This window comes from Macaca fascicularis, chromosome 7, assembly GCF_037993035.2.
Source record: "Macaca fascicularis isolate 582-1 chromosome 7, T2T-MFA8v1.1".
Classification (NCBI taxonomy): domain Eukaryota; kingdom Metazoa; phylum Chordata; class Mammalia; order Primates; family Cercopithecidae; genus Macaca; species Macaca fascicularis.
The window spans coordinates 47,661,609-48,631,692 of NC_088381.1; the positions used below are offsets into that span (position 1 = coordinate 47,661,609).

General features: G+C 41.6%; 3 protein-coding genes across 19 annotated transcripts; 2 read left to right on the forward strand and 1 right to left on the reverse strand.

Annotated features, from left to right (window-relative positions):
* Positions 1–15,027: 15,027 nt before the first annotated feature.
* THAP10 (THAP domain containing 10) lies at positions 15,028–26,450 on the reverse strand. Of its 3 annotated transcripts, XM_005559951.5 has the most exons (3): positions 25,763–26,450; positions 16,476–16,623; positions 15,028–16,365 (listed from the first exon to the last, which is right to left on the reverse strand). In XM_005559951.5, the coding sequence occupies exons 1-3, from the start codon at positions 26,189–26,191 to the stop codon at positions 16,169–16,171; spliced, it is 774 nt and encodes a 257-aa protein (XP_005560008.1). In that variant the 5' UTR covers positions 26,192–26,450; the 3' UTR covers positions 15,028–16,168. The 3 variants fall into 3 exon arrangements, with proteins under 3 accessions (XP_005560008.1, XP_065404202.1, XP_073852260.1); XM_065548130.2 differs by lacking the exons at positions 15,028–16,365; positions 16,476–16,623 and adding an exon at positions 20,698–20,951; XM_073996159.1 differs by lacking the exons at positions 15,028–16,365; positions 16,476–16,623 and adding an exon at positions 24,394–25,366.
* Positions 26,451–26,750: 300 nt separating this feature from the next.
* LRRC49 (leucine rich repeat containing 49) lies at positions 26,751–196,791 on the forward strand. 13 transcript variants are annotated; one of them, XM_005559947.5, is made up of 16 exons: positions 26,751–26,861; positions 27,499–27,555; positions 29,749–29,836; positions 34,789–34,891; positions 38,457–38,660; positions 46,028–46,094; positions 53,407–53,550; positions 71,470–71,531; positions 106,409–106,556; positions 122,707–122,790; positions 126,693–126,856; positions 143,361–143,598; positions 144,774–144,959; positions 147,764–147,873; positions 184,667–184,820; positions 196,120–196,791. In XM_005559947.5, exons 1-16 carry the CDS (start codon positions 26,814–26,816, stop codon positions 196,321–196,323), a joined length of 2,061 nt encoding a protein of 686 aa, XP_005560004.1. In that variant the 5' UTR covers positions 26,751–26,813; the 3' UTR covers positions 196,324–196,791. The 13 variants fall into 13 exon arrangements, with proteins under 13 accessions (XP_005560004.1, XP_005560007.1, XP_045251611.1 ...); XM_005559950.5 differs by lacking the exon at positions 144,774–144,959; XM_045395676.3 differs by lacking the exon at positions 53,407–53,550.
* A 62,360-nt stretch (positions 196,792–259,151) lies between these two features.
* Positions 259,152–946,821, forward strand: THSD4 (thrombospondin type 1 domain containing 4). 3 transcript variants are annotated; one of them, XM_045395681.2, is made up of 18 exons: positions 259,152–259,432; positions 284,871–284,978; positions 298,754–298,823; positions 355,106–355,467; positions 381,506–381,953; positions 395,119–395,221; positions 567,096–567,232; positions 820,185–820,389; positions 892,835–893,010; positions 895,428–895,524; positions 901,939–902,214; positions 909,481–909,610; positions 911,208–911,412; positions 912,789–912,962; positions 922,277–922,450; positions 930,006–930,185; positions 934,337–934,481; positions 940,778–946,821. In XM_045395681.2, exons 2-18 carry the CDS (start codon positions 284,950–284,952, stop codon positions 940,918–940,920), a joined length of 3,054 nt encoding a protein of 1,017 aa, XP_045251616.2. In that variant the 5' UTR covers positions 259,152–259,432; positions 284,871–284,949; the 3' UTR covers positions 940,921–946,821. The 3 variants fall into 3 exon arrangements, with proteins under 3 accessions (XP_045251616.2, XP_073852261.1, XP_015308503.1); XM_073996160.1 differs by lacking the exons at positions 259,152–259,432; positions 284,871–284,978; positions 298,754–298,823; positions 355,106–355,467; positions 381,506–381,953 and adding an exon at positions 382,321–382,444; XM_015453017.3 differs by lacking the exons at positions 259,152–259,432; positions 284,871–284,978; positions 298,754–298,823; ... (2 more) ...; positions 395,119–395,221; positions 567,096–567,232 and adding an exon at positions 704,492–704,737.
* The last annotated feature ends 23,263 nt before the right edge of the window (positions 946,822–970,084 follow it).

A 970,084-nucleotide genomic window follows, 5' to 3' on the forward strand; every position in this document is an offset into this window, starting at 1 on the left:
GTCTTTTCCAATTCAGGGACAAGTTTCTTTCATCTCAAACTTGGATCCTCCAGCAATCCTCCTGCCTCGATCTCCCACAGTGCTGGGATTACAGGCGTGGGCCCCATGCCTGGCCATTTCTCTTAACCCAAATCCCTATTCTCCTCAGTGGTTACTGACTTCTTGTCCAAAACTTTGTATTAGTTTCATAAATACAGAAAGGTTGAAATAATAATAAAATGAACATTCTTATACACTCTACTGAATTCGAAAATCGTTAAAAATTTATCACCATCTTTTTTTCACCTCTTAGTACTAAAGCCTGTCTTCTAAAGAGAAAGACATTCACCTACAAAACCACAATCAATACTGTGGTTGCATCTAACAGAACTGTTGATAGCTCTGTAAAATTGTCTAATATCTAGTTCATAGTCATTTCCCCAAAATGTTTCATTCCAAGAATGTTTGTTATGCTTCAGAACAAAAACCAGGATCCAATTTAGAGTCACACATTGCATTTGCTGTTTATGTCCTTCTAGTTTATTTACATCTAGAATAGTCCCTCCACCATTTTATATTGTTATTGTTGCTTCATGACATTGAATTTTTGAAGGATTCATGTCCATTATCCTAAAGAATTTAGGCTTTTGAAAACAAAAGCCAGAGAACTCTGCCCCCAGACTTTCTCTGAGGCAAGAAGTATAACCTACCTGTCTGGTTTTTCGAGGACTGAGAGTTTTCCCTGGCCATGGGACTTCCAATGTCAAAATCAAGAAAGTCCTGGGCAAGCCAAGATGAATTGGTCACCCTAGAGGCAAGGAGCTATGGAATTGGATATTTGCTTGAATGGTTGCAAGGCATAGAGTGAAACATTATTTAAAATGAATAATCCAATATTATGCAGCCACACTTGGTTAATAAGTAGGTTTATAACATCCTGTGATTATACTCTTGCAATATGCATCATATTTTTGACTCTGTTTGACGTCTGAATTTCCCAATAGGTAGTAAACTCCATGAAGGCAGAGACATGTATATCTTTCTCATTAGTCTAATCTCATTGTATCCCCATAGTTCTGGTACATGTCAAGTATTTATTTATTTATTTATTTATTTATTTATTTATTTATTTTTGAGATGGAGTCTCACTCTGTTGCCCAGGCTGGAGTGCAGTGGTGTGATCTTGGCTTACTGCAACCTCTGCCTCCGGGTTCAAGTGATTCTCCTGCCTCAGCCTCCCGAGTTGCTGGGACTACAGGCGTGCGCCACCATGCCCGGCTAATTTTTGTATTTTTAGTAGAGACGGGTTTTCACCATGTTGGCCAGGATGATCTCCATCTCTTGATCTCATGATCCACCTGCTTCAGACTCCCCAAGTGCTGGGATTACAGGTGTGAGTGACCACATCCGGCCACTAAGACATGTTGAAATAGTAAGGCTGCAACCTACTGGTAATTTCCACACCCCTGTTCACTGAGTATTATTAGGTTAGGTTCCTGCATAGAAATCTTAACAAGCATTCTGTGCAACTGTCCTGGCCTTACAGATGAGACTCCAGAAGTTTAAATCATCTTCAAGATCAAATTAAGACCTTAACTTCTAAGTCCTCAGGGTCTTCATGCAGTGAGGGGATACAGATAAGGGTAGAAAAATATCTGGGAATCTGGAGATACTTAATCCATTGGCTAAGCAGCACTGGACCATATACCAAGGTCCTAAGGAAATCAATCACACCTTAAGAAAATTTAATTAAACTGGACAGAAATTAACATAATAATTTCATTCAGTCCTTGCCTTATTCTCCAGATTTGAATCCCCCAGGGTCATTAAATGATTGGCCAAGGAGAGGTTAGGGTTGGGAAGTTGAAATAAGGTATAATTCTGAACCCGGTCTGAACTCCAGATCGACTCAAGGCCAAGTCTGGCCTTTGGAAAGATTTAACCCCAAAGTCTGGCCTTTGGGGTTAAAGATTTGGTAATGGACTTATTGTATCATTGGGTACCTGATTATAGAGAACTCAGGTGGAGGCTGATCGGAACGGAATCCTGAAGGCCGAGTGCCCAAGGCTATCAAGGTCCAAGCGGAAGACAGCACATCTCAAAGCCTGCTCTCTCATTCCATTCACCCTCTTTGGAAGAAGGTCCAGTTGAAACCCGTGCTGAGTCATATAGGCCCGCCTTTGTGACAGGAATCCTCATATCAAACACACTCCAGAGAAAGAGGTGATACTTCACCACGAAGTATCAAAAGAATGATAAACAAGAGCATAGAGAAGAAAAGAACTTCCTATGAAGAAGTTTTGAAATGCATCATGAGATTTGTTTTTTTCTTCTGAGCGTCCACAGAGTATTTTTCCTGTCCTTCACATCAGGGTGAAGAAGACACCAAAGTACTGTCCAGGACATGACGGGAATGGCCATTTTTGGAGCAATTACTGTGTACTTGGCCTATGACCTCATTTAACCCTTGCAGCAGTCCCAAGTCACAATGATCCCAGTGAGGTATTGTTAGAAAACTGAGGCTCAGCAAAATTAAGTAACTAGCTAAAGGTTATATGGCTGGGATATGGAAGTGCATAAAGATTTATCCTCACGCTGTCAGACTCCAAATCTATGCTGTTCCCACCATCCCACCCTGCACTCTTCTGAAGATGCCATGGGCCTAACAGTCCTAAACAGTCTCAGAAGTGGGGGCATTATTAAATCCAGGTGAAAAAGACAATCATTGCTGGAGTGCTGTATGAAAGGCACTGGAAAGACTTTTGCTCCCCAATTTTCTCGACCACATCTACCACAATGCCTGCAATCTTGGCACGCATTTCTTTGAGATGAATATTGGGGTCCTGCCTCTGAGAGCCATTCAAAGTGGACTAGTCTGATCTAGAGGTTGTGGGGTGAGGTGCTCTGTACTCCTCTCTGTCGTCTCTATTTTGACACATCCCAGATACTCCAGCAGCTCCATTTCTGGGTATTAGCTGTGAAGTTGAAAACAGAGTATTTTTCCTTCTCTTTGGCTTGATTGTCTTTCACCCTTGGGGGAAAGGGAGGGGGTGCTAATGGCTTGGAGGGTGGCCAGACTATTCCATTTTGCAATCTCCAGCCACAGCTGCTAAAGAAAACTTACATTGTGTTTTCATTCTGTTGGGAAAACATGTTTTGTTTTGTATTCTTGTGTAACCATGAAACATCTGGGGTAACCTTAGCTAAAACTTCCTTCCAGTGTCATATTTGGGCTCAATGATACAGAGAAATTTTCACCTTGAAATGTAAGCTATGACAGTGTAATAAGTTATTATGACTTGTGCTTGGATGCACACCCAGTAGGGAGCCATCCAGTTCTTACAACTCAGGCCCTCTAAACTAAAACCCCTTACCCTTATGTTACATCACACTGTCCCTTATAAATGGTCAGGGCCGAGAAAATGATATTTGGGCGCTCAGAATTAGGGAAACACTGTGAGGGCTTAGGAAGAACTCTTCAATGCTTTCAACTGGTGGCTCTCCAACTGCAGCATGCATCAGAATCACCCAAAGGGCTTGTCGAAACTCAGATTTCTGGCTCCCATCCCCAGAGTTTCTGACTCAGTAGGTCTAGGGTAGGGCCTGAGAATTTGCATTTCTAACAAGTTCCCGGGTGATGCTGATGCAGCTGGTCTGGGGACAGTAAGAATCTCAGCTTTAAACTTTTTTTAAACTTGGGTCAACCCAAATGCCGAATCGAATAAAATACAAGGAGAGGCAAAAACTATATACAGTGACAAGCTTCAGTTTCATGCTTTGTTTTGTTTTTCTAAATAGGTAAGGGCTGATGCTAAGATGAGATGACCTCATCTAATCATTGTCACTGGGAGTACAGGTTGGTATAAACATTTTAGAAAACAAATTGGCAGTAAATAAATATTTCTAGGCATTGATTCCACTTCCAGGTACCTCTAAGAAAATAATCAGAAATATGCACGAAGATTAAGGTACAGGGATGTCTATGGCAGCTTTACGTAAAATGATAGATACTTGGAAATCACATGAATATCCAATAGTTTATCAGTTATAATAATATCTCTACAGTGGAGTGTTATTAAAGTAATTGGAGAAAAAAATTTAATGACAAGAAGAAATGTTTATGATAAATTATTGTAATACGTGAAAAGCTAAGGTCATAGAGCTACATGTATCATTTATCAACTATATAATACATATGTACTTCTACAAACAGCATACCAACTAAGGAAACACACTGACATGTTAACAGTGATGATTTCTGGGTAGTATTATATTTGTTCTAAGATATCATTCACTTCTTCCCTGCCTAATCTTCTAAAATAATCTATCCCACTCGAAGCCTCCCCTCTTCATAATATCCTCTTCTGGAAGGAGCTCTTAGGCTGACATATTTAAACCAAATGATCCCACCCTTTCAGTGGTAGGCAGTTGGCTGTATGGACATGTGACCCAAGGTGAACCTACTAGTGAGTGTCTATCAAACACTTTACTGCTAACCCCAGAAACTAGGGCTAGAGAGCTGTGGGATGTACATATATTGAAGTAGGGCTGGTGGGCATTTTAGGCTGTGTGCAAGCAGAGGAGGCTACTACAGGTCTGCTGCTTTATCAGCGATTACTGTCAACACAATACAGGCCCAGGAGCTAAGCAGCACACACATGCAGGAGCCCACCCACACGGGCACAAATCCTCCTTAAAAAGCAGGCAATGGGGAGAGGTTGTAAATATTAAACTGTAATACCCTTGTCTGTGTTATGCTTTCAATATTCTCCCTTTTTGCCTTGAGCTAATGAGAATGGGTTTCTCTTCTTTGCAATTGAGTCCTAAATTAACAGGTGATTTTTATTTGCTTATTTGCATGTGTTTGTTTTTTTAAAATCAATTTCCCACACTGAGTTTATTACTGATTTTATTAACAGAAAAATATTAAAATTAAAATCATGAGCTACAGCTAAAAAAAAAAAACTTATTTAGTGAAAGTTTCCTATTTGCTCACTAGCCCCTACATCCAGACCCTTTTATTTCTGACACTCCGAGCTTCAGGAAACTGAGAGGTATTCTTTGGTTTCTTTCAGTTTGGGACAAAATCCAGAGGACAATTTAAGTTTGGAGTGTGTCCAAGCAAAATTCTTTCTCTGTACTGAGCTAAGAGGATTCCAACAGCAAAGACCGATGCAGAATAAAAGATATAGAGCATGGTTTTCTCCATCGATTTATAAACATGAAGATTGGAATGGATGAGTCATCAGCAAATTGAATTGGGAGGGATTGCTGCAGAGCAGCCCACACTTTGTCATAAAAATTCTGCTGCAGTATCACACTAGCTCAACTGTGGTTTACCATTTTTAGAAACATGAGCAAATGCACTATAGTTGGTTACCACTTTTTTGTGACACTTGAGGTTCATGTGAAGTTGTATCAATCCCAAAGAGTGATACAGTTCAAGACAGGACCATTTGGTATAAGCAGTAGGTAATTTTTTTTTTTTTTTTTTTTTTTTTGAGATGGAGTTTTGCTCCTGTTGCCCAGGCGAGAGCACAATGGCGTGTAATCTCGGCTCACTGAAACCTCCACCTCCTGGGTTCAAGCAATTCTCCTGCCTCAGCCTCCCGAGTAGCTGGAATTACAGGCATGTGCCACCATGCCTGGCTAATTTTGTATTTTTAGTGGAGACGGTTTCTCCATGTTGGTCAGGCTGGTCTCAAACTCCTGACCTCAGGTGATTTTCCCACCTTGGCCTCCCAGAGTGTTGGGATTACAGGTGTGAGCCACTGCGCCCGGCCAGCAGTAGGTAATTCTTAACCCTTTCAAGGTCATCATCTCAATTTCTTCCCCACCGGGAATCAAATTGTAACTAAAAAATGATTGCAACTTGTTTTAAGAAAGATATGCTATAAGATATTTGAGGGCAGAGATGGATTCTGCCATGCTTAGTTTTATCTCTGGTTTGTTGAATGACTGAAAAAACATTCATATTGATGCTAAGAGATGAGCCTAGGGAATAAGTGCTTGGGAAGTAACTTTCCAAAGGGTCCATTTCCGGGACTGGGTTTAGAAGCTTGAGATGATGTCGAAGATAAAGTTGTGATACGCTTTAGGGTTTCCAAAAGTATGTGTTCTAAAAGGATGAGGTAATTGTCAAGAAGGAAAAATTGCTGACATTTTTAAAAAAGAGGAAGTTGAGACCAGAGAAGTTCCATAGGCAGCATCTCAGAAAGCTCTCATATCCACCGAGGAGAGTGATTTGCATCTTCAGCCATGGAGACCCTAGAGAGAAAGGGGACCTTTTCTCCAAGAGATTCTAAGACATGTGAGAGAACCGACTCTGGCTCAAAATGTCTTATAAACTTGACATAACTTTTTTTCTGAGACGGAGTCTCACTCTGTCACCTAGGCTGGAGTGCTGTGGCACGATCTCGGCTCACTGCAACCTCCGCCTCCTGGGTTCTCCTGAGGCAATTATCTGCCTCAGCCTCAAAAGTACCTGGGATTACAGGTGCCCTCCACCAAGCCCAGCTCATTTTTGTATTTTTAGTAGAGACAGGGTTTCACCATCTTGGTCAGGCTGGTCTTGAATTCCTGACCTCAAGTGATCCACCCACCTTGGCCTCCCAAGGTGTTAGGATTACAGGTGTTAGCCACTGTGCCCGGCCAACTTGACATAACTTTTAAAAATGGATTGCCAAGATGAGGTAAGTCTACACATTCAGTTGACATAATTTTGTGTAACAATTATGCTCTGCTATCTCCTCACTGAACTAAAACATCATATGTGGTCAAAATACTAACTAAAGCTGTTATACAAGAATAAAAAACAGAGGGTTATGATGAGGAGGGAACAGGAAGATAGTGATTGCCTTTTCCTTAGGGAGTCTTTACCACTAGTGTATCAGGTAGTGCTTGCTGCATGACAAACAGCCCTACAATTTAATGGCCTAAAACACAACCATTAATTCATCTCACAGTTGCATGGGTTGACTGGGCAGCTCTTCTGTCTGGGCATGCTTGGCAGATTTGCTGGACTTTCTCATCCTTCTCTGGTCAGCTGGCATGTTGGAGGCAGCCAGGTGATCTAGAATGACTTCCCTCATGTGTCTGACAGTCGGAGGGCTCTTTGCAAGGGACCAGCTGCTTCTCCACATGGAGTCTCAACCACAGTGGGCTAGCTTGAACTCAGTCACATGGTAGTCCTAGAGTTCCAAACACAGCAAGAGGACAAGCCACTTTTTTTTTTTTTTTTTTTTTTTTTTGAGACGGAGTCTCACGCTGTTGCCCAGGCTGGAGTGCAGTGGCGCGATCTCGGCTCACTGCAAGCTCCGCCTCCTGGGTTCACGCCATTCTCCTGCCTCAGCCTCCTGAGTAGCTAGGACTACAGGCGCCCGCCACCGCGCCCGGCTAATTTTTTGTATTTTTAGTAGAGACGGGGTTTCACTGTGGTCTCGATCTCCTGACCTTGTGATCCGCCCGCCTCGGCCTCCCAAAGTGCTGGGATTACAGGCTTGAGCCACCGCGCCCGGCCGACAAGCCACTTTTAAAGCCTCAGTTTATATTACCTTTGCTAATGTCCTATTGGCAAAAGTAAGTCACATGACTAAACCAAAGTCAAGAAGTGGAGAAATCGATTTTACCTCTTGATGGGAGTGGAAGAATTTTTGGCTGTTTTTACAATCTACTGCAACTAGATGGTAAGGTTAGTAAAGAAATAAACCAATAGGTACATGGAACTGTAGAAAAGGATTGAGATATCAAGGATACAGTCCTTGACTGTAGAAACTTTACATTTCCTGGGTGTTGTTAGCAAAACAGTCTGTGAATATCATTTAGTCCAGCTAGGGAACCTTCTTTTGGGGGATTTCCCTGGGTTATGTTATCTCAGAGCCCAACATAACTTTTGGGACTCTGATCAGAACTGCAAACACCATCTTGGAACAATCCTGGAAGTGTTCTAGACGTCTGGGATCCTTCTGTTCTGACACTAATCAGGGAGGAATATCTGCAAACCCATCCCTGCTGGTTCAGGTGAGAAAGAGGATCTACCTTTTCTTCTCAAAGACAGGGACTAAGAGCCAGGAGGTACAAAGGGCAGGTGGGTGGGCAGCAATGATAGAGTAGGCTAGTTATTTGAACTGGGGTCAGGAAAAGGAAGGATGGAAATAGTAAGCCTGCTCCAAGAGGGAAGTAATCAAATTGATAATTTGATAATAAGCTGGAGACTATGACCTGGAGACAAGGTTAGGGAACATTTAAAGGGCAGGTGGAAGAAGTTTGACAGTTTCTTGAAGCAGTTTGCATTTTTTGGTTTTTTAGATGACAAGCTAGAGAAAATTCTAATCTCAGTTCTGCCACTAATCAGTTATGTGAGTATGGACAAATTGCCTCAGTTAATTTTCTCATTGACAAAACGAGTCATTTTAACTGGAAGATTTTTCTAGCTATAACACCTTCTGGGAATCTAGAAAAAGAAGAAAAGGACTGACATATATATGAAAGGAATAAGTCTACATTAGAAGGAATCCCCTTCAGAAAGCATTGGAACAAGTACCGAGGAAGATTTTCAATCTCTAAAGCTTTAAAAACATGATAGATCCCTATAATTCTTCAACAAATATTAACCGAATGACATGCTAGGCATTGTAGACAGAGTAGTCAGCGAACAACAACAGCAGCATGCCCCTGTGGCGCTTACAGGATCGTTTGAGTTTGATCAAATGGTTCTAGACAATTTCGCTAAGTAAGAGTTGCAAGCACATCCAGCTTCGTTTTGCAGGCAGGGATTATACCAGATAACTTCTCTGATCTTCAGTTTCTTCATCTACAAAATAAAAAGTGTGAACTAGATCATCCCTAAAGTTCCATTCAGCTCCAAAATTCCAATTCGGCTGCCCAGCAGTTCTTAGGTGCTTTAGCTCAGCAACTCCATCTAGTGTCTCTGTGAAATGAACTTAGAAAACATCCAGTGTACTAACTATTCACTAAAATGAGAGACCACTAAAGAGACTGGACATAATTGAAGGCTGGTCTCAGAATCAAGATATATGGGCAAGGGGTTGATGGGTTATATGTCATATTTAACATAATGTTTACAATGTGTCAGGCGCTGTTCTAAGTGGTTAGCATATATTTAATTCTCACAACAAACCTATGATCGAGGAACTAAAAACATCCCTACTTTACAGATGAGGGAACGGCCCAGAAAGGCACAGTAACCTGCCTAGCAATCGGCAGAACTAGAATGGAAACCTAGGTAGTGGGTTACAAAGTCCATCTTCTTAGTCAATATCCTTTCCTGCCTCTAGCTAAGAGTTGTGGAACACTTACCATGTGCCCAGCAGTGTTCTAAAGTTTTTCATATTGTAACTCGTTTAATCCTCTCAACAGAAATATGATGTAGGTACTAAAATCACAATTTTGCATGGGAGTAGACTCAGGCCCAGAGAGATAATGTAATTTATCTAAGTACACTATAGCTGATAAGTGTCTTGGAGCCTAGATTGGAACTTCAGTATTCAGCCAGGGTGAAGGAAGCATCCAGGCTGTTGCCATGTCCCAAGAATTTTTTTCTCCCACTTTCCTAAATGTCACCGATCATGATTCTTGGTACACAAAGGGAAGATGCAAGCAGCAAGTGCTAGACAGTTTTTTTTCTTTTTTTCTTTTTTTCTTTTTTTTTTAGCATATTATCTGCAGAGCCAACTCTTGAATATTCAGAAGTTAATTCAATTAATGGATAAGACAGGCTTGGGTGCATTTTCTTAGTCTCTCCTGCTTCTCATTTTCAGATCAGTTTTGCCAGGTAAATAATGAAGACTTTAAGTGCCACAGGAGGTTTAAAAATTCTCCTTTAGGGGATCCTACATGATGGTTTCAAGGATCACTTTCATGTAAATGCCTTTGAAGGCTGCATCTCTATGGCTAACTACTCTAATTGCCTGAGAAACACATCTGCTTGTCTGTTTCATTATCTTCTGAAACTCAACATTCAGTATTCATTTAGCAAATACTCGTAAACACTTACTATGTAGGAAGAACATTTGGAAACCCCTTAGACCCTTAGAACAGTGCTTGGCACAGTTAACTACTGTCTTTACCTTCGGGTTGTGCAGAGTCCAGTGGGGGAGATTAGTAAACAGTCTCTTACAACACAAGGTGATAAATGCCGTGATGGGCTATGCATGACATGCTTTGGTAGTCTGCAGTGACATTTCATCCAGTCTTCAGAGAAGGTAAGCGTAGGGTCAGGGTAGGTTTCTCAGGCAACTCATTTCTAACATTGAAGTCAGCACCTTTCTCCCCAGACTGGCTGCTTCTTATGTCTACTAATAGTACTGCCAGTTCTTGTTACTCACGCTTGAAAACTCATTGTTTACTCTTTCCTTGTTCACAAATCCATAAAGTAACCACCATGTCCAGTCAATTCTTCCTTTTCTATCTTCTCCTTTTTTTTTTTTTTTTTTTTTTTTTTGCCTTTCCTCACTCTAGGTCAATCTTTCACCGGCTCAAGCCAGGACTATTGCAAAGGCATGTCACCTCCAACAAATTTAATCCATTCCAATTCTTCCTGCACTATCCTCCAGATTCATTTGCCTGACATACTTTCCTGCCTCCAAATCTGAAAAGTTCATTCGGTGCCCAAAGGTTAAAGGCCGTTCCTCTTGTTCTGGCAACATTCTGCTTGTCGGTCTGAATCTTTCAGAACTCCCTTGTAAATCTTCAGTCTAATGATGCCACCCCCCTTCTCACTCATCCTTTGCTTTTTAAGCATCCATGTCTCTATTGACTTTTTCTGTGCCTTCAGTTCTTTGTGTTGGTTTTTAAAGCATATTTATATCCTCCCTCTCCTTAAAGGACCATTACAATTTCACCTATTTTGTGAAGCCTACCTTAAGAAACTACAGATTTTATTGCTTGAACTAGTCATTTGGCAAAATAATAGTGTATTGCTTTTTCTTTAACATGCTTTATGAAGGTATAATTTACATACAACTATTAATACAATTCATGTGTTAATGTAACCCTTATCACATTAGGGTATAAAACATTCCATCTGCCCTAAACATTTCCTTGCATACTCTTGCAGGGAATGTCCCCCTGCCCTAGTCCCAAGCAACCACTGATGGGTTCCTTTCTGTCACTATAGATTTGATTTTTTCTTTTCTAGAATTTTATACAAATAGAAATATAGAATGTGTACTTTTATTTGTACCTGGATTTTTTTCACTCAGCATAATGCTTTCAAAATTCATCCAGATTGTTTTGCATATGTTTGTTTTATTTCTAAGAGATCATTATTTGGTTATACTTCAATTTCCTTATCCACTCACCTGTTGATGGACATTTGAGTTTTCAGACTTCGGTTCTTATGAGCATTTGTGTAAAAGTCTTTGTGTGGACATGTATTTTCTCTTGGGAAAGTACCCAGGAGTGAAATTGTTTGGTGGAATGATATGGGTATGTTACCTTCATGAAAGTTTGCCACATTGTTTTTCAAAGTGCTTGTAGTATTTTTATATTATTACCAGCAATGTAGGAGAGTTCCAGTTGCTATTGCCCTCCAACACTTTGTTATTTTAAACTCTGCATTTTCCATATTGTAAATGAAACTGGTTTTTTATCTCACTTTCCAACTGTTCATTGCTAGCATATAGAAATAAAGTTGATTTTTGCACATTTGATTTGCTAAACTCACTTACTGGTTCTAGTAGCTTTTAAATAGATTTCTTAGGAGGTTCTATGTACATAATCATATCATTTCTAAAAAAAGGACAACTTTATTTCCTCCTTTTAAACATCTATGCATTTTGTTTTTCCATCTTTCTTCCTTTCTGCCTTCTTTCCTTTTTTTCCCTTTGCCTTTATTGCACCGACTAGGATCTTCAGTATGATGTTGAATAAAAGTGTTGAAGAATGGACATCCTTACCTTTTTCTTGATGTAGGGATAAAGCTTGTAAGGGAACATTACCTATGGATATTAGTGGCATATATTCATGGCTGCTATTAGGTGAAGAAAGTAAATTCCTTTCTATTCTTAGTTTGTTGGTAGGTTTTATCATGAATAGATGTTGACTTTTGTCAAATGTTTTTTAAATCTAGTAAGATGAAGGTGACACGATTTTTCTCTTTCGTTCTCTTAATATGGTGAATTACGTTGATTGGTTGCTGAATGTGAAACCAACCTTGTGTGGCTGAGCTAAACTCTACTTAGATGTGATATATTATTTCTAAAATATATTGCAGGATATGTTTGCTAATAGTTCGTTAAGATACACATATAACTTCACAAGGGATGTTGGTTTATAATTTCTTTTCTTGCAATGCCTTTGCCTAGTTTTGGTAATAGGTTAATGCTGAACTCATGAGATGGAAAGTGTTCTCTAGTCCTTTTCTCTTAGAAGAGCTTGTATAAGGTTGGTATTCTTTCTTATGTTATTTGATAGAATTTAAAAGTGAAGTCTTCTGGGCCTAGAGTTTTCTTTGTGGAAAGGATTATAATTGCAAATTCAATTCCTTTAACAGATACAGGCACTTCAGACTTTCTGTTTCTCCCTGTGCCAGTTTCAATAGCTTGTCTGCTTTAGTTCTAGAATTTCCATTTGGTTCTTTTTTTAGTTTCCATTTCTCTGTTGAGATTCCTCCTATCTCTTCATTGTGATTACATTTTCCTCTTGGAATATATTTATAATAACTGCTTTAAAGTTCTTGTCTACCAATTCCAACTTCTGGTCATCTTTGGGTTGGTTTCTATGATTCCTTTCTGTCTTGATATTAGGTCACACTTCCTAATTTCTTCACATGACTAGTAATTTTATATCTTATACAGGACATTTTGGATGACAAATTGTTATCTTCTTCCTAAACACTTGAATTTTGTTGTAACAGCTGGTTAACTTGGCTGGACTCAAACTCCAAACTCTATTTCCACTGTGATGCTAAGACTTGCACCTGTTGTTTTATGCTGGGCCCCCAGAGGTCACAACACAGGCATAGCTCATGATTAGTCAGAGGTTTGGGTGGAGTTTATAAGAGATTTGGGGCCTCCTCCCCTCTGGGTTTCCTCTTTGCCATGACTTGCCCCATCACTTTTCACTCTGGCAGCACTGAATTCCTACCTCTGATTCCTCAGGCCAATAAGACTGCAGCTTTCCAGAAGTCCCACAGAGGAATATTTTTGACTGAATAAGATTTACGTTCACATACTCTTGACATGTCCCTCATCTCTCACCTGAAGCCCAATGATTTTTCTTTTTTTTTCTTTTTTTTTTTTTTTGAGACGGAGTCTCGCTCTGTCTTCCAGGCTGGAGTGCAGTGGCCAGATCTCAGCTCACTGCAAGCTCCGCCTCCTGGGTTTACGCCATTCTCCTGCCTCAGCCTCCCGAGTAGCTGGGACTACAGGCGTCCGCCACCTCGCCCGGCTAGTTTTTCGTATTTTTTAGTAGAGACGGGGTTTCACCATGTTAACCAGGATGGTCTGGATCTCCTGACCTCGTGATCTGCCCGTCTCAGCCTCCCAAAGTGCTGGGATTACAGGCTTGAGCCACCTCGCCCGGCCGAAGTCCAATGATTTTTCATGTGTTTTCAAGTAAGTTTAAGAAATAAATACTGGCAGATAATTAAACCAGTCATAAGAACACATTTAAAATAGAATTTAAGCCCAGAATAAAAATTCCTGATTGCAGCCTCTGATACCGTAACATGGTCTGGTCCTATATACCACTCCAACTTCATCTCTTACCATTCTTTGCCTCGTTCATTATCTCTAGCCACCCTAGTCTTCTTACTGTTCCTCAAACACACCAGAGCAACCGCTATTCCTATCACCTGGAATTCTCTTCCCTCAGATCATTGCATGGTCACTCCTTCTGATATCCAGGTCTCTGATCATACATGCTCTCCTTAGAGAGGTCTTTTCTGATTACCCTATCAAAAACAGCTCAACAAACCTCTCCCCCCACCTCAATTAACATCTTCTACTTTATCTTCTTCAAAGCACTAATCACTATCTGAAATTATTCATTCGTTTTCTTGTTAATTGTCTGGCTCCCCCACTAAAAGGTAAGCACCAAGAGGCCAGAATCTTTGTCTTAATCACCAATGTATCCTTAGTGAACAGTTGTCCGGCATAGAGTATATGTTTGATAAATACTTATGAATAAATAAATGAAGAATGAGATGGGAAGTACTAAGGTAAATCTAAATTTTCCTCCCAACTAAACTGATCTAGCAACAAAATAAATTAAAATTATTTGTGCAAAAATCAAACAGTATAATATAAAGTATGAGTTCCTTATATGTCATTTAAAATAAAGCCAGTATTTCCTTTTACTGTGTAGGGCAGTGAAACATTACACAATAAATTATGAAATCATGTAAATCAACAAATCAAGTACAAATACTCAATTGGTAGAAGAAGGAAACTAAGTGAAGAGTGAAAAAACAGTGTTGACATGGCTGTCAAAACTGTTTAACATGTAGAAATGAAGTAGATTCGTGGCAGTGAAATTTGGGGACAAATGGGCATGTAACTTCATTATGGTTTGAATTAAGGAGATAGGCTATTTCAAAGCTCAAAGGGTACTTATTGATGGTATTTAGCTTCAGAAGATTTATATGATTCATTTTAAAACATAATGCTCTCTTAAAACAGGCCAGGTCCAGTGACTCATGCCTGTAATCCCAGCACTCTGGGAGACCGAGTGGCAGGATTGCTTGAGGCCAGGAGTTTGAGACCAGCCTGGGCAACGTAGTGAGACCCCATCTTTACAAAAAATTTAAAACACAAATTAGCTGGGTATGGTGGCGCACACCTATAGTCCAAGGTGCTTGGGAGACTGAGGTGGGAGGATCATCTGAGCCCAGGAGTTTGAGGTTACAATGAGCTATGATTGCACCACTGCATTCCAGCCTAGGCAACAGAACAAGACCCTGTCTCTCAAACAAACAAGCAAACAAACAAAAAACAGTCATCTCAAATTCAAGTCAAAATAGCAATAACAATAATGAAAGTAATAATAATGCTATGTTTTTACACAATCATTGTTCAGGCTCACAACTCCTATTAATATTTTATTTTATTTTCCTTAAAATTAAAATTACACTATTCAAATTAAAGCAGACATAAAATTAGATTTGGAAGAAAATAACTTTGATGTATTATTTAAACCTTCTAGGATAAAAATACATGCAAATTCTTCTAATCATCCAGAACTAAGAAGACATATGAGGTGTAAAATGGATATTTATTTTTGTTATTCTCAATGGAAGATCAAAGTTATAGTATGGTTCTCAGAAACTATTGTAACAGTTTACTTCATGGTCCAAAATTGCCATAGAAATTTTTCCTGGTGAATGGCAGATGGGGCAGCTAATATTTCCATGTTTATTTCTCAAATGTAGAATTCAAAAGAGAAGTGTCGACGAAAAAAAACCTAACACCTGCAATGGGAATACATTAGAAATGTAGTATTTTTTTTTTCATGATGTTAATGATTCTAATCTAAATTAATCAAGCTAATTAATGTGTTGCAGTAAGCACTGATGCAAACAGATTTCATTAATAAGTTAATGTAAGTATATGAAAACTCTATCTCTAAATTGATTCCCTTTGAAAAATTTCTGTAAGAACCATAGATTCATCAGAAATGCTCATAGGACAGATCCATATATGTTACAAATGGACAAACTAATAAGTAAATAACATAAAAAATAGTCAAGGGTAGATGTCCTGGCTTCACTACCAAATCATTTAGTAGTGTCAGGCTTGGCTGTGCTCACTGTTACTGTGTTATTGCTCTATACCTTCAAATTATTTAGAAGAGTAGTGACATTCTAACTAGCAAATGTCAAGTCCCGTAGGAGCACTGCTTCTGAACTAAGCTTAAATAAATATTCAATGCTTAATTTTGATTAGGAAATGTTGTTGATATTGTGGTTTTGCTTTGTAATCTGATTTCTACCAAAAGGATTAAAAGAAAGAAAAAAAAAAGGTGAAAGTAGAGAATAGGCATGTTTGTGGATAGGGATTATCTTCATTGTGTTGGCAAGCAAGCAAATTTTGCCTTAGAGCTAAACAAATTTTGCTGATACTCAACTGTCAAATTATCTTGAGGTGAAAGATTTATAATAGCAAAGAGATAATTATGTGAGTAAAGATTTGAAAATCTATAGCACATCAGAGCATTTGATGTTGAGTTTTTAACATGTTTCTTCTTTCACCTGTACAGCTATATAAGACAAATCACTCTGTTCACTCTTGATATCCCAGTCTGTATCTGTTTCTGAATCACTGGAGTAAATGTCAAAGAGAGAGGAAGCTCTAGACCACAATTCATCTGTCTGAGTAGTTGCATTACACAGTCTTTTTCCAAACGCTTTCACTTTGGCTTGAATACCTGAAAGAGAATAAGCATAAGTACCTATGAGTTAGACTTTGCTTTTCATATATCTTTAATATACAAAAGATCGATTCAATTGCTTAATCCATTGAAGAGTCAAAACATACCCACACTACGGTGACGGGGCCTTTTCAAAGAAATTTGTGTACTTTTATGCACTGGGCCTTCTTCACAGTGAGTAGGTACTGAAGTGACAGTATTAGATGGATTATCAGCATGGGGTTGGGTTTGCACAACTTCATTTTCACACGTAATCTAAAAATATAAATCGGAGGAGAAATATATTAAAGTTTACCTTATAGGGTTTTATCTTTCAAAAGTTACAAGTAGTAAAAGAGTATAGCTGAAAATTTTCAGTCACATATTAGTAAGGCTGATACTTGAACCTAGGCAAGGTGAATCTATAGTCCAAGCTTTCATGAATTCTGCCATACTGTCTTTTTTCCACTTATAAATCATGAACTCTGGTCAGCCAGAATGTATAAGCTATTTGCTTACAACTAATTATTTTTTTCTTAAATCAACAGCTAGAAGAGATAATACTTTTTTTATTTTTTGAGACAGAGTTTTGCTCTTGTTGTCCAAGCTGGAGTACAATGGTGCGATCTCAGCTCACTGCAATCTCCGCCTCCCAGGTTCAATTGATTCTCCTGTCTCAGCTTCCCAAGTAGCTGGGATTACAGGCAGGTGCCACCATGGCTAGCTAATTTTTTTGTATTTTTAGTAGAATCACGGTTTCACCATGTTAGTCAGGCTGGTCTCGAACTCCTGACCTCAGGTGATCCACCCGCCTCGGCCTCCCAAAGTGTTAGGATTATGGGCGTGAGGCACCGCGCCCAGCCGAGATAATATTATTAGTATTAACTAATTTGATATCTTAGCAGTCATATTATTCTAGAAAACCTAATCATTTGTTCTTTATACTTTATAGAGGACTCCTTTAATAAGATAAATGACTTTTAATACTTTGCTGAGAAAAATTACATTGTGAAATGGATTTTTTTCTTTTCTTTTCCTTTTTTTTTTTTTTTGGAGACAGGGGTCTCCGTCTGTCACCCAGGCTGGAGTGCAGAGGCATGATCTTGGTTCACTGCAACATCCACCCCCTGGGTTCAAGCAATTCTCGTGCCTCAGCCTCCCAAGTAGCTGGGATTACAGGTGCCTGCCACCATGCCTGGCTAATTTTTTGTATTTTTAGTAGAGATAATGTTTCACCATGGTGACCAGGCTGGTCTCAAACTTCTGACCGCAGGTGATCCGCCTGCCTCAGCCTCCCAAAGTGCTGGGATTACAGGCGTGTGCCATTGTGCCAGGCGGTGAAATTTGATTTGTGGGGGAAGTAATATGGGTCAGAGGTAGAAAGAGGGAGGGTTTTGATATGTAAAAGGTAATATAAGACAGGGTACCTACAGATTATGTGGAAGAGGGTAAGAAATATCTGGAAAAGTCAAGAGGGCCTGGGAGGAGAGAAAATAAGTGATAGAGAAATGAAAACAAAATTAAAGTGTTTAGCAGTAGTGGCAGCTGCCTTCAAACCACTGAAAAAATATTTTAGTAGGTGTCTTTGGTGGCTGTACCATAGGCCCAGGCTATTGATACCCAAGTTAAAGAAACTTTGTGGCCAGGCACAGTAGCTCATGCCTCCCAGCACTTCGAGAGGCGGAGGCATGTGGATTACTTGAGGTCAGGATTTCGAGATCAGCCTGGCCAACATGGTGAAACCCCATCTCTACTAAAATACAAAAATTAGCTGGTGTGGTGGCACATCAGCTACTTGGGAGGCTGAGGCACAATAACTGCTTCAAACCGGGAGGCAGAGGTTGTTGCAGTGAGCAGAGATCACACCACTGCACTCCAGCCTGGGTAACAGAGTGAGACTCTGTTTCAAACACACACATACCCACACACAGGAAAAAAAAAAAAAAAAAAAAAAAAGATACTTTGTAAAGAAATTTTTGTGAAGAGTCCCTTTGTAACATGATTCTTATTTAAAGGGTTTATCTCCATGTTTAAAAAATCATGACCAATTTTCACTAGTTATATCTACGTCTAAGTCAAGCATTGTCAAAGTCCAGAATAAGCACATATTTCTTTACAAAGAGGTGTATTCTGGATAAAATCGAGTTTTAGAAATTTAATCAGGGTTTGAAAAATAACTTTTGTTCCCTTTATAACAATAATACATTTTTTACTGCAAAAATTTGCATCATACAGAGAAGCAAAAATAAACTAAAAATTTGTCATAATCTCATAATCCATAGCTAAAACTTTATATTTTGATGTTTTTTGTCTTTTTCTGTGTATTTTTAAAAATTGAGATAATATAATGCTTTATAACCTAGTTTTGCCACTTATTTTATATATCATCTTTCTATGTTATTAAATATTCTACATCATAATTTTTATTGCCACATAGGAATGTATTATACAGATATACTACAATTTATTAAAACAATCCGTATTACTAGAAATATTTGAACATAAATCTCCTACGTAGATATCTGATTGCTTCTTCAGATTAAAAGCTTAGAGGCAGAATTTCCAAGCATGTATTAATCCACTAGGACATGAGTCAAAAGAAAATATCTAGAATGAGGCAGAAAGAGACAAAAGGAAAACAGAAAATACAGAAAATGTCATAATAGACATAGGGGATAAGATTTCAGAGTATAACATAAAATGGGGCAGACACAGTATTTGAACAAATAACAGCTGAGAATTTATCAAAATGGATAAAAGGCATTAAGTCATGGTTTTGCAAAAGTACTATAAACCTTTTCTATTTATCAAAATAAAAACAACAGAAACCAAACCTATGCACACTACAGTAAAACTGGAAAATGAAGAGAAAAACTTAACAGCAGTCAGAGGAAAAAAGATACATTCTCTTCAATGGAGTAACCATAAGACAGAATAATGCCTAAACTTTTTTTTTTTTTCTTTTGAGACGGAGTCTCGCTCAGTCGCCCAGGCTGGAGTGCAGTGGCGCGATCTCGGCTCACTGCAAGCTCCGCCTCCTGGGTTCACGCCATTCTCCTGCCTCAGCCTCCCAAGTAGCTGGGACTACAGGCGCCCGCCGCCACGCCCGGCTAATTCTTTGCATTTTTAGTAGAGACGGGGTTTCACCATGTTAGCCAGGATGGTCTCGATCTCCTGACCTCGTGATCCTCCCGCCTTGGCCTGCCAAAGTGCTGGGATTACAGGCGTGAGCCACCGTGCCCGGCCATGCCTAAACTTTTAAGGACAACACAGAAAAGACTGAAAGTAGAAGGATGGAAACAGATGTACTATGCAAACACTAAGTTAAAGAAACCTGGTGTTGCTATATTAGCACTATATACCTAGTAACATAGCCATGCAAGTTTGATTCAAAATATATACATACCTAATAACATTGCTAATAACCTAATAACTTCAAGATATAGACCACAAAATGGGTAGAATTTGAAGATTAATATGTAAATTCAAAATCGCAGTGGAAGATTGCAACATCACTTTCTTAGTAATTAATTGAATAAGATAAAAATTCCAAAAGGATATAGGAAATTTAAATATGATTAATAGACATAGCGGAACACTATCCAAGTGCAGTACGCACATTCATCTCAAGTACATATGGAACATTTAAAAAACTATTTTGGGCATGTTACAAGTTTCAACAAATTTCAAAAGAGTAAGTCCATATATTGTAGTTTCTCTGGCAGTAGTGTAATTGACCTAGAAATCTATTGCAAAAATTTAACTAAAAAATGCCCAGAGATATGGCAATTAAAAAATATACTTCTAATTAACCCTCAAATAAAATATACAATCACGATGGAAATTAGATAATTTGTACTAAATAATAATAAAAATACTCCATACCTAAAACTTGTAAGATTCAGTAAAGCCATGTTAGGTGGGGACTTACAATCTTCAATGCACATATTAGGATAAAAAAATTAATTGGGCTTAATTTAGGTTGGATTTATTAATATCATGCAAAAAGTATTCCACAAAATATCTCGAACATATCCCCCTCTCAGGACCCAGGTTTTCCTCTATCAACACCATTCTACTGAATTCTACATTTGGGAAATCAGCTTGTGAAACTTAGCTGCGCCATTTACCATTCACCATAAAAATTCTGAAAATCAATGATATAATTTAACTTCGTAAGAAGTTAAAAACAGAGCAGTGGACAAAATTTTAAAATGTAGAGGAAGGGAATAATAAATAAGTGAAATAAATGAAAAAAAATTCTAGAAAGAAGATCAACAAGGCAAAGTTTCTTCTCTGAAAAAACTAATAAAAATCGATAAACTGGTGGGGCGCGGTGGCTCACGCCTGTAATCCCAGCACTTTGGGAGGCTGAGGCAGGTGGATCACTGGAGGTCAGTAGTTTGAGACCAGCCTGGCCAAGATGGTGAAACTCCATCTCTACTAAAAATACAAAAATTAGCCAGAAATGGTGGCAGGCACCTGTAATCCCAGCTACTCGGGAGGCTGAGACAGGAGAATTGCTTGAACCCTGGTGGCAAAGGTTGTAGCGAGCCGAGATTGAGCCACTGCACCCTAGCCTGTGTGACAGAGTGAGCCTCTGTCTAAAAAAGAAAAAAAAAAAAATCAATAACCCATCTGGTGAAGCTGATCAAGAAAAAATGAAAAAGCAAAAATTACTTCGCTCAAACAGAATTTTTTCAAATACAAGATTATCATGAAGGTTTTGTGTCAATACATTTAAAAATTTAGATGGAACAGACAAATTAAAAAACACTATTTATCAAAATGGATAAACAAAATACTATTTATCAATATGGATAAACAAAAGAACTCTGAATAATATTATAACAAAGCAATTGAATCCATCATAAAAAACCTTTCCAAAAGGAAAACTCCTGTCTTATCAATGAGTTCTACCAAATATTAATACCAAATTTATTAATGCATATATAATGGCATTTTATATAAACACTCCAGAGAATGAAAAAAGAGAGAACAATTCCAAATCTGTTGGCATAATCTTCATACCAAACCTGAGAAAGGCATTCCAAGAAAGAAAATAACTGTAGACCAGTTTCACTCATGCACACCGATACAAAAATCCTAAATATTTTATTTTAGTTAATATTTTATTAAGCAATATGGGAAAGGAATAAAGCACTTTGACCAAGTTGAGTTTATTTTAGCCATGGAAGTTTGATTCTATATTTTAAAATCAAGCGATATAATTTACTATAATTTACTATATTAACATAATAAAAATGTTATCCTTAATAGATTCAGAACAACCATTTGATAAAATTCACCATTATTTATAATTTAAACTAGGAATAAAGGGGAACATTTCTTTTTATTACAAAGAGAGCTATAAAAAAGTATAGTAAAAATCGTATCAAATGGGGAAATATTAAAGGTTTTTCCTCTGAAATTAGGAATGAGAAAAGGATTCCCCTCACCTCTTCTGTTCCCCACACTGTACTGGAAGTTCAAGCCAGTGCAACAGGAAGAATATGAAATAAAAACACGAACATCAAACACTTTTTTCAGATGATATTTTTGTACATGTATAAAATTCAAGAGAATTTATAAACTATTGAAATTAATAAGTGAGTTTAACAAGATTTTTGGATACAAGTTCAATAAAAATTAATTTATCAATATATACTTATAGATTATAAAATTTAAAATACCACTTATAGTAGCAAAATCAAATAGCTGTGAATAAATCTAATGAAAGATATATAAGACCTCTATATCAAATACCATGAGTAACTTTTAAGAGAAATTAAAAAACCCAAATAAATGGAGATATGCGTTCATGGATTAGAAGAATCAATATTGTCAATATGCCATTTATTCCCACATTCATTTATGAATTCCATGGAGTCATAATCAAAATCCTAGTACATAATTTGTGAAAATTGACAAACCAATTCTGAAATGTATGTAGAAATCTAAAGAGCCCAACATAGTCAAAATATCCACAAATATGAACAAGAGGTATTAATAAATTGGATATTAATTCTTAATAAAGCTATATAAGACACTGTGATATTTTTGCTAAGACAGGCAAACAGATAAGTGAAACAGAATAAAGTATGTGGAAACAGACCTATGCATATAAAGGGCACTTGATTTATGACAAAGTTGACATTGCAAGGCCAAGAAGAAATGCTAGTAGTTTCAGTAAAAGATGCTGAGTCAAATGGGTATCAATGTTGGGAAAAATGAAACTTAAATCCTACCTCACACCAAACACAAAAATCAATTCTGAATTAGATCTAAATATAAAAAGTAAAAACAACAAAGTTTATTACAAACAGCATAGTAGAATGTTTTAAGTATTAAGCATAAAGAAAATTATTGGTAATTTGAACTACATCAGAATTAAGAACTTCAGTACATCAAAAGACATTATTAAGAACCAAGAGGCAACCCACAGTGGGAAATGATAACATTTAACTGAAAAAGGACTTCGAGGTAGAATCTATTAAAAATTCTAAATCAACAAGAAAAGCCAGACGATCCAACAGAAAAATGGGCTAGATTTAAAAGGGCATGTCACTGAAAGCTACCCAAATATCCAATTAATATTTGAAAAGGTATTTCCTTACTAATTTCATCAGTAATCAGGGGATGAAAAACAAAAACACTACTACCCACTCTGCAAATGGACTCAGATGTGAAAGACTAGAAATCCCACATATGGGCAAGAATGTGGAACAATGGAAACTATCATACTTCTGGTAGAAGTGTAAATTTGTACAAGTATTTTAGAAAACTATTTGGTATTATCTACTGAAGTTTAATACTATGATCCAGCAATTCTAGGTAGATTTCCTCAGAAATGTGTGCACATGTGGACCAAAAGACATGTACAAGAGAGTTTATAGTAGTATTACTTATGATATTCCCAATGGGTAACAACCCAAATGTTCAACAATAGACAGATAAATTTTGGTATAGTCATACAATGGAATACTACATAACAATGAAAATGAACTACTGTTATATGCAATAATATGGATATAGTGACTCCTGGGGTGCTAGCAATGTTCTGTTTCTCTGACCTGGGTTGTGGTTATACATGTTCAGTTTATGATAATTTAATACTTGTCCACTTAAGATTTGTTCACTTTTCTGTGTATTTGCTATAGTTCAAGTAAACAACTTAAAAAATTCAGTTGGGTTTTTAAAAAAAGAATGCACAATTAACAGTTAAGGGAAAACAATAATCAAGTCCCTTTCTTTCCTTGGAAGTGGTGTCTTATCTTTTCTGAAGCCCCCAAGGATATTTAACATTCACATTTGTATTTATCTATATATAGCACCAAGCACCCAGAACAGTGACTACAATAGCTCCTCAATAAATGTTGTAGAATGACTGGAAATATGATTTGTAGACAGCTAGTCCTGGGATTAGGAAGAAAAACACTGGGTGGGGGAAGAAGTCAGATAGACAAGCCAATTTTTTAGCGATGTGATTAGGGTTCTCTATCCAGACCAGGCTGAACATTTATTGCTATTAACTCAAAATCTTTTTTTTTTTTTTTAACCTTATATACTTTTAAAGTGACTATTTTAGAACTCACGCATTTTTCTCGTAATTCAGCAAGTATATTAATGTACTATGGATTGTTATAAATGTTGGCTGGTTACACTTACTAAATGGAAAACAGATTTATTATGTATGCTGGATCTGTTTCCCAATGGTTAGTTTTGATGGGTTATAAAGACTTTGGTTGTTGGACTAGCTTGGCTTTTCTTCTCCAAGTTTTTGGTTAGGTTGTATAATTATGAAGAAGAAAAATGGTGTAGGGGGATGTGTGGGGCACATGTTTAGTATTTATCTCTCTTGCTATACACATATATATGTACATGGATGTACATGTTTGGGCAAAGTTTGTATAGGTGGTGATGGTAGACAGATGGTTCAAGGAAAGGACAGCTATCTTGACAGATATACAGCTTGGTGAGGAGGGAAACTGGCAGATAATTGAAAATTCAATTATAATGCAAAAAAATTGTTCTTATAATCATGTAATCATTCCATAAATTTTTATTCAACTACTTAAATTTGAAAATATTGTTTTAGGCACTGCAATACAATGGCAAAGAAATCAGACATGATCCTAGCTCTCATGGAGCTTACATTCTAATGCGAGAAACAAATATTAAGCAAACTACACAATTATTTCATGGCAATTACGGTAAGTGCTACTGAAGTATCTGTACTATTGAATCACATGAAGTACACGAAGAATGAGAGTACATAGAACTAAGTGATCAAGGGGAAAGATGTTTAGCTGACTTTTAAGGGAAAAAGGCTTAATCGGTAGTGATGGGAGTGGGGGGGGGGGCATAGTTCCAGGATATTATAATACATAGAACAACTGAGCAAGTCTTGTTGGTAGGAAGTAATATAGTATGTCCAAGAACTGAAAGGTCAGCATGATGGTACACGGTGAGCAACAGGGACAGTGGCCTTGGATAGGGCTAGTGTGGTATGCAGGGGGAAAAAGCATGCGGGACCATGTAAATTGGGTTAATAATTTTGTTCTTTATCTTAATAATTGCAGGATGCCATTAAAGGGTCTTAAACACCCACCCCAATGTAGGAAGCAGGTTAGTACTGCAGAAAGAGTGTTGGTCTGGCAACTGGACCTAAGTAAGGATTACAAACTCCTGAGGAAATTACTAACCTCTTGCTATAATTTAATCTGTGTCATGGTGGTAAGGCTGAAATTTATCACAAGGAAGGCTGGAAAGTTTTCTTTAAAATGGTAAGTGGGGAAGAAGGTAGTAGTAACCAGATGCAAAATAAGTGCAAACAATGTTTAGAAGGAACAGAAAAGTAGGCAGAAGAGAGCAAGATGGGGAAATTCAGCTCACCAGGGATACTGAACTTAAAGGCAGCTAGAGCTAGTAACAGTCAAAAGGAAGTTTAGGGGTGGGAAGGGATTTATTAGCAAGCTCCATCTTCATCTGTAGCTCCACATCTCCTTCGCCCCATCATCTGTGACACAAATAAGGGACTTTCCTCAAGTTTATGTAATGTTATGCAAACACAGTTTCAAGCACCCCAATCCTGGAGATTTGCTCAAATTAAACGCTTTCTATTTAAAAACCCTGGAGCGGGAGTGAAAGCAACTCAGTAATCTGCAGGACAAGGCTGTGTGTGTGTGTGTGTTTTTTGGGGAGGAGCAGTTAGAAGGAATTAACTGGGTTACTTAATTCCAAAGTGTTAGTGCTAAATGGGACCTTGGAGATCACCTCTAAAGTACACTCCTAAATTTGCAGATTAGAAAACAGGAACTTTGGAGATGAGGTGCTTTTCCCAAGGTGACACTAAGTGGAGGAGCCCAGTCAGAGTCCAGGGGTCCTTCCAAAACCCTCGGTGGTCTCTCTTTACCTGTGAAGCCGCAGCCTGCTTCCCAGCTCGTGGACGTGTACAGGAGACTGCATCTGGGACAGTCTCAGAATGCCTGGCTGCCTGGAGCTCTCCTCCCGTGTCCGGGCGGCCTGCTTGGTCTCTCTCCTCTTCCCCCTTAGATGCCGGGGCGGGCACTCGGTGCAGGGTGGGCACGGCGCCTGCCACTAGCCTCAGGCGCTGGGAGAAGCGCAGGTTCTTCTGGATAACCGAAGAGACGTCAAAACAGGCTGGGGCAAAGTGGTCAGAGCAGATGACCGAGCGGTCATTGCCTCCGTACCAGTCGGCGCGGCAGCCCCGCACGAAGCGGTCCCAGAGCAGCCGCACGGCCCGGTCTTTGGGGAAGCGGAACAGCGACTTCCCAGACTTGGTGGTGTTGCCGCAGTGGGCGGCCACACAACGGGCCGGCATGGCGGCCGTCTTCGGTGCGCGGGAGCCGGGCTCCCTGGACCTTCGCCCTTGGGCACGCTCCTCGCAGCTGCCTCAGCGAGGCACGTCCTCTCCTCCTCACCTGTCCCCTCTGGGTCGGGATCGTTTCCTTGCCTACCTCTGGCCACCGGAAGTGGCGATCTGGGGCCCCCAATGGGAGGGCTCTTCGATGTCTTCCTCCTCCTCCTCCCTGCACTGCTCCCCAGGAGCAGGTGGACACAAGCAGAGGGATACAAATTTCGCGCGGGCAGCGCTGAGGTAGGCCGTAAAGAGGAACGGACCGGAAGTGGTGGTTGTCATAGCCACCAATGTGGCCAGGCTCTTCCCAAGCTTATCCTCCTCCCAATACTCCCGCTCTGTTTTTATGAGGCCGGAAAAATAGAACGAGGAAGTGGTGACGCACTGGGCTCTCACGAATACAACCAGAAGCTACAACAACTGCGTGGCCCTATGGATTCGGGAGAGGTCCAGACCGGAAATGGCCGTTTCCATGGTAACCCTGAGCCGGTTGCCTGGGAGATGACCTCTTTCGGGTCTCTTTGAATCTCTGCTGTAGCGTCACTTCGAAGGCAGATCTAACAGAGAACCTGGACTGTCTCCTATCATGATTCCTGGGAAATATCGCTCTGTTTCTGGCCGGGCTGCGAACAACGTAAGCTGGGCCTTCTACTTTCTCTTTCTTCCCATTGGTACTCTTTCTGACTGGCGTCTTTGTCCTAGGAGATGGGCTGTATTATTGGGACCGGGGCCGCTGGGTCTGCTCAAGCTATTGTCTGGCCGGCGTTTGAGGTTCGTGGGCTGGACCAAGGCACAATTTAATATTGTATGATAGGTACTCAAAGTCTTGTCCAGGATCTGGGCTCCCCAGAAGGTGGAGCTGGTCTGCTGTGAAAGGCTCGGGTTTATTTAAATTCCTTTGGCCAGTCAATTCCTTTTTCTTTTCTTTTCCTTTTGACTGTGAAGATAATTTATCATTAGGGAGTCCCACCTCTTTCACCTGTCCCATTGAGATATTTATTTAGACCTGAATGGCAAATGTTGAAAGCCTGAGTACTAACTAGAGGGTTAAATTGCTGCCGACATTTTGGAAAATAAATCAGTGAAACCTTTTAATTCTTAGATGTGATTTTATTGTTTTCAGCAAATCCTCAGAACAAGATCATTTACCAGAAACAGAAATCGAGCATTCTGTTCTAATTTTTTGTTATATTTTTATGTGTACCTTTTTTTTTGGAAATATGTGTTTGTGTATGAAGAGCAAATTTTATGGTTTAATTTTTACATTTCAGGTGAACTGTGGGCTTCATCTGGTTATTCAAACATCATCGCTTCCTGAAAAAAACAAAGTAAGATTTAAGAAGGTTGGCCTTTAAATAGAAGATTGTTTTATTTTCTACACAAATAGCAGCATGATTTAAGAGTAGATTCTAAACTGAAAAATTTAAGTAGATTTACTTTGATTTCCAGTTTAAAGCTAGTTCTTACTTTCTGCCTACATAAAGCCAAAATAGCCCTCTTTAAAAAACTTAGTGTTATTTTATTGATTACAAAAGGTAAGGTTTGTGTGTGTGTGTGTGTGTGTGTGTTTTGACATTTACACTTTTTTTTTTTTTTTCCTTGAGACAGGGTCTAGCTCTGTCACCCAGGCTGGGGCGCTGGGGCACAATTTTGGCTCACTGCAACCTCTGCCTCCCAGGCTCAAGTGATCCTCCTACCTCAGCCTCCTGAGTAGCTGGGACCACAGGTACCTGCCACCAAGCCTGGCTAATATTTTTGTATTTTTTGCAGAGACAGGTTTCGCCATGTTGCCCAGGCTGTTCTCGAGCTCCTGAGCTGAAGCGATCCACCTGCCTTGGCCTGGCAAAGTGCTGGGATTACAGGCGACAGCCACCGCACCCAGTGATACTTACATATTTCTGAAATCAGGAGCCTTCTTAAAATTGATGGCATGTCATAGTTTAATTCTTTCTTAGTAGAGGGTAAAATAATGGTATGTCTTACTACTGATGACACCTTAGATAAAATGGTAATTGGGAGGGCATATCCACACATCCCATTTAAAATCAGGGAAGAAAAAAATAGGTTAGCAGTGGACACATGTTAGACTTAATGTTATTTAGAAGTTACAATATGAATATGAGATTTTTTTCCCCCAGACTATTTGCCCATAATGTCTCTAGCATTTATAGAATTTCTGGCTTTTGATTTAATTTTTGAGATTTTGAGATAAACATGTTTCTCTTTTCCTTCTGTCTCACCTCAGCATTTATACTCACCTACTTTCTACACACTATGTCTCAAGACACAACATGATTTTTCCTCCTTTGACCATGTTGGAAACCTCTAACCATCACAATTCAGGTGTTTCCTAAAAAGTTATTAAATAGGCATCACTGGAAGAACTCTAAAGTGAAGGGCAGAGTTCACACATAACAGCATGAAGAAGGGTAAAAAAAGGCATGAGGAAGGTAAATGGAAGGACATTGTTAGTCAAGGAGGCAGCTGTTGATGACATTATGTATGAATATGAAAATAGTGAACACTCGGAAAATAGATCATTTGATCATCTCAAGCATCAGTTAGATTAATTTAAAAATATTCTTTATTGTAATCGAGCATAATGGATACCCTCCAGAGCTTTCCTAATTGATTTCTCTGGACAAATCCTTTCCCACCATTATAATGTTTCTAGGGACTGTGTGCCTCATCTAAACATTTTTTCTAAACCATTCACTTTCTCTTGTGTGGACATCTATTCAGAGAAAATACCTTCAGGTCATATAATTCCTAAGGATATAATGCAAATGGCAACATAATGTTTATAGTGTGGATACATTAGAAGCATCTTAATTTATTCAGGGTACATATTTGGGTTTTTTTGTGGCTAATCATAAGAAGTTGTTTTGGGTTTTTTTTTCTCATTCCTCCTACCAGATAATTATTTTAGATCAGTTTTAGATCAAGTGAAAACCCTTCTTAGAAGACTTAAATATACAATTGTATTATGTTATAATAGGACATTTAAAGGGATTATAATGATCAAAACAGTGATGTTTTTCAACAGCATTTTATTTATATTGTGTGCTTTTTTTTGTAGCAAATGGTTCTTTTAATCATTGTATTTGTGGTGAGAGCATGGAGGGATTGGAAGTGTCTCAGCTTGGAGTATCTTTTATCTGACCTCATAAAATTGACCCTGATTTTGTGCGTGGTAAAATACAATGATAGAGGTGCAGTCATCACCTCTATCTAGTTCCAGAATTTTTTCATCATTCCAAGTGGAATCCCTATAGCCATTAAGCAGTTACTTTTCATTCCCTGCTTCCCTTAAATGCCTAGAAGCCACAAATATGCTTTGCATCTCTATGGATTTGCCTATGTGGTATTTTGTGTCAGTTTTCTTTGACTTAGCATGATGTTTTCAAGGTTCATCCACACTGTACCATGTGTATCAGTTATTATATGTTATTTTTTATTATCTTCATTGCTTAGTGTTAAATTTGCCTCCAAATATTTTTTTCTTTAATAATGTTTTTCAGGTTGAATTCAAGCTAAATAAAGACACATCGTCATTCCCCGGTAGACTTTTACAACATGACCTTGAAAGAAACTACTCAAGTAGGCAAGGTATTGTCAGTGAGTAGAGATCAGATGTGGTTCATCATCTTTAAATAATATTAACTGTTTAATAATGTTGAATTACTAGGTCCAAATAAACTTGAATTTAAAATGAAATGGTTCACTGGGACCAAATTGGTTTGGTATTTTTTAAAAAATCATTGGTTGTATATATATAGCATAGTAGATTATTTCCAATATAGGAAAAAGCTGTTATTATTTTCCTTTAAGGGTGGGCTATACACTAGAGAATGGAAAAAGAATGTTTCAGATACTGTATTAGAACAGTATTTGGAAGTCGCTAATTAGAGAGAGTAAGCGTATGGGAACACAAATATTAAGGAAATAAGGAAAGAATGGAAAGTCAGCAGTAGAGAAGAAACAATCTTTCCCTGTTACTATCACATATAATTATAGATTTTATATTAAAGGCCTTAAACTTTAGTGTCTATCACTTGGGATCTTGTTACAAATGCACATTCTTAGTGCTCCCCCTCCATCTTCCCCATTCTGATTTTGTAGGTCTTGAGTGGGATTTGGAAATGTGCATTTTAATAATGTCACAAGTGATTCTGAGGTATATGGTTTGTGGGTCATCCTTTGACAAATAGTGCCTCATATGATCTGGTTATATTTTTCAAATCAAGGAAAAATTTCCTTCACATTTGAATCTTGGTTTGTTGCTGACAGCCATTAGCTTTGTGTAATGTGCTCATGTTAAACACTTCTGAATCCACATATACAAAACTGCCTTTACCTCTTAGGAGTTTATATGAGAGGGCTGATCAATATAGACCTTTCCAGGTTGTTCATGTTATTACTGTGGGAACATATGGTGATTTTAAATATTGGGTAATTTTCTCTCTCTTTTTATTTCTGGGCCAACTTCTTGGACCCATCTAATCTGACATATCTTTTCTCTTTCCTACATTCTACACTCTTGTCTTGACCAATTGCTGGACATGACATCAGCCTAACTGCAATTCCACAGTTCAGGAAGCATCTATCTTTGCCTTCTTTGATTCAGTTCAGTAGATATTTATAAAGCAAGTATTATATGCCAGTCACTCTTTTAGGTACAGAATTATAGATGTGAAGCCTCAACAAGAGTTTTTATGCTTGCATTGTGAATTTCCTTAACATTTTTAGTAACAATATCTTAAAAGTTTTCCCGAAATCACGAATCAAAATTAAGTACTTTCACTAAGCTTTTCTTGAGTTAAAGTAGGGAGTTAGTAAACAGATTTGAGGACGGTTGGCCAGGCAAATTTATTTAAGTGGTAAAGTGTTACTAGATATTTGCTAATGAGGAAATAGTATGGATGTATTGAATTTTGTGAACTTGAGAGATGAATAAAGTTTTGTACATAAGTAATGACCCATTTAGTATGAATTAACTCTTTAGGGAAAAAAAACCTAATTGGTTTTTCATTTAAAAAATTTATTCAAAATTAGGTTTTGTGACAGGATACTCATTTAAAATGTCTTAAATGTGTACCTGGTTGCTTTCAATGTGCTCCCTCAATAGTTCCAGGCAGTTTCGTGCAAAGAAGGCCAGACAACTTAATTATTTTCTTGACTTTTGTACTCAAATTTTACTTCCAAGGGCAGAAAATTTTGGAAAAATTATAAGTAGCACTTCATCAGGAAAAGCTTAGGGATGTCTGTCTAATAAACTATCTTGATGCCCAAACATGATAATTAATTTCAGCCATTTCTTATTTTTCAAAATTAATCAAACATATGATAGCCTGTCCACACAAATTAACCAGTGGTACTCTCAGTCAAAAGTAAAGACACTTGATATTTTATTTAAGTTAGTGAGTTTAAAACTTGATATGTGATTTCTTTTAGGCTTCTTGTAATACTAAGAGTTAACCCCTGTGTCTTTGAGATTCTATACGTGCCATATATTGCAGGAACTACTATATAATAAAATTTCAGTTAACCTGACCTTATTGATTAAATCCCTTAATTAGGAATTTTAAAATATGTGTGTAGAAGGGAAGAGGCAATACTTTGTTCTTAAGATAATGATAAATCACTGGAAAATCTAGAGTTAAGATTTTCGTTACCAAAACAATCTCAAAGACAGGGCTGAATGGACGCACATATATGGCAATATGTATTATGCCATCCGTCCATCCACCTGTCTGTCCATCCACCCATCTGTTCATTTATCCATCCATGCATCCATCTCCTCATCTATATATTCATATATCCAACCAGCCATCCAGCCATCTGTGTATCTAGCATGCAGTGCAATGAACATTCTTACCAAATTTAGACCATTATACTTCTTAACACTTTGAGATGCTATTTATATTGAGATTTTTTTAAACAGAAATAACACACACAAAATAGATTTTCAATTAAGTCTTAGTAAACTGGAAAAACAATTAATTTGTCTATTGATTGCCTACTGAATTTAGATTTTACCAAGAATATAAAGAATATAAAATGAGGTTCATCACCCAAGGAGCTTGTAAATTTAATTGGGAAGACAAGGGCTACATATCTGGTAAGTTAAATAGTAATATAAGAAATAAATAATAACAGGCCGGTTGCTATGGCTCACACCTGTAATCCCAGCACTTTGGGAGGCCAAGATGGGTGGATTGCTTGAGCCCAGGAGTTCAAGACCCCATCTTGAACATGGGCAATAAGATGAAACCCCATCTGTAAAAAAATACGTAAATTAGCTGGGTGTGGTGGCACATGCCTGTAGTCCCAGCTATTCGAGAGGCTGAGGTAGGAGGATCACTTGAGCCCGGGAGTTTGAGGCTGCAGGGAGCAGTAATCATGCCACGCTGCATTCCAGCCTGGGTGACAGAGCAAGACTGTGTCTCAAAAAGGAAGAAAAATGAAATAAACAGTAACAAACTGTTACAATGAAAATTTTGCCACATAGTAATGTAGTTTTCATGTGGGTGTTTATATACCCACATATATATGTGGATATTTTAACTGTGGATCTCTCTGGTTCTCAGTTATTTAGAAGATCTTGTTGTGTGGTAGATTTAAGGCCTTTTACCCTAATCATTCTTATGGCTTTCTGTTTATTGTAAGCAGTATATCACATTGATAGTAAGTTCATTATGCTGATATTGATTATGACTTCTGTGTATAAAAAGAGCTAGAAAGTTTAAGGATAAAATTCCTTTATTCACTGAGTGTAAATTAAATTTAATCTTTGATTATTGCATCTGTATCTCAAGTTTTGTAAAGTTTAAATTTGCCTCTTAAAAATTGAGGATTGCCTTGAAGCCTTAGCAAAATAATTCACAAAACCTGACTAATGCTAACAAGAGATATTGAGGTTGTCTGCTGCTTGGAGTTTTTCAATCTTTTATCTTTAGTTGACCAGTTAATCTTTAATTAGTTAATTCTTAGACTGCAGTCAGTCTTTAGACTGTTTTTTGTTTGTTTTGTTTTTGTTTTTTTAACCATCTTGACTTGATATCCAAATCAGTTTACTGACTTGTGGTTGCTTTTAGGTATCCTGCTAGCATATGGTCATGCCAGAAAATCAGTTTGTTGGTGAATATGATGTCAATTCTGAATGCTTATGCTCTAGAACATCATTATTATCTTGATATTTCATAATATTCAGAAAAGTGGGATGTGAGCACTGATATTTTGTTGAAGAAACTAGGGTTGAGATACTTCAGTTTATGCCTTGCAGACCTGAGGAAGCTAGCAAATGCCATTGCCTTATAGCTTTTTAATATGATTTATATAGAACTTGATTTTAAGTTGTCATTATATTGTCTGGTGACCTCCCAAAAAGTAGGTTAGCTTTCTAGATTTGGTTTTGATCTTTTTGTTAGTTTCATCAGCAGAATTCTGTGGTAACCTCAGGTTCTATTTTACTATTATATTTACTGCTGCCTTTAAGCATTTCAACATCAGTTGCTGCTCAGAAGATTTTCTTTTCATAGAGGAAAATATGGTAGATTTCCTCTGGCATTCAAACTGTCACATTTGACCCATTACTCAAATCTTACCTCATTTCTGGAACTTCTCATCGTTCCTTCTTGACCGTTTACATTCTTCTAGTTCTTTAGAAAATATCTTAATATTCACCTTCCCCCAAACCCATCTGTAACCACCTTCATTAAGTAAAAAATAACCAGACACACTTATGTGCAAATTTACAAATAGGTATTCTTTTTATTCTGCATTTATGTATGTTGTTCTATTTATGAATTTCATATGTGTATTTATTAATTTCAGTCTGTTAGATTGAAGGCTACATAATGGCAAGCACACCATCTAACAAACAGCCTATAAACCTTAGAGGGGTGTCATATACTCCGTGGACCCTAACTATGAGAATACTAGATTTACTGACATCCACTTTGGTATCTTGGCAATATTCTCTACTAATAGTGGCTGAACATACAAAGAAAGAGATGATGCGAGGTTTACATCTGCTATCCAAAACTACTTTTTGTGTATTTCCTATGCATCTCATCTACAACAAATGTGACAGAACTATATGGGCTGGAAATGAAAACTACCGTGAGCTCCTTGTCAGCATTTGGAGATTCTTCCATTAAAATACCTTCAAAATCCAGAATCTGGCAGGGCTGTCATAGCACTGGCCCAAATATATCTGGTAATGAGGGACAATCATTTTAGTTATAGAGAGTTAGAATTTAAGACAAGGAGTTAGGATTCCAAAGGGATAAAGATAGCACTGGAGTAGTTCTGTACTTTTAACCAATCTGTAAGGCAAGGGAAAAATTATTTGGCATACATGGAACACATAGTTTAGGTTTCAGAAGGAAAGAAACAGATTCAACTTAGTAATTAATTTCAAATGTGGAGAGCTATGGAAACTATACTTGCTAGATAAGATATTTATGGTGCCAAAATTCTCCAAATATAAGGTGACTTTAGTTTCAAGACTTTGAAGGCTTTTCTTAATTAAGTAATTTGTATATCATTTTTAATAGGTGATCATATTAATTTGGTGAGCTCATCATTGTCATCATTTCCTATTCTTCAACGTTCTTCTGAAGAGAAAATTCTTTACTCAGACAGGTTGAGCCTAGAAAGGTGAGGACAATTTATTTTATTTTATTTTTTTTGACTAGGTAATACATAGACATGGTACAAGATTTGAAAGATGCAAGTCTCCCTCCTTCCTCCTGTTCCCCAGTTATTCAATTCTCCTATTTAGATATAATCATTTTTTAAACCAACTTTTTGCTTCTCCTTCCTGAGGTATGGTGAGGAATTTTATATCTATATAAATAAAAGAGCTTGACTATACTCCGCAAAAGTACTACAGCAATTCTAAAATATGACATTGATGAAAAATGGATTTTAGTATAGAAAAAAACTATAATATATATAATCCTCACATGAGCTTCCTGGGCCCTATCCAGTCTAGTTTCCTGTTACTTCACTGGCTTAATCTCTTCCTACACTCTCCTTCACTCACTGCTCCAATCATACCTGCCTCCTAGCTGTTCCTTGAATACACCAAGAGTGATTATACCTCAGGAATTTGGTACTTGCTATTCCCTCTGCCTGGAATGCTGTTCTTCCTCATATCTTTAGGTTCATTCCCTTACCGCCTTCAGATCTTTGCTCAAATGTCATCATTTCAGGGATGATTTTCTCTGGCCATCCTCTCCAAAATTGCAACCCCTTACACACTGAAGTCTCCAGCCCCCTTCTCTGCTTTCATTATTTTTCTTCTTAGCATTTATTACCCTATAACATAATAACTATTTACTTACTATGTTTATTGTCTGTCTCCTGCTAGAATACAGGTTCCATAAGCACAGAAATTTTTGTCCAGTTCTGTATTCTTGATATTTAGAACAGAACCTGGTACAAAACATGCTCTTGATAAAATTTTTTTAATGAATGAATATATTTAGAACTTGATCCCCATCTTTACATCTAGGAAACTATCCACAGTAACATGGTGGATGAAGGATCCCAACCTCTACCCCAGTGGTGTAACCAGCAGAGAAAACATCTCTGCTCTGCATACCTTTAGCTTAGCAGTGCACATCTGACAACAAATTATAATGAACTGTCTGTGTTTATAGTTGGGAAAAACTGCTGGAGGTTCCAACATGTTCTTTTGTATGGAAAGTAACACTGAAGGGCAATATCGCTCATGACATCTTTGCGGTATAGATGGTTTTTGAGAATGCTGTCTAATATTTATAACTTTCATTATATTTTATATATTTTTTTATATTTTAAAATGTTTTGAGGGATTTTTTTTGATAACTTTTCTTTTGATCTCTGAAAGACTGGCCAAGAATAGTACCTCAGCTTCCTTCCGTTTCATGTTACTTGGTATTAACAGGAGCCAGTATTTTTAAGACTATGACATAACAAGTTAGGCACTTCCTTTGTAGCTTGGTGTGACTCAGGCAATTGTGAAGATGGGTCCTTAACAGCATGGGCCTCTGGGGTGGAGAAGCAAACTTTGATCAGGCAGAGACTTGCTTATCAAGAAAGTCAGGATTAAGAGAACTGACTCCACTTCATTGGTTGTGAAATGACAGAATCACAAAGATATAAAGTTAGGCACCGTTTGACAAGAACCAGGATGTGCAGTCAAGAAAGTTTGGCTAGCAGCAAGAAACTAACTCAGGGATCACTTTTGAGAGCCAGTGGGTAGTGCTAGTGATTTCCAAAGGCAGATATGCCATGCTTTGCAGCTTCTTAGCTAGGGACTGAGGGGTCAAGAGCAGAATCCAACCCTGAGAAGAACTACTTAGAAGAGCTAGGCTCTGGCTCTTTTGGGAGTTAGGTTAGCCCTGGAGTACCAGAAAGACAGCTTATCGGCACCCAGAAGGAAACACAGAAGCAAAGGCATAGTCCATTAGATGTATCAGTAATGGGGTAGGAGGTGTAGCAACTCAAGAGTTTTGTAGGCCTAGAAACTCCCCTTGAGGGCACTGGTTCTCTGGTTATTATGTATGTTTGCTTGCTTGTTTTGTTGGAGTGACAGAGGTTTATGGGGTTAAGTGGTATACAAGTGAGCCTTGGCACTGGGACTTAACCACTGTGTTTAGTATCAGAGAAAGTGACTTTATTTCAATCTATGGTAGCTTATGTAAGAGGGAGGTTGTAGGTTATTTATTTTCCTATCTTAGTGATGACCGATTCAAGAATTGGATGAAATAGAAGTTGGGGAATATCAGTAAGTTTAAGAGAAAAAGAAAAAGACTGAAGCAGAAGTGAGACGATTTCAATTTTTTGCTAAGCTGATGCACAAAGATACAAATCTTAAGGTAGAATACTTATAATTTATTAATTTATAATTTATATACTAAATTTATTGATTTATCACAGTTGTGATAAAATAGTTGGATAAAATATTGTGATAAAATAATTGGATAAAGTATTGTGATAAAATAATTGAATATATAAGTGAATTTTAAATATTCTGTGATAAAATAATTGAATACATGAAATGAATTATAAAATTAACCATACATTAAAAGAATTAAACTATTGCCCAAAATTTCCTTTTCTTTTCCTTTATCTTTAACAGGTTTCTTCAGAATCTATATTTTTAAACATCATATCTTTGTTAGCCATTAACATTCAGTTACTTTTTTTTTCTGCGAATCATTATTTTTTCTCTTTATCAGGAAGATTCTGATCACTTTCATAGTTTCAGTTATGCTAGTAACACTCTGATTTATTTTCTTTAAAGCTTACATTAACTTGATTTCTACAGAAAGAGAGTATTTCTAATAAACTTCCGTATTAGAGTTGTTCACACTCCGATAGAGCCGTATTTTCCTTGAAGACTCCTTTTGACCTCTCAGACTAGAATCACGCAGGACCTCCTGTCTGCCCCTATTATTTTACTACTAGAATTCTTAAAGGGCCCTCAACTTACTTACTTCACATGTAATACGTTACAACATTTTGCATAATAGAGGCTTACTGTTTTAAATACAGCTGAAAGCATATATTTTTAAGGTTTCGTCCTACCCTGTAGGACTCTAAATGTTCTGCAAAGTTCACAGTGTTGAGCATGTAAACGTATACATAAAATCTTAGTTTCTGAGGAAATGTTAAGGACCACTTTGCCATTAATAAATCTCAGTATGAATTTTTTTTTAATCAAATCGAACGGTAGATGGCCGAATTTCTTGCTCTTTTGAAGATGTCATCTAGCTCAACAGTCTATGATTCCCTGAGAGACCCTTTTATATGTTTTTAACTCTGATGACTTAGTTGCCTGGGCAGTCGTTACATCAGTGGATTGATGCCAAGGGCACTTGTCTGGTTATGTGACAAGATTCAGTCATTTAAACCTCTATCACAAAAGACAATTATGTTGAATGTTTTCTCATGTTAAGTCAATTTCATGTGAAAAAAAATTATATTTGAGTTTTTTAATATAATGAGAGCTTAGACATAATTTTAATAATAAACCCTGTCAAAGTCTATTGGTTTTTTTTTGTGAATGATTTGCAATTAAATATAGGTCGCTTAGTTCATGGGGGTTGGAAGTGGTCCAACTTATTTTTTTCTCCTCACAGAATGAGAGCACAAAGATACTACTACTAATATTTGTAAGAGGAGGTAGGTGGCTGAATCATAACCTAATTAACTTTTTAACATTTTTTTCTAGACAAAAGCTGACCGTATGTCCTATCATCAATGGGGAAGACCACCTTCGTTTGTTGAACTTTCAACACAATTTTATAACTCGGATACAAAATATTTCTAATCTACAGAAGTTAATATCCTTGGATTTATATGATAACCAGATTGAAGAAATCAGTGGGCTTTCTACTCTGAGATGCCTTCGTGTCCTTCTGTTGGGGAAAAACAGGTATTCTTTGTAGAGCAGTGTTTGTTTGTAACCTAATGTTATGTGTAGGATTAATGTGGAGATGACAACTTAGAATTGAATAATACTTAAGAAATGAATAGGCTAAAAATTTTTAAAAATTATTTGAATTATTTGAGTGGACTAAGATCCAGTCATAATTCGTTTCATGAGATTCAGTTTGACAATTTGTCACACCAAGTAACATTTATTATGTATTTTACTTCCATTGCTTTTCAGTGCCATATCTTATAGGGAAGTAAATAGCAGACTTTGGCCTTGATTTTGTTTCCTTAGAACTTACTTTAAACATGTGTATTCACTTTAGGCTTATGTATTTCACTTGTGACTCTTCCCAGTGTTTGACTAAGGGTAGACACTCGATACTTTGTGATTATCAAATCACGAATTGATTCTTTTTCAGACGGTAGTTTCAGTTTGTATCTAACATTACATCCTATATGAACTTCCCCAGTTCCTTTTATACAACTCTGTTATGTAGTGCAACTATACAGTTCTTGACTTATTTCTTTGAGATTCATTCATTACTTTTCATTCTATTTTACTGAATAGCTTTTGCAATGCCTACAAAGAAGGGCTTTATAGTAAAATCCAAAAATGATTTTTATATTATCAAATGAAGAAGTTTAGATATAGTATCATAACCAGGCTAGGTTCTCCTCCCCCATCTTTCCCCGCCTCCCACCCTAGCATGGATCTTGGATTACTCCTTGCAGGGAAAAAAAGTAATATCTTTTCCTCACCCATCTCAAGGTTCATGGCTGACACTCTATAACAAAGATTAACAAGAGAAAAGCATTAACAATTTATTTAATACAACTTTTACATGACACAAGAGCCCTCATAAATGAATATCCTCCAAAACAGGGAAAACTGTGTATTTTTATGCTTAGGTTTGATAGCAAGTGGACAGTATGATTGGACAAAAGGAGGTATGAGCTAATGGTAATAAACTGGGGGAACTTAGCAAAGTCTATTTGTTCAGATTCTTCTTGGTGTCTCTGTGTCTTCATTCCCTTTTTTGGGGTATATTATGTATTTTACTTCCATTGCTTCCTTCCATGAGGGTCATAAGACCCTCATTCCAGAGGACTCCTGCCCTATACCCACAAAGGGAAGGGATAGATCAGATACTTCTATCTATCTGGAAGATAGATCAGAGAATTCTTTTTATGGCCTCAGGGGAGAAAGGGGAGAGAAGCTCACAGAGTGAGCTTAGGAAAGGTATCTTAAATTTAAGGTAGGGTAGGTAGATCAGAGAATTCCTTTTATGGCCTTAGGGAAGAAAGGTGGGAGAAGGTCAGAGAGTGAGCTTCCTCCTTTTTTTTTTTTGAGATGGAGTCTCGCACTGTCACCAGGCTGGAGGACAGTGGCGCCATCTTGGCTCACTGCAACCTCTGCCTCCCGGGTTCAAGTGATTCTCCTGCCTTAGCCTCCTGAGTAGCGAGTACCTGGGACTATAGGCGTGTGCCACCATGCCCAGCTAATTTTTGTATATTTAGTAGAGACAAGGTTTCATTGTGTTGGCCAGAATGGTCTCGATTTTTTGACCTTGTGATCTGCCAGCCTTGGCCTCCCAAAGTGCTGGTATTACAGGCATGAGCCACCACGCCCAGCCTGAGCTTCCTCCTTATATGATTTTCTCAATTTCCTTCAGCTTAAATTTCTCAGTATGCCAATGTGCCATAGTTTGGGGTGTTGTGTATTGAGCCTTGGCTGTCTTTATTCTCACTACCCAATGATAATATAAGATAGTTTTCCCAATATCATGTCCCAGAGTTCTAGTCTCTTGTTTGTCCTCCATAGTTTCTATGAAGGCTCCTATCAGTGTAGTTTATTACCCATAATTAGTTCAAGTGTTAAGCTAAGCGTTATGTAGTCTGAGCAAATTTGGAGCATATCTTAGTCTGTTTATGTTGCTATTAGGCAACCCATTGGGGGTCAAATTTTAACATGATGTTCGGTGGGGTCAGATATTCAAATCATAGCAGGGAGATTATAGAATCATAGCGTATTAGAGCTTGAAGTGACTTCAGAGAGTAGCTTCCTCTTTTTACAGATGGAGAAATGGAAAGGCAAAGTGACTTTTGCAAAGTTAGATATATACAAAGTCTATACAATAAGGGTATGCCACCAGAGCAGTTCACTGAGTAAGGTGAGAAGGGAAGTTCACTTTTCATACATTTAAGGCATTCCCTAGTCTCCCTATTCTCTTGCCCAGGTGCTTCCTATTCTCTTGCCCAGATTTCTTTACTAGTTTCTGATCCTCAGAGTTACTGATTTCTTTGCCTCGCTTATAATTATTCTTTAATACCATTGTCATTATTCCCTTCTTCTAGTCCTTGAATTAATATTTTTAGTGATATTTAAAATCACTTTCTCCAGTATTTAAGCGCTGTTCCTGGTTCCTACCATTTTAAGTCATCTTTCCATCTGATCTATCTTTCTATTTGTACTTTTCCGCTTCTCTGGCTTCTTAGAATTAACCCTTTAAGTTGTTGTTTTTGATAACTTGTGCCTTGAAGCCACCAGTCTATCTGAGCTTCTGACTTTATTTAAGGTCTTTTTGTTCTTTCAACTCTAAGAGACTTAATGCCTTTCTACTATATCATTATGTTAGTGAAGTAAAAACAATCTAATGCTGTCTCTTCTTCCTCTTTCTACTCTTCCATCTTTTTTATTTGTTATTTGTTTGGTTTTAATTTTATTTTATTTTTCACATAAAGGAGTAGCTATTGAACAGTTCTAGAACTATTAGTGTTCTTGAATCAAAAAGAAAATGAGTCAGAAGAAAACTTTCCATATTTTCCCCTATTGGATGTTTTTGAAGTGTCAGTAAAATGCAAGTCTGATACCTAAAACAAATGCCAAGTGCTCTCCAGCCAGCTGACTTTGTCACAGCAAGAGGCCTTTGATCTGTGAAGATGGAAATCTATCATGTGAATGTTAGGCAAACCTGGCTGAGGATGCTGGTAAAGAGGGAAGTACATCTGCTACCCTGTCTCTTCATGCGTTTGTGTTAGATGATTTGTTGCTTCTTGCTGGTCAACTTCAGAAAGCTTTCTCCTTTCCACATTACTCTGCATTGTCTTTTGGTCCAAGGCAGTGGAACCATATATGGAAATCCAGGGCAATCACGTGCCTCTGGGTTCAGGCAACTCCAACAAAGATTTCTACTCTAAAGCTAAGAAACAACCTTGCTCAGGTTCTGTATGTGAGGTTTCCATTGATACTAAAGAACTCCCAACCCCACATTGCTGTCAAAGTTCTTGTTCTCTAATTGTTCTGCCTTCAGTATCTCCTGCTTATCCTCTCCAGGTCCTCTGCCACCCTTGTCATTACAGGCGAATGCAGAGAACTTCTCTGCATTTTCTTCTGATCACCCAGTATTAGAGATCAAAACTCTCTGTTAGAACCTGGGATTCTCTGTTTCTTTCCTTTTGACTCCTTGAAGTTTCCCACTTAAGGATTTGTTTCTGACACCTGAAAAGCTGAGCCTTCTTATAGGTCCTGTAGTGAGGTCTTTATCCTGGCATCAGTAACATAATGTGGCCTGCAGAGACAGGCTGTGATATATCCCTAGAGGTCTCAGGTGATGGGTGGGCCTCATCTTTTTCTAGTTTCAGTTTCTATTTAATGGAAGAGCTTCTTTTTTAAATAAATCTTTCAGGTCACATTGGTGTTAATGTAAAAATGGTCAAATGTGGGGGCACTGGCTAGGATTCTGCAAATTCCTCACATCAATACATAATCTGACCAGTGGGGGCCTTCTAGGTCAACTGATGCCTTCGTTTACCTCTGAATTCTTTAGAATTGGGTATGTTTTTAGGTCATTTCAGGTGTTTGGGGGTGGGAAGAGAATTTATGGCAAAGGCAACTCATGAGAACAAGAAAGCAAGATGTTTGGTTGGTCTTGGGTTTAACTGATTGAACGACTTGTCTGTTTTTCTTCCTGTTCACCTGGGTGATCCAAATCTGATGTGAGTCATAAAGCAGCTATGTGTCAAAGCTAAACTAATACCAGAAGTCATGTTATAGCCCAGTGGGTTCTTCTTGCCTGCTGCACAGAAAAGCCAATATACTGAGACAGAAGGTGTTGCAACTGAGTAAGAATTTAATAATCACAAGGCAGTCAAGTGAGCAGGATGGAGGAGGAGATATTTCTCAAATCTGCCTCCCTAAGAATTTGGAGACTAGGATTGTCAAGGCTTGTCTGGCAGGCAGGAGGCTAGGGAATATGGGTTCTGCTTATTGGTTGGATTGGGGATGGAGTCACAGGGGTGTTGAATCTGTCTTCTTGTACTGAGTCAGTTCCTGAGTGGAAATCACCAGTCTGGGTGGTATCAGTTGGTCTACCAGAATCTGAAAATATATCTGAAAAATACGTCAAATACCAGTCTTAGGTTTCATTAACAATGTTATCTATAGGGGAAATTGGGGAAGTCACAAATCTTATTACCATTGGCTCTGTGATTCCTGAGCAGTAAGCAATTACAAAAAGGCAGGTTAGAAAACAATGACTGGTTATCATTTAATTATGCCTCAGTCTTAGCAGAATTCAGGCCCCTAACATAATTCTAACCTTGTGGTCTTTCATTAGTTTTATGAAGATGTTTTTGGTTCCTGAACGAAGATGAGGTTAGTTTCAGGAAGGGACTATTATGATCCTTGGTTTAAAGTTAAACTGTAAACTAAATTTTTTCCCATAGTTAGCTTGGCCTATGTGCAGGAATGAGCAAAGACAGCTTGTATGACTAGAAGCAAAATGGAGTCAGTTATGTTAGATTTCTCAATTTTGCAAAGGAAGTTGCAGTCACAACAGCTAGGGAGTGAATATGTGAGGCCCTGGTGGAATTCTGAGGGAATACATACTGCACATGATGGTTTCTCTGATTGAAGGGCATTAAAGGTGTTCAGGATTTCTGATAAAGACAGAAACAGACTACACTGGTTCTTCAAATCAGAGAACTTTGGGCTGATATAATCTCTATTATCCCTGATGTATAATTTTCAAAGTGTTAAAAATATAATTCTCAGACAAATAGTAATCACAGGCCAGCATTTTAATTAATTAAATAATGTGGGAACCAGCAGGATGACAAAGCTGGTTCAAAGGAGAGTAAGAGAAACTAATAAACAGTGTTTTTACAGGCACTCCAGGTGATTCTGATAAATCCAGAAATTTGAGAATCACTGTTTTAGGGAATGTGAACTTCGAAGTATAAAGGAATGGAATAAAAGGCTTCTCTAATAGCTATGAGGTCAGGTTACTATTAGAACGCCTGACTCTGTCCTAAGCCATATGATTAGGGTACTATAATTTTCTGCAACTGTTTTAGGTATTTCAGGAGCAAAGCAGGGAGAGGAAAAGTTGTGTTGAAAGTTGTACCTGGGCCGGGCGTGGTGGCTTATGCCTGGAATCCCAGCACTTTGGGAGGGCGAGGTGGGTGGACCACCAGGTCAAGAAATCAAGACCACCCTGGCCAACATGGTGAAACCCTGTCTCTACTAAAAATAGAACAATTAGCTGGGCATAGTGGCGCGCACGTGTGGTCGTAGCTATTCGGGAGGCTGAGGCAGGAGAATCCCTTTAACCTGGGAGGTGGAGGTTGCAGTGAGCTGAGATTGTGCCACTGCACTCCAGCCTGGTGACAGAGCGAGACTCCATCTCAAAAAAAGAAAAAAAAAGAAAAAGAAAAAAAAAGAAAGTTGTACCTGTTTTCCTATCTGGTTGGGCTATTAATTTAGCTATTTGAGAGATTTAAATTCTAGACAGGATAGTATTAATTGCCTGGCACTAGGTGAAGGCTAGTGAAAGAGTCCAGTGAGTCTGGAAGAATGCTGATGGTTTGGACGAAGTGAGGTAGGAGTGTTCAGGGGGTAGGGTACAGATTCTGTCAGGGTGATGATGTGAGAGGAGACTGATGAGGAGGTGGTGGTCATAAGGCAGTGTGGTGTGTGTGTGTGATAAGGGAGTGAGGAAGATCTACAGCTACACAACGATGATACATGGTGAGCATATGAGAAATATTTTTATAAATTGAATTGGATTGAATTGGCTTGTAATATAATTCTTGATTTGGCAATGATATAAGATAACTGAGATCAAGTGCAGACAGAAATTAATTAAGTTTAAGTCAGCATGATGTTTACATGGTAATGATCGGTATGTATGTATATACATACACACTATATATATCTCACACATATACACACTATGTATAGATAACATATATATTATTCAGTGGATGATCCAAGTTCTGAAAACACTTAGAGAGGTGGAAATGGTTCTTTGAGGCAGTAAACAAGGACAACAAAAATCGATGGTGATAAATATATGGTGATAAAGATGGGTTGTATGAACTTCATTTTTTGTTCTTTTTTTTACCATTGTTCTCATCTGGCATATCAAAAATTTCAAATAAATATAAGCATTTTACAAACTGAGCAGGTCCCAGTAGAAAGCATTTAGGTGGTATGCAATTTGTCTCTGTCATAAAGAATCCTGTTATGAATACCCTTGTGCATACAACTTATTCATTTAGTTAGTATGTTCGTTCATTCACTAAACAAATATTTTTTGGGTACCTACTTGGCACTAGGCACTGTTATAAGTGCTGGGGATAGAGTAGAGAACATGTCAGAATGTCCTCTTAAAGCTCACATTTTGATTTGGTAAGAGATTTTTTAAAAATGTAAACACAAAATAATATATTTTTAGGCTATGATCAATTCTGTGAAGTCAAAGCAGAGAAAGGAAACAGTGTAATGGGGACAGGAAGTGAAAACTATTTTAAATAGGGTCATCTGGAAGCATCTTTGAAGAGTTGTTTGATCTGAGACCTGAATAAAGTGAAGTTTTGAGGGAAGAACATTAGGGGAGTAGGAACAGCAAGAATAAATACCCTAAGGTAGAAATGTACTTGTCAGGTTAGAGGTACAGCAAGAATGCCTCTGTCGCTGGAGCAGAGTGAGTGAGTGAGCCTGTGGTAGGAGATAAGGCTGGCGGAAGAGTCAGCAGCCAGGTTAGTGCCTTGTAGGCAGAAGTAAGGAGTTTAGATTATATTCTAATGTGAAGAACTGCCTTGAATAAGTGCATTGACTTAAGGTTCTTAGACATAGGATTGTTCTTTTCTAATGATGACATTTAAACTCTCTTTCTCTTGAGTGGTATTGCATTTTTTAAAATTATAATAAATCAGAGGGAAATATATTATTGTTAAACATATATAACTATATATGTAGATAGAGTAAATTAAAATGAGTTACACCTTTACGCCTTAGCATACTTTGATTTACAGATAGATGTGATACATCCATATTTCTATTCTACTTATTCTGGTTTTCAGAATCAAGAAAATCTCAAATCTGGAGAATCTAAAAAGCTTAGATGTCTTGGATCTTCATGGAAATCAGGTATTGTAAAGCCCTTTCATTCCTCTTTTTTGAAAAAAAGTTCAGGAAAATGGTATAAAAGTTTTAAGAATCATACTTGCATTGAATTTTTCAAGAGTTTCTTTATTGATTCACTGAAATTTCTAAGGCATCAAGGTTATTTATAGAAGATTTGGTAACTCCTCAGCAGTAAATGACAGATACAGCTTATAAAACATTTGGAATTCTTATAGTTATGACAATTTTGTTTTTTATTAACTTATTTTTAAAGTACACATTTTGCAACCTCAATCCAAGACCTAGAATATTACTGACTTTCGTCTACTTAGGTATTTCTTTTTTTATTCCATCTCCTTACTTCTGCATCACAGGTAACCACTATTCTAGATTTCATGTTTTTCATTCCTTTGTGGGTTTTTCAGTTGGTTTTGTCACACATAGGTGTGTCTAAATAATATATTCTTTAGTAGTATTGTCTCTTAACTTAAAAAAGGTATACTATATGTTTTCATCTAGTGTTTGCTTTTTGAATACAGCATTATATTACTGAGATTTAACTATTTCAAGTAGCTATAGTTTTATTTATAGTTGTATGTTCCATGGTAAGACTATACAAAACCTTTTGGCTTCAGTGTCTTATTGATAGACATTTGGGTTCTTTCCTGTTTTTGTTGTTGTCGTTTGTTTTATCTTGTTTTTTTGCCATTATGAACAGTACTTCTACGAACTTTCTTGTACATGTCTCCTCTTCTACATGTTCCATATGTACTCTAGAGTATATAGGAGTGAAACTGATGAGTCATAGGCTATTTAAATGTTTAATTTTAGAAGATAATGCCAAATTGCTTTCTAGAGGGATTGTACCAGTTGGTACTCATACCACTAATACATAATCCTGTTGCTTCCTATTCTTTTCAACATTTGGACTTGTCAGACTTCTTAATTTTTTTCTGATTGAATTGGTATAAAGTGGTATCACGTTGTGGTTTTGATTTATATTTTCCTGATTACTATATAAATCTAGGCTCCCAATTTGTTCAGTTTGTCTACTCCTGTATCTGTCTGAATTTCTATATCTATTTTTTATGTTCCCTCTCTTTATTCTTCTCTGTCAGATCATATTGGCTGTTTTTCAGTCCTTTGCTCATCCATTTAAATTTTTGTCTTTGAAATGTATTATTTATGGCCGAGGTGGGAGGATCACGAAGTCAGGAGATCGAGACCATCCTGGCTAACACGGTGAAACCCCGTCTCTACTAAAAAATACAAAAAATTAGCCAAAAAATTAGCCGGGCGTGGTGGCGGGCGCCTGTAGTCCCATCTGCTCTGGAGGCTGAGGCAGGAGAATGGCGTGAACCCGGGAGGCGGAGCTTGCAGTGAGCCGAGATCGCGCCAATGCACTCCAACCTGGGCGACAGAGCGAGACTCCATCTTGAAAAAAAAAAAAAAAGAAAAAAAGAAATGTAATATTTATAAATAGTTACATGAGCTACATACTCATGCGGAATGTAAAGTGTCTTCTGCAGTGATAAGCCTACATCCTGGGATGATCTGGGAATCCCTGCCCGTTGATGAACAAGGTCTTTCACAGCTGCTTACAGTTGGTCAGGTGCAAACCTCAGTGTGATCCGTCTAGGCTTTCTAACAGCTGTTAGTTTCGGTAGTTTTGGTGAAAAGCTAACGTAATTAATAAAAACCTTGATAGATTTAATAGGCCACATCTATTAGGTTTGAATCTAGTTCCAGCCTCATGTGTTTGTCTGTGTGTGCGTGTAGGGAGTGGGAGGAATGATGGTGGCCTGGGAATTGTCTGGCTCTGCAGGTTAGTTACTGTCTGTCCAATAGAGGAGAAGTTATTCGGTTAGATGGTGGTGGAAGGGGAAGGGGAATTAAAGAGTATTGACAGTAAAAGAATATCATATGCAAAGGCACTGAGATGGAAAACAACACAATAAGTATTTACCACCAGAGAACAGAGCATGTGTGGAAGGATGTTGAGAGAAGAGACTAGAAAGGTAGGCAATGGCTAGATTGTGGAGGGCTTTGTATGCCAGGCAAATGAATTGGTGTTTTATCCTCTATTTTAAAAACTGTTTATAAATGAAACATTTTATGATAGCAGTATTTTTCTTATTTTAAAGTGTATATATGAGCAATAATAAACATATGATTTTCAAATTCTAATATATCTTTAAGAATTTGTGAGTACTACCCAAGATCTTCAAGAGCACTTGACAAAGAATACCATATCATTTCATCTGTACCTTATGTATAGGCATTAGTTACCAATCATTGTGTTGACGCAAAATGTCTGTTCCTTGTTAGCTGACCTGTGTTATGTATTTTATAATTTCAGTGTATGTTTGTGATATTGTGTGTGTTAAACATTTGTACTGCACAAATTACTTCTCAAGTTCTATAACTGGAAGAACCTTGAGAAGTAATTTGTGCAGTACAAATGTTCTATAACTGGAAGAAGGAAGTTTTAAATGAAATCTGAGTCTTGTTTCATAATATATGAATCCAATAAGCAAAAATTCACAGTATTTCAAAGCAGAGATACAGTCTTAGTGACCTTAGGTTTCTAAAAAGCCAGGAAGGAACTATTCTAGATGAAATAATTAATGTCCAATTCTAAAAATTCAGCATCTTATAGTAAAAAAGCTAAAAGACATTAAGTGAGTGTTTATTGTCTTCTGAATTTACTTCTATTGGAAATAAAAATATGCTTGGTGCACACTGTGAAATAAAACATAATTGGTTTATGGATGTGAAATCATTCTGAGTAATGATGGTGGTGTTCAGGAAATGGAGTGGGAAGTAGAGACGGAAGGAGGGGAAATGGAGACAGAATAGTTGAGAGAAACTAATTATAATAATCTTGGTGAGACTGATGGTGGTATGAACTAAAGTAGTAGCAATAAGGATATGATAAGGGGGCAGACTGGATAAATATTTAAAAAGTAGAAACATTAAGACTTAGCAATTAATTGTATGTGAGTAGTGAATACAGAGGGATCTAGGAGGTTGACTAGGAGTTTCTAACCTAGATCTTGTGTTGGTTAACTGTAATTTTTTCTCTCAGTGAATTTTTGCTTTAACATAGACACAGATGTACTTCAAGAAGAATCTGTTCTTTCAGTGGTATCTTTTCCTCCAGGGAGAGCCTGCTATTTCTGTGGCTGCTTACCTGAAAGCAAACACTTGCCCTTTCTATATTGCTAGGGGGGAAGGTTATCTTTATCCAGGCAGAGCAATCTAGGTTACTCTCATACACAAAGGTTAATACTGGAGTATACAGCTTTCCTAGATGTGTTAAGCAGCCCTGCAGTCTATATTGGGACTCTATCTGATCCGTATGACCCATAAATGGGCTTTCCAACATTCCCATCATCTTTTTCTTGCTGCGAAGTATATCAATCAATCAAGACCTATGCTGTCACTTTATACAACCCTTTGCCTGAAGCTTCTATTATCTGCTTTATGCTTGTGACTTTGTCCATGGTTGTAACAAGTAATTGACCTTATTCCATAGCAGATGTTGTACATAATTCTGGCCTGTTGGGTTTTAAACCAAGAAGCCAAATAATATTCTTAGTGATTTTTAAAATATGGGTCTATATACAGGAATTAACCATGTTTCTTTTCAGACTTTTCTAACTAGAAGGTAACTAAATGCAGGCATTCTAATTGTAAACCCCACCAGGACCATGTGGAAGGGTAGTTTTCTAAAAGAAATGTCCAGAACTATTAGCAGAAGGGAGAAAACACACCATGCAGATCATACAACAATTGTCCCCCATAACTCTATATATTTCTTGAGCTCAGGAAAGCTTTCTATATTTAAACACTCCTTCTTTTCCATTTATGTTTGTTATATCTATATTGTTTGTCTTCCATCTCTCCATCTTATCTTTTATTCTTCCTCTCTGTTTTTCCTTAGCATTTTGGGAAGATTTCTAAGCTTGTACTGACATTACTGATTTCTTTTTCTATGGTATCTATTTTGCTTTTTACTGGCTTCTTGCATTTTGAATTCTATCACCTGTTTAGTTTTAAAATGTGTTACTCCATGTCTTATTATACAGTTTTATAATCTGTAAATGCTGATAATCTTGTTTCTTCTTTTTCAAATTTTATATAATTTTATCTTATTTTACATTAGTTAAATCAAAAATCTTAGAACACATTTTAAATGTGGTCACAGGTTACTTTTATATATTATTGAATTTATAATAAACGTTTCTTTTCTGGAAACTGGATGGAACCTAGATGGTGTTTCTTGAATATAAGAGTGTCCAAATAACAATGTGAAATATAGATTAGACATCTGAGAAAAGTTATTTTAGCTAACATCTGCTTTGAAGTGTTAGTGAAAATATTTCAAATATACTGTGATGGTAATACAAATGAGCAAATTAATCTCCAGTGACGGTGAAATTCATTTTAATGTTCATCAGGTTGATGAAGTCCTCCATGAGGACTTCTATCTTGTGTCACGCAGTAACTCATCCCATTGTGCTATACTTGCTCTTTTATAATAGTGGAGCTTAACATCACTTTGAGCTCTCATCACTTCACAGTGTTAGTTTTTACTTACCCTCTCCTTAGTGTGCAGTTCAAACTTCTCTGCTGCAGTTCAGAGCTGATTATTATTTTTTATTATTATTATTTTTGAGATGGAGTTTCGCTCTGTCGCCCAGGCTGGAGTGCAGTGGCGTGATCTTGGCTCACTGCAACCTCTGCCTCCTGGGTTCAAGTGATTCTCTTACCTCAGCCTCCTGAGTAGCTGGGATTACAGGCACACGCCACCGTGCCCGGCTAATTTTTGTATTTTTAGTAGAGACGGGGTTTCACCATGTTAGTCAGGCTGGTCTCAAACTCCTGACCTCAAGTGATCCACCCACCTCAGCCTCCCAAAGTGCTGGGATTACAGGTGTCAGCCACCCTGCCTGGCCTCAGTGCTGATTATTAATGGCAGCAGCAGGCCATCTGGAGTGGCTGCTGCCATCAGGCCAGCTGCAGCAGGGAGGCGTGGCCGGGGCTGCAGGCTCCATGGAGCCAGCGGGAGCTGGGGACAAGTGGGAGCCCCACCCCTTCCGAGTTGGGTCAGGAGCTCCCCGGGTGCTGCTACAGCCACCCAAGCCACGGCTGCAGACCTGGGCATCCGTGTGCTGTTGGGGCCAAGAAGCAGGCAGGAGCCTTGCCCTCCTGGGTACAGCTGCAGCCTCCCAAACTGCAGCCGTGGACCCAGGCATCTCTGCACTCTTGGGGACCCAGGAGGCTCCACCGCTGCTCTCCCAACAGGTTCTGAAGTGTCTGCTTCTGCTGTCTGGATTCTCCCTGTCAGTGCCTGCTCCAATCTCAGAGCAAAGTTGTGGTTAATCCTGGATGCTGTGGCAGCCTGGCCAAGTATGCAGATGCTTGGGGCAGTGTTTACACACCAGCCCTTTGTCACCTTAGCTCCCTTTGAATTTTTGGCACCAACAAGCATAGAAGGGAATCCGAGGGGGGCTGAGGACAGCTAGGTGCTGGCCTGCAGGTGCCCCTTCATACCTATAGCCTGGGCACCATGAACAGCAGCAGGAGGCAGACAGTTTCCTGAGCAGAAGCGGGCAGGTCCCTGGTGACTCCCCACCTTCAGGCCAGGCCGCCAGTCCCACTGACTGGAGTGGGAACTTGTGGTACCTTTTCTGGGCCTGCCCATGACTGCCCATGGACCAATCAGCACACACTTCCTCTACCCTGAAGCCCATAAAAGCCCCAGACTCAGCCGGTGCTGAGTAGACATTGGCATAACCAGCTGTAGAGAGGAGCAAAGTACTCTAGGGCCTCCTCTCTGCTGACAGCTGCAGGGATGGTGGGATAACCAGTTGCAAAGAGGGGCTGCCCTTTCTGCTGATAGCTGAACATTTGTCAAGATGACTTCCTTGGTAGAGAGGAGCCACCCTCTCTGCTAGGAGCTGAACACTCATCAGAACACCCTGGCTGTGGAAAGGAGCTGCTCCCTGTGGGTTTCCTCTGAGCTCTTCTATCACTTAAGAAAGCTCCTGTTTGTCTTGCTAACCCTCCACTTGTTGTATACCTCATTATTCCTGGTCGCAGGACAAGAACCTGGGACCCACAGAATTTGGGACCCACAGAATGGTGGGGCTAAAAGAGCTATAACACAACAGGGCTGAGACATGCCCCTCGCTCGCCATGTTGCAGGCAAAGAGAAGGAAACTGTGGCCCTTTGGGTCACCTGGACTTGGGAGCTCCCCAAACCAGGGCTGTGACTCCCTCTTTGGGACCCTGAGGTTCCTCGCATATCCAAGCTTCTGGGTATCACCGTGTTCCTCAGTGCCAGCTGTGGAAGCTGTTTGCAGTGTTCCTGGTCCAGCCGCAGCCTCGCAGAGAGCTGGTGCCCATGTTAGCACCTGGAGCTGCCTACCCCGCCGTAGCAGCCAGCATGTCTGACTGTGCACAGTGGCCAGACCCCACGCTCACTCACTCCGTTCGCAGTTCCACACCTAACTTGCCCTTAGCAGACATGGGACCCAGGCCAGTAGCATGAGCTGAGCGCAGCCTGCCAGGGTGGTTAGGTGAAATGAGCTCAGTGGGCCAGAACAAAACTCGGGCAAAGGCGCCATTGGCCACAGAGGTTTCTGGTCAGAAAAATGACACCCCAAAGATCCCGTAACATTATATGCACATGCATATTCCATGATTCAAGTCCTCTTGTTTTAAACAGTGTTTACCATTTTGTACCCTCACTAAATATTTTCCATCTTTATTAATGTAGCAGCTTTCAGTTAATTAAAAATAATTACCCTCATCTTCTACTGGGAATCCTAGTTCCTTGACCCTTTCCATTCAGACTTGACTGCTCTCAAGATCTTGCAGTTTAAATAGAATTAACAAGGGTAACTTGATGTCATTCCTTTCCCTTGCCTTTTCTGTCAGAGGCCAGACTTGCTTTATTAAAACATGATGAGCTTATGCCTTGGGATTACAGTATGTTTCTATTTGGCAGGTAGTATGTAGCCTGCACAGAACCTGGGACAGATTGGGCACTTAAAGTTGCCCAATGGACTAATTGATTATTTGATGACATTTACTTCAAGTGTTTACTATGGTCAAATTGTAAAATATGATCTTTTAGCTAATGTTCACAAGTTACGTGACTTCATGTTATCTACAGCATAGGAAATTGAAAATAGATGTTTAAATGTCTACATATAAACTTACCACTGAATCCAGTGACTTTGAATATTTTATTTTTACGGTTTTTAGAAGATGTGTATTTTAGGCTTTTGCCTGCTAATCATCCTTCTCCTATTTTTTTTAACAGATTACCAAAATTGAAAATATTAATCATTTGTGTGAGTTGAGAGTTTTAAATCTTGCTAGGAACTTTTTAAGTCACGTTGATAATCTTAATGGGCTGGATTCATTAACTGAACTGAACTTGCGACACAATCAAATCACTTTTGTGGTGAGTATTAAAATGGAATTGATATGTACTTTGTGGCTTTTTTTCAAAGAATTGAAACAAATGCTGTAATACGACTTTCTGCAAAGTAAGAATCTGCGGTTATTTAGTTTTTTTCTGAATTTAAATTGTGGATGTAATTATTAAGCTCTGTAATATGTTGATTTGGGAGGTATTGAGGTATTTTCCATTTTAAAGAATAAATATAATGTTAGAAACACAATAGAAGTATTATCAGAAAATGAATCATTTGGTGTAAATGAGTAGTAAATCCTTTCCTGTTTTGTCTTGGGTATAGAATTAATAAGAAAGAGGGTTACTAGTGACTGAAAGTTGAGAAATTATTGTACCAAGAGGGAAAAGGCACAGAGACGTGAGGTTGAGAGTTGTGAAGATACACATAAGTATTGTATGCTTTGCAGTTTTTAAAGAGGCAGCTTGGTATGGTGGGAAAAGCATTGCATAGGGCATCAGAGGCCTAATTCTGGTCTTAGCTTCTTCCCTCATTAGCTGTGTGACCTTGGGTAAATCACAACTCTCATGGCCTCAGTTTAGCTTTTTCTAAAATGAGGACATTGGACCAGTTTGACTCTAGGGTGTTTTTGGTTTATTGACTCTGAAAAAAGACATGAATATGGTAGAGAACTGGCATGTGAGCAGGAGGAAAAAGAGTTCGATTGTGGGGGCAAAACTATGGAAAGGGAATTCTGGAACTCTGAGATGAACTTGGTCAAATTTATGATTTTGCTGAAGGTCAGCAACTAAATAGAAGCTTGATGCTGAGATATTTTGTATTTGTACATATGTGAAGAGCATTAGAAATATAACTGTTCTGCTTTGTGATATGATACAGGTAATGAGGAACATTATTTGCTCTTTTAAGAAGTTTCGTTTGTTTAAATGCTATAGAAAAACTGCATTAGGTTCTCTCTGGTATCATTTATGCACTTTGAAAGACACAATATAACTCTTAACTCTTTCAACATTGAGTCCCCTTGTAAAGAGTTAAGTGTACTGTAAATGGTACACTTGAAAAGGCTGGGGGACAGATGATACCTTATTTATAGGTCTCATAGTACAGATTGGTTTTATTTTGAAGGTTTCCCAGAAAATATGAGTCAGGTAATGCTCATCTCTTCTAGAAGGTTAGGACAATTTTAGTATGCTATCCAAGATACAGATTTATTCCAGAACTTCTACTTTCTGTCGAGCTCTTCCCAGATTAGATATAATACTGGAACTGGACTGTTTATTTAAAAGACATTCAGATTGGGATAACCTGTTACGTTGCTAAATCTCCAAGAACTGCTCAGTCAGGACTTAATTTGTCCTTAGGACTTTGGGTCTGGTAAGATTCCAAAACGCTTTGTTAGAGTAGGGAACAGGAATCTACTGGCCCTAGCATATTCCTGCCTATATTTTGGCTTTCGTTTGGAAAGTGCATAATGCATATTCAGGAAATTGCTTACTGAATTTTCCATTGAGTATTAGGTTTGATCACTACTGTTATAGTTTAGGCAGCAGTAAACAACTTATGGAAGAGGAAATTGTATTAATTTCTAAAAGTTAAAAAGACAATAAGTATCATGCATATTAATTACAGTCATTTGCTATATATCAAATTTACTATATCCATATATTGTGAAATATGTGGATAAATAAACTTCATCCAACTCTTATTTCTTTTTCAAAGCATCTCTTTCTTAAAATATTCAAGGGACTTTAAAATCTGAGGATACTTTTTTTTCCATCATTTTTTTTTCCAGGATCAGTCACCACACTTACTCTTTTTGCTTTTTTTTCTTTCATGGTTTTGATTTTCCTCAGTAGCTGGTAATCTTTAAATGAAGGACCATGTTAAGGAGTATCTGGGTATCCTGTGCAGTTGAGTAGATCTTTTTAACCATAAGATCTCACTCTAGAATGATCGCTAGATTTGTGTAAGTTCTTGAATCCCACACATTTGTGAATTTCCTTTTAGTGTAAGTCAAAGGGAAAAGGCAGACTCACTCAGTGACTGCCAAAATAAGACTTTACTTTCGGAGGTAGAAAGTCTTTGTTTTCATTTGTGCCAGGTGAAACTGCCATTTCTTTTTTCCCTCTGATTCTTATGTAGAGGTGGTTAATCATCTCTATAGATAAAACACCCACACCTTCCATCCTTTTTTTTTTTTGTGAAAAAGTTTTATTATACAAATATTATAAACACAAAAATGATAAGAAATACCTACAATATCACCATCCAATTAAATCAACTTGCTTCATCTTTCAGTTTCCCTAGCAGTCTTGACTCATGTGTATATATCACTTTTACATATTTAACATCAAATTTTGCCATTTTGAAATTAAATCCTCACAAACCTTTATAAAGGCAGCTTAATATTCCATAAATTTAAAATAACTGTAATCTAGTTGGCCTTCTCCTTTGTCTGGTTAGGAAGCATTGCTAATTTTTCCCATCTTTAAATTCTGCTACAGTGCACATGGCTGCTACTAACAACATTTTCCTAATTAAATACTGTTGCCTGGATGAATTTTGAAAATAGGTTTACTAGGTGAGGTAGTATAAACATTTTTATGACTATTTAAAAATACTGACCAGTTACTTTCTGAAAGAATATACCAGTGCCCATTGCATCAGTGTGCGAATGTTTGTCTTACTGCATTTTTTTTTTTTTTTTAATTTATTTATTATTATTATACTTTAAGTTATAGGGTACATGTGCATAACGTGCAGGCTTGTTACATATGTATACTTGTGCCTTGTTGCTGTGCTGCACCCATCAACTCGTCATTTGCATCAGGTATAACTCCCAATGCAATCCCTCCCCCCTCCCCCCTCCCCCTTCCCCCCTCCCCCCTCCCCATGATAGGCCCCGGTGTGTGATGTTCCCCTTCCTGAGTCCGAGTGATCTCATTGTTCAGTTCCCACCTATGAGTGAGAACATGCGGTGTTTGGTTTTCTGTTCTTGTGATAGTTTGCTAAGAATGATGGTTTCCAGCTGCATCCATGTCCCTACAAAGGACACAAACTCATCCTTTTTGATGGCTGCATAGTATTCCATGGTGTATATGTGCCACATTTTCTTAATCCAATCTGTCACTGACCTTCCATCCTTTTTTGACAAATACTCTATTTTGTTTGGCTTAGGCTCTAGCTGAGGATTTCTTCAGCCAGCTGCTCTGTACATGTTTATATTCATGACAGGAGTGGGAGTGGGTGGGTTTGTTGGTATTCTAAAAATAGCTGTTGAGTAGACAGATCTTTAATTATACACCTACTTGATTCAGCACAGTTCACCATAGTCCATGCTTGTTCATTGTATGCACTGACCCAGCATGGAGTAAGATGGCATTCAGTCAGAAAGAATTGCTGCCTTTGAGTACAACATCTCTCTTGCAGTTCTGAGCTGCAGTTCTTCCTGCCCAGGGTTATCTCCAGTAAGGTTCCATCAGCTTTTCAACTGCCTGAAATTCATCAGAAGTGTTGGTCAGTTAATGATAACTCTTTTGTTAGGATTTTCATGAATGTACTCATTTGTGCATATTTTTATTGCTTCACCCATTGAATCTTGGAAAGAAGGCGAAACAAATGCAACCTACTTGCCTTCTTGAAGAGAAACGTTCTGTGATGTTTTTGATGTAGAAAAATTATTGCTTGTTTGTTTATTTACCAATCTTTGTTTTTGAAATTTTATAAATTTCAAACCAAATATTTTTAGTTTGTATGGCATCTTTGTCTTTAAAAATTATGAAGTGTCTTATATTCAAAAGACAGGCAATAACAAATGCTGGCAGGAATGTGGAGAAAAGGGAACCCTTGTATATTGTTGGTGGGAATGTAAATTAGTACAACCACTGTGGAAAACAGTTTAGAGGTTCCTAAGAAAACTAAAAATTGTGCTACCATACGATCCAGCAGTCCTACTATTGCGTATATTCCCAAAAGAAAGGAAGTCAGTATATGGAAGAGATAATCTGCACTCCTGTGTTTGTTGCAGCACTGTTTGCAATAGCTAAGATTTGGGAACAACCTAAGTGTCCATCAACAGATGAATGGATAAAGAAAATGTGGTACATATACACAGTGGAGTAGTAATCAGCCATAAAAAAGGATGGGATCCAGTCATTTGCCACAACATGAATGAACTGGAGATCACGTTAAGCGAGATAAGCCAGGAATGGAAAGACACACATCACATGTCATCACTTATTTGTGGGATCTAAAAATCAAATCAATTGAACTCATAGATATAGAGGTAGGAGGATGGTTATCAGAGGCTGAGAAGGGTAGTGGGGTGTTGAGGGGAGGTGGAGATGGTTAATGGGTACAAAAAAATAGAAAGAATGAATAAAACCTACCATTTGATAGCACAATAGGGTGACTATAGTCAATAATAAATTAATTGTATATTTTAAAATAATGTAAGTGGATTGTTTGTAATTCAAAAGATAAATGCTTGAGGGGATGGATACCCCATTGTCCATGGTGTGCTTATTACACGTTGCATGCCTCTATCAAAACATCTCATGTACCCTATAAATACCTATACCTACTATGTACCCACAAAATTTTTTTATTATTAAAATTAATAATAAAAAATTTTAAAGCAAAAAATTAATAAAACTAAAAATCCTGAAACATTTCAGATATCCCCAAAATAATAGGAACTAATATTACCAACAATTGTATATGTCCTTTGTTTTATCTTGTTCTTTCTCAAGTTTTGTGTTGGATATTTTGTATATTAGTTTTCAGTCTTTTAAATTTTCTCATAAAAGCATTTAAGCCTATAAATTTCCCTCTAAAAATCACTTCAGCTTCTTCCCATAAGTCTTGAAATTTAGTATTTTTCTTATTGTTTAGTTCTAAGCATTTTCTAAGTTCTATGTTTCATTGTGATTTCTTTTTTGATCCATGTGTTATTTGGAAGTACACCTTAACATTTTGAAATGTATGGATTTTTTATTCTATGGTCATTCTTTTCTAATCTAATTGCATTGTGACTAGAAGATGTAGATTATGTGTAATTGGTACTTTAAAGTTTGCTGAGGTTTTTATTTACTTATTTATTGCCTGGTATGTGGTTAGTATCTATAGTTGATGCTTACTGTCAATGTATTTGTCAACTATTTGTCAGTATTTTGAAGTTATGTTTCTAGAAGCATACAAGTTTAAAATTAATATATCTTCTTGGTAATTGTTGCTTTTATTGTTATGTATTAACTCTCTTTATTGCTAACTCCTTAATTAAGCAAGTATTTTACGAGTATGGGCTATATGCCAGGCATTGTTCTAGGTAGTTGGGATATAACAGGACACTAATAATACTTATTACCTTAATGTTTATTTAATGTTAATACCAGGCTTTTCTGGTTATTTTTCCTTGGTATATCTTTTTAATTTCCTAACCTTTTAAGAAAAATTTTTAATTTGATATAATTTCAGAAAATGTTGTAATAATAGTATAAAGAATTCCCAGTACAAAATGCATCCAGATTCTCTAAATGATAACATTTTGCTACATCTGCTTTATCTTCTCTCTTGCTTACTTTCTCCCTTCTTCCTTATCTGTATATCAGTTAATATATACTTTTTTTCAACCATTTAAGAGTAAGTTGCTGGCATAATGCCTCTTTATTGCCACATACTTCTGTTATGTATTTCCTAAAAACAAGAAATTGTCTTATAACAATAGTACCACTATCAAACTCAGGAAATTAACATTGATATGATGCCATTTATCTAATCTATAGATCTCATTTGGATTTTGCCATTTGTCCCAATAATGTCCTTTATAGCAAAAGATAATATAAGACATGCATTGCATTCAGTTGTTATATCTCCTTAGTCTTCTTTAATCTGGAAGAGTCTTTTTATGTATTTCATGACATTGACATTTGTGAAGCGTATGGCAGGAATATCAGAGAAAAGATGCTGAGTCTTTTTTTCAGTGTATATCAAGTATGTATTCTTTAACTTCCAACCTTTTTCTTATAAAGAATGCATAGCCTCCTTTTTAAACATATAATCTGAGAATCTGTCATAACCAGAGACTTTAATCTATTATACTAATTATGATTACTGATATATTTAGATTTTTTACTTTGATGTTATTTCATGCTTCTTACTTGTTATGTTTTCCCTATGTTTTTATTTTCTTCTGTCTTATTTTGGGTTGATGGTGTTTTCTCTGTTCTTTCTTATTCACTTTAATGGTTACTCTTAGCATTTTAAAATATACACTTCACTTAAATCACAGAGTTAATACACATCTCTACCCTCTTATCAGATAAGGACCTTAGAATCATTTAATACAGTAACCTTTCCATTTTACATGTTTTTGTTGCCTAGTATTTTCTTTTTATTCTTTTGCCCCCCAAATTAGACATTTTAATTGTTATTGTTTCCAGTCAGTGCTTATTTGGATTCACTCACATGCTTGTTTGGGTTCATCACTCCTTTCTGCATCTCTGTCTATCCTTCTTCCCAAAATATATCATTTAGAAAAAGTTTCTTTAAGATAACTCTGAAGTCTCTCGGTTTTTGTTTATTAAAAAATGAGTTTATTTTGCTTTTATTCGTGATTGATGATTTGACTTGATTGACAGTTATTTTTTCCCAGATGTTTGAATATCATATTCCATTGTCTTTGAGCTTCTGTTATTGTCATTAAAATGTCTACTATCATTTGTGTGTGTGTGTAGGGTATCTTCTTTTCCTTCCTCTGGTTGCCTTTAAGTTTGTAAGATTTCTTTTTGAAGTCCTTCAGATTTACTATGATATGTTTAGGTGTGAAACTATCTTATTTTATTAATTTGAAACACACATTTCCCATATTCCAACAACTCTGAAATCTAGATATGTCTTACAATCTATAGCATGCTTAAATCAGTGTTATACAGGCTACAGCAATTTCATTGCTTAACTATATGTGGACTTGGTTATAGCTGTTTATACTATTGTCATTTCAGTTGTTGGTACTATATGTTTTGAGTTTTGTCACTGTTCAAAATGCATTTTAAAATATTACACCATGATTTGGCATTGAAATGAAACATTCTATTCAAAAAGCTATGGAAATAGAGCAGCAAAGACATTAAGTTTAATATTAATGAGAAAAATTATTTTTCATTGGAAGAATGGCCCCAATTCTACCTTCTCTTGCTAATTAACAATCAAATACTTTAAAAGGAAGATAGCCATGTATTGTTGAAGCTGTATTACATTTGTTACTGAGATAGATTCAGAGAGATTGCCTATCATGTGTCAAGCAGTGCAACTGAAGGCAGAATAAATTGAGGAAACCCCTTGGAATAGATGAAAGAAATTTCAAAATAACAAGAAGCTGTGTGAACAATTCATGTTGGTGCTTTCCTTATCTTACAAAATCAAAACATATAGAATGGGTATCAGTATTTGGAAGAAAATCCCATAGACAATAATGGAAGACACTTTTAGGATATACTGCATCATCAATGTTTTTAATGGCATAGAAGACAATATTGTGTGAAAAGCATGCACATTATTAGTTGAAAAGTGATTGAGAAGTTTAAATCCAAATATGAAGACTTTTCCTCTGTACTTTGTTGAGGGATAATTTAGGTACAATAAAATACACAATCAGCTGTACAGTTCAATAACTTCTATTTCATCTGAGTAATTGCATATGACTGTCACTCAGATCAAAATATAAAATATTTCTATCACCTCAAAAAGTTCCCTTGTGCCTCTTTCTAGTCAGTACCCTCCCCTGCCCCACAGATATTCTGACTTCTATCCCTGTGGATTAATTTTGCCTGTTTTTGAAAAGCACATATATAAAGATTATGTACTCTCTTGTATATTCAACATAATGTCTTGATATTCATCCATTTTGTTGTGCATAACACTAGTTTAAAAAATTACTGAGCTGTATTCCATTGTAGAAATATCATACAATTTGCTTATTCATTTTTCTGTTCACAGGCACATTGGTTATTTCCAATTTTTGACTCTTACAAATAAAGCTGCTGTGGATATTCTTGCAGTTTTAAAAAGTTATTTATTTATTTAGAGGTAGGTTCTCATTATGTTGCCCAGGCTCGTTTTGAACTCCTGGGCTCAACTGATCCTCCTGCCTCAGTCTCCCAAAGTGCTGGAATTACAGGCATGAGTCACCAAACATGGCCCCTAGTTTTAAATTTACATATATATTTTGGTGGACAAATACTCTCATTTCTCTTAGGTAAATATGTAAGAGTGTTATTACTGAGCCATAGGGTAGGTGGGTGTCTAAATTTATTTGAAATTACCAGTTTTATGAAGTGATTATACCATTTTATACTCCCAGTAGCCAACAGAGAGTTCTCATTGCTCAATATCCTTGCCAAAGTGTGTCAGTCTTTATAATTTTAACAATTCTGTGATTCTCATTGTTCTTTTAATTTGCATTTTCTTTATTACTAATGATGCTGTACGTCTTTTCAAGCATCTTTTCATCTTTTGTGAAGTATCAGTTCAAATCTGTTACCTGTTTGAAAAAATTAGGTTATCTTTTTATCATTCTAGATTCAGGTCCTTTGTTTGAGATATATACATATGTAGAGAGAGAGTGTATTTTCTCCATGGCTTGCCTTTTTACTCTCTTAACAGTGTTTTTGATGTGTAGAAACTTCTAATTTTAGTGAAGCTCAGTTTATCAATTTGTTGTTTTTAGTTGTTTTTATCTTTTGTGTCCAGTCTGAGAAATCTTTGCCTATCCCAATATTATGACTATGTTCACCTACATTTTCCTCCAGAAGGTTTATAGTTTTACCTTTCTATTTAGGTATGTGATTCATTTTTATTTTCATTTGTTTGTTTATTTATTTGAGACAGAATTTCACTCTGTTGCCCAAGTTGGAGTGCAGTGGCTTGAACATAGCACACTGCAGCCTTGACCTCCTGGGCTGAAGCAGTCCTCCCACCTCAGCCTTCCGTGTAGCTGGGACTACAGGCACAGGCCACCACACCTGGCTAATTTTTAAATTTTTTGTAGAGACGGGGTCTTGTCATGTTGCCTAGGCTGGTCTCGAACACCTGGGCTCAAGTGATCCTCCCATCTTGGCCTCTTACAGTGTCAGAGTTTACAGGCATGAGCCACCATGCCCAGCTGCAATCCATTTTTAATTAAGTTTGTGTATGCTGTGAGGTAGGGGATTATAGTTCATTTTTCCCACATAGGAATATCTATTTTCTTCATTACCTTTTATTTGAAAAAACTTGCTTTCCCCACTGAATTAAATTGTTGTTGTCTTTGTTGAAATCTAGTACTAATCAAATGGATCTTTTTTCTGGACCCTCTATTCTGTTCCATCTGTTTGTCTACTTACTATATATCAGATCCAGTCACATCTTTAGGCTCCACTTTTAGTTCTAGTTCCTTTGCCCTTTCTACCACATCTGTATAGTAAGTGGAGATATTTTAGAAGTTCAGCTTTATTTTGTGGTAACTTACTTTTTATGTATGCATAAAAATGATATTCAGTAAAAGAAAAATCTGGTTAAGTAAATCTAGAAGAGCTTTTTCAGTAATAAATACAAATTTTAAGTGATATATTATTCTACTGTAAGTTAATTATAAGTTTATTTTCCCCAAATGCTGAATAAAATAGTTGTAAGATAATGTTAGATTTAATAAAATGTGGTAATTTTATTAGCATACCTAATATTTGTGTTTCCTGAATCTGCAGATTTGTAACATTTATATATGTATGTATGTATTTATTTATTTTCTTTTATTTATTTATTCTTTTTGAAACAGAGTTTCACTCTTGTTGCCTGTGCTGGAGTACAAGGGTGTGATCTTGGCTCACTGCAAGCTCCACCTCCCGGGTTCAAGCCATTCTCCTGCCTCAGCCTCCCGAGTAGCTGGGATTACAGATGTGCACCACCATGCCCGGCTAATTTTGTATTTTTAGTAGAAACAGGGTTTCACCATGTTGGTCAGGCTGGTCTCAAACTCCTGATCTCAAATGATCCACCTGCCTCAGCCTCCCAAAGTGTTGGGATTACAGGCATGAGCCCCCCGCACCTGGCACGTATCTTTCATTTATTATGGGAACATTCTGAGTCTTTATATTTTCAAATATTGCACTTCCACTTTCTCTCGTTCTACTTCTTAAACACCTACTAGATATAGTATGGACTTTTTCATTCTATTCTTTGTTTCCTAATCTCTCTTATAATTTTCATCATTCTTATTTCTCTCTGTTTCGTTTCTTCATTCTTATCACTTATCTGGTTCTACCTTTGAATTCACTGACTTTATCCTCAAGTTGTCTAATTTGATTTTTAGTCCATCCATTGAGTTTTTAAAAATGATCATAGTTTTTTCTTTGTAGAAGTTCTACATGAATTTTTTTCATAAACGCCCAGATTTCTTTATTTCTAATGTAGGCATACCTTAGAGATACTGTGGGTTCGGTTCCAGACCACCACAATAAAGCAAATGTAGGAATAAAGTGAGTTGTATGAAGTTTTCAGTTTCCCAGTGCATATAAAAGTTATGTTTACTCTATACTGTAGTCTATTAAATGTGCTATAGCATTATGTCTTTAAAAACAATGTACATACCTTAATTCAAAAATACTTTAGTACTAAAAAGTACTAATGATTGTCTGATCTTTCAGCAAATTTTAATCTTTTTGCTGGTGGAGGGAGGGTCTTGCCGTGATGTTAATGGCTGCTGACAGATCAAGGTGGTGGTTGCTGAAGGTTGGGATGGCTGTGGCGTAAAAATCAGACAACAATGAAGTTTGCCTCATTGACCCTTCTTTTCATGAAAGATTTCTCTGTAGCATGAGATACTGTCTGATAGCATTTTACTCACAGTAAGACTTCTTTTGGAATTGAAATCCATCCTCTCAAACTCTGCTGGTGCTTTATCAACTAAGTTAATGTGATATTCTAAATTGTTTGTTGTCATTTCAGCAATGTTCATAGCATCTTTTCACTAGGAGCAGTTTCCATCGTAAGAAACTATTTTCTTTCCTCATCCATAAGAAGTGACTCTTCATCTATTCAAGTTTGGTCATGAGATTGCAGCGATTCAGTCACATCTTTAGGCTCCACTTTTAGTTCTAGTTCTTTTGCCCATTCTACCACATCTGCAGTTCCTTCCTCCACTTAAGTCTTGAATACCTCAAAGTCATCCATGAGGGTTGGGATCAACTTCTTCCAAACTCCTGTTAATGTTGATATTTTAACCTCCTCCCATGAATCATGAATGTTCTTAATGGCATCTAGAATGGTCAATTCTTTCTAGAAAGTTTTCAATCTACTTTGCCCAGATCCAGTAGAGGAATCACTATTTAATGCAGCTAAAGCGTTATGAAATGTATATCTTAAATAATAATCCTTGAAAGTTGATATTACTCCTTGCTCCATGGACTGCAGAATGGATGTTGTGTTAGCAGGCATGAAAACAACATTAATCTCCTTGTACATCTCCATCAGGGCTCTTGGGTGACCAGGTGCTTTGTTAATGAGCAGTAATATTTTGAAAGGAAAATTTTTTCCTAAGCAGATCTCAGTGGTGGGCTTAAAATATTCAGTAAACCATGCTGCAGACAGAAATACTGTCATCAACATACAACTTTGTTGTTCTGTTTATAGAGCACAGGCACAGTAGATTTAGCACATTTCTTAAGGGCCATAGGATTTTTGCAATGGCAGAGGATCATTGGCTTCATCTTAATGTCAACAACTTTGTTAGCTCCTAACGAGAGAGTCAGCATGTCTTTTGAAGCTTTGAAGTTAGTTACTGACTTCACCTCTCCATCTATGAAAGTCCTAGATGGCATCTTCTTCCAATAGAAGGCTGTTTCATCTATATTGAAAATCTGTTGTTTAGGGTAGCCACCTTCATCAGTTATCTTAGCTGGATCTTCTAGGTAACTTGCTGCAGCTTTGACATCAGCACTTGTTGTTACTTCACCTTGCCCTTTTATGTTATTGAGATGACTTCTGTCCTTAAACCTCATGAACCAACCTCTGCTAGCTTCCAGCTTTTCTTCTGCAGCTTCCTCATCTCTCTCAGCCTTTTTAGAATTGCTGAGAGTTAAGGCCTTGTTCTGGATTAGGCTTTGCCTGAAGAGAATATTGTTGCTGGTTTGATCCTTCCAGACCATTCAAACTTTCTTCCTGTTGTTTTTATTTATTAGTTGTGTGTTCCACTAGAGTAGCACTTTTGATTTTCTCCAAGAACTTTTCCTTTGCATTCACAACTTGGCTAACTGGTGAAAGAGGTCTGGTTTTCAGCCTATCTCAGCTTTCGACATGCCTTTCTCACTAAGCTTAACCATTTCTAGCTTTTGATTTAAAGTAAGAGACTTGTGACTCGTTTTTTCACTTGAACACTTAGAGACCATTGTAGGGGTTATTAATTGGCCTAGTTTTAATATTGTTGTGCCTCAAGGCAAAGGTAGGCCCAAGGAGAGGGGGAGACATGGGGGAAGTGCCAGTGAGTGGAGCAGTCAGAGGACACATTTGTTGATTAAGTTTGCCACCTTCTATGGGCACGGTTTGTGGTGCCCCAAAACAATTACAATAGTAATATCATAGATCACTGATCATGGATAATCATAACAAATATAATAATAATAAAACTTGAAATATTGTGAGAACTACCAAAATGTGACATGTGAAGTGAGCACATGCTGTTGGAAAAATGGCACTGATAGACTTGGTTGATACAGGATTGCCACAAACCTTCAGTGTGTAAAATTTTAAAAAAGCACAATATCTGCAAAGCATGATTAAATAAGGCATATATGTACCTCCTTTTTTCTTGTTTTTCATTTCTTTCATTGCTCTTATAAATTTAAAAATAAATATTCCATAGTCTTTATCAAGTTACTATATTTTCTTAATTTTTTGGCATTTCCACATCTGTTGCCTGAAAGTTCTACTGACTGTTACTCACGGCAATTTTTTCTTTATAGTTTAGTAGTTTGGAATAGTCAGGATGTTGCAAAGCCTGAATTGAATTCGTGTCTTTCCAGACAGTTTTGCCAGGAGTGTTAGGGTCATGAATGCCAGGTACCGTTTTTTATGAGGGGTCTTTTTAGATGATGTTTGTGATGTAAATTTGAACTGTAAATTCCAGTGAGGGAAAGCCTGTGGCTATAAAATTGAGGCTTTTTGTTGATTTCCTCAAAGCTGTTAAATCTAACTCTCCTAGATTATAAAGACTGGACATTTCCCTAATTAGTCAGCATATCAGTACCTTCTTACTGGTCTGGTTTTAAGTTCCCTTTCAGTTTTTGCTCTGGGGTAATAAAACAGTGTGTAGAAGAAAATCAGACTGGAAGAGTAAGATGTGGCTGAATTGACTGATATCTATTGCTGTGTAATGGGTAGTAAACAAGCACAAAAACTGGATAAGCACATTAATGCCTTTGGATAACAGAGCCAAGTAATGGACTTTTTTCATTGGCATTTATATATATGATTAGAGTTTTCATATGATGGCTTGCAGCTATTAGTCCTCATATAATATGTGTCTGTGTCACAAAGTGATGGGTGAAGCAAGTAGTTATTCTGGAATTAATTTAATAAGTCTTCTTATAAAAAGGAATACTTTGTTGTTTTTTGTTTCCAAGCTTGTTTGATGCTTTGTGAATGGATCTGTTTACAGCTCTCAAAGTTAGAACAATCTCCTGTATATTTTTACTTTAACTTGTTTCATATGAAAGCCTACATAGTAAAAATGAGGGTAGCTGTGATTTTATTATAGTCATCTTTGCCCTACATGGTGCATGTCAAAATCCTTATCTGTTCACCTTTCTTCTTCCTTATTCCTCTAGAGGAAGCTGCTCTAAAAATAGCTCCAGTGATAGATGTTCCCCCACGTGGTCAGATTGCTGAATCATTTAATTCTTTTTTTTTTTTTTTTTTGAGATGGAGTCTTGCTCTGTCGCCCAGGCTGGAGTACAGAGGTGCGATCTCAGCTAACTGCAACCTCCGCCTCCCGGGTTCAAACAATTCTCCTGTCTCAGCCTCCTGAGTAGCTGGGACTACAGGCACACGCCACCGTGCCTGGCTAATTTTTGTATTTTTAGTAGAGATGGGGTTTCACCATATTGGTCAGGTTGGTCTCGAAATCCTTACCTCAGGTGATCCACCTGCCCCAGCCTCCCAAAGTGCTGGGATTACAGATGCGAGCCACCGCACCTGGCCATTTAGTTCTTTTATGCAGTTTAGGGATATGGACAACAGTGCCTGAGCAGAGTAGGACAAGCATTTTTCTCAGAAAACAAGTCGGTATTCTTTTGAAAAATAAAGAATTATAATCCTCTCAGATAATCTTGTGGTAAATAATTTTGTCTATTTTTCAAAGGATTATATTTTCCAAATACATGAAATAGTTTTTAATTTTACTTCAAACAGGTTTTGAATATTATTTTCAGTATTATGTTCTATTAAAAGTAATACATTTAAGATAATGAAGAAATTAATAACAGATGAGCTATAAATATTTCCCTACATGTAAACATTTTATTTCATTTTTTTCCCTCTCATCTTAGGTATGTTAACATTCTGGCTGCTTTGTTATAGTTTCTCTGATGCTGAAATAGTTACCTCCAGAAAAGAAATGTTAGGGGTATTTAATGCTTGACAGTAAAATAAATACTTTTTCTTAAAGAGTTGAGAATTTAGCTTTCTTACATTATCCCTAACCCCCATTTCCACTTTCCCTGTCATTCCAAAATAATTTTTAGGTAAGCAGATTGAGTGCTGGCTCCTGCAGAGTACCACCAGAATGATTAGTTGATAAAGCAAAGGAGAATTTATTACTGGCAAGTAAAAGCACACTGCCTTGACATAGCCTTGGCTGTATCTTCAAAGGCAAAGACAGGAGATTTAGTTTGAAATTTCTCTGGGTTTTGGTTTAGGGTAGGTCTTTCAGTGCAGGAGCTTAATGAAAATGGATAGATTTATGATAGAATAGATTAGGATGGTTGACAAAGCAAGGTGAGGTTTTCAAAGTGAGTCTTGGACCATGATGTTAAACTTTTGTTTTCCCTGAGATTAATAACTGTCTCAATTTAGGGCTTAACTATCATTAATTAATGTCCAAAATCTTCAACAGAACCCTAAAATTCCTCTCTGTGTGGGCAGAGACTTCAGGTGATCTATGTTTCATTTTTACCCCTTGGAGATACCCTTCTAGAGCCTCCTGTCCTCTGTCTAATGTAGCCTGCTTGCATTTAGCCCTGCTATACAGATTTCATCATTGGATTTCTCTTTGCCCTTCCCGGATGATGAATTGTACTCCCTCGATCTTATATATATCCCATCTTTTGTTTACTCTCTCATATTGGAGGAGCCATCCCCTAGTAGTTTTTAACGGGTCTTTCTTCTGTAAATAATGCATACATAGATAATTGATATGGTAAATATGGTGTTTTCTTTTTGTCTATTATAATGCTAGAGTTTCATTACAAAAGTGTATCACAGAATTGCTAAAAATTTGGAGAAAATGAACGTTTTCTTACAGAAATGAAATGTGAAACAACAAAAAATGATTGTGGGTAATTATTTGCTTTTTAAAGTTCTGGAAAACTATCTATGTAAGTGATTATGAGGATATACAGAATTGAATTCTGTATTTTAATGTTTCAACTTGTGAATATTTTTATATTTTTGATAACTCTACTAGGCAATGACATTTAATGATTTTGAAAATTTGATAAAGACTTGTGGTAAAATTTTCTCTCATAAACAAAGATTAAATAATTATATTGTAATTTTATCAAACTTAAAAAACTTTTTTCACAAATTATATCCTGATGGAATTTGAGTTTTATATTTTAATTGACAAAAGTTATGTCTTAGAAGGTGTTTATAATCTCTGAAGATGGCATGCTGGAGCTCAAAGGGACAAATGTATTTTTTAAATGAGATGCCTTGATTCAAAGGATTTAAAATGTATTTTTAAAAGCTGCTGCCTCTCCGTTTCTCCAGGTTGAGTGCCAGTAACAATGATTTGAGCCTAGAAATATATCAGGTAGATTCCAGGAAGAATTTGGGAGAAGAGATTTACCTAGGATTACAGAGGGTTTTCAGTCTGGCTGTGACTTCATGTTTCTAGAGACCAGATAGACAGTAGGCTGCCATTTCCTTTGGAAACTAGGGCCCTGGAGTGAAATGAGCCCTATACCACTAGTCTATCACTCCTCCTCCATTTGTGGGAATATCAGAGAGAATTAGCTGAAAGAGATGATTTTAAAAGTTTGCCAGCATTTGAACTATATCACCTACTGAGGGAAATTTGGCTGCCCTTCTGTTTCCATAGACTTACTCCTTGGCCATGAAAAGCTCTAAAAATCATTATCTCACATCTGCAGAATAGGCTTTGTGGGAGTGGGCCTGAGAATGATAATGTCAAACGAATGGTGTACATAGCCAGTGTTTTGATCATGGACTATTGTATTGATTTTACAGTTTAGGGTCTAAAGGGTTGAGAGAAGTTTGGAGAATAGTACATAGGGAAGGTAGAAAAACAAGGCAGCTTCATTTTTCCTTTGCTCTCTGAAAAACCATTAAAAAGTGGTTCTGTCATAATTCTATCACTTTTATATTTTCTTTTAATAACAAAAAAATACAGCATTTTGGGAAAAGCTAGGTTTGTCAATTATTTTAATGCACTTGCCTAAACTCTTACTCAGGTCTTAGAAATGGTAGTTTTCAAATGGAGGGAAGAAAAGGAGGGGGAGAAAGAAAGACGATGATTTATGGAAACAGTGAAACAAGTTTTGATTTAGGTTTAAATATTGATCACAATAACATGTCAAATATACTTATTTTTGTATTATTCAAATTAATATAACTGAGAATTACTGCAAATGATGCTGCCTTTGAAAAACATTTTATATGAGACATGGCAGTATGTAATACTTTGAGGAGCACAGCACTGGAAGTCAGGGTAACTGGAATCTTTCCCTGTCTCAGCCTCTAGGGACTGACTGTATGTACTCCTGGGCCACCTTCCCACCACACCCTTATTCTCCCCCTGCAATAACCTCAATTGGTCACTTTTCTAGGCGAATAATAAGGTTGTAGACTTGGTAATTATGAAGCTTCTGTAAGATTCTGTTACTCCATTATATATAAATCTTTTCAGAAGGTTTATGTCTTTTCATGATTAGGTAGCTTTTACTTATTTTTTATTTGTGTGTTTTTTTTTAAATAATTTGGTCCTAAACAATTCAATATTTGTTAAGGTTAACTGTATTTAAACAGCAGTGGTGTGTTTTTGGAGTGGTGTACATAAATATAACAGGGTAGATTTCCTATTGTAAGAACCTCTGATATGAGCTTGGATGAGAAATTGCCCTTACAGTGCCCTTCAGTGACACTTACCATTATTTGCTTTTAGTTTTATGGGAGAATCATTAATGTATTGGTTCATTTGTAACTGATGGTTTATTTCCAAGGTTTTCAGAATAGTGAGTTAAATAGCTTTAAAATTCTCACTATTGTTTAGAAGGCTAACTGTATAAATTTAAATGTTAAGGCTTTTGAATGGCTTCTTTTTAACAGTGATTTTTTAACAAATGTTTGATCATACTGTATTTGTGCTACAGTTGAAATGCTGAAGTAGCATTTTGGCATCTTTCCCAAAAACATGCTTAAAGAGGCTAGCAGCAGCATCTCTCCCTGTCTCCTCAGTGCTTTTTACCTTGCGAGTGGTGCAGCTTGTTCTGCGGATGTACTGAAACCCTCCCATTTAATCTGCAGTGGAGGAGAATGGAGCTCACTGACCAGTAGAAATCAGTGAGGTAGCAATGTTGCAGTAAATAGAAATGATTATATATTTCAATAGCTTAGCAAGAAGATATTTATAGTATTTTTTTCTTTCGTCTGATTAATTTTTGCTTTCTGTTTTCTTCCAGAGAGATGTGGATAATTTGCCCTGCCTCCAACATCTCTTTCTCAGCTTCAACAATATATCTAGGTAAGTGGAAACTCTCAAGTTGTCATTTATTATAACTTGATTGTATGGATTCTAGCACTTTAGATTAAGATTGGAAATACCTTGGAGAATTTTACTAGCATGGAAGATTTTAAATTAGAAAATGATAAGACAAAGTTCTTTGTGGAAAAGCAAAGCTCTTGTGTGTATTCTTGCCTGTAATGCTAAGATGATGAAATTAATATAGCATGTGCTTTTGATTTAATTATGCTTTAGAGTTGTCCTTTTGTAAAACATGAGTACATGGAAATTTCAACATATATTTTGCTGTCCTTTGTTTGACATTCACAGCACTGGTCAGTTGAATTAGAATTTCTTTCATAAATTATCAGCTACAATTTGTATAGCTACTAAGCAATTTTAATACAGCAGGCTATATTTGTCACTGAGCCACTTGCTAATTAGGCCAAACTGCCTTCTAGCTTAGTATCTCTACTTAAAATTAATGCTGCTAAGAGACAGTGGATTAGAATATAGAAATGTATACATTTAGTTTTCTAACGATTTGAAGCATATTATCCTTTATATTGAGATGATGTCTCATTTAGAATTGGAGCTGAGACATAGAGTAAGACTTTTCAATGCAAAAGGGCCCCTACTTTTTCTCTAATTCTTTCCTTCTCCTCCTTCCCAGGAGCCACTTAGTTTGAACTGGGCTTTTTAATGGCCCCCCCCCCCCCGTTCTTTAGTTTCACTTTAAGGCTGTTCTTTGAATCTGCTTTTATAAGAGGGTAAAAAATATATATAAAAAGATTTAGAGCGTATCTTTTTCTGAACTCCAGGTCTATGCTTGTGTATTAAAAACCAGTTTAATTTTTGTGTGTTGTCTGCTGGCATGTTTTTTGCATATCTGCCATCAGACTTGTTTTAACCCAATCATCCTGTACTACGTCTCTAAAAGATAGAAATTATCTAAAGACAGTGAGCTTTGCAAATAAACATTATTTTAAAGAAAATACTGTTACTCTTTCTCTTTTTTCTCTTCTGTGGGAAAAAAATATTAAAGTTTTTTGATAGACTTTTCATATTCTTCTTAGTGTATTTTGAATGCGACATTCCAGGTGCCATTCTATCTTGTTGGGGAGGTAGAATTTCTTTTCAATGGCGATGGAAGGGTCACTCATTTTTTTTTAAGGGAATTTCTTCCTAAAAATCATGAACAACTCTTTGGAGAAGAGATAGTCTCTCATTTTTACAATATGTGAAATATTCTCTGTTTAAGATACTACAAACTTATAGATTCCCCCCACCTGTGGCGGAACTCATTACTTCTTTTGCTTCTTGTTTATGGGGAGTAATTTAAAAAGAGATGTAAATTTGGTTATATAGGGGTTATGATGTTCCCAGGTCCCCAGGATATCTGAATTTCTGAACTCCTAAACACCTAGCTCTGTAGGAAGTTGGTGTTGGTTGCCTGTATCTGGAAAACTTTCTTCCCAACCTGGAAAGGAGTTCCGCTCACCCAGCAAAATAAAGTTAAGATTAATGAGATTAATATTTATAACTTTTTAAAAAAGTGTGATTTCTCAAGAAAATAAAGATAGAAGTCAGCCAACAATTTTGAGGCTTTTATTCTCTCTGTGATTGCTTTCTCTGTGTTTTTATATAGCTTTCACAGTATACCATCCTCTAGTGTTTCCAGCAGATCTGCTTTTGAGGCACAGTGCATTTCCGGCTCTGTTTTTGTTGACGCTTGTGGTCCAGGAGGTGGTATAACGAATATATTAGATCTGAGGAGGGAAAAATCAGAGAGAGCAACTTTGAAAACATTTCTGTGAACTTTACTCAAGATACAGATATCTCAGATAGCTGGGCTGTCAGATAACCTGTAGTGATAGCTACAGTATATATTCAAGGCACAATTGTTCTTCTATATCCTGGCACAATAGAGTTGCCAGGTTTTACAGTCCCAGCTTTCTGGGACCTATCTATCATGGACCCTAATTCAGTAGTAAACTTAAAAGTAGGGCTCAGGAATTTGTACCTTTATTTTAAAAATGCAGCTGACTTAAAAATACCAATGGTCTGTGTTTTTTAACTTCAGGTCAAAACCCATATAGGGATCCTAAGGTCAATTTAGTGATTTAAAACCAGGTAAATTAAAATGGAATGAAAATATCAGAATTTGTCACACATTTTAAGAGCATACACTGTTTCATAAAAATTTTCCAGTTTTAATTATATATGGGTATGTCTATGTATGCATATGTATGTATGTTATTTTACTATAGACAATGTGGAAACTGGGTTACAATGTAAATAATGTTTCTTACTGTGGGTTAGATGAAAAAATTTGAAAAATTCTGTGAGATCTTGCTACATGCATTTATAGCTTCCTATATTTCCACTATTATTGCAGTGTTAGAGTTTATTGTACTTTCATTTTATATTGTCCCTTCTGTTAGACTGTAAACTTGACAAAGACAGAAGAATATGTCTATACTGCTCACTACACCCTCTTCAGCATCTAGCATGTATGTGTTCTTAGTACAGGTGTTACTAGCTATATTTAAAAGATTTATAAGGAGAGGCCGGGCACGGTGGCTCACACCTGTAATCCCAGCACTTTGGGAGGCCGAGGTGGGTGGATCACGAGGTCAGGAGATCGAGACCATCCTGGCTAACAGGGTGAAACTCCGTCTCTACTAAAAATACAAAAAGAAAATTATCTGGGTGTGGTGGCGGGCGCCTGTAGTCCCAGCTACTTGGGAGGTTGAGGCAGGAGAATGATGTGAACCCAGGAGGCGGAGGTTGCAGGGAGCTGAGATCGCGCCACTGCACTCCAGCCTGGGCAACAAAGCGAGACTCCATCTCAAAAAAAAAAAAAAAAAAAAAAAGATTTATAAGAAGAATTTAATTCCTCAAACGGAAATAGTTTTCTGTGTGATCTAAGAACTCTGGTATGTCCTTTTTTATGTTATTACTAGGTCATTTAGTCTGTGTTTAATGCGTGGACCTGTGAGGTTTAAAGCCATAAGCAAATCAAAGTTCTCTTGGCAGTTGTTTTGGGATTCCAGGTTAGTTTACTGATTTGTCAGTAAGGATCTTGCCCATAATTTCTAGAGAAACTAAACCTTTTATTTATGCAGTGGGGTGTATCAGGGGTAGGGTGGTGGGTGTGGTGTGCCCCAGGATATAGACATTAAGGAGGTTCATTTTCTGTAAGGCATTTAAAAACAATAAAACTGACAAAAATAGTGTTGCTTTTTATTGTCACCTTGTACTGGAATTTCCAACCTATGTCACTGATAAAATTCTCTGCCAGGGTGACCTCTCATACCTCTTTTCTTACTTTAGTAAGACAATGTTGTTTGGACTCAGCTTTTTCTTTATGATGTCACTGAAAATTTTAAACTAGGTTTCTTTCTCTTTTTTTTTTTTTGTTTTGAGGAAGGAATGCTGTTTTAAGTTCTCTAATGACCTTTGTTAGTACATATAGTATGGTTAAAGGTCACTGAAGCACACGCTTTGGGGTGTGACTTTTCCTTCTTCACTATTCTCCAAGTCAAGATAATCCTCTAGGCTATTTTCAAAATTTTGCTGAAAATGGTGTATAATTTTACCTTTATCAGGAAATCATTCTCTTTGCATTTTTCTTAAGCTATATTTCAACTTGATAAATCACCCTATATCAATTATATTTCTAGAAAAGAATCTATTTCTATTTAGGAAAACTTAAACTGCCCTGCAGGTGTCTGATTTAGTACTAGTTGATATTTTAAGGAGGAAATTATTTCACTGACCTTCAGAATATATGGATATTTTTTATGAGCTCAAGTTGTTAGATAGTATTCCTGTAGATGAGATATAAGGTTTTACTCCTGTACCTTCCAGGATTGCACGTGTCACTTCTGTTATTTTGGCTTGACGGAAATTCATTTCCCTTCGTTCTAGTATGCAGCATACTGTTAGAATGCCTTTACTTTTCCTTTGTTAACAGATAATCAATGATATGCAAATCTTCTTACTGAGTTAAACAGAGGAAATCAACTATTGACAGATATTTTCTGACCATCTGCTAAGTTTTAAATTTGAGAAATGACTACATGCTTGTCAAGGAAATTTCATTATCAGTACCCATTTATCTACTGAACTCCTCTTGAGGGGTTTACCAAGTGGTTGATGTGTGATTCACCTTCAGACAAACATTTAATTGCATTTTTCTAAATGTGGTGGGCATAATGTAATGGGCACAAAAACAAGATTTAAAAATAGGGGCATTTGTTTTCATCCATGCTGCTTTATTCCTTCTTTGTGAGTAAACCCCTCCGAGTATGGTAAGGTGGCATGTAGTGCCTTAGTAGGTCTGACTGTAGGGCCTAGCTACAGCTTTTGAATTCTTTCAGTTAGAAAATAGGTGAAAAGAGATATTCACAACTAATGACAGATATGTTCTACCACTTCAGAAAAATAGACGTTGAGGTAAGATCAATTTGTTTGACCATCCTCAGGGCTGATGTAATTATTGGGTCGAAATTTATTTTATTTGAAACATAGCACTTATACTAAAATAATTTTTCTATAGTTTTTCATTGATCTTATTTCAATGCTACTTTATTAAAGTGCTGTTTTTCCTTTTAGAGATCAAAAGCAAAAATTATTCTAAAATGTTATAAAATAGAAGTATGTTTAAAATGAACTAACTTTATTTTCCTCATTGTTCTTAGGACATTCAGTTTGTTATAGATGATTGTGTTCTGGTTGTAATGCTTTATACTCTAATATAAAGTCTTATTTTAATTTTTTTACACAAGTTAAGGATTACTCAGTTTAGTTAATTTTTATTTTGTTTTATTGTTTTATTTTTGTATTATAGTCAAAATGACTTCTTATTTCTATTAGTTCAAATGTATTTGCTGATGTCATGCTAGACAGATTATTGACTATATAGGCAGGATATTAACACCACGTACTCTTGTCAAGTGGCAGTATGATTGAAGACATTGGAGATTTTCTTCTGATTTAAGGGAACCAGCATTACTGCCGTTTACACTTGTAAGATTATTCTATTAATGTTTCTGTAGAGGTAAATGAGCATTAGAAATCAATTTCTTTATATGCCATACACATCTTTACAGCATTTTGCACAGTTGTAAATTTTATAAGTTTATTTGCTTTAAACTAGCATTTAAAATGAACAGAATACATTTGCTTTATATCTTCTAATTTACTAAATTGCGTGTAGAGTTTACTGCCATCTTGAAATTATATAAATGACAGGAACAGAGGTTAAAGGCTTCATTCGGATGTATTATTAGGGGGCCCCTGAAAACCAGGTGACTCTGTGACTGAAACAGAGTCAGAGTTTGTATAGGCTGTTGAAAAGTTGAGTATGTGACCTTGTGATTTTATCTTAAGCGGCAGTTTTTGGATTTAACCACCCCTCACTGTTGAGGGTTTTCCTGTTTTCATGCCTCTTGCGTGAGGTCCCAATAAACATCCGAATGATAGTTTCTGAGGACGATTTTTCCGCAAGCCTTACAATTTACTGAAGAGTCAGAGTTCGTGGGGCAGGGGTAGTAGACAGTAAAAAAAAAAAAAAAAAAGAAAAGAAAAGAAAAGGGGACCAATGTACAAGGTAATGGGGAAACTGGGGACCCTATATTATATTTGTTGTATTCCTTTTGCATTACCTTTGAAGCAGAGAAAAAGCAAAAAAACCTAATGTATAGCAGTCACTTTTTAAATTATTATTACATACCTTCTTTAATTATCTTCCTTATATCAGCACCTATAACCATTTAAAGCATTAATTCTGTAAGTACAAAAATACATACAGATACTCTCATGGATTTTATTTATAACATTGTAAAGTGGGGAGTGATACCATGTATGCTCTCCAACTCCATTTTATAAAATGTTGTTGAAATTAATCTTTCCAAAATTGTAATTGTTTTCTACTAAAAGATTGCCTTTCTTTAATGGACATTATGAGTCAATTGGAGGGTTTTTTACCTGTACCTTCTCAACCAACTTATAAATATATATATGATTGCAAACTCACAGGAAATTTTCCAGATACTCTTCTATAATTGTAAGGCACCATTTTCATTACTGTAAAGGGTGTGTGTGTGTGTGTGTGTGTGTGTGTGTGAGAGAGAGTTTTTCTAAAAAACAAAAAGGCTTCTTGAACTAAAATTAATCTAAGGCCTGGGAGCAGGCTGCTTGCATACCTTGTGTCAGTCTGAGTTCACACACACATAGTTAAGAGGCTGATAGCTATTCATGGCAGTGAGGTAGCAGTTTTGAAAACACTGATGTACCAAAGGTCCCTTTGGATTTTATTCATGTGAAGGTTCTAAAAGTTGCAGGAAAAATGTTGGTGTATATTATTAAAGACAAGGGCCTTAAAATTACTCATGATTACATATTGGGTGGTGTTTCTAGGTTCAGAAATAAACAAGTATGATAAATTGAGACCAACATACGTTTTATGATTTTCTTTGTATTTTGTTTTACAAAGGCACGGAAATTCAAAGAATATTCAGAAACAAAGTATACGTAGATTAAATTCAAAATCCACTTAGAAACAAACTTAAGATATGTAACTAGTTTCCCCTAGTGCATTTCTTGTACTTATATTATAGAAATACTTCCAAAGGTATTTGAGGTAGTGTCAATGAAAATAGTCAAACTCTGTAAAATATTTGAAGAGATTTATTCTAAGCCAAATATGAGTGGCCATGGCCCATGACACAGCCCTCAGGAGGTCCCAAGAACATGTGCACAAGGTAGTCGGGGTGCCACTTGGTTTATACATTTTAGGAAGGCACGAGACATCAATCAAATACATTTAAGAAATACATTGGTTTGGTCCAGAAAGGCGGGACAACTCGAAGTTGGGAGAGAAAAACAGAGACCTTGCTTCAGCTGTTTCCTAACTCATTTGATGCAAAGGTAAGATAGCCCTCTATCATAAGCAAAAATATCTACCTGATTGTATAGATTTTAAAAATCTATAAAAATAGCTGTTTTAAAGTTCTTATCTACTAATTCCAACCTTTGTGTCATCTCTGGTACTGTTATAGTGACTTTTTTTCCTCGTTAATGTATGTTTCAATTTTTATTGCTTCTTCCTCATCTGGCAATTATTTTTATTGTATTCTGGGCATTGTGGATGTTCTGTTGAGAGATTTAAGGATTATTGAGTTTTGTTTTGATAACTGCTAGAGAATCAGGTTGATCCTGTTGAGGTTTATTTTTAGTTTAGTTTAGTTTTTTTTTTTTTAAAGGAAGATCTAAAGTGATCCTTCTTATAGAACTAGAGTAATATGTTTTTATATCTGTTACCAGTGGCAAATCTGTATGGGTCTGCAGCAACCTCAGTTCTTGCCTCCTCAGAAGAAAGAATTTGACTGAGGGGTATAAGGCAAAAAGAGAGACCAAGGCAAGTTTTAGAGCAGGAGTGAAAGTTTATTAAAAAGCTTTAGGGCAGTAATGAAAGGGAGTAAATTACACTTGGAAGAGGGCCAAGTGGGCAACTTGAGAGATCAAGTGCCCAGTTTGGCCTTTGATTTAGAGTTTTGTACGTTGGCATACTTCCCAGGTCTTGCATCCCTTCTCCCCTGATTCTTCCCTTGCGGTGGGCTGTCCACATGCACAGTGGCCTGCCTGCATTTGGGAGAGGCTGCATGCACAGTGTGTTTACTGGAGTTGTACACATGCTCACTTGAGGCATTCTTCCCTTACCAGTCAACTGTTCCTAGAAGGTCATATACCAGTTAAACTCTGACATTTTGCCTCTTAATGCACATGCTTGAACCCACTGGCCCAACTCCAGTGCGAAGCTACTAATTATCAGTAGATCTTATTGGGAAGCTACTAATGATCAGTTTCAGGGTTTTTTCTATCTATTAGGAGATTGCCTTTCCCTGGTGCCTGCTGCAACCAATTCTTATTTTAGAGAAACAGTGTAACAACTGCCTGACCATCACCTGAAGGTCGCCTGACATTTCTGGTTGCTGGGGAGCCCTCTCCAGCCCCGCTCAAGCCTGGCTAGCTACTTACTGTAACATATGTATATATATATTTTTTGTAATGACAGTAAACACAAGATTTGTGTATCCAAGGTAGACTGATTATTTACCTGCAGAATATCTTGTGTTAGTTTCCCATGCTCCATTATTTTTTTCCCATGGTGCTATGTGATAAATGCATATGTCACCTGCATGTATGAGGAGGGGCCTCTAGTACATGAGAGAAACCCCAAATTATTAATCTTGAAGCTTATGTAGAAGCTGCTTACACAACTACACCTTCTCCCCTCCAGGAAAGAAAGAGAGAACACAGAGAGAAACTGAGACCTTATCTTCCTAATGTAAACAAATCCTCTATGAAGAGATAAGTCAAAGGTGTTTTAGCCAATAATCTTTTGGAATGTAAGCAAATGGCTCCACATTTTGATACCCTTTGAAATGTAAACACATAGTACTTAGAGAAAAATTTCCATATTACTCTTTTTTTTTTTCTTTGAGACCCAGTCTCACTGCTCTGTCGCCCAGGCTGGAGTGCACTGACGCGATCTTGGTTCACTGCAACCGGCGCCTCCAGGGTTCAAGCAAGTCTCCTGCCTCAGCCTCCCAAGTAGCTGAGACTACAGGTGTGCGCCACCATGCCCGACTTACTTTTTTTACTTTTAGTAGAGACAGGGTTTTGCCATGTTGGCCGTGCTGGTCTCAAACTCGACCTGAGATGATCTGCCTGCCTCGGCCTCCCAACGTGCTGGGATTACAGGTGTGAACCACTGTGCCCGGCCTGAATGTCCACGTTGCTCTTATCATTTCTATCTATTCAGTCACCCTTTAATCAAAGTGCCAATTTTCTTTGCTCAGAAAGCCCTTACCATGCAGAAACATGAAAATATTCACATTGTTTCTTGACACGGAGTCGCCTTACACCTAAGGCATGGCCGTTCTTGGACTTCAGATATATAATCTGGGTAGTCATTGATGTCTGTTCACTCTGTTTGGTTGGAATTGCAGTGTCTCCCAGTTCCATGTGACCCATAGATACCCTTCATCTCACAGACCCTCAATAGTTATATTTTGCTAGGCTTTGTGGAATTACACCCTGTGTACCCACATCCTAATATTTAGCCAAATACTCAAGAGACCCCTATGCAGACTTCTGGAGTTCCTTCTCTACAAGATTCCCTCCTCTCCATTCCCCTTCACCCAAATTCCAGTAGCCTCAGCAGACCCAGATTCTGACTTCTATTTCATCTACCCAGTGACACCTCTGTTCTCTCTCTAGCTCCCCTTCCCTGTGCTATGATCTGGAAAGTATCTTCAGGCAGAAAGCCAAGATGAATGTGGCTTTTATATGTCTGTCTTCTCCCAAGTATCACAGCCCTGAGCTGTCTGTTGTTCAGCATCTGCTTCATGTATTTTGTCCAGTTTCATAGTTGTTTACATTGGGAAGGTGAGTCTGATGCTGTTATGGCAAAAATTGCAAGCTCTATCTACCAGATTTTCGAATTGTCATCATTGTATATCATCTCTGCCATTTACCTGTCTGGTACTTAAAGAATATTAATTCCCTTTAAATCAACAATACATTATTTCTGTATTTAACAACCTGTGTGTGGGTGTGTGTATATGTCTGTCTAGGTTATTAGATGGGGTGAATTTATTTCCTTTATATTTGTTTTTAGTATTATAGATGACTTTTTTTTTGTAGGGATGAAACTCAGCTTGCTCAGGAAGGAAAATAATTGCCTGATCACTAAGGGCACTGGGCTTGGTTAAAAGAGGAGGCTATTTTCTTCTTTAAAAATTTGCTTGCATGCCAATAAGGAAGCTGGGATTCTCCATAAGGAGGATGCTTCTGGAAGTGAAACAGTTAGGCTTGTTTATCCTGGATGCACAGAAAGGTATCACAGTGACTTAATTATACACCCCGAAATATCTTAAAGAGTAGTTTAGAACTGTCAGCTAGTCTCTGGGCATTGTTTGGTTTTGTGTTTTTAAACATTTTTAAAATGAACAAATAAAAGTTGTATATATTTGTGGTATACAAGATAATGTTTTGAGATATGTATATATACACATTATAGAATGACTAAAACTGATTAACATATATGTTACTTCACATACTTATCTTTTTTTGTAATAAGAACATTTAAAGTCTTATTTAAGGATTTTATTAAAGAACATTTGAAGTCTTAGCAATTTTCAAGTATACAATACATTGTTATTAAATATAATCGCCATGTTGAACTAATTTCTCCCGTCCAAACGAAATTTTGTATCCTTTGACCAACATCTCCCCAATCACCCTACATGACCATAGCCCCTGATAACTACCATTCTACTCTCGGCTTCTCTGAGTTCAACTTTTTTAGATTCCTCATATGAGTGAGATCATGTTGTATTTGTTTTTCTGTGCCTGGCTTATTTCACTTAGCATAATATCCTCCAGGTTTGTCCATGTTGTCAAAAATTACAGGATTTACTTCTGTTTGAGGCTAAACCGTATTCCACTGTGCGTATATACCACATTTTCTTTATCCATTCATCTATTTAAGGATGCTTAGGTTGATTTCGTATCTTAGTTATTGTGAATAATGCTGCAATGAACATGGGAGTACAGATATCTTTTCAACATATTAACTTTATTTCCTTTGGAATATACCCAGAAATGGAATTGCTGGTTCATATGGTAGCTCTAATTTTAATATTTTTAGGAACCTCTATACTCTTTTTTATAACAATTGTACTAATTTATATTGCCAGCAACAATGTACAAGGGTTTTCTTCTCTCCACATCCTCACCCACACTTATCTCTTATCTTTTTGATAAAATACCCATCCTGACAGGTGTGAGATGATATCTCATTGTGTTTTTAATTTAATGAATTTCCTTGATTGATTTTTTTCCGTCTATATTTTGGCCATTTATAATCCTCTTTTGGGAAATTTCTATTATAGTCTCCTTTATTTCCATAAAACTTCCTTTTTATGGCTTAAAAAGAAATAGACAATGTCAGTTGTAGACCCCCAGGTTACAGACCATAGTTTTTGGTTTAGGAATATCCTGGGAAGCACTCAGTAAATGTGAAATAAGATTAATAATATTTTTCTGCTAGTTTCTTTGAACTTGTTTTTGGGGCTTGCTTTTTGGCATTTCATGGGTATTGGCTTGTTATTCTCCAAAATGACCTACTTCAGGGATTATGAGTGATGCCAGTTTTTCATAGCTGGATGGGTTTAGGATCTAAGGTTATCTTAGGGATATCCTGAGGATGTGTTATTTTTACCTCAATAGTGATAGCTAGTAGCTGATCCTCCTCCTTCCTGTCCTTTACAATTTCATTAAAATACCTTCTCCATCTCTTTCATCTAAAGAATTCAAGTTTTTTTCCAAGTTGGTTGTTGAAGAACATTGATTATGCATCTTTATGTATAAAACACCAAAAAAAAAAAGGCATTGTGGAGAGTAACAGAAGTTAAACATATGACTTTCGTTTTCTATGAGTATATAACCTAATGACAGAGAACACACAAAGATGTGAGTGACAGAAATATGAAAAAATACCTTGCAGCTTTTGGAAAAGCCAACAGCCTGAGAATCACAGTCTGTCACTTAGCAGCTCTAGTATAAAGAGTGCTTCGTCCCTGATTGCTCTGGCAGAAGGTTCTGAAGAGCCTTAATGTTCAAAATTGTGTCCCTGAACCAGCAGTACTAGCATCACTGGGAAGCTTATTGGAAGCCCAGGATCTCAAGCCCTACCCTAGACCTTCTGGGTGAGAACTGTCATTTTAAAAAAGTCGCCTGCTGATTTAAATGCACATTACAGTCTGGGAAGCACTGCTGCAGAGGATTCTGATTGTATTTGTTTACATCAGGTGCTCACTTGGAAAGAATCACCGCAGCCAGGGACATACATAACATACTGAATCCTGGGACATATGGTCCTTATCCCCTAGGACAACGGGTGTGGGATCAGTTTGTGGACTGGGTTTACTACAGGAAAAGGGTGTTTTGTTACCAAGGGAAGGGAAGTTGGGAGAGAAGATAATAACAATAGATGTCCAATAAACTTATTTCCTCTTTCATGCCTTTGCTCACATTAGTGTTAGAACTAGCTAACTCCATTACTTTGGGTCATTTCGTCCCATTTCCTGTGTGTGTGTACGTGTGTGCACGTGTGTGTTCATGTGTGTTCTACTTTCAATTCTCTGCCACCCCTCTTTGCCATCTGTCTGCCTGACCTAGATATTAGAGGTTCTTCCTTACTCCACAACATGGTTCTGTCCCTCTCAGAGAGTTCATATCTCTCAAATATATATTAACACGTTATGGATAAGCACACACATATCTCTGCCTAAGTCTAACTTTACCTCATTGCACTCCTGATAGAGCATGTTTGCTTTACCCACTGCTTTTCATTCTCCCACTAAGGCATTAATCCTTCAAGTCACGCTTTTTAAAGCTGCGAATATTTGTTAAAATGTACTTGTATTAATATTACAGGGGGTCAGGTCATACTTTTAGCTCTCAGGAATTATGATTCCATTAGCAAAGTTTTTTTTTATACGGGGAACAAAAGAGGGATGTAATCCTTTACTATTATTATTTATTTTGATGTTCAAATTTTCTCTGATTTCTCAAGCAGACTCCTGTTCTCTTTTGATGTATCCTCATTCTTTAAGTTATTTCTTCCCTTCTGGCCCAACAAATTGTTCCAGGCTCATCTTATACTTTTGCAATCCTAGCTCTGGAATCAGCCATTTCTCCAAAGAGTTCTAATGACTTTTAGTGGAGAATGCTGTTTAGAAACTGAGATTTGAGTGCAAGGTGTGCTTATCCTTTTTGAGGTATCACCGTTTCTGGGCCATCTCAGTGGATAGAATTAGGAAATATGCATGTGTATATGTATGTGTGTATGTGTGTATTTAGATAACTTAGATTGGTATCATGTACATGATTCTTTGCAGGCCAGGTGGTCTCTGTTTCAACTACTTAACTTTTCCTATGTAACACAAAAGCAGCCATAAATAATATGTAAATGAATGGACAGAGCTGTATTTAAATAAAATTTATTTATGGACACTGACATTTGTGTTTCGTATCATTTTCACTTATGACAGTCTTTTTTGACATTTTTTCTAACCATTTAAAGACATGGAGGCCATTATTAACTTGTGAGCCATATAAAAACAGGTGATAGAGCATATTTGGCCTGTGGGCTGTAGTTTGCCAAGCCCTGGTCTTTCTGAAACACTTTAGGTTTACATACAACACACATACCTATATAGTCATACACTGCATAACAACATTTTGGTCAACGATGGACCACATTTACAATGGTGGTTACCTAGACTATATAGGAGCTGAAAAACTCCTATTGTCTAGTGATATCATAGCCATCATAACATCATAGCGCAACTCATTACATATGTGTTTTTGGTGATGCTGATGTAAGCATACCTACCGAGCTGCCAGTCATATCAAAGCATAGCATATGCAGTTATGTATGGCACACAATACTTGTTAATTATAATAAGTGACCATGTTTTTGGTTTATGATGTACTATATAGTTTTCCCTCCATATCTTTGTGGGATTGTTTCTAGGAATCCACTCGCCCCCTCCCATGGATACCAAAATCCACCAATGCTCCTCAACATAAAATGGCATAATATTTGTGTATAACCTATGCACATCCTTCTGTATACTTTAAATCATCTCTAGATTACTTACAATGCCTATTACAATACCTACACATCACTTCATTTGTGTGAATACAACGTAGTACTTGGCACACAGTAAATTCAAGTTTTACTTTTTGGAACTTTGTGGAATTTTTTATTTTACATTTTATTTTTATTTATTTTTAAAATTTTAAGTTCGGGGGTACATGTGCACGTTTGTTACATGGGTAAATTGCGGGTCACTGAGGCTTGGTATGTGAATGATCCCATTACCAAGGTAGTGAACACAGTACCAGATAGGTGGACTTCCAAGATATGCCTTCTCTCCACCCTCCCCCATCAAGTGGTCCCCAGTGTCTTTGTTCTCTTCTTTGTGTTCATGTGTATTCATTGTTTGGCTCCCACTTATAAGTGAGAACATGCAATATTTGGTTTTCTGTTCTTATGTTAGTTTGCTTAGGATAATGGAGTCTAGCTGCATCCATGTTGCTGCAAAAGACATTTCATTATTTTTTTATGGCTGTGTAGTATTCTATGGTATATATGTACCACATTTTCTTTATCCAGTCCACTGATGATGGGCATCTTGGTTGATTCCATGTCTGCTTTTGTGAATAGTGCTGTGATGAACATATGTCTTTTTGGTAGAATGATTTATTTTCCTTTGGATATATACCCAATAGTGGTATTGTTGGGTCAAATGGTAATTCTGTTTTAAGTTCTTTGAGGAATCTCCACACTGCTTTCCACAATGGATTGACTATTTTACATTCCCACCAGCAGTGTATGTGTTCCCTTTTCTCCAATGTATAAGTGTTCTCCCTTTTCACCAGCATCTCATTGTGGTTTTGATTTGCATTTCTCTAATGATTAGTGATGATATGAGCATTTTTTTATATATTTGTTGGCCACATGTATGTCTTCTTTTAAGAAATGTCTGTTCATGTTCTTTGACCATTTTATAATGGGGTTGTTTGTTTTTTGCTTGCCGATTCAAGTTTTTTATAGATTCTGGATATTAGACCTTTGTCAGATGCATAGTCTGCAAATATTTTCTCCCATTCTGTAGGTTGTCTGTTTACTCTGTTGGTAGTTTCTTTTGCTGTGCAGAAGCTCTTTAGTTTAATTAGGTCCTACTTGTCAATTTTTTGTTTTGTTGCATTGTTTTTAAAGACTTAGTCATAAATTCTTTGCCAAGGCCAGTGTCCAGAATGGTATTTCCTAGGTTTTCTCCTAGGGTTTTTATTGGTTTAGGTCTTAGATTTAAGTCTTTAGTCCATGTTGAGTTAATTTTTGAATATGGTGAGAGGAAGGGGTCTAGTTTCAGTCTTCTACATGTGGCTAGCAAGTTGATCTCAACACCATTTATTGAATAGGGAGTACTTTCCCCATGGTAGTTGTTGTTGACTTTGTCAATGATCAGGTAGTTGTAGGTGTATGGCTTTATTTCTGGGTTCTGTATCCTGTTCCATTGGTCCATGTGTCTGTTTTTGTACCAGTATCATGCTGTTTCAGTTACTGTAGCTTTGTAGTATAGTTTGAGGTCAGGTAATGTGACGCCTCTGGATTCATTCTTTTTATTAGGATTGCTTTGGCTATTCCAGCTCTCTTTTGGTTCCTCCATGTGATTTTTAGAATAGTTTTTCTAATTCTATGAAAAATGACATTGGTAGTATTATAGGAATGGCATTGAATCTGTAAATTGCTTTGGGTAGTATGGTTATTTTAACAATGTTAATTCTTCTTATCCATGAGCATGGAATGTGTTTCCATTTGTTTATGTTGCCTCTGATTTCTCAGCAATGCATTGTATTGCTCATTGCAGATATCTTTCCCCTCCTTGGTAAGTTGTATCCCTAGGTATTTTACTCTTTTTCTGGCTACAATAAATGGGATTGTGTTCTTGATTTTGCTGAGCCTAGACATTATTTGGTGTATAGAAATGCTACTGATTTTTGTACATTGATTTTGTATCCTGAAACTTTACTAAAGTTGTTTATCAGTTCTAGAAGCCTTGTGATGGAGTCAACGGGTTTTCCTAGGTATTGAATTATATTATCTGTGCAGATAGACAGTTTAGCTTTCTGTCTCCCTAATTTAGATTCCTTTTATTTCTTTTTCTTGCCTGATAGCTCTGGTTAGGACTTCTAGTACTAGGTTGAATAGGAGTAGTGAAAATGGGCATCCTTGTCTTTTTCCAGTTCTCAAGGGGAATGCTTCCAGCTTTTGCCCATTCAGTATGATGATGTTGGCTATAGGTTTATGTTATATGGGTCTTATTATTTTGAAGTGTGTTCCTTCGTTGCCTAATTTGTTGATGGTTTTTAACATGAAGGGATTTTGAATTTTTGTGAAGGCCTTTTCTGTGTCTATTGAGATGGTCATATGGTTTTTGTAATTAATTCAGTTTATGTGGTGAATCACATTAATTGATTTGTATATGTTGAACCAACTTTGCATTCCAGGAATAAAGCCTACTTGACCATGGTGAATTAGACTTTTGATGTGCTTCTGGATTTGCTTGTATTTTGTTGAGGATTTTTGCATCTGTGTTCATCAGAGATGTTGACGTGAAGCTTTTTTTTTTTTTTTTCTGTGTCTCTGCTAGGCTTTGGTATCAGAATGATACTGGCTTTGTAGTCTGAATTAGGGAGTAGTCCCTCCTTCTCAATGTTTTGAAATACATTTAGTAGGATTGGTACTAGCTCTTCTTTGTATATCTGGAAGAATTCAACTGTGAATCCATCTGGTCTAGGGCTTTTTTTGGTTGGTAGACTTTTCATTATTGATTTAATTTCTGAGCTCATTATTGGGCTGTTCAGGGCTTTAATTTCTTCTTGGTTCAATCTTGGGAGGCTGTGTGTTTCCAGGAATTTATTCATTTCTTCTAGGTTTTCTAGTTTGTGTGCATAGTGGTATTAGCAATAATGTGATTTTTTTTGTATTTCTGTGAAGTTGGTTGTAATGTCACCTTTGTCATTTCTAGTTGTGTTTATTTGGGTCTTCTTTTTTTTCTTTATTAATCTATCTAGTGGTCTATGAATCTTTTCAATCTTTTTAAAATCTTTAATCTTTTGAAGAACCACCGTTTGGTTTCATTGATCTTTTGTATGGATTTTTGTCATTCAGTCAATGTCATTCAGTTCAACTCTGATTTTGGTTATTTCTTTTCTTTTCTTCTGCTAGCTTTGGGGTTGATTTGCTCTTGTTTTTCTAGTTCCTCTAGGTACATTAGGTTGTTAGTTTGAGATATTTCTAACTTCTTGGTGTGGACATTTAGTGCTATAAATTTTCCTCTTAACACTGCTTTAGCTGTGTCCCAAAGATTCTGATATGTTATGTCTCCATTTTCATTAGTTTCAAATAATTTTTTGATTTCTTCCTTAGTTTTTTTCTTTACACAAAAGTCATTTAGGAGCAAGTTGTTTAACTTCCATGTAATTGTATGGTTTTGTTAGATCTCCTCAACATTGATTGCTATTTTTATTGTGCTGTTGTCCACCTGTGTGGTTGATTTGATTTTGATTTTTGAATTTGCTGAGACTTGCCTTGTGGCTGAGCATGTAGTCAGTCTTAGAGTATGTGCCGTATGCAGACAAGAAGAATGTATATTTTTCTTGTTGGTGGTTGGAGTGTTCTGTAGATGTCTTATTAGGTCCAATTAGTCAAGTGTCAAGATTAAGTCCGGAGTATCTTTGCTGGTTTACTGCCTTGATGATCTGTCTAATGTTATTAGTGGGGGTTGAAGTCCTGAGTATTATTGTTTGGTTGTCTGAATCTCTTCACAGATTGCTAAGAACTTTTTTTTTTTTAATCTGGGTGCTCCACTGTTGGGTTGGGTGAGTATATATTTAGAATAATTAAGTATTCTTATTGGATTGAGCCCTTTATCATTATGTAATGCCCTTTCTTTGTCCTTTTTGATCATTGTTGGTTTAAAGCCTGTTTTATCTGATATATGAATAGCTACCCCTGTTTTTTATTTCCTATTAGCCTGATAGATCTTTCTCCATTTCTTTACTTTGAGCCTATATATGTCGTTACTTGTGAGATGTGTCTCTTGAAGACCGTAGTCAGTTGGTTTGTGCTTCTTTATCTAACTTGGCACTCCATCCCTTTTAAGTGGGGGCATTTAGCCCATTTCCATTCAGGGTCAGTACTGGACTGTGAGGATTTGATTTTGTCATCATGCTATTAGCTGGCTACTATGTAGACTTGATCATATAGTTGCTTTATAATATCAATTAAGTATGTGCTTAAGTATGTCTTTATGGTGGCAGATATCATTCATTAATTTCCATGTTTAGCGCTTCCTTTAGAAGCTCTTGTAAGGCAGGTCTAGGGGTAATGAATACCCTTAGCTTTTGCTCGTCTGGAAAGGATTTCATTTCTCCTTTGCTTATGAGGTTTAGTTTGGAATGATATGAAATTCTTGGTTGGAATTTCTTTTCTTTAAGGATATTGAAAGCAGACCCCAAATCTCTTCTGGCTTATAAAGTTTCTACTAAAAGGTACATTGTTAACCTGATGGGGTTCCCTTTGTAAGTTTTTCTCTAGCTGCATTTAAGAATTTTTCTTTTGCATTGACCTTGGAGAATCTGATGACTGTGTCTTGGGGATGGTCATCTTGCATAGTATCTCACAGAGGTTCTCTGAATTTCTTGAATTTGTATGTCACCCTCTCAAGCAAGATTGGGAAAATTTTCATGGACTATATCCTCAAATACATTTTCCAAGTTGCTTGTTGTTTCTCCTCTTTCTGAAATGCAAACGAGTTATAGGTTTGGTCTCTACATAATCCCCTATTTCTCAGAGATTCCGTTATTTTTTAAATTATTTTTTTCTTCATTTTTGTCTGCCTGTGTTGCTTCAAAGGAGTGGCCTTCAAGCTGTGAGGTTTTGTTTTGTTTTGTTTTGTTTTGTTTTGTTTGTTTTAGACAGAGTCTTGCTCTGTCACCCAGACTGTAGTACAGTGGCGTGATCTTGGCTCACTGCAACCTCCATCTCCTGGGTTCAAGTGATTCTTCAGCCTCAGTCGCCCGAGTACTTGGGACTACAAGCATGTGCCACCACACCCAGCTAATTTTTGTATTTTTCATAGAGATGTGGTTTGCCATGTTGGACAGGCTGGTCTCAAACTCTTGACTTCAGATGATCCACCTGCCTTGGCCTCCCAAAGTGCTGGGATTATAGGTGTGAGCCACCGTGCCTGGCCAAGCTGCAAGATTCTTTTCTCATCTTGGTCTGTTCTGCTTTTAATGCATCCAATTGTATTTTGAAATTCCTGGAATTTTTCATTTCCAGAAGTTCAGTTTGGTCTTTTTTTAAATGGTTATGTCATCTTTCAACTATTGGGTTGTTTTACTGTTTTCCCTGGGTTGGGTTTCAACCTTTTCTTGTATCTCAGTGTGCTTCCTTATCATCCAGGTTCTGAATTCTCTGCCTGGCATTTCAGCCATTTCATTCTGGTTAGGATCCATTACTGGGGAGCTAGTGTGATCATCTGGAGGTAAGAAGACACACTGGCTTTTACAGTTGCCAGAGTTCTTGTGCTGGGTCTTTCTTCTGTGACAGTTGATGATTCTTTATTATTTGAAGTTGTTGTCCTTTGGGTGAGGCTTTTTGTTTTTATGATCTTTATTGCCCTTAGGGTTTTTTGACTGTGGTGTAAGTTGGGTATAGTTGAATCGCTTCATTTCTGGATGCTTTTAGGGGGCAAGGCTCAGCTCCACACTGCTGGGATGCATGCTCTAGCCCTGTGGGACTGGGACTGGGTCAGCAGCTTTGTCCTCTGGTCTCTCACGGTTGAGCTTTGGCTGGGATAGAGAGGCTGAGGTGTTCCCAGACCATTGACAACAGCACTCCATAGGGGACAGCAAATGGGGCATGGGTGTAGGTGCTCCAACAGGAGCAGCAGGGGCACTGTGGGCAGGATGTGCTCCAGTGGGCAGTGCTGTGAGCAAAAGGCACTCTGGCAGGGGCACTGAGGGTGGGAGGTGCTCTGGTAGAGGGCACCGTGGGCTTGGGAGGTGTGTGCCAGCAGAGGTGGTGGAGGCGTTCTGGCCGGGAGGCACTCCAGCTGGGGGTGCTATGGGCAGGGTCGCTTCTGCAGGGGGAAACCATGGATGGGTGGGTTGCTGTGGCTGGAGGTGCCACAGGCAGGAGGCCTGGAATTTTCTTTTTTTTTTTTTTAATCTGAAGTTGATTGAATTCAAAGATGTAGAACCCATGGATATGGAGGGCCAACTGTACCATACATTTTACTGTTATTTTAGAATGTATTCCTACTTATTAAAAAAAAGTTAACTGTAAAACAGCCTCAGGCAGGTCCTTCAAGAAGTATTCCAGAAGAAGGCATTGTTATCTTAGGACATGACAGCTCCATTTTATCTTAGCAGATAAAGCCCCTGAAGACTTTTTCCTGGGACAGTTGTGGTCTGTGGTTACAAGTAATCAGGGAAAAGTTTTCTACCCTTTCTGGTCTTAGCCCCAAGCTTTGAGTTAGGCAATATTTCAGGGGCTGTCAGTAAGAAAGTTTATAACTAATCAAATTTTGAGGATCTTGCTCTTGGGTTCCCAGATTTATCAACAGGTGTCTACTAGTTAGACTCTCCAACTTGAGTGGCTCCTAGGATTGTCTTCTATCCCTCAGCCTTGAAGATCATGTAAACCAAATCTCAATTTCATTAGGTTTAGCAAAATGCCGTCACAGCATAAAGGTCAGTTTCTACATTCTGTTTCCCTCTCTGGGTTCCTACATTTATTTATTGATTTATTTTTCTATGTAGTCCTCATTTGTTTTTTCAGCAGATTGTGAATGCATTTGAGACCAGTAGTTTTAGTTCATCATTCTCTCAGAATACAAATACCTGCATTATGTGTGCTTTTCTTTAACTGTGCATTACTCTTTAATATTTGATCATATATTATACATCTTTCTAGTTATTTTATGTTTGTCAGTTATGTATATTTCAGTCCTCATGAGCACAGTTGATGATTTATTCTATTGTTCCATTTCACTTCAGCTCTCTAGGCAAATAGCAAAATTCTCACTGATCAATATAAAATAAGTGAGCTTTTCATTAAGATTATTTCAAGATCATGGTACCTTGCTGGTATAAAAGAGTAAAACCCCCTTTTCTAAAGTACTTAGCTTACTTAGAGGAGGAAGATTTCTAGTTGGAGATATTTGACTGTTATTTAGGAATTGTTAGTTAAATATCTATGTTGTGTGATACATGCATATATGGGAATTTTATTTATTTCTCTGTATTTTATGAAGTGAGCATAAAATGGACTAAAATATTTTCTTTTCCTTTTGGGATATGAATTTTGGTCAGTTGGGACAGATTGTTTCTCTATAGGTTCTTTAGCAGATAGGAAGCAGATGTGGCAACGTGAGGAGACTACTAGGGGAAGAACAAATGTATGAGTAGTCTGGAAAAAGATTAAAGTCAATTATAAGTTAAATGTCAGCCTTTAGACCAAAGCTTTTTCATTCTTGGTACTCTAAAGAGATGAGAGCAATTGAGTGTTCTTAAACCCTCCACAAAAAAAAAAAAAAAAAAAGGAAGGGGAGTGGAGAGAGAGAGAGAGAGACTGTTTTTAAAAGCTAGTATTTCACTATACTTACTGTTTTATTTCCAGATTTGTTTCTTTTTTTAAACAGTCTGCTTTTGATTTTCTTTGGTTAGGTAAAACATAACCCATCATTAGCCTGTATTTGTACTTAAGAGTATTGTTTTATTTGGTTAGCGAATGTCTTTAAAATCATATGGTCTTTGTCAGTGAGCTTCTAGGAATGTCTGGCATGTTTATTGGTCAAATGCCTGGCAGATGGAAGTAAAATTTTGTGAGGAATCTTCTGGATCAAATACAGGTTTATTTTTACTTTAATAAAACTATTCAAAGCATAAAGACTCCAGTCTGAGTGTCAACAGTAGTAGCTGATCTGGGAGCAGTTGCCCGGATAGTACCTACTGAGGATCACAGTGATGTCCCCATTCCTGATGCCACTTTTTTGTTGTGCTTGAATTATAGACATAGACCATATGGGCATCTACAGGTCTTTTAGATCTCTGAAGTTCTTTATAATGTGTACTGGGCATACTGTTTTCTTCTATACATAAAAAAGTGCTTTGTATTTAATTAAATGAAGATACTGTTTAGTTTTGTGTGTGACACCACCCATTATTAGACCAATTCCATTGGCAATCATTAGATCAATTTAATTCCCCAAAGGAATACTTGAGAGACAGGGCTGGGAACAGTTACAATCACTTTAGTTTAAAATTATACTTAGCAATAAGAAACGGATCATAGACTCTACAATCTAGCTTGTAAATAAATAGTAAATAGCAATAAAATTAGAATCTGTCTATAATAAAATTAAGTTTTCCAGCTTGTCTGTGCTTTTGTATATATTATTTTCACTTTTAAGTGCATCTGCCTAATTAGTAATGTATATTGTAATGATGCTTAAATATCATGTGTTATCTTTTAAATAATAATTCCAAGAAAAGTGTAAGAGAATTCACTCCTTCACTTTTTTAAAATAAAGGATAAGCCCTTTGGAATTATTTCAATTCATCACATTTTTTCATTCATTCACCAAAACTTTATTGCACACTTACTAAAGATAGGTCTTAAGTTAGGTGTTGGGGCAGTGGTCACAGTGTCTTTCCAGTCTTCAAGAAACTTACAGTTTAATTCTATTGAGTTAGGTTGAGTATTGGAAAAAAAAATACTCTTCAACATCTACTGGTTCTCTTACCTCTGCTCTTCACATTAGTTAATACCTTAAGGTTGAAATTAGTGAGCCCATCATGTGGTAGCTGCAGGAAAACTTAGTGAAAACCCTTTTGAATTGTGTCTTTATAGCCATTGGCCACCAAAATAACAGTGTTCCAGGAAAAGGAGACTTGATAGATGAAAAGATAATCTGTCAAATATATATATATATTTTTTTTTTAATTTTTTTTTATTTTTAATTTTTTTGAGATGGAGTCTCGCTCTGTTGCCCAGGCTGGAGTGCAGTGGCCAGATCTCAGCTCACTGCAAGCTCCGCCTCCCGGGTTCACGCCATTCTCCTGCCTCAGCCTCCCAAGTAGCTGGGACTACAGGCGCCCGCCACCTCGCCCGGCTAGTTTTTTGTACTTTTTAGTAGAGACGGGGTTTCACCGTATTAACCAGGATGGTCTCGATCTCCTGACCTCGTGATCCGCCCGTCTCGGCCTCCCAAAGTGCTGGGATTACAGGCTTGAGCCACCGCGCCCGGCCCATATATATTTTTTATAATTTAAAATTTCTCTGTAAATCAATTTTTAAAGATATAATTTACCTATAATAAAATGAACACATTTTAAGTGTGGAGTTCAATGAATTTTGACAGAGTACGAACCCTTGTAACCATAACTCTAGTTGTTCACTTGAGAGACAAACTTGGAGTTATTCTAGATTCCTTTCTTTATCACATCCAAATGATTACTAATTTCTGTCCATGCTATACTCTAAACTTCCATAGAACCTATCCCCTCTTTACTCTCCTGACTACTACCTTGGTTTTTAACATGTTAAGCCCTGTTTTTCACCTCTATTACCGCAATCTACTTTATAACTAGCTTTTGAGTCTTATCTCTTTTCTTTTTCATATACCCTCCATGACGTTATTAAGTTGTGATTTTTCTAAAATACTATTCTGATCATATTACCCACCTTGCTTAAAATCGCTTCATGACTCTTTAGAGTTCCCATTCTCAATTATTGGTTTGATGGTGACATCATTTATCAAATAGAAAATACACATAGAGAAGCAGATTTGTGGAGGGAAGGTGATGAGTTAGTTCACTTTAACAAGGTGGAAGAAATAAAACATTGCCTTCTGAAGCATTTTTATTTGATTCAAGCTTTATGTACACAACCATGGGGGAAGGAGAGAAAAAGCCATCACAAATACCAGGAACTGTTCTGAGATTTTTATATTGATGAAGAAAATGAATTTTGGCAATGCTAGGTGGGAAAAATCATGTTTGTTCAAGCTTGTTTATACTTGAAGTGATGATTAAGTTTAAATTTATAAACTCATATTTTCACCTTCATATACTAGTTTGTTAAAAAAATGCCTTCCCATATTTATCTAAACATGTCTCGAACACCATGAGTTGCATATAAATCGTGAGGTTTACCTTTCAGATTGGTAAAGATAAGCTCTGAAGTAAAATAATTAATAGCAGGGTGTCTTTTTACATTCAGTGTGAGGAAAACATAGAATAAATACTTAAATATGACAATAAAAACAGCGAACTTTATTCTTGATGTAGAACTTGCCTCAACCTTGTTAGTACCTATTTATTATTTTCTATACCATGAATATTCTTTATAATCTAGCTTTTCTTGACACAGCGAGAAGAGATATTTAATTTAGTGCCTGAATAAATAAAGTATTTATAGTACTATAAAGTACTGGTAATTTAGTGCCTGAATAAATAAAGTATTTGTAAAGTATTTGTGTACTGAATGAGAATGACTGTAATATAAATGAGTTTTACCAAGGTGCCCTGTGGTATTATTTAGAAAAGTGATTATTTCTTTAAAAAATGAAAATCCTGGCCAGGAGTGGTGGCTCACGCCTGTAATCCCAGCACTCTGGGAGGCCAAGGCGGGTGGATCACCTGAGGTCAGGTGTTCAAGACCAGCCTGGCCAGGGTGAAACCCTGTCTCTACTAAAAATACAAATAATTAGCTGGGCGTGGTGGTGCACTCCTGTAATCCCAGCTACTTGGGAGGCTGAGGCAGGAAAATCACTTGAACCCAGGAGGCGGAGGTTGCAGTGAGCCGAGATTGTGCCATTGCACTCCAGCCTGGGCAACTAGAGCGAAACTCCATGAAAGAAAGGAAGGAAGGAAGGGAGGGAGGGAGGGAGAGAAGGAAATCCCAGTCAAAATCTCATAGGTTATAGATATCAACAGTTGGATTCTAAAGTTTATATGAAAAGGCCAGACCTAGAATAGTGACACAATACTGAAGAATAAAGTTGGAGGATTCACACTAACCTTTTGCAAGAATGTTTTCTATTGTTAAAATAAACAGATGATCAAAATATGTTTTCACAAATCACACAGTTTATTGCCATACAAAGAGCTTATTATGTTTATTCATAATGCTCAAAGAATGGAAGAATAACAGGAACAAATATCACAGGGAATATACTCAATAGATAAAGTACATTATCCACATATTGAACGAGTTCCATTTTAGTTTAGAGTCCAGTTATTAAAGTCTGTTGCTAAATTAGGATGGAAGCATGCCTCTGCGGATGTAAAGTCTAATCAAAGTTTGGAGAGTACTTTTCTATATGTGGTTTCAGGAGGGATGATTTGATCACCACAGTGTACATCCATAACAATGTGCAAGGTCCCTCAACACTAGCAAGCAGTGCCAGTGTTGCTGGGCTTTGGAGGATAGTTCAAAGGCTGCCAGACAGCAACCCTGCTAGTCTGATATTTTGGTCTTTGGAGAAGTGTCTGACATAGAGTAGCCCCGACAAAGCCTAAGTATCAATCTATCAAAATCTTGGGTTTATATGTGTTTTTAGAGTCCAGTAGTTGAGCCCAATAACTCATGTATGTGGTCTGATGAGGAGTGATAGAACATTCTTACAGGGAGAGGAATTAAACTTCATGTTCTTATCACAGCAAAACACGTGTCTTTCATGTAGTAAATAAACTAAGTGTTTAAATCATTTCAAAGCTACATAATAAAGATCCCGTATAAAACTACAGTCATGATGACAGTGTGGTAGTGGTGAAAGAGTAGACACATATATCAATGGAACCAAATAAAAGGCCCAGAAATAGACCCATATAAATATAGTCAGGTGATCTTTGATAAAGGAGCAAAAGCAAGTCAATAGAGAAAGGATAGTCTTTTCAACAAATGGTACTGGAACAATTGGATGTCCATATGAAAAAAAGAAAGGAATATAGACGTGGACCTTACACCTTTCACTAAATTAACTCAAAGTGGATCATAGACTTAACTGTAAAACAAAACTATTAAACTTCTAAAGAAAACTTAGGAGAAAATCCAGACAACCTTGGATTTGGCAATTAGTTTTTAGATACAAGACCAAAAAGTAGGATCCATGAAAGAGAAAATTGTTAAGTTGGGCATCATTAAAATTAAAAACATCTGTCCTGTGAAAGACACTGTTAAGAGAATGAAAAGACAAGCCACAGACTGGGATAAATATTTGCAAAACATATATCTGATAAAAGACTTGTATCCAAATTTTCAAAAAAATCTTAAAATTCCCCAGTAAGAAAAGAAAGAATCCAATTTAAAATGGGCAAAAGAGCTGAAAACACAAAGAAGATACATGGATGGCAAGTATGCATATGAAAAAATGCTCAGCATCTTTTGTCATTAGGGAATTGCATATTAAAACAATGAGATACCACTATGTACCTCTTGGAGTGGCTGAAATCCCAGAACACAGATACCAAATGCCGGTGAGGATGGGAGCTGTCAAGATTGCAAGATGATACAGCCACTTTGGAAGGCAGTTTGGCGGTTTCTTACAAAGCTAAAATAAACATAGTCTTACTGTAATATCCAGCAGTTATACTCTTGGGTATTTATCCATTTGGGTTGAAAACTTATGCCCACACAAAAAGTTGCAGGTGAATATTTACAACAGCTTTATTCATAATCAACAAAAACTGGAAGCAGCCAAGATGTCCTCAGTAGGTGAGTGGATAAAGAAACTATGGTACATCCATACAATGGAATATTGCTCAGTGAGGAAAAGAAATGAGCTATGAAGGCACAGAAAGACATGGATGAAACTTAAATGCATATTGCTAAGTGAAAGAAGACAATCTAAAAAGGCTACATATTACATGATTCCAAGTATACAACATTCTAGAAATGGCAGAACTGTAGTGACAGTAGAAAGATCAGTGGTTGCCAGTGATATGGGAGGAGGAGAGGAGATCAAATGGCTAAAGTACAGCAGATTTTTCTAGTGTCATGAAACAGTTCTCTAAGATACTTTTTTTTTTTTAAATTATACTTTAAGTTCTAGGGTACATGTGCATAACGTGCAGGTTTGTTACCTATGTATGCTTGTGCCATGTTGGTGTGCTGCACCCATCAACTCGTCAGCACCCATCAACTCGTCATTTACATCAGGTATAACTCCCAATGCAATCCCTCCCCCCTCCCCCATCCCCGTGATAGGCCCCGGTGTGTGATGTTCCCCTTCCCGAGTCCAAGTGATCTCATTGTTCAGTTCCCACATATGAGTGAGAACATGTGGTGTTTGGTTTTCTGTTCCTGTGATAGTTTGCTGAGAATGATGGTTTCCAGCTGCATCCATGTCCCTACAAAGGACACAAACTCATCCTTTTTTATGGCTGCATAGTATTCCATGGTATATATGTGCCACATTTTCTTAATCCAGTCTGTCACCAATGGACATTTGGGTTGATTCCAAGTCTTTGCTATTGTGAATAGTGCCGCAATAAACATATGTGTGCATGTGTCTTTATAGCAGCATGATTTATAATCCTTTGAGTATATACCTAATAATGGGATGGCTGGGTCATATGGTACTTCTAGTTCTAGATCCCTAGTTCTAGATCCTTGAGGAATCGCCATACTGTTTTCCATAATGGTTGAACTAGTTTACAATCCCACCAACAGTGTAAAAGTGTTCCTATTTCTCCACATCCTCTCCAGCACCTGTTGTTTCCTGACTTTTTAATGATTGCCATTCTAACTGGTGTGAGATGGTATCTCATTGTGGTTTTGATTCGCATTTCTCTGATGGCCGGTGATGATGAGCATTTTTTCATGTGTCTGTTGGCTGTATGAATGTCCTCTTTTGAGAAATGTCTGTTCATATCCTTTGCCCACTTTTTGATGGGGTTGTTTATTTTTTTCTTGTAAATTTGTTTGAGTTCTTTGTAGGTTCTGGATATTAGCCCTTTGTCAGATGAGTAGATTGCACAAATTTTCTCCCATTCTGTAGGTTGCCTGTTCACTCTGATGGTAGTTTCTTTTGCTGTGCAGAAGCTCTTTAGTTTCATTAGATCCCATTTGTCAATTTTGGCTTTTGTTGCCGTTGCTTTTGGTGTTTTAGACATGAAGTCCTTGCCCATGCCTATGTCCTGAATGGTATTACCTAGGTTTTCTTCTAGGGTTTTTATGGTATTAGATCTAACATTTAAGTCTGTAATCCATCTTGAATTAATTTTCGTATAAGGAGTAAGGAAAGGATCCAGTTTCAGCTTTCTACTTACAGCTAGCCAGTTTTCCCAGCACCATTTATTAAATAGGGAATCCTTTCCCCATTTCTTGTTTTTCTCAGGTTTATCAAAGATGAGATGGCTGTAGATGTGTGGTATTATTTCTGAGTGCTCTGTTCTGTTCCATTGGTCTATATCTCTGTTTTGGTACCAGTACCATGCTGTTTTGGTTGCTGTAGCCTTGTAGTATAGTTTGAAGTCAGGTAGCGTGATGCCTCCAGCTTTGTTCTTTTGACTTGGGATTGTCTTGGAGATGTGGGCTCTTTTTTGATTCCATATGAACTTTAAAGCAGTTTTTTCCAATTCTGTGAAGAAACTCATTGGTAGCTTGATGGGGATGGCATTGAATCTATAAATTACCTTGGGCAGTATGGCCATTTTCACGATATTGATTCTTCCTATCCATGAGCATGGTATGTTCTTCCATTTGTTTATGTCCTCTTTTATTTCACTGAGCAGTGGTTTGTAGTTCTCCTTGAAGAGGTCCTTTACATCCCTTGTAAGTTGGATTCCTAGATATTTTATTCTCTTTGAAGCAATTGTGAATGGAAGTTCATTCCTGATTTGGCTCTCTGTTTGTCTGTTACTGGTGTATAAGAATGCTTGTGATTTTTGCACATTAATTTTGTATCCTGAGACTTTGCTGAAGTTGCTTATCAGCTTAAGGAGATTTTGGGCTGAGACAATGGGGTTTTCTAAATATACAATCATGTCATCTGCAAACAGGGACAATTTGACTTCTTCTTTTCCTAACTGAATACCCTTGATTTCTTTCTCTTGCCTGATTGCCCTAGCCAGAACTTCCAACACTATGTTGAATAGGAGTGGTGAGAGAGGGCATCCCTGTCTTGTGCCAGTTTTCAAAGGGAATTTTTCCAGTTTTTGCCCATTCAGTATGATGTTGGCTGTGGATTTGTCATAAATAGCTCTTATGATTTTGAGATACGTTCCATCAATACCGAATTTATTGAGAGTTTTTAGCATGAAGGGCTGATGAATTTTGTCAAAGGCCTTTTCTGCATCTATTGAGATAATCATGTGGTTTTTGTCTTTGATTCTGTTTATATGCTGGATTACGTTTATTGATTTGCGTATGTTGAACCAGCCTTGCATCCCAGGGATGAAGCCCACTTGATCATGGTGGATAAGCTTTTTGATGTGCTGCTGGATCCAGTTTGCCAGTATTTTATTGAGGGTTTTTGCATCGATGTTCATCAGGGATATTGGTCTAAAATTCTCTTTTTTTGTTGTGTCTCTGCCAGGCTTTGGTATCAAGATGATGTTGGCCTCATAAAATGAGTTAGGGAGGATTCCCTCTTTCTCTATTGATAGGAATAGTTTCAGAAGGAATGGTACCAGCTCCTCCTTGTACCTCTGGTAAAATTCAGCTGTGAATCCATCTGGTCCTGGACTTTTTTTGGTTGGTAGGCTATTAATTATTGTCTCAATTTCAGAGCCTGCTATTGGTCTATTCAGGGATTCAGCTTCTTCCTGGTTTAGTCTTGGGAGACTGTAAGTGTCCAGGAAATTATCCATTTCTTCTAGATTTTCTAGTTTATTTTTGTAGAGGTGTTTATAGTATTCTCTGGTGGTAGTTTGTATTTCTGTGGGGTCGGTGGTGCTTTCCCCTTTATCATTTTTTATTGCGTCGATTTGATTCTTCTCTCTTTTCTTCTTTATTAGTCTTGCTAGTGGTCTATCAATTTTGTTGATCTTTTCAAAAAACCAACTCCTGGATTCATTGATTTTTTTGGAGGGTTTTTTGTGTCTCTATCTCCTTCAGTTCTGCTCTGATCTTAGTTATTTCTTGCCTTCTGCTAGCTTTTGAATATGTTTGCTCTTGCTTCTCTAGTTCTTTTAATTGTGATGCTAGGGTGTCAATTTTAGATCTTTCCAGCTTTCTCTTGTGGGCATTTAGTGCTATAAATTTCCCTCTACACACTGCTTTAAATGTGTCCCAGAGATTCTGGTATGTTGTATCTTTGTTCTCATTGGTTTCAAAGAACATCTTTATTTCTGCCTTCATTTCGTTGTGTACCCAGTAGTCAGTCAGGAGCAGGTTATTCAGTTTCCATGTAGTTGAGCGGTTTTGATTGAGTTTCTTAGTCCTGAGTTCTAGTTTGATTGCACTGTGGTCTGAGAGACAGTTTGTTATAATTTCTGTTCTTGTACATTTGCTGAGGAGTGCTTTACTTCCAATTATGTGGTCAATTTTGGAATAAGTGTGATGTGGTGCTGAGAAGAATGTATATTCTGTTGATTTGGGGTGGAGAGTTCTGTAGATGTCTATTAGGTCTGCTTGCTGCAGAGATGAGTTCAATTCCTGGATATCCTTGTTAACTTTCTGTCTCGTTGATCTGTCTAATGTTGACAGTGGAGTGTTGAAGTCTCCCATTATTATTGTAGGGGAGTCTAAGTCTCTTTGTAAGTCTCTAAGGACTTGCTTTATGAATCTGGGTGCTCCTGTATTGGGTGCATATATATTTAGGATAGTTAGCTCTTCCTGATGAATTGATGGCTTTACCATTATGTAATGGCCTTCTTTGTCTCTTTTGATCTTTGATGGTTTAAAGTCTGTTTTATCAGAGACTAGTATTACAACCCCTGCTTTTTTTTGTTCTCCATTTGCTTGGTAGATCTTCCTCCATCCCTTTATTTTGAGCCTATGTATGTCTCTGCATGTGAGATGGGTCTCCTGAATACAGCAGACTGATGGGTCTTGACTCTTTATCCAGTTTGCCAGTCTGTGTCTTTTAATTGGAGCATTTAGTCCATTTACATTTAAGGTTAATATTGTTATGTGTGAACTTGATCCTGCCATTATGATATTAACTGGTTATTTTGCTTGTTAGTTGATGCAGTTTCTTCCTAGCCTCGATGGTCTTTACATTTTGGCATGTTTTTGCAATGGCTGGTACCGGTTGTTCCTTTCCATGTTTAGTGCTTCCTTCAGGGTCTCTTGTAAGGCAGGCCTGGTGGTGACAAAATCTCTAAGCATTTGCTTATCTGTAAAGGATTTTATTTCTCCTTCACTTATGAAACTTAGTTTGGCTGGATATGAAATTCTCAGTTTAAAATTCTTTTCTTTAAGAATGTTGAATATTGGCCCCCACTCTCTTCTGGCTTGTAGAGTTTCTGCCGAGAGATCTGCCGTTCGTCTGATGGGCTTCCCTTTGTGGGTAACCCGACCTTTCTCTCTGGCTGCCCTTAAGACTTTTTCCTTCATTTCAACTTTGGTGAATCTGGCAATTATGTGTCTTGGAGTTGCTCTTCTCGAGGAGTATCTTTGTGGCGTTCTCTGTATTTCCTGAATTTGAATGTTGGCCTGCCCTACTAGGTTGGGGAAGTTCTCCTGGATGATATCCTGAAGAGTGTTTTCCAACTTGGTTCCATTTTCCCCCTCACTTTCAGGCACCCCAATCAGACGTAGATTTGGTCTTTTTACATAATCCCATACTTCTTGCAGGCTTTGTTCATTTCTTTTTCTTCTTTTTTCTTTTGGTTTCTCTTCTTGCTTCATTTCATTCATTTGATCCTCAATCGCTGATACTCTTTCTTCCAGTTGATCGAGTCGGTTACTGAAGCTTGTGCATTTGTCACGTATTTCTCATGTCATGGTTTTCATCTCTGTCCGTTTGTTTATGGCCTTCTCTGCATTAATTATTCTGGTTATCAATTCTTCCACTTTTTAAAAGATTTTTAGTTTCTTTGCACTGGGTACGTAATTCCTCCTTTAGCTCTGAGAAGTTTGATGGACTGAAGCCTTCTTCTCTCATCTCTTCAAAGTCATTCTCCGTCCAGCTTTGATCCGTTGCTGGCGATGAGCTGCATTCCTTTGGAGGGGGAGATGCGCTCTTATTTTTTGAATTTCCAGCTTTTCTGCCCTGCTTTTTCCCCATCTTTGTGGTTTTATCTGCTTCTGGTCTTTGATGATGGTGACGTACTGATGGGGTTTTTGTGTGGGTGTCCTTTCTGTTTGTTAGTTTTCCTTCTAATAGTCAGGACCCTCAGCTGTAAGTCTGTTGGAGATTGCTTGAGGTCCACTCCAGACCCTGTTTGCCTGGGTGTCAGCAGCAGAGGCTGCAGAAGATAGAATACTGCTGAACAGCGAGTGTACCTGTCTGATTCTTGCTTTGGAAGCTTCCTCTCAGGGGTGTACTCCACCGTGTGAGGTGTGGGGTGTCGGTCTGCCCCTAGTGGAGGATGTCTCCCAGTTAGGCTACTCAGGGGTCAGGGATCCACTTGAGCAGGCAGTCTGTCCGTTCTCAGATCTCAACCTCTGTGTTAGGAGATCCACCGCTCTCTTCAAAGCTGTCAGACAGAGTCGTTTGCGTCTGCAGAGGTTTCTACTGCTTTTTGTTGTTGTTGTTCTTGTTGTTGTTTAGCTGTGTCCTGTTCCCAGAGGTGGAGTCTACAGAGACTGGCAGGCCTCCTTGAACTGCTGTGAGCTCTACCCAGTTCCACCTCCCAGGGCTTTGTTTAGCTACTTAAGCCTCAGCAATGGCGGGTGCCCCTCCCCCAGCCTCGCTGCTGCCTTGGGGTTAGATCGCAGACTGCTGTTCTAGCAATGAGGAAGGCTTCGTGGGCGTGGGACCCTCCCGGCCAGGTGTAGGATATAATCTCCTGGTATGCCTGTTTGCTTAAAGCGCAGTATTGGGGTGGGAGTTACCTGATTTTCCAGGTGTTGTGTGTCTCAGTTCCCCTGGCTAGGAAAAGGGATTCCCTTCCCCCTTTTGCTTCCCAGGTAAGGTGATGCCTCGCCCTGCTTCAGCTCTCACTGGTCGGGCTGCAACAGCTGACCAGCACCGATTGTCCGGCACTCCCCAGTGAGATGAACCCAGTACCTCAGTTGATAATGCAGAAATCACCTGTCTTCTGTGTCTGTCACGCTGGGAGCTGGAGACTGGAGCTGTTCCTATTCAGCCATCTTGCTCTGCCCCCTCTAAGATACTTTAATGGTGGATACATGACATTATGCATTTGTCAAAGCCTGTAGAAATTTACATAATAAAAAGTAAGCCTTAATATATGCAAATTTTTAAAAATCACTTAGGAGTTTAGAGGATCTCAGAAAGGAATGCAGACTGACAAGAGAATCTAACTGCATTACAAATATATGAAACAACCTCCCTAAAGGGGTGGGGGAAAAGGCACTGACCTAAGAAACTTTGGAAATGAGCCTGTAAGACTAAATGCAAAAGCAATTACACCTAATCATTGTTCTTCAGTTGATAAAGTTGTTTCTCGTTGGGGGTACACATTAAAAATTCTGATACCTCTATACATACATACTGGAATTGAATAATTAAGTAAATGGAGAGTTGATGGTTTGAAGCCAAACTTCTTGTTGAAGTAGAAACTTTCAGATAAGCAAGGGAAAGAGGCTGGAATGGTTCATTTGGTGATGGATTAGAGCTGGAAACATCAGTATGAACTCATCTTTAGCTTAATATAGACACAGATGGCACAGATAGTTACTTAGATAAATATTTATAGATATATGCATATACACAGGTTTCTGTACACACATATATTTTTTTGCTGTGTCAGCTGAGAGGAACTAAAGGAAATGACCCCACAGTAGCAAGAAGTACACTTAGCCCCCAGATCTTTGTTTCTAATACTAGCCTCCAATAAAATGAACTATGGCTCCTCAGAAATGGCTGATACTAGAACCATGGCAGGAATTAGTCTAGAAAATACTTGAGTCAAAATCTTGTAGTGCCAGAAAGTAAGAAAGTGCTCAGAAAAAGAAAAAAAAATCCACATCGATGGGAGCCAAAGGGGCATAGGAGCCAATTGCAAGAGCTTCCAATGGCCAAAGCTGGAACAATTTGAACAACAAAATAGTAAAATTGTATTGGATAATAACCCAAAGCATAAAATAAATATACATGAGTTCAGACTCTCTGTCCTCAAGGAGGAGGAGCTTAACTTCCCACTCCCTAAGTGTGGGCTGCACATGGTGACTTCCTTACAAATAGTTGAGTATGAAAAGGAGAGGATGCAATGGTAACTTTACATTGGAGAAACCTGAAGAACATAATCTCAGCCTCAGCCTTGAACATGTTGATCAGGGTCAACATCAACAGTAATAAGTCATATTAATAATATATACCAACTGGGCATAGTGATCATGCCTGTTAATTCCAGCACTTTGTGGGGCCAAGGAGTTCAAGACCAGCCTGGGCAACATAGTGAGACCCTTTTCATTTTGTAGACAAAATAAAAAGTAAAACATTAGCCACACATGATGGTACACACCTGTAGTTCCAACTACTTGGGTTGCTCAGGTGGGAGGATTGCTTGAGCCCAAGAGTTTGAGGTTAGGATGAGTTATGATTGCACCACTGAAACCCAGCCTGGATGACGGAGTGAGACCTGGTCTCAAAGAAAAAAAAAAAAAAAAGGAGTTATCTTAACCCCCATCTAATCATGAGAAAAATATCAGACAAATCCTAATAGAGGGTCATCCTACAAAATAACTGATGAGTATTCCTCGAAACTGTCAAGTCATCAAAAACAAGGCAAGTCTGAGAAATTGACACAGCCAAGAGAACCTCAGGAGGTATGACAACTAAATGTAATATGATATCCTCCATGGGATCCTGGAACAGAAAAAGGACATTAGATAAAAACTAAGGGAAACCTGGATAAAATAGGGGCTTTAGCTACTAAGAATATGTTTATATTGGTTGATTAATTGTAACAAATGTACTATACTAACACAAGATGTTAACAATAGGGGAAACTGGGTATGGGGTATATGAGAACTCTCTGTACTATCTTCTTAATTTTTCTGTAAATCTAAAACTGTCCTAAAAATAAAGTCTATTAAAAATGAAAGCATCATTTTAAGACCTCAGAATAATCAGTGGTTTCTGTCTCTCCTGCAGTTTTGACAGTGTTTCTTGCCTTGCTGACTCTTCTTCCCTCTCTGACATCACCTTTGATGGCAATCCCATAGCTCAAGAGTCATGGTACAAACACACTGTCCTTCAGAATATGATGCAGCTGCGCCAGCTAGATATGAAGAGAATCACGGTGAGAACCCTTCCAAAGTGTTCACCATGTTGTTGTCCTTAGTGTGGATTAGGAAATTGGGGGGCATATTCTTTGCTTGAAATGCTTCTTAATTTTACTGAACTATGGGTTATCATGATTGTATACTTCATAATTGCAGTTATGTAGTTTTTACTGCCTGACCCCATCCCCAGTTTAATTGAACAGGACTTTAAAAATTCCTAGCCTTCTGTTTAAATTAATCATCATGTTTATTTTTCATTCTTGCTTAATATCCAACTAATAATTTATTTTGAAATGAATGAGTGAGAATTTTGTTAAGTTACAACGCGTAGTGGTTAAGAGCATGGACACTGGAGCCAGATTGCCTGCATCTGAATTCTGGCTTGACTGCTTTCTAGCCATAGGCCTTTGGCAACGTATTTAACCTTTGTATACCTCATTTTACTCAAAGTAAAATGGGGATCAGAATTATGTCATAGGGTTGTCGTGAAGATAAAATAAAGTACTACTACACCTTAAAAAATAAGGTACTACACCTTAGACTGTGAGGCTTTTAGGAGGCATTTGTATGTAGTTGTTATTGTTGATGTTATACCTCCCAAAGTAGCTACCTCTTTTTATTCATTGTATCTCCATGTTAAGATATTTTCTACACTTAGGTGTTTTAATATGGTTTCTGATCTAAGTGGAATGCTGTGCATAATATCCCCCTCTTTTTAGGTGTACAATGTGTATTAGCATATTATAGGCTCCAAGAAGTTCTGTAATTAAATAAACTTATTTAACTTTGTTTCTTTGACCAGGTTTATTTGTTATTAGAAAATGCATTTTAATAATCTCAGTTCGATAGTCTCTGACCTAGAAAAATATCCTAAGCCTCTACCTATTTTCTCTCTTCTGAACTGCTGTTTTTCATGTGAATTCTGATGATCACCTAGGTTTATGCAGTTGCCAACTGACCTATTTCTTTGTATATTAGGATCACAATGTGTGCAGTTTTCATTTATGCCTCAGCAATACTGTGGACCTCTAAGTTGGCTAGCTAATAGCTAAAAGTGTGGATGAATTGATGGATACCAGAGGTCTTCTAGGGTTCTGCCTCTCTCTCTATTCCATGGTGGAGCTATGGTTCTTTGTCCTCTTAGTTAATTCGGCTCTGTAGTGTCAACACTGTTTCATACTTTTGTGGTAACTCTTTACCCTTATCGCCATGTCTTTCTTAGTTAAGCATCTTTGCTACTTCTTAAATTGCTCTTTCTAATGAGGTTGAGATGAGTGGGATAAGAGTTAGAGCTAGCTCATTTATATAAATTAGTACTTAATTATGTGGTATGTTCCTCATAGTGAATTTATTTGTCATTCTTGTCTACCCAAACAATATATAGTCTTTAAGGGCAGAAACCATTCTTCTTTCTTGCCTGGCACCTACAGATTACTAACATCTAATTCTCACACCACATTCAACTTTTACTAGTTATGTCAATATTGTTCTTTATAGCATAAAGATGCAATTTAGAATTATACATTGCATTATAGATGAATTTTGTTGTCATGTCTCTAAAGTCATCATTTTTCTGGAACTATTTCTCATTCTTTCTTTGATTTTCATGACTGATATTTATGAAGATTACAGGTCAGTTTTTTTGTAGAATGACCCTCAATTCAGATTTTTTGATGTTTCCTCATGATTAATTTTTACTTATAGGTTTTTGGCATTAATATCATATTAGTGATTTTGTATTCTTCTCATTGCATCTTAGACCAGCATGTTTTACAACATGTTATTCATATTTATCTCTTTATTGAGGATGCTTACTTTAGGAAGATTTCTATCAAACTTTTCTTTGTGAAGTTTCTCTTTTTCCCTTTGTAATCCCATTCCTCATAAAAATTTAAATTTATTCATTCATTCATATCTATATGGACTTATGGTATTTAGTCTCACCTTTTGTTTATAACTTTTTAGTAATTTTAATGTGGAAGCTGTACCTTTTTAAAGGACTTTTTATAACAAATGTCAGCAAACAGCCTATGAGTTGGCTACCTGTTTTTGTAAATAAAGTTGTATTGGAACACAGTGATGCCCATTCATTTATGTATTATCTATGTCTGCTTTGATGCTGCAACGGCAGAGTCAAGTAGTTGCTATGGATACTATATGGCCTACAAGCCCAAAATATTTATTATCTGGCTGAAAAAGTTTGCTGATGCCAGTAACTATTTTTGCTTTTTAAGAAACAATATCTTAATTGAATTTTTGTGTAAATTACCATATAAACATTCTTACTGTGGTGGATTACACAAATATTTAATGAACTTCTGTGCATTGGGGCAGTGGTTCCTAAACTGCATGCAGAGGATGCTGCAGTGAACTCATAGGGAGTGAATATTTTTAACTTCCAAGGGAAACATAGTGAGATTTGACATTTGTGAGACTGTGAGCAAATTAGTAGCTCAAACAGTTTACCATTTCAACATTAGTTCACACTATATTTCTTTCAATCACATCCTATCTTTGAAAAGCTGAATTTTCAGTAGTTGTTGTAATAAAAATAAATACCTTGCCAAAATCAGTGTGGAACAGGAAATGAGGGTGGCAGTGTCCAATGTGATTCTCTGTTTGAGAAGTTGTATAACATCCTCCTGGTTCTACACATTCCATTGATAAGTAGCTGTGGTTATTTAAAAATGATATAAAATTTTTTCTTTCTATTTACATATATTATTTTTTAATTGCTACTAAATTGCTAGACCATGAATACATACTAAATTGTTTGGACCTAACTATTTAGTAAACAGAGTTGTCACATATTTCTTTTGGCCTAGAGGCACTGGGAAAAAGTCCCTGAGACGCTTAGGTATCTTGAACTCAGGAGTTTCTGTACTAGGATATATATTAGACAATATAGATGAAAAGAGCAAAATCACAGTTCATGCTCTAAAATTAGTCATCTGCAGAGGCAACCATGCGGCCGGATTACAGTGCAAAATGGCAATCTAGAGAGATGAGATTGCTAGATGAATCAATAGAGATATATGTTTGTGTCAACACACTTATACTCAGGGCAAAGTGATGTCAAAGAGCAAAGCAATCCCAAGTCTACCTGAAAAACAAAAAAGTTCCAAAGGAGAAAATGACTGACTCAAGACTTTAAGAGTGGTAAAGAAGAAGGAGAATGTATTTATGGAGAATAAAGGCATGCAAAATACAGAAGGAAGCTGAGAGAATATAGCAGCTGATAGCAGTTTAAAATGGCTAAGCATTGAATGTACATGGCTGAGGGGCATAGAGGGAGACAAGTATGTCTGACAGGCAAGGACAGGCAAGGGCTAGGGCATTTTATATCATAATAAGGAGTTTAGATTTTTGTCTTGGACATAGTAGGAGAAACCCTTGAAGAGTTTAAGGTAGTTAAATTGGATTTGCCTATTAAGAAGACTGTCTTTCTGGGTTCAGCCTTGAAGATGGATTGGAGAGGATGTGATGGGTGATGAGATGAGAAGCAAGATTAATCAGAGTAAGACTCTGGGCATCTGATCCAGAGGAATGGCAAGAGATAATATGATGCCATCTATCACTGGCCTCAACTCCTATTTTGCTTTATCTTTCTTAAGAAGAATGGGTTTTAGTTTGTAAAGATTACATAAAGATTAATAAGATAAAAGTGAAACTTAGGATAGGTGAATAAATAAGTTGGAACTCAGGCCCATATCTAGAGCAAGGGTTGGCAAATTTTATCTATAAAAGACCTGATAGTAAATATTTTAGTCTTTGGGGCCTGCATATTCTCTGTTGAAACTACTCAGTTCTCCCATTGTAGTATGAAAAAAGGCATGGGCAATACATATATGAATAAGCATGACTCTGTTCCAAGAGAATGTTATTTAGAAAAACAGGTGGCTGACTTTGGCCTGTGTCCTAGAGTTTGGCAGTCCTTAATCTAGAGCACTGAATAAATCACTGAGCCATTGAGAGTTGTGTCTAGGTAGGGGTATAGAATAATGGAGCAGCTGAAAGGTAAGATGAACTAACTTTTTCTTTTTTTTTTGCAGTATTACTTTATTTATTTATTTTTTATTATACTTTAAGTTCTGGGATACATGTGCAGAACGTGCAGGTTTGTTACATAGGTATACATGTGCCATGGTGGTTTGCTGCACCCATCAACGCGTAATCTGCATTAGATATTTCTCCTAATTCTATCCCTCTCCTTGCCTCCATACCCCAACAGGCCCTGCTGTGTGATGTTCCCCTCCCTGTGCCCATGTGTTCTCATTGTTAAACTCCCACTTATGAGTGAGAACATGCAGTGTTTGGTTTTCTGTTCCTGTGTTAGTTTGCTGAGAATGATGGTTTCCAGCTTTATCCATGTCCCTGCAAAGGACATGAACTCATTCTTTTTTATGGTTGCATAGTATTCCATGGTGTATATGTGCCACATTTTCTTTATCCAGCCTAAGATTGATGGGCATTTTGGTTCCAAGTCTTTGCTATTGTGAATAGTGCTGCAATAAACATATATATGCATGTGTCTTTATAGTAGAATGACTTATAATACTTTGGGTATATACCCAGTAATGGGATTGCTGAGTCAAATGGTATTTCTAGTTCTAGATCCTTGAGGAATTGCCACACTGTCTTCCACAATGGTTGAACTAATTTACACTCCCACCAACAATGTAAAAGCATTCCTATTTCTCCACATTCTCTCCAGCATCTGCTGTTTCCTGACTTTTTAATGATCACCATTCTAACTGGCGTGAGATGGTATCTCATTGTGGTTTGATTTGCATTTCTCTAATGACCAGTGATGATGAGCTTTTCTTCATGTTTGTTGGCTGCATAAATGTCTTCTTTTGAGAAGTGTCTGTTCATATGCTTCCCTCACTTTCTGGTGGGGTTGTTTTTTTCTTGTAAATTTTTTTATGTTCCTTGTAGATTCTGGATATTAGCCCTTTGTCAGATGGATCGATTGCAAAAATTTTCTTCTGTTCTGTAGGTTGCCTGCTCACTCTGATGATAGTTTCTTTTGCTGTGCAGAAGCTCTTTAGTTTAATTAGATCCCATTTGTCAATTTTGGCTTTTATTGCCATTGCTTTTGGTGTTTTAGTCATGAAGTCTTTGCCCATGCCTATGGCCTGAATGGTATTGCCTAGGTTTTCTTCTAGGGTTTTCATGGTTTTAGGTCTTACGTTTAAGTCTTTAATCTATTTTGAGTTAATTTTTATTTAAGGTGTAAGGAAGGGGTCCAGTTTCAGTTTTCTGCATATGGCTAGCCACTTTTCCCAACACCATTTATTAAATTGGGAATCCTTTACCCATTGCTTGTTTTTGTCAAATTTGTCAAAGATCAGATGGTTGTAGATGTGTGGCATTATTTCTGAGGCCTCTGTTCTGTTCCATTGGTCTGTATATCTGTTTTGGTACCAGTATCATGTTGTTTTGGTTACTGTAGCCTTGTAGCATAGTTTGAAGTCAGGCAGCATGATGCCTCAAACTTTATTCATTTTCTTAGGATTGTCTTGGCTATGTGGGCTCTTTTTTGGTTGCATATGAAATTTAAAGTAGTTTTTTCTAATTCTATGAAGAAAGTCAGTGGTAGCTTGATGGGAATAGCATTAAATATATAAATTACTTTGGGCAGTTTGGCCATTTTCCCGATATTGATTCTTCCTATCCACAAGCATGGAACGTTTTTCCATTTGTTTGTGTCCTCTCTTATTTCCTTGAGCAGTGGTTTTTAGTTCTCCTTGAAGAGCTCCTTCACATCCCTTGTAAGTTGTATTCCTAGGTATTTTATCCTGTTTGTAGCAATTGTGAATGGGAGTTTGCTCATGATTTGGCTCTCTGTTTGTCTATTATTGGTGTATAGGAATGCTTTTGATTTTTGGACATTGATTTTGTATCCTGAGACTTTGCTGATGTTGCTTATCAGCTTAAGGAGTTTTTGGGCTGAGACGATGGGATTTTCTAAACATACAATCATGTCATCTGCAAACAGAGATAATATGGCTTCCTCTCTTCCTATCTGAATATGCTTCATTTCTTTCTCTTGCATGATTGCCCTGGCCAGAACTTCCAATACTATGTTGAATAGGAGTGGTGAGAGGGGGCATCCTTGTCTTGTGCCGGTTTTCAAAGGGAATGCGTCCAGCTTTTGCCCATTCAGTATGATATTGGCTATGGGTTTGTCATAAGTAACTCTTATTATTTTGCGATATGTTCTATCAGTGCCTAGTTTGTTGAGTGTTTTTAGCATGAAGCGGTGTTGAATTTTATCAAAGGCCTTTTCTGCATCTATTGAGATAATCATGTGGTTTTTGTCATTGGTTCTGTTTATGTGATGGATTATATTTATTGATTTGCATATGTTGAACCAGCCTTGCATCCCAGGGATGAAGCCAAGTTAATCGTGGTGGATAAGCTTTTTAATGTGCTGCTGGATCCGATTTGCCAGTATTTTATTGAGGATTTTTGCATTGATGTTCATCAGGGATATTGGCCTGAAATTTTCTATTTTTTTGTTTTGTCTTTGCCAGGTTTTAGTATCAGGATGATGCTAGCCTCATAAAATGAGTTAGGGAGGACTCCCTCTTTTCTATTGTTTAGAGTAGTTTCAGAAGGGATGGTACCAGCTCCTCTTTGTACCTCTGGTAGAATTCAGCTATGAATCCGTCTGGTCCTGGGCTTTTTCTTCATTGGTAGGCTATTAATTATTGCCTCAATTACAGAACTTGTTATTGGTCTATTCGGGGATTCAACTTCTTCGTGGTTTAGTCTTGGGAGGGTGTGTGTGTCCAGGAATTTATCTATTTCTTCTAGATTTTCTAGTTTATTTGCATAGAGGTGTTTATAGTATTCTCTGATGGTAGTTTGTATTTCTTTGGGATCGGTGGTGATCTCCCCTTTATCATTTTTTATTGTGTATATTTGATTCTTCTCTCTTCTTTTTCTTTATTAGTCTGGCTAGCAGTCTATCTATTTTGTTGATCTTTTCAAAAAACCAGCTCCTGGATTCATTGATTTTCTTTCAAGGGTTTTTCATGTCTCTATCTCCTTCAGTTCTGCTCTGATCTTAGTTATTTCTTGTCTTCTACTACCTTTTGAATTTGTTTGCTCTTGCTTCTCTAATTCTTTCAATTGTGATGTTAGGGTGTCAATTTTAGATCTTTCCCACTTTCTCTTATGGCCATTTAGTGCTGTAAATTTCCCTCTAAACACTGTGTTAGCACTCAGAGATTCTGGTACATCGTATCTTTGTTCTCATTGGTTTCAAAGAACTTCTTTATTTCTCCCTTAAATTCGTTATTTACCCAGTAGTCATTCAGGTGCAGGTTGTTCAGTTTCCATGTAGTTTTGCGATTTTGAGTGCGTTTCTTAATCCTGAGTTCTAATTGATTGCACTGTGGTCTGAGAGACTGTTTGTTATGATTTCCATTCTTTTGCATTTGCTGAGGAATGTTTTACTTCCAATTATGTGGTCGATTTTAGAATAAGTGTGATGTGGTGCTGAGAAGAATGTATATTCTGTTGATTTGGTGTGGAGAGTTTTGTAGATGTTTATTAGGTCCACATGGTCCAGAGCTGAGTTCAAGTCCTGAATATCCTTATTAAATTTCTGTCTCATTGATCTGTCTAATATTGACAATGGGCTGTTAAAGTCTCCCACTATTATTCCGTGGGAGTCTAAGTCTCCTTGTGGGTCTCTAAGAACTTGTTTTATGAATCTGGGTGCTTCTATATTGGGTGCATATATATTTAGGATGGTTAGCTCTTCTTGTTGAATTGATCCCTTTATTATTACGCAATGCCCTTCTTTGTCTTTTTTGATCTTTGTTGGCTTAAAGTCTATTTTGTCAGAGACTAGGATTGCAACCCCTGCTTTTTTTTTTTTTTTTTTTTTTTGCTTTCATTTTCCTTGGTAAATCTTCCTCTATCCCTTTATTTTGAGCCTATGTGTGTCTTTGCACATGAGATGGGTCTCCTGAATATAGCACACCGATGAGTCTAGACTCTTTATCCAATTTGCCAGTCTGTTTCTTTTAATTGGGGCATTTAACCTGTTTACATTTAAGGTTAATATTGTTATGTGTGAACTTGATCCTGTAATTATGATGCTAGCGGGGTTTTTTTGTCCATTAGTTGATACAGTTTCTTCATAGTGTCGATGGTCTTTACATTTTGGTTTGTTTTTGCAGTGGCTGGTACTGTTTTTTCCTTTCCATATTTAGTGCTTCCTTTAGGAGCTCTTGTAAGGCAGGCCTGGTGGTGACAAAATCCCTCAGCATTTGCTTGTCTGTAAAGGATTTTATGTCTCCTTCACTTATGAAGCTTAGCTTGGCTGGATATGAAATTCTGGGTTGAAAATTCTTTTCTTTAAGAATGTTGAATATTGGCCCACACTCTCTTATGGCTTGTAGGGTTTCTGCAGAGAGATCCAATGTTAGTCTGATGGGCTCCCTTTTGTACATAACCCGACCTTTCTCTCTGGCTGTGCTTAACATGTTTTCCTTCATTTCAACCTTGGTGTATCTGACAATTATATGTCGTGAGGTTGGTTTTCTCAAGGAGTATCTTTGTGGTAGTCTGTGTATTTCCTGAATTTGAATGTTGGCCTGTCTTGCTAGGTTGGGGAAGTTCCCCTGGGTAATATCCTGAAGTGTGTTTTCCAAGTTGCTTCCATTCTCCCCGTCACTTTTAGGTACAGCAATCAAATGTAGGTTTAGTCTTTTCACATAGTGCCATATTTCTTGGCTGCTTTGTTTATTCCTTTTCACTCTTTTTTTCTCTAATCTTGTCTTCACGCTTCATTTCATCAAGTTGATCTTCAGTCTCTGATATCCTTTATTCTGCATGATCAATTCAGCTATTGATACTTGTGTATGCTTCATGAAATTCTTGTGCTGTGTTTTTCAGCTCCATCAGGTCATTTATGTTCTTCTCTAAACTGGTTATTCTTGTTAGCAGTTCCTATAACATTTTTTCAAGGTTCTTAGCTTCATTCCATTGGGTTAGAACATGCTGCTTTAGCCTGGAGGAGTTTGTTACTACCCACCTTCTGAAGCCTACTTCTGTCAGTTTGTCAAACTCATTCTCCGTCCAGTTTTGTTCCCTTGCTGGTGAGGAGTTGTGATCCTTTGGAGAAGAGGCATTCTGGCTTTTGGAATTTTCAGCCATTTTGTGCTGTTTTTTCCTCATCTTCATGGATTTATCTACCTTTAGTCTTTGCTGTTGGTGACCTTCGGATGGAGTTTTTGCGTGGTTGTCCTTTTTGTTGATGTTGATGCTATTGCTTTCTGTTTGTTAGTTTTCCTTGTAACAGTCAGGCCCCTCTTCTGCAGGTCTGCTCCACTCCAGACCTTGTTTGCCTGGGTGTCACCAGCAGAGGCTGCAGAACAGCAAACATTGCTGCCTGCTCTTTCCTCTGGAAGCTTCGTCCCAGAGGGGCACCCACCAGATGCCAGACGGAGCTCTCCTGTATGAAGTGTCTGTCAATCCATGCTGGGAGGTGTCTCCCCATCAGGAAGCAAGGGGGTCATGGACCCACTTGAGGAGGCAGTCTGTCCTTTAGCAGAGCTCGAGCACTCTTCTGGGAGATCCACTGCTCTCTTCAGAGCTGGCAGGCAGGAACATTTAAGTCTGCTGAAACTGCACCCACAACCGCCACTTCCCGCAGGTGTTCTGTCCCAGGGAGATGGGAGTTCTATCTATAAGCCCCTGAGTGTGGCTGCTGCCTTTCTTTCAGAGATGCTGTGCTCATAGAGGAGGAATCTAAAGAGGCAGTCTGGCTACAGTGACTTTGTGGCATGGTGGGTTTTCTTATCTCAAAAGTAGAGAATATAAATTCCACAAATTGTGGCAGTTAACTTGATGTTGATTATGAAATAAATTTAAATTGCATTATTAAAAGATGGTTTGTGGCCCAGCATGGTGACTCACTCCTGTAATCCCAGTACTTTGGGAGGTTGAGGTGGGCAGATCATGAGGTCAGGAGATTGAGACCATCCTGGCCAACATGGTAAAATTCCATCTCTACTAAAAATACAAAAAATAACTGGGCATGGTGGTGTGTGCCTGTAATCCCAGCTACTCAGGAGGCTGAGGCAGGAGAATGGCATGAACCAGGGAGTTGGAGGTTGTAGTGAGCCAAGATCGCATCACTGCACTCCAGCCTGGTGACAGAAGGAGACTCTGTCTCAAAAGAAAATAATAAAATAAAAAGATGGTTTGTGAGTACTTGGGAATTGGTCACTAGGAGGCAGCATTAGCTCACTAAAAAACAATTCATTCCAGAAAAAAAATTAGTTTCCTGCCCTAGAAATTACACATAAACCTTGTCAGAGGAGTGCTATAGACAGTGTTTTGGTATTTAAGCAAAACATTTGACAAAGTCTTTCATGGCATCATTTTGAGTAAATTATATGACATGGTTATATAGATTTTTGATTCAAGTGTACTTACAGAACATGAAGTAATGGATTAATGCCAGCCTTTAAAGAAATCTGTACTGGCATGCCATGAGGCTTTTTTCCTCCAGCCCATTCTATTCACGTTTTTATTAATGTCTAAGAGAAAATATTTGTTATTCTGGTAAAGTATGTGAATGACAGAAACTAGAGAAATTAGAGTTCTTGATATATTGGTTGATCAAATGAGAATCCAAAAGTACCTTCACAGTCTAGAACAGGGTTTGGCAAACTACAGCCTATGAGCTAGATCCATCTGGCAGCCCACTTTTTGTACAAGTTTCAAGCTAATAATGGTTTTTATATTTTCAAAGCATTGTAAAAAAAAAAAGAAAGAAAGACCAACAAAGAAGGATATGAGATAGAGATCACATATAGCTCACAAAGCCTAAAATATTTATTATACTATCTGATCCTTTACAGAAAAAAGTTTGTTTATGCCTAGTCTAGAAAAGTAAGCAGAATTTAACAACATAAAAAAAATAGATGAATTGAAAATCCTGGACTTTACTCCATAGCAACAATCAAGCAAAACAATTCTTAGTACAAATATAGTATATTATAGAAGATTAGACTTAGCAGCATGTATTAAAGTGACTTGGAATTGCCAAATTCAAGTTGAATTAATTATGAGATGTGACTATTAAAAGTTAATATGGCTTAAAACTATTCATTTATGGAAAAAGAGAATTCAGAAAATGGAGACAGTCCCATCCCATTTTTTTCTACAATGGTCAGATTACACTGAACTATTACTAGTTTTAGAGGGCAGACAACAAACTAGAGCATTTCCAAAGAATCTGACATGATTAGTTGACAAAGGAGAAGACATAAGGAAGATATCCCAGTAATCTTCACCTGTTTTCACAACTATTCAAAAAAAAGAGAGAATAGACACATGTTGAGGGGCTAGAACAAGGACCCTTGTATAGAAAATTCTGGGAGGCAGAATTTTCTCTTTTTTATTTCTAAGGCAGCATTTTGTGAATGCAGGCAGTATTCTCACAATTCTGAAACAGGGCCGGGTATGGTGGCTCATGCCTGTAATCCTGGCACTTTGGGAAGCTGAGGCAGGTGGATTGCTTGAGGTCAGGAGTTCAAGCCCAGCCTGGCCAACATGGCAAAACCCTGTCTCTACAAAAAATACAAAAAATTTAGCCGAGTGTGGAGGCATGCACCTGTAGTCCCAGCGACTTGGGGGACTGAGGCAGGAGGATCACTTGAATCCAGGAGGTCAAAGCTGCAGTGAGCCAAGATCTCGCCACTGTACTCAAGCCTGGGGGACAGAATGAGACCCTGTCTCAAAACAAAACAACAACACAATTCAGAAACAAACAATGTCTGAAGTTTTCACCTCAAGCTCACATTTAATTGGCTTAGTGTGAACTTGTTTACAATTTGCTCTTCACACACACACACACACACAAAAAGGAGCTCGTCTCAGGTGTAAGTTTTCTGTTTTGGTAGACATTACTTAATGTTCACCGATATGCTCTGGTTCCCCTCCTTTTTGACATGCGGGAAGATGTTTGGCCAATGAAATGTGAGCAGAAATAATGTATATAATTTCCAGGCAGAAGCATTTAAAAGCGTGATTCTCATGCTTCCTTCCCATGTGGTAGTCACTGTGGAAGCCTATATAAAGTTGAGGATGCCATCAGATCGAAGCACTCAGGAATACTTAGCCACTACATTGAAGACAGTTGCAGTGTTCTTTGCGTGATCAAGAACTAAACTGTTTTAAAATCATAAGCCAGTGAAAGTTTTGAAGTTGTTACAGCAACATAACCTACCCTGTTCTGGCTATTTCCCTCTCCAGCATTTTACAGATAATATTCCTGGACCAGAAGTCAGGGGACATGACTTCTAATCTCTAACACTAGGTGTGACCCTGCAAAAAAGTCAGTTTTGTTTGCTAAAAGTGATTGTTTGAGTAAAAATTATTGACCATCTCTTTGAGGGAAAAAAACCCTATGATTTTAAAGTCTGTTTTAATATTTTGTATGTTCAAAGAAAATAATGTTTATAACTAAAGTATATGGTTAAAACACACCTTGCCATTTGATTTTTTAAATTTCATAAAATAAATTGCTGCCTATATTAGGACTACTATTATTTATTTTGGATCAAATCTTCTTGTGTAATATATGCATTGTTTTAGGCCTTAACATCTGCTAACAAAGTATAATCTAGGTTATCAAACACCTATTAAATCACTGCATGGCTTCATTGACTTGAAATCATTTCTATATTGGGTCTGCATGGCCAAAACGAAGTGAGGAAAAAGTAGTTTTTTGTCCCAGATTCCCCCCCAACTTATTTAATTTTTTTATTTTTATTTTTTGCTATATAAAGAATATGGCTTTTGTCCCAGAAATTGGACTATTATCAAGAAGATGCCAGAATTTTAGTTTTTCTTTCTTACCAACAGATTTATAACTTATCTTCACAATTAGAGGTTTATTTTTATTGCTAAGTTTAGTTACTCAGTAATTATTTGGGCTGAAATATAGCTCTCAGATACATAAATTCCTTAAAACATTCAGTATTTGAATTGATATGGTGTAAATCCAGTTTTCCAAGGTTTAGCTTTCCTTTAAAGCCCTACTACCTTTAATAGAAGCTCAAATTCTTTTCAAAAATCTGATGAAATCATCTCATAAGTATGTGTAGTACGTGATCCATACAGTTTCCAGTACTGTTTGAAATTGGCTCTTTGAAAAACCAATCTGTTTCTAGTTCACATTTTATAGATGAGTCAACAATTGAACATCAATATATTTTGCTCTTTTAAACACTTTATTCTGAAATAGATTGTACTCTGTAGGTACCAAATCAGTATTTACTGAATAAAAGAATTTAACAGAATTATTGAAGCTAGGATTCAAAGTTCTGCATTTTTAGTTTAGTTTATTTCTCCTCATTACCTCTATTTAGTTTTTAAAAGTTAAGAATAATTATTTTCCAACAGGGCATTGGTGGCTCATGCCTGTAATTGCAGCACTTTGGGAGGCTGAAGTGGGCAGATTACTTGAGGATAGGAGTTTGAGACCACCCTGGCCAACATGGTAAAACCCTGTCTCTACTAAAAATACAAAAATTAGCCTAGCATGCTGGCACATGCCTGTAATCCCAGCTTCTCGGGAGGCTAAGACATGAGAATTGCTTGAACCCAGGAGATGGAGATTGCAGTGAGCCGACATTGCACCACGGCACTCCAGCCTGGGCAACAAGCAAGACGCAAGACTCTGTCTTAAAAAAAAATAATAATTATTATTATTTTCCATATTGTAAAAGACACTTAAAATTCACTAAAATTACGTTACGTTTCCATTTCCTTTAAAACAACTAAAACATATGGCAGATCACTTCTGAGTTCTAAACTCTTCTTTATCTATCTAAAATCAGTAAAATTAATTTAAATATATCTTTATTATTAAAAAAATATGAATTTTGTTTCTAGCAGGCCATGGCTTCTGGTCCTGATCCTGGCCTTGTCACTAGCTATGTGACCTCATATAAGTTACTACTGTCTTAGAGCATTCGTTTCCTTATTTCTAAAATTAGAATTGTCTAGTGTATGCTTTCTCAGTTTTCTTTTTTAACTCTGTGTTGGTTTCTGTTTGTGCATTTTTAAATATAATTATTTAATCTAGGGTTTTTCTTTGTTTTCAGGAGCATGTATAGTGGTCCATCTTCTAGAACACATTTTCATAGTCTCTTTGACTTTCTTTAATTCTAATATAACATATATATATATACTGGTCTGCATAGGCTAGATTGTGCTGCAATAACAGCTTCTCTAACTTCAGTGAATTAAAACAACAAAGTTTATTTCAGGCTTCTAATACCTGTCTGCTTATGATGTGTGATTTTGGATCTTTGCTCTGTGTTGTCCTCATTCTAGTACTCAGGCTTTCAAAGTACCCACCTGTGGAGTTTTGCAGGTGCTACAGCAAGGTGAGAGAGAGAATAGTTGTATCATACATTGTCTTTGAAAGTTTTCAACCAGAAGTAAATACATGTCACTTTTGTCGATATGACATTGGCCAAAGCAAGTCACATGGCCACATCTAACTTCTAGTGGGCTAGAAGTGCTATCTCACAATGTGTCTTGGACATGCGAAGACACAAGAATATTTGGTGAACAGCTTTCATGACTAACCATCAGGTTTTAAATCAAATGTTGAAATCTGGTAGGAGTGTAAATTAGAACTGCATTTATGGTTTGCAGACATATCAAAAGGATAGAAATATGTCTACCATTTGATGTAGCAGTTTCGGTTTTAATAAATTACTGAACAGACATGGTTCATGCATTCATAGAGCTTATTTTATGGCGTGGGAGGCATGAGGGATAGCACCAGAAATAATTAAAATGAAACAGGTTAAGTGCTATGATAGAGAAGTATGTGGGGTGATACTAAAACATATAGAAAACATTCTCATCCTCTATTTTCCAGTTGACTGATCCTGTCTTCAGCTGTGTATAATCTGCTATTAAATCTCCCTTTGTTGAATTTTAAATTTCAATTCTTAGAATTTTTTGTTTCTAAAAGAGTAATTCTTCAAATCTGCTAAGTTACTTGTTATGGTTTCCTATCTCTGAAGATGTTTTCAAGCTTGTCTTTTATGAATAAATTGTCTTCTCAAATTATCTTATCATTTTGAGAATCTGCAAATCTTTTGGTAATGAAAATTAAAAGTTACATGGTTATAATTTATTAAAATCAGATAGTCTTCAGGGGGAAAAATGGTCCAGATTGTGTATATAGATTATAACCTTTAAAAATTGCTCATAGTGAATATTATCAACTGATACACAGAAATTGTAAGATTTGAGTTAGGTGTATGGGATTATGATTGATTTTTAAACATTTTTGTAAACTGTCTATGTTATTTTGTCGATTCTACTTTTTTGAGCTTTGTTGAGGTATGATTGACAAAAACTATATAAAATTAAGGTGTACAGTGTGGTGATTTGATATATTTTATAAAATGATTACCACAATCAAGTTAGTTAACATTTCTATCACTTCACCTAATTATATATATGTATTTTTTGTAGTGAGAACATTTAAGATCTATTCTCTTAGCAAATGCCAAGATTATAATACAGGATTATTAACTACGGTCATCATGCTATATTTCATAGCTTTTAGAATTTAAAAAATGAGACTGGGCAACACAACTTAAAAACAAACCAAAAGTCATTATATTAATGGAGAATAATTTATTAATATAATTGGAGTTTTAAAAGATATTTATCCTTGTTTTTTTCATCAAAAAAGTTCTGATTTTCTATCACAGATCCAGTCAATATTGTTAGATGTATTACTTTTATCCTTCTTACCTTGATGATAGAAACTTTAAACCTATGTGGAACCATGATGCACAGAGTACAAAAGGAAAATTATGCAAACATACATCTCCTTTTCTTCTCATTCTTTTTCCTTTCTTGTATGAGCTAGGTTCACGTCACCTCCAGAGCTGGGAACAGAGTTAGGAATGCACAGATTTTTAGCATTAGGAGGGAAGAAGAAAATAAAGAGAAACATACTAACTTTTTCTTTGAGAGTATATTTTCTGCTAGCAAATACTATGCCTCTCAAGAAGAAAACTGTACTTAATAGGACCAATGATATTTAGCCTTAAAAAATGGTTAAACTCTTCATAATACTTTTTGGAAAATGTCTTTTAGGAAGAAGAAAGGCGTATGGCATCTGTTTTAGCCAAAAAAGAGGAAGAGAAGAAGCGGGAAAGTCATAAACAATCTTTGCTTAAGGTATTTTCTCTGATGTCTACGTGGATGTGTGTGCACACGTAGACACACATACCCCAAAGCTGGCTAGCTAGTCTACTGGAAAAGTGGTTTCTAAACTTTGTAAGTTTTTTATTCCTATCAACAGAATGTATGCACCCCTAAAACTTTTACAAGTTATTATCTATAAATAAACCTGTACTTAAGAAATACAGTATGATATACATTATAAAATAAATGCAAAAGCTAGTTTTAAAAGGAAGAGATGAAAAATAAATATAATTGAAGTTATAACGCTTTTAGTTCATACCAGTGCTTCATCTTGTGTATCCCATGGCATATTCACTTCATTTTGGAATGTACTGTAATTGACTGTCATCTTTACTGATGTATTTTAATGAGCTCTGCTATTTTTTTTTAATGTTAGCTTTTTAAATTTAAAAAGTTTATGATATAGAAGTGATAAAGATTTTGTGGAACTTAAGAATGCAAATTTGTTTTAAACTGGTTTTAAATGATTTAGCAGATATTAATTTCCTTAAATAAAATATTCTCTTTTAAATATTTTATACACAAAGTATAAGTAAAGACAGCTTAAAGTTTATAGTTCATAATATGTATCATGCTATGTTCTAAAATTAAGGACATCACCCTGATTATCATTACTCATTCATGTTCTATATAGATGCTTTTCTTTTTAAAATTAAAATGGCACTCAGAATTTTAAAAAAATGACTAGCCAGGCAAGGTGGTATGTACCTGAAGTTTTAACTACTTGGGAGGCTAAGACAGAGGATTGCTTGAGTCCAGGAATTAAGTGCAGCCTGAGGAAAATAAGTGAGACAAAACAAAATGTCACTAAATAGGACTCTTTAGTTATGAGGTTTACTCCTTATGTTTATTTTTAGTAAGGGGAAAAGCATGGGGAATCAGGAGACCCAGGTTCTAGCCCTAACTCAGATTTGGAATCATGATACAACAGACCCTCAGCATTTGCTGAGGATTGCTCATGCAACTCTAGATATTGATCATTAAGAAAATGGGATGGACATTCTCAGCAAACTAACACAGGAACAGAAAACCAAACACTGCATGTTCTCACTCATAAGTGGGAGATGAACAATGAGAACACATGGACACAGGGAGGGGAACATCACACACTGGGGCCTGTCAGAGGGTCGGGGGGCTAGGGGACGGATAGCATTAGGAGAAATACCTAATGTAGATGATGGGTTGATGGGTGCAGCAAATCACTATGGCATGTGTATACCTATGTAACAAACCTGCACGTTCTGCACATGTATCCCAGAACTTAAAGTACAATTTAAAAAAAAAGAAGAATGCAAAAAAAAAAAAAAAAAGAAAGAAAGAAAATGGGATGGATTGGGTACAGGAAGAGTGTATAGATACTGTCTTCTGCCTTGTTGCTTTTCATTTTCCTTGTAACCTTAGAAGTGAAGGAAAGTGAAACTGATGGCATATACTGGTGTGGTCTTGCCTGGACCATGAAAAATAGACTCAAATGGCAGAAATTGGAATTTGGCACCTTCTAAAATATTTGTCACTTTAGCACAGACTTGGCCATTTATTGGCACCTAGCTATTAGAAACATAATTGTCACTGATATCCCAAATGACTCTGTGATCTTTACACTTTACTTTGGGTACCCCCTTATGCCTTGCAGAATCTCTAGCATTCTCTAACCTTTCTTTTGCTTCTTCTTTTTTCCCCTCCACAGATGCCCAGAGCCCTTATGTGTCCTCCTGGCCAGCCGTTAATCCCCACCTGACATTAGGACAGGCTATACTTCTGTCTTAAAATATGTCTTCCCTTTTCCTGGCCCCAGTAAAATTAATCATTCTCTTAGTCAACCTGGTAATTATCTGATTTTAATAACCCAAATTAAAGAAGCTTAATTTTGGCACTAATATAGGAAAACGTTTGCATTTTCAAAGACTATCTTGTTATAAATTTGTTAACATACTCAGTGGTCTAAAGATATTTTATGCCCTTTCTCTAAGCACTGCTATATCTACCTCATTCCAAATATTTCTTTCGCCTACCCCTGCCAGCCAGAAATCCAAATGCATGAAGCCAACATGAGAACCATCATCCATTAACTCACTGCCCTGGCCTCTTTCAAAGTGGCCTTGATACCGAGTTAAAAAAAAAAAACAGTTGCTTAGATTAAAAATTGGGTTGGCATAGTCATCAGTAAGTAACTTAAATAGAATTCCTTAAGGTAAGAAGCCTTTTTATTATAGAATAGGGGAAAATGTTTTTATTTAAAAATCGCAGATTTCTACTTGCTTTATATAAGGAGCACATGCATAGAATGTCAAAAAGTCCCCAAAGTATATACATATTAAATATAACCCACTGAATTGTGCACATAAATTTGAAACACCAAAAAACCGAAAAAAAGAAAGCCAGGCCCAAAACATTTTTTTTTTTTTGAGATGGGGTCTTGCTGTGTTGCCTAGGCTGGAATGCAGTTCACAGGTGTGACCATAGCACACTACAGCCTTCAACTCCTGCAAGCAGTCCTCCTGCATTAGCCTCCCAAGTAGTTGAGATTTCAAGTATGCACCACTGCACTCCCCCAAAAAACATTTTTAAAACAGAAATAGAACTTTTAAAACTTTAGTTTTAATATTAAACAAGCCATATCACTTTTTATTCCTATCTAATGTCATGCATACATGCTAAAATCTTAGATAACCAAAAATTACTCAAATATATGCAAACAGGTACAACTACAAAGAGTTATTCTACGTGTACTGAAGGAGTGGCCAGAGAATCTTCCTACTAGCCTGCTCTGGCTCCAGGACCAGCAGGTGAAGAGGGGTCAGTGTCACACTCAGCTGATTTTTCAATGCAGGATTGTAGTCTTAGTAAAGAGGAAAAGGAAAGTGTCTATTTTCAGCATTCTGATCTAATTGATAGACTGTAATTAAGTAGTATCTTTTGATAATGGAAACTTTACCAGAATAGGGATTTTTTTCTATTAATGTATATAAGTTGAATAGAAACGTTTCAATTTAGCACAATTTCTTTCAGTAGTCTAGATCTGCTTTTTCACAACAGGGTTTCTATGAGAGGATTGAGCTCCAATGCTGTAAGTCAGTGGTTCTCAAAGTGAGGTCCATGAACTAGCAATATTAGAATACTTAGGAGCCTGGTAGAAATTAAAATTCTCAAACACTATTCCAAAAACTCTAAATCGGCGATCATTTTAACCTCCAGGTGATTTGAGGTACCCTGAAATTTGAGAACCACTACCTTAAGGCATCTATTGCTTATAATGAATTAATTTCTTTCCTATTCATCTGGAATGGTACTAGTTATCTAGAGACACTTCAACCCAGTACAATTTCTTTTAATAGTCTAGAGAATAATTTTTAAATTTCAGACATTATAATTTATTCTGAGAAACTTGGAACATTGATCAACTCCTTCCTTTCCACCCTCCAAGATTATTTCACCTTACCAGTCTTAATTATTGAGTAGAAAAACTAAAATATCATTAGGTTTTTCTTACTATGTTAGAGGCATATAAATTTCTGTTTAAAACTTCAGGTAACATTAAGTATGTAAAAATTTCTGTGAAATTAAAATTTCAGATTTTGAATTTTTAATCTCTAGTTGATTGTATATTTATTTTTAATAAAATTAAGTTCCTAAAGAGCAATAATTGTTTGCATATTTTTTTCCTTTAGAGTGTTAGATGATTATTGAGATTTTGGATGCAGAGAGTAAATACAGGCCTCTTGAATCTTGTTTTAGAATGTATTGGGTATCTACTTATAAGGGACATGTTCCTCTTAAAAGTATTACAAGAAGGTACAAACAATATGCCCCTTAGATGTCACTTCTGCTACAAAAATTGCATTATATAACTTTTGTCACAATTAACTTTTTAATAGGAGAAGAAAAGGTTAACAATTAACAACGTAGCTCGACAGTGGGACTTGCAACAACAACGAGTAGCCAATATTGCTACAAATGAAGATAGAAAAGATTCTGACTCTGCTCAGGATCCCTGTCAGATTGATGGAAGCACCCTCTCTGCATTCCCAGAGGAAACAGGGTATGCAATGGTATTCTTTCAAGATACGAGCATCTTTAGATAATTGAATTTGGAGTGGGAATTAGAAATCATTTTACATATAATTATTTTAAAAGTTTTCTTAAGAAAACTTGCTGAAATTAGAAATTAAGATGGAAAAATTGAAAATATAAATCTTACTACAACACTCTCCTAATACAACACCCTTCATAGGGCATTTCATATTTTTTATAGGGAAAAGTCTAGATTGCTTAATATAGTCTATGATGTCTTTTGCCCACTTCATCTGTTTTATCTCATGCCATCAACCATGTTCTTCTGCTATTGCAGCATCACTGTCTTTCAGTTCAGTTACTTCCTACTTCAGAACTTTTCTTATAGGAATAGTGTTTTTCTGCCCTGACACCAACCACTTCCCTGCACTATTTCTCTGATCCCACCCTAGCTAACTTCAGCTCACCCACAGAGGTCTGAAGTTTAAACTTCACATCTTCCAAAAAAGCCTTCCCTAACTCCGAGTTGGTAGATAGTTGTTTCATGTGTGTCTTCCCCATTAGAATGTAAGCTTCATAAGGAAAGGAATCCTGCCTGATTGACTTGACTCCTGCTGTGTCCTCAGCAGCCAGCACAAAACCTTACTCTTTAACTACTCGTAGTAAACAACAGGGCATGTAATCTGAAAGTTACTCCAGCTGTGATCTATACTTCTATTCCAGTGGCTCACAACCTCTTTTCTTCTATGATACATTTATCACATGATAACATATCCCTAGGTTTATGAGCAATGCTGAGTGCATTATCTAGACTCCACATGTTTCTCTTCCTCTCAGAAAAGCATATTGGAATCAAGTAAATTCAGAGGGACATAAAGCATCTATATCTTTATAGTGCATGTATACTTTAAATATATATTTGTACAGCTTCCCCTCAGTATCCACATGGGATTGATTCCAGGACCCCTGCAAATACCCAAATCTGCAGATACTCAATTCCCTTATATAAAATGGGATAGTATTTGCATATAACCTACACTCTTCCTGCCATATACTTGAAATCATCTCTAGATTACTTAAATAGTATCTAATACAGTGCCTACACATCACTTGATTTGCATGGATTTGTTATAGTACTCAGCATGTGGCAAGTTCAACTTTTGCTTTTGGAACTTTGTGGAATTTTTTTCAGATATTTTTGATCCATTTGGTTTAATCTATGGATGCAGAACCCACTGATACTGAGGGCTGACTATATTTACATAATTTTAAAATAAAGCCTAAAAATCAAAGATAGAATACGTTTTAATTTTGTTTAATTTGATGAAGCATGTATGTCTTATTACCTTAACTAAACTCTGATTGAAACACCTTTTAAAATTAAATATAATATAGCTTTTACTTCAGGTTTTTAGCTGGAAGTCTTTAAGCCTTTCATATGCAAAAAATATATAGTGAAGGAATTAATTTGAGTGACATGAGAATAATGTTTTGGAAATTGTCTGCAGTTAGAGTCTAATATATATTTAGGCAAATATGCTTTTTAACTTTTAGCTATAGAATTAACTTATATCAGTGTATTTCCTTCAGCTCACTTGGGATCCACATGTAGACCTCCTCAGCTCTTTCAGCTACAAAAATAAAGCAAGAATAAAAATTCTAATGAAGTGACAATTTATATAACTAATATACCACTCTTATATAGCCCTGGAGCTATATTTAATATTATTTAAATGGCAAAATATAATTTTACTTCGTTAGAACTATAACACTTTATAATGTTAAAACTTTATAGCATTGGGCTTTAGATTTATGAAATAATGTCAGTTCTATTTCTAATTTCTTTTTTAAAAATTATTTTTTTCAGTTTCAAGTTTATCCAAGTAATCTGGAATTTTTTATTCTAAAATTATAGTAAGGTTCTAAAAGTCCTTCAATCCATCAAATTTTTTTTTTTTTTGGAGACGGAGTCTCACTCTGTCACCCAGGCTGGAGGGCAGTGGCGCGACGTTGGCTCACGTCAACCTTCACCTCCCAGGTTCAAGCAATTCTCCTGCCTCAGCCTCCTGAGTAGCTGAGACTTTACAGGTGCCCACCACCACACCTGGCTAATTTTTGTATTTTTAATAGAGATGGGGTGTCACCATGTTGACTAGGCTGGTATTGAACTACCGACCTCAAGTGATCCTCCTGCCTCGGTTTCCCAAAGTGCTAGGATTACAAGCGTGAGCCACCGTACATGGCCTCAAACTTATTTTTATACACAGTGTTAGATAAGGGTCTAACTTGATTTTATTTCAATTGACTACTCAATTTGCTAATAGCATTTTAAAAATTAAACTATTCTTCTGGCCAGGCATGGTGGCTCATGCCTGTAATCCCAGCACTTTGGGAGGCTGAGGCGGGCGGATCACGAGGTCAGGAGATCGAGACCATCCTGACTAACACAGTGAAACTCCGTCTCTACAAAAAATACAAAAAAATTAGCCAGGCTTGGTGGCGGGCACCTGTAGTCCCAGCTACTCTGGAGGCTGAGGCTGGAGAATGGTGTGAACCTGGGAGGCGGAGCTTGCAGTGAGCCGAGATCATGCCACTACACTCCAGCCTGGGTGACAGAGCAAGACATCGTCTCAGAAAAAAATAAACAAAATAAATAAAAATTAAACTATTCTTTTTTCACGAGAATTCCATCTTTATCTCATGTTAAGGTTTTATAAATATGTGCATATATTTCTGGACTACCCATTTCACTTACCTATTTTAATGCCAATACCAGACTCTTGATTATAGTAATTTTGTAGTAAGTTTTCACAACTTGTAGGGGAAATAGGTTTCCACTGTTCTTTTCAAGTTCAATTGTCACACACCTATTCTTCCATATGAACTTTATTTATTTATTTATTGAGACAGGGCCTCATTCTGTTTCCCAGGCTGAAGTGCAGTGGCGTGATCTTGGCTCACTGCAACCTTCGCCTCCTGGGCTGAAGCAATCCTCCCACCTCAGCCTCCCTAATAGCTGGGACTATAGGCGCACACCACTATGTCCAGCTAATTTTTGTAATTTTTGTAGAGGTGGATTTTTGCCATGTTGCTCAGGCTGGTCTTGAACTCTTAGGCTCAAATGATGTGCCCGCCTTGACCTCCCAAAGTACTGGGATTACAGGCATGAGCCACTGTGCCCAGCCTCATATGAACTTCAAAATCAGTTAACGTAAATAGAAAAGAAATGGTGAGAATCTTGTTCAAATCACATTTAAGTTTACTTATTAATTTCAGAAGAATTAGCATTGTTTTAACAGTAGTGACACTTTTTTAAGAAGCAGGTCTTGTTTGATATCCAGAGGGAGCTAATTGGGAAAATGTTGAAAGTCTGAAGGAAAATTCTGAGGAACTAAATGAGGTTAGAGACCATGAAATTATAGCAACTTTAGCCTGAATGGTTGAGTGAGTTTATTCCAAGAGCGCAGAGTAGCTAAGTATAACAGAAGAGAAGCTAAATGTCTGATAAACAACAAAGAGACAAGGGATCAAAGGCAAGGAATAAAAAAATTCAAGTGTGATGATAAAGGAAAAGGTAGAAATGATGGGTCAGATAGTCTAGGCGAGATTTTAAGGAATTAAAAAACAGAAGGTTGGCAACAGATTGGAAGAAAATTTTGTTTCTGGGACGGGAAGTCTGATTAAAGTTGCAGATGAGGAACATATAAAGTAAGAGCATTAAAAACGAGATGGAATAGTGGGAATTTATGGTCAAAGTAAGTTTTTGAGGTTAAATATTTTAGAGGTAGAACACATTTAAGTAATGAAATCTAAGCAATATGGAAGCCATTATTGTGGTTATCAGAGCGGATTGTTGGAAAAGAGTAGAAGTGAAGGTCACCAGAATAAAGAAGATCCATTGAAGCCATTATTGTAGATATTGAAGTTACTGATGGTAGAACAAGGTATGGTACGGTACCAGAGGCCATGCATCGTGTTCTCTTGTGACACGGCTATTCAGTGTTTAAGTTTTACTAGTTTTGGCAGCTTCAGTGAATGCAGGAGTATCTTTTTTATTAAATGACTCTTTTATCTGGCAAAACTATCTCTGATCAGTGGATTGCAGACTATTAACATGACTTTCATGACATTTTGAACTTTTAAAGTGGCATATGACCAAACATTTTATGACCCTCTAAAATAATTTAAAATCATAGGGTCTTTATGGTCTCAAAAACAAGCAAGCTGTTCCAAGAGAAAGAGGAAGTATCTGTTAGTGAAAATTGTTGTGCCTTATGCTTACTGCCAAGAGTTTCAGAATTTTTATTAGGAGTTCCACAAAGTCATTAGCTTTTAAGAAGGAAGCATAGAGAAAGAGTTTGGGAGAGATGGGAGAAGAGATGTAGGGGTTCAATGGAGAGGATGTAAAGTGTAATGATGAATCATTAGGAAGGGGATCCACAATTTCTGGCAAAAGATTTACTTTCTACAAATGTATGTTTAAAGTGTCATGGAAACACTGTTACATTCTCTTAGTTTTATTCTTTTTTTTAATGACCTAAAAACTAGCAAGTTGAGTAGCCACAGAAGATATTTATACATGAAGGTAGAAAAATAAAATTTTAGGACAGATAGTATATAACTCATAGGGATTATAATGCAAAATCAGTTACTTACAACTTCTACTGGTTGTAGATTTTTCTTCAGTTTAGTTTGTAGTTATCTGATTCCTGTAAAATCTCCTAGAACTGAAATTTAGAGATATTTCTAAAAGAACTTATTATACCTTGCATTTTGTCTAAACAAGGAATTCTTAACCAGAGCATTCAGTTTGACTTTTTGAACTGTAAGTCCTTATTTTACTTGACCTCCTTACAGCATTTGACATAGTTGAAACTCCTCATTCACCTGATTTTCCTTTTATGTATGTGGCTACTCTTTTATTTTTTTTAAGTGGTATTTTACTGGCTCCTTTTCTACCACATCTTTAAATGTATATTATGCAGTTTTTTAAATTTGTAAGATTTAGATATACTACTTGTGCTAATAGATGAAGATTCAGCTTCCTCACCTCTTTTCCTCCCCAAACTATATATCTATAGTTGCTTTATTGGTAGCTTTTGTAATATGTATCTAAATCTCTATTTTTTTGTTTCATCCACTATAGGCAATAGCCCTCAAGTCTGCATTTGCAAGATGAGTCTATCCTTTTTATTTTTCCCACTTTGTACATTGCAACTTCTATCAACTGTACTTTTGTAATTTTCCTTGTGATTTCTTCTTTCATCCAATGGTTGTTTAAGACTGCAGTGTTTAATTTCTGAATTTTCCAGATTTGTTCATTGTGGTCAGAGAAGATATTTTGTAGAATTTAATCTTTTTAAATTGATTGAGACTTGCTTTATAGATGAACATATGGTCTATCCCAGAGAATTTTCCATGCATACTTGAGAAGAATATGTATTCTGCTGTTGTTGGGTGGGGTTTTCTATACATATCTGTTAGTTGGTTTTATAGTGTACTTCAAGTCCTCAGTTTACTTGTTGATCTTCTGTCTGGTTGTTCTATCCATTATTGAAGGTAGAGTATTGAAGTCTCCAACTGTTATTATGGAACTGTTTCTTCTTTCAACTTTGTCCATTTTGCTTCATATATTTTAGGTTTTAAGTGCATATACCTTTGTAATTGTTATACCTTCCTTAGGGATTGACCGATTTTTCAATATAAAATGTTCTTCCATGACTCTCATAAAAATATTTGATATAAAATCTTTTTTACATAATATTAGTAGATACTCTGGCTCTCTTGGTTACTGTTTGCATGGAATATCTGTTTCTATTCTTTCCATTTCATCCTATTTGTGTCTTTTAATCTTGTAGAAAGCATATACTTGGATCTTTAAAAAAAAAAAAATCCTGGCTGGGAGTGGTAGTTCGCACCTGTAATCCTAGCACTTTGGGAGCCTGAGGCAGGTGGATCACCTGAGGTCAGGAGTTCGAGACCAGCCTGGCCAACATGGTGAAACCCCATCTCTACTAAAAATATGAAAATTAGCGAGACGTGGTGGCACGTACTGTAATCCCAGCTACTCAAGAAGCTGAGGCAGGAGAATCGCTTGAACCCAGGAGGCCGAGGTTGCAGTAAGCCAAGATTGCATCATTGTACTCTAGCCTGGGCAGCAGAGTAAGACTCCATCTCGAAAACAAGAAAATCCTTCCTGCTAATTTCTGCCTTTTAATTTGAGTAGTTTAATCTTTGAAGTCCTGATAAGGAAAGACACATGTCTCCCATTTTGTTGTTTGCTTTCTATCTGATGTATATTGTTTTTTGCTCCCTCAGTTCCTTCATTGCTTTCTTCTTTTGTATTTAGCTGATTTTCTTAGCGTACCATTTTTGATCCCCTTCTTGTTCCTTTTACTATACATTTCCTAGCTATTTTCTTAGTTGTTACCCTGGGGATTACAATTAACATTTTAATTTAGCTAGTTAGAATTAATACCAATCTAGTTGTAGTAGTATATAAAAACTTCGCTTCTGTTTAGCTCTACTCCCTTTTCTGTTACTGTTTTCAGAAATTACATCTTTAAACATTGTGTGTACATTATAGATTTATAATTATTTTTAATGCATTTTTCTTTTGAATCATATTTTAAAAAAAGGATTAACCTAAAAATTCAGTAATACTGGCTTTTATTATGCACCTGTGTAATTACCTTTCTTGATGTTATTTATTTCTTCATATGACTTCAAGTTACCAACTAGTGTTCTTTAATTTCCAGAGAACTTCCTTTAGCATTTCCTGTAGGTCAAGTATACTAACAATAAACTCCCTCAGCTTTTGTTTATCAAGGAATGTCTTAATTTCTCTCTTATTTGTGAAGTCCAGTTTTGCCATATATAATTCTGGGTTGACAGGTTTTTTTTTTTCTTTCAGCACTTTAAATATGTCATCCACTACCTTCTGGTCTCCATGATTTCTGATGAGAAATCAGCTGTTATTCTTATCGAGGATCCCTTGTCCATTATGAGTCACTTCTCTCTCACTACTTTCAAGATTGTCTCTTTATTTTTGTCTTTCAGTAGTTTGGTTATAATGTGTCTTGGTGTGGATCTATGAGTTTATCCTAGTCAGAGTTCATTGAGCCTCTTGGATATGTTGTTTTATGTCTTTTATCAAATTTGGGAAGTTTCTGGCCATTGTTTTTTCAAATATTCTTTCTGCTTTTTTTTTCTCTCATGTCTGTCCTTCTGAAACCCCCATTATGTTTATGTTGGTATGCTGGATAGTGTCCCACAGTTTTCCTGGTTCTGTTCATTTATCTTTACTCTTTATTTCCCCTCACTTCTATGTAATTTAATTGACCTATCTAAGTTTACTGATTCTTTCTCCTGCCTACTAAAATCTGCTGTTGAAGCCCTCTAGAGAGCTTTTTAGTTATTGTACTTTCCAACTCCAGAATTTCTATTTGATTCCTTTTTAATTTCCATCTCTTTATTGATATTCTTTATTTGGTGAGACATTATTCTCTTGGTTTTCCTTAGTTATTTCAGCATATTTAAAATAGTTGACTTAAAAGTTTTTGTCTAGTAAGTCCAATGCCTGGGCTTCCTCAGAAACAGTTTCTGTTCATTTCTTTTTTCCTGTGAGTGGGTTAGACTTTCTTGTTTCTTTGTATGCATCATATTTTTTGTTGAAACTGGACATATATGTGACAACTCTGGAGATCAGATCATTCCTCCACTCTAGGGTTTGTTGTTGCTGCTTATTTTGATTGTTGTCTTCTATTTGTTTAATGACTTTCCTAATTATTTCTGTGAAGACTATATTATTTATCATGTATACCCACTGAAATCTCTGTTCCATTAGCTTAGTGGTCAGTTAGTGATTTTCAGAGATTTTCTTAAATGCCTGGAGAAAAAAGGAAAAAATAAACCTCTCCCAGCCTCTATAGATTGGTTCTGTTTTGAGGCAGTCTTTCACGGCTTATCTAGACAGTTTGCCACTCTGCCTTAACCTTCATTCCTGCTTGTGTAAAACCTGAAGATCAGCCAGGGGTTAAGTTTAGGGTTAAGATTAGTATCTTCTCAGGTCTTTTCCAAACATGTGTCTGACCCTGGACATGCATGTGGCCTTTTAGATTCCCTGGACTCACAGGAGCTTCTCAAAACTCTATTCTCCCAGACATCTCCTTCCCCAGCCTCTTCCTTCTCAGCCTTTTTGATCTTTCTGTTGCTTGCTGCAGCTACTATCCCTTGTCCAGTGTGGTGGCAGCTAATACATTTTTGCCTTTCAATACTTTCAACAAATGCCACTTAGAAGCCACCTCAGCCCTAGGGAAGCTCCAAGGCAAGTGATCCAAAGGCAAGCCCTTGAGCTAATCCTTCAGAGAGTCACCAAACATGTCAAAACACACAACTGCAGTTTTTTGAAAATATGGTCTATATTGCTTCCTCTGTTGCCAGCAGCCTGCACCAGGAATGTGGGCTGTTCAACTTCAAGGCCACCACCAAGCTGGGGAGTGGGGAGTGGTAACAGGGTAAGTTAAAATGCTTCAGAACTCTCTTATTGAAATTCAACAGTTTTTCTTTTCTTCATTGTTTCCCTGGTTTTGTAATTTATTAGATTCCAGATTTCTGAAAAAGTTGATTTTGTTTTTGGGGGTTTTTTGTTGCTAGCATATTTGTTGCTTTTGTGGAGGGATGGAGTGTTTTGGCGTTCCCTACTCTAGCATTTTTGCTTTCTCTTTGGGATTCCAATTTGGCTATATTCTATGAGCTATACTTTTACATTTCAAGATTAATGTCATTTATATCCGTTCTATAATCATAAAATTTTGTCAGTTGGTAGCATTTAAAACTTGAAAACTGGTAAAGAGTATTTAAGTTTCTATAATATAACAATCTTTTACTTTACGGTAAAGGATTAAGCTATGATTATGTCTCCTTTTCTGCTTCCTAAGCCACTCTAAGAATAGTCATAACATCAAATTCAAATGGACCCCTCTTCATTATACCTTAAAAGTTGTCCAAACCCATGTCACATTTTAGTTTGTTTCATATTTTAGCCATGCTTTTCATATATAGTTTGTTTTTTTCTGGAGTTTCTGATTGCCTTTTAAAAAAATTGAACAAAGAAATTTACTGCTGTTTCTACATTCTGACTTCTAGAATCTACTCTTTTTGAAGCCTGTCTCTGTAATCTAATTTAGAGTCATCATTTGCTTTTGGCCATTCTTTATAGTTTATCATTTTATATCATTATTAGTAGCCTTTGATTTTCTCTTGTATTATGTGTCTTTCTCGTATCTTCAAGTATTTCTGTCCTCTCAACCTCTTGATGGTAGAGTTCTTCGGATTTTGGTCCTGGGCTGTCTTTACACTCTCTGCTTTCCCCCTAGGCAATCTCCTACATGGCTTTGACTTTAAATACCATTTATATACTGAAGACACAAAAATATATACCTGTTCCTTTATGGCTTACCCACTTAGATTGTGTTTAGGAAAATAATTCCTTTACCACATTGAAATTTTAAAAACATTCTCCCATTTTGTCTTCCTAAAGGTTTAATATTTGGCCTTTTTATATTTAACTTTTTATTATACTGGTAATTGATATTTATATTTGAGGTTAAGGTCTGATTTGGGTGGGGAGGGGTTTTCTTTGCATAGGAATAATCAGTTACCCTAGTGCTATTTATTGAGTGTTCTTCCTTTCTCACTGAACTGGAGTGCCACTCTGTGAGACTTGTTGGCAGTGAGAGAAGTAGGTGGGAGAGACCTTTTACAGATCTTCAATTAATGCCCCTGTGTTCAGTCTCACTTCTCACTCCCATCCTCCATCATACTTACTGTTTGTTGCTTTCCAGAGTTCCACTGAGCAATTTGGCTGCCATCTTTTTCTTATTTCCAGGGCTTATTTGAGAATACAGCCCTTTTTTATCCTTCTTCATCATTTAACACTTTTTCTTTCTAGCTTCCAGAAATTTTCTGAAATCTCCTGCTGCCAATAGTCTTCCCCTGCTGCGCTTGTTGTTGTTGTGGGTTTATGTCTTTTTGATTACTTTACTATTCTTCAATGGGGTCTTGGAGGGAGAGGTTTTAAACACATGTGCTTAGTCTGTATGCTATTTTTATCTGAAAGTACAAAGTGAAGAATTTTAAACATTAGAGGTTATATTTCTACATTTTCTGTAAGTCTTCAAAAAGATAATTAAATTTTATCATTTGGGACCCTGAATGATACAATTTAACTATTTCTGAACATACAAAGCTAGTCAGAGGGCCGCAAAGTTTCTTACCTAGTGTTTCAATTTGTGTTTTAATACTACATAAGGTTTTCCATTTTTAATAATAATTTATATTTATAGTCTTTAGTATTTCATAATGCCAAAAAAGTGGATAATTCTTGGGTTACAATGTTCCGTAACCTTTGGCTTATGGGTGTGTAACTAAATGCCTGGAAACAAGTGTCCATGAAAAAATTATAGACACAAAAAGGGAAGAAATTCTCTAAAACTTTGCTATATCCCACTAATGATTTCACTGTTCACTGTACTTGGGACAGCTCTCCAGTAAAATGACATATTGCAGGTTTCTTTTCTCTGGCAGAAATTGGAAAGTACTTGGTGTAATTTTTTTTTTTTTTTTTTTTTTTTGCTTACATTGGATGCATGCAGTGAAGCTGGTTTATTTTTGGTCATTTCCTGTCTACGAACACTGTGGTATTTTAGCCAACACTACTATAATAAAATATAATGCATACAATGAATTTTCACACCTACAAATGTTGTAATAGAAATTCATAAAATAAATTATTATAGGAATCAGCACCACTTATTCATTGGGAAAAGAATCTTCCACAATACTTTAAGTCTTTCTGTTCAGGCCTGTTATGAAAAGCCTAAAGGTTAAAAAAATAATCATAATCCTCCTAAATAATGTCTCTTTTCATCTAGACATTTAAGAGTATGTTCTACATTTAGCCTGGCTTTCAGAGTCATTATTTTATTGCATTGAGCTAGTCACCCTGTCTTTTCTTAGGGTCCTTTATTGAAAAGGCATAGGGTATTTTCCTGACTTTTTTTTTTTTTTTTTTGAGATGGAGTTTCACTCTTGTTACCAAGGCTGGAGTGCAATGGTGCAATCTCAGCTCACCACAACCTCTGCCTTCTGGGTTCAAGCGATTCTCCTGCCTCAGCCTCCCAAGTAGCTGGGATTACAGGCATGCGCCATCATGCCCAGCTAATTTTGTATTTTTAGTGGCGATGGGGTTTCATCATATTGATCAGGCTGATCTCTAACTCCTGACTCTGTGATCCACCCACCTCGGCCTCCCAGAGAGCTGGGATTACAGGCATAAACCACTGTGCCCAGCCTCCTGACTTATTCTTATGTAAAGATCAAGTTGAATAGATGAAACTTTGGACTTAAAATTAACCATAAAAATCTTGAAGAGAATTCATATTTGATGTCATTCTGCCTGCTATTATATAATTAATATTTCAGTTGGAGAATGTAATTGGAAATGTATTGGACTTTATGGGAAAACAAATTTTAAACAGATCCTCCAGAGAAGAATACCAGCTTTCTTAGAGTACAAATTTAGAGTAGACAGAGGTAGGAAACTGGGTCAGATGACCAGTTACCCACTCTAGAAATTTGAGTCACACTTAATTCCACCCTTTCCTTCATTCTCTAGTCAATCACTAACTCTTACTTTTATTTATTCTTAAATGTCTGATAAATCTATGTTATCTTTTATTAATAATCATGAAAATGTACTGAGCTAAGTATGAGGCATAGTTTAGAATATTTTTTTCTAATTTTCACAACTCTGAAAATATGTGTATTATGATAATCATTTTCATACAAGGAAACTGAAACTCAAATAATTAAGTAACTTGCCCCAGAAGTCATCAGTTACCAATGGCAGATCTGGAATTTGAACTAAAGTCCATCTCATTTTCTTGACATTGCCATTTCGACTACACCATACCATTTTTTGTTATGCCTGCATATGGTCTAGTTGACACTTTTGCAATGGTCTTGCTCATCCCCTACATTCAGCCTCTCCCTACTATGTCCTCCACAAAGTTGATTGACTTATCTGTCTGAATTGGGTCTTTGAGAGCAGAGTGCATATCTTATTCATCTTTGTATCCCTAACACCAGTACCTAGATTCATGCATGATACTTTGGAGGTTCTTAAAAACTTGTGTTGAATATAATCTCATCACTTTTTAAATTTAAAAACCTTTTTCTGCTTCTGAACCATGCAGGATAAAATCTGACTTTTCAGGCTCATCTCCAGCTCCTACTCGCCTCCATGTTTCAATGTTCCTGCCCCATATTTTAGTGTTCCAGCCATAGAAATATTGTTCAACCCAGCAATCCCATTATTGAGTGTATACCTAAAGGAATATAAATCATTCTAGTATAAAGACACATGCACATGTATGTTCACTGCAGCACTATTCACAATAGCAAAGATATGGAATCAATCTGAATGCCCATCAGTGATATACTGGATAAACAAAATGTGGGAGGCCGAGGCAGGCAGATCACTTGAGGTCAGGCATTCGAGACCAGCCTGGCCAATATGGTGAAACCCCGTCTCTACTAAAAATACAAAAATTAGCTGATCATGGTGGCACATGTCTGTAATCCCAGCTACTTGGGAGGCTGAGACATGAGAATCTCTTGAACCCGAGAGGCGGAGGTTGCGGTGGCCTGAGATTGTGCCACAGCACTCCAGTCTGGGCGACAGAGTGAAACTGTGTTAAAAAAAAAAAAGGAAAGAAAAGAAAAAGAAAGAAAGAGAGAATATGTGGTACATATACACCGAGGAATACGATACAGCCATAAAAAAGAATGAGATCATGTTATTTGCAGGGACATGGATGGAGCTGGAGGCCATTATCATTAGCAAACTAACACAGAACAGAAACTCAAATACCACATGTTCTCACTTATAAGTGGGAGCTAAATGATGAGAACACATGTACACACTGAGTGGAAAGACACACCAGGGCCTATTGGACGGTGGAAGGTGGAAGGAGGAGGAAAAATAACTAACGAGTACTAGGCTTAATACCTGGGTGATGAAATAATCTATATAATAAACCCCCATGACACAGTTTGCCTATGTTACAAACCTGTACATATACCCCTGAACTTAAAAGTTTAAAAAAGAAATTATTCTTACATAAATATATTATACATAATCAGGTTTTATTTTCCATACAAAATAAAATCTGTGTCAGGTTTGCACATGTGCCCCTGAACTTAAAGTAATCATTCCAGCGCCCTTCTTCATTCTGTTTTCCCAACTTCTGCTCCTGCTAAAAATCTGCTATTTATCTCTCAAGGATCAGTTCAAACGCAACCTTCCTTTTTAAACTTGACTTTTCCCCTCTGGAAGAATTAGTCATTCCTTTCTCTGTGTTCCCTTAGCATATGGTTTAAATATTCATTATATTACAATAAGCACATTATATTATATTTAATATATATATTCATCTTCCTCTCCACTCCACCCATCCAGATTGAGAGCTCTTTGAGGGCAAATATATCTTGATTTATTTTTATATCCCCAATGCCTAACACAATATCTGACACATAATAAGCTCTCCACAAAAACCTATTTGTTTAATGTGATATTGAGGTCATTTTAGTTTAAAAATTATATCCCATATGTTTATTAGTTTGATTGCTGAGTAGGATTACAGCAGTTATATTTCTGAAACTATCACCCAGTAAAAGTGAGCAATAATTTTGCTATATCCAGAAACCTTTGTATGATCTCATCGTTGATTGTTCTTATCAATACACATGATTTAGTGGCATTTGCCAAAATTCTTAGCACAGTGTTTTGTAGAGAGTGGGCTTTCAGGACATGTTTGGTGAATGAAAGAAAGAAAGAATTAATTAGTTAATTAATTAATATGTGTGTATGTATAACTAAAAAGATGTGCCCATATCTGCTAAGGATACAAGGAAAACTAGAAGAACAATCCCCAATATATAAACATTGTTTGGCAAGCTAAGTCATTTTTTCATGGAGCTCCGAACACACCTTCCCAGAGGAGCAAATTTGTAAACATTGGCCAGAGTTTAAGGCTAAACTCAAAAGCTTCCTTCAGAAAATAACTGAAATGGGTTAGGTGCTATATGGCCTATTTCCTAGGTGCTACGTTTCCTAGTGAAAAAGATGAGCCTGTCTGCAGCCCAGGAGACTTGCCATTTGTTTTTACCAAATGGGCATGTAATAGCTATATAAATTGGAAATTCTGCTTTGTTTTCTAACCATGTCACTGTTTTGCTGAATGTAGCCTTGTTTATTATGTCACTTATTTCCTGAACAGTTTACTTGACAAGCCCTTTACACAAAATAAATAATCCCTTTCTGATGACAGACTTTTTATTGTGGAACTTATATTCTTAAACTTTTAATTATGTGGAAAAAGAAAGGCAAGACACTTTTAAACATATGATGTGGAGCAACATCATTTCCCAAAGGATTTGTTGATGTTTTTGATACGTAACTCTGATTCCCCATCATTTTTACATTAAACTTTTTTGCTGGTTGCTGTGGCCATCAGGCGTCCCTCTGTGGGTAAACCTTCTTGCTAACCCTTATTCTGTGCCTATATCACTGATTCTGCCCCTTTACTGAAACCATAGCTTATGGTTCAAACATCCTTCTTAAGATATGATACATACTCATTAAAAACTTCGTCATTGTCCCACTTCATTAATTCATCCAAGAAATATGTATTGAGCAGAGCGCGTGCTAGGCGCTGTACTAGATTTTGGATCTACTATAGTAATTGTGACAAATTTCAAGCCCTCAAGGATCACTGTGTTTAGTAAGAGAGAGACATAAGGCAACAAGTAATTGCAGTACAATGTGGCAAGTATTGTAATAGCAGTATGCACTCTTTTCATCAAGCCTTCTTTGTTTTAGTGGCACTGAAACTGTCCTTTGTTCTGTTCCAGTATTGATTATATAATCAACCTCAATGAGATATAATCTAACTCAATGTATCACACAAAGCAAAATGTATGGAACTAATTTTTAAGTTAGTTTTTCCTATTATCAGCCTTCACCTTTCTAAGATTATCATCTAAGACAATTCATATACTACTACTCATTGGATATTTGATTTTTGTCACATAATAATCATTGTCTTAAGTGCTAGTCTGGTAGAAATCGAGCCTTTTTGTATTTTCTTGATTGCATATTCACTTAAAGTAGACTGATGTTATTACTCATCTTGTTATTGAATAAACAAATGTGTAGAAGGTTAGCTGGTACCTCTGAAATAAGTATGATAAACAACAGAGTGGTGCTTTCTTAGTTTTATCCCTTAACATCAACACTGTAAAATGTTTGAAGATCTTTAATAATTCATTCAGTATACATTGTTAAAAGCTAATTACTAGGTTTTGCGTCCCCAAAGATGAAAAAATATACAATCTCTAGCCTCACTCATTATCTGGAATAATAGGCAAAATTGTAAGCATAAAATTGTAATATAGTTATGAGAAGTGTGTTCCAGGAGTGTACCAAAGACCATGGGAGCACAAATAAGAGTGAGACACTAATTTTAGTAGGGTCAAATAAATACTGGATGAAAGCAGAAATCCCAGAAGGAAAATGCAGAAACAAAAACCATGCTTTGTTTAAGTTTTGAGGTTGGGTAAAACAAATAGTTACATGTCTATTCACAAGGCAGAACATATGAGTTGGATTAAGATATTTCATTTATTCTCTAGCTATCATTTAGATAGCCTTATATAAAAAATGTGGCTTCTACCTTGGAAATAATAATTACCAAATTCAGTGCAGTATGAGAAGCAGGTGTGTGTGTGTGTGTGTGTGTGTGTGTGTGTGTGTGTGTATATATATATAGTGTATATATAGCATATAAATAATGATTCCTTCTCACTATTTCTTATTTCAAAGTGAGGAGGAAATCTACACTGATTTTACTGATTATAACTATAGTATACACTTTAAAAATTTCGAAAACCATTGAAGTATCCAAAAGTAGAAAGTTAGGGTTACCCCCTAATACAACCTCTGAGAAATAAACTATTTTTAGCAGTTATTACTTGGTTTGTAAACATATTTTTATATGTATGGTTCTTACTGCAGAAATACTAATTTGTAAACTGCACTTTTTTTCTAGTCAGAAAAATTTATAGATTGGGAAAACCTATCTGTATTGAAATGAAAAGATAACCATAATGTAGTAAACAGGTTGTTTTAAAACTAAAGGGAATATTAGTTATCTTTCATGGATAGAAATAATTTGGGTTTAGAGGTGATCTTTTTGTTCATAATGTGCCTCTTTTTAAATTAAAATATATGATTAGAATAGTACAAAACTTCCAGATAGTTTATTGAAAATTAGTCTTTAATGCTCTAGGTTTAATTATTGAAATGAAAAAAGAATATAAAATTGTGAAGAGCTTTTCTGACAGTTCATTATACTGTTAGGTATTCTGCATGATGTCTTTCATTTAAAATCATACTTTGGATTTTCCAGGCCTCTAGACTCAGGACTCAACAATGCTTTACAAGGTTTATCTGTCATAGACACATACCTTGTTGAAGTGGACGGGGATACACTTTCCCTATATGGCTCAGGAGCACTGGAATCTCTGGATAGGAATTGGAGTGTTCAAACGGCAGGAATGATCACAACTGTCTCCTTCACTTTCATAGAATTTGATGAAATCGTCCATGTGCTTCCTAAACTGAAGATTAAGTTTCCTAATTCTCTGGTAAATATTTCCTTTTAGTAGTATATTTGAATTGTTCTTAGTCAATGACTTGTGTGTTCAGGCCAAAGACCTGTTTTAACTTTTATTTATGTAGTTTCTATCTGCCAGGAAGATTAAAGTTTTGTGTTAATTTTCTTGAGCTAGGATTTAAATTAGTATTCATAAATGGCCTTGAAGTTTTATGTTAACATTTGAAATTAAATCTCAAAAAAAAAAGATCCTTTGTGGAGTAGAAAAAGACTGATATAATTTTATTCAAGTTATTTATTTATACTTTATAAAGGATTCACCTTAACACATAGCCTTATGTATTCACCTATTATACCTGGTAATGGTGAAATGTATATTTATTATATAATTTTTACGGTTGTCCCCTAACAATGTTGAAAATAATTTTAATAGCTCATTAAAATTACTTTGAGAAATTAGCCTTCCTCAATTATGGTGTCATTGTATTATTTAGTATGCTTTTGTAGAAACCGTGATTTCTATAATGAGTTATCTCTTATTATTGTTTTGTTTTTCTCTGTCAGCCAAGAGACTTCCCTCACCTGCCTTTTTGGTGGGTTTTTGTTTTTATTTTCACTTCATTCTCCCTAAAAAAGATAGGGGTGGAGACAGTGTGTTTAGAAAAGAGCATCTAGATTCACAGACAGAATGCTTGCATTAACATTGCAGTTTTAGTGATTTGATTTTTCTGTAGCCAGTGTAACTATCCTACATAGTGTTTGGCAAGATACAAGTAATCACAACTAACTAGTTCTTCTCAGGAAAATTGTGGGGCCTGTATTTATAAAGCTCTGACATTTTCATTTCTAGTCTTTTTTAAAACATTTATTTAATGTCAATGTAAAGCACATAAAATCAATAATTCCTGAATCTGCATTATTTGATATTTATGTAACTTTAAAGAATGTTTGTTTATAAGTGAGACTGTCATTTATAGAAAGAGTCACCCAGAATTCAATATTGGATGGATTCCATCAATGGTGCATTGGATGAATTAAAGTTACGTAAGTTTAGTACATTCAGTTGATTTAATGTAATTGAAAACATACTTGCTAAGCCTAAAGTTTACATATTTACTTGGGGAATGATTAGTGAAGCTTTAATGTTAATATTTCAATATGGTTAAAATTAATGTTCCAATCTGTATTTGTGTTTTATCATTGCAGCACCTTAAATTCAAAGAAACAAATCTTGTAATGCTGCAGCAATTTAATGCACTAGCACAACTCCGTCGTGTTGACCAGTTGACAATTGATCCTCAAGGAAATCCAGTTGTCAATTTTACACTCTGGAAATACTATGTACTGTTTAGGCTAAGCCATTTTAGTATGCAGAAAATAAATGGAACAGAGGTAAGCTAAAAACTAGATGAACTATAGAATAAAAATATTCCTTCTTAGGGGAAATAGTTACGTTAAATGGTTAGAAATTTAAGTAACCATGATAGAACATTTGAGACATTATTTTTTTTTAAATATAGACATTTAAAATGTCAAAAAACCTAAGAATCTATTTTAAAACTTCCAAAGAACTAAACAAATTATAAAAATAAAATAGTAACCAGGTTGTAGTGAATGGCAAATGCTTATACTGTTGTTTGTAAGCATTCAGTGAAATAAAATGGTGGGGCAATAGTTAAAAATAAAAATAAAAAATAACTGTTTTATAAGTAATGTGATCTTTGTATTTTTCAAAGTACTTTGCAGACTGCGTGGTATGCAAGAGGGGATAAGGAAGTAAAACCTAAATGTCAACTAATAAGGGTCTTGTGGTAGAGAAAGGGAAGAATAAAATGGAAAAAAAAGAGGAGGAAGAACATGATTTACAAAAAGAAGAGATGAAAAGGAGAAATAAGCCAGGAAGAAAGATAAAAGAAAGTGAAAATAAGAGAAAAAGAAAATAAAATAAGTATAAGTAAATGTCTGGACTGCTTTGTTAATAGCTGGTAGCAACCACTGTGCCATGACTACATTGGGTAACTCAGGTCTGGAGCTGAATAGCTGGAAAATTATTAGTGAAAAGTTATTTTTAGATTGATTCTGCTAAGCTTGTCACAAGGTAATCCCCCAGCTACTCAAAAGCCATGTTCTTTTAAAATACTAATTTGGAAGAAAAGAGAGAAGCTATGCTTCTACCTCTACTGAATTTAAATACTCTTCCAAAGGAAAAAAAATCTTTAATATGTTGTTAGTCTTATTACAATATCTCTTGAAATTCGGAAGACCTCTTTATTGTAAGATTAACTGTAATCAAATTTCTGGCACAGTAACTGTATTTCCCTGCAGCTGATACACTACAGGCAGATACTTAACTCCAAAAATTCAGCATACTATGAGGAGACTGTACATCTCTGGATCAATGTACAAGCAGCTATATGAAATTTGCATCAACCATGGTATTTCTATAACCTCAGAATCAGCCATCTGCTGAACATGTTGGGTAAATCTGAATCTTCAGATGACTTTTAATTTCTCCAGCTAGTTCTCAAGAGGGTTGGCTCAGTCTTGTGTATTCATGTATACTATTTGGTACTTCCCCAGAGGTGAGGTTGTGAGTCCCTGGAAGGACCTAATAATTAGTCCTAATGGTTTCTAAAGTTAGCTCAGACTGGAAATAGAATGGTTATTTTTACTATGGGTGAGTGATTCTCCCTTAATTGAGGTAACAAACCATTACCTCAGTTAACCCTAAATAGTGTATTTACCCAGATATGGATCATTACTAGAAGAATACCCATTATTACCAAACTTTGAATTAGGAAGGAATAGTATAGTTATGTAAAGTGGAGAAGAATTAGAAAGAATTAGAAAGAACCAATATAATTTATTCTGATTTAAATTTCTGAAAATCCCAATGCCAGGGATATTTGACACTTTATTAAAATACCTAATATATATTCCTGTGTGTAAAGTCCTTGACCTTACATAGTAATGTTACACTGCATTTTTACTTCTCCGTGTATAAAAAAGAATGATATTGCTTGAGGTAGAATTAAATTGAATTATGAGCATCAACAAGAAAACATGGAGTAGTGGCCTGCATTGGCCACTAGGTGACTATATTGGACCAAACACAACTTAGTTATTAGCTAAGGAAGGATTTGAAGTGACAGAAGTCTCCTTAACTGTTAAGATCCAGGGAAGGGAAGAGAGCTAGTCTGCACTGATTCATTATGTATAAAATGTTTGTGAATTATTGGTTTGTTTTTAAGAAAATGCCTGTGAAGAGTATTACAGCTAGTGTCAGGAACAAATTTTCAAAAGATCTAAAATTTAATTATACCAGGGTTTCTAAACCTTGGCTCTGTTGACATTTTGAGCCAGATAATTCTTTGTTGTGGGGGCTGTCCTCTGTATTGTGACATGCTTAACAGCAACCCTGGTCTCTACCCACTAGATGCCCGTAATGTCCAGAAATAACTAAATATGTCTCCAGACATTGCCGATTGTTCTGCAGGGCGCAAAATGGCTCTTGGCTGGGATCACTGAATTATGACCAAAAAACAGTATTTAAAATGTTAGCAACCCTATTTTGTATTAAAGAAAATATCCCCAGATAGTAATACAGGTACTGCTTTCAGCTTTTAGTACTTTCTTGGTTAATGTAAGAATGGGTCCTCGTAGGGTATACTTGTGACAAGTTATTCTTTTTGGGGATAAAGACTGATAGAATGAACGGGAGCATCCTTGCTAATTCAGTGAAGTTCCATCTCTCAGGAAGGGACAAAATTATCTCTAAAGGAGCAGGTATGTCCAACACCTTGGCTTATCTTTGATATATTATTAAAATGCACCTATCCCATTGACACTTGGGAATTTTTTTCCTCTAAATCATTCTAATCCAAGAAGCTGTAGGATTTCTGAAAAAAAAATTACTAAAAATTGAAGTGTAATTCTCAGGAAAGACAGCTTCTAAATCAGAGCTAACTCATCACCTCCAATCAACTTCCATCATCATGAACCACAATTGTACATCTTCTTTTAACTCAAGAAAGAAAAATATCAATGAAAACTCTTCTTTCTACAGCACAGGAGAATGTGCTTTTGTGGGCTTACAAGATAATATTTAATCTGGATCTCTCTCTGGGATTATATTAGTTTTATCCAGCTAAGAGATGGTGTCATTTTTTTTACCCCTTTCTATCGTATCTCTTCAGGTGACACAGAATGATATGATAATGGCTGAAAGGCTCTTTGGAATCCTAGCACATGTAGCATCTTCTGAGTTACCCCAGTATCGTCTGATTTCCATTCTGGGTGATGCCAGGTAACCTTTAATTTTTATAGTTTTTTATAGAATCACTGTTACACTAGAAAAAGAAATAAATTCCACGTACCTCTTAACTATGCTAATTATGTGTTCCATAAACATGTATCCTAGACTGGCCCTATTGAAAGTGTTGGGGATATTAAATAAGATGATCCTTATTCTCATATGGCTTATAGTCTAATAAGTTAAAGATATACACAAGCAATGAAAACATAACGTTTCAGGTGCTATAAGGGAGGGCCGTAGGAGAGACTAACCACATTTTGGAAGAACACTGGGGAAGGCTTCACAAAGGAGATAACATTTTATCTAGTTCTTTGGGAATGAGTAGGAGTTTTCAGGTAGAGGATATGGGGAAAAGATATCTGCAAAAGCACAAGTAATTGTAAATAGCTGAGTATAATTGGAACATGGGATGATTATGAATAAGTGATAGGAAATTAAGCTAGAAAGATTGATTGTGGTCTGACTGAAGAGCTTTCCAATCCATGCCAAGCAAAAATGAAAACTTGTGTTTTGTAATGAAGCACAAGCAATTGTATAATTGGATTTACATTCTAGAAGACTGCCATTTGAGCAGGCAGAGGTTGAAGTAATGAAGATCAATCAAGTGGTTACTCTGTAGGCCAGGAGAGATTATGAGGGCCTGAGCCAAGGCAGCAAGATGGAGAAGAGGAAACCTGACAGAACACACTAACTGACGTGGTGGAGCAGGGATGAAGAAATAGTCAAGGATGGCTGACCAGCCATGATTCAGTTATAGATCATACAAGTCACTCTGGTTAAAGTAAGCAAGGAATTAGACATCTACAAAATACTTGAAAGCGTTGAGGAAGCAGTTTCTAGACTGAGCCTCCAGAGATGTCTCCCAGAATACCATAGAACGAGCCCACAAAGGAAACTGCCTCCTTGCTGTGGTCATGGAACACTTTGCTACAGTCAAGGACAACAGGAGACTGTTGTCCCAGCTGTGAGCACCAGGATCATACCACTTTAACTGCGCTGGGGATCAGGAAGTTCCCTACTCTGCTCCCCAGAATCTGGCTCCAGAACCATGTTACCCTACTATAATTTACACTAACAAAGTGAGTCTTTTGCATGCTACTCCTACTTCCCCACTTAGCCCAGTTCTGAATTTAAATCTTACCCAGGTGTATCTGATTGATGGAATATAAATCCCATCTAAAACCCACAAAACCATTCTGAGAAAAAAAAGGAGGCATTGAATTCAAGAAACAATGCCTACATAATGAAAGAAATCAGTAAAATTTATAGTTGTCTGAATAAGTATTAATGTATAATGTTAAAAAGATTAAATAACCTAAAAATAAAAATCCAAGAAAATCCTAAGAGAATGGAAGTTAAAGTTTACTTTCTTTCCCTGTTTAGGAGAGATAATAGGTACTAATTAAAAACAAAAATTGATGGAAAAATACACATTTGTGTGTATTAAAATATTAAGGGTTTTCATTAGGAAAAGATTAGATGGATAATTCCTAAACTACTAAAAGGAAAACGGTGATCAACAAAAAGCAGGAAGAAAAAAATAGCATTTGGGTTATCACCATAAATACTAATAAAGTCTTCTATTAATAGATACTAACTCTCAGATTGAATTAAAAACATGTTTTATCAGAGATACTCTAAAAACCCCTAAAGGCTTAAAGCAAAGGGATGGAAAATGTATAATGAGCTAAATGCCAACAACAAACAAATACAGGAATATTAGTGGTTAATAATGATAGAATTGATGACACTAAAAACTACAATCCACCGGAAAATAGTTATGAAACAGTGTAACTAAGACTACAGCTTTTAAACATATCAACAAATAGAAGCATATATTGACAAATTTTTCAGTTATTGTAATAGACATTAATACGCTTCTCTCATAAATCAGATCAAATCAACTAAAATAAGAAAGACTATAGAGGATTTGAATAACATAGTTAACACGTTTTATCAAATAAATATACTTAAAATCTTGTGCTCACAACCTTATTCCCAGTTCAGAAAAAAAAACACATATTTTATTCAAACATCTATGGAATGTTTGTAAAAGGTGATCATATATTAAACTCAAAGTAAATCTTCAAGTATCTCAAAAAGCATACTCATACAAATCACATTTTCTAATCATAATATTATAAAATTAGAAAATAATGGGTCAGGATAGCCAAAAACTTATCTAGTTGGAATTGGAATGGGAAGTGGGGTAGACAGCAGATGCAAGCTTCCAGAAAACAAAATACAAATGCCTTTAAACTTAAAAAAGAGGATGTTTGATCAAAGTCATAGACTTTGAGATAACTTTGTGGGAAAAGACTAGAAATGTGATGATATGCAGCAGCAGTCCTCAACCTTTTTGGCACCAGGGACTGGTTTCATGAAAGACAATTTTGCCACGGACAGTTGATTTTTTCAAAATGCTTACCTCTAACTGTTGAATTGGAGGGAGACACTAGGATTCCAAAGTACATAGATACTTTTTACTCTATGTTTCTATGAATCTCTTGAATTATCTTCTTGCTTTTTGTTCTATCTCTTTTTTTTTGTTTTTTATCCTTTTTTAAAAAGCATTTAAAAATACTTTAATGCTTTTGAATTAAAGAGGAAATTAAAGCTAAAATAATAAATCATATATAAATGAGTTTGACAATAAGAATACTATATGTCAAAACCTCTGGGATGTGACCAGAGCTGTGCTGATGGGAAATTGTATATCTTTAATGTAGTTGTTAAAAAACAAGAAAGATTAGAAAGTAATGAATGAAGCTTTTACTTCAGGAACCTAGAGAAATACCAAAGTAAGGCAAAATTCTAAAAATTGGAAAAAAGAAGTTCATAAAGATAATAGCAGCTTTTAAAGAAATAAGAATTTGAAAGAGAATAGTTAACCAATAAAAGCAAACACTGACTCTCCAGAAAATCCAAGAATTCAACTATTAAGCTTTTTGAATCAATCGGAATGTATAACAATGAGGCCAGATACTAGATTAACATATCAAAATAATTAATATTTCTTCATACCAATAATAAGCTGTTGAAAATAGTATTAGAAAAAGTACCCCATTTATAAAGGCAAAGAAACTATGAAATACCAGAAAATACACCTTATAAAAAGTAACTCTGACATACACAATAAAATTGGGAACAGGCCTGGCATGGTGGCTCATGCCTGTAGTCCTAGCACTTTGGGAGGCTGAGGCAGATGGATCGCTTGAGCCCAGGAGTTTGAGCCAGCCTGGGCAACATGGCAAGACTCCATCTCTAGAAAAAACACAAAGACTAACCAGGCATGTGGCTCGTGCCTGTGGTCCCAGCTACTTGTTGGGGCTGAGGCAGGAGGGAGGATCGCTTGAGCGTGGGAGGCTGAGGCTGCAGTGAGCCGTGATCTGCGCCACTGTACTCTGATCTGGGTGACAGAGCAAGACCCTGTCTCTTAAATAAATAAATAAATAAATGAAAATACAATTAGGAACAAAAAGGAAGTTTAAAAATGAATATTTACAATGTTAACAAATTCCAAGACTTAATATTGTAAAGATGCCAATTTATCCAAATTAAATTACAAATTTACTTAATTCTCAATCAAAAATCCCAGTATGATTTCTCAGGACCCTAAAACAAGATACATTTTATATCTTAGAAAGGCATTTATCATCTCATGTTAATGAAAATGTTCTACTATACTTTCTCATACTTCCTGAAGGTTTATAACATGTAGCTCACATTTTTACAGTTTTATATGATCATCATATAGTGAAAATACATAAGCAGACAGGAGAATATATTTTCAGCATGTTTAACAAAATTTTTAAGAAATCCTACAAATTTAGTAAGAAAAAAGACAGTCGAGATAATAGAAAAAAAGGGCAAAACATATAAAGAGAAAACTCACAAGAAGAAATATGAATAGCCAGATAATGTAAGCCCAAACTCACTTGTCATCAGAGAAATACAACTTAAATTAAAATAATGAGATGTCATTTTTGCCAATGATATTAACTTAAAAATTTAAAAAGCAATAATATCAGTGACTTTTTAGTATTTAGGATGATGTACACTGTACATGTTGGTAGAAGTGTAACATGACTTTTGGTGGAAGGTAGTTTTGCAATGTCTATCAAAATTTAAAGCATACATATATTTGAACCCCTTAGTTTTAGTACTAGGAATATAGTCTATTGAAATACACATATGCACAAGTTATTTATGTAGTAGGCTACCATGCTTTATTGTTTGTAGTTACCTAACTTTGGAAAGTAAACAAATGCCAAATAATTGGTAAAACTAAGTATATCATAGTACTTCTACATTTACAGATGTAGAATCTATATGATACTATTTATATTATAGTAGATAATATGACTGTAAAAGAAGGAGGAGGAGGGGGAGAAAGATTGAGGTAAATCTCCTGTTCTGACATGAAATGATCCAGAGACAGTTCATTGAATGAAATATGGCATAAAACTATTTACATTATGACCCAATGTTATTTAAAACAACATAACAAATATGTAGACATAAAAATATGGAAACACAGAAAGGGAGTTGACAGGATGAACACCTGGGAGGATATAGATATGAGGAGTGGTGGTAGAGTAGTTGAAGAATGATTTTCAGGTTTTATTCTATGTCTGTACGGTTTGAAAAGAGTAGTTTTTGAGTTTTACTCTGTATATATCTGTATAAGATTAGGAATATATTGAACTTCTGTTTCTGAAAATGATGAGTTTGGTTGTTTTTACCATTCCTTGAGTTAAAAACAATATAAAATGCTAGACAAAATAAAAACCTTCATAAAAGTTTTGGGGAGCCAGGAAGGTATAACATAATTACCAGGCCAGAATCTATGGGAAAATGAGAACATTGAAAATTAAGGTAGACACAAAGCTCTTAGAAACAAACTTACTTTTCCTGCTTTTACACACCATTCAACACTTCCGATGCCAGATATGTGAGGGGGTTTTCCCCACACACCAGCCTGGCAATTCAGCAACCGACATCAGCTGGGTGCCCTCTAATTCAATTTAATTCGGACACTGCCTACCTGGAGATAGTGTCAGATCCCACAGGTTGAAAGATCAGTCCCACAAGACAGCTCCTCCCCACCAAACCCAGCCTCCCTACATCACATGCCAGTTGCAAGCACAAGTTGTGACCTGTGCTTCTGCCTGATCAGCTATAAAGTGAGATTCTGACAACCCCCTTCTTGGGGAGGTTCTATTAGTTTGCTTAGAGTGGCTCACAGAACACAAGGAAACACTTTAGTTACATTTACCCAGTTATTATAAAGGATATGACAAAGGATACAGATGAACAGCCAGATGGAAAAAATGCATAGAGCAAGCCATGTGGGAAGGGGCATAGAGCTTCCATGCCCTCTCCAGGCATACCACACTTCAGGAACCTCCATGTGTTCATCTATCCAGAAGTTCTCTGAATCTTGTCCTTTTGGGTTTTTATGGAGACTTCATTATGTAGGCATGATAAATGAAATCATTGGCTATTGGTAATCAAGTCAATTTTCAGCTCCTCTCCCCTCCCCTGAGGTTGGCGATGGGGCTGGGGGTCCCACCCCTCTAATTATGCCTTGGCCTTTCCAGTGCCCAGCGCCCATCCTAAAGCTATCTTGCTCACACACCCCAGGTACCAGCCATCTCATTAGCATAAAAACATTCTCATTACTCCTGCAATTCCGAGGGTTTTAGGAACTTTTTGCCAGGAAATGGGAATGGAGAGAGTACAGGGATGGACAAAGACCAAATGTATATTTTATCATATCATAGAGACTGTTTGATCCAGAGGCATTTCAAGGAAACATACATTTTTGTTCTGCTAGCCTAGAACAGTAGAAATGATGGAAATCAAAGCCCAGGGCTCCATCTAAAGTGGTAAATATAAATTGACGTCGTCCTAAGATTAAAATGAAACCCCAGTGGCTATACCATCAGGTCAGAAATAAGCCTACCTCTTCTCCCCACTCAGGAATTTCCAAGGAAAGTTGCCTTGATATGAGCAGAAAAGAGGAAAGTTGTCCCTAAGCAAATGTAAACAAAAAGCAGTCCTCATATAGATGTACAGCCTGAATTCATAACACATAGCTAGTTTAAAATAATATAAAAGTTTAAGTATCACTGTCTGTAAATATCTGGAAAAAGCAAATGTACCTCCTCTCTGGAAGAAGCTACTTTCACCTTGTCTCAAAGAATCCTCATGGCTAATTTTTAAGGGCAATTACCAGCATACAATGAAAATATAAATAACCAGTCACACAAGAAAATAAGACATTATGTAAAAGAACTGGAAGGAAAAAACAGACTACAGAAGCAGATCCATGAATACTTTAAATATTGGTATTATCATGCATAGACTATAAAACGACTGTGCCTAGTATATGTCATGATATACAAGATAAGCTTGAAAATATCTGAAGAGAATAAGAAATTATAAAAAATGATCTGGCAGACATGAAAGGAAACCAAAAGAAATTATATAAATGAAAAATGTAATACACAAAGTTAAAATTTAATGAGGAGGTTTAACAGCTGACTAGATGCAGTTGAAAAGAGATCCATAAACTGAGAGACAGACTAGAAGAGATTTTCTGGAATGTAGTACAAAAAGGAAAGAAGATAGAGTATATGAGAAAGTGGCTACGAAATTTGGAGAATAAAGTGAGTTGGAAGGTTTAACATCTGACTGAAGTTTCAAAAAGACACAATGGAGAGCATAGAGTAGAGGCAATATTAAAACAGATAATGGCAAATATTGTTCAGAACTGATGAAATACACAAACCACACATTAAATAAGCCCAGCTAATCACAAAAAGGATAAATGAAAAGAAATCTATACCTAGTCACATCACAGTGAAACTACAGAATTCTAAATATAAGGTGAAAAGTTTTAAAACAACCAGGAAAAGAGAGGTTACCTTGAAAAGAGTGGAGATCAACAAATTGACTTCGTAACAGCAGCAGTGGAAGCCAGAAGATAGGATAATGAATGATGTGTTCAATGTACTGAAGGAAATTACCAACCTAGAATTCTATGCACAGCAAATATGTCTTTTAAGAATGAAGGTGAAATAAAGATATTTGAAACAAAATAATAAAAACAAAATCTAAGAGAATTCCCATTAGTATTCTTACACTAAAAGAAATTATAAAGCTTATAATTAAGGCAGGACAGTGACCCCAGTTAGCAGGTCTGAGATGCAAGAAAAGCTAAGGAGCAAGGAAAGTACTAAATATGTTGGATAAGGCTAAATGAACATTGGCCATATAAATTAGGGGTATCCAATCTTTTGGTTTCCTTGGGCCACATTGGAAGAAGAATTTTCTTGGGCTACACGTAAAATACACTAACACTAATGACAGCAGATGAGCTAGAAAAAAAATCACAAAAAAAATCTCATAAGAAAGTTTACAAATTTATGTTGGACCACATTCAAAGCCATCCTGGACCACATGTGGTGGCCCGTCAGCCACAGGTTGGACAAGGTTGATAGAGATCAACAGTAACAACATTTTGTGGGGTTTAAAAATATAAAATTAAAATACACTGCAACAGTAGTATATGTAGCAGGAAGGAGTAAATGGAGATATTGTATTTTAGGACCTTGTATTATCTGGGATGGAGATAAATATAGCGATTAACTTTATATATTAGTGGGTTAATGTTGTTCGTGTTGTAATTTCTGTGGTAACCAAATAATAAGCAAATATATAGCTTCTAAATTAGTAAGGTAGGCAAAGAGAAAACGAAAAATAGAACATGTGGATTAAGCAGAAAAAAAGAAAATGGTAGATTTAAACATAAATAGTGGTATATCAGCATGTATGTTCCTATCACTACCAGTACTGCTTAAAACAAGAAGCATTTATTTTTTTCTTTAAGTCTATAGGTCAGCTAGGTGGATCTTCAGCCTTCAGCTGGGGTCCTCATGTATCAGTAGTCACCTGTGGATTGGTAGGCAACTCTGCTGATCTAACCTTGGCTCTCTCACTTGTTTGAGGGTTGGCTGGCTGTAACCTGGTCTAGGAAGGCCTTAGCTGGGACAACCTGTCTCTGCTACACATGGTCTCTCATACTCCAGAAATCTGCCTGGGCTTGTTCTCATGGCAGAGGCAGGGTTCAAAGAAAAAGAAACATGCAAGGCCTCTTGAGTCCTATGCTAAGAACTGACATACCATCATTTAACCCACATTCTTTTGGTCAAATCAGATAACAGAGCAACACTTAAAGGGCCTGAGAGTAGGCCTTATGTAGCTGTAAAATCACATTGTAAAGGACATGGATGCAAGGAAGCCATAATACAACCATCAATGTAATGAATCTATCTTAATGATAAAATGCAAATATACTAATTGTTCTGATTGAAATGCAAAGATTGGCCGGGACTGGTGGCTCGTGCCTGTAATCCCAGCACTTTGGGAGACCAAGACAGGCAGATCACCTGAGGTCAGGAGTTCAAGACCAACCTGGCCAACATTGTGAAACCCCGTCTCTACTAAAAATACAAAAATTAGCCGGGTGTGGTGGAATGTGCCTGTAATCCCAGCTACTCAGGAGGCTGAGGCATGAGAATCACTTGAACCCAGGAGGCAGAGGTTGCAGTGAGCTGAGACCGTGCAGCTGCACCTCAGCCTGGGTGACAGAGTGAGACCCTATCTCCAAAAAAAAACCAAAAAAATAAAATGCTAAGATTGTCAGACTGAATAAAAAAATGAAGTTCAACTACATGTTGTTTACAAGAGATACATCTGAAATATGTTTACATAAATGTTGAAAGCAAAAAAGTGAGAAAAGATAAACAACATAAATACTACCAAAATAAAAATGGAGTAGCTATTGAGGGATCAATAGCCTTGAAAGTTGAAAGTAATACTAGAAATAAAAAGGATCATTTAAAAATGATAATAGGTTCGGTTCACTAGAAAACTATAGGACATTTAAATTTGTATGCACTTATTAGCATAACCTTAAAAATGTATAATCCCAAAATTGATAGAACTACAAATCCACAATTACAATTAGTGGGAAGTTTTAATACATCTCTGAGTAATTAATAGAAAAAGGATATAAAATGCTTGAATAATGTGATAAATTTGACCTAATTACCACTTAGAGAACATTGCCCCCAGCAGCTACACATTCTTGTCAAGCATACATGGAACATTTTAAAAAATTGACCAAATACTATTCATAAAGCAAATGTCCAGAGATTGCAAAGAATTGAAATCACATGGAGCATGTTTTCTATTCAAAATGCAGTCAATCTTTAACCTGACTACAAAATGATAACCAGGAAATTTCCATATATTTGAAAATTAAGAAACACATTTCTAAATAACCCACAGGTTAAAGATAATTTCATAATAGAAATCTGAAACTACCTTGAACTGAAATATAATAAAAATACCCATTTCAAAACTTGTGGGATCAAGTTAAAGTGGTGCTAAATGGAGACAACCTTGACATGGGTGTAGTAGGAAAGAATAAAAGCTGAAAATGAATGTGCTAGAACACTTATCTCACCAAGGTAGCAAAAGAGCAGCAAAATAATCCAGAAGAAAGTTAAAGAAAAAGAAATGATGTTAAAACAGTATTAATGTAAAGTTGATTATGTGAAAAGACTAATAAAAATGATATAAGATGTGTATAGGCATTACTTTTGTAATTTAAAGAAAATCAGTAAAGAAAGTAAATGGAAATAGGGGCCAAGATGGCAAATTAGCAGTAGCTGCGGTTGGAGACTCCCACTGAGAAGAACAAAATGGTGAGTGAATCCTGCACCGGCAACTGAGGTATCCAGGCCCTGTTATTGGGACTGACTGGGCATTTGGCATGACCCATGGAGAGAGAGGAAAAGCAGGGTGGTGCGATGGCCCACCTGAGAGCCACACAGGGCAAGGGGAGCTCCCACCCCCAGCAAAGGGAGGCAGTGAGTGATTGTGCTACCCTGCCTGGGAAACCACACTTTTTCCATGGATCTGTGCAACCCACAGATCAGGAGATCCCCCTCATGAGCCCATGCCACCAGGGCCTTGGATCTCAAGAATAGAGCTGTGCATATTCTCAGTGACCACTTGGCTGGATACTGCCTAAGGCTACCGAGTTCCTCAGGGGAGAGGCAGTCACCATCACTGAGGCTGCCTGCTACCTCCTTGGGACAGATGCCATTACTGCAGCTGCCTGCTGCCTAAGATGACTGAGCTCCCCAGGGGAGGGGCAGATGCCATCACTGCATCTGACTGCTGCCTAAGACCACTGAGCTCCCAGAGAGAGGGGTGGCAGCCATCACTGCAGTAACCCATCCTGCTTACTAGGTGGGGCCTCCCTGCAGGAATTTCAGCAACTCCAGCCAGGGGTTTAGGGACAGAACTCTGATCTCTCTGGGACTGAGCCCCTGAGGGGCAGCCATAGTCTCCACAGATCAGCAGACTTAGTCTTTCTCCTGCTGGCTCTGAGGTATCTGGGTAGTCCAGACAAGTGGGATTCCTCCCAGTGCAGTGCACCCCTTCCACTAAGGGACAGCCAGAGTGCTTTATTAAGCAGGTGCTGGATCTCATGCCTCCTGAGTGGGTGGGACTCCCCCAGCAAGGGTTGCCAGACACCTTATACAGGAGCATTCCCACTGGCATCATATTGGTGCCCCTCTAGGACCGAGGTCCCAGAGGAAGGAGCAGGCAGTCATCTTTACTGTTTTGCAACCTCCACTGATGACATCTCCAAGTGCAGGAGGGACCCAGGCAAATAGGGTCTGGAGTGGACCCCCACAAACCACAGTAGCCCTACAGAAGAGAGGCTGACTGTTGAAAGAAAGCAAACAAAAAACAACAACAACAACAGCACAACAAAAAAGTCCCCATAAAAACCCCACCCAAAGGTTAGCAGCCTCAAAGATCAAAGCTGAATAAACTCACAAAGATGAAAAAGACTCAATGAAAAAAACACTGAAAACTCAAAAAGCTAGAATGCCTCTCCTTCTCCAAATTATCCCAACACCTCTCCAGCAAGGACACAGAACTGGGTGGAAGGTGATATGGATGAATTGACAAAATAATGCAAAGAAGCCAAGAACCATGCTAAAAGATTGCAGGAGCTGTTAACCAGAACAACCAGTTTAGAGAGGAACATAAGAGGCCTGATGGAACTGAAAAAACACAAGAACTTCACAATGCAACCACAAGTATCAATAACTGAATATACCAAGCAGAGGAAAGAATTTCAGAGCTTGAAGACTGTCTTGCTGAAATAAGACAGGCAGACAAGATTAGAGAAAAAAGAATGAAAAGGAATGAACAAAACCTCTGAGAACTAGGGGATTATGTAAAAAGATAAAACCTACAACTGACTGGGGAACCTGAAAGAGACAGGGAGAATGGAACCAAGTTGGAAAACATACTTCAGGATATCATCCAGGAGAACTTCCCCTACCTAACAAGACAGGCTAACATTCATATTCAGGAAATCCAGAGAACTCCAGTAAGATACTCCATGAGAAGATCAACCCCAAGAAACATAATTAACAGATTCTCCAAGGTGGAAATGAAGAAAAAAATGTTAAGGGCAGCCAGAGAGAAGGGCCAGTCACCTACAAAGGGAAGCCTATCAGACTAACAGTGGACCTCTCAGCAGAAAGCCTATAAGCCAGAAGAGATTGGAGGAAAAGCCATTATCAGCCACTGCAAAAACACACTGAAGTACAAAGACCAATGACACTGTGAAGCAACTACATCAACAAGTCTGCAAAATAACCTGCTAGCATCATGATGACAGGACCAAATTCACACATAACAATATTAACCTTAAATGGGCTAAATGCCCCAATTAAAAGACACAGAATGGCAAGCTGGATAAAGAGTCAAGACCCATCAGTGTGCTGTATTCGAGAGACCCATCTCACGTGCAAAGACACACAAAATAAAATAAAATGAAATAATAAAGGGATGGAGGAAAATTTACCAAGCAAATTGAAAGAAAAAAAAAAAAAGCAGGGGTTGCAATCCTAGTTTCTGACAAAATGGACTTTAAACCAACACAGATCAAAAAAGACAGAGAAGGGCATTACATAATAGTAAATGGATCAATTCAACAAGAAGAGCTAACTATCCTAAATGTATATGCACCCAATACAGGAGCACCCAGATTCATGAAACAACTTCTTAGAGACCTACAAAGAGTCTTAGACTCCCACACAATAATAGTGGGAGACTTTAACACCCCACTGTCAACATCAGATCATTGAGACAGAAAATTAACAAGGATTTTCAGAACTTGAACTCAGCTCTGAATCAAGTGGACCTTATAGATCTACAGAACTCTCCACCCAAAAACAACAGAATATACATTCTTCTCAGCACCACATGGTACTTACTCTAAAACTGATCACATAATTGGAAGTAAAACACTCCTCAGCAAATACAAAAGAACTGAAATCATAATAACCTGTCTCTTGGACCACAGCTCAATCAAATTAGAACTCAGGATTAAGAAACTCACTCAAAACCACACAACTACATGGAAATGGAACAACCTGCTCCTGAATGACTTCTGGATAAATAATTAATTAAGGCAGAAACCAAGAAGTTATTTGAAACCGTTGAGAACAAAGAGTCAATATACCAGAATCTCTAGGACACAGCTAAAGTAGTGTTAAGAGGGAAATTTATAGCACTAAATGCCCACATCAAAAAGCTAAAAAGATCTCAAATCGACACCCTAACATCACGATTAAAAGAACTAGAGAAGCAAGAGCAAATAAACCCCAAAGCCAGCAGAAGACAAGAAATAACAAAGATCAGAGCAGAACTGAAGGAGATAGAGACATGAAAAACCCTTTAAAAAACCAATGAATCCAGGAGCTGTTTTTTTGGAAAAAAAATTAATAAAATAGACCTTTATCTAGACTAATAAAGAACAAAAGAGAGAAGAATGCAATAGACACAATAAAAAATGATAAAGTTGATATCACCATTGGCCCCACAGAAATACAAACAACCATCAGAGAATACTATAAATACCTCTATGCAAATAAACTAGAAAATCTAGAGGAAATGGATAATTCCTGGACACATACAGCCTGCCAAGACTGAATCGGGAAGAAGTTAAATTCCTGAATAGACCAATAACAAGTTCTGAAATTGAGGCAATAATAAATAGCCTACCAATCAAAGAAAAGCCCAGGACCAGATGGATTTACAGCTGAATTCTACCAGAGATACAAAGAGGAGCTTTTATTCTGTACTTCTTTTTTTTTTTTTTTTTACTTTAAGTTCTGGGATACATGTGCAGAACATGCAGGTTGTTACATAGGTATACATGTGCCATGATGGTTGGCTGCACCCACCAAACTGTCATCCAGGTTTTAAGCCCTGCATGCATTAGGCATTTGTCCTAATGCTCTCCCTCCCCTTGCCCCCACCCCCGACAGGCCCCAGTGTGTGATGTTCCCCCCCTGTGTCCTTGTGTTCTCATTTTTCAACTCCCACCTATGAGTGAGAACATGAAGTGTTTGGTTTTCTGCTTCTCTGTTGGTTTGCTGAGAATGATGGCTTCCAGCTTCATCCGTGTCCCTGCAAAGGACATGAATTCATTCTTTTTTATGGCTGCATAGTATTCCATGGTGTATATGTGCCACATTTTTTTATTCAGTCTATCGCTGATGGGCATTTGGGTTGGTTCCAAGTCTTTGCTATTATAAACAGTGCTGCAATAAACATACATGTGCATGTGTCTTTATAGTAGAATGATTTATAATCCTTTGGGTATATACCCAGTAATGGGATTGCTGGATCAAATGGTATTTCTGGTTCTAGATCCTTGAGGAATCACCACACTGTCTCCCACATGGTTGAACTAATTTACACTCCCACCAACAGTGTGAAAGAACTCCTATTTCTCCCCAGCTTCACCAGCATCGGCTGTTTCTTGACTTTTTTTTTTTTTTGTAGAAATAAAAATATTTATTAAGCTTTCTAAAATACAGATATTTAAGATTTGATTGTATTTTAACTTTCCATTTTCATTTTTTTCATTTGAAAGAGAATTAATAAATTTAAGGCACCTTTTACTAAAATTACTATTACTTTTTTTTTTTCACTTTTCTAAGAATTCTTTTTTTTTTTCTTTTTTTTTTATTATTATACTTTAAGTTCTAGGGTACATGTGCACAAGGTGCAGGTTTGTTACATATGTATACATGTGCCGTGTTGGTATGCTGCACCCATTAACTCGTCATTTACATTAGGTATATCTCCTAATGCTATCCCTCCCCCTACCCCCTCCCCACAATAGGACCCGATGTGTGATGTTCTCCTTCTTGTGTCCAAGTGATCTCATTGTTCAATTCCCACCTATGAGTGAGAACATATGGTATTTGGTTTTCTGTTCTTGCGATAGTTTGCTGAGAATGATGGTTTCCAGCTACATCCATGTTCCTACAAAGGACACGAACTCATCCTTTTTTATGGCTGCATAGTATTCCATGATGTATATGTGCCACATTTTCTTAATCCAGTCTGTCACCGATGGACATTTGGGTTGATTCCAAGTCTTTGCTATTGTGAATAGTGCCGCAATAAACATACATGTGCATATGTCTTTATAGCAGCATGACTTATAATCCTTTGGGTATATCCCCAGTAATGGGATGGCTGGGTCAAATGGTATTTCTAGTTCTAGATCCTTGAGGAATTGCCACACTGTTTTCCACAATGGTTTAACTAGTTTACAGTCCCACCAACAGTGTAAAAGTGTTCCTATTTCTCCACATCCTCTCCAGCACCTGTTGTTTCCTGATTTTTTAACAATTGCCATTCTAACTGGTGTGAGATGGTATCTCATTGTGGTTTTGATTTGTATTTCTCTGATGGCGAGTGATGATGAGCATTTTTTCATGTGTCTGTTGGCTGTATGAATGTCTTCTTTTGAGAAGTGTCTGTTCATATCCTTTGCCCACTTTTTGATGGGGTTGTTTGTTTTTTTTCTTGTAAATTTGATTCAATTCTTTATAGGTTCTGGATATTAGCCCTTTGTCAGATGAGTAGATTGCAAAAATTTTCTCCCATTCTGTAGGTTGCCTGCTCACTCTGATGGTAGTTGCTTTTGCTGTGCAAAAGCTCTTTAGTTTCATTAGATCCCATTTGTCAATTTTGGCTTTTGTTGCTGTTGCTGTTGCTTTTGGTGTTTTAGACATGAAGTCCTTGCCCATGCCTATGTCCTGAATGGTATTACCTAGGTATTCTTCTAGGATTTTTATGGTTTTAGTTCAAACATTTAAGTCTGTAATCCATCTTGAATTAATTTTCGTATAAGGAGTAAGGAAAGGATCCAGTTTCAGCTTTCTACTTATGGCTAGCCAATTTTCCCAGCACCATTTATTAAATAGGGAATCATTTCCCCGTTTGTTGTTTTGGTCAGGTTTATCAAAGATCAGATGGCTGTAGATATGTGTTATTATTTCTGAGGGCTCTGTTCTGTTCCATTGGTCTGTATCTCTGTTTTGGTACCAGCACCGTGCTGTTTTGGTTACTGTAGCCTTGTAGTATAGTTTGAAGTCAGGTAGCGTGATGCCTCCAACTTTGTTCTTTTGACTTAGGATTGTCTTGGCAATGTGGGGTCTTTTTGGTTCCATATGAACTTTAAAGCAGTTTTTTCCAATTCTGGGAAGAAAGTCATTGGTAGCTTAATGGGGATGGCATTGAATCTATAAATTATGTTGGGCAGTATGGCCATTTTCACAATGTTGATTCTTCCTATCCATGAGCATGGTATGTTTCTTCCATTTATTTGTGTCCTATTTTATTTCACTGAGCAGTGGTTTGTAGTGCTCCTTGAAATAGGCCTTTGCATCCCTTGTGTGTTGGATTCCTAGGTATTTTATTCTCTTTGAAGCTATTGTAAATGGGAGTTCATTCATGATTTGACTCTCTGTTTGTCTGTTGCTGGTGTATAAGAATGCTTGTGATTTTTGCACATTAATTTTGTATCCTGAGACTTTGCTGAAGTTGCTTATCAGCTTAAGGAGATTTCGGGCTGAGACAATGGGGTTTTCTAAATATACAATCATGTCATTCTGCAAACAGGGACAATTTGACTTCTCCTTTTCCTAACTGAATACCCTTGATTTCTTTCTCTTGCCTGATTGCCCTAGCCAGAACTTCCAACACTATGTTGAATAGGAGTGGTGAGAGAGGGCATCCCTGACTTGTGCCAGTTTTCAAAGGGAATGCTTCCAGTTTTTGCCCATTCAGTATGATATTGGCTGTGGGTTTATCATAAATAGCTCTTATTATTTTGGGATATGTTTCATCAATACCAAATTTATTGAGCGTTTTTAGCATGAAGGGCTGTTGAATTATTTCAAAGGCCTTTTCTGCATCTATTGAGATAATCATGTGGTTTTTGTCTTTGGTTCTGTTTATATGCTGGATTACATTTATTGATTTGCGTATGTTGAACCAACCTTGCATCCCAGGGATGAAGCTCACTTGATCATGGTGGATAAGCTTTTTGATGTGCTGCTGGATTCGGTTTGCCAATATTTTATTGAGGATTTTTCCATCAATGTTCTTCAGGGATATTGGTCTAAAATTCTCTTTTTTTGTTGTATCTGTCAGGCTTTGGTATCAGGATGATGTTGATCTCATAAAATGAGTTAGGGAGGATTCCCTCTTTTTCTATTGATAGGAATAGTTTCAGAAAGAATGGTACCAGCTCCTCCTTGTACCTCTGGTAGAATTCAGCTGTGAATCCATCTGGTCCTGGACTTTTTTTTGGTTGGTAGGCTATTAATTATTGCCTCAATTTCAGAGCCTGCTATTGGTCTATTCAGGGATTCAACTTCTTCCTGGTTTAGTCTTGGGAGAGTGTAAGTGTCCAGGAAATTATCCATTTCTTCTAGGTTTTCTAGTTTATTTGTGTAGAGGTGTTTATAGTATTCTCGGATGGTAGTTTGTATTTCTGTGGGGTCGGTGGTGATATCCCCTTTATCATTTTTTATTGTGTCTATTTGATTCTTCTCTCTTTCCTCCTTTATTAGTCTTGCTAGTGGTCTATCAATTTTGTTGATATTTTCAAAAAACCAGATCCTGGATTCATTGATTTTTTTGGAGGGCTTTTTGTGTCTCTATCTCCTTCAGTTCTGCTCTGATCTTAGTTATTTCTTGCCTTCTGCTAGCTTTTGAATATGTTTGCTCTTGCTTCTCTAGTTCTTTTAATTGTGATGCTAGGGTGTCAATTTTAGATCTTTCCTGCTTTCTCTTGTGGGCATTTAGTGCTATAAATTTCCCTCTACACACTGCTTTAAATGTGTCCCAGAGATTCTGGTATGTTGTATCTTTGTTCTCATTGGTTTCAAAGAACATCTTTATTTCTGCCTTCATTTCGTTATGTACCCAGTAGTCATTCAGGAGCAGGTTGTTCAGTTTCCATGTAGTTGAGCGGTTTGATTGAGTTTCTTAGTCCTGAGTTCTAGTTTGATTGTACTGTGGTCTGAGAGACAGTTTGTTATGATTTCTGTTCTTTTACATTTGCTGAGGAGTGCTTCCAACTATGTGGTCAATTTTCGAATAAGTGCGATGTGGTGCTGAGAAGAATGTATATTCTGTTGATTTGGGGTGGAGAGTTCTGTAGATGTCTATTAGGTCCGCTTGGTGCAGAGTTGACTTCAATTCCTGGATATCCTTGTTGACTTTCTGTCTCATTGATCTGTCTAATGTTGACAGTGGGGGTGTTAAAGTCTCCCATTATTATTGTATGGGAGTCTAAGTCTCTTTGTAAGTCTCTAAGGACTTGCTTTATGAATCTGGGTGCTCCTGTATTTGGTGCATATATATTTAGGATAGTTAGCTCTTCCTGATGAATTGATGGCTTTACCATTATGTTATGGCCTTCTTTGTCCCTTTTGATCTTTGATGGTTTAAAGTCTGTTTTATCAGAGAGTGGGATTGCAACCCCTGCTTTTTTGTTTGTTTGTTCGTTTACCATTTGCTTGGGAGATCTTCCTCCATCCCTTTATTTTGAGCCTCTGTGTGTCTCTGCATGTGAGATGGGTCTCCTGAATACAGCAAACTGATGGGTCTTGACTCTTTATCCAATTTGCTAGTCTGTGTCTTTTAATTGGAGCATTTAGTCCATTTACATTTAAGGTTAATATTGTTATGTGTGAACTTGATCCTGTCATTATGACATTAGCTGGTTATTTTGCTCGCTATTTGATGCGATTTCTTCCAAGCATTGATGGACTTTACATTTTGACATGTTTTTGCAATGGCTGGTACCTGTTGTTCCTTTCCATGTTTAGTGCTTCCTTCAGGGTCTCTTGTAAGGCAGGCCTGGTGGTGACAAAATCTCTAAGCATTTGCTTATCTGTAAAGGATTTTATTTCTCCTTCACTTATGAAACTTAGTTTGGCTGGATATGGAATTCTGGGTTGAAAATTCTTTCCTTTAAGAATGTTGAATATTGGTCCCCACTCTCTTCTGGCTTGGAGAGTTTTTGTCAAGAGATCTGCTGTTAGTCTGATGGGCTTCCCTTTGTGTGTAACCCGACCTTTCTCTCTGGCTGCCCTTAAGATTTTTTCCTTCATTTCAACTTTGGTGAATCTGACAATTATGTGTCTTGGAGTTGCTCTTCTCAAGGAGTATCTTTGTGGCATTCTCTGTATTTCCTGAATTTGAATGTTGGCCTGCCTTACTAGGTTGGGGAAGTTCTCTTGGATGATATCCTGCAGAGTGTTTTCCAACTTAGTTCCATTTTCCCCGTCACTTTCAGGCACACCAATCAGACGTAGATTTGGTCTTTTCATATAATCCCATATTTCTTGGAGGCTTTGTTCATTTCTTTTTACCCTTTTTTCTCTACACTTCTCTTCTCGCTTCATTTTGTTCATTTGATCTTCAATCGCTGATACTCTTTCTTCCAGATGATTGAGTCGGTTACTAAAGCTTGTGCATTTGTCATGTAGTTCTCATGTTATGATTTTCGTCTCTCTCAGTTCTTTTAAGGACTTCTCTACATTGATTATTCTAGTTAGCCATTTGTCAAATCTTTTTTCAAGGTTTTTAGTTTCTTTCTGCTGGTTACGTAGTTCCTTCTTTAGCTCTGAGAAGTTTGATCAACTGAAGTCTTCTTCTCTCGACTTGTCAAAGTCATTCTCCGTCCAGCTTTGTTCCATTGCGGCGATGAGCTGCGTTCCTTTGGAGGGGGAGATGCGCTCTGATTTTTTGGATTTCCAGCTTTTCTGCCCTGCTTTTTCCCCATCTTTGTGGTTTTATCTGCCTTTGGTCTTTGATGATGGTGACATACTGATGGAGTTTTGGTGTGGGTGTCCTTTCTGTTTGTTAGTTTTTCTTCTAACAGTCAGGACCCTCAGCTGTAGGTCTGTTGGAGTTTGCTTGAGGTCCACTCCAGACCCTGTTTGCCTGGGTATCAGCAGCGGAGGCTGCAGAAGATAGAATATTGCTGAACGGCGAGTGTTGCTGTCTGATTCTTGCTCTGGAAGCGTTGTCTCAGGGGTGTACCCCACTGTGTGAGGTGTGAGGTGTCGATCTGCACCTAGTGGGGGATGTTTCCCAGTTAGGTTCTTCAGGGGTCAGGAACCCACTTGAGCAGGCAGTCTGTCCATTCTCAGATCTCAACCTCTGTGCTGGGAGATCCACTGCTCTCTTCAAAGCTGTCAGACGGGGGCATTTACCTCTGCCGAGGTTTCTCCTGCTTTTTGTTTAGCTATGACCTGTCCCCAGAGGAGGAGTCTACAGAGGCAGGCCGGCCTCCTTGAGCTGTGGTGGGCTTCACCCAATTTGAGCTTCCTGGTGGCTTTGTTTACCTACTTAAGCCTCAGCAAAGGTGGGTGCCCTCCTCCAGCCTCGCTGCCGCCTTGCAGTTAGATCTCAGACTGCTGTGCTAGCAATGAGGGAGGCTCCGTGGGCGTGGGACCCTCCAGGCCAGGTGTGGGATATAATCTCCTTGTATGCCGTTTGCTAAGACCCTTGGTAAAGTGCAATGTTAGGGTCGGAGTTACCCGATTTTCCAGGTGTTGTGTGTCTCAATTTCCTTTGGCTAGGAAAAGGAATTCCCTTTCCCCTTGTGCTTCCCAGGTGAGGTGATGCCTCACCCTGCTTCAGCTCTTGCTGGTCGGGCTGCACCCATGGACCAGTGCCAACCGTCTGACATGACCCAGTGAGATGAACCGGTACCTCAGTTGAAAATGCAGAAATCACCCATCTTCTGTGTCACTCACGCTGGGAGCTGGAGGCTGGAGCTGTTCCTATTCGGCCATCTTGGGCGTGCCCCTCTTGACTTTTTAATAATCACCATTCTAACTGACGTGAGATATTATCTCATTGTGGTTTTGATTTGCATTTCTCTAATAACCAGTGATGATGAGGTTTTTTTCATATATTTTTTGGCCGCATTAATGTCTTCTTTTGAGAAGTGTCTTTTCATATCCTTGGCCCACTTTTTGGTGGGGTTGTCTGTTTTTTTCTTGTAAATTTGTTTAAGTTCCGTGTACGTTCTGAATATTAGACCTTTGTCAGATGGGTTGCTTGCAAAAATTTTCTCCCATTCTGTAGGTTGCCTGTTCACTCTGAAGATAGTTTCTTTTGCTGTGCAGAAGCTCTATAGTTTGATTAGATCCCATGTCAATTTTGGCTTTTGTTGCCATTGCTTTTGGTGTTTTAGTCATGAAGTCTTTGCCCATGCCTTTGTCCTGAATGGTATTGCCTGGGTTTTCTTCTAGGGGTTTTATGATTTAGGGTTTTACATTTAAGTCTTTAATCCATCTTGAGTTTATTTTTGTATAAGGTGTAAGGAAAAGGTCCAGTTTCAGTTTTCTGCATATGGCTAGCCAGTTTTCCCAGCACTATTTATTAAATAGGGAATCCTGTCCCCATTGCTTGTTTTTGTCAAATTTGTTGAAGATCAGATGGTTGTACACGTGTGGTGTTATTTCTGAGGTCTCTGTTCTGTTCCATTCATGTATATGTCTGTTTTGGTACCAGTACCATGCTGTTTTGGTTACTGTAGCCGTATAGCATAGTTTGAAGTCAGGTAGCTTGATGCCTCCAGCTTTGTTCTTTTTGCTTAGGATCACCTTGCCTATACGGGATCTTTTTGGTCCCATACGGAATTTAAAGTACTTTTATCTAATTCTACAAAGAAACTCACTGGTAGCTTGATGGGAATAGCTTTGAATCTATAAATTACTTTGGGCAGTATGGCCATTTTCATGATATTGATTCCTTCTATACATGAGCATGGAATGTTTTTCCATTTGCTTGTGTCCTTTTTTATTGCCTATTTAATTCTTTGTAGTTCTCCTTGAAGAGGTCCTTCACGTCCCTTGTAAGTTGTACTCCTAGGTGTTTTATTCTCTTTGTAGCAATTGTGAATGGTAGTTCACTCATGATTTGGCTCTCTGCTTATCTGTTGTTGGTGTATAGGAATGCTTGTGATTTTTGCACAGTGATTTTGTATCCTGAGACTTTGCTGAAAAGTTGCTTATTAGCTTAAGGAGTTTTTGGGCTGAGACAATGGGGTTTTCTAAATATACAATCATGTCATCTGCAAACAGAAACAATTTGACTTCCTCTCTTCCTGTTTGAATATACTTTATTTCTTTCTCTTACCTGATTGCCCTGGCCAGAACTTCCAATACTTTGTTGAATAGGAGTGGTGAGAGAGGGCGTCCTTGTCTCGTGCCAGTTATCAAAGGGAATGCTTCCAGCTTTTGCCAATTCAGTATCATACTGGCTATGGGTTTGTCATAAATAGCTCTTATTATTTTGAGATATATTCCATCAATAACCAATTTATTGAGCGTTTTTAGCATGAAGGGATGTTTAATTTTATCAAAGGCCTTTTCTGCATCTGTTGAGATAATCATGTGGTTTTGTCATTGGTTTTGTTTATGTGATGGATTACATTTATTGATTTGTATATGTTGAACCAGCCTTGCATCCCAGGGATAAAGCCAACTTGATCTTCCTGGATAAGCTTTTTGATGTCCTGCTGGATTCAGTTGGCCAGTATTATATTGAGGATTTTTGTATCGATATTCATCATTGATATTGGCCTGAAATTTTCTTTTTTTGTTGTGTGTCTGCCAGGTTTCAGTATCAGGAGAATGCTGCCCTCATAAAATGAGTTAGGGAGGAGTCCCTCTTTTTCTATTTTTTGGAGTGGTTTCAGAAGGAATGGTACTGGCTCCTCTTTGTACCTCTGGTAGAATTCAGCTGTGAATCCATCTGGACCTGGACTTTTTTGGTTGGTAGGCTATTAATTACTGCCTTAATTTCAGAAGTTGTTACTGGTCTTTTCAGAGATTCAACTTCTTCCTGGTTTTGTCTTGGGAGGCTGTATGTGTCCAGGAATTTATCCATTTCTTCTAGGTTTTCTAGTTTATTTGCACAGAGGTGTTGATAGTATTCTCTGATGGTAGTTTGTATTTCTGTGGGATCAGAGGTGACCTCCCCTTTATTATTTTTTATTGTGTCTATTTGATTCCTCTCTCTTTTCTTCTTTATTAGTCTGGCTAGCAGTCCATCTACTTTGTTAATCGTTTCAAAAAACCAGCTCCTGGATTCATTGATTTTTTGAAGGGCTTTTCATTTCTCTATCTCCTTCAGTTCTGCTCTGATCTTTGTTATTTCTTGTCTTCTGCTAGTTTTAGAATTTCTTTGCTCTTGCTTCTCTAGTTCTTTTAATTGTAATGTTAGGGTGTCAATTTTATATCTTTCCAGCTTTCCATTGTGGGCATTTAGTGCTATAAATTTTCCTCTTAACACTGCTTTAGCTGTGTCTCAGAGATTCTGGTACGTTGTCTATTTGTTCTCATTGAGTTTAAAGAACTTCTTTATTTCTGCCTTAATTTCATTATTTACCCAGGAGTCATTCAGGAGCAGTCATTCAGGATTCATTCTGGACCAAGGTTCACTTGGTCCAGAGCTGAGTTCAAATCCTGAGTATCCTTGTTAATTTTCTGTCTCATCGATCTATCTAATATGGACAGTGGGCTGTTAAAATCTCCCACTATTGGGGGGGCGGAGCAAGATGGCCGAATAGGAACAGCTCCAGTCTCCAGCTCGCAGCACGAGCAACATAGAAGACAGGTGATTTCTGCATTTTCAACTGAGGTACTGGGTTTATCTCACTAGGGAGTGCTGGACAATCGGTGCTGGTCAGCTGTTGCAGCCTGACCAGCGAGAGCTGAAGCAGGGCCAGGCATCGCCTCACCTGGGGAGTGCAAGGGGGAAGGGAATCCCTTTTCCTAGCCAGGGGAACTGAGACACACAACACCTAGAAAATCGGGTAACTCCCACCCCAATACTGCACTTTAAGCAAACCGGCACGCCAGGAGATTATATCCCACACCTGGCCAGGAAGGTCCCACGCCCACAGAGCCTTCCTCATTGCTAGCACAGCAGGCTGCGATCTAACTGCAAGGCAGCAGCAAGGCTGGGGGAGGCGCACCCGCCATGGATGAGGCGTAAGTAGGTAAACAAAGCCCTGGGAAGATCGAACTAGGTGGAGCTCACAGCAGCCCAAGGAGGCCTGCCAGTCTCTGTAGACTCCACCTCTGGGGACAGGGCACAGCTAAACAACAACAACAACAAAAAAGCAGCAGAAACCTCTGCATACGCAAACGACTCTGTCTGACAGCTTTGAAGAGAGCAGTGGATCTCCCAACATGGAGGTTGAGATCTGAGAACGGACAGACTGCCTGCTCAGGTGGGTCCCTAACCCCTGAGTAGCCTAACTGGGAGACATCCTCCACTAGGGGCAGACCGACACCCCACACCTCACACGGTGGAGTACAGCCCTGAGAGGAAGCTTCCAAAACAAGGATCAGACAGGTACACTCGCTGTTCAGCAGTATTCTATCTTCTGCAGCCTCTGCTGCTGACACCCAGGCAAACAGGGTCTAGAGTGGACCTCAAGCAATCTCCAACAGACCTACAGCTGAGGGTCCTGACTATTAGAAGGAAAACTAACAAACAGGAAGGACACTCACACCAAAACCCCATCAGTACGTCACCATTATCAACGACCAAAGGCAGATAAAACCACAAAGATGGGGAAAAAGCAGGGCAGAAAAGCTGGAAATTCAAAAAATCAGAGTGCATCTCCCCCTCCAAAGGAACGCAGCTCATCACCAGCAACGGATCAAAGCTGGACGGAGAATGACTTTGATGAGATGAGAGAAGAAGTCTTCAGACCATCAAACTTCTCAGAGCTAAAGGAGGAATTACGTACCCAGCGCAAAGAAACTAAAAATCTTGAAAAAAGAGTGGAAGAATTGATAACCAGAATAATTAATGCAGAGAAGGCCATAAATGAACGGACAGAGATGAAAACCATGACACGAGAAATACGTGACAAATGCACAAGCTTCAGTAACCGACTCGATCAACTGGAAGAAAGAGTATCAGCGATTGAGATCAAATGAATGAAATGAAGCGAGAAGAGAAGTCTAAAGAGAAAAGAAGAAAAAGAAATGAACAAAGCCTGCAAGAAGTATGGGATTATGTAAAAAGATCAAATCTACGTCTGATTGGGGTGCTTGAAAGTGAGGGAGAAAATGGAACCAAGTTGGAAAACACTCTTTAGGATATCATCCAGGAGAACTTCCCCAACCTAGTAGGGCAGGCCAACATTCAAATTCAGGAATTACAGATAACGCCACAATGATACTCCTCGGGAAGAGCAACTACAAGACACATAATTGCCAGATTCACCAAAGTTGAAATGAAGGAAAAAATCTTAAGGGCAGCAGAGAGAAAGGTCAGGTTACACACAAAGGGAAGCCCATCAGACTAACAGCAGATCTCTCGGCAGAAACTCTAAGCCAGAAGAGAGTGGGGCCAATATTCAACAATCTTAAAGAAAATAATTTTCAACCCAGAATTCCATATCCAGCCAAACTAAGTTTCATAAGTGAAGGAGAAATAAAATCCTTTACAGATAAGCAAATGCTTAGAGATTTTGTCACCACCAGGCCTGCCTTACAAGAGACCCTGAAGGAAGCACTAAACATGGAAAGGAACATGAGGTACCAGCCATTGCAAAAACATGTCAAAATGTAAAGGCCATCAATGCTAGGAAGAAACTGCATCAAATAGCGAGCAAAATAACCAGTTAATATCATAATGACAGGATCAAGTTCACACATAACAATATTAACCTTAAATATAAATGGACTAAATGCTCCAATTAAAAGACACAGACTGGCAAACTGGATAAAGAATCAAGACCCATCAGTCTGCTGTATTCAGGAGACCCATCTCACATGCAGAGACATACATAGGCTCAAAATAAAGGGATGGAGGAAGATCTACCAAGCAAATGGAGAACAAAAAAAAGCAGGGGTTGCAATCCTAGTTTCTGATAAAACAGACTTTAAACCATCAAAGATCAAAAGAGACAAAGAAGGCCATAACATAATGGTAAAGGGATCAATTCATCAGGAAGAGCTAACTATCCTAAATATATATGCACCCAATACAGGAGCACCCAGATTCATAAAGCAAGTCCTTAGAGACTTACAAAGAGACTTAGACTCCCATACAATAATAATGGGAGACTTCAACACCCCACTGTCAACATTAGACAGATCAATGAGACAGAAAGTTAACAAGGATATCCAGGAATTAAACTCATCTCTGCAGCAAGCAGACCTAATAGACATCTACAGAACTCTGCACCCCAAATCAACAGAATATACATTCTTCTCAGCACCACATCACACTTATTTCAAAATTGACCACATAATTGGAAGTAAAGCACTCCTCAGCAAATGTACAAGAACAGAAATTACAACAAACTGTCTCTCAGACCACAGTGCAATCACACAAGAACTCAGGACTAAGAAACTCAATCAAAACTGCTCAACTACATGGAAACTGAATAACCTGCTCCTGAATGACTACTGGGTACATAACGAAATAAAGGCAGAAATAAAGATGTTCTTTGAAACCAATGAGAACAAAGATACAACATACCAGAATCTCTGGGACACATTTAAAGCAGTGTGTAGAGGGAAATTTATAGCACTAAATGCCCACAAGAGAAAGCTGGAAAGATCTAAAATTGACACTCTAACATCACAATTAAAAGAACTAGAGAAGCAAGAGCAAACACATTCAAAAGCTAGCAGAAGACAAGAAATAACGAAGATCAGAGCAGAACTGAAGGAGATAGAGACACAAAAACCCTCCAAAAAATCAATGAATCCAGGAGTTGGTTTTTGAAAAGATCAACAAAATTGATAGACCGCTGGCAAGACTAATAAAGAAGAAAAGAGAGAAGAATCAAATAGATGCAATAAAAAATGATAAAGGGGATATCACCACCGACCCCACAGAAATACAAACTACCATCCGAGAATACTATAAACACCTCTATGCAAATAAACTAGAAAACCTAGAAGAAATGGATAATTTCCTGGACACTTACACTCTCCCAAGACTAAACCAGGAAGAAGCTGAATCCCTGAATAGACCAATAGCAGGCTCTGAAATTGAGGCAATAATTAATAGCCTACCAACCAAAAAAAGTCCAGGACCAGACGGATTCACAGCTGAATTCTACCAGAGGTACAAGGAGGAGCTGGTACCATTCCTTCTGAAACTATTCCTATCAATAGAAAAAGAGGGAATCCTCCCTAACTCATTTTATGAGGCCAACATCATCCTGATACCAAAGCCTGGCAGAGACACAACAAAAAAAGAGAATTTTAGACCAATATCCCTGATGAGCATCAATGCAAAAATCCTCAATAAAATACTGGCAAACCGGATCCGGCAGCACACCAAAAAGCTTATCCACCATGATTAACTGGGCTTCATCCCTGGGATGCAAGGCTGGTTCAACATATGCAAATCAATAAATGTAATCCAGCATATAAACAGAACCAAAGACAAAAACCACATGATTATCTCAATAGATGCAGAAAAGACCTTTGAAAACATTCAACAGCCCTTCATGCTAAAAACGCTCAATAAATTCGGTATTGATGGAACGTATCTCAAAATAATAAGAGCTATTTATGACAAACCCACAGCCAATATCATACTGAATGCGCAAAAACCAGAAAAATTCCCTTTGAAAACTGGCACAAGACAGGGATGCCCTCTCTCACCACTCCTATTTAAAAAGTGTTGGAAGTTCTGGCTAGGGCAATCAGGCAAGAGAAAGAAATCAAGGGTATTCAGTTAGGAAAAGGAGAAGTCAAATTGTCCCTGTTTGCAGATGACATGATTGTATATTTAGAAAACCCCATTGTCTCTGCCCAAAATCTCCTTAAACTAATAAGACACTTCAGCAAAGTCTCAGGATACAAAATTAATGTGCAAAAATCACAAGCATTCTTATACACCAGTAACAGACAAACAGAGAGCCAAATCATGAATGAACTTCCATTCACAATTGCTTCAAAGAGAATAAAATACCTAGGAATCCAACTTACAAGGGATGTAAAGGACCTCTTCAAGGAGAACTACAAACCACTGCTCAGTGAAATAAAAGAGGACATAAACAAATGGAAGAACATACCATGCTCATGGATAGGAAGAATCAATATCGTGAAAATGGCCATACTACCCAAGGTAATTTATAGATTCAATGCCATCCCCATCAAACTACCAATGAGTTTCTTCCCAGTATTGGAAAAAACTGCTTTAAAGTTCATATGGAACCAAAAAGGAGCCCACATTTCCGAGACAATCCCAAGTCAAAAGAACAAAGCTGGAGGCATCACGATACCTGACTTCAAACTATACTACAAGGCTACAGTAACCAAAACACCATGGTACTGGTACCAAAACAGAGATATAGTCCAATGGAACAGAACAGAGTCCTCAGAAATAATAACACACATCTACAGCCATCTGATCTTTGATAAACCTGAGAAAAACAAGAAATGGGGAAAGGATTCCCTATTTAATAAATGGTGCTGGGAAAATTGGCTAGCCATAAGTAGAAAGCTGAAACTGGATCCTTCCCTTACTCCTTATACTAAAATTAATTCAAGATGGATTAGAGACTTAAATGTTAGACCTAATACCATAAAAAGCCTAGAAGAAAACCTAGGTAATACCATTCAGGACACAGGCATGGGCAAGGACTTCAGGTCTAAAACACCAAAAGCAATGGCAACAAAAGCCAAAATTGACAAATGGAATCTAATTAAACTAAAGAGCTTCTGCACAGCAAAAGAAACTACCATCAGAATGAACAGGCAACCTACAGAATGGGAGAAAATTTGTGCAGTCTACTCATCAGACAAAGGGCTAATATCCAGAACCTACAAAGAACTCAAACAAATTTACAAGAAAAAAATAAATAACCCCTTCAAAAAGTGGGCAAAGGATATGAACAGACATTTCTCAAAAGAAGACATTCATACAGCCAACAGACACATGAAAAAATACTCATCATCACCGGTCATCAGAGAAATGCAAATCAAAACCACCATGAGATACCATCTCACACCAGTTAGAATGGCAATCATTAAAAAGTCAGGAAACAGCAGGTGCTGGAGAGGATGTGGAGAAATAGGAACACTTTTACACCGTTGGTGGGACTGTAAACTAGTTCAACCATTATGGAAAACAGTATGGCGATTCCTCAAGGATCTAGATCTAGAAGTACCATATGACCCAGTCATCCCATTATTGGGTATGTACCCAAAGGAGTATAAATCATGCTGCTATAAAGACAGATGCACACGTATGTTTATTGTGGCACTATTCACAATAGCAAAGACTTGGAATCAACCCAAATGTCCATCAGTGACAGACTGGATTAAGAAAATGTGGCACATATACACCGTGGAATACTATGCAGCCATAAAAAAGGATGAGTTTGTGTCCTTTGTAGGGACATGGATGCAGCTGGAAACCATCATTCTCAGCAAACTGTCACAAGAACAGAAAACCAAACACCGCATGTTCTCACTCATAGGTGGGAACTGAACAATGAGATCACTTGGACTCAGGAAGGGGAACATCACACACAGGGGCCTGTCACGGGGAGGGGGGAGGGGTGAGGGATTGCATTGGGAGTTATACCTGATGTAAATGACGAGTTGATGGGTGCTGACGAGTTGATGGGTGCAGCACATCAACATGGCACAAGTATACATATGTAACAAACCTGCATATTATGCACATGTACCCTAGAACTTAAAGTATAATAAAAATAAATAAATTAATTAATTAAATAAAATAAAATCTCCCACTATTACTGCGTGGGAGTCTATGTCCCTTTGTAGGTCTCTAAGAAGTTGTTTTATGAATCTGGGTGTTCCCATATTGGACGCATACATATTTAGGATAGTTAGCTCTTCTTGTTTTGTTGATGCCTTTACCATTACGTAATGCCCTTCTTTGTCTTTTTTGATCTGTGTTGATTTAAAGTCTGTTTTATCAGAGACTAAGATTGCAACCCCTGCTTTTTTTGCTTTCCATTTTCTTGGTAAATATTCCTCCATCCCTTTATTTTGATCGTATGTGTGTCTTTGCAAGTGAGATAGGTCTCCTGAATACGGCACACCAATGGGTCTTAACCCTTTATCCAATTTGCTAGTCTGATTATTTTAATTGGGGCATTTAGCCCATTTACATTTAATGTTAATATTGTTATGTGTGAATTTGATCCTCTCATCGTGATGCTAGCTGGTTATTTTGTACATTAGTTGATGCAGTTTCTACATAGTGTCTTTGGTCTTTATATTTTGGTATGTTTTTGCAGTGGTTGGTACCAATTTTTCCTTTCCATATTTAGTGCTTTCTTTAGGAGCTCTTGTAAGGCAGGCCTGGTAATGACAAAATCCCTTAGCATTTGCTTGTCTGTAAAGGATTTTATTTCTCCTTCACTTATGAAACTTAGTTTGGCTGGATATGAAATTCTGTGTTGAAAATTCTTTTCTTTAAAAATGTTGAATATAGGCCCCTACTCTCTTATGGCTTGTAGGGTTCTGCAGAGAGATCTACTGGTAGTCTGATGGGCTTCCCTTTGTGTAACTTGACCTTTCTCTCTGGCTGCCCTTAACATTTTTTCCTTTGTTTCATCCTTGGAGAATCTGACAGTTATGTGTCTTGGGGTTGCTCTTCTCAAGTAATATCTTAGTGGTGTTCTCTGTATTTCCTCAATTTGAATGTTGGCCTGTCTTGCTAGGTTGGGGAAGTTCTCCTGGATAATATTCTGAAGTGTGTTTTCCAACTTGGTTCCATTCTGTCCTTCACTTTCAGGTATACCAATCAATCGTAGGTTTGGTCTTTTCACATAGTCACATATTTCTTGGAGGCTTTGTTCATTCCTTTTCATTCTTTTTTCTCTAATCTTGTCTTCATGCCTTATTTCAGTAAGTTAATCTTCAGTCTCTGATATGCTTCCTTCTGCTTGATTGATTCAGCTATTGATACTTATATATGCTTCATGAAGTTCTCGTGCTATGTTTTTCAGCTCCATCAGGTCATTTATGTTCCTCTCTAAACTGTTTATTCTACTTAGCAATTCCTGTAACCTTTTATCAAGATTCTTAGCTTCCTTACATTGGGTTAGACTATGCTCCTTTAGCTCAGAGGAGTTTATTACCCATCTTCTGAAGCCTACTTCTGTCAATTTGTCAGTCTCATTCTCTGTCCAGATTTGTGCCATTGTTGGGGAGGAGTTGCAATCATTTGGAGAAGGGGCATTCTGGTTTTAGGATTTTCCTCATCTTTGTGGATTTATCTACCTTTGATCTTTGAGGCTAATGACCTTTGGACGGGGTTTTTTTGTGGGGATCCTTTATGTTGATGTTGTTGCTTTCTGTTTGTAGTTTTTCTTCTAACAGCCAGTCCCCTTTTCTGCATATCTGCTGCAGTTTGCTGGAGGTCCACTCCAGACCCTGTTCACCTGAGTATCACCAGCAGAGGCTGCAGAACAGCAAAGATTGCTGCCTGCTCCTTCCTCTGGAAGCTTCATCCCAGAGGGGCATTGGCCTAATGCCAGCCAGCACTCCTCTGTATTAGGTGTCTGTTGGCCCCTGTTGAGAGGTTTCTCTCATTCAGGAGGCACGGGGGTCAGGGACCCCACTTGAGGAGGCAGTCTTTCCCTTAGCAGAGCTTGTGCACTGTGCTGGGAGAATCTCTCTTGTCAGGATCAGCCGCCCTCTTCAGAGCTGGCAGGCAGGAACGATTAAATCTGCTGAAGCTGTGCCCACAGCCACCCCTTCCCCAGGTGCTCTGTCCCAGGAAGATGGGGATTTTGTCTGTAAGCCTCTGAATGGGGCTGCTACCTTTCCTTCAGAGATGCCCTGCCCAGTGAGGTGGAATCTGGAGAAGCAGTCTGGCCAGAGTCACTTTGCCATGCCCAGCCTAGACCTCCCAGCCTCCTTAGCACTGTCAGGGGAAAACTACCAACTAAAACCTCAGTAATGGTGGACACCCCTCCCCCCACCAAGCTTGATCCTCCCAGGTCAACTTCAGCCTACTGTGCTTGCAGTGAGAATTTCAAGCCAGTGGTTCTTAGCCTGCTGGACTCCGTGGGAGTGGGACCCACTGAGTGAGACCACTTGGCTTCCTGGCTTCAGACCCCTTTCCAGGGGAGTGAACGGTTCTGTCTCACTGGGGTTCCAAGCGCCATTGGTGTATGAAAAAATACTCCTGCAGCTAGCTCAATGTCTTCCTAAGCAGCTCTCCAGTTTTGTGCTTGAAACTCAGGACCCTGGTGGTGTAGGCACATAAGGGAATCTCCTGATCAGCAGATTGCAAATTCATGGGAAAAGTGTAGTAACCCAGCTGGGTAGCACAGTCCCTTACAGCTTCCCTTGGCTCTGGGAGGGAGGTCCCTGGCTCCCTGGACTTCCCAGATGAAGTGATGCCCCACCCTGCTTCTGCTCACCCTCTGTGGGTTGGACCCACTGCCTAACCAGTCCCACTAAGCAGTCCCAATGAGATGAACTGGGTACCTTAGTTGGAAATACAGAAATCACCTGCCTTCTGTGTTGGTCTAGCTGGGAGCTGCAGACTGGAGCTGTTCCTATTCGGCCCTCTTGGCTCCTTCTATTCTGTACTATTTCTTCCAAAACTATTCCAAACAATTGAAAAGGAGGGACTTCTCCCTGTCTCATTTTATGAGGCTATTATCATCCTGATACCAAAACCTGGCAGAGGTACAACAAAATAGAAAACTTCAGGCCAATATTCCTGATGAACATTAATACAAAAATCTTCAGTCAAATACTGGCAAACCAAATCAAGCATCACATCAAAAAGCTTATTCAACACCATCACTTTGGCTTCATCCCCGGGATGCAAGGTTGGTTCAGATAGGCAAATCAATAAACGTAATTCATCACATAAACAGAACTAAAGACCAAAACCACATGATTATCTCAATAGATGCAGAAAAGGCCTTTAATAAAATTCGACATCCCTTCATGTTAAAAACGCTCAATAAACCAAGCATTGATGGAACGTACCTCAAAATAATAGGAGTCATTTATGATAAACCCATAGCCAATATCATACTGAATGGTCAAAAGCTGGAAGTATTCTCCTTGAAAACCAGCACAAGATAAGGATGCCCTCTCTCGCCACTCCTATTCAACATAGTATTGGAAGTTCTGGCCAGGGCAATCAGACAAGAGAAAGAAATAAAGCATATTCAAATAGGAAGAGAGGAAGTCAAACTGTCTCTGTTTGCAGATGACATGATCCTATATCTAGAAAACCCCATTGTCTCAGCTCAAAAGCTTCTTAAGCTGATAAGCAACTTTTCAGCAAAGTCTCAGCATACAAAATCAATATACAAAAATTACAAGCATTCCTACACACCAATATTAGATAAGCAGAGACCCAAATCATGAATGGACTCCCATTCACAATTGCTACAAAGAGAATAAAATACCTGGGAATACAGCTAACAAGGGAAGTGAAGGACTTCTTCAAGGAGAACTGCTTGTTCTCTCTTCAAGGAGAACTATAAACCACTGCTAAAGGAAATCAGAGAGGACACAAACAAATGGAAAAACATTCCATGCTCATGGATAAGAAGAATCAATATCATGAAAATGGCCATACTGGACAAAGTAATTTATAGATTCAATGCTACTTCCATTAAACTACCATTGACATTCTTCACAGAATTAGAAAAAACTACTTTAAAACTTATAGGGCACCAAAAAAAAGTCCATATAGCCAAGACAATCCTAAGCAAAAGAACAAAGCTGGAGGCATCAAGCTACCTGACTTCGAACTATACTACAAGGCTACAGTAACCAAAACAGCATGGTACTGGTACCAAAATAGACATATACACCAATGGAACAGAATAGAAATCTCAGAAATAAGAACACACATCTACAACCATCTGATCTTCAACAAACTTTACAAAAACAAGCAATGGGGAAGGGATTCCCTATTTAATAAATGGTGCTGGGAAAAGTGGCTAGCCGTGTGCAGAACATTGAAACTGGACCCCTTCCTTACACCTTACACAAAAATTAACTCAAGATAGATTAAAGACTTAAATGTAAAACCCAAAACTATAAAAACCTTACAAGAAAATCTAGGCAGTACCATTCAGGGCATAGGCATGAGCAAAGATTTCATGATGAAAATGTCAAAAGTAATTGCAACAAAAGCAAAAATTGACAAATGGGATCTAAACAAATTAAAGAGCTTCTGCACAGCAAAAGAAACTATCATCAGAGCAAACAAGGCAACCTACAGAATGGGAGAAAATTTTTGCAAGCCACCCATCTGACAAAGGCCTAATATCCAGAATCTACAAGGAACTTAAACAAATTCACAAGAAAAAAAAAAAAAAACCATCAAAAAGTGGGCAAAGAACATGAACAGACACTTCTCAAAAGAGGACGTTTATGTGGCCAACAAACATATGAAAAAAAAGGTCAACATCACTGATTATTAAAGAAATGCAAATCGAAACCACAATGAAATGCTATTGCATGCCATTCAGAATGGTGATTATTAAAAAATCAAGACACAACAGATGCCGGTTAGGCTGTGGAGAAATAGGAACACTTTTTGACACTGTTAGTGGGAATGTAAGTTAGTTCAACCATTGTGGAGGACAGTGTGGTGATTCTTCGAAGACCTGGAACCAGAAATACAATTTGACCCAGAAATTCCATTAGTGGATATATACCCAAAGGAATATAAACCATTCTATTATAACATGTACATGTATGTTTGTTGCAAGACTATTCACAATAACAAAGACATGGAATCAACCCAAATGCCTATCAGCGATACACTGGATAAAGAAATTATGGTACATATATACCATGGAATACTATGCAATCATAAAAAGAAATGAGGTCATGTCCCTTGCAAGGACATGGATGGAGATGGAAGCCTTTAGCCTCAGCAAACTAACACAGGAAGAGACAACCAAACACCACATGTTCTCATTTTTAAGTAGGAGCTGAACAATGAGAACATATGGTCACAGGGAGGGGAACACCACACATTGGGGCCTACCAGGGGGCAGGAGGAGGGAGAGCATCAGGATAAATAGCTAATGCATGTGGGACTTAATACCTAGTGATGGGTTGATAGGTGCAGCAAACCACCATGATACATGTTTCCCTGTGTAACAAAGCTGCACATCCTGCACAGGTATCCTGGAACTTAAAATAAAATAAATAGAAATAAAGATTTATATGTTATTCACATTTTTCTTTACAAAGGTGAGAAAATTATACTATGTAACTATCCTATAAGAGGAACCAATTAAGTAAATTGTGATATATATCACAGTTGATTTTTATTCAGGTATTAAAATTGTAATTTTTAATGATATAGAAAATACTTATATAGCATTAAGTGAAAACAGTATACAAAGTTGTATGTTTAGTACAATCTTAATTTTTCACAAAAATGTATAGAAAAAGTTTGCAAGGAAATATGTCAAATGTGAACATTATTATTACTTTTTTAAAGATCTTTTTTTTTTCTACTTTAAGTTCTGGGGTACGTGTGCAGAATGTACAGTTTTGTTACATAGGTATACATGTGCCATGGTGGTTTGCTCCACCCATCAACACATCACCTACATTAGGTATTTCTCCTAATGGTATCCCTCCCCTAGCCCTCCACCCCCTGACAGGCGCCGGTGTGTAATGTTCCCCTCCCTATGTCCATGTGTTCTCATTGTTCAACTCCCACTTATGAGTGAGAACATGCAGTGTTTGGTTTTCTGTTCCTGTGTTAGTTGCTGAGAATGATGGTTTCCAGGTTCATCCATGTCCCTGCAAAGGACATGAACTCATTCTTTTTTATGGCTGCATAGTATTCCATGATGTATGTGTGCCACATTTTCTTTATCCAGCCTAAGATTGATGGGCATTTTGGTTCCAAGTCTTTGCCATTGTGAATACTGCTGCAATAAACATATGTATGCATGTGCCTTTATAGTAGAATGACTTATAATACTTTGGGTATATACCCAGTAATGATTGCTGGGTCAAATGGTATTTCTAGTTCTAGATCCTTGAGGAATTGCCACACTGTCTTCCACAATGGTTGAACTAATTTACACTCCTACCAACAGTGTAAAAGAACTTCTATTCTTCCACATCGTCTCCAGCATCTGTTGTTTCCTGACTTGTTAATGATCGCCACTCTAACTGGCGTGAGATGGTATCTCATGGTTTTGATTTGCATTTCTCTAATGACCAGTGATGATGAGCATTTTTTCATATGTCTTTTGGCTGCATAAATGTCTTCTTTTGAGAAGTGTTTGTTGTATCCTTTGCCCACTTTTTGATGGGGTTGTTTTTTTTTTCTTGTGAATTTGTTTAAGTTCTTTCTAGATTCTAGATAAGCCCTTTGTCAGATGGATAGGTTGCAAAAATGGTCTCCCATTCTGTAGGTTACCTGTTCAAATGTGAACATCATTAATTTATGAAAACTTATGGGTGGTTTTTATCCATTTCTTTATACTTTTCAAATTTGTACTTCCTAAAATCTCTAAAATGATTGTGTTATACTTTTAGATCAGAGAAAAATAAATTTTTTAAAAAGTTATATTCCTCTTCAGCCCTCAATCTTCAGTATACAGTTCACAGTAAAGTAGTAGTATCATTTTGAGACACCCTAAGTGGTGGAAGCCAAAAATCCACCTTCATGAGGATGAATCATGGCTGATGGCTCTGTAAGTTATACTGTGATCACTGTATATGTTCCTCTTCATAATCAAATGAGGCTTCTTGTTTCAATATTTAACCTCCTACTAGAATCTTCCCATGATATGCTCACAATTGGAGGTTTTTGGTTTTTGGGTTATTTTGGTTTTGCCTAAACTTGAGCCAAGATCCCATTCCATTTTCTAGCTATGAGTAATATTACCAAACTGCATAATGGAATTATTAACCATTTGTGTGATTTATAAGTGGTAATTAGCATGTTTTATGGGACATAAAGACTTTGAAAGTTTGACCTACTATATCTTTTTGGGTTGTGTTGTGCTCTGTGATTAATTTTTGTATTGATTTTTATTAAAGGAGAGTGTTTTCCATTTTAGAAATGCTTGAGACATATTTTCATTGATGACTGGTAGTTATGGATAAAACAATTGGGATTGAATAGATTAATTAGTAGAAAGATTGGGGTACCAAACTGAACTCAAATAAATCATAAACTCAAACTCATTAAAATATATGTTCAAAAAAGTATATGTTCCCCTCTAAAGTCAACAAAAAATAGACATGTTTTAGTAAGTCTGATAAGTAACTCTCTAAATCTCTTTACTGTCTTTCTACAGGAAAAAGCAATTTCGGTATCTGCTAGAATCCAAAGGAAAAAAACCTGGTATTATCAACGAAGAAAATAATGACAGCAAAAGACTTGTAGGAGAAAACACAAATCGTGCTACATTAAATTATACTACGAGAGACTTTTACAATGAAAAGCTAGAGGTAAAACTACTGTTAATCTTTGCGATTTAATGCCAGGATATATCCCACATGCTTGGAATTTGGGGGTTGTACATTTTACCCTTAGTTAAGATAACTTTTTTGTTTTGGAATATTTGTCAACCTTACGTTACAAAGCCGAGGACAGAAGGTACCCAGGCAATTAGGGAGAAATAGAGCCCTGAAATGAAGAAGAACCAAAGGTTTCAATATTGTTATTTCAGCAGAAGAAAAAAATGTTCAAAAGAAATCTGTACTGTAAATCTGTAGCAAAAATCTAGACCAAAGCAGAACCAAGGGTCCCAATCTGTGTAAGAAGTAGGTTATAGGCTTGCTGTAGGTACTTAGCCACGTCATGCCAGACCATCAGAGAACACAGCAGGACCTCCGTTTTTGTTCTCCTTACTGGGGCCATTGATGTTTTAATTCATATCTTTCATTCTACACCATTTTCTTATAGTTACTTAATCATACAATTTCAACCTGTTCTATTCCTAATATAGCACTTAGCCAGGAAAATGGGAACTAAACCGTTATGTTTTATGTGGTCAGAGGTTCAGAGTGTTTTGTTTATGAGTCTTAAAAGATAAAATATAGCTGTATTGCGAAGAGGAAAGAGGCAGTTCTGGCAAATAGCACAGTGCAAATAAGGCATAGAAGTATAAAACATGTAAGGAGAGGGCCAGGAACTATAAGCAGGTCATCGTTGTGGAAGTTCAGAGATTGAGATAGACAGTGTTAAAAGATGAGACCAGAAAGATAGTAAGAGAACAATGCGAAAGAGATTGAACGTAATCCTTTGGCCAATAGGGGTTTCCCAGTGTTGCCAAAAGAAGAAAATGAAAGCCAAGGTGGCAGGATTATGTCTCCTTCTCTTCCTGAATACAGCTGGTTCTATGAGTGAAAAAATTAATATGTATATAGTTGTGTTTGGTATCTATGGGGGATTGGTTTCAGGACCTCCTGCAGATACCAAAATGCACAGATGCTCAAGTCCCTGATAAAAAATGACATAGTACATAGTATTTGCATGTAGCCAAGGCACATCCTCCCATATACTTTAAATCATTTCTAGATTACTTATAATACTACAATGCAAATGCCATGTAAATAGTTGTTATACCGTATTGTTTAGGGAATAATGACAAGAAAAGTCTGTACAGATGTGATTTAAAAAAAAATTTTCAATCTGCAGTTGTTTGAATCCACAGATGCAGAACCCATGGATATGGAGGGCCAACTATATTTAGTAAATCTAAACATGCCAATTTACATTAAAGAAATTTAGTAAAACATCAAAGAGCTGCATTTAAACCAAGAACAGTTTCACAGTAAAATCTACCAACTCTTTAAGAAACAGAGAATTCTAATGATTTTAAAATTGTTTGAGAGTATTGAAAAAGAAGGAAAACTCTTCCATGTTTTCAATACAGACAGCATAACATTGATTCCAAAAATGCTAGCATTGCATAGGAAAAGAAAAGCCAAACCATACATTTTAAAATATTGGTGCAAAACTCTTTAAAATATTGTCAGCCAGAATACAGCAGAACATTAAATGAATAACAAACATTATACCCAAGAGTAGTTTATCCTAGAAAGGCAGGAAAAATTCAGTATTAGTGAATTAATAGATCTAATGTGAAAAATCATGATTATTTCTATAGACATTGAAAAGAAATTTCACACAATTCAATACCTATTCTTAATTTTGTAACTCAATCAATAGGATAAATGGAAATTGGATAGTAAGTGTTATGCTTGATGGGGAAACTCTGGAAACACTAGCATAAGTAGTAGGCAGAATTCTAACTAAGGTGGCCTCTGTGATCCCCACACCCCGGTATCCATACCTTGTATAGTCCCCTCCTATGGGTGTAGGTAAAACCCGTGTCTTGCCTTTAACCAGTGGAATATGGCAAGGGTAAAGGGGTTTTGCAGACATGATTAATATCGCTAATCAGTTGACTTTGAGTTAATGAAGAGGGAGATCATCCTGAGTGAGTCTGACTTAATCTGGCAAGTCCTTTAAAAGAGGATTCAAGCGACCGGGCGCGGTGGCTCACGCCTGTAATCCCAGCACTTTGGGAGGCCGAGGCGGGCGGATCACGAGGTCAGGAGATGGAGACCATCCTGGCTAACACGGTGAAACCCCGTCTCTACTAAAAATACAAAAAAATTAGCCAGACGTGGTGGCAGGCACCTGTAGTCCCAGCTACTTGGGAGGCTGAGGCAGGAGAACGGCGTGAATCTGGGAGGCGAAGCTTGCAGCCAGCCGAGATCGCACCACTGCGCTCCAGCCTGGGCAACAGAGTGAGACTCCTTCTCAAAAAAAAAAAAAAAAAAAAGAGGATTCAGGCTTTCCCTGAAAGATTTTTCTGTTGGCCTTGAAGAAATAAGCCCCCATGTTTTGAGAGGCCCACATGGCAGGGAACTGCAAGAAGCTTTTAGGACCTGAGAACAGCCCCAGACCAGCCCCCAACAAGAAAACAGGGATTTCATTCCCACAGCTGCAAGGAACTGAATTCTGCCAACAACCACTTAGGCTTAGAAGAAGACTCTGAGCTTCAGAAATAAACACAACCTAGCCAACACCTTCATTTCAGCTTTATGAAGCCCTGAGCAGAATACCCAGCTAAGCCGTGCCTGGGTTCCTGAAAGGAAACTGAGCTGATAGATGCACGTTCTTTTAAGCTGCCAAGTTTGAGGTAATTTGTTAGACAGGACTAGAATACCAATGCATCACTGAAGTAAGTAGCAAGCAAGGATGCCTAATATCACTATTATATTTTTCTAAATACAGATAATACAATGAAACAAGAGAAGGAAATCAATGGTTACTTGAAAAGAAGGCAGTAAACTTATATTTGCAGATAATATTATTGAATACCTGGAAATCCCAAGAATATTAATTTAGAAATCATAAAAAGCTATAAGAAAATTCAGTAATGTAGCAGAAGTCAACAGCTTCCATATTACAAGTAATAAGCAGAAAGAAGATATAAGGAAAAACCGAACTCACAGTAGCAACACAGAAAGATAATGTATCTTACAATAACCTAATAATAAATATACAGGATCTATAAAAAGAAAACTTTTCAAACATTAGTGAAGCATACAAAAGATTTATACAAATGGAAAAACATACCGTGTTTTGGATAAGAATCTCAAGCAAAATATGTCAATTTTCCTTAAGTTAACTTAAAAATTTCATTTACTCTCAATGAAAATGCCAAAAACTTTTTTGTTGAGGCTTTTTGACAAGTTGATACTACAGTACATGTGGAAAAATAAACATAATTAGCTACAAAAACTCCGAAAAAGAAGAACAATGAGAAGAAGGCTAGCACTATTAGATATTAAGGCATATTATAAATACCTACCAATTAAAACAGGGTGGTTGTAAAGAAATAGTCTAATGGGATAAATGATACTGACGAAATGGGATATTCAATCAGAAAAGCATATTGAACCCCTTCTTTGCACCATGCAACAAAAAATTAACTCCAGACCAAATAAAAACCCAAGTATTAAAAGCAAAAGTTTCAAGTTTTTATTTTAATAAGAAGAGAAAATCTTCATGATCTTGATTGGGTTGGCTATGATTTTTTAACACCATAGATGCACAAACCATAAAGGAAAATGTTTTGGTAAATTGGACAGTCATCCAAGGTGATTGTGGTTTTTTTCTCTACATTGCCCAGTCTGTCCCTGAACTCCTGGGCACAATAAATCCTCCTACCTCATCCTTCCAAGTAGCTGAAACTACAGGCATGCAGATTTTTAAAAACAGATAGCTTCAGTGCAGTCATGTAAGCCTTGTTTCCCATTTATAAAATGGAGATATGGATTAAATCCTAATACAAGTACCATTATAGTTAAAATTGCTCTGTAACAAACCCCACTGTTGACCTTTTTCCCAAACCATCTTGATAACAACAAAATTCTAGTTTAATGAAATAATATAAACCATATTGTATAGAGTTTATCTCATCAGGATTGAACCTGTAAAATACTTGCTTTATGAATCCCACAGGGATATTGTGAGACAAAAAGAGATGAGTATATGAAAGCATTTGGGAATGGAAAAAGCATTACCCAAGGAGCAACAACTCCTTGACGGGTCAAGGCAAGAGAGGAAGTAAAGACAGGGAATGTTGACTCCTGCTTTGAGAAATTTTAAACAGGAAAGAAGGAATCTGAAGCCCCAAAATATTTGGAAAGAAACACTAATCTAACAATCAGGAGATGTGGATTTGAGCCCCTGATTCTACTTCTGAGTACTTGAAAGACCTTGCTCAAGTCCCTTAATCACTCTCTCGACTCACAGCCTAGCATTCCTTCACTTATACCACGCTCCTTACATCTTGAAAAATATTTAAATCACTGCAGCACAAAGTGCTCAGTTTCTCTTCCATACATCCTGAGTTGTTGAGAAAATTAATTGAGGTAAGTTCTTCCAAATCAGGTTAAGCAGACCTTTTCATTATGCATGTCATAAATCTGTTGCTTGGTAGTTGTCCATCTATTCTCCTGACTCATCTAAAAAAGATTTAAGATGGACATAGAATCATAGTGCCAAAAGGGACTTTAAAGAATGTAATCCTATTCTTAGATGAGGAAAACTGGAAACTCAGATGAGTTACTGAGGGTCATGTTGAATTATTGACTGAGCCACCTCTGGAATGGAGTCCTGATTCTGACCTTGGACACGTTCACAATATATCATGGTGCTTTCTCAAGTTTTCTTGACCATCCCATTGCAAAGGGCTCTCTCTTTTCTGAGCACTGTTCGTAATTTGCTGTCTGAACATTTTACTCAGCATGTATCTACTCTTTTATGTTTTTAGTTAACTTTTTATATGTGCAGGCCATCTCCCAACTAGACTGTAAGTTCTTCAAGGGCTAGATTAGAGAGTTTTCTCTACGGAAGTATTAATAGAAGATGCTTAATCCTGAGCAGATCTCTCAATCTCTATAGACCTTGTTTCCCATTTATAAAATGGAGATATGGATTAAATCCCAATACAAGTACCATTGTAGTTAAAATTGCTCTATAACAAACCCCACTGTTGACCTTCTTTTTCCCAAACCATCTTCATAACAACAAAATTGTAGTTTAATGAAATAATATAAACAATATTGTATAGAGTTTATCTCATCAGGATTGAACTTGTAAAATACTTGCTTTATGAATCCCACAGGGATATTGTGAGACAAAAAGAGATGAGTATATGAAAGCATTTGGGAATGGAAAAAGCATTACCCAAGGAGCAACAACTCCTTGACAGGTCAGGGCAAGAGAGGTGTCTCTAACATGCTTTCAATGGGATCATCCTGGACAGGCTGAGTGAGTTGTCCTGGCAGACACCTGATGAGTTACAGGGTATATTGTAAGGAGATGCAGAATAATTGGCTTGGAGGAGAAGAGAAATGATTAAGTAAAAATGCTTTCAAACACAGTTACTAAATTAAGGACTATTATAGAAGATACAATTCTGTATCAACATGTTCCTAGAGAAACAATGGAAGTAACTATAGCAGAAAATTTTAAAGCACTGTAAATTATACTGTGCCAGTTATGAAGAATTATTTTCATTTGTATAATATGTAAATGATTTAACAAAATATATCATTTACTTGTTTTAATTTTTGTTATCCTAAATTATTATAAAAAATCTTCCAATCTTAACTAGAATTTTGTCTTTTTAAATTCAAAATTCTATTTTAAGCAATTTAGAAATCTGTAAAAGAAGCATTCACTAAATGTGCTCTATGCCTTCTACTTGTAAATGCATTGCTTGTAAAATATTGCTCTAAAATGAGCAAACTAAAATGTTGCTGATCTCTAGTGATTCACACTTGTCCTTCTTTGTAAGAGTTCCTCTGTAGTCCAGATTTACTGAGTGCTAAAAGGGAGCAGCTACATTCTGTTCTCATCAACAAGCTAACTTAGTATATATAGGTAGCTAAGGTTCAGATTGTAGTATTTCAGAGTGAGAGAAGTTCATCAGAGAAGAGGCCAGCTGGAACCATTTGTTGCTTATCACACATCAAAATCTGTACATACTTCTGTGATTGGTCAATCTATGACTTATTGTTTTAGTACATGACTATATCAAATCAGCATGTTGACCCATGAATGATGATTACTTAGAGGTGCCTTATATGTCATAAGAAAATTCTTAAAATATGCCTCTGTTAAGGAAAGTTAGTGCAATTTGGACTTATTATTAACTTACATTAATCAGGAATTTAAAACATATTTTGTTTTAAAAATCATAAGCATTTGGGCCAGGTGCGGTGGCTCATGCCTATAATCCCAGCTCTTTAGGAGGCTGAGGTGGGTGGATTTCTTGAGTTCAAGAGTTTGAGACCAGCCTAGGCAACATGGCAAAGCCACGTCTCTACAAAAAAATACAAAAATTAGCTGGGTGTGGTGGTGCACGCCTGTGGTCACAACTGCTCAAGAAGGTGAGGTGGTAGGGTCGCTTGAGCCTGGGAGGCAGAGGTTGCAGTGAGCAGAGATCATGCCACTACACTTTAGCCTGGGCATCAGAGTGAGACCCTGTCTCCAAAAAATAAATTAAGTTACATTAAATTAAATTAAATTTAAAAATCATAAGCATTGGGAAAAAGAAGAAACATATTAAAAAGGAGGAAAACATACTAATGTTCTCAGAACTCAGAAACAATCTTTCTTTCTTCCTTCCCTCCTTCCTTCCTTCCTTTCCTTCCTTCCTTCCTTTCTCTCTCTCTCTCTCTCTCTCTCTCTCTCTCTCTCTCTCTCTCTTTCTTTTTGAGACGGAGTCTCACTCGCCCAGGCTGGAGTGCAGTGGCGCGATCTTGGCTCACTGCAAGCTCTGCCTCTTGGGTTCACTCTATTTCCTGCCTCAGCCTCCTGAGTAGCTAGGACTACAGTCACCTACCACCACACCTGGCTAATTTTTTCTGTTTTTTTTTAGTAGAGATGGGGTTTCACCGTGTTAACCAGGATGGTCTCAATCTCCAGACCTCGTGATCCACCCGCCTCAGCCTCCCAAAGTGCTGGGATTACAGGCGTGAGCCAAGAACTCAGAAACAATCTTAATGAGACTTCAATATATTTCCTTCAATAGTTTTTATGCATTCTTTTCTAACTTTTTAATAAAAACTTCAAACATACAGCAAAGTTGAAAGAATTTTACAATAAACATCCATACATCCAAAACCTACACTCAACTATTAGCATCGTACTATACAGTGTACTTACTTTATCACATATCTATGTATCTATCCCTCCATCACTCTACCTTGGGATTTTTTAAATTCATTTCACAGTGATTGCAGACATTAGTGTGCTTCTGCCTAAATAATTGAGCGTGCATTTCATTAATTGGAATTCAGTATTCTATAGAGTATTTTTCTTTGTAAATTTTACCATTTAGAGGTAAAACTTACATAGTGAAATGTAAATCTTAGGTGTACAATTGCTGAGTTTTGACAAATCATACATTCCTATAACCCAAACCCTATCAGAACATTTTTATTTTTTTCACATATCATTATGATGTAAGCATTTTTTCTTATTATGAATCTTTCTTATTTTTATTTTATTTTACTTTTAAATATTTTATCTTTTAGATACGGGGTACATTGCAGATTTGTTACATGAGAGTATTGTGTGACACTGGGTTTTGGAGTATGAATCCTGTCACCCTAGTAATGAGCAGAGTACCAGATACGTAGTTATTTAACCCACACCCCTACTAGCGTCTATATTGTTCCCATATTTATGTTGTTCCTGTCTTCCATGTGTGCTCAGTGCTTAGCTCCCACTTATAAGTGAGAACATGCAACTTAGTTTTCTGTTTCTGCATTAATTTGCTTAAGGTTATGGCCTCCAGTTCCATCTATATTGCTGCAAAGGACAGGATTTCACTCTTTGTTATGGCTATGTAGTTAGTATTCCATTGTGTATATATACTATATTCTGTTTATCCAGTCTACCATTGATGGGCACCTGGGTTGATTCCATGTCTTTGCTATTGTGAATAGTGCAGCAGAGAACATACGAGTGCATGTGTCTTTTTGGTAGAATGATTTATTTTCTTTATAGTATATACCCAGTAATGGGATTGTTGGGCCAAATGGTAGCTCTGTTTTAAGTTATTTAAGAATCGCCAGACTGCTTTCCACAGTGGCTAGACTAATTTAATTATATTCCCACCAGCAGTGTATGAGAGTTCCTTTTTCTCCACAGCCTTGCTAGCATCTGTTGTCTTTTCACTTTTTAGTAATAGCCATTCTGACTGGTGTGAGGTGGTATCTCACTGTGGTTTTGATTTGCATTTCTCTGATGATTAGTGATGCTGAGCACTTTTTCGTATCCTTGTTGGCCACTTGTATGTCTTCCTTTGAGAAGTATCTGTTCATGTCCTTTGCCCATTTTTTAAATGGGGTTATTTGGTTTTTGCTTGGTTATTTAAATTCCCTATAGATTCTGGATATTAAGCCTTTGTCAGATACATAGTTTGCAAATATCTTCTCCCATTCTGTAGGTTGTCCGTTTGCTCTCTTGATAGTTTCTTTTGCTGTGCAAAAGCTCTTTAGTTTAATTAAGTCCCATTTGTCCATTTTTGTTTTTGTTGCAATTACTTTTGGGGACTTAGCCAAAAATTCTTTGCCAAGGCCAATATCGAGAAGAGTTTTCCAGAATTTTTATAGTTTGAAGTCTTACATTTAAATTTTTAATCCCTTTTAATTTTTGTATATGGTGAAAGATAGGAAAGGTCCAGCTTCAGTCTTCTGCATATAGCTAGCCAGTTATCTCAGCACCATTTATGGAATAGGGAGTCCTTTCCCCATTGCTCGTTTTTGTCAGCCTTGTTGAAGATCGGATGGTTTTTGGTGTGCAGCTTTATTTCTGAGTTTTCTATGCTGTTCCATTGGTCTATGTGTCTGTTTTTTACCAGTACCAAGCTGTTTTGGTTACTGTGGCTTAATAGTATAGTTTGAAGTCAGGTAGCATAATGCCTCTGGCTTTGATTTTTTTTTTTTTTTTTGCTTAGGATTGCTTTGGCTATTTGGGCTCTTTTTTGGTTCCATATGAATTTTAGAATTTTTCTCTAATTCTGTGAAGAATGACATTGGGAATTTGATATGAATAGCATTGAACTGTAAATTGCTTTGGGCAATATGGCCATTTTTATGATATTGATTCTTCTAATCCATCAGCAGGGAATGTTTTTCCATTTATTTGTATCATCTCTGATTTCTTTCAGCAGTGTTTTGTAGTTCTCCTTGTAGAGATCTTTCACCTTCTTAGTTAGCTGTATTCCTAGGTATTTCATTGTCTTTGTGGCTATTGTAAGTGGGATTGTGTTCTTGATTTCACTCTCAGCCTGGATGTTGTTGGTGTATAGAAACGCTACTGAATTTTGTTCATTGATTTTATATCCTGAAGCTTTACTAAAATTGTTTCAATTCAAGAGCCTTTTGGCAGAGTCTTTAGGATTTTCTAGGTATAGAAATTATATTGTCAGCAAAGAGAGATAGTTTGACTTCTTTTCCTATTTAGATGCTTTTTAATTTCTTTCTCTTGCCTGACCATTCTGGCTAGGACTTCCTAGAAATCTTCGTAGGTATAATTTTAATGACAATATCTGCAATTTTTAGAATTTTGTTGGTTTGTTTTGTTTTGTTTTTTGAGACAGAGTCTTGCTCTGTCACCCAGGTGGAGTGTGCAGTGGCATGACCTCAGCTCACTGCAACCTCCGTCTCCTAGGTTCAAGCAGTTCTCCTGCCTCAGCCTCCCGTGTAGCTGGGACTACAGGCGTGTGCCGCAACCCTAGCTAATTTTTATGTTTTTAGTAGAGATGGGGTTTCACCATGCTGGCCAGGCTAGTCTCGAACTCCTGACCTCAAGTGATCCACCCGCCTTGGCCTCCCAAAGTGCTAGGATTACAGGTGTGAGCCACTGCCCCGGGCCAAATTTTTTTTCTTTTTTTTTTTAGAAACAGGGTCTCACTCTGTTACTCAAGCTGGAGTGCAATGGCATGATCATAGCTGAAACTATAGCCTTGAACTCCTGGGCTCAAATGATTCTCCCACCTCAGCCTCCCAAGTACCTGGAACTGTAGGCATGTGCTATTACACCTGGCTAAATTTTTTATTCTTGTTTTTCTGTAAAGATGGAGTCTCACTATGTTGCCCAGGCTGGTCTTGAGTTCTTGGCCTTAAGCGATCCTCCTGCCTTGGCTTCCCAAAGTGCTGGGATTACAGATGTGAGCTACCATGCCTGGCCTATGATATTTTAAATTTAACTCATTTAATTTATCTTGAAATTATTTTGGTGTTTTGACTTGACTTGGAGATTTAAATGGATCCTTTTCCAAGTAGTTAAATCTATTGTCTCGTTGATATTTATTACTTTCCTTCTTCATTGATGTGCATTACTTCCCTTATAATTCTGATTATCTGATGTGTTACATTGATTCTTCCAATATATATTATACTTTCCATGATCATGCCTTGATGCTGTCCAGAAGTATCAATAGCCAAAATAAATGTTAAACTCTTGCATTAAACAAAATCACTTTGTTTTAGCCTCTGTGATGAAATTGGGGCACAATGCTCAAATATCCTCTGGCCCCAAAATTCCTCTGTTGTGTTTAGAACCAGGTTTTTCATTTGCACACTGCCAGACCCAGAAGTTGAGTGGGAGACCTGTTTCTTTAGAAGGCAATGTACTGGATCCCAGGTTTATATATGTTTACTCTTCCTCCTTGTACACTTTCCCCCAACTTTCTCCAAATGGTCAAGGCTGCATAAGTCAGTGTAGTGTACCATTTTATGCTTTTCCGTAATAGAGGGTAAATTCAGAGTATAGGTACTTAAAGTATTACATAGATATTAACTAATATCATACCAATTGAAATTATCACTATCTGTATCCTGATACATTTACCACAGGAATCTGTGAGTCTGCATTCAGCTGACTTGTATGAGCTAAATGACCTGAACTGAGATAGGAGAAATAGTAGTTATGGTTCAACAATTCCAGTAAAGAAACACATTTTCTAGCAGAGCTGTCCAACAGAGGTAGGAGTAGACTGAGAAGGACTGAGGCCCTTGTTGTTATCTTTACTCAAGCAGAACTCTCTGTCAGCAGTGACTAGGAAAGAATTCCTGCTCTGAGGAGTAGGTGGGGGAGGGATGGGGGTCAGAATAAATTATTTCCATTTTTTGTGGTTCAGCTAATTGTTGCTTTGACTTTTGGATTAGTTATGATTTAATGCAAAACTTTCTTTTTTTTAAACAGGAAATAAAGGAAAAGAAGAAATTCTGTAAAACGTATATAGAAGACCTTGTGAAGGAAGCCACAGAAATCAACATGAAAAATGAGGCTTTGCAGAAGCTTTGGCCACAGATGTTCATTGAGCTTGTTAGGGATGCAGTTATAGAAATTCGCAATAAAAATTCCTATATGAAGCTCTGCCTACAGCAGATAACAGACCAAAAATAAAGATGGCCTTTAGGTACAGTTGATTTTGGCAGTTTTATTTTTTGAAAGTTGAAAATTTGCAGGTTATACATGTTAAAACAACACCACTATCCTATAAACTAGAAAGACTAGTATTAAAGCATTATTGCCCACTGTTCTCATAGCTAAAAGTTAAGAAGGAAAGGAGAAAGGAAGGATTAATTTCCTGTATGTGATGACCAAACAACCTCTGGGAGTTAAGCAGTTTTCAGAGCTGGCGTGGCACTGCATCCTTGGTTCTTGCTTTGATTGGTGCCCTGCTACAGCCCAAAGCACGTAGTATTTGCTGATGATTCAGCATGAGCTGCATCTACCTACTTTTAGCTGATAATTTTCAGTTATTTCCCTTTTTATTTTATGTCATGATTTCAAAACCAAAAATATGTTCTTTTTATGAGTGAAGAATAAACTTACTAATAAATTAGTAAAAATAAAGTATGTTTGCCTCAATTCAGTCAGAATTGTCATATTTATTGTATGTTCCTCTTTAGTTAGGTACGGTCCCTGCTGTTCACCTATATGGAGGATGCCCCATTCTTCTAGGGATGCATTCTCAGGGAACCACAGGAGGTCCTGGGAATCACTATGGACAGAAAATATGAAAATGAGTCAAAACTGGGATAGGAAGAAAATGTTTTGTCTTAGGAGATCCTGAGTGATTGTAAAATGCTGTTACAAATCAGTAAGTCTGCTTCTCTGCAAGGTGTTTCCTTCCATTATTAGCTCTCAGGGGCTCTTAATAGACATGCATGTGTACCTGTGCCTCAGAAGTATTAGGGATGCATGAGTGAAGGGTTCTAATTTTTAAAATTTCATTTGAAGATCAAATTCATGCTGGTGAGAAGGGTAGTAGGAGCCTATTACCATAGCTAGAGATTATGCCACTTCAGAAAAACAATCTTAATAAATAAACTGAATTCTTCAGTTTGCTTAGATTTTACCTAGCAGCTATTATGTCAGCAGGACCACCAGGATATGGGAAAACAGGACTAGAAGATGTACGACAGCAAAGACATGCAGAGACTTGCAGAGACACCTGAAAGGAAGCTAGGTAAGCTGCTATTGCGGTTCTGAGAAAGACCCACATCCTTAAGATCTCTTAATTACTCTTCTCCCAGAAGGAGTGCTTAACTTTAACAGGTTACCATTTTTCTGATCATAGCCTTAAAAGGCTGTCCTGGTTTTTTCATCTTGGCACTTAGGCCATCAGCTTACTAGTGTGTAACCTCAGTTTCCTCCTAATAGCACACACTTCATAAGATAGTCATGAGGATCAAAAGAAACAATACATGTAAAGCATTTCTCGTCATGCCTGGCACACAGCAAACACCCAATACATTGAGCTTTAATTATTACTCTTTTGGATGTAGGTTGAAAGGGTTGGTGCCCTAGGACAGAGGAGCTGTTAGCCTTGCTTTCTGATCCTTTAGCCTCTCCAAACTGAAACATATGGACCATTTCTCATCTGGCTAGTAAACAGTTATCTCTCCTGGGGCTTATGTCTTGTTTGGTATAGAAATGAGATCCCAGCTTGAAAGTGATATTGAGAGGAGAACCAAAAGTGTATTGTCTGTGGACTTCTGCCAGACTGGAAAGACGTAAGAACTTGTGACTCTTCGGGAGTCTTCCCACTCTAGGCTTTGCAGATGAATGGTCTGGCTGTTTAATACTCTGTCCAGCTTCCTGCATGTCTCTCCTCCCCTAACCCTCCCATCCCTGATGCTAAAGAGACTTGACACTCACATGCTTTCTTGGCCCAGCCATCCTGGGAATTTTAGGAACACTAAGTCAGCATTCAATGAAATGGCAGCAAGCCGTCCCAGCCACTGCTGGCTCTACCCAGACCTGCTTCAGGCCTGGTAATAGGGTCTTTCTCTTGTCCCTGAAACCAAGCCTCTTTATTCCTCAGCTTTCGTCTCTCCTTCCTTCCTACCTGAGTTCCCTTTCGCTCCTACATGCTCCCACTATCCCATACTGATTTCTACTTCTTGAATCCTTATTTTGTCTGGTCTCAAACTTCCAATGGCGGTCCTCCCATCTAGTTTTACCCTCCAAGCTCATTTTGCTTTCTGAAGTTCCTGGGTGACGATAATCCCCAGATAAAAAGACAAGGAGACCTGGGTCTGCTGGGTTAGGGATCAAGTGAGGGTCCTATGTTGTGAGTGAGTGGTGATCTAGGGAACAAATTGCCATTTCTACTTGGAATTTTCCAGGGTTTTCAGGGAAGGGGAAGAGATGCAAATCCACAGTCTGAGACTCTCTAGGCTAATGTGTGCTGAAGAATTGCTTTTTTCCAAAAGGGATCTTATGCAGAAACAAAATTGCATTTGCCTCAAAAGCAGAAGCATTCAGTACTCCCATTTAGGGAGATACTCTACCCCATGTTCTGGTACAGTGGCTGGATGGTGAAGTGTGCTGCTAGACCTGGGGATGGTTACCACGTGTGCAGGTGGACCTGAGGCTGGTTAACTGTGCTGCTGAGTCGGAGGATGGTGCTGGTATCAGCTCCTCACTTCCTGAGCGTCATTCCACTGAAGGCCTGGCACATAAGACAGTGCAGCCCTACCATGCTCCTGATCTATTCCTGATCGGGCAGGGAATGCACAGGGATTCATATTCTCTTCAGTGAGTAACCATCTTAACAACAAAGATTCGTTGAGCAATGTCTTGCACTATTATCAGCTCTTTATATACATTCTCATTTAATTTCCTAACGCTGCGATATATATATGATAGCAATCCCATTTGAACACTAGAAAACTGAGGCATAGAGAGGATAAAAAAAACACACCTAAGGGTATTTCAGCCAATAAATAGTAAACAGCACCCACATTCACTGTTAGTCTTAAGGATCTGGCATCTGGGAAGAATTTTGATGCCCATGGTCATTCCTGATCTACTTTCATGTTTTGTCATTGTGCTGAGGAATAGGAAATAAAAGATGAGAATTTCTCAACTGTGTCTACATGTGAAGCATATTGTAGACATTGTGTGCAGTATAAATACTAGCATAAATGTATAAGTACACATGTACAATACTGTGCATTATTTAAGCATATACATATTAAAGTATAAAATATTGGCAGCTGGATTCATTGCAATAATGTGTAGAGAATCAACTTCAGGAGGGGGCAATAAATAAATTAGGGGGACCAGTTGGGAAGGTGCTGCCCTGTTCTAGGCAAGAGATAATTGTGACTTGGATCAAGGTGGTAGCGGCAGAGGTGTCAAAAAGTAGTTGGATCATGGGTGTATTTTAAAGATAAAGCCAACAAGCTTTACTGACCGAATTGCATATGGAGTATGAGAAACATTAGTCAGTGATGGCCCCAAGGTTTTTGGCTCAGACTACCGAAAAGATTGAGTTGCCATCAACTGAGATGAGAGCAATCTGTGAATGGAGCATCTGTTGGGAGGAAGAATCAGGAATTCCATCTTATGGAATACACAATGTATCTCAACATGTACAATATATAGAAGATATACCACACATCTCAGCATATGTTGAGAAGGTTGTTAAATATCCAAGTGCAGGTGTTAAGTAGGTGTGAATATGAGTTGGGAGTTGAGAAGTGTAGATGGGCTAGAATTGTAGAATTTGGAGTCATTGGCATATAGCAGTACTTGTTTATGCTATCTTTATATTTAAGAGAATAAACCTTTCACTTGCTAAATAAGATTATCATAGTGTACTTGCCTTTTCTTTTCCTTCTTTTTTTTTTTTTTTTTTGAGACAGAGTCTAACTCTGTCGCCCAGGCTAGAGTGCAGTGGCACAATCTTGGCTCACTGCAACCTCTGCTTCCCGGGTTCAAGCAATTCTCCTGCCTCAGCCTCCTGAGTAGCTGGGGCTACAGGCGCTTGCCACCATGCCCAGCTAATTATTTTGTATTTTTAGTAGAGACGGAGTTTCACCGTGTTAGCCAGGATTGTCTCGATTTCCTGACCTTGTGATCCACCTGTCTCGGCCTCCCAAAGTGCTGGTGTTACAGGCATGAGCCACCGCACCCGGTCTGTACTTGCCTTTTTATTTTCATTTTTATCTGAGTTTTTCCTTCTGTTTTTCTTTGTGATTTTCCTTCTGTTTTTCTCCTATTGTTTTTCTTTGTGATTTCATTCATCATAATTCAGAATTTACTGCTTATTCAGAAAGCAGCTAATGATTCACCTATATTTTCTCTTGGTTTGATTCCATGATTTTCTATCATTAACAGTTTGTTGACAGACCAAAAACCATCCTATTCATCTCTTTGGGCAAACCTGGGCTTTATTCTCCCATCTCACAGTTTATTTAATAAATTTAAAAAGGAAAGAAAAGAGAAAGAAGGGGGACAGAGAATCTGGCTAGTTAGCTGCAGGCAAAATGCAAAATAGAATAAAGAAAGACTACTCAGGAAAATATTTTATTTAAATCTTGAAGAACAAAGATTAGTTTTTATAATCTGCTTTTATGGGTCAGATGGAGATGGAGTGGTTACTGTTGCCAAGAACTTCAGAGCCAAGTTTGAAATTTAATCACAGCAACTGTGTTAACCAGTATTGATGGAATGTTTAGTATATTTGATCCTGATTTTCTACTTATGTTTATGTTTTCATGATTCATTGTACGTGTCTTTTGTTGCAAAATACCTCAAATCCTTTATGGAAAGAGTTAAGGTATATTCAAAGCTCCAAAGAATAAATTACTCCTAAAGAATAAATATACTCCTTGGGGAGTGGAATAGTTTGCCATTTCTCTTCAGGAGACAATGAAACTATTTATTAATCCCATATACAAGTGCCTCTAAGCCTGAGCCCTCAGAGAGTCGACTTCTTCTCTTTGTTTATCTTGAAATATTTCAGTGTGCAGAAATGCCTGAAGAATCGTATCTCAAATAAATGCCCTGTATCTACCACCAAGCATAACATCTTAATATTTTTCCACATTTGCTTCAGATTTTAAAAATCAAACATTACAAGTAGACGTGGAGCCCCTGTGCACCTTCTTTCCCTCCCTCCAGGTAACCACTATTCTGAGTTTTGTGCTTATTCAAGCATATTCTTCTTCTTCTTCTTTTTTTTTTTTTTTTTTTTTTTTTTTGATACGAAGTCTTGCTCTATTGCCAGGCTGGAGTACAGTGGCATGATCTTGGCTCACTGAAACCTCTGCCTCTCAGGTTCAAGCGATTCTCCTGCCTCAGCCTCCTAAGTAGCTGGGATTACAGGAGCACACAACCATGCCCAGCTAAGTTTTGTATTTTTAGTAGAGACGGGGTTTCACCATGTTATCCAGGATGGTCTCAATCTCCTAACCTTGTGATCCGCCCGCTTCTGCCTCCTAAAGTGCTGGGATTACAGGCATGAGCCACCACACCTGGCCTCATTCATATTTTCTGGCTGTTCCTATTTATGCATAAATGCATAGGGAGCTTATTGAATTAAGTTTTTATATTTTCTAATTTTATATAAATGGGGCCATGCAATATGTATTCTTCTGCATTTTTTCACTCAATATTATGTTCCTGAGGATTATACTCATTGATGGGAGTAGTTCCACTTCTTTCATTTTTGCTGCTATTTTGATATTGGGTTGTACAGCTCATGAGTGATTTATGTATCTGTTTTCCTGTTGGTGGGCATCAGGAGATTTCTAGTTTAAAACTAGTACAGACAATGCTGCATTGAATATGCCTGTTCACATGTGTGCCTTAGGAGTACGCAATTAACTGTAGAATTGCTGAGCCATATGGACACATTCAACTGCATTAAATATTGTCAAATTGCTTTCTAAAGTGATTCGTATCAGTTTACACTCCCACAAGTAGAGAATACAACTTCCAGTTGTTCCATATATTCACTAACAATTAGGACTTTCGTTTTTTACAATCTAATGTGTTAGTGAGCCTCTGTGTGTGTGTGTGTGTGTGTGTGTATGTGTGTGTACTTGAAAGTGGCTTTTTGTGTACAGAAGAGATCTTTCAAGGATTTTTTTTAAAAGATAAAGTTTACATATGGAGAAATGCACATAAGTGTATAATTTGATGAATTTTGAAAATATCAACATCCCAATTAAGAAGTCCAACATTTGAATCACTTCAGAAAAGTTTTCTTAGTCAATCCTTGGCCATCCCCTATAAGCAAGTATTGTTCTAATTTCTTTCACCATTGATTAGTTTTGTCTGTTCTGGAACTTTCTGTAAATGGGAGCATATAATAGGTACTCTTTTGTGTCTGACTTGTTTTACCCAACATAATGTTTTTGAGAATCATTCATATTGTTTCATGTATCAATAATTTTTTATTTCTTAGTATAAATGTATCATGGTTTTCTTATCCATTCTATTGAGTTGTTTCCAATTTGGGGCTCTTGTGATTGAAGACATGTTTGTACAAATCCTTTTGTGCAGTGGAGCTGCTGAGTCAGAATAGTTGAAGTTTAACTTCATAAGAAACTGCCATTAATTTTTTATAATAGTGATTGTACAATTTTACACTCCTTCCATCAATGTATAGAGAGTTCTGGTAGCTCCACATATGTGCCAACATCTGTTGTTTCGAACTTTTTAATTTTCAGCTATTCTAGTGTGGCCTCTTCAGGTTGTTGCTTTAATTTTATTTTCCTTGATGTGTAATGATATTGATCACATTTTTATGTGTCTTTTGGTCATTTTTATATCTTATTTTATGAAGTAAATGTTCAGATCTGTTGCCCACTTTTCTAACTTGAATTGTCTTTTTATTATTGATACATGTAAGTTCTTTATACATACTAGATACAATGCTTTTGTTTTGAATTATGAGAAAGTCCAATTCATCAATTTTCTATGTCAAGTGCCTTTTATAATCTCTCTAAAACAGTTTTCCTGCCCCAAGTTTGCAAAGACATTCTCCGCTACTTTCTTCTAGAAGCTTTATAGTTATTACATTCACGACCATAATTCTTCTTGAATTAATTTTTGTGAATGGTTTGAGGTAGAGATACAACTTCATTTGCTTTTCTCTATAGAAACCCAGCATTCCAGCAAAATTTGGTGCAAAAAGTGGCTTTTTTCCCCATTGAATTGCTTTGGCAATTTTATTTTTGGAAAATTAATTGACCAATATATGTGCAGGTCTCTTTCTAGACTTACTGTTCTATTTCATTTATTTATTTTTTCTATTTTTACACAAATTTTACTGCACAGTTTTGATTGCTGTAGCTCTATGTAAGCCTTGGAGACAGGTAATATAACCCCTCAAATTTTGTTGTTTTACAAAATTGTTTTAATTGTTTTAGTGAGTCTAGGTCTTTGCATTTCCATATACATTTTAGAATCAGCTTGGCAATTTATTTTTAAAATGACTTTTAGGATTTTTAGTGGGATTATATTAAATTTATAGATGAATTGGAGAAGATCTTCCAATCCATGAACATGGGATAGCTCTTCATTCATTTAGATCACTTTTAAAGCAAAATTTAGTAGGTTTCAGTTTAAATTTTATTCTGAAGCAGATTTATTCCTAAGCATTTTATATTTTTTGCTATTTTAAAGTTATTTTAAATTTTCATTCCCAAGTTTTTTTTGCAAATACATAGTAATACAGTTGACTTTTATATATAGTTGATCCTCATTATTTGCAGATTTTGTATAATTTGCCTACTCACTAAAATTCATTTGTAGTCCCCACATTCATTTGTGGATATATACAAAGTGATGACAAATTTGAGCCCCCAGTGCACATGTTCCCAGCTGAGGTTAATCAAGGCAATACTCTCCCTTCTTGTTTCAGTTATCAGAAAGTAAACAAGTATCCTTTTCACAGTATATTTAATGCCATGTTTATTGCATTTTGTGCTTTTTGTTGCTTTTTGTGCTTTTTGTGCATTTTGTGCTTTTTGACTTTGCTCTTTACAGTGCCCCCCAGGGGTAGGCCTGAAGTGCTCTCTAATGCTCCCAAGCATAAGAAGGTGGTGATGTGCCTGACATCACAGAGGAATGACATGTGTTAGATAAGCTTTGTTGAGGCATGAGTTACAGTGCTGTTGGCCATGAGTTTGATGTTGATAAATCAATTATATATATATTTTTTTTCATGATGTCGTTAAACAGAAACACACATATAACAAGGTTAAGTATTAGTTGACTAAAAATATTGTTCCAGAGTCTCACAGGAACTTAAACCTATATTTCCCATCAGAGCAAATGTTCAGTAGTATTCACTAATTTTATGTTCAGGACAACTTTAGAGACCATATTCACCATAAATAATGAGAATTTATCATAATGACTTTATGCATTTGTATTCTGTAAACATGCAATATTAATTGCTTAGGATTTTCCACACAGATAAAATCATTTTTTCTACAAATAAAGATGGTGTTACATCTTCCTTTCCAGTCTGTATACATTTTGTTTCTTTTTCTTGCCTCATTGCACAGGCTAGGACTGCCAGTTCGATGTCTTTTAAAAAAGTGGTAGGAGTGGTCATTATTGTCCTTTGTCTCTTTCCCTAATCTTAGAGTGAAAATGTTCAATTATAAGTTTACCTGTAGGTTTTAATTTTTCTTTTCTTTCTCTCTTTATTTCTTTTTCTTTATTTATTTATTTATTTTTTTTTGATAGGGTCTCACTCTGTTGCTCTGGCTGGAGTACAGTAGTGCAATCATGGCTCACTCTAGCCTCTGTCTACTGGGATCAAGGGATCCTCCCACCTCAGCCTCCCAAGTAGTTGGGACAACAGGCACACACCACCATGCCCAGCTAATTTTTGTATTTTTAATAGAGATGGGGTTTCACCATGTTTCCCAGGCTGGTCTTGAACTCCTGGGCTCAAGCAGTCCACTCACCTCAGCCTTTGAAAGTGCTGGGATTACAGGCATGAGCCACCATACTCAGCCAGCTGTAGGGTTTTCACAGATAGCCTTTATCAGGCTGAGAAAGTTTCCTATTATTCCTACTTCGCTGATAATTTTTTTTTTTTTTTTTTTTTTTTTTTTTTTTTTTTTGAGACAGAGTCTTGCTCTGTCTCCCAGGCTGGAGTACAGTGGCACGATCTCCACTCACTGCAAGCTCCGCCTCCCGGGTTCACACCATTCTCCTGCCTCAGCCTCCCGTGTGGCTGGGACTACAGGCGCCCGCCACCACGCCCGGCTAATTTTTGTATTTTTAGTACAGAGGGGGTTTCACCGTGTTAGTCAGGATGGTCTTGATCTCCTGACCTCATGATCCGCCCATCTCGGCCTTCGCTGATAATTTTTTATCATGAATGAAAGAATATTGGCTTTTATCAGATATTTTTCTACGTCTATTGAAATAATCATATAGTCCTTCTCCCTTATTCTTATGTTATTGATTACATTGATTGATTTTCAAATGTTAAACCAACCTTGCATTACTAGGATAATGTAATTATATATTAACCTTTAACATATTTCTGAGTATTATTTGCTAATATTTGTTTAAAAGTGTTTGTGTCTGTGTTTATTAGTGATATTGGTCTGTAAAAATTTTCTGTTGTGCCTTGTGTTCTCTCCTACTCTGTTTTCTAAAAGAAAAGTGGAAAAGCCATATTCTTTGAAATATATCCTAAATTTTCTTGTGATTTCTTCCCTAACTCAGAGGTTACTTATAGGTATATTGTTCCGTTTCCAAGTATTTGGCCCCATTATGTGAGTAATAAACCATTTCATGGCTTATTTGGTGTATGTGTTTGTGTGGTGTCATCAGTATTAACATCTGAACCAAAGTTTGACTGAGGGGTCTGTCTCATTCCCAAAAGGTGACCATAACATTTGTGTATATTAATTAGGTGAAAATTCTTAAGTATAGTGTTCAAATCATCTGTCTTCTTTTCTGGCTGTTCTTATCAATTATTGAAAGACTCAAATCTCCACTAAGACTGTGGATTTGTCTGTTTCTGCTAGTACTCTATTATTTTTTGCTTTATGCATTTATTAAGGGCATGTTATTAGGTATATACAAATTGAAAACTGACATATCTTCCTGTTGAATTGATGTTTTTGACATGAAATGAGTCTTCTATCTCTAAAAATTCTTTTTGCCTTAAATTCTAATTTGTTCAATATTAACATAGGTATACCAACTTTTTAAAATTAATATTTGAATGAGATCTTTTTGCATGATTTAATTTCCACCTTTCTATATTCTTATGTTGTAGATATGTTTCTTTTAAATAATATATAATTTAAATTTATATTTGTATCCAATTCAACAATCTTGCCTTTTAAAAGTTGAAATTAGTTTTTTAGAACAAAATCCACTGATTTTAAATTAAACATTTTGATATGTATTTTTACTTGTGCCACCTATTCCATGTTTTGTTTTACTTCTTTTTTCCCTTCAATTACTTTTTTAAAATTACTGGGTATTTTTTAACCATGTTTCCCCTCTATGAATTTAGAAGTTATACACTCAGTTTCTTATTTTATAAATGATTTCCCTAGAACTTATATCACAGATCTTTACCTTCTCATTGATTAACATTGGTTTCTAATGTTAATCAATATCTTTATCATCCTTCTGGAAAATACAAGGACCTTGGAACACTTTAACTCAAACTACTTCCCCTCTCTTAATACGGCATTTTTTATTTTTATTTTCAGTTGATACATAATAATCATATATATTTATGGGATATTGAGTGAATTTCTATGCGTGTATATAATGTGTAATGATCAACTCAGGATAAATAGCATTCCATCACCTCAGCGTTTATCATTTCTTTGTGTTGTGAGCGTTCAAAATTCTCTTTTAGTCTTTTGAAAATACACAATAAATTATCATTAACCATATTTACCCTACAGTGCTGTAGAACACCAGAACTTACTCCTTCCATCTAGCTGTAATTTTGTATTTGTTAACCAACCTCTCCCCACGTTCCCCTCCCCGCTACCCTTCCTAGCCTCCAATACCCACAATTCTACTCGTGACTTCCATGAGCTAAAAAAATGTTTAGCTCCCACATCTGATTGAGAACATGCAGCATTTATCTTTCTGTGGCTAACTTATTTTGCTTAACATAATGTGCTCCAGGCACACCATTGTTGCTGTGAATGACAGGATTTCATTCTTTTTTATGGCTGAATAATATTTCAATGTGTATATATATCACATTTTCTTTATTCATTTGTCTGTTGGTGGACATTTAGGTTGATTCCATATCTTAGCTATTGTGAGTAGTGCTGCAATAAACAAGGGTACAGCTGTTGGTATTCCTTTGATACACTGATTTTCTCTTTTTTGGATAAAAATCCAGCAGTGGGGTCATTGGATCATGTGGTAGTTCTATCTTTAGTTTTTTGAGACATCCCCACACTGTTTTCCATAATGGCTGTACTGATTTAAATTCCCACCAACAATGTATAATAGTTCCTTTTCTCTGCATCCTCACCAGCGTGTGTGTGTGTGTGTGTGTGTGTGTGTGTGTGTGTGTGTGTGTAATAATAGCCATTCTAATTGAGGTGAGATGATACTCCTTGTGGTTTTGATTTGCATTTCCCTGATGACTAGTGGAGGTTGAACATTTTAAAATACATTTTTGGACATTTGTATGTCTTCTTTTGAGAAATATCTATTTATTTCCTTTGCCCACTTTTTGATTGGATTTTTTTTCCTGTTGTCTGAGTTCCTTTCATATTCTGAATATTAGTTCCTTGTTGGATGAATAGTTTGCAAATATTTTCTTCCTTTCTACAGTTGTCTCTTCCCTCTGTTGTTTCCTTTGTTGTATGGAAGATTTTTAGTTCATGTAATACCATTTGTCAATTTTTGCTTTTGTTGTTTATGTTTTTAAGGTCTTATACATAACATTGTTTCCAAGATCAATGTCGTGAGGCACTTCTCTTATTTTCATAGTTTTTTGTTTCATGTTTAAGTCTTTACTCCATTTTATGTTGATTTTTATATTTGGTGATAGGTAGGGAGTCTAATTTTATTCTGCATATGGCTATTTAGTTCTCCCAGCACTATTATTGAAAAGGGTGTCCTTTCCTCAATGTATGTTTTTGGTGCCTTTGTCAAAAATCAGTTGGCTGTGAATATGTGAATTTATTTCTGGATTCTGTATTCTGTTCCATTGGTTTATATGTTTGTTTTTATACCAATACTATACTGATTTGGTATCTCTTAAAGTAGGCCTTATTCTTAACAACTTTAACAAACCCCATCCTGCAGAATAAAAGACCCGCATCGGCAGCTCGACAGAGACCTGCAGGCCCAGCAATGCTAGGGGCGGAAAGGCTATATAGCATTATTAATGTATATTTTAATCCAATATATTTCAATCCCATTGGATATTATTTTTTTTTTAAGTCAGTAATCATTTAGAGCTCCTCATATATTCGCCACATATTTTGCTCTTCATTCCTTCTTATAACTCGGAACTTCCTTCTGGAATCACTCTTTTATAATCTAAATATTACATAGCCTTTAGAAATGTTTAGTGCTGTCCTTGTGATGGAGAACTCTCTAAGGTTTTTTGGTTTTTTTGTTTTTTTTTTGAGACGAAGTCTCACTCTGTTGCCCAAGCTGGAGTGCAGCAGCACAATCTGGACTCACTGCAACCTCCACCTCCCATGTTCATGTGATTCTCCTGCCTCAGCCTCCTGAGTAGCTGCGACTACAGGCATGCACCACCATGCCTGGCTAAATTTTTTTGTATTTTTAGTGGAGATGTGTTTCACCATATTAGCCAGGCTGGTCTCGAACTCCTGACCTCATGATTCGCCCACCTTGGCCTCCCAAAGTGCTGAGATTACACGCTTGAGCCACCGTGCCCAGCCAGGTTTTTTAAATCTGAAAATGTCTTTATTTCATCTTTATTTTTCAAAAAAGTTTCATTAGAATATAACAATCATATAGTAAAGTCTACTATGGGGTCACTACTAGTATGGGACCATCTTAAACCCAAGTTCAGGGCTTGAAATTTAATTTTATGGTTGTTGGATTCTTAGTTCTGTTTCCATCTCTCTGTGATGTTATCAAAACAAAAGTCCTAGTTTTCCAGGACTGGCAAGCATCAGAGGGTCAATGTGTCTTCCGTGCTCTTTTACCTTTCTGGATTCACATTTTTACTTTACTTTGACTTTATAATTCCTTACAGTCATGTTTTGTCTTCGATGATTTTACAGTTTTAATATATTTTATCTAAGTGTTTAAAATTTTTATCCAGTGACATAGTTAATTCAAATAACATAGTCCTCCATTACTAAAAGCAGAAAGTTCCCATGTTGAATTTTTAATTTTTTGCTATTATAATTTTAATTTTTAAGAGCTGGTTTTTGTTTTTTGTTTTCCGAATGCATTTCTTAATTAATATCCTGAGCATCTTTCACAGAGTTTATTTGTAATTTCCCTCCTACCTACCTGTCTCATCCTCCAGTCTGTAAGTTCCCTACCCATGTCTGTCTCCTTCCTTCATGGCTATATCTCCAGCACTTAGAAAAATATCTGGATGAGGCCAGGCATGGTGGTTCACACCCAAAATCCCAGCACTTTGAGAGGCCGAGGTGGGCAGATCACTTGAGGCCAGAAGTTCGAGACCAGCCTGGCCAAAATGGTGAAACCCTGTCTCTACTAAAAATACAAAAATTAGCTGGAAATGGTGGTGCGTGCCTGTAATCCCAACTACTTGGGAGGCTGAGGCACAAGAATTGCTTGAATCTGAAAGGTGGAGGCTGCAGTGAGCTGAGATCGTGCCACCACACTCCAGCATGGGTGACAGAGTAAGATTCTGTCTCCCCTCCCAACCTCCCCAAAAGAAAAATATCTGAATGAGTAATAAAGCTTTATCTTGGGTTTTGCCTAGACAAATTAGTTTCATTTAAGCTGGATTCCTATTTCAGAGACGATTCTCAACTTCTGAATTTTAACATCCTTACATCCTGCAGTTTTGAGTCCTATGCACCTCCCAGATGTGAAGTTCAGGCTTTTATAAGCCAGCCATCAAAGAACATTCTGAGCTACTCCATTGTGGCTCTGCCTGGCAGCCAACTGTTCAGTCTTGTAAGCATCACCATGTGTGCACAGCACAGAGAGTAGAAAAAAAAAAAGTAAATCTGATACTGGTGATAAGAAGTGAAACCTCACAGGTACTACAATAGAGTCAAAGATGGATATCATTAAACATGATGAAAGTGCCATTAAGAGCAAGAAAAGACCAAAATGTAAAGAACATGTACAAAATGCTGGAAATATATCATCAAAGATGGAATCCAAAAGGCAGGACATGTTACTATGGATTTTATCTTTTTTTTGTTGTTTTGGCTCTCTGGGAATGAAAGTCTTCCATAACACATAAATTTTCCTCTTCAACTTTTGGATTCTTAGCAGATATACAGGGACTCATTGTGCGGTAAAAGATAGGACCACCTATATTAAATAACGTGTGAGGCTCATGAAGAGTCTACATTAGCGATGCAGGTGAAGTTTAATAGTGATCAGGTGTCTGTCTTGAGAACTGATGTTGACCATGGTGACAGTAAGAAATGTGGTCTGAGAGGAAAACTTAGATGCATCTGTGCCTGTCACAAGCGGGGGATCATACAGGTGGTTTTAGGACTGGCAAGACACCTTGTAAGCAAAGACCTACTGTCATTATCCTGGGAAACATTTCTCAAAGAATGGCCTGAGTAATATGCTAGTTACGCTGTATACATGTTTCAATGCATGTATTCAAATGTAACACTAGACCCCATAAATATGTGTAATTATTATATGTCAATAAAAAATAATAATAAAACTCATGTTTTAAAAAAAGAATGACCTTGGGACACCTATCTCAGCACCACTTGTGGGAATCTTACAGTCTGGTTGCCTGCCTCCATTCCATTTCCTCAGACCCAATCTCTGTGGGTGGGTCCCAGCATTTTTAACAGGCTCCCAGATGAGTCTTCTGCGTACTGAGTTGTGGGTCCAATGCTTAGGAAGATGCTGACCCTGGACCCATTACCCCTTTTTCCTCTCCCTGAAATCTGGAACGGAGTCCACATTAGACTCACCACCATGAGAAAGTGATACAAGTCTCACTTTGGGTGGGGCCCCAGTGATACAAGTCTCAATTAACAAAATTAACAATTTGCAACAAGAGAACCAGAAGAAAAATCCAAAGAAATTTTGCAATCAGCTTTGAAAATGCTACCTTTACACATTTTTAAATGTACAAGGCCTATGCCGTTCTTCCCAAGCCAACATTGGAGTAGCAGATTTGGGAAGTCATTCTTCCAACACTTCTATGTTAATCACTACTCATGTGTCCAGCTGAACATGAATTGCTGTATGGGAAGAGAAGGTGGCCAGTAGCCAAGCATTTCATAAGACTGTGATGCAGACTGAAGGCTTTAAGTATTAGTAAGATTCCTGTTTCTGACTTCCACCCTGTGGAATAGACTGCTGACAGTGATGGAGATGGTAACATGATAGAACTCATCAACCATGTGTGTGGCAAGCAAGACCTTTGACTTTCAGCTAATCCCAGCATGGAATGTAAGAATGCAGAGGTCATCGGCACCATGGTTGGTGGGAAGTGAGGTGTAGTAGCTGAACTTACATAGCCTGTTACTCTACAATGACCAATGAGATGGACTTGAAGATGCTGCAGCCAAACATGAGCCTGATGATTGATACCCAGCAGAGCCAAGCAAAAGAGAAAATGGAAATATGTCCCTAATCCCACAGAGCTCGGACCTTAATTAGTCTATATCCTACATAATGGATTTGAGTTCAGCTAAAACCATTCAAATCTAGCTGGTTGTTTCAGTCAGTGAATTTACAGCTTGTATTTATTGTCCCAAACAGAAACTATGTAAGCATCTCACTCTCTTTTTTTTTCTTCTTTCTGTCCACTTTTCTTCCTTTAGTCTCCCAACATTGTTTTTTCATATCTTCTCATATCTTGCTGCAAATCCTCTCTCAACATCAATCATTTTCTCCAAATCTGTCATCTCGCCCTTTGTTTTTTGTCCCAAATCTCTCTGTAGCCCTCTTGCTATCTTCTCTTCCATCCCCTCAGTGCTTACTCTCCCACACATTTCTCATCATGAAAACACAACTCCCTCCCTCTCATTCCATTATTCTCTGGATGTCATCGTTTTGTCCCTTTGTGTCTGAATGTCTGCAGATTTCAGTCTTTCTTTGTGTCCTCATCTTCCAAGACCTTCATGGCCGTTAAAAAAAAAATGCCTCTATTAATCTCAATCTCTACAAAGTTATTTCCAGTGGTATTATGTGGCAAGGCATGTAAGCTATTCTGACAAGGAACAGCTAAGGCCCTATGACAAGGAGAAAAGAGGAGCATGCTATATCCAGCTTATCTCATGCTATCCTGCAGCCCTCAAAGCAGAGATAGTACTTGGACTGTGTTAGGGGCATATATGTTTATTAACCTGGCTGCTATTACTGGGGAGAAAGTCTTAGTATCAGATAATACCATTTACTGTAAGGAAAGTAGAGTTCAGCAATATAACATTGATATGGCTTTGTGTCCCCACCCAAATCTTGAATTGCAATCCCCATAATACCCACATGTCGAGCGAGAGACTGGGTGAGAGGTGATTGGATCATGGGCGGTGTTGACACCCCATGCTGTTCTTGTGATACTGAGTGAGTTCTCACGAGATCAGACGGTTTTATAAGTGTCCAGCAGTTCCTCCTTCACTCTCTCTCTCACTTGCTGCCATGTAAGAAGTGCCTCTTCCCCTTCCACCATGATTATAAGTTTCCTGGGGCTTCCCCAGCCACATGGAACTATGAGTCAATTAAACCTCTTCTCTTTATAAATTACCCAGTCTTGGGCAGTTCTTTATAGCGGTGTGAGAATGGACTAATACATACATCTTTAAATTTGAAAAATCTTTGGAAACCATGATTTATTTTTTAAAGTCCCATTTTCAAGTGCAAGTAGGTCAACAGCTTTGGCAGGACTTTTGCCTGTCTCCTTTTTTATGCATCCACCCATAACCACCATTCTAATACTATTGTCAAGTAACAGAAACCAGAACTCTACAGAGGACAGATGACTCTTTGTTCAGAGAAATTAAAAAAAATCAGAATGAGCCTAGAATATCCTGTTATTACCAGAAAGTAAAAATCTTATTTTTAAAATGTTAGGGACAATATCAAAAAGCCAAAGATCCAATTCAAGGTTTCCATGGACTAAGCTGTGATAATTTTAGTGTGAAATATTGTTATTATGGTTACTTGGAACATGTTAAGTCTATAAAAGTCCACAGATTCATAATTATACTCAACAATTGACATAATTAGTACAAAAATATGGTTGTAATAAAAAATAGGTAACCAATTATGAATGTTTTTTTGTTAATGGATTTTAACAAGTGAACATTGTTTATATGTGGCGATTTTATTTCTCCTATTGAATTACTTTCTTATAAAAGATATATATGCACATATTTATTTCTGAGGAAAAAATAAAATTATGGAACCAAGTAACCTCCTTCAAGAAGAGGGAGGACTGAATTCGTTGGTACTGGGATTAACATATGATAATTTAAGCAACAAAAAATTCCATATTTAATCAAGATAAATGATCACACAAAATTACCAAGTAGAAGAAAGATCCAACAGGATTGTCTTAGTGCATTTGGGCTGCTATAACAAAATGCCATAGATTGGGTGGCTTATAAACAACAAATACCGATTTCTCAAAGTTCCAGAGGCTGGGAAGACAAAGATCAAGGTGCAAGCAGATTTAGTGTCTGATGAGGGCCTGTTTCTCATAGATGGCACCTTCTTGCTGTGTCCTCACATGGTTCTGGGGATGAATAAACCTCTGGGTTTGCTTTTACCTGGGCACTAATCCCATTCATGAGAACAGTTATAATTTAATCACCCCCAAAGGCCCCTACCTCCTAATCTCATCATATTGGGGTTAGAATCTCAGCATATACATTTGGGGGGAACACAAACATTTTGTCCATAGCAAGGGTCTTCCAAACAGAGGAATTAGTCACATGTCCCAAAGAGAAAGAGTATATTACGCACACACAATGTCTCATCTCACAGGAAATGAAACCACTAGATGGCCCTGCTCATTTTAATAAAACATCAGTAAGGAATATGTAATTCTTTAAAAAGGTAGCAGACCAAGTCAATATATCATACTGATAGGGCCTTGCAAGATTTTGTAACTTGGGCCAAGTGAGATTTTAAAAGTACATCATTTCCTGAAAGACACCAGGTTGTAAAAAAATAAAACCTAAGCGAAGGTGTGACTTTAAAAATTGTATTGTAGTAACACCAGGAGTTAACTCAGCCTGATGATGAGTCCTGAGGCCAGACCAAAAATGGATCAGCCAGTAATCCAGATCCTGCAGCCTTGGCTGGGCCAAGCACGTATACTTTTTCTTTTGGGTCTAGTAATATTACTCCACCCCTGGGAAGAAATAAAAATATATTACTGAAACCCTAGGAAGATATTAAAATAAGTATACTAATATCCCCCAGGAAGGTATAAAACAAGCACATAAATTATCAAAGAAATGAATAAGTCCATTGTTCTGAGACTTTAGAATAGGTTCAAGTGTAAGTGTAATATTAATAATAAGCTGTGTAGTCATTGCATTTGTGAATGTTTTATAATATTTGAAGTGTTGGGGAAAAATCATAGTGAATTTATAATTGCGTTTTAAATGATTTAAGATAATGTAATCAAATTATAGTCATCTTAAATCATCAAGATAACTTCTTTTTAAAATTTGTATTTATTAGGTATATGAGTTCAATAATTTCAGCATTAAACAAAATACAGGTTTTTAGTTCCTGAACAAGAAAATTAAGAAACCTGGGCTGTGAGGTCCCTTTCCCAAAACTGACCCAGTAGAAATTACAGACAACGATTGAAACCTTTGTTGCCCATTAGAATCACCCAAGAAGGTTTGAAATCTATTGCTAATCTGGATCCCTCCTTGGACCAATTGTATGATAATCTCCAGAAGCAGAATCTGGACAATGGCATTTTAAAAATACCTTTCAAGTCCTTCTAATATGCAGCCAGGGTTGAGAAACTGAAAGTGGGAAAGAAGCCATGGTCTGAGGAATTAACATAAAAACTCTGAGAAGGCCAGAGGAGACCAAAGACAGTTGTGAGTTGGTTTAGAAGCTCATAGCAGTCTGGGATTGGGACACAGTGGGGCAGTAGGTGCAGCTATGGAGGATAAATTTTGCTCTTACCTGTCCCCTACATTGCTTTGCAGGATCACTTTTCTGGCCTCATCACTTCCGTAGAACAGAAATTAGCAAGAGCAGCCCAGATGCCAGGGGTGTGCGTGCATGCGTGTGTGTGTGTGTGTGTGTGTGTGTGTGTGTGTGTGTGTTGGAAGGTGGGACAGAAAGGTTGGGGAGGTGGGGAGAATATCATTGCAACCTCAAGATCCTGCCAGGTTGAGAATCTGGTGAGAATACATGTTATGATGACTAGTTGCCCTAAGGCATTTATTTCCTCATTCCCCTTCTCTCCAGGCCCTCAACAAAATGGATTGCAACCTAATATTTAAGGAAGATTCCCTGAAAGAGGAGATGCCTGGTGTGGATACTGGGAATGAAGTTGGTCTGCAGGTTGTGTGGTGTGTGGTGCTCAAACTCATGGAAACTTTCCCCACCCTTCTGCATAAATAGTTCTAAAGATCTATATTGCACAGACTGTGTTCCCTGACCACAGTGCAATTTTGTTAGAAATAAATTACAAAAGAATAATAGTTGGGAGAGAATGCTGCATGGATTTCTCATGTTTCTGCGTATCTTTTGAGCAGAGGCATTGTTAACTTTTGTTCTGGACTGTATTTTCAAAGATGTTTATATAGCAAACAGCCTTGGAAAATAAAGATAGTATCTCCCTTCATGGCAGAGGGCAGGTTTGTTTGCTGTCCAGTAAAATGAAGATAATATCTCCCACTGGGGCAGCAGTCGGGTGGGTTGGCTCATAGCCTCCTTATTGGAGTTTCCTAAACTCAGGGTTCCTCAGCTGTTACTTAATCCCACCTCCAGCATCCTCCTGGACCCATGTATGTATCACTCTTGTGGGGCTTGTGAAGCAAGGGGAACTAATGAGAAAATGAAGTAATTAAATTATTTGTCTCTGATCCAGGAGTCTTATGTCTTCTGCCAGCATTTTTGAAACTGTGACTGGCTGGTTTGTTAACTTGCGAGTAAGATAAAATTTAATACTCTTCACAGTTCTTGGTAATAACTTTTTAAAACTCCCATAACTCTGGATATTAAATAGCATAAAACTAAATAATCAATAGATTAAAAAGAAGCTCACAAAATATTAAACAGAATAAACTGAAGGCATTTAATCCAAAATATATGAACATAGCTAAAGTAATAGAGGGAAATTTATAAATCTAAAAAAATTTATCACGAATGAATAAAGATTGAAAACTAAAGAGCCAAATGTTTAATTCAAGAAGAAGAAGAAAAATCAGAACAAACTAAAGATATTAGAAATAAGGAAATATTAAGGGCAGGAACCAAAGTAAAGAACATGAAAAACAGTAATACTGAAGTGGCGTCGTTTGGGGAAATACCCAAGGTTCGTTGTCTTGCACTAAGGAAATCGAAGATGCGGACACACAAGGTGTGAGTTTAAAAGCAGAAGTTTAATAGGTGAAAGAAAGGAGAGAGAGTTTCCTTTTGCAGAGGAAGGCCCGAGCGGGTTTCTGGGTTTAGGGTGAGATGCGGTTGGTTTTACAGACGAACTTGAGGAGGCAGTGTCTGATTTACATAGGGCGTAGTGGATTGGTTGGACCAGGTGGGTCATTTACATAGGCTGTGACGAGCTGGCCAACCCACCCTAACTTTTTATTATGCAAATGGAGTCTTTACCTGGCCAGCGCCGTGTTATCTGAACACGCGGAGACAAAGGGAAGAGGAAACCTCCATGTTGAATACACTTGGCTTCCAGGTATTCTTTTTCTATTGGCACAGCTGCTGGCACTTACCTATACAAGCTTGCAGCTTGTTTATCTATGCTTGCAGCTTGATTTTTCTGGCTGCTTTTTGTTAGAAAAGAAATTATTTTGGGGCTGGTTTTTATTAAAAGGAAAACGTTACCGAGGACAAAATAACAAAATTAAAAGTTGCTTCTTTAAAAAGATAAACAAGGCCGGGTGCGGTGGCTCATGCCTGTAATCCCAGCACTTCGGGAGGCCAAGGCGGGATCACAAGGTCAGGAGTTCGAGACCATCCTGGGTAACACGGTGAAACCCTGTCTCTACTGAAAATACAAAAAATTAGCCGGGCGTGGTGGCGGGCGCCTGTAGTCCCAGCTACTTGGGAGGCTGAGGCAGGAGAATGGCGTGAACCCGGGAGGCAGACCTTGCAGTGAGCGAGATGTGCCACTGCACTCCAGCCTGGGTGACAGAGCAAGACTCCGTCTCAAAATAAATAAATAAATAAATAAATAAACAAACAAGATGGTCTTCTGGAAAGACTCTTCAAGATGAAGGAAAGATGATATAAATAAACAAAACAGAATTATAAATGGGGAAATAATAGCAGATGCATAAGAAATTTTTTTAAAATAAAATATTGTGAATAACTATATTTTCATATCTTTTAAATCTTAGATTAGGTAGATTTTGTTCTACAAGTATTTAAATTACTCGACAACATGTAAATCTTAGGCACTGACTCATCAAGATGGACACTTGATCCACCAGAAAGGATGCCATACTAGTATGTACCAGCTCTGTATTTCTGGGATCAAAATTAAATTCCCAATTGGCCCAAGAAGAAATACAAACATCAACTAGAACAGCAAGCATTCAAAAAGTGAAATGGTAATCAAAGCTCTCCTGTTCCCAAAACCTGTAATCCAGAAGGTTTTCCATTTGCAAGTTTTCTAGGTGAAAGCTTTACAAACTCATTGGGATTAAAATCAATTAGTTTTAGAGGAGGAGGTAAAAAAAAAAAAAAAAAATCTTACATATTAAAATAGTCTCTGCCCTGTAAAGGGTCATGGTACACAGATACAGTATGTGGTATTAAATTTTATGGTGGAGCCGGGCACGGTGGCTCAAGCCTGTAATCCCAGCACTTTGGGAGGCCGAGACGGGTGGATCACGAGGTCAGGAGATCGAGACCATCCTGGCGAACACGGTGAAACCCCGTCTCTACTAAAAAAATACAAAAAACCAGCCGGGCGAGGTGGCGGGTGCCTGTAGTTCCAGCTACTCGGGAGGCTGAGGCAGGAGAATGGTGTAAACCCGGGAGGCAGAGGTTGCAGTGAGCTGAGATCCGGTCCCTGCACTCCAGCCTGGGCGACAGAGCGAGACTCCATCTCAAAAAAAAAAAAAAAAAAAAAAAAAAAAAATTTATGGTGGAAGATTAGGAAAAAAATACGCCTAAAAAGGCCCTGGGGGAGGGAGTGAGTATAATGGAAAAAAAAAAAAAAAGGTTGAGAAACATTTCCTAATCTTATTCAAGAAAATGGAAAAAGAGAAAAAACTTCCCAGCTCATTATAGCATTTTAAGAATTTTCTAATCTAAAACTGGATAAGAACACACACACACATACACGTATCATATACTTATATACACATATGTATGTATTTATATTCAAAAGTAAAATGTGCTCCTCTACATATATAAGTCATGTTCAGTTATAAAAATGAATTGAAAAATCCCCCTTATTAATTCAAGGAATTCAATAGAGTATTAAAAATATGTCATGGAACCAGATTTACTCTCTTGCCTTAATGAGAATAACTGGAAAAACATGTGGAATAACTGTATTAAAATATTGGACAATAGGGAGATTAGGACTGTAATGCAAGAAAGAAAGGAAGCAAATGAGGTAAGTCCAATATTCTCTGTGGCTTTCTACCCCAAGGTACATTCTGTAAAGCAGAGTGACTAGGATAATCCCAAGCAAAACACAGTGGTCTCTCTGCATTGAGGAGCAGAGATTTGAGTTCAAAGAGTCTAAGGTAGCTAGAAGCTGTAAAGCAGAATTTCAGAGAAGAGAGAATTACATAGAAAAACAGCTCCAGTCTTTGTTTAATACTAAGATATATAAGCATAGAGTGAAACTCTTCGAGAAATACATGCACACACACACACACACACACACATTTTAGTGTATATATGTGTATATACATATATTAAATTATTTAAATGTAGATTATGGTAATTAGAGCTTTTTGAAATTAACCCTAAGACAACTATTAAATATGAAACAGTGTCATAACTAGTAGTCCCCCAAAGGAGGAAAAAAAGATTTATAAAATATTTAATTAATTCAAAAGAAGTCAATAAAATAGAAAAAGCTTTACATATAATAGATTGAATAAGTAGAAATCAAACAGTAAAGTATAAACATATAGCCAATTGCATTAAAGGTAAATGGTATAAATGCCAAATTAAAAGGCAGAGATGTTAAGACTGGATAATAAAACAACATCTACCTATATCCTGCGTACAAACAATCTGCTTTAAATGTAAAGATATAATAAATCAAGAGTGAAAGAATGAAAACAACACATCAAAATAATTCTGATCGAAACAAAGTTGGAGTATCTATACTAATACCAGACAAAGTAGATTTCAGGACAAATAATATTAGCAGAGATAAAGAGGGTCATTTAAAATGATAAAGGGGTCATTTATGTCTCAAAGGACATAACAATTCTCAATTTTTTTGCACCAAGTAACAGAAGATCAAAATATATGAAGTAAAAACTGGTTGAACATGAAAGAAGAAATAGACAAATTTACAATTAAAGTCAGAGATTTCAGAATCTTCTTTCAGTAATTGATAGCACAAGTAGAAAATCAGTAAGGACACAGAAGATGAAAAATAAAATAGATATCATAAACCAAACTATATTTATGTTTATATTCATAGAGTATTCCACTCAACAACAACATAATACACATTCTTTTCAGGTGCATAGGAAATATGTATTAAGGTAGACAATATTCTGTGATATAAAACAAGCCTTCATAAATTGAAAACAATTCAACTCAAAGTATGTTTTCTGACTTTAATGAAATTAAATTTAAAAACCACACACACACACACACACAATAAGATAACTGAGCATGGTAGCTCACGCCTGTAATCCTAGCACTTTGGGATGCCAAGGCAGTTGGATCACTTAAGCCCAGGAGTTTGAGACCAGCCTGGACAACGTGACAAAACTCCATGTCTACAAAGCATACACAAATTAGCTGGGCATGGTGTTGCCCACCCTGTGGTCCTAGCTACTCAGGAGGTTGAGGTGGCAGGATCTCTTGAGCTCAGGAGGTCGAGGTTGCAGTGAGCTGAAATTGCGCCACTGCACTCCAGCTTGGGCAAGAGAGTGAGACCTGTCTCAAACAAAGCAACAACAACAAAAAACAATGGGATAAAGATATCTGGAAAATCCCCAAATATCTGGAAAGTAACATACATAAAATTAGAATGCATTTTGAAATTACACATATTATACCAAATATTAAAAGATGCTGATAAAATAGTGCTGAGAAGGGATATGTAGAACAGTCTCAAATTAATAACCTCTGCTTCCACCTTAAGAAAGCAGAAAAAGAAGAGCAAGTTAAATCTCAAAACCAGAGAGAAAACCAATGAAACCAAACACTAATTGTTTTAAAAATTAGTAAAATTGATAAATCGCTAGTCAGATTGATTAAAACAAAAGGAGATAAAACATAATTTACCAATATCAAGAAATAGGAGGTGACATAGTTTCTACAGACATTAAAAGGATAAGGGAATAGTATAAATAATTATACACATATAAATTTAGCAACCTAGATAAAATATACCAATTGCTTGAAAGATACTACTAAAGCCCATTCAGGAAGAAATATATAATCCAGGTAGCCCTATAGCTATTAAAGAAACTGAATTTTTACTTAGAACCCTTCCCACAAAGAGATTGAGTATGGTGGCTCATGCCTGTAATCCCAGCACTTTGGGAGGCCAATGTGAGAGGATTGCTTGAGTCCAGGAGTTCCAGACCAACCTAAACAACATAGCAAGACCCTGTCTCTACAAAAAGAAAAGTAAAAAATTAGCCAGGCATGGTGGAGTGTGCCTGTAATCCCAGCTACTGGGAGGGCTGAGGTGAGAGGATCACTTGAGCCCAGGAGGTCAAGGCTTCAGTAAGCCATGATTGCACCACTATACTCCAGCCTGGGTGACAGAGCAAGACTGTATATTAAAAATAAATAAATAAATAAAAATAATTCCTTCCCAGAAAGAAAACTCCAGGCTCAGATGGCATCACTAGTAAATCCTATCAAATATTTCAGAAAGAAATAATATTAATTCTACACAAACTCTTCCAGAAAATTAAAGAGGAGGAAATACTTCCTAACTCATGCTTTAAGTTCAATGCTAGTCTAATACCAATACCAAATACATTATAAGAAAGAAAATTTCAGTCCAGAATCTCTCATGAACATTGTGTCAGTCTGAATGTATCCCCCAAAAGTTCATGTGTTAGAAGCTTAATCCCCAATGCAACAGTGTTGGGAGGTGGGGTTTATTAAGTGGGGATTGGATCATGAGGGTGAAGCCCTCATGAATGGATTGATGTAGTTATTATGGGTCAGTTGTCACAAGAGTGGGCAGATATAAAAGTGGGTCCAGCACCTGGTGCGTCTCTGTCTCACATGCTCTCTTGCCCTTCTGCCAAGTTATGATGCAGCAAGAAGGCCCTCACCAGATGTAGGTAGTATGCTATAGAACTTCCTAGCCTCCAGAACTGTGAGCAAAATAAGTCTCTTTTCTTTATAAATATCCAGTCTATGATATTCTGTTATAGCAACACAAAACAGACCAAGACAAATGTTCCACAGTGAGCAGGTATATGTAAACCTGCCCCCAAAGGCTGAGGGAGCTGAGAGGCTAAATAAAAAGGCTGAAAAATCCAGTTTCTTAAAAAGAAACATTTAATAGGAACTTACGAACAGGAGTGATGTCTTGGGTGGCCGTTAGGCTGTGGATCCCTGCACTCACCTTTTAGAAAATATCTGTTATATAACAAATTCTTTTGGTAAAATATGTGGTAGCTAGTCATATCTGTGTTTCTTGTGAAACTCAAGACCACTGGGGAGGTTAGATAAGCATCTTTATGAGGGGTTATCTAAGCTATGGGCATTGTTTAAAGACCTTGCTGCAGACCACCTTGGCATGCAAGAGTCAAACAGCAGTCATCATGGCAGTTTCAATTCAAGATGGCACCACTCTTGCCATGCAATGGGCTATTTTCTTACAACAAGCATAGACACAAAACTTCTTAGCAGTATTTTAGTGAATCAAATCCAATGATACATAAGAAGATAATAGGTCATGACCAAGTAGATTTCATCCCAGGAATGTAAAGTTGGCCTAACATTTGAAAGATCAATCAGTGTAACTCACCATGGTAAGAACTAGAAAAGAAACATTAAATGATTGGAATAGATACAGAAAAAGTACTTGTGCCACCCTTCCCAGCCTCCCCTGTGTCCCACACACATGGGAAGAATATCAGGGAACGGGATCTATAACAGTCTTGGGAGTGACAAGAATCATTCCTCTATGTAGACACCCAGGTTGCTTCTGGGCTTGTGCTTCTGGACTGGCTCTACCATCAGTGAGTGGACAGGGAGGGCCTCCTTTCGCCTTGATAGGAACATCCCAGTCCTGCTCTGTGTGATGGCCCCACCTGCTGCCTGGTCCATCCGTTTTATGCCCCATTTAAGGCTACTGGTTTCCTCAACTGAGCTGAGACAATAGAATTTCCGGTGGCGAGATACTTCAGCCAACCCTCACTGCCCTGGTTAAAGAGACTGACACCACCGCCGCCCTCCCGACCACCAGCATCAAAGAGCTGCCTCTCACCCTTGATGGTGGTTAAATGTTCATTTTAGGGCTCTGCACTGGCAGGTGAAGAGTGTTGACCATTCAACCATGCACCCTTGTCAATCCATGCCATCCTGGATTGAGTACAAAAGTGAGTTTATGTTTTATTTTCTGTATATTCTGCCTCGTGCCAATAGCTTCTTGCTTTTACTCTCAAATCACCCATAATTTTTCACAGAATAATCTCCATATTTTACCATTTCCACAGCACCCTCTAGCCGAAGTTTATTGTTAACATGGCTCTTCCATGAGAAAAGGGAGCCTGTTGGTAAGATTACCTGAAAAGGACTGCTGTGTTGCATCATTGGAAGCACTTTTTGACTTTATACAGGTAATTCTTGGCTAAAATAAAATGATATTTAAAAAAAAAAAAAGAAAAGTACATAGTACACTTGCTGCTCTCCCCCGCTTAGCCCTAATGCAGGCATTCCTAATCCATAGCTCTGTGCCTTTCCTCTGACTCACGGCTTCACAACCCTTCTCAGTACCATACCCCAGACAGGTACCACCAATCAGAGTTGATGTGAAACCTCTTTGCCGTTCCTGATCTTATCCATTGGATCTGCAAACGGGTTTCGATTTTGCTTTTCTAGCTCTGAACTTTGTGCCTTTTCCAGAGTGATTCTAGGGATCAGCCTTCCAGCTTCATACACAACAGCCTAAGGCATCTACAGCTGCTAGACCAGTCTATGCCTCATTGTCATGGAGCCTGCTTCGGCCACACGCAGTGCCTGCTCAACAGAGGCAGAGATATGCATAGTTGTTGTGTGCAGGAGCTGATTTATTAAGAAGTCCAACTGGCCGGAGTCCCCAAGAGAAACTCTCTTTGGGAACAGTGGGTACTGTTGACTGCTTGGATATGTCATTGTTTGGGAGGTCTTTAGTCTTTTCTGTCAGTCTGAACACCCTCAAGTGGGGAAGTGACCTCTGATCATTGGATACTTTCCTAAGGGGAGTAGCAACAGTCTACAGGCATTCCTCCTGTGGTTATTCTGACAGTGGTAGACTTAAACCAGGTAGAGAGGTCTTGCATTCTATCTGGTGGAGTGTGTGACACAGAAACAGTTATGGAAACAAAAGCTTTTACCCTACTTTCCCACCCATCAGGAAGAGCACTGACTTTTTAAAAATATTTCCCCTTGCAAATCCTCAGTCTCAGAAGCAGAGCAATCAATTATGTTGTCAACACAAATAGACCTCGTAAAATTCAAAGTTAAAGTCACTTCTGACAGCTTCTTAGCCTGTAAAATGAGGGGGTTAGATCAGATAATCTCTAAAGGTCTTTCCATCTTTCACAGCTTATGACTTTATGGCTTTGGTCAACAATATAAAACAAGGGCAAAAGGCAAAAAGAAAAGAAAAGAAAAGAAAAGGCCCTAAAACTTAGCACAGGCTCTGGAGAATCTACAGGCATTTCAAAAAGACAGTTAACTTGAAACGTAGGGAGCCCAAATGAATTCTGAAATAGAGTAGAACAATGAGAACGTGCTTGTAAAATGTGTCACCAGCCACTGCCTTCCAACTGGCTGTGGGGCCTTTCCAGCACAGGCTGGTATCTGCCTGATAAGTATCATTCTTTGTTAATGTAGCCATGGTTTGTCATGTTTGCCAAAGGCTGGAAGAAAATTGAGCCAAGAGCTGGAAGGCAGAAGTTCCCCATGCCTGCCCTACACATCCAGGCTCTGAGTTTTTACTTTTTCTACTATATTGCGATGCGAGTTAACTTTGCTTCTCTGTTCTCTGTCACTGAGAAATACCACGTCTCCATGGCAATAGGAATGCATTTACCTTCACCAAACCTGCTCAAATCCTTTCTGAAGAGGACGTAGCAGGAGTTGCCTTTCCGATGGTGGAGGTTCAGAGTACAACCTGCAGCCACAGAGAAACGTTGCTTGTTCTTGAAATGCAGACACACCTCCAATCCAGAAGACAAGTCATCTCGTGGAGGAAGTGGTAGCTGTAAAAATTCAAATGGAAAAGGCACAGGCAAGAAACAAATTTTTTGAAAAGTTTGCCTTAAGTTTGGCACAGAATTTGGGACCATTGCTTTGGCAATTAGTGACTCTCAGAGGGGAACAGAAGCCTCTGGGATGGGTGAGGTGGCTCATGGAAAACAAGTGTGTGCAGGGCGGAGAGGAGAGGACCAGGACAGAAGGCAAGGAGTTAGGGGCGGGGCGGGGGGGTTGCTGTTCTGGGTCTGTTCCTAACAGGCATGCTTTTTCCAGTCTTTTCATGACCTCATAAACCTTCACTTGGGCTGGTGGAGTGTTGCATTTCTTCATTTAGTCATTGAATCATCCATTCCTCACTTACTCACCTGCTCATTCATTCAGAAAGTCTTTATTCCACACCTACCATGTACCAAATATTGTATTTGGCACCAGTTCACTCAGATGAATAGGGCATGGGCCCTGCCCACCAGGGCTCAGAGCCTGGGTTGAAGAGGTAGGTGACTAAACAGGCAAATGCAATTCAATATAGTACGTGCCTCTTTGGAGTAAGCACGGATGTGGTGGGAGCACAGCAGAGAGGCAGCGAAGCTCACCTCGGGGAGGAGGCACAGTGGGCTTTTGAAAGGAGGGTCTGCCTGAAGGCTGCTGAAAGGTGTGGTGTTATTTTTTATGTTTTGCTTTTTTGTAAGAGACAGGATCTCATTGTATTGCCCAGGCTGGAGTGCAGTGACTATTCACAGGCGTGATCATGGCTCACTGTAGCCTCAAACTCCTGGCCTCAAGTGATCCTCTTGCTTCAGTCCCACGAGTGGCTGGGACTCTGGTGAGTGCAGTGCTATTTAGTGGGTAAAGAGGGGGAAAGGAAAGAGTCAAAGGGTATTCTAGGTTCGGGGGCAGCTTTTACAATGACTCAGAGACAAGGAAGAACATGTAGGGCTTGGAAGTCTGTAAGCGGTTCAAACAGCTCAGCTGATGAACTGACCCCACACACATCATGGTGGGCTTCACTGAAGCATTTACTGGGCAGCTCCTGGAAGAAATCAGCTTGCTTGAGCAAAACACATGAAATGTGTTTGGCTTGATCATATTTAACCCCAGGTGGCTGGGTTAAATGTAATTGTTCATCCTTTGGAAGGAATGCAAAGATTTTGGGGTTTTGCTTGTTTTTGAGATGGGTTTTGCTCTGTCATCAGGCCAGAGTGCATTGGAGTAATCATAGCCTCCAACTTTTGGCTCAAGCCATACTCCTGCCTCAGCCTCTTGAGTAGCTGGGACTACAGATAGGTGCCACCATGCCCACCTAATTTTTTAAAATTATTTTTTGTAGAGGTGAAGTCTTGCTTTGTTGCCCACGCTGGTCTCAAACTCCTGGGCTCAAGTGATCCTTCTACTTAGGTATCCCAAAGAGCTGGGATCACAGGCATGAGCCACTGCACCTGACCACACAAAGATTTTTGAACCAAGAAGAAACCTGGAGAAATTATGCAGCAGTGGACAAGGTGGGTAGCCCAGTGAAAAGACTGAAGAGACCCTCAAGAGAATCTGGTAGCCATCAGAGTCAGAGGCATTTAGAATGGCACAAACACAGTGGGAAGGGAAGTGGTGATTCTATCAGGCACCAGGAGAAACATGATAGACAGGTTACCCCATGTCATTCTCACAATAACCTAATGGATGTCGGTGTTATTAAACCCACTTTACAGATGAGGCACCAGAGGTCTGGAGTTTACCGAAGCCACTTGCTCTGAAGCATTTTGAAAAGTTTGTCCTGGTTTTCGTGACTTGAGCAGAGACCCAGCTGCCTCATCACACCACCGGGTTTCTCAGAAGGAGGATCCATGGCGGACGAGACGGTGTCTGGTCAGAGGCTAGTGGCACAGGAGGGGCATGGGCCAGAACTGCTCCCATGAGCTGGAAGATGTGACAAGTACTAGTGTCAATATCAAGAGCAGGGAGGTTGGGAGTGGTTGTGGATTTTAGCAGATACATCCACTCCTTCATTCATTCTATTTATTCAATAAAAGGTTCTGCTGAAGACTCAGCAGCAAAAACAAACAAGCAAACAAAAGACACAAGGATTTGTGCCTTCATGGAACTTACATTCTAGTGGAGGGCGGGCAGAAGATGAGCAAGACGGTCAGTCTCCTCTATAGTAGTTTAGACGGGGATAAGTGGTAAGGTGAGAAATGAAGGAAGGGATTTTTTTTTTTTTTTAATTTCAAGATGGTTGCAGTTTTAGATGGAGTGACCAAGAAAGTGGCATTCAAGTAAAGACCTGAAGCAAGTGAGGGAGTGAGTTGTGAAGACATCTGGTGGGGAAAGCATTTTTGGGTGAGAGAATCACATGTCCAAGGGCCTGGAGATGAGAGAACGAGCATGGAGCCCAGGTGGCTGTAGCAGAGCTTAACAGGGCTCGCTAGGAAGACAAGAGGCCAGAGTTAACACAGGGCTAACACAGAGTTAACACAGGGCTAGACCACTTGAGGCCTTGAAGGCCGTTGTAAGGACTTGAGGTTCCCCTCTAGGTAGGATTGGAAGTCTTTCGAAGGCTTTGAGCAGAGATTGCCCTCTGACTTTCATGTTAACAATATGGGTCTGATGTCTGTGTTGAGAATCCAAGGTCCAAGTGGGACAAGGGCAGAGCAGGAAGGTGAAGCGGGAAGCCCGTGCAATAAGCCAGGTGAGAGACGATGAGGGCTTGGACCAGGTGGGAATGGGGGAGGGGTGAGAAGTGGTCAGGTCCTGATGTATTTGGAGAGAGGAGCAGCAGGATCAGCTGACAGATTGGATGTGGGGTGTGAGAGAGAGAAGTCAAGGATGACTTCAAGGTTTTGGCCTGAGGAACTGGAAATGCCTTTCACTGAGGGGGAAATAAAGAAATAAGCAGGTTTGGGAAGAAAATGAGGACCTCAGGTTTTATTCTGTTAAGCTTGAGGCAGAAATGTAGGAGGAGCATGAAGAAAGGACAGTTCCACAGAGGCCAACAGCGGGAGGAATGGATCAGATGCCACGGAAAGGTCAGGGAGACGTGCGTGGAGGGAAGGTCATTGGACTTGGCAGGCAAAATGGTCATGAGCTCACAGAAGAGGCACATGGTGTGCTTTGTGAATTTCTCCCTAGTCCCACACTCTCCTTCATTAAGCACAGGATTCTTTTGGCCAGTTTCTTCTTTCTATTCCCCTCCCCAGCTCTTTTCAGACCAGGGCTGGCCTGTACCCATCCACTCCTCCAATGCTGGCTTCAAAGCCTGTTTAATTTAATGGTCACTCCAGGGATCTCTTGGAAACCTATGGGAGGGTGCCCTGTCCCTCGTATGGTATTTTTATGTTCATTTTTATGGGGCATTTATTTTTCCTGCTAAAAATATCTCATGCCTTTCTGGGGGCAGGGGAGGAGGGAAGTGGAGCGGAAAAATTATTTCAGCATCTCGCTTACAAATCTGCTCAGTGGAGCTGGAGTCTGTGGGTTGAGCATTGGTTTTCCATGCCCATTTCTGGATGTGCTCGCTAAGATATTCCAGCCCAGGCCCTTCCTGTTTCAGTGAAAGGAAAGCAGTGAGGTCCCACCCACTCGTCTTAGAAGCTCCCTCCGGATGGCCTGGCCAGTTTCCATTCCAGTAGATGGCACGAAACTGAGTTCATGAAGTACAGAAAGTCTGAACATCTGTTTCTACGGGTCTACATGATGTCATTTGTCCTGAAACACCCCCAGCCCCTCACACAGAGACAGTCCAGATTCTACACTTGGAGAACACACACACACACACACACACACGCACACACACACGCAGCAGAAGGGGAATTCCTACTGAGGTAATGATCTGAGTGTGGAGGGGCTCCCAATTTGGCCTTTATGAATGGACTGATTGAGCTAGGTAGACAGAAAGGGGTAATCTCCCCCTCACGGCTTCCCTAACGCCGTCCTTTGAAAAAAGAAAATAAACTGCGCAAAGAAAATTTCATCACTGTGTGAAATGGGGCTGAGGATTAGGATTTCCACGGGTCCAGGAGCAATCAAGTCATTACCATTGAGTAGATTCAAGGTTGACTTCAGGGTGGCTCAATTCATGTATCACAGAATATTTGAACAACTGTCTAAAGAAAAAGTCGGCCGGGTGTGGTGGCTCATGCCTGTAATCCCAGCACTTTGGGAGGCCGAGGCAGGTGGATAACGTGGTCAGGAGATCGAGACTATCTTGGCTAACACAGTGAAACCCCGTCTCTACTAAAAATACAAAAAATTAGCCGGACATGGTGGCGGGCGCCTGTATACCCAGCTAGCTACTCGGGAGGCTGAGGCAGGAGAATGGCATGAACCTGGGAGGCGGAGCTTGCAGTGAGCGGAGATCGCACCACTGCACTCCAGCCTGGGCAACAGAGCCAGACTCCGTCTCAAAAAAAAAAAGAAAAGAAAAGAAAGAAAAAAGAAAAGGTCACTGTGCCCCAGCCTGAGCTGGGTTGACAGTTTGCTTCAGAAGGGCAAAAGTAAGACAATAATGTCCCAGCTGTAGAAGGAGGTGGGGGAGCAAGGAGAGAAGACGAGCAGAGTAGAAACACCTTTAAATAACTGAGAGGGAAGGGCTCTCTTCTAGGCTTCACTGTGCGCAGCCTCCAGGGGGTCCTCTGAAGCACTTCTTCAGCACCGTGACCTCCTCTGGGTCTGGGAACCAGGGCTAAGGCCATGCTGATCAATTCTGGCTTGCGGAAGGGTGAGAAAGAGACAGTTTGTGAATAACATTTAGCACCCCAAATCAGGTGGGCGGCTTGAAAGCTCGAACTCAGGGAAGGGCCAGGATACAAGGAAGTGGTAGAAAGGAGGGGTGGGATTGAGGTGGGTTTTGCCAACTTGGAACACTAGAATATTTATTTATTTATTTATAGACACAGGGTCTCGCTCTGTCACCCAGGCTGGAGTTTAGTGGTGCAATCATAGCTCACTACATCCTCGAACTCCAAGCCTCAGCCTCCTGAGTGATCCTCTAGCCTCAGCCTCCTGAGTAACTAGGAATACAGGCATGCACCACCACACTTGGCTAATTGGAGCACTAGAATCTTGTTGGCATAGCACATGGGCTCCTCTTGGTGGAAAAAAAAAATGTCCACATCAATATCTGGAGGAAGGTTTAAGAAGATAGCAAAGGATTTGTTCAGGCTTGAACCTATGCTTATGAGTGAGAACTTTATAGTGTTACTGTATGGATAACATGAGTTAATTGTATACACCTGTGCAAGAAACAGTCACCATGGCTGCCTGAGACTTCTGTCCTTAGAAAGGTCTGTTTGCAAAGTTGGCCCCTGGCAGGCATCCAGGAGTTTGGCCAGTGAATAATTCCCTACATTGATGGAAAACTTCCATCAGTGATAAGGGTGGCTCAGTGGACTTACACCGTTTGTACAAACAAAATGGTTTGTGCTGAACGCCTGCCTTCCTTCTGAGAGCCTGGAGTTTTGTTACATGCTAGGCAGCAGGTGCCTGCATGACAAAACCCCAATATAAAATCTTAAGCACTGAGTCTCTAATGAGCTGCCCTGACAGACAATACTTCACACGTGTAGCTAGAATTTGTTGCTAGAGGACTTAAGTGCGTCCTGTGTGAATTCACTGGGAGCAGACTCTTGGGAGCTTGCACCTGGCTTTCTCTAGATTTCTCCCCCTGTGCCTGTTCCCTTTGCTCATGAACAATTGCTTTGTATCCTTTTGCTGTAATCAATCTTAGCTGTGAGCATGGCTATATGTGGAATCCTGTGAGTTCTCTTAGCAAATCACTGAGCCTGGTGGCGGCCTTGGGGATCCTTGATGCAACTAAATCACCCATACTCTAGGGCAGAGTTCTAAAGTTAATGACCTGATTCCTGTTTACTAAAGAATTTGTAAAAAGGCTTTAACCAGGTGGGGTGAAAAGGGGTGTTGATTTCAGTCTGGATAATTCTGTTGACCTTGTACTTGGTGCTCTTGTCCCATGCCCCATCTCATGAAGCAATCGCAGGACCCTCGCTCCTGGGTGCACACTATTCTCAGTCTCAACCTACCTATCATGGAAGCAGAGGCAGAGCAGAGACAAGACAAGAGTGTATGGATCTATCAGTGGTAGAGGCTGGGGACTGCATGGGTGTTTGCATATCCCCTCCTAAGCCAGTGGGCGGGTAATTGAACAGCTGGCCTCTGCTACAGTTCAGGACTGACTCCCTTAGCAAGGCTTTCTTAAGTGTGCCTTTCTGCTTGAGCTCTTTCTAGATTCCAAGCAGACATAGTTCTACTTGGTTTCGATGGAGTCTTTCTTTAGCTATGCTAATATAATCAATTAACTAACACAGAGCTTTGCTCTGGCCTGTGAGCCTCCACTTCTGTAAGGTCTGTAACCTGCTGTGTTAATTGTGCTCTCAAGGCAACTTGATCCACATCCTGGGGGCACTCCTCACTTGTGGTCCCTTCCCCAAGCTGCAATTACCACCTTGTATGCAGAATTGCTTTGAAGCATGGTATTCTTTCTGGACCATCCCATAGAGAAAAGCAAGATTTTAGCTTGCATGTGCTGTCCAGGGTCTTAGAAATCAACCTGCTATGTACCCAGTTCTAGGTTCCCAGACAGCCACTGTAATGTGAAGGCTTCCTGGCAGGGTGGGTCTGTTTCTTCACCCTCACCCCCTTCTGTGGACATAGCAGACGTCAGTGGGGAGATGAGAAGAAGGCAGAGGAGTTGCGCTAAGAGGAGGACATTCTTGAAAATATGAAAGATTTGATTATCTTATAGAACTTTAACTTTTAGAGCTGATTTTCTAAATTTCCTCCTCTACCTTCCTGTGTCTGCAGCCCCCATTTACTCATCTTTAGATGAAAGCAGAACATGGTTCTGACAGCCCCCATAGAAGGCCAAAGAAATGTGAGACTCCTGAGTGGGGAGCTAAGGGGAGTGAGGGAGCAGGAATATCCAGGTGAGCACAGGAAGTGGTGAGGGTAGGAAAGAAAGAGTGTCCATGGGTGACGCAGCTCCTGGGGGACAAGGAAAGGGTATGTGAAATTCCAAGGACTTTTCAGAACAAAGTATTATCACCCCACTGTGCAGTGGAGATAGATCAAGGGACTCCTTAATGCTTGTTGGCCCAATGTGGGCCTTTGTGGGTTGTTATAAGTAGCTTCAAGTCCAAAGTGAGAAACTAGTCAACATACTCTCCTGCCTCTGTGTGATTGATAGGCAGAGAGTAAGACTCTTGAGTAATGTACTGACCATTCTTCCAACATTACAAGCATCGCAGGAAAATCCCACAATTCCCACTGCAGGAAGTGCTAGATCACCAGAGGAATATACTAAAACTCCAGACTTCCAAGATGGAAGTCTCCACTCATTGTTAATTTCAAAAGTCTTTTTATCAAATTCTTTGAAACAAATGAAAACAATATTCCAAAATCTCTGGCATGAGGCAAAAGCAGTGTTAAGAGGAAAATTTATAGCACTGAATGCCTACATCAAGAAAATAGAAAGATCTCAAGTTAGCGATCTAACATTACATTACACATAAAGGAATTAGAAAAACAAAGAACAAGCTAATCTCAAAACTAGCAGAAGAAAAGAAATAACTAAAATAGAACAGAACTAAACAAAATTAAGACCCCTCCCAAAACATACAAAGGATCCACAAAATGAAGAGTTGTTTTTTTGAAAGGATAAACAAGATTGACAGACCACTAGCTAGACTGACAAAAAAGAAAGAAGAGAGAAAGAGAGAAAGAGAGGAAGGAAGGAAGGAAGGAAGGAAGGAAGGAAGGAAGGAAGGAAGGAAGGAAGGAAGGAAGGATCCAAATGAGCACAATCAGAAATGACAAAGGTGACGTTACAACTGATCCCACAGAAATACTAAAGATCCTGAGAGACTATTATGAATGCCTCTATGCACACAAACTAGAAAACCTAGAGAAAATGGATAAATTCCTGGAAGCACACAACCTGCCAAGATTGAATCAGGAAGAAAATGAAACTCTGAACAGACCATTAATATGTTCTGAAATTGAATCGGTAATAAAAAACCTATCAACCCATAAAAGTACTGGGCTAGATTGATTCATAGCCATATTCTACCAGACATACAAAGAAGAACTGGTACCATCCTACTGAAAGTATCCCGAAAGACTGAGGAGGAAGGATTCTTCCCTAACTCATTTTAGGAAACCAGTATTATCCTGATACCAAAATCCGACAGACACAGTGAAAAAAAAAAAAAAACTACAGGCCAATATCCCTGATGAACATAGACATGAAAATCCTCAACAAAATCCTAGAAAACCAAGGCCAGCAGCACATCAAAAATTAATTCACCACAATCTGTGAGCTTTATTCCTGGGATACAAAGTTGGTTCAGCATACAGAAATCAATAAATGGATTCACTACCTAAGCAGAATTAACAAAAACCATGTGACTATTTCAATAGATGTAGAAAAAGCTTTAAACAAAACCCAACATCCTTTCGTGATAAAAACTCTCCACAAACTAGGAATCGAAGGAACATATCTAAAAATAATAAGAGCCATTTATGATAAACCCACAGCCAACATCATACCAAATGTACAAAAGCTGGAAACATTCCCCTTGAGAAATGAAAAAAAAGAAAAGGATGCCCATTCTCACTTCTATACAACATAGAATTGGAAGTCCTGGCCAGAGCAATCAGGCAAGAAAAAGAAATAAAAGGCATTCAAATAGGAATAGAAGAAGTCAAACTATCTTCATTCACAGGCAATATAATTTTATACCTAGAAAACCCCATAGACTCCACCAGAAGGTCTAGAACTGATAAACAACTTCAGTAAACTTTCCGGATACAAAATCAATATGCAAATATGAGCAGCATTTCTATACACCAGTAATATTAAAATTGAGAGCCAAATCAAGAATATAATCCCATTTACAACAGCCACCCACCAAAATAAAATAACTAGAAATACATTTAACCAAGGAGGTGAATGATGTCTATGATGGGAATCACAAAACACTGCTGAAAGAAATCATAGACAACACAAACAAATGGAAAAATATCCCATGCTCATAGATTAGAATAATCAATATTGTTAAAATGGCCATACTGCCCAAAGCAATCTACAAATTCAATGCTATTTATATCAAATTACCAATGTCATTTTTTCACAGAATTTCAAAAAGCTATTTTAAAATCCATATGGAAACAAGAAAGAGCCTGAAAAGTCAAAGCAATCCTAAACAAAAAGAACAAAGCCAGAGGCATCACATTACCTGACTTCAAACTATACTACAAGGCTACAGTAGCCAAAGCAGCATGGTACAGGTACAAAAACAGGCACATAGATCATTGAAACAAAATACCAAACCTGGAAACAAAGCCATACACCTACAACAGACTGATCTTTGACAGCTGACAAAAATAAGCAATGGGGAAAAGAGAATAGGGAAATAGGGGAAAGGGGATAAGCAATAGGGAAAACTACCTATTCAATAAATGGTGCTGGGATAGCTGGCTAGCCATACGCAGAAGAATGAAACTGGACCCCTACCTATCACCATATACACAAATTAACTCAAGATGGATTAAAGCTTTAAATGTAAGACCTCAAGCTTTGAAATCCTAGAAGAAAACCTAGGAAATACCCTTCCATAGACAGTGGGGACTCCAAGAGGGAGAGAGGGAGGAGAGCAAGGGCTGAAAATCTTCCTATTAGGTACTATGTTCACTATCTGGGTGATGGGATCAATACAAATCCAAACCCCAGCATCACGCAACAGACCCTTGTAACAAACCTACACATGTACCCCCGATTCTAAAATTTTAATTTTAATTTTAAAAAATCTTTTTATTAGCAGTGTTTGGGGGTTTAGGCCTCAGACTTCAGGAAGAAGCCAATGAGAGAACATGATGTGAAGAGGGTCTCCTTTTCTCTCTGGGAGATCTGCTCTCCATCATTAACAACTGTGAGCTGCAGGCCCTGTTGTTTGTGCTGCCACTCCTTGGCTGAGCTTCTGGGGTGGTTGGAGAAGCCACTGAGTATTGACTAAGACACAACCACTTCCTTCAGGGAGCTTGCTGCCTAAGAAGAGGCCATGTCATTAAACAGATACCGAGTCAATGGACCCGGCCCAGTTCTCAATAGTGTAACATCCCATCAGGACAGGGTTCCCACCTTCAGACCGATCTTCTCAGGACAGTTCCAATACTGTCTGTGGAGGCTGTCATTCCTTCCTCGGGATAATGGTTTTCTGCACCATCTGTAAATATCTTTTAAGCAGATCTTCAATAAATGATTTCAGTTTCTCATAATTCCAGTCAATCCAACGTTTATTGAAGGCGTGCACAGATGGAAGAGAATGTGCTCTCTGACCTCCTGTCCCCACTTTTACTCTCTTGGGATTGGCTGCGAACCCCAAGTCATTGCTTGGCAGGCAGCACAAAACCTTCAGCTCCAGATGAGCCATTTAATAGGTGCTTAAGATGAATTTTTGGAAATTTTTAAGAGAAAAGCAATTTCCCTAAGCATCCAGGAATGTTTTCTGTGGCTGTATTTTTATCCTCTGCATTTCTCCCTGCTGCAAGGGATGGCCTGCCACAGCCTTGGTCCAGGGCATCTGCCACCTGTACACAGGGCCCTAACCCTCTCTCCTATTCAAGGACTTGACATCTTTCTCTTGTATCATTGATTTTCCTATTTCTTGTGGTTCATCCCATTGGCATACCAACATGTGATAACATCCTATATTATATTAAATAATTAATTAAGAAATCAATAAATCTCTTTTCAATTTCCAATTCCTCTTTCATCTATTACTGTATTTTGTACTCTTTATAGCAAGTATTCATAAACCACTTTATTTATGAGAATAAAGTATTCTCATTGCACAGCTTTCATATTTCCTGCACCCACTTCCCAGAATGCTGTCCCAGGATCCTTGCGTCCTCACTTCTTTAGATCTCTGCTCAAGCACTTCTTATTACCTGTGTTAGTCTTCTTTTGCATTGCAATAAAGAAATACCTGAGGCTGGGTAATTTATTAAGAAAAGAGGTTTAATTGGCTCTCAGTTCTGCAGGCTGGACAGGAAGCATGGTGCTGGGATCTGCTCCTGGTAAGGGCCTCGGGAAGCGTCCAATCATGGCGGAAGGCACAGGAAGAGCAGGTGCATCACATGGTGAGATGTGGGGGCAAGAGGAGAGAAGAGGGAAGTCCCAGACTCTTTTAAACAAGCAGATCTCACGTGAAGCTGCTGAGGGAGAACTCACATGTCACTAAGGGGATTCTAAGACAGTCATGAGAAATCTGCCTCCATGATCCAGTCACCTCCCAACAGGCCCCACCTCCAACATGGGGGATTATATTTCAACATGAGATTCGTAGGGGACACACATTGAAACCATATTATTACGTGAAATGATAATGGTTAGTTATCAACTTATTTTCTTGTTTATTGTCTGTCTTTAAGACAATAGAATCTAAATTTTATAACAAATTAGATTGAATCTATCTCAATTCATTGGTGTATCACTGGTACCTGAAATAGGGCCTGGCACACACAGAAAATACTCAATAAATATTTGTGGAATGAGTGAGAATATTAGCCAGAGTTTATTGAGTGTTCATTATGTGTCAGATACTGTGATAAGAGCATTATCTCATTTAACTCTCACAGCAGTTCTATAACAAGTTTAGTACTTTTTACCCCATTTTACAGATGAGGAAACTTCAGCATAAAAAGATAAAGTAATGACCAGGTGTAGGGGCTCTCTCCTGTAATTCCTGCACTTTGGGAGGCCAAGGCAGGAGGATGGTTAGAGGCCAGGACTTTGAGGCCAGCCTGGGCAACATAAGGAAACCCTGCCTCTACAAAAAAAAAAAAAATTTAATTCGCTAGGCACAGCAGTCTGTGCCTGTAGTCCCAGCTACTTGGGAGGCTGAGCTGGGAGGATTACTTGAGCCCAGGAGTTCAAGACTGCAGTGAGCTATGGTTGCACCACCGCACTCCAGCCTGGGTGACAGAGTGAGATCCTGTCTCTAAAAATAAATAGATAAATACATAGATGATGAAGTAATTTGCCTAAGTTTATACAGTTAACAAGGTACGGAACTAGACCTTGACCCCAGTTTGGTCTCACTCCAAAACTCCTGCTCATAACCACAGGATTATACTGCCCCCAATGACAGCCGCCTACCAGTCAAAGTCCCAGTGACATCGGTTTAAGATTCTCTGCTAATGAATGCTGCACGAGGCACCATAAGTGCTCCTTTCATTGTCCAACAGCACTGAGCTGGCTCCAGTTCTCCCACCCTCTACTCCGTAAATGGGTGCCTATTGCAAGTGGAGTGGTTGGACAGGAGGGTGCTGGAGTATGAGTGGAGCAGGGAGAAGCACTCTATCCTGGAAGCCCGAATTTCTAATCTTCCAGGTTTCAGCTTTGATGTAGGGCAGACGCCACATGTTTTCCAGATGTCTTAACTCTCCACCTTCACTTTCCTCTGTCTCCTCTCTCTCCTTTTCTGGACCTGGGGGGAACTCTGTTTCGCAGGCATTTTGGTCCCCCAACTGCATGCCCTAGAGGTTGCCTGCAAACCGTTCCTCAGGCCAGGGGTGCAGGTAAGTTAAGGCTGTCGGAGTGAGCCTCTACCGCAAGGAACAGGAGTTGGTGAATAAACCCCCCGTTCCACCCCTCTCAGCAGTGCCACTCTGAGGGGGGTTGCACAGTTTCCTAGAGGGTCTCTAGGGCCCATGGAAGTAGCCCTCCCAAGAACACACCATGTATGGAGTCTCCTTCCTTCCCGGCCTCATCCCCTGCTGTCTCCCTTGCTTCCTGAGCTTACCTCCCAAGTAAGTGATATGTCCTGGAATCATCATCTCAGATCTGCCTTTGGGGAAACCTGACCCGAGAAAGACTTCTCCTAAATCTGCACCACCTGTGGAAACAAACAGTATCCAGGAGTCACATCCCAAGAACCAGACCATCTTCCCCCAAACAAAGGTTAAATGACATCTCAGTGAGCTGGAAGGGCACAGCTTCAGCCATCATTTCATTCAGTGTCCTTATCATTCTGCAATAGACACTGGTTAGGTAGGGTCAGCCCACTTCACACACACAAAAACTGAGGCTCAGGGAGGTGAATTAAGTACCTGGCTATCAAGACTCCAGGTCAGCGGACTTTCATCCTCAGGGGTTTGCGTAAGAATTCAATAAGCTCTTTTCTATAATGCACCTAGCAGAGAGCTAAGCATGCAAGTCCATGTAAGTTCTCTTTTCTCTTTTGACTTTTATTATTCCACTAAATGGTCTAAAAATTATGTTGTCACTGGAGTTGGGCCCATATTTCATAAACAGAAAGAGAGATGCAGCTCCAGCCGTTCCTTCTCCTAGGTGAATAGGTGCACATGGTTCAGGAATGTCCCACTGGAGTCATCCCTCTTCTCTTCACAGGTGCGCTTTATAAACCAGCCCAGCTTTGGCTCAGGACAAACCACCCATCTCCAGGGGCTGGTGTGTGTGCCTCTGCTGATCGCAGCTGCTGACCTGTCTCCTGTACACTCCAGATGCTGTGATGCTCAGACAGCAAAACTTCTTTTCAGGCTCCCCAAGAAGGCAGGGACCCCGGTTCTCTCAAGAGCTAATGTTGGAGCCAATCAGTCTCAAGTGGGAGTCCCAGAATCAAGAGGAAATATGGCCTTGCTCCTTGATCCTGGGGTAGAGCATGTCTTCCCTGCCCCCATGGCCAGGCTGTGAACCTGCAGCTCAGAAAGTTGGCCTCCCTAGTGCCACACTCTGGAACCATGTCAGCCTCATGATTGTGGCTTCCTGGGGCCACGGTGTGTGCACTCTGCCTGTTCATGTTGTGTTTTCCCAGTGACTCCTTCCTTTGCTATTCAGTAATAAGGCTGATCTGCCATAGCAATGCCCACAGCCAATGGCACCTGCACAGTGCGTTCCTTCTCTGCTCCACAATATTTCCTTAAAGAAACATACACCTGGAAATGAAATTTCTGGAATGATTCCCGGATGCTTTCCAGAGGAAGCCTGGCAACATGGGCAAATAGCCCTTTATTTTCCACCATGGGAACAAATATTTCCGATCTTTCTTTAGTGTTGGGGCTGCATACAATAAATACTCAGGTGACACTTTTCTGGGTGGCAGGGGTGCAGGGGTGAGTGATGGGAATGAGGCTAAATCAATACTTGTCAGTTTGTGTCATTTCCACCAGCACTGAGAGGGCAACTGTTTCAGTATCCAAGTGGAAATTGTGAACTCAGGGAAAAAAGACAGAGATGAAAATTCAGTAGTTATCTTCAGAGGGAAAGAATTTTAGGCTGTGGGGATGGATACAATCTCTATGGAAGGGAAAAAAAGACAGACAGATGAAAGGAGATGGGGCCTTTGATCATATAATTCGTTACCCAAACTGGAACAGCTTTGAGAGTGAAAGGGGGTCACTACTAATAGTGACACTGGGGCCTCAGATGTGAACTAGGATTGTCTTGGGCACACAGGGACATATGGTTGCCCTAATGCCAGGGTCAGTCTATTGAAGGGGCCAATGATGATAGCCTGACCTTTGCCACAGCCCTGACACTTGCCACATAACAGTAGGGAGTGGTAACGAGGCAGTCACTCAACACAGCTCAGGACATAAGACCTGCTGGTAGGGTCTTCACTGGGGGTGGGGGATGGTGTTTCATGAACTCCTGAAACTTGTCTTCCCTTGGCTGCCAAAGACCTCCCTCCCTTCTCTCATCTTCCTCTTTCTGTGGGGATGAGGGAGGTACCGCGAGGCCAGGACACAGATGTCCATGTGCTCTCCAAATGTCTTGAGGGAGGGGAGAAAACTATTACTCTTGGAAATTTGATAGAATCGTCAAAAGAATATAATCAGCTACATACATTGTTTAACCAAAGTTATAGTTCTATGATAAAAGATAAAAATTTTCTTTTATATTAGCACTGCCCATTACCATTTCAATATAACCCCCTAAGGTAATTACAATATACATTTGATCTTGCTTGGTTTCCAACTTATTCCCTCTAGTCTGTGCCCTCCTACCTCTCTGGGGACCTTCCTCCATATTTAAAAACAAACCAACAAAAAATCATCTCTTGACCCTGAGTTTCTCTTTCAACCTGTATCTAGAAGAGTATAAATGCAATACCTTCCATTTTCTCCCACCTCCTTTATACTCTAACCCTGTTGTAATCTGGCCTTCTAGCATTTCCACATTTTTGTGTTTCAGAACAGATGGAAGAGTTCTAGCTGATGTAACCTCACTCAGTGTGGTTCACAATAGGCTCAGATAAGCTAAGCCATTCCAAACATCAGATTTCTAAGGAAAGCCAACTAGTTTTTTAAGAAACAAACTGATTCCAGGTTGGTTAAAACCTGCTTAAATTGGTTTAATCAGGTCAAGCCAACCTTCCTGGATCATACTGGGTAAAGCCAGCTGGAACAGGATAAAACAGTCCCAAACTGACACACATCAGATTCCAAGCAGTTCCTGCTGATCGAGACCAGATAAGCCTGCATCTAACTTGTCCTTACTGGATCAGACCAACGTGAATTGAATCACAGCAGTTCAGAAGGAGGAAACTGGATTCAGGCAAGTGATAGTGCTTTATATTAGGGGAAAACAGTGTAAAGTGATTCTTAGTAGAGCAAACAGATCCTAACGAAATTAAAACTGTTTAAAGTCACTTTTGTCAAAAAAGGCTGGTTCAAACTGGATCAAATCAGCTCTGATTTCAATAGCTTTTCCCTTGGTTGGGAAAAACCGTTGAAACTATTCAACCAGCTTTGAATAGTTTAAACCAGATCAACCTGGTAGCATTGCTAAATAGCTTCAGAATATATTATTAACTATTTATTGAGGGGAAAGGCTGGGCATGGTGGTTCACGCCTGTAATACCAGCACTTTGGGAGGCTGAGGTGGGCAGATTGCTTGAGTATAGGAGTTCGCTACCAGCCTGGGCAACATGGTGAAACCCCGTCTCTACAAAAAATACAAAAATTAGCCAGATAGTGGTGGCATATGCCTGTGGTCCCAGCTACTCCGGAGGCTAAGGTTGGTGGATTGCTTGAGCTTAGAAGGTTAAGGTTGCAGTCAGCCAAGACAGCACTACAGCACTCCAGCCTGAGGGACAAAGCGAGACTCTGTCTCAAAAAAAAAAAGAAAAGAAAAAAAAACCCCAACCAAATGAAACAACAAAGAAGCCTATTTATTGAGGGGGAAAAAAGAAACAGGTTATAGATGTTGTTATACATTATATCTTATAATTTACATTTTGCTTTCATAGGTCACAGAAAGATGTGTGTGTGTATATATATATATTTGTTTTTTAAGTCCAAAGCAAACTCTTTCCTGATTCAGCACACAATCTGTAATGTTCGTTTCTCTATAGATTACTCTTGACACTAAAATTATTTCTTACACTGATGACTGTCGTGAGTTTTAATGAAACTGAAGCAAGTTGTTTGCCAAAAAAATTGTCCCCCAATTATCTAGACATGAGCTTCCCTCTGGGAATAAACTTCATGTCCAATGCTGACCTTCTTGCAGTGATATTTTTGGGGAAACATCTTTTTTCATAGGGACAATACACTTGCATTACATCATAGGAGCCAGACCCACAATAGGACACATTTTCAAAGAGAACTTGTTTCTCCAGATCTGTGCACACACTGTGTCCCAAGGCAGTGCTGCTTTTATGGTAACTATGTTGATTATGTGAGCTGTGGAACAGTTCTTCTATAACCTGAATATAACTTTCCCATAAAAATTCTTTCACTTTCTTTTTTTTTTTTTTTTTTTTTGGGAGAGAGGGTCCTGCTCTGTCACCCAGGCTGGAGTGCCGTGATCATGGCTCACTGCAACCTCATCTTCCTGGACTCAGGTGATCCTCCCACCTCAGCCTCTCGAGTAGCTGGGACTACAGGCCCGTGAGACCACACCCAGCTAATTTTTTGTATTTTTGTAGAGACATGATTTCATAATTTGTATTTTTGTAGAGACAGGCTTTCGCCATATTGCCCAGGCTGGTCTTAAACTGCTGGACTCAAGCGATTGGCCCGCCTTGGCCTCCCAGAGTGCTAGGATTACAGGTGTGAGCCACTGCACCTGGCCCCACATTTTTTATTTAAAAAATTTATAAACTAAATCATCATTGGATATTGGGACATTCATCATTTTTACTTAGTCGCGACCTCCTGGCTGATGGGCAGTATGAAAATGAATGCAGAATTATGTTGACTGCCTGGGAGCCACCTGGACTGATATATAATATACTTATCCAAATGGTAAACTGGTACAGAAGTGGAAGAAAACATGCAGAGACTCAATAAGAATACAAATTAAGTTACAATGCAATTAATAGTCAAACTGAAGAGGAAAGGTAATTTATATTAACTACATTAAAATATATATATATTTCCCAGGCAGAAAATGTTGGATTTTGTGTTTCAAAACCAGACACCTGCAAGTCTAAAATCCAGGTCTGATCCAATCAAATGTGCTTGAATAATTGTATGCAAATAAAATTTGTTCTGAATTGTTTAAGCTGGTTGCGATTGGATTACAATGAGAACTACCTTTTCATTTCAGTTTGCACTTACCATGGTCTGACAGCAACCTTTAAGAGAGTCAGGGATGGATGGTTAGAGGATGAAGTAAGAAAATGCCTCGTACTCCACCCCGTGACCACCACTTCTGTGTTTCTCTGGCCACAGACCTTGCCTCCTGGTGGTCTGGGGAAGAGTTGTATTGTACATCAGATGCCCAAAATGTTCCATGGACACTTGAAAGAAATGTGTATTCTGCCATGGAGTAGACCTGTAAGTGTCCATTAGAATCAGTTAGTTGGCGGTGTTGCTCAGTTCCTCAATGTCTTTGCTGATTTTCTGTCTATTTATACTATCAGTTACTGAGGGGAGAGCTTTGATGTCTTCAACTCTATGGGCTTGTCATTTCTCCATTCAGTTCTATCAGTTTTTGGATTTGGTATTCTGAAATTCTATTGTTAGGTATACATACATTTAGGATTGCTATGTCTTCTCATGAATTGGCTCTTTTTATTATTATGCAATGTGTCCTCTTTATCCTTGGTAATTTTCCTTGTGCTAAAGTCTATTTTAATGATAAAATCATATTCCAGGTTTCTTTTGATTAGTGTTTATATGGTTTAGCTTTCTTTCCATATTTTAATTTTTATTCTGATCATAGATATATTATTATATTTAAAGTGGGTTTTGCTGGGCATGGTGGCTCACACCTGTAACCCTAGCACTTTGGGAGGCCAAGGGGGGCAGATCACTTGAACCCAGGGATTTGAGACCAGCCTGGACAACATGGTAAAACCCCTTCCCTACAAAAAATACAAAAATTAGCCAGTCGTGGTGGCACACACCTGTGGTTCCATTGGGAGGCAGAGGTGGAAGAATCACCTGAACCCAGAAAGTCGAGGTTGCAGTGAGCCGTGATTGTGGCATGTACAGTCATTTAGCCTGGGTGACAGTTTTCTTTGTTTTGAATTGAGATACTGTCTCAAAAAATTAAAAAATAATAAAGTGAGTTTCTCTTAGGCAGTATGTAGTTGTGTCTTAGTTTTCTTTGTTTGTTTGTTTTGAATTCATGCAGTCTTTGTCTTTTAACTGGTAGGTCTGGTGGACAGACTCCAACATGGCCTCTATTGAGTCCTACCTCTTGGATTTATATTGTTGCTTAATCTCCACTCCTTAAGTAGGAACAGGTATGGAGAGGTCCTGCGAGTTGTTTCCAACCACTAGAATATGGCAAGGGTGATGGAATGTCACTTTTGTGATTATGCTATCTAAGATTGTAACTTCTGTCTTGCTAGCAGTCTTTCTCCATAGACTCATTCTCTTTCTGGCTTTGATGAAGTAAGTTGCCATGTTGGGGAGGCTCACATGGCAAGAAACTGAGGCCTTCAATCCAACAGCCCAAAAGAAATGAAATTGTCTCAACAGTTGTGCATGGAAGCTTAGAATCAGATTGTTCCCCAGTAAAGCCTTCAAATGTGACCTCAGCCCTGGACAACACCTTGGTTGTAGCTTCATGAAAGCCCCTGGAGCAGAGGACCTAACTCAGCCATACCTGGATTCCTGACCCACAGAAACTGAGATAATAAACATTTGTTATTTTAAGCTAAGTTTGTGATAATTTGTTACAGATATCTAATATTTATATCATTAGGTATTTATACCATTTAATGTAAGAATTGAGAGCTGGGTGCAGTGGCTCATGACTGTAATTCCAGCACTTTGGGAGACTAAGGCAAATGGATCACTTGAGCCCAGGACTTTGAGACCAGCCTGGGCAACATGGCAAAACCCTGTCTCTACAAAAAAATACAAAAATAGCCAGGCATGGTGGCATGCACACCTGTGGTCTCAGCTACTCTGGAGGCTGAGGTTGGGGAATCACCTGAGCCTGGGAGGTTAAGGTTGCAGTGAGCCATGATCACACCACTGCCCTTCATCCTGGGTGACACAGTGAGACGCTGTCACACACAAAAAATAAAGAAATAAATAAAAATAAAATAAAATAAAATTGATATGTTTGTACTTATATCACCATTTTATCATATATTTTATGTTTGTTTCTTCTGATTTTCATTTTCCCTTTCCTACTTTCTTCTGAAATATTTGAATATTTTCGTCTTCTATTTTAATTTTCTATTGATATTTTTACTATATCTCTGTAAAAAAATTTTAGTAGATGTTCTAGAGATTACAGCATATGGTCTACTTATATTTTACAATTTCAAGTGGAGTACGGAAACCTTCTCACCCTATAGGTACCTTTGGCATCCCCTCTTTATGTAGTCATCATAGTATTATGTACTATAATGACTACATACGTTGAAGATTTCATCAGTCAGTGTTACAATTTGTGCTTTCACATATTTCAAAGAACTTAAATTCTATTATATTTTTCCAGGTATCTACCATTTCAGTTGCTCTTATTTCATTACAATTGTTAAAGTTTCCCTCTGATTTAATTTCCTTGTAGTCTGAAGAATTCTCCTTAGCATTTCTTATAGAAGAAGTCTGGTATCAAGGAATTTTCTTACTTTCTGTTTATCTGAGAATGTCCTTATTTCATTGTCATTCATGAAAGATGTGTCCACTGGATATGAGATTCTGGATTGATAGTTTTCTTTTCTATTTTATTTATTTATTTATTTATTTTGAGACAGAGTCTCACTCTGTAGCTCAGGCTGGAGTGCAGTGGCATGATCTCAGCTCACTGCAACCTCCACCTCCCGGGCTCAAGTGATTCTTGTGCCTCAGACTCCCAAGTAGCTGGGACTACAGGTGCATGCCACCATGCCTGGCTAATTTTTTGTGTTTTAGTAGAGACGGGTTTCACCATGTTGCCCAGGGTGGTCTCGAACTCCTGAGCTCGGGCGATCTCCCTGCCTTGGCCTCCCAAAGTGCTGGGATTACAGGCATAAGCCACTGTGCAGGGCCGATAGTTCTTTTCTTTCTGTATGTTAAAAACGTTATTCTACTTCCCTCCAGGTTCCGTGGTTTCTGATGAGAAATGCACAGTCATTTAAATCATTATTTTTCTACCTGAAATGAGTCATTTATCTTTGGTTGCTTTCAGGATATCTTCTTTATTTTAACAGTTTTCATAAGTTTGATTATAATGTGTGGATGTCTTTGATTTTATCCTGTTTGGGATTCACTGAGTTTCTTAAATCTCCACGTTCATGTCTTTTGTGAAATGCAGTAAGTTTTTCCACCATTATTTCTTAAATTTTTTTTTTCCCATTCAACACCCTTTTTATTTTCCTTCTAGGAGTGTAATGACACAAATATTAAACATTTTGGTATTTTTTTTCGCACAGGCCCCTAAGGTTCTGCTGGGTTTCTTTTTCAATTTTCTTTCCTTTGTTGTTCAGATTAGATAATTTCTATTGATCTATCTTTAAGTTAATTTTCATCCAGTGAATCTGAAATTTAAGTTAGTGTCCTTCTCTTTCTCTGTTCTAATATTTCCATTTGGTTTGCTTTTATATCTTCCTTTTTAAAAAAAATTTTGAGACAGTTTTGCTTTTGTTGCCCAGGTTGGAGTACAATGGTGTGATCTTGGCTCACTGCAACCTCCACTTCCCAGGTTCAAGAGGTTCTTCTGCCTCAGTCTCCTGAGTAGCTGGGATTACAGGTGCCTGCCACCATGCCCAGCTAATTTTTTGTATTTTTAGTGGAGACAGGGTTTCACTATGTTGCCCAGGCTGATCTCGAACTCCTGACCTCAGGTGATCCACTCGCCTTGGCCTCCCAAAGTGCTGGGATTACAGATGTGAGCCATTCCACCAGGCCTGTTTTTATATCTTCTTTTTTTCCCCCTGAGAATTTCTGTATTTTCATTTGTTTCAGGAGCACTTTCCCTTACTTTATGGAACATGGTTATAATTGCTGCTTTAAAAAATGTTTGATAATTCTAACATCTGTATCTTCTCAGGGTTAGTGTCTGTTGATTGTCTCGTTCCTTGTCAGTTGAGACTTTCATGGTTCTTCATATGCTGAGTAATTTGGGATTATATTCTGGACATTTTGAATATTACAGGACCCCAGGTCTGATTTAAATCCTAAAAAGAGGGCTTTTTTTTTTTTTCTTCTGAAGCAGGAAATGAAACAGATTATATTATTTTTGCAAGTTCAAACCTGCCTCTTGGGCTGTGGTCCCAATATCATTTCTGATTTCAGAGTGCAGTGCTATTCAGATCAGTCCTGTGTGTGTGCCACCCAGTGGCCAGTCATGGGCCTGGATTGGGGTCTACCTTGCAGTTTCAGTTCTGCAAACATGTGGTAGGGTGTTTAGGATCAGAGCCATACATTTGCAGCCTGGAGGTGAGCCCAGGAGCTAAAACATAAGTTTGTGGGATTTCTGTCTTAAGCTCCCTACTCTCCATGATCTCCCCAACACTCTCTGGCTCCTTGGGGCCTCACTTTTTAGCCCTCCAGTGAGCAAGCTTGGGCTTCAGTTTCTCTGCTCTGCCACTCTTACCAAGACTGTTTCTGTGTTTGGGGTCAAGTGGCAGGAGGAGAGAAGGTGAAAAAAAAAGGAAGAAAGATTTGCCACACACTGTTGTGAACACTGCTCCTCCAGTCAAACAGAATAATTCCCCTCTCTTGGAGTCTTAGATGACTGCCAAGCTCCACTCCCACTCCCTCAGCCCCTGCCACCAACACTGCTGCTACAATATTGCCTGTGGGCTGAGGCTGGAAAGAAGGAAAAAACTAATAAAAGCCAGGGGTTCCCATGCACCCCACTCTCTCTCTGACTCTTCAGAATCTCCTTTCTTGTTTTTTAGAGAGGTCTTCTCTTACAGCTCTTTCTGTCTTCCTCTGGTGCAAACGTCCAGCTTTCTGGCTGCCTTTTAGTCTAGGCTGGCTGATACTGGAAGGGAAAAAAAGGCAAACTCACTACTGATTTAGTTGGACTTTGAATTCTTGTCTCCTTCCCAAAGCCACCTGCTATGATTTATGTTTCAGAACTCTCAGATAGCACCTCCATCCATTCTGTACAGGATTTACAGTTACATTTAGTGTGTCCTTCCTTATTCCATCTTTTCTGGAATAAGGCTCTCCTTTTGCTTTTTAAATCATCAATCATTTGCTATGTGGAAAATGATATCTTCGTTTATATGTATGCACTTACTGTCCCCCCACCCCCGCAAAGTTTCATAAAAAACAAAACTTATTGACTAGCAATAACTCTTTATTATATGGCCGGAAAGAATTAGGCAGTCCATCTGGAGAAAACAGACTGTTTCTCTTCGCTCACACAATACTTCTGACAGCAAACGTGTGGGGCTTTTTTTTTTTTCCACACCAAGCAGTTCTCCAATTCTGCTGCCATCAGCTGCATGCCCTACAATTTAATTCGATTTTGACACTGTCTACCTGGAATTAAGCATCAGATCCCATGGGGTTAGGTCTCAGTCTCACAAGATTGCCCTGTTGATGGAAAAACCACACTCTGAAAATGTTTTCAAGAGGTTTATTCTGAGCCAGTATGAGTGACCACGGCCTAGAGAACAGAGTCTCAATAGGTCCTGAGAAAGCGTGTCTGTGGCAGTCAGATTACAGTTTGGTTGTATACATTTTAGGGATGCAGGAGTTATAGGCAAAGACATAAATTCATACATGGAAGGTATACGTTGGTTTGGCCTGAAAAGGTAGGATATCTTGAAGAGGGAGCTTACAGGTTACAGGCGGATTCAGAGATTCTTTAATTTGCAATTGATTAAAGGAGTAGAGCTTTGTGTAAAAATTTGGAGTCAACAGAAAAGAATGTTTAAAGTTAAGATAAGGAAGTATGTGAACCAATATTTGAGGTCAGAGTGACCCATAGGGGTGAGTGACTTAGCCCTTGTCCGGCATGGCCTTATGTCCTCTTTATAATTTGATATCTTATTGTCACAAGGAATCTGTTTTGTTAATCTTATGATCTGTATTTCAACATTAATGATGGTCAGTTGTGCCTAATTCGTGTCATGCTGGGAATTCCATTTTTAAGGATTTTCTAGGGTCCCCATAGCCGAGAGGGGGCCTGTTCAGCCAGTGAGGGGCTTAGGATTTTATTTTTAGTTTTCAGCCTCTACTTCAGATGTCAATCACAAGCCCAGGTCTCTAGTACTTTTGACCAACCAGCTATAAATTGGGGTTCCCCCTACCCACCTCCTCAGGTTCAATACTTTGCTGGGATAGCTCACAGAACTCAGGCCATTTACTTGTTTATTATAAAGGATACAGATGAAGACTTAGGTGAGGTCTAGAAGGGTCCCAAGCATAGGAGCTTTTGTCCCTGTGGAATTGGGGTACCCCACTTTCCCAGAGTTTTTATAGAATTTAAATTCCCCCCATCCCATTCCTGGAGGTCAGTGGGTAGGGCTGAAAGTTTCAACCTTCTAATCCCTTAGTTTTTCTGGTGTCCAGTCCCATCCTGAGGCTATCTTTGGTCCTACCCTAAATTACCTCTTTAGTATAAACTCAGGTGTGCTTCAAAGGGGCTCCTTAAAAATAAGAAAGGACACCCCATGACTGAGGAAATTCCAAGGGTTTTAGATGCTTTGTGCCAGGACCTGGGACAAAGACCAGATATACTTCTTATTACACCACACTATCCTATTTTCTTTTCCTCTAAATTTCATCCTATTTTCTGAATCCACAATTGGAGGCATTCCACCCAAAGACGAATTCTCAAAAGAACAAATTCACACCAAGATTGAACCACAACCTCACCTGGCCCGCACAATGCCTTCAACTGTTTTTCTGGCTTGCATTTTCCCCTTTCATATTAATAGAGAAAAAAAGAGTATTCCAAGGCCATGAGCACTCTTGAGATGTTGAGCTGGAACGATTGGGAAGATGATAGCTCTTCATCCAGATACGGAGTATGGAATAAGAAAGAGGGTTTGGAGGTGGGACAGGAAGTGATATGTTCTATCCATAACACATTGCGCTTGAAGCACCTGCCAAAATATCCAGGAAGTGGAAGCCTGGAGGTGAGGGTCAGAGGTCAGACTTGGGTGGCATAAAGAATGACTTGGAATAAATTGTTGTGGAAGGGCTACAGGAGAAAATTATCATGAGAGGACAGGGTATGTATCATGGTGAGAGAAGAGGGCCAGGGACCTCGTGCACGGTGTGCTTAACCTTCACATTGCAAGGACTTCCCACCGTGATACAGGCCTCAGTTCTCCACGGCTGCTCTTCAAGACCACTCCCACTACTGTGCCTCCCCACCATTCCTCAGTATTCTCCACTCCCAGAGCCTGATGAATTTCCCTAAGCTCCCACTTTCAGTACTCAGATTGGCCTTTATCTCAAGGCAGAACTGATATTTGGGTCCCATGGCAGATCTGTTGGGGAGTTTTTCAGATTTTCCTGATTCTGGCCCCTGGTGGAGAAAAATGATCTGGGGTAAAGTTGCAGCCTGCCTGACCCATGCAGGAATATTTATCCCTTACGTTGGGCCTACTAATCAGCACAATTACCTCTGAACACGAAAACAACAAGGCTTTCCGATCACTTTACCATTGCCAAGTTGTATTTACAAATGTCATCATATTTTATTGTATCAACCATTATATCAGTCATGATATGCTAGGTTTTGCTGCAGTAGCAAACTCAAATATCAGTGGGAGATTTGATGCTGTACATTCAATGAATGGTGCGGGTGCTTGTGGATCACAGTCCTTTGAGACCCAGGCTATCCAAGCATTCCACAACCCTAGCACCAGTGGGAAGGGACACGATGATTTGTACATTGAGTCTTAAGGCTACTACCAACTTAAAAAAAAAAATTAAAACGAGAAGTCACATTCCATTTGCCACAGCAAGTCACATGGCCACATTTAACTTCAAAGGGAGGGGAAGTGAAATCTCGTCTCTGAAGGCGAATTGGTAAACTTCCGTCATGACTACCACAACCATGCCCTCTAAAATCATTATAGCCACAGGAGAGTTGAAAACTCAGACTAGTAAGTCACTTTTCCAAGTCACATAGTCAGGAAGTTAGCAGAGCAAGGCTCCAAGTGCACATTTGTTTAACTCTAAAACCAATGTGCCTTTCACAAACTGATGTGTTGTCTTCATGAAAATGTTATCCAGAAGAAAGTTCTTATTAGCTTCAAGGGAACTTCAGATGCTCACAAGTAAAAGTTTGACATGTCCAATTGACTTAATCAATCAAAAAGAAACAACGTGTTCCTGTTTTCTTTCCTTTTGCAACAACCTGTTTTTAAAAGAAGGAAAGAAAGAAAGAAGGAAAGGAAAGAAAGAAGGAAAAGAAAGAAAGAAGGAAAGGAAGAAGGAAGGAAGGAAGGAAGGAGAAAAGAAAGAAAGCAAAAGAAAAGAAAGAAAGAAGAGAAGAGAAGAAAAGGAAAAAGAAAAGAAAGGAAAGAAAAAGAAAGCAAGCCTTTTGACCCACCCTTTGACCTACACCACAATATCTGAGCGCATGTCAGGGTGATTTGGTTTCTTTCCCATTGTGTGGTATTTTCCACTCACAGGACTGGGTCAGAAGAAGTTTGTATCTTAATCTACACACTTGTTCTTGCTCATGTTTGCCTCTGCTTGATCCCATACCCTTCATTCATCCTTTGGAATGTTCCCGTGACAACAGAAGAATGGCAATATAGCTAGCCAGACAAAAGGCACAGACCAAGAACAGACCAACTTCTCTCTGACTGAGGATGTTAACGGGGAAGACACAGGACACGAGAGTGTTCTCTCCCCATCTTCCCCCTTGAGAGAAGTCAGCAGTTAGTGAGTGTCAAGCCTGCTCTGCAGATGAGGAAACAGGCTCAGCAGGTTAAGCCACTGCTCAAGGTCACAAGGCTAGTACCCAGATGAAAACCAGCTGCTATTATTTTTTCCCAAATCACTGCTTCATTTTCTGTCCATTCCACCCTGCAACCTTCCATCTCTCCTCCTAGGAAACCTGTGCCGAAGCATGCAGACAATGCAGGGCTCCTCTGCCTCCTCTGATGCCTTCCACCTCCACGTGACCTGCTTGCTGGCAGATACAAGGATAGGTGCAGCTCTTTACAATGGAGGCATAGAGATGAGGTGGCCACCGTAGGGCTCAGGCTGCTGGGAAACTGGAGGTGGGAGCCGTCCCAGTACTATAGAAGAAATGCTTCTCAGCCCTCGAAACTCTCCCTGAACAAACCCGAGGTTCATAGAAGAGGAGTTCTGGCAAGAGGCTGAGTTCTGGAAAGTGGCACCGATAGTAGCAGAGACTGGGGTCCACATTGCTGGGCTAAGCTTTGGGACAAGCCCATGAGGGAGAACCCACAAGGCTTGTATTTTAACTCCAAAGAAGAAAAATAATAACCTGGTTAGATTAAATATGCTTTGAGCGGGGAAGATCCTTAGCTTTAATGTGTATGATATTTGGAATTCAAGATGTCCTAAGTAGTTTCCATGGCTATTTCTGACAGCCTGAAGCCCTTGGTTTTCTCCACCCATGGACTTCCGAGGGACAGGACAATGGGGAGGGGGCTCACTGGAATAGCTCAAGGCCCATCAGATGGGTTCTTATTTCTGATCGACAATATACTCATGGTGTGAATGTCTGCAACTTATTTTTTCCCCTAGGCCTGTTTTTTTTATCTGAGTAAGAGAAAATAGGACCGGACGCCGTGGCTCAGGCCTGTAATCCCAGCACTTTGGGAGGCTGAGGCAGGCGGATCATGAGGTCAAACAATGGAGACCATCCTGGCCAGCATGGTGAAACTCCATCTCTACTAAATAAATACAACAATTAGCTGGGTGTGTGGCGTGTGCCTGTAGTCCCAGCTACTCAGGAGGCTGAGGCAAGAGGATTTCTTGAATGCGAGAGGCGGAGGTTCCAGTGAGCCAAGATCGTGCCACTGCTTTCCAGCCTGGGCGACAGAGTGAGACTGTCTCAAAAACAAACAAACAAACAAACAAAAAACCGAAAGAGAAAATACTCTCTTATACCTCTAGAATTCTGAGATTTTAAATAGGGAAAGATGAACATAGGAAGAAGCTGGCTCTGAACACTGATCCTGTAGCTTCTGGATAAACAATACCAGAGGAATAGAGGAGCCATTTCAGGGTCACCCACTCAGGTGTTCTCTCATCCTACCCAAGTCAACAAACACAGCAGCTCTGTCAATGTCTTCATGACTGAAGACACGGATCGTGGAGAGTTTTGTCTGTAAGCCATGATGTGGCACTAGAGCTGCATGGTAATTCTCTGCATTACAGGGAATAAAAGAAGCTATTCCAAACGCAGCTTGAAATTTTTAAAAAAGAAATCACATACTTCTCTGAGTATGTCATCTTTTCCCAGATGGATCCAAAACGAGTCACATAATTTTCCTGTTGCAGAGTTTCTGAGAGATTCGTGGATTTGAGAACTGGAAGGGGCTATATGAGGTGGTGTGAGCCTGTTCAATACTCTCCCAACAGGTATAATTAGGTTCTTGCCATTCCACAGGGGAGGTGACTGCAGTTCAAAGGTTGGTGACTTCTACGATGGGATGGCCAGAGAGTAATGGCAGTGTAGTGGTTGGGGGACTGACTGCTTTCTTTTATGACACCAAACTGCTGCTCAGAAGCAACAGTTTCCGCCATCACACACAGAGTGGTGAAAGGAAACATTAAAAAACAAAAACAAACAAACAAACAAAACGGAATGTGGGGCCCAGGAACACTCTGGCAGCACTGTCTGGTGAGCCGTTACAACTGGCACATAGTAGGTGCTCTGTGTGCTGAAGAGAGGCAGGATGAAGACGAGTGAGGCAAGGCAAAGCCATGAACTTGGAGACCGTGTGACTTTGTCATTTGTAGTGCCCTGGTTTTATGCATAAGCCATATCTGGCCAGTGTTCACTGGATATGCCCTATCTCTGAGATTTTATAAAAATTAATTCATTCAACAAGAAAACCAGTTTGCTGAAGAGGGAAAATTGCCAACAAGGCCAAGGTGACAGCAATTTCAAGCACAATGTAAGCTGATTAGCCTCAAACAGAGAAACTGCTTCCTGGCTGAGCTCTCCCACCCGCTCCAGTTGTCTTGGAGATTTGCAGTCCTGGTCACAAGAGGTACCAGGCGGCAGTGTGAGCAATGGGTGAAGGACAGGACCTCATTATGAGAGTCTCCCAGGAAGGAAAAGGCGGACACAGGGCATTCTTTCAGAATGATGGATTTGCTTAAGTTTGCATTTATTTTTTTCATTACAAGAGAATTGTGGAATGATGCTTTTGCATTACCTTTTTTAAAAAATAACAAATGGGTTTTTTTTTTCCCTCTCTGCCTCTGGAAAAACACAGATCTGATTACATCTGCCCCAGCTTAAACCCCCTTAGAGGCTTCCTCTTGCTCATTTGAAAATGACACAACTCATAAAAACGGCCGAAAGCATCATGGGCATTGAATAGAATTGCACAGCACTGCTTTCTTAATTGTTAATAAAACGATGTACTTCCATATCAGCTGATCAACAGCCACTACGTCAAGCTGCCCCCTCCTTCTTCCACTCTGGGAACCCTGGGTCTCCCCAAGGCTTCCAGGACAGCAGCGGGCTCCATGGCCTGCTCCAGCCAGTGTCCTGTATCTGCTCTGATGGGACAGGCCCATGCCTTTGTGGCCGTCAGGGGATGATTAACCAGGCCCAGTAGACTCTGTGCAGTCAGACCCCAGGCCGCCCCGCCTTGCTTTGCTTCCCCACCTTCTCTCTCTTTTGTGGATTCTGAGGCCACACAGCTCTTCTGCTCCTTGAGAGTGCCCTGCCTTCCTCAGGGCCTTTGCAAAGGTGCTTCCTTCTGTCTAGAGCATTCTCCCACACTGTCCCCTTTGACCTTGGGTGACTTTTCTCATCCTTCCTTTAGTCATTCATAGTTGGCTTCAATAAATAAAGGATAGACAGGCGAGTGACTGATCAGCCACGCTTGAGAGGAGGAGGCCCTGGCACATGGGCATATGCCATAGATCTCCATTGTCTAGGCCTAGTTAATCATCGCCAGGAGGAGAAAGGAAGGCTGTGGACTGGAGGCTGCCAGGCCCACCGTCTCCTTCTCTCTCTGCAAGTCCTAAGGAGAAGCAGCCTTAGATCCGGGTGATGCCTCTTGGCTGTGAGTATTATCATTTGCAAAGAGGAAAAGGGGAAATAATCTGAATATCTGGGATTCCAAAAGTTGTCTTGTACCAGGTAACAAGAACCTTCCTATCTCCTCTGACCGGATGTGGGGCGAGAAAGGATGAGAGCAAGAGTGAAGCAGAAAAGGGAAAGAGAAGGAGATAACCTGAAGTGTGGCCTGAAGACTCCCTGCCACTTCATGTGAATCCTTGACATTCCATCTGGAAACCATTTTGCTCATGTCCTCAGAGCTGTGGCTGCAGAATTTTCTCTTGCCCAGTTGTGGGTTACAGGTCAAGTAGAGAGTCAGCCCCAGGCAAGGGCACGGGAACTCAGACTGTAGGTCAGTATTCCAGAGTCCCTGGAGGAGGAAGAAAAAGGACTGGGTTAAGGAGGCACGCAGGGGAGGGAATCTACCCTGAGATTCTTAGAAACAGCTCAAAACAACAGCAAGTTGACCAGCTCTCGAAGTGTTTTGTTTTGTTTACCATGCATCCCTTATTTTCTTATTATTTGCTGGGCACAGGCTTGCCTGGACTTCACAGTCCACATAAGTTTACAACCAGGAAAATGAAAGGAACAATTTTACAAGCATCGTAATGGATCCTGGTACCTCCTTCAGAGCCTGAAATTAGGGGTTTGAATGTAGGTTCATTTTCATCCCACCTCCAAATACTAGCAACGGAGGGAATTATACAGGGGTTTCCCTCCCTGCTGGGACACAATTCTCTGAAGCACAGTTAGGATGAAAACACGAGTGTTTGTAAGAGCTGAGAGCAGTGTTTTTCAAAGTGCAATTTTCAGAACTCTAGGCCCAATAGATATTTCGCTGGTAAAAGGATTCCAGGTCAAATAAATTTGGGACACTGTGCATCATCTCTCCCCTCTCAGGCAATCTCAGTGCTTGTAAGTGAGAAGACTGTGTTCCCCATAAATTTCCCCACAAAGGGTCCGGCTGTCCCGCATTGCCTTCCTGTAATCTGTTCACACGTTGCTCTTATTCCAGTTCCACATGCCCTGAAGTCCCAGGAAGTTGCTCTCAGCAGTGAGCCATTCGTTCCTCAGAGATCTGGGAGGCCTCACCATGTGCAGACGCTGTGCGCAGGCTGGGAACCACAGGAGAAATGGCTGAACGTTCTGTGGGTGTGGCTGTAGGCAGAGAGCTGATCAGTGAGGTGGGGCGGTGACAGTCTTCTATAGGATGTCATATGCATAATTTATCACCTTAACTAGGACAAGAGAATGAAGGGGAACACTATTAATAATTAATTAATAATTATAATAGGACAACAGGTGTAAGCTAGAGCTGTCTTATATAGACAGAACTGACACGTGACAAGTTTCTTGTCTGTCCATTTAGGAGCTGCCTCTAGGGCCAATGGATAATAATCACCGGGCAAAAGGTTTCAGGTCAAAATTACAAGGGACTTTCTAACAAAGAGCCTCTAAAAACAATGTGGGCTAGTTTATGAGGTAGTGAGCAGTTCATCACATCAGATATGCAAAGGGGTGACCCACCCTCCAAGATGCTGTGTACAGATGACACTGACATGCCAGGCAGGCCCCCAGCCTGGGTAAGCACAGGTCAGCCTCTGACTGTGATCTGAAGCACCTATTCTTGGCTCTCTCTTTCGGTGAGGGTCAGTAAGATATTTTATACGCAAGGATCAAATTCTGTTCCTCCGATTCATACATAAGAGACACATTTGGATAAAAGTAGAAATATAACAGGACTGAAAGATTAAAACTTGCTGTTTTAGCATACTTAATATTCACTGATGCCTACACATAATGTAAATATCTCTTTGTTTAAAATGAATATAGGCTGGTCTCTGTGGCTCACGCCTATAATCCCAGCACTTTGGGAGGCTGAGAACGGACGATCACTTGAGCTCAGGAGTTTGAGACCAGCCTGGGTAACACAGCGAGCCCTGCTTTCTACTGAAAATAAAAAATGAAAAAATAAAAAATAAATAACCAAGTGTAGTGGCGCATGCCTGTAGTCTCAGCTACTTGGGAGGCTGCAGTGAGAGAACTGCTTGAGCCCAGGAGATGGAGGCTGCAGTGAGCTGCAATCGTGCCACTGCACCCCAGCCTGGGTGACAGAGTGAGACCCTCTCTCAAAATAAATAAACAAATAAAACAAGTATTATCTTGACTTTAAAGAAAGAGACTTTCCTGTGACATATAAGCAAAATATGGTCAAAACAATTTGACCAAAGTTGAAATGGACTGGAATCACTTCTGAGGAGCCAGCCTAGGTCTGTCAAATCAAGTTTGCTCACTAATAATCGTACTTGGGTTATGTAGGATGTTAACATTAGAGGAAGAGGGTGGGGGATATAAGGGGGTTCTTTGTACTATTTGTGAAATTTGTCTAAAATTATTTCAAAATTAAAAAATAAAAAAGCGAAAAAACAAAACCACACCCTTTGCTCCTAAGCCCTGTTTGCCCTAGACTTTATTCGATGAACTCACTCAATTGTTTAAGATTCAGCTCAGCACAACATCCCAGATTCCCTGTCCTGAGGCAGGCACTCCTGTATGAGCTCCTAAATACTTCTGCATACACCTACCACCTACTGGTATGGTTTTCTGCCTGTATTTCATCTTCTTCACCTTACATGGAGTTTCTTTTGGAATGGAAAGTTTTCTTCCTTTCATCTTTGAATCCTAGCACCAAGGCCACACCAAGGCACTAAATACGTGTCTCAAACGAATTAGTAAATCTTTGAACAAATCTTATTAGTTTTGCTTTCTTTTTTAAAATTATGGTAAAATGTACATAACATAAAATTTCCATTTTAACCATTTTTAAGTGTACAATTCAGTGACATTAAGTACATTCTAAAGTTGTGTAGGTTTTTTTTTTTTTTAATCAATTCTAAATGGTTTAAACTGGCCAGTAGTTACTAGAGCTGTTAGATCGACTTAATTTGGACCCATGAGACTCGTGACACTCAGAATTAATCTAATCCCATTTACACCAGGTGCCTCCCATCAAAATCTGTTTGATAAAGTGTGGAATTGTTTCATCCCATTGGAACCAGCTCTTGAATAAGTCAGAACTGGCTCTGCCAGCCTCTGGGCCAGTAGTCGGCACTCAAAGTGGTGTTTCTTTCTTTGGCCTGATCTCTTGGGTTGCCACTTTCCCTTTTGTTAATTTTTTTTTTTCTGGAGGACAGTCATCCCTGGGAGCTCCCTTCTGCTCCCACGAAGCACACTGCACCCAGCCCTGGTGCAGCCTGGCTCTGGGGCAGGGAGCTTGCATTCTGCCACCTCCTTCATTGTCCTCTCGGTACACCTGCACTTTCAAAACAGCCCCTGCAGGCAAGCTTTAGAGGCAGCGATAAACAAACAGGCTGACTCAAATTTAGGGAAACGCCTGTACCTGGAGAGCCTCTTCAAATATTTGTCACCCCCTCCCTGCTCTGGGGGAAAGAAGAGACGGTTCCACACAGTCACTCTATTTCCTGCCTTCCCAGCTCTGAACACCTTGGTTCGAATGTAAAGAATTTGGCTCTGAATTAGGACTCAAGAAACGGGGCCCTAGTAATTTTCCCGCCATTAACTAACCGCATCTCTTTGGTCATGCCTTTTTGGGGGCAATAATTTCCCCATTCGTAAAACGACGGTATCAAAGTTTGATTTTTATCATTATTAATGACAATAATAATAATTATATATATATATATTTTTTTGCAGCAGGCATTTTTTTCTCCAACAAAATATTACCCTGAATAAGACCAGAAAGAATCCCGAACGGCTCTGGCTGTCAGGGTGTGTGTGTCTCCTCCCCATGCTGTCTAACCCCAGTTGGAATTTGGAGGGCTCTTGGCCTTTTCCCTTGGCCTCAGAAGGAGCCCAGCGCGTCCTACCTTGCGTGGGAGTGTGTGTGTGACCAGGACTCCTTCCTGCCCTTAGAGTCACCGCCCCCTTCTCGCACAGGTTTACAGCACCACTTGTCTCACCCGCTCCCCGCTTTGCCTCCGCCCCATCCTGATGCTGCCGGAATGGCTGTTCCAAATGGAAGGATGCCCACGTCCGTCCCGTGCCCCAGTCCTTCAACAGGTCCCCACAGACCTCAGGATAAGACGAACGCGGAATTCAGGGCCTGGTCTCAACCGCCCTCTCCCTTTTCCTCTCACTTAGACAGCCCTGGCCAGCTGGGCCACTCTCCTGTCCACTGTCGCCCCCTCCCGCCTTCGTGGCCTCTGTCTAGACCGTGCTCCCTCCTACTGGGTGATGTCTCTTCCCCTGGGACCCATGGACCATCCTGTTGTTGACCTCGGGGGTCTGCGGGTGGGGGGCGGATGGGGGCCGGCCCTTCCCGCGGCGGCCGCCAGGGGGCGGCAGGAGCGGCTCCAGATGACAGCGGGAGGCCGCAAAGGGGGAGGGAGGAGGGACCGACGGAGCGCGGATCCCGCTCTCGGATCGCAAACTTCGAACCAGAGCTCTCCGCGCGCTCCTGAACCGCTGGCCGCCCGCACAGCCCGAAGCGGAATCGGGGCACAGCGGGAGCCCTTACAGGGCGGGCGCCGGCGGGGCGGCGGGGCGGCGGCGGCCGTCCATGCGGCGGCGCTCTGGGCTGCCCGGCGCCGGGAACCACGCGGGGGCGAGGCGAGGCGAGGCGGCCGCCGGTCGCTCCCGGACGCGGACCGCCAGGTGAGCAGAGCCACGCGCCCCGCGCCCCCTGCGCGCGGTCCGCGCCTCCCCGACACGGCTTCCGCTGCCCCGGCTCCGGCCCCAGCACTCTGGCCGGCGGGGCGGGCTGGCGCCCGCAACCCAGTGGGTGTGTCCAGGGCGCCGCGGGCTGCGCCGCTCCGGGCTCGGGGAGCCGGCGCGCGCCTGGTCCGTGCGGACGGCTGCGCCTCCTTCTCTGATTCTCTTCCTTGCTGGGAGTCTTGCTCTGTGCCGGCGCCAGCACTCACCCCTCCACCCTTGACTCTAGGGACAGTCTTAAACTCTAGGGACAATCCACCTCAGTCGTCCCCGGGTCGGGGCCCCGTGCTCCCCGGGTCGGGTTGGAGGGGGACCGGCGAGTGCACATCCAGCCCGTGCGCCCCCCGCCTCAGCCTCGCCTCCCTCCCACCTGGGGCCCGAGAGCCGGGCAAGTCTCGGTCAGCGCTCCTTGAGCCCTGGCCTGGGCCCCCGCATCTGTGTGTCTGTCTCAGCTTGGTTGCTGCAAACCAGCGAGCGCCCGGAGCCCGAGTGGATGAGTTGTTTCCGCCAACTCTGGACACTTCCTCAAGTGCAGTCCAAGTACCTGCGGCCCCTTGGCGCACTTACAGAAGTAGTTTTTGCACAGCGAGCTCACCTTGGAGCTCTACAGATCTGGAAGTTAAGTTTTCTTTTTCTTTGAAATAACATCAGCCCTGACTTGGGAAGGGGATTTCAGGGCGTTCTCGGGCCCACCTAAGTGTCTGGAATTTGTGGTCTAATGAGTTTTTTAAGCAGTCCACACCCAGCACCGTGCCTCCCAGCCTCCTTTGCCGTCTCATTAAAAGTGCATGCTTGCTTCTCTTCCTGTCTCCTTTGCGACCTCTACCACGCTGCGCTTCGCCCTTTTCGGGCTATGAGTCTAAAACTTGGACGTGGATAGCGATCATTGGATGCCTGTTGGAATTTGGAATTAGAGAAATAGAGACCCGAGAGAGATCTAAGCAATCACCTTGTCCAACCCTCCATTCACAGCTGGATGCACCCAGGACCCAGAACAGTCTAAAGATTTTTCAAGGATCACACGGCTTTTAAAATCTGCATGTCTTCTACTTCATTGATATTGTTGGAGGTGATAGGGTAACTGGGCTTACTAGGGTCTTACTGGGTCTCAATATACAAAGAAGCAAACATTTTAAAAATGTGACTTAAATACGGAACTCCTCAATTCCTATAGATTTTCGTTGGCATCATAGTTGAATTCCTTTAGAAAACAAAATCCTAGCCCTGAAATTAATGTGAGGAAGCAGATGGGCGTCCTGGGACTTTCCTAGAAATCTCTGCAGTGCTGGAGCAGGGATTTCCCAGAGGTCTGGGCCTGGGAAATGAGTTTGGGTGAGCAGGATACTGGAGTCCCTTCTGAATACGCAACTGGGTTGGTCCCTTGTGGGGAGGCTGGCCAGTTGAACTCATGTGATCTCCTCTGTGCCCAGCACTGGGCAGGGCACCAGATTGGCATTACCTTCTTTTCAGTCTCTATGCCATGAGGAAATGTTTCTTACTGGCTGTTAGGGAAAGAAAAATACAGCTCAGAGTTTGGGAGGAAGATCGGGGGTGGGGAGATTTTTGACTTGGAGTTTGTTTTTGTTTTTGCCGGGAAAAACTTGTGGAGATTGCAATCAGTTATCCTACACATAGGCTGTGTATTGCCTTCTTCTCCATCCCCCCACCACTTTTATCCTAATTGCTGGGAATCTCAATGTTTAAATGTCCCCAACACTCCCATTCTGTCCCCGACATTTATAACTCATTCATCGCAAAATCTCTTCCACATTCTTTTGTGATATCTGACGAATTATTTCCCTGTCTCCATTCCCACTGCCCCCACCTTCAACCATGTCCAAATTACAGTAATAATCTCCCCTCTTGACTCCCAGCCACGGGTTGCTTTCTTCATTTTAATCCATCTTCTTTCATGCTGACAGATTAATATTTCTAAAATTCTGATTTCACCACATCATTTCTCTCAAGGAATCACAATGGCTCCCCAGTATTCGCTTCTATTTAATTTTTCTCCAACAGATATTTCTGAGCATCTGCTACGTGCCAGGGACTGTTACTATGTGCTGGGACTTACGCTCTGAATAAGACAATATCATTGCCTTCAGGGAGTCCACAGGCTAGCAGATGATAAATAACCGCCCAGAGGAGAAAGGGGAGTAAAGAAATAACCGCAATACAAGGGGGATGTGCAAAACATCAAGGAGATGCGGATGAGGGAGAAATTGATTCTGCATGAGAGGAGCTAGGGCAGTTACCACTAGGCTTTGAAGCCTAAGGAGGAGTTCAGGGAGATGGGAAAGGCTGGTGGGGAGAGAGGACAGGCCAAGCAGAGGAAAGAGCTTAAGGAAAGGCTGAGAGATAGAAAAGTACTATATGGACATGGTTGAATCAAAGTTAATTTTCATCAGGGCATTTAAAATGTTTCCTAATCCCGGTCTACTTTATTGATCCAAGAGCCATCCCAACGCCTTCCTGCTTGAAGGCCATCCCTCCACTCACCCAGTTTCTTTATCATGGTCTTATCTGCCCTCCCCACACCTCCCATCCCCAGCTCAGAAATTCAGATTTCCTCTCTTCTGATCTAAATTTTGCCAGACAGTATATCCCACCCAGCCTTTCTTGCACAGACTCCTGTGTCTCTTCCCTGCTTTCTTTGCACCTGCTCTATGTTCAGCCTGGATGAGCCTCGCCTCCCCAGCCACTCAGAGGTTTCCCCAGAGCAGCCTCCTTGGGCCTCTCCAGGTCATGGAACACACTGTCCGCATGTTAATGGCCCCAACACACTTGAAAGCACGTGACTACTTTCCTGGGTTTGACCCCCCATCTCACTTTTCCCTTCTGTCTCCTTTCTGATTTTCCCACTTTTTCTCTTTCTTTGCGTGTGTATGCAGAATCGTGATGTTTACTTCTGCGCAGATGTAAAGGTTTCATGTGTATTTGCTGAATATCTTCGCTGTGAAAATGGATTAAAAATGTCATGCTGGGAGCTAACACACGATGCAGGCTGACACAAGTGGAGGAGGAGATTCAGGGGAAGCTCTGACTTTAGGCTGCTTTGCTGCCTCTGGCCCCCTCTTGGGATCCTCCAATTTTACTCCTCCTCCGCAGGACTGCCGTGCTGATTCTGGGACACCCCTTCATCATCTGGGCCTATTGTGTTCTCTTTTCCTCCTACCATCAAAACTTACTTCTGTGCCCACAGCCTCGCTGGCTTGTTAGCCTCATTGGGGCCATGCTTAGTGAGCACTGGTGTGTGCGATGCTTGGGGCTTTCAGTGGTTTCTCTTTTAATCCTCCCAGCCACCTATAAGGGAGGCGTCAGCATCTGCATTGTACAGGAAGAAAATTGAGGCTTACTTGCCTGAGGTCAGCAGCTCAGGTTTGGAGCTGAAATCTTAAACCCAGCTCTCTAAGTCTGGTGTTCTTTCCACTATATCATTATTTCCTGAAACAGTTGTCCTAGGAACATCTGAATCAAAATTCAGATCTGGCGAAAGAAAAACACAGGCTCCAGGGTGGAAGCTGGGCTTGAGAACTGGCATTTTTCGGGTTGCCTCAGGCGATTCTTCTGCACACCCAGGTTTGGAGACTACTGCCCTGGGCTTCCTTTACAATGTGGCTCTAGCGACAGGTGGTGGGTTAATATGCCACTTTATCCCAGGCAGCATGTTCCTGTTTGACAGAGGCCCTGACCTTGACTCTAAGGAGTGAGCAATGGAGAACTGTGGCCAAGGCCAGGAGGAGGGTCCTCTCCTTTGGCCTGAGGGGTATTTAGTTCAGTCCTGAAGGCCCAGCCCCCTCGGCCTACTTGAAGGCATGTAAGCCCGCTCACCATCAGACTCACTGTGTATTTCTTTTGGGGTCTGAGCGAGTGCCGAGGGAGAAAGGCCAGGGTGGGTTTGTTCAAGAGCCCCAACTTGCTTGGGTTGGGACTCCCCAAATAGGGCTGGACAGGCAAAGCCAGCCCCTTCCTCCCTGCAGGCACGGTGAGTTGAACCTCCTTTCCCAGAATGGGATCTGGCTGCTGACAGATCTCTTTCATTCAACAGGCCTTGCTCCACTCCCCACCCACCCAGCCTCAGTTTCCCCTTGTGTAACAGGAGGATGGCCAAAGCCTGGAGGGCTGGTGGGGGACCAGTGCATGGGTATGCAGAGCTTAAGGCAAAGCCCTGTCACATAGCAGGCGCTCAGTGTCAGTTCTCGCCCCATTTCTTTACTCCGTGCCTGATCGGTGCTTGAGACAATTGGAGCTCAATATATCGCTGTAGGAAAAATGTATATAATCTCAGGCCCCCTCAGATCCAGGAGTTTGCGTCTGAACGGCATAGGGCTGAGTGTTACAACTGTGTATTCAAACCCAGCAAATGAGCACTCCCAGCTGTGCAGTGATAATAATAACGAACTATCCATCCAACATTCCTGCTCACCCCACTCCCCTTCCCCAGCTTCCCTTTAGATTCCCCAAAGAAGAACCCAAGGAACAAGAGGCAGCAGTTCTGTGTATGATGAGTTGTCTTGGGAAAGTGGTCACTTTCTGTTTACCTCTTTTCCTGTCTACCCAATCTTTCAGCTGAGTGTACTGCCCGTGTTGTCTTCTCCTACCAGCCTTTCCAAAGCTGATCACTGAGGTGGCACCCCAGGCAGAGGTGCCGCTTATCCCTGCTTTTCTAGGGCGTGGTCCGAGGGCAGTGAGCCAGGCTCACAGTGCCACTGTGTTTTGTCCCAGGAGGGTAGCACTGGGCAGCCCACAACCAGGTGGGCAGCATGTGGCCTGCTTCACCCTCCCGGCCCTTGGCCGGCTGCCTAAGACCTGGCCAGCAGTGAGGACCAAAGCATTGAGTGATTAATGGGCGCCCCATCTAATCTCCTGCCAGGGGAAATGAAGGGCCAGCCATGGGCTGGGAGCTCGTCATGACCTGCTCCAGGTGGGCTTGGAATGCACCCAGCTCAGGATGGGGATTAAGGCTTGAAAGACAAGAGGAAATGAGATGTTAACCCTTTAGGCCTTGGCCCTCTGAGCCCCAGCAGGGAAATCGCAGGGGAATTGTCTGCAGGCATCTGATGAAAGGGGGCATCAGCTTTGATTTATGGCGGGGATGCAGCCACGTGACTACAGGAGTGGGAGGGTGACAGCCATGTCTTTGACTTAACCATTTTTCTTAGAGGCAGAGTCAGGAGAGAGAAGAAGATTAATTTCCTATGAAAAAGGATAAACGGACTGCTGGGAGGCTGCCCTACCTGCTTCCTTCTTGGAAACCCTCCAATCATATCAGCAAGTTACAAATTTGTAGTTGCCAGACATACTTTTCCCCCTGAAATGTAGGGTCTCTGATCACTTGTGATGTGTAGGAAGAGGAGCCCACCTCCTTTTCCCAGGTCAGGCAGCAGCACGGTGGTGCTGAGGAGGAGAGCACTCTGGAGCCAGGTCCTGAGTTTGAGTCTTGGCTCTACCAAGTGTTGGGCCTTGAACAGGTTCCTTGGCCTCTGGGGCTGTAGTTTTTCCACCTGGAAAATGCTCAAAAGTATCTCAGGCGTGTAGGAAAATGCCACTTGAATGTTAGCAATCACTTTTTTTTCCCCCACTTTGGCTGAGTCCTGAGCCTGCATATCCTTTGGGAAGGACAGAAGCAACTTCTCTTCCAGGGCTCCAAGACTTGCTTTGGGTGAATTGACGACTGACTCTTTGATTGATCTCCTTTGTTTGACCCCTGACCCTCACATGCCTTGGATTCTGTCTGGCTTGCTCCTCCCTTTGCTCCAGTTCCATGGTTTCCAGCTGCCCCTTTGATGACATTACCCTGCCCCTTGTCTCCTGCCCTCATGCTAGGTTGTCAGACTACTTGCGGGCTGGGCACTGACATCTGTTGTGTCCTCCATGGTGCTGGCCAATTCTGCACTGGCTCTGCTCCTTGCTAGCTTTGCTGTGACTTGACAGTCCCTAGCCAAGTGGCTGAGGGTAGAGAATGCAGCTGTTTTGAGAGCAAAATCAGGAGCCGTGGAGGCCGTCTGGCCTGGATGCAAATCCCCACTCTGCTCTCTTTTCTGGTTTCTCTGCCCTCTCATTGCCTTGTTCTTGGTGGGGGATAATAATAGTTATACTTACCTAATGATTGACAGGAGGATCCAATCCAACCGTGCACATGAGGCCCCTTGGGAACTATGTAGGAGAGTTTATTGCTGGTTGTAAGGTGAGCCCTGAGGGTAGAGCTGTGTCTTCAAGTTTTGAAGTCTCATTACAGGGCGTGTAGTGACAGTATAGCCTTTAGTTTCATTTAGAGTCTTTTCCAGAGCAGACAAGTACCCAGGACCTGCTTGACTTTAGTGATGTTTTAGTTGAGGCCCGGGATTTCATTCTGCTTGAAGTTCAGAGGATCTTCTGGTCAGCTAAGCAGGGAGGAGCTGCCATTTACAGAACTCCGTGCCAGGTACTGGGATTTACCTGGCTTCTTTTATTTAATCCTCTCAACAACCTGTGCAAACTAGACACTCTTATTTCTACTCTACAGCTAGAAAACTGAGGCTCAGAGAGGCTAAGGAATGTTCACAGGCTCACACAGCAAGTAGACATCAGAGTGATGTTTGAATTTCAAGTCATCTGACTCCAAAACAAATGCTGGCGGTGGGGCCCGGGGGAGGAGCTATCAGGCCAGTTAGTGAGTACCTGGGAGGAAAGGTCTCTCCCTGCTCTCAGCCTCTCGCAGGATGCTCTGGCTTCTTGGCCTCTTTCACAGGAGCACATGTATGCATAATGCCGCGCCAATATTGCTCTGCTTTCTCCTTGATATAGGCGTGTATTTTAATTTAGCACATGCAGATTTGTCTTTTCCACTAATATGATTTTGTGTCAACATTTCCCGCTTTCCACCTAAGCAGGGTTCCCATTTTGTAAAGCACAATGACGCTTTCCATCAGTTTGCTCCATCGCGGTTTCCTTAGCCGTTCCCCACCCTCTGTCAGGGATCTAGGTTGTTTCTAGTTTCTCCCAATCTAAAAATTGGCACTACCAACATGAATGTTCAATTTGCTGATGTTTATTTATTTCTGATCTCACGTTCTGCTTTGGAAATACACTTCCCGGCCATGTGATGACCAGGTCAAAAGCAGGAACTGTAATAAGAGTGGTCCATGCTGCCCATGGGGTCTTCAGAGAAACTGCACCTGGGAGGCCCAGATGAGGGGGACCCAGAAACAGACCAGGTGCTTGTTTTCTGCCTACCCTTCCTTTCCTCACTAGTTACTGTTCTTTCCTGAGGCTCAGATTGGAGGAACTTGATACCTCACTCTTAGCAAGGGGTGTGAGAGGTACTGTTCAAGTGGTGACTTTCTGGGTTCCAGAGAGGGAAGTTATTTCAGTGTTCACAGAGGTCCCATGGAGTGAAAGGTCTTGGCAGCTTCTGAGATTGCGCTGCTGTGTGTCAGTGGTCCTGTGTGGGCATGGCTATGTAGTCATTCGCTCAGGCATCCAGTGATTTCTGAGCCCCTACTGTGCATCAGGTGGCAGCGTCAGGCACTGCAAAGGGTGTGAATTCCACACCTGACTCTGCGTGTGTGGCCTTGGGCAGCTTAATCTCTTTAAGCTTCAGTTTCCTCGTGTGTGAAATGGGCTAACAGTCTCTGTACATGCTGTAGGAGTTAGAGGAGAGAACATAGGTACGGTGTTTGCTCAAGCCTCCAATGCAATGAAGGGCCAACTCTTGTGCAGGTGAACACTAGAGCTTCTCACCGATGAAGAAGGTGTGTTCTTGCTTGGAGGTGTGAGAGGTGGGGAGTAATATGATACTTACAGTCTTAGCAGGGGGCAGGTGAAAGGGAAGGCACTGTGATAAACATGGCATAGAGAGGCTGGGGGACCCACACAGGCATCAGATTCAGATTGGTGGGAATTCAGAAAGATTTGGGGTGGGATCTGCCTCCCAAGAGGAGGAAACAAGGCAGGGGAAGAGGGAAGAAGGAGAAAGGAAGTAGAAGCCTGTTGTGTTTTATGGGAGGGTTACATTCTTGAAGACCTCTCAGAGTTCAGATCTCTCGTCATTCAGACTTTCTCCCCTACAGAATAAATGTAGAGTGTGCATTTACTTGATATGGTCTCAAAACACATAGCTTTGTGCTGTCGCTTCTCATATGGTCACACTCTCTCTCACATTGCACAGTGGGCTCACTCATAAGTTACCCACTCGGTATCTCGTGATGCTTTTTTGGCTTTCTTATTTGCCAAGCTGGTGGTCGTGGCTGTTGCTGTTATCATCATCATCGTCGTCTCGATATGTTTTCAGTCTGACACCAGCACTACCATTCGACAGACTGTCTAGATTGGGGGTCCGCACATTTTCTTGGAAAGGGCCAAACAATATTTTGACTTTGCAGATTGTGTGGTCTTTGTGGCAACTAATCAGCTTTGCCTTTTGAGCACGAAAGAAGCCATAGACAATAGATAAATGAATGGGCAGGACTGTGTTCCAGTAAAACTGATTTATGGGCACCGCAATTTTAATTTTATGTAATTTTTGTATGCCATAAAATATTCTTATCTTGATTTTTATTCAATCAATCATTTGAAAATGTGGCAAAAACAGGCAGAGGGTCAGGTTTAACCTGTGGGCCAGAGTTTGTGGACCCCTTGTCTAGACGATTATAATATTTGAAAATTGTTTTAAATTGGAGGAAGAGTGAATGTTGAAATATCCTGATAGTCAACAAAATCATTCCTAGACATTCCAGTGCTCATAAGAATAAAGCTCAATTCACAAGTTCTAACAAAAGATTGGGGTATTTATCAGCCTGAATGGTACCAACATAGGCAGTTACTTTAATACAATTTTAAATTATTTAGGTAGTTATTCTAGTGAATTAAAAATTTTAAATCATATTATTTCAAAATTTTGGTACCCAATGACCTTATTAATATTGTTATTGTCATTCTATTTCATGATTTAAATTGTATACCCTGGCTAGGCATGGTGGCTCATGCCTGTAATTCTGGCCCTTTGGGAGGCCGGGATGGGAAGATCGCTTGAGCCCAGGAGTTCGAGACCAGCCTGGGCAACAAAGTGAGACCCCATCTCTACAAAACATCGAACTATTAGCCAGGCATGGTGGTGTGCACCTGTGGTCTCAGCTGGTGGTGTGCACCTGTGGTCCCAACTACATATATGGGAGGCTAAAGTAGGAGGATTACTTGAGCTCAAGAATTTTGAGGCTGCAGTGAGCCATGTTCATGCCACTGCAATCCAACCTGGGGGACAGAGTGAGTCCCAGCCAGGAAGAGAAGAGAAGAGAAGAGGAAGGGGAAAGGGAAGGAGAAAGGAAGGCAAGGGAAAGGAAAGGAAAAGAAAAGAGAAAAGGGAAGAAAAGAAAAAATTTTATACCCTACACTGGTTTATTATTGTGTACTCTCCTGGCGTCCAGCAGCTCTGCCTGACTCCCAGCAGCCTGCTGACTGGAGTTTGGAACTTGATTCTAGCTGGAATTTTTTGATTGTGAAAGGCAGGCGAGAGCATGGACGGAGCACCAAGGCTTGTGTCTGGCACACAGTGAATGTGGAATAAACTTTTGCTCCCTCTTTTCCTTTTTCTTTCCTCCTCACTCAAAAGTTCTGTATATTTGGTCAGATCCAAAACATGCTGAGCCTCTTTGAAATTGTTACTTTGGTTCTTTCCACATGCAATAAAGTCACTAACCTTTTTAAATGGAAACAAAAACAAAGACTGTTAGAAAGCAGAGTTTCCCCTCCTGGGTCACCAGCTTTCCCTTACTGGAGAATAAGCAGTGCTGTGCTGAGACCGCGGCTGGACGGCCAGGGCCAGAGGGAGGCCCCAGGTCCGAAGAAGGCGCCTCCAGCTGGGTGCAGACCCAGCTCTCCAGTCAGGAGGGGGTTGCCGGGCCTGCTGGCTGCTCCTGGGTGTACCTTGGTTTCAGAGATTCCAGCAGTAGGAAAGCCAGAACCTCTCCAGATGGAAGACCACCAGCCCCGAAGGTGACTGTGATGCTGTGGTTCTTGGCTCGGGAACATGTTTTTGCTGTGTATGTTGGATGGGAGACCCGTCCTAAGTAGACGTGTGTTTGTGTTGTTTAGGGGGTGGTGGCGCACAGCCACATGTGCTTTCTGGTCTGGGGTCTGGCAGGATGTGAGGGGAGGCAGCCGCTGTCCTTTGGCTTGTGAGATCTCTCATTATTCTGTTGGGCAGGGGGCTGGCATTCTTCCTGTGTGTTTCGTTTAGAAGCAAATGGTCTTGCAGCCAAAGGCACGGGCGTTGAGCCCCAGCTTTGTCATTAACTTCTTGTTTGATGTCCAGCAATCCGTTTCCATCTCTAGGACACTAATTCTTAATTCCTACTGGGGTGGTCAGAGGAGGCCTAATGGACACTTAGGACTCTTGCCACCACCCAGCAGTAACGAAGTCATGCATCGCTCTGAGCCTTCCTGCTGTGGTACCAGCACAAGCCACAGGAGGCTCTCCTGCCCCTCCAAGCCAGGGACATGTCAGTGGGGACCTGGTGGGGAGCTGGAACTCCCACTTCTACCCAGAAGCAATGATGAGTCCCCTTTCCCTCTCTGGTGTTACTGGAGGCCAAGTGGGGAACCTGGCTTTCTATTCCCACGTAGCCATAATGACAGAGGCCCCCCTTCCTTGCCGGAGCAGTGTCAGAAGAAGCCAGGGAAAAGGGATGGTTTAAATAAAATCTAGCACCTCATACCATAATACCTAAAATGTCCAGGTGTCAATGGAAAATCACTCATCACACTGAGAACCAGGAAGATCTCACACTGAATGAAAAAGACAATCAGTTGATGCCAGCACTGAGTTGACAGAGATGTGGGAGTATCTGACAAAGACTTTGAAGTGGCCATCATAAAAATGCTTCAGGGGGCAATTATGATCATGCCTGAGACAAATAAATAAAATATAAATGAGAAGTCTCAGCAAAGAAGTAGAAGAAGCAAATGGAAACTTTATTTTATTTTCAAAAAAATTGTAAAACATTTTATTGTAGATTGACATTTATAACTGCATTATCTTATGGGGTACAAAGTGATGCTATGATTTATGAATACAATGCGGAATAATGAAATCAACCTAACATATTCCTTACCTCAAATACTTACTATTTTTTGTAGCAAGAATATCTGAAATTTACTCTTAGCAAGTTTGAAATGGACAAAATACTGTTATTAACTATTTTCACTACACTCTGCAATAGATCTCAAAAAGGGCTTATTCTTCCTGAGTTTCTCTACCCTTTGACCATAACCTCACCATTCCCCCCACCCTCCAGCATCTGTAACCACCATTCTACTCTCTGCTTCTGTGAGTTTGATGTTTTAGATTCCACATATAAGTAAAAACGTGATATTTGTCTTTCTGTACCTGGCTTATTTCATTTAGCGTAACGTCCTGCAGATTCATCCATGTTGTAGCACGTTGAATTTTCTTCCTTTTTAAGGTTGAATAATGTCCCATCATATGCATAGGTATACCATGTTCATCTGTTGATGGACACATAGATTGATTCCATAACTTGGCTATTGTGAATAGTGCTGCATTGAACATGGGAGTGCAGATCTCTCTAGATCTCTCTTGACAAACTGATTTCAAATCTTTTGGGTAAATACCCGGAAGTGGGATTGCTGGATCATATGGTAACTCTACTTTTAGTTTTTTTGAGGAAGCTCTATACAATTTTCTGTAATGGCTGTACTAATTTACATTCCCACCAATAGTATATGAGATTTTCTTTTTCTCCACATACTCACCAACACTTGATTTATTTTGTCTTTTTGATAATAACCATTCTGACAGGTGTGTGTGAGATGATAGCTCACTGTGATTTAATTTGCATTTCCCTAAAGCTTAGTGATGTTGAGGATCTTTTGATATACCTGTGGGCTGTTTGCATATCTTTGTTTGAGAAATGTCTATTCAGGTCCTCTGCCCATTTTTTAATTGGGTTTTTTATTTTCTTACTGTTGAGTTGTTTGAGTTCCTTATATATTTTGGATATTAACCCCTTATCGGATGTTTGGCTTTCAAATATTTTCTCTCATTCTGTGGGTTGTCTCTTTACACTATTAGTTGTTTTCTTTGCTATGCAGAAGCTTTTTAGTTTCATGTAATCCCATTTGTCTATTTTCGCCTGCACTTTTGGGGTTAAATACAAATAATTATTCCAGGCCAGTGTCTTATAGTATTTCTCCTATGTTTTCTTCTAGTAATTTTACAGTTTCTAACATTACATTTAAGTCTTTAATCCCAAATGGAAATTTTAGAATAGAAAAATATAATAACAAAAATAAAACTTAACTGATGGATTAAACAGCAGAATGGAGATGACAGGAAAGAACCAGTGGATTGGAAGATGTAACGATAAAATTTACCCAACCTGAGCAACAGAGATAAAAATAGACTGGGAAAAAAGGGGGAAAAAAAAAAGAATAGAGTCTCAGGGACCTGTAAGACTATAACATGTAACCCCAGCACTTTGGGAGGCGGAGGTGGGTGGATCACCTGAGGTCAGGAGTTTGAGACCAGCTTGACCAACATGGTGAAACCTCATCTCTACTGAAAATACAAAAATCAGCCAGGCATGGTGGCACATGTCTGTAATCCCAGCTACTTCGGAGGCTAAGGCAGGAGAATCACTTGAACTCGGGAGGCAGAGGTTGCCGTGAGCCAAGATCGTGCCACTGCACTCTGGCCTGGGTGACAGAGTGAAACTCTGCCTAAAAAAAAAAAAAAAAAAAAAGGCTATAACAAAAGATCTAACATTTTTGTCTTTGAAGACAAAGGAGGAGGAAAAAGAGTGGGATGAAAAACTACTCAATGAAATACTGGTTGAAAACTTCCCAAATTGAGCATAAGACCCAAACTTAGAGATTCAAGAAACTGAGCAAACCCTAAATAGAAAGAAAGTTATACCAAGACATATCATAGTCAAACTTTTGAAAACAAATTTGAAAAAGAAGAATAAAGGAGGGGGAATGAGTGTTCCTGGTTTTAAGACATACATAGCTATAACAATGAAGACAGTGTTGTATTGGTGAGGGAAAGGCACATAGATTAGTGGAATACTATAGACGACCTGGAAATACACCCATCTGACTTTTGACAAAGGTGCATAGGGAAATCAGGGAACATTAACTGCAGTTATCTGGATGATGGTTTAGATGAGGCTGGTGGAGGATGGCATGGAGAAGAAAGAGGCTATCTGAGAGATAGTACAAAGGAAGAATTGAGAGTTGGCAAGAAAGTGGGTCCCAGAGGCCCAGGAAAGCTTGGAGAGTCATTTCCTGGAAGGACGGTGATGCCACCACTGAAGAAGGAGGGCTTGGCGTGAGCTGGTGACGGCTCCTTTTATTCACCTTGGGCCATCAGCAGCAGGAAGAAACTCGAAGTACAGGGAAGCAGCCTGAATGAGCGTGCAGGTCTTGAGGTGTTGTGTTTTTGAGACCTTAGCATGCCATAATAAAGAGGTTGAAGTGTAAGAGTATTTCTCCAGAGTACATAGTTTGATAGTGAGGGTTGGTTCTTGTTGACGTTTTTCTAGTTCTGGTTTGAGTCACAGGGAGAGCCAACAAGGAAGACAGAAGAGACAGGAAGAGAGCAGGTGTGCAGGGCATCATAGCCATTGATGGCAACATTCAAGAAAAAGGGGATAGTGACAGCCTATTCTATCTAATCCTAAATGCCCTTTACAGTCCTTCTTGACCTCTGGGTGACCCTTGACCTCCAAGGATGTATCTCTCTTGGTTTCCTTGAAAACATTTTCTAATTTATGTGATGACTGACTTTTTCACATTGTCATAATCTTTTAATCATAGCACCTGATTTCAGCCTTACCTCATACTGGCGCATCACAGAATTGTGTCAAGAAAATCAGACTAATTTGCTAGGTTTCTCCCTCCTTCTGTAAGGATAGACAGAATTTTTCAGCACACATTGCACAGTGGTGATTGCTACAAATCATTGACTAGATTTCTATCGCTTAAAAAAATAATGACATAACTCAAACGTTGATGCGCAAGCCTCAAGAGCAGAGCAGGATGAGGCAAATCCTTTCCCTCGATATTCAGAAGCATCAAGGGCAGCATGTGTGGTTGGCTGATTTATGGTGGCTGAGGCACACTGAGTTGGGATGCGTTCTGGATGGGCAAATGCATGGGGGCACTAAGAAAATATCCTGGACTCAAGGGCAGAGCTGTCCCAGAGTGAATGGGGCAGAGCACAACCTCACAACCTCACACCCTACATCTTGCCTGGCCGAGGCCCAGGCTGCAGCCTGCGTGCTGTGTACCAGGTAAATGTGAACCCAAGCAACTCTCCTGAAAAGGTGCATTTGATGCAGTGTGTCAGGAGACTCAAGAGCCAGTTTATTTTTATTTTGTTGAGACAGAGTCTTTCTCTGTTGACCGGACTTGAGTGCAGTGGCACAGTCTCGGTTCATTGCAGCCTTGAGCTCTCGGGCTCAGTCGATCCTCCCACCTCAGCCTCCTGAGTAGCTAAGACCACAGGCATGTGCCACCACACCCAGCTATTTTTTGTATTCTTTGTAGAGATGGAGTTTCGCCATGTTGTCCAGGCTGGTCTCGAACTCCTGAGCTCAAGTGATTCTCAACCTTGGCCTCCCAAAGTGCTGGGATTACAGCCATGAGCCACTGCGCCTGGCCCTGAGAGACAGTTTAATTTAGTGCTAAGACAAGCCATGACTCCAACAATCAGATGAGCTTGCATTCAAATCATGCTGCTGCCACTTACTACCTGTGTGACTCTGAGTAGGCTTGTTGTTTCAGTGCTTGCAGCCTCAGTTTCCTTCTCTGTAAAATGGGGATAGAAATATACTTGCTTCATAGGGTTGTCTTTAATTAATGTTTAAAAAGCATTCAGCACAGCCTGTCACATATTATACACTTAATAAATGTTAATTTTTTTTTTTTGAGACAGAGTCTTGCTCTGTTGCCCAGGCTGGAGTGCAGTGGTGCAATCACGGCTCACTGCAAGCTCCACCTCCCAGGTTCACGCCATTTTCCTGCCTCAGCCTCCCGAGTAGCTGGGACTACAGGTGCGGCCACCACGCCCGTCTAATTTTTTGTCTTTTTAGTAGAGACGGGGTTTCACCGTGTTAGCCAGGATGGTCTTTATCTCCTGACTTGGTGATCCACCCGCCTCGGCCTCCCAAAGTGCTGGGATTACAGGCCTGAGCCACTGTGCCTGGCCAATAAATGTTAACTTTTAAAATCTTTAGTCCTAGCTTTGCCTCTAAGTAGCTATGATACCTTGTACCAGTCATGTGGTTTCTTTACCTATCAGTTTATTCATCTTTGAATCATGATGACAAAATAATGACATTGGGGAGTTGGATTAGAATTGCCTAGTTTTTTGTATGTGTAGGTTTGCCTTGTGAAGAGGTGTCCAACAGAAAATCACAATGGAAATGATTGATTTGAATACATTAAATAAAAAAGTATTTATTTAATAATTATAGATAAAATTAGAAGATGAAAAGCAAATGAAAACAAGGTCCTAACTTGACAAAATAAGGGCTAACAACCTTAATGAAGAAAGAGCTCTTAAAAATCATTTCAAAACATGGCTGGGCATGATGGCTCATGCCTGTAATCCCAGCACATTGGGAGGCCGAGGCGGGTGGATCACAAGGTCAGGAGATCGAGACCATCCTGGCTAACATGTGAAACCCTGTCTCTACTAAAAAAAAAAATACAAAAAATTAACCAGGCGTGGTGGCACACGCCTGTAGTCCCAGCTAATCAGGAGACTGACACAGGAGAATGGCACGAACTCAGGAGGTGGAGGTTGCGGTGAGCCGCGATTGCGCCACTGCACTCCAGCCTGGGCGACAGAGCAAGACTCCATCTCAAAAAAAAAAAAAAAAGAAAAAAAAAATCATTTCAAACATTATGAGCCCTACAGAAAAATGGGCAAAGGAGGTTGTAAAAAATTCACAGAAGAGACAGTGTACATGGCTAATAAAAATGAAAATCAATTCCAACTTTAGCAATAATCGAAGGAGTACATGTTAAAATGACTTTTACCAATTTTTTCCCTATTGTGACAAACGTTGGCTAGTTGTTCACCAGAAGATTTCCTCCTGGGAATAGAGATAGACTGTTTCCCACAATCCTTTCCAGGTAGGTATACTGCCATATGACTAAACTGGGTAATGGAATACCAGGGACAGTGATTTAAGCTACCTTAGTGAAGCTGCTAGCTCAGTCCTCTACGCCTTCTCTTTCCCCTTGTTTGGTCACTGGCTGGAAAGAACCCAGGTGAAGACGATGAGGCCCTAGACGATGGTGGAATCACTCGATGGAAAAAGGGTCCCTGGATGCCTGCATGACTGTGTGAAGAAGAATGTTCTTGACAACCTGCATCAGATAGTGACTTGAGCAAAAATCCTTTTATTGTGTTAAGCCATTGACATTTTGAGGGGGTTTGTGGCAGAGTTACCCTGCCCTAACTAACTACTTATCAAATTAGGAGAGATTACAATCATATAGCATTATTGGCAAATGTGTTTATTTCATACACTACATGAGAGATTCTAGGTTGATACAATTCTTTTTGAAAAGGATTCATCGTGAAGGACCTTAGTCATACCTTTTGGCTTAATGATTTCATTTTTTAGGAATTTATCCTAAGGAACAAGGAAGAGTAGCAAATAAGGGATTTTATACAAAGATGTTCATCATATATTCCAACAATAAGGGAACATTATTAGGTGTGTTATCGGGCATTCATAGGGTGGATTATTTTGCAGTGATTAGAAATGATTTTGAATATTACTAATGAGATGCTTATGATGTAAGGTAAAAATAGAATCCAAAACTACATGTGTGATTTTGTTTTGTAGAAATAGTATATGTAAAATATGCAGATGATACATATAAGCATTACGCATAGAAAAAATAAACAAGAACATCAAAAGGTTTAATGGTGAGTACCTTGGATTATTAGGTGATACAATTACAATGAGTAATTTTGGCTTTCCTCTTTATATTTTTCTGTAGTTTCAAACTTTCCTTAATAAATAGATTTCCTTAATAAATTTTATAGACAGATTTTTTTCCAAAAGAGTACCTCATTGGCTGTGTTTCACTCAGCCCTGAATCCTCACCTTGTGAATGAATTTGGTATTTACTGTGTTTATTCTTTTAGTGTTAGTGCCCTTGTTACACCTTTCTTCCCCAACACAGTGTGTGTGTGTGTATGCTCATGCACAGATGTGCACAGGTGCTCACCAGAGTGGTAAGAGGCCATTTGTAGATAGTAGACCTGACGCCTTGTATTGGAAAGCAGGGAGGAAGGCCTGAGCCCCCAGCTGCCTTTTTCTCCCCTGGCCACCTGCTTTTGGCCAAGGCACCTGGAGAATATTGGTTTTTGGAATGAGATGGATCATCATCTTGGAGAAAGAGCAGCACATCAGAAAAGCTGCAGCTCCCATGCAGAGCTCAGCCATGGTAGTCTGATGTTTTTTTCTTTGGTAACTACGACCCAGGGAGTATAAACTGCTCTTGGCAGCAGATGCTGGGGAGAGGTTGAGTCTGAGAGGGGGGAAGGCTGGAGTGTGTCTAGGTGTCTTTGATTTCTAGGGAGGGTGGCCTGCATCTCATCACTGCTGTTTATTTGGGTGTTGTGGTCTTTAGGAGTGGGGTGGAGAATGTCATGTTAATTTCAGAAACAGTTAGCAGAAGAATGGAGTTGCTGTTTGGATCCTGCGCTGGGCAGTGGTGCCTCAGACAGGCAGCACAATCCTGCATGGAAGAGAAAGCCCCCACCTGAGTTTGAATGGAAGGCCTTTCTGTCACTGGGAACACCTACTGCACCCCAGGTACTATTCTAGACACCAGAAATATAACAAGTATTTGAGGAAGAGGTCCTTTGTTGTGAGGGAGGAAAGACAAGCCCAAATCATAATGATACGCTGTGATGATCCCTAGTTCTGCATCTGAGACTTGCACAGAAGCAAAGACATTTAACCAGGTTAATCAAGTGCTGTAAATCAAGCAACGAAGTCAGTCCTATCTGGGGAAGAAAAGCGCTCTTACTCCAAAGGTTTTTCCCCACTTTGATCTGCAGTATCACGTCATCTGAAATTGAAAAAGCAACTTTATACAGAAGCAGGAACAAATGGCTCATTTATTTTTAATATCCTGCCCGCCTGATATTTCTGCCCTTGAATATTTTCTTTAGTTACCTGGGAAACCTTTTTTTAGGATTGAAAACAGATATAAACCACACCAATGTTAATGACCATGAAAATGATGCAATTTGCATTGAAATCCTTAACTAATCTGTGCTGATTACCTAATTTCTCCAGGTGAGGATGGAGCAGCAAGGTGTTTTCCTTAATGAGTAACAAAACCCGCTGTAATGTGTTTGCTTGAAAGCTGCCAGGGAGTTTTAATAGACCTTCTCAAGGTTTAGTCCTAATCCAGATTCTGTGGGTTTTCACGCTGCTCTGGGCAGGCCAGCCAGTCTGCAGTGTGGGGGTTCCATGGGAAGAAATGAGTTCTGCAGCTGAGTTTGGATATGGCAGGAACAAAAAGGACAGCCTCTGTGAGGTGGTAGGAGAAAGGACTGTGAGCCAAGGACATGTTAGGGGAACATTCCTCTGGCTGTCCTCACAGGCAGGGAGCAGCTGGAAATGTGACCGGGCCTGGGGATCCAAGGTCAGCGTCCCTGAATACCTCTGGCCTGGGGCAGGATTTCCTGAAAGGGCTGTGACAGTTGATGACCGCCACCAGAGAGCTTGGGAGGGTGGGACCTCCACAGAGGCAGTGTGCATCTGCAGTGGGTTAGCGCCTTCAGCGCCTTCATTCTCTCCCTAGGGCAGTCTAGACATTGGCTGAACACTGGCAAAAGCAGTGAGAAAGAAATCACACGGGGGCCCTGCTTTCTAAGAGGGAAAAGTCTATCAGAAACTCATGCCGTTCATTCTTCACCCATTCACCCATTCATTCATTCATCCAACTGTGATTGCATGCCAGCCCTGTGTTGGCAGCATGTCTAATGGAAGGGCATTTGTAAAGAGGACTAAAAGAGTCCTTTACCTTTTTTTTTTTTTTTTTTTTTGAGACGGAGTCTCGCTCTGTCACCCAGGCTGGAGTGTAGTGGCCGGATCTCAGCTCACTGCAAGCTCCTCCTCTCGGGTTCACGCCATTCTCCTGCCTCAGCCTCCCGAGTAGCTGGGACTACAGGCACCCGCCACTTCGCCCGGCTAGTTTTTTGTATTTTTTAGTAGAGACGGGGTCTCACCGTATTAGCCAGGATGGTCTCGATCTCCTGACCTCATGATCCGCCCATCTCGGCCTCCCAGAGTGCTGGGATTACAGGCTTGAGCCACCGCGCCTGGCGGAGTCCTTTACCTTTAAGAAGCTTCCCATCCAGTGAGGGGCAAGTGTAAACAGGTATGTCTGGTATCTGTTAAGGAAGATGATCTCCTCTCTTTGAACTTCTAGGCTCTGTCCTGTGCCTGTCATTGTCAGCTAGCAAGTCTGCCCACCATATTGTTTATGAGGATGATTTAATGCCTATGCCTCCCTCCACTTTTCCCACTTGCTGTGGATAATCTCCATTTAATCAGGGGGTAACTTGAAGAAATAAGAGCATCCCTTTTTCTGCCTCTTGCTTTTGGGCCATTCTTCTTGGCAGCCTTGTCCAGCCAAAGCTCTTTCTCCAATGTACTGAGTTTTCTCAGGTTGGGGTGGAGGGGACACTGTGCACGTGTTGTCCTGGGCCTGCCCCCACCTCCATGCAGTGTGGGGCAGCCTCCTTCCAATGCCTTCCTTGGCTTCCACCTCCATGCTTTGCCCCTTCTCCTCCTCCCCTGTTGGCTCCGAGGGCCTTGTTGGATCCCTGGTCCTGTCCTCTGTCATACACACTGGACTCTTTCTCCAGTATGGGGTTTGTTCATTCCCCAAACACACAAGTCCCTTGGTTTTTTGTTTTAGTTTAGCTTTTTTTGTTTTTTTTGTTTTTTTTTTTTAAGACTCCAGAAGCTTTCCTGTCCACTCAACCAATCATCTTTCCTCAAACCCTGTTACTTATCCAGGTGCTGGTTCCCTGTGCCTGAGCTACCCTGGACCCGCTCTGTGGCCTCAGTTTGCTGTGAGGATTGTATAGCATGACTTACGTCCCATCTCAGGTGGGATGATCCAGTAAAAGCCAATTCCTGACTCTTTTCTCATCATGCAAGAAAAAGTGCTTTTATCCACCATCACCTAGAATGTCAGACTGGGGACGGTAAGGGCACCGCAAACGGAAGGTCAAGGTTGCGTGAGGAGCGTTTGTGTAAATGTTGGCAGGAGAGGAGTGTGTGTTGATGATGTTGGTACAGACAGGACAAGGCTCCAGTGGTGGAGGCGCCTGTCTTGTCCTGTCGGGACCCTCAGAGGCAGCTTTCCTGGGAAACAGGCAGGTTCTGAGAACTTGTCCTCACCGCATGTGACTGGGTGTTGGATTTGGGGTCTGGAGCTACTTCCTTCTAACATCTCTGGTCCTCATTCCTTGCCAGTGAGTCACTTCCCCTCCCCAGGGATGAGTGCTTTTGTTTGAGTGGTTGCTTTACTCTGTGGGAGTTCCAGAGGACAGTGTGTGTAGGAGGGAGGGAAGGAGGAAGGTGGAACTGGCGCCTGCAGTGGGGCCTTCCTGAACCCCGACTTGAGAGACTGAGCAGATCCTTGTCTTCTGAGGCATGAGTTCCTCCAGGAGGGGGTCCTCCAGGAGTTCTGGTCAGGCCCTGAGGTGAAGGGGCAGGAAAGATACTCAGAGGTGAGCCTGTGTGTAAGGCGTGGCAGAATGGTGTCACAGTTCAGGCAGCATGGCCTCCTTTCGGGTCAGGGAACCCTTTTCCACCCTTAGTTTGATGATCCTGGCCCTCTGTCTGACCCCGCTGTCCTGAGCCTTGGGCCTGTTGTGCCTCCCCCTGGTGTGTGGGGACGGCCACTTTGGCCTGAACCAAATTGGGTGACTCATTCAACCTTCCTGTAGGATCATTGTGGAAGGGAGAGAAGGTGGGGCCTCCATGCCCCAAGGAGCATATGTTCTAACAGAAACTAGATTGTTAGATTTTTTGTTCACTGTCAAGAAAGGTTATAAATCAACAGGAGCAAACCTCAAAAGGCGGACAGAGCTCTGCAGACAGCATGTGTGCTCAGCCCTCTTGGTGCACCCTTGCCAGACGGATATTTGGGAACCCTCACTCTTTCCAGGTCCCTCCCTGCTCCACAACCTATAATGGCTCTTTCTTGCCCATCTTGTCAACATTGGCCAGGCGCCACCTTTCAGGGCCTGAGATAACGTTTGGCTTTGCCTCGGCTTCTAGGTTTAATTCCCCACAATCACAGTTCTAGTCCTCCGCTGCCCTCTGGTCTTCCAGAATGAGGACTTTTAAACTTTTCTGGCTGGGAGCCACACTAAGAAATACTTACCCTTATTATGCGTGATGAATGCAGGTATTTTTTTCCTCTTATCTTTCATTCTTTTTTACTTATTAAGAAATGCTGTTTGTGACCCGAGAAATTAATTTCATGGCAGACTCATGAGTGGTGACCCCCAGTTTGAAAAGCAGGGCTGATTTAACACAATACTAATCACAGAAGCTCAAGCGAGAGTCAAGCAGAATGGCAGAGCTGGAAACTGCCAGTGCAAACTCATCAGCCGTATCCTGAAGGAGAAGTGACCAATCAAATCCGATAAGAAGTTGGTCCAAAAACATACTAGAGCAGTGGCCTCCAATAATTTTTTCTGATTGCACTGATTATGAAAATTTTTGCCTCAGTAAAAAAATGTTTGAGCATACACCTTCAATGTTTATCTGGTTATTTATTTTGTTACTATCAGCAGTAAGGTTGCAAATCTGTTTTCAAAGGTTTTAATAATTTCAGATGTTTTTCCGGGTGACATCTCATCAGATCTGTTCAGGCAGTCTCCCCACTCTGGAGACAACTGCTCTCCCCTAAACCTTCTTCCTTCTGTATTGCCCTTCCTTTCCTGACATAACCACTGTATCAGTCTGTTCTCATACTGCTGTAAAGATCTACCCAAGACTGGGTCATTTATAAGTAAAGGAGATTTAATTGACTCATAGTTCTGCATGGCTGGGGAGGCCTCAGGAAACTTACAATCATGGTGGAAGGGGAAGCAGGCACATATTACATGGCGGCAGGTGAGAGAGAACAATCAAGAGCAGGGAAAACTACCTTATAAAACCATCAGATCTTGTGGGCCCTCACTCCTTATCACAAGAACAGCATGGGGGAAATTGCCCCCATGATCCAGTCACTTCCCACCTGGTCCCTCCCTTGGCATGTGGGGGTTATGGGGATTACAATTCGAGATAAGATTTGGGTGGAGACACAGAACCAAACCATGTCAACCACAAAATCTTCATTTGCTCCTTCTGTCCCCCAGAAATCTGGAGGGAGTTGTCTTTGACACTTCTCTTTCTCTTGTCTCCTCGACCATTCACTTACTGTGTTCTGGGGACTTGACTGCCCAGTAGACAGTCAGCTCTTCCCACCTTCTTCTGCCACATTGCTTTCTTTTTCCTCCCACTCCTCACAAGAGCCTCCCTCTCCTGGGATGCTTCTCTCCCCTCTCCACAAGGCCAACTCCTACTCACCCCTCAAGCCCCCACGTAGAGGCCACTGCCTCAGAGAGATCTTCTCTGATCACTGCCCAGGGCACTTTCTGAGGCACCTTGGACTTTGATGGCTCCTACTGCAATTTTATTTTTATACTTATTTATGGTTTAGTTTGTTTAAAGAGTGTAGTTCTCCAGCATCGAGGCTGTAATTTCTTGATGTGTATGTGTGTGTGTTCAGCTCCCAGGCCATACAGTCTAGATAAATATTTCATATAACAACCCTATGAAGTAGTTACAAACAGTATCCCCCCCCACCATTTTACAGATGAAGACAGGTTAATTGCCAAAGGTCAGCGGGTTAATAAATGTGAATGCTGGCCTCATACCCATTTCTTTCCAATTACAGTGTGCGCACTTACCAACAATTCTAGATAGTTCATGTATTAACTCATTAGGCTAAGGCTTGAATTTAAGTCCCATCTACCTTGCTTATGCCAGACCATCCCTCTACAGCCATTCTCCTTCTTGTGCTAGTCTGAGTTGTACTTAGGATCTGAATGAACAGTTTACCCTGTGTTGTTCTGGATAATAACACCATCATTTTCCCCGCAGTCCATCTCCCGAACCATTCCCACAGCACTGGAGAGGACCTGAGCCTACCACCTATTGAGTAAATAATTACTGATTAGTTGATGGTTATCAGGGACTTGGCAAAGACTTCATTTTACTTCCAAGTTAAATCCCCTGACTTGGTGTAGACCTGTTCTGCAGCCAAGAGCAAGAAGACCGTACCTTCGATTCAAAAGCGTTTTAACTGTTCCAATTTGCACTTGTTGGCCTTCTTCCTGGTGAATCTCAGTGTAATTTCTGGCTGAGAGCCAAGAATTTAAGGGTCTTCAATACCAGGAGTAATTTCATGAGTTGCTGATGGCTAATTAGGGATGATTACAGTTAAGAGGCTTTCCTTTCTTAATAATCCCCAGAAAGGGCCTGTGGTAACTTAAAATCTTGATTCTTTTCCCCTGAGAATGGAATTGTCTGGTTCTCATGACTATCTTTTCATAAATCCTTGTCATTTATCTTCCCACCCACCTTTTCTGGTGAAAAGAAAGTCTGAAGTCCCTGGAAGAAACAAGAACATAATGATCTTAGAGAACTCCACCTTTATTAGAAAGGATCCCTGGCCCACCTTGGAACCTTGCTTCATTTGTCTTTCCCTTCAAGGAGATGCAGCAGGAGAGGAGACTGGACCATGCTCTGTTTTATTCTCAAGTTTTATTACATTGCAACCAATCTGCCCATCCTGGGCTTTCTGATGCTATTTATAACTTGCCTTTGAAACTATTGGCTCTCTTGACAATTTTTAGAAATTTTGTTTAGTGAGGGCTTCTGAATGAAGTAGTATTTGTGGGCAAGAGGTTTTACCTCCCTGTTTTCACTGTGCCAACATATTTTAAGTGTTGCTTGACCTCTTCTTGCATCACTGTGTTGGTTCATTTTGCGTTGCTATAAAGGAATGCTTAAGACTGGGTAATTTATATAAAGGTTTATTTGGCTCCCAATTCTGCAGGCTGTACAAGAAGCATGGTGCTGGCTGGCATCGGCTTCTGATGAGGACCTCCGGAAGCTTTCAATCATGATGGAGGAGGAAGGGCAGTCAGTGTGTCGCATGGCAAGAGAGGGAGCAAGAGAGAAGGGAGGAGGTGCCACACTCTTTTTAGGCTCTTTTAAACAGTCAGATCTCACCCTAATAGAGCGAGAACTCACTCATTACCACAAGGAGGGCATCAGGGCATTCATGAGGGACCCACCTGCATGACCAAACACCTCCAATGGGCCCCACCTCTAATACTGGAAATCAGTTTTCAGCATGAGATTGGAAGAGGACGAGTATCCAAACTCTCAGTATCGTCAGAGCTACTATTTACTGACAGTGACCCTGCCCCAGCCACTGTCTAAGCATGTCACATGCGTCCCTTCATTTAATCTTTACAACAATCTGCAGGAATTCTTTAGACAGTATCTTTTAAATAAGTTTTATTGAGATATAATTCATTTCCCATACGTTTCACAATTTTGTGTACAATTCAGTGGTTTTTAATATGTTTGCAGGGTTTTACAACCATCACCACAATCTAATTTTGGAATATATTTGTTACTCCAGGAAGAAACACTGTACCCTCCCACGAACTCTTCCAACCCCCAATCCCTGGCAACCACGAATCTACTTTCTGTCCCTATAGATTTGCCTATTCTCGGTATTACCTATAAATGGAATTATATAATGCATGCTATTTTTGTATCTGGTTCTTTTCACTTAACATAATGTTTTCAAGGTTCATCCCCATTGTAGCATGTATGAGTATTTTATTTCTTTTTGTTGTTAGGCAATAGTTTTACTCAACTTGCAAAGACAGGGAAACCAAGACACATGAATGTGACATGACATCTGTGGTCAAATAGCTTGTAATAGATGGAGCTGGATTTCCAGCACTAGTGTGCCTAGCACCAGCTCCCCTATTAGCTCAGAGTCTGAGGTGATCGCTCTGATAGTAATTTACTGAACATCTTCTGTGGGTCAGGCACTGTGCTGGTTGTCTTGTAAACTTGTTACTTCATGTTTATATATAATCGGATTTCAGTTGGGAAATCCTGGTAACCATAACTGGGCACTTTTGTTTTAGTATCTTCCACTTGCTCATTTCTGGTTTTGCTGACCCAGTTATGCTTCTAGAATCTTCCTAAGTAAATGTTGCTAAAAATAACATTGTTCATTTCTGTAGGACTTGAACGCCACTCCCAATTGCAGAAAATTGGCAGTGTCTCTGAAGAGCCCTTGCTTTTGCCTGGACCCTCAGCATCATGGTTTCCCATTTCATGGGGTCTCTCAGGTAAGTGAAGAACCTTTTCTTAAAAAAACAGGAGAATATGAAATTTGATATTTGCATTGTACTATGTTGTTTCTTAAAGTAAGTGACCTTAATGGTCTGAAGCTGACCGATATTTCTGATATAATACGTCGACATGTGTAAAAGTTTGCTATTCAGAAGGGCCTTGGGAGTTGTGTGCTGTGCTGAGTGGCTTGGGGTCGAAGTCAATCTACTGCCTTCTGGGAGACTTTCTCTAGGCTTCAAGAAATTTTTTTTAGGCCGGGCATGGTGGCTCACACCTGTAATCCCAGCATTTTGGGAGACTGAGGCGGGTGGATCACATGAGGTCAGGAGTTCAAGACCAGTCTAGCCAATGTGGTGAAACCCCATCTCTATTAAAAATACAAAATTAGCTGGGCATGGCGGTGGGCACCTGCAATTCCAGCTACTTGGGAGGCTGAGGCAGGAGAATCACTTGAACCCTGGAGGCGGGGTCAGATCAATGTATATTTATCATGGTTGCATAATAGAATTGTCTAAAGAACTTTTAAAAAATTGTTCTCTGGTTGCAACACCATAGATTTTGATTGAATCTGGTATTTTAAAATGATGCTCCCTCTTGTCCCTTATGTGTAAAACATTTTTGACTTTCACCTGCATTTTAAAATTCAATCTTCATATCAACCATGCGTGGCAAGTTGAGTAAGTACTATTATCCCTTTTGTGTAGATCAGAAAACTAATGCTCAGAGAGCTTTCATCATGGCTGTTGCCTTCCTTTATGTGCAGAGTTAGAATAAGGGCTCTGAGCATTGGAACTGTAGTCCATGTTATTGAGGTTGTTTTCAAACTTTTTAAAAAGGCTGACAGAGCCTTTTAAAAATTCCTCCATCAAAATCCTATGCAAAATCTCAATATATAAAATAGACAATGACAGTATTTTATTAATATAAATGTACTTTATAAGTTTAAATTTATAATATTTATACATTATGAGATCAATGCATTAATTTTGATAAATACCAACATTTGAAGTCAGGATTTATGGTTGGCAGCTTAAATATCTGCCCTAGCATCTAGTTTATTTTGCAGCTGTTTTAGCTGCATAGCATTAAGAAAATCCAACCCATACAGGTAAGTACTTGCAGTTGGTAACAATTCTGTGATGAAGCTCATCTTACTATTTTAGGATACTATTTAAATGAATTGATTGAGAATCTGGAATGAGGGGAAGGAAGAACGTTTTGTTTCCAAGTTGAATCATTACAGTATCTTATAGTCTTTTTTTCTGTAACTGTACATTAATCCCAAATGCCTAGAACTTACAACAGAAAGTAAAATGCCCTGTAATATATAACATATTATATTTGATGGTGCCACAGGTGGTTGGCCAACCAGGGCTAGAGCATTTGCCAAGCAGATGCCCTTGGGCTAATGCCTGGCATTTAACTGAGTACGGTGCATGTGTGTGAGCTTCAGTATGTAGTTGCTTATATAATTTTACATGAGCAGACGTGTGTAGGCCTGCAGTCCAAATACCCGCAGAGAACTACAAACCTCTTTATCAATGACATATTCATATGCATGTCACATATGGTCAGAAAAGAAAGAAAAAGCTTCATTCTGAAGGCTGTATGATATTGAGCCATGAGGAGGACAGCCCATATTAATGTTTAGTGGTCTTTTCAGGATAGAAGTTGGCATCTAGTACAAATTAGCATGTGTCCTTTTTTAAAACTATAGTTTTGTTTTTTTTTTTTTTTTTGAGACGGAGTCTCGCTCTGTCGCCCAGGCTGTAGCGCAGTGGCGCCATCTCGGCTCACTGCAAGCTCCGCCTCCCGGGTTCACGCCATTCTCCTGCCTCAGCCTCCCGAGTAGCTGGGACTACAGGCGACTGCCACCACGCCTGGCTACTTTTTTGTATTTAAAACTATAGTTTAAAAAAGGGTTTAAAAGATATTTCAAGACATGAAATATGCACCTAGTTTGTGGAAGTTCCAAAATACTGTTGTAAAACCACAGGGTGGTGAGAAACGCAGTTGGCCCACAGGGTCACTGTAGGACCACGGCATTTTAAGCACCAGGACCCCTTGTGGGACAAAGAAGTTGAGGTCACAGTCGGTTATTGAACTGGTTTGAAAAGGGCAAGCAGATTATGAAAGGTAGGTTCACCACGTGCTAAGCTCGTGTGAGTCTGGCTGTCATCAAAAAGGCCCCTAAAAGTGCTTGAGGACCCTCAAAAATGTGGCCACCCAGGCTGCACAGGCAGGGAGTTTCTTGGGAGGAAGTCCCTTTTGCAAAGTTTTTTCTTAATGTCTTGGATTGTTTTCTTTTTTTCTTTCTTTCTTTTTTTTTTTTTTTTTTTAAAGAGGCAGGATTTTGCTTGTCACCCAGGCTGGAGTACAGTGGTGCAATCATAGCTCACTGTAACCTTGAACTTCTGGGCTCAGGCAATCCTCCACCTCTGCCTCCCAAGTATGAATAGCTATGTCCTGGAATTTTAATGAATGCCCCTGCAAACAGTTAGCCTCCTGTAATGATCTGAGCAGGGTGTGTGGTATGGAGGTCATCTCCCTTTGCGGGAGGCCTGGGGAACTCACCTCTAAACTGTGCATTATTTCAAGGAAATTGCCCACAAAAGAGAAATTAGCAGGATGGGAGTAGTTGAAAGCTAGATGCTACCCTTGTGGTGGAACTCTGGAAGCCTTGACAGGCCTCCAGCACGAGAGTCCTGCTGCAGGAATTGTTTGAACAGGGCTGCTCAGCAGGACATTTTGCCAAGAATTCTGCTGTCAGTACTAGAGAAAGAAAATGTGAATTACGAGGATGGCTGATTCTTTAGGAGATCTCAGCTTGAGATTTCCGTCAAATTCCCTTCTTCATAAACCAGGTGCACATCAACCATTTTGCATCCCTGTTTTTAGGGCCATGTAAGTATATATATATATTTTTTGAGACGGAGTCTCGCTCTGTCGCCCAAGCTGGAGTGCAGTGGCCGGATCTCAGCTCACTGCAAGCTCCGCCGCCCGAGTTTACGCCATTCTCCTGCCTCAGCCTCCCGAGTAGCTGGGACTACAGGCGCCCGCCACCTCGCCCGGCTAGTTTTTTGTATTTTTTAGTAGAGACGGGGTTTTTAGTAGAGACGGGGTTTCACCGTGTTAGCCAGGATGGTCTTGATCTCCTGACCTCGTGATCCGCCCGTCTCGGCCTCCCAAAGTGCTGGGATTACAGGCTTGAGCCACCGCGCCCGGCCGTAAGTATATTTTTAAGAGAAAAAGAAGCAAAACTAGAGTGTCTTTTGTTTAAATGCTTTTCAGAATGTTATGGGGGAAAAGGGCTACTTTAAGAGTGAGAGGTCTTTGACAAAAGTGGTAGATGGGAAGCACACACACACGTACACACATGTTAAGGGATTTTTAATATTTATCAAGGCAACTAAATGCATAAAGATCAATTGGAAAAGCTGGAGAATTTCTCTACCTAAAGAGAAAACAGGTTAAAATTAGGAATTAGCTGCCAAGAAAATTCCTGAAAGAACATTTAAGGAGAGTCACAACTCTGATAGACAGAGATTTCATTTAAAAATCCCTCCCCAATTTTTGCCAAGCCACAGAGAAACAGAAAACCAGCTTCCTTCTCATTGAAGAAGACAGAGAATCCTTGGGCATTAACATCGCAAGAGTATCTCTGCCTTGCTCAGAGTGTATAGTAATAAAAAGAATCACAGTTAAACCTAGTAGCAGAAGAGGCACTAAGATTTTAACTCTCGATGGTTCTGGTTGGGGATTATCACTGAATCTTGGACAAGTGCTGGAGGCCATGTAAAATTCAGGGCAATTAAAGTCCATGTGGACCAAAGGGTAGGCTAACCCTAGTTTAGGAATGTTTGTCATCTGTTAAAAATTAGAAAGGAAATGGTACTAAATGATACAGAATTATTTATGTTTCTTAAAGACTTATTCCAAATTATGCACCTTTTTTTTTTTTTTTTTTGGATGCACAATTACGTCTTTATTTGTTTGTTCAGTGAGTGATAGGAGGGAAACACAATTTTATCCCTAGAACAGTACAATAAATGCTGATGGCTACCTGACTTGGCCAACAAAATTTCTGGAGCCAGTCTGCTTGACCAGATGCTCTTCCTTTACTTCAAGGAGTGCTTTCGTAGGGTTGACATATTTTCTGTTTCGAGTGAAAGTGAAGAAAAAAACAGAACTATCAAATGCCAAACAAGTAGTGAAATTGGCAGGAAATAAAATTGATTTTGGTGATTTTTATTTTTAACAGTAGTTTTTGAAGAATTACAGATGTAATGAGAGTGATTACAGAGTTAGAAGGTGATTTTTATAGATCTTATGAGGGAGACTTCTGGATTATTTTAAGGGTTTTACAGGTTGATGGCCCTAGGTCAAGTGTCTGGTTTTAGTCTTCTGAAACTTAAAGTTTTTCTTTTCCTCGATACATCCTTCAGTAAAGTATTATTACTTTAATGCCTGTCAGCTACTGCACTTAGAAATACAACCAGAAGAGTTGAGGAAATGAGAAAGAGAAAGGTGGCTGTTCTTAGGGGTAACTGAAAAAGATCCTGAATACAGAAAGGAAGAAAGGGGTTTAAAAAACGTGTTTGTATGTGTGAGAAAGAGAATGTCCCAAGTAGTGATATTTCAGGTACAATTGATCATTGAAAACTGAAATTTCCCTCAGGGGTAAAGAAATATGTGATAATTGTGTGGGGTCATGGAGTCAATCAGTGTCCCTGTGCCAGTGATCAGGAAATGGGGAGAAAGAGGATGGGGAGGAGGGAGTGGAGGAAGGAGAGGGAAGGAGAAGGAGGAGGAGGAGGAGGAAGAGGGGAAGAGGAGCAAAAGGAAGGGAGGCCAGGCCTGGATCACAAGTATTAAACTTCATGGTATTAATAAGGCAGGCCAGAATTTGTGTAACTTACATCTAAACTACTACTTGGTTGATGCTTAATAAATATTTGTTGAAGAGTAAATGAATACATTAATTACTACCTTTTATGTACAGTAGATAAGGTTGAAATTTTCTCTTTCCTGACCAGGACGGTTAGCTAGTTAATTACAAAAGTAGGGTGAAGCATGGAAATCAAACAAATGACACACACACACCTTCGACAGTTTGCTTTTACCTTAAAACACATGTACATCCATTCACCAGTTTTTTGATTTGGGGCCATGGACCTTTCTTTGCTCATGAAACCCTGATTGTCTTTCTTGCACAAACCACACCCATAAGCGTTATCTGAGGTTTCCATTTGGGTTTCTTTAAAGTGCAGTGAGAATTTAAAGACATTTGCAAAGCAGTCTGAGTACCAGAATGATTCTGGATTTTTATTATTTTTGCCCCTAATCATTTGCAGTTGTCTCATCCACACCTAATTTGCCAGTAGTTTTTTTTTTTTTTTTTTTTTTATCTTGGCTGCTTGCCTTTATTGAATCTTTCCAAAGCAATTAACTTCATTTTTGTAGAAACAACTAACAAATGCTCTTTCTTCTTGTGCTTGCTTTCACGGGTTTGTGTACTATTTGAATACTTATGTCATTACAAAGCAATAGCAACTGGCATAAACAGGTGTGGGAACATGGTTGACACTATGTGAACACAGCACATCTCGGGGGTGCAGGAGGGTGCAAGTGTCCCAGGGAAGAATCTGCCAGAGTCTTGTCTGTGGGAAGCTTGGGAGGAGCCATCTGAGTGGTAGGCATAGAGGCTAGGAGGAAATAAAATAGATTTTTGGAGGGCTGCCCTGGCAAACCCCCATCTGTAAAATGACGGCAAGCATTCAGACAGTATTGATTTTTCTTTATGCCTGGCACAGGCCTGTACCTGGATCCTGTCCTCATCACTCACTCCTTGACTGTGGGATTTGCTAGAACATTCTGTACCCAAAAAGGTTCAGTGGAGTCAAGGTGTGATCACTGGGCTGCCAATTACCCATTCCTTACATCTCTAAGTGGATTTTTATGCCTTGGGTTAACATTGACCCCTTCTCTTCCTGCCAGGGATTAGAACCAGTCATTCCAATTTGTAGAAATCTGCTTTTTACCAGTGTCTTCCTTTTCCTAGCTCTTTGGTTTTTCCAACAGGGAATTCTGGGATGAACTTAGAAAATATTTTCTTGATGAAAACTGTCACAGAGCAGCACTTTTTAAAAAATTTTTATTTTTTAGAGACAGGGTCTCTCTTTGTTGCCCAGGCTGGAGCGCAGGCACAGTCATAGCTCACTGCCACCTCAAATACCTGGGCTCAAACGACCCTCCCACCTCAACCTCCTGAGTAGCTTAGACTACAGGTGCGTGCCACCAGGCCCGGCTAACTTTAAAAAAATTTTTTTTGTAGAGATGTGATCTCACCATCTTGTCCAGGCTGATCTTAAACTCCTGGACAGCAGCGCTTTCTTTAGTGACTGGTATTTCCTCCCTCCTCTCTTTCTCCTTTTCTGCCTTCACTTTATTCTATCCTTCCATTCTATTATTCACTTGATATTTATTAGTCTTCAGGATGAGTCAAGATTATGCAGATTGTTTTGCTTGCTGCAAAGGTGTATCAGAAACCATTTCTTCAAGAAACCTGCCATTGAGGACGGAAATTTACCAAAGGGTGTTGTGTCTTTAAAAGCTGTGCTGTGTAGGCCAGCACAGTGGCTCACTTAGTCCCAGAACTTTGGGAGGCTGAGGCAGGCAGTTCACTTGAGCCCGGGAGTTCAAGGCCGGGCGGGGCAACATGATGAAACCGTGTCTCTACAGAAACAAACAAACAATTAACTGGGTGTGCTTGCATACACCTGTGGTCCCAGCTTTTCAGAAGGCTGATGTGGGAGGATCACTTGAGCCTGGGAGATGGAGGCTGTGGTGAGCTGTGATCTTGCCACTGCACTCAGCCTTGGTGACAGAGCAAGACTGTCTCAAAAAAAAAAAAAAAAAAAAAAAGGACAAAAGACTGTGCTGTGTTAGAACACCTCACATTGCCAGAGGTACTGCTTGAGAAAATACAAATGGCTGCAAGACCTAAGAACCTGGAAACAAGTGATAAAAACCAATTTGCAGTTAGAATATGTGTCCTTAAGTCCACGCTCTATAATGGAAATATTTCACTCTGCACGAGCCAGGCAGGCCTTTTCCCGGGGCCTGTTGGTCTTGGTTTGGCTGCAGCTTGGTTATCTGAATGTTTCCAAGACCAAGGCAGATTCAGAGGGAGCCCAGTTAAGAGGACACAGGGTCACTGACAGTACAGTAAACAACACCTGATAGCAGGAAGGAGACAGCTAAATGCCAGCCAGATTCCAAAAGCCCTAAGGGTCTGAGGATCTCAAGCCCCAGGCTGCTGTACGCCTAAGACCAAAGACTGCCACCTTGGGCTGCACAAATTGATTGATATTCACCTTGGTGCCTCTGAGCCATCTAAGAAAGGTTACTTAAGCTCAGATTAATTTGTGTAAGAAAACAGAGGAAATAAATAGAACGTATTTTTTTAAGTTTGGGATTTATGTGGTTAGCTTCATTTATTTTGAAATTTAGAATGTCCTCTGGTGGGACTGGATGAATGCAGCTTTATTGCATCCACCTAGTTTCTGATGATTCTTGCAAGCAGTGGCAGAAAATAAAGGAGCCCATGAAGCCACCAGGCTTCCCCACCTCATGCAGAGTGGGGAAGAAAGTGGATGTAATCAAATGGCAAATGCTTGTTTTGTAAAAATATGTTGTGTCCTAATGAGGCCCCGTGGCACAGTGGTTAAGAGTCCAGGCCAAGGATCTGACCGCCGGTGTTAGAAATCAGGCTTTACCACTTAGTAGGTATGTGTGGCTCCTTGGCAAATGACTTAGTCTCTCTTTGCCTCAAATTCCTTACCTGCAAAATGGGTATAATAAAAGTGTCTGATAGGATAGTTGTGAAGTATTACTTGTGAGCCCTGAGATCAATGGTAGCCATCAGCTCTTTGTTGGCTAATGTCATTGGTAACCCATCCTCCTTCCTTGCTGCCTTTACTCTTTTTTTTTTTTTTTTTTTTTTTTTTTTGAGACAGAGTCTCGCTCTGTCACCCAGGCTGGAGTGCAGTGGTGCGATCTCAGCTCACTGCAAGCTCTGCCTCCTGGGTTCACGCCATTCTCCTACCTCAGCCTCCCGAGTAGCTGGGACTACAGGCACTTAGCTGTTGTCAGAAGAAGGCAGAGGGCAGAGCTGAGCACAGTGAAAATGCATGCTTAGCAAATATTTTTGTTTTTCTGAGACGGAGTCTTGCTGTGTTGCCCAGGCTGGAGGGCAGTGGTGCAAGCACGGCTCATTGCAACCTCCACCTCTCGGGTTCAAGCGATTCTCCTGCCTCAGCCTCATGAGTAGCTGGGATTACAGGCACACACCACCACGCCCAGCTAAATTTTGTGTTTTTAGTAGAGATGGGGTTTCACTGTGTTGATCAGGCTGGTCTCAAACTTGTGACCTCAAATGATCTGCCTGCCTCGGCCTCCCAAAGCGCTAGGATTACAGAGGTGGGCCGCCGTGCCCGGCCAGCACACATTTGTTATCTCTAGAGTGCACTAGGCAGGATTTCACTTCAATGCTAAGATTTTGGCTCTCTTTTGCTAAGGTCGATATAATTTTATTAGTGATCTGGTTGCTCCCAAAATATCTCTTGGGTTGTATTCACTGAGGAAGAAAGGAAGTAGTTTTTTTTTTTTTTCTTGTTTTCCTTGTTTTGTTACTTGATATGCCCAAGTGGTGGTGTTCACTGAGGTAGTTCGAGGTACACAGGGGCTGTGACAGTATCCACCCTCAGCGCAGCTGAGATGGTAGGGGGCATGGAGAGTGGGACTGGCCAAGGCAAATACAGAAGCCCAGAGCCCCAGTTCCATGATGTAAATCTTGTACCAAATTTCAGTGAGCATTATTTTCTACACGGGGAAATGAAATGATGGAGTGTTTAAAACCTAGAACAGCACTGGGTAGATGGCAGAGCTTTTTTTTTTTTTTTGGTTGGTGTGAAATGTTAGGTTATTTCGACTGCAAGGTGAATCGGAAAGTCTTGGTAGGAATGTAGCTTCCCCCCGCCACTTGGAAAGGAGTGTGTGATTTGTTTGCCAAAGGCCCTGGTAGCCTTCAATCTGTCAAAACGTTGCAAGCTGGGAGCGGTTTGCCAAAGCAAACTATCAAAGTGAAATAACACACGAGTTGCACACACAGAGACACACGCATGCTCTCTCATTCTCCAAACATTAACTTTGAATTGGGTCAGGAGGAACAAGGATTTGGACTAGATTGTTGGTGTTTTGAAAAGAGGTGGGCACAGCTACAGATACCAATTAGCTAAGTATGCGCAAGCGGGGTGAGGTATCCTAAAACAGAGTGTGCTGAGCAGGGGTGGGAAACTTTCAGCCCTTGGCAGAGTTTCCTCTGGCCCCTGGGGTTATATATTGCTGTGCCTGCTGTTATTGTAGCCCAAAGAATAATTGCCCCTCTGGGGGAATTTATTCTATTCCATTCAGAGCAGAGACCATTTAATATCTCAGATTTTACTGCAGAATGAATTTTGTTGGGTACCCCTATGCATTTGAGCTTCAATAGGGCCCAGTAAATGAAGAAAAGAAGCATTTGAACATCTAAATGTAATTTGTGTTGCACTTTTGTAACAATCTTGCTGCCATATCTTGTCATCTTCTAAGGATGGTTTTTCGGAGAGGGGTAACATAGAAATTCAAAAGCAGAACTGATTTTTATAAATCCCTCATAAAAGAAAATTGTAAAAGCTCCCAAAGTGGCTTGGGACATTTTTGAATATGTTAATTCACCGTATTTTCACTTAATCTTGAGATTTCAGGGGTCACCAAGATGGTGAAGCATCATTCTTTAATTCAGTGAATTAAGCTCCTGCTATACAGCAGCCACCCTGCTAGGTGCTGGGGAATAAAGTAGTGACAAAACAAACTCCCTGGTCTCATGGTGCTTACATTCCCTTGGCTAGAGAGAGAGAAATGTAAATAAAGACATAGTATGTGAGACAGTAAGTGCTATGGAGAAAAGGACTGGGCTGGGAGAGGGACCACTGTTTTTTTAGGCTCAAGGAAGCCCTGTGCAGACAAGATCCTTTGGGCAGAGACCTTAAGAAGCGAGGGAATGAGTAGAATTGACCAGGCAACCTGGAATGCAGTTCCTCGGAGTCAGAGGAAAACCTAGATGTGATCTCGCTCCCTCTCCTGCCCCAGGTCCCCCTGAATGCTATGGAAGTGCAACCTCAGATCAGTGATTATCCAAAACTGCTCCGTACAAATATGTGGCTACTGTGTGTGCCAAGAGCTTTGAGGCACTGAGGTGTAACACGTTTATGGAGCTGCTGTTTTTTTTTTTTTTTTTTTCTTTTAACAAAACCACACCAATCTGGTTTTCTTTTTAAATGAGTAAGCAGTGCCAGAATGTGTTACAAATGATTCACATTTGTAGGCCTGGGTTCATAATGTGCTTTCTTGCACATTAACTCATTTGAGGTAGGAAGACAGGTTATATAATTCCCATTTTACAGATGAGGAAACTGAGGCACAGCGAGAGAAGGTGATTTGCCCTAAGTCATGCAACCATGGAGCATGGACTTGTGAGTTGTGATGCACATGTTCTTGGTTTAGAGGTCAAATTGGATCCAGTAGGGATACAGCTAGAAGATTACTGTCCTTTTGCCACCACCGTCTGGGAACCCGCTCTCTTTAATTCTCCTGCCCTATTGCTGGAAGACGTCTTGGGCAATATTTCCAGTGCATTATGTGTGTAATGAACAGGCTCATTTTCAAGTATTTAAAAGTCCAAAGAAAGTTGTGTGTGGTGGGAGTAAGAAGGGGAATCATTTTAGAAGTTATCCAGGACATCGGTAACATCACCATCTAGACCTGAACCATTAGCTTCCTGTGTCCTGAATAGCACAGATCTGTGTATCTGCACTGGACAGTACAGACAATGTTTCCATCATCGTAGAAAACTCTATTGGACAGTGCTGCTCTAGATCCTCAGCAGGTTATAATTCAACTCTTTTATTCTTCTCCCCACTAATTTCATATTATTGTCCCGAATACATCCCTTGTTTGAAAGAATGTTGTTATAAATACAGTATATTAAAAGGAAAGTCTAGGCTGTGCACGGTGCTGATGCCTGTAATCCTAGCACTTTGAGAGGCCGAAGCGGACGGATCACCTGAGGTCAGGAGTTCAAGACCAGCCTGGCCAACATGGTGAAACCCCATCTCCACTAAAAATATAAAAATTAGCCAGGCGTGGTGGTGCCGCCTGTAATTCCAGCTACTGGGGAGGCTGAGGCAGGAGAATCACTTGAGCCCGGGAGGCAGAGATTGCAGTGAGCCGAGATCAAGCCACTGCACTCCAGCCTGGGAGACAGAACGAGACTCAGTTTCAAAGAAAAAATAAAAATAAAAGGAAAGTGTAGTCAGATACAAACATTTTGATCTCTCATCCAGGTAAAAACTTCTTTTCTCCCCTAAGCTGGTCCTGTTGTAGCCTCAGACCCCTGTAGTAGGGAAGAGGGGGTTTGGTTGGTTCCTTCACACTCCTAGTTTCCTGCCCTGCCCACTCACTGTCATTGTGAATTCCTTCAGGGTGAGGCACAGGAGAGGAGAGGAGAGGTAACCGGCAAAGAGGTTCCCAGTGGGACTGCTGTTCCTTGTAATCTGGTGCTGCTGTCCTTGGTTGGCAGATGTCCAAGTTCCAGATTCTCCTCTCTCGGGGCACTTTGGAGAATTTCCCCCTCACTAGGCTCTCCTGCTGCACCATGCCCTCGTGCAGGCTATGCAGATCTGCACCTCCACCCCCCAGCGCCTGTACTCCATGGGTATAAGCGGCAGGCTTACTTTCTAGGAAACGTAGAAAGTAAAATCTTTCTGGTGAAAATCTTTGGTGGAGTCCTTTCCAGATAACCTAAGTTCCGTGTCTTTCCATGGTGCTAAAACATAGCATCTCCTGCCCCACCAGGCTCTAAAAATACAGACTGTTCCCACCTAGCCCTCTCTCCATTCTTCCCTCCTGGATACTCCAGCTAGGGTTTGGCCTTTAGATGTTTTTCAGAGGAGAATCAGGCACTAATCCTTGTACCCCCGGATACCAGGGCATCTGGATCAAGCTCTGAATGTTGTCCCTCTTGCTTGGCTTGGGGAAGAGCTCCTACTTTTCCTTCCCCATAGGGGAGTGGAGGGGCTGTATGCAGCTCTCCTACATCGTTTTCAGGGAAATCCACACCCAGCAAACTCCATCCTCCAGCCTCCTTGTGCATACAGGTGGGAGGTGAGTGAGGGGATGACGGGCACCCACTTTGTCATTCCTGAATAGGCAGTGCAGCTGCTCTCTTTGGAATGTGTGCATACTTAGTACCCATGTTCTCAGCTCTGGATCCTCAGCTGCAACTCCATGACTACAGCCATCTTCCCTGCTTCTCACCACATTGCACAGTCTCTAGCCAGTCTGTCCATGTTCGTTCTGTGTGGTCTGCTGGGTCACTTACTTACAAAACAGGAGCTGGGGTGGAATTTTGGATTCTTAGAAATGGTGGATGCTTCATCGAACTCCACAAGACCTAACCCCCAGCTTCAGGCAGGTTTTGCTCATCTCCACACTGACGTGGTGGTTTTTCTTGGTCTGGGGCAGTGTTTCACATCTCTCAGTTGTGTTGCAAGTCTCAAAAAGGTTGGGAACCACTATATTATTTAACTTAGGTTAAATACCATTTGACAAATGGTCAAAAGATACAGCGGCCTCATTGCAGGGATGCTTAAAATAATGACACTGATGATTTGAAATCATGAGACCTTGGGCATTTAAATTAATTGACAATACTTGTCTCGCCTGTGGTCCGAGGTTACATTTCCAATCACATTCAGGTGGGACTTGGGGCAGGAGAGGGAGTGAAAGATCTAGGTTTTCCTCTGATTCAGAGGAGCTACATTCCAGGTTGCCTGGTCAACTCTACTCCTTCTCTCACCTTCTTAACTTACTAACCATGCCAATTGTTTTACCTCTGTCATATTCAATGATCCTCACAGAAGGTGAGAATGTTTGAGGCATGGAAATGCTAACTGACCCGAGATCACCCAGATGGGAATGATGGAGCTGGGATTCTAGCCTGGCTCCATGCCTTCTCCAGCACACCCTGCTGTCTCAGCCGGCTCCTTTTTCCCCACCTCCTCTTTATTTGATGACATTCCCTAATCAGGGCTGGTGACAGTGAGGCTTAGCACAGCTAATCCCACCCATGGAGAACATATGTGACATCAAAAGGCTGGAAAGAGGCAGAGGAATGGTTCCCAGGAAAGCATGAGCTGTAAGGAGAGGAACTTCTCTGGCAGGCTCAAAGGCCACACGTTTCCCTGAGCCTACCACCCGTGAAGGACCGCATGTGGGCTGCACTAGCACTCCCTCTGCCAGGCATGGTGCATCCTCTTACTCAGTTCTCCCCTGAACCTCTGAGCCAGTTCCAGTTCCTGTTGTTATCCCCATTTTTCGGGGGAGGAGACTGAGACTTAGAGAGGTTAAAGCTCTGACCTAGAACACCCCTGTGGGTAAGCAGGAAGGCTGGGATGTGATCCCACACCTGCCCCATACCATGCCTTGCCACAGCACCATGCTGCCTCCCTCCTATGGGGCCGACACTTTGTGTCTTCACTGGGTCATGTCCCAGGGCCTGGGTTGGGCTGTTCCCCCCCATCCACTGATGAGATGGTGATGCTGCCTTCCACTGGGTGCTATTGCCTGGAACATACTCACCATCTTGCCTGTTGCTATTTTCCCTTTTCAGTGTCCTGGGTTCCCTCCTGCTGCTTGGATTCCAGTTCGTGTGCCCACAGTCCTCCACTCAACACAGGAAGGTAAGCCATGGCCATCCAGAGGTTTTTTTCTCTGCCCAAGAGGCTAGGGTCACTCTGGTCACTGCCCTGAACTTTGTTCTATTTGAAGGTGAGTCACCACTGATCCTGAAAGGAAGCACAATTTACAGAATGTGGAGTGTACTATTCTGTTCTCACATTGCTATAAAGAAATACCTGAGAGTGGGAAATTTACAAAGAGGTTTTATTGGCCCACAGTTCCGCAGGCTGTACAGGAAGCATGATGCTGGCCATCTGCGTGGCTTCTGTGGAGGCCTCAGGAAGCTTACAATTATGATGGAAGACAAAGTGGGAACAGCACTTCACATGGCTGGAGAAGAAGCAAGAGAGAGAACGGGGAGGTGCCATACACTTTTAAACAACCAGATCTCACGAGAACTCATTTTTGCCATGACTGCACCAAGGGGGATAGTGTTAAACCATGAGGAACCATCCCTATGATCCAATCACCTTCCACCAGGCCCCGCCTCCAACATTGGAGATTACAATTGGACATGAGATTTGGGTGGGGACACAGATCCGAACCCTATCATGGAGCTTAAAATGTGAAGCTGGCGCCTGGAGTCGGTCTCTGATTTGAGAGCAATGGCAGCTTTGCAACATGTGTTCGCTACAGTGGACAGCTGAGAGGTCAGTGAGAGCACTCTACAAAGGCATGGGCAGGGCTTAAGGAACCCACTTGGAAATGGAGGAGACCAGTATGGAGCTTTTACCCTCTCTTGGGGCACCTTCAAGGTCAAGGGCAGGGATAGAGCTGCAGCTGTAGCTGTGGCTGTTGCTGTGCAAGAGAACCCCCTGACAGGGAGTCATGATCTTCAGTAGAGGGACACAGTCACTGCCAACTGATGGCCAGGCAGGGATGGAACTGCGAAATAAGAACCTCACCTTCTCTTTCCTCTCACCCATCATTTCCTGTTGGTGACTCCCTTTGGCCAAACCGAGCAGAAGACAGAAGATGGCTTTGATGCAGTCCCCAAAGGCCAGCCTCCTGGGCCACAGGACTGGGTGGAGAAGGGTAGACAGCATCTAAAGGAGCAAATGGACAGTATTGCATACACTTCCCTTCAGGCTTTGTGTGTTTTATAGTAAATGAACCATCCACCATTGCCTGAATAAGCCTAGTGCTGCCCTACAACTGAGCAGGTCCTTGATCAATGTTTCCTTAGAAACAATGCATGACAGGACTCTTAGAAAGTCCCTAGAAGCCCTTCCTGCTACCTAGGAGCTCCTCCTGTCTACCTGGAATCAAATTCAGACTCCTGAGAAGAGATCAGTTATTTGTATCCAAGTGTGACCAAGTTGGTTGACTCCTTTCCTGAGAGAGGCTTTTCTTTTCTTTTTCTTTGTTTTTGAGATGGAGTTTCGCTCTTGTCACCCAGGCTGGAGTGCAATGGCACGATCTCGGCTCACTGCAACCTCTGCCTTCCAGGTTCAAGTGATTCTTCTGCCTCATCCTCCCGAGTAGCTGAGATTACAGGCCTGCGCCACCACACCCAACTGCTTTTTTTTTGTTTTAACAGTAGAGACGGGGTTTCACCATGTTGGCAGGCTAGTCTCGAACTCCTGACCTCAATCAGGTGATTGATCCACCCACCTCGGCCTCCCAAAGTGCTGGGATTATAGGCGTGAGCCACTGCACCGGCCTGAGAGAAGGTTTTCATAGGGGAAATTCAGGACAGAAGGGGGCCAAGAAAAAAGAGTGTGCGCACATATTTGGCTAAACATGACCCTTCTTGGGAGCAGTTCTTCGTGCTTTTATCTGATTATAGTCTAATTTATTTTCTGTTTCAATCTGTTTTTCTGGACCAGGTATAAACCTCTACTGTACTGTATCTCCTACTAGGATGTCAGCTCCATGAAAGTAGGAACTTACTGGTCTTGTTCATGGCCCTATTCCCAGCTCCTAGAATAGAGCCTGGCATGTTGTAGGTGCTCAATAAAATCCTTGTTGAATGACTGACTGAATGGAAAACCTGGCCAAGGTCTAAGCATCATTTCACTGGATTCACCTGGAAATTTGCACCACCCCCCCCCACCCTACTTACTCTGCTACATCATCTCTATTCATAATATCAGGACTCAGAAAGGACAACTGCCTACTTTTATTATGAAGTTATATTATTTATTAATGTTTAGAATTATCAGGTTTGTTAATACTAACAGTTGAATCAATTTACTGTGTTCCTTTTGTTGTTGTTGCTCAAATAGGCTATCATAACTGAAAATACCTTATACATGATCAATGTACTTTGCTGTCTCCTGTAATTTTTCAAGTTAACCTGAATGATATGTGAGTAACCTGAACAAAACGTCCCCAAATAGGTATCACTCTCATCTTTCTTCAAGTGTTTGCTCTGAGAAATGGGGAAAAAAAGATTTATAAGTTATTTTATCATTAAAATTTTTTAATCGATGTAGTCATTGTACAGATTTATGCATACAATTTGGTGTTTCAATACATGTGTATTATATAATGATCAAATCAGGGTATTTAGCATTCTAGTCACCTCATGCACTTATCTTTTTTTTGTGTGTGTGTGGTGAGAACATTGAAAAGCCTCTCTTCTAGCTATTTTGTCATATATAATACCTTACCGTTAACCATCATCAAGCTACTGTGTAATAGAACACCAGAACTTACTCCCCCTGTCTTTGGTAACTTTGTACCCATTGACCAGCCTCTCCCCACTCTCCCCTCTTTTCTTTCCCCTCTTCTCCTCAGTCTCTGGTAACCTCTGTTCTCCTTTCTGCTTCTATATCAACTCTTTTTTTTTTTTCAGATTCCACATATGAGTGAGATCTGTGATATTTGTCTTTCTGTGTCCAGCTTATTTCACTTTAAACATAATAACCTCCAGGTCCATCCATGTTGTCCCAAATGAAAAGATTTCATTCTTTTTAATGGCCAAATAATATTTCCATTGTGTATATATACACCACATTTTCTTTGCTGTTCATTTGTTGTTGGACACTTGGACTGAATCCATACTTTGGTTAATGTGAATAGTGCTGCAGTAAACATAGGGGCACAGATGTTTCTTGAACATTCTGATTTCATTTCCTTTGGATATATATGCAATAGTGGGATTGCTGGATCCTATGGTGGTTCTATTTTTAGTTTATTAAGGAGCCTCCTAATGTTGTCCATGGTGGCTGTACTAATTTACAGTCCCACCAACAGTATGTAAGTGCTCGTTTTCTTCCATATCCTTACCAAACACTTGTTTTATCTTTTATCTTTATTTATTTATTTATTTTTTTGATGGAGTCTTGCATTGCCTTTCCGGGCTGGAGTGCAGTGGCGCGATCTCAACTCACTGCAACCTCCGCCTCCTGGGCTCAAGTGATTCTCCTGCCTCAGCCTCCTGAGTGGCTGGGATTACAGGCATGTACCACCACATCTGGCTAATTTTGTATTTTTAGTAGAGACAGGGTTTCTCCATGTTGATCAGGCTGGTCTTGAAATCCTGACCTCAGGTGATCCACCCACCTCAGCCTTCCAAAGTGTTGGGATTACAGGCAGGAGCCACCGCACCTGGCCAACACTTGTTTTCTTTTGTCGTTTTGATAATAACTGTTCTAACTGGAGGGAGGTGGTATCTCACTGTGGTTTTGATTTGCATTTCCCTGATGATTAGTGATGTTGAGCCTTTGAAAATATATTTTGTGGTCATTTGTATGTCTTCTTTTGATAAATGTCTATTCAGATCATTTGCCTATTTAATCAGATTGTTGAGTTGTTTTTTTTTTTTTTTTTGTTTTGTTTTGTTTTATTTTCGATGTTGAGTTATTTAAGTTCCTTATATATTCCGGATATTAGCTCCTTGTCAGATGTATAGTTGCAAGTATTTTCTCCCATTCTGTACGTTGTCTTTTCAGTTTATTGTGGAAATTTACACCCCCTCACTTCACTGTTTCCATTGCCGTGCAGAAGCAAAGTTTGATGTCATTCCATTTGTTTATCTTTGCTTTTGTTTCCTGTGTTTTTGAGATCTTATTTCTAAAATCCTTGCTCAGCCCAGTGTCATAAACCATTTCCCTTATGTTTTATTCTAGTAGTTTCATAATTTTGGGTTTTGTATTGAATCTTTAATCCATTTTTAGTTGGTCTTAGTAGGTAGGGGTCTAGTCTCTTCTTCTCAGGTGGATATCTAGTTTTCCCAGCATTATTTATTGAAGAGATTGTCTTTTCCTCAATATGTGTTCCTGGCAGCTTTGTTGCCAGGTGGTGTGTGAATTCATTTCTGGCCTCTCTATTCTGTTCCATTGGCCTGTGTGTCTGTTTCATGCCAGTAGCATGCTGCTTTGGTTACTGCAGATGTGTAGTATATTTTGAAGTCAGGTAGTGTGATGCTTCCTTTTGCTCAGGATTACTGTGGCTATTTTGGGTCTTTTGTGGTTCCATATGAATTTTAGGATTATTTTTTCAGTTTCTGTGAATAATGTCATTATTATTTTGATAAGAACTGCATTAAATCTGTAAATTGCTTTGGCTTGCATGGCCATTTTAACAATATTAATTCTTCCAAGCTATGAACATGGGATATTATTCCATTGTTTTTAAAGTTTTCAATGTAGAGATCTTTTACCTCCTTACTTAAGTTTATTCCTAGGTATCTTATTTTAGTTTGTGTATACTATTGTAATTGGAATAATTTTCTCGATTTCTTTTTCAGATAGTTTGTAGTTAGCGTACGGAAATGCTACTGATTTTTGAATTTTGATTTTTTGTGTCCTCTGACTTTACTGAATTAATTAGTTCTAAGAGTTTTTTGGTAGAGTCTTTAGAGTTTTCTGTATGTAAGATTGTGTCATTGCAAACAGGGACAATATGATTTCCTTCTTTCCAATTTGGATGCCCTTTATTTTTTTCTCTTGCCTAATTACTCTGGCTAGGATTCCCTGTGTTGATTAGGGTGGTGAAGGTGGGCATCCTTACCTTGTTCCTGTTCTTAGAGGAAAAGGGGAAAGCTTTGCTCAGTATAATGTTAATATAATTTATACTATTCAGTATACATTATCCAGTATAATGTTAGCTGTGGCTTTGTCATATATGACCTTTATTGTGTTATGGTACATACCTTCTATACTTAATTTGTTGACAGTTATTATCATGAAGGAATGTTGAATTTTGTCAGTTGCTTTTTCTGCATCTTTTGAAATGATCATATGATTTTTGTCTTTCTTTTTGTTCATGTGGTGTGTCACATGTATTGATTTACATATGTTGAATCATCCTTCCATCCCTGGGATGAATCTCATTTGGTATTAGTGAATAATCTTTATACTATGCTATTGAATTCAGTTTGCTAGTGTGTTTTTGAGAATTTTTGCATCTATGTTCATCAGAAATATTGGCTTATAGTTTTCTTTTTTTGTTGTATCCTTGTCTGGTTTTGGAATCAGGATAATGCTGGTCTTGTAATATGAATTTAAAAGTGTTTCCCCTTCTTCAATTTTCTGGAATAGTTTGAAGAGAATTGGTATTGGTTCTTCTTTAAATTGTTTGTAGAATAGAGCAGTGAAGCCATCTGGTCCTGGGTTTTATTTTGATTAAAGACATTTTATTACTGATTCAACTTCCTTACATGCTATCGATCTCTTCAGATTTCCTGTCTTTTCATAATTTAATCTTGGTAGGTTGTATATGTCCAGGAATTTATCCATTTCTTCTGTGTCCTTAAATTTATTGTATAGTTGCTCATAATAGTCTTTTTGTGTTTATCAGTTGTCATGTCTCCTTTTTCATACCTGATTTTATTTATTTGAGTCTTTTCTCTTTTTTTTTCTTAGTTAGTGTATCTAAAGTTTGTCAATTTTGTTTGCTGTTTCAAAACACGAACTCTTTATTTTTTGATCTTTAATTTGTGTGTGTGTGTGTCTTTCGTTCATTTCTACTCTGAGCTTTATTATTTCCTTCCTTCTACCAATTTTGGGTTTAGTTTGTTCTTGAGGTTCATGGTTAAATTATTTATTAGAAATCTTTCTTGTTTTTTGAAGTAGGAGTTACAGGAGGTAATGGAGAAAAGCACCAAAAAACCTATTAACCATTCTTGCTTGTCTGAAGGAATTTTTAAATTTCCCCTTTAATTTCTTCTACTGGTTATGTAGAAGCATGTTGTTTAATGTTTATGTATTTGTAAGGTTTTCAAAGATTTTCTGGTTGATTTCTAGTTTTACTCCATGGTGGTGTGAAAAGATACATGTTACATTATCTTTTTAAATTTGTTAAGACTTGTTTTGTGACCTGACATGTGATCTAACTGGGGAATGTTCCATGTGCAATTGAGAAGAATGAGTATTCTGCATCTCTTGGATGGAATGTTCCGTAATTATCTGTTAGGTCCATTTGGTCTGTGGTGCAGTCTAAGTCCAGCTTTTCTTTGTTGATTGTCTGTCTGGGTGATCTGTCTGTTGTTGAAAGTGCGGTGTTGAAGACCCCTTCTACCATTGTATTGCAGTCTATCTCTAATATTGATATAATAATATTTGCTTTATATATTTAGATGCTCCAGTGTTGGGTGCATACATATTTATAATTGTTATATCCTCTTATTGAAGTGACCCCTTTATCATTGTATAATGACCTTCTTTTTACAGTTTTGGATTTCAAGTCTATTTCATCTGATGTAAGAATGGCTGCTCCTGCTTGCCTTTGGTTTCCGTTTGCATGGAATATGTTTTTCTACCTCTTCACTTTCAGTCTGTGTTTGTCTTTAATGGCGAGGTGAGTTTCTTTTAGGCACCATATAGTTGGATCTTGTTTTGTTTTAATCCATTCAGCCACTCTATTTTTTTAAATTAGAGCATTTAATCCATTTACATTCAAGGTTGTTATTGATAGGTAAGGTTTTCTGCCATTTCGTTAATTGTTTCCTGGTTATTTTGAAGATCCTTTGTTTCTTTCTTCCTTGCTTGTTTACTTGTGTGGTTTAGTGGGTTACTGTGGTGCTAAGCTTTGTTTCTTTTCTCATGTTTATTTGTGTATCTGTTGTAATTTCTTTCTTTGTGGTTACCATGGGGGTAGCATAAACAGTTATAATAGACTATTTCAAGCTTAAAACAACTTAACTTTAGTTGCATTAAAGTACTTTACATTTTTCCTTCACCCCCAATTTGTGTATTGGTTGCCTTAATTTACATCTATATCTTTTGTATGTTCCTCAGCCACTAATTGCAGTTGTTGATGTTTTTGACTTTTTTTGGCTTTAAACCTTCATATTAGAGAACTGAAAGATTTTCATAACACCATTACAGGACTAGGGTATTCAGAGTATGACTATGGATTTACCCAGACTGGTTTTGTATTTTCACATGTTTTCATCATGGTAATTATTGTCTTTCTGTTTCCAGCTATAGCAATTCCATAAGGATTTCTCGATGAATTCTCTCAGTTTTTGCTTGTCTGGGAAGACCTTTATTTCTTCTTCATTTCTGAAAACCAGCTTTGCTGGAAATAGTATTCTTAGCTGGTTGACAGCTTGTTCTTCTTTCAACACTTTGAATAGATCATTTCATTCTCTCCTGGCCTGCAAGGTTTCTGCTAAAAAAAAATCTGCTGGTAGTCTAATGGAGATACTCTTACATGTAACTTATATGTAACTTGATGTTTTTCTCTTGAAGCTTTTAGAATTCTGTCTTTGACTTTTGGCAGTTTGTTTGTAATGTGCCTCAGAGAGGATTTTTGGGAGTTGAATCTCACTAAAGACATTTGACCTTCCTGAATATGGATGTCTACATCTCTCCCAAGACTTAGAGAGTATTGTTGCTGTGGTTAAATCAATTTCCTGTGCCTTTCTCCGTTTCTTCTCTTTCTGAAGTCCTATAATGCAAATATTTGTTCCCTTAATGGTGTCTCATAAGTCCCATGTGCTTTCTTTGTTCTTGTTAATTCTTATTTCTTTTTTCCCTTCCGACTGGGTTATTTCAAAAGGCTTGCCTTCAAGTTCAGAAATTCTTTCTTCTGCTTGATCTGGTCTGTTGTTGAAGCTCTTAATTGTATTTTTTAATTCATTCATTGAATTCATTAGCTCTAAGATTTATTTGGTTCTTTTTTATATATCTGTTTCTTTATTGAATTTCTAATTCAGCTTATGAATTGTTTTCCTGATTTCATTGACTTGTTTGTCTGTATTCTTTTGTATCTTACTGAGTTTCCTTAAAATCATTATTTTGAATTGCTTTTTGGGCATTTCATAAATATCCTTTTCTTTGGGGTCAGTTAATGAAGACTCATTATGCTCCTTTAGGGGTACAATATTTCCTTGCTTTTTCATGTTTCTTGTATCCCTATGTTGATGTCTGTGCATCTAGTAAAACAGTCATTTTTGTAATTTTATGGATTAACTTTCGTAGGAAGAGCCTTTGCCCTGCAGATGGATCCTGAGGTGTTGGTCAGGAATGGTATGTTGACTTTGGTTCTGGGTGGATTCAGTAACATGGTCTCTGTACAGATTTTTCAACTGTGATCCTCATCTGTGGTGTCTGTAATTTTCTCAATGGCCTAGGCTGTAGGAATTTGTGATGCAGTGGTGCAGGTTTGCTGGCAGTGGGGGTGCCAGGTTGCTTGTCAGGCTGAGCACATGTGGGTGTGGTGGGCCAGCAGGCTGTTTGGTGGGCTTTCCAGGAAGGTAGAGCCACTGCTGCATTGGCTGTTGAGTTGTGGTGTGGTGTGCTGCATGGCTGCATGGGGCTCTTTCTGGGCTACCTCCAGTCAAGCTGTCAGGCCAAGGGTATGTGGAGGGGGGCCTGAGTGGTTACGTGGTGCTTTCTCTGCAGGGAGAGGGAGGTGAGACATCTCTAGGCCAGCTATTGGACCAGAGGTGGCTGGGCAGCTGTGCCAGGATCTCACCAGTGGGTAGAGCCACTTTCAAGCTGGCTGTTATGATGGGTGTGAGAGCACATGAGCTGGGTGACTTCACAGGGTTTCCCCACTGTGAAGGTTTGCTTGTTTCCCTGGGGAATAGGGTACCTGATGAATTCAGATATTGTGGTCTTGGTTGTTCCTTTGGGCCTAGGCTCTGGGCAGCTGGCGTATTGGTGCTGCAGGCACCCTTATGAATGTAGTGGAATGACGGTGGAACCTCAGAGATGGAGGGGATTGGTGGCTACTGACCCCCAACACAAGATGCACTCCAGCAATGGGTCAAGTTTCAAGATGGCACCATGCTGTAGCAGGTTAGGTCATGGGGGTAGGAATGCCAAAGTGGTTCCTGTTCTGGGGCAATGCAGCCACATGAACTCCCAGTAACTCTCCACGCAGGTTTCTGGTCCTGTAAGTACCGGGAGACCCTTTTATAGCAAGACTGTTCCTGTCTGTGGAGGTGACGGGGCGAAGGATTCCAGCTTACTTTTTCCCCGTGAGAAGAAGTTTCCCTGGCTCTGAGCTGATCCTGGTGGGGGATAGCATATGGCAGAGGGAGGATATCTCATTTCCCTCTCTGCGGTGCTATCCTGCGCTTCCGTGCTCTATAGAAATTTTGTTGCTCCCCCGGCACTTTCCAGTGTAATTCATTAGTAATTCCAGTCAAAGCATAGTTTATTTATTGTTTTGGTACCTTTTTGTGTCATGCAACTCTGGTTGGCCATCATGCTGACATCACTCTATAAGTTACTCTAGAATGTTTAATTTAAAAACTGAGCAAGAAGTATCACATCTTGGGATATAGTACCTCCTTGTCAAAGTAGTATTAAGAACTTTGTAGTAGAAAGATAGATTAAACCTTTTCCTCAGAATCATGTGGAGATTACTTTATATAGAGAACATACATTTTAGAATAGTTTTTGAATATAATAAATATGTGTACTTGTTATCTTGGCCACCAAGATCATTGCCATTCACTCAAGGCAAGAAAGGATTCACTGCTTTCCTTGGTGGTGAGTTTCTTTTTGATGTTTTATCAGAGCTTTGTGGAACTGTGGCTGTCATCCTGGTTATGTGCTCAAAAACTTGGCAGCAGAAGCAGTACTAGCAGTAGTAACATCCATTTTTTCCTGCAGGATGTGAAATGAGGAAATGCTTATTAAAACAGGAGTCAACATGTTTTTAAATAAAGGGTTGTTGTGAACATTTTAGGCTTTCTGTGCTATAAAGTCTGTCACAATTCTTCAATTGTGCTTTTGCAGCACAAAGGCAGCCATAGACCATGTGTAAATGAATAAGCATGGCTGTGTTCCAATAAAACTTTATTTACAAAAACAGGTGGTGAGCCAGATTTGGCCCATGGGACACAGTTTGCCAACTCTTGCTCTAAAGTCAGGATAGAAAGGCGTTAACTGCAAGTATACATGTTTTGGAATTTGAAGTTGGAAATTTTCTGCTCCTGGGACTTTAAGAAACACAGAAGATTTGGGGAAAAAGTATTTTTTTCATCAAAGCATGAGACTTATGATTGTGATCAAATTGTTTTCATTACTTAGATAATCATAATTGAATTTTTGCTGACCCATTGTTTTGTGGCAAAATCTACTTGCAGTCTTTAGCAGACAGCTGGGGCATAAAGAATTAGAAAACCATTTATGGTAAATTCTTAAGAGACAACATTATTAATTTGTATACACTGTAGTTTAGTATGTATATGAAAACTGCCACTAAAAGACATCACTTTTTTTTCTCAGCACAATGGTGTGTCCAACTTTAGCATATGGAAGCATTTCTACAGTGTAAGTTATTCTGAGGAAAAGACATAATTTGTAAATGCTGTCAAGTAAACTATGCATTTCCACATGCTGCTTGGGTGACTTGATACATCTTTGCAAAAACTGTCCCATAACAGTGCAGGAAAAGAGGACCCTGATGCAGAGTTTAAGTAGTTCTTTCCAGATGTTTCTGCCTAGAAGTCATCCTCATGTTCCTGCAATATGAACAGTATCACAAAGAGCTGTTCCACTTCCATTCTTGGTAATTAATTAAAGATACTTGGCAAATGACTATATTTTTAAAACTTTCTGTGGCTTCATTTGTGGATAAAGTGAAACCAAGAGTAGGAAAAAACTTGAGCAAGACTTTAATAAAACAATAAGTTATTGGTAAGGGAAAATATGTCGATCGTAGAATGCTTTAAAATTAATGAACTGTTCTACTGTCTGCCCAGCAGGAACTCCACGAACAAGTTGTTTTACAAGTCATAATGTGTATGGTCAACATACTGTATGCAGAAAAGATTGTGAGACATTGTATTTTTTAGTTCCACATATGAAAAATCATACATACACTTTAATCACACTGCTCAAACTTTTTTTGTTAACTTTTTAAATTAAAAATACTTATGTTTATTATAGAGAATTTAGAAACAATGAAAACTAGAGGAACCAAAATCTCATTGTCACGGCCACCAGCCAAGGGGAACTGCTTTTTTAAACTGTTATTTATAGAAACTCTAAGAGAACAGAGATACTGCAGAATGAAATAAGGGTGAGGTAAAATATTTGTCTTGCTAACCGATAAGCAAGTCACAATGCGAACAGCGGAGGACCTCGTGATGGGTTACAGGCACTATTAATGCAGTAGGATGTGCAACTAGTGACTTTAGATTGCCCCTTGACAATGTCTTGCAGTTGGATGTTGAGCAGAAAGCCTATAGAAGGGAAAAGGTTTCAGGTTACATAAAACTCAAATTATTGCTTCTATATTCAATAGGAAGAAAGGAAAAAACAGTAATGCACCTAGAGGAAAACAGATGAGAATAGCTTCATAATTTCAGGTAGGCAAAGGTTCTTAAACAAGATACAAAAGTCAGTAACCAAAAAAAAAAAAAAAAAAAAAAATCAGTAACCATAAAAGAATTGTACTACATTTGAGTTGAGGATGTTTAAAAATGGAAACACATCATAAAAAGAGTGAAAAGATAAACCATGGACAGGGTAAAGACATTACAACAATATATTTGGTAAGAGATTTTTATTCAGAATATATAAAGAACCCCTATAGATCATTAAGAAAAAGTTAAGCCATTCAGTTTAAATGGCTTAAACAGACAGTTCATATGAGGGGATATCCAAATAGCTGCTAAGCATATGAAAAGGTAGTCAATCAAAATCATTAGTCCTTAGGTAACTACAAATTAAAATCTCAGTGTGACACTATCAGAATGGCTGAAATGAAAAACACTACCAAGTGTTGGTGAGGATAGGGAGCAATTGGAACTTTCATACACTGCTGGTGGGAGTTTAAATGGTAAACCACTTTGAAAAACTGTCATTGTATCTTAAAGCTAAACATTGCCCATGCTATGATCTGGCTACGGTATTCCTAGGTATTTAGCCAAGATAAATATGGACATATATCCACCAAAACACATGGATAACAATGTTCATAGGAGTTTCATTTACAATAACTGCAAACTGGAAATAACCCAAAAGTCTGTCAATAAGAGAATGGAGAAATACATTATAGTATGTTTATACAAGAGAAAACCAAACAACAGTAAAGAGAAAATAACTTGTTTCTAGCCAAGATAAAGCAGCAGGGATTGGATTTACCTTCTCACTTGAAACAACCAAAAATACCCAGATAACATATATGAAATAATGTTTTTCAAAACCTGGAACTTTAGACAACAAAAGATAGTTGTCACTCAGAGATAGAAAATAAATGAATTAAGTCATAAAATGTCCCCAGCTTACTGCCTTGGGAGTTTCCTAGTCTTGCTGCAGGGAGGGGTATGCTAGGCAGAACCTATTAGACATATTGAGTTAAGGGGATAGACTTAAGAGTCCAGCAAGATGGCTGGGCATGGTGGCTCAAGCCTGTAATCCCAGCACTTTGGGAGGCCAAGGCAGGTGGATCACCTGAGGTCAGGAGTTCAAGACCAGACTGGCCAACATGGTGAAACCCCATCTCTACCAAAAGTACAAATGTTAGCCAGGCATAATGGTGAGTGCCTGTAATCCCAGCTACTCGGGAGGCTGAAGCGGGAGAATCTCTTGAACCCAGGAGGCAGAGGTTGCAGTCAACCGAGATCTCACTGGGCAACAGAGTGAGACTTTGTCTAGGAAAAAAAAAAAAAAGAGTCCAGCAAGACCAAGTGATGATGGTCTGCAGGACAGCAGGACAGAGTACCAGAGAGGAGAGAACTACACAGACAGAAGACTATGGAGCTCTGCAGGAGATCCTCCATAAGGATGCAGCATACGAGTGATCAGCACACACATTTGAGGAAGCAATCTGAGGTTGAGGAAAGAATCTTCCAAGAGAATGAAAAAGAACAGTGCCCAGCATTCATTCAGGACCAAGAACAGTGACTGTTCCCACTAGGCATACTTTAAAAACTCATAATCCAGGAGGCATTAAATAGAATACTCAGGAAACTTTCCCCTCAGTATTGGGGGAATAGTTAACCCTAGACTGTGTCCTGCTCTGGATCTAATAAATTATAACATCTATACTGAAATGATTAATCTGTTTCTAAATAACTTAACTGTATCCTAGCACAAAGTATGGGAATATAAAAATATCCAGCACCCAACAAGGTACAATTCAAGATGTCTAGCATTTAGTCAAAGATTACCAGGCTTGCACAGAAGCAAAAAATATTAACATTATTCCCCATAATGAGGAGAATAATCACTCAATTGAAAGCAATTCAGAACTGGCACATATTTTAGAATATGGAAACAAAGATATTAAAAATTACTAAAACCGTATTCCATATATTCATAAAGTTAAGTAGAAGCATGGAAGATGTTAAAAAGACACCCAAATCTAACTTCTTGAGATGAAAATGACAAGATCTGAGATGAAAAATATACTGGATGGGATTAATGGCAGATTAGACATTGCAGAAGAAAAAAACAAGTGAACTTGAAGATATTACAGCAGAAACTCTCCAAAGTGAAATGTAAAAAGGAAAAATAGAATTCAAAAAAGATGAACAGAGCATCAGTGAACTCTGGGACTACTTCAGGTTGGCTAATATATGGGCAATTAGAGTACCAAAAGGAGAAGAGATAGGGGTGACAGAAAAAATATTTGAAGAAATAATAGAAAAGTTTCCAAACTTGATGAAAACTATAAATCCAAGAATGTCAACAAACTCCAAGTACTAGAAACATGAAAAAAAAATGGCATCAAGTCACATCATAATCAAATTGCTCAAGACCACCGATACAGAAAAAAATTTTAAAAGCCCTTAGGAAAAATAGACATATTACATACATGGGAACAAAGTTAAGAATGACAGTAAATTCTCTGCCTCCTGTCATTCATGCAAGTGAAGCAACATATTTAAAGTACTAAAAGAATAAAATTGTTAACCTAAAATCTCATACCCAGCAAAAATATCTTTTAAAAATGAAGGTAAAATACATTTTCAGACATACAAATGCTACACTACACCTGCCCCATAAGAATTGTTGAAGGAAGTTCTTTAGGCAGAAGGAAAATATCAGATGGAAATATGGATCTTCTCAAAGGAATAACTGCACCAAAAATGATAACTACATAGGTAACTATATTTTAAAAATTTCTCCTAAATTAAGCATCTTTTAAAGATTGACTCTTTAAATACAAATAATACTCATCTGTTGTAGAGTTTATAATATATGTATAAGTAAATTATGTATGACAGTAATAGTATAAATGCCAGAAAAGGATAAATTAAGGAGGTGAAAAACTTGTACAATGAAAACTACAAAGCATTGCTAAAAGAAATTAAAGAAGTCATAAATAAGTATAAAGACACGCCATGTTCATGAATTGGAAGACTATCATAAAAGGAAGTATGATATTATAAGGTTCTTATTATGATGCATGTAAAATGGTATCACGTTACTTGAAGGTATACTGTGATAAGTTAAAGATGTAAGTTTATAAACCCTAAAACAGCCATCAAAGTGACAAAATAAAGCATTTTAACTTATATGCCAGAAATGAAATAAAATGGAATCCTAAAAATATTCAAATATCGCCTGTAATCCCAGCACTTTGGGAGGCTGAAGTGGGTGGATCACCTGAGGTCAGGAGTTCGAGACCAGCCTGGCCAACATAGCAAAACCCCATCTCTACTAAAAGTACAAAAATTAGCAGGGTGTGGTGGCACACGCCTGTAATCCCAGCTACTCAGTAGGCTGAGGCAAGGGAATTACTTGAACCTGGGAGGCAGAGGTTGCAGTAAGCCAATATCGTGCCACTGCACTCCAGCCTGGGTGACAGAGTGAAACTCAGTCTCAAAAAAAAAAAAAAAAAAAAAATCAAATAAATGGATAAATGTACGATGTTTATGGGTCAAGAAAATATTGTTATGATAACCATTCTCTTTAAATTGACCTATAGATTTAACACAATTCCAATAAAATTCTTAGCAGACTTTTAATATAAATTGACAAACTGATTAAAAATTCTTATGAAAATGTAGAAGCCCTAGAATAGCCAAAACAAATTTTAAAAAGAAGAAGAAAATTGCAAGACTTGTACTCTGTAATCTATATATTATTAGCTCCAGTAATCAAGATAGCATGTTACTGGTGTAAAGATAAGCAAATAGATAATGGAATAGAATAGAGCATGAAAATAGTCCTATACATATATATATATGTAGACAATTGATTTTTTATAAAGGAGAAAAGTAGCCTTTTTAACAAAAATGTGAACTTCAATCCATATCTTGTACAATATACAAAAACTAACTCAGACTTAACAACCTAAGAATAGAAGGAAATTACTCCAACATAATAAAGACCGTATAAGAAAAACCTACGGTGAACATCATACTCAATGGTGAAAGCAAGAACAAAATAAGGATGTCCACTTTTGCCACTTCTATTTAATACAGAACTGGAAGTTCTAGGAAAAGCAATTAGGCAAGAAAAAGAAATAAAAGGCTTCCAAATTGGAAATGAAGAAGGAATACTTTTTCTCTTCACAGATGATATGATCTTATATGTAGAACCCTAAAATATCCACAAAAAGATTGTTAGAACTAATAAATGAATTCACCAAAGTAGCAGGATACAAGGTCAACATACAAAAATCAATTGCATTTCTGTACACTAAAAAGATCAATCTGAAAAGCAAATCAAGTAAACAATTCTACTTACAATAGCATCAAAAGAATAAAGAACTTGGCAATTAACTTAATCAAGGAGGTGAAAAACTTGTACAATGAAAACTACAAAGCATTGCTGAAAGAAATTAAAGAAGACATAAATAAGTATAAAGACATCCCATGTTCATGAATTGGAAAACTTAATATTGTTAAGATATCAGTACTATGCAAAACAATCTATGGATTTAATGCAATTCCTTTCAAAATCCCAGTTGTTACTGGTGTAAAGATAGGCAAATAGATAATGGAATAGAATAGAGCATAAAAATAGACCCATACACACACACACATATATATATGGACAATTGATTTTTATACATATATATGGACAATTTTCTATTTGAAAGAAATAGAAAAAAGCCATTCTGAAATTTATATGGAGTCTCAAAGGACCCCAAATAGTCAAAGTAATCTTGAAAAAATAACAAAGTTGGAGGACTCATACTTTCTGATTTCAAAACTTACTGCAGAGCTATAGTAATCAAAACAGTGTGACACTGGCATAAAGACAGACATGGAGATCAATGGAATAGAATAGAGAGCCCAGAATTAAACCCTAGAATATATGATCAAATGATTTTTGACAATGGTGCCAAGACCATTCAATGGGAAAAGACATCATGTATAAAAATTAATTCAAAGTGGATCAAATATCTCAATGTAAAACCTGAAACTATAAAACTCTTAGAAGAAAATGTAGAGCAAAATCTTCATGATATTGGTTTTGGCAATGATTTCTTGGATATGACAACAAAGGCACCAGGAACAAAAGAAAAATGGCCAACTGGACTTCATGAATATTAAAATTTTGTGCCTCAAAAAGACACTATCAACAGAGTATAAAGGCAACCCACAGAATGGAAGAAAGTATTTGCAAATCATATAGCTGATAAGGGATTGATATCCAGAGTGTATAGAGAACTTCTAAAATTCAACAACAGCAAAGCAAACAGCATGATTCATAAATGAGCAAAGTACTTGAATAGACATTTCTCCAAAGAAGATATACAAATGGTCAATAAGCACATAAAAAGATGTTCAGTGTTTAGGAGGGATGAGGGTAAGGGAAGAAATGAGGATTACCAACGGATACAAAAACTTTTGGGTGATGGATATGTGCGTTATCTGATTGTGGTGGTGGTTTCATGGGTGACTACATATGAGAAAACTTATCAAATTGTACACTTCCAATATGTATAATTGATTATGTGTCAATTATACCTCAATGAAACTGTTTAAAATGAACTACTGATATGAGCAACAACCAAAATAATTTCAGAGCCATTATATTGGCAATAAGAAGCCAGATGCAAAAGTATGTACAGTATCATTCCATGTGTATTTAGTTCAAGAATAGACAAAGATAGTTTTTGATGAAAATAAAATCAGAATATTGGATACCAACAGGGGGTGAGGGTGGCTATTGAATAGTGAGGGGCATGAGGGAACCTTCCAGGGTGTTGGAAATATTCTAAATCTTGACCAGGGTGGGGATTACATGGGTCTTAAAAGTATAAGAATTCATACATTTACAGTGAGCATACTTTATGAACTTTATGTATGTTATACCTCAATTAAAAAAAAAAGAAGAGGAGGAAAAGGAGGAAGAAGACAATGCAGTGAATCAAATGCCAGTACTGAAATGGCAATAAAAGTCTCTGGAACAGCATGAGATTGCCCCTTGGGGGTGACCAGAAAACAAAGATGCTTTTTAAAGAATAGCATAAGGCGTACTCTCATTTGAGAGTGTCCAGCCCAGAACCCCTACAGAATTGGAAGCTGATTCTAAAGCAGACACTGTGTCTGTTCCAGCTGGTGTTTGTCAAGCCTTCTGTTTCTAATGGCATAAATATAACTGACTGCTGCTGAAAAATTAAGAGCATTTCTACTCATGAAAAAATAAAGAAATTGGAGTAAAAAGACCTTATTAAGAAAAGAATTTCAGTGTTCACTAATTCATGCTGCTCTAAATTTCTTGGATTCAAAGTCAACAGCAGAAAAAATCTAACTTACTTCTATTAAAAATGGAGCAATAAGCTTAAAACTTTGTGTCTGTGTTTGGAAAGCCCTTTACCATGTTGCAGAAGGAGAACATCTTCAGGCTTTTAGTTTGGGAATAATGGTATAGTCCTGGCATCTTAGCCTCTTCTTTGTTTAGGGCCAGGATTCCCCTTCAAATTTCTGACTTGTTTCTGAGTATGCTTGTACCCATGAGTTGGAGGCATAAAGTGGAACATAGAAGGAACATCTCTACCAATGCTTATGGCCTTCTCCACTGTGGACAGAGTCCCTCTTTGCCATCCCCAACTTTGGCTGACTTGACTTTAATTGGTATTTCATTCTCCCATCCTAGTGGTATCTACCAACTGTCTCCTGTGGAGGAGTCTTGGTCCTGGCCATCCTAGTGTTAACCTGGTGACAGGAAGATCAGAAAGAAGCCATAATGATTCCTCTTCCACCAAGGCAGATCTGCCTGACTCCTATTGTTAACTCTTGCCTCCTTCACATCCCTCCATCTCTAGATTGTGAAAGGAGTTGTTCCCTGGTGGGTGAGCTCCAAATCAAGAAATGAAAGATGAGACCTAAAAAAATCTTGGGTCACAGATTCTGTTTGCAGAAGATGTTGAGAGACCATCAGAGGAAGCGGACACTGGGGATGATGTAAGCTGGAGACACGAGGAAAACTGGGGCTACCGGCACCCATTTTTTATGGCAAAAACGATACACATTGACTTTTGAGTGTTCCTTCTCTATAACACGCCCTCTGCCCTGATTTCTTAAATAACTCTTTTTAGTATTTAATCACTACTAAGTTCAAAGGCAAAAAAAACCTTAGTTTTTCTATATATGAATGTTTCTCTTGTTCTAGAATTTGCCTGCTTCACAGAAACCTACACAATCTGAGAGTAAAAATTCCTTCCTTTGGAAGCTTGTCATTCAATTTATAGCAATATTGAAAAATAAATACATTATAAATTTGTTAATAGTGTCTGAACAAACTCTACTCTGATACCCATATCTTAAATGTGGTCTTCTTATAAATAAACCCAAGTTATACAGAGTAGATATTTTTGTGCATTTCAACCGTAACACAGTGACTTTAGGACTATAAATAGTTCTAAGAAAAAATGAGTATTTTATGTACTTTAATTTTTTTCTCAAAATTTCCATTCCCTCCCACACTTATACACACAAAACCCAAACCATAAAAAGGTGTTTTTAAAATAACTTCTAAATTCCCCACTATGTTATGTTTCCAGGCCAGATTACAGTTAAAACAAAGTTTTGACAGACAGAATAACTTATCACTTAGGCCACAAATCTTAGTCTTTGGGGAACAAAATGAATCATAGCACAGTCTTCTGGGCACTGTCTTTGTATGTTAGTGGTCTATCTTTTCCTCCCAGTGATGATGTGATCTGATTTTTGATGACGTAGGAATTTGGCAAGTGGAGCCTTCCCATGTCAGCTGTCTTCCTTCCCTACCAGGGATGCACACTCCTTGGTTAGTTTGGAGAAACAGAGCAGAAGTCAATGTCCTTTTGTTCCTAATTGTATTCTCTTTGTTTTTTTTTAATACATTTGATGCATGCTTTTGCTTATAGCCATGTCCATTTACTTTTCCCCATTAACTCATCACACGTGTATCAAGTGCCTACCACGTGAACCTGGACTCTGTATTAGTCTGTTCTCATGCTAATAATGAAGACATACCTGAGACTGGCTAATTTATAAAGGAAAGAGGTTTGATTGACTCACAGTTCCACATGGTTGGGGAGGTCTCCCAATCATGGCGGAAGGCAAAGCAGGAGCAAAGGAATGCCTTACATGGCAGCAGGCAAGAGAGAGCTTGTGCAGGGGAAATCCCATTTGTAAAACCATCAGATCTTGTGAGACTTAATTCACTACCACGAGAACAGTATGGGGAAACTGCCCCATGATTCAGTTACCTCCCACTCAGACCCTCCCACGACATGTGGAAATTATGAGAGCTACAGTTTAGGATGAGATTTGGATGGGGACACAGCGAAACCAGAGCAGACTCTGAAGCCAGATTCCCTGGTTAATACTTCAGTTCTGCTGCTTAGTAATTCTAAACCTTGGGCAAGATCCAGTGCCTCAGTTTCCTCATCTATAAAATGAGGGTGATAATAGTACCCATCACATAGGTTGTCTTGAGAATTGCATGAGTTACAGATAAGGGGTTTAGAATATTGTTTCACTCATAGTAAATACTATGTAGGTGGTGTTTTTACTGTTGTTGCTGCAACAAATGCCAGGCCATGGAATTTACCTTGTTGGCACATCAGTTTCCCTAAGACCAACCTCTTTAAAGCTGGGTACCCAAACATGTTTCTTCTCAAGGCACTTTCCTTCTAATGTCATGGGTACTGTCTACCCAGGCCTGATTTATCCACATCAGAGTTCCCCAGCCTTGAAACTGTTGGTTTTGTGGACCAGATAATTTATTTCTTGTGGGATTGTCCTGTTAGAAGTTTAGCAGCATCCATGGTCTCTACCCAACAGATGCCAGTAAGAAACTCTTTCAGTTGTGACAAGCAAAAAATGTCCCAGACTTTGCGAAATGTCCCTCTGTGGACAAAATTGCCTGCGGTTTTGAGAACCACCTATTTAAACTGGTAAATCCTCCTGCAGAGGCGGCACTGTGGCTGCCCCCTGCATTCTAAGGCGGCTGCTGGTTACTTGTTGTCATCTTCTCTTCTCCCTGGGCTTGTTTTTGAAGCCTGGAATATTTCTCTTATTCTTGAGTTTACCTGCTTCACAGAAACCCACACAATCTGAGAGTATGAAGAGTTTGAAGAGTCGTGTTAGATCTGCCTCTTGAACCACATGTCTGGAGGCACAGGGTCATTTCTGCTGTTATACTGAGGTCTCTGTAGTAGGAGGGGCTCCTCTTTAAAGTATTCTCCCCCTTCTCAATCTCGCGCTTTTCTGGAAAGAGGAAGAAACCACATAGCCTTCTTCGGACTTCTGATTGCGGCTGCCCTTGAAGACAAGCCTCCCAGCCCTTGTAGCTTAAGGAATTTACTACTTATCACTATGGAGGAGAAGCAGGTGTCCCAAAATCTCACACTTGGGAAATCTTGCTGTGTGAGATGGGGCAGTATGGTCCTTGGTCCAGGTTCTCTATGTCCCTTGCCCTTGTTAAGAGTGACACAGATGGTTAATGTTGATCGAATGCTCACCATATCCCAGACCCTGGGCTAAGCACTTTATAAGGATTGGCCTGTTAATTTTTCACATTTGCCATCTAAGGCAGATATTTTTGTCGCAATTTCGTAGATGAGGAGACCTCAGCATAGAGACATTAAATCCACTGCTACCAAGCAGCAGAAGCATGGATTTAAACCCAGGCATCTGGCTGCAAAGTTCTGAACCCCAGTGAGGCGTATCCTCCCATCTGCTCACATGGCACCATCTCCCTTGGTCTCTAGAAAGTGGCGGCTTGCTCCTTGGACTGTCCTGTTTCTGCTCTAGTTAGATTTAGGCTCCTACATTCCATCCTGGTCATATACAACTGTCCGTCATTAGATTACCCTCACGCTGACCTGAAATGTGATGGAAGTAGTTTCGTTTTGTTGTTTTGTTTTGTTTTCATGGTAGTAATGTCACTGAGACTCATCCACTCTCCAAACCCTATTTTTTGGTTCTCCCTATGCTGAACACTAAACCCATTACTTCCCTGCCTTTAGGCTGACCTTGAGCTTCTGCTAACTGATAAGTCTCCCGTGAGGCGTAAACTGACCTTTTAAATTGCATTAAAACCTTTGCGCTAAACCCATTGGCCACAGAGTTTACGTTGCTGGCAGCAGGTTTCCTAACGCCTATATTTCCTTAAGACTAACCTCTTTAAAACTGTTAATTCTCGGCCGGGCGCGGTGGCTCAAGCCTGTAATCCCAGCACTTTGGGAGGCCGAGACGGGCGGATCACGAGGTCAGGAGATCGAGACCATCCTGGCTAACACGGTGAAACCCCGTCTCTACTAAAAATACAAAAAACTAGCCGGGCGAGGTGGCGGGCGCCTGTAGTCCCAGCTACTCAGGAGGCTGAGGCAGGAGAATGGCGCAAACCCGGGAGGCGGAGCTTGCAGTGAGCCGAGATCCGGCCACTGCACTCCAGCCCGGGCTACAGAGCAAGACTCCGTCTCAAAAAAAAAAAAAAAAAAAAAAAAAAACTGTTAATTCTCTAAGCAAATAGTGGTCACTTTTAATACACGCTCAGCTCCTTCCCAGATACAGGATTCCATATAAGCCAAATATAAAGATCTTAGGGTGGAAAAAGATTATACCTAATTTAAAGGGCCTTTACTGGAATTATATTGTATTGAATATTGTTCAAAATATGTTGGCACTGGAAAATGTGGTGTCTTTTTCCTCCTGTGACGTTGGTGGTTTATGCGAACAGGTTATGATTTGGACCATAAATCCATGCATTACCTGACTTCTCTTTGGCCTACCTTGCTTTCGTTGTGCTGAGGCCACATGGATCTGCTTTAATTTTTTTTTTTTTTTTTTTTTGAGACGGAGTCTTGCTCTGTCGCCCAGGCTGGAGTGCAGTGGCCAGATCTCGGCTCACTGCAAGCTCTGCCTCCCGGGTTTATGCCATTCTCCTGCCTCAGCCTCCCGAGTAGTTGGGACTACAGGCGCCCGCCACCTCGCCCGGCTAGTTTTTTTGTATTTTTTTTAGTAGAGACGGGGTTTCACTGTGTTAGCCAGGATGGTCTCGATCTCCTGACCTCGTGATCCACCCGTCTCGGCCTCCCAAAGTGCTGGGATTACAGGCTTGAGCCACCGCGCCCGGCCTGCTTTAATTTTCCACTTTCTATTACAACCGTGGCTTTGAGAGCATTGTCCTTAGAGTGAAAAAAATAACAACAGCATCTATAGAAAGCACTCAGAGAAAATGAAGGCCATAAAATGTCAAAGTACAAATGAATTTTGTAGAATCTTTGTCTGAGAATATTTCTGACTAGCATCGAGAACATTCTGTTCTCCTCCTTTATTTTCTTCCTGTGCCTTTCACAGGGAGGACAGGTCACAGAGACACACAGACCCGCAGGAGGAGGGCTTATTGTTTAGTACGGATTTATTCGTTGATTCAAATAATGCAGGAGGTTTATTGAACACCTACTGTGTGCCAGGCACTGGAGATATGCTTCCCTCCATGTAAGAGCCTGGAGCCTAATGGGGAAGACAAGAATAAACGAGTGCAGTGCAGTCAGGAGGTGCATTGCAATGGTTAAAGTCTGGCCAGAGTTTGGGATCACAGAGCAGAGTGACGATGATGACAGTGACAACCAATGTTTATGAAACACTTTCTACATCCTGGGCACTGTGCTTTCTACACATTATCTATTTTTTAATCCTCAGAACAACTTTGTGTAGTAGAAGCTACTATTGTCCCCTTTATACAAAGGAAGAAATTGAGACTCAAAGAGAAGATTTCTAAGTTGAATCTTAAAAGCCAAGTAAGAATTATCCAGGGACAATTTAAAAAATAAATAAGATGCAATGCAGGGAAAAGAGGCATTATCCAGAGGGAAGAAGGAAGAGGCCATGATTCTGGGATGAGGAATAGCAAATACGAAGACACGGAGCAAATGGATGAGATGACCTTTGTGTGCCAGGGTGGCAGTGGGAGCCGGGGCAGCTGAACCTCATTTACACAACCTGGTCCTGCCCATGGTTCCGGGATTTCAACCGTGTGACCTGTTGTCGTGGAAGAGTAACCTGTGTTTCCCAACATCCGACTTCAGTTCTCCTTGCCCCTCCAGTGGCAGAGCCACTTAATTAGGTAATGTTCCCATGTGATTGGGGTGACTAATTCAACCTTGAAGTGGTTGTTCCGGTGACTCTGAGATTAAGCTCAACAGCTGGGCCTCTCTGGGAAAGTTGGCAGGGCTGGCAGGATCTTAGTCTCCCAAGCTGGACTTCAAGGGGCCTTGAACAAGTCACTTAACTTCTGTGACATTTGCTTTGTCCTACAGATGCCCTGAAAGCAAAGACTATGGCGGGTTCAAGTCTGTATCCCCAGAACCTACCGCAGAGCCTAGTACATGATAAACTGTAAAATGGGGATACCAGTATTATTGCAAGGCATTTCAGGTGATTAATGACATTTCCAATGAAAGCCTCTAAACTGCTCAGTGAAAGGTAAGGAATAAATAAATAGTCCCCTTTCTCCAGTTTCCATAATTGACTAGTCATCATTGATCTAAGTCTTTATATTTAGAGTTGGCAGATATTCGTTGCACTAGGAAAACCGTCTTGGCCCCTGCTTCATGCAATTTTAGTTTGCAGTGGGTGGGTACAAATGAGAGCAAACCAGAGGTAGAAGTTTTTTCCATACATAGGGCATGCCTAGTGGAAAAGCAGCCTTTTCAGCAGAGGAAGGCGGGTCGAATGTGCAGCAGGACAGAAAAGCCCAGAGCCCTGATTGTGCCCATTGTCCAATGACTGCTCCTTTGCAAGGGCTGATCCCTGACATTGAATGGCGGGAGGGTGATGACTGCATTGAAATATCTACTAATAGGCAAGGCCCTCCCTTCCTCCACACCCTTTCTCCTCCGTTAAAGACTTTCTGGAAAACAGAGCAAAAACAATGCGGCAACCCCAAGGGTTGATGAGAATTGCGTTCTCCCTGCAGCTTCTATTACCCTTGTGCCTTTGTCCCCATGATGTTGGTGAAGGGTATAGCTGTCAGGTGTCTCTCCTCCCTGGTGCAGGGTAATCTGGACTGATTGACTTGTCCATTGTCCTAACGTTGGAGCTAAAACAAAACAGGAAAAGCTGCTTGGTGAGGATGAAGAGGAACTTGGTGGCCAAATGCTGTTGCTTTCCAGGCATTGGACACAAGGCTCATTCTCTCTGAGAAACTTACATCCAAAGGCAGTGACTTTGAAAGGACTGTGGCTGTGGAATTAGAGACAGATGCGTAGCTGGCCATGAGTAGATATTAAATTGTATTAAACTATGCAAACTGCATTTCTCATGCAAGGCTTGTTTCAACCTTACATCAGCCCTTGAGCTGCATTTGCATTTCTATAGAGAACGAAATAAAAGCAGCATGTCACTTACTCATTTCTATTCATAACTGTGAGCTATTATTCTAGCTCTCATCTACCCTACACAGCACTGCCAGATTAATCTTCCTAAACCTCCATCAACAGTGAATTTAGTTCCCAGCATTTCACTGTATCAACTCATGTTTATAAGGCCCAGGTGCTGAGAGGGATATAAACAGACTTAAGACGGGACTAATTTTAAGGTAACCAGACATCCTGCTTTGTCTGGGACAATCATTGCTTATGCTTGTTATCCTGATACAATTATTAATAGTGCCTCTTTTCACTCTCAAAAGTGATCCTGATTAGACAATGAATTACTAGGTCGCCCTACTCATGTCTGTCAAGTGTTCATAAGATAAAAGGGGTGGAAAGGATGAAGGCAAATACAGTAATTACAAAACAAGGTAGAGATTGGAGGCGGAGGAGTTAGGTGTTTGCAGAAGGAAGGGAGCCACTGGGGCTGAGAGTGATAGAGGAGGCTCATTTAGTTCTAGGACTTGGCCTTGGCTTCGAAGGATGAGGATGACTCAAAAAAGAGGGAGAGAGGCTGGCAAAGATATGGGAGCCGTGTGAGTTAAGGGTATATTCCATGGCTCTCAAAGGGTCACCTAGGTAGAGCTTCCTCTGGGAAGAGGAGAGTGGGAGCTGCGAGATGGGAGGGACAGATCTGGAAGACTTGAAAGGCAGGTGAGGACCTCGTGCTTTACCCTGGGGGCTGAAGGAAGCCATAGAGATACTGGCATGAAATAGCCAAGGTGAACAGGAGGATTCAACTGGTCCTGGCGTAGGACTGGTCATCCCACCACCAGCTGAAGACAGAGGATCTGACCTGCAGAAGCTGCCTCCAAACCACCACACCATGCTGCCTGCCCCTCTCCCATGGCCTGCTCGATTTCCTAGGTAAATTAAAAATTTTCACCCATGACAGGGTGAGGCAAATGGATGTTCTGGTGTCTTGGTTTCCAGAAGCCTCCAGCCAAGAGTTGACATGAGCTTGCTCTTTTAACATCAGTTAAAATAATTGTTGTAGCATGATTTCTGACAGGAACAAAACAAAAGGATACACTTACAAGAGCAGGCTGTGCAGTCAGGACATGCGTGATCCTTCAGAGGGCCTTCGGGGAGTGAGTGACTCGCCACAGGGTGTTTATCTGTGCTCCATATGGGGAATCATCTTCTTCATAATTTTGCTCAACTGGAATCAGAGCTAAGGCTCCATGTGCACAGCGGAGAGATTCATTTTGTCTTGTGCCTGCCTCTTCCTCCTTTCTTCCTTCCTTTTTTCTTTCTTTCAACTAGAATCATTGAGTACTCAACACATGGACACACCCTAAGCCAGGTGCTCTCACTCCATGGTCGCCACAGCAACCCAGTCTTGTGAGATCAGAGCATCTTCATTTTGCAGATGGAGAAAATAAGCTTCTGAGAGGGTAGGGGAACTGCTGGAGGTGACCAGCTGTATGCATTGTTGAGCATCTTGCCAGGGTAATTATCATCAAGCAGGTCTCTGTGAATAGTTTGATTATTTCTAGTAATGCTGTTGAGGAAATGAAACCAACAGAGAGCAATACTAAGTCAGTGATACTCAAGCCTGACTGTGCATTAGCACCATTTCAGCACTAGGTGCTTAAAAAATACATGTTTCTGGGCTCTGTCCCCAAAGGTTCTGTTTTAGTGGCTCCTGGTGGAGCTTAAGAATCTGCATTGTTTTTTTTTAAGTCCCCTAGAGTAAGAGTTCTTCAATGATAGTATGTATCCATTGTTGAAACACAGATTCTGGGCTCCAGCCCGCGAGTGTCTGATTCAGGAGGTCTCCGGTGGGCCTGAGCATTGCATTCCATACTGCTGCTCTGCGGAGGACACTCAGAACTGCTGCCGGAGAGGTTGCTAATGCTCATCCTGCCCACGAGCTGCTGGGGTGGAGGGCTCCTGGACTCTGCATGCTCAGATGGTTTGAGTCTATTTTGTGGAGGCCATGATAGGATTAGAGGAGCTAGACCCAGGGTGGCTACATATGAGCCATCCCCTCTTCCTCGAAAGCTCGGGTAGACATCATTCACTGACCACTGTGCTCTTTTTAACTGAGTCCTGGCTCAAGGTCCCTCTCATCTCTCTGTAGCCCGCCCATACCAATCAAATGGTGTTGGCTCACAAGCCAAACCTATTATTGTTTGCTAAGCTAGACTTTCTAACCGGCACTTCCAAAATCAGTCATTGAAAACTTCTGTTTGTTTGTGGCATGTGTGCCTTAAGTGTTCATGAGAGGGAACCCCTTGGGGAGTGGTTCTTGACCTTTGCTGCCCATTAGAATCACCTAGTAAATTCAAAACAAAAAGAAAACCAGACTATTGGGCTCCCTTCCATGTCTGAGGTGGGGTCCAGCTGCTTGCAGCTTTATGAGCATCACAGGTGATTCTAAGGTATGGTTAGGATTGGCAGCTATCGGATGGAGGGGGTTGCTAGAAGCTGTGCAAACTCTAAAACTAGTTGCTAACTCCTGTCCTCTCCCTGAAGATTCCCCTTGCAGAGCATCCCCTTCTCTTCTATGCACCTCTTTATTTTTCTGCCAAACAGAATAGAAAGGAGAAGCAGCCAAAGACCTGTTGACAACATTGTTGTCTCAGAGGCTTCCTGACAGGAGGCTGAAATGGGCAGCAGCCACTGTCCTAGAATAGCTGGAAAGGAGCCATGTTTCTGGAGCAGTTCCCAAAAAACTTGTCTCTGACAGCAGAAGGTGTCACTCCCCTCGCTTTCTTTACCTTTTGTGAATTTTGGAATGCAGAGGGTCTCATCGAGAGGAAATGTTTTCACACAGAGACTCCCCAACTCTCAGCCCCACGGTTTTCCTCTCTGCTCAGTGGCCGGCCTCCCAAATTTAGACTCGCGCCCCCTTCACGGCTGCCACTCATGCTTTACCGAATTGCTGTTTGTGGAAGTCACCAACACACCCTAAACAGCACTTCTTCTCTTTGCTCTCCCTGAACCATCCGACTCTGTTGATCACTCTCTTTTCCTGGGGACCTAATTTTTCTGCTTCCTCTCCATTCCTTCTCTGTGTCCTTTACTAACCTCTTTGCCTTCTCCTGCTCCTTAGTGGGAGCATTTCCCCAGGGCCACCATCTTTGTCCCATAGCACTTCTCTATACACCGTCCTTCCCCTGGGATCCCTTCCCCAGATCCATGGCACAGGTCTGACTGATGTTCTGAGTCCCAGTCTCCTAACAGTGTCTGTAGAACTTCTGGTGCCCACCAAATTGGCCCTGTCTCTGGATTCCCCCATTTTCCTTCTGGGCACCAGTGTCTATGCTGATCTCCTAGACATGGGCTCTTGGATGCATTAAACTCTGTTATCCGGTTCATGTCTGGTTCGTCTTTCCTTTGTGCTGCCTCTCACATTGGCCATTCCTGCCTTTGCCCATCTGTTAATTATTTGCTGCGTGCCGGGCATAGTGCTACGTACATCTGTTATTCCAGTTAAACTTCACAGCAACCTTATGAATCAGTGGACAGGATTATTATTATCCCTGTTTTGTCTCTGAGGAGACAGCCTTGGAGATGGATAGGAACCTTGACTGACTAGTGGTGGAACAGAAATTCAAGCTCATCCTGAGCCTCTGAACTCTCACTCTTCAGTGCCGTACTCGGTTGCTGCCTCCTTGCCGCTGCTCTCAGTGGCTTCCCAGCGCATAGGGAATAAAGACTTAGCCCTTGGATCAGCACACAAGGCATTTCTAGATCTACCCTAGCCCACTGTTGCAATCTCATCTCCTTTTATCCTTCCACGTATGAGTCAGTCCCACATGAACCGGTTTACTCCCAGGTCTCAGGGTCTCTTCATACTTTTCCTCCTCTACATTTTTGCCCAAATCCTTGGTGACATCTGATACACCAAGGGCAGCATCACCTCCTATGCTTAGCCTTCTTCTTTTTATTTATTTATTTATGTTTTTGAGACAGAATCTCACTCTGTCGCCTGGGCTGGAGTGTAGTGGCAGGATCTTAGCTCACTGCAACCTCCGCCTCCCGGGTTGAAGCAATTCTCCTGTCTCAGCCTCCGGAGTACCTGGGATTACAGGTGCCCACCACTAGGCCCAGCTAATTTTTTTTTTGTATTTGTAGTAGAGACGGGGTTTCACCATGTTGGCCAGGCTGGTCTTGAACTCCTGACCTCATGATTTGCCCGCCTCAGCCTCCCAAAATGCTGGGATTACAGGCGTGGGCCACCGTGCCCGGCCTTCTTGACCTTTCCAAACTGTCCAAATTCCAAAAGCCTTTTTTTTCGGTGTGTACTCTCTTGTGTTTTAAATTCCTTTGGTGGATTTTATTTTTATTATTTATTGATTTATTGAGATGGAGCTCTGTCACCCAGGCTGGTGTGCAGTGGAGCCATCTCGGCTCACTGCAATCGCCACCTCCCAGGTTCAAGTGATTCCCTTGCCTCAGGCACCCAAGTAGCTGGGATTACAGGTGCGTGCCACCATGCCCCAATAATTTTTATATTTTTAGTAGAGGCAGGGTTTCACCATGTTGGCCAGGCCGGTCTTAAACTCCTGGCCTCAAGTCCGCTTGCCTTGGCCTCCCTCCCAAAGTGTTGGGATTACAGGTGTGAACCACCACACCTGGTTCCTTTGGTGAATTTTGAAGTGAACCTGTTCTCAACAGTTTTTTCAGGTATTTCAGCGTTATTCTCCTAGACGGGTTATAAACTCTTTAGGATGGGAACTACACTTATTTCAGTGTCCTACAGTTCCTAGCATGCTTCCTTGCTAGAGCTGACCTTCCTAGAGTTGACTTATTTTGACTTCATTCTCTTGTCCATGACAGCTGTCCGTCAATATGAATTGACAATATGTGTGCAGGACAGTATGAATAAGGATGTGAGATGCTGCCCTACCCTCGGGGAGCTGTTCTGCTAAGGTGCCCAGATCCGCCAACAGCCCTCTGCACTGCTGTAATCTCTTGTTAGATTAGTTTTCCATCCTTCATGGGAATCGTTTTTCTTCCTACATTTCTGTTTTTAAAGTTTGCATAAAATGGAGACTTGGCTGCACACCAGGGAGGTTTAGGAGAGAAATGAGCGGTGGGACCTCCCCAGCCAAACCTGGCTGCAAACCGCTGACTGCACAGGAATACGAATGACTTCTAGTTGGATGGGCGGGGATCCTGGGGGACGCTCTTCATTTCTGCTTTTGATCAGGAGCTGGGCCAGCTTTGGAAATCTGAGTGTTGGCACAACCCTCAAATGGTCCTCCTGCTCTGTTATCGTCTGGGGTTTCTTACTGGGTGTCCACACTCAGAAAGGACCCCCCTTTCCTGTAAGCTTGCTTCTCACTGACTGGCACAGCATGATGATTAGGGTGGTGGTAGAGGTGTGGGCCATACGGAACTACGAGCATAGTTTTCACAAGCACTTAAACTTGAACAGAACAAGATTAACAATATTAACATGCATTACACTGAGACATGACGCACAGGGAAATACCTCTAGGTACCCTTGGGACAACTGTAATGATCATGACTTAGGATTTCCAGATTCTCCTGACTGCTTGGACTTGATTCCAGGCCCAGGTCACAGAACCTTGGTTACCTAAAGGAAGAACGGCCAGGGTTGGTGATATGGTTTGGCAGGGTTGGTGATATGGTTTGGCCCCCACCCATATCTCATCCATAATTCCTACGGGTTGTGGGAGGGACCCGGTGGAGATAATTGAATCGTTGTGGTGGTTCCCCCATACTGTTCTCATGGTAGTGAGTAAGTCTCGTGAGAGTCAGTGGTTTGATAAGGGGCTTCGCCTTTCGCCTGGCTCTCACTTTCTCTTGCCTTCTGCCACGTAAGACATGCCTTTATCCTTCTGCCACGATTGTGAGGCCTCCCCAGCCACGTGGTACTGTGAGTTTGTTAAACCTCTTTTTCTTTATAAATGCCCAGTCTCGGGTATATCTTTATCAGCAGCTTGAAAAAGGACTAATACAGTTGGTGAGAATACAGAAGTACAGGCTAGGTATGTTCTGTTTCTTTTCTCTAATAGGTGAGAGAAACAGACACCTCCATCTATTTTCACAAACTGAGATTGCTCTTCTTTCCACTGAGTAGATGTTGCCTCCTCCAGCTTGGCCCCGGCCACCTGCTACTGAGAAGCCCAGCTCACCCAAGTCCTTGTTACTAAGGGCACTGCAGAGGGGTCTGGAAATAGTCTGCCATTTGCACAATCAGGGTGGGGGCATGGATTTGGCCCCTCTGGGCACCTGTGGGAGTGTAAGGGTATAATTTCTCTACCGACCCCATCCCGTGTGGCCTGTTGCCCCGCTGGGCCCGGTTCCTATGTGTCACTCATTCTCTTACTAAAGCCAAGGCTTGACCCCGCATGCAGGCCCCATTTGGAAAGGCCCCTACAAAGTCATTTAGATCCTACCAGTCCCATCTCCAAAGCAGCTCCTGGTTCATAGTATCCTTTAAGTGCCTCAAAAACCATGCATAACTCTGGCTTCTGGACACCAGCTGTTCCCGGTCTTCAGTGCACATTCGCCTCGGTGGCTCCCACCTACACTGTTGAATTATAAGACACAGCCCATGGCTCTTCTGCAGAGGAATGAAAACTACATATAGTTATACCCTGTGGGATGTTACATCTGGAATTCCAGTTGGAGAAGCTGCCCTGGGAAAGCCCGCGGCCACCAGAGAAGCAGAAACAGGAATGAAGCACAGCCTGGCGTTCCGGAGCCCAGCACGGGGCTGGGACCATGTCTGTCGTAATCCACCATGTGGAATGGGCCCTCCGCACTCTCACTAGGGGCTGTTTTTCCAAATCAGTAAATATTTATCCACTACTTTTATGGGCAAGGCCTCGTGTTAATTTGTTGTAGAGGGTAGAAAAGCAATAATGTTTGGGAAGGTATGTAACTGTACTCAGTCTACGGGAGACACTAAGAAGTATTAAAATCTATAGAGATGTATATGCATCCCTATATGGGATGTTTTCCATCCCAAAATATAAAAAGAGTACGAACAAAATAAGTCAATCCTAGGAAGGGCAACTCTAGCATATATAAAAAGATAATGAAGAAATGTTGAGTTTAGCAAAAGACAGCCTCTCTTCTGGGATGCAGAGTGGTTTGGGATGCCAGAAATGGGAAGAGTCTAGTAGATGGAGCCAGGGAGGGAGGACAATTATCTGGTCACTAGAAGGGTGTAGTGGGAAGGTGAGAATGAATGAGGTTTTCTGACAATACCAAGTAGACCCCTCTAGGGTGCACAGAAGGAATTTGTGTTTGTAGATTGGAGGTAGGGGGTGGCCAGGGGAGGGCCAGTAACAAGTCCAGTTAAAAAGGCAGGTTGAGTCCATACTAGAGAGACCTTAAATACCAGGTTAGGCAAGATAGACTTTATCCTTCTGGTACTGAGGATCCACTGAAGCCCTTTGAGCTAAGGGGGAGACACTGATAAAGGTGGTATTTTAGGAAGGTTTCTCTGGAGGTGTGTGTCGGGTAGATGGGGTAGGGGGAGAGACTGGTGGCAAGGAGACCACCTGGGAGTCATAATAATACTGGTGATAGCTATCAGTTATTGAGCATCCCCTATGTTCAGGACACTGTACAATGTGATACCTGTCATATTCAATACCTGCAAGCTGAGTACACTTGACCAATGAGGAAACTAAGGCTTATTCATGTTGAATAGCCACTGCGTCCACCCATTTGTGTTGCTATAACAAAATGCCCGAGACTGGGTAGTTTATAAAGAACAGAAACTTATTTCTTACAGTTCTGGGGGCTGAAAAGTCCAAGTTCCAGGTGCTAGCATCAGGTGAGGGCCTTCTTGCTGCATCCTCACATAGTGGAAAGCAGAAGGGCAAAAGGCTGACTGCTGAGTCCTCACAGGGCAGAAGAGCAAGCCAGCTGAAGGTGGCAGAAGCTTCTTTTATAAGGCCCTTAATCCCATTCATGAGGGAGGGATCTTCAAGGCCTAATCACCTCCTAGAGACCCCACTTCTTAATATTACCACATCGGCAGCACCTCAATTTTGAAGGAGACACATTGAAACCATAGCAACCACCCAGAGTCCCAGAGCTTATAAATCACAGAACAAGCATTTGAAGTCAGGACTGCTTGCTTTCAAAGCCAGGCTACAGTAGGTAAAGTTTTCTGCTAAGCACTCTATGATCCAAATTAGGGGAATTATAATCAAATTGAAAAAGAGAGATTATTGAAAGAATCCAGAAGACTTGATAACTGACCAGGTTGGAGGAGTGAAGGAGACAGAGAGAGAAAAAGAATGACTCCACTTTGTGGCCTTGGCTTTAGGGACAGTGGCAGTATTGCCACCAGACACCAAGTATCATCAGGAGGAGGTGCTCTTGAGTGGGACAGATGAGAAGATAGTGAGATGAGTTTCAGAAATGTGGCAATCAAGGTGGTGGCAGAAATGCCAGGCAGCTGTTGTCAGTCATATTCTCTGGCTTACGTTCTAGACAAGCTGTGAGCATGGGCAAGCAGGAACATGGGAAAGAGAAAGCTTCTGGTGTTAGGGGGAGATTCTAAATGAGGAATAGCAGCAGAAGCAGATGTCAGAGAGGCAGGGAGAGGAGGAAGATGGCATCATGGTGTGCGTGGCAGAAACCAGTGGAGGAGTTGGTTCCAGGTGGGTTGTCAAGACTGCCATACATTTCAGAGAAGTCAAGGCTAGGACTCCTGCATGAAGGTGGAAGGACTCATTCAACCCACTATGCATTCATTAGGTAGTTTCCATCTGCCTGGCCTTGTATTTGGGGCAAGAAAAAGAGAAAGATGAGTCTCTCTGCTCTTGAAAGCCCCAGGAAACCTTCTTAAAACAGACCTGGGTTGAAATGCGCCCTTCTGCTTAGTGCAAGAGAGCTATTCTCCGAGCTTCTGTTTCCTTTACAAACCTTATGAGACCTGCCCCACAGGGTTATCCTGGGAATCAGGGCCGATGCATGGCCAGCACTCAGCACAGTCCCTAGAGTGTGATAGCTCGATTATGCTTAGAACCCATAAGGACAAATAAGAGAGGAAAGGACTGTTTCTGGGGCCTTCCTACCAGATGCAGGGAAGCCTACCTTCCTTGGAAGTGGCCCTCTCTTCAATGGTTTGGGCAATTCAGTCCAACACCTTTGATTTCTGCTGCCTCATGTGGCTTTTCAGTACTAAAAAGAATCTCCTGTTTCTAGAACTCATGCCTTAAATGTGTTTTGAAGCCCAGATGTTCCAACAGTGCTCCCTTTCATTTTCATTTCCCAAGTTCAACGATCAGACCCCCTTCCACAAGTTGGTAGAGCTCTCATTTGTCATCGTGGGAAAGCAGCCAGTGTGCTTCCTGGCAGATGAGAGGGTCCCCAGAGTGCTCCAAGGCTTAGGACAGCAGAGTGAGCTCCACTGGCTGAGCTCGGTGCTCCATGGGCTTTGTGGATTGGCCTTTGCTCTCCACGGGCCACCAAGAAGAAGGTTGCACCTGCTGCCCCCATTGGACTGTCAGGTTCTGTGTTTCTCTGCCTGAGGGTCTCACTGAATACCTGCCACCTGTCTGTGCCCTGAATAGCCTTACTGGGCTCTGAGAAGTGAGCAAGTGGTTATAGGATGCTGACCTTATGTGTATTTGGCACTCCTGGGTGACTGGTGTATGGGGATGGGGTTGATGCCACAAATGGAAAGGCTCTCAGAGGAATATATATGTGTGACTTAGAAGCTGGAGAATGCAGTCAGGCATGGTGGCTCAGGCTTGTAATTCCAACACTTTGGGAGGCCAAGGTGGGAGGATCACTTGAGCTCAGGAGTGTGCGACTAGCCTGGACAATATAGTGAGATCCCATCTCTACAAAAAATAAAAATAAACAAATTGACCAGGCATGGTGCCATGAACCTATAGACCCAGCTACCTGGGAGGCTGAGGCTGGAGGATTGCTTGAGCCCAGAAGTTTGAGGCTGCAGTGAGCTATGATCACAGTTGTGCCATTGCACTCCAGCCTGGGCAAGAGAGCAAGACACTGTCTTTAGAGAGAAAAAGGGCTGGAGAATGCAGTGGGGAAAAGAAATCAAAGCAGGAATGGGAAAAGCCAACAAGGTTGTTGCCAGCTGAGGCTGGCACAGAAGACTGTTCTGCCCAAACGCCACTTTCTTCACTTGTCTCTTCCCGGCAGACAGCTGTGTCCCCTTTCTTTGTAGTAAGCCTGTCTTAGGCCTATATCCAGGACACTAAGAATTCTTGCATATCAGGCTGGGAGGACCTTCAGGGGTCACCCGTTCCTCCCCTACTCTCTCCTTTTCCTAGTTGAACAGTTGCCTCAGTTCACCCAAATCACTATCTTAGTGTCATTTCAAGTGTAGCTTTGGCCTAGAGGGTGTTATGGGTCGGAAGGATGCTCAAATCCATGGTAAGGAGGTTGCTAATCTTTCATGGTCTACCTCCTCCTCCTGGCCAGGTATCCCTGGCATTCGGGAACCCCAGCTGACATATGTGGGCTCTAGATAGAGTTAACTCTTGTAGCCAGGCATGTGGGGACACTCCACCATCCACTAATAGGGATGACCTCTATGTCTTTGAATAAAACTTCCCGTATAACCCAATTATTGCAAGGACTCTGCCTCTACCATTTAATGAATCAGAGAGACATTCCTTTTCATCCTACTTGGCCAGCCCTAGTCTGAGTATATTCACAATTTCACTTTATTAGTATCAAGTTTAGTCAACTGGCTTAAGAAGTTCTCCTAATAGTAGATTCCCTGGGAATCCCCTACTGTGTATTTTATTAGTGACCTTATTTAAAAATAGCCTATGTCAACAGCCACTAGTGATGCACCAAGAAACAAACTGGCCTCCCTGGACTCTTTGCATGGATGCCACAGCACATTAGAGGCAGAACCAGGGATGCCACTCGGGGTCCCCGTGTGTCCTCACATAATCTCATTCCCTTTGGACCTTTTCTTTTTGAATCTTTGCTCCCTATGATTTTGCGCCCCACCCCCTTCCTCCTTTCAGTTGCGATGGCCATGCTCTGGGGACTAGATTATTTTGCTTTTCTCTTCTCTGCACAAGTCAGAACTGGGGCTCTGCGGAGAAGAAGGCTGAGAGGTGTCCAGGACATGCCTGGCTTATTGTAGAGTGAGTTTTCTCACCCGAGACACTGTTGACATTTTGGGCCAGATAACTCTGTGTGTGTGTGTGTGTGTGTGTGTGGTGTGGTGTGTGTGTGTGGGGTGTGTGAGTGGTGTGTGTGTGTGGTGTGTGTGTATGTGTGGCATATGAGTGGTGTGTGTGTGGTATATGTTGTGTGTTGTGTGTGGTATGTGTGTGGTATGTGGTGTGTGGTGTGTGTGGTGTGTGGTGTGTGTGGTGTGTGTATGGTGTGTGAGTGGTGTGTGTGGTGCATGTGTGTGATGCATGTATGGTGTGTGTGTGGTGAGTGGTGTGTGTGTGGTGTGTGTGTGGTGTGTGCGTATGGCGTGTCAGTGGTGTGTGTGTGTGGTGTAGTGTGTGTGATGTGTGAGTGCTGTGTGTGTGGTGTGTGTGGTGTGTGTGGTGTTTGTGTAGTGTGTGTGGTGTGTGTGTGGTATGTGGTGTGTGTGGTGTGTGTATGGTGTGTGGGTGGTGTGTGTGGTGCATGGGTGGTGTGTGTGTGTGATGCATATGTGGGGTGTGTGTGTGGTGTGGTGTGTGTGTGTGGTGTGTGAGTGGTGTGTGTGTGGTGTGTGTGTGGTGTGTGTGTATGGCATGTCAGTGGTGTGTGTGTGGTGTGTGTGTGTGAGTGGTGTGTGTGGTGTGTGTGGTGTTTGTGTAGTGTGTGTGGTGTGTGTGTGTGGTGTGTGTGGTATGTGGTGTGTGTATGGTGTGTGAGTGGTGTGTGTGGTGTGTGTGGTGTGTGTGTGTGGTGTGTGTGGTATGTGGTGTGTGTATGGTGTGTGGGTGGTGTGTGTGGTGCATGTGTGGTGTGTGTGTGATGCATGTGTGGTGTGTGTATGTGTGTGTGGTGTGTGTGTGGTGTGTGGTGTGTGTGTGGTGTGTGGTGTGTGTATGGTGTGTGGGTGGTGTGTGTGGTGCATGTGTGGTGTGTGTGTGATGCATGTGTGGTGTGTGTATGTGTGTGTGGTGTGTGTGTGGTGTGTGGTGTGTGTGGTGTGTGTGTGGTGTGTGGTGTGTGTATGGTGTGTGGGTGGTGTGTGTGGTGCATGTGTGGTGTGTGTGTGATGCATGTGTGGTGTGTGTATGTGTGTGTGGTGTGTGTGTGGTGTGTGGTGTGTGTGTGTGGTGCATGTGATGTGTGTGTGTGTGTGCATATGGCAGGGTGTCTGAATTGTCTCATGTCTCCTGGTGGGCAAAATTGCCTCTGGTTGAGAACTGTTGTTCTAGAAGCAGCTGCAGTCATAGGTATTTCAGAGGCCTCTGCAGCCATCCCCAGGCTTCTCCCTTAGTCGGGAGTATCGGAGTGCTAGGGGTGGTGGAGGGCATTTTCCAGCGCTCCCTCCACATTCCTGAGTCCAGCACGCTTCCCTTTCATTTTTGTGACTCTTCTTTTAGCCAGAAACCACATCGCTTCTCACATGGGTCTGTTGTTCGCCGAGTCCTTGTTCCAGACAGGCTGGTCTGCAGCTTCTCTGACTTTGCACATTGTGTTGACTCGGGGGAGGGTGGTGGATGGAGCATGGGACATCCTGAACTGCTGCCCTGGATTGGCTTCTCACTGGCGGTGTGGCTTAGAGTGCTTTGTCTGTAATGTTGGCACTGGATCCTGGTGAACTTTTCACGTTATTGGATGGTATTATGGCCGAGGACCCTGAAATGCCTGAAGCCTGCTTGTGGGATTATCAAAGGAAAAAGAATCTGAGAATAGTAGCAAATGGGAAACAAAGTCTGATGTGTCTTGTAATAATGCACTAGTTATGTTGCTGAGAGGTCTCATGCTAATTAGCAAGTGCTCAAAGCCGTTGTTCTGAATAATGGTTCTGAAAAGGGTTAAGTGTTTGAAAGTTTTATACTTGTAGTAACCAAATAATTTTTTTCTCTAAGAATTTAATTAATAAATGCTTTTAGTGGCCACAAAGTATATTTTAGTAAACTTTGTAGGCCATGATCATCATAATCCATTGTTATAATCAATAAAGTATACAATTGAAATAAGATGTGGGGGTGCACAGAGTGAAAATGCAGTGCAGCTCCATCCACAACCATCAAGGGCAACAGATGTGTGAGATGCCATATGTTGGTGGCAAGCCCACAATGGAGCTGTGTCGTGTCTCGCGAGCAGCCGCCTTTCCCATGCCCCAAGCTGGCTTCCCTTTGCGAATTTCTTTGTGCCCTGTATCCATGTGATGGTGGCTGTGCTCACTTGTAATCATTCCCATTATATTGAGTTCACAGTATAAAGACTTATGCTGTGAATCAAATGCCTGGAAACACTATCTGGGTTGGTGCCTAATGACCCCCAGTGCTGACTTCCATTAAAGTCAAGTGTCATATGTAGCTTGAACTTGAGGCCTAAATAGAGCCTTCTGTCTTCTTTAGGCCCAATGACCAACATTCCCAAGTGGTTGTTTTAAAAAAAAAGGGATGGAGGACTCCATGATGTAGAAGAAAGGGCCAGGAGGATGAGGGCTTTCATAGTGGTACTTCTGCTCACCAATAAATGTGGTCTATTTGGCCATCTGGGATGCTAAACACATTAGCAACTCTCCTATGGATCAAATGAGGATGATATTGATCTCACAGGCTCAGGGTGTGGATTAAATGACTTTACGAATGTACTCAAGTAGAATTTTTACTATTAAACACACTGGATCTCAGGCCTCAGACAGCTAGAAAATCCAAAGTTACCTCCCATCTCTCCAAACTGGTACTGCCTGTAACAGCAGAATCGGCTTGCCCATGCAGTGCCTCCAAGGGCACCTTTGGTCTCCCATGTAATTGACTATGAGCATTGGAAATAGCTGTGGTTTTTAATACAGTGATATTTCCTCTTCAGGGACTCCAGCCCCTCGTCTAGTTTCAACAACTGCTAGCTCAGTCCCAAGGCGTGGTTCTTGTTTCTTCCTTGTCTAATGGAGAGAGTGTTTGCATTTGCACAGGGTTTTCAATGAGCTGTAAGCTGTTGGCTCTGAGAGGGATTCTTGGCTCTGAGCCAGGGGGACTTGAAATGTTTGGGGAAGCCTAGGAGGGCTGCTGAGAGAGGCTGCTTTCTGCTGTACATATGGTTCATGTCGACATGGGCAGAAGGCAAGAGGAGCCCGCCTTGGTAGCACAGGCACTGCTGCAGTGCTCAGTTCTTTGCCAGAGCAAGGAATCTGGCCTGGGCAACTTCTCCTGTGAATATCCGGGGCCAGAAGATTCAGATCAAGCCAAAGATCTATTAAGAGGGGCCCCTTTTTCTCATGGCAGAAATAGTGGTGGGAGCTCCCAATTTGGCTGTTGTTGGTGGTCTGGACCGTAGAGTTCTCAAGATGGAAGTAATTTCCAGAGATTTTCTCTTTCAGGGGAGACCACACCTAAGCCATCCCTGAAAGATAGATCTGTTCAATCTGGAACTGCTCTAGGAAGGGGACTTTGCATCCCCCTCCTTGGTAACATCGTCTGTTTGTAATGATCTGTGCCTTTGTCTTGTCACCCGAATCTCTTTAGCTGAGGCCTGTTTACCTTTCTCTCAGTAGAACTGCTCTTTGTGGACTTGAAGGTCATTGTTTAGGGTGGCCATCTCTTGGCTACTTTCCTGTCTGCTAAATCATTTCAACTCTAGCACTTTTGGGTAGTGGCCAGGACAGTGCAGTGCTTCTCAAACATCTCCACCAAAATGCCCCGCCAGCAAAACAGTGTGAATATATGCACCCATACACACACGTACACAGATGGCCTGGGGAAGCCCAAAGTGGCCTATTGAAGGCTCGGAATTTTCTTGAAGGCTACTATTTTATTTAAACATTCATCAAAATGTGACATCTGTTCCCAAAAGATAACTGGTTGTTCTAATTTTTAAAACAACGTTTTAAATTACTTATCATCAGGAAAAAAATTCAACCGTTTTCCCCCGTTTTGTAAAAAGCCCTTGAGGAATCTGATAACCTGGGAAGATGCCACATGCTTTCTTGGGGTACTGTCTGGCGCTTCTTGACATGCTGCTAGCAACCCCAGCTAGAGAAGCCTGGTTGTGGGGCGGGGGGGCATCTCTTGGTTGCTGGAGCAGGCCGAACTGAGTTTGAATTCTCGCAGCATTGCTTCCCAGCAGCGTAACCTTCAGCAGATTACATCAGCTTCTCAGCTCTTCCCATCTGGCAGGGTGCATTCATTCAACAACCACTGAGCACCTACTATGTGCCAGGTGCTGTTATAGGAGCTGGGCTAGAAAGGAATAGGACACACAAAGTTCCTCCATAGAATGAAGCATTTCTACTTCAGATGGGAGGAATGGACAATAAACAGGAAAGCAAATAAGAACATTTCAGACTGTGATGACTATGAGGAAAATGAAACACAGCAATGTGGTTGTGTGTGTGTGTACCCATACACGCTCACTAGTGTAGATGGTGTGGCCAGGGGAGGCCTCTTTGAAGATGCGATATGTGAATTCAGGTCTGATTGATAAAGTGGAGCCAACTGCGAGGATTAAATAAAGTAAGTTAGTAAAGTGCTGGCAATGTGGGAGGGGCTTAGCAGGCATTGCCTCTGTTTCTTCAAGAAGCAAAGAAATATTTAAACAAGGGGAAATCGATTTTATAGGTTGTTAGATGTGACTGGAAAGATCTTAAAAGGGCACCCATGGAATTGGATTGTGTGAATATTTTGGAAATAATGCAGTCAGAAAATGTGTTTGCATCCCAAATTGTGGCACCTCTTTCAGGGATGGCTACTCAGTGGTACACCTTTGTGAGAGGATTTTTCCATTGAGTTAGCACCGGGGCCCTTGATACTTAGTATCTTTTCCTTTGTTGGAGAGGCCCAGGTATTTTGGTTTTTTACTCACCTGTTGCCATGACCTGCTCCCACAGAGCATGTAAATATCTTCACTTCCTTAACTGACTCATATCAGGTTTGCACTGTAGCCAGTTAAGTATATGGGAAGACTAACATCATTATTATCTCCTTAGGGAGGTACTGTTCTTTGCAAGACAGTACATTTTCTAAAATATGCCAGCTCCTTTTCTAAAGTATTGTTCTTTTATACATAAAAATAAGAATAACTAAACCCTAAACTAACAAGCGTACAGGACTTTTTGGTCCACAAAGCCCTTTCATACTTAGTATTTGGAACTCACAGGAGCCTTAAGAACTAAGTACCAAGGGCCAGTGAGAGAGAAGAGTCTGAGCTTCAGAATCAGCCAAACCTGGGTTCCAATCCTGATTCTGAGCCTCAGCTGTAATTTTTCAAAAATTAATACAAACAATAGGGGTACTAAAAAGATCAGCAGTTGCCAGGGGTTGAGGCAAGGGAGGGATGAATAGACAGAGCAGAGAGGATTTTTAGGGTGGTGAAAAGGCTCTATAAGATATTACACTGATAGGTGCATGTCATTATGCATTTGTCTAGACCCATAGAACGTGCTACACCAAGAGTCAACTCTAATGTAATCTGTGGACTTTGGGTGATTATGATTTAGCAATATAGGTTCATCAGTTGCAATAAATGTACCACTTTGGTGGAAGATACTGATAATGTGGGGAGGCTATGTATACATGGGGGCAGGGAGAATATGGGCTATCTTTGAACCTTCCTTTCAATTTTGCCGTGAACCTAAAACTGCTCTAAAAATAAAGTCTTTTAAAATTAAAAAAAACAAAAAAACAATGATTTATGACCTGAGGACCCATACCCGCTGGAGTCTTGAATATACCCCCCGGAGCATGTTCTTGGTGGTCTGGAACTTAAATTTGACTTTTTTTAAGTTTAGGATTTTCATTTGGATGATAACTTGAAAATGCTTATATGAGTCTGTTCTGGATAATCTGAGTGACAATTGATTGAGTATCTTGGTTTCAGTGAGAAAAGATTTTTAAATTTTGAATCCACAAAAGGGTTACCGATCTCCAAAGACTCTATCCCACAGAGATCATGGCATGTGCACCTTTCAGCTGTATTGTACGGGTTCTGTCTTTTGTGGCCCAGCTCACAATAGCTCATTAGCAATAAGTGTAGTGCTAAACATTAGTGAATTTTTTTTGCATTAAGCAGCATTTTAAATTTTAGCCTCATGGATTGGCCCTTCAAAATAATGGATTGGTAATTTAAAACAAGTTCATTTTTCAAAAGAAAAAAATAAATCAAATGATGATCTGTCATGCTCAAATTCAAAAGAATCTGTCAATAAGTGAAACTTAAAAGACTTAAATACATCCTGCAATCATGCCCAACAATGTCTATTAACTGCCCATCCCATTAACCATCCATCCCATTAAATTCGTATTGTTAATTTGAATTTGTATTAGTTTTCAATTTTGTAGTTATTTCATTCATAAGTTGTTTTTAGTTTTATAGTTGGGTAAGAGCAAAATAGGTGTAAGGAATTTATACCTGATTTTGTTTCACAACTTGGGGTATGGGACACACAAAAACAGAAATGATAGTGAAATATAGTGTACTCACAATGGATGCCTAAAGGGCAGAGCCACCATCCTTACTTGGGAGTTGGGTAATCTGCAAAGAGGGTGTAAAATAGCATTTGGCAAGTCTCAAAGGAGAAGCAGGAATTTATCAGGTAAAGTAAGGTTGGGGGAGAAGGGGGGCTTTCGAGATCGTCCAAGGTACAGAGTGATGTAGAGGCTTGGTGTGGTTGAGTAAGAAGTTAAGAACAAAGATGTGCTGGTGGGGAGGCTGCAGGTAGAGGCCAAAGAAGGAAGGGCCTTGTAAACCTGGCTGGGGGCTGGAGTGGTCCTAGAGGTGGAGAGGAGCTCAGGAATGACCATGAACGTGGAAGTATGGGGAGGAGGGACTGGATGGGTAGAGATCAGGTAACAGCAGATTGGGAATGAGGACCAAACCATGGACTGTGGGCTGGAGAAAGTGGGACAGAGTCTGGAAATATTTCTGAGGTAGAACTGGCAGGGTTTTGTGTCCAATTGGAGGAGGGCAGTGGGAGATGGGACCACATCTGTATGGGCCAGGAGATTGAGAATTCATGATGGAGCAGGTGTTCATGTCCTTATTAGGTGACAGATGGAGTAGGAAAAGCCCCTAGGTCACCCTGGTAGATATTTCAACCAGGTTTTTTGGAATGTAGATCCGGTGCTTGGAAGAGAGTTTGGGGGCTATCCGTGAATAGGGGAGACATCAGCATAAAGATCATTGCTCGCGCTACAATGTCTTCCCTGAAAGAAGGTTTGGATTAAAAAAGTGGAAAACCAAGAATGGAACTCCAGCATTTGAGGGGAAGGGAGAGGAGGGGAAGCCAGCAAAGAGACAGACAGAAGTTTAGAAGAACCAGGACAATATGGTGTCCTGAAAGTCAAGGAGAGAGAGCATTTCAACAAGCAGAGGATAGCTGGGGGTCAAATACTGAGTGGATTGCTTTGAAGAGACAGAACTGTTCTTTAGACTGTCAGCTTCTTGACATTTAGGCACATGGAGTGAGGAAAATAGTAGAGGCATCAGATCACCAGCCAAGTGGCTGAACATGGCATGTGCTGCTAGGGAGAGGAGGTGTTTGATGTTTCACAAAGCAGGTGGGCAGGAGACTAAGCCACTGGGAAATTTGTCATTTGTTCATCCATGGGTTTATTCACCTGTCCCTCAAATATTTCCTGAGGGCCTGCCAGGTGACAGACTCTCTGTTAGAGAGAGTGGGTAGAACACAAAGATAAATAAGACATAATTCCTGCCCTGGGGAGCTCACAGTGCTGGTGGGGAGATAGCTGTGTACAAAGATAATGACAGTGCCAGGTGGTAAGGGCTATGGAGAAGGGTGTGTACTGGCCTTGGAGAATGGGAGAGAGACTGCTTGACTTGGATGGGAAAGGTATGCTCATAGGAAGAGGAGAAGAGAGAGCATTGGAGCTGAGAGAACAGCCAGGCGAAGGTGGGCAGGGAGAGAGGGCGTGTCCTACGTCTTGCGTGGTGTGAGCATGGGGGGACAGTGATGAGTTGAAGCTGGAAAGGAAGGCTGAGGCCAGATGGTGACAGGTTTAGGATGCCATGGCAAAGAGTAATTTTGGATTTCATCTTTTGGAGAGTGAGGACCCAAGAAACATTGGTAAGCAAGAGAGTAACACAATAGGGCTAGGTTTTAAGAAAATAGCTTTGGTGGCCAGACGTGATCATGCCTGTAATCTCAGCACTTTGGGATACCAAGGTGGGCAGATCGCTTGAGGTCAGGAGTTCAAGACCAGCCTGGCCAACATGATGAAACCCCGTCTCTACCAAAAATACACACAAAAAAATTAGCTGAGCATGATGGTGTGTGCCTGTAATCCCAGCTACTCAGGAGGCTGAGGCAGGAGAATCGCTTGAACGTTGAACTCAAGAGTCGAAGGTTGTAGTGAGCCGAGATTGTGCCACAGTGCTCCAGCCTGGGCGACAGAGCGAGACTCCGTCTTATAAAAAAATACCTTTGGCCGGGCGCGGTGGCTCAAGCCTGTAATCCCAGCACTTTGGGAGGCCGAGATGGGCGGATCATGAGGTCAGGAGATCGAGACCATCCTGGCTAACACGGTGAAACCCCATCTCTACTAAAAAAATACAAAAAAAAAACTAGCCGGGCGAGGTGGCGGGCGCCTGTAGTCCCAGCTACTCGGGAGGCTGAGGCAGGAGAATGGCGTAAACCCGGGAGGCGGAGCTTGCAGTGAGCTGAGATCCGGCCACTGCACCCCAGCCTGGGCGACAGAGCGAGACTCCCTCTCAAAAAAAAAAAAAAAAAAAAAAAAAAAAAAAAAAATTCCTTTGGTGTTACAGGGAAGCCTGAGTGGGTGAGGGAAAGGCTAAGGCAGGGAATCTGGGTAGCGTCAAATCTCAATCCATTTGCAGCCTCTTTCACTCAGCAGGTGTTTGTTGAACACTTGCTGCGTGCTCTGTTCTGTGCTGGATGCTGATGCTTTCCATGAAAATGCTTTCGGCTTGCCTTTGTTAAGCGGCCTGCTGATCTCAGGGGCTTCCTGGGGAGTGCTGAATATTGACCCAGATGCAGACAGCCGTCACCAGGCAGACTCTTCTGCTGGAAGATTGCTGTTCCCCAAATGAGCCTCGGGGTCCAGAAGCCAGCACTCTTTATTTCATGCATTCCTCGTTATTTTGACTGTCCTAGTTGGCTGGGGTTGCAAATAGCCACTTGCCGTGGAGAGCATGAAGTTAGCACAGAAAAAAACCACACCAGGCACTGCACAGAGACATCTGCTTCCGTTTCCTGAGTAACTGTGCAGCAACACAGGGCCGAATGGGTACAAGGCACATGCTCTGTGTTATTCTCTAGTTATAACGAAGTACAATTTCCATGTGGCTGGTGATGAAAGAGTCAGGTCAATTTCAGAAAGAAGAGTGTTTCCGATTATGCAGATCACATCCAAATGTTTACCTCATTGCATCTTAGTTTTGGCTGGGCCCTGCTTTTGAAGATCATGGAAATGCATCCGGGCCTCCTTTGCACTGCATTTAGGGAAGATCTGTACTCAGAGCCTCTTCGCTGGCAGTGGGGAGCCCTGGGTACAACCTGGGATTGCCTCTCCCTGTTGTGGTACTTGAAGCGAATCAATAAGTAGCAATAAATGTAAGCGTGCTTCCAGCAAAAATCAGAGGCTGTTAGCACTGGAAGAGACTCAGCCCTTATTAAGTCCAACCAGCTCATTTTACTGATAAGGAAACTGAGGTCCTGAGCCACAGACCGGCTGGCCTCAGATCACAAAGAGAGGGACAGCAGACTTGGGACCAGCCTGCAGGGTCCAGTCCAGAGCTTCCCACAAGTCCACCCTTTCCTCTTCTTTCATCTTTCTACATTTCCTGTTTGCTGTTATACCTCTTTTATTAAAAGTATACAGTATTTCCAGTGGAATCTGCTTAGTTTACATACCATGTGAGGGGCAGTTCTCAGTCCATGAATGTTTCCTTGTCTCATATGATAAACTCTGAGTTGGCCTCAACTTGAATGGCAGAAGTAGAAGGGGTGGTTCAACATGCAGGAAATTTGAGGGTAATAAAATCATGTGGCTAGAGCATTTGGGGGCTAAGGAAGTAGCAGCCTATGGTACAAGTCCAAAGCCTGGAGGGTGAGCTCAGTTTAGCCCTTTCATCTTTGAGTCACACATAGGGGTGTCCAGTGGCCAGTGATTCTCAAACCAGAGGATGCATTCAAATCACTGGGGAGATTATTTAAAATGCATATTCAGGGACTTGCCCCAGAGGTTCTTATTCACTAGGTTTGGTGTAGGAGCCAGGAATCTGCATTTCTCAAGTTATACATCAGGTAGATTGTGTTGCTCTTACCTTGAGAAGCATAGCACAGCAGTAGGAGAAATAGGATAGGGGCATGTCTATGTGTTCAGAGTATACACTCAATAACATATATTTGGAGGAGTATTATGGAGTTTGTGTGTCTGAGATCATTTACTGTGAGAATTTTCCAACTGGGAGGACACAGGTATTGAGAGAAAGCCTTTGGGTAGAGCTGGAAAGTGCAGAACACCAGACTCAGAACTGCTTAGCTGCTGGGTGGCTGCATGTCAGTGGTGCTTTGCTCTGAGTGGTTCACATTTTCTCTAAAGCGTGGCTTTCTCATTCCTCATTTATCTTGGTTTCCCTTGGCCTCTACCCACTCCTCCTTCGTTTTGGTTTTGTGCAAATACCTCATTTAACTAGTTGTTCCTGAAATGCATTTGTAGAACTCATTTACATAATAATTACTATTGGGGCAATTCTGATCCAGTCATCAAGGCTAAATGTATTGTGCTCCCGTCTTCCATATTGTGAGGTTCTCACACTGATACTGCAGCTGCTGGCATTAACATGAATGCTGACAGGTAAGATGTGGGGCCGTTTGCAGTGTGTCGTGTCAGAGTCTAGATAGTTGATCAAGATGTAACATGAAATCGTCTGTCTCAGAGAAAACCACGGTGATAATCCTGAATTTAGATCTGGCTGGAGTCTGGAGATTCTTTTTTTTTTTGAGACGGAGTTTTGCTCTTGTCGCCCAGGCCGGAGTACAATGGCGCAATCTCGGCTCACTGCAACCTCTCCTCCTCCCTCGAAATGTAAGATTTCACTGGTTTCTAATTCTCTTTCTACAAAATAAACCTCCCATCTGTTCTTCATAGAAAATGGGTCACATGCAAAGTCTGAAATTCTAAAGTCTCATGTAACGTCTAAAGTCTCCTCCTTCTGGTTCAAGAGATTCTTCTGCCTCAGCCTCCCAAGTAGCTGGGGTTACAAGTGTGTACCACCACGCCTGGCTAATTTTTGTATTTTTAGTAGAGACAGGGTTTCACCACGTTGGCCAGGCTAGTCTCGAACTCCTGACCTCAGGTGATCCACCAGACTCGGCCTCTCAAAGTGCTGGGATTACAGGCATGAGCCACGGTGCCCAGCCAAGTTTGGAGATTCTCTATGAAGTGGTCCCACCTCCCTGAGCTCCTGCACAGGCCCCAGGTTGTCCTAGCCGAGCAGCCAGCTATATGTTCCTGCTTTCATTTGCTCTCAGGTTCCCAAAACTTTGTTCTCAGGGCTCAAACTCCAAGGTGTATTTTTGAAACGTTTGCTTTAGAGTGTTGACTTGGTTATGGGGCTAAAACTAAACCTACTTTTTCCAGTCTCTCTTAGAATGAGACTTTAGAATTTCAGACTTTGCATGTGACTCGTTTTCTATGAAGAACAGATGGGAGGTTTATTTTGTAGAAAGAGAATTAGAAACCAGTGAAACCTTACATGATTTCACATTAGTACAGAAACCAAATCCATTGAAAACATTGAGAGCTGTTCCTGGTTATGAATTTACTGGTGGCAATGAGAAATTTCCAGGGTTTTCTGTGACAAGACTATCACCAACTCTTATTTCACTCTGTGCCTCCCACTCTCCACAATCTGCTCCAAATCTTTCTCCATTTAATCTATTTATTTTTATTTATTGAGCAAGCAATATTGTAACCATGACTGAAATTTTTTAAATTACAAGGAAACTTACCCTGGGTCCAGCTTCAGTAACAGATCGTATGTTTTCATTTTTCCACATCCCCTTCCAGGCTCTGTTCCTATGCTACAGAATCTTTACATTACTATAATCATGGTGTCGTTATAAGTTTGTATTTGACATTTTTCAATTAATATTGTATTACAAGACTATTTCCATATTGGTCTATATTGTTCATGTTTATGATGCTTTGTGGAGTCATTTGACCCTCATTTATTTGACCATCCTTATATTTTGGTCATTTATGTTCATTTCCCATAAAAAGGCTATGATGAAATAAACCCTATCCACAATTGCTCTGATAATTACCTCTTCTGTTCTCAAAGCTCGCCTGCTGTCTCTCCTGTGAGCCTCTGATTCACTTGGCCCCATCATGTTTCATGGAGACTATGGTTCTCTAGTTACTCTGGCTGTGGTCAATTACTGCCGCTAAATGACTCTTTCTGCCCTGGGCTCGCTTAATCATGAGGCTTCTGCCAAGTCCAGACCACCTCTCCCAGCCTTTGCTTGTTCCAGTAGCTGCTTTCTCTCCTCCAAGTCCTGTGCCAAAGGCAGACCCAGTTCATTTCACATTATCTTGATTACCACATTTTATGTGTATATTATAATATTTGCAATCATTTAGATCAGGGGTTTCAAACCCTGGGCTGTGGACCAGTACTGGGCTGCAGCCTGTTAGGAACCCAGCCGCACAGCAGGAGGTGAGCAGTGGGCCAGCGGGCATTACCATCTGAGCTCCACCTCCTGTCACATCCGCAGCAGCATTAGATTCTCATATGAGCGCGAGCCCTATTGTGAACTGCACATGTGAGGGATCTAGGTTGTACACTCCTTATGAAAATCTAATGTCTGATGATTTGAGATGGAACAGTTTCATCCTGAAACCATCCCTACACCCCCCCACCACATCTGTGGAAAAATTGTCTTTCATGGAACTGGTTCCTGGTGCCAAAAAGTTTGGGGACCACAGATTTAGATATCATTTAGGGTTCTTTACTGCAAGCAACAGAAACTAACATAAGCAATAGGGAATTTACAATAATGAGTCTAGGAAGCAGGTGGGAAGTGAAGCACATCAGATAGCAATTGCACAGGATTGGTCTCAGCATAAACAGCGAGTTCAAAGGATTTGCTGCTGGAGCCAAGGACCCAAAGACATTTGGTCTGCTGGCCAATTTGCTGGAAATTCAAATTCCAGGGAGGAAGTGTCCATTGACCCACATTGCCTACCTTGGCTTTAGCTGGTAGGACCCCTGAATACATTCCCACCACATTTAATCCAATGTGGAGAGGTGACTAAAGACACAAGGAAAGGGGAATGCTGCCCCATATATACACCTTCCTATGGATATATATTTATGCAAAGGTCCCTGCCTAACATTAACCAACACCTCCATAGAGCTGATCTCAAAATGTGGTCAGTTAGGGCATCCAGCTCCAAATCCAAAGTCTTTGGGGGGATTTCCGTTTCCCTCTAACACTGTCACAGTCTCTTGCACAGCCCAAGTTGAGTTAAATGGGAGGGGGACTACACTGCTTCTCTAACTTCTCTAGATGCTATTTCTTTTTTTTCTTTTTTTTTTTTTTGAGATGGAGTCTTTGTCGCCCAGGCTGGAGTGCAGTGGTGAAATCTCGACTCACAGCAGCCTCTGCCCTCTGGGCTCAAGAGATTCTCCCGCCTCACCCTCCTGAGTAGCTGGGATTACAGGCGTCCACTACCATGCCCAGCTAATTTTTGTATTTTCAGTAGAGATGGGGTTTCACCATGTTGGCCAGGCTGGTCACGAACTCCTGACCTCAAATGATCCACCCGCCTCAGCCTCCCAAAGTACTGGGATTACAGGTATGAGCTACCTCGCCAAGCCCCGGAAGTCATTTCTGTTTCCTGCTCCCTGGCTCATGCCCCATCATGACTATTTAGAGAGGCACCATAATATCAAGCAGTAGTTTTTAAATGAGGAGGGGGATATCAGATTTGGAGGATTTCATCCAAAATACATGGCCCCCTTAACCTCAGCCTCACCCCATGCAGGGCAGGTCATAATCTCTGGGGGGAAGGGTCACAGCATGGCATGTGTGCTTTGAACAAGCTCCTCTTCTGTTATGTTACCCTGACACCCACCTCGCCCCCATCCTTTAAAACCTCCAGTGAAGCGGAGAGAGCAATGATTTGATTCTAGGGTTGGATCTGTGTCTTACACATTATAAAGCTTCTGAATGGTAATGTACATTCTCCCAACGAAGGGACAAAGTGGAGATTTCCTCTGTCCCTGCTGGGGGTCTGGGGGCATGTTAGATGCCTTTCCTAGCTATTTCATTTCATCTACCGAGCAATACTAGCAGATTCGCATTGTTTTATCTCACATATATTTTCAAAGCCCACATCATCCACTAAACCACACGGACATTCTGAACCTCCATGACTACATCTGCAAAATGGAAATATACATCCTTAAAATGAATCTTGTGAGTATCAGAGGGTTTGTGTTAAAGCAGTTAGGGCAGATAAGGGGTATTTTTGCTCGTCCACTGGGCTTCTTCTGTCTGTAATCCTCCAGCATATCTCTTCCCTTCCCTCAGTGGCAGACCTTACCTCTTTCATAGAAGGCTGAAGCCATCCAATGTGAACTTCATCCTCCACTCCTTTCCTTACATCAGCATGTTGTTTTCCATAATGGAAGATCTCTTTTGTTTGTTTTCTTTTTCTGATCATTTAAATAACTTTACCCTAGATTTTCTTAGGACCCACCAGTCTATGGGTGATATGGTTGTGTCCCCACCCAAATCTCATCTTGAATTGTAGGTCTCACAATTCCCATGTGTTGTGGGAGGGACCTGGTGGGAGGCAATTGAATCATGGGGGCCGGTCTTTCCTGTGCTATTCTCGTGATAGTGAATAAGTTTCACGAGAGCTGATGATTTTGTAAAGGGGAGTTTCCCTGTACAATTTTCTTCTCTTGTCTTCTCTTGTTGTTCTCTCTTGAGATGTGCCTTTCACGTGAACTTCCACCATGATTGTGGAACTGTGAGTCCAATAAACCTCTTTCTTTTGTGAACTGCCCAGTCTTGGGTATGTCTTTATTATCAGCATGAAAATGGATTAATACATTGAGTATAAAGTCATTCAAACACAATCACTCCAATTTTTGTGACCTTCTGTTCACATGTACACAGTGCAGAATCTTAGCCACCCCTAAGGTCACTCTAAGCCTTGCTGGAAATCACAGGAGGTATCCTGGGTGCTCATGAACTGTTATGAATTTTTTGAAATCTAGAAACAAACTCTAAGCCTCAGTTTTTCATCTGTAAAGGGAGATGATGATAGTTTCTTTAGGTGGATGTTTTGAGATTAATTAGATAATATGTATAAAGTAATTAGCCTTTGGTTAGCCTGCATTCTGTTACTAAATAAATGGTTGTTATTGGTGTCACTGTCAAACACCTACTAATAGGCCTTGCCAGCTGCTGCAAGGTGTCGATGTGATTCCCCAGGGCAACTGGCTAGTATAGGAAGTGGTGAGGGGTGGGTGAAGAGACACACTGCGTTCTGCCTTATCATTCCTACTGCCTTGTTTGGTGGGAAAAGATTTTCTAGTTGGGCTCTGTTAGTTGCCAAGGTCAGAAAACTACTCATATTAGATTGAATCATATGAAAGTATTAATCATATGAAATTGCATTTTTGTAGATCAAAAATAGTCAAATATCAGTGATTTTTTAATGTTTCAACTGAGCACTTAAAGAGTGATATCAACAAATAGGTTTATTCTCTTATACTGTCCTATTTCTTGTTTTGTTTTTTTCACTAATTAATATAGTGAAAAAATGTATGGAGAACTGTCCATTTTAACAGATATAAATCTACCTCGTCCTACCAGATAAATTACATTCCATTGTTTGGATAGATTTCATTTTAGCCAAGCTCCTATTCATGAACACTTAGGTTGCTTCCTTTTATTCATTGTTGTTCTTACAAAATATGATGCAATGTAAGTCTTTATGTGTATATATATATATAAAACTTTATACAGTATTTTTGAGTATATCTGTAAGATAAACTACTAAAAGTAGAGCTGCTGGTGAAAGAGTATGTGCATTGGAAATTGTGATAAGTATTGTAAAGTTCTCTCCCAAGAAGCTGCCCAAAGTTAGATTCTAATCAGCAGTGAACATTCTTGCCATGTCAGTATTGTCAAACTTTATAACATTCGCCAATCTAATGGGTTTTAAATGGAATTTTGGTGCTTTATTTTGCATTATTTTCACTATGTGTGATGTTAAACAATTTTCATATGTTATTTATTTTCTCATTGTATATTAGCTTGAGCTGCTGTAACAAAAAATCATAGACTGGGTGCTTAAGCAACAGGAATTTATTTCTCATAGTTCTGGAGGCTAGGAAGTCCAAGATCAAGGTGTTGGGTGATTGGTTTCCTGGTGAGGGTTCTCTTCCTGGCTTGCAGAGGGCTGCCTTCTCCCTTGTTCTCACATAGTGGGGTGGGGAGTGGGCCTAAGAGAGACAGGGAGAAAACTGGTTTATCTTCCTCACTCTGGCTTCTTTTCTGCTTATAAGGACATGAATTCTATCATGGGGCCTTACCCTCATGACCTCATCTAAATCTAATTACCTCCCAAAGGCCCCACCTCCAAATACAATCATACTGAGGATTTGGGCTTCAGCAGATGAATGGTGGGGAGGGACACATTCAGTCCACAACACCTATGAACCACCTGTTCATACCCTTAGTTCCTATCTCCACTGTGTTGTCTGTTTCTTATTGATTTGTTAGAATTATTTATAAATGAAGAAAACCAGCAGGTTAGGGTGCATTTTAGAACAGGTATTCTGCATCGGTCTTCACATGTCAGTATGTATTGGGGACGGGGCAGCACGCTGGCACATTATAAAGTTTCAAGGTTCAATTATTTTTGTCTTTTACCATGATTTATTATTTGGTTTTGCTGCCTGTCACTAACAGAGGTCCTGTTAGTTCGTCCTAATTTTAGGAATATTATGTCTCGAAACACTTGAAAGTTATGCCATCTTGCATCTTGCCTTACAGAAAACTCCTTGACTATCAGAACAGAAGAAGGGGAGAGAATCGTTAGGAGGATCAGGAAGGAGTGGAGGGATCCTGGGAGGTCGATGCAACTAGCAGGCTAGCATCTCAAGCCCTCGTTCCCTCTTATTTTTCTTGGATTGGCTTTTTCTTTCTGTTTCTCCTCCTTCCTTCCTTTCTGTTTTTCTGTGTTTTTGTTTGTTTGCTTGTTTCTGGCTACATACTATAAAAATACAATTCTGGAGCATGTGGTTAGTTTCCCACCACAGGGACTCAAATGGAATTTCAAGTCACTCACTATAATTCGACTATAAATTAGAGAATTATTATGAATAGAATAGGACGGAATGTGGTTTCATGTTTTCTTCCCCCAGGGACCTTGCCCAATTTGGCAATAGGAACTAAATTAAGGGTGGGATTAGTTCTAGGAAGTGGATTTTGAGTATAGCTGCATGTCTAATCCAGCTATTATGGGCAGTGTCTTAGTTATCTGTGTTAATGAGAGATCAGGAGGCGGTGGATAACTGAAATCTCCAAATGTACCAGAAACGTATTTCTGCCTTTGTTCATTTATCCCAATGATCCTTCCACTAGAACAATTATCAAAGTGGTTTTATTTCTACTCATTTTAACCTTCTGTTTTCTAGCAACAACATAGGCAAGGAGGCCACATGCAGCAGGGGGAAAAATGAATACTAGACCAGGAGTCGGGAGACAATTTTAGTCCTGTCCGTGCCCTGCACTAGCCTGAGACCAAGGACAAGTCGTAAAGTCTCCTAGGTTCTCAGTTTCTTCCCTCTAAAAGAGCCATATAACATCAACCTCTCTGGGTGGCTAGGGGTGGTGAGGGGCCCTGGAAAGTGGAACTGGCGGTAGTGCTGCCTGTGCCGCAGAGCCGGGCCATTTACACATGTGCAGTCTGCGCAGCATGGGACACAGAGGAGGAGTGCGGCCCATGCCGGCCCATTTTCCTTCCTTGTTCTCCAAGTATAAGCACGCTCCATTATTTTCCTAGGGCTCCCAGAATGAATTACCACAAACTGGATTGCTTAAAACACCAGACATTTACTCTCTTGAAATTCTGAAGATCAGCAGTTCAAAATCGGTGTCACTAGGGCCACGCTCCTTCCAAAGTTACTAGGGGGAGAATCCTTCCTTGCCTCTTCCAGCTTCTGGTGGCTCCAGGCATTCCTTGGCTTGTGGTTGCACCACTCCAATCTCTGCTTCAGGAGTCACACTGCCTTTGTGTCTGTGTCCATGTCTTCTCTTCCATGTCTTATAAGGGCACTCGTCATTGGATTTAAGGCCCACCTGGCTTACCTAGGATGATCTCTTCTTGAGATGAGCTATGTAATCTGGCACCGAGTAGGTGCGTGAACAATTACAGTTATGACTGTGACTCCTGTTTCCTCTTCTGAGGTCTTTTCAATTCTCCCCGCCCTCACCCTGCCCAGCCAGGACAGCCAGTCCTTTCCAAGAGCCTACCACAATCTTGTACTGGCTGCATAGAGCTCATCTGCTGCTGGGTCTAAGCCACTTGTGTGGACCTGTGGTGCGTTTCCCCTTGTCTTCTGGGCCTGGCTTAGTGCTGGCATACAGCTGGTGCTCAGAGTATGTCTGTGTAATGAATAAACTACAGTGTGCTTGCTCTTGGCATGGAGCCTGGCACAGTAGGTCTCTGAAATGACCAGTTAAATGAGGGTATAGATCAGTCTTTGGATAGAACTTTTGAACCTTCTGACATTTTTCACCTCTTCCAAGTCACCATGGCAGCAGGGACATTATTATCATTACTAACAAATATTTGTTTAGTGCCACGCTCTTTGCTATGCACATGGATGGCCTAACTTAAATCCCCTTAGAGCTTACAAGATAGGTACTGGTACTATCCATCTTTAAAGCACAGTGAGCCTCAGAGAGATTCAGAAACTTCCCAGTCACACTGCCAGTGAGAGGTGAAGCCAGCTGGACTTCCTGGGTCAAGTGGGGACTTGGGGAACTTTTCTGTCTAGCTAGAGGATTGTAAACACACCAATCAGGGCTCTGTGTCTAGCTAAAGGATTGTAAATGCACCAAACAGCACTCTGTAAAAACGCACCCATCAGTGCTCTGTGTCTAGCTAGAGGATTGTATATGCACCAATCAGCACTCTGTAAAATGGACCAATCAGCACTCTGTAAAATGGACCAATCTGCAGGATGTGGGCGGGGACAAGTAAGGGAATAAAAGCTGGCCCCCGCCCCCTCCAGCCAGCAGCGCAACTCGCTCAGGTTCTCTTGTATGCTGTGGAAGCTTTGTTCTTTCACTCCTCACAGAAATTTTTGCTGTAGCTCACTGTTGGAGTCTGTGCCACCTTTGAGAGCTGTAACACTCACAGCAAAGGTCGGCGACTTCATTCTTGAAGTCAGCGAGACCAGGAACTCACCCAAAAGAAGAAAGTCCATGACACCACCTTTAAGAGCTGTAACACTCACTGTGAAGGTCTGCAGCTTCATTCTTTAAGTCAGCGAGACCACGAAACCACCGGAAGGAACAAACTCGGGACACACTAGGAAGTGTGGTGGCAGGGATGTGAACCATAGGCAGCCTGGCTCTAAAGCGGTGGCCTCTCAACCACTGTGTCCGGTTCCTTGCAGTTCCGTCAGGGAGACACAAGGCAGGAAGTCCGGTCCCTCTGGCTGGAATCCGGAAGATGAAACCGCATAAGAGGTGAGGGCACCATGCGCTTGGAGCTCTCCAAGGCCGTGACACCCAAAGCCAGGGCCGCATTATGGCTTTCGCAGGCCCTAGCCATTTTTGCCTTCGCGGAGCCCTCTTTCCTCCAAAAACCAACTCTAAGCCAGGCTGGATTGTAGTAATACTCATCTTTGAAACAGACTGTGCCTACTTGTGCCTGATGGATAAGTCGACCCTGCTCAAAGCCTTCTTCGGGTGAAGAGAGAATTGGTGTTCTGGTGCCCTAACCCGCCTCTGTCTTCGCAGGTCCCGCAGCGGATGGCGGCGGAGGGCGCCCCCGAGGATGGCGGCGGCGGCGCCCCGGGAGTGTGGGGCGCCTGGGGCCCCTGGTCCGCCTGTTCGCGTAGCTGCAGCGGCGGCGTGATGGAGCAGACGCGGCCCTGCCTGCCCCGCTCCTACCGCCTGCGCGGCAGCCAGCGGCCTGGCACCCCCACGCGCGCCTTCGCGGACCACGTGGTGTCGGCCGTGCGCACGTCGGTGCCACTACACCGGAGCGGCGACAAGACGCCAGCCCTGGCCGGCACGGACGCCAGCCACCAGGGCCCCACCGTGCTGCGAGGCAGCCGGCACCCACAGCCTCAGGGCCGCGAAGTCACCGCGGACAGAAGGTATAGCACGCCCTTGCCTGTGCCCCTCTCCCTGTCCCTGTCTCAGTTTCTGCCCCTGTCCCTGCCCCTGCCTCGGACGCTGCTCTGCACCACAGACAGTGCGACTAATTCTCTGCTTTGCCAGGTGGAAAGGAACTCTGGGCTCCACGAAGCTCCTTTCACCTTTTGATTTATTTTGCAGCCTTGTAAAGCGTTGAGGCCACTCCCACCTCACTCTGTGGTTCTGAATAATCTTCAAAGCGAGGCTAATTCTGAGAATGCCCTTACGAAGAATTTTAGGGAGGCCTTCTAGAGGGGTGAAAGCAGGAGGGGAATCCTGTCCTGGTGCCGGGAAGGAGAGATCCTCAGGTTGTGTGGATTAGAGCTGAGGCCACAAGACAAGAAGACGTGTATCTAACCCGAGAGCTGAAATGAGTTGCCAATCCTAGGATAAGTTGAATGTTTGGAGTCTTAGAATGCTCCGAAGCTGTAGGCTTCCAGATTTTGTGAACTTTTCTACTACATTTCCCCCAAAGTTTTTTGAGTCAACACACTGGTTTGAGGACATGTCTAAGGACCTAAACTGTTTCAGAGTCCATAAAATGTAAACTCTAGAAATGGCATAGTGCCATCAAAATAGTGGTATAGTTCTAAGAAGCATAAATATGCCAAAGTAGGCAGTGCCTTGGGAAAGGTAGGGATATAGGTGCTGAGAAGAGCTTGTCAGTGAGTGAAGCAACAGATATTAACAGATCACTGCATTCATCCCGCAGTATTTGTTGGGTGTCTTAGTGCCTAGGTTCCTGATAAATCCTGGGGGAATACTAATGCAAAAACAGTAACAAAAAACAAACATGGACAAGAACAAAAAGTGTAAGATGTGCTCTCCGTGCTTAAGAAATGCATAATTCATTTGTCAAGCCCTGTTAATGTCCAGCCCTGATGAAATAGATGTTACACATGAGGAATCAGAGGACCTAGAGCCAGTGGACACACTGAATTTTGAAGGTGGTGCTGCTCACCCGCAGATCCCTGCAGTACTCATCCTCCTGTGGGTGCCAGCTGAAGGGATGGAGAGCTGGATTTGGGTGGGGCCTGAGTAGGAAAGGGGGTTCTTGACAGCCTCTGTGGTTGACAACCTAGAAGAGCTGCCTGAGGATCAGGCTGTTGTTGGCCACCGGCCTGTGCTGCAGGCATTGTGCCTGTGTGTTTTGGCAGCAGGAAATTTTTTTCTTCAAATGTATTGACGGGGGCCAGTTAAACTGTTTACTATGAAGTTCCTGCAAGTTTTTATCATGCTCTTGTGATTTGACAGTTACTGATGAAATAATCCAAATATTAGCCTGGGAGGCCTGTGCTGCCTACAAATGTCATGCTCCTCCCGGCTGATGAAAATCACATTTGCTTATATTCATCAGTCATTAGGTACTTGCATAGTATATTTGACCCCAAGGAGAAATGTCAGCATGTTTTTAGGATGGCTGTCTGCTCCACTCTGTGTTTCGGGTTTGAGGTTTGAGGCAGAGGCTGTTGGAGTGTAGATGTTGAAGAAATTGTTAGGTTGCTCTGCTAGGCAACAGGAAAGTTAATTGGAGTCAGATAACAAATGAAACTATTCAACCTTCCACCAGATATTTATTAAACATCTACTATGTTGTAAGACCCTGGGACATATACAAAAGTGAATAAAAGCCAGGTTTGGGGACCTCATGGCTCTTACTGACAGGCTAGAGCAGTTGTTTGCAAAATTACTATTTTTTTTTTAAGCGGAAGAATCCTTTCTGCAAAATCAATCTTAGATGGAGGCTTCGTTTATGTAACAACACTCGTAAAATCTGAGTTGCTTTGGTTGAAGCCTCAGAGGTATAGAAACCTGGGGTCAAGATCCAATGGAACAGTCGTTTTCAACCTCGACTGACTGTTAGAATTTTTTTTCCAATCTTCTAGAAACCCTGACACCCACATCACACTCCAAACCAGCATCAGAATCTCTAGGGGCCACCCTCAGATGTTGGTATGATTCCATTCCAGCCAAGTTTGGGAAGCACTGGTCTGGATGAAACTCTTTGGAGAATCAAGTTTCCATGGGAAAGATTTTGGGAATCAAATATTGTCTAGCAGAATTTTCCAAGTTTAGTGAGCACGTATCAGAATCACTTGCCGTGGAGTGGGTGGCTTGTTAAAAAGAGTTGCCAAGTCTACGCCATCTCCCAGTCCTAATGGGGATTCTGATTTGTAGGTCAGTTATATGTCCTATGTATCTTCATTTTAAATGCTTCTGATATAGCCTAGAGTTTGAGAACCACTACTCTAGAGGGTTGGAAAAGATGCGCATCTAGATGTCTTCAATATAAGGCCGTCTGATGAGATAGTAGTGACAAGGGCTCCCATGTTGAAGCATGCCTTCTGTGCAGGCATTCTTTCAAATGCATGACAACATTTACAGTTACACAACCCTGTGAGGCAGAAACTATTATTCACATTTTATAAACAATGAAACTGAGGCCGGGAGGAATGAAGTGACTTGCTCAAGATTACCACTTGAGAAGCAACAGCCCTAGAATTCAAAAGAGGTCTGCCAGAGTCTGGCTCTAAAGTTGTTTTCACTGAAATGGGTATTCTGAAAAAGAAGCTGCTGACTTCCAGCCGGTGTGTTCAGAAAAGGTGCTTGGAGGTTGCGCTGTCTGAGCCCTGTTTTGACAAATGGATAGGATTTAATAGTGAAGGCTTAGAATGAGCTGCATCTCTTCCTTGCAATGTTCAGCTCCTTTAACCAGGGTAATCTTCTTTGCATCTAATCCTAGGCATCACGTGAGTTCAAAAAAAAATTAGAAACCACAATCTGTATTCTTGTGGGGGGGGGGCTTACGCTTTGGTGGTGGAGAAGGGCAAACCCACAGAACACTGCCCACCCTGGGAGACAGTAGAGCTATGACCAGGGTTCAGGAAGAAGGAATCCTTGTAGAATGGAACAGTCAGGGAAGACTGCACAGAGCAGGTAGGATTTGAACCTGCCCTTGATGACTAAATAGAATTTACTTAGCTGGAATATATCTGGAAACTTCTTGAGTCCACTTGCTTCCATACCAGGTGTTCGTCCCATTAAAACAAGCACATACGTAGTATAAATCCTGCTCTAAAAAGCCTCAAAAATAAAGTCAATCTTCATTGGAGCTCTCCCAAGGATTCAGAGCTTAGGAAAGTTAAACTTCTCTGAGCCTCAAGAGGCTTCATCTTTCAAATGAGAGTAATAGTAATACCTATCTTGTGGGGTTGAGTAATTCAATGAAGTAATACATTCATATTGCCTGGCCCATAGCGGACACTCATCAAATACATTCATATTGCCTGGCCCATAGTGGGTGCTCATAGCGGACACTGTAACTCCCATTATAGGTCTGACGGCTGTTGCTAGATAGTGTGTTAGAGAGAGTTCCAGTTAGAACTCAAGTGCAGCAGAAGGGATCAGGTGAACTGGGGCCACTCAGGAAGATGGAGCCAGGAACTGAGCTCCCGTTCAGAGGGGCGGGACTCTGGGCAGCACAGACTGGGTGCAGCCAAGGCCCTAGTGTCTGTGCTCCCTGCTCTCTGCCCCTTCTTAGTGTGGCTTGCTCAGAAAAATCCTCCACAAAGGGTGGCATTCCCCTGTGATTTAGTTAGGGCAATGGCAGAGGAGGTTCCAGGCTAGGAGGTTCATCCTTCAGGTCTTGGCCAACAGATTCCATAATGGCACTCGACCAAGTCATCTTTCACCCCAGACCCAAGGCTGTGTTCCCATGATGGCTGAAGGGCAAGGGGCGAGTAGGGAAGTAGGCTGTTAGGTGACTCCTGCAAAGCACGCCGCATTGTGGCAACTCACAGCTGTGAAATCAAAGATACTCCTTGGTAGGAGCAACTTCCCCCTCAATTGCTGGAAATGGGTACCTGTAGACTAGAGGGTGCTGGAAGGAGCCCCTGTTACTATGGGACCCCCCTTCACCTTTTCTTCCTCCAATTTTATTGTGTTAAAATACACGTAACATAAAATAGACCATCTTAACTATTTTTTTTTTTTTTTGAGATAGAGTCTCGCTCTGTTGCCCAGGCTGGAGTGCAGTGGCTGGATCTCAGCTCACTGCAAGCTCCGCCTCCCAGGTTTACGCCATTCTCCTGCCTCAGCCTCCCAAGTAGCTGGGACTACAGGTGCCCACCACTTCGCCCGGCTAGTTTTTTGTATTTTTTTAGTGAAGACGGGGTTTCACCGTGTTAGCCAGGCTGGTCTCGATCTCCTGACCCCTTGATCCGCCCGTCTCGGCCTCCCAGAGTGTTGAGATTACAGGCTTGAGCCACCACGCCCGGCCCATCTTAACTATTTTTAAGCATATGTTTCAGTGACATTGACTATATTCATACTGTTGTGCTACCATCACCACCATCCATTCACGGAACTCTTTAAAATCTTTCAAAACTGAAACTGTACCCATGAAACAATAACTTCACATTCCTTCCTTCCCCCACCCCAGCCCTCAGCCAACCACCATTCTACTTTCTTCCACTATGATTTTGACTACTCTTAAGTATCTCATGTATTTGTCTTTTTTGTGACTGGCTTATTTCACTCAACATAATGTCCTCAAAGTTTATTCCATATTGTAGCATATTCCTTTTTTAGGGCTGAATAGTATTCCGTTGCATGTATAGACCACATTTTGCTTATCCTTTCATCCATCAGTGGACACTTAGGTTGCTTCCACATTTTAGGAATTGTGAATAACACTGCTACTAACATGGGCATTTTCAGTTCTTTTGGGTGGAAATTGGGAAGGGGAATTGCTGGATCATAGGGTAATCATATTTTTAGATTTTTGAAGAACTGCCATACTATTTTCTGTAGCAGCTGCACTGTTTTACCTTCCCACAACAGTGCACAAGGATTCCATCCTCACCCACACTTGTTTTCCGTTTTTTTGATAGTGCCCATCTTAATAGGTGTGGGGTCGTATCTCATTGTAGTTTGGTTTGCATTTCCCTAATAATTAGTGATGTTGAACTTTTTTTTATGTACTTACTGGCTGTTTGTGTATCTTCTTTGAAAAAATGTCTGTTAAGTCCTTTGAAGACCTTCCCTTTTATAACACTGAAAGCAAGGTGGATTTCTTCCCATTCCCAAAATGTCTAGAGAAAATGGCATCCAGAAAGATGCCCTGTGGCCCAGAACCCAAGTACACAACCTAACAGAAATGCGTTGCAAATGTCTGTTGGTCAGTATCACTCAGCTTCCAAAAAGAGAAGATATGAGAGCAGTGCCCTCTCTTATTTGAGGACTTCAGATGAGTTTTTTCACCTCTCTGATGCTAAAAAGCCTGATATCTGGCAGGCTTTCCTTCCCACTGGACTTGCTTACATTCGCCTACATTAGCCAGCTTTTCTGGTCATTCATCACACTCATTAACCAGCTGGCATCTGGGGAATGGGATATTCGATGGTGTTAATTCAGATTTTCAAATATGAATTTGGACTAGGTAGTGCCAGTTGACACTTTCTTCTCCTGGAGACAGTCGTGGGTGGCTGGGATATGAAAGCCTCGACTATGAAAATCATGACCCTGTTCCCACTGAGGGGAGTGTGTCGTATCCTCAGGTGTTTGGGGGTAGAAAGAGGTTGAGGAGGTTGGGCTTCCCGGAACTTCCCAGAGGAGTTTCCTATAGAAGTTTTTCTGTAGAGCTGATTTCCTTTTGGGACGGAGTCTGGTGGGGCAAGGAAAACTCTTGCCCAGGTGTGCAGACCCACACTTCAAGAGCAGTTTGTGGCCAGCTCTCAATGACTGGGGCTTTGAAATACAGTGCTTTATTAGAATCTAGAAGAACAGGAGCTACACACCCTGAAAGGCTGTAAACTACTGGATAGTTATGAGTGCAGCTTCTGGAATTGACAGGTTTGGATGCTCCATCTGACCCCGCCACTTGCTGGCTGTGTATCCTGCCGAAGTTACTTAACTTTTTCCTAATGGGAATAATAATACACCTACCTCACTGAGTTGCTGTGAGTTGGATAACTCATACCACATGCTTAGCACGGTATCTCCTAAGTGCTCAGTAAAGGCGTCTCGATGCCTTCCACGTGCCAGACACGTTGGCAGTTGTTTGACCTGCAGCATTTTATCTTGTCTTCATTACAACCCATGTGACGGATATGTAGTGTTCTCATTTATGGATGCCAAACTCAAGGGTCAGGGAATAAGTATCTCCTTCAAGGTCATGCAGAAGGCAAGTGAGAGAGCACAAGCTTGTGCGACGTCTTGCTCCTTTCAGACCTGCTTTTCTAGAAAGCCCTTTTCAAAGTGAAAGGTAACACTCATTAATTTAGTTAAATTTGATAAACTAACACCTCTTTGAGATGGAAAATGAAATATTTCTCTAATTATTTCCAAAGCTTTTAATGTTATATAGGAACTCTGAAACTGGCTCCACTGTGAACTCCAGAAGCCCAGAGGAAACACTACTCGCTGTCGTTAGAGGCTGGCCCTGCAAAGTCTTCATTCACATAGTTGTTTGTTGTTAAGGCTGCCTCTGGATCTCAGGTCTTAATAGACATTGCCTGGTTTAAAGTTTTGTTTTCATTTGAATTCAGCCAACGTTTTTGTGTGTTTGCTTTGGGCCAGGCACTACGCTCGACACAGGAGGGGTAGATAGGTGAAAGAGGCGTGGTTTTCCACAGCCTCCGTGTCTGATGAGGAAATAGCTCAGGTATGAACACCTAAGGGAATGTGATGAATGTTCTACCTGGGGGATGAGCCGAGGGCTGTGGGAGCAGCGAGGTGGGACTAATTCTTGGGGAACAAGGTCACTTCATGGTGGAGGGTACTTTCTTGAACGATCAGTTTGCATTTTTTAGGTGGAAAAGATGGGAAAGAGCTGGGAAAGGCTTGGTGTGGCTGGGGGATGAGGTGGTTTGCTGACACAAAGTGGAGAAGAAGTGCTCCTTACCTTTGAGTGGCTCGTGCTGGTGGGGTGGAGCAGGAAGACAAGCAGACATTTACAAGTCAAGTACCCAGGGAGGAGAGGGGAAGACAACGGAGGACTGGGGGAGCCAGGGAAGGCTTTGGAGGAATAATTGAGCTGTGCTTTGAAAAGGAAAGATTTTAGCAGAGCCCAAGAATGAGGAGGGCCTTCCTGCAAAGAGCAAATGGTCAGGGTGGAGACCTGGAGGCGTGAGTGAGCATGTCATGTTCATAAATGGTCTGGTGGGGCTGAAGCACAGGCTGTAAATGAGGGAGTGTCCAGGCGAGACTGGGGAAGTCCACAGGCTCCTTTCCAGAGAGGAACTTTAAAGCAGTCCTAAGGGGACTGAACACGAAATTCTCAGAGTAAGACAGTCCCTATAAACACGGATGGCCAACATTTTTTTCTGTGAGATGATGTATATAGTGTAAAGCCCATCTAAATTTCTCCTTAATGCCCTGTGCTTTTCAAACTGTTTGGCTATGCCATCCACCACCCCATCTCTGTCAATCCAGGAAGCCAGGGTTAATTGTCTGGGGACTAAGGCTTGACCCTGTAGTTTTGTAACAGGTGTATTAGTTTCCCGTTGATGTTGGAAAACTCACTACACACTTAGTTGCTTAAAAAAAATACCACTTTATTCACTTACAGTTCTGGAAGTCAGAAGGCCGAAGTCAAGGTGCTAGCCAGACTGCATTCCTTCTGGGGGCTTCAAGGAGAAACTGTGCCCTTCCCTTCTCCAGCTTTGAGAGGCTGCCTACATGCATTGGCTGGTGGCCTCTCCTCCCATTACTCTGATCTCTTGCTTCTGTAATCTCATCTCCTTCTCTGACTCTTCTCATCCTACATCCCACTTATAAGGAGGACCCTTGTGATACACTGGGCCCACCCAGGTAATCCAGGATAACCCCCCATCACAAAATATTTAATAATCAACACAAAGTCCCATTACCATATAAGGTAACATTTACAGGTTCTGGGGGTTAAGATGTAGACATCTTTGGAAGGGAAGGGGGACATTATCAGTCTACCATAATACTACTTACATTTTGGGGTCTTATGATTACTCAAGCAATAGGACAACTTCTGTGCCAGCAGGACCACCTGCCACTTTCCCCCATCCACTCTGGTTGTTGTTTATGGGAAAGTTAGTGATCCTGTTTCCCAGAAAAATGAAGAGGAAAAGCCATGCATCCCCACCCTACCCTTAAGCATTCTTCTTTAGAAGTGTTTATGAAGGACAGTGACAATAATGAAGTTAAAAATAGTAAATGCCCAAAGCAGCCAGTATAGAATAAAGAGTTTTGTACCCCAAGTTCAGAGTTCAGTCCTCAGCTCTTATGAATGCTTTGATCCTGGACAAGTCACCTCATTTCTCTAGGCCTGAGTTTCTACATTCATAAAGTAAAGAGGTCCTTATTCTAGTCATTAAGGGGTCTTGCTTTTTATTGATGCATTATTGAGACCAACTGCTGTTTTAAAAGTTCCTGTCATCTTTTCTGCCACCCAGAGTAATGGGAAGAGAAGGTGACTAGGAAACGCAGCTCTCAAACACATTTTCTTTTTCTTTTTCTTTTTTGAGATGGAGTCTCGCTCTGTTGCCCAGGCGGGAGTGCAGTGGCACAGTCTTGGTTCACTGTAACCTCTGCCTCCTGGGTTCAAATGATTCTTCTGCCTCAGCCTCCTGAGTAGCTGGGACTACCGGTGCGCACCACCATACTCGGCAAATCTTTGTTTTTAGTAGGGACAGGGTTTCACCGTGTTGGCCAGGTTGGTCTCGAACTCCTGACCTCAAGTGATCTGCTTGTCTTGGCCTCCCAGAGTACTGGGATTACAGGCATGAGCTACTGTGCTGGGCCTCAAACACCTTTCCAAACATGCTTCTGGAATGTGATGGTTTTTCTCTGTAGATGCACTGACATTGTACCTCTTCAAATCCCTCCATTCAGACTTTTGTCTCATGAGTTTTTCTTAAAAGTGTTGTTCACACATCTGTCCTCCTTTTGCTAGTCTCTTTTTGGACAGCCCCCTTCCATGGATGGGATCACTATTTCGTGCCTTGTAGAAACCCCTGGGCTGGGAATCATTAGACCCCACTTCCTGTCTCAGCTCCATCATCTGCTAACTGGGTGACCTATGGGAATCACAATGTAATCTATAAAATATGAAGAATTATATGTCCTCTGCCTACCACACAAGGCTTGTTGTGAGGGTCAAATGAGGTAATAGCTGTAAAAGTACTTCAAAAAACATAAGACACCATTCAAAAACAACATGGCTTGATTGTTTTATTACCATTGACTAGGTAATTTTTGGGATTTAGAGACGTGTGTCCCTTTCTGTAATTTGTTGTCTGTGTGTCCATGTTCATGTGTGTGCAGGAGCACGTGCGTGTGTGTTTGCATGTGCGCACATGGATGTATGTGTGTGTGTTTGAAAGGTTCATTCGTTTTGAAACAGCTCAGCCTGCATCAGGCCTGGATCACAAGTTTTACCCACACATTCCCACCTCCCCTGGAAACTGTCCCTGGCTGCAGGTAGGAATCTTTGTTTTTTCAGCTCCTCCTTTCCTGTGCTTTGTTGGAGGCTACTTGCACTTCATCGGTAATAACTTCGGAGCAATATGTTGTTTCTTTCCTGGGGGCTCCTAGAGCTGACCGGGCCTCTTCATGATGCTGGATAGGAAAACTTGCTGTTAATTAAACTTCACAAAGCCACATGCCGATTTCCTGACCTTAAGTCGATACCCAGGGAGTCTTGTTACCTACAGGGGGGCAGAAACCACGTAGCAAGAAGGGCAATCTTTGGCCTTATCTGTGTTACTCCTTGGAAAACCTCCCTGGCCATCTTGGGTAGTCAGCAGAGAAAGCGGATGCAAGTGTTTGAAATGCATACTCCTTGTTTTTGGCATTTTTCGTTTTCCTACCTCAAGGGAATTTTTTTTTTTTTTTTTTTTTTTTTTTACCTTTCAAAGCAGGAATAGCACTTAGTCCCTGAATTGTTTGACAAGAAGTTACCTGTTGATGTTAAGCAGATAAACGGTGTTCTAATATGCTTTGATTTCTAAATCAGAAACCTTAGCCCTTTTCAGTAACAGAGTTTGTAGCAGAGCTAGGCCTGATGGTATGTACATTTCTGCCTGTAGGTTAGGAAGGATTGGAGCCAGATTTTAAGCTTGAGTTACTCTGATCTCAGACAAGGCTTCAAAGAGCCCTTGTTCATTTATTGCGGTATTTCATTAAGTGTCAGAAGTATTTCATTAGTTATCAGAACAAAGATCACATTCGCCATAAGAATGCTGCATTGAACTTTCTCCAAGGCCTTCATAACTCCGGTTCCAGAAGAAAGATGCGATGGGCTATGGAAAAAGCCTGACTACAATTTGTGTGTCCCAGAACGGGGATCTCAGTTCTGCATCTGGAATCCACTAAGGCTTTTCCTCCAGTGCACACCTGGTGCCTGTCTGCGATGCCTTCATATAAGGATGGGAGGAAGGAGTTTCCCACATGTGGGGGTTACTGTCGTTTCCTTTGCTCATCCTACCTGCAGGAGCCTGCATGTGTTGTCGATTCAGTCATAGTAATCACAGCCATTTTTGCAGGACCTACTATGTGCCACATCATTGACATGTACTAGTTGAACCTCAGCCAGCTCCAGTTTACAGAGGACACTGAACTAAGGTAAAGAAGTCCCCAGCATTCTGCTCCAGGAAGGAACGGAATGGGATTTGAGTGCAGGGTTCCCTGACTGTAACATCCTTGCTCTTCTCATTGCCACCCTGAGCCCACAGTGTGGACACAGGTAATTTATGTGAGGTTTAGGGGACACCTGCTGTGGTTGACCTGTAATACACATGGTCTCCCTGTTGGTTCTCAGGATAAAGTACTCACATCCCTCAAGGACATTTTAGGTCCTCACTTGCTTGTCAATCCATAAGCCCTTTTCTGGATGTGTAGTCCTTTTGTCTCATTTCTATTAAGAGCAATGACAGCTGATGTTTATCGATGGTTTCCTCTGTAGTAGGCTGAATAATTCCCTGCCCTCTCCCACTCAGTCCTCAAAGATAGCAGGTCCTAGTCCTGGAGCCCGTAAATGCTAACTTATTTGGAAAAAGGGTCTTTGCAGATGTGATTAAGTATCTTGAGATGGGGAGAGTATTCTGGATTATTCAGGTGAGTTCTATGTGCAATTATGAATGTCCTTATAAGAGACAAGCAGAGGGAGATGTAATATGTAGGCACACAATGAGGAGGCTGATGTGAAGACAGAATAGAGAGAGACTTGAAGATGCAGCTCTGGAAGACTATAATGATATAGCCACAGCCAAGGCATGCTGGCAGCCACCAGAAGCTGGAAGAGGCCGGGAAACAGATCCTCCCCTACAGCCTCTGAAAGGAGCACAGCCCTGCTGCTACCTTGATTTCAGCCTAGTGATGCTGATTTCAAACTTCTGGCCTCCAGAGCTGTAAAATAATAGATTTCTGTTGTTTTAAATCACCAAGTTTGTGGTACCCTGTTACAGCAGCTACAGAAACTACTGCACTGTAGGAGGCTCTGAGCTAAACCTCATAGGACCCTTATGCATAAACTATCTTTAGTGTGTCTTGTGTAACATGAGAAGAATTCTGTGCTTATAGCGACAATATGATGAGCTCTGGGTCCTACAGCTAGTAGCTAGTAGGCTGCAGAGCAGGAATTTAGACCAGAGAACCTGACTTTAAGGCCCAGCTTGTAACACAGAGTTATTCTGCCTTCCTGCTCCCAACTCCATTCTCGCCCTTATGCCAGGTCAGGCCTTGCCCCAGAGCCTTCCTTTCCCCACTTATGGTTTACCTTCCAAGCACACAATGTATTTTATCTTCCCTCATGAATCTTTTTTCATGCAGAAGCATTTGGTTCTCCTATGGGCCACATGGATCCAGTAGCAATTAATTAAGATTGCTCTTTTCCTCAGTGATTGGACCACAGTTCATTGTGGGCTACTGCTGAAAACGTTTCTTTTCTTGATTTGGGGGGAAACAATAATTTTTCCCATTTACAGTAAGTCCTCGCTTGAAATAGTCCATCCCTGTAATCCTTTATGAATGGGAATTTGGTATTTAAAAGCTGTGCTGTATTGCAATTGTTAAGCTCTTTAGAGGCTTGCCTTTATTCATTCAGTCACATTTGTTAATATCTGTTCACACAGACTTACTAGCTTGGACAGGTTCTTCAATGTCTCTTAGACTCAGTTTCCTCATGTATAAAATAAAGTAATGGCCTACTTTGCTGTTTGCAGTGTTGGTTAAATGGGATTACACACATAATGCATTTAGCAGGTGTTTGATACAGCATAGCCATCTACATACAGAATGTATTATTTAAATACATTTGTCCCTTGGTGTCCAGTGGGGATTGATATTGATTCCAGAACTCCCCTGCAGATACCAAAATCTGAGGATGTACAAGCCCCTTTTATAAAATGGTGTAGTATTTGTATATAACCTACACACATCCTCCTATACTTTAAATCATTCCTCAATTATAGATGATACTAATACAATGTAAATACTTTGTAAATAGTTGTGCTGTATTGTTTAGGGAATAATGACAAGAAAAAAGTCTATGCATGTCCAATATTGAGGCAACCATCCATGTTTTTTCACAGTATTTTTGATCCACAGTTGGTTGAATCCACAGATGCAGAACTCATGGATATGGCTGACTACACACTGTACTGAGTATTTTTAGGGATGGGTAAACTCGAGTACAGCTCTCTCCTGGCTTTAATTAACTGAAGGTGACAGACTTGCACCTAAATAACTTCTAATGCAAGGAAGAAAGCTATGGCTCTTCTTATTATCATTATTGATAATTATGCTTGAGATGCTTCATACCTATAATAAAGAAAGAAATAGAAGTGATATAGAGTAAGTGGGTACATAGGCAGTGATATAGAAATTGAGACTGGGAGAAACATCCAGAATATGAGAGAAATACCATTGCTTCCTCCACGAACCTTTCACATAAAAGATGCTCAAGAAGTATAGTTGTGTTATAATCATTATTGCTGTTGTATTAATGTATTCAGCAGAACTTACTGCTGAAAATAGTTCTTCAGGTTCCTTCAACCTGCTGGGGGTCAGCCTCTAGGGCAGAAGGCACTGTTTGACAGTCCCTGGGAGAGAGGGGATAAGAGCTCGCATTTGCTTAGCACCTGCTCTGGCCAGGCACTGGGCCCCACAGGTAAACTCATTTGGTCTCCTCTAACCCCCGTAGTCCTGGAGGGCCACTCAGGTTCAGATTACAACCCATACTAACAACAGGCATGACCCCTAAGAGGGCTTCTCCTAGTTACGCTGGAGAAATGAATGCATTTACTGTTCTTTCATGCAAAGCCGCCTCCGTACTCCTCAGTCCCATGTTTGGCTACCTGCCCCTGCAACAGTTCTCACATATCACATTGGAGGCTCTGTGTTTTTTTACCTTCAGGGCAATGCAGCCGCCACGGTAACTACCGTTTACAGAGCATCCACTGAGGGCCCAGCCCTGTGCTAGGCGCTTTCCCGGAATCATTGTGTTTATCTGCACAGCAGCCAGGGGAGGCAGGCATTGTTTTCTCCATTTTGCTGCTGGAGACAGGGTGTGGAATGACTTGCCCACAGTGACACAGGTAATTAGTGGCTAATTTGGCCTGTCTGATGGAATACCTGGGCTCTTTCTACCATCCCGTGTTACCACCTGTGTCCCTGTTGGTCTCGTACTCTCTTTACCTTCAGAGATGTCTTGCCCAGCACAAAATAGGGTAAGAAAATCATCTTTGCTCTGAGCTATCTAATACTCTCTCAGCCTTAGCTGGAAGCATCCCTCTCTTAAACTTCCACTGACTCATTTCTTACCTTTGTGCGAATCCGAAAAGACGCCTCTTCCTCTGGTCACATTCATCTCCCTGCTGGGAGGACACACTGGATTCCAGCTCCCAGCTGTCACTGTGCAGTGAGTAATCTGCTCAACTGTGGGTGACATCCTTGCAGCCTCTCCACCATTGATTTCTGTGGCACTAAAATTGGTTCCCTTGAACACCCACTCACTTGTCCTTATTCCGCTCCTCTGGGCCCACACTGAATAAGGCACCTGAAGGTCAGTTCTGGAAACCCGGATCACTCTGATGCACAGCAGCACCCGTGAGCACTGTGGTTGGCTTGTTCTTCCGGAAACTTGGCTGATTTTCAAACACAATCCTAGAGGAAGAGAAGCCACCTGATGGCAATATCTAGGGGTGTGAGTCTAAATCATCTCCTAGGGTCATTTCCCCCAGAAGGCCCGAGTCCTTTATTCTTAAGGTTGCTGCTCTGTATTATTTTGGCAGCTGGTGTTGGGGGACAGCCCCATGGAACTCACATCCTGGGAGGCTGATGGGTGGGTCACTGAGGATAGGGTCTTCTAGAGGCTTGACTTCCTGGTGCAAAAAAAACCCTTTAACATCTAAGTGGCTCTAAAACCACCTTTCTGCTTCCTCTGCCTTGGTGACTTGCCTCTTGACTCCTGGAAGAGCTCCTGAATCCATCTGTGAAAAGACCTCTTTCTTTTCACTTTATTGGAACACATTTGTCATTCCTCCCTGTGGCCATATCTCCCATAAGCCTGTGGGGTCCTTCTTTCCTAAAGACTCAGAGCAAACCTGTCAGCTGATTCTCATGCTGGCCTTTAAATTCAGATCTTCAGCACATTGTGGGGAGCAGCAGCAGCAGATCTGGTCAAACCTGCAGCTAACGTATGTGACACTGTGTGCTGCACAGTAGGCAACCAGGGAAGCTTTCGTTTTCATCATCTTAATTTTTATTTCCCTGAGTGGTCAGAGTTTCACCTCTTATCTTCTGTAGACACCAGGTAATTTATTACCCAGAACAGCCCTGGCAGGAATTTCAGTCTTAGAACTTCTAAGAAGACATCTGCACTCAACCTAAACCATTTGCTTGCAGCCTCTTTGAACTTAGCACATGATATCCTTTCTCCCTTTGGCAGGTGATCTAGTGGAACAGGGCGGGTTTTAGGAAAACAGGGCTCTCTTTCCAGCTTGAGGCTGCACACTCCCTTCCGCCCAGCTTGCCTTGGCTCAAGCGGCTCCTTGGTGAACACACACGTTTCTGGTCCTCAGCTGCTGCTCCCTCCCATTTTTCCTCCCTTTAGTTTCAGCTCTCAGGTCGCTCTAGGTAGCCACTGGCTACTGATCTAATTTTCCTAGCTCCCTTTAATTCCCACCCAGATGTGTGGGGATGCCTTGACTTCTTGCATGTGGAAACTCCTAGCCTTTTTGTCTCTATGAATTAATCCAAAGCAGTAGCCTTTATTGACCCATTCGTTAGAGATGCTGAGCAACGAGGCTCTGGACCCACCCATGTGTCACTTCAGCATACCTTCCCGGGATGCCTGTATGTCAGACTCAGAGCTAGTCTCAGGGATCAGGCACACACCACTAAATAACAGGGAGCGTAGCCCTGGAGAATGAAACTTACTAGTACAGTGCTAATGTGGCAAAGGGGTGTGCAGACTGCCCCCCAGAGTACTAACAGTGGGGAAAGCACATGGGCGCTGGTGTTTATGTTGGGCCTGGAAGTACAGAAGTAGGTAGGGTAGGGTTTCAGGAGGGAGTCTTGCAGCACAAGAGCCCCGTGTGTTTGGGAAATGGTGAGTCATTCGTGATGGTTGGGAAGTGTAGGGTTGTGGGCAGGATACAGGGGGAGGGAGATGAAGACTGGAGTTGAATCTGGGAAGACAGACTGAAACCGGATGATGAAGGATGCAATGTGATATCAAACCAAATGTGCCCTAAAACTGTCTAGGTTTGAACTTTATATTCTCGGCAGAGATGAGCCAGGTGGGTCTTTCAAATACAGAGTAATGACCAGGGCTGTGCTTAGAAAGACAAATCCAGTGGAGAGGGAAGTCAGAAGTGTGTGAGGTTCCTTACTTGGGTACCTGACAGGTGGGGATGTTGTTGGCCACACTAGGAATATGCACTGGGGTGTCTGTCATCACTGAAAAGATTGGACTAGCTATCATAGAGTCATTGTTGTTCTTCCCACAGGCTATGAGATTCAAGCATATTCAGACTCTAAGAAGCTTCTGCCTTGGCATGAGCTTGATGCTGTTCTGTGCTGATCTAAAATCTTTCTGGGAGTATGTGACTTTTCTGTTCTTGATGGAGACAGTTTAGAGGAATATTTTGTCCCTGAGCTATTTCTGTCCCTCTGGTCTTTGGGGCTTACAGTGTATTTATAAGTGGGCATTTTATGTCCAAATTGAAATGTCTGCATGTTTAGGCATTAAGATTACTGATTTGGTTTCTCTTTTTGACACTGCTTACACAGCAGCATGAAAGGGTAAGAAATGACAAATGAGTCTGCTTCAACTCCACCTCACTGGGTCTGCTGCCCAGGGGAAATCATTGCCCAGAGTTTCCTTTTGATCAATTCAGAAATATATTCTGTATATATTTTGTACATTTTTAATATACTGTGTACATTTTTTCTTTAAAAAAAAAACCACATGCTCGGGAGGCTGAGGCAGGAGAGTGGCGTGAACCCGGGAGGCGGAGCTTGCAGTGAGCTGAGATCCGGCCACTGCACTCCAGCCTGGGTGACAGAGCGAGACTCCGTCTAAAAAAAAAAAAAAAAAAAAAAAACCACATGCAAATGAAAGCATGTTTAGTGTCCTCAGCTTAGTATATTTACTGTCTTATTCTTTTTCACTTAACTATGTTTTTGAGATCTTTCTATATCAGTATATACACAGCTGCCTCATTCTTTTAAACAGCTTCATGGTACTCCAGTATCTGAATGCGCCATAATTGAACTAGCTCCTTATTTTCCTGTTTAGGGATACTTAGATTGTCTTTCAGATTTACAATTTACAACCACCACTCAGGTATGCAGAGCACAATTTATTTTTCTATAACTAAATGTGGTTCATGAGCCTCTGCTTCTATTGCTGAAGGAAAACTTTGCCAATTCCAGGAGACTCAGATGCTCAGACACTCCGTGTTAAGCATGATCAATTCAGGGTTTATGTTCAACTCAGTTAGGACTCTCTCCTCTCCTCTTCCCAGGAGGTGTGACCTGGATCCCCAGGTGAGGGGCTCCTGTGCAGGCTTGGCAAAGGAAGCAAGCTGTCGGGCATGCTTCAAGCTTCACCTTCCACCCTTGCTGTGGCTGCTGCTGAAATATCTGCATATACCCTCCTTGCCTTTTGTCACCAAGGGCCACATACTCTGTGGAACCACAAAGGGGTGGCCCACCCACTCTCAGGTGGGCCCCTCCACCTTGACGCCTCCCTCCCACATCCTAGTCAGGTGCCATGTTGGACACTGGCTTCCCCATAAAGCATGCAAGTCCCTTCTGTTCTCAGGCCCCTAAACACATCTGGGATTTCTATTGCTCCCCAGCCCAGGCCACTGCATTCTGTCCTAATCTCTGAATACTGCTTTTTGGTTCCTCCCTCATCTGCCTGCTAGTCAAACTCTCCACTCGCCCAGGCTGGAGTGCAGTGGTGTGATCTTGGCTCACTGCAACCTCCACTTCCCTATTCAAGCAATTCTTGTGCCTCAGCCACAGGCATATACCCACCACGCCCAGCTAGTTTTTGTATTTTTAGTAGAGATGGGGTTTCACCATGTTGGCCAGGCTGGTCTTGAACTCCTGACCTCAGGAGTTGAACATTTGCCCTCCCAAAGTCCTGGTATTACAGGTATGAGCCACCACACCCAGCCTGCTAGTCAAACTCTTAATTTCCTTGGGTTCAGAAAGGTCATTCCAAGGTGATAACACTTCTTCATAATCTGTAGTATAAGCTCTGCATCTACCTGCTGTGCTCTAGACTTTGGCTCTTGACGGATAAAGCTCAGTTTTTCCGATTTAAATAAACCTTTTCGCTGGGCATGGTGGCTCACACCTGTAATCCTAGCACTTTGGGAGGCTGAGGCAGGCGGATCACGAGGTCAGGAGTTCGAGACCAGCCTGGACAACATGGTGGAACCCCATCTCTACTAAAAATACAAAAATTAGCTGTGTGTGGTGGCACGTGCCTGTAATCCCAGCTAATCAGGAGGCTGGGCAGGAGAACTGCACGTCCAGGGACCCGGGAGGTGGAGGTTGCGGTGAGCCGAGATCACACCATTGCACTGCAGCCTGGGCAACATGAGTGAAACTGTCTCAAAAAAAAAAAAAAAAAAGAAACCTTTTCTCTCTTCATTCTGATCTTTGACGCTTCCCTTCTCTGGAGCTATAATCTTCAGTCTCATTCTAGAAGAACTGTGTGGAAAGAAGGAACGACTGAAATGCACTGGCCAGTTCCTCAGATCACTGTCCTGCTGTGGTTTCAGGTGTCCTGCCAGCTCCCCAGGGCTGCAGTGAGGATCCCCACACTCACGTCTGTGTGTGCTCTTACAAGCACTTGAGAAGGATAATTCCTAGGTATAATTTCTACCGCCGAGTATTGTTTTAATGTCTATAAAAATCTTTTTAAAAGATACATGTGGTCATACTAAAGTATTTTGGCAAAAAGCATTTCGCTTGATAGTCATTGTGAATTACGTCTCCCTCCTCCTCCTCCTAGCTTAAAGTGCCAATGCTTTGTCTCAATGCCAGGAGAAATAGAGGAGTGTCTGTCCACATTTCGGAGGCTGGCACTGAGGCAGCCCTCAGATGCAGGACCTCCACATTTGTAACCAGGACCCTGTGATACTTAGTCTCCAGGAAATTTGCCTCAAAACTTTGCCTTGGGAGTTTAGCCTTGCTATATAGTAACAGTTCAAATGCAAATGTGGCATAAAGGCTCTCTTTAAGCCACATGGACATTATTCATTAGACATAGTAAAATCCAGTAGTATCTTAGATTTTCTCCGCAGAATCTAGTACGGGGACTTAGATTCCCCGCTAACTTAACAGCCTTCTCCAACAATAAATAGTCTTTCATCTCATGAGCTTCCTTCCCATCTTCCCTATGGAAGAATTTATTTCTGTTTATGTAGCAGCTCAGCTTAGGTACCAAGATGCAAGTAATGCCACCTTGCGCTCTCTTTTTTTTTTTTTTTTTTTGAGACTGGGTCTTGCTCTGTTTCCCAGGCTGGCGTGCAGTGGCATGATCTCAGCTCACTGCCACCTCCGCCTCTCAGTTCAAGCAAATCTTGTGCCTCAGCCTCCCGAGTAGCTGGGACCACAGGTGTGCACCCATCATGCCTGGCTAATTTTTTGTATTTTTAGTAGAGATGGGGTTTTGCTGTGTTGGCCAGGCTGGTCTAGAACTCTGGAACTCCTGGCCTTAAGTGATCCTCCCGCCTCAGCCTCCGAAAGTGCTGGGATTACAGGTGTGAGCCACCATGCTGGCTGAAATGCCACTGCTCTTAATGCTATACAACTCAGGACCTCCAAGGTTAAGCAGCGCAAGGAGACTTTCCACGTGAGCAGGGGTGGCCAGCCTCATTTCCCATTTTTCGTGGAGTTCCGCTTTCCCGTGAGGTTCTCGGGCTCCACTCCTCTGGTTCCTTGAGGGCAGTCCCTGGGGCTGCTGCTCTGTAGGGTGCTGTGGTCCATGTGGGGTTCATGTTAGCACAGCTGAGAGAGGCGGGGCTCCTCAAAGGAACTTGACTGGGCTCTAAGGGAAAACAAGATGGAAATAAACATGGAGAGCCTGAGAAACACAAACAGCCTGGCTGTGGAGGGCAGGGCTGTCACTCTGCCCACTCCCCTCCGTCCTGGAAACTGAGAGGTAGGAAGCCCCGCTCTAGCTGCAGGCTGCTGACAGCTTTGCCTGGGTGGCTTTCCAGCTCTGACAGCTCTTGAGCTCTTAATTCTTCTCTCCTTTTGAAAATGAAGGCTGAGTCTCAGCCCCTGCTGGGTCCCCCTCCATTCTAAGGACCTGTCTCTTCTCTAGGTGTTTGATACCAGAAATGCTCTCACACAATAGATGAGACTTTTATTCCCATGTAGAAGGAGGTGGCTTTGTCCTCAGGGCTGTAATAATTTAACAGTCTTTTAATAAGATGTAATATTTCATATAACAGAAATTAAACAGGCACAATAATGCTGAGGGGAGATTTTTCTCGCTTTGGCAATAGTGGTTTGAGCCATTCGTTTGTTATTTCAGCTTTTCTAGGGTCAATTAACTGAGCACCTATTATGTGCTAGTTATTGTAGTAGGCTATAGGGATATGAGAAATAGGACATAGTCCCTGCCCTGAAGGAGCCTGCAGTCTGGTAAACTGAGGCAGATATGCAAACAATAAGCATAATAAAAGATTGTGCCGTGACAGTTACATGAAGCCCAGTGGAAGGACAAAAGAGAAGGGCATCGATTCTTTGAAGGAGAGGGTTGGAGGGCAGTTTGGACCAGGAAAAACTTCATTGACACCAAAATGCTTCAGCTGAGTCCTGAAGGGTGACTAGGTCATTATTTTGGGAAACAGTGCTGGAGAAAGCAGTTGAGGAGGAGGAAACAGCATAGGTCAAAGCATGGAGAATAAAGTCCCTTGGCCTACTGAGGAGCTGCAAGGAGTGTGGTGTAGGTGGTCCATGCAGGGCCAGGGCTGACAGGAGATACCACAGGAGCCAGGCTGTATAGGTTGAGTGGATAAGCCAAGGAGTTTGGATGGAATGCAGAGGTAAGGGGTGAGTGGAAGAGCCAGCCGTCTTCAGGGGATGGTGGTACTTGGGAGTAAGACAGAGCAGTGGTTCTTGCTGTGGCCCACAGACCAAGAGCATCGGCATCACCTGAGAACTTGTTCAAAATGCAGATTCTCAGGCCCTGCCCTAGACCTCTTGAATCGGAGTTTTTGCAGGTGGGACTTAACAGTCTGTTGTAACAAGTCTTCTAACTGAGTCTGATGCTTGTTCAAGTTTAAGGACCACTGAGACAGAGAATATGGGAGGAGCTGGAGGGCATCAGTTTTGTGGAGGAAAGATGGTCAATTCAGACTTGAGTGTGTTGACTTTGAAGTGACACGTGGAGGTAGCAAAGTGGAGTCCCAGGACCCACTGCTTCGGCTTCACCTGGGAGCTTGTTACAAATGAACCAGAGGCCTACCCCAGACCCAATGAAGCAGAAGCTGGATTTTAATGAGACCCCCGGGTGACTTATGTGCACTTTTCAGGCTCTAGTCTGGAGGTTAGCTAGGCACATGGGGTTGATGCTCAGGAGAGGGATCTCAGCAGGAAACAGAAAGGTAGGAGTTGTCAGTTCTAGGTGATGATTGCAGATAACACATCTCCAGGGTGAGTATGTAGGAAGGGAGACTGGATGGAGTGACTTTGTTTGAGTCCTCACACTGACTGCTTAGCATTAACTTTGTGGAGCTATGGAAGATCATGCATGAGCCCTGGATGGCAGCCAGCCTGTTGTAAGGAAAGAATGCTGTTTGCAGCCATTATCTCAACAACTATTAAAGCAACAGCAATTTTCCCAGACACCCATTGGATGAACTGGGCCTGGAACCTGGTCTTAGAACCCTTACTGTGCACTGTCATGTTCTTCTCATAGAACCCTACTTTATGGTGGGGTGGGGGCGGGGGGTGAGTTCCATTTACTTATGTTGTCAGGGCTGGAAATGTGAACAAGTAGAAAAAAAATATCACACGTGATGCTCAATAGGCGCTCATAGAAGTTGCTCAATAAAGGTTTGTTAAATATTGTTGAAACAAATGATTAAAAATTGCTTTCAGATTAAAAAAATACATTTGTATCAGTAACTTCAATTTGACTTTACAACATCCTTGTAAGTAAACATGCTTTCATTAAAAAAGCTTTATGGAGATATAACTTACATACCATAAAATTCATCATTTAAAAATACTATATAACTCAATAGTTTTGGTATATTTACAAGGTTGCGTGACTATCGTGACTATCTAATTGCAGAACGGTTCCATCATCCTAAAAAGACACTCCATCCCTTTGGCAGTCGCTCTCTTTTCCCCTCTCTCCCCAACCCCTGGAAACCACTCTCTGTCTCTATGGATTTGCCTATTCTGGACATTCTATAGAAATGGAATCATGTGTGTCCGGCTTCTTTCACTTAGAATGTTTTGCAGGTTTATCTATGTTACAGTATATATCAGCACTTCACCTCTCCTATGGCTGAATAATAATCCACTCTATAGATATACCAATGTTTTATTTATCTGTACATCAGTTGATAGGCATTTGGGTTGTTTCTGCAGTTTGGCTATTATGAATGAGGTAACTATGAACATTCATGTATAAGTTTATATATAAATGTATGTTTTCATTTCTCTTGGGCATAGAACTGGAATTGCTAGGTCCTGTGGTAGCACTACATGTAGTATTTTGAGGAGCTTTCAGGTAGTTTTCCAAAGTGACTACGCCATTTTACCTTCCCACTAGGAATATATGAGGTTACCAATTTATCTTTCCCAACACACTATTATCTGTCTTTTTTGAGTATAGCTATCCTAGTGAATGTGAAATGGTCATACTCTCATTTTACAGGTAAGAAAACTAAAGGTGCTTTATTTGCCAAAGTTGGTAGAGCTATTAAATAGCCAAACTAGAGGTTTTCTTACGTAAAGGCAAATACTTGTATGATGCATACTCTGTGTGAAGCATTAGGTATTTTGCTCTAAAGTCATTTAACCTTTGCAACTATCTGTAACAATGGTACTATTATTGTGTTTATTTGTAAATGAACACAAGGCCAGAACTGGGCTTGGAGTGCAGCTGGAGAGGTTCTTAGGGTGCAACATTTAAGAAGACATTACTCTCAGGTTCCTACCAGCACTTCCACGACCCTGACTGTTATCTCTTTAAATATTGCGTCCTGGGTGCTTCACTGGCCTCATCGTAATCCTGGTCCTGTTTGAAAAAAATGAGGCATACAAAGATTGGGTAACTTACCTGGAGTTTCCAAACTAGCAAGTAGCAGAGCTGGGATTCAAACCCCAGAAAGCTGGCCTCAGGGTCCATGTGGTGAACCACTAGCCTACACTGACTCCCACGTCTCTGGTCTGCAAACTGTGCCTTTTCCATTTCTTTCTCAAGACATAACTTTCAGAAATTAGCCAGTGCTTTGACAAGTGGAGCACCCAAAGTAAAATCCCAGAGATGGGTGCTGGGGAGACCAAGCAGAACTACTCAGCAGCTCCCCCAGGCACCTACCACATGATTCTCCTGGAGGAGTTTACTGGCCACACAGATCCCATCGCCACATCTGTACTTATTATCACAACTCTGCATAAATCTGCCCAGTTCTGTGGAGGCCCCCCTGCAAGCGGCCAGATGGACTCTGTCCTGTTGGAGAAGAGGCCATTCAGACCCATCAGGATTATTAGCTCTAACCAGCTGTAAGGAAAACAAACGTTCTCCTGGCCAAGCCAGAATGAATCCGCCACTTGTCCAAATGTTCTGAGTCAAATACTCAGAAATCAGATCTCTCATAAACACACCCGATTTGGTTGCTCATTGTCTTTGGTCTTTTAGAATTAACTGGTCATTTGCATTCGTTTCATCACCTTTCCAATGATGTTGCTGTGTCAGTGGGTTTTGAATGGTTCTCCAATTTAGGCAGAGCTTCCCACAAGGCAATATTAATACAAAAATATACATTGGTGCTTGTATATGTTACTCCCCTCAGGGGTGATGGCAGCCTTTGGGAAGATGCTTACACAAGTCATCAGCCAACAGCAGGTTCTTCTTCTGCTCCCCAAGAGGAAGCTCGAGTCAGTTTTGGTTCATCAGTGCTCACTGAGTGAGTTCCAGCAGGGCAGCCTGTCCCGGGCCAGCAGATCTTTTGTATCTGCCTCCAACTCAGAGGTTTTTGGTTTGAATTTCATTGCCATTTTTCCTTCATTAAAAACAATAATTTGCAGTGTTGAATTTTCACCCTTTTGTTTGGAATTTCTATTTTATTCTGTGACTGATTATCAAAGCTGTGGGTCTGTGGACCAGCAGCATTGGCATCTCCCGGGAGCTTGTTGGAAATGCAGACTCTCAGGCCGCACCCTAGATGTCCTAGATCCAGAATTTGCGGCTTAACAAGATCCCAGGTGATGCCTGTGAACACTCAAGTTTGAGAAGTGCTATTCCACATGCCCATTTCTCTGTTACCTTCAGCTAGAGTCTCCATCCAGTACTTACTTTGAAGCTAGAATTTTTTGGTAGGCTTTCAGATCTTAAAAAAACACACACATATGCAGAAATTCTTTCCTTTGCCTTTGCATGATGTAATTCATTTTACCTGGCCTGCCACAAGAAAGAAAAAGGCAAATTACATCCAACTTTTATATATGTGTGTGTGTGTGTGTGTGTGTGTGTGGATATATATATATATATATATGACTAACTTAATTGCATCTCTTAAAGCCCCCATCATTAACAGAGTCCCAAGTGTTGCCAAGATTAATTGAGAAAGACCTAAATGCAAAATAAACACTGTGGCGTGGTTTAATTCCGTATCAGCTAAGAATGAAGTTGCAATTAGTAATAAAGATGTTAATAATTAGTTGTGGTCTATTAAATTTTATGTTCAGTGATTATGTGGAAAGTGAAGAAAGAATTTTCTCATGAGGGCAGAAATCAATGTTTCACCTTGATTGCTATTTTAATGTGCTTATTTTAATGGGGCCATCCTGTAGAAACCCTTGGGCACATTTCCAATTTTATGTAAATGTAGAATTAATTATTATGGAAGCGTATAATTTTAAAGTTGGAGCGACCTTGGCGGTCATTTAATCCAGCTCAGTCATCTTAAAAGTAAGTAAGAGTTAGTTGACTTACTTAAGTCCTTCCACAGAGATTTGGAACCTGTGCTCCTCAACTCTAATGACAGTGAAGGTGAAATCTTTTCTGATCCCTCCAGACAGAAGTGCTTTTTCTTACCCCAGAATTTCCCAAAGCAACATTTATTGCATGGCCTCTAAGGCGCTTACCCCATCCTGCATTGTGATCTAGTTGCTTTCAGTTGTAAGGTTGGGGTCTTGAAAACTATGGATGATTAATTTTTGAATAGTTGCACAATAAGTATACATGCAGTGGTGTTCTGGAGCTGGTTTTTACCTGCTCACCAGAGCTCAATGTGTCTTCACATTGGTAGCTTGATGTCAGCCATGTTGGAAGTATTTACACCATAGGAGTGGGCAAATGCTACAAATCAGGGCTTCTACCCTGTCCTGCCCCTTCCCCCCACCCCATCCCACCACAGGGCAGTGGGTCTTTACAAAAACCTAAAGATCTAAACCAGGCTTGTCCAACCCATGGCCCATGGGCCTCATGTGGCCCAGGATGGCTTTGAATGCAGCCCGACACAAATTCATAAACTTTCTTAAAATATCATGAGATTTTTTTTGCAATGTATTTTTTAGCTCATCAGCTGTTGTTAGTGTATTTTTTTGTGTGACCCGAGACAATTCTTCTTCTAAACCGATGTGAAGATGGCCATTTACCCATTGCTTAGCATGGGCTGCTTCAAGAGTGATGGAGGAGCCAAGTGTTTAATGCCCTTGAGTATTTTCAGGATTAAAATCAGTGCAAGTGAGGCCTTAGGACTGCACTAGACTTTGGTTGCTTATCTAAGTTCCATTACCTAGAAGAGCTCTTTGAGTATGAATGGTGAAGGAAACAGGGTCTGAATTACTACAGTTAGTTGAATGAGCAAAAAGTACATTATTAGAAAAAAAAAAAAAAAGGTGAACAGGAAAGTTACTGTAACTGAAATTGCAATCATATGTTTATACTTCTCCAAAAACCTTCAGTGGCTCCAGGTGACCTACAAAAATGCCCAGACTCTTTACATAAAAATTACACGCTGACCACAGTTTATTGTTCTAATCTCATTTCCAACCACTTGCATCATCCACTGTTCGTCCTCTGTTGATTCCCTCTTTCATTCTATTTTCCAGCCTTTATGGAAACTCTGTTCCAGCTTCCACGATGGTCCCTTCTAAAATGTGCTCCCCCTACTTCTCAGGTCTACCATAGACCCTTTCCCAAGCTTCCGTTCCTACCTGGTCATCTCTACCATGGACCAGAGCTTCTGAGTTAACACGAAATTCATCCGACTCTGATCATCTCCTCTCTTGTCTATCTCTCTTTAGGAGCAGGACCCGCGGTCCCATCGGCCCTGGCAAGTACGGCTATGGTAAGGCCCCATATATCTTACCACTGCAGACAGACACTGCACACACGCCACAGAGGCTCCGGAGACAGAAGCCCTCATCCCGGCATTCCAGGTCCCAGGGGGCATCTTCTGCTAGGCATGGCTACAGCTCACCGGCCCACCAGGTCCCCCAACATGGGCCTTTGTACCAAAGTGACAGTGGCCCTCGCTCTGGACTGCAGGCTGCAGAGGCCTCCATCTACCAGCTGCCTTTGACTCACGATCAAGGCTTCCCTGCAGCTTCAAGTCTCTTTCACAGCCCGGAAACAAGCAACAACCACGGTGTGGGGACTCATGGGGTGACGCAGAGCTTCTCCCAGCCTCCCCGATCTACAGCAATCTCATGCATCGGGGCCTATCGGCAATACAAGCTGTGCAACACCAACGTGAGTACACACAACCCATACTGGGCCTGGAAACAGCTGCACCTTGTTTTTCTATCATTTGGCACTAAGCATGGTGAAGACAGCAAACATATAGTGTCTGGGCCATGTTACCACACCTTTTAATCTTCCTTCTTTCTCTTTTCTTTCCATGTATTCTCCCACATAGTTTTCCTTTTTTTAAAGTTATTGCTTTAGTAACTTATACACTGCTTCTTGAATTGCTTGTTGACAATCGCTTAATGGTGGTGTTAATTATTAATAGCTATTGCTGCAAAACAACCCCCAAATTCTCAGTGACTCATGTTAACAATATTTATTCTTTGCTCAAGTGCAATATATAAGTTTCCCGGAGGTTCTCTGCTATTCCAGGTGTAAACTCTAGGTATTGTAGCATGAAGAAGTCTGAGAGTGAAATTGTAAAGAGTCTCCCCTTCGGGGAAGAGCTGGGACAACTGGGGTGACGGATGGTGCATAGAGGCCTCTGGGCAGCAGTAAGTTCCTAACCGGTGTGAAAGTATGTTGTTATTTTAAGGACTTGTATAGCTGTACTCATGCATATATATATATATATATAGGTATACCCACTTTGGATATCAGTTCAGTAAATATTTATTGATTTTATCTTCATGCATTTAAATAATATCTACCATTATAAAAAACTCATAAGCCAGGCCTTGTGCTCAGCACTTTTTTTGTTTTTGTTTTTTTTTTTGAGATGGAGTCTTGCTCTATCACCCAGGCTGGAGTGTAGTGGCGCAATCTCATCTCACTGCAACCTCCGCCTCCTGGGTTCAAGTGATTTTCCTGCCTCAGCCTCCCGAATAGCTGGGACTACAGGTGTGTACCACCACACCCAGCTAATTTTTCTATTTTTTCAGTAGAGATGGGGTTTCACTATGTTGGCCAAGATGGTCTTGATCTCTTTACTTTGTGATCTGCCCACCTCTGCCTCCCAAAGTGCTGGGATTACAGGTGTGAGCCACTGCACCTGGCCTGTGCTCAGCACTTTTTCTACTTACTCCACTTAATCTCCTTCACCATGAGTTTGCTCTTCTCTTCATTTTATAGTTGCAAAGAGAGGTCAAATAACTTGCTGAAGATGCCACAACTAGTGAGTAGTAGAACAAACTATCAATGTTAACTGTATTTGATGACCAAAGGAATTTTTAAAAATATCAGTTTAAAGACTGTGTATTAAAGAGAAATGAACGAGAGGATGTTAAGAGGTTAAATTTCTGAGTCGCGATATTTTTCATTAATATTTTAATCTGCCTTAATACTCTGTTGCTGGGTAACAGGACAGCTGTTCTATATTAGCTTCGATTTCCTCATTAAAAATATGTTTCCTGCTATAGAGTCCATAGAAATGACTTAATTTGTGATCTTAATAATTTCATTGAATGCCTGGGTTGCTTTTTAGCTTATTCTTCCACTGTCGGACTTCAGGAATCATTAATTTTAAAAAGCAGTAATTTTTCTAAGGCCATTGCTGATCAGTCAACCAGTAAGTCTTCACTGAGCATCATTGCTTGTCTTGTAACAGGGTAGGTGTCATGGAGAATAACAGAGAAAAGTTGTGGTATCTACCTCCTAGCATTGCTTTGAGGATCAAATGAGGTGATGGTAGGAAAGTACTTTGTAAATCAAAAAGTAAAAAATTGCTTGGTTTCGTGGTCAGACATGCCCTTGTTCCTGAATATCTATTGCTGTTCTTTTAAAACAAAATGAACTCATTTGTAATACAGAACACTTTCTCCCATTGACTAATATATCTCTTAGTTTTGAAGACCAAGCAAACCATGGGGAGAAAGTAAAAGAGGGGGCATTTGGCATCCATGTGGAGCTGATGCCCGCCTAGCATTCCTTGCATTTAACTTACTTTTGTAAAGCATGCCCCTTTTGCCAGATCTGTGCTGCCAACAGCAGGGTTGTTCTCCCCATGTAGAAGCTGTGCTTCCCTGGGTGCTGGGGTAATGGCACCACTGAGGAGACTGAATGGCGAGGAATCCTAGAAACTTCTTGTGAGGTCATGGTGTCTTCTGGCATTGTGGAAGAAGGTAAAATAAAGCCCCCAACCCAGGCCAAAGAAGTACATGTTGACATGGGATTGTATAGGTGTAGTTCCCTTCTCTTCCCTGTGACATGTGCATAGTGTCCTCCCCAGTGCACCCCACTGTCCCAAGTCCACATCCTGCTTACCCTTATTGAGAGATGTTATTCCTTAGAGGTTCCATTATTGCGTATATTTTTTTCATAAGCCCATGGCTTCTTGTGACTTGGGCCACACCCCCATGATCTCTTTAAAATTTTCCCTGTCAGAGGTCCCCAAGACCATTCCTGGGTTTGATGATTTCCTAGGAGGACTCATAAGACTCAGCGTATAGTCACACTCACAGTTACGACTTATTACAGCCAAAGGATTGAATAAACAAAGCAAAATCACTAAAGGAAAGGCACATAGGCCGAAGAGCATAGGAAACTAGGCATAAGCTTTCCAGAATCACAATGGAACCACACAGGACTTGCTTAATTCCTCTGCAATGACTTGTTACAACATGTAAAAGTTGTCTACCAGAGAAGCCCCCACTGTGCCCAGGGTTTTTACTGAGGGCTGGTCACATAGGCACCCTTTGCCTGCCACATATCAAAATTCCAGACTCCCAAAAAGAAATCAGGTATTTAGCATAAGCTATATTTAGGCACCGTGAGCCACTCCTATCATTTAGGGAGTGCTGAGAACTGCCCTGAGATTCAAGTTCCCAGATGCCAGCCATGGACCAGCCTTGCAAACAGGCCTTTCTAAGGGGAGTAGTCTCAGTTCAGCTATATTGCTTTTTTTATATACTCCCCAGATGGACCCATATGCCCCAGCATCTCAGCATCAATGACCTCATGTAGACATTTCTTTGTCCTCCCTGATGTCCAGCATCAAGAGAGGACATGAATGCCCCAATTATGTAAGTATTCCTACTCAAAGAGGAAAAGATATACAGATGCCAAGCTTCGACACAGAGGAGCTGAGTTTCCTTGGGCAAGTCACTTAACACCCTGAGGACCATCTGTAAAGTGGGCTAATAATCCTTACCCTGTAGGGTTGATGTCAGGTTCAGACAAGATGGCATATAGAAGAGCTGGCATGGCAGCCACACATGGAAGGCATGGTGCTGACACATTGTTAGGAAATAAACGTGACTGGCATACCCCCCTTTAGATAGGAATGAAGTAAGGTCTCCCCATATCTGAACATCTTCCAGGTTCTCAGTGGTAACTGAAGAAATGCGTGGATGAAATGATCAGACTTGCTCAGAGTTGTCCTCAGTCCCGTGTTAGCTGCGATTGAGGCTCCTTTACCTTTACACAGTGACAAAACAAGATTGCCAAGAGACCCAACAATTCAGCTGTGATTTAGTTTCAGTGTTATCAGCCTTGGGTCATGGTGACTTTAAAGTGATAAGAGTGAAATTATAGATAACCAACTTCATGATAGTGAATTATTTACATCTTCCGATGTGCACGTTTAATATTAAGACCTATCTTATGGTGTGATCTAGGAATTTTAAGCATTCCAGCATGTCTCTGAGATTGTTCAATTCATACAAGATTTCTGAATGTAGACTTTAAAGATAAGGAAATATTATTATTATTATTATTTTTGCCTACAATGTGTATGAGGAAGTTCAGGTGACACATCCTACTACAGATGGAGAATCTATGGTCTTTTCCAGCACCAATCTCAAACATCAGCTAGTGCAACACTCCTTCAGCAGACTGTATGTGGTGGACTGTGGTGGACGCAAGACTCAATCTGGTCCAAAGTCTTTTTTTTTTTTTTTGAGATAGAGTCTCACTCTGTCGCCCAGGCTGGAGTGCAGTGGTGCAGTCTCAGCTCACTACAACCTCTGCTTCCTGGGTTCAAGCCATTCTTCCACCTCACCCTCCCAAGTAGCTGGAATTACAGGCGCATGCCGCCATACCCAGCTAATTTTTGTATTTTTAGTAGAGACAGGGTTTCACTATCTTGGCCAGGCTGGTCTCCAGCTCCTGACCTCAGGTGATCTGCCCACCTCGGCCTCCCAAAGTACTATGGTAACTATGAACCACTGCACCCGGCCTTGTTTTGTGTGTGTGTGTTTGTTTGTTTGTTTTGTTTTTTGTGTTTTGTGTTTTGAGACAGAGTCTCGCTCTGTTGCACAGGTTGGAGTGCAGTGGCGCAAAGTCTTTTAAGTACTCCCAAGAGAAGGCTTTTGCTTGGAGTCCATAAGCATAACATTGATGTTGATTGCGTGGGGTGAGGTGTTAGGCTATGGTTGGAGACACTGAGATGGGAGCAGACTCTTGCCTTATGCAGCTCGAGTCCAGTAAGAGGGATAGACTCATAAAAAGGCATTAACAGTGTAGATCATATGTGCCATTGCACATGCCACATAGGTCCTTTCAAATCCCCACACAGTGGAAATTAACTTGGCTTGGGTGGAATTCGGGTGCGGATTATCCAGGCGAGGGAGGATGCTTTAGGAAGAGCAAGTGACAGGGGTCCTGGAGGCCCTTTGCAGTCCAGTAAGTGCTGAGAAGCAAGAAGGAGGCACTCAAGGACCTCTTGGTGGAATCAGATGTGTTTCTAGTGAGTGAAGACTTCACCTGCAAGTTTGTCTTCAGCAGTGAAGGGGCAACACAGGGCAGAAGCCATGATTAATCCGCAACCCTGCACTTTCTCAATGAGGGCTAAAAGTAATAGGAACTCAAGTAACAGAGTGAACAGTTAAGTTCCTTCTTCATGGAAGCTCATTGAATTCCAAGACTTGATAGCTAGAGTTTTTATAGGGATTGCAACAGAGGAAGGAGAAATCAAACCTCAATTCCTCTGGTGCCTGAGGGGATGCAGTTAAAAAAAAAACAGCCCTTTTCTGGCCAGGTTCAGTTGGGCTTAATTGGCTCATGCCTGTAATCCCAGCACTGTGAGAGGCCGTGGTGGGAGGATTGCTTGAGGCCAGAGGCCAGGAGTTCAAGATCAGCCTGGGGAACATAGTGAGACCTTATCTCTACAAAAAATTTAAAGAATAGCTGAGGTTGATGGTGTGTACCTGTGGTCCCAGTTACTCAGGAGGCTTGAGGCAGGAGGATTGTTTGAGCCCAGGAGTTGGAGGATGCATTGAACTAGGATCACACCACTGTACTCCAGCCTAGGGGGCAGAGCAATACCTTGTCTCTAAAACAACAACAACAAAAATCCTTTTTGCCTTTGTCCTGGAGGCTTAGGTGTCTCTCTTCCCACTTTCTCTTAGGTACTCCGAATTCGACACTTTCTCCTAGGCACTCTGAATGCAACATTTTCTCCCTGGAGAGGAGACTGATTGATACTCTGACCTCTTCTGGAGGAGGGAGGCTGTAGTGCAAGGCAGGGACAAAATTATGAGTTTTTAAGGGGCTTTGCTGCCAAAGGAGCTGTGATCCTGAGTTTAGGCAGAGTGCACTTAACATTATGAGGGAGAAACTCCTGGGGCTAAAAGCAACTTACAGCAAATGAGAGTTGTGGTATCAATGACTCTCCAGTGAATTTCCCTGGGGTAGGACTGGCTTTTGACAATGGATTTATCCATATGTAGTTGTTTCTGCCCCAAAGTAAGTGCAAATAAGGGGAAGATGTTGGCCAAATCTCAAATCTAGCTGGGTGTGCTCTGCAAGCAGATTCTAATTCTACTCCATCTCTAGTCTGATATTGAATGAAAGAGTAGCTAACAACTTTCTGACTGCAATTTTAAGCAAAAACTTAGTAAATGAGCCAAGTAAGAATCGAGTACAGTTCTGTAAGGTGTAAAGCTTGCCAGGAACCATGAGGCCAGTTACTGGATGGACAGACTGGGGGTTTCAACGCTAGTTTCCCTTATCATGAGCTTATCACTAGCCTCCTCATCTAGGAAATATGTGCAAGAATCAGTGCTTTTTGCAGCATTTTTCTTTCTGTCTTCTCAGACCATTTGGAATTTCCATAGAAAATTCTCTTAATTTTTCATATATATATATTTATACACACACACACACTCATATGAATCACACACATATGTATATTTAAACATGTATACATGTGTATACACACACCACACACACATATGTATACATAAACCTGTGTGTGTGTATATATATATACACACACACAAATATATATACATAAGAATTGTTAACAGTTGTCATTTTTCATGATTATAAAAAGTTGTACAAACAAGAGTAAGAAATATCAGAACAGCAAAGACGTGTATATCCTAGTCTCTCTCTCAAGATGTAATCACAGCCAGTGATTTTTAACTTCTTGTTCTTATGTTCATTCTCTCTATAACTCGAAATGGCATATTAATACCCCTGCTTCTCGATATATCAACTTAAATTTTCTGCATCAACTCCTTATTCTGGAAGATGAAGAAATGACCCCCTTTCCTTCCACTCCTGCTGATCTACACTCGCCACATTTTTTATTTTAACTTATGTTTTTGGCTGTATGTAGTATATTAACAATTTTTATTTTCTTGATTTTTCAACATTAGGAAAAATCAGTTAACTCCTTCCTTTGCAAGATTAGAAATATTGTGTCCAAACAATTCACTACATTCCTTTCCATGCATTATACATTTTTGATTATACATTTTTGTTTATGCATTTTTCTCGAGTGGGCCTGTAAGTCCCTGAGGGAGGCTATTATGGCAGATTCTTCTTTGTATCCTCATTACTGTCAACACCTGACACATGGAGCGCTGCAATGAATATTTGCCTTTGAATGGAATTTTACACCCTGCCTCAGCAGATAGCAGAGGGGACGGAAGCCAGTCTTATTAGTGTGATACCAGAAATAGCCACTAGGAAATGTATGCTCCCTAGGAGAGTAAGGTGGTTTGGTTTTTGGTTTTGGTTTTGCTTGAGACAGGGTCTCACTGTGTTGTCCAGGTTGGAGTGCAGCGGCATGATCATAGCTCACTACAGCCTCAAACTCCTGGATTCAAACAATCCTTCTGCCTCAGCCTACAGGCATGCACTACTATTCTCAGCTTATTTTTATTTTGTGTAGAGATGGGGTCTTGCTATGTTGCCCATGGTGGTCTTGAACTTCTGCACTCAAGCATGCTCCCAATTTAGCCTCCAAAAGTGCTCCCAATTTAGCCTCCAAAAGATCACAGGCATGGGCCACACCGCACCAGACTAACTTTTTTAACAAGTTTACATTTTGCCATGTGCTTCCTGATTAGTTAGGGAAAACGGAATTCTTTTTTAGGTCTTCTTACAGACAGAGAGATATGTAAATAATATAAATAGGCAGTCATAAGTAAGCACTCTTGAGATAGGCCTAGATTTGAAGGGATCTCGGATATTTAAAAATCTAAGATTGGCCTGGGTGAATGGCTGGGCTTAGTGTCACATTAACATCCTTTGGGGCTTTGATGTAGGTATTGAATGAGAGGGAAACACCTCTCCCTAGGAGAACAGGAGAACATTATGAACTTCCCTTGGATGGAAAAAAAAAAAAAAGCGTTTGAGAATTAAGAAAATCTCAGATTAAAGCAAAACAAAACAAACAAAAAACATCCAAAGCCTTTACCCAACTCTTTGGACAAACCAGTTAATTCCCTGACTGGAAAATGTCTGTGGTGGAAGGTGGCAAAGGTTTTTGTGAGGTTGAGTTTGTTCTGTGTAATTTGAGAAAGGAGATATTAAATATATTTGAAAAATGTGCAAGATAGCCGGAGCTATTTCTCTATAGCTAGAAAACAAGCCCATTTTCCAGCTGTAGATGAGAAAGGAAGGAAGGGCATGTTTGCTCAGAACACATACTTTTCAGGCACGTACGGCTTCTGAAACTACTGGATTCTCCACAGTGGACATTTGGTGTCTCCACTTCAGCAAACATTTATTGAGCATTACAGAGAGCTGGAAACATTAATGTATTACCATTTAAAAATCCCCATAAAACCCCCTGGGGATTGGGGCCTGGAAGGTGGTACAGGGCTTGTTATTCAATTGTGGTAGTTTAGACTTTGAGAAGCTAAATGTTTTTCCCAAGGTCACACAGCCACTTTCTCATGACAGTGCAGGGACATTTTCTAGATTTATTTTTTTTTAAAGGTTTCATGACTGTGGTGACGTTAAATACATCACATGTTGCTATGGTAGCTGGTCTTTTGATTGAATTCATAGCAATGAAAAGGATAAAAAAATTGCATATCTGACGCAGGCAGACTTCAAGGTCATGTTCCTTGGCACCGCTACATTGGAGATGATGCTGTTCATCTCCTGGGGAGATGACAGTAATTAATTACCAAAAGGTAAGTTTGTGATCACAGATGGTGGCCTCTCGAGCAGTGAAGTTGGGTACAGGCAGTTGTCATTTCAGATTAACCAGGGTCACTAGAAATGTAGCTGGAGTTTCCATAATACTATTTGTGACTCATAGCAACCCCAGGCAATTGTCTAGATGGAACTTTGGATAGGGCTCATACTGCTTTATAAGGAGTCAGCTAATCATATTAAAGTACATCTTTATTTCTCTTCCATTAAAAGTCCAGTGGAAACATCCCTCCCTCTTTTGGGTGGGAGTCATTTGAAGGGAGGTTATCTCCCAGGGGCATTACTTGGCTCTAAATAGCCAGACTTTGTTAGTCTCATCCTGAATGAGCCTGATCTCTATCTTCATGGCTTTTCCCCTGTCTCAGTTTTCTGGCCTGAAGATTGCGAGAATCTCTGCCCATGGAAAGGATCTGCTAGCTATCTGCAAGAAACCTGTCCCCAGGGCCAGCTCACAGTGTAATGTACAGACGATTACTGATAAGGTGAAGGTGACTCAGTCCATGACATCAGGAAACAACCAATTTAAAACCTAACAATTTAAAACCTAAGAAGGGGTAAAAGGATCTGTAACCTGGAAGTTTTAACTTCAGAGAGTCTGTTAAAATGAGAGGAGATCACATCCCGATAATAGTATGACAAGTACAAACAGATGTAATCTATAAAAGAGACATGAAACAGGATTTCCCAGGCCCTGCTTGGTTTTCCTCCTCACTCCACAGCTCCGTGCTCCTTGTAGCAGAGGCCAGCCACTTCTCCAGGCCTTGGGGACTGATTCCAGCTTTTGCCTCTAGCCCTATCCTGACAATAGACAAGACACAGTTATGGCTCTCTTGTCCGAGGACCCATCACAAATTAACTTTATTGTCTACACAGTCAAGGAGGGCACCGTGGCATAGTGGTTACTATGATGGATTCCAGATGCAAAGTGTCAGGGTTCAAATCTTGATTTCACCACTTACAAGCCCTGTGACCTTATGCAGCTCATTTAACTTTTTGTTGCCTTGGGTTCCTCGTCTGTAAAATGGGTATAATAGTTATTGTGAGGATTAAATGAGCTGAATATATGTAAGTCACATAGTGGAATGTCTAACATTTAATAAATGCTCAATAAAAGTTAGGTATCATCATCATTATCATCATCAGTATCATCAGTCCAGGCGTCTGCCTTCCTTGCCTATACCATAATGCTGCCTCAATAACATGCTTCCACGTCCGGGCCCAAGAAGCCTTGCATTTCTCTGGCCACATCCCTCTGCCCTCCAGGCTTGCAGTTTGCCTGGCGTCATGTGAGTCCTTGCTGGAGTCACACACAGGACCATGCCCGTCCACCAGGACACCTCGTTACCTCCTGCTGGGCTCAGCTGACTCCTGGCAACTGCAGGTGGATCTGCTGGTCATTGTGGCTCTGAAGCCACGTTAAGCTCCTCTGCCTTAGATAGGAACCGGGCTATGCTTAGATGTGAATGACTTAATGGTGACCAAGAGACAGGGTATCCTGAATGATCCACAGTAAGTTGGGTTGGCAGATGTGTATGGATGTGAGAGCACTGGGCATTAGTGGAGTATTAAGCCATACCTTAAACTGCAAGGACATGCAAAGCTAGCTAAGGGCTAGTGTATTTGGAAGGGCTCAATTCTGATACATTGTCACTTTGTTTTTTTTTTTTTTTTTTTGAGATAGAGTCTTGCTTTGTCGCCCAGGCTAGAGTGCAGAGGCGCGATCTCAGCTCATTGCAACCTCTTCCTCACAGGTTTAAGTGATTCTCCTGCCTCAGCCTCCCGAGTAGCTGGGATCACAGGTGCATGCCACCACACCCAGCTAATTTTTTGTATTTTTAGTAGAGACAGGGTTACACTCTGTTGGCAGGCTGATCTCAAACTCCAGACCTCAAGTGATCTGCCTGCCTTGGCCTCCCAAAGTGCTAGGGGATTACAGCCGTGAGCCACTGCGCCTGCCTGGCCAGTTGTCACTTTTATTACATAAATATTACATGTTCATTGCAGAAAAAAATAAATAACACAAATAGACTAACAATTAATTATAGATTAACAGCATCTGTAACGTCACCTTCCAGAGATAACACTTTTAACCTCTCTCAGTGTATGTACACACACACTCCACACACATAATCTTTTTAACACTTACAACTTCATGGATTGTGGGCTCCTTTCTCTGTCATGAAATAGGCATTTATGTTATCAAGTACTGAGCAATTCTAGATAATTCTAAATGTGCATTGGTTTGTAGTCTAGCCTATTAGCCATTTTACTCATTGAGAGGGAGAGGTTAAGCAGACTGTGTAAGTCTTTGTAGTCTACAGCTTCCAGTTCTAGTAACTCCCACTAGGTTAATGAAGTGTGGCTTCTAGCTGGAGCCTCGTTGTAGAGCACCTTGGCTTTACTTAGGTGTAGTTATTTGAGGAACAAGACCTTTCAGCCGCTTGTGTTGGTCTGTTTCTGTTGTGAAGACCTGCAGCCCAGCAGCTGATCTCTAGTTCTGATTCTGGACAGAGTGGGCCATCAGCGCTCTGGGCTCTGCTTCTGTGTCACTGTGGAGCCCTTGGCAAGGCTTGCCACATCTCCAGGTCTCAGTTCCCTCATCTGTAAATGAAAGGGGTTGGATTTGATTTTTTCTTTTGCTCTAGCACTCTAATTCTGTGTTAAGTAATTTGGAGTGGAGTGAGGTGGGGCTTGGGCGTGGCTCTTCATCGCTGCTGCACAGGTTAGGATGCACAGGCTGCACCAGAATCACCCAAGGAGCACTTCAAGCATATATTCCTGGGCTCTTTTCCCCACTCTCCTGCCAGAGTGAGGCTTGAGAATCTGCATTTTTAACAAACTCCTTAAGTTTTCTTTCTCGAAGCCGTACTTGGGGACTGCTACAGGGATGGTGGCCTCTCCAAGTCACCCAGCTGTTCACATCCTACTCGAACTTTGACTCAGGCCAAAGGGCTGTGAAAAGCATCTTAGTTAACTCAAAACCCTTCATGGAGACAGCTGGTGTTGCTGGAAGCTTACATGGGCGCAGCTTCAGGGTTGCCAGCAGGTTGGCTTCCAGAGCCCTAGGAGACAGGCTTCTGTGGCCTGTCTGCCTCTCACTGATTGTCAGAGCTCAGCCCACCTGCTTGTTCACCCTGCCTGTTTTTTCCTACCAGTTTCCATCATGTTCTGCTTTAGAGGGCTTCTTGCTCCATATGGTTCGGCTCAGACCACAGCAGGGTAATGGCCACGCTGCACATTTGTACCAGCAGCCTCCCCAGCTGCGACTGTCCTTAATCAAGCAGGAGATGTTTACCCTCACACCTATTTTCAGTCCTTCCTCGGGTCCCTCATCTTCCAGGAGACCTAATATTTCTGATACATACAGTAGATTTCTCTACAAATCCTTGAAGACTTTGAACTATCCTATTAGCAGTTTATTCCAGAGACTTCTTCTACACAGTACTGTTTGATGTTTCAGGGGCCAGGCTTCTTTTCCTTCTGATTATTCACACACACACACACACAACACACAAACACACACACTCTTATAGTTCAGGTTCAACAAAGCTAGATCATACTTTATCCATAATATGAATTAGAGATTCTGATCTTATTATTTTCTGTCTCATACTTATTTACTCTGTACCACACTTTGCTCATATTTACCATTTATAAATGAGGAAGAAAAAAGCCAGAGGGAGCAGTGTGTTTTCCTTGAGTAGTCTAGTGCATCAGAATCACCTGGATAAACTTGATAAAATACAGATCTCTGGATTTCATCCCAGATTTACTGAATAATAATCCTTCATGGAGGGATCCAGAAGTTTGCATTTCCAAAAGGATCTCTGGGTGATTGTTTTGCACGCAGAAGGTCGGAAATTCCTGCTTTAGGTGGGACAGAATCTAAGCTAGAATTTAGAGAAGATGGGGAGGACCATGAGAGACAGCCTGGTGGGAGCCAGGCTGCTTGCGTTTAAATCCAGGCCCCACACCTCACTGGCTGTGTGACTCCTCCATGCCTCAGTTTGCTCTCATGAAAAATCTGTAAAACTACAGTGTTTACCTCATTTGTTGTTGTGAAGATTAAATGAGTTCATATGTGGAACATGTTTAAAGTAGTGCCTGGCAAAGGTAAGGGCTCTGAACGTGTATGCTGTGACTACTATTCCATGCAAGGGGAATGGCATGAACAAAGTCAAACAGAAGCAGATGGTCTCTTTGAGAGAATGGAGTAGACTGACTTGTCAGGAGTAGAAGGTTTAGATCAGTGGTTTTCAAATTACAGTGTGCAAAAAAATAATCTGGGGAGCTTGTTAAAAATTTCTTGCCCCTATAACGATTGAGTTGGCATACATGAAGGCTGGGGATCTGCGTTTAAACTTTTTCATGCAGGTTATGAGCAAATGATCAGAAACTCAGTAGTTTAGGTAGAAGAGGGCTAGTATTTAAAGTTGGAAAGGGGCCAGGCGCGATGGCTTATGCCTGTAATCCCAGCACTTTGGGAGGCCGAGGTGGGTGGATCACCTGAGGTCAGGAGTTCAAGACCAGCCTGACCAACATGGTGAAAGTCCATCTCTACAAAAAATACAAATATTAGCCAGGTATGGTGGTGGGTGCCTGTAATCCCAGCTACTTGGGAGGCTGAGGCAGGAGAATCACTTGAACCTGGGAGGTGGAGTTTGCAGTGAGTCGAGATTGGGCCACTGCACTCCAGCCTGGGTGACAAGAGCACCCCCCCAAAATAAATAAGAATAAAAATTAAAAAAAAATGAAGTTGGAAACAGAGTTTGGAGATGTATCCTGGAGCTATGAACAGTATGGACACTAATTGCATATTTAATATCTCCTTTATTAGGTATGTCCAGAAAGCAGTAGAAGTATCCGGGAGGTACAGTGTGCATCCTACAACAACAAGCCATTCATGGGCCGGTTTTATGAATGGGAACCATTCGCAGAAGGTAAGAATAGACCCAGCCCTGTCCATAGAAGTTACTTAGTCTATTTTCCATTCCTGCTGACTTCTGATTGATGTTGGAGGTATTGGTGTGATCCTGGCTGGGGTGTCAATAGGGGACAAAGTGTGACTCCAGGGCAAAGAGAAGCCTGCACAGGTCTTTACCAAAGGTAGCAAAGCTCAGGTGACACCTGGACCATCTTCAGCATGAGTCAGATGGACGAGGCGTTGATGGAAACGAGCAACATCCAAGGATGGCAGGGTGAGGGGGACAGAACAGGGTTCAAGGAATCAGTTGGAAAAGAGGTTCAAACATAAGGTTGTGAGCCGTGAGTGCAGATGGAGTTTCCCTTTCCTTGGTTACTGCTACGAGGGCTGGTATGGGAGCTTAAGAGAACATGTGGGGTTGTACGTTTGTATGTTTCTCACCTCTAGGGGGCCTCACATACTGATTCCAAAGATAATAGTAGGCAGGCATTGCCTGTGAGTCCAAGATCCCCATCATTTCCAAATGACAGAAGATCCAAAGTTGTTAGAGCAAGTTGATCCCACTCTGCATGCTGGAGTCACTTTTCTTTGTTGAAATTCAGATGATAATATGGCTTGTGGACTGAGAAGTGTTAACATTCTGAGATATTTCTTCCCACTCGTGAAGAAAGTGGGCTCAGAAGAGGTGTTGGGTCAAGCAGAACTTGTGGGGGTTCTATGCTTACAGCCAAGTTGGCTGGAGAGGGAGTCCAGCTGCCTTCAGGGCCCAGTGGGAGAGCTCTGCACAGCCAGCCCTTCTCAGCCTCAGCCTGAGGCAGTGGCTGGGACAGCTAAGGTTGGCCACGACCCAGAGTATGGAGCACTGCACTATGTCCAGGATCTGGAGAAATTGCCTTGGAAGAGAGATTGATAGTGAGTTGTGATGATTTCATTGCAGAATCAATGCCTGGGGAAGCCAAACTCTGCAAGGTGGTTCTGTACTTGGGGAGGAGGGAAGTGGATTAGTATCTGACTGCTCTGAAATTGGATGCTAAATTGTGCAGTGTTCTCAGCGACTCCATAGCTTCTGTTAGATTCTCAGAGTGGTTCCATGACCTCGAAATTGTTAAGAACTAACTTGACTAAAAAATTGAGACTATCAAATTCAAGCAGGAAGGATATACAGAGGAAACATAGAACTAGCTGAATGCAAATACATGGAGTGGGGAACAGGGTGAAGCGTGAGCAAAAGAAGGATGCCAAAGTGAAGTTTTGATTTGATTCTGTAAATAGAGCTTGGTTCTGACCTTTTTCATTTTTAAGAGCATTATGTTAAATTTAAGGTGGTATCCTAATTTGAATCCTGAAACAGAAAAAGAGCCTTGTTGGAAAACCTGGTGAAATAGGCATAAAGTGTATAGTTTAGTTAATAGCATTGTACCAGAGTTAATGTCTTAGTTTTTTGTTTTTTTTTTTTTTTTTTAAATTTATTTATTATTATTATACGTTAAGTTGTAGGGTACATGTGCATAACGTGCAGGTTTGTTACATATGTATACTTGTGCCATGTTGGTGTGCTGCACCCATCAACTCGTCATTTACATCAGGTATAACTCCCAATGCAATCCCTCCCCCCTCCCCCCTCCCCATGATAGGCCCCTGTGTGTGATGTTCCCCTTCCTGAGTCCAAGTGATCTCATTGTTCAGTTCCCACCTATGAGTGAGAACATGCGGTGTTTGGTTTTCTGTTCTTGTGATAGTTTGCTAAGAATGATGGTTTCCAGCTGCATCCATGTCCCTACAAAGGACACAAACTCATCCTTTTTGATGGCTGCATAGTATTCCATGGTGTATATGTGCCACATTTTCTTAATCCAATCTGTCACTGATGGACATTTGGGTTGATTCCAAGTCTTTGCTATTGTGAATAGTGCTGCAATAAACATACGTGTGCATGTGTCTTTATAGCAGCATAACTTATAATCCTTTGGGTATATACCCAGTAATGGGATGGCTGGGTCATATGGTACATCTAGTTCTAGATCCTTGAGGAATCGCCATACTGTTTTCCATAATGGTTGAACTAGTTTACAATCCCACCAACAGTGTAAAAGTGTTCCTATTTCTCCACATCCTCTCCAGCACCTGTTGTTTCCTGACTTTTTAATGATCGCCATTCTAACTGGTGTGAGATGGTATCTCATTGTGGTTTTGATTTGCATTTCTCTGATAGCCAGTGATGATGAGCATTTTTTCATGTGTCTGTTGGCTGTATGAATGTCTTCTTTTGAGAAATGTCTGTTCATATCCTTTGCCCACTTTTTGATGGGGTTGTTTGTTTTTTTCTTGTAAATTTGTTTGAGTTCTTTGTAGGTTCTGGATATTAGCCCTTTGTCAGATGAGTAGATTGCAAAAATTTTCTCCCATTCTGTAGGTTGCCTGTTCACTCTGATGGTAGTTTCTTTTGCTGTGCAGAAGCTCTTTAGTTTAATGAGATCCCATTTGTCAATTTTGGCTTTTGCTGCCGTTGCTTTTGGTGTTTTAGACATGAAGTCTTTGCCCATGCCTATGTCCTGAATGGTACTACCTAGGTTTTCCTCTAGGATTTTTATGGTATTAGGTCTAACATTTAAGTCTCTAATCCATCTTGAATTAATTTTCATATAGGGAGTAAGGAAAGGATCCAGTTTCAGCTTTCTACTTATGGCTAGCCAATTTTCCCAGCACCATTTATGAAATAGGGAATCCTTTCCCCATTTCTTGTTTCTCTCAGGTTTGTCAAAGATCAGATGGCTGTAGATGTGTGGTATTATTTCTGAGGACTCTGTTCTGTTCCATTGGTCTATATCTCTGTTTTGGTACCAGTACCATGCTGTTTTGGTTACTGTAGCCTTGTAGTATAGTTTGAAGTCAGGTAGCGTGATGCCTCCAGCTTTGTTCTTTTGACTTAGGATTGTCTTGGAGATGCGGGCTCTTTTTTGGTTCCATATGAACTTTAAAGCAGTTTTTTCCAATTCTGTGAAGAAACTCATTGGTAGCTTGATGGGGATGGCATTGAATCTATAAATTACCTTGGGCAGTATGGCCATTTTCACGATATTGATTCTTCCTATCCATGAGCATGGTATGTTCTTCCATTTGTTTGTGTCCTCTTTTATTTCACTGAGCAGTGGTTTGTAGTTCTCCTTGAAGAGGTCCTTTACATCCCTTGTAAGTTGGATTCCTAGGTATTTTATTCTCTTTGAAGCAATTGTGAATGGAAGTTCATTCCTGATTTGGCTCTCTGTTTGTCTGTTACTGGTGTATAAGAATGCTTGTGATTTTTGCACATTAATTTTGTATCCTGAGACTTTGCTGAAGTTGCTTATCAGCTTAAGGAGATTCTGGGCTGAGACAATGGGGTTTTCTAAATATACAATCATGTCATCTGCAAACAGGTACAGTTTGACTTCTTCTTTTCCTAACTGAATACCCTTGATTTCTTTCTCTTGCCTAATTGCCCTAGCCAGAACTTCCAGCACTATGTTGAATAGGAGTGGTGAGAGAGGGCATCCCTGTCTTGTGCCAGTTTTCAAAGGGAATTTTTCCAGTTTTTGCCCATTCAGTATGATATTGGCTGTGGGTTTGTCATAAATAGCTCTTATTATTTTGAGGTACGTTCCATCAATACCGAATTTATTGAGCGTTTTTAGCATGAAGGGCTGTTGAATTTTGTCAAAAGCCTTTTCTGCATCTATTGAGATAATCATGTGGTTCTTGTCTTTGGTTCTGTTTATATGCTGGATTATGTTTATTGATTTGCGAATGTTGAACCAGCCTTGCATCCCATGGATGAAGCCCACTTGATCATGGTGGATAAGCTTTTTGATGTGTTGCTGAATCCGGTTTGCCAGTATTTTATTGAGGATTTTTGCATCAATGTTCATCAGGGATATTGGTCTAAAATTCTCTTTTTTTGTTGTGTCTCTGCCAGGCTTTGGTATCAGGATGATGTTGGCCTCATAAAATGAGTTAGGGAGGATTCCCTCTTTTTCTATTGATTGGAATAGTTTCAGAAGGAATGGTACCAATTCCTCCTTGTACCTCTGGTAGAATTCAGCTGTGAATCCATCTGGTCCTGGACTTTTTTTGGTTGGTAGGCTATTAATTATTGCCTCAATTTCAGAGCCTACTATTGGTCTATTCAGGGATTCAACTTCTTCCTGGTTTAGTCTTGGAAGAGTGTAAGTGTCCAGGAAATTATCCATTTCTTCTAGATTTTCCAGTTTATTTGCGTAGAGGTGTTTATAGTATTCTCTGATGGTAGTTTGTATTTCCGTGGGGTCGGTGGTGATATCCCCTTTATCATTTTTAATTGCGTCTATTTGATTCTTCTCTCTTTTCTTCTTTATTAGTCTTGCTAGTGGTCTGTCAATTTTGTTGATCTTTTCAAAAAACCAACTCCTGGATTCATTGATTTTTTGGAGAGTTTTTTGTGTCTCTATCTCCTTGAGTTCTGCTCTGATCTTAGTTATTTCTTGCCTTCTGCTAGCTTTCGAATGTGTTTGCTCTTGCTTCTCTAGTTCTTTTAATTGCGATGTTAGAGTGTCAATTTTAGATCTTTCCTGCTTTCTCTTGTGGGCATTTAGTGCTATAAATTTCCCTCTACACACTGCTTTAAATGTGTCCCAGAGATTCTGGTATGTTGTGTCTTTGTTCTCATTGGTTTCAAAGAACATCTTTATTTCTGCCTTCATTTCGTGATGTACCCAGTAGTCATTCAGGAGCAGGTTGTTCAGTTTCCATGTAGTTGAGCGGTTTTGATTGAGTTTCTTAGTCCTGAGTTCTAGTTTGATTGCACTGTGGTCTGAGAGACAGTTTGTTATAATTTCTGTTTTTACATTTGCTGAGGAGTGCTTTACTTCCAATTACGTGGTCGATTTTGGAGTAAGTACGATGTGGTGCTGAGAAGAATGTATATTCTGTTGATTTGGGGTGGAGAGTTCTATAGATGTCTATTAGGTCTGCTTGCTGCAGAGATGAGTTCAATTCCTGGATATCCTTGTTAACTTTCTGTCTCGTTGATCTGTCTAATGTTGACAGTGGGGTGTTGAAGTCTCCCATTATTATTGTATGGGAGTCTAAGTCTCTTTGTAAGTCTCTAAGGACTTGCTTTATGAATCTGGGTGCTCCTGTATTGGGTGCATATATATTTAGGATAGTTAGCTCTTCCTGTTGAATTGATCCCTTTACCATTATGTAATGGCCTTCTTTGTCTCTTTTGATCTTTGATGGTTTAAAGTCTGTTTTATCAGAGACTAGTATTGCAACCCCTGCTTTTTTTTGTTCTCCATTTGCTTGGTAAATCTTCCTCCATCCCTTTATTTTGAGCCTATGTATGTCTCTGCGTGTGAGATGGGTCTCCTGAATACAGCAGACTGATGGGTCTTGACTCTTTATCCAGTTTGCCAGTCTGTGTCTTTTAATTGGACCATTTAGTCCATTTACATTTAAGGTTAAGATTGTTATGTGTGAACTTGATCCTGCCATTATGATATTAACTGATTATTTTGCTCGTTAGTTGATGCAGTTTCTTCCTAGCCTCGATGGTCTTTACATTTTGGCATGTTTTTGCAATGGCTGGTACCGGTTGTTCCTTTCCATGTTTAGTGCTTCCTTCAGGGTCTCTTGTAAGGCAGGCCTAGTGGTGACAAAATCTCTAAGCATTTGCTTATCTGTAAAGGATTTTATTTCTCCTTCACTTATGAAACTTAGTTTGGCTGGATAGGAAATTCTGGGTTGAAAATTCTTTTCTTTACGAATGTTGAATATTGGCCCCCACTCTCTTCTGGCTTGTAGAGTTTCTGCCGAGAGATCTGCTGTTAGTCTGATGGGCTTCCCTTTGTGGGTAACCCGACCTTTCTCTCTGGCTGCCCTTAAGATTTTTTCCTTCATTTCAACTTTGGTGAATCTGGCAATTATGTGTCTTGGAGTTGCTCTTCTCGAGGAGTATCTTTGTGGTGTTCTCTGTATTTCCTGGATTTGAATGTTGGCCTGCCCTACTAGGTTGGGGAAGTTCTCCTGGATGATATCCTGAAGAGTGTTTTCCAACTTGGTTCCATTCTCCCCCTCACTTTCAGGCACCCCAATCAGACGTAGATTTGGTCTTTTTACATAATCCCATACTTCTTGCAGGCTTTGTTCATTTCTTTTTCTTCTTTTTTCTTTTGGTTTCTCTTCTCGCTTCATTTCATTCATTTGATCCTCAATCGCAGATACTCTTTCTTCCAGTTGATCGAGTCGGTTACTGAAGCTTGTGCATTTGTCACGTATTTCTCATGTCATGGTTTTCATCTCTTTCATTTCGTTTATGACCTTCTCTGCATTAATTACTCTAGCCATCAATTCTTCCACTTTTTTTTCAAGATTTTTAGTTTCTTTGCGCTGGGTACGTAATTGCTCCTTTAGCTCTGAGAAATTTGATGGACTGAAGCCTTCTTCTCTCATCTCGTCAAAGTCATTCTCCATCCAGCTTTGATCCGTTGCTGGCGATGAGCTGCGCTCCTTTGCCGGGGGAGATGCGCTCTTATTTTTGGAATTTCCAGCTTTTCTGCCCTGCTTTTTCCCCATCTTTGTGGTTTTATCTGCCTCTGTTCTTGATGATGGTGATGTACTGATGGGGTTTTGGTGTAGGTGTCCTTCCTGTTTGATAGTTTTCCTTCTAACAGTCAGGACCCTCAGCTGTAGGTCTGTTGGAGATTGCTTGAGGTCCACTCCAGACCCTGTTTGCCTGGGTATCAGCAGCAGAGGCTGCAGAAGATAGAATATTTCTGAACAGCGAGTGTACCTGTCTGATTCTTGCTTTGGAAGCTTCCTCTCAGGGGTGTACTCCACCCTGTGAGGTGTGGGGTGTCAGACTGCCCCTAGTGGGGGATGTCTCCCAGTTAGGCTACTCAGGGGTCAGGGACCCACTTGAGCAGGGAGTCTGTCCCTTCTCAGATCTCAACCTCTGTGTTGGGAGATCCACTGCTCTCTTCAAAGCTGTCAGACAGAGTCGTTTGCGTCTGCAGAGGTTTCGGCTGTGTTTGTTATTGCCCTGTCCCCAGAGGTGGAGTCTACAGAGACAGGCAGGTTTCCTTGAGCTGCTGTGAGCTCCACCCAGTTCGAGCTTCCCAGCAGCTTTGTTTACCTACTTAAGCCTCAGTAATGGCGGGCGCCCCTCCCCCAGCCTCGCTGCTGCCTTGCCGGTAGATCACAGACTGCTGTGCTAGCAATGAGGGAGGCTCCGTGGGTGTGGGACCCTCCCGGCCAGGTGTGGGATATGATCTCCTGGTGTGCCTGTTTGCTTAAAGCGCAGTATTGGGGTGGGAGTTACCCGATTTTCCAGGTGTTGTGTGTCTCAGTTCCCCTGGCTAGGAAAAGGGATTCCCTTCCCCCTTGCGCTTCCCAGGTGAGGCAATGCCTCGCCCTGCTTCAGCTCTCGCTGGTCGGGCTGCAGCAGCTGACCAGCACCGATCGTCCGGCACTCCCCAGTGAGATGAATCCAGTACCTCAGTTGAAAATGCAGAAATCACCGGTCTTCTGTGTCGCTCGCGCTGGGAGTTGGAGACTGGAGCTGTTCCTATTCGGCCATCTTGCTCCGCCCCCAATGTCTTAATTTTTATGAATGGTTTGTTTTTTGTTTTTGTTTTGTTTTTGAGATGGAGTCTTGTACTGTTGCCCAGGCTGGAGTGAGGTGACACGATCTCAGTTCACTGCAACCTCCGCCTCCTGGGTTCAAGCAATTCTCCTGCCTTAGCCACCTGAGTAGCTAGGATTACAGGTGTGCACCACTACGCCTGGCTAATTTTTGTATTTTTAGTAGAGATGGGGTCTTGCCATGTTGGCCAGGCTGGCCTCGAACTCCTGACCTCAAGTGATCCACCCACCTCAGCCTCCCAAAGTACTGGGATTACAGACGTGAGCCACCGTACCCAGCCTATAAATGGTTTTGTAACATGCTAACATTAGGCGAAGGTGGGTAAAGGGTATACAGGAACTTTTGTACTATCTTTGTACCTTTCCTATAAATCTAAAATGATTTCAAAATAAAATTTATTAAAAGCATTGTACTCCCAATTAGTTATGTCTTACATGCATTCTGGTGAAGACAAAGTGTAAAACTCAATATGGGTGAGGAAGAATGCACTGGGTTAAATACTGCCCCTGCTCACCACCCAAATTAGTATTCTTCCTGGAACCTTAGAATGTGACCTTATTTGGAAACAGAGTCAGTGCAGATGTAATCAGTTATGTTGAGTTCATATTGGAGTACGGTGGGCTCTTAATCTAGAAAGACTGGTGTTCTGATAAGAAGAGGAGAAAGTTGGGAGGCCAAGGCGGGTGGATCACTTGAGGTCGGGAGTTCAAGACCAGACTGACCAACATGGAGAATCCGTCTCTACTAAAAAATACGAAATTAGCTGAGTGTGGTGGTGCATGCCTGTAATCCCAGCTACTCAGGAGGCTGAGGCAGGAGAATCACTTGAACCTGGGAAGCGGAGGTTGCGGTGAGCTGAGATCATGCCATTGCACTGCAGCCTGGGCAACAAGAGTGCAACTCTGTCTCAAAAACAAAACAAAACAAAACAAAAACAAAAACAAAAAACAAAAAAAAAGAACAAGAGGAGAAAGGACACAGACATACAGGGAGGATGCCAAGTGATGATGAAGACAGAGATTGGAGTGATGCTTCTGCAAGGTAACACCAAGGATTGCTGGCAGCCAGCCAGCAAGAGCCAGGAAGAGACAAGGAAGCATCCTTGCCTAGAGCCTTCAAAGTGGGCATGGCCCTGCCAACACCGTGATTTTCGACTCTCAGCCTCTAGAACTGTGAGAATACATTTCTCTTGTTTGCAGTCATCAAGTTTGTGGTATTTTGTCATACAGTTCTAGGAAACTAATACAAAGAGGGAGGAACAGGTTCTGGATTGATTGAGATCTACTCACTAGAGTAGATCCAGAAGTGAATTTGCTCCGACCGATAGTAGCAGATGCCTTAGAGAAGTGAGGCACGTATCCAAAGTGAGCAGCTGCCTCAACTGCCTCACAGATGTAGGTCTGTCCAGCGCAGTGGTTCTCGGCTCTCGTTGCTCATTAGAATCACTGAGGAGCCTCCTAGAAACACTGATGCCTAGACCCCTCCCCAGAGATTGTGATTTAATTGGTCTGGGGTGCAGCCTGGACATCAGGATTTTTTAAAGATCCCAGGTGATTCTTATGGGTAGCTAGGGTAGAGAACCTCTAATCCAAGAGGGGATGACTCTAGCCTACATCGAAGGACAGAATCATGGGTATTTGATAAATCATGAAATACATTCTTGTGTCAGAACAACAATGCTTTTCAGTGAACATTTAGATAAGAAGTGACCCTGTCTTTTGTCTGAGCTGCACCCTTGCTTTATGGCTGGCTGTGGATAATAGCTGCTTTATTGTGATTACCTGGGGGGAAAGATGAATTCCACACTACACTGAGTAGTGTGCGTTCTGTTATTTCCCCAGGAGTAGCTGCCGTGCCAGACCTTTTCTGCATGGTCTGAGGTGGCCATCAGCCAGCTGTTGTTGTCTAAGACCTTGAGGTCTGGTGAGATGCAAGTCTTATATTGATAGCCCTATGCAGACCACAAAGAAAACTTTGCTAATGTTTTCATGTATTACATGTGGATGCCTGCTATTGTCTGGCTCGTGTATGTTATTTTTTTTTTGTTTTTTTTTTTTTTGTTATTTTTTTTTCCTGTTATTTTTTCCCCTCTGATTTGTGCTAGACTTTAAGTATGAGTCCTAAAAGAACTTGTTTTTTGAACATTTGATTTAACTGATTTTTTGAAAAATTTCAAATATAGGTAAAGTAGGGAGAATAGTATAATAGTGTGATAAGCTCCTACGTACCCACTTAATTCCGTTAGTTATCAGCACATAACCAATCTTTTTCACAAATATTTCCATCCTCTCTCTCTTCCACCCAGATTATGGGAAACTACTTGAATTCACATTACAGAGCATTATTCATTGGTGGATATATTAATTGGAACTCTTGGTTGTAAGTGACAGAAACCCAAACTAAATATATTTTGATCAGAAAGGTATTTTGTTGGTCATGTTACTGGGAAATGCAAGAGGTGTCCTGGGATTCAGATGTGGCTGCATTCCATGGAATCAGTAACATTAGGACCCCGCCTTTCTCATCTTTCTCCATCTCTAGGTTCTGTTTACTTCGTCTCGGGCAGGCGAGCAGGCTTACCGTGGGTTTGAGCTTGCAATCATAGTGGGAGGGACTTTCTCACCTGGTTTTGTGGGCTGAATTGCACCCCCCAAAAAGATTTATTAAAGGTACCCCTAGGCCAGGTGCGGTGGCTCATGCCTGTAATCCCAGCACTTTGGGAGGCCGAGGCGGGTTGATCACCTGAGGTTGGGAGTTCGTGACCAGCCTGAACAACATGGTGAAACCCCATCTCTACTAAAAATACAAAAAATTACCCGGGTGTGGTGGCGCATGCCTGTAATCCCAGCTACTCAGGAGGCTGAGGCAGGAGAATCACTTGAACCCGGGAGCCAGAGGTTGTGGTGAGCCGAGATTATGCCATTGCGCTCCAGCCTGGGCAACAAGAGCAAACCTCCGTCTCAAAAAAAGAAAGGGTCCCCCTGGTACCTGTGATGTAACCTTCTTTTGGAAAGAGGGTCTTTGCAGATCTAATTAAGATGTAAGTTTAGAAGAGGTCACAGTGGAGTAGAATAGGCCTTATAAATCCATTGTGACTGGGGACCCACACAGAGAACACCATGGGAAGACGCAGACGGGGAAGACAGCCCATGTGAAGGCGGAGGCAGACACAGGAGTGATGCAGCTATGAGCCAAGGAACACCAAGGATTGCCAGCACCTTCCAGAAACCAGGAAGATGCGTGGAAGGATCCTTCCTCCAGAGACTTTGGAGGGAGAGTGACCTTACCAACACATTGGTTTTGGATTTCTAGCCTCCAGAACTGTGAGAAGAATACATTTCTCTTGTTTGTGTTCAACAGGATGCCAACCAGTTTGTGTGATATGTTACATCAGTCCTAGGAAACTAATATACCTAGTGACTGTTCCAATCCCAGACAAACTGTACCATGGTCTTGTTTAGATCCTGTTCCCATTCCTGGAACCTAGTTTGGGGGATGGGGTACTTGGGTTAGCACAGGTCATGTGACCAACCCTGTGGTGGAGGACCCACATCACATGAAGGGGAGATAGGGAAGTGGGGATTGAGACAGACAGGAAAACATTCTTCTACCAAAGTCAGTGCATACTTCTTTACTGGAAGCCACTGAGACATTGAATCAACTAATTACCATCCTAGTGTGGATTAATCGGCTATTCTTTACAAAGTGTTACTAGAAAATAATGTAGTCTTTTAAAATAGTCACTGACATTGATATTTTTCACATGCCTAGAAGGAGAGAGGAAGCCTATGGTCACTGAAGTTGAGTTTACTTTGGCTTTGTTTAAATAATTCTTTTTGCTGCTAAGATTGTTTTCTTGATTTTATCCTTCTTCCTCTTAAATGGCTCCCAGGCTGACCGGCGGGAGGAAGACACTGCTAATGTTTCTGCAGGGTGTTCATGCTTTATGGCTGGATTTTGCATCGGGCTCTTGATTTTGTTTGGATGTCTACTGCTATTCACATGTGCCTACTTAGGGAAACAGCTGCACTCATTCAGTGCAATGCCACATAGAATAGTAAAAGCAGAGTATACTCTCTGATAAACACATTAATTTTACCAGATGTTCTTCTTAAGTCTTTAATTGCATTTCCTGGATTTGGTGACCTATCCTTAGATAATGCCTCCAGGAATTTTTCTCATAGCCCAGGACCTATTACTGTAAAGATGGCAAAAGTGGAATTAGGGTGCCTGTGCATCCCAGTTCACCCAGGACAGTGATAATTTATGCCTGTTGTCCCAGTCCCCTTTCACTCTCTGTCTTGGACAACAAATATATATATCCATTCCACCTAGCATGGGCAGTTTCATAGGAAGCCACTTGTTTAGGTGCTGAGCTTGGAGAAAATTCTACCTGTTTTCATGCCAAGGGTAATGGGGCTGGACACCATGAAATTGGAGTTTGCTGGGTTGCTATAGGCTGTAGGGCATCAGGTATCAGTGTTAATCCTTAAAACTGTTTGGGGGCAGCTTTATGTTTTGGTAGCTTGAGTGCACTGTGTGTCCCCGAGAGCTGAACTAAAGAGAGTGGCAATTGAAAAGCCAGAGGGGAGGCTGAGTCAGAAAGTGAAGGTCACCAACTGGTGACATGAACAGAGTGATTGTATCTGTCAGCAGTGGCTGGCTTATGCTACAGTAACAAATAACCCCCAAATCCAAATGACTTAACGTGACAACAGCTTGCCTCCTGTTCACCTTCCATGTGTAAGAATGGGTGTATTTTGCTTACCTGGGGACCCAGGCTGGTAGAAGCTGTATCTCAACTCATGCTTTCACTGAGGCAGGGAAAGGGAACAAGTGACCCAGGCTCAAGTTCTTTGTTTGTTTGTTTTCCAACTTTTATTTTAAGTTCAGGGGTACATGTGCAGGATGTGCAGGTTTATTACATAGGCAAATGTGTCCTGGGGGGTTGTCGTACAGATTATTTCATCACCCAGTTATTGAGCCTAGTATCTGTTAGTTACTTTTCCTGATCTTCTCCCTCCTCCCAGTCTCTGTCCTCTGATAGGCTCCAGTGTGTGTTGTTCCCCTCTCTGTGTCCATGTGTTCTCCTCATTTAGCTCCCACTTATAAGTGAGAATATGCAGTATTTGGTTTTCTGTTCCTGAATTAGTTTGCTAGGGATAATGGCCTCCACCTCCATCTATGGCCCTGCAAAGGACATGATCTCATTCTTTTTTATGGCTGCATAGTATTCCATGGTGTATATATACATTTTCTTTGTCAAGTTTATCATTGATGGGCATTTAGGTTGATTCGATGTCTTTGCTCTTGTGAGTAACGCATGCATGTGTCTTTATAATAGAATTATTTATATTCCTCTGGGTATATACCCAGAAATGGGATGGCTGGGCCGAATGGTATTTCTGTCTCTAGATCCTTGAGGAATTGCCACACTGTCTTCCACAATGGGTGAACTAATTTACACTCCTACCAGCAGTGTGTAAGTGTTCCTTTTTCTCCATAACCTTACCAGCATCTTCTTATTTTTGACTTAATAATAGCCAGCCATACAGACTCAGGTTCTTAAAACTTCAATTAGAATTGATCCACATTGTTTCTGCTCACATCTCATTGACCAAAGCAAGTCACGAATCACACCTAACTTCCGAGGAGGAAGGGAGGTACCCTCCCACTATGTGCTCAAAGGAGGAGAAATGGAATATCTGTGGCTGGCCCTAGTGACTAGCAGGCAGGAAGCTCCAGTGAAATTCCCTGAATACCTTCCTCCTAAGTCCAGGTGACTTTTATTAGGTTGTTTGCAAGAAAAGTAGCTGTTGCTCCAGAGAATATTAAAGGTGCCACCACACAGTCTGATATCCACAGAGCCCTGAGCCACCTCAGTCAAGATCTACCCCTCGATTAAAGCTCTGAGGGGCCAAAGATGGAATGCTGGAGGCCAAGACCCCAGGCAGGCTTTTGACTCCTCCACCAGTCCAGCAGTCTGCTCTAACACAGACACCATGGTGGGGCATGATGGGGCCGGGGGCACTGTCAGATAAAAACATAGACAATATTATCAGAACTATAATATATGAAGGAGAGAGGCTTATGACTAAGTGCTGGTGGGCCTGGAATTAGAGTGTTCACATTTTAATGAAGCCACTTTATTCATAGGCACTCTCATTCCTACAGCCCACCCCTGTGTATAGATAATCCATAATCACTGTGAACGTTCAGAGTGGAAGGGACAGACCTTAGGGAAATGAGAGGCAGTTTCTATTTCGCTAAGGGTGAATCTGGGATGCCCCCAACAAGATCCATTCTCAGAGCTCTCTTGTACGTGCCAGGGGATACCTGGCAAGACTAGGCCATGTTTGCTTTGAGGATGAGCATATCACTGGGGACAAAGCCCAAAGGGCAACCTCTTTGTGAAAACAAAATGATGATTTTGCTCTTGTATATGTTGAGTCTGAATGAATGGTGGGACCCAACAGAAGGTTGGGGATGCAAGGTTCTGAAGTTTAGGGTGATATCGTAGGGTTGTAGACCCATACTTGCAGTCATCAGCCTTGGTGAGATTAGTAGATAAGACCTTCAAGAAAAAGTAGAATAACAAAATGGGTTTTACAAGGACTAGGAAATGAGCTTTGGAGTATGTTACATTAAGGAAGCAGGGCAAAGAGTCTCAGCCATTAAAGGACACTGAGAAGGTGATCCAGGTATAGGAGAGGCACCAAGGCATTATCATCCCATGTATCGTTTCTTATGTTAATAAAGCTTATTGTGGTATATAAAGTTCTGCTAATACACACAGCACAATGAATGCTATGGACTAAATGTTTATGTCTGTCTAAAATTCATATGTTAAAGCCCTAACCCCCAGCATCTTTGAAGATGGGGCCTCTAAGGAACTAATTAAGATTAAATGAGGTCTTAAGGGCAGGGCCCTGATCTGATAGGATTAGTGTTCTTATAAGAGGAACAGAGGTGCCTGGCAAGATGGTCAAGTAGGAACAGCTCCGGTCTGCAGCTCCTAGCAAGATCAACGCAGTAGGCAAGTGATTTCTGCATTTCCAACTGAGGTACCTGGCTCATCACACAGGGACTGGTTAGACAGTGGGTGCAGCCCACGGAGGCTGAGCCGAAGCAGGGTGGGGTGCTGCATCCCCCAGGAAGCACAAGGGGTTGGGGAACTCCCCTCGCCAGTCAAGGGAAGCCGTGAGGGACTGTGCCATGAGGAATGGTGCACTCCGGCCCAGATACTACACTTTTGCCATGGTCTTCACAACCTGCAGACCAGGAGATTCCCTCTGGTGCCTACACCACCAGGACCCAGGGTTTCAAGCACAAAACTGGGCAATCATTTGGGCAGACACCCAGCTAGCTGCAGGAGTTTTTTTTCATACTCCAGTGGCCCCTGGAATGCCAGTGAAACAAAACTGTTCACTCCCCTGGAAAGGGGGCTGAAGCCAGGGAGCCAAGTGGTCTAGCTCAGCAGATTCCACTGCCATGGAACCCAGCAAGCTAAGGTCCACTGGCTTGAAATTCTTGCTGCTAGCACAGAAGTCTGAAGTTGACCTCAGATGCTTAAGCTTGGTGGGGGGAGAGGCATGTGCCATTACTGAGTCTTGAGTAGGCAGTTTTCCCCTCACAGTGTAAACAAAGCCACCGGGAAGTTGGAGCTGGGCAGAGCCCACCGCAGCTCGGGAAAGTCACTGTAACCAGACTGCCTCTGTAGATTCCCCCTCACTGGGCAGGGTATCTCTGAAGGAAAGGTAACAGCCCCATTCGAGGGCTTACAGACAAAATCCCCATCTCCCTGCAGCAGAGCGCCTGGAAGAAGGGGCACATGTGGGCGTGGCTTCAGCAGATTTAAACATTCTTGCCTGCTGACTCTGAAGAGAGCAGCGGATGTGCCAGCACAGCGCTTGAGTTCTGGTGAGGGACAGACTGCCTCCTCAAGTGGGTCCCTGACCCCTGTACCTCCTGACTGGAAGACACCTCCCAGTGGGAGTCGACAGATACCTCATACAGGAGAGCGCCAGCTGGCATCTGGTGGAGTTCCCTTTGGGATAAAGCTTCCAGAGGAAGGAAAAGGCAGCAATCTTTGCTGTTCTGCAGCCTCTGCTGGTGATACCTAGGTACATAGGATCTGGAGTGGACCTCCAACAAACTCCAGCAGACCTGCAGAAGAGGGGCCTGTTAGAAGGAAAACAAACAAATAGGAATAGCATCAACATCAACAAAAAGGACGTCCACGCAAAAACCACATCTAAAGGTTACCAACATCAAAGAACAAAGGTAGATAAATCCACAAAGATGAGGAAAAACCAGTGCAAAAAGGCTGAAAATTTCAAAAACCAGAACACCTCTTCGCCTCCGAAGGATCACGGCTCCTTGCCAGAAAGGGAACAAAACTGAATGGAGAATGAGTTTGACGAATTGACAAAAGTAGGCTTCAGAAGGTGGGTAATAACAAACCCCTCCAAGCTAAAGAAGCATGTTCTAATCCAATGCAAGGAAGCTAAGAACCTGTGAAAAAAGGTTAGAGGAATTGCTAATTAGAATAACCAGTTTAGAGAAGAATATAAATGACCTGATTGAGCCGAAAAACATAGCACGCAAACTTCATGAAGCATATACAAATATCAATAGCCAAATCAATCAAGGAGAAGAAAGGATGTCAGAGATTGAAGATCAACTTAATGAAATATAGTGTGAAGACAAGATTAGAGAAAAGAGAATGAAAAGGAATGAACAAAGGCTCCAAGAAATATAGGACTATATGAAAAGACCAAGCATACATTTGATTGGTGTACCTGAAAGTGACGGGAAGAATGGAATCAAGTTGGAAAACACTCTTCAGGATACTATCCAGGAGAACTTCCCCAACCTAGCAAGACAGGCCAACATTCAAATTCAGGAAATACAGAAAACACCACAAGATACTGCTCAAGAAGAGCAACCCCAAGACACTTAATCACCAGATTCACAAAGGTTGAAATGAAGGAAAAATGTTAAGGGCAGCTAGAGAAAGGTTGGATTACCCACAAAGGGAAGCCCATCAGACTAACAGTGGATCTTTCTGCAGAAACCCTACAAGCCAGGAGAGAGTGGGGGCCAATATTCAACATTCTTAAAGAAAAGAATTTTCAACCCAGAATTTCCTATCCAGCCAAACTAAGCTTCATAAGTGAAGGAGAAATGAAATCCTTTACAGACAAGCAAATGCTGAGTGATTTTGTCATCACCAGGCTTGCCTTACAGGAGCTCCTGAAGGAAGCACTAAATATGGAAAGGAAAAACCAGTAACAGCCACTGCAAAAACATACCAAATTGTAAAGACCATTGACACTATGAAGAAACTGCATCAACTAACGGGCAAAATAACCAGCTAGCATCATGATGACAGAATCAAATTCACACACAACAATATTAACCTTAAATGTAAATAGACTAAATGCCCCAATTAAAAGACACAGATTGGCAAATTGGATAAAGAGTCAACACCCATCAGTGTGCTGTATTCAGGAGACCCATCTCATATGCAAAGACACACATAGGCTCAAAATAAAGGGATGGAGGAATATTTACCAAGCAAATGGAAAGCAAACAACAACAACAAAACAGGGATTGCAATCCTAGTCTCTGATAAAACAGACTTTAAACCAGCAAAAATCAAAAAAGACAAGGGCATTACATAATGGTAAAGGGATCAATGCAACAAGAAGAGCTAACTAACCTAAATATATATGCACCCAATACAGGAGCACCCAGATTCATAAAACAGCTTCTTAGAGACATACAAAGAGACTTAGACTCCCACACAATAATAGTGGGAGACTTTAACAACCCACTGTCAATATTAGATCAATGAGAGAGAAAATTAACAAGGATATTCAGGACTTGAACTCAGCTCTGGAACAAGTGGACCTAATAGACATCTACAGAACTCTCCACCCCAAATCAACAGAATATACATTCTTCTCAGCACCACATCGGACCTATTTTAAAATTGACCACATAATTGGAAGTAAGGCACTCCTCAGCAAATGCAAAAGAATGGAAACCATAACAAACCACCTCTCACACCACAGTGCAATCAAAATAGAACTCAGGATTAAGAAACTCACTCAAAACTGCACAACTACGTGGAAACTGAACAACCTTCTCCTGAATGACTACTGGGTAGAAAACGAAATTAAGGCAGAAATAAAGAAGTTGTTTGAAACCAATGAGAACAAAGACACAACGTACCAGAATCTCTGGGACACAGCTAAAGCAGTGTTTACAGGGAAATTTATAGCACTAAATGCCCACAGGAGAAAGCAGGCAAGATCTAAAATCGATACCCTGACATCACAATTAAAAGAACTAGAGAAGCAATAACAAATTCAAAAGCTAGCGGAAGAGAAGAAATAACTAAGATCAGAGCAGAACTGAAGGAGATAGAGACACAAAAAACCCTTCAAAAAAATCAATGAATCCAGGAACTGGTTTTTTGAAAAGATTAATGAAATAGATAGGCAGCTAGCCAAACTAATAAAAAAAGAGAAGAATCAGACACAATAAAAAAATATAAAGGGAAGATCACCACTGATCCCACAGAAATACAAACTACCATCAGAGAATACTATAAATACCTCTATGCAAATAAACTAGAAAATCTAGAAGAAATGGATAAATTCCTAGACACATACACCCTCCCAAGACTGAATCAGGAAGAAGTCGAATCCCTGAATATACCGATAACAAGATCTAAAATTGAGGCAGTAATTAATAGCCTACCAACCAAAAAAAGTCCAGGACCAGATGGATTCACAGCTGAATTCTACCAGAGATACAAACAGGAGCTGGTACCATTCCTTCTGAAACTATTTCAAATAATAGAAAAAGAGGAACTCCTCCCTAACTTATTTTATGAGGCCAGCATCATCCTGATATCAAAACCTGGCAGAGACACAACAAAAAAAGAAAATTTCAGGCCAATAACCCTGATGAACATCGATGTGAAAATTCTCAATAAAATACTGGCAAACTGAATCCAGCAGCACATCAAAAAGCTTATCCATCACAATCAAGTTAACTTCATTCCTAGGATGCAAGGCTGGTTCAACATACACAAATCAATAAACATAATCCATCACATAAACAAAACCAATGACAAAAACCACATGATTATCTCAACAGATGCAGAAAAGGCTTTTGATAAAAGTAAACACCCTTCATGCTAAAAACTCTCAATAAACTAGGTATTGATGGAACGTATCTCAAAATAATAAGAGCTATTTTTGACAAATCCACAGCCAATATCATACTGAATGGGCAAAAGCTGGAAGCATTCCCTTTGAAAACCAGCACAAGACAAGAATGCCCTCTCTCACCACTCATATTCAACATAGTATTGGAAGTTCTGGCCAGGGCAATTAGGCAAGAGAAAGAAATTAATGGTATTCATATAGGAAGAGAGGATGTCAAATTGTCTGTTTGCAGATGACGTGATTGTATATTTAGAAAACTCCATCGTCTCAGCCCAAAATCTTTTTTCTTTCTTTTTTTTTTTTTTCTTGCTCTGTCGCCCAGGCTGGAGTGCAGTGGCGTGATCTCCGCTCACTGCAAGCTCCGCCTCCCGGGTTCATGCCATTCTCCTGCCTCAGCCTCCTGAGTAGCTGGGACTACAGGCGCCCGCCACCGCACTCGGCTAATTTTTTGTATTTTTAGTAGTGACGGAGTTTCACTGTGGTCTCAATCTCCTGACCTTGTGATCCGCCCGCCTTGGCCTCCCAAAGTGCTGGGATTACAGGCGTGAACCACCGTGCCCGGCTAGCCCAAAATCTTAAGCTGATAAGCAACTTCAGCAAAGTCTCAGGATACAAAATCAAAATCAATGTGCAAAAATCACAAGCATTCTTATACACCAGTAACAGACAAACAGAGAGCCAAATCATGAGTGAACTCCCATTCACAGTTGCTACAATGAGAATAAAATACCTAGTAATACAACTTTTAAGGGATGTGAAGGACCTCTTCAAGGAGAACTACAAACCTCTGCTCAAGGAAATAAGAGAGAACACAAACAAATTGAAAAACATTCCATGCTTATGGATAGGAAAAATCAATACTGTAAAAATGACCATACTGCCCAAAGTGATTTATAGATTCAATGCTGTCCCCAGCAAACTACCGCTGACTTTCTTCACAGATTTGGAAAAAAACACTTTAAATTTCTTATAAAACCCAAAAAGAGCCTGTATAGCCAAGACAATCTTAAGCAAAAAGAACAAAACTGGAGGCATCACACTACCTGACTTCAAACTATACTACAAGGCTATAGTAACCAAAACAGCATGGTATTGGTACCAGAACAGATATGTAGATGAACGGAACAGAACAGAGGCCTCAGAAATAATGCTACACATCCACAACCACCTGATCTTTGACAAATCTGATAAAAACAAGCAATGGGGAAAGGATTCCCTATTTAATGAATGCTGTTGAGAAAACTGGCTAGCCACATGCAGAAAACAGAAACTGGACCCCTTCCTTACATCTTATACAAAAATTAACTCAAGATGGATTAAAGACTTAAATATAAGACCTAAAACCATACAAACCCTAGAAAAAAACCTAGGCAATACCATTCAGGATGTAGGCATGGGCAAAGACTTAATGACTAAAACACCAAAAGCAATGGCAACAAAAGCCAAAATAGACAAATGAGATCTATTTAAACTAAAGAGTTTCTGCACAGCAAAAGAAACTGTCGTCAGAGTGAACAGGCAACCTACAGAATGAGAGAGAAGTTTTGCAATTTATCCGTCTGACAAAGGTCTAATATCCAGAATCTACACGGACTTAAACAAATTTATAAGAAAAAAACAAACAATCCCATCAAAAAGTGGATGAAGAATATGAACAGTTTTCAAAAGAAGACATTTATGTGACCAACAAACATATTTTAAAAAAGCTCATCATCACTGATTATTAGAGAAATACAAATCAAAACCACAATGCGATACCATCTCATGACAGAATGGCGATCTTTAAAAAGTCAGGAAACAACAGATGCTGGCGATAATGTGGAGAAATAGGAATGCTTTTACACTGTTGGTGGGAGTGCAAATTAGTTCAACCATTGAACCATTGTGGACAACAGTGTGCCAATTCCTTAAGGATCTAGAACTAGAAATACCGTTTGACCCAGCAATCCCATTTGGGGTATATACCCCAAGGATTATAAATCATTCTACTATAAAGACACATGCACATGCATGTTTATTGCAGCACTGTTCACAATAGCAAAGACTTGGAACCAACCCAAATGCCCATCAATGACAGACTAGATAAAGAAAATGTGGGCCCGGCGCGGTGGCTCAAGCCTGTAATCCCAGCACTTTGGGAGGCCGAGATGGGCGGATCACGAGGTCAGGAGATCGAGACCATCCTGGCTAATATGGTGAAACCCCGTCTCTACTAAAAATACAAAAAACTAGCCGGGCGAGGTGGTGGGCGCCTGTAGTCCCAGCTACTCGGGAGGCTGAGGCAGGAGAATGGCGTAAACCCGGGAGGCGGAGCTTGCAGTGAGCTGAGATCCGGCCACTGCACTCCAGCCTGGGCGACAAAGCGAGACTCCGTCTCAAAAAAAAAAAAAAAAAAAAAAAAGAAAATGTGGCACATATACACCATGGAATAATATGCAGCCATGAAAAAGGATGAGTCCATGTCCTTTACAGGGACATGGATGAAACTGGAAACCATCATTCTCAGCAAACTAACACAGGAACAGAAAACCAAACACTACATATTCTCACTCATTGTGGGAGTTGAGCAATGAGAACATATGGACACAGGGAGGGGAACATCACACACTGGGGTCTGTTGGGTGGTGGGGGGCTAGGGGAGGGATAGCATTAGGGGAAATACCTAATGTAGATGACGGGTTGATGGGTGCAGCAAACCACCATGGCACGTGTATACCTATGTAACAACCCTGCATGTTCTGCATATGTATCCCAGAACTTAAAGTATTAAAAAAAAAAAAAAAAAAGGAACAGACACTGAATCTCTCTGTTTCTCTTTCTCTCTCTCTCTCTCTCTCTCTCTCTCTGAGAACACACAAAGAAGAGGTCACATGAACACACAGCAAGGAGGTGGCCACCTAGAACCTAAGAGAAGAGGCCTCAAATTAAGCCTATCTTATCAGCACCTTTACTTTGGAATTCCAGCCTCCAGAACTACGAAAAATAAATTTCTGTTGTTTAAGCCACCCAGCCTGTAGTATTTTATTATGACAGCTCAAGCAAACTAAAGCAATGATGATAAATGAAATGACAAAAATCACTTACGTTTGTTGATCACTTACTATATTATAGGCACAGTATGAAGTGTTGACTCATTTAATCCTCACAATGACCCCATCAGGTGGTAACTAGTTTTTACCTTCATTTTACAGATACAACAAAGACCTAGACTAGTTAACTAACTTGCCCAAGGTCACCTAGCTAGTAAGTGATTGAGCCAGGTTCAAACTCCAAAGTATGGCTATAGGAATCTCTACTCATATGTATATGGAAGCCAAGAAAAGGGTTTCCAGAAGGAGAGGTAGTCAACACTGCTGAACATTGCAAGAGGTCAAGGGAAATAACTGAGAAAATAAGGATGGGCTGTTTGGAACCCTGCTGGAAGGGAATTAAAGACAGTGGTCAGGTGGTCAGTGAGTATAGCCATCTCTTTTTTTTTTTTTTTTAAATGGCCATGTAGATGGCATATTAGGAGTGTATGCTACTTTAAGGAGAAGGGGAAGGTTTGTCTAGAATGGTAAAGGAATGAGGATGTTCTGTAGATGCGAGGATGTAGCTTGTAGCGAGGGAGTACAGATTTAATAGAATGATATCTCTGAACCTGTCCTATCCTAAAAGAAAAGATGCAAAGTGGGCATTTTTTCTTCCTGTAGAATGTGTATTGTTGCTTCTCTGCAAGCTTTTATAAAAAGCGTCTTCATCATTTAATAAAAATTAATTCATGCAAGAGAAATGAAAGTAATTGTATTGCTATAAAAAATAATTTGCCCAAGAATGTTCACAGCACCTTTTTTCATATTAGCTTCAAACTGGAAACAACCCAAATATCCATCAACAGGAGACTGAATAAACAAATTGTGGTACATTCATACAATGGAGTATTACTCCAAAGTGAAAAAAGAACACACTACTGACACATATAAAATCCTGGATTAATCTCAAAAACCTTATGTTGAACAAAATAAGCTAAATACAAGAGCACATACTGTCTGATTCCATTTATATGGTGTTCTATAATAGGAAGAATTGGACTGTGGTGATAGAAATCAGAACAGTGTTTGCCTATGCAGGTGGGAGGAGTATTATAGCTGGAAAGGGCATGATAGAACCTTCTGGAATGATGGTAATGGTTTATGTCATGATTGACATTATATACACATGGGTGTGTACAGTTATCAAAATCCATTGAACTATACGCTTATGTCGTTTTTATTGTGTATAATATAAACTATATTTTAAAAACCTTACGGTTCTCTTCCCCCTTCTCTCTTTCTCTCTCATTATCTCACTCTCTGCCTTTCATTCTCACTCTGTCTCTCCAATTCCTGAAGGAAACTTTTAGAGCCAGTATAAATGTCACCTTGTAGAACTATTCTAAGTCCTTCTAGTTTCTCTCTTTTATTAGACTCAAAAATACATAGTATCAACTATACAACTACTAAGAGAAAACATAGGAGAAACACTACAAGACATTGGTCTAGGGAATGATTTCTTGCATATAATGACCTCAAAAGCACAGACAAATGCAAAATAGACAAATGAGATTATATCAAACTAGAACGCTTCTGCATAGCAAAAGAAACAACGAATAGAGTGAACAGACAACCCACGGGATTGGGAGAAAATATTTACAAATCATACATCAGATCAGGGGCTCAAATCCAAAATATGCAAGAAACTCAAACCACTCACTAGCAAGAAAACAACTCTTAAAAATGGCAAAGGGACTGGGTGCAGTGGCTCACACCTGTAATCCCAGCACTTTGGGAAGCTGAAGCAGGCGGATCACGAGGTCAGAAATTGGAGACCAGCCTGGCCAACATAGTGAAACCCCATCAGTACTAAAAATACAAACATTAGCCAGGTGTGGTGGCACACACCTGTAGTCCCAGCTACTCGGGAGGCTGAGGCAAGAGAATCGCTTGAACCCAGGAGGTGGAGATTGCAGTGGGCTGAGACCATGCCATTGCACTCCAGCCTGGGTGACAAAGTGAGACTCTGAGACTCCATCTCAAAGAAAAGCGGGGGGATGGGAGTGGCAAAGGACCTAAAAAGATACTTCTCAAAAGAAGACATAAAACAGGCCAACAGATATATGTTAAAATGCTCAATACCACTAATCAGCAGGGAAATGCAAATTAAAACCACAATAAGCTATCATCTCATGCCTGTTAGAATGGCCATTAGAGAAAAGATGAAAGATGGTTAAGTGTTGGGAGGCCGAGGCAGGCGGATCACTTAAGGTCAGGAATTCATAGTGGCCACGTAGTGAAGCCCTGTCTCTACTAAAAACACAAGAAAATTAGTCAGGTATGGTAGCGTGCACCTGTAATGCCAGCTACTCAGGAGGCTGAGTCAGGAGAATCACTTGAACCCGGGAGGCGGAGTTTGCAGTGAGCCAAGATCGTGCCATTGCGCTCCAGCCTAGGTGATAGAGTGAGACTCTGTCTCAAAAAGGAAAAAAAAAAGGAAAGAAAGAAAAATTGTAAGTGTGGCAAGGATATGGAGAAAAGGGAACTTTTGTCTACAGATGGTGGGAATGTAAGTTAGAACAGCCATTTTGGAAAACAGTATGGAAGTTTCTCAAAAAAACTAAAAATGTAGTTACCATCATTCTGCAGTCCCACTTCTGGGTATATAGCCACAGGAATGTAAAGCAGTGTGTTGATGAGATGTCTCCACTTCCAGGTTCACTGCAGCATTATTCACATGCCAAGATATGGAAACAACCTAAGTGCCCATCGACAGATGAAAGGATTTAAACATGTGGTCTGTGTACATGAGATAATACTATTCAGCCTGAGAGAAGAATGAAATTCTGTAATTTGTGACAACATGGGTGAACCTGGAGGGCGTTATGCTATGTGAAATAAGCCAGGCACAGAAAGATGAGTATTAGATATGGAATGTAAAAATTTGAACTCAGAAGTAGAGAGTAGAATGACAGTTACCAGAGGCTAAAGAGGGTGGGAGTGGGTGGTGAAAAGTAAAATATTGGTCAGAGGGCACAACGTTTCAGTGCGATAGGAGGAATAAGTTTTGGTGATCTATTGCACAGCAAGGTGACTATAATTAATAATATGTATATTTCAAAGTTGCTAAAAGAGTAGATTCTAAATGTTCTCACCACAAAGAAATAAGTATGAGGTGATGGATATGTTAATTCACCAGATTTTCTTATTCCACAATGTATACATGTATTGAAACCCCATAAATATATACAAATGTCAATCAAAATAAAATTTAAAAATATACAGTATCAGAGACTCATTTAGAATGATAGGGCTTTGCTGGGCACAGGAATCCTCTAATAGGTTGGAATCCGAGGAAGCAAGCCAGACATCTGTGTTAGTTAGCTTTCTTATTTTGCAAGCAACAGACACCAATTTTGGCTAAGTCAAACACAAAAGGATTTTATCAGGAGGATATCCAATAGCTCAGAGACCCAACAGGAAGTGTGGAGAAGTAGGCTTGGTAAAGGATGGAAACTGGGAAGCCTTGGGCCTCCAGGTGGACAGAACTGACAGTCTCATTAGTGTGCTGCTGCTGCAATGGAAAATTCCAGCAGGTTTCTCCATTGAAGAGTCAAAGTCCTGGTAACAAGGGTTGGATTGGCTTAGCTTACGCCACATCCCACACCTTGGCCAAGGGGAGCTGGGACCCCCTGAGTGACAGTCTCAGCAAGACTACACACAGAGGGGAGAAGTAGTTTTCAAATAGGAAATCTAGAAAGAAGGGAAATATGGGATGGACAAAAATGATTGGTGTCTGTGACTGAAACTCATGTCAGGGTAGCTGCCTGGCTTGTCAACTGTCATTTCATTATTCAGCTGGTAGGGCTTCCTGACACCTTTGGGGGATTGTTGAAATTGAATGTAGCACACAAATATCATTCTTTCCTCCTTCTTGTTGCGTTTGCATTTCTGAAGATTGTACAGACAAGACCTGTGTAGATCCCCTCTGATCCCAAATGTGATGCTGGTATAATTCAGGTTGACCAGTGTGTATTTACACAGGGGCATGGGCCACTGCGTCATAAGGGGGCGTGACCTTAGGATGGGAGTGAGGAATGATTCTATTCCCTCCCCACTGATTCCTGTAATCTTGGTCGCTGGTCTAGCTCTCCTCCCACCACTGCTGCCAAGTAGGAGTGTATGTGTGAAATGTCTCTGGGACAGGCCTACTTCTCACACCCACACCATGTTTCTCTCTCTAGCTAAGGAGGAAGGAGGATGCAGGATGGGGCAAATGGTTATCACCTACCTCTGTAAGTCTTTCCACTGGAAAATGTAGGATATGAGAAAGGAAAGATTGTTTGAGGGAGAAAATTGCTTCTGTTCTAGGGTATTCTAGCAGGTGTAAATGATTCTTATAAAAGCAGTTTCTTTCCTGGCACTCGAACCCATTTCATTCTGGGTAGTTAGTAAAGAAAAGCCTCGGGGTGTATTTCAACATCTAATGAGCAGATTAAACTAAATAGGAATGGTTTTAAGGACTTGAAACCAAGCATAGCGCTTAAACCCATTGCAAAATATTAAATAATGAGACCAGATCCTATTGTTTCTCTCTTCCAAGAACTCAGCTTTCTACAAAGACTGCCTTGCTCAGTCCTCATCTGTGGTCGGTCGGGGTGTCAGTATTCTAGTGTTCCTATTCAACAGATGCAGGAACAGAGACTCACAGGGGTAGGATGGTCTGCCCTGGGTTACAGAACAACAGAGAAGAATCAGAGTCACTGAGAAGTTACATAAGCACAGCCCACCAAGCTGAGAGCAGCGATTTGCCTGAGGGCCTGCAGAAGAATTTCTCCCTCCATCCATCCAAGCCATGACTGATCCATTTCCTTTAAAAACAAACAAATGTGTTTTCACATCAAGACTACTAAGACTTCTCCAGGAAATCCTGGGTCTCTGTCTTAATCTCTTGTAGCAGAATTCTCTCACTCTCCGAGCAGAGGTCACCATGTTGTAAATTGGTAGGGACATGTCCTGAAGGAGTGGTTGGGACATTTTGTTGTACCTTGCATGGACCTTGGGATGTTAGTATCTGACCCGTATCAAGAGGTTTTCAGAGTTAGATTTACAGCTACAGTGTGATCAGTGAATATGCAACTTATATTTAAATTATAAATTCAGCCCATGCTTATATTTAAATTATAAATTCAGCCCATGCTTTACATATTTATCAGACATTCTCCCCCTACTGATACAGTCTGATTTGTCTTGGCTCTGTCTTCCCACCTAAATCTCATCTTGAGTTGTAGTTCCCATAATCCCCACCTGTCATGGGAGGGATCAGGTAGGGATAATTGAATCATGGGGGCAGTTTCACCTTGCTGCTGTTCTCATGATAATGAGTTAGTTCTCACGAGATCTATTGGTTTTATAAGGGGCTTTTCCCCCTTTTGCTTGGCATTTCACTGTGCTGCCACCACGTGAGGAAGGTTGTGTTTGCTTCCCCGTCCACCATGCTTGTAAGTTTCCTGAGGTCTCCCCAGTCAATTAAACTTCCTTCCTTTGTAAATTACCCAGTCTAGGGTATGTCTTTATTAGCAGCATGAGAATGGACTAATACACTGTCCTTCCCCTAAAGCTGTTAAACAGCTACCATACCTGCCAGTCTCCATTTCTTAGAAATTTCTGTGAGAACATTCCATGAATCAGTGGGACTTGTTTACAAAAGGTTAAAAGAAAACTCACTTGTATATCTGTAGTCTGAGGTGGGAAGGTGCACCCCTCTTTCCTTTTATCTGGGTAAAATCTGCCTTGATTCTTATGATGCCACCATCATAAGAGTGAGTATTTGTTGCCTAGCTACCCTCTGGAGCCATGTTGAGCACAATATCCAATGTACCTCTTCAGATATTTTAATACAATCATCTCGTCACCCTGCATCTTCTTTTTGCCAGCCTGCTGAATAATTTTATTTCCTTAAACTGATTTCTATGCTTTGGGGCTTGCTGTTTGTTTATCATCCTGGCTGTTCCCTCCAGAGTGTGGTAAATGAGTCATAACACACAGGTCTCCTCACCTGTGTGAGCTCTGCTGTGCTGGGCTTGGAAACAAGGAATGTTATTGGGATTGATTAATGATGCCTTGCTTGAGCATGGGAAGGGGGAAATGGCTACATCTGTGCTGCCTCTTTGCCATCTCTATGGTTTTTCAATCTTTCCAATCATGGTTACATAGGTGCCAATTAATCCTGCTAGTTGCTTGAAAATTTGAGATGAGTCTCTATTCTTTATTAAAGAAGATGAGCTTCATAAATGTTCACAATATTGCATTAGATTTGACTACAAATGCCTGTATGCATTTTTTAATGGTAGAGAATGATGCAAATAAATATGAACAGGTTATCGTACATTGTCTAAATGTATTCATATTTAAAATGTAAGTAAAAAATAATATGTAGCTGATCATAATTTTTCAAGAGATGACCTTAGGATGGCTGAAATTGTCGGGGGCTGGCCTGGTTTCCCAGAATAATCCTTTAAAGTAAGGATTCTCTCATTGGGAGCAGTGTATCCAGAGGTGGAGGAACTGAATCAAGGATAGTTTTAAAAACTGGATCATCCAATGGCTCTGTATTAAATAGGTTTAATTCTTTTGATTGCATTTCCTGTTTGCACCTGAGGCCGTATCCACTGCAGAATAATAAAATTGAGGTACTGGCAATTATTTGTATTTGAATTCTTCTTCTTTTTTCTTTTTTTTGAAACGGAATTTCACTCTTGTCACCCAGGCTGGAGTGCAGTGGTGCGATTTGGGCTCACTGCAGTCTCTGCCTCCTGGGTTCAAGTGATTCTCCTGTCTCAGCCTCCTGAGTAGCTGGGATTACAGGTGCCCACCACCACGCCCAGCTAATTTTTGTATTTTTAGTAGAGACAGGGTTTCACCATGTTGGTCAGGTTGGTCTCAAACTCTCGACCTCAGGTGATCCGCCCACCTCGGCCTCCCGAAGGGCTGGGATTACAGGTGTGAGCCACCGTGTCCAGCCTGTACCTGAATTATTCTGTTTTCAAACCCACCTGCCTTCAGCCTAAACAGTGGCAAGCACTTATCATATCCTGAAGTCAAGAGACATAATTATCATACCTCTTAGCTGCAAACCTAGGCTTCACCATCAGTTAACTGTTTGAGGTCCTTTTACTTAGTAACCCAAAATATTTAGTAATTGAGTATATATAGGGATATATTTTCCTTTAAGATTACTACTTGTGATGTGTATTATCCTGGAATAGAATGCTCTCATTCACAGCCATTTCTGTTTAAAGTGGGAGACATTTCTGGATTTTTGCTTTTCTCTTTCCTATTCTGTGACTGTCACTGCTCTATTGGAATCACTTTTGTCCCGGTGGTGTCCAGTGATCTTTGGATGGTCCACTGAAGGTAGATACCTCCCAGCCCTTTCTGTGCCAGGACTAAGATGGCACATACAGTATTCTGTAGCTCCCCCTGGCCAAAGCAGAAGCTATCGTCACTACCCACTTTGTATGATTCCTCCTGTATAGCAGCACCCTCCACTGGGTAGTGCTTAGTTTTTAATCTATAGTTTTTATTCTTTCTTTTGGATTGCCAAATATAAACACACCACCACTACTGCCCCCCCACCCCTGCCCCTTGTGAGGAAAGCACTGTATAACTTTGTTGACAAATGTCTGCTTAGTTATGTTTAATGATTCAGAAATAAAACAGGGAGTAGTCCCACATTCTAATTTCAAACTGAAGACTGTTAGAAGCCAACAGAGTGTTTGTTTTTGTTTTGTTTTGCTGAGACAGGGTCTCACTCTGTCACCCAGGCTGGAGTGCAGTGGTACGATCATGGCTCATTGTAGCCTTGATCTCCCTGGGGTCAGTGATCCTCCCACCTCAGCCTCCCAAGTGGCTGGGAATACAGTCATACACTATACATTTTTGTACTTTTTATAGAGACGGGGTTTCGCCATGTTGCCCAGCGGGTCTTGAACTCCTAGGCTCAAGCAATCCACCTGTGTCGAACTGCCCCAATAGAGATTTTTAAAATGTGGATGATTAATAACTCGTAGTTCTGGAGCTGTTCAACAGAAGTTGCAACTCAAGATCGCTATTTAGTAATTAATAAGAAAAGTTGGGGGAAACAAAGTTCTACATTGTGTTCCGCTGATCTTTTTCTTTGAAACCTTACTGCGGATGCTATTTCTTTGTGGAGGAAAGGTGAGTAGTCTCTGATGGGGCAAGGAGTTCATTCGATTGTGCCAGCCTGAAATATGGCAGGTTAGAGGGGTGGAGAGAGCCAGGTATCGCAGGGGTAAGAAACGCGAGGCAGACAAACCTTGTCACGAGTTTAGTGAGCCCAGAAGTCAACAAATGAGTAGGGGCAAGAAACTGGCAGGGCAGCCATAGATTTCATATGGTTATTGGATTAATTTATTTTTGCTTTAAAATTTTATCGAGTGAGCCATAATTTATGGGGCTGAGTTGAGATTTGTCCGGGGGATTGATTTGAAGTTTGGATTCATCCCAGGAAACAGCTTTCATTTAAAGTCATGCTCCAGCAAATTATGTTGATTTTAAACGGAGCAGCCTATTAAAAATAGGTCAGATTTCAACAGGACAGTGGAACGTTTGGTTTGAGGAAACTTTGAGTACATCAGTAACTATTATGAGATGTTCTGCTGTGATCACGTGGCCTGCCTGTCATCAGGAAAGGGAGAAAACGGAGGGGAGGACTCTTACATTCCAGTCAATTCATGTAGCCTCTTGATGCCAAAAATTAGAAAGGGGAAGCATATCAGATGTGTACAGCTCAAATTCCATTTGTACTTAAGGTTACGTAACAGCTCATCATGTAATAGCTTTGGCCCGTGTCCAGTGAGCATGTAGATATTGGCGGCTTTGCATGCTTAGTAGACCCCCATCAATCAGTGGTGATGCCTGGTCCTACACCCAGTTGCCATGTTTGTTTAAGCCGGCTTTGGAGGTTGTATAAATAGTGTTAGCAACCTGCTCTCCCACCCTTGGTGATAAATGGCACCTTTAAAAATCCTTTGGCACATTCTTAGGATGCGAAGGAGTAGAACTGGATCCATTGACATCTTTGGTGGTTATCAGCCTCCTTCTGTGTATGTTCTCGTGGCATCTCCAGGAGGGGAGTGTGGAGGGCGCCTGGGGCATCCGTACTACCCTGGCTTCTTGGGCCTCTGCAGCCTCTGCCTGTCTGAATCAGCTAGTGGAGTGTCCTGCCTTGTGGAAACTGGCAAGGGCAGCACAGGGGCTCCCAAATGAAACTGTGACTCAGGACTGGACAAGCGAATTCGAGTTCATACAAAATGGAAAGGTGCACTTTTTCCTCTTAAAAAAAAAAAAGATTGCTACAACATGTTGGCATTGATTCATGCAGCCACTTTTTGTTTTTCTGTGCAAACAGTGGCCTTGGGGTAGCAGAAAGAGCAATGGGCAAAGGATACAACCCCAGGGCAACAGCCCTGGACTCTCTTGGACACGGTTGCATATCTAGAAAATTAAGAAATAACTTCCTCTCGTTGTGAAGTTCCAGCGAGATGCCATGTGTAAAGCACTTGTATCAGTGTTGGACGTTCCACTATTGGTGACTGAGTGCCTGCTGTATGCTTATCCTCTGACAGCGAGTGGGTCTGGGTGTGTGCAGATGTAGGGGAAGGGTGTTCCAGGCAGAGGGAACCACAGTAGCAAAGGTGCTTGGGCAGAAAATACAGGTGTTGGGAAGCATCGGCAAGTGCTTCCACTGGAGCAAAGAACTTATAAAGGGGAGCAGTGTAAGATAAGGTTGGCCTGGAAGTTTCGGGCCAGATTATAGAGGGCCTCAAATGGAGGCTAAGGAAACTGGACTGCCTTTTATAGGCAGTGAGGAGTTATTGGGGTTTGTAAGCAGGAGAGTAATATGATCAGAGCTGAGCTTCAGGAAAATTAATCTGGCAGCAAATCCTGCAAAACCTCTTTGGAGCAAAAGGGGTAAAAATAAATAATTTGAAAATTTGGCAGGCATGTTTTCAAATATGTTCTGAAATGTGTAAGCTATAATATGTATTTTGAAATGATAACGTCTTTCTTTTTTTGTTCCTGCACAGCAGCCAAATTCCTTGTTCATTCTTTCGTTATTCTCTTTTCTTTTCCGCATTCCCTCCCTCCCTCTCTCTCACATTTTTCCTGTGTTTCTGTTTCTTTCATTGTTTCTCTTGGTTTCAGCGTCTCTTCCTTTCTCACTCGCCCAGTCCCTCCCTCACTCTTTGCCCTGTTCTGTCTGTCTTTCATGGTTAGTGGTGTTTTCCGGGTGTATCTAAACCCAGCCAGGGATTGTGAGTTCCAGGACAGTCCTTCAGAAAGGTCCATCTGCTAGTTTTTGTGCCCAGTGTACCAGCTGTGAGTGGGCTGCATTACTGAAGGCTGTGAAATCACCCAAGTTTGATCTTCAACTCTCATCATACAAAGTATCGGTATTTTGAATTTGTAGGCAAGTCACTGTAATTCATGGGGGCAATGTTTCTACAATTGAACTTTCTGGACTGATGACCAAAAGGTTCAGTCAACTTCTGTAACTTGTGGGTTAGCAAGTGGATTCTATAGATATGCCCCACGTCCCTGCCCAGGCAAACTTAATAAATGTGTTCAGACCTTAGGTGTTCATGGATTTAACTCACAGATCTGTGATTCTTTGTGGGTTCTCCTGTGGGTTTGTGGCACAGAGTTGGGTTGAGGTATGAATTCGAGGAGTCTACTTTGCAAGATACATGTTATGGAAAAGAGTCATTTATCCTTATTGTTCTGCTCACTCGTGCATTTGTAACATTGTGTTGTGTCTGCGGAAAAACGGCCATCAGGTGAGAGCAACATTTAGTGAAATCTGAAAGTAGGGTTAACTTGTAGTGTATAGTATGAGGCTATGCACAGGAAAATGCGTATGGCTCTCCATGGAAATGTGATTCAAGGGAAAGCTGGGAGCCTCTATACACATTCTTGTATTTGTGGATCTGGGAATTCGAAAAGGTTTCGGATGTATGCCTCAGGAATGTCAAGAGTCTGCTGTATATCCAAATTTACAAAACAGATAAATTATTGAATGACTATTCAGGTTGCAAAACGATTCTTCATTTTATTAAATATTTACTGCACATTTACCCTAGAGAAGTTCTTTAGTAAATATACTACTTGATTTACAGAAATTCAGTGCATATGACTGTTTCAGTATATATATCTTGTGGTAAGTGGAATCCTTTCTCCATAGCATGAAGAAATTTTAAGATAATCTTTTCTCCATTTGATAAATGAGTTTGTATATATGAAAGGCACTTGTTCAGTAATTATAGATTTGGTTTTTTACCATGAGGAATTTTGTATCCTGGATGACTAATTTTCAAAACTGTTTGATGAAAAAGTTTCCTATTTGTTGTGTTCAGCCATCAGCATGTTCACTGTCCTTTGGCTTTGGCTCACATAGAATAACCATTAAAACCCTGACTGATGTTCACCTGCTCTGGGACCAGAGGTCTCAGATTCCCTGTTAGGGAAAGGAGGATAATAGTAGTATCGCCCCTCAAAGGTTTGGGAGAAGATTAAATGAAATAGTCCCTACACCTGACACCTGGTATGGGCTCAATAAATGTTAGCTGTTATTACTATTTACTGTTATTTTTCTAGTCCCAAAGATGAGGTCAGCTAACTTATGCTGAGTAGTATTTTATTTCCAACGGAGTGTTTTTTATTCAACTTTTCACATTTTGATTTTGTTCTCTCTGTGGACTATTGTGCATTTTCCCAAATGAGGAATGTTTGGCATCTCACTTAAACTGTGGCATCCAGCAGTCACAGGAAATGCTCCCTTATTTGGTGCTTGGATTAAAAGTGTTTTAGGCCGGGCGCGGTGGCTCAAGCCTGTAATCCCAGCACTTTGGGAGGCCGAGGCGGGAGGATCACAAGGTCAGGAGATCGAGACCACAGTGAAACCCCGTCTCTACTAAAAATACAAAAAATTAGCCGGGCGCGGTGACGGCCGCCTGTAGTCCCAGCTACTCAGGAGGCTGAGGCAGGAGAATGGCGGGAACCCGGGAGGCGGAGCTTGCAGTGAGCCGAGATCGCGCCACTGCACTCCAGCCTGGGCAAGAGCGTGAGACTCCGTCTCAAAAAAAAAAAAAAAAAAAAAAGAAAAAAAAAAAAGTGTTTTAAAGGTTCACTGATTTATATCCCTGTCCAGCTGTACCATAACCTGATATAGTTGTAAGAAATATAATTTAAAAACGGAAGACATAGAAAGAAAGGAAAAAAGAAGACAGGCAGATATGTTAGTTGTTTATAAATGTGAGGTTGGTCCTGTAGCTGTCCCGGGCTTGTTTCTAGGAGTAGCCACTTGCTTGTCCAGCGCTGCCTTGGTTCCGACATATCCTAGCTAAGCTCTGCTCCTTGACTTTGACGGTCCACATAGGCTGACACCCACAGTTAACCCACACGTACTTTCCCACCATTCCACTTTACACTCAACCGAGCGCTTCACTGTGAACTTGCTCATGTAGTGACTCCCGCTAGGATTTCTGCCAGTGCTGTTCATTTACTCAGATTCTATCAAATCTTCAGGGTCCAACTCAAAGCTTACCAGATCCACGAAGGCATCCCTAACTACCTGATTCCTCACTGATTTCTTCCTTATTCAACTTGTGTATCCTTTTCAGCCTGGGCCCTATAACAGAGTACCCTATTTTAATTAATTGTAGTCACAGTAATACTTACAAACATGCACATTAAGTTCTCTAGCCCCCAGAGGATTTTCTTGTATGTTATTTCTTTGACCTGTGAGGTGGGCAGGTCAGATTTTTTTTTTTGGGTTTTTTTTTTTTTTTTTTTTTTGATGGAGTCTTGCCCTGTCACCCAGGCTGGAGTGCAGTGGTGTGATCTCGGCTCACTGCAACCTCCACCTCCCAGGTTCAAATGATTCTCCTGCCTCAGCCTCCCAAGTAGCTGGGACTACAGGTGCGTGCCACCACACCCGGCTAAAATTTTGTATTTTTAGTAGCGACGGGGTTTCACTGTGTTAGCCAGGATGGTCTTCATCTCCTGACCTCGTGATCCGCCAGCCTGGACCTCCCAAAGTGCTGGGAGTACAGGCATGAGCCATCGCACCCGGCCAGGTCAGATCTTTGTAACTCTATTGTATACAGTTACTTGGTCAAACTTATATGGCCAGCAAGACTAAACTTGAACACACCAAGTCTACCAGCCCTGTTGCTCACATATGGTTTTAGATCACTTGTTGTTTCATGAATGTTAATATTATCTCCTTAAGTAGTCTGTAGTATTTTTGATGTTGAGAGAGATGTGTTTTACTTCAGAATCTGTTAATGGCATTTGACCCTGAACCTAGCTCATTAAAGACTTGGTGCCAAATAGTAGTAATGTTTATTGAATATTTACTATGTGCAGGCAGTGTGCTGGGCTTCTTTACAAGAAGCATCTTACACAGTCCTCAGAGCACTTCTGTAAGACAAAGGACATTATTAAGTTTGGGTTTAGGGAGGTGTAGCAACTTGCTAAGATCAGATAGATTCAGTAGCTAGTAAGCAGCTTTATCTCATCACAAAGATTGGTTATCATGGGAAATGTTTCGCCCTATTTTTAAAATTCATATTTCTACATAGCTTACAAGTGGAAGGCAGTGGGCTGCATTGCGGGGTTTGGGGGCAAGGGGAAGATCTGCTATGTTGAGATCTCAATGCCCATGGATGGTAAATGGAGACTCTGGTGGGGGAAGGAAAGAGCTAGTCCTTTGTCCTGTTTGGATCCTTTACTTTAGAAAAGAGCAACCTTATGTATCTCCTGCCAGAATTTCACACTTTATGTCAGTACCATCATATTCTACTTAAACAAGAGGTACAATGCCTTTTCTCCTAAGTGCCCTTAGCTCCAGACTCGAATGAATGAGAACCCTGGAAATGTGACCCAAGTAGTACAAAGAAAGGCTAGAGATGTCTACACGTTTTTATGAATGCATGTGGGGTTTTCATTGTGCACAGTAATGTATGCCTGTTTGTCTTAATAGAAAAATGCTTTTATATTCCTTGCTATTGAGGAAAAAAGATAGGTTTTTGGATATTTTTAAAATTGGGTTGATGAAAAGAGTGCTAATGCTGCATTAAAATAAGTTCTAGGTCCAGGCAGCCTCTCTCTCTTTGTTGGTGTTATATATTGAGAACAGAAACTCATACACATAAGTGTTGGGGCATTCCACCTAGGGAGATGCTCAGCATGTTGCCAAAGAAGTGGTTCCATGCTACATTTCCAGGAATAGGAATTACGTATAGGAATTTCAGTACTACTTCATGCTGAGAAGCCAGGTTACTTCTGTAATATCATGGACCCAAAGTGTTTCTAATTTTAGTAACAACAACAACTGTTGCTCTTTATTTTGACCCATGTAAATAATTATCTTGTCTTCACATGTAAATAACCTAACTCAAAGACTTACAGACCTCTGGATCTGAGCTCTTGATGAAAAACTCTCAAACCTTTTCAGCTATGAAAGAAAAAAATGTCCTAAATAAGTCAATTTCTGAATAACAAAATAATTCATTGTATCCAGGTCTTTACCTTTGTGTTTTGAGAACATTTGTTTTCTCATTAAGAAAAACAATTCAACAGTAAGCTTAAGAACACTAGTCATGATTTACTCAGTCTTTCCCCCTCCCCATAGCTAGTATTCGAGTGGATAATAAAGCAAGCTTTCCTAGGAGGCACTTTTTGTTGCAATGTTTCTACAAACTAATATTCAACCACTGTCTGCATTGACTTGTTTCTTTTTTAGAGTGTTCTATTCTCTACTGAAGCTGTCGGTGCCTTCACCAGCCTCTGTCCAGGCTGCTATTCTCAATTTTAACCATCAACTCTACATCTTCAGAGATGTAAACACCATTCTTACTATGAATGGAATGGAATAATAATACTTGATTAAACATTACTCCATCAAATAATTTATAGCTAAGCATTTTGCACAGTAACAAGCCTTCACAAATAATATTATAAACAGAACAAGCAAAGATCATTAAATGGACTCATCACTAATATAAAACCTCCCAGCCAACTGGAAAGTCCTGTTACTATTCCTTCACTTGTGTCTGTTGAGTAGTTTAAAATGTGTTGTTTGGTGGTATTACTGATTTTTGGCTTGGCTGTCTCTTTTTGCTCCAAACCAGGATAGTTTGTGTCTACATGACAGGGCTTCACCGAATGTTCTCATGGATTGAGCTTCACCTCCTAAAGTGTTTCTGAAACTAACTCTGAGTAAAATTTCAAGCAACTGAGTACTTCACTAATTGTTTTCCAGTGAATTGTTCCAAACCCCAACTTTTCTCTTTTATTAAAAAACGGCCGGGCGCGGTGGCTCACGCCTGTAATCCCAGCACTTTGGGAGGCCGAGGCAGGTGGATCACTAGGTCAGGAGTTCGAGACCAATCTGGCCAATATGGTGAAACCCTGTCTCTACTAAAAGTACAAAAATTAGCTGGGCATAGTGGCGTGCGCCTGTAGTCCCAGCTACTCAAGAGACTGAGGCAGAAGAATTGCTTGAACCTGGGAGGCAGAGGTTGCAGTGAGCCGAAATCGCGCCACTGTACTCCAGCCTCGATGACAGAGCAAGATTCTGTCTCAAAGAAAAAAAAGAAAAAAAAATTTAGTGATTTTTCTTTAAAAATGTGCATAGTTTCTTTATTAATATCATTGCAAAAAGTTTTTTTCATGCAGCTAATACTCAGATTTTTTTCTACCAATTTTTTCAAAGTGAGGTTTAGGCACATTTATATATCCACAGTGATAAACACTTTATTTGATGTATTTGTTCTACGCATCTTAGATTGTGACCAGTTTACTCTACGTTGGGTTTGGGGTCATGCTGTTACTGTTGTTTTTCCTATTACTGTTATTGTTATTTGTTACCAATTTTATTTTATTTTTAACTTTTAAGTTCAGGGATACATGTGCAGGATGTGCAGGTTTGTTCCATGGGTAAATGTGTGTCATGGGGGTTTTTTGTACAGATTACTATATCACCCAGGTATTAAGCCTAGTATCCATTAGTTATTTTTCCTGATTCTCTTCCTCCTCCCACCCTCTGCCCTCCCATAGGCCCCAGTGTGTGGTGTTCCCCTCTATGTATCCATGTGTTCTCATCATTTAGCTCCCACTCATAAGTGAGAACATGCAGTATTTGGTTTTCTGTTCCTGTGTTAGTTTGCTAAAAATAATGGCCCACAGCTCCATCCATGGCCCTACAGAGGACATGATCTTGTTCTTTTTTATGGCTGCATAGTACTCCATGGTGTGTATGTACCACATTTTCTTTATTCAGTCTATCCTTGATGGGCATTTGGGTTCCGTGACTTTGCTATTGTGAATAGTGCTGCAATGAACATATGCATGCATGTGTCTTTATAACAGAACAATTTACTTTCCTTTGGGTATATACCCAGTAATGAGATTGCTGGGTCAAATGGTGTTTCTGACATTAGGTCTTTGAGGAATTGCCACACTGTCTTCCACAATGGTTGAACTGATTTATACTCCCCCAACAGTGTATAAGCATTCCTTTTTTTTCACAACCTCATCAGCATCTGTTATTTTTTGACATTTTGGTAATAGCCATTCTGACTGGTGTGATATGGTATCTCATTGTGGCTTTGATTTATATTTCTCTGATCAGTGATGCTGAGCTTTTTAAAAATGTGCTTGTTATTGTCAATATTATAGTAGGGAAATTTCATTATAACTTTTGCTGATGTGGGGTTATTTTGAATTTTGCCTATTATCTTTCACATTTTTGGTCATGTATACCTCAAATTTTCAGTCTTTAACAAACAACATTCCTATGAGTAAACATATTCCTGTTTAAGAAGAATGATATTTGAGTCAAAGTCATAGTCACAAAAAAACTGATACTGAACAGTGTGACTGCCTGGAAAATATACTCAACACAATTAAATACTTAGAATGTAAAAGTACAGGAGTAGCCTTTTGGGTGGCTTAATATGGCAGTGTTAGATGCTTGTCTTTACAGAAGGAAATGGGAGAAAGTTCATCATTTTAATCATTTCATCATGTTGTGTTAATACTTGATATTTAGAAAATTGTACTAGTGTCCAAGAAAAACTGAAAATAATCTTATTATCCCACAATGTTTTTATATAAACCTACAGATCTAGACTTTTACCCATTGCTATATCTGTAATAAGCATTATGGAATAATACTGATGTTCTTCCATTCTTTGATATGCATGAGGATATTTTTAAATTTAAATGTTTATATCCAAAACAGTTCCAGACACTACCCGCAAAAGTAATCAAGCTTTACGTGGTGAAGAGAATGAGGGATATGTTCCTGGGAAAAACCCTTGGCTAGAAGGCTTAAAACCAGAGAGAAACTTTAAAAATAGCCTTTTGTGAGGCAAATGTAACTTGGTGAAAATCATCTTACACAGTTTTGAAACTAGGATGAACCCCCCGCCACCCAGGAGTCCAGGACCACTCTGTGGTCTGATGCCAGGAAGATGTACTTGCATATTTTAGATGCTTCGTATTTTGTTTTTGATGTTCTGAGCTGGTAGAGTTGGGTGCAGCTCTCCTTGGATTGATAAACCATGTTCCCAGATGTTGAATTCAAGAAGGAATTTTAAACTCTTCTATGTTTAAAAATGATTTCTATGGCTGAGGGCTAATATACTCCTTCAAATCAATTTGGGAAATTTTTTTGAGAAGAAATTGAGTCTTTTTCACATTTGAGTAACTTTATACATTATGCACAACATGCCCTGTAAATACAGATAGGCCACCTACAAAGTGCACTAGGTGATATTTTATACTGCAGATGTTCTAGTTTGCACCTGATGAAACATATAAAATGCTTATTAAAAGAAATGAATTGTACAGTCCCACACAACCATTTGCTTGGTATTTACTAAATTTGATTCTGCCTTTAGATGATAAAAAGGAATCAGTCCACAGTAAACACTTAATGTGAAAAGAGATAAAGGCAAACTGGAAGCTTTCTTATCTTGTCATTTTGATCCATTTTTGAAAGAAAGCATCCTGACAGCAATGAGGAAATATCAGCTTGGAATTCATACCTATTTGATTTGGCAAATGTGAATAACTATTCTTTCAGAGGATCCAGGAAGTGAAAACATGGGCCAGCAACTGAAAAACCACCTTAGAGATTATCTGATTAACTCTCTCATTGTACATTTGGGGAAACCGACGCTCGGAGATGTCTAATGACCTTCTAGGAACAAGTGAGGGTGGGGGCTGAAAGTCAAAATAAATACCCTGACTTCTCTTACCAATCCATCTCCTGCTGGTCAAATCTAGCTGGAGGCCAAAGGGCAAGGGCTCCTTTCTTGGACATAGAATAGGACAAATAATGGCAGAGAAAAGATCCGGGAAGGCAGAGAACAATCAGCACAGTGATTACAGAATAAAAAGATCCTTTAGGAATGCAGTCATCAGTTTATTCAGTACATTTCCATATCTTATTGATCAGAACAGCATCCACGTACATTTAAAATAGTGCCTTTATGCATGTGTGATACTTGTTTACATAACAAGTGTGCTGACATTTGGTGCAGTGTATGGATGCAGGCTTCTCTGACAGCAATATCAGGACCTTCCAGGGATCCATGGTCTTCTGCATGGGGGATTTCTGCAGAATGAAATAAAACACTCATGGACAAATCCCTAACTGGAAGAGGTGTCTGTTTATTAGTACTGCTTTTTGAAAATAAAACCAACTCTATCTTTTAGGAAGATAGCTAAATGTTGCCAGAAGTTGGAATGAGGGTTTTAATTATGAGCTGGACACTGTATGAGACATCTTTCCTGTGCTGCCCCAGGTCCTCTTGACTGTAATCAACTCAGGAGTCTTGGCTCAGTCACTGCGAAAACTGTCCTCAGGTGGACAGATGCCACAGCTCCTAGCCTCACGTCTGCCACCTTGGGGCTCCCTGTTGACTCTGAGGGGCAAGACTCCCAGGGCCCCATGGATGCTCAGGCATGTGCAACCAGGAGGGTTGGGAGGTGGCACCTCTGGGGTGAACATCCCACTGGTGGGAGATGGGAATTAGTAAAGTTCTTTTGCTTACCCCTCTCTGAACGGACTGTCTTGATGCTGCCTTTATGATGGTCCCTCATGATCCCAGGCTCAGTTGCATTGGATGCCAAGCAGAGCTCAGCTGGGGAACATGCCCCATCCTGTTTTCTCTCCCTCCTTCCCTGCCTCACTCTCCATTGCCCTCCTCCCTGAATAAAGTAGCGGCTCTGCTTCAGGGAACCCAGGCTGAGATAGATACCAGGGCCTTTCTTTTGGAGGTTCTCTTTTGAGGTCCAGTTTTCAAAGGAACTGATTGGGCAACTGCAAAATGAGTATGTGAAGACATTAAGTACATCAATTTGTAATTCGATTATTATAATTATCTGGATACGGCTCAAAAAACAAATGCCGATCTGTTTTAAGAACAAAGAATCATAGTGCGTAGAACCCTAACCTGCCTTCCTAGCTCACCTGATGCCTTCTCAACCCTCATCTGGGGCTCATTCCTTTCCTTTATGACCTGCCAGGAACAAGGGAGGAATAGGAAAAGTCAAAATAAATACCCTGGCTTCTCTTGCCATTTCATCTCCTGCTTGCCACTAGCTTCCTTCTGACAAGGGAGAAGTAACTGGGATTCGCTTTTCCATTTTCCTAGCTGGATGATCCATCCCTCCCTTACAATCCAGAATGAGATGATGGTGCCAGGGCATGGGGGAGTATCCACGTGTGCTGATAACCTCCTCACCCACCCTTCTCCAGAGCAGATACATGTCACTCCCAAAGAACATTTCACAGTTCTTTATTTCCAGCAGTAGATGGAATTGGGAGAAGTGTATTGGAAGCTTTGCTTGGGATCCAGCTGCCTTAGTCCTCCCTACTTTGTCTTCTTACTATGTAGTGCTGGTGACCATGGGTGACAGTGTATGAGACATGTCTGTAGCCTTAGGCCTAGTGCTGGCACAGCATGTCCTCTGTTCCTGGCTAAGTAGCTTCCAAGCTGGCTCTCCTGGAGGTTCTGCTAGCTGCCTGATGTCCTTTAAGTATATTTTCCCCTGAAACCAGCTAGGGTGGGTTCTATTTGCAACAGACCAAGAGAGCACTTTTTCAGTCCTTGAAATTTTATGCTAAGTCTCAGGCTTTCATTTGTTGTCATTTAGATTTTTTTCCCTCTGTTTGTCCTATTAGTGTCTTTTTGGGATCTCCATATCTATCAATGGATTGCTTGCATTGCTTTTAAAAACTACTGTTGTTTACAACGACGTTCAACACTTGTAAAAGTTATTAGTTGCCAAGAGGAAACTAAATGCATTGTAATTAAATTTATTTCAGGCTTTGATTACTAAGAAGTGCAGTGATACATCATTCACTTGTGCTTAATTTAAAAAGTATTTTGGTCATAATACATAAATTAGTTACCTTTGTAGTTTGCTTATAACCCATAAGACACTCAACTGGATAAAAAGCTGCTGGCTACAAATAAGTAACTTTGTCATCACGTGCTAAAGGTGGCTAATACGTTTGTCCCTACTGCCAACTATAATCATCAACTTATTTTTAACATGTATAATCACATTGTAATTGATGTCTGCAAACCTGGTTTCCTTTTTTCCTTTTTTTTTAGTTAACTTTTACTTATAGACACATGCATATAATTTAAAAGTCAAACAGCCCAAAAGGGCTTATAATGAAAAACAGTATTCCCCCAAATTCCATCCCACTCCCCAGAGGCAACTATCATAAGCTTCTTAAACTGTCTTCTGGCATTTTCCTTAATTTTTCTAGACAATGTGAATTATCCAGTTTGGATATTCCTTCTTGACTTCTTGTAAGGTAACTGGATTAAGCACTCCTATATCAACCACTCCCCCAGCCTCACTTCTGCACCCTAATCACCCCCATGTAGTTACAAATGAACTTTTAAATAGTTATTGTTTATATTATTATGACTATTGTGACTATGAAAAAATAGTTCACTGCAGTTCTTTCGTATGTTATCACATATATCACTTTCTAAACATTTCTATGTATCTGTATTAGTCAGGGTTCTCCAAAGGAACAAAGCCAATAGTACGCATATATAGAAATAGGTTCATTATAAGGAACAGGCTTACATAGTTATGGAGGCTGAGAAGTCCCAAGATCTACTACATTTGTCAAGTTGAGGACCCAGGAGGGTCGATGGTGTAGTTCCAGTCTGAAAGCCTGAAGTCTTGAGACTCAGGAAGAGCCAATAATTCAGTTCAAGTCTGAAGGCAGGAAGAGACAGAAATTCCAACACAAGCAATCAGGCAGGAGGAGTTCCCTCTTGCTTGAGGGAGGGTCAGCTTTTTTGTTCTATTCTGGCCTTCAACTGATTGGATGATGCCCACCTACCTTGAGGAGGGCCATCTGCTTTACTCAGTCTACCGATTCCAATGTTAATCTCATCCAAAAACACCCTCAAAGTCACATATATTATTACCAGAATAATGCTTGACCAAATATCTGGGCACCCTATGACCCAGTGAAGTTGACACATGAAATTAATCAATGCAATATCTTTCTGACATCTATCCATTTTTCCGAGTACTCAGACACATAAAGTAACCTACCATTTGCATTTTGCTTTTTCTTGGAGGCCTCCTACCCTTAGTCTTCCACCCTCCTACTCCAATCTGGACTGGTTGTGTTCTAGGCTGGGCGCATAGCTAGCATTCTCTATTGTGGTGGCCCCTATCTACCATATCCTTCTGCTTTCTTGGTTACTGGAAACACATCCTCTAATAGCTTCCTAAGGAAGGGTGCAAGGGAAGTATTGTTTTCACTTTTGCATATCTAAAATGTGTTGATTGTACCCCAGACTTGACTTATAATTAAACCAGTTTTGGAAATCGCTGTTGGAAATCATTTGTTTCTTAGAGTTCTGAAGGTATTCCACCATTGTCTTCCAGCATTCTACTTGTGATAAGACCAATGCCATTCTGATGCTCTTTGTTTTGTGTGTGATTGAATTTTGCCTCTGGATGCTTTTCAGGTCTTCTGTTGATTTCTGGCATTCCCATACTTCATGATGAGGTACCTTGGGGAGGGCCTTTGAACATCTGTTGTCTCCTATGCATCCCTTTGGATGAACCCTTTCAAGCTAGAGGTGCTTGTGTAGTTTCTTTCAATATCTCTTTGATACTTTCTTTCTTTGTATATTCTCTGTTCTTTATTTCTGGAATGCTGTTTTGGATAGCATCTCAACTTTCCTTGTCTTTCCTATTTTCTGTTGTTTTTATTTTTGGTTCTCCTTTCTGGGGCATTTGCTTGTCTGTCTTCTAAATTCTCTGCTGAACTCTTTAATTTTTATGACCATGTAATTTCCAAGACCTTTCTAGTTTCTGATTATTTCCTTCACATAGCATTCTGTTCTTGTTTCATGGATGCACTATCTTAACATACTTTAATTAACATTCTTTAAGAATATAACAGGATTTTTTTTTTTTTTTTTTTGGAGACAGAGTCTCGCTCTGTTGCCCAGGCTGGAGTACAGTGGCGCTATCTCAGCTTACTGCAAGCTCTGCCTCCCAGGTTCACGCCATTCTCCTACCTCAACCTCCCGAGTAGCTGGGACTACAGGCGCCCGCCACCGCGCCTGGCTGATTTTTTGTATTTTTAGTAGAGACGGGGTTTCACTGTGTTAGCCAGGATGGTCTCGCTCTCTTGACCTTGTGATCCACCCACCTTGGCCTCCCGAAGTGCTGGGATTACAGATGTGAGCCACCACGCCTGGCCAAATATAACAGGATTTTCAAAGTTCTTTTTATTTTCCCTGCCTATGCCCTCCCACCTCCAGGTTCTTTTTGTGTTTGTGTTAACCCTGCCTTTCTTGTCAGGGGCTCTCCCCAGACGGCTGTCAGCTTTTAGAGCATATCCATATTGGACAGGTGGAAAGTTCTGTGTGCACGTGCTGCAGATGCCCCATGCCATGCCGCTCAGCATGCGTAGGTGGGGTAGTTGGTTGATGAGCTTTTCTTTAGGAGAACAGATTTTGAGCTATCTTTTTTTATTGGAACCCTGCACACAACTGTCATTATGTAGATGTTTTTTCTCTGAGGTGGTTGGTTTTCTCCAGAGAAGAATCTTTGAATCTCCTGCCTGGAGATGTGGACATATGGTTGGTGTTTTGGGTGCCCCTCGCCCTGAGCTCTGTTCTCCAGGGTGCCTGTTTCCTGGGTCTGCAGCCCCTTCTCAGTTTCTCCAAAGAGTAAACCTCTCCCCTGCTTGGAGAGGAGCATGGGGGTTACATAGTAGCCTGGCTGCGTAACGTGGGCTTAGTAGCTCAGTTTTCCATCATGAACTGGAGCCTCCTCTTTCATGGTTCCTGTGTCTCCGAGGGCTGGGCTGCTGGGGTGTCTGTCAGTCCAGATGACTTTGTTCTCAAGTTTCCTCCATGGTGGATATGAATGTTTGCAACTTACACTCAATTACAATGCTTTCCTCTACTTTTCTCCAAGTTTGCTGAAATCTTTATTTGTGGATATCTCCTCTCTTTTTGCTTTGTCCTCATAGGTTAAAACGTTTTAAAATTCCCTAACAGTAGGCAATTTAGTAGGGTTTTGGAAGCGAGAGGAGGTGAGATGGTCACTCTTCCATGTTTAACTGGAAGTGGAAAGTCTAGGCTTTCTCTTCAGGCCTGGGAGGTGCACGTGAAACACTCCCTCCCAGTGGCTGCCTGGGGGGCGGGTCCCTGGAGGGTGTGAGGCCACCATGAATCCTGGGGCAGGGCACTTGCAGTACATGTGCTATGTGTTTGCTAGTATTGTTTTCGATGTTTGATCTCCTAGCCTTTGCTTTTCTTTGTATTTTTCCTGCTTTAGTCCATTTCCCTTCTAGCTCCTTCTGTTCTTATTTATCTTCTGCTGCTGCTTGGAGTTACATTTTTAGCAAGTCTATAACACCTCTCTGAACCTGAGGCTCTCAAGTTCATCTTTCTTTCTCCCAGCCTAAGCCTGTGCTGCTGTCATGAGTGGCAAGCTTCTGTTTCTTCTGTCTTCTTGTCAGTGCCAAGTGTCCTTTTACAGAGAACGCCTGTTTTTCACTGTCTAGCTCAGTTACCAGGAGTCACTGTGAATGACACCCACAGGTCCCTCAGAGAAGTGAGATTTCTCTTGCAGCTGATAAAGCCAACAAAATGTGACCTAAGCAGGCAGAATTGGATGGGTCCCTTCTTACCTTCGCCCTCTGCCACATTGACATTCTTATCTGATGGCACAGGCTGGGAGTTCAGGATCCACTTAGATGGGGTCCGTCCAGGGGATACCGGTGTTCACGTTTTTCCTTTTAAGAAAGTGTCTTGGCCTGAATGTTCCCCATCCGGACACAGGCTGCATGTCTCTGTGAGTGTCAAAGCTGCCATGACCATCTCGGTAACTTACTCTTACTCCACAATGTCTGTATTCACTGCAGGGCTCTATGATTAGTCCGTAATGTAAAATGCCTGGCCCAAAACGTATGGCCTGAGTTTATCCAAGGCCCAAACAATTACCAAACATTCCTCTTAGATAGAAGACAGATTTCTTTCCCTTGGCAAAGATCTTCTACTAAGATATGTTACAGGATGTTTTACATTCTCTTGGTCTTATAATAACACCACGCCCAATCCAGTATTTGATGTGTCGGTGGCCACTCGAAAAGTTATTTTAAAAATACTTATTGTTCTCAGTCCGCAGTTCTCATAGCTGTAAAAAAATAAAATAAAAAAATAATCTTGTTTCCACCTTTCCAGAATTTTATGGCACCTGGGAACTGGGATCAAGCTGGAACTGGGTCCAAAATCAGGGTGGGTGACTGGCGCCTGCGTCAGGGAATGTGAGTGCCCCACAGGCTGGAAGGGATGCCCTGGTTGTAGCCTTAAGATAAACAGATTGGGCTGGACATCTGTGGTTTCAGATTAGGCAGGAAGGAAATCATCTCCTACCTGGATTACTCAATATCTTCCTTACTGGTCCTGCAGTGATCCTGGGAGGGTGATATGATCGGGTTTGTTTACAGATGGATGAATCAGATGAGTCCCTGGGAAGTGAAGCGACGGGCCCAGGATCACGATGAACTCTCAGGGCCAAGTTTGAACCCAGGCCTTCTGACTCCAAGCCTGTAGTCCTTTCACTGCCCTACAGCTGCTTCCTGAGCCCCTTTCCTGGTTCACTCAAGCAAAACAAACCAGCTTCCTGCAAGTTAAGGGGGAAAAGGGTTTAATGGGGACTGACTCATTGAGGTTGGCAGTCCCCTTTGGTTAATTTCATCAGGTCCTCTCCCAGCATTCCATTTCCTTTTGTGGAGACACAGATCAGAGGCAATCTGGCTCTGTATGAACTCACTTTGTGGCTCTGGGTGAATCATTTCCCTCTCTGGGTTTCAGGTTCCTCATTGCACAGTAAGTATATTGGAATTCATTGGTTCTCAAATCTGCTGGAATGTCAGAATCACCTGGGGACCTTTTCTTTAAAAAAAAAAAAAAGGCCAGGCGTGGTGGCTCAAACCTGTAATCCCAGCACTTTGGGAGGCCAAGACGGGCGGATCATGAGGTCAGGAGATCAAGACCATCCTGGCTAACACGGTGAAACCCCGTCTCTACTAAAAAATACAAAAAACTAGCCGGGCAAGTGGCGGGCGCCTGTAGTCCCAGCTACTTGGGAGGCTGAGGCAGGAGAATGGCGTGAACCTGGGAGGCGGAGCTTGCAGTGAGCTGAGATCTAGCCACTGCACTCCAGCCTGGGCGACAGAGCGAGACTACGTCTCAAAAAAAAACAAAAACAAAAAAAACAGCTCTTTTGAGTCACATTTTACATATAATAAAGTTCACCCGTTTCAAATGTACAATCAATGATTTTTAGTAAATTTACCAAGTTATGCAACTATCAGCATAAATCAGTAATAGAACATTTTTATCATGTCAGTAATATCCCCATCCATTCCCACTCCCTGCCGCAGGCAACAAGTAAGCTATGTACTTTCTGCCCCTGTAGATTTACCTCTTCTGGACATTTCATATAAATAGAATCATGCACTGTGTAGTCTCTTGCATCTGGCTTCTGTTACTTAATATAACATCCTTGAGGTTCATTAATGCTGTAGCATGTATTGATAGCCTATTCCTTTCTATTGCTCAATAATATGGCAATTGTATGATATGCCACGTTATTTATCTGCTTATCAGTTGATGGATATTTGGTCCAGTTGATGAATCATGAATGATGCTGCTTAGAACATTCATGGACACATTTTTGTGAGGGCATATGTTTTCATTTCTCTTGCGTATATACCTAGACATGGAATTACTGGGTCAAATGGTAACTCTTATGTTTAACTTTTCAGAAAATACCCAAACTGTTTCCCAAAGTGGCCACACCATTTTACATCCCCACCAACAATAGATAAGGGTTACCCTCTGGGGAGCTTTTTAAAAATTCTCATTTCTGGGCCCTACCCACCTGAGGTCTGGCACGGGGTCCAGGAATCTGCATTTTATGAGCTCCCCGGGAAATTCAGATACATCTGGTTCATGGATGTGTGTTTCAGCCCACTAAGACCAGATGACCTCTGAAGCTTCCCTAAGGCCTGTTGTCTCCATTAGTCTGTGCCTCTCGGGCAAGACGCACATTCCTGCCAAGCCTTTCTGGGTGTTTGTCTTTGAATCAGAGAATCAGTACGCAGAGCAGGGCTGAGGGAGTTGGCCAAGCAGCGTGCATAACTGTGCAACACCTGTCCTGCATTATCCTCCACACTGGCCAAGGCTTTGCGTCCCTGGCTTTATGGACATAAAATTTTATCACAGGTTTTTATGTGTTATCACATTGTAAAAGTGCCATAAAATCAAGGGTCCAGTTTTCAGTGCATCTGCAAATGTCCTATTCCTTTAAGTTATAATCTTGGTTGCAGTCATTTTGGTACCTTGTTGAGAAGCCTCATCCCAACCCTGCCATTTATTAGCTATAACTAGATTTTTAATTGCTCTGAGCTTCTGTTTTCTCATCTGCAAAACGAGATTAATAACATCGACCTCATGAAGTCTCTTGAAAGGATTAAATGAGATAACCTGTGAAATGCCACTATAATGGACCTCAATACTCTTTGCTTTCTTTTTGCTATTTCTGCCCTATCCCTGCTTCCATTATTGTATATCTTTTCATGCGCTTATTGCCCATTTATATGTCTTCTATTTTTAATGAGGTGAAATTCACATAGCACAACAGTAACCCATTTTCTTCACATCCTTGTTATTTTATTTTCTTTTCTTTTCTTTTTTTTTTTTGAATTATAGCCATCCTAGTAGTGGGTGTGAAGTGGTATTCATTGTGGTTCTGATTTGCATTTCTTGAATGGCTAATGATGAGTTTCTTTTCATGTTTTCGTGTGCTTATTGGCCATTCATATATCTTATTTGCAGAAAAATATTTATTCAAGTCCTTTGCTCTCCTCTTCTTTTTTTTTTTTTTTTTTTTTTTTTTTGAGACGGAGTCTCGCTCTGTAACCCAGGTTGGAGTGCAGTGGTGTAATCTCAGCTCACTGCAACCTCCGCCTTCCATGTACAAGTGATTCTCCTGTCCCAGCCTCCTGAGTAGCTAGGATTACAGGCACGCTCCACCATGCCTGGCTAATTTTTGTATTTTTAGTAGAGACAGCGTTTCACCATGTTGGTCAAGCTGGTTTTGAACTCCTGACCTCGTGATCCACCTGCCTTGGCCTCCCAAAGTGCTGGGATTACAGGAGTGAGCCATTGTGCCTGGCCTTTTCCTCCTCTCCTTTTTAAAGACTGAAGGGTGGTCTCTCTATGTTGCCCAGGCTGGATTCCAGCTCCTGGACTTAAGCAGTCCTCCTACCTCAGCCTCTCGAGTAGCTGGGACTACAGCTGCACATGACTGCACCTGCTCTTTTGCCCATTTTTACATTGGGTTGTCTTTTAGTTGTTGGGTTTTAAGAGTTTTTTGTATGTTCTGGATACTAGAGCCTTATCAGATATATAATTTGCAAATATTTTCCCATTCTGCCATTCGTCTTCTCACTTTCTTGATAGAGTCCTTTGATGCATAAAAATTTTTATTTTGATAAAGTTTGATTTATCTGTTTTTTTCTTTTCGTTGCTTGTGTTTTGGTGTCATATCTAAGAATTCATTGCCCAAATCTAAGGATGTCAAGATTTACCCTTGTGTTTTCTTCTAAGAGTTTTATAATTTTAGCACTTAAATTTAGGTCTTTGATTCATTTCGAGTTAATTTTTGTATATGGTGTAAGGTAGAGTTCTAACTTCATTACTTCATTCTTGTGGGGGTCTGTTCAGTTGTCCCAGCACCATTTGTTGAAGAGACTATGTCCCTTTGAATATCTTGGTACCCTTATCCAAAATCAACTGATCTTAGATGTAAGGATTTCTTTGGACTTTCAATTCTATTTCATTAATCTATATGTCAGGCCTTATGATAACACTCCACTGTCTTCATTACTGTAGCTTTGTAGCACATTTTATATCAGGAAGTATAAGTCTTCCAACTTTGTTCTTTTTAAAAGCCCTCTTCTGTTGTTAACCAGCCATCCAACTGTTATTTTGCTACTAGACCAGAGTATCAGCTATGTATACTGTAAAATTAGCTACACATATCTGGTATCTCTATACTTTTTCCACCAGATGAGGCTTTATTTCTTCTCTTCTAGTCTCCCCTTAGATATTTCCCTCCTTCAGTGAGACTGAGACTGACCCCTGGGTATGTGCTGACTTTTATTTTTTTTGGAGACAGTCTTGCTCTGTTGCCCAGGCTGGAGTGCAGTGGTGCGATCTCGGCTAACTGCAATCTCTGCCTCCTGGGTTCGAGCAATTCTCCTGCCTCAGCCTCCTAAGTAGCTGGGACTATAGGCACATGCCGCCACACTTGGTTATTTTTTGTATTTTAGTAGAGACAGGGTTTTACTGTGTTGCCCAGGTTGGTCTCGAACTCCTGAGCTCAGTAAATCTTCCCTCCTCGGCCTCCCAAAATGCCAGGATTACAGGCGTGAGCCACTACACCCAGTGCTGACCTTTTATTTCAATCTCCTCAATGGCTGGAGAAGCAGAACCTTTGCTATTGAGTCTGTGGTACACCCTCAGCACCTGCCTGGTGCTCTCAGGTTCTGCCCTGTTATTTCATGAGTCTCTAGTCTGAGTCGTCCTTTATTGCACTGAGTTGGACGGGAGGAACAATAACCACAGAGGAGAATGACCATTAAAAGAGGAGGGAGTGAGGTAGCATGACTGTTGATGGTACTCATCTAAATGTTTTACTATATTTTGAAGTTTTAAAACTTAAGCCCTCTTGCAGTTTTAGTTTAAAATTCTTGGTTTCTTCATAGAAGTATGTTAAGAATTGTGGATGCTTCAATATTCTTTAACTATTTACTCCACACTGGTTAGAGAAGAAGCTGTGCTAGGTGAAAAGGGAGAAAGGAAGACCACTGGGGCAGCCACTCCTCTGTTCTGGGTATTTCACCTCTGCTCTGAAACTTGCATGCTGCATTGACCAAAATAAAAACAATGTGGTTTGTGACAGCGTGCATGAATCTAGAGGACTTTATGCTAAGTGAAATAAGCCAGGCAGAAAAACACAAATACTGCATGATTTCACTTGTATGTGGAATGCAAAGAGTTGAGTTCATAGAAGCAGAGAGTAGAGAATGGTGGCTATAATGGGGAAAAGGGAGCTGTTAGTCAAAGGGTACAAAGTTTCAGTTAGAAGGAATAGGTTCTAGTGATCTATTGCACAGCATGATGACTACAATTAATAATAATGTGTATTTCAAAATTACTAAAAGAGAAGACTTCAATTGTCCTTATCACTAAGAAATGATAAGTATCTTAGGTGATGGGCATGTTAATTTGCCTGATTTAATCATTTTGCAATGTATACATGTGCCATAACACACATTGTACTCCGTAAAATTCATACATTTCTTATATGTCTATTAAAAATAACATTGGACTGGACGTGATAGCTCACGCTTGTAATCCCAGCAGCTTGGGAGGCCCAGGCAGGAGGATTGTTTGAGGCCAGGAGTTTCAGACCAGCCTGGGCATCATAATGAGACCCTGTCTCTATTAAAAAAAAAAAAAAATTAGCCATCGGTGGTGGCAGGCATCTGTGGTCCCAGTGACTCAGGAGGCTGAGCTGAGAGAATTGCTTGAGCTCGGGGCTTCGAGGCTGCAGTAAGCTATGACTGTGCCACTGCACTCCAGCATGGACAACAGAGCAAGACCTTGCCTCTAAAAAATAAAACAAAAATTAAAAAAAATTAAATTTAAATTAAATATAAAATTAAATATATAATTAAACATAAATTAAATATAAAATTTTAAAAAATTAAATATAAAATTATTTTTTTTAAAAAAGAGAACAGTTTAACAATCACACCTCTTCACCAAGAAACAAAAAAATAATGTGCTTAAGGGGAACCCACCTTAGAAAGCAGAAAGCATTTTGGTGACCCTCTCCTGTCACTCAGGCATACCTCTGTGGTTGTCATGGCCACAGGCCCCCTTGTCAGAGGACTTACAACCATCTACAGAGCCCTCCTTGGAAGGAGTTCTGGAAAGTAGTATTTTCTTTCTCTGGTTAGGTTTTCCTAACGTTCAGGGGCTTTCAAAGCCACATAGGGACAGCCGGGAACTTGAAATGGTTTGATTGCTGATTGTGAGGGATTGGCTTGGTTGATGTTTTTGGATCAGATGCTGCATTTATAGAAGTTTCTCATCACTTTTCTCACTAAATTCCTCAGCACATATTCTAGGCAGGGTTCAGCTTTTTAAACTCTTATGAATCCCGCCCAAAATTATCCATGAAGATGCTATCGTATAAGAGTAAAAACTACAGTAAAAACCTAGAGTGTATAATGTGTTCTTTTTGATTGCATTGTCTAGTTTAAACTCTCAGTGAAATGTCTGGCAGGAGAACATTATACGAGAACTTAGGTTCCAAATTAAGAAATGACAAGCAAGATAATAAAATAAATGCATTGTGTTGGCAAGTTCCAATAGAGCATCAAAGTGCCTTTGATAAACATCTTCCCGAGGAACCAACTCCCAGCTTCTGAAATCACAGCCAGGGGAATCTTTTTGCTGAGATTTTACCATTGTCCAAAGGAATATGGGTTTAATTAGATAATTTTATTTTAAGACACAAGAATTTGCTAAAGTAGGTGTTGTCTGGACAGGTCCTGTTTTATTTAAAATAATCTGGGCCTTTGCTGTAGGACAAGGGAAATTTCTCTCCCCTACGATAATTATTTTCTAATTGCCTAAATTTTTCTTTCATTAAAGGTTGGAAGGTTTTTCTGTTGTTGTTTGTTGTTCAGCAGAAATAGGGACTAAAAGCAAGAGAAAAAAATCGGCTCCAATTTCACCACTCAGAAATAACTTCCATTAATATTTTGTTCTACACATTATTTAGTTTTTTAAGAAAACCTATATATATAATGTTGTTTAATTTGTCTTTCTGCATTTAACAATATATTGTAAACAGCTTTTAGGCCAATAAAGACCTAGTCCATGATTTTTCACGGCTCCAAGTATCTCATTTAATGGATGGATCATAATATATTTTATTAATAATTATTTTATTAGTATGTTGCTATTTAAAACAATGTGCTAGTGACTGTCTTTGAACATATACCTTTGTGTTTTGGGGATAATCATTCTTTTCATCTTTGCTGTTCTATTGGGTAAAAAATGAGATCCTAATTTTTTTTTTAGCAACTTTGCATTTTCTGACTATATTTCTCTTTTTGTGAATTTTTTTTTGCAAATTATAGTTTTTCTTTAGATTTCTATAGACCTTTTATTTACTCTTCATTTATTGGGGAGAAAAGTCTTGTTCTATTTAGACTCCTTTACCTTCTCAGAATTTTAGACCAGAGGTTCCCAAACATGACGGTACATCATGGATGCTTTTCCCTGGTCCTCTCAATTTCCTGGGAATCTTTAAAAACTCCTGGAGCCTGGCACCCAATTCCAGACAGTGGTTTAATTGGTATGGGGTGGACCATTGCTCTACACTAGGCCAATCATTATGCATGCTTCCATACATTTATATTTTCTTCCAGTTTGTCCCATTGATATTATTTTCATGACTTTACTCGGAAATTTCTGTCCATCCCTTATTCTGCTTTCTTTTCATTTCACATTACATCATAGGCAGTTTTCCAAATTGCTTCTTCATTTAATAACCACCATTTTAGGCCTGTGAAATGCTGCTTTGAGTGTCCCGACAATAATTTATATGAAACGTATCCTGTCAATAACATTCCTGTTGATTTTATAAGGGAGGCAGCTGAGTGTAGTGGATACAAGCATTGACTCTGGTTTTAGATAGCCTGGATTTGACTTAGTATTTCTATGACTTTGACCTTGAGCAAGTTGCCTAACTTCTCTAGACCTCAGTTTCCTTATCTGTAAAATGGGGATGATAAAATAGTACCTACCTCTTAGGATAAATGATTGAATGTATGTAAATAATTTAGAACAATGACTGTCAGCAAGTGATCAATAAGTGTTAGAAAACACTTGTGAGAATAGCTCTGTATTATAAGATGTATTTTAAAACTGCCTATTACATTCCATTAATATGATTCCATTATAACTCTTTTGTAATATGTGTTAGTATCTGCAAGTCCTATTCCCCTTTAGTACTCTGCCTTTTCCGAGATTCTCCTAGCTGTTCTGGGCTGTCCTTTCTCCAATGAGCATTAAATTGATGCTTGTGTTTTCTTTTGAGAAATAATTTATTATCTTTTAAAAATAATTTTCTCTGGGCTACCTGGAGACCCCCTCTGGTAATGTGATTCAAGCTACAATGCAGAGTTTTGAAGTTGAGTGTGTGCTTAGTTGTACTTACATCCTGCCTGTGTACCTGCAAGGGAGATATCCTCTCTTCTAGCCAGTGGAACTTGTAGGGAGGAGAGGAAGCATCACTCAACCTTTGCAGTGCATCATGTTAGAAAGATGGGATGCCTTTTGAGCCCTTTAGTGTGGTGGGTTTCTGGGGGGCTGAACTCCACTGCCTGATACCCACACTGGTCCCACAGCAACTTCAGGGCCTTCTGATTTCTTGGTCAGACTAGAGGGTCTGCCTGTGGGAGCAAGCTTAGGGCTGGTTTATTTTGGGATCTATTTCCAGAGACTGAGATTTGAAGTAGCATGCTCAAGCTCAGAAACGCATTCCACATGTAAGAGTTGAGCTGCCAAGTGTCATTGGAAAGGGAAAACCCTTTCCCTGGCAGGGTTTTCCATCCTTGTTTGATCAGATTCCATGGGCTTGGGGCTAGACAGAGTTTCTCATCCCAGGTTGGAGAGCACACCAGAGGTGGCAAAGGGCTGGGGTAGGCAGAGCAAGGCTGAGACCCACATAGAGAAGACCAGGTCTGATAAGCCCACCAGGGAAGGCCAGGGGATCACCAGAACCAAAGGGGCCGACGCAGGCACTGAGCCAGAACACACAGTTAGAAATGGCTGAGTCCGGGACACAGCAGAGCAGCAGGTCCCATCCTACAGGGAGGCTCTGGGCTGCTGCTCAGAGCAGGCCCCATTTCTGCCTTAGTGCATGAGATGTGGCTACATCACCTGCAAAAGAACCTCCTCACATCCACTTACTTGGATTTTTCCAAGCGGAATGGTTTTGTGGAGTGGGGGTGAGGGTTGGGATGTGGTGCTGGGGGGGGTGAGCAGGGGAAGCAGGCAATGCAGATTTTTGGTTATGTCTCCACACACACTCCTGCCCATGCTTAGCCCGGTGGGAGCTTCCCTTCCTGGGGCCAGCAGGAAGTCCGCTTGGTTGGTGGTGCAGTGGCATGTCATGATCTGTCACCCCTCTTCAGCTGATAGATTATCAGCTGAACAACTGAATGGTACACACCTTCCCCCTTCTTCCAACACCATGGCACCCTAGATGCTGCACCTCCTGGCTCCTCATTTAGCCCTACAACCCCCTGCCACTCAACATTACGAAGAGGGCCCAGGAGGATCTTGTAGTCATCCACACACTTCCTTGCAAATTCTTGGTTTGGTCCCTAGAAATGGCAGCCTGCACGTGGAGAAGGCTGCATGCAGCCTCAGGCCTGCACACCTCTGACATGAGGTCTGCATTTATGAGTTGTTTGCATCACATAGCTCCTCGCCATGCTGATGACTAAGCTTCTCAAGGTGAAACACTGGAAACTGTTTACACAAACTCCCCAAGTGGTTCTGGCAGCCAGCACAGAATGACTGTGCACAGACACACAGGCATCACTAGCTCTGGGCACCGTACATTTCCCTGCTTCAGCCAGGGCAGTGGCTAACACTTCAGGTAGGGCCCACATGCACTCAGATTAAAGAGCTGCCTGGGCAGGAAGAGGGCAGTCAGCATGGGCTAAGTTTTTTACAGATCTCTGGCAGACAGTGTTGTCTGCTTTGGCTAAAGAGGGAATGGGGAGGCAAATGACAAATGGCCTCTAAAGTTGCAAAGAATAATGTGTTATGTGGAACTCAGACAAGCCAGTTCTATGGAGAAAACAGTACACTGAAGAGATTCCTGCTTGTTTCTTTTTGCTTTTGGAGGAAAAGCCAGGGCTGTGGGCCTGACAGAAGTTGATATTTGGGTCTTGAATGTGTTATCTCTTCCAGAATCTTCCTTTTCCCGTTTTCCCAGCTTACTATTGATACCATTCACAGAAGTCTTGCATTCAGTGCTCTCTCTAGGTGGTAACTCTTATAAACTGGGCCTTATGCTGGCATCTTGGGTCCTTGGGAGGATAATTTCCTGGTGCGCTGGATTAGTCATAGCCTATCGTAGTGACTCTGGCATGGTTACCTTGGGAACACCACCAGGCGAATATAGACCCTTTAACACTGGCTGGCCCTTGTGTCTCCAGACCCCTCCCAGGAGTTCCTCACACTAGGAACCTTGGGCTGCTCCACTTTGGGTCACAAGGACCCCTTTGCCTAGCCCAAAGCAGGACTCTTTGGTTGCTTTTCCCTGGTTCACTCTGGCTATGACCTTCAGGATCAGAGGGCAAGAAGTCAAGAAGGACATGTCTCCAAGATCGAGCACTAAGAGCCACTGGGCAGAACTGGCTGAACCTGTTCATTCCTGGCCTTTTTATGGGTAAGATGCCTCTAGCAGTGGTGGACATCTCATCCCGGATACCACCAGGAGGTGAACTTGCTCTGGGAGGCAAATTGAAAGGGCTGCACCATGCAAAGGGCAGGAACTCTCTCTTCTGTGTGAAACATGGCACAAGCTCTGCCCCATCTGGCTGTGACCAGCTGGGCCTTTGGTCAGGACTATCTGTGCTGCTCCTCACCAGATGAGGAATGAAGGAGAAAGAAGGAGTCTTGTGCTCCTTTCAGAGGTTGGACAGTGCCGTGACCCTGTCAAACTGTCTAGTTTCTCTAAGCCCTAAAGGCTTCTGCTTGGAGTTTAAGAGAGGCATAATTTATTCTGAAGTTTGCCATGGAGAGAATAGCATCTCTATTCCAATGTAGTCATAATATACGATATTATCCTGCCTATTTAAAAATACTTTTGGTAGTAAATTTTTTAGTCTTATTAAAATTTTAGCCCAAATTCTTTTCCTCCTTTCTTCTTCTTCCCTGGTCGGAAGATTCGGTCAGTATTTCCCCCAGGGGAAACGCAAGAACATTACCTAAGAACCTCGAAATTATTTTCGGAGAATTCAGATGCTGCTGCTTTTGAAGATGCCTAAAGGAGTTTCCAATGTTCTCCAACCTTATCTATGGTAAAATAAATTCCACGTAAGAGATTCCCTCCAACAAAAAGTAACCAAAATGCATATTTGCCCCATCTTAGATAATTATACTCCCTATCAGACTTGCAGATTTAGGCAAAAAGAGTGGTCAAATATAAAAGCTCATTAATCATCCTGGCATCATGAGCTCATATTGTTATGAAATAAATATGCTTACTAAATGGATCCAGATGCTCTCAAATACATGTTTCCAATAAAGACTATTTTTTGTTCTTGCTCAGGCAATAAATACACAAGGCTTGTTTATAACACCTCTTTTCCGTGAATCACACCGGTCCGACCCATATTCTTTTCACCTCTTTTTCTGGCGAGAAGTGGGTACGTTTTCTGATGAGGATTCTGGGGAAAACCCTAACGAGGTAGGAGATGTTTCCCCATGACCCAGAGCTGATGGGTGATAGGAAAATGGAAATCACTTGGCTAATCGTGTACCAACATGGAACAGACATTTTTCTCTATCAATCTTCTTACCCAACACATCAAAGTACCAATTTCAATCCAAGACGGTACCAGTCCCCAGAGGACAGACTTGAGTCTTAGAGAACCCTCTGCAATCTGCTCTGTAAGGATGGAATGGTAGAAAGATGAAGACGTATTCAATTATCATCAAGCCCCAGGTTCTTGATGTGGGTGAGCTGTCTTCCCAAGATCACCCCTGGGAGTTGGCTGCAGGGCTGGAAAGCAGAGGGGGCCCATTGGAGGGAGGATGGAGTTCATAGTGAGTTGAGGGCAGTGGTTAACATGGGGTTGGAGTCAGACACATACAAGTTCCTATCCTGACTCTGCCACTTAATAGTTATGACCTTCAAAGGTATTCTACCTCTCTGAGTCCATTATCTTTATTCCTTAACTCCAAGTTGCTGGGAGGATGAATGAGATTGTTACCGTAAACTGCCCAGCACTTAAGATGCACTAAGATGTGGTAGCTCTTGTCACCCTTCCTAGAAAGGGTATTCCGGATGGGTACTGATGCAGTCCAGGAAAAATGGATGAGTAGAGGGAAAGCTGTTTGCTCTTAATAGTGGAATGAGGCTCACATGTGTCACTAACCAAGGGGCCTGCCCTGCTGGGACAGGCCTCTCCTTGTAGCCCACTCCAAATCTATTGTCCTCAAGTTCCCACTCACTGGAATCTCCAGCCTTCCAGATTTTCTGGGACCATCGTATGTAGCTGACCAGAGTGCACATTTTCCCTTTAATAATGGAGGAAGTGTGAAGATAACTTTTTCCCTCAAAAGATTATATAGGAGCTTAAAGGCGTTAAGATGAGAGACGGGGCAGGCACAGTGGTTCATGTTTGTAATCCCAGCACTTTGGGAGGCCGAGGTGGGCAGGAGTTCGAGACCAGCCTGGTCAACATGGCGAAACCTCTTCTCTACTAAAAATGCGAAAATTAGCCAGGCATGGTGGCAGGCGCCTGTAATCCCAGCCACTCAGGAGGCTGAGGCAGGAGAATCACTTGAACCCAGGAAGTGGAAGTTGCAGTGAGCCAAGATTGTGCCACTGCACTCCAGCCTGGGTGGTAAAAGCAAGACTCTGCCTCCAAAAAAAAAAAAAGAAGAATAGAATTATATATTTTTTGATGCCTTCTCTTAAGGCCAGTATCTTACTAAACTATTTTATCTCATTTTCATCCTCATAATAACAAGAGGTCACACCCAGATTCATCTTTCTTCAAAGCCTGTGCTCATTCCAGTACACTTCTTGCTTCTCAGTTATCTTTACTGAGAAATTAAGGTAAACAAAGCAGCACAAATGAAAACAGGGTTCAGAAAGGAAGCCTTTGTGTTTTATGAAGTATAGATGTCTAATCCACTAGATAAGCAATTTTCTCAACCCTGGTGTCTGTTAGAGCCATACATCTCTGAAATCGTGCTTGAAAGAGAATTCTGTGGCCAAATAAAGTCAGGAGTGCTGCATGTAATCTTACCATCCTGACAATGCATAGTGCAAATTATCATTTTAAAGGTTCTGAGAAGTCCTGTAGTTAAAAACAACCCCAAAACATAAAATTGCTTAACCTACTGTTTCCCAAACATAGACCCCTGTATGATATGTGAAACACGTATTAATATCCTTGTTGCACTTCTCCTTCACAGAGCATTCTTTAGAAGTACCAGTTTGAGGGCGGGCTTTACGCCTGTAATCCCAGCACTCTGGGAGGCCGAGGCGGGTGGATCACAAGGTCAGGAGATCGAGACCATCCTGGCTAACACGGTGAAACCCTGTCTCTACTAAAAATGCAAAAAAAATTAGCGGGGCGTGGTGGTAGATGCCTGTAGTCCCAGCTACTCAGGAGGCTGAGGCAGGAGAATGGCGTGAACCTGGGAGAGGGAGCTTGCGGTGAGCTGAGATTGCGCCACTGTACTCCAGCCTGGGCGACAGAGCGAGACTCTGTCTCAAAAAAAAAAAAAAAAAAAAAAACCAGTTTGAAGTACAAGCATAAATTTCTCAAATTTTAAAATTGGCATCAGGTTCCAGTCTAGTAGAATATTCAGGCACTCTCCCAGAATTTTCTCCCTTATCTTCTCTCCAGGTCTTGCTCTGCAGTCCTCTCTCAAGCCATACTCTTGGGGAAAATACTTTCCTTCCAGGCATTGGGACAAATTTGCCTGCCTCATTCTTGGGGATTCTTTGGAGCTCCGGCCTGTGAAAGTTGCTCTTCTTGACTGACACCCCTACTTTTCTGGCCTGTTGGTCGCTGAACACCTCCTCACTAGCCACTTGTTAAGGCTGGCTGAGTAAATATGCTCAGGTCCTCCGTGATGGGAAGTTAGGTTGTCATCTAGCCCTAGTTATGATGGTGGCTGTGTGGCCTCTGTGTCACCATCTTCCCACATGTAGCTTGGTATTTTACCCAGTTTCTACATCTGTGTGATTGATGTGTATGTTACGTTCATTGGATGTGCCAGCATACTGAATTTTTAAGACCTAAGTGTGTCAAGGGCCCTCAAGATCATCCTTAGGCTTGATGATTTGCTAAAAGGAAGCACAGTATGCAAAAATGCATTCAGGCCAGGCACGGTGGCTCACGCCTGTAAACCCAGCACTTTGGGAGACTGAGGCAGGTAGATCACGAGGCCAGGAGTTAAGACCAGCCTGGTCAACATGGTGAAACCCAGTCTTTACTAAGAATACAAAAATTAGCTGGGCATGGTGGTGGGAGCTTGTAATCCCAGCAACTCGGGAGGCTGAGGCAGAGAATTGCTTGAACCTGGGAGGCGGAGGTTGCAGTGAGCAGAGATCACACCACTGCACTCTCCAGCTTGGGCAACAGAGCAAGACTGCGTCTCAAAAACAAACAAACAATGCTTTCATACTCACACTTATGGTTTATTACAGTGAAAGGATACAAATAAAAATTAGCAAAGGGAGAAGGCATATGGAGCCAAGTCCAGGAGAAACCAGGCACAGGATTCTAGGGATCCCCTCCCAGTGGAGTTGCACAGGGATGTGCTTAATTCTCCCAGCAACGATGTATGATGATACATGTGAAATTCTGCCCTCCAGGGAAGCGTGCCAGAGCCTTGGTGTCCAGGGTTTTTATTGGGGCCAGTCATAGAGTCATGCAGCACCTGTGTGACTGACCTCTAGTTTCTCCCAACCCAACCTCCTCTACCCCCCCAGCAAAAACAGTCATTCACCCTGAATACTGGGTGGTCTATGTTCTCAGACATACAAAAACACTCTTATCAGGATAGTATTCCAAGGACCCAGAGGTTACCTCCCAGGAGCCTCCAAGGGTCAGTCCTTGAGGCAGGCCTTTCTGTGGAATATGCAAGGTTTGAGCATCACAGGCCTGCTGAGTTAGCTTTTTCTTAACCCTTTCCTGCCTACTCAGGCTTAACGTGTCCTTTTAAGTTGCTACTTTTCTTAGAATGATTGAATTCAAGTCAAATAACAGGTTCTTACGGCCGGGCGCAGTGGCTCAAGCCTGTAATCCCAGCACTTTGGGAGGCCGAGACGGGCGGATCACGAGGTCAGGAGATCAAGACCATCCTGGCTAACACGGTGAAACCCCATCTCTACTAAAAAAAATACGGGCGAGGTGGCGGGCGCCTGTAGTCCCAGCTACTCGGGAGGCTGAGGCAGGAGAATGGCGTAAACCCGGGAGGCGGAGCTTGCAGTGAGCTGAGATCTGGCCACTGTACTCCAGCCTGGGCGACAGAGCGAGACTCCGTCTCCAAAAACAAAAATAACAGGTTCTTCACATTGATTCTTTTTCCTGCCAGGGTGCTTGTTGAAATATGGAAGACAATATTTGGGCTTGGTTTGAAAGATCAGGAGAGCCCTGTCTCCTTCCTTGCTTTTTCTTTTCTTTTCTTTCTTTATTTTTTACTGAGGTAAAATTCATATAACATAACAGAGCCATTTTACGTTGTGCAGTTCAGTGGCCTTCCATGTGTTCGTATGGATCAGTTCTTCATTTTAATTGCCAAATAATATTCCATGAGATGGATATATCATTTTGTTTATCCATTCATCTGTTTATGGACATGGGTTGTTTCCACTTTTTAGCTATTATGAATAATGCTGCTATGAATATTCATGGGCAAGTTATTGTGTGGCCTTGTGTATATACCTGAGAGAGGAATTGCCTGGCCGTAGGATAACTCCACAGTTACTTTTTGAAGAACTGCTAAATTGTTTTCCACAGCAGCTGCAGCATTTTCATTTCTACCAGCAACGTATGAGGGCTCCAAGTTTTCCACATTCTTGTCAACCTTTGTTATTGTCCATCTTTTTAACTCTAGTCATCCTAGTGGGGAGTGAAGTGGTTTCTCATGCTTTTGTTTTTTGGAGACTCACTTGGTCGCCCAGGCTGGAGTGCAGTGGCGCTCTCTCGGCTCACTGCAACTTCCGCCTCCCAGGCTCAAGCGATTCTCCCACCTCAGCCTCCCGAGTAGCTGGGATTACAGATGCATGCCACCACGCCCAGCTAAATTTTTGTATTTTCAGTAAAGATGGGGTTCACCATGTTGGCTAGGCTGGTCTCAAACTCCTGAGCTCAGGCAGTCTGCCTGTCTCAGTGTCCCGAAGTGCTAGGATTACAGGCATAAGACACCACACCCGGCCCTGTTTTATTCTCAATGACTAATGTTGAGCATCTTACTGACCATTTATATGTCCTCTTTGGAAAAATATTTATTCAAATCCTTTACCCACCTGTAAATTAGGTTGCTTGTCTTTTTATTATTAAGTTGTAAGCATTCTTTATATACTTGAATACTTACCAGATATATACTTTGCAGATATTGTCTTCCAATTTGGGATTGTCTCTTCACTTTCTTAATAGTGTCCTTTTAAGCACAAAAGTTTTAAATTTTGATGAAGTCTAATTTACCTTTTTTTTTTTTTGCTGCGTATACATCTGGTATCGTATTTAAGAAACCATTACCTAGACTGAGGTCATAACGATTTACACTTAGGTTTCTTTCTGAGATTTATAGTTTTAGATCCCTTACCCATTTTGAGTTAATATTTGTAAATAGTGTGAGAAAGTGGTCCAACTTCATTCTTTTGCATGTGGATATCCAGTTGTCCTAGCACAATTTGTTGAAGAGACAATTTTTCCACCAATTGAATGATTTGGGCACTCTTGTTGACCATATATGTATGGGCTTGTTTTCTGTTTCTTTCTTAATAAAAAGATATACTTGACAGAGGAAGGTGTGGCATGCAGGCCATGTTACACAGAGAATATGGGCTGCCTGAAACAGCCCCAGTGCTGACCTCTGCTGCTTTCCTCCCTACCTCGTGTACTCCAGATGGACACCCAGCATTGATGGCTCTCCACCTATACAGCTTATCTTCACCCTGCAAGTATGTATTATTCATACAACTCCTAAAAGGTTGGAGAAAGATGTCAGCTGGCATACCATAGAAAGCTATCAGTTGGATAATGCCAGCATCGCTATCATTTAGGTGGCTTGCAAACCGTGGTCCTTGGTACCCTGCCTCCTCTAATCCAAGTACTTCTGCTTTTATTATTTTACCTACCTATCTATCTTTTAGTGTGATTTCATTTTAGAAAATCAACACAGACCTTATGATTCCCTTATGCTATGGGACTAGGAGAGATCCATTAGAATCCAGTTTATCACTAAGTTGAAAGGATGCCTGGAACATATGTAAATGTCTCTGTGGGGGCCCAGGAAACTTCCCCTTTGCCTTCTGAAGGTTCACTGAGAAATCAGCTCACAAAAGCCAGATTAATTGGGGAAATGTGTACGTAGGAGCCTTCAGAACGAAGACCCAAAGATACAGGAAAAAGTGTCCATATTTTTAAAGTATCCATTTTTATGCTTAGGTTCAACAAAGTATGGACAGCCGTGTAGAAACATGGTTGACAAAAATGATATGATCTAATGCTAATAGACGGAGGGGAAACTCAGCAGGGCCTGGCTGTCTAGATTCTTCTTGGCTTCTCCAAGCTTGCATTCATTCCTTCTGAGTGTGGGTAGGACCCTCTCTGGAATGGAGTGGGGTTCTTATGACTGTCAAACAAGGTAGGTCAGATAATTTCTTTATGGCCTGTTTTTACACAGTAAGGCGTTGGGAAAGTTAGGGATATATTTTTAGGTTTTATGGTTGGCTTTGGGGAAAAGAGGTTCTGGTTTCTGTGACCCACCTGGGAGAAGAGGGATTCAGTTTCTCTGTCTAGCCTTGGTAGAGAATGGGACTGAGAGACAGTGGGGCAGGAGAATGTCAGAGAAAACCTTTTCCTTCTGAGGCCTTTGTTTTGGGGTATTGTTTACCGAGCCCCAACACCTCCCCCAGCATGTGCCCATTATTCCCTAGCTTATTGTATCCACTCAGATTTAGTTCAGTGTTAAGTAGCAGAGACCCAAAATAAAATGACTTAAACATGACAGAAGTGGATTAAAGGTGGCTATGCTCCACAGAGTCCTCAGGGCCTGGAGCCTTCCAATTTCTTACTCTTCTATCCCTTGGGTTTGGTCCTAATTTTAACATTCCAAGAGGCCATCAAAGTCCCAGCCATCGTATTTCAATTTCATACAGATAGAGAATAAAAAGGGAGGACAATGTGCAAAGGACATAGACCTGCTGTTTGTTATCATAGATTTTTAGGAAGTTGTCATAGGCCACCTCTACTTACAATGCACTGGCCAGAAATGCACCCCAGTGGCAACACCTAGCTTCAAGGAAGGCCTGGAAATGTCATCTTAGAAGGGGATAGCCATAAGCTCAGCTAAAAAGTCTATTGTTTTGGAAGATAATGGGTTTTGGAAGACATCCGACATTCTCTGGCATGGGTGCATCATTTGAACAGCTTTTAGAATCCAGCCTCTTCCAAGACATTCTTTAAACTAATTAGAAGAGTGATGTGCTCCCTGCCCCTCTTTGTCTGATCCTGGGGTTTCATAGTACAGTTGCTGCTTCACTTTCTAACTGTGCACTGAGCCTTGCCTTCCACTTCCACATGTCCTCTTTCTAGACTCACAGGTGACAAACCTAGCATTATATGTTGATATGTTTCCCTTTTATCCATGTGTATCATATAATACCATCTGTTTTCACCTCGGTAAATGGCACCACCATCTACCCATTGCTCAAGCCAAATGCTTGGGAGTCATCCTGAAGAACAACCTTTCTCTCGTCCCTCTTCAGTCCATCAGCAGATCCTGACTTTTCTTCTTCCCATGCCCTATATCTGTCCTCCTCTTTCCATCTTCATGCTGTCACCCTAGTGTGTACCCCATTGTCTCCAACTGGGCAGCTGCAGCCACTCTCGCACCTGGCCTGTGGCTTTCGCTCCTGCTAACCCCTCCCAATAGCCCGTGCGCCACACAGCACCGTAGGCAGTTATCTTTTGTGACACTGTCCTACTGCAGACCCCCCGTGGCCTTCCTGTTGTGCTTCAGAAAAATCCAGAGTTCTCTTTGTTTCCCTGCCCTCTGTTATAGGGACTGAATAGTGTCCCCCTCAAATTCATGTTTAGCCCTAGATCCCAGTACCTCAGATTGTAACTGTATTTGGAGATAAGATCTTTAAAGAGGTAATTGAGGCTGCCTGTAATCCCAGCTACTCGGGAGGCTGAGGCAGGAGAATCACTTGAACCTGGGAGGCGGAGCTTGCAGTGAGCTGAGATCACACCACTGCACTCCAGTCTGGGTTACAGGGCAAGACTCCGTCTCGAGGGAGGAAAAAAAAAAAGGGTAATTGAGTTCAAATGAGGCTGTCAGGGTGGGTCTTAACCTAATCTGACTAGTGTCCTTTTAAGAAGAGGAGATTATGACATGCAGAGACACCAGGGCTGCATATGCACAGGGGGTCGACCATCTGTGAGCTGAGGAGAGGCCTTGAAGGAAACCACTCCTGCAGGCACTTTGATCTTGGACTTCCAGCCTCCAGAACTGAGAAAATAAATTTCTGTTATTTAAGCCACCCACACTGTGATATTTCATTATGGCAACCCTAGAAAACTCATATAACCTGCCAAGCCACACATGATCAGTTACCTCTGGCCTCATAACTTCCTCTGCCTTTTCTCACTCCACTCTGGCATGACTCTGGCTCCCTCTCCCTATTTTGCCACCACCCCACAGGGCCCTTGCACTTGCTCTTCGTGCTTCTGGGAATGTTCTGACCCCCAGATCTTCCTATGGCTTCCTCCTTATTATTCAGGCCCCCCTTCTGATTGTCCCCTCCTGCAAGAGACCTTCACTGTCATACCTCACCACTCAAGTATCTGAAATTTTTGGAGTTGGTTTACTTATTCCCATAGAATGAAAGCTCTGCGAGAGCAGGGACTTCCTCTGTCTTGTTCACTGCCACATCTTCACTCGCTGGAACAGTGCCTGGCATATAACAGCACTTAATGAATATTTCGTTGGAATGAATAAGTAGATGTATGATAAAATTAGGATTTTTCCCTATGTATTTATTTATATCAGTATCATTTATTTATTGATATCAATATGGACCCATGGATATTTATTTTATACTTTAGGCTACAGTTCACTTCTACTTTATTTATTGCTCAAATTATTCACGCCTTAGTCACTGAATTGAGTTGGCCTCTGGTATCCCCTTGGCACAATCCTGTCATTCTGTGTGTGTACGTGCATGTGCTCACATATGTGTGTATGTGCATGTGTTTAGTACTTCCTTACTCTCTGGCACGACAAGATGCTCCAGGTTCAACTTGGGTATTCCCTGCCCCAGTTATCAAATCAGCCATTTCTTCAAGGAGCTCTGGTACTTTTTAATTTTATTTTTTGATATTTTTATTTTGGGGGAATAACACACACTGGAGCTTGTTGAGGGAGGGTCGGGGGAGAGCATTAGGACAAATAGCTAATGCATGCTGGGCTTAATACCTAGGTGATGGGTTGATAGGTGCAGCAAACCACCATGGCACATGTTTACCTATGTAAAATTAGTTTTAATATATACACTATTTCAAAATCTTAAAAATACTGCTTTGAGGGAAGGAGAGAGTCTGCTTTTCATAAAAGTGTTTCTAAGGAAAGGCATGTCATTTGTTACTTTTTGATTTTTTCATACTTACCCCTCCCCCAAAGCAGCTGACCTGCTGGCTGTGGCTCGCGGGCTCCCTCCATCTCTGCAGGTTTGTACCGACTGGGGGCTCTCCGTAGCTTTCATGCTATTGCTGGTATCATTACTGGCATCAATTGTTCCTATTAGAATGAGGACTTAGGTAGTTAGAAAAAAACATGGCACGAGCTCCTAAAGCAGATTAAAGCCATCTTTTCAGTTAATTAGTTCCAATGCTCTGTACAGATGATGAGGCATAGGAAAGCTTTTACTGGAGGAATTCTTCTGTCCAGAGGGGCTTTGAACGCAAATGTGCTGAAAGTCTTGCGGCTTTTCTCAGTGGTTTGAGAATGTTTATCCTAAGAAGTGTTTCTGAGTGAGTTGGAAAAGATCGTTTTAGCCATATGATTATAGCCTTTTTTAAAGGTTTAATAACAGTTACAGTTTATTGAGAAAGAGGTTGAATTATACCTTGATTTTTTTCTTTTGTTTGATTTAGGCTGAAAGAACTTATCTCGAAACTTAGCCTGGTAATATCAATTTTGATAAGTTACTATAAGAAAATATTATATTTTTATTCTTTTTTTTTTATTGGAGATGAAGTCTCACTCTGTCACCCAGGCTGGAGTGCAGTGGCGTGATCTCGGCTCACTACAACCTCCGACTCCTGGGTCCAAGCGATTCTCCTGCCTCAGCCTCCCGGGTAGCTGGGATTACAGGTGCGCACCACCACACCCAGCTAATTTTTGTATTTTTAGTGGAGATGGGGTTTCACCATGTTGGTCAGGCTGGTCTCGAACTCCTGACCTCTGATGGTCCATCTGTCTCGGCCTCCCAAAGTGCTGGGATTACAGGCATGAGCCACCCACCACGCCTGGCCATTTTTATTCTTTTGAAAGAGAAAAGTAGTTGTGCTTTCAGCCTCAGAGAAACCATGCCTACAACATAATCTTATTATTTGTATCACAAAGTTGTGATCCAAGTATTGCCACACCTTGGGTTCAGTGTGCTGTAGTGCAGGTTAGATATTTTGAATGCTAAATACACCTCTTGCAGCAGGTTTTAAATTTCTGCAATAGACTCAAATAAAGAGAACCATTACTTTAAAAATATTTCTATTTTAAACAAATGTAACATGTCTTATTTTCAAAGACAGTAGAATATAAACTTAAACTTTCAAGTATTCTCATACTTTCACTCTCTTATCTAGTTTAAAACAGTTTTCTGGGGATAATTTTTCTAAAGATTCAGGCTCATAGTTAATTCAAGCTCCAGGGCTATTTTCCACCTGGGGTTCTCTGCCTCCTGTCCCCACTCCCCAGGATGACCTCTGCAATCAGGAGTATATTGATGGCAGTGGTAACAGGGAGGACTGTTAAGTACACTCTCTGCCCTCTGGGTCCTTGTTGGCATCCTAGAGGTGCCCTTTGTCCTCCCAGCATGGCCTGGGCTGCCTGCCTTCATCTCCTCGTCTCTGGCTGATACACCTGCATTCACCTGTGCTCTGGGCTAGCTCTAATTGTGCAGCTGGTGACCATCCCTGCCTTGGTTTTCAGCCAGTCTTGCCCAGAACCTGGACTTTTAATCATCCACAGACCCCCTTCACACTTTTATTATGAAACTGAGCCATGCGTGATCTCCTGGTTCACCTCCCTCTAGGCTGTGGGAAACCAGGGAGATATTTCAAAGCCTGCATGACACTCTGTCTTCTCTACTCCACCATGGCCACCTCTTGTTGATATAGGGCACACAGGGGGTGGTCTTCTCCCAGAATTCCAAATGGGAAGCAAAGCACCCAGGATAGGAGGTCAGCTGTGTCCTCTGGTCAGTCCTCCAGGCTCTGCCTCCTTGAAACCAACAAATATATATATTTTATTTTATTTTGAAGAAAGCCTGATTATTGTTACTGGAGGTTGGAGGGGGCAGGCTTTGTTTGCAGATAAGTCTCTAGACCAGGAATTTAGAAAACACTATTTTAAACTTCTGGGATTAGGAATGACTCCCTTGTTCAAAGTTGTTATCTGTCCTTGCTGTGAAGGAGGATGTAGATGCTTCAGTTTCAGGAGGTGGAGAGATTTGGGGAAGTAGGAACACAAGGAATAAAAATATATCAGATTGTATCTCACCACCACAAAAAAAAAAAATTGTCCTTATACATTCTTAGTAGTAGAATGTACTGATTAATAACAAATGACTGTGTGTGTGTATATATATATGTGTGTGTATATGTGTGTGTATATATGTGTATATATATGTGTATATATGTGTGTGTATATATATGTGTGTGTTTATATATAACCTCATCCTCAAAAGTGAATGTAGGATGACTTTCAAATTAGAAGTCAAGGTGAATGAGAAGTAAAATAGAAATTATAGAGGAACTCTTAGTAAGACTTTTGGGTTCAGTGGGTATGAGCAGAGTAAGGAGTTGGAGATAACTTCAGAGTTATCCCTGTTAGCCTGTATGGAAATCTGCTTGCAAAACAGGCTCTTGGCTATGACTGAAGTCATATACCACTTGATTAAGCTGAAACAGGCATTTATGTTTGTTGCCATTACTGCCCTCTCTTCTGGTCTTCATTCTCACATCTCCAACTTCTGCTAAACAGCCACCTTTAATAGCTCAACTTTACTTCCAATTATGTACATCTAAACCTAAACCCATCTTTTCAAAACAAATAAACATTGACAAACCTTAACCCCCCTACTCCAACCAAGGGGTTACGTTAAGATGATACTGATGGGACATCTTCAGTCACCTATTTTACAATCTTGAAGTTATCCCCAAGGCATTACGGTGATTGGTCCACTTTTGTGGAATTGGTAGGCCAAGCGCAAGTCTACCTTTATTGAGGGTGAGTGATACTAAACTGTCACTCTACAGAGGTCTAGGTGGCATTTTGACTCCTTAAATATACTACACACCAACCTAGGCCCTAGGCCCATTGCTGCTAGGGAGGGGGACCCGTCGTGCTTCCAGGCCTGGCTTAGTGGCTGAAGGCCTAGATACAACTGAACCTGGGGCAAGCTTCCTCAGTTCCAGCAGCTGACCAGAGTGGGGCTCCCTGGACCTGGGGAAGGCTGGGCCCCCAACAAGCAACAGGATCTGGCTGGAAGATTAATGGTCCAAGCATCTCAGTGAAGTTCTGAGAACACAAATGTAATGGATGTTAGGGCCGAAATCTGAGGACTGAGCCCATGTTGGGAAAATACCAACGTATTATACTTTGTAGTTGTCAGTGGGACCTAATAAACCATTGTCAATGCTGACATTTATATTTTCATGTGACACAAAATGAGCCATGGGAACGCCTTTCAAGGTTCTTTAGAAAGTGCTTGGCAGAGCCCAAAGTTTTAAAAAGATTGGGTGGGATATAAATGTTTAGACAGATTAGATTGCCTAAGTGTTTGCTTTGTATAATAATAGTCTGAATAAAATGCAGAGGGAGAATTTTCAGAGCTGGATTTTGGTGTTTAAAATAGTCAACATACAAGCGACTAAGCCTCCACTCCCTTAATCTCTGAAACATATTTGTGATGGAGAGCATTAGAAGTGAGGAGTAGCCATAAAAGGAAAAAGGATGTTGTCTCCTGTGAACCCATTTCTGTGTACACAGGGTAGAATGTTTTTGAAGATGGTGTATTAGTCCATTCTCACCCTGCTAATAAAGACATACCCAAGGCTGGTAATTTGTAAAGAAAAAGAGGTTTAATGGACTCAGTTCCACATGGCTCGGGAGGCTTCACAGTTATGGCAGAAGGCGAAGGAGGAGCAAAGGCATGTCTCACATGGCAGCAGGCAAGAGAACATGTGAGGGGGAACTGCCCTTTATAAAACCATCAAATCTCACGAGACTTATTCACTATCATGAGAACAGCAGGGGAAAAACACACCCCCATGATTCAGTTACCTTTCACTAGGTCCCTCCCATGATATATGGAAGTTATTACAATTCAAGGTGAGATTTGGATGGGGACAGAGAGCTAAACCATATCAGAAGGCAAAATGTACCCTTCGGGAAGTTTGTTTTTTCATATGATTCCAAGGAAGAGGCTGCCTGTGTAAGGGGACAGTGGGATAGTTGAGGACTGGGAATGGTCTGGTTTCAAATCCTGGATCCATTGCTTAGTATTTATATTTGACAAATTGCTCAACCTCTTCCAGCTTTTCTATAAACATGGAGAAATTCATAATGCCTACCTTCATAGAATTCTCATGGCATTAAATGAGATACACTACCTAACGCAGTTGATTAGCAAATGTCTGGTATTTGGTCAGGGCTGAGTAAGTGTCAGTGTCCCTTGTGATCCTCACTGCTGTTTTATTAAGGGAGGAGGTGGTGGAGCTTAGAATTTATATGCCCAGGAGGATGGTGCTTCTTGCCCAACACCCACCTACCAGTGGCTTTTGAGGGGGCAGTAGGGAAGGGAAAAAGGATTCAGGGAGCATGGAGTTACATGTTCCTAATCTGCTTGGTCCGCCTTTGGGGGAAGTTCATGAAGAACAGTCCCAGTTCCTTCCCAGGAGGCATGCCATGAGCCAGAGAGAAGGCAGTGAATTTGGGAAGAGAGAGATTCAAGACAACTGAGCCTCCAAAGTCACCACACACTAGGACAGAGGCAGCATGGATGACCACCAGAATGAAGGCCGAGGATGTCAGGGGTGGAGACAGACAGAGCCAGGGAGTGGCAGTAGGCATAGGATGGAGCATAGTTTGAAGTGGAGTTAGTTCGGTGTTTTCTACACCTGGGACCTTTGTTCCTTTACCACGCTAAGAGATGGAATCTTAGTGGGAAGGAGCCACTATTTGTCCTTTAGTCATTAAGTTCCTAGCCCAACATAAAGGCTCCTGGAATAAGTATCCTAATGGGAAAAGCTAAAGCCTCTTGGAGGAACTCAGGGTTTGGCCACAGTCATTGATGGGTCAAGAGTTGTTAAGGTGATTCAGACCAACACAAACCAGGGGCTTGTAGCTGAGGCTGGGACTCAGCCCATCAGCAATCAGAAGGGCCAGAATCACACTGGATCATTTCATTCTGAGTTGGAAATGACTGGAATGAAGATCCTAGGGGAAGCAGGAGCAATGAATCTAAGACTTAGAATAGAAGGAGCACAGACATCCAGGTTACCTGAAGAAGAGTTAGATGATGCCAAGTGTGAACCTGAGAGGCAGGAGGGCTGGGTACAGCAGTGGAGAGAACACTGAGCTGAGAGCCGCAGCCCTGGCCCTGGGTGCAGTACAGTTCTCCTAGCTTGGGGTTTAGCTTTGGATAATTTGTTGTATTTCTCAGAGTTTCAGTTTCCTTATCTTCAAAATGGAGATGATCATGCCCTAGGTCATAATGTTGATTAATGGCAGAACTTGATTTAGAACCAGATCTCCTGGAAGTAACAATTTACGCTTGTGCTGGACATTGGTGCTTGCAACATACTTCTCTTAAGTGATCACATTTGATGACATTTGTTCCAGGCCTGTTTCCAGCACACCATGATCAGGACTGATCACCTTAGGACACTTCTGCTATGTCTAATCAAGGAAATGGGGAACACTACAATGTTGACATCAAACAAGGATTCTAAAATCTCTTTAAAATGTCCAAAAATCCATCTTGAAATCTTCAGCAAATACTCTTTTAAGTTAATTCCAGATAAATCCACTCTTCCTTAAAGTATTTAAGAAAATAGAACTCAGTGGTTTTCTTTGTTTTGATTCTGAATTGCCCTGTTGGTGGTGCTGCCCTGTTAAAAGTCAGTTAGGATGGCCCTGAATATGAGTTTTGCTAGGTTATTGATGACTGTTTATTTGGCCAACAAGTGTTACAAACACGTGATGAAGCAAAGGTAAGCAAATTCTTTATTACAGGAGTTCTCAGAGCTCTTACTGTACTGACATGAATTATAAATCTTCAACAGGAGGGTATAGTAACTAGACTCCAGCAAAAGGATCATAGAACCGTTTTTAAATTGTTTTGTTGTTGTTGTTGTTGTTGTTAGATCTCTTGGCACTAACATTCTTGAGAATATGCTTAGGAAAATGCTGACTCAGATTCATGTTTACTGAGCCCAGAGTCCACCGGGTCACCCCTAGGTGAACTTCTGGTTCCTAAAGTTGGACTGGATGAGTCCTCTTCCTCTATCAGGGTGAACTGTGTGAGGATCATTCTGCAGTCACTCATGATAACCACTTCACAGTTTAATGGTACAATTCCATAATGCCTTACATCTTGTATAAGTTGCAAACTCATAAAACATCGTTGTATATTTGGAATGCACTAAAGACCACAAGTTAACCCAGACTAAAACAACCTCAAAGTTATTCGCAGTCTTCTGAACATCTCCATATTACAGCAACTCCCCTTCCCACAGGCAGGTCCATTTTCCTTTTTCCATGGGGATACCCGCTCCAGCAAGCTGAATTCTCCTTTGGATCACAAATTATTTCCTTCTCCTAAAGGTCCCAGATGTTACTAAGATTTAAAATGGGTTAGCTCACATTTTTGGCCTTTTCCTACAATGTAGCCCACCTTAGATTGGTAAAGAGACAGACAACAAGTGGGAAAAAAAGATCTAAGTAGCCCAAGAAAGCCTGTTCCTGGAACGTGATCAAACTTTTTGCTCCATCCATATCTTTCCTCACAAAAGCTTTTTCAAAAATGTGGGACTCATACTGCTTGTCCCTTGATTTTAGTGGAACCAAGAAACTGCATCAAATAACACTGAATCCTAGAATGAGAAAGTCATTCCTTTTTCAGTTCTCTTTCAACTCCAGACATCTTTTTTTTTTCAGCATCAAGAAAGGTGTTCTGCTAGTTATGTCTTTAACAATTCTCAAATTGAGCTAGTCTTCAATTGTGTCTAGCTAGGATTTAATAACATTGTTTCATTTTCTTTTGTATTTATTTTACTATAACTTTTTATCCATGGAAAGTGATGTAGCTTTTCCATGTTCCATGGCAAGATAAAATTTGTTTTGAAAATAAACGTTAAAACATTTAAACAAATAAGAGTATATTGGGAAGATCAGAACTGCTGTCCTAACAGCTGCCTTGTAACCTTCTAAAGTTGACCCAAAACATATGATTCCCCGTTTTACAGATGTATCAGCTTACTCTAGCAGAGATGAAATGACTGCCTCAGTGATGTGCCAGTTATTTGACTGAGATAACCAGAGCTGGACCCAAGATCTTCTGCACCTTCACGTACTCCCTCTGTAAAACTTTTGTATCAGGCTGGGCGTGGTGGCTCATGCCTGTAATCCCAGCACTTTGGGAGGCTGAGGCAGGTGAATCATCTGAGGTCAGGAGTTCAAGACCAGCGTAGCCAACATGGTGAAACCCCGTCTCTACTAAAAATACAAAAATTAGCTGGACATGGTGGCAGGCGCCTGTAATTTCAGCTACTCAGGAGGCTGAGACAGGAGAATCTCTTGAACCTGGGAGACAGAGGTTGCAGTGAGCCAAGATGGCGCCATTGCATTCCAGCCTGGGCAGCAGAGTGAGTTTCCATCTCCAAAAAAAAAAAAAAAAAAAAAACAAGCTTTAGTATCAGCCTTCTCTTTTATTTATTTATTTTATTTTATTATTTTTTTTTTTGACATGGAGTCTTGCTCTGTTGCCCAGGCTGGAGTGCGGTGGCGCAGTCTCGGTTCATTGCAAGCTCCACCTCCTGGGTTCACGCCATTCTCCTGCCTCAGCCTCCTGAGTAGCTGAGACTACAGGCGCCCGCCACCTCGCCCGGCTAGTTTTTTGTATTTTTAATAGAGACAGGGTTTCACCGTGTTAGCCAGGATGGTCTCGATCTCCTGACCTCGTGATCTGCCCACCTCAGCCTCCCAAAGTGCTGGGATTACAGGTGTGAGCCACCGCGCCCAGCCAGCCTTCTCTTTTAAAACATAGGGTTAACAGAATCTTTTAAAATTGTTTTCCCCTCCCTGCAGCATTTTGAAATCATATTCCAAGAATAGATTTATTTAATAACTAAGTTATTAAAATATTAAAAGCAGTTATGAATGTGAGAGTGCTGAAATAAATGTAATTGCATTCTTAAAATGCTATAACTTCAGACAGTTTTTTTTTTAAGTTAAAATATTTAACTGAAAAACAGCTGAAACAACTTAAGACCTATTAAAACAACAAATGGGCTAATGTGAGCAATATTTAAAAGAATCTTAAAATATTATAGTCAATTCAATATGGGCAAAAAATTTTACTTTCTTAAGACGCTGAAAAGCAGCGAAAACAAATAAAAGCCAGAGTCAACAACTGCAAATATTAACAACAATCAAAGACTATTAGAACTAAAGGGAAAATGTAGAACTGAGAAAAATGATCACATAGACTTTAAAAAAAAAAAGTGGGTCAAATTAAGTTGAAAACAAGCTTGGAGTACATTAAAATGCACCTAATAATGGTTTTTAAAAATTCATTGACGTTTATACAGTGTTACGGAATTTAACCTGGAAGGGATCAGTAACTTTTTAGGAACTTTGAGGAAATGTCCCCTTGGTCTCCTGCTTTGTACCTGCTGACTTGCTTGCTAGGAAACAGGATTACCATGAGTTGAAGTGTCTGAGAGGCTAAGACTGTAGGTGGGCAAACCAGACAACACTCAACCGTTGCTGGAGGATATTTGGTTATTAAAACCATCCAGAAAAATGTGTCAGAAAAAAGTGAGGAAATTTAGTCCAAGGAACAGATCAGAAAAACTTTCTAGGCCTGTTAAATCTTTGTGACTTCCTTCTATTTTAAATTTTGTCTATTTCACCTGGTATGGGGTAATAGAATTCTAAAAACACAAATGTATTCGTTGTCTATGACTGCATAACAAATTATTCTAAAACGTAGTGGCTTAAAAACAGCAATAAATATTTATTATCTTAAAACGTTTCTATAGGTCAGGAATTGAGAAGTGGCTGGGCTGGGTGGTTCTGGTTCAGTGTCTGTCATGGGGTTGCAGTCAGGTTGGCTGGCGCTGGAGGATGGACTTCCAAAGTGGCTCACTCCCTGTTGCTGGCTGTGGGCAGGAGGCCTTAGTTCCTCTCCACATGGGCCTCTCCACAGGGCTGCTTGAGTGTCCTCCTGACACGGTGACTGGCCTTCCTCAAGGCAGCCAATCAAAGAGACCGGGTGGTGGCCAGGTATGGTGGCTTACACCTGTAATCCCAGCACCTAAAAGGCTTAGATTGGGGGATTGCTTGAGCCCAGGAGTTCAAGACCAACCTGGGTAACGTGGCAAAACTCAGTCTCGACTAAAACTCCAAAAATTAGTTGGACATGGTAACACACACCTGTAGTCCCAGCTACTCAGGAGGCTGAGGTGGGAGGATGAGGCTGCAGTGAGCCATGACTGTGCCACTGCACTCAAGCCTGGTTGTTGGAGTGAGACCGTCTTAAAAATAAAAAAAAAATCCTAGTCTCCTAATCCTTAACCTCATCTTGAAAGTTATGAAGTGCTTACTTCATCGTTCTCTGTTGGTTACACAGACTAGTGCAGATTCAGTATGTGAGGAGACTGCCGAAAAGCATGGATACTAGAAGGCACCAATCGCTGGGGGCCGTTTCAGAAGCTGACTGCCACAACCAAAGATTAAAGGTGTTGAAGAGAACACAGAAATCTCATGTTGGCCTGTGGCCAGCCTTGCAGGGGGAAGCCTAGGAAATAGACACATGGTGGCAGCTTAGAAAAGGAGAAAGAAGGAGCTTAAGCCAGTGAGGCCAGCTGAAAAGAAGCTGGGATTGTTCAGAGAGCCAGTGAGGAGCTGAGGAGGAGCGTAGCAGGACAGAGTGAGAAGGGGGCAGGTAGAAAAGCCTGTTCCATTCTCTCAGGTTCCCTGAAAACTGGTTGAAGAGCTGCAGGCAGGTTTGGGTTCCAGGTAGGTCGTCTTGAGCTTAAAGCTGTGGGTGCCAGAGCGGATGGATCCTTATTAACTTGAGTGGGTGTCCCGAGGTGGCAAGACACAAGCTTATTGATAGGAAGAAAGATAAAGAATGAAGCAGCAAAAATCAAGGGCTGCCTGTATTTTCCTTTGGCAGAACACCAGAGTAATGCAATGATCTGACTCTTAGAAACACACACACACAGTTGTTTTTCTCATAAGGAATGTATTTATGGTAGCAACTTTAGAGAATGCAGATAAGCAAGAAGAAAGTAAAAATAATCTGCAACCCCACTATTCAAAGAATGCTACTACAATTATGGTTTCCATGTTTTCCCGTGATATAAATGTATCATTCTGTGTGTGTGTGTGTGTGTGTGTGTGTTATTGTGTTTGTGTGCATGCATTTTACCAAAGTTGTGTTGCGCCTCTGTAACCTGCTTTTCTCATGCAGCGCTCATCTTCAGCATCTGTCTCTGTTGTGAGTGATTCTACTACAGCACTGTTTCCCAACCCTCTCTTCATTACTGCTCCCATAGAAGCCTTTTGAATACCACCATGAAATGTTAATACTGCAGGTATACTCTGTATCTGTTTATATACTGGGTCCTTTGGAAGGCAGCAAATAATTGTGATAGCTGTGGTTTTTTTTTTTTTTTAACCTCCCAAGAACAAATGTTTGGCCCTTTGACAATGCATGCACAATAGCACCATATACAGCTTTATAGTATTTCATTATATGAGTGTGCAATAATTTTTAAAAAATATTTTTCTTATTTCAATCGCTTTTGGAGTACAAGTAGTTTTTGGTTACATAGATGAATCATAGAGTGGTGAAGTCTGGGATTTGAGCCCACCTGTCACCTGAGTAGTATACATTGTACCCAATATGTACTTTTTAAATTCTTTGCTCTCTCTCCCATCCTCCCCATTTTGAGTCTCCATAGTTGATTATTATCACTCTGTATGCCTTTGTGTACACATAGCATAGCATAGCTTAGTATTTGGTTTTCCATTCCTGAGTTACTTCACTTGGAATAATGGCCTCCAGCTCCATCCAAGTTGCTGCAAAGACATTATTTTGCTCCTTTTTAATGGCTGAGTACTATTCCATGGTGTATATATACCACGTTTTCTTTTTCCAAACACTGGCCTATGGACACTTAGGTTGGTTCCATAGCTTTACTATCGTGAATTGTGCTACAATAAAACATACATGTGCAGGTGTCTTTTTGATATAATGACCTCTTTTCGTTTGGGTAGATACCCCTTAGTAGGATTGCTGGATGAAAGGGTAGATCTACTTTTAGTTATTTAAGCAATTTCCAGACTGTTTCCTATAGAGGTTGTACTAATTTACATTCCCACCAGCTGTGTATAAGTGTTTCCTTTTCTCCACATCCACGCCAACACCTATTGTTTTCTGACTTTTTAATGGCCATTCTTGCAGGAGTATGTAGGTATCTCATTGTAGTCTTAATTTGCATTTCCCTGATGATTAGTGATGTAGAGCATTTTTTCATGTTTGTTGGCCATTTGCATATCTTCTTTTGAAAAATATCTGTTCATATAATTTGCTGTCAGTATATGATAATTTATATAACCAGCCCTTCTTGCTGAAGATATGGGTTATATATAGATTTGACTTGTCATGCCCAATGTTGTAAGAAACTCCTCATACATGTACAGTAATCATTTCTCTCATCCAGAAGAATGACTCTTATCTGTAACCTCCAGTATGCTATCCTCCTTTTCCTTCCATTGCAAGACCATCAGCTTTCTCTTTATTTCTCAGTTCAACAGTCCCTGAGTACTTACCCAGTGCCAACCAGTCCTGAGGCTGGCACTGGTTATAGAGAGATGGCCAAGAAACTGATTTTGTCTGCATGTAGCACTCACAGCCCAGTGGAAGGAAGGAGGTGAGTGTGGGGATGAAAAGGATGTGAGGAACCTGGATACCAGAAATGTCCAGCGAATGTTCTAAGGGAGTTCAAAAGTGGGACATGTCACAGTCCCAGTCCTCCCTGGAACTCAAGTCAGACTATAAGGTTACATGATTTGTGATTATTGCAAACCTCAATTTCCACATTTGTACAATGGGCTGTTAATACTGACTGCTTAGGAATTTTTTTGTCAAACCTCTTGTGATTGGGGCTCAGCTATTGAAATGCCAAGCCCAGGTCAGAGATTAGTCAGAGGAAATGCTAAATTAGAGCCCATTTGACTTTTATGTATGATGCGAATTAAACAATAACAAAAAAAATCTCCAAGAACTCTAGATAGTTTGTCCAGGGGACACCTATAGGTTATGACAGCATCAAAACCAGAACCAAAAAAGTCCAAAGATTTTTACTGGGATCTTTTTTTCCTCACCCCTGAGTAATTCTAATAATACGCATATAAAATACATTATGGCAAATCTTCTAACAATTTCCACCTCTGTGATAAATGTTGCATTCTAGTAGAGCAAGAACATCTACTTAATAATTCCATATAACTATTCTGCAAAGCTGCTGGGGGCAGAATTTAGTCAGTTGGGTACAGCATGAAGCAGATGGTGTGAGACAAAGAAAGAAATTGTTTGAACCCAGACTCGGCCACTATTGCGACCTGGAACAAGTGATTTAACCCTCCAAGCTTTGGTTTCCTCATCCACAATGTGGAGATAAAAAATGATATATACTCTACAGGGTAGTTGTGAGGGGACAGTGAGTAAAATACATGTCAAAGGCTTAATGTCAGTAGCAGTCAGAGTGTTACTGGTCCAGAGTGAATGCTCAAAAAATGGTGGGGGTGATGATGATAGTGGGGGTGATGGTAATGGTGATGGTGATGGTGGTGGTGGCCGGGCAGGGTGGCTCATGCCTGTAATCTCAGCACTTTGGGAGGCCAGGGCAGGTGGATCGCCTGAGGTCAGGAGTTTGAGACCAGCCTGGCCAACATGATGAAACCCTGTCTCTATTAAAAATACAAAAATCAACTGTGTGTCGTAGCACGCACCTATAATCCCAGCTACTGAGGCTGAGGCAGGAGAATTGCTTGAACCTGGGAAGTGGAGGTTGCAGTGAGCCAAGATCATGCCACTGCACTCCAGCCTGGGTGACAGAGTAAGACTGCATCACAAAAAAAAAAAAAAAAAAATGTGGTGGCGATGATTACTATGATTATGGTAGTAGTAGTGATGGTGGTGATAATGTTGGGATGATTATGATGATTATGATGATAGTGGTGGTGGTGGTGATGGTGATCATGGTGATGGTGATTGTAGTTGGTAGTGGTGGTAAGTATGATTATGGTGGTGGTAGTGATGATTACGATTGTGATGGTGATAGTGGCTGTGGTGGTGATGGTGATGGTGGTGATGGTGAAAAGGTAGAATGATTATGATTATTGTGATGATGGTGGTGTTGGTGATGGTGATCATGGTGACGGTGATTGTAGTTGGTAGTGGTGGCAAGTGTTATGATTATGGTAGTGGTGGTAGTGATGATTATGATTGTGATGGTGGTAGTGGCTGTGGTGGTGGTGATGGTGGTGATGGTGATAATGGTGGAATGATTATGATTATTATGATAATGGTGGTATTGGTGATGGTGATCTTGGTGACGGTGATTGTAGTTGGTAGTGGTGGTGATGGAAAAGTGAAAAACTATAATGTTAATACGAATCAGGAGTGGTTTTCTGGTTGCATTGCAGCTGAAGCTGAGATGCAGTGGCAGAGAAAGAGAATACTAATTTCTTTTTGGACAACATGAAGCTCATTCGGCAATCAACTAGATTAGAAAACAGTTTTGAGAGGCTGAAAGACCTAGAGCAGCATTTTGTCTCTAATCCTCACTGGATCTGTGATGTTGAATCTCAGTGAGCCTCAGTTGTCCGCCTATGAAATGGGACCTGGACCTTCCCCACAGGTTATAGTGATGATCCCCACAGGTTATAGTGATGATGAAAGCAGCTGGTGGTGGACAGGCCCAATAAATGTTAACTTTGTTCATAAATGAGATATTCAATAAATAGGTTGAACAGGCTGTGTGTGGTGGCTTGCACCTGTGATCTCAGCACTTTTGGAGGCCGAGGTGGGAGTATCACTTTAGCCCAGGAGTTCCAGACCAGCCTGGGCAACAAAGCAAGACCATCTCTATAAAAAATAAAAAAATAGGCTGGGCACGATGACTCACGCCTGTAATCCCAGCACTTTGGGAGGCCAAGGCAGGCCGAGGAGACCTCAATCACAAGGTCAAGAGATTGAGACCATCCTGGCCAACATGGTGAAACCCTGTCTCTACTAAAAATACAAAACTGGGCACGGTGTCACGCACCTGTAGTCCAAGCTACTCCAGAGGCTGAGGCAGGAGAATCACTTGAATCCAGGAGGCGGAGGTTGCAATGAGCCAAGATCACATCACTGTACTCCAGCCTGGGAAATAGAGCAAGACTCCATCTCAAAAAAAAAAGAAAAAAGAAAAAAAAAAAAAAAAGCCGGGTATGGTGGCACATGCTTGTTATCCCAGCTACTCAAGAGGCTGAAGCAGGAGGATCACTTGAGCCCAGGATTCCAAGGCTGTAGTGAGCTATGATTACACCACTGCACTGAAGCTTGGATGACAGAGCGAGACCGTGTCTCTAAAAAAAAACAAATACAGGCCAAGTGCGGTGGCCCACGCCTGTAATCCTAGCACTTTGGGAGGCCAAGGCGGGTGGATCACCTGAGGCTGGGAGTTCAAGACCAGCCTGGCCAACATGGTAAAACCTTGTCTCTACTAAAATACAAAAATTAGCCAGGCATGATGGTGGGTGCCTGTAATCTCAGCTACTCAGGAGGCTGAGACTGGAGAATCACTTGAACCTGAGAGACTGTGGTTGCAGTGAGCCAAGATCGCACCACTGCACTCCAGTCAGGTGGCTGAGCAAGACTCCGTCTCAAAAAAACAAAACAAAAAACCAGCTTGAACACTCCAACAGACCACTTTATTCCACTTCCTTGTTTTAGTTGTTCATGGTGACCTTTTCTCCCTGTGAAATACGTAAATTCCCGTAGTTGTGGAGGGGCTCACACTGTCCTGCCACCCACTCACTGTTTCAAACAGCTCCTGTCAGCTAAACCTTAGCCTTCTTCCACCAGGTTCTGGAACCTCCCTCGGGAAGGCTTCCCTGACTGACCTGACCCACCTAGAACTTCCTTTCTTGGGATTCCCTGAACCACACACTTCATAAAACCAATTCACTAATGCTTTATTATGTTTTAATATATATAATGTTTATTTTATCTGTGAATGTTTCATTGTGTTTGTCTTGTCTTCCTAATAAGTTAAAGCTCTAAGAAGTCAAGAATTCTGTTTTATTTACTTTTTGAATGTCATTTCCTTTCTTTTAGAAATCCCCGTCCCCTTGTCGTCATCCCCCACCCACTGCAGGAAAAAAAAAATTCTTTAAAGCACAATGCTGAATGTATATGGCATTCAATAAATAAAGCTGTATTTGGATTTCTTTTTTATAAATCCTGATTTTTCTCTTGCCCCTTTTGCTTCACCCTACTCCCCATATCATGTGCCTTCAAATATACACAAATACAACCTTTTGTATTTATATATAGTGACCCGCTTGTGAAAATAAATGTGTTACAATATGTGGCCTAGGACACATTATACCATTTGAGCCTCAGAATGTATTCATTCAGTCAGGTCTATGCAAAAATGGCGATTTTTCAATTAAACGTACTGTAGCAATGATGGCCTCTTTCCGCACAAACATACTAAGGTGAGGAATGGGACAAAAGTAAAGCCACCCTCTTTCCTCCCTTATAATAGGCTGTGTCCTCCTTTCTCAAACGCTGGCTCAGAGGCGAGGCCTCTAGTTCACTGCTTCATTCTGCCAGGAGATCCATGGTGACTCTCTGGGTCATGGTCCCGGCTGGGACACCATATTTTCATGCTTCTTGTTTTTATTGTTCTTCTATTTCTTTTTCTTTTGAGTCCAATCTTCAATCAAGCCTTCTGTGTGAATGATGGTGGCCACTTGGGAATCTCCATCTGCCTTTTATTGTATGGCCATGCAGAACATTTTATCTAATTCCTAGAAGATATCGATTTCTGCATAGCTTTATGGGTAAAGAATGGAAAAGCACAATCTCACTTTATTTTGCTGGTGGCTTTGCCTTCCCTTTCCTACAAGCAGTCGTTCAGGCCTAATGATTCTGTTCCTCCTAATTATTCATTTGTTCATCTGTTCATTCATTCAGTCTGCCATTCAATATATATTTATCAAGCATCCACTATGTTCCAGGTGTGATTCCAGGCTTCGGAGATAGAACAGTGAATCAAACTGATAATGCCCCCCTCTCCAGGAGCCAGTATTCTAGCGAGAGAGAATGACTGAATTGTTTCAGTTGGAACTTTTTTTAGACTCTGAACCTTGGAAAAAGTCCACTTTCCATGGGCTTACTAAATGTGCTGAATCAGACAGTTGGTACTGTTTACTAAAGATCAGGGTTCAACCAGCTTTGGCTCCATGACCCAGAACATTTGATTTTATGATTTACAAAATAAAAAGTTATGGCCCTCTGCAAACGTCCCATCTGATTTGCTCATTGTTTTCCTTAGAGGCAGTGTGGTGGTGTGATAAAAACAAGACCGAGCTTTGCGGTTCAAGTGGCCTGTGCTTGCTGGGCCTCAGTTTCCTGATCTGTAAAATGAGGAGGTTGGATAAATCTAAGTTTCTGTCCAACTCTACAGTCTGATGGTTCTAGTACTACGAGATCAAGATCCTTTTCCTAAAGAGCCGTTTGTCTTATTTTAGCTTCAAGCTGAGCCAGGGCATCTGAGAAATACCAAGCCTCCGTTGTGATGTGTCGCCATGAAAACGTTGGCTGCCCTCCGGATGCAAGTCTGCTGGTGCTGTGCTGTGGCTCAGAGTTAAATTTAGATAAAAATCAGGAGCTAAAAATATTCCCAGCTTTCCTGACAGGTTGTATCCATCATCATGGGAGGAAAAACAAGGAACTGGCTGCCTGGCGACAGGGAGCGGGCCAGGCTGAGTGTGAGGTCAGGCCTCGGCTGGAATCTCGCGGACTTGAAAGGACAGAGACGTTTCCTGGGATGTCTGCAGCAGAATGTGGGAGGCTTCAGCCTGAGGAAAGTTCAAGTTGGAGAGAAAGGTTGCCAGACCTTTGAGTGACCCACATTGCCTATAAATTCTAGAAGTTTCTTTTAGGGAAACCTGCTTAGAAATGAAACCCTGAAACATCCTTTGCTGCCTCCTTAACAATTTGCATTAGAGAGTTTCTTAGGCAAAAGGCGAATGTCTGTAGAGTGGAAAGGAGAGGATGGAGTCGATGTTGTCCCTGTGAGATATCATGTCTCAGGCAGTATGCTGGACATTCCCGAGATGCCAGCTCTGCTCAGGTGACTCGTGTGCCCTGCCCTTCTAAGCCTCGAATTACTCATCGTGAAATTGAGGTCAAGCCACTCACTCACAGACAGGGCTGTGGTAACAATAAAATGAAGGGTGCTTAGCACATTGAAAATCCTCAGGCAGTATTCCATTATTGCTATGGGCTGGGCGCGGTGGCTCACGCCTATAATCCCAGCACTTTAGGAGGCCAAGGCAGGTGAATCGCTTGAGCCCAAGAGTTTGAGACCAGCCTGGACAACATGGTGAAACTTCATCTCTACCAAAAAAAAAAAAATTAGCCAGGCATAGTGGCACGTGCCTGTAGTCCCAGCAACTAGGGAAGATGAAGTGGGAGGATCACTTGAGCCTGGGAGGTCGAGGCTGCAGTGAGCTGTGATAGCGCCATTGCACGATCCAAACTGGACCACAGAGCAAGACCTTGTCTCCAAAGGAAAAGAAAAAAAAAGACCACCATGATTGTTCTAGTATTGTTTACTGTTGTGCCCTCCTGGGCTAAACGAGGAGAGGTGGGAGCTGCCCTGGGTGTACCTATGAGGAGGGCCTCGTGGTCTTGTGGAGTCACTCAGCTGTGCTTTCAACCTGAGCTCCCCCACTTCCTAGCTATAGGGCCTTTGTTAAGTTCATCTTTGAGTCTCAGTCCCCACTCCTCAGAAATGGGTATGACGTACTTTCTAAAGCTATTCTAAGAATGGCATGCAGTTGTCATTAATTAAAACACGTAGCACACAGTAGGCATTCAACAAACATGGGGAATTGTGTGTTGTGGTGGTCAATAGAGGAAGCTCTCAAGTTACACTAACTCTGCTAAAATCCAGGCCAGGATTGTGATTCGTTGGGAAGCCTTGGGAGAGTTGCTTTGCCATTCTGAACTTCAGTTTCCTCTTCTGTAAAATGGAAGTAATAACAATAGTATCAGCTTTCTATAGTTACTATGAGGATTAGATGACATAAGGCATGTAAATCCATTAGCAGTGCCTGGCATGCAGTAAACCCCTCAATAACTATTAGCGCTTTCCTTCCTGCCCCTCTCAATTCTTCCAGGACCCAGTTGAAGAGAACAGTCCTGTGCTCTGTTCCTTCTGATGTACAATACTCTTGTATAAACCCACTCATTTTTTCTCACTTTCTCTCTCTGTCTCTGCTGCTGCTGTCACGGGTCCATCGCTCTGTTGGTTGCCAAAAGTAAGAGAGAGACTAGGTTGGTAAGTAATTTCAAATAAAACAGACACCAGTCTACACACAGAGCAGAGGTTTGAGTGACATGGACACTAACCTGTTTACTAGGTGCCATTGGTGATCTGGCCTTGTCAAGGAGGGAGAGAGGCTGTGCTAATTTGTTCTCCCACCTGTGTGGCTCCCGAGTGTAGACAGAGCTTTGAGCTCCTTTCTCCTGCACTCCTCTCAGTGGCCTTTGGCTGGCAAAGCTGTTTGTCTCCCCTTCTAGTTTTCTGCTACAGCCATTTGGACAGTGTTGATTAGTTTTCCTGAGGTGCTGTTTGGGCGTCTCCCCAGCCACCTAGGTACAGAGGGAGCGTGTTTGGCTTGTGATGGTGGCAGAGGGGCAGCTGCCCTTCCTCTTACTTTTTCTGGCATTGAAGAAGCAGCTCTGAAATCTCCAGCTGGGGTAGGCCAAGAAAATTTGGATGTGGATACACGAATGCCTGGTTTCATCTGAAGGTAGTCGGGTCTCAGGCGGCCAAGATCACTGGGAAGAAATGTGACTTTGCATTTGAAGTTCTCATTTGGGGAGACTTGGAGTTATCAGTCTCAGCTGGTTCCAGCCCAGAGCAGATTAACTTTTAAGAAATGATTGTCTCCAAACACACTTACTAAATGCAAAAACCTGCTGTGGCTCCACAGGCACCATGGGGCCGGGTGAGCTGCAGAGCTTCACTCTAGCTGGGATTGCTCTGCAGTCTGGCTCCCAGAGCATGGTGGGCTGGGAGGAGGAACCCCTGATTTAGATGCTGAAAACCTAGGCTTTGGTCTTGGCCCACCACTAGTCAGTTGTAGGACCTAGGGAAATGGGGAAAGGCATACTGCTTCACAGAGAACACCTCAGTGCCCGTCTCCAGGACTTTTTGTGGAGGGAATGGGACGCCTCTATTTGTGAATTTTGATTCACAAATAGCTAATACTGAATTCCAGTGCATTCCCTGCCAGCCCCCGCAACACCGTGACATTGGGCTGCCTACTTGTCCCTTGAACTTCAGCTTTCTCATCTGTAATACAGACATGATAAAATTCTGTTTGTCACCATCTTCCAAGAAACAGGCATCAAGACAGGACTGTACATTCCAGGATTTTTTTAAAAGAAACAGGTTAGGAGAATGGTCAGATAGCAATGCAAGTCTGATCTCTACTGAAGGAAAGAGGAAGGAACAGTTGTAGGGAAGGGTCCTAGATTGCCAAGGAGGGTCCACAATGCCATCAGGGAGTCCTGCAGCCAAACTCAGCTGTCAGAGGAGTCCTATGTCTCCCAGGAATAGGTTTGTCTCAGTACCCCTGCTGGGTTCCGCTGTTGCCTCTGGAATCGGCCCATGAGAAGTGCAGTCTGGTGCCAACACAGCTACAGCGATGGATTTCAGAGCACAGCAGCTGGAGCCCTTGGTCAATTTCATTGCCTGTAGTGGGAGGTCTGCCAAGGGCATTTATTCTCATGGGCACCACAAATACCTACATGGTCAGATGACTATGAGGATAAGAGATAAATGTAGGGTATGGTAAGTCTTATTTAAAGGATGAGGTATATGTGTACATGGGTATGTGTTTATGTGTATATTCTTGGCTGTAAAATGCAGAAGGAGTAACACCAGCCATGGAATCAGGAATCCTAGAAGGAGAAAAGGACTCTGCCCCTGGTCTTCAAATTTGCCCCTTAATTTAATCCTTCCCTTAACTCAGGGAAGTCAGGTGCCCAAGGTCACAAAGTTAGACTGCAGCATGCCTGGGATTTGAACCCCAGTTGAAGTCTTGTGATGTTAACATTTTATGGCCCGATTGCTGTCACAAGCTTAAGATAGGGACATTTCACCCTGACAGCAGATGTCTCTCTCTCTTTTGCCATACCTAGAATTACGCCTGATATGCAGAGAGTACTCACCAAATATTTGAGTGATGAATTCATTAACTGCAAGCTGAGCCCTTTAAACAAGCTTGTCCAACCCGTGTCCTGCGGGCCACATGTGGCTCAAGACGGAATGTAAATTTGTAAACTTTCTTAAAATATTGAGGTTTTTTTTTTTGTTTTGTTTTGTTTTGTTTTGTTTTTAGCTCATCAGCTATTGTTAGTGTTAGTGTATTTTATGTGTGGCCCCAGACAATTCTTCCAGTGTGGCCCAGGGAAGATCGGACACCTCTGCCTTTAAGCTTGGTATCTGTCTGGCTCACCCAGACTCCATTTGAGTATTCCCTCTCTTTAGGCCTCCCTAATAGTGCTGTTCCTATGGGGAGACTGGGATGCTTGGGTGAGAAGGACATCTTGCCTTTTTGCTGCCCATTAGGTGGGGGCATAAAGAGCCACTTGTGCATTGTGGCTGGAAAAGTAGGTGCAATGCAAGCGTTAGCAGCTCAGCCCAAGAGTGTGAGCTACCTTTCTCTGGAGTCTCTAGGCTGAAAGGGTCTTGGGAGGGGCATTCTGAGTTTTGGCTTTCAGAGCAGGCATTTATGGGGGAAGAGGGGGAGTGGCAGAGCCAACCTAAAGCCCCCTTGTTACTGTCCTTGCAGTTGTTAAGCTCATTGTGATCATAGAGAATTGCCCATGGAGATTCCAAACAGATGTCTGTTCTAGTTTCCCATTTCTGATATGTGGGCCTCTTAGACTTTAGCTTTCTCACCCTCAACATACTTTAATTAGGCTGAGCCTTTGTTTTTTTCTTGGCCAAAAGCTTTGTCATTCTGGCATCTATAATTTTGGAGATTTGAGTGGCTGGCCACTGATAGAGTGCAGAAAGGCCGTGATCTTAGGGGACATTCCCTGGCATCAGCATGGGCATTTTTAATTTTTCCAAGAATCAGCCAGACTGAGGGTACAAATGGTTGTGACTATCGTTAAGGACTTATAAAGTCTTGCTTCTCACTTTACTCAAGGCTATTTCCCACTCAATAAAGGCAACGATTGCATCAAACACCCAGTGTTTAAGGTAGTACCAAGCAGACAACGAACCTTTTTCTCTTACAGGGCTTAGTAGATGCTTATTGAAAAAATATGAACTTTCGTTGACAAGATAATGCTACAGAAGGTTGTGGCTTCTTTCTTCCCTTTCTCTACCTCCCTCTGGTCTTTATCCTCAAATAACATTTTCGGCTGTTTCTTTTAAACCAAGTATGTGGAATTCAGAGATGAGTAAGACACAACCTCTGCCCTCAGGAAACTCACTGCCTCCCAGCCTGTTGTTTTAGTTTCGAGTTGAGTTGATGAAAGTATCTAAAGAAACAGTTTTTAAGGTTTAGGATTCACATATGGAGGACACTGTGATAAGATACACCCAGCAAACCAGAAGCCAGAGCAGTATATCAGCAACCATAGAAGTCATAAACTGAGAACTTATTTCATTCTTTTCCACAGAATAGCCAAGGCATATTTTTGTGGATCATTTTTCTTCATGACACATAACATGAAAAACAAGGGTAATGCCTTCTCACAAATGGGGAAACGGAGTTAAGGGACTTCTTCAAAATCCTAGCTTTGAAACCAACATTCGACTACCACAGAACCCTTTCTCTAAGAGGTGGACGTCGGCAGCTTTCTAGATGAACCGGTCACAGAAGAATTTGGGGATTCAGCGTGAGAGTATGTGAAGCCTCTGGCACATTTTCTGAGTGCTTACTAAACATCCAGTACAGTCAGCTCTCATTTTTGTTATTTTTATCATTGTTCATGTCATTTTCTCATTCCCCAGCTCTGGGGGCAGTTGATGCAAGGCTGTCACCCAGGATCCATGGAGAATCCACAAGGGCCAAATAATGCTGAAATTGGCATTGACCAAAGCTGCGGCCAACTACCAGCCCATCAAGGCAAATGACTCAGCTTGCCAGTGTCTGACCCAAGCCTAGGAGAAGAAACAAAACAGTCTCCCTCTCTCTCGTTCTTTGAAAGTAAGCCCTCAGCCTGATCTGTTTGTTGCAGGGTAGACCTGTGGCCCTCATAGCGCTCAGAACTGTCAGCAGAACTTCTTCACTGGAAGAAGGAAGATGCACATCTTTCATGGAATTTGTGCCGTCTATCTGGGACAAAGGGGGAATCTGTTACAAAATCTGCTTTTTGAAGCTGCACATTCAGAAACAGATTATGGCTAAGTGACACACTGGAACAGATGGGCCAGGGCTGTGCTGGATTTGAAAAAGGCCCTCCTTCCTGAGCAGAATTAATGGAGCTCAGGTCTGGGGAGGGTGAGCGCACTCTTGGCAGGCAGCTGTCTTGTGTGACTTGTGCTGCACTCGTCTGTGAATCATGTTGGATCTGAGAAATGAGTCTTGAATCCTGGGTCATGTTAGCATCAGAATCATCTTCTATTAATTACACGAGACAATACATGTGAGGTGCTTAGAGCAGTGCCTAGAACACAGCTCATGTTCAGGAAATGCAAATACTTGTCAGCATCAGCAACAACTTCTGCTTTTAGTTGAGGGCTCTTTTCTTAAATCAGTATTGTGGGCTTTGAGATGGTATTTCAAGGAAACAGAATTTCCTACTCTCTTTAGGACTCGAGCCAAGTACCCCCAACCTCCCTCCAACCCCTCCCAACAAAATGCACAGATTTTAATTTTTCTTTTCAGAATCTTTATCCCTTAGAACCTAGACTTCTAGAATGACAAATATATTTAATATGGTTTTACAGAGTTTGTCTGGACCCCTTTTTGAGGAGAATTCTGGGGCTGATTTCAGGCCCGGAGGAAAAGGATATAGTGATTGATTAGTGATGTCTTTCATGGGTGCGAGAGAAGGGTGGGGGGTATGTGTGCCATGCTTTTACCATCTCTAAACGAACTTCAAGGCCCAACTTCCTCGATGAAGATGAATGCAAGGCTTATTTCCGAAGATGATGCCACTCAGGAGAGCAGCTGAGACCTCAACAGCTGTTTATCTTCCCAGTCATGTTTCTGGTTTCTGGCTGTTTCTTTTAACAAGAGGTCAGTGACTGAGGGCTCCTCTACATCTGCAGGGAGTTTCCTGCAGAATTAGGATGTGTAAAATAAACCCACAAAATCAAAGCCCCAAACAGATGCTGGAGATTATTTCGCACTTAAGGTCATCCTTCTTGTAGAAGGGCATAGGGGTGGGTTGTGGGGGAATGATGTGGAAGGCCAAACCTGAGGGGCTGGACTGCAGCAGAACACAGTCAATGAAAAAAAAAATCTCAGTCATTGGGGAGAGATCACCTTGGTGGATGGCCTTTCGCATTGCAATCCATTAGGGAGAGGAAATACAGTGATGGAGGCCATCCTGTGCTCAGCCAACACATGTGAGGTGAGGCATGTTCACACACTGTCTCCCTCTCCCCACAAAATGCTCAAGCTTCTAGAATGTTTTTAATCAAGTAAGGGATTTAGGGCAGTGTTTTTCAAAGTCTAGAATAAAAATAAATGTTACAGCCTTGGTCTGAGTCGTGAGGGCCCAATGATACAGGGAAGGAAGTGGTAGATAACAAATACATTAATACCGTTTATTATGAGTTTATAATATTTTGTTAAATCTGAAATTCAGTTGTCAAAGAGAAGCGATTCAAATTCAAGTTATAGAAAAGTTAAAATTTCTAATTAGCGATATTTAAAGCAAGGAATTTTATACTTTATCATTTTAACAGTTAAGAAAAAAAAGTAATCTGGGTGTGATTGTTTTTCTTAAAGTTGAAGATCAGTATCCAGAATGTTTGGAGTTATCACTGGTCATGAATTATATTCCATGTGAAACCATATCTGAGTTTGTTTTGAAGTACCACATGTTCAAAGAAATAACTCTCACTGAATTAGACTTTTTAAGAGACATAAAGTATTACATTTCTGTAAGTGGTGCTTTCCAAACCCAAATCTAAAAATTTATCATTTCTGTTCCTTAAAGTATCATTTTAATTTATGACTTATTTCCCCTTATTTGGCAATTCGGATACAGTGTCTGAAGCAGTAAATGGATTTACCCCAATCTAATTTTTCTATAAGAAGTAAGAGAGAGTCTAAGAATGACATGCAACCCTGTCAAACCTGTCAAAATGAGCTAGACTTTCACACTTTCACTAGTGGAAAATGCTGTTCATTCATGTCAATGGAAGGTAACTTTGATCACATTTTAGTACATGCCTTAGGATGGCAACGGGCAGTATTTGCAAGGCACGGTTTACTTGAGGGCCTTCCAGTCCTTGGGCTAAATCAGAGAGAGAGAGACGGGGGAGAGGGAGTGTGTGCGTGCATGCACGTGCTTTGTTTTGGAGAGAAGTGAGAGGCGAGGAGGAAAGAGGACTGTAATGATGTAGTGACCGCCCTGGTCCTGGGCTAGACTGAGGAAGCCTGTGCATGTGGATGTATCTTAGTTGGGTACAACACTAACTACATGAAGTGGTCATTTTCCAACCCAAGAACTGTAAGGGGTGGTAGTGGCTGCAGCAGTCAGGCTGAGGTACGGTCTGGAGTGGCCCCACCTGGACACACAACATGTGGCTGCATTCCAGTCCAGGGGGACCCAGAGTAGAGCCAGGCCCAGTGCCCCTGTGGGAGCCAGGAGTGAAAAGTGGGCAGAGCCCAAGGCAGTGGGAGGAAACCTGCCCCTGTAGGGCTTGGTGCTCCTTACTCAGTGTTTCAGCCCAGGAGAAAAACCACAAATACTTGCCTTGTGAGCCAAACCCTAGCTTAACAAGGATCAGCTAGTTAACATGTAAAAAGTTGTCCTAAATGGAAACTGGATAAACAGGTCTGACCTGATAAATAGCTAAATGTTTCCCAGTCAGAGATGGGATGAGAGAGGCCTTGGACATTCTGGCCCACAGGTAATTTATTATGCAAATTCTTGTTGGGCTCTGGGAGGTTCTCAGGAACTTGGGCCCTGGGAGAGATGGCCCCTCAGCCAGGCTGGAAGATGAGGCTATGCCTGCAGACTTGAGGAGGGCCTTTGCGTACCCCAGGTGAACCTAGTAGAGGCTGAGGCCACAGGAGACGTTCCCAGCAGGCTTGAGTGAAGGTTAGGAAAAAGATTTCTGCATGCAGTGTGATGTAGGCAGAATGGGCAATTTGAAGGTCAAATGGGGCTCTCATTTACAAATGACTGTGGGCAACTTTCTGGTCTTTCCAGCCTCAGCCCCTTCCCTGTGTAAACTGGTGGAACCGGTAAGTTCCTGGAAGGATTATGAAGATTAATTAGGAAAATGTATGTAAAATGCCTAGTTGTACCTAGAAAAGAATTGTGCTCGTATTTTTCTTCCCTGTTCTATCATTAAACTGTTCCCCCAGCAATGCCCCAAAAATCTTATCTGCTTATTTATCTCTAAGAGCTAGGTTCAAAATATGGGTTCAAACACTGAAGAATCAGAAGTTTGAGCTTTGAATCCTGGAGTTTCCCTAATTAGCTGTGTGACCTTGAGCCAATCCCACAGTCTTGGCATCCCATGAAATGGGAGGATTCTCCAGGTGATGACTCAGACCCCCCCAACCCCCAGCCCCACTCTGAGCTTCTTCCCAAACACTCAGCAGTAGGACAGGAGGATCTGAAAGCAAGGGGTCTGCTTCATGTAGCATGAAAAGCTCTTTGGACCTGAGTCTGAACACTTAATAGATATCAGGGAGGTTCACATTGCTCCAGTTCATACTCGCGCGTGGATCCTAGAATCGGGCCATGAGGTAATGCCGAGAGTATGTGAACTGTTATAAATTAATGCACTGTTCTACTCTGCAGTGAGGTTCTTTCGGCTCTGATTTCTCCTTTTATGGTGTCTTTAGAGACAGGCAGGAGGTTAGGAGGTAGTTGAGGAGTTACAAACACGCGTATTCACTGTATCGGGGCTGGAGCTTAGCTTTTGTTTTTGAGTTAGTTCTGTTGTTTGGGTTTGGTTAATCTGTGCCTGAACATTGAGATTATTAGAAGGAAAAGATACCCTTAACTGGCCTCTTGCAGTAACAGACACTTGGTGGGAGGTAAGAGAAGGGGGAAATGGGACAAGGGAGAAAAGACCTTCCAACTCAACCCAACCGAGTGGACCTATGAAAGACTGAAATCTCCAGTTTGATGTAGCCAGAACTGAGGTCAGGGTCTGGCCATTATCTGGAAACCAGAGTTGGAGTTCTGGGGCTGTCAGTGAAGAGCTGTCTGTCCTAAAGATCACCTCTGTTCCTATAGAAATAGGCGCCTGAGTGACCAGTGTTTACGGGATAAAAGCAGGCTCCTTGCAGGGCATCACACTGTGTCTTGCTCCAGCCACTGGCCATCTCTGCAGCCTCATCTCTTCTCAGGCCATTTTGACCTGACCTCACCTGCCCCCAGATCTTTTTGTTAGCTTTGTGTTCTGTGCTTAAGATATCACTGCCTCTGGGCTCTTCATAGCATTTTAGCATTCTTATTATGTTTTATCTCCATTAAACTTTTTTAATGTTCTATGCTGGGTTTTTTGCATTTTTTGCCTCTGTCTACCCAAACTGTTACTTCTGCCTGGGCCTCCCTTTGATTGATGTTTTTAATCCAGAAATACTCCTACTCATCCTTCCAAACCCCTTATTAAGTTTAATGACTCTTAGGGAATCTTTGCCGACCCTCTCAGATATTTAATTATCCCTTCCCCCCACCGTCACCTCTGTACTTTGCACAAATGTCCCATGAAACTGATCACAGTGCATTACTTTAAATTTTTTTACTTGCCTTGTCACTAACAATATCACCTTATTAAAAATGAGAGCCATACATTATTTATTATAGATTAGGTATGGGGTGTAGTATTAAAGAGATGGGTTGCCTCCATTGAAATCGCAGCACTACCTAGTGTGGTAGGAACTTCTCTACCATAATTTGAGGTAAGTTCTTAACCTCCCTGTGCCTCAGTTTCCTAATCTCTAAAATTGAAATAATAAAGTAGCTACCTCATAGGGATGTTATGAGGATTAAATGGTAAATATGTGTAAAGCAGATAAGTGCTCAGTAGTTCTTAACTCTTTTTTTTTTTTTTTTTTTTTGATGAGTCTCACTCTGTCACCCAGGCTAGAGTGCAGTGGCACTATCTCCGCTCACTGCAACCTCTGCCTCCTGGGTTCAAGCAATTCTCCTGCCTCAGCCTCCCGAGTAGCTGAAATTACAGGCGCACGCCACCATGCCCAGCTAATTTTTGTATTTTTAGTAGAGACGGGCTTTTGTCATGTTGTCCAGGCTCGTCTCAAACTCCTGACCTCAGGTGATCCACTTGCCTTGCCCTCCCAAAGTGTTGGGATTACAGACATGAGCCACTGCGCCTGGCCAAGTCTTAGTTATTCTTGGTGTTGATCTGAATTTCTAGGCTTCATTTACTGCATTTGGACCTTAACACTTTGTCAGTAGATGTTTGCAGATTGGGTTTGTATTGTGTGTCTCTCTGACTGGACCCTGTGGTTGCTCAGGCAGTGTGTGGGTACACCTGCTCGTTGGCATACACTTTGGCTTCACATCTCGCCAGGATGGGTCTCTCATCCCCATTTCATAGATGAAGAACTTGAGGCTCAGAGAGGTTGAAGGACTTGTTGAAAGTCACTTTAAAGACCAGAATATGGTAGAAGTCCTGGAACTGAGTGGGAGCTTAGACCAGTGCTTCCAAAATGCCATCCACCCTGTAGCTTTAAGGCTCTGGCCTGTCAAACCAAATCCTTGAGGGATGAACTGGACAAGCCAGGCTGTGTGGCCCGTGTCCCGCTGTGCTGGGAGCTCGCCCACCCTCTGGAGCTCCCTTGCTGTGACCGCCTTCCACTTCCCAGGCTGTCTTTTGTAGGTCTATGTTTGGGCCTTAACGAGCCATCCAGAGACTGTTTTTTTTCTTTTTCTGTTTTTCTTTTTCTTTTTTTTTTTTTTGGAGACAGTTTCACTCTGTCATCCAGGCTGGAGTGCAGTGGTGCAATCTCTGCTCGCTGCGACCTCTGCCTCCTGGGTTCAAGCAATTCTCTTGTCTCAACCTCCTGAGTGGCTGAGATTATAGGTGCCCACCACCACACCTGCCTAATTTTTTTTTTTTTTTTTTTTTGAGACGGAGTCTAGCTCTGTCGCCCAGGCTGGAGTGCAATGGCCGGATCTCGGCTCACTGCAAACTCCGCCTCCCGGGTTTACGCCATTCTCCTGCCTCACCCTCCTACTAGAGACAGGGTTTTGCGATGTTAACCAGGGTAGTCTCAAACTCTTGAGCTCAGGTGATCCACCTGCCTCGGCCTCCCAAAACGCTGGGATTACAGGCGTGAGCCACCGTGCCAGGGCCCCAGAGATTTCTTTACATAAGCTTTCCCTGGGAGTTCACTTGTGAAAACGGGGTGGGAGAGTCTACACTGGTCCATAGAGTTCCTGAGGTAGATGTGCAGGTAATGGTCTCCTCATTGTTTCCCAAAGTGTTGCATTTCCTCTCTCCCATTTCTTTCTTCTTTTGTTGCCTTGCTTTTTCTTTTCTATCCTCTCTTTTTTCTCTCCTCCCTCTCTCTCCCCTTTCTTTTCTTCCCTTTTTCTCCTACCTCCCTCACAACCTTCTTTTCTTCCTTCCTTCCTTCCTTTCCTTTCATTTGGTTTATTTCCACCTACTAGGTTTTTATTATTTCATCTAGAATAATGACCTTAATGCTCTAACTTTTTTTTTCTCTAAAAGTAGCTTGTGTTCAATATAAAGTATTCAAACAATCCAATTGAAAGTCGAAAAGACAGTAAAAAATTACTCCACATCCCACCACAGAGGATTAACTATTGTTAACAGTAGGTGAGGACAGCTGTCTTTAACAGTAGGTGGGGAGGGGTAGGATAAGTGGATTGAGGGGTGGACATGCAGATGCAGAAACCGATACATCCTTTGATTGATTGACTGAAACACTTTTTCATAAAAAAAAAAAAAGCGGGGACAGTAGGTGTTACTTAATAACATCTACTAAATCCCATGTATTTCCTGGAGTTTAAAAATAACATAGCTGATGAGATTTTAAAATATGCTTTGGGAATCTGGAACAGAGAGAGTTTGTGTTATAGAGACTGCCACGGGAAGTGCACAGTGATGCATAGAAGCAAGAAATGGGGGCCTGTGCTGGGCTTGCACCCTTGGTCCTCTGCCTGCAGACACTTGGAGAGCCTGAAGTCAAGAGGAGAGCCTGAAAACAGGAGAGAAGAAACCACAGGGGTGCAGTCTCAGCGTGGGAGTCCCTCCCTCCTCTGACCCCCGCCTTGAGCTGACTGCCATGCAGGTTAATAGCTTTCACTCTGGGTTTCCTTGCCTCCTCCCCGCCGCCCGCCCCCCAGTGTTTCCTTCTGCCCCTGCCCTGGTGTGCTCTGGCAGGTACAGACCCTGCAGAGGCTGCACAGTGGCCCTTGGGGACATTCCGTGGCTGCAGCCACTTTGGCTACTCTGACATGTTCGTCCTTGTTCTCCAGGCAGCTGTGTTGGAGGGGATGCCACTTCCGCCATGGACGGTGCCTGAAGCGGCCCTCCCCACCCCACAGCACCTGATGGGGGCCCTTGGATACCAACTAGATGTCTTCTTTCTTGTGGAGAATTCTCTTTTGAGGCCATTTGTGCCAGGCACACCCAGATCCTCAGAGACAGTCAACAAATGTTGAGCTTCAGAAGGTCTTTGAGTTCCCTGTTTGTGCCCAAGTTTTTCTGCTCTCTTCCTCCCCACTGGTCCATCTTGTGTACAGAAGGGTCTTAAGAGACAACCTTTGCCATATGCTAAAAGGTTCCATTTTACCCATATGCCAGGGCCTTTGTGCTTACTGGGCGTATGTTATCAGAGCTGGGAGGGAAAATCATTTCTTCTCTAGACAAACAAAGTCCACCCCTAAATGATCTGCCTTGACCAAGCCAGTGGCTCGTGCCTGTAATCCCAACATTTTGGGAGGCAGAGGCGGAGGATCTCTTAAAGCCAGGAGTTCAAGACCAGCCTGGATAATATAGCAAGACCCTATCTCTAGTAGGTAGGTAGGTAGATAGATGGATATATTAGATATATAGAGATAGATGGATATGTTAGATGAATTCCATAGATTAGATAGACCCTGTTTCGATTGATTGATAGATATCAAATAGCCTGCCTTGCCCACTGTATTAGTTTCCAGGGGATGCCATAACAGATGACTGTAAACTTAGTGGTTTAAAACAACAGAAACTATTTTCTAACCATTTCAGAGGGAAGAAGTCCAAAGTCAAGGCGTCATCAGGGTTGGCTTCTTCTGGAGACTCTGAGGGTGGATCTTTCCTTTCCTCTTCCAGCTTCTGGTGGCACCCAGCAATCACTGTCCTTCCTTGACTTTTAGGCACGTCGCTCAAGCCTCTGCCTTTGTCTTCACGTGACCTGCTCTGTGTGTTTCTGTTACTGAAATATCCCTGTGCTTTCCCTGTGCTTTTCTCTTATAAGGACACCTATTATTGGATTTAGGGCTGGCCTAAATCTAGGATAATCTCATCTCAGGATTTTTTTTTTTTTTTTTTTTTTTTTTTTGAGGCAGGGTGTTGCTCTGTTACCCAGGTTGGAGTGCAGTGGCAAAATGGCTCACTGCGGCCTCAGCCTCCCAGGCTCAGATGATCCTCCTACCTCAGGCTCCCGAGTAGCTGGGACTACAGGCACGCACCACCACATCCAGCTAATTTTTTGTATTTTGTGTAGAGACGGGGTCTCGCCATGTTGCCCAGACTGGTCTTAAACTCCTGGGCTCAAGCAGTCAGCCCACCTCAACCTCCCAAAGTGATGGGGGTGGGGGGTTACAAGTGTGAGCCACTGTACCCAGCCAGGATTCTTAATAACATCTGCAAAGATTCTAATTCCGAATAAAGTGATATGTGCAGATTCCAGGGTCAGGATTTGGGCGCATTTTGGGAGAAGGAAGGCACCATTCAGCTCACCACTTCTACCTTATGGAGCATTGACAACCTCTCCAAACATGTTTCATCTGCCTCAGGGAGCATACATGCAGGGGGCTGGCTGGATGCCTGCTCCATAGACCTCACATCCTTTATCCTTTGTGTTCTCCACAGTACTCAGCACTGAAACTAAGCATATCTTTGCTTCATGCCAAACATGCTAATTTAGGAAAAATAATAAATTGGGTGAAAATTTCTCTGGGCTCAAGGTAGGGGCATTCTTTCATAATCAGAAAAAAAAAATGTAGAAGCACCAAGTTGTATCATGAGCATTCACTAAGATTTCTTGTGCCTACTTCCATGGATGTACAAGGTCTACTCAACAAAAGTAGCCTTGGCAAACCAGCATCTTTGGGGCCGTGGGAAGGATTTTGAAAATGGTGTGCTCTCCATGTCTGTGTCTCAGGTCCAGCTCGTGAGATCTGCCAAGGTGGGAGATGCCCTTTAGGTATGATGGCAGAAAAGTGAGCCAAGAATTCTGAGTATGTGAGTGGTCATGTGGGAGACGGGTAGCAAGCACTGTGTGGGCAAAAGAGTCACAGAGAAAATCAAGAGACAAAGTCCAAAAGGAAACTGTTCTCAGGGTTCTTCATCTTTACCCTTAGTCCTTTCTTGGTGTAGCCTGGGTCTGTGACATTGGCTGTAATTATATATGTGATTTCTTGTTTCTGTATGGTGTGTTTTTGTTCTGTTTCAGTATGCAAGTGGTGGAGGGTGGAGGGGGTAGGGGGCAAAGGGAAGGATTGATTGTGAATAAGGAGGAGTTGTATACTAGTAGCCTGCCAGATAGAAAGGGCTTTTCAAGTGCCAGCAGCTCCCATCCTGGGCCAGAGGGTGTGTAGGAGGGAGTCTGATACCAGGGCAAGGTAGGGCCAAACGCACCCCGGGCTGCCTGTGAGAGGAGAGTGCTGACCTCTGTGATTGGCCCCTTTCTTCAAACAGAGCTGGTGCCGTCTGAAAGCAGATTAAGATTTTTTTTTAACTTAAACAATTTGGATTTGGTAATAAATCACACATAACAAGAAATCTGGAGGTAGCCAGTCTGAGGGCTTGCTGATTTAGCAGCTCAACAATGGCACATCTCTGGGATGGCTTTCAGTGGCTTTTCCCTATTTGCAAAATGATTGTGACAGCTCCAGGCCTCAGCTTTGATGGGTAAATGTCTACGTCTGGTGGAAAGGAAGCACTTTTCCTTTAGGCAGTTGATACTAGAGAAGAACATCTTTCTAAGATGTCCCTAAAGACGTTCCCTTAGAGTACCTTGACCAGAATAAGCGAACGTAGTTCTTTAGGGGTTATTTTTTTAAATTATTTTACTTTAAAACCGTCTCAAACTTATAGTTAAAGCCCTGTACCAAGAGTTTTTTCGTTTTCGGACTTATCTGAGAGTAAGTTGCCAATGTGATACATTGCCACTCCCCCAGATTTCCTGTAAACAAAAAAATTCTCATAATCACAAAGCAGCCATCAGAATCAGGACATTCATGTTGATATATTGCTACCACCCAGTCCCCAAACATCATTCCAGTTTCACCAGTTGTCCTTAGTATCCCGATAATGTTCTTAGAGTGGAAGGATCTGATTCAGAATCACACACTGTATTTAGTTGTCACATGTCTTTGGCCTCCTTCAGCCTGGAAGTATTTCTTATTCCCTTGTTAACTTTCATGACTTGACCTTGACATGTTTGAAGAATATAAACCATTATTAGGTAGCGTGGCCCTCAGTTTGGGTGTGTCCAGTGTTTCCTCATGATTAGATTCAGTTGATGAATTTTTGGCAGGAAAATCACAGAAGTGATGGGGTATTCTTATTGTATCCTATCATGTGATACAACTTGTCCATTTGCTCCTTTATTCAGCCATTTATTTGTATCAGCATGGACACATGGATTTCCCTTCTACTCAATGGGTTTTGAGCTGTTACCATTATGATTTACTTTGAAGCTCTAACTGCCCCATGTTTAGCTAGTGAGAGCCACTTTGTTCTGGCTTCAGTGTCTTTTCTGACACATCTCCGTCACTCTTTGAGCACTTCCTCACTTTCAGGTATGACAAGATGTTCCAGGCTTGTATTGTGTTTTTCCAGACCCAGCCCTGGAATCAGCCATTTTTCCAAGGAGCCCTGGTCCATTTTTTTGGAGAATAGTATTTACAAGCCAAAATCTGGGCAATAAATTACCTGTTGCTCTTGTGGTGTTGCTGCTCCTAGATCCTTTCAGTCACAGAGCTGGGCAATACGTCTTATGTATATATGCACATATTTATTATGTGTGTATTAATTTATGTATTCATCTATATATTAAAAATTGTCAGTTCACACACATCTCAAATTCCAATATAGCATCATAAGTTTCGTTTTCATTTTCTTTTTTCTTTTTCTTTTTCTTTTTCTTTTTTTTTTTTTTTTGAGACAGAATCTGGCTCTGTCACCCAGGCTGGCGTGCAGTGGCCGGATCTCAGCTCACTGCAAGCTCCGCCTCCCAGGTTTACGCCATTCTCCTGCCTCAGCCTCCCGAGTAGCTGGGACTACAGGCGCCCGCCACCTCCCCCGGCTAGTTTTTTGTATTTTTTAGTAGAGATCGGGTTTCACCGTGTTAGCCAGGATGGTCTCAATCTCCTGACCTCGTGATCCGCCCATCTCAGCCTCCCAAAGTGCTGGGATTACAGCCTTGGGCCACCGCGCCCGGCCTCTTTTTTTTTTTTTTGAGATAGAGTCTCACTCTGTTGCCCAGGCTAGAGTACAATGGTGCAATCTTGGCTCACTGCAACCTCTGCCTTCTGGGTTCAAGCAATTCTTCTGCTTCCACTTCCCGAGTAGCTGAGATTACAGGCACCTGCCACCACGCCTGGCTAATTTTTGTATTTTTAGTAGAGATGGGATTTCACCGTGCTGGCCAGGCTTGTCTCGAACTCCTGACCTCAGACGATCGCCCGCCTTGGTGTCCCAAAGTGCTGGGATTGCAGGTGTGAGCCACCGTGTCCAGCTCATTCTCATTTTCTCTTTTTCTATAGTTGTAACTCTCTTCTCTGGCCATGAGAAATCTAGATTCCATTATCTTTTATATTTTTACTATGTAATCCATCACCCTGAATGTAATCAATTTCACATCATCACTGTCCCCCTGCCCTATGTAGATGCCCAGTTAGCACCGTATCACCCTCCCCCATACATGGATGCCATCTCCCTGCACTAGGGCTCTGACACCTTGCCCTGGGTCACCCCATATGGACATCTCCCTTGCTTGGCTGCTGAACTCACACTTGTAAAGGCAAGAAGTTTGACTTTATCAAGGTCTCCACTTTCTATCTATATACATTTATTCATTCAAGCCTTTATGCCTTACTTGACTGATACCTTTAGTGTCCCATCGATTACCCTTCTTTTGGCAGGGATCTTCCTGGTCCTCTTTAGACTTGAGGCAGGTACAGGGGCTGCCATGGGGTTCTTATATACCTGTGCTGTCCAATGTGCTAGCCAGTAGTCCCATATCAAAATTTAAAATTCAGTTTCTCACTTCTGCTAGCTGTGTTTTTAGTGCTCAATAGCCCCATATGACTAGTGGCTACCATGTTGGACAGTGTAGTTATAGATTTCCATCATCACAGAAAGTTCTCTTATTCTCCTAACTTAACATTGATCCTTCCCTGACTTCACCTTAATTTTTCAGTGTTCAGATGATCAGCCGGACCATCCAAACACTCAGCAGTCCTTCATGCTAACTAGCCTGTCTCCATACCCACATAGTAACAATTTCACTAATCTCACTCCCTGCATACTCATTCCCAATACCCGTGGGTCTATCCCTGTTGCCCCAGACCATCCATAATACATGATCTGCAAATGGAACAGAGTGTTTGAAACTCAGACTCTTTTGTAAAATCTTGGACATGTAGTTGCGATAAAATGAGAGTAGTCAAACTCCTGCTTGTCTGAGCTTTTGAAATGTTTGTTTTCAGGTCATCCCTGGGAATCTCAATTCCAGGTTGTCTTTTCAGCTCCTCAATACCCAACCCTTTTGTAGAGCCTCCTCCTCCAGACCAGTGCTTTTCAAACTTTAATGTGCAGAAGAACCACTGAAAACTGTTGTTAGAATGTGGGTTCTGATTCAGTAGGTCCATATGAACCTGTGATTCTGCATTTTAATGAAACTCAATTGATGCAGTCGTTGCTGCTCTGAGGACCATGCCAGCAGGCCCTGAATGTCTGTGATGTTGAAGCTCAGAATTGTCAACACTCCCCCTGCTTTTCCTTTGTCCTCCCTCAGAACACCTGCTCACCATGACCTTTATACATCCAGGTAAGTGTTGGTTTTCAACAGTGATACCTTGTGAGTCCATACTCTCGCAATGCCACCACTCCAGAAAACAGCTCAGAGCTTAGCTCTTAGTTGTATTCAGAGCCAGATTGAGCTGTGGAAGAGACAACTCTCTGTTTTATAGTCACATCTAATCTAATGGCTGTTGTAGCCTTTGATTAAAACTTATGCTTCCCAATACAAATTTTTGCTCCAGATTTGGTTCCAAAGGATACAACTGTTAGCAAAACCAAAATTTACCTGCTAAAGGATGAACACCTGTTACCACTGAGCTATTTAAAAGGAATGTGTCACTTGCTATGTAACTGCATTCTAACAAGGAGTTACATAAATGTTTTGAGACAGCAGCGTCTTTGGAGTAAGTGCCAAGCCTCCAGAGGAACACTGCTAAAGGGAAGCAGTGCTGTCATTTGGATATACAGGTTCTTGCATTTTTGTTATGAAATCTACTCTCCTTTAAAGTTACTCTTGTATTGTAATCTCTAGTTATCCATTCTGTATTTCAGACATAAATTCTCTTTTTCTGGGCCATGCTTCCTATCTGTGTACACAAGTCCACCCCATCTTCCAATATTTTGCCACGTGGAGTGGTAGGAAAACCACGACATAGGAGCAAGCTGACCCAGCTTCAAATCCCATTTCAATTCTTAGCAGTGAGATCATAGACAAATTTCTTCTCTGACCTTCAGCATTCTAATTAAAAACAAGGCTACTCTGAGTTACAGGGATTAAAGTAGATATATTGTATACAAAGGGTAAATCGGATACAGAAGTGGCCAGCCCAGAAAAGCACTGAAAATTGTTGTTTCCCTTTCTTATTTTTTTCTCTTTAGTATTAGTTACTTCTTTGCTTAATTCATTCCTTCTTCATTCACATGCATACATTTGCACAATGTAGAAAACAAAGATGACAGGAGCCTGTTCACTTCTCCCCATGCTAGTCCATCTCCCTCTGCCCCTATCAACATGTCTTGAAGGTGTGGCCAGTGGCCGCTTGCATCACCTTTCTGTCTACCTAGCACCTGTCAGTGACCCCTGACCCCTGAGCACACGCCCTTAGCCTTGAGAAGCCTGTATTTTCCCTGCTGGGCTCACCTTTGGGAGGTAGCATTCCTGTCATCTCTTCACTGGATGGCCCTCTCACAGGTGAAAGTGGGTCACACCCAGCAGTAGCCAAAGACCGCTGTAGGAAGAGCAAGATTGCTGAGTTAGTTTTTGATTTTCTTTTGCTTTCATGTGTTTTGGAGAAATGGGATGAGGTTGCATGTGCTTAGGTTTGAGTTTGGGATGGGATAGTGGTCCTCACTCTTAGAGGCAGCAGGGGTTTGTAAGGGTAGCAGAGATTCAGTGTGGTCCCAGGGAAGGGGGAGCTGAAACACAGCTGGTCTCAGGAAGGAGGTGGAGGGCGAGAGGGAAAGACGGGGATGGTCCATTTCAGCAGAAGCAAAGGTTTCCAGTCCATTAATTTTAACGTAATGCAAATTGGTTTATGGAAGTGCTGACATGCTGTTATTTAAAAAGCATGAGTAGCATGATAATTAAATCTCCATCTATATTTTATTCTAGCACATTTATAGTGTATCCTTGCTCAGCTGGGGTGATAGATTTCCAGCCTTATAATTATATAAACTGCAAATTACAAAAAAAAAAAAAGTGAATGTTCATGCCAAAAACAAGGTGGGATATATTAATGTAAACTTCATTAAGTTGAACTCAGCTTTGTCCTTGAGTATGACCACATTCACTCACTAAAAATATCTCAAAGTTATGCTTTTCAGCGTATAACAAAAAGGGATATTGGTGTCTGTTTAATGTTCGTTTTTGGCACCTTCACTTTGAAGCACACATTCCTGGTGGGGAGCCCTAGAATTTAGTCATTCCCTGCTGAGCAGAGAAGTGGAACAGGAATGAACCCTTCACTGGGAATCAGGACCCCTGAGTTCTGCACCTGGGGCTGCCAGTGACCGCTTAAGTGACCTCCCCTCTGGCTCTCTGGCACATAAGGAACCAAGGTGTTGCAACTCCTAAAAGTGACTATTTTTTGACTTGAACTTTTATTTTTCTTTCTTCTTCATTGCTTAAAATAAAAATCTCCCAACATAGCCCTTTATAAAACTCTGAAGTTTAATTTCCTTAATTTGAAAGAAATTCAGCTAGAAAGAATGGCCAACAAGCTTGAGCTGTCTATAGAAGTTTAGGAGGACGACGCAGAGGAGAGGAGGGGAGGTGAGCTGAGGCCTTGGGGGAGGGCACATGAAAAAATAACAGAGCTGAGAACAAGGGTGTGCCATCACCAGATTCGGGGCGTCTCCTGTGTGCAAGTGTATCATTCCAGGCAAACCACGTGGCCACACTTCCACACTTTTTATTGTATTAAGCTTGTTCATAACTCTTCTAAGAAACCTCACTGGCAGTGGCTGTTTTATTACCTTTCAGCTGACATGATAACGTGAGACCACTCAGGTCCCTGTGTTCAAGGTGCATAGTCAGACAAGTCTGTCAACACGCTGTGGTGGGAACAGCTTTGCATCGGTTGGGGCACCAATGACCTCTGTTTGGGAATTGCTTTCCAAGGCCAGCTGTGGTCCTGGGGTATCAGGTCAGTGGCTGGGGAGCTGCCCTGGGGAGTAGCAGAAGTCCATCTGCATTCTGTGGGAAAACAGCCTCTGCACCAGAATTAAACATTGCATGGTAAATCAATCACAGGCCGTGAGCACTGCAAGAGGTTTTGGAGATCATCTGCTGCAAGCCTGTCTTTTGTAGAGCAGAGGCCCAAACCTAGCTAGTGAGGGGCAGGACCAATCTGATACCTGGTGCTGAGCTGAGCTTTCTGCATTTCTCACCATAATATGCCATATATCATGATTACAAAAGGAAAAGAAAAATCCCTTCTTTAGGGAAACTATACATACGGAAAACACACATGTACTACAGACCCTTAACCAACATTTCTTCTGTTGATTGATTTTAGCCTGTTTTTTCCTCTCAAATTATGGATTTCATCAGGCCTTCCGCCTTGCTGCATCTCCTAGCCATCTGCTTTTGAGTTTCTTCTTGTACACAAACTAAGCAAATCTTTTATAACCTCAAAATATCAAAATGCTTCTCACATGTGCTCTTTGCTTACATTATCTGTGGCAAGGCTTACGAGCTCTAGGACACAGCAATCTCCATTGTCTAATTGAGACTGTCACCAATGAATGGAGATGGTGTTTGCATGGCCTCTCTGCTGGGCTGGTGATGGTTCTCTATGGCTAGATTGGACTGAAAACAACATGGAAACAAGTTTCCTTTCTGCAACACTTCTCCCAACTTCGTCCATGCCTTTGCTTTTTGTCTCCCTACCCGCTTCCTGGGGCCATATAGATTCAGAAGTCAATTACCAAGTAATGGTAATGTGTTTACCCTTGTCTGCATTTAGGAAACCCACTACCTTCTGTCATTTGGCTTTACCCGGCACACTTTGCCTGCCCTGGTTCTCTTTGACACTCCTTGATACACTTGTATAAAAGCCCCTCTGAAGAACCATGTCAACCCCGTACTCTCACATCTGTCCTTTTTGGCTTCCAAAGTGAGCCTTGTAATTAAACAAAAGAAAAGATTGCCATGTCAGTTTATTTTTGGCAGATTCGTGATTCCATCAGAGTGGATGCTTTCCTGTCCTCTTTGTCCTCTTTGTCTTTTAACATCCTTTCCCAACCAGGAACATGCTGAATGTTCATTTGGAAAGACTGAAGCTTCCAGGACCATCACTTCTGGTGTTACTATTACGTGCAGTCCTCAGCCAGGTTAAGGTTTGATGATAGGTCCACAAGGCAAACTTCTGGCTGAAGACACATGGCCGGAGTTTATCCAAAGCCCTGATGGTTGCCAACCATTCTTCCTGAGAAGCAGACATGTTTCTTTCCCTGGCCAACAACTTTGTATGGAGATAAATTACAGGATGTTTCCCACGGTCATGGCCCTGTAACCAAGTAGCAGGCATTACTGTGTATGCTGGAACTGTTATGAGTGGAGTTAAAAAGTATAGGTCTTTAAAAACCAGGTAAATTGGAAAACGGTGGAACTTTACTAAAGCTTCTAGACACCCTAGGACTTGGAAAGGATTGGCTGATATGGTTAAGTTCATTTCAAATTTTAATTTTATTGAGAGCCTATGTTGTCAGTTAGGGATACAAATTTTAGACATATGAGTGCCATTCTCATAGAGCTCAGATACCAGGGGAAAAGAAATGAATAATTGTAACACAATGTCCTATGTGCCATGATTGAGGCTTATCCGTATTACCTTTATGAGCCCTGATGAAAGAAAAATGAATTCCAACCAGAGTCTTGGGAGGGACTAGAGGAAAGGCTAACATTTAAGCTGAGTCTTTTTTTTTTTTTTTTGAGACAGAGTCTCATGTTGTCGCCCAGGCTGGAGTGCAGTGGCGCAATCTCGGCTCACTGCAAGCTCCGCCTCCCGGGTTCACGCCATTCTCCTGCCTCAGCCTCCTGAGTAGCTGGGACTACAGGCGCCCGCCACCGCGCCGGGCTAATTTTTTGTATTTTTAGTAGAGATGTGGTTTCACTGTGGTCTCAATCTCCTGACCTTGTGATCCGCCCGCCTCGGCCCCCCAAAGTGCTGGGATTACAGGCGTGAGCCACCGTGCCTGGCCTTAAGCTGAGTCTTAATGGAATTGTCCACAGGGACATGGGTGGAAGGGCATTCTAGGAGAAGGGAGCATCATGAGCAATGGCTCAGAAGCCCAAAAGTTCTGGGAAGTGCTGCATCATCCTTGAGACTGGTCCAGAGGTTGGGTAGGTGTGAGGATTGGGAGAGGAGGCTATAAAGGCTTTCCAAGGACCTTGCAGGCGATAACTCACATTCATTCAACACTATCTCATGTACCAGACACTTTTCTGAGCACTCTATACATGAGGCTTCATATAGTGATCATGCATCCCAGTCAGACTCTTCTGACATCAACAGACGTTGACATGTGAAGCAGAAGCAATGTGCCACACTTTAAGCCTGCTTTATTTTCACCCAGGGATGTCACTCCGAGAACAGCAGCGTGGGATGAGGAACATATAATCTGTATGTGATACAACATCTTTAGCTGGTTTGGGCCAAATGTAATTGTTTGATAAATAAGCCATGTTGATAAAAATTATGTCCACTTTTTATTAGCAAACACTTAAATCTGATTGCAAAACAAACCATAATGTGATTCAGTTTTCAGTTTGCTTACTAGAGCAAGTCAGAGTAGATGAGAAAGAACACCTAAACTGTGGTTTCCTTTAAAGTACTTCATAGGTGTTTTCTGAGTCTTTATACGATAAATTCTTACATCTGAGGGCCCTGACCCAGAAGGAGTCATTGATGAGCTTCCAGGGATCCAGGACACCCTTTATATTGTATACAAAATGTATTCTCTGTTAACACATTCCCATGTGCAGCTTTTCTGGAGAAGGCCCATGCTTTTATACAATTCTCAACAGAGTCGGTTAGCCCAAAGAAAGAGGAGCCAGGATTTATAGTTTATCTATAGAATGCACTGTCCCAACTATTTCAATGCCGGGATGAGAAAATCCCAGCTTGTTTGCATGGGAGGCATGGACTTAAGAATCAGACTTGGTGTTCAAATGCTGCCTCTGCCATTTGCTGTTTGTGTGACCTCTGAGCTTTAGTTCCCTCCTTTTTAAATGTGGGAAGTAATATGGGAACAGATAAGATTATTACACGTATGAGTGAAGAGAGCAGATGAGATTGCCAGGTGATTGAGGAAGGAAGACACTGAAGATAGAACCCTGAGGAACATCAGAATTTCAGGGGCTGTCTGGAAAAGGGGCCACCTGGATGTGATGGCTCATGCCCGTAATCCCGGCTACCCAGGAGGCCAAGGTGGGAGGATTGCTTGAGCCCAAGAGTTCCAGACCAGCCTAGGCAACAGACCTCATCTCTAAAAAAGGTTAAAAAATTTAGCCAGGTGTAGTAGCGTATACCTGTAGTCCCCGCTATTGGGAAGCTGAGGCAGGAGGATCACTTGAGTCTAGGAGGTTGAGGCTGCAGTGAGCCATAATCATGCCACTGCACTCCAGCCTGATCGAGACCCTGTCTTTATATAAAGAAAAGAAAAGGGGACTGGTGAAGGAGACTGAGGGGAGAGGCCAGGGAGCTCCGATAAAAACCAGAAGGGAAAAGTGTCCAGAAGAGAGGGTGTTAAGCGTGGGGATCAGAGTGGCTTTGGACTGATCTACCTAGGTAAGGAATGAGAAGCCATCTTTGTTTTTTCATTGTCAACCCAGGTGGAGACTTTTCCAAATTGTGGCTAAGGAAGTATCTCATGAACTAAAAAGACTCCTCCTTTTTTTTTTTTTTTTTTTGTCTTCCCCCCCCCCCCCTTTTTGTGGAGAACGGGGTCTTGCTATATTACCCAGGCAGGTCTCGAACTCCTGGGCTCAAGCTATCCTCCCGCCTCTGCCTCCCTGAGAGCTGGGATTACAGGTGTGAGCCACCGCGCCCGGCAAGACTCCTCCTTTATTAATTCAACATAAATTTGTTAAATGCCCCGTATGTGCCAAATAAAGCCATTGAAGGAGCTTGGTTCATGAGGTGTCTCACCTTTAAACACTTTGGGCTCTAACATTATTTCTAGCCCTGCAGTTGCTAATAAGCATAGAATTACCCAATCAGAAAATAGATAGGCCTGCTGTGTGGCTTTGGGCAGGCCACATGACCTCTTCGGGTTTAAGCGTGAAGACTAGATTATCTTCAGTTTCCCTAGTCCAGATAAGTCCTACATCACTGCCCAGACAAGATGCAGGCTGAGAGTGGTGGCCGATAAATGCCTTCCATATGCAAAACTCTGGTTATGCTTCGAACGTTCATCTTGTATGATGTCCCTCTGGTAAACTTCACACTCCTCTTGTTCTTCCTTGAGTTTCCTGTGCCTGTACTTATGTTTAGTGAATGGACAAATCTATTGCATCTGAGGATTATCCCTCCCAACCCCAGGGAATCCTGTTGTTTTAACATGGAAGCATTACAAATGTTTTGTAAAACAAAAATAACATTTGCCGAATGCTGACCGTGAGTCAAGCCCTATGTTAGAGTCTTTCATATCCACAACGTTGTTTGGGCTGAAAGTCCTCTTTCTGGAGATTTCTATGTACTGCAGATCAAATCATGTTTCAAGTAAAGGTTTTCCTGGAGCAAAACCACATGCAATAAAAGACTGATATAACATGCTTATTACATAAGGTGAGTGTTAATCCTGGCCTGCTTACACCCAGCTCACCAAGGAGCTCTTCTTTATTTGAAATTGGCTTCCAAACCTGACGCCTTTCTGAGCAAGACATGCTTTCCTCCAGCTAGTTTGAAGGCTGTGTGTCTCGTATGTGTGTGTGCATGCATGTGTATATGTGTGAATGCAGACACTTGCTCCAAAGAGAGGCTCCAAAAGAACGTCTCTCAGTTTATTGCATTTCCCTATCTACCCAGGAAGTTGTTTCTTGTTTTTAAGACAAGTGTGGACCTGTAGCCTTGAGTATTACTGGATTGTGTGTTGTTCAGTGGTGCCTAGAGGAAGGATAATGATGAAAAGAGGACTGTCCTGGGTGCTGGTCAGTTAGGAGAGGAAAGAGGCTGCAGGCTTGGCCCCTGCTCAGCGGAGAACATGCTCTTGAGCAGTCAGGCTGGGTCTGTGGAGAGCTGAATTAATGGATGGAAGGGGCCCAAAGAGGGTGCTGCTGGCTTGACTGAGTTTGAATCAGCAGGACCCAGGGTCAGGGATGAAGTTTTTTCTTCACAGGTAAAAAAATTGAGTCTTAGAGTAACTCTTTTCCAAGTGTTCTAATTTAGGTTTTTCATATTGTATTGTATTGTATCATATTGTATTGTATTGTATTGCATTGCATTGCATTGTAGTTTTGAGATGGAGTCTCACTCTTGCCCAGGCTGGAGGGCAGTGACATGATCTCAGCTCACTGCAACCTCTGCCTCCCGGGTTTCAGCGATTCTCCTGCCTCAGCCTCCTGAGTAGCTGGGACGACAGGCGTGCATTACCACACCTGGCTAATTTTTGTACTTTTAGTAGAGATGGGGTTTCACCATGTTGCCCAAGCTGGTCTCGAACTCCTGACCACAAGTGATCAGCCCACTTCAGTCTCCCAAAGTGCTGAGCTTACAGGGGTGAGCCACTGTGCCTGGCCCTAATTTACTTTCTTCTAATTAGTCTAATGAGTTTCTTCTCCAGGAGATTCTAATTAGTTTATTCTCCCACTGAACTGATGGCTACTGTCTGCACATTGTTGCTTCTGGGGCCTGAAGCCCTTCCAGGAGCACCTAGCCTGAGGTGGCCATGCAGTCACTCCCTGTCTAGTCCCCCTGTGCTCTCACACTTATTACACACTTATTATAGTCCAACATGGAAGGAGGTCATTTTTTCTTGTTAATTTATTGCCTTTCTTCAGCCTCAGTGGAATAGAAGCTCTTTGAGGACTGGGACCTATTGACCTCTTCCTCTGCTGTTTCCCCAGAGTCTAGAAAAAATACTTGGTACATAGTAGGTGCTAAATCAAAATTTGTTGAATGAGTGAACAGAAGAATGGAGAGAAGGAAGGAAAGGGAGAAAAGGAAGGGAGGAAAGGGAAAGAGAGTGAAGGAAGGCAGGGAGGGAGGAGGCTTTAACAGGGGTACTAACTCTTTTATTAAGCAACTGGGGCTGAGAAGACCAAGATCCTCAGGGCTCATGCAGGGCACTGCCCTCTTTTACGGTGGTCCATCTACTCCCTGGAGCCCCGCAGCCCTGCCTTAGGTCACATGGGGGTCTTTCGTAGCTGGGAGCCTGGATCTGCTCTTTTCTCCCTTCCCTGACTTTCTTCACATTCACAGCCCCTTCTCTACAGGGAATTTTATTCCTAGAGCACCAGTAGCACTGTGTACCAGGAAGACACCAGGGGACAACGCACAAGGTGATCACTGAGTCCAGCCCAGGGGGCAGCAGAGAGAGACCATGGCTGTGCACATCGAAAGTGTGAGAGATGACATTGGCCTTGTGGATTTGGGGTAAGAAGAGCATATCTATGTCAGTGCTCCCAGCATTAGTAGGTGCGCAGGGCATGGCAGCTGCTCCACTTGTGCCCTGTGACTTGTGGGCCAAGAAAACTACTTCCAGGCATGCCCTAGGTGATGGAGAGAGTGCAAAGGAATGTCCTTCTACCTCCTGCCTTCTTGCCTTGCATCCTAGCTGGCCCTGTGGCTTCTGATAGTCTTTAGATTTGGTGACCAGTGCATGAACAGGTAGCCGACTGTAGGACATCTGCACTGCAGGGACTCTAAACTTGGTTGTGAGAGGGTGTCATTCCCTGCGCTAGACCCCATCACTGGGGTGTTGCTGAGAGGGCTGGGCTGGGAGGCCTTCGTTTCCTTGGCCACCACTCCTGTCCCTGGTGGGAGCTGACAGGCTCACTCTGCAGTGTGTATTTCAGCAAGTCCACCCAGTGGGACTCCCTGTAGACTGGCTTCTCTGAGAGGGCGTGGGCTGCAGCAGTCAAGAGCTGTGGGTGCGGCTGCCAGGTTTCGAGAAAGTATTTGAGGCATTGGGGAGGCTGTGCAGAGCCCCACGCCCTTGCTCCCTTTCCCCTCCTCCATCTCCCGCCTGCAGTTTTAATAAGGGCAGGGCCTGGATTAAGTGTCTTGGGCAGAATCCAGCAACCGGAGTCCTTTCTGGCAGAGGAAGGGGAGTGCACATCAGGATCACATTCCAGATGCAGGGATGGAGATTTGGGAAGGATAAAGGAAAGAGAGTGAGAAAATTAAATGTGGCAAGAAATGGATTTTCCCTTTCTGCTGTCTGAAAATAATTGAGTTATATTATTTTGTAAAATAATCTGTTTTGAGGTTTTTCTTGTTTCCCTTCACACTACCAACTGCCTTACTTATTCGAAGAGGGGGAAAAAGTGTTCATGCTGGCCTTGTGCTGCGGCGATTCCTACCAAATACCTCAGACTTGGGTGAGGTTCTAAGAGGTGGCTTTGCTGGCTGTGAAGATTGTGGGACTCAGCTATGGACATGAGAACTGGAGGCCCAGCCTCCTTGGGAAGGGGTGGCCAGATCCCATTTTCAGGTCTTAGCTGGCTTCTCCCCCTTTTCCAGACAAGTGCCCGTAGCACGGTCTTCCTGACCTTCCCCTTCTCTGGGCTTTGAAGGGCTTAGTCACATTTGGCTGGAGAGCCTCAAAGGTGTCTGTCTCACCCCAGGATATGGTGTCAGCCTCCCTCCCCTCCTTCCAAATTGTTCCTTAAAATTCTGCCCTGGCCTCTTGTTTTGGTGGTTTAATGGAGAGTTCCCATATCAGGGTTTCCCATATGGCAAAACCTCTGTATAATCAGTCCGGGGACTATTTAGTGACTGTTAGTAACTGTACTTTAATTGTGGAGTGTCATAAGAGAGGACTTGGGGCAGCCATCCAACAGAAATCCCATCAGATGGGTGTCCATTTAGAATCATTTGATAGGACTGACCTATCCTCACAGCATGACAGACAGGAACAAGCGTGAGGCTTTCGAGAGCTTCAGCTCTGGGGCCAGATTTCATAAATTTGTATTCTGGCTGAGCCACTTATCAACAGCATGGCCTTGGACAAAGACTTCACTTCACTGTGCATGGGTTTCCCCATCTGTAAAATGGAAGCAAAAATAGGATTTACCTCTGGTTGCTGTGAGAATTAACTGAAATAATACATGTAAAATGCGTAAAATAGTGCCTGCTCAATTAGTATCACTTAACATCATCAGCACCGCTCTCATCATCTTTCTTTACTATCTGGGTGGCCCAGTGCAAGTGACTTAGTGTCTCTGAACCTTGGCTTCCTTCTGTGTAAAATGGGGATGATACTAATGGGGCTTGCCAAGAAGATTAAGAGAAAGAATGTGAAGGCACTCAGCTTAGGGCCTGACACCCAGTGGAAATGGCAAAAATGAGTTCCCCTGTCCCTCCCCAGCATGCCCTGCCTAAGCATAGCCCACCCTTACAGCTATTTAGATAGAGGATTCATTTTACCATAGCGAAGCTGGCTGTGTAATGGCAAGGATAATCCTTGTTACTAATTTTAATTTGGTACAAGTTAATGTAATCCTCAGTCTAAAGAGTCAACATCTTTTCCCACCCTCCAGTCCTCCCCTTTGTACCTTCTCTTCTGCTATGAATTACTTAGACAGTCACAGGAACCGTGTACACACCCAGGACAGTGCGAGGAGGCGTAGGGGCACAGAAGATGTGTAAGGCACTCTTTTTGTGGTCAGGCTTAACGTGCTTAAAACTCTTTTCGGACCCCCATTGCATCATTCGCATCACTGTCCTCTTACTAATCTTGAGTTATCTTTGATTCTGCCTCTATTGATATAGTACCTTCTATTTAGTAAAAACATTACCTATGTTATCTCATTGGTTTTCACAGTAACCCTGGCAGGTAGGAGCTATATTCATACCATTTTACAGATGAACAAACTGAGGCTTAGTGAGGTTAAGAGCCTTCCCAAAGGTCACTCAGTAATAAGCCAAGCTGGGATTGAAATCTAGGTATGTGGCCAGGTGTGGTGGCTCACACCTGTAATCCCTGCACTTTGGGAGGGCAAGGGGGTTAGATTGCTTGAGTTCAAGAGTTTGAGAACAGCCTTGGCAACATGAGGAAACCCCATCTCTACCAAAAATATGAAAAACTAGCCAGGTGTTGTGGTGTGCATCTGTAGTCTCAGCTACTCAGAAGGCTGAGGTGAGAGGATGGCTTGGGCCCGGGAGGCAGAGGTTGCAGTGAGTCAAGATCTTGCCACTGCACTCCAGCCTGAGATCATGCCACTTTACTCAAGCCTGGGCGACAGAGCAAGACTCTGTCTCAAAAACAAACAAACAAAAAAACAATAAAACCAAAAAAAAAGAGAGAAGGAAAGATGTGAGGATTCATCTTCTGTCCTTCCTTCCACTTTGTTATCTTGTGTCTGCTGCTTCCTCTGTGTTTTGGCTGTCTATTGCTGTATAACAGACCACCCCAAAACTGAGTAGCTTAAAGAACAGTTTATTATCTCTCGTGGTTCTGGGGGTTGACTGCACTCAGCTGGGAGATTCCTGCTTGGTCTTTTCTGCAGCTGTATTCAGATGGTGGCTGAGGCTGGATTCATCTGAAGGCTTCTTCGCGCACGTATCTGGCACATGGGGAAGAGCTGGGGGCTGATGGAGAATTTCTCCCTTCCCATGTGAGGAAGCCCATGTTGTGTTGGCTTCCTTACAACATGGTGGTCTTAGAGTAGTCAAATTTCCTACATGGCAGCCAACTTTCCCCAGAACAAGCATTCTAAAAGATCCAGTTGGAAGCTGCAGTGTTTCTTATGACCTATTTAGAATCTCAGGTCTTCACTTCCAGCACATTTTATTGGTCAAGAAAGTTACTAAGGCCAGTCCAGATTCAACAGGATGGGTTATTAGGCTCTCTCTCTTTATATGAGAAGCAGCATATGCATACAGTGAGGGAAGAAATTGATGGTGGCCATCCTTATATGATAAAGACCCAGAAATATTTTTGCCTAAAAACAATCCCTTTTAGCCATTCTAGTCTACTACTGCCACCTTAGTAGGGTCCAATTCTGTTGTGCATCGTTTTTGGTTCACTACGGTACTTGGACTCTCTCCCCAGCATCTAATCCAATTGTGTATTTTGCTAGCATATGACTCCTCCTCAGATGCCTTTTTCATCCACGGTTCATGTATTCATAGATCTAAGGAGGGCTTTAGAAATTATCTAATCTCACTTTCTCACTTTACACGGGAGCATTTTCAAAATCATGTGATTAATGTTTAATAGAGTTTCAGGTCAGTCAGCACATAAGCTGCCTTCCTTGAGCCAGAAGCATAAACAAAAAGAAGACCCTGAAGAGCCTATTGTTTAACAGGGGAGATGGATATCTTCGAGATAATTTTAATGGAAATTTGCATGTGATCCCATTGAAGCATAGTAGAGAGGTATATCATACAATTTGGGTTTCAGGGAAGATTTCTTGGAGAATGTGACACTTGAGCTGAATCACCAAGTATATAGAGAAGAGTTATTTAGGCAAAGAAAAGTGGATCGAGGGAGTGTCCTGAAAGAAAAAGGTGAAGAGGTGAGCAGGCAAGGGTGGCACGTGCTGTCTGGTGTTTGTAAAGCATGGAGGGCCCTGGGTATCCTACTGAGGGACCTGGACTTGATTCTGTAGGTAATGGGGAGCCACTGATGGAGAAGACCATCCATGTATTTTAACATTTATTGGGAAAGAGCTTAAAAGTGACTATTAGCTGACCTACTTCTCTGTGCCCAGATTCTGTCGTGACCATGTCACTTTGGATGGATTTTAAAGTGCTACCTCCCAAAAAAGGTCAATCACCCAAAAGAAAAAAGAACAAAAATACTCGACATATGGTTCTTAAAGGTGCAGATACAAATGACTTGACTGTATGAAAAGATGCTCAGCCTTATTCGTTATGAGGAAAATGGAACTTAAAGCTATTGTCACCTCAGAGTGGTGAAGATCAAAAATGCTAATATCACCTGTGATCGTTGAGGATGTGGGCTTCCTCATACATTTCCGATGGAAGTGTAATTTGGGGAACTTCTCTGTGGAAAGCAATTTGGTAATATCTATCAAAATTATAAATGCACTTTTTTTTGACCTAGCAATTCTACCTTTTACCTACAACTATTTCACTATTTGGAGGAAGAAATAAATGCACATGATCATCCACTGTAGCCTTGTTTGTCATCACAAAAGATTGGAAACAGTATCAATGCTATGGGAGAAAAAATGGGTCAAATTATATTTCATCCATACAAAGGAGTGCTATGAAATCCTGAAAACAGAAAATGAGACTTTCTTTGTGTGCTGATCTGGACGAGTCACCAAAACAAAGTGTTGAGTGAACACCAAAAATGTGTAAAAAGAGGCAGACAAATAAATATATATATATATATTTAGTCAAATATGCATTAAATATATCTGGAAGGAAACATAAGAAATTTATATTATTCAAAATAATGAGTGGAACTAGATGTAGTGGTTCATGCCTATAATCCCAGCACTTTGGGAGGCCAAGGAAGGTAGATCACTTGAGGGCAGGGAATTTGAGACCAGCCTGGCCAACATCGCAAAACCCTGTCTCTACTAAAAATACAAAATAATTAGCTGGGCATGGTGGTGCATGCCTGTAATCCCAGGTACTTGGGACGCTGAGGCAGGAGAATCGCTTGAACCTGGGAGGTGGAGATTGCAGTGAGCCAAGATGGTGCCACTGCACTCCAGCCTGGGCGACAGACTGAGACTAGGTCTCAAAAAAAAAGAAAAATAATGAGTGGCTGAGGTACAGAAGTAGGAGGAGAATCTCATTGTTTATTCCTTTGTACCTTTTGAATTTTGAACCATATGCATCATAGTTTTCAGAAATAAGAATGAGACAAAACAAAGGCAAGATTGTAAAACAAATAAATCATTACCACTATGAGCTTCTTTTGATCTGGGGTAGAATAAATATTCCATGAATTGCCTTTCATTTTACAGTCAATTGAGAGAGAAAAGCCTAGCCTCATCTTCCTAGATTAAAGACTGTGAAAATAAAATTAGAAGCAAATATGACAAAATGACAAAATGTTAAAGTGAGTTAAGGTAAGCACATACATCGATCATACCGCTTTTTAGTATTCTTGAACTATTTTGCAATAAAAAAGAAAAATTGCAATAAATAATTAATTTCCATGCGTGGCCCTGGTGCTATGCTCCGGAGTTACTGCCAACAGTGAGTTCCGTTTTCCTCTGCACACAGCATTCCCACTCTAATTTCATCCTGCCCCTCCCTCCACGCATATGGAGATTTCGTATTCTTGTCTATGTATACTCACTGCTTCCCTTCACCAAGTTATAAATGCTGTAAAGCAGGGATGTCCAATCTTTTGGCTTCCCTGGGCCACATTGGAAGAAGAATTGTGAATTAATAAAATACGCTAACACGAATGATAGCTGATGAGCTTAAAGAAAAATCTCTTAATGTTTTAAGAAAGCTCGTGAATTTGTGTTGGGCCACATTCAAAGCCATCCTGGGCTGCGTGTGGCCTGTGGGCGGCAGGTGGACAAGCTTGCTCTAAAGGGTACAGAGTGTGTCTAATTCAGAAGTCGGCAAACTTCTGTAAATGGCCAGCTAGTGAATATTTTAGACTGTAGGCCAGTCTCTGTCACAACTACCCAGTTCTGCTGTGGTCACACAAAAGCAGCCATAGATAGTACATAAGTGAATGGATGTGGCTGCATTGCAATAAAAATTTTAAAAAACAAAGTAGTAAACCAGATTGGGCCCAAGGGCCATAGTTTGCCAACCTTGGTCTAATTAGCTGTTATATTCCCTTTTTGCTTTCTCACCGTCTCACCTTTCCCTATCTTTCCCTAGAAGTCTGCTCACTGCTTCTCGTGTGTGTGTGTGTGTGTGTGTGTGTGTGTGTGTGTGTACACATGTGTGTTGGTGATCCCTGGGCAGGGGAGATCTGAAAAGGGAAGGAATGAGCATACTGCATTTCTAGAATAGAGTAACCCAGGCTGACTTGCAAGTGTCTCAGGCAGCGGTGGAAAATGTTAAAGAATATTAAGAACAAAAAGTGAAATCATGACTCCTTTTCAAAGACAAAATGAACATGTGTCAAAGATTTTATTTAACTCATTAATTAATGAGGGAACCAGTATGATGTTACAACTGGTTCAAAGGAGAGAACAGACACATATAGAGGCCATCAGGAATGCGGAAAGGAATTTGCTAAGGAAAATTGGCCTCTTGGGGACCAGGCAAGGTTTCCATTTGCATCTCTGCTGACAAAATTCATTTGCATTACTATCAGTTTTCTACAATTTATAGAGTTGTAAAGTAACTCAGTTAAAGTAATGAAAGATGCAGACCTATAAAATGAGATGGTGCAGAAAGGGTTCCTTGAACAATGCCTCATTATTCCCCAGAAAAGATATTCAGAAATCTTTTCTTTACTCTTTTCCAAATTGTTCCTAATTTCGTCTGATAGAAATAGTATTCATTAAAATCATGTTACTCTAGGCGATAGAAGATGGTTGAACTCCAGACAGGAGGTTTTCTGATAGAGCCTGTGGAATACAAGGTGAAAAGAGACGCATTTACCAGAAGTAACCTAGATGAAGGCTGAGGTTTGGCCAGTGGATGTGGGGTGGGGTGGACAATTTCAGAAGCTGTTACAGAAAAGGCAGCATGATGACATGGAATCACATGGGATGGGAGTCAGCAATCCTGCCTGGGAGCCCCAGCCTGCTACACATCATTCTTGCAACACTGGGCAAGTCTGGACAAGTTTGCTCATCTGTAGTTGGGCGGTAAGATGAACTGCCTCAGAGGCCATTGTATTAAATGAGAAGGCACATATTTAATTACTTAGCACTTTGCCTGGTAATAGCTGTTTATGATTCAGATTAATTTCCCACCTTATCTGGGGCACTTGCTAGACATTAGCTGTGTGCCCTTGAGCAAGTTACTTCAGCTCTCTTTGTCACACGCCCGCGTGTGAAGAGACCACCAAACAGGCTTTGTGTGAGCAATAAAGATTTTTAATCACCTAGGTGCAGGCGGGCTGAGTCCGAAAAGAGTCAGTAAAGGAAGATAAGGGTGGGGCCGTTTTATAGGATTTGGGTAGGTAAAGGAAAATTACAGTCAAAGGGGGTTGTTCTCTGGCGGGCAGGGGTGGGGGTCACAAGGTGCTCGGTGGGGGAGTTTTTTGGGCCAGGATGAGCCAGGAAAAGGAATTTCACAAGGTAATGTCATCAGTTAAGGCAGAAACAGGCCATTTTCACTTCTTTTGTGGTGGAATGTCATCAGTTAAGGCAGCAACCAGCCATCTGGATGTGTATGTGCAGGTCGCAGGGGATATGATGGCTTAGCTTTGGCTCAGAGGCCTGACACTCTTTACCTGTTCAAAGGCGGAAAATGGTATCTCCCTCACAGAGTAACTAAAGAAAAAACTACCAGGTAGTGGTTCTAGCAAATACTAGTTTTCCCTTAGGGATTCAAGAAGGCTTTATAGGCCGGGCGCGGTGGCTCACGCCTGTAATCCCAGCACTTTGGGAGGCTGAGGCGAGTGGATCACGAGGTTGAGAGATCGAGACCATCCTGGCTAACATGGTGAAACCCCGTCTCTACTAAAAATACAAAAAATTAGCCGGGCGTGGTGGCGGGCGCCTGTAGTCCCAGCTACTTGGGAGCCTGAGGCAGGAGAATGGCGTGAACCCGGGAGGCGGAGCTTGGTGAGCCGAGATTGTGCCACTGCACTCCAGCCTGGGTAACAGAGCAAGACTCCGTCTCAAAAAAAAAAAAAAAAAAGAAGGCTTTATAGAAGAGGTGATCTGTGTGTCAATTCCTAATGGATGAACAGATGCTTTGTACATCAACGTTTCCAGATCTCATATTTCGAATCGTTAGTATGCACGTAATTTAGTTTTATTTTATTTCGTCACCTATTCCTATTCTTGAAACACTCATGTTTTCTTTTTAGCATTTGCATAGCGCTGAGCTTTAAAGCATGTCTTGGTAAGGGGCACACATTGTGGTCAAAGTAAATGGGAAACAGTATGAAATTGCTGGCAGCTGATTGTGGGGTGGGTTAGAAATGGAACTTGTATGCATGTGAATTAATGGTTTTTTAAAGCTCTGTTAAATTGCAGTTTTTTGAGACAGCCCTAATCACAAATATTGTGACCCATTGCTTCCACCTAAACTATAAAATATCCTAAGAATTCTATTGTTTTGGCACCTAAACTGCATCTCCTAGAGTTTCTCTTTTCCAGAGATGATACAAAAATCATTTATCAGACTCTTGGAAATGATACTCACTTAACTTGTAGTTCATGAAAATATATCCCCCGCTTTTGTGTGTCTGTGTGTGTGTGTGTGTGTGTGTGTGTGTGTGTGTATGAGAGAGAGAGAGAGAAAGAGTGAGTGAGAGACCAAAGAGAAGAGAGAGGGCGAGCCAATAATCCATGTGAGTGGGTGTGTAGTGACTAAAGGACTTTGCATGAGGATTTCCAGGTGAAGTAAAGAAAACTATAGGTACTGACTTTCTCAGCTTGCCTTATGGTTGTCAGTCTCTACCCTTCCTGTCACTGTTGCTGATGTAACCGTAACAAAGCCACCAAAATGGTGGCCCAGGCATGACTCCAGAGTAGGAGCCTAACCCCAGGGTGCCCCTCTACTCCATCCTTCTACTCTGTCTTTCTGCCTGCTTGGGATGCTCTCATGTATTTCTCTGTCTCCTAGTCAGCCTTAAACAGCACAATCTGCTGACGCTTTATAAAAATATAGGGGAGTGGTGTGGGGGAGAAGGAAGAGGTTTTATGAAATGAAAGGAGGTCTGTTCTGTTCTCTTGCTTGCTTGGGAGGCCTTATGGTATCACAGCATCCCGAAGTGGGCTCTGTTTGGATTGGATTTGGATTGTTAAGTGCAGCCTGTCAACTGATGGGATGTAAGTAACTACAAGCAACTTTCCTCCCTCTCTCTTTCATTGTCCCTTTAAAAGTAATTTAGTAGAAGTTCTTTCACTGTTCTTGATTGAAAACTCAGATAGTCTCATGACTTTTTTGATCACTCTCAAGTCATCAAGACTCCTAGGACCACTGGAAGTTGCCAACGCAGTCATAGTCACAATTCAGTTACTAAAAGTATCCATCCAGCCTGTGTAATGATCAAAACTTGCTTTAAAGTTAAATTACCACTCCCCTTTCTAAACCAGAACTTGTCTCAGGTGAGAAGAGGTGGAGGTTCCTTCTTGCTCTCCTTTCCCACATCCTCCCTCATACTGGTATCCAAATTTTTTACTCTGCTGGGTACACAGAGGGAAGAAGAGCTGCTGCTGCTTGATGAGTACCATTGTGATGGCTCCACTGCGTTGACCTGGAAGGTCTTTAGAGGTGACTTCTTCTCTCATGGGCTCTTTTGAGGGTTCTTCTGAGGCTCCTACTGGGAACATTAAACTGTATTTCCCCTGACAACACATGTTGCATTTTCCTCTGGCTGTTTTTCCCTATGGCCCACTCTATCTGGGCCCTCTCAGTCCATAGGGTCAGTCACTTTCTCACAGAATCCTCTGAGGTGGGATTTCGCCTTTTTTTTTTTTTTTTTTTTTTTAAGTAGAGACGGGGTTTCACCGTGTTAGCCAGGATGGTCTCGATCTCCCGACCTCGTGATCCGCCCGTCTCGGCCTCCCAAAGTGCTGGGATTACAGGCTTGAGCCACCGCGCCCGGCCTGAGGTGGGATTTCAAATCAATGCAGTCTGGCTCTCTCCCCAGTCTGCCTTCTCTTCAGCCTGTGAAAAACACTCCCACATTATTTGCTCTGATCATCTCCAAGAGAACAGTACTCAACAGGCACCTCTCCTTTGCTCATACCACTGGACATCCAATCTTTTAGATTTCCAGGTGGGAATTAGACCCAGTACCCTGTGTCCCAACCATTGTAGGGAGACCAAATCGAACCCTCTAATGGTCTCAGTGAAGCTCCTTTCTTATACTGTGAAGGAGAGGACCCTGACCCTTCTCCTTGGCAGAGGGAAATGCCAACACTTTCCAAAGAGGTCCTCTTTCAAGCTCCATTTTCTCAAAACATATTCCATCGGGATTCAAGAGTCATTAATGACTTTTGGCTCATCAACTTTGAAATTTTTGTATAGCAGTCCTTCAAAATGTAGCTTCCACTCTTTTCAGGACACAGGAACAACCCATTGTATTATAACACCCAGTTACACAAGGTTGGCCTTGATGCTGTCATCACATTTGTTGAACAATTTCTTGTTATCTCTTTTCATTCTTGCAACAACCTCCTTTTAGAAGAAAATCGAGAAATTTTAAGACTTTTCTAAGAATATTCAGATAGCATTAGGGTTGGGGTTGGGAACAGTTTGTCTAAATAGTTCATAATTTCAGTCTTAACTGCCTCTTTAATCAAAAAGTTGTTTAGAAGAATATCCGTAACTTGCAAGTGGATGGATTAAAAATATTTCCTGTTAATTTCTAGTTTTATTGCTTTTGGGGTCAGAAATATAGCCCTGAATAAGTTTGAACTTTTAAAATGTAGTGAATTTTGTATTATGGCCTAATACACAGGCAGTTTTAGTGGCTGTTTCATGAGTCTTTGAAAATACTGTGTTATTTGCTTTCTTTATTGGATGCCGAGTTCTCTGGCTTTCTCCTAACTTGAACTTTCATGGCTCCTACTGTAGGATCTAATATATAGGTTATGCCAGTGGCTGAAACAAAGACATTTTGGAGATGCTTATGACTCAAATAGCAAATCATCATTGAAACACATTGACATACCTCAAACCCAACTATATTTTTGGAATCTTTTGTGGATCCATAAGATCTAGTGGTGAAGCTTTCCTTCAGCTTCTGAAAGACAACTTCGAATGGTGAGTCAGGAAACTTGAGTTCTTGGTCCTACTCTGCCACTGACTTGCTCCTGGCCAAATTGCCTCTCCATGAACTACAAGGGTCCAGGCAGACGTTGTAAAAGTCCATTCTGCTTCCCAAATCTGTGACTCTGTGTGGTGGGTCTCTGGCTTTTCATCCTGACGGTCACAGGCAGTTCACGAAAGACAGTGTTCCCATTGAGAGTGAGTGAGTGTTTCTTGGAGAAAGCATTATATACACGCGGATGCTGCATGCTGGTCCCTGAGAATTAAAAATCATTACTTTAAAAATTCTGAAACTGCTGGTCTGCAATCAGATGTAAAGTCACTGGGACAATCCTTCCCTAGGGATGTTATGTGAACACTGGACTGAATTCAACTACAAACTAGGTCAAGAGGGTAGACCTGGAATAATATGCAAAATACTGGCTTGTATTTTCTTGTGTGGAACAGCTGAGCATGGGCTGGGTGATGTGTGTCCTCTTCCAAAGTGATGCAAACACGTGTTTCTAGTGCTCAGCACTGCAGTCCTTCAGCCCCAATGTCCTTGACTGTGGAGTGGTAGAAACTCTCAAATGGGGAATGCAGAGGGAAGTGTACCTTCCTTTGCAAAGCACTCAGTTCATTTTCTTCCATTCAAATGTACCATAAAATCAATATCTTCATTATTTCATTCATTTCTCATCTGTCAAGCACTCAGTATACATCAGGCTGTGCTATCTTCTGGGGAGACAGCTGGATAAGAGAGAGATGAGCAAGGGAGTATCTGTTACTTCTTATCCCACCAAAAGTGGGACATGAGCTAACCACATCCTACATATGAATAATTGGATGCAATAAGAAGGGATGTGGTAAGAAAATATTCATCTACATATCCAAATGAGAAAGTGGTGGTTCTAGGGGAAGGAGTGAAGTTCTACCAGTTCCACTGTCGGAAAGGCTGCCTCTACATCATCAGAGCTCTGGGCCTCCCTCTAGCTTCTTCAGAGACTGCATTGAGGAGTGAAACTTGAGGGTGAGCAATGGCCCTGACCTTCAGACTTTGAATTCTAGGAAAGAAGTTGCTTGCAGGAATGACCTCAGCCTAATCACTTGAAATTAAGGCAGCAAGGGAAAACGCCCAATTTCTGTTTATAAACGTGCAAAACAATTTGCTAGACAAAGCTATTACTCAAGCCAGAGACTATTCACAGATGGTGGCTTGGGCTGGGAGTAGACACAGTGACTAGGACAACAGACCATTAATCACCATGCACAGATATGCTGCTTGGTAGAAGTGAGCTTCCCAGGCTAAGAAAGGGTGTACTATAGGGGCTTAATGTGGAATCACCTGTCCTGTGGGTATTTAGAGAAATCCTCACAGCCACAGAAATCCCCAGAGGCTCACGGAGGGATTTCAGACAAATCCACATCTCCTCACACTCCTCTTTCCCCATTTCCCCCACCTTCCTAAATGTAGAACAATTCCAGGATGTTGCAAATGTATGCATTCACTTAATGAATAAAAACTGCATGTCTGCTAGGGACCGAGCACCACGAGGACTGTGTACACTACAGATGATCTTTCAATCCAAGTATGCTACAGTGTACATGGAGAGATGAGGCAGAGTATGTGCATGTGGACACATATGTGTGCAAAAGGGAAATAGCCCAAGACAGTGATGTTTCCTCTCCCTCTTCCTGACAGCTTCTCTCCATCTTCATCTCAACCTCAATGGTGCCTTCCTCTGAGCAGCCTTTTCTGACCTTCCAAGACCGAGTTGGATGCTCTGGTTCTGTGTTCTCACCACTGCCTGTACTCTCCCCTCCCATCACTTTCACACAGAATTGTAATTGCCTGTTCAGTTGTTTGGGTCATTCTTCCCCAACCCCCTACTGTGTCTTTTTTGGGAGCAGGGACGTTGCCTGTCTGTGTTACTCCTGGCACAATACATGTTTGTTGACAGATTCCACAAGCAGTATTGATGATGTCGTCTGTGAGTGGAGATGGAAGGGGTCATTTGAAGCCCAGGAGAAAGGATTCCAGCCAGCCCTGAAAGATAAGAACAAGAGGAAAGAAGATATGGTTTTATCTAGTGCAGTGGTTCTCCAAGTGCGGTCCGTGGACCAACAGCATCGGCATCACCTAGGAACTTGTTAGAAATGCAAATTTGGGCCTTACTCCCAAATTTGCTTTCACATTCCATTGCATTCCACACCTACTAAATCAGAGGCTCTGGAGGAGGACCCTGGCAATCTGGGTTTTAATAAGCCCTCCAGGTGATTATGATGAACTTCAAAGTTTGAGAACAACTGACCTAACACTTTTCTACTATGACTCTGTATTATTTATCACTGAGACCAATGTACTGTCACATACCGACTTGGCTCTACCTGCGACTTTGGGATTATGCATAACAAATAGAATTCGTATCCTGCTACTTTCAGTTGATTGATGGCAAGAGTTCTTATGCAAGAGATTCTGGGCCAGGCACAGTGGCTCACACCTGTAATCCCAGCACTTTGGGAGGCCAAAGCGGGCAGATCACGAGGTCAGGAGATCGAGACCATCCTGGCGAACACGGTGAAACCCCCTCTCTACTAAAAAAATACAAAAAATTAGCGGGGCGTGGCAGCGGGCACCTGTAGTCCCAACTCCTTGGGAGACTGAGGCAGGAGAATGGTGTGAACCCGGGAGGGGGAGCTTGCAGTGAGTCAAGATCACGCCACTGCACTCTAGCAAGACTCCATCTTGAAAAAAAAAAAAGATTCTGAGACCATGACCATGCCCAAGGTGAAAGAGTGCCACAATTGATTAGTAATGTCTGTCATGGGTGCAGGAGGAGGAGTACTCACGTCCTTTGCTTACACCTCTTGCATGTGCTGTCTCTGACTGGAGCCAATCCTGAATGTATGCAGGACAAGATGAAGGCAGTGCTCAGGTCTGAGGGCCTGGCTGCAGGCTCTCTTCTGACCTTCATGCTCTGAATTTTTAGGACCCAGCCTCCTTCCTTATGCTTTAGGCGTCCTGTTTCTTGACACTGTTCTTACCATGATTGAGTCTCCCGCACCAGTCCCATACTCACCTCCTTCATACCACCACTCTTCTGGGTCTTGATTGATAGTCTTCCCTGTCACTGTTTGACCAGGCCACCAACCCTTGTTCTGACTTGCAACCTTTTTCTGGCCATTCTTAAGCCCTTCTTCTGTGGCTGGGTCAGATCATTTGAATCTCCCCTGGGACACACATAATTCTGATCTGCCCTGAGAAAAACAAATCTTTTCCCCTTGCTCCCATTTGCAAACTCTTTGCCCAAACCAGGCCAACTTACGTTCACAGACTCCTAGTCTCTGCTATCTCCTCAACCTGCGCCAGTTATCCAAGAAAGGGATCCCAAGTGATAGGACCAGTATAAGCAAAGGCATGAGGTCAGAATATGAAAAATATGATTAGGTCTGTAAGTAGATCAGTCTGGCTGGGTTAAGAACTCATGCTGAGACATACTGGATTTGAAAGATTAGCAAACAATTGGTAAGATCAGATTTTGAGGGTCTTAATCCCCCAGCTCCAGAGCTTACACTTCATGCCCTAGGAGGGAGCTACCAAAGGCTCTGGGTTGGGGAAGGTGGTGACACCTTAAGGAGATGCTGTTCGAGTACTCAGCTAGCAGATGTGTGCAGGGTGGTGTGAAGGAAGAGATCAAAAGGAGGTGGCCATAGTTATCCAGGCCTGATGTGGCACTGATTGTGGGAAGAGGAAAGAAATGGACATATGAAAGGAATTCTGGAGACACTCCCAGGAGGGAATCAGCAGGATGGCTGATTTCATGAAGGGGGTAAGGGACAGAGAAGAGTCAAGGTGACTGGAATAACAACAACCCTGACACAAAGAGGGACATCCAGTGGGGAAGAACAGATGTGAGAGGAAGTTGAGGACTTGAACAATAAATGGGTTTGAGGTGACAGCAGGGAATCCTGGTGGGAATGCTGAGCAGGCGAATGGAAATTCAGGACCGCAGGCAGTATGTAGGCTAGGATGAACAGGAATATGGGTGTTCCTCACCCTAGGAGACAGCAGGAAAGGGGAGAGGGGAGGAAGGAGCTGTGGACTTTGAGGCATGATCCTTGGGGAATGTCTGCATTGAGGTGGAGGAAAAAGTAGAATCAGGGAAGGAACAACCCCAGGGGAAGGGAACCAGGGGGCTGCAGTGACAGGGATGCAAAGGGACAAGAGAACATTGAGGATAAGGTAGTTGTCTGCAGTGTTCGTGCTACAGGGAGGATAAGGAGAAAGAGGGCAGATGTGATGAGGCATGCCTGTGGGTTTAGAGACAACACCCGGGGTGCAGTGGGCCATTCGGTATCAGGGTAGCTATTTGGGACGTAAGCTAACTGTGTATCTCCAGGGAAACTCTTTTGCTGACAAGGTTGCTGGCCATCCTGGGCCTGAGAACTCTGTGATACACAGAAGTCATTCTTTAAAGTCCTTTTCTTTCCTACGTGGGATCACACTCTTGCCTGTCATGCGCCATGCGCGTCCGTGTGAAGAGACCACCAAACAGGCTTTGTGTGAGCAATAAAGCTTTTTAATCACCTAGGTGCAGGCGGGCTGAGTCCGAAAAGAGTCAGCGAAGGAAGATAAGGGTGGGGCCGTTTTATAGGATTTGGGTAGGTAAAGGAAAATTACAGTCAAAGGGGGTTGTTCTTTGGCGGGCAGGGGTGGTGGTCACAAGGTGCTCGGTGGGGGAGCTTTTGAGCCAGGATGAGCCAGGAAAAGGAATTTCACAAGGTAATGTCATCAGTTAAGGCAGAAACAGGCCATTTGCACTTCTTTTGTGGTGGAATGTCATCAGTTAAGGTGGGGCAGGGCATTTGCACTTCTTTTGTGATTCTTCAGTTACTTCAGGTCATCTGGGCCTATACGTGCAAGTCACAGGGGATGTGATGGCTTGCCTTGGGCTCAGAGGCCTGACATTACCCTCTTCTCTATTCCCAGACATATCCACGACACTCACACTCTCACTATTTCCATCAGTGACTCTTCTGAAAGCCAACCTGAAAACAGCAGAACGTAAATTGTCCTGCCATTTTCCACCTACTTATAGGCTTAGTTGTTCAAGGCTAGCTACTGAGATGTCGGGAAGAAATTATCTGCCTTGTATAGTTGTTCAGGTTGTGCACTGCACAGGGTACTTCATCTAAGGGGACAGCATTTACATTGTAGATATATTTTATTTGGATTTTTTTCACATTTTAACTATTCTAAAGATGAGTGATATGTATATTTATTAGAACAACTTTCTGGCAGGTAACAGTAAAGTGACTTTTTCTAATAATATCAATACATTATGACAATTTTCTGTTGGGTTGAAATAAAGATGCTGAGAAAGGGATGCCTTCACTATCCTTGTAAAGGCATGATGAAGGTGGCCTGAAGAGCTCCCACCAGGTGAATGAGGAGTGGAGGCTTTGGTGAGTAGATGGTTAGCCAGCTTCTCTCCAGATGTGGACCATCAGAATGGGTGCTGGTTGATTCATTCTAATTGAACAATCAATTATGAAACACTTGTTGTGTGAGAAGACCTCTGTCTAGGCTATAAGGATGAGAAAGACAAAGTTCCATTATCCTCGAGGAATTCAGAATTTCAATGGGAACACAGGTAGGAAAACAATGTAATGCAATAATTGCATATATGAAGTACCAGGGGATGCTTCGTCCTGCCAGATCCACTGTTCCACTCCATTATGCTTTAGTTTTTTTTTAGTGGAATAAGCTTAAATATTATCCATAAATTTTAATCTTTTATGGTTGTGAGTCACTGCTTAATAAACCTAATTCTTTTTTCTAGGTATGAGAAGGCAAAGTTGTTGTTGTCATTACTGTTTTTTGTTATTTTATTTTTTTGAGACAGGGTCTCACTCTGTTGCCCAGGCTGCAGTACAGTGGTGTGCCCGTGGCTTACTGCAGCCTCGAACTCCTGGGCTTGAAGGATCCTCCTGCCTCAGCCTCTTGAGTAGCTGGGACTACAGTTGCATGCCACCATGCTGGGCTCATCTTTTTATTTTATGTAGAGACAGGGTCTCACTGTGTTGCCTAGGCTGGTCTTGAACTCCTGGGCTCAAGCAGTCCTCCTGTGTCGGCCTCCCAGAGTGCTGAGATTATAGGCAATAGCCACCATGCCTGGCCAGAGGGTAACTTGTTTTAAGCCAGTTGTTGAGATCAAAAGCTTTTTAAGGCTTCTGCTTCAGGATTAGGCAGCACTGGTGTGTGTGGGTGGGGAGGGTTTCTTCAGCTTTTCTCACTGTTAAAGTACATCTTAGCTGTGGGTTACAGAGAATAAGGAAAGGTCATCCTACCCATCTTTTCAGTTCTAAGGGGATTCTGGTTCTCTTGGGCTTACATGGCTACAGTTTTCTTATAGTCAGCTGTCAGCTGTTCTCATATCTAACTTGTCCTTCACTAGCCCTCCATTCCTAAGAGGAGGACAGTTTTCCTTCCAACCTGTGACTCCATTAAGTTTGTAGTTTATGAGAAATTACTGAAGCAAATAGCTTCTTTACACATGTGTGTGTTTATTCTCTGACCTTTGTTTAAAAAAAAAAAAAAAAAAAAAAAACTTCAGACAAATTAAATTTAACAGAATTTAATTGAACGATTCACAAATGGAGTAGCCCTTGGAACCAGAACAGGTTCAGAAAGACCAGGGCTGCTATATGGCTGAATAATATTTACGGACACAAAAAGGGGAGTGAGATACAGAAAACAGAAGTGAGGTACAGAGAAAGCTGGATTGGTTAAAGCTTGGAGTTTGCCTTACAGCCCCCTGTGATTAACTGAAGGTTGGCTGCTGTGATCGGCTGAGACTCAGCTATTTATTACAAAGGCAAATTCCAAAGTTAGGCTTTCATTTTTGTTTACGTACTAAGTTGGTTGCAGTTATGTAAGGACTAAAGTATGCAAGTACAGAGGCTTTCTCAAGCCAAATTTAGTTGAATTTAACAATTCCCTTCTTCTTTTGGTCAGCCTCTGACCAAATTTTGAGAGACTGATCAAAACTTTGGGCATTGGTGCCACTCTCTGTCATCATCATAAAAGGACTTATTTGGTCTCAGTGCAGAAGTCATAACTCTTATTTGGTCACAGTATGGAATTCACAAGTCACAGTGTCATGTCATCAGTTGAATAATTTTTTATGTTCTTGCTAATCTAGTCAAAATGCAACCGTTCAATGCTCAGTGAATGGCTGCATACAAACATTTAAGACTTGAGAGGGTACAACACACCCAAAAGATGACTGTGATGGACTATCAAGAGAACAATATCAAAAGACCAAAGTACACTCCTTAACAAGAAACCCTAACAAACCGATCTAAATCAAACAAACCAAACTTCTGGAAATTGAGGCAGTTCAATAATAGCTGGGTCTAACTGATCATAGCCCCTGTTTTGGTTTTGATGGCAATCAAGGGACCCTATTTTGTTGCAAAATAGTCTGACTCAAAGAGATATCCATCTTGGTAGTTAGCCTGGCAACACATGTCATAGCAATCTGGAGACGCAGTAGAAGAAACACAGATTGGAAACTTTGAAAAGCCAAGCTTGCCATCCACCACTTAGGATGCCTCCAAACCAACTGTTAGCTGCTTCCTTAAACATATTAATATTATGCGTTCCTTTCCCTTTCTTTTATGGGAAAGGAACGCATAATATGTTTATTGTCATCCCATTGAGGGTGGCAATTTAATGTAGTCCCTCTGTAAATGTTCAAATGGCCCATCAGATAGTGAAAATGACCACCTAAAGTTTTGATTGTCTTCCTAGGATTATGGACTTGACAAGCCAAACATTGGTTATAGACCATTTTAGCAAGCTTAGAATAGTCACCACACTAATATTTTTCATAGTTTATATCATTTTGCCTACTGCTTGATGAGTTACAGAGTGCAGAACTTGTAATAATGGAAACTTTAAGGACTCAGGAAAGACCCCAGGACCTCCATGAGTCCACGCTTAACACTGAATTTGCATCCTTTTAAATATCAATTTTGTTTTTCCAGTTCAGGTACTTAGCACCATTTATTAAATAGATTGTCATAGGTAATTTGATTTGGATGAATCTTATAGAGGTCATTCAAATTGCATATCTAACAATTTTAGTATTGGCTGACTTAACATAAAAAACCTGCCAAAGCATTTCCTTGGTGTTAATATTTGATTAAGTTTTGCTCTGCTTGATGTTGGGCTAGCAGTTTTATAAAGACAGTCAGTTTCTTCCTAAGCATTCTGGGAATTGCTACCATTCCAGTGGAATTATCTTAAGGTTATCAGAAACCTGTACTTGTCAGAGTCCTTTCCGTCCTTTCCATGAACCTCCTTGGACACTAAGCACTTTTGGATTATGAATACTTAACTGTGGATGACAAAAGACTTAACATGTCCATATTAAAAATCTAATGAGAGTTCATTATAACCAGCAATTGAAAAGAAAACTTGGTGATTTCTGTGGCATAGAACATTTTAACATAACCAAAATTATTACTGCTGCTGTATTAGATTTTTATTAATCCCATACCATTTTTGGAACACTCATATTAATATCATATCCATAAAAGTAATTTAAATGTTAAACATTATTTCTTATTTGACAATGCTTCCCATGTAGTTAACATATCAAATAAGTCCACTCAGTTTAATATCTCTTTTTTTAAAAGGTGAGAGATACATCCTTGGAGATTTTCCAGGGGCCCTACTGAGAAGTCACAAAGTTAATTCAAGATCAAAAAGAATTAATTTAGATTTGATTTTGGGAAGTTTGTCAAAAATGTCAAAAAGCTTAAAACACTTAAATATGACCTTGGTTACGTATTTAATCAAGATGACAATGAGATATTTTAGGGACAAATACAGAAGGTTACATAGTTGTAGGAAACATCTTAACTTTTAATAGAGGAGACCTGGTTTTCTTTAGTAATCAAAGACCTAAGAAGGACAACAGGAAGGACAGGAAACTATTTTGGTAAAACATAGAATTTTTGGTTTTTAGACCAAATACCTAAAAGGTAAAGAAAAACTTTTCACAATTTCCTATTGTTATGCCCAGACCGTTTATTCCCCGAAGAAGACCACCAGAGTCCAGAGTCAAAGCTAAGCAGCAAGGATCTTTATTACAGGTTCGAACCTGGAACTCTCACTCGCTCGCGAAATGAGACGGGCAGGAGAGCTCCTCCACTGAGCTCCGAGCAGTGTTATATAGTCTAAGAAAAGTGGGCATAGAGTTATTATACAAATCAGATATATGATTGGCTAGTGTTTGAACAAGGCGATTTGGCTAACTATGATTGGTTCCCGCCATTTCTGATATTTCGGTTCAACCTTTGAGGCGGGAGAGCAGGTTTATGGCAGCAAGAGTTTATCTTACTTAAACACGTCTTGTGACCTTGCCTCAGAACTTACAAAATCTCTGGTATGTGCAAAACAAAATCTCTGGTACGTGCAGAAAAACAGGTACTCACAGAACTTACGAAATCTCTGGTATGTGCAAAGATTAGAGAGCAGAACAAAGGGTGTAGCGGGCGGGGGGGGGGGGGGGTACACATCTATCTTTGTGTCCTTTCACTATTAAGAGCAGAAGCCAATATTCCAAGAAAACCTTGTTCTTTTAACAGACAGGACCAAATGCTAGTTTTGCATCAGTGTACTTTTGATATTAACACTCAATTTTAGAAAAACTTATAAATAATTTCCTTCGAATTTTAGCCAACTTGATCACATATAAAATTCCTTTTATAATATGCATCTTTCACAAACTTTCTACAACTTCTTATCCATTTAGTTTTATCCAGTCATTCTTTTCTTTCTTCATTCCTTCTGAAACCACCTCCAAACTAGACAAAACCACTCTTTTCCTTAAAAATATAACACATCCTCATGCCTTTCTTATAACTTTTCTCACCAAAAACACATCTTGCTTTCCCTGTTTCCTTTATTATATCTAGTTTTAATTACCATATATTAATTAGAATTTTAAACTATTAACCTTAATTTCTCATGGAATAAATAATTTTGAACTGAGATGATACAATTTTATAATTTTTAGAAATGTATTTTCTCATAGCACACAATTTTTTATGTTTCCTAATAGACCCAAATATATTTAGCTTCTCTATACTGTATTAAAAAATGTGGAAGTATATATACTCTAAACCTATGTCTAGCAATTAATGTTCCAGTATTTTAACTTACTTAGACATTTAATAAGTATCTATTACTTAATTTAATGTGATTTTAAGACATTAAGTTACTGGAAAATAATTTTGAAACAATGAACTTTGAAACAAGTTTATCCCATCCTAACAAGGGGTTGGGGTTGAGTCAAGGGACCCTTTCCCCTATCATTTTTTTTTAAATTAACCTGTTGGATTATTGCCCTGAGCAATTTTTAGGTTGCTTATTGTAATCTCTGTATTCCTACTTTTTTAATTTCTCCAAATTGCTGTAAATAGAGCAAACTGGTTTTGGATTTTGTAATTTTGGGGGACCAGCAAGGGTCCCTCTCGTTTGTCCAGCCTTTGGTAGATTTGGCCTTTGTTTTAACCTCAGAAGTCTGTTTGACTTATCCTCTTTTTTTTTTTTCTTTCTTTTTTTTTTGAGACGGAGTCTCACTCTATTGGCAGGCTGGAGTGCAGTGGCGCGATTTCGGCTCACTGCAACCTCCGCCTCCCGGATTCAAGCAATTCTCCTGCCTCAGCCTCCCGAGTAGCTGGGACTACAGGTGAGTGCCATCATGCCCAGCTAATTTTTATATTTTCAGTAGAGACGGGGTTTCAGCATGTTGGCCAGGATGGTCTCGATCTCTTGACCTCGTGATCCGCCTGCCTTGGCCTCCCAAAGTGCTGGGATTATAGGGGTGAGCCACCGCGCCCGGCCTTATCCTCTTTTTTCATAACCATCTAATGATTTTTTTTCCCTTAATTTGCATTTCCAAAGTGATGGCTTAAGCAAAGCTAGGTAGAACATTTATATCTCAAAGGCATGTAGCTGAGACTTCAGGCTTAAATACCATCATTTGCCCAAATCAAGAAAGAAGGGCATACTTTAGGGCCTAGTTAAGGCAAAATGTCCACTGTGATATTGTGATATATTGTGATAAAGATTTAAACCAGTGTCTTTTCCATTTTGAGAGTTTCAAATGACTGGGTCCTTCCTCTGTTCCTGATACACAGGCTGACAACCTTACAAATGTGGATTTTTTTTAATAGATGTAAATTTCTTTTACAAAAGGATTTCAAAATAGCCAGCTAAATGCCAGAAAAGTGTACAGTCGGCCCTCTGTATCTGCTTCCGCATTCATGGATTCCACTAACCATGGATCGAAAACATTCAGGAAGAAAATACAGTATAAAATATAACAATACAATCATAAAGAGTCATACAAATAAAAATACAGGATAACAATCATTTACGTAACATTCACATTGTATTAGGTATTATAAGTAATGTAGAAATGATTTAAAGTATACAAGAGGATGTGCGTAGTTTATATAATATGCCATTTTTCATAGGAGACTTGATCATCTGCAGATTTTATATCTGCAGGAAGTCCTGAACTAATCCCCTGTGGATATTGAGGAATGACTGTATTTTGGAGACCAATTTAGTTCAATAGGTGGTCTTCGCAACTTAACTTCTGTTTCTTAGCTAAAATTACTGAGTTCAGGGCAGAGCTCATTAACAAACAGGGCAAAGAAACTATTTTGTGTGCCTGGATTCAGCATGGATAGCACTGAAAAAGATGAAGGCTTCTTTTATCTGAAGGTCTACCTCTTATAAACACTTTATCCAGCTTTCTTTCTGCCTTCTGGATGAGGTAGTAGCTAAGCCAAAAGGTTAGCAGATTCAGTTTTTCTTTCAATTAGTTGCTTCAGTTTTTTTTTTTTTTTTTTTTGCCTTTTGTAAATAGTCTTTTGAAAGAGGCAATAAAATTTTTGAAACCTTCTTAGAAGCATTTGCACATCAGTAGGCTTCCCGAGTGAGCCTTAGTTCTGGAGCCCACATTTTAAAATGCACTTCTTAAAGTGCAGTGCTGTTCATTTGGAACCATTCACATAATGGTATTGTAAATTTAAATTATCTTTAGTAAGACTTTGCCTTTCAGGGCCTAATACTAATACATGTAAAAGTAGATATGACAAGAAAGTGGAGTACTCAATCCTTCCAAAGTTAAGGATCCCATTTTTACGTTGAATGTTGGCCTTGGCTGTCAGATCTCCTTAACCAACTTAGCCAATTATTTTTCTTTACCTAAATGCGAGAAAAAGAAATGATGAGGATAGGACACAAAAATCCCTGCAAATTTCTGAAAGCTGGAGTTTGCATCCCTTGCAGTAATTGCCATTTACTGCCAGTTTCTGTTTGATTCTGTCAGACATCTGAGGCCTCTAGCTGGATCCAATCCAGTTAATTATTGGATCCAGTCCAATCCTGGATCCAGTCCAGTTGCTTTCGTGACTTCCGAACCCAATTCAGTTAAAAAAAAAAAACTGCTCATATAAACTAGGAGAGCTCTAGACACAACTCTGTGGGGTTGAGAACTCGAGAGAAAAACTAACCCATGACCTCCAGTTACAAACAAGAGAGCAGTGAGCACACTGGGCTCCACGGATACCTCACCTGGTTGCCTGGTGTTCCTGGGAGTCGTTGGAGTCTGACTTTGAGTCCCACTTATGACACTATTCTCTTAAAAGAAAAACCTTAGACAAATAAGAGTTTAATTGAGCAAATAACAGTTGGTGAATTGGGTAGCCCTCGAAAGCAGAACAGCTTCAGAAAGACTGGAGCTGCCACATGACTGGACATTTATGGACACAAAAAGGGAAGGGTTGTACAGAAAACAGAAGTGACGTATAGAGACAGCTGACTCAGTTAGAGCTTGGAGTTTGCTTTATTTGAATCTCGTTTGAGTATGTGGCCACTTGTGATTGACTGAAAGTTGGCTGCCCTGATTGGCTGAGACTCAGTTATCTGTTACAAAGCCAAATTCCTAAATTAGGTTTATGTTTTTGTTGGAACCGAACTGTCGATTCCCTCCTGGGCAGGGGTCGCCGCGAAGGATCACCGACACGAGATTCACAGCAGAGAGTTATTTATTACTAGCGCGCTAGGGTCCCAAGCTCTAAGTTGGCCCTGGGACCCCGAGTGCTTGTTACAGGTTGTTTATATAGGCAAACACAAGTTCAAACACAGCTTAGGGCGCGAAATTCAAACAAAGCTTTAGGCGCGTGGTAATTGGGTCTGTCTATGGCCTGAGCAAGGTATCTTGTTCTGATTGGTTGGGGCGGGACCTTAGGAGGTTCTTTCCTGGAATTGCTGATTCCGGGAACATCGGGGACATTGAGTCAGGGTGGGACCCCATGAGGTTATCAGGGTGGGACCTCATGAGGCTATCAGGGTGGGACCTCATGAGGCTATCAGGGTGGGACCCCATGAGGCTATTTCCCGGAATTGTTTCTGTTTGGGTTCTGGGAACATCGGGGGGCTATCCGTGGCCATCTGGGGTTTAAGTTTCATGATGGCCAAGCTTTCTAAATTTTATGAGGCTTGGAATTATGAGGCCTAGTTTCATTCCCTCCTCTTTTTGTGTTAGAGGCTCAATCTTGAGCCTCTTCTTCAGTCCTGAGGGTCTGGTATTGTTGGGTCAGAACCATAGCATGTACTATGTTTAATCTATTTTTAATAAGGGCGAGTAAATGGTTAAGTATGCACGGCCCGAAAGTCAAGATGAGCGTGAGCAGGATGAGGGGTCCTAAGATGGTGGAGATTAGGGTGCTAAACCAAGGGGATCGGTTGTACCAATTTTCAAACCAACTTTGCTGAGATTCTCTCTCTTTTTTTTCTCTTGTCTAATCTTTCTCTTAGTTTTGCCATAGAATCTTTAACTACTCCTGAATGATCTGCATAAAAACAACATTGCTCTTTCAGGGCTGCACAGAGCCCGCCCTCTTTCAGAAAGACAATTTCTAGTCCTCGTCGGTTTTGTAATACAACTTCAGACAGAGAAGTCAAGGACTCTTCAAGTTTTGTGATAGATTGTTCTATGGCTCTAAGGTCTTCATCTATGGCTACTCTAAGTTGTTGCAGATGATGGTTACCATGCACTAGGGCTGCTGTCCCGGTCCCAACTCCAGCCGCTACCCCAATTCCTAACATGACGGCGAGGGTGAGGGAGATAGGTTCTCTCTTTGGTCTAGTATGAGTTTTTTGCTCATACCGGAGATCAAAGGAGTCTCCAGAGTGATAGTATACTCGGGGAACAACTTGTACCAATACGCAATAGTGGGTGCCGCTGCTAAAAACGGCTGTGGATACACAGGGGGTGAGCCCAGTGTTGCAAGCCCACCAGTCCATCTCGGAGGGGACCAAATAGTGATTGGAGCTGGGTACTGTCAAGGTTACATTACAAAGATGCTGATGACTAGGGGGCACTTGGCCTATGCAGGTTCCCGACCCAGAAACCTCAGCCAGGGTTAGTTTTCTTTGTTGTTCCCACGCGCATCCAGTAGGATTGGCGGAGTTAGTGAAATTATTAGTGGAGGCGATGCCTTCATAGTAAGGGGGGCCTATTGCCAGACATAGCCAGCAAGAGGAGGTAAATTCTGGCTTTGTCTGGTTTAAAGCGAAATAGGAGCCCTTTATGAGATTTAGGAGCCTGTCACCTATTCCCAGATCAAGGGGCCCGCGGGTGACGTTTTGGGCTGAGGGTGTGTATTTAGAGGAGGTGGAGATTAAGGGCGGGGAAGTGCTTTTAGGAGCTCTTGGTTGGGGCTGTCTCGGTGCAGGAACCAGGGGCTTCCTTGTTTCTGATAAAACTTGGTTTGGTCCTACTGCGACAGGGGCTGTGATAGGGTTGACTATTAATTTGATTTGGATAGGGATTCCATACAGTGGCTTTTGGTATAAATATAGGCCCCATGTTAACCCGGATATCCAACGGTTATCAGATTTTGCTGCATCTTCAAACTTGATGCGGACTAGATTGCAAGTTTTTGAATATCGGGTTCTGGTGCAGCGCTGGACAAAGGACATGGTTATGTACCAGGGTTTCGTGGTCCATTTCCATTCTCCATCATTAGTAGTTATACAGGACCAACTAGCGCAAAACAGGGCATCTATTTCTCCACAAGTTTTTCTCATTTCTCCTGTCCTGAATCCGGGACAGGCATAGAACCCGTTCCGGCTTACAGACACCCTTCTAGCCTGTTTTCTCCATTCTCCCCCTTCCATGTCATCTATCCTTGCTATTTTGTCTAGGTTGAAATAGAGGTCAGGGAACCAAGTCCCCATAGGAGCAATTTTTGAGGTTTTACCTAAGACCTCATGAGTACTAAAATCAGTTACCTGCCAGGTCAGGTTATATGGCCGGTGGGGGTTATTACTGCCAGCGACGCAGGGAAGGAGGGCTAGGAATAAGCAAGGGGCTAGATACGAGAGAGTCTTATCTTGAGCGGGTCCTCGGAGCATCGGAGTCTCCATGTCTCAGGTGGTGTTGGTCCGGGCGTCCCTGGAGCGACCTTGGCGTGGGATGCGTGGATCCAAGTGGAGATTCCGTCAACCTTTATGGCTGTGGGCGTGGTCAGGAGAACAATGTAGGGTCCTTTCCATCGAGGCTCTAGTCCTTGAGTGCCGTGCCGTCTAACGTAGACAGAGTCTCCCACCTGGAAGGGGTGACTGGTCTGTGGATGTCCTGGTTGGTACAGTTCTGCCAAGGGGGCCCAGATTTGGGCCTGTACTGCTTGGAGTCCTTTTAGCCGGGCCTGTAGGTCAGTCTTAGGATCGGAGGGGGAGAAGGAGTTAAGCAAGGTTGACAAAGGGGGGGTCCTCCGTAGAGGATTTCATATGGAGTGAGCCCAAAACGGTTAGGCGTATTTCGGGCCCTTAACAGAGCTAAGGATAGGAGGCGTCTCCAATCTTTTAAACCAGTCTCTAAGGTCAATTTAGTAAGGGTCTCTTTTATTGTTCTATTCATTCTTTCTACCTGTCCTGAGCTCTGGGGTCTATAGGCACAATGTAATTTCCAATTAATCCCCAATATCCTGGTGAGCCCCTGACTTACCTGAGAAACAAAGGCCGGCCCGTTATCTGACCCAATTACCTTGGGAAGTCCGAATCTAGGAAAGATTTCTTCCAGAATTTTCTTGGCTACTATGTGTGCCGTTTCTTGCCGGGTGGGGTAGGCTTCTACCCATCCTGAAAAGGTATCTACAAACACCAGTAAGTACTTATATCCAGCATAGTGAGGTTTTACTTCAGTGAAGTCTATTTCCCAATAGACTCCTGGGCGGTTACCACGAGTTCGTTTCCCTTCTGGCACTCGGGTAGCCCCAGCGTTTACCTGCTGACAGACCTTACAGGCAGATGTCACTTGTTCTACGAGGGTACTTGCCTTTGGGATTAGAAAGTCAGTTTTTTCAATCAGTAATTTTAGCTTTCGATTACTCAAGTGTGTCCAGGCATGCATCTGCTGGATCATTGCCAGGGCCTCCTTTTGGGGAAGGACTATTTTTCCTCCTTTTTCCCAGTTTTTAGTGTCTTTGTTTTCTATAGCCCTTATGGCTTTTGCTTCTTCCTGGTCTTCTGGGGTATAAGTATGTTCAATAGTTATGTGGCTGGTTTCGTCAGGTTTTGTGGCTAGGGTCAGTACTTCCGCCATGGCGGCTTGCCTGGCCACTTGGTCAGCCTGTCTGTTTCCTACTGCGACTGGATCCTGTCCTTTCTGATGCCCGGGGCAGTGAATTATAGCCACTTCTTGAGGAAGAAAAAGGGCTTTCAATAAGGCAATTATTTCAGCTTTGTTCTTGATTTCCTTTCCTTCTGAGGTTAGGAGACCTCTTCTTTCATAAATACTTCCATGAGTATGAGCCGTTGCAAAGGCATACCGGCTATCAGTATAAATGTTAGCTTTCTTTCCCTTGGACAGCTCTAGGGCCTTGGTTAGTGCTATTAACTCAGCCTTCTGTGCAGATGTGCCAGGAGGTAATGATTGTGCCCAAATGGTGTTGTGGCCATCTACTACCGCCGCTCCCGCCCTCCGGGTACCTGAGTCAAGGTAACTGCTGCCGTCTGTGTACCAAGTGTGATCCGCGTCTGGGAGTTCTTGGTCTTTAAGGTCTTCCCGCGTTCCATGGGTCTCAGCCAGTATTTGCCGACAATCGTGTGGGCTTAGTTGGTCTTCTGGTACCGGCAGCAGCGTGGCAGGGTTTAAGGTGACCGGAGGGCCAAACTGGACGTGGTCCGCGTCCAGTAGGAGGGCCTGGTAGTGAGTTAGGCGTGCGTTGGTTATCCACCGGTCCGGGGGCTGCCGCACTATGGCCTCTAGGGCATGTGGGGTAATAACAGTTAGTGGCTGCCCAAGGGTTAACTTAGCAGAGTCCTTGACCAGCATAGCGGTGGCTGCCATGATGCGAAGACACGGGGGCCAGCCGGCCGCCACAGGGTCCAGCTTTTTAGACAGGTACACTACTGGTCTTTTCCAAGGCCCTAATTTTTGGGTCAGGACTCCTTTGGCAATCCCTTGCCTCTCATCCAGGAAGAGGGTAAAGGGCTTTGAGGTGTCTGGTAACCCAAGGGCTGGAGCAGACAAGAGGGCCTTTTTTAGTGCCTCAAAAGCCAATTGATGCACTGCCCGCCAGGTGAAAGGGGTGCTCTCCTTGGTGAGTGCATAAAGGGGGGCGGCCAGTTCAGCAAAACCGGGTATCCACAAGCGACAGAACCCAGCAGTTCCCAAGAATTCACGTACCTCCCTGGGATTTCGTGGTGGTGGAAGGCGAGCCACTGTCTCTATGCGCCCAGAGGTGAGCCACCTTTTTCCTTCACTCAGGATATACCCCAGATATGTTACCTTGGTCTGACAGAGCTGTGCCTTCTTGGCGGATGCCCGGTATCCTTTTTCACCCAGTGCCAGGAGTAGATGCCTGGTACCTTGTATACAGGTTTCTTTTGTAGGAGCAGCCAAGAGGAGGTCATCCACATACTGGAGTAGGGTCACTTCTGGATTTTGGGTCCAGAAGTCGGTCAGGTCTCGATGAAGAGCCTCATCGAAGAGAGTGGGAGAGTTCTTGAATCCTTGGGGAAGCCGGGTCCAGGTCAATTGGCCCGAAATTCCTTTCTCAGGATCCTTCCACTCAAAGGCAAAGAGTTCTTGGCTTTGGGGGGCCAGAGGTAAACAGAAGAAAGCATCTTTTAAATCTAATACTGTATACCAGTTATAGCCTGGTTTTAAGGTGCTGAGTAAGTTGTAAGGATTGGGGACCGTGGGATGGATGTCCATGGTTCTTTTGTTAATTTCTCTCAAGTCTTGGACAGGCCTGTAATCCTGAGTACCAGGCTTTTTTACTGGCAGAAGAGGAGTGTTCCAGGGCGAGCGACAAGGTCGCAACACTCCGAGTTCTAGAAATTTGTTAATGTGCTGCCGAATTCCTATATGAGCCTCTCGGCTCATGGGATATTGCTTGATAGACACGGGCACTGCCGTGGGCTTTAAATCAATTATGATTGGGGCTTGATATTTGGCCCGCCCGAGTCCTCCCGTTTCTGCCCAAGCTTGGGGAAAATCTTGCAACCAAACATCAGGGAGGCTAGTGATGATTGGAGCGTCAAAAAGCCGATATTCATCTTGCAGAGACACAGTTAAGATTTGGATGGGCTGACCGTCCCGATCTAATACCTGGGCCCCTGTCTCGGAGAAATGGATTTGGGCTCCGAGCTTGGTCAGAAGATCTCGCCCTAGGAGGGGGTACGGGCATTCAGGTACCACCAAGAAGGAATGTGTCACCATTCCTCGTCCAAGATTAACTGTCCGGTGGTTAATTCACTTGTGCAATTTTCCCCCTGTTGCCCCCTGGACCCAGGATGTGCGGGAAGACAGGGGCCTGTCTGCCTTTGTCAAAACTGAATGTTGGGCCCCTGGGTCCACCAAGAAGGTGGTGGGGTGCCCCCCTACAGAGAGAATTAGCTGGGGCTCAGGGGGGGCTCCAGAGCCTTGACACCCCTATTCGCTATCTTCACCTAGGGTGAGGACAGCGGCAGGTTTCTTTTGGTCTTTAGGACGCTTGGGGCAGTCTTTGATCCAATGTCCCCATTCTTTGCAGTAGGCACACTGGTCTTTTTCCACTTTTGGCCGCCTCCGCTTCTCTCCCTCTCTCCCTGGTCCTTTCTCTCTCACAACTGCCGCCAGGATTTTTGTTAAATGCTTATCCCTCACTCGGTCCCTACAATCCTCTCGCTCCATCTGTTCCTTCGCTAACGTGGCTTCCCTTTCCTCAGGGGTTTCTCTCTTATTATACACTTTTTCTGCCTCCCTAACCAATTCCTGTAATACATAGGTTTGGATCCCATCTAGCCTTTGGAGTTTTCCTTTGATATCTAATGCAGCTTGGTCTATGAATGCCATAGCTACGGTAGCCTTATGTTCTAGGGCCTCTGGATCGAATGGGGTATACATTCGGAACCCTTCCAGAAGCCTTTCCATGAAGGCTGCCGGGCTTTCGTCCCTTTCCTGAGTTATGGTCCTTACCTTGGCCAAATTTGTGGGGCGCTTTCCTGCCCCTTTGAGACCCGCCAACAGAGCCTGGCAATAGATTCGGAGACTCTCCCTACCTGGTGCCGTTTCATAGTCCCAGTCCGGGCGGGTGAGGGGAAATCCCTCGTCTATTTCATTGGGAAGTTGGGTTGGGAGGCCTCCTGGTCCTGGCACATTTTTCCGGGCCTCCAGGAGGACTCGCTGCCTTTCTTCAGTGGTTAGGAGGACCTGCAAGAGTTGCTGGCAATCATCCCAAGTGGGCTGGTGAGTGAGGAGAATGGATTCTATCAACGAGGTTAGGGCCTGGGGGTCTTGGGAAAAGGAAGGGTTATGGGTTTTCCAGTTGTAGAGGTCAGAGGCAGAGAAGGGCCAGTACTGGACCGTGCGATTGACGGTACGGAAGGGAAAAAGGGAGGATTGCCAAGTGGAAGGGCCATCTGGGTCCTCAGTCCGCCGCAAGCGGAGACGAGGAGGTGTCGGTGGCGGCGTCCGAGGGGTGAGTTTGGGTGGGGCTGGAGAAGGAGACGGGGTGGAGGGAGGGGCTGAGGGAGAAGTTGGAGAAAGGGTAGGGGCCGAGGCGGTAGAGGAAAGAGCTGGGGACAAGACAGGGGGCAAGGGTGAAGCGTAAGGTGGAGGTCTCAGAAGGGGGTTTTGAGGTGGAGGAGGCAGGGGGTCAAGAAGGAGGAGATCCCTCTGGGGTTCATCTGGGAGGACTGGCTTATGCGGGTCCGGATTCTGATTCTTCGGGGCTTCTAAGGCAAGGAGGGTAGATTGAGATGGGGAAGGGGAATGGAGGAAGGGTTTCACCCAAGAGGGAGGACTTCGGACCAGATCCTCCCAAGTAATTATGTAGGCCACCTGGTCTGGGTGTCCAAGTGGCCCAGGATCCATCACTTTTGCTTTAACCTGCAAGATAATTGAGAGGTTAAATGTTCCGTCCCGGGGCCACTCTCCATGGAGGGTTGGCCATTCGGACGAGCAGAGTGTTTTCCATTGTCCCTTACGGACTTCTACAGAGAGGTGGTGGGTTCGAGCCCGGACATCAGGGAAGTGAGTCAGGGTCAGAGACAAAGGAGTCGTCAATGTTTGTCCCATTTCGTCCACGTATAACAAGGACAAAACGAAAGTAACAAAAACAAAGACCAGACAAGTAAGGAGAAGCCGCGCGGCCAGAGAGTGGCGCCACAAGATCACAAAATATTCAGACGGCAGGGGCGACCTGCCTACAGATTTAAGGAGGCTGACTGAGTCGTCAGCCTTCTCCCAGACTACCGCCAGGGCATCCCCCGGGGCGTAAGTGGGAAGGTGCCGGACACGTCTGTCCCTCTTCCCCACTTAATTCAGAAGGAGTACTCCCCAGAGTTCAGAGTTAGCCGGCAAGACAGACAGAACAAAACGAAAGTACCTGGTAGGTCCGTTCAGTCAGCAGTCCGTGGCCCGGGCCAGATGGGTCTCCGCCGGATGGGTCGGGGGTCCTCGGACGACCCCACTTCCCGGCCCATGCACCAAATGTTGGAACCGAACTGTCGATTCCCTCCTGGGCAGGGGTCGCCGCGAAGGATCACCAACACGAGATTCACAGCAGAGAGTTATTTATTACTAGCGCGCTAGGGTCCCAAGCTCTAAGTTGGCCCTGGGACCCCGAGTGCTTGTTACAGGTTGTTTATATAGGCAAACACAAGTTCAAACATAGCTTAGGGCGCAAAATTCAAACAAAGCTTTAGGCGCGTGGTAATTGGGTCTGTCTATGGCCTGAGCAAGGTATCTTGTTCTGATTGGTTGGGGCAGGACCTTAGGAGGTTCTTTCCTGGAATTGCTGATTCCGGGAACATCGGGGACATTGAGTCAGGGTGGGACCCCATGAGGTTATCAGGGTGGGACCTCATGAGGCTATCAGGGTGGGACCCCATGAGGCTATTTCCCGGAATTGTCTTTCTGTTTGGGTTCTGGGAACATCGGGGGGCTATCCGTGGCCATCTGGGGTTTAAGTTTCATGATGGCCAAGCTTTCTAAATTTTATGAGGCTTAGGAATTATGAGGCCTAGTTTCATTTTGTTTACAAAGTTAGGTTGTGGTTACATAAGGGCTTGAGTATGCAAATATGGAGACTTTCTCAAGTCAAGTTTAATTTAACACCTTCATAAATAGGATGAACTTAAGAGATCATCTCAACCTCCTTCCTGTACAGATCAAGAGATGGGGGTCCAGAAAGCTGCTGATGTTCCTACTATAAGTTTAACATGAGGAAACAACAATTTACCAGTAGAATTGTGCGCTAGTTTAAAGAAAGCAATGGCAGAACGGAGACAAAACTCTAAGGAAAAATGAGGAAAACTAGCGAAGCAACAGAAATGAGAGAGAAGAAATCATATCATCTGTCCCATAGGCACAGTATTTCCTGGGACTGTTTACTTAGTAGGTGCTTAGTGAAGATTGAATAAATGCCAACGTACAGAAAAGCAACACCAGAAATCAGAGTGACAAACACAGCCTTGTCCCTGCTGCCCAAATGTTGACGGGTTGACTTCCATTAAAAATCAAAGACAAAACAGGCAGCTATTTAACGGTTTGCCAGCCAAATAAAGAAGCTCATGTTGTGAGCAGCTCAGATCATAGTTCCGAGGAATGCTACCCAAGGAGGACAGGTAAGCCATTTCCAGAGTCAGCCAAGGGTTCCAGGACTAACCTAAGGATGTACAATTGTAAAGAAAGACTGATGAGGACCTGCCCAAACCTTGTGGAGGAGGCCAAAAGGGGGTTAGGGGAGGGGCTGCAAATACCGTAGCGATAAAGACCACTGGGAACCTCAGAGTAAAGGAAAAGGGGGCATATATTTTCAATAAAATACTGACACATGTAAGAGAAAATGGAAATGTGAATTAAATATAGATTTATAGAAAAATAAAACTAACATTATCTGCCTTTAATGCAGACATTTAAATTTCCAGCAGATGGAGATGTTACCACGTGAAAGAGAAGTTTGACAGGTGGACCCAGCTTCGCTTTCTGAAACATGATGGTTTGTTTCTTAGGAGTGAGACAAAGAGAAGACCCCTAAAATATGTAGACGCCTGAGCTTTAAGTAAATAACATTTTTTAAAAGAAATATTAAGTGTTACCTGAGTTCCTAATTCAGAGGGTTAGCTTTTTAAATGATGAAAGCATTCACCAGTGGTTTCCTTGTTTTAGAAGAATTTGGCAAAAATCATTTGTTTTCCAAGCTTCGTGTTTGGAAACAGAACAGAAAAGGATTCTGTTCGCCTTGTAATCAACATGTATTTGCATTACACTACTTGCTACTTTAGGAGTCAAGGTTTCAGGATTTTTTGTTTTGGTTCATGTTGTCTTTTTCTTTCTGGTCTCTAGAGATTCCTTTGCAGCCCGTGGGCATAGGGTCAAGTTATTTTCACAGTTTGCTTGCGTTTTGTTTTAGGACTCGGGCCGGATGCTTTTATCACGTTTGAAGAATGAATAGCTATGCACTGGAAACTAGCTGTTAGGCCTCACTCATTAACATTAAAAGGAAAAAAAAAAAAAAAAACAGGCTGAGGGACTATAGAAAGGGATCTTTTTGACTGACATTGTTGTCTGGGTGATCTCAGGTGTTAGGGAAACATTTACATTATCTGCTCAGGATGCTGTGGTTTGGTGCTTCTGTCCGAACCAAATGGTACCCCAGAATCGGGGCTTACACGGGGATTCACTGTAGACAATGTGCCTTGAGATTTAAAGGGTGTCATTTTTTATAACTTGTTTTTCTTCCCTAGAGTCTTTTTCCTAATATGTATAAACAAAGTAACTCAAAATTCATTCAAATGCATTTTCAAGAAAAAAGGAAATATGCTGTTTTAGATTTTAGCCTTAGAATAAATTCCAGGAGGGGGATGAACGGGTCGGTGGGTATGAATTATGTTGCCTGATAATCTGTCTTACTTTCCCAAAAGCTGTACCAGTCATATGATGCTAAAACTTTCATCCCGAACTTGCTTTATGTGCTGTCCCTTAAAAAAAAGAGAAATCTTTCTTGTTGATTGTAAGTATATACAACAAAGGCTTAGAAGTAAATATTATGGTCTGGTCAGGGAATCTCAGGCATGTAGCTCAGAATCCTGGTCAGCATAGCTTAGGAAAAGCGTCTTAAAGATTTTTTTCTCAGTCCAGAACACCTCTTCCAGATTGCTCTAGGTTCACGCAAAGGTTACCTTCCCTTGGCCAGGGGACCTCTTGCTGCCTGCCAGCCAGGGATGTCTGGATCTTCTTTTGATCTTTTTTCCCCCCCTTAACCCAGAGCTATTTAATCTCTCCTAAGAGAGACAGAGGCATTTGTTCTTTGGCCATCAACAGTTAACTGCTTTTGTGGTTTACACACATACACAGAAGACAAATCAAAACTACACTCAGGATATCACACTTTCTCAGTAAAACCTGAGACTTTAACAAGAACTTACTTTACCTTCTTTCACATAAATCATTCCTTGAATTCATCCAGAAAGAGGCAATCAGTTTGCATTTTTAACACTCTTGAGGGCTTCTTAAATTTCTGCTGCATAGCTGCTTGGTTTGTTCCCTTTAGCCTGTAGGTGATTCATTAATTTGCTCACCAAACCTATATGGAGTACCCACTAGGTGCCATGTACTTTATAGTAGGAGAATGTGGGTGAAGTGATGGAAATGTATCCTTAATAATGGGGAACACAGCAACTTTCATGCAGGCTTTATTGGTTTTGGGTCAGTAATGTCATCTTCATTTCCAAAGGATGGCTGATTTTTCCATCTACCAGAAGGTGTTCCTTACTGAAAGGTTTTCTGTTGTTCAGCTCTTCCTGTATGCTCAGCTTTAGATGAAGCGGGGAAGAATAAAGACAAGAAAGCAAATCCCTATGGGACAGAGTGGTCTGGTAGATCATCTCAGCTACTGTAATTTGCTCACTAATTTTACCTACTTGTTTCATTCGAGTATTGATTTGATTCTTTGGACTGTGTGTGTAGAGAGGGAGCAGGCTTTGGATGTTTGTATCGACTCTGGCATATTGGTTCCTTTTTTAAAAAAATTGTGATATATAAAATATATATATATATGTAACATAAAATTTACCATCCAATATGGTTTGGCTGTGTTGCCACCGAAATCTCATCTTGAATTATAGATCCCATAATTCCCACATGTTGTAGGAGTGACCTGGTGGAGATAATTGAATCATGGGGGTGGTTTCCCCATACTGTTCTCATGGTAGTGAATAAGTCTCATGAGATCTGATGGTTTTATAAGGGGAAACCCCTTTTGCTGGGTTCTCATTCTCTCTTGCCTGCTGCCATGTAAGACATGCCTTTCACCTTCCACCGTGATTGCTAGGCCTCCCCAGCCGCATGAAACTGTGAGTCCATTAAACCTCTTTTTCTTTGTAAATTACCCAGTCTTTATCAGCAGCGTGAAAATGGATTAATACACCATCTTAGCAATTTTTAAGTGTACAGTAGTGTTAAGTACATTCACATTATTGTGCAACAAATCTCCAGCATTCTTTTCATCTTCCAAAACTAAAACTCCATACCCATTATACTGAAACTCCCCATTTCCCTCTCCCTTCAGCCCCTGGCAACTATTATTCTACTTCCTGTCTCTGAATTTGACTACTCTAGGTACCTCAGAGAAGCAGAATCATATGTTTTTTGTCATTGTGTGACTGGCTTATTTCACTTAGCATAATCACCTCAAGGTTCATCCATGTTGCAGCACGTGTCAGAATTTCCTCTTTTTTTTTTTTAAGGCTGAATGATATTCCACTGTATGTTAATATCACATTTTGTTTACTCATCCGTTGATGGACACTTGGTTGCTTCTACCTTTTGGTTACTGTGAATGATGTTGCTATGAATATGAACAGACACATATCTCTTCAAGACTTTATTTCCAGTTCTTTGAGGTATATACCAAGTAGTGGAATTGTTGAATCATATGGTAATTCTATTTTTAAATTTTTGAGAAACTGTCATAGTGCTTTCCACATGGCTATACTATTTTACATTCCCACCAACAGTATATAAGGATTCCAATTTTATCCACATCCTTGCCAACACTTGCTATTTTCTGGGTATTTTTTAATAGTAGTTATCTTAATGAGTGTGAGGTATTGGTTCCTTTTTTTTTTTTTTGTGAGATGCAGTCTCACTCTGTCACCCAGACTGGAGTACCGTGGCATAATCTTGGCTCACTGCAACCTCCACCTCCTGGGTTCAAGTGATTCTTCTGCCTCAGCCTCCTGAGTAGCTGGGACTACAGGCACCCGTCACCACGCCCGGCTAATTTTTGTATTTTTAGTAGAGACAGCATTTCACCATATTGGCCCGGCTGGTCTTCAACTCCTGACCTTGTGATCCGCCTGCCTCAGCTTCCCAAAATGCTGGGATTACAGGTTCCATTTTTGAGGGTGAAATAATAAATCAGAATGAGCAGCATATCCTGGGCAATCCCTGAATTTTCAGATAAATAGATACAAATCAGGAGATGCTCACATTGGCCTTTATATACCTACTATCAAAAACCAAACAGGATGGACCCAGTGAAATCTAGGCCAAGGGCTTAAGAGAGCTTATATTACACTTTCTCGCTGTTTATGTTCTCTAATTTGAGTTTCATGGCATTATCTGTTTTTGGTGAACTGTCCATATGACTTTAGCTGGACAAGGAAACCAGGAAGGAAATAGAGAGGACTTAAAGGGTAAAAGTATTGGAAGATTCAGGATTGCATAGATAAGCTGTGGCAAGTTTGACTTTCCTTAACATAAGTCTACAGAGGCTAAATCCAATTTTGGATCTTGTATCTCCCTATGTCTACTTTGTCATATAGCCCTCCTTTGACATCTAGCCCTCTGAACCCACAGTAACAGACCTCAAATGTCCTTGATCTAAACTTGTGTCTGCATTTGTCAGAGCTCTGCCCTGAGGAGTAGTTTACCATATTGAGTTACCTGGCAATTTTCCTTGAATCCTGACCTACAAAGTACAGTTGGAAGGGGAATAGGAATAACGGATTACTGTCTGAAAAAATCACATCCTTTCATCTCAAATACGTTGGGCGTTCAAAGATAATTTTTCTTTTTCCGGGCCCCTCAATTTTTAGGTAATTATGATTGGCTAAATCTTTTTTTTTTTTTTTTTTTTTTGTACAGAGAGGGCCTTGTTCAGTCACCCAGGCTGGAGTGCAGTGACGTGATCATAGCTCACTGCACCCTTGAGCTCCTGATGCTCAGTGGATCCTCCCTTGAGTAGATGAGACTACAGGCATAAGCCACCACGCTGGCTAATTTTTAAATTCTTTTCGTAGAGACAGGGTCTTGCTATGTTGTCCAGGCTGGCCTTGAGCTGCAAGCCTCAAGCGATCCTCCTGCACTGGGCCTCCCAAAGGACTAAGATTGTAGGTGTGAGCCACTGCACCCAGACTGGTTGGCTAAATATATCCAAGAGAAAGTAGAGCATCAAGCTTTTGCTACATATTTAAGGTGAAGTTAGGGAACTGAGTCTGGGGAAAAAGCCAGTATCACACAGGTTTCCTGGCTATGGTTATGTTCAGTGTCAGGAGAAGGGCGGGCGACCAGGGTTCGTTCCAGGTATCTGAGTCTGTAGTCACACGCTTTCCATTGAATCTGAGTATGCTTGTTAGTGGGAACTTCCACTGAGGGAAAAGAATAGTGAGTTCTTCATTAAGATCTTGTGTTTATCAGTGGTCGATGATTGAACTACAGGAGATGATGGCCTCTCAGAACACAGGAGACTCTCACAAGAAGGAAGATTAAAACTAGGTCTGTATCCAGATCCAATAACAAAATGAAACTTGCAGGTGGCTGTTTGCAAGAACCATACAGAGGAGGAAAATAGAATAATGAGACCCTCAACAGCATTTCTAGATTTGGCTACCGAGCAGCTGGAGTCCTGAAATGCAGCCAAAAAGTCGTGGAGCCCATCTCCCTACTCTTCTTCCAGGGATATTTTAACTTGGCCACATTTCTATGATAATTATCAGAGAAAATTAAAAGAACAGGCAGCTCAGAAGGGCTCTGACGACAGCTGAACATCAATTTACTACTTAAGAGCAAGAGAATATTCGAATGAAGCCTTGAGACCACTGGGGACTACTGCCCACCCCAACTTTTCTGCCAGGGGTTGCCACATATTGATAAATGTCGATATTTCCATGTCTGCAATTCTTAGAAAGCTTCCAAATGCAGACATTTCCCTACTTCCCTAAGCATCTAGTTTCATGGGAGAAGAGAGGAAGTTAACTTTTATTGAGTGCATGTGCTTTTACAAGCATTCTCTTATTTGATTCACAGACAAATCTTTAAGATAAGCCTTGTCATACCAATTTTGACAGAAAAGAAAAGCAAAGTTCATAGACTTAGTTTGTCCAATGACACCAGCTTATTAAGTGGAAGAACTCAGATTCAAACCCAGGTAAGGACTATGCAGAGATCATCCTCTTTCTCTTTTACTTGTATGCCTTTCAGCAGATTCTCCAGTGTGCTAGGTAGTTTGCCTAAAGGCCTAACCAGAATCCTTCCTGCCACATTTCTTTGAATATAATTACATTTTGAAGGTTCTAATGAACCCTAAGGGCCTTGGCTATGGAACCATAATGCTGCAGCAGCTAGTTCTGCAGAACATCTTTGGGTCTCAGAGAGCTTGAGAGGAAGGCTACACCTCATTTAACTCAATGGCCACTATCCAAATTGTCCCACATTCAAGAAGCGGGCTGCTTTTCATGTGTCTTCTGTACACATCGTTTGTTTTTCCTTTTTGTCTTTTCCCATCCTTTTCCCTCAAATACCACCAAATACTGTTTCAGCCTGAGGTTTCAATTAGGTTCTGGCAGGATGAGCTCATGCCACGCTTTGTGTGGCCACGACAAGCACATCCTTCCCGGTGCTTCCTTTGAGAGGGAGCTCGGGCTACTGAATTTGCTTTTCATGCAGCCACAAGGGAACCTCCGTTTCTCATTTGTCCAAATCCTTGTTTGTCTTTGGGGAAGTGAAATGCTTGCATTTGATTGTGATTGGGATGGATTGACGTCTTTTAAAGTCCTGGGGAGGAATGAAAGCCAAGCTTACTCAGGGGGATTATGCCCCCTACATTCAGTTCGAGTTGAATGTGGAGGGCTGCATTCGTTTGGTAAATAGTGGTGGAGGGGCCCGCCCCTGCCTTTTTCTCTTGGTGGTTGTGCATATTTGGATGGAACGTGTTCCGCCTACAGAGAGGGCCTGAAATAGTCTCTCAGCAAATAACTGCGGCCTGAATGGGATGAATGAATGAGGCTGGCGAGTCCCTTCAGGGTCACAGTTTCCATCTTTTGGTAAAAATGATCACTTTCCATACTTGCCATGTAAATCCAATGAGCCTTCATGCAGGAATAAACTCACCACGCCACCAGGGAGCGAGGTGAACCTTGGTTCCCAGGCTCTTGTAGAATCTCAGGGAAAAGGCTAGAGTCTGGTTGGTGGAATCAGCCCCTTACCCGTGTCCTTTGTGTCTGTCCCTGTGTTTGTGCATGTGCAGATGGCTCCTACTCTGTCTGGCTTGCCATTTATTTTGTTTTGAAAGCTCCTGGGTGTCTGGGATTGTATCTATTCATCCCCCTCTGTACAGAGGCATGTAAATGAGATTGTTAATTCAATTGAACAATTGATTAAGCTGTTTTATAGTGTGCTCAGCACTGTCCTAGGCACAGCAGGGAGGCATGAAAGAAGCCCCAGAGGAGTCTCTATCTGTGACCTTGAGCAGCTCCAGGGCCTTCCTGAGCTCGTATTCGCACCTGTGAAGTGAGAAGGTCAGACTAGCCGATTTCTATAAGGAGTCTTCCCGCTCCAAGGTTCTCCTATTGAGGCAATCACTGAGATGGAATGATATCAAATCAGATAAAAATTAAGACCCATTGTATTTAAAAATATAATTGAGTTACATAGAAAAATGCGTTATTTGGTTGTATCCAGAGTACAGTTGCTTGTAAATAATACAGGATGCCCAGTTAAATGTGAATATCAGATACACAATTTTTTAAAACTGTATATCATGTAAGTATGTCCCATCCAATGTGTGCTGCATATCTGAAATATTTAACTGAGCATCCTGTATTTATTTGGCAGCCCTAATCCAGAGAGATGGTGCAAACTAGACACTTAAAGGTGAACTTCCCCTCTGGGTTGTCGTACACTTTGTTGTCCAGCCACATTTGTCTTTTTTTTTTTTTTTTTTTTTTTGAGATGGAGTTTTACTCTGTTGCTCAGGCTGGAGTGCAGTGGCGCAATCTCAGCTCACTGCCACCTCCACCTCCTGGGTTCAAGCAATTCTCCTGCCCCAGCCTCCTGAGTAGCTGGGACTACAGGCATATGCCACCATGCCTGGCTAATTTTTGTATTTTTAGTAGAGATGGAGTTTTACCATGTTAGCTGGAATGGTCTAGATCTCTTGACTTAGTGATCCACCCGCCTCGGCCTCCCAAAGTGCTGGGATTACAGGCGTGAGCCACAGTACCTGATTGGCCTTCTTTTCACTCCTCCTCCTGCCGCAGAGCCTGTGCATAGGCTGGTGCTACTGCTTGGGATGCCTTCCTCCCCACTCCTCCTTTACAGAGCTAACTCCTACTCATCCTTCAGATTTCAGTTCAGAAGTCACTTCCTCAGTAAAACCTTTCCTGATACCCTAGACTAAGTCATTTCTCTATTGTATATACCCTGGGAGACTTTGCCATCACAGCACTTGCCACAATTTGGTGTTTATACAGTTACTTGCATTTTTGTGTATTTAATAAAATTAATGTCAGTCCCTCTGACATCTCCACCTGCTTCTACTCAGCACTAGACAGATATTTCTGAACAGATGTCAGCATGAAAGGCTTCCCAGGAGTCGTAGGTCTGGAGCTCAATGCTGAAGGTGGGATTTGTGAAGGCAGATTGGAGAACCAAGTATATTCTGGACAGGGGAATAGAAGAAACAGAGCCACTGAGATGGGAATGCCTGTGCTATGTTTCTGTAACAATGAGGAGAACAATTGAGTAGTTAGTTACAGACCCAGTTGAAGAGGGCAATGGCCTTGAAACCTGCCTTAGGGGTTGGATGCGGATATTCTGAGGATAGTGAAGGACCGGGTGGCTGTGAGGAGAGGCGTAGCATGATGAAACATGTTGAAAGTCACTTGTTAGTGGGTTTCATTAAACCCCAAAATGGGAAGCTCTGTGGCCAAGAGCCCTCTGGAAGGCTGTTAAGGGACATGCTATGAAGGTGACAGAGAACATCCAGTCTAAAAGTCCCCACTGAGCTCCGCTGCCCCCCAGGTGCAAAGCCTGTGCTAAGCACAGAAGCTCACAAGGACTGGGCAGAGGCACAGACAATTCTCACTCACTGGTTCTGCAGTCAAAAGTTGAGACTGGCCGGGTGCTGTGGCTCACACCTATTATCTCAGCACTTTGGGAGGCCAAGGTGGTCAGATTGCCTGAACTTAGGAGTTCGAGACCAGCCTGGACAACATAGTGACACCCCATCTCTACAAAAAATACAAAATTAGCTGGGCATGATGGTGCATGCCTATAATCCCAGCTACTCAGGAGGCTGAGGCAGGAGAATCACTTGAACCCGGGAGGCAGAGGCTGCCAATCAACTGAGATCATGCCACTGCACTTCAGCTTGGGCCACAGAGTGAGACCTGTCCCCCAACTCCCAAAAAAAAGATGACGGGAACTGGGGTTCCTTGGAGTTCTCCCTGAATTCCTGGATGATGTCATACCAGAACATTCTTTTCCTGAAGCCATCAAAACTCTATTCCTGCTAAAACCTTCTTTTTCCAGTGTCTCCCAAGTCTGCTTCTCAGTGTTTTGAAGAGATACACACACACACACACACACATACACACACACACACACAGAGACAGACAGACTTTGTTGAGCGCACGGCCTATTGTTCAGGCGTCGGGATTCGCTGAGTGGACCCACGCGTTCAAGTGCCGAGCTTTTCCACCTGATGAACCCGCATGCTCCTATCACTGTTGAGTGCTTTGACCTGGTACCAATAGACTCTGAATGAAATGTGTGGATGTGCACACACGTATCTACATATACATGTACACATGTATACACACATGTAGACACATGTATATATGTAAACACACATACACATATGCCCTATAAATACACACATACTCTGATATGCCCACACATCTACACCATATATACATATACATACATAATATACACATATGCATGTACACACATAAAACATGTACATGCATACATATGCACACACACACCTATCCATATACCTATTTCCTGAGATGGTAATAGCAGGGGATGGGAAGTATTGCCTGCAGAGGTGCTACCACTTCCTCTGCCTCTGACTTTGTCTAGTTTCTAAGACCTTTACGTGGCAGTTTGTACCAGAGTTCCCTTCCCTGGCATCCTTCTCACAGCTCTCAGCAGCCTCAGTTCTTGACAGGAGAAACCCCAGCCACATCGTTTTGCTGGAGGATACGTATCTATTCTGTGTTTTAACACATATATCTTCTCAGATAGTTAGACATTTTCCCAAGCTGTAAAACACTGGCCATGACCTCCCGCTTCTGCTGCAGCTGTCAAGCCGCTTTCCTGACAGTTGGCCAGACTGACTTTCTACTGGCAGAACCCCTTTCCAACTTACTTTTTATTAAATATAACATTTTAAGATGTAACACAACGTGTCACACAGCGTGAAGACTTTTGAATGGTATGGTGCCTTTTCATAATGGCATTTGTTCTCAGTCACTTTTTCCAGCTTTAGATTTAATCTGACATGAGAGAAATAGGAAACATTTCAGAAAAAGGTTGGATAACTTGGACAAGGTTGGCGTAGCCAAATCCCATGAAACTATGTGTCTAGGAACTTTCTATAAACAAGAAGCCACTGCTGTTCCCTGTTTGGGTTTTAAGTGTGCAGGATGCAAGCTGTAGCACTTCCCAGGACTCTAGACAAGTTTGCTCATTGTTTCTATGAGAACAATGGTCTTGCATGACCTGGGCTGCTGGTTTACCTCTGCAGCCTCACCAGGTATCAGCTTGTGCTTTCTACTTCAGCCATGAGGAATGTCTCCCAGCATCTTGTGTGCTTCGTGCTCCTGGCCTTTGGATGTATCTCTGCCTGGAATGCTCCTCCTTCCTCCACTCCCCTTCACATAGTAAACTTCTACTCCTGTTTCACAGCTGTAATTTCACACTTATTTGTGTGACTAGTTAATTCATACCTGTCTTCCCCATGAAATTGTAGTTACAGGAGGTCGAGGACCTGGTCTCCTTTTAAAATTATTTCTTTGGTACTTACTATAGTATCTGGAATAAGATCCTCAATATGTATTTGCTGAGTAAACAAATCCATGAATGAATAAATGTCGATTGTCCTATGAGGGCAGGGACTCTGTCTTAGTAATTTGCTTATTTCTAGATCCTGGCACAGTGCCTGGCATACAACAGGTGCTCAATAAACATCTGGTGAATGAACGAGCATTGCTTCATACATGGCACCATGCCAGGCACTGTCCTTGACCTTGAGAGGGTGAGCATCTGCTTAGAGGGAGAATACGTACTCAGAGGAAAGAAGAGTTTAATCGGGCACTGAGGGTAGAATTCTAAGTCAAATCTGAATTTGAATCCTGCTAGCTCCACCACTTTCTAGCAGTGTGGGTTTTAGCAAGTTACTTAACCTATCTGAGCCAAAGGTTTCTCATCTGTAAAATGGGATAGTAATAGTATCTACTTCTCTAAGAGTGACATGAACTAATATATATGCAGTGTCTCACACAGTACTTGGTACAGTGCAAGCACTCTAGCCAGGTTGGGTGTCATTATAATCAGTTTAGGAAATCTCTGTGCAATATTTTAAGTGCAGTGAGGTCATTGACAAACAGTATGACTCTAGACAAGTATTTTCACTTTTCTGGGTGTCAGTTTTCTACTGTGTAGAATGAAAGGATTGGTTGGGGTCTTTCCAGCTGTGATGGTCCATGTAGTGCAGAGATAGCAAGATTAATAGGAGTGGCTATGATAGAGGAAGATTCCAGGAGTCACATCTGCAAGGTCAGGTAGAATTTATTTAGGGAGAGAATAGAATGTGGGACACACCAGCCTGCGGAACAGTGTGTACAAAACCATGGTGGTGGAGAAGGAGCACGGGGCATTTGGAGAAGAAGTGATGGTTGGAGGGTGGTTCTTTAGGAGTGGTGGGAAAGGAGGAGTATAAAGCTACAACAGGTTCTTGAAGGGAAGGTGACCTGAAGAAGGAAGGTTTGGGGATAATATAGCTTGAGCCAGACAAATGGGGAAGAGGGCAGGGAGCTTGGAGTCAGGGAGACCAGCTAGGAGAATGTGTAGCCTCTAACACACGCTGATGAAGGCCTGGGCTGGGATTTGGCAGAAGAAGTGAAAGGGAGGAGGAGAACTCACAGTGAATGAATGATATAGCTTGGTGGTAGAGCCAATAACAGGGATTGAAAGAGTTTTCTAGAATGCTTGTTGCCATTGACAGAGATGCATCCTTGTCCTTGAGAAAATTGGGTTGTGCTCTAGAAATGTGCATTAGTGATTGGCAACCCAGCAGAAGATTGAAAGCTGGCAGCCAGGGGGTGCAGAAAGAGGGAACAGAAGGAGAGGTTGACAGCCATCTCCCATGTCCAGCACCAGGGCAGACCCATGCAGTTCTGCACAGGTTTCTTGCAGCTGATGGGAGTAGACCAGGGGATTGCGTAGGAGGCAGAGGCATGGTGTTAGAAATCCAGAACAGAAACAGGGGCAACTTTCTGGGCTGTAGGAGGGAGGCTTCCTTTATTTAACTGGCTGCCCTAAGGGAAGCAGAAAGTCCCCAGGCCCCCATGAGATCCAAGTAGGGTGGGGGTAGGTAGGTAATCTGGCCTGCGGCAGGGGACTTTGTGGCCCCAGTGGTGCCACAGCTGTAGCCCATTGGCAGCACAGCACAGCACAGCAGTGGGAAGCTCTGTTTGGAGTATCTTTGGGTTCCAGAGTGGAGTAGTGAGGTGGGGGGTGCAGTGGTAACAATGACATTTCAGTCACATGGACCTGTTTACAGCTGAGCTCTACCACTTACCAACCATGTGGTTGTAACCAAGTCACTAAACTTGCCTGACCCTCAGGGTCCTTGTCCTCCGTAGGCAAGGATTGGCTGAATTAATTTATATAAAGGGTCTAACATATAGTAGGTGCTCAGTAAACCCTAGACTTACAAACTTTACAAAAGCTAGGACTAAGTTAGGCAGCTACATCCAAATGCCTGCTAAATCCAAATGCAGCTAAAAAGGGAAGAGAAGTTCCTGTCCCCTCTGTTTTCTGTGCAGCATAGACAGACCATAGCTGAAAATTCAAAAGGAAACTTCCCCCTTGCAAGGCCTCCTGAGGGCTGCAGTCTTCACTGTCTAGCTTTCAAGTATAAAACTAACCTTTTATTTAAGTAGCAAAACATCAGTTTGTATTTTAGCTATGGCAGTGCATTCCCAGGGTGTCAGCTAGTAGCCTGGTTACAAGCAAGGTTTCCTTTCTCTATCCTCGTTCAGAAGCTTCAGTTAGAGCAGAGGTTCTCCAGGTGTGGCTCCCGGACCAGCAGCACTGGCATCACCTGGGAACTTGTTAGAAATGAACATGCTTGGGCTCCACACTAGACCTACTGCATCAGAAACTCCAGGGAGTGGGGTCCATGTCCCTCAGCCTTGTTTTAACAAAAGACCCCCAGGTAATTCTGATGTACATTAAAGTTTGAAAGCCTCTGAATCACAGTGTTGTGGACAATTAGAACTGTGTTTAAGTATGAGCAGTGCTAAGAAGCATATTGATAGAAAATTGAGCCAATGATTTTTTTCAGGGCTTAAAAGGGATGTTTTTGTGTGTGATGACACCTCAGTAATGCTGTAGAAAGAAAAATAAAATGAAAATTTAAAAAGACATTTTTGTTCACTGTTTCTAATCCAGATATCCAAGCCTATTAAAACAGTCAGTAAAGTAAGATTCAGTAGGGCACTTCTAAAGTTTCTAAAGGACATTGCCTTTAGAAATGCCCCTTAAAGGACATTCAGTATTAACTTCTAAAGTTTAAATTCCAAGTGTGGGGGCCGGGCACGGTGGCTCAAGCCTGTAATCCCAGCACTTTGGGAGGCCGAGGTGGGCGGATCACGAGGTCAGAAGATCAAGACCATCCTGGCTAACACGGTGAAACCCCATCTCTACTAAAAAAATACAAAAAACTAGCCGGGCGAGGTGGCGGGCGCCTATAGTCCCAGCTACTCGGGAGGCTGAGGTGGGAGAATGACGTGAACCCGGGAGACGGAGCTTGCAGTGAACTGAGATAGCGCCACTGCACTCCAGCCTGAGCAACAGAGCGAGACTCTGTCTCAAAAAAAAAAAAAAATTCCAAGTGTGGGATGGAAGGTTTGGGGTATTAGGCAATTGATAAGCTGTGTGTTTTTGCATTTAACCTTTAATAATGGAAAGCACTCAAAACAGTTTTCTTTTTCAGAACAGGAAAAGCTAAGACTTAGTCTCACCCCTCTTCTCTTCTGACTTTTTCAGAACAGTTTTCTAATTCCAGAGAAGAGCCTGGGCTCTGAGAATCATTCTCTTCATCTTATTTTCCATAACTTTGTCCTGGAAAATGCAGTCTGGGAGAAAGCATTTTAAATAGTAATCATCTGAGTCTAGTCCAGAGTTTGGAATCCAAGGGCAGGAGGATACTTTGTCATAAACAGGAGCAATAATACGTAGATAATGCAGTCAGTGGAGGAGAAGCCTGGCGCTGCTGTGGCTCCTGCTATTCCTGGATTAGTTACTAGACCAAATGCTGCAAACTGGTCCATTGCTTTGCTTTGAGCAAGCACCTTATTTTATTTAACCCCTGCATACACACTTAAGACATTGTATCCACATGTTTCTAATTCATTTACACTTCACTCATCAGCATGTGTTGGGTAAGCACCCTGCCACCTCCAAGTTTTATGAGCTGCGTTTACTAGGCTACAGTGCTTGAACAGGGATATCGTATATTCCACAAAAAAAAAAAAGAAAAGAAAAGAAAAGAACTTGAGCCTAGGAAGTGAGGGCTTCAGTGCTCAACTTGAAGTGACCTTGTGAAGTTTGAATGGATCTGCAGCTAAGCACAGATGTTACCTATTCTCCAGGAACAGCTTCACATGTTTATGCACGGAATCTCCTCTTTTCGTACCTCAATTTTTCTCCCCACTTAAATGAGAGCAGGAGAATGTGCAATTGTGGGAAAAGCTTGAACCTTGTTTCCTTCCCCTTTTTGGCCCCTCCCTTCCTTCCCAAAGTCTCCTTCTTGCTGACTGAGAGCAAATGCAAACCTATGCAGTAGCAAGGCTCCCTAAAATCCAAAACCTCAACACTTTAGCCACATTTTGCTTCCCTAGAAGACAGCATTCCCTTTTGCAAGTGTCTTCCACTTATGCAAAATTCCTAAGAAGACAGCAAGGAGTTTTGTAGTTTTTTGTTGATTTTGAATAGAGATGAGAGGGACCTCCCATTAATAATAACTGCACAGAAGGATTTTGTTTCTAAGAACCTGAATTGTTAGAGTTATTTTCTAGATTTTTTAAAAATTGATTTTTCAAGTTATGTGTGTATATGTTTTATAGAGTCAAATAGTTCTAAAAGTTTGCCCCTTCCCTATCTTTCCTATTCCCCAACCATTTTAGCTGTTCTTCTGATTTTTACCTTATGTCTAAATAATACTTACATTGTTAATTCGTTTTTTGTTTTTATTTTTGTTTTTTTTTTTTTTTTTGGAGACAGAGTCTTGCTCTGTCGCCCAGGCTGGAGTGCAGTGGCATGATCTCTGTTCACTGCAAGCTCCACCTCCCAGGTTCACGCCATTCCTCTGCCTCAGCCTCCCGAGCAGCTGGGACTACAGGTGCCTGCCACCTTGCCCGGCTAGTTTTTTGTATTTTTAGTAGAGACAGGGTTTCACCATGTTCGCCAGGATGGTCTCCATCTCCTGACCTCGTGATCTGCCCACCTCGGCCTCCCAAAGTGCTGGGATTATAGGCATAAGCCACTGCGCCCGGCTAATTCTGGGTTTTTACATTTTAAATTTGTTCTGTTGAAAATGAAGATCTTCATGAAACAACAGGTACTGGAGAGGATGTAGAGGAATAGGAAGGCCTTTACGCTGTTGGTGGGAGTGTAAACTAGTTCAACCATTGTGGAAGACAGTGTGACAATTCCTCAAGGATCTAGAACTAGAAGTACCATTTGACCCAGTGATCCCATTACTGGGTATGTACTCAAAGGATTATAAATCATGCTATTATAAAGACACATGCACACATATGTTTATTGCAGCGCCATTCACAGTAGCAAAGACTTGGAACCAACCCAAATGTCCATCAATGAGAGACTGAATTAAGAAAATGTGGCACATATACACCATGAAATATTATGCAGCCATAAAAAAGGATGAGTTCATGTCCTTTGTAGGGACATGGATGAAGCTGGAAACCATCATTCTGAGCAACTGTCACAAGGGCAGAAAACCAAACACCGCATGTTCTCACCATGGGTGGGAACTGAACAATGAGAACACATGGACACAGGGTGGGGAACATCACACACCGGGGCCTGTTGTGGGGTGGGGGGATGGGGGAGGGATAGCATTAGGAGGAATACCTAATATAAATGACGAATTAATGGGTGCAGCAAACCAACACAGCGTATGTATACATATGTAACAAAACTGCACGTTGTGCACATGTACCCTAGAACTTAAAGTAAAATAATTTTTAAAAAACAAAAAATGAAGATCTTGTCCTCTTTCATTAGCCTCTCCCTAGACCTCACCATGCATACACACTCCCCATCCTACACCCTCTCAATATAATTGTCGTAATTTGGCTTAGATTAATAACCATTGCTTACAGTATGATGACTATGTACATGCATTTCACACTGGAGTCATGTGATATATTACCTTAGGTCAGATTTCCAGAGCACTGATCCTAAAGCAGAGATTTGTGCCCAGTGTTCCTTGGGGCACAACACCTGTGATGGATGTGGGAGGCAGGATTGGACAGAGGGAAAGTTGGGCTGTGATGCAGTCACACCAAGGCCTCAACTTGTCCTACAGGAAGCTCTGAGCAGGGAGAGCCCTGAAGAGTTACCAGCAATTGAGACAGGGTGGGCCTTTGTACCAGAGGACCAGTCATTAGGTGGAGCTGTCCCTGGGGAGGAGCTTAACCTTGGGGGAGGCAGCTCCCTCAGGCACAGCGCAAGCTCCAGAAATTCACACCTATGAGCCAGCTCCTAACTGCTGGGGGGTGTGACTGACTGGGATTGGCAGGTAGGGGTAGGTTATCTTAGCACCATAGTGAAGCATCTACTACATATACTGGGATTATATTTCGTTTCCTGAAATCTGACTTCCTTTTGTTGATAAATACCTTTTGATTTTTAGTTTGCCTTCTTTTCTATGTACTTCATACTAATTCAACCCAAGCTCTTCTAAATTGTGTACATCATCTTTCAGTAGCTTCATGTCTCAACATCTTAAAATCTCAATATCTCAAAATGTATTGGGTATTCTACCCATTTCATCTTGAAGAATTCTCTCCTGGAACTCTCTGACCTGCTCTAGTCTTTTCCTAGTGTACAGCTGTCTTGTTGAGAACTCCTTTCTTCCTAGTCCTGAACATTCTCTTTGCTTCTTTTTTTGGCTTAGATATTCAGTCTCCTGGATCCCACACGTTCTACTTTCTTGTTTTACTCCTTTATTGTGGTAGTCTACATCCTCCTGTAAGGGTGCATGACAGGTAAATTGAGTGAGAATTGCATTTCTGAAATGCTTTATTTTCTCCTAAGGATTAATAATTTGACGAGATATGGAATGCTAATTTTGAAATGACTGTGCCTCAAAAATTATAAGGCATACTCAATTATTGTTCAGCCATCAAAGTTATTGTTGAGAAATCCAATACTATTTTGTTTCTATTCAGGATGCTTTATTATCTTTTCTTTGTCCCAGTGTCTTGAAATTTCAAGTGATGTGACCTTCATGAGGGTTTATTTTTATCTATTTATTGGGAGACACTTCTTCATGGGTCTCTTGTACTCTTACAAGTCTTTGGAGTATACCAAGAATGCAAGGCCTTGACCACCCTAAAATCGGATTATTTCTCAGGCTTGTATTTGCAGTGAGCAACCTTGAGGGATAAGATAAGTCTCCTTTCAGGACAAATAGTAGGGTTGCTTATTGCTTTCAATAAAAGCAATAGATCTCTCAACTTCAGTGTTCTTCAGCTGCAATACAAAGCCACTGTATATGCAGTATCCATGGGCCCTGCCCTTATGCATTGCCCTTGTGGGGCTTGGGGGCAAGGGAAACTGACACATACTAATGCTCACGCTGCTTGCTCTTGTTTATCGCTCACTCAGAAACCTTCTATCTTCTGTTTGTATCCATGAAACAGTAACAGGATAACTTATTGATTGTAAGTAGGGAAAGATCAAATCCCAGTCCTGACACCATTTTCCTGGGCACTTGATAGACTCCTGCAATCTGGAAACAGAAATTGTCTTGAGTTATTTATTTGATGATTTCCTGTGAATCTGGGAAACCAATTGCTTCTTTTCCTTTTTGTAAAATTACTTTATTGAAATAAAATTCATATATCATAAAATTCACCAGATTAGTTGTTTTAGTATATTCACAATTATGTAACTATTATCACGACATAATTGCAAACATTTTCCTTATCCTAAGAAGAAAGCCAATACCTGTTAGCAGTCACTCCACATTATCCCCTTTCTTCAGGCCCTGGCAACCCCTAATTTACTTTCTTTCTCCATGGATTTGCATATTCTGGGCATTTCATGTGAATGGAATTATATAATATGTGGCCTTATATGGTTGGCTTCTTTTACTTAGCATAATGTTTTGAAGATTTATCAATGCTACAGCATGTATCCATACTTTAATCCTTCCTGTTGTCAAATAATATTCCATTGTATGGATATACCACATTTTGTTTGTCCATTCACCAGTTGAGAGACATTTCAGTTGTTTCCCCTTTTTAGCTGTTATGAATAATGCTGCTGCTATAGTTTGAATGTTAGTGTCACCCCAGAATTCGTATGCTGACACCTAATACTCAATGTGATATCATTAAGAGGTGGGACCTTTTGGAATTAAGTCATGAGGGCTCCAACCTCATCAATGGGATTAGTACCCTCATAAAAGAGACTTGAGTAAGCTCCCTTGCATCTTCTGATATGCGAGGAAAACAGCAACAAGGTGCCATCTGTGAAGCAGACAGAGCCTTCACCAGACACTGAATCTTTTGGCACTTTGATGTTGGACTTCCCAGCCTCTGGAACTGAGGGATACATTTCTGTTGTTTTCTTTCTCTTTCTCTCCTTCTTTCTTTCTTTCTTTCTTTCTTTCTTTCTTTCTTTCTTTCTTTCTTTCTTTTCTTTCTTCCTTCCTTCCTTTCCTTTCTTTCCTTTCTTTTTTTTTTTTTTTTTTGAGACAGAGTCTTGCTTTGTCACCCAGGCTGGAGTGCAGTGGCGCTATCTCGGCTCACTACAACCTCTGCTTCCCAAGTTCAAGCAGTTCTCCTGCCTCAGCCTCCTGAGTTGCTGGGATTACAGACGTGTGCAACCATGCCTGGCTAAGTTTTGTATTTTTATTAGAGGCAAGGTTTCATCATGTTGGCTAGGCTGGTCTCGAACTCCTGATCTCAAGCAATCTGCCCGCCTCGGCCTCCCAAAGTGCGGGGATTACAGGTGGTGAGCCACCATGCCCAGCCTTTTCTGTTGTTTATAAATGACATAATCTAAGGTGTTTTGTTATAGCAGCCCAAACAAAGACAAGTGTTATGAATAGTTATGTACACATTTTTGTGTTAACGTAGATTTTCATTTCTTCTGAGTATAAACCTAAAAGCAGAGTTGCTGGGTCATGTGGTAACTCTATGTTTAACATTTTGAGGAACTGCCGTATATTTTCCAAAAGGGCAATTTGATTTTAGAGTCCCACCAGCATTGTGTAATGGTTCTAATTTCTCTACATCCTTGTCAACACTTGTCATTCTCTGTCTTCTTTATTTTAGCCATCGTAGTGAGTGTGAAGTTGTATCTCATTGTGGTTTTGTTTGTATGCCCCAAATGACTATTGATGTTGAGCATCTTTTCATGTGCTTATTAGCCATTTGTGTATCCTCATTGGAGAAATGTTTATTCAAACACTTTGTCCATTTTAAAAATGGGGTTGTCTTTATATTGCTGAGTTATAAGAGTTATTTACAGATTCTGGATACAAGTCTCTTATGTGATATACAATTTGCAAAAATTTTGTCCCATTCCATGCGTTGTTGTGTCATTTTCTCAATGAAGTATTATAATGAAGTTCAATTTATTTATTTATTGTCACTTATTCTTTTGATATCATATCATCTGAGAAACCATTGCCAAATCCAGGATCACAAGGATTTATACCCATTTTCTTCTAGGAATTTTATAGTTTTAGTTTTTACATTAAGGTTGATGATCCATTTTGAGTTATCTTTTGTATATGGTATGAGGTAGGGATCCAACTTAATTCTTTTGCATGGTAGATATGCAAAGTTATCCTGCTGTCATTTGCTGCAAACAGTGTTTTTTCCCTATTGAATTGTCTTGGCACCTGTGTCAAAAATCAATTGACCATAAATGTAAGGGTTTATAACTAGACTCTTAAGTTCTATTCATTATCTATGTGTTTAGCCTTATGAAAATACCACACTTACTGTTGATTTGTAGGAAGTTTTAAAATCAGGAAATATGAATCCTCCAGCTGTTTTTCTTTGGTCCCTTGCATTTTTGTGTGAATTTTAGGATTACCTTCAGAAAAATAAAAGGCCATTTGGTAGTTTGTGTTTAATCTGTAGATCAATATGGGAGAGTATTGCCATCTTAACAATGTTAAATCTTTAGATCCAAGAAAATGTGATATCTTTCCATTTGTTTAGATCTTCCTTAATTTATTTCAACAATATTTTGAGGTTTTCAATAAATAAATCTTCTTCAATTAAACTTATTCTTAAATATTTTTATTATTTTTAATGCTATTTTAAATTGAATTTCTTTTGCAAGTTCGTTTTCAGAATACTCATTGATAGTAAATAGAAATACAATTAAGAGGTAGGGTCTCACTATTTTGCCCATGCTGGTCTCAAACTCCTGGCCTCAAGTGATTCTCTTGCCTTTGACTCCCGAAGTTACAGGTTACACGCATGAGCACTGTTCCTGGCCCTCAAAGTATTTTCTAATTTTCCTGTGTTTTTTTTTTTCTTGATTCTTTATTTAGGAGTATGTTGTTTAATTTCCACGTATTAAAAAGTTACCCAATCTTTTTCTGCTATTTTTTATTTCATTCAGTTGTGGTCAGAGAACACACTTTTTCATTATTTTGATATTTTAAAATTTATTAGAGTTTGTTTTATAACCCAACATTTATTCCCTCCTGGAGAATGTTTCATGTGCACTTGAGAAGAATGTGTATTCTGCTACTGTTGGGTGGAGTGTTCTATAGCTATCTAATTGCCTTATAGTGTTGTTCAAGTATTCTCTATCTTTATTGATCTTCTATAGATATCTCAGTCTAATTGGTTTATAGTGTTGTTCAAGTATTCTATTTCCTTATTGATCTGCTGTAGATATCTAAGACTAATTAGTTTATAGTGTTATTCAAGTATTTCAATATTGATCTTCTGTCTCATTGATCTATTTATTATTGAAAGTGGGATATCAAAGTTTGAAACTACTGTTGTATTATTGTCTCTTTCTTCTTTCAATTCTGTCAGGTTTGTTTGTTTGGGGGGGTGTGTGTGTGTGTGTGTGTGTGTGTGCATGTTTGAGATGGAGTCTTGCTCTGTCACCCATGGCTGGAGTGCAGTGGCATGATCTCGGCTCACTGCAACCTCCGCCTCCCAAGTTCAAGCAATTCTCTTGCCTCAGCTTCCCAAGGAGCTGTGATTACAGGCACATGCCACCACGCCTGGCTAATTTTTGTATTTTTTGATAAAGATGGAGTTTTTCCATGTTGGCCAGGCTGGTTTCAAACTCCCGATCTCAGGTGATCAGCCCACCTTGGCCTTCTAAAGTGTTGGGATTACATGCATGAGCCACTGTACCCAGCCTGTCAGTTTTTACTTTATGTATTTAGGGGCTTGATTGTTATGTCTTCCTTATGGATTGACTCTTTTATTATTATAAAATGTTCTTATCTCTAGTAACAATCTTTGACTTAAAGTCTACTTTGTCCAAAATATTAGTAGAGCTGCTCTAGTTGCCTTTTGCCTTTTGCCTTTATGGAAGAGTTGATTTTCAGAGGCACTGACAGCCATTCTGGAAAGCAGAACCTCTAACTACTTCTTACAACTCTTAGACATAGTTGTTCCAGTTTTAGGTCTGCTTTCTCCCCCATTTCCAAAGTTACCTTTTGGAGACTCTGTAATGCTGCGTAGCTTTGCTGCTTTTATTGCTGCTTAGGATCAGCTTTCTTGGGTTGGCTTAGTCATTACGATGAGTCCTTCTGCTTTCAGGTTTCCTAAATTTTGTAACCGTTAACTCCTTTTCTATTTTCTTTTTCTTTTGAGTTTATTACTTTTTAAAAAAATCTTCACTACTATATCAATGGCTTTTCCAAGGAAACAGAATTCAATAAGTGATTTAAATCTTGTATTCAAGGGTAAACTCTTTAGCTTTTAGTTGCTTTACTCTTAGTAACCTAAATTTTCTTGTATAGTCACCAGCATTTTTTTTTTTTTCATGATTAGAGGGCTTTTAAATATCAGGGCTCCAGATACCTGGTAATATCCCAAATTTAATTAGAGTGCCTATATTTGGGGTTATATTATCTTTTAATTTCAGGCGTGGGATCTGAATATCTTTGATTCAAAATAAGAGTCAGCTGCTTCCAAGTTGGCTCACTGCTTGGTTTTCCTTAGAGCAATGATTCCCAAACTTGACCATGTCCTAGACCTCATCCCCAGAGTTTCTGATCCAGGATGTCTGGGGTGAGGCCCAAGAATTTGGATTTTTAGCAAGTACACAGGTGATGCTGGTGATGCTGGTCCCAGGACCACAGTAAGAATCACTGCTTTAGTGTGTGGACGGTGAAATGTTCATTTGGAGGCAGGGAGGACATTCAGGAAGCAGATGAGAACAAAGAAGGAGAGAAACAGAGAGAAGTTGGTGCCCACTTCCTCTTATCCCATTGCTTCCAGCTTGTGGCACCCCTTCTGTTTTCCCCCTTTCCCCGCACCAACAAAACCTGACAAAATCTGCTTAGAGAAGAGTCTCCTGGCATCAGAATTGTACTTTACTTAAAGGCAAAAAAAAAAAAAAAAAAAAAAGAATAAGGTGAATATCCTTGCAAAACCTTAATTTGAAACCCTTCAAAGGTTGTTGTTGTTGTTGTTTTTGAAATGGGATCTTGCTCTTGCTCTGTCATGCAGGCTGGAGTGCAGTGGTAGAATCACAATTCATTGCAGCCTCAAACTCCTGGGCTCAAAGGATCCTTTTGCCTCAGTCTCCTGAGTGGCTGGGACTACAGGCGTGCACCCTCACGCCCAGCTAATTTTTTTTTTTTTTTTTTTTGTAGAGACAGGGTCTCATTATGTTGTCCAGGCTGGTCTCACACTCCTGGGCTCAAGCAGTCCTCCTGCTTCAGCCTCCAATAGCGTTGGCATTACAGACATGAGCCACTGTGCCCAGCCCAAATGTATTTTTATGAGGAATTTTAAAGGAGTTGGGGGCTGGGGGCAGAGGCTTATGCCTGTAATCCTAGCACTTTGGGAGACCAAGGCAGAAGGATCACTTGAGACCAGGAGTTCAAGACCACCCTGGGCAACATGGCAAAACCCCATCTCTACAAAAAATACAACAATTAGCTGGGTGTGGTGGCGCACACCTGTAGTCCCAGCTACTCAAGAGGCTGAAATGGGAGGAGGGCTTGAGCCTGGGAGGTCAAGATGGCAGTGAGCCAAGAATGTACCACTGCACTCCAGCCTGAGTGACAGAACGAGACCCTATCTCACACAGACACAAAGGTGGAGGCAGTGGGTAGGAAGTCTATGCAGGGTCTAGAGAAGTCATTACATAATTTTATGAGAAGAACTAGGGTGAGTATTTTCTAAGGCAACAGGATGCTAGGCAGTTTTGTTAAGAAGTCCCTTGTCCTCAGGTTTCGGTTATCTCCTAGTTGCAAGTCTGAGAAGGCGGATGCAGTGTCCCCAATGTCTACTGGTGGGAGGAGCCCAGAGTTAAGGCTATTCCTCTGGGCTCTTTTCTTGTGGCCATTTGGAGATTCTACTGTAATTGTCTCGTGTTTAGCTTTTTTTGTTGTTTTTTTTTCCCTCAGAATGTTCTGCAGTATGTTTGCAAATATTGAGGAATAAAATTGTGGCCCCAAAAGATAGTATCTCAAAGGATAGAGATAGTTGGGAGGAAGCCAAGAGAAGTGAGGACCCCAAACCCTTTCTCAGATGAGGCTGCTTTTCACAGGCACTTTTATTACTTACAGTGCAAGGCACCTGGATAGTTCTAGTGCTTGAGAAAGTCAGGAGCTGGGGAGAGAGGGAATAGGGTCTTGATAGATGAAATGAGAAAGCAAGTTGTAGGAGATGAGTTTTGCCTCCAACTTGTCACTTCCTTTCTTAAGCCTGTGTTTTAATCTATCAAATGATGATTTGGTTTGAAATAAATCCCAAAGGTGCTTCCATTTTGGTATTCTTTTATTTTTTTTCCCCCCCAAATAACCTCTTACATCTTTTGGGCAGCCAAGGGAAGAAACCAGGTCTCTTGACTTCTAAGATAGAGCTCAGAGTACCTAGATGATGCAATCATCCGGAACCATGCGGTCCCAGAGGCTCCATGTTATTTCCTGTTAGAGGTTTTCACTGGCTTTGGAATAGAAGGAAGTTTATTGCTGTGACAGTCAGGCAGCCACACTGGGGAAATATGCTGTATCGTGTTGTGTAGGAAAAAGTCAGTATTATCCAATCTGGTAATCTGATTTTAGACAGCCTGGAACAGGCTATGGCTGAGCAAAGCATTAGTCTTGTCTCCAAAACAGTTTTTTTTGTTTTTTTTTTTTTTAAATCCGTGTGTACTTGGCTTGTCTGTCTCTTTCAGATATAGAAATATATCTTGCCTGAAATTTATTTTCATTCTTATTTTGGAAGCAACTAAATTGTTCTGAGATGTTCCTTGTAGCAGTAATTAATTTAGCATTTACTGAGCACCGTCTGTGTGCCAGGCTTGGTATGAAGTGATAGAAATGTAGAGAAACACTCTGAGGTAGGGAAATATATCTAGCAGGAGGAGGGGAGAGAAAGACAAGGGGGAGAAAAGGCTGATATGCATTTATCCATCCCTTGTTTGATTCCTCAGAGGTTTGTTTAGCATTTGCTATGTGCCAAGCTCTGTGCTGGGTTCCTGGGATACAAAAGTGAAGAAGACAGAGACACCCTGTATTATCGCAAAACCACACTGCAACATAGCATGGTTAGCCCTGAAACAGAGGAGGACACATCAACCTGAGAGGGGGTAGAAGTACAGGTGGGATCCAGATTCGTGGAGGACTTCCTGAGGAGGTGACCTGGAAATACAAACAAATTACAAATGCAGGCCAACCAAGTGAGGGAAGGAACAGTTAAGCAACGGCTAGAGAGAGGGAGTGCTTAGTTGTGTGTAGAATGTGTATTTAGGAATGTGAATTTAAGGAAGAACAGGAGGAAATGAGGCCATAAAGGTAGGCGAGGTTCCGCTCTTGAAAGAGGTTTTATCCATCGCTTAGAACTTTGAACTTCAACCTAGAGTGATGGAGAAGCCACTTAAATATCTCATAATGGAGGAATTATTACAGGAAGCTGCAGCCATTTAAAAAGGCATACAGATGATATAACCATGTAGATATTAAGTTTAAAAAGCAGAATATGGCTGGGTGTGGTGGCTCATGTCTGTAATCCCAGCACTTTTGGAAACCGAGGTGGGTGAATCACTTGAGGTCAGGAGTTCAAGACCAGCCTGGCCAACATGGTGAAACCCTGTCTCTACTAAAAAAAAAAAAAAAAAAAAAAAAATCAGCTGGCTGTGTTGGCAGGCACCTGTAATCCTAGCTACTCGGGAGGCTGAGGCAGGAGAATCACTTGAACCCGGGAGGCAGAGGTTGCTGTGAGCCAAGATCGCGCCACTGTGCTCCAGCCTGGGTTACAGAGTGAGACTTGTGAACATAAAAATTGTGTGCTCACTATGATTGCTGATACATGAAATATATTTAGGTTGGTCTTGGACCAACATAATTAATTATGACAATGGCAAAGCATGGGAGGATGTCTAAAAGTAGAATCTGTTACTTGCATGGTGAGAGTCTTTAAGAATTCCTTTATAATATTCACTCAGCATTGTATCACTACTATATGCAAATAGATCAAGATACAATCCCTTCCCTCTGTCATCGAATATGGGGAGAGCTGATAACTTTCATGCACTTTTAAAGAGTGTGTGATTGTGAAATGTCTAGAATAGGCAAATCAATAGAGACAGAAAGTAGATTGGTGGTTGCCAAGATCTAGGGGGAGCGAGGAATTGAAATGACAGCTCACAGGCACAGGGCTTCTTTTTGAGCTGATGGAAATGTTCTGGAATTATATAATGGTTGTGGTTGGACATACAACCTTATGAATATACAAAGACTTATTGAACTGTGTAGTTGGTTAAAATGCTTGATTTTATGTTATATGAATTTTATCTCAATAAAAATTATAGGAAGAAAAAAGGTGTTGATTCCACAGAGATGATATTGCTTATACCTCACCTTTATTTTATTTTATTTTGGTAGTGAAAGGCAATCGCAAATGTGAATTGAACTGCCAGGCAATGGGCTACCGCTTCTATGTACGGCAAGCTGAGAAGGTCATCGATGGCACCCCTTGTGATCAGAATGGCACGGCCATCTGTGTGTCTGGGCAGTGCAAGGTAAGTGCCCCTGAACTAGGGTGAATTCTTAGGGTGTTTGATCTGTGACTGCTGACTCCATTGTTTTCCAGGGAGGGACTAGGCTGCTAGCTGCCCCCAGCCCACGTCGGGGCCACTGAACCATGCGCTCTGGGAGGAGTGGGCTGAGATAGGGCTGCTTGGTGAGCCCTGACTGTGCTTTTGATCTTTGGGCGTCACTAGGTCCCACTCTAGCATTTCCATTATTAAGTGACTTATGTTGACACCACATGCTTCACAAGGGACACGGCAATCTTTGCTAGTTGGATCTGGAGCTCCTTCCTTGCCTGTGAAACAGAGGTTATGGAAAGGGCACTGCTGGTTAAATCAAGAAATAGTTGGCGTCATGAGGGTGGCATTTTAAGGGAATGGCATATTTTATCTTGCCTCTCCCCAGAAGGGGCAGGCTTCCAAAGGAAAGTTGATTCATGCCTTTTATAGCAGAAGTTGTACTTTAAACAGGAAGTTTTCAACCTCCTTGGGCTTCTGAAGTCTGTTCCAGGAACTCCCCGCCTGGCGTTCTGCAAACATTCTGGGCTTGAGAGAATCCTTGTGGGATGTTCAGTGTTGACAGAAAGCACCATTTGGTTAAAAATCGGCATCTTAGATGAAATGGCACAAATTCTGTAGCCACATTAATTTGCGCTTGGACTTCTACCCTCCTTTCATCTACATACGTATTAGTGGAGCTAAGCTTTAGCAGGTAAATGACTCTGGAGCCCAAACGAAGAGTCTATCTTAATTAGCACTCTATAGCTAGCTGGCAGACCGAGTTTTATCACAGGAAGAGCTCTTTGGCTACAACACCTGGAAGTTCCTATTATACTTTGAATATAAATTGCTACAGTGTTTAATATTAGGGATATTGAGGTGTGATTTGTGAGCACAGCCTATCCTCCCAATAACATTTTGAATGAGGAGGTTTCAAATAGGATGCAAAATAACTTATAAAGCAGGATTGATATTCTCAGATTTTTAAAAAGTGTATTTTTAATTGTTATGAGTATGTAATGGATGTATATGTTTATGAGGTATATGTGATCTTTTCATACAGGCATACAGTGTGTGATGATCAAATCTGGGTAATTGGGATATCCGTCACCTCAAGCTTTTATCATTTCTTTGTATTAGGAACATTCTAGTGCTACTCTTTTATTTTATTTTATTTTACTTTATTTATTTATTTTTTGAGGTGGAGTTTCACTCTTGTTGCCCAGGCTGGAGTGCAATGGCATAATCTCAGCTCACTACAACCTCCGCCTCCTGGGTTCAAGTGGTTCTCCTGCCTCAGCTTCCTAAGTAGCTGGGATTACAGGCTCACGCCACCACGCCCAACTAATTTTTTGTATTTTTAATAGAGACGGGGTTTCACCATGTTGGCCAGGCTGGTCTTGAACCCCTAACCTCAGGTGATCCACCCACCTTGGCCTCCCAAAGTGTTGGGATTACAGGCGTCAGCCACCTCGCCCAGCCTCTACTCTTTTAGTTATCTTAAAATATACAATAAATTATTGTTAGCTATAGTCACCCTATTGTGCTACCAAACACTTGATCTTATTAATTCTAACTGTATTTTTTTGCCCATTAACTATCCTCACTTTATAACCCTGTCCCTACTACCCTTTCCAGTCTCTGGCAACCGTCATTTCACTCTCGGTCTTCAGGAGTTCAATTTTGGTTTTTTTAGCTCCCACATATGAGTGAGAACATGTGCTATTTGTCTTTGTATGCCTGGCTTATTTCAGTTGACAGAATGTCCTTCAGTTCTATCCATGCTATTGCAAATGACAGGATTTTGTTCTCACATTTTGAATGCAAGTTCAGAAAGGAACAAGGTGTCACTTGATATCTGATGTGTATGAAATATCTTTGGAAGAGCAAACACTGAAAGAATTAGGATGCGGCATAGACGAGGCAGGAAACATCATGGGAAACATCATAGCCTCCAATTTTCCGCTCCTTTGGAAAAACCACTGGTTTTCACACATCGTCTCGGAGCTTCAGCGTCCTCAGAAAATACCCAAGGGCATTCTCTTAGAGTTTTATGATCTCCAACTTTTATGTTCTCTGTTTCTAAATGTTACTGAACTAAAATGATGGGCCTGATAGCAATCTAGCTTTATCTTTCAGATCCCAAATCAACTGTTTAATTTCCTGAATACAGGTGCACACTGCTAAGGAATGGTGAATGTAGTGGTAGAGTATAATGGTTACAAACCTGCCCCCCGAAGTCGAATTGCGTGGGTTCAAGTCATGCCTCTTCCACTGATTTACTGTGTGATTTTGTAAAAGTTACTTACGCTCTCTGTGCTTCTGTGCATCATCTAAAAAATGAGGAGGATGGTACCTACGTCCTGTGTTGTGGTGAAGAGTCATGACCCTATAACAGGGTCTGGCATTCAGTAAGCATACTGGCATTCATTAGTATTATCACTGCGTATGCCTACATATATACCATTGTACCTGGATTTTCTATGCAAAAGTATTTGCCTTTTCTTGTTGGTTATAGATTTGTCAGATACAGATGCTCTTTTGGCTCAGCACTCTCACGCTGTAGGGTGAATCACTGGGGGATTGCAGATTCTGATTCAGTAGGGCCTGGGGAACAGCCTGGGAGTCTGCTTTTCTAACAAACTTCCATGTGATATTGATGCTGCTGGTCCCTGGATCATATTTTGAATAGCAAGGTTTTAAGGGACACTGATGAAAATATAGTTAACAAAGATCCAGAAATATAAATATATGGTGGTGAGATGACTTGGAAGGAATATGAAATGTGGTCTCTTCACTGGGAGAGCACGTTTTCTTAGTATTTCATTAAATGTCTATTAGCTGATGATACAAAAGAAAAGCAAACACTTATAAGGACATGGGTATGGATTCTTACTAATTGATGAAAAACATTCAAACTTTACGGCAACACAGTTTGCAGATAATAATTGCTAAAAGCCTGAAACAGACATTTTCCAGGATGTGAGTATATTAATAGGGTTCTGATGCTACTAGGACTACGTGGATGCTACTTTGCATTTGTTCTCCGCATTTGCCTGAAGTTCCCTCATTGAAGTTGTTGGAACCACTGACTATCCCGTCCTCTCTAGAACTTCAGTTTAAATAATCAGAAGTACATTTGCTTCCCAGGCTGAACTTCTGTTTACTTTGCAACTTTCAAAGGGTGACGTGTCCTGTTCTAAATATTTGATTGGATGCCCAGAATTCAAATTGATTTCTCCACCTCTCTGACTTGTGGCTGAGAAAGCCGTCGCTCGCAGACAGTTTTCCCTAAGATGTGTGTCTGCATCTGAAATAGTGACACAAAGCCTCTCCTGGCCACATAGAGTTGAAAGAAATAGGCAGGCTTGCAAGAAAAGTTAATGAAAGGTGACAAGCATTGCATAATAATATAAGCCAAGTCTACAAAAGAGTCCTCATGAGAGGAGGGCACTGTCCTCACATCGAGCCAAGTAAAGGTCCCAGGCCCACCCATTGCTGGCTAGAGCCTGTGTTTACCCAGTTCTGGAGCTCCCTGTGTTTCATTTATTCTTAAAAAATTCTTAATTTATCACTTTTGTGGGCACATAATAGATAGAGTACATGAGATAATTTAATACAGGCAGACAATACGTAATAATCACATCAGAGTAAATGGGGTATCTATCCCCTCAAGCGTTTATCCTTTGTGTTATGAATGATCCAATTATACTCTGAGTTATTTTAAAATTACATTATTATTGACTATAGTCACCCTGTTGTGCTATCAAATGCTAGATATTATTTATTCTTTCTATTTTTTGTACCCATTAACTATCCCCACCTCCCCCTTAACCCCCACTACCCTTCTAGCCTCTGGTAGCCATCATTATCCTCTCTATCTCCATGAGTTTAATGGTTTTAATTTTTGGCTTCCACAAATAAGTGAGAACACGGCAAGTTTGTCTTTTTTCTTTTCTTTTTTTTTTTTTTTTGTTTAGATGGAGTCTTGCTCTGTTGCCTAGGCTGAAGTGCAGTGCTGCAATCTTGGTTCACCGCAGCCTTCGCCTTAGGCGGTTCAAGCCACTCTCCTGTCTCAGCCTCCCGAGTAGCTGGGATTACAGGCATGTGCCACCACACCCAGCTAATTTTTGTATTTTTAGTAGAGACAGTGTTTTGTCATGTTGGCCAGGCTGGTCTCGAACTCCTGACCTCAGGTAATCCAGCCACCTTGGCCTCCCAAAGTGCTGGGATTACAGGTATGAGCTACCTCACCCAACCCGAAGTTTGTCTTTTTGTGCCTGGTTTATTTCACTTAGCATAATGACCTCCATTTCCATCTATGTTGTTGCAAATGACAGGATCTCATTCTTCTTTGTGGCTAAATAGTACTTTATTGTGTATATGTACCACATTTTCTTTATACATTCATCTGTTGATGGACACTTAAGTTGATGCAAATCTTGGCTTTTGTGACTAGTGTTGCAATAGACATGAGTGTGCAGATATCTCTTCGATATACTGATTTCTTTTCTTTGGGGTATATGCCTACCAGTGGGACTGCTGGATCACATGGTAGCTCTATTCTTAGTTTTTTGAGGAACCTCCAAACTGTTCTCCATAGTGGTTATACCAACTTACATTCCTACCTACAGTGTAAGAGGGTTCCCTTTACTCCACATCCTCACCAATATTTGTTATTGCCTCACTTTTAGTGAGTTATTCACTCACATTTGAACTGGGGTGAGACAATATCTCATTGTGGTTTGGATTTGTATTTCTCTAATGATCAATGATGTTGAGTAGGTTTCCATATACCTGTTTTCCATCTGTATGTCTTCTTTTGAGAAATGTTTATTCAAATCTTTTGCCCCTTTTAAAATCAGATTATTAGACATTTTTCCTATAGAGTTGTTTGAGCTATTATATATTCTGTTTATTAATCCCTTGTCAGATGGGTAGTTTGCAAATATTTTCTCACATTCTGTGGGTTGTCTCTTCACTTTGTTGATTATTTTCTTTGCTGTGCAGAAACTTTTTAACTTAATGTGGTCTGATTTGTCCATTTTTGCTTTGGTTGCCTGTGTTTGTGGGGTATTACTCAAGAAATCTCTGCCTAGTTCTATGTCCCAGAGAGTTCCCCCAATGTTTTCTTGTAGAAGTTTCATAGTTTGAGGTCTTAGATTTAGGTGTTTAATCCATTTTGGTTTGATTTTTATATATGGTGAGAGATAGAGTTTAGTTTCATTCTTTTGAATATGGATTTCCAGTTTTCCCAGCACCATTTTTTTGAGGAGACTGTCCTTTTTCTAATGTATGCTCTTGACCCCTTTAATGAAAACCCTTTAATGAAAGTGAGTTCACTGTAGATGTGTGGATTTATTTCTAGGTTCTCTATTCTGTTCCATTGGTCTATATGTCTGTTTTTATGCCAGTACCATGCTGTTTTGGTTACTATTGCTCTGTAGTATAATTTGAAATCAAGTAATGTAATTCCTCCAGTTTTCTTCATTTTGCTCAGGATTGCTTTGTCTATTCTTAATCTTTTGTGGTTCCATATAAATTTTAGAATTGTGTTTTTCTATTTCTGTGAAGAATTTCATTGGTATTTTGATAGGTATTACATTAAATCTGTAATTTGCTTTGGTTTTATGGACATTTTAACAATATTAATCCTTCCAATCCAGGAACACAGGATATCTTTCCAATTCTTTTGTGTCCTCTTCAACTTCTTTCATCCAGGTTTTTTTTTTTTTTTTTTTTTTGAGACGGAGTCTCGCTGTGTCGCCCAGGCTGGAGTGCAGTGGCTGGATCTCGGCTCACTGCAAGCTCCGCCTCCCGGGTTCATGCCATTCTCCTGCCTCAGCCTCCCGAGTAGCTGGGACTACAGGCACCTGCCACCTCGCCTGGCTAGTTTTTTGTATTTTTTAGTAGAGACGGGGTTTCACCGTGTTAGCCAGGATGGTCTTGATCTCCTGACCTCATGATCCACCCGTCTCGGCCTCCCAAAGTGCTGGGGTTACAGGCTTGAGCCACCGCGCCCAGCCTCATCCATGTTGTATAGTTTTCATTGTAGATCTTTTACTTCTTTGGTTAATTCCTGGATATTTTATTTGTAGTTATTGTGAATGGGATTAGTTTTTAAATTTATTTTTCAGATTGTTTGCTGTTGGCATATAGAAATATGTATGTTTGCTGTTCCCATATAGAAATGTTACTGTTTTTTGGATGTTGATTTTGTATTTTGCAACTTTACTGAATTTGTTTATCAATTCTAATCACTTTTGGTGGAGTCTTTAGTGTTTTCCAAATATAAGATTATATCATCTGCAAACAAGGGTAATTTGACTTCATCCTTTCCAATTTGGATGGCCTTTATTTCTTTCTCATATCTGATTGTTCTGGCTAGGACTTCCAGTACTACGTTGAATAACAGTAGTGAAAGTGAACATCCTTGTCTTGTTCCAGATCTTAGAGGAAAGGCTTTTGGTTTTTCAGTATGAAACTGGCCATGGGTCTGTCATATACGACTTTATTATGTTAAGGCATGTTCCTTCTATACCCAAGTTTTTCAGAGTTTTTATCTTGAAGGGATGTTGAATTTTATCAAATGCTTTTATTAGCATCAATTGAAAGGTCATATGGTTTTTGTTGTTCATTCTGTTGCTATGAGATATCACATTGATTGATTTGCCTATGTTGAACCATCCTTGCATCCCTGGGATGAATCGCTCTTGGTTCTGATGAATGATGTTTTTATTGTGTTGTTGAATTTACTTACTAGTTTTTTTCTGAAGGATTTTTTGCATCATGCATTTGGAATTATTCCCTGCTCCTCTGTTTTTTAGAATAGTTTGAATAGGAGTTGTGTATTTAATCTTATTTCAATGTTTGGTAAAATTCAGCAGTGAAGCCAATGGGTCCCAATCTTCTTTACTGGGAGACTTTTTATTACTGTTTCTATCTCATTACTTGTTATTGGTCTGTTCAAGTATTGGATTTCTTCATGGTTTAATCTTGATAGGTTGTATGTATCTAGGAATGTTATTCATTTATTCTACACTTTCCAGTTTATTGACATATAGTTGCTCATAGTAGTCACTATTGATACTTTGAATTTCTGTGGTATCAGTTGTAATGTCTCCTTTTTTAGCTCTGATGTTATTTATTTGAGTCTTCTCTCTCTTTTTCTTAGTCTGAGTAAAGGTTTGTCCATTTTATCTTTTCAAAAACTAACTTTTCATTTTGTTGACCTTTTGCATTATTTTCTTCATTTCAATTTCATTTATTTCTGCTCTGATCTTTATTATATCTTTTCTTTTTCTTTTTCTTTTTCTTTTTTTTTTTTTTAGACAGAATCTTGCTCTGTTGCTGAGGCTAGAGTGCAGGGGCATGATCACAGCTCACTGCAACCTTGACCTCCAGGCTCAAGCAGTTCTCCCAGCTCAGCCTCCTGGGTAGCTGGAACTACAGGTGCATGCCACCACACCTGACCAATTTTTAAAATTTTTATAGAGATGGGATCTCGCTATGATGCCTAGGCTGGTCTTGAACTCCTAGGCTCAAGCAGTTCTCCTGCCTCAGCCTCCCAAAGTGCTGGGATATAGGCATGAGCACCGTGCCTGGCCTATTATTTTTCTTTCACTAATTTGGGGTTTTTTTCTTGTATTTCTACTCTTTAAGATGCATCAATAGGTTGTTTATTTGAAGTTTTTCTACTTTTTTGATGTAGGTGCTTATAGGTATAAACATCCCTCTTAGTACTGCTTTCAGTGTATCCCATAGATTTTGGTGTGCTGTTTCCATGATCATTTGTTTCAAGAAATTTTTCAATTTTCTTCTTAATTTCTTTATTGACACACTAATCATTCAGGAGCAAATTGTTTAATTTCCATGAGTTTGTATAGTTTCCAAAATTCCTCTTGTTATTATTTTCTGGTTTTATTCCATTGTGGTCAGAGAAGACACTTGATATTATTTCTGTGTTTTTGAATGTTTTAGGACTTGTTTGGTGGCCTAACATATGGTCTATCCTTAAGAATGATGCATGTGCTGAGGAAAAGGATGTGTATTCTGTAGCTGTTGGATGAAATGTTCTGTAAATATCTATTAGATCCATTTGGTCTGTAGTGTAGATTAAGTTTGATGTTTCTTTGCTGATTTTCTGTCTGGATGATCTGTCCAATGCTGAGAGTGCAGTGTTGAAGTGTCCAGCTATTAATGTATTGGCATCTGTCTCTCTTTTGTTAGTTTTAGTACTATTTGCTTTATATATCTGGGTACTCCAGTGTTGGGTGCATATATATTTACAATTGTTAAATCCTTTTGCTGAATTGATTCCTTTATCATATAATGACGTTCTTTGTGTCTTTTTATAGTTTTTGCATTGAAATCTAGTTTGTCTAAGTATAGCTACTCCTGTTCATTTTTGGTTTCTATTTGCGTAGAATATGTTTGTTCATCCTTTTATTTTCAGCCTATGTGTGTCTTTATATGTGAAGTGTGTTTCTTGTAGGAAACAGATGTATGGGTCTTTCTTTTTTTTTAAATCCGTTCAGCTACTCTGTCTTTTGATTTGTGAGTTTTGTCCATTTCCATTCAATGTTATTATTGATAATTAATGACTTATTTCTGGCATTTTGTTGTTTGCTGATTGTTTTGTAGTCTTCTTTCTTTCCTTCCTTCCTGTCTTCCTTTTAGTGAGTGTGATTTTCTCTGGTAGTATGTTTTAATTGCTTGAGTTTTGCTTTTTGTATATCTGTTTTATGATTTTGGGTTTGGTTACCATGAGGCTTGCAAATAATGTCTTACAGTTCATTATTTTAAACTGATTATCACTTAACATTGATTGCAATTAACAAAATAACAAGCAAAGAGAAACCAATAAAAATTTTACACTTTAACTTCATCTCCTTGCTTTTTAACATTTTGTTGTTTCTATTTATGTCTTATTGTACTGTCTATGTCTTGAAGAGTTATTGTTATTATTTTTGATAGGTTCATCTTTTAGTCTTTCTACCCAAGGTAAGAGTGATGGCCAGGTGCGGTGGCTCACACCTGTAATCCCAGCACTTTGGGATCACTTGTGATTAGGCGTTCGAGAACAGCCTGGTCAACATGGTGAAACCCCATCTCTACTAAAAATACAAAAATTACTTGGGTGTGGTGACATGCACCTATAATTCTAGGTACTCAGGCATGAGAATTGACTGAGTTCGGGAGGCAGAGGTTGCAGTGAGCTGACATGGTGCCACTGTACTCCAGCCTGGGTGATAGTGAGACTCTGTCTCAAAAAAAAAAAAAAAAAAAAAAAAGGAGTAGTTTACACACCACAATTACAGTGTATAATATTTTGTGTTTTTCTGTGTACTTACTATTACCAGAGAGTTTTGTATCTTCAATTGATTTCTTATTGCTCATTAACATCCTTTTCTTTCTAGTCTCTTTCTACTCCCTTTAGTATTTCTTATAGGATAGGGCTTGTGTTGATAAAATCCCTTAGCTTTTGTTTGTCTGGGAGAGTCTTTATTTCTCCATCACATTTGAAGGGTATTTTCACCAGATATACTATTCTATGGTAAAAGTGTGGTTCCTTTAGCATTTTAAATATGTGATGCCACTCTCCCCTGGCCTGTAAGGTTTCCACTGAAATGTCCGCTGCCAGATGTAATGGCGCTCCATTGTATGTTATTTATTTCTTTTCTCTTGCTGCTTTTAGGAACCTTTCTTTTTCTTTGACCTTTGAGAGTTTGATTATTGAATGTCTTGAGGTAGTGTCATTTGGGTTATATCTACTTGGTCTTTTGTAGCCTTCTTGTACTTGAATATTGATATCTTTCCCTAGGTTTGGGGAGTTCTCTGTTATTATCCCTTTGAACAAACATTCTACCCCATTTCTGTCTCTACTTCCTCTGGAAGGCCAATAACTCTTAGATTTGAACTTTGGAGGCGATTTTCTAGATCTCGTAGGCATGCTTTATTCCTTTTTACTTTTTTTCTTTTGTCTCCTCTTGTGTATTTTCAAATAACTTGTCTTCAAGCTCACTAATTCTTCTTTCTACCTGATCAATTCTGCTGTTAAGAGACTCTGATGTATTCTTCAGTATGTCAGTTGCCTTTCAGCTCCAGAAATTCTGCTTGATTCTTTGTTAAATGTATCTGATAGAATTCTGAATTCCTTCTCTGTGTTGTCCTGAATTTCGTTGAGTTTCCTCAAGACAGCTATTTTGAATTTTCTGACTGAAAGGTTACATATTGCTGTTTTTTCAGGATTGGTCCCTGATGCCTTATTTAGTTCATTTGGTGAAGTCATGTTTTCCTGGATGGTCTTGATGCTTGTGGATGTTCATTGGGGTCTCGATAGTTCAGAGTTAGGTATTTATTGTAGTCTTCACAGTCTGGGTTTGTTTGTACACAGTCTGGGTTTGTTTGTACTCGTCCTTCTTTGGAAGGCTTTCTGGATATTTGCAGGGACTTGGGTGTTGTGATCTAAGTCTTTGGTCACTGCAGATGTATTTGCATTAGGGGACACCTTAAGCCCACTAATGCTGTGGCTCTTGCAGATTCATAGAGGTACCACCTTGGTGGTCTTGTGTAAGTTCCAGAAGGATTCCCTGGATTACCAGGCGGAGACTGTTGTCTCCCCTTACTTTCTCCTACAAGAATGTAGCTTCTCTCTGTGATAAGCTGCTTGGAACCAGGGAAGGGGTGACATAAGCACCCCTGTGGCCACCACCACTGGGACTGTGCTGGGTCAGACCTGAAGGCAGCACAGCACTGGGTCTTGCCCAAGGCCTGCCATAACCACTACCTGGCTACTGCTTATGTTCACTCAAGGCCTAGGGCCTACAATCAGTAGGTGGCAAAGCCAGCCAGGCTTGTATCCTTCCCTTTAGGGTGGCAAGTTCCTTCCAGCCCTGGGCTAGTTCAGAAATACCATTCAGGAGCCAGGGCCTGGGGTCAGAAACCTAGGAATCAATTGGTGCTCTATTCTACTGCAGCTTAGCTGGCACCCAAGACAGAAGCCAAAGTTCTTCCCACTCTTCCTTCCCCTTTCTACAAGCAGAGGAGTCTCTCCCTGTGGCTACCACCTCCACAGGCCCACGGAGAGCAATGCCAGGCTCTTGCTGATGTTCACTCAAGGTCTTTAGAGCAGTTGGCTCCCCTCTGGCCCCGGGCAGGTGCAGAAATCCTGCCCAAGTCCCAAAGCCTGAAATTAGGGACTCCAAAAGCCCACTTGGTGCTATACTCCACTGTGGCCAAACTGGTATTTAAGCTGCAAGACAAAGTCCCCTTTACTCTTTCCTCTGCTTTTCTCAAGCAGAAGGAGTTTCTCTCCATAGCCACCACAGCTGGGAATGCCCTCAGTCACAGCTGAAGCTAGAAGATCTCAGAGTCTTACCCAAGGCCCACGATGTGTACTACCTGGTTACTGCTGCTGATTATTCAGGGCCCAAAGGCTCTTTAGTCAGCAGGTGATGAATCCTGCCAGGACTGGGTCCTTCCCTTAAAGGCAGCAGGTTCTCTTCTGGCCCAGGGTATGTCTAGAAATGTCTTCTGGGAACTATGGCCTGGAATGGGGGCCTCAGGACTTACATGCTGCTGTATCCTATGGTGGATGAGCTGGTATCTAAGTTGTAAGACAAAGACCTCTTTCCTCTTCCCTCTCCTTTCCTCGAGTGGAAGGAAGCAGTTTCTCCCATAGAGGCAAGTGCACTGCCTGGGGTTGGAGGAGGGGTAGTGTAAACACTCCTTTGACCACCCTGGCTGGTGTCTCACTGGGTTTCATGCCCCCCAAGTCCACTAGCTCCAAGCCCAACATAGCAGCAGAACATTCCCAGTGATTACACGGCTTGTGGCCTAGACTGCCGTTCAGGTATATTTAGGACCCCAGAGTACATTAGCCCACCGTGGCAAGCCTTGCCATAACTCACGTTCTAACCACTAGGATGAACGAGTGCCCTTTGAACTAGGCCTAGTCTCAGTGCTCCCTCCATGGCAACAGCTGGGTTCTGCCTGGTGTTGCTTTCCACTGCGATAGGGCAGCACTGAGCTCCGATGCAAAGGTGGGACAGTGATGTGGGAATCACGGTGCTCTCCCTCCCAAAAGTGGACAGACTCTCTGCGCCCTGTGGCTGCTGCTGGGGAATGGGAGAGGATTGGTGTCAGTGATTCAAGACTGTCTTTCCTACCCTCTTCAGTGTCCCTTTCAGTGATCCTAAGTTAAAACCAGGTTATGTGATCACTCACCTGATTTCGGCTCATATGAAGGTGCTTTTTTGTATAAATAATCATTAAATTTGGTGTTTCTATGTGGAGGATGATGATGAAGGCTGCAATTCAGCCATCTTGCTCTGCCTTTCCTCTGCACTTTAGACTCGAGAGTTGGAATAAGGGCAAGAAGAATGTGGATGTCCTAGGCCTACCTTGGTGAGGGTCGGGGAACAGAGAAAATTGGGGTTGATATCTAGTCCCTTGGTGTGGGGTGATACTCCATTTTTTTACAGGGACTGGAAGGAGTCTAAATGTCGGCTTTGGGCTAATTACTGCATATCGAAAGGCCTCGAAGGGAAAGGGCAAGTAGAGCTCTCATTCTGTCATTTCCAAAAACAATAGGATGTATTGGAAGCCCACAGAAGTTCTCCCTCCCTCACCCCAATCCCTTTTGCCAGACATCAAAAATGAGTATCTGGCCAGCCTTCAGAGAAGTCTGAGAGACACTCCAGCCCTCCCCAGTCATTACTGTCATTTACACAAGCGAAATATCACTTAGGTCTAATTAACAGAGAGCATAATTATAATTTCTATTATTAAACATCACATTAACCATGCTATGATTTAGTTTTACTTGATCTCAGCTTTAAACTCTGTTTTTAAATGTTCCAAAATTTTATAGTTTGGGGGTGTAGGTATTATTTTTGCTCACAACTTAATAAAAATAGATGAAACTTTGCCTTGAAGCTCTAGCAGGCATTTGAAAGAACAGGGTCATGGGGGTAAGGCACTAGGAAAAAATAAACCAAAACTTTAGCTCCCTGGAGACCAACCTTTCAGAAATCTCAGGCTTCCAGACTTTAATGATCCTGAGTCAGAATGACCCCAAGGCCTACTCCCATCCCCCCTAAAGAAGTGTTTGGTGGTGAAGGAACAGAACTTGAGTAGGTGCCTTGCAAAAAAATAGCTGCTTTGAAATCACAGGGGAGGAAGGTGTTGAAGCTGATGCAAGCCAGCAAGGAGCCATTTCTGAGTTTACCATGTGCTGCACCCTGGGTGGTGTCCTTTACACAAAAATGATTTTGTTCATTCATTTATCTTTACAATGATCCAATCAAAGAGGTATTGTTAATCCCCATTTTGCAGAGGACTATCGTGAAGATGAAGTGAATTGTACACACTAAATGCTACATTGGCTTTTTAGGCTGCATTGTTAATCAGAATAGAAAGAGCTGTTTATATGTGTTGGGAAAAAATTGTTTTTAAGTCTTTTCCCTCTTCTAAGTTTATTTTTCTCATCTCCTTTTTCCAAATGACCATCTTTTCAAAACACAAATCAAGATGTACCTCTCTTTTGACTAAATTCCACCTGCGGCTCCACAGTGCCTATGGAATAAAGTCCCAACCCTTCATCATCTGCCTCCTGCCAGGCCTCCTGGCAGCCAGATGGGGACATGTCAGTCCTTAACCCTGCAGGCCTGCTGGTTGGTGCTTTCATGGGAATGCATGTGCTGTCCCGTCAGCCTGGAGTGCCTTGCTGTGGCCAGTCTTGCTTTAGCAAAAAGCCTACCATTTGAATGGTTGTTTGACATAAATGTGTAAATGAAAGAAGGCACTTGGTACTCAGTATGTTGAATTTCAGCAAATGAAGTTAACCTTGAATTCATCACAGAGTTTTCTCATTTGGGGCCTGGGATAGGCAAGTTGAGTACAGATAAAACAAGGAGATGAGGCTCCCTTGGCCAGATACTCAGAACGCAAGGCCTTGAAGGTGGGGGAGAATTCTTGGCACCCTCCCAAGCCTCTGTCAGCCTCATCTTGTTTTTTGGTTGCTTACTCTGAATTTCTCGAGCCCTTGCAGAGCTGATGGCAGAGGAACCTAAGAAAGTGTGAGTGCATGCTCCCATGGTGCCTTCTGGTAAAGGGAAAGAAGCCGCCTTCTGGCTCCCGAACTCCTCCCTTATATCAGGCACATCCTCTGGTCAGTCATCACCTCCACTGCAGGGCGTTTCCTACGGCTCCGCCATCCACCCACACTCAGTGTGGGCTTTGACACTTCCTCCCCGAGCTGGGACACCACTTGGCTTCCATCAGGACACGTTGGCAGAGAGTTTCATATTTATTCAATAAATTAAAGCAAGGTAACTGTTTCCAAATGTTGAGAGATAAGCTGTGAACCAATGTGTTGCCCTGACTGGGAAGGATGACATAATGAATGTGTGTATGAGTAAGTATATCCGTGTGTGTGTGTGTGTGTGCGCGCGTGCAGGTGTTGAATGTCCATTTCCCTCCTTTATATGTACACTATTGTGCTCTGCTGAACCACACAAGTAGACCCTGCTCATTTTTTGACCCTTTTGCCCTACATTGCTTTTTTACTGGCTTCACTTTGCGGGCTTTCCTTAGAGTTTATATTGTTAGTCCAGTGAAACCAAGAGAATAACTGGATTGGGTAAATTGTTCTTCTCTTTTCCAAGATATTTGCATGATTCACCCTTGAAAGAGGGTGGATAGCTTCTAATTTGCCTGAATTCCAAGTTAATGTGACTCTTTGTGGACTTTCTCTCTTACACCCACCCCAAGCAAACTCTAATCTAATTTAAAGTACTTTCTGCTTGTGACTATTAAAAAGTTTATCATATTATATTATAGTTATTTTGACATGTGTCTTAGCTCCTAACGGAGAGAGATTGAGTATTATATGTATTTATATCCTCAGTGCGTAACAGATTAAAATTATTCAATAAATGTTTTTTAAATATATACAAGAATGGAACAAAAGAACAAGTTAGAAATTTGTTGTGAAACCTCCTTTCCTGAAAATAATCATGAATAGGATTAACTAAGAAGTAAACTTTTGGGGCACTTGATCTGTTCTTAGGACCTCTTGAAACCTTAAACTGAAACCAAATATAAAACTGATGAAATTTGCTTTGTTATATGTAGTTTAGAAAAATTATCTAGTGTTTTTCTTATTTTAATCACTAGAACAACTACCCAACATAAAAACCCTGTTTAGATTTCTTAATTGATATATATTAAATAATCAACCTAAATTATACACATAATAATGAATTAATACAACAAATAATCATAACTGCTCACTGCCATACATTGGGCAAGGCATTGGGATTAAATAGTGGAAAAGATTAACACAGTTTCTACTCAAATTGAGCTTAAAACCTAGTGGGAAAAGTAATACAAAGTCAGTTAATAAGCAAAAGAATTGATGAATGCTATGAAGCATTCAAATGCATTGAACAAATATGATGATGAATGCTGTTGATGAATGCAGTGAAGTTGGATGAATGCTGTGAAGTTAACAGGGTAGTGAAAAAATGGTGGGGGGCACACATTAAATGGAGTGTTAGGTGAAGGTCTCCAGGGAGGCCAGGAGGCCAGAAAACAGATGAAGGCAATGTTACTGGCCTCCCAGATCTTAGAGATTGGAGAAAGTGTATGCCAAGCCTCTAGCCCAGGACCCAGCACATATGAGATACTCAGGGTAGAAGTTGAGATGACCATTTTGTGCTTGCACCTTGCTCTTTACCCCTGAGTTAATCTGGTCTACCTCTGGTAGTGCCATTCTTAGTTCCTCCAAGGTATGCACACTTCTTTCTGAACATATGCTGGCTTTAGCAATGGGAAACCCTCCATTAAGTCATTCTCCAGGCCCAAAATACTCTCCTGGAAATTGGATAATATAATGGGTCAAGAAGAGGCTTTGGTCAACCAGGATGTTCAACATTAAAACAGATAAAAGAGAGGTTGTTCAGGTAAAACTGGGATGGGATGTCCAGAGCATCCAACCTGGTCCTCTTACCCAAGTGACAGAAGAGTGGTTAGGATCCCCTCCCCTAGCTTTATAAAGGAATGGGTAGCATTCCCCCAAAGGGAACTTGAAGTGTTCAGTCTAAATTGGCAGGGATGGTGACTGACATTTGTAACTGAGAAAAGAGGGGAAACTTCAGCAGAGAAAAGTCCTCTGGGCCAGACAGTCCACTTCTACCCCAATACCTGACCCTAAGCCAAGCACAGTCTAGAAGCACTGTCTGAGTAGGATCTGTTATGGTATATATACAGAGCTATGCAATGCTCACTGTATGCAAAGTCACTTCTATGGTACTGTTCCACAAGGCACATAATAAAACTTTAGAAAACTGTGCTGCACGGGGAAACTCCATGCAGTCTCTGTTCATACTAATAGGGCCAAGGAAGCAGTAGCCCCCTTTCCTTTTGGCCCCTGTGTACATCCTTGGAGAATCAGCTCATATTATTATTCACCAGTTATATTGACATAGGCTCAGACTTTTTAATTATTATTACAATTTTTTAACATAGGCTGCTTAGCCTAATGATGACTCAAGTAGGACCTGGACATCTGAGTGAAGATGTGAAGGTAACATTCATCACCTGAACACCGTATTTGGACATCTCATTTAAATTCCTGGCAAAATTCAGGTCAAATCAAGTAGTGAGAAGCACCACTAATGTAATAGAAGAGCCTTAGAAAAATAGGTTAAAATGGGTTTTTGAGGACAAAAGTGTCAGATGAAAACACCTGGATGATTTGTTTCCTATATTTAATAGATACTACATTTATATGACTCAAACATCAAAACTACTCAGTTCCTCAGGGCTCCAACAGGAAATGGCCAGTGGTTGATAATTTCTTTTTTAATGCAGATATTTTTCTGCATCTACAAGCCAATTCATATTATCTTCCCCCTCTTTTTGACACACAAGAGCATATTACGGACATTGCTCTTTCCCTTGCTTGTCTTCCTTAGCATACCTTAGAGAGCTTTCTGTTTCAATATCTAAAGAACATCCTCAATCATTTTACATTTGCATAGTATTGCACAGTAGGAACAACCATAATTAATTTAACTGTGATGCACATGTTGGTTGTTTCCAGTCTTTTACCATTACCAGTCATGCTGCCGTAGGGACCAAGCTTCCCACTTCCTCCTCTGAAGGTTCACTGACAGGCAGATTAAAAGGAGAAAAGGCATACGACATTTATTGTAAAATGCATGGCACAGGATAATCAGAGGAGAATCTGACTACCCAGTAGCTAAATGGGATACAGATGTTTATATACCCTTCTCCATAGAGGAAAGAGATGGGGAATATGTGGCAATTTGAGGATAGTAAACGATTGTTAGGGGGAAATTAATGGACTTGGAAAATACCCAGTGACCTGGGACAAAGTCTCTTGGGCCCACAGAACAGACAATGGGTGGTAAATGATTCTCTCTGAAATACTGAATAGGACCAGAACAGATGACAAATGGTTTGTGACAAAAGTCTGTCCAGGTGTATTGACAGACTTGAATCTTTCTTCCTCAATATGAGTTAAGTTAATGAAAACTAAGGGAAGGGCCAGAGGTAATTATTTTCTTTGGTAGGTCTTGACTTCAGGCAAATAAGAGAGCTTCAGAGAACAGCTTCATCCTGTGCTTTGGGAGAGACAGAGGGTTGAGAAACAGGAGCAGGCAGAAGATCAGCGAGACCGTCAGGTTGCTTCTTTAGCACATCAAAGTGCCCCATTTTGGGATATTCGTTTCTGAGCTCAGACTTTCCTGGACGTTTCACATGTTAAAAGATGAGCTAGTGACTGTGGAGAGGAAAATAGAGTTAGTAGCTGGATGGTAAAGGATCGCATTAAACCAGCCTCTCATTCCTGAGAATAGGCCAATCCAATTAAACAGTAGTTTCTCATTTTAAGAGATGGCATTGTAGATGGGCTCTCAAAGTTAGACCTCTATACATGACACAGGCAAACAGATATTTAATAAGAGACATTTTTTTATGGAAACAGATGAAAAACAAATGTTAATGTCTGTGGTGGTCTATAAACTAGTTTCTTTTAGAGTCATGGGGGCAGTCAGCTGAGACGGCCAGTGGCAATGTGATAGATTTTCCTGGATTTTAGTTTGTGTGTAAGTTTGTTCAAATAAAGCTGTTGTGATTTTTTTCTTCAAAGCCAAGTTTACTAGCTTCAGCTTGTAGGGTCTTTGGAAAAAAGAAATTTTAATTTTAGTGATTCCAAGTCAGAAGTTTTCCTAGAAAAACTCAAAAACAATGAACAGGGCTAGAATCTAATAACATATGCACCGTAGTTTTCTTCTGAAATGTAACTTTTCTTTCTTCAGCCTTTCATTTCTACTAAAGATACTCAAAATGATACTAATTTGTTTGTAAAATTTATTAACTTGGCCTGATTATTTGCATAAAGTACAATTAGAATAATGATTTATTATATAGGCTCTTTTCAAGTTGGCTTTGCTAAAAATTTTTATAAGGAATCTCAGATTAAACTTTTAAAAGCCTCTCAAGGCTACAAGCCAAATCAAAGATTTGACTTGCCCTCAGACTACGTCTGTAATAACTACACAAATTGAGTGAATTTCTCTCTTCTTGAGCCTGGCCAACATGGTGAGATGTCATCTCTACTAAAAATACTAAAATTAGCTGGACATGGTGGTGCATGCCTGTAATCCCAGCTACTCGGGAGGCTGAGGCACAAGAATCACTTGAACCCTGGAGGTTGAGGTTGCAGTGAGCCGAGATCACACCTCTGCACTCCAGTGTGGGTGGCTGTTTCTGTCTCAAGAAAAAAAAAAAAAAAAACAGAAAGTTACATTATTTACCTACCACGAGGCAGCCGTAAAAATTGTGTATGTAAGGTGTTAGGCCAGTTTTTCCCAGGGCTTCTATTGGCTTCATAATGTCAGCCTCAGTTCTGTAAAGCTGTCTGGTCATAGATGAAAATATGACATTCCAATCAAGGCCTTGGTAAAATAACCAGTGTCTCCATTTGTATTCTGTTACAAGAAGAACAGATTCTTATTGAACTTATGCAAATAACTACATTGCCATAACATAAGAATATCCATGAATTTCAATATTTTGGAGGGATAAGGTAGAGAGAAAGGCAAATGTTTCAATTTTGTTCACAAAACTATTCCCAATTGCTGTAAAGTTTAAGAGGAATAAAAGGAAGCTCTTTAACTTTGGAAAACAAAACAAAAAGAATCAGTAATGTTCAAACAAAAAGCCATAAAATATCATAATCCTTAATCAGTTGATGCCCATGTAATTCTTTCTTATCTGCTTGTTGAGTTCACAGTTTTATGACTCCAACTTTTTCCACTGGAATTATTAAAATTTTTATCCAGTCCAACTGGATAATCTCAAAGTCATTAGCAGAGGTCTGACTTTCAGGGTAGCTCTCAGAAGTTTTTTTTTTTTTCGTGAACCTTCTTGAAGACAGAACACTTTAGGATTGTTGTTGCTTGCAAATATCTTTCAGGAGAAGCATCAGAGTAAAGCAGTTTACTGTGGACAACAAGACTTAAAATGGCCATGGTTAAAAATCTTACGAGAGTTCATAATAATGATGCAGTCGACCAGGTGTTCTGTGAAAGATCCGTACGTTAAAAAGCAGTTCTCAAATGCCAAATGAGCCAAGAAACCAAAGAATGAGGCAGATAAATCCAGTTTGTTGATATATGATGATTTATTAGGGGAACTTACAGACAGAAGCGTGGTCTTGGGTGACTGCAAGACAGGTCGATATCTGCACTGTTACTCCCCAGACCCAAGGCTTATATACCATAGGGGAAAGGTATACATGCTTCAGCAAGACAATTAAAGGCAACCCTCCAGAACAGGCAAGAATGTTATATGTGTCATAGCCTATAATTTATGTGATAACATCAAGGTTGCTTTGATCTAAAATCGGGATTCGTAGTGAGCACATATTCTTACACTAAGGACAATAAATTAAGAAAAAATCAGGAGGCATTCACAGAAATGGGGTCATTCAGAAGTCAATGGTGGATTAACATCCAAGGTGGAGTCGTTTTGTCTCTGCACAAAGAAATCTGGTTATTTTTGTGGCATACGAGATTTAACATTACAATTATGACTGGTAACATAAACCAAGACATATCAGATTTCTAGGAATCGCATACTATTTTGGAACACATATTAATTACACATTTATACAAATATAACTCAAGGAAAACTAAACACCATTTTGTATTTGACAATGCTTCCCGTGTGATTTTAACACACCAAATAAGCCTAATACGTCTCTCTGGACCTTCCAAAGGCCCTTCTGGAATGTTCAAAAGTTAGTTCAAGGTTAAAAAGACTTAATTTAGAATTTGAAATTTGATTTTGAAGTCTTTTAAAAGTAAAGGTTCAAAAGACTTGATCAAAAGTAGAATCACAGGTCATTATGAAACAATCATTCATTTAACCAAAGTGATAATTCAGAGATTTCAAAAAGCTAAAACCTTTACTCTTTGATAGAGGAGACTCAGTTTTCCAAATAATCAAAAGACACAGTAAAAACAGCATGAAGCATATATAGTCAGACTGTTACTTTCTCTCCCTTCTTTTTGTGTTTTTTTTTTGCAGTTTACTCAAAAAGTGAACAAAATCTTTTTTTGTCAATATTTGTAAATCTTGTTTGCAAGAGACAACCAAAATTTATTTTTGCATCAGTATCAATGCTAAAGTTAATTTTAATGAAATCTTATAAATAAACCTATCCTGTATAGTCAGCTTTGACCACACATGATACAATTTTTATAAACTTTCATAACCTCTTTAAAATTTTATTTTATTCTTTTTCAACTTTTTATATTCATTCAGTTTTTATCTATACCATCTTTTTATTTCTTTATTTGGGAACAACTTTTAAATAACCTCTAAAGTAGACAAAATTACCTTTTTAAACAAAAACCACATCCTTATGCCTTTTTAATAATCTTCCTCACCAAAAACGTATCCTACCCTTCCTGTACATGTTATATACAGAATTTTTTCCTTTATCTCTAGTAGTTTTGATTACATGTTGTAATTATACTTTTAACTCTTAGTAACCGTAATTTTCAGTGAAAAACCTGAGAAGTAAGCAACTTAATTGCTATGTACATTTTATGAATATATATTTTATAATTTTTAGAAGCAGCCTTTTCCATAGAACAATTTTTTAATGTGGAAGATGGCATATTTACTAATAAGTTTATTCTTTCTTTTCTGAAATAAAAAACCAAAAGTATGTAAGCTTAAACTTATGTTTAATAATTAATATTTTAGTATTTTAATTTATTTCGATGTGACACAAACATTTCATGCTAATCTATTATTTATCATAACATGGGTTTAAGATTTTAAATGACTGAAAAGATTTTTTTGAACTGACACATTTGTCTATAAATATTTATCCCATTCATATTTACCTAATTTACTTGTTCTTAACAATTACATTTTAATTGCTTATGGGGAACAAAACTAGCCATTTAAGTTAACTTTTCTTTTTTTTTTTTTTTTTGCAAAAGCAAAACCAGTCTATCCTTATACTAGCCAGTGTCATATTGACTAAGGCCTCTGAGATACGGGACATAGATACCCTCCCCAGTGTGTCCCCTCAGTCATCCTGGGTCCCAAGTACCCAGTGGGCACACAGGTGGCTATGAAGGGCAGGACCTGTCTGGGTTCTGGATTCACATACTAGGTACAGAGCCCAGGACAAAGGAAAGAGCTGTGAAGATGATGCCAGGAGGATCCCACCCTTCCCAACACGGCCAATAGACAGAGTTGGGCCAGGGAGGACAGGGCCGTGTTAGGCTTAGCCCTGCCATGTAGCTGATGGTGCAGGTGCTGCACATGCACATATGTCGCCAGGCCTCACCATGACCACCTTTCTACACCTCAGAATTCAGAGGCTCAAAACCAAAGGCATAAGCTCACAGCAAGATGTATACAGGGCTTTGGGGGACCCCATTAGCCAGCCCTTAGAGCTTTAGTTCACAGACAAAACAAGCATCACAAATTATTACAAAAGCAGTAGTTTTATTACACTAAAACATCGAGCAGAGATAGCATAAATTTGTCTGACAGACCTAGGCAAAATGTCCAAATTAAATTCTGAAGCCATTTTTATGTTATTTTACTAACAATTTTAAAGCTAGCTTTATTTACTGAAGGCTTATTAACGTCAACCTGAACCTGAAAAGCATTTGGGCTTCTTTACTTGAATTATGAGTATTTACGTATTTCTAAATTGGTACCATGTAAACAACATACAAACACAGGTACACATATATGCATATATGCAAGCATAGCATATAACACACATTATATACACAGAAGCCAAAGAGATCAAGAAGACCAGTGCAAAAGAGCAGAGCTTTAGACCTGAGAGGAACCTGCCCACGACTGTTGGAGTGTTATGAGGAAGACAGGGAATCCCAAAACAAAAAGAGGTCAGTGGTCCCTTTTTTTTTTTTTTTTTTAATTTCTCCAGGGGTGTAAGGGTTGGTAGAAGTCTGCTCTAGATCTCTTCACATAGTATTGAAGATGGCAAAAGGAAGGCAGGGGCAGAAGTAAATGGAGAAATGAGTTGTAGAGGAGCTAGTTTAGTGGGGAGGGATGAAGTTTTCCAAAAGGCCAGTGAAGTTTTAATTACCATGGGTTTGAGAAAAGGAAATCTAGTTGACTAAAATGTTCTTGTGGGAGAAACAACATCCAAAAGAGAACAGAGAAGCTTAGAAAAAATACAGTCTGAATGTCAGCTTTTAATGAAGCTGATTTCTAACCATAGACCTCTCTCTTGGAAACAATCCTTTATAATTTCTTATTATTAGATTTCAGTGGGGACAAACAGCACATATTCTGGGTTTTTAATTTTTAAAAAAACTAAAGGCATCTATCAGGTGATTCTGAATGCAAATCAATAAGCCTTTTACGACTTAACCAAGAATGTATGACTCATCTCTAAAGAGGTACAAAGAAGCAGTCCTCCCGAGACCCGGAGCCACCCGCGAAGACAGCGAGAAGAAAAAGAAACTTAAAGATGGGCAGCACAACAGTAGCTGTTCATGGCAGGGAAAAGGATCAATCACAAATGTGTACTCCAAAAAGTCAAGAGTCAAACAAATATAAATTCAAAACAAATAATTAAAACTAATCCTTATAAATGTTTCACTTTTTTTCCTCCTTAGTTAAAGGATTTATATCTCCAAGGGACTGGTTCCCTGACTGGGAATCCAACCCCAGAAAGAGGAGAGAAAGTTCAGAATCCTAGTCACTAAACTACAGGCCGGAGGGTATTTTTTGCAAATTCTTCAAAGGCTCCAAAGCAGATGGTTGACATGTATAAAGGATTTTAACGTTGTTTTAAATCTGATTTCTGCCTTCTAAAAATCTTGCCAAGGGAGTTTTTAGGCTATCTTTCTTTTGTGTCTCTTCATAGGTACCAATAAGATAGCTGTTTAAGACTATAGCTCTCTAAAGAGTAGTCTTTTAAATTTAGAGAATTTATTTATCTCATAAGTGACTCAAGCCAAAAAGGCTTTTTTCGTGGAAAGTCCCTGAGGTAATTACTTTCCGGGTTTAGAATACAACAGGCAAAATTGGCATTTTTTTAAATGCGTGCAAAAGATGCAGGCTTCATGATCCTCCCCAAAATTTACTCCCAGAAATAAGCTAAAATAGCAGATCTCTGTTGCCACAGGCGGTTAAGGATGGTGTAGCTGGTCTCCCCATGAGCACATGGACATGTGGACACATGGGGGTGCCTCCAGTCACAGACCTGTCAACCTGTGATGCCTGTGACACAGGGCAGGCACTTCAGGGATTAGACTTTCCCAGCACTAAGCAGGCACAAAGATGGAGGCAACAGAAGCCCTTCATGGATAGAACTCCTTTTAAGACAGACTCTGCTGCGAGCTTGGCACATTTGGGAAAACAAAGAGAGTGCTGCTTAAAATTTTACATGGCTCAGGGTTCCCAGTGCTTTTAGGCTAGCCAGTGGACATGACCTGAAAATCACACCCCCAGAAGCAGAGACCAAGGGAGAATGCTCCCTCTTGGTTACAAGTCAACTCTGAAGGGCATAAAACAAGACGAAAGGAGACCCTCATCCGGTTTTCATTTCAGGGACCCACAGCACAGTTTGTCTTAAATAGATGCTGGTCTGATGAGAACCATAAAACTCACCAGTCTGTGGGGGTCAGCTCAGACAATGGGCTTATAGGGGTTTGAGGCCTATGTTCTGTCCTACTTCTACCCTGTGATACCCTTATTTATGACAAAACAACACAGGAAGACAAAGACAAAGGAAAAATCAAAGACTCTTTCTGGAAAGAGAAGGATTAGATAATATGAATATTCATAATAAAAATACACCAGAGCTGCTATCCCCAATGCTAGTCAAACAAGTGCTTTTCTCCCATTAATCTTAAATTTGGAAAGGAAAATGAGACAAACAGTTATTTTTACCATCTACTCAACCAGATTTCACAAAGAGTGACCAAGAGTGACTGATAAGAATTTCTTCCCTTTTGCTAGCATATCCGGTCTGGGGTTCCCTTGAATCTGGCTTCCAGAAGAGCAGAGTGGTTTTGGTTATGCTGCTCACAGCACCCAATCTGTAGGGACCAAGGGAAAGCTTCCCCCTTTACTTTCTGGAGATTTGTGAATATCAACAGAAGATAGATTAATAGGAAAAAATATACAAAATTTATTATAACATGCATAGCACAGGGGAATTGCAGGAGAATGAATGCCCAGCAACCCAGTGGAGTACAGATGTTTAGACCCCCTTTTTCATAAGGCAATTGGAGATGAGGGAAGTGTGGCAATTTGAGGGATAGTAACATTTTTACGGGGAAATGAATGGACTTGGAGAACACGCAGTGACCTGGGACAAAGTCTGTTGGACCCACAGAGCAGACAGTGACTGGTAAATGATTCTTTCTGAAATACTGAATGGGACTATGTTCATTTGTTTTTGCACTGCTATAAAGGAGACACCTGAGGCTGAGTAATTTATAAAGAAAAGAGGTTTATTTGGCTTATGGTTCTTCAGGCTGTACAGGAAGCATGGTGTTGGCATCTGCTCAGCTTCTGGTCAGGCCTCAAGAAGCTTACAATCATGGTGGAAGGTGAAGTGGGAGCAGGCACATCACATGGCAAGAGCAGCAGCAAGAGAGAAAAGGGGGAGACTCGTAAGCAATCAGATCTCACATGAACTGAGAACTCATCACCAGGGGAATGGTGCTAAGCCATTCATGAGGGATCCACTCCCGTGATCCAAACACTTTCCACTAGGCTCCACCTCCAACACTGGGGATCACGTTTCCAAATGCGATTTGGAGGGGACACACATCCAAACCATATCAGGCACCAAAATAGAAGATGATGGTTTGTGACAGAAGTCTGCACCAAAATAGAAGACGATGGTTTGTGACAGCTTGAGTCTTTCTTCCTGCGATATGAGTTAATGAAAACTCAAGGAAAGGACCAGATGTAATTGTTTTCTTCTTTGGCAGGTGTGGACTTTAGAAAGATAAGGGAACTACAGAGAACAGCTTTGGGAGAGGCAGAACATTGAGAGGCTAAAGGGAGGTGGAGGTAGGGTAAGGTCAGAGAGACCTTGAGGTGCTTACTTCAGTCCAGTGTGTTAAAGTGCTATATTTTGGGGTATTGGTTTCTGAGCCCCAGCACTGCAATTAATATACTGGTACCTTGGTACCTTTACATGTTTGCAATAACTGTTGGATATATTCTTAAAAGGGAGTCAAGAATTCATATGTATTTGTGATTTTGATAGCTAGTAGGTGGCAAATTGCCCTCCAAAGTGGTTGAGACAACTAACACATCCACCAGCAATGTATGAGAGTGGTTCGCTCTCCACTTTTTGGCGATTTGCCAGTCTGATAAGGGGAAAGTGGCATCTCCTATAGTATCATCAGTTTTCATTTGCATTTATCTAATTTTGAGTGAGCTCAAGCATCTTTTCACATGCTTAAGAACTGAACCTTCAGGGACTGGGCTAGGATGAAGTGAGTGCAGTGCCTTGGATGCAGAATTTAAGGAGGCATTTACTAAGCTCTCTGGGTCTGCTTCACTTACGTACCCGTAGCACCTCCCCTACCCACCTTGGTCCCAGCCCTGCGCAGTGCCCTCCTTGCCCAGGAACCACTTACATTCCTTTTGTGTGATTTGTCTTTTAATAATCTTTGCGCATTTTTCTGTTGGGTTGCTGATCTTTTTCTTAACTTGTAGAAGCTTTTTATGCATTAAAGTGATTATGGTGTAAATTGCAGGGTTTTTTTTTTTTTTTTTTCTTATGCCTTTGCTTATGGGATTTTGTTTATTTTTGCCATGCAGAAGTTTCAAATTTTTTAAATGGCAAACTTAGTAATTTTCTCTTTTGTGATTCTGGATTTTATGTCATAGAAAGACCTACAGTTTGAAGTTATTAAGAAATCATCCTATTTTCTTTCAGCAATTTATGGTTCTGTGTTTTTACATTTTTACATTAATTCATTTGGAATTTATCCTAGTGTATCGTGTGAGGTATGGATTCAATTTTACTTTTTTTCAGATAGCTAGCCAATTATGGATAATTACCCAATTACCTTTACCATAATTGAACAGTTCACCTTGTTCCCACTATTTTGAGGTTCCCTCTTTATTCCTTGTGTATATTTTTGGCTTTGTACTCAATTCTATTAATCTCTGTCTTTTCATATACAAATATTAGAACATACATTTCAAAAGAGAAGCAGAACACACACGTGTTTGAAGTGATGAAAGGTAAGTTTGCTTTGCTCGGGGCTAGTGCATTCATGGACTTCAAATGGAAACCTTTCTTTGTTCATCACTTGGAAAAGACACCTGTATTTAGGTACCTTAACAAGACTTCCTGTTTACAATATATTTTTACGTGATTGAAAAATGAATATTCTATGAGTTTTTGGACCAGAATGGCAGGAGTTACATTCATGAAAAGCATTCCAAATGACAAAACCACAGTAGGCCATGTCAAGATCTCATGGATGGTTGAGAGACAGTATTAAAAAATAGAGAATTGGAAAATTATTGAAAAATGCGTAATAAACATTTTGGCAGCTGTTTGCTTTTAGAACAAACTAGATTTGCCGTGGAAAAACAAATCAGTGCTCCCACAGGCAGCTCTTGAGGAACCATCTTCTGCCATTCCGTAAATAGGCAGTATCTTTCACAAGTTTTGTTTTGTTGCATATGGATCATAGCAATTTTTTAAAGTTTATCAATCCATCTTCTAATGGCTTGAAATTTGCTATTTTTTTCTACTTACTCTTCTTGTGTTCTATTTTCACACTTCCCAGCAAAATGCTAGTAATTGTAGTGCTTAAGAATATGCTAGAGAGGATGTGGAGAAATAGGAATGCTTTTACACTGTTCGTGGGAGTGTAGATTAGTTCAACCATTGTGGAAGATAGTGTGACAAGTCCTCAAGGATCTAGAACTAGAAATACCATTTGACCCAGCAATCCCTTTACTTGAGTATATACCCCAAGAATTATAAATCATTTTGCTATAAAGACACATGCACATGTATGTTTATTGCAGCACTATTCACAATAGCGAAGACTTAGAACCAACCCAGATGTCCATCAGTAATAGACTGGATAAAGAAAATATGGCACATATACACCCGGGAATACTATACAGCCATAAAAAAGGATGAGTTCATATCCTTTGCAGGGACATGGATGAAGCAGGAGACCATCATTCTCGGCAAACTGACATAGGAACAGAAAACCAAACACTGCATGTTCTCACTGATAAGTGGGAGTTGAACAATGAGAACACATGGACACAGGGAGGGGAACATCACATACCAGGGCCTGTTGGTGGGGGTGGGGGGCTAGGAGAGGGATAGCATTAGGAGAAATACCTAATGTAAGTGACAGGTTGATGGGTGCAGCAAACTACCGTGGCATCTGTATACCTATGTAACAAAACTGCATGTTCTGCACATGTACCCCAGAACTTAAAGTATAATAATAATTTAAAAAGAATATTCTGGACCTAGTTTCCTAACCAAATATTGAGTGCTGCCAGCCAAAAAGATTTTTTTTTCATCCCACCTCCACATTCATCCAAATGGACTAAGGAAGGGAGATCAGTAACAGCCATGATTGTCATTTAAATGGACTGAATATGATCATGCATGAACAAAGATTTTGGATTCAAACATTTGCTTTCCAAATACTAGCCTCGTTTCCTCAAAACTGCTTAACAAAACCTCAATATAAGCTTTTTCTCCCTTGTAAGAGCTATGATGAACTTCTTGTGGATGAAGGATTTTTGTATCCTTTGAGTTTCAAGTCAGTTTCTAAAAGCCTAATTTAAATACTTCACACATACAATGTGAGATTTCAAATATATGATATAAATAAAATACAATGCATGGTGTTTCAATAATGTTTGGTGTACTCATGCTATTATTTCTTGTTTAGGGAAAAATAAACTCTTTCTTTTTTGGATAGATATATAATCCCCCTCAGAATGAGGCTAGAGACCACCCAATATTTTTTAAATGAAAGTCTATGCCTTATTGTCTGTCGTGTTCCTGCTTTTATATAGATCCTACAGCACAAGCAAACGTGAGACTTTTAATACTGCTTGGTGATGACTTTTTCTTGAACTGGTTGATCGTGACATCTAGTGTTCAGTACTAAAATTACATGTCTTTCTCAAAAGCAGCTCATAAGGAAACTAGCATGAATTAGTGTTTAATTCAGGGCTGGCAAGGCACCAAAAAGGCCAAAATACAAAAATGGAAGTGGAGTCATTGGGGCAATAACTGGGGACAGTTTGAATTAGAATGGTAATTGCTCCTTGATGATAACACCAAGAATTATAAATTACACTTGGGAGCAATTGTGTATGGACATGTAAAGTGAACTGCTGTTCAGACTTAGTTCTGAATCTGTTTTGTTGTTGTTGTTTAGTTCAGTCCTTCTTTAGCTCTTCTCAGACTAGGAGTGGGTATAAATTCACTAGTCAAATTACCTTAAGCAAGTCATATAATTTCTCAGAGACACAGTCCTCTTATCTATAAATTTGAGATGCTGAGTCCACATCATAAAATTCTGGGGGAATTAAATGAGATGTTTCATGTGTAATGATCTGGGCTCAGTGCAGGGTGCATTGTGAACAATAAATAGCAGTGCTGGTGATGGGTAATGGTGGTGATGGTGTGGGAATGTGTCTGGGAGGTCATTTGCATGAATCTTGGTGTCTCGGGGTAGCAAAGACAGACAGTGACCAGGTGCAGAAATGGTCCAGGATATTGTAACTGGATATTGGGATCAATGGGCAACAGGAGGCAGGTCATGATATGAGCAGCAAATGTGGATGGTGTGAGGGAGGCTCAAATGAAGGGAACCACACAGTGCCTAAGAAGGCAGCGAGGTTGGGAAGCCTGCTGCCCCACTGATTTAGGTTACAGGGTGTGGGAGAGAGGGATGGAAAAAAGCCTCAGTGTCCTTGGAGAGAGTGTTTCACCTGTAGAACTTTTTTTCTTTTTTTCGGGATGGAGTCTTGCTCTGTTGCCCAGGCTGGGGTGCAGTGGCGCAAACTCCGCCCCCTGTTTTTTTTTGTTTTTTTTTTTTAAGCAATTCTCCTGCCTCAGCCTCCAGAGTAGCTGGGACTACAGGTGTGTGCCACCATACCCAACTAATTTTTGTATTTTCAGTAGAGATGGGGTTTCACCACGTTGGCCAGGCTGGTCTCAAACTGCCGATGTTGTGATCCACCTGCCTTGGCCTCCCAAAGTGCTAGGATTACAGGCGTGAGCCACCACGCCCGGCCTTACCTGTAGAACTTTAAGAAGATACAGTAACATGCAATAGGACTTACTATCCTGCCTCTCAGGAGCTGGGTCTCCTTTATTAAGTTCCTAACTTTTCTGAGCCTCATTTTCCACTTTGGTAAGTGGGGATGACAGCAGTAGTGACCCCGCAGGTTTGTGAGGATTCAATGAGATGGTGCATAAAAGAGCCTTAGACAATGCCTGGCATAGCTTAGTAAGCATGCAATAGCTAAATGGTAGCCCTTGTTGCTATCTTTTTTTTTTTTTTTTTTGAGACAAATTCTTCCTCTGTCGCCAGGCTGGAGTGAAGTGGTGCAATCTTGGCACACAGCAATCTCCATCTCCTGGGTTCAAGAGATCCCCCTGCCTCAGCCTCCCGAGTAGCTGGGACTACAGGCATGCACCACCACACCCAGCTAATTTTTTGTATTTTAGCAGAGTTGGGGTTTCACCACGTTGGCCAGGATGGTCTCGATCTCCTGACCTCATGATTCGCCCGCCTCAGCCTCCCAAAGTGCTGAGATTACAGACGTAAGCCACCACACCCAGCCCCTTGTTGCTATCCAAAGGGAGGAGATGAGGCCAAGCGCGGTGACTCCCACCTGTACTCCCAGCACTTTGGGAGGCCAAGCCGGGCAGATCACCTGAGGTCAGGAGTTCGAGACCAACCTGACCAACATAGTGAAACCCTGTCTCTACTGAAAATACAAAAATTAGCCGGGCATGGTGGCGCATACCTGTAATCCCAGCTACTTGGGAGGCTGAGGAAGAAGAATCACTTGAACCCAGGAGGCGGAGGTTGCAGTGAGCTGAGATCATGCCCCTGCACTCCAGCCTGGGCGACAGAGCAAAACTCTATCTCAAAAAATATGTATACATAAAAATAAAAGGAGGAGATGAAAGCAGAAGTTTCAAAACAGGACAAGCAAAACTCAGACACACGACTCTGCTTTCTCCTTGCTTTGGTATAGGCTGTTCCCTCTGCCTGGAAATCTTTTTCTTCCCTTATTACCCACATAGGTCACCTTTGGTAGAGCGCTCTTTGATTCTGGCTGGCATCGTTGCTCCTTTTACTGTGTTTCCAGTCCCCATAGTCCCTTGTGCTTGACACCCTCTTGTTCTTATTAGACTGTTTATGCATCAAACCCTCCTGCTAAACCATGAGCCCCTTGAGGGTAGACCCAGGAAGATTAGGTACTTAAGAAATGTTGAGAGAATTATGAATACACTAAGACTACAAGAGAAAGGGGGAGAAGGAGAGGAGCAGAGAGACAGTGAAACAAGTGTGGCAAAATGTTCACTGAATCTAGGTGAAGGGTACATGAATGTTGGTTGAACTATTCTTGCAACCGTTTCTTTAGGTTTGAAATCTTTCCAAATACAAAGTTGGAGGAGGAAAAATGTTAAAGATTTTTATTTTTACATTCAAAGCATTCCTTTTTAGGGAGATTGGCCTGGGCTCTCCCCTTCCTTCTCTGGCCTCCCTGGGTTGCTCTGGTTGCTCATAAATGCTGTTTGTGACTGAAAGGTGAAGCTATCCTTTCTCTCTGCAGGTCTTTTTACCCAACTTGGATTCTATCGATTGATGTCCAACCTGTAATTAAAAGAAAAACAGATCCTCCCCCCGCCATGTATATATGAGCACTTCACCTGATGTTGTTTGGAAGCTACAGTGTATTTCTGAATTTAGAGTAAGGAGGGAGAACGTCAAAATTTGCAAAGAGGAAGCATTGAAATAGCCCTTTGAAAATGCATGTTCAGAGGCAAAACGAAACAAAAAAACGCAACAAACTTGTATGTTGTCCCTTCCAGGTCCCCCTGCTGGGCATTTGCAGAACCGCAGCATCCCAGATCACTCGTTAAAAAATTTCCACGTGCTGCGCTTTTTGAAAAGCACAAAAGGTGCATGTTCAAAGCTGTATCCTGACCATTCCCTCTACAACATGCTTTGCTTCAGCTGTTAAACTCTGTATTGAATGAAAGCACAATGAGAAAATAGAATTTCGAAACTAAAGCAAAGGTGCATAACAAACACTCTTCAAATGCTCCTGTTTTATGTTATTTAATTTCATTTCATTTCCTTTTAAGAAAGGCCATGAGGCAAATCCTAGAAGTAAAACCTGCCACACCACTAAAGCACAGGTGCTGCTTCTCAGTGGAAAGTCTGTCTGTCTCATGGTTATCCAAGGCTGAGGTGGTCCTTTCTGATCTAATAGACCTTTTGTCAACATTTTTTTTTTCTTTAAAAAAAGGTCCTAAGAACTAGAACTTCCCCACAATGAATGGCCTATTCCTTGTCATAACACTTTCCCTGTTAAAATGGGGCAAGTGCTTAATAAATTCATGATGAACGGTGGGTTGCTGGGTGGACAGGCACAGAGAGAGGTATTCGGCCTGAGTGTAGACAAACCGGTAAGCTGAAGAAACTGGTGCCAAAAAGGGATGTTTACACTGAGTGCAGATTTGGACAGGATCACTGCTAGATCCCTTCCATCTAAGATATTGCAAATCACAAATTCTGAAGAACTCAGTGGAGAATTCTAAATCACGGGGTCCACCTGAAGAGTCCCAGACTAATGCCGTCTCTTCTGCGGCCACTGGTGTCATTGTTAATCTTGTCCAGTCACGTATCAGTGTAACTCTTAGTCAGAAGATAGAAATATACTAAGAGAATCCATGTGTCCTCTGTAGCCCACACCTCTCTCCTGAGCACCAGACTCATCTGCTAATTCACTGCTTTCCATTTCCACCCGCACATCTCACGGCACCTCACGCTGCACATGACTAAACCTGAGCTCATATTTTCTTCTCCCTTGTGCATGCTCTTGGGTTTCTGATTTTGGTGAGTGACACCTCCATTCAGTGAGTCCCCGTGACAGACCAGCTGGATGCCTTCTGCATTCCCACCTCCCCACGACCCTTGGTGACCCAGTTCTGTTTATTCTTGAAGTCTCAAAACAGCTTCATTTCACATCTTCTTTGGACCATTATAGTGGTCTACTAACTAGTCTTCCTGCCTTTTCTTACTCTTTTTCAGGTGAACTTTCATTTTACTGTCAGAGGGATTCTAAAATATAAATTAGAGTAAATTATTCCCCTGCCTCTGTGCCCACTCTGCCTCTCCCCATTGTCCACAGATAAAAGTCCAAATAAGTCCACATTCCTTAGCATGGCATTCAGTATGCTCCATGATCTAGCCCCTGCCTACCTCTCAATTCTTAAAGCAAACATTTCAGCCATACCAAACCGTGTACAGCTATCTGAATAGGCCATGCCTCTGGGCTCTGTCCGTACTTATTTTTCTACCCAGAATACCTTTTCCTCCCTGTACACATGGCAAATAGCTGTTTCCCTGGCAAGCCACAGCTTAGGTGTCATTTCCTCTATAATGCTGTTACTCTTGGTCCCCAGAGAGGGTGACTTCCTCTCCCTGTTGTGCCCCAAAGAGACCTTTTTTAAGATACCCATAATTCTTTGTTGCCTTTTTTGACTTACGTATCTACCTCCCCACAGATGCACAGAAAAATCCTAAACTAGGAACCAACCTTGTCTTACTCATCTTTGATCCTGCACTATCTAGCACAGTGAGTCAGCGCATAGTACTTATTCAAAAGATGTTTGTTCAAATGAACAAATCCACCTCTTATTTAGCCAGTCATGAGATCACCGTGGGAGCAACACTGTTCATCTGGAGCTGCTATCGTACCATCTGTTCATTCTTCACCAGGTGTTACCTGGATATCCCCTGCTCTCACAAACTCAGAGTACAGATGTGTCACATTTACAGAAGTACAAACAAAGTCAACGTACTGATCCCCGTCAACTTGACTGACAGGAGGTTCTCTGTTTTCTCAGATGATCCTTCCCATCATTTCCAAATTGTGATATAAAGTAGACAGCTGGGTACCCAAGTCTGAAATTCAAAGCATTGATCAGTGCCACTGTTTTGGCTAATTGGAAAGAGGTGATGATTTATCTTCATGGCTAATGGCTCAGAAAGTTCTTTTCAAGGTTGTAGAATTCAAATGTTATCCATGATGGGATATGAAATCTCTATGATGTGCTTTGCTTTTTTTGTACATTGAAGCATTAAGCATGGGACAAATTTTGCTGAGCTTAATTGTGGAGATGAGTCCATGTTTTACACCCTTTAGCAAAATGCATTTGCAAGATAGCTCGGCCTAGTTGTCTAACAGGGACTTCAAACCTTGAGATAATTAAGACTGAATTTATTCTTATTTCCTTCAACTCTCCCAAAAGAAAATAACTTTGAATACTTTCTCCTCTATCTCCACGAACAACATCCAACTAATTACCCAGGCCAGAAATATAAATGTCAATATCAATTCCACTTTCCATCCCCTGGCTCTATCTCGTGGTGATACTGTCCCAAGGAAACTACCTCCTTAGTAGTTCTCTCTAGTTTGCTGTTTGTTCTTCTTCCCGCCATCACTTCCTTTCTTGTACATCATTACTTGTACAGCAACCACTTTAATGGTCTTCCTTTCTTTAGTGTTGTCCTTTCTTATATGGAATTGCCAGTGTCATCTTATAAAATAGAAATCAAAATGTGTCACTCCCCTTCTGTAAGATTTCCAGTAATTCCTCCATGGTCTTTAGGTGTCTGTTTAGTTCTACAGTGTTGTTTTATCACACTACTATTTTACCTTATACATTGGTCCTGAATACCTCTAGTTTTCCAAACAAGTCATCTTTTGTCATTTTTCACAGTGTTTTAGTATATTCTGCTGCTGCTTCCTAGAATGCCTTACATAGCAGGATATCTTTGGCTGCAGGTAACAGAAAATCCAATGCAAAGGCTTAAACACTTAGAGTTTAAGCACATAAAGATAGGTGTCTGGTGGTTCTAGGGCTGATTAATGGCAGCAATTTGGTAGTGTCATCAAGGCCAAGTTTCTCTTCATTTTTTCACTCTGCCAAACTCTGTGTGGCCTCCTCAGGGTCACTTCCCTTTAGTTTTCAGGATGTCTGCCACAGATCTGAGCATCTTGGGAAGACATGAAGTACAGCAGAAGAAAGAGAAACCTGTTCTTTCTTGTACATGCTCTTTAAGAGTCAGGGACATTTCTAGAAGCCCTCAAAGAAGAATTTGCCTTTTGTCTTATTAGTGAGAACTGAGTCTCGTGGTCATCTGTAGCCTGTCACTGGCACAGGGATTTAAAGAAGTCAGGGGAGGGGGCCGAGGGAGAAAAGGACACAGGAATGAAATCGAAGGTACTGTTAGCATGGAGGAAGGGGAAGTGTCCAGTGGGTTTGCAAACAACAGTGTCCTCTGTTGCCCTCTTACCTCCTCTTTCTTTCTTTCCTTCCTTCCTTCCTTCTTTTCTTTCTTTTCTTCTTTCTTTCTTTCTTTCTTTCTTTCTTTCTTTCTTTCTTTCTTTCTTTCTTTTCTTTTCTTTTCTTTTCTTTTCTTTTCTTTTCTTTCTCTCTTTCTTTCTCTTTCTTTCTTGACAGAATCTCACTCTGTCGCCAGTCTGGAGTGCAGTGATGCGATCTCAACTCACTACAATCTCTGCCTCTCAGGTTCAAGCAATTCTCCTGCCTCAGCCTCCCTAGTAGCTGGGACTACAGGCACGCGCCACCTTGCCCAGCTAATTTTTGTATTTTTAGTAGAGACAGGGTGTCACCATGTTGGCCAGGATCTGCCCGCCTTGGCTTCCCAAAGTGCTAGGATTACAGGCATGAGCCACCACGCCCAGCCCTTTCCTCCTCTTTGCCAGGCTAATTGTTGAATACTCAGCTAATGAGTCACCCTGGGAGAGACTTCTCTGACCACCTCTCTTCCTTTTGATGCCTTCTGACAAGTTAATACAGCTATAGAATTTATTCTACCAGATCACAAGTGCCGCGAGGTAGGACTGTCTTTTAGTATCTGTCATAGTTACTGGCACATAACTACAGGCATATGTGCTAATATTTGTTGAATATAAAAATAAAAGACAAAACCTGAGTTGTGTCAGTTAGGAATGACTTTTTGCTTGCCACAGACACCCTGGAGTGGTATAACCAAAAGAGATACTGTTTTTCTCATGGAACAACTCCATAGGAAGAGGTCCCGGGCTAATAAACCTGCGCTTACAATTCATCACAGGCTCGGGATCCTTCTAGAGTCTTGTTCTGCTCTCCTTGGTATGTCACTACATATTCTCATGAACACATCTTGGCTCTTCCACCTCCGGAGTCCATGTTCCAGGCAAGAAGAAGGGCTAAAGGTGCAAGGTACTTGTCAATTGAATCTGTACCTTTTCCTCTGATAAACAATAGCTTTCTTGGCAGCTCTACTTAGTTGACTTCTGGTTATATCCCTTTAGCCAGGCATAGATCTGATTTTATGGGACAATGCCAAAACAAACATTGTCAGGGTTCTGTTAGGGTCACAGGAAGATTTACTCTATTTCTTGTTCCGTCTGCCTGCTGAAACACAATAGCAGCCATTAAGAGTTGTTATGTGGAAGTCTTGTATTATATGCTAGAAATGGGCCTGGTAAGAATGACTTCTATCATATTGTCCACACCCTCATTGAGAATATTGAGAAGACAATGTTGAGAAGACTGACGCCTAGAGAAATGTCATTTGCCCAAGACCAAATCAAATATTTTGTTGGCAGAGACTGCTTAGGAAACAACCAGTCCTTATCTCAAGTCTAACTCCCTTAACATTTGGGGGCATTTCACAATTTGATCTTGAGGTAATAGATATTAGATGTATTAACTTCTTTTTCCAGTCTTACATAACAAAGTCTTCAAAAACAGAAACCATATTTGCATGGTTTGCTATGAGTAATACCTAGTATGGAGTCATGTAATGATTCTTTTTAATTTAAATTTAAATTTTTAATTTTTGTGGCTACATAGTAGGTATATTATGGGGTACATGAGATGTTTTGATACAGGCATGCAATGTGAAACAAGCACATGATGGACAGTGGGGTATCCATCCCTGAGTCCTATAATGATCTTAATGCAGTCCTTCCTGCTTTCTCTGCAGGGACTTTTAGGAAGACGTAGGAATGATTTGCACATTGTGGCTGCAGTTACCTCCATTCACTCTAGATGGCACTCGTGCATTGATTGGGAAACCAGTCACTGATAATATTAACCGCCTGGTAGAAACTGACAAATTCTTGAGTCAAGGTGGTGAAAAGTTAAATATAGGTGGCTCCCAGGCATGACTGGGTGAATAGATTGGTCAAAGGAGAGGTGGTGAAAACTGAGGACTGGCTGTAAACACATTTCATGATTATATAGAAATCCCCTTGCCTTCTGTTCATTCTCCCTCACAGCAACCAAAGTGGGCAAGCCAGAAAATGGACTGGCCGGCCTTACCGGTGTGCCTGCCTGACCAGCGGGTGGCCTGGTCACTGCCCCAGAGGGTCAAGGGAAACCTATTCTCCTTGACCACATTCCCTGAGATGGTGATCGCAGAGGAGACTCAGTTGCTACATCAGGACTTTCATATTCAGATGGAGAAGGCTTATATGTTGATTTGAGTTAGTAATTAGGGCTTTTAAATTGCTCTTGTTGACATAAACACATACACTATTATTCAGTACTTCTGATTTCATACTCTTGTTCCACTGAACAAATTATTTGGGGATATATTGACACTGTTTTTTTTTTGTTTGTTTGTTTGTTTTTTTTGAGATGGAGTCTCGCTCTGTCACCCAGGCTGGAGTGGAGTGGCTGGATCTCAGCTCACTGCAAGCTCCGCCTCCCGGGTTTACGCCATTCTCCTGCCTCAGCCTCCCCAGTAGCTGGGACTACAGGTGCCCGCCACCTCACCCGGCTAGTTTTTTGTATTTTTTAGTAGAGGCGGGGTTCACCGTATTAGCCAGGATGGTCTCAATCTCCTGACCCCGTGATCCGCCCGTCTCGGCCTCCCAAAGTGCTGGGATTACAGGCTTGAACCACCGCGCCCGGCCCGACACTGTTTCTTTGTGACATTTCAGAGGTTGGTGAAGAACATGAGCTTTGGAGTCAGACTTGGGTTGCAGTCTGGGTTCCATCACCTACTAGCTATTGTGTGGCCTTGGGCAGGTTAATTAAACTCTCTGCGCCTCAGAAAATATGAAGGTCATAATAGAACCTACCTCACAGAGTCATTGTGAAGATCGAGTGAGATCATCCTGTGTCATACTTACAGTGCCTGCCACTCTGTAAGTACTAAAAATACAATCAGCTGTTATTTTTGTCACCATCTAAAGACATGAAAGTCACAGAGGACGATGACGATAATCAGTTGACCCCACCCTGTGTAGACATTTTATAGTCACTTTAGCTTGGGTTGTAAAAAGTGTTGGGAGCAAAATGAGAAGTAAAATTTAACAATTCAAGTTAAAATAGCATTTGAGAAGTAAGTAGACTTGGTTGGGAGAAAATTGATTTATACCCAATATGCAGGCCCAACTACTGGAAAATGAAAAGCAGTCATCTTAATACCAATTGTTATCCGCCTAGTACCTTGGGTAACTTTAACCACAAATTCATGATAGAATTTGTAGACAGGAACAAAAAACTACTTAGGATTAGAAGTACGAAAAGAAACTACTCCCCGTATTAAGGTCTGTGACAATGCAAAGAGGTGGATTGGGACTCCGGCCTAGGGCAGCTGTCCAGGGTGGACGCGGATGGCCATAGGAGTTGTGATATGTAAATCTAGGATGAATCAAAAGAAGAAACAAGGGAAGGAGGGATTGGGTGTGGGACAAGAATATAAATCCAGCAGTGTGTGTTTGAAAACTTAAGGATGGAGACCTGTTGCTTCTCTCACTAACCTGCTGTGACTTGAGTCATTGTAGTGAATTGGGTGACTGCGTGTCCATATGCCTCATATGACTGGCATTGCTGCTGGAGGAAGCTTAGGCCTGGAAAAAAGTGGAGACTCATGCTCTGGGTGCCTGGTGATTGTAGGCCCAGATGAGAATAATGCAGGCAATTGAAGTTTTTTTTTTCTTGCTTTGATTTTCACCTGAGAGCTGTGCCCACTCAGAGAGGGTTGCGGGGGAGTAGAACAGGAAACAAGCAGAAAGCACTTTGGGTTTGGGCTCGGAAGATTCAGCTCACATCCAGCTTCTATGACTTACAGGTTGTGTGCTCATTCACAAGCTGCTGCTGCTCTCTAGGTTTCAGTTTTCTCATCTGCAGAATGGAAATAATTCTTACAGCATCCAAGGTAATGTAACAAGTATAAATTAGTGGCAAATTGGAGTCTGTGGAGGTGTAACTTTGCTCATAACTCAGCTCAAATTGTTCACAAGCCCCCGTTTCACTTGGTAGTGTAGGGGAGGGAAATGTGGCTTGCCCCTCACCCTTCTAGGTTCCTTGGCTGGGCTATGAATTAAATTGACATAAGACAGATTAACAGGAGGAAAGCCACATTTAATTGCATAAGTATACACGGGAGCCCCACAAAATATGAGACTCAGAGAAGGGCCAGATGACTGAAGCCTATATTGCATCCTAAGCGACAGAAAGGAATAGTAGGGCTAGGAGCCGGTCGTGGCGGCATACTCCTGTAATCTCAGCGCTTTGGGAGGCCAAAGCGGATGGATTGCTTGAGGTCAGGAGTTTGAGACCAGCCTGGTCAACATGGTGAAACACTGTCTCCACTAAAAATGCAGAGATTGGCCAGACGTGGTGGCACACACCTAAAATCCCAGCTACTCAGGAGGCTGAGGCAGGAGAATCACTTAAACCCAGGAGGCAGAGGTTGCAGTGAGCCAAGATCACACCACTGCACTCCAGCCTGGGCTGGAGAGCAAGACTCCCTCTCAAAGCAAGAAAATGGGGGCTTCTGGGGGTGGTAGCACACAAGTTATGGGAGGGTGAGTTGGAGAATTGTATGGTGAATAAAGTAGCCTTGTTAGGCAGATAAAAGTCGGTTGAGTAATACAGGTTGCCTCTGAGCAGCCCTTGGGAGCAGAGATGATTGTCTGGACTGGGATCACCCTCCAAGCTCCCCTCCTGTGATCCCAGTTAATCTTCCTATGTTGATAAGATTCCCAGGGAGCAGATTCATGACAATTGAGTTTGTTTTGCAGGATCTGTCTTTAGGCAGATAAGGAGGGCTTTCCCTGCCTGCATCTGCTGCTCCCCAAGTGCCTTCAGTTCTAAGTAATCAGCACACCAAAGTGGCATATTTTGGGGGTGGCGTTTCCTGAACTCCTTCAGTAGACGTGATTTGCATTAACACTTGGTAGCTTGGGGGCTGGGAGAGGGGTGATATTTTTTCGAGTCAGTTAAAGTGAGTCCTTTCTGGTTTAGATGTCTCTTTCGGACTAACTTGGCCTGTTTTGGAAAACTCCCCACCCTCCCAGAGTTCCTTCCTCCTTCTCCAGGTCCCTTCTCTTCCCCTGTCTCAGTCTGTTCTCCTAGGGAGGTCAGGGTGGAGGAGGACGCATACATAGCGTTGTGGTCCTGGGGAAAGAGAGTGTGCTCCCCATTGTTTTTCTGTGCTGGTTCTTGCTGACCAGTGGAGCTGCACTTCGCATTGCCTGGTCTCTGGACCCTATGTCCTCGCTGCATCAGCTCCAGTTACAGGGATGTGACTCTTGGTTTGTGTGGCAGCACACCACTGAGGGTTGGTGGACTCCAGCCCTCCCGCGGGACCCTCCTCACTAGCTCAAGCTAAAGCTCCACCATGGTCTTCATGAGTGCAGAGATGCTCACAGGCTCCCCCTAAATCCCTGCCAGGCTCCCAGCTCTGGCCATCCATCTCATGACTAACCACCTCCTGCAGCCACATACTGGCTTTGTGGCCGCTGTGCCAGCTCCTTTCTCTGGTGGACTCGCCACAGTGCTGTATCTCCTCTCCTGCAGCTGTCCTGTATTGCTGGGGTCACTCTGCAAGGTGATCTCCCAGCTCCCATTTTCCCATTTGGGAAGGAGGACACAAGGCCCTGTGGCTTTGGGTTCCCAAAACTCTTTGGAGTTTTCTGTTCCCACCCCCAGGTGGTTCTACCCTGGTCTGGGTATGGGGGGCTGCATGAGATGAAGGAAAAAGTTCCACACTTGAAACTTTAGTCCTTCCATGCCAGTCTTCCCCCCTCCCTCAGCTCTCAAAGGGATTTACCCTTGCCATGGCTGAAATTTTGGCTCCCCTCCACCAAAACAAAAATTCGTATGTTAAAGCCCTAACCCCAAGGTGATGGTATTTGGAGGTGGGGCCTTTAGGAGGTAAATTTATTATTTATTCTTTTTATTTTTTTGAGACGGAGTTTTGCTCTTGTCGCTCAGGCTGGAGTACAGTAGTGTGATCTCCACTCACTGCAACCTCCACCTCCTGGGTTGAAGTGATTCTCCTGCCTCAGCCTCCCAAGTAGCTGGGATTACAGGTGCCCGCCACCACACCCAGCTGATTTTTGTATTTTTAGTAGAAACGGGATTTCACCTTGTTGGCCAGGCCGATCTTGAACTCCTGACCTCAGGTGATCTGCCTGCCTTGGCCTCCCAAAGTGCTGGGATTACAGGCATGAGCCACCGTACCTGACCAGGAGGTAAATTTAGACGAGGTCATGAGGATGGGGCCACTGTGATGAAATTGGTGCACTTATAAGAAAAGACACCAGAAAGTTTATCTCTGTCTCTACTCACAACCACTGAGGAAAGGCCATGTGAGGACACAGCGAGAAGATGGCTATCTACAAGCCAGAAAGAGAGCCTCACGAGAGCCCAACCCTTTTGGACCTTGATCTGGGACTTCCAGCCTCTAGGACTGTGAGAAAATCAGCTTCCGTGATTTAACCACCCCATCTATGGTATTCTGTTGTGGCAACCTGAGCAGACTAAGACCGCCCTTTTCCCTGCGGCAAGACATTGCCTCACGCCATAGCGTCCCACTTCTCTACACTGTAGCTTCCAGTCACACATGCCAGCTTTGGGTGATCTTACAGTCCAAGCCCTTTCAGAATTCAAAACTTAAACTCTTTGATCTGAAAGTACCCAGTTCTTACAAGTCCAAAGTGTTTTGCTGTCAGACGCTTCTGTCTGAAACGGGCTTCAGGAACTGATGTGTCATCTCCTTTGTCCTCGGATGTCTCACTGTGAGGGCCATGGAGCAACATGGTGTCACCTGCCACAAGCGAATAATACACTGGATAATAATTGGAAATCATATTTGGTGACAAGAGCAGATGTGAAATTACTTAGTACTATGCCTGTAAACAATCGGTGCTTGGTGACCTAGATTTTGACATTGAGTAACCGCTGTTAATTTCAGTGTCCAAACAACAAAGCTGAATTACACTAGAACAATGGTTGCCTGCTTGTTGGTGGCTTTGTCCCCTGGAGGTACTGTATCCAGGCACTGAGGGATGCGGGTATGTGCAGTTGTAAAAATTTTCTGATGAGAATTTAATGGATAGGTATATGTAAAAAATGGATTGTGATGGCCATTGCCTTCTTGTGTTGTGACCATCATAACCGGCTGCTGGCAGCTTCCACAGATGAGACACTCCAGGCGTCTCTTCCAGGCATGGGAGCTTTGCAAATGAACCTGGTTTCCATGGCGGGCGTATGCTTTTTAGAGTGTAAGAATTGCATGGAAAATAACTCAAATGCACATTTAAAACTACTCTTTTCACTGGGTGCAGTGTCTCATACCTGTAATCCCTGCACTTTGGGAGGCCGAGGCAGATGGATCAGTTGAGGTCATGAGTTCGAAACCAGCCTGGTCAACATGGCGAAACCCAATCTACTAAAAATGCAAAAATTAGCCAGGTGTGGTGGTACATGCCTGTAATTCCAGATACTTGGGAGGCCGAGGCAGGAGAATCGCTTGAACCCAGGAGGTAGAGATTGCAGTGAGCAGAGATAGCACCACTTCACTCCAGCCTGGGTGATACAGTGAGACTCCATCTCAAAAATAAATAAATAAATAAATAAATAAGAAAAAGAAAAAAAAATCCCCACTCTTTCCTCTCTTGCACCTCTAGGAAAGTTTTTTTTTTTTTTTTTTGTAAGGGAATAAACCTTAATGCTTAAGTCTAACGAGGCAGTTTCTATATGTTGATGTAACTGGATAGCTTTGAAAAGAAGGGTGGGATCATCCCTGGCCTGGGTCTTGGAGTCTGGCCACCAAAGAAAGAGGTGGCCTGGCCCCTCTCTCAGCTGTGGGGCTCCAGGGCCGAGGAGCCTGAGGCCCCGCGTGTGACACCTCGCTCTTAAGATACTCTAATTTATAGTTAACGCCTTTTAAGCAAACAAGAGGGAGAAAAAGAATCTGGTTCATATTATGGCAACTTGCAGTGAAGGGAAGTCTGGGAGTTCAAAGAAAAAATGTCCCAGGAAAAGCACAGCCCGTTAAAATTCATTCTAAGTGGTCAGAAAGGTAATTGAAAAGAAGGCTTTTTCAGTGCAGTGCTGGCAGGCTACTTTCCCTCCCTTTGCAATCTCTCACTCTCCAAACATCTCTCCCTGACACTAAGGTCATTCCAAAGAGGAACAAAATTAACAAGAATTTGTTACTAAGACATGCTAAATTGACTGAATCAATAAAATCCCCAAAGCCCAGTTGAAGAGATCAAGATGGGAGGAATAAACACACTCTCCTTCCAAAGCCAGAAGCCTATGGGACCCCTGCTACAGCTTTGATTTTCAACATGAATCTTCTCTGGTTTGACTAGAGGCTCCCTCTCCCTTCCCATGCCCACCTTTGTCACCCACAAATGGCTGCATCCCCTGCTGACCATGTGGGGCTAGATTTTCTACCATGAGAAAATTCCTACCTGGTTTCTCTGGACCAAGGCATCTTTTGTGGCTGTGTGTATTTGCTGGAGGTCTGCAGAGCAGGAGAGATGAGGGCCAGAAAAAAGCAGAACTTTGCTTTCCCTCTTTCTGCCTGATAGAAAAGTCTTAAGCCCCTTGAGGCTAGAAGGCTTTCATAGTTGATGCAGCAGCGGCACCACAATGATGAAGTCAGAAGGACTTAGGGTAGCAGGTTGCATGGAAGGTGATATTACAGGGCTCGTCATGTAGCTGTGTCTACTGAGAAGCCTATAATTTTCGCTTTGACTGTGTATTGATTTGGAGGCTTTGATGGGGTGTGTGTTTGAAGGAGAGCATTCTTTATCTCCATCAGTCACCCCCTTGACCTTGCTGCTTCATGGATAGGAGAGGCCACTCCCTTAATGAGTAGCCATCATTTCACATTCCAGGGCAGCTTGTCTCTTTAGGTGGCTCCATATGCCTTCAGCCCCATCCCCAGCATTAGGGATTCATTCCTTCCAGCTAAGGAATTGGGCTGTAATAAAATGCTGTTCTCTGTGGCATGACACTAGGCCTAGTGTGAAAGTGAGTTTGTGGATGTAATCCGTTCCAGATGAACCCCAATTTGGCTGAGAGGTAGCAGGCAGAAATTAGGAGCACTGAGGAGGGGGGTAGAAATTTGACACAAGTAGATGCTGAAAGGGAAGTAGGAGGTGTCAAAGACAAAATTGCTCTCTTCACCTCTGGTGGCCCTGGATTAAAGCAAGGAGTGCGATTTTTTGTGCTTTTCTCATCAATTCTGATAGGTTCTTTTGTTTCCCTTGAGCAACAGAGGCCGTTGATCCTGCCCCGTTGCGGTCAGTTTCCTCTCTTTCTGAGCCTGCCTGAAAGTCAGGGGTCAAGCTCAGCCTTGTTTGACCCACTGACCTTTCAGAGGGGGGCCACCTTTTGTAAGCAGTCAGGCTTTGACTACCTTAACTGGGATCCCCTCTTATTAATGGCAAAGTTATTTTGCAGTGTTTGCTTTGGGTATAAGGAAAGAACTTTTCTCTTCCCCTCTTTTCCTCTTGTGGTTTACTTTTGGATTACTTAAATAAATAGCTTGAAAATGTCCCCTGTTAAGCATCCAAAGAGTACTAAGGCAGCATACCATGTTTATTCATATGCTTTCCACCCTGTATACTCCCTTCACCTCATAGTTTCAACAAAGTTATGCATTTCTTTTTCCTAATTTCTTTCACTTCTGGAAAGAATTTTTGCCAGGAGCAAAAGGAGCTGTCTTCAAATTTTGTTCTGATGGTGAAGATGCTAAAATGATCGTCTTTGTTGAAAAAGGAAAAAAAGCATTGTTTCATGCTTCGTGGTGATGATGAAGGCACTGTGCTAAGCATATTACCTGATCATCTCAAGCAGTCATCTCAAAACATACTTGTTAGGTAGGTTTTATTACCATCACCATTTCACAGATGGGAAAACTGAGGTACATAGCAGTTTGCCTGAGGTCTTATACTTGGTGAGTGGCTGAGTCAGGAATCAGACCTCAGCAGTGGAACTTCTGAGTCTGGGAGCCCCACCTTGAGGCTGCACTGCTTCCTTCTCAACAAGCCCCTATTCTAGAAATTGAAAGAGAGTTAGGGTAAAATGGGGAGGCAAGACTTCTGCTGTGGATTAAAGCATGTAAATTCCCTCCATTTTTACCTCTTTTCATAGCAGCAGCCAAGAAATTTTCCCTTCAAAAGACCATCTTGAGGCATTCCCTTCTTTAACAAACCAGTGTTATTACAGCTCAAGATGATAAAATGAGGGTTCTGGGGAATTCCAAGAGTCCCTTCAAGGAAACATCTTAGGGCCATGGATGGCCTTCCCTCCAGAAGCTACAGTTTCTAGGCTGACTTGTGAACTTTGTCCCATGAACATCCATTAAACAAGGATAAAATCCCCAGAGTATGCAGAATTCTGTCCAATAGAGAAGCCAAGATGGGTGAGGCACAGTGGCTCACACCTGCAATCCCAGCAATTTGGGTGGCTGAGGCAGGCAGATTGCTCTGAGCTCAGGAGTTCAAGACCAGCCTGGGCAACATGGTGAAACCCTGTCTCTATAAAAAACAAAAATTAGCTGGGCATTGGTGGCGTGCTCCTGTAATCCCAGCTTTGGGAGGTTGAGGCTGGAAAATTGCTTGAGCCCAGGAAGCAGAAGTTGCAGTGAGCCAAGATCACGCCACTACACTCCAGCCTGGGTGGCAGAGTGAGATCTTGCCTCAAAAAAAAAAAGCCAAGAAGATGGTAATGCAAGTGTTTCCAACCTTGCCCATCCTGGCTGGGGCTAGGAAATGGATTCATCACCTGAAATGCCATCCAGACTCCTTGCTGTGTCTGCCTCAGGGGCTTGACACTTGCTGGAACACTTGACCCTGGGGTCTTTGCCAGGCTCACTCATTCACTTCTTTGATGCTTCTATTCAGAGGGTTGTCCTCTGACCAGCCTGTCTCCAACACCTCTCCCTCCACCACCACCGTACTCTACCCCTCACATTGCCTGATTTTTCCCAGATCTGTTATTCTTACCTGAGGTCTTAGTATGTCTTTGGTTATATGTTTATGGCCTGTCTTCTTCTCCAGAATGGGGGCCCCAGGAGTGAAGAGTCTTAGTCTATCTTCCTCACCACTGGACTTCCAGTTCCATGACAATGCCTGGCACATATGTGTGGAATGAAGAAATGAAGTCAGGGGATCTGTGGTATTAGCAGTTACCAGAATCCTTTCCCAGAGGATTCCTGGGCTTTTCTAGACCTGGGATAAATTATTAAAAGTGAAACAATCCTGTGAAAATATAATTTTATTTTAATCTATTTATATGCATTGCATATTTATATTTATATGCATATGCATTTGTTTAATTCTTTAATGACCATGGATTAATTGTTATAATTGTTGTTAGTATTTCTCTTTCACAGATAATAAAACTGAAGTTCAGAGAAATTCGGTGACTTGCCAAAAATCAGATGAGCTTAGAAGAAGGATTTTGTGATATAAATACACGTGGAAATATGATTCATACATCTATTGTTATACTGTGGAAAGAGCCTGGGATTTGGAGCCAAAGGCTCTATTTTTTCTTAGTTTGTATTTTATTATATTTATCAAAGGCAACCTACTTCCCTTTCTAAACTTTAGTGTTCTTATCTCTAGAATTAGGATAATAAATGTAAAAAAACAACAGGACTGCAGTAGGACTGTGATAATGTATATAAAGTACTTGGTAGAGTCCAGCATACCTGGTAAGAACTCAATAAATGTTCACTGGCTTCGAAACACCTCTTTCCTCACAGGAAATAAAATACTAGGCCTGCCTCTGGGGGTTGTTATTAAGCTCAAAACAAGTAAGGTACCAAAAGTACTTCGTGAACTATAAAGCATAATATAAATGTTAACTGATCATGTAATTGTCATGCATCAACACTCTAGACAGCGTAGGACTTTCTAAAAGGGAAATAAAGCTGAGGAAAATACTGTATTCATCCTTAGACGTTATTGGAGAAACCATGCAAGACATTTACGTTACTGAAAGAGGGTCATTCTTGTTCTGTGAGGTCTCTGCAACTTTAGGTTGTAGTCTTTCACACAGAATTTTTTTTTAACTTATTTACCTTTTAAAAACCTTGACTCTGTGATTCATTTGCAATGGCGCCCACTGTGGATGGCCAGTCACAAGTTCTTTACTTTGCTGGATGCTCAGATGGAACTTTCTCTGCTTAACTATGTTTTATTTATCATTAAATAAAGCTTGGATTGAAGATAGTTAAAGATCATTAAAGCTTGCATTGAAGATAGTTGGGAATTATATTTTAGGGACCTGAAAGGTATACTTTACACAGTTTTCTCATGAATTCCTAACTTGACCCTTTGAATCTTGAGTAGTATCAGCCTTTTCTTTTTCATTTTCTTTTTTCCTCTTTTTTTTTTTTTTTTTTTTTTTTTGTTGAGACAGAATCTCCCTCTGTTGCCCAGGCTGGAGTGCAGTGGCGCAATCTCGACTCACTGTAACCTCTACCTCTCAGGTTCAAGCGATTCTCTTGCCTCAGCCTCCTGAATAGCTGGGACTACAGGCATGTGCCACCCCGCCCAGCTATCTTTTTCTCTTTTCTTCTCTTCTCTTTGTTTTTTCTTGTTTTCCGTCTGGTCAACATGCCTCTGAGCTGGTCACCCAGCAAAGAGGCCCAGAACTGTCTCTGGCATGGGTTTTGCTCACCTTGCTTAGTTTAAAGTAGAATGAAATATTTCTTTGGCAGGTTTTCTTCAAATAGTTGTATCTCTTGCATAAAGTAGAGTATTTGAAGCAGGTCTTGGTATTTTTTCAGGTTGCTTTTTAATTTGAAAAATACAAAAAGAAACACATACATTCCCAAAGTAAAAATGACCCAGAACCCTCATATTAAAATCTATAGAAACTTAGGAGTGAAGATATAAAAACTAAAAAGTTACATATAATAACTAACCTTACTTAAGAATAACATTTTGGTTTTGTAAAGGATTAGCTCATTGTGTGCTGCTTTGAACTAGAGTAGAGAGTGGGTTAATACATTCTAGGGAGATGAGGTATTTAGGCAGATAAGCTTTATACATTTAATTTTTTGGATTGTGTTCTCTCTTAAAGACTACGTATTCAGTCTTACACAGCCTGGATCTACTTCTCCTCTGCTACACTCAACCATACCTTTTGCAGCCCCAAAGTTACCAGCAGTCTCTACCTCTGGGACTGTCTCTGACTTTCTACTTCTGGCCACACTAATGTCTCTCCTATGATAAGTGCCAAGTCCCCTTTTTCATGTTTCTCTGGAGCTGTCCCCTTTTTATCCCCTTGATTTCGGTGGCCCGCAATACTAGTGGTAATTCTTTTTCTTGAGCACATTCTGAAAAGATTCCCTAAGGGAATGGCTAAGAGGTTGAAAGCTAGACCAATATTCTGAGCCGAGTCACTAATAGAAGAAATAAATCACTTAACAGCATTCATAAAAATGTAGGTAGATAAGCAAGATGGAGAAGAAATACAAGTTGCCTGTTTTTTTGTTTTTTTAAGCATGCTATTGGTCCCAGATAACCCCAGGAGTAGATGGAATGGTATATTAAAAGGCACTTAAGTGCCATGCCTGTCCTCCCCAAATTAATGGATCAGTGTACATTCCACCTTGAATTTATTATGCCTCTGCCTGTCAGTAGGGCTGGAGGGCATGTGGACATATTTGCACATTCTAGCATGGTTTATGATACTGCGAGTCCTGAACTCACATCAGAAGCTGACGGTAATGCCCATGACTCTGTGGGAACTGATTTATCCTGGACCATTTAAAGTCAACAGACACTTTTAGAATCTGGGGTTTGAACTTTCTCTCAAGGAACTGGTAGCTGTCTCTTCAGTGAAAATAGGAAAAGACTGCCTTGTGACAATTATGAACGTTACCTGTTTGCATACAAGATAGTTACATTTTGTATTTAATGCCAAGGTCACTTTACCTTGCTGGTATCTGGTCATTGCCTAATCATTCACTGCAGTCCTGGAAAGACAAAACTTGTATCTTCTGTATGGCTTCCTATGTCACCAGTTTATACATATTGGTTCTTCTGGTTGTCCCCCTCCTATTTAAGCACTACAGAGAAAAACTGAGTTTTACTCATGGTAGCTCTATATTAACCCCCCATATTCATTACCTATTGCTGCATAACAAATTATTCCCAAAGGTAGCAATAATATTTATCATATTTATTATCAAATAATAAACATTTATCATCCCACAAAGTTTCTGTGAGTCTAGAATTCGGGAGCAGCTTAACTGGGTGGTTCTGGCTTAGGGCCTCCCATGAGGTTGTCGTCAAGATGTTAGCTGAGTCTGCCGTCATCTGAAGGCTTGACTGGGGCTGGAAGATTTGTTTGCAAGATGTCTCTCTCATGTGCTTAGTTAATTGGTACTGGCTGTTGGTAGGAGGCCTCAGATCCCTGCCACATCCACCTCTATGGAGCTGTTTGAGTGTCTTCACAATATGGCACTGACTTCCCCAGGTGATCTAAGAAAGTGCAAGACAGGCCGGGCGCGGTGGCTCACGCCTGTAATCCCAGCACTTTGGGAGGCCGAGACGGGCGGATCACGAGGTCAGGAGATCGAGACCATCCTGGCTAACACGGTGAAACCCCGTCTCTACTAAAAAATACAAAAAACTAGCCGGGCGAGGTGGCGGGCACCTATAGTCCCAGCTACTCGGGAGGCTGAGGCAGGAGAATGGCGTGAACCCGGGAGGCGGAGCTTGCAGTGAGCTGAGATCCGGCCACCGCACTCCAGCCTGGGTGACAGAGCGAGACTCCGTCTCAAAAAAAAAAAAAAAAAAGAAAGTGCAAGACAGAAGCCCCAATATATTTTATAACCTAGTCCCAGAAGTCATACCCTGTCATTTCTGCAATCTTATTGGTTACAAAGTCAGCATTATTCAGTGTGTGAGGGACTTATAGAATGGCGTGAACACCAGTCGCTGTCTAGAGCTGAGCCAGCACACCCTCGATGGCCCTTCAGCACTTTCAGTCTCCTCTAGTAGAAAATTTCCATAGTGTTCTTTCAAATAAAGAAGCAAATAGATCCTGTTGGGATTTATAGGGTCCATTAGTATTAAATATGGCTACCAAAACAGTGTCAAAATATATGTAGTCCTTTAAAAGCATTATTCCTTTCCAAATATATTTAATATGATGTTTGTTAAGAAACAAAAATACAGTCCAGAAAAGTCAAGGTTAAAGTCCACTTTTGATCATAATTTCCAAGCAGGGTTTTCTCCCACTATGATGAAGCCATATGGGCACTGTCAGGGTTCTTTTTTTTTTTTTTTTTCTTCCCTAGTGTCTGCATTGAGAAAAGTTAAACAAATAGATCAAAAGTGAACCTCCTTTCACAAAGTTACCATTCATGGGTTGCCATCCTGGAATGCAGGCCAGGTTCTTTTGTTAGCTGCTGCTTTGAAATACATGGCCAAGATTGCCTGGCATGAAGCTTTGTATGTTGGCGAGCCAGCTCCCGTGAGTTGGAAGCTTCTTCAGAGCTGAAGGAACAAGACCAGAAGCATCGTAGAATCATCTTTCTTATAACCTTATAGTTGGAAGAAATCTAACAGATCCTCCAGGCCTAACTTTCTTTTTTCTTTTTCATATTATCTTTAAAAATATATAACTCTTCTCTAAACTTAGTTCTGATCATTTTCTTTTTGAGACAGGGCCTCACTCTGTCACCCAGGCTGGAGTGCAGTGATGTGATCATGGCTCTCGGCAGCCTTGAACTCCCAGGCTCAAGTGATCCTCACCTCAGCCTCTCAAGTAGCTAGGATTATAAGCAAGCACCACCACATCTGGCTATTTTTTTTTCCTTGTAGAGATGAGGTCTTCCTGTGTTTCCCAGGCTGGTCTCAAACTCCTGGGCTCAAGTGATCCTCCTGCACCTCCCAAAGTGTTGGGATTATAGGCATGAGCCACCGTGCCCAGCCCAGGCCTAACTCTCAATGTATGCAGATATATATTCTGAAACACTAAAGACATGAAAGATGATCATCCCACTTCTACTTTAATGTATTCATGATAAAACATATGCCACCACTACCTTTGATTTTCAAACAGTTCTCATGTTCTACTGGAGCCAAGTTGTATCTCTGCATATCTTCTGACCATTGACCTTTAATTTTTATTCTCTCTGGAGTAAAAACAAATGTGAAATTTCTTCAAGTATTTGAAAACCCATCTCATGTGGGTCTCCTTAGTTTCTTCCAGGCTAAACATTCCATGTTTGTTCAGCCTTCTCTTTAAAGAACAGTCTCCAAACTATCTTAGTTTCAAGGTCCATCTGCAAATGTGGTATCCATTCATTTGTGTGACAAGTATTTGTTGAATGTTGTCTGTTGGCAAGGTACTGTGCCAGTCCGGATGTCTTAACAGGACAGAGTTGAGTGGGATTGTTTCTTCCAGTTGATTTGGATGTTATGTTTCTATTGATATAACCAAAGATTACATTAGCTTTTTTTGCAGATATGTGAAACTATTGGATTATTTTTAGCTGTGATCAACTAAAATCATCAGTTTTTGTTGAAGGGAATTGTCAGTTTGTGACTTCCCAATCCTATGTTCATGTAGTTGGTTTTTTGAACCTAAATGAAAGACTTCACATTCACCTCCATCCAATTCCTTCTCGTTGGTCCAGCTCATTGTTCCACCCCGTTGAAGTCATTCTGATATTTGCTAACTTTTAATCTTGACTTCATCATATTAGTTATTTCTCCCAGCGTTGTGTCATCTGCAGTTTTGATTAGCATTCCGTCTATCTTTGTATCCAAGTCACACATAGTAATGAGGAGTAGAATAGGACCCGTGACAGAGCCATTTGGCAGACCCGGGTCACCTCCCTGCCCCCTTCCAGCAGCTATCTTTGAGAACATGTTTCAGCCAACTATGAGTGGCCCAAATTATACCGTCATCTGGTCTGCATTTCTCCTTCTTGTCCACAAGAATTTCCTGAAAGACTTTGCCAAATGCCTGATTAATCAATACATTCTGGGTCTCTGACATTTACAGTTGTCAGTTCTACTAACCTGCTTCTTGCTCAGAGGAAGAAAGGAAATGGGGCAAGCTGGGAACTGTTTTGTCCTCTGCTCAAGTTCCCTAACCACATTAACTCCTGGGTCAGCCTAGGGAACTTCTAGGTTCACAAAGATCTGTCTATTGACTGACCTCTTGTCCTCACCCTTTAGGACCAGGGAGTACCTGATTTCTTACGAGTGTTATTACCCTCATTGACTCCAAGTCTCTTAACTCCCCATCAGCTGTCTTTCTAGCTATGCTGAGTTCATTCACCTTCATCCTTTAGCCTCATTTGTCTGCTCTTTACCATCCTTCTACCATCAGGATCATGTCTTTACATAATTCAAATCATAAACTGTTCAATTATCTGTCATATGTTCCTGTGCAAGATATGTTTATTCCATGCCAGTGCTTTTTGATGCACTCTGCACAAACCCCTAAACTCCCCAAATATGAGTCTATAACAAGCCATCCTGGTCAGTTCTGCTTTATCTTGGGAAGTCCTTCAAGCTCATGCCTCTCCCCACCATCCTAGTTGTCCAGCCTTCTGCATTAGGACCTCTGACTTTGCCATTCGTTTTGGCTCCACTCCGTGCTTGTATATCCCATTGTCGTCTAGACAGTCCACTCTGGCTTAGATCTTGTTTCCCATCAGGGTGTGACTTCCATCAGACCAATCACCATAGGTAGGATATACATTGTTTCCCTCTCCAGAACCTTCATGGCAGAGTGTACCCTTTGCCTGTCAGATTAGAAAGGCAGTGGGTGGCCAAATAGATGAGAAGACTGGGTTCCAGTTCCCAAGTTGCTGGTAATCCAGTATTGTGTATTGCCTGTTAGTTTAGAGAAGGTATACTCTTTTTTCCCCTGATTGGTAACAGTGAGTTTCAACTATCATTCTTGGTGATGCCAGTGAAAAGATGCTCACCATCAAGGCTCACAGTTCAAGGTAGCTGTGCTACCCACAGTCTGTGTCTTGGTTTGCAGGTCCTATGCTATGTGACGCATACCCAATTTTCTTGCCCTGAGTTTTTCATGGGAAAGATAGGGCTTTAGTGCTTTTACCTGCAACACACTCATTGTCCCTCAGTATCATCTCTCTCAACTCATCATCTCACCTAGACACTTTCCCTTCTAAAGTTTAAGCATAAACCCCCTAATCAGAAATTCCTCTGCCATGATTTTCCCAGTTTTGGGAGATGGATGCTATTTTCAGAGAAGTCACAGAACCCTGATGTATCAGCAGCCCTCCTTGGGTAACCAGCTACCAGCTTCCCATTTGTTCCATAGTCTTCCAAAACTATGACCTTCCATTAGAGTAAGACATGAAAACACTACCCCCTCCCCCTTAAGTCTTCAATTCCCTACTAAGGAAAATGAATATGTGCACATTTAATATAAGTTTACATTCCCCAGTGAGTAAGAAATGCACATTTTAAACCTTCCAAATTGAGTAAAATTTGTCTTGTGTTGACCTTTACCTGAGTTATTTTTTTCTTGGTGAGTGAGTGACTCAAGGTGGAACTCAACCTCCCCATGCTTGCCCTTAACACTAGGAAATCTTAGCTTTTAGCCACTGAAATTCTTTGTAAATGAAACTGTTTCTACTCATTTTTCAATGTATGAATCTGTACTTGCATTTAACTTTGAAGAAAACAAGGTTTTTATTAATGGAAACAAGGTCTCCCACAGGATGTTCAGTGTGATTGACTCAGTCATTACATAATAGTCATAAACAAATGAGCTCCCTTTGAACTCAGCAGTTCAGGCTCCTACTGCATCTTGGCTGTGATTCCATAGTTTGACACTTATGCTGCAGTTAATTAGGGTGGCTGTGAGAGGTAGACAGGGGCAGAGAAAAGGCAGGATTTAAAAGCTGTTCCTGCTACCTTTTGGGGGTTTCAACTCCTTTCTACATTATAAAGCTAATTGATAGATTTATGCTTTATTTTCTCCCTGGCCTCCCTCCTTGGCTTCAGATTTAATGAGCCCAAAGGAAAGAGGATCATTATTTAAAATCTGGGTAATGTGCATTTAAATTTAAGATTTATATTTGCCCAGACTTTTTATCCCTGCAACCCAAGTTACCTACCTATCAATCAAACCTCATCTGTTGCATTGTCGGTATTCATCTCCCCTGTTGGGAAAGGTTTAATCTCATGGGTTATTTCCCAAAACCTGCTTTGTTGCTTTCTAATTCGTAAAGCATACAGTATCAGCTGGAGAGAGGAGGGAACTGGAAAGAATGCTTTGGTCACTTTACATCAGTTTTAAAGTAGTGGCAAATAAGATAATGCATATTCAGGGCATTCATTGGCACTTCCATGGGGGGTAGGTCCTGAAGTTTCCTGTGGCAGGTGAGTGAAAGGCTGGGAAAGAAGGCCAGTGATGAAATCAATGTGGAGAAGAGGATCTGGCTGGCTTTTCCTTGAGAATTCTAAGGGATATTTCTTCTTCCTCATCCTTTTTTTCCCTTTTTTCACTTAGACATGGGGAATAGAAAGGGAAATAGAGGCCCCAGGAGAAGCTGTAACAGAGAAAAGGGTCCGACATGGATATGCTAAAGACCACCCACCTGAGCCCCAGCATTCCCCCAGCTCCAGGCCCGCTCTAGAGAGGACGTGCTCCAAGGTGTCATGTCCTTTATCTGCTGGTGCCAGGGCAGAACCTTCAGGAGCCTTCCTTCAGTCTTCATTCTTCCTCATCCCTCTAGGGTTTGCTACACCTTCTGGATCTCCCTCAAATGCTCCTCTTCTTCTTATCCCTTGGTAGAAGCCACCATCACCTCTTGCCCAGATTGTGGCAGGGGCTTGGTAATGACCCTCCCTGCTTCCGGCTGGCTTTTCTCTTATCCGATTTCTGTACTGGAGCCAGGGCTGTCTTTCTAGGAGGCAATGCTGTTCTTAGAGTCTTCTGATGAAACCTGGAGGAACTCTATTCACATCACCCCTTAGTCACACAGTCCTCCCCTCATGCCCTGTCCAGCCCGTTTCCAGCTACACTGGACTGGGCCTGAGCCCTGTTGGGTCTGGGCGAATGCCTCAAGGGCCTCTGGCCTCAGCTAAAAGATAGCTTCTTCGAGGGAGCCTCCCTGTCCAGACCTCTAATCCGGTGTCCCCTGTGAGGCATTGCCCTTGCATTTGTAACTCAAATCCCCAGAAGTCTTGTTCAATTCAAATGGAAAGGCCTAGGAGTTCCAAACCATTTTCCATGGCTTCCAGGGGCTTCCAGAGCTTGCTTTTTCTGCCTCTCCGCTTCTACAACCTCACATGCTGCCTTTGTGTCTCTCCTCAAATCCATTTTCCACAAAAATCCACATGGCATGAGTTCACTTGTCATGAATTGACTAACTTTACCAAAGATTAGGATGATCGTGAGAGGTGTGGAAGGGGGAATATCTCATCCATCCTCGGTTCACAGCTGAGGACTCCTTAACAAAAGACAGAGTGAGAAGAGAAGTGCACATTTATTTAATGTAAGTTTTATGTGACACTGGAGCCTTCATAAGGAAATGAATACCTGAAGAAATGATTAAACCTGTGTATTTTTATGCCAGGTTTGATGAAGAGTGGACTGTCATGGAGAAATATGATAGAGCAAAAGAGTGCAATCTAATGGTGATAAACTGGGGGAATCTTAGCAAGCAAGGCTTGTTTGTTCAGGTTCTTTTCTTGTCCCTGTGTCTTCAGAGATAAGGATGCTCCTCTTCTCTGAGTATAGGGAGGTCACCTCCATATGAGGGTCGTGTGACCTGCTTCAGGGAAGGGTCAGAAAATCCTTGCTGGGTGTGATGACTTGCTTCAGGGAAGAAGAGCAGGAGAAAGGTGATATGGCTTGGCTGTGTCCCCACCCAAATCTCATCTGAAGTGTAGCTTCCATAATTCCCATGTGTGGTGGGAGGTAATTGATTCATGGGGGCGGGTCTTTCCCATGCTGTTCCCATGATAGTGAATAAGTCTCAGCAGATAGGATGTTTTTTTTTTCTTTTTTGAGACGGAGTTTCGCTCTTGTCACCCAGCTGTAGTGCAGTGGCGCCATCTCGGCTCACTGCAACCTCCACCTCCCAGGTTCAAGCAATTCTCCTGCCTCAGCCTCCCAAGTAGCTGGGATTACAGGTGCACGTCACCATGCCTGGCTAATTTTTGTATTTTTAGTGGAGACGAGGTTTTATCATGTTGGCCAGACTGGTCTCGAACTGCTGACCTCAGGTGATCCACCCGCCTTGGCCCCCCAAAGTGCTGGGATTACAGGTGTGAGTCACCACGCCCAGCCAATCTGATGGTTTTATAAAGGGGAGTTCCCCTGCACATGCTATCTCTTGCCTGCTGCCATGTAAGATGGCCCTATGGGGTTGTCGTGGGTTCGTCCCCAGTGGGCATCCTCAGATTGCACACAGGACTGGTTTCCGCACACACGTCCTAAGTTGTAGTTGACTTAACATTGCATTTTCAGATTTTCCAGCTCTCAGAATGCAGCCACAGGTTTGCAAGTCAGCAGCTCATGGAAAACAGTGAGACAGCAATGTGAGAATGTCCGTGGCCTGGCTCCCCTGCCTCACAGTCCCACAGACACATGCTGACGGCTGGCTTCAAGGCTGAGAAGCTGCCAACCAACTTCTTCTGAGAGCCCCCTTCCAGAGAAGTGAGGCACAGGTGGTATTTATCTACTAAGCAGCACCCACATGAATACATTTAGCCGGATATGTGTTCAACTTATGCTCAGCACATCTGCATCGAATATATCTTTGGAAGACTGCCCTATTTCGGCAAGAAGGCAGGAAATTCAGAGTCTGGTGATCTCCCTCCCCATGATCTCCACCATGCTGGTCTCGCTGTTGTATCCTTTCTTAGTGTCTCCTGTGGCACCTGACATATAGCAGGCCTTCTATCAATATTCGTTTAATGAATAGAAGAATGAACACCATATGCTAAATGATATACAAAGACAATTGAGCCAATCTAGTGGGAGAACAACATATAGTTATAATAGAGAGGAATGCATACAATATAAATATGTACAGTGTCAAACGAGCAGAGGAGATGTCCAAGCTGGATTTTAACATATAAATAGGAGTTCACTAGGCATATGGAGGTAGAGATGAAGGCAGAGGAGCCGATTTATGCAAAGGTGTAAAGGCATGAAACAATCTCAGCTATTCAGGCAATAAGTATAAGAGGTTCCTTACCTTTAAGGACCTTGTAGTTCACAAAGTAGTTTGTTTTTTGTTTTTGTTTTTTAAACCTTTTCGTTTTTTTGTAGAAGTGATTCCTAATTACTACTAATTTACAAGGAGCCAGAGCTTTGTTTTGGAATAATTATTTGCATTCAAGGGTTATGGAAAATACCTGGTAGTTTGTTGGAGTTCTACCTATTCCCTACCCGAGGGAACCAGTAAAACTGAGAATTTTTATTTCTTTCCTAGAGGTTGACTACGTGGAACCGTGTGAATGCTGCACAGTCTCAATATAAAGGTCTTTTAAAACCCAAGTGATAACCACTGCTAAAAAATAATAACAACAGCAATTGCCAGCATTGCTATGGCAGAGAGTACTGTTGTAAGCATTTTACATATATTAATTCATTTTATTTTCCTAATGACCTCATGAGGAGATACTAGTATTATCACCGTTTCATAGGTGAGGAAACTGACAGAGATGTAGTGATTTGATCAAGATCACAAAGCTAGTAAGTGGCTGAGTGAGGATTTTAAACTCATATGGAGTTCAAAAGTTTTACAGTATATTTAAAGTTATCAGGCTATTTCTTTTTGTTGTTGTTTGTTTGTTTGTTTTTTGAGCTTGTCTGCTAAGCAGAGACAAAAACAAAAAGAACTTGCTGGTTTTGGGATAACCCCTTGGACTTGATGCCTGTCAGTTCCTAAACTCCTGTGCTGTGGGCCTCAGAACTTTGCTGCCCTCCTCCCATCCAGTCCCAGGCTACCCCTTCTATGACCCACCCCATTCATGACACTCAACTAGCTTCCCTCAGATGTGAGCACATGGGCCCTCTGCATGCTAAGGTTCAGAAATAATCACTACAGCAAGGAGGTGGAGGTGTCCAAAAATCAGACCCATGAGGGGAGGGACAAGTGACAGAGTTTCCAGAATGTTTGTGCCTTTACAGGAGGCCCTGAGTCTCCGGGATGGTAAATGTGCTTAATACTTTCTGTTTCATCCCTCCCACACCCTTCTTACTCACCTAAGCCAGCCCCGAGGTGTCATGCTGGATCTCAAGGATACAGTGTGCCCCTCTGAGGCCCTCCAGCCACCACTTCCTGCTGTCCTCTTTTGCTTGCCCTTAGCCTTTTATGTCACTCAGTCAGATGTTTGTCTTTTGCAATGTGAAAGGCGAAGTATGATCAAGTGATCAGGAGCGAGGATGCACTGCTCAGACGTGCCTGGCTCCACATCCTGGCCCAGCCTTATACCAGGTATGTAGCCTTAGGCAAGTCCCTGACACTTTTCATTCCTGTTTCCTTATCTATCAAGTGGGGGTCATAAAACCTTCCTTACTGGGTGGCCAGGAGGATTCAGGTAGGATCATCCATAGTGCTCAGTCAACACTGGCTATGAGAGACAGGCTGTGTAGGGGTTCAGAGCTTGGGATCTGGAGTCAGACCATGAGTTTGAATCCCAACTTGGCCACATCCAACCATGTGAGCTTGAGTACATTGCTGTTTTTGTTTTTGTTTTTGTTCTGAGAGAAGGTCTTGCTCTGTCACCCAGGCTACAGTGCAGTGGCACAATCATGGCTCACTACAGCCTCAACCTCCTGGGCTCAAACAATGCCCCCACCTCAGCCTCCCGAGTAGCTAGAACTACAGGCATGCACCACCACACCTGGCTAATTTTTTAAAGCTTTTTGTAGAGATGGGGCCTCCTTATGTTTCCCAGTCTGGTCTCATACTTCTGGGTTCAAGTGACCCTCCTGCCTTAGCCTTCCAAAGTGCTGGAATTACAGGCATGAGCCACTGCGTCTGGCCTAGTAAGTTTTTTATCTTCCTCTGTAACATGGAGTTAGTAACAGTATCTACATGATGGGATTGTTGTCAAGATTTTGTGCTTGTAAACTTAACAGAGTGAAATATCTAAATGCTAACTAGGATATATTAGGCTTTCAATGCATATTAACCACTACTGTTTATCATTATTATCATCAACAGTTAATTCATTCTAGAGTAACTATACTGCATATCTGTGAAAGGCCCATCTGAGCAGGCATCCTTTCCAACAAGACTTGGACTGTCCCTGCAAGCCTTTAATTCTGCTCTCACTCATATTGCCCATGAGAGGTCCCCCCAGTCGAAGATTTCTTTGCTCTTCTTAGAGAACAGAGGCTTGGCTTCTCTAACAGGCAGAGTTCCACAGCAGACAAAGTAGAAAAAGTCTCCCTGAGGAATTTTTCTCCCAAGATGAATGTTCCAGAAACAACCCCTCTCCTGATATGTCTTGGAAGTCCTGCTCGCTGACTTGCATGGAAATGGGATCTTGATTTTAAGAGAGGTTGATTTCGCAGGAGGCTGACTGTGTGTTATTCTCATAAAGCACATGTCATCTTAATTGAAACTGTGTGAGTGGTAAACTTTGCATTCTAAATTTAGAAAAACTCCCATGGGAAGGAAATGTAGCCTTTGAAACACTGGAGGAGGCAGTGTGTGTTGTTTTATGTAACTCTGGCAGGGAGAATACCTGATTTGTGCATGCAGACTTGTTGCAGATGCTGTTAATGGTGAGATCTGTTTTGAATACTGCATTTTCAGGTGCTTTTAAAAAAATTCTTAATGTTACCAAGTCTTTTTATAATTATTGACTGTATTACAGTATTTGGCTTTTTTCTTTCTTTTTTTGAGACAAAGTCTCACTCTGTTGCCCAGGCTGGAGTGCAGTGGTGTGATCTTGGCTCACTGCAACCTCCGCCTCCCAGGTACAAGCAAATCCTCCTGCCTCAGCCTTCCAAGTAGCTGGGGCTACAGGCACACACTACCACACCCGGCTAATTTTTGTATTTTTTGTAGAGACAGGGTTTTGCCGTGTTGCCCAGCCTGGTGTCCGACTCCTGGGCTCAAACAATCCACCCCCTCAGCCTCCCAAAGTGCTGGGATTACAGGTGTGAGCCACTGTGCCTGGCCCCGCTTTGAGAATCATAAACTGTTTTTAGGTCATTCAATATTATACTAAAAGCTATAGCCTTTTCTCCAGGCCATACCCCAGCTGGAACTCTGAGCACTGAATTACTTGGAGTTGTCACTGTTTCTGAATCTTCAAATCCACCACGCAACCTGTTGGTAAATGATTGTTCACCCTAATAATAGTAACAGCCTGAACACTAATGCCTAACATGCTCATATCATTGTAAGGAATGTAGTCTACCACTGGTGCCCCCAATCTTATACAGAGAAAAGAGTCAGAGAACATTCCCTTCCCATTGCCACTGCTCCTATGGGATGGGGCTGAGGTATCAAGGCCCCTGCCCCCTGTTTTGGGGTGCTGTTGAAAAAAGGGACATTGCAGCCTGGAGTAGTTTGAATGGACCTAGCAAAGTCCCCGTGCATGCTGTGCAATGCATACAGATGTGCAGGCCACCATCAGTGGAAGGTTCTCACCAGTGGAAGTGACCAGCATGGTGCAGTATCACCTGGGCACATTCTTACTTACCAGCCTGGGTCCTACCTTAGGCCAATTAAATTGGAATTTAGGGCTATGGTGGTTTTCAAAGCATCCTAGGATCTCACTGTGCTGGACACTGTTGTGCAGTCTCTTGATGCTGACTCTTTATGTGGATCGCAGGTCAGGTATACCCAGAACCCCATGACCTCATCCATGGTCAGCCTTATCCATTCAGGGAATCCCAGTGTCCTAGTCTGCTCCCCAGACGCAGAGGCAGTCACTGTTCATAGCCTCTTGTGCCTTTACAGGGACATTCTGCATTATTTGCACACAAATGGGGACATTACAGCACATATTGTTTGGCATCTTGCTACTTTATTTTTTATTTTTTTTGAGACGGAGTCTCACTCTGTCGCCCAGGCTGGAGTGCAGTGGCATGATCTCAGCTCACTGCTGCCCAGGTTCAAGTGATTCTCCTGCCTCAGCCTCCCTAGTAGCTGGGATTACAGGTGCCTGCCACCGTGCCTGGCTAATTTTTGTAGTTTTTTTTTTTAGTAGAGACAGGGTTTCAACATCCTGGCCAGGCTGGTCTTGAACTCCTGACCTCATGATCCACCCACCTTGGCCTCCCAAAGTGCTGGGATTACAGGCATGAGCCACCGTGCCCAGCCTGCTACTTTATTTTTGCTTGCAAGTGCAGAGTTCTCCATGGTTTCATGCAACCGGTCCACCGTTGTACCAGATATTTTCTTCTCACTTCTCCAGATCTATCAGCCATCCTTTCATCCCCTGCTCTCTGTCTGCAGAAGGCTGCTCTATGTGAATTGCATCATCAAACCTTTCCTCCTAGAGTCCCTCTGGGTTCAGCCCCACATGAGATAGGAGGAGGGAGGAGAGTGAGATTGAGGTATTTATTTCCTTGGCTCTCTCCTTGCAAGGACATCTTAGATGCTTTCTCTATATGACCATCTCCTTCTGGATTCTAGCAATCTCTCTCTTCCCTTGACCCATTGGACCTGGAGTATCTCTTCCACTCTTTGTAGTTCTGGCTTATTTCACTATGCAAATGATTTTCAAAGTGCGGTTGCAGGATCAGCAAAATCAGTATCACCAGGGAACTTGTTAGGAATGCACATTTCCAGGCCCATCCCAGACCAACTACTGATTCAGACATCCTGAGGGTAGAGTCCAGCAGTCTGTGTTTTACCAAGTCCTCCAGATGATTCTAATGCAAACTCAAGTTTGAGACCCCCTGCATTATGCCTTCCTCTTATGCCCTAACCCATAACTGTACTAATAATCCTTTTATGAAGCCAGCCTCAGATTGTCATAAGTTGAATGTGCCATCTGTCTCCTCTTGAAAGCCTGCCTCATGAACCTGTGAATAGGTGTTTAGATTGCTCATTTGCGATTCCAAACAAATTTGATCTTTGTTTATAGATCTCTGCACATATGTGTGAGTTTATAAGCAGAATAAATCCTTTAAATAGCATTTTTGTGGAAGAGGAACATGCATTTCAAATTTTCATAGATATTGCCAAATTGTTCCCCATTTTGCTGTCCCAATTTTCTATTTATTAAAGTGGCTTCTGGTCTTTTAACATATGTTACCTTGTCAATGACTATTGATTAACCAAACAGTGGGTGTATTAGGGTCATCCTTCTCAGATTTGGTTGCATAAATCATCTGGGGATCTTGTTAAAATGCAGATTCTGACTTAGGAGGTCTGGGATAGAGCCTGAGATTCTGCATTTTTAACAGGTTCTCAGGTGATTCTGCTACTGCTAGTCCAAGGACCACACTCTAAATAGCAGGTGTTAGGGAGTAAGCATAAAGAAGTGGGGGCCAGGCATGGTGGCTCATGCCTTTAGTCTTAGTGCTTTGGGAGCTTGAGGTGGGAAGTTTGCTTGAGGCCAGGTGTTCGAGACCAGCCTGGGCAACATAACGAAACCCTCTCTCTACAAAATCTTTTTTAAAAAATTAGATGGGCATAGTGGTTTACACCTCTAGTCCTAGCCACTTGGAAAGCTGAGGCAAGAGGATTGCTTGAGTACAGGAGTTCAAAGGTTATAGTAAGCTAGGATTATGCCACTGTAACTCTAGCCTGGGTGACAAAGTGAGACCCTGTCTATACAAAAAAAATATTCTTAACTTTTTAAATGAAATGGCTAAGAGATGGGCCTTGGGCTCAAATCCCCACTCAGCCATTCACTAACTGTGTCTTTGGGCAAGTTTATTAATCTTCTTGAGCCTCACCTTCTTCATCTGTAAAATGGGGATTAAATCATAGCGTTTCATGATAACCAAATAAGGTAACATATGTATGTAAAGTATTTAGCAAAGGGCCTGACTCATGATGGTCATTCCAAGAAGTAAAGCTGGGATGATTGTTTGCCCCATCTCCTATCTATCCCAATGGTTATTTTCTTCACCGGCTGTATATTCCTTTTTTTTTTTTTTTGAGATGGAGTCTCACGCTATCACCCAGGCTGAGGTGCAGGGGCACAATCTTGGCACACTGCAGCTTCCGCCTCCTGGGTTCAAGCGATTCTCCTGCCTCAGCCTCCATAGTAGTTGGGATTACAGGCACCTGCCACCACGCTTGACTAATTTTTGTATTTTTAGTAAAGACAGGGTTTCACCATATTGGCCAGGCTGGTCTCAAACTCATGACCTCAAGTGATCCACCCACCTTGGCCTCCCAAAGTGCTGGGATTACAGGTATGAGCCACCGCGCTTGGCCAACCCGTTGTGTATTCCTGATACTCAGCTGCCCTTAGCTCCCTTCAGACAATTTCCAGTGTTCCAAATTGGCAGCTACTCTAGAATGTCCTATTCGTCTTCAAGGCAACAAGGCAACCTCTAGGTCCAAATCTATAGCTAAGGCTAATACTATTTTCTTTTAGCACCTCGAGGAGAGAGCTCGCAGCAGAATCATTACCAAATTCTCTGCTGAGCAGTTGTTCAAGAAAGAGTGCAGCCCAGGTCTCCCTCCCCATCTCACCCAGCATCAGCATCCCTCAAACTCTTTAACAAACTTTTGGAATGTTTACTTTTGGAAAAGTGAGCCTTTGGGAGCCCCAGCTGCCTCATCAGTTCTCTGGGCAGACATAGGTTTCTAATCCTTTTCTATAGGGTGAGCATGAGTGAACGCCTACTGGCATCCTCCCACCTGGGGTAGGGAGAACTTCTCATTTCCTCCCAGCAATGTGTAAACTCAGGTTTCATGATTAGGCAAATTAAGTCCCCCAAATAGCACTGTTCACCAAGGTAAACATACAGATAATTTGCAGTACAGTTCCTGGTTTACAAAACAACATTTCAGAAACCAGAGCTACAACATCAAGGCATTGAGACAAGGCAAAAGCTCCACACGCCCTCCTTCAGATGTGCACAGAGCCAGCCAGGGCCAAATGCGTGAGGGTGTGACGCCACTGGTTCCTATCAGACAGGGTCTCCTTCTTCTGTTTAATGTGAAGTTGAATGAGAACATAAACAGACTGCTAGTAAAGCTGCTAGCATATGTGTGCAAAACTGTGTTTAGAATGGTTCGAAGTTGCCCAGAGGAGTCCAGAGGTAGAGGAAGTGAATGTGCTGCCCCGCAGGCCCTGGGTATGGAATTCATTTCCCCCACCCTGAAGACAGCTCTTGTGCCTGGAAGATGAAAGGATGGGCGGACAGCAAGAGAGACTTGAAAGTTACTGGAGTGGGATTAGGAGTATGGAGGCCACACTGGGAGCATTATGCTGCATGTTATGGAAAAAGAAATAAAAGCTGCTGCTTCCTTTTCTTCTTGAGCAACTCTTCTATCTGTGGGTCCTCAGCCCCTCCTGTTCTCACCACCTTAGCTGGGTCAGCTCTTCTCCCATTGTTTCAGCCTCCCCCTTCATGCTGGCCATTCTCCAGTTTTCACCCCCAGTGCAGCCCAGGTCTCCCTCCTGTCTCCCACCCTGCATCAGCATCCCTCACACTGTCACTTTATTCACCCTCTTCACCACGATGAACCTGCTTCTCCTTCTGTATTTCCCACTCCCAAGTAGATCTTCACTTGAATACAGGGTTCTGCAGCTTAAAAAATCATTACAAACTATCTCATTGCTTGCTTTCAAATCTGGCGCGACGCAGCAGAGCTGTGTGCCCACATCCAACGGTTCTGGTCCCCATGGATGGGAGGTGGTGCGCTCAAGCCCCAAGGCTTGGAGGCTACTGCAAGAAGCAGGCCCGTGCAACTGCTTGCTGCCTTGGCGCAAAGTATTCCTTAAAGATGTTGCTCATTACATTCCATAACAGCCTCTTAATGAGGACCCATAGGAGAAATTTCCCCTGGGGTCGGCTGCATAGGATTAGATATTTTCATCCTGAACAAGCGAGGCTGTTTTGGTTCTATGAATGCCACATCATATTATAGCTTACACCAGAAAGCCCAGACCTGCCTCTAGAAAGTACATAAGCAGGTATAAAAATAGATGTTATATGCTAACTCCATTCCTGACTGTCTTGTGTCTTGGTCTACTTATTTTAATTTACATTATTTGGTATTATTACATATATTTATGTAAGTCTTCTTTAAAGTGGGACATAACATATGCAGAATTATGTCCTCTATTCTCACATTTTAGTAAATAAGCACATGCATACAGTATCGTGGGGATATATTTATTAAGCAGAAAAATGCAACTTTTTATAGACAACCCAATTTGGTGGACACCACCCAAAAGATGAACAAAATCAAAGTAACAGCACTTGTAGTAACCTGTTATAAAATAGTGCAGCACTGTGAAAAGAGATTTAGATCTTGAATGTCAGTAGGAGGCAAGTAGAAAGAATTTCAATGGTAGGTAGCAACCAAAATTCAAATCACTTCTGTGTGGCCTAAAACACAGTTATGCCAAGTGTAATTATGGGATGTGCAACAATAAAATATTGGGGACTGTATTTCTGATAAAGGGAAGACTCTGGCAACCAAATGAGGGGACTGCAAAGGACAAGAATCATATGGGCCTTTTCCGGACACTGGGCAAAGTGTTCTGAGAAGTTATTCCTCTTGGGCTTCCCTAATGGGCCATTAGAAAAGGGACTGTTTGCTGCTTAACAGAGATGAAAGTTTCTGTCATTTTTCTGCAAGCGAACAGGTCTTTAATATTTCCTGAAACCACAGGTCTGCTTTGTGTCCTTTAACTGAAACAACTATAATCCTTAACACCAGAGAGCAGTGGGCCCCCAGCAGTGCAGTGGCAGTTGAGGGGAACAGAAACACCTGCAGGAAAATTAGGCAAGCGTATTTTTTTTTTTTTTTTTTGGCAAGCCATGTCTGGGATCTGTAAATGCTGATCACTTGTTCACCAGTGGCTTTCTTTACTTTCTGTCTTCTGTTTTTTGTTTTTTGTTTGTTTGTTTTTTTTTTTTGGTCAGATGTTTTCAATGACTCCCCTGTACCTGAGTGAGGTACTAGATGGACATGTTTTGCACAGATTCCCATTAGGTTTAAATAACATTCTCCATCTCCATTTGTTCATGTCATTTGCCATGTTCACAACTTCTGTTTCTGATGCCAAGCCTTAGTTCTTTTAATTGGGTAACCTTTCTCTTTCTCTGACACTAATGAAATTACTTTTACTAGAGTCTGCAGTTTCCTAATCATTGCTTCTGGATTTGGGGTTTTATGGGAAGATCAAGGACAAATCAAGAGTGAGAGGCAGGAAAGAAGGTTAACTTTACTTTTGGGAAACTGAGCACTAATTCACAGATACGCAACTCAGAGTCTGAAACAGAGACTTTTCATTAGTTGGTGTAATAAACAGACAAATTTGGGAAAGAAACAGGCTGGGCTGTTTTTTTGTATGTTGATGGGTATTTGGTTTAAATTTTGAAGCATTCTTCAGCTTTTAGTTGCCAGATTTTAAAAATACATACCCTTCACTCTTTAGAAGGTTTAAAAAAACAAAAAACAAAAAACAAAAAAACTGTGTTTCCTGTTGAAGGCCAGTGATACCTGGCAGGTTACAGTCAGAAAACTCTTAAGTTTTCACTGTTTTTTCCAAATGAAATAACTTTATTATTTTCATTTGCACTTAAAATTGCTTTGAGTTTTTTTAATGCAAAGAAATAGTGTTTGAGAAAGAAAAAAGTGAACATATTTATATTCTTCCCCCTCAGAGAGAAACACTATTAACATTTTGTGTATTTTGGTCCAGGTTCTTTTCTGTGTGTGTAAGCACACATATGTATTTATATTGTACAAAATAAGAAATTCATGCTGGACATACATTGTTTGTAACTTCCTTCCTTCCTTCCTTTCCTTCCTGAGCTAGGGTCTCGCTCTGTCACCCAGGCTAGAGTGCAGTGGTGGGATCTCAGCTCACTGCAACCTCTGCCGCCTGGGCTGAAGCGATACTCCCACCCAAACCTCCCAAGTAGCTGGGGCCACAGGCCCATGTCAGGATGCCTGGCTAATTTTTGTTATTTTTTGTAGAGACAAGGTCTTACTATGTTACCCACGCTGGTCTCGAACTCCTGAGTTCAAGCGATGCCCTCACCTTGGCCTCCCGAAGTGCTGGGATTACAGGCATGTGCCACCATGCTCAGCCACTTTTTTGGTTAATGTTTTAGACATATCCCATGTATATATAAATATAGGTCATTGTCATAATGATAATGACTGTTTAATATTATGTGATATGTGTTGCAATTTATTAAATTCCCTTATTTTTGAAATTTAAGTTGTATATCAGTTAACTCTTGCCATAATACTGCTGCATAACAACCACAAAAATATGGCAGATAGAAATAAGCACTTCTTTCTTGCTCATGAGTTTTCAGGGTGGCTGAGGTGGTATTGGTGCTTAATGAGGTGGAGGGGGCTCTGCTCCCTGAGCCTCTTACACCCTTCCTGGGATCTTCTCATCGCGTTGCCAGCTGGAGTTGGCAGAAGTGCAAGAGTGCAAAGCCCAATCACGGAAATGTTTTTCAAGCCTTGCATTGCATCTTAGTCACAAATATTCCATTGGCCAAAGTAGGTCACATGGCCCAGCCTAAAGTCAGGGGGCGGGGAGTGCACTGGACCTGTGAAGAGGAGCACAGTGGATAGTAAAATATTTTCAAGCACTCATCTAATCTGCCATAGACTATCTTCATTTTTCATTGTAAACACATCCATGAACACCCCATGTATGCAGTTGACATACCTGATTGACTTTTTAAAATAGATTCATAGAACTGAAATTTGGTCCAATGTCAAAGAGTATATAAAGTTTTAATTTTTATGTATGTGACCAGACCACCCTTGTTAGACTTGTTTAAAAACAAAACAGTTTTTTAGATTGTTTTGGGGCGGAGACAAAAGAGGATGTTCACTAAGCCAAAAATAAACAAAAACCTGCAGTCGATTGAAAGAAAAAAGCTCTAAAAAGTGACAAATTCTCGCATTAAATGTAACATTTAGACTTTGTAATAAAAGAAGCCTTTGTTCGTTCTCAAAGATCCAGGATAAGGCAATCTGATGCTTCTGGAATACTGTATTATTAGGCTTCTATGGAAAGTACTAATAGCTACTTCTTTGCTTCTAGGTATACTTATAAAATCAGAGTCATTCCTTCACATATATTTATGTATATAAAACTTTGAGAACTTCTGGGATGATGAAGTTTTTAAAAATAGACATAAAAGTTTGAAAATACAACTAGGTTGATTCTTTCACTGAACCACAAGGATTTTTCTAAGTAGCTAAGTCCTTCACTGAATTCCAGCAGGCAGTGGCAGTGGAGAAACAGCTTTCTTAGATACCCGCAGCCCAGATGGAGAAGACAAGACCTCCTTTCTCAACTCTCATTTTTCTCTTCCTTCTAGCCAATCCTTCCTTTTTGCCCCTCTTCATGCTGTAGCCTCTTTCCCCTTTTCATTTGTTCATTGAGCCTTTAATTACCTAAAAAGAAATAAGGTAAGAAAAAAAAGGAAGGACAAGAAAAGATACGTACATATATGCTCATAGTCGGATAGGACAATCATTTCATCATGTCTATTGACTAGAGTATTATTTTCTCACCTTATTAAATTGATCAGTCCTTCTGTAGACATTTATGAGAACACCATGGTTTCTGATAAATACATGTTTTGAGTGAATTCCCCCTAAGTAAATACTGAAAAGGCAGAGATTCTTTATGTGTTTCCAGCCATTGCTTGAAAACTCAACCTTTTGGCTTTAAACACCAGAATAATTGCGCAGAGCCATCAGTGCCCTTCTCAAAGTCCAGCAACAGCATGTGGAGCCAGCTTAGAAAACATGGAGTAAAAAAATGATTCCTGCTCCTTCTGACCATAGTCTGCTTTGGTTTCAAGTAACGGTAACAATTTATAGCAGCTTAAACCAAGAGGGATTTATTTTCCTATCATAACAGGAAGTCTGGAGGTAGACAGTGACTACAGTTGATACAGTGGCTTAACAATGGTATCATCTCTACTGATTCTCCCATGGTCCCAAGAGGGCTTCTGTGGCTCCAGCTATCATATTTGAGTTCAAGGCAGACAGAAAGATGGAAAGGACTGTACTGTAACTTTTTTTTTTTTTTTTTTTTCCTGAGAGAGAGTTTCGCTCTTGTTGCCCAGGCTGGAGTACAGTGACACGATCTTGGCTCACTGCAACCTCTGCCTCCCAAGTTCAAGCGATTCTCCTGCCTCAGCCTCCTGAGTAGCTGAGACTACAGGCAGCTACCACCACACACAGCTAATATTTTGTAGTTTTAGTAGAGATGGGGGTTTCACCATGTTGGCCAGGCTGGTCTCGAACTCCTGTCCTCAGGTGATCCACCTGCCTTGGCCTCCTAGAGTGCTGGGATTACAGGCATGAGCCACCATGCCCGGCCTGTACTATAACTTTTAATGGGAAAGCAAACCTTTCTCATAACTGCCACCCTCCCCGACAACAGAGTTCAACTTATATCTCATTGGCCAGAACCATTGCTATGCACATCCCAGCTATGAGGGAGACTAGGAAAGTGAGTATTTAAAAAAAAAAAAAAAAAAAAAAAAAAAAAGAAGGAGGTTGAGAATAAGTATTGAGATTGCTAATAAAGAGTATCCTTTACAGTAAGGAATACAAAATATTAAAGAGCTATCTTTAATATTTAATAAAAGCGCCATCCAGGGACATAGAGAAACACGAAAGAGAGAGATGCACAGGCCAAGTTGGGCTGACTACAGGCTCGAGTCTCTCAGACTGATTATGCAGTCACAGTCTCTAATACCTCAATACTTCTTGAGTACCTTCGTAAACTCCCCTCAGTCTTCATATGTGTGAATATATGTAAATGTGTGGCTTGCATTTTATATGAATTTTAATCTATGTTGGTTTCATAGTAGGTCAAAGATTATTAGTTTCTCCTATCGAGGCTTGTTTGGTTTTTGTTTGGACATTTTATTTCAGGGAGAATGATGTTCTAAAACTTGATCAAATGGAGTAAGAGGTGGTGCTGTCTCATGAGAAGAGCATTTGACTGGTTGGCAATTTACTTAGGAAAGTAACTTGAACTTCCACGGCCTTGGTTCTTTTTTTAATTTATTATTTATTACTTATTTTGTTTTTAAATTTTAAGTTCTGGGAACCATGTGCAGGATGTGCAGGTTTGTTATGTAAGTAAATGTGTACCATGGTGGTGGTTTGCTGCACCTGTCAACCCGTCACCTAGGTATTAAGCCCAGCGTGCATTAGCAATTTATCCTGATGCTTTCCCCGACCCCACCCTCCCCCGACAGACCTCAGTGTGTGTTGTTCCCCTCCCTCTGTCCACGTGTTCTCATTGTTCAGCTCCCACTTATAAGTGAGAATATGCGGTGTTTGGTTTTCTATTCTTGCATTAGTTTGCTGAAGATAATGGCCTCCAGCTCCATCTATGTCCCTATAAAGGACAAACTCTCGTTCCTTTTTATATAGCCTTGATTCTTCTTCTAGAGAAGGGAGACACCATTCACTTTGCTTATCTCACAGGGTGTGAACAAGTGAGAAAATACTATGTAAAGAGGAAAGGGCCTTTCAAATATATCTCAGAATGGTATATATTTCACATTGGACCCATTAACCAGCTTCTCTGTGAACCTAGACTTTCTCAGGATTTGAAACTCAGATGGAGATACTATGGTCTGGAAAGGAAACTCTTGGAATTTTTTTCTATGAAATTCCTGATGCTCTGACCATCAGGAAACTTCCCTCTGCTGATTTTACTGACTCCACCGCCATAGTTGATTCATGAGGAACCTCCAGAGAGAATGGTTCTACTTTTCTAAATTATTAGAAGGGCCCACATGCTGTTGTTTTCATGAGTAAGATCTGAAGAATAAACTTAACATGGATCTCTTCTTACATTGTTTTTCCAATTGGATAGGTGCTATTATTATTCCAAACTTAAATTTGAAGAAACCAAGGTTCAGAAAGATTTTGTGTTTTGCACAGAAGTCTGGCTTTTAAACCAGATCTGTCCTGTCCTGGGGCAGAGCTCTAATCAGCAATCAAAGGTACCATTATCAACCTAAGCTCCTCTTCTTCCTCCTCTTCTTCCTCATCATCCTTTCAGCATACCTTTTATCTCATACAACCCTCTTTAAAAGGAGTTTGAACTTGGGAAGGTTCAAAGTGGGGGGTTGAACTCTGAAAAGTCGAAATTCTTTGAGGTTGTTAGAACTGTGAGTTTATTAACCCCCATTTGCAGGTGTGGAAACAGAGGAAGCTCAGAGACGTGAAGTGGCCTGTCCGTGGCTATCTGGAGTTCGTGATGAAATGAACCCTTGTGATTGAGTATGACCTGGGGCCAGAGTTTCCCCTCCAAATCATTTAGAGGCATAGGAACTTTAAAGAGGTCAAGGACTTCTGACCTAATAAAAAATGCATTCTGGTTGAGTTTGCTTAAGACGTCCCATCATCTCAGAAGCAGACATCTGATCCAGTCCTCTCTTCTACCCCTGACTATTGCTGACCAGCTAGGTGATCTACAAACATTTAAACCATTTTGTGTCTTCAAACACGTTGTTTCTCCACCCTTTCCCCCAGCTCCTCCAGAGGCTAGTGTTTCCAGATTTGGAAGAAAGAGGGCTGGGCTGATTAAGGGTGTTTAATGAGTAACCGCTACCACCACTCCTGCTATCCTCATTAATGCTAATGGCTTTTTCTAGGCCCCATTGGCTCAGCATCTGTATATGTATTTCTGTTCTGCCATTTTTCATCTGACCTGGTCATCTGCATGGTATGGAGCCTTAGATGAGGGACCATAAGAAATGAGTTCTAGGCCAAGCTCTGCCCCTAGTGGCCATCTCCCTCTCCACCTCTGGGCCCCAGATCCTCATCCCTACGCTGAGAAGGTTGAACTAGAAACCCCCTAAAGAGTTTTTCTGTGATTTATTTTCCTTCCTGGGTAGAATTACAGTTCACCATCATTGACTGTTTTTGGCTCAGAATTATTGTGGTTCAGTGGTAGAAGAGGAACTTATTACAAATTCAACTTTGAAATGTTTTGAGATCATTAAGAGAAAACTGAGCTGACCATTGCCTCCAGAGCATTTGATGTTACCAGCCTTGCTGGGCAGAAGGAGGCCTAAGGAAAATGGAAATTGGAGACAGAAGTGCCTGGAGATTCTAGACTCTTTCTCTTGCCCTCTACAGACCACTTGTCCAGGGCCCCCAGCTCTTAAGAAAAAAAAAAGAGAGAGAGAGAATAGAACTGTTTCCTACATTATTTTACAGTACCTCTCATCGAATGACAAATATTTATTAGTACATATTTTAGTGTTATACCTATAAAATTAGTGGCCATGTATATCAACAGTGCGTAGCTTTCTTTTTATGGTCATACTTAGTTACTACTACAGCCCAGTGACAAGTTTGTTTTTCAAGCTGTGGAAATAATTAGAACGTCAAATACCACTTCATGATTAAAAACTTTCTAACCAGGAATAGCTCCCCCTTCACAGTAATTACTTGTGGCAAATGTCCTTTTTTAGAAAATAAATGCTGAACAAATTGAAGTCAGATCATTTTTTCCTCTCCTGCTAAAATAATTGCATGAGTAAGAGGTGATTTCAGTTTAGGGACATGTGGAGTTTTATATATTGCATGATATAACATTCAGTCTTGAGCACCCTTACACATCCTCCCCTCTATCTCAAAATATTTCTCTTCCTCGGAGTCAGAGTTGAAGTGGTATCCATCTTCCTTTAAAATCAAACCTTCTCCAATCCTCTTCTGCCTCACTGGAGATAATAAGTCCTGAATTTTTTCCTTAACACCTGTAGTTTCTCCCCCTTTGCTAGTTTGGGATTCCACTTCCAGTTCCACTTGTGGGACCTTGGGAAAGTGAAATTTTCCGAGGCCCAGCTAAAAAGTGGGAATGATGATTTTACCCCACAGGGGGTTTGTTATGTGAATTAAATGAGAAAGTTACATTTTAGGATACTCCCCAGTATATAATCAGCTCTCCGTAAATGTCCATTCTCTCACTTATGTATGGTGTAAGTGGCATACATGGCTTACCGTTTTGGTTATGCATGCAGCTATCGCTCACATTTTACTGAAACTTTCATTGGAACTAGTTGTCTGCTTCCCTGATGCCAAGTTTCTTTTCTGTTTTATTTTTTTTTATTATTTCCCACTCCTTTGTCCACCTCTATATACATTTTAGAAATAGTTTTAAAAGCCTCCTTCCGATTGGCCCCTTATCTGCAGCTCCTGGGTGTGAATTTCGTTGTTGTGAATGCTGGCTCATGGTGATGTAATTCTCCCATGCTTTGCAATTTTGGAGTGTGAGCTAGTGCAGCAGAGGTCCTTTTCCTAGAGATAACCCCCTGGTTCAAGAGAAGTACCTATGAGAATATTTTGAATTTGCCTGTTTGGGATCCTGCAAAACCAGGATTTATGTTAAGTAAACTTTTGAAGACACCACCTATTGAGTGTCTGCCCACCAGTTCAGAAAACTTTTAGCTTTATTCTGAGAAAATCTCTCAGATGTAGCTCCCTTTCAGCTAGGGAAGTAGTTGACCACAGTCTCAATTGTGAACTGTATTAAAACCGCATTAAAATCCTAGCCTTGCAGGACTTATTGGGGTCTCGTACCACTGTAAGACATTCAGCTATATGCCAGTCCAACATGCTTCTGACCTTGCATTTCCTAATCATTTCTGACACCTTGGGATTTCCCTTTCTTATTCTGAATTTAGTGATGTGGGATTTGTATACATGTGTATTTTATCCAACTTCTCTCTCTGTTTGGAGATGGAAGATGGGCTTTTTGCATCAGTTCACACAGTTGTAAGCAGGCAAGAAATTATATTTTCTTTGTTGTGGATGCTGTTGTGAATGTGAATGTTTTCCTTAAGCACTGGAATGAATGGCTTTTGCTAACAGCTGCAGACTAGTTTTCAACTCCATTACTCTGTGGAAACTGTTTTCTGGAAGGTCAACAGTAACCTCTTATTGCTAAATCCAATTGCCTTTTCTAAGTCTTGGGATATATAAAAGATTTTATGAGCATCTTGATAGCTGTAACCTGCAAGAAAGTGTCAACCAGTGTATAAGGGCCAAAGCAACAGGGTATAGAAAAATTCTTCTTTGACTTATGTTTGCAGTTCCCCTTATGGCCAGCTTAGAATCTTGCATGTAGGTATTTGTCTGGCTCCAAAGTAAGATCATGTTAAATGGTATGTAATTCAAGAATGTTGTTCAAGTGTTTGTTGAGGACCTTCAGAAATAGTTTAAAATTTGCCTAAGTGACTTTTACATTTTAAAATTTGACTTATGTTTTATCTTTTAAAAATGCTATTATAAATAGAATATTTTCTTCCAATATATCTTGAATCTAGTTATTGTTTATAAATATGAAAGTTATTGGATTTTCTATAATTTTATATACTTTATCTTCATAAATTCTTTTTTATTTCTGTGGTTTTAATTTTTTTCCCTTGGGTGTTCAATGTATGTAACCATATCACCTGCAAGTATGATAATTTTATTCCTCCTGATCAAATTTTTTACCCATACTTTCTTTTTTCTTATTCAATTATGTAGGCTGCTGCTTCTAGCACAATGTTAAATAAGAGTGAAATCCTTGTCCTGCTCCTGAGTTTACTGAAGATGCTTATTGTATTTCTCTCTTCAGCAGGATGCAAGCTCTTGGGCAGTGGTAGATTTATTGTTATATGAAGGGAACATTCTAATATCTTTGAATATTTCTAACAAGAATAAATGTTGAATTATGCTTTTTCTTCTTAAATTTATTTATATGGTGAATTATATTAATATATCTCCTAATATTAAACTGTATTTCTGGCATAAATGCCACCTAATTAGGATGCATCGTTCTTCTAATGTCCTGAATTCTGTTTGTTAGTATGTTATTTAGAATTTTTGCATAAGAATTCACAAGATGGTTTCATTTTTGAAATCTTTGTTGCATGATGTTATTGCTCACATCAGAAAACTTAGAGGTTTCCATTCTATCCTGTACTCTAGAATAGTTTAAATAAGTTTGAGATTTCCTGTTCTGTGAAATTTGGTGGAAATCTTAAATGAAACCAGCCGAATCTCATACTTTTTAGAAGATGAGGCTCTTTAGCAACTTTCTTCTCTTTTTTTCCTTCCGTGGAGATTAGCCTGTTTAGATTTTCTCTTTCTTCTGGAGTCAGTTTAAGTAAATTGTATTTTTTTTTCCAAAAATTGTCCATTCTTTTAGGTTTTTAAATGTATTTGTCTTGAGTTTAGCCAAATAGTCTTTTATGATTATTTTCATTTACTTAGGTTTTGTAGTTATTTCCTCATAACATTTCTTACTTTGTGTATTTACCATTCCCCCGCCCCTTTCCCCATTAAGTTAGCTAGCAGATTATGTATTTTGCCCCTGCAAAAGCTTTTAGTTCTGTTTATTCTGCTATTAGCAAGTTATTCCAACTCACCAATATCTGATGTTATTTTTATTAATTCCTTTTGCTTCTCTTCAGTTTATTTCTTTTCTCTTTTCTAACTTCAAATACCCAAATTTGCTGTCATCTTAGATTTGCATTTAAGTGTGTTCAGAGGGCCCTGCCAGTCCCTTTGCCATAGCTTCCCCGTCACCTTTCTGTTGGCTGAGGTACGTCTTCTAGAAATTTCCCCAGAAAAGCTCATGAGAACAATATTCTCTGAGTTCCTGAATATTAGAAAGTATTGTCCTATGAAGAAGTATGACTATGCAACCAAAAAATAGGGAAAGAGAATATGACAGAGGTGGAGTGTTGTAGAAGTGGCTAAATAAGTTAGTTGTAACTAGTTATTAGAATCATATTCTTTTTCTGGATTTTGGTGGTGGGTGTAAAATATATCAGTTTAAAAAAGTATATGTATTACCATTTCTTTGCTTATTTTAAGTAAGTGCTCTCATTGTAGCTAATTTTATATTTAAAATGTTGTCTTATTAATCTTTAAAAGGTTCTTATCCCCAAATTGCATAAATCTCAGGCCCACAACCCCCAGGAGCTACCCCCAGCTGCTGCCCAGCTCACTGTCTTCTGTGGGGACTCCTCTGCAGGCAATGGATATGCCTTAGTCCCTCGGGGTGCCCCTCATGCTCCAGAAGTGCATTATTTTTAGGGCTTTATGAAATCTGCTGCCTCTAGACTCTCCCCGACTCCACTTCTCCACACTTCCTCCTCTATACTTCTGGAGGAAATTTGTTTTCATTTTGTAACCCTTAAAAAACTTTGATGTTTGTCTCCTGGTTTTGCCAGAAATGGAAGATGGTGAGATTTTTCTTTTGTTCTCATTTTTGGGTTATTTCCACATGAAGGAGGGGAGAATGCTGACTTAGGCAATAATTTTCACATCAGAAGTCCACTTTTGTCATTTTAAACATTTTTTTTCTATTTTGAAAATAAAACACATAACCATTATAGAAAATTTGGATCCTGAGAAGTACAAAAAAAGAAAATTAAAACCACCATCCCTGTTAAAATCTTTGTGTATTTCTTTCTAATCTTTTTTCCATGCTTACATATTTTCTTTCCTTTGAAAGATTGAGATCACTCTAAACCTACAGTTTTGTATCCTGATTTATTTTTCCACATGAGCATTTTCCCATTTCACTAAAAAGTTGTAATGTTTACAGAAAATATTTTACCATTTCCATATTGCTAGGCATTTAGGTGATTCTACTTTTAAAAATTATAGGCCAGGTGCGGTGGCTCACACCTCTAATCCCAGCACTTTGGAGGCTGAGGGAGGTGGATCGCCTGAGGTCAGGAGTTCAAGACCAATCTGGCCAACATGGTGAAATCTCATCTCTACTACAAATACAAAAAATTAGGCCAGGAGTGGCGGTTCACGCCTGTAATCCCAACACTTTGGGATGCCGAGGCAGGCGGATCATGAGGTCAGGAGATGGAGACCATCCTGGCTAACACGGTGAAACCCCGGTTCTACTAAAAATACAAAAAATTAGCCGGGCGTGGTGGTGGGCGCCTGTAGTCCCAGCTACTCGGGAGGCTGAGGCAGGAGAGTGGCGTGAACCTGGGAGGCGGAGCTTGCAGTGAGCCGAGATCCCACCACTGCATTCCAGCCTGGGCAACAGAGCAAGACTCCATCTCAAAAAAAAATTAGCCAGGCATGGTGGCACATGCCTGTGATCCCAGCTACTTGGGAGGCTGAGACAGAAGAATTTCTTGAACCTGGGAGGCGGATGTTGCAGTGAGCCAAGATCGTGCCACTGCATTCCAGCCTGGGTAAAATTATATATATATATATATATATATATATATATTTTTTTTTTTTTTTTTTTTTCTGAGAGAGAGTCCTGCTCTGTTACCCAGGCTGGAATACAGTCTATATATATATGCAGTGCTATATACATATAAATAAATTGTACTATACAGGTTGGCAAACTACAGTCCATGGGCCAAATCCAGTCTACTGCTACCTGTTTTGGAAATAAAGTTGTATTAGAATATAACCGTGCCCATTTGTTTCTGTATTATCTTTGACTGGTTTCTTGCTACAATGGCAGAGTTGAATAATGGCAATAGACACCAGGTGGCCTGCCAAGCCTAAAATATATATTACCTGGCCCTTAATAGAAAGAGTTTCCAAACTCTGTTGTACTAACACGACATAAAAGTGAACATGTTCACATGTTCATTTTTGTGTGCATGTGTGGTATTTTCTCATTATAAACCCCAAGAAATGGAATTACTTTGGTCAAAGGGATATAAACATCTTTATGACATTTGTCAAGTTGTCCACCAGAAAAGTTGATTGTTCCACTACTAAAATGTGAAAATATGCTCTTTTCCTCCACACCCGTGACAACACTGGGTATAATCATATTTTTAATGTTTTAAATTTGGAAAGTTAAAGAATGATATCTGCTATGGTTTCATTGTTGATCCCCTTTGAATCTCATGTTGAAATGTTTTGCCCGTTGTTACAGTATTTAGAGGGTGGGATATCCAACTATGGTATTGGAGAGGTGGTACCTCTGGAAGATAATTAGGATTAGCTGAGGTCGTGAGGGTGGGGCATTAATGGTTTCATAAGAGAGAGACCTAAGCTAGCACACTCAACCCCCTCACCACATGATACCTTGCACTGCCTTGGAACTAGGCAGAGAGTCTGCATCAGCAAGAAATCCCTTGCCAGATGTAGCTCCTCAACATTGGACTTCCCAGCCTCTCGAACTGTAAGAAATAAATTTCTGGCCCAGCATGGTGGCTCACGCCTGTAATCCCAACACTTTAGGGGGCCAACGTGGGAGAATTAATTGAACCCAGGAGTTTCAGGTCAGCCTGGGCAACATAGGGAGACCCCGTCTCTACAAAAAGAATTGTTTTTTAATTAGCCAGGTATTGTGCACCTGTGGTTCCAGCTACTTGGGAGGCTGAGGTGGGAGGATTGCTTGGGCCTGGGAGGTTGAGACTTCAGTGAGCTGTGATTGTGCCACTGCATTCCAGCCTGGGTGACAGAGTGAGGCCCTGTCTCAAAAAAGAAAAGAAATAAATTTATTTTATTTATAAACTACCCAGCCTCAGGTGTTCTGACATAGCAGTACAAATGGACTAAGACAGTGTCTTATTTTTGCTTGCCTGCCTTTGATGACAAGTGAGGTGGAATATTTCTTCATTATCGCTTCCATTTCCTTTTTGAAATGCCTGTTCATGTCATTTGCATGTTTTTCTGTGGGCATGTTAGCTGTTTTCTCATGGTCTGTGAGATTTATTTATATACGATGGATGTTGCACACTTGATGTTTTGACACTTTCTTTTCTCAAAACAACAGCATCCATGTAGTCCACAGTGGATGGGATACCATTAGTCTAAGGTAGTATGACTGTTCTTAGTCTTAGGTTTTGTTCATTTTATTTGTTTTATTTTTTATTTTTGAGATGGAGTCTTGCTCTGTCGCCCAGGCTGGAGTGCAGTGGCACAGTCTCGGCTCACTATACAAATATATATATATTTGTATTTTGTTTTATATTTTTAGTAGAGAGGGGGGAGTTTCACCAAGTTGGCCAGCCTGGTCTCGAACCCATGACCTCAAGTGATCTACCCACCTCGGCCTCCCAAAGTGCTGGGATTATTTAGGTTTTGTTTTGAAGGGAAGCCCCATGAAGCATATTTGTAAGAGAAAGCAAAACCGCTGAGGACCTGGCTTCACCAACTCCATGAGCCTGAAAGAAGGAAGCTTCCAGAAAAGAAACAGAAAGTAAGGAAAGGAGGCTTCCAGAAAGGAAGCCTCTTTCCCTTTGTGTCCCAGGTCCAGAGTTCGCCCAGGGTCTTTTTCAAAGTGCAAAAGCTCCTCATTGTTTCTAAAGAAGCCCCTAAATCAATTCCATACTCATGGAACCTAGTAGCAGGAATCGATTTGTTTGTTGTGAGAATTATTCCTGAAGCACGCCACATTTAAACCCTTTGTCCTCCATGAAATGTCTTTTTTTTTTTTTTTCAGAACCATATAATGAACTGTTGAAAAAGGTTAATCACTGTAATGAGGAAATTAGCCCCTCAAAAAACCACTCTACCCATCCAACTTTCCAAATAAAATGTTGTGAATTCAAGTAGCTTTCTTGACTGAGAGGAGTCGACAAGAAGATATTTCAGAGCCATATGGTTGTTTCCTAAAATAAATAAACCTGCTTGGGATACCCAGAGTAAAAATGGTTTGGGAAGACTTTAGTAGGATTGGTATAAAAGCATGAATGCTAAGCCAACTTGCCCCTTGTCAGATTTCACGGGCTCTGGGATAATGTGAGGATGGCGGATTTTTTTGTGACAGAGCTGGAGAAGTTGACATTGAATTGTGAGACCACCTGCGGTGTCTTCTGAGCTTTGCCTGCCAAGCCAGTGTTCTGTGTGTGTAACTCTCACTCTTACATTTCTTTGATTTTTAAAAATAATTTTTATCCTTTCCTCTGAGTTTGGACAGGAGCCATCTCAAACTTAATAATAATCTATATTTATGTAGCACCCCACAGGTACAAAGAGCTCCTTTCATGTGATCTTTGTCGTCTGTGTGGAAAATGTAGCTATTATCCCCATCTGATAGCTGAATAAACTGAGGCTCCAGGAAGCTTCATGTGTTGCTGTGGGCCATATGACTTGTCTATATCAACATTAGCGTTTGAATGTGGGCTTTAGCTTTACTCTGAGACCTCCGTACACTTCAGTGTGAACGCTTCACACTCACTGTGAAAAGTGTGATTCGATTGCCCCGGAATTGCTGGCATGAACTTTCTTTGTCTTAAGGACAGCTCTTTCACCCAGAGGACAAAGGTTTATTGGGCTCACACTATTTCTCACCACTCTGCAAGGCACTTCATACCCAGTCTGTCACATCAGCCACAGCTGCCTTCCTTGTGAGGGAAGGGCTGTTGCCATCACCACAGCCAGGGCAAGAAGGGCTCAGGGTGGTCACCTTGCCCAAAAGCAAGCACAGCTAATCAGAGGTTGCGCTGCATGTGAGCCTTGTCCTGGGTGGCCCTGGGACTGGCCTTGAGAGCACTAATGAGCGCATGGTTGTCCCTCGCTGCCTCGGCTCTGACCTTCCTAGTTTACAGTGTCACTTTCAGGTGGCACCTATGGATGGGACACCCAGGTATAATCTAACTTTAATTTGGCTGAAGATTGTGAGGGTCAATTTTTAAAGGAAATTATGCATACCAACAAGGGGAGTCTTTTCAATTTACACCTGAGCCTTTGTAAGTGAAAAAAAAAATTTTTTTTTTTTTTGAGACGGAGTCTCACTCTGTCACCCAGGCTGGAGTGCAGTGGCTGGATCTCAGCTCACTGCAAGCTCCGCCTCCCAGGTTTACGCCATTCTCCTGCCTCAGCCTCCCAAGTAGCTGGGACTACAGGCGCCCGCCAACTCGCCTGGCTAGTTTTTTGTATTTTTTAGTAGAGACGGGGTTTCACCGTGTTAGCCAGGATGGTCTCCATCTCCTGACCTCGTGATCCGCCCGTCTTGGCCTCCCAAAGTGCTGGGATTACAGGCTTGAGCCCCCGCGCCCGGCCTGTGAAAAAATTTAAGAAGAACTATTTTTCCATTTGCACTTACTGTTTGTATTTGCAAACTGAGCTTCTGCAGGGAAGAACATTATTTGTTTAAATATTTGTTATGTTAGGTGAACACTAACATTTTTTTAAAAAGGGTGAAGCTCATCTCTATCCCCATCTTTTCTTTTCTAACCCCCACTTCCAAGTTGGGAAACCTTGTGCTCTGAATGTCTCAGTGATCCCAAGTCATTGTCAGCCTCTGTGTCTTATTGCAAAAGCAAGCACAAAGTGTAAGTAGCTCCCCAATAGGACACTGACTTTTAATTAAATATTTTTAAAAGCTTTCAAGCAACTGAAGCCTGTATTATACAATGTTTCCTCTTTACTTTTCCATATTCTGACCCCCACCACCACCACATGATGGACCCCAAGAGAAATACCTTCTGGATTCTTGCCCATTAGTGAATTTGATATTTTTCTTTTAAGTTCTGTTTCAGATCAGGAAGAAGAGTGGCTTTATAAACCATTACCAAATCAAAACCCCATCAGAGGAGGACAGAAGCTTCCATACATTGGGATGAATTATTTTCAGCTCTTGATTTTATGCCAGTGCTAGTGAAATTTCACAGCTGGTTATTAAAAAATCCCAGGGTCAGGGTTATGTGCTATTTATGTCACAAGAAGCAGGAGAAATAAAATACCCTAAAGATATGAAAACATTTTGTAAATCGACATATTTTTGGCATCTGTTTCTCTTTCAGGGCCTAAGAAGAGATTTATGTGCTCTGATGAGGTGCTGGTAGGAAAGGTCTCCACTGACTCTCAGCTTAATGGTCCACGCACCTCCCCAAGTATTGATACAGCTGACCTGGCTCAGGCCCAGTGACGGGTGAGAGGAGGGAGGCTGAGGAAATGTGGGCAATTTATTGCTTTTCAGAAAGTGGGGAGAAGAGATGGTGCCAGTGACCTAAGTCACAGTTTCCTCGAAAGGTAGAAATTGCTAACAATTCAAGTTGACAACTGCCAATAGCAACCCAACCCTTTTTTTCTCACCATAAATTTGAATTGTTGGGTTACTTTTGAGAATGCTGAAATGGAGCCCTCCTCTCCTACTGCTTGGAGCAGTTCCAACCCTGCCCTCAAATGTAAAGACCCAGACACCAAAGTCCCTTTAACCAGAGAACAAAACCCACAAGTAGACAGTGGCCCGTCTCAGAGCAGAGTCTGCCCCAGGAAAGGAATGGACTTTGAGCATCTTATTGTGATTAACTGATTGTCCCCAATATTCGTTCCCTCCCTCCCATCCCTTCACCCTGGCAATACCACTCTAAACTGAAATAGGATACTAAAAGTATAGTTTCTCTTTGTTAGAAACATGACATAGGAAAGAATGAAACATTCTTCCCTGTGCTCGGGGCATCTGATACCAGACAAGTGAAATAGGACCTGCTCAAATTCTGCTGGGTCATGACAACTGCAGACTGCAGACAGTGTAAAGGATTAAAATGAGGGTCAATATTATTATCTTTGTAACATAAAAGAATTTGGATTTAGAAGCCTCCCATGTGGGTTGTAGAGGAGAAAGTCTAAAACCTCTTAATCCCAGGTAGTTTTACAAACACATGCCACTGTCCCCAGAAACTCTCCCAAGCACCATGTCCTTTAGTTTTTAGTAACTCCATGAGGCTTCACCTCAGGAAAAGACCCTGCATCTCATTTAAGCCCATGGTAGAATCACTAGAGGGACTGGTTAGAACCTCAGGCTTTGGCAGTGTTCAGGACAGGGCCTTCCCCTGCTTACATCCTGGAGGGGCAGCCACAGTTCATACCAGTCTCTTCCCTACACAGTAAACCACCAGCACAGGCACTGGTCCGCCTGCTAGCAGAAGCTTCTCCCTTAGAGGAAGGGATGGATTTAGCTAAATACCATCCTTTGATTTCTTAAGTTACAGATCAGTTTGGAACATCACTTGTTCTAGGTGAATCTGAGATGTTCTTCAAGCTGAGCTGAGATAATTTAAGGATGTGTAATTGTACCTGTCACTTACCTGAACTACAGCTTTTGCATGCTAATGTTTCTTCATGGTACAACAAAATTCATGTTTCATATTAAAAGTTGATTTAGTGTACAATAGAAAGCAGTTGGGATGAATTATTATGTTACTGAAATTTAGAATCGGCTTCATAAACAGAAGATTCCAAGATAATCATGGCCTATAGTCCCAAAGGTGGTTTTCTTTTTTCTTTCACTTGAAAGAAGTCTGTGTATGGGCAGTGAGGATCCTAAGTTCCTCAGTCTTTTTGTTCTATCACTGCCAGCATACAGCTTCCATCCAGGTTGCCTCCAGGCCCAAGGTGGATGCTGGAGCTCCTGTCAACAGAACCGCATTCCAGGCAGCAAGGTGGAGAAAGAGGAGAAAGGCAAAAAGTACGTTACTGCCTGTTCCCCTCTTAAGGACCTTTCCCAGAAACTTACCCTATAGCTTCTACTGACATCTCATTGGACACCTCTAGATACAAGAAAGGGTGGAAACTATAGTCATCTAACCAGGCACAATGATGCTTGGAATAAAGCTAGGGTTCTGTCCTTAGGAAGAAGGGGAGAATGAGCCTGAGGAAGTGACTCAGTCTCTACCATAAGCAATATTAAAGAAAGGAAAAGACTGTGACATGGCTCCTACCTTCTTTCCAGCTAAAAATGGAAAGAAGGTAGCAGCCATGCCACAGGGTTGGTAGCAGCTAAAAATGAAATAAACAACTCCTGGAGCATTTGCTGGAAACTTTGGGCTCTGAGCAGGGTGATGAGTTAATTACCAGCCAGAGAGAAGGAAATACATAACAGTGGGCATGCTGCAGACTTCACCATCCGAGAAATAAGAACACCAGCACTGCCATTGCATTCCAACCACCAAAGAGTATTTTGCCAAAGGAAGGATGTTGTGCAGTCTCTGAAATTGTTGCACCCAAAATGAAATCTTTCTGCGATGTTAATACAGTTATACAAATTTGAATGTTTTCCAAAATGCTGTGTTAATAAGAGAAGGGGAATATGGCTATGTGTCTGAAAGGTATATATGTGGCCGGGTGTGGTGGCTCATGCCTGTAATCCCAGCACTCTGGGAGGCTGACACAGGCAGATCACTTGAGGTCAGGAGTTCGAGACCAGCCTGGCCAGGGTGGCAATACCCTGTCTCTACTAAAAAATACAAAAGTTAGCTGGGTGTGATGGTATGTGCCTGAAGTCCCAGCTACTCAGGAAGCTGAGGTAGGAGAATCACTTGAGCCTGGAAGGCAGAGATTGCAGTGAGCCAACATCGTGCTACTGCATACCAGCCTGGGTGACAGAGCAAGACTCCATCTCAAAAAAAAAAAAGTATATATGTGTGTGAAATAATATATATACACACACATATGAATAATATATAAATATATATTTTAAATACATTTATTTTGTAGTGCCTACTTCTTTGTTCAAGGAGTCCTATCTACAGAGATGAAGTTTAATCTTTTCAGATCAACTTGCCCTGTAGAAAAGCATTACTTGCCAAGCTAGCGTCACTGGATTGTATAGGTCCCCAGACCACTGTAGTCTCTCTTTGAATTTTTTTTTCCTGTTTATCAACATAAAGTTTTCAGTCATTGAATATAACCACTGGGCTCTAAAGATTTCTCATAATGTATTTTAAATATCATTGTTTAGAAAAATATATGGATTTGATGCCCTGAATTAAAATATTGCTTTGGGATCATTAACTTCCTATCATTTACAGATAGAACGTCTGGTGTATGCTAATAGGATTTTGGAAGTGGGGAATTAAATATGTTTGAGTTAAAATGACAAGGGGAGGGTGGGCTATAGGTGATTCTCATAATGATTTAGGCACTTGTCCTAACTGGGGTGGCATGAAGCCAACATGGGTTGGTGATAGAAATCTAATACTCATTCGAATTTAATGATTAAGTAATTTTTAACCAACAGAAACACTGCTGTTGGATTATATTCCTCAAAACAATATTAAATTTTGTAACACTTTCTAATCAGAAAGAATCCATGGGAATAATCCATATAGTATTGTAATTTATCATGCTTTAAGAGGGGAACAACTCATGCTTCTTGAGAAAGCTGATTATTTCTCGCCTAATTAAATGCTAACATTTTAGGGTCCATTGCAAGTTGAAACCCACAAAACCTTCCTGCTGTGTGAAGTGCCTGAAATGTGTTTTAAAATATTTTGCATTTTTTCACCCCAGTTGTGCTTGGGTGTTGATAATGTCTGGCTGATAGTAGTTGGGAAACAGTGCTTTATTGTTTTTCTGTTTTTTAAATACAAATCCCATGACTGCCTCTCCTAACACTCTTCCTCCTTACAGAATCATAGCTTCTGTTGGTCTGGAATCATACCTTCCTCCACTCCCATGCCCACCCTCCATCCAGGCTTCACCACTGGCTCCTAGACATTGCAGTATTCATCCTTGCTGCCCTCTCTGCCTCTGGTTTCTGCCTTTTGCATGGATCCTGCACACCGCAACCAGGTTAATTTTGTTTTGTTTTGTTTTTCCTGAAACAGGGTCTCACTTTGTCACCCAGGCTGGATAGCAGTGGCATGATTATGGCTCACTGCAGCCTCACTCTGCTGGGCTAAAACAATCCTCCTACCTTAGCCTCCCAAGTAGCTGGGACCACAGGCACACACCACCACACTGTATATATTTTTTTGTATTTTTTGTAGAGATGGGGTTTTGCCATATTGCCCAGGCTGGTCTTGAACTCCTGAACTCAAGCAATCCACCTGCCTTGACCTCCCAAAGTGCTGGGATTATAGGTGTGAGCCACCACACCCGGCACAGGTCAGTCTTACAAGGTAACCTTGGGTGGGTCATCTAATCCCCAAGCTCAAGAACCCTCATTAGTATTGAATTGATGACAAATCAATTCTAAGTGCTGTGGCTTGGCATTGATCAGATGGGTCCTACCTTTCCCACCTTTTCTCTCATTATTTCCAAAGACAAACCCTTCACTCTGGGCTAATTGATGCAACTCCTGGTCCCCAGTTGCTACCCTCTCATTGCAGTTTTGCTTCATGCTCTCCTCTCTGCCAGCAGCACCTCCTTCCTCCAAGGCCCAGGAGGAAGGCTCTCTCTTTCTGGCCCTGACTACCCAAGGAGCAGCAGTCTCTCAAACACTTGAGTTTTTGAAGCACATATTTTCCCCAGCACATTTTTGCCATGCCACATAGGATACCATATACTATATTTTCCATACACTTATCTTCTAAGCAACTTGAGTACCATGTTTAGATATCTTAGGTGCTTGGCACAATTGTTTTTTTATTATGGTAAAAAAAAAAACTAACAAAAAATTGACCATCTTAACAATTTTTAAGTGTATAGTATAATAGTGTTAATTACTGTATATGCACATTGATGTGCAAAAGATCTCTAGAACTTTTTCATCTTCCAAAACTGAAACTCTGTTCCCATTGAACAACTCCTTGTTTCTTCCTTCTCTCAGCCCCAGGAAGTACCATTCTACTCTCCGTTTCTAACAGTTTGGCTATTTTAAATGCCTCATATAACTGGAACCATACAGTATTTGTCTTTTGGTGCTGGTGTATTTTACTTAGCAGAATACCCTTGAGCTTTATCCATTTGTAGCATATGATGGGATTTCCTCCCTTTTTTAAGGATGAATAATATTCCATTGTATGAATATGCCACTTTATCCATTCATCTACAGTTGGGTTCACATTTTAGCTTTTGTGAGTCATGTAGCAGTGAACATGGGTGTGCAAATATCTCTTCAAGGTCTTGTTTTCAGTCCTTTTGGATAGATACCCAGAAGTGGAATTGTCAGATCCTGTGATAATTCAATTTTTTATTTTTGAGGAACCACCGTACTGTTTTCCATTGCAGCTGCACGATTTTACATTCCCACTAACAGTGTACCAGGGTTCCAATTTCTGCACATTCTCACCAACACTTGTTATTATCTGTTGTTTTTTTTTGTGGTAGCTGCCATACCAAATGTGAGGTGATATTTCATTGTGGTTTTGATTTGTATGTCCCTGGTAATTAATTTTGAACACCTTTGCATGCACCTATTGGCCATTTGTATATGGTCTTTGAAGAAATGTTTGTTCATGTCCTGTGCCCATTTTTAAATTAGGTTTGTTGTTGTTGTTGAGTTGTAGGAGTTTTTCATATATTCAGATGCTAATCCCTCAGATATATCATTTGCAAATATTTTCCCCCATTTTATAGGTTGTCTTTGTCCTTTGTTTATTGTTGCCATTGCTGAGTGGAAGTTTTTAAGTTCAATATAATACTATTTGTCTATTTTTGTTTCTATTGCCTGTGCTGTTGGTGTCGTATTCCAAGAGATCATTGCTGAATCTAATGTCATGAAGGTTTTCCAGTAAAGTTTCTTCTAAGAGTTTTCTAGTTTCAGATAATATGTTCAGGTCTTTAATCCATTTTCAGTTAATTTTTGTATATAGTGTGAGGTAAGAGTCTAACTTCATTCTTTTGCATATGGAAATCCAGTTTTCCCAATACCATTTGTTGAAGAAACTGTTCTTTCCCCATTGTGTAACCTTGGCACCCTTGTGGAAGATCATTTGACCACATATGTGAGAATTTATTCTTGGGCTCTCTCTTCTGTTCCATTGGTCTACATGTCTGTTTTATGCCAGTACCACATTGTTCTGATTACTTAGCTTTGTAATATGTTTTGAATCCAGGAAGTGTGAGGCCTCCAGCTTTGTTCTTCTTTCTCAAGATCGTTTGGCTATTCAGGGTTCTTTGTGGTTCCATATGAATTTTAGAATTGTTTTTGCTATTTCTGCAAAGCAATACCATTGGGATTTTGATAAACATTACATTGACTTTGTAGATTGCTTTGGGTAGCATGGATATTCTAACAATATTAAGTCTTCTAATCCATGAACATGATATGTCTTTCCATCTAGTGCAATTCTCTATATATAAAAATAAGATCGTTGTTGGCGATGAGTGTGAAAAAAAAATCCACCAAAGCTGTGTGTGTTTTTCTTTTAGAGAAGGCAGAAAGAGACAAAACAATTCACATATATTCAGCACTTTCAGTGTATCACAGATCCATATATGATTATTTTCAGTATAAACTTGATGTAAGTATTGGTATTCTTATTTTGCAAAGAAAGATTGAGACTCACATTTAATAACTTCAATTATCAAAGGTCATACAACTAGTACATGGCAGAAGCTGGGTATACCTCAAATTGGTTTATCTGATTACCAAGGCTGTGTTCTATTCATTCTCATCCTCATTTCTCAATCTTCCCTCCCTTTCTGTTCTCATTTATGGTGGTATTTTCCAATTCTGCCAATGTGAGCTGTTTACTGCCTACATGCCAGGGCTAGGTAATGCCAAGGTCATTTGGAGAAGGCATTTCAACATAGCAAGGCTGAGCTGATGGAATAATCCAGTGTCCTCTGACTTAATTCACTAAACCTTTTATCTTTTGAACAGCTAATGTTTGAAGGCAGATTTGAATTTAAAAATGCAAATAACTCTTCCCACTTCTGGATAAAATATTGTGTTCCTTTTCATCTGTGATCCGTCATGACCTCTAAATTGTTTTCTACCATAAAAGATCACAAAGCAGCACACCCATTGTTTTCATTCATTCCCCCACCCTAATTTTGATTTTGGTGTCATCGAGGAGTCATCTTTTGACTTCTCTTTCCCATCTCTCCCTCCTCTATTTAATGCGTGTTACATAATTTCTGCTGCCAAAGAGGGAACAAATCATGCAGAGAACACACCTATTTAACTATGTTTAAGATCTGCCCAGGAATGTGGAACATGTTTAAATATAAAACTGAGAATGAGGCCTTTGACATTGATTGATTTTAGAAATAAAGTAGAACTAATCCACAGTACTGATCTCATAGAGAAATATTTTCATAAAATTCCAGAACATTTGTGGGAACTGGACCTTAATTAGAGCCCCATTGTACAGGGATAAATAGCATGGTCGTTAGAGTTGATATAGTTACTGAAAGGAATGGAGTGTAATCAGGGCAAGTCCAAGCATCTAGGTATTGCATCTGGTTAGAGATGCTTGTGTATAATATAAGTTCAGCCCAGAAAGCACTTAAAAACGCCTCTCAACACTTATCATGTGTTATGAAAATGAACTAACAGTACTAAAGTTAAACAAAATTAGGGTGGGGAAGTGAATGAAAATAATGGGTGTGCTTCTTTGCAAACTTTTATGGTAGAAAACAATTTAGAGGTTATCATGGATCACCAATAAAAAGGAACACAATATTTTATCCAAAAGCAAATACTAAGGATGTTTTAATAATTAAAAAATCTGCTGAAAATCTTCTAATTTTAAATGAACTGTGTGCAATAGTAACATATCAAGTCTTATGCTTCACAAGTTAGAGAAATGAAGGAACTTTGAGAGGTGGCTGGGAACAAAGATGATTAAAGCATTGCAACATAAAAGAGGCAAACAGCTGACTTGAAAAATAACATATCAGATCATAATATATTCTATGTATGGAATACATACTGAATAGAGGCAGAATATCTTCTACAGAAGATCATCTCAGGCTCCTGTACATCTTTAGGGACAATAAAGGTAGGAAATGTCTTAAGTGAGAGTTGAAGAGAGAAATCATTTTATAAATGAGGTCTTTCTGACAAATGGCCAAAATAATAGAGTCCTAAGAACTAACACTAAATGTGCTGTTACCTCAACCCTTGTATGTGCCAGGTGCCACATCAGAGTCCGTCATCTTACTCGGACAATTTGCAGTGGACTGAACTTGGATACAGTTGAATTGTATAGTGTAAGTTGAATGAACTTAAATACAGTTCAGCACAGCACAACGTACCAGTTATGTGGGTGCCATCAACCAGGAAAGTTTGAGAACCACTCAGATAGGTTCTTGTGATAGTGACTGAAGGACAATTTTAGATTGGTTGCTGAGAAGCCCTCTCTGAGGACACATTTGAGCTGTGATTGACATGAAGCCTTGTGAAGATCTATTGGAAAGACCATTCCAGGCAGTGGGAACAGCATGTGCAAAATCATTTGGAATGATCCTGGCATATTTGAGGACTAGAAAGAGGACCAGCATTGATGAAGCATGGAAAAATGTTGAGAGGGTGGTTGGGAAGAAGGTCAGAGGGGTAGATAGGCATCAGATCACAGCTCTGTAGGCCACAGCAAGGATGAAAGGGTTTTATTCCTCAGGGAGCATTTTCACCCTGACTCAAGTCCACACCACACTTTCCCATTGTCCCCAGCACCCCACGGCCAAGGCCTCATGACCTCACCTTAGCATGGAGCTGTTCCACCCTGGGATTCCCAGCCCACCCTTTAGGAGTCTGTCTGGTCCACAAGTGAAAAAACAAAACAAAACAAGTGTCCCATCACTGCAGCATGCTGAGAAAGCCTTGACCAGCAGAATTTTATCAGTCTGGCTGGGATCCAGTTTGAGGCCACCCAGCCTTCCACATACTCAGGGAGCCACCACAGCCCCCAGGCTGTGGTGCATCTTCAGCAAAGGGGGCCTGGGCTATCCTCTGTATAGACCTCCCAACCCCTCTCCTCAGGAATGTCACTCTCCAGGATTGTTGGCCTAATGTATTGGCTCTAGGGCCAATATGCATTGAAACAGTCATAGTAAAGTCAAAAGAGTCACTGAATCCACTCCTGGAGCCAACCCTCCTAACTTTTTCAAAAGATGAAAGTCATACACAAAACAAGAAAATGGAACCTTTGTCTGTGCTATAATTTCCTCACTCAATTGACCATGAAGAATCAGTCCATACTGGCACTCTGCATGCAGATAGTCTATGGGACTCAGTTACTCAGTACATTATGATTTTAGGGGAGCATAACATGGTCCTAGCTTGGGGAGGGAAGGGAGAGGTGGAAAAAAATGGAAAGTGAAGGCTTTTCAAATAGTACAGCAAATCATACTTTGAGATTTAGCAAGGCTTCTGAGACCGGCCCTTGTTTTGTGATGATCAAGTCATGGAGAATTTCACCTTTCTTTATCTTGATGACTTGAGGGCTAGGACTCCAAATCACCAGCAGATCGTGAAGGGTTGCTCAGGGTCTGGCCTATGATAGGGCTTTGAATATATGTTGAACAAATGCATGAGGGATGAATGAATGTGTGCATGTGGGGTTAAGGAAGCTGAGATAATTAAAGGTGAAAATAGTCACCACTGTTGATTTTATGGAGAAGAATTGATGAACAATTACAGGACCTCTTTATGAAGTCAGGTGACCTTAGAATAAACCATTTCAGAGCATAAAAGACTAAAGTCACACATTCATCTCAGAAACAAAGTATTACAAATAATTGTACAAGGTGGAGAAAAGAAGAAAATGGAGCCAGTGGTTAAAGCCACAAATACAAGGAGTTTGAGAATACTTCATTATTTGGGTTAATTTTATGAACTAACCTTTTTATTTTGGAGTAACTTAAGATTTACAGAAAAGTTGCAAAGATAGTAGAGAGAATTCCTGTACTCCTTAGCCAGTTTCAGTGTACCCTAGTGTTAACATCTTGTATTACTAGGGTACATTTGTTAAAATTAAGAAACCAACCTTGGTACATTACTATTAACTAAATTCTAGACTTTCTTTGGATTTCAGCAGTTTTTCCATTGCCATCCTTTTTCTATTCCAGGAGCCAATCCAGGACCCAACATTACATTTAGTCATCATGTCTCCTTAGTCTCTTCTGGCATGTCATAGTTTCTCAGTCTTCCCTGTACTTCATGCCCTTGACAGTTTTGAAGAGTAGGTCAGGTGTGTTGTAGAGTGTCCCTCAAAATGGGATTTGCAGATGTTTTTCTTTGTTAGACTGGGGTGATGGATTTGAGGGAAGAATACTATGCAGGTGAAGTGTCCTTATCACATCATTTCAGGGGCACATGATAGCCACATGACAGTACTGGCATATTCACCTTGATGAATTTTCTTGAGCACAGTCCTTGCCTCTACCTCAACAGATTCCCATCCTTATGCTCACTTCCCCATCCTTGCAGGATTACACTAGATGGTACAGAGATTCTTCTCTAAAATGCCCAAACACCACACCTTCACATCTTCACTGAGACCTTGTCCCCACAATTATTCTCTTTTGCTTTAGTACCAACAATCTTTTTCTGTACAGATATTCATTGTCCAAGAGAGTGAATGAAACAGACATATGCTTTAAAAAGACTTTCTTAGAGTTTGGGGAAGAAAATTGAAGAGCTGAAATGCAAAATTAGATATAGAAAAAGAACAAGATGGGATTTTTTTTAAAATGGCAGGCAAAAGTAGACAACCAAATCAAACAGGGGCAAAATTTGTGATTAAAATAGCAAATGTAAAAGTGGAAAAGCAGCGGTCAAAAGCAAAAGTTAAAAAATCAAGTTTCCAACTTTAAAATAAAATCTTGCAAATGTAGAAGAAATTCAGGTGGTTCAAGTTTGTGTGGGGACAGAAACATAGGTGGAAAAATAAGCTTCAAATAGGTAAGGCAAATGGTAATGAAATGCCAAATAATACAGTTATCTGATCTTGCAACAGGGAAGTCCTATAATTTGGAAAGTGTCAGAAGCTCTTGGCGATACCCAAGTGATTCATAGCTATCAGCTCAGGCTTAGTGAAGTCTAAGAATACTAGAAAGTGGGCCGGTTCTCTTTGTATAAGCAGAAGATCCAGTTCTTTGTTTTGTTTCAAGAAGCAAACAATGAAGGAATTTGAAAAACTACAAGAAATCCTTTAAAACTTGTGAGTAATTTTTAAAGTGGTAAAATGACGTTTTGTTTATTTTGAGGGGAAAAAATGCATGAACATGTTTTCTAAATGTGGCTCATGCCCATAATGTCATACTGAATGTTTTCTTTCAAAAAGAATTGATCGTGCACCTTCTGTATTCAGGCATGGTGTCAGGAGTTGTCCTTGCCCATAAGGAGTTTATAGTCTGCTGAGTTTATGGCCATGTTGTTCCTTAACTCCCATCTGTGGTTTTGCTGATCTAGATCTTGGGAGTCAAATATCTTTTGCCTCCAGGTTTGTGTTTTTTGGTTTTTTTCCTTCTGTAATTTAGGTTGTGCACCATGATGTTTAGAACAATGCATTACCCATCAGGATGAGGGATCTGTTTCAGCCTCTCCCTCCAACCTCTCCCCAGTGTTAAGTATTGGATTGTACTGACTCTGTCACTCTCCCTTCCCCATGTACTGTCAAGAGGAGCTTGCCATCAGCATGGTACGGAGACAGTAAATTTGTCTCCAGAGACTGGCTCTACCCTGTAAGGCCCATGCCAACCAAGGCCAGGTTGTTTGCAGGTGGCCTGCCTTGTCAAACCCCATCAGATACAAGAATGTCAACACAAGGTTATAGAAATCCATGTAATTCACACAAAACAACACATTAAACTTTCAAGTTTCTTAAAGGATCAGATGATCCCATTGTATCCCACAATTCCATTTCCACCACTTATGGCAGCCTGAAAAGCAGGTTGTCTTTCCTAGTCTGAACTGGCCCAAGGCTACTGCCGTGGCAGGACCCTTCTGTCAGCTCCGTGGGGTCTGTGTTTCAGGCTCAGCTGCCCTGTGAGTTGCAGCCTGTTCTGTTACAACTTGTATTACGACATTGCTTAGTTCGCAAATAACTGGTAAAAGGTAGAATGTTATCAGTGTACCGTGGAAGTTAGTTTGGTTCATCCGTAAGTTTTCCTAGCCAGGGGGAAGTGGAATAGTGGGAGCAGAATTTAAAACTTCAACAGGACAAACACATACACACACACACACACACACACACACACACACACTACCCAAAACTCTCAGTAGGGTGCTGCATAGGCAGGAGCCTTTTTAGATCTGTATTAGGCAAATTTAAAATGAGCGCATGCCTGAGGCTCCCCCAGGGGAGGTTGCTGAAGCTCCAGGACTGCAGTTGGTTGTGCTTCCTCCTGTACGCCTGTAATGGCTGCCCCGCTGGCTCAGAGCTCTGTCTCACCGCCTTGCCCCAGCACCTGCAAGTCAGTGTGCCACTTTTTCGATGTTGTATGTTTTTAATATTCCCTGAGACAGACTCCAGAGTTCTGAGTTTCTTACTTGGGGTGTCAGATTATATTCCAGGAACCAATTTGGGTTTTCCTGTCTTCTGGTTAAAAAGCTGCGTAGATTTTGAATTGTTGGCTCTTAGTTCTCCCATAAACTGCACTATTTTTAGGGCACTATTTTGTAGAACACAAGATTTTTCAGGAAGTATATTGAAAGGCCTGTACTTAGTTGTGTGTTTTTTTTCAGCCACACTCAGATCTCCCCCTTCTGGTATGTTCTCAGCTGGGGACACTGTTCCCCACGTTGTCCCAAAGTTTGAAAAGTGGGGGCTGAAGAGAGGAGGGGAGTAGTCAGGAATTTTCTAGCAGTTACCTCCCACATTACCACCTTGAACGTCATCTGCCTCCCTCTATACCCCAAGCTCCAGGAAGGCAAAGACCATATCTTTGGACTCCATATCCTTTGTGCCTGGAGAAAAGCTTGGGCTTGGTGTTGGAATGTTACTTCAAGTTGTCTTTGACAGGTGTCAGAAAGCCACATGCCCCCGCCATGGAAGCAGGACCAGAATTAGACTGCAGGACTTTAGAAACAAACCCCATGGAGCTCCAAGGGGTTCATTCTAACTCAACTGAGCAAATTAACCGCTTCTCCAATGAGATCTTCTCATGACTTTTGTTGGGTTCTTCTCCTGCAGTTAAGGAGTAGCAAAGTCTTCACTACCAAAAAATAAAATAAAAAGTACAATAATGCAGTAATGTCATTTGAAAATAATAGTGAAGGAAAAAGAAGTGTGTGATTGAGAAAGATGCTTATGTGAGTTATGAACATTGCTAAGAGGGCAGGAGGACCACTTAATGATCCAGTGAAATGGGAACTGTCTAGACAAGTAATTCAGATAGCTCATGTTGAAGCCAGCCCTTCAGGAGTTTGCGCCAGAGCCCAGCCTCAGCTCTGCCTACTGGAGTCTCAGGGCTTTGTTTTGCCCTGGGTTAAGCCACATCTCAGTTGGCCGCCAACTTTGAACAATGAGTGGCTTACCATAAGAAGCCCAGGCTTAAGGGAATTCATCTTCTCCCTCATGCCAGTTATAGTAATGGGCAGGGAAACCTGAGTCCAGCTGCCAACAGTCATTAAATGCAAAGGACTTCTTCCCCAAGTTCAGACGGTCATGGTTACCTTGGCCAGATCCTCCCTACCCAGCTTTGCCCTGCTGCCCCTCCCAAATCCCCAGAGGCGAGGGCCAAAGTCACAGCACTGAAAATCAGAGACTGTGCCTTTCATTACCAGCTCTGCAAAGGGCCTGCGGCAGGGAGTGGGGAGCGGGTGTTGGGGGAGGTCATTTAACCTGTATGCTTCTCAGGTCTTCATCTGTAAAGTAAAGGGGGTGAGCTAGAGCATTTCCTTTTTCTTTTGAGTAGAGAAGTGAGATACATTTTCAATGTAGAATCTGTAAAACACAGAAAACTATCATGTATATGTAGTGTATTTTTCGATATTATAAATATGTTGGATCCTACTTCTTCTCTTAACATTATATGAAGCATTTCTCCATGCATTACAAAAATTCTGTGTAAGTTTTAATAGCTACCTAAAATTTTTCAACTACTTGGTTTGAAAAATGCCTTCCAGCTCAAACATTTTAGAATTTTTTGAGTGTGATGCAAAAAGAAAAATAAAAGGATGGGTTTTTTTTGTTTGTTTGTTTGTTTGTTTCCCCCAAAAAAGGAAGCCTTTCTGAGAGGAAGAGGGAGGAGGCAGGTGGAATCTTCAGATACCGAGTTGTAGGAACTGGGGGGGATAATTTAATCATGTTATTATTGGAAACAGTCCTCCATGGGTTTACTCACACTGTTACATGCCGTGTTGGGTATGACCAGAATATGAGGCCATGATCCCCTTTACCTGACCCATTTTTCAGGACTGTGTTTTCAGTGAGCAACATTTAGAAATGAGGGAAGGCCTACCTCCAGAATGAAGAACAGCCTTGTTTATTGCTTGCTGTGAAAGCAATGCATTCCCAAGCTCAGTATTCCTCTGCTGCATTGCAAACACACTGCACGTGCAACATCTGTCTGGACCTCTCTGCATTGCCCCTGTGGACTTGGAGACAGTGGGAACCAATTGCAAACACTGATATCCATGCTACTTGCTGTGCCATGGGTAATAAAGTCCTTTGTCTCCTTATCCAAGATTCTCTGCTAGTATCCATGAAACTGTGATAGGTTAACTCATTAGTTTGTAAGTGGAGTAAAATCAACCCCCAGACCAAATAACGGTTACATGTTAGTTACACAATGGTAGATGAGCAGCAAGAACATTTCGACTTCAAGAAGCAAAGCATCTAACTTAATTTTACACAGCTAGTGGCAGAGCTAGAAATCAAACCTGGGTCTGTTGGACTCCAAATCCCACATATTTTATTGGCTGCTTTCACCATACTGTATCTTCCAGGCAGTAGAAACCATTTGATACAAAATTAATAGAGAACCTCAAATTGACTCTTCATTTTAAAAAGTGGTGGATCCTAGGTAGGTGTTAAGTCTGAAGCTACTTTCTGCAGGAAAGTTTACCATCTGTTACCTATTTGGAGAGTTTCTCTACCAAGCTGCCCAACTGGTTGATGATGAAAACATTTAAATCTGATTATTGTAGTGAAAGAATTTTTTTTTCCCCAGCAGGCTCTAGTGCATAAATATTGTTGATGTTCTTAAAAATGAAATGAATACAGTAGGAATCATTCTAATATCCATATTGGCAGAAGTTAGAAGCTTTTCATGCTGGAATGAAGAGGGGGTAATGAATAACCCTCGAACTGTGTGTCATTGCTCTACTGGGGCAAGATACATTTTATTAAAAACAGAACTTTGCCCATTGGTAGAAAGTTGTTGCATTGATATAACACCCAACGTGCTTGCCACTGGCACTCAGCACAGTGTCTAGTAAACACTCAGTAATTGGTAGATTTTATTATGACTTGTTACTCGGTAAATGTTTTCCCCCAGTGAATGACAGCTGTTTGTTCATCCTTCACTTGTTCTGTATTTATTGAGTGCCTACTGAATGGACAAATCTATACTAGGCACTGAGGATACAGCTGCAAACAAGGCAAAAGTACCTGCCCTCATGGAGCTTATGTTCCAGAGGGGAGATTGATAATAAATGCACAGACATAGAATATCAGTGACCATAGCTGCTCTGAAGAAAAGTTGAATAGGAGAAACAGGCTAGAGAGAAAGATGGTGTGGGTGGGTTCTTCTAGATTCTGTGATCAGGGAGGTCTTTGCTTGGTTAGGATGTCTACAGAGTGACCTGAATACACAGGGAAGCAAGCAGCAGGGAGATATGGCAATGCTGCTGCCTGGATTAGGACTAAGCATGAGACAGACCTGAAGACAAACCAGGTTTTCTTCGTAACCCAGCCTTTCATTCTGTTACAGACCATGGTCTCTCTACAGACCTTAACTCACTTGTAGTCTGGGGATAAACCTCGTGCTTAAAAACAGCAAGTAGAGTCTTTGGCATTGTGAAGGATAATTAAAAGTTTCATTATTTACCTCAGATTACCATCAAAGAAGTAGAGTAATTCTTTTCGTTTGAATGTGACAGTGTTACTACATGCCAGGCTCTTGTATAAGAGGAGGGGTGAGCTCGCGTTTGGCGGTGTGGTCGGGTGATGTTTTGTGTGAGAGGATAGGTGAGCTCACGTTTGGTGGTGTGATCGAGTGATGTTTTGTGTGAGAGGATGGGTGAACTTGTGTTTGGTGGTGTGGTCAAGTGATGTTTTGAGAGATTGGGTGAACTCGTGTTTGGCAGTGAGATCGAGTGATGTTTTGTGTGAGAGGATGGGTGAGCTCATGTTTGGCGGTGTGATCGAGTGATGTTTTGTGTGAGGATGGTTGAGCTCGTGTTTGGCGGTGTGATCGAGTGATGTTTTGTGTGAGTGGATGGTTGAGTTCGCGTTTGGCGGTGTGATCGAGTGATGTTTTGTGTGAGAGGATGGGTGAGCTCGTGTTTGGCGGTGTGGTCGAGTGATGTTTTGTGTGAGAGGATGGGTGAGCTCGTGTTTGGCGGTGTGGTCGACTGATGTTTTGAGAGGATGGGTGAGCTCGCGTTTGGCGGTGTGGTCGAGTGATGTTTTGTACTAGAGGATGGCTGAGCTTATGTTTGGTGGTATGATAAAGAGATGTTTTGCTGTAGGGGTCAAGGGGAGAAGTCTGAGTGCGGAGAAAGATAAAGAAAATGTGGCTTCTGTTTTCGGCAGAGCCAATCAAATGGAAAGGGCACCAAATAATGGGAAACAGGGAGAACAAAAAGGAAGGGGGAAGAGAGTTGGACTGTTTGGCCTGTGTGGAACTGGTAACCAGGTTGGTCTTGAAGGGCATTTTAACAGACATTTGGTATTGGACTGAGGCAGAGTTTGGGGATGTCTCCACCAGCTTCTCTTTCTCAGATTTGGTTTAGGGGCATGAAGGAGGAATAATAGATTCTCTCCCCTGCTACTGCTAAAGTGGAGAATAATGGTGGGAGGATTCAGAGACTTTTCAAAGGCCAAGGTGTTCACTCTGAATTGAACACCACAGATTTTTCTTGTTGTTTTTCCTTCCTCCCAGGAAAAAGGAAAAATATTTACTTTCACTGCAAATATTTAAGCATTTGTTGACTTCATTTTCACAAAAGAATTAAAACGTGGGAAAACCAAATTTCCCCCCCCCCCCACTGCTTTTGTTTTGGCCTTTGCTTAATTTTGTAACATTAATTCTTTGATCCTTCCAACCATAAATCATTTAAGTGACTTTGATTAAATAACCACTTAACTTCCCAAATTCTTTGTATCATGATTGTATTTCTTGTCATATTTTATACAATTATAATGAGGTTTTACAAAGCAGGTTCAGATGCCAGCGCACCTGGGCTTCTCCTGGCACACTGTGATTTAAAGCAAGTTATTTCACCTCTCAGGGCTTAGCTTTAGCATCGATAAGAAAAGCTTGGTATTTAATACACATCCCCCACAGAGACGGTGTCGGGAATTTTATTCAGTTAGTGTTTATAAAGGATCTTTATTGGCAACCCCAGGGAGGGTGATATACGTGAATATTTTAATATGCAATGAACAATCTGCTGTTTGGGCCGTCTAGGCAATGTTATATAATGACCTATTTTTTTGGCTTCATATCCCCTACAGAGACCTTTCTCTGGCTTCTCTGGCTTCTCTGTTGTTATCCCAGCAGCTAAGAAATCAGGGGGTAACCGCCCAGGCTGAACACATGGCAAATTCTATGCCTAATGTGTTCTTCTTTAGTGTGAAGGTTCCAATGATGTCTGCACAGGCCTGGGCAGCAACTTCCAATGTTTTGAGGGTTAATGCAAATCTGTGAAATACAAAACCTCCAGTGTAGCTCACAGGTTTTCTCAAAAATGCTAGCAAATTACCCTTAATTTTGCTCACTGTACGGCTTTATTAGTAGTACTGGTTGACTCCCACTGAGATTTATGCGTTGCTGCATTGCAAAGGTTGAACCATTTCAGCCAGGCAGGGTTTTCCTGTGACCCCTGCGTTTACAGTAACTATTAAAGACGACAGTAAAACATATATAATGGACATGGTTCAAATATTTCCCACTGCTTCTGAAATGATTATGTCTCCACAAGGGCGAAAGACCAGTGAAATCTGGGCTTAAGGCGAGGCAGCAACAAAAACCACAGGTTTTTAAGTTTAAGCTAATATTTAACATAGGATAAGGACTACTGGTAAATATTGATTTATCTTCTCTCCTATTCCCCTAGGGGCTTAATCTCCCTGCTCAGAACATTAAACAATTGTTTATTATTCCACCAGTATTATAAAAACAATACTAGAATTCTTTTCTTTTCTTTTCTTTTCTTTTTAACAAATAAAAAGTATCCAGTATCCCAGCAGGACAGAGCAAACGCGTAAGTGTTGAGTGACACACCCACACGAGAGCAGACCTTGTTGTAGCTCTGTTTTTTTACAGGGACCTGCTTCTTTGCCTGGTCAGGACACAGATTTTTAGCTGCAACAATACTTGAAAGAGTTCTTTTAACTCTAACATTAGGAGGTAGCAAAAAGGATTAGTAGGAAATGATTGAGCCCACAGTGGCCACATGAGCCGTGCTGTCTGATAAGCACTTTCTGAGATGATGGCAGTGTTCTATATCTGCATGGTATGGTTGTATACATGAACCACATGTGGCTGTTGAGCATTTGAAATGTGGCTGGTGCAAATGGGAAACTGAATGTTTAGTTTTATTTCATTTTTAATCATTTAAATTTAAATAGCCACACGTGGCTAGTGATTATTAGCACAGACTGATAGTTTCCTAAGAGTTAACCTACTTATACACTCACATATGTGCAATAAAGGACAGCTAAAATACAAGAGTGGTTCTAATGTTACCGTGAGCCCCACCCCCGCTCACCTGGGGAGTGGCAAGTCCCAGGACTATTTGGATCTCCCTTTGTGGTTGAACTTCGTCCCTGCTTCTCTTCTGTAATCTACCTTGGCTGCTATTTTTTAAATAACAATTTTATTGCAATATAATTCATATACCATACAATTCATTTATTGAAAGTGTACAATTCAATGGTTTTTGCTATATTCCCAAGGTTAGGCAACCTTCACCACTATTAATTTTATAACATTTTCATTACCCCACACAGAAAGCCTGTACCTATTACCAATCACTCCCAGACCCTAGCACTAGGTAACTGCTAATCTACTTTCTGTCTCTACAGATTTGCCTACTCTGGATGTTTTATATAAATGGATATTGCCTACTCTGGATATTTTCTATAGATGGTCTTTTCTGGTGGCTTCTTTCACTTAGCACAGGATTTTCAGGGCTTACCTATGTTGTAGCACGTAACAGTACCTTATTCCTTGTTATGAAAAAATAAGATTCCATTGTGTGGATATACATTTGTTTATCCACTCACCAGCTGATGGTCATTTGTGTTGTTCCCACTTTTGACTTTTGTCTTAGTCTGTTCAGGCTGCTATAACAAAAGTCCCATAGACTGTGTAATTGATAAACAACAGCAATTTATTGCTCACAGTTCTGGGGGCTGGGAAGTCCAAGATCAAGGAGTGAGCACATTCAGCGTCTGGTGAGGGATCACTCTGTGCTTCATAGATGATATTTTCTTGCTGCATCTTCACATGGTGAAGGGGGCAAACAAACTCCGTCTGGCCTCTTTTATAAAGGCATTCATCCCATTCATGATGACTCTTATGACTTAATCACCTCCCAAAGGCCCTACCTCTTAATACTATCACATTGGGGATTAGGTTTCAACATATAAATTTGGGGGTGACACAAACATTCAGACCATAACAGGTATTATGAGTAATGCTGCCTTGAGTGTTTATGTGCGAGTTGACATGTGTATGTATATAAGGTAACTCTATAACTTTTTGTAACTGCCAGGCTGTTACCTAAAGCAGATGCACCGTTTAAATGCTCATTAGCAGTGTCTGAGGGTTCCGATTTCTCCACATCCTCATCAGCATTTGTTATTATCTATTTGATTATAGTTGTCCTAGTAGGTGTGAGGTAGTATTATTTCATTGTAGGTTTGATTTGCAATTCCCTGATGTCACATTGCTCTTTGCCTTCTGTCCATTCACATTCTGATCAGGCCCGTTCTGCTGGTACATTTGCTCTGGGGATGCAGTTTTGCAAGAAAACAGCAGGTTCCCTTTTAGTTGTTTCTTCAGAAATTATAGAAAGTCACTTACTCTATCGTTGCTTTTGTAGCACAGTTTCAAACTGACAGCTGGGGTGATTGTATCTAACCATTTTCATGCTCTGTTAGATGTCAAATACATTTACACTGTTCAGGGTCAGATTTCTACATAGGGATCCCTTCCCCTAAGAGCAGCCTCTGTAAGGAAAAGTAGTATGAGTCAGTCCTAGGAAAATGCTATTTTAAATTTCCTGTTACAGAAGAATTTCCCCCAAAGTCTTTTCTCAAACAGGCACAAAATATTCTAAGATCACCTTCAAATTTTAGTGGTTTAAATGATTCTGAATATGCAGAGAAAGAAGCAAAACGCTAACACAGGATAGCAATGGAAAGCTAGAAATCAACGTTTAGAATGCCCTGTCAGCCAGGGCAAGTGATTTGCCTGCAGAGACAGGGCCATTCTCCCCCATCTGGTGTTCACGGCATCATGCACCCAACTCTTTAACAAATACCAAGTACCTACAGTCACAGGCTTTAGTATTGTAACAGACCGCAAAACAGACCTGGGCTTTGTTTTCAGAGCTCAGTGGACAAGGCACAAAGTTTAGTCAATCGAACTGGCTACTGTTAAGAAGGAACAGTATGGGGTGCTCTGGGACTGAGATGATCCATGTCTTGCTTATTTACCAATATTCTCCTCCATGTACTCACCTCAAATAGTAGTGCAGTGGGAGATACTCCATCCCAGCATGACTTAGGTAGGATTTCTATAGCCAAGTATTTCTAGCATCTTGGGAGGTGAACGATTTGGAGGAACATGTTTTTGTTTCTACTGTTCCCTGTCTTCCTCATCTTTCTGTCATCTTCCTACCTATCCTTTAACACATCCACTGTTCAAATAATACTTTTCCAGAGAAATATCAGCATCACTGTCAATATCCTGATGGCTTCCAGGAATAAACATTCCGCTTCTCCCCTGAACTTCTGTGGCACCTTGTACCTGCACTGTAGCACTTATATTGTGGATGGAAATTTCTTTATCTGTTGGCTTTCCTCACCAGTCAGTGAACACCTCAGAATAAGGTTTTGCAGCTGAGTTGTTTATATTTTCAGTTCCAAACTCAACACTTTGCAAGTGACCAGTAAATGCTAAATGAATGAATGAACGAAGGTATGAGTCAGAAATCACATGGGCCCAGATTCATTCTTCTAGCTCAGAATAACTTGTCATTGAAATAGCAGTATATTGTCAACTCTTTTGGTCCTGGGTTACAATTTTCTATTGATGCCCATTTAATGGGGAAAGATATAACTATGTTTTCCTGTTGGGACATTTATTTATGAATCAACTACAAGTAGATAGGGAAAGAAGACAAGAAGTCAGTTGGTAAAGACTTTAAATGCCAAAGCTAATATTTTATCCTGGGAAACAGAATCCACCTCATCCTTCATAATATTATCTCTAGGCTAAGGAATGAGGAACCAGGTCTTATAGGTCATGAGCAAGCCAGAACATGCAGGGAATAAAAGTAAGTGGGCTAGACCCAAGACGGTACCAAGGGCCTAAAGCTATGCAGACTGCCCAGAGCAGAAGCACGTCTTGACCTTGGAGATAAAAGCAAGACATGAGTCAGAGCCAGGTGGTGGGAAAGAAGTTGGAACTAAGACAGGACTCAGAGTAAGCAGCAAGTCACACAAGAAAACGAAAACATACATCTTGGTGCAGGAAGCTCAAAACCCAGTGTTTTAGGAATCAGGAAATCCATAGAGATCAGAGCAAAGAAATTGATCCAAAACTTAAGCAAGGGCTCAGGAATGATAATCATGACACAAGCTGATGAGTAGTGTTGAGGAAGATGCAGAATCAGAGGAATCTCATGGGAGACCAGACATGCACACATCACTGCTAGAGACTTTCCAAGATGGCATGAACCGAGGCTTCCTGTCATCTCTGTACTTAGGAAATGTGCCATCCTTGCATTGCTCTTAGCCTCAGTTTTACTGTTCCTTGTACATAGCGGGATTGTTATTTCTATCAAGAAAGGCTGTCCTTAAGTTTCATAGGCTGTTACAGCATTATCTAATTGGCTCCTCCCCCTGTTTCAGATAGGTTAGGAAAGTATCTTTAAAACTACTTTATATGTCAAAGGACTTGTATTTAGAATATAGAAAGAACTCATCTTAATAAGGCTAACAACTTAATAAAATGGGCAAAAGGCTTAAATTGACATTTAGCAAAAGATATATGAGTGGCCAATAATTACATGAAGGTGGTTAACATCATAAATCATCAGGAAAATGCAAATGAAAACCTCCTTGCAAAACCACTAATACTACTTTATTCTCAATACCAAGGTGAGGATGAGAGACTGAAACACTCACACATTGCTGATGGGCATGTAAAATGGCACGACCACTTTGTACAACTGACCCAGTAATAAAATTGCTGGGTATTTACTGAGGAGAAATCAAAATATAGACACAGAGGACTTGAACATGAATATTATTAGCAGCTCTATTCGTAATAGCTCAATACTGGAAACAACACAAACATCTATCAGTAGGTAAACAGATAAGTTGTGGCTTATGCATGCGATAGATATACTCAGCAATAAAAAACAAACTATTGGTTCAACACCATGGATGAATCTCAGAAACATTATGTTGATCAAAAGAAGCCAAACACACAAGAATTGATCTGTAACATTCCATTTATATGCAGCTCTAGGAGACACGTAACTGTGATGATAAAAATCAGAAAGTAGTTGCCTCTATTTAGGGAAATTGACTTACTTGCTTACTTGCTTTATTTAGGGAAATTGACTTACTTGCTTAAGTCAATGGGTGAGCCAGCGCTTGAACTCAGGCCAGCAGATCTCAGAGCTAGGGCCCCACTGGCTATATCACACTCTTTCAGCATAGAAGGAAGGTGAGGAAGAACGAGGCACAGCAGCCGGGGAGCAGAAGGAAGGCAGGTATCAGGAGAGAGGAAGGGCAGTAGTCACTGAGGTCACATTTCTGTCCTGGGCGTAAGGCTTATAATGGCACCTGTGATGGAAAGAGGCCCTTTCATCGTGGCCACCTGCAGGAGTAATTAGGAGGGCTTGACAGATGTGGGGGAGAGAAGCATCATCATCCAACTGGTGGAGCCTGCCAGTAGAGAAGGTATTAAAGTTATTTTCTTGTTGGTATCCACCTTGGGATTTTTATCATCATAGTCCCACCTCTCCTAGAGCTACATATCAATGGAATGTTACAAATCAATTCTTGTGTGTTTGGCCTCTTTTGATCAAAATAATGTTTCTGAGATCCATCCATGGTATTGAATCAGTTTGTTTTTTGTTGCTGAGTAAACAATAAACTTGTTTTATTCTTAAGATCTTTTAAAAATTCTTCATGACGTAATTAATACATATCCACTGCAGAAAGAAAATATACATAAAAGAAGAAAAAATTAAAACCTCCTATGGTCTTATTATCCCGTGATAATCTCTGATCTTTGTTTTTGTTTTTCAGGAAATAAAAATATTTTAAAACAAAAATGGGATCGTACTATATGTGCTGTTTTATAATATGCCTTTTAAACAACATATCAATGAACATTTCTATCAGAGGATATAATTTCTTTTTTCTTTTTTTTTTTTGAGACAGAGTCTTCCTCTGTCACCAGGCTGGAGTGCAGTGGCATGATCTTGGCTCACTGTAACCTCCACCTCCTGGGTTCAAGCCATTCTCCTGGCTCAGCCTCCAGAGTAACTGGGATTACAGGCACCTACCACCACGCCCAGCTAATTTTTGTATTTTTAGTAAAGACGGGGTTTTACCATGTTGGCCAGGATGATCTCGGTCTCCTGACCTCATGATCCGCCTGCCTCGGCCTCCCAAAGTGCTGGGATTACAGGCGTGAGCCACCACGCCCAGCAGAGGATATAATTTCTCTTGGATACATAACATCCTATGGATGGATATATCCAAATTTGTTTAACCAAACCTCTCCTGGTACATATTTAAATTGTTTCCAGTTTTTAGTTTCTACCTACTACCCTCCTACAAGAGAACATCTTGAACATAACACGTTTGCTCATTTTTTTTCAGTATTTCCTCAAGGAAAAGTCTAGAAGTGGAAATTCTAGGTCAAAAGGTTCGGACATCCTTAAGGAATTTAATACTTAGTCAATTAGTGTTTTTAAAATGGTTTTAGCAATTTACATTCTCACCAACAGTGAATGAATGTGTTATTCTGTGTCACCTTAACGCGTGGACTATAACTTTAGTCCCTGTGCTAAATACTACCTCTTTTCATTGAAACATAATCTGTCAGGATTAGAAATTAACCTTTGATGTTGTCTAGCTCCATCTCCCAAGCAATGCCTGAATTCCCTTTTGGATTCTGCTAGTTTGAAATGAAAACCATTTCTTTAAAAATGTTAATTTGAAAACATGATTGATGTTTGAACGTAGCAGAAAAATTGGAGGAGCCAGAAACAGAAGTGATCCTGGGGTCAGAATACCTGGGTGTCAGGGCTGACTGTGTCCTTGTCTAACTGTGTAATCACCAGCAAGTTGCTGATGTACCCTGTCTGGGTCTCTGTGTCCGCATATCTAAGACAAGGGGATTGAGGAGGGCCCAATCCCTATGTTGTCTTTAGTTATGACATTCTATAAATCTTCGGCTATTTAAAGCATTCCTTTCAAGGGCTGGGCTTGTAGATTAAGAGTGGCAGGCTTTTGAAATGCAGCTTGTGTGGGAAAGGAAACAAACCCAGCAGCTAGTTTGCTGCTGGATCAGAATTCTATGTTCTTTGTGAAGTAATAAATTGTGCCTTGGCTCCCGGATTATTCCAGGTTGCCTCGGGTTTTACGGAAGTGGCTTATTTCAGGAATGGTTCCCATTGCCGGAAAGTGGGTGTTAATTTGTACCTTGGCTATTTTTCAGGGCACACTCTGGCAAAATCCTGGCATGTTTTTCAGAGGATCAGCAGATGTAATGACCCGCGGGTTGCTCCCCTTGCAAGAGGACACATGCTCTATGTTAATACCCCAAATCAAGCCTACAGTCAGAGGCCTAGGTTTTATAATAGAGCACTTAGCCTGGGCATGCCAAGGGTTTTTGACCAAGTGGAAACACTTTGGAACACGTACCACAGGAAACAGGACAGCGGAATGCTTAGTAATGGCTAGCATTTCTGAATAAAGTATCTGCTCTCCACTGAAATGGGGTACAGGTGGTGTCCTGGAAGAGGAGATGAAGCTAATGGAAGTGAAGAAAGAATAAAATAGAATAACATTTGTATTTGGTGCTCCACAGCTTGCAGCCTACATTAACTTACTTTATTTACTCTACACAATGTCCCTGGGATATCATCATTGCCGTTTTGTCCCAGTTCACCCACCGAGCAAATGCAAATGGGTTGGAGTGTTGGTCGTGAGTGGCCCAATGACCTCTGCAACAACCTCACAGCTTGACTTAAAATACCGTAAATCCCTGCTTCCTTGGCAGATGTTCGTAGTCTCACACCTCCTTTCTGTTCTATGACAATTGAAAAATTACTCTTTTTTCTTACTCTTTGAGTCCATAGTCATGAAGTCAAGCCATTTGCCAATCTTCAGTATAATGCAATTGGAAAACATTGTCTAGTCTAATATTTCCCAAACTGTAATTTTTTAAATTAATTTCAACTTTTATTTTAGTTATTTGCACACTGTCTTCACAATTTATGCCATATCTGTGTACCACTTGTACCATTATTTACATTATTTGTTTTCAAACAAATTATAATTTCATTTTTTTCTTGCTCTAAGAACTCTAGTAACTGAAATCATTAGTTTGATGTACTAGTTATAGTTTTCTAATATATGATCTCACATAGCTGTTAAAATTTTGTGTTCATTTTTTGTACTATATCTCACTTCTCCCTTTGGTATACAAACTATACTCTAAGAAATTAATTTAAATTAAATAAAATTTCAAAATTCAGTTTCTTGGTTGAGTTAGCTGCATTTTAAGTGTCCAGTTGACACATGTAGCTTAATGGCTGCCATATTGGGCAGGGCAGACTGAGAACATTCCAGCATCATAGGAGGTTCTATCAGACAAACTCTGCCTAAGGTTTGTCCAGGGCACTGAAAGCAGCAGACATTTCACTGCGTTCATTAGCCTAAGCTAGACTGACATATAAGATTATCAAAAGAAAGGTGAATTAATGTAAGAACTGCTAGCAAAAATGTCATTTAATAGTTTCTTTCATTGACCACTGTCCGAGTAAGCAGCAAGACAAGTCAAAGCATCTGATTTGATAATGGATCACTTCAGTCTGCTCTAAACCAGCTCTCTCAGGGCTCTCTCTTCCTCCATCCCCGCCACTACCATTCTCCTCTTCTCTCCTTCCGAGTCCATGTCTCTCTTCAGTGTGTGTCTATGTTTTCTCTTTCATGCTTCTTCTTCCTTTTGCTTCACCTGTGTGTCTTAACCTCACTTTCATTCTAGCACTCAGTCCTTTCTCTCCCTTTCTGCCTGTTTTACCTTCCCAACCTTCTGACACTCCCTCATTCAAAATCTGAGTATATTTGGATTTTGTTTTGTAAATTCTTCTTCAAGTACAATAATTTCAGGCCAAAGGACATTCTCATTTGTAACGTGAATAAGGGATGCCTCCTAGCAGAATTCCACAAGATGTGCTAAGTCTCACTGGCATCTCAGCCCTATGTTAATGCATGTAAAACAACTGTTTCTGGCTCAAACCCCTGCCTGTTGCTCACTGATGTAACCATAACAAACTAATTGTTTTACTCTACTCTTTATCCAAAGTCTCCTTTAAAGAACAAGAGAATTTTGGACCATGCTTCCCTTTGAGCCTGTGGAAGAAGGCCCAAACCTTGCTCTGTGGCATTTGTTACCTTTCTTGAGCAGACTAAAAGCTAGGCATTGCCTTGAAGGCTTGATGCCACTTCTATTTAATCAGAACTCCTTCCAGAGCCATAAGGACACTGGAGGTTCCCACAGGGAGGGAAGTGCTGTGTACACATGTTTATGCTTCATCTGTTGTCCCTGAATGTCAAGGAGGAGAACTGACTAGACTGCCTTCTCTTTGTTTTAATTATCCAGAGATTCCAGAAAGGAAAAGAAAGGCCAAGTGGACCCAAGAGCCCTCAGAAATCCAAGATGCTCTGGGGAACATATAGGCATTGCTCAATTCCATAAAATAGACCCTTCCTTAGGAGTACAAAGTTGTACTCTTATACCCTTACTTCTTGCAGGGAAACCTGTTCGCTTCCCCCCACCTCCCCACCCCTTCTAAATGTACTCAACTAGGCTGTGGAAAATTTAATTCCCCTTGCTAATTTATATAAGAAGTTATGATACCTTGGAAATTTTTATCTGTCAGCTTTAAACCGTTATATATGGGATCCACTATTCTCAGGAAAATGATGTGATGATCTGCTCTCTTTCTCAGACAAAAGGAGGCATTTTTCCAAGAGTGGAAGTCCCCACCTGGGTGGGAATGATAGAGACATCCTCTGGCTGGGTTTTGTACTGCTCTAGACTCTGAAAAAGAGAAAGAGGTCCAAGTTTAAGTGACTTTAATCTTAGTAAAGTTTTAAGGTTTATCTTATCTCTGGAAAATAATAAGTATAACGATTTTTTGAGTGCTTGGAATTTGTAGAGCAGTGTGTTAGGTGCTGCTGTAAACACAATCTCATTAATCCTCATCACAACCCTGATGGGGTGACTCTCCCCCACCACCATATTCTAATTGGAGGAATTTGAGTCTCAGAGAGGCAAATAATTTCTCAAAGGCAACACAGCCAATAAATTGTCAAAGCTCGGATTCAAACCCAGGACAGAGTTTTGTGGTCTTTAGATCCATTGTTCTGTGTTGGTTTATTCAGCAAATGTTTACCGATGGTTACTGTGGCCAGGCACTGTTGCTCAGGGATTCCACAATGAACAATAAAGGCAACACTCCTGATCTTATGGAGCATATGCCCTGGAGAGGAAAGACAGAAAAACAGGAAGTTAAAAAATAATATAACATTTTTTAACAATTAATAATGTAGCATGATAATTTCAGATGTTGCTAACGCTGTAAGAACAATAGATGGAGTAAAGTAATAGTGAATGTGGGGCTGCTTTATGTTGGGGGCTCTCAGAAGGATTTTGTGGGATGACTTTTGAACTCAGACCTGAGTGATATGAAGGATCCAGAATCCAGTGTTGGGAGCAGAGGAAACAGCAAGTACAAAGGCCCTGGGGTGATTGAGTGCCATGTCTTTCAGGAGCAGCAAGAAGGCCAGTTTTGCTGTGTAGCCGGTGGGGGTGAGTGACAGTATAAGGTTAGAGATGTAGACAGGCTTTGGATTTTGCTCCAAGTGTAATGGAACACCACAGGGTTCTAAGCAGAAGGAGTATATGATCTGAATTGTTTTTTTCTTTTTCTTTTTTGAAACAGAGTCTCTCACTCTGTCACCCAGGCTGGAGTGCAGTGGTGTGATCTCGGCTCACTGCAGCCTCCACCTCCTGAGTTCAAACAATTCTCCTGCCTCAGCCTCCCAAGTAGCTGGGATTAAAGGTGCACACCACCATGCCCAGCTAATTTTTCTATTTTTAGTAGATACAGGGTTTCACCATGTTGGTCAGGTTGGTCTCAAACCCCTGACCTTAAGTGATCCAACTGCCTTGGCCTCCCAAAGTGCTGGAATTACAGGAATGAACCACTGTGCCTGACCTGAATTAGTGTTAAAAGATAACTCTGGTTTCCGTGTATGGAATAGAGTGTACAGTAGCAAGACAGGAAGTGGGGAAAATAGAAGAACATGAACTTCAGAAGGGCTGGAGGTTTTTGAAGGAGGAGGATAGTGCTTTGGAAACAGCAAAGAGGGAGAGTGGGCGAGAAAAGACTATTTATCCTACCTCCAGGCCCTGGGTGTGAAGAGTGATCCTCAGGGGCCAGCCAGGTCCAGGGAGTGGGCAAAAAGCAAGGGAGCATTCAGAAAAGAAGATGTAGCTCTGGGGGAGTTTGCTGCAGCGGCAATGGTGGCAAATCACAGGATAGCTAGTTTTTATTGAACATGTACTGTCTGTCTAGCGGGATTCTAAGTGCTTGTTCTGCAATAGCTTGTTTAGTCCTCTTGGTAATCCTAAACCGTAGATACTATTATTAGCCCCATGTCACATAGGAAGCTGACACAGAGTTAAGAAACTTGTAGCAAGTAAGCAATATGGCTGGGATGGCATTACTAATTTCAGAAGTCAGAGTGGAAGGTTGGAGGGGTTGTCAGAGAGGGTTGGAGCGTGCTCTCACGAAGGAAGGGGTCGACTGGTCCAGAGATGAGACCCAGATGGCACACGTGACCTGGGAGGTTTTGATGGAGGTAAAGCTTGCTCCATGATGCCATTTGCCCTGAATGATACCAGAGGAAGTTTCCCCATCAGTTCAGACGGGAAGCATGGAGCCTAGGAGTGACTGCTCTTTCTTGAAGCTTCCCGTGGGGTGGGGCCCAGGGCCTCCTCCCTGGGATTGCTTTCTTAGGCAACTTGTGGGGCAAGAAGAATGTCATCTAAACAAGGCAGTGTCTTGACTGCTTTTATCCCATTGCCCTTGAGTTGGGAGAATGTTCATATTTACACATTTCTGGGATATTTTACTGCAATTCTCATTTGGAGATAATAATAATAGATAACATTCATTAAGCACTGGCAATGTGTCAGGTTCTATGCTGAGCACTTGACATATAGTATTCCTTCAGTAAACACAATAAAAAGTCTTATGATATAGCTAGTATTCTTGCTCCCCTGTTTCTGATGGACTAACTGAGCTCTAGACAGGTTACATCATTTGCCAAAGTGCTATATAGTGAGTGGTGGACCTGAGATTTAAACCTTACAATGTGACACCGGAGGTTATAGCCTCACTCTGCTGCAAGTGAAGAAGACATGTTTGCTAGGTTTGGGCAATGCTGCCCAGGAAGTCTTTGTAAATCCCAAAAGAATGAGTGATTGTGGCAACACAAAGTTTGAAGACAAACCTTGAGAGTGAGTGGCTAGCATCTTCTTTCTGTGACCATACTGATTTTGAAATGTTGGTAGATCAATTACCAGCATCAGAGATGAAACCTGAAGGTAATGGACTCAGAGGGGAAGACAAGGTTGAGAAAGGGGAAATTGTTGTGAATAGAGAAAAGGAAATTATTGGTTTACTTAACTTGTCTTCTGCTACTGGATCTAAAAGTAACAGTACTCAAATAATACTTTCTCTCCCTTTCAATTCCACTAAAAGAACACCTAAAAAAACTGCCTACTTCCCCTCTCTCCCCACAAACAAGAAAAATGGTGGGATTATGGATACTTTTTTGGTAAGATATTTTAGTTTTCTATTATTTTAAAAGAAAACAAATATGCAGGGTATTTTTTAAAGAAATTGTTTAAGTGAAAGAAATAAGATTCTTTAGGCATCATATTTAATTGAATTCATTTCATCCCCTTAAAAAATGTATTTTCTTTGACATTCATCTGTTCTTATCCAAAAACATGGGCGGATGATCGGATCTCAGTTTTCTTAGGCTCTGTGATCCTGGCAGAGTTACTTTTTAATCACTTGTCTGTGTTTCTCCAACATGAAAATACCTAGACTTCCAAGGCAACTGAACCGTTGTGAAAGAGCCATGAACTTCTCTGCCAAATGGCCGTGAGTAAGAAGATGGCCTCTTGGGTTGCTCTCAGTCCCTCATTTGTGTTCTAAAAGAATTAATTAGCCTGTAGATCAATTTGGGTTTTTTTTTTTTTTTTTACTTACCTGGTGGATCAGATTTTGCTGTCACTAAATGTGACATCAGACTCCAGATGCCAAAATGAGTAAGATGGGATCCTTCTTCCTAAGGGTTTGTTGTTTGAAGAAATTATTACAAAAATTGGTGAGGGGCAAATACAGCCACCTGTGTAGTGAGCCAGTCTGTGTCCCTTTGTGTCAAAAATTCCTTGAGAGTTAGAGCCCTAATGTCTTGCATGTACTCATATAAAATATTCATCATCAGCTCACTGTTACAATTTTTTATCCTTTTACACCTGATGTGAACTTGGGCTTTGCACCTCATGGAGGCATATACCTACGCTTTAAGTTGGGAGTGATGTTACCCAGAGGGACCACCTAGCTGGGAAATGGAAAGCCTGGCCTTGAACTTCTAATTCCTACTTCAGGGCACTTTCTTCTGTCTAAAATAAAATGCTACATGTTATCTGTATGCTTTATTTACCGTTCCAAATGTTACTATTAATATTATTATAACCAAGTTACTTAGATTAGCTAACATGTTTTACTGAGGTGACATGGTAGAAGCAAACTCAAAACTGTCCTTTGGGCTGCCTCCCCAGTCCACGGCATGCACAGTTGTGGACAGATAATAGAAGACAGCTTCTCTCTGAAGGTATGGGCTTAGGAGTGGGGATGAGGGAGGTCCAGGACAATAAAAGGAACATGAAACTGCTGATTGAGTGTTTGGAAAAATGAAAAGTATTGCTCATTGATTGAAAGAGATGTAGTCAGAATTTCATGCTTAAGTGTGACAAATTTTGGATGTCATGGTTGTCACCTAATATGTGTCCAATAAACACATGTTGACTGAATGAATAAATGTGGGGTGGAGAAATACAAAGCAAGGAGAGCAAGCCAACCCAGAATCTTCCTTGACTTTCTGTGTGCCTCCTGGAATGGATGCTTTAACACCTCTGTGTCTCTAGGTAGAACTGAAAGGTGTCAGTGGCAGAGTTTATGGATATCTACCTTTAGATGCTATTTAGAGAAGGAGTAGGTTTTGTATACCTAGAAGGTGAAAAGGAAGATCTAGTAAGTTCAAAATAGGGAGACTTTGGAGCCAGCAACTTAATGAGACTCCAGTCTGAACCACGGAAAAGAGGTAGCCAAGCCTGTCTAGATGCCTCCCTTGCACCACATCAACACACATGTGCCCACCACAGTGAGGGTCCTCCTTGATTATCTGGCATGTCATGGGAACAGAGGAGTCAACACTTTGGAGTAAGTCAGCGTTAGCTCCTGTTGCTTCATTTTTAGAGATGAGTAAAAAGATGTGATGACTGCAGTAGCTTCCTATAACTGCTATAACCAATTACCACAAACTCAGTGGCTTGAAACAGCAGAAATCAATTCTCTCATAGTGCTGGAAACCTGACATCAAGAATCAAGGCCAACAGGGCTGTGCTGCCTCCTGAGGCTTCAAGGGAGACTCAATCCTGGCCTCTTCCAGCTTCTGTGGACTCCAGGCATTCCTTGCCCCTTGGCTGCATCCCTCCAATCTCTGGCTCCATCACCACACGGCCTTCTTTTCTCTCTGTTTTTCTTCTGGGTGTCCCATAAGGAAACATGCCATTGGATTTAGGGCCCACCTGGACAATCCAGGATTACCTCATCATGAGATCCTTAGTCACATCTGCAAAGACCCTTTTTCCAAATAAGGCCAGGTTCTGGGGATTGGGACATGAATATATCTTTTGGGAGACCACCCTTCAACCTACTACAATGGCACTGGTGTATTAGGAAGATGGTTTGACAGGGGGAATAAGATAGCAAGGGTAGGGTGCAGACACTGGGCTCACTGGCTGCTCTGGCTTTAGTCCAGGACAGGAGAAATAAGGAACTGGACCACAGCAGGAGCCACAGGAATAAAGAGGAGGAAATGGAAGCAGGAAATATTTCATGGAAGAATTTGCCAGAAGTTAGTGATAAATTTTGGTATGGTCAGTAAGAGAAAGAGAAAATCCTAATTTGACACCAAGGCATATTTTCCCAAAGTATGTGCTACAGAATGTTGGATCATGGGATATCAGTAGCTATTGTGTGAGGGGGAAATGGTTCTATACGTAAAGACATTTGGGGGACACTGTATTAAACAGCATTAAACAGGTGTCTATCCTGCAGGATTTCTGTAAGCCTTTAATATCCCCATGTATATCATAAATGTCTAAAGGTTTCTAGAGGACAGTCTTTCCCATACCTACTTGACCATGGGCCTGCTTTATCTAGATTATCTTGAAGAACAAGTGGTCCACATGCCTCTGAAAAATACGGCTTGATGGCATCCACCCTCTGAGAAAAGATAATATAAGTAACGATCAGAAAGATGGAATGAAGAAAACTGGAATCAGACAGTCTGTTGAGGGCCAGGCTTGTTTCCAAGACCCCTGGCAGCCTTAAAGATAGCCATGGGGACTGACACCAGTAACTGGCAACTGGCAGAAGCCATTTGCCGGTTTGCACAGTGATGCTCTGACTTTAATAGTCCGTGCAACTGTCCTGTGGTTTGGTTTCTTATTTCTCTGGTATCTTCTTGACAGTAAAAGCTGTTGCTTTAGAGCAGTTGTAGCAATGTACATTTCACCGCATGTGCCAACTCGGCTGCATTGGTTGGCTGACTCTCATGCTGCCTTGAGCAGGATGCTAAACTGCAGGAGGCTGTGCAGGAAAGAGTGCTGTAAATGACTTGCAGTGTCTGCCATGAGCACAGAAGGAAGATGGGGATGAGCTAAGAGCCCTTCTTGCTTTATACTTCAAAGAACTTCCTTGCCCATGCTCCCTCCCTCCCTTCTCCATGCCTCAAAAGGGGCCAACCAAGATCAGCAGTTATACACCTTGGATACAGCCATCCTGGACTCTTCAATCTTCATCTCTCCCTACCTCATACACCTTGGATACAGCCATCCTGGACTCTTCCATCTTGAGCTCTCCCTACCTCATACACCTTGGATACAGCCATCCTGGACTCTTCAATCTTGAGCTCTCCCTACCTCATACACCTTGGATACAGTCATCCTGGACTCTTCAATCTTGAGCTCTCCTTACCTCACCTAGAGGGAAAATCGTGGTATCAATGACAGAAATATAGATATCAATTTTACAATGAATAATAAAAATAGTTAATATTTACTGAGCACTTATTATCCATCAGGGCCCCTGCTAAGTGTTTTACATGTAATGTCTCGTTTAATTCTCATGACAGCCTCAAGGGATAGATACCCTCAATCATCTAATTGTATAGATGAGAAACATGAGGCACATAGAGATTAAATTACTAGCCCAGGAACACACAGCTAGTATGTGGTACAACGAGGATTTAACTTTAAGCATCCTGATGTTAAAACTGCCACTCATAACCACCAAACTGCGGATTTAATTGTAGATGTGTTGGATTTGAAACATTGGTAAGATTTGCAAGTGGAAATATGCAGGAGGCAGTGGAAGATACAGAACTGGACAAGGTCAGGCCTGGGCACAGAGCCAGGGAGTCGGGGTGGTTGAAAGGTACCCACAGATACATTTATTCAAACTACGAGTTGAGAGTCAGGTATACAGATGTACAATGTATGGAGAAATCTGTGCAAATGTTTTATGTGTTAGGGAGATGTTTTCCCAAGTAATGAGTTAGAAATAACTGACTTTTGTTATCATAGTCCATGGACAGAACATTCCAACTGTGAGGAAACAGGAAACAGATGAAGAAGTCTGTGTCCTAAATCATGCTGAAAAGTCAGAATCTTTTGGGATTTTTGGAGATACATTTTTTGCATCTCATCTCATCTCAGTGGTCTCGCAAGTGTAATAGAAAATCATGGTCCTTGGTGAGAGCTAGTGAGAGCTTTGCCTTAGCATCCCTAGCTGCAGACTCACCACCTTTCCCATTCCCTGTAGAACCTGAACCCCTCAAGGACACGGAATGGGTCTCATTCATCCAGGAGCTTCTAACACCCAACACACGCAGACACTCATTAAACAGTAAGTGAATTAGTAGAACCAAGGAAATAAGAACCAACCCTATTCAGTTACATTCTACTCCTGGATATATTATCAAATTTAGAGTGTTTTCACTGACTCATCATTATTTCATTGTAAATGGCTGAAATTTTCCCCCTGTAGGCTGGGGACAACGCCACAATAAATTACTGCCTACTTGAACCGAGTTTCATTTTGTTCTGATTCATTGCCTGTTTCAAGGACCTTCTAAAATCTCAGTTTATGGACTTTACTTCCTGGTGGTTCCCAGAGAGAAATGAGCCTGGATTCCAGAGAATGCAAATTTCTTCAAACTTGCAGCCAGCTTCCAGACTCCCTGCAAAGGTCTCTTAAGCCTCTAAGTATTTCCTCTCTTAAATCACACATCACTGGCACAGGCAGAATATTTTCAAGTTACTTCTTTCTTGTTAGGAGACAGTCGCTTAGAGGTCTACCAATTAGGAATGCAGTCATTTTGGCAGTTTTATTGTGCTGTCTTTAGGTTTCATTTAGTGATTCTTTTTTTTTTTAAGTTGTGTTTAGTTTTTTGTTCCTGAAAGAAACTATTTCAGGAATAGTTGCACTGGAATATTCATTCCAGGAATAGTTGCTGCATCGGAAACACAATGTTGACTCTCTCTTGGCATGTTTATGGGTGGGATGAACCGTATACGTCAAATAAAGCTTAATCTCTCACTTGTGCAAATGTCGAGTTGAGACTTTGATTTGACACTTTTCCGATTAGGTGATGTGAATCCCTAGAGCTAGTGTGGTAGCTTCTTGCGTAGCAATGGCACACAGGTATTCTGCCAAATTTTGATCTGTATCTAAAATTTGTATTTGTTTCAAGCTAGAATAGATTCTCTTATAGTGTCTGTTGGATCGTATGCTGAACTGAGCAAGTTATGGAGTGTGGCACAGAATGAGGCATGATTTGTGGTGCCGTAGCTAAGAGGCACAGTGTCATGTCAAGTTAGTATGTGTGAAAAATGACCATTGCTGTCGTCTGAATGTTCCCCAAAATCCATGTTGAAACTTAATCCCCAATGCAGTCATATTAAGACATGGGTCCTTTAGGAGGTGATTAGGTCACGAAGGCTCATCCCTCATAAATGGGATTAACGCTGTTAAGGCTGTTATAAAACAGCCTTCACCCAGGGTTCGGCCTTTTTTGCCCTTCTGCCTTTCACCATGTAAGGACACAGCAACAAGGCGCCACCTTGGAAGTAGAGACGGGGCCCTCACCAGACACCAAAGCTGCTGGTGCCTTGTTCTTGAACTTCCAGCCTCCAGAACTGTGAGAGATAAATTTCCATTATTTATAGATTACCCATTCTCAAGTATTTTGATGTAACAGAAAAAAATTGACTAAGACAGCCATTTATTGAAACACGCAGACTCTTCCTCTGATGCATACAAAAAGGCATGTGGTCAGGACAATAAACAGTTCTCAAATGGAGGGCAACAAAAGTGAAAAATGTGACAACAGCAGGAAGTTTTTGTAACTTCCCAACACTTTCTTTTTCATGATGTATTCACCATTAATGCCCTTCAAATGTATAGCCAAAAATTTGAGTGTTTGAAAGTGCAAAAAGGTTGCAAACCACTGATCCATTCCCAACATCATAGTTAGGTTCTGACACACACACACACACGCGCACACACACACACACCACTTTAATGTTTCTTCTTTTGGATTTTCTTTAAATTTTGCTGCTTTTCTTCATTGATATTACTCAAATTTTGTTGATTTTTTTTTCCTATGTTTATCCTCTTTTTTTTTTTTTTTTTTTTTTGAGACAGGGTCTCATTTTGTTGCCCAGGCTGGAGTGCAGTGGCACAATCATGGCTCACTGCAGCTTTAACCTCCCAGGTTCAAGTGATCTTCCCACCTCAGCCTCCTGAGTAGCTAGGACTAACGGTGCACACCACCACACTCAGCTAATTTTTGTATTTTTTGTAGAGACAGGGTCTTGCCATGTTACAGCCCAGGCTGGTGGTCTCAAACTCCTGGGCTCAAGCAATCCTCCTGTCTCAGCCTTCCAAGATGCTGGGATTACAGTTGTGAGCCACCGCACCCAATTGATTTAAACTCTTCATATCTTGCCTGATATATCCTAGGTATAACCCTAAGAAAATTGCCTTAAGTGAGACTGAACAGTGCCTTGGACTCTCTTGCTCTCAGGCAAATATCCAACTCTCCAGAGTGTTTATTATAGAAAACCACAAAAGTTGAAAATGGGAGACAGCTAACTTAGAAACTCTCCCTCATCCCTCCATCTCTGCCCTTGTCAGAGTCAGTGATAAGAATGAGAGGTAAGTGCTCTTGCCTGTGTATCGTGCTTTTACAATGGATGGGGTCCTTGACTCTCTGAGGGTCATGGCCCTTAAGAACATGTGGAGCAGCCACTGAGGACTTTGTCAGCAACTTCTCATTCCAGGCAACAACCCACAGTGGCAGCCAGCAGCCCTCAGCTCCATGGGAAGCAGTATGGGGGAAGGACGTGGACTTGGATAGCACTCAAACCAAAGTCTAACTCATTCTGCTGCAACCTTTAGTAGAGTAGTCCACTTCTGTGAGCTTAGTCTTCTCATCTGGAAAATGGAAATAAAATTTCTCCCCCCATGGTTATTAAAATTAAATTAGATGTCTGTCAGGCATCCCTATAGAGAAGGCCCTCTATAAATGTTCTTTTTCTTGCCTCCCTGCATCCCATAATGTAAACACAAACTCCCTCACTGGGCTGCCTTTTGTTACTGACACTGGAATATCTGAAAATCAACTGATAGAGATGAGGAGACATGCTTCTTTCACAGATTCCTCAGATTTCCTGACTGGCCTTAGATGAAGCGCTAGCAGAGGGGGAAATCTTCATATATGGCAGGTGTTTAGGCTTCATGGATGGTAAGGAGTAAGTCTGGACTATCCATGAGCAGTTTATTATTAATACACATCACACTTCCATTTAATTTGGGTAACAGCGATGAACTCACTTCTTTGGAAGATCCTGACTGCTATGGCAAAGACTCTTTAGTTGTTTGCCAAACCTGAGTCTCTTTTCTCCTGGGTCCATAGCTAGGCCGTATTTCCCAGATTTCTTGCAGTTGGATGTAGCCAATGGAAGATGGGCCAGTCCTGGTGATCCTCCACTTTTTCCCCTCTCCATCTGCCAGGTGGATATCAGTGTCCAGTGAAACCTTGGAAACCATGTATTGAGGGGCATAGAGCCTCTGGTAGCCTGGGTCCTTCAGTGGTTGTGTGGAGCTGTGCCCTCCCTGCCCACCATCTGAGTTTTACCCTAGCAAGAAATAAGCTCTTCGTGTTAAGCCATGGAGGAGTTGTCAAGGTTCATCTGTTATAGCAGCTAGCTTTGCCTTAACAAATAAACTTGATGAAACAGGAGGTGAGTTTTTTAAACTTTCCCCTTTTATGATAGCACTTGACCACCTTCTGAACATTTTCTGTTTTGTTACTGTGGGAAAACAAATTTCATAATTACTTATCTATTCAAAATATGCTGTGTATATTGATCATAAGAAAGATGGAATGAGGTTCTCAGTCAGCAGGAAGTCTATTTGATTTTTTACCTAACAGTCTCAGTTGAAAGCTGGGGTTAGTGATTAACTACACTTATTGTGTTTTCAATCAGATTAAACACTCCTGGTGCCAGGTGCTAGGTTGAGAAGGGGAAGCTTAGTAAAGACAGAAGAAATAAAAGTAATTTTTTTCTAAATAGGCAGAAATCCAGAAATTAGACAATCACCGAAGATTTGTCTAAAGTATCCTATATAATTTTATGTTTTCTTGGACAAAGTGTACTGAAAATAGTTTTACCTTTTCTAGCCTTCAGCTTCATCAACTGTAAAATGAAGGATACTTTATCTATAGGATTTGAGAATTAAATGGGGATCATAGCTACCTCCCAGCCTAATGCCTGACATAATAAATATTAAAACCCTACCCTTTCTTAATGACCTGGTTTGTTGGGATTTGCTCGGGAGTCATGCTTATGAACATGAATGATCACCCGTGGAGACTTGTAAATTATCTGTGGCTGCTTATCCCAACATGGAATGGTGCTAGGTGGCAGTGCTTCTGTTAAGGTAACTACTTCTACAATTTTTATTGATTTCTTCTTGCCACTTTTTTTGCTGGTAGTTGCAGCCTTCAAAGCTATCTTCTTCTAATCCTTTTTATTGGGGGAAGAAAATGAAACACCCCTGGTAGAAATTATTGTTGGAAAATGAACGAGTTCTGTGTGCAAGCTGGAACACACTCCAGCGGAGAAGACTACCAGCCGAATGGCAGTTACAGCAGCTCGGGGGCCAGCACACTCAGTGCCAAGATTGGAGCTGGTTCCAGCAAGTTGAGGTTAGCAGCAGTCAGAACTCCCCAGTTCAGTACGGTGCTGCTACACTTCTTGCCAGCTCAGCTCCTGTGGCTGGGAGAAAGCGGGGAGGAAGGAGGTAAAGATCAGAGATTGAAGCAGGACAGGATAGCCAGGGTCAGATGTAACTTTAGCGATTCTTCATTGAGGAGGCCAAGCAGTGGTTTTCCGGTGTGAGTTTTTATGACACACTACTTATTTGGAGCTAAATATGACATGCCCACGTATTTAAAAGGCCCAATCATTCATTACCCAGCACAAAGACGGTAATATACACATCTATTTGAAATGGTATCAGCTCACATGTCAGTGATTTGAGGAATTTTAGAAAGGATCTCTCCCCAAAATATCTCCTCATCCAGTTTGCCTTGATTAAGGAATCTCACCCTGAAGAGATGTATCCCTTTGGATTAATGGAGCATTTGCTGTCTTTCACTCATGTGGTCACCAGATAGACATGCGTTGACACCTACTGTGCGCCAAGCCCCCGAAAAAAAACAAAAAAATCTTTACCTCTGCCTTCAGGAACCTTATTGTCCACTTGAAGAGATTATTACATGAGAAATCTGTGTTGTGGATGAGGAAAGGGGTCTAGAAGGTGAAGTGCAGGAGCTTAGAGAGAAATTAAATGGGGGCGGGGGCATCGAAGGGGATAGGGGCAGAGGTGCTAACTTAGATTTTGAGTCAGAATGCCTCTCTGGAAGAATGTGCTTCTATCTGAGACCTGAAGAATAGTCCTTGGCCAGGCAAAAGAAGGGATGAGTTTAGAGCCATAAGGAAAAAGGAGTGAACATTTGGGGCAGGAAGGAGCTAGAAGCTAGAGGGAGACCAGAGGGTCATAAGGAAGGGGGCGGGGAGTGTGGGATGGGGCTAGATCCTGCTGGGCTTCTGGGCCTGGCTAACGACTTCTTAAATTCAGACCTAAGAACTTCTTCATTCATCCTGCAGGCAATAGGAAACCCATGAAGTAATAAAGGAACGACCTGTTTCCGCTCTTGTTTTAAAATATCACTCTACTCAAGATGTAGAAATTATGTTGGAAATAGACAAGGTAGAAGCCCAGAAATCAGTTAGGAGGCGACTGAAAAAAATCCCAGGAGGTGCGATGCCTTGAATTTGTGGACACATGAAAATGGAAAGAAGTGGATGAATTAAAGACATATTTCAAAAATACAGTCAGCAAGACTCTTCTACTGCATTGTGGTTGAGCGCCTCGGCTGTGGAGACAGATCCCCTGGGTTTGAATCCCTGCTTTGCTGCAGACTTGTCATGTGATCATGAACAAGTCACTTAACCTTTCCAAGCCTTGATCTGACCTGTCCACTTGGCATGTTATTTAAATGAGAGAATACATTCATGATATCTTAACACAGCACCTAGTGGCACAAATCAAGCACTCATTAAATGTTATTCTTTTGTTGAAATGCAGGAGGAGGTAACTCTTCAATCCAGTTATCACTTAATTTGCTCTTTGTTCTGAGTTAGTTTCCCTGATATTTTCCAGCTGCCAAATAAGAGATGCAGAAACTGGGCAGAAGATGCCTGAATTCTGGGTGGAGGAAGACCAGGGCTGCATTAGAATCCCTTGTGAACTTGAAAACCACCAACCCCCTCTTCATGTTCCTCTTTTGCAGCTCACCCATAACCCCAGTCTTAAGCTTTTACTGCAAGATCAGTTTTTCCAGTTTTTTCCAGTATTTTCTCCAAGTTCTCAGCAATTTCTGTAAGTCCTGCAGCCTAAAATACAGGTCCAAGCCATGCTGAGGAGTAAGTAAGGTTACACTGTTGGGTTGATCTGCCATGAGTAGACATGCACCGGTGTTCACTGGGACCTTTGGTGCTTATTCTATAGCCTTGGCCTAGAGGGAGCGAGGCAGGAAGAGAGACATGACCCAGAAGGGTAACAGCCATCAGCAATGCCGACACTAAACTCTTAGCAGTGCCTGAAACAAGGAAGGGTGGAATTGTGTGTGTGTGTGAGTGACGGAGTCTCACTCTGTCACCAGGCTGGAGTACAGTGGTGCCATCTTGGCTCACTGCAATGTCTGCCTCCTGGGTTCAAGTGATTCTCCTGCCCCAGCCTCCTGAGTAGCTGGGATTACAGGCACATGCTGCCATGGCCAGCAATTTTTTTTTTTTGTATTTTTAGTAGAGACAAGGTTTCACCATGTTGGCCAGGATGGTCTCGATCTCTTGACCTCGTGATCTGCCTGCCTTGGCCTCCCAAACTGCTGGGATTACAGATGTGAGCCACTACGTCCAGCCAGGGTAGAATTACTTAATGAAGCATTTATCTTGCCCCATATTTATTAAACTCTTCCACTAGAGTGTTTGGTGCTGGCTGTTTATAATACAGATGTTTGACAAATCTCTTAACACATGCAAAGCCATTTTCTTTCTTTTTTCAGAAAGTAATAATCATCTCTGTTCTATTCAAAGCAGAAAATTATATTTAATTAAGTAAAATTAAGATTAGAGAATGAGTGTGTTGAAGACCCTTGGAAGAAAACCAACGAGTTGGTTGACTCTGTCATTTTCCCACTGGTAATATATTCTCAGCTCTACTGGTGGGAGTTATAAAGTTTTCCATTTAGACACAGAATGAATACCTTTGGTCATGGAAAGAAAGCCAGTCCTTCTGAGATATTCACTTACTATGTGTGTGCCTTCTGAGATATGAGTTGTATTTGCTGAGCAGTTGAGTCTTCCCTGGGTTTCTGGGATCAGGTGCCTGCAGTTTGATAAAAATAACCTCTAGATGGAGCTTTTGCATCTTTTGGCTGAGCTGAGTTGCCAGTGAGGCAAATCCCCAGTAATCTGAGCAGGATCAAAATAAACTTCGTTACTCCTTCTTGTTACGTAAGTATTGTGTGTTTGTGGTGGGAACACTAGAAAATACAGATTCACAAATGGGAGAAAATAAAAATCACCGTGCAGAGATAACCAGCATTACCATGCTGGATAATAGCCTTCTGATCACTTTTTCTGTGTGTAATGAAAATGGTTTCATCTTTGAAATCCCCTTTTGTAACTTTTTTTTCACTTAGTAAATTGTCACATCAATACAGCAAACACCAATCAGTGTCACTAAATATTACAACACCATAGTTTTATAACTAAATAATATCCCAAAACATGCAGTAAGACGTATTTAATTCAGACCTTGTGATTAAACGTTTACATTATTTAAGATTTTTCACCATTGTGAACAATACCAAGATGAAAACTTGGTATTGTAATGGGCATTTATCCTTCATAAAAATTATTTTCCAGGTGAACGTAGCAACATGTTAGTTGATTTTGTGTATCTTTGGTTACTATTAATGTTAAATTGTTTTTCGTATTAGAGTCTCATATTGCATTTGTGTATCTTCATTTGTGAACTGCCTATTCATAGTTATTCCCGTTTTTATCATTTCACTATTTTTCCAAATGAGAATAATTTTTGTTTTCTTACTATATTTTTCTGCTCACTGTAAAAACAATTAGAAAATAACAAAATTAAAAGAATGTGATACTCACCTTTTATGTTTGCTCAAAATAAAATTATATTAAGGATGGTATTTTATGGCTTACTTTTTAAAAACAGCATATTAAGATATAATTTATGGCCAGGCTTGGTGGCTCATGCTTGTAATCCCAGCACTTTGGTAGGCCAAGGCGGGCAGGTCACCTGAGGTCAGGAGTTCAAGACCAGCCTGGCCAACATGGTGAAACCCTGTCTCTACTAAAGATACAAAAATTAGCCAGGTCTGGTGGTGGGTATGTGTTTGAGGTACGAGAATCACTTGAACCCGGGAGGCAAGGGTTGCAGTGAGCCAAGATTGTTTTCTACACTCCAGCCTGGGTGACAGAGCAAGACTCCATCTCAAAAAAACAAAACAAAACAAAACAAAAAACCGTGTATAATTTATACATCATCCAATTCACTGATTTCATTTTTTTAGTATATTTATCTTCATAGGGTTGTGCAACTCTCACCATAATATAACTTCAGAACATTTTCATCACTCCCAAAAGTAATCCTATACCCATTAGCAGTCACTCCCCATTTCTGCTCACCCTCCTCGGGCCTGTGAAACAACTCATCTACTCTCTGTCTCTATACATTTGCCTATTCTGGACATTTCATATAAATGGAATCATTCAACAAATGGTCTTTTGTGACTGACTGACTTCATTTAAGGTATCTTTTCGGGAGGGGGGAGGGATTGCATTGGGAGTTATACCTGATGTAAATGACGAGTTGATGGGTGCAGCACACCAACATGGCACAAGTATACATATGTAACAAACCTGCACGTTATGCACATGTACCCTACAACTTAAAGTATAATAATAATAAATTAATTTTTTTAAAAAAAGGTATCTTTTCACGGATCATCCATTTTGTAGCATGTATCAAAACTTCATTTCTTTGTATTGCCAAACTATATTCTGTAGTGCCGATGTACCATATTTTATATATATCTATTCATTAGGTGATGGACATTTGAGTTATGTCCACTTTGGGGCTTGGGCTATTATGAATATTGCTGCTGTGAACATGTAAACATATGTTGTCATTTCTCTTAGGTACATATCTAAAATTGGAATTACTGGGTCATATGGTAATTCTACATTTAACTTTTTGATACAGCTGCAGACTTTTCCAAGGCAGCCGCACCATTTTACGTGACCACCAGTAGTATATAACAGTTCCAGCTTATCCACACCCTTGCCAATATTTGTTATCACCTATGTATTTGATTAGTGGTTTTGATTTGCATTTCCCTAATGACTCTTGATTTTGAGCATCTTTTTCTTTGCTTATTGACCATTTGTATGTTTTTTCCTGGAGAAATGTCTATTCAAATCTTTTACCCATTTTTAATTGAGTTTTCATTTATTATTAAAGTATAAGAATACTTTATAGCTTCTGATACAAGTCTCTTATCAGACATGATTTGTACATTTTTTCTCCCCCATTCTGTGGATTGCCTTTTCACCAACTTGATGTTATCATTAGCAGCACCAGGGTCTTCGATTTTGATAAAGTCCCATTTATTTGGTTTTTCCTTTCTCACTTGTGCTTTTGGTGTTACACCTATAAAACCGTCACCTAACTCAAGCTCATGAAGTTACTTCTGTGTTTTCTTCTAGGAGTTTTAAAATCTTAGCTCTTATACTCAAGTCTATATATTAGTGTCCTACGGCTTTTATAACAAATTAACAAATTGGTGGCATCAGATCACAAATTTATTATCTTCCAGTTCCAGAGATCAGAAGTCCAAAATGGGTCTCAGTAGACTGCAATCAAGGTGTTGGCAAAGCCGCAGTCCCTATAAAGGCTCTAGGAAAGGATTCCTACTTCTGGCTCTTTCCAGCTTCTGGAGACTGCCGTGTTCCTTGGTTCCCAGCTCCCCTTCACCTTCAAAGCCTGAAATGGCAGGCTGAGTTCTTCTCACAACCCTCCCTCCTCTGCCTGGCCTTTCCACATTTAAGGACCCTTGTGATTAATTGTGCCTACCTTGATAATCTAAAATAATCTCTGTATTTTAAAGTCATCAGATTAACCATGTTAATTCCATCTGCCACCTTGTTTTTCCTTTGCTAGGTAATGTAACATATTCACAAATTTCAGGGATTAGGACGTGGACATCTTGGTGGAGACATTATTCTGCCTACCATGATCTATGATTTATTTTTTTAATGGACAAGTAAAAATTGTATGTCTTGGTGGTCTTTATGGTGTACCACATGATGTTCTGGGTTTATGTACACATTGTGACTGGGTGAATCAAGCTAATTCACGTATGTATTATAAGAACACTTAAAATCTACTCTCTTAGCAATTTCCAAGTGTATAATATATTATTAATAATTATAGTGACCATGATGTAGAATCTTTGATGTGTTTTGAGTTAATTTTTGTGTGTGTGTGGGATGAGGTAGGGGTCTATCTTCATTCTTTTGCATGTAGATATCCACTTATCCTGACATCATTTGTGGAAAAGACTATTCTTCCCTTATTGATGTAGCCTACTTCTGTCTTAAAATGTAACAGCAAAATGTTGTCAGTATCAGCAGTCAATGGCATGGTCACTCTAAAGGACTGGATAGGAGTTCACTTTTTGGGTATACCATAGTGTATCTAGGACCTCCCCTATGGTTAGACGTTGAGTCCAACCTTTCACTGTTAACATTGTCTTTCTTTAAGGGTTTTGTGTTTTTAAAAATATATTGTAGACCTGAGCCCTTTCGCCCTATAAATATTGTCAGTTATCTTTGAAATCATTCACTTCTTTCCATCATCCCGGTTTAAGCTCTTAGCCCTTTTCATCTAGACTACGGCCATAATCTTCTTACTGGTCTTCCAGCTTCCATTCTTGCCTGCCTCTAATCCCTTTGCCATACAACAGAAGTAGCCCTTGCAAACTGCAAACCTGGTCCTATTACTGCTGCCCTTGCCCTTAAAATAGATTCTCATTAAGAGAAAGACAAAGTCTCTGCATCATGGCCCCTCCCTTTGTCCTCAGCCCATCTGAGGCTGGGCTGACTCCCCCTTGGTTGCTTCTGTTCAGCCACACCTCCTTCCTCTCAGGTCATCAGGAAGGCCATTATTGCTCCTCTCACAAGCCAATCTCTCTAATGAGGACAATCTTCCTATACTACCATATATTCTTCTTTTATAATTCTTTTCACATTGCAATTCTAATTGTATTTGTTGGGTTTCATTAATGTTGGCATCCTGCACCAGACCAAAAGCTCCATAATTATAAGAATTGAGTCTCTTTTTTCCTGGTTCAAGCAGATGATAAGTACTGATATTTTCAGTGAATGGACAAGTGAAATACATTCTCTACTGTATATTTGGCTTTTTTTTCTTTGTTTGTTTGTTTTTTTTTTTCCTGGGATAGAGTCTCACTCTGGCCTAGGCTGGAGTACAATCACGATCACGTGTTCTTGGCTCACTGCAACTGCCTCCTAGGTTGAAGTGATTTTCATGCCTCACCCTCCCAAGTAGCTGAGTTTACAGGCACATGCCACCATGCCCGGCTAATTTTTGTATTTTTAGTAGAGATGAGGTTTCATCATGTTCAGGCTGGTCTTGAACTCCTGACCTCAACTGATCCACCTACCTTGGCCTTTTAAGTGCTGGGATTACAGACGTGAGCCACCGTGCCCCGCCTATTTGACTTTTAATTCTGTTTATGGTATTTTCAACTTACAGAATTTTAAAATATATATACAAATATATAAATATTTTGTTTTGTGATTTTTGTCTTCATTATAGCTCTGCTTAAAAATCCCTCCCCACACTAAGAATATAGAAATATAGACCCGTTTCCTTTTACTGTTTTCATACTTCTGTTGTTTACATAAAACCTATAATCCACTCGCAGTTTGTCATTGATATAAACTGGAGAAATTACTACTCAAGTGGTTGGCCACATTCCTAACCCTTTGCCTTCCTTTCCTTGATGATTTGAAGTGACTCATTGATTGCACACGAAATCCCTCTACATGTTTAGTCAGGTGAATGATCTGTCTCTTCCGTCACTGGTTGTTTTTGCCACTGTTTTCATTATTACGGCTTCGTGCTGTGTTTTAGTATCTGACAGTTACCTTTTGTAAGAAAATAAGATTTCATAAAATAATACTTTACGTTTATGCAGTTTGAATTAAGGTTTACCAGACAGATAAGTATTGCTTAAAGCAGTGGTTCCCAAACCAGCAGGCATCCACGGGGCTTCTTATAACACAAATCGATGGCCTTAACCCCCAGAGTTCCTAATTGATAAGTCTGGGATGAGGCCTGATAGTTGCATTTTAAAACAAGTTCCCTGTTGCTGCTGATCCAGGGACCACCGTTGAGAACCTCTGTCTTAGAGCAAATACTTGAAACAAAGAATACGGTCAACATGAGAACGGTTCTGATGCATTGTCTGAACTAGCTCCCCTGTGTACTGTAAGAGTTAGGATGGGCCTGTATGGTTTTGTTTTTTTTTTAGCATCTCCCTGATTGTGTCTCTGGCGCTTCTCCCGGCCCGACTTTAAATCCCTGAACCCAGTTGAGCCAAGTAACATAATTCTCCTTTCAGTGAACCTGCAAAGTGCTCAACCTAACTGCATGGCTGCCCTGATAGTTACAAGTGCTGATCCAGCCAGGCTTTGGCCCCTTTCAGACAGAAATCAGAGAAGGGTAAAGATGCAGCGACTTCCTTTGTTGTAGATTCTCATGATTGTCCTTATCTTTAAAGAGAAGGGAGAGCAATCACCGGAAATGCGGCAGAGATCTGTTCTTCGCTTTCCTCATTTCCCACTTCTGTGGCTCTTTAATGGCTTCTTGGTTCATACAAAGGGAGAGTTAATTACTAACACCTGCTTCTGCTTCTCCTTTCCTGCATGGCCAGCTCCCTGACTGATAGCCAGCTGCTTTCTTGACAGGAGACTTTTTCCACCTATTCCACACAATGCCAGCATATGTAAAGAAATAAACGTAGTTTGAACACTTAAGCCGTACGACATGGACCTCTGTGGAGAAACCTGCATATTCTTTCTTCCTTCATAAAGGAATACACATTCTTTGCAGAAAGTAAAATAGCCTTAGAGGCGATATCTGCTATGGTTTACTCTTCTTTATTAGAGGTAGTGCACAATTATATTTTACGTGAAATGTGTTGTTTTAGGTATCATATGTTCATTTTCCCTATTTTTTGATACTCTTATTTCTACCACTAACGTTTTCTCTTTTTAGGTCACCCAAAACTTAGGTTGAAATTATTTGAATTTCCTTGAGGAATATACCTTCTGGGAATTTAGCCTCTGTGTTTTCCGTTTTCTGGTATCTAAGACGAACCATGAGAAGACCTCCCGTCATAAGCAGATAAGAGTTTGCTGTAAAGCCCACCTTTGCATCCATTCTCTTGTGTGGCATTCACTGAATCAGGCTATCTGTGTGCTGACTCTTGGGGCCAAAGAGAAAAAGACACATCTCTTGTATGGAGGACTCATTCTGTATGGATGAAGACAATGCATTTATTAACAATTATAACACATCATGATAAATATTACACTGGAGATAATCAGAGGATGGCTGGGGACAGAAGCCAGGGCACTGCCCTGAGCCTGACAGGGAGACTGATGAGATATAACTCCTAGAAAAAGTGACATTTAAGTGAATCACTGGGAGCAAGGAGAACTTGTGCATGTGTTCATTTCTATTCTTAACTATTATTACGACCATTATTTCATTTTCTTTACTTTTTTATTTTTTTGGGTGGGGGGATGAAGTCTAGCTTTGTCACCCAGGCTGGAGTGCAGTGGCGGGATCTTGGCTCACTGCAACATCTACCTCCTGGGTTCAAGTGATTCTCCTGCCTCAGCCTCCTGAGTAGCTGGGATTCCAGGTGTGCACTACCACGCCCAGCTAACTTTTGTATTTTTAGTAAAGACGGGATTTCACCATGTTTGTCAGGCTGGTCTTGAACACTTGACCTCATGATCTGCCTGCGTCGGCCTCCCAAAGTGCTGGGATTACAGGTGTGAGCCACCGTGCCCTGCCTACTTTTTTTTTTTTTTTTTTTTTTTGAGACAAGTCTCTGTCACCTAGGCTGGAGTGCAGTGGCGGGATCTTGGCTCACTGCAACCTCTACCTCCTGAGTTCAAGTGATTCTCCTGCCTCAGCCTCCCGAGTAGCTGGGATTACAGGCGCATGCCACCACACTTAGCTAATTTTTGTATTTTTAGTAGAGATGGGGTTTCACCATGTTGGCCAGGCTGGTCTAGAACTCCTGACCTCAAGTGGTCCACCCACCTCAGCCTCCCAAAGTGCTCGGATTACCAGCATGAGCCACTGCGCCTGGTCTCATTTTATTTACTTTTTGAATAGCAATACATTCACATGTTTGACAGTTCAGTAAGTATGAAAGGGAATATAGAAAAGCTGTCCACCAGTGTGGCTATTTTTCTAATAGCCACATTTTAAAAAGTAAAATGAAACAAATGAAATTAATTTTAATGCTATATTTTATTTAACCCAACATACTCAAAATATTATTTCAACATCAAATCAACATAAAAATATATGAATGAGATATTTTACATTCTTTTGTTTATGCCAAGTTTTCAAATTGTATGAAGTGCATTTTACACTTACAGGATATTACAATTTGGAATAGCCACATTTCCAGTACTCAGTATTTGTGTGTGGGTAAGTGGCTGCAGTATGAGACAGCACAGATGTGTAATAATAAATTTTCCTCTCATTTCTGTCCTGAAGCTACTCAGTTTCCCTCCCTAGAGGTAGCCATTATTAGTAGTCTCAAGTGTGTTTTTCCACAGATAACACATAGACAAGCAATTATAAACATGCATATGCAAATAATAGGATGGTAATCACACCTCTGTGCATCTTACTTTTTTCACTTAATCTTGGATATATTTCATATCATTACATAGGAAGCAAACTCAATTTTTTTGTTGTTGCTTCAGGGTACCTCATTTTATGGAGGTCACAAATTATTCAATTAGTCCCTATTGATGGGCATTTAGTGGTGTCCAATATTTGATGCTTATGAACAATTTGGGCTACATTTTAGAGACAAAGAGCAACAGGAGCTAGCTCAGTGAGGATGGGGGAGTGACTTTCTAGAGAACGGGAGTACCAGGAAAGAAGGTATGGGGTACAAGGACACATGGCATTTGAGATAATTTCTTGTGGCTTAAGATGGCTGGAGAATGAAGTGTGTGTGAACACAAGACAGGAGGAGGAGGCTGGAAGGGCAGGAAGAGAATGTATTGCAAACAGTCTTGTAATTGTCGTATGAAGGGATTTGGACTTCATCCCAAAGGACACCCATCAAAAGATTTTAAGGAGCAGAGGAGTATAAATAAATGTTTGAATTAATAAATATATGGAAGAGGAGGGACAAATCATACTGCTGAATTCTGATTAAATGTAGAAGGGATGAGAGAAACAGAAAATCACTGTTAGAACACTGCAGTAATAATTGCTGCAGGCAAAATCTACAGATGAGTATTAAAATTAGCAGAGAAAACAGGATATTTGCATAGCCTCAAATTATCTCCTCTAAAATATTTATGAATTTTTGATGGTCTTAACACATGTTCAAATATTCTTTGATACTCCCCCTCCAGGAAGGAGAGCTTAATTCTATGGGATTTACTGATTCATTTCTAATGAACAGGATATAGAAAAGGAAAAATACTACCTCTACAGTGAAGAAACCTGGCAGATACCACATGGTCAACGTGAACATTATCAGTGATAAGTCATATTGGAATAGAATACCCCTGACGAATGTGATAAGAAGGGCATTTTGCTTCTATAGTATTCTTCATAAAAACCCATTAACCCCTGTCTAATCATGAAAAAAAGTTAGAAAAAAACCAAATTGGGCCAGGCATGGTGGCTCACACTTTGGGAAGCTGGGGAGGCCAAGGCAGGCGGATCACGAGGTCAGGAGATCTAGACCATCCTGGCTAACACAGTGAAACCCCGTCTCTACTAAAAATACAAAAAAAATTAGGTGGGCATGGTGGCAAGCACCTGTAGTCCCAGCTACTCAGGAGGCTGAGGCAGGAGAATGGCATGAACCTGGGAGGCGGAGCTTGCAGTGAGCCAAGATCCCGCCACTGTACTTCAACCTGGGCAACAGAGCGAGACTCCATCTCAAAAAAAAGAAAAGAAAAGAAAAGAAAAAAACAAATTGAAGGACAAACTAAAAAATACCTGACGAGTAGTCTTCAAGAGCATCAAGGTCATGAAAAACAAAGAAAGGCTGAGAAACGGTCACAGACCAGGAGAGACCACAGAAATGTGATGACTAAATGTAATTGTGGTCTCCTGGATTGGGTCCTGGAATAGAAAAAGTACATTTTGGAGAAAAACTGGGGAAATATGAGTCTGTAGTTTAGTTAATATTATTGTGCCAATGTTAACATCTTAGTTTTCATAAATGTATCATAGTCATGTGAGATGTTAACAATGTGAAGAGATGCCATGATATTCTGTGCTGTCTTTGCAACTATTCTGTAAATCTGAAGTTATTTCAAAACAAAAAGTTAGAAAAAAAATGAGGAGAGTGACATGATTGGAATCACATTTTAGAAGATCCCAGTGGCTGCACTGGGAAAGAGGGCTGGAAGGAGAAAAGAACAGAACAAGAAGGTTGCTACGTAAAGTCAAGAGGAGATGATGGAGGGCTAGATGGGAACAGGGCAGCAGGAATATGGGGCCATAGACCTGCTGGGGAGCCCTCTAGAAGGAAACTCAATCAGACCCAGTGATGGTTTGGATGAAAAAGTGAGGGAGTGGGCTGTTGTCAGCCCCTGGGAATTATATAGATAATGATGTTATTTATTGAGATGGAGGAAACAGGAGGAAGAACAGGTTTCAGGGAAACACTAGCTCAGTTTTAGACCTGTTGAGTTTGGAGTACATTTGAGGAATGCAAGTATCCATTAGGCAACTGGGTACATCGACCTACAGGTCAGGAGGGAGACCTGGCTACAGATGATTATAGAGAGTCATGGATGTGGGCCAGGGGCGGTGGCTCACACCTGTAATCCCAGCACTTTGGGAGGCTGAGGCAGGTGGATCACCTGAGGTCAGAAGTTTGAGAACAGCCTGATCAACATAGAGAAACCCCATCTCTACTAAAATATACAAAATTAGCCAGGCGTGGTGGTGCAAGCCTGTAATCCCAGCTACTTGGGAGGCTGAGGCAGGAGAATCGTTTGAACCCAGGAGGCGGAGGTTGCTGTGAGCTGAGATTGCACCATTGCACTCCAGCTGGGCAACAAGAGCAAAACTCCGTCTCAAAAAATAAAAATAAAAAAAGAGTCATGAATGTGCAAAGAGTTGGGGCCATTGGAATGATAAGATGGCCCAACAAGGGCAGATAGAGAGGAGACAGGGCCTAGAATATAGGAATTTAGGAGCTAGACACAGGGTGTGTCAAGGAGTCCAGAGAAATGGTGACAAGGCAATGCAGTCATTAAGAGTCAGGCTCTGGACAAAGGCTTTTAGGGTCAGAATGCCAACTGCCACCTACTGTTGTGTGACATGGAGCAAATTATTTAATAAGCCTGTTATCATGGTTACATGAATCTATTTTAAAAGTTTTTAAAATAATTTTAATAATACTGGGCTCATAGTGCTCAACGAATGTTGGCTAATTAGAGGCAAAGGAAATCTAGAGTCATAGCCCTGGAAGCTATGGGAAGAGAGTGGTTCAAACAGGAGGACATACATTTCATACCCATTAAGATGGTTATTGTCAAAAAAGTGGAAAATAATAAGTGTTGTCAGGAGGTAGAGAAATTGAACCTTCGTGCATTGCTGGTGAGAATGTAAAATGGTGCCGCCACTATGGAGAACAGTTTGGTAGCTTCTCAAAAAGTTAAACATAGAATTACCATATGATTCAGTGATTCTACTCCTAGATATATATCCAAAATAATTAAAAGCAGGGATTCAAATAGATATTTGTACACCCATGTTCATAGCAGCATTATGCATAACAGCCAAATGGTAGAAACAATCCAAGTTTCTACCAGAAGGATGAATAAACAAAATGTGGTATATCCATACAATGGAATATTGTTTAACCTTATAAAAGAATGAAATTTTGATACCTGTTACAGAGTGGATGAACCTTGGGAACATGCTATGTGAAATAAGTCAGACACAAACGGACAAATACTGTAGTGTATGATTCCACTTATATGAAGTACCTAGACCAGGAAAACTCATGGAGACAGAGAGTAGCATAGAGGTTGCCAGGGGCTTGGAGGAGGGGAAATGGAGAGGTAGTGTTCAATGAATACAGAGTTTCTGTTTGGGATAATGGAAAAGTTCTAGAAATGAATAGTGGTGATGGCTGCACAACATTGTGAATATACTTAATGCCACTCAATTGTATACTTAGTAATGGTCAACATGATAAATTTATGTTGTCTATTTGTTACCACAATATTAAAAGAAAAGGAGGACATGGTTACAGAGAAGTAAATAAGTGCTAAATGATTATCTTTTGAATTTTGTGACACAGGGGCCATTGGTGACCTTTCCAGAGCCCTTGCAGTAGAGCAGAGAGGTCAAAAGATTGCAGTGGATTGAAGGATGATTGAGAAGTCTCTAGACCAGGGGCTGGCAAACTGCTGTCAAATCTGGCCGCCTGCCTGTTTTTACAAATAAAGTTTTATTGGAACACAGCCATACCCGTTCATGTGTGTGTTGTCTGTGGTTGCTTTTGTGCTATAATGGCAGGGTTGAGTAGTTACTACTGAGACTACATGGTCTGTAAAACCTAAAACCATCTGGCCTTTTACAGAAGGTTTCCCAACCCCTGGCTAGACAGTACTCCTGGTCTTTCAAGAACTTTGGCTTTCTTAAATAATTCCTGCATTTCTCGTGAGGTTACTCAGTAGATAACTTTCCCCTTCAGTTAGGGAGCAGAACAGACCCAAAGCTGAACCGTAACAATGACTAAGAAGGGGGAAGAGGAAAAATTCATTCCTTTCTTTCCTTAACTGGAGATATTATCCTCACTATACCTGTTTTTCTCTTATAGCCCTGGAAGAAGGAATGAAAGTTCTTCCCTCCCAGTCACCCGCCAAAAAACTCCCCACTGGTAAATGGTCATGTGACTGGTGATAATAAAGTTTCTGAGATGGCTGCAAACTGCAGTTAGGTTTAAAGTTTCCTCATTAATGCAGGAAAATGCTCATAACCTGAGGCTTTTCAAGTGTTTATTAATTTACTTTCTGGGGCTGGCTGCTGATACTTATTTCAGATCAAAGAGAAAGCCTGTGTCTTTAGTACTTATTGTGTGCCAGGAACTATGCCACATTTTGTGCCTAGGTGAGCTCATTGATACTCATCATAACCATTGGATGGCATTTCCCTGTTTCACAGGAGGGGAGACTAGGGCTCACCAGGGTTAAATACTCACCCAGAGACACACACGAGAGTTTGAAGTACAACTGGAGTTTAACCCACACCTGCCTAATTCCAGGACCTCAGGGTGTTTCCACTGCACCATGCAGTCATCCTAGCCTCTGTGGCCACCAAGAGCCTCAGAATAGCACCTTGAGCCCATTCCGGGCAGAATACATACTTGATGGGTTCTAATCCATTTTAAGCCATGACCCCTGCTATTTCAGGATAACAGGTGGCCATGTAAGGTGTATCTCAAGTGCACTGTAGGCTTTAGGATGACCCTTTTCCCAGCCTGCTCCCCACGCTCCCAAGCCCCACTTTGATGGTCGATGTGAGTCTACTCAGAGGTAGCTCTTATTTCTTTAAAACCATCCTGCATTTCAATGTACTCTGACAGCACTGTCTGACACTTAGGATTCACTTGTTCCCATCTTACCACCTATTTTTACATTTTCTGCAATAATTCCTCAAGCTCTTGGTTAGGCATAGTGACCCAGGGATGCAGCAAGAGGGGGATATAATGGCTTCCACAGTTTGTGTCTATACAATTGGTGCACAAACACACATCACCCTTGTAACTTCTTTCCCCGTTGAGGCTGCCCTTGATAATGCAGCTTTTAACTGCCTAGATTTCTGCAACCATCAAATCAGATCTAAAAGGGCACTCAGACATCATTCACCCAACCTTTGTACAAGTGAGAAAAATAAACTGCAGCCAGAGAGGGCTGGCAACTTGTCCAGGCAAACACAGCTTGTCAGCTCCAGATCCTGGACTAGGAAGGCCCTGGCTCTCCCCGTTCCCAGCCTGGAGCTCATCCTGCTGCAATTCACTGCCCCCTCCCTGCCTCAGTTGACGAGGTAGGGGCTGTCCCCCTGCATGTGGAGTACTTACCTTGGAACCCTTTTCATGAATGAGACCAGATGCAGAACTCCACATTGATCATTTCTGTCCCTCCCCTTTCTGCTTTCTGTTAAAGGCAGCCCCCCAGCTCCCAGCTGGCTCCTGTCCCCTCCCCCAGCCGGGAGAAGTTATTACATGAAGAGATCAGCTTACCAGTTTTCTTCAGAACAGAGGCTGAGCTCGAAGCGCCGGGTAGTACAGTGAGGGAGAGCCGAGGGAACCAGCGCGGTGCCTAGCGGAACTCCGGGGCTGGAATCCCGAGACACAAGTGCATCTGCTAGCTGTTAGCACTTGGCAGACGGAGTTCTCCTCTAGGGTAGTTCTAACTTTGGGTAATAATGTTTGTCAGCTACCTGATATTAACATTGCTCCACGTTCAAACAGCAGTGTTAGCAAGACCTGGGGGAGAGGTAAGCCAAATAAAATATCTTGTCAGAAGTTGTATTTTTTTTCAGCATTATATTTCCTCTTCTATCTACCAAGAGGGATCAGGGAATGGAATTTTATGGGGTGCAAAGAGTAATGCTTTATATTACTTTTGTAGGCTTCTCTTGCCTTTTCTTATATGAAGGCTTCTTTTCTTCTTGAAGAATTTTATAATTTCTAAAATATCATTCTGAAGCTGTCTGTACAGTTGCCACACCGGGAAGCTGCTCTGGCCTTGGTGACAGATGCCTGTAGCACGCACGTTTCTCCTGCTGTAGCAGAAAAAAAAAAAAAAAGATGTGCCATGTCAGATTTCGTTAGGGACTGTTACCTTTTGAGAACTTTTCTCTAGTGCTGCAGAGAGAATGTACATGCTAGGGGAATTGCTTTTCTTCCCTGCTTTTGCAACACTTCTCTCTTTTTTTTATTATTATTTTTTATTTTTATTTTTTGCTTTGATGTGCTTGGAAAAATCTGTGTTTAACTTTCTACCATAGGTTTGAAAAGGGATGATGATATATAACAGGGCTAGGAGTATGCCCAGATGTACCTTAGCAGGGAGACATGTTCTAAGCTCATGAGGATGATTTATTATTATTGGTTCAGTTCATATGGTTGTTGGGTACAGTTTTTTTTTGTTTTTTGTTTTTTTTAACATCAGTGATACCTCTCGGAGTCAGTTTTTGATGCAGGCAAAGAGATTGGAGTAGATGATCATTGAGCCTGGAGAGGGAAGCACCTTGGTGTATCCACCCTCACCTGCGAACAAGCCTGCAACGTATTTCCCTCATCCACTCCTTTCCTTCCTTACCCTGATGCCTGAGTAACGAAAGGACAGCCTTTCTCCTGCATCCGTCTCCCTCTTTGAAAAGCCAAGTGAAAAGTGTATCTCCTAAAAAGGCCATGAGGCCACTTCACAGCTTTGCTTTTTGTTAGCCTTGTCAGGGACCAAGCAGGCTCTGAAAGCCTAATGTAATTACTTTCCCTTGTCTAAGAAGAGTGGAAGTGGGAGTGCTCCCAAGCCCAGGGCTGCAAGGCTAGCTGTGGTTTCAGCAGGCTTGTTGCTCTGTTCAAAACAGACATGCAGCTCAGAGACATGCAGCAACGGGTCATTTGTTGTAGGCTTTTCGCCTATTAGTTACTCATGTCCTCTGCTCTGTAGATATTTTCTGGGCCTGTGGAGTGATTGAGCCCTTGAATGGGAGCAGGAGAAACTGAATGGGTGAGTGATGCTGGAAGCTGAAAGCAGACCATTGCCCTCTAGTTGTAGTTGAAGTTCACAATTTCCCTGTTGATTTTTTTAGTGTGTAGAGTAAATGACAAATGGGCTGGCCTCACTCAGCCTGGAGCACTTAAGCAGGCGAGAGGAGAGCTCATATGGAAAATATTTCTATCACCGCTGCATGCACATATGGTCTGGGGAGACCCCCGAACTGAGCAAATCACAGCGCTCCAGCAGCCCCTCAGTGGCGTGCCAATTATTCTTATTAACAGCAAGCAAAGGGCAGGCTTTAGTTACCTGCACACAGCTGGCTCGTGGGGAAGGCCACGCTGGAATGTGTGTGCCCCTAGCCTTGTGTCACGTGCAGAGTGGCAAACGGCTCTGCTTCACCTGACAATCAGCAAAGCAGATGAAAATTGAAAGGGATTATACAGGCTCACCCAAATCTCGGTGCTTTTCAGACAGTGTTCAGCGTTTGCGAGAAGGCAGAGGTTTTGTCTTATGAGTTAGAAGTGTGTGTGCTTAACATGAATAGCCAGAAAACCCGATCAAAGGTAGTGAGATGCCTGCGCTCCTGCCCCTTTGTTCCACTCTGCTTTGCTAAATAAAGATCCTCTTGGGCCTCTTCCTCTTTTCGTTCTTGCTTTCCCTCTTTCCCCTAGTGTGTGCATGTGAGTGTGCGTGCATGTGTGAGTGCGTGTGTGTTTCTGTGCTGTTGGCTCCAGAATGCCTGAGCTCCTAGGAAATTGTACGATTAGGATTCCTTTTTCCTTCTTGGAAATGAAGTGATGAGGAAGGAGCATGAGTATGAGTAGCCCCCACCTCTTCCTTAAAAAGAATGTAGTTTAGATAGAGCTTTGAAGAATGTGGCATTTATTTATAAGACCCTCTTTTTTATTGTCGTGTTACTTACAAAACTTACCCATAAACATGTGGCGTCGTCCCTAAGTCACCAAGATTTTCCTTTTCTCTGCCAGCTGGTTTTCTTGCAGGTTTTAATTATCTTCCCTTTGGACGTGCCTAAAAACACATGAGGAAAGGAAGAACGGGTAAGAAAGCATCATACACCTGGGGGTGCTTGAAGGGCTGTGTTCTCAATGTGGAGCTGGAAGCCAAGCGGCACACTCTGGGAAGCAGTTTACAGTCAGTTTTCTAGGGTGTGAGGTCCTTTCAGATAAGCAGAGCCTGGCAGGTGGTGAGAGGAGGGGTGTGATGCAAAGCAAGCCTTGTTTGGCATCCTGTGGCTGGCACTGTCAGCGCTGGTGACTGTGGTCCAAGGACAGAACAACCTGGTATGGTGTCAGTGCATGGGTTGGAGAACAGACACAGAAAAGAACTGTGCCTTCTTTAATTGTCCCATTGCCAGAGCGTTAAACTCAGAACAGTGAGATCATGAGAATCCCTTTATCCTAGTCAAGGTTAGGGTGGCCACCATGTACACTTGTACAGATGGGATGTATCCCCGAAAAGACTGTAAAGGACTTTTAAAGTCAAGCTGGACTTTTGATGCATTTATCAGCGTGGGGAGTGTGCCAATGAGCAGCTTCTTTGCAGGATGCAGCAGAATGGCGGGGAAGGGGAGGTGGGAATGGGAGGCTTGCATTTTCTTTCTTGAACTTGCACTTAACCTTCTCAGATAAGACCAACGAGACATTGTTATATGTAGGGACAGGGAAGGAGATGCAACTAGAAATCTACTACATTCCATATTTGGAATAATGTGATAAATTCTGCAAAGTGTGGTCAAAAAGATGTTCTTTTATTTATTTATTTATTTATTTATTTATTTATTTTTGAGACAGAGTCTCGCTCTGTTGCCCAGGCTGGAGTGCAGTGGCACGATCTCGGCTCACTGCAAGCTCCGCCTCCCAGTTTCACTCCATTCTTCTGCCTCAGCCTCCCAAGTATCTGGGACTATAGGCACCCACCACCATGCCCGACTGATTTTTTTGTATTTTTTAGTCGAGATGGGGTTTCACCGTGTTAGCCAGGATGGTCTCGATCTCCTGACCTCATGATCCGCCCATCTCGGCCTCCCAAAGTGTGGGGATTACAGGCATAGATGTTCTTTAATTTTGATGGTACAATATGGCAAAACCTATCAAAATAAAAAATAAATATCTTAGCTGCTAATGGGTACAGACAAGGTTTCTTTTCATGGTGATGAAAGCATCTTGGAATTAGGTAGTGGTGATGGTTGCACAATTTTGTGACTATCCTAAAAACTACTGAACCATATCCTTTAAAAGAGCAAATTTTTTGGTATGTAAATTATATCACAATTTTTACGTTAAAAATAAATAAATGTCTTTTGGACCCAGATTTTCCATTTCTAAGACTTTTTATCATATAGGTCTACTCTGAGTGTGTAAAATGTTCTATGAGCCACCTGTTATAATTAGGCCCTTTCCATCCTACTGTCCTCGTGATAAGGCATGCTGTGCAGGTGTTCAGAAAGAATGAGGTAGCTGTAGATGTGCAATGAAATGACCACCAGGATATGCTTTTAGGTAAGAAAAACAAATTGAATGTGCGTAAAATGCTCCCATTGTGTAAAACGTGCTATCGACTACAATCACCATTGCAAATGCGAGCAAGTATATTAACCCTGTGCTGAAAAAAGAAAGGTGAAAAGACCAGATCTTTGTCTTTGATGAGCTTATACTCTAAAAGGGGCACAGAATAGAGACAGTTAATGATCATGCAATAAGGATCTCTCATTAATTGCAAGAACAATGGGAAGCTACATAAGAAAGCAAAGAAAGATTCCACAAATGATGACATATTTGAACTGAAGCTTGAAGGGTTGTGTGTTGGGGGTCTTCAAGACAACCCCTATGATTCAATTATCTGCGGTGATTCAGTGACTCAGCATACATTGGCACTCAGCTATGATTTATTACAGTGAAAGTATACGAAGAAAATCAACAAAGGGAAAAGGTTCATGGGGTAAAGTCTGGGGCAAACGAGATGGAAGCTCCCAAGGTTTTTTTTTTTTTTCCCCAGGGAAGGCACACAGGACCCACTTACTTCCCCAAGCAATGGGTTATGACGACACATGGGAAATGTTGCCAGCTAGGAAGCTTGTTAGAGGCCCAGAGCCCAGCATCTTTACTGGGGCTGACCACATACACAGCCTCTGCCTGCCAGCTAACAAAATTCCAGACTCCCACAGGGAAGGCAGGTGTTCACCATAAACCATATTGTCTATACAGTAGAGGCACAGCAAGCACGCCACCCTTATCAGTTCTGGGAATGACGGGAACCCTCCCCAGATCCAAGTTACCGGACTCCAGCCTAGGGCCAGCCTTGTAAGCAGATCTTTTCAAGGAGAGCAGTCAGGTCTGCAGTCTTAACTCTTTTCTGATGGATAGGTAAGCATTGTCAGGGGAAAGAGGGAGAGCATTCCAGGCAGAGGGAAAACATCTATAGAGCCCCAGAAATAAAAAAGGACATGGCATGTTCTGGAAACAATGCATAGTTCAGATCACAGAAGCATCCATGGTGAGGGGATGTGGCAGGAAATTTGTCAGTCAGCTCGATCCTGAGAACTGGAGTTTTTCTCTGGGCCTTTGAAAGTTCTCAAAATTCTAGATCTACAGTCTTAAGATTATCTTTTTCTGACATGTCATTTAGGTCATCATTGCAGGACTTTTTCTTCTTCATAAATTATTGAAATTATTTCCCAAGGAGTAAATCATATTAAATAATTCATGTAGGACTGCTTTGTAAGCAGTGACACCGTTTATTTAAAATACTAGTTGTCACTCTTCGTTCCTAGAGTGTTATTTTTGGCAAATAGAAATGAAGGGTCAGTGTAATGACCTTAATGACTATTTCGTGGTACACAATTCTCCCTGGCTTCACCTTTCTTTCTTTTTCTGGTATCTAAAATAGCAAACCAGCTATGTGGAACTCACTTGCTAATGCAAGACTCAAGTTTGAGCCTTGGGTCAATCACTTGGGTGAAAAGTCACCATATGACTTTTCTCATTTAAATGTTTTTGTTGTTGTTGAGACAGAGTCTCACCCTGTCACGCAGGTTGGAGTGTAGTGGTGCGATCTCAGCTCACTGAAACCTCTGCCTCCCAGGTTCAAGGATTCTTCTGCTTCAGCCTCCTGAGTAGCTGTGATTACAGGTGCCTGCCACCATGCTGGCTAATTTTTGTATTTTTAGTAGAGACGGGGTTTCACTTTGGTCTCCAACTCCTGACCTCAAGTGATCCGCCTGCCTCGGCCTCCCAAAGTGCTGGCATTATAGGCATGGGCCACCGCACCAGCCTAACAATTTTTTTATATTATAAAAACTGTTGTGAAAACAAATTCATGCAAACAAATACAGAGAGTAAAAATTAAAGGTTCCTCTTTACCCTCATTCTCTCCCCTATCCTCCTTCCCTGCCCAGATGAGACCATTGTTAACAATTTAGCATCTGTCCTTCTAGAACCATTCCTGTACATTTATAAACACGAGGGGGTGTGCCTATGTGTGTGTCTGTGGGTTTATGTGCATATGTGTATGTGTGTGCCTATGACTTGCAATGGCAGAGTTTTTCCTTCTTGTCTGATACCTGTGCTTGTTTCTACCTCATGTCTAACTGCATTTGTCAGAGCTTCCAGAATACAGTACTGAATAAGATAAATGAAAGTGAACAATCCTGTCTTCTACTAGACTTTTTTTTTTTTTTTTTTTTGAGATGGAGTTTTGCTCTTGTTGCCCAGGCTGGAGTGCAATGGCATAATCTCAGCTCACTGCAACCTCCACCTCCCAGGTTCAAGCAATTCTCCTGCGTCAGCCTCCCGAGTAGCTAGGATTACAGGTTTTGCGCCACCACACCCAGTTAATTTTTGTATTTCCAGTAGAGACTGGGCTTCATCATGTTGGCCAGGCTGGTCTCAATCTCCTGACCTCGGGTGATCCACCCGCCTCGACCTCTCAAAGTGCTGAGATGAGCCACCGCGCCCCGCTCTTCCAGACTTAAATGGGAATGTTTCTAATATGTCATCACTAAGTATGATACCTATCAGAGGTTCGGGTAGATACATTTTATCCAGTTACAAGTTTATTTCTAAGTTTTTATCAGGAGTGATTGCTGAATTTTATCAAATATTGTTTGCCTTTGTCAAAATGCTCATATGAGTTGTTTCCATTAATCTACTTACATAGTGAATATATTATGAATTTCTTAATGTTGGACTGTCTTTGCATTCTTGGAATTAACTATCTTAATAATGATTTCTTCATTAAATTTACTACTGTATTTGATTTATAAATATTTTAAATTTTTTCTTCTTTTTAAATAAGTGGTATTGGCTCTTGGCTATATTTTATTGTGCTAGACCAGGGTTTTGATAGTTTTGTAAAATCAATTCAGAAATCTTTAATCTTTTTGTGTGCTTTGAAGCAGTTTTGTTTTGTTTTGTTTTGTTTTTGAGACAGAGTCTTGCTCTGTCACCCTCACACCATTCTCCTGCCTCAGCCTCCCAAGTAGCTGGGACTACAGGCACCTGCCACCATGCCCAACTAATTTTTTTTTTTTTTTTTTTTGGTATTTTTTGTATTTTTTAGTAGACACGTGTTTCACTGTGTTAACCAGGATGGTCTCCACTTCCTGACCTCGTGATCCGCCCACCTCGGTCTCCCAAAGTGCTGAGATTACAGGCGTGAGCCACCGCGCGTGGCCTGGTTTTTTTTGTTTTGTTTTGTTTTATTTGAGACAGGATCTCACTCTGTCACCCAGGCTGGAAGTGCAGTGCCCCAATCACATCTCACTGCAGCCTCAACCTCCCAGGCTCAAGTAATCCTCCTGCCTCAGCCTTCCAAGATGCTGGGACTACAGGCATGCGCCACCATGCCCGGCTAATTTTTTACTTTGTGTAGAGACAGGGTCTCACTGTGTTACTGTGTTGCCCAGACTGGTCTTGAACTCCTGGACCCAAGTGATCCTCCCACCTCAGACTCCTTGAGTACTAAGATTACAGGTGTGAGCCACCACACCTAGCCTCTGAAACAGTTTAAACAACCAAGGAGTTACCTTTTTTTTTTTTTTTGAAGGTTTGCTGAACTCAATCGTAATACCGTCCAGCTCTTTAGTGGAGTGATGGTATTTGAGTATTTTTTTAACCATTTATTTTATTTCTTAAAAAGGTATAATACTGAATATGTGTAGGAGAACATATGTAATATATGTAATATATAAGCAATTATGAAGTAGAATAATAAAGCAAAAACCTATGAACTCACCACACAACTAAAGCAATCAAAACTCCCAGTACTGTACGCTACTCCCCACTCATGTCCTCCTTGCTTCTCTCCACGAGAGACAACCATCCTGAATTTTATGGTTTGCACTTCATTGCTTTTATCTATAATATAATCACAGGTGTATGTGTGTCTAAAGAATATACTGTTTGGGCCAGGTGCAGTGGCTCATGCCTCTGATCCCAGCACTCTGAAAGGCTGCTTGCTAGAACTTCCAGAATACAATACTGAATAAGAGAAATGGAAGTGAACATTTACTTTTTTGTTTGAAGGGTTGATCACTTGAGGTCAGGAGTTCGAGACCAACCTGGCCAACATGGTAAAACCCCATCTCTACTAAAAGAATACAAAAATTGGTTGGGCAAGATGCTGCATGCCTGTAGTCCCAGATACTCAGTAGGCTGAATCAGGAGAATCACTTGAATCCAGGAGGTGGAGGTTGCAGTGAGCTGAGATGGTACCACTTTGTACTCCAGCCTGGGTGACAGTGAGACTCCATCTCAAAAAAAAAAAAAAAAAACCAAGCCCAAAAAGAACATACTGTTTGATCTTGTTTGGTTTTGAGTTGTGTAAACATGGTATCTTGATTTTTTTTTATTCAACTTGATGTTTTTATTTGACGTGGTAATATTTGTAGCAGTGGTTCATTCATTTTCAGTGCTAGATAGTATTCTACAATATGAATATATAATCTTTTTACCTGTTGATAGATATTTGGGTTCCTTCTAGGGTGTTTTTCCTATTACAAACAATGCTGCTATGAACACTTTGTAACATGTCTCCTCATATTTCTTTGCAAGGATTCCTTCAGGATGCATGCCTAGGAGTTGAATTGGTGGGTCATGGAGAATATGTTTGTTTAACTCTACAATTAATATCAGATTGCTTTCCACAGCAGTTTTATTAGTTTTCATTTCCACTTGTAGAGTGTAAAAGTTCTCAATGATTTATCTCCTTTCCAGTATTAGGTATTATCAGACAGGTTAATTTTTACTTATATATAAGATATAAAATGGTATCAGTGTATGGTAATGGACATTTCTCTGATCATTAACTATTGATATAGTATAATGTTTACGTGTATACATATCATTCACGTTTCTTCTTCTGTGAAATGCCTGTTTGTATTTATTTTCTGGTTTTAAATTTAGTTATTTGCTTTTTCACTACTGATTTAAGAGTCTTTTGTGTGTTTTGAATATGAACCCTCTGCTTTTTATTCCATGTAATATTTTCTCCACCTTATGACTTGTAAAGTGTCTTTAGCTAAACAGAAGTCCTTGATTTTAGTGTATTTGAATGTATCCGTTTTATTTCTTTGTGTTAACACTCTCTTTTTCTGTTTAGGAAATTATTGATCCCAAGGTTATAGACATATTCTCCTATATTGCTTTCTAAAATTATTGAAGTTTTGCACTTCACAGTTAAGTTTTTATATGCTTGGAATTAAATTTTCTGTATAGGGTAAATAAGAGATCTAATTTCATTTTTCATTAAGGGATCTAATTTTCTTTTTTCCCCATTTTGGCAATGAGTTACTACAGGAACATTTATTGAATAGTCTTTCCCTTTCAACAAATTTCCAGGGCCATTTCTTTTCAGTACCAAGTTTCCATATATATGTTTATCTTTTTCTGGCCTCTGTATTTGCTCCATTGGACATTTCTATGTCTGTACAAGTAACCTGCTGTCTTAATTACTACAGCCTTATAATAAATCTCAATCTGTGTAGGGCAAATCAGTTCACATTATTTGGGAGTGTCTTAGTTATTCTTAGACATTTGTTCTTCCTTATGAAATTTGAAATTATCACATCAGTTTTCCTTGAAAAATCCTTTAAGAATTTTTATCAGTATTGTATTGAGTCTATAGATTAACATGAGAACACTAAAATCATTCTAATATTGAGCCATTCTATCCATGAACATAGCATATAAGCTTTACATTTATTTAAGTCTTCTTTGACATTTTCTAATAAAGTTTTACAATTTCCTATGCAAAAATCTTATACATCTTTATTTTATATTTAATCCTAGGTACCTTGTTATTTTTTATTATAAATTATGTGTATGTTTTCCTAATTAATTTTTTCTTTTGGTTGCTAATGCTTAGAAGTCCAAATGATCATCTGGCCATGGTGGCTCATGCTTGTAATGCTAGTAGCACTTTGGGATACCGAGGCAGGCAGATCATTTGAGCCCAGGAGTTTGAGACCAGCCCTGGGTGAAACCCATCTCTACAAAAAAAATAATAATTGAAAAACAGAAAAAAAGTTAGCTAGGCATGGTGGTGTGTGCCTATATTCCCAGCTACTGAAGAGGCTAGGGTGGGAGGATTACGTAAACACAGGGAGGCTGAGGCTGCAGTGAGCCATGATCACACCACTTCACTCCAGCCTGGGTGGCAGAGTAAGATGCTGTCTTAAAAAAAAAAAAAGTACAACTGATCTTACATCAAAAAAACTTTCTAAACTCTTATTAATTTAAATCAATTTTATGTAGGAACTTTTGTAATTTCTAGTACATAATTATGTAATCTGTGAATAATGGCCATTTTTCCTTTTCCAAATTCTTATATATCTAATTTCTTTTTTAATGGCCATTTTGAGTTTACTTTCCAATTTTTATAATTTTTATTTCTTAACCTTTGCACTGGCTAGAACCTCCAGCAAAATGTTGAGTTGAGGCAGTGCTATTTTGCTCCCGATTTGCTCAAGAGAACACTTCTGACATTTTGCCATTAAAAATCAAGTTTGCTGTAAGTTTATGCTTGTATTAGCTTGATAAACCCTCTTCTATTCCCAGTGTACTAAGAGATTTATTTTTTAATCATGAACATGTGTTGAATTTTATCTAACACATTTTCTCTATTAAGATGATCATTTGGTTTTACTTTTTTAATCTGTCAGTGTGATAAATTACAGAAACAGATTTTATAATGTTAAACTATCCTTGCATTCCAGGGATAAATCCAACTTGGTTATGATATATTTCTATTTTTATTAAATTAATTTTATAGCATGACTGTTTTTAAGAGGGTTCTATATTTCCAAATCTATATTTGAGAGTGCCTGTAAATTTTTCTTTCTTATGCTGTACTTTCCTGTTTTGTTATAAGGCTATACCAGTCTTATAAATTCATTTCAGAAGTACCGCCTTGTTTTCTAATGTCTGGAGGATTTTCTATAATATAAAATTATTATAATTTATTCCTAGAAAGTCACCTAAAAAAACTGGCTAAGCCTGATGTGTTTTTCCCCCCTGTAAGGACATTTTAAACCACTGATTATTTTTATTTAATCATTATAGGAGTATTAAGGCTTTCTATTTATTCTTGGAAAATGTTTAAAAGTTAAATATGTCTAGGAATTTGTCCATTTCATCTACGTTTTCCAGTTTATTAACATAAATATGTTCATTATATCTTCTAATTATCTACAGCATCTGCAGATCTCCAGATGCTGCAGAGTCCTTTTTTCTTTCCTAATATTGTTCAATTGTGCCTTTTATTTTATTAACCATTCTTTCCAGAATACTGTAAATTTTACTAATCTTCATAAAAAAATCAACTTTTGGCATTGTTGTTCCTCTGCATTGGAGCTTTGTTATCTTCCATTCAATTCTGCTTTTATTTTTCTTTCTACTTTCCTCGGGTTTATTCATGTCGTCATTTTTTCTTTAACTGTAGTAACTTTTAAAATATATGTGGGCCGCATGCATGGCTCATGCATGTAATCCTAGCACTTGGAAAGGTCGAGGCAGGCAGATCACTTGAAGTCAGGAGTTCAAGACCAGACTGGCCAACATGGCAAAACACCATCTCTACTAAAAATATAAAAATTAACCAGGCATGGTGGCTGGCACCTATAGTCCCAGCTTCTTGGGAGCCTGAAGCAGGGGAATTGCTTGAACCCAGGAGGTGGAGGTTGCAGCAAGCTGCAACTGAACCATTGCACTCCAGCCTGGGTGACAGAATGAGACTCTGTCTCAGAAAAAAAAAAAAAAAAACATATATATTTGTGTGTGTGTGTGTGTGTGTGTGTGTGTGTGTGTGTGTGTTCAGCTCATTTATTTTTAGCCTTTAATCTGTTCTAATGTAAGTGTTAAAGATGGCAATTTTTTCTTGTAGTATTACTTATGTTGCATCTCTTAAGTTTTGATATACAGTATTTTTACTATTATTCAGTTTTAGGGTTTTTTGTTTTGTTTTGAGACAGAGTCTTAATCTGTTGCCCAGGCTGGATGGCAGTGGCAGGATCACAGCTCATGCAGCCTCAACCTCCTGGGCTGAAGTGATCCTTCCACCTCAGCTTCCCCAGTAGCTGGGACCACAGATACATGCCACCATGTCTGACTAATCTTTGAAAATTTTTTGTAGAGATGGGGTCTTTCTATGTTGACCAAGCTGATCTTGAACTCCTGGGCACAAGCAGTCCTCCCACCTTGGCCTCCCAAAGTGCTGGAATTACAGGCATGAGCGACTGCCCCTGGCCTCAGTTTTAAATATTTTTTAAAATTGTCATTATGTTATTTTCTCTGACCCAAGCATTATTTAATTATATTTTTAAGTATGGAGGGTTTTGGTGTTTTTTTAAATTCGAAATTAATTTCTAACTTGATTGTGTTGTGGTCAGAGAATGTGGTATGTGTGATGCTGATTTTCTGAGATTTGTTGAGACTTGCTTTATGGCTTAGCATGTGAACAGCCTCTGTAAACAGGCCAAGTGTGCTTGAGAAAAATGTTTGTTTTGATGAACATTCTTGATAATTGGTTCAGAGACTTTTATATTTCTATTAAATCAAGGTTGTAGATTAGGTTGTTCAAGTCTTCTGTGTCTTTTCTAATGTATGTCTGCCTCTTCTGTCAGTATTCAAAGAAGACATGTTGAAACCTCCCACCAGCATCTTTGTTGACCGGTGGAGGGGTGGGGCATGGCTGACCTCAGCATTCTTCAGGCAGTCCTTTCCTTGATGTTAGTGGCCACTCTAGCTTTTGCTCATTGTACCTGTGGTTTCTGAGTTTAGAATTTTTTCATCTCTGCAATAGTCTGTTTTGGTGGTTTCTTCTGCTGTGGTTTCTTGCCAACATAAACTTTCTAATATCCAGAAATTCTTCAGAATGTTTTATCTGCTAATCATATCCTTTCTTGTTTTATAGTTGTTGTTACAACTTGTGTGTGTTTTCTGTGATTTTAATGGAATTTTGCAAAGGAAAGAGGAAAACGAATACCTTTGCTCAGTCTGCCATCTTGACCCTACATAAGGCACATTTTTATCCTTCTATTCCTCCTTTTTTTTGCAACAAGTGTTTATTGGGCAAGTAATTTTTCTAGACCTCTGCTTCTCTACCTATAAAATAGGAAGAAGAAGAATATTGCAATGATATATAAGGAACATTAATAAGATAATGTTCATGAAAGTGCTTTGCAAACTGTAAAGATCTATTCAAATGCAAAGGATGGCCTTTAGTTCCTTACTTTAACTCACTCTCACAATTTTGTGTAGCCAGTGTTGTAAAGCAGCTCAGCTACATTAGAAAAAAGTGATTGTGATTGGAATATCGTGAGAGGCTCAGACAAAATTTTATTGTTACTTCTTGAGAAAATTTATTGCCAAGAAACTATTGAATACCTTAAGAGAAAGTCACATATTTAATAAATGGAAATATTATTTAGTCTAAAAACTAATGCTACAATGAGTATCTTTTTTCCTCCCTGTTTTCTTATACCATACTTTTGACATGCATACTCAATTAGGCATTTCTCCTTTAAAAATAAAATTTTTTTACTTAAAAAACCTTATTTGCTGATTCAGCATATTCAATAAATTTATTTACTTTAGCTTAGAAAGTTAATATGAACCAAAAGAAAGAATGCTGGAATTTCAACCGAGGCATATTTAAGGGACAAAATGAGTAATTGATGTAAAAGACAGAGTGGTTTATATTAGAATGTATTGAATTCTGCCTGACTACAATATTTTTCATGTTCCTACATTGCACCAAGGCAAAATAAACAATTCTGAATTAAATTCAGCAACCATGCATTGAGTGCTACTTTTTGTGTCAAGTTTTGTGCTGAGAGCTATGGAATTAATAAAGAGGTGACACCCGATCTGCCCTCTAAAGACAGGAAACAACAAATAGGTTAGTGAGGGCTAAAATATAAATTACTCTGATAAACATATCACACCCTTTTGTGAGATCAGGAACAGCTTATGGAGAAAGTAGCATTTGAAATGGGATTGAAGAATGCTTAGGGGTTTTGTAGGCAGATATTAGAGGAAGGCATTCCAAGTCATTTTTGTAAATGTTCTGTGGAAGCTTGTAAAGATGTACTTTCCATTTGTATTATAAATATAGTTGTATATAATACGTGTGCAATTTTCCATGTAATTATATCATTTCTTTTCTCCGTGTGGGTATGTTCTTATATTTCTTAGGTTCTACTAGAAGTCACTAAAATTAAGTGACTTCCTAAGTATGTTCCAACCTTAACATTATCTGAATCTAGGAGTAACCACTAAACTACAAACGCATATCATAAACCCTTGAATAGTGTTGATGTCTTATGTATAGTGGGAGAAAATCCATGAGCTTTGAAACACACAGGCCTGAGCTTGAATCTCTGCTTCTTGCTTAGGCAGGCTACAAGTAAGTTCCCTAAGCATCATTCTCTTTATCTTTAAAATGAGAGGGTCTTGTCAATATCATAGAGTCGTAGTGAAGATTAAGGAGATGATTTCCATAAAGTGTTTGGTACAAGAATATGCTCAATGAATGGCAGCTATCATTATTATTAAAAAATTGATCTCTCAAGCCTAATGGAGAAAGATTAGATAGACTAGGGGAATTGTGTAAATCTGTGAGCGGGTATTTGTCCAGTTGACATAGAACGCAAAGTGAGAAGAATGAGAGGGAATTAATACGGAGTTGGGGTGAGGGCAACACCCATAAGAATATAAAAGACAAACATGGGATCCTAGAGAGGGGAGGTATACAGTCAAGAATCCGGAGTGTAGCTCCAAATTCCTTAACCAAATCTGATGACCCACAGGCCCCGATTGGAGAGAAAGAAGAAAATATCTAGGATGCTTTAAAATGGGATGATAGGGTGAGCAGTTAAGAAAGAAGAAAGAGCAAAAACCAGGATTTCCAAAGCTGCAAGTGTCCATACCCTCCCAAGTGGAGAAAGGAGGGGCTGGGAAGTCTCTGGGATTTTCTCAGCAAAGGGTGGACCGAGGACTCCTTTTAAAATATGTGCACACACACACTCACACACACTCTTTCTCTCTCTTTCTCTCTCTCTTCCCCCCCCCCCCAGAGCCAGAAAGTGATGTTAAGCACCAAATTCTAGTGTCTTGAATCATTTAATAAGGAACCTTAGAAATAATCTAGTCTAACCTACTAATTTTACATATGAGGATAATGAACTTTTTGGAAGTTATGTGGTTTGCCCAGGACCACACAGTTGCTTAACCCAGAGCTGGAGGGTGACTGATCTAGAAACAAAATAATCTTGACACACCCAGTTGTGGCTTCTGAGATCTTTAGGCAAGGGAAAGCTTGGGGGTACTTGGAAGAGAGTATTTGTGGTTTTAAATCAGATACAGTTTAAATCAGATGCATTAAATGTGTTCAAAGCTATTTGTAAGATACCTCAGCTGCATAGTTTGTTCTGCAAGTATGTTTGCGCTGTAGAGATGGTTAGATTTGTGCACCAACCATCTGAGTGTGTTGGAAGGTGGTAGGGAGGGAAGGGAAGGGGTGAAACCATGCCTCCTCATTAATCAACTTATCGTATTATGATTAATCAACGTATTATTTGCAGAGAGCCTACCATGCGCCAGGCATTATTCTAAGTGGTTTGCATATATGCCGATAAGCCAGACACACAAATATCCTGACCTCACATTCTGACGCTCTTGCTCCTGGAAGTATAGCAGAAAAGCAGGAACCTGAGAACTGCCAGTGCCTAGATGTGATGTTATGTCCATTTCACAGTTCCTGCTTCCTGCCTATTCCAAGTCCTACCTCTTCCAGAACACCTAAGCACACCATCTCTGGTCCTTTTTTTTTTTTTTTTTTTTTTTTCTGAAATGGAGTTTCACTCTTGTTGCCCAAGCTGGAGTACAATGGTGCAATCTTGGCTCACTGCAACCTCCGCCTCCTGCGTTTAAGCAATTCTCCTGCCTTAGCCTCCCGAGTAGCTGGGATTATAGGCGTGTGCCACCACACTCAGCTAATCTTTTGTATTTTTAGTAGAAACAGGGTTTCGCCATGTTAGCCAGGCTGGTCTCCCAACTCCTAACCTCAGGTGATCCACCTGCCTCAGCCTCCCAAAGTACATCTCTGGTCTTTAAATGTCCTTTGCTGTATATTCTATAACATCAAGTCTCAGATCTGGTTTGACCTCAGTTGTTTTCTTAGTAGTTTTCCCCTATGAACATTCTGGTCTCCCAGTAAGCCTGTAAGCAGCTGAGGCTGGGAAACCATCTCTTATATCCCACATCATCCTATGATGCACAGCGCTGGACACATGATGCATGAGTGCAGCGCATGTTTAGTGAACCTTTACATCACCACACTGGAGCAGAAAAGCTGTATCATGACTGATGAGGACCCCCATCAGAGGCAAGAGGCATGGTAGACTCTCACCGGGGGACCCACTAGCAAAACCACTCTGGAAATCCCGGGTAGTAAAGACTCTTTTGGTACCCTGGAGGCAGCTCACTTGGAACCGTATCTTCTAAATGCTCTGGAAACCTATCCAAAGGCAATTAAAATCACAAATGCCACTGAAAACATCTAAGAACTATGTGTAAGCACTTTGGGATAGTCAGGTAAAGGCAGCCCTCTAATTATGAAGCATTTTGATAATTAATAGAATTCTAAGCCAAAGCTTAAATCCGGATACACAGGATAATGGTTAAGCCAAGTAACACTTAATCATTTAGCTCTTTTTCTTGATAAAGACAACACACTAAAGTAGACAGTAAAGAAAAAGTCCACATCTTTTTATTGGGTCCAAATAACCTGATTGTAAATACTTAGCCTCTGATTTTCGTGTTTCAGAATATGTATGTTAATGACCTTAGTAGATATGGCTTTGTCCAGCCTCAAAAAGGGTTGCTGTCCAGCCAGGGCCCCTTTCTTTCCAGTTACTGCTCCCATCTCCTTTAAGTATATTCAGCTGGTGAGTGAACTCTTTTTCCCATGTGACAAATGTGTGCTGAGGCCCTAACATGCACCAGACCTCAGATGTGCTGACTCATACATTTGAGGCAGCCCTGACTTGTTGTGGGGGTGTGGGGCAGGCTTTTCCATCAGTTCATACATTCGAGGCAGCCCTGACTTGTTGTGGGGGTGTGGGGTGGGCTTTTCCATCAGTTGTGTTGGTTGATGTGCCAGTCAGCCAATTTCAAATTGCACTGAGTTTTCTTCATTTCACTTTTCTATATTAAAAACTAAATAGTTTTTTGCAGCATCGTAGAATAGATTAGAAACCAAGACTTCTGTTTCGCAATTTGTAAAACTGGACAAATGTATTTTCAGTGATTCTACAATGTTTCTGCCCATTTTTCCCTCCTTGGGAAATTGTAGAGGTAAGATGCCCTATTGCCGCTATGCCGATGTTGGGCATTATACCAGAAACGGAAGATTCAAAGATGGGCCCCCACTCCTAGCAGGCCCTCCAACGGGGCAGAGGCTCCCAGAGAGGACCGTAATCCAGTGTGAAAACTGTTGTACTGTGTGTGAATCAAGTGTCATGAGAACACACATGACGGCATGGCTGATTCTGCTGAGGAAAGTCAGGGAATGTTTCACAGCAGAGAGGGCGTTTAGATTAGGGCATGTTGAATAAGTAGGAGTTTGTCAGTTGAAGAAGATTGGAGGTGGAAGGGGAGGGAAGTAAACTTTTCAGGCAGAGGGAAAAGCAGGTGCAAAGGCAGGAAGTCGGTACAAGTTCAGATTCCATTACCCCAATTCCTTGAGACTCAGATGTGTTTCAGAATTTGGATTCTTTTGGATATTCCACATATTGTACATTGTGTGTAATATAATACATATTGTATATTATAATATATATAATATAATATATTGTATAATATATAACATCCCCAGCAGGTTCTAGTTAAATACATGAATATATCCAGGATGAAAAGGTTGAATAGTCACACTAAATGGGATTAATGAAGACTGTCATTAATAATGTCACATCAGTTAAGTCATGTTTTGTGACCAAATGAGTTTGAACACTAAACTTACAAAAAGAACAAAAAACAACAACCAAAAGAACACCTTAGGTTTTTAAGCTTTTTGAATCTTGAAATCTTGAATACAAGGACTGTGGCTGCAGGTCCAGCAGATTTCTAGAGCTAACTCTCATTAAGGGGACTTAGGTCACATGCTCATCCCTGACCCAGTGGAGATAAATGTGCCATTTGCCAGGCTGAAGTTCTGGGCACACCCTAGAAATGGCAGGATGCTTAGCCTGCCAGGATCACAAAGTGACCTCAGAGGGCTGTTTGCAAGAAAATCGACACTTAGTAGGTAAAAAATCATAAATGATAATTATATACGTATCACAGATGTGCCCACATAATATTGACTGTGTAATGCAGTCCAGAGCAGAACCAGGATTCAGACCATCATCTCTCCTATTCCAGAGCCCACATCAGACTAGGCTGCTCACACGTCAGTGGAAAACAGTCTGCCTCATGTAACCCACTGCTCAATTATGTGATACAGACAATTAGAACTTAGCAAAGTACATAATAAGGTGCTAATTGCATGGAGTACAGCACACCCATTCATTGAAATGATTTAGAGAAGTAAAAGACTTTAGCAGGCTGGAAGTTCACAGAGGAGGTGGGGCTTGAGCTGAGCCCGAATGGAAGGATGTGTTGGAAGTGATGGTAGAGACCTTATCCCTCTGATTTCTGCTCCAGGGACTCTCTTTTAAGTTTATTTGCAAACAAACACTGAACATGAGGAGGGAAGGATTAACAGGCAGATTTTCCTGGGCCCTGAATAAACCTCTGAAACCACAGGACATAAATTACAGAGGAATGGAAACAAGGGGGAAAACATCCTCTAATTTATTGACAAGGGAAGAAAAGCAAGGGAATCATTAAGGGTTAGAGGCTCAAAGCCAGCTTCTGAGGTGCTTAGAACAAAGTATGATGATGGCAGACAGAAGTAAGTCTCTGTAACCTCATGAAGTACTTGTTTCTCTGCTTTCCCAGGGGCCCCTGGAATTGAAACCAACCAAAGACCTGAAAGGGCACTCCAAGTGCATCTGGCCCAACGCTCCCTGATTTTAGTTACGGGAAGTCTGAGGCCCAAGGAGGGGAAAAATTTGATAAGGTTACAACTTAAAGAAAAGTAATGACTCAACCATATCTTTTTCTTCCTTTCCTTTTTTCTTTTTTTGCTGAAATTCAGTAGTGAATTCAAGTACTCTTAAGGCACAGTTATTCTGTAACAGTGCGTGGTTTGGAGGTTGCGTGTTATCTCTTTTCAGGAATTTAATAAAGTAAAAATACAAACTACTTTTGAAATAGCTATTAAGTAAAAATACCCAGAAGTCTATGGTCAGAGGCAATGTCCACGTATTTCCTTAATTCAGGATCAGCCAACAGATTTCAACACCAGTACTTACTGAGCGTCTACTTTGTGGTCAGGTGTTAGATACTCTCCTTTAATCTCCACCAGACCCCTCTGTGATAGGGGTTGTGGGGGTAGACAGATAACTAGCTTGCTGAATACAACTTGTTAAAGGATGGGGCTTGGAGTCCTCAGCCATGCTGAGTGATGCCGTGCTGCCCGGAGAGTTTCTCTGCTGTAGATCCTGGTCTCTTGGACTGTTTTCCCCGTAATTCCTACCCTGCAAGATTATGTTGGTTATAACTTGCTCACTGTGCCTTCAAAGGCCCGGTCATTTTCTCTCCTGGTTTATAAATTGGCCTCTTATTCCGTGGCCCCCCTTTCCCCCTGCTCTCTATTTCCCATGCCATTCCCACTTGGTCATCACCTGAGAGATCTCCAGACATTGGCATTTCTTTCCACGGGGCACCTCCCTGTCTTTTCACCCTGAGGACTTAACTAGGATTCTTTGGAAAACACATGAGCCGAGAGTACTGTCATTTTTTTTTCTCCCTAAACACTTAAACTCGCATAGGTGTGGAATCATTTATGCCAAGGAGTCTGGGAACCAGAAGGGAGCATGGGACCAACCCTCTCTCGTTAGAGATTTGGAAACTGCAGGACAGATAGAGTAATTGGCCCAACTTCACATAGCAATGCTAAAAGTTAATTTATGAAGTGGACCCACACTCAGAGCAGTGCCCGGATAGCTGTGGCACTGATAATGTGGAACTGCCCTCGACTGTACGGAAGGACCCTATTAGAGGCAGCGCATTGCAGTCATGATGTTTCCTGGAAGCATGTTAAGACCCCTGTTCACTACATCCCAGAGAGATCTTTGCTTTAGTTTGGGTTCCCCCAGACACAGACGCTGAGCCAAGGACCTGAGTGCCAGTGGTTCCTTTGGCAGGTGGTTTTACTGGTGAAAACACCAGCAGAGGACAGGGGAAGTGAGACAGGAAGGGAAGCGGCCTGATACAGGGGTGTTATCAAGCCAGTAGCCACTGTGGGCACCGGAGCTGAATCCTGCTGAAGACATCTAGGAGTCAGTAAAGCACACACCTCAGAATTACCCAGCAATGAAGCAAGGCAGCAGGCATATTTGTCCACCAGCTCCTTTTTCATTGTTAGTTGAGTGCTGCTGCAGGAGCATTACCTCTTTAGCACTTCCAACCTGCTCCTGGACAAGAACAAATACACCCCCGCCCCTCCCCCCCGGGCTTTCCCCCGGCCCAACCCTCCCCCCCACACACACGCAGGAGAGTCACAGGTGTTTCTAGCAAACTGCCTTCAGGAGCTGAGAAAGGAGGGAATGTAGCAGTGCATGGGCGGAGGATCCACAAGAGGAAGCACCATCAGTGGTCCAAACCAGGGAGCCAGAACAGCTGGAGAGAGAGAGAGAGAGTGAGTGAGTGTGTGTGGCGGGGAGGGGCTGGGGTGTGTGTATGTCTTCCCCATGAATCCTGATTTTGATGACCCATCATGCTTGCTTCTTGATTTTGTCCATTTGGAAGCTCAGAACCAATTTACACTCCACCTCTAACTGTTAGATAAGACCTTAAGAGAATGTCATCTCTGCACCCACCTTACCCTTTATTTCTCTTATTTATTTCCCTTCTGCCTCTATTTCTTCGAATATTTATTCTTACCCTATTTGTGCCTTTGAAAGTCCCCTTAAGTTCCTTTCTTGGTATAAGATGAGTATAAATAAATACAAAAGCCTATTACACACCAAAAAGAAACAAACTTGGGACTAGTCACAAGCATCTGCCACACTGCTGGCTCTTCTCTAGTTTTACCTCAGAAATATTTTTTTTTTTACCAAGGACTCTCTGGTCTTCACATGAAGGCCCCGATTGGATAGGAAAACCACAGAATTCTTGCCCGTACATCAAGCTTGTAGTGAGAACTAAAAATAAAGCAAAATGCGTGTTTTCTTCAAAGTGGCCACAGAAACAGATGCCCATCATCCCCACAATGCTATAAAATAGGATGCAGCACATGGGTGATGTGAGGAGAGGTGCCTGAAGGCCAAGCAGGATCCCGGGATTCTATTTTGCTGAATCAGGATTCAGGATCCCAGGTTTCTGTTTTGCTGAATCAGGATTTAGGACCTTTTCCATAACAAGAAAAACAGAAAAATAAAGTGCAAGTACCAATAGAAGCAGCCTCCAGAACTTTTAATCATTGTACTCTTACCTCTTTCTCTCTTTTTTAAGGATAATCTTTAAAATATTTCCTCCTGTGCGTGATTTTTATTAACTTTTTTACTACTTGTCTATAGAGTATATGACAAATTTTCTTTAATCAGCATGTATTACTTTAAAATGGGGAGAAAAGGAAGAAGTGTTTTCTCATCTGAATATGTTTTTACCATAACGTCCCCCCAAATACCTTATTTTCTAAGAATAGATGTTTTGCTAGAGGCATCCAGGATAAAATGTGGCCTGCCACTCAGAAATCTAAGGTTTTAGTTGTTTTCTTTGCTGGTCAGAAGCCCTGAAGCAGTGGAGATTCTGCCCTCTGATATTCATGGATGTGAGTGCAGACCCACACTGAGGCTTTCTTTGCTATTTGGTTTCGTGTTTCAAGGGAAATGTTAAGTCAGATGTCACAGTTAAAGGGAAGAAGGGAGGAAAAGAAGAAAGGAGGAGAGAGAGAGGGAGGGAGGAAAGGAGAAAGAAACCATATAAATCTAGAGTCCAGTCTTGTTTGTTTATTTGGCCCAGTAATCAATAATATATTGACTAAGCATCTTTCAAAAGTTGTTTATTTATAAGGCCTTTATTCTAAAAAGAATTTAAAATAATGTTTAAAAATGTAGTGAATAGAATGTACAGGAAAACAAATAAAGGAGGAAAATGGAGCAAAGAGGAAACTAGGTAGAAAAAATGGGACATGAGTAAGACTGGTGTCTAAACTCCATGCCTTTATGTCTAACTAGGATGTGTCAAAAATTTTACTGTGAGCTCCCCAGCAGCCAAAGCAAAGAAGAAAACAATTGAATGTGTAACTCATTGGTAAAAATAAGTGAAGGGCCAGGCACGGTGGCTCAGGCCTGTAATCCCTGCACTTTGGGAGGCCAAGGCAGGCAGATCACTTGAGGTCAGGAGTTCAAGACTAGCCTGAACAACATGGTGAAACCCTGTCTCTACTAAAAATACAAAAATTAGCCAGGCATGGTGGTGTGTGACTGTAATCCCAGCTACTCAGGAGGCTGAGGCAGGAGAATCACTTGAACCCAGGAGGCAGAGGTTGCAGTGAGCTGTGATCACACCACTGCACTCCAGCCTGGGTGACAAAGTTAGGCTCCATCTCAAAAAAAATAAAATAAGCTAATTTATTTGGAGAGGGTATTGAGTTAAGTAAGTTGGGGGAATAAAATAAAGAGGTTAGAATATATCAGCCCTTTGACTGAAGAACTCAGTACCACTGAGAACAAATAATAACACCTAACATCAGTGAACACTTCTTATATGCCAAGCACTAACCTAACCAATGTAATTATGGCATAAGAACACCATGCATCAGGTAAAGCCAGTTATATTTTAAAAGTAGAATTTAGGGTTTACAAATGGCTTTCTCATTTGTGGTGTTACTTAATTGCTCACAAGAACCCTATGAGATATTGGTCAGGAAAATATTTTTATGTGAGGAAAGTAAGATCACATTGCTAATCATTGTTGCACTTGGAATATAAATCCAGATTACTCAGATATACCCTTTTTTTTTTTTTTTTTTTTTGAGACAGAGTCTTGCTCTCTCACCCAGGCTGGAGTGCAGTGGTGCCATCTCGACTCACTGCAACCTCCACCTCCTGGGTTCAAGCGATTCTCCTGCCTCAGCCTCCCAAGTAGCTGGAACTCCAGGTGCACGCCACCATGCCCAGCTAACTTTTTGTATTTTTAGTAGAGACGGGGTTTCACCATCAGATATACCTTTTACACTACTTCATAATCTGGGAGCAAAACCCTGGTGATGGAAATACGGACATTTGGCTTTAGGATCTTAAACTGAGTTCGTTCAGGTGAGGTGTCTACTCCTGGGCCTGCCATTAAGTGGCTGTATGGTGTTGGGCGAGTCCTTTTTCTCCCTAGAGTGGCAGTGTCTTCAACTGGAAAATAGGAAGGTTGATGACTTGTCTGGGAAGATTCATTCCAGCTGTGACAGCCTGTTGGTCTCTGGGTTTCTGTGGCTCCAGACGGTTTCCCAGACTACACTCCAGGGTGTTCCCAGTCATTTTCACATTAGCAGTTGCTCTGTCGTGGCTGCGCCTCTGTGGATCACTGAACCTTCACCATTGCCCCAGCCTGCTTGGGGCTGGGGTGTGTGGGCTGGGAATTAAAGGCTGGGAGACGTCGGGACTCCCTTTGAGCCTAAGATGTCCTATGGGGTATTTCCACTGTGTCGGCAGAACATGTTTCGTTGTTCCTTCCTTGATACTTTGTCTTCCGTGGATTTTTTGAGGGGATTCAAAGTGGAAAGCGCCAGAAGTTGGAACTAGACCTGCTGAATAACTCACTTTTTTCTTTCCTTTTAAAACTTCTCCTGAGCCCAAACATCGCATGGACACATCTTGAATTCTTACAAGTTAGCCGGGTCTCAGTGAAGGGGCTTCCCTGAGGGGTAGAATGCTGCATGTTCGTTTCCTATGCCCAGATAAATAAACCCTGGCCTACGCTTTAGGCTCCAGGTTTGTTTCTGGCATCCCTTTGCCTCAAAGTTTCTGTGTTGAATAAAACAGAAATGTTTAGCAAATCCCAAGAAATTCCTTATTTAATGGAAAAAAGAGATCCCTGGGCTTATATTTCAAAATGTGATTTCCATGTTCCCATTGCATTAAGGCAAGGTCGCCTCACCAAATCCCCAGATGTCTGGTATGCTTTTCAAAAAATGCCTGTATTTAGCCCCTAGAACACATTCTGAGTACCTACTGTGGACAGGATTCTCCTCTGAGCCCTGCAGGAGACAGAGCAGCCAAATGAGATGGAAACCCTGCCTTCAAATTTAGTTGTAATGGTTGCATTAGGATCTATAGGAAGTCTCAGCTTTTACCTACAGACAAGCTTTATTCCCCCACGCTGATCTTTTAAACTGTACAATATTGCATCTCCGTGTGGCCATCTGTTCTCCTTCATGACAATGGGAGATTTGGCTGCTGGGGTTGGCCACAAACAGCTTATCTTATTAGCTAACCTGCCATGTATGAGCTGCCTTGGCAATATCCCTATTAATTATATTTTCTTTCTTCAGCATCTTAGAAGAGTGGGTTTTTTCATTTGCTTCCTGTCTCTGCCAACTCTAAGCTCTCTCTCCGAAAATGTTTATTTGTCTTTTATTATAAAAGTAGTTGATGTGTATTGTTGACAGAAAGAGAGAGACAGAAACAGAGATGGATATTGCAGAGAAAAAATTTCAAAAGCTATTTATAATAAAATAAAATCCTACCACAACAAGCTTATTGTTGTTTATATTTTGAATTTACAAAAGTATGTTTGTCTTTAGCTATTTATCCTCAACCCTTGCCAATTATGTGAATTTTCAGTTGGGTGAGAATAGCTATATTAAATAAGGAGCAGTTTTCCAGTATCATTAAATAGTCTTCAAAACCTTGATTGTTCATAACTGTATAACATTTAATACTCTGGGGGAAGCAGTTATTTAAATTGTTTCCTTTGTGCTGAGATGGTAGATTGTTTCTACCTTTTTACTTCAAACTCACCTTTAGGTGGTGGCTGTTGCATGGTAGCCACTTACAGAGTATATCACTTTCTTCCCCGCATGCTGGGAACTGCACTGCATGCTGGGAAGTGCAGCCTTGGCACTGTGCTGGCTCTGGGGTAAAGAAAGAAGAGACACTGGCTTGCCCTCAGGGAGAGGGGTGGGGAGCTCTGGCACTGGGCATGTATCATGTCTACTAATGTGATACTTAATATTAGGAGCCACCCCCTTGAAGACAGCAGTGTCTGAAAGGGCTTGCTGAGTCATCAAATACTAAGTAGGTTCAGTATAATATTAGGATTCTGTGTGTTTTATTTTCCAAGTCGGAAAGGTAGGGTTAGGGGTGGGAAGAACACTCTCCAAGAGAAGCTGACTCAAGCTGCTTCTCAAAGAACAAAGTGACACAGAGGAAGGAGGTTGGTTGGGAGGGTAAAGGAGAGGTCATTCCAGGAAAGGCAAACAATGTCAAGAAAGGGAGCCTGGCAGGGTGAGGTGTGTGCCAGGTCTTGGTTCTGGCCTGAGTTTAAGATGCCTGGGAGGGCATGCCAGGAGCTGTTCCTGGAGAAGTCTGTAGAGGACATACCCTGAGAGGCCTTTGATGCCCCACCAAGGAAGACAACTTCATCCCAAAGACTTAGTGAGGCTGCCAGGGGTTACACATAGAGGCCTGAGCTCGGCAGACATGCACTTTGGGAAATAACACTGTGGCATCTGCAGGAAGAACAACAGACTTAGGGTTTCTGGGGAGAGTTGGTGGGTAAGGAATCTGAGCCTCCTAGGTACAGGAAACATGACTTTTGTTTACTGCTCACCCAGGGCCTTGCATAGTGCCTGACACGCCCAGTGTTTATTAAATCTGGGAAAGGTTGTTAAACGAATCCAGGCAGGGAATGCCAAAGGTGGTGGCAGTGAGAATAGAAGATTCGGATCCTCTTAGAAAGACATTTAGGAGGGACGTGGGTGAAAATTTTTAATTTGAAATCCAAGGACCCAACAAACTTTATTTTTTAGTGATGAGTACAAACTAGAAGGTAGCTTTGAAAAGGCGTTTGACTTCAGGAACCAGTTGGCCAAAGGAATGTTTCTAGACCTTTCAAAACTTTCATCTGTGCTTTGTGAATTCCACAGTTGGGTTCTATTCAATAGGTCCGTTTTTCCCTCAAATGCCACCTGTGAAATAAGTTAAACACCATACTGTTTTAATGTAAAAATATTTCCTCAAATCCACTGTATCAATTCATTACTCTTTGGGGAATAGGATAATCTAATTTCCCTTCTACAATGTGCTCCATTCATATGCTCTCCATTGCTGTAGAGGTAGGCTATGAATCAACTGTTTCTGAAGGATTATGAGCTATAATAAATGTCAATATGAGCTCTGATTGATTTCGTGCAGCCTCACTAGTTGTGACTTCATTCAGTAACTTAATACTAATTGTGTCGCTTTGATTACTTTTGATTTTCACTGTTTCCCCAGCACCTACTGGAGTGCCTAGGACAAGCAAGGATTCTAATGAATGTCTGTTGAATGAAGGACTTTTAATCTTTTAAAAATGTTCCATAGAGGAATTTTAGAGAAGTCAGAGTGAATGCCTGCAGTTCAGATGGGTATTAACTGAAGAGGCGAAACCATCATTTCAGTTCTTGAGAAAGTAGCGCAGAACTTCTCTAGCTCACTACTGTATCCCAGTACCTTGGTGCACAGCAGGCAGTCAGTGAATATTTGCTGACTGACCCTGTATTGTAGTGTCTGATGGTGAGCCACAGCCCTTAGTTCAAGTATACGCCTTAGAGAGTAATGCATCCCTTCATGTATGCATTCAACATTTATTAAGCCCCTATTGTGTATCAATGCAATGGCAAACATTTACAGTGGTCTCAAGTTTTGAACCTTGCAACAACCTTGGTAGATATTATTGTCATCCCCTTTTGCCGACAAGCAAAATGAGGCTTGGAAACATGAAACTATTTTTCATTTAATTAAAAGGTATGCTGACTCTGTCACCTAGATCCTCATGATACCAATAACTGGGTCCTGAATCTCCTTTCACCAACTAAGTAGTGATGGCTATGAAGGTAGACATTAGGATGTCAAAGGGACTATCACACATAGGTTTGCATCTCTGGCATCATGCTGTGTGACCCTGAGCAGGCCGTTCGTCTGTCTGAGCCTCAGTTTGGAGTGCCCAGGTTAGAGGTGATACAAGACCTCTAAACATGAGGTCTTAGATCTCATACATGACGATGATCATCTCTTCACAGGAGGAGCTTCAAAGTCACATTTCTACAGGAATTGATATGGAAAGACATGAACAAATATAGCCATTTTTGTAATCTACCATAGCAATTGCCTGAAACTGTTACAATCTAGTCCATTTCTCTAGATATCCTGGAATATGTTCTGACCAAGCAGGACTGGCAGAAGCTGCATACCTGGACCGCAGCATTGTAGTCCACTGTGGAATTGCCTTTACGCTTGGGGCTTTAGCGATACATGAGCCATGTATAGAGGAAGTTATAGGAAACTGAACTCATGCATCGCACTGTCGTATTTACTACCAGCTTGTTGTTGAGGGCATCGTTCATTTTATTACACCATGGGAAAGATTACTGTCTTGTCTCAGCGCTAGGAGAACCTAGACTTCTCTAAAACTGGGCTTCTTTGTTTTTTTTTTTTAATTTTATGGATTTGTGACTTAGGAAGCCAATGGATTTTTCTCTTCCAGTTGTCTGCTGGAAAGCTTAAGGCTGAATATGTGATCTACCACCAGCAAATACAAAGACCTTGTGACATGTGTTTTGGCACTGATTTCACTTTTAGCTTCATATTATTATTCCTTTTTAACATATCTCATCTGTACATACTTTAAATTTTATTTTGTTTTAGTGATGAGCAAAAACTAGAAGGTAGCTTTGAATTGCATCTTTTGTAAGTTGCCTAAAATCCTGTTTGAGTACAGTAGATGATAAAGAAAATCACTAAAATGAATGAACGAGAAGAGTACCTTCATATACCCAGAAATACACTGGAAATCAGGACATTTTGTTTCTTTGTCTTTAATAAGTTGTGTTTGAAGTCCTACATTGAGCCGAAATTCATACCTGGAAACTGAATTCTAGAAAGATTATTTTGGAAAGCCTGCAGTTACGTGTATTACCACTAGATGACCCTCCCTTGTTATTGTCTCTAAAGTGGAGCTACTAGTTATATGGACTTTCCAGAGGACTGTAGGAAATTTATGAATAACCCCTCTAAAGCAATAACGACGACAACAACAACAAAAAAGTCTAATGTACATGGGATTGAATGTACAAATATTTGGCAATGGAATGAAAAAAGTTAGGAGATTGTCTGTCTGTGGGCTAGCCGCTGCCTGCAAGATGCTTACAGTCTAGGTCAGAGGTTCCTAAATCCTTCTCAATGCAGTTTGCAGTGGCCCTGAGCAAAGTGTGAAAATGAAGACTAGTGTAGAGTCTTACATGAAGCTCAATGTGTTCATTTGTATCACTTCTCTTTTATTCTGAGATTATGTCCTCTTCAGTTTTATGAAAGGATAGTAAGAGTTAGACGGTAGTCTTTTTTGTTTAAAAAAAAAAAAAAGTTCTCACTTGACAATAAAAAGTGTGCAAATCCATACAGCCCTCAAAATTCTTTTTGGAAATTTTATTCTATAAAATCTAATATTCTGAAAACCTGTGGTTGAATAAAAGAAAAATATTTAGTATAATCTTTCTCAATACATTTGCATGTATCAGGACCTTAACAGAAAATATGACCTCTTAGCATTTGCAATTGTGCTCCTATTAAAAACCATGTTTGTTTGTTTGTTTTTAAAGATGTTTAGGAAAACAGTTTAAGGAACATTCTCCTTCCTACCCTCTCACTGGAAATTCTGAATCTACTCTTTGAGCAAGTCAAAATACTTGGACCTCAGCTCAGGCCCCTCCACACGTCACCTCCAGAAAGCTACATTCTGCTACTATGTTCTTTTTTTTAATGAAAGATGAAACAGCCAATTAAAAATCTAGTTCTGCCTTGATTTTGTTTTTTGTTAGGACAGTCATGTACATAGTACATACTATGAAATTATGTCTCTTTGATTTACAACCATTTGATTTTACTAAAACTCTGCCTCCTGAGTTCAAATGATTCTCCTGCCTCAATGTTAAGGATACTTTCTCTTACATCACATGGTAGATATTAAGAAATTTTAGTATCCTTTCTAATTTCTTTTGAATTTATCTTTTCTCCCCCTTTCAGATAAAAAGATAACATGTTACGTTTTTTGTCTTGGCTACCAGTGGTCTCAAAGTCAGGTGTTATACTCAGCCAGAACAACTTTGTTATACCCTTAAGCTTGATATATTTTCTGTTTCCTGGTTTCTTCTATTTTTATCAACCTTATAATGTCTTTTATTTGAAGCTCCCCAAAGCGTATATTGGAGTGATATACAAATACTTTTTAAATAAATAGGATGTTTTGTATAATAAATGGTATTTTTGGAAAGTACTGGATTATGCAATATGAACTGTAAATGTCTCCAGAGTGTATTACATGATTGTCCTAACAACAACAAAAAAAGTTTAGTACTTTACTAAAAATTTCTCTTATTCAAAATTATCTCACCTGTGCCCTGAACTAGAATGTAATCCCTTTTGTGGAAGGAAATTTTGTTTGTATGTTGTTTGAAATCTCTTGCAGTTTCTCAATCAGTGCCAGGACATCAGACATGCTCAACGAATACTTGCTGATTGACTAATCCAGTGATCTGTGTGTTCTGGGGGAGTTAGAAAAGCTTTCCTAGAGGAGGTGCAAGGAGATGGCCAGAAGACAGGTTGTTCGCCACTCTAATCCTTGGCTTCTCACATGTTAAACATGATGGCTAAGGTCTCTAACTTTCTGGGACTTGACACTTGTAAAATAGGAGGAGGACAGGAGACTGGGAGGGGGTGAAAAACAGTTTTTAGATTCTCAGAGGTTGGAAATAAATTTGGTATTATGGGGAAGCTTTGGAGATGGAGAAATGCTTTACAAACTGTAAAGTACATACTGTGAAATTATGTCTTTTTGGTTTACAACCATTTGGCTTTACTAAAACTTTCACTTGATGCCCTAAATCAGTTCTAAGGGGGCTGTCTTGGCATTTATGAAAGCCATTCTTGACTGGTACATCTTTTTGTTTTTTGGATATATACTCAGAAGAGAGATAGCTGGATTATAAGGTCATTCTATTTTTAATGCTATGAAGAGCCTGTATACTGTTTTCCTTAGTGACTGTACCAATTTGCATTTCCATCAACAATGTACAAAGGTTTCCTTTTCCCCACATTCTCACCAACACTTAATCTTCTGTCTTTTGGCAGTAGTTATTCTAACAAGTGTGAGGGTGGTATTGGATTCTTGTTTTGATTTACATTTCCCTGGTGATTAGTGATATTGAACATCTTTTAATGTACCTGTTGATCATCTGTATGCCTTGTTTTGAGAAATGTCTATTCTATCATTTGATTTTTTGCTACTGAGTGCAAGCCCCTTATATATTTTGGATATTAATTCCTTATCAGTATATATATTTTGCAAATATTAGCTTCTATTCCATAGATTGCCTTTCCATTTTGTTGATTGTTTCATTTGCTGTGCCGAAGATTTTTAGTCTGATACAATCTCACTTGTATGTTTTTGCTTTTGTTGCCTGTGCTTTTAAAGGTCTTATTCAAAAAAATTATTGCCTGGATCAATGTCAAAAAACTTCTTTCCTCTTTTCTCTTGGTAGTTTTACAGTTTCAGGTCTTACACAATTCAGTCTTCAATCCATTTGCATTGATTTTTGTGTAGAGATAAGGGTTTGATTCAACTCTTCTGCATGTGAACATCCAGTTTTCCCAGCACCATTTATTGCGAGACTATTCTTTCTCCATTGTGTGTTCTTGGCACCCTTGTTGAAGATCAGTTGACTGTAACTGTGTGAGTTTATTTCTGGGCTGTCTATTCTGTTCCATTGGTCTGTAAGTCTGTTTCTTATGTTCATACCATACTGTTTTGATTACTGTAGCGTTATAATATTTTGAAACCAGAAAGTGTGATACTTTCAGTTTTGTTCTTGCTCAGGATTGCTTTGGCTCTACAGGAGTTTTTGTGGTTTTACTTGAATTTTAGGATTGTTTTTCTATTTCTGTGAAAAATGCCTTTGTAATTTTGATAAGGATTGCCTTGACTCTGTAGATCACTTTTGGTAGCGTGGGTATCTTAACAATATTAATTCTTCCAATCCATGAATGTAGATCTTTCTATTTATTTGTCTTCTTCAATTTCTTTCTTCAACGTTTTGTAGTTTTCTGTATACAGATCTTTTACCTCCTTAGTTAAGTTTATTCCTAAGTATTTCATTTTCGTAAATGAGATTATTTTCTTCATTCTTTTTGGATAGTTCATTGTTAATGTATAAAAGTGCAACTGGTTTTTGTATACTGATGTTGTATCCTGCAACTTTATTGAATTTGTTTATTAGTTTTAATAGGTTTTTTTATTAGGGTCTAGGATTTTCTATATATAAGATCATATCATCTGCAAACAGAGACAGTTTGATTTTTTTCCTTTCGAATTTGGATGCCTTTTATTTCTTTTTCTTGCTTACTTGCTCCGGCTGGTAGTTCAGCATTTTGTTGAATAGAAGTGGCAAGAGTGGGCATCCTTGTCTTGTTCCTGATCTTAGAGAAAAAGCTTTCAATTTGTCACTATTGAGTATGACTTTGGCTGTGGACTTGCCATATATAGCCCCATTATGTTGCGGTATATTTCTTCTATACCTGATTTGTTAGTTTTTATCACGAAGGGATGTTGAATTTTGTCAAATGCTTTTTTCTACATCAGTTGAGAGGATTATATAACTAACTTTAGTCCTTCATTCTGTTAATATGGTATATCACGTCTTGGTTTGCACATGTTGAACCTTTCTTGCATCCCAAGGATAAGTCCCACTAGACTGTAGTACATGATCCTTTTGATGTGCTGTTGAATTTAGTTTGCTAGTGTTTTGTTGAGGGTTTTTGCATCTGTAGCTATCAAGAATATTGATGCTGACCTTATAGAAAGAGTTTGGAAATGCTCTCTCCCTTTCAGTTTTTTTGTTTGTTTGTTTGTTTGTTTTTGTTTTTTTTTTTTTGAGACAGAGTCTCGCTCTGCTGCCCAGGCTGGAGTGCAGTGGCCGGATCTCAGCTCACTGCAAGCTCCGCCTCCTGGGTTCACGCCATTCTCCTGCCTCAGCCTCCCGAGTAGCTGGGACTACAGGCGCCCGCCACCTCGCCCGGCTAATTTTTTTTTTTTATTTTTTAGTAGAGACGGGGTTTCACCGTGTCAGCCAGGATGGTCTCGATCTCCTGACCTCGTGATCCGCCCATCTCGGCCTCCCAAAGTGCTGGGATTACAGGCTTGAGCCACCACGCCCGGCCTCCTTTCAGTTTTTTTTAAAGGGCCTGGGAAACATTGGCATTAATCCTTCTTTCAAGGTTTGGTAGAATTCACCAGTGAAGCCATCCAATCCTGACCTCTCGTTGTTGAGAGGATCTTAATTACTGATTCTATCTCTTTATTTATCATTGGCCTGTTCAGATTTCCTATTTCTTTATGATTTAGTCTTAGTAGGTGGTATATGTCTCAGAATTTATCCTTCTAAGTTATTCACCTTGTTGGCATATAATTATTTATAGTAGTCTCTTAGGATCCTTTTTGTTTCTGTCATATCAGTTGTAATCTCTCTGCTTTCATTTCCGATTGTTTCAGCCTTTGACTCTTTTCTCATAGTCTAGCTAAATGTTTTTCGATTTTATTTATCTTTTCAGAAACCCAACTCTTAGTTTCATTGATCTTTCTGTTGTTTTTCTAGTTTCATTTCATTTATTTCTGCTATAATCTTTATTACTGTTTTCCTTCTGCTAATTTTGGGCTTAGTTTTTTTTTCTAGTTCTTTGAGGAGCTAAAGTTACGTTGTTTATTTGAGATCTTTGTTTTTTCATGGTCACTATAAACTTTCCTCTTAGAACTGCTTTTGCTGCACCCAAAAGTTTTGATATGTTGTTTCCATTTTTGTTTGTATTAATATGTATTTTTATTTTCCCTTTCAATTTCTTCCTCGATGGTTGTTCAAGAGTGAGTTTAGAGGTGCATTGTTTAATTTCCACATATTTGTGAATTTTTCAATTTTCTTCTGCAATTTCTAGTTTTATACTATTTTGATCAGAAAGATAACGTGATATAATTTCACTCTTCTTAAATTTGTTAAGACTTGTTTTGTGGCATAATATATGTTCTATCCTGGAGAAGATTCTATGTGCTCTTGAGAAGAATGTGCATTCTCCTGCTGTTGGTAGAATGTTCCGTACATGTCTGTTGGGTCCATTTGGTCTATGTGTTGTTCAAGTCCGCTATTCCTTATGGATTTTCTGTCTGGATGATCTCTCTACTGTTAGTTAGATTGGGGTACTGAAGGCCCCTACTATTATTGTAATGCTATCTATTTTTACCTTCAGTTCTGTCAATGCTTGCTTTATATATTTAGGTGCTCCAATTTGGGGTGCATATGTATTTATAATTATTATATTCTCTGATGAATTGATTCCTTTATCATCATATAATAATTTTCTTTGTCTCTTATGACTGTTTCTGACTTAAAGTCTATTTTAAGTATAGTCACCTCTACTCTTTTTTGGTTACCATTTACATGGATTTTTTTTTTCACTTTTTTTTTTTTTTTTTTTTTTTGAGATTATGTCTCACTTTGTCACCCAGGCTGAAGTGCCGTGGCATGATCTCGGCTCACTGCAGCCTCTGCCTCCTGGGTTCAAGTGATTCTCCTGCCTCAGCCTCCCAAGTAGCTGGGATTACAGGCACCCACCACCATGCCCAGTTAATTTTTGTATTTTTAGTAGAGACAGGGTTTCATCATATTGGCCAGGCTGGTCTCAAACTCCTGACCTCAGGTGATCCGCCCACCTTGGCCTCCCAAAGTGCTGGGATTACAGGCATGAGCCACCGTGCCCAGCCTTGGCTTTTTTCTCTTTCAACCTGTGTTCATCCTTAAAGCTAAAATGAGTCTCTGATAGGCAATGTATAGTTGATCTTGTTTTTTAATCCATTCAGCCATTCAATGTCTTTTGATTAGAGAATTTAATCTATTTACTTTTAAAATGATTATTGATAGTTAAGAACTTACTGTTAGTTGTTTCTGTTTTTTAGTTCCTTTTTTCCTTTCTTCCTCTCTAGATGTCCTCATTTGCGATTTGACAATTTTTTGAGGTGGTAGGCTTTGATTCCTTTCTCTTTGTACTTTGTGTGTCTACTACAGTTTTTATCTTTGTGATTTCCATGAGGCTTACATGAAACATATTATAGCTATAATAGTCTATTTTAAGCTGATAACAAGTTTTGATTGAATTAAAAAATCTACATTTTTTACTTCTGTTTTCCATATTTTATGTTATTGATATTACAATTTATAACTTTTATGTTGTATCTCTATTAACAAATTATTGTAGCCATAGTTATTTTTACTATTTTTGTCTTTTCACTTTATACCAGAATTAAAAGTAATTTATATGCCACCATTACAATATTGGGTTATTCTGATTTTGACTATATTCTTACCATTATTAGTGAGTTTTATACTTTAAAAGTTTTCATATTGCTAATTCATATCCTTTTGTTTCAACTTGGAGAACTCTGGTATTTCTTGTAAGGAAGATCTAATTATAATGAACTTTCGTTTGGGAAAATCTTTTTGTCATCGTAATTTCTGAAGGACAATTTTAGCAGATATAGTAATCTTGGTTGGCAGAGCCGTTTGTTTGTTTTTTCCTTTCAGCACTCTGAATATATCCTCACTGTCTCCTCACCTGCAAGGTTTCTGCCAAGAAATGCACTTATAATCTCATAGAGTTTCCTTTGTCTATGAAGAGTCACTTTTCTCTTGTTGCATTGAAAGTTCTCTCTTTGTATTTGACTTTTGACAATTTGATTTTAATGTATCTCAGTGAAGATCTCTTAAGGTTCAGTCTATTTGGGGATACTTGGGCATCATGGACCTGGAGGTTGAATTTCCTTCTCAAAATTTTAAAGTTTTTTGTCATTATTTCTCTAAACAAGTTTTCTGCCTCTTTCTCTTTCTCTACTCCTTCTTTGACTCTCATAATGCATATATTGGTTCACTTGATGGTATCCCATAAGTCTTGTAGGCTTTCTTTATACTTGTTTATTCTTTTGTGTGTGTGTGTGTGTGTGTGTGCGCGCCTCTAACTAGATAATTTCAAATGACTTGTATCTGAGCTTACTAATTCTTTCTTCTGCATGATTGAGTCTGTTGTTGAAGCTCTCTGTTGATTTTTTTCAGTTCAGTTCATTGTATTCTTCAGTGCCAGGATTTTTTTTTTATAGTTTTTATATCTTTATCAAACTTCTAATTTTATGCATTTATTATTTTTCTGCTTTCATTTAGTTATCTATTTCTTTTGTAGCTCATTAACTTTAAGATGATTATTTTGAATTCTTTGTCAAGCAGTCCATGGATCTCCGTTTCTTTAGGGTTGGTTACTGGTGTTAGTTTATTTTGGCAGTGTCATTTTTGCCTGATTCTTCATAATTCATGTAGCTCCTTGCATTAAAGGAGCAGACACCTCTTCTAGTCTTTTCCATCTGGTTCTGGCAGATAAAGACTTTCTCCTGGCTGATGAGACTATCTCTGGGATCATATTCTACTATCTTGCTGATGTCACACCCCTTAATATAAATGTTTTATATCACAGTTTCTATAGGTCAGAAGTCTGGGTACAACATGACTAGGTTTTCTGTTCAGGGTCTCACTGGGCTGAAATCAAGGCATTTACCAGGGCACCACCCTCATCTAGAGCTTGGAATCTTTTTCTAAGCTCACTGGTTGTTGCCAGAATTCATTTCCTTGCATCTGGAAGACTGAAGTAGCCATTTCCTTGGTGGCCCTCAGCTGAGGGATGCTCTGAGAGTCCTAAAGGCCACCCACATTCCTTGTCACATAGCTCCCTTTGCCTTCAATCAGAAACAGCATGCTACATCCTTCTCATACTTCAAACCTGTGACCAAAAAGAGAAAACTATCTGCTTTTAAAGGAATCATGTGATTAGGTCAGACCACTCTGATAATTTTTCTGAAGGTCAACTGTGCCATTTAACATAACCTAATCGTGGGAGTAAAATCCAACACATTCATAGTCGTGGGATTATCCAGGGTATGCAGTACAGCAGAAGCAGGAAATCTGGGGATCATCTTAGAATTCTGCCTACCACATTATTCTGTGTTTCCCTTATGAAGTTGTTCACATTCGTTAAAGGAAGCTGCTTATCAGAACCAACAAACATTATGTCTACTCAGTGCTAGGCCCTATGGAAGATATAAAATGTACATAGGAATAAACCCATCTCTGACCCTTTACAGTTTTCAAAGCACTTTTATAGCTGTGATCTCGTTTTCTCTTTTAAAAACCAAAAACAGTTTTACCACGTTTTCATTTTATAGGTAAAGAAAATGGCAGATAGAGAGGTTAAAAGATTAACGTGAGGCAACAAACGCAGTGGCTTGGAAGCTGGGACTTTTGACTCAAGAATGAGATCCTCTAGCTCTAAAACCAGGGCTCTCCCTGTGGCATAGTTTCATTGTCAAGAATCTTGTCACTGGGAAAAGAGACACAGCTGAAGATTAGGAGGAAATGTCATAGTGGTGCTTTTATTATTATTATTATTATTATTATTATTGAGACAGGGTCTCACTCCTGTCACCCAGGATGGAGTACAGTGATGCAGTCTCTGCTTACCACAGCCCCTACCTCCTAGGCTCAGGTGATCCTCCCACCTCAGCCTCCCTAGTAGCTGGGACTACAGGCATGTGCCACCACACCTGGCTAATTTTTTTGTATTTTTAGTAGATATGGGTTTCACCACATTACCCAGGCTGGTCTCGAATTCCTGGGCTCAAGCAGTCCACCCACCTCACCCTTCCGAAGTGCTAGGATTACAGGCGTGAGCCACCACACCCGGCCAGTGATGCTTTTAAATGAAGCTTAAGTTCAAGGGCAGTATGGGGCTAGGGTAGCTTGGAATACATGTTGGGGAGATAGGTATCAGTTACGCAGAGTGGGAGAAAAAGAGTGTTGCAGTCAGAGGGGCACAGTTTGAGCAAAGACAGGAACAAGCAAAGTGTGTTGTGGGAGCATGGGGAAACCTGTCAAAGGGTTAATCAATGAGTGTTGACAATTTGGTCAGGGAGGTGGCTGAGTAATGGGAAACCTTGTGAGAGAGACCCAGGAATTTGCTGTGTGATGTCAGACATCAGGGACCTTTTGTGCTTTTTTAGATGGAGAGATTTAAAATAGCAGTTTTACAATGGAGAGTTGGAAATTCACATAGTCATGCATTCACTCAGCAATGTCAGGTCTGAATGTACATCCGAGGTTCATTAATGCCTTATATAGTGAATTTAGTGGGTTTTGACCAGCATGTAAAATATAGACTTAAATGGACTTGAATATATTAAAGGACATAGGATATAAGAGTAACAAGTCCTATTTCATAAAATAGTTCCAATTTGTGTGTGTTTGTATGTGTGCATACATATTTTGTGTTTTGTGTAGTATGATGATATAAAATAAATTATGTATTTATTTTTTGGAAGCAGTCTCGCTCTGTCACTCAGACTGGAGTGCAAGGGCACAATAATGGCTCACTGCATCCTTGCCCTCCTGGGTTCACGGGATCCTCCCACTTCAGCCTTCCAAGTAGCTGGAACCACAATCTTGCACCACCATGCCCAGCTAACTTTTTAATCTTTGTTTTTTTTTGGTAGAGATGGGGCCCCACTGTGTCACCCAGTTGGGTCATGATCTCCTGGCCTCAAGCAATTCTCCTGCCTCAGCATCCCAAAGTGCTGAGATTACAGGCATGAGCCACTACACTTGGCCTAAAATATATTTCTTAGTGTAGGTTGCAGTAAAAAGTTTGAAAAATACTACCCAGAAAAACCCTTGTACATGTGTGCACAGAGACGAGTATAATAATGTTGCTAGCAGCACTGTTTATTATCACCAATAATTGGAAACATTCTCAATCTCCATCCCCAGGAGAATAGATAAATAAGTTGTGGCTATGCATGTAATGAAGTACAGAGTAACACTTTAAAAACAGGAAAACTAGAGCCACATGTGTCATCAGGGACACAAAGAAGAAATCAACTGTGAAAGAAAGATGGTTTCTGATTTATAAATGTATTATATCATTTATAGAAACTTTTTTAAAATGTAAAACAATACCATCAATCATTTCCAGATCTATATATATCAGTAGGAATATAAATATGCCTGAAAATTATGAATGCCAAATTGAAGATAGCAGTTATGGCTGATGATGGAGAGAGGGGAATGGAGTCGAAGGAAGAACGTTCAGTCATATCTGTTGGGTTAAGACAAATCTGGCTGATGGAAACCCAAGTGTTTGTGGTGTCATTCCCTATCTTTGCCTGAAGACTTGAAATATTCCGTAATATATTTATTCACAGCAGAATTTCAGAACAGAATGAGCCAGTGCCGGACCAAGACTGATTTGGCAACTTGTAATAATGTAGTTTTGAGGCCATGTGGACCTGGACTAGGTTGATGATAGGAATAGGCTGTTTTCATTATGCAGCCATAAAAAGGAACATGATCATGTCCTTTGCAGGGACATAGAGGGAGCTGGAGGCCATTATCCTCAGCAAACTAACCCAGGAACAGAAAACCAAATACTGCATGTTCTCGCTTATAAGTGGTACCTGAATGATGAGAACACATGGACACATGGTAGGGAACAACTGGGGACTGTCAGGGGGGTGGGTGGGGGGATGGAGAGCATCAGGAAGAATAGCTAATGGATGCTGGGCTTAATACCAGGGTGATAGGATGATCACCGTGGAACATGTTTACCTGTGTAACAAACCTGCACATCCTGCACATGTACTCTGAACTTAAAAGTTGAAGAAGGGCCAGGCACGATGGCTCACGCTTGTAATCCCAGCACTTTGGGAGGCCGAGGCAGGTGGATCATGAAGTCAGGAGATCGAGACCATCCTGGCTAACACGGTGAAATCCCTTCTCTACTAAAAATACAAAAAAATTTAGCGGGGCGAGGTGGCGGGTGCCTGTAGTCCCGGCTACTTGGGAGGCTGAGGCAGGAGAATGGCGTGAACCCAGGAGGCAGAGCTTGCAGTGAGCCGAGATCATGCCACTGCACTCCAGCCTGGGCAACAGAGCAAGACTCCATCTCAAAAAAAAAGTTGAAGAAAAAAAAAGAATAGGCCATTCTCATATGACAACGTGTATGATAACAGTAATGACAATATCATGTGTTGTGAAAGGGCTTTTCAAAATAGAAAAGCACTTCTATAGACTTCCTCTTACCTATTGTCACAAAATGGGCGAGGCAATTGTTTATTATTATGAACTTCAGAAAGCTGGAATTTGGAGAAAGTCATTGACTGAAGGTAAGACAGTAGTGTGTGGTGGAGTTGGGAATTGAACCTGGCTGTCCATGGCTTTTCTAACCTTTCAAGGCTGCCCTGTTGTACCTACCTTTGGTCTAAGCTCAAGTGTCATTCTTTTCATCTCTTTCTGTTTTCCGTTTATGTGTGTCACAAACACATAACTATGTGATAAGATTTTGATCGCTCAGACAGCTTCAGTTCTCACATGGCAAGAGCATTGCTCTACTCAACCTCTTGGCTGATTCCCTTCTGCAAGGTAGAGGAGCAGGTCATCCCCTGGGCTTCCCCATCACACATGTGGCATGCTCCATGTGTGACAGATGGCACTGAAAGGGAGAGTTCAAGGACAAACACCTGGTGAATTCACGCTGGTGGAGCTCCAGGGGATGTCAGAGGGCAGCTCTTGGGAGTATGAGCCCAGTATAACCTTCTGCAAGAATGTTTGCAACAAGCCTATTTGTGGGAGAGATGTTTAGACTGGGGCCAGATTTTTTTTTTTTTAGCAATAAATAAATAAATAAATAAATAAATAAATAAATAAATCCAGATATTTTCCATATACCAAAAACTGAGAAACAAAAAAGTGGGTGTATATCAAAAAGGCGGCAGGTAAATCGCTAAATGGGAATGGTATTGTTCAGAAGTGGTTTCATTATAGAAATAAAGGAAGAAAAGAAGAAGACAAATGTTTGTGGGCCTGATGGGTAACAGGCACCATGTCGTGTTTTCATGAACATTATCTCATGTAATTTTCCCAACCCTATGAGGCAGGTGTTAATGCCCCTCATTTTAAAGATGAGGAAAAGAGAGCTGGGGGATTAGCTTCCTGGCCCAAGGTCACTGGCTAGCATGTGATGCAGCCAGGAGTTGAGCAAGGGTTTTACTCCATAGTTTGCAGTGTTTCCTCCATATCACACAGCCGTAACATTGAAAGAGAAAAGAACACACATTTCTAAACCAGCATGTGGTCACCATGGGAAGAAGCAGAGAGGGAATTTGGATCTTTTGGCAGGGAAACCATTTGAGGTTCTTGACAGTTGTTGAGGTGGATGCCCTGTTCCCCCATGTTCCAGCCAGCAGTAAAGCACGTGATGGGCAGGAGCTGCAGGATGCAGTGGCGGGGAGGAGGAGGCTGTTGGCAGCCCCCAGAGCCATCTGAGCGTGTGCACAGCCACATGGCCCTGCTGCCCCAGGAATTGAGCTGTTACTTGTCTGTAGAGGTGCCAGGAGAGGCTGTTTGCCTGGCATGACAAGTTGGAATTCAGAACACATTTTCCCATGGAAACCATGCCCTCCTGGGTAGTTGGGTTCTGGTCTACAGAACAACGACAGAATCGTGTCACTGTTCTATACATGGTGATTGGGTTCCCAGACCTGTCTATAAAAGTGAATCCACTGTGGGCTGGATTCACTTTTATAGACAGGTCTGGGAACCCAATCACCATTTACAGAATGCATTTTGTGAGAAAACATGTTCATAGTTCAGCTTTCAAATGTTTGGAACATAGCCTGCCTCTAGGTTGAGGACAGCATACATTAGAATATTGAGCATTGAGGTGTTACAAGTCCTGAGTTTCAGTGCTGACTGAAAAGAGGGGTGAGGAGTAACATTTAGCAAGCAGCCACACGGGCCCTGTGCTGAGCCGACTGTCCTGCCTGCCCTCTCTCATCGCGTTCCAGCTTAGTTCTGTGAGATCAGCAGGAGCATCCTCATTTTAATGCAGAGCAATTGGAATCTTGGAGAGATTCATTAACTTTTCCAAGGATATGCACCTAGCAAAAGTAGAGGTTTGAACCTCAAGTTCTTTCCAGAGAGGGTCAGAGCCAAATCTAAATCAAGTGGAGAAGTGAGCAGAGGTTTCTCTCCTGTCCCCAGCCTTATCTCTTTGTCCATTGTCATAAAAGAGCCTGTAAGACACCCTCTTGGGTGACCTTTTAAGAGCACCCTAAGTCACTGGAGACAGTGTGACAAGGCAGGATGACAGTGCCCTTGTACCGGTTCCTGCCCTTCCCCTGCCTCTCTGCTCATCTCTCTTCTGTCCTCAGTGTTTGGATGCAAATTCTTACTATCAGCTGAGGAATGGTGGCTCATGCCTGTAATCCCAGCACTTTGGGAGGCGAGGCGGGTGGATTACAGGAGCCCAGGAGTTCAAGACCAACCTGGGCAACTTGGCAAAACCCTGTCTCTACAGAAAAAAAAAGCAAAAATTAGCCAGGCATAGTGGCATGTGCCTGTAGTCCCAGCTACTTGGGAGGCTGAGGTGGGAAGATTGCTTGAGCCCGGGAGGTTGAGGCTGCAGTGAGCCGTGATCGTACCACTGCACTCCAGCCTGGAGAACAGCACAAGACCCTGACCCCCCGCCCACCCAAAAAAAATCTTACTACCCAAATCAGTGGCTGTTTGAAATCACTAAGAATGGGGGCTGATGAGAAAGAGGCAAGAGGGGAAAGGTGCCCAGGAACAGGAGGGACATGAGACGGTGGTGAGGCGGGGCAGCTGGACATGAGCTGCACAATGGTGCTGAATGCAGCTCAGCATGAGGGTTGCCTTTTCTGGCCTGGTCCCTCTCTCTGCCCATTCTGCCCCACAGCTCAGGGATCCACTGGACTCTTATTTCCTTTCACTCCGGTCTATTCCCAAGCCTGGATGGATCTGTTTTCTTGTTTTGTTTTTTTTTTGAGACGGAGTCTCACTCTGTCGCCCAGGCTGAGAAACCACGGGGTTTCACCATGTTAGCCAGGATGGTCTCGATCTCCTGACCTCGTGATCTGCCCGTCTCGGCCTCCCAAAGTGCTGGGATTACAGGCTTGAGCCACCGCGCCTGGCCTTTTTTTTTTTTTTTTTTTTTTTTTTTGGAGATGAAGTGTCACTGTTGCCCAAGCTGGAGTGCAATGGCATGATCTCAACTCGCTGCAACCTCCAACTCCCAGGTTCAAGCGATTCTCCTGCCTCAGCCTCCCCAGTAGCTGCGATTACAGGCATGTGCCACCACGCCCGGCCAATTTTTGTATTTTTAGTAGAGATGGGGTTTCACCATATTGGCCAGGCTGGTCTTGAACTCCTGACCTCGTGATCCACCCACCTCGGCCTCCCCTCTTAGTAGCTGGGATTTCTGCCCTCTGTGAGCCAGCCTCTGCCCGAGCTCCAGAGTATCCAGCCCGACCCAGGGGTGCCCAAGTGATCCAGGCTTCCCAAATCAAAGAGGCTCCCCACATTGCCTTAGGTGGAGACCTTAGGCCTCCTCCCTGCGGTCTCAACTGCTTCCCAGGCTTCCGCAGCAGACATAGGAAAGCTGTGCTCCAGATTGCTGGTGCTCAGACCTCCATTTATCTAACAAGCATTAACCCATTTCCTACCCCATGTCAGTATTGTGTGATGTACATGAAGGAAAATAAGATACAGTCTTGGTCTGGAGGACTTCCTAGTCGAGAAAGAGAGACAGAAGTTAACAAAGTATATTTTATGCATGAGGGATATACAAGAAGCTCAGAAGCGGAAATAAGTGAGCAGCTGAGTCTCCCTTGGGAGAGAGGGATTGGGGAAGGCTTCTCTGAAGAGGTGGCATCTGAGCTAGGTGTCGAAGAAGGAGGAAGCATTTGCCAGCTATCTGGCAGGTTGATCAATCCCAGTGGTGGGAACTGAGTGGTGATAATAGTGTAAACAAGAAAAGTTTGGCATAGAGGACAAAGATGAGCTGAGTTTGAAAAGTCAGCTAGGTTCTTACTAAACTAAATGTATGAGCTTCTCTCTCTAATCAGATTTGGATTGGAAGCTATCTTCTACACAGGTAATGGGTGATGGCTGGAAAGGTACTGTGGGTGGACAGGCCTGGAAGTCAGACACTGTGAATCCTAAAGATTTGTTTTAACAAGCTGATATGGTTTGGCTGTGTCCCCATCCAAATCTCAACTCGAATTGTATCTCCCAGAATTCCCATGTGTTGTGGAGGGACCCAGGGGGAGGTAATTGAATCATGGGGGCTGGCCTTTCCCGTACTAGTCTCATGATAGTTAATAAGTCTCACGAGATCTGATGGGTTTATTAGAGGTTTCCACTTTTGCTTCTTCCTCATTTTTCTCTTGCCACCACCATGTAAGAAGTGCCTTTCACCTCCTGCCATGATTCTGAGGCCTCCCCAGCCATGTGGAACTGTAAGTCCGATTAAACCTCTTTTTGTTCCCAGTTTCTAATATGTCTTTATCAGCAACTTGAAAACAAAGTAATACACAAGCCATATGTTCAGAACTTTGGAAGCTCAAAGGGCCTAAAATTGCATATGTGTGTATGCAAGTCCAGGGGATGCAGATTGTATTTCCAAAGAGTCCTGTTAAGTGGTGAACATTCTCCCTTGAATTATTGAGCAGAAGACTCCCCCAACTCCATCACCCCAAGATCTGCTAATTCAATGCCCTCCATTTAAAGATGGTAGCTACTGTTATACCTGTTCTACAGATGAGGAAACCAAGACCCAAAGAAGCTAAGAAACTTGCCCAAGGTCTGCATAAGTGACAGAGGGATTTGCGCCTGTGTTTTTGTTAACTATGCACATTGATTTGACTGAGAGAGATGGCACAGCTTTTCACTGGTGACCGTTTCAGCATCTCCTAACCGTTAAAGTCAGGACATGCATCTTCCATCCTACCTCACGGTTGCTTCTTTTCCAGCAAAAGTTCAGTTTTGTTTGTTTTGTATTTTTAAAATCACAACCAGTATGTCCTTGAGGTATTCCTTGTTTATGTGTTTTTATCTTGTGAGTATTTGTTTCATCCTTTATTAAAAACATGTCTTTAGAGGAATCACTGTGTCTGTGGTGGTTGAGTGAAATGTTGGGGTGACTTCTATTTTGCTGACTGATTTGAGGGGAGAGTGGCCTTCCACAAATGATACAGTGTGTGTCACCCTTCTGTGGGTAGGAATGCAGTCAGATCGTGACATTGTTGTGGTTTTCTCTCTTTCTTCCTCTTCTCCAAGTACAAACACAAGATAATTATCCAAAGGCCTTTTTTTTATGAAAGTCTTCGACCACATTCCAGAAGTGGCCATCTGTTTTTCTGATGCACTAAGTGCATCATGCATCATCTTCCAGAAGGTGCTCTGAAAGCTTATTGCTAAGAGTTTTGTATTTTATAAACTTTGTTACCCTTCAAATTGTCCATAGTATCAACCTAAGACTGACACCATGGGGACAGAATAAGGTATTAGTTCTATCTAGTTACTCCAGATTGAGTCACTTGTGGGAACTCTTTGAATTCTAAGGTTTCCTGGTGTGGACGGGGCCTAGGTTGATCCTAAAGACAAAAATCTTTAGGCTTAATTCAGCCAAACTCTTAATGATAGAGCAACCTTCTGTTTGTTACCCCTTCTACATGGTAGGGTTAGAATCCTGCAGGCCTCCTGGCGGGGGAGCGCAGCTCTGTTTTGGAGAGAGCAGAAGCATGTAGCAGCAGAGGGAGGTGGAAGAGTGGCAGTGGTTTGTCGGGCCCCTAGGTGACCCTGGTTCTCCTGGCTTGGAATGCTGTTGTTTAAGAGCGGCAGCCAGAGAGAGGGTGTGGGGAAGAAGGAAAGCAGCCAAGGAACATTGAAGCCACAAGCTTTAGGGAACAGGGCTGGGTGAGGCAAAGAGGAACTCTTGCTAAACCAAAATATTTAACTAGATTTCACTTTTTTCTGTCAGTCCAAATTATTTGTTTGAAAGTTTCACTTTGAAGTTGTTTCTTTTCTTATTGTTCCAAAAAATATTGTTCTTTTAATCTTGTTTTTGGGTGGGGCCATTGACCATTTCGATTATTTCTAAATTATAGCGTTAAATTTCTCAAATTCTTGGAGATGTTTTCCGTCACAGGCCTTCCTTGGTGCTACCCAGAATCTCCTGTCTCCAGTAGGCAAGAATATGTGTAAGAACAGCCTGGCTGAACCTGACAATTTGGCTCTTTAGCAATTGATATGTATTATACCTTGCAAATTTTCAGAGATCCAGAAAGTTGCTAAATAGGTATAGGAACACACATGCGCGCGCGCACACACACACACACACACACAGATATATGTGTGTATATGTATCAAAATACACATGTGGTAACATATATATTATAAAGGCAGCTCTTCTAGACTTCTTTACATAGTGTTTATGCCAGCTATTTCTATAGACAACATACATTATGAAAGGCATAACAGAGGTCATTTTAAGGATCATTAGACTTTTAAAGAAAAAGCTTTTTACCAAAAAGCATGTATACAAAGAAAGCACTCTTAATATTTCATTTGGAAGAACAGGAGGAGAAGACTCCTGGTCAAACCACCTAGTTCTGATGACTTAGTTTCTCTTGCATATGTCCCACCCTCAAGTATTGGATGACACTGATGAATTTTTAGCAAGCTCGACGCCCTATGTGAGAAGGGTCTCTTCCCTCTGTGGCCTCCTAGGGTGGGAAAGCAGATCCCTTCTCGTCCCCAGGCGTGGCTCCCAAGCTGCCAGGACCCTGCGATGCGTGTCTCCTCAGGGAACACCTCTGTGTCAGGCCCAAAGGAAGTGAGTTCAGGCACTCCCTTGACTTGCTTTCCATTTCTCCCTCAGACGTTTAGTGAGCACCAGACATTTAGTGAGCACTTTCTATGGGCCCAGTCCTGTGCTGGGGCCTAGGATCACCCAGATGAATAAGTCATGGTTCAGGCCTTCACAGTGCTCCCAGGCTGTCAGGGGAACAAGAAGTGTTCCTAGTGCAGGCTAAGCTGAGCAAAGAGGACAGATGGAGAGATGGAAGCCGGGCTGTCTTGGTGGGCAGAGTCCTGGGGGTTAGGAAAGTCTTCACTGAGCTGGTTGTTTTAAAGTTAGACCTTGAAAGACTGCTAAGAATTGGTCAGGAAGATGAGCAAGAAGAACCTTCCAGGCCAAGGTAGCCAGAGCGAGTACCAAGGGCAGAAGGTATCCAGCCCATGATACATTTGAAGAATGCTAGTTTGACTAGAGTGACGACATCATGACATTTTAAAAGTCAAACAAGAGACATCCCTAAGGCCACGAGTTTGGCCTTTCGACTATAGGCATTGATGGGTACTGAGACGAGGAAGGCCAGGAGGTATATGTGATATCAAGTATAAATACACTAGAGGATTCATTGTAAAGGCCAGGATTTGACTGAAGGTTGGGGAGAAGGGTCCCTCGTTTGTACAGAGTTCATTTCTCCATTATCTGCTACACTATCTTTTTGCCCCACCCTGTGCTTTGGGCTGGAATCTTCCACAGTTCTTACTGTTTCTCTTAGGTGTTTTTTGTTTTGGTTTTGGTTTTTGGTTTGAGACAGGGTCTCACTCTGTAGCCCAGTCTGTAGTGCGAGATCATAGCTCAGTGCCGCCCCAATCTCCTGGGCTCAGGTGATCTTCCTGCTGCAGCCTCCCTATTAGCTGGGACTACAGGCACATACCACCCCACCCAGCTAATTTTTGTATTTTTTGTAGAGACAGGATTTCACCCTGTTGTCCAGGCTGGTCTCAAACTCCTGGGCTCAAGCAGCCCTCCCACCTCCACCTCCCAAAGTGCTGGGATTACAAGTGTGAGCCACCGCATCTGGCCAGAACTTATTTTGTAAAGACTGACAAAGGCATGTGTCACTTATGTTAGGAACACCCCAGCTTAAGTCCTGCCCACTTCATGACAACTTTTTCAACTACTCCAATTTGCTCTGACCCTTTTTTCCTCCTCTGAACTCCACTTGCACTACTGTCGGTATTTAAAGTTAGGACCACTTGAAAAACCTTAGTAAAACCGTAAATGTTATTAGGTACAAGAATTTCATGTGACTTAGTTCTGTCTCCCAAGCTAAATTGTAAATCTTTGAGACTATGTTTTATATTTCTTTTGAATCCAATCTATTATCTCTAGCACGATGTAATGCTGGTTACACAGTATATACAAGATAAATATTTGATTGATTTGCCCTATTTTTTTTCCATCCAAGTAGAAATACGGATGCTTGTCCCCTGTGGAGAGTCCAAGTCCTCTGAGCTGACATCATACATGGAGCCTACTTCCCATCAAACTATTTCTTCACATTGTCACATACTCATGAGTCCCTGATATGCCTGACCCTGTTCATCCACATCATAATGCTTTCTCTTTGCTCCTAGATTTAAGGTTCAAAACGAGGCAAACTGTTGTTCTAACCAGACCTTAGCCACCCGTGAGGTCATAGAAATGCTATGGAGTATCTCAAGGGTAGAAAGGCCCTTAAACCAGGAACCCTGCCCAAATAGTAATGCAGGCTAATTACATGCCATCAAGCCCATGGTATGTGCTCCCCTGGCAAGGCCCCGCTCCATTTTCTTCATAAAACCTGATGAGGAGCATTTTATAAAGTAAGAGCTGTTCCATTCTGCTGCTCAGCTGCTCCAGTGGACTCTGGCAGTGGGCCAGGAGGAATGTGTGTGCATTCAAGGGCAAATGTCATCTCTCTGCATTGTGTGGAGAGGCCCACTTTGAGCCCATACACTGGGAGCCCCATAAAGCCCCAGTGTCTTCCCCACGCTGCCCCCCGGTGTGGGAAGCTCCTTTCCAGCTGCAGAGCCACAGATCTTTTCACCGAGAGGCACTTTGGCTCTCTGGTTGACCGTAAGCTCTCACATCTCAAATTCTAAAACATCCAGGCGCGGTTAGTGTCATCTTTCTGTTATGACTCCATCTGGTGAAAGCCTATTTCACTTTCCTTCCAAAGTGACTGATTTTGAGCAGCCAAAGCATTTCTTTTTTAAGACTAAAACAGCAATTAAGATTTTATAGCAGCGTGCCTTGGGGAAATGCTACTAATTAGCTACAGTCAATACTGTGGATTAGTGTTCTGTGCAGGACTGTTACTCACACAGAAAGCTCTGTCTGTTTTTTGAAGTCTTGTTCTCTTCCTGGAGTACCTGCCTTCTAGTCTTTGAATGGTCAAATCTTACCATCTTTGCTAGCTCAGGTACCATCTCCTCCAGGAAGCCTTCTCTGATTTCTGCTATACTCCCCTTCTGAATTCCCATAGGTTTTGTTTGCTCTTCTCTTGGAACTCTTTTCATTGTCTTCTTTGTCTTAATACATGACTTTTACTCTTCTGTAAGATCCCTGAGGGAAGAATCTGTGTCTGAATCATCATAAGCCCCACAGTACCTGGTATAGTATCTTACATATATAAGGCACTTTCTAAATATCTAGAGTAGAAAAAGAATGATTGGGAATTATTAATGACACCCAACCATTTTCAGTGACCCCCAAAACTGGTTCATGTTATGCAATGATGATGACAATGACAATTAAAGTAGTAGCAACGGCCATCATTAACTGAACACTTGCTACATTCTAGACACTACATTCTGCATTTCACCTGCATTATCTCAGTTAATCCCCTATTATCATGCTTTTTTTTTTTTTTTTTTTTTTTTTTTTTTTTAGACAGGGTCTTGCTCTGTCACCCAGGCTGGACTGGAGTGCTGTGGCGCAATCTCAGCTCGCTGCAACCTCCACCTCTCGGGTTCAAACGATTCTCCTACCTCAGCCTCCTGAGTAGCTGGAGGCACACACCACCATGCCTGGATAATTTTTGTATTTTTAGTAGATACGAGATTTCACCATGTTGGTCAGGCTGGTCTCAAACTCCTGACCTCAGTGATCCACCTGTCTCAGCCTCCCAAAGTGTTGGGATTACAAATGTGAGCCACCACACCCAGCCTATCTTGCCTACCTTAAAGATGAGGAAACTTGGTTTTGGTGAGAATAAATAAACTTTCCCAACAACCCATGAGATAATTAAATGATAAAATGAGTGCATGTTGGAAGCAAGATGTGAGTCCAGGTTCATGTGATGACAGAGCAAGAGCCATTACCATTCTGTTCTACTAAAGACTATCATTTAACAATTCTTGCTGTGTGTGAGAGCAGATCCTCTCCCTTTATTGCCTCAAGGATTGGCTGGGGGTAGTGGGGAGAATTGATACGTTTGTGAAATCAACCTAGAATGAAAGCCTTTAGCAGCTAGAGAAAGCACTCCAAACAGCTATTCTCATACCCACTCCAGGGGTTGCCCTCTGTGGCCTCCATGGCACTTCCAAGACGAGGGAGTAGAAAACTGGGTGAGCATGTCCAGGCTGCCGGACTTTGCAAGGCATTGTCATGGGCCTGCCAAGACTCTGCTCATGTTGGCTACTTTGTAAATGACTTTAATTACACCAGGATTTGGTGAAAGACTTTGAACTTAATAAAAATGTCAAACTCATTAAGAGTGTTTTCAAGACCAAATAAACTCTGAAGAGGCTGTAATTTTTGATGACTCTAGATTTGTGAATCACAAGGATGTGGAAAAATCTAGCTGCCTGGTACAGAGCTACTGAAATGTCACTATTTATTGCTTCAGTGTCATCTGGTAATAGAAGTTTGGTTGCAAGATCAGAAATCTCTCCTGAAAAATATCAGAGTGCTCTTTTTCTTTACTGTGACAAAGCAGCTGTGTGTGTGAGCAGCCCTGTATGTGCCACAAAGCAAAATCTAGAATAAACACAAGTTTGATTAGCCTGGAGTCATGTCCAGAATCTCATTATGTTGGAAATGTTAAAAGTTAGACTAAAAGGGCTTTTTTTCTCTTCAGGGTAGCTTAGGAAAACCATGTGAAAAGCGGCATTATTCTGGAGAAGACTTCATATGATATAGGAGGTGGGATTTCAGCTGGATCTGAAATGTTGGCTTTGGAGAGGCAGAGGTCTAGGAGACAGAAAATGAGTTGAGGGTAAGAGTACACAGGAGGGGTGAGGACGGTAATAAAGAACAGGGGTGGTCTGGAGCTAAGGGCCTTTGTACTTGAGACACTGAAGGAGCCAAAAATAATTAATATACTATTAACAACTTATTATAGTCTCCTTAGATGCTAAATTATGATTTAGACGTTTTGAAAAATGGTCTTGGCCAGGCTCAGTGGTTGATGCCTGTAATCCCAGCACTTTGGGAGGTTGAGGTGGGCAGATCACCTGAGGTCAGGAGTTCGAGACCAGCCTGACCAACATGGAGAAACCCCATCTCTACTAAAAATACAAAATTAGCCAGGCGTGGTGGCGCGTGTCTATAATCCCAGCTACTCGGGAGGCTGAGGTAGGAGAATCACTCGAACCTGGGAGGTGGAGGCTGTGGTAAGCCAAGATCGCACCATTGGACTCCAGCCTAGACAACAAGAGCAAAACTCTGGAAGGGAGGGAGGGAGGGAGGAAGATGGTCTGTATCCCCACAGCAATCCTATAAGGTAAATGTTATGGTCAGTTTAGAGACCACTAAAACCGAGGCTCCTGCAAGCCTGTACAGGCCAAAAGCAGATTGGTGGCTACCAGGGGCTGGGAGTAGAGGGGAATGGGCAGTGACTGCTAATGGTTATGGTTATGGGGTTTCTTGCTGGGGTAATGAGATGTTCCAGAATTGGACGGTTCTGACTGTTGTACCACTTTGTGATTATACTACTGAGTTGTACATTTTAAAAGGATAACTTGTCTGGTATATGAATTATATCTCAAATAAGCAGGGGAAAAAACCTAAGGCTTTGTCAAAGAGATCAAGTGATATTCCCAAGGTTATGTAGCCCGTGGTAAGAAGGCAAACTGGGGTTTGAACCCAGGACTTTCTGACTCCAAAGCTTGTGCTCTTTCCCCGCTATGTTGCTTCTGTCCTTTTAGGACCTGTGAGAGCTTAGCAGTGAGGTTGGCTACAAACTTTTGGTCAAAGAGTAAAATGCATTTTTGCTACAAATGCGGTGATGCTGTCTGACAGGTACAATGTAGAACTGATGTAGAGCTTTGCTCCTTGGTTCAGCTAAAACCAGGTTTTTGTCACACCACCAGGAAGGATTAGAAACACACACATTGAAGGGTGAGGGGAATGGAATTTGTTGGGCAAAAAGGAGAAAAAAAGAAAACTCTCTGCAAAGCAAGAGGGGATCCTGCTAATGGCCCCCACCACACAGATTGAATACCAGGCCACCACACAGGAACTAAAGAAGCCAGGCTCCTTCCCCTGCACGGTGCGAACTTCCCGTGGCTCCATCCCATTCTCCCAGTGCAGAGGTGGGTCAGAGATTCTCTAGGGACCCTCCCCCTTATCTGCCTCCTGCATCTATCGGAACCAAGTGGGTCATGAGATGCATAGTAAAGTTTTGAGTGGAAGCTTACACCCAAGATACTGGCTTTGAAGAGAGCAAAACCAAATCTGCACCCGGCCATGGTCAGGAGGGGAATCCTAATATGGAGGCTTCCACAGGTTCAGGGACTGGCTGAGCAAGCTGATGGGATTTTTGGTGCCTAGAGCTAGTGGGCTGTGACAGGTAGGATTTTGGAAGGGGACCAGACTATGAAAGGTTTGAAATGCCTTTCCCTCTGGTGGGAGAATTTGAATTTGACACAGTGGGCATGGGCCATGGTGCATTAGAGAGAAAATTGCTGTTATTGGAAGGTTCTTCTGGCAGTATATAAAGGGTGGGTTAGGCTGAAGAAAGAGTGGTCAGAGAGGCCAGCTGTGGTCATCCAGGCATGAGTTAAGGAGAATTTAGTCCAAGGTTTTAATAGTGGAAATGGAGAGAAGAACTGAATATGGGCAAGAATTAGAAAAAAGAAAAAATAGTGTTGGCTACAGATGAAGGAGAGAAAAGAGGTATGGAACACTCTTAAGTTGCTCTCCTTTTTAACTTTGGGTTTTCTAAGACTAGAAACATGAAGGTGCTGAGGATCGGCATGAAAAATAATGGAGAGGAAAACCATGGGGAAAATGAAGATAATGAAATAAGTTTCGGGCGTGATGAGTTTGGGGTGGTGACATGAAGATGTATTAAAAGTTTTGCTAGTGTTCTGCCCAGACCCTTAGCCCAGACAGGTGCAGCCTTTTTCTTCCTTCCACTTTAGGAGGGCAAGGTCTGACTGATGTGCCAATGAGAATTATGAAAGGGCAATAACACTGGAAATTCAGTGCCTTTTTATAATACTTTATAACTTACAGATTGTTTTGCCATCTTTTATTCTATTTATTGTCACACAGTTTTATCATAATCCTTCCACAATGGTTACTTTGCCCTACATGGAACCGTATAGTTGGACTTACTATGGCATTTTATTCAGCAGTTTGAGAATTTCAGACCAAATGTATTTAAATCCAAGAGATGACCTCAGATGAGTGATGTAGGGAATTCAAGAGGAAGAATTAGAAAGGTCTGGGATATTCTAATGCAAGGTAAGACACCCACACAAGTACCTGGTGAAATGTGTGTTATCCACATCAAATCAGCAAATGCCTGATTTAAACTTAGAGGAGCCCAAGGAAAGTTCTAGCAAGCAAGGGCTAGGAAATGTATATGTATCATTCAGTGTCAATTATTTACTGTTTTAAGTTATACAAAATGTCACTTGTAGTATGCAAGCCAGAAGATTGGAGTGTCACCTTTGAAGTGCCAAAAGTGAAAAAATAAAAATAAAAAACAAACTGTCAACTTAGAATTCTATATCCAGTGAAAATACTCTGTATCAACAGTGGCAGAAGAAATGCTATGGAGAAAAATAAAGCAATAAAGGTCAGTAGGAAATGAATGGGGAGTGGGTTCTCAGTTTTAAGTAGAATGGTAGAGGAAGACCTTTTTGGGAAGGCAGTAATTGCTCAGAGACCCAAAGGAGGTAAGGTGGTTGCCATGTGAATAAAAGGGAGAACATTCCAGGTAGAGGAAATAACAAGCAGAAAGACCTAAGAAGGGTGCATCTCTTACATGTTTAAGAAACAACAAGGTGACCAGTGTTGCTGGAACAGAAGGATCAAGGAAGAGAAGAGAAGGAGATAATGTCCTGAAGTTGATAGGCACCAGACTGTGCAGGGCATTATAGGAAGAATAAGTATATATTTTGTTTGCCTGGGACCATCCACATTAATACCTACTGTCCTAATATTATTATGTTCTCAAAATGTCCTTGTTTGGATGAGAAACTTTGGAGTCATTCTAAGTATAGGTCATGTAAAGACTTTGGCCTCTAGGTGGATTGAGATGGGAGCCCCTGAGGGGTTTCACTCAGAGCTCTGGCTCTAACATGATCGTTCTGCCTACCATGTGGGGAACAGACGATGAGTGGACAGAACAGAAGATGTGCCCATTACTAACTACTGAACAAACCCAAGTGAGGGGGAAGGTGGCTTGAACCACATGGCAGCAGTGGCCGTGGTGGGATAACATAAAACTTTCAGCCCGAACAATGGGAAGGATGAAGTAGCCAGCAGCGGTGATGAGGAAGACTGGGAAGAACGGCTTTGGGAGGAAAGATCGGTAACTAGATTTTGGACTGTAAAGTTTGTGGGGCTTTTTGGAAACCTAAGTAAAGATGTCAGAGAGCCAGTGGGTATAAAAGTCTGAGGTTTGGGAGAGCTTTAGGTTGGAGATGTAAATGTAGTATTTAATGCCAGGAGGCAAGATGAGATTACCAAGTGTAGAACAGAGGAGAGTTGGAGGTCAAAGAACTGAACCCTGGGATGCTCCAATGCTTGAAATCTGAGAAATGGGGAGGAAGGCACAGGAGACTGAGAAGTAGCAACCAGAGAGAGAGAGAGAGAGAAAACCAACTTAGTAAGCTGTGCCTGAGGCTACTTGAAGAAAGTATCTGAAGCAGGGAGGAGTCATCACCTGGGCCTAGTGTTCTGTTAGGTCAGGGAAAACAAGGACTCATCATTGGCCGTCAGATTTAGTAATCTGGCATCACTGATAACCTTGACAAAGGAAATGTCTTCATGTATTGAGGGCAGAAGCTCGACTGTGGGTAGTTTAAGAGGAAATACTGTCTCTGTTTTTGTTTGTTTTTGTTTTTTGGTTACTTTGTTGTTTTCTGCTCTCCCTCTTCTTGGTTCTTGCGAAGAGCAGAAGACAAATGTGATTTCTCCAAGAAACCTCTTCTAAACTACTTTGTGCAGTGGCAGAGCAGAGAGACCACCTAAGTTGTATTATTTTCTGTTGTTAGTGTCTGACTCCTTTTGGGGATAGGGGTGTTTTGCAGCAGTGTGATAATTCATTTTATATTCCTTGTCACTTAAGCTTCTGTGGCAAAGTGAGTGCAGTCTGGAGGCGCAAACTCCAGCAAGGAGGCAGGATAAAGTGCTCAAAGGAATAAGACCTCCCAGAAATAACATATCTCAAATGGCAATTGTTTGTTTGTTTGTTTGTTTGTTGAGACAGAGTTTCGCTCTTGTTGCCCAGGCTAGAGTGCAATGGCACGATATCGGCTCACCACAACTTCTGCCTCCCAGGTTCAAACGATTCTCCTGCCTCAGCCTCCCAAGTAGCTGGGATTACAGGCATGCACCACCACGCCTGGCTAATTTTGTATTTTTAGTAGAGATGGGGTTTCTCCATGTTGGTTAGGCTGGTCTCGAACTCCCAACCTCAGGTGATTCACCTGCCTCAGCCTCCCAAAGTGCTGGGATTACAGGCGTGAGCCACCATGCCCAACCTCAAATGGCAATTGTATCGTAGCTGTCCTTAAAATTGGGAGATCAAATCTGAAAACATTTTGGAGGTGAGGAAAAAGCAGGACTGGATGACAGTTTGGCTTTAGGGATACATGAGTGGAATGCTCTGAAGATTTTGGAGAAACAAAAAGCTCAGCAATGCTCCAACAGAAATGTATTGGTAGGAAAAGATGGGCCAGCTGGGGGCCACATGGTAAGTTCCATTTGGGGCCTTTGAAGGAGATACAAATGGAGATGCCCTGACATTGGCTGGGAACTGACACCAGAGAGCCATTATGCCTAAATGTGGATCCAGGAGTCTCTGACCGGAAGTGGTGGAGGAACTCACGTTTCACAGGAGAAGTGGAATTTTAAGAGCTTTTCTAGAGGTTGGGGAAAGACAGCTTGGCTGTCTTGAGAATAAGTGGTAATGAGGAAGATCACAGGTAGATGATCTAGCTTGCAAAAATGCTCAAAGGCAAGAGTGGATGGTGGCATTTGTAAGTGACAAGGAGCCTGAGAGGGGACCATGGTAAGTTAAGATGTTAACATAGGAGAGTCTCACTCCTGTACTCATTTTACTAACTGCCAAGGCCCAAGTATCATGCCCAAAACTTGAGGATTCAATGGTGAGAAAGGTGTGTTGTCCACACTTGAAGTAGCTCCCTGTCACTCCGGTGAAACAGAATTGTGTGGCCATCACAGCATAAAGCATGATAAGGATTATAACTGGGGAATGAGGAGGGTGATCAGGGAAGCACAGGGGTGGCAGAGCCTTACCCAACCCCCAGTCACAATGGAGGTGTGGCCTTAGAGCTGTACTGAATAGGGCTTAATGAGGCGTGGGTACGGGGCTCCTGTGAAGTTTTCCAGATGGACAAACACAAGGGCATGTGGAAGGGCATGAGAGGTCCTGGGAGGTAGGAGTTTAGAATTAAGGAAGTGCCTAGAATCTAGAGTAGAGCAAGAAGTGAGTAGAGCGTGCTCAGGGAGAGGAGAACAGGACTCATGTGTTATGTGCCTGCTGTAACAGTCTCTTTGCCAGGGTTTTCATATTGTTTCAGTGTAGTTGTGATCTTTCCATTTTTAAAAATATACACTTAGGCTGGGCTCGGTGGCTCACGCCTGTAATCCCAGCACTTTGGGAGGCCAAGGTGGGTAGATCACAAGGTCAAGAGTTCAAGACCAGTCTGGCCAACATGGTGAGACCCTGTCTCTACTGAAAATACAAAAAATTAGCCAGGCATGGTGGCAGGCTCCTGTAATGCCAGCTACTCAGGAGGCTGAGACAGGAGAATTGTTTGAACCTGGGAGGTGGAGGTTGCAGTGAGCCGAGATTGCGCCACTGCCCTCCAGCCTAGGTGACAGAACAAGACTCCGTCTCAAAAAAAAAAAAAAAAAAAAAAATACACACACACAGACACTTATTGTGGAAAAATGATAAAACTCAAAAAGTAGAAAGAAGAAAATCCTCCATTGTTAGCATCCTGATGTACTTCTTTCTGGATTATATTAATTCTCTACCATCCTTTCATTACTTAACATTATAAAAGGGATTTCCCACATTATTACAAATTATTTGGCAACATCATTTTAAGCAATCTCTTACACACATGATATGAACATGCAATAATTTATTTAATCATTTCCCTGATGCTGTGCATTTGAGTTGTTTCCAGTTTTCTGTAAATATAAACTAAGCTATTATAAACATACTTGTCTTTAAATCTTTGGCCTTGTTTTGGATTATGCCTTTAGGATTGGTTTCCATTATTGGAATGACTGGGTCAGAGGCCATGAGCATTTTAAGTCTCATGTTCCCTATCAAAGGTAAATGGCTTTCCAAAAAGTCCTTCTAATCTCTGTTTCTACTGACAGCATCTTACCTCGTGCTCTCCAAAAATGAATATTATAATTTAAAATTTGATATCAGTTAATTCTCATGATACAATCATGCCATGAGTATTCTAGTGCAGTGGCTATTATCCCCAATATGCAGATGAGGAAAGTGGGGCCGGTGGATGATTTCACAAGCTGCGTTTTACAGAGTTAGTAAGGCAGTCAGAACCAAGGCCCGGTTTGGCTAACTCAAGAGGACATCAGTACTCTCCCTGGGCAGGTGATGAACCCCACAGAAGGATTTTAAATCTGGAAAATGACATAAAGTCCAGGATCCCCTTGGCTTACTCTCCTTAGTGCTGGCTTATCTGTTGGTAATGATGTAAAGAACATTAACTACCACCTGACACCAGAGAACTCTTTCTTAACACACTGTTGTACTTCAGAGCATATATGAACTGAAGATTGGTAATGTGAAGACAGGGGGAAGAAAAGAATAGAAAATGTAGTGTAGGTTATTAATGCAATAAGTAACACATATATGAATTCATACAAATTAGTTAACAAATACAAGCCACTGCAGTACTTTCTAAACAGCACTGTATAGTTCATCACTGTGGAAGGGGTCATTTCACTAGGAATAAAGTCAAATTTCTCTTAGGTCAGCCCTGTCTCTGATTCCTCAACATCTCTTCAGGTTTTATTCAGGCCTGAAGGTCAGAGGTAACACACTTCTGGGGCCAGGGTCACCTCTGGATTTAACTTGGACTGTGGCCAGATTAGCCACATTGATCTTCTCTCTTGGAAGACTGAAGAAGCTGGTAATCTCACTTGGTCACACATGGAGGGAGAGAGTATAAGAAAAAAAACAACCACCAGAACTACCATGTATTGAGGTCTTCCTATATGCCAGGCACTGAGAGAAAGTGAACTCGCTCAGGCATGCTTGGGGCCCAGTAAGCAAGCCAAATTAAATACAGGCAGCCTGGCATGGAATCCAAGACTGTCATCGACAATAAAGAGGTGAAAACTGTTTGCAGAGAGATTCAAATAAACTGTTTCAAAGCACATCCAGTCATGCACATTCCTTCGCTAACTTCAAGAAGAACACATTGGTGTTAAGTAAGGGGAAAGCATCAGATTGATCAGTAACTGATAATGACCAGCACTGATGTCTCAGAGGAAGTACGTGTTGCAGAGAGGCAGAGAACCATGGTAGCATCTTGCCCAGTGAGATGTGTCATGCCCACTGCAGGCCCCTCCTTTAGAGAAGGCACCTTCTGCCATCTTCATCTCTCCCCTTGGTTTTTATTCATTGCTCCTTCCAGTGCAAGAGGATGTCACATTTCATAAATATATGTGAACCACAGGGACCCGCCATCATCCAGGGAACTGCAGTTCTTAGGAAGGCACTGGGGCATACTCAAGGCAATGAGAATTTTTTCACAACAGAACTCCTGTGGCAACAGGACAGAACTTAGCAAAGGGGACTGCCCTTTGAGAAACAGTCTGTCCTGCAACAGCATGGAGATTACACCGGGGGCAGGTTCTACTTAGTGGTGACAAGGATGCAGACATCCTGGCTCCAGAAATTTATAACACTCTCTGTGCTCGTGTGTAAACGTGGGTGACTTATGTACCTGTATATCCTTGTATTCATATATACATACTGCAATAGACACATACATTTAATAGACTCTCCTTCCCCATGCTATATAAAGTGCCCATCTTTATAGCTCTTTCCTTACATAATGAAAGGTAATGCTCTGATAGTCATTCTCCAGATATAAATTGGAGGGGAGCAGACAGCAGTAGGGGCAGTTATGTCATGGGGTGGGGTGTCTAGAGAGGTGCCCCTACGTGAGTTGAGATGTGTGTAGATATCCACATGTGTGCCTACATGTGTATTTATATGTGTGTAGATGTGTGCGTGTATGTATGGAAAGAAGAAGTGAGAAAGACTGGGTATGGAAAAATTGCACGAATAAACAGCGTGTTAGCCTAGATTCTCAGCATACAACTATTTACAGAGGCCTTAGCAATTTTTAAAGTGCTTTTAGACATGTTAAAATAAAAATCACTGGACTTACAGCCAATACACTTGGCCTGAGCTGTGGTTATGCCATTTTACCAGTTGTGCAGTCGTGCAATCAGTAAATACGCCACAAATAGCAGAGACAGCCAGTTCCAGCACATGAATTCCATTTCCCTTCTGTATCCTCTGCCCTTTGGATTTCCTAGTGTTGCTATGCTGATCTTCTGTTTTCTGCATCAGGCATTTGGAGAGTCTTGAGTGTTTCATTGGACGTAAGAACAATGCTATTTTCCTTCTAGAAAGAGATGAAGGGTGGGACCAGGCCAGCCTTTTCCATTTGCTGCTGCCTACTTCCTGCTGCCAACCCGGCAACAACCCCTATGGTAATTCTCACTCAGCAACCCCTGTGCCCATTCACAGTGAAAACACTACAGTGCTCCTCTCTTTTCAGTGAACAGCCTATGAACACCTGCTTTGTGCTAAGCACTGGGGACCCCCAAAGAGCTCCCAGTCTAGACATAGGAGACACAGATCAATAACAAGCAACCATTGTATAATATGACAGGTGGGCCATTAATGTTATGTGCAGAGAAGAGAGAAGGATTAACCCGGCCTGGGGTGGCCAGGAAAGGTTTCAGAGAACATGACATTTCAGTTGGAAATTACAGGATGCTTTTTGTTTGCCAAGCGAATGAGGACAAATAAGGCAGAGCCTATAGCATGGGTGAAAGCCCTGAGTCAGGAGTATGCAAGACAGGATTAAGGAACAGGGAATATTCTGAAATGCCTGGATCCCTGGGGTTGCTGGATGAGGATGTAAATGGTGGGGAGGGGAGGATGAGAAATGGCTGTAAATTGGGTTGGAAAATTGGGCAGGGATGAGATCTTGGAGGCTTTGAGCTGAGCAGTTGAGTGAGTACTCTTTGCCAAGAACTGCATTTAAATCAGTTGAGTATTGTGTACCAGCTGCAGCTAAGACTTGTGGAGTCCTAGGAAAACTGGGTCATTTGGAAGATATCCCCTCTTAGCCATTTCTCTGGAAATGGACAACTCTCAAAGACTTGGGAAACACTAGCTGTGTGGTCAGGGAGGGGCCAGGAGGCCTGGGAGACCTTTGGAAAGGGGTCATGAATGACCGACATCTTTGTGCTTTTGTCAGTGTAATCACTAAAGGAGAATTAAAGCCTTTTGTAAAAGAGGTAATGAGGCTCTCTAAGGTCAGTCGGATGAGCTCACAATTTCAACAATCACCCCCCAGTGGGATTGATGCCAGATTTCTTCTGCAAACCTCTTGTGTGAGAAGGTTCCTTGAAGGATTTCTGAAAATAAATATTTCATAGAAAAAGCGGTTGCACAGAGAGGGAGGATCTGGAATTCAAAGGGCAGGTCCCAGGAAGCCCAACTGCAGTCCTAGGCTCAGTGAGGTTGCTCAGGTTGTTAATGTGTGAACCTAACACCGTTAGGCCATTTTCTGGGCTGACACCCATGAAAGGAATGGGTTCCATGCTGCAGCTGTTGATGGAGACAAGAGGGATATGCAGCTGCTTAAACTTTTGACACATTGCTAGGGGACTGGAATGGGAGGCCATTCAGCATCCTCTCATGTCTGCTATGCCTTCTGAATTTGACAACTCAAAGGGTCACACTCAGAGACCCCAGCTGTGAAATTATTTCCCAGCAGAGAGTCAATGCATTGATATTGTTCAAAGGCCCAAGCCAGGGTACTCCAAAACGCTTAGAACAAAAGGGATGGGTGTTGCTTTGCTGAAGTTTCTGGTGATTGCTAACTATAGCTAAAGAATTCTATTGCCATCAGTAGGAAGAAGTAAACTCATAGATTAGTTTTTTGGCAGTAATTCTATCTTGAGTGTTATTGTTTGTTTAATAAGGGCCGTTGTCACATGGTCACATGTAAATGGTCACAGGTAAAGGATTTGTGGAGTCTGCTTCCTTAATTGAAAAGCATTGTGAAATTCACCTTGACTTATGGAAAAGCAAATGCATTTTCATTTGTTAATGACCCTAGTCAAGGGTGTAGTATTGGTATAAGCAGAGCTGAAGAAAAGCAGCCTCTCCCAAAGCATGTTTCAGAACTTCAAACCCTGTGAGTCTTGCATGGGAAGAGTTTTATATGCAAGTAAATTCAAGAAATGCTGTGTATTATGTGGCCCGCTTGAAGATTCACAAGGCTCACTGGCGTAGTAAAGCCTCTAGGATATCTTGCACTAAGGAAACTTGGTTAATTTGGTATCATTTAGCATTCCCCAAACTTGTCCCTGGATCCATTGTTTGTTTTTTCAATTTTTAACATTTTTTTAAGTCCTGCAGATTCAGAACCACTTTAGGAAACCCTGATTTGAAGAATTAGGACATAAATAGGAGGAGGATGTATGGGTTTATCAATTGTCTATTACAACTTCTGACAATGTTGAGCCAGTTAATCTTTAGCCAGAATATACATATGGAGCCACATATATAAAATAAGTCACAATCTATTAAATCTCTCTTCCTTATCTAGACCCTCTCATTTTCACAGCTTTCCACATCTACCCAAGCAAAACTAAACTGACTACATTCTTCATTGTTTTCATCTGCAACTTGTTATGAACCCATACCTTCACCAGCTGTTGTATTCTGAAGGGTTTCTTCTGTGTACACACAGGATCATATCTCATCTAAACCATAGGTTCTGTGCAGAACTCTGTACTCCAGTAAACCAGTCCTGATTAGGTGGAAAATAGTATCATATTTTGGCCAAATTCCCTGCTGAGCAATATGCCTCCTCCTTTTATGTGGGGTATAACGATAGCTCATCTGGGTTTTCTGTATCTGTAACTGGTATCTGTCTATGGTCTGAATGGGGGTTTGCTGCATGTAGACTACACCATAAACTCAATAAATAGACCCTTTTCTCTATCCTCGTAATATAAGGAATATTCATTAATGCAACTTTTAAGCATGGAAGCCACCTGCAGACAGCAAAGTTCTGCAGTTGAGGCAGGAACAGAATATAAATGCTTGTTCTCTAAAGAACCCTATTCTTGGCCGGGCGCGGTGGCTCAAGCCTGTAATCCCAGCACTTTGGGAGGCCGAGACGGGCGGATCACGAGGTCAGGAGATCGAGACCATCCTGGCGAACACGGTGAAACCCCGTCTCTACTAAAAAATACAAAAAAAAAACTAGCCGGGCGAGGCGGTGGGCGCCTGTAGTCCCAGCTACTCGGGAGGCTGAGGCAGGAGAATGGCGTAAACCCGGGGGGCGGAGCTTGCAGTGAGCTGAGATCCGGCCACTGCACTCCAGCCCGGGCGACAGAGCCAGACTCCGTCTCAAAAAAAAAAAAAAAAAAAAAAAAAAAAAGAACCCTATTCTTATCTTTCTATAAAATGCAGCAACTCTATTTTGGCCAAACATTTTCCTGTCTGTCCCAGATTAAACACTTCTTCCCAAAAGTAGAAGTAGGTACAGAGAAGAATACCTCTGTTTGGGAAGAATTCGACCCACTTCTTGCATTTCCTCACCACCATTTACTTCATTCTGTATCCATTCCAGCCTGGATTCGGCCACCATTACTCTTGAGGACACCAGAAGTTGCCTAATTACCAAATCCAGTTGCCATTTTCACTTGCTTTTTCCACTTCAGAGCCTTCTGGAGAATTCTGGTCTCCTGACTGAGAGGATGCTAAGTTTTTCTGGTTCTCGCACCTACTCCTAAAGTCCTCCCAACCAGTCTCCATCTTCCGTGTGCAATGTTTCCATTCATTTATCTCACCTATCCCTTTTGGTGCCCACCTTGTAGTGTGTCATCTCACTGAAAAGAACATCCCTAAATGTTAAATTTTAAAATAATAGTTTCTGAAAATAGTTAATTAAATCCAGAAATGTTTGGTTATAAGACATAGTTCAAGTATAGGAAGAGAATGAGAGTTCAATATTGGTTATGATCATGGTACAGGATTCCAAAGAAAAAATGAGATTTTGAGTGACGATGAAGAACATGTAATGTTCAAAGAGAGCAGCAACGGGATACAAGGAAACTAGGGGATAATTTCTTCCTTCTTTTGAAGGAGAGAGGCAGTCAGCTGGACCTGAAAGGGAAAGAAGCTTCCACTACCGTAAGCAAACACCCCAGAGGTTCAAGTTAACTGAGGCCAACTCCTGGCTAGGACCTCAGCGGAGCACATTTCCCTCCACGAGTTCTTAGAAGCCTGTGCATGAGGTGTCGCAGCGGAATAGGAAGGATGCCACCGTCTCTATCAAACTCCAATTTTCAAAAACAGGACCTGAGAAAGAGCTTGCATTCAGAATGGCTCTCAGATTACGCTACCTTCTATGTAAATTGATTTGTGCAGATTTGGTTTTGTAAGGGAAAACAATTGGCCGATTTTTTTATAGCTCTCCACTTCTGCCCACAGACTGGTTCACTATTCCCTTTTAAATGTAAATGGAGAAATGGAAATGAGATTTCTTTGATGCATGGAATCTCTATTTTTGGAAAAGATAAACAGGGTCCCCTGGTCAGAGACTCCAAAGGAAAATATGGTTCCCAAAGGATGGAAGATTAAAAATAAAATGTAGATAGGTAAGTAAGTAAATTAATAAGACAACCAAGCAAAAACCTATAAATTCAATCTGCTTTACCATGCTGAGGAATGCCACTGAAGAAAATGAGAACCAGGGTAAGGAGGGAAACTTTCAAAGAAACCCATGAGGCTACAAGCTCAGGCTTGCCAAATGGTGGTCACAGTGGGCACGAAAGGGGCTCATGCACCCAGGATGGACACAGTGGTTGAACTTAGGGAAACAAAGCCAGGAAGGCCAAGGCTGGAAGCAATTGGGACTTTTGGAAAAGGAACTTCTAGGTGATGTGGATGTCTTATTGGGCTACAGGTAAGTAAGGCAGCAGAACTAACTGTCAGGGTCATATGTGCATTAGAAGTGTGGGAATCCTGGATCTGGGGTCCAGCTGTCTCACTTCCTAATCATGTGACACTGGAAAAGTTACTAAGACTTGTTTTCCCAGCTGTAAACAAGGATAACAATATCTACCTCATTGAGTTGCTTTAAGGATTGAAAAGGATTAAAGGAATATATACAGTCATCTCTTGGTATACACAGGTTTCACATCCCATGGATATTGTATTTTTTAATCAATGTTTGGGTGAAAAAAATCCACATATAAGTGGACCCACCCAATTCAAACATGGGTTATTTTATAATTTATTTTATAATTCATAAATATATTCATAATTTTTATAATTGTATAATTTAAAGTTTTATCTTTTAATTTATAGATATATAATTTTAAATATAACATGCATTTATAAATTTATATAAATATAATTATATAAATATATATAAATTATGTATTTTATACTATATATATATAATGTACCTTAACAGAATGAATATTTTTAAATGGAAGCTACTTCTCTTTCCATTATCTTCATCATCATCATCCTTTAGAATAAGTAGGTACAGAGTAGAGGGCCAGACTTCTTCCTTAGGCCCCAAGAATAATGTTAACAATGTGAAAGGGAAACAAGAGCTGTTTCCTCTTGGATTCTGTATTTTCCTGGATGGAAATTGCTCTTCACATGAGAAAGGGTATAAACAACAGTGCAAAGAGCCTCTGCAGCCCTGGCTAGGTGAGAAGATGAAGGACCCAGGCATTTGAGATGAAGTTGGGCTTCCCATCAATGCTCATTGGGTGCAGGTTGAGCCCAGCACCCCAGGGAACAATGCCTCTTCAGTGTGGATGAATATGTTCTCAGAAGCATCTTGTTTCTGAGCTCCTGTAACTTTCTGCACGTTCATGTGACTCTCCTCACTGAATAGAGGCGCTCCTTGAGAGCAGAAATTTTGTCTTGTTCACTGACCCACCTCACAGCACAACATCTGACCCAGGATAGACACACAGTACAAATGTGCCAGTTGATTGAAAAACTGTAAGACTAAAGATGGACAAATGTCCATATTTTCAAAATGGAAGGTGGGTATAATTTGGAAACCACAGATATCTAAGCTTGATGGCAGTTCCTTAAAAAAAAAAACACGGTGAAACCCCGTCTCTAATAAAAAAATACAAAAAAAAACTAGCCGGGCGAGGTGGCGGGTGCCTGTAGTCCCAGCTACTCGGGAGGCTGAGGCAGGAGAATGGCGTGAACCCGGGAGGTGGAGCTTGCAGTGAGCCGAGATCTGGCCATTGCACTCCAGCCTGGGTGACAGAGCGAGACTCCGTCTCAAAAAAAAAAAAAAAAAAAAAAAAAAAAAAAAATCTGTAGAACAGACAGACTTAAATAGCTGGTCTTAAAACTCTGAAATTCACCTAGAAATGGTCAGAAAATTTGAGCAGACCTTCAATAAAAGCCACTAGTATTGAAAAAGGTTTAAAAAGTGAGTCTAATTGTGGAATGTCTTAATAAAAAGGTAGGGTTCAGAGCATAGTCCTGTTATGTTTTGCTGGTCAGACTACATCATGTTCCATTCTTAGGTTCTTATTTTAAGAAAGGCCTCATAAACTAGAACATACCCAAGGGAGGGTGACCAGGACCAGTAATAATAGGGTTCCAATCCAAAGGGGACAATTGGGAAAGAAATGGCATGGTTTAACCTGAAGAAGAACAGGTAGAGGCAGACAAGTGGTGGCAACAGTGCCATCTTCAAAACTTGGAAAATAGAGTTAGAACTTTTCTATACTACTCACAATGCAGAACTGAGACCAGTGGGTAGAAGTAGTAAGGGGCCTGAATTCAATCCACTGTGAGGAAGCATTTCCTAGAAAATAGAATTGCACCCAGATGCCAAGAGCTCTTTTCACTGGAAATGTTCTAGCAATAGCTGGATGGAAAGCTGTAGATGAGATTCCTGCATTGGGCAAGAGGCTTGGATTGGAGTGGGTGGTCTTCAACTCCAAGTATCTGTGACGGTTCCACTTCATTCATCATGAATAGGATTAACTCTCTACAAGAAAGCTTTCTAGATTAGGGCCACTGTGCAGCAAATCTCCTTGAAAGCTTCATTTACACTGTTTTCTAGGTCAACTGCTCACAGTAACCCATGCCTGTAATAAGGACTCAAAAGGGTTTAGCCATTAGTTTAAAGGGACTTCCAACCTGTTACCAGGGAGTGGCCAATCTAGAATTACTTCTAATTATTAGAAGATAATTTATAAATTAGACAACTGATTCATATTACATCATGTGATATCATGGCAAATGTCAGGAGAAGTTTATAGTGATAAACCAACTAACATAAACTCCAATCTGAGATTTCTTACGCTCCTAAAATTTCCTATCCTCCAGTTGATGTTAGAACATTTAATAGTAATTTTCTACTTTTGCAATAAAATCAGATACAAGCCAGAAACGAATTAATGGAAGTATGTGAAATTAAACTAAAATAATTTTTTAAATATTTTAATTTTTAAATGATTTTAGTTTAAATTTTTTTTATTAATACCATCATTTGATTTAACTTCTGTTTTTGTCAGTCATTTCTCATTGCCTGCTCTTTTTCTTCTTCTCCCTTTCTTTCCCTTCATCTCCTTTTCCTCTAAGGATTTAAATTTTTTAAACTTTCCCAGGACTCAATTAACATCACTTAAACAATTTTTTGGTGGGACCAGTGAAGTCTTGGAGCTGCTGCCTTTAATACTCAGCCGAACCCTGGAAACCAAATCCACAGCCAAACATTTGGCTTTGGTTTAGAAGCAGAAGTCAGAAAGGGGAATTGATACGCAGGTGTGGTGCAAAGCTGGTCTTAAAAATACAGATGTTATTACCTCTGGGCCCTAGGGGCCTGGAACCAAATGCAGTGAGCCACCCCCAGAGGTGAAACGATGGTCATAAAATGGTTTCTCCATTCGTGAATTTTGCTGAGCTGTCTCTGCAACATTTAGTGACTATTTAATAACACTAACAGCTCTTTCAGCTAAATTGCTAACATTTGGGGGAGCAAGGTTATGTAAAACAAAATTGAATTATGAAAACCGTTTTCCAGTTAGCTCCAGCGTTTCTTGATTTCTGTTTATCTTTTTCCTCAAAGGGGCCATTTACCAATTCCCCGGTGGCTGGCATGAGCTGATGTCCAAAGACCTCAAACAATCAGCACACACCTCTGAACAACAAAGGTCCTTATTTTTCCATCTTTGTTCCTAGCCCAAAGCTTGGAAACACTTTCAGTCATGGAAAGATCTAAAACCAAGAAGTATCCAAGTGGTCTTCTGAAGAAAATTATGATGCTCATTGAACCCCTGTTAAGTTTTCATAAAAATTCTCTGTTAACCTAATGCTGTTGGATTATTTAGATATAGAAACAGCATGAATTGACAAGCAAAAGTTAAAGACAGAGGCACTTTCTAGTAAAATTGAAAATGCACACACCATAAAAGTAAGCAATCTCACTTCCAGGTATACACTTTAGGGCACCTCTCCCACATGTGCACACTTTAACAGCAGTTAAAACGACTAAACTGTGTGCATATGTGTCGACATGGATAGATCTCAAAAACAACAGAGTGCAGAAAGCAAGCTACTAAAGATATGTTACCAATACGCAAATTGCTAAAGTAAACACAAAGTATAAAATATGAAAGCAGGGATATACCCCAGCATCACAGGCTGCCTCTGGGGAGGGGATGGAAATGGGGATGGTGCAACAAAAGGTTCTTCAACATTATTTTATTATTAAGAGACAGGGTCTCACTCTGTCACCCAGGCTGGAGTACAGTGGCACAATCACGGCTTATTGCAACCTCAACCTCCTGGGCTCAGGTGATCCTCCAACCGTAGCCTCTTGGGTAGCTGGGGCCACAAGTGCACGCCACCACACCCGGCTGACTTTTTAAAAAATTATTTGTAGAGACAGGGTCTTGCCATGTTGCCCGGGCTGGTCTTGAACTCCTGAACCTAAGCGATCCGCCTGCCTCAGCCTCTCAAAGTGCTGGGATTATAGACATGAGCCACCATGCACAGCCTCTTTAACATTATTGATAATGTTTTGTTTTCTCAAAAAGGAAAATAAACAAAAGTAACAAAAACTTAATTTGGTAGACACTTGGATTTATTTTATTTTATTATTATTATTATTATTATTATTATTATTATTATTATTATTGAGTTTCACTCTTGTTGCCCAGGCTGGAGTGCAGTGGTGCAATCTTGGCTCACTGCAACCTCCGCCTCCTGGGTTCAAGCAATTCTTCTGCCTCAACCTCCTGAGTAGCTGGGATTACAGGTGCCCACCACCATGCCCAGCTAAGTTTTGTATTTTTTTAGTAGAGATGGGGTTTCGCCATGTTGGCCAGGCTGGTCTTGAACTCCTGACCTCAGATGATCCACCTGCCTCGGCCTCCCAAAGTGCTGGGATTACAGGGGTGAGCCATCGTGCCCGGCCTTGGAGATTATTTTCTATACCTTTCTGCATCTTTACGTATCTTACAGATTTTTAAAAAGCCAAACCAGGATTTAAATTAAAAAGATGAAATCACTGTCAAACACCCAGAAAGGTTTCTCTGCGGACCCAGGAGAGCTGGGATAGCATCTGGAAAGCAAGGCATGGCCCCAGTCTTCAGAAGGGACAGAGGCACCGGGAGAGTTACGTTTGAGTGAATTGATTCTTTTCTCATTCAGCAGCCTGCTCCTAAGATTCTATAAATCCTTGCTGGATGACTTATGTCCTGGTCCCATTCTACTTGCCTGAAACAAAGTTTTTATTTACCCCCACTTGCTGATAATATACATTGAAATTTCTGTTGCTCCTATCTATTCTGTTTCTTTGTGGCTCAAGTTTTCTCTTCTCTCTGTGCATTATATTCAAACATGTAACCCCAAACAGAACATACAAGCGTAGGGCACAGCCCGCTGTCTGTTTCAGATAGAATCTTATTTGGTAGGTGGAAATAAATGCATACACATAGAGAGAGGTCTGTCTGACAGTAACGGTTCATTTTTCCAACTAATTCAACTGATACCTGATTGGTGATCCTGACCAAGGCTTTAAGTTAACTATTTCTTAATATTTCTTCTGTTAGCTAGTATCTATTCGACATCTTCTCCATCAAGTGTCAGCAGCCTAGAAGACCAGAATTACATATAGCTCTTTAGAAATTTAGGTGCAGTCCTAGAAGTCAGTGAGAAGAAAAACATAGGAAGTTCTGCAAGTTGTAATGATGTGTAGTTTAAAGGCCTTTAACAGTCCTAAGAAGGAGGCATAGAAGAAACAGCCCAGTGTTTGAAGCAGACAAACTGGGCTTCAGAGCCTGTCTCTGCCACTTTACTACCTGTGAGGCTTTGGGAAAGTTACCTAACATTTCTGATATCCTGTTTTCTCATCCAAAAAATTGAGTTGTTAAGAATGAAGTGAGCTAACTAATGAAAAATGCTTAATACAGTGTCTATCATATTATTGGTATTTAAAAGCATAGTTGTCTGGCTGGGTGTTGGGGGTTCATGCCTGTAATCCCAGAGTTTCAAGGGGACAAGGTAGGAAGATTGCTTGAGACTAGGAGTTAGATATCAGCTTGGACAACATAGCAAAACTCTGTTTTTACAAAACAACAACAACAACAACAACAAAATTCGCTGGGCATGATGGTGCATGTCAGGAGTCCCAGCTACTAGGGAGACTGAGACAGGAGGATCACTTGAGCCCAGAAATTCAAGGCCATCTTCTTGCCTGATGATATGTCATTAGCAGGGCACCAACAGTAGCTCATTATTCTTGCTGATTAACTCACTGAAGCAACCTTATTAATGATAGTGGTGACAAGTAACGTAATTAGATCTATGTACTCTGTGTATAACCTTGTGCAAGGCTTGAGGAATGAAGCCTCAGGGTGGATAGATTCAACCTGCACATATCTGATGCCATCCTTCCAACTTTGCCCACCCCTCCAACATAGACTCATTGCCCCAGTGACCACTGTTAGTAGTGGAGACTTGTCTTAACTCTCAGGTGGGGTAGAGGGTTAAAAAGGTTAATAAGCAGCAGGGTCAATTTCTGGCTGGGGGTCCAACCTGTGTTATGGTCTCCTTTATGGCTGCTTCCTATTGTGTTATCTTGGGCAGATAATTTCTTTGGCTCTAAATTTCTTGATCTTTAAAATAGGATCGCAGGACGTTGGACAAGATGATTTCTGCCCCATATTCTGTGTTCATGATTTCTTTTCCTTTGCAAGTATAATTATACACCCAAAGTACCATGGATTATCAATTCTAAAATGCACAATTGTTTCACATCTTGACATCTAAGAAGCCAGGATGTAACTTACAATCTCCCAAATTAATGACAATTTAGATTGCTGTGAAATACAATATATAATTAAATGTGTGAGAGGTACTAATAAAAAATACTACTTAATTATGAGTTTCTACAGGAAAAATTGAAAATTACTGTCAAGATATTGACTGAAAACAAGAGTGTGCATTTTTTGTAAGTTCAATGGAGATCATTAATATGGAAAAGAACCCAAGAGTTGCTAGGACAATTGTGCCGAATAAGGGATTGATTTGGGTGTTCCTAAATGCCCCTCTCAGCCCTGAGACGCCGCAAAACACTAACTTTATTCCAGTTATTTGTTGTTTTCAGTAACTGAAGAGCATTTTGGAGAAAAAAAAGAAGGTAGTTTATGGGGATGACATAGTAATACTGTACCTGTGAAATAATTATGTGTACATTTCCATTGGAGTGTTGTTATTGATATTCTGATTAACTGAATGTTACTATAGCTATCATTCAGTAATATTTTCAAATATTAATAGCTATGTTTGGACACTAAAACTGTGGTGAAAATAATTTCATATTCATTGATGGCTGAAAAGGCCTTTTAGATTCTTGTAGAAGTTCGAGTCGTTTGCTATGAACACAGTGCCATATAACAAAAATATTCACTTGTGTTCTAGATAAATGGAACTTCCATGTTAAGTCTCAGTAATAGAGGAAATATTATTTTATTACATATTGCCAATGATTTGTTGTTGTTGAGTTTATATGTAGAAAAAGAAGTCATTAGTTACTTATGGGTAACTTGTTGCTTGATTTATCAAGCCTTCTTTGTAATCATGATATATTATCTATCATTAATCTTACTTGACTGTTAGCATGACTGAGAATCGAAGTGATTTTGAACCTATCTCAGGAATGAGGCCCAGAAGTGTGGTGCAGGTGATCTTGGAGGAGCTGTTTAGAAAGTAATTCCCCGTGCCAAAAGTTGGGATCAGTTATCCGAAGGGCTGTATTTGAAGACTGGGTTTGATTTCTGAGTTTCCCTAATTGACAATAGAAATCTCGATTTATCACATGTGCCATGAATTTGTTACTCTGAAGGAATTAATCAAAATATTGTTTCTATAAACATTTTTATTGATTCATCATTTCTGAAATCATGCAATTTATGAGTTGGTCCTATTTTGGGTAATAGCAATTACTTATGAAAGGTGCTAGGTAGTTTCTGTCAAGTTTAATGCTGAAGACTTTTTCAAGAGTTTGTGAACTGTTGACTGTTGATACCATGTCCCAAATATTACTCATAAACTGGAATTTCTACCAGCAAAAATAACTCAGAAGCCTCAGTCTCCCAAATCTGGAAGCCAGTTGACTCCTTTTCGACAAATTCCATATGTCTCTTTACTTCATTGCAACTTAGCATTTGGTCTTGTGTATTATTTACATGTGTGATCCACTTTTTTTTCTAACATGTTCTAAACACTTTTTTCAAGATGTTCAATCTACTTTTTGTTACCATCTTTTTGTAAATTTTAATGATGTGAAAAGCACCTGAGGACCAATGGAAAAGCTCAGAATAGCAACTTTTGTAGGAAGTCCTGATGAAGAGTTTATCAGGGGAGATTTTTAAGTCAGTTATGAAGCCTGAGGGAAAGCTAGAATTTAGGGAGACCTTTGATCATACAGTATTGGAAATGTGGGATACTGTTAGGGGAAGTGAAGGCTCAGGATAAGCGGAGGTAGCTATGGACCTAGATTGAGGGGAGATTTGACCAATGGGATCTCCATTGAGCTAGGCAGGATTTGGATTGACAAAGAAAATAAGGAAGAGCAAGCCAGAGTGAGCCTTGGTCCAAGGACAGTGAAGAGGAGTGTTTTCTGTTGCAGTGCTGGTTGGATGGCTCCAGCAGTGCCAGTTTATGGAGGTCTTGGTAATCAGGAGTCCCTGAAAAATTTTGAGCAGAGGAAAATGTAATAAAAGCCATATTTTAAGAAAATGAATTTGTTGCCACTGGAAAGAATTGGAGAGAAGGAGTAATGAAGAGGAAAACTGAGTGTTAGGAACACCAGTCTCTATTATAATAATCAAGCAGCAAAGTGATGATTGAGTAAGACAATAACTAAGGTTACCAGAGTAGTGCCAGTGTTATGCCATTAATAACAACAGCTACCATTTATCGAATGTTTATGTGCCAGGCATTGTGCTAAATGCTTTACATAGATTATACTCTTTAATCATCACAATAACCTTATGAGAGAAGTACTTTAATCCCATCTTACAGAAGAGAAAACTGAGATTTAGCAACATAAAAGTATTTCCCCTAAGTAAACGGTAGCGCCAAGATCTTGACCTAAGCCATCTAATACCTGAGCCCATGCTATAAAAGAGGAACATTAGAAATATTTGAAATATAGAAATGAGAACTAGTCAATATTTATTTTGCTTAGCACTGTACTCAGAATTATGGCGTATTAAAGTAGTTAAGACTGAGTATTTTATCAAAAGAGTTTAAAATCTAATCAGAGAATCAGCCAGGCACAGTGGCTCACACCTGTAATCCCAGCACTTTGGGAGGCTGAAGCGGGCGGATCACCTGAGGTCAGGAGCTCAAGACCAGCCTGGCCAACGTGGTAAAACCCCATCTCTACTAAAAATACAAAAATTAGCCAGCCATGGTGGCGGGCGCCTGTAATCCCAGCTACCCAGGAGGCTGAGGGAGGACAATTGCTTGAACCTGGGAGGTGGTTGCAGTGAGCCGAGATTGCGCCATTGCCCTCCAGCCCGGATGCCAAGAGCAAAACTCCGTCTCAAAAAAAAAAAAAAAAAAAAAAAAAAAATCTAATCAGATAATCAAGTCTTACAACAGTGAAGTAATTCATGAACCAGACAAATGTCATGGATTGGCTTCCCTGGGAAACAGACTTTGAGATTTCTCTGCAGGAGGTTTACTAGGGAGAGTGATCAAGAACAATACATGAAGGGTGAGGGCTGCAAGAATGCGCAGGTCCAGCAGATAACGTAACATATCCTACAGGGAGTTCTGGAGCCAAAATGACCTGTCAGAGTTGTCTCAGTAGAAGCAAGGGGACAGGGCCTTTATGCCCCTCCATCACTCAGTCAGTGGGTACCAGCTGCCCCCAGGGAGAGGAACCCTTGAGCAAAGCAGTCCCGAGGGGGGGATTCAGCTCTGAGTCTCCAGCCTCAGTCCTGAAAGGAATCCGGACTACATATCACAGCATCCACAACAACAAAATATATGAACATATTCTATATTTGAACTATTTACTCTTCAATTTGTAAACACCCTAAGTTACATTTTTGGGGAATACTTTCCTTTAAAAGTAGTTTTTGGTGGGGAGGAAATGTCCAATAGATCTGCTAGTATATTTCTTTTCCGTGGAGTGATAGCCTTAGTTCTTGATGAAAATAATCAATATGGAAGGCATTTTGTGTGTGGCTTAATTGAAACCCTGTGTTTTGGACTCATTTGGTGTTAATGTGTAAATCCAATCCTGTTTTCACACCTGCCCTCTTTTTTTTATGATGCCTTGTTCAAGTGGAAGTCTAGTCTGGCTTTTTGCTTCAGTCTAAAGAAGGCCACAGACTGTTATCATTGGCCAGAAATCCAACTCATATGGTGGCATGAAGTCATCCTTCAAGCCCATCAAAAAGACCCTGTCAGCCTTGCCTGCAGAAAAAGCCACGTGAAAGATGTCCTGTGCTAGGACCAAGTGGTGAACAATCCATTATACTGCCGCTGATCTTGACAAATATTGGGCATACATGTACACCTGGACTTAACCTCCTAAAGAATCTGATTCCTGGTGGCTGGGATGATTTTCAGGCATACTTATTTTTATTTTTATTTTTTTTAGTGGGCCAGTGAAGAGCTTGTTTTTTGTTTGTTTTTTGTTTTTGTTTTTTTGAGACGGAGTCTTCCTCTGTTGCCTAGGCTGGAGTACAGTGGCACCATCTTAGCTCACTGTACCCTTCGCCTCCCAGGTTCAAGTGATTCTCCTGCCTCAGCCTCCCGAGTAGCTGGGACTATAGACATGCACTACCACCCCTGGCTAATTTTTGTATTTTTAGTAGAGATGGGGTTTCACCATGTTGGCCTGGCTGGTCTTGAACTCCTGACCTCAGGTGATCCACCCACCTTGGCCTCCCAAAGTTCTGGGATTACAGGTGTCTACCAGCCACAGCCTGGGCCAGTGAAGACCTTTGATAAATCCATCTATTCTACAGGGTTCTTGGAGATGAGATTGCCTGTTGAGTATATTGGGGACTCTTCAAGAGACTAAATCTCAAAGAAAGAGCTTCTTAAGGAAGTGAGGAGTGCCATGTAGAAATGAGAAAGAAGGTGAAGAGAAGTTTGAAAAAGTCTGCATGCAAATAAAAGAGAAAAACAAGAGGACAAAGGACAGAGTTGGATACTAGAGACTATGATAAATCTCTAAGAGTCCTAGGTCTTCTTAGTTACTGTCGTTCCCATATCCATTTCTCTCAGATGAAAGTGATCCTTGTGTTTATCTTGACAAATAGCAAGTAAGTGGGAGCATGCAAACAAGCATTGATCTCTTTTATTCATTCATGCAATAAGTATTAATTAGCAGTAACTACATTGCAGGCACTGTACTCAATGGTAGGAGTACAGGATGAGGAAAATGTAGTCTGCTCAGGGAGCTCACAATTCCAGGGTGAAGAGGGTGGAGACTGAGAGGTGATAGATTGCTAAGGTAGAGAGGGGCACAGCAGCTGGGATAGCACAGACTGGCAGTCCATAATCCCTGGTTAGAGAGTCATGGAAGACTTCCTGGAGGACTCTGCAGGATTAGAAATGGGTAAAACAAATATGGTTTTGTTATTCAAAATTGTGGCACATCTCTCCAGTTATTTAGGTCTTCTTTTACATCCTTTTAGAGGATTTTTATACATTTTTCTATAAAGATCTTATACAGTGTTTGTGAGCTTAATTTCTAAGTAATTCATAGTGTTTGATGCTATTGTGAAGAGTATGTTATTTTATATTCTTTTTGTGGTTGGTTGTTGTTGGTTATAGAGAAGTACAATTTATGGTATCTTGTAACTTGCAATCTTTTGGTACTCTCTAATTCTCAGAGTTGTTGGATTTTACTGGGTTTTCTAAGTAAGAAAAACATAACATCTGCAAACAATGGCAACCTTTTCTCATGTTTTCCAGTACTAATACTTCTTATTTCCTTCCTGTGTGTTATCACACTTATATCTTATTGAACAACATGATGATTGTGGGCATCTTTGTCTTCTTCCAGACCTTCAATGGAATGTGTATTAAATTTTCTCTTTTGAGAGTGGTGTTTTCTGTGGAGGTAGGTTCTGGTAGATAGCCATTTTCAGATTCAGAATGTGCCCTTCTATATCTAAGTTTTTCTAAGAATTTTTACACTAAATATGCATTGAACTTTAACAGATTTTAAAGCATCAAAAGATGCTTTATTTAAATTGCATCTTTTGAGATTCCCATATGATTTTTCTTCTGTAGTACCTATGATGGAATGAATTACATTTAGAGATTTTATCCGATTTTATACTATCCTTGCCTTCTGTGATAAAAATCGTCTGATTATAATGCATTACCACATTAACACACCACTGGATTTCATTATCTAGTGTTTTACTCAAGATTGTGACATTTCCAAATAGGGAGCACTGACATGTTATTTTCTCTGCTTTCACTGTTCTTATCTAGCTCTGCAATCAAGGACATACTGTGTCATTAAATGAGATGGGCAGCTTTCCTTCTTTTTCTGTACTCAGAAACAATTTGTAAAGTGGGGATTTTCTCCTCCTTGAATGTTTGATAGAACTTACCCATAAAACTGTCTATGTCTAGTATTTTTAGGAAGGGAGGTAGGACATAGGGGGATTCTCTGTTATATGAATTTAGTTCATGAATATTGGTCTGTATACGTTTTCTGTTTCTTTTGTGTTGGTTTTGACACTCATTTTTTTAGGTGTTCACGGAAGAAAAGGAACGTGTCCTGAGGTTATAGGAAGGGAAAGGAGAGCCATCCCATCGCTGGGCAGAGGACTGTCAGAATAGGTGTCTGTGTGAAGGGGAGTTAAATGCCCCTTCTCTGATCAGTGTGTTCTATTCATCCATCCTAAGGAGGGAACCTCATGAGGAAGATATTCAGCCCCTGTGGGTTTGTGTAGTATGTCACCTCTCTGACATCTTCATCTGTGACAGGGCCAGTAGAGCTGAATCGTGGCATTGGCTCTTCTTGATCAGTGACTTGAGCCCCAGGCATCAAAGGACCAGTGCTACTGAAATGACTTTCCTCAGAGAATCTGAGTTTGCACAAACTCAGGCCATACCACAACACCATTGGCTGTAAATGGCAGCCCCTTCACTAGACGAGAACTAGGTTTAGCTTTTAGAAGGACACATAGGTATCAAGTAGCCAGTTACTTGCCTTCAGAGGAATTTGATCAGGGTTCTAGGGGTCCAGAAATCTCATATGAGGACCACCTGTTGGATCTGAGCCGGAAATGGCAGTTGGGGAAAAATATTTGTCTTCTTATAAATTAAGAATCCCCATGGAATGAGAATTACAGATTATTTTCAGGGTATTGTACAATAGGGCAGGGGAGAGCAAGATTTGGTTCAAAGTAAGGAGAGATTTTTTCCAGTTGAGCTGTGAGTCATTCGTCACTGAAGAATTTAATTATATGGTGGTTTCAAGCAGAGCATCTCCTGGGTCAAGGCAGAAATTTGGTTTTGACGAAGAACAGGAACCTCATGTGGGAGTTACCAGCAGACTGTATTCAGGAAGACAAAGCTCTAGAAAGGTTCACGTGTGGACAAACAGATAAACATTCACTGGGCCCTTCCATATTCCAGGTAAGCATCCTCTTACCCGTAGGTAAGTGGCAGAGTCTGGGTGCTGCAGAGTCGTGGGCACACAGTAGGATCACCTGAGAAATGTTCAACAAGTTATCATGGCCAGGCCTGTGCCAGCCTAAGTCAGTCAGAGTCTTGTGGGTAAGGCCTGGGCATCAGTAGCTTTTCAAAGCCCTCCAAGTGATTCTAGTCTACACTCAGGGTTGAGAAGGAGAGAGCTTTGAAAGGAAGAAAGATTTCATTGACAGAGGAGCAGAGGCCTTGATCATCTTAATTTCATTAACATGGGGGTAAAAAAGAAAAGGCTGAGAATGACACACAGTCTTACTTGAAACCTTCTTAACTGGATAGTTTTATGTGCACACTTCCTCATGTTTCATAGCAACCCTATGCATTAGTTATTCTCATATTAAATATGAAGACACCAGAGATCAGAGAAATTAACTTATCCAAGGTAGCACAGCAATCAAGGAGCAGAACTGGAATTTGAACCAAGGTGCACCAAGTCTCAGCCCATTTGGCAGAGACCAGGGCTGCTCACCCTTTGGGGTGCATGCACAAGTGCCCTTGGGATCTGGTTAAAATGCAGATTCCTCTTCAGGAGGTCTAGGGTGAGGCCTGAGGTTCTGCATTTGTAACAACTCCCAGGCGATGTTGACGCTGTTAGTTTTCAGGTGACACTTTGAGTATCAAGGGTGTCAATACACTGAGAATCGAATCTTGATCTTGATGGAGACGTTCAAGAGTCTTTGATTGCAGATGAATTTGATGACTCTTCCCCAGGTGAGAAAACAGAAAATCCATGCAAGTTTGGGAAGCCCCCACCTTGACTCACAACTGTTGCTTGTCTTGCTGAGGCACCAGCCAGGCCTCCCCAGGAAATGGGCAGAATGAGGCTGGCAGTGACAGAAATATGGTTGGTCATCCAGCCGTCTAACTTAATATTTATTGAGTGCCTATGGTGAGCTGGAGACTGTTCTAGACACTTGAGATGCGAAGGTAAACAAAGCAGTTTTATAATCTAGTGGTGTGCGTCTAAAGCAAAACAGTTATCACAGGGTTTGGTTATGTGTGTAACTTACCAGACCTTGAAACACCCTGACTCTTCTCACTCTGTCAGCCTCTCCGTCCAGTCTGTCACCGGTTTGGCTCAATCTGAATAAACAACATAGTGGAACAACCAGAAAACTCACGGGGGCTCCCACTGCATGAACAGCAGCGTACTGAACTGGCGGTAGAGACCCGCGCTCTCTGCCCAGTCAGGCTGAAGCTGGACGACTGACAGCCTTCAGATCTCCCAGCCTTACCTCAATGGGGATTGCAACAAACAGCCTCATCCGGGGTGTGGGGCGGCCAGACAGTAGAGGAGACCCAAACCCTTTTGCACCAAGCACTGTTGAAAGAACTAGCGATGATGACCCTGCTTTAAGACAGAAGAGCCAGTGGGACCCTGAGGAACTTTCCCCAGCTGCTGGGCCTCCGTGTTCCCTGTGTCTTTCAGGCCACACTTAAATATCACCCACCCTAGCTATCCCAGCCAAAGTGTCCTCCTCAGGCACTCTCCATCACATTTTCCATTTGTAGTTTCTTATCAGCTGCATCTCTCGTTTGTTGTATCTCCAGTCCTTGTCTGTGAGTGCGAACAGTTTGAGAACTCAGCTCTAGAGGACGTGACACATAAAGAGATGCTCAGGCCCCCCAGTTGTTCTTTTGTGATGTTGGGTAGACTTGCCTCTTCCACCTCCAGCCTCCACCCCACTCCACATCCCATACCTACATTGTTGCCTCAGCCTCCCTGTAAGCTTCTCTGTGTTTATTTACCTTCCTTGCCCCCATCCCAAATCAAATCCAACCTATATTTAGCTGATAGCCCTGTTTTTCTGTACTTTTTTCTCATTTGGGATGTGTGGATTGAAACCTCAGCTCTCAGGAGCCTATTTCCTCGGTTACTCTGTCTGTAAGGTAGTGATGGCTTGGCTCTGGAACTCTTGGAGACTCCTTTGTACCCGCAAGCCACGTGGCCAGGCCCTTGTGTGCTCAGAGAGGGGCCTCTGTCTCCCTTGCCAGCTTTGCTCCTCCTGTCTGTAGTTGGAATCTCTTGATATTTTCCACTTTCCAAGCATCAAACATATGTCTTTGTAAGCTGGCTCTCCATCATGTTCTTTCTTTTTTAAAATTTGTTGCTATCTAACCACACTCTAAAGTTCCCCAATAAAAAAGAAAACAAACAGACAAAAAACGAAAATTCTCCTTTAATCAATGCTTGCTGCTGTCTTAACTGGTGCTTCAGACAAGCACTTCTTAGGCAAATGGATGACCACATGGCTATTCCTGGGAGGGGGAGCGGGGATGCTAAGTTGGCACAGAGCTCTGCTCTGTCTCGTCACGGCACTGCCTTTGATCTTTAATTTGAGCCATTCTAGGCAGGACTCAGTACACTCTGAAAACACACTTTGTGATTAAAAAATGTGCAGTACATCAGCCAAAACATTTGTTTATATTTTACCCCCAATTTGGGGGTTTCTTGTCATGCTTTCCTCAAAAACTTTTTTTATATAATTAAAGAGGTGTGAGTGCTCTGAACATGACTGTGCAATAGAATACAAAGCACAGTTCCCTTCTCTGAAGACAGAGAAAGGTTTTTCCCCATCTTTTCAAGCATGAAGTCCGTAAGGATATGGCACAGCGACCTTCACTGCATTGTTTCTAGAATGGTAATGACAGTCCGGGCTGTCCAGGAGAGAAAGAGCTTCACAAAGACTAAGACCCTCCCAGGAGGGTCTCTTGCAGCTCTGGGGATCCCCTCAGAGACACAGGGGTGTTTGAATGCACCAGTGTGTGTCTCTGGTTCTGTGAGAGCAGGGTTTTTCAGCAGCAGCACTGTTCACATTTCAGACCAATAATTCTACAGTGCACAGGATGGCTCCTCATGGCAAAGATTTCTCCACTCCAGTTCTGTCCACATTTGGCCCTGAAGGTTCTTTGCGGTGGGGCTGTCCTGTGTGTTGTAGGATGTTTAGCAATACCTGTGGCCTCTACCTGTCAGATGCCATCACGCTCTCCTCCCCAACCACCAACTGGACAATCAAAAACACCCTCAGACATTTCCCAATGTCACCTGGGGAGAGCAAGATGTCCCCGCAATTGAGAACTCTGCATTGGATGACTTGGAAAAGAATCCCCCTAGGTAAGTGGCAGAGTCTGGGTGCCCCAGAGTTGTGGGCACACAGTAGGATCACCTGGGAAATGTTCAACAAGTTATCATGGCCAAGCCTGTGCCAGCCCAAGTCAGAGTCCTGTGGGTAAGGCCTGGGCATCAGTAGCTTTGCAAAGCCTTCAGAGTGATTCTAGTCTACACTCAGGGTTGAAAAGGAGAGAGCTTTGAAAGGAGGGAGGATTTCATGACCTCGGCTGCAGAGGAGCAGAGACCTTGAATCATCTTAATTTCCTTAACAAGAGGGTGAAAAAGGAAAGGCTGAGAATGACAGACACCCTCACTAAGTCTCAGTGTTTGCTCTTTTTGTCTTCGTTAGTGATTAGTAGAACTCTTAAAATGAAAAAGACCTGTGCTCTTTTCTTCAGGGCTAGCTGGAAGGGAAGAGCTGGGGAGACCAGGTAGCACCTCACAGCCAGGCTTGAAAGAGGAATCCTGAAGAACTAGGATGTATCTTAGAGATTTTTAAAAAGGAAAAGTAAGCTGAGTCTTTGAGACCTCAGAGAAAGGCCGAAATAGCCCAGGAGGGCTTAGCCATTAGTCCTTCTTGGCCACGTGGTTCCAGTCAACTGAGGGTAAGAAATTTGCTTCTGCAGTGTTGGCTGGGGTCTTCTGATGTCCCACCATTTTCCTCTAGGATACATAAGTCCCAGGCCAAAAGGAGAAGAAAAACAATGGGTGCTGTAGTGTCAGGTGTCTCTGGGTTTCAGTTCAGGGAACTGTCATTCTGCCCCATATCCCAAGCTATAAAACCTCCTATAGCACGGGAATTACGAGCATGGGCTTTGGAGTCACTACAGTTGGGTTCAGTTCTCAGCTGTGTGTCTTACTAGCCGAGATATCTTAGAGAACTAAGCTACTTGGCCTGCCTGAGCCTCAGTTTTCCCATCTGTAAAATGGAGATAATAATCGTACCTATCTTATAGAGCTGGCAGAATAACTGAGTGAGATAATCCATGACAAGCATTGAGTCCAGTGCTCACTAAATATTAGCTACTATCATTAGTTCTTATTATTTGGCCCCAACATTCAGTGGGTCAAGAAGTCCTGTTTTCTCCTCTTCCTTGGAAATGTATTTTGAAAATCTGACCCCTCCTTCCCATCTCTGTTGGCATTGCCTGAGTTCTGTACCACCAGTCACCCTTGGGGTTGAAAAGGAGAGACCTTTAAAGGAGGGATGATTCGGCGTCTCCCTCCTGAGGACTGTATGACCGCCTCCTTGATCTGCCACCCAGTTGATCTCTCTCCAGGTGTTACTGGGTCATGTGACTCTTGATTCAAATTTCCAAGGATTGTTTGCAACAAACAGGCTGAAAGCCAAAAGCTCTATGGCCAGAACCTACTTCTTTGGCCACTCTGTGGTCCTCCAGCATGTTGGAATTGTTAGTTTGGGTTCCCATGACCAGAGAGTGTTGACTGACTTTTCTTGCTTATGTTTTAAATGTCTGTATGTTTTCAAGTCACTCTAAGTGTTGGTTGAGTGAACTCCCCTAACCCACAGTTTATGTGTCTTGGACTGAAGTGTTGCACATTTTTGTGTGTGATGTTTTAAATATAAAATTTTGTTTTCCCAGCAACTGCTGTAAGTGATTTGGAAACATTGCCTGGTCCTGATTAATTTCTTTTCTGCATCTCATGTAGGGTCTTGTTTATTTACATTAATAAGAAGACTACACAAACAGCTTACATGTGAAATTTTCTCTTGAGGACACAGAGGCTGATGATAAAGGCTAATTCGTGAGTGAGAGGAAGTTGAAATCTAAGTTCTTTCAGCTCTTGTCTGAGCCTATTGCTGTAACAAGTCTCCTAATCAACAGACCTTGTTAAAGGCAGTTGTTTTATTACAGGCCTCCCCAGTTTGGCAGCTTACCTGGCAGCTTGCCTTTTTTCAGGGGGCAGGGCATCAAGGTGAGACAAGAAAGAAAAGAGGACAAAAAGGCAGGCATTTAGGCAATACAAAGTTGGTCTCTTCAGGTTCTTGTTGTAAGTCAGCCCCCATCTATTGTGTGTGTAAATGATCAGCCCCACCTGTGAGAAAGAAACCACTGAGGCTGAAGACAGATCTCACTGGGGGAATACAGTGCCTTGAATCAAAAGCAATATTTATTTTTTTTTTTTTTTTTCTGAGACAGGGTCTCACTTTGTCACCCAGGCTGAAGTGCAGTGGTGCGATCATAGCTCACTGCAGCCTTGACCTACCAGGTTCAAGCCATCCTCCCACCTCAGCATCCTGATTAGCTGAGACCACAGGCACAAGCCGCCGTGTTGGCTTATTTTTGTATTTTTCGTAGAGATGGGGTTTTGCCATGTTGCTTGGGCTGGTCTCGAACTCCTGGGCTCAAACGATCCACCTGCCTTGGCCTCCCAAAGTGTTGGGACTACAGGCATAAGCCACTGTGCCCTGCTGAAAGCAGTATTTCTTTTGAAGGGACAAATTTGGATTCCTTGAAACATACAGCTCAAATGGATATTTGTCTAAATTATTATTTGTCTTTCAGTTCATTTAGTTTCCCGCTGAGTTAATGATTATCAAAAATTGTAAACCTGTCTATTTCCCTCCGCTAAACTGGCAGTTAAATAACAGGAAAGTCAGGGTAGCAGAATGGATATAGGCATGGGATTTAACAACAGATAAGCCTGGTCTAGTCCTGCGTCCACTGCTTACCGACTCCCAGCTTGGTTTATGCCCTTCCACAAAAGCTAGCTCCGTCATCTGTGAAATCAAAGAATCTGGCTGGGCACGGTGGCTCATGCCTGTAATCCCAGTACTTTGGGAGGCCAAGGCAGGTGGATCACCTGAGGTCAGGAGTTCTAGATCAGCCTGGCCAACATGGTAAAACCCCATCTCTACTAAAAATACAAAAATTAGCAGGGCGTGGCAGTGGACACCTGTGATTCCAGCTACTTGGGACGCCAAGCCAGAAGAATGGCTTGAACCCGCGAGGCGGAGGTTTCAGTGAGCCGAGATCGCACCATTGCACTCCGGTCTGAGAGACAAGAGCGAAACTCCGTCTCAAAAAAAAACGAAAGAAAGAATCCTAATAGCCACCTCACTGGGTTGCTGTGAGGATTAGGTGGGACTGCATAAGTAAAGCAATTAGCAGAGTACTTGGCATAGTCAACCCATGGCAGCCACTGCAATGACAGGGAGAATGGTTTTTTAAGTTCCTTGGGAAAACCAGTCTTGTATCTGCATCACCAGCTTCTAGCTCAGTATCTGGGAATGAGTGTCAGAAATGAATACACAAAAGTCCCAGTCTTTGCCATCTTTAGTATGAGTATTTAGGTAAGCACAAGCACATCTGCATCCCAATGGCATGTCCACTTTGGCTGCAGCTGGACAAGTGACATTCTTAAATCCCCATAAGATTTAGGAGAAGGGATCTTCCCCAGGGAATCAGTCACACAGGGAATGTGAACAGAGAGCAGTGGCTAGGGGACTGTCTCATTGAGGGGACGGATGGGAGGAACAAGGTGAAGAAAGATCGGTGAGAAATGAGAGTAAAATCTCCTCGGAGGTCAAGGGAGGAGGTTCTGAAGGGAGATACGCTGCTCCAGGGTGGCAGCAAGTTCAAGGAGAAGGCCATTCCATGTATGCCTTACGCATACCTATGTGGGGTCACTCATTTGGACACCCAGTCTTATTAGCATTGCATCATGCCATACATTCATTTTTCTCTATTTTGATTAGCAGCTATTGAAGAGTCTTTACCCACCATGACAAATGAATACTCCATGTTAATGGCTCTCAGCTGGGCTGTGGTTTGCTGCCATTGTTTGCCATTGTTTGCACACAAAAGCCTGATCCCATTAAGACTGTCAGATATTTCCTGCCATCGCATGGCCTCCTGCTCACAAACATTTGATGCTATTTAAAGCCTCTTCTCAGCAAATACGCATTGGTCACATTTATGCACTGCCTATTAATTAAGGCCAGATTTGAAGCTCTCACAGCTGTCACTTCTATTAACTGATTGCGGGGAATGTAGGACTTCATTTTTCTGGTAGATAATGTGGACATCGGAGAAAAGCCAAGAGATCTTCGAATCCCTGTGGCACGTACCTTGACTTCCAGGCTTCTAATGAAAAAGCTTCTTAGACAAAAAGGGACAAAAAGACCTTTTCACAGAACCATCAACAATCTCTGCCAAGCAGGAGATTTATTGGGTGGGAACACACACACACACACACACACACACACACAGACACACACACACACACACTTTATTTGAGGCACCCTGGAAAATGAAAAGCTGTCTGGGGAAAGTAATCATGTGAGAAGATGGCCTTGAAGATAGCAGCTTGATTTTCTTTGAAAGAAAAAAATGGACCAATTTACAACAGTGACTTTGCTAAAAGGCTTAAAAGAGTTGAGTGTATTTTCTCTTCGGTCTTTTTCTAAAGGAAACACATCATGGATTGATTGGAAAACATGATCTTCTAGTTATCAAATGCTTTAATTAATGGCAAATGAAAAACATACCAGACAAAGGTTGCCAGTTATCAAAAAATCAAATACTAATTATCTCCCAGCTACATGATTGGGAGCAAGGGTGTGGAGCTGGAGGTGAGACTGGAAATAATCACAATCATGATATTAATGGAATTAACATTTATTGGGTGCCCACAACATGGCACTTTATGCATTTTCATGAATTATCTTATTTGACTTTTGAAAACTTAGGTGCTATCATATGCCCATTTTATAGATGAGGAAACTGAGGCTTAGCAAGCTTAAGCAATTTTCCCAAGGTCACCCAGCTGGTAGATGGCAGGGTCAGGACTCAGATCTCAGTGAGGTCTGTCTGCCATGAAGTTCCCGTTCATAACCCTTTGTTATCCTGGTACAGTGGAAAACAAGTGGGATTTGGAGACAGACTAGAGTTTCATCTAGATTCTGTCATGGGACCTTCAACAAATTGTTTACCTTCTCCTCAACTGAAGTAAAATGAGGAAAATAGACCGGGCGCAGTGGGTCACACCTATAATCCCAGCACTTTGGGAGGCCGAGGCGGGTGGATCACTTGAGGTCAGGAGTTCGAGACCAGCCTGACCAACATGGTGAAACCCAATCTCTACTAAAAACACAAAAAAGTAACTGGGCATGGTGGCAGGCACCTGTAATCCCAGCAACTCGGCAGGCTGAGGCGTGAGAATTGCTTGAACCTGGGAGGTGGAGGTTGCAGTGAGCAGAGATCGTGCCACTGCACTCCAGCCTGGGCAACAGGGCCAGACTCGGTCTCAAAAAAAAAAAAAGAAAGAAAAATAATAGCTGTCTCATGGGCTACTATACAGATTCAATGAAATAAGGATAAACAAAAATCAGAGATACTCAGAAGTGTTAGTTTAGGGGTATTCTATACCCCACCCCCCATTTCATTTCATTCCAGTTATTTCTTTCTCCTGTCACTGGACTGAAGCTCCCGCCACCTTCTGCTACATTGTTCCTGCATTCTCCACTTCCTCTTGGCTCTTTGTCTTGGGAACCAACACAGAGAAATCTTTTTTTGCTCAGTTCTTCCCAGCAGTGCCTGCAGCTGTGCCTTTGACAATCCTGACCCTAACTGGTCCCCCAGGACCTCCCAGCCTCCCACCTCTCTCCTCAGACTCCCATGCCATGACTGAAAAACAGGAGGACCTGTGAGGCATGTGAGAAATCTGCAGGCTTGATGTCTGTGGGCCAGGCGCACTCTCTATTTTTTTTTTTTTCCGAGACAAAGTCTCACTCTGTCGCCCAGGCTGGAGTGCAGTGGTGTGATCTTGGCTCACTACAGCCTCCACCTCCTGAGTTCAAGTGATTTCCCCACCTCAGCCTCCCAAATAGCTGGGATTACAGGCGCCTGCCACCACACCTGGTGAATTTTTTTGTGTTTTTAGTAGAGACAGGGTTTCACTGTGTTGGCCAGGCTGGTCTTGAACTCCTGACCTCAAGTGATCCTCCCGCTTCAGTTTCCCAAAGTGCTGGGAATACAGGCATGAGCCACAGTGCCTGGCCTCAAGTCCGATTAACTATTTTTCACCATTGCTTACGGAGCTTTAACTTCTCATTTGCTTTCAGAGCACCTACATTTAAATTTTTAGATGATAACTAAGATGGTTTGCATTACAAATTCTTAAAACGTTTGGCTTTCAGAAACCATCTTGGGCTGTATACATGGAGAAAATGCAGTCAAGTCCTGGAGCCCAGGGCTAGGAGACAGCAAAGGAAAGAAAAAAGGGGAAAAAGGGGAGCCATGATCTCAGTATCGTAGAAGGCAGTGGCAGAGAATAGCTCAAGAGGTGAGGGAGGAGAACTGAGAAGACCCCACTTGCAGGGAAAGTGAAGCCATTGGCTTCTTCAAGGAAGAAATGCCAGTAACCTGGTGAGGGTGGCAGTCCATGGCAGAAGGTTAAAGGAACAATGATTATGTGGAAGTGGGACCAGCACTGTGGTTGCACTGTGGTCGCCAGGGGCTGGGGGAGGCGGCAATGGGGAGTTATTATTTCATGGGTACACAGTGGAGGTGGATGGTAGTGTGATGGTTGCACAACATCATGAATTTTTTTTTTTTTTTTTTTTGAGACGGAGTTTAGCTCTTATTGCCCAGGCTGGAGTCCAATGCTGTGACCTCAGCCCAGTGCAACCTCTGCCTCCTGGGTTGAAGCAATTCTCCTGCCTCAGCCTCTCGAGTAGCTGGGATTACAGGCACCTGCCACCACGCCTGGCTAAGTTTTTGTATTTTTCGTAGAGATGGAGTTTCACAATGTTGGCCAAGCTGGTCTCCAACTCCTGACCTCAGGTGATCCACCTGTCTCAGCCTCACAAAGTGCTGGGATTACAGGTGTGAGCCACTGTGCCTGGCCAAGAGTATCTTTTAATACCACTGAACTATACCTTAAAAGGGGCTAAGATGGTAAATTTTATATTATGTTTATTTTACCACGTTTTTGTTTTAAAAAGTACAGGAAGCATCAAGCATGGAGCTCAGTGAAAGTCAAGAATGTCAAAGATTCCACATGTAATATCTACATTTTTGCAGGGCACAGTTACTCTTTTGTAGTATAACATTGAGCTGATAGTACAAAGTGTAGACAAGTGAATACGGGATTCTCTGGGTTGTATTTCCAGAAGTCTGAAGGTCATTTGGATACTTGTGGGCCCTCGGCTTCACTCTGACTTGTGTGATACATAAAAATGTGATGAAATGTCCTATAGATGTCCTGCAGGTCTTAAAAGAAGCTTTCCAAACTATGAAACATAGCCCAGCGGCACTGAGTTAGAGGTAAATTCTGAACCCTTGAACACTGAAGCTATTCCAACTGCACATAGAATTGGCAAGTAGCTTTCTATGTCTATGAACAGTTTGTCTTTACTATATAACACAGAAAAAATCTTTTTAAACAAACTACTCAGTTTAAAACTTAATTGTTCTCATAGTCTCAGTACTTTTAAATGAAGACATGTCAGTGCAACAGTACACTCTTATTCAGGCATTTGAAAGAAAGAATTTGAGACATAGTTGGTATCAGATACTATAAATTAGTATGGTCTAGCCTTTGTCATGAAATTCTACGTAATTTTTGGACTAGAGGTTTAAGAATGTAAGCAGAAGTTCTGTCCCGATCAGAATAAGCTACATTAAGCTTAAGTGACAACTACTGTAATTACAAAATATCAGTGGCTTAATACAAAGGTTTTTCTCTCATATTGTTCATAAAGAGTCAGCAAGGACCCTGTTCATTATGGTCCCTCAGGGACCCAGGTTGTTGGAAGCTCCACCATTTTAGAAGCTCCCTTCAAGGTCAGCCATCTTTGCAGTCATGTCCCCCAACAGCTGCAAAATTTGCTCTGACGCTCAAGAATTGAGCATCAGCAGTTAAATGCTTCAACATGAAAGTGACACCTGCCACTCCCACTCACATCCCATTGGCCAGAACTAGTCACATGGCCAAACCTAACTTCAGAAGAGTGGAGAATTGTAATCCTCCATGTACCCGGAAAGTAGAGAGGCCAGATACTGACAAACATCAGTAATGTCTAACAGAAATCCATTCTACCATTCCCTTTGCCTAAAGTGAAAAGATTAGTACTTTCATCAATCTGTAAACTGTACTTTTGAAGTAAATCCTGGTAGCTTGCATGGGGGCTGGAAGGAGTTCCAGAAAGCCATATGTAATTTGGGAATGACATTCACTTAAGCTCATAGAATATCATTATTTGATGTAAAATGCCCCATTTGCAATACAGGACCAAAATGCACTAACCACAAAATTCCACTCCACAAGGGTCTGGGCTCTAATTTCTTCACTCTTTAAATGAGGCATTCTGTGATTTGGAATGGAAGCCCAGTCATAGTCGTAAGAATTTTACTTAATTCAAGAATTATTCTCACTGAATGTGTGCCAGTTCTGAAAGGAACGCAAAGTCAGATTTTGCATCTTCTTTGCTCAAGGGCCTTTAGATGTAACAACACAGACATGATATGAGACTGACAATGACATTATGATTTAAATATTTTAAACAACTTATTATTAAGTTGTGAATCAACAAAAAGTTATGTTCTTTATTTTATGGTTTTGCATAGTCCTGACTCACTGCCAATATATCCCTGGATGTTCTTGTTCCTCAGTTCTTATCCCTGAATTCTTACAGGATGGTCTAAGACAGCTATAGATTTTTTTGTTTAGCAAAAAAAAAGAAAAGAAAAGCCAAGCCAGAAAAATGTTACTCATGTTAATGTTTTTTTCTTGTTCAAAATAAAACTTACTTTAGCTTCATGAGAAATAATACATCTTACAATATATATTACTGACATTTTTCAGTAAAGATAGGTCAAGAAATTGTACTATTCATTAGCCACCAAAATACTAGTATTGGGGACTTATTAGAAAAGTAGTAACAAAGGCAACTTTTTTTTGCAACTTTCTTTTTCTTTTATTGGGCAGTCTCACTCTGTCACCTAGGCTGGAGTGGAGTGGCATGATCATAGCTCACTGTAGCCTCAACCTCTTGGGTTCAAGCAATCCTCCTACCTCAGCCTCCCTAGTACTAGGACTACAAGTATACACCTCTATGCCCAGCTAATTTTTGTATTTTTTTTGTAGAAATAGGGTTTCACCATGTTGCCCAGGAAGGTTCCAAACTCCTAGGCTCAAGCAATCCACCCACCTCCGCCTCCCAAAGTGCTGGGACTATAGGTGTGAGCCACTGCACCTGGCCTAGGCAACTTTCTAATCCTATATAGTGAAATTAGAGGGCCAGCTGTGGCAAATCTGGGAGGTAATTTATGGCAAGAGAGCCAGGGGGTTGCCCAGGACTGGTCTCAAATTTTCTCTTATTGGAGTAATTTCAGTGATGTGAGTTGAGGCCCCTGACCCACGTGACTCCTTCAGAACTGAGAGCAGGAAGGACAGCATGACATAGATAAAGTGCCAAGCCATGCTGATTATGTTTAAACTTCAGGCTTTGCCAAAATTGCATGATATCTTAATCTTTGATTTCTTCGTATTTTATTTAAGTGTAAAAATCCATCCCTTTATTTTATAAACCCTGATTTTGCTATGAAGCCATCTTTGAACTCCTCAGCTGTTACTGCCCAGTTTATCCCTTAATTCCTCTTCCACCTACCATGCAGTTTATCTCTTGTTTATCTCCCCAGCTAGACAATAAGCCCATTGAGAGCAGGGATGTAACATATGCCACTTTTGATTTCTCTAAACGACCAGGTCAGTGCTAGGCACATGGTAGATATTTAATTAATCCTTCATTAATCTAACAAGTCACCTGATGATTTAGATCTTTCCTTCAAAACCCACCTACAGACACACACACACACACACACACACACACACACACACACACACTTACACACTCTGATCATTTAGTCTTTCCCTGAATGACTCCAGTGGTGAAGAACTCACTTCCTCCCAAAATAGCCCTTCCATCTTCAGTCAACTGCTAATGCAATAAGCTAAGATTTACTGAGTGCCTACTATGTTCCAGGCATGGTGCTAAACCCTTTACAGAGATTGTAACAGTTCATCCTTACAGCAAGCTTTTGAGGGAGGCATTCCCTAAGGCTTTGTTTCCCAATCACTACATGGAATCAGTCCTTCTATACTATTCCTCTGTAAGCCCCAGTCCAATTTCTTGGGACCACAGATAGGAAATCTAATCTTTCTTCCATGTGACAAAGCTTCCAATGTGGGGCCCATCTAGCAATGCCCGTCTTCTTTTCTTCTTGTTAAACCCCCCAGGTCTTTACACCATTGTTAACAACAATCACAGAGTTTCATTGAACACTCACTGTAGTCCAGGCACTGTGACGAAGGCTTTCTTTTTGTGCTTTAAATTATTATTTTTCCCATTTACGATTGACAGAAAGGTGATACATCTTGCCTGAGGTCACACAGCTAGTGTATGGCCAACAGAACTGCAATCCTGGAAGAGTGTGATTCCAAAGACAGAGTTTCTCATTACTGTTTGGCATCATTGCTACTTAATGGTGATTTTCACTTTTCTAATAGTTTAGAATCCCTTATGTCACTTTCATTATAAAAGGGAGAAAAGGGCAAACACTTTGTCACAGAAAGAAGATTCATTAAAGGGTATTTTTAAGCCACTGTTTTCACAGGAAAACCAAATGCTAGAAAAGGTACAATGCTAAAAAGACACTGTAAAAAAAAAAAATTGATACCTATACCACAGTAAAGTATTCCAGGTAATTTAACTTTCAAGCTATAAACCGAGGGTTCTCCTTGCATCAGGGTGCTCTCACCCTGTAGTCCTGAGAAGACGACCTGTTTTAGGCAAATACATAAAACCAAATGGAATCTATTAGAAAGGAAGTGGCACAGACCAGTGTCCAGAGGTTTTCGGAGGACAGAACATGGAACACTGTGGACGGTACGCAGAGAGAGGAGGATTTATTACAAGCCAGGGCCATTCAGGGCTGAACTGGCTTCCTGAACAGGTGGAAGGCTGCCTGTCACTGGAGAAAGTCAAACAAAATCAGATAGGGCTCTTGCAAGGACAGAAATGGCTTAGAAAGTTAGGGTTACCAGGCACCAGGAGGTCATCTGAAGGTGTATTAAAAGTTGACATTAAAAGTCTAGGTTCTGGGACTGGAATGTGTGGGTTACATTCCTGTTCAGCATTTTACTCATCTTGGACAATTTACTCAGCTGCCTCAGTTTTCTCATCTCTAAAATGGAAATAATAGTATGACTTTCCTCTTGGGGTATTGGGAGGAGTCAGGGAGTTAATTTAAATAGTAAAGCATTTTTAAAGTGCCATGCATGTGCTAAGTCATCTGGTTCTGTGGTCCTAACATTTTTTCATGAAAATGATTGTGTGTCCAAAGAAAGAGGTATAGGTAATCCCAACGCATAAAACAAATTTTTTAAAACCACTAATGTGTTTTGTTAGCATAAATTAATTTCTTTTTTAAAACAACTTTTGGTTCAAGAGTACATATGCAGGTTTGTTATACAGGTAAACTCATGCCACAGGGGCTTGTTGTACAGATTGTTTCATCACCCCACTGCTAACCTAGTACTCAATAGTTATTATTTTCTGTTCCTCTCCCTTCTCCCACCCTCCACCCTCAAGTAGGCCCCAGTGTCTGTTGTTCCCCTCTGTGTGTCCATGTGTTCTCATCATTTAGCTCCCACTTGTGAGAACATGTGGTATTTGGTTTTCTGTTTCTGCTTTAGTTTGCTAAGGATGATGGCCTCCAGCATCATCCATGTTCCTGCAAAGGACATGATCTTGTTCTTTAGCATAAATTAATTTCTAATTAAAACATTAACATCTAACTCTTATACAGGCATTTAGTGAGCATATGGCTATTTTGTCCATTAGAAAATTTAGCACAAGTAATATGGAAAATGATTTGGATGCCTTAGCATTCACTTTATTTCTGAATTGTGTTACAATTTACAACCTTTGAAGAGTTCTTAATTAACATAGGCAAGAAATTATAGACAGATAATCTCTTTGGTTAAATAAAAATGGGAGCAGTTTGTTCCAAAGGCCGCATAAAAATGGGTTAATGTGGAGATGTCCGGTGTGTTATACGTAGGCATATACTATGGTTGAGTATACATGATGTTTATCACAGTTCTTTTTTTTTTTTTTTTTTTCTTGCTTCATACATTTTATTAAGGATTAGAGGAGTTTTACAACAATATCAAACTCAAACATTTTGCTTACAAAGTGTTGATATGAACATTAGGCATCAGATTACAGGCTACTTTAGGGGAATTTTTAGCATTATAATATATGCATCTCAATCAGATACTATACCATAGCATAATATTATTGAAAAATATCTCTGAGTTTTTTTTTTATGTCTACATTTTATTTTATTTTTTTATTTTTTTTAATAATTTATTTATTATTATTATACTTTAAGTTGTAGGGTACATGTGCATAACGTGCAGGTTTGTTACATATGTATACTTGTGCCATGTTGCTGTGCTGCACCCATCAACTCGTCATTTACATCAGGTATAACTCCCAATGCAATCCCTCCCCCCTCCTCCCTCCCCATGATAGGCCCCGGTGTGTGATGTTCCCCTTCCTGAGTCCGAGTGATCTCATTGTTCAGTTCCCACCTATGAGTGAGAACATGCGGTGTTTGGTTTTCTGTTCTTGTGATAGTTTGCTAAGAATGATGGATTCCAGCTGCATCCAAGTCCCTACAAAGGACTCAAACTCATCCTTTTTTATGGCTGCATAGTATTCCATGGTGTATATGTGCCACATTTTCTTAATCCAATCTGTCACTGATGGACATTTGGGTTGATTCCAAGTCTTTGCTATTGTGAATAGTGCTGCAATAAACATACGTGTGCATGTGTCTTTATAGCAGCATAATTTATAATCCTTTGGGTATATACCCAGTAATGGGATGGCTGGGTCATATGGTACATCTAGTTCTAGATCCTTGAGGAATCGCCATACTGTTTTCCATAATGGTTGAACTAGTTTACAATCCCACCAACAGTGTAAAAGTGTTCCTATTTCTCCACATCCTCTCCAGCACCTGTTGTTTCCTGACTTTTTAATGATTGCCATTCTAACTGGTGTGAGATGGTATCTCATTGTGGTTTTGATTTGCATTTCTCTGATGGCCAGTGATGATGAGCATTTTTTCATGTGTCTGTTGGCTGTATGAATGTCTTCTTTTGAGAAATGTCTGTTCATATCCTTTGCCCACTTTTTGATGGGGTTGTTTGTGTTTTTCTTGTAAATTTGTTTGAGTTCTTTGTAGGTTCTGGATATTAGCCCTTTGTCAGATGAGTAGATTGCAAAAATTTTCTCCCATTCTGTAGGTTGCCTGTTCACTCTGATGGTAGTTTCTTTTGCTGTGCAGAAGCTCTTTAGTTTAATGAGATCCCATTTGTCAATTTTGGCTTTTGCTGCCGTTGCTTTTGGTGTTTTAGACATGAAGTCTTTGCCCATGCCTATGTCCTGAATGGTACTACCTAGGTTTTCCTCTAGGATTTTTATGGTATTAGGTCTAACATTTAAGTCTCTAATCCATCTTGAATTAATTTTCGTATAAGGAGTAAGGAAAGGATCCAGTTTCAGCTTTCTACTTATGGCTAGCCAATTTTCCCAGCACCATTTATTAAATAGGGAATCCTTTCCCCATTTCTTGTTTCTCTCAGGTTTGTCAAAGATCAAATGGCTGTAGATGTGTGGTATTATTTCTGAGGACTCTGTTCTGTTCCATTGGTCTATATCTCTGTTTTGGTACCAGTACCATGCTGTTTTTGTTACTGTAGCCTTGTAGTATAGTTTGAAGTCAGGTAGCGTGATGCCTCCAGCTTTGTTCTTTTGACTTAGGATTGTCTTGGAGATGCGGGCTCTTTTTTGGTTCCATATGAACTTTAAAGCAGTTTTTTCCAATTCTGTGAAGAAACTCATTGGTAGCTTGATGGGGATGGCATTGAATCTATAAATTACCTTGGGCAGTATGGCCATTTTCACGATATTGATTCTTCCTATCCATGAGCATGGTATGTTCTTCCATTTGTTTGTGTCCTCTTTTATTTCACTGAGCAGTGGTTTGTAGTTCTCCTTGAAGAGGTCCTTTACATCCTTTGTGTTGGATTCCTAGGTATTTGATTCTCTTTGAAGCAATTGTGAATGGAAGTTCATTCATGATTTGGCTCTCTGTTTGTCTGTTACTGGTGTATAAGAATGCTTGTGATTTTTGCACATTAATTTTGTATCCTGAGACTTTGCTGAAGTTGCTTATCAGCTTAAGGAGATTTTGGGCTGAGACAATGGGGTTTTCTAAATATACAATCATGTCATCTGCAAACAGGGACAATTTGACTTCTTCTTTTCCTAACTGAATACCCTTGATTTCTTTCTCTTGCCTGATTGCCCTAGCCAGAACTTCCAACACTATGTTGAATAGGAGTGGTGAGAGAGGGCATCCCTGTCTTGTGCCAGTTTTCAAAGGGAATTTTTCCAGTTTTTGCCCATTCAGTATGATATTGGCTGTGGGTTTGTCATAAATAGCTCTTATGATTTTGAGGTACGTTCCATCAATACCGAATTTATTGAGCGTTTTTAGCATGAAGGGCTGTTGAATTTTGTCAAAAGCCTTTTCTGCATCAATTGAGATAATCATGTGGTTCTTGTCTTTGGTTCTGTTTATATGCTGGATTATGTTTATTGATTTGCGAATGTTGAACCAGCCTTGCAGCCCAGGGATGAAGCCCACTTGATCTTGGTGGATAAGCTTTTTGATGTGTTGCTGAATCCGGTTTGCCAGTATTTTATTGAGGATTTTTGCATCGATGTTCATCAGGGATATTGGTCTAAAATTCTCTTTTTTTGTTGTGTCTCTGCCAGGCTTTGGTATCAGGATGATGTTGGCCTCATAAAATGAGTTAGGGAGGATTCCCTCTTTTTCTATTGATTGGAATAGTTTCAGAAGGAATGGTACCAACTCCTCCTTGTACCTCTGGTAGAATTCAGCTGTGAATCCATCTGGTCCTGGACTTTTTTTGGTTGGTAGGCTATTAATTGTTGCCTCAATTTCAGAGCCTGCTATTGGTCTATTCAGGGATTCAACTTCTTCCTGGTTTAGTCTTGGAAGAGTGTAAGTGTCCAGGAAATTATCCATTTCTTCTAGATTTTCCAGTTTATTTGTGTAGAGGTGTTTATAGTATTCTCTGATGGTAGTTTGTATTTCTGTGGGGTCGGTGGTGATATCCCCTTTATCCTTTTTAATTGCGTCGATTTGATTCTTCTCTCTTTTCTTCTTTATTAGTCTGGCTAGTGGTCTGTCAATTTTGTTTATCTTTTCAAAAAACCAACTCCTGGATTCATTGATTTTTTGGAGGGTTTTTTGTGTCTCTATCTCCTTCAGTTCTGCTCTGATCTTAGTTATTTCTTACCTTCTGCTAGCTTTCGAATGTGTTTGCTCTTGCTTCTCTAGTTCTTTTAATTGCAATGTTAGAGTGTCAATTTTAGATCTTTCCTGCTTTCTCTTGTGGGCATTTAGTGCTATAAATTTCCCTCTACACACTGCTTTAAATGTGTCCCAGAGATTCTGGTATGTTGTATCTTTGTTCTCATTGGTTTCAAAGAACATCTTTATTTCTGCCTTCATTTCGTTATGTACCCAGTAGTCATTCAGGAGCAGGTTGTTCAGTTTCCATGTAGTTGAGCAGTTTTGATTGAGTTTCTTAGTCCTGAGTTCTAGTTTGATTGCACTGTGGTCTGAGAGACAGTTTGTTATAATTTCTGTTCTTGTACATTTGCTGAGGAGTGCTTTACTTCCAATTACGTGGTCAATTTTGGAGTAAGTATGATGTGGTGCTGAGAAGAATGTATATTCTGTTGATTTGGGGTGGAGAGTTCTATAGATGTCTATTAGGTCTGCTTGCTGCAGAGATGAGTTCAATTCCTGGATATCCTTGTTAACTTTCTGTCTCGTTGATCTGTCTAATGTTGACAGTGGAGTGTTGAAGTCTCCCATTATTATTGTATGGGAGTCTAAGTCTCTTTGTAAGTCTCTAAGGACTTGCTTTATGAATCTGGGTGCTCCTGTATTGGGTGCATATATATTTAGGATAGTTAGCTCTTCCTGTTGAATTGATCCCTTTACCATTATGTAATTGCCTTCTTTGTCTCTTTTGATCTTTGATGGTTTAAAGTCTGTTTTATCAGAGACTAGTATTGCAACCCCTGCTTTTTTTTGTTCTCCATTTGCTTGGTAAATCTTCCTCCATCCCTTTATTTTGAGCCTATGTATGTCTCTGCGTGTGAGATGGGTCTCCTGAATACAGCAGACTGATGGGTCTTGACTCTTTATCCAGTTTGCCAGTCTGTGTCTTTTAATTGGAGCATTTAGTCCATTTACATTTAAGGTTAAGATTGTTATGTGTGAACTTGATCCTGCCATTATGATATTAACTGGTTATTTTGCTCGTTAGTTGATGCAGTTTCTTCCTAGCCTCGATGGTCTTTACATTTTGGCATGTTTTTGCAATGGCTGGTACCGGTTGTTCCTTTCCATGTTTAGTGCTTCCTTCAGGGTCTCTTGTAAGGCAGGCCTAGTGGTGACAAAATCTCTAAGCATTTGCTTATCTGTAAAGGATTTTATTTCTCCTTCACTTATGAAACTTAGTTTGGCTGGATATGAAATTCTGGGTTTAAAATTCTTTTCTTTAAGAATGTTGAATATTGGCCCCCACTCTCTTCTGGCTTGTAGAGTTTCTGCCGAGAGATCTGCTGTTAGTCTGATGGGCTTCCCTTTGTGGGTAACCCGACCTTTCTTTCTGGCTGCCCTTAAGATTTTTTCCTTCATTTCAACTTTGGTGAATCTGGCAATTATGTGTCTTGGAGTTGCTCTTCTCGAGGAGTATCTTTGTGGCGTTCTCTGTATTTCCTGGATTTGAATGTTGGCCTGCCCTACTAGGTTGGGGAAGTTCTCCTGGATGATATCCTGAAGAGTGTTTTCCAACTTGGTTCCATTTTCCCCCTCACTTTCAGGCACCCCAATCAGACGTAGATTTGGTCTTTTTACATAATCCCATACTTCTTGCAGGCTTTGTTCATTTCTTTTTCTTCTTTTTTCTTTTGGTTTCTCTTCTCGCTTCATTTCATTCATTTGATCCTCAATCGCTGATACTCTTTCTTCCAGTTGATCGAGTCGGTTACTGAAGCTTGTGCATTTGTCACGTATTTCTCGTGTCATGGTTTTCATCTCTTTCATTTCGTTTAGGACCTTCTCTGCATTAATTACTCTAGCCATCAATTCTTCCACTTTTTTTTCAAGATTTTTAGTTTCTTTGCGCTGGGTACGTAATTCCTCCTTTAGCTCTGAGAAATTTGATGGACTGAAGCCTTCTTCTCTCATCTCGTCAAAGTCATTCTCCGTCCAGCTTTGATCCGTTGCTGGCGATGAGCTGCGCTCCTTTGCTGGGGGAGATGCGCTCTTATTTTTTGAATTTCCAGCTTTTCTGCCCTGCTTTTTCCCCATCTTTGTGGTTTTATCTGCCTCTGGTCTTTGATGATGGTGATGTACTGATGGGGTTTTGGTGTAGGTGTCCTTCCTGTTTGATAGTTTTCCTTCTAACAGTCAGGACCCTCAGCTGTAGGTCTGTTGGAGATTGCTTGAGGTCCACTCCAGACCCTGTTTGCCTGGGTATCAGCAGCAGAGGCTGCAGAAGATAGAATATTTCTGAACAGCGAGTGTACCTGTCTGATTCTTGCTTTGGAAGCTTCCTCTCAGGGGTGTACTCCTCTCTGTGAGGTGTGGGGTGTCAGACTGCCCCTAGTGGGGGATGTCTCCCAGTTAGGCTACTCAGGGGTCAGGGACCCACTTGAGCAGGGAGTCTGTCCCTTCTCAGATCTCAACCTCCGTGTTGGGAGATCCACTGCTCTCTTCAAAGCTGTCAGGCAGAGTCGTTTGCATCTGCAGAGGTGTCTACTGCGTTTGTTTAGTTTACTGTGCCCTGTCCCCAGAGGTGGAGTCTACAGAGACAGGCAGGTTTCCTTGAGCTGCTGTGAGCTCCACCCAGTTCGAGCTTCCCAGCAGCTTTGTTTACCTACTTAAGCCTCAGCAATGGCGGGCGCCCCTCCCCCAGCCTCGCTGCTGCCTTGCTGGTAGATCACAGACTGCTGCGCTAGCAATGAGGGAGGCTCCGTGGGTGTGGGACCCTCCCGGCCAGGTGTGGGATATGATCTCCTGGTGTGCCTGTTTGCTTAAAGCGCAGTATTGGGGTGGGAGTTACCCGATTTTCCAGGTGTTGTGTGTCTCAGTTCCCCTGGCTAGGAAAAGGGACTCCCTTCCCCCTTGCGCTTCCCAGGTGAGGCAATGCCTCGCCCTGCTTCAGCTCTCGCTGGTCGGGCTGCAGCAGCTGACCAGCACCGACCGTCTGGCACTCCCCAGTGAGATGAACCCAGCACCTCAGTTGAAAATGCAGAAATCACCGGTCCTCTGTGTCGCTCGCGCTGGGAGTTGGAGACTGGAGCTGCTCCTATTCAGCCATCTTGCTCCACTGAGTTTTTAACTATCACAGTTCTTCATGTTTTGAAAATGTATCTTAAAGATTATGAAAATATTGAAGTAGAGCCTTGGAATAGCTTGAAAGCCACTGACGTATCTCATTTAGCAGACATGATTTATAGGTGAAATTAGCCCCAGTGCCTGTCCAAGGTCTCAACAGAAAACAGTGGGACCCAGGCTAACACCAGGGTCTAACTGATTGTGGTTAAACCAGATGATCTCTCTGTTTTCTTCTGTTCCAAGAGTCTATGATTCTAGCACTCTACGTTTAGTGGGAATACTTGCCAATAAGACTGATTTTACTGTGATAAGCCTCTTCTTCCTTCAATTGGTTAGGCCATTTTGTTCTTCTCTATACTACAAATCTGTTATGAAATGAAATTTCAGAGCTATATTTTCTGAAAAGGATAAATGTCCTTTGCTCCAAATTCATTTATTTATTTATTTATTTATTTTATTTATTTTTGAGACAGAGTCTCGCTCTGTAGCCCAGGCTGGAGTGCAGTGACACGATCTTGGCTCACTGCAAGCTCCACCTCCGAGGTTCACGCCATTCTCCTGCCTCAGCCTCCCGAGTAGCTGGGACTATAGGTGCCTGCCACTACACTTGGCTAGTTTTTTTGTATTTTTTTAGTAGAGGCAGGGTTTCACCGTGTTAGCCAGGATGGTCTCGATCTCCTGACCTTGTGATCAGCCCACCTTGGCCTCCCAAAGCGCTGGGATTACAGGCATGAGCCACCGTGCCCGGCCCAAATTCATTTTATTTTTATTCATATCCATTTCAGTTTGTATAAAATATAGAATTCTAATCTTCAGCAGCAAGAATTTGTGATTTTTCCTAATACAGACTGGTAACTGTAAGCTCCAGATTTACAAAAAAAAAAAAATTCAAATTTGACTTTCATGGCCAGCTAGGTCAGTGCTCTATGCCACCTTTGTATTCTGTTCCTCTGACATTTTAGCTTTCATTTTTTTAAAAACTGCTTCAATTTGTTGATGACTTTGAGCCACAGCAAGGAGGAAAATGGATATCTTCATCTATGCTGCTGACATGGTTTTCCAGCCATCCTAAGAAGTGGATAAATCATTTTACTGGTTACTAATCTGAATGGCTTTGTATCAATCATGTCGCCATTACCAGCTTATTTGAGGCAGAGATTTTTCTAGTATTCAAGTAGATACTTCCAATAACTTCATCTAGCTGTCCATTTCACCCCTCAACTCAGGGGTAATGCCTTGGTTAGTTCATGGAATCCTTAGGAGGCAATAACAGTTCAAAATGAATACTCTACAGCAACTCCTAATAAGTTATGGATTTATAGCCTTCCCCTGCTCAAGAGCTTCAGAAGTTCCTTCAGCTTAAAGGGAATAGGCTGAATCATTATTTAAAAACACAAGTTGAACAGTGATTTCCTTGCAGCCCTCAATCATATACAGAATACAGTCTCAAAGCTGGTACCTTAGGACTCAAAATGGGGTCCCCAGGGTCGCTAGGGTGATTCAAACCCAGAGGAAAGATGGTCTTGGGGTGTATTAGCCTGTTTTCATGCTGCTATGAAGGACTGCCCAAGATTCTGTAGTTTATAAAGGAAAGAGGCTTAATTGACTCACAATTCCACAAGGTTGAGGAAGCCTCAGGAAACTTACAATCATGGTAGAAGGGGAAGCAAACACATCCTTCTTCACATAATGGCAGGAAGGAGAAGAATGAGAGCCATGCGAAGGGGGGAAGCCTCATATAAAGCCATCAGATCTCATGAGAACTTACTATCATGAGAATAGCATGGGGGAAACTGCCCCCATGATTTATTTACCTCCTGCCAGGTTCCTCCCACCACACATGAGATTTGGGTGGGGACATAGCCAAAGCATATCATGGGGAAATCCTGGCCTATCATGGAAATCATGATACCATGGTTTTAGATTCCCTTTCTGATCGTTGAAGAACATTCTGGAGGCCTGAGGCAGAGTGAGCCACCAGAAGAAACAGAAGCTGTCCAAAATAATTTAAACTCCCAGGCCTTTGGGTTTGTTTTGGGGAGAAAAGCTTTTATCACACCCTTTTGGTGCAATAGAAAACAAAATATTTGGGAGAGGTTTTAGTGCCAGCACTTCAGGCAGTGCATGTAGGCAATGGATAAGAGAGAACTCAAAGCTTCTGGGAAATTGGAGGTGTCCCATGCTTATAAAGAGGAAATTCAAGATGTGATTAAGATGACTCCTTTCCAAGAAATGTCAGGACAAAGCAAGTACTCAAAAGCTACCCAGTGCCACTTTCCCTCATCCTTCCACCTGTCCAACACATGCATCTTTCAGTGGGTGTTCTGCACTTGCTGGCATCTGCTATTCACTACCATATTCCCCGTTTCAATCACTCCATGAATCTCCTTGCGTCTGTGGCTTCCACCTTAAAACTCTGCTTTTGAGTTTTTGAATTAGATAGGTATGAGCACAGATCCTAGCACTTGGCTGTGTGACCTCAGGCAAGTTACTTAATCTCCTTCTTTCCTCCATTATAAAAATGGTAGTAAATATATTCACCGTATCAGATAACCAACAAATACCAGTTTCATTTCTTTATATTGCTTTTCTTGATGCCCAGGAGCACCTCTGCAGACCTCTCTGAATAGTGGGAGCACACTTTTCTTATGGAACCTAAAGTCACCAGAGTCCATAAGTTGTCAAAATGGAATCCTCGCCTCTTTTTGACTTTGGCTCTTTCTCTCTTTTAACCAGAGTATGTTCTCCTCTGCTGGAGAAATGCTTTTCTTTTTACTTCCATATTTGCTGCTGTTTCACATTTTTTAAAGTATATTCAGGCCATTCTCTAACTAAATAACATTCCAAGCTGCTACTGTTTAAGCTGGGAATTGATATCATTTAGTTGTGTTTCTTTGAATTTGCTCTCTATGTTATCTTTAACTTGACTTTAAATAAACATCATATGCATTGAGTTTCTTCCATGTGTCAGATGCTTTTTACAAACATAAACTGGCTTTATCATCATAAAACCAACCCAGTAAATTAGGAGATATAATTAATAAATAGTGTCACTAATTATTATGTATTTTCACTTTATGACAGCAAAGTATTTTTGCTGTCAAAGCATAAGGACACTGGATCATTGTCAAAATCCCTACCTTCGCTCAGTTGTCCATTCCTGGAGTAAGGCTTATTCTTGAGCGACTACAGCCCTAGGCACTCCCTTCCACCCGGAATCAGAGAATCACATATAGGCATAATGCCTAGGAGGAAATAATCAGCTCCTTTAAGTGACAGCTGACATCAGGAGGCCTTTTGAGTCAGAGGAATGACATGATGACAGCAGTGTCTTTGGAAGATAAATTTCACAACCACATGCAGTATAGATTACCTGAAACCACAACATTCAACCTTGATGCTTACGCAACTGCGGGGCATGATTTAAAAGCTCATAAATACAATCTGGATTTTAAAGAAGGGACTGGTGAAAGTTAAGAATTTCAAGGTTCTACTAAAGAAGGTGAAGGATCCGTGTTTTTCCAACTGGTTTATGTGTCCTAAATATTTATGTATACAAGTGCATATTGTTAGTGCAGTCACTTGGAAGCCACGTGTGGGCAGCAGATCTGCCATTGTCCTACCTTTTGGTTTAAAGTTGCAAGAGAAGGGGAATTCTCGGCCAGCATGGGAATCATTCATCTGGCTGCCACCTGAATTACTGTTAAGCAACACATTGAGTTTGACAGATAACCCTGTTCTTAGCCATCCTTCAAGAAAAGCATGAAGGAGCCTTCATGTTTAAACATTTCAGCCAAATTTCTTCCTTCTGACAGTGCATGGAACACAGTGTCTTTATTTCCTAATGAAATATTCATATTGGATGTATCTATGGTTAGAAGACAGAATAATAAGAAATTATCTTTATTTAATTTCTTAGTCATTCTGGTCTCAGAGAGCAAGCTCTCGGGTTGGGTAATGACATCGCTCAAGGAACCTGATGTTTTTCCTTGAGTTATAAATACCTCTTAACTTGACAAACCAATAGTTCCCATTCCTAGGATGACAAATGAGAAAAATCATTCCTATTTCAGTGGATAGTTTCGGATCTAGGAATTTGTTATGGGAGGAAGGGTGGTATTATAGATGTCCCTTCATGGGGGGTAAATCAGCACAATATGGGACTTCAGGGGACTTCAATATGGGACTGCAATGGAATCAAGCTGTAGGAGATGCTGAAGCAATGTGGCCAGGCCTCATGGGAGGGGAGGCCTCGGATTGAAAGTAAAGCCTGTGTGTAAGCCTGTTGGGGAAAGCCCGAGAGCCGCCTGAGAGATATAAGTGTATATGTGGCCCTTGGTCAGTCATCTACCAGGCCCGGTTCTTACAAGAAGGGTTTCTGTTGTCCTAAGAGACAATACAACCAGCAGTGGAAAAAGATCCTAGCCTTTGAGGCCGGAAGACACTTATTTCAAACCCACCACCATCACTTCTGTGTGAGCTTTGATCTATTACTTACCTTCTCGGAGCTTTGGCAAAATAGGTATAGTAATTCTTACCACCTGAGGTTGTTGAGAGAATTAGGCAGGATGACATATTAGGTAAGGTGCTGAGCACGTGGTGAGCGGTTCAGTCGTAATAGCTGTCACATATATCCATGGGACCTCCTACTGCCTAAATCCCTGGGAGATGCTTGAATGCCCTGATTGCATCTGTTTTCTACCTAAAACTCATCTAAGACCGTGACCCAACATGCCCAACCCATAGGCTCCACCCAGCAGTCTCCCTTGCTCTGTTTCTAAAATGAAAATAATCCCTTTCCAGTTTTTGAGGCTTTCCATAGCTGGTCTCCAAGACAAACCAGGAAAGACTAGCCAAAAAAAAAAAAAAAATTTAAGTATTTTTTTTATGAGAAAAGTAACAAACATAAAAGAAATATCTGGAAGCCTTGATCACCACTGTCCCAGACCATTATTGAAATGCAAATAGATTGTGGCAGTTTACCTATTACAGCTCTGTCTCCAAATACCACCTGAGAATCATGTGTAAAGAAAGTGGGGTTTCGGTGGACAGTGCAAATAGACCAGCCTCCCCTGTTGGTAGAGAAGTATATGTAGCTTGTGTGAAAAAGGGAATCCCATGGCCAGACTGCCAAGGGACGGGTCTCAAGGAGAAAGAAAGGCACATTATTTTACCAGCCCCTACTTCATGCCAGTTCTGAATTAGGTACCTTCATTTACACATTTCATTTAAGCCTCACAAGAGATTTGTAAATTATACTTTGATCCCCTCATTTTACAGGTACAAAACTAGGGCTCAGAAAATGATATCACCTGCAGGTGTAATGTGCATTATTAGGAAGGCTCTTAGGTGAACATTCATGTGTCTAGAAGAAAAGATGTTTTGAACATACGGTACATAGAAAAGAAATTTTTGTTAAATTCTTTAAATCCCAGGAAGTGAACTTCAGATTCAAGGTCCTTAGGAGTCCCCCATCACTCAGAGCTTCTCTTTGGCTCTCCACCATCTCCTCGTTTCTCCTCTCCCCTTCCTCTCTCTCCAGCACTGGAAGCAAAACTAGGCTTTTCTATTTAGCCAGATCTCAGGGGTTTGTTGTTCATTTTTTGTTTTTGTTTTTTTTGAGACAGAGTTTCATTCTTATTGCCCAGGCTGGAGTGCAATGGTGTGATCTCAACTCACTGCAATCTCTGCCTCCTGGGGTCAAGTGATTCTCCTGCCTCAACCTCCCAAGTAGCTGGGATTATAGGTGCCCACCAACATGCCTGGCTAATTTTTGTATTTTTTAGTAGAGGTAGGGGTTTCACCATGTTGACCAGGCTGGTCTTGAACTCCTGACCTCAGGTGATCTGCCCACCTCAGCCTCCCAAAGTGCTGGGATCACAGGCATGAGCCACCACACCAGCCTGATAGTTTCTTTTGCTATGCAGAAGCTCTTAAGTTTAAGTAGATCCCATTTGCCAATTTTTGCTTGTGTTGTGATTGCTTTTTGCATCTTTGTCATGAAATCTTTGCCAGTTCCTACGTCCAGAATGGTGTTACATAGGTTGTCTTCCAGGGTTTTTGCAGTTTGGGGTTTTACATTTAAGTCTTTAATCCATCTTGAGTTGATTTTTTTCTATGGTATAAGGAAGGGGTCCAGTTTCAATCTTCTGCATATGGCCAGCCAGTTACGGCAGCAACATTTATTGACCAGGGAGTTCTTTCAGTTCTGTGACAGTTCATTTGCTCTTCAACAATTTCCTGGTGAAAACAGCCAATAAGGAAGTCAGGAAAGCACTGCCAGCTGCAAGAGGTGACTTCTGACATCCAGAGGAGGGACGGCAGAGACCTTCTAGTAGTTGGACCCACTTAATATAGAGAGTGGCAATCTCTCATACCTCAGAATGTCTCTGAGTCATCTAGAGCAAGAGTCAGCAAGTTATAGCCCATGGGCCAAATCTAGCAAGTAAACCAAATCTAGCATGTGAGCCTAATCCACCAGCCACCTGTTTGTGTAAATAAAGTTTTATTGGAACATAGCCATAAGTTGTCCATGGCTGTTCTCACACTGCAGCAATCCAGCAGAGTGGCTGCGACAGAGACCATATGACTGCAATGCCTAAGGTATTTACTGTCTGGCTCTTTACAAAAGAAGCTTGCTGACCCCCAGTGTAGAGCAGCACCTTTCAAACCTGGATGTGCATAGGAATCACCTGAGAATGCTGTTAAACTGCAGGTTCTGATTCAGTAGCCCCGGGAACTGGTGCAAGACTTCTAAAATGCCCCAGATGATGCCTGCGCTGCTGGTCCATGGACCACACTGAGTAACAAGGGGCCAGAGAAAATAAACCAATGCTCTCCCCCAGGGCCTGAAAGCTTAAGGAGATGAATAACCCCTCCCTTCTTAGGCCCAGTCCCAAGGCGCAAGGCTACTTGTGCCAGCAGCGTGCGCCACCAAAATAGCAGAAGCAGGAAGAGAGCCGGCCAGAAGACACGTACCCATGAAAATCGAAAAAGAGGCCATCCAGGTACAACGCAGCAGTAATGTCAGACTAGGACACTTCCTGTTTACAGGAGACTATAAAACCTTTGCCCTGTCCTCACTTGGGCTGACGCCATTTTAGGCCTCAGCCCGCCTGTATCCAGGCGCTCATTAAAACAGCATGTTGCTCCACATCGCTTCGTGTTGTCTGTCCGCACACTCTCAGGGTTCGAACCAATACAAGAACCTTACACGTATTAGTCTTGATTTTTTAAAAAACTGAGAATTATAAAACAGACTTTAGAAGGAGTCCTAGCCAAAAAGCTAAAATAAAAATGCATAGAGTTTTAGAGGAACGTTCCGATGAAAGCATGGGGGAGAATTATTATAACTAAATTTGATGAATTAATTAATGAGTATCAAGATCCATGCTCAGACCCTTGCTGTAAGATGGCGCCTGCCCCCCAGTGGAGTTTCTGCCTCAAGAACACTAGTATTCTTCCAGGTTCTCAGGCCAGGAACCGTGGTCTTCCTTACTTCATCTTGGATAGAACATTTGTCTTCAGTCCAGTTGGCCATTCCTTCAGCGTGATGTTGGTGGGCTCTTGCCCTCCATTCTAATTTAATCTCTCTGGTCCAGGCCTCCATCACTTTGTGCCCATCTTAATGCAGTTGTCTTTGTGTGTCCCAGTCTCCAGTCTCTTCCATCTCCAGTCCATTGCCTGTGTTTGACAGACATCTTCTGAAAAGAGCTTTTCAGCCTGCCATTTCTCACTCAAGAGCCTTCGAATTTAAGATCCCACACTTTGGTCGCCAGCCTTTTCTCTCATCATCTCTTCCCACTCACCCAGTCCGTCCTCTCAGCCATCCCTGGAGATGGCCCAATGATACCTAAGAAACCCATCTATTCCCCAATGTTGTAACTCATTTATACAGATTTTAAAGCATTTTTCTTGACCATTTTGGAAATTACAAGATCTGAGTATTTCACCCACCTTTTTTTTGATGTTCCAAAAAAAACTTTTAAGAAATGAAATCATGCCTTAACAACATGGCAGAAACTTGCACATAAGAGCACAGTAAATATGCAGTCATCCTGGATCTCTGGGTCCACCCTTCTTGTGTTTCTCAACAGTCATTCTTTTTTTTAAATGTTGAATCTTTGGTTCTTTTACTTAAACTAGTTGTTTAGGCAAGTACCCTCTTGCAAAGGCTTAGAGGTGCCATCTTGTGGAGAAAAATGCAAACAGGCACATTTGGCTGTGCGTTAAGGAAATGACGAGGATGCCAGCGTGAATCTCCATTATTGCCTTCTGGCCATGGGACGGTCCTCTGAGAGCGTTCTGTCTGTGACCTGCAGTGGTAGACTCAGGCCGTCTGCGCTCAGGAGGCCCTGTAAATCAGGCCAGTGTGCAAGCAACCTCCATTCTGGATCAGAGTTCATCAACCCAACTTGCTCTTGCCTTTTTGCTGATAACCTGGCTTCCAGAACTCTGCCCTATGGGGTGTAGGCAGTGTCTCTCTGCTCTGTTCTGCAAGGAACTTCCTAGTCTTGACCCCTTATCAGCCCCAAACCACAGCTTCTAACAGACCCATCCCACGTGGTTTTTTCCTGCTGCCAGCCCCTCCTGGGACACTAAAAAATTACAATAAAATCTGGTCAGACATATTATGATCTCTTTAAACACAATTCACCATACAGCTCTATACATTAAAAATAAAGTAAAAATTTAGAGGTTTCTAGTATTCTATACAAAAATATGGTTACCTTACTTTTATAATAGAGCAATTATCACTGTCAAAAGCTATTTCAGGCCTATCTCCTCCTTCCCCCATTTCAATCCATGGAGGAGGAAAATTATGAAAGTAAAGCATTAGAATTTTAGAGTTTGGGATATCGCCACCCTCCAGAGAACGATGACCCTAGTGGGAATTGGGGGAGGTGGCAATTATCTTACAGCATATGATATGTTTGCCTCTCGGGACTCCTTTCTTCAGATTTGTAAACATAGCTGCAGTTGATTCTTACCCAGTTTTATCCTACAAGAGCGCCAACATTTTCTTCCATCTGAGTCCTTCGATAAGATGCTATCCTATTATAAACTAGGATGAGGTACTGAAAAGTGACAGCCATAAGCTTGATTAAAACCAGATCACTCGTTTTACAATTGCTTTCGTTTAGGAAGCCAACATACCTTTTATCCCATGGACCATTTCTTCTCTTCAAATGAATGGCATTGTCAATTTGATCTCCATTGATTCCTGTTTCCAATTTAATTTTGTGTATATAAAGCAAATTTCCCTCCCTTTAAACATGGCAGGTTGCTTCATATCAGGGCTGTATCTCCTTTTAAAAGAAAAAAATTTGGCACCAGAAGGGACCTTAGAGATGAGCCAGTTTGAAGAGCAAGTTGGTCCCGTAACTTTGATCTTTTGATTCCTCAACCAGCTGCTCTTTCATTCAACAAATACTTATTAAACACCTACTCTGTCCCAGGTACTGTGCTCTTTGCAATACATAATCATACTTATACTGAAGTTAAGCCAAGAGGCATTCTTAAAGAACGCGAGAAGGTTTGATAGCAGTAAGGAACTATTTTTGGAAATTGGATAATTAAGTGTTCTTTGCTTATTAGCTTCTCTGACATTTACAAAGGCTGTTCATGTGCTTCTATGGAATTGCCATCATTTTAAAGCTTTCTAGGGAATCTGTCATGTGCTTCTAGGTGTCCCATGAGCTTTGGAATAAAGGGCAGTGGTTCTCAACTGAGGGTGATTTTGTTCCCATGGGGAACATTTGGCAATGTTTGGAGACATTTTTGTTTGTCACACTGAGAGGGATGCTCCTGGCATCTGGTGGATGGAAGCCAGGGATGCTGCTAAACATCCTACAATGCATAAGGCAGCCCCCATAAGAAAGACCTTTCAGGACCAAAACATCAGTAGAGCTGGAGTTGAGAAGCCCTCACCTTGAGGAAGAAGAGCAGGCAGGAGGGTGAAAAGCTGGGCTTCTAAACCCTGACAGTCCTTCAACCAAAGCAGTTCTGCTTTTCTCATTTTACGTGGTGGAGCTTTGGACTTCCACATGAGATTTTATTTTTGAGGTACATTTTTTCTACTTAAAAAAGTTGAAGACTACTGTGGAAGACAACTCTCTGCCTTCTGTTTTACAATTGAGTCACTTTGGAACAAATCAAGTGGGTGTATATGATACAGGATGAGGGCAATCAGGGGTAAATTTGGAAGTATCTACCTGAGCCTGGTTTTGGCTGCACAGGACTCTGCCCATCTCCCTCTCGACATTTACAAACAATATTGAAGTGATTTGATTGTGTCTGACTTTCAGTTTAGACCAGGGATTGGCAATTTTTTTTCTGTAAAGGGCCAAATCTAAATACTTTAGGCTTTGTAGACTTTACTGTTTGTGTTGCAACTACTCAACCTGCTGTTGCAGCACAAAAGCAGCCATAGACAATAACTAAACAAAGGGGAGTGTTTGTGTTCTAATAAATCTTTATTTATAAAAACAGGTTGTGGGACAGATTTGGCCTACCAGCTACAATTTGCTGACCCCCGATTTAGACTGTAAATAGGAACCTTGTTTGTTTTACCTTCATGTCTCTGCTGCCTACCACTGCATTGGCACATAGTTGAGGTTGGCTCAGGAAACATTTACTAAACTATGTTGAAGGTCAGTTTTATAGGCATAAGTGTTAGAAGATTTTAATGAAAATAACAACTGGAAAAAGATCCACCCAGAATAGATTAACTGTTTCCTTATGTTGAACATTTAGGATGTTTCCAATGTTTTATTAATAATACTGTGATGAGCCCTTCATACAGAAACTGTTGGCCTGATATCTTATTTCCTAGCATAAATTCCTAGAAGAAGAATTTACTGGATCAAACGGTCTATATTGCTAAATTGCTTTCCAGGAAGGTGGTATTGATCTACATTCCTAACAGTAATAACAGGAAGATATTTATCATATGCAAAGGATTTCTTTCAACAGAATGTCATGAGTAAACATTCTGGCATCCATATGCATTTCCACAAATTAGCTCACTGTAAATATAAGTAAATTGGTGTCAGCTACTAATCATTTTAATATTCTCCCATACTGTTCTACCAGCATGATTATTAAGGCACGTTGTTTTACCTGTGGGGGTCATCTAGCCAAACAGTTGAGGTTACCCTGTCTCATATGTTTATTGAGCACACACAGACACATCTGCTTCCCATTAGGGAATCAGGACCTCCACTATCTGAATGCCTGGCACCAGCCTACCCTGCCGTGACGGACAGAGGCCTCCTCCCTGTGAAATTCACCTCCAAATATGTCATCCAGATTGCTCATTTCCCTCAGGAAATTTCATTCAGGTTAATTCTGGCACACAATTGGGGGTAATTCTTGAGCAATTTCTCCTGTGATGGCTTGCAGTGTGTAAAATTTTCCTACGACGTGTTACAAAAATCACTGGAAAAAATACAAAGGACATCTGATGGTTATCCACTGGTCTTTGTAACAGCAAGAAATATCTGTTTTGAACTGCAGTACATGATGAGCAAGAAACATAAAATAAAGGTAGATCAGAGAGTAGATGTTCTTTCTGGCCTTTTTCAATGGGTGCTGTTTGAGCAGTGAGAATGTAGAAGCTGTGCAAGGTGTCTTGACTTTATGGTGAACCTTGGTCATTTTTGTTTTGTTCTTTGCTGTTCAGAGTTTTCTGAATTTCACCAAATGAAGAAGAGAATATTTCTGACTCAGAAGTAGTAGAAAGTGTTACAGAAGTAGGGGTGGGTCCAGGTGGTTATATGATCATGGGATTTACTTAAAAGTGAATAGACTTCAGACAAAATCAAATACATGAACACAATGATGACAAAACCCAGCATTTTCTGAGAAGCCACCATATTGCAGCATTCTGCTAAGTACCTTCTGTGTTTCCCTCATTTGATTTTCCCAACAGTCCTAAGGGGTAGCTGCTCCATCCCTATCCAGGCAGAAAAAAAATCCCAGGGTTCAGAACAACTCATCAGAATGTCCAAAGATACAGCACTCATCAGCGGCAGACAGCACAAGAGCGCAGATTCTCTTGCCCACCCTAAGCACCCCCCGATGACACTGCAGTGGTGCCTCTGAAAGAGTCTAAACATAGGTCAGCACTAAGTCTTCCCGGTCAGTGACCAATTGATCAGCCTCCTGATACACAAACCAGAATTCAGGCCAGATTCGTTTCTGAACACTGTGCTTGGGAAGAAGATCTGGATGGTGGTGGAAATGTTTTCAGCACCTACCTCAAAGACAAGTGACCAATCCAGCATCACACAGCAAGCCAGGGACTGGGCCAGGACTGCACCCCAGGTTTTCTGGTTCCCAGCCCAACATTCTTTCCATTATTACAAACTGTTTTTCCTGATACATGACATCAGCTAATGATTATACCTAATGATTATACGGCTGAGTTTTGGAGGCGAGTATCAGCTCTTTAAAGAAAGTCATAGCACGTAATCTATGCATGTGATAATAATTCGTGAAACATCAAAAAAAGTGCATCTAAAAGATGACAGATACAAACAAGGCCTATCCTTAAGTTAATAGTATTATACTTCTGTCAATGGCATACAAAGTTTTGACAAAGTACTTTGTTTATGCAAGATATTATCATTAGGGAAAGCTGGGTAAAAGACCACTGAAACTCTCTGCACTCATTTTAAACTTCTTCTGAGTCTTACACTATTTCAAAATAAAACATTATAACAATAAGAAAGTAACGCAATAGGAAGATGGGCTGGAATATGTGTTCCCACACTGTGTGTAAAGTATGATGTTAAAAGAGCCAGTGTAAGAGAGATACATAATGGGGTTGGTCCCTCATAATCCTGCAAGAGGAGAAAGTCAGAGTCACTTCCAGGCCAGGCTCTCTCCAGTCTTCATGGTAACCATGCTTTGAACTTGTTCCCCTGCACCTAGGTCACTGCCACTACTCCTTCAACAAAGCTAGAACCCTCAACATGACCTCCGATCCTTTGACCTCCAAACTTTTACCTAATGGTTAAAAACATGGGCTTTGGTTTGGGGCCTGGGTTTAAATCCCAGCTCTACCTATTATTAGCATTTTAGCCTTGGGCAAATTACCTAACCTCTCTTCTAAGTCTTAGTTTCCTATAAATTTCAGCAATCTCACAGATGGCTTTTTAGGATTAAATGGAAAAACATGTATGTTTCAGAGGACCTAGAAGATATTAAAGACCATAAATGTTAGACATGATAATGTTGAGGAAGATGGCAAGGAGGAGGATGAGGACAGTCACAAAGTCCTGTTCATTTTGCATCATAAGCATCTCTCAAATCCCTTCACACCATCCCCATTCCCCTCATTCAGGCTGGGATATTGCAACATCCTCCAGACTCTATGTACCCAATTGTTAATTATCGACTTTCTAAAGGAGATTTGATCCTGTCCAGCATGACATAGAGCATGCAGGGGTTCCTCATTGCCTGATAGCTTGTGATTCTCTGTGTGTATGTCTGATCGCTCCTGTTAGACTCAGATTCCCAAAGTCAGGACCTGTGTCTGATTCACCTTGGGATTTTCTGGGCAACCTTTTCAGTGTGGTCACTCAACAGTATCAGTGATGAAATACATCTTTACATGTTTCAATCTTGTCATGTCAGGTCTTTCGTATCATTCAGATCCTAGTCCAGAGGTCATTCCCCAGCCATGCCCTCCTAGACATCCAGTCCAAATCGTCCCTCATTACATCATCTGATCTTCACAATAGCCCTGTGCAGGAGAAGGAACAGTTGTCATGTGTGTAGTTTGCCCTTGGCCTCAGCTATATATTAAGGTCTTGAATATATGTTGTCTGCCTAGTTCTCATTCTGGAGTTGTCCGTCTTGCTTTGTGAAGTAAAGGAGAGATATTTGGTAACTCCATGGGAACTCAGTCTCTTAGAGGCCTGGGTAGCCACTAGACCACTGAAGAGTGCTCCTAATGTGTTCTAAGGAAGCTATTGATTATGGCTCCAGGGAAACAGGCTGTCATCTTTAGTTCTTGGCATCCTTTTGCAGCCACATGCTTCACTGAAACCAATCCCCAGGCTACTTGGACATTTACCAGGAAAAACTCTTACAGCTTTTCCTTCCCATGTCTAGATTGATCTAGAGCAACCATGCCGTGCAGGAAATCTGGTGGGGGTGGGTCCATCAAATTGTGCAGAGCATTTTCATATAATGTCTGATTGACAAGATGAAATGACATTTTGTCTGTGTCTGTGGTTATCTGAAGCTGTCCATGCTTGTGTAATTTCCTTGTATACTGCCATTCTAACTGGGCTGGGGCTGAGGATTCATGTGGTTAATGTGACGTCTGTCCCATCTTTGGCGACTCTCATTCATTCTTGAAATATCTCCTACACCCTAGTTACAGGAGAGAGACTCACTGGATGGTTCGTTGTCCTCACCCTAGGTGAGGTCCGCTCCACACTGTAGCCATTGTTATCACCCAAAAGCAGGTCTGAGCATGGCTCTCCCCTTCTCCAGACATCTGGGGGTTGCTAATGCCATAGGATGAAAAGCTAATTCTTCAATCTGGCAAACAAGATTCTTGACAAATTCCGCTGAACTCTCCAGCCTCGTATTATCCCTCCCAGCAGGCTTGCACTTCAGCTGTGTCATTCTGTGTTCTTTGCTACCTGTGTACACATTGCTCCCTTTAACAGAAGGACCCCTATGAGAATGAGCTCAGTCTAGACAAGTCGAGTCCAGGAGTAGCAGCAACAGACTGGAGGCTGGGAAGAGAGGGAGTGTGATATGTGACTAGACAAGGCAGGCAATGGGTGTTGACCACCTCTCCTGTCCACCTTCCCCCTTGATGAAGTCAGAGGCATCTCCTTGATTCAGTTGGAATCTTGTCTTGATAACATGGGTTCTACTATTCAAAACCCCTGTTGCTGTTGACATTTTTTTTTGTTTCAAAGCAAGAGAGAATTCAAGGGGGGTGGGGCTATGGATATTATGCATGGAAAACATACTCCTTATTTTTTCTGCTAAAATGTGCATGAGGCAGGGTGAGAAGCATTTGAGGGAGGAGAAATACATAGCAAACATGGCATTTGGAAAGGCTAATTGGATGTGGATGAACATATTGAGATGATGTCCTATTACTGTCAGAGGTAATGTTTTACAGAGACGCTATTTGTGAAGAGAGGCCAGTCATTATTGATGGGTCAGTGTGCACTTGGGAATATGGAAGCAATAATGCAGAAGGGCAGTGCCTGCAGAAAGGTTTCAATCAGGCATGCAGCTAGAGGGGAAGGAATGAGCACCTTTTGATTTGACTCTGCCCACAGGATTTGACCTATAGGACCTACATGAAGAGACCCAGGGTTGCATAACAAAATCTAAAGTGGACTTTGACTGGTTGCTGATCACTTTGCCTTTGAGATGTGGTCTAATTATTGCAGTTAGAATGCAAGAAAGAGACAAGCCTGTGATTTGGAGAACATGTGTCTCAAGAATTAGAATACCATTCTGATTTCAAGTATCTTTCCATATCCTCATGACCCAGTGAATAATCCTGTACTCACAACATTTCATTGTCCAAACCATAATCTACTCAATTCCATCTGCTCATGGAAAAGTGACAGAATTCTTTGTTCAGAACATGACTCCCAATGTTAGATTCAGGAAATATGATCCTGAGCCCTATGAGGTCAGGAGTGGAAAGCTGCAGAAGTGGAAAAAGATTTTGTGAAGATCATTCCATTTTGTTCCAAAGTTTAATTTTTGGTTTTTTAAAATAAGGCCTGCTCTATTGCCCAGGCTGGAGTACAATGATGCAATCATAGCTCACTGTAACCTCATACTCCTGGCCTCAAGTGATCCTCCCACCTCAGCCTCCTGAGTAGCTGGGACTACAGGTGTGTGCCCTCATACCTGGTTAATTTTTTATTTTTTGTAGAGACTAGATCTCACTGTGTTGCCCAGGCTGGTCTCAAAGTCCTGAGCTCAAGCAGTCCTCCTGCCTCAGCCACCTAAAGTGCTGAGGTTACAGACATGAGCCACCACGTCTGGCCCAAAGTTTAATTTTTGTATGCAATATAAAATGGTCCCAACGGAAACATGAATGAGGAGGGAGAGATAAAGCAAAAAGATCCTAGAATGCGTAATGGGAAGTTCCTTTTGTGGGGGGAGGGAATTCAGGACAGTCAGAATTCCTTTATACACTGATGAGACTGGCTCCACAAACAGCACTCTGTGATTTAGCAGGTTATGATCCCATTTGTTGATGTTTCTGGCTCTTGCTTACCTTCGTCCTTCTGCTCTGGAAAAAGTGCTCTGGGGTAACAAGAAAAAGTCCTGTTTCTCAGGCCTCTAGAGCCACAGTTACCAGTAGAGTTTCAGCTCCCAAACAATTCAATTTCCTAAGAAACTGGTCCGGGGAACACTACTTTTGGTGATACTTTGCTAAGTGTAGCATATATGAGACGACTTGGGGGCAAACCCCAGTTTCAGGTGTGGTGCTTGTCATGATTCAAGAGAGATTCTTTGTATAAAAATTCCAGCACAGACCATCTTCTCCCCTCCCAGAGTCCAACGGGGATTTGTAGAACAACTTCACTGTACAACCTGTTTAAGTAAATTTCTAGCACCCTACATCTTCCCTAGTCTTTTCCCCAGTGTTATTTTTCTCCTGATCATTTACCACCACCAGATAAACTCTGTTTTTTATTTACTTATCTGGTTTACTGTCTGTGGCTCCCACCCCACTCCTAGAATATACATTTCATAAATAGCTAGAAAAGAAGTTTCTTGCCCAGAGATCTTTTCCCCTCCTTCCTCCTGCCTGCTCCTGATACATACTATAAGAGTCTTTTGTTTTCTGCCTATTTTCAGAGCATTGGCTGTGATGACTACCTAGGCTCCGACAAAGTCGTGGACAAATGTGGGGTGTGTGGAGGAGACAACACGGGCTGTCAGGTTGTGTCGGGCGTGTTTAAGCATGCCCTCACCAGCCTGGGCTACCACCGCGTCGTGGAGATTCCCCAGGGAGCCACAAAAATCAACATCACGGAGATGTACAAGAGCAACAACTATTTGGGTAAGCTTGGTCTTTTTCCAGAGAAAGCCATCTGTCCCTGCCAGATGATGTATTCCTTCAGAACTGTGAGATAGACACGGCAGTGTCCGAGAGTCCTGGGGCATGCAGACAGTGTCCCTGGGGAATGCCAAAGTGTATCGCCTGGCCTGCGCCTTGAAATGAGAAGCTTGGGTGGAGAACGTTAAAAAAAAAAAGTCCTTCTTGCAGATAAATATTTAATATCTATACATTTAAACCAGCCTTTGCTTCTCCCAAGCGTAACAGCCCAAACTGTTGCTCTAAGATGGGAGAAGCTCTTTGCAAAGTGCGGAGACCAGCCAGTGTTTGTTCTGTTGGGATTTGAGGTGGCCAGGGACAATTGATCCTGTCTATGCCTTCACTCCCTGGAGGTCTAAAGCAAAAGCCATTTTTCTCCTCTTTCTGCCTCATCTGCCTGGGACAGCAGACCTATACATAGTAGTGTATGTGTCTTCTGAAAAGCTGTGGAATCTTCCAGCAATCATTTCGGGCAATATCAATATTGAGAGGCCATTTTTAACCCATTTTTGCAAAAAGATCTTTATTGATACTTCCTTCTGGACTTTTGAGCTGTTTGCATTCTATCTGATAAAAACCACAAACCGGTGGAACAAATTACTCTTTTTTTTTTTTGAGACAGAATCTCGCCCTGTCACCCAGGCTCGAGTGCAGTGGTGTGATCTCAGCTCACTGCAGCCTCCGCCTCCCAGGTTCAAGTGATTCTCCTGCCTCAGCCTCCTGAATAGCTGGGACTACAGGCATGCACCACCACGCCCAGCTAATTTTTGTATTTTTAGTAGAAATGGGGTTTCACCATGTTGGCCAAGCTGGTCTTGAACCCCTGGCCTCAAGTGGTCTGCCCGCCTCGACCTCCCAAAGTGCTGGGATTACAGGCATGAGCCACCACGCCTGGTCTTGAACAAATTACTTTTTACGAATTTCTAATACATGTAAGCATGTACAAATCAGTTAACAAAAGAATATAAGGGAGCCATTTGTTTAAGCTACTTAATGAATGGCAATATTCATTTTTATCTTTTAATTATTTATTGAACAGGAACTTACCTACCTAACACAAACTATGTGTCAGGCACTATTCTTAATGCTTTACATGCATTCAATCTTTGAATTATCTCAACAGGGAAAAGAAGCTATTCCCATCCCCATTTTACATATAAGAAAGCAGGCACAGAGAGATTATGTACTTTGCCAAGATCACCATGCCATAACGAGGTGGAGGTGAGGTTGAGACCCAGGCAGTCTAGCTCCAGGTGTGGTAGCCTGTTAAGAGATAATATCCATGGATAGCCTCGGAACCTGAGTTCCTCTGGTGTGCCACTGGCCATGCAGCAGTCAATGGCTGCAGCAGTTGAAAGACTATTATGTCTGCAACTTTCAAATATCAGGATCACCCAGAAGTTAACTCCAGACCCAGGAGCTCCATATTCTGCAGCTCTTCCTTCCCCATCTAGTCAAATGCAGCCAAAACTAACTTGGTTTTATTGGGGGGAGGAGAAAGGGATGGCAGATGGGACTCTGAGACAAACCCAATCAAAGAAAAACTGCTCAATTTGTTCTGGCAAACCCAGGAGCCACTATAGTGGCAGAAAACCTAGTTTCCCAGTGAGTGCTTTGTATATTCTTTTTAATAGTGAAAAATGGTGTTTGTGTGTTTCCTCCTTTCTTTTGTACTGCTATGAGATCACATCTCCATAAACATCATGCCTCCTAGAATGGGAAATGTTCTTCTGGGGATGATTTGCAGTGTGATTGTGTTCAAATGTACCGGCAAATAATGCCACTTTTATTAGTTTTGTGTTGCTTTTAGTACATTTTCCTTGGCTATAGTTAGTTCTATTCTGTAAGCGTTTTCAAGCTGTGCCCCCTGAAGAAAAAATAGACATCTGGATGAATATCCACTGGATGTCTGAATGGAGGAAGCTCTCAAAGCCTTGTTGTTTTCATCTGGAGTATGGGAATAAGAATCTTCACCTTATAAGTAGTCATGCGATTCAATAGGATAGCAGATATTTAAGACTCAGCAGAGCCCCTGACACCTATTAGGCAGTTGAAAAATGTTCATTCCCTTTCTTTTGTCTCAGAGAGATTGTCAGTTTTGATTCCATCAAAATTGTGGAATAAACATTTCCTCTTTCCCTAAAATAGATGAAGGGAAGGCAGAGGGAAAATGGAAGTACCAAGAGTCAGTGAGGGGCAGGCAGGGTGGTTCGTGTCTGTAATCCCAGCACTATGGGAGGCCAAGGCGGGAGGACTGCTTGAAGTCAAGAGTTCGCAACCAGCCTGCGTAACATCAAGTGAGACTACATCTCTACAAAAAAAATTAAAAATCAGCCAGATGCGGTGACACATGCCTATAGTCCTAGCTACTTGGGAGGCTTAGGCATGAGGATCACTTGGGCCCAAGAGATCAAGGCTGCAGTGAGTTGTAATCGTGCCCCTGCACTCCAGCCTGGGCAGTAGAGCAAGACACTATCTCAAAAAAAAAAAAGAAAGAAAGAAAAGAAAAAAGTAAATGGAGAGGTGATTCAAAAAGTCGAGTTCAACTTCCTGTGCTCAGAGATCAGTGGGGTGCACATGAAATTGGTAGCATCCATGGCAGTATTACATGAGGTCCTATGTGCAAAGGAGAGAGAACAGAAACAAAAGAGCAGGCGCTAGTGAAAGCAGATTCCAGAGGTGACGAACAGAGATTCCTTCTATAGCACTTACATCACCTGGGGTGCTTTGTGTATTCTCCTCTTTTTAAAAAATTGATCTATAATTCACATGCCATAAAATTCACCCTTTTAAAGTGTACATTGGTTATGGCCCTTTTCTCTTCACAGGTGTTCTCTTTACCAAACCCACTATTCCTGCTCTGTGGAGTCTGTATATTTTAAAAGTAAATATACATGAGATTGCTTGAGATCATATAGAAACCATTACCAGGTATATCTAGCTGTTCTGAACTCTTTGACAGCTATTTTTTACATTGTACGTTGTCAAACACTGAAACCTTTTCCAAAGAGATATGTGGTAGGTTTCTTCACAATTTTCTAGGTAACAATGAAGGTTCTGGTTTTCTTACCTTATGAATTCTGGCTATGAAAACAGTATTTTCTATAAAACTTGATTCGATACACAAAATTTACTCAGCTATTTGCATAAGTTTGGCCTGCAGAATAAGCAATATAAAGGAAATGAACACTTCATGTTTGTATCATTGCTTTCAAGATTTCAGAACTTTTTTTGTTTTTGAGACGGAGTCTTGCTCTGTCGCCCAGGCTGGAGTACAGTGGTGCGATCTCAGCTCACTGCAAGCTCCACCTCCCAGGTTCATGCCACTCTCCTGCCTCAGCCTCCTGAGTAGCTGGGACTACAGGTGCCCGCCACCACGCCTGGCTAATTTTTTGTATTTTTAGTAGAGACAGGGTTTCACCATGTTAGCCAGGATGGTCTCGATCTCTTGATCTCATGATCCACCCGCCTCAGCCTCCCAAAGTGCTAGGATTACAATTTTTTTTTTTTAGTTTCCTGTTGTTTCCAGAATTACCTTTAGTTATTTGTAATGCAAATAAAACTTTCCCTGTGAAATATTTGGTATTTTTTTAAATGACAGATTCCCCAGTAACAATAGAAAATAGATTTCTATGAAAAAGGCAGACCTGTATTATTAATGCTGAAGATGATGATTTAATCACCTCATTTAATCTTATTTTTTATTTTTATTTTAGCTTCAGGGGTACATGTGCAGATTTTTATATAGGTAAACTCATGTCACAGAGATTTTTTGTACAGATTGTATCTCCAGGTACTAAGCCTAGTACCCAATAGTTATTTTTTCTGATCCTCTCCCTCCTCCCACCCTCAAGTAGACCCTCGTGTCTGTTGTTTCTCTCTGTGTGTCCATGTCTTCTCATCATTTAGCTCCCACTTGTAAGTGATAACATGTGGTATTTGGTTTTCTGTTCCCACATGGTTTCCTAAGTATAATGATCTCCAGCTTCACCCATGTTCCTGCAAAGGACATTGTCTTATTCTTTTCTATGACTGCATAGGGTTCCATGGTATATATATACCACATTTTCTTTCTCTGATCTGTCGTTGTTGGGCATTTAGGTTGATTCCATGTCTTTGCTATCATGAATAGTGCTGCAGTGAACATATGCATGCATGTGTCTTTATGGTAGGATGGTTTACATTCTTTGGGTATATACCCAGTGAGGGATTGCTGGGTTGAATGGTAGTTCTGTTTTTAGCTCTTTGAGGAATCACCACACTACTTTCCACCATGATTGGAAAGTATTTACACTTCCAGTAACAGTGTATAAGTGTTCCCTTTTCTCCATGACCTCGCCAGCATCTGTTCTTTTTTGACTTTTTATTAATAGCCATTCTGACTGGTGTAAGATGGTATCTCATTGTGGTTTTGATTTGCATTTCTCTAATGATCAGTGATATTGAGCTTTTTTGCATATGCTTGTTGGCCATACATATGTCATCTTTTGAAAAGTATGTCTTCTGTTCATGTCTTTTGCCCACTTTTTAATGGTTTTTTTTTTCTTGTAAATTTGTGAAAGTTCCTTATAGATGCTGGATATGAGACCTTTGTCTGATGTATAGTTTGCAAATATTTTCTCTCATTCTGTAGGGTATCTGTTTACTGTGTAGATAGTTTCTTTTGCTGTGCAGATGCTCTTAAGTTTAATTAGATCCCATTTGTCAATTTTAGCTTTTGTTTCAATTGCTTTTAGCATCTTCATCATGAAATCTTTGCTAGTTCCTGTGTCCAGAATGGTGTTACCTAGGTTGTCCTCTAGGGTTTTATAGTTTTGGGTTTTACATTTAAGTCTTTAATCCATCTTGAGTCGATTTTTATATATGGTGTAAGCAAGGGGTCCAGTTTCAATCTTCTCCATATGGCTAGCCAGTTCTCCCAGCACCATTTATTGAAGAGGGAGTCCTTTCCCCATTGCTTGTTTTTGTCAGCTTTGTTGAAGATCAGATAGTGGTAGGTGTGTGGCCTTGTTTCTGGGCCTTATTTCTCTATTCTGTTCCACTGGTGTATGTGTCTGTTTTTGTACCAGTACCACTCTGTTTTGATTACTGTAGCCCTGTAGTATAGTTTAAAGTCAGGTAACATGATGCTTCCAGCCTTGTTCTTTTTGCTTAGGATTGCCTTGGCCTTTGGGGCTCTTTTTTTGTTCCATATGAATTTTAAAATAGTTTTTTCTAGTTCTGTGAAGAATTTCATTGGGAGTTTGGTAGGAATAACATTGAATCTGTAAATTGCTTTAGGCAGTATGGCCATTTTAATCATATTGATTCTTCCTATCCATGAGCATGGAATGTTTTTCCATTTGTTTATGTCATCTCTGATTTCTTTGAGTGGTGTTTTGAATTAAAGTTTCAGATATCTTTTACCTCCCTGGTGAGCTGTATTCCTTAGTATTTTATTCTTTTTGAATCAACTCATTTTAAATGATTTTTAAAGCCCTCAATATTTAAATGAGCATCCCTAGGATTCTCTTTTTTTTAACTTTTAAGTTAAGGGTACAAATGCAGGTTTGTTACATAGTTAAACTTGTGTTATGGGGGTTTGTTGTACAGATTATTTCATCACCCAGGTATTAAATCCAGTACCCCTATTTTTCCTGATCTTGTCCCTCCTCTCACCCTAGGCTTCTCACTTAGTTCATAATAGTAGTCATACCACACATATATAATACTTCAATCTCCAAAGCATTTTCACATACGTGTCCTTCTGATCTTTAACACTGGACATTATTTATTAATACTTTGCTTATTTCAAAAAGCTTTAGACTTACTAAAACTTACTAAAGGTGTAATTATAGAGTTAAGATATGAAAATTGAAATTTAAAACTTAAAAACTAAATAGAAAAAGGAGGTATGTATTCCAGAAACATTGGCTGATACATTTATAGTGATGGTACATTAAACTTAACTCTGAGTTTCTGGCTTAATTTAGTTTGACCATCAAGGTCTAGCCTACTAGACTCAGATTCTGAAGGCCTTGGGTCTGGCCCCTTCCCAGCCATAACTCATAGGAGCAGTGGCCTATGTAGAGCTGAGGGAAGAGGCCAACTCACCACAATGCTTACTCTTTTCTCCAAGCAAAGCTAGAGAAATCATAACATTTAATGGTGCACATATTTCAGGAGATAAGATGTTTATTCATCTCATTTGAGGTTGTAAACTAATGAAACTCTGCAGACTTGAGCTCCAAATTTCTGTTCATTTGAATTTGTTTACATGCTCCAAAGTATAGACTTTCATGAGTTCTAGAGTCCTAAATTTTTTTTTAATGGGAAAGACTTTAGAACTCCTATATCTAGTGTAAGCTATGAATTCTCCTTTTGTATGTGAATTATTCTGAACTCTGCCATTTGGGGGAAAAAATGTTTATTTAAATGATTGACATTTTGTATTACTTGCCTTTTTCTTAATAAAAGATATTGTAAAATTATTTTAGCTGAAATATCAAAGTTTGGCATAGTTCAGTCAGTTCAGTTTACTAATGTCATTATGCAACAGTTAAGAAATCAGACATAAAAGCATACCCAAGCACAAATTGATTATACAAGACATGTACTACCTGCCAACATGTTAGACTGTCATAGAGTTTTAGACTTGGAAGGAATTTTTAAAGATCTGTAAGCTTTCAAAAATAAACTGGCAGTATGCTTACTTTTAAGCATGTTCTCCTAAAAGTTTTAAACAACAATAATGGTCAGCATTGAAAAAAGTCAAGTATTATGGATCACCTATAATTTGCAAGCTTTAATTTATTCATTGAACAGCTTTCTTTACGGGAAACATTGGACGTTTAAATACTATGATGTCTTACATTTGTATGACAATTAATTTCTAATATTTTTTGCATGTTCACTGTAAAAATTTCAAGCAAGACAAATGAAATAGAACAAAAAGGTAAAATTCCCTCTTTATACAAACTTCACACTTGAGCTACTGCCTTCAAGTGTAAAGACTACTTGACAGTAAATAACCACTGTTCACAGTTCATTGTGTATTTTCCAGCCCTTTCTGTAAGTACCAATAAATAGATAGTTTCTAAAATTGATATTACTACACATACGTTTTGCAATTTGTGTCCTTATTTTAATGTCATATCATGGGTGTCTTTTTATATTAATACATATAAGGCTAAGTTATTAATTTTTTTTAGTGCAGAGTATTCTGTACAATGGATGTAGCATTATTAATTTACGTACTTCCCTACTGAAGGATGTTTAGATTGCCTCTGGTTTTCTAACATTACAAATAATACTTTAGAATTTTGGTTCAAGATGGCAAACTGAGCACGTGAGCTTTTCTTCCCTTTCTCCAAAGATTCCTTCAAAATGATACTAAAGGGATTTAATTTTAAAAAAAAAATGTGACCTAAAACCACCAAGAAGACTGGAGTGGGGGCATCAGTGAGCAAATGATTTTAACAGGTTTTTGGAAGACAGAAAGCAGATGGGAGAATGTTCACTAACAGAGCAGAGGAAATCACAGCCCAGGTGTGCAGAGGGGGTCTGGGATGAGGAGGGGCTGGCCTGTGAGATGAAGCCCCAAGAGGCTCTGAGCCTGGAAGACAGCAGGTAAAAGGGAGGGGAGAAGGGGAGAATGTGACTGAAAATGGGGAAAGAAGTGAAAAAACCTGTCTGTGGAACAGGCACCCCCACTCCCAGCAGACGCACACATTCAGAATGCTGGCATTGCCTCCTCATCCAAATACGGAAAGGAACTAGCACATGGATGAGAGGTGGGTGCTGCAAGACTTCTGTCTTCATTGTGGAATTGGAGAAAGGGCAGCTTGCTGACTGGTACCCCACTCTCTGACTCTGTAGAACTTAGCCTGTTAACAAACTCTCACAAGGTGCAGAAGGTTCTCAGGAAACCTTCACATTGCTTTTGTCTTAAATGCCAATGGATAACTGAAATAACATGAATGGGTAACCAAGGATCACTAGACATTTTCTTAAGCCTATAGCATGAAAGATGATGCCCAAGATAAATAACTGGAAAAGTTATTTCTGGAAGAAACTGAGCTAATTCTTGGAGAAGAAAACTTAAAGGTTCTCTAACAAGTACTGCTTCCATGAATATCCTAATATGTATATCTTTTCATACTTATATAAATAGTTCTGTAGGATAGACTCCTGGCAGGAGAATTTGTAGGGCAAATGGAATGCACACTGAAAATTCTGGAAAATAAAGCAAAATTCCTCTCCAAAGTCGTTGTACCAATTTACACTCCCGCCAGAAGCACATGAAAGAACTCTTTCTTCACACCCTTAAAAAACTAAAATTACAAATGTACTTAATTCTTACTAGATATTTTTTATTTGCATTTTCCTGACCACTAATTTTTATTGTTCTTTATACTCTATGACTTTGACATTTTTAAATTGCACTTGTGGTTTTCTTATTGGTTTTAAGAACTCATATACATAATTAGTAATAACCATTTTTTGGTGATATCTATCCAAAATATTAGCCTTTATCTTACATTTCAATTCTGCTTAAATTATCTGTTACTCTGTAGTGAAAATTTTTAATCTTTTTTTTTGTTATACTTTAAGTTCTGGGGTACATGTGCAGAACGCGCAGGTTTGTTACATAGGTATACACAATTTTGTCCATTTTTTTATGGCTGTTGGTTTTCTGACAGATACCTTTCACCAAAATAAGGATTTTTCTTTCTATAACTAGCTTTTAAGAATTTTTATTAAAACTTGCCCTTGTTTTGTTTAGTTTTCTTCTAAATGTCTGATGATCAATCCTTAGTTGTCAGTTTATATTTATAAAGATAATGGATAGTTGCTTATTCTAGGTGCATTCAGTGGCTTTCCTCCACAATTACTTTCATCTGTTTTTGCAACAGTCCTTTTCTCCAAATGGAGCAGAGCCCGCTGCCAGGCTGTGGTCAGGCAGGCTTCCTCTGAGTGTGCGTGGGCACGGGACAGACAGGCAGACAGATACAAAAGCATTCTCTCTTAGAGGCATATGAGGGTTCAGTAGGATAAACACAAATTGCCTAGCATGATATTTAATACATATTTTAATACATATTTTCCCTGCTTTATCTCAAGGTTCTAATACGTATCAGTGACTGCTTAACAAAACTCTTTAGTTTTCCTTGCAATTTCCTTGCAATGACAAGAAACAGCCTTCAGCTCCACTGGATTATGCCACTTCAGGTGTACATTTTTTTGTATTATTATACTTTAAGTTTTAGGGTACATGTGCACAACGTGCAGGTTTGTTCCATATATATACACATGCCATGTATGTATACACATGTATGTATACATATGCCATGTATGTATACACATGTATGTATACTCGTCATTTACATTAGGAATATCTCCTAATGCTATCCCTCCCCTATCCCCTCCTCACAATAGGACCCAGTGTGTGATGTTCCCCTTCCTGTGTCCAAGTGTTCTCATTGTTCAATTTCCCAACTATGAGTGAGAACATGCAGTGTTTGGTCTTCTCTCCTGGCAATAGTTTGCTCAGAATGATGGTTTCCAGCTTCATCCATGTCCCTACAAAGGACATGAACTCATCCTTTTTTATGGCTGCGTAGTATTCCATGGTGTACATATGCCACATTTTCTTAATCCAGTCTGTCACTGATGGAAATTTGGGTTGGTTCCAATTGCTATTTTTAACAGTGCCACAATAAACATATGGGTACGTGTGTCTTTATAGTAGCATGAGTTATAATCCTTTGGGTATATACCAAGTAATGGGATCGCTAGGTCAAATGGTATTTCTAGTTCTAGATCCTTGAAGAATCACCTCACTGTCTTCCACAATGGTTGAACTAGTTTACAGTCCCACCAACAGTGTAAAAGTGTTCCTATTTTTCCACATCCTCTCCAGCACCTGTTGTTTCCTGACTTTTTAATGATTGCCATTCCAACGGGTGTGAGATGGTATCTCTTCGTGGTTTTGATTTGCATTTCTCTGATGACCAGTGATAATGAGCATTTTTTCATGTGTCTGTTGGCTGCATAAATGGCTTCTTTTGAAAAATATCTGTTCACATCCTTTGCCCACTTTTTGATGGGGTTGATTTTTTCTTGTAAATTTAAGTTCTTTGTAGATTCTGGATATTAGCCCTTTGTCAGATGAGTAGATTGCAAAAATTTTCTCCCATTCTGTAGGTTGCTCTTCACTCTAATGGTAGTTTCTTTTGCTGTGCGGAAGCTCTTTCATTTAATTAGATCTCATTTGTCTATTTTGGATGTTGTTGCCATTGCTTTTGGTGTTTTAGTCACGAAGTCCTTGCCCATGGCTATGTCCTGTATGGTATTGCCTAGGTTTTCTTCTAGGGTTTTTACGGTTTTAGGTCTAACATGTAAGTCTTGAGTCCATCTTGAATTAATTTTTGTATAAGATATAAGGAAGGGATCCTGTTTCAGCTTTCTACATATGGCTAGCCAGTTTGCCCAGTACCATTTATTAAATAGGGAATCCTTTCCCCACTTCTTGTTTTTGTTAGGTTCGTCAAAGATCAGATGGTTGTAGATGTGTGGTGTTATTTCTGAGACCTCTGTTCTGTTCCGTTGGTCTAAATATCTGTTTTGGTACCAGTACCATGCTGTTTTGGTTACTGCAGCCTCGTAGTATAGTTTGAAGTCAGGTAGCATGATGCCTCCAGCTTTGTTCTTTTTGTTTAGGATTGTCTTGGCAATGTGGGCTCTTTTTTGGTTTCATATGAACTTTAAAGTAGTTTTTTCCAATTCTGTGAAGAAAGTCGTTGGTAGCTTGATGGGGATGGCATTGAATCTATAAATTACCTTGGGCAGTATGGTCATTTTCACAATATTGATTCTATCCATGAGCATGGAATGTTTTTCCATTTGTTTGTGTCCTCTTTTATTTTGTTGAGCAGTGATTTGTAGTTCTCCTTGAAGAGGTCCTTCACATCCTTTGTAAGTTGGATTCCTAGGTATTTTATTCTCTTTGTAGCAATTGTGAATGGGAGTTCACTCATGATTTGGCTCTCTGTTTGTCTGTTATTGGTGTATAGTAATGCTTGTGATTTTCATACCTTGATATTGTATCCTGAAACTTTGCTGAAGTTGTTTATCAGCTTAAGGAGATTTAGGGCTGAGACAATGGGATTTTCTAAATATACAATCATGTCATCTGCAAACAGGGACAATTTGACTTCTTCTTTTCCTAATTGAATACCCTTTATTTCTTTCTCTTGCCTGATTGCCCTGGCCAGAACTTCCAACACTATGTTGAATAGGAGTGGTGAGAGAGGGCATCCCTGTCTTGTGCCAGTTTTCGAAGGAAATGCTTCCAGTTTTTGCCCATTCAGTATGATACTGGCTGTGGTTTGTCACAAGTAGCTCTTATTATTTTGAGATACATTCCATCAATACCTAGTTTATTGAGAGTTTTTAGCATGAAGGGCAGTTGAATTTCATCAAAAGCCTTTTCTGCATCTATTGAGATAATCATGTGGTTTTGTCATTCATTCTGTTTATGCGATGGATTAAGTTTATTAATTTACGTATGATGAACCAGCCTTGCATCCCAGGGATGAAGCCAACTTGATCTTGGTGGACAAACTTTTTGATGTGCTGCTGGATTCAGTTTGCCAGTATTTTATTGAGGATTTTTGCATCGATGTTCATCAGGGATATTGGTCTAAAATTCTCTTTTTTTGTTGTGTCTCTGCCAGGCTTTGGTATCAGGATGAAGTTGGCTTCATAAAATGAGTTAGGGAGAATTCTCCCTTTTTCTATTGATTGGAATAATTTCAGAAGGAATGGTACCAGCCACTCTTTGTACCTCTGGTAGAATTTGGCTGTGAATCCATCTGGTCCTGGACTTTTTATGGTTGGTAGGCTATTAATTATTGCCTCAATTTCGAGCCTGTTATTGGTCTATTCAGGGATTCAAATTCTTCCTGGTTTAGTCTTGGGAGGGTGTATGTGTCCAGGAATTTATCCATTTCTTCTAGATTTTCTAGTTTATTTGCATAGAGGTGTTTGTAGTATTCTCTGATGGTAGTTTGTATTTCTGTGGGATCAGTGGTGATATCCCCTTTATCATTTTTTTTATTGTGTCTATTTGATTCTTCTCTCTCTTCTTTATTAGTCTTGCTAGCGTTCTATCAATTTTGTTGGTCTTTTCAAAAAGCAGCTCCTGGATTCATTGATTTTTTTTGAAGGGTTTTTTTGTGTCTTGTCTCCTTCAGTTCTGCTTTGGTCTTAGTTATTTCTTACCTTCTGCTAGCTTTTGAATGTGTTTGCTCTTGCTTCTCTAGTTCTTTTAATTGTGATGTTAGGGTGTCGACTTTAGATCTTTCCTGCTTTCTTTTGTGGGCATTTAGTACTATAAGTTTCCCTCTACACACTGCTTTAAATGTGTCCTAGAAATTCTGGTACATTGTGTCTTTGTTCTCATTGGCTTCAGAGAACATCTTTATTTCTGCCTTCATTTTGTTATTTACTTAGTAGTCATTCAGGAGCAGGTTGTTCACGGAGTCTTGCTCTGTCACCCAGGCTGGAGTGCAGTGGCGAGATCTCGGCTCTGCCTCCCAGGTTCACACCATTCTCCTGCCTCAGCCTCTCAAGTGGCTGGGACTATAAGAGCCCACCACCATGCCCGGCTATATACCTTTCTTCTTAGACATCAAAAGCCTACCTGATTTAACTGCTACAGTTGTGTGTTCTTACGGCTTTTGCATCCAACTGACTGTTGGAGTAGTTGCCTCTTCCCAGAAGAACAAAAAGAGAAAGAAAAGTAGACATGCTTCTTCTGCACGTCTCCTGTGCCAACCTCATTCTAATCAGAGAATGATTTCTCTAGGAGTATAAATCTGTGATGATATGTTTATGCCTCCCCACCTTACTCACCCAGCCCCAGGCCGCATCCAGTGATCTAAGTGGCATTTCTCTGCTCTTGCTCTTATTTAGTCTCCAGTTCTTGGCCTTGTCTTCCATTTACAGTCCAGCTCTGCCCATTGAAATTGGTCTTTGCAGAGCTGTTGTTTCCAGCTGGGATGCTCTTGGACAAGTTCCTTAACCTTTCTGAGATTTGGTTTCCCCATAGGGAAAATAGGAAAACAATTACACTTTCATAGAACTATTAACTTTAAATGAGAAAATGCAGGTAAAATACCCAGCATGTCAACACTATCAGTTCCCATATCTCCCTGGATCAGTGCTTCTCACCCTGGCTGCACATTGCAGTCATGGGAGGCATGCTGTGGGAGGCATGTTTGAACTATTATGATGCCTGAGTCCCACCTGCATGTTTAATTGGTCAGGGGCACAGCCTGACAGCCTGGACTTCAGGATTTATTTTTAAACTTTAAGGTGATTCCAATGTCCTTTCTAGATAGAAGGCCTTTTCCCTATGACAGTAGGTGTCAACTGGGGGCTATTTTGCACCCACTCCCCATACATTTGGCAATGGCTGGAGGCATTTTGATTGTTACAGTGAAGGCAGAGAAGGGGGGAGGTGGGTGCTGCTGGCATCTGTGGATAGAGGCCAGGGATGCTGCCAACCCTTCCACAGTGCACAGGACAGCTCCCACAATGAAGAATAATTCAGCTCCAAACCTCAATAGTGCTGAAGAAAGAAACCCTGGCCTATTTGATCACTAAGATCCCTTTCAGTGCTGAAGTTTTATTTCAGAATGATGTTTTTAAAATAACAATAAATATCTAAGGTTTTCTTGGAATGACCATTTTATGTACCATTAAGTTCACATTCGTCAGCTCACTCTGAATCCTTAGCTTCCAGTCCAATCCCCCTCCTTTGGTTTACTTTCCAGATTTCACTCAATTCTTGGTAGTGGGCCCCTAGATTGCTTATCTCTGAACGGCTGTGAGGCAGCCTCAGTAACAGAAGTACCATCTTAAAATGCCTTTTTATAGCCGGCCCTGTGGCGTTTGGAGTCCTTTCTTGCTTTCTTAATACATGGCAGAAGAATAAAAGGCAGAAAAAAAAAAAAGAAAAGCAAAGAAAGTCAATTTTTCTTTAGATTCTCGTAGAACTCTGATCATCTCTCCAGCTTGGCACTTACGTATGTTTTACTGTAGTTTATCTGTTTACATGTCTATGCTCTTCCCGGTGAGACCGTGCACTCCTTGAAGACAAACAGGCCAGCCTTAGACATTCTTCTCTGGAGTACACACCATGAGCCAGGAACTGTGCTGAGTGGTGTGGATGTAGAAATAAAGGCCATGCTGGCTCTCCTGAGGCCCATGCATGGTGTGTAGCCAGTGTTGGGGCTCTGTGCTCAGACATCTTAGCCCCTCTTGATCATGAGACGTCACTCATGGTACTGGAGTCATATTGCTACTCACTAGACAGTTGGAATCCTGGGTCCACCACCTCCTTCTTCTAGTCCTCACAACACTCACACAAGGTGGGAACTAATGTCATCATCTCCATTTTATAGTTGAGGGACCTGCCTGTGGTAAACAATTTGTGAGTGGTGGAGTCAGGACTTGAACCCGGGCACAGGCCTCACTTATGACCTTCACTGCATGTTTATGACTGTGGCCATTTGCAAGAAAAATATGGCAGGTTGGGGTGATATTTGTGTCTTCTCCCTCCCCAACCATTGGAAGAAAGACATGTTCCACTAAATTCCTTGCAGCCGTCTTGCACCCTCCTCACTGTTCCATCCCTATCCCCACTGCTACCTCAAACTTGATTACAATCATGCGTCCCATGCTCCCTTTGGGAATCTTTGGGCTAAATCTCCATAGTTACTAATCACTAGACTCGCACCATCTTGCCTCAGCAGACTTCTTCTGGAACTAGCTTTTAAAAGAGTATCCAGCTCTTAAAAAGAGTAGAACATTTTAGAGAAATAAAACATCAAGTGTGTGTTTTTTTCTTTTTTTATTGTGGTAAAATATATATAAACATAACATTTACCATTTTAATGATGTTATATAATTCAGTGGCCCTAAGTACATTCATTGCTATCACCACGATCCATTTTCAGAATTTTTTTTTTTGAGACGGAGTCTCGTTCTGCCACCCAGGCTGGAGTGTGGTGGCATGATCTCAGCTCACTGCAACCTCTGCCTCCTGGGTTCAAGCAATTCTCCTTTCTCAGCCTCCCAAGTAGATGGGACTACAGGCATGTGCCACCATGCCCAGCTAATTTTTTTTTGTATTTTTAGTAGAGATGGGGTTTTACCATGTTGGCCAGGATGGTCTCGATCCCTTGACCTCGTGATCCGCCCGCCTTGGCCTTCCAAAGTGCTGGGATTACAGGCGTGAGCCACCGCACCCAGCCTCAGAATATTTTCTTATCCCAAAAGCTGTACTCAATAAACAATAGCCCACCTCTTATCCCTCCTCCAAGCCCCTGGTAACTTCAACTCTCTGCCTCATGCACTGACCTATTTAGGAACCTCATGCAAGTGGAATCATGCAATATTTGTCCTTTTGTGTCTGGCTTATGTCACTTAGCATAATGTTTTCAAGATTCATCCCTGCAGTAGTATGTACCAGAATTTCATTTCATTTTTGTGTATATGCCACATTTTGTTTATCCATTCATCTGTTGATGGGCACCTCGGCTGGTTCCCTCTTTTGGTTATTGTGAATAATGCTGCTATGAACATTGGCGTACAACTACCTGTTTGAGTCATTGCTTCCAATTCTTTTGGGTATATACCTAGGAGTGGAATTGCTGGGTCGTATGGTAACTCTATATTTAACTTTTTGAGAAACTGCCAAACTGCTTTCTACAGCAGCTGCCTCATTTTGTCTTCCCACCAGGGTTTCACTGTCTCCACATTCTCGCCAACACTTCAAGTGTGTTTTTGAAAAAGTATTTAAGCAGGTGATATGATAGGCACCAGTGGTCTGCTCTCAGGCATCAGGACAAGATGCTGAGCTGGGCTTTGTTACCTGCTGCAGGTCATGGCAGCCCCAGGAGATGGTTAAGTCACAAGCAACTCAAAGTGATATCCTGACTCTTGGCTGAATGTTCCTCGTCAGTGCTGGTAGATGAGGAAAGTGATCATTGAGTATTTGTTTTTTATTTGGACTCAGTTCTTGCCCTTTCTTCACCACAAGCTTTTATGACTCTTGTCCAAAACCAAATATTCACAAAACAAAGATTCCATGCCAAAGAGACTGTGCCCTCTTGCTGTGATTTGGAAAGATGCTGTTGTTTGTTTTAGCACTCCTGGACTTACTTTTGGATTACATACTTTCCACCTTGTGTCTGACAGCGCACCTCCCTTTGATTTAGGACAGCTCTGATGTCCTTACGTCTGTTTACAGGGGCTTTCTTTTCACTTTCAGAGTCACTTTGCCTTGAAAAGCTTTCAGATATACTGGAACAAAAGGAAATCAACTCTGCCCCACCCCCTTCTGTTCATTGTTTCACATTTTCTGCTTTATATTGATAGTTAGCACCTAGCTACCCTGGAAATGTAAGATTGAGTTTGCCTGTTTGTACATGGATTTGCCTTTCATTTTGTGGGAGAATAGTTAAGCTGTGGTTTGATTTTGCTTTTAATTGTATGGTCTGTCTCAGAAATATGCAAAATGCCCACACCTGTTTTCCTACACTTAATGGGATACTTTGCTCAAATGCAGGAAACAGCTGTTGAGCTGGCTGAGTCTTGAATTTTTATGGAAGTGATTTGACACTTCTATCCTTGCATGAAGAGTAACACTGTCTCCTAGCCCAGTCTAGGCAGCAGCGCCTAAGGACAGCACCTTCAGCAGGGCTGTTAATCGCTCCCAGGTCTCCTACCTGGATTAGGATAATAGCTGAGAATCCATTATCTGCAAGTCCAGTGGGGATAACACTGTCCCTAGATCTGTCTATTCCCTAACCCACTTGGAAGTGCGTTTAAGCCTTCCCTCTTTGAATCAAAGTCTTGCTTTTTTGTGATATGTTAGATCACTCAGCTGCCACATTGGGGAATTAATAAAAGTTAAGCCCCAAGAAGAGATCAGCTAAGGTTTAAACAACGTTTAGTAAATATAGTTGACTTAATGAAAGAGAAGTGACTCCTGAGAAAAACAGTAATCTTGAAGATTTCTTAACCAACAGCTGGGGACGACCCGCCCTTTGCTTCTCCGTGGTTACTGTTCTCACTGGGAGCCTCGCTTCCTTCCTCATGAGCATCAGAGCTTCGGAAATGGGAAACCTGCCTTCTAAGATTGCCCTCTTCTCTCTTCAGGCCTTACCTTCCCATGGGAGAAGTTGAGCACCCTTTCCCCTTGTTTTATTAAGCAGAACTGTAGGCACATTCTGCTCTTCTTCTAAACCTTTAATTCTTGCAGATAAGTCACTGAAGGGGTGAGCTTTGAAGATAAGCCTCCTTTCTCCCTCTCAACATGAACCACCTTTATTAGCTTTACTCTGGCTGTTTTAGCATCAACAGCTTTAAGAATAACTTTTGGCATCTCCTAACTCTACCCTACTGTGTCCCCAAGCCAGACACTATTCTCTGAATTAGAAACCATATAAATGTCAGCATGGGAAATACTCACCCCTTCTGTCTGCATTCTGAGTCAATATTCCTGTTCTTCCTTGGAAAATGTACTTTCACATAGCCCCACCCTGTAACTTTCTTTGTGGCCTTATAGTCACGCCTATATTTGTTATGCTTTGGGGGCAGAATTTGTCTCATTGATCAATATTTATTTTTCCCTTTATTATCTAGTATTTAGTGTGAATCAGGACTGATTTGCTTTCTTTGATTAAACATTGCCCTTTGTCTGAATTGCTATTCCTGCAAGATAATTAAACATTTCAATGGATATCTATAAGCACCTACTGTGTACAATATATTATGAAGGGAAAGAGTTGAATGATACATGGCCCCTTCCCTGAAAGGCATTTACTATCCATTTGAGAGTCCTTTGATGACTTTGAAAAGAGACCGAGTGCTATGGAAGTGCAAAGGATGGAGAAATTAACTCTACTAGGATAATCAGAGGAGACATCTGGGGAGGTGGTATTTAAACTGGGCTTGTAGAGCAGGGGTTGGCAACCTTTTTTTTGGAAAAACCATATAGTAAATATATTGGGCTTTGCAGGCCATTTGGTCTCTGTTACAGCTACTCAGCTGCGTAGTGAGAAAGCAGCATAGACAATATGTGAATGAATGGGTATGCCTATGCTCCAATAAAACGTAATATACCGAAAAAGCCAGCTGCTGAAGTTAGCCCTCATGCTGTAGTTTGCCCACCCTTGTTTTGGTGGATGGGTAGGCTTTTCTCAGAAGAAATAGGGGAAAGACCATTTCAATCTGAAGAAGCAGCACGAGCTAAGGTGCAGAGAAGGAAGAATGTGAGGCGTGTTCTGGACTTAGTGCCTTATGAAATAAGTGAGGGTCACCTGGACATTTGAGACTGCAAATACAGGATACGGCTAGACCTGTTTTATCCTGAACCACATCCTTTGTATTCAATCTGAAGATGCTTGGCTGGAGGAGAGTTGTGACAGGGTCCTGTCTCTGCTCTACAGACAGTTTGGGGCAGTCAGAGGAGAAGGGGGACAGGCTGCTGTAAAAAGGCCTGGCCTATAGGAAGAGTCTGAGGGAGGGCAAGTGACTAGTAACAAGGATACTGCTATGTCAGTGGGCTCTGTGATTGCAAACAGTAAATTTGACCGTCTTAGAAAACTAGAGTTTTTGTGTATTTTTTTAAATAGTGACTGTAGGTTGAGTACCTTGTGATAGAAGAACATAATACACACCACAGTATTGCTACATCATGGAATGATAAACTGTGCGTGGAAACTTGAGATGATCTGGAGCAAATGAGAGTAGAAAACACGGATAAGTAATTTTGGGAGTTGGAAATTGAGGTAATCAGTCCTCTTTAAAAAGAGGGGAGTGGTTGCATTTGAGAGAAGCTAAATCCCTTCCCTTGTCTCTAAAGCAGTACTTTTGAAACCTAGTCCAGCCTTTCCTGTCTTGTTGGTAAGTTCTGGGAACACCAAAGCTAAATGGTTGTCTAAGGCTTCTCCCATGCAAAGGTCCCAATCCAAACAGCAGGTTCTCAGCAGGCAGCATAGATCCTGTCCTACATGAATCCTTTAAGTTGAATTCCTTGATTTTTAATTATCCCTAACAAATCACATATTTGCCAAGTTTTTAGAATTGCTGCCAGAAGACCAACATTAACCTGTAAGATCATTTCTATTGATAGGGTAAAAATTTGTTGATCAGAGAGAAAGGATTTCATCAGCTGCATTAAGATTTCTTCTAAATAAATACACCACATCATTGCTAGCCTCTCAACTTACAAAATTGTGCATGGCTGGGACTCAGTTGGAATTTTAAGAAAAATTTGAGTTATCAGTTTTACTGTCCGAGGGACTCAAAGTACTGTCTCAAACATTTCAATATGAGCAGAATTGTGCAAGTTAAGAGTTCTACTCTCAGCAATACAACTTCCTGGCTCTGTGGCCTTCGGTCACTTACTTGACCTCTCCATATGTCATTTTCTTTACCTGTAAGATGAATTGATAATAATATTTATCTCATAGGGTTGTTGGGAAGGTTAAATAAGATAAAACTGGTAAAGCATCTAGCACAATGACTGGTACAAAATACTCAATAAACATCAGATGTCATTACTAGTGTTTTTGTTTTTGTTTTTGTTTTGAGATGGAATCTCACTCTGTTGCTCAGGCTGGAGTGCAGTGCCGCAAGCTCGGCTCACTGCAACCTCTTCCTCCCAAGTTCAAGCAATTCTCCTGCTGCAGCCTCCCAGGTAGCTGGGATTACAGTCATGTGCCATCAAGCCCAGTTAATTTTTGCATTTTAGTAGAGACAGTTTCACCATGTGGGCTAGGGTGGTCTTGAACCCCTGACCTCAAGTGATCGCCTGCCTCGGCCTCCCAAAGTGCTGGAATTACAGGCGTGAGCCACTGCTTCCGACCCTACTATGGCATTTTAATTGTTGTTACTATTATACAAATTAGTCCAGGATTATATGGTTAGAGATCCACATAATTGTGCTTTGAGACTTTGTCTAGACAATAAATAACTTTCCAAAAGCAAAAGACAATTTTTTTCTAGACTTATCAAGCCAACAATCAGTATCAAAATTTTATATGACACACTGGGCATGGTGGCTCATGCCTGTAATCCCAGCGCTTTGGGAGGCCAAGGCAGGTGGGTCACCTGAGGTCAGGGGTTCCAGACCAGCCTGGCCAACATGGGGAAATCCTGTCTCCACTAAAAATACAAAAATTAGCCAAGCATGGTGACGAGCTTATAATCCCAGCTATTCGGGAGGCTGAGGCAGGAGAATCGATTGAACCCAGGGGGTGGAGGTTGCAGTGAGCTGAGATGGTGCCACTTCACTCCAGCCTGGGCGAAAGAGCGAAACTTCGTCTCAAAAAAAAAAAAAAGTTTTACATGGCACATGCCTTTATAACTAACTGATAGTGAACTAAGATTAAGCACTGTTTAAATTGTATCCAGTAAATATGCTGTCCCCTAACTCAGCTCATTGACTTGAGGTGGTACCAAGATGTTCATGGGGGCTGATCAACGCTTGTATTTCAGACCTAGGCAAGTCTGAGGATTGGGCTATTAGACATTCTACTTTTAATATGAATACTGACTTCCTATTCTCTGATGTGTTGGTCTTTAAAATGTTCAGCTTGCCTCAGAGAACAATGAAATTTCTGCTGTCAGCATGTGAGGGTCATGGGCATGGGCTCTCAGTACCATTCAGCATGGGGACCCTTGGAGCCCCTGTGATATTAGACCTCTCCTGGAAAGGATGAAGACATGGTTCAACCCAAGGTCCTTATGGACCTACTGAATTCATTACAATTAAGTAAGTTAAAGCTTTCATCACATAACTTTATCCCCTCTTCTCAAAGCACAAGTGAAAAAGAGACACCTGTTTAAGCGCCAAAAGCCTATTATCTGACCAGAGCCATTGGCTGGCTTAGCACTTACTTATCTGTTGGATAAGCTTTTTATTGAAATGCTTAGTATAAATACACAGGAAAAGTTCTCTATTCAAAATTGTAAGTACAGCTTGATGAATTTTCACGAAGTGAACACAGTCACGTCACTAGTACTGAGATGAAGAAATAGAACTTGATCAGCTTCCAGAAGCCCCTTCCAGTGTCCCCTCTCAGTCACTAACCTTCCCACCGCAGAAAGAACCACTACCGTGACTGTTCACACCATACATTAGTTTTTGTCTGTTTTTAGAAAAACCTTATATAAATGGAATAATACAGCATATATTGTTTTGTACCTGGCTTTTTTTTTTTTCTCAACATTTTTAACATTTACCTTGGGGTATAGTATAAAATGAGAAGGTAGATTTCTTCCTAATGTTTAGCCAATTTTCTAAACCAATTTGTTGAGTGGTTCATTTATTTAACATTGGAATGTGTAGAATATGCTAAGTCGCATACTTACTGACTATTTATTGTATTCCACTTGTCTGTCAAATAATTTCTGTACCACATAGAGTATTTTGATTATCATAGCTTTAAAATGTGTTTTAGTATCTGGCATGGCAATTCTTCCCTCTTTTGCTACTTTCTTTTCTTTCTTTTTTTTTTTTTTTTTTTTTTTTTTGAGACAGTCTCACGCTTTGCCCAGGCTGGAGTGCAGTGGCACAATCACGGCTCACTGCAGCCTCAACCCCCGTGGGCTCAAGAGATCCTCCCACCTCAGCCTCCCAAGTAGCTGGGACTACAGGCTCACACCCCCATGCCTGGCTAATTTTTGTATTTTTTGTAGAGACAGGGTTTCACCATATTGGCCAGGCTGGCCTCAAACTCCTGGACTACAGTAATCTGCCTACCTTGACCTCCCAAAGTGCTGGGATTACAGGTGTAAGCCATCGCACCCAGCCTTGCTTCTTTTCAATGACAATTTTTAGACAATCTAACATTATTCCAGGTGAGTTTTTGAAACCATTTTGTAACAGGTAAGGAAAAAAAATCCTATAGGTGTTTTCATGTGATTGTGTTAAATTCATACAATAAACATGTACTAAGTCCTTACTGTGTGCCAGTTGGAGTTCTGGGTACTGGGAATACTTAGAGAAAAGGGCACACCAGCCCTGATGGCATTTATAAAATTCTAGTTGGGGAGATTGGAGACAAAAGAACAAAAAGGTAATTTCAGATGATGAGACATGCTATAAAAATAAAACAGGGGAAGAGGAAAATGAGTGCTCGCTGGAAGAACAGGCTGCTATTTGAGTTAGGTGGTCAATGTCTTAAGGAACGTGATCCTTGAATTTGAACCTGAATCATGCCCAGAGTGTGTTAGATCTATAAATTGGTTTGGGAGGAGTAGACATGGTTAAAATGTTCAGTCTGGCCAGGCTCAGTAGCTTATGCCTGTAATCCCAGCACTTTGGGAGGCCAAGCCGAGTGACCTACTTGAGGTCAGGAGTTCGAGAGCAGCCTGGCCAACAGGTGAAACCCCATCGGTACTAAAAATACAAAAAAGTAGCTGGGCATGGTGGGAGGTACCCATAGTTCCAGCTACTCAGGAGGTTGAAGCATGAGAATCACTTGAACCCAGGAGGCAAGGTTGCAGTGAGCCAAGATCATACCACTGCGCTCTAGCCTGGACAATGGAGCAAGACTCCATCTCAAAACAACAACAAGACCATTCAGTCTAAGAACATAGCATTTATTACCATTTAGTCAAATAGCTTATATCTGCCAGTGAAATTTTATTTTCCATATAGATTCTCTGCATTTCTTGTAAAGATTCATCATAGGTATTTAATCATATTTTGCTGTGGTATAATGATGATGATGATGATGATGATGATGATGATGATGACGACAAGAAGAATGGAATCTGTTCCTTTTTATCTCCAAAATTCTTCTCAATATACAGAAAAGTTATGGATTTTTTTATATTTACCTCTGTCTGGTAACTTTGTTGAGCTTTTATAAATTCTGAGTATTTTGAGTTGATTCTTATCATTTTCTAATGATATAATCATACCATATAGAAATAATTATAATATTGCCTCCTCCTTTCCAAGAGGAATTACTCTGAATAGCAGATATCCTTAACCTATCTCTGATTTTAATGTGAATGCCCCTAATTTTTACTAGCAAGGAAAATGGATGTATGCTCAATAAATATTATAATTGAATGTATGACTACATGCTCATCATTGGGGTAAGAATGTCTATTTCCAATTTTGTAATTTTTTTTTTTTTAACCAGGATGAGTTTTAAATAACATTTTGGCACCTACCTACATTATTTTTTTCTTTAGGGTTTTCTTTTCGTTTCTTTTTTTTTTTTTTTTTTTTTTTGAGACAGAGTCTCGCTCTGTCACCCAGGCTGGAGTGCAGTGGCGCGAACTTGGCTCACTGCAAGCTCTGCCTCCTGGGTTCACGCCATTCTCCTGCCTCAGCCTCCCGAGTAGCTGGGACTACAGGTGCCCGCCACCATGCCCGGCTAATTGTTTTGTATTTTTAGTAGAGAAGGGGTTTCACCATGTTCGGCAGGATGGTCTCGAACTCCTGACCTGTGATCTGCCCGCTTCGGCCTCCCAAAGTGCTGGGATTACAGGCATGAGCCACCGCGCCCAGCCCTAGAGTTTTCTATATTATCCTTGCATTCCTGGATTATACCCTGTTTCATCTTGCTCAATGGTTTTTTTAATGTTCTGTTGAATTCAGTTTGCTAGGACCTTATTTGGTATTTCTAAAATCTGTATTCCAAAGTGAGATTGGCCTATTGTTTTCATTTTATGCTACCTCTCTGAGGTGGAGGTTAGGTTAGTGTTCCAATTTTTATGTGCTCTGGAAAAGCTTATGTAATGATCTATTCCTTCATATTTCTATAAAACCTCACCAATAAAGAACATCTGGCACTAGAATATTTTTGGAAGAAATTACTGCTAACTTTTAACAATTCTTCTATGGCTGTGAGTCTATCATGTTTTCTTGTTCATCTTAAATTAATTTGGTAATTTTTAATATATCTTTTTCATGGAGAATTTCAAATGTAGTAGTATAGAATTACATATCAAATTCACATATAATTTCAGCATCATCTGATATATTCTCTTATTTGGGCTTTATTGGTTTTTTATTAAATTTGCTTATTTTCAAAAATATCTTGGAGACCAGATCTGAGGTTCTTATGTGTGTTTTTCTTTCTTGAATTCACATACTTCTGTTTTATGATTTCTAGCTTGGTTTCCTTTTTTTTTTAAAGAAATAAGAGTATTTAAATTGCATAAATTCAATATGTGACACTTTTGTTTTTGCTGTTTTCTCAGTGGTTCTCAAATGTTTTCATCTCAGGACCCTTTTCTCCTCTTAAAAACTGAAGATCCAAGAGAGCTTTTGTTCATATGAATTTATTCATTAATATTTACAGTATTCACATTTTAAACTGAAATTTGAGAATTATGTATTAATTTGCTTTCAGATAACAATAATAAACTCACTATGTAATACAGTAACAGTTTTTTGAAAGTAACTATTTCCCAGAGCAAAAACATTTTGAGAAGAGCGGCATCATTTTACAATGTGCAAATACTGTATCTTTTAATGTCTGGCCTAATAGAAGACAGCTGGATCCTCATATCTACCTCTCCAATCTATTGTGATAGGTCATTTGGCTAAAGTATATGAAGAAAATCTGGTTTCACATAAATATGTAGTTGGATAATGGAGATGTAGTTTAGTGGCCTTTTCAGATCATTGTGAATCTTCTCCTTTGATATGATACCAAACTAGAAAACTGGTAGTTTCTTAAAGGTTAGCTGCAATGGGAAATCTGAAACCATGTCAATAAACTTATCATGCTCTTTATACTCAGGAGTGAGAGAAAAAAAAGGCAAATAACATCTTAGGGTTATATGGAAATAGGTTTAATCTCAAAGATCCCCTGAAAGGATCTTAAGGACCATACTTTCAGATACACTTTTTCAAGTAAATGGAAATATGTACATTTTTTAAAACTTTTTATTTTCAAGTAATGTTAAATTTACAGAAGAGTTGCAGAGAGAATGCAGTTCCCGTATACTCTTCACCCAGCTTCCCCTAATAAGAACTTTTTTAAACTTTATGGTAAAATATATATAATGTAAAATTTACCATTTTAACCAATTAAATGTACAGTTCAATGGCATTAAGCACATTCACATTATTGTACAACCATCACCAGCACCCATCCATAGAACTTTCTTCATCTTCCAAAACTGAAACTCTATACCCATGATGTATAAGTTGGATTCACTTCTTAACTCGAACTACTTGAGGCATCTATTGATATTTACATGCTTAACTGGTTGCATTTGTGCTGTTAATACCTGATTGTATTGCTTTGGAGAGTGTGGTCTGCGTGATTTTGAGGACTGAGGTGAGAAGGAAACTGTTTCTCTCTCTGTCTACTGAATCAGGGATATACAGTTTATACCAGACCAGAAAAAAGAGGACAGCTGTTCCCTCCACATAGGAGCACCTTTGTTTTGAGATGGCCAGAGCACTGCCTCTTCATCACTTCATCAGTCTCTGTCTGTTGATATAAACCATGAAATCAGAACACATGGGATAGTGAGAGTAATGACATGACGTTTTACCCACAAACACCATATTGCTAAGCTTGGGTTATAAGGACAAAGGAAGAGGGGGAATCCCCCACCATTCTGGGGGGAAGGGGAAGTCAGTAGTGGTGGAGGACATGGTGCACTCTGTTGTTCCAATCTCTGTGGGGGGAAGCAGTAGCAGGAAAACTGAAGATTTACAGCCAGATAGGAAATATTTTAGGCTTTGCAGGTCCCATGGACAGTGTCACAACTACTCAACTCTCCTGTTAATGCAAAAGCAGTGACTGATTCCAATAAAACTTTATTTACAAAAGCAGATGGCAGGCCATATTTGGCTCAGAGACTGTGTTTTGCTGACCCCCACACTAAATGAATGCCTGGTAGGGGTCCGAAAACTGGTTAAGAGTTAGGAATAGCTCAGTCAACACCAGTTGACCATCTTAAAGGAGAGTTCGACCAGCACACAGATGAACAGTAACCAGGGCAATGAACAGTCACATATCCTACCTTTTAGCAGGTACCAAAGCTGGATATCACTCTTCTTCCAACATTTAGTTGATAAAAGTTTCATAGTCAACTCTGAGCATGAGGCAAGTGGCATCTATTAACCCCTGGAGAATCAAAATTAAACTACATACTTCTCACTAGATGTCCACCTTCTTTAATCGTTTGTTCTTTAAGGACTATTGAGTCCACCTCTTAATGTTGTTAGGTTTTGCTGTTTTAAATTTTATTCTATATGAAAATTTATGCTTTAATTTTTAGAAGTTATGAGATATTTGCTGTTAGGACCAGGAAGCTGTAACCAGAGCATTATTGCTTCCTCTTGACAGCACTTTCTGTTTTTAGAAAACAGGCATAAGAGACCATGAAAAACCACTAAAAGGGCTGACTCACAAGCTAACCTTAAAAACCAGCATCTTGGCCAGGCGCCATTGTTCATGCCTGTAATCCCAGCACTTTGTGGGGCCAAGGCAGGTGGATCACCTAAGCCAGGAGTTTGAGACCCGCCTGACCAACATGGTGAAACCCTGTCTCTACAAAAAATACAAAAATTAGCTGGGCGTAGTGGTGGGTGCCTGTAATCCCAGTTACTCAGGAGGCTGAGGCAGGAGAATTGCTTGAACCCGGGAGACAGATGCTGCAGTGAGCCGAGATCGTGCCATTACACTCCAGCCTGGGCAATAAGAGCAAAACTCCGCCTCAAAAAAAAAAAAAAAGAAACCAGCACCTCAGAAATTCATCTGTATCAACCATTCATCAATCAAAAATATTTGAATACAAATATTTGGAAATTACTAATGCAAATTATGCCAATATGTAAATTAACCTATTCATTTTTTTTCACTTATTCATTCATTCACCTGACATTTATTGAGAGTCTTTTGTGAGCTAAGTCTGTTATTAGCCAAGTCTGTTTTAGGCTGCAGTTGTGGCTTCAGTTATAATCTCTTGTAGATGTTTGTTTTGCTCGAATGTGTTGAGATGTATTCTGTGTAACAATTGCCTCTACCTTCCCTTTTAATTCAAAAGCTCCTTGAGCACAAATCTGTATTTTCCCATTCTTCATAATTCTACACAGTTCCCAACTGCACGCTCTGCATGCAATAAAGCATTTAGCATATGATTTTGATTTATTGACTGGTGGGAAGACTTTACAAGCCAGTCTTCTGTCTTGAGCCCCATCCAGAATTCTTCTGTTAATTTTTCTATAGTTCCCAAAGGTTGCAAAGAACATTTTCCTTTCAGCCTTTAAGAACTTGTGTAGAATTAGTCATCACTGGGACCCAGACTTCACCCTAAAGATGAGTACATTTACATGCTCCACTGAATTAATCCTGATGTCATATTCTGAATTGTGTCCTAATTTTTTAAGAGACTCAATATTCCATTTGATTCGTAAAAATGAAAAGTAAAACGCTAATGTGTAAAACTATTGTTACTCCAGTTAATAAAATATTTCCCCAACTTTTCATTATCAGTTCCAGCCTAGATGAGAAGCTTATTTGCAAAAATAATACATGAAAAAGGAAAATTAAAACCTCTGTAATTAAAAATAATAACGTTCTTCTGTTAGGTTCCCTGTTTAATAATCTTCATTGTTTTGGGTTTTTTTTTTTTCTTTTTTGTTGTTGGGTTTTTTTGTTTTGTTTCTGTGTGTGTGTGTGTGTCTGTGTGTGTGTGTGTCTGTGAGAGAGAAGAGAGAGAGGTGCCTATAATTTTTTAAAACCTGTGTTTGAGGGCAAAATGTTAACATCTTGGAATAATCACCCCCTGCCAGTGTTTTTTTCTCTTTCAATTATTCGCTTACTTTGACATTTTCATTCCCCATTGTGACAGATGTTCCAGAACCACGTGCATATGGTTCTTCTTGAGCAAGGCCATTTCCCTGCATCCTCTCCATCTTGGCCCATGAGATAAAGGTCAGGAACGCCTTTTGTCCATCTTTGACTGGCAGGCAAGAGCCAGGGATCCCGCACACCACAACTCCATCCATAAGGCCCTGTAGAACTCTTCAGTTTGCTTCCTCCTCAATGAGATTCTGAAAGATGGTTTACCTAAAATGTGACCAAAATATCTAATAATCCTACTGGAAATTTCTACAAAGTGTTTTTAACCCTCAAAAACTCAGACTAGGCTGGGCGTGGTGGCTCACGCCTGTAATCCCAGCACTTTGGGAGGCCGAGGTGGGCAGATCACATGGTCAGGAGATCGAGACCATCCTGGCTAACATGGTGAAACCCCGTCTCTACTAAAAAAATACAACAAATTAGCCTGGCATGGTGACAGGCGCCTGTAGTCCCAACTACTCGGGAGGTTGAGGCAGGAGAATGGCGTGAACCCGCGAGGCAGAGCTTGCAGTAAGCAGAGATAGTGCCACTGCACTCCAATCTGGGCAACAGAGCAAAACTCTGTCTCAAAAGAAAAAAAAAAAGTCAGACTAAGGATGGATTTTGAACCTGGTATGGCCTCTCTGCTCTGGGAGCCACCATCTGGTTCCTCGGGATGCTCAGTAGCTCTGGGCTTCCAGAAGCAGCATCCGTGAAGGGGCAGCAGAGAAAGCCCCAGACATGGAGCCTCAAGTCAGGCTCTGAATTCTGCGTCTGCCACTGAGCAGCTCTGTGATCTTCAGCATTGTTATTTGAACTCTGTGACTCTCCTTCTCCTCACATATAAAGTGAGGATAAGAGGAAGGTAGAGAGGACGAAAGGAGATCATGTTGTATAAAGCTGCCTCCATATACAAAATAAGCCTTCCCCTTCAGTGCTGTCATAAAATCAGTAACCCACAAAGGAGAGCCAACTTCCTCCAGGCTTCACTCCTAACCAGAGAGGTGTGTGGGATAGAAAAAGACCCACGCTGTCCTCCTAGCTCTGTGCTGGATGAAATGTGTCACTTGGGGCAAGACTGCAGGCATCACCTCAGTTTCCTCATCCATAAAATGGCACTGATACCATCACCCTTATTGAGGTCATGGGGATTGAGAAGAAGTACACATGAAAGTGCCAGCACCTCTTCTGGACGATGGAGGAGATTCCTCGGGTGTTATTTCCCTCCAGTTTGGGTTCTGAGTCCAGAATCCTTTCTGGAGCTCCCTGTTTGGACCACGTTCTTCCCCGTCCCTGAACGTGAGTGGAGGCTTAGAGCTGACTTCTTCATGAGGCAGCCTCTTCAACCCAGAACAGCTCTTGCTCTTCAAAAGTCCTTGATATGTAACGCAAATCTGCCTCTTCAAACTTCCCACTGGTGATACATAAAATAGAGTAAATGCCCTCAAACTCCTCTCCAGTTAAGATTTTTTATCCCAGTGGAATCAGATTCAATTAAGCATCAAAGTCAATCTTTGGTGGAAAAATAAGGCAAATTTCAGCCAGAGTGATCTTTGCAGAAGGACCATCCTTGCCCTTGGCTCTGGCCCTGGAGTTGTATTAAGGCTTTTTGATTAATGGGTAATTGCCTGAGCCTCACATTTTTTAAGATCTTTTGATGGAACTGTCCTCTTTGGTGTTGCTGGCTCTTTCTTCGGAATCACGAAAGCCCAGAATCCTTGCTGAGAATCTGGGATCCTTGTGGCATGCAGCTGCAGCTGCCACTCCCCACCTCCTGGGATGGTGCCAGAGTCTGTACTTCTAGACAGTCACAAGGTTGTCTAGCAGGGTGAGAGCCAAGAGTCTGTACATATGCCTAACTGGGGAGTGGGGACCTGAGATGGCAAGGAGAACCAAGTCTTATTGATACTCGCTATGGTAGACAGAATAATGGCCCCCCAAAGATGTCCACAGCCTATTCCCCAGAACCTGTGAACCTGTTAAGTTGCATGGTGTATTAGTCCATTTCACACTGCTGATAAAGACATACCCAAGACTGGGCAATTTACAAAAGAAAGAGGTTTAATGACTTACAGTTTCACATGGTTGGGGAGGCCTCAGAATCATGGCGGAAGGCAAGGAGGAGCAAGTCATATTTTATATGGATGGTGGCAGGCAAAGAGAGCTTGTGCAGGGAAACTCCCCCTTATAATAACCATCAGATCTCGTGAGACTTCTTCACTATCATGAGAACAGCATGGGAAAGACCCACCCCCATGATTCAATTACCTCCCACCGGGTCCCTCCCACAACACGTGGGAATTCAAAATGAGATTTGGATGGGGACACAGCCAAGCCATATCACTAGCAAAGGGGAATTAATGTTGCAGATGGAATTAAAGTCCTAATGAAGACCCTTGTGATGGAAAGATTATGCTGGATTATCCAGGTGAGTCCAGTGTAACCACAAGGCTCCTTCTAGGTAGAAGGGGCAGGCAGAAGAGCTGAGTCAGAAAGAGATTTGATGAGGCTGAACTGCTGGCTTTGCAGATGAAGGAAGGGGACACAAACTAAGAAGTGCAAGAAATACAGCTCTAGCAGCTGGAAAGGCAAGGAAACAAATTTTCCCCTAAAGCTTCTGTAAAGGAACACAGCCCTGCCAACTCCTTGATTTTAGCCCAGCGAAATCCATTTCAGGCTTCTGACCTTCAGAACTGAAAGATAATACATTTGTATTGCTTTAAGCCACTAAGTCGTATGGTAATCTGTTACAACAGCAAATAGGAAAAGAATACACTCGTCTTGCTTTATCATCAACCCATCTTGCTACTCACAGCAGGGCCTTCACCTGGCTGGAGACCATGCCTGTTCAGGTGTTAGCTGATTGTTAAGGGACAGCTTGTCTGGACGGGAAGCACAGATGTTAGATCCAGGCATTGGTGAGTGAGGTCAGTGCCATCACTTTCTGGCTGCACAGCCTTGCTCAGATTGCTTCATTTCTCTGACCTTTATGATCCCTATCTCTAAAGTGGGAATGATTACAGGATTAAACTCCTGGTAGATGACCTGGCTTGCAGTCAGCTCTCAACACATGGTCTCTTTTAGTAATGATGAGTTGAACTGTGCCTTTTCTTCCCTCCCCTGGAAAGTTTTTCTCTTTTTTTTAGGGTGTGAAAGAGATTGACATTCTCTCCCTTGTCTAGCACAGGATCCCTAGTGAACCACTGCTGGGAGGCTCAGATGGACTCCGGGCAGCTGGACACGGTAAATACATGAGAGATTGGCATAGCATATCCCCAGGGGAGTGAGAACGAAACCAGGATCAAGATTCCCGAAGATCAGGTCGTCCAGGTGGAAACCTCAAGTAGCCAAACACAGCAGTGTGGTTGGGCTGGAATGTTTAACCTCTCTGGGAGGGATAACAACATTCCAGCTGGGACGTTCACCAAAAGTAACAAGTAATCACAGGGGTATGTTCTCTATCCAAATGACCAGAGCCTCCATCTGGCCAGTTTCCCTTATAATTAGTTTAAGAGTAACAAAATACCAGGACATTAATATATACAAATGAGTGTTCCAGAACATCTAGGCACAAACTGATAAAAGGAGACATGGGTGTATGTGCACATGTAAGTTGAAGATGAGTTAATTTCAGTGTTTCTATTATTCTAAACTGAACTGCTGCTATGGCTTTCAAGAATTACATAGATTATGAGGTCATCTTGCTGGAATTATGATTCCAGACCATCCCTCAAAACACGACAGGACTTTTTTCCCCAGTTCTACATTGTTGGATGCCAAGGTGATTTAGCCAGAGTAAAAGCTATACTTTATGGCAAGACATATATTCTTCCACTGTAGACTTTTTGTTTTTCTTTTGATTTGTTTTTTGTTTCGTTTCATTCACTGAGTTGGAAGATTTAGCTCTGCAGTATGCAGGGAGCTACCAGTAAGCTGTAGGTCCGGAGCTGGCCAGGGTGACCTCAGCTCAGCCACTAGAGCCCAACTCTCAAGTTGGTCAACTCTGTGTCTCCTCCTCTGTGCTTGAGGGAATGAACTACGAGATCTCTGAGTGGGAGTGTAGCTCTGACCTCTGAGGGTACTTAAAGGGAAGCAGCAGGAGAAAGTGGGGAGGCAGAGAGTGGCACCAAGGTGCTGCAGATGACGTCTGCTGGCTGTGTTCCTGGTAATAAGAAGCATCGTTCTCTGAAGAGACTCATGTTCCAAGGAAGACAATTTGGGGAAATGCTGACCTAGGTCATATTTTAATGTTTAAAGCTAGCTTTTAAGTATTTAAAGAAACTATTTACAAGTCAGTCTCCTGAAATTATAATTCCATAAAACTTCCAAGTGGACAAAGAATAATAACTTAAGGAAGAGCAGTTTCCTAAACAGATAATGAGAGTGAAGTCCAAATTGCTTTTAAAGGGAGATAAAAAGGTCTCAAAGTTCTTGCTATGGTTATGGATGTTTAGTGATAGGTTCGTTTGAAGATGAAAGCAACCCTGATGTTAGCTCAATAATTTCAGGATGTGGGGAGGGTGGGGGAAGACCTAGCCTATGGGGGAGGAAAATCAGGAAAACCTTTTAGGAGATAGACATTTCTTATTGCTATCAAAGGATGTGGAAGGCCAGGATGCTTCCTACTAAGAGGAAGCGAAGCATCCTGGGGTGGTCCATACATTCTTTCTGGTGGGGCAGAAGGAAAAGGAAGTCCGAGTCTCATGATCTGTCTCTTTAGATCCAGTAGCAGCAAGGATCCTAAATTGGTGGATAAAGAAACAAAGCCAGCTGGGCGCGGTGGCTCACACCTGTAATCCTAGCACTTTGGGAGGCCAAGGCGGGCAGATCGCTTGAGCCCAGGAGTTCAAGACCAGCCTCGTCAACATAGTGAAACCTGGTCTGTACAAAAAAACAAAAATTAGCTGGGTGTTGTAGTGCACACCGGTAGTCCCAGCTACTTGGAAGATGAGATGAGAGGATCGCTTTGTGCCCAGGAGGTTGCAGTGAGCCATGATCTCACCACTTGATATGGTTTGGCTGTGTCTCCACCCAAATCTCACCTTGAATTGTAGCTCCCATAATTCCCATGTGTTGTGGGAGAGACCCAGTGGAAGATAATTGAATCATGGGGGTGGTTCCCCCCATACTGTTCTCATGGTAGTGAACAAGTCTCCCAAGATCTGATGATTTTGTAAGGGGTTTCTCTTTTCACTTGGCTCCTACTCTTTCTTGCCTGCCGCCTTTGCTCTTCCTTCATCTTCTGCCATGATTGTGAGGCTTCCCCAGCCATGTGGAACTGTGAGTCCATTAAGCCTCTTTCCTTTATAAATTACCCAATCTCAGGTATGTCTTTATTAGCAGCATGAGAACAGAATCATACAGCACTGCACTCAGGCCTGGATGACAGAGTGAGACCCTATTTCAAAAAAAAAGAAAAGCCAGTGTCAAGGTTGGACATTGAGTAGAAGCGAAAATAAAGATCTCCTTTCAGATGAAGGTGGACCCTTTGGTGGAAAGCATGTGAGAAATGCTCTTGGTCAGATCCTCTATTTGGAAAAACCATGAGAGACGGAATGGATTTCCATCTATGTTCTGGTGGCTTTATCCTTCTCATCATGTCATGGTTAGTTCATCTCATTCAGAATACTTGGATTTCTCTTCTTTCAGTTTCTTTCTCTTTATAATCTATTTTATCCCAAAATATAGGTTTGGATCTGTTTAGCTTTTCATCAGTTGACTCTAAGATCTGCTGTCTCTGATGACTTTTAATAAAGGTCTGGCATCTTTTAAGTATGACTCTGGGTCAACATATTTTCTTTTGACATGGTTAAGCTTTTGCAAGGATTAAACATTTTCCTTCCAGTTGTTCAGCAAGTTGCCTGGCAATTTAACTTTTCATTTCTCTGTATAGTTTAATTGAAATTTTTATTGAAATAATTGGGAATTCATATGCAGTTGTAAGAAATAATGTGTTCAGATTTTAACTGAGTGAAAAATGTCTGATTCCAAACAAAAGAACTGTTAAAAACAAGAAATCCAGCAATTGCTGCCCATATTATGGTATCCCAAGAAAAAGTGCAGCTACCAAGAACTGAACTGAAATTTTCAGGACATGCTGTTATAACTCTGTGTAGCTTTGTCAGGAGAAGCCTGAAGTACAACTCTGAGGCAGTTCATAGCCCCTTGATAGCACCGAAGACCACCACACTAGACCCCACAGGACCACAGCAAACCACCCAGAACGCTCCCCTGCATCCACCTGGAGCCGTGTGCACCTGGCTGCCAGGATGGCCCTAAGTGCAGCAGCCCACAGGAGATGGAGAGGTGCGCCAAGGAACCAGCAGTGCACGTGACGGCCCTGGCTCTCTCTTAATTTGAAGTTTGCCTTCTGTGCATCTTGAATTCATATCTCATTCTGTCTCCTCACAGCCCTCTTTCCAAAACCTTCCACGGAACATGTGTGTAGCTTAATGAGCTATTATGAGGGAAAGAACTAGAACTCTGCTAGTCCCAGAGGCCCCTCCACAGGCTGTGTCCCAATCTTTGCTCCCTCCCTTCCTCTCCTGACTTTTAGAGAAATCATTTCCTTGCATTTCTTTATAATTTTATTACCCAAGTGTGCATCCCTAGGCATTAGGGTTTAGCCTGGCCCATTTTTAATTAAGTCCTTTAAGCCTCTCTAATCTACAGATTCTCTCTTCTATCCTTTTATTGTGTGTGGGTGTGTGTGTGTGGATGTATGAGTGTGTGGGTATGTATGTGTGTGTGCAGGTTCCATTCCTGATACCTGTAATTTTCTTGAGATGCTGTAATATGGGCAGCAGGCATTAGATTTTTTGTTTTTAATAATGTGCGTGTATATATATATAAAACATATTTATTTGTGTGGGTGCATGTGCGTGTGTGTGTGTGTGTGTGTGTGTATGTATGTGTGTGTTAGAGCCCAGGGTATTTGATTGTAACATTTCCCATAATGGTGAGTTTTGCTGATTGCAGAGCCATTCTCCCCTAGTGAAGGTACAGATGATGGTGACCACCACAGAGGCAGGTAAGAAAGTGGCCTGAGTCCCAGCCAACCCAGGAAACCACAGCCTCTACACACTCAGGAGACAGGACAGACGTTGCTTTCTTCTTCCTTCACCAGGGAGAAGAATACCTTCAGAACTAGATTCAAATCTTGACTCTTCCTCATTGTTAGCTCTGTGACCTTGGGCAAGTTACCCAGCCTGTCAGAGCTTCTGCTTCTGTTCTATACAATGAAGCTAATAATGCCTACCCAGAGACTTTGTGAAGATTATAGAAGAGAATAAGTGTGTGTTGGGCAAGTTACTTAATTTATCTGTAAAATGTAAATAGCAGAGGTAAAATGATTGTGATAACTAAATGAGTTAATACAGATAAAGCATGCAGGACATGCCTGGGGCACAGAGAGGCCTCAATAAATGTTAGCTAGTTTTACTAGTATTATATAAAGTATCTAATTTGTTGAAAATTCCTGTTTATGGTACCTTTTCTTAGGCCATTTTGTGTTGCTGTTTTAAAAATACCTGAGACTGGGTAATTTATAAAGAAAAGAGGTTTATTTAGCTCATAGTTCTGCAGGCTGAGAAGTTCAAGAGCATGGCTGTGGTCTCTGGTGAGGGCTTTCGTGCTATGTCACAACACGGTGGAGAAGGTCAGAGGAGAGGCAGACCTATGTGAAGAGAGGGACCAAACAGGAGGAGGAACCTCACTTTATAACAACCCACTCTTTTGGGAACTAATCCCTTCTCATGAAAACTAATACCATCTCATCAGAAGAGAATTCACTCACTATAGCTAAAAGGACACAAAGCCATTCCTGAGGGATCCACCCGCAATGACCCAAACACCTCCCACTAGGCGCCACCTCCCAACACATTCAGGATCACATTTCAATATGAAATGCATATTGAAACTATGGCATAGCTATTATCAGTTAAAAGGAGAAAATGGGGGCTTCCAAGTAGCTGAAGATAATGGTGGCAGCCAGATGCCCACATCCCAATATTTCCTTCCCAGATGATATAGATCAAAAAAGGGAGAAAGGAAAAGACACAAAAATCACACCCTGGGCATACCTTGAGAGCAGTGAGTTAAAAATAACATTAAAAAGAGAAAGAATACCAAATCCAAGTACAGGAAAACTCATGCTTCCTTCCAGCCCACTCCACTCAGGGCTTTGAGGCAAGCAGAGAGAAAGGGAGATGATCTATAGGGAAGAATGAAGGAGAGAACTAGTACAGAGGCCTATAGGTGATATAAAACCACTCCCAGCCACAAGTCCACCCAAAGCCTGAAAATACAACACAAAGTGTCCAGGTCTATCACAGTGCAGTGTGCAGGGCAGTCACAAGTCCATGCAACTTGGAGAGGCAGCCTTCAGAATGCACAGCTTCTAGGGTGGGAAGAATGGGAGAAAGGAAGGAGGGAGTGCCCTTTGGCAACTGGGTGATAAGAGTTGGGGAAGGAGCAAAAGGGGATGATTTGAGTGGCCACTGTTAAGAGCCCACAGATACAAGTTATAGTATAGAATGGAGAAGCATGAGGGAAAATGTGCCAGAGAGAATACCGGAAGGAATATTAAATCAGAGAACTTAGAAAGAAACGAATCAGAAAATGAGGTGGAGGAGCTGTGCAGGAGGGTGAGATGATGGAATAGAAAAGGGGATGGAGGACAGCAGCATGAAGAAGATCTGTGAGAGGTGCATGAAATTAGGGCGTAAAGGAGCCGGTTGGGGGTGGGACTTGCTGGGACACAGCAGCTTCAGTGGTCAAACTTGGTCTCCATTTCAGGACAACTCCTGCTCAGGGGAAGTGGGTGCATAGGCACATTGACATAGAGACACACCTGTCTCCCAGAAGCCTCTTCCAGAGGATCCCAGGGCCAGCAGGCAGGGGAAGAAGTAGGGCACATCCAAGGGGCTCCACTGTAAAGAAAGAGTATGCACTGGGATCCAGATGACAGGAGAGGAGGGAACACGTGGTGATTATGGACACCATAGAAAAGGAATGCTGCAGAATTCAGATCAGTCCAAAGTGTACTAGGTAAATGAAAGAAGAGAGGGCAACTTTGCTAACACTGATTAACATTTAGGATTTTGAAAATTATGGTGTTTGCAAAAACTGCATTTGAGTTAAGTATTTTGCAGGGGAGATGTTATTGGTGATTTGTAGAACATCATATCTTTCCAGTTACAAAATATAACTTCATTTTGCAGCACAAGATATGATGTCTCATCTTTGAAGTTTTTTCTTCTCTATGTATGCGTGGAAAGGGAATATGGTAGAAATAATCCTTTTTATTGTTTTTATGGGGGTAGATATTTTATAGATGAAATATGGCACAGAACTCCCACTTTAGCACATGAATGAAACACAGAAGGCTGTTCTCTCACTGAAGAGGGGGCCAAGGGCCTCTACCTCCTCAGTTCAGCCCCTTCTCACACTGCAGAGTCCCTCAGGACTGCCCCAGGACCTGGGGGCTATGTGGCACACTCCTTGAAAATCATTTGGTGCTTGTCACTTCCTGATGCCTATTGCAGTAGATGTTGGAGCCATACAGATAAATAAGTACCACTCCCTGCCCTTGGATAACTCAGTCTAGAGGAGAGACAGAAGGTTAAACAACCATCTGGAATGCAGTCAGCTGGGTGCTAAGGTAGAATCTGAGGGAGGAGAATAAACTCTGTTAGAGTGGCCATTATCAAACAAAAGATAAGTGTTGACAAGGATGCGGAGAAATGTGCCCCCTTACACACTGGTAGTGGGAATATAAATGGGTGCAGCCACTATGAAAAACAGTATGGAGGTTCCTCAAAAAATGAAAAATAAAACTACCATATGATCCAGCAATCCCTGGGTTGCTGGGTATATATATCAGGATCAGGAGATCCTGATTTCAGTTGAGATCAGCGAACTCCCATGTTTCTTGCAGCATTATTTACAATAGCCAAAACACAGAAGCAACCTAAATGTGTATCGATAGATGAATGGATAAAGAACTTGTGAAATACACACACACACACACACACACACACACCCAATGAAATATTATTAAGCCTTAAAAAGGGAGAGAAATTCTGACATTTGTGACAATATGGGTGAACCTGAAGGACATTATGCCAAGTGAAATAAGCCAGGCACAGAAAGATGAATATTACATGATACCACTTATATGAGGAATCTAAAATAACCAAACTCATAAAAGCGAAGAGTAGAGTGATGGTTGCTAGAGCCTGGCAGGAAGGGGGAAATGGGAGGTGTTATCCAAAGGGTACAAAGTTTCAGTTATAAAAGATTAGTAAGTCCTAGAGCTCTACAATACAGCATAGGGCTTACGGTTAACAAGACTGTATTGCATACTTAAAAATTTGTTAAAAGGGTAGATCTTATTTTAAGTATTCTTGTCACAAAATAGCAATAATAAAGAGGATGGGAGGAAACTTTTGGAAGTGATTAATGTGTTTATGGCATAGATTGTGGTGACGTCACAGTCTCTAAAGCTTATCATATACACTAAATAGGTACAGCTTTTTAAATGTCAATTATACCTCAGTAAAGTGGTTTTTTTAAAGCCAGTTATTCCATTTGTTTCTCTGCATTAGACATTTCACATTTTACTTGACAGGGACAGCCCAGAGTTTGCCAAAGTCACATCCAAACCTGAGTCCATGCTGAGGTCTTACAGCTTTCTGTGCCATACTTTCATCAAGAGCTTCCATGCCTGAAAGTGCCAAGCAACAGGAATTGGTTGAGAGATGGCAGGTCTAGAATTCTGTTCTTGATGGAATGAGTTTTCTATATTAATATGACGAAACAATATATTGTTTCATGGCCAATCTCATCAGAAAAACTTTGTGGGGGGAAAATTGTAGTCAATTTTAAAAATCCAAATAATTCCAGGAATAAAAAGATTGCTTAATTTTAGAATATCTATTACTGCACCAAGATTTTTTTTTTTAAATACTTTAAGTTCTAGGGTACATGTGCATAATGTGCAGGTTTGTTACATATGTATACTTGTGCCATGTTGGTGTGCTGCACCCATCAACTCATCAGCACCCATCAACTCGTCATTTACATCAGGTATAACTCCCAATGCAATCCCTCCCCCCTCCTCCCTCCCCCCTCCTCCTTCCCCCTCCCTGTGATAGGCCCCGGTGTGTGTTGTTCACCTTCCCGAGTCCAAGTGATCTCATTGTTCAGTTCCCACCTATGAGTGAGAACATGCAGTGTTTGGTTTTCTGTTCTTGCGATAGTTTGCTGAGAATGATGGTTTCCAGCTGCATCCATGTCCCTACAAATGACACAAACTCATCCTTTTTTATGGCTGCATAGTATTACATGGTGTATATGTGCCACATTTTCTTAATCCAGTCTGTCACTGATGGACATTTGGGTTGATTCCAAGTCTTTGCTATTGTGAATAGTACTGCACCAAGATTTTAAGAGAAAAATATCATCTTAATTGATACTGAAAAAGTACTTGATATTTACCACCCAATCTGTATAAATTAATAAAAAGCTAAGAATAGAAGTAAAATTCCTTGATTTGATAAGGAAAGTCTACTGGAGTTCAATAGTATTCATCATACCTAAAAGTGAAACAAGAGAGCCAATCCTATTTCAAGGAAAAAATAAGGATACTCAATATCACTATGAAGGTTCCAGCCAATGAAATGAGACAAGAAAAATAAATGAGGTATAAAGGTTGTAGAAAAAGGATAAAACCCACTTTATGTATGACATGATTTCTTCACAACAAAATTATTGACAATTTATGAAAAACTGTTAGACCTAATCATATATTCATGACAGTGTCCAGATCAAGTAAACATTTAAAACTCAATAGCTTTCCTATATATAAGCAATAACCATATAGATCATGTAGTTTTAACAAGATGCCATTCACTATAGCAACAAAAATATTAAAATATTTGAAATAAATGAAACAATAAATGTACAAGAACCATAGGGAAAAAAAAAAGTTTACTAAAGGAGATAAAATTTAAACAACAAAACAAAATATTCCAGTCTAAGACAACTCCTTACTAAAAAGCCATCAGTTTCCCCCAAATTAATCCATAAATTCAATTTTTAAAGCTCCTCAATATTCCAATGGAGTTTTCATGAAAATCACCTGATTTTAAAGTTCATCTGGAAGAGCAAATGTTCAAGAGTAGCCAAAAGGTTTTGAATAAAGATGAAGTGAAAATGTGTCCTACAAGATAGGAAAATTTTATAAACCCACAGCAATTAAAACACTGTGGGGAAGGCGCAGGGATACCAAAGAGATTGTAATGAAATGAAATAATCTAGAAATAGACCCGGTTTGTAGTATATGATAAAAGCACATTTAAATAATTGAGGAAACAACTCAATAATCAGCATTAGGATAATTAGTCATGATTATTAAAAAAAAGTTAGATCTCTGTGTCACAATATATACCAAGATAAAACCTATAAATATACCAAAAGAAAATATAGAAAAATAAAATCTATAAAAATATCCCAGGAAAATATTTTTAAGTTATGTGGTGAGAAGAGACTTTCTGACAAGAACTGAACTCTTTTGGCCTCTATAAGCATTAAAAAGGTTTACAAATTTGATTTAATAAGAATTGGAGGCTTTTGTATGTCAAAAGGCACTATTAAAGACAAATGACAGGGGCCAGGCGCGGTGGCTCATCCCTGTAATCCCACCACTTTGGGAGGTCGAGGCGGGCGGATCACGATGTCAGGAGTTCGAAACCATCCTGGCTAACACGGTGAAACCCCGTCTCTACTAAAAGTACAAATAAATTAGCTGGGTGTGGTGGCGGGCGTCTGTGGTCCCAGCTAGTTGGGAGACTGAGGCAGGAGAATGGCATGAACCCAGGAGGTGGAGCTTGCAGTGAGCTGAGTTTGCGCCACTGTGCTCCAGCCTGGGCGACAGAGCGAGACTCCATCTCAAAAAAAAAAAATGACAGAATGAGAAATAATATTTCTCAACAAAGGGCTAATAGCTAATATCCTTAATACTTTTAAAGCTCCTGAAGTTCACTAAGAAAAGATAAAACAACCCAGTGTAAAAGAGGCAAAGGATGTATGCAAGTAATTCCCAGGGGAAAAAGTACCAGTGATTTTTAAATATATTAAAAGATACTTATACCCACTAGTAATCAGGACTATTTAGATTGTTACAATGGGGTACAATTTTACCTGGCAGATTACAGAAATGTAAAATGATGGCAAAATACAATATGGGGTAGGGGACTGGGGGAAAAGTTCACAACTCTCACCAAGTGTTGAGAGTATAATGTGCCACAGTATGCAAAGCCTTGATTTAGCAAAATAATCATTAAGAGCACAAAGACCTTTACAAGAATGTCCATTGCAACCAGTTTTATAAGCTGAAAAGATTAAATGCAACCTAACTATCCAACAATAGAAAAATGATTAAATGTGATATTATTTCCATCCTATGAAACACTCTTTAACCATTAAAAATAATGGACTAGCTCTATATTTAACAACATGAAATGAAGATCCTTAAAATGATAGTGGGCTAAAAAAATTATAGTAGGGTCCCATTTTGTATTAAAAAATACATATGAACTTATATAATTTTGTTTATGCCTGTCTGCACATGCACAGAAAGATCTGGAAGAATTCTCACTGATTGTTAAAAGTGGTTATCCTTGTGGAGTGAAGTGAGATTGGGGCTAAGCAGAAGAAGAAGTGAGACCTTCCACTTCTTTTAGGAGGCTTAAATTTTTTTTAATGATCATGAATTGCTTCTGTGATTAAAAAAAAATTAAAATTGTGCTGATGAAAAACATATGGAAAATAAAACTGCCAGAGGTAACACTGCTGCACAGCCTATAAATCAAATCTGAAAAGCGTCTTCGGACCAGATGCCCCTTGCCAGGCCTCCTCTCCATCTGAGGTATTCTGAACTGACAGTCTTCAGAAATCTGACTGTCTGCAGATCCATCCATGACTTCCTCCTTACGGGTCAGGTGCTCCCATCTGCTTGCTGCTCCTGCTCCTCAGAATTCTTCCTTGAGGGCAGGCCTCGTCCAGGGACCCTGCAGCCTGGAATGTTGTAACAGGACCAGGGAAAGGCAGGAGGAAGTTGCCATCAAGCCTCTGGAGCTCATAGTCATATTTAAACTCTTAGTTAATTGATTCATTTCATCATTCTGAACTCATTATTTTAATTAAATTGAATCTTTTAAAAGAATTTTTCACTTAAAGAGTCCTTGGAGATCTTTCATTCAATCCTAACATTTTATATATAAGGAAGGGGAGGCCCAGGGAAGGATGGTTAATAATTTGTATTAGATTTAAGACCCTGAATTTGGGGGCTCAGCTTCGTTAAATTTCTTGATTCTCATGTGAGCCAACTTCTGCCCCTCCTATGCACAATGTTACTTGAGAATGCTATTGCCACCCTGTAACCCATCTACCTCCAGAAGAACCAACATGATTATGTCTCTTCATGAGGACAAAAGTCATCAACTGGGCTTCCTGTCAGTTCTTCAAATCAAGTTATTCTGACCACAGGGCCTTCGCACAGACTGTTCTTTCTTTCTGCAATGCACTTCCCAGCTCTTCACAAGGCTGGCTCCTTCCCCACACTCAGGCACCTCCTAGGAGACGTCTTCCCTGACCACTGCACTCCCTTCCCACCATTCTCCCTTTCAGCAACCTGGTTTCCCTCAAAGGAGGCAGAGTCCATGCCTCTCTGTCCACTATTGTATGCACCCAGCACATGGCACATTAATGGATGCTTAAAAAACAGTTTGAGTAAATGAGCAAATCTGACACCTAGTTTTGAAAGGTTTCTGGCCCCTGCTCTTTTTTTTTTTTTTTTTTTTTTTTTTTGAAATGGAGGCTCACTCTATTGCCCAGGCTGTAGTGCAGTGGTGCAATCTCAGCTCACTGCAACCTTCGCATTGCCAAGACAAGGCTAAGCCAAAAGAACAAAGCTGCAGGCATCATGCTACCTGACTTCAAACTATACTACAAGGCTACAGTAACCAAAACAGCATGGTACTGGTACCAAAACAGAGTTATAGACCAATGAAACAGAACAGAGCCCTCTGAAATAATACCACACATCTGTAGCCACCTGATCTTTGACAAACCTGACAAAAACAAGAAATGGGGAAAGGATTCCCTATTTATTAATTGGTGCTGGGAAAATTGGCTAGCCATAAGTAGAAAGCTGAAACTGGATCCTTTCCTTACTCCTTACACGAAAATTAGTTCAAGATGGATTAGAGACTTAAATGTTAGACCTAAAACCGTAAAAACCCTAGAAGAAAACCTAAGTAATACCATTCAGGATATAGGCATGGGCAGGGACTTAATGTCTAAAACACCAAAAGCAACGGCAACAAAAGCCAAAATTGACAAATGGCATCTAATTAAACTAAAGAGCTTCTGCACAGCAAAAGAAACTACCATCAGAGTGAACAGGCAACCTACAGAATGGGAGAAAATTTTTGCAATCTACTCATCTGACAAAGGGCTAATATCCAGAACCTATAAAGAACTCAATCAAATTTACAAGAAAAAAAAAAAAACCCCATCAAAAAGTGGGCAAAGGATATGAACAGACACTTCTCAAAAGAAGACATTCATACAGCCAACAGACACATGAAAAAATGCTCATGATCACTCGTCATCAGAGAAATGCAAATCAAAACCACAATGAGATACCATCTCACACCAGTTAGAATGGCGATCATTAAAAAATCAGGAAACAACAGGTGCTGGAGAGGATATGGAAAAATAGGAACACTTTTACACTGTTGGTGGGACTGTAAACTAGTTCAACCATTGTGGAAAACAGTGTGGTGATTCCTCAAGGATCTAGAACTAGAAATACCATTTGACCCAGCCATCCCATTACTGGGGATATACCCAAAGGATTATAAGTCATGCTGCTATAAAGACACATGCACACGTATGTTTATTGTGGCACTATTCACAATAGCAAAGACTTGGAATCAACCCAAATGTCCATCAGTGACAGACAGGATTAAGAAAATGTGGCACATATACACCATGGAATACTATGCAGCCATAAAAAAGGATGAGTTCGTGTCCTTTGTAGGGACATGGATGCAGCTGGAAACCATCATTCTCAGCAAACTATCGCAAGAACAGAAAACCAAATACCGCATGTTCTCACTCATAGGTGGGAATTGAACAATGAGATCACTTGGACTCGGGAAGGGGAACATCACACACTGGGTCCTATTGTAGGGAGGGGGTGGGGGGAGGGATAGCATTAGGAGATATACCTAATGTAAATGACAAGTTAATGGGTGCAGCACACCAACATGGCACATGTATACATATGTAACAAACCTGCACGTTGTGCACATGTACCCTAGAACTTAAAGTATAATAATAAAAAAAAAAAGAAGTGGAGGCTCACTCTGTTGCCCAGGCTGTAGTGCGATCTCAGATCACTGCAACCTCTGCCTCCTGGGTTCAAAGGATTCTCCTGCCTCCTGAGTAGCTGGGATTATAGCCATGCACCATGCCCAGCTAATTTTTGTATTTTTAGTAGAGACAGGGATTTGCCGTGTTGGCCAGGCTGGTCTCAAACCCCTGACCTCAGGTGATCTGGCTGCCTGGGCTTCTCAGAGTGCTAGGGTTACAGGCGTGAGCCACCATGCCCAGCCAGGCTTCTGTTCTTATATGATTGTCTCATCATGTAGACCCAGAAATCTCTATTATCATTTAATTTTTCTGTTGTTGTTATATGGCAGGTGAAAATGATACAGTTTTATTATTTTAATTTGTGTTAGATTACAAGGGAGATTGAACATACTTCCATTAGCTTATGTCATTTGCTCAGCTATCCATTGGCATCTTAATGTTTCACTCAGTCATTCCTGGTTAGTGGCCTGAGTCAGCAAGGGAGGAACCTGTAAGTGTTATAACCTGAGATACAGCAAAGAGAGGGGACAGGGTCTTACATAGCACTGGGAACAGGGCCTCAGGGGCTTGGTACTCTGATATGTAGGCACTGAGTCCAGCTGCGTGGCTCAGCTGCCGGCCTAAGGTTCTACCACAGCCTGGGGTAGATGGAGATGGGTCTAATTCCTGGGGAGCCTCCTTAATTTCTTCCTTATCAGCGCTGTTTTCGGCCCCTGTCTCTGGTGAGGGGGCAAGGATCTTGGCAAATTTTAGCCAATATTTAATGAAAAACTCTACAAAGTTTTTAACAGAACTTAAAGTGATTTCTCCCCAAGAAACCAGTTTTCTTAGAGTTAGCACCCTAACATGAAAATTGCTAAGTGACAAGATAGCACATTATATTCATCTTTGATATGGTTTGGCTGTGTCTCCACCCAAATCTCAGATCGCAGCTCCCATAATTCCCACGTGTTGTGGGAGGGCCTGGGTGGGAGGTAATGGAATCATGGGGATGGGTCTTCCCTTGCTGTTGTGACAGTGAATAAGTTTCATGAGATCGGATGGTTTTATAAAGAGGAGTTGCCCTGCACATGCTCGCTTGCCTGCCACCATGTAAGACATGACTTTGCTCCTCCTTCACCTTCCACCATGATGGTGACGTCTCCCCAGCCATGTGGAACTGTGAGTCAATTAAACCTCTTTTCCCTTATGAATTACCCAGTCTCAGGCATGTCTTTATTAGCAGTGTGAGAACAGACTAATACAACCCTGTATTATATAATTCAGAGCTAAGTATTTATTCAGTTATTATGCATGTGTCCAGCAACCACCATGAACCAGGCACTTGGTCCTGGACATACATGGGCCAGTTGGCTACAACCCCTAGCTACAATGATTTGTATGACAGACCAGGGAGAAGCATGATGGCAGTGAAAACATCAAGTGTGTTGTAGCCTAAACCCAAGTTTGAATCCAGACTGTGACGTGAAGACATGGCAAGCCTTAGCCACTCTGAACGAGAAGTACATAGTGATACCATCTTCACCGACTCTGACGTAAACTGTTTGGCCTAGGGAAGGATAAAAAGTCCACTTTGGGCCTTCAAATCAGAGAGAAACCAGTGCTATATGAAGTGATCAAGGGTGGAGGAAGTGTAGAGGAGGTGGAATGTGGGCCCAGCCCTGAAGAATGGGTAGAATTTGGAAGGGAAAATGCAGAAGCCAAAGAATGAAGATAATCCTAAGCCACTGAAGGGCAGTCAAGGAACTGGCAGAATGGAAGGGTCTTGCAGGGAAAGGAGCAGGGCCAGAGGGATGGACACCCGGAGCCAGCCCACAGCAGGTGTCCCTCAAACTGAGTCTTCAAATACTTCCTCAACTTTCTTTTTTTTTTTTTTTTTTCGAGACAAAGTCTCGCTCTGTCACCCAGGCTGGAGTGTAGTGGTTCGATCTCGGCTCACTGCAAGCTCCACCTCCCAGGTTCACACCATTCTCCTGCCTCAGCCTCCCGAGTTGCTGGGACTACAGGCACCTGCCACCACGCCTGGCTAATTTTTTGTATTTTTTAGTCAAGACAGGGTTTTACCGTGTTAGCCAGGAAGGTCTTGATCTCCTGACCTCATGATCCACCCACCTGGGCCTCCCAAAGTGCTGGGATTACAGGCATGAGCCACCGCGCCCAGCCTGAACTTTCATTTTGAGGACAGGCTGAGCCCTGTGTGTGGAGAGGAAGAGCAAGGCGGGCAGCACCCAATTTGCACACTGCAACTAACAAAACTAAAACCCCACAGATAACCAGACCCACATTCCTCAGATGGAATTGGACTGACTTCTACTGTTAATGAAGTGTTGCCTTGTTGGGGAGGGAAGTGTCTCGTCTAACCCCGAGCAGCTTATCCAGGACATTCTTCTTGCCATGTACAGGAGTTCCATCATCTTCTTGCATATCTGGTGAGACGTTGCTGTCCTGGAGGTGTTTTAGAGCCTCTTATAGACCAACACTCTCAGCAGCTGCCAGGCTGGCCCACCCCTTATTCCAGTTCTCAGAATAGGCAAGCTATTCCAGCCCTGTGTCAGGACAGCAGCCAGAAGGAAATGAGAAGCTCCGGCAGCTTCTTCATCAGTGGGGAAGATTTTGCAGTCATTCATTCATTCAATGACTACATCATGGTCATCTACTACATACAAGGAGAATCTAAAGAAGAAGAAAAAGTGCAAGACATGAACCCTTCCCTCCAAGAGTTAGTGGCAGTTCATCTAATGAGGGAGATTAGTAATCAGTGATTAAACTCCCTGTAAGAAATATAGAAACTGTGACAGTAATCCAGAGTGGGGAGACATTACCTCTAGTTGGGATGGCAGGGAGAGAGGCAGAGAATGCTTTGAGAGGAGAAGGATCTTGAAGGATACACAGGCTTTGGGACATGCAGACATGGTGAGGAATTGCATCCAGAGAATCACAAAGCCTCACAGATTGTCTAGCCCCTTATTTTGCATGTGAGGATACTGAGGTCCAAGCTGGTAAGTGGCAGGTTTTGAAACGGAGTTTTTCTCTATTCAGCACTCTCCTCATCTGGGGCTGGCCTTCCAGACAAGACAGTGTGGGCATCGACCTGGGGTGTGGAAGTTTTGACTGCATATGGTGGAATGAGGATGCAGCTTGCTTGGAAAATGGGGTTTTGTAGTTAATTCACTGCTGGGGTAAAAGAAGAGCCAGGGGAACCCAGAGGTCTCCAGCCTGATGACTGGGAGGACATGTGAGCTAGTGTACAAGACGAGGCAGGGATGGGAGAGAAAATGGTGTGTTTGGTTTGGGACATGTTGAACTGGAGGTGTTTATAAAACATACAGGGAAAATCTCTAACAGGCTGGGGAAACCTGGTGCTGGAACTCAGGACAAAAGATATAAATTGTGGATGGTTGGGATTGTCCAAGGGATAGAATGGAGAGAAAAACAGAAATTGACCAGAGAAGGTAACTGTTGGTGGACAGTGGTGAGCATAGCCACCTTCTAAAGACTGTAGCACCGGCTCCCTTTGGAGAGGAGAACCAGGAACTGGCTCCGAGGTAGACAGAGGTTGGAGGATGCAATGCCCTGGAGTCGAAGATGAGAGATTTGGGGAGAAGCAGTCTACGTTCTAGCAAAAAGGGTTAACATGGCATCAACGTGAGATCTAAGAAAAGAGATAGCTGGATCTAGCAGCTACAACATCTCGCGTGACCTTTGCAGGTGCGAGGCAGCCAGAGTGAATGTTATCTAGGAAGTTTGATGGTGAAGAGGAGGAGGAGGATTAAGGGGTGCCAGAACTGAGGCAAGATGTGGTTTGTCTTTTCCTTTTTTAAGGCTAGGATAATTGGAATATGTTTCCTGGAGGATAGAGAGGAGTTGGCAGAGTGGGAGATAAGAGATGGGAGGGAGAAGGGATGCTTGATGGAGGATAATCCAAAAGGAGGCAGGAGGGGTTAAGGTCAAGGGCATGGCCTATTGACAGTTGGAGTTAGGGTCTCTGAGCTGAGATGGGAGGGCAGTTCTGAAGGGTGAAACGGGGAGCCTAGAAGTCCCAGCAATCAGGTCAGTCTCACGCAGCACGAAAACCACAAGCTGAGACTCCAACCCTGGGAGAAACCCAAAGTTAAGGGTCAAATAGGCATCAAGGATGGGACAACTGAAAAACAGCTGTGATGTCCAGTGGCCCACACGAGTTAGTCAGTAGTACCCAGCCCAGAAGACAGGGCTGACTGAAGATGACCAACAAGGATAAAGTTTGCTTTTGAAGACAGATTAGAATAAGCTATAGTCCATTAAAGCCACATACCAAATGCATGATTTCCCTGCTTGCACTGCACTTTAGGGTCCAAATATTTTAATTAAACCAACATGTGAATATCGGACATATCAAAAGAACAAGGACATTATTAATTTGGGAACCAAGGCAACTAACCACTTTATTCTTTTAAGTCATTTCCTCATTTAGCTCCAATCTCGGAAACAAACATTCTGATATCTCTACGATAATGTTCCTGGATTTAAAACCACAATTTTGTTTTTTACCCCTTCGGGGATTTATTTCTTATCTCTTGGGCCCTTTTGAACAAGGCAGTTATCAGATTAACTTTTAGCTCACTGGCCTGGGGTTGAAAAGGTCATTTCCCTCCTGAATCATAGGTTCCTAAGAATTCAAGCCAAAATTCCAGGCTTGCTTTAAGTAATGAATACTGTAATTAACTTCTAACCAAGCAAGCTAACATTTTGCTTGGAGAAGGCATCCTCTTCCCAAACAAATGCTTTTCAAATAAAAACAATTTCATGCCCTCTTTTTCCAGCCTGATACTTTCCAGGGCTTGGGAATAACCACTGTGTTGTGCAAGAGTATATTCTTGGAGCCTCTTAAAATCCAGTTTGCTCTGGTTTTTGGTTCTGCCATAGAAGCTGCATCATTTTTTAGGACTATATTGTTTTTAACAGAGTTAACTGAGTTCCCTTCCATCTGTACTGTCTGGGAAGTTTTGTGGAAGTCCTGCTGAGCCTGGTTAGATGTGACTTCTGTCCTGTCAAACTCACGGGACACAGGACAGAAACAGATCCCAGGCCATAGCAGATTGGGACTGAAGTCTGTGACTGAACGTCTTCGGTGACCTGCCAAGGCTGGGGAGGAGGGAGAGTGGTAGTGCTCTGACCCAGCAGGGGAGTATTTTACACGATGATCATACAAAGCACGACTTCTAGACAGTTTTATGACTGGTTTTCAATCCTCTGTAGACAACACCCCTCCTTATTGCCTGCACCTGGGACCTTCCATGCCCAGTGCCGGGCCAAGGGCTATCGGCCTTGTCTTTAGTCCAATCCAAGAAATAAGTGAAATGAAGACCTGTAGTAGGGTCAGTAATGGGAGTTTGAATGAGAGAGCCCTGAGAATATACCAAACGTGCAGCCAGAAAACCAAACTATATAGAAACTAACTGAAAGGGTATATCGTTTAAGTGTTGGCTGTTAGATATTTTTCGGTCCTAGGGCAAAGCCACGTCAGGAACCAAAAGGAGAATAAGGCACTACATGTATATGCAGCAAGGAATTCATCTTGAGCTGGGTTAGGAATTTTTGCCAAACGGATTGCCATTCTGACCTGGAGTGTTTTTTGGTGTTTTGTTTTGTTTTGTTGTTTTTGGCTGAGCCATGTATGTGGCAGTCTTTCTCCAAGGAAGTTTTTAAGTCACCACCTAATTTCTGTCAGGACTTAAAGTGAGGGGCAAATAGCATTGCCCTGAAACCTGGCCTGTTTTCTCAGCACTGTGGCAAAGACCCCTGTCTTGCGGTTATGGTGTTGCACACAACTGTGCACAGAGCGTGGGTGGCCCTGGAACACTGCCACACGAAGCGGCAGCACTAAGCCGAGGTTTCCCTGCTGTGAGGTCCCGTCCCTGGCCTACCATGGACTGTGCAGTTGTGTGGGAGGTAGGGTCGCGTGGTGTACGGATCACAAAATGGATTACATCCTCTACTCTGCTACTTACTCACCATGTGGTTTGGGGGCACGCCTATTCTTTGCTCTAAAACTAGCTTTCTCACCTGGAAAACAGGATTGGAATAAGGACAGCTAGGGGGAGGATAATTAAAATAAGGTGTGTGAATTTACTCTGCGAAATGTAAAATGCTACAGGATGGAAGGGTGAATTGCCTGCAGGTTCTGCTGATTTGGTTTTCTGGTTGTCGTTAGGCCTTAGCCAGGAATCAGTGACCAAGTGCAAGATGGGGGAAAAGAAAGTTTAGCAGCAGCACCTGTGTGAAAAAAAATCAAGGCGTTTTTATCAGGTAGGTGGGATTCCATGGAAAGCTGAGCTGCAGCAATCGAAGGGGACTGTGGAGAAGAAGGGGCATCACGGTTCTGCTCTTCCGTGCCATGATCAGACCCATCCTAGTTATTACCTTCTGGGGGGCTCCTCACTGGTCTATAGACAGCATAGATCAGCCAGATAACATGTGGCAGGAGGAGGTGTCTAGGCAGCACCGGGACTTTAATTGGAAACGCTGGGAAGAAAGTGAAGCTGTCTTCAGATTTTCTTAAGGTTCTTATGTGGGAGATAGTTTGACTTGTTATCCCTGCTTTCCAGGGAAGAGTAAGAGCACTAAGTGGACACGTGTAGGGTGTAGATCTTAGCTTATCTAAGGCAACAGTTCCCAAACTTTGCTACAAATCAGAATCACCAGGAAACTTTCAAATCTCCCATTGCTCAGGCTGTACCCGAACCCATTAAATCAGAGTTTCTGGGAGTGAGGCCCAGGCATCAGTTTAAAAAAAAAAAAAAAAAAAAAACTTTTCAGGTGCTTCCATGGGCCACCAAGTTTGAGAAGCAGTGATGCACGGAGGAATAAAAGCATCAGGACTAGTCAAGACGGGATGAGCTGCTAGGGATGTGGGGAATCCCCTGCCTCTGAAGCTGCTCAGATCCAGGCTGGATGTCACTTGGAGATGATGAATTCAAGCCTTCCACACAGAGGTAGACTAAGATAAACTTCAAGCTCTTTCCCATCCTGGGGGGCTGAGTCAATGCTCCAAAGTGGAAGTTTTCCAATTTATTTAATTCCAAGGAACTGTTTGTTCAAATAACATAAAATATTTAAAACAAAGCAACAGGGAGGTGCCTCCCTCCACTCCATTCCACCCTCTGTTCCAGGATGACCTCTGAGGACACTTTGTAGAAATCTGGAAACTTAATGAAAATCTCTTGGACTCTAAGGAACACAGTTTTAAAAACCACCAATTTAAGGGAAGGGAAATAGCATTTCCACAGAAATGATTATTTTACTCAGCCATCTGTAGTTGGAATCTTGATTATTTTGATGAATAGAAGTAGCAAATCCCAAATGGAGGAGAGCCAAGATAAATGACCATGGACCTAATCTGTTTATTGGTTGGGAACATGAACAGCATCAGCCAGAATGTGGTTGACCCAGTGCCTCAGAAACTAGACCCAGGTCAATTTTGGCTTATTATCTTGGTGCCACATAGAGGATGTAAGACCCACCTCATCTGGCTCATATGGTATCTTCAAGGGGAAAAATACTTTATTATTATTTGTGAAATTTCCCAAGCTCTGCATTCACAAGTTGAGTGTTAAGCCTGGATTCAGCTCTTTCCTTATGACCTGCAGTGAGCAGAGCAGGTCTGAAACCTAGTTCTCATTGCCAATATATGTTTACAATTTCATGATACGTTCTGTGCCACACAGACTCTAGTTCTGTATCAAAGCTGTAACTTACAAATGAGGAACAAAATGCAGCCTGGTACAGGGGAAAGAAGTAGGATATAGGTTTGAGTCCTGTTCAACTCTTTGCCAGCTGCGTCAGAGCAGACAAGTATCTAACTTAGTTTCCTTGCCTCTAAAATGGACTTCATTATATCTGCTTACCTATTTACCAAGATTATTGTGAGGTTAAAAGAAAAAGCCAAAGTCATATCCTCTTAAGTTCTATAAAATAGGCGTGATTACTGAAAGCAAAAAAATATATGTAACATTAGGAGAATTTCAATATATGTAGATGAAATACACGTGGCAAATATAACATAAATAGGGGAGAGTAAAAGGACCTTTATTTTGTGTTTGTTTGGTTTCAGATTTTTTTTGAAAGTAGGCTTTATTTTTTACATCAGTTTTAGGTTCACAGAAAAATTGAAGGTACAGAAAAGTCCCCTATATTCCTAGCCTCCACACATGCAGAGCTTTCCCCATTGTTGGTTTTAAAATTTCTACATTTTGTTTGAAATGGTAAATATTAACTCAAAGTAGACTATGACAAATTAGGTTTGCATATTTCAACACCTAGACAACAACTAAAAAATAGTACAAAGATATATGACCAACATGCAAATAGATAAATTATATAGAATACTAAAAATTATGCAAGTACAAAAAAGAAAGGAAAAATAACAGAGGAATAAAAAAGGTGACAAAAAGAAGAGTAATAAAATAGAGCGAAATCTAATCACTACTCATTGTAAATGTAGATGGTCAGATTAGATTGAAAAAGAAAGACCCGATGATATACTGTCTATAAGAAATCCACTCTAAATGTAATGATACATATAAATAGATTTAAAGGAAACAAAATTTTTTAAAGCTATATTGGGGAAATACTAATCAATTAAAAGCTGGAGTGGCTATATTAATATTACACAAAGTAGACTTCAAAACAAGGAAAAATTACCAAAAATGAAGAGGGAAATTACATGATAATAAAGGGGAAATTAACCAAGAAAACATAACAGCCATAAGTGAAAGGAAAAATAGACAAATCCCCAATAATGCTTGGAGACTTTAGTCTTCTTCTTAAAATAATTGATAGAACAAGTAGAGAACTTGACCTAACTGACATTTATACAACACTCCAACCAACAGCAGCAGAACACATATTTGTTTCAAGTGTACATGGAACAGTCACTAAAATAAACTATATTCTGGGCCATAAAACAGACTTGAAAATTTTTAATATAGTTATAATATGAACATTGCTTTTCCCATCATAATGGAATTTCACTGGAAATCAGTAACAGAAAGAGATCTAGAAATTCCCCAAATATTTAAAAAGAAACATGAGAATGAAACAACACACTTCTAAACAATCACTGAATTAAAGAGGAATTCTCACATCAACTTAGAAAATATTTTCAGCTGAATGAAAGTGAAAATACGACATGTCAAAATGTGTGGGATGCAGCTAAAGCAGTGCTTAGCAGAAATTTATGGCATTAAATGCTTATACTGGAAAAGAAGAAAGAGCTCAAATCAATAATGTAATGTTCAACCCTGAGAAACTAGGAAAAGAAGAGCAAGTTAATCCCAAATCATATTTCTTTGGATTTTGCTTTGCAGAAGGGAGAATTGCAGAAGGGAGGAAATAATAAAACTAAGAGCAGAAATCAGTGAAATTTAAGACAGAAAAACAATAGAGAAATTAAGAAACAAAATACTTGTTCTTTGAAAATGTCAATAAAATTGATAAGCCTCTATTCACAACCCTTTAACCTAGTACAACCCAACTATTCCTCAACTAGGGAATGGCTGACCTAGGGTACATCCATGAAATGGAATACTACTCCAGCAATAAAAAGAGTAAACCACTGATGCACGCAACATTATTCTCAAATGCATTATGCTAAGTGGAGGAAGCCAGACTCAAAAGACCACATACTCTATACTTCCATTTGTTATGACATTCTGGAAAAGGCAAACCCATAGGTGTGGAAAACAGATCAGTGGTTATCAGGGACGAAAGGCTGGGGAAGGGGAATTTTTCAAGGACGTGAAACTAATAAATTTTAAAACATCAAGTTTACATCTGTAAAAGTTGAATTAACTGTTGAATCAACATAATGCTATGATAATTGTTAATATTATGATCAATAACGAGGCAGCCCAGGCTTTTCAAACCAAGGTAACCTGGGAAGTTTAGTTTAAAAGGCTTTTGGGTAATGGTAGAAAACAGTGACTGGAGTCATCTTAATCTAAGATGCCGTCATTGTAATCTTAGAACCCCATATGCTCTGGTCCCTCCCACTGGGCAGGACAGCTGCCACAGTGTCCTTGACAAGCATTAAATTCCCCCTGTTCCAGGGCCATGTGGCTACCCTCTGGCCTTTGGGAACTGCCCTCAGGAACTGCCTTGGTCCTTCCTGCTGTTTTCCTAATGAGCTCCTAGTATCCTCTGCAGGGCGACAGAGGCCCTGGAGGTCACTGTGCCCACATGGCCCTCTGCCCACACCTATGTTGCTGATTCTTTCAGCAGCTGTTGCCCCTTGGGGTTCTGAAAAAGAGACATAGTCTGGCTACACAATCTTACAGCATCTTACGTTTTATTGATGTCATCCTCAAATGTCTCCCATCTAGCCTGGAAATAGATTTATATAAGGCTTCATTGTGATATTTCACAATCCCCTCCCATCACCATGACAACCACAGTATCATTAGGGAGGAATCAGATGACTACTGTGAGCTTTGCCACCAATTTGGACATCAAAGTAGAATTTAGATATTAAGTCTCTCATCCTGCCTCTACCCCAGATAAATTCATTTCCAACTTCTGCCAAGCTACAGGGGTAATTTGAGCCATCTTAAATAATAGATTAGAAATGACTAAAGATAGTACACTAAAGGGAAAGCGCTGACTTTTTAACAGGCCTAACTAGTTAAAAGGATTTGTAGATGGATGTGAAACCTAAAAAAAATTGTACTGGACAATGTTTCAGAACCTGTGAGAAGCTGACTGTCCAGTTGCCCCTACACCTATCATCTTATTTCCTTGTTCCAATGTGGAGTAGAGGGCGGGCCATAGAACAAGACAAGCAGATATGGGGTCAAGTCATAGCTCCGATAGTTACTTATTGTGTGACTTTGGACAAAGTATCAGGTTGGTGCAATAGTTATTGTGGTTTTTGACATTACTTTTAATGGCAAAAACTGCGATTACTTTTGCACCAACCTTAATACTTAACCTTCCTGAACTTATTCTTCTCATCCACAAAACCCTGTCCCAGAGGATTATGAGATGAACGTAGTTTATCTAAGCACTGAAATGTAAGCTTCATGAGGGCAAGGATGTATGGTGGTTGTTGTAGGGGGTGGGGAGTCTGTTTTGCTCACTGCTACTATCCCCAGCACCTAAAACAGTGCCTGGCACATAGTAGGTGCTAAACTACTCTTTGTTGAATGACTAAAAATGCCTGGCAGGGTGGTACAGGTATTGCGTGGACTTTTAGGATAGGTTAGGATAGGTTAATGGGTAAGCTTTAGGAGTGTCTATTGTACATGACTTATAAAATTTAAAAGCAGAATTAACAAAATTAAATATAGCTAAAAGGATGCTGGAGTTTTGCCTTGGCATTTTCTTTTCTTAAGATAATGCTGGCCAGGCACAGTGGCTCACTCCTGTAATCCCAACACTTTGGGAGGCCAAGCTGGGTGGATCACTTGAGATCAGGAGTTTGAGACCAGCCTGACCAACATGGTGAAACCCTGTCTTTCCTGAAAATACAAAATTAGCCAAGCGTGGTGACACATGCCTGTAATCCTAGCTACTCAGGAGGCTGAGGCAGGAGAATCGCTTGTGGAGGTTGCAGTGAGCTGAGATCATGCCATTGCACTCTAGCCTGGGCGACAAGAGCAAAAATCTGTCTCTACAAAAAAAAAGAAAAAAAATGCCTATATCCCATTTTTCATGTAGAAATAAGTTTTTGACTATTTTAAATAAGAATATCCCTATATGAGCATATGTATGTATGTGTGTGCCAGCATGCACATGGATATTCAGAGAACATAGATTAGGTATCATACCCCTGATTCTTGCAGTGGCTCGTGTCTCATGTTCTCCGTGCCTCTGGAACAGTGGTTACCAACTTGAGTATGCAACAGAATTACCAGGAAGGCTTGTTAAAACATATATTTCACGCCCCACTTCCAGAGACTGGTTCAGGAGGTCTAGGGTGGAGCTTGGGAATTTCTATTTCTAACAAGTTCTCAGATTTCTCAGATGATGCTGATGCTGCTGGTCCAGGGATCATGCTTTGAGGATCATGGCTCTAGAACTATGCCCTGTGACCCTACTATCCTGCTAGGGTCCCTACTATCTCCTGGACCTTACTATCCCCCGGTGCTGAATACCACAAGTTGCAGCAACATTCTGCAAGGGGGTTAATTCCATTCTGAGCTCCACCTTGCATTCCTTAACCCAGTTTGGAAATGGAATTAAAGCAGACAAGTAAAAAAAAAAAATCTATATTCTTGAGGTCTTCTTTGAGAGAGTACTTCCTGGGGAAAGAACAAAACTATTGCCCCTGAGAGACGTGTTGAGAGTCAAAAAATCATGAAGCAATTACAGAGGTGTAGATTATAGATGAAACAAGAATGGCTGAATGCTGATAATTCTTGAAGCTTGGTGGTGGGTACCTGAGAATTTATTATACTGTTTTGATTACTTTTAGTATATTTGACATTTTACATTTTTTAAAAAAGCTTTTAAGTAAAATAAAATTATAAAGGAACATAGCAGAAGATAGATGGAAGTACTATTTTCAGATTCTCGGGATGGATAGAGATAAACCCACTCCACCAGTGCCTCTTAGGCTTTCCCATGAAGCCCTAGTAAAGGTAATACCTGGGAGTAAGGAGTTAGCCCAGGGTTCCTCTACCACAAGACCACAATTTCTTGAAATCTTATGATTTATCTTCCTAATTTGATTTTGCATTCCAGCTGGTATCTATTTGATTTCACCTAAAAATAGACAAGTGGGACCTAATTAAACAAGAGCTTCTGCACAGCAAAAGAAACAGAGTAAACAGACGGCCTACAGACTGGGAGAAAATATTTGCCAACTGTGCATCTGACAAAGGTCTAATATCACAATCTATAAGGAATTTAAACAAATCACCAAGCAAAAAACAAACAACCCCATTTAAAAATGGGCAAAGGACATGAACAGACACTTCTCAAAAGAAGATATGCACACAGCCAATAAACTGCTCAATATCACTAATCATTAGAGAAATGCAAATCAAAACCACAATGAGACACCATCTCACACTAGTCAGAATGGCTATTACAAAAAGTCAAAAAATAATAGATGTTGGCAAGGTTGCAGAGAAGAAAGAACAATTATACACTGCTGGTGGGAATGTAAATTAGTTCAGCCACTATGGAAAGCAGTTTGGAGATTTCCCAAAGAACTTAAAACAGAACTACCTTCAACCCAGCAATCCTATTACTGGATATATACACAAAGGAATATAAATCATCCTACCAAAAAGACACATGCACTCATATGTTCATTGCAGCACTGTTTACAGTAGCAAAGACATGGAATCAACCTAGAAGCCCATCAGCAGTGGATTGGATAAAGAAAATGTGGTACATACACACCATGGAATACTACACAACCATAAAAAACAGTGAGTTCATGCCCTGTGCGGCAACATGGATGCAGCTGGAGGCCGTTATCCTAAGCATATTAACACAGGAACAGAAAATCAAATACCACATGTTCTCTCTTATAAGGGGGAGCTAAACATGGAGTACACATGGACACAAAGAGGGGAACGGTAGACACAGGGGCCCAATTGGAAATGGAGAGTGAGAGGAGAGTGAGGATCGAAAAACTACTTACCAGGTGCTGTGGTCACTGTTTTGGTCATGAAATATTTGTACTCCAAACCCCCACAACACACAATTTACCCACATAACAAACCTGCACATGTACCCCCAATCCTAAAATAAAAAGATGAAAAATAAATAAATACAAATAAAAATAATGTCTTGAATTGTTACTGTTACAGAAATGTCTCCTACCTGTTCAACTAGTGAGTGGTTGGACAAGCTGCCATTATTAGATACATAACCCTTATAACTCCAGAGACATAAGTGGTTCAGTCTTGCAGGCGTATGGCATGCGAGAATCACAACTCAACACTCAAAATAATTAAACAGGAATTTTTTTATGTACATTGGTTCCCAAAGGACATTAAAATTGATATTCAGTTATTGCTTGGAGTTCTAATACTCAAAAACACCAAAGTTTGGGTTCATTTGTGTCTCTACAAAACCCTTATATTAAATTAGCATCTATGTACATCCTGTGTTTTTTAGGTTAACTACTTCTGCCATTAGCAGTTTGTTTGGTAGTCAGGAATGAATTTGTGCCGTCATCTTGGAACCCATGGCGACAATGCCTTGTTGGTTATAACTCTGAATGGGTCATTTGAAATTCCCCTCACAATCTTTCATCTTTTCATTGGATTCAAGCTTATACCTCAAATTTCCTATTTTTAGTCACTAACTTTCAGATTTTTTTTTTTAATTACCCAAATTCCCAGCATTGAATGGGCTTTGGATTCTACAGTGCCTAGAACAGGAATGGAATTTAGCTGTGTGTTTATATATTTTTTTAATGAGAGCAGGTAATTAGAACAGAATGTAGAAGCCATTGTGTGTGTATGTGTTTGTGTGTGTGTTGTAAAATCAAAGAAAGAACTATCCTATGTTGGTTCATAGTATAATAAAATTTAAAACATCAGCTGTCCCATGACATTGAGATCAACCTTTCCACTTACTCCCTAATGTCATCGCAATTTAGCCACAGATTTGGAGCTTAAGACTCGGAATTAGGCCCTAGTTTTTTGTTTGTTTGTTTTTTCTTGTATTTAGGATAGGTCTATTTAACACTGGCTTCAAATATTGGTGTTTCAGTCTGTTGCAACCCAATCAAAACACCCACCACTCCACAACCGCCAAACATTCCAACCCTGAAGCAAGCACACACATGAATTAGATAATAGGGATGTGTATTAGTTACCTGTGGCTGCCATAACAAGATACCACAAACTGGATGGATTAAAACATCAGAAATTCATTCTCTCATAGTTCTGGAGACCAGAATTCTGAAATCAAGGTGTCAGCAGGATTGGTTCCTTCCTGAGGGCTTAGAGCAAGAATCTGTTACACGACCCTCCATCAGCTTCCAGTGCTTACTGGCAATCCTTGGCCTCCCTTGGCTTGTGGCTGCCTAACTCCAGTCCCAGCCTTCATTGTCATGTGGCATTCTCACTGTGTGTCTCTGTGTCTGCCTGTCCAAATTGCCTTCTTTTCTAAGGATACCAGTCATACTGAATTTAGGACCCACCCTCATGCAGCATGAGCTCATCTAAATAACATCTTCAAAGATCCTATTTCTAAATAAGGTCACATTCACAGGTTCTGGGTGGATATGAATTTTGGGAGGACACCATTCAACCCAGTATAGGATATGTTTGGCCATGCAGTTACCACATAAAGAAGTAAATCCACACTACAGTACAGTCGTGCTGTAGGATTGCACTGCAGTACTGTGCTATAATCACACAGGAGTATTGATTGAATTCTTTTTGTTCACTAGTGGACAAGCTGCCATTATTAGATACATAACCCTTATAACTCCAGAGACATAAGTGGTTCAGTCTTGCAGGAGTATCACATGCGAGAATCACAACTTAACACTCAAAATAATTAAACGGGAATTTTTTTGAATATTAGGATTCTACATGAGGAAAGTTCAGGATTCTATGTGAGTGATCAGAACATACGAGGAAAGAAGCATCCTGTATATACTGTAAGGGGGGAAGCCCCAAGAAGTGACACCTGTTTGGTGTCAAAATAGACCTTCTTGCCAGGCACGATGGCTCGCGCCTGTAATCCCAGCACTTTGGGAGGCCGGGGCGGGCAGATCATGAATGAGGTCAGGAGATCGAGATCATCCTGGCTAACACGGTGAAACCCCGTCTCTACTAAAAGTACACACACACAAAAAAAAAACATAGAACACTTTCCTGTTTTATAGAGTGTGGTGTGTGTGTGTTGGTTTTGTTTTTTTGTAGTCTGATGACCAGTGCTTTAGATCATAGCTGACTGTACTTGTGGGCTGATGCCAGGCCAGCCAGTGGGCTGTTATCCTACCCAGCCATGGTGCACGTCTGACTGCACATTATCACCCTTCCACCCGACTTCCAGGGCCTTCCTCCCTCAAACCAAGCAGGTGTCACTTCTTGGGGCTTTCCCCCTTACAGTATATACAGGATGCTTCTTTCCTCGTGTAGTCTGATCACTCACATAGAATCCTGGACTTTACTCATGTAGAATCCTGATACTCAACTCCATAAGATCACCACAGATGTTCCTCCATGGGGACTTCTGGGGCTGACCTGACCAGGTGACCAGGAGGCATAAAGGCTGAATTCTGACCCCACCTCTGATATCTTATTTTTTAGGCACCTCCAGTTTTCCCTCTCTGTGCCAGGAGGAAGATGCATTCTGGGGCACATGTTGCTGCCTTTTGCATATATATGTGAGCCCTGATAAGATACTTTTCCTCTTCCTATTGATGGGTTTTTGTTTTTGAAAATAGGCCTTCTTGCTGGGCACGATGGCTCACGTCTGTAATCCCAGCACTTTGCGAGGACGAGGCGGGCAGATCACGAGATCAGGAGATCGAGACCATCCTGGCTAACACAATGAAACCCCATCTCTACTAAAAATACAAAAATAATTAGCCAGACGTGGTGGCGGGCTCCTGTAGTCCCAGCTACTTGGGCAGCTAAGGCAGGAGAATGGCATGAACCTGGGAGGTGGAGTTTGCAGTGAGCGGAGATCGCGCCACTGCACTCCAGCCTGGGCGACAGAGCAAGACTCCGTCTCAAAAAAAAACAAAAAAAAGAAAATGGGCCTTCTTGGCTTCTGGTGGTTTATAACAAATACCCAGTGAGTCATCACTAAATATCAGCTCTTTACTAACACTGTGGACTGTAACAAGGTAATTTAAAACCAGGGTCCAGAGGCCTAGGGGATTGGATAAGTAAACTGAGGTAGGTGAAATGTCATGGAATTCTATATGGCAGTTAGAAAGCAGTTATCTAGATGGACATTATAGCAACAAAGACAGTATAAAAAGCAAAGGGAAAAGCCAGTAACATTTATGTAAATTACATATCTGTATCACATTAGTGTAGGTGCTTGTTGGGACAGGCAGGGACTGATGGTGGTGGAACCTGGCATAAAGGCAAAAATAAAATAAGACAAGACAGGAGAGGCGGATCTTGTACAACAAAATTGCCGCAGGCTAAAGAGTCTGATTAATTCACCTTTCTGCTCCTGAGGTTAAAAAAAAAAAAAAAAAAAAAAAAAAATTCTTGAGAAACTTAAATACAGCGTTTAGGATAGCCAAAAAAAAAAATCACAAAAGCAATTGATTAAGCATCAAAGAACAGGGCGTAGACACTAAGATTAAGGATGAGAGTTAGAAGCAGGAGCTGGCAGCACAGGAAACAGAGGAGCAGTGATGGGGCCATTAAGTGACTAGGTCTTGAAGAAGACCCGCCCCCCCCCCCACCCACGATGAGAGGGGGCTGCCAGCATCACTTGGCAATATCTATTGAGTGTCTCTTGGTCAGGTACTAACTGAGACAGGGCTCCTGCCCCTTGAAAATTACAGCAGGCCAGGCACAGTGGCTTATGCCTGTAATCCCAGCATTTTGGGAGGCCAAGGTGGGAGGATCACTTGAGCCCAGGAGTTTCAGACCAGCCTAGGCAATAAAGTGAGTCCCTGTCTCTACAAAAAATAAAAAATTAACTGGGCATGATGGTGCACACCTGTAGTCTCAGCTACTCAGGAGGCTAAGGTGGGAGAATTGCTTGAGCCTGGGAGGTTGAGGCTGCAGTGAGCCATGATCATGGCACTGCAAGCCAGCCTGGGCGACAGAGCGAGACCCTGTCTCAAAAAAAAAAAAAAAAAAAAAAAAAAGACTGCGAAAACTGGAATCTGAGTAATGGGAGAACAATTTCTTTTTTTTAGAGGAGGGGATTGGGAAGCAACTACTTTGGGATGAGAAAGATATCAGGTTTCTCTTCTAGATAAATTGGGCTATAATGAGACCCACTGGCAAAATTAGCCTCCTGGAATTCCTTCTAAAGGGCAGACATAGTCCTTCCCTGCTCGTGGCAAGTGGATAGCTCAGCCTAAAGAGGGGAGCGTGGCCCAAGATGGCCACAGTTGCAGGGCTGGTTCTGTCCATGGGCTGGCAGAGGTATGGTAGGTATGTGAGAACTGTTTGTGGCATGAATGAACTTTGGGTATCACACGCTACCCATCTTCCTATTCAGCTGCCAGTGTAGGCTCCTAAAACCAGATCTCAGTTGTCATATCCTGATCAAAAATCTTTTAGGCATCCCAGTGCCCACAATCAGCCCTCACAGTCTGCCCGATGTCTTCCGTCCAAATTCATCTCCAAGGGCTCCCATCTATACACACTCCCAGCACCCCACAACTTCCCTTCTCCATCCTTCTAAGGTCATGCCCCCTCCTGCCTCTGCCTTTGTCCATGCCATTCTTCAAGGCCCCCAGTGCCCTTTCCTCATCCTCTGTCTGGTGACCCACTCCTCTCCTTACAAATCTCTGCTCAAATGCCACCCCCTCTCTGAGAGCCTCTGCATCTTGTGGACATTTTACCAGCCTCTCTGGTCACGTTGTATTAGCATGTGTCTGACTGCTCCATGGACTCAGCTCCCGAAGTCACGGGCTGTACCTTTACAGCCCCCAGTACTTTTTTGATCAGTTTATTTTCTTCTTATACCATAGGTGGGATCAATTTCATACAACATTATTTGAGGCTTAACCACACATAAACTTTCTTTAAAGTTAAACCACACAAACGTTCTTTAAAGTCAGTAAGTATTCAAAGGAAATTTGGAGTCAGAATAAATCAAGCCTAATATTTTAAAGAATGAGAATTAGATATACTTTGCTATAATTTAGCAATGAAATAAGAACAAAGCCTTGGCATTTCCCTTCATTCAAACCCCTTACAGCCTGTGATTAGAGTGCCAAAGAGAAAGCTAGCCTTCTTTCTCTGATCCTCTCTGATTTTCAGTCCAAATGTATTACCTCATATTTTAGAAACTCACACAGGTTTGAGTCCATCCAAACTCAAAATACCAAAGTGAATCTGACTGAAGAAAAATTACTGTGTGATATCTGCGTATATTTGTTTAACCGAAACCATAATTTGAACATTACATCAAACTAGACTTGGTCTACCTAAGAAGAAATGTTTGCTTTTCTTTTAACAGAATTTTAATACATTACCGCATGTGTTTGCCATTTTGGTCAGAAGGAAAGGAGGACATTTTGGAGATTAGAATTTTTAAACAGGAATATCCAGATGGAAGCAGGACTCCTTGGTAGTCTATGGGTACCTTCTCAGAACAGTGTTTTAAACTCATAAAATAAAATACGGAAGAGTACAAAGGAAACCAATTCTCTTGAAATACAACTATCAAAATATATATTTTTTGAGACTAGGTCTCACTCCGTCTCCCAGGCTGGAGTATGGTAGCACGATCTCAGCTCACTGCAGCCTCAACCCCTGGGCTCAAGCAATCCTCCCACCTCAGCCTCCTGAGTAGATGGGACTACAGGTGTGTACCACTACACTTGGCTATTTTGTTAATTCTTTGTAGAGATGGGGTTTCTCCATGTTGCCCAGGCTGGTCTCAAACTCCTGCTCTCAAACCATCTGCCTGCTTCGGCCTCCCAAAGTGCTGGTATTACAAGCATGAGCCACTGCATTCGGCCATCAAAATACTCTTTAAAAAACAAATTTGCTATATAATAACGTGGCTTTTTTTTTCTTTTTCTTTTTCTTTTTTTTTTTTTTTTTTTTGAAACAGGGTCCCACTCTGTTTGAGACAGGGTCCTACTCTCAGGCTGGAGTGCAGTGGTGCAATTACAGCTCACTGCAGCTTCAACCTCCTGGGCTCAAGGAACCCTCTCGCCTCAGCCTCCCAAGTAGCTGGGACCACAGGTGTGTACCACCACACCTGGCTAATTGTTCTACTTTAGATGAGACAAGGTCTCCCTGTGTTGCCCAGGCTGGTCTTAAACTCCTGGGCTTAAAGGATCCACCCATCTAGGCCTCCCAAAGTGCTGTGATTACAGGCATGAGCCACTGTGCCCAGCCATGTGCTTCTTTAACATTAAAATAGGAGACCTCCTAGAGGATCTAATAATTATCATAATTTCAAAATAGTTGTGAGTTCTTTTTTTTTTTTTTTGAGACGGAGTCTGGCTCTCTCGCCCAGGCTGGAGTGCAGTGGCCGGATCGCAGCTCACTGCAAGCTCCGCCTCCCAGGTTCACGCCATTCTCCTGCCTCAGCCTCCCGAATAGCTGGGACTACAGGCGCCCACCACCTCGCCCAGCTAGTTTTTTGTATTTTTTTAGTAGAGACGGGGTTTCACCGTGTTAGCCAGGATGGTCTCGATCTCCTGACCTCGTGATCCACCCGTCTCGGCCTCCCAAAGTGCTGGGATTACAGGCTTGAGCCACCACGCCCGGCCGTGAGTTCTTAAATATTTCAAAATATCAGTAACTTCTGTAATGTCCCATGAATATCTATGTGATTTCTGTCGGTGATAGAGTCACAGTCCTGCATACTATTATGGTTGTTACCTACATTCATAATAAAACTAAATGCTAAATTTCAGTTGGAGGTTAGTGAAAAGAAAGATGAAATTCACAGAACCTTCCAAGGCAGTATAAGAAGAGTTGTATTTCATTTTCAGGGTATCCACATTAGCTCACACATTCTAAGACCCATTTGGGTTCATGCCCATGTGTGGAATTCCGTGGAAGCTCATATTTTAGACCAGAAATGGCAAAGAAGCCAGGCTTCCGACCTCCAGCTGGCATTGTACTGGTGGCCAGTGATGTCTGACCACTTCAATATTGTTTGTTCGGCTACTTAGTGTGGTTTCCAAGAACTGCTGAAACATTATAAAATTTGGGATTTGTTGCTAGGAGAAACTTTTTTTTTTTTTTTTAAGCTAACCTATCTCCCAGCCAGAAACTAGAAAGAACTTCACCTTCATTTCTCAAAGGAGGAAACAGACATCTAGATCATAGTCACGTGTCTGCTGTGAGGAAACCAGCTTCTTTATTTTGGTTGTAGGAACAATGCCCATCACAATGGGCATTAAGATTATAGGATTATGACCAGGCATAGTGGCTCACACCTGTAATCCCAGCACTTTGGGATGCCAAGGCAGGCGGATCACTAGAGGTCAGGAGTTTGAGACTAGCCTGGCCAACATGGTGAAACCCCATTTCTACTAAAAAATACAAAAACAAAGACTGGGTGCAGTGGCTTACCCCTGTGCCTGTAATCCCAGCACTTTGGGAGGCCGAGGCAGGCAGCTCACAAGGTCAAGAGATCGAGATCATCCTGGCCAACATGGTAAAACCCTGTTTCTACTAAAACTACAAAAATTAGCTGGGCGTGGTGGCGCCTATAGTCCAGCTACTCGGGAGGGTGAGACAGGAGAATCGCTTGAACCTAAGAGGTGGAGGTTGCAGTGAGCCAAGATTGTGCCACTGCACTCCAGCCTGGCGACAGAGCAAGATTCTGTCTTAAGAAACAAACAAACAAAAAATTAGCTGGGTGTGGTGGCACACGCCTGTAATCCCAGCTACTCAAGGGGCTGAGGCAGGAGAATCGTTTAAACCCAGGAGACAGAGGCTGCAGTGAGCTGAAATCGTGCCACTGCACTCCAACCTGAGTAACAGAGTGAGACCCTGTCTCAAAAAAAAACCTAAATCATAAAAGATTATGGGATTAAAGTATATGATAATCAGGGCTTGCATATATAAGCTCTTGTTACCTGAATCTTGGAGAATGGCATTGTTGGTGCTCACAGTTTAAGCTAAAAATATTTGCCCAGCACCAAAACTGGAATAAGGGGCCAGGCATGATGGCTCACACCTGTAATCCCAGCACTTGGGGAGGCCAAGGCAGGAGGATTCCTTGAGCCCAGGAGTTCGAGGTTACAGTGAGCTATAATGGTGCCACTGCACTCCAGCCTGGGTGACAGACTGAGACCCTGTCTCAAAAAAAAAAAAAAAAAAAAAAGGAATAAAACCCAAATGTCAAATGAAAGTGAAAGTATCTTTATATTGACATAGCTATGAGGTTGCCCTTCAAAAAGGCTTTGTTAAAGCTTGACCTTCAGTGAACACAGCCTCTAGCAAAAGCCCAGAGCCACCTGCACCCTTTTGTGAGGTTGTTCTGGATGCCATTCCTAGCCCTGGAACTGCTTGCAGGCATATAAATTGTAGCCACAGCTGTTTTTGATATGCAAGGCCAGATGGGGGCTAGTTTTTGAGCTGTTTCAGAAGCCAATTCATGGACCTATGGAATCAGGACCACATTTGCTAATAATCTGTTGTGGCATTTTTAAAAGTATTTGCTATTATATGATTCAAGATTAACCCAAACCTTTAGAGGGAATGGGTGAGTAAAAGTAATAGATGGTAAAAAATATTCAAGGTCCCAATTTTTAATCTCATAGGGAGGTCCTTGCAGATTCCTCCTGTGCAGTCTTTCAAATGGTTCTTTAATGGACTTTTTAGTTACCAGATGATAACCTCTTCTACGATATTCCCATTAAAAGCAATAAAATCATAGCCAGAACCTACCTCAATTCTGCATTTTTGATACTGTGAATGGGATTGTAAGAAGAAGCTATAAAAAAGAGAAAATACCTTTCACAGGTATTTCTGCTTGTACCATGTCCATCATATTGATTCAAAATATTTAAACTTTAAAGAAGGTAATACATGCATATGGTAAAACAAATTGTAAATGGCAATAAAAAGATATCAAATGAGAAATAAATGTCTCGCTTCTCATCTCCCATCCCAACATAAAGCCCAGTTCCTGTCCTAAATGTTAATAGTTTTATGACTATCCTTCTCTAAACATTTGATGTATATATCTTACGTCTATTCTTTTATTTAAAAGTGTGCACCAACAGGATTGTACCTAACACACTGTTCTGAATTTTTGTTTCTTTCACAAATGTATCATGGAATTCTTTCCATACCCACACACACCAACCTACCTCATTCTTTTTCGAGTCACTTGGTGTTCCATTGTGTGGATAGCCGGTGTTACAACCATCTTAAGCAATGTTCTATGGATGGACATTTATGTGAGTTTTTTTTTTCTCTATTTTAAAAAAATCGGCAAATATCCTTGTTACAAACATTTTTGTATACTTACAGAAGTCTATCTCTCAAGTAGTTTCCTAGAAGTAGAGTTTTTGGGTCAGGGTGTATGGGCATTTAAAGTTTTAGCCGTGTAATCAAATTGCCCTCCAACATGGTTGAGTCTGTTTATATTCCCACCAGCAATGCCATGGGTATTTGCTTGCTTACCCTCCTGGCAATACTTGCAATATTAAATGTTTGCTAATTTGGATGGTCAGGATGATCCCACTGTGCCTTTGATTTTCATTTCTTGAATTATAAGTAAGGCAGAGCATCTTTTCATTTGCTTATGGAGTACTTGTACTTGGTTTTCTGTGAATTGCCTATTTATTATTCTTTGCTTTTCTTTTGTGCTCTTTGCCCTTGTCTGCTGTAAACATTCAGTTCCTACTAAGTGACAACCACTATGCTAGACTCTCAAACTGTAATGGTGATGAAATCTTTTGGAGCTGGCAGTGTAATGGGAGACAAACATTGATCAAATAATTATCTCAGTAAGTGTATGGACAAACTGAATTAAATGCCTTGAAGGAAAGGTTCTTGCAGCTCTTAGACCATGGCAGGGAAGACAAGGGCCTGGACTGGGGGTGGGAGAAGACTGCCCTGGAGAAATGGACATCTAAAGAATGAATAGGGCCAGGCGCAGTAGCTTACACCTGTAATCCCAGCACTTTGGCAGGCCAAGGCAGGAGGATCGCTTGAGCTTAGGAATTCAATACCCAGCCTGGGCAACATGGTGAAACTCCCATCTCTACAAAACATACAAAAATTAACCGACTGTGGTGGTGTGCACCTGTGGGAAGCTGAGGCGGGAGCATTGCTTGAGCCTGAGAGGAGGAGGTTGCAGTGAACAGTAAGCCATGATCGTGCCACTGCACTCCAACCTGGAGACAGGAGTGAAACCTTGTCTTAAAAAAAAAAAAAAAAAAAAAGAGAGAAGAAGAAGAATGAATGAATGAATAGGACTTGGAGTTGAGGGAGGAGCATTTCTGGAAGAAGGGACAGCACTGTGGAGGGAAGATGATGTTGTAGGTGGGCTAAAAGAAGGCCCAGGAGCAGAGCACAGAGAGAAGAACAGTGATGCAAGATGAAGCTGGGCTGCAGCATCTGAGGGAGGAGGCCTCTATGGTGGGATATATATATATATATTTTGAGACGGAGTCTTGCTCTGTCGGCCAGGTTGGAGTGCAGTGACTTGATCTCGGCTCACTGCACGCTCCGCCTCCCAGGTTCATTCTCCTGCCTCAGCCTCCCAAATAGCTGGGACTACAGGCGCCCACCACCATGCCCGGCTAATTTTTTGTATTTTTAGTAGAGACAGAGTTTCACCATATTAGCCAGGACGGTCTCGATCTCCTGACCTTGTGATCCGCCCGCCTCGGCCTCCCAAAGTGCTGGGATTTTGAGCCATCGTTGGTGATCTAATCTATATTCTGAAAATATTGTTCTAGCTGAACAGAAGAGAAACAGGAAGATCAATTAGAAGATATTTTATTAGTCCAGATGAGATCTCATGGTGGCCTGACCCTGGATCATGGCAGTGGACATGAAGAGAGGCGGAGGTGGTTAAATAAGATTTGATAATGGGTTAGATTTCAGGGGATAGGAAGAGAGGAGGTATCTAGGATGATTCCTGGGTTTGTGATTACATGGATGGTGGTACCATTTACTGAGATAAGAAACACTGAGGCTGGGGTTGGCTGGGTTCAGCCTTAGACAAGACGTCTGACTGAAGCTGGCAAGGAGGTAATTACATATGAAATTCTAAGGGCAGAGGCAAAGTTTGGCCTGTCGACATAAATTTGTGAGTCATTCACATACGGTAGTTGAAATCATGGTCCTAGGAAACTGCTCATTAAAGGAATACAGTGCCTGAAGCAGGTCTACTCATTCCTTAAGAAATTCTGATATTTAATAGCCAGGTAGAGAAAGATGAGACAGAAAAGAAAACAGAAATGAGCAGCCTGAGAGCAGGAGGAAAGCAAGGGGAGTGTGGTGTCCCAGAAGCCAGGGGGAGAGTTTCAGACAGGATGGAATAGTGCCAAGTGCTGCCAAGACATCTGAAAAGAAGAGGCCGGGGAAACACCCATTGGATTTAGCAACGTGGGGGTCTTGGTGACACTAATTTTAAATTTCCTCAGTGGAATGATAGGGGCAGGAGCCAGATTGAAGATGGTTAAGGAATTAGTGGGAAGTGAGAAAATGGTAGACATTTGTATGGACCACTGTTTTTTTGTTTTTTTGGTTTTTTTTTTGAGACGGAGTTTTGCTCTGTCACCCAGGCTGGAGTGCAATGGTGCGATCTTGGCTCACCACTACCTCCATCTCCCAGGTTCAAGCAGTTCTCCTGCCTCAGCCTCCTGAGTAGCTGGGATTATAGGCGTGTGCCACCATGCCCGGCTAATTTTGTACTTTTAGTAGAGACGGGATTTCTCCATTTTGGTTAGGCTGGTCTCAAACCCCCGACCTCAGGTGATCTGCCCGCCTCAGCCTCCCGAACTGCTGGGATTGCAAGCATGAGCCACTGTGCTCAGCCAGACCACTTTTGAAGAAGTGTGGCTCTTCATAAAGACTAGCCCCAAATCTATTCTTCCTCATTTTCTACCCTTGACCCTTTTTTGCCACTCAATAAGCTGAATTGATCTTGTAACTCAGTAGTGAAAGGTCTGCAGCTTTGCCCTCCCTGCATCCATGGCACCAGCCAGCCCAGCGTGGAGTCTGCAGGGGGAGCCCAGCTGGAGTTTGGGCCACTCCAGCCCCTCTGTACAGTTTCTGATTCTGCAGGCCAGAGCTCTGGGAAGGCCCATTATAGGAACACTGCTGAAAAAATGAGTTTAAGAAAAAGTTCTTATATTTCAGTGGTACCTACTGAAAAGCTGAAGGATACATATTTGCAATGTGACACAAGGGAAGCCATGAGCTGATCCTTGTTGAAGCTGAACAATGGGTACATGGGGGTTTATTATATTGTTCACACTACTTTTGCATATGTATACAATTTTCCATAACAAATTATAAAAAGTTAAATTTAGCAATTCTGTAAACCGAAGGTGCAAAGAGCCAGTGACCATCACAGGTCCACTATGTACGTAGCACTTAAAACAGGACCTTCGGCTGGGCACGGTGGCTCAAACCTGTAATCCCAGCACTTTGGGAGGCTGCGGCGGGCAGATCATCTGAGGTCAGGAGTTCAAAACCAGCCTGACCAACATGGTGAAATCCCGTCTCTACTAAAATATAAAAATTAGCAGAGCGTGGTGGCAGGTGCCTGTAATCTTAGCTACTCGGGAGGCTGAGGCAGGAGAATCGCTTGAACCCGGGAGGCAGAGGTTGCAGTGAGCCGAGATCGCACCATTGCACTCCAGCCTGGGCAATAAGAGCGAAACTCCATCTCAAAAAACAAAGGACCTTCTCTAAACCAGTCCTCCATTGACTTGTGGGTTTCCAGGTGCCAAGGGTAGCTGAAGAAGTTCTATTTCCAGATACCTCCCTTTCTTCTCCTGTTAACTCCAACACCTTGTTCCTTGCCTCCTTCTCCTTTCATACCCCCTTCCTAAGTACAGACTCGAAATCACAGGTCTGACCCCAATGGGCCTCATGAACTTGAACCAGTTCCCTCCCATCTCTGAGCCACTCTGAAAAATGGGGATTATAACATCTGCTCTGCAATGTTGTGATGGTTACATGTGACAGTGCATGTGGGGGATCTAACACTGCCCACGGCCTCAGATGCTCAGGAAGGCAGGAAGGCCACAGAAATGAATGAAGCTGACCAGGTAAGGAGAAAATCATGTGACCCTCTTGCCTTTAGCTTTGCCACTTGTACTAGAGAGAATTATAAGAAAAATTCTGGGCCAGGTACAGTGACTAACACCTGTAATCCCAGCACTTTGGGAGGCTGAGGCAGGCGGATCGCTTGAGCTCAGGAGTTTGAGACCAGCCTGGGCAACATGGCAAAACCCCATCTCTTAAAAAAAAAAAATTTTATATATATATATATATATATATATATCACATCTCTTAAAAAAAAATATATATATATATATATATAAACACACACACACACACACACACACACACACAGATTAGCCAGGTGTGGTGCGTGCCTGTAGTCCCAGCTACTCAGAAGGCTGAAGCAGGAGGATTCCTTGAGCCCAGGAGGTTGAGGCTGCACTGAGCCAGGATGACACCACTGCACTCCAGCCTGGGTGATAGAGCAAGACCTTGTCTCAAAAAAAAGGTGGGGTCGGGGGGGAGAAAAAATTGGATAAGAAAAAGAACAATGCAAGTATGATAAATGATATAAATCATCCATGTTCACAAATAAAGGAGTAATAAACTGAGACTTAGCCTCAGTGTTGTGGGGCAACAGGGAGGGGTGGGGACGGGGGCAAATCAGAGCATATAGGGCCCATCAGAGAGGAGCAGCCATCCTGGGCTCCAGCCAATTACTGTGACGAGGGAGTGTGAAGCCAATGTTAACATGTCTTCCTGGTTTATAAGAGAAGCCAGAACTCTAAATTTTTTATGTGAAATATTTCAATTCTTAAATTTGGGCTCAGTTATTTTTTTTAATAACACCAGAGAAGCCAAACTAAACCCATCTATGGGCCAAAATCAGCTCGTGGGCTGCCAATGTGCAACCTCTCACCTAGATAATGGTATATAATATAAATCCGTTTCCCTTCCCCCCTTTTTCTCTTCCTCCTCTTTCTCCTTTCCCTCCCAGCTTCCACATCCTTTTCACCTAACCAGCCCCCACCCCGCATTTCTATACTAAGTCCAAGTGATAGAAGGGATTAGAGTGGGTTGAAGAAGTGATGAAGCCCAAGGCGATGTCATCTAGATGCCTAATGGTGCCCCAGGGCCTGGATCACTGCCTGGCACAAGAACCTTGATGAATGAAGAAGCCAGAAACTGGGGGAGTCCGTTCTGTTTCTTGTGCACACCCTGGGCTTACCCGAAGAACTGTCTCATTTTTCTCAACAGCCTTGCGAAGTCGTTCTGGACGCTCCATCATCAATGGGAACTGGGCAATTGATCGACCAGGAAAATACGAGGGCGGAGGGACCATGTTCACCTACAAGCGTCCAAATGAGATTTCGAGCACTGCTGGAGAGTCCTTTTTGGCCGAAGGTCCCACCAATGAGATCTTGGATGTCTACGTGAGTTTGGATGTTTCTGGACTGTTCTTTGGATTTTGAATCTTGTCACTTCAAAGGAACATACTCTGAACAAATAAGCAACAAATCATTGCCCATACTCTGTAAAAACCCTTTGAGCAGAGCCTGTTGGAGGCACCCCTTGAATGCTTGGCATTTATCTTTGCCTTTACTTCTGAATGGGCCTAGCTCATAGAAACCTCCAACTCCACCAGATGCTTATTACCTTCGGAGTTTATTGACCCAGTAAAACCAACTTTACTTGTTGAACCAAATCAGAGGCAAAACATGCCCTTTATTTCATGAGCATTGGATCTCCTCCAGGCACTTTCCTTATAATGCTAATTTGGCATGTTTTCTTTTTATGGCAAAAGAAAGCAAGAGCCTAAAGGAAGGCAGGACTGCTCCCAGCTCCCAGCCCTGTTCAAACTCTGAGAGCACATGAAGAAAGGAGAGCTCCAGAGCCCTCCAGATGAAACAATAAAGCTCAGAGTCACAGTAGAGAGGTTCACTAGAAGCTCCCTGCTTCATAGAAGATAAAACCTTAATTTATTTTATGTGAAACTGAAATATTAAATTGCTCAAGAGTTTTAAATGGTCTTTACGTTTAAGGAAACCACTAGAATCCAGTCTTCTTAAAAGATCAGGAAATAAAGGGTGATAAGAAATAAAAGCTTGAAATAACATTTGGATAAAAAGAATGAGATCACCCATGAGTATACATATTCTTTCTGTCCTCAAAGCTAAGCTGATTAACATATTTGCTGTGTCAGAATTTTAGACATATTATTAATTGCATTGTCATTACTTCTCCACCTACACAGGGTTCTATGTCCTTTCCTCTTGGGCCTAGTGGATTCGAAATTACAAAGGAAGTCTTGTTGTAGATTTTGGATTTTTTTTTTTAGACTGTCCAGTTGGTTGGTTGACTCTGAATCCATTTCAAATGGCATCAGAGGTAAAAATTCAGGTTGTTAAAAGCCTGCCGTGGGTGGTCTAGGAATGGAAGCCAACAGCAGTTTCATAAACGGGACAAGGTTTTGCACTGGCAGAATGCTCAGGCAGAAGAGGCACCGGAGAGGGAGGGAGGATTTCCAGCTGCAGACCGAGAGGAAGATTGTGTGAAAAGGGAGTACGGGGATGAGGGATATACAGCAGGAACCTGAGGTCACACAACTGTGTCCCTCGGGGATTCAGTGCCCACCGCCATGTTTCTGCAACGCCGATGGTTTGATATTGGTTCCTGGGTAGGAGAATCCCGGGGGTTCTCAGGTCTGCCTTCCTGTGGGTGATTTCTAAAATGAAGACCCATTTCGTCAGTAGGGAGTGGGTAAGAGGAAGTGGGTAAGGGAGTGGTAAACGGGAAGAACAGACACAGGACCCACTATGCAGGAGAGACTCAGAGATGCTTCTAGCTGGAAACGATCTTTGAGAGTGACAAGAGTCTAACCTCTTCCTTTCCCCAGGAGGAAATCAAAAACTGCGGGGCAAAGGGGCTTGCTCTAGGTTACACAGCTGGTCAGCAGGAGAGCTGCTTTATAAAGCGGCGGAGACGGAGACATCAGACCTGACCGTGTCTCCTTGCACAGCTCATATTTACACCGTGGGTTCTCATTCGGCTGCTCGGTTTAGCCCACCACCCTGCTTCCCATCAGGAAAGCCATGGGCAGCAAGGACTGCCCTCAAAATCCGATAATGAGGGACGTTTTCTGTTGGGCCATGCTCATTTAATACGTTTTCAGCCCAGTTAATGTTCAGCTGCTGACTTCCACAGCCCTATGTAGATTCCTGCTTGCTGTCCTATTTTTGTCATCATTCCTAAGAGGATATGACGCAGCAAGATTTGGGTCCCTTCTACCTGCTTTCCTGACCCCATTTCTTTGTGTTTCTGGGGCTTTCCGTGAATGAGAGGGAGAGACCTGGGGGCCGGCCTCACCAGCCAGGTCGAGAACTTTGAAGGAACCTGAAGGATCCCGGGATGACTCTGTCCAGAAGGTCTGCTGCTTGTTTGCATGACTTTATCGCGCCACCTAGTGTTAAAACAGGTCTCCTGCAATGTACACATATTTATCTGTGTTGGACGTTTTGAGAGCACTGAGCAAAATCTAAGGACAGAAAGGTTCTGCTACCATTGCTTCGTCTTCTCCTTTGGAGTTTAGAAAATCTTGACTCTTAGCTTGCTTTTCTTCTGATTTGCTCAGCCTAAGTTCTTCATTCTTCAAAAGTAAATGACAAAAAGCCATCTGGAAATAACTTCGTTTAATCTGCCACAGGTTCACTGATGTTACTAGATGCGTTACTAGAGTGAACCAATCCAGTCATTTATCAGTAGTTCTGCAAATGCCATTGAAACCCAAGCCAGCAGGAGAAGGGGTGTGAGTACGTGCCAAGTGCAGTAACACTGATTTTTGTGTCAGCAGATGATACACCAGCAGCCAAACCCAGGCGTGCACTACGAGTACGTGATCATGGGGACCAACGCCATCAGCCCCCAGGTGCCACCCCACAGGAGACCAGGTAGAATCCCTTGTCTCGTGGCCAGGGACTCTGGTCATTTCCTTGTAAAGCCTTCTCTCTCTCTCAATTCTTGTGCATCCAACACAGAGAAAATCCAGGGACGCATATTTCAAAGCCAAGGGGCCTTGACAGTGGAGCAGGCTTCACCATTTGTCTGAGCCTTGAAACTGTTTCATTTACTCGATTCAAAAATGGCATGAGCATCCTGGGTCTGCCCTGCCAGTTCAACATTTGAAATGCTTTATGCTAGTTTCCAGGCCGGGCAAGGGGGCTCATGCCTGTAATCCTAGCACTTTAGGATCTAGCAGATGGACCGCTTGGGCCCGGGGGTTCGAGACCAGCCTGGTTTTGTAGAAACCCCTGTCTCTACAAAAAAAAAAAAAAACAGAAATGAGCCAGACATTGTGTGTGTGCCTACAATCCCAGCTACTCAGGAGGCTGAGGTGGGAGAATCATCTGAGCCCAAGGAGGTTGGGGCTGCCGTGAGCTGTGATCGCACCACTGCCCTCCAGCCTGGACGACAGAGTGAGACCCTATCTCAAAATTAAGGAAAAACAATTCACATTTACTCTGTTAAAGTTCTGGAGGTTAGAAGTGTGAAGTGGGTTTCACTTGGACAAAATGAAAGTGTCATCAGGGCCACTCTCTCCGGAGGCTCTTAGGAGAGAACCCACTTCCTTGCCTTTTCCAACTTCTAGGAGCCACCTGCCTTCCTTGGTTCCTGGCCCCTTCCTCCACCTTCAAAGCCATCAGGGCGGCACTTTCAGATCTCTCTCTGACCCTGACCTCATCACATCTCCTCTCTGACTCTCATCTTCCTCTCTCTTTCCTTTATAAGGACCCTTGAGATTATACTGGGCCCACCCAAGTAATCCAGGATAATCTCTCCTTCTCAAAATCTATAATTTAGTCTCACCTGCAAAGTCCCTTTTTGCTATGTAAGGTAGCATGTTCACAGATTGCAGGGATTAGGATGTGGACATCTTTAGGGGGCCATAATCTGTCTACTGTATGCCTTTTCTCTTGGTTCCCCTTTTGTTTCTGTTAATAATACTTTAACCTATAAGACAAGAATAATGAGTTCACACCTAACAATCCATGTTGAGTCTTCCTGGTGGGCTCTGCTTATGGACAGAGCAGGCAGCTTTCTCTCAGCTGGCACTGGGCATGGGACTGCTCTCTGTGTCTGCAGACATTTCTCTACCAGAGGATGATGGAGCCCACCACCCAAATGCAGACAGTCTTTTCCGTCCTTAAAATAGGAAGGTCTGTGGAAGTATTCATGGTAATTATACCTCACACACACTGAGTCTTTGCTGTGTGCAAGGGCTTAGAAACTGCTGTGCTGAGCACTTTGCATAGATTAGTTCTTTGAATTCTCATGACAGAGGGAGGTACTTGGAGGGAAGTACTATTATTAGCCTTATTTTAAGAGTGAGGAAATGGAAGCTTAGGAAGAATAAGTTAATAACTGTCCTGGTCCCACACCTGGGCAGTGACCTGAGGAGGGCCCGTGTGACCATACTTTGTGCTTGTTATATGGCTGAGAGGTTACTTGGTCCAATCCATATCCTAGAAGAAAATAAAGGTACAGATGCCAAACCTGCAACATCCCTTCTCTGAACTTTGGATGGGATAACCAGGTTATCTGATTGCTACAGAGGGAGGACAACAGCCGGTGCATCCCCAGCACATGGGGTGGGTGTGTTGTCCAGACTCCAAGTCAGCAAACTCTGCGCAACAGAGAATTTTTGTGTCATGTCCAGAAGCAATCCACAGTTTGAGAAACCAAATTTGGATAAGATTTCTGGGGTCTGGTTTGCTGGTTTACAGGGATAAGATTGCTGGTTGACAGGGATAATCGGACAGACTATTTGAGATCTATCAGGATGATGATGATTTCTGTCAGGCCTGATGGGTCTCAGCTCATGAATAGCATGGGGGTTCTGGGATCAGCTCCCTGGGACAGGGCAGGTCTGCAGGGGTCGCCTGTAAAAAGTTGGTAAGCAGGGGCATTGTGACCAGGCTTCCTCTTCCATGTCACTGGAGTCCGGAGGCAGAGTTGGAATCTAGCTCTGTACCTTCTTGCTGTGTACCCTCAGGTGAGTCAGCAACCTCTCTGAACACACACCCAGTCTGCAAAATAGAAGAAAAACCCTACAAGGTGGTTTTTGGCACGGGAGAGGACATGGTAAGAGATTGAATAAATTCGTTGTCCATCCTAGCGTAGAGCCCAGAACAAGGCACTGAAAAGACTTTTTAAATTTTTTTGTCCAACAACATCTTGGATGGTTCTCATTTATATCAACATACCTGGTCCTGATTTTGTTGGTCATATTTGCACGTCATACTTTAAACCATGAAGCATAATAGCCAACTAAGTAAGAAAGCCCTGGCAAAAAGCTGAGAGGCCCGGTGCGGTGGATCATGCCTGTGATCCCAGCACTTTGGGAAGCCGAGGTGGGCAGATTGCTTGAGCCCAGGAGTTCGAGACCAGCCTGGACAATATGGCGAAACCCCATCTCTGCTAAAAGTACAAAAAGTAGCTGGATGTAGTGGCACTCGCCTATAATCCCAGGTACTCAAGAGACTGAGACACGAGAATCACATGAACCTGGGAGACACAGGGTGCAGTGAGCCTTCTGCACTCCAGCCTGGGTGACAGAGTGAGACTCTGTCTCAAAAAAAAAAAAAAAAAAAAATGCTGAGAAAGCCCTAATTACTGTCATTGTTGTTGTTGTTGTTATTGTTGTTGTTGCTGAAATGGGGTCTTGCGATGTTGCCCAGGCTGGTCTTGAACTCCTGGGCTCAAGTAATCCTCGCACCTCAGCCTCCCAAAATGTTGGGATTACAGGCATGAGCCACCTCACCCAGCTGCCTTGTAGTTGTTGTCGTTGTTGTTTTTTGAGATGGAATCTCACAGCCTGTCGCCCAGGCTGGAGTACAGTGGCTCGATCTCGGCTCACTACAAGCTCTGCCTCCTGGGTTCACGCCATTCTCCTGCCTCAGCCTCCCAAGTAGCTGGGACTACAGGCACCCGCCACCACGCCCGGCTATTTTGTATTTTTAGTAGAGATGGGGTTTCACTGTGTTATCCAGGACGGTCTTGATCTCCTGACTTCGTGATCCACCCACCTCGGCCTCCCAAAGTGCTGGGATTACAGGTGTGAGCCACCGCACCCGACCACCCCCTTGTAGTTTTAACTGTGATCTACAGTAACCCTAGAATTTGCCTTCTTATTTTGTATTAAAATGATACATACTTGAACAATATTCCGTCAAAATAGAAATATATACAGTCAAAAGCAACTGCCACATAATTGCCAAAACTTGGAAGCCACCAAGAAGTCCTTCAATAGGTGGATAGATTAAAACTAATAGAATATTATTTAGGGCCACAAATAAATGAGCCATCATCACGTCACAAAGAGACATGGAGAAACCTTCCATGCATATTACTAAATGAAAGAGGCCTATCTGAAAAGACTACCTATTGTTTGATTCCAACTATATGACATTCTAGAAAAGTTAAAACTATGGAGACAGCAAAAAGATCAGTGGTTGCCAGGGGCTGGGAGGATAGAGGGATGGACAGGTGGAACACAGAGGATTTCAGAGCAATGAATCTACTCTGTGTAATACTACACTGGCTGATGCCTGTCACTGTGCACTTGTCCAGACCCACAGAGTGTGCACCCCCAGGTGTGAACCCTCGTATGGACTGTGAACTCTAAACGATAATGACGTGTCCGTGTAGGGTCATCAGTTACACATGTACCACTCTTATGTGGGATGATGGTAGTTAGGGACCCTGTGCCTGTGTGGTGGGAGGAGGTGTATGGGAACTCTGTTCTTTCTACTCACTTTTGCTGTGAACCTAAAACTGTTCTAAAAAAATAGTCTATTAAAAAAAAAAAATCAATAGCTCCCAACCCTGTGCCCTTCCCAGAGGGAGTCTAACCCTTTGGTGGGATTTTGCCTAGCCCTTTTCTATGCATACACAAACATGTTTCCAGTCATTTGAATCATCATCTACAATCTCAGAAGTGCAAGGAACATTTCATATTATTATTTTCCATTAGTCAATTTAAATCTGACCTCAACTTCACCCTTCTTTGAAACCAGTAGATAATTCAATCGCAGTCTGCTTGGGGATTACACACACACACACACACACACACACACACACACACACACACATTCTCACCCCAGATATAAGGAAAGATCTAGAGTCTTAGACAAGCCAAAGCATTGGCTAGACCCCCCCGGTGGTCTGTCCATACTAATTCTGCTGAGGTGCCACCAGGAACAGCCTCATGGGGCCTTCAGGTTAGGGCTCTGCTCCTTCCAACCTGCATGGGGGGCACAGGAAGCTGGTGAGGCTGGCAGCCAGGTCCCCTCTCCCACTGCAGGTGTGGCTTCCTCCTGGGACACTGGACATTGTCTGGTACACCTGAGGATCCATGTCACTCAGGAAACCCAAGACTCCAGACTCCTATCTCTCCTCTACCTTGAAAACCTCTCTCTCTCTTTTTTTTCTCTCTCTCGCTCACTAACTCTCTGTCTCTGTCTCTCTTGCTGTCTGTCTCTCTCTTTGTCTATCCCTCTCTGACTCTCTGTCTCTCTCCTTTGCTCTCTCTTTCTCACTCTGTCTCACACACTCTGTCTGTTTCTCTGTCTCTTGCTCTCTGTCTCTCTCTGTTTCTTGCTCTCTGTCTCTGTCTCTCTGTTTCTTGCTCTCTGTCTCTGTCTCTCTCTTGTTCTCTGCCTCTGTATCTGTTTCCCTTGCTCTCTGTCTCTCTCATTGTCTGTCTCTCTTGCTGTCTCTCTCACTTTCTGTCTCTATCTCTCTCTGTCTCTCTTGCTCTCTGTCTCTCTCGCTTTCTGTCTCTGTCCCTCTCTGTCTCTCTTCCTCTCTGTCTCTGTCTCTGTGGCTCTCTTGCTCTCTGTCTCTTATCTCTCTGTCTCTCTCACACTCTGTCTCTCTCTCTCTCTCTGTCTCTTGCTCTCTGTCTCTGTCTCTTGCTGTCTGTCTCTGTCTCTCTCTTGCTCTCTCTCTGTCTCTCTCTTGCTGTCTGTCTCTGTCTCTCTCATACTCTGTCTCTGTCCCTGTCTTGCTCTCTGTCTCTGTCTCTCCTGCTCTCTGTCTCTGTCCCTGTCCTGCTCTCTGTCTCTGTCTCTCTCTTGCTCTCTGTCTCTGTTTCTCTCTGGTTTTCTGTCTCTCTCTGGTTTTGTGTCTCGCTGTCTGTCTCTGTCTCACACTCTGTCTCTGTCTCTCTTGCTCTCTGTCTCTGTCTTACTCTGTTTCTCTGTCTCTTGCTCTCTGTCTCTCTCTCTCTCTCTCTCTTTCTCTCTCTCAAAATGTGCCCTTCTCCTCTCACTGGGCTGGCCCCTCAAGGACATCCACTGTACTCTTAATGAAAGCCTAGGCTTGCACTCCTGGAAGGGAAAGCTGTTGACCTCTAGCAGCTTTTGTTTTCTGTCCTGCACAAAAACAAAGCAGTAACATCTAAGGACTTGGCTACTCTTTCAAACTAGAGGAGGAGGTGGAGGAATAAAGATAGAAAATCAAATACAAATTAGTATCTCAAAAAAGTGACCTGCCACACCTTTGTGTATGTGTGTGTGTTATGCTTTTTTCTTTCACCAAACAATATTCAGTCATTTCTTCATGTCAGAATGTATATTTGCTGCATTCTTTTCAAAAATCACATAGTGTTCCATTTTGTACTTGTAGCATAACGTAGTTTAACCAGTACCACTGGTGAACATTTGTGTCTGTTCTACTGTTGTGCTATTTCAAATAATACCTCAGTAACCATACTTGTATATTCAGATTTATGTAAAAGAAAATATTTGCGGAACAAATGTGCTAGAAACTGAATTGTTAGGTCAAAGGGTATGTGCATTTAAAATTTGGATAGATAATGCCAGATTTCCCTCCAAAACCATGCGTCTATTTGCAGGCTCATCCATAGTGACTGGAAGTGTATTTTCCTGCACCTTCAACAGGAGTTAAGGGATTTAAGGGTTTCCAAACTTTCCAGTCTTTGGTGTTGGATAAATAGAGGTGGTGGTGGTGTTCTTTTCATATGTATTTATGGAGTTATGAGTAAAGTTGAGGATTTTTGCATGGGTTTTAGCTGTTTCTGTTTCTTTTTATGTGAACTCTCTGTGGCTCACAACTACTATTCCTACTGCAACGTTCGTCTTTGTCTTATTGATTTTCAAAAGTGCTTTGCATGTGAGGGAAAGCACTAGTGGGTGTCCGCTTATTTTAAACAGATGTGCTTATGTGCTGTGACTTAGAAATGATCTCATGCTACACAGCGTCTAATGTCGAAGCAGTTTCCTCTTTACAACCCAGGGTCTAAACTGATCCTGATTCTGTGTGTGCACGCTCACCTCTCCTAGGGGACCCCTTCAATGGCCAGTTGGTGACAGAAGGCAGGAGCCAGGAGGAGGGAGAAGAGAAAGGGAGGAACGAGGAGAAGGAAGACTTGCGTGGGGAGGCCCCTGAGATGTTCACCTCAGAATCGGCACAGACCTTCCCAGTCAGGCATCCGGACAGATTTTCTCCCCGTCGACCAGACAACTTGGTGCCACCAGCACCGCAGCTCCCACGGCGCAGCCGGGATCACAACTGGAAGCAGCTTGGGACGACAGAATGCTCCACGACCTGTGGGAAAGGTGAGCCTGCGTGGAGGACGTGTGGATCCCTGCAGAACCCTAAGCAAGGAATGTGTGGGTGGCCCAGGGCAGTGGTCCCTGGCTTTTTTGGCACCAGGGACTGGTTTTGTGGAAGACAATTTTCCGTGGATGGTGGTGGGGTGGGGGGAATGGTTTCAGGATGAAACTGCCCTATCGCAGATCATCAGGCGTTGCAGTCTCATAAGGAGCGCGCAACCTAGATCCCTTGCCTGCACAGTTCCCAATAGGGTTCACACTCCTATGAGAAGGTAACGCCACCACTGATCTCGCCCACCCACCAGTCACCTCCTGCTGTGCGACCTGGTTCCTAACAGGCCACGGACTGGTACCAACTGGGGACCCTGTCCCAAGGGACATGGCAAACCGTCACCTCTGTGAGCCTGTCTGTGAGATGGCTCACGGGTGTGACAGATTGTGTTGGGCCCCCAAGACCACCCTCAGGCTTACTGATTGGCTCAAAGGACTTACAAGACCCAGAAGAGCTGTTACAATTCATCACAGTCAAAGGGCAGGGATTCGAGTTAATACAGGAAAAGGCGCATTGAAAAAGTCCAGGAGATGCCAGGCGCCAGCTTCCAGGTGTCCCCTCCAGCAGAGTCACACAGGGATGCACTTAATTCTCTCAGAAATGATGTAACTCAGAGACTGGGAACACATGCCAAGTACTGCCAACCAGAGATGCTCATCCGAGCTTTGGTGTCCTGGGTTTTTACTGGAGTCTCTCATCTAGGTACACAGCTCCCACATGAGCGACACTAGCTACTCTCCCTTTACCACCCCAGAAGCCAAACCAATACCACGGGGCCCAACACCTCAGGCATAAAAAAACACTCTTATCAGGTGGCATATTCCAAGGGCTTAGAGGTTCTCTCTCAGGAGCTGGTCAAGGGCCTGTCTTTGGCATGTGTGGGGTTTGAGCAACTCCGGCCTGCTGCGCACATATATTCACTAATAAACAGAATACACTCACATACTTCAAGATCTAAAATTTAATCTCCGAGTCAGGGTTGTGGAAGACTTACACAAATCCCAGCTGAAACTCATTCTCAAATCTCAGGATTTCAGGAAAAAAAGAATAAAATAAAACATACTCTGGGGGCTTGGCATGTTAGTTAGCTGGCTTTTACACTGACCAACACTCACAACTCCCATACTATCCCAGTAAAATCCCAACCCTGTATTCATCCATTATTCTAACCTGATCAGCTAGGACCACCAAGGACAAACCTGAAGCCCAACAAAGTCAGCTTTATTGACCCCTCACAACAAGGGAGTCCACACACCAGAGGAAGCATGGGGTGTCTCTCCAAACAAAAGAAAACATAGAGTTGAAGGATTTGGGAGAAGGATACAGTTTAGGTGAAATTTAAATAAAGCAGGGTTGTGATAGGCTGAAAGCAAAACATGGCAGTGTTACAGGGGTCACATCAGGATGATGAAGTGGACCCAGGGTCCCGTTTCCTTGAAAACTCTGAAGTTAAGATAGATGTGGAATGTGGTATCCAGAAACCCTTTATCTGACATTTTCCATACCAGGTTGATTTCCAGGTTGGAATCAGTGCTGCTTCTGTTTCAAGCTGACTTGTTGCAAAGATACACCTATGAACTGTGTAGTTATAATTTCCTTCATATATATGATAATGGCCTCCTGTTTGTAGTAAAGTCCTGTTTGATCCCCTGAAACAGCTGTTCTTTGAGGGGAGGTTGCTAAAGAAACAGGAAGGCTGTATCCCCCAGGAATCTCCGCAAACTGGGGAACTGTGTGATATCCCAGAGCATTGGTTTGGGGTGGGGTTTTTTCTTTTCTTTTCTTTTCTTTTTTCTTTTATTTTCCTTTTCCTTTCTTTTCTCTTGGTACTTGTATCTAAGAGTACAAAGTCTGGAACGTCTCACAAAATTAGCACACTGAAAAATCTCTCATGACAACTTCTAAAGTTTTTATCTTTTTCATAAGAGCATTGACTTAGTGGCTTTTGAGACTAGAATTTAGGTCTTTGGTTCTTCTTGGGGGCTGGAGCTTTTCCTGCCTGGAACCTCTGCGATTCCATAATGATTTGGTAACTGGAGTGTTGATTTATAGAGGTTTTATTGTGCAAATTTTATTATGCTCATACTTAATAAATGTGCAAAGAATTTGGACTGTAGATTCATTGGACCAACTTCTTTTATATACTTTGTGAGGAAAAATTAAATGCCTATAAAATATGCCTTGACAGAGGCAGAAAGCTAGAAATATTTCTGCATTAAGGCCAAAACCATTTTGGTGAGACTCCATGATATTATAGAGGTAAGCACTATATAACGTAAATGATATAGGAACCCAAGATAAAAATGTATTATTATTGAAATATTCTACCTTTAGGTAATGGTGTGATGCCCATCAAAGGACCCAGATACACTCAGAACTAGGTGAAAACAGGGAAAGTCATGAAAAGGATAAAAATTGTCATTGTGTGGTTTTCTACCAACGGTGTCATGTGGAGAAGATTCTCTGTCACCCTGTCCAGAGCCCATAAGGCCTTGCGTTGTAAGCAGCATGAGATGAGGGCAAACGCATGTGCTGGTTCAGATGCTCCCACGATCTCTCTAATGGAGCAAACTCATAACCAAACATTCCAGTTTTTGTCCCCACAATCCATCCCCAGCTGTGTGATCCACATTGAGGTATGGAGTTGAAATTTAAATAAATTAAAGTTTTGATAGGCTGAAAGCAAAACATAACTGTTACTACCTCACTATATGCTAGTATCCCTCCCTTACGACACTCTGGTATCTGGCCAGCAAAGTCCTGCTCATACTCCAAGCTCTGAGACCGCCTCCTCTGCAAACCTTCCTGATTCTGCAAAGAACAGGTAGGCACTTCATCCTTGGGACCTCACAGCAATTCAGGACACATTTCTGTCCCAGCCCTGCTTGGCTTGGCTGTCTCCATGAATATACACTTTGCAGCCTCTGCACCTGGCATCATAGCGAGCACACAGTAGGCACTCCTGTGTTTTTTGAAAAAACGAATATATCATCACCACATTTCACATGTGGAATATATGAGCTACTAGAAAACACATAAGGGTAGATTTTACATCTTTATTGTATCCTAGATATACAAGTCTGTTATTGCCTTTGCCCCATGTTCTGTCAACATAGCATAAAGCATGTGGATTTACCTGTTAGAAACTGAATAAGTGGCTGGGCATGGTGACTCACACCTATAATCGAAGCATTTTGGGAGGCCAAGGCAGGTGTATCACTTGAGGTCTGGAGTTCAAGACCAGCCAGCCAACATGGCAAAACCCTGTCTTTACCAAAAATACAAAAATTAGCTGGGCATGGTGATGCATATATGTAATCCCAGCTACTCAGGAGGCTGAGGCAGAACAATTGCTTGAACCCAGGAGGTGGAGTTTGCAGTGAGCCAAGATCATGCCACTGCACTCCAGCCTGAGTGACAGAGCAAGGCTCCGTCCCAAAAAAAAATAAAAAATAAAAAATAAAAAATCTTTTTCTCTAGATTTCCATATGATTTTGTTTAATCTTCTGTCCTTTGCATTGCAGAAACACACACACAGATTCACAAGAGTGTGAGGTATTGGACTGAGCATGCACAAGACCCATTTTCGATATTTAGCCCATATACACCCATGTGTGCATGTACACACACACACAGACACACACACACTCAGCATCTGCCACTCAGAAGGTCTGAGGCAACATGTCTATCTGTTCTTTACCCAGTAAATGACACCAGTTCTCAGGCCCAAGAGATACTGAAGCAGTGCCTTGGAAATAAAGCAAACCTAGGGATGTATTGTTTCCCATCTCTCCCTTCTCTGGCAATCCTAGTTCCTTTTTCTTTCATGTGACAAGTGGCATTGCCCCATGGAGGCCTCTCCTTTGCTCTCTCCCAGGCGGTGATGGCACCAGACATGCAGGGTAGGTGAGGCAATGCAGAGGCACAGATATGGAGCTCATCTAATGGTCATCAGCAGTCATGGCAAGTGACCAGGAAATCCCAAGCCTCCCAGCAATGTCCAAGTCACTTATGCACAGAATAAGTCCTTTCCCCTTGTGATCCCATTGTGTATTTTCACACATACCCTCATTCAAACCCTTCTCTAGTCCTTCCTGGTGGAGCTATCCACACCACACATTTCTGTGCTTTTCATGGTCGAATTTCCCTTTGTCAAAGTGCTTCCAGCATTGTGATATCACCATCTCAGGGAAGGGCCCTGTTGCTGGCATCCAAGAGTGGTCCATACTCACACAGCCATTGATCAGGCCTCTGTCAAACTCTTTGCTTGTTTCATTTGATTCCTACAGTTCCAAGTCTAGAGTCATTTCATTTAATTTTTTCTTATTCTTTATTTTGTCTCTCTTCCATAATGTCCCACTGACCTCTACACTAGCCCCTGAATTCACTGACTTCATTTATTATCTGCTAATTACCCATGTACAGTTCCCCCCTTCAACATGACATATTTCTATTTTAATCAACATGTCCGCATAGAAGGCAACCCAACTGATCCCGGATATTTTTCCTGCTGCCTGAAGCCCAGCCAACTCCTGACCTCACCACCTTGTTCCTGCTTGCTAGCAAGTAGAGGAATAATCGAATTGCAATCTTGAACAATGGGAGGTGGCCAGGTGCTGTCTCCCTTTCTAAAGATATTAAAACTGACCCAAAGAAAGAAACCACTGCAGTCACTAGACTCAAGAATTGTAGATATGGGCCAGGCGCAGTGGCTTACGCCTGTAATCCCAGCACTTTGGGAGGCCGAGGTGGGCAAATCACCTGAGGTCAGGAGTTTAAGATAAGCCTGGACAACATGGCTAAACCATGTCTCTACTAAAAACACAAAAATTAGCAGGGCGCAGTGGCAGGCACCTGTAATCCCAGCTACTTGCAAGACTGAAGCAGAAGAATCGCTTGAACCCAGGAGGTGGAGGTTGTGGTGAGCAGAGATTGTGCCACTGCACTCCAGCCTGGGTGACAGAGCGAAACTCCGTCTCAAAAAAATTTAAAAAAGATGTGTAGATCTGGCATTTTCCCACCTTCAGAGAGCCAGAGGGCCTCTGAGTTCATTTCCATAAAACTGGACCATGGACGATGTCCATAAACGCCATAAAATGTCAAGGGAAGACAAGCAGCGGCCAGATGCTAGACAACCCCAGCAGGACCTATCTTCCCAAGACACAGAACATTCCTATGGTAGCCTGTATCCTTTTGATTAAAAAAATTTGATTTCTCCCTTATTTGAGTGCCAAGTGGTTGAGATAGTTCCTTTTGCTTTCCTATCCACAAACATCTAAGTGGAAAAGCTAAACCCACATGGTCTGAAGGAAAAGGAATAGGCTAAATAAGACCTTTACTTAATCCCTTAATAGCTGAGCCCCACTGCAAGCTGTGAACCTTATATTCACCTTTATAACTGCACAGTGTACTTAATGTTTGTTGAATTTAATTAAAAATCTGTTCTATTTAATGGAAGGAGATCTGTAGCTGGACAAACTAATTCCACAAAAAGTTTTTGCTTCCCATTAACTTTACAATCAGTACTGCCTTTTACTCAGCCAATAATTGTGCTTAATTGGTACGTTATTTTAAATAATGGTCTCAAGTTATAGCCACACTGTAAATTTTTACTGCCGGGTAATTTAAACAAATGATTGTTTCAGATTCAACACTGTCTTGCAAACTGTCAAGTTTCTTACTACCCTCTGGCTCAGTGTGTCATACAAGATAAGCTTGAAAAACCACTGAAACAGTTTCATGACTGTTGAAATATTGAGACGTTTATGTTAAAAGATAGCCCCTGTGTTGCAGTTAAAATCGTAAGGAGTTGGAGCTTCAGAAAGTATGAATGCCTGGCCAATTAGCAACAGAGATAAGACAGAGTTGTAGAATAAAGTACAACATTCTTCCCGGCAGGAGTTGTATACTGGCCTGGACTGTGGGGAAGACAGTTATTTGTGAAGAAGGATCTTCCCGTGGTTTGTTCAGACGTCAGGTTCAGGGGTTACATGTCTCACGTTATAAACGTCCATTAGTAATAGCTCAGTGTTGCCACCAGGTGGCAGCAGAGAGAGGAAGGCAGAATTGAATCTGCTTTTTTTTTTAATTGAGAGTTAGACATTCCATTTAACAAATTCTGACTTTTTATCAAAAGTAGATGTATCCTTATTAATCCAATGAAAGTAAAACAAAAAAACTACAACTGTTATAAACATTCATTCAACACCATTCAAACATTCATTCAACAGTCATTTGTTGATCACCTGGCTACTCTCGTAGGTACTGGGGCTACAGAGATTAAGAAGTAGCCCTGGCCGGGCGCGGTGGCTCACACCTGTAATCCCAGCACTTTGGGAGGCCGAGGCGGGCGGATCACAAGGTCAGGAGATCGAGACCACAGTGAAACCCCATCTCTACTAAAAATACAAAACATTAGCTGGGCGCAGTGGCAGGTGCCTGTAGTCCCAGCTTACTCAGGAGGCTGAGGCAGGAGAATGGCGTGAACCCAGGAGGCAGAGCTTGCAGTGAGCCAAGATTGCACCACTGCACTCCAGCCTGGGAGACAAAGCGAGACTCTGTCTCAAAAAAAAAAAAAAAAAAAGAGGTAGCCCTGTCCCTCAGAAGCTCACTGTCTCATGGGAAGTAGACATATGTTCAGATCACTGAAATACCATTGGATGGGTACTTTATTAGAAGAATATGTAAGATGCTTGCCAAAGGGGGAAGCAGCTGCTCTTCTGCCCTTTCTTGAATCTTCTACTTCTGCACTTCAACCTGTCCCTTAAATGTACCTGGTCTAGCAGGCTAGTTTGTCATGCAGGTACTTTCATTCCAGTTTAATGACCTAGACAGCCCCCTCCCTCCAAAATACACAGGCACACGTCTACCCAAGCCCAATTCTTTCTCTAGAATGAAGCTTGACCCTTTCAGGACACTTTCTCTTTGACACTTCCAGAGAACCTTAGAAAAGTTACTGTTTGTGTTCAGTCTATAATCATTTCCCTTTTAAGGCAGGTTCTTCTTTGTACCCCCACAGTGCCTAGCAAAGACCCTGTGAGGTAGGTGTGTGTAAACCCTCAAACGAAGGGGGAGTGTAAGCGTGCATGTGTGTGTGAATTGTCCTCACTGTTTCTGTGCCCTCTCTTCATCAGCACCCGAATCTCTGTGCATCTCCACCCATAGCCCAACTTTTCAGTGTGTGGGACTGTCCTTCAGATATTCTCCTGTTGTTGCAGGATCGCAGTACCCTATTTTCCGCTGTGTGCACAGAAGCACTCATGAAGAGGCTCCTGAGAGCTACTGTGACTCCAGCATGAAGCCGACCCCCGAGGAGGAGCCCTGCAACATCTTCCCTTGCCCAGCCTTGTAAGATGGCCCCTCCGTTTAGGTCACCTATTACCAGGTCACTTCAGGTCGCTTGAGCACAGGACTCTAGGAGCAGATATAAGTCAGTCTAAATCTAATTTAGAAATCCAAGACTTGGTCCATGCATAAAATGCAGTCTGTTTAGCAGGCATACCTGTCTTTCAGGATGAACTCAGGAGCTGATAGTCTTTAGCAAGTCAACCCACTTCTGGGAAGCCCACCCTTGGCAAAGCTGGAGCAATTAGGTTTGAGCCTGTTAAGGAAAACAAAGGAGGAAGCAAAGAATGAGAAGCTGGTGTAGTTAGTGTCGTAGGTGAGCTGTTTACAGAAAGAGGATAATGCAAGTCACAAAAACATCAGCCTGGAGAGGCCAAGAAAAGTGTCTCGGGAGAGGTCTTGAACTGTTTTGGTTTTTTGTTTTTGTTTTTGTTTTTTGGTGGAGTCTAGCTCTGTTGCCCAGGCCAGAGTGCAGTAGCACGATCTCAGCAACCTCCGCCTCCTGGGTTCAAGCAATTCTCCCGCTTCAGCCTTCCGAGTAGCTGGGACTACAGGTGCACATTACCACGCCTGGCTAAATTTTGTATTTTTTGTAGTGACGGGGTTTTGCCATGTCAGCCAGGCTGGTCTTGAACTCCTGAGCACTAATGGTCTGCCCACCTCAGGCTCCCAAAGTGCTGGGATTATGGGCATGAGCCACCACGCCTGGCCTTGAACTGGTTATTGAATGATAAATAGGACACTTTAAGAAAAACAAGGGGAAAGGGCCCTAAGAGGGTCAAAACCCAATTTTCAGACTAATAAAAATATAATTCTCATCCAAGTGTATGATGAGCATGGGTTGATGTCTCGTTTAACCTAATAACAGAGCAGATGACAGAGGAGGGTTTGTGAAACTGATGTGGGAATTGTTAATGAAAAATAAAGATTACTAGAATAAGATTTCTAAGTTAGTAGCAAAAGTGAGTTAATGATCTACAGGGTAATAATGCTAACCTTTGGAGGGTTTATTTTATTAGATAAAAATCATTTGTACCTTTTCAGTTTTCTGTAACTTTTTATAGAATCTGGGCCCTAATCACTGGTAAATACCATGTCAAGTGTCAAGCAAATTTATCTTCCTTTACAGAGTCAGATGACCCTTAGGCAGACTTTTTCTTTTTCTTTTCTTTTTTTGAGACAGGGTCTTGCTTTGTTGCCCAGACTGGAGTGCAGTGGCATAATCATGGTTCACTGCAGCCTCAATCTCCCAGGCTCAAGCCATACCCCGACCTCAGTCTCCCAAGTAGCTGGGACTACAGGCACACACCACCACACCCAGCTAACTTTGGTATTTTTTGTAGAGATGGGTTTTGCCATGTTGTCCAGGCTGGTCTCGAACTCCTGGGCTCAAGCCATCCTCCCACCTCAGCTTCCCAAAGTCCTGGGATTACAGGCATGCGCCACCGCGCCTGGCCTAGGCTGACTTTTAAGCAATGCTCTGGTAAGAAACTCCACCCATGGTGATTTTGATGATTCTGTGTACGCTGGTGCGGGCTCACGCTCACTTCTTGTTGACTGAAGGTTGTCTCTTACTCTCGCTCTCTCATTCCTGAACCAGCTGGGACATCGGGGAGTGGTCTGAGTGCAGCAAGACCTGTGGCCTGGGCATGCAGCACCGCCAGGTTCTGTGCCGCCAGGTGTACGCCAACCGCAGCCTGACAGTGCAGCCCTACCGCTGCCAGCACCTGGAGAAGCCCGAGACCACCAGCACTTGCCAACTCAAGATCTGCAGCGAGTGGCAGATCCGGACTGACTGGACCTCGGTACGCAGGCAGGGCAGCCCGCTCCATAGCTCCCTCTCCAGCTCCCACCACACTCTCCAGCCCACCAAGACCTGAGATGGGTAACCTTGAGTTCCACAGGAGGGAACCCATCCCTCCTGTGGGGGTCTGGGGGTCTGGATGGCTGTTTTTGCAAACCACAGGATGTACCAATAGTTGAATAGAGTTTAGGATAGTGTGTGCCGCCCACAGCCAACCTTATGGGTGAGCCTAGGGGAGCCCTGTGATACTGGCCTCATCTGTTTTATGAGTCATAGTGAAGCAAAGGTTGGCAACTGCTGGTAGAGACAACTCCTTCCAATTTTCCCCACCCATTTTATAGATGAAAAGACTGAGGCCTGGAAGAATAGAGTAGTGTCTGTCAAAATTAAGACTATTAAGGCAGAAATAAATTGATAAAATATTTATTGGAAGCCAATGTAAGGATCAACCCAAGAAGACACACGAACAACGTTGGACGTGTTCCAAAGTCTATTACGAGTTGAAAGGCTTTTAGAAGAAAGTTTAGGAGAGGAGAGGGGGACCCCTGGAATCGGAGTTGTCTTTTTCATTGGAGGGTACAGCACAGAGGTTGCAATCACTGGCTACAGATGATGACATACAGGCTAAAATGTTTTAAGTGCAGGACAGTCAATAAAACTTCATGAGTGAGAAATAAATCAGCAAAACTTTATGACTCAGAAACAAACCAAGCAAACCAGTGTCGTCTTCAATGTCCACAGGTTACATATTAATCAGTGTGTCAACAGTTTGAAGAATTCACAATAAAATTGGAGGGACTGACAATAATATTCTTTACTCAAAACAGGATGTAAGCCATGAATCCTAAGATCTTCCTCCTAGGCAACTTAGAACATAGTGTATTCTTTAAGGGCAGAGGTGTATGACTTAACCCTTGCCTGCCATGGCATTGGGTCCTGTTTATAATTTGGTATCTTGTTGCCACAGAGAGTCCATTCTGTCAGTCTTATGATTTCTCTCTTAACATTAATGCTGGTCAGTTGTGTCTAGACTGCAAAAGGGAGGCAGTATGACAGGGTGTGTCCAGCCTCCCATCCTGTCATGGCCAGGAAATCAGTTTTAAAGGTTTCTCTGGGGTCTCCTTGGCCAAGAGGAGGCCCACTCAGTCAGCTGGGAGGCTTAGGATTTTATTTTTAGTTTACAGTAGGCGAGGCATCTAAGAAGGTCTTGTAGGAAAGGATTGTTTCTAGGGCTCAGATCCCTGCCCCAGGTGGTGACATGCATGGAAGAGCCTCAGTCTCATGGGACTGGTCACAAAGGCTGCTGGCTCCATTCTGGCGATTCTCTCCCAGAGCTGAAGCTGCTGGTTCCCCTGACGTCGGTGTGGTGTGTTTCAGTGCTCAGTGCCCTGCGGCGTGGGGCAGAGGACCCGTGATGTGAAGTGTGTGAGCAACATTGGGGATGTGGTTGACGATGAGGAATGCAACATGAAGCTCCGGCCGAATGACATTGAGAACTGTGACATGGGACCCTGTGCCAAGAGCTGGTTCCTCACCGAGTGGAGCGAAAGGGTGAGTATGATGAGCAGAGTGCCGGGGACCAAGGTCTGCCAGGTGCCTCCAAAACCACACGAAGGTGAGTCACTGGCTCAGAATCCCAAGACTGATTTCTGGCTCTGGGGGGGAAAAAAGGCCCAGAGAGGAATTATTGTAGGCTTTCTATCGTTACGTGAGGACTGAGGGGGTCCAAAAGTGAGGAGTGGGTGTGAAAAACTTGACTGAATTCTCCTTAGCACTCCATGTGGTTACTCCATAACACTAGATGAAGTGAATAATTACATCCCATCATTCATATGTCTTTTACGTGCCTGGTGTCTCATAGACACTCAGCAATGGCAGGCCCCTCTACTGCTTTCTGCCAACTCAAAACATCCAACACCCCGTCCCCTCCCCAGTAGCCTGGCCTCCCATGGGGGGTCTCAGGTGTCAAAGAATAACTCAAAGGCATATATAGTTGACCAGTGGCCCACCAGTTACCTGGATATAAGGGAAAACAGTCATAGATTAAATTCATCTATCAAAGGCAAAAGGAAGATTTATATGAAAAGGGGATTTTGGAGCTGGAGTGGTGTTGGTTACACAACAGCATGAATGCACTTAATGCCCTGGAGGTGTGGGCTTAAAAGTGGTTACGATGGTCAATTTTATGCTATGTGTATTCTACCACCATCAAAAATAAAGTTTGAGAAAAGACACTAAACAAATTATAGAACATACCTTGGGACAGGGAGGAGAAAGGAGGAAGGAGGCAAGGAATTGTGCTTCCTTTCCTGGTGGAAGCAGCGGATTTGCGGGCATGGGGGCGGGGGGACGGTAAGAGGGTTTGCCCAGGGCAGCTGCATAGCTGTCAGAGGCACCAAGTCCAGGTTCTGGATTCTCCAGGAGATCTAGGGAGTTTACCTGGGTTGAGGACGTGATTGGCTATCTCTGACCTTGGTTAGCAGCTTACCTCTCGGATACACTAGTTCTGCCCCACTTCCCTTGCTAGAATCCCGTGCGTACACGTTACCTGTGAACCACATTGAAGTGCAGGTCTGAGGCAGCAGGTGTGGGGTGGAGCCAGGGAATCAACATTTATTTTCTTTCTTTCTTTTTTTTTTTTTTTTTCCCAGATAGGGTCTCATTCTGTTGCCTGGGCTGGGGTGCAGTGGTGCAATCTTGGCTCACTGCAGCCTCGACCTCCTGGGCTCAAGTGATCCTCCCACCTCAGCACCCCCTCCCCACCTCCCGCACAACATAGGTGGGACTATAGGTGCACGCCACCACCCCGGCTAATTTTTTATATTTGTTTGTGGTTTCACCATGTTGCCCAAGCTGGTCTCAAACTCCTGGGCTCAAGTGATCTGCCACCTCGGCCTCCCGAAGCCCTGGAATTATAGGCATGAGCCACCGTGCCTGGCCACAGTCTACATTTCTAATAGGTTCCCGGGGTCTTTGAGGCCACTGGTCCAGGGACCACACTCTGAGTAACAAGGCCATAAAAAAGACAGAGGAGCCCAGTCATATTCTTGGATCTTAGGAGACATGATGCAGCCCATGAGCCCCCACCCATCCCAACTCCCAGCATCATGAGAACAACAACCGTAGTATCTCAGACTCAAAGAAGGACCCTTTCACAGTTTGGGAATATCAACAGACATGCCCCATAGTGCCACACTGGCTGGCTCCAACTGGTCAGAATGGTCAGTGTCCATTCTGACCGGTCAATGGCCACCATGCACCTGTTATTGAGTATTTTGAACATCACCCCTAGAGGCGTTCACATAGGTTTTCTCTCCCTCCACCGTGTAAGATGCCCCTTCTTCATTTTGTCCCTCTCATCACCATAACAATCCACTTCCATAGGGTGTGTTATCCAGCAAAAGAGAAAGAACAAGCCTGCAAATGCAGCGTTCACTCCACCTCCAGAGATGGTCCTGGAGATTCTTACCTAGTGACTCATCTTCTTGTGGGCTCCCCACACCTCCTGGCATGCGGCCCCTGCTCCTTAGCCCCAGGATGGCCCCAGATGGAGAGCCCTTGGTGCAAATACTGAGCTCCCAAGATGAGCATCTGACTGTGCCCCCAGTCCCAGGAGCAGACACTAATTTGGCCATCTGGGAAGCTCTAACCAAAGAGAAACAGATGGAGAGTAAGTGCTGCTGGCCACTGACTCAAGCTTCTGCCCTAAAGCTGAATCCAGGAAAGCTCATCCTAGTTCTTCTGTGTATCCCCATTTTCGAAGCCTCCCATCCCCAACATTAGCTCGTGGCACTGCGGACACAGTGGGGGAAGGTGTTTGTGAGCTCAGCCTCCTTGCCAGCGTGAGGAATCCTCTGCAGAGTCCCTGACATAGGCCACAGCTCTTGCCCAAACCCTTGATCAGAAATTCACTCTGTGTCCAGACAATTACATCTATTTCTTGTACAGCTCAAGGTGTCAAGAGGTCTCCTTTTACAGTGAACCAAAGTGTTTCTTACTAAGTCCCACTGTTCTTTAGAAACGGACAGCCCTACAGCCATCGGGGCACTCATTCCACTTTCTCCAGGCTAAAAATTCCTAGTTTCTTCAACTAGTCCTTTTGTGCTTTAGTTTCTGAACTCATTTGTGTTCTCAGTAAACTTGATGGATTTCCTATATCAGCAAATGGATGAAAAGAATGATGCTGGGCTTTCATTTTCGTATTGGAATGATTCTTTTTCTAAATAATGTTTATTTTTTTTCTGGTTATAAAGTAACACAGTATTGTTTTAAGAATATGAGAAATTTGGAAAAGTATGCTCCAAACCTCTTCACTAAAAGAAAATTTGAGATTATTTTAAGCTGTACTTCAAGCTTTTTTCTTCTCATACATACTTTACCTACATAGCTTTTTCTCCTCATACATATTTTAAAGATATAAATGTATCTTTATATCATAATGTATGTATAATTTGGTCACCTGCTCTTTTCACTTAATTATTATAAGCATAAAATCTTTAAAACGTGATTTTTATTATAATAAGCTGTAGAACTACATGATTGAAACAATCTCCTATGTCTAAATGTTTGGGGTTTTTTAGTTTTTATTTTTATTTTTTAGAGACCAGGTCTTGCTCTGTTGCCCAGGCTGGAGTGCAGTGGCACAATCATGGCTCACTGAAGCCTTGAACTCGTGGGCTCTAGTGATCCTCCCACCTTAGCCTCCTGAGTAGCTGGGATTACAGATATAAGCCTCCATACACGGGTGATGTTTTACTGTTTAAAAGAGAATATTTTAAAAGACTTCAGTAAGTGTTCTTGTGCATTAATCTTTATGTGCACCTTTTCGTATCTCTGTAAAATAGTGGGGACATGGAATCATGTTAAAATATGGGAAAATATTATGAATGCTTTTAGAACTCTTAATACATTTTAGCTAATTGTTCTCCAGAAAGATTATTTCAGTGTAGTCTTCCAAGCAGCAACTGAGAGCGCTTTTACAGTCATTTTGTTGCCGTGATTCTTTAGTTTGTAAATTCCATGTCTCTACATTTGCCGCTCTCTGAAAAGGCAGTGGGTTCAGAGCACAATACGTACAGAGACAAAACAACTCTGGGGAAAATAACTGCAGTGGTTCATTCCTCTGTGTGTCTCCCATGTTTATTTAGAACAGTAAAAAGCTACATATCAATTTTCCAAAGATTTCCACACTACTTATTTCCCCTCCAATAATGACTTGCAGATTTCCCCTTAAAGTAATTTTGCTTTGTATCTCAACATAAGTTCTTGCTGAATCTAACTTGGCTTAAAATTATAAATAGAGCAAAGAATGAGCACGTTATTCTATTCAGGGAACTCTTTTGTTCGTTTTGGAAAAGATGTTCTAAATCATGCAAGTTGGGTGCTATGATGTAAGTAAATAATTTTTGCCTTATCTACCCTCAGAATAGATGATGAATTCTAAATGTTCATGCTTATTTTAGAGTAGATGAGTGGGACACCAGTACACTGGCTTTGGTGTCATCTCCATGACCACCACTTATTTCGTATTTGACCCTGAGCCAGCTAGTGACTAACTAAGCTTCAGTTTTTTCAACTGTAACATTGCTGAGTAACCGCTGCAGTAACATATTTGAAGCTATGACCTAGATGAGGTTGGCACAGTGGGAAGGGTTTCCTTTGGGCTGCTTCATTCTTCTTCAGCTCCATGTCACCAGGGGCCTTTGGGCCACTAGTTGGTCTTAGAAAATGTTCAGCCCCTGGAATGACCAGCGGATGGCAGTCTTCCACTTTTGAATAGTTGCTTTGTGTAAAAAAAGGCCTTGTTAAGCTTCAGTCTGAACTATGAAATTTTTTATTACTGGGAATGAACATGTGTTGAGCACCTGTTCCATGCCAGTCATGAACGAGACACAGCCTCTGATTCAATAAGCTCAAGAGGGAAAAACCAAAGAAAATTAAAGTTTGCAAACACTTAAGAGTACAGAATGTGTCTTATTGCCCAATTTAAAATTAATTAATCTTTACCTAAATGAATTCAGGTTGTAACCCCAGTCTGAATCTTCTCTTAAACTTCTAGGGACACAAAGTTCTTCTGGCTTAATGACTCACCTTAAAAACATCTTTTCAGCTGCTTTTAATTGAGAGTGGGCCGTATCAGAAGTAAGCATCGTGACTTTTCGGTTCTACAATTCAATGATAGGTCTAAGCACATGTGCAGTTTTCAATCACAACAGGAAAAAACACTTTAGAAAGTCCACCAGCATTAGTTTGGTAACACCTAATTTCTAAGAAAGTTTTCCAGGAAGAAAATACTGAATCATTTAAATTACAAGAAATGATACATAAAGCTGAAGTTCAAGAATAGTCATTAGAGCCTTATAGTCCCTTAGGGGCCAATTGGGCCAAGTTTAGGATTTAACTGTTGCTGGAGTGAGAAGGCAGTCCCCACCAGAGGGTTGCTTAGGAATTCCATGTGCTTCTGTGTTTTATCAGCCCAGAAGTTCAATTACAAGTCATGTTCTCTTCTGACTAGCAAAGCAGATTGGGTCCTTCTTTTAGGAACATCCTTTAAGGACAGTGGGTGGGTGTGGTTTGGAGCCTCACCTGGAAGGTTAGTCCCTACTCCCTGGTAGGGATTTCTTCCCCTTGCTTCTGCTGAAAAGCTTCCTAGGCCAGGTTCTATGTGGGGAGCTCCTTTCATATTTACATTTGTTGGGCTTTTCACTGCAGGTGTTGTAATAAAATGAAACTCCTCTACAGGCCTCATCCATGTGATGTCCTCCCATTGGGCACTGGCATGGTCTTTCACATTCTTCTTTTAAGTTAAGTACATGGGGATGTGGAGACACTTTCCCAGATGCATGTGCATTACTTGGTTTTGAAAGCAGAAAATTAAGTTAGCTAATCAGATGGAAATTACCTGGAAAGTAGTCTAAGGGTTGGAAACATGAAGATAACTGAAATCCTATTTACCTTTTATTCTTCTTTTTTTTTTTTTTTTTTTTTTTTTTTGAGATAGAGTCTCGCTCTGTCACCCAGGCTGGAGTGCAGTGGCGCCATCTTGGCTCACTGCATCACTGCAATCTCCACCTCCCAGGTTCAAGCGATTCTTCTGCTTCAGCCTCCCAAATAGCTGGAATCACAAGTGTGCACCACCATGTCCAGTTAATTTTTGGATTTTTAGTAGCAATGGGATTTCAACATGTTGGCGAGGCTGATCTCAAACTCCCGACCTCAGGTGATCTGCCCACCGTAGCCTCCCAAAGTGCTGGGATTACAGGTGTGAGCCACCACACCTGGCCTACCTTGTATTCTTTACAAGAATATTTAAATATCTTGAGTTTTAAAGTTAGGAAGAAAACCAGATCATACATGGCTGAAACAAACAAGCAAATCCTTTAGCCTAGAATATTTCAATTATTGTAACAAAGTTTAAGCTAAGGGACTGAGTCATTGTCCCAGATTTCTAATAACAATCTAAATAGAGCAAAGGACATGAAAAATGTCTGCACACCTGTAGGGGAGGAAAAATGTTTCCTCTACATTCTTAGGTTCTCTGGCTGCAGTCTGTGAATTAAGCTGACAAAAGATTAACAGACAAAAAGCATACCAATTTTATTTGATGTTAGTATTTTTATAGTGGCATGGGGGGCTTCATAGGAAAGAAGTGACAATCCCAAAGAAGCAATTAGACTTGAGGGATTATATACCATTTTAACAAAGGGTGATAAACTATGGAGAAGTAATTGGAAAAAGTAAAGGGGCTGGGGCTTCTAGGGACAGTAAATTGTGAGAAATTGACTAAGAAAAATATGGGGGAAACAGAAGACAAGGGTTATTTTATTAAAGTTTATTTTTGCAGACTCATCTTGGAGTCAACTCCCCTCTCCAATGACGAGAATGTTCTATTCTTCCTAGTGCTGGGAGGGCACCTTTCTCGTGGGAATTTTATGCACTGGTTTTTAGGCAGAAAGGGGGAAGGCAGAGAGGTCCTCCTGCATCTGCTATTTCTCAATAGCCTTCAGCTCAAAATACTCAATATGCCAAAGCAACACATTTTGGGGTGGCATGTTCTGATCACCTTCAAGCCCTTTGCTCCAGAGGGAGTTTCTTCCCTGAGGGGTCAGGCCCAGCTTAGCAGTGGAAAGGTAAATGTTTGATCACTCATACTAACATGTGATTTTACAAGACTAGATGGCAGCATACAAAAATGAAAGTGGAAATTTTGATAAGAAAATAAGGTTGTAAGGATTGTTTTGCCCTTTTCTCCATTTTTATTTAAAATTCTATTGCTTTATTTTCTAAAATAATATGGGTAGAACTCAAACATTGACTCTATTTTTAAGAAACGACCCAGAAACCCTTAGAAAGGGTTTTGGTCATGTGCTAAAGGGCCACGTCTAGGATTGGAAAGTGCTAATAGATGAACAAGGCAGGGCCCAAGTCTATATGCAACTGATATTCATGGATTTACTCATGAGTAAGACACTGACCTGAGAAAGAATTAGAGATGATTCATTAGTTCTTGCTCTCACCAAGGCTACTTCAGCAAAGACAAAAAAAAAAAAAAAAAAAAAAAAAAAGGACACAAATAATCATAATACAAAGGCAGGAAGCAGCACATAGAGTGCCATGAGAATTCCAAGACTGGAAAGAACATCTTAAATTGGGCAGTCAAGATAGTTTTCACGGAGGAGATGGTATTTAGGCTGAGCCTTAAAGGCTTCTGATCTGTCCAGTGAAGGGAAAGAGCATGCTGGGTGGAGGGAATTGCAGGGGCAAGGAGTCTGTTAGCCTTTTATGTGATCAGGGAATAGCAGCCACTCTGAGTCTGTCCAGCAGGAGGTATGTGGGATAGGATAATGGGAAATTAGTCTAGAAGAATTGGGTCAATTAGGGCCATAGTATAGAAAACCCTTAATGCTAGTTGGGAAGTCCATATGTGACTTCTGTTAGGAATGGGATGACTTCAGAGGGAATTTTTAGCATGGAGTTCTCAACACCTGGCAACCCAATGCATTGGAAAAGCTGGTGAGGTTGAGCACGAAGCTACAGCCACAGTCCAGGGTAAGAAAGTAAACTGTACTGGGAACCATGGGTGGAAAGGGACAAGACGGATTAGAGAAATGTGGCAGAACTAGAGTCTGTGAGACCTAATGATTGTCTAGATGTTGGAAGCAAGAGGGTAGGAGAACAGTCAACTTTCAAATCCAGGTAGAAACTTGAAAGCAAATCAGAAAAGAGGAGGAATGGTAACAGTGGCGAAGGTGTACATGCTGGATTCAAGGTACCCGTAGGACACCCAGCTGAGGATGCCCAAAAAATGTTTGAAAAGATAAGATGAAGTTTAGGTGTGGTGGCACACGCCTGCAATCCCAGCACTTTGGGAGGCCGAGGCAGGCAGATCTTGTGCTCAGAAGTTCGAGACCAGCCTGGGCAACGTGACAAAATCCCATCTCTACAAAAAATACAAAAATTAGCTGGACGTGGTGGTGAGCACCTGGAGCTACTCAGGAGGCTGAGGTGGGAGGATCGCTTGACCCCAAGAGGTCGAGACTGCAGTGAGCTGATATCACGCCACCTGGGTGATGCAATCCTATCTGGGTGACAAAGCGAGACCGTGTCTTGAAAAAAAGAAAAGACAAGATAAGATGAGAACCAAAATAAGGGCACATTCCAAAGTATGCCGAGACAGATGGAAAATGCTCTAAGAGCTTTGGGCTGTGACTCAGGAATGCTTTCACTGTCTCCTAGGAGAGAACTGTGTGATTGTAGTAGAAAAATCACTAATAGTTATTTGGCTGTAAGTGAAGATTTTATCCCTATGAGGCTTTGTTTCTCTATCTTGGAGTGGGAATGTAGGAGTTGAAGCCCCTTATACCATTTATTGAGCACCCCCTGCCTGCAAAGCATATTATACAGTCTCCATAGCCCTGCCAGAAATGTGTTTCTATGCCAGTTGTCTAGATGAGCATGCCAAAGGTAGGAGGGGCTGGGTCACTTGCTCCAGGCCGCATAGCTAGTGAGGATATCAACACTGATGCACCTAGTTCCAAATCCAAGCTCTCCCTCTATACCAAGCTGTTTCCCAATCCTCTCATAGCTGTGGCCTTCAGGGACTAGAACAATTTACCTTACTATCAGGCAGCAATATTGAGGTGACAGATTCAAGTCCCCCTCTTTTCCCAGCCCAGACTTGGCTACTAGCAGGTAGGAATGTGCCCAGGTTTTCATGTACTCATTCTTCTTCAGCTGAATATATTTTTATTTTTATTTTTATTTTTATTTTTAGAGGCAGGGTCTTCTCACTCTGTTGCCCAGGCTGGAGTGCAGTGGTGCAGTCATAGCTCAGTGTAGCCTCAAACTCCTGGGCTCAAGCGATCCTCCTGCCTCAGCCTCCTGAGTAGTTGGGACTACAGTAGGTGCACACCTACTGCTCCTGGCCAATTTTTTGAATTTTTGTAGAGACAGTCTTACTGTGCTATCCAGGCTGGTCTCAAATTCCTGAGCTCAGGCAATCCTCCCACTTCAGCCTCCCAAAGCTCTGGTACTACAGGCGTGAGCCACCATACCCAGCCAAGCTGAATATATTTTTGAAAGCAAAAGCTGGGAAGGATAGTCTAACAAGTATAAGTGTATTAATTGCAGTGGCGAGATTGGATATTTGGAATTTGGAATGAAGCCCAACCCAGAAAATCTAAGACAGGGAGTTGTCATACTGATATCTCGTAATGGAGTAGGCTATGCACGAGAAGCTGTCAGATATTTCTAGGGGAAACAGATGGCAGGAAAATGAAGCATTCCATCCTCCTTTCCATCATTTGAAAGTGGCTTCAGCAGCTGCCAGGGCCTCCCCACTAATGTGCCCTTCCCCTGTCTCACAGTGCTCAGCGGAGTGTGGGGCCGGAGTGCGGACACGCTCGGTGGTGTGCATGACCAACCATGTCAGCAGCCTGCCCCTGGAGGGCTGTGGGAACAACCGGCCGGCAGAGGCCACCCCATGTGACAACGGACCCTGCACAGGCAAGGTGGAGTGGTTTGCCGGGAGCTGGAGTCAGGTGAGTGGCCAGAACGGGGTACGTCTGCCTGTGCCAGGCAAAAGGCAGCATACCAGAGGGATTAGGAACCAGGACTTTGTGTCAGGTGTCCCAACTTTGAATCCCAGCTGTGCCACTGTCTACCTGTGACCCTGGAGAAGCTATTTATATTTCTGGAGCCTCAGTCGGTCAACAGTATTCATTGAGCACCTACTGTGTGCTCATCTAAGTACTTAGGCTACATCAGTGAGCAACACAAATATCCCTGCCCTCAGGGAGCTTATGGCCTAGCATGCTTTCCTCATCTATAAAATGCTGGCAATGATGGTACCTTATGAGGTTATTTTTAGAAGAAATGAAATTATGTACAAAAAGTATGTAGCACAGTGCCTGACACACAAGAAATGCTGGCTGCTGCTATTATTATTCCTGTTAATAAAGCCAGCTTTTTCCGTTTCTGACAGTGTCAGAAGCAGAAATTTTAAAAGTTGGAATTGTTAATTATGAAGAATAAATAATACTGAATACTTTAATAATTGAAGAATTACATTTTCCCTCACTCTTCCAAAATTGAACGTGAACCCCACGAAGAAAATGTGGAAATGACTGCCTTGTCTTGATTACCATCAGTATTGGAGTTCTTGGGCCACTTAGCATTTGGCTCCCAGGGCTGGCTAGTTCTCCAAGGACTGTTTGGCTTATGATCATGATTTACACATTATCAAGACCTCTGGCTCCATATAGAATTTTATTTCTTTTAAGTAGCTTTAAAAACTGACCTTGGAAAAAAATGTGCTGCCTTGTCCTTGTAAACTGATACAAGCCCTTTGGAAAGCAATTTGGCAATAAAAGTCAAGAACCATAAAAATGTTCATTTGCCTTAACCCAGTCACCCCACTCCTGGGGTTGCATTTTAAGGAAATAATTAACAACAGAAAAAAAAAAGTTTTTCAGCAGAGATGTTCATGACAGCAGGATGGTTACAGATATTATGGCATATCATAACTCAGTAAAATATAAGGTGACAATGACAGTGATCGTTAGGAGGATGTGAAAATGCATATGGCGTAATGGCAAGTGAGAAATAGAATGTGAAGATATCCAAACGCTATCATCTCTCCCACTTCAACATAGGGTTTTTATGCAAAAAGCATAGGGAAATGTTTTTCTTTTCAAAATTCCCTTTAATGTTTCTTAAAATATAGAGAATTCAGAAAGAATTCAAGTACTTCCAGTGCTACTCTGGTGAATATCAAAGTTAGACACATTTGCTAACTGATCCCAGCTTGACTTCTCATTAGTTTTCTGGCTCTAGGTGAGTGATTTAACCTATCTGAGCCTGTTTCCTCATCTGAATATGAAGATAATAATACCAACCTCCTAAGGTTGTTATGAGGTTTTCGTAAGATGCTATACATAAAGAGAGTTATCTATTGCTTGGGATATGAGAAATACCTAATAAATATTAGTTCCCATTGCTCTATGTTTATTTTTTCTGCCAGCAATTGCTATCTCATTACTGGTAGTAAAATACATAGGACCTAAACCCCAAAGATAATTCAGCAGTGACTACATATGGGACACCAATTATACCAAATATCCATAGATGTGTGAAATCATATCAGATCATTATAGTCACACATGTGAAATAAGCAGTACAATTGAACTCATATGTCTACCATTCTTAGAAGAGAAGGGAGCAGGATTCAGGGCCTTTTTTCTTGTGGCCTCCTATTGACTTATACATAAGCTCAAAGAACTAAGAGTGGTATGAACACTGGCAAAGACAACCTTTATTTCTGCTAAGATTAGAAACAAAGGATTGGTTGCCCTGTTGTCCAAAAGGGTCAAGATACAATTTAATGTGGCCAAGGTTTTGGTTCTGGATTTATAAGGATATCAGGGCCTGATAGAAACTCCCTGCCCTAGGAATTTGACTCCCCAAAGAAAATTAAATAAGAGCATGCTTATTTCTTGAAAGGTAAGTTTTAAACATTAACTGACTTCAGAATATAAAAATAAATGTTCCTTCCAACCATATGGGTTGAATTAAAGTTGGCATTTCGAATACCCCACCAACCTGGTCACAGTGATTAGTCCAGGGGTAGACATGTGACCCAACAGGTGGACATGTGACCCAAGCTGAGCCAAACAGAATCCTTCCCGGGGACTTTTCATTTGTGTTTTAGGGAAGAGACTCACTAGGAGGTTGTGAGCTCAAGTTCTGGCAGTGGCCCTACTGAGGCTTGTGCAAAAAGCCAGTCTGAGAGAATGAGACATAAGTCCACGGAGAGACAGAGACTAAGGAGTTTCTGGCCTTAGAGTCTTTCTGACTCTACCAAGAAAGGCATATATTCCATTTCTGCTGCTTCCCAGATCCCTGGAAACTAGGAGTATATCAAGCTTAGGGAGTCTTTTTCTGTTTTTTATTTATTTTTTTTTTTTGAGACGGGGTCTCGCTGTGTCGCCCAGGCTGGAGTGCAGTGGCCAGATCTCAGCTCACTGCAAGCTCCGCCTGCCGGGTTTACGCCATTCTCCTGCCTCAGCCTCCCGAGTAGCTGGGACCACAGGCGCCCGCCACCTCGCCCGGCTAATTTTTTGTATTTTTAGTAGAGACGGGGTTTCACCGAGTTAGCCAGGATGGTCTCGATCTCCTGACCTCGTGATCCACCCGCCTCGGCCTCCCAAAGTGCTGGGATTACAGGCTTGAGCCACTGCGCCCGGCTGGGAGTCTTTTTCTACTCTGGTGGCACAGTAGCCCAACTCTTACTCATAAGAGTCTACCAAGTCTATTATTTATGCCCAGAATTATTTCCTTTCTTCTCTATCAATTCTGAGTTTACTGCAACTTTAGACTGTCTTAGTTCTGAGATCTGTCACAGTTTCTAGTCTTCAGGAGCAGCCATTTTGTCTGCCTCTGGGTCTGGATTGCATTTATTGATTGCATTTATTGCAGTAGATATTTTTATTCTCATCTTTTCACGAATCAATGATCCACCAAAGTGCAACTGCAGGAATTCTTTAGGTACAGAAACATGCATAATTGCCATCACTTCTCACTGAAAGCATTTATCCCTATTAGATATTACTTTGTGTCATGTATGCTTTTCTCTGTGGATTATATTTTGTGTACTATTTGAATTACTCCATCTTGTTTCTCATTTTTTATTTTCACCTGATACATCTTCATCAATTTCTTAATTTTCAAACTTTTTATGTATTTTTAAGGTATGTCTTTCATATGGAGGACTATTTTTGTCTTTATTTTTACCCAACCTATAGACCTCTGTGTTTTAAGAGTTAAATTTTAACCATTTATATTTATTGTAATCACTTACATGTTTGGACTTTTCGCTACCATCTTATTTTGTGTTTTCTGTTGTCATGCTTTCTTGCTTCTTTCCTCTTTCCTTTCAACATGTTTGTTACTAGTCAGGTTTTCTTAATTCCATTTTTCCCCTCCAACATTTTGGAAGTCATAAATCTTCTAGTGGTATATCTTCTGTGATAACATTCAAATTTTTAGCACAGAATTTTAACTTTTATGTATCCATTAGTGTCAAGTTATCAGAAACCACATCTCTCCTAAAAGAAAATAGAAGCTTTCCCCTTTTATTTACCTCCACTCTCTCTCTCGATCTACAATATCTCCAAAAAGATGTTGATATTATCTGTATCTAGCTCCAGATTAATGTTAATTTTATAGAAAATATAGATTTAAATTTTAAAATAGCTTTCTCCTTTCCCCTCAAAGATTCTTTTTTATTGAAATATAATTCACATACCATAACCTTTAAAAATATACAATTCATTGGTTTTTAGTAAATTCACAAAGTTGTACAACCAATTCCAACACATTGTTATCATCCCTAAAAGACACCTGGCATCCATTAGTAATAACAGCTTTTATTGGTGTCTTTGCCAGCACCTCCTTTTATATCCTATGTCTTCTTCCTGGTTCTTTTTATTTTGCTAAAGACTATAACCCAGAAAGTCTTTCAGATAGGATTTGTAAGTGGTAAGGTTTTTGAGCCCTTGAATACCTGAAAATGACTTCATTTTGCACTTTGACACGAATGCTTCTGGCAGATGACTCACTGCTTCCTCTTCCTTGGCACAGTCAGGCCACCCTGGCTGCTCTTGGCCAGTAACTCAGCTAATCACTCATTGTCCTGAGACCTCCATCCTGATCTCCATCTACCACCAATACAGAATGAAGCACATAATCTTTGCTAGAACTCCTCCTTTGTGTACATTTGGACTATAGTTTCCTTCTTCAATTTGATCTCATCTATCTTTCAGTATTCAAAGATTCCCCATAATTTCTGGTCCACCAAGGCTGATTGCCCTTTCTTGTCTTCAAATGCTGTCTCATGCGCGAGTACACACACATACACAGATACAGATACACATAAATACATTCACTCACTTTCCAGACACACATATTCTGCCATTTCTGAGCATTTACAGTAAGAGAAGACTGAGATGTGCTCATTCTCCCTTAAGTACACAATCTCTTCAAGGACTTGCCAAAAATAGCAGAAGATAATGACAGGTTTTGATCAAAGTGTGCAGTCTTCTGTTCTGCCACACACTTAGTACAGATGTAGGATCTCATAGCATTGAGGGTTCTTTCAGATCATGTTTCCAAACCCCTCACTTTCGCTTTTCAGATAAGACCACAGCAACCTGGGAAAGGGCAATGTCTTGGCCAGAGACACAGAACTATTTAGCGACGCTGTCTAGACTCTAGTTTCCATGTCTCCTGACTTCGGCCTAGTGTTCCACCCCTGCCGCCCATCCCTGCCCCATCCTCATTCCTCCTGCGGGAGAGGCCAGACCTTTGCCTGCTGCAGTTTGTGGCTCTTCAGTTCTTCCAATGCCTGCAGCACTTGAGAAAAGGACAAGACATGAATAGAAAGGGAAAAGGACATGTATAGAAAAAGAAAAGGCCAAGACACAAATACACTCCAAATCATAAACTAACATGGAGGAAAATAGGAAAGTAGGAAGAGTAGGAAATCTTACAGTTTTTGGGGTTTTTTTGGCTGGTTACGGCGGCTCATGCCTATAATCCCAGCCCTTTGGGAGGCCAAGGCAGGCAGATCACCGGAGGTCAGGAGTTCAAGACCACCCTGGCCAATATGACGAAACCCTGTCTCTACTAAAAATACAAAAATTAGCCAGGCATGGGGGCTCGCACCTGTAGCCCCAACTACTTAGGAGGCTGAGGCTTGAACCTGGGAGGCAGAGGTTGCAGTGAGCCAAGATCACACCACGGCACTCTAGCCTGGGCAACAGAGCAAGATTCCATCCCAAAAAATATATATATTTTTTTTAAATAAAAACTTACAGTTTTTTGAATGCTACGAAGATGGCAAAAAAGAAGGCATAGACAAAGCAGAAACTGATGGCCTCTGCTAATTCATACCCTGTGTGACTAATTCATCATTTGTTTGATTTGGGGGTTTTGTGATTTTTTTTCCATAGATAGGGGTTTTTCTTTCTCCCTGTTTTTATTTGATTGTGTGGCTGCCTATGGACAGCAAAGCTAATATTTAGAGTTTGAACTGCAGACATTGTTGCAGGCTTCTTATAAAGGTAGTAGATTCTTTAAAGTCGATAAAAGCACACAGACCACAGCTTTACAACTTTAAATCAAAAAGTATTAAGAGGCTGGGTACAGTGGCTCACGCCTGTAATCCCAGAATGATGGGAGGCCAAGGCAGGAGGAGTGGTTGAGGCCAGAAGTTCAAGAACCAGCCTGGGCAACATAATGAGACCCCATCTCTAAAAACAATTTTTTTTTTTTTGAGACGGAATCTTGCTCTGTCACCCATGCTAGAGTGCAGTGGCACAACCTTGGCTCACTGCAACCTCTGCCTCCCAGGTTCCAGCAATTATCTTGCCTCTGCCTCCTGACCCCAGGTGATTCAACCACCCTGGCCTCCCAAAGTGCTAGGATTATAGGAGTGAGCTGCCGTGCCCAGCCCCTGTCTCTAAAAAAAAATTTTTTTTTTTTTTTTTTTTTTTTTTTTTTGAGACGGAGTCTTGCTCTGTCACCTAGGCTGGAGTGCAGTGGCCGGATCTCAGCTCACTGCAAGCTCCGCCTCCCGGGTTCACGCCATTCTCCTGCCTCAGCCTCCCAAGTAGCTGGGACTACAGGCGCCCACCACCTCGCCCGGCTAGTTTTTTGTATTTTTTAGTAGAGACGGGGTTTCACCGTGTTAGCCAGGATGGTCTCGATCTCCTGACCTCGTGATCCGCCCGTCTCGGCCTCCCAAAGTGCTGGGATTACAGGCTTGAGCCACCGCGCCCGGCCAAAAAAATTTTTTTTAGTTAGTCAGGCGAGGCCTGGTGTGGTGGCTCATGCCTGTAATTCCAGCACTTTGAGAGGCCAAGGCAGGCAGATCGTTTGGGTTCAGGAGTTCAAGACCAGCCTGGGCAACATGGAAAAACCCCATCTCTACAAAAAATATAAAAATTAGCCAGGCATGGTGACATGTGCCTGTATTCCCAGCTACTCTGGAGGCTGAGGTGGGACGATCACTTGAGTCTGGGAAGTGGAGGTTGCAGTGAGCCAAGATCACTCCACTGCACTCCAGCCTTGGTGACAGAGTGAGATCCTGTCTCAAAAAAAAAAAAAAAAAAAAGAACTAGGCAAGATGGTGCACACCTGTGGTCCCAGCGACTCTGGAGGTTGAGGTGAGAGGACCACTTGAGCTCAGGAGGTTGAGGCTGCAGTGAGCCATGATCACACCACTGCACTCCAGCCTGGGTGACAGAGTGAGACCTTGTCTCAAAAAACAAAAGTATTGAGTAAACCAAACATGAGCAAAAAAAAAAAAAAAACCTTTTGCAAAGTAATAGATACTAAATGGGATAATTTATGAGCAAACAGTTATATGCATTTTATTTCCATAAACGAATGAAATGCACCAACATATGGAATTGCCTGGCTTCTTTGTGGGGTCACTACTCCGTGTTGCAGATTTCAGCACCACATTAGGAAACAAGAAGATTGGGCTCTGTTACAGTTCCCGCTGGCTGCCCTGTTGGAACGGGAGGGTTGACCATAGGGTACATTTTCCCAAGCCTTAGGTCTTCTCAGCTTTGGGTGTTCACAGGTGTGCAGAGTCTAGGAGTTCATTCAGTCACAGTATCCACCTCCTAAGAAAATAACAGATAAGAATGTCAGTTCATTGTCTTACCTCCTGTGAGAAGTGTCAGAGTCTACGGGACAGAAACAACCAAATGACCTGGCTGGTGTGTTCCTGCAGGAGAGTTTATGGTAAACTATTTCCCTCTCAGCACAGAAGACAATAAGATCTTAGTGACCAGCATCCTCCAGGTATGACAATCAGGGCACCTAGTCTGCATTTGGAGACAGAACTGTTAGGAAATTGCAATCCATATGCCACTTCTCCTCCAGAAACATTTCCAAGATCTCATGGGTTCTTCCTCCCAGAGTTGGTGGTAGAATTGACGGTGCCCATCATAAGCATCCCTTGATGGACAGTAGCTGCCGCCCCCTTTCCATCATGTGACGCTCATCTTTCTCTGCTTCCTTCTGCAGTGTTCCATCGAGTGTGGGAGTGGGACACAACAGAGGGAGGTGATTTGTGTTAGAAAGAATGCAGACACCTTTGAAGTGTTGGACCCCTCTGAATGTTCTTTCCTGGAAAAACCCCCCAGCCAGCAATCCTGCCACCTCAAGCCTTGCGGAGCCAAATGGTTTAGCACCGAATGGAGCATGGTAAGTCATGGTGCCCTTGATGGGGGTTGCATTGGCACACTGTCCCCCATCTGAATTCCTATAGACCCCTCTGGGCCAGGCACTGGGTTCAGCCCTGAAAGAGATTCCCTACAGCAATCTAGCTTAGGTGGTGGCTGCTGGGGTACCCCGTGAGCCACCCTTGGTGGAGGTACTCCCCTTGGTGGGTGAGGCCTGAGACCTAGATGATCTTGGTTTCTAAATTGTAGAAACAGTGACTCTTACACTTCGGTGTGAGATCTGGGGATCTTGTTTGACAAGACCAACTCTGGGCCAACCCTGGCCGAGGATTGGCATTTTTAGCAAGTTCCTAAGGTGTGTTGGATGGAGTTGTCTTTAGACTGCATTTTGAGCAATGCTGCCGTAGAGGATTGAGGATTCAAGGGTGTTGTTAAAAGTACTACATCTGATGCCAGGCGTGGTGGTTCACGCCTGTAATGAACCACCTTTGGGAGGCCAAGGCGGGAAGATCATTTGAGGCTAGGAGTTTGAAACCAGCCAGGGCAACTAGCAAGAACCCGTCTCTAAAAAAAATTTTTTTTTTAATTACTACGTGTGTGTGTGTGTGTGTGTGTGTGTGTGTGTGTACAGTTTTTAAAAATCCTATAGACATTTTGGATTATGGATTGTGGGACTGATTCTGTTTTCTGTTTGAACTGGCTACAAGGAAGCTCAAAGCCAAAATTATGCCTCACCTCAAAGAGAGAGTATACCAGATCCTGCAAAGTGGATTTTGTGTGCTAATATTCCCGTGGCTTCGCTTTCTTTTTCCTACTTTTATCTTCCTTTAGTCCTAGTTTTCTCACTTTTTAAAAATCTTGTGACCCTCTAAGTCTTTCTCAAGTCATTTGAAATCCTTTTTGTAAGGAGGGAAATAGTGTGTAAGTGAAGAAAGAGAGAGATTGATAAATACAGAAATAAGTCATTAAGAAATGAAAGGGGAAAGGATGGATATAGTGATAAGATTCATGTTTTTCAAGTTGAAGAGTACATTTTCAAGAAACTTCCTAAAACAGAAAACCTCCTCACCATCATTGCAGGTGACCAGAAAAACCTCCTGACGGCCCCATCCCAGGCGACCACTGGCACAGTTCTGTGGGTCAGGGTGGGAAGTGGGCGAAGGTCACTCTGCTTCTCATCACTGAAGATCTTCAAGCAGAGGCTGTAGTGAGCCCAGAGTAGGGGGGCCAGAGCCTTTCTCACAATGATCCAAGGGTGATAAAAGAGAATTTTGCTTAGAAAATATATGAATAAAAGTTGAGAATTCCATTTTCAAAAGTGTCTGTCTGCTCCAGTGATAACAGCCATTTGGCTGTGTAGCAAACCACACCTCAGAGGCAGATGGGAACGAAGAAGCTGGGTTGAAAAGGTGTTCTGTCAACTTCTGGGAAGTGGAATTTAGTTATTTTGATGTTGACCAAGGCTTGAGGATACAATAATAGATCGCAGTTTTCTTTTGTCATCTAATTTGGAGAGTCTACAAAGAGCCAAGTCGAAGGAGACAAATTCCAAAAACACCTGCTGGAAACAACCCAAATGTCCGTCAACAGGTGAACGGACAAACCATGGTGCATCCACACAGTGGAACCAAAAACTCAGCAACAAAAATATAGATGAACTTCCAGTGCATTTTGCTAAGTAAAAAAAAGCCAGGTTCCAAAAACTACATGTTGTGTGAGTCCATCTATGTAATATTCTGTAAAAGGAGAAGCTACAGAGACAGAGGCCAAATCAGTGCCTGCTGGAGGATGGACTGACCACATCTGTGCAATCTGGGCAGCACGGGAATTTTTTGTCTGCAATGAAACGATTTCATGTCTTGTTTGCAATCGAGATACACAACTGTATGAATTTGTCAAAACTGATAGGTCTGTATGCCACAAAAAGGGAAATTTTTAGATGCAAATTTAGAAAATATGAAGTCAATGGTTACTATAATAGCAAAGACTGATGAAAGCTAGACTTCTTTGAATGTAACTTGTTTTACAAATTTGAGTTTGGAATTAAGTAAATATTTTAGATAATTATAAAGGAAAATTAAATTTTTAAAAAGCAATCCCCCAGAACTGAAAATACAATGAAACAAATTAATCTAAATATGTTTCCAGTTGGTGGCATCAGCACTATAGCAAGTAACTTTAATACATAGTAGTTTGACATTCTATCCCTAAAAAAATTACTGCAGAAAAATGTTCACACTGTTTGCAATTATCCTATTCTTGGTGATAGTATTGTACTGGATATGATGATTGGGCATATAATGTGTGAGAAGGTAAATGAGTAATTAGATGATAGTATAATTTCTTTAGCCCCAATATCCTTGAGAAGTAGGATGTTCAACTTAGGAGAAAGTAGATATAGATACAAGATAGATATTGTACGACTTAAGGCCTCAATAAAAAGCCTGTTGTCCTTAATTTGAATTGGAAGTGTCAGTATAAACTTAGAAATTAAGTTATCTTTCTAAAACTCTTCTAATTTCACCCACTGAAAGAGTCTAGAATCAGTGACCAACCTAGAGATTCAGAGGGGTGGCTGCTTCCAGACCTGAGGCAGCATATATGTAAGTTAGGTTGGGATATCCTTTCCTAGCAGACAGCAAGGAAGTTCGTAAACACACCGGAGCTCATGTCCAAAGCATCCCAGAGCCAACTTGTAGAGGCTCCTGTGAGCCAGTGAGCATCGGTAAGAAGAAGAATACCACAGATTGGATGAAACACATTATATGTGTTTAAATCCATCCATTTATAATAAGTTTATAATACTTTCAAAAACTAATAGGTCATCATTATAGGATGTTAGGGAACCAACTTACTATTATGAAAACCGGTAAATGAAGGGAAAGATTCAAGTGTTTATACTCTATTTCTTCAACAACATACCACTGGGTAACCAAAGAGTAAAGGTGCTGAGGGAAGGATTCTTTATGAAAGATTTCCAGCTAATAAAAGGCAAAATGATAGAATTAGAATTAGAATTCCAGACCCCCAGTAAACTAATGGATCTGAGCATTGCACATCAGTGGCCACTAACATCTCCAAAAGAGAGGCAGCCCCTGGGGAAGTAGTCACACACACACACACACACACACACACACACACACACACACACACACACACACAAATACCCTGCACCTATTAAGGCCTCTTTTAGGTCCAGCTTCCAGTGTTCAGGAAATATAGAGCATAGAGGAACACGAACTACATCATGGGAGCACAGTCAGCAAAATCCAGACTATGGGAAACCTCAGAACAAATGACTCAGTTCCACCCCACCCCACTGCAACCAAAAGCTTTTTAAGTGCAAGGAGGAAAAAGACACTGGAAGAGAAACCTATGGATTGAAAGAGTCCAAGACATATTGACCAACTGCAACTTGCAGACCTGATGCAGATCTTGATTTTTAAAGGAAAAAAAATCTGTATTAAAAAATCTTGGCTGGTCGCATTGGCTCACGCCTGTAATCCCAGCACTTTGGGAGGCTAAGGCAGGTGAATCACCTGAAGTCCAGAGCTTGAGACCAGCCTGGGCAACATGGCGAAACCCCATCTCTACTAAAAATACAAAAATTAGCCAGGCGTGGTGGCACATGCCTGTAATCCCAGCTACTGGGGGTGCTGAGGCAGGAGAATCGCTTGAACCTGGGAGGCGGAGGTTGCAGTGAGCTGAGATCGTGCCACTGCACTCCAGCCTGGGCGACAGAGCAAGACTCCATCTCAAAAAATAAAAATAAAAAAAAATCTATAGGATTCACAAAATAAGTGAAAGTAGGAACAGTGAGTCTATATTGAAGAGAATAAGAAAGTATTGTAATTTCTAGGTAGAATAATGATATTGTGGTAATTGTTAAGAGTTCTTGTCTTTTAGAGCTGCAGCCTGAATTATATGGAAGAGTGATCAGGTGTCTAGATTTGCTTCAAAATAGTGGGAGGAGCAGGAGGGCTGGGGATATGGATGGGACACACCTGGCATGAGTTGTTGATTGTTGAAGCTGATTGATAAGTACATGGGAGTTTGTTTTCATATTCTATCTCCTTTTGGAAATGTTTGAGATTTTCCAGTGTTGTCTTTCTCCAGTGTACTGAGCTATTAGTCTGCCCAAAAATCTGACCTTTTCCCTTTGTTCCCATGCAGTGTTCCAAGAGCTGCCAGGGTGGCTTTCGGGTCCGGGAAGTGCGGTGTCTGTCAGATGACATGACTCTAAGTAACCTCTGTGACCCTCAGTTGAAACCAGAGGAGAGAGAATCTTGTAACCCTCAGGACTGTGTCCCTGAAGTTGGTAAGTAGAGATTTCAATTGTGGGGGAAAGGTTTGTGTTTTTTAAGCTTGTCAAATTCTCTGGTGTGACAATAACAAGCCTCTCCTAGGCTTTCTGTGACTTTGCACACAATCATGGCGTTCAGAGGGTCAAGGTGCTTTTGGTATAAGTTTCATAGTTTAAGATGATCATTCATAGCGTGGATGGCTGTCTAAGCCACCCACCAAGAGATACGCTTCAGTGTGGATTGATTAAAATGGTAATGCCTTCAAAGATTTGGCTCTATCATCCTTAAGGTCAAAGTAGTAAAATGTCAACTTTTAATTGTAGGTGCAAACCAGTGTAGGCTGGACCATGTGGGGAGATTCTGGGAACTTAGCAGGGAGTTGGCAGAAAAAGGAGGAAGGGGAGGAGACCAAGAATTGGTAGAGACAGTGATGGAGGGTCTGACCATCTCTCAGAGGGGCATAGTGCAAGCTGAGTCCAGAGAGATGCAGTGACCAGACTCAAGGAAGGGGAGTGACAGCAGGAAGATCTAGGCCGCACAATGGTCAGAGTCCTGCAAAGGACAGCAGTCTTGCAATTCAGAAGACCCCAACCTGCACCCTTGAAATAGGGGCCAGTTCCCTGGAGGAAAGCATTGGAGAGTGTTAGGGAGGTGAGGCCCTCTCACGGGCTGCGGTTCACGAGGAAGGTGCCCATCCCAGCAGGGGAGCGCAAGTACACCCAGAAAACCAAAGAAGGCACCTCGCACATAGATTGGGCAGATAGGAAGTGTGAGGTGGGTGAAGATGCATCTCCAGAGGCATATTGGATGCCCTAAAGCCCCATCTGAAATCTACTCAGAATGCACCCCCAGGTGTAGTCAGCGCTGGTTCCAGGATGGAGGTGCACCGAGCCCCTTCAGTAGGCTTCTTCACAGTCTCCTAAGAACGTATTTACTTTTCTGTCTTCACAATAACATCAAAGGAAATGTATTAATATATCAATAAGCTTTCATGGGGTAGATTCCTCCTGCTGTGGACCAAATTGAAGGTTTTAGTATACTGACCTAACATCCTTCCTATCCCAGGGAGGATGTGTCAATGACGGCATAGATGCTTTATAATCAAAAGCTTCCTATGTCCCATCAATGACACATGACTAAAGTTATAGGGATGACCATTCCCAGTAGCTACCAAAAAGCCATAAATTCCATAAGAAGAAAATTAACAAGTTTATAAGATCTATATAGAAAAAATAAATAATTAAGAAAGCCTTGCTATCGAATATAAAGGGAAATGTGAATAGATAGAAACATTAACATGTTCCTGAATGGGAACACTCAATACTATAAAGATAATAAAAGAAGGTTCCCAAGGGGAGCTGTATGTGCCATATATTGGAACATATTATAAAGCTACAGAAACGAAAACTATTAGGTTGGTGCAAAAGTAATTGTGGTTTTTGCCATTATTTTCAAAGCTGTACAAACCTAATATATGATATAGGCATACCATATACCAATGTTATAATGCAGAATTCTGAAACAGACTCCTTTATAAAGGGAAGTTAAGTTTGATAAAGGGAGAATGATAAGTAAGTGGGGAGAGGAGACTTCCATTGTATTGAGACCACACTGAAGATCCCTTTAAAAATATAAGATATATAAATGTCTAATGGATTAAAGACTGTAACAGAGAAAACAGTCTGTAAAAATGCTAGAAGAAAGTATCTTGGACTGGATGCAATGGCTCACAATCCCAGCATTTTGGGAGGCCAAGATGGGAGGATTGCTTAAGCCCAGGAGTTCAAGACCAGCCTGGGAAACATAGTGGGACTGCATCTCAAGAAAAAATGCTTAAAAGTTAGCTGGGCATGGTAGTGCACGCCCGTGGTCCCAGCTAATTGGGAAGCTGAGGTAGGAGGATCACTTGAGCCCAGGAGGTCAAGGCTGCAGTGAGGTGCAATCACACCACTGCACTCCAGCCTAGGAGACAGAGTGAGACCATGTCTCAAAAAAAAAAAAAAAAGAAAGAAAGAAAGAAAAAAATGTTATACACATAAAGTTTCCTGTTTGTCTCAGGCCAGATAATATAACTAAAGACCGTCAAAATCACCAGGTCCTTGGAATTGATTGTGTAATTCTCAAAGCCAGGAATGATTGGCATAAGCAAATCATATACTCTGAAGGGCTGTCACTCAGCTGCCTCACTTTGTCAAAGGCTTCTAACTAATATAATGTGCTACAAAATGTGTTGCCACTGTTTTTGTCTTCTATGTTTGTCTATGGTGTCTTTTCACGCGGGGGGAATTGTCTAGCTTCTAATTATATAAAATCCAACTAGAGAAAAAAGGGAAACTATGAGACTGACAAAACAGAAGATGTACACAAAGCCTTGGTATTCTTTGATGTGCCTCAAAATTATACCTGTCAACGCCAAAGTTACTGAAGATGTCCAGGCCACAAGCCAGAGTGATGACGCACACTCCGGCATATCCCGGAGGGCTGCTGAGAGCAAGAATCTGTGTAGGCTCTGAAGGTAAAGGCTCAGGTGCACATTTTGATGACAATGCTGAAGAAGAAAATAGTACCTGAGTACACGGGTACGTGTGTGCTGTTGTCAGCTTTTTGAAATCTGCATATAATCTTTCATCTTACCCCAGAGTGACGTTAATAAATCATCCTACAATTGATAGCATCTTAAAATCAAATAAATGTCACTCAAGTAGACAGAAAATTAAATCCCTAATATAGACAGAACTCACTCAATTTTTAAAAAAGAAAAATGGTCCAGTTTTGTAAAGGATAAAGGAAATGAACAAACCCACCACAAGGTCAGGTGCAGTGGCTTATACCTGTAGTCCCAGCACTTTGGGAAGCTGAAACCGGTGGATCACTTGGGCCAGGAGTTTGAGACCAGCCTGAGCAACGTGGTGAAATCCTTCTCTACAAAAATTATAAAAATTAGCCAGGTGTGGTGGTGCATGTCTGTAGTCCCAGCTACTTGGGAGGCTGAGGTGGGAGAATCACCTGAGCCCAGTAAGTCGAGGCTACAGTGAGCCATGACACCCACTGCACTCCAGCCTGGGTGACAGAGTGAGACCCTGTCTCAAAAAAAAAAAAAAAAATCTACCACAAGAGGCTGAAGAAATTCTCAAGCTACTAGTAATCAGAAATGCAAATTTTAAAAATAATGGCAGTCCATGTTTTTTCATAAAATTGGCAAACTTTTAAAATATTAGACATTGTTCAGTGTTGGTAAACTTGTGGGGAACAAGTCAAGTGCCAACTTGTAACTTGGTGTAATCTTTTTGGAGAGAATTTTGTCAGTATCTATGAAGATACAAAGCGCTCATTACCTTTGACTTAATAATTTCACTTCTAGGAATATATACTAAAAATATGCTGTCAAAAATTTACAGATACACACACACACAAAGAATAGGGCTTACCGAGTGTGCCACCTACTCAAGATGCAGAGTCAGGAGGATCACTTGAGCCCAGGAACCCGAACTGTGGTTGCCCCTAGGAACAGTCACAGCACCCCAACCTGAACAACACAGAAAGATCCCATCTCTGAAAAAAAAAAAAATCGGTTTAATGAATTGTGTAGAATTAATGAATGAACTATACAATTTCTTGTAACTTACAAAAATTGGAAGCACGCCGGGCATGGTGGTTCACGCCTGTAATCCTAGCACTTTGGGAGGCCAAGGCGGGCAGATCACGAGGTCAGGAGCTTGAGACCAGCCTGACTAACACAGTGAAACCCCATCTCTACTAAAAATACATGAAATTAGCTGGGTGTGGTGGCACATGCCTGTAGTCCCAGCTACTCAGGAGGCTGAGGCAGGAAAATCACTTGAACCCGGCAGGCAGAGGTTGCCTCATGAGCAACGAGCCAAGATGGCACCACTGTGCTCCAGCCTGGGCAACAAGAGCAAAACTCCTTCTCAAAGAAAAAAAAAATTGGAAGCAATTACATTTCTATAAATAGAAGGAAATGACTTATTTAAATATGTTCCAGCACATAGGACAAAATACACCCCAAAAAAGAAGATGGTAGATATTATGATACAAAAAAATTATCTAAATATATTTATTAGTAATATTTTAAAAAGCAAGCAGCTGAGAAGTATATTGTCAGTTCTTTCCCAAAGTAATCTATAAATTCAAGCAACAGTAATCAAAATCCAAGCAAGGTTTTTCACAGAAAAATCTGACAACCTGTGTCTAAGGTTTATACGGTGGCTCACGCCTGTAATCCCAGCACTTTGGGAGGCCGAGGCGGGTGGATGACTTGAGCTGGAGACCAGCCTGGCCAACATGGTGAAACCCTGTCTCTACTAAAAATACAAAAAAAAAAAAAAAAAATTAGCCAAGTGTGGCAGCGTGTACCTGTAATTCCAGCTACTAGGGAGGCTGAGCCAGAAGAAAGGCTTGGACCCGGAGGCAGAGGTTGCAGTGAGCCGAGATAGAGCCACTGCACTCCAGCCTGGGTGATAGAATGAGACTCCGTCTCAAAATAAAATAAAATAAAATAAAATAATACAATAAATTTTTATATGGAAGAGCAAGAGCAAGGAACCAAGAAGAGCCAAGGCTGTTTTGATGAACCATGTTGAGGGACTTTTCCTACCACATATCAAGGCATATTGGCACCAGGATGGATAAAAAAAGCCAGGAGAGCAGAATAGAGAGCCCAGAAATGAACATATAAAGGATGCGTGGGCCGGGCGCGGTGGCTCAAGCCTGTAATCCCAGCACTTTGGGAGGCCGAGACGGGCGGATCACGAGGTCAGGAGATCGAAACCATCCTGGCTAACACGGTGAAACCCCGTCTCTATTAAGAAATACAAAAAACTAGCCGGGCGAGGTGGCGGGCGCCTGTAGTCCCAGCTACTCGGGAGGCTGAGGCCGGAGAATGGCGTGAACCCGGGAGGCGGAGCTTGCAGTGAGCTGAGATCCGGCCACTGCACTCCAGCCTGGGTGACAGAGCGAGACTCCGTCTCAAAAAAAAAAAAAAAAAAAAAAAAAGGATGCGTGATATATGATGGAGGTCACATTATGAATCTGTGGGGAAAAGATGAAAAATTCAATAAATGGTCATGAGACAATTGTTTATCCATATACAAAGAAAAAAACAACAAAACTGAACTCCTTCCTCTCATCCTACACATACCATACACACCACAAACCCTAATTCCTGGCGGATTAGTCAAATGAATGTGAAAAGAACATTTAAAACTTTTAGAAGAGAATGGGGAAATTTATATTTTATTTCAGAATACAAAAGGGTTTTTTAAATGAAACCAACAATTCCAAACCACAAAGGAAAACATAATATCAGTTACATTAAAATTAAAAATCTCTGTTTATCAAACAACACCGGAAGCAAAGTGATCAGAAAAGTCACAGGCTGAAGAAGATATTTGCAGCACATATAACCTGACTCACAAAGGATCAGATCCATTAGATATAAAGAATTTTCGTGAATCATTTTTTAAAGTTAACTAAATCAGAAAATGAGCAAAAGATCAGAAAAGCAATTCACAGAAAAGGAAGCTTGAATGGCAAATATACATGATATGTTCAGCCTCACATGGGAATCATTTCACATTCACTAGCTCAGCAAAAACTAAAACATATGGCAAAGAGAGAATAAACAGTTACACCGACTTTGGAGAGCAAACTGACCGTATCTAGCAAAGTTGGATATACCTTGTGACCCAGCAAGGCCCAGGCAGAGAATGTAACAAAACTACTCAAAAGTATTGTTTGCACTAGGAAAAAGAAGTTGGATTAATGTCCAACTTAAATGTCCATCCATAGAAAATGATTAAATTGTGGATTATATATACAAGAAAATTCAATAATGAAAATATTTATAGCATTCATTAAATATGAATGAATCGCACCAATTCAACGTTGAGCAAGTTGCCAAGGAGTTTATATAATATGTATCTTTTTTATGTTTAAATGTCACAGAGTGGTGAGGGACTCCATCATATAGAGTTTAAGTGTAAAGAAATGTTTGGGGATAAGAAACGCCAAATGTGGGACTTCTGATTACCTCTGGAGTGATGAGGATGAAGGAGGAAGTGATCAGAGAGAAGTGAGGACACAGAGGAGTAACTTATTCTCTATACCTATTTCCTTTATAATGTTTAAAAGAAAGAGAAAAACCTGTGAGCCCATGGCACACGTTCACACCCCACATAGGTAATAAACAGCAGCGAGGGGTTAAAGCCACAGCCACCGCCCTTTCTCTTCCCACTGGTCCAGGCTGCCTCTTGTGCTCAGGGAGTCTTCTATTTGTTCTCTTCTGCTACAGACGAAAACTGCAAGGACAAGTACTACAACTGCAACGTGGTGGTCCAGGCAAGACTCTGTGTTTACAACTACTACAAGACCGCCTGCTGTGCCTCCTGCACCCGTGTGGCCAACAGGCAGACGGGCTTCCTGGGCAGTAGATAACACCCCTGCACCCCCATCAGCAGGGCAGCATCACCGCCCTCCCGGGGGCTTCAGCAGTGCGCCTGGCTGGCTGCTGCTCCACCACGGGCCGCCTGGCCCAGGCACTGCCAACCAACTTAGTCACCGCCCCTGCCTCCGGTGAATGCACCCCGTGCTACCCAGGGGCTTTGTACACAGAATGTTTGAAAGCCACAGTTGGTCCTCTAAGCATCACCATGTACTGATATTCCCCTTCTTGGACCTGGCACCTGTTAATGGTGCCCTTTGAAAGCCAAGCAGTGGGAAGTACATGGAGCTCTCAGCCCTGCTCCCATCTGGCACCTTCAAGTCAGCAGATGGGCCACTGACTGAGCGCTGCCCCGTCCCTGGTGCTACTGGCCTTTCTAAACTTAGCGCCCTGGAGAGTCCAAGGAGGCAGTGCCCCCAACCCAGCGCCCCACTAAGCCTTGCTGACACGCGTGCATCCCTCTGTGACCTCAGCCCAGCTGTGCCTGTTTTCATTCTCAAAGACATTAGACTGTTTTCCTGCCGTATGACACAAATATCTCACATGAATATTGTGCTTTATTTAACAGGTGTATTCACAGATACTAGCTCCTTAGCAGCTCACAACATCCCAGAATGAGAGGCAGGGGGTGACTCATTATCCCCATTTTACTAACAGGGAAACTGAGGCTCAACTTAGGTAACTGACCTGCCAGGTATATTCACCCATCCAGTGGAAGAGCTGAGTTCCTGCCCCAGTCATCTACCAAGAACCAGCCTGGGGCCTGTCCTTAGATGTGAAGGGTGCGGCTTCATTTCTGACCAAGAGGCTGAGAAGTTTCCCAGAATGCAAACAAAGCCCAGGCCCCTGAAATCTTTCTGGTCAAGCCTTTATCCCAGCACTCAGTTGTTTTGGATGTCTGTTCCTACTTGCCCTTCCCCTCAAAGTTACAGATCCTAGTTACAGGACTCTGCAGGCTTTGTTAAACTGTCCGTGAAACAAGAAAGCCATTGGGGGAAGCAGGTGATTGCCTGAAATTCTGACTCCATGCCAAGTGCTGTTCCTCCCAAGGAATCGAAGGCCAGGGTCCTTCTGGCCGTGGAGCCTTCCCTACCGCAGAGCCAACTTCTGAAGCACACAGCTCTGCGGCCTGGGCTCTGCCCTGCCTCGGCTGCCTCCCCCACGCTCTTCACCATGCCCCCGGAGAGTCCGGCCAACCTGTCCCAGCCAAAACACTGCCATGTTAGAAAAAGTCTCCTTCTGGTCTTGTTTATGAATTTCTCTCTGTGGCCACAAATTCCTCCCCTCCCCCATGACTCACAGTCCATACCCCCAACCCCCAGACTTGAGCACCAAGATCTGCATTAATGCGGCTGGCCTGGGACAAGGAGCTGTGGGCCCCTCCCCATCTCTTCCAATTCACTTCCCCCAACTATCCAGTCCCAGAGGCCGCAGGCCTGGAAGGAGGATGCAGTGTATGTTGAAAGGTGGATCTTTTGAAAACCAGTTAAGAGGAATATATGTAGGTTTTACCCATTAAGAAAAATGGCAAAGCTAAACAGATTGTAAACTTACAGAAAATTTGTCTTACGGTCCTGGGCATATTTCCCTTTTAAAGCAAGTCTGGATTCTTAGCAAACTGTTGCCCCCATTTGCTCTTTTAGCTGCAAATCTGCTGCTGTGATGATGGTTTGCAGCTTTTGGAAGCAGTATGGCGACCTGGCCTGACACGCTCATTAGGCTTCCACTAACCCGGGGCTTTCAGAAATTCTGTTTGGCCTTTCTGTGGGTAGCTTCCCAGCTTCCCTTCTGGGGAGCCCCAGGCATCATTTCCCAAAAGCATCGCCATCTCTCCTGATTCTCTTGGAACTCCTACGGATAAGCAGCCTAGCAGAGGCCCAGGCTCCCACACTGACGAAGTGAAAAGAGCCCAGAGAGGCCAAGCATATTGACCGGTGCTGTTCAGGGCCTGCTGTTTTCCACTCACCACTTGTTTTGCTTCTTGTCACCAGGGGAGTCGTTCCTGTATGCAGCTGCTCTCAGATCTTGCCTAACAAGCCAATCATTTGAAGAAGTTTTCTTTTCCTGCTGGAGGGCAGGGTCAGATCAATGAGTGGAAGAGAGAAAGGCTGTTTTAGCCCAAGTTAAAGGAACACCTTTTAGCCATCAAAGCCACCCAGCAGAGGCAAGGGCCACGACACGTGAGGGAGTTCTCTGTCCTTCAAGGGAATTCTCTGTTGAGTGGAAGGCGAACACCCTGGTTCTTCCAACTCAGGAATTCTTGTGGCTGGGCTGGGTCAGTGATGGCTTTCTCTTTGTCAAAAGTGCCCTATGGCTGCTGAAGGTTACCTAACCATTCTTTAAAAGGAGAATGACCCTCCATGAGAATGGCCAGCCTGCCAACTGTGCGATTGAAGAGAAGTCAATATATCAACCCCATGTCTCCCTGGGGGAGAAAGTGCATAAACCAGGGGTCTCTCTTTTTTTTTTTTTTTTTTTCTTTTCAACAAACCATTGAGCTATTCTTGGAGTTCATCTCTGGAGAGGTTATAGATTATTGGAAGTTTATTATTATGATAGTTTGATCAATTTATTTGTCTTAGAGATCCCATTTTTACTAATTCCCTAGTTTTTTATTTCAGCATCTGAATGTCTTTCTCCCTAGCACAGTGCATATAATCAGGGCCTTGAGTATTTCCAGTGATGACTTTCCTTGGAGAGGATCTAAGAAAAGCCCAGATTTCGGTGGCCATCTCCCTCCAAATATATCTCTTTCTGCTTTCTTGGTGCTCATTATTTCCCCTTCTCCTTTCTTCTGTCACTGTCGTCTCCTTCTTGATCTTCCTGTGTTCCTTTAACTGGCCGTAATGCGGAATTGAAATTTACATTTCGATACTGTCTTTTTTTTTTTTTTTTGACCTGTGTACTAGATTGCCTCCTTTCCTGCTCTGAATTTTAAAATTAGATAAATTAAAGCTGTTATACAGTTTCCTCACAAAAGTCAACAAAGTCCAAACAAAAATAGTTTGCTATTTTACTTTCACCCGTTGAAAAAGGAAATTGTGCCTCTTGCAGCCTAGGCAAAGGACATTTAGTACAATAGATTCTTTCCACCCTCACAATGACTTGCGGTTCTCTCCGTAGAAAAGGGATAGCCTAAGAAATACTACAATGAAACAACAAACAAACAAAAAACACCAAAAAAAAAAAAGCCATGTAAAGCCAGCCCCTAGAGGGAGTCAGTTCAGTTCTGTGGGGCATGCTCTGTGCCCGTGGCCTGCGAGCTGTTGGGGACCCCAGGGAGAGCAAGGCAGCCTGTCCCTGCCTCCCGGGAGCTAGAACATGACAAGGGGTCTCAGCACTGTGCCCACCTGTCCCTTTACCTCTCTGGCCCAGAGTTCTTGGAGGGTTTTTCCTTTATTTTCTTGAGTATGCGTCATCTACTTATTCTCAAAGTATTTCGCATTCACACTCTTTTTGCTTTAAAAAGAATGGCCTTGCAAAGGGACAGAAAAGAGAAGACACAAGCTTGATGTATTTTCATCAAGTTTTGTGGCAGACAGAGAAGTCCAGATATTACCAGGACCTTTCTAAACCAATGTTGTGGGGGTTTCTTCATTCCGATAGCCACCTTAGGTTGGAATATCAATTTTCTAATGAGGAGGAAGACATAAATATAAGTGGTAAAAAGAAACATGACTTCCCTTAAAACAGGCTGGATAATCTATATCAGCCTTGTGGGTGGAGACTAGTATTTGATCCTTGCCATATTATAAAACATTTTAATATGGTTTAGATGGGAAAATATTGATGCCTTCCTCACAAAATGTATGGATGACATGAAGTTGAAGAGCTAATGGCTTGGGTGACACGTGCTGGATCCAAAAAGATCAGGGAGACTAGAATAAAACTTGGATGTTAAAAATTCACCAGGAATCCACATAAAATCCTATATTTTGACTAAAACGAAAAACTGTAAATACAAGGTGGGAGAGAGGCAAGAATTTCTGTTGACTAAGCTCAGTGTGAGTCAAGAAAGTGGGATGGAACCATGCAAAAACAAAGCCCACAGACATGCAGGCTGCGTGAGGAGAAAACTGGTCAGGGTCACATCACATTTTGTTTGCATTTGCCGGAACCATATTTTAAGAAGAAAACCGATCATCTATAACATCAGTTTATCAATGCCCCATCCCGATGAAGGGTGCAGAATCTCAGAAACAGCAGGAAGGACTTCATGAGAACCTTCAGGCTGGAGAAGGGACTAGGGCACAAGGAGAGCTCTCCTAGGACCAGGACCAAGAAGCTACAGGGAGGCAGAGTTTAGCTCCTGCAGAGACCCAGCTTCTCACAAGTTGGAGGGACTCTGGTAGGTGGTGACCCACCCATCATTGAAGGTGGCAGCAGAGGCCGTTTGCCAGGGATGCTGGAGAGGGGATTCAAGCATCTGGCTGGGCAACAATGCCCAGGGCCATCCCCACGCAGGGCTTACGGGAGTCTATAAGTAGAAGAGCTTTAGGTGATTTGTTTGATGGGGGAAGACAAGTACACAGCTACGCACTTTCCATTTCTGACTTTTGCCACCCTGTCAGCCATGGGGAGCCCACTGTGGGACTGAAATCCTGAGCTGAATGTGGCCTCATGTCTCAGAGAAACACTGGCAAGTTGGTCAGAGCCGCCGTCTGCATCGAGGAGTAGCTGAGCAACAGGATTGGGGGCTGCCTGCCCAGGGTCACTCACCGTGGTGGAAGCAGAGCCAAGGCTTATCTAGGACCCTGTAGATACCATCACTCTTTCTCAGCTCGCCTTGGGTTCCTGCACCTTCGCACGGGCTAAGTAACTCCCTCCACCCTGAACTACCCCCCATTCCTGTTCATTTCAGCAGATAATGATGGGGGGTGTCCATCGTGCTGAGGATAAGTGACCACAAGAGGGTGAAAACTTCCAGTCAACTTTCTCAGTCCTTTCTCTTGCGAGAGGGAAGCCACCTGCTACACGAGCTAACACCCCCTGCCTTGACTCCTTCCCCACGACTCAGTTGACAGAAGGATATACTTTGTTATAACTTATTATTTTGTTCTCTGTAAATACAAGATGTTTATAGGAAATATGTATTCTGAACTCTATCTGCAGAATGAGTCACTACACCAAAATAGTTCTATTATTTAGAATGTGTTAATTTTAAAGGCACCTGGTAGGTATTTATTTACATATGCAATCCACATTTGTGTGAAAGCATTTGATCATACTAACCCAGCCTCCTGGAACGTCGCTGTACGATGATGTCTTTTTCTCAGTCCATAGTTACAATTGTTTAGTATGCTCATCAGTCCAGCTCCCTGAGGTTGAAGGCCAAATATAAATTACTCTGCTTTTCGACTCATTCAGGTAGCATTGTACCTGAACCTGATTGCTACTTTTTCATCTTAAATATTATATTTCCTCATCTAATCTGCCTTCCCCTCATCCACAGACATTTGGAGAAGGAAATGGGAGGGTGTCTGCTATCCCTTTCTCTTTGCTTTGCCCCCGTTGTTAGACTGGCAACGTCAATTGCTCGGCAGGCTTGGTTAGAGCTGTGGATGAGGCAGGTGGCTGGCGGGGACAGGGAGAGGTTGAGAGGGAAGTGGTGGCATTTACTGCCCTGACACCTCCACTGTCCCTGCTGGGGATTCTGGGGCCAAGGCCTATGGTTGGCCTGTGAACTGCACAGCCAGGAGCAAGGAACCCACTAAATATTCCATCGCCTCCATGTCCCCTCTGGAGTGTTAAATTATTACGTAAGCAGGTAAAGGGCAGAAGGCAAATTATGTGAGCAAATGTGGTCTGTTTTCTCTTCAGCAAAAATGACTATTTTTGTGTGTGACTAATTTATTTTTATTATTGTAAAGATACAATAAACCGGTTGAAATATCTGCCTTTTTGACAAGTTTTTGCTTTCTCTGGTCTTATTCACGTTCTGTTCTCCTGCAAATAGCCCCCTCTAAAAAGAAAACTCGGCCCCTTGAGAGGTCAGTGGCTTGTAGACGTTGGCTTTGGGTGCTTAAGGTGGAGCTGGGCCAGTTAGAGAACGAGACACGCCTTAGAAAGAACACGAGCCCACCTGCTCACATGGGTCCTGCGTTAGGCTGTGTTAGACTCACCTGAGAAGCTTAACGGGAAGTCCTCAGGGTGTGCACCGCGCCCAGGGTGCAATCTCACATGAGTTTCTTTAAGTCTCCTGCAGGTAATTACATTGTGCAGAATAGGTTGGCACCCACTCTGCTGGTTTGGTGGGGCTCCATCTCTAACTTGAATTAATCTTCTTCCATCTCCCTCTAGCTGACTTCACTTGGGTCTTGATTTTAGCAAAGTGTTGAACAAAAATCTTTCAGGTGATATTGGTGTGAAATAAAGTGAAACGTGACTGAGATGGTGATGCCAGTTGAAGGCCACCCTGGCCTAGAGAGCAGTCTCTAGCAAAGCCTACAAGTTCTGCTACAGACTCTGTCCTGGACGGCATTTCATCAATAATTCAGAAACCAGTTCTATGCCTAAAATGCTATCGCCAACCCTTCCCATCCACCTTTTTGCCTGGAAAAACCTCCATTTATTCTTTATTTATTATTATGGTAAAATCCACTGTACATAAAATTCACTATTTTAACTTTTTTTTTTTTTTTTTTTTTTTTTTTTGAGACGGAGTCTCACTCTGTAGTCCAAGCTGGAGTGCAGTGGCGTGATCTCGGCTCACCGTGACCTCCGCCCCCGGGGCTCAAGCGATTCTGGTGCCTCAGCCTCCCAAGTAGCGGGGACTACAGGTGTGCCCCACCACACCCAGCTAATTTTTTGTATTTTAGTAGAGGCAGGGTTTCACCATGTTACCCAGGGTGGTCCCAAATTCCTGAGCTTAAGCAATCTGCTCCCCTCGGCCTCCCAAAATGCTAGGATGACGGGCGTGAGCCACTGCGCCTGGCCTCCATTTTAACCATTTCCAAACATACAACTCACTAGTATTTAAAGCAGCCACAGTGTTGGGCAACCATCACCCCCAAATTCCATTTATTCTTCAACAGTTCGATACAGGAGTCCACCAGGTCCTGGCCACTCTGCTGAGCACACTTACACAAGCTCGTTTCATCTTCACAGCAAACCTATGAAGTTCAAATATTGTTTCCTTCTACAGATGAGAATATTGAGACTCAGAGAGGTTTGGTACCCCAGCTAATACTCAGTGGTGCTAGGACTCCACAGTCCACTCACCCTAGAGGCTGAGGCTTGTCCCTTTGCCGCCTCCATCTCCCCAGGGCCTGGCATGTTATATGGTTCCAGCCTATACTAGTTCCATCCTCTTTCTCCACGTCAGTTTCAGTCACTGGGCAACAATCGCACAAGGACTGGTTGAAAAAGCCCGGTGCAGGCCGGGCGCGGTGGCTCAAGCCTGTAATCCCAGCACTCTGGGAGGCCGAGGCGGGCGGATCACGAGGCCAGGAGATCGAGACCATCCTGGCTAACACGGTGAAACCCCGTCTCTACTAAAAAAAAAAAAATACAAAAAACTAGCCGGGCGAGGTGGCGGGCGCCTGTAGTCCCAGCTATTCGGGAGGCTGAGGCAGGAGAATGGCGTAAACCCGGGAGGCGGAGCTTGCAGTGAGCTGAGATCCGGCCACTGCACTCCAGCCCGGGCGACAGAGCGAGACTCCGTCTCAAAAAAAAAAAAAAAAAAAAAAAAGCCCGGTGCTGTTGATCCTACCCGGGCTCAGTGTGACCAATGTGATCTGAGGTGGCTTCTGGAGGAGTGCACCCAGTGGGAGGCAGTGAGCCTGCTCCGCACGAGGGTCAGACCCAGGCTGGGACCTTCCGCCTCCAGTTCCAGGGACCACATGTCATAAGGTTTATTGACCATCTGGAAAAAACCCAGAGGATGGTAGGATGGTGACCAGGATGGAGGGGTTCTGGAAGGAGAACTGTCTTCAACCTTCAGACAATTTCAAGGAATGTCAGGGACAGGGGACAAGAACCTGGACTCCTCCAGCTGACCAGGGGAGGGATGTGACCAGGAGTCAGACTTGGTTCAAAATGAGATGTTTCCAGTAATCAGAGAGGCTGAACAGTGGGAAAAGACACTTTAAGAGACAGAGCCGGGGGCGGTGGCTCATGTCTGTAATCCCAGCACTTTGGGAGGCCAAGGTGGGCGGATCACTCAGGAGTTCGAAACTAGCCTCAGCAACATGGCAAAACTCCGTCTCTACAAAAATGCAAAAAATTAGCTGGGTGTGGTGGTGCACACCTGTAATCCCAGCTACTCAACAGGCAGAGGTGGGAGAATCACTTGAGCCTGGGTGGCAGAGGTTACAGTGAGCCGAGATCGAGCCACTCCTCTCCAGCCTGGGTGACAGAGTGAGATCCTGTCTCAAAAAAAAAAAAAAAGTGAGTAAGACCCCCAAAAAAGTGATCAGGAACATTTTAGGAGAGGGAAAATTTGAATATGGGCTGTATTTAAGATGACATCATTGGCCGGGCACAGTGGCTCACACCTATAATCCCAGCACTTTGGGAGGCCAAGGTGGGTGGATTGCTTGAGCCTAGGAGTTTGAGACCAGCCTGGGCAACATGGCAAAACCCCGTCTCTACTAAAAACACAAAAATTAGCCGGACCTGGTGGTGGACACCTGTAATCCCAGCTACTCTGGAGGCTGAGGCACGAGAATCGCTTGAACTTGGGAGGCAGAGGTTGCAGTGAGCTGAGATCATGCCACTACACTCCAGCCTGGGCAACAGAGCAAGACTCAGTCTCAAAAAAAAAAAAAAAAAGACATTGTTGAATCCATGTAAAGCTTCTTGGACGTGAGGATGGTGTTTGGCCAAACAGGAATACATGATCCTCCAGTACTTAGCAGGAAGGTCATGATCTGCTGTTTACCTTCAAATGGGTCACTAAAAGTGAGTGTGTGAGTATGTGTGCGCGCGCACGCACATGCACATGTGTGTATAGAGAAAGAGCATGCACACAGATAAGGTAAGATGTATTTTGGTGAATATTAGTGAAAGTATGTGGTGTCCATTATACTACTTCTCTGAGGTTTGAAATTTCCTAAAATAGAAAGTTGTGGGTGGCAGAAATAAAGTACAAAAAGGGGATCGGCAGAAAGACAACTAACTTTTTTTGCTGTGTTTTTCAAATTTATCTAATAAGAATTACCCGGGGTGCTCATTCAACCTTGCAGGTAAGCAACGTAAATTATGTGCACAAACAAATGCTTTTAATTTGTTGAATTTTTTTCAATGAATCATTTACCAATTATGGTTTGAGAAGAATGGCTAGCTGGGCATGGTGGCTCATACCTATAAAGAATTCCAGCACTTTAGGAAGCTGAAGTGGGAGGATCATTTGAGCCCAGGAGCTTAAGACCAGCCTGGGCAACATAGTGAGACCCCATATCTAAATAAAATAAAAATTAGCCAGGCGAAGGGGTGCATTCCTGAAGCCCCAGCTACTCAGGAGGCTGGGACAGGAGGATCACTAGGGCCTAGTAGTTCAAGGCTGCAGTGAACTCTGATTACACCACTGCACTCCAAAGCAAGACCCTGTAGAAGAAGACGAGGAAAGAAGAAGAAAGGAAGAAGAAGAATAAAGAAGGAAGGAGAAGGAGAAGGAGGAGGGGAGGAGGAGGAGGGAAGAGGGAGAGGAGGGGAAGGCGGGGGGGAGGAGGAGGAGGGGAGGAGGAAGAGGAGGAGGAGGAAGAGGGGAGGAGGAAGAGGAGGAGAAGAAGAGGAGGGATAGTCAATACTTAGTAGACTCAAGTGTGATCTAATAAGGCGCCTTACTTCACTTGATTAGGAACAGTTTCCTTGGTATCTCTGACCAAGAAAAGAGAGAGAAGCGGATTTACAAACAGCTAGAAAAGAAGACACAGTATTAGAAAGGGTTAACAAAGCAAAGAACAAGCCTTCCCAAAGTGGACAATGGAGCCAGTGGAGGGGAGGGGAGGTCCCAGGAGAGGAGACAGGAATCTGTGTGGTGATCCTTGCCCTCATCAAGGCTGGGGAACCCCGACCGGTTGAGCACCACTCGATGCCAGGTATCGTCCGAGTCCTCTACAGCACTCAGTTCTCATCTCACAACTCATGAAGGAAGCACTCTTGTGGGGCCATTTTAAGGACAAATAAATTGAGGCCAAAGAGAAGAAGCAATGTGATCAAGCTGTTAAGTGGGACAGTCTGGCTTAGGTCTTCCTTAAGCCTCACTGTCTAATGAAATCAACTGGAACTTCTTTTAAAAGTGATATGGGGACCCTACTCCTAGATACGTTGATCTTCTGTTGATTGAGGGTGGGGACCAGGCATGGGTATTTTGAAACCTCTCCAGGGAATTCTAGCTAAGGCTGAAAACACTGAGAAGAGTATGTCCCACTCTGATGTGCGCATGAATTGCCTGGGGATGTTGTTGAATTTCAGATTCTGATTCAGTTAGTCCGGGGTGGAGCCCGAGTTCTAACATGCTCCCAGGTGATGCTGATGCTGCTGGTCCAAGGACCACGCTGAAAAGTGAGGCACTTCACCCTTCAGAATGCTACGGGGTTTCCTGTATTTACCGGGAAGGTGAGCAGGTGACCTCTGAGTCATTTGCTTTCTTTATAAAACAGTCTTCCATGAAGTCTAGGTGCTAGGTCTGAATCTACTAGTTCGCCATTTGACCGATGATGCTTAGGGACTCTGAAGTGGTTTTAAGCCTCTGTGCTCGTGCATAGGTGATTTATTGTTTTTTACCAGATAATCGGTGTATTATTTAGGCTCTCAACTGTCCACACAAAAGAGAAACCTTGACTGCACTGACTTGGGGACTTGTTTTTGTTGGTGGGTTTTTTGTTTGTTTTCTGAGACGGAGTTTCACTCTGTCACCCAGGCTGGAGTGCAGCGGCATGATCTTGGCTCATTGCAAACTCTGCCTCCCAGGTTCAAGCGATTCTCATGCCTCAGCCTCCCGAGTAGCTGGGATTACAGGTGCATGCCACCATGCCCAGTTAATTTTTGTATTTTTAGTAGAAACGGAGTTTCACCATGTTGGCCAGGCTGGTCTTGAACTCCTGGCTTCAGGTGATCTGCCCGCCTCGGCCTCCCAAAGTGCTGGGATTACAGGCATAAGCCACTGCACCCGGCCAGGAAGTCCTTCTACTAAAAATGCAAAAATTACCCAGGCATGGTGGCATGGCCCTGTAATCCCAGCTACTCTGGAGGCTGAGGTGGGAGAATTGCTTGAACCCAGGAGGCGGAGACTGCAGTGAGTCGATATTGCGCTACTGCACTCCAGCCTGGGCAACAGAGTGAGACCTCATCTCAAAAAATAAAAAAAGAAGTTCAAAGGGAGGCAGTTGTTGGATTAGGTCTGCAACTCAACAGCTTCAGGACCAGCTTCTCTGCAGCTCTCTTGGCCTCTTCCTCGTGGTTGCAAGGCAGCTTCTCCTGCTCCAACTATCACATCCATCTTCAGGGAAGAAAGCAGGAAGGGCCATTGCAGTTGTGTATCTCCGTTTACCAAGAAAGCAAATACATTCCCAGAACCCTATCCTATGTCCCACAAACTTCTATTTAGATCTTATTGGCCAAAGTGGGCTCCATGGCCATTTGTGGCTGCAGAGGAAGCTAGGAAGACAGAAGGGATTGTTACACTTGGCTGTGACCAATGGGGGTTCCATTAGCAGAGAAGAAAGACAGGATGGATGTGGGTGAGACAACCTGGGATGTCTGATTATTACACCCTTACCAAGCACAAGCTTCTAGAAAGGGACAGTAGAAGTTCAAACGCCACAGTGTCTGTTCATCTTTGGCCCACTGAGGAGCTACTCCTTAAAATGGATTTAGGTCGTACACCCTCCCTTTATTCAGCAAATATTTATTGAGCACACGCTGTGTGCCAAGCAGTGTTTGGGGCATTGGAAATACATAAATCTCATGGAACTTACAAAACGCTGTGCAACCTAAAACACTTGCAGATAGAGAGACCTATTGCATCAGATTTCTGCAGCGAACAGCCTATGAATGGACACCGCATTTGACTCTCCATTTGCTGAGACCTGGAATGGGTAATGCTACAGATTTTATTTCTAACCAGACTGTTAGGGAACTTACACTTACCGTGCCTCCTCTGTGCAACATGATCAACCTCGCCTTGCACACTTACAGCCACCTCAACAGCTGGGTGCTGCAGGTCTCTCTGCTTTACGGCTGGGAAAACCAAGCCTCAGCCAGGTGAGGGAACTTGCTGGTGATCACACAGGTTGCAAGTGGCTGGGGAATTTGAGCCCAAGTCTGCCTGGTTTCAAAGCTTATGCTGGTTCCTCTGCATGCTGCGGCCTTTCTGAAACAATCACATGAATCCACCACGTAGAAGACTAAACTCTCTTTAAAAGTCAACTTCAGCCAGGACTGACACCCTGAGCGTGCGGCGTTCATCGCAGCAGATACTGCTGATGATCACTGTGGCTTCATGAATAAGAGCCTGGGGACACCAGGAGGGCTTCTCCTATGACACGCACACACAAACACACATGCACACACGTACATATGCACACAAATGCACACGTACACACACATTCATACACATGCACACACACTCATACACATACAAGCATGCACACGCATGCACACGCACACACACGCACTCATACACATACACACAAACACATGCACACACACATGCACTCCTACACATATACACGCACATGCAACTCGCACACATACACGCACTCATATACATACACACACAAACACAAACACTGTCGCCTCCAGGGAAAATGCTTTGGGAGCCACCTCTATGTCCCACTTGTATGTGTGGATTCCAAAAATCTCTTCTAAGCCCAGGGTCAATCTTGTTTAGACGCTGGCCAAGGAGGTGGGGGACAAAACCAGTGGGACCCAAAGAATCCAATGTGCTGGAACTTGATGCCAATGTCAGCCTCAACACTTTCACCCTGACAGCAGAAGTGGCGGCTCCTCCCTCCACCTGTGCCCTGACACTGCCGCCAGTCTAACTTCCGCCACCCTCCCTGCCTGCGACTCACCTGAGCCCAGAACCGCGCCCCCTGCACCCACCCGACACACTCGGGTAATGCCCCCGTTTGCGTTATCTCTTGCTCTGTAACAAACAACCATTTTATTATTTCTTATGATTCACTGGGTCAGGAACATGGTCGGGACACTGGTAACAGTTCATTCCTCCTCCACATGAAGTCCACCGGGGCTGGGCCATCCAGGCTGGCTGGTTCACTCGCAGGTGTGATGATCAGGCTGAGATGACTGGAATAGTTTGCCAAGGGGGCCTCAGTTCTTGCTGCCGCCCTGTCCCCTGCTTCTCCCTCTCCATTTGGCCTCTTCACAAGGGTCTCTCTGGATGAAGAATAGGCAAGAGGAAGGAAGTGAGAGCTGCCAGATCTCTTAGGCCTGGGCTTAAGCATCCCTCCTGTGTCTGGAACCCCTGGCACACTAACCTAGGGAAAGGCTCACTCTTCTTACTCACTCCACTACCTGGCCCACCTCAGTGACCTCAGAGGGGTCTGCTGAGCCTGGGGATGGGCAGTCGTCCCTGTCCCCTGCCTGTCCTGGAGGCACACTGGAAAGCCACAAATAGGCCTTTGTAGCGGCAAGAGGCAGCTGAGAAGCACCACTGCAATGTAGCCGTCACTCTTGGTGACTCCAGCTCTTCCCATTTTCGGCCCCTCCATCCAGATTTGGGTCCTGCAAGCTGATTCTCAAGTTTGGCCCCATTGATAAGAGCCAGAGGCATTGCTATTTTCTTTTCTTTTTCTTTCTTTCTTTCTTTTTTTTTTTTTTTTTTTTTTTTTTTTTTGAGACAGTCTTGCTCTGTTGCCCAGGCTGGAGTACAGTGTCATGATCTTGGCTCACTGCAACCTCTACCCCCCAGGTTCAAGCAATTCTCCTGCCTCAGCCTCCCAAAGTGCTAGGATTACAGGCGTGAGCCACCACACCCAGACGGCATGCTGTTTTCCTTGTGGCAATTTCAAGTCAAGTCAAGACTGATTCAGGGTCTTCCTGTTGATATAAGGGTGTGAGGAAGATGGTGTGGCAGGTGCTGCAAGAGGCTGACCTCATAAGAGTGGTATGAATCATTCAGACAATACTTCTGCCTTGTTATATTGGTCAAAGCCAACCGTAGGCCTGCCCACATTCAAGGGAAGGAATATGAGTCTACCTCAGCCTGCTCCTGACTCAGTTCTGTTTGCCTCAGAACTCAGCTACTCTCCCTTGGGATTCGCTGCATCTCAACTGCCTCTATCCTCCCCAGTCATGGTAATCATTCACTCGCCCATTCATTCATTCAACAAATATTAATTGAGCATCTACCCTGTGCCTGATACTATGCTAGGCACTGAATATGTAGCAGTAAACCAGGTGGCATAAGACTGTCCCCAGGGAGCTTCCATCTTAAAGAAGGAGAAAGAAAATAAAGACATAAATGAGGACACTCTACGTGGTGTGTCAGGCATGATATGTGGGCTCATACCTGCAATTCCAGCACTTTGGGAGGCCAAGGTGGGAGGATCGCTTGAGCCCAGGAGTTTGAGACTAGCCAGGACAACGTAACAAGACCTTGTCTCTATGAGAAAAAAAAAAAATAGCCAGGCATGGTGGCATGTGCCTGTGGTCCCAGCTACTCGGGAAGCTGAGGTGGGAGACCAGGAGGTGGAGGCTGCAGTGAGCTATGACCTTGCTACTGCACGCCAGCCACTCCAGCCTGGATGAGAGAGTGAGACACTGTCTCAAAAACAAAAACAACGCAAAGTAGAAAACATGGATAAGGAGTGGTAGAGACGGGGTTGGACCTGCAATTTGAAATAGATGGTTAGGGGATGCGGAACAAGCCAGCCACATGGCTATCTGGATAAGGGTGTCCCCTGTAGGGCAGGGAAAGGTGTGAAAGCCCTGAGCAGCAGGGCCTGTGCAAAGGGTTCAGGATCCAGGAGGACAAGGCAGGGCAGGGGAAGAGGTGTAGTCAGATGACGTGGGGCCCGGGGGAAAGACTTGGGGTTCACTCTGAGTGAGATTACCGGCCAATAAGGGATTTGGGCAGAGGAGCAACAGGATTTGACTAAGGCCAGCAGTCAGATGTAAGCTATGGATTCGTGCATCTGCTTTGTGCGCAAACCACCAATTTCCTGGGTAAAACCATTAGCATTAGAGGCTAGAGCCGTGAAGCTGAACGTATGCTTTCACTGAATAATTCCATGCCTGGGAATTCAACCTGGGGAGAGAATTTAATAAAACAGTATTCTTCAGGAGTCTCAAGTTTTCAATGAGAATTTCTTAAATTTTGTGTTTTTAACAATAACCTTTTAAAATAATGGTGAACATATATACCACTGTTTAGTCAATCACCTTATATCTCAATACCACATTTAATTCCAGCAGCAAAGTCAGGTAGTATTGCTTTAATTGCAATGAGCTGAGCTAATATGGGAAGAATGCAGTAGGGTGGTAGAGAAGAGTGGCGAGTTCATTGTTATTACCTGCCTAGCCCTCAAGAACGCCCGCCATCCGATGAGTTCCTCTATCTACGCCATGAGGAGCAGCTGGATTTCAGCCCAGCGTTCTCTATCTTAGCAAAGTTGTTGGTTTTAACCCTGTGTTTTGAAGTTGTGCTTTGATTTAATTAGCAATTTCATTTTGATGGTACAATTATATCAGTTATACCCCTTCTACTTAGTTTTATGTCTATAATATTATAATTAAACATTATTTAATTCAACATTGAAGGGCAGTGAAATAATTATTTCCTTTTTAAAGACATCTGAGTGTTACTCGACTGTGCACACACTGCAATAACGAATAGCGTGGAGCATGGGATAATTCAAAACAGCCTTTCTGGTGCTCCATCCCCAGTCGCCCACTCAGGAAGGGCTGAACATTCCTTGGCTGCCGCAAGGGTCAGGGAGGCCATCAAGGTAGCAAACAGCTAGTCAGGACCTGCCCAGGCCATTCATGGTGGTCACCAGGGCTCCTCCATGCACAGGCCCTGACAGGATGGTCCAGCCAGGATTCAGAGTTCAGTTCATTTATGCTGGTGGTGAGCACACTGCGGGGGAACAGCAGGCAGGGCTGCGTCCAAAAAAGTTTTCTAGCTCTTAGGCTCTGGGCATACAGTCACTCACTCTTTCTTCCTTCCTTCCTTCCTTCCTTCCTTCCTTCCTTCCTTCCTTCCTTCCTTCCTTCCTTCTTCCTTCCTTCCCCCTCTCCCCCGCCATTCCTTCCTTCCTTTCTTCCTTCCTTCCTTCTTCCTTCCTTCCCCCTCTCCCCCACCATTCCTTCCTTCCTTTCTTCCTTGCTTCCTTCTTTCCTTGTTTCCTTCCTTCCTTCCCTCCCTCCCTCCCTTCCTTCCTTTATTTGTTAGAGACAGAGTCTCACTTTGTTGCCCAGGGTGGTCTCAAACTCCTGAGCTCAAGCAATCGCCTGCCTCAGCCTCCAAAAGTGCTGGGATTACAGGCATGAATCACCTTTTTTTTCCTTTCTTTTTTTTTTCTAGACGGAGTTTTGCTCTTGTCACCCAGGCTGGAGTGCAGTGGTGTGATCTTGGCTAACTGCAACTTCCACCTCCCGGGTTCAAGCGATTCTCCCACTTCAGCCTTCCATATAGCTGTAATTACAGGTGCCCACCACCCACGCTCAGCTAATTTTTGTGTTTTTAGTAGAGACGGGGTTTTGCCATGTTGGCCAGGGTGGTCTCAAACTCGCGACCTCAGGTGATCTGCCTGCCTTGGCCTCCCAAAGCTGGGATTGCAGGCGTGAGCCACCGTGCCCAGCCATGCGCTCTTGATCATCACTCACACTGTCTGCCAGGTGACCCCAGTCATCACCTCTGTACCACCTCCTCCAAGTACCTTTCCAGCTCCCCTGACTGGCAGGGCCATGAGAAGTCAACACCCCTCGCTCCTCCATGTCACCCTGCCTCCATTCCTAGTGTCTGCTGCTAAGGCACATCCTTCCTGCCAGAGCGAAGTTTGCCTAATCCTGTTGCTTTCATACTTTCTTTATCTACCAGCAGAGTGTAACATGACAGAGGTTCCTGACCAAGCGTGTGCACAGAATCTCATCTTTCTGTGGTGAGACCCTCATCCATAGTAGGTTTGCCAGGATTCACCTGACACTTGCTCCCAGGCCTGATTCAGTAAATGCCCTTCCTGCTCGCTGATCCCCAGATCCTGGGAATCTGGGCCTTGAGGCAATCACTTCTAGAATACAGGAAACCAAATTCTAGACAAAGCATCTGTCTCCAGCCATTTTCCAGTCATCTCATCAGTTCCTGGTGGGGCGCAGTGGCTCACACCTGTAATCCCAGCACTTTGGGAGGCCGAGGTGGGCAGATCATGAGGTTAGGAGATAGAGACCATCCTGGCTAACACGGTGAAACCCTGTCTCTACTAAACATACAAAAAATTAGCCAGGTGTGGTGGCAGGCACCTGTAGTCCCAGCTACTCGGGAGACTGAGGCAGGAGAATTGCTTGAACCCGGGAGGCAGAGGTGGCAGTGAGCCTGCACTCCAGCCTGGGCGACAGAGCGAGACTCTGTCTAAAAAAAAAAATAAAAATCATCTCAACAGTTCCTGTGGGAACATGAAAACCGTCTGTAGAGGGCACTGTATATTTTAATGCCAAGTACATGATTCAGTTAAATAAATCCAACATCCACTCCACTCAACAGCTGTTTTCTGGATGTTTGCGATATGTCAGGAGCTCTGACACACATGAGCCAGTGTATCAGGACACAATGGGGCGATACTCCCAGGGGGCGTGGAAGCCACCTCCGCGTCAGGCAGTCTCCCGACTGTCGCTCAACCCCTCTTTGGTGCTTTGATAGAAGAAAACAAAGTTGAGCATGAAACGCTATAGGGAACCGCTGGGGTTCTTTAGTAAGAGCTTAAATCCTCTGCCTGAAGATGCAAGTGCGTATTGGTGAAGTGTTTATTTTGCTACAATTCCAAAGAAGAAAATCTCAAGTCTCTTATGCTACAAATTGGGGAATGAAACAGTGCAGAGCAGGCCAAACTTTTCTCATGGAGTAACACTTCCATCTTGTGGCCTTTCAGGGTATTCCAAGTGGATCCAACTACCTGCTATTTTGTGACTCTGGGTACAATAAATCAGATCTGAGACAGAACTTGAGAGGTCCTCTGATTCGGTCCTCTGCCTTCACCCAGACTTGAAGCTCCACTATTAGCTCCATGATTTCCTCATAGTAACAGTCCAGAGACGTGAAGAGACTTGGCCGAGGCCACCCAGCTAATGTGCACAGTCTTATACCTGAGACTCACTGCAACCCACTTGTCACTCTTTAGGAAGAGAAAAAAACTTCCTCAAACAAAATCCGACTATAAAACAGATGAAAGCAGAGGGAGTCCCAGTAGAGACTGCAGAAGGACCCACCCTTCCCAGCAGCTTCACTGAGCACGCCGTGGAAACCACAGTCTTATGCCAAGGGATGCTGCTTCTTTGGGGAATGGAACATCATTGTGGCAGTCTGGAAAGCCCCGTAGGACAATAGCATTCCCTTCCGAGTAGCTTATTGCTTCGATCAGTTTAGGTTCTGGCCAGGTAAATATCTTTTATTAAAACACATTTTACACCTCTCATGGCCGAATAAATGGCCGCATAGGCCAAGGGTGCGGCCCCATGAGTGCTGATGACAGAAGCCAGCTGGATTTCCGGGTCAGGTGGGGACTTGGAGAACTTTTTCTGTCTTACAAGAGGATTGTAAAATGCACCAATCAGCACACTATAAAATGGACCAATCAGTGCTCTGTAAAATGGACCAATCAGCACTGTAAAGTGGACCAATCAGTGCTCTGTAAAATGGACCAATCAGCACTCTGTAAAATTGACCAATCAGCAGGACATGGGCAGGGACAAATTAGGGAGTAAAAGATGGCCACCGCCCAGTGAGCAGGGGCAACTTGCCGGGGGTCCACTCTGAAGTTGTGTAGTCGTTGTGCATTTGCTCTTCATGGTAAATCTTGCTGCTGCTCAGTCTTTGGGTCTGTGCCCAAAGTGAGTGTTACAGCTTTAAGAGCTAGCTGTAACACTCACTGGGAAGGTAGGTCCGTGGCTTCATTCTTGAAGCCAGCGAGGCCAAGAACCCATCGGAAAGAACCAACTCCGGACACACTAGAACCCTCAATTGCTGGGACCCAATCCCGGGAGGGCAGAGAGCCGAAGCGCCGCAGGCTGCCGGGACTAGGACAAGCTTACATCCACTTAGGCGCTCAACAAGTAATTATCAGGCTCCTTCTACGTATCACACCCTTAAACAAGATCGACAAGACCCTGGTCTCACAAAGCTTCCGTGCAGATTGGAGGAGCCGGGCGATCGCAAAGAAATAAAGGAGTAAGATCGTTTCTGATAGGGCCTGGGATGTGGGGAGCGATGATAGAGTGTCTGCTCTCAGGAGAGGCCTTGGAGCTGATCTTGAAGTGTGAGGAGGAGTCGGTTGGAGAAAGAGGGAAAGAACAGGCCGAGCCGAGCCAGCACCGGGAGTAGCCAGAGGCGGGAAGGAGAGAGCTAGCACTCGAGGTCAGAGGAAGCGCAACGTGGCACCGCCCCGCTCGCTGCGCTTTTTCTCCTTCCAGGAGGCGGCGCTGGTACACCGACTGACCCGGCAGTTCCCCAGCAGCGCCGGGGATTTCCTGCCTGCCGCATCACCCGGTTCAGTTCAGAGTCTCCAAACCTGCAAGGCAAAGTGAAGATGGGCAGTGGAGACAGTGTAGGATGGGAAGGGTGGAAGCTGAGGAGCCTCTAGAACGTCCAAAGTCATCAGTGGTACCTCTTGTTTCATTGTTCATGTAGTCGGCTTGTATGTGTGTGTACATATTTTAAACTTTTTATTACGTAAAATTTCAATCGCAAATTGCAATTAGAGATAAAAGGTCTATGATACCCATGTACCCATCACCCACATCAATAACTATCAACTTCAGTCCTCAGTTCATCTACTCCCTCTTCATTCATTTATTTAAAAAACAAAAAACAAAAAACCTTTCACCAACATTTTTAAAAGCAAATCCAAGACATTGACTCTCTTCTCCTGTAAATACCTCAGAGTATATCTCTAGCAGAATTATTTTTTAATTTAACATATCCACAATACCATTGTCATAACAAACTAATAACCCCTTAATGTATTCTAATTGTATATATTTGTTTTTAAATATTTTATCTTCAAAATAATTCCAGACTTCCACAGAAGTTTTTGTTTTGTTTTTTGTTTGTTTTTGAGACAGAGTCTTACTCTGTCGCCCAGGCTAGAGTGCAATGGCATGATTTTGGCTCACTGCAACCTCTGCCTCCTGGGTTCAAGCAATTCTCCTGCCTTAGCCTCCCGAGTAGTTGGGACTGCAGGCACGCGCCACCATGCCCGGCTAATTTTTGTGTTTTTAGTAAGGAGTTTCACCATGTTGGCCAGGCTGATCTTGAACTCCTGACCTCGGGAGAGTTGCCGGGCCTGGCCCAGAAGTTATTTGAAGTTTCCATGTCTTATTTGGGAGCCTCACCTTAAGATCGCGTTCCAGGAATAAAGTGTTAGATCACAGATTTAGTAAGTTAGCCCTTGAAAGTAGACTATCAGGCCAGGCATGGTGCACGCCTGTAATCCTGGCACTTTAGGAGGCTAAGGCAGCAGGATCGCTTGAGCCCCAGGAGTTTGAGACCAGCCTGGGCAACATGGTGAGATCCCGTCTCTACAATAAAAAATACAAAAATTAGCCGGTGTGCTGGTGTACACCTGTGGTCCCAGCTACCTGGGAGGCTGGGTGGGGGGATCGCTTGAGTCCAGGAGGTTGAGGCTGCAGTGAGATATAATGGCGCTACCACACTCCAGCCTGGGTGACAGATTGAGACGCTGTCTCAAAAAAAATTTTTTTTAAAAAGGCTATCAAATAAACCATTCCTTATGCTAAATAAACATAAAAGGTCAATAAAATAAGCTGGGCGCGGTGGCTCACGCCTGTAATCCCAGCACTTTGGAGACCGAGGTGGGCAGATCACCTGAGGTCAGGAGTTTGAAACCAGCTTGGCCAACATAGTGAAACCCTGTCTCTAATAAAAATACAAAAATTAGCCAGGCGTAGTGGCTCGCACCTGTAATTCCAGCTACTCGGGAGGCTGAGGTAGGAGAATCACTTGAACCCAAGAGGCAGAGGTTGCAGCGAGACGAGATTGGTACATTTAATGTATTTTATGTTTAATATATATTAAATATATTGGTATTAATATATTTAATATATTAAATGTAATTCAATACAGATTTTAATATATTGAACTTAATATTATTCACCATGCCTCTGACTTAGAGCTATTTTTGTTTTTGCATACAAATACCATCATGTTTGTAATAATTTGTACCTTACTATTTCATCATAACATTTTTTCATACAGTCCCTTTCAATGGCAGAAAAAAAGCCATCCTGAAAATGTGCCATCATTTATTGATTAAAAATCTATTTAGCTATTTCCAATGCCTGATGACTGAAAGCAACATCTTGGCATATCATGATGCAGGGTTTATATAAGAAATTCAATTCCGGGCAGGCCTTCCAAAGCCCTTTGGAGGCCACTAGGAAGGAGTGTGCTGCATTCGGAGGTCCAGGAAACCGTGGGCAGAGCATGGGGCAGGGGTCGGGATGCAGCCCAGGCTGGAAGGAGGAGCAGCGGCTGGTCTACCTGGGACCCTGTGCCACGTCTTAGGGAGAATTGCTTTGAGCATATGCATTTGCTAAAAGTCCTCCTAAAGAACATATCCTTTGTCTCTGTGGAGGGACACTGGATATGTGGTACCTCAATTTAGCATTACTTAATTAATATAGGTAAGAATGCCAGAAAATATAGCTTACTTCAGTATCAAAAGTCACAAAGGAAAATACAACAAATGTTACAGTGGAACACTGCTCATCTAAACAGTTGGATTGGGGAGATTTCTGTAAATCCTTGCAGCTGTCATGATGTTGTCTGAGACCTCAAGAATAAAGCACAAGAGACACAACACAGGCCGCGCACATCTCTGTGCCAAGCCAGTCATATCAGGTCTCCCTCCATGGTTATGCGACAGGTTCTTACCCCGACATATGCATTTGTGTGTACACACATGCACACACCCGCCACAGGAACTCCCCATCACACCCGTGCAGTCCTAGAGCTGTGCCTTTAAAAGCGAACATAGACAACAAGAAAGGCTCCTACAGAGAAACCCTGTGGCTTTTCTCTGTAAATTTTATTATAGTTTGAGTTTAAGAATCTGCATCTGGGACCAGGCGCGGTGGCTCACACCTGTAATCCCAGCACTTTGGGAGGCCAGGCGGGTGGGTCCTGAGGTCAGGAAATCGAGACCATCCTGGCTAACACAGTGAAACCCCGTCTCTACTAAAAATACAAAAAATTAGCCAGGCGTGGTGGCAGGTGCCTGTAGTCCCAGCTACTTGGGAGGCTGAGGCAGGAGAATGGCGTGAACCCGGGAGGCAGAACTTGCAGTGAGCCGAGATCGCACCACTGCACTCCAGCCTGGGCAACAGAGCGAGACTCCGTCTCAAGAGGAAAAAAAAAAAAAAAAAGAATGTGCATCTGGTAGAAAAGCTGGAAATAGAAATACCCGTTCAAAAGTGACTTTCCACAATCCAAAATATGTACTTTCTCCTTAAGCCCACTTAGAGAGGCAAGATATGTATGGAGAAGATTTTCTTTATTAAATGCTTGAAAGTTTTGGTGTTTTTAAAATGATATCCCATTTTTTCTCCCTTTCACTTGAGCAGATAAATTCTCATAACATAACCAGCTCATCTGCCTGGGTTGGAATCCTAGCTGTGTCACTTACTAGCTGTGTGATGTTGAACAAATTACTACACTTCTCTATAATGTCAGTTTCATCTATAAGACAAGGATAACAATGATAATGCCTATCTGATTGTGTTGTCATGAGAATTAAATGAGTTTACACATATAAACCCTTAGAACTGTGTCTGGCACATAAAATTTCTTAATAAATATTTTCCATTATTATTACAGCTCGTATTTTTGTCAAACTAACCAGTGTCTTTTAAAAAGACAAAAAACTTTATTTTATCTTGATTATAATTATAGGCCAAGCACAGTGACTTACACCCTGTAATCCAAGCACTTTGGAGGCAAAGGCAGGAGGATCACTGGAGCCCAGGAGTTTGAGACCAACCTAAGCAACATAGGGTAGACCCCATCTCTACAAAAAAATTAAAAATTAGCCAGGTGTGGTGGCGCACGCTTGTGGTCCCAGCTACTCAGGAGGCTGAGGCAGGAGGATTGCTTGGGCCCGGAAGGTCGAGGCTGCAGTGAGCCATGATCATGCCACACTGCACTCCAGCCTGGGTGACAGACTGAAACCCTGTCTCAAAAAAAAAAAAAGAAAAAAGAAAAAAGGACTGCATACTCTGAGCCTGAGAGCCCGAAAACTTTTTGGACACAGCCCTGCCTGCTGTTCCTCCACGGTATCCTCACCACCAGCATAAATTAACTGGTCAGTCAGCTCATGTACCCTGGTGTGGTTGTACCTGTTGTTAAACTTTTAAAAATAGTTCTGTACTGGTTTTCAAATAGCTGCCCGCCCCAGCCTGCCCCCAGTGTTCTGGCCCTTCCCGGGGTCTCCAGATCTGCCCATGGCCCAGCAACTAAAGGGTTTACACCTGGTGCAGCAGGTGGACAGGCGGCCTCTGCAATGGGGGCTGCAGCTGTTCCGAGCAGCCAAGGCTCAGGCCAGAGCAGCCGCTAGAGATTTAGGTCCTCTTCTTGGGTGAAGAGGGAGAGAAAATGAAAGCATAGAGAGCTTTTCATTTTCACACATAAAGACTGAATTTCTTTATAAATGTTTCCTATCATTATTATTATAGGTAATATTGATTTCAAATTAGCCATTCTCCTTTTTTAAAATAGAACTTTATTTTATCCCAGTTAGAGCTGTAATACATGTGTAGTATTAAACATTCAAATGAAATAGGAATATTTGCCTGTGGGGAGAATGTCTGTGGTGGCATCTGGTGACAGCTCTGCTACAGAACTGAGACGCCCACCTCGCACGGTGCCTGGGAGCCAGGCCAAGCTAACCTGGAGGTCGTCCCTGTCAGTCATCTCCGGTACAAAGGAGGAAGAGGTGACCCAGGGTGGAACAACAGATGGTGCATGTTCCAGACAGGCTGCTTTTTGTCTGCCCGTCCCAGGACAGGGCAGGGCCCCCGCCAGCTCTGCTTAGGCCTTTAGAAGACTTCAAGGGGAAAAAGACTTTACTGGCCCAACGGCTGGGAAAACTGTGCAGGGGAATATCAGATCATTTCTAAATGTTATCTTGAAAAGAAAAGAAAGAGGCTTTATTAAGAAACATTCCCGCTGGTGTCTGCCTCCCAGAGCCCTGCACCTTCCACTCCCTGCTCTAGAAAGAGAAACCACTGATGCATTTAGTTCCTGCCAAGGAGAAAAGCATCCCATGATCTTCAGCCAGAAATTCCCCTGGGCCACATGAAATCAGACTATCCACGTCTGTTTTGTAAGTGGCTTTGAAGTTGAGACATAGTGGGCATATTTCCACATAAATGAATATAGGAACACCACCAGCTGCAGTGGCTACATGGGATTCCACTGTACGGAGGGAGCATAACTTATTGAGCCAGTTGTTTACAAAATTGCTGCAGGGCACATCCATATAGTTAAATCTTTGTGAAATTTTCCAAGGGATAGTTTCCTGGAGTGGATGGCTGAGACCTCAGCTCCAGGGCCTGTGTGCTCACCACTAGCTATGCTTCAAAGAAGGTGAAGACACTTGGGGGTGGGGGGCAGGAATTCGGGAGGTAGGCAGGAATTTGTGGGAGTGGGTGACTGTTTAAGAAACAAATCCTGGGCCAGGCATGGTGACAGCACTTTGGGAAGCTGAGGCAGGAGGATCACTTGAGCCCAGGAGTTCCAGACCAGCCTGGGCAAGATAGGGAGACCCCATCCCTAAGAAAAACTAAAAAGTCAGGCATGGTGGTGTTCACCTGTAGTCCCGGCTACACGGAAGGCTGAGGTGAGAGGATCGCTTGAGCCCAGGAGATTGAGGCTGCAGTGAGCTGTCATCTCGCCACAGAACTCCAGTTTATGTGACAGAGCAAGACTCTGTCTCAAAAAGAGAGAGAGAGAAAGAACAAGAGAGAAAGAAAGAAGGGAGGGAGGCAGGCAGGCAGCAAGGAAGGAAGGAAAGGAAGGAAGGAAGGAAGGAAGGAAGGAAGGAAGGAAGGAAGGAAGGAAAGAAGGAAGGAAGGAAAATAAATCCTGGGGCTGGGTACAGTGGCTCATGCCTGTAATCCCAGCACTTTGGGAGGCAGAGGCGGGTGGATCACCTGAGGTCAGAAGTTCGAGACCAGCCTGACCAACATGGTGAAACCCCGTCTCTACTAAAAACACAAAACTTAGCCGGGCATAATGGCGGGCGCCTGTAGTCCCAGCTACTCAGGATGCAGAGGCAGGAGAATTGCTTGAACCCAGGAGGCAGAGGTTGCGGTGAGCCAAGATCACACCGCTGCACTCCAGCCTGGGCGACAGAGAAAGACTCCGTCTCAAAATAAATAAATAAATAAATAAAATAAAATAAAACGAAATCCTGGAGGATTTGTTCCTGGGACCCAGTATTGTGGCTGCTTGTCCCAGACAAGAAGCCAGAAGAGCCGCTCCCCCTAGAGAGGCTAGGACAGAGGATTCCTTGCCAGGGCCCTGAGGGTGCAGAGAGAGGTCTGTCCTGCTGCCTCTGTCACGCCTTCTCACTCCACCCCCACCCGGCCCAGGCATCCTGGGAGTCAGAGGAAGTTGCTGACCTGTCCCCTGGGGGAATAATTGTATTAGTGATAAGGTGGCCTCTGGCAGCTTAGTCAGCAGATTCAGGGCTTTGGGCTGAGTAATCCTTTGGCGTCTGCCCCAGCAGCTGGCGATCACAGATCGGGGAGACCCCCCCAGCCCCCAGGCCCTGCTGGGCTTTGGTTTCCTCTCCCCCAGCACAGTGCACAGGGCATGGCTCTGGCTGGCCTGACCTGCCAAAGAACCCAGGGCCCGCCTCAGAGAGGATTTCGGCTGGCATCCACGTGATGGAGTGACAGAATACAGTCAAAATAAACAGCGTAAAAACGGGCAGGTCAAACACTGCAGGGGGCTTTCATTTGGATGGGATTAGGTTTCTTGTGTGGCTTTGCTTGTTTTGCTTTTGCCTTTTTAGGTAATACATAGCCACTATAGAATATAGGGAAATACAGACAAGTTTGAAAACAGATTCTCTGTCCATTAAGTGCCTTGGGATCCTCATCCCCAGCTAACCTGAAACTCTAAGCCTGTTCCCTGGAATCTTCCATCTGGATGGAGGAGAGAAAGTTGACCTGGAGTGAGGTTCAACATAAGGACAAGATCTGCACCCGAACAAGCTCTCCCTCAGAGAGCACAGGCGGCCTGAGGAGTCAGGGCAGGCAGCCTGGAGGAGGTGAGCCCTGGACTGGCCTTCAGGGATGGGAAGGGTCTGGGCAGATGGAGCAGGAGGGGCAAAGCCAGCCCAGCTCAGCGGCCACCCCTGTACCTGCTGCCCCTGAGAGAAGGAAGCGCTCTCCTCCAACAGCCCTGCCCCTGCCTCCTCCCTTCCGTCTACCCTTTCCCCTTCAGTTCACCTCCTTCAATCCCACCACAACCACCCAACGGGACACCATCCTACCCATTCCAGAGCGCATGAAACTGAGAGGCAGAATAACTTCCCCCAAGCCCACACAGCCAGGCTCTGAGAGGAGGGGTGCTGGCCCCAGCCTGCCCTTAAGCCCTGGCTCTCTGTGGGTGGGAGCAGCCCCTCCTCTCCTGCCGGCTGCTGCCCCCTCAAGCCTGCAGGTGTCTCTCCAGAGAAGCTGGGGATGGGGCAGGGTTCGAGGTACACCCACCTCACCTCTCTTCCTGGCTCTTTCTCCTCTGTAGCTCTCATTTTAAAAGGAACCACATTCCTGAAATATTTTTCTTTAAATATCTCAATTTGTGAGAGAAAAGAAATCTTTCCTTAATGTTACCCCCCCTGCCACCCCTCAGCCCCATCTCCTTCCCTCATAGCCACGCTCCCTCCCCACCACCAGGTCTCCTGAATCATGTTCCCTCCCAGGGCACCAGCTCCTCCTGCTGCTGAAACTCAAGGAGGCGGCTGACCCTCCTGGGAGGGTGTCCTGGGGCAAAGCCGAGTGTGGTGCCAGGCCCAGTCCGAAATCCTCATGTGCATCCCCAGCCTCCTCCACCACTCACTAGCTGTGTGGCCTGAAGCAAATTACTTAACCTCTCTGACTCTGTTTTTCCTCACCCATGAGTTGAGGCTAGTAAGGACAGCTCCTTTACAGGGCTGCTGTGAGGTTTAAAGGATCTGTGTAAGAATTCAGCATGCTTGCTTTCTGCATGACACGGAACACTTGCATGGTGACGCCACCATTGCTGATTCCTCCTCGTCCCTGGCTCCTGCGACAGCGCAGCGCTGTCCTGAGTTTCCGTCTCGTCTCTGATGCACCTTTGTCATCAGCTTGTCCTTGGCTGCTGATAAGACACCAGAGTCTTAGGCCCTTGAGCTCAGCCTTAGGCATTTTCAAACCTGCACGCATTTGCTCCAGGCAGCTCCCCAATCCTGGGGTTACTACCTTTGTGCAGATAAATTGGGGGTGGGTTGGTCTGGGGCATGTGGAGCTGGACTCCACAGTGGAAGTGATGTGAAGTGGCCGTGGAAGCTGTGAGGATGTGTGAGACTGCCCGAGGAGAGAGCGGGAAGGGCTGCTGGGACCAGCCTCTGGGTACGTGGAGGCGATGACAAGTTCAAGACAAAGACCCGTGTTGTAGAAGAGATGGGAAAGAGCGGCTTCGGGAAGAAGGCAGTGGCCAGTCCAGTTCATGGAGGATGCCCTCAGCTTCGGTCTTAGGTGGAGCTGGAGACCTTGTCCTGAGGGGCTTTTTGGCAGAGGAGGCAGGGAGGGGTGAGGACGGAGGAGAGGAGGACAGGTGAGAGCACCCGGCCCGGTGGCCTCGATCTTCTGAGGCCCCAGAAAGCGGATTACCCTGCAAAGCCCCTCGAGCTGACTTCCCAAATCCCCAATTGTGCTTCTCTGTCACAGGGAGGGTTAACCCCACTTACATAAGGGCTAGGCCCCGCCCCCTGTCCCCTTAACTCCGTGATCCTTCTAGAAGCTTCACGCTCTGCCCGCTTCCCCTTGGGGTCTAAAGCTGGACCAACCCCACCCCAGCTCACCCAGAGGTGAGCTCTGGTCTGCTGGGAACAAGTGGTCCCTTCCAGGACAGCATAGGCTTTCAGCTCTGTCCCGGGCAGAGAGGGGGCCGGCAGGTGGGGCTGGGGGCGGAGGAGCAGGCAAGAAAAGGCTGCTGAGTGTGATCTTCTCAATAACCCCAAGAATAGTAACAATATCAACTGCACGCACCATTTATTAGGTTCTCACTGAGTACCAGGCGCTGAAACATGTTTCCTGAACCACTGTCTTTAGTTCCCCAACTATACCCATAGGACAGGTGCTTTCCTCATCCTGTTTTACAGGTGAGGAACTGAAGTTTGGACAGGTTGAGTCACTTTCTCAGGGACACAAGGCTGGCTGGTGATGGAGAAGGGACTTAAACCTGGGTCTGCCTCTGCTCTCTCCACACTCCCTGCGGGGGCCCGGGGCTTGCTATAAGACAAGGATGTCAGATAGGTTCCTCCTTCCCTCTCCTTCCCACAGGAGCAGAGGCATCGCTGGGCCTGAGCTGGGAAGGCTGGGCCTGGGGGCAGTGCAGGGGCTGGCGTGGCGAGAGGCCGGCGGAGCTGTGAGGCTGAGTTCGGGGGTAAGGGGAGGCCTCCTGAGAGCCCGTGGCCAGGCTTAAGGTGGGTATGTCCTCACCGGCTCTTGTCCTGCAGGCCTGACTCTCAGGCGGGTGAGGAAAGAGCCTGCCAGCTCCTCTTCTGCTCCCTCACAGGCCTGAAGGAGACCCCCCAGATGGAGCTCCGAGCCTCTTTCCTCCAGGCCAGCCTCAGACCCTACGGGGGACAGTTCTGGGAGCATCCTCTGTGCCAGGCGTCTGGGGACTGCTAGCCTTCTGGTGGGGGCCGGATCCTCAAATTGTGAGCCTGAAGCAGTCTCTTTCCAAGGGATTGGAGTGAGAAACTC

What these genes read in the sequence shown, in the direction of transcription:
- THSD4 (XM_045395681.2), top strand. Translation starts at nt 284,950, where the DNA reads ATGGTTTCCCATTTCATGGGGTCTCTCAG. An exon ending in CAAGAGCAACAACTATTTGG is followed by an intron (nt 820,390 to 892,834) that starts GTAAGCTTGGTC and finishes TTTTCTCAACAG; the next exon opens with CCTTGCGAAGTCGTTCTGGA. An exon ending in TCACCGAGTGGAGCGAAAGG is followed by an intron (nt 912,963 to 922,276) that starts GTGAGTATGATG and finishes CCTGTCTCACAG; the next exon opens with TGCTCAGCGGAGTGTGGGGC.
- THAP10 (XM_005559951.5), bottom strand. Translation starts at nt 26,191, where the DNA reads ATGCCGGCCCGTTGTGTGGCCGCCCACTGCGGCAACACCACCAAGTCT. An exon ending in AGCAGGCTGCGGCTTCACAG is followed by an intron (nt 16,624 to 25,762) that starts GTAAAGAGAGAC and finishes TTATATTTTTAG; the next exon opens with ATTACGTGTGAAAATGAAGT. An exon ending in GCCCCGTCACCGTAGTGTGG is followed by an intron (nt 16,366 to 16,475) that starts GTATGTTTTGAC and finishes ATTCTCTTTCAG; the next exon opens with GTATTCAAGCCAAAGTGAAA.
- LRRC49 (XM_005559947.5), top strand. Translation starts at nt 26,814, where the DNA reads ATGATTCCTGGGAAATATCGCTCTGTTTCTGGCCGGGCTGCGAACAAC. An exon ending in CTGGCCGGGCTGCGAACAAC is followed by an intron (nt 26,862 to 27,498) that starts GTAAGCTGGGCC and finishes TTTACATTTCAG; the next exon opens with GTGAACTGTGGGCTTCATCT. An exon ending in CGCTTCCTGAAAAAAACAAA is followed by an intron (nt 27,556 to 29,748) that starts GTAAGATTTAAG and finishes AATGTTTTTCAG; the next exon opens with GTTGAATTCAAGCTAAATAA.